The 1,153,433-nt window shown below is 43.7% G+C and overlaps 1 protein-coding gene across 3 annotated transcripts; it reads right to left on the bottom strand.

Annotated features, from left to right (window-relative positions):
- Positions 1-326,224: 326,224 nt before the first annotated feature.
- On the bottom strand, positions 326,225-1,001,352 carry LOC126188073 (tyrosine-protein kinase transmembrane receptor Ror-like). Of its 3 annotated transcripts, XM_049929522.1 has the most exons (11): positions 896,391-896,686; positions 819,380-819,442; positions 622,672-622,800; positions 526,094-526,176; positions 469,435-469,623; positions 431,591-431,774; positions 380,612-380,776; positions 365,005-365,132; positions 355,800-355,973; positions 350,768-350,926; positions 326,225-328,251 (listed from the first exon to the last, which is right to left on the bottom strand). In XM_049929522.1, exons 5-11 carry the CDS (start codon positions 469,609-469,611, stop codon positions 327,910-327,912), a joined length of 1,329 nt encoding a protein of 442 aa, XP_049785479.1. In that variant the 5' UTR covers positions 469,612-469,623; positions 526,094-526,176; positions 622,672-622,800; positions 819,380-819,442; positions 896,391-896,686; the 3' UTR covers positions 326,225-327,909. The 3 variants fall into 3 exon arrangements, with proteins under 3 accessions (XP_049785479.1, XP_049785478.1, XP_049785477.1); XM_049929521.1 differs by lacking the exons at positions 819,380-819,442; positions 896,391-896,686 and adding an exon at positions 1,001,246-1,001,352; XM_049929520.1 differs by lacking the exon at positions 819,380-819,442.
- Positions 1,001,353-1,153,433: the final 152,081 nt, after the last annotated feature.

Below are 1,153,433 nucleotides of genomic sequence, written 5' to 3'. Positions count from 1 at the left end.
GAAGCACTGCCGTTCTCCATCCCGCCAACGTTCGTCACTGACGTGTGACAAAACTTCGTGCGCTGTTTCCAGTACGTCTGGCGGCATAAATGTCTTGTTACTCCTCGCGACTAACACCTTAACTTGGCACCAGATCCGATCTGTTGTGTTCGTATTGTAGTGGTACGAGTAATATTCAATCAGAATTTCTAAAATAATTGGGGGAAGTGGCAACAAAATGATTATTCACTTTGGTGTGTAGAATATATGAGCCTGGCGACATACCATTTGACTTTCAGAGAATATCCACACAATTCCGAAGAATGCAGGAGCTGACAAGTGCCAGAATTATCTTAACTGCTCTTGCATCCAAGTTGCTGACGAGAATATGCAGAAGAATGGAAAAGAAAATTGAAGATGTGTTAGATGACGATCAGTTTGACTTTAGGAAAAGTAAAGGCAACAGAGAGGGAATTTTGACGTTGCGGTTGATAATGGAAGCGAGACTAAAGAAAAATCAGTATACGTTCTTAGAACTTGTCAACCTGGAAAAAGCGTTAGGCAATGTAAAGTAGTGCAAGATGTTCGAAATTCTGAGAAAGATAGGGGTAAGCTATAGGGAGATACGGGTAATATACAATATGTATAAGAGTCTAGAGGAAGTAATAAGTGTGGACGATCAAGAACGAAGTGCTCGAATTAAAAAGGGTGTAAGAAGGGATGTAGTCTTCTGCCCCTACTGTTCAATCTGCACGTCGAAGAAGTAATGATGGAAATAAAAGAAAGGTTCAGGCGTGGAATTAAAATTCAAGGTGAAAGGATATCAATGATACGATTCGCTCATGACACTGCATTTTGAGTGAAACTGAGGAAGGATTACATGATCTGCTAAATGGAATGAACAGTCTAATGAATACAGAATATGGATTGAGAATAAACCGAAGAAAAACGAAAGTAATGAGAAATAGCAGAAATTGCAACAGTGAGAAACTTAATATTAGAATTGATGATCACGTTGTAGATGAAGTTAAGGAATTCTACAACCTAGGCAGCAAAATAACCAATGATGGACAGAGCGAAGTGGTCGTCAAAAGCAAACTAGCATTGGCAAAAAGGGCATTCCTGGCCAAGAGAAGTCAATTAGAGAAGTCTATTAGTATCAAACATAACCCTTAATTTGAGGAAGAAATTTCTGAGAATGTATGTTTGGAGCACACCATGCACAACATGCACTTTGGGAAAGCCAGAACAGAAGAGCATCAAAGCATTTGAGATGGGGTGCTACAGACGAATGTTGAGAATTAGGTGGACTGATAAGGTAAGTAATGAGGAGGTTCTGCGCAGAGTCGGAAAGTAATATGTGGAAAAGACTGTCAAGTTAGGAACAGGATGACAGGACATCTGTTAAGACATCAGGAAATAACTTCCATGGTAGTAGAGGGAGCTGTAGCGAGTAAAAACAGTAGAGGCAGACAGAGATTGGAATACATCCAGCAAATAATTGAGGACATTGGTTGCAAGTGCTACTCTGAGATGAAGTTGAAACAAGAGAGGAATTTGTGGCAGGCGGCAGAAAACAGTCTCAAGACTGATGACAAAAAAGAAAAAAAAATGATTGTTTCTAACACGCTTATCAATCTGGCCCCCTTTGATCACATTTGTGGCGTAAAACAGTGGACATAGTCCAAGTAAAGAGTATTAGATCTTTTTCATTTCTGTCCTAAGAATTTAAAATGTTGTATTTTATTAATTTAAACAACATTTATAACAATCCTTTATAAATTATCGATAATTAAGAATTTATGTTTACAACGAAAACTGGAATTTTGCATGCAAAGTGTAATTAGATAGAAGAAGAGATGCATTTTTCATAAAAATGATTAGATATGTGTCAATTAGCATGTATTTGATGAATTTTATATTAAAGAAATGTGGGTATTCCGAACTGAACAAAAGATCAAAGCGTGATTTGAACTAGTGATCTATGGACTTACAGATCAATATTTTACAACGCTACCTATTGTTTTAGCTGAATTTTGTTCGTCGCTTGTAGCGTGCATATAGGAAGCAGCGTTCTCGGATAGCTATACAACATTTCAAGCAAATCACATTAATAGTTTTTGTTGCAACAATGAAGATTGACAATACTCAACTTTGAATTTACAAAAAGTGTCGCAAGCGATGGGCGAAATGCGAACAGTAATGTTCTTCGCTATAGACAATGACCATACAAGCAATGGATATGGATCACTAATAACTGATCTGCGAGTGCCAGTCTACAACTGTATTGGTTTGGCTGGCAAGAGCGGCGCTTGTATTCTCTTCTTGTAGAGGCCGCTCCTGTCGTGGTGCGGTCCTATTTAGCGGGTTATTGGCTGACGTCGTCTCACAGCTTTCTCTACTCTTGCGTTCTCCGTCTTCGTGCCGGCGATTGTGCGTTGCGCCGGAACAATTGTTCCCGACATTTAGTCTGAGCGGACGGCCTATAGCCAGTGCTTTTCTTCTAAAAAAGAGTTTGAGGGTAGTCCGACATTGGATATAATTACTTATAACTGAAGCATGGGATACCACTCGTCTGCTTTTAGCCATGACGTCATCAACATGTTGAACTACACAAAAGCCGGCCGCAGTGGCCGTACGGTTCTAGGCGCTGCAGTCTGGAACCGCGGGACTGCTACGTTCGCAGGTCCGAATCCTGCCTCGGGCATAGATGTATGTGATGTCCCTAGGTTAGTTAGGTTCAAGTAGTTCTAAGTTCTAGGGGATTGATGACCTAAGATGTTAAGTCCCATAGTGCTTAGAGCCATTTGAACCATTTTTGAACTACACAAAAAATGGTATCGGACTCTTCCGTTGACTTTACGCAAAGAAACCATGTCTTCTTTTCTGGAACCACCTGAAGATGACACAGATACTGTAGCCCAAGGCTGTGCAATGCTCGTGGCTTGTTTATTTCTTTCTACTCCTAAACCTCCTACTTCTTTGCAAATTCTACAGCCAAGTTTTTTGTTTGAAACGATTAACCAGTCATTTTACTCACAAAATGCGATTTCTTGTTCCAGAGTCCAACATTCTGGACGATCATTTAATTTTCTATCATGCACTCGTTCGTTCACTGAATTTTCACACGTAGGTTCAGTGCGCAGGTTTACAGTTTGACTTTCGACATCCACTGACGTTGAACTACCTGGCTTTTCACTCGCACACGAATTATTGACAGTTTATGGTTTTTTTAGATGCAGGATAACAAGTAAAATAGTTTGTCAGTTTTCTGCTCAACTCTCACCTCCAACTTAACTTACAAGTTGCAACGAAAGACAGGACACATTGTAAAACTTTGCACAACCGCCAAGAACGGAACAGCAAACGCAAAAGGATGAAATGAAATGCCGTGTGGCTAGGGCCTCCCGTCAGATTGACCGTTCGCGTGGTGCAAGTCTTTTGAATCGAGGCCACTTCGGCGATTTGCTTGTCGATGGGGATGAAATGATGATGATAAGAACAACACAACACCCAGTCCCTGAGCGGAGAAAATCTCCGACCCAGCCGGGAATCGAACCCGGGCCGTTAGGTATGACATTCCGTCGCGCTGACCACTCAGCTACCAGGGGCGGACACGCAAAAGGATAAAGAACAACAAAACAAAGATGGCAATGAATCGCGAAGGATCGTGGTAGCGGGACCGTAGAGACATGTATCGGTAGCTCGGCGTTTGGGCGTACACATATCCATTTAGCACTATCCACTATTAGCGGGCGAGGACACTACATGCTTCTCGAACTGTCTGCCAGCGATTCAGTTGTCGAGCTCGGTTGCCGAAGCTTTGAAATGCTTGAAACGGTCAATGACATCGCTTTTCCCACCAAAAAATGCACTGATATCGTTCGTATTGCAATTACCAATACGAAAAAATGAAATAAAAAATTTACGTCCGTGAAATAAATCTTTGGCATTCTTCCAAGTTCTCAACATCATAAAAAAATTACTTTGTCGACGAGAAAGTTTAGGGGTACGCATCCTCCAGCGTTCTCCCAGAAAAACAGCACTGCCTACAGCACTATGTTCATCGTTGGATATTTCACTCAGTTTTATTGCCGAGTGCAACCCGCCTTCCGACTGAGCCACCGTACTGGCTCCTGTTCAGCTACATGTCCCGTTTACAAACACTTTTTAACTTTAGTAACGAAAACATCAAAGCTGATTTTTCTGTAAACTTGTGAAGAACATTAATAACAATCTATTTCTCGCCATTTTGAACGGAGTTCCAAGCGTGTGTTTGATTACGGACCAGGAAGCAGCGCCACCCATGTTCACACTATATGTTAACAGCATGAGAATCGAAGCACAACAGTACGGAGACTGCGGCTGTACACGATTTTTGAAATAAAAAAATAAATAAGTGAAGTGTTATTAAGAATAACGTTAACGGCTATTAATACATTAGAATATACGAGAGAACGCCAAAAAGTCAAGGAACTTTTGAGAAAGGAATATTTATCCTAATAACAAAGGCCAACGAAAAATTTTTTTTGAAAAACTTTTTTTACTTTGATAGCTGATCTTTATAGATTTTTATGAGCTGAATCCAAATCTAGCCTTACTTTTGTTGCGCCACCCATAGTTTTCGAGCAGTGGGCTTTTTATTATATAGTATAAAAATCCAATGCTGTACGGTAAATAGGGAAATTAATGAAACACTTTGTTACAACATAAGCATGGTTTGTATTTACAGTAAGCTACTTAAAACAATGATATGTGTTAATAGAGATTTCACCTGACAGCTGAAATTGGTTTGTATTTTCTTTCTCTTTTTTCTTCGAAGCTTCTTGTGTAGCTTTTTCTATGATGAGTCGCTTGCTGAACTTCTCGGTGAAGTGACCAGCAGTAGTCCCCCATCATGTTGGTGTTCCAGTGGCCTAGGTAGCTTTGTTCTATCACTTAAATGCCCTGGTGAAAACGCTCTCCTTGCTCCTCACTAATATCTCTCATATTGTCTGGGAAGTAATCAAGGTGACTCTTCAAGAAGTGAATTTTCAGGCTTATTAAACATCCTAAAGTTTTAAACTTGTTTAACACTGTAGCTATAATAGAAACATATTCTGGGTCTTTATCATGTCCTAAGACCTTTGTAAGGACTTGCTTGAATGATACCCATGCTTTTTTCTCATTTAAGGTCATTGTAGATTCAAAGTTAACATCAAACATCAGTTTTCTAATGTCAGGTTCGACGAGGAGGCCTTCTTTTAGTTTATCTTTTGAAAGGTGTGGAAACTTTTGGCAGAGATACTTAATCTTTTAATCTAGAGCCAAGAAATTCAGCTTTTTATTTCGAAGCCCAGATCCCTAACCAAATCGTTAAGCTCGGTCTGAGTAAACAATTTGGGCTCTAGACTTCCTGTATTACAATGGAATTCATCGTCTGGTTCATCTAAATCACTTTGTACACCAGGAAATACTGTTGGAGTAGAATTTAAATCATCTGGTGGTTCAGGAACCGGCAAATCTACACCATGCCCTACTGGCCAGATGGCGGACGGAAGGTTAGGGTAGCTTATTACCTTCTTGTTTTTCGAATTATGACCAGTAATATCTACACTGCAAAAGTAGCAGTCATCGGAATGATTTCTTGGCCCCCTCCATATCACATGAACAGCAAATCTAAAGGCCTTTTTCTCCTTTTTGGACCATTTTCTCAGATCTTCAACACACACATAACATACCTTATGCGGCCCAAGATTTATCTTGATCACCAAATTTAGATCCAAAGTATGATAGATAAATCTTTTTCACAAAGTCTGTAATGTTTCTTTGGTGTTATTTATTGACACGAATATAACAAAAACTGTCAGCAGAGTTTTTACAACCATCATTAGACATTGTAGTGAGCACATGTACAGGAAACGGGAAGTGAGGTTAGGTTGACAATGAACAAAACACCATCTGTTGACACAAAAATAGAATCGACCTTTCTTTGCCTGCAAATGTTTTTCAGCAGTGCTAACAACGTTATCTACATTCATTACACCTCCTTTTTAAATTATTTTAACTATATAAAAGCTGTTAAATTCTTTAAAAAATCGCTTAATTTAATAAATTTAACTGTAAAATGTGAAGAAATGGTGGGTTGCTACAGTTTTTTAAGTATCATATTTGGATTTCCCACCCTAAAAAACATAACAATAAGGTATTTTCAGCAAAAAAGTTTTTCCATCGGCCTGTGTAATAAAAAATGAAACAACATTATTTTTCTATATGAAGTCCCTGCACTTCAACGCACTTTGTGCAACGTTTCACACGTTTTTTTCCCCTTCGGACAAAAGGTTTTTTAGTTGCACCTGTAACCAATTTCGCACAGCACCAGTGACTTCTGTATCAGTGGCAAATTTTCTTCCCATGATCGATTCCTTCAGTGGTCCAGACATACGGAAATCACTTGGAGCCAGGTCTGGACTTCATGGCGGACGTTCCAGCAGTTCGAATACCAACTCCTTTGTTGTTTCGGCCGTCCGTTTGACAGAATGTGTCCGTGCGCCGAAAGACACGTTTTCACAGTTTTCAGCGACGTTTTGATCTGACTGCCAGTTTCTGTTTGGTGCGCAACACATCACAATAGTTCTCACTCTTGACAGTTCCGCCTCTTGGGGCGAAATGAACAGCTACGACACCTCCCATGTCCCAGAACAGTGTTAGAATAATCTTATCAGCTGTTGGTTGACGTTTAAATTTCTTAACTTCTGGTGATGATGAGTGTTACCAAGCTATGGTCGCGGCCTTATTTTCCTGTTCATGAAGATGCACCCACGTTTTGTCTACAGTAACTATTTGCTGTAAAAATCCATCTCCATCGCGATGATAACGGGCCACATGTTTACGAGAGACGTCCATCCCTTGAGCCTTACGCTGCTCTGACCGTTCTTTCGCTATCCACCTTGCACATACTTTCCGAGAATATAGTCTGTCGTGTAAGACGGAATATGCTGAACCATTACTGATATGTAAGGTATTCGCGATTTCGTCCACTGTGATTCGTATGTTTCCCTCACCATACCCTTAACTACTTCCAAATTGTTCTCTGTTGTCGACGTCGGCCGGCCGCTGTGACCGAGCGGTTCTAGGAGCTTCAAACCGGAACCGTGCGACTGCTCCGGTCGCAGGTTCGAATCCTGTCTCGGGCATGGATGTGTGTGATGTCCTTAGGTTACTTAGGTTTAAGTAGTTCTAAGTTCTAGGGGACTGATCACCTCAGATGTTAAGTCCCATAGTGCTCAGAGCCATTTGAACCATTTGTTGACGTCGATGGCCTGCCCGAGCTTTCCTCGTCACGCAGGGAAAATCTTCCCTGTTTGAAGCGCTCTATCCATTCGCCGATCGTGTTTCGCGATAAACAGCTGCCACCATACTGCGCTTGCTTTAGACGAATAATTTCCGCAGTTTAACACCTTCTAAAAACAAAACGCGATTCACTGCGCTCATTTCCACTTTGGGGCAGAACGACATTGCCATATATACGGTCATCTTCAACGACTAGCGCGATAATAAGAGTGACACGTACAGAACTGTTGCAGACAACAGCCCTGGATACTAGCAGTGTTACCAAGCCCTGTGGTGAGAAATTGCAAACGTCCCTTACTATTTGGCCTCCCCTCGTATTAAAATTTCATTTAGGGGTAACGTAACATAGTAATAGGATATCTAAAGTGAAAGTAGGACATATACGCAAGAGCGTAACAACGCTGTGTACCAATGCTACGGCTGCTGACCAATCATCGCGTTTGTTTACATCAGGTCTACTCTTGTGACGAACAAAGACAGTAGGTCAAAGTCATCTGTTTCTAATCAAACATCGCCTTGTGAACAAAGGTAGTAGGAACGTCGTTGACGACAGCGCACACATTTTTGAATCGACCCATTTTGTTCCAGCGCACTTCAGCATATCATTTACCGCGGAGTGAATACCAAGAAAGCTCTCTCTCCATTGTCAGCTGTCAGACTTCCGAACACTTGCCACCGCTCCTAGGACCGCATGGCGGAAACGCCCAGCTGCTTTGCTAGATACGGACCCAACGGCGGTGTTCGCCGCTCCTTCAGCGTCCACTTTGAATGGAGTTTGCAAATCCTTGTCTGCGCGAAATCCGATCCATTGCCCGGCTCGCTGCGCATCGGGTTTCGCACAACTTGGGGGACGGTGCAGAGTTTCCTACAGGTACGGCGGCGCCGCGCTGGCCATTGTCTCCTACTGTCCACGCTAAAAGGCTTATTCTTGTTGGAATGGTATCACCATAACAATTTTAATTACTTCAGGAAATATTTCGGGAACGAAATAAAGCTATACACGAAAGTCCATAGACAGGAAGAAAAACGAAATATGCATTAGGGTAATGTACCGACTGTCATTCGCACCTCATACTCTGTTAGCTATATAATTCAGTGCGAAAATATTAACCTCACCTTTATACCTTTCGGAACAAAATTGAGGAAATAAATATGAAAGGTATTTCTGCTTCAGTAAAGTGAATATTTTCAAATTTTATTTCAGCAATATCCTGCTTACAACCGTCAGTACGATACCATACCTGAACTGATTGCATTAGTACATAGTTTTCATCATGAAACTTTGCAGTGAAGAGTATTGTGTCATAAAACCTTTTGGAACATTAAAACTCTGCGCCATACGGGGAATGTAGACTGTGCTCTTAACTTCCACTCATTCGTTCTTTCATTCATTCGTCGTGTTCCGAAAATTTCGTCAGGAACAGGAACCTCCAGAGAAATGAGCGTGTGGCATTGTTGACCTTTAGAGACATGTAACGAGTCAAACTATACATTAATAAAAGAAAAAAGAAATCTTAACTTTATTTTTATGCTCTATTAACAATAAACTATGACTGCGCTGCTTAAAGCTGTACATGCTTATCCCATATGAAATTCATCAAGCAAATTAGGAAATATCTACTTTTAAAAACTAAGCTGCGGTTTCAGTACATTGCTGCTTTTTTCTGCCGTTAGTAGCTTTATATTCGCTTGATTACAATAGCGTTTATCATGGATCGAAGAAAATATTATCCTACATCTGTAAATACTGAGTCCTAGATTCACGGCCAGTATCCATATTATATTGGTTGGTCTATTCAATCATGCATCAAGCACCTGGCCCCCTCCCTTCCCTGGCATTTCTCTCTAACTTCTGATCTTCCCATTTTAATAAAATACAATAAATACGTCAGGTGGAAAAAAGTGAAGCACGCAAAAGAGGAGGTGGAAATGACAACAAATTTCTGTTGTTGGGAGTGTATGAGGTGTTCAGTGATTACAAACTCGATTTAAATCTACAAAGAACTCAGTATGACGTTGCAAAAAAATGGTTCAAATGGCTCTGAGCACTATGGGACTTAATACTTAGGTCATCAGCCCCCTAGAACATAGAACTACTTAAACCTAACTAACCTAAGGACATCACACACATCCATTCCCGAGGCAGGATTCGACCCTGCGACCGTAGCGGTCACGCGATTCCAGACTGAAGAGCCTACAACCGCCCGGCCAATGCGGCCGGCTATGACGTTGCACCCGTCTGGACTGACTCAGTTGAGTTGGGTGTCCCACAGTCATTGTATTCTCTCCTGAGGCAAGCTAGCGTACAACTTTTGCACCTGGTCATCGATATCGCAGATAGTGGCGCTGGGACAGAGTTGATGCCCGAACAGGTCCCACACGACTTCCGCTGGGGACAGATCCGGCGCCTTTGCTGGCTACGTGAATACCTCAACATCACATAGACAGTTGATTGAGCCACGTGTCCATGGATGAGCATTGTCCTATTCAAAAAAAGGCACCACGATACCGTCACAAGAAAGGTAACACATGTGGACGCAAGATGCCGTGAGGTACCATTGTGCTGCCCGAGTTCACACCCTCTACCAGCAGAGATCTGAAACTGTACCCTATGACTAAAAGAGTAACGCTGCTATGCCTCTCCAAAACATTGGAAGAAAGGGACTATACCACAGGGTGCCGCCATACTCATCGATGATTACTTGAGGAAATACAGAATCACGATTTATCACTGAACAAAAAGCGAAGCCGTTGATTAGCGGTCCATGCATCTCAGTGTCGGCACCACTCCAAACGCAGCCATTTACATTGTGGTGTTAACGGTATCCTGTGCATGGAACGGTAATTCCATAGAATGGACCTTGCCATTGGTGGGGAGGCTTGCGTGCCTCAGCCATACAGATGGCCGTACCGTGGGTGCAACCACAACCGAGGGGTATCTGTTGAGAGGCCAGACAAATGTGTGGTTCCTGAAGAGGGGCAGCAGCCTTTTCAGTAGTTGCAGGGGCAACAGTCTGGATGATTGACTGATCTGGCCAAGATAGACACGAAGCCCATGCCTACTACAGTAGTACAAATTTATAAGCCAACTAGCTCTGCAGACGATGAAGAAATTGATGAAATGTATGATGAGATAAAAGAAATTATTCAGGTAGTGAAGGGAGATGAAAATTTAGTAGTCATGGGTGACTGGAATTCGAGAGTAGGAAAAGGGAGAGAAGGAAACATAGTAGGTGAATACGGATTGGGGGTAATAAATGAAAGAGGTAGCCATCTGGTATAATTTTGCACACAGCATAACTTAATCATAGCTAACACTTTGTTCAAGAATCATAAAAGATGGTTGTATACTTGGAAGAATCCTATAGATACTAGAAGGTATCAGTTATATAATGGTAAGACAGAAATTTAGGAACCAGGTTTTAAATTTTAATACATTTCCAGGGGCAGATGTGGACTCTGACCACAATCTATTGGTTATGAACTGTAGATTAAAACTGAAGAAACTGCAAAAAGGTGGGAACTTAAGGAGATGGGACCTGGATAAACTGAAAGAACCAGAGGTTGCACAGAGTTTCAGGGAGAGCATAAGGGAACAATTGACAGGAATGGAGGAAAGAAATACAGTAGAAGAAGAATGGGTAGCTCTGAGGGATGAAGTAGTGAAGGCAGCAGAGGATCAAGTAGGTAAAAAGACGAGGGCTAGTACAAATCCTTGGGTAACAGAAGAAATACTGAATTTAATTTATGAAAGGAGAAAATATAAAAATGCTGTAAATGAAGCAGGCAAAAAGGTATATAAACATCTCAAAAATCGACAGGAAGTGCAAAGTGGCTAAGCAGGGATGGATAGAGGACAAATGTAAAGATGTAGAGGCGTCTCTCACTAGGGGTAAGATAGATACTGCCTACAGGAAAATTAAAGAGACCTTTGGAGAAAAGAGAACCACTTCTACGAATATCAAGAGCTCAGATGGAAACCCAGTTCTGAGCAAAGAAGGGAAAGCAGAAAGGTGGAAGGAATGTATGGAGGGTATATACAAGGGCGATGTACTTGAGGACAATATTATGGACTTCGAAGAGGATGTAGATCGAGATGCAACGGGAGATATAATACTGCATAAAGAGTTTGACAGAGCACTGAAAGACATGAGTCGAAACAAGGCCCCGGCAGTAGACAACATTCCATTAGAACTACTGACGGCCTTGGGAGAGCCAGTCCTGACAAAACTCTACCATTTGGTGAGCAAGATGCATGAGACAGGCGAAATACCCTCAGACTTCAAGAAGAATATAATAATTCCAATCCCAAAGAAGGCAGGTGTTGACAGATGTGAAAATTACCGAACTATCAGTTTAATAAGCCACAGCTGCAAAATACTATAGCGAATTCTTTACAGGCGAATGGAAAAACTGGTAGAAGCCGACCTCGGGGAAGATCAGTTTGGATTCCGTAGAAATATTGGAACACGTGAGGCAATACTGACCTTAAGACTTATCTTAGAAGCCAGATTAAGGAAAGGCAAACCTACGTTTCTAGCATTTGTAGACATAGAGAAAGCTTTTGACAATGTTGAGTGGAATACTCTCTTTCAAATTCTAAAGGTGTCAGAGATAAAATACAGGGAGCGAAAGGCTATTTACAATTTTTACAGAAAGCAGATGGCAGTTATAAGAGTCGAGGGACATGAAAGGGAAGCAGTGGTTGGGAAGGGAGTGAGACAGAGTTGTAGCCTCTCCCCGATGTTATTCAATCTGTATATTGAGCAAGCAGTGAAGGAAACAAAGGAAAAATTCGCAGTAGGTATTTAAATCCAGGGAGAAGAAATAAAAACTTTGAGGTTCGCCGATGACATTGTAATTCTGTCAGAGACAGCAAAGGACTTGGAAGAGCAGTTGAACGGAATGGACAGTGTCTTGAAACGAGGATATAAGATAAACATCAACAAAAGCAAAACGAGGATAATGGAATGTAGTCGGATTAAGTCGGGTGATGCTGAGCGAATTAGATTAGGAAATGAGACACTTAAAGTAGTAAATGAGCTTTGCTATTTGGGGAGCAAAATAACTGATGATGGTCGAAGTAGAGAGGATATAAAATGTAGACTGGCAATGGCAAGGAAAGCGTTTATGAAGAAGAGAAATTTGTTAACATCGAGTATAGATTTAAGTGTCAGGAAGTAGCTTCTGAAAGTATTTATATGAAGTGTAGCCATGTATGGAAGTGAAACATGGACGATAAATAGTTTGGACAAGTAGAGAATAGAAGCTTTCGAAATGTGGTGCTATAGAAGAATGCTGAATATTAGATGGGTAGATCACATAACTAATGATGAGTTATTGAATAGAATTGGGGAGAAGAGGAGTTTGTGGCACAATTTGACAAGAAGAATGGACCGGTTTGTAGGACATATTTTGAGGCATCAAGGGAGCACAAATTTAGCATTGGAGGGCAGCGTAGAGGGTAAAAATCGTAGAGGGAGACCAAGAGATGAATACACTAAGCAGATTCAGAAGGACGTAAGTTGCAGTAAGTACTGGGAGATGAAGAAGCCTGCACAGGATAGAGTCGCATCAAACCAGTCTCAGGTCTCAAGACCACAACAACAACAACAGTCTCTGACCAATGGTGCGGGATGATACAGAACGTTGCAGGAAGTTCATTACTTGCTCCATAATGGCTTGCACAAATGTGAAGGGGTTACACTGTGCTTGGTATAAAATCATCCCGTCGTGTGGTCACATGTGGTCTATCGGTATGTTGTCAAGGACAGTTTCTATGCATTCCAACACTCGCCACTGTCACATCCACATGCCCAAAAAATATGGATATTGCACTATTCTACTAACCAGCCAAATGGAGAATCAAAATTAAGCCCCTCTCAAAGTTTGTCAGATGCTTATAGCGCTGTATCACACAGAGAGGCGTTAGCCTTGCTCTGGACTGCAACCTTCCATATTTTATTTCTTTGCTGGATAGCTGGATATTAATGGTAGTGATTTATTAAGAGTCTTAATATCTAGGATTGACCCTATGACACAGATCTTAAGTAATTTCATGTCAACCTATTTAGCTGTATGCAATTAAGTTTATTGATTTCTGCGGATTTGACTGAACCTCGGGGTAGGTGGGTTGGGTGGCCAGGCCACACCGCCGACAACTTTCCAAACAAGCACAGGAGAGAACAAAACGTTGCGTTCCTGCAAAAGATGACATTTTGAGATGTCCACGTAAGAGTTGAAAATTTCGTCCTAAAAATTATTTTAGTTTGTTTTGATTTCGTACCGGCTTGGTAGGTTGATTGTTAACTTTGCTGTCGTTTAGCTTTGGATGACTTTGTGCCTTTCCAACTGCAAGAGAAATCAAATACGTCTGCCTGCGAGAAGACAATACGAATTTTACCCTCTTTTTGTAATATTTCTAAGAAAATGTGCAAGCTGATTAAATCCTGAACTATTAATTTCTTTAATTAAAAAAGCGGCCTCTTTGCGTTAATGATCTACCTAATAATGCTGTTCATGAAATGGCCCCTATGCGTTGATAATTTTCGTATGCAAGTAACAAACTCCCAGTTGACCTGTTTCAGAATGCATGTGTCATCTTCAGCCGAAGTTTTTCACCAAGTTTCGGACAGTCATTCTGGGAATAACTGTACGGGAGGCATCTATTCAAAAGATAAGATAGCGTTCTCTGGCGTTCATGTGTGAACACTACGTGACAGCTACAGCCAAAGTTTCTCTTTTTTTTGGGGGGGGGGGGGCGAATGGCGCCAGGCAGACGCGAAAACATGCAAAACAACAAATTACTTCTCACGCTACAAGGGAAAGTACCTCTTTGGGTGACTTAAAATTTATTTACTAGGCGGAATGCTGGAGCTCTGATTCTAAAAAAAACCTGATTGGACGGTCTTTAAGTGAGCCTTTCCATTGGCTGGAATACTTCCTTTAAAAAGCGATGTAGTAGAGAGGTGAGGCAATAGTCGCTGGAGGCTTTTGATGGGGTAGAAATTAGATGGCTGACATGCTTGCAGCTTTGGGTACCGCAACAGGAATTCCATTAGAATCTTTGGATCCGATTCATAGAATTGAATAGTAATCGCGCGCTGATATTACGTTTAGTGAACATGGGCTTACTCATTTTTGGTCACTGCTAGACTGTGCAAGGGAACCTTCCTTGCTTCACACAACCGATCGGTGCCATCATTACACGCTCAGCGGTTCTTACTTGATAAGTCACTGGACTCGCATTCGGGAAGACGACGGTTCAGTCCCGCGTCCGGCCATCCTGATTTAGGTTTTCCGTGATTTCCCTAAATCGCTCCAGGCAAATGCCGGGATGGTTCCTTTAAAAGGGCACGGCCGACTTCCATCCCCATCTTACCCCAATCCGATGAGACGGATGACTCGCTGTCTGGTCTCCCCCCCCCCCCAAAAAAAAAGCACAACAACAACTAGATAAGACGTATGACACTTCAGCCTTATCCTTTCCTTGCGGCTTGTCAGGCTGAGACAGTTTCAACTCTGAAGTATCAATGTATTTGATCATTAATTCAGGTTTGTTTCCATAACAAACAGCGCTCCACGACCGTTTTAATCAGATTCACGACAGGAGAAAGTCTAGCAACGGTAGTAAATTTTTGATCTGTTTATTGCAGGTCGATTTCAGCTATTGTAAAGCTATCTTCAGTGTTACTTGAATACAAGACGATAATGAGAATCATGCATTAAAATATAAATGAAAAACCTATCACAAATATATCAGCTTGTGATATGTAAATTTACTCACCATTACATCCTGTTCATGATGGTTCGTCGTTAAGTATAGCACATTGTACCACTTGAGATTATACAAAACAATCACAGGTTAAACTGAGCTTCCTGATTGCATTTCCTGCAGCTAACCTCGGCATGTGACGCCGATAGCAGCTAGCGTTCTCTTCATTAGTGTCGTTTGTGTTCTACATAAAAAAAAACTTTGGATTCGATTCATAAATTTGAATAGTGTCATGTGCGAACGAGCATTGTCTTGAAACTTCCTGGCAGATTAAAACCGTGTGCCCGACCGAGACTCGAACTCGGCCTTTCACAGGCAAGTGCTCTACTATCTTTTTTTTTCTTTTTTTTTTTTTTTACAAAATTTGAAGTACATCCATTTGCTAACTGTTCAAGCGTGAGTTTTTCGAAAATTATCAGCAGAAGTCGAAATCGAACCCAGACCGTAAGTATATGAACCTAGCATCAATCCAATAGACCACCAAATTCTCTGCAAATTATCACTTGAGGGAAGAGTTGAACCAAGGACCTCTCGTTCCGCAGCTTCTCACGCTAACCTCGGGACCACGGCGATCCTACCTGAGCTACCGAAGCACGACTCACGCCCGGTACTCACAGCATTACTTCTGCCAGTATCTCGTCTCCTACCTTCCAAACTTTACAGAGGCTCTTATGCGAACCTTGCAGAACTAGGAAGAATGGGTCCTCTCCCGAGGGTGCTGCCATAGTGCCGATGATGGTCATCCACGGTACTGCAGAACTACGATCATGAGGGATCAAAATGCGGCGTCATTTATTCAGCAATCCAGGTATCCCAGTGATGGCACCACTCCAAAAGTAATCATTTATATTGCGGTATTAACGGCAGGCTACGCAAGGGAAATGGCTCTGAGCACTATGGGACTTAACATCTGAGGTCATCAGTCCCCTAGAACTTAGAACTACTTAAACACAACTAAACTAAGGACATCACACAAACATCCATGCCATAGGCAGGATTCGAACCTGCGATCGAAGCAGGCGCGCGGTTTCGGACTGAAGCGCCTAGAACCGCTCGGCCACCCCGGGCCGGCACGCAAGGGAAGGTAATTCCCTACACCGGCTGCTGCTGTTTCCGGGAAATGGGGCGGGGTGTGACAGAATGTTGTGAGGCGTCCATTACTTGTGGAAGACTTGAAAGTATGCTTGGCGCATCAGACGGCGCTCCTGCTTTGAGGCGGTCGGATGCCGTCGATCGGAACCTGGACGACGAGTATGCCTGCCCTGAATTTTGCACGCAGTCCAGCATCAGGCCACTGTCACTTGTGAATGCTCCACAAATCTGGATATTGTACGATTCGACTAGCCATCCAAATGGAGAGGCAAAATAACGTCGTTTCAAAGTTGTCATATGCTGGTAAGGCTGTCTCATACGAATACACGACGTCTCCGAGGCCTTCAGTGATCACTCAACATATGTCGCTGTTCACTACCCTTGTACATCTTACGAAGCCTGCTAACAAAAGTAATCACGAAAAATGCTAATGATCTCTGAATACCTTTCTACCAATCACAGTGAATGTGCAACTGTAATCGTTTGCATACCTGCCGATGATGTGTATGTGTACGAAGCTAGATTCATATCGACCATTTCTTCTAACTGTTTCACATTTTTTCCGCAATACAGTCGATGGCGAACATGTTGTCATTAAAAAAAATCATGGACTCCGTAATTCCTAAACAAATGCAATTGTGCTCAAAACTGTGCATGCATAACTGTGAACGTGTGTGGTCTGGGATACAATGTGAGGGAATGATAGAGTAAACGGTGCGAAACTAAGAAAGTAGCTTCATTATGGAACACATACAAAATATTAACTAAAATTAATTTCATCTCTTTGAAACTGCACGTCTGTGAAAGCTCAATTTGCTGGGTAGCATTCGGCACCATGTTGCTCCTCATGCTTGTATCCTTCTTGGCACTCTGCCCACAAGATTGTGAAGAAGTTGGTGATCCGTCCACCCCCTTTCTTCGACGTCAGTTCTCCTCATATCATCCAGTTTAGAGGAGTGTTTCTGCGACGACACACTGCAAGTTTCATCCGTCCCCCAGCATGTTCAAACGGTTTAATGTGAGCAGAACCCATTGGCCATTCCATTCAGTTGATTCCTGCCTGCTGTAGAATGTCAACTAACTAGTCGCGGCATCTTCGTGCAATATCTTCTACAGAGGCAAACGTTTGGCCTAAATGTTGGCTCTGAGCACTATAGGACTTAACATCTATGGTCATCAGTCCCCTAGAACTTAGAACTACTTAAAACTAACTAACCTAAGGACAGCACACAACACCCAGCCATCACGAGGCAGAGAAAATCCCTGACCCCGCCGGGAATCGAACCCGGGAACCCGGGCGTGGGAAGCGAGAACGCTACCGCACGACCACGAGATGCGGGCGCCTAAATGTTGATTTTTGCATTTAATCACAGGCTGGGGGATCCTGTCCACCTTTCAAACTACCATCGACAGAGATGAAAGGCGTCCGACGTCCGAAAGCGATCGCTATACAAAACACTACTGACCCACATCCGTGTTGAACCTGTGATAGTGCATGTCCACTTCCCACACACACCATTATCTTTGTGAAACGCCGCTTGGTTGTCCTAGGGATGAAATGACTGCGCATACAGGGCTTGAACACCATTTGTCACACAAATAAATTTTACATACACTTTATTACAATGACAAAGTTTCTTAACAAACGTCAACTGAAGTCAAATGGAATATGTTTGTCTCTAAGCTATTGGCTAATCGGAAAGCAATACGTGCAAGACCGGTCAAGCAACTGAGACACCATCTCATTCTAAAACACAGCCGTAAAATAACATTTAAGTGCTTGTGGTAAGAACTGATCAGATTTATGCCTTACATACTGCCATTAAACACAAGACTCTCTTTTCGACAGGAACAGTTACACTAAAATTAAATGCAACCAGCTCCTAATAATTTCTAATGGCGCAAGTGTGTTCGAAACAGCGAACAAAACGCACACCTCAAAATAACTACAACAAAATCAGACAGAAAAAATGGACACGCATCAAAATTTGACAGAATGGTGTCCGAGATTCAGTAAACGCATATGTGCTTAAACAGGTACTGAAAGCTGAACATGTGACAAGAAATTTAAAAAGTACCTAAACTTTATTTGGAAACAAAATGATTTAAATAAATGCAAGTGCAATCACAACTGAAATAGAGGACCAAGCTGAATAAGTGTAAAATTCAACGATTAAATAATGAGCGAACAGGTGCTCATGCAACATAAAAAGTAATAGCTTCGTAAAAATCAAGCTCTTTAACAAGTGAAGTAATGCCAACAGAAGTTGCACTCGAACCCTGTTTGCCGTATAAACAACAGTTAGGGCTCATTGCACCCCGAGATATTGTGCCAAGCAAAAGGCAGCTTCCGTGATCACACCAGAAGAGAGCAGAATTTGAGACGCCCGCTATAGCCGCTGGGTTCAAATGGTTCAAATGGCTCTGAGCACTATGCGACTTAACTTCTGAGGTCATCAGTGGACTAGAACTCAGAACTAATTAAACCTAACTAACTTAAGGACATCACACACATCCATGCCCGAGGCAGGATTCGAACCTACGACCGTACCGGTCGCTCGGTTCCAGACTGCAATGCCTAGAACCGCAAGGCCACTCCGGCCGGCAAACCCGCTGGGTGGAACAGGTGATTAGGATTGTGGAAAGTGCCAAATAAGGTGGCGGTCAGTTTAACTTCACAATTGTAATTAATTGTAATTTAATAACACATTTAAACAAAAACGGCACATAGCAGACCCTTTACAACTACGAGTTTCAAAATCCAATTCTTTCACCGCTGAAGGCCTCCAAACCAGAAATCTTAAAAATCAACAATATAAATTTCAAGTGACTGAAGAAACGCAGTTAAAATTGCTGAAATCCTCAAGGCAAAAGTGGATAGAACAAACATATACAAGGTGCAATACAAACGGCTGAAGGCCACAATTAAATTTCAAAATTTTAAAACATATTACGATAAGCTTTTAAGGCAGAAAGTCGCAATGTTTTCGCTTAAGGGGAAATTTTGAGAATAAGGCTTTGAGCGGCTGAAGACTCACAGTTGATTTTCCAACATTCAAAAAATACCTTAAACCTCTAAGTTTTAAGTGGTCGAAAACACACTAAATGAAAAAGCTACGCAACGACAATAACTAAATTTAAGAATAAGGTTTTAAGCGGCTGAAGGCCCACAATTGATTTTCCAGAAATTCAAAATACCTTAAACCTATAAGTTTTAAGTGGCTGACAGCGCACTAAATGAAAAGATAGACAACAACAGTAGCTTTCAGCAAAAAATCCACTTGCCAGAATTTAAACTTACTTATACGGGCTGAAGGCCCTTGAATTACATAAAACCCAATAATTTTTTTTTAAACATCGGCTATAATATATTACCAACAGACCATTACATACCCATGAAAAGGATAGTATAGACAACGGCACTCAGACACCTCCAGAGGGAGGGGGGGGGGGGGGGGAGCGGGGATGGGCCTGCCCTCGAAACATTCACTTATGTGAGACAGGTGGTGGGCCCAATTACGCTTGATCCGTCGGTAACCCAACCAAGAGACAGTCACGGACCGATCGACCAAACGACTTGCTAGCCACGAATCAGTACATGAAAACTCAGAGAGCAAACTGTTACAGACATGATTATCCACAATGAAATATGTATTAAGCTGTCAAAACTACACAACGTGTTGGACAGCGACAACAGGTGAAGAAAGGACACTGCCTGAAATAGTGGCCAGGGCAGGTAACCGAAACACTAACGGCCACAAGGCAGAAAATTCCGCTGGTGCACTTGAATGGTAGTGAAGCAATATAGTTAATTCCACCGCACGGCGGCTCGATTTCACCACTACAACCGCTCGGTGTTGCTCACAGGAAAAGCTCCCCAACAGCGAACCACCGAAACAAACAACATGAACGCACGTGGCTTGGGTACTTAAGACACCACTCAACTTTGACGTCCGCTGTCGGTGAGCCACGAAGCTCGTAGCGATCGGACGGCTCCACACACGCTCCGACACTGCGGAGGGACTACCAGCGGACCCAGCCGACTGCACCGCGCGGAGGTAGCTTCGCTGGTCCGCAGCAATCGACCGACTGCCCGCAGACACCCTAGCTGGAAACTATATGCACTAGATCGAAGATGGTACACGGTGCAAATATCTACACACATCGCTGCTGCCACACGTAGAAGGAGAAAGAACCACGGCATAACCGCAACAACGGTGGGAAACCAAATGCAGATAGGGAGCCAAGTTTAAGGAAACGCACAGTTCGGAGTGAGCATGGCTCAGAATTAACCCATAAATTTCTCTTACAAATTACCCAGATCAGAGAGCCCATTGAAACGAAGCACAAGCGAGCAGTGCATTGAAAAACTGTTTTGCGAACCACAAATTTAAAAGAGAACTGTTGTTAAAAACATGATTACAAAAACTAGAAATTCTAAGGGAAGCTAGTTGCGCAAAGTTTATCTAGCTAAAACATCCTTGTCCGGCCTCAGAAAATAAGATCTACACGGGCCCGTAAGACGAGGAGCAGAATACACAGGACCGTCGGTTAAAATCACTGAAGACATTGAACGAACTGGTCGCGCAGCATACTTTGTTGCGCCAAGACGACAACGTTCGGCAACGACGTTAATGACAGGGAGGTTCACTCGTAATAAAATTCGGCAAGCTGCTAGAAAACACAAGCTGACTTCGGCGTGAGAGCCGCCTTCCCTCAGTGGAAGGAATGCTCTGTTAGACACTGTCCACAAGAACGCTGCTTCGGCGGTAAAGGCAGGCGGCTTACTGGTTCAAAGTGGTTCAAATGGCTCTGAGCACTATGGGACTTAACATCTGAGGTCATCAGCGCCCTAGAACTACTAAAACCTAACTAACCTAAGGACATCACACACAACCATGCCCGAGGCAGGATTCAAACCTGCGACCGTAGCGATCGCGCAGTTCCAGACTGAAGCGCCTAGAACCGCTCGGCCACTGCGGCCGGCAGGCAGCTTACTCCTTGCGGCCGGTCCCCTTCTGATCCGTCCAAGTCGCCACGGCCAGCTCGCCCCTCGTGCACCAGAAAGGAATTCGGTGATGAACCAAGGGTCCAGAATATGAGGCCACTCCAGCCAACACGGAGTGGAACTGCGACCCCCAACCTTGTCTCTGTTCCTCGACTAACATTCCAGTTCCGCCACCGAACTCAAGAGCGAGGCCGCTACGGTGCGTCATGTTAGCCAGCCACTTACGCCCTCTGGCCAAAGATGAAAACGATTGAGAGCGTGAGGCGACGTATCGATTCACGGCTTGGCTCACATATTGCCATACAGTATTTCCTGTAGAAGTGACCCGTGGTCTAGGGGTAGCGTCTTTGATTCATAATCAAAACACCTTCCGTCCCGACTTCGACCCCTGCCACTGCCTAAATTTTGATAAATAATCGGCATTGGCGGCCGAAGACTTCCGGCATAAGAAGTCAGCCTCATTCTGCCAACGGCCTTGTCAAAGAGAGCGGAGGAGCGGATAGAGGTTCAGGGCACTCTCCTGTCCTAGGGGTGGGAAATTGCCCCTAAAGGCGGAATAATCAGCAATGATCAACGACATGAGGGTGCAGAAGGCAATGGAAACCACTGCATTAAAGACACGTAACGTGTATCCACAGGACATGTGGCCTGTATTTGAAGAAGTGTCATGATGATCTCTCCATTGGCAAAAGATTCCGGAATAGTCCCCCATTCGGATCTCCGGGAGGGAACTGCCAAGGGGGAGGTTACCATGAGAAAAAGATTGAATAATCAACGAAAGGATAACGTTCTACGAGTCGGGGCGTGGAATGTCAGAAGCTTGAACGTGGTAGGGAAACTAGAAAATCTGAAAAGGGAAATGCAGAGGCTCAATCTAGATATAGTAGGGGTCAGTGAAGTGAAGTTGAAGGAAGACAAGGATTTCTGGTCAGATGAGTATCGGGTAATATCAACAGCAGCAGAAAATGGTATAACAGGTGTAGGATTCGTTATGAATAGGAAGGCAGGGCAGAGGGTGTGTTACTGTGAACAGTTCAGTGACCGGGTTGTTCTAATCAGAATCGACAGCAAACCAACACCGACAACGATATTTCAGGTATACATGCCGACGTCGCAAGCTGAAGATGAACAGATGGAGAAAGTGTATGAGGATATTGAAAGGGTAATGCAGTATGTAAAGGGGGACGAAAATCTAATAGTCATGGGCGACTGGAATGCAGTTGTAGGGGAAGGAGTAGAAGAAAAGGTTACAGGAGAATATGGGTTTGGGACAAGGAATGAAAGAGAAGAAAGACTAATTGAGTTCTGTAACAAGTTTCAGCTAGTAATAGCGAATACCCTGTTCAAGAATCACAAGAGGAGGAGGTATACTTGGAAAAGGCCGGGAGATACGGGAAGATTTCAATTAGATTACATCATGGTCAGACAGAGATTCCGAAATCAGATACTGGATTGTAAGACGTACCCAGGAGCAGATATAGACTCAGATCACAATATAGTAGTGATGAAGAGTAGGCTGAAGTTCAAGACATTAGTCAGGAAGAATCAATACGCAAAGAAGTGGGATACGGAAGTACTAAGGAATGACGAGATACGTTTGAAGTTCTCTAACGCTATAGATACAGCAATAAGGAATAGCGCAGTAGGCAGTACAGTTGAAGAGGAATGGACATCTCTAAAAAGAGCCATCACAAAAGTTGGGAAGGAAAACATAGGTACAAAGAAGGTAGCTGCGAAGAAACCATGGGTAACAGAAGAAATACTTCAGTTGATTGATGAAAGGAGGAAGTACAAACATGTTCCGGGAAAATCAGGAATACAGAAGTACAAGTCGCTGAGGAATGAAATAAATAGGGAGTGCAGGGAAACTAAGACGAAATGGCTGCAGGAAAAATGTGAAGACATCGAAAAAGATATGATTGTCGGAAGGACAGACTCAGCATACAGGAAAGTCAAAACAATCTTTGGTAACATTAAAAGCCACGGTGGTAACATTAGGAGTGCAACGGGAATTCCACTGTTAAATGCAGAGGAGAGAGCAAATAGGTGGAAAGAATACATTGAAAGCCTCTATGAGGGTGAAGATTTGTCTGATGTGATAGAGGAAGAAACAGGAGTCGATTTAGAAGAGATAGGGGATCCAATATTAGAATCGGAATTTAAAAGAGCTTTGGAGTACTTACGGTCAAATAAGGCAGAAGGGATAGATAACATTCCATCAGCATTTCTAAAATCATTGGGGGAAGTGGCAACAAAACGACTATTCACGTTGGTGTGTACAATATATGAGTCTGGCGATATACCATCTGACTTTCGGAAAAGCATCATCCACACAATTCCGAAGACGGCAAGAGCTGACAAGTGCGAGAATTATCGCACAATCAGCTTAACAGCTCATGCATCGAAGCTGCTTACAAGAATAAAATACAGAAGAATGGAAAAGAAAATTGAGAATGCGCTTGGTGACGATCAGTTTGGCTTTAGGAAAAGTAAAGGGACGAGAGAGGCAATTCTGACGTTACGGCTAATAATGGAAGCAAGGCTAAAGAAGAATCAAGACACTTTCATAGGATTTGTCGACCTGGAAAAAGCGTTCGACAATATAAAATGGTGCAAGCTGTTCGAGATTCTGAAAAAACTAGGGGTAAGCTATAGGGAGAGGCGGGTCATATACAATATGTACAACAACCAAGAGGGAATGATAAGAGTGGACGATCAAGAACGAAGTGCTCGTATTAAGAAGGGTGTAAGACAAGGCTGTAGCCTTTCGCCCCTACTCTTCAATCTGTACATCGAGGAAGCAGTGATGGAAATAAAAGAAAGGTTCAGGAGTGGAATTAAAATACAAGGTGAAAGGATATCAATGATACGATTCGCTGATGACATTGCTATCCTGAGTGAAAGTGAAGAAGAATTAAATGATCTGCTGAACGGAATGAACAGTCTAATGAGTACACAGTTTGGTTTGAGAGTAAATCGGAGAAAGACGAAGGTAATGAGAAGTAGTAGAAATGAGAACAGCGAGAAACTTAACATCAGGATTGATGGTCACGATGTCACTGAAGTTAAGGAATTCTGCTACCTAGGCAGTAAAATAACCAATGACGGACGGAGCAAGGAGGACATCAAAAGCAGACTCGCTATGGCAAAAAAGGCATTTCTGGCCAAGAGAAGTCTACTAATATCAAATACCAGCCTTAACTTGAGGAAGAAATTTCTGAGGATGTACGTCTGGAGTACAGCATTGTATGGTAGTGAAACATGGACTGTGGGAAAACCGGAACAGAAGAGAATCGAAGCATTTGAGATTTGGTGCTATAGACGAATGTTGAAAATTAGGTGGACTGATAAGGTAAGGAATGAGGAGGTTCTACGCAAAATCGGAGAGGAAAGGAATATGTGGAAAACACTGATAAGGAGAAGGGACAGGATGATAGGACATCTGCTTAGACATGAGGGAATGACTTCCATGGTACTAGAGGGAGCTGTAGAGGGCAAAAACTGTAGAGGAAGACAGAGATTGGAATACGTCAAGCAAATAATTGAGGACGTAGGTTGCAAGTGCTACTCTGAGATGAAGAGGTTAGCACAGGAAAGGAATTCGTGGCGGGCCGCATCAAACCAGTCAGTAAACTGATGACAAAAATAAATAAATAAATAAATAAATAAATAAATAAAAAATAAAATTACCTGTAGATGCATAAATGAAGCGACGGGCTCCACAGAGGTAACGCCGATACTTTAATCGTGTGCTATTGTCTTTTAACTTTGGAATACAAAGTACAATATTATGTGATAGCTTCAGCTCTAGTAAATAACTCACCAGCCAACTCTAATTCGTCTGCATGGAGAACTTCCGTTTTCAATGAAGTCTTGTAGCAACTATACTGTTCAACGAGAAACTCGTATTTGTGACTCGTCCCATGACTCAGCTCAAATGTACCAGAAAAGTGCTGTAGCAGTTTACCCTTAATTGAGAGCATAAGCATTCACAGCATCCCGGTTTAAATTTTTCGAGGTTTCCCTAAAGCACTTTGGGCTAAACAGGGTTCGTTACTTCAACAAATCCGCGGCTGGTTTCGTTTTCTAGTCTGAGTTAATGCCTTGTCCATAATGAAGTATCCGTTGACAAGGGCCGATAAACTTTGACCTAGCCATCCTGATTTAGGTTTTCCGTGATTTCCCTAAATCACTCCAGGCAAATGCCGGGATGGTTCCTCTGAAAGGGCACGGCCGACGTCCTTCCCAATCCTTCCCTAATCCGATGAGACCGATGACCACGCTGTCTGGTCTCCTTCCCCAAACCAACCAACCAACCAACCAACTTTGACCTACTTCTCTCTCTCCATGTCTGTGATTGGATCCACAAGCAGCTACTCACCTTCTGTGTGTCGGCTCAACGAGCTCTAAGCATCTTGACTAAACTTACTGTGGTAGAATCCACTTCCGTCAAGTATAAGCAAGATGCAGTCGTTCTGTTCTGGTCTATATTTATCACTGCTGCCGGTATTAGATTTCAATTTATCATAAGTCATGCATAGTGCAATGAATGTTTGTTCTGTGAGCCTGTGATAAGGAATGGCAATTCTAATCTATTTTGCAAATCACCTCCTAAAACACCGGATCGATTTCACTCAAAGTTGGTGCACATACCACTCATTGTGTGGAAAGAGGCACTGTGGGAGGGAGAACTGCCTACCTTCATTAACGTGGGGGTGAGGATGAATCTGGGTTGAGATAAGAGAGGGACAGAGAGAGGAGAGGAGGAGATGGACGGAGAGAAGTGGAGGAGGTTGAAGTGTAAGAGGCGTATGGAGGGGGGTAGTGGGCAGGGGGAAGAAGGTGTGGTTAGGTTGGTAGAAGAGGGGGAGAGTTTTAGACGGAAGATGGAAAGGGAGTAAGGAGGTAAGTGGGAGTGGCAAGGTTTACAGGGAGGCAAGTGGACAGTTTGTGAAGAGACAGATGGATATGTTCTGAGGAAGCAGGTGAAAGAGGCACTGGGTGGAATAGGGCAGGGTGTGAGGAAGCAGGTGAAAGAGGGACTGAGTGTGCTGAACGAGGTGGAAAAAGGAGCTGTTAGGGAAGGGATTTAAATTTTTTCTGATTACTTTGATGAAATGGTAGGAAACATTTTCCATAACTGATTCGCCTAGATGGGCAATGGATCTTCTTCAGTGCAGATGCACAAGTAAGTCCAGCGTCCTGCCTCCTGCGGCAGCAACCATGGACAGGGACTTTCAGATAGGGGACGCTCGGTGGGAAATGAAATTGGAGGAGGGGGGGGGGGGGTCGGCCGTGAGGCGTGCTGTTAGTCCGTGCAGGGGCGACGACATTGTGTCCCAGCTGGCGCAGTGGTTAACGTTCCTACCTAGTAAGCAAACGATATTGGGATCGAATCCCGGCCCGCTATATATTTTAACTCGTCGCCGCTGATTCCTCATGATGTCCCGATGCAGCTGACATCAATAATCCCTAGCCTTTCCTTTCCTTTCTCATCCCTCCACCTTCAGTTTACATATGATATTAGATTTTTATTCATCTATCTATCTATATCCGAATCCCGCTCCAGCTACTGCCGGGTCTGGGTGCTGACGAGTCCTCTCCATTTGGCTCGGTCCTCCCACCACTTTTCTTCCTCCACTTGCTGCCAGGTCACACCTCTCCTTTCAACAGATATTCTCACTCCCATTTTCCACCGTGTTCTTGGGCGCCCTCTAGGTCGTTTCCCATCCATCTTTAGTTCTTCCATAATTTTGGGGAGTCTCTGCCCATGCATCCTCTTAACATGCCCATACCATCTTAATGTCTTTCTTTCAATTTCTTCTCTCATACTTTCTTGTTTGAGGTCCTTTCTAATCTCTACATTCCTTACTCTGTCCATTCTTGTTTATCCCTTAACTGCTCTGAGAAATTTCATTTCCCCTGCTTGCAGTCTGCTCCAGTCCCTTTCTTTCATTGTCCATGTTTCTCAACCATAGGTGACAATAGGGAAGTAATAATTCTTATACATCAGGAGTTTTGCTCTTTCTGAAACTTCATTATTCCAAATCAGATGTTTTATTGTTTGGTAGAAATTGCCTCCCTTCTGTAACCTCCTATTAATTTCGTTAGTTATTCTTCCATCCCTAGATATTTCACTCCCTAAATAAGTGAAACTTTCTACCACTTTGAGGGGTTCTCCATTCAAGGTAATATTTCCATTGATTCCTTTCTCTCTTCCAAATACCATTACTCAATCTTATCTTTATTTATTCTTAATCCATACCTTTTCATTATTTCCTTCCACGCATCAAGCTGTAACTGTACATCTACCTCTTTATCACCCCATATTACCATATCATCTGCAAAAATCATCTTTTTGTCTTTTTCTTTTACTATATCTTTAACTGCCCTATTCATTCCCTCCATCACAACATTAAAAAGCGCAGGAGATAGAATACTTCCTTGCTTAAGTCCTTGTCTTATTTCGAAGTATTCAGAGTTCCCCAATGGTGTTCTAATTCCACAATTGTGGCCTCTGTACATTGTATTTATAACATTAATGTATCCATCTTCTATATATATCTTCTTCAGTTCTTCCCAGAGTCTTTCCCTGTCAACTGAGTCATATGCCTTTTCTATGTCTATAAAAACCATTATCACCCTTTTGTTATACTCCCAACTTTTTTCCATCAGTTGACGGATAGAAAATATCAGGTCGATTGTGCTCCTTCCTTTCCTAAACCCATGCTGTTCTTCACTCAGGTCCTTTTCTATCTTTTCACTTATTCGGTTTAATAAAATTCTTTCAAAAATCTTGGCTGTATGACTCATGAGGGTTATTCCTCTGTAGTTTTTATTCATCATTTACAGCAAATGTTTTTGGAGAATGCCGATGTAAAGGAATAGCACACTAGGTGCATAAAAATTGTTTTTTGACGCAAGTGGTGAGCTATTTCTTCAGATCGGAAGTCTTGTTATTTCATTCACATCGACATTCCCCCCCCCCAATGCAATCGGAATTCTTCTTTTGTGCCCCCCCCCCCCATACTTGCTTCACACCGTCAAAGAGAAAGAATGTACACGATGAAAGCTCAAAAAGTAGTAAGACTATTTCACACAGTGAAAGTAGAAGTATGTTCTACAACAATTTCAAAAGAACTATGTCAAATATTTGCCTAAAATTGCGAAAATAGTATAAAATAAAAATATCTGCACTCGATGTTGCCTTTCTGATATAGTTACAACTGGGAAGACAACATCGCCGACATATATCGATATATTCTATGGGAGTTATCGATAAATCGATGTTTCGTCATAGTCTGAATGCCTTCATCAAGACGACAAGCAGCCATCACTCAGCAACGAGCCTCTTCGACTAAGACATTGCCCTTGTGGACTCAGACACAATTACTCCGTGTCCGCCGGTTTATTGCACTTGGTGCTTGGGATTAACGGACAGCCGTCCTCTTGTAGTCCGTCTGTGCTTTGAATTACTTTTAATTTCACTCAGCATTGGCAATGTTCCGAACCGGATGTGTAATTTCTAGATGTGCCAGTTACCTGTAACTGAAGAGACGATTTATATGATTTCAGAATTTATGTTGTTCATTTAGCCAGTATCGTCAGTGGATCTTATGTCAAGTAAGAGTTCTAGGTTTTTTGCTATAAAATTGATATTGTTTTACGCTTACGTGGGACCTTTTTTTGCTTGTGGAGCCTGCATAAGATCACAACAAAAATGACGTTTGATGACGATGCACAAGATCAGTGCTGTTATTCATGACTTTTTTGCAAACGGAAAGCTCCGAAATGTAACAGAAAAACAAAAAGATAAGTGGATGTGCATGACTGTTATATGAATTTTTCCTGCGTTGTCACTTGCGTTGTCATACTGTAGGTACATTTGTCACTGAATGCATATTATTTCTTATTAGCTGGTTGTACCAGTTTTCATTCAAACGCGCCTCTGTGTGAAATGTCCATCAAAAGGAATTTCGAATCACTCTGGTCTTGCTGACACATCTTCGAGTTTTTAACAAGATTTTTCACCCTACAGCACGCACGCAGTCGAAAACTAGAATCGTCACACCACTGTTTTTACGCAGCGTGTGCAAGGGAACTGCCATTTTAATCCCCCATTCCCCTCCTTAATGGTTCAGGTTTTCCAGTCCATCCATAAGCGTCCACAGAGAGCTCTATGATTAACATCAATCGAAATTAATATCGCGCAATTAATTACAAGGAAGAGGAGTGTGGGACAGAAATAAATGGTAGTAATAATTACTCAGTTAACCGCATACAAAATTATACAGTTATAAAAAAAAGTTGCTGTACATTCCGTAATGTTTCAGTTTTATTCATGAATTAATGAGGCAGCGGTATTATAGAGTAATACGATATATAGACTAATGTGACGAAAGTAATTTCCCAATTACCAATTCCTTTGTAAAAAAAAACGAGATCCTGTACACGTGTTAACTTTGTATACCACGACGTACGACACAGATTCTATCGTACGATATTTATTTCTTAAAAGATGTGCACGTCATTGAGTATGCTACTAATTTCAAAATCAAATAACTAGTAACATAGCCTCAGAGGTAGTTAATATCAGAAGCAGAAGTCGCTTTAGCTGTATTGTTGTTGTTGTGGTCTTCAGTCCTGAGACTGGTTTGTTGCAGCTCTCCATGCTACTCTATCCTGTGCAAGCTTCTTCATCTTCCAGTACCTACTGTACCCTACATCCTTCTGAATCTGCTTAGTGTATTCATCTCTTAGTCTCCCTCTACGATTTTTACCCTCCAAGCTGCCCTCCAATACTAAATTGGTGATCCCTTGATGCCTCAGCACATGTCCTACCAACCGATCCCTTCTTCTGGTCAAGTTGTGCTACAAACTTCTCTTCTCCCCAATCCTATTCAATACTTCCTCATTAGTTATGTGATCTACCCATCTAATCTACAGCATTCTTCTGTAGCACCACATTTCGAAAGCTTCTATTCTCTTCATGTCCAAACTATTTATCGTCCATGTTTCACTTCCATACATGGCTACACTCCATACAAATACTTTCAGAAATGACTTCCTGACACTTAAATCTATACTCGATGTTAACAAATTTCTCTTCTTCAGAAACGCTTTCCTTGCCATTGCCAGTCTACATTTTATATCCTCTCTACTTCGACCATCATCAGTTATTTTGCTCCACAAATAGCAAAACTCCTTTACTACTTTAAGCGTCTCATTTCCTAATCTAATTCCCTCAGCATCACCCGACTTAATTCGATTACATTCCATTATCCTCGTTTTGCTTTTGTTGATGTTCATCTTATATCCTTCTTTCAAGACACTGTCCATTCCATTCAACTGCTCTTCCAAGTCCTTTGCTGTCTCTGACAGAATTACAATGTCATCGGCGAACCTCAAAGTTTTTATTTCTTCTCCATGGATTTTAATGCTTACTCCAAATTTTTCTTTTGTTTCCTTTACTGCTTGCTCAATATACAGATTGAATAACATCGGGGAGAGGCTACAACCCTGTCTTACTCCCTTCCCAACCACTGCTTCCCTTTCATGTCCCTCGACTCTTATAACTGCCATCTGCTTTCTGTACAAATTGTAAATAGCCTTTCGCTCCCTGTATTTTTCCCCTGCCACCTTTAGAATTTGAAAGAGAGTATTCCAGTCAACATTGTCAAAAGCTTTCTCTAAGTCTACAAATGCTAGAAACGTAGGTTTGCCTTTCCTTAATCTTTCTTCTAAGATAAGTCGTAAGGTCAGTATTGCCTCACGTGTTCCAGTATTTCTACGGAATCCAAACTGATCTTCCCCGAGGTCGGCTTCTACTACTTTTTCCATTCGTCTGTAAAGAATTCGTGTTAGTATTTTGCAGCTGTGGCTTATTAAACTGATTGTTCGGTAATTTTCACATCTGTCAACATCTGCTTTCTTTGGGATTGGAATTATTATATTCTTCTTGAAGTCTGAGGGTATTTCGCCTGTTTCATACATCTTGCTCACCAGATGGTAGAGTTTTGTCAGGGCTGGCTCACCCAAGGCTGCCAGTAGTTCTAATGGAATGTTGTCCACTCCCAGGGCCTTGTTTCGACTCATGTCTTTCAGTGCTCTGTCAAACTCGTTATGCAGTATCATATCTCCCGTTGCATCTCGATCTACATCCTCTTCGAAGTCCATAATATTGTCCTCAAGTACATCGCCCTTGTATATACCCTCTATACACTCGTTCCACCTTTCTGCTTTCCCTTATTTGCTCAGAACTGGGTTTCCATCTGAGCTCTTGATATTCGTACAAGTGGTTCTCTTTTCTCCAAAGGTCTCTTTAATTTTCCTGTCGGCAGTATCTATCTTACCCCTAGTGAGATAAGCCTCTACATCCTTACATTTGTTCTCTAGCCATCCCTGCTTAGCCATTTTGCACTTCCTGTCGATCTCATTTTTGAGACGTTTCTATTCCTTTTTGCCTGCTTCCTTTACTGCATTTTTATATTTTCTCGTTTCATCAATTAAATTCAATATTTCTTCTGTTACCCAAGGATTTCTACTAGCCCTCGTCTTTTTACCTACTTGATCCTCTGCTGCCTTCATTACTTCATCCCTCAAAGCTACCCATTCTTCTTCTACTGTATTTCTTTGCCCCATTCCTGTCAATTGTTGCCTTATGCTCTCCCTGAAACTCTGTACAACCTCTGGTTAGCTGTATTAAACATTTGAATATTTTGGTTTTCACTGTGACGTATTTTGCTTGAGATATAAATGAAATCGCTGTCTATTGTTTTGCCAATAGTTCTATAATCACGGAATTTTATTACCCTTTTCCTGTGATTGGCATCATTTGATCTATTCCCTTAAATAGACCTGTAATAGGGAAACTGATTTTTATAGTTCATAAGATTCTTTAGGTACTGCCGAATTTTGTCAGTCAACAACGTGTTCTGCCTCTTCACCGTATTGTGAAGTTAATTTGGAAGTGCTATCTCAGCACGTATCATTATTGTGAAAAAAAGTTATTTTGCTAATAGTTTTTTCTCCTTTAAATACATTGAAACTACCTCATTGTAATTCTACTGACGCAAAAACGTATGCACTTTCTCTTTCTATTTCCATTATTTCTCAAATAATAGAACAATTAATGAAGTCAAAAATGTTTGGTAATAACTGAATCAGAAAGTGAGGCAAATTAATTCCAAACACGTAGGGAAAAAATATTTGAAATAAAATAAAAGACCTGTGAAACTGGCTATTCTTCTTTCGCCGTATATCTTTGCTTTTTACTAGAAAAATTAAACATAAATGCTAAGCGGCTCTGGAATAAGCAATCATTTAAAAGTAAATAATTTTTTTCTGTTCCAGGCGTATGGACCTAACTATTTGTTCCTGTAAAACAAAACATAAGCCCGAAACTAGGACTGAACATGAATCCTTTCCTTTCTATTTTTTTCCCCTTTATTGTATTTCAGTGCCCCATATGGGGCGGGCTGGCAGCAGCATAGATACCGCTCTTCAGCCGAGAGACAGACAATAAGTACAGAACATGGAGACAGTTAAAACTATATAAAGGAGGAAATAAGGCGAAACAGACATATAAAAGCGGAAACATAATGGAAGAGGGGTGACAGTAAAAGTGGTGATAAAAATCTAAAAACTGTACACAAAAAGCCACACACTGTGACGATTAAAATAAACATAAAACGAAGTGCGGCCAGAGCATAAAAGTAGCGATGGGCGGCGTAGCACATAACAATAACTGACAGCAACACTATGTACAAGTCCAGCACACGATTAAAATCACAGCTCATGACGTCATGGGAGAGCAGCACCAAACACACCACTGACATAGGACGTTGGAGAGGAAACAATCGAGGAAGGGGTGCAGGGACTCAGGGGGGAAGGAGGAAAATCCGCTCTGGGATGCCGAATTCTGTATATACTTGCATATGCACAACTACACTCCTGGAAATTGAAATAAGAACACCGTGAATTCATTGTCCCAGGAAGGGGAAACTTTATTGACACATTCCTGGGGTCAGATACATCACATGATCACACTGACAGAACAACAGGCACATAGACACAGGCAACAGAGCATGCACAATGTCGGCACTAGTACAGTGTATATCCACCTTTCGCAGCAATGCAGGCTGCTATTCTCCCATGGAGACGATCGTAGAGATGCTGGATGTAGTCCTGTGGAACGGCTTGCCATGCCATTTCCACCTGGCGCCTCAGTTGGACCAGCGTTCGTGCTGGACGTGAGACCGCGTGAGACGACGCTTCATCCAGTCCCAAACATGCTCAATGGGGGACAGATCCGGAGATCTTGCTGGCCACGGTAGTTGACTTACACCTTCTAGAGCACGTTGGGTGGCACGGGATACATGCGGACGTGCATTGTCCTGTTGGAACAGCAAGTTCCCTTGCCGGTCTAGGAATGGTAGAACGATGGGTTCGATGACGGTTTGGATGTACCGTGCACTATTCAGTGTCCCCTCGACGATCACCAGTGGTGTACGGCCAGTGTAGGAGATCGCTCCCCACACCATGATGCCGGGTGTTGGCCCTGTGTGCCTCGGTCGTATGCAGTCCTGATTGTGGCGCTCACCTGCACGGCGCCAAACACGCATACGACCATCATTGGCACCAAGGCAGAAGCGACTCTCATCGCTGGAGACGACACGTCTCCATTCGTCCCTCCATTCACGCCTGTCGCGACACCACTGGAGGCGGGCTGCACGATGTTGGGGCGTGAGCGGAAGACGGCCTAACGGTGTGCGGGACCGTAGCCCAGCTTCATGGAGACGGTTGCGAATGGTCCTCGCCAATACCCCAGGAGCAACAGTGTCCCTAATTTGCTGGGAAGTGGCGGTGCGGTCCCCTACGGCACTGCGTAGGATCCTACGGTCTTGGCGTGCATCCGTGCGTCGCTGCGGTCCGGTCCCAGGTCGACGGGCACGTGCACCTTCCGCCGACCACTGGCGACAACATCGATGTACTGTGGAGACCTCACGCCCCACGTGTTGAGCAATTCGGCGGTACGTCCACCCGGCCTCCCGCATGCCCACTATACGCCCTCGCTCAAAGTCCGTCAACTGCACATACGGTTCACGTCCACGCTGTCGCGGCATGCTACCAGTGTTAAAGACTGCGATGGAGCTCCGTATGCCACGGCAAACTGGCTGACACTGACGGCGGCGGTGCACAAATGCTGCGCAGCTAGCGCAATTCGACGGCCAACACCGCGGTTCCTGGTGTGTCCGCTGTGCCGTGCGTGTGATCATTGCTTGTACAGCCCTCTCGCAGTGTCCGGAGCAAGTATGGTGGGTCTGACACACCGGTGTCAATGTGTTCTTTTTTCCATTTCCAGGAGTGTATTTCTAATTACGTGCATTAGCTTAAAGCGACTGTACAATATGAGTCCCATCCAAAGCGAGAAAGTCAAAAGAATGTCAAATTCTTCTCTGCTCACTGTACTTCATTATTAACAATAACAATAGTTGTCAGTTCTTGCTGGCACTTCCTGACGTAAAAATATCAAGAGTTCACAGTGTGAGAGACTGCACTTGGTTCAACTTCTAAATGGTTCAAGTCATACCTATCTAACAGGAAACAAAGGGTGTCAGTGCAAGGGACTAGTGAATTAAGTCATCTGTCATCATCAGAATGGGAAGAAATTACATGTCGTGTCCCACAAGGATCCATCTTAGGGCCATTGCTTTTTCGTGTGGACATTAATGATCTCTCATCAGTTACACTGCCAGAAGCAGAGTTCGTTTTGTTTGCAGATGACACAACTATTGCAGTAAGTAGTATGTCGAGTGTAGTTCTAGAAAGATTTGCTAATGATATTTTTATGGATATTAATAAATGGTTTAAAGCCAACTCAATGACATTAAACTTCGAAAAGACTCACTATATGCAATACAGAACCTGTACGAGGTTTCCACCCAGCATATGCATAAAGTACGAAGAAGAGCAGATAGAAGAGGTTGACAGTCTTAAATTCCTGGGATTACAACTTGATAATAAATTCAGTTGGGAGGAGCACGCCTTAACAAATCTGTATTTGCAATTCGTGTGTTAGCAGACGTAGGCGACATAAAAGTGAAAAAGCTTGCTTACTTTGCCTACTTTCATTCCATAACGTCATATGGTATAATATTTTGGGGTAACTCTTCAAGTCAAACAAAAGTTTTCAGAGTCCAAAAGCGTGTAATACGTATTATTTGTGGAGTAAACTCACGTACGTCTTGTAGAAAACTCTTCATAGAACTGCGTATACTAACTACTGCCTCTCAGTATATTTACTCCTTAATGAAATTTGTCCTAAATAATATATCTCTTTTTCCAACGAACAGCTCAGTTCATACATACAATACCAGGAACAAAAATGATCTGCACAAGGACTTAAAAGCACTTACTTTTGTTCAAAAAGGGGTCCACTACTCAGGAACACTCATCATAATTTGCCAGCAAACATAAAAAATTTAGTTACAAATAAAGATCAGTTTAAAAGGAGCCTGAAAGACTTACTAGTGGCCAACTCCTTCTACTCCACTGACGAATTTTTTAATAGAAACAAATGATGTACTGAATATATTCATACTATTAGTATTGTTATTTCAGCTTTACAAAAAAAAAAGTGACATGTTCCATATCCACGAGGATCTCCTCAACACTGATCTATGGAACGAAAAACTAATCTAATCTAATCTGCATTTTACTTGCGCCAGTGATCAACAGATGGCACTGCCCCCACTAAGGGAACGTTGTCGTCAACTTCTGAGTGCTGATAACGTGATAATGACTCACGTTTCACGCAACCATTGTACAAGACTGAAGCAGTTATATAAAATCATATGCAACCCCATACTAGCGATACGGCGATACGATTTTGTGATTTTTAAACGTTAGAAATTGTATGTCACAGAAAGCGAGCTCTTCCATCCTCTCAGGCCTCTCCCTCGGCAGGTCCCTCCTGGCAGTTTTTATTCTTTGTAGTGTGTGCTTCTTCTCTTAAAGTGATTTTAAGGTGTCTCTGTTCTGGGTTGTTTTTAATACTGTGTCAAACTTTTAACCTGTGCGTGTGACTTCAGTGTTCTTTTTGTGCTCTACGAATCGCCACCTGTGTTTTTAACTTTATGTAGACTTTTTTAATTGTCCTCCATGAACGTCTCTGTGTCAGTGTATATTTTCCCTCCATTGTCTCCCCTTACTCCGTTTTTATGTACCCCTTTTTATCGTCTTTATATGTACAATTTTCTCCTTTTATTAGCTGTCATGTCACTCGGCTGAAGAGCGGAGGACTGTTCAACTGCTAGCCCTCCCCTGCCCATATGGAGCAGGGGAATGAAATCACAATAAAGAAAAAAAAGCGGGCTCTGTTAGAGTGTATTGGGTACGAAACTACACTCCTGGAAATGGAAAAAAGAACACATTGACACCGGTGTGTCAGACCCACCATACTTGCTCCGGACACTGCGAGAGGGCTGTACAAGCAATGATCACACGCACGGCACAGCGGACACACCAGGAACCGCGGTGTTGGCCGTCGAATGGCGCTAGCTGCGCAGCATTTGTGCACCGCCGCCGTCAGTGTCAGCCAGTTTGCCGTGGCATACGGAGCTCCATCGCAGTCTTTAACACTGGTAGCATGCCGCGACAGCGTGGACGTGAACCGTACGTGCAGTTGACGGACTTTGAGCGAGGGCGTATAGTGGGCATGCGGGAGGCCGGGTGGACGTACCGCCGAATTGCTCAACACGTGGGGCGTGAGGTCTCCACAGTACATCGATGTTGTCGCCAGTGGTCGGCGGAAGGTGCACGTGCCCGTCGACCTGGGACCGGACCGCAGCGACGCACGGATGCACGCCAAGACCGTAGGATCCTACGCAGTGCCGTAGGGGACCGCACCGCCACTTCCCAGCAAATTAGGGACACTGTTGCTCCTGGGGTATTGGCGAGGACCATTCGCAACCGTCTCCATGAAGCTAGGCTACGGTCCTGCACACCGTTAGGCCGTCTTCCGCTCACTCCCCAACATCGTGCAGCCCGCCTCCAGTGGTGTCGCGACAGGCGTGAATGGAGGGACGAATGGAGACGTGTCGTCTTCAGCGATGATAGTCGCTTCTGCCTTGGTGCCAATGATGGTCGTATGCGTGTTTGGCGCCGTGCAGGTGAGCGCCACAATCAGGACTGCATACGACCGAGGCACACAGGGCCAACACCCGGCATCATGGTGTGGGGAGCGATCTCCTACACTGGCCGTACACCACTGGTGATCGTCGAGGGGACACTGAATAGTGCACGGCACATCCAAACCGTCATCGAACCCATCGTTCTACCATTCCTAGACCGGCAAGGGAACTTGCTGTTCCAAAAGGGCAATGCACGTCCGCATGTATCCCGTGCCACCCAACGTGCTCTAGAAGGTGTAAGTCAACTACCCTGGCCAGCAAGATCTCCGGATCTGTCCCCCATTGAGCATGTTTGGGACTGGATGAAGCGTCGTCTCACGAACGCTGGTCCAACTGAGGCGCCAGGTGGAAATGGCATGGCAAGCCGTTCCACAGGACTACATCCAGCATCTCTACGATCGTCTCCATGGGAGAATAGCAGCCTGTATTGCTGCGAAAGGTGGATATGCACTGTACTAGTGCCGACATTGTGCATGCTCTATTGCCTGTGTCTATGTGCCTGTGGTTCTGTCAGTGTGATCATGTGACGTATCTGACCCCAGGAATGTGTCAATAAAGTTTCCCCTTCCTGGGACAATGAATTCACGGTGTTATTATTTCAATTTCCAGGAGTGTATGTAGACTCCAGCGACAAATGAAAATTTGTACCAAGACTGAGAGTCGAACCTGAGTCTTCTGCTCACAAGGCAGATGCGTTAACCGCAACGCCACCCCGGCACAGTGGCCTTGTACAACTGTACGGACTACTCGAGCAGATCTCCCTCCTTAGACCAGATTCACGCCCACTTGGTATTCCTCCTAAACTCGAATAGCATTATGCTGAGGTGTTGCTCCAATACACTTGGAGAGCCTCGGCAATGCTGTTAGATTTTAGGGGGAATATCAAGCAGTCCGAGGCGTGAATAGGAATTTCGATTGGGGAAGGATGTGTACTGGGATAGTCCACATAGCTGTGGAAAGCTATTGTGTCAGGGTGGCGTAGTGGTAGGCGCATCTACCGAGTGAGCAGAAGACTTGCGTTCGACTCCCAGCCTTGGTACAAGTTTTCATTCGTCACTTCAGTCTGCATATATAGGTCAAAAATTAAAATTAACTTACGAATGACTACAAACAGCGAGCAGATCAGTCGACATTTACGTACGTTGTGTCTGATCTGAATAAGTGAACAACTTCACTAGAGCTTTGCGTGAATAATTTAAACGTGTTATTTTTCTCAGGCCCCGCAGACATCAATTATTTACAGGAATTTATGCTGTTAGTGGAACAGGAGCACGTGGCTGAAAGCTATCGTGGCAGAACAGATATGTGAACATTACAGGCACACGGATATGAGAACATTACAGGCACCAGACAACCACGTTCATCATAGTGTGTGCTTATCTGCTTACAGTCCTAATACCACCGCCGATCCGCTTATAGACTGAAAACCCAAAATTAAGCCCAAAAAGTTGAAACCTGGTGAAAAAACTAGTTGTCTCAATCGTAGCAAACACGTGTGAAATATGTCGTGAGATCAGTTAATGGCCGCGCAACGCAGAGTCACATTAAACGTGAGGATACCCGAAATGAACTTCAAGTACAAGCTTGCGCCAAGACCTTAAACAAATGCAGACATGAATGGTTCTCTCATTTCAGATGAATCAATATCTGGAGACCACCAAAGGTTATCGCAAAATATCATCCAAACAGCAGTAGAGATGGAGGCCATTCCAGAATTCTGTTGTCGTTGGAGCAGACGTAACTTAATCTGTGATTCTAAGTTTGTAGCAGTGATGTCAGTTTGATCTGTTTTATAGAGAATCAGAGAACTGGTAAAATTTCGAATGTTCCAGTTTTCGCTAGGTCACGCGTGTACAGGTGCCTCGGGCAAACGTCGTTGTTTACGCTAGCGTATACACAATCAGCTGGCGTCAAAGTCACAACTAAACAGCGGAAGAAAGGTTGACAGTTGACAGAGGAAGTCGGGAGCGCGAAATATGTGTCCTCTGTCTGGCTGCCAGCAAACAGACAGGCGGTCAAACATCCGCATCCGCGGGGCTCCGAAAATAGAACATTTTGCGCTGTAAACATCCTTCATTGAAGAATACAGCTCTAACTGTTCTGGCAGCAAATACTGCACTGTCAATTGCTTGTTGCTCACAGCTCAACAACATTACTACGATTAAGCACGCTCGTGTCTGTAGTAATCGAATATATTGAACTTGAGGCTGCTTAAAAAAAAACTTAAAGAGGAGGGAAAAATAAAGGAAAAGCTTTGATGTTTGCCGACGATATACTGTTTCTGTCAGAGGCTGCCAAGGAGTTATAAAATCCGTGGACGGAATGACTAGAGTCTAGGAAGATGTAAAAAAAAGTGTAAAAGAATGTAGTGGGATTAAATCAGGCGATGTTGAGAGAATTAGGTTGGCAAAGTGTCACTAAATGTAGCAGATGAGTTTTGGAATTAGTGCAGCAAAATAGCTGACGATAGCTGAAGTAGAGAGGATATAAGATGAAGACTGACTACAGCAAGAAAAACACGCCAGAAAACGAGAAATATGTCATCATCGAAAATAAATATGTGTTAGGAAGTCTTTACTTACTGTGCGGCTGGTCCCGGCGGAGGTTCGAGTCCTCCCTCGCGCATGGGTGTGTGTGTTTGTCCTTAGGATAATTTAGGTTAAGTAATGTGTAAGCTTAGGGACTGACCTTAGCAGTTAAGTCCCATAAGATTTCACACACATTTGAACATTTTGAACAAGTCTTTTCTTAAGGTATTTGCCTTGTCTGCATCCTTGTACGGATGAGAGGCGTGGATAGTTAACAGCTCAAATAAAAAGAAACTAGAAACTTCGGAAGTGTGATACTTCAAAACAATGATGAATGATAAATGTGTACTAGGATAACTAATGAGTATGTATTGAATCCAACTGAAAAAGGAAAGAAATGTAGGGCCAGCTCTACTAAAAGCATGGACTGGTTGTTGGGATACAGTTTATGGTGTCAACAAATCGCCAGTTGATAACGGAGGGAACTGCAGAGGTTAAAAATTGCAGAGCGGCCAAGGTTTCACAACAGTAGACAGGTTCAGATGAATGCACATCGCAGTTGTTCCACATACACGAAGAAATTTGCACAGGATAGAAAGGCGTGGGGAGGCCTTCATTAAACCAGACTTCGCACTGAAAACCACATCATTGTTTTACAGGATTACATTTGGTAACGAATTATCTACCGTAGCTGCAGGAAAGAAATTGGAATAAAAAGGTGAATGATCAAGAAAGACGTTTTCAGAAGTATGGAAGGCACGACTGCAAGTCGAAAATGCTACTTGTCGAGTGGAAGCAAATTTCAGAAGAGGCACTAAGGTAGAAGAGGAAAAGATAACATTTGCAGGTGACGTTGCCCTTCTATCAAGTGTATAGAAGACACTTGTACAGAATAGACCTCGTAGTTTGTGAGGAATGTGAATTAAGAATACACAAAAGTGTGACGGAAGTGATGAACTACAGTAGTACGGAGAATAGAGAAATCCTCTACATCAAATTTAGTGGAGGTACGATAGGACAAGAACCGAGCGAATTTTCCCATCTAAAAAGCAAACTTGTATTAGTATGTCGTTTACTGAATACAAGGTGCGCTTGTTTCGCAAATAACTGTCTTTCATATAAACTACATGTTTCAACACCTTTCTCGCTTCCCACGCCCGGGTTCCCGGGTTCGATTCCCGGCGGGGTCAGGGATTTTCTCTGCCTCGTGATGGCTGGGTGTTGTGTGCTGTCCTTAGGTTAGTTAGGTTTAAGTAGTTCTAAGTTCTAGGGGACTGATGACCACAGATGTTAAGTCCCATAGTGCTCAGAGCCATTTGAACCATTTTTTTCAACACCTTTGTCATCGTCAGTGGGTTTTCTGTTCCGTAAAACGTAAATATGTTTTTAGTCATAATTATTCTGACAATTATTAGATCTCAAAACAGTTTTAGTCTGTTGTCATTACCTTAATTTTGCTACGTTGTCGGGTCGGTACTTTATTGAATATTGCTGGCGTGTCATCTGCAAGTAACTGACTTAACGGAGAGCTTCGTAGAAGAGTTAACAAACCACTTTACATCAAAACGTAATTTCATTGTGCGAAGACAACGCAAACTGCTAAACACACACACACACACGCACCCACCAACCCACCCACCCACACTCTCTCTCTCTCACACACACACACACACACACACACACACACACACACTAAGCAGAGAAAAGAAGAATGGCATCGAAGTGATATGACAACTAGTGAAAATCAGAAAACTCCAAGAGACTGGGCAGAAGAAAAATTGACTGTGCTTTGGAAAGTGGAAAAGGGTTGTTCACGAGTGAAGTTCCATATACGTATTTTGACTAAACTTCAGTCTTGATCACACCATTTATGTTTCAATGATATAGGTAACCGGTTTCGGTTATTTTTACATAACCATCATCAGACCCATGGCTCCCTTAGGATGGTAGGAGGAGAGCTCCGCCTACCATCCTAAGGGAGCCATGGGTCTGATGATGGTTATGTAAAAATAACCGAAACCGGTTACCTATATCATTGAAACATAAATGGTGTGATCAAGACTGAACTTTAGTCAAAATATAATGATCTATTGATCACTGTATTCCAAAAATGTTTACCAAAATTCCATATGTGTGCAGTGTTTGTCTGTGCATCTCAACAAATGATGCAAATGAAATTATTGGAAATTTGTGGTAGGTTCCTATGGGAACAAACTGCTGAAGTCATCTGTCCCTGGGCTTACACACTACTTAATCTAACTTAAACTAACTTACGCTAATGACAACACACATACCCATGTCCGAGAGAGGACTCGAACCTCCGGCGTGGGGGAGCCGCGCAAACCGGGAAGGCGTTCGAGACCGCATGGCTACCCCGCTGGGCGATGCAAATGAGATAGGATTTTCTAAAGCTAGCTGTAATTGAAAAATTGCAAAATATAGTCGCGAAATAATTACACATCACACAATTACGTTTACAGATAAAGTGAAACGTTAACATGCCAACTAAATTCGCAGTAACATAATTTAACAGGAGATGACAAGCTATCACCATCCGAAAAAGTACCGCGAAAGGCCCTATTTACGAAGCGTTGTTTGCAGATACGGTATCGGCTCGATGAACATTTTATCCATAGAACCCATTACGTTATACCAGACTGCGAACATTCTACAGAAACGAAAATGATGTCAAGATATGCGCCAGGGAAACGTAATAGGATCTCCAATATTCTATGCATACGCAAATGAGGTATCAGACGGAGTCAGCAGCACAATAAGGGTGTTCGATCGTGGAGGTGTCGTGTATGGGAAAGTTTCGTCATTTGATGATCGTAATGAAATATAAAAATAATCGTACTTGAACAAAATTTTTACTTAGCGTAATAAATAGCAGCTCTCTTCAAAGGTTGATGAATGTAAAATATTGACCATACTTAGCAATGATATTACGAAAATAAAATGGAATACTTAGATTTGTCGGAAGGGTTGTGGGAAACTGCAACACAACTGTAAGGAAAACCGTGTTTATGAAACGGCCTTTCGTCCAATTCTAGAGTGCTGCTTCAGTGTTTGGGAACTTACCAGTTAGGTGTGACAACAGACATTTAACATATTTAAAGACGCTCTGCTAGGACAGTGACAGGTCAGTATAGGTCACGCGAAAGTGTAACAGAATTTAGAACAGATTCATTGGAAGAAACAGGAAGTTGTTCACGCGAAAGATTCCATTTAGGTGTGTTGCATCCGCAGAGATGGAGTGGACAAGGTGGTCAGGTTCCCTGGCTAGCTCGTTCACCATGTCTTACCCCTTTAGATATTATCTGTGGGGGCATGTGGAGAAAATTGTCTACGCGACTCTAGTAGACACCGTCCAAGAGCTTGCTGCGAAGAATATTTTAGCCTCTGAGGAAATCAGGGAAACCTTTGGTTTCGGATAGCAAGAGGAACATCTTTTAAATGCAACTGGAGGATGTTTGCATGGAACGCTAAATACGTCCATCCGTTTAACCTGGGAGAAAGCAGGACTGGATTCAGCAAACAGTTTCCTCCAATACCTCCCGAAATGTTCACGCCAAAAGTATGTTGATGTGGGTTCACATACTTGTTATGTGTATTTTCGTCGTTCCAAATGTGGCTGTTTCTAGAGCTGATCAGCCCTTCTCTGGAGAGACATACATCGTCTGTCACAACACCCTGCTTTCGCAATTTGGAATTTCGATGCATTTATTTAAGCACCACAGGTGATACTGATTACGAGAAGGATTATCCTCTTCCACCAAATCTTGCACTTTCTGCAGGTATCACGGAAATACGCTTTCGTCGTGTAGGACGCCCAGTATTACAGCGTGCGAAACATGACGCGACAAACAAACGGATACATTTTACCATGTTTAGTTGCCAGGCATAATTTAGGAAGATTAATTTTACTCACTCCCGACGAATTACCAGTGGTCCTCCATCTGGAGGTAGGATTCAGAACAACCATATCAAGATCAGTTTTCTTCAAACTGAACGGCCCGCAGACAAAATTGTCATTGGTCTTTGTCCTCAATGAAATTTCATGTCTCCCTGAATCATATGTCAACTGCTAGAAATGTATTAGCACATGGAATAACGCAGTTCTTAAATCTTCCGTTGTAAACTGTACATTTTGACCTGCATCGTAGTATGATAATGACTATAGGCGTATTTGTCGAAGGAATACCGATGATGCATCATGGTACCACTAACAACGGGCGGACACGACTTTGGGATCACAGATTTACTTCAAATTTTGAGCAACTTTAGTAGGCTGTTAAAACAACGTAATGTGCAGGTAGTAACGGGCACTACTCTAGCAATTCCGAGAAAATCGCAACAGAAATTTTACGCGTCTATTATGTGGCCTATGTTTGCGTACGTAGGTGACGGACGTTACAGTTCATGGTGGTCAAGTGATTAGCAATCGAGCTTCGACAGACGAGAGTGTAATAGGCGACGGTTCGACTCCTGCTCAAACTTAATTACTAATCTACTTTTTTCGTCATTGGTCATATTATTTAATTTATATGGCATTTACGAGGTAACATACTGAAAAAAACCACGCATATGTGTATTAAGTTTCAATTTGTTTTCCATGTCTGCATGACAAGTACCATGCTGCGACGTGTAATATCGAGAGCACATCCGACGAGTAATTGCATATTAATCACGTGTTCTGACACATGGTAACTTACTACACACATCAAAAAAAGTTTTGCATCATCCCATTTCCCAGAACTCCTGAAGATAGAAGTTGACTGTGGATATTGTATCACAGACACAGTCCCTTTTACTGTTCAGAGATGTTCATATACCAAAGATGTAAACAATCATGCGTGAGCAGTGCATTTTTGACTGAGAAGGTCCGATAGCCGATCAGTTACAGTCATTCCACTAGGAAGGAGGTACACGGCTCGTGTTGTTTGTAGTTCAACCATGCCTAGATGGTGAATATCGCGGTTCGATCGCGTCCGCATTGTTACTTTGTGCCAGGAAGGACTCTTAACAAGGGAGGTGTCCAGGCGCCTCGGAGAGAACCAAAGCGTTGTTGTTCGGACATGGAGGAGATACAGAGGGGCAGGAGCTGTTGATGACATGCCTCGCTCAGGCCGTCCAGAGGCTACTTCCGCAGTGGATGACCGGTACCTAGGGATTATGGCTCGGAGAAACCCTGACAGCAACACCACCATGTTGAATAATGCCTTTCGTGGTTGTTAAGACTCAAGACTGTGCGCAATAGGCTGCATGATGCGCAACTTCACTCCCAACGTCCATAGCGAGGTCCAGCTTTGCAACCACGACGCCAGGCAGCGCGGTACAGATGGGCCCAACAACAAGCCGAAAGGACCGCTCAGGACTGACATCACGTTCTCTTCACCGATGAGTGTCGCATATGCCTTCAAGCAGACAATCGTCGGAGACGTGATTGGAGGCAACCCGGTCAGGCTGAACGCCTTAGACACACTGTCCAGCGAGTGCAGCAATGTGGAGGTTCCCTGCTGTTTTGGGGTGGCAATATGTGGGGCTGACGTACGCCGCTGGTGGTCATGGAAGGCGCCGTTACGGCTGTACGATACGTGAATGCCATCCTCCGACCGATAGTGCAACCATATCGGTAGCTTATTGGCGAGGCATTCGTCTTCATGGACGACAGTTTGCGCCCCCATCGTGCACATCTTGGGAATGACTTCCTTCAGGATAACGACATCGCTCGACTAGAGTGGCCAGCATGTTCTCCAGACATGAACCCTATCGGAAATGCCTGGGATAGATTGAAAAGGGCTGTTTATGGACAACGTGACCGACCACTCTGAGGGATCTACGCCGAATCGCCGTTGAGGAGTGGGGCAATCTGGACCAACAGTGCCTTGATGAACTTCTGGATAATTTGCCACGACGAATACAGGCATGCATCAAAGCAAGATGACGTGCTATTGAGTGTTAGAGGTACCGGTGTGTACAGTAATCTGGACAATCACCTCTGAAGGTCTGGCTGTATGGTGGTACAATATGCAATGTGTGGTTTTCATGAGCAATAAAAATGGCGGAAATGATGTTTACGTTGATATCTATTGCAATTTTTTGTACAGGTTCCGGAACTTTCGGAACCGAAGGGGTGCAAAACTTTTTTTTTATGTGTTGTATATTACTAATGATTGTGGATAACGTCTATTGTCCGCAGCTCGTGGTCGTGCGGTAGCGTTATCGCTTCCCGCTTCCCGGGTTCGATTCCCGGCGGGGTCAGGGATTTTCTCTGCCTCGTGATGACTGGGTGTTGTGTGATGTCCTTAGGTTAGTTAGGTTTAAGTAGTTCTAAGTTCTAGGGGACTGATGACCATAGATGTTAAGTCCCATTGTGCTCAGAGCCATTTGAGCCATTTGATAACGTCTATTCGCATAATTATTTATCGATGTTTGACTTAGACTTTCCAAACCTGCCCCTCGTCCTTGAAACTTTAATTTAAAATAGTAAGTTGTCAAATAACATAAGAAATTCACCACAAATTCATAAAAAAGCACGTAAGACTTTTGTCATTATATTACCTCTAAAATGTCATATAAACTAAATAATGTAATTAGTGGCGAGAAAAAAATAAATTAAAAAGTAAATGTTAGCGGGATCTGAACCGGCGACTCGTGTACATCCATCTACTTTAGTATTACAAAAGGCAGCTAACCCTCTGACCGAAAACGCTGAGCTACCTTGACGTTATCACAATGAATTCTTACAGTCGGCACCTCCGCAGATACATCAGTTACATAATAGAGCGTAAACTTCTCTTGTGATTTTCTCAGAATTGCCAGAGTAGTGCACCTAGTACTTGGAAATTATGTTCCTTTACTGGCCTAGCCGCGCCGAGTGGCCGCGCGGTTCGAGGCGCCATGTTACGAATTGCGCGGCCCCTCCCGCCGCAGATTCGAGTCCTCTCTCGGGCCTGGGTGTGTGAGTTGTTCTTAGCATGAGTTAGTTTAAGGTAGTTTAAGTAGCATGTAAGTCTAGGGTCCGATGACCTCAACAGTTTGGTCCTTTAGGAATTGACAAACATTTGAACATTTTTACTGGTCTACTAAAGGTGTAGAAATTTGAAGTAAATCCGTGATTCCAACGTCGTTGCCTCCCCTTGTAAGTTAACTGCTGTGGAAGTGAGTGTTTCAAGTAAATGAACTCTTAACGAATTCTCCCGACAACGATCGATGGCGTCAATACACTTTCCGAACGTGATCGAATGACTGGCATATAAATGTCTCTTACACAAACTATACCTGCAATGACAGTTGTTTATAGAGTAGATGGTAGTGCACGAGACTCATGAGACAATGGCTGGGTAAGATCTCTGCTACCGTCAATTGTTTGATTTTTATATTGCTCTCTTGTTCGGTTTGAGGAAAATAAACGGAGCACGCCTCTGGAAAGCTGCGCGACGACCTCATTGGCTAATTTTACTGCTAAGTAACTCGTAAATCGCACAACATATCGAATTTTTTATTAACAATTATTTCTCAGAAAAACTTCCACTCAAACACCATCACAAACTTTACATATTGTTTCTGACCACTCTGTATATTGTAGCTTTTTTATTCACCTGCTGCTAGCCATCCCAGTACATAATTTTTATTCATATTACATTTTAAAGTACCAAGTCTATTACCAAAGACGGAGAAAATGGTAACTGCACTAAAATATATACATCAAGAACAATTTCTAACATTGCATCAGCTATAAATATCAAAAAAATTGTCTGATATTGTATAAACAGTTATGGCGTTTATTTTGGACTGCCATGGGAGATGCAGTAGTGTAAAAAAGTGATAGTCATAAAAGCGTGTATACCAAAGTAAATGAATCTCTGTAATTTTTTGTTGTCATTGGTATCTGTCCATTGAGGGATCTGCGATTTCTAGCCAGAGAAGAAAAAGAAAGAAAAAATACTGTGTATCTAGTGATAGAAAAAACCTGTCCTTTATTTGGGTAGTTACACCGCATATAATAATGCACAGCCATTATATAGCTTAGAATCGGTTGGTGGTGGAGGAACTGTCATTTGTTCTCTTAGTGCTAGTACAGTATTTACTGAGCTAGAATGCGCTTTTGTCTTCATATTAAATAAAACACAAAAAAAATTACTGTTCATTTATTTTCTCTTTTAATTTTTGTTAACGTTGGGGGAATATGAACATATGTAAGTATGCATGCATTTCTTTGCTCATACCATACATGCTGCTACTGCATCACAACACATATCAAAATTTTTTGTGAAGATGTTCTCAGGGGTATTGTATTTAGTGAGCTTTGAAAGAGCACACCAGAAATTGCCAAAAAACTCCTACATACAACCACACCAGTTGATGTGGTCATTGACAGCACACTGGATGCCAGAACTAGCACACACAAAGTTTCTGAATATTGCTTCCTGTAAGTGAGTATACATTATCCTATGCTCTTTGTTGGACATTTTTTTTTGAATAGTCACCAACATGCTCTGTGTGATAACAAAGAAATATGGGGGAAAGGGGGGGGGGTGGCAGTTTGAACACTGAAGTCACCATCGAGAAATTCTCAGGTCACTGCCACCACTCATATGACGAAAGCATAATATTCTTGCCGCTGAAATGACGATTTTCACACATTACTAGAGTGTCGAACTCATGACCAGAGGACAGGCACACCAGTACGCGTTTATTGCCATTCAGATTTACACTGAAGCGTGAAAGAAAGTGGTATAGGCATGCGTATTCAAATACAGAGATATGAAAACAGGCAACATACGACGCTGCAGTCGGCAACGTCTATGTCAGACAAGTTTCTGGTGCAGCTGTTCGTTCGATTACTGCTGCTACTATGCATCATCATCATCATCATCATTTAAGACTGATTATGCCTTTCAGCGTTCATTCTGGAGCATAGCCCCCCTTATAAAATTCCTCCGTGATCCCCTATTCAGTGCTAACATTGGTGCCTCTTCTGATGTTAAACCTATTACTTCAAAATCATTCTTAACCGAATCCAGGTACCTTCTCCTCGGTCTGCCCTGACTCCTCCTACCCTCTACTGATGAATCCATGAGTCTCTTGGGTAACCTTGCTTCTCCCATGCGTGTAACATGACCCCACCATCTAAGCCTGTTCGCCCTGACTGCTACATCTATAGAGTTCATTCCCAGTGTTTCTTTGATTTCCTCATTGTGGACACCCTCCTGCCATTGTTCCCATCTACTAGTACCTGCAATCATCCTAGCTACTTTCATATCCGTAACCTCAACCTTGTTGATAAGGTAACCTGAATCCACCCAGCTTTCGCTCCCATACAACAAAGTTGGTCGAAAGATTGAACGGTGCACAGATAACTTAGTCTTGGTACTGACTTCCTTCTTGCAGAAGAGAGTAGATCGTAGCTGAGCGCTCACTGCATTAGCTTTGCTACACCTCGCTTCCAGTTCTTTCATTATGTTGCCATCCTGTGAGCATATGCATCCTAAGTACTTGAAACCGTCCACCTGTTCTAACTTTGTTCCTCCTATTTGGCACTCAATCCGTTTATATTTCTTTCCCACTGACATTACTTTCGATTTGGAGATGCTAATCTTCATACCATAGTCCTTACATTTCTGATCTAGCTCTGAAATATTACTTTGCAAACTTTCAATCGAATCTGTCATCACAACTAAGTCATCCGCATATGCAAGACTGCTTATTTTGTGTTCACATATCTTAATCTCACCCAGCCAGTGTATTGTTTTCAACATATGATCCATAAATAATATGAACAACAGTGGAGACAGGTTGCAGCCTTGTCTTACCCCTGAAACTACTCTGAACCATGAACTCAATTTACCGTCAACTCTAACTGCTGCCTGACTATCCATGTAAAGACCTTTAATTGCTTGCAAAAGTTTGCCTCCTATTCCATAATCTTGTAGAACAGACAATAACTTCCTCCTAGGAACCCGGTCATATGCCTTTTCTAGATCTATAAAGCATAGAAACAATTCCCTGTTCCACACATAACACTTCTCCATTATTTGCCGTAAGCTAAAGATCTGGTCCTGACAACCGCTAAGAGGCCTAAACCCACACTGATCTTCATCCAATTGGTTCTCAACTAATACTCGCACTTTCCTTTCAACAATACCTGAGAAGATTTTACCCACAACGCTGATTAAAGAGATACCTCTGTAGTTGTTACAATCTTTTCTGTTTCCATGTTTAAAGATTGGTGTGATTACTGCTTTTGTCCAGTCTGATGGAACCTGTCCCGACTCCCAGGCCATTTCAATTATCCTGTGTAGCCATTTAAGACCTGACATTCCACTGTATTTGATGAGTTCCGACTTAATTTCATCCACCCCAGCCGCTTTATTGCACTGCAATCTATTGACCATTTTTTCCACTTCCTCAAATGTGATCCTATTTCCATCATCATTCCTATTCCATTCTACCTCGAAATCTGAAACATTACTGATCGCATTTTCACCTACATTGAGCAACTCTTCAAAATATTCCCTCCATCTGCCCAAGGCATCGACAGGATTCACCAGCAGTTTTCCTGACATGTCCAAAATACTTGTCATTTCCTTCTTACCTCCCTTTCGAAGACTGCTAATTACACTCCAGAATGGTTTTCCAGCAGCTTGACCCATAGTCTCCAACCTGTTTCCAAAGTCTTCCCACGATTTCTTCTTCGATGCTGCAATTATCTGTTTGGCTTTGTTTCTTTCTTCAACATAACTTTCTCTGTCTACCTGGGTTCTGGTATGTAGCCACTTTTGATACGCCTTCTTTTACCTTTTACAGGCTGCCTTGACTGTATCATTCCACCAAGCTGTTTGCTTCATCCTACTTTTACACACTACTGTTCCAAGACATTCTTTAGCCACTTCTAGTACTGTGTCCCTGTACCTTGTCCATTCCTTTTCCAATGACTGTAGTTGACTACATTCAACTAACTGGTACCTTTCTGAGATCGCTGTTATGTGCTTGTGCCTGATTTCCTTATCCTGAAGTTTCTCCACTCTTATCCTCCTACATATGGACCTGACCTCCTGCACTTTCGGCCTCACAATCCCAATTTCACTGCACATTAAATAATGATCAGTGTCATCAAAGAATCCCCTGAATACACGTGTGTCCCTCACAGCCTTCCTGAATTCCTGATCTGTTATTATATAGTCAATGACAGATCTGGTTCCCCTGCCTTCCCAAGTATACCGGTGAATGTTCTTATGTTTAAAAAAGGAGTTTGCGATTACTAAGCCCATACTGGCACAGAAATCCAAGAGTTGTTTCCCGTTCCTGTTGGCCTCCATATCCTCTTCAAATTTACCCATAACCTTTTCATACCCTTCTGTTCGATTTCCAATCCTGGCGCTAAAATCACCCATGAGCAGAACACTGTCCTTGTCCTTTACTCTAACAACTACATCACTGAGTGCCTCATAAAAACTATCCATCTTATCTTGATCTGTCCCTTCACAATGCGAATATACTGACACAATCCTAATTTTCTTGCTAGACACTGTCAAATCTATCCACATCAGTCGTTCGTTTACATACCTCATTGCAACTACGCTGGGTTCCATTTCTTTCCTGATGTAAAGCCCTACACCCCATTGTGCTATTCCTGCTTTGACTCCTCACAGGTAGACCTTGTATTCTCCCACTTCCTCTTCTTTCTCACCCCTTACCCGAATGTCACTAACAGTTAAAACGTCCAGCCCCATCTTACTTGCAGCCTCTGCCAGCTCTACCTCCTTCCCAGAGTAGCCCCCATTGATATTAATAGCTCCCCATCTCATTACCATTTGTTTGCCAAGTCGTATCTTAGGGGTCCCTGGTTTGTCAGTTAGAGGTGGGACTCCGTCACCTCCAAAGGTCCGAGGCATTTTGCTCTGATTGTTACCAGCATCATATTTAAAGTACCAGGGAAGCAGGTTGCTAGCCTTACTTGCCCCGAGTCCCATTGGGCTTTACCCCTAACGGCTGAGGGACTAACCGGTGGATTTGGTAGTCTTTGCCGTATGAGCACAAAGGTGACCACGACTCAGAATATGTCCGAGATGCCCAGCCTTATTCCAAAGTAACTGGTATCCCGACTGTCGGGACCACTTACTTGGCCACTCATACGTTGCCCGTGGTTCATGAACTAGGACATGACTACACGAACCCACACCATGAACCACGCTACTATGCCAGGTTATCAAAATTTAAGTGAGTTTAAACGTGGTGTTATATTCGGCGCACGAGCGATGGTACACAGCATCTCCCAGGTAGTGATGAAATGAGGATTTTTCCGTACGATGATTTCACGGGTGTGCTATGAATATAAGGAATCCGGTAAAACATCAAATCTCCGACATCGCTGTGGATGGAAAAGGCCGGCTGAAGGGAATCGTGCAACGAGACAAAAGTGCAGTCAAAAAAATGGTTCAAATGGCTCTGAGCACTATGGGACTCAACTGCTGTGGTCATAAGTCCCCTAGAACTTAGAACTACTTAAACCTAACTAACCTAAGGACATCACACACATCCATGCCCAAGGCAGGATTCGAACCTGCAACCATAGCGGTCGTGCGGTTCCAGACTGTAGCGCCTTTAACCGCTCGGCCACTCCGGCCGGCCAAAAGTGCAGTCCTTCCGCAAATTGTTGCAGATTTCAAACCTGAGCCAACAACAAGTGTCAGCATGTGAACCATTCAACGAAACTTCATCGATATGGACTTTCGGAGCCGAAGTCCCACTCGTGTACTCTTGATGACTGCATGACACATAGGTTGACGCCTCGCCTGGGCCCGTCAGCACCAACATTGGACTGTTGATGACTGGAAAAATGTTGCATGAACGGACGAGTCTTGTTTCAAATTGTATCGAGCGGATGGACGTGTAGGGGGATGGAGACAATCTCATAAATCCATGGATCCTGCATGTCAGTTGGGGCTGTTGAAGCTGGTGGAGGCTCCTGTAATGGTGTGGAGCGTGTACAGTTGGAGTGATATGGGACCCCTGATACGTCTAGATACTTTTCTGACAGGTGACACGTACGTAAGAATCCTGTCTGATCACTTGCATCCATTCATGTCCATTGTGCATCCCGACGGACTTGGGTAATTCCAGAAGGGCAATGCGACATCTCCCGTTTCAGAACTGCTACAGAATGGCTCCAGGAACACTCTTCTGAGTTTAAACACTTCCGCTGGCCACCAAACTTCCCAGTCATGAACATTATTGAACGTATCTGGGATGCCTTGCAACGTGCTGCTCAGAAGAGATCTCAACCCCCTCGTAATCTTACCGATTTATGGGCAGCCCTGCAGGATTCATGGTGCCAGTTCCCTTCGGCACTATTTCAGACATTAGTCGAGTACATGCCACGTCGTGTTGCGTTACTTGTGTGTGCTTGCGGGGGCCCTACACGATATTAGGTAGGTTTTTTTGGCTCTTCGGTGTAGATCGCACGAGAAACGCTTTAATATGGAAGGTATACCATTCTAACCGCATTGGTGGTGGTGCTAACATCATAGAAGAACAGTTCTTTTTGTATTGTCTTGTGATATGTCAAAGGTGGACCACTACTGCTGCTGTGTGGGGAGGCTCAAATTTGGATGAAACAGGCGGTGGAAGGTTGAAGCCCGACAAATAAGGTAAGTGCTGCAGAAAATCGAAAGGCTCCTGTAAATGAGGCTGGTCGATTGCGTTATCATCAGAAGTCCGCTGCACTGTAAGAGAAAGATAATATTTCTCAATAAGAAATAATAATAACAAATACAACTCCACTGCTACTACTACCACTACTACTACTACTACTAATAACAATAATAATAATAAGAGAGAGAGAGAGAGATTAATTAACTTATATTCGAGTGAAAAAATCTCTTCTCTTTATTTTCCTCGGAGACGGATCATCTCTGATGCTTCGTCATTGTATTGTTGCCCAAGTGAGGTACAGGTTACCAATGCTAAGTCCCCTCTCAATATGCCGGGGTTCCAAAGTTGGACACTAGTGGGGATGGACTAATAGGAACACATTGCACGAGTGGGGAAAGGGAGATGACAATTTTTTGGTCAAAAATTATCTTCGTTCTGATGATAGTTATCATTTTAGGCTAAACGTATTTCTATATATCGACGTAATTGTCGTAAGGAGGGTGTCAGTCCTACATGAGAGTAGTGTGTGTTTCGAGATTCTTTTTTCGGAACGTAGTAATATTAAGCGCTGCATTCCTTGTGGAAGCCTGCTGTACTTGATACACTTACGACTTGTGAATTTATATCAGCCGTACTATCGTTGTGTCAGAGTAGGACACATTGTAAGAATCGTGGCAATTTTTACCATGGTGTAGTTTTTTATCTACTCTACATTAGAACATGGAACGAGTAGTCGGGCAAGCATAACTTGTAGTGACGTGGTTGTGCCACCATTGTCTCGGTTGCATGGTCTCATTATTTCGCGTAATTGTTGTCAGATGTGTGGTCATAATTCCCTTTATATATTCTTCAACTGGTCTTTTATATTTGAAAATGACGACGTAGTTCGTTGCAACCGGTAATGTAACCCCATTTTTTTAAGAAAAATTTTATGTACTGTGACTATGGCTTCACTGTTGTACTGTCAAATAAACATTAAATGAATTTGGCCATTAACTAACACCTGGCTGAACATGAGAGGGAGTGCACTACACAGCCGTTATCTTGCCTTAAATTATGATAATTATGATGAGTATATTTATGCTGACAGTTATAGTCCCTTAATTATGTCCTAATAAATAAAATAAGAGACCATAAGGGAAGGTAGGGCAATGGCTGGCTTGTTTACTTAAGACCAACAATGGACCATTTGTCGTGAAACACTCATAGCCCACTGCTTCTAAGAATTTCATTTAAAATGCAGATACCGAATCTGTCTGGTGTACAAGAGTTAACAGATCCGTTATACGTTAAGTATGTAAAATATAGATCATATACCACATTTAGGTACACAGAGCACAGCTGGTGTCTAACAGTTCTTGCGAATGTTTCAAAAGCTGGGCCTCCTTTTTGTATGCTAACAATAACCTTGTTTTGCTTCTGCAATATTTCAAGCATGGTATCTGATTAGGAAATACAGTCAATAAAGAATAAAAGAAAACAAAATGTTCATTTCCCGAAAACAGCAGACCATTTCAGAGATATAGCAAAGGAAGAAACAAATTTAGATCAATTAACACACGACCTTCAGTCGCAATTTCTATTTCAACATGAATAATCATACATCTGCATTGCTTTCTTCAGTTATCGTTTCAGAATTCAACAGTATGTCTGTGAAGCTTGTTAAGCAGAAGCGAGTTACTGAGAGACGTAAAGCTGAAGTTATGTGTTGCGGGTGGTTCCCGTGAAGCGGCGCTGCGTAAGCTTGGTTCAGACGACGCTAGTGGCGGCTGACGAGGAAACTTTCATGCCAATGCAAGAACGTTCAAAAATGGCTCTGAGCACTATGGGACTTAACATCTATGGTCATCAGTCCCCTAGAACTTAGAACTACTTAAACCTAACTAACCTAAGGACAGCACACAACACCCAGCCGGGCACGAGGCAGAGAAAATCCCTGACTCCGCCGGTAATCGAACCCGGAAACCCGGGCGTAGGAAGCGAGAACGCTACCGCACGACCACGAGATGCGGGCAATGCAAGAACGTTGACTCATTGTTCCGACAACACATACGAAACATAGTCTTCAACAAGTCGATCAGATTTTCAGTTCCCGGGCGGATTCTGTCCTACTGATCACACTTGTTTTCGATTTTGGTTGCAGTAACGTACAAAATTTAGGAATCACTTTCTGTCTGGTCGCACCTTATGGTCACTGAATGAAGCACTTCACACAGTTCGCACGCAGTGATGTATGGGAAACTGTCACCTATTGTCAAATCTTGGAGAAAAAGCGCCACACAAAACCCGACGTGGAGTCACTGTTCTTTAAATAAGATTACTTTACACACAGTTCTTTGTGACAACCTTCGGTTTTTATACAATATGTTTCAGTAAATCACAACTTTGTTCAGCGAAAAATACGATGACGCTTTATTTTAAAAGTCTCAATCAACGTATTCACCGTGAACGAGTTTTATAGTTACGATATCTAAGCATTCTTTGAAACATAGTTCTGTGGAAGTTCATTGCTGTGTACATTTATTTATATTCGCGTTGGAGGTCCATGTACTGAATTTCACGGTAACGGTCACTGACCAGAAAATCTCATTACGGTCCATAAAGAATTACAATGAAATTAGAAGTATAAACTACTCAAAATTCAGTCACTCGTAGCCATTTACATATTCAAAGAAGAAAACATAACTTCCTTTCTCATTCAGATGATACTCGTTGCTCGGCGAAGTACAGAAAATCTCGCGATTCTGCGTCCTACTTACGAATTTGAAATTGGAACGAAATTTAGCCAAAAGGCTACCACGTATACATCAGAAGGATGTATAATATAATGGTTTAAGCAAAGTAACACCTTTGATTCTCTAGAGACTGTCTATCTTAGGGTTTACATAGAGGAAAGGTGCCTAATCTGAGACACACTTTTGTAAACCCATTTGAAAGACCTAAAAGTAAGTGCATTTGTATTTTTATGGTGGTAATAAGAGCTTACATTATTTAATTTTATCATACAATTATCGTATTTGCAATAATAAACAATCTTTCAGAGTAGTTATTAAATCTTCACAAACAAGCCATTTCATAGAAATGAGATCAAGGTTTCCTAATATGAGACAGTAATAATATTTTGCTTTAATTATTTTATTACATAATAATGACTTCTGAATACACAATTTTTACATGTTCATTCATTTCTGTTATCCTTCACTCATTTCACACAACTTAGGTTTATATTTACGAGATCCGGGGCAAACAAAATTGTCTTCTGTGACACCTCAATCTTCATGAGCCCAGCGATAACATTTCGTGCACTGTGCCCATTTCTCCCCGTGTTTGCCTTCAGAAAAGCGCCCAGCACAGAACAGACACTCTGCATCATCGTCATCACTGCTGTCTGAATCCCTACTGTCCTCAAGTTGGACATCGGATGCCGAGTCACTAGACGATTCTTCTGCTTTATGTCTATGATTGGAAGATTTTCCACTCTTCTCCCCAAATAACTTTCTCGCTGCTTTCTTAGCTTCAGCCTCTGATTTCTTCTGTTTAGATTCTTGCAATTGCTTCACATAAGGAGTTGAAGTTAGTAACGCAGCAGAGCACGAACGCGACGTTTGACCTACTTGACTCCAGGTGGTTTTGCGATGTGTGGGAGAGGTCTGATGTCTGCCGGGCTGACAGCTTGACCATCATCATTAGTAGTTTCATTTTCGTTTTTGGCATCTCTTTCATGAAGAGCGTTAGCACGGCGATGAATTGAAAATTCATGTTCCCTAAAGATGTTTCTGTTGCATGGGATGAGATCTGTTTTTCTGAAGGCATTCACAGATGCTTCCATTTTTGCTGCTCGGTTGTAAGCTGCCCCAAATAACTTGACTATTAATAATGGGGTGATAACACGACCTGGGTTACTTGCCAACCACGTTTCTATCTCTTCGGCATAGTAGGTTTTCAAATGCCCCATAAATCGGACGTCAAGTGGCTGCATTTTATGAGTTGAGTGAGGTGTCAAACATACAATATGAACATTCCAGAATGATATTTTCACTCTGCAGCGGAGTATGCGCTGATATGAAACTTCGTGGCAGATTAAAACTGTGTGCCCGACCGAGACTCGAACTCGGGACCTTCGCCTTTCGCGGGCAAGTGCTCTACCATCTGAGCTACCGAAGCACGACTCACGCCCGGTACTCACAGCTTTACTTCTGCCAGTACCTCGTCTCCTACCTTCCAAACTTTACAGAAGCTGTGAGTAGCGGGCGTGAGTCGTGCTTCGGTAGCTCAGATGGTAGAGCACTTGCCCACGAAAGGCAAAGGTCCCGAGTTCGAGTCTCGGTCGGGCACACAGTTTTAATCTGCCAGGAAGTTTCAATATGAATATTATTTTCACTTGCCTTATCTAACACATCGAGATTCTTTGTGTGGGAATAATGCCCATCAAGAATCAAAATGACAGGGTCATTTGAAGATGGCTTTACATGACTCACAAAATGATCAAACCACTGAGTAAAAGTGTGAGGTTGTATCCAACCACTTGGATGACAAGCTGATATTGATCCTGCAGGTGCACCGTCCATCAAGTTCCAGAAAACATTCCAATTTCTGATCATAAGACTAGTCAATGTAATCCCTGTTTATGATAATTTAATCGAATTAAAATAAACGCAGTTGCCAACATTTTACTACAATAAATGATGAAATATTGTTATCACATGATAGTATTGCGTAAATTAGATATAAAAATTCGTGAGAGAACGAGTTCCCCCAATATGCGATAAGTATCGTAATATGCGACACTGTCGCGTGTTTGTATCCCCATACCATCGCATATTAGGAATTTCGCCATCTTACACAAAGAATCACGCACTTGCTAACAACCATCGTTGGAAAATGAACCTAATTGTCAATAATTATAGGTAATACTGTTACAAATAACAACAATAAAAGAGTGTAGTAATATCCACTCACCTTTAAGCTGAAATATTGTCCAAACACAAGAAATTTTATATCAACCTCTACGTACTGTGTCCGGCTCAACTATGGCTGCCTGCTGGCTGTGTCGTCGTCTGGCACTCAGTAGACATGTTTAAGAAACTCTCCACCAGAGTGCAACCCCTAACATGAGCACAGTTGGGTTGTCTCATATTAGGGAGCTATCGCATAATAGGCACCTTTCCTCTATATAAATTGCAAATAACACATTAGCACAAAAATCGAAATTTTTATAAATAATTGGAAAAATGGAATTTACTATTCATCAAGAGATTCAAAGTTTGAGTTTACTCATTGACTTCGTAAAGCAAGTCCAAAAGGTTTTTCAACTTTATTTATGACATGACTAGTTATTCATATCCATCGGAGCAATAAATAACGTTTGAGGGTTGGGTTGGGGTTGTTTGGGGGAAGGAGACCAGACAGCGAGGACATCGGTCTCATCGGGTTAGGGAAGGACGGGGAAGGAAGTCGGCCGTGCCCTTTCAAAGGAACCATCCCGTGATTTGCCTGGAGCGATTTAGGGAAATCACGGAAAACCTAAATCAGGATGGCCGGACGCGGGATTGAACCGTCGTCCTCCCGAATGCGAGTCCAGAAACTAACCACTGCTCCACCTCGCTCGGTCAACGTTTGAAAAAGTACTGTTTGAAAAATTATCCTTGATTATTGAGTGAAGTTATCTCTTATGTAATTCAGAAGGAAAAACTTATAAGCTAAATACTGAAAGAAAAAAAATTCACATTTGTTGTACATACATCATGAAATCTATATACAGGTCACATACATGGTAAGGTTGTTCACATACAAATACTTGTACTCCTTAAATAAAGGTCATTACTTCAAGTAGGTAAGTAGCACTTTGTCTACTAACGTTTGATCATTCATAATACCTTTTTTAAATCTATCTGGTTGTATAGTCCCTTGACTTTGTCACTGAATGGTATTTTGAATAAATAGCTTCCTTCTTACTCCACGCCACAGCATATGATGTCCTACAGAAATTTTCGTGTGGGACAACCTCCGTATTATATGCCAGGTTTATTAGCAAATATTGGCACATAATTATCAGTGAGATTTGCGTGTCCTACCTTCTGTGTTTGGTTCAGATAGTTCGACTCTGATCCTTTTGCTGCAATTGTTGATGAATTGTTAAGTATTGTTGCGTTATTACCTTCCGAGTGCAGAAATTCTGACGTCTCGAAATCCTTAGAAATGTGGAGTATTCTTGGGCCTACTAATTTAACGATAACATTACGACAGTATCTGTTTGTGTCATAGGCCCTCTGCTGTTCCCGATTTATAAAACTGATCTGGGTTATAATCTGAGCAGCTGCCTTAGATTGTTTGAAGATGACGCTGTAATTTACCGTCTAGTAAAATCTTCAGACGATCAATTCCAATTACAAAATGATCTAGAGGGCAATTGCCACTAAACAAAGAAAAGTGGGAGGTCATCCACATGGGTACTAAAAGAAATCCGATAAATTTTGGGTATACGATAAATCGCACAAATCTAAGTGCTGCCAATTCGACTAAATACCTATGAATTACAATTGCAAGCAACTTAAATTGGAAAGACCACATAAATAATATTACGGGGAGGGCGAAACAAAGACTGCGCTTTGTTGGCAGAACACCAGAATTGGCGACAAATCCAGTAAAGAGACAGCCTACGTTACACTTGTCCGTACTCTACTGGAATATTGCTGCTTGGTAGGGGATCCTTACTAGGTAGGATTGACGGAGGACATCGAGGGGGTGCAAAGAAGGGCGGCTCGTTTCGTGTTATCGCGCAGTAGGGGTGAGAGTGTCACTGATACGATACGCAAGTTGCGGTGGCAGTCACTGAAACAAAGGCGGTTTTCTTTGCGGCGAGATCTATTTACGAAATTCCAATCAACAATTTCTCTTCCGAATGCGTAAATATTTTATTGACACCCACCTAAGCAGGGAGAAAGGATCGTCATAATAAAATAAGAGAAATCAGAGCTCCAACGGAAAGATTTAGGTGTTCATTTTTCCCACACGCCATTCGAGAGTGGAATGGTAGAGAAGTGGTATGAAAATGGTTCGATGAACCCTTTTCCAGGCACTTAAGTGTGAATTGCAGAGTAAACATGTAGATGTAGATGTATGTGCATTTGGAGTCCTATTTGACCGCAGTGCAATTCTTTTGCCTTCGCTCGTAACCACGCATTTTCTCGCAGGTACACTACTTGGCCATTAAAATTGCGACACCAAGAAGAAATGCAAATGATAAACGGGTATTCATTGGACAAATATATTATACTAGAACTGACGTGTTATTACATTTTCACGCAATTTGGGTGCATAGATCCTGAGAAATCAGTACCCAGAACAACCACCTCTGGCCATAATAACGGCCATGATACGCCTGGGTATTGAGTCAAACAGAGCTTGAATGGCGTGTACAGGTACAGCTGTTCATCAAGAGTAGTGACTGGCGTATTGTGACGAGCCAGTTGCTCGGCCACCATTGACCAGACGTTTTCAGTTGGTGAGAGATCTGGAGAAAGTGCTGGCCAGGGCAGCAGTCGAACATTTGCTGTATCCAGAAAGGCCTGTACAGGACCTGCAACATCCGGTCGTGCATTACCCTGCTGAAATGTAGATTTCGCAGGGATCGAATGAAGGGTAGAGGCACGGGTGGTAACACATCTGAAATGTAACGTCCACTGTTCAAAGTGCCGTCAAGGCGGACAAGAGGTGACCGGGACGTGTAACCAATGGCACCCCACACCATCACGCCGTGTGATACGCCAGTATGGCGATGACGAATACACGCTTCCAATGTGCGTTCACCGCGATGTCGCATCATGATGCTGTAAACAGAACCTGGATTCATCCGAAAAGATGACGTTTTGCCATTCGTGCACCCAGGTTCGTCGATGAGTACACAATCACAGACACTCCTGCCTGTGATGCAGCGTCAAGGGTAACCGCAGCCATGGTCTCCGAGCTCATAGTCCATGCTGCTGCGAACGTCGTCGAACTGTTCGTGCAGATGGTTGTTGTCTTGCAAACGTCCCCATTTGTTGACTCAGGGATCGAGACGTGGCTGCACGATCCGTTACAGCCATGCTGATAAGATACCTGTCATCTCGACTGCTAGTGATACGAGGCCGTTGGGATCCAGCATGGCGTTCCGTATTACACTCCTGAACCCACCGATTCCATATTCTGCTAAAAGTCATTGGATCTCGACCAACGCGAGCAGCAATGTCGCGATACGATAACCGCATTCGCGATAGGCTACAATCCGACCTTTATCAAAGTCGGAAACGTGATGGTACGCATTTCTCCTCCTTACACGAGGCATCACAACAACGTTTCACCAGGCAACGTCGGTCAACTGCTGTTTGTGGATGACAAATCGGTTGGAAACTTTCCTCATGTCAGCACGTTGTAGGTGTCGCTACCGGCGCTAACCTTGTGTGGCAGCAATGTCGCCATACGATAACCGCATTCGCGATAGGCTACAATCCGACCTTTATCAAAGTCGGAAACGTGATGGTACGCATTTCTCCTCCTTACACGAGGCATCACAACAACGTTTCACCAGGCAACGTCGGTCAACTGCTGTTTGTGGATGACAAATCGGTTGGAAACTTTCCTCATGTCAGCACGTTGTAGGTGTCGCTACCGGCGCTAACCTTGTGTGAATGCTCTGAAAAGCTAATCATTTGCATATCAAAGCATCTTCTTCCTGTCGGTTACATTTCGCGTCTGTAGTACGTCATCTTCGTGGTGTAGCAATTTTTATGGCTAGTAGCGTAGATCAATCTTTGCATTCCTACCGTGTAGAAAATCCCATCCCAGGATGCAAGGAACCGATAAATTTTTAATTAGTAAGAAGTGGCACATATGTTGCTCGTCTTCTGCATAGAGATCGGCCTACACCTGTTGCTTAACTATCTGTGTGGCAGCGCCTAATGCGCCAGAAGCTCGGCAATTTTGTACAGGCAATATAGGTAATCTCTTTATGCTATTAATTTGGACGAACAAGGTCTGATTTAAGACATTTGTAGTGGCATCAGTATCAATGATTGCTTCTACACTAACACCATTAATAGTGACCATAATTGCAGGTTGCACCATGTATTCATCGTCATGTTTACAGACATGAGCTTCTTCTAGTAATTCGTCCCTGATGTCTTCACCGTCGTTGTAACAAAGTGCTTACTGGTTGATTATGGGGTTGCCTCCACTTATAGTTCCGACCGTGCTCGGGAAGCCGTTCAGAACGGTCGGCTCAAGTTTGACTGTTGGTGTTGGCCAGATTGTTCTATGACTTCGCATACTCGCATCGCAATAGAACGTCTACTGTCAATATGAATTTTACTGTTCATGTTTGGAATGACGGGCACAGCTTGCATTATATTCGGCGTCTGGTTACTGAATCATAAAACTGGTTGCTGGTTTGACCATTAATTGCCGTTATTACTATTCGGATATTGGTTCTTGTTCCGTTCATTTGGGTTTGACTGATTCGGAGAATGGATGTTGTTGCGTCATTGATTTCCACTCCGCATTTTCCACGGTGCCTTTTTATCGTGGTCAGTGCCATGGTAATTATTTCCATCTCCGAACTTGCACTTGTGATTCACACCCTTTCCCGAGTTACTGTCGCCATAATTCCATTTACGGGCTACGTAATCGGGTTCGCGTCATTCGAAGGATGGTTTGGATTATTATTGTAACCAGGCACATTCGTTTTGTCGTATTGACCTTTTCTGTGCTGATTACGTTTACTCTATTGATTACTACTCTGATTATCAACACTGTGTCAATTGTTACAGTTATTCGTGAATGCTTGGTAGGACTTTGCGTCTTCTTCGATTAGGTCTAAGGAGTCCATCACCGAAAGGAAATGCTCCAAATCTTCATCTGATACATTTATTAACTTCTCCCTAAGGTTGATCGGTAATTTTGTCTTTAATATGCGTAGCACTTCTTTGTGTGAGATAGGCTCAGACCAGTATCTCGTTTTCGCAATGTATCGTTCAAAATACTTGATCAAGCTCCCTTTTTTCGGACTGTACAGTTCCGGGGTATAATCTTCTTTGAGCAAACTTTCTTGGATTGCTGGGGCCAATATTTTGCAAGGAAAGTTTTGTCTAATTCAGCGAGTGTCTTACATAGTTTGGCGGTTTCGCTGGCCCATGGTAGCGCGTCACCGGTGATGTGTGGCATCACGAACTGAATTTTTTGATATTCAGACCAGTATCTGGGTAAGACATTCCTGAATGCGCGTATAAATACAATTGGATAAATGGACTTCTTGTCCTCGGCAAATGTTTGAAAATGGCGATGCTTGGATAGACTATGCTCAATTTTCGCTGAATTCATTATACGTTCGTCTTCGTAATTACATTTTGCTGGCGACAAGTCGGGCGTTTGGAAAATTTTTTCATTCCCGAATGTCGTCTTTCGTGCATTGTTGTCGTTCGGCGGTTGCATAGGAAAATTCATTTCCGTTCTGCTGTCCGTCAAAACGGCTTTCTCCAAATTTCGGACGCGAGCGTTCCTTTCCCACCGCCACATAGGCATTTCTTCGTTTGGTTCTTTTTGTTCGCCTCGCGCATTGTGCACGGCGCCTGAATTCGCTTGTAGGCGGAACATATTTCTTGCCGCACGCGCTGCACGGCGTTGTCGACCACAACATTAATTTTTGCATCAAGTTCCGTCTCTTTAGCGGTTATCCAATTGGATATTCTAATAATTATTTGACTTTTGTGAGATTCTAGCTGTTCATCCAAAATCTCTTGGTTATTTATTTTGAGATCCGTAACGGCAGATGTTAAGTCTTCCACATCCGACTTCATTGCGGATGCGAAGTTTTTAGGTTTTCAACATCACTATCCAATCTATTGACTTGGCTCAAAATTGGTTCATACCCTTGCTTCATATTCATTAGCTCGGACCTGATGTTGGCTAATTCGTTTTTTATTTCGTTTTTTAAATCTTTGCCTCTTTGTTCCTGTTTATTTTCCCACTGATCGCGTTCGCGATCGCGTAATTCCAACTTTTTCAGGAAAGCAGTAAGCGGGTCAAGCTAAATACTGTATTCCGTCGTCCCAGTAAATTGATCCGTTACCGCTCTAGTTTCATTAATTCCAGTGGTCGGACGACCATTTTCGTTATTTTGTGCTGTCTCCGAATTCGCGGTGGACATGTTCAAGTCTGGGGTTTGATATTCTAACTCATTTGCATTGAAATCTGTGAGTGATTCATTTAGATTTACCGCTTCATTTTGGAAATCTGATGGTGAAGCTATGGTTTCAGTTGGTAAATTCTCTTTTTTACCGACTTTGACCATAATACGAAATTTTGAAAAATTGGGAAAAATTCGTCACACGAATGTTAACATTTAACCGTAACACACATATATAAATAACAATGAATAATGTTAATACAATAAATAATTTTCCTGACTACGATGCTCTTTTAACATTTTGCGACCAAATCGGCCATTTTGTGTTGTCTATCTTCACACACAAAACAATCTTACGTTGTTTTTTGCGAAATTGAATTTTTCTTAATACACCCTTCCAGAATCACTGAACTTTTACAACTAACTACGATTTTACTTTTTGTAGAGAATCAAAGGAAAAAATGCTATAGACGAAAGTTACGATCTTGACAGAGCAAAAAAAATCATTTGAACGAGTTTTTACCCTAGAGATGTACAATTTGTCGTAAACAGGTTTGATTGACCTTTCGGATGGATATATGAAATATAAATTTTAATTAGAAATTGGAATTTAAATTTTTTTACATATTCTTACGTTACGGCCACTCGCTTTGAGCGCCAAATATGCTGAATCGCTTTGACTATGGTATATTTTATAAATATGGATGAAGATTATTATTGAATTGTGGAAATATATGCTTATGCTTAGGCTAGTGTAAATTACGATGGATGTAACCTAAGCGTGTAGAATATTCATATATTGGCAATAGTTCAGTAACTGAACAACTGTTAAGCAAAATTTCTTCAAACTTAATGTATCCTAATCAAATTTTCTGTTCTACTATTATTTAAATATACCTTTAGTACTTAAATACTAACACACAACCATTAATACGTGGTATAATTAGAGATATCACTTCTTATTCTTAATTAAAAGTAAATGAATTAGATATTTCACACACACGCCACTTCTTTGACTTTATAATAAAAATTATTTTTATCAGAAAATGCACACAACACTATTTTTACCTTTTTTGCTTGAAGTAAAGATCAGTAGGCAAGCATCGTGCTGAAAAACAGTTGTGTTTCTTGTAATCTCAGGAAAATTTCTGTCTTCTCGCCTCGCGAGAAATTCATAATAATTTGATTTAATCGTGAGTATTGCGTTGGCATCGTAAGAAAAAAATGTAGTAAAGAAATATCTATAAAATTTATAAATTGGAAATTTGGGACTGCTGTTACGTAATGAAAGCAGAATTTAACGTAGCAAATAATTTGTACAGCAATCTAACATTTTGTGAATAATTCTTACAGTTGTGAACATAACAAAGAACTGTGCCATACTTCGGCGAAATACTTGGATATTACAATAATCTTAGCTAAACTCTGGAACGAAAGAATAAAGCATTCATAATAAGGCCATATTAGTATTCGCAACTGGCGATAATAACACAATGATTAAATAAATTCCCAACAGGAATACAAGTTTAGTTCATTCGAACAAAATGGAAGAAAATAGGAGTCTGATAACGCAACATGCTGTCGGAAAGGCGCGCGATTAATGAAGAGAAAGAAAAAAACGAGCGCGAATTCTTATATAGAACAAAATACAGATGATAATGAATCGCCACTCTCATTATATTGGGCGTAGTTCATTGACTCAATGGTTAAATTATATCTTTAAACCTTAATAAACCTTAATATTCCGCTAGAGAAAGAAAATAGTATGTTATTAAGTCGCGAGCGGGGCACAATATTATACCTTTTTGCCGTGCGCGCAGCCGTTACATCACGATTATAATTACGATTCCAAACTTACCGAAAGTTTCTTCCGACTGGTATATAGTTGTGGTGTCTCTTGTATTTGGAGGTCGAATTCTGAACTTCGTACGGTACGGTGGATAGCCTTGTATCGCTGTTTCACCTTTCGTAATGCGCACATGCTCATATAAAACAGAAACATACTGTGATTGAGAAGACATTGTCAGTTTTTCTCGGCGTCTCCTTAGGCGAGTATCCTTCTCTTGCCAAAAATTTCCTAGTGTTTATCTTTCTCTCATTAGTAACATCACTTATTTTGCTAACTCCTGTCTTGGTCACAGTATTCTTCTTCTCTCTTTGGGCTGCTATTCCCACACTCTCGTTGGGCATCGTCTTGTATCGTATGGCACACAGTTTCAGCATACACTCCTTTATTTACACTGAAGTGCCAAAGAAACTGGTATAGGGATGCAAATTCAAATACAGAGATACGTAAACAAGCAGAATACGGTGCTGTGGTCGGCAGCGCCTCCACAAGACAAGTTTCTGGCGCAGTTGTTAGATCGGTTACTGCTACTTCAATGGCAGGTTATCAAGATTTAAGTGAAACTTGCCCGCGAAAGGCAAAGGTCCCGAGTTCGAGTCTATTTCAGTTGCAGGTTATCAAGATTTAAGTGAAACTTGCCCGCGAAAGGCAAAGGTCCCGAGTTCGAGTCTCGGTCCAGCACACAGTTTTAATCTGCCAGGAAGTTTCATATCAGCGCACACTCCGGTGCAGAGTGAAAATCTCATTCAAGATTTAAGTGACTTTGAACGTGTTCTTAGAGTCGGTGCATGAGCGATAGGGCTGAGCATATCCGAGGTAGCGATGAAGTGGAGCTTTTCCCGTGCGACCACTGCACGAGTGTACCGTGAGTATCAGGAATCTGGTAAAACATCAAATCTCCGACATCGCTGAGGTCGGAAAAACTTCCTGCAAGAACGGGACCAACGACGACTGAAGAGAATCGTTCAGCTTGACAGAGGTGCAACCCATCCGCAGATTGCTGCAGATTTCAATGCTGGGCCATCAACAAGTGTCAGCATGCGAACCATTCGACGATACATGAGGATATGGACTTATGGAGCCGAAGACCAACTCGTGTACCTTGATGACTGCACGACACAGAGCTTTGCGCCTCGCCTGGGTCCGTCAGCACCGACACTGGACTGTTGATGACTGGAAACATGTTTCCTGGTCGGACGGGTTTCGTTTCCAATTGTATCGAGCGGATGGTCGAGTATGGGTATGGGGCGTGTGCGGTTGGAGTGATATGGGACTCCTGATACGACTAGATACGACTCTGACAGGCGAAACGCACGTAAGCATCTTGTCTGATCATCTGCATCCATTCATGTCCGACGGACTTGGGGAAATTCCAGCAGGACAGTGAGATATCCCGCGAGTCCAGAATGCTAAAGAGTGGATCCAGAAACACTCTCCCCAGACATGAACATTATTGAGCATATCTGGGATGCCTTGCAGCGTGCTGTTGAGAAGAGATCTCCACCCCTCGTACTCTTGCGGATTTATGGGCAGCCCTGGAGGATTCATGGTGTCAATTCCCTCCGACACTACTTGAGACATTAGTCGAGACCATGCCACGTCGTGTTGCGGCGCTTCTGCGTGCTCGCAGGGTCCCTACACGATATTAGGAAGGTGTACCAGTCTTTTCGGCTCATCAGTGTATATAAGCATTCCTCTACCCACCGGCATTACACGTTTGTCGTTAGCCTTGCCTTGCAATATAAAAAATCGGTAAATTTTTGTAGAATAATTTCTCTTGCCAGCTAATCGTCCTCGATCTCTTTGCGTCGTAGCCCATTTTTCTGCTCGGTAGGTTACCATATTTTGAATAACCATCCCACGCAACCTTTCGTTGTCAACACTATTTTATTCAGACCGTATTAGGAGTTATTTTTATTTCTAGTTACTGTGGCGGATATATCCTCGCTGTTCCTCTCTTATTAGAAACTTCTTCATAAATTACTTAACACCTAAAAAAAATTGTAGTTCGTCCGCTTACGCCAATATTTTGTTCTGCTGTCCTACTTTCAATTATTTTATTTTTTTTACAGGTACTGGTTGTGAATATCTGCTGAAATTCGCGCTTTATTTTAGTAGAGTGGACAAAAGCAATAGGGCGAGGGGGGTCCATTATTCTAAATAAACGGTGATCAAAATATGTAGCCTTGTGGGAAGCTCGTAATGAAAGGCTGATGAAACTGAATACGAGAGCAAGAGTCTTTTTTTTTTTTTTTTTTTTTTTTGGTCATCAGTCTACTGACTGGTTTGATGCGGCCCGCCACGAATTCCTTTCCTGTGCTAACCTCTTCATCTTAGAGTAGCACTTGCAACCTACGTCCTCAATGATTTGCTTGACGTATTCCAATCTCTGTCTTCCTCTACAGTTTTTGCCTTCTACAGCTCCCTCTAGTACCATGGAAGTCATTCCCTGATGCCTTAGCAGATGTCCTATCATCCTGTCCCTTCTCATTATCAGTGTTTTCCACATATTCCTTTCCTCTCCGTTTCTGCGTAGAACCTCCTCATTCCTTACCTTATCAGTCCACCTAATTTTCAACATTCGTCTATAGCACCACATCTCAAATGCTTCGATTCTCTTCTGTTCCGGTTTTCCCACAGTAGAGTCATATAGTGATAGTGAAAGTGTATGCCCCTACTGAAGACCCACCCTTGAAAGTAAATGATTTTTAATAGATACTGATAGAGACTCTAGAAGCCGTTGCCAGTGGTCACGAACTGATACTGGCCGGGGAAAGAAAGGAATAGTAAGGCCATTGGAATGTATGGGGAGGATGTTAGGAAAGAGATTGGGAAAAGGTTCATGGATTTATTAAAGCAGTATGAATTAAAAGTCCGAAATACACTCTTGCTCACAAGAATATACATAAATTTATGTGGTGTATCCATAGAAGAGGGTTTAAATCAAATACTGATTACGTAATCTTGAGTCAAAAGACCAATTTAAAGGTTCTGGATGTCAGAGTTAAAAGAACGGCGGGTTGTGGAAGTGACTATAATTTGGTGAAATGCAAAATTTATATTCCCTATACTTTCAGGAGTAGCGGCTAACAAAAGAGGTCGCAAAACGCTGACAGTCCTGAGATCATAAAGTATAACTTGGGAAGTTTAAGGGAAGATAGTACTAAATACTTATACCAACAGCGACTGGCAAAGAAATTGGAGAGCAGAGAGAGAACGGTTGAAGAGGAATATGAGCATATAAAGAAAGCCATAGATGAAGCAGCGAAAGAAGCCCTTGGAGAACATGAGTAGAAGATGAAACCAGTTTGTTGGAATGCAGAAATAGTGGAGATGATTGAAAGGAAAAAAGCTTATTTGACGTTCTCGATTGTGAATGACGGTCAGAGTAGAGACAGGTGTACGACAATAAATAGAGAAGTTAAGAGAGAAGTGCTAAAAAGCAAAAAACAATAAGTAGGAAGAAAGATGTGAATATGAGGAGAGGATGATTGGTGGGGCTCGTAGTGCTGAGGTACAGAGAGCAATCAGGTCAATGAGAGTGTCACTTAGTGACAAGTTACTGAGCCGTGCACGGCTCATGTTCATGCCATTTATTGTTTGTCATCTTCTATTACGGTACTGCCGCCTCGTTTTCTTATTCCATTTACAGGCGTCATTAACTTCCTGCCTTACTTGCCGTTGAGCGGCAGCAGCAGCGAGTATCGATAAGTGCACTGCCATACCATCTCTGGAGCGACCGATAGTATTTCGGGGTCGTGGTGTGTCTGGCAGTCAGTTAGAGACAGGACTTGGAGCAGTTGGAGTCAGGGACGGTCCAGGAGTGCGGTCGGGACGCAACAGCAGTGCAGTCGGGGACGGAGCCCCAGTGAGGTCCACACAGCCAGTGAAAGTGTCCTGTAGCCACCTTTCATTAGTCCGGTAGCCCATTTTCACTAGCATTTCTCTTTCCTTTCCTTGTTTCTCTTTTCTCATAACTCTCATAGTGGTCTGATTGAATGAATGTGGTTGTGTGTCACGTTGCTAGACGGTGGCGTAGTCTGCTGCAGAAACTCAGCGATAGTCATACAGATTCAGCAGCAGTTGTACAGAATAGCCAACTGTCCTAGTGGTCAAGTAGGCAAAGAGGTTTGCGCTACTTGTGAGAAATCCACCTGCGTTAGGTTGGTGGCGGAAATGGCATCTTTGGGTTTTCCGAGCCACGCGGAGCGTGGAAGAGGCTGGAGAAGAAAAAGGGAGGCAGTCTGCCGCCGGTACGGGAAGCGTCCACAGCTGTGCTCCAGTCGAAGAAGGGTGAGTTAGACTGACCGCGTGGCGTGTTGTTACTTGGCGAGGGGAGAGCTGTTAGCTTTTGGTCTCGCTTTTCAACTCTGAAAGATTGCTTTGCCTTATCGCAGCAAGGAATGCAAAACTTTGGCAGATTTTTCTTTTAGTAAATTTCTGTAGCAGACTTGGATCCGCCGGAAGAGCGCCACACAAAGGTGTCGATAAGAAGTGAGCACTCGCTTCTGCATGAATGTCTGTTTGCCTTCAGCTGTGCCTGTATACGCTTTTCATTTTCTAAATATTAATAGTTTTGCCTTCTCGTAAATTTTCCGTGCTTTATGTATCTTTCGTCCGTGAGGAACCAACCACGTGGTTGAACATTAGAGTTTGTTGGGCTACCGTCATCACTAACTACCCGATCTCATGTTTGTTTTAAAGAATGTTAACTGTTCGTGATTGTGTGATGTGATACTGTTGCAACTTGGCCACGATACCTAGAAATTGCGTCTCCACAAACCACGTGGGCACGCGGGTGTACTGCGAAACGTGTACCGCTTTATGAGTTATTGCGTTCAGTTTTCAGGCAGCAGCAGTTGTATGAATGATTCACACCAATGATTTTAGGTGTAGATTATAACGGTGAATGTATCGATGCTTTTCTTTAATGTTTTAGGAATTAATGTTATCAGGAATTGTGTGCATGCCTCACATCCATATCTTAGGAATAAAGGATTTTATCCACAATTTTCTCTTGTGTTCCGAGGTTACGTTTTTGCACATAAGCCACTCACCTCATAGCTTTCCTGTTAGCACATCCAGCGCCTTTCCTTACGCACAGGTCCAGTGATTTACTTTCCCCTTTTATTTTAAAACAAATGCTTTAGATTAAGTCTTATTTTCAGGTGTGTTGCTGGAGCTGATCTTATGCACAGTGTCCATACATTTTCTATTTTATTTTAAATGTTTGATTCTCGTAAAGAGTGCACGAGAAGTACTATTAATTACATTGCATCCCCTATGAGCGAAATCACAACGTATGCAATTTTATGAGTTTTTGGTCTGTGATCAAATTAATTTATTTTCCGACTCGGCCAAACCTTTGATTAGAGTGCGCGTCATTTTTGTTGGCGGCCGAGTTTAGGTGCGTTCTACGCATCTGACGTCACAAAACACAGTCAGCCAATGAACAGAGAACGACGTTGCCAGATCTCGACTGCAGTGCAGAGCACAGACGAGTGTCTTCAGTTTTAGAAACGTGCAGTCATAAATAAAGTAATAGAACAAAATCAATGTCTTGATAGCAGACTTTCTTTTATAGAAAGTTTGGAAAAAGCATTCTTTATACCTATTGCTTCATGTTCTATTAATTAATTAAACGAAACACACAATAAGCCTCCTAATTCAGGCGATAGCAAGGAAAGGTGTTTGTATCAATCTCATGAACCGTTTTTCGCAATAAAGAACAGTGGTAATTGTTTATTTCCTACTGTACTTCGATGAAGCATGAGTAATTCATAGTCTTGCCAACAGTGTTTCACAGTATTTGGCGTGACGTGTTAGGGTACTCGAACGAGCTGCGTTAGCGTAACGGGTAAGGTATTGGGCTATGAAGTGAAAGGGTATGGGTCCTTGTGTGATGCTTAATATTTTCATTATTTAATAACAATATCTAAGTGTCTTACTTCACGAATTTTATTCGTTTGAATGCAATTTTTGAAATTTCTAGTGCTTTGTCTCTTCATTAACCCTACTTTCGCTGCTGCAGACACGTGTTCCCCGCATTCCGCGCTGTGCGCGATTTTGTCATCACTGCACTGCTCGCCTGTGCAGACACATGGTGTTCCTACTGCTTTGACACTCTTATCATTCGATTTCACAAAAACTATTTGGCCAGAAAATTTGATTTTTTCACATCTTGTTGACTGATACCTTCCCTCCATAAATGACTTAATTTTGTTTCGATGTTCAACGCAGTTATTGTGCAGCATTAAATATAGTAAACCATTGCACGAAATTTTGAAGAGTTTGCAGAGGTAAAAGTCATAGCGTATACTTTCCGTATGGTCGATTTTAATTGCCACAATGTTGAGAATGAAATGTGGACAAGATACCTAAATTTCATATAAAATTTACTGTATAACAATATCTCATTTAATTTAAGTACCACATAGGTGTCGTATGTAATATTGAGAAATATTCCGTCTTTTGCGACTGTAATAAAAGTTTTATTTACACTGGGCGCGAATGATAAGAGTGTCAAAGCAGTCGGAACACCATGTGTCTGCACAGGCGAGCAGTGCAGTGACAAAATCGCGCACAGCGCAGAATGCAGGGAGCACGTCTCTGGTGGCTTTACTTCATAAACTGCGCGCTCCCCCCTAAACGTAAGCTTGCGATACTAGCCGCTGCTTCTATTGGCGCGTGCGTCGTGTGCAACTGGCAACGCAGCAATCTCCCGCGTCTGGGCGGGCAAGCGCGAGCCGCCAAGATAAAAGAATTGAACTATAGTTGTGTGGCTAGAGTCGGTGGCGACCCTAATCTTCCCACGTTAATTTCACAACCAATAAGTATTTCCATTCCCAATAATAACGTAATGACCAATAGAAACAGGTCAGTTACACCAGTACCAGCGGGGATGACCGTCGGTTGGTCATTCGGTCGGTCGTCTCATTGACGATGTGTATTTGGGTCGGTTCCTTCCTGTGCAGAGACGTCGGTTGTGTTACCTCTGCATGGCTCGGTCGGAGCCAGTGTCTCAAGGACGTCGTCCGTCCGAAGGAAGTCAGTGAGTGGGAGACGCGCCAGCAGTGTAGTCTCGACGGAGCAGCAGTCGCGGGCGCACCAGCAGTCCACTTGGTTGCTCGGCGTGGAGCAGCAAGCGAGTCCCCGTCGCGCGTAGTCGGACTGGAGCTGCTGGCGGCGTGCACGCGCAGTTGGAATGTGAGGTGCTGCTGGCGGGTGCTACGAAGTTGGGCGCCCACCGATCTTGCACGTGAAAGTTGAGTCCTCGCTTAACTTACTATCGAGTCTCAACTGTTTACATTTCTTCGTTTCACCCTGGTTGTCGATTTTGGGACATTCCCGCGAGCAACAACGTGTATGTACAGGGTTATTACAAATGATTGAAGCGATTTCACAGCTCTACAATAACTTTATTATTTGAGATATTTTCAAAATGCTTTACACACACATACAAAAACTCAAAAAGTTTTTTTAGGCATTCACAAATGTTCGATATGTGCCCCTTTAGTGATTCGGCAGACATCAAGCCGATAATCAAGTTCCTCCCACACCCGGCGCAGCATGTCCCCATCAATGAGTTCGAAAGCATCGTTGATGCGAGCTCGCAGTTCTGGCACGTGTCTTGGTAGAGGAGGTTTAAACACTGAATCTTTCACATAACCCCACAGAAAGAAATCGCATGGGGTTAAGTCGGGAGAGCGTGGAGGCCATGACATGGATTGCTGATCATGATCTCCACCACGACCGATCCATCGGTTTTCCAATCTCCTGTTTAAGAAATGCCGAACATCATGATGGAAGTGCGGTGGAGCACCATCCTGTTGAAAGATGAAGTCGGCGCTGTCGGTCTCCAGTTGTGGCATGAGCCAATTTTCCGCGGGCTACGCGCGAAACTTGCCCGCACGCGTTCAACCGTTTCTTCGCTCACTGCAGGCTGACCCGTTGATTTTCCCTTTACAGAGGCATCCAGAAGCTTTAAACTGCGCATACCATCGCCGAATGAAGTTAGCAGTTGGTGAATCTTTGTTGAACTTCGTCCTGAAGTGTCGTTGCACTGTTATCACTGACTGATGTGAGTGCATGTCAAGCACGACATACGCTTTCTCGGCTCCTGTCACCATTTTGTCTCACTGCGCTCTCGAGCGCTCTGACGGCAGAAACCTGAAGTGCGGCTTCAGCCGAACAAAACTTTATGAGTTTTTCTACGTATCTGTAGTGTGCCGTGACCATATGTCAATGGATGGAGCTACAGTGAATTTATGAAATCGCTTCAATCATTTGTAATAGCCCTGTATTTAAGTCAGCTAATATTCTACCCACCTTCCTGTGGAATTTAATTTAATTTATTCCCTGTTATTGAAGTTTACCAGCGGTATCTTCTGCCTTGTGGCCATTGACGTTCCAGTTACCTGCCCTGGTTGTGGCCGTAATTTTAGGCAGTGTATTTTTCTCGTCGTGTTGTTGCTGTCCAGCGTCGCGTGTAGTTCGACAGCTGAGGTGTTGTTGGTCGTGGTGGGCGCAAATATTCTGTGTGTCATTGTATTGAAATCTTGTGGTCGTTTTGTTGGTTGCATGGAGCGGAACTGATTTGGTTGATTGGTCGGTCGGCTGTCTCTCGGTTGAGCTGCCTTCCGATTAAGGAGTCATTAGACAGGCTGCCTGTCTCACGTTAACGGGCATTAGTGTTACAATCCCAGGCCAACCCTTGGAACTTCTGAGCGCCATTCCCTGTCTGTTACATAGTAACTTCCCCGTTTGAGTTTTAGTTATTTGGTAGATGTGTGGCCTTCAGCCGAGTTTTAATATCTCTTGAATTAATGTTCTTGTCTCGCCCTTAAGGCATGAGATTGTTGTTCTCATAGGAGCCTTCAGCTGAATTTTACATCAGATCTTTAACGGCCTTAAGCTGTTAAATTATTGTGTTGGTGTGTTGCCTTCAGCCGAGTTTTAACATCTGTTAAATTAATGTTCTTGTCTTGCCCTTAAGGCATACGATTGTGATGTTTTTGCATGGGGCCTTTAACCGAATTTGCTTCAATTGTTTTAAGATAAGGCCTTTCGTCGTTGGCTTGAAACACTTCTTGTTGCTTAATATGCGGCCTCCAGCCGAGTTCCATTAAATTTAAAGCTCTAAGGCCGTCAGCCTGTTTAGTTTGAAGATCTAGAAAATATTTTTGGGTGACACCTCCAGAAGAACCTTCTGGGTAAGTAAGATACTAGGCCTTGCGTCTTGGATTTTGAGTGTGGCCTTCAGCCGATCTAAAGTTAATCAATGGAGGTCGATTAAATTTTTGAGTGTTTTGCATCCTTGCTGTAATAATGTGTGTTGATAAAGCTTGTATGTTGAGAGCAACTGACAGGAACTCATTTTGGCCCCTTTCCACATTCTAATCCGCTCTGGCTTGCTAGGGCAGGCGTTTCAGTTACATCATAACAATATTAGTCATGGTCAAAGGACAGCGTAGTTTAAAGATTTATTTCAGAAAAATCGTCCTGAATTTGCCCATAGTTGTGTGATGAGAAAGCAGCATTAGGAGTTGGGGAGTTTAGATATAAAAGTTCGTCAGCAGACTGTGAGCAGCTGTAAGATGAAAAAGGCACCAGGATATGGTTCAATATATCCGGAGCTGGTGAAACTGATAGAGATGTTAAGGAAGCTGTCTGAATGAGTGTTGAATGGAAATGATGTTACATAAGACGGTTGCGTAAGGAAGGATCATGTAACAAGTCAGATAATCATAGGCGACTGTAGTGATCCCTTTCGTTGGAAGACTGTACTAGAAGATACTGGAAGATTTGATAGAGAAAGAAACAACTCAGAAGCAGCAAGGAGAGCAAGCATGATTGGGAGCAGAAAGATCGGTAATGGACAATATTTTCCCGATGAAATAATACATCAAAACGCACAATGGTTGGTCTGGAGACGTATTTTGTAATGACATAGATAAAGCGTATGATAATGTACCCACCAACAAACTGCGTGAAAACGTGAAGAGTTAGATCCAATACTGATAATGGCTGTTAGGATGGACTGGGAATAGTTGGACAGAAAAATTAGAGGTGAATAATGGTCTGCGGCAGGGATGTGGGCTGTCACCGACCGTCTTTAAGCTGTATGCTGTATGCAGGAGAAATCCTGAAAACTTGCCATAGAAAATGCCAGGCTATGGGAGTGGCAGTGGAAGGCAGAAAATTATTTTCCAGGTTACCAGATTGCAGTAGCAGAAGCTGAAGGTGATTTGAGCTCTATGGTAAGAAACCTTAAAGAGGAATACAATTAGGTTGGCCTGAAGATGAACATGAAGAAATGGGACTACTCGACAGTTGGAACTGAACAAGTAAATAATTTGAATGTAGATGGAGAAGTAACTGTAGTGTGGGAAAGGCAAAATATCAAAAATGGTTCAAATGGCTCTGAGCACTATGGGACTCAACTGCTGTGGTCATAAGTCCCCTAGAACTTAGAACTACTTAAACCTAACTAACCTAAGGACAGGACACAACACCCAGCCATCACGAGGCAGAGAAAATCCCTGACCCCGCCGGGAATCGAACCCGGGAACCCGGGCGTGGGAAGCGAGAACGCTACCGCACGACCACGAGATGCGGGCGCAAAATATCTTGCGGTGTCATTTAATAAACAGAACACAAACAATGATGTAATCACCAGTAGGATTAATAAAGGACGAGCTGTAACAAGGATAATGAACTCTGTTCCGATGAACAGAAAAATAATAACGAAGAAGAGAATGTATAAGACTGTAGTCTAGATTAGTCCAAGAGCGTAATTTTGTACGGAGAAGAAGCTTGGGACGTTAGGAAAAAAAACAAAAAAAAACAGAAAAACAAAAGAAAAAATGAAAGGGATATCTGTGACGACATCCAAAAAAAAACTGCTGATGCAGTTGGGCATGTGAATAGGATGAATGAAGGCAGTATACCATATAAGATGCTACAATGGATATCATCCTAGAGGAAGAACAGGGGTTGCCCACGACACACCTGTCTAAATGATATGTAAACAGCGGAAGCAATGAATATGAATATGAACGTCGAGGATAGTCAAGACGTAATAAGGGGGGGGGGGGGAAGAGTGGAGTAGCGGCGCCAGCCGTAAATAGTCCGTAAGAAGAAGGAGTACTGTACCCCCACTTCTGTCTGTTTATTAATATATTTATAGCAATTTTATTATAATTTATCATACTTCATCAATATTATCTACGAAGCTAATACCACCAGGCGCTCCAAAAAAAATCTCCTTTTATATCCCAAGTTCTCTATACATTACTATTGTCTGGAAGCAATAATCGAATAAATAAAACGAAAAATGACAGTAAAATGTTGGCAGCAGAGAGTCCTGAGGTGAGGAAACGGTTTCAGAAGGAGGGAGTTAATAAAGAATGAAAATGTTGGAAATAATTTCTCTGTACATGATATTAATGAGGAAACAGCTGTATCAGCCCGACTTAGTAGACTGGGTCGCTTAACCACGCATGTACTCTGGCGCTCGATTCGGAGGTGAATGAAATCTTTATTTCCAGTATTTGGCCGGCAAGGGGAGGTCATGGCGTAAAGTTCTTGATCGCCGGGCTTGGCGGCGATGTCCTAGATTAAATTACAGACCTCTCCTCAGTGTCTCGTGAAATGAGGGCACGTGACACTGTTGATGGTGATCAGTCTGCCGGATGGGGACGCTGAGCTTGTTGTAGACTATATTCCGGCAGCGGCTTTCATCCTCTTCCTTCTTTCATCAACGTCCTCGTACAACACCTGATCGAAATTATCCGGGAACTGCTATGTAATGCGGGATTTAAGAGTAGATGTCACGAGAGACGGACCTGGTAGTATAAAAGGAGACGCGGAGAATCGTGTTGTCAGCAAAAAAGAGCAGCAACAGCAGCAGATTCAAATTGTTCAAATTGCTCTGAGCACTATGGGACTTAACATCTGAGGTCATCAGTCCCCTAGACTTAGAACTACTTAAACCTAAGTAACCTAAGGACATCACACTCATCCATGCCCGAGGCAGGATTCGACCCTGCGACCGTAGCGGTCGCGCGGTTCCAGACTGTAGCACCTAGAACCGCTCGGACAACCCGACCGGCGTAACAGCAGTCGAGCTAGTATAATGATTGTGCGTAGCGAGCTGAAAATGAGTGCCCATACTCCACACATTTCTGTGGTGAGTGCTAAGCGATGCTTGAGAGTGTGTAAAGAGCGTTGCGACTGGACAATGTATGACTGAAACGAGTGATCTGGAGTAATGAATCGCGCTGTACCGTGGACCAATCTTTGGTCAATGCATGGAGAACGTCAACTGCCATAATGTGTAGTGGTAACAGCGAAGTACTTTAATATAACACAAAAAATGTGTTTATGATTATTTTGATGTTATCTGTTACGTGAAATTTAATTGCAGAGCCAAAGACAATGTCCTATCAATGCATGTAATATTTGTTACACACTGGTGTCCAAAATTAAAGCAACAAATGGATATATTGCAATGTTGTGTTTATTTTGTCTTAAAGCTCTTATATTAAAGTAGAAACAGTGTAAAGAATGCAGAGCGCAAACAACTGCAACGTACGTAACTGCAGACAAAAATGTTCTTTGTTTTTTCGGACTTAATGGGCTTGTACTCACATTCCGACCACTGGTTAATGTGCTCAGTATGGTGCGTGACCACCTCTGGCAACAATACAGGCCTGACAAAGACGGGGCATGCTGTGAATGATGTCATCAATCTCATGGTGAAACAATAACGCCCATCCTTCCAGCAAAGCTGCTCAGAACCCATAAAGAATAGTTGGTGAATGGTGACGCGATGCAGCCTGTCTCCCTAGTTCATCCAAGGCACTCTATGGGATTCAAATCCGGAGAGCGAGCAGGCCACCTCATGTGTTTAATATCTCCCGTTCCCTACAAAACATCAACTACCTGCATTCTATGAGGTCGAGCTTTATCGCCCATCACTACAAAGTCTGGGCCCACAGCACCTCACAACAACCGCACTTGATGTCCTAAGATCTCGCTATGAAATCTGTCAGTATCGAAACCTTGGTGATTCACTCGTACAATTTTATGCACAGGCGTTCGAGTGGTCAACATAATCGCTGTCCCTCCTCCTCGATATCAGTCTCTTTCCACAATGTTTGGGCCCCGAAACCGTGTTCCACGTTCCCTCCAGAGGCAAATCCGTCGAGAATCAGTCTCCAGACCAAATCGGTACTCACCTGTGGAAAGAACATCGGCCCACTGTTCGACCGTCCAAGTGGTATGTTGACGATTCCACTTCAGACGTTCCCTTTTGAGAATACGCATCTGAGATACACATACAGCACGTCTCCGACAGTAAAGATCACTTTGCTGAAGACTTTCATACAACGTTTGCCTCGATAAAACACGTCCAGGGGATGCTGCGAGGTCAGATATCATTTGCAGCGCAGTGCTAAGGCATACCCTTACAGCCAAATAACGATCCACTCTTTCTGATGTCACATCTTTACGGCCCTGGCCTGGTCTCCGGAATACAGTTTCGGTCTCTATAAACAAACTGTCGCCTCATCCGAGGAACAAAAGGCGTCTTCTCAGTGCCATACTGTACCGTCTGTGAGTGTGTCCATAGCGATTTGGGTGTGAGACTACTCTGGAAACACTACCCCGTTTGATAGGTGCCCTGACGTTATTGTTAGCGTGGTTGTCCGTCGAACGGAATGTCATCCGCCTTGCAGAACGCGATCGTATGGACATCTCTTGTTTGTATGGGTATATCGTGAATTGGACATAGGACGGCGAAACAGTGATTTGTTTCTTTAATTTTGGACAACAGCGTATGTAGTAGAGCTATTATTAAGTGACACTCCTTTCTGGTATTCGATTTCTGCAGCTGGTGAATTTAGTCATCTGCTGCCTGACGTCTCATTGCTAAGTTCCTAGCAGATTAAAACTCATAATTAAATTAGGCTCTTTGCAACAGAGAGTCTGGAAGTCGTCCCAGCAATGAGACGATTCTAGACTGGAATCTACTAAGCGCTATTCGTCCTAGGATAACCTCAAAAGCAGCAAAATACTTTTTCCTTAAGCAAAAATTCTCCCACAAAAGCTCTGACCGTACGCAGGCTCCAGGATTGCTACCAGAATCCGTCAGAAAGTCTATTCCCATGTGAACATGTCGGGATTCATATATGCTGCATCACATGAACAGGGTTGCCATCCGTCCCGATATACTGAGACTGTCACTGTTATGAACCTTCTTGTCCTGATATCCCAACAAGTCCCACTTTCGCCCCGATTTTGCAAAATGCAGTAATGATGTTGGCTCGAGTACTGAAGTAACGCCGTAAGTTAGCGCAACATGTAAATGCAGCCTCAGTTAGTTTTATTTATGTCAACAAGTTCACGTTGGCAAGATCGTCTGACAGATGGTGTTGTTTGTTGTGTATCCTGTATCGACGATGCAGGTACCTTCTAGATCTAGCGCCATCATTCCAGAAAATACCAGACTTCTCCAGTAGTACAGGGCTGGAACTATACATATAGGCACCGCCACGCCCAAGAATCGGGCAGTTCCTATTTGAATTGTGATGAATCTTTCTAAACCTAATACGAATAACGAGTGCAACTTAGCTATGTCTGAAGTGTTTACTGCTGGTATATAGTGTGTGAAGTGTATAGTGACTTGCACTTTGATGACAAAAGTGTTCTTGTCGACTGTTTACCATCTAATAAACTTATCATAGCTTACGAAAACACCTAAGGATGGTTGAGAAAGTCACTTTTCGGATGATTACACAAAAGAGTGGTCTTTTGACAAGAAAGCCTCTACAAGAAAGCCTCTACGTTATGTGAGATTTGTAGCTGTTTCATCTCAATACCTCACGGAGGTAAGGCAGATGCGAGGCATCACATTTCAAAGTAGAATCATAAAAATGATTCGTGGTAGCATCGACATCAAAACCTACTTCTCCATTCATGATTAAAGAAGATACCCTGGAAGAACTCTTCGTTGCTCCTGTAGAACTAACAACAGCTTATAAAGTTTGTCAGGCATCATCTGTCCTTCAGTTCTCTTGACTGTACCGTAAAACTTAACACCGCAAATTACCCTGACTTCAGAGTCACCGAAAAGCAATCTACAGTCAGGACGAAAACTACAGCGATTGTTAAAAATATTCTCGCACCACAAACCGTGTCGGAACGCATAAAACAATTGCAAGAAGTTCCATTTTACGGCATAGGCACCGATGCATCGAACCACGACGCTCAAAAGACGTTTCCTTTCGTTGTTCAATACTTCATTGAAACTGACAGAATCCAGCAGAAGCTGTTCAAGTTTGATTCACTGAATAAAGAAACGTTCGAAACAACTGCAAAGTTTTGTCTAGGCACTTTAAGATAATTGCAAATTCCATTAGATAAATTAATCGCTTTTTGTGGAGGCAATAACAATACCAACTTCGAAGGCTTCTTCGGCTCGGCCAGCGGAATATGTTTCATCAAATTAAACAAGAACTAGGAAAAAGAGTAGAAGGAGTTGTATGCCCTGCCCATGTTCACCACAACACTATATCAAGCGCTGCTGGAGTCTTACTTAACTGTCGACGTTGAAATAATCGTCATGAAAATATTTAATTATTTTTCAATAAACACGGTTAGCATAGAGAAGCTGAAAGAGCTCTGCTTATACGTTGAAGTCAGTCATCAGACTCTTCTATCTCACTCAAAAACGAATGGCTGTCGTTAATGCCCGTAGCTCAGAGAATTCTTAAGCTTTGGATTCCATGACAACAATTTTTGATTCTGAACACAGGTCACCTAAAATAATTTCAGATTTTTTCAGTAGTCCGATTAGCGAAATTTACGTGATTCTGCAGTCAAACTTGGCTCTGTTTAAAAAAAAAAAATATGAAAAGCATGGAGAGGAATAAAGTCTTGATAATTGAAATAAGAAATGTATTTATCGACACTCAAAGTTGTCTGAATGAAATGAATACTGCCAATTTTACTGGCACGCAAACAAAGATGAATTTGGACGAATTAAAGAATGAAAACCCTTACCAAGAAATAATTAATTTGATTTCGAAATTTGAGGCAGACAATGGCTTTCTATGCGATAGCATTTGATTACTTAGAGAAATGGGATATTTCTTTTAATAAATGTCAAGTATTTGATTGGATTACGCTATATGAAACCCCAGACTAGGTGATGATTGCAGACAATATTACATACCTGACTAAAACTGATGTGAAGGTTTCAGGCGACAACTGTTTTCAGCAATTATGTATCTGAAGAACTCTTTAGAATCTACGTGTGACTTGGAAGAATGGAAGTCTAATCACTCCGTGGAAGAAAGATGGATTTACTTTTTTAAGGAAACCGAAAATCCTGAACGCAAATGCCTGCTAAAATTATGCAAGCACTTGTTTTATATTTCCACACACAACTCCACTGTAGAAAGAGTATTTCGCAGATGTCGGCCAGTGGAGTGATGAAAGAAATCGACTGCTGCCAGGGACAGTGGAATCAATCTTGCAGTTCCAGTTTACTGATTGACGACTCCATGGAGTGCTGTGTGCACAGCGACCATAGACATGAAATTAGAAGGAAGGTCAACGGCCAACGCTGACCTTCCTTCTAAGTTCCAGTTTAACTACAAGCTTGCTTGAATGGAATTTTAAGGGGAAAAAATACTTGCTGAAAAATGTGAAATCTTCCGAAAAATGTGGTGTACCAACTAATTCTACTGCAACAAGCTCCATGTAATTGTTCTAAATAAAAAGTAATTATATTAAATAATTTTTTACTTCATTTCTATACCCACATCTCAAAGTGTCCCAACGAGATCCCAGATAGATGTGGAAACCCTGCACTAAAAATAAAAAAATCGTGGTTACTGTTTCACATCAGACAATGGCGTACAATTGTGTATTCTTCAGGTACAACCACAATTATCGTTCATATCTAACTTGTTACGACTTTGTCAAATCATCAAATTTTTAGAGTTCCAAATATTGCAAGGTGGCTGACTTTAAACACTACCTTAATTAGCTTCGGACAAATACTCACTAAACGTCTACTCAATCGGAGAACCAACGCCAGAGTGTTCTATTACAGTTCATTCATTGCTTACTTGCAAAGTCCAGAGATAAGCACTGTGCGCCACACAGCGCGTAGCTTCTATCTCTGTCACAAAATCCGATTGTCCTTTACGTAATTATTTTTGGTAACGGTACCCGCGACTTCCGTGTCACCATGTACTGCGTATATTGTTTGAATTCTCACACGGTGTCACAGGAATTACATTCATAAAAATATAACCACTCACGCTTCACAGCTGGAAAATTATTAAGGAGATTAGGATGTGGTCTCTTCATTCCGACTACGAAAATAGTAAATACAGAAGTATATGAACACAGTTTACAACACTGCTTACTGCGTGCAGCAAAGAAACGGTTCGGAGACGATGATCGTGACGTCATGACAATGCACCCTGTCATAAAGCAGCTTCTGTGAGGCAATGGTTTGTTGACAACAACATTCCTGAAACAGATTACCGTGCCCAGGGTACCAACCTAAACCAAATGGAACACCTTTGGGATGAGTTATAAAATCAAGTTCGCAGAGTTCAATCAGTCATTGAGTCGCAAAATGGACACACCCTATTTTAACGTCCAGTAATAGACGTCCTGATACTTTTGATAAGATAGTGCACACGCATCCAGTACACTCGTCTAAAGTCCACAAATGGACATGTGACCTAGCTCTCAGGTATCCGCAAGGATAGAGGCCAACGCGCACGAACGAAGAACACCCACGGGCAGCTGAATCCACCCCGTTGGATTTCCGAGTCGTCAATGCTATACGACATTTACGTTTTACTGACAGGAAAAGAGATGGAACAACATAGAATGAGAGATGAAGAGGCCTTTACTTCCCAGAAAATCCTGAACTAGAACTCGAAAGGAAGCCGAGACTTACTAGGTAGACAAAGGGAATGACATATGTAACGTCTTTGAAGAGTGAATAGGCATGTAACTAATCCCTGCGTGTAAGGTGCCAACGACGATTAATGCAAACGTTGAAATGCGTCGGGACAAGCAGCAGTCTCAACACAGACCTTTTGGATAGCCCCATTGTTGTAAACAGCTGACTTCCCAGCTCCCAAGCTGATTATCGCTCCCATACCTTGATTATTACTGATACGTATTTTATAACAATTTGTCCATTATATTTGGACTGTTGAGCTCCGTGGCTGTGGATAATGATATTTTATTGTAAAATACAGCAACCAGCCACTTTTTAATGCGTTTTATTTATGCCAATATGCATTTCGGGTTTGCACCCATCTTCAGCTGGCAAATTACATGGATCTTCAGTAACTACAGTAGTACAATCTCGACAGCAGTTTGGATGCTGCAGCAGGCCTGTGCAAAAGCAACGATTGCAATCATTTACTTCAATTTCGCGAGTTTAAAGTTACGCACTATCAGTTGTTCACTTTACTTACATTCTCCTCTCCTTGTTTTTTCTTGGCTTTTCTTCTTTCTTGCAACAACACATCTAATCTAATATAAACCTAACAAATGCATGTAATAGTATAAAACATAAAAATCTTAATTGTATCTTCGTTATATTGTAAATGTATGAATTACTGCGTTGTATAAATGTGTTATGTTACTTTAGTATCTTCAATACTACAAAAAAAAAAGTGTGCATTGTACTTAGAATACGTCTGTCACCCAAGTCAATGTTTAGAAAACAGTAGCTTATCTTATAACCTCGAAACTTTCGAGAGAAAAAAAAAAAGATATAACTCTGTCCATAGATAAACCATTTGTATGTAAACAAAAACTGTCAGTCGACAACATGGCGGATAACGCAGTGCGCCTGTGTAAAATACGTGATAAAAAGTGTTTGTGTTGTTGCAAGAAAGAAGAAAAGCCAAGAAAAAACAAGGAGAGGAGAATGTAAGTAAGTGAACAACTGATAGTGCGTAACTTTAAACTCGCGAAATTGAAGTAAATGATTGCAATCGTTGCTTTTGCACAGGCCTGCTGCAGCATCCAAACTGCTGTCGAGATTGTACTACTGTAGTTACTGAAGATCCATGTAATTTGCCAGCTGAAGATGGGTGCAAACCCGAAATGCATATTGGCATAAATAAAACGCATTAAAAAGTGGCTGGTTGCTGTATTTTTACAATAAAATACGTATTTTATAGTTAGCCTGCAGTTTTCTGACACCCTACATAAATTTCCAGTTGGTGCTTTATCATACACTTTCTCTCAGACGATGAAAATTAGATGCACAGATCCACCCAGCGTTTTGTTATTTTCTGTCACCTGTTTTATTGTGAACACTTCTAACAGTATACCATCTATGCGAAAGAAGCTGCACTGTCATTCCACAATGTCTATTTCTGTATCTATTCTTACTTTCATGACACGTCCATATTATCTTCGATAGGCGAAATTACACTGACAGCTCGAAAATTGCTTAGAGATGAAGGTATTAGGTGGAAAACATATTATGTGCAGGAGGAGCGCAATAATGATTATATCGCTGAATCCTCTGAAGTCTTATCTGACAATTTTCACTTTGATTCGACACCGCTTCTTACCTCACTCGCTGCTGTTGAGACCACTTCTCTGCTCTCTCCTTTCATCCCAATGTCCATGCCTTCTTTTCAGGCATCTTTATGTTTTAGAACACGTCTTATATCATTAAATGCTGCCTGAGGAAAGTTACAGCAATTAACTACAGATCACTCTTTTACTTAGCTCGCAATGAGTTGCAGTAACAGCTAAGTTATCAGGAACAAATTCTCCGCCCGTGGGTGGACGAATGTTTTCGGAGATTTCTGCTAATACTGTTCTCTTGCTACTTCAGTATATTAATTTCCGTAACGAAAAAAAGCACATTCATTTACGTTCGAGGACCCCGAAGCACTTCTACAGATCAACTGGTACTTTTCCTGCGCGAAATATGTTTCTCGGACATGGGTTTGCTTTGTATATACTGTTTCCAGAGAGGAATTTTGTGTGACGTCACCGTAAACAAAAACGATTTGTTATCTAGAGTTAATTTAGTATATGGAAGCATCTTATTTAAATCTCGACACCTGTTTAAAATTATTATTGTGATCAAAGAAGGTATTTTGCCTGGCTTTGTTCCAAAAAGTTCACAGAATTGACCTTTCGACGAAATCTTTATCGCAAATGAAATTTCCGTTTTTTCACCTTGTCAATCAAATGAGACACAGGTTCCAGCATCCTTCACTATATTACAGTTCGTTCAAATCATTGCCCATTCTTAACTGATCGAGATGGTTAGAACACTGGACATTCATTCGGCGTGATCGGGTTTCAGATCAGTTTTCGGCTACGAGTATATGGATTTTCCACAGTTTGACTAGAAATGAATAGCTGTTACAACCATATTTTCAGCAGCTGTTGCTTTCTTTCGAAGCACAATCAGAGGGACGTATCATTGGATCGAGCTCCCCGCACTAGGGTGCATCAGCGACTTCTCCTAAACGACGGGTATCAGTTCTTAAGGTTCCCAGAAAATACTCGGGGCGATATCTTCTAAGCGTGAGCAGTTCTGTTGAAGAGACCAGGGCACGTTCAGTGGTACAGAATGAGACAGCTCTCCGTTGCCCCCAGACCATGATATGTGGAACTAAGGAAGAATGTGAGCGAGACATTTGGAGCTGAGGAACAACGTTTCAGTGATACATAATGATGATAATGTCAGTGAGCAGCCCAAGCGTTTAATGTGCAATCGACAGAAAATTTGCCTCCATTTTCCAGTGGTTCAAGTACCTCTTAATGATAAAAAAGTTACCCCTGTTTTAAGGCAGTGATCGTTAACGAAAAATGCGGAAATCCTCGGTTTTCATGGTCACTTTGCCGTTGCTTTCTTTCGAACCAAGATTAGAATTGGCACCGTAGGATTGAGTCTCTCGTATTGGGACAGTGAAAATGAATGGATGCATTTTTATTTGTTTGCATATATTATTAATATTTGTTTCAAAGAAGGAAATTTGTCTTGGACAGAGCGACTTTCAGACTGTAAGAGTGCACATTTTTCTCAATTTTAAAGAAAGAAGAATATTCAGTAGTCAAGTTTGATAAAATGTTAGGTTTATTAGATTATCTTAAAAAGCCAAAATTACTTGTCTTACCACCAATGAAAACGAGCAAAAGAAAGAGAGAGCGAGCGCGAGGAAGAACTGTAGTGGAGGGTGACATCTTTATAAGAAACATTAACAACAGCAACAAGAAATTAGAGTAAAGAATTCGTGACAAGAGAATATAACTTCGAGTTATGACACACACGTTTAATCTGTTCTATATTTCCATCAGTCCGCAGCCCGTGGTCACATATACACTGTACTAGTGCCGACATTGTGCATGCTCTGTTGCCTGTGTCTATGTGCCTGTGGTTCTGTCAGTGTGATCATGTGATGTATCTGACCCCAGGAATGTGTCAATAAAGTTTCCCCTTCCTGGGACAGTGAATTCACGGTGTTCTTATTTCAATTTCCAGGAGTGTGTATTGACATTGCGGTCAACAGCCCAGAAGCCGGCCGGTGTGGCCGAGCGGTTCTAAGCACTTCAGTCTGGAACCGTGCGACCGCTACGGTCGCAGGTTCGAATCCTGCCTCTGGCATGAATGTGTGTGATGTCCTTAGTTTAGTTAGGTTTAAGTAGTTCTAAGTTCTATAGGACTGATGACCTCAGATGTTAAGTCCCATAGTGCTCAGAGCCATTTTTCAATAGCCCAGAAGAATTTTATTGATAGTGACAACGGCCGCGCAAGCCTACGATTACATTCACCGTGCTTTCTGTTCACTGCCGGTCTCCGGACATTCTGCAGGCGCCTATGAATGAATAGCCGCGCGGGGTAGCTGCGCGGTCTTGAGCGTCTTGTCACGGTCCGCTCGGCTCCCCCTGTCGGAGGTTCGAGTCCTCCCTCGGGCATGGGTGTGCGCGTCGTTTTTAGCGTAAGTTAATTTAAGTTAGATTAAGTAGCGTGTAAGCTAGGGGTGATGACCTAAGTAGTTTGGTCCCATAAGACGTTAGCACAAATATCCAATATGAATGAATATCTGCAACGCCTGGGCATGACATAAAAAAGGTCTAAGAGATTTTTACAACAGTAGTGAACATGGTGAAAATTAATAAGGTAAAACCAGGGGAAAATGTTTTAATTGTAGACGTGGCAATGGAGAAAGACAAGGAAAAGTTGTTAAATAATCAAATGTTATATAAGGTGGTATAATTTGAACCACCTAAAAAGCGAAATCCTCTTGCCATATTTTATGATGTACCTTCTATATCGAAAGAGGAGGAACTGTATGAAATGATAAAAAGACAAAACTTCGAGGACATGGAGGATGAGGAATTCAAAAAGAACTTTAAGCTGAGATTCAAAACAGCAGCTTGGGAGCGTAATATCGTCCATGACGTTGCTGAGGTCTGTGGAGCAAAGCGGGGGAAAATAACAACAATGGGAAGCAGTGTACAGGCTTCCATGTGATCAACGTAAGAGACTATCTTGCGGTACCTCGCTGTCACAACTGTTGAGATCTGGACCACATTCTCAAGCACTGTAGTAGGGCGTCGACTTGCTCCAAGTGTGGTGCGGAAAACCACACAAGAAAAGATTGAAATGCAGTAAGGGTATGCAGCCCATGCAGAAATGGGGGGCAAAAGACCGTGCGGTGTCACTGGGAGAAACTGCCCTACCTACAGAATGCTTGAACAGAGACTAATTTCACAGAATCTGTTATCTCTGAGACCATAAACGAGGGAACAGGATGCTAAAGAGAAAATCCCCGAGCAAATGGAGGAGGTACGCGATGAGGGCATGCAAATTCAAAGAATTTTTGAGGGTGGTTTCAGGCACCCAGAGAACAGAAATACTTGACATTGGAATACAAACGGAACTGCCCACACCGGCTGAAGCTTTCTACTCACAAAGCCGGGGGCATAGGCGGACTGAAGACCAAGGGCGGCAAGGGCGTCATGTAGCTGTGGCCCCACCAGTGGTTAAGCAGAGGAGCGAAACGCGCAAAGAGGGACAATATTCAAACCAGGAAAATACAATAACAAGCACTAGAGTGCTTCCATCTGTGCAGGAACCCTCTCCTGTTAGAATACCACCCGTAGACCATATTAGAATATACCCAAATCTCGAACACGCCATGCAACTAGCTAGGCTGGAGCAGTGGAGCAGCCGATTACCCTGACCACTGTGTTGTGACATGTAGTCCGGGTGAGGCATAAATATGGCAGGAAAGTCACCTTCTCGCCACCGACTTCGGAGCCCTGCGAGATCTGGTCAAGAAAGTATTCTAAAGGAGAGGCGAAGAATTTGATCTAGATGAAATTTATGAACAATCAGTATTGGCAAGTGGGCGCATTGCATTCGACTGGCGAAAGAACTGGCCAGAAAGTCATGTGCATACCTACTTTCCATAATGACTACAATAACTATTGGATAGCTAAACACCCATAACAGCAGACTCGTGATGCAGGAGTTGCGCAATGTGGTGGAGGAGAAGAGACTAGATGTGTCCTGCCTGCAGGAGCCGTACTCCCAAGCTGAGGGAATAGCCTTTGCAGCCACGACATGGCAGTTAGTCAGTAGCGGAGACGAGCCGAGAGCGGCGTTAATAATAACGAACAAAGCATTGCGATTAACAGTTCTCTCGCAGCTATCAAATAGTCACTGCAACTTCGTGGAGATACAGTCTTCAAAATGTTCAAATGTGTGTGAAATCTTATGGGACTTAACTGCTAAGGTCATCAGTCCCTAAGCTTACACACTACTTAACCTAGATTATACTAAGGACAAACACACACACCCTTGCCCGAGGGAGGACTCGAACCTCCGCTGGGACCAGTCGCACAGTACAGTCTTCCGCGGGAGTATTATCTCTCGCCAATATGTCAGTATGGAGACGACATTGAGCAGCATCTGCCGGCCGCGGTGGTCTAGCGGTTCTAGGCGCTCAGTCCGGAGCCGCGCGACTGCTACGGTCGCAGGTTCGAATCCTGCCTCGGCCATGGATGTGTGTGATGTCCTTAGGTTAGTTAGGTTTAAGTAGTTCTAAGTTCTAGGGGACTGATGACCATAGATGTTAAGTCCCATAGTGCTCAGAGCCATTTGAGCAGCATCTGAACCATTTCACTCGGGTAATCACGGGGTTGCGAGGCCGAAATGTGATAGTGACTGCCGGCATAAATGCAGAATCATCCCTATGTTTCAGCAGCACGAGTGACGCAAACGGAGGCAAGGCGGAAGCAACAATTATGGCTTTGCAACTTGTGGTGGCCAACAAGCCTAGTAACCCTCCCACCTATACAGCGGGAGGGGGACAAGGCACAAACATCGATTTAACACTCACCACACAGTAAGCATCGTGAGAAATTGGAAAGTAGAAGATAAGGCCATCACAAGTGACCAAAATCTGATCACATTTACAATGGGCGACAGAGTGTGCCACTGGGACATTCGGTGGGAAGTGCAATTGAATTACAACAGAACAGACTGGGAGCACCTAGCAGGGGAGTGCGACATTCCTGCATTACCAGAACGTGACCAATACCAAAACAAATGTGGATAGATACGCCGAAGAGCTGGTGAGGGTGACTACCAGAGCAGTGAAGGCAGCCGTAAATGCAGGAGGAGGGCCATAGCGGCCTCTCCGTCACCATGGTCCACCGAACTAGAGTATATGCGCCATTCTATCAGAAGACTAAGGAGGCACTACCAGCGTAGTGTCGTCTGGTGGGAAAAAGAACGATGGTAGCAACAATATGGGGAATTAAAGGTAACATTTCAGAAGGAGCTTGGGGCGGTTAGACTTCGAAGTTGGAAGAGGTATGACATAAATTAACTAACTACTGACTCATGGGGAGTGTCCTTTAAGTTGGTGAGGGACAAGATCCGCTCCCCAATGGTATTATCCACAGTCAGATATGGAGACAGGATGATGGAATCCTGGCAGGAAACTGCTTAGGTTCTCCTGTGGTTCCTGTTGTCTGACGACAGTGCGGAAGGGGAAACGGAGGGCCAGAGCCAAATGAGAGTAGCTGATCTTGTAGGATATACAAATGACAAGGCAGAGTACCCCTTCTCTGAAGAGGAGGACCGAGTAAGGTGGCGCAGTGGTTAGACACTGGACTCGCATTCTGGAGGACGACGGTTCAATTCCGCGTCCGGCCATCCTGATTTAGGTTTTCCGTGATTTCCCTAAATCACTCCAGGCAAGTGCTGGGATGGTTCCTTTGAAAGGGCACGGCCGACTTCCTTCCCCTTCTTTGCCTTATCCAATGAGACCGATGACCTCGCTGTCTGGTCTCCTTCCCCAAACAAGCCAACCAACCCGAAGAGGAGGTGGCTGCCCAAGTAACACCTTTAAAGAGAGGAAAAGCTCCTGAGCCAGATGGCATTGATGCGGAGGTAGTGCAGTTCCTCGCCCTCAGTTGGTAACACCATTTACCAAATTATATAACGAGTTCCCCAAAATCTGGAAAACAGCAAGAAAGGTCAAGAAAAAGACCCAAATGAGACCGAATCATAAGGACCGATATGTTTGTTAGATCTCTGTGGAAAACTGTTAGAGAAATTGGTGGCTGACTGACTGCACATCGAGTACTGTGTGGGATGAGTGACAGGAGGTTCAACTTCAAGTCTGGGCACTCAGCGGCTGACGTAATCGCCCTGGCGGCCGAGGTCTGTGACTCAGCCCCGTAAAAGTACACAGTTGGCATCGTGGTAGACATCAGTGGCGCCTTTGACCACCTTTGGTAGCCTTGGCGTTTCTCCTGTTTACGGGAGAAGGAGTGTCCAATGCTGCTCTACGGTTGTCTGAGTAGTTATTGCGAGGATTGGGAGGTCTGGCTGTCCCACCCTAGTGGGAGAGTTAGAAAATTAATAACAAAGGGATACCCCCAGGGTTCTGTGTTGGGCCCCTTGTTTTGGGACATCCACAAGGAACCATTACTGGACGACACGCAACACAGTGAAGATGTGCTAGAGGTGATAGCCTACACGGTTGACCTCCTCCTGTTGGTGGCCGAACGTAGCCGCGAAGCCAAAGATTAAGAGGGCTATGGATATATTACTATAATGGTGTCAAAACACTAAAACGAAAATGTCACCAAATAAGTCAATGTATGTCCTGGTGAAAGGACAACTAATTAGAAACCCAACAGTTAGAACTGAGGGCTCACCAGTTCTCTGGTGACGAGAGGTGCGTTATCATGAAAGGTGAAACTTCGCAAAGCACTTTGAAACCGTACCCAATAGGGCCCTAGAAGTGCTTACTAAAGTGCGCGTCATTTATATTGGCGGCCGAGTTTAGGTTCGTTCTGCGCATCTGACGTCACAAAACACAGTCAGCCAATGAACAGAGAACGACGTTGCCAGATCTCGACTGCAGTGCATAGCGTGGACGAGTGTCTTCAGTTTTAGAAACGTTCAGTCATAAATAAAGTAATAGAACAAAAGCAATGTCTTGATAGCAGACTTTCTTTTATAGAAAGTTTGGGAAAAGCATTCTTTATATCAATTGCTTCATATTCTATTAATTAATTAAACCAAACCAGCAATAAGACTCCTAATTCAGGCGATAGCAAGGAAAGGTGCTTGTATCAATTTCACGAACCGCTTTTTCGCAATAAAGAACAACGGTAATTGTTTATTTCCTATTGTACTTCGCCGAAGCGTGAGTAATTCATAGTCATACCAACAGTGTTTGTCAGTATTGTGCGTGACGTGTTAAAATCCTCGTGGCGGTGTGTCGTCAGACGGGCTGCGTTAGCGTAACAGTTAAGGTGCTGGGCTTCTGAGCGAAAGGTTATGAGTTCAAACCTTGTTCTGTGGTTAATATTTTCATTATTTAAAAACAATATCGAAGTGCCTTACTTCACGAATTATGTTCGTTTGATGCAATTTTTTTGAAATTTCTAGTGCTTTGTCTCTTCATTAACCCTTTCGCTGCTGCAGACATGTGCTCCCCGCATTCCGCGCTGTGCGCGATTTTGTCATCACTGCACTGCTCGCCTGTGCAGACACATGGTGTTCCCACTGCTTTGACAAACTTATCATTCGATTTCACAAAAACTATTTGGCCCAAAAATTTGATTTTTACACGTCTTCTTGACTGATACCTTCCCCCCATAAATGACTTAATTTTGTTTCGATGTTCAACGCAGTTATTATGCAGCATTACATGTAGTAATTTTATATGAAATTTAGGTATCTTGTCCACATTTCATTCTCAACATCGTGGCAACGAAAGTCGACCATACGGAAAGTATACTCTATGGACTTTTACCTCTGCAAACTCTTCAAAATTTCGTGCAATGGTTTACTATATTTAATGCTGCATAATAACTGCGTTGAACATCGAAACAAAATTAAGTCATTTATGGGGGGGAGGTATCAGTCAAGAAGACATGTAAAAATCTAATTTTTGGGCCAAATAGTTTTTGTGGAATCGAATGATAAAGAGTGTCAAAGCAGTCAGCACATGATGTGTCTGCACAGGCGAGCAGTGCAGTGACAAAATCGCGTACAGCGCGGAATGCAAGGGAGCACGTCTCTGTAGCAGCGAAAGGGTTAATGCGGCCGTGGTGGCTTTACTTAATGAACTGCGCGCTCCCCCCTAAACGTAAGCTTGCGAACTATGCTATGCTATGGCGCTGCTTCTATTGGCGCGTGCGTCGTGTGCAACTGGCAACGCAGCAATCTCCCGCGTCTGGGCGGGCATGCGCGAGCCGCCAAGATAAACGAATTGAACTATAATATTCATTAGAAACAAAAGATTCCACGCCCCCCCCCCCCCCACCCCCCGCCGAATCAACAGAGCTGTATCACATGAGTATGCTAACATCAATAGTGGGTTACGGCTCGGGAGTCTGGGCACACAGGCTCACGAGGGTCGTGCCTGCAATGACAGTTAGAGGGGTACAGAGAAATATGTCATTAAGATCAGTTGCAGCCTACAGGATATCTCCAGGTGGGGCGTTGTTGGTTATAATGGGGCTTTGCCCCCTCGATATCAAAATTAGGGAACAGGCATCATGTTTCTGGGCGAAGAAGGGAGAGATCGGGAAAACAGGCGACATTCTGTGTATTCAGGCTGGGGATAAGGGTGCAATCAAGAGAGGGGGTACAGAGCAGTGGCAGGAAGCACGGGAAACCGATGACACTGAACGAAGAACTTTCCAATTCTTACCAGATGTAAGAGAACTTTAAGTCGACAAGGGGACTGCTCCATTTTCTCACAGGTCATGGGTCCTACCCGACATATCTGAGTCGGTTTGGGAGCAGAGCTACGCCATCGTGCGACTGTGGTGCACCGGAAGCAACTCCCGACCATGTGGTTTACGAGTGCCCTCTCACAATGATGTAGCAGCTGGACTGAGACAGCAACTACCGAGCCACACCACCTTTACCCTGCTACGACATGAGGGTACATTTCGAGTACTGAACGACCTGGCCTACGAGGTATCACAAAAGGTTCTTCTAGAATATCTGAGTGAAAACAGCGATTAACGACAAATAATAAAATGTATCAAATGGTTCAAATGGCTCTGAGCACTATGGGACTTAACTGCGGAGGTCATCAGTCCACTAGAACTTAGAACTACTTAAACCTAACTAACCTAAGGACATCACACACATCCACGCCCGAGGCAGGATTCGAACCTTCGACCGTAGCGGTCGCGCGGTTCCAGATTGCAGCGCCTAGAACCGCTAAGCCACTTCGGCCGGCTAAAATGTATCCCATTACCCCAATCCCATACCGCCTGGGCGCGGATAGGCTGACTGCGGTTACAGCTGAAATCCGCCACGTCCAGGACTAGGGGGAGTGGAGTACGACAATACCGAATTAGACAACGCAGCGGATTTGACGTAGATCCGGATTTTTCTAGTAAGTAGGATTTAGATACAGGGAAATGAACAATAGGAACCTGCAGCGAATAGTCAAGGCATCTTGGGCCTGTCCAGTGCTAGGGGCACGCTCATCGGTATTAGCTCGGTGAGCAAGGCCGTGCAAAATAGGTTTATACTCGACCGGCACATCTGTAACGCTGCAAGTAGTGTGGAGGGTAGTATTTAAGTGTACCACTATCTCAAAATTTATGGGATCAAGTATCAATAGTAATGTATCTTGGCCATTGTAATTAACAATACTTGCAGTTCATTGTAAACTAGCCGCAAAAACTCATTGTCATAATTTTAGGACCCACTAATTATATTGGTAGTTCGTTATTATGTATAATACAAGATTAAGAAAGTGCTCTGGTTTTCCGTCAAAAGAAACTCTATGACAGCTCTCTGCTTGGAGCGCACATCTGTTACAGACGCCATTTTGAAGGCTACGTATAGCGCTGCAGGGGCTGAAGCGGTAATACACCACGATGTCCCATAAATAAATCCACATTTTCCGATCGAATCTGGCCGAGGAAAAAAATGTGTTACGTTAGTTACTGAACACTTCTCGTATGTGCACTACTGTGCTGTGCTTACTTCGAACTTTTCCTCTCTGTGCTACAGAGTGGATGCTGAGTATCTCGTAAAATCCCATAAATTTTAGTGGAATCATCATCATCACCTTCACAAATCATTGTGCTCACTTGCTGAGCGTCGCGACCCCATGAACCAAGCGTCTCTTAGAGCCTGCTGATGAGACAGACCGGAAATCCTTTTGATTTGATCTATCGGCCTAACTCGCTGCTCTACCCTTGGTCCCATACCCTCAATCTTTCCTTCTATGATTATTTTTCCTAGAGTTTCTCCCTCTCTTCTCACAATATGGCCAAAGAAATGGATAACTTCTTGGCTGACACGAGAGGAAAGGCGCCTGAAGATAATGAGTTGCTCGATAACGGACACATTTGTTCTTGTCTCGGTCCATTTTATGCGCAGCATTCTGCGCCAGCACCAGAGCTCAAATTCATCAATACGCTGCTCGTCTGCTAACCCTAAAAGAAGACGAAAAACAACAGCCACACTTCCTAGCGAACTCGATCGTCTTATCTTCACAGGCTCTCGTGCCGCAGATGGTTCACTCAAGATAGATGAAAGACTGCACGACTTCCACTTCCTTTAATCGACCTGTAATTTGGACTGTGTATTTCGATCAGTTATCATGAGCTTGGACTTGCTGGACTGATGTCTAACCCATATGATGGACTAATGCCCTTCACTTTTGTTAGCAGCTCAGTAAGTTCATCTTTGTTTCTCGCTAGAAGCACGGTGTCACGAGCAAATCGGAGGTTGCTTACATTTCTTCCGCCAACTCAGATGCCTTTAGTCCAACCGCCAAGAGCGCTCCAAATGACGTGTTCTGCATAGATGTTGTACACTTGGGGGGATAAGGCACAATCATGTCTGAAAACTTTTGGCACTGAAGCAGTCGAACATGGCAGCACTTGTCTTTACAGCTGTGAGGTGTTTATTGTATAAATTTCTGATCAGTACTATCAAGTGTGCTGGGATAACGAACTCTGGAAGAACCTGCCACAACTTCTCTCCTACAACACAGCTAAAGGTTTTCTTGTAGTCAAAGAAGCAGATGAAAACAGAAAGTCAGAACTCTCGCAATTTTATCAGTTACTTGCCATAGTCTAGGATCTGTTCCTTTCACTTTAAAAAAAGTATTGTTCTGTGTATACGTGAGCCTGAATGTACAGGTAGAAACGGTGCTTCAAGATGTAGAGCACAATTTTGCTTGCGTGGAAAATGAGAATAGTAGATCGGTGGTTGGAGCAGTTCCTGATTGACTATTTTCTGTTAAGGGTAAAAAGTTGACTGTAATGTTTGCCATGTCGATTTTCAAGAAGTTTTGGTCATAAATGCGAACGAAGTTGTGAATTTGATAAATGTACTCAACCTCTGTCGTGTGAGTATAACCACATTCTTTGTAAGTCTTTTCCTGGGACCACGGATATTGGTCAGACAGGTTACTTCTTTTGAAGAGAGTAGCAGGCACAGTGTTATGTGGAGGCGACGTTATTTAAAAAGGATTTGGTAATAATATGATTTTGAGGAACATTGAAGATATTGAGCAAATATTAATGAAAGAACTACAAACACAAGTGTTAAGGTAATCCACTTTTTTCACATTTGTAACTGTGTAGTTTCTTATTGTTAGGACATTACGTATGGCTGAAGTTTGCACTAGAACTTTTATGATGCAACACATGGTTTTGTTTTATAGTTGAAACAAATGTTAAGTAAGGTAATTATATACAGGAGAGTTATTAAGAAATACTTTTGCTATCTTGCCTAGTTGAGAGATCTTCATAAAAGGGTGTATTATTTTTATGGCTTAATGAAGCATTGTTATACTTCCCATTTATCAGTTGTTAAGTCTAGGCCCTCGTTTTTCATTGTTTATTTTAATGCACTGCACAACGCGAGTTGTGTGCTGCAGAAGCATTTTTGTGAAAACTGATGAGATACCGTCCCGCATTGCACATCGCAAGTACGGTAAATGAAATATAGTTCTGGACAGTCACATCAATATTCCTACTAGTAACAGGTCGCAGGACAGACGAGCTTTCCGTGCGCATAGGTAGGCCAACAAATTTAATTATCATCAAAATTCATGTCCACTCTAAGACGTAGTGATTGTCGGAATGTACGTCGTATTTGTGAAACTATCAAACAGTCCAGAGGTTCAATATCAACAAACTTCTTGAAAGTGGTATCTTGTAAGTTTTCAAGCAGTTTCTCTGAAAGTCAGATGCGTAATTTATATGTTCAAATGCTCTCTTATTACCATAACTGTTTTGGTACAGTGATTGTTTGCAAGGCTAAAGATAATGATTAACAATATCCAGGGCCAATATTTTAATCTGTATATTTTGTCTGCAGTCTGATGGAATATGTAAATCTCACTGAAAACGGATTACTTTCTCGCAGAAGAGTTGTTTAATGTACCGGCTAGTGTGGATTTCACATCGTGTAGCGTGAGCTCAACGTATTTCCATTTAAAATTAAATTTTCATTTAATTCTGTTGCTCTGCACTGCAATTTATACGGAGTGGCCGAGCGGTTCTAGGTGCAACAGTCTGGAACCGCGCGACCGATACGGTCGCAGGTTCGAATCCTGCCTCAGGCATGGATGTGTGTGATGTCCTTAGGTTAGTTAGGTTTAAGTAGTTCTAAGTTCTAGGGGACTGATGACCTGAGAAGTTAAGTCCCTTAGTGCTCAGAGTCATTTGAACCATTTTTTTTGCAATTTATATATTTAGATATCAAAATAAGTTTTGTATATTTCTCAGATGTCAACTTGACACATACAAACAAGAGTAATACGAATCCGTTGCACCTATCGACCTTTTCTGCCAGGATACGTAATTACATCAGAGTCTGCCGATTTTTGCAGTCAGATAAAGTTTTGTTTTGGAACCATACACAAATTAAAATTTCAGTTATAGGCTTTGACTTAGTAATTACTTTCAAGATCTGTGGAGAAACAACTGAATTAATAATACACTGTTTGTCGTTACAACACAGTTTTGCGTATTTATGATCAGTGAACAATGTAGACAAATTTTATGAGGAACAGTTAAAGGTTGTCTGAGCAGGAATAAAGTTCTGTGTTCTTCCTGAAATTCTGTAAAAGTATTTTGCAAAGTGTAGTACAATTGAGGTTCTTTCATTTTTATGGATTTGTAATGTTATATTGTGTTTATAATGGGCGATTTTTGCTATTGATCCTTGCTGCTGCTAATGATACACTCCCAGTTAAAAGTATTCTTTTTATTGAATCTTGAAGTGTTATATGGATAGACAGACAATAATTTTTCATGGTATATGCTACCTTGTTTCCTTTACTGAAGTATACATGTTGCTTTGCACAGTGATATTGTCAGAAGCTTGGGTTTGCATTTGTTCAGTGAATTCTGTCTGCGGTAATTTAAATATTTTTCTGTCAACATGTATAGGACCTGACTTTTAGTATTTATCTATGTAATGTTGACCTTCTGTTTGTGAGAGATTTCCTTTTCGTTTGCTGTGTTGCTGTAACTGGTTTAAAACGTCAAAAGCTAACAGAGCTAGGTCAAATGACAGAGTTGCAGCTGATGTAGCTTTTGCTGATTCTGCGTACAGGGAAGGGACAAGTGAAAAGGATCCTTTCACAGAATTGGTTTAACTGAGACAGATAGGACGATGCCTTATAGAAACGATCAGAGTAATTTTTCGGTATCGACCATTGGACAAGAAAGTGCATTTGGGGACTTTGCTTTGGAAACTGAGTCTGTAGGATGTAATTTGTCACAGCAGTCAGGTTCTGTAATGAAAGATTCACGTTTTGCACCCACAGCTGTTAATCAAAGTAAGCCAGTCTCTACTTTTTCCGATAGTAATGCCAAAGATAAGGACAACGATCTTTTGCAGATACTGGTATCAGAGTTTAAAAACGAAAGGAAAACAAAAAAACTATGTCAGGCTTTAAAAACTTTGAGGAAGATAGTAAAAGATTTAAAGAAGTGCTTCAAAGATGAAATGAAACAGATTGGGCAAGATGTGTGTGAGGAGTTCAGCCCCATAATAAATTAGGCACATGCGGCAAAACGACTCGTTTGTCGATACAGAGAATCTTTCCAGTCATACCATAAAAATCACACATTGTGAACCCATTAGTGAATTAAATAAACATTGTGAGCCTATTAGTAATAAAAGTGAGGAACAGATGTTAGGTGAAACCGACCATAGTCCAGTTAATATAGAGACTGTTGAGAACTGGCTTTTACCCAATGTGCCACTGTTCTGGACGGCAACGCCGATTCCCCGCACACCTCTTGACGACCTTGATGACACTGTCGTGCTGTACGACCTCTGGCACTTGATCCAACTCTGTTGTTCCTGTTTCGAAAACATAGTGACACCGTTACGTTAGACAGCTCACTCACAAGTGACTGTGTTTCCCTCGATTGTGCGCACACCAGTGACGTGTGACGGGCGAATTCATTTGCTCGGAGGTACGGTAGGTATGTCAACAACGCGTGCTATCAGCGACAATAGTAGATTCCGTTGCGTAGTGTCTCCGTAGCAGTGTTGCCACTATTTAAGTTCCAACCTACGTATATTAGTGGTGGCTTCCCGTTGCCTTCCACTGACTTACAAATCCTGTCTGCTCACCGACTGAGTTCTGCTGCGGTTAATTACCCAACCTCCCGCTCATTTGTTTGGCTTAACAGGGGCACGACGTATAGGCAGGGAGTTGGAGAATAGAGATGACGATGGGCTCTCTTGCTGATCTCTTGTAATCGCCTATCAACCAATTTTTTTATTTTTTTTTTGCCATAGTCTCAAGGTTTTTGGAGAGAGTCCAGCAGGTCATTTCCTGGGCCCACGGAAATAAAGGAAGTTATTACGAGACTGCGCCGTTTTAAATAATTTTCGGTTTTCTGAGACCATCGCATATATAGGCCATTGGTTAACGTTCCCTAGGCCTGCATCATGTTTACAAAATATTGGTTTGGTGCATAAGTTCGTGCCGTTTTTTCCATAAGCACAACAGATACCCATAACAGAGACTTTAGTCATCAATAATATACACACCTTAACTATTAGAACAGTCTGCCAACGTTGGAGTAATTTTTTGATTCAGTGACTGTAAAAATCACGTGGTTTTGAGGCGAAGAACTTGTCGAGCCACGTTCCGAGAGCTTTTTTATCCGATAAGGAAGATCCTTGAAGGTTGTTCGATAGAGAGCTGAAAAGGTGAAATTCTGAGGACACTAGATCAGGTGAATAAGGTGGATGCGGAATGTTTTCCCAGCCCAATTCCTGTATGGTATTTTTTGTCAGCCTAGCAGGATCTGGGCACACTCTATCGTGGAGTAGAAACATTTCACACAGTCTACCTGGACTGCGTCTGTTAGATTAGATTAATTTACTTTCATTCCAATTGATCCGTAGTGAGAAGGTCCTCCAGGATGTGGAACATGTCAGAAAAACATCAATACATGGCAAATATTTACAACTAAAACAAATAAGCTAATGTACCATTCCACAGTTTTTTTTATTTATTTATAAGGTAATAAACATGTAATACAACTACTATAATACTTATTTACAATGAACACATTACTGCGCTGAAATGGTGCAGAAGTTAGATTGTACTTACACACACACACACACACACACACACACACACACACACACACACACACATATATATATATATATATATATATATATATATATATATATATATATATATATATATATATATATATCAGTTGGTTTTACTGAGAAATTCATCAGTGGAGTAGAAGGAGTTGGCCATCAATAAATCCTTTAGGCTTCTCTTAAACCGAATTTCATTGGTTGTTAATCTTTTTATGGCTGCTGGCAAGTTATTGAAAATGTGTGTTCCTGAATAATGCACACCATTTTGTACAAGACTAAGTGACTTTAAATCCTTGTGAAGATTATTCTTATTTCTAGTAATGATTCCATGAACTGAGCTGTTGGTTTGAAAAAGTGATATATTTTTAATGACAAATTTCATTAAGGAATAAATATATTTGGAAGCAGTAGTTAGTATCCCTAGTTCGCTAAACAGGCGTCTGCAGGATGTTCTTGTGTTCACACCGCATATAACTCTTACTGCACGTTTTTGTGCCTGGAAAACTTAAGCTTAGCTTGATGAATTACCCCAAAAAATAATCCCATATGACATTGTGGAATGAAAGTAAGCATAGTATGCCAGCTTTTTCATTTTTATATCCCCTATGACTGACAAAATTCGCATTGCAAACAGAGATTTGTTAAGACACTTCAGCAGTTCTGTGGTGTGTTCCTCCCAGTTGAATTTATTATCTAGCTGTAATCCTAAGAATTTAACACTGACCACTCCTTCTATCTTCTTGTCATCGTATGCTAGACATATACTCGTGGGACACCCCTTACAAGTTCTGAAATGCATGTAGTGTGTTTTTTCAAAGTTTAGTGACAAGGAATTGGCTAGGAACCAGTGATTAATGTCCACAAATATTTTATTAGCTGATCTATCTAAGGCTACACTTGATTTGCTATTTATTGCAATCATCGGCATCTGGTAATGTTACTGATGAAAGATAAAGTAAAGGCCCCAAAATGTAACCTTGTGGGATTCCACATGTAATTAGTTCCCAGTTGGATGATGCCTGATAGCTTGACACATGTCTGTAAGACGTCTCAGTTGTTGACAGTAAATGTCAAGAGTGATGGTGACACCTCAGGGAAGCAATTCGTAGTACACCACACGGTCTCTGTTCCACCAGATGCACAACATTGTCTTTTGTGGATTTGCACAGGTCTTTGTGCGTGGAGTTGCTGCTTTGTTTGGGATCGGCTATTACTTTCTTTTACTTATACTAGCATAAAGACACCATTTCTTGTCACCTGCAACGATACGGGATAGGAATGGTCGGTGTTGTTCACGAACCAATGGATAACGAGCAAGCAGAGATCCACGTATGCCGAACTGCCCAACAGCTGGCTTTTTTTTGTTTTTATTTTTGTTTTAGAGCATGTGGTACTCTTACATCCGATTTTTGAACCTTCCCCATTGTCTGCAAATATCGCACGACGGTGGAATGACCACAGTTCATCACATTTTCCACTTCTCGAGTACAGTGACGTCGATCATTGTGGATTAATGCGTTTAAACGATCTTCGTTAAACCTGGAAAGTCTTCCTGGACGTGGAGAGTCTCTAATGTCAAAATGATTCTTCTTAAAACGAGAAAACCATTTTCTTTCCATGCTCTGTCCAATGGCATTGGCGATACACCACGCAAGTATTTCTGGCTGCCTCCGCTGCTGTCAGTCCTCAAACAGAAGAATACTCGCATGTTGGAAATTTTCATATTTCTCCACTTCGTACTCCGTTTTCTAGTGTCCACAACTCCACTCACTGTCTGCAAATGACAAAATAACAATATGTAAACTCAAATAGCAACAGTGAACTACATATAAGAAATGACAATCGATAAGTAAATCTAAAGGAAACCGGAAAACCAGTGTGCAAAACAGAAACACTACGAAATTTTGCACCAACTTAATACGTGTCTTATATACAGGTGTATCGTGTTAGACAATAACACATATTTTTGTTTTCTGCCAAGACAGCTTACAGTGTGGGTCTACAAGTAATTTCAATATCACGAAGCAAAGACATATAGCATGGTACAGTTATTTTCAGTTTGGTGATATTTTTCCTTCTGTCGTTTGTGCAAAATGCAACACCTGTTTCAATGTAGAAAGTATAAATTAAGTTTGATCTCTTGCGTTACATAGTGTAGTTCAGTGTATGTTTCGCTGATATACGAACTAAGGTCAAAATTCAGCTAGTTGTGACTGTTAACTGAACATGCATAAACGGTTTTGATGTCCTAAACACACATATGAAGGGTTTATTTCAATAGTGGTACAAGTTCATTTTTGTTCATCTTGAGATACAGAGTCCTAAAGTTAAATGAGCACTGAAAAAGCTGCAGTTGAGGTACCAGAAGTGTTGAAGCATATGGATTCTTGCTAGAGATGAACATTTCTTTCTCTTTGTTTGGATAATTAATTTCAGAAGCATTATAGACAGAAAAGTGGAGGTAATGGACTTGTACCACCATTGAAATAAGCCCTTCATATGTACAAGGCTATTTCGTTGCTCGCACCTGTTCTTTGTTAGCACCGCTAAAGGAAGTCGACATTCACGACTCAGACAAGAAATACTAAAAGTTCTGCTATCACAGTGGCCAGGTTCGGGTGCGTTTTATCCGTTCAGTATAGCTTCTGTGAACTCACGCTCAGTAAATTAAGGAAGACTATGATTTTAAGTGAAACACAGCTTTCGCTCTAATAATCAATTAATCACCCAGTGAAATGAAGGCTTATATTTGTTCCACATGGATTTGAGAATATTGCTTTTGTAATCCTCTTAGGGACAGTGTGTACGTTCGCGTGCATGCGGTTGTGTATGCGTGAGAGAAAGAGGGAGGGAGAGAGAGAGAGCGAGAGAGAGAGAGGAAGAGAGAGAGAAGGGGAGGGGGAGGGGGCGGTTAGATCAGAGAGAGGATGAGATATTAATATCACAAAGGCAGCACTGTTGCTGTGTTTCATTCCAGAAGTTCTGCGGTTATTGGGTCTGTTATAGATTCCACAGTGCCTCTTATCCACTACTTCACGCCTGGCAAAAGATGCAAGCTACCTGATATTGCTTTTTATTTACTAATAATATCTATATCCAGAATCCTTTTTATTATGTGCAACAGTTTTACTTCCTCTCACGTTTGCACGGTGAGTTGGATGAAACTCAAAATAGTAGCGGATGAAAGAAATTCACATCTGTAACACATTATTCTGTTAGAGTTTCCACATTGCTTCTTACACACTGCTTCATTCATGGCATTCCCTGGCGAAAGATGCAATCTGCCTGGTATTTCTATTTCTATACCAATAACTTCTGCTTTCAGAATCTTTTTTATTATCTGCAACAGTTTTAGTTCCTTCCACGATTGTATGGACAGTTGGATGAAATTCTAAATAGTGGTGGATGAAAGTCAGAAACTCATATCTATGCCCAATTATTCGCATATAAATACCATAGAGCAAGGACAAATAAACAAACACGGAATGGAATTCACGTTTCATTAGGCAATAACTCTTTTGTGGAATAACAAGAGTCTAGCAGAATAATTCATCCTTATAGGAAAGATACGTAATGGGTGCGTATGTATATCTTTTTGTCGAAATTACATATTTAATTGTAGTGTACTGTCAGATTTTCATCTGCAAGAGATTCCACTGGAATGTATCGTTGGATTAAAAATTAGAACGACAGCAAAATGACTCAGTCTACACGAAGATGCAATTTTCTTTCGTGTATAAATATGCAGTTGTTCAGAAATATTGTCCGCCTCTATGTCATGTCCAAGACATTACACACAGAGTGAGTGACGTATACTCCGTCTTCTGTCTTTCTAGTGAGCCATGACATGGAACGAATGACTTCCCCGAGAGACTACGACTGCGAACATCTCCGTACATAGCGATCCAGTTGCTACACCCTCTTAAACACGCTGTTACCATGATCACCATGATCACCATTATCGCTATCATGGCGTATGGCTCTAGGCTATTCCGGTTCCTTATTGAACCTGTCGTACGACCTCCATTTCGTTCGTCTTGTTTCGCTTGGTCAGGTGAGTCCAATTTTCACTCTCACATAGCAATAGCTGTACTGCAGTTTCTCAAGTCGAGTTAAGCGCACAATTCACACTGCGTTTAAACTAACGAATCCAAACCAAGGATATTAGAATTCAAAGTCTTCTGTTAGACAAGACAGGAGTACACACATTACAACTCATGAGGGGCGTCCAATAAGTAATGCAACAATTTTTTTCCGAAAACAGGTTGGTTTTATTCATGATTCCAATACACCATATTTTTCCTCACTCTTTTGGCTACAAAAAACTGTTTTTCAATATGACCTCCGTTTATTGCGACGATCTTACGCCACTTCACTTGGAGGGCCCGTATGCCCGCATGGTAAGACTCCTCTAGCCGAAGGCAGAGCCAGCGTCTTACTGCATCAGTAACCTTCCATATCATCCACGTACTGCTCCACTGAGACAAACAGATGGAAGTCGGAAGGTGCGACATCTGCGGGATAGCATGGGTGAGGAAGAACAGTCGAATGAAATTTTGGGATATCGTCTCCCGTGCGCAGACTTGTGCGACGCCTTGTGCTCTCATGGAGAAGGATTCATCGATTAGCTCGAATGAGAGTGTCCGCACGTTCCAATACTGCAAGAGTCACAGCTCTGTGTTGCATTACTTGTTGTGGATCCCTCGTACGTGTAATCGGTTGTGAGAGGGAGACACGATTAAACAACACTGCTGGCAGGGTAGTAGCATTAACTAAAGGATGTGCTTATATGTTTATTCGAAAATAACCTGACGGGAATGAAATATGTTGCCCCCATGGAGCACCAGTCCGATATTTATCAAAATTTGTGGATATGTTCATCATATGACGTGTGTGAAAAGAGAAAATGTTCAGTCCGTTCCGAATTGATGTTCATCGTTAACATCAGTAAGAGACGTGACCCTCACGACCACGAATACTCTCTTGCAGTTGTTGTAGTATGGAAGCAAACAGGTTCGAGGAATTTCTTGCCTTGCCTGAAACACATGACGTGTCAGTTTGTACTGCAACAGCGTTACATTGTGTTACATAGTGTATTGGCAATTCCTGGTACGATTATTAATAATTATTCAAAGAGGAATCCAGGGAGAATGATGTTATAAAATGATCTAAAAATTTTAAACATGACTGAAGCAGCAACTGTTGAAAATCTTCACGGTGGATGATAACAGCCAACAGTTGCAGAATAAAGATTTATTGAAATCCTTGACCTCGGTTTCGGTATATCTAAATATATCTTCATCATAAGCAAAAATACACCTGAACAGCAAGACACCTTCATTAGCAAAAACCTTAGCAACATAAATGACATAAAAGAAAAAAAAAACACTTATAGCTTTAAGTAACCAAGAAAATTACCAACGTATTACAAGCACAAAAGCTTTTAGTCACTTGCTAAAATCTCATCCTGCAGGGGAGATGCATATAACAATCGTGCCAAAAGCGTCGTCAGTAGTTAAAATTAAAATATCACCTCCATCTGTACAACATAATTATAAAGAGATGGTCGATGTGAACAAGACATATTATCAGTACTTAGCCTGTGAACTAACGTGAAGAGGGTGTGGAAGCACTAGGGCAGGTAATTTCTCTCAGAGAAGGCACTTGTGGTACGCGCGAGACACTCTCGCACATTAAAACACCGGGTACATACTCATGCGCATCAAAATTTTAAAGGTTGTGCTAATTTAAACCCTCTGTCTTAATAAATCAAACATATGAGAACCATTTAAAACAGCCGCATACAATAGAAAATATGAACACCAATTTGCCTGTGTCCTAATGTCAAGCAGGTGAAGCTTGCGCTAAGGAACATATCCCACGAGAGAGGGTACTAGCGCTTTGCACGAGAATCTCGCGTAAATTAAAGGCTAGGATACATACTAGCGAAAACGAACAAACTTTTTTTGTTGTAAATCGAAACCATCGGTCGTCATAAATAAAAAACCTATCAGAATCACTTAAACCACACATACACATCGAAAACCGCGAACAACAATCATCAAAAATACGTAAAATCCCAACAAGACAGGAAGGGAGCATCTCACCAGCATCAACAGACAAGAAAACTAGCTTCTAGTCAGCCAGGCTATATTACGTTATAGCAAGAAGGGGTTCTTTCTAACCTGCACCTGTTCGTTAAGAATAAATCCATCTTTTTGAGTTAGATGTTTGAAAATTTCTAATTCCTAAAACAGACCCAGTCTGTAACCCTTACTCACTTCGTGTAGCAATTCTACGTCATCCAGTTTACGTGGCGTATGTTGTAAGAGCAATAGATGTTCAGCAAACGTGTAATTGTGCACGTTTTCCCCATTTCTACCTAGCATGTGTTCTTTATATCTTACTTTAATGGGTCTACCTGTCTGTCCAATGTAACAGTTGTGTAGACGTTACAAGTAATTTTGTAAACCCCGGATTTAACGCCAAGTTCTTCCCGTGCCCCAATAGTATGAATCACTCTTTGTTTTAAGCTATGGTTTACGGAAAAGGCAACTCGCATCTTTGTGAATGCTTTAGAAGGGAATTTTTTTAAAAATAATACTGTGTTGGGTAATATGATTTCTTTCTACGCTCGTTACTATGATGACATTCTCATAATATTGCAAGGGAGTGACCAAGATCTGCAACTAATGTTTCATGTTTTTAACGGTTTTCACGAAAAAATTAATTTCACAAAAGAGTTGCAAAACGATCAGAGAGAACTCAATTTTCTTGATTTGAAGCTTATGTTATTTGACAATGCAATTAGCTTCGACATTTTTCGGAAAAACACCTTTTCTGATAACATTATCCCAGCAGATTCTTGTCATCCACAAACTCACAAACTTGCCTTCTTTCACTCTGCAGTTCACCGTGCCGTGAACACACCTTTAGACAGGACTGTTTAGATAAAGAAATATCTTTAGTAAAATCCATAGCTATTTACAGTAGTTACGACCCTATGTTAACTGACCAAATTGTTAGGAAAAAAATAGCTGTAAAATGTTCAACCTTAGGAGACAACAGGGCGATAAAGAGTGAGGGTAATAACTTTATTTCTATTCCATTTTTGGGGAACGTATCATGCAAGATACGGAGACTTCTATAGAAGCAATACTGTTACGGGACACTGGCTCTAACAGACGCTGTCGAATCATAGACACACGCAGATATCGAGGTGGTCAACCATTTTTCCCCTAGGGGGAGGGGCAGAGAAGCTGTATTGGAACACACAGCCCACCAACATAACAGGCTGGTCCAGTGGGTTGCAGAAACGCCTGCCTGCAGGCATTCCCGGATGACAACAACAACGCCAGGGACAACTCGGGAAGCCGACACTACGACAAGTGATGCCCAATTCGCCTGCAGGCAGCACCCACCATCAACTATGAGCCACAGCCTCTCAGACATTAACCTCCATGGACTCTGGCATTAGGACTTAGTATCCTAGTTTATATATGTGAAGCCATGTGGCCACAATCATATAAATTATTCAGTAATGGGTGCCCTACTTCATTTGTCTTCAGCACAATTAGTAATTCAGTGAGAATAGCTTCTCGTTTGGTGCATTCACTCAGTTGGTGTTGTATTTTTAGTAAGATTAGATTAGGTTCCAGAAGGTAAGTTTTTTACGAGATCTTCATAACAGTACGTACTTTGCCATCTCCATACAAATACAAACACTACATATTCGTATGAGACAGTGCTGCCGCCATAACGGAATTAAAGTAGTTTACACTTGGCTGTTAGGGAACGGTTGGTGACGCATTCCAAATATTCTCAATTTGGAACCATTTTGCCACACTAAAATTATGTGAGTTTTTGCTTAAAAGATCCAAAATTTCTGCAATTGTTGCGGCTTCGCTTGACGCTGCAGCGAAGACTGGCACACAATAGTGGTAGAACTAAAGACAACATTGACTACAGTGGTGACACCCCATCGTCTTTCAGACGCATCTCGGTTCTATGTACAGCAGTATAATGGACGTAATTGTGTATGGAGGCTCGGAGAAGAAAGAACGTTGCCAGATTGGATTCGTCTAGACGTATGGGCCCAGGACTTTGAGTGAGATTATGGAATCGTTGGATAAGCAATACGGTCACCCCTGCTTCACATAACAAGTAATTTAGACATCAGGCATCATATTTCTAGGATATTAAGGCTGGTGGTTGTGTCCTATCTTCGAGGCGCCGATGTTATTTTCCAAGTAGTTAACACAAAACCGCAAATTCGCCCATGCTGTCCTGACCAGCCTCGATTCAGAGGGTGTTCGATTTTGCGCTGTCGAACGCTTTCACTAGATCTCTGACCACTGAAAAATATCTACACCGTACAATTCTCTGTTGCCTACAATACTGTACCCGTTGTAAACATTGTGTGGCCTCTAGAGATCTCAACACGGCTTCGGGAAAGGTCCTCCCACATTCATAGTGTCACCCTGCCTATAACCACATTTCAGTTTTTGCTGTCTCTGCATTTTTCAGAGGGATGCGTACTGTCCTATGATATTATCATGGTGTACTCCCTTGGAATGACCCAGGCCTGCTCTTCTTGCCGCAATGTTGTGCTGAATCCATCTCGTCGCCAGTGACAAAGCAAGGGCTGGAGGATGCAAAGGTTGTCTATCATACCCTGGAGTCGCGTACAGACGGGCGCCAAATGGTCTCCAAGACAGACAAGATTTTCCGGAAAATGCATTATTATTAAATTCAGTACCTTATATTATTATATGTGTTTCTGGTCAAAGGAGAGTCAAGAACAAAGTGTAGTGGCGTACCATGGGAGGAGTGGGGGGAGGGGGAGGCCAATAAAGTGTTGTGCCCCCGGTGCCGATAGGGGGGAGGGGGGGCTGGCGCCAATAAACTGTCGTGCCCCGGGCGCCAGTATGTTCGCTACGTTCTGCACTAGAGTCACCTGTGTATGCGATCTGGCGCTACGATACTCCCATGTCCCTCACGGTAATACGACGGTTATTCGGGAAGTAAGGAACGATCGGTCGCGAAATGGAACGAAATGGAAAATACAGCGAAAATTTGATGAAGCTTTGCACAGATGCGTGAGCACTGTGTCTAGTACGCCCGTCGATAGCATCTTGCCGCTCTTTTCAGATCTGAGCTCACAGTGTGAACGTAAAGATGGTTAGAAATTAGCGCCTCTCGCCAAGTATTAGGGCCTGGCGAAAGATTTCGCCTGAAGCTATGCAATCCACATGACATATCATGCGGTTCGTTCTACAGACAATTCTCGTCCGCACTCTGCAGGGGCAATGAAGACGCTGAGTGCAGCGTTTTTGATGGGCAGTGTTTGAACACCCACAATACAGGCCGTAATTGGCTACGCGTGAGGTTCATTTCTGCTCAAATGAACCGCTGACTATGAAAACAATATTTTGACACAGACAACAAGCTGCAGTCCAGAGTAGAAAATTGTCAAGAAGCACTGGCGGCTGTCTTTTATAACGAGGGAACTGAAAAGTAGGCACAACGCTTCGGCAGATATCTAAGTCTGAGCGGCGAATCTGTAGAGAAGTAACTGGAAGGTGTAGCTAACCGTTGCAAATAAAGCAGATTTGATTTTCACTGTTGTTTCCATTTCTCGACCTATCGTTCCTTACTTTCAGAATAGCCCTCGTTACTTCACCTTCCTGAAAGTCCGTAAGATTGCGATAAATAGCAAGTGCAGGTCCTCTGGTTATGCTCTGTTGCAATCTCCATCTCACAAGGCCTGTTATGTTAAACACACCTAATAGCCATCATATAGGCACATCTGTAAGAACAGCGGCTTTCTGTGCTGACTATAAGACCGCTCAACGATGGAACTTTAATAAGTGCATCTTCAGATACTGAAGTACTGGAGTATCAGTTTGGTAGTGTTCGCGGCGTATCACTTTCCATTTCCGTAAGTACATATACACTACTGACCATTAAAATTGCTGCACCACGAAGATGACGTGCTACAGACGCGAAATTTAACCGACAGGAAGAAGATGCTGTGATATGCAAATGATTAGCTTTTCAGAGCAGTCACACAAGGTTGGCGCCGGTGGCGATACCTACAACGTGCTGACATGAGGAAAGTTTGCAACCGATTTCTCAGACACAAACAGCAGTTGACCGGAGTTGCCTGGTGAAACTTTGTTGTGATGCCTCGTGTAAGGAAGAGAAATGTGTACCATCACGTTTCCGACTTTGATAGAGGTCGGATTGTAGCCTATCGCGATTGCGCTTTATCGTATCGCCACTTTGCTGCACGCGTTGGTCGAGATCCAATGACTGTTAGCAGAATATGGAATCGGTGGGTTCAGGAGGATAATACGGAACGCCGTGCTGGATCACAACGGCCTCGTATCACTAGCAGTCGAGATGACAGGCATCTTATCCGCATGGCTGTAACGGATCGTGCAGTCACGTCTCGATCCCTGAGTCAACAGATGGGGACGTTTGCAAGACAACAACCATCAGCATGAACAGTTCGACGACGTTTGCAGCAACATGGAATATCAGCTCGCAGACCATGGCTGCGGTTACCCTTGACGCTGCATCACAGACAGAAGCGCCTGCGATGGTGTTTTCAACGACGAACCTGAATGGCAAAACGTCATTTTTTCGGATGAATCCAGGTTCTGTTTACAGCATCATGATGGTCGCATCCATGTTTGGCGACATCGCGGTGAACGCACATTGGAAGCGCGTATTCGTCATCGCCATACTGGCTTATCACCCGGCGTGATGGTATGGGGAGCCATTGGTTACACGCCTCGGTCACCTTTGGTTCGCACTGACGGCACTTTGAACAATGGAAATTACATTTCAGATATGTTACGACCCGTGGCTCTACCCTTCATTCGATCTCTGCGAAACCCTACATTTCAGCAGGTTAATGCACGACCGCATGTTGCAGGTCCTGTACGGGCCTTTCTGGATCCAGAAAATGTTCGACTGCTGCCCTAGCCAGCACATTCTCCAGATCTATCACCAATTGGAAACGTCTGGTCAATGGTGGCCGAGCAACTGGCTCGTCAGAATACGCCAGTCACTACTCTTGATGAACTGTGTGATGAAGCTGCATGGGCAGCTGTACCTGTACACACCATCCAAGCTCTATTTGACTCAGTGCCCAGGCGTATCAAGGTCGTTATTACGGCCAGAGGTGGTTGTTCTGGGTACTGATTTCTCAGGATCTATGCACCCAAATTGCGTGAAAATGTAATCACATGTAAGTTGTAGTATAATATATTTGTCCAATGAATACCCGTTTATCATCTGCATTTCTTTTTGGTGTAGCAATTTTAATGGCTGGGTAGTGTACTCTGAGACAAAAAAAGCGGCGCACCACGAAAGATTTATCCGAATGGAACGGAAATCGGTAGATGTAATGTACATCTACAGGAATACAAATCATTACAATTTCACAAAAATGTGATGATTTATTCAAGAGAAACAGCTTCAGAAATTCAGCAAGGCAATAACACGTTGGTCCACCTACGGCCGTTATGGAAGCAATTATTAGGCTTGTCACTTATTGATAGATTTGTTGGATGTACACCTGAGGGATACCGCGCGAAATTGTATCAGTTTTGAGTATTTAACGGTCCCGTTGGACAGAATTCTATCAAGAACTATCAAACCGAATATTTAATCCTTGCATAAGGGCTCGAGGCGGTGTTATTAACTTGCTCAGTTTGTGAAGCGGACAGTCACTTCAGGAGGAAGCAGAAACAAGGTTTCTGGTACGTTCTCTTCAGTTCTTGTGTGTAATATTGTGTGATTGGTAAGGAGGAAGCTTGGTTTCTCTGAGACACATTGAGAGAGAAAGGGAGTGATTGGTGATAACGATTAATATTTGCTGCAAGTGTCTTGCTCGCTGTGTCATATTGATGCTGGATGTTCACGTCTGTGCTGAGCCATTATGAGTAATATGGTGGAACATGGAGTTTCGATTAGTGGACCAAAAATCATTTTCATTATGCAGTGCATCTGATGAGTAACCAGGCTTAGTAAAGCATTCATTTATAGAATCTTTGCATTTTCTTTGGTTTCATTACTATTTTGTGAGCGAAGACTTCATCTCGTCACAGTATAGCCACTACATGATTCTTGTAATATTAATTACTTTCTTAATATAAAAGCTGTAACTTTGCGTTCCAATTTTCATCGAGTAATACGAAATCTGTCTGCATTTATTCACACACTTTCCCGACAGTTAATGATGGGGAGGTGGGCACATATACAAGTACGAAGGGCTTATTTCAATAGTGGTGCAAGTCCATTTTTTTCATTCTGAGATACAGAATCTTAAAGTTAAATGAGCGCTAAAAAAATCTACACTTGAGATACCAAAAATATTCAAGTATATATATATATATATATATATATATATATATATATATATATATATATATATATATATATATATATATATATATATATGAATATTTCTGGTATCTCCATTGCAGATTTTTCAGCGCTCATTTAACTTTAGCACTCTGTATCTCAGAATGAACAAAAATGGATTTGTACCATTATTGAAAGAAGCCCTTCATTTATAACGCTTATTTTCAAGAAGCTAAAAGGCCATGGTCTTATAAATTATTTAGTAGTGGGTGTCCTACTGTTTTATTTTCCTTCATTGCGGTTATTTATTGATTAAGAATTGCTTTTGATGCAGTACATTTATTAGTCAACGTAAAAAATTGCTAGTATTTTTAATAAGATTCTAACAGGTTCCAGAAGTTTTCGTCAAGATCTTCGGGGCAGCACATACTTCGCCATTTTACATGCAATGTTCTTTTTATATTAAACATTTTCATGTTCTTTGTAGGAAAGATTGTTGAATTACAATTATCAACCAACCATGTTTAATGCACATGGCGAACGCTTTCACTAGATCTCTGACCTTCAAGGTGCGACAATATTTAAACCTTTCCAAGTCCACATAGTAGTTCTCTTGTTAAAAAATTGAAAGTGAATTAACCATTCCCTACGTCCAGTTTAACAATTGTGTGAAATGAGTGTCGCCTGTGTTAAGTTATTTATGAAATGAAGTCAGATCGTATTTTAATAGTATTGGGTTATAATAGCAATGGGTCAACATTCACAGAGACAAAAAGAGCGTTTTAGTAAGGTCACTGTTCTGTTGTCATTTCAGTGTCCACTCAGATTAATTCAAACCATTGGCACTCTACAAGTTACTCAGCTGCAATACACAATTTGTGACTCTTTCAAATGAAACGATCAAGGCCTATCCACCAACACATTGGGTTCTAGATGTTACTTCGTTACTAATCCGGAATATTCAACAATATTTGGGCGACATAACAACACTAAAGGTATGGCTCTCACAGAAAATATCAGTACACTCAAATATTATTTAGGTTTCAGCTAAACATAAGAGGATATGATCAACTAATCCCCATAGCGTCTGAAGACCTGTTCCCAGAACAGGAGAGGAAACGCTAGAAATTACGGCCACTAGCAAGTCCATGTCCACAATATAAAAAGAGGGACAGAAGATATAAAAATATCTGCAGAAATGATATGACGATTAAATATTTTCTTTTTTTCCTTACTAATGTAACGTAAGGATTGCCAGGCACAAAGAAACATCACGTCTATTATCACCTTCTGTGACGGTAATCACAAAATTTAAAGCAACGTTTAGAACAGGGATCCCCATACTATTTTGGACAAGTGACCCCTTTTCCAAAATGAACTGTTACCTCAGACCTCCATGACCAAATTACCTACTTTTAAGATCAACCCCCTTATTCATAATGGTCCGCTAACTTAAAACAGCTGCTACAGAGTGTTATTTATATTCGTGCAAGTTCGCCTTTACCACGCAAGTAGTCGGTAACTCGGTGTGGAAAGCTGCAGGGAGGGCGGTAGTGCAGGGAAAAAAATCCATATTAATTCTGCCGTCAGTTCTCTCGACCAACAAAGTGCAATGTTGGCAAAGAGATTTTATATAAATTTCAAATTCTTTATTAATTTTCTCTGTCCATAAAAGATATCTTCTTATCTGGTATTATAAAAAGTCTACATTCAGTATCCTCTCGCTAAAATAATGGTAAAGAAGTTTTTGTACAGAAAACCTGTGAATGACACTCAGCGCATAGTTAAGAATCAGACTCAAATTACCCTACTACTGCTCTGTATTAACAGTGAGAACTGTGCAAATGAACTTCAACATGGATATTTGTTGCACACCTGATTACATAACATGATGTATATTGATGTAAGGTGTGACAAAGAGTGACAATACTTTTGTTAGTTGTCAAAGTGGAAGTTCGCACACAGTTTTAGAATTTTTGCATATTAGCTAGCGTGAATTTCGTGGACAACGCGTGCTGGTCTCGCAGTGACATTTATATGCGGCCAGCTCTTACTCGCAACGTCTCGTGCGTTGCCGTCGTTATCCGAACACACGAAACAGGGAACAGACATTCTCTTCTGCAGTGACCTATAGATAAAACATTCTAATAACAGACACAACGTATATGCAGTTTCCTCAATTAAATCAGTCGGCTAGCCGATTAGCTGGTGTCTGCATAAATTTGGGACACTACAGCCTATGAATGCCAGACGACCTATCTGTATTCCTTTTTAAGTGAACCCCAGCCGTATAACAACTATCCATTTCACCTCTCGTCACCATTACATGTTTAACTCATCAAGGATACAGTTAAGGAACAAGGAAGAGAGTCGTTTCGTTGTCCAAGTTTGATCTTGCAAGTGTTATTCCGAAATTGAGCTTGATTGACGTGTTGGTTAAGGTCTGTTTAATTTCATCCATGGATTTTGTGTGCAAGTTCCCAGTGTTTTACATTTTGGGCATCCACAGGTGTTGAAAGGCATGATATTAAGAAGAAATGTGTTGACACCTGATAAAATTGTTGTTTCATTGAAATGCAACCGGTTTCGCGGCCTAAAGCCGCATCATCAGATACAATATACATCGTAAACAGTAACATAAAGTGTCTCAACCTAGTGAACATTAAAATTAATAAAGGTAATATCTAAAATATACTCCCAATCTTAAAATGTCGTAGGTGTACCAATCACTCATAGTCAAGATATATTATTCCGTGAATATTACACTGGCGAACGAAGGGTGGCAATGACGTGTTCCGTTAATTTCGTAGAATTCTCTGGTGGGTGCATCTTGAAGTTTAGACCCTTCTTTTAAAATGTGCCTGCAATATAAAAGGAAAAAAAAATAGTTTATAGTCACAGAATGCTGAAAATTTTTTAAAAATCTTAATTGATGATAATAAATAGTTACTTCAACTTTGAGAAATGATATAATGTAGCACTTTTCTTAACACGGTGCTGGGAATGGTAGAAACGGCCTGCACGAACGGCTAAGACGGACTGGCAGGTTGACGGAAAGGAAACTATTTTGTGGGCTGTGTGACGTCAGATACTAGGAGCGCTGGGCCCCTCTCTTTCCAAGCCAGCATAGTACTCAATTTTGTTACGTACTAATACTTAATCGTGTAAACAAAATTAGCCATATTGCTATTGTGCTTTAATACTAATTGATTGTTCAACGTAAACTATGCATTTTATTTTATACATAGAAAATTTTCTACTTCATCTAATATATTCAAAATATGGCTTTTTTCTTTTTTATGAATAATTTTTAAATTTTCTGCAGAACTTGAGATGGTGTACCCTGATTCCCCCAAATGTGTTGTTAACGCAGACCGGGACTTATTTAAATTAAGGTGTTCCTGAAATCTTTTTTGAAATGATCGGCCGGTTTGCCCTATACATTTCTTACAGCCATATTTGCATATAATAAGCTTCATATTATACTCTACTATGTAGTTGCACCTGATGATGGGGCTTTAGGTGGCTAAACCGATTTTGTGTCAAAGAACGACAATTTTACCAGTGGTCAGTGGAATTATTCTTAACATCGTCCCATAGTTTGCCTACGGTATTTTCTTAATCATATTCTTTCTTGATGAGCGCAATTGTGAGCTTGAAATTCTTGCTCCTTAATTTTTGATACTTATTTACTCGTTTCAGTATCAGGATTTGCTCCACACGTGATTAATTTGTTTATCGAATGTAAGCCATAAAAGCCTGATGCGCATATGTCCGTTCCTAGTGATATACATAGTGGCTTAACACCTCTACTTCCTTTCATAGCAAATGAGGCAGCCCCTGTCTGAAAACTGATACGAGAAAACGACAGTCGTGCACAACTAAAATATTTTTAGCAAAAAAACACAATTTTTGGAAAAAAGTACATTATTTTAGTCCCGTCGTTGTGAGTTCTGCAACGGATTACTTAGTATACACGAACATCGCTGCGAGGGGTACATATTAAATTGCGTAACATTTTGAAAACTGTTACGAGATTACTTTTTTCGTTTGTTTGTAGGTATATGCCTGCAGTCTTCGTACACACTGAAATTCCCGCACATCGCCTTAGCACGCGGCAAGAGGATAAACGTTCTGTATTTTTTGGTCGTTGGAACGCAAAAAGCCTCTTTGAAGATGGGAAGCTGAATACTGTTTACTACACCTTGTAATGCTGCACGAAATACGTAAATCACTTATATTTAATAATTTTTACCTCAAAGGCTCCCTTTTCTCATACAAAAATGGTTCAAATGGCTCTGAGCACTATGGGACTCAACATAATAGGTCATAAGTCCCCTAGAACTTAGAACTACTTAAACATAACTAACCTAAGGACATCACACACACCCATACCCGAGGCAGGAGTCAAACCTGCGACCGTAGCAGTCCCGCGGTTCCGGACTGCAGCGCCAGAACCGCTAGACCACCGCGGCCGGCTTTTCTCATACATCAGGTGGGCAAAATTGGTTGACACACTTGCTTTATGGCGTGTGCCCGATCAACTTATTACAATTCTTACGAAAAATATTGCGTAAGCTGTTGAAAACTGATCGATACAAAGTATCTCAGGGACGCCTTAGTTTCATTTAAAGAAATAAGCAACGGGAGAACGCGGCTGGCGTTCGGTCGTTCGCCCTCTAATGATTCGTCACTAACCTCCCTTATTTGAAGTCTGAAACAAAAGTCTAAAAACGCAATGAATAGTATTTGCATGAGAAAGATTCGGCTAGATGACAGAATTGAAATAATTCACATGGCAATATATCAGACATTAACAGCAATTATTCACCCAATTCAATATATAGAGCAAAACTTACATGGTGTGTACAAGAACAACAGAGGAGTGCGACAGACCGCAGGGAGTCTGAAGACCGTGGAAGAAAGGTTATTCTTGTTTTTTTCTGCGATATCACAAAATTACAACCTACACTCCTGGAAACTGAAATAAGAACACCGTGAATTCATTGTCCCAGGAAGGGGAAACTTTATTGACACATTCCTGGGGTCAGATACATCACATGATCACACTGACAGAACCACAGGCACATAGACACAGACAACAGAGCATGCACAATGTCGGCACTAGTACAGTGTATATCCACCTTTCGCAGCAATGCAGGCTGCTATTCTCCCATGGAGACGATCGTAGAGATGCTGGATGTAGTCCTGTGGAACGGCTTGCCATGCCATTTCCACCTGGCGCCTCAGTTGGACCAGCGTTCGTGCTGGACGTGCAGACCGCGTGAGACGACGCTTCATCCAGTCCCAAACATGCTCAATGGGGGACAGATCCGGAGATCTTGCTGGCCAGGGTAGTTGACTTACACCTTCTAGAGCACGTTGGGTGGCACGGGATACATGCGGACGTGCATTGTCCTGTTGGAACAGCAAGTTCCCTTGCCGGTCTAGGAATGGTAGAACGATGGGTTCGATGACGGTTTGGATGTACCGTGCACTATTCAGTGTCCCCTCGACGATCACCAGTGGTGTACGGCCAGTGTAGGAGATCGCTCCCCACACCATGATGCCGGGTGTTGGCCCTGTGTGCCTCGGTCGTATGCAGTCCTGATTGTGGCGCTCACCTGCACGGCGCCAAACACGCATACGACCATCATTGGCACCAAGGCAGAAGCGACTCTCATCGCTGAAGACGACACGTCTCCATTCGTCCATTCACGCCTGTCGCGACACCACTGGAGGCGGGCTGCACGATGTTGGGGCGTGAGCGGAAGACGGCCTAACGGTGTGCGGGACCGTAGCCCAGCTTCATGGAGACGGTTGCGAATGGTCCTCGCCGATACCCCAGGAGCAACAGTGTCCCTAATTTGCTGGGAAGTGGCGGTGCGGTCCCCTACGGCACTGCGTAGGATCCTACGGTCTTGGCGTGAGTATTGGGACACGGTCGGTGCCATTCCAAAATACCGTCACCAACCCCCACCCCCCTCCCCCCACCTACGTATACGCGCTAGACATGAAATGTTTTCATAACATGTTTTTCCAAAACATCGTTAGTCGACAAGGTCGCACGCAATGTATCCGGCATGTGTTGCCTCTCTAGTCGTTATTACCGTAGCGGTTTGTGACATAGAGAGAGTCCATTCCAAAGCCTCGTTAGTAGACAGCAACAAGGTCGCACGCAGTGTATCCGGCAAGTGTTGACTCTCTAGTCGTTATTACCGGCGCGGGGTTGTGACATAGAGAGAGAGAGTTAGCGCCATCTCTCTCTATGTCACAACCCCCGTTAGTAGACAGCAACAAGGTCGCACGCAGTGTATCCGGCAAGTGTTGACTCTCTAGTCGTTATTACCGGCGCGGGGTTGTGACGCGCTAGGCAGGACCTATATAAATCAATGCCCGACCTACCTCACTCTCACACTGCTCGTATACTTCATTCATCCAATACTTGTCACGTCTTCGTAATTAAACGTGTAAAAATGAAACGAACCGCCAGTGACAGCAGCAGCAGCAGCAGCAAACGTGCTCATGTGGACGAAGTTCCATTCCCTGGTAAGTACATTTTCAGAATTCTGATATCTACACCCTTTAACTCTGTGTATGAGTGCTACATATCTTTATAATGCTCTCTATAAAGATCGCTTCTCCACTTGGTATGTGTGTGTTCCTGCTTACGTTTTTTACCCTTTTGAATCTCTCTCTCTATAAAAATTGCTTATCCACGCCTTTTTTACCTCTAACTTAGGTGTCTGAATCTTTTATTTTAACTGTTACATTTGTTTTGTACTGCTCTCTATAAATATTGTTCATCCATGTGTTGTATGTTACATGTTATACCAGTTTTCGATCTCTCTCTGTAAAGTTTACTAAGTCTTTTAACGGATTCTATGTTTGTGTATGTGTTAAGTCTTATAACCGTTTTGGACATCTCGATGTAAAGAATGAATTTCCACATGTTGTATGTGTTATAATTAATTTACCGTATCCGCTATAAAGATAGAGCTTCCACGTGTTGTGTATCTGTTATATTCGTTGTGCAGTGCTCTTTGTAAATATTTCATTTCGTTCCTTTTTTTAAATTTGCTGGTCCGCTTATTTCTCTATCACTTAACTGAAAGCACACTCCCCTTTCCATATGCGATATTATATTCAGTCTTCTCCATCTTTCTAGATTTCTTCCAGCAAATCTTGGTTAATCTAGACAACCAGATCAAGATGGAAAGAGCTCAAGCGCAGCTCGAATGTAAGTACATTTATAATACAATCACACTTCTTAAACTTAAATAATTTCATCTAATATATACCCGTTTCCTGATTGTATACATTTATTCCTCATAAGCCGGTCTTTTCTTTGTAGATGCGCCTAATTCAGAATTCGGTTCAACCACCCAAAACGTTCAAGGAAGCGACGGTAGCGTTCAAACGGCGCCCGCCACACAGGACACTCAGTCTTTAGAGGAGGAGGAGACCAACCTGCCTGACCCGTTTGAGGAGGAGATCAACCTACCTGAGTGGTTTGAGGATCTACTTGATTTTGGCAATGAGTTGCTCAAACCATGGAGTCAGAGCGGAGAAGGTGAATAATTTTGAACATTAACATTCCTTCACATAACCACCATTATCTACTCTTATTGTTATTATGTATCGCTCTTTTAAATATAAATCATTAAATTAATTTTTTTCCTTATTTATCTTACAGGTATATCACACGGCGTAGGCCGTGTTCCTAGAGCGGTGGTTGCGGGGGCGGGACTCGGGCGCACCGAACCGCAAAGACACGCCGCGCCTTGCGTAGCCCCTATAAGGGCTTCGCGGGAGGCGGATGCAGAACACGCACCAGCTCCTCCCCCAGCGCTGTCGCAACCGTTTGGCTGCGCAGCCCGTCCGCCGTCGCCACAGCCTGGCCCTTCAAACCGGCTGTCACCCCCTCCTCCTCTAGAAGCAGCAGCTCGCCGCCGCCGCCCACGCAAGGTACGCGTTCCGAGACGTATACCTCTCCCCGCAAATGATGATGATGATTACGATCACCCATCACCAACCCATTCATCTATCGGGTGGACTCCTAGTTGTAGCAACAGTAATAATAGTAATTTCCTTATGGCTAGCGGTAGTTCTCTCACCCGTCCTATCGATAACGAAGTCGATCAGAATAACGGCGTAATGACTCCCTTAGAATACTCAGCAGTTGCTAGAGCGTTTGAGGGGCGAATCTCTTTCACCAGAATTGAGAATCCAGGCGGGAGGTATCGCGATCCTGTAAGGTTTTTGGAGGCGTGCCTCCCCGTCTTGGAGACCGAGCTCCTCAAACTCTTAGAAGATCCAGAATTTAACGCCTTTAAATGCAGTGCTGTGTTATGCTGTGAACTGAGTCACCCCCCTAAACATCAAGGTGACGCGGAGACGGCTACTCTGCATTATATATGGGGTGACAATGGCGTTATTTCTCGGAGCACATCGATTGCTGAGTGGTATAGCTTGAGCGCTATTATGGCCCGATTTTCCGAGATGGAAGTACGTGGATCCGCTAAAGCGCTCAGCAGTATACCACACCTCGACATCCATATACATGTCTATGATCCAATGAATGGAGGGTCCAGTTATATTAAACTCCCTATAGATATTGAGAAAAAGCAGGCGTGCATTAATGTTCAAAATAACTATGATAATGCGTGTTTTGCATGGTCAGTCCTGGCTTGCGAGAGAAATTACAATTACAAACATCATCCCGAGCGTCCCAGCAGTTACAAAGTCAAAGATATTAAGAGACTGTATAACTTTGACGGAATAGAGTTCCCTTTAAGAATCCAGGACATACCTAAGTTTGAGGCTCAGAATACCGCAATATCGGTCCACGTTTATGGCCTGGAGAAGAAAAGCAAGTCAGATGAGCAGAACAAGCATACAGTAGTAGGCCCCCTCCATTTCTCAAAATTTGCAGGTGAACGAGAGTTGCATGTCAACATGCTGCTCTTCTCCGAACGTGATAATTATCACTACGTCTGGATCAAAGACATGTCCCGACTCATTTCCTCCCAGTTAAGTAAAAATGATCATAAACGACATATTTGTATAAGGTGTTTGAATTATTTTTCATCTCAAGAGTTATTAGCGACACATCTATTAGATTGTGCATGCAAGGACCCGGTACGTGTTGTTATGCCCACTGAGGAAAATAAATTCATTAAATTTAAAAATGCTCACCACCAGCAGCGTTGTCCTTTTGTTGTGTACGCCGATTTTGAATGCTTGCTGGCTCCTATTACTCGTTGTGAAGGGAATCCCTTAGCCTCACACACAACCTTCACACAAAAACACGTACCTTATGCGGCTGCGTTCCAAGTTGTATGCGCATATGATTGTAAACTTAATAGCTATCAGTCTTATGTAGGGGACGATCCGGCGGTTTGGCTTCTCACTGAGCTTGAAAAACTTTCATGGCAAGTTCACAAGCTCTACAGCATCAATATTCCCATGACCAAATCAAAGGAAAATGATGACTTGTATGAAAAGGCTGTTAATTGTCATATTTGCGGGCTGGCCTTAGATAGAAAAGCGGAAACTCCTCGTAGAGACCATTGTCATCTTACGGGTAAGTTCCGCGGTGCAGCCCACAAAGCATGCAACTTGAAGTATCAGTTACCTACACACATACCCGTCTTTTTTCATAATCTGAGCGGGTATGACGCTCATTTTCTCGTTGAGCACTTGGCTAAGTTCGGTATGAAGAAGGATCAGGTCAATATCCTGCCTGAAAGTGTTGAAAAGTACATTTCTTTTTCAAAACGAATGACGCCGAAAATTACGCTCCGCTTCCTTGACTCTCTACGATTTATGCAAACTTCGCTCCAGAAACTTGTTGAGACTTTACCTCGGAATGATATGCATATCACTCGATCTGCATTTACCGATGAGGAAAAGTTTCAACTTGCGACGAGGAAAGGAGTTTTCCCGTACGAGTATCTTGATAGTATGGCAAAACTCAATGAAACCAGGCTTCCCGACATAACTTCTTTTACCAGTACTCTCACTGGCGATACCATAACTAACACAGATTATGAGCATGCCGTTAATGTATGGCAGGAATTCAACATCCCCAATTTGGGAGAATATGCAAGGTTATACATGGACACGGACGTTCGTTTGCTTGCAGATGTTTTCGAAAAGTTCCGGAGTGTATGTATGACCACGTACTCTCTGGACCCTGCCTTTTATTACACGGCACCTGGGTTGTCCTGGGATGCTATGCTCAAAAAAACGGATTGCAACATTGAACTTTTGACTGATGCTTCAATGCTTTTATTTTTTGAGCGAGGGATCCGCGGCGGACTTTGTCAATGTGTTCACAGACACGCCAAGGCAAATAATCCGCGGATGGGTGTCGAGTACAACGCATCCCTTGATTCTAGTTACATTTTGTACTTAGATGTTAACAATTTATATGGGCATGCTATGAAGCAACCGCTGCCGGTTGCCGGGTTCCAATGGGTGCCTGAAGACGAATTGAAGGGATTAGGTGGACAGATAATGGGTCTTGCGGCCGATTCTGATGTAGGGTATGTGCTTGAGGCAGACATCGCGTACCCTAATAATTTGCATGGAGAGACAAGCGACTTGCCGTTATGTCCAGAGCAACAAATTCCACGAGGAAGCACCATCCCTAAACTGATGGCCACTGTTGGGGATAAGCAGAGGTATATTATTCATTATCGTAACCTCCAGCAGTGTCTCAGATTAGGAATGGAGCTCATTAAAATCACCCGGGCAATCTCCTTCAAGCAATCCCCCTTGTTGAAGGAGTATATTGAACTAAACACCGAAAAGAGGGCGGTCGCGAGTAATGATTTTGAAAAAGACTTTTATAAATTAATGAATAATTCCATTTTCGGGAAAACTATGCAAAATGTAAGAAATGAACGCGATATTGTTATTAGAACCGCATGGGAAGGGCGTTACGGCGTGAGAAAATGTATAGCCAGGCCAAATTTTAAGCGTGCCACCATCTTCAATGAAAACTTTGTTGCTGTGGAGATGTCGAAGACTGCTGTAGAGTTTATGAAACCCATCTATTTGGGGATGTGTATACTCGATATCTCCAAATTCTACATGTACCGATTCCACTATGAGTTTGCGAAACCTCATTTCATAGATCCAAAATTACTTTATATGGATACAGACAGCTTTATCTACTGGATCAAGAACTGCGATCCATATGAAGTAATTAGGTGCAATGGTAAAGAATTCGACACCTCTTCTTATGAGATCAATAATCCTTATGGTATTGTTCCACAGAACAAGAAGGTTATCGGTCTCATGAAAGACGAGTCGAATGGTTTACCAATTGTAGAGTTTGTGGGACTGAGATCGAAAATGTATGCATATCGCACAGTAGACGGGAGCACTCTGAGGCGGGCAAAGGGTGTTAGACGGATCGCGTCTCGTGCGCTTACGGTCGAGGACTATTTGCAGTGCCTGTACGGTCGTAGCGTTGAAGGCGCTCATCCACACATGGTTCAACAAACTAGTATTCGATCACGAGCTCACGAGGTGTACACTGTGCTGCAGTCTAAAGTCGGACTGTCTCCTCATGACGATAAAAGAGTCATTTGTGAGGATGGGGTGGGAACCCTCCCATACTCACACTATTTACTTGAAACGAAAGTAGGGGTGGGGGACTCTGGTTGAGTGATAGAGAGGGAATGAGCGTGTGAATGTTATGAATGTGAGCTATGCGTGGAAATAGTATGGCTCTTTTATCATAGTGTAAATAGTTGATGAGAGTGTTTTGTTGCGTGTATCAGTTTGCGTGCTTCCATGCATGTCTGAGTGTGCGAATGAGCGCGAACTTGTGTTAAGTGTGTGTGTGTATGTAAATATAATCATTATTTTTTCAAAGAAAATCATAATAAATAAAGTAGTCTTTATATCTACATATTGCTGACCATTATTAATATATATATGAAAAGGCTATAAATTTAGCCAATTAACTTCTGTATGAACAAAAAAAAAATAATAAAATTTTCTCACTTAATATATCCATCACTTCTAGTCATTATAGAGCTTAGATTTTAGTTTGTAAGTTTCACCTACCGCTAGCCATCCAGTCAGAACTAGTTTTTAGGTGTATGAGTTCCACTAATTAAATTCTTACTATGTGTTCAATTGCTTGTTCTAGCGGAAAATGTTTCTAGACGTCCACTTTAAAGAAAAATATATATGTTCACCTTGTTCTTGTAGTTGAAAATCTTTAAATCGACTTACTTGGAAAAAAATATATATTCAATTTGTTGTTGTTCTTTTCGAAAATGTTTAGAGTCATTGACTTGAAACAAATAGGTTTGGTATTAATTAAAAGTGCTTTGTTTTTCTGGTGGAACTTCATTAGCGATATTAGATACTTTGTAAGATAGGGTAGTACCTCTGCATTAGCTTTAAAATTATATATAATTTATCTGAAGAGAATGCTTATATATATTTCTTAATTATCTAAAATTGTTAAAAAATTATCTAAAAAGATGTGGAATTTCAGATTTTTGGTTAAAAACCAATCTTATATCTGTAAACTCATATTTATATATAATGTGAAAAATGTTAAATTCTGATTTCAATAATAAACTCAGTTATTTCCTTCTAAAAAAATGTTGTTATTATTTGATACCCTAATAATGATTATTCTTTTTATTAAAAATATTATAAATTTATTTATGTGTGTATGCAGAATACGTACATACAGCCACATCGCAATGCATAAAGTTATAAGGTTTCCTGCTTTTAATCACAAGTGCAGGACTTCTGCTAGTTGTCACGAACACACACAGCCCAATGCATCGCTATCTCTTACAGTCCTACGTCAACAGATACTTTAGAGAGCGTAATCTGACGCATCGCTTTCCACAGCGGCCGCGAGGTCGGCAACTGGTGCAACCCCCTACCAAGCGTCAGCGGCTGCGCGTGTCTGCCGATTTCGACGGAGACCGCGAGATCGGCATCCGCGCCTAACTATGACAGTAGGCTCATTCCATGTCAAAGGCCAGGGTATGTGTCTCTCTCGGACAGTTCCCTTCATATACAATATAAAAAGAATAAACTTACAATACTAGGGACGTTGGATGTCATAGAAAGAAAAAAACACTCAATCTTATAAATTATTATTTATTTCTAATAAAAGTGAAAAGTAATTTTACATTCTCATATGCAGATACAAATGCACTTTTTTGGTAATCGTTCTTCAGTCGATGGATGGATGGACAACCGTACCATTCAAGGTCTTGAATAGATGCAAATTTAAATATTTGACGCATCCAGGAGGTTTTGTCCTTTCCCTTCACGTAAACGATGGTGTCCTTGTGATCGAATAATTTAAGTGCGATCACCACATCTTTATAGGGTATGCCGGGATCATCCCAGTGAATTCCATGATAAAAATTAGTTAACCACAATGCACTGGTCCGTGTTTTACAAGATTTCACTTGCGTGAACGGTCTTGGTGATCGAATATTTGCGGAGAAGGTTTCAATTATTCCTGCGTCTTGTGTGTAGGCCACAAAAGCAACTTGTTTAAATACGAACTGTCTTCGCTCTCCATCATGGAACCCTTGAACATCTGCAATGATCTTCACAGGCTGAGTTGCCATCGTCAAATGATCAATGCATAGGACAGCATATTTTCTTTTATACAGCTCGTTGCACAACACCTGTGAGCGGTGAGTAATTAATTATTCTGTCGTGTAGGACTAATGCATATGCAGCGGTGTGTTCTGGGAAATTTGTCGATGATTCAAATTCAATTCGAACGTCTATAGGTCCAGACTTAATTATCTCATTCTGTTTAGAGCAGTCTATTACAATGATCGGTGAAAGCTCTTTGAACTTACGAGGACTCAGTAGACACCCCCCTCCCTCTCCTTCAGCAATTTCATAGTAAGAAGGACGAAACCTTGCATACATGTCATACGCGAGGCTGTATACATTTTCATTCCATTGCAGATGTAGATTGTCATATGGGTAGAATTCTGAATTGAGGTAGACTTTGGCGTTAGTTAACTTGCAGTTATCGAACACGGTGGAATCGTTTGATGTATTTGCTCTTCTATCAGTCTGAAACGCAAGTATAATGAATCTGGGTGTCTCGATATGACTGGAGGTCTTAATAGCCCATGTTTGTCTGCACGCGGTCGGTAACACTGGATACTCAAAGATCTCCCATGAGCGGAAGGTCAGTGACAGAAATGTACCTGAATTCAACACTTTCAAAAGCTTCAATCGTTCCTCGTCGGATACACTGACGTGAGGCATTTTCCATATTAATTTGTTGATTGTGATCCTATTCTCTTCTTGAGCTCCTTGAATGTACGAGTTATTGTCTGTCGCACTCCGCACGAGAATAAGTTCCTGTTTAGCGTTCATAATAATCTGTCTCATATCCTCAAAATATCCCATAAGTATTTTTAGAGGTATGCATGCAGTAAATCGCTTGTACTCCTGGGGTGTTCTACCCTCCGCATCGTCTATGAACCATCCAGCATTTTCTAAACTGTGCAGATCTGCTGGTGATGCCGAGACGTATGTTTTAAGGGTCGATGTTAGACCAACATTGCGTGTACGATCAATCTCAGAACCATTCAGTTCATAGCGAATCTCTTGGAAGAGGAATGCCAATGCATTGCGTGTCAGCTTGGACACCACTGTATCGGTGCCATCAGTTTTCTTGAATGACCCTTCGAGATATATGAAACTCTTGCACGGAAGAGTGAGTGTGTCCTGGTGTTGTATGACAATCCTGATTTCATCATTCTTGTTAAACGTGGTTGAAGCGTAAGATTTATGAGAGAAGTATTCTTGACGTATAATTCTGTCATCATACTCTACTGGATTGGTTATATTGAGTGATGACGTCATTGCAGGGTTTGAGACCAACTGATTTAAGAAATTCGTAGTTCACAGGTGTTATCAGTTTGCTATTCAGTAGCGAAGTGGCGCGCTGTGTATTGCGTGCACTTGTTTTATACCGCAAGCCCATCTTGTTTTAGATGTAATCGTATAATGATTTCCTCACCGCGAAAGTCGACAAGTTTATTATTCTGATCCACAATACGCAGCTCCAAATAGCCCAATGTCTGAGCAGTCACCGGAAGGTATATTGCATTGGCAGGTGTCTCAACAATCTTATACCCCGCTGCAACTGAGGGGAAGAATCCGTAAATAGTGTGAATGAGAGTATCGTTGAGATAGGAATTCGTAGCAATGTTACACTCGACACGTATTGTGCTGACTGGGAGTATATCCACAGACTGATTGGACTTGTAAAATTTAGTTGGATCTTTCTTCAAAATCTGCCCTTTTGTGAATCCAAGCAGGGGTCCTATTGAATGTTTCTGGCTAAAGTCAATCGTTGCATTTAGAGTCCTTACTTCAGATTTAAGTGTATTGATGTTTGCACGTAGTTCAATACCTTTTCCAGACTGTTTTAAGAGTTCGTTTAAATCGTCGATATCGTATGCACCAGATTCTATTTCAAGAATATCTTTTTCACCATTAATATCGAGATGCAATTTATTGTTAGTGTTGGTGATATTCGGGATGCTGTTGTACGTCTCCAGTCCAATCAATGCAACACTCCATTGACCTGCACTCAAATCAATTGGTGGGAAGTAATTTGCACGCAATACAGATGACCGTCCTTTCAACGTCAAAGTGTACGACATTGCATCTGAACGTCAACTGATGAATGAAGGTTTAAACATCCTGCTTATATACGTTAGTTCTTGTTCTTATTCTTCTTCTTTGTGAACGTCAAGAGAAAGATGATGCAAAGATGTCCGCAGAGGTATGTATTAAAGTCCTGATACCGTTGATAATTGTATAGCACATGTCTTCTGTGAGTGAAGTATTGCTGTAATTCTTCGGGTGGTTGCAGGTCACCAAAGGAGTCGAAATAGTAGACTACCCCAGCGTCTTTCATAACGTACGCCACCCAGTGGGTGCCAGGACCTCCGACAACATCTAAATTCACAATACCGCATTCACCAGTTTTCCACATAGTCTTAGGTAATGTATCCCTCATAAACACACCGCGGAATCTTGGTATCTTGAATTTATGTCTAACAAACTTAAGAAGGTCTGTATTTGTGAGTGGTCGATCTGGTAGGACCGCTATTGGGCTTTTTTTTTTTTATTTATGAATAGACCAAGACCCTTCTTGTACGGTTTCAAGTATAGACCTTTTCCAATGACTGCTGCTTCCATCATGCGGTTATGTCTTCTCGCCTCTTCTAACTGGGTTTGCGAGTTTTGCGCATTCTTGACTGTTCGAGCGATAGCTGCAGCACCACCGGCGAGCGAACCTACCGCTGAGAGCGCGGAGAGGGCTGGGATGAGAAAAGGAATAAAACCGCCGGATGTCTTGGGTATCGGTAGAATGCGAGGTGCTTTAACGGATCTTCTCGTTGGTGATTCTTTGTCCTTCATTGCGTTTTTAGCTGCATACATCGCTGTCAGGATACATTTCTTCAAAGAACCCTTCTTGTTCTTCATGTTTAGTGCGCGACGTGCAGCGTTCATAACGCGCTTGAAATTCATCACTCCTAATCCTAACTTGATTTTTCCGCGCATGGTTTTATCGACTGCGTATGCTGCGATGCGTTGACCTATACCAATATCTTTTCTTTTCCGTATCGCCTTAGCTTTATCAGCTAAAATCCTATCTGCAATGTGACGACTTGGTAGATCTTTATTTGCTTCGTATGCAATGTCGTGTTCCATGCACGCTTCGTCAAGCAGATTCACTCCCTTATCACCTCGCGTCAAGCGTTTCTGAAGCTTTGTCCCAGGTCCGCAGTAGTTATACCCCGGGATGTGTAATTCCAAAGGTAGTTTGTCCAGAACACCACCGCCTCCTCTAATGTGCCCTCGATCGCGCATGTCAGGCTACTGTGGTGGTTGTGGGCGATGAATGTTCATTATATAGCAAATCCCTGGCATCAATCCAACTGTTTTGTGTAGCAGGAAAACCAAGCCATTTGACTAAGGCTTTATTTCCAAGTCGTCTTATGACTCTCTCCACGAGAAAAAGATCTGGTTGTGAGCTCTTCTGCATCTCCTCAGTGTAGAAGGAGCCTGCAATTTCTTCACCTTTACTGTCTTTCAATAAATAAGTTCTAGGATTCGTTCGCTGCACATTTGAAACTGTAAATATCTCAGTTGACCAGTTCGGTAGGTATGATTTCTCAAATGCGGTCTTGTGTTTTGAGATACGCACCAAATCACCTACATTAAATTTCTGTTTGCGTGGATCCAGTATCTTAATGTGAAAGTATACCGTATCCATGAGTGTGTTATCACGAACATCAATTGGCCGCATTTTTATTGTGCTATGTTTGGTTCTATTATATTGAGCAATTATTTCTGGGAGGATATCTGTCCATTTGTATGAGCCACGAAGGTTAAACCGCATCCACATTCTACCTTTTATTGTTCTGTTCAAGCGCTCTACGATACTTGCCTTCAGGTGAGTGAGTGTCGAGTAGTGATGTATTCCATACCGCTGCATCACTGTCTTGAAGTACCTATTGTAGAACTCACCACCATGATCGGTTTGGAGATTGTCAGGGCATCGATTGGTTCCTATCTGTAGCAAGCGTTCAAAAGCATCAGCGACATTTGGTCCGGTTTTTGTCTTGACTGGTACTGCCCATGCAAATTTGGAGTATGTATCAATAACAATTAAAATGTATTTGAAGCCATTATTGTCATGTGAATATTGTCGCATATCTACAAGATCAGCTTGCCACAAGTCATCTATCCCTTTAATCATGACATGCCTGCGCGGGTATGTTTTGCGTGCTGGTTTGTGTAGTTCTCGAACTACGGTCTCCATACTTATTCGATGATACCTCTCTCTCGAAGCTCAGAGATTATGGAGATAACTTCATTCGAATGAGCTGTATTACCTGCAGCAGCTGATGCCATGAGCAGACGTAGTCGATCTATTAGTTCGTTGGGGTCGTCATAATATATATACTGAGGGACTCGATTGTTCACTGTCTTAAGACCAATGTCAATACCATCTCCGCTGCTGGCACCGTTGTTGTTGTTTTGGTCTTCAAGTATTGGTTTTATAATGGTTTTATACTTCCTGTTGGTTAGGCTTTTGGTGATCTTGTGTACACCAGTCATGTGTAGTATTTGACGGTACGTGTCCTTATCACTAACTGAATAATTTATAGGTTTTTTAGTTGGTCTTAGGAAAATAAGATTCATTAAGCCTGGTGTTCGGTCAAACTGTCTATCAGCTATTTGTATTTTGTCTTCTGTTACAGTTATGGGATGCGTGCCCAACATGTATGGTCTTCCTGGGCTAACGCCGAATGTTCTATCTATCTGGCCTGGTGCGTGACTAATAATGAATTCATCAATGGCTTGACTTTCGTTTTGGGTCGTTTTTGTTTTTGGTGAGAGCTGTCGGAGAGACTCAGTAACGGGCTTAAAGGTCTCTCTTAGTGTTTGCTGACGATCAATATACCCTAACCTAAGCAACCGTAATTTCTCTCGGACTGCTTTACGGGCTTGAATGACTTTCTGTTTGGTCGTCGACATCTCAACGTATACTAATCAGACGTCTCTGCGACATGAGGCTTTATATATGCATTCATTTTCTTCAGCTTCTTAGTATGATCACGATCACCCTTATCGACAACAATGAGGTCTACATCTATTTTTCTCTGAATATGATCGACCTTTTCAGTTAAGTCGGTTACTTTCTTACTGACTTGATTAACTAGCTCATTTAACTGATTCACCATTCTCAGAAGGGTTTGGTAATAGGTCTCTAGTTCCCTGCGCATACTTGCAACTTTAAGAGCCATAGCTTGAATTTTCGCATCCATGTACAAGCGAATGTTCTGTCTGTGTACACCAATCATCTCAGGTTGAGAGGTGGACATACGCGCGAATTTGTCCATGGTATGACGTAGACTGATGTGTTAACGTCTATTACCTTGTTATATATGCAAAAATTCTTGAAAGTTTCGTCTGTATCTACCCTCATACAGTTTTCTTGTTTTATCAATAACGAGAAACCCATACTGTGAATGGTTCCAACAGTCTGCACATATCTTTAAGAAATCATTGAACGACATATCCGTCCCCACATGTGCTTGGTAAATGTGTCTTAAATTAAGATTGTCTTGCTTGAAGGCTATAATGAGATTTGCGTTATCCCTAACAAGTTGTTTGGGGATTCTGGAATATGTTTGACTTAGATAAAATACGTCAGCACCCATATGGTGACCGAAAGAGAAATATTTGCGAATTTGGTCTTGGTTTTCTACTGCAACATCGTCAAATATGAATACTGTGTTTGGTTTTGTTTCTTCAGGTGGGGGGATATCAGAGCTTTCACTGAATGTTGTGTATGTAACGCCATCTACACCTCGAAATATCTCATGCAATAGCTGATACTTGGGTTGAAAGAGTGTTTTTGAGAATAGACAGACATGTTCAAATCGGACACCTTGCACATGAGTTAGCAGAGTCATGAGGACATTAGTCTTGCCGCAGTTGGATGGGCCTACAATAATTGCTCTTATATTATCGGGAAGGAGAATTCCGTTTTTCTTGTTCTTCTTCTGCTCTTCACTTGAATCTTCACATGACCAGTCACCGACAACAAAGTCCTTGTGGTGAGGGTGCTTCACCCAGCCAGCCATGATAGTAAATGAGCCATGTACAAACAAGTACTTGACATATATAGAAAATATAACTGAGAGGATAATAATAATATTTGTGTGTAGCCAGTATAGTTCGATCAATCGGTGGTTGCACTATCAAGGGAGTGTTCGATTGTGATGAGTTATATGTAGGCATCCAGTACTGACCACCATTTAGTTGATCTTTAACACCACCAATGGTTGAATTCGTTGTGTGGTGAGCAGATCGAGCGTCTTCATCACACAAGTTGCTGAGTGGGACGGAGAGCAGCAACTCCTTGTCCTGCTCCAACATGTGAGCTACAGGATCCCACGCGGTCGCTACTGGATCAAATGAGTCGGCTGTCGCTGGTGTAGGTCCGGATGAGATGGTTAACGAAGCTAATGATGATGCATGTTCGGACACGTCTGCGGAGCTAAGCATGGTTGCGTTTGACTCTGTTGAAAAAAGAAGATGAATGATTAGATATTAGCGAATAAGTGAAAACATTGAATAATAAGGATAATGAACGAGATAGAATAATGTGAAATATGATACTTACTTTTCCGTTTGATCCTGTTCTGAGTGACTGCACTGGAGGTCGACTGGTGCTTCATGATTGTTCTTCTTAGTCTCCCGCTGACTGAGTGACCAAGACTGAGGTCCCGGAACTTAACCTATATATGTCCTACAATGAGGTCATAGGATAGTTGAATCCTATTGGTAGAAGTCGAACATGTGACTCAATTAAGGGACCGTATTGGATACAGCCATTTCCACCACCACCATCTCTCTCTATGTCGCAACCCACAACGGTAATAACGACTAGAGAGGCAACACATGCCGGATACATTGCGTGCGACCTTGTCGACTAACGATGTTTTGGAAAAACATGTTATGAAAACATTTCATGTCTAGCGCGTATACGTAGGTGGGGGGAGGGGGGTGGGGGTTGGTGACGGTATTTTGGAATGGTGCCGGCCTTGTCCCAATACTGGCGTGCATCCGTGCGTCGCTGCGGTCCGGTCCCAGGTCGACGGGCACGTGCACCTTCCGCCGACCACTGGCGACAACATCGATGTACTGTGGAGACCTCACGCCCCACGTGTTGAGCAATTCGGCGGTACGTCCACCCGGCCTCCCGCATGCCCACTATACGCCCTCGCTCAAAGTCCGTCAACTGCACATACGGTTCACGTCCACGCTGTCGCGGCATGCTACCAGTGTTAAAGACTGCGATGGAGCTCCGTATGCCACGGCAAACTGGCTGACACTGACGGCGGCGGTGCACAAATGCTGCGCAGCTAGCGCCATTCGACGGCCAACACCGCGGTTCCTGGTGTGTCCGCTGTGCCGTGCGTGTGATCATTGCTTGTACAGCCATCTCGCAGTGTCCGGAGCAAGTATGGTGGGTTTGACACACCGGTGTCAATGTGTTCTTTTTTCCATTTCCAGGAATGTATTTGGAAAGTTCACTAAGAGTGAATATTAACCTTAACTTCATAAATTGCTACAGATTTTAACTTTTCTCCTCAAGATGAAAAGTTCAAAACCATATAATGAAAATCAGGGTTCTTTCTTAGACTACACGAATCTTAAGTAACACTTCAAGGAGCCGAAGCAACCACACTTTGCCAACTGACGAAATGGAGTATCACGCAGTACTCTGCTTTATGTATTTGAAGGGCAGTGATACTGTAACAGTCCATGTCGAGTTACTGGAAGTATGTAGCAACATTCCTGGCAGATTATAACCGTGTGCTGGATCGAAACTTGGAACATTTTCCTTTCACGGGCAAGTTCTCTACGGACTGAACTACCCAAGCATGACTCACGATATGTTCTCACAGTTTTGCTTCCACCAATACCACATCTTCTACCTTCCAGGCTCCTGCGAAACTTACAGGACTAGCACTTCTCCTGGAAGAAGTGTTACTGTGGAGATATGGCTTAGGGGATGTTTTCATAATGAAATTTGAAGACAGGAGTTTGGAAGTAGTTAATGAAGTACTGACGGAAATAAAGCTGTGAGGAGAAGTCGAGACATATGCTTGGGTAGCTCAGTAGGCCAGTCAGCTCGTAGCCGTGACACGCAATGGATGTGCTCAGTGCTCAGAGCACCGTTCCGTGGCCATGTTGTCAACACGACAGTGCTCAGCTTTTCGTCACTATATTCACCACATTACAATCTGCAGTGACTTTATCTTACCATCATACAACAATAAAATCATGTTCAAGCGGAACAGTTCACGCATGACGAACTTCAACTTGATTCTCAAGATAATGTAGGAATTCACATCTCCAACAAGAATAGCGCCGCTTACATCAAACTGCAGACAGGAGAAATTTGCGCCGACATTGCGAGACGTTTTACCCAGGGATTGAAATTTAAACACTCTTAGCGTTTTTGATCCTGCTTTTGAGGTATTGCAAGACGTGGTCGTATCTACCTTTCGACCTTACAGAAATGCCTTCAGTCACACTGCAGAAAAGCGACAAACCTTAGAGACCTACCTCGTCTTAAACGGCGTGCGTCAAATCAAACTTGAACTGAAGAGGCATGTGCCAGCGATCTTCTTGTACAACGATCAGCCGCGAACTTGTGGGGGATGTGGCCTGATGGGCTACGTGGGTAATCTTTTGCTCAATTTGTCACAAAACTAACCATCCTCTGTAGACTTGAATGTCATCTTAAAAACAGTACAGAACTTTGAACCAGAATCGGATGATTTATAGTAATACTGGCCAACATCATAACGTAATAATAAGAATAATTTTGTAAAGAAACTCCTAGTAAAAATTTAATACTGCTGTGCATAGGATTAGTTAACTTTCATCGGACGAGAGACGTCATTTAGACAACTGTCTTAACATTGTCACATTGTAAACTGTGAAAAAGCGTGTATTTCCGTGACAAGAGTGCAATATTAAACAATTTCATTACAGCTTACACAGCTGTGTTCAGTCATAGAATAAGGAACCACCTGACCATAACCTTACAAATGCACTGATGCTGCTTCTCTTGGATGGACGACGTAGAGGAGTAACCGGGACGACCTATGAATACGGAGGGCCGGTACTTTCCACCGATTGTGCTCTCTGCTACATCGTCACAGAGAACGCTGTGCGCTCTGTCCGGGCCGAAGGCCCCTGGTGAACGCCATGTCTCGACAGCAGGAGCGCCGAGCAGAGGTATCGCCTAGCTACGAATAATGTCAACACTATCCTTGCGCCACGTAAATTGACGATGTTGCGCAATACACTTCGCGCAGCCGACTTAGACGCGCCACTCTTACAACAAGTGTATGTCGATGGGTTTCTTGGGTATATCCCTTTCGTCTCCCATACGTCGGATACCGGTATTGGTATGGCGACTCTAACCCATGAGGGGTTACCTGTCAATGACGTCCACTATTTCCGGATGCAAGGGGCATCGTTTTCAAGCTCTTCGACGACCGAATTATTAACGTCTACCCCCGTGAACCATGGACCTTGCCGTTGGTGGGGAGGCTTGCGTGCCTCAGCGATACAGATGGCCGTACCGTAGGTGCAACCACAACGGTGGGGTATCTGTTGAGAGGCCAGACAAACGTGTGGTTCCTGAAGAGGGGCAGCAGCCTTTTCAGTAGTTTCAGGGGCAACAGTCTGGATGATTGACTGATCTGGCCTTGCAACACTAACCAAAACGGCCTTGCTGTGCTGGTACTGCGAATGGCTGAAAGCAAGGGGAAAGTACGGCCGTAATTTTTCCCGAGGGCATGCAGCTTTACTGTATGGATAAGCCGGCCGAAGTGGCCGTGCGGTTAAAGGCGCTGCAGTCTGGAACCGCAAGACCGCTACGGTCGCAGGTTCGAATCCTGCCTCGGGCATGGATGTTTGTGATGTCCTTAGGTTAGTTAGGTTTAACTAGTTCTAAGTTCTAGGGGACTAATGACCTCAGCAGTTGAGTCCCATAGTGCTCAGAGCCATTTGAACCATTTGTATGGATAAATGATGATGTCATCCTCTTGGGTAAAATATTCTGGAGGTAAAATAGTCCCCCATTCGGATCTCCGGGCGGGGACTACTCAGGAGGGCATCGTTATCAGGAGAAAGAAAACTGGCGTTCTTCGGATCGGAGCGTGGAATGTCAGATCCCTTAATCGGGCATGTAGGTTCGAAAATTTGAGAAGGGATAGGATGAAGTTAGATATAGTGGGAATTAGTGAAGTTCGGTGGCAGGAGGAACAAGGCTTTTGGTCAGGTGAATAAATGGTTATAAATGCAAAATCAAATAGGGGTAATGCAGGAGTAGGTTTAATAATGAATAAAAAAATAGGAGTGCGGGTAAGCTACTACAAACAGCATAGTGAACGCATTATTGTGGCCAAGATAGACACGAAGCCCATGCCTACTACAGTAGTACAAGCTAATATGCCAACTAGCTCTGCAGATGATGAAGAAATTAATGAAATGTATGATGAGATAAAAGAAATTATTTAGGTAGTGAAGGGAGACGAAAATTTAATAGTCATGGGTGACTGGAATTCGAGAGTAGGAAAAGGGAGAGAAGGAAACATAGTACGTGAATATGGCTTGGGGGAGAAAAATGAAAGAGGAAGCCGTCTGGTAGAATTTTGCACAGAGCATAACTTAATCATAGCTAACACTTTGTTCAAGAATCATAAAAGAAGGTTGTATACATTGAAGAATCCTGGAGATATTAGAAGGTATCAGATAGATTATATAATGGTAAGACAGAGATTTAGGAACCAGGTTTTAAATTGCAAGACATTTCCAGGGGCAGATGTGGACTCTGACCACAATCTATTGGTTATGACCTGTAGATTAAAACTGAAGAAACTGCAAAAAGGTGGGAATTTAAGGAGATGGGACCTGGATAAACTGAAAGAACCAGAGGTTGTACAGAGTTTCAGGGAGGGCATAAGGGAACAATTGACAGTAATGGGGGAAAGAAATACAGTAGAAGAAGAATGGGTAGCTCTGAGGGATGAAGTAGTGAAGGCAACAGAGGATCAAGTAGGTAAAAAGACGAGGGCTAGGTGAAATCCTTGGGTAACAGAAGAAATATTGAATGTAATTGATGAAAGGAGAAAATATAAAAACGCAGTAAATGAAGCAGGCAAAAAGGAATACAAACGTCTCAAAAATGAGATCGACAGGAAGTGCAAAATGGCTAAGCGGGAATGGCTAGAGGACAAATGTAAGGATGTAGAGGCTTATTTCACTAGGGGTAAGATAGATACTGCCTACAGGAAAATTAAAGAGACATTTGGAGAAAAGAGAGCCACTTGTATGAATATCAGGAGCTCAGATGGAAACCCAGTTCTAAGCAAAGAAGGGAAAGCAGAAAGGTGGAAGGAGTATATAGAGGGTCTATACAAGGGCGATGTACTTGAGGACAATATTATGGAAATGGAAGAGGATGTAGATGAAGATGAAATGGGAGATACGATACTGCGTGAAGAGTTTGACAGAGCACTGAAAGACCTGAGTCGAAACAAGGCCCCGGGAGTAGACAACATTCCATTAGAACTACTGACGGCCTTGGGAGAGCCAGTCCTGACAAAACTCTACCATCTGGTGAGCAAGATGTATGAGACAGGCGAAATACCATCAGACTTCAAGAAGAATATAATAATTCCAATCCCAAAGAAAGCAGGTGTTGACAGATGTGAAAATTACCGAACTATCAGTTTAATAAGTCACAGCTGCAAAATACTAACACGAATTCTTTACAGACGAATGGAAAAACTGGTAGAAGCCGAACTTTTGTCGAAGATCAGTTTGTATTCCGCAGAAATGTTGGAACACGTGAGGCAATACTGACGCTTATCTTAGAAAATAGATTAAGGAAAGGTAAATCTACCTTTCTAGCATTTTGTAGACTTAGAGAAAAGCTATTGACAATGTTGACTGGAATACTCTCTTTCAAATTCTAAAGGTGGCAGGGATAAAATACAGGGAGCGAAAGGCTATTTAAAATTTGTACAGAAGCCAGATGGCAGTTATAAGAGTCAAGGGGCATGAAAGGGAAGCAGCGGTTGGGAAGGGAGTGAGACAGGGTTGTAGTCTGTCCCCGATGTTATTCAATCTGTATATTGAGCAATCAGTAAAGGAAACAAAAGAAAAAAACGAAGTAGGTATTAAAGTCCATGGAGTAGAAATAAAAACTTTGAGGTTCGCCGATGACATTGTAATTCTGTCAGAGACAGCAAAGGACTTGGAAGAGCAGTTGAATGGAATCGACAGTGTCTTGAAACGAGGATATAAGATGAACATCAACAAAAGCAAAACGAGAATAATGGAATGTAGTCGAATTAAGTCGAGTGATGCTGAGGGAATTAGATTAGGAAATGAGACACTTAAAGTAGTAAAGGAGTTTTGCTATTTGGGGAGCAAAATAACTGATGATGGTGGAAGTAGAGAGGATATAAAATGTAGACTGGCAATGGCAAGGAAAGCGTTTCTGAAGAAGAGAAATATGTTAACATCGAGTATAGATTTAAGTGTCAGGAAGTCGTTTCTGAAAGTATTTGTATGGAGTGTAGCTATGTATGGAAGTGAAAAATGGACGATAAATACACTCCTGGAAATTGAAATAAGAACACCGTGAATTCATTGTCCCAGGAAGGGGAAACTTTATTGACACATTCCTGGGGTCAGATACATCACATGATCACACTGACAGAACCACAGGCACATAGACACAGGCAACAGAGCATGCACAATGTCGGCACTAGTACAGTGTATATCCACCTTTCGCAGCAATGCAGGCTGCTATTCTCCCATGGAGACGATCGTAGAGATGCTGGATGTAGTCCTGTGGAACGGCTTGCCATGCCATTTCCACCTGACGCCTCAGTTGGACCAGCGTTCGTGCTGGACGTGCAGACCGCGTGAGACGACGCTTCATCCAGTCCCAAACATGCTCAATGGGGGACAGATCCGGAGATCTTGCTGGCCAGGGTAGTTGACTTACACCTTCTAGAGCACGTTGGGTGGCACAGGATACATGCGGACGTGCATTGTCCTGTTGGAACAGCAAATTCCCTTGCCGGTCTAGGAATGGTAGAACGATGAGTTCGATGACGGTTTGGATGTACCGGGCACTATTCAGTGTCCCCTCGACGATCACCAGTGGTGTACGGCCAGTGTAGGAGATCGCTCCCCACACCATGATGCCGGGTGTTGGCCCTGTGTGCCTCGGTCGTATGCAGTCCTGATTGTGGCGCTCACCTGCACGGCGCCAAACACGCATACGACCATCATTGGCACCAAGGCAGAAGCGACTCTCATCGCTGAAGACGACACGTCTCCATTCGTCCATTCACGCCTGTCGCGACACCACTGGAGGCGGGCTGCACGATGTTGGGGCGTGAGCGGAAGACGGCCTAACGGTGTGCGGGACCGTAGCCCAGCTTCATGGAGACGGTTGCGAATGGTCCTCGCCGATACCCCAGGAGCAACAGTGTCCCTAATTTGCTGGGAAGTGGAGGTGCGGCCCCTACGGCACTGCGTAGGATCCTACGGTCTTGGCGTGCATCCGTGCGTCGCTGCGGTCCGGTCCCAGGTCGACGGGCACGTGCACCTTCCGCCGACCACTGGCGACAACATCGATGTACTGTGGAGACCTCACGCCCCACGTGTTGAGCAATTCGGCGTTACGTCCACCCGGCCTCCTGCATGCCCACTATACGTCCTCGCTCAAAGTCCGTCAACTGCACATACGGTTCACGTCCACGCTGTCGCGGCATGCTACCAGTGTTAAAGACTGCGATGGAGCTCCGTATGCCATGGCAAACTGGCTGACACTGACGGCGGCGGTGCACAAATGCTGCGCAGCTAGCGCCATTCGACGGCCAACACCGCGGTTCCTGGTGTGTCCGCTGTGCCGTGCGTGTGATCATTGCTTGTACAGCCCTCTCGCAGCGTCCGGAGCAAGTATGGGGGGGTCTGACACACCGGTGTCAATGTGTTCTTTTTTCCATTTCCAGGAGTGTAGTATGGGCAAGAAGAGAATAGAAGCTTTCGAAATGTGGTGCTACAGAAGAATGTTGAAGATTAGATCACATAACTAATGAGGAGGTATTGAATAGAATTGGGGAGAAGAGGAGATTTTGGCACAACTTGACAAGAAGAAGGGACCGGTTGGTAGGACATGTTCTGAGGCATCAAGGGATCACAAATTTAGCGTTGGAGGGTAGCGAGGAGGGTAAAAATCGTAGAGGGAAACCAAGAGATGAATACACTAAGCAGATTCAGAAGGATGTAGTTTGCAGTAAGTACTGGGAGATGAAGAAGCTTGCAAAGGATAGAGTAGCATGGAGAGCTGCATCAAACGAGTCTCAGGACTAAAGACAACAACAACAACAACGCTCCTTCAGGATTATGGAGGTAAAGGGAACGCTTTGCCTTCTTCGCGGAGGCGGTGTAACATCTTTTCGTTGGACAACAAGATGCATTGTTGCTGGATGGTGATTTTAATTCCAACCTCCACAACAAAGATCAGCTGCCGCGTCATTCGTCTTGCACAGAGCTTGTCATGGTTTTCGACAGTCTCCGCCTTTGTGGGCACTTGGGAACACGTTCATAGTGACTACCTCGGTTTCACGCACTACACCGCACATTGTTCCAGTCGCCTTTGATAGCTTTCACATCTCGCGCTCGCTGGTGGGAGGAACCCAATTGGTGGAGATTGGTCTGTTGCTTTTTCTGACCATGCAGCGTCACCCTCGTTCGCTAGAGGTTGTGGCATGGAAAGGGGATTTTGAAGAAGAATGTGGTCCTACTGGGGTCTCCCGAATGTCAGCAGCTTGTTGAGGTGATTTGCGATTCATGTTGCCGCCGGCGTAACACTTACCCATATGTGTTGTCGTGGTGGATGTCCTGCACAAAACCTACCTTCCACCAGGCCATGGTGGCGTATGGCAGAGTCTCAACAGCATGAAGCAGGCAATCCTTGGACTTTTATTACCGAGTGTCAAGGGACAGCTCTACAACGCTGTTTTCGCCTGAATGATCTACGACGGCGAACCGCGTTAAAACACGCATCACAGGCCTCACGCGCCGTCCCTTTGAGGGACTATGGTGCGAGCGCGCACTTGTGACCCTATGGCTTTGGAAACTCCGTCCATCTTCTAGCCAACAGGCGACGACGGCTCCGAACCCTGATTCGCACAATCACTCACGATGGAGGCAGGCAACATGACACCCGATGCGGTATGGGGCGCACCTTCCACGCCCATTAAGCTAAGTTGTGTGCTTACCCTCCTCACTCACAAGCTCATATTGAAGAATTCTCCTGGCTCACATTTGGCACGATAACGGAGAAAGTGGCAATGGGATTGGACGTATCAATCACAGAACACGAAGTTCTCGATGCTATCCAAGCAGGAGCTGCTAACAAGTCACCTGGCTCTGATGGCATCCACCTCGAATTTTGTTGTGCTTTCCTACTTCTCTTAGTGCCCACTTGGATTGTTACCTGAGGGGAACTGAGTTCGCCAGCATTGGGGTCCCCCGACGTCTTTTCTAGAGGGCACATTGTCCCTATCACAAGCCCCACAGGGGGCCACATATCAGTGATTATCACCCCCCCCCCCTAAACCTTGCTAAATAGCTACACGATCTTTATTTGTCATTTGGCAGCGCGTCTTAAGAGGACAGCCCACCTTGTTGTGTCCAACAATAAGGCATTGCTAGGTAGGACGTACAACAGCGCTCCACCACTACAGAGATCTAATAGCCCTCACACACGATCAGAATTTGCTTATGGGGTGGACATCAATTGTTCTGCTCAGCCCATTTGGACGATTTGGTCCTCTGCCTACGAGAGCAGCGGTCGCGTGTGTGGAGACACACGGCGAGGCGTCGGACAGCTCCCTTAACGTTCATAAATCGAGGGCAGTGTCAATTGGTAAAGGGCTGCCTGAGGGGTACGATAACTTACGTCACCTTGGCATCGATTTTACGACTGACCTGGTGCACACTGAGGCCCTCAGCTGCAGCTGACAGCTGCAACGAATCAGTACGCGCTTTGTCAACACTTACACAGCATCGCGGATCCCTCACGTGGTGCAGACTCTTCCGGTCCCGCACACCCTGGCTTGCTGCGACTTCATTTGTTAGCCGGGGAATGTTCAAAGTCCGCTACGAGACCCTCATACTTTCCCAGGCCCCTGGTTGTGTGGGTCTTTACCATGTTCTAGGCAGAGCTCGGGCCCACTTTTGTCAGCTCACAGATGATGTGGCGGCGCTGCCCGACGTGCCTTGTCAACTTACTGCTTGACGCATACGCCCTGGTCACGTTGGCGGACACCCAGCGCCTTCGTATCACATCGAACTCTTCTTTTCTGGAGCACAGCTTTCTTTCTGCCTCTTTGTCGCTTTTGCGCTTGTTGTCGACGAAGGCGGTTTACAATGAGATGCAAGTGGGCAGTGTCCCCAGTGAGATAGAACAGAAGTACCGGCACTATAGGTGGCGCAATATATGGCGGGAAGTGAACGCCCCTTTTCTTGGCACTACTGCATGCACCGCATGGCATGTCACCCTCAGTGTGAAACAGCCAGTCGTTCTCGTGTCACCTCGCCGACTCTCAACTTTGCTTCGCGTGTGGGGCGCCGGGCATAGACAAACGTCGCTTCTTTTGTGGCCCAGCAGTAGATGTCTGGCACTTGGTCCAGCGAATTCTGGCCTTCCTCACACATGCAGTTTCTGACTGAATCACACTGCACATGATGTTGTTCGCGGATGACGTGTACTACCCGCAGACGAAGACTCGCTCTGTGAATTTGTTCCCGGGCCTTGCCTCGCCTGTAACCGAAATACAGGTAATACTTTTCCAACTTTGGAGTGCTTTCTACTACCCGCCACGTAGTCGGAATGTCACTGCAGTGAACAGTTGATATGATCCGGTGCACTACGTTTTTTGGTACTATGATCATTAACGGTATTCCCCTTTATTTTCGAGAAGACGTGCATGGATTTCTCCACGGCTACGAGCGGCTTCATGGTTCACTCCACTGTTTTAAAAAAGTGACACTACAGAAAAAAATGAAAAATGAGTCAAACACAACATAATCACCCGGAAAAAAGTAAAAAATTCATATCTGATACATACATGTGATACCCTCTGCCCCCTTTCCTCCTTTCGTACTTTAGGTAGAACTATTGGAATAGAGTGAGACCCGTGGTCAAGGGGTAGCGTCTTTGATTCGTAATCAAAACGTCTTCAGTCCCGGGTTCTATCCCCGCCACTGGCTAAATTTTGATAAATAATCAGCCTCATTCTGCCAACGACCTTGTCAAAGAGGGCGGAGGAGCGGATAGAGGTTCAGGGCACTCTCTTGTCCTAGGGGTGGGAAATTGCCCCTAAAGGCGGAAGAATCAGCAATGATCAACGACATGAGGATGCAGAAGGCAATGGAAACCACTGCATTAAAGACACGTAAGGTGTATCCACAGGACATGTGGCCTGTATTTGAAGAAGTGTCATGATGATCTCTCCATTGGCAAAAGATTCCGGAATAATCCCCCATTCGGTTCTCCGGGAGGGGACTGCCAAGGGGGAGGTTACCATGAGGTAAAGATTGAATAATGAACGAAAGGATGTTCTACGAGTCGGGGCGTGGAATGTCAGAAGCTTGAACGTGGTAGGGAAACTAGAAAATCTGAAAAGGGAAATGCAAAGGCTCAATCTAGATATAGTAGGGGTCAGTGAAGTGAAGTGGAAGGAAGACAAGGATTTCTGGTCAGATGAGTATCGGGTAATATCAACAGCAGCAGAAAATGGTATAACAGCTGTAGGATTCGTTATGAATAGGAAGGTAGGGCAGATGGTGTGTTACTGTGAACAGTTCAGTGACCGGGTTGTTCTAATCAGAATCGACAGCAGACCAACACCGACAACGATAGTTCAGGTATACATGCCGACGTCGCAAGCTGAAGATGAACAGATAGAGAAAGTGTATGAGGATATTGAAGGGGTAATGCAGTATGTAAAGGGGGACGAAAATCTAATAGTCATGGGCGACTGGAATGCAGTTGTAGGGGAAGGAGTAGAAGAAAAGGTTACAGGAGAATATGGGCTTGGGACAAGGAATGAAAGAGGAGAAAGACTAATTGAGTTCTGTAACAAGTTTCAGCTAGTAATAGTGAATACCCTGTTCAAGAATCACAAGAGGAGGAGGTATACTTGGAAAAGGCCGGGAGATACGGGAAGATTTCAATTAGATTACATCATGGTCAGACAGAGATTCCGAAATCAGATACTGGATTGTAAGGCGTACCCGGGAGTAGGTATAGACTCAGATAACAATATAGTAGTGATGAAGATTTGGCTGAAGTTCAAGACATTAGTCAGGAAGGATCAATACGCAAAGAAGTGGGATACGGAAGTAATAAGGAATGACGAGATACGTTTGAAGTTCTCTAGCGCTATAGATACAGCAATAAGGAATAGCGCAGTAGGCAGTACAGTTGAAGAGGAATGGACATCTCTAGAAAGGGTCATCACAGAAGTTGGGAAGGAAAACATAGGTACAAAGAAGGTAGCTGCCAAGAAACCATCGGTAACACAAGAAATACTTCAGTTGATTGAAGAAAGGAGGAAGTACAAACATGTTCCGGGAAAATCAGGAATACAGAAATACAAGTCGCTGAGGAATGAAATAAATAGGAAGTGCAGGGAAGCTAAGACGAAATGGCTGCAGGAAAAATGTGGAGACATCGAAAAAGATATGATTGTCGGAAGGACAGACTCAGCATACAGGAAAGTCAAAACAACCTTTGGTGACATTAAAAGCAACGATGGTAACATTAAGAGTGCAATGGGAATTCCACTGTTAAATGCAGAGGAAAGAGCAGATAGGTGGAAAGAATACATTGAAAGCCTCTATGAGGGTGAAGATTTGTCTGATGTGATAGCAGAAGAAACAGGAGTCGAATTAGAAGAGATAGGGGATCCAGTATTAGAATCAGAATTTAAAAGAGCTTTGGAGGAGTTACGGTCAAATAAAGCAGAAGGGATAGATAACATTCCATCAGAATTTCTAAAATCATTGGGGAAGTGGCAACAAAACGACTATTCACGTTGGTGTGTAGACTATATGAGTCTGGCGATATACCATCTGACTTTCGGAAAAGCATCATCCACACAATTCCGAAGACGGAATGTACTGCTAGAAAGTTTCATATGAGCGTATACACAGCTGCAAAATGAAAATTTCATCCTACACACAGCAACAATTCATCATCATACGACTCAGTGTTTAACTGATTCGGACGCTTCTAGTATGGTCTAGAAGAACGAAGTGTCTTGGAGAAGCAAAAATCGAGAGAGAAGCGGATGCCTTAGCGTTTGAAGATCAGTGCATCATAATCGAGGCGACAGCGAAAAAGTAAAAATCAGTTGCGGATACCTGTCACCATCTTGGACGACATTTTCTTGGCGAGAAGCTGTTCAAAAAGCTTCGTTGATCCACGCAAATGCATCGGTTCATTCTGCACAAGACACAGCTAAAAGACACTGTTATAACCTGCAACGTATTCAAATACTATTTTTTGGTCCTGTATGTGGATTACTACTACTTCACCCGCCTCCGTGGCCGAGGTCACTAACGTACGCTTGTGCGATGGTATAGGCCTCGGGGGTAAGACAGTTCGAATCCTGGTGTTGGATGAAATTTTCACTGGCAGTATTTGGCCGGCAAGAGGGGGAGAGTTATTGGTGTAAACTTCCTGATCATTATCGTTTGCGTCCGCGGTGTCTCATGAAGTGAAGGCATGTAACACTGTTGATGGGGACGTTAAACTTGGCGGCCCTTGGCACTGTTGTCTAGAAGTAGGCTATATGCCGGCACTGGGTTTCATTACTTCTTTCTTTCATCATCGTCAAAACGAAACCGACACTACGCTACACACACAGCCATTTCAGATCCCTATACTTAACAGTTACGCTTACATACACAGCTCTTACTTTGTAGCGGAATGCGCCTGCAGACTCGAAGCATAGGGGAAACCTTTCCAATTAGGCGACTGAACCTGCCCTTTGGAGTTTCCCAGCCATTCATGCTAAACGAGTTTGTTCTTAATTTTCTTTTTTTTAATATTGTGAAATACTTCTGTACTTTATCCTTACCCGTGCCCCGGATCTATGTATCTTACTTGACTTTAGACTATCGAATGATGTCCCCAATTCCGCAAACACTATTAAGAGTCTCGATACTTGATCCTCCTTTCCCCTGTTTTCATTTCCAAAACTTAGGGAAGTACAATGTCAGAAAAGCGTCTACGGTATCATTACGTTTGAATCGGCGATTGCAGAGCGCATGTAAGTCCGGGATTTTTCGTAACATACTTTACGGCATTAATGGATTTGTTTGGTTTGTGTAGGAATTACTTTAGAAAGATGGCACTTCCAAATTCACAGACACCTAGAAAACTGCGATAACTGCAAAACAACATAAGTGAGCTACTCTGATGATGTAACCCTTTGAGTCCCGACAATAATAAAATATATTATGTTAAAATTTTTCACAAAATTAACTTTTATTATAACAGAAAGGAAAGAGTGCAAAAAAAGCAGAAGTAAACAATCAATTGTTTTAAGGAGGTGGTCTGTAATTGAAACCACTGGGATGTACCGTTTTCAACCACCCATCATTTCATGTTATATGTTTTGAAGCCAGTTCGCATTTTTCCTAGACAGAATCCAACATCTCGAAACTCCCATGAACTCACAATGCCTAAAACCAATTGGAGATCTAAATAACAGGCAAAAACTGACCTACAATTTAATAAATTAATATCAAAATTAGATATTGTCCCAGCGGTTTTATTTCGAACTTATTCATAAAAGCAGTAGTACAAACGCAAAATTTACGTTACAATAATTTTAGATATACTTTCATTAGCACTGCCCTCCTCAATGCGACTGTTTAAAAAAATGTCACATGTCATCTCCCACAATCACGTAACACAATCTCCTCGCCAACTATTACTTGGAACCAATAATTCAAGATCAGTCTTAATCGCATTTATTATTGTTATAATACGGCCAACCGGTTTCAACCCGACGTAGTGGTCATCTTCCGGGTGTTTACACCATTGGTCGACTGCTGGTGGTGTCACTCTTGCCTACATAACGGCAGGAAACTAGACAGGAGTGACACCACCAGCAGTCGACCAATGGTGTAAACGCCCGGAAGATGACCACTACGTCGGGTTGAAACCGGTTGGCCGTATTATAACAATAATAAATACGATTAAGACTGATCTTGAGTTATTGATTAATCATACTAATCGCTGCTTCTCTCCACAACCATGTTGTCCAAAAATCTGTTACTTGGAACGCCGTAGGTGATTGATACGCTGCACTACATCGTAGAAGTACCTCAGTGTACAACTAGACGTCTCTGTCTTGCGGTGGTTTCATGCGAAAGGCACTGGTACTTCAAAACAAAATTAATGAAACCATGGTTTGACGCAGAAACCACTGGTGCGGAATGCGTTAAACGGCACATTTTCTGTAGATTTTGTGACAGATCCGTAAGTGGCCCCTTTGTGAGATGAACAAAGACACTAAAATTTCTTCAAACAATTTTATCAGGTTCACATAATCTTTTTTGTGTTATTTCTATCAATGTAGTAAATTTTCGGGCATATTGTTTTGTATGGCATCTTCAATATGACAAGTATTTGTAATGAAAATGTGAAGTGTTTCGTAATACTTGCATATTTGTTTTCCATTTGTAAAATATAGACTGAGTTAAGCTGGCCGCGGTGGCCGAGAGGTTCTAGGCTCTCAGTCCGGAACCGCGCAGACTGCTACGGTCGCAGGTTCGAATCCTGCCTCGGGCATGGATGTGTGTGATGTCCTTGAGTTAGTTAGATTTAAGTAGTTCTAAGTTCTAGGGACTGATGACCACAGATGTTAAATCTGATAGTGCTCAGAGACATTTGAACCATTTGAGTTATATTGTGAGTTCGATTCAATTTGTTGATGAAATTTCCTAAGTGTTCGATTTTGTCTTTGTCGGTTTTGTTTATTTATTACAGAAAGAAGGGTCTTTGCCGAAGTTTTATTTCTACAAAATTACAAAAACGGACTTACCCGCTTTCTACAGTTGTCGATTCATTTGTACTTTGCTTTTCACAGACGCGACAGGGTGGAGCCCTGTTAATTGGTTGTAACGCAACGGCGTGCCGACCTGGTACAGATGCGCTGCTAAGTCCCACCATTTGGACTGTGTGTGTGCGTGTGTGTGTGTGTGCGTGTGTGTGTGTGAGTGTGAAATGGAGGCGAGCGCGCGGCCGGTTCGCTTATAGAACACCAGTTGGGGCTGAAGGCAGCCAGCCGGTACAAAGAAAACAGCGGAAGGCGGCGGATCGTGTTGCTGGACGCGAGCCGGGCCTCCTCAGCGTCAAGGCGGTGGGTGAGGGGAGGGGGAGGGGTAGGAGGGGAGGGGAAGGACCTCTCAGCGGCCCGGCCGCGGCCCTTCTCGGCCCTGGAATCCCATCCCGCAGCTACCGCACTCTTACAACAGCAGGGCGTTCAAAAGAAGTCCAGCCCTCCGCCAGTCTCACAACACAGTCTCGTGGTTCAAGCTAATGAATAAACAGGACAAGAAACGGTATACAGCAAACACCAGAGAGCGCGCCACCTAACTCGGCGGCGCAGAAGCCCGATACGTCACGTAACGTGTCAACCAATAGCAGTCAGTCAGCCATAGCGTGCGCTCAAGTACATTTCGTTCTGTCGGAGCGTGTTTACGACTGGTTTTAGCATTCTGCTTGGTGGTCTTTCGAAAATTACTCGTATTTCGAGACAAATACAAAATCAAATATCACCCAGTATTACACAAGCAGCCGACAGAAATAGTGAAACTTCCTGGCAGATTAAAACTGTGTGCTGGACCGAGACTCGAACTCGGGACCTTTGCCTTTCGCGGGCAAGTGCTCTACCAACTGAGCTACCCAAGCACGACTCACGACCCGTCCTCACAGCTTTACTCCTGCCAGTACCTCGTCTCCTACCTTCCAAACTTTACAGAAGCTCTCGTGCGAACCTCCCGAGTTCGAGTCTCGGTCCAGCACAGAGTTTTAATCTGCGAGGAAGTTTCGTATCACCGCACACTCCGCTGCAGAGTGAAAATCTCATTCTGGAAACATCCCGCAGGCTGTGGCTAAGCCATGTCTCCGCAATATCCTTTCTTTCAGGAGTGCTAGTTCTGCAAGGTTCGCAGGAGAGCTTCTGTAAAGTTTGGAAGGTAGGAGACGAGGTACTGGCGGAAGTAAAGCTCTGAGGACGGGGCGTGAGTCGTGCTTGGGTAGCTCAGTTGGTAGAGCACTTGCCCACGAAAGGCAAAAGTCCCGAGTTTGAGTCTCGGTCCAGCACACAGTTTTAATCTGCCAGGAAGTTTCGTATCAGCGCACACTCCACTGCAGAGTGAAAATCTCATTCTGGACAGAAATAGTGTTTCGCGTGTATCAATTCTCATACGGTAGTAGAAAGCGGCAACCACGTCTCATCGCAATAAGTCTCCCGGTGTTGCCAAGTGCCAAGAACGAAAAGCTGAAGCGCGAGATATGGGTTTGAGAACAGCTCAACGGATCGAGATTGAAGCCAACTCACCCGCTAATGAGAACGGATCGTCTATTTTTAACTCGCCTGGTAAGCGCCGAAATCGAAAGAAATGAATGAGGTTGACGATTTCAGCAAGCATGTATTGCGGCGCAAAATATTTGACATGTATAGTAAAACTGAATATTCTACTGTAGAGAAACTACGTTCATGCATGAAAGGAGCTGACAGTCTCAATGGCAGCAAATCTACTATATTCAGAATATTATAAAACTAAGCCAAACTCCGGCGGAACAGGCAGTGAAGGGCCAGTGGTACCCGACATCCTTAGCCCACAGGCGTCACTGGATGTGGATATGGAGGGGCATGCGATCAGCACACCGCTCTCCCGGCCATTTTGTCAGTTTACAAGACCGGAGCCGCTGCTTCTCAATCAAGTAGCTCCTCAATTTATCTCACAAGGGCTGAGTGCACCCCGTTTGCCAACAGCGTTCTGCAGACTGGATGGTGACCCATTCAGCCTGAGGACGTTTAACTTCGGCGATGTGAGGGGAACCTGTGTTACCACTGCGGCAAGGCCGTTGCCTCAGAATGTACTGCCTTGCTGGATTTGTGGCTGATGCCTTCGTTAATAATTTTCAAATTATTTTTTTTTAAATTCACACCCCACTCTAGCCAATAGCATTTTTTACTACAGACCGTATGTTGAAAGTACCATCATGGTATCAAAAGGAGATGTTTAGGACGTCAAATCACTTATGAATCAGTAAACTACTTCCATCCATAAATTAAATTTACACATGAATTAATAAAATCACCATAACGTAATGAGTTCTCTGGACCTGAAACTATATTCAGTAGACGTATAATTAACTTTGGTATTTACAGGAAACCTACCACAACAGATAACATCAGTCATGCCTCTTCTTGTCACCTCTTTCAAGCACAAACAGGCATTCTTTCATTCTATGATCGACCGCATTACTGAGGTTCCCCGTAACCTCTTCTGCTATTGCTGCAGAACTTAATAACTTAAAGTTTATAGCGGTCAGTAACGGATATGAAGCAAACCTTGTACGAAAGCTTTATAACACTAAAACAAACAAAAATTTAAATTTCTCTACACTTAATAAAAATGGCCTTACTGTTAATAAATACACTGCAATTTCATTTCTAGGTAATATTTCATATATGATAGCCAATTTATTTAAAAATATATCACTGTGTCCTTTACCACCAATAATGCCACCCAGTTGCTCTTTATGCATAATGAGAAACCTCCAGCTGACAAATTTCTTGAATATGGAGTATATAAAATATAACACAACGTATGTCTGAGGTTTTATATAGGACAGAAAGGGAAGGCATTTAAGACCTGCTTTTATGAGTACTTGCTCAACAAAGATGGCGAGAATTCATATAAGTCAACTTTTGCAGACAGCTCAAAACAGAAGAACGCTCTCCCTCCCCTATTCTTGCTTAACATGGGAATTTTAGATATGATTGACAAGAGCTACAAAATGAACCTTTTAGAAGAATTAGAAATATACAAACATTCTCAGATTTGTTGAAAAATCAACTTGCATTAAAAATAAGTACTATTATGATTGCACATCATCTCTTATAAAATGTGAAATTTAGCCCATATCTTTCATATATTAGAATTATGTGTCATGTTTTCTTCATATGTTTTATTATATATAACTGCTTCATATGACTTCTATTTATGCTTTTATATGCGTTTCTTGACGCTAGCACAACAGGTACATAGATGAAATGAAATGAAATGTCGTGTGACGAGTGCCTCCCGTCGGGTAGACCGTTCGCCTGGTGCAAGTCTTTCGATTTGACGCCACTTCGGCGACTTGCGAGATGTGATTCAGTTACTTTACACTGTCAAACAGTGTTTAAAACAATAATATACAATACGTAAATTTCTGAACATACTATGGCATTATCCTTCTATGAAGAAGATATAGACTGCCTGCTAAATTAAGTAAGTTTCTGTGACGCATACTTTTTATACTTGAAATATATATATATATATATATATATATATATATATATATATATATATATATATATATATAATACTTATAATATCCCTAATTGTGTAGGTTTCCGAAGATGACAAATTAATTAGTCGAAATTGGTAAAGATAATAAAATTTATGTGCAACTGATGACTGAAATTTATAAATTTCAGTCATCAGTTGCAAATAAAAATATAATATTACAGTTGCTGAAAATTACAGGCGTGAGTAAAATATTAAGGAAAACTGGATTTAAATGCAGAAAGATCAATGACGGAAGGAAACTGCTCTTGAAGAGAGTTGTAGCAGCAAGAACTATGTTCTTGAGATCAGTGCACGAAATGAAACAAGCCGAAAAATCACGATTTATTAACGCGATGAAACGTACATGAATCTGGACCACTTAAGACCAATGTGCTGGAAGACAACTGAGGATTTTGTAGGCGTCACGGTTCCTTTGGGCAAAGGGAGACGTCTTATTGTGCTTCACGCTGGCTGGCCCTTTGAGACAGGCTTCATACAAGAAAGTAAATTAATGTTTAAAGCATCAAAGTTAAAGCATTCAGGTGACTACCACTCCGAAACGACTGAAGCTGTCTTCAAGCAGTGCTTCGTATAACAGATACTTCCGTATCTGCCGCAGAATTCTGTTATTGTCATGCACAATGCAAGCGTGCACTCTGTGCAAGTGAATAAGGCTCCTACTACAAACACCAGAAATGATGAAACTATTTCATGATTGTCATCTGGTGGAATTCCTGACACTGCATCACACGCCATCTTAGAGTTACTCGTGCTCGCGAATGCATACAAGCCTAAATACCTCACCTACGAGGTAAATGAACTTACAAGGCAGCATGGTCACCGAGCAATCAGATTGCCACCATATCATTGCCACTACAATCCTATTGAGCTGGTATGGGCGCAAGTTAAAGCCCATCGTCATATCATCAGAGGAAGTAACAAGGACTACGGTGGGCGAGACGGAAGGGCTTTCCTAGTGCGGTGGAATACGCTGAGATTAATTGGTGGTGGGTCGGCTGCTGATTCTCCGATCTCGGCTGAAAAGAAAGCTTTGAGTGGTGCAGAGTATGGAACTTGAAGCACTGCTGAGGGAGAAGAGTAACAGTGGCTAGCTATCGATATGATTCCATCACATGAAGGTACTTTTTGGCACATTTCTATGTTTACAAGTCCCAGACTACGATGTCTTGATTCAATATACACTCCTGGAAATGGAAAAACACATTGACACCGGTGTGTCAGACCCACCATACTTGCTCCGGACACTGCGAGAGGGCTGTACAAGCAATGATCACACGCACGGCACAGCGGACACACCAGGAACCGCGGTGTTGGCCGTCGAATGGCGCTAGCTGCGCAGCATTTGTGCACCGCCGCCGTCAGTGTCAGCCAGTTTGCCGTGGCATACGGAGCTCCATCGCAGTCTTTAACACTGGTAGCATGCCGCGACAGCGTGGACGTGAACCGTATGTGCAGTTGACGGACTTTGAGCGAGGGCGTATAGTGGGCATGCGGGAGGCCGGGTGGACGTACCGCCGAATTGCTCAACACGTGGGGCGTGAGGTCTCCACAGTACATCGATGTTGTCGCCAGTGGTCGGCGGAAGGTGCACGTGCCTGTCGACCTGGGACCGGACCGCAGCGACGCACGGATGCACGCCAAGACCGTAGGATCCTACGCAGTGCCGTAGGGGACCGCACCGCCACTTCCCAGCAAATTAGGGACACTGTTGCTCCTGGGGTATCGGCGAGGACCATTCGCAACCGTCTCCATGAAGCTGGGCTACGGTCCCGCACACCGTTAGGCCGTCTTCCGCTCACGCCCCAACATCGTGCAGCCCGCCTCCAGTGGTGTCACGACAGGCGTGAATGGAGGGACGAATGGAGACGTGTCGTCTTCAGCGATGAGAGTCGCTTCTGCCTTGGTGCCAATGATGGTCGTATGCGTGTTTGGCGCCGTGCAGGTGAGCGCCACAATCAGGACTGCATACGACCGAGGCACACAAGGCCAACACCCGGCATCATGGTGTGGGGAGCGATCTCCTACACTGGCCGTACACCACTGGTGATCGTCGAGGGGACACTGAATAGTGCACGGTACATCCAAACTGTCATCGAACCCATCGTTCTACCATTCCTAGACCGGCAAGGGAACTTGCTGTTCCAACAGGACAATGCACGTCCGCATGCATCCCGTGCCACCCAACGTGCTCTAGAAGGTGTAAGTCAACTACCCTGGCCAGCAAGATCTCCGGATCTGTCCCCCATTGAGCATGTTTGGGACTGGATGAAGCGTCGTCTCACGCGGTCTGCACGTCCAGCACGAACGCTGGTCCAACTGAGGCGCCAGGTGGAAATGGCATGGCAAGCCGTTCCACAGGACTACATCCAGCATCTCTACGATCGTCTCCATGGGAGAATAGCAGCCTACATTGCTGCGAAAGGTGGATATACACTGTACTAGTGCCGACATTGTGCATGCTCTGTTGCCTGTGTCTATGTGCCTGTGGTTCTGTCAGTGTGATCATGTGATGTATCTGACCCCAGGAATGTGTCAATAAAGTTTCCCCTTCCTGGGACAATGAATTCACGGTGTTCTTATTTCAATTTCCAGGAGTGTATGATTTCCACTTTAGTCGAGGCTAGCGAAATAAACCAAATCCTAATGAGTCTGACGAGTGTGGTGGAGACGGCGTCATCTGGTCGTAACTCGTTCTGCTCTCCCCAGTGGTACAAGAGGGGCCCATTTACATGGTTCATTTGCACGCAGCACTACTGCTAGAAGGTTCGGTGATGCTGCCCTGTGCGTGGTTGATAACACGGTTAACACGTGATATCCTCCATATTTGGTACAATTGGAATTTTTCTGCCGTATATCTTTAAACCCTGCAACCGAGATGAAGTCACATGCCGCTGTTGAGCTTCCTAGGCTCGTTTTTTTTTCCCAGTCTTCTGACTGGTTTGATGCGGCCCGCCACGAATTCCTCTCCTGCGCTAAGCTCTTCATCTCAGTGTAGCAGTTGCAACAAACATCCTCAATGATTTGCTGGATGTATTCCAATCTCTCCCTTCCTCTACAGTTTTTGCCCTCTACAGCTCCCTCTAGTACCTTGGAAGTCATTCCCTCTTGTGTTAACAGATGTACTATCATCCTGTCCATTCTCCTTATCAGTGTTTTCCATAGGCTCGTTATCGATTTCAAATATTATCTTGCCTCTACCAGAGTCAACACAAGCTCGCAGTTGTCTCTCGGTCACCAAGAACATTTTCTTAAACTGAATTAATGGATTGGTTGGAATATTTCTTACATTCGAGACACTATATCACAGAGGGAAATACACTCCTGGAAACTGAAATAAGAACACCGTGAATTCATTGTCCCAGGAAGGGAAAACTTTATTGACACATTCCTAGGGTCAGATACATCACATGATCACACTGACAGAACCACAGGCACATAGACACAGGCAACAGAGCATGCACAATGTCGGCACTAGTACAGTGTATATCCACCTTTCGCAGCAATGCAGGCTGCTATTCTCCCATGGAGACGATCGTAGAGATGTTGGATGTAGTCCTGTGTAACGGCTTGCCATGCCATTTCCACCTGGCGCCTCAGTTGGACCAGCGTTCGTGCTGGACGTGCAGACCGCGTGAGACGACGCTTCATCCAGTCCCAAACATGCTCAATGGGAGACAGATCCGGAGATCTTGCTGGCCAGGGTAGTTGACTTACACCTTCTAGAGCACGTTGGGTGGCACGGGATACATGCGGACGTGCATTGTCCTGTTGGAACAGCAAGTTCCCTTGCCGGTCTAGGAATGGTAGAACGATGGGTTCGATGACGGTTTGGATGTACCGTGCACTATTCAGTGTCCCCTCGACGATCACCAGTGGTGTACGGCAAGTGTAGGAGATCGCTCCCCACACCATGATGCCGGGTGTTGGCCCTGTGTGCCTCGGTCGTATGCAGTCCTGATTGTGGCGCTCACCTGCACGGCGCCAAACACGCATACGACCATCATTGGCACCAAGGCAGAAGCGACTCTCATCGCTGAAGACGACACGCCTCCATTCGTCCCTCCATTCACGCCTGTCGCGACACCACTGGAGGCGGGCTGCACGATGTTGGGGCGTGAGCGGAAGACGGCCTAACGGTGTGCGGGACCGTAGCCCAGCTTCATGGAGACGGTTGCGAATGGTCCTCGCCGATACCCCAGGAGCAACAGTGTCCCTAATTTGCTGGGAAGTGGCGGTGCGGTCCCCTACGGCACTGCGTAGGATCCTACGGTCTTGGCGTGCATCCGTGCGTCGCTGCGGTCCGGTCCCAGGTCGACGGGCACGTGCACCTTCCGCCGACCACTGGCGACAACATCGATGTACTGTGGAGACCTCACGCCCCACGTGTTGAGCAATTCGGCGGTACGTCCAGCCGGCCTCCCGCATGCCCACTATACGCCCTCGCTCAAAGTCCGTCAACTGCACATATGGTTCACGTCCACGCTGTCGCGGCATGCTACCAGTGTTAAAGACTGCGATGGAGCTCCGTATGCCACGGCAAACTGGCTGACACTGACGGCGGCGGTGCACAAATGCTGCGCAGCTAGCGCCATTCGACGGCCAACACCGCGGTTCCTGGTGTGTCCGCTGTGCCGTGCGTGTGATCATTGCTTGTACAGCCCTCTCGCAGTGTCCGGAGCAAGTATGGTGGGTCTGACACACCGGTGTCAATGTGTTCTTTTTTCCATTTCCAGGAGTGTATTATCTTGCCTCTATCACAGTCAACACAAGCTCGCAGTTGTCTCTCGGTCACCAAGAACATTTTCTTAAACTGAATTAATGGATTGGTTGGAATATTTCTTACATTCGAGACACTATATCACAGAGGGAAATAGCACCTCCCGAATTGCTGACGTCGAGAAACTCACACATGAAGCAGTGAACAGCATTACTATCTCTGCATGGACAAATTGCGTCAGACATTCAAAAACACTACAGGAAGAAGATTTTAAAAATGAAATCTACAGAGATGTGATGGAGCCTTTCATAATTAGTCTTTACGATTCTGAGCCGTCTGAATCACACAGTGAAGGCGATGACTATGGTTTGACCTAACTGTGTCAGTACTGCTTATTACCGCATTTCAAGTTATATAGTAAAACTTAAGCCTATATTACGTAACTTGAGACTAGTTTTGCTTGGCTGGTAACGGAGTGATAAAAAGATATTTATTTCCTATGCAGTGTGAACTTCGTTTAAAGCTTGTCTTCGGCCTTCAACAACTCGCTGATTTTATTGTGAACTGTAATTAAAGTTTCACTAGCTTTAAAATTACGCAGAATTTATTTTGTATTTATCCTAGTCGGACTCCTCTCTTCACTTTTGAAACAGTAATTATTCGTTCGTTGCACATATTATATGTCAATGATTAAATATTCTAATATCTTCTTCGAAAAGTTGTTGGAAAGATTATAGAAATCTGTCCTTGCTTTCCTCAAGATTATCCCTAACAAACGGCGAGTGGAAACTGGTTTCGTATTACTTACTGTGGTAACTATGTACGATAGAAACAATATCGACGGTAATTATAAATTATTTGATATAAGTGAGGTGTCTAGAAACAGAAAACGCCATTGTTTTCTTAGTAATGATTTTTAATTTGTGACAGGCCATTTTTATATTTTATGAAATAAGATTCTTTCAGCAGCGTGCCGAAATGGTACCGTACGTGTAATCACTCAGATGTTTGGTTAAGTCAATTAAAAAAATGACGGGTATAAATTTCATATGCGCAAATATTTACACTGCAACTTCAAGGAAATAACTGCGACTACAGTGTGCTAGACATCACAAGGTGAATGTAATCTGCAGGTTGGAAAGGGAGGGATAAATGCTCGTAAATGCGCCGCAGTTTTTCCTATTAATCACACGTATTGTAAAACATTTTATGAGTGCTATAAAAATTGTTTGAAGATGGTCAAAAACCACTCTGGTCCAGGATGTGCCAGCAAATATACTGTTTTCGCTACGTTGCCTTTCTTCTTCTTTTTAAATTTTATTTTACAAGACATCACAAGATGAAATTATCTTCCAAGTTCGAACGGGAAAGGCAAATAAATGCGCTGCGACATTGCCCACTGTTCATCGCGGTATTTTCTTGCATTCAACGACGGAAACGACAAACAATGCAAATCTGCCAATTGTTGTCGTCACTGTTCATCCTATTACCCTGCGTTGTTATTTTCCTATGTAATTGTTTGAAGTCCCGTATTTTAAAGACACACAGGTTTGATGACATGGCCTTCCTCACTAAGGTGGACATCATTGTACTTGTCACCTTTCTTGTACGCGAATATAACGTTAATGGTCAGCAGTCAATAGCCGACTGCAGCTTAGCTAATGCAATGTGGCTACATACCAACAGCTGGCTCCCTCGCCACTAGTAACTGCAGGCTGCAATCTCCTGGCAGCCGCCTAGTTAAGAGGCGTGGACTCTACTATTTGCAGATACAAACACGTCAAAATGAATTAAAATTCACTGCCTCAAGAGACTCCTCAAAAAAAAAAAAAAAAACGAGGAGACAGCGATTACTGTCCCCTTGTCAACGACAACAGTCTCTACTTCAAGTAGGGGGAAGGAAATCGACTTTGAACTTTCGAAGGATCCGCCCCAGCTATTGTCTGAAGCAGTTTATAGAAATGAAGGAAAACCTAAAACTGGATGGCCAGACAAGGATTGAACCGTCAGACTCATGAAAGCGAATCTGCTAACCACTGTGCCATCTTGCTTGGTGTTTCCTCAAGAGGAAAGATGGCAGGAAGTCCAACGTTGCTATGTCGCAACTGAGAGCACTGTACGTAAATATTTTCCCACCACACCTCCCTCCGTCTGCCTTATTATGAACTGAGACAGCGTGTACCGTAGAAAACACGACTATTTGCATTAAATGAACGTACTGCAAGAAATACTTTACATTTGAAATCATATTTATAGCTTCTTTTGTCGCTTTTTCAACAATTTCAGTGTCAAAGTTGAAAAACAAACTGCTTTTTTTGTTCTTACTAATATTTGTTTATTCCGAACCAGTTTTCGGCTCACAGGGACATAGAAATCAACTGATTTGCATCCAGAATAGACACTAGTGAAGAAGAAATCAGACATTAGAAACGAAAGTAATACCAACAAACACAGTTTGTTTAGTCATGAAATTAGATGAGCAAACTCTTTTTCTTTTTCGGCTATATGTCGCACTTCTGTGTTGATTACGTATCAACCTAGAGGTGTTAGAAGAGATCACAAGACATGTAACATGCAAATCGATTCACTAGCTTAGATATAGAGCCAAACAGTGCTTCATTTCTAGAATTTTAGATTTTAGGTATCGGAACACACCTCTTCAACCATAGAAACGAAAAAAAAAACCCCTCGCGCCTTAAAAATAAATCTTTTTAGGAAGCTGACTACAGCTGTCAAGTAATGTATAAAATGTATGTTTGACCATCAGCTGCTTTTATTTTAAACCCAAATATCGACCAGTTTCAGTCATGGACCGTATTGACGGATAAGGGTTAAAATGGTTTAAGCCACAACATTACATTTGTCATTACTTAAATAATGTGTAGATTATGTCACGAATATCGATATATGACACAGGACTTTTGGAAACAAACATGCTAAAAATGGTTCAAATGGCTCTGAGCACTATGGCACTTAAATCCTGAGGTCATCAGTCCCCTAGAACTTAGAACTACTTAAACCTAACTAACCTAATGATATCACACACATCTATGCTCGAGGCAGGATTCGAAGTTGCGATCGTAGCGGTCGCGCGGTTCTTGACTGTAGCGCATAGAACCGCTCGGCCACTCCGGTCGGCTCAAACATGCTAATACCAAGTGTACACAAAGCAGGACAAATATAATGTTGTGGTTTAAACCATTTTAAGTCTTGTCCTTGAAGATGGTTGATGACTGAAACCGGTCCATATTTCAGGTTAAAATAAAAGCATTCATTTTATACATTAAAAACAAAAGTCGCAAGTAACGGTTTGTGATAACTTGTGATAAAACTTACAAAGGGAAATATTTTTATAGAGTACTGTAGTCTTCGTGACTGTGGCGTCAGGTTTTCAGTTTCTGGCAGTCGCAACGTTCAAACCGTTGCACTTTAGCTGCTTGGTGGACGCGGGACCAGAATTCAATAATACAGCATTCAGCAGTGAATGACGATGAAGATATTCCTGGCCCATCGGGGCACTTACAATTCCGGATTCTTGAAGAGTTTGGGAAAAACAAAACGCGATGTAACATGAGACACGGAGTAAAATGTTTAGTAAACGCTTTAAATGTCGTTTGCCTTCCACTCTTCGAGTTGCATTACAACTGGTTTGATTAAAGCTCGTATTCATTACTACAAAGAAACAGCTACTTTGAGCACGAACGTCCCTTTAACACGTCTTCACGAAACATTAATTGCATGCGCCATTTGTACCATAGCAACTGATTAGTACCCCCTCTCACCACACGGCTGCAATTATTTTCTTCCTTTCCTCCAAATCTCGTGTGACACTGCTATGGGGAGGGGCTGTAGTTGATATTCTTCAGTCAGATTTTGTTGTTCGCAGCTTTCATAATAGCGAGTGAAAAAGATGTCGCAAGTTTTAAGCTTTTAAATGTAAAATGTAACCAATCGAATAACAAGTATGTAACATGTTTTACACTTTTTTAATTTAACAACTACAGAGCTACATTATGTTGCTGCGCGCTCCAAAATTATTTAGTTAAGCAGGCATACTATGAAAACAACTCCACAAGAGATAAAATAGATAGACTCATGTTAGTTTGACAGCGAAGGAGGAGCAAGGCGATGCAATTAGTGTGTAAATAAATAAATGGCTGATTGGCAGTATGTGTGTATTTGTAGCATGTAAATTAAATAATAATATGGACCCTGGAGGAGCGGCAGAGAAGCAGAATACAGGCAGTTGAGGTGGGTGGAGTAAGGAGGGCAGGCAGGATATCCAGAACAGAGAGGAGAAGACATAAGAAAATTAGGGAGATAATGAATGTGGGACAACCAGTCGAGCAAAGAATTAAGAAAAGAGCATGTATGGTGGATGGTGCGAAGACGATGGGCAAAAGCAATCATGAAACAGTCGCTGCCAGGAAGCGGGGACGCCGAGAGTGACATGGAGAGGGGAATAATTACAATGATGAGGGAAAGAGATCCGAAAGTGGAAGATTGCCACGATCTAACGAATGGGAATACAGGTCAACTACTGAAAAGTGGAGAATCGCTTAAAAGTAAGTATATTAAATAATCAGTTTGTATGTTGGTAGTCAAAGACCTCATTGAAATAACCTGACGGTTTATGTGTGCGAGTGACGTTCGTTACTATTACCCACCTGAACTAAGAACGATTCCACTATCCACAGATTGTCTTATTCTTATCTTTGTTTCTGCAGCTACTGATTATTTCTATGTAATCAGGCTGTAGTGTTAAACTCTCTCGAAAAAAAACCCTGTTAAGCATTACAATTTGGAAAGTAACTGTGAATCTGTACGAAATGTAACTGTTGTTGAGGCGCTGTGCGACTTTAAAATTTTGTATTCGGCTATTACCAGTGCTGTCCACTAAGTCCACCTTTTGTTCTTCGCGCGCCATTCAAGACCATGTCAAAATTTCACTGTGTAAACGTGCTCTAGGATGTGGTTAAGCCATGTCTTAACCATATCGTTTCTTCTGGGAGTGCTAGTCCTGCAAGTTTCGGAGGAGGCGTTCTGCGAAGTTTAGAGGGCAGGAGATGAGTTACTGGCGGATGCAAAGCTGTGTGAGTTGTGCTTGGGGAGCTCAGCTGCTAGAGCACTTGCCCACGAAAGGCGACGGTCCTGAGCTCGAGTCTCGGTCCGGCACACAGTCTCGTTCTGCCAGGAAGTTTCACTCCTCAGGCTATGAATTTTTCGTTGATACATATAACATGAGACATCTCCATGCTACTAGATCGCTGAAGTTGTAGGCAGTCGTAAACAAAAGGCGACGAGTACCGATCACAATGCGAGATGAAGGTCAACTTATTTTAGTTCTCTGCGGTTGACAGTGGTCGTAACAAGACACTCGATACGAAGATTACTGATATGTACCGATCGTTACCGACATGTGCCAATCATAACTGCAGAACGAAGCTGAACTTGTTGTTGTTGTTGTGGTCTTCAGTCCTGAGACTGGTTTGATGCAGCTCTCCATGCTACTCTATCCTGTGCAAGCTTCTTCATCTCCCAGTACCTACTGCAACCTACATCCTTCTGAATCTGCTTAGTGTATTCATCTCTTGGTCTCCCCCTACGATTTTTACCCTCCACGCTGCCCTCCAATACTAAATTGGTGATCCCTTGATGCCTCAGAACATGTCCTACTAACCGATCCCTTCTTCTGGTCAAGTTGTGCCACAAACTTCTCTTCTCCCCAATCCTATTCAATACTTCCTCATTAGTTATGTGATCTACCCATCTAATCTTCAGCATTGTTCTGTAGCACCACATTTCGAGAGCTTCTATTCTCTTCTTGTCCAAACTATTTACCGTCCATGTTTCACTTCCATACATGGCTACACTCCATACAAATACTTTGAGAAATGACTTCCTGACACTTAAATCTATACTCGATGTTAACAAATTTCTCTTTTTCAGAAACGCTTTCCTTGCCATTGCCAGAACTTATTTTGAGTATATTGTTCACGCGGTCCTGTTCCCGCGCCCACACACACACACACACACACACACACACACACACACACACACTCACTCGCTCTCTCTCTCTCTCTCTGTCTCTCTCTCTCTCTCTCTCTCTATCACACACACACACACACACGCACACACACACACACACACACACACACACACTCTCACACACACTCAGACAGAGAGTATCTCGACCCACCCCCTGCCCATTACATCACGTTGGTCACCCATTGTCACGTTCAGTGGTGCCGGGACAGTGGCAAATTATAATCCTATTTTAAATCTTCCGTGCTGGTTTATCTCAGTGATTAAAAGAAAATTAGCTGGGAGGTGTCGGAAAATGAGCGTCTGGCGTCATTGGCTGGGAGGGCCCTTAAGGGGCAGGTCCGGCCGCCTTGGTGCAGGTCTTACTACACTCCTGGAAATTGAAATAAGAACACCGTGAATTCATTGTCCCAGGAAGGGGAAACTTTATTGACACATTCCTGGGGTCAGATACATCACATGATCACACTGACAGAACCACAGGCACATAGACACAGGCAACAGAGCATGCACAATATCGGCACTAGTACAGTGTATATCCACCTTTCGCAGCAATGCAGGCTGCTATTCTCCCATGGAGACGATCGTAGAGATGCTGGATGTAGTCCTGTGGAACGGCTTGCCATGCCATTTCCACCTGGCGCCTCAGTTGGACCAGCGTTCGTGCTGGACGTGCAGACCGCGTGAGACGACGCTTCATCCAGTCCCAAACATGCTCAATGGGGGACAGATCCGGAGATCTTGCTGGCCAGGGTAGTTGACTTACACCTTCTAGAGCACGTTGGGTGGCACGGGATACATGCGGACGTGCATTGTCCTGTTGGAACAGCAAGTTCCCTTGCCGGTCTAGGAATGGTAGAACGATGGGTTCGATGACGGTTTGGATGTACCGTGCACTATTCAGTGTCCCCTCGACGATCACCAGTGGTGTACGGCCAGTGTAGGAGATCGCTCTCCACACCATGATGCCGGGTGTTGGCCCTGTGTGCCTCGGTCGTATGCAGTCCTGATTGTGGCGCTCACCTGCACGGCGCCAAACACGCATACGACCATCATTGGCACCAAGGCAGAAGCGACTCTCATCGCTGAAGACGACACGTCTCCATTCGTCCCTCCATTCACGCCTGTCGCGACACCACTGGAGGCGGGCTGCACGATGTTGGGGCGTGAGCGGAAGACGGCCTAACGGTGTGCGGGACCGTAGCCCAGCTTCATGGAGACGGTTGCGAATGGTCCTCGCCGATACCCCAGGAGCAACAGTGTCCCTAATTTGCTGGGAAGTGGCGGTGCGGTCCCCTACGGCACTGCGTAGGATCCTACGGTCTTGGCGTGCATCCGTGCGTCGCTGCGGTCCGGTCCCAGGTCGACGGGCACTTGCACCTTCCGCCGACCACGGGCGACAACATCGATGTACTGTGGAGACCTCACGCCCCACGTGTTGAGCAATTCGGCGGTACGTCCACCCGGCCTCCCGCATGCCCACTATACGCCCTCGCTCGAAGTCCGTCAACTGCACATACGGTTCACGTCCACGCTGTCGCGGCATGCTACCAGTGTTAAAGACTGCGATGGAGCTCCGTATGCCACGGCGAACTGGCTGACACTGACGGCGGCGGTGCACAAATGCTGCGCAGCTAGCGCCATTCGACGGCCAACACCGCGGTTCCTGGTGTGTCCGCTGTGCCGTGCGTGTGATCATTGCTTGTACAGCCCTCTCGCAGTGTCCGGAGCAAGTATGGTGGGTCTGACACACCGGTGTCAATGTGTTCTTTTTTCCATTTCCAGGAGTGTACATTCGACACCACATTGGGCGACCTGCGCGCCGGGTGAGGATGAAATGACGATGACAACGCAACACCCAGTGCCTGAGCGGAGAAAATCCCCGACACAGCCGGAAATCGAGCCCGGGTCCCTTAGGACGGCAGTCCGTCACGCTGACCATTCAGCTATCGAGGCCGGCAGCGGCCGAAATTGATCCCTGGAACCACTTATTAACGAGATCAACATCATTTAATACACCAGCATTGGTATGACCCCAAGCAGAGTGAAGTGCACACCAGCCGTTCCAACGTATAGCAAAGCAATTACCAAGTACTTTATTTTTATATCCTGTTTTTTTTTGCGTGCTCCCACCTCGTTATGTTAGTTTCAATTTCTGTTGTCACTGAGTTGCTACTTTGTCTGTCCGTGAGCGGCAGCAGCAGCGCCTATCGATATAGCCCTCACGTGTTATCTTTGCTGCACTGCTATTACTTATTAGTTGTCGTCTGTCGTGGAGTCAGTTGGAACGTGCCAGGAGTGCAGTTCGGACCTGCCAGTCGGGGAGTTGGAACACACACTAATTCAGTCAGGTTGGAGCAGCAGTGAGGCTCGGATGTCCATGGCTCGCCCGACCGTTGCCATCACACATTACTTGACCCGGGGACGGTCTTCGTGGCTCGCCGATCGCTTATTGGTTGGCTGTGTGTGTGTATCAACTCCCGATTTGTCTTCGTGACTGCACAACCGCTGCTTAGTGTCGTTCAAGTCTTCGTGCAAGTGTTTGTCAAACTGTGTCTGTAGTTGGTGTCATTTCCACTGACAACTTGTTTTAAATGTTGTCGGCGTACTGGCAGGCAGTCGGTCGGTTGGTGTGGATCAGCGAGGAAATCTTCGCGCGGCGTAGTGGGCCGGGCCCACTGGCGGTCTCTACGCAATGTCGGTGCGTGTGGTAGCTGTTCCGATTGCTACGGGGTTCGTGGCTCACAGACACAGGACATCAAATTTGAGTGGTGATTTATTTACCGAAGCCAGACTGTTCACATTGTGCCGTTGGTTTTCATGGTTGGCTTTTGGGGGTATCCCCGTTAGCGACAGCGAGTGTTCGAGTTGGCAGAAGTTTGGCCACCATCCGGTGGAGTTTAACTGTACTTTGGTTATTTGAAGTCCAAGTGTACCGGGGGAATATTCTGCCTTGTGGTCGTTAGCGTCGTTACCTGCCCTGGCCGCTGACGTAAATTTCAGACAGTGTCCTTTCCAAACCGTGTTGTCGCTGTCCAACACGTGTGTGTAGTTTTGACAGCTTACGCATACTTGATTGTGGGCGGCCACGGCTTTTACGTTTTAGCTTTGGAGTTCCTCGTGCACCGGTCGGGGGGAAGGCAAGTCGTCTTGTCGGTGGGTCCGTTGACTGTCTCTTGGTTGGCTTGCCGGCGGATCGGATATAGTTGGGCCGACTACCTGTCTCCCCTAAGCGAACGTTAATATTTAAAGTTCAGACAGACCCCCGGAAACTTCTGAGCGCCACTAGTTGTACTGTATTTTCTTATTGGTGTTTGATAGTGTATTTTAATGGCTTATACCCGATGGTTTGAATTTGTATGCTTTTAGTTGGGTTTTAAATAATGGGCCTTCGGCCGCTTTAAAATTTAAATTCCTTACTTGTTAAATCTTAGATTCTTTGGGCCTTCAGCCTGTGTAAAATATTGTTTAAAGATAAAGCTTGGGGCTTTCTGCCTACTGAAAATTATTTTGGTTGTTTTAAGTAATCGGCCTTCAGCCGCTTTTTTTAAATTAAAGTTCTTGTCTTCCAAGTATCAGACTGTGTGGGGCCTTTAGCCTAATTGAAGATAAGGCTTGCTGTCTTGTGTGTTCTTTTAAATTAATTTTACCTGCAGTCTTAAATCATGGGCCTTCAGGCGTCTTTAAATTAAACTCGTTTGCTTTTTCAAGTGTTAGATTTGTTGCGCCTTCAGCCAAGTTATAGAACTTACTTACGTGAGGCCTTCTGCCTTCTAAATATTCTGTTTTGAGTCTTAGATTTAAGTTAATCACTTTCAGCCGTTTTTAAATTTAAGTTGTTGTGCCCTTAAGGCAAAAGATAGTGTGGGCTATTCAGCCGATAACTAAGTTCAAAAATTTTTGCTGTATTGTTTTGACAACCTAATAAAGTTATATGTGTTTGAGTGTAACTGACAGCTCCCCTTTGGCCCCTTTCCACAATTCCAATTACCTGTTCTGTCCTGCGGACTTAAGCAGGTCGTCTTAGTCAGGATCGAAATCGACACTCTGCCTCGTTAAGAAGCTGTTCCATTTTGTTCAAGTTGAGATTCGGACAGACCAGTTCATTTAAGGAGTGTATTGCACACAAGCAATTGCATCACTACTTTATGACAGGGTGCTTTGGCTTATTTATACAATCTACGCCTGCAAACCGTTACTCTACTCAACTTAGTACCCAATGCTGTAAAACGAGTTCATATCCTTCCGCCCTTAACGTTTTCTTGAGTGCAAGAAGGAGACAACACCCTAGCCACAAAAAACAGTCTCATAACGTAACACCACCTCCCCAGTACTTCACTGTTGGTGATACACACATAGCCATGTAATATTCTCCGGATATTCGCAAGACCCAAACCCTACTGTCCGATTGCTGCAGGGAATAGCGTGACTCATCACTCCAAATTACTCATTTCCGGTATCCACTGTCCAGTGGAGTCCCTCTTTATACTGCCTCAAATACCGCTTGGCACTGAATTCTAGAATGTGTGGGCTGTGAAGCAAAGTGGCTACAACAAAAATACCGGGAAATAAAAAAAAGGTACGATCTTCAAAAGGTTCAGCTCAGTATAAAGAAAAATTGTAACAACTAGGAGGCGTCAGCCTTGCTTGGACTGCCTCCTCTCACTTTTAATTGAATAAATCGAGTTTACGCGAGTTTGTTCTAATTAGATATCAGGTCAATTTACAAACAGATTATGAATGATTACTGGGTTCAAATGTAGTGGGTTCTTCAGATAATTTCATCTCATTATCTTCCCCTTGCGTTTAGTATAGCATCAGTGCCTGTGATACGGTAGGCAGCAGGTTAGTCTTCGCCAAAAGTTCTGTTGTCCCGTGCTGGTGGAAAGAGAGGAATTGAGGCTCTGACCAGAGAAAGGTAGTAAGTCAAAACAAATAATTTTTCAGATTTTTTTATCTAAAAGGTAATGAGACATGTGACCAGTGGCATAGAAGTAGTGGAATGTCGAAGTTGAGAGCGGCTGCGTTCTTACAAACGACGCAAGAATGTACTTGCAGTAACACCATGTGTACTGGCACGGATATAGCAGTAAGTCAACAAGCCATCGAGTTACCAGCTTTTACTTTGTAACCAATTGTTCATTACTGATTCGATAGTAACGTTTCTAGGTGTTGTTAGTGCAACAAAATACCTCCGAAACATGTTCCATACAAACAGGTAAGTCATATTTTCCGTCTGCATTGAAATTTTATTGATTGCATTCCGTGGTAACGCCTAGTTTTCTGGTTTATTATGACCTGACAGATTTGTATACTTCTTTTGGACAGGCTGCTTGTAAATACAAATATAACTGCGTACTTTTGAAGAGAATGACGTGCGGGTGCTGCACTCAGAGTTTTGGAATTAAAATTGGACAAGTCAAGATAATTTTGTTTTTGCTTTAATCAACATTATGTAGATAAAACAAAGAAGGCTGCGTAATATCGACGATCTTGCTTTGAACAGAAGACAAATATCTGTCACTGACTCCGACTCTGACTCTGTGGTGTAACAGCTGCGCCCACCAAAATAAAAATCAGATAGTTTTAATGGCTTTATTCTATGCAGTGGTAAACAGTATGGTTGATAATGTCAGGTTCAAATTTTTAGTGTCCGTGCATTCGTACATATCTTGTGACCGAGATTTCGGCGTAATAGAGAAGAGAAAGAGGGTTTTACAACCAATGACTCCTGACGAAATACACTCCTGGAAATTGAAATAAGAACACCGTGAATTCATTGTCCCAGGAAGGGGAAACTTTATTGACACATTCCTGGGGTCAGATACATCACATGATCACACTGACAGAACCACAGGCACATAGACACAGGCAACAGAGCATGCACAATGTCGGCACTAGTACAGTGTATATCCACCTTTCGCAGCAATGCAGGCTGCTGTTCGCCCATGGAGACGATCGTAGAGATGCTGGATGTAGTCCTGTGGAACGGTTTGCCATGCCATTTCCACCTGGCGCCTCAGTTGGACCAGCGTTCGTGCTGGACGTGCAGACCGCGTGAGACGACGCTTCATCCAGTCCCAAACATGCTCAATGGGGGACAGATCCGGAGATCTTGCTGGCCAGGGTAGTTGACTTACACCTTCTAGAGCACGTTGGGTGGCACGGGATACATGCGGACGTGCATTGTCCTGTTGGAACAGCAAGTTCCCTTGCCGGTCTAGGAATGGTAGAACGATGGGTTCGATGACGGTTTGGATGTACCGTGCACTATTCAGTGTCCCCTCGACGATCACCAGTGGTGTACGGCCAGTGTAGGAGATCGCTCCCCACACCATGATGCCGGGTGTTGGCCCTGTGTGCCTCGGTCGTATGCAGTCCTGATTGTGGCGCTCACCTGCACGGCGCCAAACACGCATACGACCATCATTGGCACCAAGGCAGAAGCGACTCTCATCGCTGAAGACGACACGTCTCCATTCGTCCCTCCATTCACGCCTGTCGCGACACCACTGGAGGCGGGCTGCACGATGTTGGAGCGTGAGCGGAAGACGGCCTAACGGTGTGCGGGACCGTAGCCCAGCTTCATGGAGACGGTTGCGAATGGTCCTCGCCGATACCCCAGGAGCAACAGTGTCCCTAATTTGCTGGGAAGTGGCGGTGCGGTCCCCTACGGCACTGCGTAGGATCCTACGGTCTTGGCGTGCATCCGTGCGTCGCTGCGGTCCGGTCCCAGGTCGACGGGCACGTGCACCTTCCGCCGACCACTGGCGACAACATCGATGTACTGTGGAGACCTCACGCCCCACGTGTTGAGCAATTCGGCGGTACGTCCACCCGGCCTCCCGCATGCCCACTATACGCCCTCGCTCAAAGTCCGTCAACTGCACATACGGTTCACGTCCACGCTGTCGCGGCATGCTACCAGTGTTAAAGACTGCGATGGAGCTTCGTATGCCACGGCAAACTGGCTGACACTGACGGCGGCGGTGCACAAATGCTGCGCAGCTAGCGCCATTCGACGGCCAACACCGCGGTTCCTGGTGTGTCCGCTGTGCCGTGCATGTGATCATTGCTTGTACAGCCCTCTCGCAGTGTCCGGAGCAAGTATGGTGGGTCTGACACACCGGTGTCAATGTGTTCTTTTTTCCATTTCCAGGAGTGTATCTGATACGATTAAAGAAGCAAAGAATGTACAACCATTCAGTGTTGTGAAGATGACGGAGGAAGATTTCTACGATTTCGCTTCGGTACGCGATACATTACTGGATACACCACTAGTGAAGATCACTTCTGCTTCTTGGATTAGAACTATGAGAGATAAGCTGCCCATCGTAGAAATGAAAGATTTGTTCCACGAAATGAAATCGTGGAGGGAGTACAATATTTTGAAAAAGGATAAATGTGTCAGAACATCTCTGCCGTTTCACCATTTGGACGAAGGGCCATCAATGGTGAGGCTTTAAAAAGACGTCCTGGTGATGTTGGACTACATGGACATAAAATATCATGCCTTTTACCGCCGTCTTTGTACAGCATAATTATGTTTCTTATACAAATGTGAGTGCTCGCTTTAAATATATTTGTAAAGTTACTTTCGAGTTTCTGGAACCGTTTTGTAAATAAAACTTCGTATTTTGTAGTGTCAAAACCGTTTTTTGCTTATCCTGTCATGGCTTACGGTCTTCCCCAAGTCAACGACTTAATTTATGGCTGGCATCCTATTTACGAACTTGACGGGCTGAGCTCCCGGGACAGTGAAACAGGCAACGTCTGGTCGGACCGCTTGCTGAGGTGCTATGGCGTTTACCTGTGTCTGAAACTGTCAGTGGCTGTCGCATTGCCGATCATCTGCAGACTCGCAAGAGAACGCCTTTAAACAAGGAGTGAACAATACAGAGAAACCTTTCAAGGTAATAAAACTGAGCCTTCAATTGTGCTCATACAGCCGAAGGGATGCCAGAAAACTTTGTTTGGTATAAATTATGATCCTTAGGAAAGCAGCTGCAGAGTGTTTCAGGACGCATAACATCTTTTCCAATCTCGTGAAAGCATAGTTGTTAAAGCATAGAACACATAGTTACATGTTTGGCTGTGGACTTCCGTTCTTGTGGGGGAGGAACTCGACACCTGCGTGAGAAGCTGCTGGAGTGAGTTCGGGTCCACATCTGCTCGAGGCAGGACCACGGTCGATTGGCTCTTCTGCGCTGAGTTTTCTGGTGGAAGTTATACATTATTGGCCGTTTTTTTTTTCTTTTTTTTTTTTTATTGGGAGCTGCGTCTCTTGTCTGCCTGACGGCTGCTCCTGGTGGCAGAAAGAGCGTACTGCTCCCAGGTGATAACCATAGAGAACGACGTATTAATGAACGCTGAGATCTATTAAGTCTGGTCTGTACAGAGCGGTTGCTCGTATTTGGGGTTAGAAGGTTTTCGTTGAGCAGTAGCTTGTCTTGATTGGAGACAGAACTCTTCCATCCTGCGCTAGGTCGTGCAGTGGACTTTGAGCATTAGCGTCGATGGCTTCCAGAAGCATAGTAGGGTAGTAGCCTGTCTGCATACTCGTACGTTACATGCAGTCGAAGAGAGGCCGCTTCTTGCAGCACCATCGCATCGCCTACAGCCATAATCTCCTAGTCAACTGTGGTGAGAACAGCGTGAAATGCGACGTTTAGAGTCAGTAACGAGGGGTAGGATGGTTACATTTCAGGTTAGGCAACCTGGGGGTTAGTTTAACTCTGACATGTGTCTGTGTGGATCACGCAGCTTAGGTGTGTGGTTAATGTTTCGGTCTTTTCTTCTGGTGTAGTTGATATTGAAGGAAAACGTGCTGCTCAGTCATGGGAGACATAACTTAATTCGTTTCCTTAACCATAACCACCGCTGTCTCTCCTCCGCGGATTTCAGATAAATGTTAGACGTATAATTCGTTATTGATGCTTTGTCATTTATTGCGTTAAACGCTCTTGTTCCAAACCTGGGGGTAATTACCCCCTGAGGGGTAAAAATGACATTTTCTGACGGTCAAAGACCAAACGAAACTAAATTATTTTCAAAAGATCATTACTATTATCAGAATTTTGTAAGACTTTAAAAATAATAATATGAGTTATCAATAATTATTTTTTCTCAGTTAGTAGCATGAATGCGGCAGAGGTCACAGGTTCCTCACATAGCCCACCCACTACACACGTATGTTGTGCTTTGTCCTGTACATCGTTGTTGATAAAAGTGAAACATATGCTTAACAAATGCTAAATATCTCAAGAAAATGGCTACTCCAAGTTGTAGATAGTACCTGTCGTAGTCCACTAATTTCTTCATTACTCACTTCGAAACAGATAAATGAATTAATTAACAGCACGACGCAACAGTAACTTCATAAGGGCTACTATAGTGCTGTCCACAGTATTATTATTATTATTATTATTATTATTATTACTACTATTAGTGGCTGTGGTCAGACGCAAAGAATTAACATCCTGAAATCTTTTAATTTCTGCCCGTTCAGAAGAATGGAGTGCAACAATAAAGTGATTTAGGAACTGTAAGTATAAGGTATGCATTTTAACTAAGTTGAATTTAAAAGGGGCTGTAATGTGCAGGTCAAGCAAGTCCCGCGATGGAGAGGAGTAATGAAGGGGAAGTATGTTTTGTAACAAGTGCATACTATCACTGTGGATAGTTACCTTTCTTCTCCGAAAAGAAGCTGTGGGTAACACTTGCAACGCTACGAATTCCTTCTAAAATACACACACACACACACACACACACACACAAACTAAATATTCATCTTTCAGCATTTTAAAAATAAAGGTGTTCCAAGAAAAGTCTTTATTCTACAGTTTAATTATATGCTTAAGCTGGTGATAATGCGCCAACAGACGGCAGGGGGGAGCGGAGGGGGGAGGGGTGGGGGGAGGGGAGGGGGGAGGGAATGGCGGGGTATTAGCTAATATCTAATTGCGTTCAGGGTTAATGGTCTAAGAAAGTTTGCGAATCACTGCCTTAGAGAATTCGCTGTGGTTACTATTTTTTGGCTTTCTTGTCACTTGTGGTGACTATTTTTCTAGTGTCTTTGTAAATCAGTTAATATCTGGAACACTGATTTTCATTCAGTAGACATTGTGACCACCTTAATTATTGTACTAGCGAATGCATCACCATATGTTATAAGCACTAGGTTCATGGAGGCTCCTCAGAGCACTAGATCCAGAGCGCCACGAAACAGCACGAACTTTGCTTCGTCAGCCCACAGAGGTACTCGTAGAATTTCAGAGAAATTAAAAGCAAAGTTTTCAATATTGAGAGTGCATGAAAAAGAACAGAGGAGAGAGCGGATAGCTGGAAAAATACATTGAATGCCTCTACGAGGAAATCTCTGATGATGAGACTGAGGAAGAAATGGCAGTCGACATGGAAGACATAGTGTGAGAATCGGAGTTTAACAGAACTTTCGAAATCTCGCTTACAAATAAGATGGAAGGAATAGATGAAATTCCCTCGGAATAAATGGTTGTAAGCATCTGTGGTGTCACCGCCAGACACCACACTTGCTAGGTGGTAGCTTTTAAATCGGCCGCGGTCCGCTAGTATACGACGGACTCGCGTGTCGCCACTGTCAGTGATTGCAGACCGAGCGCCGCCACACGGCAGGTCTAGTGAGACGTCCGAGCACACGTCCCAGTTGTACAGCCGACTTTGCTAGCGAAGCTACACTGACAAATACGCTCTCATTTGCCGAGACAATAGTTAGTCAATTGCTACGACCTAGCAAGGCGCCATTACCAGTGTATATTGAGATTGCACTTATGTATCATCAAGAGCGATGTACACCAATTATGGAATATAGTTAAGTATTACTTCAACTACGTACTTTATTTGCTACTATAATTTCCGTTAACTGTTCCAGACCTCACGCCAGTCTGCGTGAGCTTGCACGCGTGCATTTCGGACTCCTCTAGTAACACGGTGTTGGCTCTTCTGCCAACACCACACATGGCGACGAGGATGGGATCACGTTTCCGTCAAAGTCCACAATTCATGTCCGCAGAATTTCAGTCATTCTGCAAGGCCAATGGTATTCAACTTCTGACGTCCGCGCCGTTTTCGCCACAGTCAAACGGTGCCGCTGAACGTTTGGTCCGGACTTTCCAGTCACAGATGTTGAAATTGAAAGAGTCGCATTTTGGGGAGGACGCGTTATTGCTCTTTTTGTCCTCGTATCGCTCTCAGCCCCGCGATGGTCGCTCGCCGGCTGAGCTGCTCCACGGTCGTCCTCATCGAACCTTGATGTCTTTGCTACATCCGCCGTATCAGGTTCCTGTGCAGCGGCAGACACCTGCTTTTGCCTCAGGCGACGTTGTATACTATCGCAACTATCGAGGTTCACGGCGTTGGCTCGCAGGGCGCATTCTTCGCTGCGTCGGCCGCGCGATGTATTTGGTTTTGGGGGCCTCTGGTGAGGTGCGTCGGCATCTCAATCAGCTGCGCCTCTGTCGTCGCACGGGATCTGCCGCTCCCCGTCTGCTTTCAGCGACGGTGCCGTCTGGTCAGCGCCCTGGGGACCCATCTACTGGCTCGCCTCAGCCCCAGGTGTTACCGACGCTGCCTTCCATTTTGCCCCATGGCGACGCGCCGCCGCCGCCGCCTGTTCTCTCGCCGGCGACGCCCGCAGTGGACGCGTCGCTGCAAACGCCGGACGCCTGCCTGGGTCACGCGCCGCCGATCGCTTCCCGTGACCAGCTGTCCTCCGACATGGAACTCTTGCCCGCTCCGGCCCAGATGTCGTCTTCGCCCGTCGGGTGCTCCGACCCGATGGAGGTCGACCCTTCGGCCCCTCCTGTCTCTCTACCGGCGCATACACCGCATGTTGGCGTGCACCCTGGACTAGGTTTCCAGGCGTTTCCTAGCTCCCTTCGGACCGAATGGCCGGGTGCGGGTATCACAGCCTCGCCTGTTGTTAGGCTCCCCACCTCCTCGCATACGTCAACATGGGGTCCTCCCCACGGCGGGCGGAAGCCTTATAACACAACCGTTCGCCGATTTGCGGGGGAGGAATGTGGTGTCACCGCCAGACACCACACTTGCTAGGTGGTAGCTTTTAAATCGGCCGTTGTCCGCTAGTATACGACGGACTCGCGTGTCGCCACTGTCAGTGATTGCAGACCGAGCGCCGCCACACGGCAGGTCTAGTGAGACGTCCGAGCACTCGTCCCAGTTGTACAGCCGACTTTGCTAGCGAAGCTACACTGACAAATACGCTCTCATTTGCCGAGACGATAGTTAGCATAGCCTTCAGCTACGTCAATTGCTACGACCTAGCAAGGCGCCATTACCAGTGTATATTGAGATTGCACTTATGTATCATCAAGAGCGATGTACACCAATTATGGAATAAAGTTAAGTACTACTTCAACTACGTACTTTATTTGCTACTATAATTTCCGTTAACTGTTCCAGACCTCACGCCAATCTGCGTGAGCTCGCACGCGTGCATTTCGGCCTCCTCTAGTAACACGGTGTTGGCTCTTCTGCCAACACCACAGCATCCACTTAGACAATGAAATGCAATCATTTAGTTCCAGTATGACGGAGGTAGAGGAATTTTGGGAAAATGTTATACAGATTGTAAATTGTGCTCTGCACAAATATCTGCGTAGTAACTGGATTAATGACGGAAAAGACCCAGCGTGGTTTAGCAACGAAATTCGGAAAATGCTGAGGAAGCAAACGCTACTGCATTCTCAGTTCATAACAGAACGGGCAAATGACGATAGGCAAATGTTAGTGAAGTCCGTCCGTCTGTGGAAAGATCTATGCGCGAAGAGTACAATACCTACCACCGTCATACCTTAGCAAAAGATCCGGCCAACCCGAAAAACATCTAGTCCTATATAAAATCGCTAAGCGCGTCTAAGGATTCAATCTAGTCACTCAGTGGCCAGTCTGATGGGACAGTTGAGGATAGCGTAATGAAAGCCGAAATTTAAAATTTCGCTTTTAAGAAATCTTTCACGCAGGAGATTTGTACAAACACACCGTCGTTTGGCCCTCACACAGTGACCCGGATGGACGACATAATAATAAGCGTTCGTGGCATAGAGAAACAACTGAGAGGGCTGAAAACAAATAAATCGTTAGTTCTGGATGGAATCCCACTTCGATTTTGGAAAGGGTGCTCTACGGCATTGGCCCATTAAATTAGCTTGCATTTATCGCGAATCTCTCGCCCAGCGTAAAGTCCCAAGAGTCTGGAAAAAAAGCGCTCGCGACTCCTGTGTATGAGAAGGGTAAAAAAAAAAAACCGATCAGCAAAATTATATCCAATATCAGTAACAGAATTCTAGAACATATTCTGAGTTAGAATATAGTAAATGTCTTAGAGATAGAAAAGTTTATGTCCACGAATCAGCGCAGTTTTAGAAAACATCGGTAGTGCCCTTTCCTCTCATGATATATCGCGAACCATGGATTAAGTGTAGTAGACAGATTCAATATTCCTACATTTCCGAAAAGCATTTGACACGTAACTCCACTGCAGACCGAGAACGAAGATACGGGCATACGGACTAGCTTTCCAATATGTGAGTGGCTCGAATATCTCTTCAGTAATAGAGCCCACTACGTTGTCCTCGACATAGAGAGTTCGTCAGAGACAAGAATACCGTCAGGAGTGGCCAACAGAAGGGTAACAGGACCGCTATCCTTTTCTTTGTACTGTACATACATAATCTAGCGGACAGGATGGGCAGCTGTTGTCTGATGGCGCTGTGGTGTACGGGAAGGTGTCGAAGTTGAGTCACTGTAGGAGGATACAAGATGACTGGTGTGATCAATGGCAGATAGCTCTAAACGTAGAAAAATGTAAGTAAATGTGGATGAGTAAGAAAAACAAACCCATAACGTTCAGATATTGCATTAGCAGTGTCCTGTTTGAGACTGTCACGTCGTTCAAGTACCTGGGTGTAACGCTGCAAAACGATATGTAACAGCACCAGCATGGGAGAACTGTGGTAGGAAAACGAATGGTCGACTTAGGTTCATTGGGAGAATTCTAAGAAAATGTGGTTCATCTGTAAAGGAAGAGCCGGCCGAAGTGGCCGTGTGGTTAAAGGCGCTGCAGTCTGGAACCGCAAGACCGCTACGGTCGCAGGTTCGAATCCTGCCTCGGGCATGGATGTTTGTGATGTCCTTAGGTTAGTTAGGTTTAACTAGTTCTAAGTTCTAGGGGACTAATGACCTCAGAAGTTGAGTCCCATAGTGCTCAGAGCCATTTGAACCATTTTTTTTTTTTTTTTTTTTTGTAAAGGAAGCCGTATATAGAACGCTAGTGCGACCTAATCTTTAGTACTGCTCGAGTGTTTGGGATGCGCACGAAGTCAGATTAATGGAAGACTAGGTTTGAACAACAGGTAAGTGTTACGGAGTAGCTTCGGTAACTCAAATGGGAATTCTTGGAGGGAAGGCACATTTGAGGAAATTCAGAGACTGCAGAACGATCCTATGGCCACCAACGAACATTTCGCGTAAGGACCACTAAGATAAGATACAAGAAATTAGGTCTCGTACACAGGTATGCAGACAGTAGGTTTCCTCTTGCTCAGTCTGTGGATGGAACAGGAAAGGAAATTACTAGTAGTGGTACAGGGCAACCTCCGCCACGCACCGTACAGTGGCTTGCAGAGTTTGTATGTAGATGTAGAATATCTAAAATCATTGGCGGAAGTGGCAATCATTCTAACCAAGAAAAACACCGCCAAAACATAGTTCCACCTTTTCCATGGCTCACTGTTATCACTACACATGATGGCAGGTAACGTTCTATGTGACTGCCACAGAGTATAGTGTGCTCTCCAAATCACTCGTTTCCAGTGGTCCCGTGTACACCACCTCAATCATCACTTAGCTCTGACTACAAAACTGTGTATCTTACGACGAGCTGTTTGACCATTGTTCTCCATTCTTTGTAACTCCTTATGCACAGTAACTGCTGGACGGTGGTAGCACTATGGAGATCACGATTGATTCCTTCCACTAACATCATGTAATTTTTTACTAAAACTCATTCAAAATGGTTCAAATGGCTCTGAGCACTATGGGACTCAACTGCTGGGGTCATAAGTCCTCTAGAACTTAGAACTACTTAAACCTAACTAACCTAAGGACAGCACACAACACCCAGCCATGACGAGGCAGAGAAAATCCCCGACCCCGCCGGGAATCGAACCCGGGAACCCGGGCGTGGGAAGCGAGAACGCTACCGCATGACCACGAGATGCGGGCAAAACTCTTTCAGTGGTCGACGATTCCTCTCCGTCGATATATGAAGGCTGCCTGGTGTTCGTTTAGCTGGATTCTCCTTTCACGTTTCCTCCTTACAATCATGGTTTGGACCGCTTTACATGGGTTGAAATGTCCTTGATGGATTTGTTACTCAGTTTACATCCAGTGACGAGCCCACGTTGGAAGAGAGCGACCATTCCTGACCGACCCAGTCTACTGTTGCCGTTTCTCTGCTGATAACAGAGCACTCTCCGCCTCCTTATATACCGACTGGTTCGCTTCTCGTTGCATCTAGTGGTCAACTGTGCAATACATAAGGGTGTCCGGACACTTCATCAGATTGAGTATAAATATCTCCTACATACATCAAAAAAAGTTTTGTATCACACCGGTTCCCAGAACTACTGAAGATAGACGTCAACTGTGGACATTGTATCACAGACACAGTCCCTTTGACTGTTCAGAGATGTCACTAAACCCGCCCAAAGAAGTAAACAAGCATGCATGAGCAGTGCCTATCAGACGGAGGGGGTCCGACAGCCGATATCAGTTCCAGTCATTCCACCAGGAAGGAGGTACACGGCTCGGGTTGTCTGTAGTTCAACCATGTGTAGACGGCCAATACCGCGGTCCGATCCCGTCCGCATTTTTTCTTTGTGCCAGTAAGGGCTTCCAACAAGGGAAGTGTCCAGGCGTCTTTCGGAGTGAACCACAGCAGTGTTGCTCGGACACGGAACAGGAACTGTCGACGATATGCCTTGCTCAGGCCAGCCAAGGGCTACTAATGCAGTGGCTCGGAGGAACCCTGCCAGCAACTCCACCCTGTTGAATAATGCTTTTCGTGCAGCCAAAGGACGTCGTGTTACGACTCAAGCTGTGCGCAATAGACTGCATGATGCGCAACTTCACTCCCGACGTGCATGCCGAGGTCCATCTTTGCAACCACGACACCATGCAGCGCGGTACAGATGGGCCCAACAACATGGTCAATGGACCGCTCAGGATTGGCATCACGTTCTCTTCACCGATGAGTGTCGCATATGCCTTCAACGAGACAATCGTCGGAGACGTGTTTGAAGGTAATCCGGTCAGGCTGAACGCCTTAGACACGATACGTGAATGCCATCCTCCGACCGATAGTGGAATCATATCGGCAGCATGTTGGCAGGGCATTCTTCTTCATGGACGACAGTTCGCACCCCCATCGTGCACATCTTGTGAATGACTTCCTTCATCACAACGACATCGCTCGACTAGAGTGGCCAGTATGTTCTCCAGACATGAACCCTATCGATCACGCCTGGAATAGATCGAAAAGAGCTCTTTATGGATGACGTGACCCACCAACTACTCTGAGGGATCTGCGCCGAATCTCCGTTGAGGAGTGGGACAATCTGGACCAACAGTTCCTTGATGGACTTGTGGATGGTATGCCACGACGAATACAGAGGACGTGCTACTGGGTATTAGAGGTACCGGTGTTTATAGCAATCAGAACCAACACCTCTGAAGGTCTCGCTGTATGGTGGAACAACATGCAATGTGTGGTTTTCATGAGGAACAAAAATGGCGGAAATGATGTTTAGGTTGATCTCTATTCCAATTTTCGGTATGGACCGGAACTCTCGGAAACGAGGTGATGCAAAACTTTGTTTGATGTGTGTATATATTTTACTAGGGAACCCAGTGGGAATTGTATATTCGTCCTAATGTCCTTCTGCCTCCTTTCTGTGTCCATCTCATCCTACCCCTTTCTTCTTTCATTTGCAACTCTTACCTAGCCTCTTTGTCCATCTCCTCCTTTTATCATTCTCTTTGTCCATATCCTCCTCCCCCTTTCTCACCACTCATCTCTTCCAATCCCCCCGTCGCCCCCCCCCAAAAAAACCTCTCGCCATCTCCACCTCACCCCTCTTCTCTGTCCAGCTCCTACTTCCACCTCTGTCCATTTTCTCTCACTCCTTCACTCTGTCCATCTCCTCTCCCTCTCCCCTTTCTCTCTCTCTGACCATGAGCTTGTTTATTGTTGTTGCTAACGAAAACTCCCGCCCCATGAACCATGGACCTTGCCGTTGGTGGGGAGCCTTGCGTGCCTCAGCGATACAGATGGCCGTACCGTAGGTGCAACCACAACGGAGGGGTATCTGTTGAGAGGCCAGACAAACATGTGGTTCCTGAAGAGGGGCAGCAGCCTTTTCAGTAGTTGCAGGGGCAACAGTCTGGATGATTGACTGATCTGGCCTTGTAACATTAACCAAAATGGCCTTGCTGTGCTGGTACTGCGAACGGCTGAAAGCAAGGGGAAACTACAGCTGTAATTTTTCCTGAGGACATGCAGCTCTACTGTATGATTAAATGATGATGGCGTCTTCTTGGGTAAAATATTCCGGAAGTAAAATAGTCCCCCATTCGGATCTCCGGGCGGGGACTACACAATTCCGAAGGTTGCAAGAGCCGATAAAAGCGAGAATTATGGCACTGACACCTTAACAGTTAATGTATCCAAGATGCTATTAAGAATAAAATACAGAAGAAAGGAGAAAGAAAACTGGCGTTCTACGGATCGGAGCGTGGAATGTCAGATCCCTTAATCGGGCAGGTAGGTTAGAAAATTTAAAAAGGGAAATGGATAGGTTAAAGTTAGATATAGTGGGAATTAGTGAAGTTCGGTGGCAGGAGGAACAAGACTTTTGGTCAGGTGATTACTGGGTTATAAATACAAAATCAAATAGGGGTAATGCAGGAGTAGGTTTAATAATGAATAAAAAAATAGGAGTGCGGGTTAGCTACTACAAACAGCATAGTGAACGCATTATTGTGGCCAAGATAGACACAAAGCCCATGCCTACTACAGTAGTACAAGTTTATATGCCAACTACCTCTGCAGATGATGAAGAAATAGATGAAATGTATGACGAGATAAAAGAAATTATTCAGGTAGTGAAGGGAGATGAAAATTTAATAGTTATGGGTGACTGGAATTCGTCAGTAGGAAAAGGGAGAGAAGGAAACATAGTAGGTGAATATGGATTGGGGGGAAGGAATGAAAGAGGAAGCCGCCTTGTAGAATTTTGCACAGAGCATAACTTAATCATAGCCAACACTTGGTTCAAGAATCATAAAAGAAGGTTGTATACCTGGAAGAATCCTGGAGATACTAAAAGGTATCAGATAGATTATATAATGGTAAGACAGAGATTTAGGAACCAGGTTTTAAATTGTAAGACATTTCCTGGGGCAGATGTGGATTCTGACCACAATCTATTGGTTATGAACTGCAGATTGAAACTAAAGAAACTGCAAAAAGGTGGGAATTTAAGGAGATGGGACCTGGATAAACTGAAAGAACCTGAGGTTGTAGAGAGTTTCAGGGAGAGCATAAGGGAACAATTGACAGGAATGGGGGAAAGAAATACAGTAGAAGAAGAATGGGTAGCTCTGAGGGATGAAGTAGTGAAGGCAGCAGAGGATCAAGTAGGTAAAAAGACGAGGGCTAATAGAAATCCTTGGGTAACAGAAGAAATATTGAATTTAATTGATGAAAGGAGAAAATTTAAAAATGCAGTAAATGAAGCAGGCAAAAAGGAATACAAACGTCTCAAAAATGATATCGACAGGAAGTGCAAAATGGCTAAGCAGGGATGGCTAGAGGACAAATGTAAGGATGTAGAGGCTTGTCTCACTAGGGGTAAGATAGATACTGCCTACAGGAAAATTAAAGAGACCTTTGGAGAAAAGAGAACCACTTGTATGAATATCAAGAGCTCAGATGGAAACCCAGTTCTAAGCAAAGAAGGGAAAGCAGTAAGGTGGAAGGAGTATATAGAGGGTTTATACAAGGGCGATGTACTTGAGGACAATATTATGGAAATGGAAGAGGATGTAGATGAAGACGAAATGGGAGATAAGATACTGCGTGAAGAGTTTGACAGAGCAATGAAAGACCTGAGTCGAAACAAGGCCCCGGGAGTAGACAACATTCCATTTGAACTACTGATGGCCTCGGGAGAGCCAGTCATGACAAAACTCTACCATCTGGTGAGCACGATGTATGAGACAGGCGAAATACCCTCATACTTCAAGAAGAATATAATAATTCCAATCCCAAAGAAAGCAGGTGTTGACAGATGTGAAAATTACCGAACTATCAGTTTAATAAGTCACAGCTGCAAAATACTAACGCGAATTCTTTACAGACGAATGGAAAAACTGGTAGAAGCCGACCTCGGGGTTGATCAGTTTGGATTCCGTAGAAATGTTGGAACACGTGAGGCAATACTGACCTTACGACTTATCTTAGAAGAAAGATTAAGAAAAGGCAAACCTACGTTTCTAGCATTTGTAGACTTAGAGAAAGCTTTTGACAATGTTAACTGGAATACTCTCTTTCAAATTCTGAAGGTGGCAGGGGTAAAATACAGGGAGCGAAAGGCTGTTTACAGTTTGTACAGAAACCAGATGGCAGTTATAAGAGTCGAGGGGCATGAAAGGGAAGCAGTTGTTGGGAAAGGAGTAAGACAGGGTTGTAGCCTCTCCCCGATGTTAATCAATCTGTATATTGAGCAAGCAGTAAAGGAAACAAAAGAAAAATTCGGAGTAGGTATTAAAATTCATGGAGAAGAAGTAAAAACTTTGAGGTTCGCCGATGACATTGTAATTCTGTCAGAGACAGCAAAGGACTTGGAAGAGCAGTTGAACGGAATGGACAGTGTCTTGAAAGGAGGATATAAGATGAACATCAACAAAAGTAAAACGAGGATAATGGAATGTAGTCAAATTAAGTCGGGTGATGCTGAGGGAATTAGATTAGGAAATGAGAAACTTAAAGTAGTAAAGGAGTTTTGCTATTTAGGGAGTAAAATAACCGATGATGGTCGAAGTAGAGAGGATATAAAATGTAGACTGGCAATGGCAAGGAAAGCGTTTCTCAAGAAGAGGGATTTGTTAACATCGAGTATAGATTTAAGTGCCAGGAAGTCATTTCTGAAAGTATTTGTATGGAGTGTAGCCATGTATGGAAGTGAAACATGGACGATAACTAATTTGGACAAGAAGAGAATAGAAGCTTTCGAAATGTGGTGCTACAGAAGAATGCTGAAGATAAGGTGGGTAGATCACGTAACTAATGAGGAGGTATTGAATAGGATTGGGGAGAAGAGAAGTTTGTGGCACAACTTGACTAGAAGAAGGGATCGGTTGGTAGGACATGTTTTGAGGCATCAAGGGATCACAAATTTAGCATTGGAGGGCAGTGTGGAGGGTAAAAATCGTAGAGGGAGACCAAGAGATAAATACACTAAGCAGATTGAGAAGGATGTAGGTTGCAGTAGATACTGGGAGATGAAGAAGCTTGCACAGGATAGAGTAGCATGGAGAGCTGCATCAAACCAGTCTCAGGACTGAAGACCACAACAACAACAACAACGAAAACTCGATTGGGAAACGAAGTCACTTAAAACAAATGGGTAAATCGATTGAAATCATTAATATAACGCATGTAATGGGTACAGATGTAGGCTTCAGTGACAGTATTTCTCACAGATTTAATCTGTAACCGGTGAAGCTCCCGACGATTCAAATTCCTTACTAGTATTCTAATTATAAGTCCATAAGCTATAAATACAACAATCTTTTTGTCTCTTAAAGCTGGTTGCAACAAAGAAATCAAAGCAGCACAATATTGTGAATAAAATTTTGTTTAAAATTAGACGTAAGTAAATATGTGGGGGAAACAATAAGGTTCATGATTTAAATGATCTAATATAAAAGTTAATACTGGCTGCAAGAAAGGAAACTAAACCGCACATTTTCAAAGCGCAGCAACTTGTTTGTCATTGGCGGTTTTAACTGAAAATCTGTGCATTGTTGTTTAAAAACAAATAGCCTATGTTAGTCTGAAGATTAGTAGAGTATCGTATGACAATTTGTAGTAAGGCGGTAAAGAACTTTCCGAGATTTTTGCTGACAACTTTTCTTTTTGAGTCATCACTCTCCTGACTGACTTGATTCGGCTCGCCAAGAAATCCTCTCCTGTGCCAACCTTTCATCTCAGAGGGGCACTTGCAAACTATCTCCTCAATTATATGCTAGATGTATCCCAATCTCTGTTTTCCTCTACAATTTTCACCATCTACAGCTCCTTCTAGTAGCATGGAAATTATTCCTTGATGTCTTAAAAGATGTTCTACCATCCATTCCCTTCTTCTTGTCAGTGTTTTCCGTATATTGCTTTCCTCACCGATTCTTTGGAGAACCTCCTCAATACTTACCTTATCAGCCCACTTAATTTTCAACGTTCTTCTGTAGCACCACGTCTCAAATGCTTCGATTGTCTTCTGTGCCAGTTTTCCTACAGTCCATCTTTCACTACCAAACAATGATATTCTTCAAACGTATATTCCCAAAAATTTATTCCTGAAATTAAGTGTTATGTTAAAACAGCAATAGACATCTCTTGGGCAGTAATGCTCTTTTTGCCGGTGCTAATCTGCTTTTTACGGCGTCCTTGCACCGTCCATCATGCGTTTGTTTGATGTCTGCGCAGCAGAATTTCTTAATTTCATGTACTTCGTGGTCATCAATCCTGATGTTAAGTTCCTTGCCGTTCTCATTTGTGCTGCTTTGCGTCACTTTCGTCTTTCTTCAATTTACTCTCAGTACATATTCCGTAATCATTAGACTGTACTTTCCATTCCTGTAATTTTTCTTCACTTTCACTGAGGACAGCATTGTTATCACAGCATTGTATCATTGATATCCTTTCACCCTGAATTTTAATTCGCTCTTGGACCTTTCTAGTATTTCCGTAATTTCTTCTTCGACGTACAGATTGAACAGTAGAAGCGAAAGACTACATCCATTATACCCTTTTTAATCCGACCACTTCGTTCTTCGTCTTCGTATCTTATTGTTTCCTCTTGGTTCTTGTACATATTGTGTGTTACTCGTCTTACCATATAGCGTACATCTGTTTTTCTCAGAATTTCGAACATCTTGCATTTGACATTGTCGAACGCTTTTCTCAGGCCGACAAATCCTATGAATGAATCTAGATTTTTTTTTATAAAGATTTTGCTTCTATTATTAACCGAATCAGAGTTGCCTCTCTGATGCCTGTCCCTTTCCTAATGCCAATTAGATCGTCATTTAACACATCCTCAAGTTTGTCTTCCATTATTCAGTATATTATTCTTGTCAACAACTGGAACTGATGAGCTGTTAAGCAGATTGTGCAATAATTCTTGCAGTTGTCGGCTCTTGGAACCTTCGGAATCGACAGACTCATACATTCTTCACACGAACGTGGATAGTCGTTTAGTTGCTATTTCCCCCCAAAGATTTTAGAAATTCTGATGGGATATTATCTCCCCCTACTGCCTTATACGATCTTGTCTTCAAGGGCTCTTCTAAATTCTAATACAGGATCCCTTATCTCTTCTACATGTACTCCTGCTTCTGTCACGTAATCAGACAAGTACTCGGTCTCCTGGAGCCCTTCAGTGTACTCTTTCCACCTACGCGCTCTCTCCTCTGCATTTAGCAGTGGAGTTCCCATTGCACTCTTAATGTTACCACCCTTGCTTTTAATTTCACCGAAAGTTGTTTTCACTTTTCTCTGCGCTGAGTCACTCCTTCCGACAATCATTTCTTTTCCGGTATCTTCACATTTTCCACGTAGCCATTTCGCTTTAGTTTCCCTTCAGTTCCTATTTATTCCGTTCCTACGTGACTTGTGTTACTGCATTCTTGAATTTTCTAACACTGTTTTCCTCCTTTTTTTCATCGATCGACTGAAGTATTTCTTCTGTTATCCATGGTTTCTTCCCAAATACCTTCTTTGTACTTACGTTTTTCTTTCCAGCTTCTGTGATTGCCCTTTTTAGACATGCCACCCCTCTTCAACGAACTGCCTACTGTGCTATTATCGCTGTATCTATAGCCTTAGAGAACTTCAAGTGTAACACTTCATTCCTACTTCTTTGAGCATTGATTCTTCCTGACTGGTCTCTTCAACTTCATCCCACTCTGCATCACTACTAAATTGTGACCTGAGTCTATATGTGCTCCAAAGTATCGCTTACAATCCGGTATCTGAACACATTGTAATCTGAAATCTTCCCCGTATATTCTGGGCTTTTACGGGCATACCTTCACCTGTTATGAGTGCTAAACATTGTATTCACAATTAACAGCAGAAATTTATTGCAGAATTCAGTCGTTCTCCTCTCTCATTCCCAGTACCAAGCCCATATTCTCCCTTAACCCTTTCTTCTTCTCATTCCCCTACAATCGCATTCCAGTCCCCATGACTATTAGATTTTCATCTCCCTTTACGTATTGAATTAACTGTTAGATATCATCACATAGTCTCTGTATCTCTTCATCTTCGGCTTGCGACGTCGCCAGGTATACCAGAGCTAACGTTGTCGATGTTGATTGCTGTCGATTCTGAAGAGAACTGTGAACTGGTTACAGAAACTCACTCTCTGCCCTACCTCTATATTCATTACTAATCCTACTCTCGTTATGCCGTTTTCTGCTTCTGTACACTACCCTATACTCATCTGACCAGAAATCGTTGTCTCCGTTACATTTTACTTCACTGACGCCCACTATATCTAGATTGAGCCTTAGTATTCCCTTTTCAGATTTTCTAGTTTCCCTACCACATTTAACCTTCTGACATTCTACTCCCCGACTCGTAGAACGTTATACTGTCACTGGTTATTCAGCCTTTCTCTCGTGGTAGAGGCAGGTTGGTGCCGGGCATGCAAACACATGGAGGGACCCACTTCTATGTTTGATGCTCTGCTATTGTTGACATATGTTTCGGAGACTTCAGTGCACCTTCTCTAGGTGTAAACAATTAAACTCGCTAAACTCTTGGAATTTGGTTAAAAATTGCTGGAGCTTTTTAATATTAAAAAAGTGGTTTTGTTCTACTATTACCCTCACTGTTATTGGCAGACCATACTAGCAGCTTATGCACAAACGTTTAGGGTGTGAAAAACGCTGCCGCTGTCGCTTGTTGTTGGGTTACAAAGCCACTGCAAATACAGGCTCTACGAGATGCGTGGGTAAAGCGCCTTCGAATTTTGGACGATAAAAGAAGCTGCCAGTAACTAAATGAATATTGGTTTTCAGGGTGTATGCACAAAATAATTTCCAAATTTTAATACGATTACAAAAGGCCGGATTTGGTTTGTTTGTCAACGTGGTAAGTATCTTCCATACAGTTTCAAACTATTTGGTAAATATCCTCCATACAGTTTCGAACTACACTCAACTTTAGGTGAACGCTAATGAGGCCATTGAGTTGACCGGGGCGAAGCATAATTCGAGTAGCCTCTTACTCACCTCCAAATAAGACAGCGTAGGCATCGATTTCTGTTGAGGGGACCCGCAACTGTGCGATACTTATTATTATATTATTATTATTATTATGTAGTATTCTGCCTAGTGGCAGGTATATGTCTTCGTACGGAGAATTTCTAATTCCACTGTTCCCTGTCTTCAGCTTCTTCCATCAGTCTGTTGTATCTCCTTCCATCTTTCATGTCGTCCAGATGTTGAATTCTTCTTCTTCCTCTTCCTGAGTTTCCTCTGAGTTTCCCTTCGATGACATCATCTATGAGTGCCTCGTGTCTAAGTACATGTCCAATCCAATTGGCCTTTCTCTGAAGAATGGTACGCAGAATACTTCTCTTCTGTCCTACTCTTCGCAATACATCGTCATTTTTTATGCGATCTGTCCACTTGATCTTTTCCATTCTCCTCCAGCACCACATTTCAAAGCTCTCTCAGTATTTTTTCTCCTTCTTTCTCATGGTCCATGTCTCTGCTCCATACAGTGCAATGCTCCAAATGTAGCCCTTATTCAGTTTTTTCCTCAATGCCAAACTCGACTTGCTGGTCAGCAGAGTCCTCTTCTGGTTGAAAGCAGCTTTGGCCATGGCGATTCTTGCTCGGATTTCGTTGGTGCAGTTGGCATCTTTTGTGATAAAACTTCCCAGGTACTTGAACTCATTCACATTTTCCAGTTCCCGATTGTCAACAGTTATCGTCAAGTGTTTCTCACGTTTTGATATGCGCATCACTTTTGATTTTTCGATGTTGATTTTCGTGCCGTATTTCCTTCCCGTTTCCACCAAATTGTTCATCATGTGTTGCAGCTGTCTCTGATTTTTGGCGAGCGCTACCAGGTCGATTCTTATAGTGTACAACCAGCCGCACACTACATTTTGCCCGTGATTTTACTGGGAACCTGTTACTTATTTTTGGCGACTGTATGGATACTGTTAAAGTTTCCCTTATTCTTTTATCTATTTTCTCAGCTCCTCCTTGATAAGTGCTCTGACGTTTTCTCAAACATTTCTGTAACCCAATCCATAAATATACTAAATATACCTCACTTTTGCATTTTTGAAAATTCATAGGTTTTTAACTTTGTGTGCTACAAATTCTGAACAAGTACTGCGTAGACGTTAATGTCCCCGCTAGAGAAATCCGGGCTAATTTCTTGCACTGTCTGCAAATTAGTGATCCTTCATCTCTCGTCACAATGTCGATGGGACGCTGAACAAAAGCTCTTCCGCTATCCCGCTGTACTTGGAAGTAAGAGCACCGACCGCTAAATGCCTCGGATCACCTCTGCAGTTCTTTTCTTGGCTCGACACTCTCCCCTTCCACCCCACTCCCTCCTTCCCTCGACCACCACGCCCCTAAACAAGCCACGTTACGTAAGGCCACGAGAGGTGAACAAGCCTCGTTAATGCGAACGTCCCACACAGAGGCGGCAACCGACGATGGACGGACCATTGGGGCCACTGCCTTCAGCGAGAACAAGGGAGGGTGTCGTGTGGCAGGGGGTACACCCAGCCCTGATGTGAGAGAGAGAGAGAGAGAGCTGGGGCGAGGGAGAGCCCTAGTGTCTCGTGTCGTCTCTCTGGCGAGCTCAGACTTGCAGACTGCCTCGTTACGGCATAACAATGCTCTCTACAACGTGTCGTTGGACAAATAAATGTGGACGAACTGGACGTCCAGGAAAAACTGTACCATTTCGTAAACAGTTACGAAACGGTTTCGGCAGACAACTACTTTAATTTGCGTCACATAACACCTGTCTGTATACAAGTTTCCTCTTCAGTAATTTATCGGTGCCACTCTACACTCAAGTTAAACAGTATTTCGCGGTAAAAGCTAACACAGCAGTTTTTCACGCATTTCAGTGTTTAGGTCGCCGTATCTCCTGATCTATTTGTCATAGAGTGATATAATTTTGTAGGTAAATTCAGTGGTAGCTGGGTTGCGAATAGAATTAGTAGGAAAGAGGTAATAAATTTAAATCCACAATGCTGCATTTTTTTTAAGCATCTGATAGTTTATGACGTCATTTCTGCTAAACCATGATAGGAAGGTGGTTGTTACCCCCACAGCGATTGTCACTTAACGGATACGTGTACCACATTTGCTTGAAATCGGTCTAGTAGTTTACATACGTCGATTTTTATAATATGTATGGGACCCCTGAAACGCGCGTGACAAATTATAAATAAATAACCCCGAGAAATATTTCCGCTGATACCGTGTAAAAGCGCCCCTGACCTTGTCAGTGGCCACAATTCGACGATGAGAAGGGTCCACAAGTTTTTGCAGGTATGCCACATCGAGCCGAAGCGCAGCAGTCGAGTTGTGATAAGGCGCATATGCAAGCGACTATGTCAGCGCGATCATCTTACAAGGGGAACCCGCCATATGTTGCTCTCTGATACAGTGGAAACTTGGCACAGCGAAATAAGGAAGAAAATAAGGGAATACTTACACTCATCAACCAAAACATTATGACCACTGAGCGTGCAAAGTCGGATTCCTCCTGGTTTGGTTGTGGGTACGTGACGCAATAACAAAAGTACACTATGTGATCAGAAGTATCCGGACTCTTGGCTGAAAATGACTTACAAGTTTGTGGCACCCTCCATCGGTAAGGCTGGAATTCAATAAGGTGTTGACCCACCCTTAGCCTTGATGACAGATTCCACTCTCGCAGCCGGCCGGTGTGGCCGAGCGGTTCTAGGCGCTTCAGTCTGGAACCGCGCGACCGCTACGGTCGCAGGTTCGAATCCCGCCTCGGGCGTGGATGTGTGTGATGTCCTTAGGTTAGTTAGGTTTAAGTAGTTCTAAGTTCTAGGGGACTGATGACCTCAGATGTTAAGTCCCATAGTGCTCAGAGCCATTTGAACCATTTTTGAACCACTCTCGCAGGCATACGTTTTTTCTTTTGCTGTCACACAATTTTTAGTGACATGGTGGAATACGTAATGGGATTAATGGTGAAAGAAATAAACATTTCAACCCTAATTAAAAACGGATTTTATCACCAAAGCTGACATGGACTGTCACTTCCCATAAAACTGCTACCAACAGTTTTTCTTTGTCTCCAAGAACTTAGTGACAAATTTTGTCCGAGTCCATCAAGACGTAGACCAATTAATAAAACGGCATTAGAAAGTGCACTCTACAGACAAAAAAATTTGGAAAGCTCACAAAAGAAACCTATCATCAGTTTCCTGGCAATGTTTTGGGACTTAACGTAGAAATTGAGCCGTTTCTACACTACTGACTCGTGGGGTCTTATACGGCAGGCTGTTTGTCGATGAAATCAAGAATACCGACGTATTCACTAAAAGCAATTCCGCAAAAGTACATGCCGTTATGTAAATATTACGAAGTATACTTTTAGCAATAGGTGAAGAATTACATTCGCCGATTATAGAAGTGCCCTGCTCTTATCGCTCAGCACAGGAACACCAGGAGTACAAGAGATGCAAATAAAATACATACTTTGATGGATAGTCAATAATTGCAAGCTTCAGCTTTCGACGAAATGCTTCGATGTGCGCAGGTTATCGCGAAGTTACCGCCAAATGGCGAGGCTGTTTTTGTAATGGCATTCGCACAAAAATATGTGATTCTGTACTATATGCCTTCGCACCTTGCTTGTAGAGTTCCGAATTTTTATTGAGATTATATAGGACCTGTGATGACACCAACAGTTTTAAATGCTTATTTCTTTTTTTAATAATTCAATTGCATTTTACGATGTCACAATGAAATAGTGATGTGACATACTCCAGTGACAAAATAAAAAGAAACTTAAGTTTGAATCTGAGCATAGGTCTCCCAAGTTTTTCGCCACTGTGTTACCAAACCACTTGCTTTTACAATGTGCGAGTGGACTAACGAAGTTACTTCAAAACTTGTCCTTCATTTGATTGTAAACTATTGAGTGTTGGCAGCTAATGCGAAACAGATTCCCTTTATTTTCATCCAATTACCTTGTCATGTTTCGAGTGTATGAAAAAGTGACCTACGGCGGGTTCCCCTTGATAGAAGAAGAGCCCACAGCACACTCGTCATGAAGATGTGGAAAGTGCAGCCGGCCACGGTGGCCGTGCGGTTCTGGCGCTGCAGTCCGGAACCGCGAGGCTGCTACGGTCGCAGGTTCGAATCCTGCCTCGGGCATGGGTGTGTGTGATGTCCTTAGGTTAGTTAGGTTTGAGTTGTTCTATGTTCTAGGGGACTTATGACCTAAGATGTTGAGTCCCATAGAGCTCAGAGCCATTTGAACCATTTTTTGGAAAGTGCAACTCTTTGTGACTGAGAGTGTTGAAATAAATACCCTGGTTCATCTAGAATGAGATTTTCACTGTGCAGCGGAGTGTGCGCTGACAGAAAAAATCGTGGTAGATTAAAGCTGTGTGCCGAACCGAAACCCGAACATCTCCCAGGCTGTGGCTAAGCCAGATCTCCACTATATCCTTTGTTCCAGGAGTGCTGGTCTTGCACGTTTCACAGGAGAACTTCTGTGAAGTGTGGAATGTAGGAGGTGAGGTACTGGTGGAAGTGAATCTGTGAAGATGGTTCTGAGGCGTGACTGGGTGGCTCAGTGGTAGAGCACTTTCGTACAAAAGGTAAAGGTCCCGAGTTCGACTCTCGGACGCGAACACTCACAAATTTCTCAATTTCGTTAAACAGTGTAAGGAACGGCTTTAAATCTTACCACTGCACAAACTCCTATTGTGTTTTAACAAACTTAAAATACCGAGTTCAAATGTTTTCCTCCAAAAATTATTGCTTGACTGAACCCAGTACACTACATTATTTAATTTTTAGAGGCAGTAATAATTTACCAAATAGGTTGGAAATGAGCAATCCAATCCCTGTTCACATCCTGGTTCATGTTTGTGCTAACCTGAATGACTGTGTCCACGTCATAGAGTGAAGAACACCCGCACACTATCACAGAACCACCTGTGTCCGCCACGCGTGGTAACCGAAATGTAGCAGAAATGAGAACAACGAGAAACTTACCATTAGAATTCATGGTCACTAGGTAGATGAAGTTCACAAACTCGACTATCTAGACAGCAAAATAACCAATGACAGACGGTACAAGAGGGGCATCAAAAGCATACTAGCACTGGCAAAAAGGGCATGCATGGCAAAGAGAAATCTACTAGTAGCAGACATAGGCCTTAATTTGAGGAAGAAATTTCTGAGAATGTTCGTCTGGGGTACAGCATTGTGTTGTAGTGAAAAATGGACTGAGGGAAAACCAGAATAGAAGAGAACCGAAGCATTTGAGATGTGGTGCTGCAGACGAATGTTGAAAATTACGTGTGCTGAGAAGGTAATGAATGAGGAGTTTCTGCGCATAATCGGAGAGGAAAGGAATATGTGGAAAACACAGAGAAGAAGAAGGGATATGGACATAGAACGTATGTTAAGCATCAGGGAATAACTTACATTCCACTGCAGGATGCTTTAGAGGGTGCAAACTGTAGAGGAAGACAGAGTTCGGAATACATCTACCATATAATTGAGGACGTATGTTGTGCGTGCTACTGTGGGATGAAGAGGCTAGCACAGGAGCGAAAACCGTGGCCGGTCACATCAGACCAGTCAGAAGGACGATGAGAAAAAACGAGAAAAAAAGAATACTTGAAAGGCAAGTGAAGTTAACTATGAGGTATGTATTAGATTACTCCATACAGCATCTCGAATTCTTGAGGTCGTGTAGCAAGATAAGTCATCGATGTTAGTTAAATCAATGGTCAACTTAAACAGAATCAGACCCTATATTTAACACACATAAGCTCACTGATACGTAGATAACCAGGAGTGAATATACGCTAATTAAACATTCTTTTATGCAGGATTGCATCTGGGAAAGTCCATGTCCATCATGTGCTATTCTAAACGCCCGTCTATGTCTATTAGCTCGCATTTCTGCTATTTTGCGACCACCAGGAGTAAAAACGCACCCCCCCCCCCCCCGTTCCACCACTTACAGCACCACATGGATTTGTTAGACTACTTGAAAGAAACGATTTTTTTTGCCTTGAGGAAAGTTATTTTTCTGTGTCTTCTGTTAACGGCACAATCATAATAGTTACAGGAAATCAGTACTGGAAAGGGAAAAAAATTGAGGCTTGTATGGCTATTGTTACTGCGCCAACATACAACACATTAAAAACCGTTACTGTATCATTTAAAACCTGCTTGTTCAACAACTTAAAATCAAGACACGTTATTACACACATATAGTTATACAACTTAATCTCTGAGAAATCGAAGAATTAGTGGTTTCGATTCGTTGCAGATATACTTGAGAAGGAAAAACTGGTATAACGCCCGCATTAACAGAACAGTTAACTTCCGTGAATGTGGGAATGATTTACATTTATTCCTGTAACTTTTATTCTTTTGCGTACGGGAACATTGTTTAGCTATTTAGAAAATAGACTCCAAGTCCACCCGACTGTGTGTCGATATAATGACTGGTAACGTTGGTGTGAGACTGCAAATGATTACAATGGAGGAACTCAGCCACTCCTGTTGAAAAACTCGTGAAAGGAGTTCAGGACTTTTGGTGATTACTTCTGTGATTACACTTTCCCAGGAATCTTAGTCTGACTTAACCGTGGGGTAAAGAGAGGTGGGCTATACAGAGGGGAGCCAAATGTCTCGTAAGAAAGTTGGAAGGAACAGAAGTGATTAGCGTACAAGCTAACACAACAGTCAGAAGATTCACTTACTTTGTAGTTCTCCAAGTGAACGAGGATTCATTACAAATAAGCAGCAGGAATTACAGTCCAGCTCATACAATAGCAACTAGGATGAGAACCGCTGTCCTAAGTTCACATGAAGGTGTCGCAGCGTAGTGACTCTAAACGCAAAGCTCCGTATTGACCACCAGATCCCGCACGACCACTATTGGACGGAAACTTTCTATTCCATTGCCAACCTTAATATGTCGTGGAGTGATATCAATACGTGATACCACATCTCCCCCCCCCCCCCCCAGGCCTCCTCACCGTTCTCGTTTAGCGTAGATGAGTAAACGACGAGAAGGGGGGGGGGGGAAGGGGGGAGGATGTGGGTGGCAATGACTAGCTCCCGCCCGTGCCGCATCGCACTCCCTGAGCCTGCCCTGGGACATCATCCAAAAAACCATTTTATGAGAAAGCGTAGCATGTGAAAAAAGGAACTGGATACCTATGCCAGACGTTTCGCCAGGTTCCGGCAGGATCGCACCCGGATGGGAAGGGAAATTACATTCCTGGCAAAGCTAAAAAAGGCTCCAGTTCAAACGAATAAAGTGATAAAAAAGGGCAATCTAAAGACTAAAAGTTAATGAAGCGATGTAAATTTTTAAAACGTTTTACAAAAACTTGACAAACTTAAAAATTTAGGGGGCTGTATAATGTTCCCCAAGTGTTAGCGGATTTCGTGACTGTGCTTTCGCGCAGTAGCTAGCGCTGAGATGATTTTATCGCCATCTGGACCATTTTCTGCTACTGTCATAAAAATATTACTTGGTTTATATTAAGTAGAGATTTTGTTGTTTGTGCTCATTCTGCATAATAATAACTATTTAATGTCATTGTGTTTGTTATTACGACTAATCATACCTTTTTTCCTCTGCTTTTCTCATGAATATGATAATTAAATGTGGCTTACTTTGTGTGGGGATGTCTGTTAGTGAATGATCGCGTATTAACGGCACCAATCATTGTAATACGTTTGGTTTGCTCTCAAAATAGAACCTGCACCTAAAGTTCCACTTTTCACAAATCGAAGTCCGATAGCTTTTAGGCGTAAATTCTTTCTTTCTTTCGCTTACGCCATAGTCCCGCAGCAATAACAGGGTCGGCGTGGTTACAACGGATTTGGCAATGTTAGAGTTAGAGATGGCCACATGCCCATTCTGCCACCACCCCGTACCCCGCAGGACAGAATCATTGTACCCCAACTGTCTGCGTCGAGTGTAAATCGTGAGATAGTGCGGACGTGTTACAAATGTCTGCGACGCGTGTAACTGATGCGGAACGTGGGGACCAGCCTAGTATTCACCTAGCGGGGTGTGGAAAACCGCCTAAAAACCACTTCCAGGCTGGCCGGCACACCGGCCCACTTCGTTAATCCGCCGGGCGGATTAGATCCAGGGCCGGCGTGCCTACCCGAGTCCAGGAAGCAGCGCGTTAACGCTCTCGGCTAGCCTGGCGGGTAGCTTTTAGACGTAAATCACGTTCCAAAATAATATTCGCCAGCAGACAATCCTGGTAGAGGAGCATAGCTATATGAATCTTGATGGTGCTAATTAATTCACAATTTCAATATTTAAAAAATATTTTTATCTGAATTTTCAAGTACGTAATTTTTCTTGTTTTAAATGAAGATTCAATTAGCCAAAGCCAGAATAATAGAAAATTAAATAATTTCAAAACCCAATGACTAAAAAAATAAAATAAATAATAATTTAAGACCACCACTAAACTGTCTGAGCGGATTCAGCGCGATCGCTGGTATGGCGGCAGCAACTGGAGCAAGGTATCATGGCGCCGTCCATGTAACAACTTTGCGGGCGATGGTCTGTCGCGTGGGTGGGATCGGTAGAAAGACAAGAATAGCAACAGAGCTTCTTCCTTTGTGTGGGAGGCAAGAAGTTTTTCCATCTGTTTCTTGAATGTTCGAGCAAAGCGTTCGGGCCATGCAGAGAACTGCTGAGGCGGGGCTAACTGATGTTCAGCACAGGCTTGGCACTGACAAGGGAACCTCCCCATCGCACCCCCCTCAGATTTAGTTATAAGTTGGCACAGTGGATAGGCCTTGAAAAACTGAACACAGATCAATCGAGAAAACAGGAAGAAGTTGTGTGGAACTATGAAAAAAATAAGCAAAATATACAAACTGAGTAGTCCATGCGCAAGATAGGTAACATCGTGGAGAGCTTGAGCCCAGGATCGCCGTGGTCCCGTGGTTAGCGTGAGCAGCTGCGGAACGAGAGGTCCTTGGTTCAACTCTTCCCTCAAGTGATAATAATTTTACTTCCTTTATTTCCGCAAAGTTATGATCTGTCCGTTCGTTCGTTGACGTGTCTGTTCACTGTAATAAGTTTAGTGTCTGTGTTTTGCGACCGCACCGCAAAACCGTGCGATTAGTAGACGAAAGGACGTGCCTCTCCAATGGGAACCGATAACATTTGATCGCAAGGTCATAGGTCAACCGATTCCTCCACAGGAATACACGTCTGGTATATTCTATACGACACTGGTGACGGCATGTGCGTCACTTGACAGGAATATGTTGTCAACCCACCTAACCTGTACACTTGGCGAATGCGTAAAACGATTCTTCTACCTTGCCCGATTTAGGTTCTTGTGGATGTGATACTCACTCCCAAAAAAGTGATGAAAACATTGGAGTTTGTCACATAAACTGCAACAAATGAATGCAACAGTTTCACAGTCGCACAGTTTTCCCTGAGCTCTGTCAAAACATATGTTTTTAACGTTTTCAATTTTTTCCGTATGTAGACCGTCAAATCCTGCATATGTCCTAGCAAATCTGAACCTGTCCTGGAATTTTGGAGAGCGAAGTTGATTATATAAAAAATTAGACTTTTCACTCGAGGGTTGATTCGAACCAATGACCTTTCGTTCCGCAGCTGCTCACGCTAACCACGGAACCACAACGCTGCAGTGCTCATACTATCCTTGATGTTGCTTATTTTGCCCATAGACTACTCAGTTTGTACATTTTGCTTATTTTTTTCATAGTTCCACACAACTTCTTCCTGTTTTCTCGATTGATCTATGTTCAGTTTTGCAAGGCCTATCCACTGTGCCACCTTACAACTAAATCTGAGGGGGGGTGCGATGGGGAGGTTCCCTTGTGAGAAGTCAGTTGCTCGATTTGTGCATAAAGACCACGCCAAGTGCAATTACGTCGCACAAACTACTTGATGCGAACGATGTCTCATTGACTTTGGTATAACAAACGAAACAGTCAGGCTGGAGAACCTAGGGGTCGACAACACGTGGCTCATTATCAGTAGAAAACAAAATGATATTTGGTAAACGGCCATGGCGTACCGACGGAGAAAATACTGGCGAATCACAGAGCTACGAATCTGTATGGCTGAGCGTATCCAGCCAGTGCGGATGTAGTGCAACAAACCTGCAAGTCAGGTTCTGCAGCTGTGGTCTTGGCAATATTCCGGAAAAAATGAAATTTCAGGTCCTTTTTAGGTGACGGCACATCAGCGACTTGCGAGTCAATGACACACAACACTGCCGGAAATCGAACCCGGGCCCCCTACGTGGTGAGCGGTAACGCTACCTCTACGCTACGGAGGCGGACGATATTCCGGAAATTAAGCGATAAGGAACGCAAACTGTCCTTGTCTTGTGCATAAGTGAAGCAACAAGAAGTAGAGGATTCATAGACTGTTAAATCTGAGTCAAGAGAGCAGCGAGAAAGAGTATCTGCGCCGGCATGCTTCATAAGTGGGCCGATATAAAATCTGGTAATTTGCCACACGAAGAAGAGCCCCACGTTGCAGCTTCTGCACTGTGTGAATTTGGACTGACTGAGAAGGTCTAAACAAACACTGTAGAGCAACCAAAGCACGACTCACGAACGGTACTCACAGCTTTACTTCTGCCAGTATCTCGTCTCCTACCTTCCAAACTTTACAGAAGCTCTCCTGCGAACCTTGCAGAACTAGCACTCCTGAAAGAAAGGATACTGCGGAGACATGGTTTACCCACAGCCTGCGGGATGTTTCCAGAATGAGATTTTCAGTCTGCAGCGGAGTGTGCGCTGATATGAAACTTCCTGGCAGATTAAAACTGTGTGCCCGACCGAGACTCGAACTCGGGACCTTTGCCCGCGAAAGGCAAAGGTCCCTAGTTCGAGTCTCGGTCGGGCACACAGTTTTAATCTGCCAGGAAGTTTCATATCAGCGCACATTCCGCTGCAGACTGAAAATCTCATTCCGGAAACACTGTAGAGGTTTACGGTCAGTCACCACGTAAAGTTCATAACGCCAAAGACAATGGCGAGAGCATCATTTAAATTTACGAATAATTACATTGAGCATTGTTCAATAACTTCGAAGCAGAGGCAGTCGACCTTTCAACACCACCAGATTTATGCGGCAAAACTGAAACGATGCCGTAAGAGGAAATCACCGCAGCCAAGACTACAGACTTGGCTGGATCAGAATTAACAAGAAACTGAACACTGCAAAGCATCCTTCAACTTCTGGAAAGCGGACAGACATTCTTGCGATTAAAGGAACATCCTGCCTGCGTAAGCGATGCCAGAGAGCCACGATTTGAGCTGCATTAGGAATAAAACTGATGTAATACGTGAGCTTCTCCAATTCAGACTGTAATTACAGCACGTTGCGTCGTGGTAGAAGGTCGAGGATAGCAAGAAAATGTGATTGCAAAGAGGGAACAATCTGGCTATTGATGACATGTCCTAAATAATCAAGTTCAGTCTGAAAAAGTACACATTTACCTCTGATACATCTGAGACCAGCTGCAGGTAACACTTGAAACAGAGTACGAAGATTGCTAATGTGTTCTTCACGAGTCCGACCTGAGATGACAGATTCGTCAAATAATTTGAACAAAAAGGATCTTTTGCAGTCAGCTGCTCCAGAAAGAACTGAAATATGGCGGCTGCAGAAGCACTGCCAAATGGCAGTCTACAAAATATGAAGAGACCCCTGGTGGTTGTTAGTGACAAAGACTTCTTGAGATTCCTCAAACAGAGAGATATTGCAATTAAGTGTCACGTAAATCAGTTTTCGAAAAGTTACGACCGGCACCAAATTTCTCCATCAATTCTTCCTGGCGCGGCAAGTGTAACTGCCAATGACTCCTTGAGGATTCACAGCTTTCTTAAAATCGATGCACAACCAGAGTCTGCCGGAGAGCTTCTTTAGAATAACCAATGGGGACGTCCACTGATTAGCAGTAATGGGTGCTATGGCCCCAGTGTCTTGCAAAGCAGTAAGTTCCTGAGTCTGACACTTCCCATTTGAATACAAAGAATGACTGTGCTGGTAAAACTTCTACGTTACTTGATTTTCAAACTCCAGAGTGAAACTGAACGCACTGAGACAGTTTTCTCTTTGCTTATTCTGATCATTACTAAACTGACACACAATATTTTAGCGTAACGCAATCTGACTTTCAATAATCCCTACAAAAGAATAGTCCTGACTAATAACAACCTATACCTTTCATGAATCACTTACCTCACAAAAATTTTCGTTACTTGAACTACTGCAATACAACGAGCGCCAATACTCCCAGCTAAATAAACGATCCTTTCTACTGAAGGCACTGACTATTGATAAGCATATAGTTAGCAAATGAAAGATTTTGATAGAGAACAAACAATGTATTTACCTTAATAGTGCTCAAAAGTCATTATATATATATATATATATATATATAGATGCCAGAGTTCTGAGATGCTATATGAGCTGACTATGTGGACGTATATATATATATATATATATATATATATATATATATACGGACACACGTCCACAGTCAGCTCATATAGCATCTCAGAACTCTGGCATCTCTCTCTCCCCATCCGCCAAAGCTGGCGGCTCACCTCCAACTGCCCAACGCTACGGGCTGTTCAACATCCAACTGCCCAACACTACATACTGGCGAATAACTTCCAACAATGAGTCCAACCAGCCACAGACTGCACACAGCGCAGTCAGTGATTTTAATACAGAGCGCTACGTGGTGTTACCAACATAAAAAACTAAACAGCCTATTTACTAGTCGCTTGTGAGTATGAGGGACAGGATGAACTAACAAAACATGGCCGTGCAGTGTCCTTCATTGTGACATAGGCAACAAAATTATTGCGTAAGACTTCAGAAAAAGGCGCTGCAGTCATGGACTGTGCGGCTGGTCCAGACGGAGGTTCGAGTCCTCCCTCGGGCATGGTTGTGTGTGTTTGTCCTTAGGATAATTTAGGTTAAGTAGTACGTAAGCCTAGGGACTGGTGACCTTGGCAGTTAAGTCCCATAGGATTTCACACACATTTGAACATTTGAACTTCAGAAAACAAATCCTGAAATTCTGCATAAAACTTGGCAAGATTCTCCCTAGAATGAAAGGAAGAAACAAAAAGTACATTGTCTTGAATGCTTAACCCAAACAACTGAAGACCAAAAATATTAGCACTTTATCAGGAGTAAAACACTGTGAATGACATTGTCTTCGTCAATTTTCGGAAACCAGCAGGAAGGTTACAAGCCCCTAACACAGGAGTACCTTAATCGTTATACGCCGTCAGCATATGGCACGATGTGCGCAACTTAGGTTTTCAAGGAATTCGTATGTGCAACGGTTGAGCAAAGTCACTGAAGCTCAGTAGCTCCGTACAGGCTTTTGTTGAAGTTTCGAGAACATACCTTCACCGAGGAGTCAAGCAGAGAATTGCTCCCTCCTACGTATATCTCGCGAAGAGACCATGAGGATAAAATCAGAGAGATTAGAGCCCACACAGAGGCATACCGACAATCCTTCTTTCCACGAACAATACGAGACTGGAATAGAAGGGAGAACCGATAGGGGTACTCAATGTACCCTCCGCCACACACCGTCAGGTGGCTTGCGGAGTATGGATGTAGATGTAGATGTAGAAGCTCCAGTGTCAAGTTTCAAACGGACTGATTATCCAGCAATAGTAAGGGACACAAAAAGTTTGTCGTAGCACTGCAAATGAGTTGGGAGCCTATCCTGATTGGCTATTACACTGTTGTTTTGCACCAACGACACGGTGGGGCTTTCAATACACGCTACACCCTGGGGTTGCGAGAAGGTGTAGCAGAAGGGATGCCTTATGCTTCTGTAAGCACGCAGACTGCATGTTTCTCCGTTTGCCACAAAAAAAAAACCAAGTCGCTTCACACGGGGGACAATGTCGGCGAGTATCTGCCGTCTTACAGCGAGGGCAAGACTTCACACCCTGCGTCGGACGCGACACTTGTCGACGTGAGTACTGTCGCTGTGGGCTGCTGTTCGCGAGCTGGCTGCGAGGCCTGTTTGTCGCGGCTATCTACAGATAAAACCTGGCACCATCTTGAAACCGCCTGTTGCGCTGTCGCAGGAAACCTGACAGTCTGGAATCTGCAGCACCCGCTGGATGTAGAGTTCTATGTACTGACTTTGCAGAAAATCCTAAGATATTTTGGTCCTACGTCAAAGCGGTAGGTGGATCAAAACAGAACGTCCAGACACTCTGTGACCAAAATGGTACTGAAACAGAGGATGACAGACTAAAGGCCGAAATACTAAATGTCTTTTTCCAAAGCTGTTTCACAGAGGAAGACTGCACTGTAGTTCCTTCTCTATATTGTCGCATAGATGACAAAAGGTAGATATCGAAATAGACGACAGAGGGATAGAGAAACAAAATCGCTCAAAAGAGGAAAGGCCGCTGGACCTGATGGGATACCAGTTCGATTTTACACAGCGTACGCGAAGGAACTTGCCCCCCTTCTTGCAGCGGCGTACCGTAGGTCTCTAGAAGAGCGTAGCGTTCGAAAGGTTTGGAAAAGGGCGTTTTCAAGAAGGGACGTCGAAGAGATGTGCAGAACTATAGACCTTTATCTCTAACGTCGATCAGTTGTAGAATTTTGGAACACGTATTATGTTCGAGTATAATGACTTTTCTGGAGACTAGAAATCTACTCTGAAGGAATCAGCATGGGTTTCGAATAAGACGATCGTGTGAAATCCAGCTCGCGCTATTCGTCCACGAGACTCAGAGGGCCATAGACACGGGTTCCCAGGTAGATGCCGTGTTTCTTGACTTCTGCAAGGCGTTCGATACAGTTCCCCACAGACGTTTAATGAACAAAGTAAGGTCATATGGACTATCAGACCAATTGTGTGATTGGATTGAAGAGTTCCTAGATAACACAACGCAGCATGTCATTCTCAATGGAGAGAAGTCTTCCGAAGTAAGATTGATTTCAGGTGTGCCGCAGGGGAGTGTCGTAGGACCGTTGCTATTCACAATATACATAAATGACCTTGTGGATAACATCGGAAGTTCACTGAGGATTTTTGTGGATGATGCTGTGGTATATCGAGAGGTTGTAGCAATGGAAATTGTACTGAAATACAGGAGGATCTGCAACGAATTGATGCATGGTGCAGGGAATGGCAATTGAATCTCAATGTAGACAAGTGTAGTGTGCTGCGAATACATAGAAAGAAAGATTCCTCATCATTTAGCTACTATATAGCAGGTCAGCAAATGGAAGCAGTTAATTCCATAAATTATCTCGGAGAACGCATTAGGAGTGATTTAAAATGGAATGATCATATAAAGTTGATCGTCGGTGGAGCAGATGCCAGACGGAGATTCATTGGAAGAATCCTAAGGAAATGCAGTCCTAAAACAAAGGCAGTAGGTTACAGTACACTCGTTCGCCCACTGCCTGAATACTGCTCAGCAGTGTGGGATCCGTACCAGATAGGGTTGATAGAAGAGGTAGAGAAGATCCAACGGAGAGCAGCGCGCTTCGTTACAGGATCATTTAATAATCGCGAAAGCGTTACGGAGATGATAGATAAACTCCAGTGGAAGATTCTGCAGGAGAGACGCTCAATAGCTCGGTACGGGCTTTTGTTGAAGTTTCGAGAACATACCTTCACCGAGGAGTCAAGCAGTGAATTGCTCCCTCCTACGTATATCTCGCGAAGAGACCATGAGGATAAAATCAGAGAGATTAGAGCCCACACAGAGGCATACCGACAATCTTTCTCCGTCGGGTGGCTTGCGGAGTATGGTTGCGGAGTATGGATGTAGGTGTAGACGTATATGTAGATGTGTTTAAAAATCGGTACCCAAATTCGAGAGTCAGCTACATTGTGTGTGATGGCTTCACGAATCATGTCATCGCTGTAGTACTTACCACAGTCGCATTTGAATCTACACTGTCTTGTACAGCTCTGCAATTCAGTCACCCACTAACGGTATGTCTGTCCTAAAGAATATGTAATGGGCTGCCACCGCTTGAACCCTGATCTCATAATACTTTGAGAGAACTTGAATAGGTCCTCGTAGTCTACCAACTCCGGACGCGACGTGGGAAACAATTTTTAGCACAGACTACCAACAGTCACTCCCGCCGTTACCAAGAAAGAAGAATGTTTGTCAATAACTTATATGTGATATTCCGCGATGTGCTCGTTGAACTGTGCGAGGTAGTCTATCCAGTCTTCTTTTGCCTCATTGAACTCACGAAATGGAGGCACATACGCAGGTGGTGTAGGCGGTGACGCTGCCTTAGACGCCAGCGTCTTGTGTGAATTCATCTGCGCCGTCATGAAGCGATTCATAACTTCAAGGAGTCGGCCATTTTCTGACTCTGAAATTGAATAAACTGAGTTAGGTCAACAGGAGGCGGCGCAGCAGACGATAGTGGCTCTGTGGCCATCTTCTACTAAGTAATGCACAAATACAAACAGCGAACTGCAAAAATAACAAGAGAAAAAAAAACCAAAGGGAAAGCATAAAGAGATGCAAAAGCAGCATCCGAAAAACCGAAAACATAAAGAGCACATGCTAGGCAAACACTGGGAACAAAGCAACCGGAAAAAAGCAACAAAGAACAGCAAAAATCAGTCAAATAAACGACAGAACATGAAGAAAGCAGCTCCAAGACTCCCACACATAGGCTCGATAACACGCCGCCAGATGTTGCATTCATCGTACACAGCGGTAAGGAGAGGTGAGTTACAGAGTAGTGTTTCGCCGTAGGAAAGCTGGACAGGAGCAGAAATGACTAGCGATCAAATTAATACAATAAATAGGAGATTTACTTATAATTCTCCAAGCGAAAGAAGCCTGAATAAAAATAATGCATCTTTTTTTCCGTTGTTTTGTCCCCAGTATTTGCCTAGCTTGTGCTCTTTATGTTCTATTTTCTGCGGTTACTCCTTTTGCACCTCTTTCTGTTTTCTCTGATCTTCTTTGTCTTGCTATTTTTGTTTTGCGCTGTTTGCATTTTTATGTTACTTATTAGAATCTACACTGGGATGAGGATCCCTAAAGTAAGCACGAATTATGGTGTTGTAGCGATGAGGCTCCAACTGGCTGAGCGACTGCCGCCGGCCACCCTACATTGAAGCGGCAGACGGCACCCATGGTACGAAGCCACTGGAAGTTTGGCTTAGTAGGCGCACACCATTGAGTCCACACCATCCCGCACGACCATTGTCGGTGTTGAAAGGGAACTTGCAATTCCGTTATCAATGCAACGACGACAATGGGGTGGTATCATTACGCGATACCACATGCTGGGCACACCTGCTTCCCTGTGGAAATCAACCTGATAACTGTCATGAGCTATGACGTAACAGAAGTTGTGGCTTTTAGAGGCCAAGCAATATTGTAATAAATGACCAGGAAATAGAGAGTGAACTGAATTCAGCTACTTGGAAAATACCATCTACTTCACAAACGATAAAGACATACCGCAAAAACTGATGGATTCGATTACAAAAGACTTAAAGAAAAGGTGAGGAAATAAATCCTAATAGATTTCAACAACACAATGACAATACCACCTCTATGAAGTAATCTTGGACAATAACACCTAGTAAAGGACAAAGAATGTGGAATGAACTTCCTGGCAGACCAAGCTGTGTGCCGGAGCGAGACTCGAACTCGGAACCTTTGACTTGCACGGGCAAGTGCTCTACCATCTGAGCTACCCAAGCACGACTCATGCCCCGTCCTCACACCTTTACTTCTGCCAGTACCTCGTCTCCTACCTTCCAAACTTTACAGAAGCTCTCCTACGAACCTTGCAGAACTAGCACTCCTGAAAAAAGGATATTGCGAAGACATGGCTTAGCCACAGCCTTTGGGATGTTTCCAGAATGTGATTTTCACACTGCAGTGGAGTGTGCGCTGATATGAAGCTTCATGGCAGATCAAAACTGTGTGCCGGACCGAGACTCGAACTCGGGGCCTTTGCAGGAGAGCTTCTGTAAAGTTTGGAAGGTAGGAGACAAGGTACTGACAGATGTAAAGCTATGAGGATGGGGCGTGAGTCGTGCTTGGGTAGCTCAGATGACAGAGCACTTGCTCGCGAAAGGCAAAGGTCCCGAGTCTCGGTCCGGCACACAGTTTTGATGTGCCATAAAGTTTCATATCAGCGCACACTCCGCTGCAGAGTGAAAATCTCCTTCTGGATACGGAAATGATGTTTGCAAGGCGAGCAACTAGCTAATGACTAACGGACGTGATAAGAAATATATAACAATCAGACTGGACCTAGGACTGTAAAGTATAAGTGAACAGATCAAGGACTGAATGACAATAGAATTCCCAAAATAATAATGAATTCTCTGCCAATAGGGAGAAGATCAATAGACAGGTGAGAAAGAGATCTACATCTACATCTACATCCATACTCCGCAAGCCACCTGACGGTGTGTGGCGGAGGGTACCTTCAGTACCTCTATCGGTTCTCCCTTCTATTCCAGTCTCGTATTGTTCGTGGAAAGAAGGATTGTCGGTATGCCTCTGTGTGGGCTCTAATCTCTCTGATTTTATCCTCATGGTCTCTTCGCGAGATATACGTAGGAGGGAGCAATATACTGCTTGACTCTTCGGTGAAGGTATGTTCTCGAAACTTTGACAAAAGCCCGTACCGAGCTACTGAGCGTCTCTCCTGCAGAGTCTTCCACTGGAGTTTATCTATCATCTCCGTAACGCTTTCGCGATTACTAAATGATCCTGTAACGAAGCGCGCTGCTCTCCGTTGGATCTTCTCTATGTCTTGTATCAACCCTATCTGGTACGGATCCCACACTGCTGAGCAGTATTCAAGCAGTGGGCGAACAAGCGTACTGTAACCTACTTCTTTTGTTTTCGGATTGCATTTCCTTAGGATTCTTCCAATGAATCTCAGTCTGGCAACTGCTTTACCGACAATCAACATTATATGATCATTCCATTTTAAATCACTCCTAATGCGTACTCCCAGATAATTTATGGTATTAACTGCTTCCAGTTGCTGACCTGCTATTTTGTAGCTAAATGATAAAGGATCTATCTTTCTGTGTATTCGCAGCACATTACACTTGTCTACATTGAGATTCAGTTGCCATTCCCTGCACCATGCGTCAATTCGCTGCAGATCCTCCTGCATACAATTTTCCATTGTTACAACCTCTCGATACACCACAGCATCATCTGCAAAAAGCCTCAGTGAACTTCCGATGTCATCCACCAGGTCATTTATGTATATTGTGAATAGCAACGGTCCTATGACACTCCCCTGCGGCACACCTGAAATTACTCTTACTTCGGAAGACTTCTCTCCATTGAGAATAACATGCTGCGTCCTGTTATCTAGGAACTCCTCAATCCAATCACACAATTGGTCTGATAGTCCATATGCTCTTACTTTGTTCAATAAACGACTGTGGGGAACTGTATCGAACGCCTTGCGGAAGTCAAGAAACACGGCATCTACCTGTGAACCCGTGTCTATGGCCCTCTGAGTCTCGTGGACGAATAGCGCGAGCTGGGTTTCACATGACCGTCTTTTTCGAAACCCATGCTGATTCCTACAGAGTAGATTTCTAGTCTCCAGAAAAGTCATTATACTCGAACACAGTACGTGTTCCAAAATTCTACAACTGATCGACGTTAGAGATATAGGTCTATAGTTCTGCACATCTGTTCGACGTCCCTTCTTGAAAACGGGGATGACCTGTGCCCTTTTCCAATCCTTTGGAACGCTACGCTCTTCTAGAGACCTGCGGTACACCGCTGCAAGAAGGGGGGCAAGTTCCTTCGCGTACTCTGTGTAAAATCGAACTGGTATCCCATCAGGTCCAGAGGTCTTTCCTCTTTTGAGCGATTTTAATTGTTTCTCTATCCCTCTGTCGTCTATTTCGATATCTACCATTTTGTCATGTGTGCGACAATCTAGAGAAGGAACTACAGTGCAATCTTCCTCTGTGAAACAACTTTGGAGAGATCAATTAAAACTAGGCACAGACGATAGAGGCAAAGGCTAATGCCTAAACCCCGAAGAAAGAAGAATAAGGAGACAGTGAAACACAGCTTATTCTTTCGACTCAAAGAGAGTTTATATACTGTGTACGTTCCAGTTGTTTGAGAGGTTAAGTAACATGCAGTGTGGGGAACCGCGCGACTGCTACGGTCACAGGTTCGAATCCTGCCTCGGGCATGGATGTGTGTGATGTCCTTAGGTTAGTTAGGTTTAAGTAGTTCTAAGTTCTAGGGGACTGATGATCTCAGAAGTTAAGTCCAATAGTGCTCAGAGCCATTTGAACCATTTGAACATATAGTGTGAGAATGATTAGTATGCACTCAAATAAACAGGACGCAACATAAAATTTTGTATTGTTTATTGTAAGAACTTATATTGCGTCTATAAAAAAGGTTTTAAAACGGACTCGCGTGTGGTTTCTTCTCTTTACGTCGAAATTAAATTTTATGTTTCAAACACCGACTAATTTCACTCGAAACGGGACCATCCGATACGTTAGCTGCATTTTGTGGTAGCCTCGTTGCTAACAAATCCGGATTTTTCCATTTATTTTGGAGTGTATTCTACGCCACTGCACAACATTTCGTTTTACTCTTGCTGCAGCTCGCGCGGTTTGACTTTCCTGTTTGTTAGGATCGCTGATGCGCTGCTTTTAACTGGTAATTACCGTACTGACACGTTCCTTGTTTTGAATGCGAAATTTCCAGTGATGTGGACGTTTATTTCAACCGACTGCCTGCGTTTTCTCAGCAACTCAGATAGTCTGTCTAGAGTTAGAGCATGTGCATTTAATTGCGGTTAGTATCTACTGACGCAGTCTATTTATCTGTTTCGTGTTTGTGTCTGGCGGGAAGTACTTCATTTAATCGGGATATTTGGTCGCATTATACATAATCTTTATGTTTTCTGACCGCGTTTGTGACTCTACTTGTAAAGGATATGTGGAAACAAAATCCGAAACAGGTCATTGCAATGTTCCACGAAACTACCGTCCGATTTCAGTCGCTTCTGTCTGTAGGAAAACATATTCTGAGGATCATATCTGGGACGCAACGGACTTTGCAGCAACCAAGGCCATTGAAATATACACAGCTGGCCATTAAAATTGCTACACCAAAAAGAAATACAGACGGTAAACGACTATTCGTTGGACAAATATATTATACTAGAACTGACATGTGTTTACATTTTTACACTATTTGGGTGCATAGATCGTGAGGAATCAGTACCCAGAACAACCACCTCTGGCCGTAAGAACGGCTCTGATACGCCTAGGCATTGAGTCAAACAGAGCTTGGATGGCGTGTACAGGTACACTTGCCCATGCAGCTTCAACACGATACCACAGTTCATCAAGAGTAGTGACTGGCGTATTGTGACGAGCCAGTTGCTCGACCAACATTGACCAGACGTTTTCAATTGGTGAGTGATCTGGAGAATGTGACGGCCAGGGCAGCAGTCGAAAATTTCTGTATCCAGAAAGGCCCGTATAGGACCTGCAACATGCAGTAGTGCATTATCCTGCTAAAATGTAGGGTTTCGTAAGGATCGAATGAAGGGTAGAGCCACGGGTCGTAACACATCTGAAATGAACGTCCATTGTTCAAAGTTCCGTCAATGCGAACAAAAGGTGACCGAGACATGTAACCAATGGCACCCCATACCATCATGCCGGGTGATACGCCAGAATGGCGACGAGGAATACACGCTTCCAATGTGCTTTCACCGCAATATTGCCAAACACGGGTGCGACCATCATGATGCTGTAAACAGAACCTGGATTCATCCGAAAAAAATGACGTTTTGCCACTCGTGCACCCAGGTTCGTCGTAGAGTACACCATTGCAGGCGCTCCTGTTGTGGTGCAGCGTCAAGAGTAACCGCAGCCATGGTCTCCGAGCTGATAGTCCATTTAGCTGCAAACGTCGTCGAACTGTTCGCGCAGATGGGTGTTGTCTCGCAAACGTCCCCATCTGTTGACTCAGGAATCGAGACGTGGCTGCACGATCCGTCACAGAAGTGCGAATAAGATGCCTTTCGTCTCGACTGCTAGTGATACGACGCCGTTGGGATCCAGCACGGCGTTCCGTATTACCCTCCTGAACCCACCGGTTCCAGTCCTTGGATCTCGACCAACGCGAGCAGCAATTTCGCTATACGGTAAACGGCAATCGCGATAGGCTACAATCCGACCTTTATCAAAGTCTGAAACGCGAAGGTACGCATTTCTCCTCCTTACACGAGGCATAACAACAGCGTTTCACCAGGCAACGCCGGTCAACTGCTGTTTGTGTATGAGAAATCGGTTGGAAACTTTCCTCATTACAGCACGTTGTAGGTGTCACCACCAGCACCAACCTTGTGTGAATGCTCTGGAAAGCTAATCATTTGCATATCACAGCATCTTCTTCCTGTCTGTTAAATTTCGCGTCTGTAGCACGTTGTCTTCGTGGTGTAGCAATTTTAATGACCAGTATTTTATTCTGAGTGTTATCGATAGAGGAAGATGGGTGGTTTCCAGGTTTCTGGACTTTTGAAACGCATCCATCTGAACACAAACACACACAAACACACACACACACACACACACACACACACACACACACACATATATATATATATATATATATATATATATATATATATATATATATGTCAGTTCCCATTAACTATACAATCGGGTATACAAATGAACTAAATACCTTTTTCGGAACTCGGTGTGTTATCTTAGATAAAGAAAAAACCATAGTCGTATGGTCCTATTAGCAGTCATAAGGGACTTGCCAACCACATTTTTGAGGCTGACAAAAAAAAAGAAATTTTACTTATTGTGCATATATACTATTGTGGAAGTCACAAATGATTAAATCTATAGACTTTTGTGGTACGCACTGCGTAAAAGTTAGTGAATGTAACTACCACATCTGGCGCCAACAATGACCCATTGTACTCTGGACAATCAAGGGGTTTCCGTTCGAAGGCCGTACAGTCATGAGGCAATCATCTCGCCGACGAACCAGGTTGAAGACACGTATTTCGTAAAATACGATGTCGTGCTTCATAAAGAAGTCCGTAACTGTCTGCTGCATATCTTCCTCCGACAGAAATCGTCGACCCTTCAAGACGCGGTAATAGCATCTACATCTACATCTACACGCCGCTAGCCATCAAGCGGTGTATGGCGGAGGGCACAATTCGAGCCAAAGTCGTATTTCCCCCCTCTGTACCATTCGCGGATCGTGCCAGGGAAAAACGATTGCCTGAACGCCTCAGTACAAGCTCTAATTTCCCTTATCTTTGAATGGTGATCATTGCGAGATTTGAAAGTTGGTGGCAATAATATATGCTCTACACCCTCGGCGAAGATCGGATTTTGGAATTTAGTGAGCAGCCCCTTCCGTTTAGCGCGTCTTCTATCTGCAAGAGTGTCCCACTTCAAACTTTCTGTGAGATTTGTAACGCTCTCGCGATGGCTAAATGTACCACTCACGAATCTTGCAGCTCTTCTTTGGACCTTCTCAATCTCTTGAATCAGACCCAACTGGTAAGGGTCCCATACAGATGAACTACTCTAATCCTGGACGAACTAACATACTGTAAGCAATTTCCTTTGTTGAAGGACTGCATCGCTTTAGGATTCTACAAATAAACCGCAATCTAGAGTTCGTCTTGCCCGTTATTTGTGTAATCTGATCATTCCATTTGAGATCATTTCGAATAGTCACACAAAGATACTTGACGGATGTTACCGTTTCCAAAGACTGGGCATTTATTTTGTACTCATACATTAATGGGGATTTATGTCTTGTTATACGCAGTCCGTTACACTTACTTATGTTGAGAGATAACTGCCAGTCATTACACCACGCATTTATTTTCTGCAATTCCTCATTGATTCGTTCACAACTTTCGTGTGACACTACTTTCCTATAGGCTACAGCATCTTCAGCAAACAGTCTAATGCCGCTGTCAATACCATCAACCAGATCGTTTATGTAAATCGTAAAAAGCAGTGGACCTATTACGCTGCCCTGGGGCACACCTGGAGTTACGCTTGTTTCTGTTGAAGTCACCCCAGTCAGGACGACATACTGCTCTCTGTCTGTTAGAAAACTTTCTGTCCAACCGAACATGTCATCGGATAGACCGTAAGCGCGCACTTTTTGGAGCAAGCCACAGTGCGGAACTGAGTCGAACGCCCTTCGAAAGTCTAGAAATATGGCATCAACCCGGGAACCGGTACGTAGTGTCTGTTGTATATCATGCAGAAAGAGGGCCAGCTGTTTCCTAAAACCGTGCTGGTTTCTGCAGATGAGCTTCTCAGAGTCTAGAAAGATCATTATGTCTGAACACAATACATGTTCCATGACTCTACAATGAATCGATGTTAGTGAAATTGGCCGGTAATTATGTGCATCAGATTTTCTACCCTTTTTATAGATTGCTGTGACCTGGGCCTTCTTCCAGTCCCGTGGAACTTTCCGCTGTTCCAATGATCTCTGACAGGTGATGGATAAGAATGGTGCTACATTTGTAGCATAGTCAACAAATAATCTTACGGGGATAGCGTCTGGGCCAGATGCCTTCCTGGCGTCTAAAGATCTTAACTGTTTTACAATCTCAAATACACTATACACTATGTCAGCCATCTTGGCGTTTGTTCGATAATTGAATGGGGGAATGGTGCTGCAGTCCTCTACCGTAAACGAGTTTTTGAAAGCTAGGTTTAGAATTTCGGCCGTCTGTTTATCATAATCCGTTACATGCATGGGGAGAGATCAAGGCTGTAGGGCGGCTACTCGAGTGTCTCCCACTTAAACTGGATGAGACTGGTCTTCAGATCTACCACCATCCTGTGTCGAATCCAACCAGCACGGAACTCGGCGCGCCGTTCCTCAACAGTGGTTTTAGAAAGACGTGCTGTCCCATATACATTCTTCATTCCCCGATGGATGTCTACCGATTGTTGTCCTTTGGCAGAAAAAGAAAGACTAACAGTGCTTAGGTCCTGTTTGGATGCATTTGGCAATAATATAATCATAGTTCACATTTCCGCATTCGCCGCTCACACGTCGGAAAGAAACGAATGCCAGAGTGATCCCTTGCTACATGTCAGTGTTTATATACCCGCAACGGAGTGACGCTGCGTTGCATATGCGCTGCAGCCCCAATGCCATCAAACGGATACTTTTTGATCGTCCTATATAGATTCCATGCTGCTTCAAGTCTATGCCAGAGGCTGGCGAATATTGCACTGGCTAATTCCCAGCAATATCAAGACCAGATGTTTTTCGTGGATGAGACATCTGCAGAACGTTTTAGTCAGAGCAACAGTGGAACCCTCTCTGTTTCGAGATAGGTCTCGACAGCATGGGCTGCATGGATTCTTGCGATATCTTGTTGACATAACGAAATGAAGACCTCGAAGACAGCGCTCAGCCATCGGCCTTGAAATGTCTGAAATATAATGGCTACTGTCCAAATTACATGTTCTGCTACGATCACGTTGTGTACCGAATGGCTCCACACATACCATTTGGTATGACTATAACATACGTACGCCTCTATAACTGCTGCATGTAGAAAAGCGGTCGGCGAGGACCGCATTTCCACCCTCTCCTCCCCCCCCCCCCTCCTCCACCCTCTCCATTGTCGTCGGATGCACCGCTCTGCCGTTATGTGAACCAGCAACAATGGTCAACGTGGTGACAGCCCGTGGTGCTTCGGACGTCATCACACTGCTCGTGTGGATAGTTAGCACAATGTATTTTACTCTGCAGCTGAGTGTGCGCTGATTTGAAACTTTCTGGCAGGTTAAATCATTGTGGCAGACCAGGACTCGGACCTGGGACCTCCGCCTTTCATGGGAAAGTGCTTTACTGACTGAGCTATCCAAGCACAGCTCACGACCCGCTTTCACACCTTTAGTCCCAGCAGCACCTTCTAACGGTACTGTCAGTGTAATTAAAGACACTGCTGCATTTCTCCTCTTCACCTCCCAGCACCTAATTATACGCTTCCTTTGATGGTAATTTGAGGGAGGCTACTACGAGAGGTTCAGCTGATGAGAGTTAATGACGGACTGTAGACTGCATGATTTACAATTCAACTGCACTCTGTTTTAATAATACCCCTGTGTCACACTACATCATTATCCACTTGGCGCTTAAGTAGACGCACGGGTCGATATGTCGCCAGGCTATTTCCTTTTTGTTATACTGTGGCCCATACGGGTTGTCCACAGATGTGAATTTGGGTAGCTCTAGTTCCGCTTTAAAGATCATTATTTCATCATTGTTGTTTGGATGCGGCTATTACAGGGATGTGTTAAGTTCAAAAATGGTTCAAATGGCTCTGAGCACTATGGGACTCAACTGCTGTGGTCATAAGTCCCCTAGAACTTAGAACTACTTAAACCTAACTAACCTAAGGACATCACACACATCCATGCCTGAGGCAGGATTCGAACCTGCGACCGTAGCGGTCGTGCGGTTCCAGCCTGTAGCGCCTTTAACCGCTCGGCCACTCCGGCCGGCGATGTATTAAGTATGAAAGAAGTGATGTGGCTCGAAATACAAGGCACTGGCGTACGGTAGTTTTCTACAGTCTGCTAAACTTAGCTGCAATGAATGCATTTTGCATCTATAAATTCAATAAAAATGAAGATACAGCAGTGAAGAGACTTTCTTTCTAACTTGTCTTACATGGGAATTGATGAAGCCCCAAATAGACAAAGAGGTGTCAAGCACCACAGGTTCCTAAGATCAGGAGGCGTCGACTTTCAGTGCTTGAAATGGATGAAAGTGTAACAGGTCGCAAGAGGAAAGGAAGGGAAAAAGAGGAAGCAGTCGGTCCTGTCCACTATGCTGCAAATGGTCAGCTCTGCTTTCATCTCGCAAGCAAGACTGGCAGCCGTTACCACTTCTGTTAGCCGCTCGAAACCAGACAGAATCTCTTCTGATCCAAAGCGACACATATCATTGGTACCGACGCGAGCCATCACCTTCAGTTGGCTGCACCCTGTGCTCTTCATCGCTTCCGGAAGGATCCTTTCCACGTCTGCAATGAGTCCACCCAGTATACAGACAGTGTGTTCATTGTCCTTCTTCCCCTTCTTCTCAGCTATGTCCGTAACGGGCCCCATAGCGTGCCTAACATTGGAGCTCCCAACTACCGATAATCCCATACTCTGTGATTGGGTTGTAAATGATATTCCTTAAGAGCTATGAGAACTTGTTCATTTTCACAATTGTGAAACATGTCTCTTCTATTGTAATCTCTATGCTATAACGAATGGCATGCAGTAAACAGTAAACAAATGAGGGAACATTGTTTAGGGGTACAGCGTGCAGTAAACATCTGTTGTTACCGCAAATGGCGTTCGCTATTCTGGGTAAGTGCAGTGCATCTATTGGATCTAATGGAACCAGTTTCCGTGTTGATCAAAAATGGTTCAAATGGCTTTGAGCACTATGGGACTTAATGTGGTGTCACTGCCAGACACCACACTTGCTAGGTGGTAGCTTTTAAATCGGCCGCGGTCCGCTAGTATACGACGGACCCGCGTGTCACCACTGTCAGTAATTGCAGACCGAGCTCCGCCACACGGCAGGTCTAGAGACAGATCCTAGCACTCAGCCCCAGTTGTACAGCCGACGTTGCTAGCCATGGTTCACTGAGAATTACGCTCTCATTTGCCGAGACGATAGTTAGCATAGCCTTCACCTACATTTACTACAACCTAGCAAGGCGCCATTACCAGTATAGATATTGAGATTCTATTAATGTATCATCAAGAGCGATGTTCTACAAAAGTGGATTAAAGTTAAGTATTCCAGAAGCTACGTACTTTTCTTTATAGCATTCATTACGTATCCTGTTTCAGACCTCACGCCAGCCTGCGTGAGTTTAAGCGCGTGCCTTTCGGCTTCCTCTCATTGTGTCTAGGCTGTCTTGTCTAGACACAACACTTAACTTCTGAGGTCATCAGTCCCCTAGAACTTAAAACTACTTAAACCTAACTAACCTAAGGACATCACACACATCCATGCCTGAGGCAGGATTCGAACCTGCGACTGTAGCTGTCGCGTGATTCCAGACTGTAGCGCCTTGAACCACTCGGCCACACCGACCGGCCAGTTACCGTGTTGACAGGCCTCCATTATGCTGGTAAGTGCGAAGATAAAACTACAATGTATAAGCGACAAAAATTGATACGTTAAGAAGAGAAGCACGTTTTGTACTATCAAGAAATAGGGGAGAGAGTGACACGGACAGAATTTGGGGTGGACATCATTAAAACAAAGGCGTTTCTCGTTACAATGGGATCTTCTCACGAAATTTCAATCACCAACTTTCTGTTCCGAATGCGAAAATATTTTGTTGACGCCGACCTACATAGATAGAAACGATCTCTCACGGAGAGATATAGCTGTTCGTTCTTCCGCGCGCTGTTCGAGAATGGAATATTATAGAATTATTGTGAAGGTGGTTCGATGAACCCTCTGCCGGTCACTTACGTGTGATTTGCAGAATATCCCTGTAGACGCAGACGTAGATGGATACGAAAATCATATCGGTGCCCTCTGCAGTTGAGGACACGACCGGCTGTGCCCATTCTGGTTTTTTGATAGCAATACGAATGACTGCAAATACGTACAGTATGGAACTATGGAAGACAAGACAGTACTGTGCTCTAGCGTTACCTGCTTAAGACTGTGGAATGCCGTATGTGCCTTGTAGCAAATAAAGCAGTACCAGTGTAAATATACCGACCGAACAATACACACAATATGCCCTCTAGTACTTATTGGTTTGTTTAAATTCAGTCCAGTTTCGAACGCTCAAGCCCTTCAACAGTCTCAGAGCGATTGTAGTTTACGTCGCCCAGCTTTTTTGGTCCAAACCGCGTATGTCTACCTCCACATTTCAGAGATGCTACTACACAGACGAAACGTTTACGAATATACCGGGTGATCAAAAAGTCAGTATAAATTTGAAAACTGAATGAATCATAGAATAATGTAGATAGAGAGGTACAAATTGAAACACATCCTTGGAATGACATGGGGTTTTATTAGAACCAAAAAAATACAAAAAATGTCCGACAGATGGCGCTTCATCTGATCAGAATAGCAATAATTAGCATAACAAAGTAAGACAAAGCAAAGATGATGTTCTTTACAGGAAATGCTCAATATGTCCACCATCATTCCTCAACAATAGCTGTAGTCGAGGAATAATGTTGTGAACAGCACTGTATAGCATGTCCGGAGTTATGGTGAGGCACTGGCGTCGGATGTTGTCTTTCAGAATCCCTAGAGATGTCGGTCGATCACGATACATTTGTGACTTCAGGTAACCCCAAAGCCAATAATCGCACGGTCTGAGGTCTGGGGAACTGGGATGCCATGACGAAAGTGGCGACTGAGCAAACGATCATCACCAAACGACGCGCGCAAGAGGTCTTTCACGGGGATGATAAGATTCTGTAACATATCGGCGTACCTCTCACCCGTCACGGTAGTAGTTACAAAACCAGAATCACGCATTTTCTCGAAGAAAAAAGGCCCGACAACGGTAGATGTGGCAAATCCAACCCATACCGTGATTTTCTCGTCGTGCAATGGAGTTTCCACGACAGTTCTAGGATTTTCGGTAGCCCAGATTCTGCAGTTGTGGGCGTTGACAGACCCTCGGAGCGTGAAATGAGCTTCGTCGGTCCACAACGGGTTCGCAACCAATCGTCATCTTCCGCCATCTTTTGAAACGTCCACACTGCAAATGCCCTCCGCTCCACTAAATCGCCAGGTAACAGTTCATGATGCCGATGGATTTTGTACAGATAGCATCGGAGTGTATGCCTCAGTGCCAACCAAACAGTAGTGTATGGAATGCCGGTGCGACGTGCGAGTGCACGAGCGCTGACTTCCCCGTGCATAGACGAACCCGCTACAGTCTCCATTTCTTCCTGAACTGTCTCAGCAGCATTACGCCTTGTGCTCGGTCGGCCACTACGGGGTCTATCGTCCAAACAACCCGTGGCTTCGAACTTCGAAATTATTCTCGCCACAGCTGCATTTGTCAACGGACCTTTACCCGTTCGAATCCCCTTCCTATGGCAATAGGATCGTAACGCTGAACTAGCACATTCCCCATTCTGATAATACAGCTTCACTAAAAGCGCCTTTTCAGGTAACGTCAACATGCTGCGACTGCTGGCGCATCTGATTCTCCCTCTCATTACAGCTCCTTTTATACACGATTGTCATGCGCAGTCACTGACGTTATGCTGTCCAGCAACATCTGTCGGACATTTTGTGAACTTTGGTTTTTCTTTTTTTTGGTTCTAATAAAACCTCATGCCATCCCAAGCATGTGTGTCAATTTTTACCTCTCTATCTACATTATTCCGTGGTTTATTAAGTTTTTAAATTTATACTGACTTTTTGATCACCCGGTACATAAAAGCACGCTTTTTTCAAGTATTCATGGTACAGATAGGAAACTGTGACGGAAGCCAGAGTGAAAAGTCAGTCTCAGCCTTTGTTGATCAGCCCTGGTACCCATATACTAATCAGCATACCCTGTAAAATACCTCTGGTTCACCCAGTATGTAGTGCAGTCCAATGGGTAAATTTTTAATGATACAACAGATTTTACACTGAGAAGGATCACAAAATGATGTCTATTCCATAGCCCTTCTCGCAAAAAAAGTCGGTGAGTAAAGGATAACCATATGAGATTGCAGGAGGTCATTAGCCGACAGGCAGTACAGAGCTATCCATGTGTGTGGAGCGGGCGCGGAATCTTTCATTACGCAAACCCCGGCGCGATGCGGGTCGGCAGCTGTCGCGTTTAATACGGGTGGAATTCCCGGCGGACAGGATGGCGCCTGTAGCCGGCCTGGAATCCTGAAATTGCGGCTGGCACCCAATATCGGTGTGCTTTGGGCGCCGTTTCGTGTGCGGGACGTTTCGGCCGGTCTCGGTGGCGGCAACGTCTGTTCAGAGCGAGCGCGGCCGACAATACAATGCGGAGCCACTGGCAGACAGACGATGCGACGCCTTTCTGTCTGCGCAGAGCTACGTTCGAGTCACAGACAATGGGAATGGCTGGCACTCGGACGGAAGCACATTTCCTCACGAAGCTATTTCAGCTTTATTTCACTCACACGCTTATTAGTAGACAGTGTGGAGAAGCTTATGCTTCTCGCGGCTAATACACTACTGGCCATTGAAATTGTTACACCAAGAAGAAATGCAGGTGACAAACGGGTATTCATTGGACACATATATCATACTAGAACTGACGTGTGCTTACATTGTCACGTAGTTTTGGGTGCATAGATCCTGAGACATCAGTACCCAGAACAACCACCTCTGACCCTAATAACGGCCTTCATACGCCTGGGCATTGAGTCAACCAGAGCTTAGATGGCGTGTACAGGTACAGCTGCCCATGCAACTTCAATACGATACCACAGTTCACCAAGAGTAGTGACGAACCAGTTGCTCGGCCGACATTGACCAGATGTTTTCAGTTGGTGAGAGATCTGGAGAGTGTGACGGCCAGGGCAGCAGTCGAACATTTTCTGTATCCAGAAAGACCCGTACAGGACCTACAACATGCGGTCGTGCATTATCCTGCTGAAATGTAGGGTTTCGCAGGCATCGAATGAAGGGTAGAGCCACGGGTCGTAACACATCTGAGATGTAACGTCCACTGTTCAAAGTGCCGTCAGTGCGAACAAGAGGTGAGCGAGACGTGTAACCAATGGCACCCCATACCATCACGCCGGGTGATACGCCAGTATGGCTTCCAATGTGCGTTCACCGCGATGTTGCCAAACACGGATGCGACCATCATGATGCTATAAACAGAACCTGGATTCATCTGAAAAAATGACGTTTTGCCATTCGTGCACCCAGGTTCGTCGTTGAGTACACCATCGCAGGCGCTCCGGTCTGTGAAGCAGCGTCAAGTGTAACCGCAGCCATGGTCTCCGAGCTGATAGTCCATGGTGCTGCAAACGTCGTCGAACTGTTCGTGCAGATTGTTGTTGTCTTGCAAACGTGCCCATATGTTGACTCAGGAATCGAGACGTGGCTGCACGATCCGTTACAGCCATGCGGATAAGATGCCTGTCATCTCAACTGCTAGTGATACGAGGCCGTTGGGATCCAGCATGACGTTCCGTACTACACTCCTGAACCCACCGATTCCATATTCTGCTAACAGTCATTCGATCTCGACCAACGCGAGCAGCAGTGTCGCGATACGATAAAGCGCAATCGCGATAGGCTACAATCCGACACTTTTCAAACTTTCCTCATGTCAGCACGTTGTAGGTGTCGCCACCGGTGCCAACCTTGTGTGAATGCTCTGAAAAGCTTATCATTTGCATATCACAGTATCTTCTTCCTGTCGGTTAAATTTCGCGTCTGTTGCACGTCATCTTCGTGGTGTAAATACGAGGGTCGCGAAACCACTAAGGAACGATCGGTCGCGAAATGGAAACCACAGTGAAAATCCGACTAAGCTTCTCACAGGTGTGTTGGGCAGTGTTTCTAGTTATCCCCGTCGATTTCGTTACGTCGTTCTTTTTAGTTCTGAGCACGCAGGGAGCACATAAAGATACCGAGAACAATAGTGTCTCCCGCCAAGTACGAGGGTCTGGTGAGAAATTTCGCCTGAACTCATGCAGCCAACATTACATAAATGTCGTGCGTTTTCTTCTTCAAAACAGTTCTCAGCCGCATTCTGCAGGGGCAATGAAGATGCTGCTGCATCGGTTTCAATCGGGAATGTTTGATTACCCACAATACAGCCCGTAATTGTCTCCCTCTGAGTTTCATCTTTGCTCACGTGAACCGCTGGCAATGAAGACAACATTTTGGCACAGACAACAAGCTGTAGGCCAGCGTAGTATTTTGGCGGAAATCACTGTCGGCTGCCTCCTGTAACGGGGGTATTGGAAAGTTGGTAGAACACTACGACAAACGTCTAAGTCGGATAGGCGACTATGCAAATATAACAGTTCTGATTTTGACTGTGGTTTCCATTTCGCGACCTATCGCCCCTTACTTTCCGAATAGCCCTCGTATTCATGTGCTTGACTACTGGACAGTGAAAGGAGCAGCTGTGCAAATAACGATGACATTAAGTGGAAAACATTCTTCGGTATGCTGTTTACATTATTTAACTTCTCGGAAATTGTACTGATATTACAATATGATATCGAATCATCGATGTCGGGACATCCTGTCAAATAAATATGTCTCAAAACTCAAGTACTGCAATCGAAAACAACGAGTAATGAGAATGAAACACTGAGTCTACTTACAGGGGAAACCCCCGTCGCACCCCCCTCAGATTTAGTGAGGTTGGGTTGGATTGTTTGGGGGGAGGGGGATGAGACCAGACAGCGAGGTCATCTGTCTCATCGGATTAGGGAAGGACGGGTAAGGAAGTCGGCCGTGTCCTTTCAAAGGAACCATCCCTGCGCTTGCTTCGATCGATTTAGGGAAATCACGGTAAACCTAAATCAGGATCGCCGGACGCGGGATTGAACCGTCGTCCTCCCGAATGCGAGTCCAGTGTGCTAGTCACTGCGCCACCTCTCTCGGTCAGATTTAGTGGTAAGATGGTACAGTGGATAGCCTATCAAAAACTGAACACAGATCAAGCGTGAAAATAGGGACAAGGTGTACTGAACTGTGAAAAAAGAAGCAAAATAGAAACAGTGAACTCCAAACTTAAGAAATGCAACACGGAGCAAAGGGGAAGAGAGACAGCATGATGGTTTAGTGGCGCCGGCACGGCAGCTCAACGTGTTCGGTCTCGAAGCCGTGGCCCTCTGTAATAAAAAATTGAGTAAAGAAATCAACGATCAACTTGAACGGATGTCATGTTGAAACGTCCCCTTTCAACAATTATACATGACTATGCTTAAACTGACACACAATATTTTTTAGCGCAACGCAATCTGACTTTCAGAAATCCCTACAAAGGAATGGCCCTGACTAACATTAACCTGTACCTTTCACAAATCACTTACCTCACAAAAATCTTCGTTACTCAAGCTACTGCAATACAGCGAGCGCCACTACTGCCAGTTAAATAAAAGATTCAAACTACAGAAGGCACTAACTACTGATAGGCATAGTTAGCAATTGAAAGATGTTAATAGAGAACAAACAATGTATTTACCTTAACAGTCATAATTTATATAGTAGTTCATGACATCCAGTGTTACAAATTTCAAAACTCCGCCATCTTTCTCCCCACATCCACCACTGCTGGCGGCTCACCTCCAACTGCGCAACGCTACAAGCTGTTAACATCCAGCTGCCCAACACTACAATAGCCAACAACAATGCAAACCAGCCACAGACTGCACACAGCACAGCCAGTGATTTTCATACAGAGCGCTATGTGGCGTTACCAAGAAAAGAACCTGTACAGTCTACTTACAATGTGACGTCCGCCCAGACCAAACGCAACGAACAGCACCGAACAAAAAATGAAGAGGGAAAAAAAAAGAAAAAAACTAGTTGGGTGTCGGACTGCAAAGCGGAAGAACTGCGTTCGAAAGTCTCTGGTGCAATTTATTTTTTTCACAAAATTGTGAACTGTCCGTCCGCTTATTTAAATATTTTTTCTGTTTCTGTAGTCTTTGTATTTGTCGCACTATAAATTGGTTATGTAATGATTCACGTGATAAGAATACACTACCGTCACAAATAAATGTGATGAATAGCACGAAGGATATCACACAGGCGTCTCACAAAACCGAAAAAAATAAATAAATTGGTGTGAACTATGTTACAACAACGGAATTCAAGATTCAAAACGTAACGCAACATCAAAAACGTTAAAAACATTTGTTTTCATAGAGAACATCGAAAATTGTATGATTTTGAAACTGTTGGGTTCATTTCTTGCAACTTATATGACAAACAATTATGTTTTCATCTTTTTCTTGGGAGTAATCAAATTCACAATCATACGAGCACCTAAATCGGGAAAAGAGGCATATCTCACTGACTCGCCATGCGTACAAGTTAGGTGCGTCGATAAGAGATACCTGTCAGATGACATACGTACTGTCACTAATGCCGTGTATGACACACCAGACGTTTTTTTCTGTGGAGGGTTCGGTTGACTTGACGCCCTATCAAACATTTGCGGTTCCTATTCAAAAGCCACTTCCTTTCGGCTGCTAATAGAGCAGTTGTGCAGAATCAACTTTCGTTATAGGTCCCTTCATTATACCTCGCTGTTTGCGAATGGACGTTACACCACGATACAGACCCAAATTTGAATACAGCAAACAGCAGGAAAAAACTGGCACGAGGGAGCTTTGAACACTGTTCGCCAGCTTCGAAGACCAACACCGTGACCACTTAATTATGACGGCGTGGCTCTTGCGCACTGCTCTACGTTCCACTTGTTGCGCTTGGACCGTTCACTGTTTCTATTTTGCCTTCCCTGCACAGTTCAGTACACCTTCTTCCTGTTTTCATGCTTGATATGTGTTCAGTTTTTGACGGACTGTCCACTAAATCCGATGTGGCTGCGATGCGGAGTTTCCCTTGTTAGTAGTTTCTAGGACGCAGACATAACGGGATTTCTGAAGTGAATAATTAGGGACTAAATCTAGGGAGATGCATCGTGTTCAATCGATAGATGCAAGTAGATTTCACAGGGGTAGATACAACCCAAGGACAAGATACATCTGGTTTTCAGTGTGTGCCACAAAACGTAGCTATTCTGTGTCTACCTACCATCACTTCATATTCTCTCGACCCACTGCACTCATACCAAACTTTAGTTGCACGTAGAGGATCGTGACGCGCAGGTCATGGTAGTTTAAGAGCCTATTATCGACGTGTCTTACAGTGAAAGTGAAGATTCCGACAAGACCACATTTAACAAAGTACTGTCTGTCAATTTGATGTCTGAGAGCATGACAGTGTTACGAAAATACCGAATACCGAAGAAATCGAAACTTCCTGGCAGATTAAAACTGTGTGCCCGACCGAGACTCGAACTCGGGACCTTTGCCTTTCGCGGGCAAGTACTCTACCATCTGAGCTACCGAAGCACGACTCACGCCCGGTCTCACAGCTTTACTTCTGCCAGTATCTCGTCTCCTACCTTCCAAACTTTACAGAAGCTCTCCTGCGAACCTTGCAGAACTAGCACTCCTGAAAGAAAGGATATTGCGGAGACATGGCTTAGCCACAGCCTGGAGGATGTTTCTTCATACCGTTTCTTCATACCGAAGAAATTGTCACGAAAGAAGAATGCACGGAATTCTATTGCATAGGAGTACTCCCATGGAACTGGCAAACACTGATAAACAGGCAAACGGTGAAGAAAACTGATCTGAAGGAAACATGAAATAAACCGACTAAACTTAAAGACTGGTAAAGGATTTATTGGCATTGCTTTTCTGTTTTTAAAAAGGTTCCAGGAACTATTTAGCTTGGTGTCAAGCATGTATCAAACGCTGCTAAAGACTGCGACAGAAATGGTCAGAGGGAAATCTCATACTAAGGCATGTGTCCAGTTATTACTTTTGCAGCAACAAAACCGACAACCTCGACATACACTCTGCCTAGAGTGGAATGAAAACCCTTGCAACCTATAGAGCTGAAGAAACAAACTATTTGTATTTACCGCAACTTCAGAGAATTGTATTGTTGAAGCAATTGGAAATACAGAACCTTCAAATACGAAACGAAAAGAAAAAGCTAGAAAAAACTGAAGAGACCAAATCTACTCAAACGGATTATAAATATTTTATTTTTAAACGTTTCGTATTATCATACTCTTTCCACTCCTTTCTTTATTGTCTAAAAGAAATAATTAATTATACAATTTGTTCATTTTTCTTGCTCTCTTATAATTACATTGCTTGAATGTTGCTCATCACATCTGCATAGTACGCAGTTTAACAAAGAAAAAACGCCTAAATAAATTCGAGCGTTTGCTGCCAGCTGCCTCTCGGTAGGTTCGTCTTCATCAAGACTCTCACTTTCGTCGTCTTCTTCCTCAGCATCTTTCCTGTTCTCCAGAAGATAATGACAGTGATCTTTCAGATGCTCAGAGATGTTCTGCAGTACAGCACACGTTACTATAAGTTTGGAGACTCTCTAAAGATCGTCTTACACAGTTACTGATGATCGGAAGTCGTTACTTCGGTTGACCAAAGGATCTCTCTATTATCGCTTTTTCTCTGGCATGGACCAAACTGAAAAAAACGCTGATCAGAATTTCTTGCTGGTTTAAATGGAGTGACTAACCGTGGAGATATTTTATACTCTGAATCAACAAGTAAGCAAGCATTCCAATTGTACTTTGAAATTATGTTTATAATTGAGTTACGTCTCCATAACCATGCGTATTCACGTATGTCGCCAGGTCATTCTGCACTTATGCTAGGAAATTTTGCACCAGCATCTACGGTGCCCTGAACATTAATAGAGACGTAACCTTTGCGCCTGATGTATTCATCTCCATGTAATGCTTCTTTTCTATTTTCTTTTCGGGGAAAATCCAAAACCCCTACCAGAGATGGCAGTCGAAATATTTTTTGCCATTCTAACTTAGCCCAATTAATTCCCTGCATTTTGAACGGGAATGGAGTACACTCGTGAGCTTTTACAGCTGCCTGATTCACAACAGCGTTTACTGTTTTACAAACTGTTGTCTGGTCAACTCCAAAATCTTCGACCTCACCAGTCTGTAATCCATAATAACCCACACAATGAAGTAGTACATAAGCCATTTTTGGGAAGTCAGGACTCCTCTAGGTGTTTCATCACGTACTGGAATAAATTCAGTGGTTAAGAAGTTCAGATTTTCACTTTCAAATTGTAATAGCTGTTTGCATCCGCTAACATCTTTCCGATTCCAATAACGTTTCTCACTTCTAATCCGCGGGATGATCACGATGGCGCAGACTGACGGATAGTGCTACAGAGATAGCACGCCTCACCACCATCTTACAAATAACATAGAGGTATCTCAGTGTGAAAACTAGATTCTACTTTTATTCACAGATTAAATCCAGCCCGTTTGGAAAATCCAAGATGCATGTTGGCCTATTAGAATCTGAAACGTTTATTTATATACAACTTGGATACATGTTAAAATCATGCAACAGTTAGCTACATCTCTCTTTTATTCACATCACTCTCACATCAATCAATGTGTGTTGTGAGAAACCGCCTGTCTTGGCACGATTCACAGACCGCATCAGATACAGATTAAGGGCCGATGCCATGACACTATGCAAACTCCATTTATCCCACATCAATACTATGATCTAATACTGTCGAATTCTCCGCTCATTTTTGCAATCTAAGAGATGCTTCGAACACTTGATGTAGATCTGATCGACTTCTACAGAGTGAAGTCCTTTGTGTATCGATAACTAATTTTTCACGTAATAAAGGCTCCTTCTGATGTAAAATAACAGAAACAACATCACATTGATTGAAATCGTCTGCCTACTGTTTTTTAGAGGTTTGATCATCATCAAAAGGTTGCATTCTATTTAATCATCTGTTAAATGTTTGCAATGCCTTGATACAGCTACTTTCGAAAAGCTGCGTTTTCCTTAGTGTGAGACATACGACATTGATATACTGTATATGCTGTAATCTGTGCTTCTGTCAGCACAACCACGAATTTTTCGATAGAGTGGGACACTGAACAGACTGATGGGATAAGAAACTATAAAATTAATTCTGGGCCATACTCATGTCTTGCATATTAACATAAAAAAATACTCATCATATTAAAATGGGTCACCTGCCTCCGTTGCCATGGAGCATGAAATTCAAATCGTATACTTTTTTCTTTTGGAACGACACAAACAACAGTGGAGCATTTTATACTCTCCAAACGATGATTGATAGCTTACACTTTCGACAATGGGGAGGGAATGCAGCGCCACTTTCGAAAATGCGCGAGGGAATGAAGCATTATTTTCAATAATCGATGAGGGACTGCGGGCCACTTTAAACAATGGGCGAAGGAGCGCAACGACGCTTATAACAATAGGCGAGGAAGTGTAGCACCACTTTAAAAGTAAGCGAGGGAGTGAAGGGCCACTTTTGACAATAGGCAAGGGGGTGCAGATTCGCAGTCATAAACATGTGAAGGAGTGCAGTACCAAAACTTCTGGAGTGCAATAACGCTTTCAAAATAGGAGAGGAAGTGCAATGCAGCTTTCACCAAAGGTTGAGAGAGAGCAGTGAGTTGTTTAATCGGATTGTGTACATGTATGGAATGCGGTCGATACTGAATTTGAGGAAAAAGTGCAATAAAATTCCAAGTCATTATGTGAGATGGCTGATGAGACTCCAATTCAGTTACATCATCTACTCGTTTTATTAATCACAAAGCAAATTTTCAGGTAATACGGATTCTACAGGAAGCTGGATGCTGCAGATGCGGCTGCAGCACCATCACATCTCCGCTACGACAGCTGTCCACCTTCACTGTTTGGACTCGCACTGCACATTGCCGAGTCCCTCCGATCGTAAATTGGTCTCTGTTTACAGGTTCTGCTGACGCACCTGGAGAGTCTGTGTAACATTATACACTGGATTAAAAACTGAATCTAAAATTCATAATAACAGGCAACATACTAAGATGTATCCAGAATGAAATTTTCACTCTGCAGCGGAGTGTGCGCTGATATGAAACTTCCTGGCAGATTAAAACTGTGTGCACGACCGAGACTCGAACTCGGGACCTTTGCCTTTCGCGGGCAAGTGCTCTACCATTTTTTTTTTTTATCGTTGTGTTTGGTCGTTGCGGACGTCGCAAGACATCTTGTTAAAGTAGTTCGGTGGTTGATCCTTCCACTCAGTTTTTTCATTACAGAGGCCAACCGAATCCATCTGAGCTACCGAAGCACGACTCACGCCCGGTACTCACAGCTTTACTTCTGCCACTGCGTGAGTCGTGCTTCGGTAGCTCAGATGGTAGAGCACTTGCCCGCGAAAGGTCCCGAGTTCGAGTCTCGGTCGGGCACACAGTTTTAATCTGCCAGGAAGTTTCGTACTAACATGTAATTCAACCGCAACTACTCTTCTCTATTTTGCGCTGTCCTCATTACTGTGATGCTCTGTTACCTTCAGTAAATGTATTTTTTTTTGCCTCGTTTTCTTTCTCAAAGTTTTTCCTTCTGAAATATTTCTTAAGATCTTTTCGCGTCTAAATAAAAACTTTCGTTTTATTTTTCTCAGCAGTTGTAATGAGAATTATTTGCTCGTCGATATCTGTTAAAATATCTACATTTGTTTTCTCTCTATTCAGTTGGTCCTCATTAGCCGTCTCCATAACCTCACTCTCATAACGTCTAAGCGTTTTCAGTCTCCAACTTTCAAATCCATACAGAAGAACACGTCTTGACAAATCTCCTTTTCCTGTTCTATAATAAAAGATTTGTTCTCTAATACTTGCCTGCACTTCAAAAGACGTTTTACCCCTGCAGTTCTTTTTTCTGTTTTTCTGTAATAATTAAGGTGTGTAAATGCCAAAATTCATAAAATTTTACGGTACTGTTTCTTTTAATTTTCGTGTAAGCTGTACCTTTCATTTTTTTTATTACAATTATGTTTCTTCGTACCACTGGTACTAATTTTAAGTCCAAACATTTTCATAGCCGTTAGAAATTTAGAATGTACAGTCTGCATTGCATTTACTTAATAATGTAGAAACAAACTAGCACCTTGCATATGAACTAGTCACAACGATAAAATTAAAGGAAATGTCCGAAACAGGGTGCAGTTAATTATGCCAGACTAACCGTAAAAACATAAACAAAGGTACAGGTGCCTGTCATTATCTTGGAAAATTATCAGGTCTGCGCATACAATGACAGGGTCTTCACATGGAGAGCTTAGTAGCAGTTATGCCTCTATTGTTGATAATTAGCAACAACTAGCATAGACATAATTCATCTTAATCGATTATTTCCCAGATTACATCCAATATTACAATTTATTCTTATATAAATGTAAAAGCAATGTTGTACTGGACGAAAATACAGTCATTGAAACAACTTTGGTTTGCACCGTGATGAGACCGAGTAGAGACTATAATACATAAAATATTAGTTTCTTTATTATAGCATAGATCAGAAGAAACTTGACACTGTCCAGTCAGTTCCACACGAATGTCACACAACTGCCTCTGAACATGAACACATTACTTGATGCAGACAGATAGCAAGTCTCTTCATTTGAGTTGCAGTTGACGTTACAACACTTACAGTTACACCTGAGACATTGATTACATTGATGGCCTACTAGATAACTATGCAGTCGTCTTAGTTGATGATCGCAGACAGGGCTTAGAGGTACTGTACTCGGCCGTACGTAGACACGCTGTTTCGACGACGCACAGTGGGCCAGAACGCTTCAAAACCCGGACAGAATAGCAAAAATTGGCCTAATGCGAGTAGGACTCGCGCACTGACGATTTCGTGCAATTATTTATGTAGACATGTAGAGTTTATCCACCCAGGGAATCTAGAATCTTAACTTTTTTGCCTGTTTTCGATACAAATAGTGGCAAGTACTCCTTTTCGGTAATTCCAAGACCTTGTCAAAATTACTATCGTAGTTCTTCATACTAGCCCGGACGCACAAGAAGAAGCGTGGAGGGCACTTCAGTTATAAGTGTAGATATAGAAGATTTAATAAAATATTTTTATTTACTTACTAACACATGGCTACGTCTTACGTTTTGTGTTTGCATTCATTAATGTTCGTCTATTGTTCTTTTAACGGATAATGAATGCTAAGTATGTTCTAATGACAAAAATATATTTTTAAGTGAAATAATTACAATTTAACAATTTTCAGATTATTTTTACTTTACTTGTGCTGTGAAACATCTCTTCTTGTCAGAGTTCGTGTTTCTACGTCAACGGGAAGTTTTGACTGAGTTTTCGTGTACAAAAATACGTGACATAAATCGCCGTATTTTTTTATTGGATTCATTTAGGAGCCTAACATTTGTACATTTAAAAAATACAATAGACCTTAATGTATGAATTAAATTTGAACTCGATACGCCTGCCCGTTCATGAGAAAAAGGGTTATTAATAGTCGGACAGACAGACAGATGGATGGATGGAGGATAACAAAGCGATCTTATAAGGGTTCCGCTGTTTCAGATTGAGGCACAGAAACTATTTAAAAAAAAACAGATGCGCGGTTCGACTTTCTCAAGAAATCTTAAGTCGATTGCGGTGGTGCATACTTGCCCAGTGCTCCGATGTCATTCAAATCGCAAACCGATATGATACGTGCTGCGCCAGTTCGCGCTAGAGAGTGATGGACAGTGACACATTTTGCAGATATTATTTGTGTGGCCTTTTAATATGTGACAGTTGTCAGGATAAAATAAAATGGGTAGCACTCCCGAAGCTACATTTATGACATTTTGAACCGGTGTAATTACTTATATCGACTTAAAAACTAAACTATTACCGATACTATACGAAATCGTTAGCTGCAAAATTTCCCCTACGTGATTCCACTTTTGTAAATAGCTCTGTTACTATCTGACTAGTATAGATGACGAGTTCAAATGTATTTTCGAACACATATTTGCACGAATAAAATGTTCTCGCTTTTTCAACCGTGTCAATTGCTTAAAACTGCACGAGCTTTCGGCCAAGCACTCCTTGGCCACTGTCAAGTGTTATGACTGCCAATGGGCTGTTGGTGCGCCCTTATATACGCTAGCTGCCGGCTGTGACGTCACTGGTGCCCGTGAAATTGCCATATATGGGCATGTTTTGAGTCGGCGTTCGATGTGCCCTCTTCAACCGCGCGATCGCTGGATCCCACGCAGCGCTGAGCTGCAAGCCACCGTCTCTATTCAGGGTGTTTGCGATAATTTTTATTTCAATAGCTTCCTTTATTAAACTGTCCCAGATGCCGTTAGTGCGAGCCACGACAGAGATATCGTCAAATTTTATGTGGTGACGGTTTTCTAACGCATGCTCAGCTAACGCAGATTTCTCTGGATAGCGTAGGCGATAAAACCTCTCATGTTCTTTCTTGCGTTGTTCTACAGTGCGCACTGTTTGTCCGATGTACTTCTGGCCACATTCACAAGGTATTTCGTAGACCCCAGGTGTTCTGAGACCTACTGCGTCTTTAACTGGTCTCAGTAATCGACGGATTTTCGTTCGAGGCCTGAATATTGATTTGATCTTGTGTCTTTTCAACAGGCGACTTATCTTGCCCGATACAGAGCCACAGAATGGCAGCAAAGCAAGTTTATTTTTCTGCTCTTCGTCGGTGGTCTTGTTCTGATATTTCCCAGAAACCACATTTTTCACTTGATGGGCGCTGCATTCATACATATTTGCACGTTTTTTGTGGACGGTCGTATTTCTACCACACGGTACTGTTACACCTCAAAAATGGGTCCCCCATTATTGCAGTTATCTTATAAACTATTATCTGCACAAAAAATGTTGCTGGAATTTTCTGTAGAGTTCGTGGGGAACTGTTCGGAATTGTGGTCTTAATTTTTCTCGCAAATTAGCAAGCATTTTTTACAAGATTGAAATTTCCCCCAGTAATATTTTTTTCGCGAAATGCTACATAAGTATCCAAATTTTGTACAGGGAACTCTAGAAATACAAAATACCTATCAAAAACCTTGAAAAAAAAATTATTTTTCTTGAAAGTCCGATGCCAACTACACCGGATTCATAATATGTTGGAGTAACCCCCTATGCTGACATCAGTCAACATAGTTTTGCTGCATGGATATGCCACAATCGAAGATGCTCCTTTGCCGATTCGTTGGCTCCCTGAAGGTGCGCAGGAAGCTCGGAATAAGAATACCCGGCATTACCCAGAAGAATTTACACGCAAACATTCTCGCGAGATAACGATGCGTGTCGTATTCTATCGGACTCTGACGTTTCCAGAGTCCAGAAAATGACAGTTCAAGAAAGTAAACAGATTCCACCTGAGGTGAAAGATCTGCTTTTCGATTTACTTTCCAGTGGACAACCCTAAAAGTAATAAGAACACGAGCGACTAATGTGACTATGATTTCGATTGGAAATGTAAAATACCGAATCAAACATTTCAATACAGCAATTCATATTTTTAATTCATTTTCAGCGACCTCGCAATACTTTATACCTGACGTTTTATTGCTATCTGCTAAATTTATAATCGTCGACCCGTCATTTTGAATATTGTAATTCCAACATCGGATTCATAATCAACGATCCAAATAATCGAAAAAGAACAAAGTTTTGTAGGATTTTATGACCATTTTGTATTTGTAAGTAGGCTGTTTAGGTTCTTATATTGGTAACGCCACGTAGCGCTCTGAAAATCACTGGCTGTGGTGTGTGCAGTCTGTGGCTGGTTTGCATTGTTGTTGGCTATTGTAGTGTTGGGCAGTTGGCTGTTAACAGCGCGTAGCGTTGCGCAGTTGGAGGTGAGCCGCCAGCAGTGGTGGATGTGGGGAGAGAGATGGCGGAGTTTTGAAATTTGTAAGACTGGATGTCATGAACTGCTATATACACTATGAATTTTGAACACTATTAAGGTGGCAGTAGTGGCGCTCGCTGTATTGCAGTAGTTCGAGTAACGAAGATTTTTGGTGAGGTAAGTGATTTGTGAAAGGTATAGGTTAATGTTAGTCAGGGCCATTCTTTTGTAGGGATTACTGGAAGTCAGATTGCGTTGCGCTAAAAATATTGTGTGCCAGTTTAAGCACAGTCATGTATAATCGTTCTAAGGAGACGTTTCATATGTCGACCCTTAGCCGAGGATACCTCACTGGGATCTTCTGATTTTTTATTGTAGTTTGTGTAATTAGTGTAGATTTTGTTTATTGCTAGCGCGTAATTGTAGAGAGAATCTCCTTTGTAGTTGCAGTCTTTCATTGTTGTACAGTAAAACAGGTGTGGCACGCATGTAAATGTGCACCAAGTATTTCGCAGCTACGCTTGCAATTAACTAGATATTATTTTCAGTGCTATGTTAATGTGTTCTCTTATTTTTGCTCTTCAAATTGTGTTTTTCTGTGTTGTCGTGTGAAATATTGTGACAATAATGGCGTGTGAAAAACGTAATACTAGGCTCCAAAGTAAACTGAGAAATGACAGTGAAGACGAAAGCAGTGTGTTAGCGCCGCCGAGTAATGAATTAACTAATGTTCAAAGTAGTAATTTGGTAATTGTGCATAGGGAAATGGTGCAGGCTGCAAATAATGGCGTAGACAGTGAAACAAATAGTGAACAGGGAAGCATTATCGATCGATCGGTCGGCAACAGCTCGCCTCAGGATTCCGAAATGACAGGACACAATCTTGCAAATACTGTAGATTCAGGTTTTGCGTCCTCACCGTTTTCTCAAATAAATCAAGACACATTTTCTGCTTTTCAAACTACGAATATTGCCGGTTCAAATGCACTGCCGAATAGCACTGAGGAACATGTTTCAGACACCAGTGCACTGTTATTACAGTTAATGCAACAAATGGGACAAAGGCTACAAAAGTTAGACACAACGCTTGAACAAAATCAGAAACAAATGGCACAAAACCTTCAAAAGTTAGACACAATGGAACAAAATCTTCAAAAGTTAGACACAATGGAACAACACCAGAGACAAACACAGCAACAGTTAGACACAATGGAACAACACCAGAGACAAACACAGCAACAGTTAGACACAATGGAACAAAATCTTCGGAAGTTAGACACCACACTTGAACAAACACGTGAAGATTTAATTACTGAGTTACATAACATTGAATCGAAATGTTAAAAAGTCTGTAATGACGTAAAAACACAAATTTGTGAGCATTTCCAACCTATTTTTTCACGTCATGAAAATGCATTACAGAATCACGAAGCAGCCACAAAAGAACTGCAAACTATTGTTCATGAAAATCACGACACCTTGCAAGCTAAAATTGACTCAGTTGCATCTACCGAATCGGTTATGCAACTTGCAAAAACTCAAGAAAACTTAAAGGACACAATAGATACGATTTCAACACAAATGGACACTCTGAAACTTGGTTCATAAAAACACACAGAGGAAATAATTTCACTATCGGTTAAAGTAGCAGAACTTTCAGATCAGTTTACTAACTTATATCTACAAAGGTAGATGATGATCTGAATGACACAAGACCTGTAGCCTTCACGGACACTGAAGAGTATGAACAAATTAGAAAATTCAAACACAATCAAAATCAAATCAATACACAGTACAAAAGAGAAATCCGGGAAGTACAAGATCAGTTGGCACAAGTAATACAAGAATTACATATTTCAGAGGACACTCGCGCTCCAGTACGGGAAGAGGGACATAGAAATGCGGAACAACCACAAAATAATAACACAGGGCACTTCGGAAATTATGAAAGAAATTGGCAATGCGCATTGAATTTTGAGATGGAATCGCCGAAACGACGTAACAATGAGCGATGTGCGACTCGACGACACGATGATTTTGACTATAAGCTGTTCATTACTTCACGTAAATTCAAAACATTTAAGAACTCTAGCAACGACATTCATCCACGAGCATGGCTTCATCAATTCTCTCATTGTTTTCCTCCCAACTGGTCATTGCAGCACAGATTAGAATTTATGTGTGGCTACTTAGAGAATGAACCAGCTGTAAGAATGCGATCGGTCATTCACGATTGTCACAGTGAAGGAGAATTTTATCATGCCTTCCTCTCAGCTTATTGGTCTCAAGCTACGCAAGACCGTGTAAAACATAGCATCATAATGATGAAACATTTCGAACAATCTGAATTCTCCAGTCTTGTGAAATATTTTGAAGACATGTTGCACAAGAATCAGTACCTGTCAAACCCATACAGCCCCTCAGAACTCATCCGCATTTGCTTAATCAAATTACCTGAACATTTACGACATATTATTTTGGCAGAACGTTGCAAAGACGATATCGAAGCTTTTCAGGGTCTCTTACAAGAATTGGAAATTGACACTGACAATCGCAGGACGCGAAAACAGGAATACAACAATTACAGGTCACATCCGTCACAATTCTGCGATGACAGAAATAATAACTGGACACGACAAGGCTATTTTTACAACGCAAATCGTGAACAAAACAGACACCACGCATATGACAACCACTGGCAGAGTAATAATAGTTACAGAGAAAGATCGGATTTCCGTAGTAATGAATATGACAGAGATTACCATAGAAACAGACAATATGGGAACAAAAACAATTATTATCAAGGGAGACAGAATAACTTCAGACACAACAGTTCAACTCGCAGTTACGATTCAGGAAGAAATTCCCCACCATGTGACCGGCAAGAAAGAAACTATGGAATGTACCGACATGACGACAGACGATATAATCCTAACGACAGACCTGAATTGCATCAGAACTGGCGAGCTTCAAACAGGGCAGGGCCTTCTCGGCAAGGTGTATTTGTAGAAGTTAGGCCTCCTAATCCCAATAACGACGCACGCCAACAAAGAGATAGCAGACAATGACTCGCACCGCAGGCAGCCACGTGCGCCGGCTGGCTCAGAGAAAAATAACAAAGACGCTAACATTGAGAAAAATTCCATTATTCTTTACCGACGTATACCGTATGATAATTGCGTTCAAGTTGAAACTCTGTGTACAAGGAAGAGTAATGGTTTACACCACATTTCACATATAAAACCGTTTATTGAAAGATAATCTGCTTTTTAACTTTATCTTTGCCATATAACTTTTCACTTTACATTACTAGGATGCTTTGTCAGACTTAGAATCTGTTAACATGCAACAATGTTTGAAGTTAAATATCCAGTCAAGAACCAAGAGAACTTATTTCAACAGAAATTACGAATGCATTGTTATAGTGAACATACGACACAATGTTGTTATTTGTACATTCTTCCTTGTTAGTTGCACGATTACATAACGAATATACGGCTTACATACTTAGAACAATTACCAGTACTGCTAATGAGATTTTAATGCAACATTTTGGTTTACTTGAAAATACATTCTGGATTTAAAGTACTTTACGTGAGATTCCAGATGATACAGTGGTTAGTTTATGTGACAACTATACGATTTTATCACGACGCTACTAATGAGTGACAATTTACAATGTTGCTTTTGCGGTGTATCTGTTTTATATCTGCACAGTTTTTCTGAATTATTCTGTAAAGTAAAACATGTTTTAGTAGTAACTTTTGTGGTATAGCTACAATGAGACAGCCTTTTCCGTAGGACAACAATACGTTACAGCACAGTACTTTCTTCATCACGGCAATAAGCGTAATAACTAAGATATCTATACGCAAAGCATTTCACTTTTGTGTATCATGAGGTAAGTACATTGACTTCTGCAGAACTTAGCTTTCTGAGGACGATAACCACGACACTTCCAGAGAGATTATCTTACAACAAGACGCACAGTTTAGCGCTACAGTAAAAGTATTTGAGTGATTAATTTTGTACTTAAAAAATTTATTTTTAAAGATATTTGAAGTACAATGATAGATACAAAGGTTTTCCGTGATAAACTTCATTCCATTGCTGTAATCTGTAACACCTGAGGGTATAATTACATGAATCCTCAGGGGGGTACACACTTACTTTGTGTACCATGTGTTTGGCAAGCACAAGGAGTCCTAGCTAATATGGTATTTGCTTATACAACTTTACACATCGGTACCATATTTCTCTAACACATAAATTACACAGCTATCTGATCATTTAACTGAAAGAGACAAATTTTTTTTTTACTACATCAGTGACAGACGTTTACGCAATTACGCAGTTGGATAACTTCACACTTATGAAATTGTATTTTGTCTGTACTTTGTGAACTGTTCATATTTTTTCGGAACCATAGTGATGAGAGCTTTGAATGGTGTATTTGGTAAGGGAGCATGATTTTAAAGTACGTTTGAGGTAGATGACACTATTGGAATGAGCAGAGAATTTTTTTTAGGTTTTGACATTATTGCAGAAAGCTACGACGTTTTTGAGATTTGATTGAGGTGTTAGGATGTTATTTTTACGACGACGATGTGTATTATGCTGTTGAGGTATGTTTATGATCAATAAGATGATGCTACCGTATATGAGGAATTTGATTATGCTACGTATTTATTATGATGAAATATTGAAGAAGTGTCGACGAATAAGTACTGTATATGAATAATGAGTACTGGTTAGGGATTCTGATTTGTGGAAAAGGATGTTGGAAACCAAGAATCGTACTTTAAGAGTTATGAAATGTGTGTAAATGCGCGAATGTATCACAATGCCGATGAAAACTTTTTGAACACTGTTATATTCATAGGATTTTGTTTCTACATATTTGCAACGCAAATTCTCGACCTGTGAAATTTTTTGTATGAGACTGTCACTGTAATGCAAACTGGTATCGTAAATATTTCGGTAAGAAAGTTAAGTGACCACCTTCACGTAATGAGTCGTGGGCACCCAGTTCTAAGGGGACGTTTCATATTATGCGCAGGTTTTGAAGCGAGTTGGCCCATTGCGCGGCATAGCGAGATGTTCTTGGGTGTGGCTCTGCTGTCGTCGTTCATTTGTCGCGGCGGCTTGCATTGGTTATCTTTTTTTTTTTTAACAAAATTGGATTTCGAGGTAGCAATTTTGCTTTTGCTCCTCGCTCTGCGGACGATGCCACAGCGTAAATGTAGACCACACGCTATTTAAGGTCGTTCTGAGTAGTTATTAGTGTTGCCATAGATGGCAAATTGGCCCAAAGCTGTGATCGTGGTGGTTGGTGACGTTGACAGGTTGGCTGCAGTTTGGCATTTGTGATGCGGGCGACAGATAGCGTCAGATCCCCACGGAAAACACGTCACAGATACAGGATGCAAGCTTTGTGTCCGGCGATGATGGGAGTCAATAACAGGGCGGCAGGTTTTAGTTGTCAAATATGCCATAAATTGCTCAGTCGGTGCCTTCTCGTGTATTGTTTCAGTTCGAGTTCGTGCACGGATTTACGCGCAGATGCTACTCACACATCACTCTGGAGCGCTGAATGCCGCAAAGCTTTTACCGGACTTCTTTCCAAAGTCACTACTAGCTCACCAAAATCTATAAGCTACCCGACACAGTTCCAGGAACCGGCCAGAGCGTACGAGGTCTGCCTCCCCAGATTTGATTTCCAAGCAATGCTTCAAACGGCGCTTGCCTAGTTCGTGAATAAACCTGCATTACTGTCAGACGCATCACCAGCCCTGCTGTAACTGCCACTTTCACTGTATCACTTGCTCTGTTCACACGCAGCCTAACCGATCGCGTTGACATTTGGTAGTAGTATAGGTCGGTGGCTGGGAAATCAACGTTTCTGTCACTATGTTCAGCACCGGAGCTGAGAAATGTCGCGAAAACCCTCCATACGTGTAACGTTAGGCGCAGTGGATAACTGGTGCGTTGAACGACGTGTGTTTGCCACGGAGGGATTTATTCGAAATGGCGTATCTGTCGTGGCTACTCGGCGTGTTTTCCGTCGTCACTTTAACCTCTGTGTGCTCGATGTACTTCCTTCTCATAAGACAATTTTGAAGTAATGTCAAAGTGATAAAAAACTGGCCCTCGTAGGCTGGTAGTGTCACCAGAAAATGTTGGTCGGGTAAGTGTCTGGTATTGAAAATAGAAGCCAGTCAACCAGACACAGCTCACAGGCAGTCGCAGTTTCTACTCGAAGTCTAATTGCGATCTTGAACAAACATTGGAAATTTTACCCTGACAATATACTGTTCATTCAAAATCACCTGACTACCGACAACGAGAAAAATTCCGTGAACGCGTGTTGGAAATTTCAGAGGATGAACGTTGGGCGCTGATGTTTACAGATGAGGCTCACTTCCGCTTGGACGGCTACGCCAACAAGCAAAATCGCTGTTGCTGGTTTTTAACAACCCGCGTGAATTACATCGGTGGCCTCATCACAGTGGAAAAGTAAAGGCGTGGTATGGGATTTCCAAACTCTAAATAATTTTGCCCCATTTTTTTAATGAGGTAAATTAGGCAGTGACGGTGATTTCCGAGCGTTACGCCGCTGTGCTTCAAGACTTGTGCATCCATCATGTTGAGTAAAATGAAATAGACGTTTAGAGCAAGTGGTAACAAAACGGTGGCATTGCTCATACGGCAAGGATTTCCCTGGCATCGGTGAAGTTCATTTTCCCCGAATGAGTTATTTCGCAGCGTAGTGACATTCCCTGGCCTCCGCGCTACCTTTGGCGCTACTGCAAGTCAAACGTGTATGTCGGTAAACCACGAACCCTCTCAGACTTGAAGAATTCCATCAGAAATGAAACGGAAGGAAAACTGGACGATATAGTGCAGTGAGTGCTGATGAGCTTCAAGGTCCGCCTTGCCTTGGTTCAAATGGCTCTAAGCATTATGGGATTTAACATGTGAGGTCGTTAGTCCCCTAGACTTAGAACTACTTAAACCTAACTAACCTAAGGACACCACACACATCCATGCCCGAGGCAGGATTCGAACCTGCAACCGTAGCAGCAGTGCGATTCCGGACTGAAGCGCCTAGACCCGCTCGCTCACCACGGACGGCCCCGCCTTGCCTTGTCGAATGCGTTGCCAGCGAAAGTTTTCATTTGCCTATTTCTTTCCACACTTGATTTGTTTTCCTTCTGTTAGTAAAATTTACCAAGTTTTTCCAAACATAGTGCTTATTTTCAGACCTATACAATAAAAATTGAAGATTTGATGAGGTTTCAAAATTCGTTCGTTTCCTTCCACTACCCTGTAGTTTCATTCATCCGGGGATTACTTTTACGAGAATATATGACACGTCATGGTATTACACGAAAAAAATATAATTTTAAAATTTTCATCAAAATTAACATTTACTGTCATCGAAAGCAATGAATTCAACAAGAAATTGTTAAAAAATAAACAACAGATTGTTTTGTACACTGGGACGTACAATTACACTACTGGCCATTAAAATTGCTACACCAAGAAGAAATGCAGATGATAAACGGGTATTCATTGGAAAAATATATCATACTAGAACTGACATGTGATTACATTTTCACCCAATTTGGTTGCATAGATTCTGAGAAATCAGTACCCAGAAGAACCACCTCTGGCCGTAATAACAGCCTTTATATGCCTGGGCATTGAGTCAAACAGAGCTTGGATGGCGTGGACAGGTACAGCTGCCCATGCAGCTTCAACACGATACCACAAGTCATCAAGAGTAGTGACTGGCGTATTGTGACGAGCCAGTTGCTCGGCCACCATTGACCAGACGTTTTCAATTGGTGAGAGATCTGGAGAATGTGCTGGCCAGGGCAGCAGTCGAACATTTTCTGTATCCAGAAAGGCCCGTACAGGATCTGTAACATGGGGTAGTGCATTATCCTGCTGAAATGTAGGGTTTCGCAGGGATCGAATGAAGGGCAGAGCCACGGGTCATAACACATCTGAAATGTAACGTCCACTGTTCAAAGTGCCGTCAATGCGAACAAGAGGTGACCGAGACGTGTAACCAATGGCACCCCACACCATCACACCGGGTGATACGCCAATATGGCGATGACGAATACACGCTTAAAAATGTGCGTTCACCGCGATGTCGCCAAACACGGATGCGACCATCATGATGCTGTAAACAGAACATGGATTCATCCGAAAAAATGACGTTTTGCCATTCATGCAACCAAGTTCGTCGTTGAGTACACCATCGCAGGCGCTCCTGTCTGTGATGCAGCGTCAAGTGTAACCGGTCTCCGAGCTGATAGTCCATGGTGCTGCAAACGTCGTCGAACTGTTCGTGCAGATGGTTGTTGTCTTGCAAACGTCCCCTTCTATTGACTCAGGGATCGAGACGGGGCTGCGCGATCTGTTACAGCCATGCGGATAAGATGCCTGTCATCTCGACTGCTAGTGATACGAGGCCGTTGGGATCCAGCACTGCGTTCTGTATTTCCCTCCTGAACCCACCGATTCCATATTCTGCTAACAGTCATTGGATCTCGACCAACGCGAGCAGTAACGTCGCGATACGATAAACTGCAATCGCGATAGGCTACAATGCGACCTTTATCTCTGAAACGTGATGGTACCCATTTCTCCTCCTTACACGAGGCATCACAACAACGTTTCACCAGGCAACGCCGGTCGACTGCTGTTTGTGTATGAGAAATCGGTTGGAAACTTTCCTCATGTCAGCACATTGTAGGTGTCGCCACCGGCGCCAACCTTGTGTGAATGCTCTGAAAAGCTAATCATTTTCATATCATAGAATCTTCTTCCTGCCGGTTAAATTTCGCGTCTGTAGCACGCTATCTTCGTGTTATAGCAATTTTAGGGGCCAGTGTACATTGCCTACAAGGCTTTGTCCGTCCTGGGCGCCGACTATAAGTGACTGTAGTAAACACTTGCCCTATGCGAAGGCTATAAAGTGACTCCACTTGCATACTAAATCGTGTAGACTTATCTCCACCGTGGACTGTAGCTACGAACAGCAACACTGGAACTCCGTACTGGAGCTATCGTTTGCCAACGCCGAACATGAACCATCCGTTGGTGCCTGTGGCTACCGTTTATCACAACGCGGAAGTCGATCTTATAGACGGTGGAACAGGTGTTGCTGATTGGGAAGCACTTGTGTTTGACGACGAACTTCGAAGCACCGCCCGTGTCGCGGGCGGAAATTTCCTCAGTGCGCCAGCTCCGCTTGCGTCCATTGGCATGGACACAACAGATCTGATATTGTATATTGAATGAAAAAATCGTGTGAAATAATCTTGATCATATTTGAGCCCACAGATGACATCATTGTTGATGATTAACGAAAACCATCTCAGCTGTATTATTACAAATTTGTTGTCATATTACTGGTTTCATTTCTTTGAACATGTTCAGGTTGTCGAGCTGTGCTGAATAAATGGTCTGGGTGTCGTATATCATGTTTAGTCTTTAATACACACATTAAAAAAAGTTTTGTATCACCCCGATTCCCAGAACTCCTGAAGATAGACGTTGACTGTGGATATTGTATCACAGACACGGTCCCTTTGACTGTTCAGAGATATTACTAAACCCGCCCAAAGATGTAAAAAAACCCATGCATGAGCAGCGCCTAGTAGACAGAGGGGGTCAGACAGCCAGTTAGTTCCAGTCATTCCACCAGGAAGGAGGTACACGGCTCGTGTTGTCTGTAGTTCAACCATGCCTAGACGGTCAATACCGCGGTTCGATCGCGTCCACATACTTTGTGCCAGGAAGGGCTCTCAATAACGGAAGTGTCCGGGCGCCTCGTATTGAATCAAAGCGATGTTGTTCAGACATGGAAGAGACACAGTAAGACTGGAACTGTTGATGACATGGGCTCGCTCAGACCGCCGAAGGGCTACCACTGCAGCCGATGACCGCTACCTACGGATTATGGCTCGGATGAACGCTGACAGCAACGCCACCAAGTTGAATAATTCTGTCCGTGCAGCCACAGGACGTCGTTTTACGACTCAAACTGTGCGCAATAAGCTTCAAGATGCACACCCGATATCCGTGGCGAGGTACATCCTTGCAACCACGATACCATGTAGCGCGGTACAGCTGGGCCCAACAACATGCCGAATGGACCGCTCAGGACTGGCATCACATTCTCTTCACCGAGGAGAGTCGCATAAGCTCTCAACCAGAGGAGGCAACCCGGTCAGGCTGAACGCCTTAGACGCACTGTCCAGCGAGTGCAGCAAGGTGAAGTTTCCCTGCTGGTTTGGGGTGGCATTATGTGGGGTCGACGTACGCCGCTGCTGGTCATGGAAGGCGCCTAACAGCTGTAGGATACGTGAATGCCATCCTCCGATCGATAGTGCAACCACATTGGCAGCATATTGGCGAGGCATTCGTCTTCATGAACGACAATTCACGCCCCCATCGTGCACATCTTGCGAATGATTTCCTTCAGGATAACGACACCGGTCGACTACAGTGGCCAGCGTGTTCTCCAGAGATGAACCCTATCCAACATGGCTGGGTTAGATTGTAAAGGGCTGTTAATGGACGACGAGACCCAGCAACCATTGTAAGGGATCTACGCCGAATCGCAGTTGAGGAGTGGGACAATCTGGACCAACAGTACCTTGATGAACTTGTGGATAGTATGCCACGGCGAATACAGGCACGCATCAATGCAAGAGGACGTGCTACAGGGTGTCAGAAGTACCGGCGTGTACAGTAGTAAATGTGTAATAATACAGCTGAGGTGTTTTACTAATCTTTAATGTTGTGTGAAATGATTAATGTTTTATTATTATTAGTAATTCATTATTATTACTAATTACTTTTTAATATTGTTATTAATATAATGATGAACAACGGCCCAGACAGCCGTGCATCTTAACTCGTCGCTTCTGGAAAGGTAAGGTGCGCTGGCCTTGGATCTAATGCAACCAGCGGATTAACGACAGGGGTCGGTGTGCCGACCAAGCTGGATGTGGTTTTAGGCGGTTTCTCACATCATTCTAGGTGAATAATTGGCTGGTACCCAAGTCCCGCCTCAGCTAGGCAATTCACAAACATTTAGAAAACTTTCAATCACTTTCACACGAATAACACTACTCAGAGACAGTTAGCGTACACATATCCCTTCTGGGGTGGGGGTAATAGCGTGGCGACAGGTATGCCATGCAGCCACCCTTAAATTAACTGTGCCAAATACGTTAATTATCATGCCGATCCTTTTCTGATGCGAGACAAAGACGAATAAAAGGAAGAAGAAGAATATCACAACAATAAACAAAGCAAATTAGTTCACTATGCTGGATTTCGTAATTTATCACTATTTAATGTACCACTAGATCACACTTCCAAAGCGCCTATAACTGCGTATTGTTTCGGCAGACAATTCATACAGATCCCTTTGAAGTGGCCTTTTGTAGTTGGCGGATGGATTTGTTACTAATGCCAGTGGTTTTGAAGCGCCCTTTCGCTGTAGTTTGATTTTCAAGTCTTTGCATCTGGTAAACTTCTCAAGTCGTCTTCGTCTATTCTGCCATCACCTGGAATGCGATTGTTACTGATCAACACTCTCTTTTTCTCCATAATTGTGCGCCAGGATCAGATGCGTCTGAAGTCCCACAGTAATTTGGCATGTTCGTTGTCGACCTTTTTTTGGCTTGTGACTAGCTGCGGTAGTAATTTTGGCATAAATTCCAGTGATTCATCCATGACATATCACTGGGCCTCGGAATGTAATCAGTCTGAGCGATCTTTTTTCAACGGCTCAAGATATGGTCAGTCGTTTCGTCAGCTTCTTTGCCGTCTGCATTTGGGTGATTTCTCGATTCGGCTTTGATAATGTTAGTTCTAATAGCTTGTTCCTGCGCAGCAAAAATCAGTCTTTCAGTTTCCTTCTTCAGAGATCCGCTGGTCTGCCAAGACAAGATCTTCCCTTTAAGTGCTTTTCCTTCAGTCTTCACCGAAATCCGTCCATGCAATGGTTTATTGTCCCTTCATTCACTTTAGCATTGGAATATTGTATCTTGGTTTGCTGTATCTCGAGAAGCTTCCTGTCGTTTTCAGACAGAGCTGATTTTTTGTTTTTTTTCACCTAGTGTGCTTTCCTGGGCAAGTACATCCTGCTGATGTCACTGCGAAGTTGGAGTGCATGGTGAATTTGCATGAGTTTTCTTGGTTTCCTGTTCACATTGTCCAACGCTACTTGCCTTTATTTCACAATGTCTGCAGTGTACGTGACGAAGGGTATGGCCCAGGTATTGAGCACCTTAGCGTTATTGCTACCTTTTAGTTTGCTTTTCAAATTTCTTCCGACTCTTTGAGGGTATTATTAAGTATATTTTTTACGTGCTCATTCTTAATGTTACCGACTGCAAAACGTCTTGGCATTTGCAGACTTCTGGCTGATGGCACTTCATGGTCTGTTAATTTAGAATTTAGATGCCTCCAATTTCTGAGATTTCGATCGTCTTCAAGGCCAGTGTGTTGCCCTTGTCTAAGCCGAATTCCATGATAAGGTCATTACTGAAGACTCGGACTGTATTCGTCATGGACTTCAATTTCAGATTCTCCATCGAGTTTCAACACATCCACGTCCAGGTGGGGTATTTCCTAAGAATTTCTCACTGTTTGGTATCTGAGATATGTTTTCTGTAAGATAATATATTCAGTGCACAAATATTGTGGGATCACGTCTGATAAAATGTCTGTCATCTAATAAACTTTGGGTCTAATGTAGTAGTTTCACGTATACTACAAGCAGCGACTTCCAATATAAAATGGTGGCAAAACGATTGTCTGAAAGCAGTGTGGTTGAGGGATGGATATCGGTTGGAGGGGGGGGGGGTGGAGGGCAGGAGAGAGGTTCAATCAATTCAATTGGCTCTAAGCACTATGGGACTTAACATCTGAAGTCATCAGTCCCCTAGACTTAGAACCACTTAAACCTAACTACCCTACGGACATCACACACATCCATGCCCGAGGCAGGATTCGAACCATCGACCGTTCCCGAGTGAAGCGCCTAGAACCGCTCTGCCACAACGGCCGGCCAGGAGAGAGGGTTGAGGTTTTACACATAAGAGACTCTCTTTTTCGGTGCTGAATCCATGGGACGCACTGAAAAAACATTGTCCTCTGTTAATAAGTGAATCATACCTCGGTTCGATGAGAGTGACGCAGTCTTTTTTTTTTTTTTTTTTTTTTTTTTTTTTTTTTTTTTTTTTTTTTTTTTTTTTTTTTTGAAATGTGTGGTATGGTTCTATGGGAGCAAACTGATGTGGTCATCGGTCCCTAGGCTTACACACTAATTAAACTAACTTAAACTAACTTACGCTAAGGACAACACACACACACCCATGCCCGAGGGAGGACTCGAACCTCCGACGGGGGGAGCCGCGTGAACCGTGACAACGCGCCTGAGACAACGCGGGTACCTGGCGCGGCGACGCAGTCTTTCTCGGACGTGTAGGTGTGTTTAGACAGTCCTCGTTTTCTGAAAAACGTTTTGTTGCAGAATGAGATTTTCACTCGGCAGCGGAGTGTGCTCTGATAAGAGACTTCCTGGTAGATTAAAATTGTGTGCCGGACCGAGACACGAACTAGCGAGCTTTGCCTTTTTCGGGCAAGTGCTCTACCAACTGAGACCCAAACACGATTCACGACCCGCCATCACAGCTTTACTTCCGCCATTACCTCATCTCCTACTTTCCCAAACTTCACAGAAGCTCTCCTGCGAAACTTGCGGTACTAGCACTCCTGGAAGAAAGGATATTGTGGAGACATAGCTTAGCCACAGCCAGGGTGATGTTTTCGGAATGAGATTTCCACTCTGTAGGGGAGTGTGGGCTGATAAGTAACTTCCTGGCTGTTCAGAATTGTGTGTTCCGGTCCGAAAAATAGTTTTGATATGCTAGGAAGTTTCAAAGGTTTTACTTTTTGTATCCCGCCTGGAAGGCGACGCGTGGATCTGCTGCTGTAAACTTAAGGGTAGGCCGAATGTAGGAAGCGAATAGGAGCAGGGGAGGTAAAAATCTCGGTACTGCTATTAAAGTAAAAGTACATTTAATAGTGAATATTAGTCAGTGACATATACGTAAGTTTTGGTAAAGATGAGCACGTAGGTGCGAAGCCGGATGTATCAAAGCTAACAAACGCAAAATCTGTAGTGGCTCGCCCACTATGAAGAAGAAACAGTGTTGCTTGGCCGTCTACTCGGAATCAAATGGGCTGAATCCGGAGCGGCGCTCGCAGAGCTGCACAGCGCCGGCTAGAGCGCGCTGTCGTCGGTGTCTGTGTCGTAGTGCCAACCTAAGATCTTGTACCTACGCTGTGGTATCGTAGCTATCGATACCATATTACTGTCGGGACAGAACAGGGTTATCAGGATAAAATTAACTTACAAAACAACTGAATGTTTTTAATGTGTAGCAAGTTTAAATTTTTTTTACAGCCAACAGTGCCAGGGAGAGCGTAACTTGACAACATGCCAAATGTACCATTGTAGCAGTTAAAGAGCTCATGAGGACTGTAATGTGGTCCGTGTAAGTTTGGGTAGCAGTTTACTTTACTTTGTGTGCAGTTTGCGACGGTAATCTGTATTCATCATAATTAGTGGCGATGTAGCAGCACAGCCACCTAGCTCACTGCACCGCTCCTGAACGGGCTATTTTGTTGTTGAGACCTGAGTTCCTCCCGGCGGATACATTATACAAATAACTTACGGGGATGATGCCAGTTGACGTCTTCGACAACCACCGATATTTCGGCAGGTGACCAGCCTGTCATTTTCAAGACCAAACTGCAACAAGTAAACGCTGTGCAAGTGATTAAACGTGCTTTGCGCAATCAAGTGTGCTCCGAGCGAGGGGTAATGATACTGAGTTGGCAACAAGTCTACGGTCTGTTGGCCTTACGCAGGAAGCAAGATGGGTTTTATTTTTCGGAAATATGATGTGAAATGCGATTTCCGACCTCTAACTAAGATTGGGGCCCTTTTAGTGTGTGTGTGTGTGTGTGTGTGTGTGTGTGTGTGTGTGTGTATTACCTTTTCGGATTTGCTCTGATAAGAGGATTTAAAGACACTTGCACAGGGCTCACTTGCTGCAGTCTTGCCTTGAATATAACAGGGGCGACGTCACCCTGCTGCATTTCCGTAAGTTATTTGAATGCTTTGTTGTTGCTTGCATACTAACTACTTGCCTTATTATCCTCAGGTCATTGGAAGCTAAAGCATCGTATCCGTGATCGCTGTTCAAGAGAGACTTGGAGGGCGTCCACTTGACCAACAAATGCGAAATAAAGCATCTATATAGAGGACTGCAGTCCAGTGAATAATCTCATAGGAGTGCAGGGCACAAACCGAAAACAAAAAATCGTGGTCTCATGGTAATGTAACTTTCATAACTTTCAGCCAGTAACTTTCAGCTAGTAACCACGCAAGTCAGTTATCACAGCCGGCGTAATGGTCCGGGATTGCGGGAAGGGGGGGGGGGCTAATGATTACTATATCCGGTCCCTTCCATCCCTTCCAATTGCGATACGTAGAAACTTAACGGGCCAGCGTTATGTTGATGAAATTCTTCAGTCCTATGTAGGACCTTTCCTGTATGGTCTGCCATTGGAGCTTTTCCAGAAAGATAATGCTCGTCCGCATACAGCTCAAGTTGCTCCAGACTTTCTACGTCAAAGTCAACAAAATTTTTCTGGGCTTGTGATCGATGCAAAACTACCGAAGTTTCGGTCTCTGTTGCAAGTGACCTCCTTCAGGGTGTTTTTGTTTACTGAAAGTGACCCCAAAGACGGCAGGTTGACATATTGTCAATGCGATCACAAATCTAGAAAACATTTATTGATTGTGCCAATGGCCACGGGAGCCTACGTTTATATTCCTACATCATGTTTCGACTACTCCTTAGCCGGCCTTCTCTCCAGACTTGTGCACTATTTTAGTATGTGTGGGACCAATTGAAACGCCAGATGCCGCCGTTTCACGCTGCACATAATTTGGAGGTGGCTCTTTATGATTTGTGGGCCCATCGGCCTCAGGACAATATCAGACATCAAATCAACTCGATGTCGGTCTGTCTTGTGGCATGTATTGCAGGAAAAGGTGGGCCATCACCCTATTGATGTTGTGCTGTATATGTCTACTTGTCCACACTGTATTTGTTTACTTGTCTTGATTTTGGAATCTTTTGGGTCTCTCATCTGTATCATTATATCTAAAGAATTTCATTTTGATCCGATGCACCCGTGGTGCGCTATTTTCAGTGTTCCTGAGCGTATTTGAATTTATGCTGATAAAGTCTGGAAATGTGCAGTCGCATAGACAATGGTTTTAATTATTGTTGTTTAAGTATATTTTTATGGTGTCAATATTTGCAGACTTAGACAAAGGTAGTGTAACGAACAGAGCTTGTGTCGCGCAGTATGCCATGACTCAACCTACTGTCAGTAAGTTGTACGATGTTATCCAGCTGCACACTCTCTCAGTGTTGTTAACAGATCGTCACTGACGATCATCTAGTCGAGACTTTGGAGGTTAGATTTTGTATCTTTGAGAACGTCGTGTGATTTGTTGCCAGCAGATCCAAAACTATCCTGGTGTGCGACAGAGCAGCAGTATTATGGTAATTTTATACGTGAGAAACTATTTTGGACGTATCTTTGTAATGATTAGTTTTTGGTCGCACAAGCCACTTCTAGCTTTATATAGCTTATGTACACCAACCAAATTGGCGGACACATAGCCTCAACAATATATTAAGGTTTTACCGGATTAGTTTATAGTTATTTTATGCTGTACCAAACCCTCCCGAAGTACTGTTATGTTAAGGCAAAGATTAATCACGTTTCGCGTATCGGAGCGCAGCATATGAACAGCTGCGTAACGGGTAGGGGTAGGTAAGGTCAACAGATCGGGTAAAGGCGGATCAACTTTGGGGACAAAGTGTTAGAAGGTATCTCTGTGTTGTTACTCAGTCATGCATTACTGCTAGATCTTCTCTTACTGCACCGGGCAGTTTTTTCTTTGATATATTGAAAGTTTAAATTTTTGGCGTTTATTGTGTCTCCATGTAAAGCTATATGTGGATAAGTCAGGAATTCTGATTATGGCAGGTCTTACTCCGACTGGCATCAAATACTAAATAAAATAAAATTGATAAGAGAGAGAAATACTATCTTGCATCCTTACCGATGGCTGTCAGTTTCTAAATACTGCTACAGGCGCCACTGACGGTAACTGAGGTAACTACAATCGATGCAGAATAAAACTTTGAGAGTTAGTCTTTCCATAGCTTCAATAATTATAAACTTAATAAACTTACTTTTTCTACTGTGTCAAACAACGTGTAATTAAATGTCACTACATATTAATTAGGTTGCAGGTTAAACGCATCATGCTTTGATATAATTTCGTGTCAATGAATCTTCATCAATCCCCCTGGCCCCACTCATTTCATGACAATACATTTAACTCAGCCTCCTAGTTTGTGATATTTTACTTCAGAGACTGTTGCAAGTGAAATTCGTATCTTGTCTGTCATAAACAAAGGGCCAAGCCTGGAACTGCATTGCAGCTGCGTTGATGAATTAGGACAGCGAGAGACTGTGACGTGTAAGGATTGAATTCGAACATTTCTTATTATACACCATATGGGACAATTCTTTAGCTATCGTCTACATAATTTTAGCACATGGCGCGTCCCTCTTAATTATTTCGAAATAATGCTAAAGATATGATTTTTTCTAGAGGAGTGGTTAAAGGAATACCAAACAATTGCCAGCGTGCTGCATAAACTTAAGAATCACTTAGCTAAAGTCAAAAATTTTAGTGTTGAAAATTAATTGTACTTTGTTACAATTTATTTACATTTTTCAGAAAAAACACCAGTCCAAGAATAGATTAATTGAGTGGTATAACTATATAAGAAGAACTCGTGGAAATTCGCAGCAGCGCTGTGTACAGAACAGTTGGGGATTACACGCTCTCCAATTCGCCCCACCTTCATCGGTAGTATCAAAAATATTCACAAGTACAAGTTTTCACCACAAAAAAAGTGTTCCAATGAAGCAGCAGTTTTAGCAGCAATATCAAACGCTAACTCCAGTCAGATGTAAGTGTAAATGTTGTACAGAGAACGTTGCCTTACTATGACGGTTAGCCAGAAAGTAACACACCGCATTCTTTTCTTCAACAGTTCTTTACTGAACATAATGAGAATTACACATACGAAAGAATGGCGTTTTATCTACATACCGTATTTCTCCACGTAACCTCTATCACGTTCTATGGCCTTCCTCCAGCGCGAAACGCGTGTACGTCCTGTCGGTACGAATCCTTGTCCTGGTGGTGGATCCAGTGCCTCATTGTGTGAAGCATCTCCTCATCCTCCTCAAAATGAGTCGTGTGAAATTAGCACCCCTTTTTCGAGAAATATACATTTTTTTCACAGTTCTTGTTAGATGTGCCACAGTTCTAGAGTTCTTTGCACAAAATATCAATAGTTCTGCAAAATGTAACGAAGAAAACAACAATACTCGAAAAAATTTTCGTATCGAAAACATTCTTTGGCAATTTCCGCAAAATGTAAATAAGTACAACAGTTCTGAGCACAGTTCTGAACGGAACTCCAAGAGTTCTATCGAAAACCCAAGTAACGTTTTTTGTGCAGCTAATAGCTTACGAGATAATTGCAATTTAAGGAGAAAATCTTTTCACTTACTGTGAAGTTGGCACCCTTTTTTTCAGAAATGTATACTTTTTTCAGAGTCCTTGATAGATATGGCATAGTTCTAGAGTTCTTTGTACCAGATTTCAATAGTTCTGCAGAATTTGGCGAGGAAAACAATATACGAAAAAATTTTCGTATCGAAAACATTCTTCGTCAATTTTCGCAAATTGTAAATAAGTACAACAGTTCTGAGCACAGTTCTGAACAGAACTCCAAGAGTTCTATTGAAAACCCAAGTAACATTTTTTTGTGCAGCTAATAGCTTACGAGATAATTGCAATTTAAGGAGAAAATCTTTTCACTTACTATGAAGTTGGCACCCTTTTTTTCAGAAATGTATACTTTTTTCAGAGTTCTTGATAGAAGTGCCATAGTTCTAGAGTTCTTTGTACAAAATTTCAATAGTTCTGCAGAATTTGGCGAGGAAAACAATATACGAAAAATTTTCGTATCGAAAACATTCTTCGTCAATTTTCGCAAATTGTAAATAAGTACAACAGTTCTGAGCACAGTTCTGAACAGAACTCCAAGAGTTCTATTGAAAACCCAAGTAACATTTTTTTGTGCAGCTAATAGCTTACGAATTAATGGCAATTTAAGGAGAAAATCTTTTCACTTACTATGAAGTTGGCACCCTTTTTTTCAGAAATGTGTAATTTTTTCACAGTTCTTGACAGGTATGCCATAGTTCTAGAGTTCTTTGTAAAAAATTTCAATAGTTCTGCAGAATTTAGCGAAGAAAACAACAATATTCGGAAAAATTTTCGTATCGAAAACATTTTTTGTCAATTTTCGCAAAAATTAAACTTGTACAACAGTTCTGAGGACAGTTCTGAACAGAACCCCAAGAGCACTATCGAAAATGCTAATAACATTTTTCTATGGCGATAGTAGTTTGTGATAAAGTGATTTAATGTGGGACACACTTTCTCTACGGAAAAAATAAATATATTCGTACAACAGTTCTGGTGACAGTTCTGGACACCACGTGAAGAGTTCTATCGAAATTCCTAGTAGAATTTTTTTGTGCAGGTGATAGTTTAAGAGGTAATTGCAACTTAATTAAGAACCCCATAAGAGCTCCTACTGTGAAGCTGGCGCCCTTTTTTTCAGAAATATATATTTTTTCAGAGTTCTTGACAGATAAGTCATAGTTACAGAGTTCTCTGTACAAAATTTCAATAGTTCTGCAGAATTTTGCGAAGAAAACAACATCGTATAACATAGCTGATTCAGGAACCATTTCCTTCTGATACAATTCTTACTGTTGCCACAATAAATCACTTGTGCAATGATTCCAACTGTACTGATCATTACAAAAATATAACCATTGACCAGCGGCGGACATTTCTTGCAGCGTTGTACAAAGCATTCGGCTTATCCGCTGTGAAAATAACACACTTAACGCTATTGTAAAATTTACGGTGGATGTCTTCCGTTTCTCTACAATGTCAGCATATATCGAATTATCTTCATGCAAACGTGATGCCTGGATCACTCACTTCCCCTTTTTAGGTACGGAGGAAACTAGAGTTCAGTCTTGTGGAAGCCAAAAAAGGAAATGTGGGCAGCCCTTCTTTTACTGATAGCAAACTCTAGAGAAATCTCCACGCTTGTTTTTCTTCATCATGCCAACAAAAGAAAAATTCTCCCTTCATAGCTCTATTATCATTCCAGTACTAGTAAACCAGCTGTCCGCTTTCACATTTCGACCTGACTGATATATAGGTTTACACAGTCACAGAACAACATCAAAATGTTTATTGCTCAGTTGGTAAATCCTTCTGGTTGCAACACAGCGTACATTTCCAAACTGTACAGGTAAAATACTTAAGAATCCACACTTAAGAATCCATACTCGTTTGTTTTGATTGATACATATTGGCGAAAACTGTAACTTCCACAGACTCCTTCCAGCTTCTTGTCTACTGTAACATTTTCTCCAAGGGTGTAAGATTTGTGGTAGTTGCGTACAAACACAGTAAATATTTCCCGAATAGCTGTTAGCTTGTCTAATTGTCTCCTTCCATCACGAATAGCACGACTGTAAAATCTAAGGCTCTCCAGAATAAATTTGAAACGTTTTATGTTCATTTGCGAGGTGTAATTTTTCAATTGTTTTCTTCCCGAAATTCTGCAGAACTATTCGTGTTTTGAGCAGGGAAATCTAGAACTATTGCATATATATCAAGAACTATGAAAAAATGTATATTTATCGTAAAAGGGGTTCAAACTTCACGGGAAATGCTCATAAGCATTCCTTAATAAAGGCAGTTACTACGTAAACAATTACCTGCACAGAATATGTTACTAGTGTTTTCGATAGAACTCTTACAATGCTATCCAGAGCTGGCATCAGAACATACGAACAGACATAATTTTTTTTTGAGTAAGTGTGCCCCACAATTAATCAATTACCATACAAACTATTATAACCACAAAAATTTTTATTATGATTATCGATAGAAGTCTTGAGGTGTTAACCAGAACTGTTCATCAAAAGTGTTGAACGAATTTACTTTTTCTGTGGAGAAAGTGGGTCTAACATCAAAGCAGTTACCGTATAAACTATCATCGCCACAAAAAGATATTATTAGGATTTTCGATAGAGCTCTTGATGTTCTGTTCAGAACTGTTGTACGAATTTACTTTTTGCGAAAATTGACAAAGAATGTATTCGATACGAAAATTTTTTCGAGTATTGTTGTTTTTTTCGCTAAATTCTGCAGGACTATCCAAATTTTGTACAAATAACTCTAGAACTGTGACATTTCTATCAAGAACTCTGACAAAATATATATTTCTGAAGAAAAGGATTCCAACTTCACAGTAAGTGAAGAGGTTCCCTCCTTAAATTACAATTATCTCGTAACGTGTTAGCTGCACAAAAAATTGTAATTATGATATTCGATAGAACTATTGGGGTTCTGTTCAGAACTGCCCTCAGAACTGTTGTCCGAATTTACTTTTTGCGAAAATTGCTATACGATATTTTTTTCGAGTATTGTTGTTTTCTTCGTTAAATTCTGCAGAACTATTGAAATTTTGTACAAAGAACTCTAGAACTATGCCATATCTATCAAGAACTCTGAAAAAAATATATATTTCTGAAAAAAAGGGTGCCAGCTTCACAGTAAGTGAAAAGATTTTGTCATTAAAATGCAATTATCTCGCAAACTATTAGCTGCACAAAAAAAATGTTATTTGGAATTTCGAAAGAACTCTTGGAGCTCTGTTCATAACTGTGCTCAGAACTCTTGTACTTAATTACATTTTGCGGAAATTGCCAAAGAATGTTTTCGATACGAAAATTTTTTCGAGTATTGTTGTTTTCGTCGCTAAATTCTGCAGAACTATTGAAATTTTGTACAAAGAACTCTAGAACTATGCTACATCTATCAAGAACTGTGAAAAAATGTATATTTCTTGAAAAAGGGGTGCTAACTTCACATGACTCTCAAAATGTCTTCCACGAATGCGTCTGTCCTCGCGAATGACAACATCAGCTCGCTGCAACATGTCGGGTGTGACAGCCGTCGATAGTCTCACCGAACGCTGCAAATCGTGGAGCTCCGCCGAACCGTCTTCTGATGACCTCACCCTCCGTGCCCAGCGACTAACTGTACTTCTATCGACAGCAGATACTCCAAAGATTTTGCACAAGCGTTTGTGAATATTCCCCACAGTTTCTTTCCCTGCAGTGAGAAATTCAATGACGGCAAGTTGCTTATAACGTACATCGCCTACAGACGCCATTTTGAAAATGTCCTGCAGCTACACTATCTGTAGGAAGTGATGGAAGCTTGGGACACTGACTCAGGAGACTTCAAATAATATGTACCTAACGTTTCGCAATCGTAGCATTGTTTTCGGTTAAAAAAAAAAAAAAAGCGGTGCATTACTTTCAGGGCAACCCTCATATTTTAGGTACATGTTACTACAAATATGATTACGTAGATACTGGTTTCCAGTTTGGTCTCTCTGATTTCTATCCCGAAAAATCAATATAGTTTTCGTTTGAAATCAGTCAAGAGATTTGATAGCCATAGACGGTTATTCTGCTAACATTCCGGAAAAGCACGTCTAGGATTGAATGTACAAGCTGAAAAAGCATTAGAAAAAGTGCACTTACCTAACAAAGGCTTGCATCGAGAAATGACATTTCTATCAGAGAAAAATAACAGCCCGAGGAAAAGATTGATTAAATGTTTTTTGGCGAGTGTGAATTCGTGCGTCGAAAAACTTGGACGTCAAGGAAGGAAGATGAAAAACAATTGGAAGCCTATCAGACATGGGTATGGACGAGGACGGAGAAAATGAGCCAGAAAGAAAGAGTTAAAAATGATGAAGAATTAAGAAGGGGAGAGGAAAAAACGATAATTATTACAGGATATTTTAAAGAGAAAAATGAACTCGTTAGGTAACTGTCTGAGAAAGTTGCTTTACAGGGGATGGTTAAAGGATGAGAAAAAGAGGAAGCAAAATAATGTGAAAGCGTAAAACAAATAAGTAGTGACAAAAAGAACGGTATAAGACAGAGAAAGATGTAGCGCGCACATTAGATAAGTGTCTAAATAAATAAAATTTATAAAAATAAATTTCGTTGTCGAACTGAGAATCTTGTCTTTGAAGTAACTATTTTTGACAGTGAAACCTTTATCCAGAATGGGTGTGGACCGAATTCAGCCTGTGGGCTTGAAAACAGGACGTAACAGACCAATAGAGAAAATAGAGATCACATGTCGCAAGGTATCGTGGGTCGCGTCAAAGCGAATTGTTCGTCGGGCCACACTAAATTGTTCATCGTTTTGTTGCACTGCATCAGCACAGGTCGCACGTCACGGATGAAGGCACACCATCCCCGATATAGCAGCTACTGTCCTACGTGGCAACAATGGCCGCACCTGTCGCATTGCCGTCTTCTAGTGTAGCTGGGCGAGGCTTAACTACGACAGACTTTATCCTCCTTTTCATTGCCGTGCACACATCTTCATCGTCCCGTATCGATGCCTGAAATATTCTGATTATCAGCGGTGAACTTATTCGATGTCAGTACCTCTATAAATAGGAGCCAGGTCATGTTCATGACACGGTCTTCATTGACTGCGCTTCCCATAGAAACTACTTCCCACGTATTCGATGTCCCGCATTCTCAGATGAGACACAGTGATGTACTATTTATAACTTTCCTTTCTTTGTAAATTTTACGAAACGGCAGTTGAAGCGATAAGCATTATCTAAACCTCTGGTGGTTGGAAAAGTGGGTGAGGTGTTCTACAGCTTCATTGCATGAATTACATACCACTTACAAACAGCATCAAACGAAGACAATAGTAACATAATGTATTTAGCGTAATTCACAGCATTTTCATTGTGGCTATTGACGAGGGTACACGTGTTCGACGCCAGATGGCGTTGCACATGCAAGTGTGACGCTACATGGTCACATACACAAATGACCATTAAAATTGCTACACCAAGAAGAAATGCAGTTGATAAACGGGAATTCATTGGACAAATACACTCCTGGAAATTGAAATAAGAACACCGTGAATTCATTGTCCCAGGAAGGGGAAACTTTATTGACACATTCCTGGGGTCAGATACATCACATGATCACACTGACAGAACCACAGGCACATAGACACAGGCAACAGAGCATGCACAATGTCGGCACTAGTACAGTGTATATCCACCTTTCGCAGCAATGCAGGCTGCTATTCTCCCATTTAGACGATCGTAGAGATGCTGGATGTAGTCCTGTGGAACGGCTTGGCATGCCATTTCCACCTGGCGCCTCAGTTGGACCAGCGTTCGTGCTGGACGTGCAGACCACGTGAGACGACGCTTCATCCAGTCCCAAACATGCTCAATGGAGGACAGATCCGGAGATCTTGCTGGCCAGGGTAGTTGACTTACACCTTCTAGAGCACGTTGGGTGGCACGGGATACATGCGGACGTGCATTGCCCTGTTGGAACAGCAAGTTCCCTTGCCGGTCTAGGAACGGTAGAACGATGGGTTCGATGACGGTTTGGATGTACCGTGCACTATTCAGTGTCCCCTCGACGATCACCAGTGGTGTACGGCCAGTGTAGGAGATCGCTCCCCACACCATGACGCCGGGTGTTGGCCCTGTGTGCCTCGGTCGTATGCAGTCCTGATTGTGGCGCTCACCTGCACGGCGCCAAACACGCATACGACCATCATTGGCACCAAGGCAGAAGCGACTCTCATCGCTGAAGACGACACGTCTCCATTCGTCCCTCCATTCACGCCTGTCGCGACACCACTGGAGGCGGGCTGCACGATGTTGGGGCGTGAGCGGAAGACGGCCTAACGGTGTGCGGGACCGTAGCCCAGCTTCATGGAGACGGTTGCGAATGGTCCTCGCCGATACCCCAGGAGCAACAGTGTCCCTAATTTGCTGGGAAGTGGCGGTGCGGTCCCCTGCGGCACTGCGTAGGATCCTACGGTCTTGGCGTGCATCCGTGCGTCGCTGCGGTCCGGTCCCAGGTCGACGGGCACGTGCACCTTCCGCCGACCACTGGCGACAACATCGATGTACTGTGGAGACCTCACGCCCTACGTGTTGAGCAATTCGGCGGTACGTCCACCCGGCCTCCCGCATGCCCACTATACGCCCTCGCTCAAAGTTCGTCAACTGCACATACGGTTCACGTCCACGCTGTCGCGGCATGCTACCAGTGTTAAAGACTGCGATGGAGCTCCGTATGCCACGGCAAACTGGCTGACACTGACGGCGGCGGTGCACAAATGCTGCGCAGCTAGCGCCATTCGACGGCCAACACCGCGGTTCCTGGTGTGTCCGCTGTGCCGTGCGTGTGATCATTGCTTGTACAGCCCTCTCGCAGTGTCCGGAGCAAGTATGGTGGGTCTGACACACCGGTGTCAATGTGTTCTTTTTTCCATTTCCAGGAGTGTATATTATACTAGAACTGACATGTGATCACATTTGCATGCACAGCCATGCGGATAAGATGCCTGCCATCTCGACTGCTAATGATACGAGGCCGTTGGGATCCAGCACGGCGTTCCGTATTTCCCTCTTGAACCCACCGATTCCATATTCTGCTGACAGTCATTGGATCTAGACCAATGCGAGCAGCAATGTCGCGATACGATAAACCGCAACCGCGATAGGCTACAAACCGACCTTTATCAAAGTCGGAAACGTGATGGTACGCATTTCTCCTCCTTACACGAGGCATCGCAACAACGTTTCACCCGGCAACGCCGGTCAACTGCTGTTTGTGTATGAGAAATCGATTGGAAACTTTCCTCATGTCAGCACGTTGTAGGTGTCGCCACCGGCGCCAACCTTGTGTGATTGCTCTGAAGAGCTAATCATTTGCATATCACAGCGTCTTCTTCCTGTCGGTTAAATTTCGCGTCTGCAGCACGTCATTTTCGTTGTGTAGCAATTTTTAAAGCCCAGTAGTGTAGATCTAATTAGTGGTATATTTTAATATTATATTTAGAAAAATTACAGTAGTCGCAATCAAAATAAGCATGGTTTACAGATGTCAAGCTTAAAACAAATAACCCAGAAATGTAGTTTTCTGACTGTTTGAGTCTGCTCATTTTGTTACAGCATGTAACTGTTATGTCCACTGGTTACTTGAAGTTCCAGGATATTTGATGATGAGAAACATCAAAAGCTTAGTATCGGATTAAGAAGGTAATTTTGCATTCAGTCCGTGACGTTACCCTCAGTGACCTATCCATCATTTTGCAAATTACACATATTTTTCCATGGTCACATACCTCCTCTGTGAACCTATGTCACTGCTTTGTTATGAGTGACTGAATACGGATTAATTAAGCCGAATCGGGTACTGCATAATAAATAATTTCGGTTTAGGTCGTCGATCTTTAGTTATAAATTACGTTACATCCAGTAACCCCTTTGGTACTCTTTTGAAAGCTAGTCAAGGGTGCAGTTGCTAAGGCTTCTCCTCAAAATATTACGTTTTACATCCTTGACTCCTCGTAGAAACTATTGAGGGTGGTGAATGGCTGGAACATAAGCCTTAGATTTGGTCGACTGTAAAGCGAAGGACAGAACGTAAAGTTGTAAGGTTTTGGGGTCAGAACAACAACTGTGTAAGCTGTAAACAGTTTTGGTTTAATGATGCAATCTCATCGCAAAAATACACGCATTTACACAGTTTACAATGTGACAATGTTACGACAGTTGTCCAATGAACTATCTCGTCCTCAGAAAGTGAAATAATCCTAAACTCAACAATGGTAAATTTTAACTAGAAGTTTCTTTACAAAATTATTCTTATGACTACGTCATGATGTTGGCCAGTACTATGATAAATCATCCGATTTCGGTTCAAAGTTTGGTACTATTTAGGATGACAATCAAGTCTATGGAGAATGGTTAGTTTTGTGACAAGTTGAGCAAAAGATTACCCAAGGTCGCTCGAGTTTACATTGGATGCAAGCTGGTGAACCAACAAATTTAGATCTCTGCTCGTGGTATTTACCTTAGCTGCGATAAGCTGTCGTCTGCATGGCTGCTCTCGTCCTTGAAATTCCTGTAAAAACTAATTGAGCCTTTGCTGATTTTCCCAGCAGAAACTCTCCCTATGTTTCTCGTTTTGTGAGAAGACATATACTCATCCCTAGTGTTGGAATATGACGATATGCACATGCATGGCTGGAGCAATGTGCATATTACCCTCACAGTCCTCGCAAGGACAATTAACTAACTGTCTGGTCTGTTAGCCCACAATTGGAGCTCAACGATGCTAAAGCTAATATCTAGCTGAATGTCAGCCGCAGTTAACGCAGTGTTCACTCAAATTTCTCCTCTGTGTCGTACAGAGCGTTATGCGCCCCGTTCTGCTCTTACCGCCAGTTCAGAGAAGAGTCCTCCAAAATTTCCCTCTTGTCTTTCTCGCGGCTGAACTATCACCCCACCTGAGTTCTTTCACTCTCCACATCACGGTTTTTTTCGACCAATAGGAGCGTTCCTCTTATTTTGTGGAAACTCTGCCTGCCAATTGCAAGGGCTGTGCCATTGAACTACGTCGAAATCCTGGCACTTTATTCCTTCCTAGTTCGTTTCCGCCAATTGGACGTTTTGTGCCCACTCCAGATGCCTAAAAGTTACATACAGGGTGTTTCAAAAATGACCGGTATATTTGAAACGGCAATAAAAACTAAACGAGCAGCGATATAAATACACCGTTTGTTGCAATATGCTTGGGACAACAGTACATTTTCAGGCAGACAAACTTTCGAAATTACAGTAGTTACAATTTTCAACAATAGATGGCGCTGCGGTCTGGGAAACTCTATAGTACGATATTTTCCACATATCCACCATGCGTAGCAATAATATGGCGTAGTCTCTGAATGAAATTACCCGAAACCTTTGACAACGTGTCTGGCGGAATGGCTTCACATGCAGATGAGATGTACTGCTTCAGCTGTTCAATTGTTTCTGGATTCTGGCGGTACACCTGGTCTTTCAAGTGTCCCCACAGAAAGGAGTCACAGGGGTTAATGTCTGGCGAATAGGGAGGCCAATCCACGCCGCCTCCTGTATGTTTCGGATAGCCCAAAGCAATCACACGATCATCGAAATATTCATTCAGGAAATTAAAGACGTCGGCCGTGCGATGTGGCCGGGCACCATCTTGCATAAACCACGAGGTGTTCGCAGTGTCGTCAAAGGCAGTTTGTACCGCCACAAATTCACGAAGAATGTCCAGATAGCGTGATGCAGTAATCGTTTCGGATCTGAAAAATGGGCCAATGATTCCTTTGGAAGAAATGGCGGCCCAGACCAGTATTTTTTGAGGATCCAGGGACGATGGGACTGCAACATGGGGCTTTTCGGTTCCCCATATGCGCCAGTTCTGTTTATTGACGAAGCCGTCCAGGTAAAAATAAGCTTCGTCAGTAAACCAAATGCTGCCCACATGCATATCGCCGTCATCAATCCTGTGCACTATATCGTTAGCGAATGTCTCTCGTGCAGCAATGGTAGCGGCGCTGAGGGGTTGCCGCGTTTGAATTTTGTATGGATAGAGGTGTAAACTCTGGCGCATGAGACGATACGTGGACGTTGGCGTCATTTGGACCGCAGCTGCAACATGGCGAACGGAAACCCGAGGCCGCTGTTGGATCACCTGCTGCACTAGCTGCGCGTTGCCCTCTGTGGTTGCTGTACGTGGTCGCCCTATCTTTCCAGCACGTTCATCCGTCACGTTCCCAGTCCGTTGAAATTTTTCAAACAGATCCTTTATTGTATCGCTTTTCGGTCCTTTGGTTACATTAAACCTCCGTTGAAAACTTCGTCTTGTTGCAACAACACTGTGTTCTAGGCGGTGTTCTAGGCGGTGGAATTCCAACACCAGAAAAATCCTCTGTTCTAAGGAATAAACCATGTTGTCTACAGCACACTTGCACGTTGTGAACAGCACACGCTTACAGCAGAAAGACGACGTACAGAATGGCGCACCCACAGACTGCGTTGTCTTCTATATCTTTCACATCACTTGCAGCACCATATGTTGTTGAAAATTGTAACTACTGTAATTTCGAAGGTTTGTCTGCCTGAAAATGTACTGTTGTCCCAAGCATATTGCAACAAACGGTGTATTTCTATCGCTGCTCGTTTAGTTTTTATTGCCGTTTCAAATATACCGGTCATTTTTTAAACACCCTGTATGTACATCACATGTGTACCATTTGCTGTTTACGTGATCAACTGCATCACTGGTTTTGTTTGTATCCATTTGTAATGCCGAAACGCAGTTTTCTAAAGCTTCTTCCTGTCCTACTTGTGGTGGCCCATTACTTGCTCTCCAGTATGCGTCACCTGTCCGGTCGCTGTCGCCCTTCACGGGACGCCCCCTAAGAGCTTCTCGTGGTGCCTCCCTTGGTGCAGCTTCTGCTTCTGCCAGCACTTGCTTCCACACAAAACGTTTCCTCTCGCTGCTTGTTTCATCGTCTGCTCGTTGACATGCATTATGTAGGAGTGCTGTGTTAATACTGTCGATTGAGTGTCATCCCTTATGCATTACATACTTATAGGCAAATCTGCTCATTACCACCGAAGTAAGTTAGGTGTCATATTCACCTTCCCATCACAATGTATAAAACTCTTATGTAAGGTGCGAAATTGACCTTAATTCATTCTGCCACCTTACAAAATAAACAAGATTGCTTCTGGTTTCCTGCAGTCGATGCTTAAGAACGTCCATCAGTACAATCAATTCAATTTTCCACTCGAAGCTTCTGGCATTTCTGTAAAAATTACCCGTGAAAATTTCACTAGAGTACAGAATGAACGTCGAAAACCTTTCTCCATTTCTTTAATAATGAGCACTCATTGGCGTTCAGGTTGTGGACGAAATAAAAAGGAGATTGGTTGTCGAGAAGACTTGGCCAACGCATATTGTAGTCAGTTTTCTACTTACATAAGGTATCAAATGGTGGTACAAAGTTCTTGAAGGGTTGATGAAAAGCCCTCATGTCTGCTGCCGAGTGGCGCTGTGTCACAATTGAAATACCGTGATGCTCTGACAAATGTCACACTCATCATCTTCTCTACTGTTTGTCGACATATGTTCAAAGAATACCGTATAATTTATATATTATGTATCAGGCATTAACCGATGAATGTCATAAATGTGAATAATAAAAAATCAGATATATTTTCTTTCATTTTAAAAGACGAATTTAATCACGTTAACTACTTACTTCCTTGGGGTCGTTTTGTGTGGTACATCGAAGAACAGGGTATTCGTTCGGCAAAGTGAACTTTACCCACGAGAACTAAACTGGTATTGAGAGTAGGTACAACCAAGTTACAGTATATAGTAGCTCGTATTGTTACTTCACTTCTCAAGCATGAGAAGGAATCACAGGAAATGGCGCAACTACTTGCTGTCAAGGTCATTATATTTATTGATCAAGATGATGCATCATCAGTGCCAGGGAAGACTTCATAAGCAGCCAATGGGCGTGCAGTAACCCCACCACCACCACGATACCCTGCAGCTCTTAGTGGCTTTCGGTTTGAGCACATTCAGCGTCATCGGTCTTATGACTGTTTTGAAGCGGCCCACTACGAATTACTATCCGGTGTCAAGCTTTTCATCTCATAGTAGCACTTGCAACCTACACCCTCAATTATTTGGTATACATGTTCCAATCCAATCACTGTCTTCTTCTACCTTTCCCACTCACTACAGCTCCCTCTAGTGTCATGGATGTTATTTTCTAATCTCTTAAAACATGTGCTATAATCCTGTCCTTTTTTCTTGTCAGTGTTTTCCATATATTCCTTTCCTCACCGGTTCTCCAGAGAACCTACTCATCCCTTACTCAAATTTCAACATTCTTCTCTAGCCACACATCTCAAATGGTTCGATTGTCTGCTGTTCCGGTTTCCCCACAGTACATATCTCACTACCATACAATGCTGTGCTCCAAACGTACAATCTCAAAATTTTCTTCCTCAAATTAAGGCATCTGTTTGATACAAGTAGACTTCTCTTGTCCAAGAACGCCCTTTTTGTCAGAGCTAGTTTGCTTTGTATATCCTCCGTGCCCCATCCATCGTGGTTTATTTTGTTGACTAGGTAACAGAATTCCTTAACTTCATCTCTTTCGTGATCACCAATGCTGATGTTAAGTTTCTCGCTGTTCTCATTTCTGCTACCTCTCATTACTTTCGTATTTCTTCAATTTACTCTCAGTCCGTATTCTGTAGTCGACTATTCATTCCATTCAGCAGGTCTTGTGATTCTTCTTCACTTACACTGGTGGCAGCAACGTCATCAGCGAATCTAAGCAGTGTGATGCAGGACAGCATGGGTGGAACTGTACAGTTCATCAAGTTGCCTTCACACCTACACGCGGTTGCATCCGTGCCCAAAATGAATTGGGATTCATAACTAAACACCACCTTTCGACAATCAGTGGCAGTCCATGTCGATCCGGTTTGGTACCACTGTAGACGGAGTCGTCGGAGTATTGGTGTTAAAGGCAATTCGCATACGCAAGGCGTCTGGAAATGATTTGTGGAACAACTGGCACTATTACATCTGCTTGTATCATGGAGCAAGACACTGTAGGACTCCTGATCACTTGCCATACGATCCCTACTGTTGCCCGACCGCCTATGGAACGTCTCTTTTCCAGTCGCCCAAGGGCAACGAGACCATTTTGGATTCCTGCCAAGCATTTGCTTGAGTCCCTTGGTGTGGAGCGTGTGGCACCCCAACTCCAGGGTTTTACCCGTCTATCATCCTGGTTGCTCCAGAGGCCCAGCGTCCTTTTAGACTTGTCAGAGTACTGGAGGAGCTGCACTCCTGCGTTTGTTTTTACCTCCTTATTTTATGATATTTTAAACCAGCATCCCGACCATGTACCAGTATTTACGGATGGCTCTAAACAGGGGGACTCTGTTGGTTGTGCTGTTGTTTTCCCTGATCGAGTCGTCAAGTTACGGCTTCCTGCAGCGTTTACCATCTTTGATGCCGAATTGTTTGCTATCTTGCGGGCATTGGAGCAGATGAGATGTGTTCCCAGTCTTAAGTTTCTCATCTGTTCTGACTCCCTGAGTGCCCTTCAGACCATGCAACACTTGTACCCAGCGGATACGGTCGTCCAGAACATCCACGATGCCCTACTCCACCTGCAACGGCAGGGGAAGGAGGTTTCTTTCTACTGGGTGCCGGGGCACGTGGGAATTAGGGGAAACGAACTGGCGGATGTGGCTGCCAAAGATGTATGTTCCCTCCCTCACGTTGTTGAATGTGCCGTCCCCCTCCATGCTGTTACCTCCCTTTTGCGTTTTCGTGTTATGCGTCAATGGGAAGAGGAGTGGCTGGCAGTCGGTGAAAATAAGCTGCGTCTGGTCAAGGCCACCACGCGGCCATGGCGTACGTCCTACCAGTCATGCAGGCGGGATGAGGTTCTCCTCACTCGCCTCCGCATCGGACACAGTCCCTTAACGCACGGTTTTTTACTCCGGCGGGAGGACCCCCCAATCTGCAGTGCTTGTGGCGTCCAGATTACGGTCCGCCACATTTTACTTGACTGTCCTTTATTCTCTGACCAGAGGGCGGTGGTTTCCTTGCCACCGGATTTGCCCTCTATTTTGCAGGACGACGCAACGACTGTGGTTGGGGTCTTGCGGTTTTGTGTCCTGTCCAATTTGTTGCCTCGGATTTTAGGGAGAGGATTTTAATGTGCTGCTGGGTGATGGCTCACCCGGGCTTTGGGTGGGAGGTCCGCCAGTCACGATTGCCTACTTGTTTCACTTCGATTTCAGTTCTCTTTTCCTTGTGTTTCCTTTCCTCTTTTAGTGCGTTTCTTCTCCTCTTGTTTTGCCTCTGTATGTGAGGATTTGGAACTGCGTCAGGTCTGTGTCTTTTAGCCGTTCTCCTTGTTCGGTGTCCGTCTTCGTCCCTTCACAGCATGTGTTCCTGTTTCTATGCGTTTGGGCGCTGATGACCACGCTGTTTAGCGCCCGAAAACCTCAAACCACACACACACACCTTCGATCCTCTGGCCTCGTCAGCTACCTGGTCGCTCCAGGCCCAGTACATCGCATGTGGGTGGCTTCTGGTGCCCACGGCTCTCAAAGTCATCTGACGCAACACTCCGAAAGCTCGATATGGAGAATGAGACGACGTGTCGATCAGTCTACAGTGTTCATGCCTTTGTTTAGGCCCCTCTCCAAGTGGCATAACTGTGACAAACGTTGTCCAACACGTCTACCCAATATTGTCCACCTACTAACGTCCCACTCAAGTCGGGATGTGATCGTCACGTGTATGACTGCCCACTATGCACCGTTTACATAGGGATCCCTGCCCTATTGCAGTGTTACTGTACGGGTGGAACTGTCATTTGACGCAGCCAACAACAATGCATTCTCTTTCAGACAATGGCCTGGTGTTCATAGCTTTTCGGACTATTGAGGCGTCAGACGAGCCACTGTACTAAGATTTTCCCTTTTACCAATATAGTGTTCTTCATCGCTTCCTCCAGTGCAGTGTCTTTTGGAACACTACTTCAAATGATTTTTCCTTCATACTAACTCTTCAAAAACGTAGTTTTTCTGATGGACTGTTCCTCGTTTCCTGGACTTCAGTGCCTGGGATAGGCCCAGCTGCATGTTGCTAAGGTGGGTCTGTTCCCGCAAACCGTCTAACTTGTAATTCTTGCAGGGGAAATATAACAATATTATGGAAAGGGTAGTTGCTGCTCACCACACAGCGGAAATAAAGTGTCGCAGATAGGCGGCACAAAAAGACTGTCAGAAAGTGAGCTTTCGGCCAATATGGCCTTCGTCAGGAATAAACTACATAAAAACAGACACACACACATACACACACACTCTCACGGAAATGCAACTCATACACTCATGACTACAGTTTACCAGACCCACAACCCCTCCCACTCCTCCCACAGTCATATTCCATCGCCCACCAAAACTACACAATAACCTCATTCCTACCTACAAAACCCCTGCTCCCAAACCCTTTCATCATTGTTTCATATCCCTCTAACAGACCATAAAGCAAGACCTGCCCGGTACGTCCTCCCACCGCTACCTATTCTAGTCCGCTCTCAAGCATCACCCATCCCATCGAAGGCAGAGCTACCTGTGCAACTAGTCGTGTGATCTCTGACACTCCACTCCTTTTCACGTTCGTCAGACATCAGCAAAAACACCCTGTGAGTGCGTTAGCGTCACTAGAATAACTTTTGGGGGTTAGGAATGGATCCTTATTCTATGACAGAGCACAACAGTGTTTAGCTGTAAAATTGGTTTAATTTCTCTATTATTCTCAAAGAAACAGACGAGTTTACATGGATTGTGACATGACAATTTCAGGACAGTTGTCAATGTAACGCATTACGCCCTGTTTAACGGAAATAACACTGAACACAACAATATCAAATTTAAACAGAAGGTTCTCTACAAGGTTTTTCGTACTTCTAGGCAGTAAAGTTGGCCGACATTATGACAAATAATCCGATTCCGGTTCTAAGTTCGATACTATTCAGGATGACAATCAAGTCTACGGAGGATGGTTAGTTTTTTGTGACAAGATGAGCGGAAGATTACTCAATGTTGCTCGAGTTCACAGTGGACACAACCTGGTGATCCAACAATTTTACGCCTCTGCAAGCGGCATTTACCTTTAGCTGCGACTGCATGACTGCTCTCACCCTCTGAAAATCCTATAAAAAGCTAATCAAAACATTTACTGACTTTTTTCAGCTGAAACTGTCCTATGTTTCTCGTTAGGAGAGAAAACATGCATTCACCCCTAGTCTGAAAAATATGGCGGTATACACGTGCATAGATGGAGCAGCATGTATGCTTCAACGTCCTCTCAGTTCTCGCAAGATCAGTTAACTACGTGGCTGGTTCGTTTCTTCACTATCAGAGCTCAACGACTCTTAACTGATTGTCAGCCAAAGTGAAAGCAGAGTTTATATAAAAATTCCTCTTTTGGCGTCGTGCGGAGCGTGATGCGCCCTGTTCTACACGTGACGCTGTTTCAGAGGAGAGCTCCCAAAATTTTTGGTATTGTGTCTTTCGTACCAAACTGTCCTCCACCTGTGTCTTTTCTTGTTTCACGCCACGGCTTTTTCAGACCAATGGGAGCGTTCCTTTCACCTTTCGGAAACTACCCCTGCCAATCGCAAAGGGCCTACCTTTAAACTGCGTCGCAACATCGCCCCTTTTTCTGCTTCCGAGTTTATTTCGGCCAATCGGACATTTTGAGCCCGTTCCTGACGCCTAAAAGTTACACTCGTACATCACGAGTGTACCATGATCAGCTGTATCGCTGGTCTGTTTGTATCTATCTGGAAATTCCCCAACGCAGTTTTCTAAAGAATTTCTCCGTCGCAATCAGCGCTCGGCCGCTACCTGCTCCCCTTGCTGTATCGGCCGGCGCGTTCGTTCTCTCTCTCGCTGCAGGTCACCAACCCCTCTTAGCATCCTTCCATTGTACGCGGGCCGTGACGGCCCAAATCGTGTCTGCCCCCAAGCTAGAACGTTCCTTCCAGAAACTTTTTTCACCTTTTGATCATTGACATGCAGGTCTGGGTTTGGTGTGTTAATACCGTCGAATCGAGTGTCATCCCATTGCTTTACATACTGTACATTTTGATAGACAAAAATGTTCAGACGTGTGTGAATTCCTAAGGGACCAAACTGCTGAGGTCATCAGTCCATAGACTTACACACTACTAAAAACTAATTTATGTTAAGAACAACTCACACACCCATGCCCGAGGGAGGACTCGAATCACCGGCGGGAGGGGCTGCGCAATCCATGACAAGACACCTCAAACCACGCGGCCACTCTGTGTGGCGAAGTATGTCAGGTGACACATCCTTCTACTTGTTACGCTGTATAAAATCTCATGTAAGGTGCGAAATTAACATTCATTCAAGCTGCCATCTTATATATCCGCCTCCAACCGTGTTCAATTTTGCGCTGGGTCAATTAACAGTTGAGAAGTTTATTGAAGTCAGGGCAAAATTGCTCTCAACTGCTGAATGTAGCAATTGTTATGTATTTATATTGACCAACCTTCTATTTTAAGCGTAATGCACTCCGCCTCGCCTTCCGTATACGCCTCCCATCCCCCAAGCGGATCCTCTATGATCTCATTCCTTTCCCCCATCTGCTCCTATTCCTCGAACATATCCGCATCCTCTGCACCTCCCGCCGTCTTGAACCCCCTCACCCCCTGCTTGCTCCTCTCCTCTCTCATCCCCACCCCCTGCCACGTCTTTGTGTCCCCCCTACCCTCCATCTCTACACCCTACATCGCCTTTCCCAAGGTGGCTTCCATCAGCTCTCCCTCCCGGATGATGCCCTCTCTCCCTCCATTTATCCTTCCTATCAACTCTGATCCTCACCCCCCCTCCTTTCCTCCGTCCTTTCCCTGGGCTCCCTCTTCCTCCCCCCTTCCATCCTGTGTTTTCTCCCCACCTATCATCTCCTTTCTCCTCCCCCCCCCCGAGTCCTTTTGCACTCCCCTCCTCTGCCTTCCCCAATACCTGGCACGTCTGCTCCGCACCCCCCACCCCTCTTCTGGATCCCCCTCTTCCATTGGCTCCTTTCCCCCCCTCCCCCTTCACTTTTCCTCTCCTCCCCCCCTCCATTTTTCCCGTCATCTGACCAGTTTCCCCCACCTGCTCTCGCGTGTGGTATGTCGTATTTGTGCCCACTTTTAGCGCAGTGTTTAAGTGAGTGTTCAGTGTTGTGCGTCCTTCCACAGTGTTGCGAACAGAAATCATGCTGACGCTGGGTGTGCTTTTTATATCTCTTGCGAACAGAACCCAGACTGTCGCCGTGTTCTTTTAATTGTCTGTCTATTATTTTTCTGCTTCCTGTATATTTTATTAGCTTCATCGACCCTGTGTTTTATGTTTTACGCTCCAGAATTTTCTGCCATTTTTACCTTTCAGCCACCGATTTTATCGCCAACTGTTAGTATTTTTTATTATCTTCATCTTTTTAAAATAAATTCTGTAGGCTGAAGAGCAGCGTAATAAGCTGCTGCCATCCCGCCCCCTTTAGGGGGAATCGAAACTCAATAAAGGAAAAAAAAAATTCTATTTTAATATGGCATAGTCAAAGAGTTGTTGTTTCAGTCTCCCCTTTTCTTTTCACCGCAAAGATTTACTATATACTACCTATTGTAGCACTAAAGTAATGTTTTTCCAAAATTTAATATGTTTTACTATTTTTCTGATTTAATATTATTATTTAAATAATGTGAAGCCTTTTCTGTCTATTATGTTCTTGTCTATATTTAAAATTTAGAGTTAAACAAAATAGAGATTCTCTATAAATTTGTACCACTCAAAATTTGTAAATTTTTAGTTTTTTTTTTTTTTGACATCATAACTTATGTTAAATGATGATGGAGATGTATTGAAGTTGAGAAAACCTTCACTTAAAGTTATCCTCCCCTTTTTCAATACTTATGTCTTATTCTCAGCCGCTCGGGATTAGTCGAGCGGTCTAAGGCGCTGCAGTCGTGGACTGTGAGGCTGGTCCCGGCAGAGGTTCAAGTCCTCCCTCTGGCATGGGCGTGTGTGTGTTTGTCCTTAGGATAATTTAGGTTAAGTAGTGTGTAAGATTAGGGACTGATGACCTCCCATAAGATTTCACAAACATTTGAACATTTTTCTTATTCTCAACCTTAATTTCTATGTCTGTTAGTAGCTTCTATGGCAATTACAATTCAAGAAATTTTCGTATCTTACAATAATTTCTCAGTTTATCTTACACTTAACAGCACGCTTCTCATAACTTTACAAGCTCAGTCCCACTATTTACATCCCCCAAAAGTCTTAAACTTATGCATTATAACTTTACAGAAGAATTAAATTATTCATTGACGTTTACAATAATATTACATTCCTAATCCTACTAATTACACTCCTGGAAATGGAAAAAAGAACACATTGACACCGGTGTGTCAGACCCACCATACTTGCTCCGGACACTGCGAGAGGGCTGTACAAGCAATGATCACACGCACGGCACAGCGGACACACCAGGAACCGCGGTATTGGCCGTCGAATGGCGCTAGCTGCGCAGCATTTGTGCACCGCCGCCGTCAGTGTCAGCCAGTTTGCCGTGGCATACGGAGCTCCATCGCAGTCTTAAACACTGGTAGCATGCCGCGACAGCGTGGACGTGAACCGTATGTGCAGTTGACGGACTTTGAGCGAGGGCGTATAGTAGGCATGCGGGAGGCCGAGTGGACGTAGCGCCGAATTGCTCAACACGTGGGGCGTGAGGTCTCCACAGTACATCGATGTTGTCACCAGTGGTCGGCGGAAGGTGCACGTGCGCGTCGACGTGGGACCGGACCGCAGCGACGCACGGATGCACGCCAAGACCGTAGGATCCTACGCAGTGCCGTAGGGGACCGCACCGCCACTTCCCAGCAAATTAGGGACACTGTTGCTCCTGGGGTATCGGCGAGGACCATTCGCAACCGTCTCCATGAAGCTGGGCTACGGTCCCGCACACCGTTAGGCCATCTTCCGCTCACGCCCCAACATCGTGCAGCCCGCCTCCAGTGGTGTCGCGACAGGCGTGAATGGAGGGACGAATGGAGACGTGTCGTCTTCAGCGATGAGAGTCGCTTCTGCCTTGGTGCCAATGATGGTCGTATGCGTGTTTGGCGCCGTGCAGGTGAGCGCCACAATCAGGACTGCATACGACCGAGGCACACAGGGCCAACACCCGGCATCATGGTGTGGGGAGCGATCTCCTACACTGGCCGTACACCACTGGTGATCGTCGAGGGGACACTGAATAGTGCACGGTACATCCAAACCGTCATCGAACCCATCGTTCTACCATTCCTAGACCGGCAAGGGAACTTGCTGTTCCAACAGGACAATGCACGTCCGCATGTATCCCGTGCCACCCAACGTGCTCTAGAAGGTGTAAGTCAACTACCCTGACCAGAAAGATCTCCGGATCTGTCCCCCATCGAGCATGTTTGGGACTGGATGAAGCGTCGTCTCACGCGGTCTGCACGTCCAGCACGAACGCTGGTCCAACTGAGGCGCCAGGTGGAAATGGCATGGCAAGCCGTTCCACAGGACTACATCCAGCATCTCTACGATCGTCTCCATGGGAGAATAGCAGCCTGCATTGCTGCGAAAGGTGGATATACACTGTACTAGTGCCGACATTGTGCATGCTCTGTTGCCTGTGTCTATGTGCCTGTGGTTCTGTCAGTGTGATCATGTGATGTATCTGACCCCAGGAATGTGTCAATAAAGTTTCCCCTTCCTGGGACAATGAATTCACGGTGTTCTTATTTCAATTTCCAGGAGTGTATTTTGAAAATATTAAATCAGCATCATGACATTGCAAAACCCTTTTTGTACATATATTTTAACAAACACATTACATACTAGAATCTTCTCCTCCAAAGAAAATATCACTATTTGGTTTTCTTAACACGTTCGCTGCCATCGGCGCACCAGCGCGCCCGGCCAATAGCGGTGCACGTGCCGTGGACGCGCCTGCGCCGCGACAGACCCAGCTGTTGCGAGGCACCACAGTTTTGTCGGGCACAGCCAATCGGTGTGGTCTATTGCGCAGGCACTCTAAGAACGTATTGTTTTCAGTTTTTACGGGTGCGGTTACCGTTTTTTCCCTACAGTTTTTCTCTGTTGTGGGACTGAAAATGGAAAACAATCGTGACACGGCGGGCCCTTCAGAACCTAAGAAACGTAAAATACAGGACACAATAAACGTGCAAAACCTAACGGATGCGCAATTATTACGAATATTAGAAGAAAGCGATTCGGAAACGGAATTGGCCAGTGGGGAGGACGGGTGGAAATCCAGTAAAGAGTCTGACGGAGCCGAGTTTGCTTTAGATGAGACTGTAGAAATGGCTGTGAATCCAAGCGACAGGGAAAGGGCAGAAGGAGTGGTAACAAGTCGTAACGTAGCTGATACAAGTGTTCCATGGGAAAGCGAGCCAGTTGGAATGGTAAATGGCCCGTTTATAAAAAATAAGAGACTGCTAATTCAACCAACGGGAAACACTCCCTTAGATTATTTTCGTCTTTTGCTGACGGACGAATGTCTATTGTAAGTTGTAAAAGGAACAAATCGAAACGAATCATTCCTTTCTGTGGGAACCAAAGAACAATTACGAATAAATTGATGGGAAGATGTGACGGTTGGCGAATTGCTAGGGTTCTTGGGAGTTTTCCTGCACATGGGAAATGTAAAGACGTGGAAGTTGCAGGACTATTGGAAAAAGGACACTTTATTTCAGGTGAAAGGAAATGCCAATAGTATTATACGATATCGTTTTCTTCTAATACTATGTGCATTGCATTTTTCTGAAAATCCAAAACAGGGCGAACCGAAACCGTACGACAGGTTGCATAAAATACGTACAGTTGTCAATGTTTTCAATGAAAGGATGTGCCAAGTGTACTATCCTGGACGGGAACTGTCACTGGGCGCATCAGTGATCCTTTGGCGTGGAAAATTACTTTTCCACCAATATATCAAAAATAAAAAGCACATATATGGCATAAAGCTACATATTTTTACAACTCCCACTGGAATGTTCCTAAAATCCGCGGTATGCACTGGCATGCTGGACGATTTAGGAGGAAGAGGCCAAGCGCAAAAAATTGTTCTTCATTTACTGGGTGAAAAGTTGAATTCTGGTCACCACGTATACATGGACAATTACTATAATAGCTGCGCACGGCTAAGTTTACGGGCTCTCCTGTGACAAAGGGTCAGTGGAATGCACCTTGCAGGTCTCTGGGCGAATAAACCATGTCTGTTCAGTCGTCTGTAGACTGTATGTCTGGAGACAACTGTTCTAGTGGCTGCGGTAAGCTCCCGAGCAAGGCTACGTGCAGTACTCCATGACAGTCTGCGGGCACTGATGGTGAGATATCGGTCTTCTTGTGGTGTTGTACACTGTGGACGTCCCGTACTGTAGCGCCTGGACACGTTTTCTGTCCGCTGGAATCGTTGCCATAATCTTGAGATCACACTTTGTGGCACACGGAGGCCTCGTGCTACGACCTGCTGTGTTTGACCAGCCTTCAGTCGCCCTATTATTCTACCCTACATAACGTCATCAATATGTGTTCTTTGAGCCATTTTCAACACACAGTCACCATTAGCATGTCTGAAACATCTGCACGCTTACTCGCTGCACCGTACTCTGACTTGCACCAACACACCTCTGCGTATGTGGACTGCTGCCAGCGCCACCATGCGACGACCACAAGTCAAATGCACCGCATGGTCGTATCCTGAGGTGATTTAAATCTGAAAACCGCCCAACAGAGCGTTGTTTCACCATGTATCAGCATTATCCTTAATTTATGAGCATGACTGTAGAACCAAATTGTGTCTCAAGTGCTAAATTGTTTCTCCAGAACTTTATTGTATTTCAAGAATCAAATGGTGATGTCACGAACCAAATGGTATCTGCGAGAATGTAATAAACGAAAAATTCGTACCCATACACTTTGTTGTTGCTATTAACAGAAAACCTATAGTAATTGCACGAGGGTTGCGTGGAAAGTAATGCACCATATTTCTTTTCTTCAACATTTTCTTGAACATAATGAGAGTTACTCACACGAGATAATGGTGTTTTATCTACGCACCCTATTTTTCCACGTAATCTCCATCCTGTTCTATGGACTTCCTCCAGCGCGAAACAAGGGTGTGTATGCCCTGTCGGTACCAATCCCTGTCCAGGTGGTGGACCCAGTGCTTCACTGTTTGAATCATCTCCTCATCGTCCTCAAAATGTCTTCCACGAAAGGCATCCTTTAATGGCCCAAACAAGTGGAAACCTTTGGGGGCTAGGTCAGGGCGGTCAGGTGCGACAGATGTGGATGGTCTCCCTGACTGCTGCAAATCGTGGGGCTCCGCCGAACTGCCTTCTGGTGATCTCATCCTCCGTACCAAGCTACCAACTGTACTTCTGACGAAGCAGATGCTCCACAGACTTTGCACAAGTATTTTTGAATATTCCCCACAGTTTCTTCCTCTGCAGTGAGAAATTCAATGACGGCACGTTGCTTGTTATGTACGTCACCTACAAACGCCATTTTGAAACTGTCCTGCAGCTACGCTATCTGTCGGAAGTGACAGAAAATTTGGCACACTCACCAAGGAGATTTCAAATAATGCACACGGAACGTTTCACATTCATAGCATCGTTTTCGGCTGAGCAAAATATGCGGTGCATTACTCTCTGGGCACCCCTTGTATACATCAAAGACGGCAGGACGTAAATGACATTTGTTTTGGTCATGAGTGCTATTAAGAAGGTGAAGTTTAAGATGGAGAATAGCAAAGTATGCATGATGGTTGCATGCGATTATGACTATAGTTCTGCATAAGTTTCCTTATGGGAGCAGGCAGCAAGTGACCATGTCCACTTCCAGAGGCATATAACAAACATGTCTAAAATTATATCTCCTGTGATAAGGAGAACCACAGGCTTGATGTCAGGGTAAAGTTACGTACTAGCATAGTGTGAAAGTAATAAAATGCACAGATTATGAGGCGAAAATTCATTTATTTTTTCCCTGAAGCTTAAAAGCAATTTTACTTTTTCACAAACAAACACATCTTATTTTGAGTAAATGGAGAGCAGAAGACCCATAGAATTCCAGGTCCTGAATAGTAAGAAACTTGAAGATTTGAAGCATAAATGTTATCTTGTCCTTGCCTTTGACATAAATGATGGTATCTGTGTGATCGAATTATGAAAGTGACATCACCATATCTTTATAGGATATACAAGCATCATCCCAGTGAATTCCATGGAAGAAACATATTAACTACTTTGCACACCTCTGTCCATGCAATGCTTGCTAAGAATGTCATACCAGCATCATCTGTGTATGCTATGAATGCAACTTCTTTAAATAAGGACTGCCTACACTCATCATCATAGAAATCCTAAGCGTCAGCAATGATGTTGACACCTTGAAATCTCATTGTGAAATGCTCTGGGTATGATGCAGCACTTGTTCGTTGCTTAACACCAGTGAGTAGTTAATCACACAGTCATGTAGAACTAGAGTATATACCGCAGTGTGTTCTGGGAAATTTACAGGAGATTCAGATTCAATTCGTACATCTATAGGTCAAGATTTAAATATCTCTTTCCGTTTTAAGTGGTCTGCTTATGGTGACTGGCGTCAGGTCCTTGAATTTCCGTCGGCTTACTAGACATCCTTCCTCTTCTTCATAGTAAGAAGCACCGAACCTCACATATATGTCATATGCTAGACTGTGTACATTTTCATCCCAATGCCGGTGTAAATCATCATATGGGTAGAAGAGTCCTGACAGATTCTAGCATTAGCTAACCTGCAATTGTGAAATTTGGTGAAATCATTTGCTATACTCCCTCTTCTGTTGGTCTGAAACGCAAGTGTGATGAACTTGGGCATCTTTAATTGAGAAGAGGTTTTAATGGACAATGTTTGTCTGCTTGCAGTTAGTACCACTGGGTACTTAAAAACCTCCCATAAATTGAAAGATAATGGTAGAAATACACCAGCACTATGAACTTTTAAAAGCTTGAAGCACCACTCATCCAATACAGTTATTTTGGCATTTTTATTGAGGTGATCTCATTGTCTTCTTGGGCCCCTTGAATATATGAGTTATTATCTGTTGCACTCCATACCAGAATAGGTTCCTGTTTAGCACTCATCACAATTCACCGCATGTCCTCAAAGTATCCCAAAAGCAGTTAAAAGATCTACATGCAGTAAATATCCTATACTCTTCCACTGTTCTACCCACCGGATCGTCCATGAACCATCCACCATATTCTGAATCATTCAAATCCGAGACAGAAGCAAAGATATATATGTTTTCAGAGTTGATGTTAACCCTACATAGCATGGACGTTCACTCTCAACCCCATCGAGTTCGTACTGTATCTCATGAGACAGGAACGCTAAAACATTACGTGTAAGGTTGGATGGCACTGTAGTAGTACCATCCCTTTTCGCAAATCATCCATCAAGATATGTGAAACTGCTACATGGGAGGGTTAAAGTGTCTTTTTATTGGATGACAATCCTAATTTCATCATTCTCGCTAAATTTGCTTCAGATATAATGTTTATGTGAGAAGAATTTCTGACTTATAATACATTTATCATATTTCGCCATGCTAGTTATATCGAATAACATCATTATGAGGTTTCAGACCTACTGATTTAAGAAAGTCATAGTTTGTACCTGTTATCACTTTGCTGTTCTGTTCTGGAGTGCCGCGCTGTGTGTTGTGCACTTTGGTTTTATACCTTACGACCACACTGTCTTCTTTGACAATAGAAGGATGCTGGAAAGCTGGTGGCTGCTATAAGTCCCAACTGGTTGAAGGTCACTGCCGCTTCCACACTTTCTTACAGGTTCCAGCAAGTTGAAGATCGTCGTCGTCGCTTCCGCCTTCGCCAGCTCCCGGTTGGTTGAAGGTTACTGCTGCTTCCAGATCTCTGCACGTTCGAAGTCACTGTCGGTTCCGCATTAGATGTAGTCGCAAACTGATTTCCTCACCACTAAAGACGACAAGTTGATTATACTGACCCACAATATGCCGGCCTAGGTAGTCCAATGTCTGAACTGTTACTGGGAGGTATATAGCATTCATACGGGGTCTCAACGATCTTATACCCTGTTCCAGCTGATGGCAAAAATCTGTAAATTCTATGAATGAATCTATTGTTGAGATGGGAGTTAGTTGCAATGTTACGCTCGACAGACTGTACTGAATAGAAATACTATCTTTGTTTCATATTTAAGTGCATTGACGTTTCCACATAGCACAACCTCTTTTCTAGGCCGTTTTAAAACGCCGTTTAAATAGTCAATATCATATTCACCATGTTCTATTTCCACAATTCCTTTTCCACCATAAATTTCCAGATGAAGTTGATTGTTATCCTCTTTGATATTCGGAATCTGTTGTATGTCTCCAGTCGAATAAGAGCAATACTCTACTTTCCACTGTTTAAGTCAATCAGTGAGAAGTAATTCTCAAGTAATATTGACGGTCGTTCTTTTAAAGTCAGGGTATACAACATTGCAACTGAACCTCATCTCACGATTGAACCTCTCTCTTCGCAAACGTTAGGAGGAACATACTGCACAGATGACCACACAGACAAGTATTAAAGTGTTGATAACGATGAGAATTGTAGAACATACGTCTTCTGTCGGTGAAGTATCGTTGTAACTTTTTCGGTGGTGGTTCCAGTCCTCCAGCAACGTCTAAATTCACAACCGTATATTCTTTGGATTTCCATATAGTCTTCAGTAATGTATTCTGCATAAACACACCATGGAATCTTGGAATGCTGAATTTCTTTTTCAAACCAAACCTGAGCAGATGTGTATTTGTAAGCTTTCTATCTGGTCTAATGGACTTTCTTTTATTTATTAAGATACGTACTCATTCTATGGTTTCCGGAATACTCCTTTTCCGTTGGCTGCTGCTTCCATCATGCAGTTATGTCTTCTTACTTCCTATAGCTCTTCCTGGCAATTCTGTGCTTTCGTGACTGTTCTGACTGCAGCCGCAGCACCACTGGCCAGTGAATCCATTACTGAGAGACCAGAGAGAGCAGGAATGAGGAAGGGGATAATTCTACTTGATGTCTTGGGTGTCGACAGAACCCAGGGTGCTTTAACCAGTGCTTTATACTTCAAATTACTTTTGGCTGCATACATCGCTGTGGGGATAGTTTTTTAAACTCCCTGCCCTGAGGTCTTCTTCTTCTTCTTCTTCTTCAGTGAACGATGTGCGACATTCATACCTTGCTTGAAATTCGTACCCAAGCCCAACTTAATTCATCGCTTTATTAACTACAAATGCTGCAATGCGCTGACCTGTACCAATATCTTTTCTTGCAGGTATTGCCTTGCCTTCATCATTTAAAATTCGGTCCGCAGCGTGACGTCCTGGGAGAACTTTAAGTTTTGCGTGTGCAATATCACGTCCAAATATACCTCGCCAAGCAGGGTATTACCCTTATCACCACAAGTTAAATGTTTTTGAAACTTTGTACTAGGTCTGCAGTTGTTATACTCCAGAATGTGTAATAAAACTGTAACTTTGTCGAGAATTCCACAGCGTCCTATAACGTAACTCCTACCCTACACGTTATGCTACTGTGCTGGCTGTGCTCTGTGCAGCCCATTATATAGCAAATCATCAGCGTCAAGCCAGCTGTTCTGTTTGCAGGAAAACCAAGCCATATACTATTCCCTCAACGTATTATGAAACGCTCTATGGGAAACACATGCGATTCTGAGTTCTTTTGCGATTTCTCTGTGTAAAGGCATCCAAAAATTTCAGTGCCACTGCTGTTCTTTACCGTGTAAAGTCTGGAATTTATTCCCAGCAATTTGGAAACTGTGAACATCTCACTCGGCCAGTTTGCGTGGTGTGACCTCTCGAATGATGTCTTGTGTTCTGAGATATGCACCAAATCACTCCATATTTCTGTTCACGTGGATCCAGCATTTTAATATGGTAGTATACGGTATCCACGAGTTCATCATCATGAACATCGATTGGTCTCATTTTTATTGTGCTGTGTTTGGTTCGACTATACTTTGCAGCTATTTCTGGAAGGATGTCTGTCCATTTGTATGAACCACAGATATTAAAACGCATTCACAATTGACCTTGATTGTTCTGTTACACGATACTCACCTTCAGGTGGGCGAATGTTGAGTTGTGATGTATTCCATACCACTGCACCACCACCTTGAAGTAGCTATTCTGAAACTCCTTACCATGATCAGTTTGAAGGTTGTCTGGGCTTCGATTCATTCCTGCGTGCAACAATTGTTCACCAGCCGCGCAACATCCCTTCCTGTGTTACTTTTAACAGGTAATGCCCAGGCAAATTTAGAGTGTGCTTCAATAATAATTAAAATATATATGAATCCATTATTCGCATGTGAATATTTCCTCAAATCTACAAGATCAGTCTGCCATAAGTCGTCCAAACCTTTAATCATATCATGTCTGCAAGGGTATGTTTTATGTGCTGGTTTGACAGTTCTCGGACTATTGTCTCCATACTTGCTCTACAATACCTCTCTCTCTAAACTCAAAAATTATCGAAACAACTTCACTCGAATGAGCAGTACTACCAGCAGCAGCTGATGCCATGCGAAGTTGTAGTCGATATATTAGCTCATTAGGATCGTTGTAGAACATACTCTTTGGGAGTCTACCGCTGACTCTTTTATGTTGGACGTCAATACCATCACATATATTGAGCATCTAATATTGGTTTTATAATGGTTTTGTATTTCACAGTGTATCGATTTCCCACTTTCCTATGTACACCACTAGTTTGCAGTATTTTACCATACCTCTGTAGATTTTTGGATGAATAATTTACAAATTTTGATAAATTTAAGAAAATGAGGTTCATTATACCTGTTGTTCTTTGAAATTCCCTGTCGCTTACCTGTGTTGTTTCTTCCTTTAACCTTATAGGCTGCATCCACAACATGTATGGTTTTTCACCACTGACACGGAATATTTTGTCTATCCTAACAGAGCTATGGTAGTTAATGAAATCAGCTACTTCGTCGTCATTGTGTAATTTCGCAGAGAGTTCATCAAAAGATTCAGTAACTGGTTTAAACGTTTCTCTCAGTGTTTGCTCTCGATCCAAACGTCCTAACTTTAAGAGCCATTACTTATCTTTAATAGCCTTCTGTCACACTATATCATTATGATTAGTCAACATCTTGTTATATGCTTCACAGGGCGTGGCTTTTATACACTCCTATCAACCTTTGTAGTCAAGTCGTGCACATTACTTTCAATTCCATCAAACTTTAAAGCTACACTGTGTACTTTCTTTTCAAATGGGGTAAGCCTAGCATCTTATGTGTTGATTTCTCTCAGAAGCTGTAGGGAATATGTCTCTAGGTCATTAACTCTATGTTCGAGAGCTCGAAATTTTCCATTTACGTATAGTCGAATTCTCTGTCTATGTACACCACTACTCTCAGGTGAAGTGCCTGACATGCATGTGAACTTGCCCATGGCTTGAAGTATACTAATGTACCAGTCTCTTTCATAGCTATATATACTCCTAGAAGTTACATCTACACCTGCCATCATGTGTGTGATTCTAGCAATCTCTGCATACTTTCACAAATTAATTGAATGACATATCAGTCCCTACATGCAGTTGGTAAATGTGCTTTAAATTCAAATTCTCTTGTTTGAGGGCTATAATGAAGTTGGTATTGTCCTTCACCAACTGTCTTAGGATTCTGGAATCTGTCTGACTCAAATAAAATACATAAACACCAATATAATGTCCAAAACAAAAATATCTTAGAATTTGATCCTGATTTTCCACAACTACATCGTTAAATATAAACACTGTGTCTGGTGGGGGCTTTCACTGCTTTGACTGGATGTCTTGTACGTTACATCACTGACACAATGCAGTATCTCTTGCAATAACTGGTACTTCTTCTTTTTCTTCTTATTTTCTGATTTTCTTTCACACCATCACGGGACCAGCCACTTACAACAGATTCCTTGTGTCATGGATGTTTCACCCACCCTGCCATGATACTGATGAACTGTCATCTGTCATTCAGTTTAACAGTGACTGAAAACATGCATATGATTCACACAACTTGTTGCTGTTGCACTGTGCTAGACATTGAACTGAATAGCTGTAACATTATTATTATGAGACATGTGGGAAAAAATTAAAACGTGGTTTGTAGTACTGTACATATTGATTTTTAATTCAACAAATACAATTGGTTCTTTCTTCATCTTCACACCTGTACAGAACTTGGCAGATAAAGATTTCTTGTATGGACGGAATTCATCACGTATTTTCCTCAAAATGATGGGTATTACCTTAGCTTCCTCTTTTGGCATCGTGCTGATGGAGTGTTCTAAATTGAGGGGGGGGGGGGAGGGAGGGAACGAAATCTGTTTCAAGTGCCATCTGTGGCAGTTTGTGAACTAGCTCAGTCGGTCTGGGATTGTTGGTGAAGGACATGTGTTTGTCTCCTTGACATATTGACAGGCGATTTCTAAAAAGGAGACAGTTACAGCATAGGTAGCCATCTGTATGAGTTTCGAAATCCATCTTCAACCCATTCCACTTCATCACCATTATTTGCTGAAAAATAGGCTTTCTATGTTCCTCCATTATCTTTCTTTTCCAATCCTCATTTAGGGAGCTATGGACTCAATCCTCAGATGCATGCTTTCATGTAGTACACTTATTAAACGAATCACTGTTGGACACCAACAGTAAGTCAGTCCTCTTTTAATCCTAATATTTGCAAAACAACTGTCTTCATACTTAACTATACATCAAGAATTATTGTCTGTACAGTCGTCTTTTCCAATTTTTATAAAGCTTTGTTATATTTCATAATCCTCATGCAAATTGTGGTTTTGCTTGCTACTTATTAAAATTAAAACTTGTTTCAAGCAGTACCGAAATGCATGATGTAATTATGGTTGCATATATTTCCGATAGTATTATAATAATTTAATGGCATAAAATATAAAACTCTTTTCTGGTGATCTTGTGAACATTGGCCTACCCTCCTCCTTCCCACTACATCATATGTTTCCTCAGACTATCCCTCCTCCTCTTTATACACACTCCACTTCCACACACCAGTCTCCCAACTCTCTTCTTGGAATATTTCTTGGTTATTATGCCATTGTTTGCAGAATATAATCTTGAAAATTTTTTAATCTCATTCGTCTTCTAATCCTAGTATTTATATAAAATTAATAACTATGCCTTTCTACATACTTCGTTTATATATAAAGAATTATATTCGCTAACCCTCAACCAATTTCTGGTTTGCTTGCTAATTATTACATTTAAACACTTGCTTCAAATAATATTGCATGTATGATGTACACATATTTCTGGTAGTATTCTGGCATTACAGAAATGGTTACACAAAATGTTTTAGAAAATGTAAAACTGTCTTCCAATAGCCCTGTGAACACTGGATCACCACTCTCACCCCACCCGGTCAGCTGTGTCCTTAAACGGTCCCCTACTTTTCCATCATCACCACTTCACGCCCTCCACTTCACACCCTTCTCTCTTTATTCCCACTTTTTATCTTCTGTAATTGAAAAAGTGTCATGATGATCTCTCCATTGGCAAAAGATTTCTGACTAGTCCTCCATTTAGATCTCCAGGAGTCGACTACAAAGAAGAAAGTGACCACGAGAAAAAGATTGAATAAACGAATGGATAACGTTCTACGAGTCGGGGTGCGAAATGTCAGAATTTTGAACATGGCAGAGAAGCTAGGAGAAAGCCTAATTTCAGTTAATAATAGTGAATACTGTCTCCAAGAAGAATAAGAGGAGAAGGTATATTTGGAAAAGGCCGGGAGGTACAGGAAGATTTCAGTTACATTACAGTATGGTCAGGCAGAGATTCCGAAATCGGATGCAGACTCAGACCACAATTTACTAATGATGACGAGCAGACTGAAATTTAAAAGAACTGTCAGGAAGAATCTGTGGGAAGATACGCGGGATACAGGATTTACTAACACATGAAAAGATACGCTTGAAATTCTCTGCAGCTATCCATAGTGCGATCAGTAATAGCTCATCAGGAAGTTCAGTTGAAGAGGAATGAACATCTCAAAAAAGGGCGATCACAGAAGTTGGTAAGAAAAGTATAGGAAACTATGGGTAACAGAAGAAGTACTTAAGTTGATCGATGCAAAAAGGAAGTACAAACATTTTCAGGGAAATTCAGGAATGAAATAAATAGGAAGTGGAGAGAAGTTAAGCTGAAATGGTTGCATGAATGATGTGAAGAAATCGAAAAAAGAGATGATTTTTGGAAGGACTGACTCAGCATATAGAAAAGTCAAAACAACCTCCGATGAAATTGAAGAAGGCAAGGGTGATAACGTTAAGAGTGCAATGGGAGTTCCACTATTAGATGCAGAGGAGAGTGCGGATAGGGGGAAAGAGTACATTGAAGGCTTCTATGATGGGGAAGACCTGTCCGATTCCATGACAGAAGGAAAAACAGCAGTTGATATAGAAGAAACAGGGGATCCACCATTGTAATCAGAATTTGCAAGAGCTTTGAAAGAATTACGGTCGCATAAGGCTGTAGGGATAGATAACATTCCACCACAATTTCTAGAATCATTTCGGTAAATGGCAACAAAGCGACTATCAAAACGACTATTGACGTTGGTGTGAGGAATGTGTGAGTCTGGCGATATACCATCTAGCTTTTGGAAAAACATCATCTACAGAATTCCGAAGGTTGCAAGAGCCGATTAAAGCGAGAATTATGGCACTGCCACCTTAACAGTTAATGTACCCAAGATGCTATTAAGAATAATATACAGAAGAAAGGAGAAAGAAAACTGGCGTTCTACGGATCGAAGCGTAAAATGTCAGATCCCTTAATCGGGCAGGTAGGTTGGAAAATTTAAAAAGAGAAATGGATAGGTTAAAGTTAGATATAGTGGGAATTAGCGAAGTTCGGTGGCAGGAGGAACAAGACTTTTGGTCAGGTGAATCCAGGGTTATAAATACAAAATCAAATAGTGGTAATGCAGGAGTAGGTTTAATAATGAATAAAAAATACGAGTGCGGGTAATCTACTACAAACAGCGTAGTGAACGCATTATTGTAGCCAACATAGACACGAAGCCCACGCCTACTACAGTAGTACAAGTTTATATGCCAACTAGCTCTGCAGCTGACGATGAAATAGAAGAAATGTATGATGAGATAAAAGAAATTATTCAGATAGTGAAGGGAGACGAAAATTTAATAGTCATGGGTGACTGAAATTCGATAGTAGGAAAAGGGAGAGAAGGAAACGTAGTAGATGAATATGGATTGGGGGTAAGAAATGAAAGAGGAAGCCGCCTGGTAGAATTTTGCACAGAGCATAACTTAATCATAGCTAACACTTGGTTCAAGAATCATAAAATAAGGCTGTATACATGGAAGAAGCGTGGAGATACTGACAGGTTTCAGATGGTAAGACAGAGATTTAGGAACCAGGTTTTAAATTGTAAGACATTGCCAAGGGCAGATGCGGACTCTGACTATTGGTTATGAACTGTAGATTAAAACTGAAGAAACTGCAAAAAGGTGGGAATTTAAAGAGATGGGACCTGGATAAACTGACTAAACCAGAGGTTGTACAGAGTTTCAGGGAGAGCATAAGGGAACCATTGACAAGAATGGGGGAAAGAAATACAGTAGAAGAAGGAGGGTAGGTTTGAGAGATGAAGTAGTGAAGGCAGCAGAGGATCAAGTAGGTAAAAAGACGGGGGCTAGTAGAAATCCTTGGGTGACATAAGAAATATTGAATTTAATTGACGAAAGAAGAAAATATAAAAATGCAGTAAATGAAGCAGGCAAAAAGAAATACAAACGTCTCAAAAATGATATCGACAGGAAGTGCAAAATGGCTAAGCAGGCATGGCTAGAGCACAAATGTAAGGATGTAGAGGCTTATCTCACTAGGGGTAAAATAGATACTGCATACAGGAAAATTAAAGAGACCTTTGGGGAAAAGAGAGCCACTTGTATGAATATCAAGAGCTCAGATGGAAACCCAGTTCCGAGCAAAGAAGGGAAAGCAGGAAGGTGGAAGAAGTATATAGAAAGTCTATATAAGGGTGACGTACTTGAGGACAATGTTACTGAAAAGGAAGAGGATGTAGATGAAGATGAAATGGGAGATATGATACTGTGTAAAGAGTTTGACAGAGCACTGAAAGACCTGAGTCGAAAAAAGGCCCTGGGAGTAGACAACATCCCATTAGAACTACTGACAGCCTTGGGAGAGCCAGTCCTGACGAAACTACACCATCTGGTGAGCAAAATGTATGAGACAGGCGAAATACCCTCTCACTTCAAGAAGAATATAATAATTCCAATCCCAAAGAAAGCAGGTGTTGACAGATGTGAAAATTACCGAACTATCAGTTTATTAAGTCACGGCTGTAAAATACTAACAGAAATTCTTTACAGAAGAATGGAAAAACTGGTAGAAACCGACCTCATATTTCGTAGAAATATTGGAACAGGTGAGACAATACTGACCCTACGACTTATCTTACAAGCTAGATTAAGAAAAGGCAAACCTACGTTTATATCATTTGTAGGCTTAGAGAAATCTTTTGAAAATGTTGACTGCAATACTCTCTTTCAAATTCTGAAGGTGGCAGGGGTAAAAAACAGGGAGCGAAAGCCTATTTACAATTTGTACAGAAACCACATGGCAGTTATAAGAGTCGAGGGGCACGAAAGGGAAGCAGTGGTTGGGATGGGAGTGAGAGAGGGTTGTAGCCTCTCCCAAATGTAATTCAATGTGTATATTGAGCAAGCAATAAAGGAAACAAAAGAAAAGTTCGGAGTAGGTATTAAAATCGATGGAGAAGAAATAAAAACTTTGAGGTTCGCCGATGACATTGTAATTCTGTCAGAGACAGCAAAGCACTTGGAACAGCTGTTGAACGGAATGGATAATGTCTTGAAAGGAGGATCTAAGATGAACATCAACTAAGGCAAAACATGGATAATGGAATGCAGTCGAATTAAGTCAGGTGATGCTGAGGGAATTAGATTAGGAAATGAGACACTTAAAGTAGTAAAGGAGTTTTGCTATTTGGGGAGCAAAATAACTGATGATGGGCGAAGCAGAGAGGATATAAAATGTATACTGGCAATGGCAAGGAAAGCGTTTCTGAAGAAGAGAAATTTGTTAACATCGAGTATAGCTTTAAGTGTCAGGAAGTCGTTTCTGAAAGTATTTGTATGGAGTGTAGCCACGTATGGAAGTGAAACATAGACGATAAATAGTTTAGACAAGAAGAGAATAGAAGCTTTCGAAATGTGGTGCTGCAGAAGAATGCTGAAGATTAGATGGGTAGATCACATAACTAATGAGGAGATATTGAATAAGATTGGGGAGAAGAGAAGTTTGTGGCACAACTTGACTAGAAGGGATCGGTTGATAGGACATGTTCTGAGGCATCAAGGGATCATCACTTTAGTATTGGAGGGCAGCGTGGAGGGTAAAAATCGTAGAGGGACACCAAGAGATGAATACACTAAGCAGATTCAGAAGGATGTAGGTTGCAGTAGCTAGTGGGAGATGAAGAAGCTTGCACAGGGTAGAGTAGCATGGAGAGCTGCATCAAACCAGGCTCTGGACTGAAGACCACAACAACAAACAGAAGATTGTGAAAGAAAACTGAGGGTGTGGTAGATCTCGATCACTTTGACTTTTGGAAAGGTAAAGGCGTCATAGAGGCAGTTATGACTTGGTGCGGCTGGTAATGGAAGCAAGCCTAAAAAAAAATCAAGACAAGTTCATAGGACTTGTCTACCTGAAACGTGCTCGAGAATGTAAAGTGGTGCAAGATGTTCAAAATCCTGAGAAAAGTAGGGGTAAGCTATAGCGAAAGACGAGTAATATGCAATATGTACAAGAGCCAAGAGGGAACAATAAGAGTGGAAGAGTAAGAGCGAAGTGCCTGGATTAAAAAGGGTTTCAATGTATATATCGAAGCCGCAACGACGGAAATAAAAGAAAGATTCAAGTATGTGATTAAAATTCGAAGCTAAGGGATATCTAGAATAAAATTCGCTAATGACATTGTTTTCTCTGTGAATGTGAAGAAGAATTACTGGATCTGGTGATGGACTGAACTGTCTGATGATTACAGAATGTGGATTGAGAGTAAATCCAAGAAAGATGAAAGTAATGAGAAGTAGCAGAAACGAGCGAGAGACTTAACATCAGGATAGTTGATCATGAAGTAGATGAAGTTAAGGAATTCTCGTACCTAGGCAGCAAGGAGGACGCAAAAAGCAGACTAGCACTGGCAAAAACAACGTTCCTGGGCAAGGTAAGTCTACTAGTATCGGAAATAGGCGTCAATTTGAGGAAGAAATTTCTTAGCATGTACGTTTGGAAGACGGCATTGTAAGGTACTGAAACATGGACTCTGGGGGAACAGGAAAAGAAGAGAATCGAAGCAACTGAGATGTGGTGACGCAGAGGAATGTTGAGAATAAGGTGGACTTTAAGGTAAGGAATGAAGAGGTGCTCCATAGAATCAGCGAAGGAAGGAGTGTATGGAAAACACTGACGGGGCTTGATGATAGTAGATGTATTAAGAGGTCATGAATTAAACTCCATTGCATTAGATGGAGCTATAGAGGTAAACAGAGATTGGAATGCACACGACAAATAAGATAGGCCAATGATGGAAAAACTTTTTGCTGCAAATACCTTATTCTTATTTTTTTAGGGTGGGAAATCCAAATATGATACTTAAAAACTGTATCACTCACCATTTCTTCACGTTTTTACAGTAAAATTGATTAAATTAAGCGATTTTTAAAGAATTTAACAGCTTTTATATAGTTAACATAATTTAAAAATGAGGTGTAATGAATGTAGATGACGTTAGTAGCACTGCTGATAAACATTTGCTGGCAAAAGAAGTCGATTCTATTTTTGTGTTAATAGATGGTGTCTTGTTAACTGTCAACCTAACCTCACTTTCCCATTTCCTGTACATGTGATCAGTGCAATGTCTAAACATGGTTGTAAAAACTCTGCGGACAGGTTTTGTTATATTTTTGGTGAATTTGTGATTAAAAACACCAAACAAACATTTTAAACTTTGTGAAAAAGGTTTCTCTATCATACTTTGAATCTAAACTTGATGATCAAGATAAATATTTGGCGCCACATAAGGTATGTTATGTGTGTGTTGAAGATCTGAGAAAATGGTCCAAAAAGGAGAAAAAAGCCTTTAGATTTGCTGTTCCTATGATATGGAGGGAGCCAAGAAATCATTCCGATGACTGCTACTTTTTCAATGTTGATATTACTGGTCGTAATTCGAAAAACAAAATGGCAATAAGCTACCCTAACTTTCCGTCCGCCGTCTGACCAGTAGGGCATGGTGTAGATTTGCAGGTTCCTGAACCATCAGATGATTTAAATTCTATTCCAACAGAAGTATTTACTGATGTACGATCTGTTTTAGATGAACCGGATGATGATGAATTACATGGTAATACAGAAAGTCTAGAGCCCAAATTGTTTACTCAGACTGAGCTTAACGATTTGGTTAGGGATCTGGGCTTAACGAAAGAAAAAAGCCGAATTGCTTGGCTCTAGATTCAAAGAAAAGAACTTATTGGCAATTGGAACCAGCATATACATGTATAGAAAGAGAGAGGAGAAATTTTCCAAGTTTTTTCAACAAGAAGGTGATTTAGTGTAATGCTCAGACATTCCCAGTCTGATGAATGAGTTGGGTATTGAATACCAAAACGAAGACGGGCGGCTGTTTATTGATTCATACAAAACTAGTTTAAAAGCTGTTTTATTACACAATTGTAACATTTATGCATCTATACCTGATGGACATTCTGTGCATATGAAAGAAAGCTACGAAAACCTAGAAATAGTGCTAAATAAAATAGGCTATTCTGCTCATGGTTGGTTGATATGTGGCGGTCTAAAATTAACATGCATGTTCCTAGGCCAGTAATGTGGCTCTACCAAATTTCCATGTTTCTTGAGTGAGTGGGGCATTAGGACCAGGCCTCAACACTGGTACAGAAAGAACTGGCCTTGAGGGAGTCTTTAAAACCTGGTGAGAAGAACATTCTATGCAAAAACCTTGTAGATCCAAAAAACATGTACTCCTACCACCTCTACATATAAAGTTAGGCCTAATGATACAGTTTGTAAAGGCTTTGCCTAAAGACCGTGTTTTAATTATCTCTGCCAAAAGTTTCCACACCTTTCAGAAGCTAAACTAAAAGAATGCGTCTTTGTCGGACCTGACATTAGAAAACTGATGTTTGATGTTAACTCTGAATCCACAATGACCTTAAATGAGAAAGAAGCATGGGTATCATTCAAGCAAGTCGTTACAAAGTTCTTAGGTCATGAAAAAGATTTCTATTATAGCTACAATGTTACATAAGCTTATAACTTTAGGATGTTTAATGACCCTGAAAGTTCACTTTTTGAACAGTCACCTTGATTACTTCCCGGACAATATGGGAGATGTTAATGAGGAGCGTTTTCACCAGGACATTAAAGTGGTGGAAAAGCGCTACCAAGGCCGCTGAAACACCAACATCACGGGTGACTTCTGTTGGTCACTTCACCGAGAACTTCAGCAAGCTACTAATCGTAGATAAAGCTACACAAGAAGCATCAAAGAAAAAAGAGAAAGAAAATACAAACCAATTCCAGCTGACAAGTGAAACCTCTGTTAACACATATCATTGTTTTAAGTAACTTACTGTAAACACAAACCATGCTTATGTTATAACAAAGCGTTTCATTAATTTCCCCGTTTACCGTATAGCATGGGATTTCTATACTATATAATAAAAAGCATATTACTCGAAAATTATTGGTGATACAAAAAACTAAGGCTGGATTTGGATTCAGCTCAAAAAAATCTATATATATATCAGCTATCAAAGTAAAAAAAAGTTTCCAAAAAAAGTTTTCGTTGGCCTGCGCAATCGACAACGTAGGCTGCAACAAGTGCTACTCTGAGATGAAGAGGTTGGCACATGAGAGGAATTCGGAGGGGGGGGGGGGTGCAGCATGAAACCGTTCCGTAGATTGATGACTTAGAAAAACATCTGCCCTCCCCCCACACTATGTTATTTTAAATTATTTTGTGTACGCTAAGTTCTTTACTAATGGGCGTCATATAACATCCGCAGTAGTACTCTACAATCTACATATAACTGTATCATCTACATATCTACTGTAACATCTACATATAACTGTATCAGACAGGATTTTTGCCTTTACATTTTTCATCGTACGCTCTTTAGGAACAGGACATTTCTCTCGTGCAACAACGGTACACAGGACGGTGGACTGCTGCTATGTTGACTGATATTTACTAGACGCTCCAGAGATACTCCAGAATCCACTCACAAGTGGAAGGTAAAGACACGGTGCGAATAAACTAGGTGAGTTCCATTGATGTACTTATGATATTCATTACAGTAGCAATGTATGTGAAACGTTAAGTCAAAATATCTGTAACCCTAGTTAGGAGACAATTTTAATCGCCATATTCGTGGTCAATGGATCTAAAGCTACAAATAACGTCTACTTTGGTTTCTGCTGTGGACTAGAGATAACTGAGTACTTAGGGTGTAGCAGGTGTTATTCTGGGCTGAAGAGGTTGCCACAGCAGAGGAGGTCGTGTAAGGCTGGATCAAATCAGTCAGCAAGACTGGCGTGTAAACAAAAAGAAAAGAAAAATGTGCCTCCTAGGTTGTCTTTTTACGAATAAGAGGATCCCGTCAATAAAAATGTAAATGCCGTATGCCATTCTTGGCTGGAATATCCCACGGGGTGATTTTAGTCACCGTCGCAGAGGGGTTTCGTCCTCAGCGAACCTTGGCACCTTTTCTTGCGTAGATGTGAGAGCTGTGTCGTATGTCTACTTGTACAGTGTGTGTGAGTATAATGAATCCGTGTATTGTGTAATGTTGTGTTTGCGTTGTATGATGGTAGGGAGAGAAGGGGGAGGCTGAAACCTGGAGATGGCACGTGGTCTTCTCCACTCAACAGCGCCCAAGGAGTCGCCGAGCTTAACGTTCCCATCCGACAGACGGATGACCACCAATAGTGGTACATGCCATCACTTCATGAGACACTGTGGAGGGGATTGGAATTTAATCCAGGACATAGGCACAAAGACTGGTGGTCAGGAACTTTACGCCTACACCCCTAGTCTCCTTGTCGGGAAAATACTGGCAGTGAAAATTTCATCCACCTTCAGGATTCGAGCCATCATACCTTCGATTCGAGATTAACAACACTCGTTTTATGACAATAATCATCAAGAGTGTCTGAAGTCTGCATGGTTGAAGCATAATACATAGCCACCTAGTCCCGCTGGGCAGCACTGTGATTGGCGATCACTATGGCCAACAAGTAGCATGTGATCGACTTAGAGCGCAGAGCAATGACATTGGAAACCACGTTGACTCACAAGTTCGTAATAACGTCTCATGTCATGTTAAATTTAGGCATTATGCTTTCTATCTTGTAAGTAGGCTGTTTAGGTTTCTATGTTCGTAACGCCACGTAGCGCTCTGTATGAAAATCACTGACTGTGCTGTGTGCAGTCTGTGCCTGGTTGACATTGTTGGAATATTCGCTATTGTAGTGTTGGGCTGTTGGATGTGAACAGCGCGTAGCGTTGCGCAGTTGCAGGTGAGCCCCAAGCAGTGGTGGATGTGGGGAGAGAGATGGCAGAGTTTTGAAAGCGGACGATCTGGTCGTGTATCCGCTAGAAAAAGAAAATTTGTTAAGATGGATGTCATATATATACACTCCTGGAAATTGAAATAAGAACACCGTGAATTCATTGTCCCAGGAAGGGGAAACTTTATTGACACATTCCTGGGGTCAGATACATCACATGATCACACTGACAGAACCACAGGCACATAGACACAGGCAACAGAGCATGCACAATGTCGGCACTAGTACAGTGTATATCCACCTTTCGCAGCAATGCAGGCTGCTATTCTCCCATGGAGACGATCGTAGAGATGCTGGATGTAGTCCTGTGGAACGGCTTGCCATGCCATTTCCACCTGGCGCCTCAGTTGGACCAGCGTTCGTGCTGGACGTGCAGACCGCGTGAGACGACGCTTCATCCAGTCCCAAACATGCTCAATGGGGGACAGATCCGGAGATCTTGCTGGCCAGGGTAGTTGACTTACACCTTCTAGAGCACGTTGGGTGGCACGGGATACATGCGGACGTGCATTGTCCTGTTGGAACAGCAAGTTCCCTTGCCGGTCTAGGAATGGTAGAACGATGGGTTCGATGACGGTTTGGATGTACCGTGCACTATTCAGTGTCCCCTCGACGATCACCAGTGGTGTACGGCCAGTGTAGGAGATCGCTCCCCACACCATGATGCCGGGTGTTGGCCCTGTGTGCCTCGGTCGTATACAGTCCTGTTTGTGGCGCTCACCTGCACGGCGCCAAACACGCATACGACCATCATTGGCACCAAGGCAGAAGCGACTCTCATCGCTGAAGACGACACGTCTCCATTCGTCCCTCCATTGACGCCTGTCGCGACACCACTGGAGGCGGGCTGCACGATGTTGGGGCGTGAGCGGAAGACGGCCTAACGGTGTGCGGGACCGTAGCCCAGCTTCATGGAGACGGTTGCGAATGGTTCTCGCCGATACTCCAGGAGCAACAGTGTCCCTAATTTGCTGGGAAGTGGCGGTGCGGTCCCCTACGGCACTGCGTAGGATCCTACGGTCTTGGCGTGCATCCGTGCGTCGCTGCGGTCCGGTCCCAGGTCGACGGGCACGTGCACCTTCCGCCGACCACTGGCGACAACATCGATGTACTGTGGAGACCTCACGCCCCACGTGTTGAGCAATTCGGCGGTACGTCCACCCGGCCTCCCGCATGCCCACTATACGCCCTCGCTCAAAGTCCGTCAACTGCACATACGGTTCACGTCCACGCTGTCGCGGCATGCTACCAGTGTTAAAGACTGCGATGGAGCTCCGTATGCCACGGCAAACTGGCTGACACTGACGGCGGCGGTGCACAAATGCTGCGCAGCTAGCGCCATTCGACGGCCAACACCGCGGTTCCTGGTGTGTCCGCTGTGCCGTGCGTGTGATCATTGCTTGTACAGCCCTCTTTTATTTAGCTAGCAGTATTGGCACTCGCTGTATTGCAGTAGTTTGAGTAACGAAGATTTTTGTGAGGTAAGTGATTTATGAAAGGTATAGATTATTGTTAGTTAGGGCCATTCTTTTGTAGGGATTATTGAAAGTCAGAAAATACTGTGTGTCAGTTTATTGTTGATCAGAATAAGTAAAGAGAAAACTGCTTGAGTACGTTGAGTTTTTTTCATCTGTTTGAAAAACAAATAACGTAAGAGGTTTACCAGGACAGTCATACATAATTTTCAAAAGGGGCGTTTCACTCTTAGTTCGCAGGAACGTTAATGACGTGAACACAGTTACAGCAGAAGATAAGCATAGTATTGCGGCTTTCTAGCGACTAGAAGGAAAAAGAAAGAGATCATTGAAAAATATCTGCAGGTCGGTAGGTAACATCTGTGCATAAATACGCATAAATACTTGCACAAAATTTCTGCTGGGAATTGTTAATTCTCTAAATATTTTCGCCCTTTCCCTTTAGCATCTCGCTATAATGTTCCTGGAAGCCAAATGATGTGTATTGGATATTGCGTACAACAGAATTTTATGTAACAGCTATCAGCTTCTAGAGGTTGGAAATTTCTGAAATACCAGACTTTTATAGACTACGCACTTAAGATGCAGCTTGTAATAAAATTAGTTTACGGCAGCTGGGAAAGACACAAGCTCTGCAGACGCGCAATTGAATTTGTAACGGATACTGGGCGATCTGTCTTTATAATGAAAATTAAACCCGGTGAGTATGACCTCATCCAAAGCACAAGTACTTTTCTGCAACCTATTTTCTTCCAAAAATTACGAAAAATGATCTAGATGCAAATTGAGTCAATTAAAAAAACTGTTTAGCACTTAGTATTTAGTTTGAATCACTCTGTGATTTTCAGTCCGTAATACTATAACAGGTAGCTGCACCAAGGTTTTGCTGCAACATACTTGTCCAGTATCGACTGCATTTCTTTCATGTAACTTCTATGTTTCCTTACGCATATTGTGATATCTGTGTTTCAGTTTTCTTTGACTCATTGTTCTTATTAGCTATAAAATTATTTAACTAGGATTAATTTTGTGAACGTAATTTTCGTTAACAATGTTTTTTGATAATGATAAGATATTAAAGTGTTGTTTATTGAAACTGATTCATGCAAAGGGTGTAAGACCCGCAGAGAAGTCCCTCTGCAACCAAGTGATGCAGGTGCGAAGGTAAAGCGTGGTTTGGGCGAAGTATAGTAAGAAGTCTCTGTGGGAGAAGAGTCGGTGGCTAGCTTGCAAACAGTGAACATCTTGAGCGCTAACGGACGCAGGGATAGCAGTAACAGTGTATCAGTTACGTCACTGCTGTGGATGTATATTGGTTATAACATTGCGCTCTGAAACATAAATTTAGCCGCCGCGAATAGAATTTATAGAAAAATTCTGCATCAACAGGCATGTTCAGGTATGATGAATTGATACTTGTGCCACAGAGGATCGCCACAGCCACCCCCTTCAGCACAAATAAAGTTTAGTATTGTACTTATTTGCAAGGACCAGTAACATGTTTAATACGCAAATAATAAGTGCTCCCATTTAAACTTTGTGTAGGGAACACTGATTTGCCCTCAGTCATTTAGCTGGACATGTTCCTATTCCCGTTGTTGTGATCTTCAGTCTGAAAACTGGTTTGATGTAGCTTTCTGTGCTACGATACCCCGTGCATGTAGCTCTCTATGTTACTCTATCCTGTGCAAGCCTCTTCATCTCCGAAGAACTACTGCAACCTACATCCTTCTGAAAGTGCTTACTGTACTCATCTCTTGGTCTCCCTCTACGATTTTTACCCCCCCCCCCCCCCTACTTCCCTCCAATCCTAAACTGGTGATCCCTTGATGTTTCTGAATATGTCCTATCAAATGATCCATTTTCCATTTAAGTGCTCCCCAAATTTCTTGTCTCACCAATTCTATTCAGTACCTCCTCATTAAATACGTGATCTACTCATCTAATTTTCAACATTCTTCTGTAGCATCACATTTTAAAATCCTCTATTATCTACATACCTAAACGTTTAACGTCCACGTTTCACTTCCATGCACGGTTACACTCCAGACAAATACCTTCAGAAAAGACTTCCTAGCACTTAAGTTTATTTTCGATGTTAACAAATTTCTCTTCTTCAGGAAAGCTTTTCTCTCCACCACCAGTCTACATTTTGTATGCTCTCTACTTCGGCCATCATCAGTTATTTCGCTGTCCAAATAGCAAACCTCATTTAGTAATTTAAGTGTCTCGTTTCCTAATCTAATTCCCTCTGAATCACCTGATTTAATTCGACTACATTCCACTGTCTTTCTTTTGTTTTTGTTGTGTTCATCTTATATCCTTCTTTCGAGACACCGTTCATTCCGTTCAGCTGTTCTTTCAAGTACTTTGCTGTGTCTGACGGAATTACAATGTTATTGACAAACGGCAAAATTTTTGTCTCTCCTCATTGAACTTTAGTCCCTACTCAATATTTTTTTTTTGTTTCCTTTACTGCTTACTCAATGTGCAGATTGAATAACATCGGGGATAGGCTACAACTTTGTCTCACTCCCTTCTCAACCACTGCGTCCCGTTTATAACCCTCTCGATTCTAATAAATGCCGTCTAGTTTCTGTACAAGTTGTAATAATTAACCTTTCGCTCCCTGTATTTTACCCCTGTTACCTTCGAAATTTCGAAGAAAGTATTCCAGTCAACAGTGTAAAAAACTTTCTCCACGTCTGCAGACACTATAATCATATGTTTTCCTTTCCTTAAACTAGCTTACAAAGTAAATCATAGAGGCAGTATGGCCTCGCGTGTTCCTACATTTCTCCAGAATCCAAAATTTTCTTTGCTGAGGTCGGCTTCTACCAGTTTTTCCATTCTTCTGTAAAAAAAATCATGTTAGTATTTAGCAACCATAACTTATTAAATTGATAGTTCAGTAATTTTCGCACCTGTCAGGAACTGCTTTCTTTGTAATTGGAACTACTACACTCTTCTTGAAGTCTGAGAGTATATCTCCGGTCTCATATATCTTATACACCATATGCAAATGTTTTGCCATGGTTGGTTCTCCCAAGGCTATAAGCAGTTACGACAAAATGTGGTCTACTCTTAGGGTATTATTTCGACTTAGGTCTTTCAGTGCTTTGTCATATTCCTCTCAAAGTGTCACATCTCCCATCTCATCTACGTCATCTACCATTTCTATGCAATTGCTTTCAAGTTTATCTTCCTTGTATAGACTCTCTACATACTCTTCTACCTTCCAGTTTATCCTTCATTGGTAACAACTGGTTTTCCATTCGTTCATACAGCTGCTTCTTTGTTCTCCAATCGCCTCTTTAATTTTACTGTAGGTGGTATCTATTTTTTAGACGTTTGTATTCCCTTTCGCCCTCTTCGTTTGCTGCATTTTTTAATTTCGTCTTTGTCAATTAAGTTTCAACATATCTTGTGTTATCCAAGGATTTTTATAAGGCCTTGTCGTTTTACCTATTTGATCCTTTGCTGTCTTCACTATTTTATCTCTTAAAGCTACACATTCAACTTTTACCGTATTCCTTGCCCATATTCTAGTCAACCCCCGCCTAATGCCACCTCTGAAACACTCAACAAAATCTGTTTCTTTGAACTTATCCAGGTCCCATATCCTTAATTTCCTACCTTTTTGCAGTTTCTTCAGTTTTAATATACAGTTTACAAACAATAAATTGTGGTCAGGGACCGCATCTGCCCCAGGAAATGTCTTACAATTTAAAAAATCGAGTTGCGAAATTTATGTCCCACCATTACATAATCAACCTGAAACCTCACAGTGTCTCCATATCCTTTCCCACGTATACACCTTTCTTTCACCATTCCCAGTGTTTGCGATGATTAAATTATGTTCTGCGCAAAATTGTACCAGGCGGCTTTCTCTTTCATTCTTTCCCCCCAGCCCATATTCACCTAGTATTTTCCTTCTCTTCCTTTTACTACTATAGAATCCCAGTCCCCCCCATCACAAAATTTTCGTCTCCCTTAACTATCCGAATAATTTCTTTTATCACATCACACATCTCTTCGGTCTCTTCATCATCTGGGGAGCTAATTGACACTTGTACATGTACTACTGTGGTAGGCGTGGCTTCATCTATGTTGCCTACGATAATGCGTTCAGTATGCTGTTCGTAGCAGCTTACCCGCATTCCTGTTTTCTAATTCATTATTAAACCCCCTCCTGCATTACGCCTATTTGATTCTGTATTCAAACACTATATTCACCTGATCATAATCCCTGTTCCATCTACCACAGAATTTCACTTGATCAGGCTTCAAACTACCCATTTCCCTTTTCAAAGTGGACTGCCCTATTTGTCACATTGGTTTTCAAGAAACTTTGGCCACAATTGTGAAAGAAGTTGCGAGTCTGATAAATGTACTCAACATCTGTAGTGTCGATAGTACAATCCGTTTCTGAGACCACAGATTTTGGTCAGAGAGGTTAGTTTTATTATTGTCAGAGTAGCAATCAGAATGCGTTAAATAGTCTGGCGATGAACTTGGTTTGAAAAGCACGCAAGTTGACCTGCCATCTATTGCATGCACCATCATTTAAAAAAGATTTTGTAATAATATATTCTGAGGAAAAGTTTTGTGGAACTGTGATGTATGAACGCAAGAATGTTGAAAGGGAAGGTTTCTAAGGTAATCTAGTTTTTTTATATATTCATAACTGTGTCGTTTCTTATTGTTGGAACACGCTGTGTGGTTCAAGTTCACTGCAAACATTTTATGAGGAAGCGCATGGATTTGTCGTATAATAGAAACAAGTGTCATGGAAAGTAACTGTATACAGGAAAGTTATTAAGAAATGTTTTGTTAATTTATCTAGTTGTGAGAACTTTATGGAAGGGTGTATTATTGTTATTGCTTAATGAGGCATATATATACTTGGAGTCTTTGTTCTCATTTAGCAGTCTTAAGTTTAGTTCCTCATTTTTCATTCTTTACCTTTATGAACGTGTTTTGTATACTGGCATTGCACATCGCGAATTGTCTGCTGAAGAAGCATTTTTATGGAAATTGTTGAGATACCGCATTGCATTACACATCGCAAGTACGGCAAGTGAAATTTGGTTTTGAACAGGGAGATCAATATTCCTAATAGCAACAGGTTGGAAGACAGACGAGCGTTCCTTGCGCACTGGTAGGCCAACAAATATATAAAAGATTTTAACAAAGTGCTATCTTGTAAGTTTTGAAGCAGTTTATCAGAAAGTCAGATGCGTAACAACATCGTTGACTTTGAAACCATTGTGGTAGTACCACCTTAGCCCATAGAGGGCACACTGAGTATACATCGTCTGCACAGTTATTTTAAAGCTTTTAATTGATATTTTATACAGTATTTTTGTAGTTCCATGGTGGTAAAGAGATATTTTATACATAACTACTTTTATGTTATTATTGTACTTTGTTTTTTACGTTTTGACTATTATGTGAACCCGTTTTACACTGATTGGTTGACGTGAGGTAAAGGGAGAAGAGGTAGGCGGAGCATCTTCGTATTTAAGCGTATGCCCGTCACTTGTTGGCACCAGTTGACATCACAGCAGCTGAGAAGAGTGCTCCACCTACCATCTTCGAAGAATGCCATGGGTATAACAAGTCTTATTGTATTTTACCCTTATAAGCATTTTGTCATATTTTATTGTCAATCTAGTAAGGTTTCTGTCACTTTCTAAATTAAATTACAGGTCTGATGACGGTCATGTGATATGACCGAAACCGGTCACCTATGTTCTTGTAGCATACGTGGTGCGGTCAAGACTGAATTTTAAAAAAGAAAAAAATTTTTAAATACAAAAAGTTTAAGTAGAGATGTTACACATTAGTTTCACTTTTTAAGTTTTATAACCTAGATAGTCCCAGTGATGCAATAATTCCGAGTGTCCGATTTCTAATGGACTGCAGAATCATTACTGTGTTAGAAGTGTTTGTTAACTTTCGTAGAACTATAATTTTCTCAAGTATTTAGTTACTCTTCGGTATGATGTACTCAGCGTGAACAATAAAAGAAAATAGTTTAAGTATTCCAAAAACTGAGTGTAAAGGCAAAGGCCTAAGTACATAATTTAATTTTTCATTCCTATAAAATATTGCTCATTAATCAGAGTTTGATTTCTCAAAAACGATATTCTTTAAAGTAAAACTCACCACCACGATTCGTAGTAAAGTTTTGAGTTTTTATCGTGTGCGCACTGCAGCTTACGCCACACGAAGCAACAGATTGATTCTGTGGCAAAAAGAATTTAGAGTACATTATTTATCTTTAGATGCTGCAACTGCTGATTTGTATTTGCGTTGGAGAACATCAGTACTCCAGACATAAAAATAACATTCTGAGCAACAGGTAAGTCACTTTTATTTCACGGCAGATCTCTCCCGCATTTTTGAGCAAACAGTTGGTAAGCAGGATTGCCAGATGTGCTATCAAGGACATTAATTCTCAGTGAATAATTTTAGTAATTTCAGACAGTTATTTTCTTCAGAGTAGAGCAGTAATTTATTTATTGTGGATATTCTTAGTGTACTTGGATAATATTGGAGCGACTTCCTTTAAAATAACTGCCACTCCATTTCAAGAGTGATCTTCCTGGTGACGAAACAGTAAGATTCCCTCACATCGCTACACGACCACGGTCAACCTTACTTCCTGTCACTAACACTATTGGGGAGTTACTGATGTAGTAATAACCGGTAGTACAATATTAATTTCGAAGCAAGATATATCAAGAAAATTAAGAGGGAAAAAGCCTGTGTCACATCGTGTGAGGTCACTTGCCTAAGATGATTTCTGGTGACAACCGTTTGAGGATGTATGAAACAGTGTTTGGGCTTGACGTCATGATTCGAGATACGCCACGTCCAGTTAAGGCCGACGTAGGTTATAAAGTGCCCGGTGTGTATGGTTTCCAACGCGACCGCGACAGCGTCTGAGTAGATTAAACAATTACACTACTGGCCATTAAAATTGCTACACCACGAAGATTACGTGCTACAGATGCGAAATTTAACCGACAGGAAGAAGATGCTGCGATCAAATGATTAGCTTATCAGAGCATTCACACAAGGTTGGCGCCGGGGGTGACACCTACAATGTGCTGACATGAGGAAAGTTTCCAACCGATTTCTCATACACAAACAGCAGTTGACCGTAGTTGCCTGGTGAAACGTTGTTGTGATGCCTAGTGTAAGGAGGAGAAATGCGTACCATCACGTTTCCGACTTTGATAAAGGTCGGATTGTAGCCTATCGCAATTGCGGTTTATCGTACCGCGACATTTCTGCTCGCGTTGGTCGAGATCCAATGACTGTTACCAGAATATGGAATCAGTGGGTTCAGGAGGGTAATACGGAACGCCGTGCTGGATCCCAACGGCCTCGTATCACTAGCAGTCGAGATGACAGGCATCTTATCTGCATGGCTGTACGGATCGTGCAGCCACATCTTGATCCCTGAGTCAACAGATGGGGACGTTTGCAACAAAACAACCACCTACACGAACAGTTCGACGGCGTTTGCAGCACCATGGACTATCAGCTCGGAGACCATGGCTGCGGTTACCCTTGACGCTGCATCACAGAAAAGAGCCCCTGCGATGGTGTACTCAACGACGAACCTGGGTGCACGAACGTCATTTTTTGGATTTATCCAGGTTCTGTTTACAGCATCAAGATGGCCGAATCCGTGTTTGGCGGCATCGCGGTGAACGCACATTGGAAGCGTGTATTCGTCATCGCCATACTGGCGTATCACCTGGCGTGATGGTAGGGGATGCCATTGGTTACACGTCTCCGTTACCTCTTTTTCGTACTGACGGCACTTTGAACAGTGGACGTTACATTTCAGATGTGTTACGACCCGTGGCTCTACCCTTCATTCGATCCCTGCGAAACTCTACATTTCAGCAGGATAGTGCACTACCTAATGTTGCAGGTCCTGTACGGGCCTTTCTGGATACAGAAAATGTTCGACTGCTGCCCTGGCCAGCACATTCTCCAGATCTCTCACCAATTGAAAACGTCTGGTCAATGGTGGCCGAGCAACTGGCTCGTCACAATACGCCAGTCACTACTCTTGGTGAACTGTGGTATAGTGTTGAAGCTGCATGGGCAGCTGTACCTGTACACGCCATCCAAGCTCTGATTGACTCAATGCCCAGGCGTATCAAGGCCTTTATTACGGCCAGAGGTGGTTGTTCTGGGTACTGATTTCTCAGGATCTATGAACCCAAATTGCATGAAAATGTAATCATATGTCAGTTTTAGTATAACACATTTGTCCAGTGAATACCCGTTTATCATCTCCATTTCTTCTTGGTGTAGCAATTTTAATGGCCAGTAGTGTACTTTGTCATTGAACCTTGAGCAAAGCGCACACGTCACATAATGTGAAGGGTGTTGCAGAAGTAGGCCATGGATGAAAACTGCCTAGCGAACGGGCATAACGCACGATTTGGAAAGACTGCGATCTTAGCACATGTGTCACCAAACTGGGATTCAGTCACAAAAGGCGCAACCCGGATTAGATTATACTGTATAACAGCGTTATACGTTCTATAGGGTATGATGGCGGCTTGGACACTCCAGAAAGGAGGCATACGTGTGCGGCGCCTGACACATGTAGGGAGGCAGATATGGCATTTTCATTTGATTTTGCCGGTGATACTGAGCTAACATGAGCTACCCCTGGCCATGTGTCCCTTCTACCTTGAGGATTCATACACTACTTCCATGTCTATAGAAGAAACATCCGGTGTCAAATCCGGCAGTCAGCATGCTTCATTCTTAAAAAAGTGAAAGGACAATTATCGAGCGCTCAAGAGTGTTATATGTATTTAATGCCGTGTAACAATTACTTAGATCCCCTGTTGGCTGTGTGCACCTACTAGCAATCGGGCATCAAAGCAAGATACAGCAATGGTTAACAGTCGTATTTACGATCGGCTTTGCGGATGTGGATTTTACTAGTGTTTCCCAGAAAGTAATACACTGCATTTTTTCTTCAACAATTCTTTATTGAACATAATTGGAATTACACACACGAAAGAATGGTGCTTTACCTACACACCATATTTTTCCACGTAATCTCTATCCCATTCTATGGGCTTCCTCCAGTGCAAAACAACGGCGTGTATGCTCTGTCGGTACCAATCCTTGTTCTAGTGGCGGAACCAGTGCTTCACTGTGCGAATCACCTCCTCATCGTCTTCAAAATGTCTTCCACGAGTGGCATCCTTTAATGGCCCAAATAAGTAGAAATTATCGTGTTGCAGCAAAACATCTACTGGGTTGCTGTGTAACCGAAGTCGCCAGAAGCGCGTCTTGAGTTTTGTTAATGTGTTGACATACGATTCTGAATTAATGGTACCGCCTCTTGGCGTCACATCAATGAGAATCACGCCTTCACAGTCGGTCGCAGAACACGATGATCATGACCTTACCGGTGGAATCAGCTGCATTGAATTTTTTCTTTTGTGGGATGTGGCAATGGCGCCATTCCATTGACTGTCGTTTTGTTTCGGGCTCAAAAAGGTGAACCCAGGTTTCATCACCTGACACAATGCGGGACAAGAAGTGTAAGTAGGCTGTTTATGTTTTCTTATTGGCAACGTTACATAGCGCTCTGTATGAAAATCACTGGCTGTGCTGTGTGCAGTCTGTGGCCAGTTTGCATTGTTGTCTGCCATTGTAGTGTTGGGTAGCGGCAGCTGGATGTGAACGGCGCGTAGCGTTGCGCAGTTGGAGGTGAGCCGCCAGCAATGGTGGATGTGGGGAGAGAGATGGCGGAGTTTTGAAGTTTGTAATACTGGATATCATATATTATGACTATTAAGGTAAATACATTGTTTGTTCTCTATTAAAATCTTTCATTTGCTAACTATCCCTATCAGTAGTTAGTGCCTTCCGTAGTTTGAATCTTTTATTTAGCTGGCGGTAGTGGCGCTCGCTGTATTGCAGTAGTTCGAGTAATGAAGATTTTTGTGAGGTAAGTGATTTGTGAAAGGTATAGATTAATGTTAGTCAGGGCCATTCTTTTGTAGGGATTTTTGAAAGTCAGATTGCGTTGCGCTAAAAATATTGTGTGTCAGTTTAAGCACAGTCTTGTATAATTTTTCAAAGGGGACGTTCGTTTCAGAAGGCCTCCCCCCTCAGCTTCAAAACGTTGCCACAAATCAAGACATATGTTTTTTCTGTGCGATTTGTGATCAACCGGTAGACACCACGGGACTCATCTGGCACATACTTTTGAATATCCAAGAGTGCGGATAATTGTATCCAGAATTCCTTTACTGATTGACAGATGCAGCCCCAACAGCCGCGTCGTAACGCGTCTGTCTTCGCGAATTACATCAGCTCGCTGCAACATGTCAGATGTAACAGCCGTGGGTGGTCTCCCCGACCGCTGCAAATCATAGAGTTCCGCCAAACTGCCTTCTGATGACCTCACCATCCGTGCCCTTTGCACATGCGGTTGTGAATGTTCCCGTAGTTTCTTTCTCTGCAGTGAGAAATTCAGTGACGACACGTTTCTTGTAACGCATATCACCTACAGAGGCCATTTTGAAACAGGCCTACAGCTTCGCTATCCGACGGAAGTGACAGAAGCTTAGCGCGCTCACTTACTAGATTTCAAATAATACATACGTAATTTGTAGCATTGTTTTGGGCTGGGGAAAAAAAAAATGCGGTGCGTTACTTTCCGGGCAACCCTCGTATGTTGTTTTTATGTGCCACCTCACTTGGGACGATTTCTTTGATTTAGCTATGATCGGTTTCCTACCACGCCCAATTATAGCTTTCGCTTCTTCTTTAATCATTCGGACAGTAGAAATGGAAAAGATTCTCAGTTCATTTTTTTTTTATCTTTACAAAACGTGTCTTCAGTGCTGTTGTGCTCCCGGTACTCTGTTACAAATCCCCAGATTTGGTCCACGCGCAAAACCATGGTTAAAGACTTTTAAACATACGTTAGCAGATGACCTATGGTATTTTTGCCAAGCTGTCTTTACCTCTCGAGTTTAAAAATTTACAGAATATGAGAATTAGAATCGTTGACCACAGCTTTACTAGTTAAAAAACTATTGCTGTATTTCTGTACTTGTATTATCAGAAATAAAACTTAGTGCTTCACTATTAATGTCCCTTGGAACAAAAACTTTATTAATGCAATTTTGTCAAAAACTGATGTTTCTGATACCGTGGATGTGTACAAATTACAAGTAAATTCTTTCAAAAGAAGGAAGCAGCAACCAGCCACTGTTAACAATCCTGTTTATTTACTCAAATAGCGCCGTGACCGGTTTCGAATGACCGGTTCATCTTCAGACGGCTGTTCACTTTATTATTACATTTGTTGTTGAAAACCCGGCTGCGGTGGCCGTGCAGTTCTAGGCGCTGCAGTCCGGAACCGCGGGACTGATACGGTCGCAGGTTCGAATCCTGCCTCGGGCATGGATGTGTGTGATGTCTTTAGGTTAGTTAGATTTAAGTAGTTTTAAGTTCTAGGGGACTGATGACCTAAGATGTTAAGTCCCATAGTGCTCAGAGCCATTTGAACCATTTTTTGTTGTTGAAAAAAATAGCCGACGACTAATGTAAACAGTTATGTACAAAGAGAAATAGTTTTTCCTCACTCCTGTAACAAATATCGAATTCAGCAAGTATAACTTTTGCCACTTCCACTGGTCTGATGCTACCCACCACGAATTTCTCCGCTGCGCCAACCTCTTCACTTCAGAGTAGCACTTGCATCCCACGTGTTTAGTTAGCCTTCTGTAATACGTAGAGGTTAATCCGCGATACCTTAACACATGTCCTGTCCTGTCATCTTGTCAGTGTTTTCCATACGTTCCTTTCCTCGCTAATTCTGTAGAGAGTATCTGCATTCCTTCCATTACCAGTCCACCTGATTTTAAACATTCTTCTGTACACCACATCTCAAACGCTCCGATTCTTTTGTGTTCCGATTTTTCCACTGTCCATGATTCACTACCATTAAATGCTGTGCTTCAAATGTAGATTCTCAGAAATTTCTTTCGCAAGTTAAGAAATTTGGAAATTGGTGGTACGGTCTTATGGGACCAAACTGCTGAGCCCATCGGTCCCTAAGCCTACACACTACATAATCGAACTTAAACTAACTTACGCTAAGGACAACACACACACACACACACACACACACACACACACACACACACACACTCAGGCCCGAGGGTGGACGCGAACCTCCGACGGGGGCAGCCGTACGGACCGTGACAAGGCGCCCCAGACCGCGCGGCTCAAATTAAGACCTATGTTCGATAGTAGCTTAGTAAACTTCTCGTGGCCAGGAGTACCCTACTGCCCTACTTGCCTGTCCTAATCTGCTTTTATGTCCTCCTTAATTCGTTCGTCTTGCTTTACTTTGTTTCCAGGGTAGCAAAATGCCGTAAATTCGTCTACTATGTGATCACAAATTTTGATTTTAAGCTTCTCACTTTTCTCATTCCTACTACTTTACTTTACTTTCATCTTTCTCTAGTTTAATCTCAATACATATTCTGTAGTATTAGACTGTATATTTATTCAACAGATCTTGTAATTCTTCTTCGCTTTCACTGAGCGTAGCAATGTTATCAACAAAGTTAATCTTTGATATTCTTTCACCCTAATTATAATCCCGCTCTCGAACCTTTCGTTTATTTCCATCATTGCTTCTTCGACCTGTAGACTGAATAGTAGGAGGGAAATACTGTATCGTTGTCTTACACTTTAAATCGAGAACTTCGTGCATGGTCTTCCTGTCTTATTGTTCACACACGGGCCTTGCCCATATTGAACATGCCACGCCTTTCTCTGCAGCTTACTCTTATTTTTCCCATACATTCGAGTAAGTTGTACTACTTCACATTGTCGAACGCTTTTTGTAGATCGACTAATCCTGTGAGCGTGTCTTGATTTTTCTTTAGTCTTTGTTCCATTATCAAGAGTCAATGCAGGACAGTCTCTCTGGTGCCAAACTCATCGTTAGATAACAGATCCTCAACTTACTTTTCCACTCTTCTGTGTATTATTCTTGTTAGCAGCTTAGATGCATGACATGTTAAGCTGACTGTACGATAGCTTTCTCACCTATCTACCCTTGAACTCTTCGGATTTGTGTAGGTTATATTTTTCCGAAAATCTGATGGTGCTTCGCCAGTCCCAGGTATTCTACACACCAACTTGAATAGTCATTTGGTTGCCATTTTCCTCGATGATTCCACAAATTACGATGGAATATTATCTATCCCTTCTGCTTTATTTAGTATCAAGTCCTCCAGAGCTCTTTTGAATTCTGGCTCTAATACCGGGTCCCCTAAGTCTTTCTTGTCTACTCCAATTTCTTGTTCAGTCAGGTCATCAGACAAGCCGTCCTCCTCATAGAGTCCTTCAATGTACACTTTCCGCCTATCCGCTCTTTCTTCTGCGCTTAACAGTGGAATACCCATTGCACTCTTAATGTTGCCATCCTAGCTTTAAATTGCACCGACGGGTTATATTGACCTGTGTATATCCTGAATCAGCCCTTACGACGATAATTCCTTTCTCGATTTCTTTACGTTTTTCATGCAGATATTTCGCCTTGACCATCCTGCTCTTCCACTTATTTCATCTCTCTGAGATTTATATTTGCAGTCATGCCTTTCTTTGAACAATTTGTACTTCTCCCTTTTGTTTCTTCGGAGCTACCTTCCTTGTACCTGTATCTGACTGTCCAACATCTGTGGTTGCTCTTTTTAGAGATGTCCACTCCTCTTCAGCTGAACTGCCTACTGTCATATTATTTATTGCAGTATTCACATCCTTAACAAACTTCAAACGCGCATCATGGTTTCTCAGTACATCAGTATCCCACTTCCTTCCACAATGATTCTTCCTTACGGTTCTAGTAAACTTCAGTCTACTATTCATCATTACTAAATTATGATCAGGGTCTATATCTGCTTCTGGGTACGCCTTACAATCCAACAACTGATTTCAAAATCTCTACCTGACAGTGGTGTAATCCACGTGGAATCTTCCCGTGTCTTTGTGTCTTTCCTAATTATACTCCCGCCTATTGTAATTCTTGAACAGACTATTTGTTATTACCAGCTGAAATTTATTGCAGAACTCAATTAATCTCTCTCCAGTTTTATTCTTACTGCCAAACCCGTATTACCCGTAATCCTTTCTTCTATTCGCTTCCCTACAACCGCGCTCCAGCCCCTCATGGGTATTAGATTTTTATCTCTTTACATACTTAATTACCCGCTCAATATACTCGTATACATTCTCTATCTATCCATCTTCTACATCTACATACACACTCCGCAATCCTCCATACGGTGCCTGGCGGAGGGTACCTTGTACCACAACTAGCATCTTCTCTCCCTGTTCCACTCCCAAACAGAACGAGGGAAAAATGACTGCTTATATGCCTCTGTACGAGCCCTAATCTCTCTTATCTTATCTTTGTGGTCTTTCCGCGAAATGTAAGTTGGCGGCAGTAAAATTGTACTGCAGTCAGCCTCAAATGCTGGGTCTCTAAATTTCCTTAGTAGCGATTCACGAAAAGAACGCCTCCTTTCCTCTAGAGACACCCACCCGAGTTCCTGAAGCATTTCCGTAACACTCGCGTGATGATCAAACCTACCAGTAACAAATCTAGCAGCCCGCCTCTCGATTGCTTCTATGTCCTCCCTCAATCCGACCTGATAGGGATCCCAAACGCTCGAGCAGTACTCAAGAATAGGTCGTATTAGTGTTTTATAAGTGGTCTCCTTTACAGATGAACCACATCTTCCCAAAATTCTACCAATGAACCGAAGACGCCTATCCGCCTTCCCCACAACTGCCATTACATGCTTGTCCCATTTCATATCGCTCTGCAATGTTACGCCCAAATATTTAATCGAAGTGACTGTGTCAAGCGCTACACTACTAATGGAGTGTTCAAACATTACAGGATTCTTTTTCCTATTCATCTGCATTAATTTACACTTATCTATATTTAGAGTTAGCTGTCATTCTTTACACCAATCACAAATCCTGTCCAAGTCATCTTGTGTCCTCCTACAGTCACTCAACGACGACACCTTCCCGTACACCACAGCATCATCAGCAAACAGCCGCACATTGCTATCCACCCTATCCAAAATATCATTTATGTAGATAGAAAACAACAGCGGACCTACCACACTTCCCTGGGGCACTCCAGATGATACCCTCACCTCCGATGAACACTCACCGTCGAGGACAACGTACTGGGTTCTATTACTTAAGAAGTCTTCGAGCCACTCACATACTTGGGAACCAATTCCATATTCTCGTACCTTAGTTAGGAGTCTGCAGTGGGGCACCGAGTCAAACGCTTTCCGGAAGTCAAGGAATATTGCATCCGTCTGATACCCTTCATCCATGGTTCGCAAGATATCATGTGAAAAAAGGGCGAGTTGCGTTTCGCAGGAGCGATACTTTCTAAATCCGTGCTGATGCATGGACAGCAACTTCTCTGTCTCAAGGAAATTCATTATATTCGAACTGAGAATATGTTCGAGAATCCTGCAACTAACCGATGTTAAGGATATTGGTCTGTCATTTTGAGGATCCGTCATTCTACCCTTCGTATATACAGGCGTCACCTGCGCTTTTTTCCAGTCGCTCGGGACTTTACTTTCGGCAAGAGATTCGCGATAAATGCAAGCTAAGTAAGGAGCCAATGCAGTAGAGCACTCTCTGTAAAACCGAACTGGAATCCCATCAGGACCTGGCGATTTATTTTTTCAACCCATTCACCTGCTTCACAACCCCAGGGATGTCTATCAATATGTCCTCCTTACGGGAATCTGTACGAGACTCAAACGGCGGTATGTTTGTACGATCCTCCTGCGTGAAAGATTTCTCAAATGCTAAATTTAAAATTTCAGCTTTCGTTTCGCTGTCTTCCGTTGCCAGGCCAGACTGATCAGTGAGTGACTGGATGGAAGCCTTCGACCCGCTTACCGATTTTACGTAAGACCAGTATTTCCTTGGGTTTGCAGCAGGATATTTTGCTAAGGTATGACGGTGGTAGTGGTTGAATACCTCGCGCATCGTTCTTTTTACAGCAGCACGAATCTCTCTCCTCTTTTAGTCTTATTGCCAAACCCGTATTCTCCCGTAATCCTTTCTTTTATTCCCTTCCCTACAACCGCGCTCCAGCCCCTCATGGGTATTAGATTTCTATCTCTTTACATACTGAATGCCAATGCAGTAGAGTACTCTCTGTAAAACCGAATTGGAGCCCCATCAGGACCTGGCGATTTATTTATTTTCAACCCATTCAGCTGCTTCACAACCCCAGGGATGTCTATCACTATGTCCTCTTCTGCTTGCGACGTCCTCACACAGACATCAATAGGTGAAATTCTAATATTTATTTCTTCAGCAGACGGACATAAAATTTCGATAAAATATTAACACACGTACTTTCAGTTCTTGCACAACGTTCCCCTGCATCGTTAAGAATGGGACTGGGACACGTACGTGTCTGCATACAGGTAAACTGCTTTGCATAGTTTTTGATTTATGGTCGAATATTTAATTCTCAATATGCTTCGTACCAAAAGTAATCGGTACATACGGCCACCTGTATAATGGAGATAAAAGTAAATTCGTATTACCAGTGCAGTTCTTTAGTGCTCGCTCCGTCGTAAAAGCGTTGTGTATGTGCTGCGGGGAGGGGAGAGGGGTGGGATCTGATCAGGACAGAAAGGGATGTGGGCAACTGAAGGGATTTTCTGTAGTAAAATAGTTAAAAGTCCACAGGAACAAACAAACTTCCCTGAAGCGATGATCCAATTCGGCACGTAGGTCACAACGAACTGTGCTTGAACACTGCCGGAGGATATCAACGTGAAAAAGCAGGAATGAGAAAATTGAAATACCAATTAGACGGCACAGTGCGTCTTCAGCGTATCAACGCTCCTAGAAGGCTCTGTTTGCGCATATTTTGAGTCCCTGACGTTAACATTACGGCAACGAAGGTTGTCGTTTTGAGAAGTTGCGTGCTCAGTAATTGCCCGCTGCTGTCTGGGTGAACACCTAAGGCCTGCCTAGTAGTGGTCGACAACGGACTACAACACCGTTTGACGACGCAGCCTATAAACTAAGCTCTTTGGAAAAATCCAATAGGACTGATGACTATCTCTTTGACAGAAACCAGGCGGTCCATGTGGACAGAAGACAACAGGAGGCAGAGCCGAAGAATACATCGAGTAGAATAAAGAAGGAAGCAGTCTCATCAATAGAATGCATATGCACCATTATTTCTCTTAGCAGTATACTGAGCGTTGTCCACCTTTCTTTTTTTTTCCACTGAATGCAGACTGGTTTTGCCTGTTGTAAGGACGGTGTTACGAGTGGCGGCTGGCAACTGTTGTTCGTGTGCTGAACTGTGGAACGTTCCGAAAGCTCAACCTGTGCATGGCCTAAAGCTTGAAATATACCGACGGAAAAAAAATCAATGTAGAGTAATGAAATTACGGGGAAATATTTGTCTCGGTAACATATTTAAGGGATTAACATTGTGAGGTCAGAGGTTAATTTAAGAGCGCCATAAGCCACTGCAAATGTGAAATGCTCGTCCATTAATAACCGGTGTAACCGCTAGAATGTTTAATGCAAACATGTTAACATGCGTGAGTTGTACTGTACAGCTGCCGAATGTCAGTTTGTGGACTGCTCGGTCGATGCAGGGACGATTAATGTTGCTTGTGAATGACGCTGGAATCTTCGTCCACGCATGACACATATGTACTTGACTGGAGACAGATCTGGTGATCGAGCAGTCCAAGACAACATGTTGAAACTCTGTAGGGCATGTATTAATACATGGTTTCGCGGCGATATGAATTAATAAAATTTTCTCTGGCTTCCAACCGTGTCAGGTCGTTAAAATCCCACGAGCTTTCGAACGAGGTCTCCTCAGTCATTGTCAAGTGATAAGACTGACTGCTGTGTCGCCGTGGCCGCGTCGTTATATAGCCGCACTGCTAGCTGTGACGTCACTAGTGCTTTCTTCCTCGCCATATATGGCAATGTTTTCATCCCGCGTCCAAAAATGGTTCAAATGGCTCTGAGCACTATGGGACTTAACATCTGAGGTCATCAGTCCCCTAGAACTTAGAACTACTTAAACCTAACTAACCTAAGGACATTACACACATCCATGCCCGAGGCAGGATTCGAACCTGCGACTGTAGCGGTCACGCGGTTCCAGACTAAAGCGCCTAGAAGCGCACGGCCACCACGGCCGGCTCATCCGTTTTAACCTCGCGATGGCCGGATCCCAGGCTGTGCTGCGCTGCAAACCGCCGTCCTTGTTGATGGTGTTTTCAGAGGTTTTTAATTCAATAGCTTCTTTTATGACGCTATCCCAAAATCCGTTTGTCCTCATAACGACAGATGTTTCGTCGAATAGAATTCGGTGTCCATTTTCTAAGGCGTGTTCTGTCACGGCTGATTTTTCTGGATAGCGTAGGCGTAAGCACCTCTCGTGTTCCGTCCGGCGTTGCTCCACAGTGCGTACTGTCTGGCAGACGTGGTAGCAGGCACAGTGACATGGTATCTTGTACATTCCAGCCGTTCTAAGACCTAGATCGTCCTTTAGAGTCCTCATGAACAGTCGAACTTTTGCTGGGGGCCTGAACACCGATGAAATGTTATATCTCTTCAGGAGCCGACACTGTACCACAGAAAGGCAAAAAACACACGTTTCTTGCTTTCTTATTCGTTGGTGACACCTGTACGTGGCTGTAACCATTTTTCCGGAAGACTTTTCGGAGGTGGCTCAGTTCTATTGGCAGACTTCCAGCGTCTGAGACGACTTTAGCAAGATGGACGAGGGTATTCTGAACGCCACGTTTTTGTGCCGGATAGTGGTGGCTGAGAGCGTGTGTCGGTTTCCTGTAGACACTGTGGCTGAGGTGGCCATTGGTTTTCCGTCGACGAGGACGTCAAGGAAGGGCAATGCTCCATATGTCTCGACTCCCATCGTACACTTGATATGGCCGTGAATGCTGTTCATGTGTTCTAAGAATTCTCCCAGTTTGTTATGACCATGGGGACAGACGATAAAAGTGTCATCGACTTAACGGTAAAAGCAACTTGGCTTAGCTGGAGCCGTGTCCAAGGCGATGTGGAGCACGTTAGGTTACAACAGCGGTGTGTGGGCGGGCGTTATCCAGTTGGAAATCACCCCCTGGAATGCCGTCCATGAACGGCAGCACAACAGGTCGAAACACCAAACGGAGGTACAAATTTGCAGTCAGGATGGATGGCATAGCCGCGAAAGTGCTCCTGCTGTCGTACGAAATCGCACCCCCGACCGTAGTTCCAGATGGTGGTCTAGTATGCCCAGTAAGCAGAGAGGTCGTTTGCAGGTCTCAAGTACCCTCTTTCTGATCAATACACGGCCAACACGGCCATCATTAGCACCGAGGCGAAGACGAATTTCAGCAGGAAACACTACAGACCTCCACCCTGCCCTCCAATGGAGTCTCGCTTGACACAACTGAAGTCGAAAATGCCGGTGGTTTGGGGTCAGCAGAATGCATGGTACAAGGCGTCTGGCTTGGGCTGTCCTTGAAGCAACCGATTTGTAACAGTTCGTTGTGTCACTATGGCGTCAACTACTGCTCAAATGGCTGTTCCAAATGCAGTACGTCACGCCAGAGCCGTACTCCGAACACGATGGTCTTCCCTCTCGCTAGTGTCACGTGGCCGTCCTGAGACCGGTCATCTTGCAACCGTACATTCTCGTGACCACCGCTGCCAGCAGTTACGTACAGTGGCTTCAATCCTACCAAGTCTTTTACATTATCGCAGAAGGAACATCCAGCTTCTCGTAGACCTATTACACGATTTCGTTCAAACTCAGTGAGCTGTTGATGATGGGTCTTTGTCACCTTAAAGGTATTCTTGACTAACATTAATACTGGTAGAAGCCAACCTCGGGAAAGATCAGTTTGGATTCCGTAGAAATGTTGGAACACGTGAGGCCATACTGACCTTACGACTTATCTTAGAAGAAAGATTAAGGAAAGGCAAACCTACGTTTCTAGCATTTGTAGATTTAGAGAAAGCTTTTGACAATGTTGACTGGACTACTCTCTTTCAAATTCTGAAGGTGGCAGGGGTAAAATACAGGGAGCGAAAGGCTATTTACAATTTGTACAGAAACCAGATGGCAGTTATAAGAGTCGAGGGACATGAGAGGGAAGCAGTGGTTGGGAAGGGAGTGAGACAGGGTTGTAGCCTCTCCCCGATGCTATTCAATCTGTATATTGATCAGGCAGTAAAGGAAACAAAAGAAAAGTTCGGAGTAGGTATTAAAATCCATGGAGAAGAAATAAAAACTTTGAGGTTCGCCTATGACATTGTAATTCTGCCAGAGATAGCAAAGAACTTGGAAGAGCAGTTGAAAGGAATGGACAGTGTCTTGAAAGGAGGGTATAAGATGAACATCAACAAAAGCAAAACGAGTACTAAAGGAGTTTTGCTATTTGCGGCGCAAAATAACTGATGATGGTCGAAGTAGGGAGGATATAAAATGTAGACTGGCAATGGCAAGGAAAGCGTTTCTGAAGAAGAGAAATTTTTTAACATCAAGTATTGATTTAAGTGTCAGGAAGTCGTTTCTGAAAGTATTTGTATGGAGTGTAGCCATGTATGGAAGTGAAACATGGACGACAATTAGTTTAGACAAGAAGAGAATAGAAGCTTTCGGAATGTGGTGCTACAGAAGAATGCTGCAGATTAGATGGGTAGATCACATAACTAATGATGAGGTATTGAAAAGAATTGGGGAGAAGAGGAGTTTGTGGCACAAGTTGACTAGAAGAAGGGATCGGTTGGTAGGACATATTCTGAGGCATCAAGGGATCACCAATTTAGTACTGGAGGGCAGCGTGGAGGGTAAAAATCGTAGAGGGAGACCAAGAGATGGATACTCTAAGCAGATTCTCAAGGATGTACGCTGCAGTAAGTACTGGTAGATGAAGAAGCTTGCACAGGATAGAGTAGCATGGAGAGCTGCATCAAACCGTCTGAGGACTGAAGATCACAACAACAACAATTAATACACCAAGTCCACTCTCCAAGGTAACTAAACCTCACGGCCGTTACAGCTTGTATATTTTGAAGCAAACCTGACTTTGATCGTCATAGTGGTGCTACTAGCTCCATTCTTAGGCGACTGACATGAAATTAGAATAGACATCATCTTTTCGATGTGGAAACACGCTCACCAATTTTCGTTTATCTCGCCCATCTCCTTCTTGGTTTTACGATTATCTTTCATCAATGTAGTTAAGGAGTGAATACCAATAAAAGAGACGGCTGGCCATTGAAAACACGAAGCTTTGCAATCATCCATTGTTAAGCTATAGAATTGTCTCTGAAGTTTTTTAGCACTGCGTAATCTAGTCCCGCATCCTAAATGGAATTTACAGTGTGCATTTATCCACGAAACGACACATCAGAACAATGGCTGAAATTTTATTTGCTTTTATTAATTTGTTTTCCTGTTGACAAGATAGCAACCTGCATCTTGCTGTGATCCAGCGATCGTCAAAAACAGATGCAGCGTGCTGGCAACAAAATGCACCCAACTCAGTGAGTATGACACCATGTGAGACAGATTGATATTCCTGAGATTTTTACATCCAGGCAACTTTGTTCTGCAGCATGTGAAAACAGTGCTTTAACGTAAACGTTGATAAAAACAAAAGAATGATATTTTGCAATTCTTAAAAAAAAGAAATGAATGAAAGTTCGTTGTATGTCATACATATAACAGTAAACGTAAGAATCCCTTTCAATTAGAATCCCTAGTCATGTCGCATAACAGGAACTGTGTAAGCTTTGGAGGTTGTGTATAAAATAACTTTTTCTTGGCAATAATAAGTTTAGGGGCGTAACATCACGCGACATACATCACGAAAATATAGGAGTATAGCGTTCACTTCCCAAGTATTTTCACTCCCAGCTAACTCAGGATATCTTACGCAGTATCGAGTTAACCGTTTATTCTTTTATTATACTCAGTGATTTACTGCCCTTCGTTCACAACGTGTCTGACGTAACCGTTACTCTTATTCACGAAGCCATCTTCCAAACAGTTGAATTTTTAAGTAGTTATAGTTACTAAAAAAATTTTGATATAAAATATACGTATACATTTGTATTTCCTGTTTTGTGAGATTATGTGTGTTACTTTCTTCATTACCAACGGAAGTTGGAGGATAGCTACTCACAAGCCGATTGTGGAAACATATTCACATAGCATAGAAGCGTCGTGCGTTGAATAGAATCTGACTGAAGGTGGCGTGGTACTTTGAGGGAATTTTGGGTAGGGAAGTACAATTGTAGCCTCGTTGGGCACTGGTGTACTAAATACTGGAGGTAGCACGCCGAATTCTTACTATTGGAGCATTATAGTGAGTGCGTGGGAGTATTGCGTTTGGTTACGTTGATCAGTTGTTCAAAGCACGGCGCCGTGAGAAGAAACATCAATACTTGATTAACCTTTTTATCGCCGCCCAAACTGCAAGCTGTGGTTTTATGTGTGCATTGGAAATTAAGTGAAGTGATTACGACACGCACTGCATGATATCTCAAAAGTGAGTATACAGTCTGTCTTTGTGTGTTTGTTTCTGTATTCTTTTCGCGTGAGAAGACAACAATTTATTTAAGAATTTCACTGAGAGTCGTTCGAATGAGGATCATATTTTGTATTTTGATTCTTTCTGTATTATGTGTTTCTTGTTGTCGGAAGAGAACACCGATTTAAGTATATATTTGTATCACATTTCACTTGAATGAATACTGGGTCATCGCGACTCGCATCGATTGTGTTAGCCCAGTATTATCTGTGGTACTTAACAAGAAATAGGTTCTGCTGTGTCCCATGAAATGACACGACCTGTCCTCCTGTGATGTTTTTACGGGGTTCGCCGTACAGGCTGGAATTCGTTTTGTTTTGGTATTCGGGCTGACAAGGAGTGACAAGGCAGCGCCTCCCAAGGGCCGCGTACAGGGGCTGTATAGAATCGCATGAAGATTTGGACTTGCTGGCAGGACTTAATTCTGCGAAAATATGTGGGTCTTCAGTAGCACCAGTTAGTTGCTGGCAGAAGGTGGGCGGACTGACAAATTTGTTGGTGATGGCTCCATCTGGTGCGTCAGCTGCCATCACCAGCGGATTTGAAATTGGTGACCACGTTTCGGAACATCTGTTTCTGAGATTTCTGCATTCTGCGCACCATGTCTGTTGACACCGACGCTGGCCTGTTTTGTGAAGAAATTTGGAAATTTGTGGTAAGGACTATGGGCCCAAACTGCTGAGGTCATCGGTCCCTGAGCTTACGCACTATTTAATCTAAAACTAACACGGCTACCCCTCGCGTCTTTTGACAAGATTTAGCAGTTGCTGTAAACACTGGTTCTGATATAGTATTAAGTGCCTGGATCTGCCTTTTCTCCTAGCTGTAATAAACGTTTGTGAGCTTGGATTAAATGAGGCCTGTTATTTATTTTGGAGCTCGACAAACTGAGCAACTGCGTAATATACTCCTTGCGGGAAAACACAACTACTGCAAAAATTTTTCACGATGAATGAATCTGTCCCAATTGTACTTGATAAATCCTTTATTTGGGTAAAATCGTACACATGACCCGGGTTTCAGGATGTAAATCCTATCTTCAGGCTGTACAAATAAACAAGTAAAACTAAGAGGGATTCTTCATAAAGTTTATTAACAATAAAAGGGCCCACACAAATGTATCAGACTACACCTTGATTGCATACGAGACTACGGGGAAACTTCAGTAGCACCAGTTAGTTGCTGGCAGAAGGTTTTCTTGTAGTAGACGCTACATAATATATTGTTCCTCAGCATAATCATAATGTTTAACTCTGCAGCTATGCATATATTTAGCGTTTTTTGGTGTTTACTGGTCGCGCTGGATTCCCCGTTACTGTAGATTTTATGCAATTACGTAGGTTACTCTATACGTCGTGTTGCACTACCTGTATCCATAGCCTTTCTTTCTTAATATGACGTACTTACATATTGACATATCTTCAGCTAATTAATTTGTGGTATGTCGGTCTAGCCCCTTTTATATTTTATATTATGTTTTTATTAATTTTATATTTTGTAGTACTGTTTTATTAATTTTATTTATTGATAATTTCATTACACCTTTTTATTATTTTTATTTATTGATAAGCCTATCTTAGCTAATGCCATGCATAAGCGAGGTAGTTTAGCGTTATTAGCGGCGGGTGGCGTTTGGAGGAAACGTGGGGATGCGACCGTGTTATTAGCTATGAGTTCTTGGTTCCTCCCGCCCTCGATATTAGATCCTGTGACGGCCACTCTCTGACATACGAGTATACTGTGTGCACACATGAGCCTGACTGTGGTTCGTGCCGCAGTCTGTTGACCGGTTTTGCTGGACTTCCACGATATGCGGCGGGCTCTGCTCTTACACGGTAAGCTACTTCTGAGATTCACAAATTGGCATTCCACTGCTTTTATGCCTTAGTTTTAATACCTTTAGCCCACGCCATATGTCTAGACGTTCGCAGTTAGTTCGTAAGTTACATTAGGCTGACAATGTGTGCTTATTTGCTGTTACATTCATATTTCTTTCGGTTAGGCCATGTTCACTCAGTGTTGTACTGTTTGATGGTTCAAATGACTTTACATCTGAGGTCATCAGTCCCCTAGATTTAGAACTACTTAAACCTAACTAACCTAACGACATCACACACATCCATGCCCAAGGCAGGATTCGAACCTGCGACCGTAGCAGCAGCGCGGTTCCAGACTGAAGCGCCAAGAACCGCTCGGTCACAGCGGCCGGCGTACTGTTTGAATCAGAGAACAATTTCATGCGTCACCCGAACGGGATATCGCCCTCTACTTGATAAATTTGCTAGATTTTTTACGTGACTAGTACGACTCTCTCGTGCGCTATCAAGGTATAATCTGATATTCGTATTTGTGTGGTCCCTTTTAATGATAACTAATTTTGTGAAGAATCCCTCTTAGTTTTACTTGTCTTTTGTTGTGCCTGAAGATGGGTTGTGCACCCCAAAACCAGGTTCGTGTGTACTATTTTATCCAAATAAAGGAATTGTCAAGTATAAGTGGAGCGGATATATTCATTATGAAGAAATGTTTAACTGTAAATTGTGTTTTTCCTAAGATTCAAATCTGTTATTTTATTAATGTTGCTGCGTGTTTTGGAGCTTTACAAGTTGATTGTAATTTTGTGTTATTTCTTTAGCTCAGAATTGTAACTGCTATAGTTTAGCTGGATGTTTCACAAGGACTAATCTCGTTGTTGATTATATTAGTTAACATAAGGGTGTTTCATAGACGTTTACTGATGTTTTTGTTAATTTTTAGATACTTCTAGAGGTGAGGAGTTCAAAAAGTTGTTCGCTATGTTTGTTTTGTGCAAAATTGTTGGGTATATGGTTTAGTGAATCCTTTTTACAATGGTACAGTATGACAAGATACTGCGGAAACGTAGACAGACAGTCGGGTAGAGTACAGGTCTAGCACCAGTGACTTGTACCGGCTCCTGTTTGTGTGGCTTACATCCCTGTGGCAAGATGCATTTTCTATTGTAAGCGTTTCGATAACTGTAAGTGCTTCTAATTTGATTAGATTAATGCTGTGCTGGCCAGAATAAATGAAATTTTGGTTTCTTTTGGGGAATGATGCTTTTTCTTTCGGCCTGGCATCTCTCTCTCCCAGCTCCTCTAACTTTCCAGGACCATACATTTACACTCAGGAGCCCAGGAAACTGGTACACCTGCCTAACACCGTGTAGGGCCCCAGCGAGCACGCAGAAACGCCGCAACACGATGTGACACGGATTCGATTAGTGTGTTAAGTACTGCTGGAGGGAACTGACACCATGAATCCTGCAAGGCAGTCCGTAAATCTGTAAGAATACGATGGGTAGGAAGTCTCTTCCGAACAGAACGTTGTAAGGCATCCCAGATATGCTCAATAATGCCGAGCGGGGTAGCCGAGAGGTCTGGGGGCCTTGTCACGGTCCACGCTGTCTCCCCCCCCCCCCCCCCCGTCCGGCATGGGTCATAGGTGTGTGGTGTGTTGTCCTTAGCGTAAGTTAGTTCACGTTAGATTAAGTAGTGCGTAAGTTTAGGGACCGATGGTGTCAGCAGTTTGGTCACATAAGACCTTACCACAAATTTCCTTTCCTTACCTCAATAACGTTCATGTTTGTGGAGTTTGGTCGCCAGCGGAAGTGTTTAAACTCGGAAGAATGTTCCTGAAGCCACTCTGTAGCAATTCTGGAGGTCTGGGGGGTCGCATTGTCCTGCAGGAAATTCCCAAGTCCGTCGGAATGCACAGAGGACGTGAATGGGAGCAGGTGATCATATAGGATGCCTCCGTATGTATCACCAGTCAGAGACGTGTCTAGACGTATCAAGGGCCCCGTATCACTACAACTGCACACATCCCACACCATTACAAACTCTCCACCTGCTTGAACAGTCCCTTACTGGCATGAAGGGTTCATGAATTCATGAGGTTGTCTCCATACCCGTACACTTCATCCGCTCGATACAATCTGAACCGAGACTCGTCCGACCAGGCAAGATGTTTCCACTCATCAATAGTGCAATGTCGGTGTTGATGGACCCAGCCGAGGCGTAAAGCTTTGTGTCGTGCAGTCATAAAGGGTATACGAACCGGCCTTTGGCTCCAAATGTCCATATCGATGATGTTTCGTTGAATGGTTTGCACGCTGACACTTGTTGATGGGCCAGCACTGAAAATCTGCAGCAATTTGCGAAAGGATTGCACTTCTGTCACGTTGAACGATTCTCTTCAGTCGTCGTTAGTCCCGTTCGTGCGGGATCTTTTTCTGGCCACAGTGATTCGGAGATTTGATGTTTTAATTATTGATATTCAGGGTGGAGTCGGTGGTCGTACGGGAAAATCCCCACTTCATCGCTACCTCGGAGATGCTGTGTCACATCGCTCGTGTGCCGACTATAATACCACGTTCAAATTCACTGAAATCTTGCTAGCCGGCCATTATAGCAACAGTGACCGATCTAACAGCTGCGCCAGACACTTGTTGTCTTATATAGGCATTGCCGACCACAGCAGCGTATTCTGCCTGTTTGTATTGTATGAAACTGGGGACCTAGAAACGACACTTCGTCCCTGCTGGAGCCTCAGTGGTCGCAACCCCACTACAGGCTACAGCAGTTCACTCACCCCACCGCTTACCCCACACCGAACTCAGGATTAGGAGGATGCTAAGTTCACCGGACTTGAATACGATGTGACGTCATTATGACGTACACACGCTACATCGAAAACGATAGAAACCGTATATCGACTATTCGACTTTCGTGAACTGTCGAGAGGTTGTGACAGGGTAGCGCTGTGCTCTGCGCCATTCGTTTAGATGTGTTTTGCGTTCCTTGCGTTTAAATCGTGTATTGTACTGTGTTTGTGTCCTGTGCGTTGTTTTTCTTTGCTCGTCTCTAATTATGTGTTCAGCATTTGAGAGACTAATGAGAGAAAAGCTGAAAGAGTTCAGCATCGATGACGACGGGCAATTGCGTGGTTATTGTGAATCTCAAGCAGAAATTGATGTACTTCTGACCCAGCTGAAGTGCGTCGGTTATTCGTACTCGGTGAGAAGAAGCACTCAGCAGCCAAAATCTTTAGATGCATCAAGACACTAACCCTTGGTTAAGATTACATTGAGAAATCCACTTCCCCTCGTATTTCATCTCCGGTCGATGATTTTTCTTCAACAATGCCTCATATTTTTCTTTTTAAGTTCGAAATTCAATCATTCTACACATCAGTCATTACTGGACACTAAGGTACCTGTCTCTGCGGTCCGAGTGTAAAATTACTTGGAATTATGGTCGATAAAAGACTATCTTGGGATGGACATATAACTTACTTAGCTAACAAACTTGCACGAGTTCTCTTTCAGCTATATAAATTAAGAGAAAAAAGTCACCAAAAGCTGCTACAATCTAATATGTACTGACAAGACCAATTGTATGAAACCATACTAAAATATTGATAATAAATGAATATTACTTTCGGCGTAAGCGTTCAATACAACAATCACACAATCTAATCTGGTCGGGACATAAGAAGACTTCACTTTTTTACGAAGCGTGTTGTCCGTGGCGTTTTCAAGGCCACGGTCAGGAATATTTCTATTAATATCCAGCTCTTTTACTTTTATTTTGGCGAAATACATATACGCTGACACACTGAGCTGTTATCTGAATCGCACGTGTCAAAACAAACCACTAACTGACGACAGTTTAGAATCTCGAACGTTCGTAAAAGTCGATAGGTGTGTTAATCGACTAAAGTGTATATACGTCATTATGACGTCACATCATATCCAGGTTGGGTGAACTTAGCATCCTCCTCAGGATTATTGTGCGGTTCGGTCCCTAGTAGAAGCCTCCCCCCCCCCTCCCCCCCCCCCCCACGCACGGCAACGTTTCACACCAGACGAGTGTAACCCAAAATGTTTGCGTAGTAGAGTAACTATGGTGTAAGCGTACGTGGAGACAGTGTTTGCGCAGCAATCGCCGACATGGTGTAACTGAGTCGGAATAAGAGGAACCAGCCCGCATTCGCCGAGGCAGATGGAAAACCCGTCTTAAAAACCATCCACAGACTGGCCGGCACACCGGACCTCGATACTAATCCGCCAGGCGGATTCGTGCCGGGGACCGGCACGCCTTCCCGCCCTCAAAGCAGTGCGTTTGACCGCACGGATAACCAGGCGGATTCTGCCTGTTTACGTCTCTCTGTATTTGAATACGCATGCCTATACCAGTTTCTTTGGTGCTTCAGTTTAGCTACCTAGTTATTGGTAATCTTATATTTCATGTCTGACAATTTTTTGTGGTACGTATTATAGTCGTTTGGCAAACTTATTTCCTGAAACACACACATTTCTTCTTTTAAATTTTTTTTATATTTATGGGTATTCTATTTGTGTGTACATTGTTGGGTTCTTTACTGAATTTCGATCTGTGTTTTAGCAACGTCTTTTCATGTAAACATGTCAAATGCATTTCTGCTTCAGATAGTATGTAAATAATCACAATTCAGCTGTGAACTTTAAGGGACCCAAGCGAAGGGTGGAGTTAGAATTTTGAGGGATGATTCATAATGATCCAGTAAATAATATTGAAAAATTTCGTTATTACGAAATGAAATACCATTTTAATAATATCTGCGTAGTATAAAGGATAATTAGGAAAAACTAAGATCCATTTATCAATATGTATGTGTCCTATAAACGTTGGGCGACTTTTAAACTGACGGGGATGGATGGTTGGGTTCACTGATTGTCCTGAGATCTGTATTTAACGGGACAACTATCTATCCAAGATGAGCATTCGTGAGTTCAGTTCCATCACGTTCAAAATATCAGCATTCTATTTAGGCGGCTTACGACGTATTTCGTTGTCTCATTATATTTTATGTCGATAGACCCAATACTTATCTGAGGATATGTAGCCGATTTCGTAGGGGAAACAACATAATTAGACTTTAAATTTAAATCGCTGTCTGAAGAAGAACTCATAAATTTAGATAAGAACTTCGTAAAATGAAACTGGACTCTGCCAACCACCAAACAGTTCCACTAACAGGTTTTTTTTTTGTTTTTTTTTTTTTTTTTGTTTTTTTTTTTTTTTTTTTTTTTTTTTTTTTTGCAACAGCAGTTGTGATTTTGGAAAGCTGCTATAGGGCAGCTGAGTTTACTTCAATTTCAGATTGAGGTAAGTTGAGGTAAGGAGTTGTATGACACATCTCCGGCAGTGCAGTATTAAAGGTTACATCTCTTTACTGCTTTGTATGTACGAGGGTGAGTCAAATGAAAACCTTAAATTTGTAATAACAAATCGAAATTTCGCTCCGTTATCCTGTAAGTTGGTAAGCGTGCTACAAGCAGCGTGCAGAATGGCCTGTAGGTGGCAGCATAGTGCAGATACACACATACCGTCGCAGTATCAATATAAAAGTGGCCGCCCCACTTGCGACTTGCACCAGGGAAGAACAGCGTTCTGTTATTCGGTTTTTGCGTGCTGAAGGTGTGAAACGCATTGAAATTAATCGAAGAATGAAGGTTCAGTACGGAGATGCATGTTTGTCACAGCAGCAAGTCTACGAATGGAGTAGGAAGTTCGTAAATGGTGTGACTTCAGTGGAAGATGCTCCTCGTCCAGATAAGGCACAACGAGTTGTGACTCCACATAACATTGCAGCAGTTGAAGCCATACATAGTGAAGAAAAACCACCGAGTGACACTGAATGACATTGCAGCATGCTTCCAGATTAGTCATGGATCCGCACACCACAATGTGCATGATGTGCTCCAGTTTCACAGAGTGTCAGCAAGATGGGTGCCACGGCAGCTGACTCCTGAAATGAGAGAACGACGTGTTGATGCTTGTGAAGAACTTCTTCGCCGCTTTGAACGAGAAGGTGATGGCTTCCTCGCAAGAATTGTTGCTGGGGACGAAACCTGGTTTCACTTCCACCAACCGGAAATGAAGTGAGCTAGCAAGGAATGGCGCCATTCCTCATCACCAAAACCAAAGAAGTTTCAAAAAGACCCATCAGCAGGGAAAGTTATACTGACTCTCTTTTGGGACGAAAAAGGTGTCATTTTGGAGCATTACATGCCTAGAGGGACAATTGTCACCAGTGTATCATACACAGATCGCCTAAAAAATCATCTGCGGCATGCAATCAAATCAAAGCGACGTGGATTGCTGTCAGCAGATGTCCTTTTGTAACATGACAATGCAAGGCCCAACACTGCCCGTACAACAGTTGCAACAATCACAGACCTGCATTTTGAGTGTCTTCCTCATCCATCAAACTCACCAGACCTTGCCCCAAGGGATTTCCATATATTTGGACCACTTAAAGACGCAGTGGGAGAATAGAAGTTCCGTTCTGATGAAGAGGTACACCACGAGTTGCATGAGTGGTTCCGCGGACTACCAAAGGAATTTTTTTCTAAAGGAATTTATGCATTGGAGGACTTGCATTGAGCGTGGGAAAGGTTATATTGAAAAGTGATACAGCTTTGTACCACTTTTGCACAATAAATAATATTTAAGAAACTATTTAAGGTTTTCATTTGACTCACCCTCGTATCTACCGTTTGATTAGTTGACTCAGATGTCAATTTTTTTTATAAAATAAACAAGATAGCTGTGTCCGAATGCCGAAGTACCCAAATTTTTCTTTTGAAATTTACTCACCATTATTTCTACTGAATTTGATAATAGGTTTGGCACAATAATAACGCTATATCTTTGTCATATGTTTTGCTGTATGTTTTGAAAGCAATATCTTCATTATCTTGAGTCTCGGAAAGAGAATTCTGTAAATTAGTGTAGGAAACAGGTAACACTTTATTCCACATAAATACATCCAGAAAACTTAACATTAAAATTACTGAATGACAAACAACACATATAATTGTATTTGAGAATTTCTTACTTCTATAATAGATCTAGGTGTTTTAATTATTGGCACAATAGTTTAATGTAGTTTCTATTTTTTGGTACACAGGACAGACTACTATTTTTTAAAATATTTTTAACGATTGATTTATTTATATAAACTGAACACTGCACAGCGTAAAACACGCAACAACGTATTTGTATACGAAAATGAGTATAAAGGTGCATTTGAGCAAAGATTTCTCTGTAGAAAGGTACACACATTAAGAGAAAAACTGTCAGGTGAGCGCCACTGTTTCCCATAAACGGAAGACGATATTCATCGCAAGAGATATGAGGTATTTCGTGAAGCACTCACCTATTATTGACTAGGAGTCTTTATGATGCACTGTAGTCCCTCTGAAGATGGAGATGAAGAACTTCTTTGGTATTGTTCCAACGGAGGCGTATCCGCACGTATTTCACTTTACACTGTTGTACTTGTAACGCACAGTACTCTAATATAGAACAGGTCTCGACGAACACTGACACATAAAATGTAACAAATGACGCACGTGTGATGGCTAAGAGAGATCGATATGGCTATATGGTATTTTGTTTTCACAGCTTCCTTGCAGGTTCTAGTTCCACGAAGAAGAATCGTTATTTACAAGGAACTCTGTTACAGAAGTGGCCGAATGTCGGGGCTTAGATGAATTTCTGAGGTAATACCGGATTCAAAAACAAGGGATAAGGACATCTGAGCAATATCTACGACTGTCAGTTTTGGGTCGACCATCTGCAGATGGTGGGAGGAGGTGGAAATTTACATGAGAGGAGTGGTAGGTACGAGTAGTAATAAGTAGTGAGTTACAGCTTGCTGCGCAATTGAAGACAGTGGACAGTAATTAATTCAAAGGCGGTTAAGGAACAGTACGTCGCTAACTACTGTAAAGCATACGACATGAGTTCTGGATTTTCAATCAGTTTTAACAATCACTCAAAAGAGATGTATCTTTAACACCTCTCACTCAAAAATTAGGCAATTTCCATGCAAACATGAACCGCGTATTCACAACTTAACAATAAAGATTCGTGAAACGAACTTGAAGTATTTCACAAAGACTGTTCAAATTATTTTGGACGCGACGCCCATTAGCAAAACAATGGGATGAAGATTCATGTCCTCTTTTTCTCACATATTTTCGCTTAGAGTAGCTACTGAATCAGCCGCCAAAGACGTGGGTTTGAATACGGCACGTGTTTGTCGTGAACTGAGTTGTGTGAAATGATACGAAAAAACTCATTGCATTGCTGGCATTTGGCATGGCCGGTGGCCAACAAGTTCTCCATCAGCTGGTCCGGCAGCTATGTAAACCACCTGATCGTTTGTACTATAGACAGTGGAGTCCATTACGGGTCAGACATCCGCGCACGAGGTGGGCGAGGCAGGACACGACGCTAAGTGGGTGTACGACACCGTGGGCAAGACCGATGCTTTCAGTGGTCCTGAAAATCGTCCGAGGCAGCCTCCACCGAGGCGGGCCGGTTCGCGAGTTTTTGCGGAGACCTGAGGGCGAGATCCACTGTGCGGCAGACAGAATCTCCCCGCCGTGAGGGCGGTGGGGGAGTCTGCACTGGGGGCGGAACCTCAGTCTGGCAGCGGCTGCAAGTAATCCCTGGCTGAGGGCGACGGCAGCAGATAGTTGTCGCCGTCCAAGACGTCCGCGCTGCTGGGAGACGTCGCGCCGGAGGCGGAGGAGGCGGCGCCGGGGGCGGAGTTGGAGGCGGAAGCGGCGGGAGCGGGCAGCGGGAAGCCGCCAGGCGGCAGCGGGAGGCGGGGCTGCGCCTCGGCCAGCCTGGCTGCCATGTCCGGGAAGCGCGGGCGGTCCCGCGGCTCCATGCGCCAGCAGTGCAGCATCATCTGGCTCGCCAGCGGCGGGCAGTCCTCGGGTGGCGCCAGCAGCTGACCCGCCAGCACCAGCCGCACCACCTGTAAACACCATCCACTCTCTGTGTTTCTCATACAGCGATGCGTTATTTTTAACTTAGGGTTTACTATATATATTTTTTCCTTTATTGTATTTCGATTCCCCACGAAGGGGGCGGGCTGGGAGCAGCTTAGTACGCCGCTCTTCAGCCTACAGACTTTGTTAAAAAGATGAAGAGAATAAATAATAAAAACAGGTGATAAAAACGGAGACTTAAAGAGTAACATGGCGAAAAAAATCGTGGAACTTAAAACATAGAACAAAGGGATGATGATGCTAAAAAAACACAGACGAAGCAGACAGGTAAAACAATAGACAGACAATTAAAAAACACGGCGACAGTCTGGTTTCTGTTCGCAAAAGACATAAAAGTCACACCCAGTGACAGCATGGTTTCTGTTTGCAACACGAGAAAGACGAACAACACTGAACATTCACTGGAACATTGCACTAAAAAGTTGGCAAATGTGACATACCACAGCCAAGAGCAGGTGGGGGGGGGGGGAACTGGACAGATGATGGGAACAAGGGGGGGAAGGAGAGGAAAAGCGAAGGGGGAGAGGCGGGAAAGGAGCCGATGGAGGATGAGGACCCATAAGAGGGGTGGTGGGTGCTGGGCAGAAGCGACAGGGAGTGGGGAAGGCAGAGGAGTGGAATACAAAAGGACTCGGGGGGGGGGGGAGAAGGGAAGTAGGTAGAGGTTTGGTGGGGAGTAAACAGGATGGAAGGGGGGGGGGGGAGAGGGAGCCCAGGGAAAGGACAGAGGAAAGGAGGGGGAGTGAGGATCAGAGTTGATAGGAGGGATAAATGGATGAAGATAGGGCATCATCCGGGAGGGAGAGTTGATGGAAACCACCTTGGGAAAGGAGATGTAGGGTGTAGAGATGGAGGGTAGTGGGGACACAACAGTGAAGACGTGGCAGGGGGCGGGGATGGGAGAGGAGAGGAGCAACCAGGGGCGAGGGCGTTCAAGGCGGTGGGAGGTGTAGATGATGCGGATATGTTCGAGGAATAGGAGCAGATGGGGGAAAGGAATGAGATCATAGAGGATCCGTGTGGGGGACGGGAGGCGTATACGGAAGGCAAGGTGGAGTGCATGACGCTCAAGGATGTGGATGGACTTATAGAATTTGGGGGGGGGGGCAGATATCCAGGCAGGACTGGCATAACAGAGGATGGGACGGATTAAGGATTTTTAGGTGTGGAGGATGATAGAGGGGTGCAACCCCCATGTCCGGCCAGAGAGGAGTTTGAGGAGTCGGAGGTGGTTGTGGGGCTTGGATTGGATGGAGCGGAGATGAGGGATCCAGGTGAGGTGACGGTCAATGGTGAGGCCAAGGTAGGTGAGGGTGGAGGAGAGGCGGACAGGACGGGCGCAGACAGTAAGGGAGAAATCCAGGAGCCGGAAGGAGCGAGTGGTACGACCTATGACGATTGCCTGGGTCTTGGAGATGGCGATGCAAATGTAAGGCATACTTGTACTGGAGCTGTGGCTCTACTACGTGTCAGTGCACATGGATGAGTTATGTGTCACTGATAACCAGGTTTGTGAATCACACATCTTTCTATATCTACTCTTCAATACGAGCATTGTTCCATAAGGATGATAACAAAATCTGTCGCCGATGGATAAATATGTCGTGTGAATTAAACTCTGTGTCTAGATAGAAGAGACGATCAAAGATTTCAAACGCTGTCGGTAGATGGAGGTAATTGCACCACAATAGTACGAAATACGGTTTGAAGATGGAGGTGGTGATGGATACGTAGTCATCGATTTAAGTGCCAAGTGTAATAAGGAAGTTAAAGCTTCATTTCATCGCCAACTAGTCAAAGTTTACGGAGTGAGTGTAATATTAGTACAACATGTTGTTTTAATAGTGAAAGACATATGGCAGACGAGTAAAGATAAGGCCAGGCAAGTACGTCCGTCGCATATGACAAAGTGTGCGCTATCGAAGGGTAGACTCAAGCCAATCGCCACATTTGAGTCATGTTACACACAAACTCGACATCTCCACTGGCAATGTAAGGCTACGCGTATCTTTCGAATACCAGCAAAATTTGGTACTGTTCAGCTCCCGATGACATGTCAATGGCCCCTCTAAAAAGGTAACATCGTAGTGTCGTGCGTGCAAAAGTGTTTTACGTGCAACTGTGCTCCTAATATTCACGTAATACAATCAGAATGGGTGACCGCGATACAGTCAATTAATGACCGCAAAGCCGACGAAGATACGAAATTCAGCTAATCTGTAAGCAAAACAAGAGATGACGGATGAAGCACGTAGGACCCTACACAGCCAAAGAGGGCAGTCTTGGCTAAAAGAACCTGCGTTGAATACAGACTTTATGTTGATGAAGAAGTATCTGAGAAGGCATTTTAGAGCACAGTATATTATAGTAGCGGATCATGGACCGCGGGAAAATAGGGAAAGAAGAGAACTGAGCAGTTTGAGATGTGGCGCTACAGAACGATGCTTAAAATTAGGTGGACGTATAAGGAATGGGGTGGTTCTCTTCAGAATCGTGGAAGACAGAAATGTACGAAAAACGCTGACAAGAAGGAAGGACAGGATGATAGAGTATTTGTTAAGGCGTTGGCGTATAACTTATGTAGTAACAGGAGCGGCTGTAAAAGGTTAAAACTATAGGGGAAAAGAGAGACTGGAATACATGCAATTGAGGACGTAGGGTGCAAGAGGCTGCCACAAGAACGCAATTCGTGGCGGGCCGCATCAGACCAGTCACAAGACTGACGATCTAAAATTAAAGGAAAGCAGTTTTCAGCTAAGAAGTGAGGAAAAAGGCTGAAAGTACTTTCGGTTATGATCGTCTTTCACCGCCACTAAGATATGATAATGTTGCACACCGAGATCTCTAGAAGTGCTGCATGACAGTGAATTACACCCATGGCAGTCAGTTGCACCCTTTCAACGCAGTAACCATGCCCCCAGTTCAGCGCAAGACGGACTGGGAGTTGGTTGGGCTGTTGAACTCTTTTGTGATGTTGAATGCTGGGCCAGGCTTACGCCTCTGCGACTTCACAAGCGACACTACCGCTCACACGTCGCGTGGCTAAATTTTTGTGCAGTGAATGTGGAAAATCCTGAAGCCGCTGTTTCGTTACTCTTTTCACACGATGCGTGCGCTGCAGTTTTCACCATTTATTCGACATGCTTAGTCACATTCACTGCTGTAACAACTTTTTGGCTTTTCAATTGTGTCAGTTACTTGCGTGTCATGTTTATGGAAGAAACTATTTTGTTATTTTCAAGCAGTCTGTTTATAATGTACCGATAAGTAAATAACATGGTCTTGAGAAAGAAGGGGAACACTGTGTGGATGAAAAAAGATGAGAACTATGATGAAATTGCAAAAAATAAAGGAAATATGAATGAATCTATGGAAGAGGTATTTACAAGAATGCTGTGGGGCAAGAGGTCGTCCCGGTGCTTTGGATATGGAGGACGAATAAGGATTGCTCAGAGAGGAAAAAGGTCCTCCAATATTATGGAAGAAGTTAAGGACATGACACTTGGAAAATAAACTAGTGGAGATGGGATTCAGAATGATTCTACCAGAGGTTTAAGCCAAGAAAACGCAGAAATACTGAATTTTTGCATTTAAATTTATGAGAAAGATGGGTGGCGAGAATGAGAGTTGCGAAGAAAACAAATGCCATGAAATGTTTACTATATATGACAATAAGTTTGCTATATAAGATGGTTCAAATGTCTCTGAGCACTATGGGACTTAACATCTGAGGTCATCAGTCCCCTAGAACTTAGAACTACTTAAACCTCACTAACCTAAGGACATCACACACATCCATGCCCGAGGCAGGATTCGAACCTGCGACCGTAGTGGTCGCACTGGTGCAGACTGTAGCGCCTAGAACCGTTGGTATATCATTCAGCAAAAAGTATAATAAGGAAAACAGACATTTGCAATCAAAAATTGATGAAGAATAGTTCAGCTTGAGGAGGGGAAAAGGTACAAGAGATTCCACTGGACTTTTACGAATAATTGGGGATACATACAAAAAAAGAGGTAGAGAAGTTCCTGCAACTCTTGTTGAGATGGAAAAAGGTTTTGACAGAGTTAAATGGTTAAAAAGTTTTTATCTCAGTAGTAGATCGAAGTTAACTGGAAGGAAAAGTGACTAGTAAGCAATTTATATATCACTCGAAAAGTAAAAAGAGGCCATGTGATGAAAGAAGGAATTAAAACTAAGAGAGGGGATAACATTGTTTTTTAATTACTCTGTTTAACATCCTTTTAGATCATTCAGTAAGAACTGCCTTCAATAAATGTGTGGAGCGGCAGTAGGAGGAAGGAAAATAAAACGTATAATATTTCCAGATGACGTGGTACTACTGAGAGAAAATGAAATAATCCGTTAAAAGGAATGAACACCAGCTGTAAGGAACGTGGAATAAAGGTAAATATGCAAAAGACTAAAGAAATGATCTTTACAATGCGGTCAAGGAAAACAGAACTGAAAATTTGTGATGAGTTAGTGAAGCAAGTTGATAAATTCAGGTACCTAGGATATGACACATAATAAAAAATCAAAACGAGGATAGCTATTGCAAGAGATATGATTTACGGTATGAGATCATGCGAAAGAACTTGTTCCCCTCCTAGCTGCAGTTTATCGAAGATTGCTGGAGCAACGAAGAGTGCCTAGCGATTGGAAGAAGGCGCAGTTCATTCTCGTTTTCAAGACGGGTCGTAGGACAGATGAACATAATTATTAGTCCATATAGTTGACGTCAGTTTGTTGGGACGTGTTATATGCTCAAGAATTATGACGTTTTGGAGAACAAAAATCTTCTCTACAAAAATCAACATGGATTCTGCAAACAGAGGTCTTGCGAACTCATCTCGCTCTGTTCCTACGTGACCTCCATAGGGCTGTAGACAATGGCGCACAGACTGATGCTGTGTTCATTGACTTCAGGAAGACATTTGACTCAGTCTCGCATTGCCGTTTTCTTAAAAAATACGAGCTTCCCGACTATCGGATCAAATTTGCTACTGTTTTCAAGACTTTCTTTCAGACAGGACTCAACACGTCGCTCTTAACTGAGCAAAATCGTCAGGTGTGTACAGGGAATTCCCGGAGTAGCACAAGGAATGGTTGTTCACAGTCTGTTTAAACGATCTAGAAGAAAGCGTGGGCAGTTCGTTAAGGCTGTTCACAGGTGATGTGGTTGTCTATAAGAAAGTAGCAGCTCTAGGAGGTAGTCTTCATTTGCAGAACGATATGCAGGCGACTGATGAATGGCTCAGGGTTTGGCAGAGGACCCTGAGCACAAATAAATGTAACATATTGTACATACACAAAGAAAAGCAATCCTCTACTATACAACATTGCAGATGACAAATTACTACCGCAAAATATCTACGAGTAACTATTCAGAGCGACCTTCAGTGAAATTACGACATAAAACAAATGGTAGTTAAAGCAGATGCAAAACTCAGATTCATAAGAAGACTCTCAAGGAAAAGTATCTCATCCACGATAGAAGTGGCTTCCAAGGCCTTATTCGACCGATTCTTGGGTATTATTTATTAGTGTTAGATCTTTACCAGGTAGGACTGATAGAAAATGCAGAGAAGATCCAACGAAGAGCGGCGCGTCTCCTCACGGGTTCGTTTAGTCGGTGCGAGAGCGTTACAATAACTCAAGTGGAAGATGTTATGAGTGAGGCGCTGTAAGTCACGGAGAGGTTTACTACTGAAATTTCGGATGAGCACTTTCCGGGAAAATTCAGACAGCATGTTACTACCTCCCACGTAAATCTCGCGAAATTCGAGAAATTAGAGCTAATACAGAAGCTTGCCGACAATTATTCTTCCCAAGCGGCATCCGCAAGTGGAACAAGAGGGGGGGGGGGGGAGGGGGAAGGGCGGGGGGATAAACTAGTGGTACTAGAAGCACCCTCCGCCACACACCGTTGGGTGGTTTAAGGAGAATGATGTAGATGTACGAGGGTAATTCCAAAAGTAAGGTCTCCTATTTTTTTATAAGTACAGAACTCTGTTTGCGTGGCATTTGGTCACACTGTTATGAAGAGTGCTTCACCTGCTGTGTGTAAACATGGCATGCCGCGCTGAGGCGCTCAGTCTTGGCTTGGCTGCCGTTGAGAATGGAGCTCCCGTTGGATGCTGCCGCCAAGTGCGAAATGCGCGCAGTTATTTAGTTTTTGAACGCAAAGGGCACTGCGCCAATTGAAATCCATCGCCAATTGACGGAAGTGTATGGTGAGTCGTGCACTGATGTCAAAAATGTTTGTAAGTGTGTAAGGTGTCAGGCAAATCCAATACCTTCCATGAAAACCCTGACATGATAAGCAAATCCAGTAGTATGTCAATAGCTCCGAATAAATCGTGACATTAAATTAACCAAAGTAATACGAGTAACGAGTGAGCAAATGGAAAACCACAGACTAACACAAGAATGCCTAAATGCATGTCATACCTTCCCACCGTGAGACAGACGCAGTTCCGAGGGGAGAAACGAGAACAGAAGCCGAGAGCAGAACCGTGTTAAGCTGGAAGGCCCTACGATGAGGGACGGACGGACACCCACGTCACCAGCTAACTGCTAGGACCACACCACCCGCAAGTTTTAGCGTGAGACTTTTTCGCGTCTCTGCTATGTCAAGACTACCCCCCAGCCCATGTTAAAAGCTAGAGCCCTCCAGAAGAACAGTATAGAACTTACGATAACACAAAAAGGGCTACACCACCCGCAAGTTTTAGCGTGAGACTTTTTCGCGTCTCTGTTACGTTAGGACCACCCTCCCGCCCATGTTAAAAGATAGAGCCCTACAAAAGAACAGTATAGATCTTACGATAACGCTAAAAGGACCACACCAGCTGCAAGTTTTAGTGTGAGACTCTTTCGCGTCTCTGTTACGTTGCAAACTTTAAAAACATTGCCCCACCACGAAAAGTATAACGTTTCTCATTGGATAGACAGAATTTTTGTGGGCGGAGCTTAAGGTTAACATTGAGACCCTGATTGGTCAGGTGAAAACACAGCCAGATAGTTTTTTTTAAACCAACTGAGGTAAATAGTAGTAAGGAGAAGTTACGAGAGAATTGCTTCCGAGACAGCGAGGTAAAGCGGAGCTGTGCTGTCCACCACCCCCTGACGAACACCGACAAGGTAATGAACGCACACGATGCCGCATTTTTGAGCGCATAAGGCTTCACTCAGAACTGCAGAAGTCTCATCTGTTACATCCCCTTTACGTAATACTAGTGTCGATCGTCAATTAAAGCTCATGGTGTTCACATTTGCCACTTGAAGTAAAAATCTGAAACGCGATGATTTTTCTGTTATATAGTTATTGAGAAGCCACATCAGCCACTGTAATTTACGACAAGTTAGATAAGTAATTAAAGATAATTGAGGGTCACTGTAGACCATTTTGATAGTTTTCTCTTTTGTGAAACTTAATTTAAGCCTAGATTATAGATGTAATATGGCATAGATCATCCTTCGATCGATTGTAGAACCTGAAAACCCATTCAGGGAATATTCGTTCACATTTTTGTTGAACACAGTCGGTTTTCACCATCCTGTATTAAAACATTTCCTTTTATCAATAGTGCAATTTATAAACGATGTTTTGTGAGTAGAATAAAATTTCCCATGGTAAACTTAACTGCATTTTCGACGTTATTTTACCAGCTAACTAAAAATAGGAAAACTTGAACCCCTTCCACTAAATTTAGTTAGTATTAAGATTCTTTTACAGGGAGTGCAGTGGAGCTGACGCTGAAATCATTAAGTATTTGGTTATATCATCGCTAGTCTCACTGAACTCTTCTGAATTCTACATGTCATGTGTGGTCTGGCGTCTCCTTACCAGCAACAGGTCCTAGATTCAAACTAGTCAATTCCCTAAAAAACACGCTCAGAGCGTCGTTGCGCGAAAGTGGTAGGGAGACACAATATAGAACAAACAGACACCACGCAGAATGTTTAGAAGTGGTGTAGAGAGTTTACAGGTGGTCGGACCGTAATTCACGACGAACAAATGAGCGGGAGACCGTCAGTTTCTGAGGAGACAGTGTTGAAAGTCGAGCAAACCATGCGTGAAGATTGGCGGATCACCCTGGATGATCTCTGCAAGTTGGTTCCTGAGGTTTCCCGAAGCACCGCTCACAGAATTTTAACGGAAACATTGAACTACCGGAAGGTGTGTGCGAGATGGGTGCCACTCGTGCTGACTGAGGACCACATGCGGCAACGAGTTGATGCTTCCCGCGCATTTCTTCACCGCCTTTCAGTCGAACAGGACAACTTTCTCGACTCAATTGTCACGGGTGACGAAACCAGGGCATACCACTTTACACCTGAGACCAAGCAACAATCACGCCAATGGCGGCATCCTTCTTCGCCAAAGCTGCGGAAATTTAAAAAAATCACAGTCTGCCGGTAAAGTCATAAAAACCGTTTTTTTGGGATCGGAAAGGGGTATTGTTGGTTGACTTTATGCCGTCTGGGACCACAATTAACACTGACAGGTACTGTGAGACTCTGAAAAAACTCAAACGGGCAATGCATAACCGGAGAAGAAGAATGTTGAGCAAGGGCGTACACATTCTCCATGACATCGCTCGTCCACACATCGCTCGGCAAACCGTTGCTCTCCTGCCACAGTTTCAGTGGAACGTGATCACCCAAGTCCTGACTTGGCGCCCAGTGACTAGCACTTGTTCCCTAGGTTAAAAGAACATTTGGCCGGAAAGCGATTCAACTCCGACGACGAGGTGAAAGAAGAGATTCATAACTTTCTGAACAGCATGGCGGCGAGCTGGTATCACATGGGCGTACAAATACTGCCACAGCGTCTAAAAAAATGCATCGACAGAAATGGTGATTATGTCGAAAAACAGCTAAATGTTGAAGCTGTAAACTGATGTAAACCATTGTAGAAATAACCAGGTGTATGTACTTATAAAAAAATAGGAGACCTTACTTGTGGGATTACCCTCGTAGATGAATGAGGAGTATTAAATAAAAAATTAAGGCGTGTAGGCCTATGTGGAATCGTGATGTGGACACTGTGGTGGTGAGAGGAGAAATACTTTTGAAGTTTTTAGATGTGCATTTTGAGGAGAATAAAAGTTGTGAAACAGAAAGAAAAAATTGGGAACGTGTTGTGTTACAAACGGCAAACTAGAAAAGACAAATAGGGGAAAGAAATAATAGGAGGAAAATAAATTGGCTAGCACAGAAAATGAGCAGAGACTGCATCACAAAGGATGGTGCATTACTTTCTGGGCAACCTTGTAGGATTCTCGGTTGATGATGGAAGGCGCTATGAGCTTGATCGAGGTGGTTCTGCAGATGCTCGACTGCTTTTAAATTGGGGAGTTTAGTGGCCAGAGGAGTACATTAGACCCATCCAGGTGCTCTTCGAACCACGCACATACCTTGGGAACTGTGTGGCGCTTTGTATTATCCTGCTGGTAGTTGCCATTTTTCCGAGGAAAAACAAGCTGCATGTAGGTGTGGGTACGGGCCCCAAATATCTATTGTGCCTTTCAGAAGCCGAGATCACTCAGGGAATGTCACGAAAACATTCCCCACCCCAGACCTCCTGCCTGGACCAAAAAATGGTGCAAGTGGCTCTAAGGACTATGGGAATTAACATCTGAGGTCATCAGTCCACTAGACATAGAACTACTTAAACCTAACTAATTTTAGGATATCACACACATCCATGCCCAAGGCAGGATTCGAACCTGTGACCGTAGCAGCAGCGCGGTTTCGGACTGAAACGCCTAGAGCTGCTCGGCCACAGCAGCCGGCTGCCGGGACCCTTCCGACGATTGCTGCAGGGTGTTTGCTTTGCGACGTTTCACGGCGTACACGCCAAAGCCATCTGTACGATGCAGTTTAAACGTGATTCATCTGAAAAGACTACCTGTTGCCAATCAGTGGACATTCAGTTGAGGTACTGGTGTGCAAATTCCACCTTCGTCGCCGATGAAAGTTAGTCAGCATGGATGCATGTACCAGGCGTCTGTTGTGGTGGCCCATACGCAGCAACGCTCGCTGAACGGTCATTGAGAAGACACTGTTGGTAGCCCCTTGTTTCATCTAGGCGGTCCATTGCTCAACAGCTGCTAGGCGGTCCATTGCTCAACAGCTGCACATCTGTTCGTCCGCAGTCATCGTGCACTCCTTTCATTATGACCCGTTGTGGACCACAGTTGTTTCGGCACAGATTTCGGATAGCGCCGTTTAGTATGGGTGGTATACTTTAACCACGGCGACCCCGAACGGTATGCAAACTTAGCCGTTTCGCAAATTCTTCACCCTTGGACCGAAAGCCAATGATCATGCCCTTTTGGACATCACATAAATAGCTCCGTTTCCGCATGACAACAGCGACTGCACAGTTTTCCGCGTCCCACGACACGCTTTTTATATCCTCCACTGCTAGTGCAGCTACCTGCCATCTGTGAGTAGTTACTGAACGCCGACGTCGTACCTTCGCGGGGGTTACATTAATGTGTAAGGATGTGTCCATTTTGAAGCACATCGAATCGTAAAAAGGAAACCAACTGAACACGACTGTAATGTAAAAGAACTGGAAGTACTTAAGTAGAAACAGATAGTCCATACGGAGTAATTATACGCACTAATTCGGTACGTCAGGAGTGAAACAGCTCAATTCATGGAATCAATACTAGAAATAACAATAATCTTCACAAGGATTTAAAGTCACTTAGTCTTGTACAAAAAGGTGTGCATCATTCAGGAATACACATTTTCAATTACGTGCCAGCAGCCGTAAAAAGCTTAACAACCAATGAAAGTCACTTTAAGAGAAGCCTAAGAGATTTATTGATGGCCAACTCCTTCTACTCCATTGATGAATTTCTCTGTAAAACCAATTGATTTGTATATATATATATATATATATATATATATATATATATATATATATATATATATATAACTTCTGCACCATTTCAGTGCAGTAATGTGTTCATTGTAAATAAGTATTATAGTAGTTGTATTACATGTTTATTACCTTAAAAATAAATGAAAAAACTTTTGGGACCTGTGGAATGGTACATTAGCTTATTTGTTTTAGTTGTAAATATTTGTCATGTATTGTTTTTCTGACATGTTCCACATCCTGGAGGACCTTCTCACTACGGATCAATTGTAATGAAAGTAAATATAATCTAATCTAATCTGAAAGCGAAAAATAGTTAGGTCAGATTAGGACGAGAAATAAAAAAAAATTAAAAAAAATGTTATTACCCTCGTCGTATTTCTATTCTACGAGTGAGGGCAAATTCCGATCTCTCGTTGCAATGGGAGCTTTTATTATTGTACCTAAATGCGACATTGCGAGTGTAGCGACCTATGGTGCACTAAAAGCCGGCCATAACGTCACGGACTGGCAGTGCTTTGCCAGAGGAGGAATTTACTGGAGGCAACGACCGGCATATGAACTGCAGTCGGATTTGCAATGGACGCCACGCTTACTCCCGGTATACGCAATTCACCCACTGAGCTCCAGGCTGCATCGCAAATATCTATCCGTAGGAAGCTGAGGTGAGTGAACGGGGACGAATCGTTGCTTTCTCTTGTCACTCTTTCAAGCTCTACCTTTCCAATTTCACTTTTCTTCAGAGCATCGCGAACAATACTGAGGGATCGTCAGTGTGGAATGAAGGTAACGAAGAGGAAAGAGCTGTCAATAGACACATGTGATCGTAGTGGTTTGCAGCGCTTGTAAGGTGGCTATAATGTCGCACCTTGCAAGCACTCATCCACATACTTTGCCGTGATCTACAAACACAATTAGCTATCATGTGGTAGGTTGTACATCGTATATATGAATGTATAAAGGAGACTGACTTTGTCACGTACGTCTTGTAAATAACTGTTAACGTTTATTACATGAAAGGTGACGGAGTGTCTTTACTATAAACACGGCGTAATGAATGATTGCCTATGCTAGTAGAGGTTGGAACGCCAATGGAAATGAAACGGCTGGCGGAACTGAAGCTACATCTACATCTACATCTACATCCATACTCCGCAAGCCACCTGACGGTGTGTGGCGGAGGGTACCTTCAGTACCTCTATCGGTTCTCCCTTCTATTCCAGTCTCGTATTGTTCGTGGAAAGAAGGATTGTCGGTATGCCTCTGTGTGGGCTCTAATCTCTCTGATTTTATCCTCATGGTCTCTTCGCGAGATATACGTAGGAGGGAGCAATATACTGCTTGACTCTTCGGTGAAGGTATGTTCTCGAAACTTTGACAAAAGCCCGTACCGAGCTACTGAGCGTCTCTCCTGCAGAGTCTTCCACTGGAGTTTATCTATCATCTCCGTAACGCTTTCGCGATTACTAAATGATCCTGTAACGAAGCGCGCTGCTCTCCGTTGGATCTTCTCTATGTCTTGTATCAACCCTATCTGGTACGGATCCCACACTGCTGAGCAGTATTCAAGCACTGGGCGAACAAGCGTACTGTAACCTACTTCCTTTGTTTTCGGATTGCATTTCCTTAGGATTCTCCCAATGAATCTCAGTCTGGCATCTGCTTTACCGACAATCAACATTATATGATCATTCCATTTTAAATCACTCCTAATGCGTACTCCCAGATAATTTATGGTATTAACTACTTCCAGTTGCTGACCTGCTATTTTGTAGCTAAATGATAAAGGATCTATCTTTCTGTGTATTCGCAGCACATTACACTTGTCTACATTGAGATTCAGTTGCCATTCCCTGCACCATGCATCAATTCGCTGCAGATCCTCCTGCATTTCAGTACAATTTTCCATTGTTACAACCTCTCGATACACCGCAGCATCATCTGCAAAAAGCCTCAGTGAACTTCCGATGTCATCCAACAGGTCATTTATGTATATTGTGAATAGCAACGGTCCTATGACACTCCCCTGCGGCACACCTGAAATTACTCTTACTTCGGAAGACTTCTCTCCATTGAGAATAACATGCTGCGTCCTGTTATCTAGGAACTGCTCAATCCAATCACACAATTGGTCTGATAGTCCATATGCTCTTACTTTGTTCATTAAACGACTGTGGGGAACTGTATCGAACGCCTTGCGGAAGTCAAGAAACACGGCATCTACCTGTGAACCCGTGTCTATGGCCCTCTGAGTCTCGTGGACGAATAGCGCGAGCTGGGTTTCACATGACCGTCTTTTTCGAAACCCATGCTGATTCCTACAGAGTAGATTTCTAGTTTCCAGAAAAGTCATTATACTCGAACACAATACGTGTTCCAAAATTCTACAACTGATCGACGTTAGAGATATAGGTCTATAGTTCTGCACATCTGTTCGACGTCCCTCTAGGTGGAAGGCCCACACAGATGTGTTGGTCCTGCTTAAACAAAGGAAATAGCAACACGGATGTCGTAGCATCTAAGCGCTGAAGCACAATAAGGTCGCGACCGGCAGGTGTTGTAGCCGAACTGGAAGGATTATACTTCGGAAACGCTGAAAATATTGGACGCAGGTGGGAGGAACGAAGAAGCGGCACCTCGGAAAATACGCATGCTGGGTTATTTCCAAGGATTTTTACTCAGAAGCGAACCATCGCACGAGTATAGGTTTATCCTCACAAACTTTCCGCGCTGGACGACAAAAGACTGAAAAATGGTTGGTTGGCGTACGGAAGAATCCGTAGAGAGGGAGGATATTCCGTGGTTTCGGGAACATGATTCGTTTTCGGAATTACGAGGGTGGGGAGCTGAGCCTTGCTGGGAGGCCAGCACTGGAGAGATGAGGTCTTCCGTTGCGAGCGCTCGTGTGTGACAGCCGGTCGAACACAGCTTTGTTGAGACAGACCGACATGCTGCCTTTGCTCTCAGGAGAGTTTATAGTTAGGCACAGCACTGTTGCGAAGTTATACGATTGTGGACTTTGCCTCCGGGTTGGAAGTCGTCGTTGAGTACGCAGCGTTCAATGATTGATACCACTTCTGCCTATACTTACGTTGAGACGTTATCTGAACTCCGTCCTTGTGGTTGGGAGTTCGCGTTTCTCGTCTGTAGAACACAGAGAGAAGAAGACAGTATTAGAGTATATTAGTCAGAGGACTGCCTTTGCCGTCCTAGCGTTTGAAAGAATTTTATTGTGGCTGGAGTTCTTCCATCGTCGCAGACGAGTACGAGAACCAGCACTTCGACGCACCGGACGCAGTACACACGGTGATATCGCAAACTGCTTCGGCTTATTAGGGCTATAAAAGCTAAACAGCTGTGATCACGTTAGTTTATTTCCACTGAGGTTCCACACCACCGTAGATCATCTCCGAAAGTAATGTTTTCTAGTGTTTGGTATGTAGATGATGTCAGTCATTTCGCGTTATTGGTATTAGACCACGCGGTCTTAATAAGGGGCAGCGTTGGGCAATTTATAAATAATTTTACTTAGGAAATGTAAACTTTGTAATCTAAAATGTTTTTTAATCTACAATAAATATATAAGCAGGAATGACGTTTATCATTTAGTAGGATTAGTCGCCTTCATTATTTATTTATGTTTAGATTGTAATTTATATAATTAAGAGATCCTAAGACCTGCTTCAGGGGGTAGTCAGACAGCGCCAAATCTTCATTTTAACGTTTATTATTTTCCGTTGCACACATTCATTTTACACCCGCCTGGAGTAGCATCTTGGGCACTTGAGGGGAACACCACGTTTCTTGACAAACAAGTGTTTCCAAAGAACTAGCTCGTAAAATTTCTTCTTTTATTTTTATACGTGACTGAGACTACGTTACCTTTTAATTCTTTTGCAAAGATGTCAGTCTAGTCTAAGTTTTTTATTCTGAGTGGTAATTTATTTTATCAGATGATCAACGTATTTTGAATATTTACTCGATTTGCGAGCTTGGTGTTTAATTTGTAAATTATGGAGAATGACCAATCACTCATGAGACCTAAGCGGGGTAGCCGCGCGGTATAGGGCGCCTTGCCAAGTTCGCGCGGCTTCCCCCTTCAGAAGTTCGAGTCCTCCCTCGGGCATGGTTTTGTGTCTGTGTTGTCCTTAGCCTAAGTTAGTTTAAGTTAGATTAAGTAATGTGTAAGCCTAGGGACCGATGACCTCAGCAATGTGGTCCCATAGGAACTTACCACAGTCACTCCCGAGTGAACACTGTTGTATATATATATATATATATATATATATATATATATATATATATATATATATATATATATATATATATATATGCATCAAACATTACTGAGGCCGGCCGGTGTAGCCGAGTGGTTCTAGGCGCTTCAGTCTGGAACTGCGCAACCGCTACGGTCGCAGGTTCGAATCCTGCCTCGGGCATGGATGTGTGTGATGTCCTCAGGTTACTTAGGTTTAAGTAGTTCTAAGTTCTAGGGGACTGATGACCTCAGATGTTAAGTCCCATAGCGCTCAGAACCATTTTTGAAACACTACTGAACATCTACTAAATTAGGAAGGAAGTTATGGAATTTTTCATAAATGCTAAAGCGAAAAAAAAAGAATTAAGACGGCTGAACACGAACCATATGCTTCACACGTAGTTAATTTCATAAATCAACGCACATAACCACTACACCACGATGACCTGACTGGACCTCTTAGATCTCATGAAGGATTTAACTGGCGACATGTAATTAAGCGACTTTAATTATACAAATTGTACCAATAACGAAGTATTTTTATAAATCTTCAGCCGCTTCTGTCCGGAACCACACGGCTGCTACGGTCACAGGCTCGAATCCTGCCTCGGGCATGGATGTGTGTGATGTCCTTAGGATGGTTAGTTTCACGTAGTTCTAAGTCTAGGGGCCTGATGACCTCAGATGTTAAGTCCCATAGTGCTTAGAGTCATTTGAACCATTTTTATAAATCTTCTATGTGTCGTTGCTCTGAAACAGCATACTTTCATAAGATGGAAATACGCAGGTGTTCATACGATTCAATTTGGTGAGTACCAAGCACCCTACATCGAACGCTAGGGAAAGTCGATATTGCCAAGAGATCAAATGGTTCAAATGGCTCTGAGCACTATGGGACTTAACTTCGGAGGTCATCAGTCCCCTAGAACTCAGAACTACTTAAACCTAACTAACCTAAGGACATCACACACATCCATGCCCGAGGCAGAATTGGAACCTGCGACCGTAGCGGTCGCGCGGTTCCAGACTCTAGCGCCTAGAACCGCTCGGCCACCCAGGCCATCTGCCAAAAGGTCAGAAGTTTTACACGTTGAAAATGCGGTCTCAGGCTCAGAAGAATTTTATTGACTATTACCCCAGATAATTAAAAACGAAATCGAAAAATCTAACAAATATGAGATGAGTAATGTAGCCGCCTCGGTACTGAGGTCTCTAATGTACACCCGTGTGGTTGAGCTCTATCGAAGATAATCGATAACTGGCAGAAAATTTCATCACAAATACCTGGCCGACAAGTGGAGGAAAAGTGGTGGCGCCAATTTTCCGATTACCAGTCTTCACACCATTCTCATGGATTAAATTTTGTCCTACGGAATGAGGGCACATGGCGTTATTGATGGGAATCCATCGTTCGGATAGGGACGTTAAGCTCAACAGCCTCCTTAGTGCTATTCGAGAGGAACAGAGTGCGTACAGATGCCGGGTTTCATCCTCTCATCTTACAGCACATCATCACACCAAACTACATACAGTCACCTACACTCAAGAGGTACGATTAAGAAGACACAATCAGCACACGTCACTAGGGAAGGGGCCATTGTGGCGCAGAGGAAAAAAAGACGACGGGTTCTCTCACCTGACTCATTCATCCAGGTAAGTACTTTAATTTTGCAAAGAATATGTGTCCTTTATTGATTGAGTCTTATGTCTCATTAAAATGGTACTTCTCATTTTTTAATTATATGGTTCTTGTGTTTCATGAAAACATTATTACCTGATGCTTCTTCTACATGACTTATTCAGCTGAGTGAAATTTTAAACAAATGGCATTTCCAATTTCTAATACACTGATGCTATTTTTGTGTGGCAAGCGCCACTTTCTTGTTAATTCCCATCACTATACCGTTGATATTTGTTCTTACATTTAATTTTTCTAAAATTTCTGAGTCAACGATGACGTAACTTTTACCCAAAATACAGTGTGGGCATACAGAATTTCTTTGAGTTCTCAAATTTATTTCTAAGAAACTATGCTTGATACAGCTAAGCGTTTTGTTGCAAATGATAGTTTAACTCATAGACGTTTGATAGAGGTACATCTACTTGTGCTCTGAGACAATATAATTTGTTCTCTTATTACAGGTAGCGTAATACAGGAGGTGCTGCTGCCGTAAGGGACTTTTGCATACAAGAAAGCGCAATGTGTTTTGTAGTTTCAGGAATCACGGTACCGTTTTATATTTCAGCGACAGTTCGGTCGAGTTCCGCCAGATGTGAAGAGCATCGAAGGATGGTATGAAAAGAGACTGCCACTGTTGGTGACAATACAGAAAACCGGTAGACCCAAAGTAACTGACAACACTGTAGATATCGTGGAGGCAGCATTTCGACGCAGTCCGCGGAAATCTACATCTCGCGTTTCCAGACAGGCATATTCAGAAAGCACTGTGATGAAAATTTTACTACAAGCTTCGCAGCCAACTGATAGGTCCAGACGTGTTTTGATGGAAACATTGTGAACGAATCGATACAAACAATAATTACTTTAATAAGATTTGTATTTTCCATGTAGCGACTTTTCACGTTTACGGGAAAGTAAACAGGCATTAGGAGCGGATATTTGGTTCAGAGAAGCCATATATCGTCGTTCATAAGATAAGGGACAGGCCGAAAGTGAATGTATGGTGTGTGGCTTAGTGCACAACGCAGTTACTGTAACTTTGTTTTTCACTGAGCGTACCATTACTGTAACAGTCTACCTGGAAATGTTGGAGCTTCACCTTGCGCTAGAGTTACAGGAATTTCAACTATGGTTAATGTTTCAACGCGATGGTGCACTGCGACACTGCGAATTATTTGTTTGCTAGTTCTTGGATGAAACCTTTCCGGACAGATGGATCAGTAGCGACTGTCAAACAGCATGGCCTAAACTTTCAGCAGACATAACTCCATTTTTTGTGGGGTTACGTTAAGGATAAAGTCCTCATTTCACTAGCGCCTAATGTGCAGACTCTTACGGCACAAATCTGTCATGTTGTAGAGACGATGAAAAAAGAGATGACGACAAAGACATGGAAATTGAGTATCATCTAGACATTCCACGGGCAATAAGCGAAGCACATGTGACAATGTATTAAAAAAAAGCAGTATGTGTTACCTTACCATTTGCAACTAACCGTATACCTATATCTGTCTAGGAGAGCATATCTCTGTAGAAAAATTTTTGTAATCAGGGAAAGATTTTATGCTCATCCTGTAAATTGTTGTCCAAAGATTGTAATGTATCGGCCCGTGCACGATCTCCAAAGAGCCGAGCGTAATGTTATTTTTCAGGGGGTCATATCTCGGGTGCTATTGATCACAGAGACAAAGGGTCAAGTGTTTTGGATAGCCGTTGGTGTAGAAACCATTTGTAGACCTATCGGAAGAACGGGCATGGTGTAGCTATCCTCCATTACGGTGTCAAATTTTAAACGTTACAGACTTCCTCCATCGCAGGCAAATGGTGCATTGGTTGGTTCTTTTGTGTTAGGTGTGGTCGAGGGTGGATCTTGAGCGGCTTATAAAAGACCTCCTGGCCACGGGCAGTTCCTGAGGAAACCTCGAAAACCCATGATGTTCGGGTAAGAAAGGCATTAATTGTGGGGATGGCCACTTCTAAAATCTATATTCGTGGCAGATCTTTGAAATTCTTACCGTACGTTCTTAAGATGTTATTCTTGGAGAAATTTGAAAGTTGTACCGATATTCCAAAAAATAGAAAACAATCTCTGTGGCGAGTGTTTTATTAATAATGACGCTTTTCGCGCATTTTTAAATTATTTTGAACAGCAGAGTCCGCAATGGCTCTTAAATATGACTAATGCGGTCTCCGCTGCTCAAGATAACGTGGAGATGTACTAGCCGCACTAAAGCCATCGATATTAATAAAACACTTTTAAATTATCCTGTGTTCTATTTTTTGCAACCATGAACAAGTGTTGCGGCATCAGGCCAAAACTGAGTTTATCTTTATCCGTTATAGAGACCTTGAGGTTCAAAGACGAAAGAACAGGTTTTTAGCCGTTTTGCACCGCAGGTCGCCATTATTTAAATAACTAACCATAGCAAATGGCTCAGATTCCAACTGTACATTATTTAGACATTCATCTAGGAACACCATCCGCTTTCGAAAATCTGTATCCGTTGTCAAGACACACCCGAAAAACCATGATTCTTGGACACCAAAGGTACCAACTGCTGGGCTGACCACTTCTCTAATTTCTGTTCATGGCAAAACGTAGAAATTTTTACTATATGTTCTTAAGACAATGTTCTCTGGGAACCTTGAAACTTTTTTCGGTATTATGATCCATTACCAAGATCCAGAGGTTGAAAATTACCAAAGTTATTCATCTAATATCCGGTCTGAAGCGCAAATTTTGTTTTAACTGACGTAGTGAACAAATGGCAAGGGTTATGGGGTCATCAAAAGGGTTCTGAGTTCACCAAGCTATATTTTAGTATTTTTTCACCAATAAAGCATAACGCGCAGTCTCTACACTGTGGATACTTTAGCCTATACAAATATGCCCAAGGTGGTGCGCAAGTGACGGAAAGGGGGCTACAAAGAATATTAACGTGCCCGAAACGAACTTAAAATGACGGCGAAAGTTATGTAAAACTCTAAAAACTGCAAATACAAAAAAATGTGTCTAATAACATCTTTTACTCTTTTAAGACACAAATCATAAGGCGGGAGTTTCCGATGAATTCCTATCGATGAGCAAAGTATCCAGAAAAAAATGTAAAGTAAACGATCTTTTGCTAACCTCATATTACCCATACTTCTTTGTTATTCATACGTATCAAAGTACATAAATATGTAGAAATACACAAATAAACTGTCAAAATTTTATTGACCTACAGAATTCGCTTTATACAGGGTGTTACAAAAAGGTACGGCCAAACTTTCAGGAAACATACCTCACACACAAATAAAGAAAAGATGTTATGTGGAAATGTGTCCAGAAACGCTTAATTACCATGTTAGAGCTCATTTTGGTTTCTTCAGTATGTACTCTAATTCCTCGATTCACCGCCAGGTGGCCCAATTGAAGGAAGGTAATGTTAACTTCGTTGCTTGTGTTGACATGCAACTCATTGCTCAACAGTACTAGCATCAAGCACATCAGTACGTAGCATCAGCAGGTTGGTGGTCATCACGAACGTGGTTTTGCAGTCAGTGCAATGTTTACAAATGCGGAGTTGGCAGATGCCCATTTGATGTATGGATTAGCACGGGGCAATAGCCGTGGCGCGGTACGTTAGTATCGAGACAGATTTCCAGAACGAAGGTGTCCCGACAGGAAGACGTTCGAGGCAATTGGTCGGCGTCTTAGGGAGCACGGAACATTCCAGCCTATGGCTCGCAACTGGGGAAGACCTAGAACGACGAGGACACCTGCAATGGACGAGGCAATTATTCGTGCAGTTGACGACAACCCTAACTTCAGCGTCAGAGAAGTTGGTGCTGTACAAAGTAACGTTGACCACGTCACTGTATGGAGAGTGCTACGGGAGAACCAGTTGTTTCCGTACCATGCAAAGCATGTGCAGGCACTATCAGCAGCTGATTGGCCTCCACGGGTACACTTCTGCGAATGGTTCATTCAACAATGTGTCAATCCTCATTTCAGTGCAAATGTTCTCTTTACGGATGAGGCTTCATACCAACGTGATCAAATTGCAAATTTTCACCATCAACATGCGTGGGCTGACGAGAATCCGCACGCAATTGTGCAATCTCGTCATCAACACAGATTATCTGTGAACATTTGGGCAGGCATTGTTGGTGATGTCTTGATTGGGCCCCATGTTCTTCCACCTACGCTCAATGGAGCACGTTATCATGATTTCATACGGGATACTCTACCTGTGCTGCTAGAACATGTGCCTTTACAAGTACGACACAACATGTGGTTCATGCACGATGGAGCTCCTGCACATTTCAGTCGAAGTGTTCGTACGCTTCTCAACAGATTCGGTGACCGAAGGTTTGGTAGAGGCGGACCAATTCCATGGCCTCCACGCTCTCCTGACCTCAACCCTCTTGACTTTCATTTATGGGGGCATCTGAAAGCTCTTGTCTAAGCAACCCCAGTACCAAATGTTGAGACTCTTCGTGCTCGTATTGTGGACGGCTGTGATACAATACGCCATTCTCCAGGACTGCATCAGCGCATCAGGGATTCCATGCGACGGAGTGTGGATGCATGTGTCCTCGCTAACGGAGGACATTTTGAACATTTCCTGTAACAAAGTGTTTGAAGTCACGCTGGTACGTTCTGTTGCTGTGTGTTTCCATTCCATGATTAATGTGATTTGAAGAGAAGTAATAAAATGAGCTCTGACATGGAAAGTAAGCGTTTCCGGACACATGTCCACATAACATATTTTCTTTCTTAATGTGTGAGGAATGTTTCCTGAAAGTTTGGCCGTACCTTTTTGTAACACCCTGTATAAGAAGCACACCTTGCTGTAGCAGGCAGAGGATGGGAACCAGCGGAAGAATGTTCCTGTCGGAAACTAAGAAAGTATTTGACAGAAAGATGGGGAACCAGCTGCGCCAGTCCTCATTACGCCTTCCTCAATTTCGACATGCCAACATATTTGCGCTGTTTATGCTGAAAAGGAGTAGCAGAGGGACAGTGACGGTGGAAGGGAGAGGAGATAGTGCCAGTGGGAGAGAAAGAGACAGTGATTGTGGAGATAAAAGTTGGCAATGAATGTGAAACAGAGATCGATGAAAACAATTGCAGTGGGCGCCAAATAGAGAGGAGATATTAACGATTAGCAGACTACGCCATTCAGTGGGGCCTTGCGACTCTTACCCACCAGCAGTAACCATAGCTCTGTCATCAACAAATCTAGATATTCTTTCATCCTGGACATTATTCCCACTCCCCAAAGCATCTTTTATACCCCAATTTGCTCCAGATCGGATTATACGAACTGAATTTCGACTTAAGTCTTATCGATGATTTTGTACATTCTTGGTGGATTTAAAAAATGTTTCAAATGGCTCTGAGCACTATGGGACTTAACATCTGAGGTCATCAGTCCCCTAGAACTTAGAACCACTGAAACCTAACTAACCTAAAGACATTACACACATCCATTCCCGAAGCAGGATTCGAACCTGCGACCTTAGCGATCGCGCGGTTCCAGACTGAAGCGCCCAGAACCGCTCGGCCACACCGGCCGGCCTTGGTGGATTACTTTAATAATTCCTCAATGATTTCAATGCCGGTTTCGCAGTACGCAGTTAGCTGTACTGACCTCCTCGTTGGACTGTCCGTAGTAGGGCTGTTTGCCGAGGCTGAAGATCTCCCACAGAACAACGCCGAAGGACCAGACGTCGGACTCGAGCGTGAAGCGGCCGTACAGCACGCTCTCAGGTGCCATCCAGCGCACCGGTAGCATCCGCGACCCGCCCACCTGCAACAGAAGGTGAGGTTTACTAGCGGTGAGGTAATCATTTGTAAAATTTTCATATGGCTAAGTACATGCCTATTCTAACGAGGCACAGATTCAATAAGTGACAGCTAGCCAGCGTGTTTTGAAAGATGAGGAAGCTATTCTGTATACACTTATGCTCATATACACTCCTGGAAATTGAAATAAGAACACCGTGAATTCATTGTCCCAGGAAGGGGAAACTTTATTGACACATTCCTGGGGTCAGATACATCACATGATCACACTGACAGAACCACAGGCACATAGACACAGGCAACAGAGCATGCACAATGTCGGCACTAGTACAGTGTATATCCACCTTTCGCAGCAATGCAGGCTGCTATTCTCCCATGGAGACGATCGTAGAGATGCTGGATGTAGTCCTGTGGAACGGCTTGCCATGCCATTTCCACCTGGCGCCTCAGTTGGACCAGCGTTCGTGCTGGACGTGCAGACCGCGTGAGACGACGCTTCATCCAGTCCCAAACATGCTCAATGGGGGACAGATCCGGAGATCTTGCTGGCCAGTGTAGTTGACTTACACCTTCTAGAGCACGTTGGGTGGCACGGGATACATGCGGACGTGCATTGTCCTGTTGGAACAGCAAGTTCCCTTGCCGGTCTAGGAATGGTAGAACGATGGGTTCGATGACGGTTTGCATGTACCGTGCACTATTCAGTGTCCCCTCGACGATCATCAGTGGTGTACAACCAGTGTAAGAGATCGCTCCCCACACCATGATGCCGGGTGTTGGCCCTGTGTGCCTCGGTCGTATGCAGTCCTGATTGTGGCGCTCACCTGCACGGCGCCAAACACGCATACGACCATCATTGGCACCAAGGCAGAAGCGACTCTCATCGCTGAAGACGACACCTCTCCATTCGTCCCTCCATTCACGCCTGTCGCGACACCACTGGAGGCGGGCTGCACGATGTTGGGGCGTGAGCGGAAGACGGCCTAACGGTGTGCGGGACCGTAGCCCAGCTTCATGGAGACGGTTGCGAATGGTCCTCGCCGATACCCCAGGAGCAACAGTGTCCCTAATTTGCTGGGAAGTGGCGGTGCGGTCCCCTACGGCACTGCGTAGGATCCTACGGTCTTGGCGTGCATCCGTGCGTCGCTGCGGTCCGGTCCCAGGTCGACGGGCACGTGCACCTTCCGCCGACCACTGGCGACAACATCGATGTACTGTGGAGACCTCACGCCCCACGTGTTGAGCAATTCGGCGATACGTCCACCCGGCCTCCCGCATGCCCACTATACGCCCTCGCTCAAAGTCCGTCAACTGCACATACGGTTCACGTCCACGCTGTCGCGGCATGCTACCAGTGTTAAAGACTGCGATGGAGCTCCGTATGCCACGGCAAACTGGCTGACACCGCGGTTCCTGGTGTGTCCGCTGTGCCGTGCGTGTGATCATTGCTTGTACAGCCCTCTCGCAGTGTCCGGAGCAAGTATGGTGGGTCTGACACACCGGTGTCAATGTGTTCTTTTTTCCATTTCCAGGAGTGTATTAAGAATAATTGCAGAATGCACTGCCACACAACGTGGCACTACACAAAACCGGCGCTAATAGCATAGGCACATAGGGAACACACACGACACAGATCTGTAAGTCCACGGCATCGGTGATAGGTTGAGAAAACCGTCACGAAACACATGTGCTACAAAACGCCACTGTTTTCTGCGCATGTACATCAGTATGGGATATGATCACTATGCACACATACACAGGCCGCACAACTAGTTGAAATACTCTGGATCAGGTGGTCGAGCAGCTGCTAGGGTATAGCCTCCCATTCTTGCACCAGCTCATGAGGTGTCCTAAGGGTTTGAAGACGTGCAGCGATACGTCGACTGAGAGCATCCCAGACTGTGCTCGATGGGGTTTAGGTCTGGAGAACAGGCAGGCCACTCCATTCACCTGATATCTTCTGTTTAAAGGTACTCCTCCACGATGGCAGCTCGGTGGGGCCATGCGTTACCACCCATTGGGAGGAAGATGGAACCAATTGCACCCCTGAAAAGGCGGACATACTGGTGGAAAATGACGTCCCGATAGACCTGACCTGTTACAGTTCTCTGTCAAAGACATGCAGGGGTGTAGATGCACCAATCATAAACCCACCCCACAACATCAAACCACGACCTCCATACAGGTCCCTTTCGAGGACATTAAGGGGTTGGTATCTGGTTCCTGGATCACGCCAGATGAAAACCCGGCGAGAATCACTGTTCAGGCTATATTTGGACTCGTCCGTGAACATAACCTGGGACCACTGCTCCAATGGCGATGTACTGTGTTCTTGACACAAGGCTTTACGGGCTCTTCTGTGACCAGGGGCCAGTGGAATGCACCTTGCGGGTCTCTGGGCGAATAAACCATGTCTGTTCAGTCGTCCGTAGATTGTGAGTCTGGAGACAAGTGTTCCAGTGGCTGCGGTTAGGTCGGGAGCAAGGCTACCTGCAGAACTCCGTGGCCGTCTGCGGGAACTGATGGTGAGATATCGGTTTTCTTGTGGTGTTGTACACTGTGTACGTCCGGTACTGTAGCGCCTGGGCACGTTTCCTGTCTGCTGGAGTCGTTGCCATAATCTTGAGATCACACTTTGTGGCACGCGGAGGACCCGTGCTAAGACCTGCTGTGTTTGACCAGCCTCCAGTCGCCGTAATACTCTACCCCTCATAACTCATCAATATGTGTTCTTTGAGCCATTTTCAACACATAGTCACCATTAGCACGTCTGAAAACGTCTCTACACTTACTCGCTGCACCGTACTCTGACATACACCAACACACCTCTGCGTATGTGGACTGCTGCCAACGCCACCGTGCAACGACCACAGGTCAAATGCACCGCATGGTCAAAACCCGAGGTGATTTAAACCCGCAAACCGTCCGCCAGAGCGTTGTTCCACCATGTACCAGCATTATCCTTCATTTATGAGCATGAGTGTATTATTGGTAGCTGTTTCTTTGTATTCAGTGTGTTATACGAACTGTCCGATTCAGTTTAGAATAATTGGTACGACATACATCAAAAGTACACTATTGGCCATTAAAATTGCTACACCACGAAGATGAGGTGCTACAGACGAGAAATTTAACCGACAGGAAGAAGATGCTGTGAAATGCAAATGATTAGGTTTTCAGAGCATTCACACAAGGTTGGCGCCGGTGGCGACGTGCTGACATGAGGAAAGTTTCCAGCCGATTTCTCATATGCAAACAGCAACTGACCGGCGTTGCCTGGTGAAACGTTGTTGTGATGCCTCGTGTAAGGAGGAGAAATGCGTACCATCACGTTTCCGACTTTGATAAAGGTCGGATTGTAGCCTATCGTGATTGTGGGTTATCGTATCGCGACATTGCTGATCGCGTTGGTCGAGATCCAATGACTGTTAGCAGAATATGAAATCGGTGGGTTCAGGAGGGTAATACGGAACGCCGTGCTGGATCCCAAAGGCCTCGTCTCACTAGCAGTCGCGATGAGAGCCATCCTATCCGCATGGCTGTAACGGATCGTGCAGCCACGTCTCGATCCCTGAGTCAACACATGGGGACGTTTGCAAGACATCAAGCATCTCCAAGGACAGTTCGACGACGTTTGCAGCACCATGGACTATCAACTCGGAGACCATGGTTGCGGCTACCCTTGACGGTGCATCACAGACAGGAGCGGCTGCGATGGTGCAGTCAACGACGAACCTGGGTGCACGTATGGCAAAACGTCATTTTTTCGGATGAATCCAGGTTCTGTTTACAGCATCATCATGGTCTCATCCGTGTTTGGCGACGTCGCCATGTAGGCAAATTGGGAGCGTGTATTCGTCATCGCCATATTGGCCTATCACCCGGCGTGATGGTACGGGGTGCCATTGGTTACAGGTCTCGGTCACCTCTTGTTCGCATTGACGGCACTTTGAACAGTGGACGTTACATTTCAGATGTGTTACGACCCGTGGCTCTACCCTTCATTCGTTTCCTGCGAAACCCTATATTTCAGAAGGATAATGCACGACCACACGTTGCAGTTCCTGTACGGGCCTTTCTGGATACAGAAAATGTTCAGCTGCTGCCCTGGCCAGCACATTCTCCAGATCTCTCACCAATTGAAAACGTCTGGTCAATGGTGGCCGAGCAACTGGTTCGTCATAATACGCCAGCCACTACTCTTGATGAACTGTGGTATCGTGTTGAAGCTGCATGGGCAGCTGTACCTGTACACCTAGCTCTGTTTGACTCAATGCTTAGGCGTATCAAGGCCGTTATTACGGCCAGAGGTGGTTGTTCTGGGTAGTGATTTCTAAGGATCTGTGCACCCAAATTGCGTGAAAATGCAATCACATGTCAGTTCTAGTATAATACATTTGTCCAATGAATACCCGTTTTGCCTGCCGCGGTGGTCTAGTGGTTCTAGGCGCGCAGTCCGGAACCGCGGGACTGCTACGGTCGCAGGTTCGAATCCTGCCTCGGGAATGGATGTGTGTGATGTCCTTAGGTTAGTTACGTTTAAGTAGTTCTAAGTTCTATGGGACTGATGACCACAGAAGTTAAGTCCCATAGTGCTGAGAGCCATTTTTTGAATACCCGTTTATTATCTGCATTTCTTCTTGGTGTAGCGATTTTAATGGCCACTAGTGTAGTTTACATAGTCAATGTTCGCATTCAAAAGTAGGACAGAGAAGGCTATTTTAGATCAGAGCAGATGGGCGACAATTGTAATCGTAATTTTGAATCACAGGTTCTATCTGATTAGTTTCACACATAACACTTAAAAGCTGAGTGAAATACTGCAGGAAGAGATGGAGGACAACATGTAACTGCTTTATATTAGCAGTGGTGCTGACCTTGTAGTAGTCGCAGGTGTAGACGTCGCGGCTCATGCCGAAGTCTGCGATCTTGACGCAGAGCCCGGCGCCCACGAGGCAGTTCCGCGCCGCCAGGTCGCGGTGCACGAAGCGCTGCGCCGCCAGGTAGCTCATCCCGTCCGCCACCTGCCGCGCCACCAGCAGCAGGGACTCCTGCGTGAACATGGGTCAGTGCTCAGTAGTTCTGGCGAGCAAACGAGGCTCTATTCTTATTAAAACAGAGATGGACCCAACGTGATTTACTTTCGTTTCGTGAAATACAAGGACAATTCATTAATGAAACACACAACCGCATACGGCAATGAATATCGATTGTTTGTACAAACCTTATTAGCCAAGATCGCACATACGAAAACAGATACTAGTTTCAACCGTTTCACGTCATCTTTGGAGCTGAAATATATTGAAAGGGAGAGTCACTAGATACAAATTGCATTCAACATTAATGGTACGAGGGTCACTCCAAAAGAAATGCACACTATTTTTGTAAAAATACAGTGTTCATTCTGCATTCCCGCTTGTTTTCAAACGTAGTTCAACCTGTTCCCGTGAGTGGCGCTGTCACTGCATGTCTTCAAGATGGCTGCTACACTTGACGTTCGTCAGAAGCAACGTGATGTCGTAGAATTCCTGTGCTGTGAAAACAAGACAGTGGTAAACATCCACAAGAGGTTGAAAAAGGTTTGTGGAGATGCTGCTGTCGATCGCAGTACAGTTAGTCGGTGGGCAAGCAGGTTATGTGATGAAATCGGGCACGGCAATATTGGGCATTGTCCTCGCAGCGGCAGGCCTCGTCCTGCACACACTCCAGACAATGTGCAGAGAGTTAACGAATTGGCGACTGCTGACAAACGCATCATGGTGAACGAATTGTCACGCTACGCTGGGATAGGGGAAGGAAGTGTTTGCAGAATACTGAAAGTGTTGGCGTTAAAAAAGGTTTGTGCCAGGTGGGTTCCCAGGAAAAACGGTATGCAGCGAACTTTTGGAACAGTACGAGAATGGTGGAGATGAATTTCTTGGAAGAATTGTGACAGGTGACGAAACATGGCTCCATCGTTTTTCACCAGAGACGAAGAGTCAATCAATGGAGTGGCATCATATACATTCACCCAAGGAAAAAAGTTCAAGACCACACTTTCTCCTGGAAAAGTTATGGCTACAGTGTTTTTCGATTCCGAAGGACTCTTGCTTGTGGGCGTCATGCCAAGTGGAACCACCATAAATTCTGATGCATATGTGACGACACTGAAGAAACTTCAAGCTCGACTGAATCGTGCTCGACCACATCGGCAAAAGCAGGATGTTTTGCTGTTGCACGACAATGCACGGCCACATGTCAGTCAAAAAACCAAGGAAGCGATCGCACAACTTGGATGGACAACACTGAAACACCCGCCTTGGCTCCATGTGACTATCATCTCTTTGGGAAACTGAAAGACTCTCTTCGTGGAACAGGGTTTGAAGATGATGACTTCCTTGTGCACGCTGCCAAACAGTGGCTCCAACAGGTTGGTCCACAATTTTACCATGCGGTTATACAGGCGCTGGTTCCAAGATGGCGTAAGACAGTTGAGAGGGATGGAAATTATGTGGAGAAATGAAAATATTGTTCCTAAAGGATGTATCTACACACTGTAAAACTTTCAGACATGTAGAATAAAAGATGGATTAAAAAAATAGTGTGCATTTCTTTTTGGAGTGACCCTCGTATTTACAAGGATTTAGACAAAATTTTTGAACAGTACGTACCAGTATATTGAAAGCAGTCTGTAAGATAAGGGGACACTTTGTCAGCTATTATAAGAAAATGGAACGCCTACAGCCGTCCTTATTTATTGTGTAGCTACCAGTTTCGGCGCTTCATCGTGCCATCTTCAGGCCTTAGTTGATGCTTAAGGGATTATCACGATTCATGTATACGCTGCATTAGTAGCCAACATAAATGATTTACGCAGACTGTCTGCAGCTGTTACAGGTAGTGTGCGTGAATCAGTTATGTTGGGCACTGATGCAGCGTATATATGGATCGTGATAACCCCTTAAGCAGCAACTAAGGCCTGAAGATAGCGATTTGAAGCGCCAAAACCGGTAGCTACACTATAAAGAAGATCATAAGGATAGCTGTAGGCTTTTCAGTTTTTTACAATAGTGAAAGGCCCTGGTCCCCAAGACCTCCAGTAAAGAGGATGGACATACAAAAATTTTGTCAACTGGCTGTTAACAGCCAACTGGAAATGTGTCGTCTTATCTTAGACACTGCTTTTTATATTCTCATATGTACTACTCAATATTTAAAAAAAACTTTTATAAATTCCGTTAACGCTGAATGCAATTTGTCTGTTGTAGCCCTCCACTTAGGTTTCAGGTCTGAAGATAACCGGAAATGTTAGATACTAGTTACCTATTTTCCTATATGCGATCACGCCCAGTAAACATTTTACAAAAAAAAAATCAATATTCATTCAGATAACAGATCGCTGTCTCTTCTCTGACAATGGCAGGTAATGAAAACATATACAACGTTATTATAAAAGACTGAAACTGTAGTTACGCAGCGCGTTGTGACCGCGCGGTTTGAGGCGTCATATTACGGATTGCGCGGCCCCTCCCGCCGGAGGTTCGAGTCCTCCCTCGGCCATAGGTGTGTGTGTTGTTCTCAGTTTAAGTTAGTGTAAGTAGTGTGCAATTCTAGGGACCGATGACCTAAGCAGTTTGGTCCTTTAGGTATTCACACACATTTGAACATTTTTGAACTGTAGTTACATTAATTTGTATATTGTCACAAACACTCAACACACATATAGAAAAACTCAAAAAGTTTTGTACTGCTGCAGTCACACTCCAGATTTCTGTCTTGAGAGCGCCGCAGTGAGAAATTAAGCAAGACAGTGACAAACGCGAAGAAAATCTACTTAGTGCTCGAAAATTATTCATTTCAGTCTCCCGTAACATGCAACGACGCTTCAGAACGAAGTTCAACGAAGATCCATCAACTGACATCTCCATTCGGCGATGTGTACCACTGAAAGAGGGAAATCAATGGCTTTACCTTTGGGAAGTAAGTTACAGTACGCTTGTTCGCCCACGGCTTGAATACTGCTGAGCAGTGAGGGATACGTACCAGATAGGGTTGACAGAAGATATAGAGAAGATCCAACGGAGAGCAGCGCGCTTCGTTACAGGATCATTTAGTAATCGCGAAATCGGTACGGAGATGATAGATAAACTCCAGTGGAAGACTCTGCAGGAGAGACGCTCGTTGCTCGGTACGGGCTTTTGGTGAAGTTTAGAGAACATACCTTCATCGAGGAGTCAAGCAGTATGTTGCTCCCTCCTACGTATATCTCGCGAAGAGACCATGAGGATAAAATCAGAGAGATTAGAGCCCACACAGAGGCATACCGACAATCCTTCTTTCCACGAACAATACGAGACTGGAATAGAAGGGAGAACCGATAGAGGTACTCAAGGTACCCTCCGCCACACACCGTCAGGTGGCTTGCGGACTATGGATGTAGATGTAGATAGATGTAGATACCTGCAGTCAGTGAGCAATTGGTTGATTGTGTGCGTTCGAGTTTCTTACGTAGCACACAAACAAAAGTCGACGAACAGAGCAAGCAGCTGGGGGCGACAGTGTGGACTTCACGTAGCAACAGGACCATGCTCCACTTCGTTTCCATTACGACGTTCGTGAATTCTTAAAATGGAAACTGACAAGTAACCCCTTAGACGGCGAGGTTGCAAAAAGGCAATAATGTTTGCCGCATTCGATGGCCCACATATTGTGTGCCATGCACCCACAATATTGGTTGCTAATGGCAACAGGTGGCGGCACTCTGGGGTTTCCAATGGTGAGCACGGTTTGAGGGTAAGGAGCGTAACTGAACTGCTTACTCGACGAGTAGCTCACATCGGTGCTGTAGTGCTAGCGGTTCAAATGGTTCTGAGCACTATGGGACTTAACATCGGTGGTCATCAGTCCCCTAGAACTTAGAACTACTTAAACGTAAGGACAGCACACAACACCCAGCCATCACGAGGCAGAGAAAATCCCTGACCCCGCCGGGAATCGAACCCGGGAACCCGGGCGTGGGAAGCGAGAACGCTACCGCACGACCACGAGATGCGGGCGCGTGCGAGTGCTAGCGGTGTTGACACAAAGCAGAGCAGTGCAAACGATAGAGGAAAAGCAAACGTTGCATTATATCGACAACAGTTGCCAAAGTCGACAGTTCGTCAGCAATGAACCCAAGGAGCCGTGCTGAGTGGTCGCGCGCTTTGAGGCGTCATTTCACGGATTGCGCGGTCCCTCCCGCCGAAGGTTCGAGTCCTGCCTCGGGCATGGGTGTGTGTGTTGTTCTTAGCAAAAAATGGTTCAAATGGTTCTGAGCACTATGGGACTTAACATCTGTGGTCATCAGTCCCCTAGAACTTAGAACTACTTAAACCTAACTAACCTAAGGACACCACACACATCCATGCCCGAGGCAGGATTCGAACCAGCGACCGTAGCAGTCGCGCGGTTCCGGACAGCGCGCCTAGAACCGCTAGACCACCGCGGCCGGCTGTTCTTAGCATAGGTTAGTTTAAGTAGAGTGTAAGTCTAGGGACCGATGTCCTCAGCAGTTTCGTCCCTTAGGAATTCACACACATTTGAACATTTGAACCCAGCGAATTTCTAAGAGTGAGAGAACAAGTGGCAGATGCAATATTAGCGTTTCTGCAGATGAGTCAGTGGAATAAGTGTTGTCGTATAGGCTGGACTGTGTGTGAAATGTCCATGAGGGGTACAAGTGAAAGCGATGCTGAAACATGCGTCGAGCCAAGCAGTTCCTCATCCTTGTCGGACAGGGAGCCACAGATCCCGTTTCCAGTGAAAGGTAGTAAAGGGCAGTGTTGTCCAAGAAGCGGGTACTAAACATAAATACGTACCTGGAAGACCATCAGCAGTGTAGTGAAAAAACAATTATGAACAGGTTTTGAATACGTTCGTAGCAGTATGACCATGTAGTGCATAAGAAAAACTACGGACATTAAAGGGAGGACAAGGTGCACTGGTGTTATCGCGTTTCAGTGGTCCTTGATACGATTTTCAGGATGTGCAAGATGGTCACCTACTACCTTACGCATACCCAATTACACGCAACATAGATTACAGTGATTTGAAGAGAAGCAATAGATGGTTAAATTGCTTCAAACAGTGCTATAAAATTGGAAGACATAAGATAGCAACATTTCAAATAAAGCGTGAACTTGACGATGCACAGCAAACTGCAGAATTGGCCCGAAAAGTTGTACATGGTTTAAACAAACTTATCTCCTCGTCCAGTAAGGAATTTCTTTTCAACTCTGACCACTAGGGACCTGAGGAGGTAATGCTTATGAAAGGAACCCAGAAAATCAGAGGTGTCTAAATCAACTGACATCAATGCCTCAAAACATTCATACACAGTTATACCGAGTGTTAACCAGTTTGGTAAATTGGGTAGAAAGTTATTTATTGTGCTGCGAGAAGTTGGAGGTGCTCTGCCCTCTTCTATTCTTTCTTGTGTGCGTGATCTTGCAACACCAGTAGGGAATATTTATGTAACAGCAAGCGAGAGTGGGGAAACGGGTGTAAGAGAACTACAGCTACGGTATGAGCACTGCTTTTGACAAGTAACTGGTCGAAATAACATGCTTTTTCTTGATTCCTAGTCTGCATATAAAAATCATGATCTTTTAGAGCAAAATATCCCTCCCGAAGAGCATGTAACGTTGTTATTTATAGCACCGGGAATCACAGTTTAAAACATATTATTGCACTATCTGCTGCTACCCGCCAGGTTAGCTGAGAATGCTAATGCGCTACTTCCTGGACTCGGTTAGGAGCGCCGGCCCCGCATCGAATCCGTCCAGCTGACTAACGACGAGGGGGCCGGTGTGCCAGCCAGCCTGGATGTGGTTTTTAGGCGGTTTTCCACAACCTGCTAGGTGAACACCGGGCTGGTCCCCACGTTCTGCCTCAGTTGCACGACTCGCAGACTTTTGAAACACGTTCGCACTATACCATGGATTCCACTAGATGCAGACAGTTGGGGTACGCACATTCCATCCCGGGGGGATATGGGCTGGCAACACAAAGAGCATCTGGCCACCCCTTAAAATTAACACGCCAGATCCGGTTAACCATAACAGCAGACCCTGCAACGCAGTATTAATGCTTGGAAAAAGAGAGAGATTGCAGTATCTGCTGCTATGCTGTAAAGTATAGCCAGTTTCACGATAAGCTCCACGACAGATTGTTCCGCATTCAGTTGCATGCCATGACATTCTATCGGTTCTCATCACCCCTTTATACCAAAAAGATTCTATATGGATTCTTTAAGAGTGGATACCTAGCTTAACGCCCTGCGAGGTTTGGAGTTCGCTTTCGATCTTGATAACGCGAATCTCTGTGATAACTGTGGTGCGCCATTTTTCATTCGTCGTGCAAATTCATGGTTTTTTTTTTTTAACATTTCTTGAAAGCTGACGATGTCCATTTTGTGAAATGTGGTATATACATCCCAGAGAAGGTTGACACCTGCACCTCAGGAACACTCATTTTCTGTCGCCCTCCTGATGCATATGATGAGTCATAGCAGCTAATATTTTTTTCCTGTCATAATTGTAAACATAACACTTTCAAATGTGTCTTGCTAAAGAGTGAACTTGCAATCTCTCACTCAAGGGGTTCCTTGTGAGAAACCTACTGTTTGGTCGTGATAGGGTTGATGATCGGCATTTCAAACAAAGCGTCAAACTGATGATGCACAACGAAGTTGGGAATCTGCCCGAAAATTTGTAGATCTGTTTGGGGGTTATGTGGAAGATTCAGTGTTTACACCTCCTCTAGCAACAAACCTACCAGAACTGCGGGCTCGCATCAACAGTGCTCTTGAGGAGACTGACAGACATGCTGAGTCGAAAGTGTGAAGAACATGATTATCCTCTCGATATCTGCAGAATAAGTAGGTGGCCACAAATGGAGCACTCGTAATACGTGAGAAGAACATGATATTCGACTTGATTTGTGCAGAATCAGTAGGAGGGCACATATGAAGCACATGTAATGTGTCAAAAACTTTTTGAGTTTTTCTATGTGTATATGTAAAATAATATAACAACGGTAGATCTGTGAAATCGCCTCAATCATTTATAATAACCCCACATAGGATGTCCGATTTATCTTGAATAGCCCAAATAACATTAAAAACCTATTAAGCAAATGCTGTTTATTTAGCTACTCGGGGACACTACATACCAGGATTACCTCTTTTGTAACTTTGTTCGTTACGAAGATCTGAACACCACCGCGTCTTTTTTAAGAAGCACCCTATATTTTTTATTCTATGATCCACTTTCTCTCCTCAGGACAAGTTCAAAGTCATACCACAGTGACTGCGCGGGATTAGCCGAGCGGTCTGGGGCGCTACACTCAAGGACTGTGCGGCTGGTCCCGGCGGAGGTTCGAGTCCTCCGTCAGGCATGGGTGTGTGTGTTTGTCCTTAGGATAATTTAGGTTCAGTAGTGTGTAAGCTTAGGGACTGATGACCTTAGCTGTTAAGTCCCATAATATTTCACACACATTAATAATGCTCCCTGCTGCCGTTGGATAAGCAGCTGCCAGCAGCAAGTCGTATACTCTTAGCTCACTTATTTGTTACATAGTTTAATTCTTAATATCTTTGCGTGTTTTTGGGTACTTGCATAGTTTAACTTATAAATTTCGGGCGTATTATAGTATTTGAGAGTTGTAGCATCGCGTTTTAGTACCTGAATAGTGTAAAATCACGTAGTCTCCTTCTGCCGCCGAGCAGTGTGTCAACAGTGCGCAAGTAGCAGCAAGTGGCTTATTTAGCTTTCATATAAGTGTAGTAGTCAAGTTGAAAATTTGTTAGAGTGTTCTTAGCACACTTGTTTAGTTAAATCCGTCAAATCATTGTGTAGTTTCGTAATTAGCATGGGCAGATTTGCATTTTAATATCTGTGACGTGTAAAGTCGCGTAGTCGTCTGTCATTTGTTTATTTCTTTCAAATAGTCTTAGTACGTTACTGACAGTACAGTTAGCCTTCTGCCGCCGAGCAGTGTGTCAGCAGTGCGCAAGTAGCAGCATTACTGCATTTACTAGGCAATCTTGTATTTTAATAACCGTTTAAATTTTGTGTCGAATTGTTTGTGCTCTCTGTAGATTAGTTCAGACGTTCTTTTCGCAACAGTATTTAGCATGGATAGAGACTGCGACTGCTGTGTTCAGATGCGGGCTGAGTTGGCATCCCTTCGCTCCCAGCTTTAGGCAGTGTTGGCTTTGGTCACACAGCTTGAGGCTGTTTCCAATGGGCATCACTGTGGAGGTCTGGACGGGGGTTTGTCGCGGACGGCCAACTCGTCCCACGCATCCCCCGTTCGGACTTTGGCTGTGGCTGTCCAGGATACTGCCCACATTGAGACTGACCCCTCACCTGTGGTAGAGTGGGAGGCTGTCTCGAGGTGTGGCAGGGGGCGAAAGACATTCTGGAGGGCTGAACGGAAGGCCTCTCCAGTTTGTCTGACGAACCGGTTTCAGGCTCTGTCTCCGGCTGGTGGAGATGAGATGGCTATGAGAAGACGTCAGCCAATTGCTCGCTGACTTACCGCTCTCCAGGACGACAACGCGACAGTAGCGGCCCCTATGAGGTCATAAGCGCCGTGGTCGACTGACGATGCCCCAGTTGAATAGTAGCTTCAAGACTAGCTACTTGGATAGAAGCGTCAACGCTAATTACTTCGCTTGTACACTCTATGTAGCACAGACTTGGAATTGTTTATACTGAAGAAGTTTTATTGTTTCGTATGTCGCCCTTTGCTTGCGACACAACTGTGTAACCGCAAAAGTTAAGTTCTGTAATTTACTATTGTAATAAAACTCATTAATACGATTTATTTGAATGTTTTTCCAGCGAACTGAGTAAACGGGGTTCCTAGACACCACAAGTTTCAGAACAAGTCAAGAGTCTGTAATGAAATAGGTGATACAAGAAGAATATAAACCGTACATTGCTACTGACTAGCAGTATCAGAGGCTGGTGCAAGTGATACGAGACGGGATGCGAGAGTGGAACTGTTAGCTGTTTGTCGGATGTTGTTAAGGAGGTTAGCTGAGCTGGCAGCACTCACCTTGTTGAGTGGCGGCAGTCCTGGCAGCGGCCGCCAGAGCGCTCTGCTGTTGGCACGCAGCACCTCAGCCAGGTCTCCGTGAGCCATGAACTCGAACACCATCCACGGGCTCGCACCGGGTCCGTCTCCTTAGGCAAAAAGGAAGCGCCACAGTTATAATCACTAATATTATCTCTGTAATTAGTTCTATCATGTTTCGCTCAGCATTTGTCTACTAAAAGAGCGACCCTGGCAGTCTAAGAATACATATCAGAATAATAACGTATTATGGGGGCCGCACAAGTTCGAAAAGTCATGACATACGTTACATTCAGAAGATAGTCCACCCTGATAGCTGAGTGGTCAGCGTGACGGATTGCAGTTCTACGGGCCCGGGTTCGATTCCCGGCTGGGTCGGAAATTTTCTCCGCTCAGGAACTGTGTGTTGTGTTGTCTTCATCATAATTTCATCCCCATCTGGCGCGCAGGTCGCCCAATATGGCGTCGAATGTAATAAGACCTGCACCAAGGCGGCCGTACCTGCCCATAGGGGGTCTCCCGGCCAATGACGCCAAACGCTCATTCCAATTTCCATTCAGGAGACGACTCGTTGCCTCTCAGTACTAAAAACAAAAGAGTAACTCCAGAAACCACAAGCGGCGCAGAGTGGAGGGTTCTCTCCGTAGATTCCTGCGGTGGGGCCACATTAAATAACAAATTGTAAGTGGAAATAAACTTATTTCTCTGAACTCCACAACCTCTTTCTCCAAACGACACATTACTCTAGACTTTAACGAAGCAGTGGAAACATGTAGAGGAACTTCATTTTCTAATACAGTAATTCACATGTATACGTCGTCATCATCTCGTTTCACTCATTTTCTACGTGCGCTGCAGAAATGAGTCATATCATATGATCCTGCTAGATAGCAGCGCGGACCCGTGTCCTAGGGGTAGCATATTTGACTAGTAATCTGAATGTCCCACGTCGCGGACAGGAACCCAGCCACTGCTTAAATGTTGAATAAAAATCAGCAGCAATGTCATCCGAAGACTTCCGCTTCACCCTCATGCATGAACGGCCATCGAAAGAGCGGACAGAGTTTCAGGGCACTCACTTTGCCCTTTGGATCGAAAACTGCCCCTAATGATCAAAGGCATGAGGATGTAGAAGGGAACGGAAACCTCTGCAGTAAAGAAATGTACTGTGTATCTACAGGACATGTGGCCTGTAACTGAAAAAGGATGATTTATCCATAGGCGAAAGATTCTATATTAGTCCCCCACTCGGACCTGAGAAAAGATTAAAAGAGAAAAAGATCAAACAACCCTCGAAAAGGTAATATAGTATGAATTAGAACGTAGAGTGTCGAGAAGAATGAAAGTGATAGCCAGCCTATAAAATCTGAGAAAAGGAATACGAGGGCTGTCCAGAAAGTAAGTTCCGATCTGTCGCGAAATGGAAACCACAGAGAAAACCAGAAAGGTTTTATTTGCAACAGTTAGTTACATCTTTCACTTACTTCTCTACATAGTCGCCCCTCCAACTTGGAGTTTTGTCGGCATGTTGTATCAACTTCCCAATATCCTCAAAATAGAAAGCAGCCGTCTGTGCTTTCGGCCAGTTCTCTGCACTGGTCTGCAGCTCGTTGTTAATTATTTCACATCAGTTTGTGCAATACTCAGAGGAACTATAAGAATGGACGACCAAGAACGAAGTGCTCGGATTAAAGAGGGTGTAAGACCGGGATGCAGTATTCTGTACAATATAAACATTGAAAATGCACTGACGGAATTAAAAGCCTGTTCTAGAGGGAAGCAAAAATCACAGTGAAAGAATATCAATGATAAGACTCGCTATTGACATTTCTATCAGTGAAAGGAAAGAAGAACTCAGGACCTGTTGAATGGAATGCGAGTAAACAGAACAAAGGCGACAGTAATGACAGTAGCAGAAAAAAAATAATAAACGTAACATCGGAATTGGTGGCAAGGAAGTGAAGAAATTGTACTACCGTTAAAGCAAGATAACACGTGATAGACGATGCAAGGAGGACGCCAAGAAAGAACCAAACCAGGCAGAGGATATTCCTGGACAAAAGAAGTTTTATGTGAGGAAGAAATTTCTCAGACTGTAACTTTGCAGCAAGTAATTTTTTTGCAGTGAATTGTGGACGGCGGAAAACAGCAAGAGAAGAGAATAGAAGCGTTTCAGATGATATTCTACGGAAGAACGTTGAAAATCAGGTGTACTGATAAGGAACGAGGAGGTTCCAAAGAAGCTACAAAGAGAGAAGCACATGGAAACTTCTGACAAGAAGAAGGGATCGAATGATAGGACATTTGTTAAGGCATTAGAAAAATACCTCCTTGGTACTAGAGGGAGCTGTAGAGGGTAAAAATCTGTAGGGGAAGACAGAGAGTGGAATACATCCAACAAGTAGATGAAGATGTTGGGTTCAAGTACGACTGTGAGATGAACAGGCTGGCTCATGAGAGGAATTCTTGGCGGAACGCATTAAAAAATCATGTCAGAATACAGACGACTAAAAAACAGAGCGAGAGTCAGGAAATCATCGTGGAGAAGGGACTGATGTTCTATCACTGGGGTACTATTAAGTTTTTGCACCTCATTCAAATTGTCTAATATTAAAACAATTTCACCTGGTCCGAAACGGATCCGCGTATGACCTTTGACCTCGTAGTGATCAAACTCACGTATGGAATAGGATGTAGGAAACGGATGCTGGTACTGTACATACCCTCTGCCACACACGTACGGCGTCTTACAGATTACAGACACGCAGGGTGTGCGAGGTGAAACTGGCCAAGAGATTATTTTAAGAAGCTTAGGGTAGGCACCCATCTTGCATCACCTGCGACTGGGGTAGATTATTAAGTAGGGTTGCCCATAGGTGCATTAAATATTTTCTGAGAAACGTCCAGCCACATTAATGTGACCACCTGTCAAAAGCCAGAATGACCACCTTTTGCAGCGCGGGCCGCTGCGAGATGTGGTGGAAGAGAGTGAATTTATTTATTTATCGTATGATGATACAGAGCCTGGATCAAATACACAATTTTAAGAGTATACAGTGTAAGAAATGACAAGCAAAATACATGTACACAATCAAATGTTATAAGTATTATGCTAAATTATCTACACATTACACAAGTTCTTAGATTTCTAAGTCCAATCTATTGATCAAGTTGAGCCCTTCAGGTGATGCATGGCGGATGTCATTTATTTATCCCCCAAAGTTTAACGAGTTCCTTTTAGCCCTCATGTAGATTTCCTCACACTTTTTGTTATTTAGGGTCAACTGCCACTTTTCGCACCATTCAGATATCTTATCTAAATAGTTTTGCAGTTTGTTTTGATCTTCTAATGACTTTATTAGTCGATAAACGACAGCGTCATCTGCAAACAACCGAAGACGGTTGCTCAGATTGTCCCCCAAATCGTTTATGTAGATAAGGAACAGCAAATGGCCTATAACACTACCTTGAGGAACGCCAGAAATCACTTCTGCTTTACTTGACGACTTTCCGTTAATTACTCCGAATTGTGACCTCTCCAACAGGAAATCACAAATCCAGTCACATAACTGAGACGATATTCCACAAGCACGCAATTTCAGTACAAGCCGCTTGTGTGGTACAGTGTCAAAAGCATTCTGGAAATCCAGAAATACGGAATCGATCTGAAATCCCTTGTCAATAGTATTCAGCACTTCATGTGAATAAGGAGCTAGTTGTGTTTCACAGGAACGATGCTTTCTAAACCCATGCTGACTGTGTGTTTTGAGATCTTCAGATGAAGACGCCTGCAATGTACCTTCCTTTTCACCTGCGCATAGCCACTGCAACCGACATGCATTTGAACTTGCTTTATACACTGAAAAGCCAAAAGAAACTGGTATAGGCATGCGTATTCAAATACAATGTAAACAGGTAGAAGAAGGCGTTGGTGTCGGCAACGCCTCCATCAGACAATAAGTGTTTGGCGCATTTGTTAGGTAGGTTACTGCTGCTACAATGTTAGGTTATCAAGATTTAAGTGGCTCTGAACGTCGTGTTGTAGTCGGTACACGAGCGATGGGACACAACATCTCCGAGGAACGATGAAGTGGGGATTTCCCCGTACGATCATTTCACGAGTGTGTAATATCTCTTTATATTCTACGAATTATTCTGATACAATTCTACCCTTGAATGACGTTTATAAATTTCCTATCTTCATACTCGCAGAATCCATGCGCAAAATAGTTTCATACAATAGCTATGCCATGAGCGCATAAGTATTCTTTGTAGTACTCTCTGTGGTGGTTGTTAGAAAATTAAGAAAGGGAGCTTCCGAGATTGTCTTCGTGCCGATTAGCATGAGCTTGGTTTGGAAGAACTGTAATTTGATTATTGAGATTTATCACAGAAGATAACTGATACGAACTGTACCATTAAAAAGGAAATATATATATATATATTGCTCCTTCAAAAAAAGGTGTGTATGTGACATTTGGGAATTAATGATATTTACCGATATATTGCGTAGTTGTTAATCAGAAGGGACTTCCGAAAGACTGGATACGAACCTGCATTTAATAATCCAAGAGCTCCATTACTTCTTCGGAAGGTTAAACTTCATCAAAGCCAAATATCCGCTTGATCTGAGGTTTCCCGACTGATTATACAACGCTCCCAAAATTACGAGGCATTTTATTTGTACAGATTAGCAGACTGCCGCAAAGCACGAGCCTGCAGAGAAGAAGAATCATCGCCTGATTCATTCTAACAAGTAAAATTTCAGAATCATTTTTGAGTGACTGAGCTATGACTGTGATTCCTATCATGAATGATTGATTGCTCGAACGAATTGAGAGATACAGAATTACAAAGATAGGAGAAAAAAATTACAAGTGTACCGTGAATATCAGAAATCCGGTAAAACATCATGCTGTATGCGACTTTTTCTGCTCCAAAACTGTAAGGCAATAACTGCCATTGATGTCTTCAGTACACTCTTAGAACACTGTATCTATTGGTTTTATTGTTCTTCCAAGCCTACTGTGTACTGATGGTTCCATGAATCAGGCAGAGTCAAGATCCGGTGAGGAAATGAAATCAATTACGATTCGAGATAGCTAAACATACCACTGGATATTCTTTTCTTGGCCTTTTTGGTCAACGGTCAGTAATGGCGACCACCATGTGATTAATTGTTTGCAGGGCAGCTCCACAGTTACAATCTGGAGATGTTGCCCAGCCCCAATTGTGCTTTAGATATCCGCAGTTCCCTTGTCCTGTTCGGATGCGGTTGATGGCTCTCCACTGGCGACTGGGGAGTGTGAAACCTGGAACTCGCATGGAAGGCTTTTCAACCAGATGACCGTTGAACACTGACGATTCTTCCGACTGACTTCTCCTTACTTCGTGATGTTAAAGTCGGAGGCTTCAAGATGTCGTGCAGTTCGCCAAGGTAGTTTTCTTGACTTCAGACGCTGATGTTCTGCTATTAATATATCGCTGTGTACGGGTAGCTGGGGGTTCTTATGAATGTTTCTCCAGGTCTTCAGGAGAGCCTCTGATCTTCGTAGAGCTGGAGGTTGGATGTTACTTAAAACTGGTAGCCATGCAGTTTGAGAGTCAATGATGTTCTGGAGGGTACCGACAGCGACGTGGGGCCACAGAGATTCCACCGCAGTGACCACTGTGTTAGGTTTCTCAGTTGAGGATTCATGACGCAAACAGACCGATAGAGCTTGCCTCACAGATCCTCGATTAGGTTTAAATCCAGGTGTTTGGTGACCACGTAATGTAAGCTTATCAGTCCGTCGCTGACACAGAAGCCTGCAAACATTCTTTCCTTCCCGTCTGTGCAAGCTGTGCAGTGACTAGAGTACATGTAAAGCTTACTGGGACAGGGTAAATGCTAGTTACAATGAAGTCGATAATTCTATCGTAATATTGGCATTTTAATTTGATATTCCCCACAACTGACAAAATTTACAAAAAAAAAAAGTGAATCTCTTTGTGCACCCACACACACCTGAGAATGGCACATTAACAATTTGCAATTACGCGCCCCTATTACCGGCAGCTGCGTTGATAAATACTCGGCACCTCGCAAGGATAACTTCTAGATCGAGAATATTAGGTAAGTTGATGGAAGTGATTAGGCGTTGGTGAAAATGTCGCTTCTGAGCACACAAAGAGCTCTAACCGCAGAACTCTGCACGGAACACGCGTTGGTGCAATGCTGCGATACAGACCGTATGCATGTAATGCATGTATCATCGCTAACGGAGGACATTTTGAACATTTCCTGTAACAAAGTGTTTGAAGTCACGCTGGTACGTTCTGTTGCTGTGTGTTTCCATTCCATGATTAATGTGATTTGAAGAGAAGTAATAAAATGAGCTCTAACATGGAAAGTAAGCGTTTCCGGACACATGTCCACATAACATATTTTCTTTCTTTGTGTTTGAGGAATGTTTCCTGAAAGTTTGGCCGTACCTTTTTGTAACACCCTGTATAACCTCCATTGCCGCCACCTGCCGTTGTGAGTGTTTATTGCACGTTGCCATCGAACATTCGCGTTGGTCACTGGTGACTGGACCGTGTCTCTTGCACACCCTGTTAATGTACAGTACTGGAGTAGCTCCTTTTCAGTTCCCCAGACTGTCAAACAGTGAAGCACGATATGGGGGAAACGCAACATGGGGCTGTGTGGAGGGGAGGGGCGAAGGGGGGGGGGTACTCACCTGTTTGCCGAAGTTGTTTGTGCCGACTGCGCCCGCAGGTCTGCAGAACTGCCCATTTCACGAACGTGACCCCAGCAGCGGCGGCGGGATTAGCTGGCGGCGACCACCGCGGCCTCCCGTCCTATCTGTAATTACTCCGCCATCTTAATTACCTCCCGACCTGGGCGATGAGGGGCAGCAGCCGACAATACCTCACCCTAACCACCGAGCCTTCACGTGCGCTCCCAGGTCGGCTGGCAGTCTACCGCGGAAAATTGCTCGCTAGCATTTATCGCTCGTGCTGAGTCCGTCTTAGGCGCCTGCTAAGTTTGTGACGCGTTATGATGGAAGTTGAGAAGCTAATTTCTGAGTTTCCCCGCAACAGACTGGGCTGAGAAAGAGCAAAGGGTGCTGCGCTCACTGTGTGCAGACTGCAGCGCCATTCAGCCGACCAACAGGCAAGCAGCTCACGGTATCGCAAACTGTGCTTGCCAGTAACAACAGGGACTTGTCGTCAACCGCATACGACAAAGAAACGTTTCAAAAATTTATTCAGGAAATAATTACAGCTGCTCTTACCTTTGTAATAACATATGTACATTTATAAGAGTGGAAGACCAAGAACGTAGTGCTCGGATTAAAAGGGTACAGTCTTTCGGCCCTACTGTTCAATTTATATACTGAAGAAGCAATGACGGAAATAAAAGAATCGTTCAAGAGTGGGATTATTACTGAGGGTGAAAGAATATCAAAGATAAGATACGCTGATGACATTGCTATCCTCGCTGAAAGTGAGGAAGTATTGCAGGATCTGCTGAATGAAACGTACGGTATAATAAGTACAGAACATGGATTGAGAAAGGCAAAAGTAGTGAGAAGTATCAGAAATGAGAACAGCGAGAAACTTAAGACTAGGATTGATGTTCAGGAAGTAGATGAAGTTAAGGGGAGTCAGTTGGTTCTATCTCGGCCATGTTAAATTATATGAATTTAGGAAATTTTTCTCCCTAACCAATTGAGATATTATCATGATTTTTTTGTTGTGGTCCTTACAGCTTTATCTTCATTTTAAACTGATAATTCTTAAAAATCATAAAAGCTTATATTTAAAAAAAAGATTTTTTTAATGTAGCCATATAAACTGCAATTTTTTTACTTTAATTAAATTTATACCATAGTTTTTAAAAGATATTCATATTTCCTCAGTTTAAATCAACAAATAACAAATAAGGAACAATTTTAAAAAATCATCTTGATAACATTAATAGAAGCCAAGAAAAATGTTCCCAACCATTGAAAAACACAGTTGTCGGGCAAACACAAATAAAGATAAGGCTATTAAACAATGATTTCATTCTTACATTACTACATTCCAGCTTCATATGAAGGTCTATCTGGATCTTCTAGTTCTTCAAACTGGTCCTCAATCTTTCTTCTTGCTTGCTGTGTGGCCTGGCGACACTTTTTCTCAATTTGTGTGACAGCTTTGTCCGCTTTTTTAATCAGAAGTTCGTCGTCCTTTTTCAAACACTTGACACAGTTCTTGCCTGGAGGCCTGGATGACTCAAAATTTTACACTTTGCTAAATTTCCTTCATTGAAACTCGTAATAGCTTCGTACACTCCCAACTGAAATGTAGACATCAACATACAACTGCTTTTGGTAGCCGCGACCATACAACATTATTGAACGACTCTGACTGATTTTGTGTTCCACCATGTAGGCACTTATGCAAGAGGTCAGGATGGGCCAAGTCTCTAAATATTGGTTTTATTTGTTCCATGACAGCGAAAGCAAGATGAGTATCGTCATTGTGGTCATAAGGCTCATTTTTCTCTTGGGCTTTTCGGAATTTGTACCAGCTTGTCTCATCTTTGGAGCATAGTCCGTTGGTAGCCGTCAAATGAAAAAATTCTGCCCAGACCGCTACCTTTAGAGTTTTTTAGCATTCCCTCTTATAGCTAGGCCATAATATAGTTGTATTTGATTTATAGCCTTACCAGTAAAGCAGCCACGACCCCCGATGGTTTTGTCGTCAGAAAGTTTTGTTTTCCCAAGTTTCTGTTTCAATTTCCTGAGGCGACTACCCATCCGCTTCTGGACATGACCGCAACATTCCAATTTCTCAATTGAGAAGTCGGGACCATATGGCTTGGCCTCACAAACCTTAGGGTAAGAACCATTGTCCCCGTCTCGTAAATAATATTTCTACCGCACTCCGTATTTCAGCAGCGATTCTTGGAACATTTCCTCAACTCCTTTTACCTCCATTCCTCCACTTACTCCAGAGTAGTTAGCTAGGCAATCAGCATAATGATTGTTGGTCATTCTATTTTCGCATCTGCAATACTTGGATAAAATTTTAACATCAGTTACCTTGCCTGTGTTTTCTGCTATTGAAGATACAATTCCATTGAGTGAAGTGTGGCCCCTACGTTGCCACGATCCGTCAAATATTGCTGTAAAGTCTCTATTACCATCATTTTCACCGACACTTTCTTCAACGGCAGCCTTCATACTCTCTTCACAGACCTCTTTTGCACCATCTCGAAGCATCTTATTGTAATATTTGAAAGCTGTCGGAGTCGGTAAGTTCATTACACCGCAGAAAGTTTCGCCGCTTCTTCACCTTTTCCAATATATCGGAATGCGTAAGCTAATCGAACATTCACTTCTCATTATTTAGAGTCTGGTAGGCATGGAGAATTAGTAGTGGACACTTCAAGAGAACCGTTACTTGTAAGCCTAGCCTGGTTCCAGTAGAGAGGGTAAGGGATCCTTTACGTTTTACGCACACCGCAAATTGGCTAACTAGGCTACCTAAACTGTTGATATTAACAATATCATAGCAACCTCCTTCTTTTCCATATACCTCATATTTAGCCCAGTTACGGGTAAGCTTCTTAGAAGAAGAGCTTCTTTTAGAAGCACAAGCAGCTTCAGTACTAGTACTAGCCCTAGGCTCACTTTCACAATGAACTTCCACTTCAGATTCACCACGATGCAAAAACTGTTTTTGGTTACATCTCCCCCCGCTGAACCCACGTTTTCTTTTCTTATTTCGTATTCGCGGCATTTTTACATAATATATACTTATTTGCTGAGATCTAAGCACTGAAATACGAATATCGTAATCAAACTTCACTTTCAAGCACCACAAAGAAAGAACTGAAAACAGCAAAGTAAACTGGCAGCTGTTTTCATCATTGTTGGCATTAGTATTTCATCAGTGTCACCAACTAAGCTTTCAAACAGCTGTACTATCACAAGTAGTCACTAGCGAGTAAAAAGAAGGTTGAGTTCATGAAAAGTGTGCGTTGCAGGGCTTTACTAAAACGCTTGTAAAACGGAAACCACTCAATTAATAAATTTGGTATCAATTTAAACCCAAATATATGCGTAACAAAAAAGGGCAAAAAATAAAAATAAAAAATTTTGAACCAAACAACCATCCGACTCCCCTTAAGGAATTCTACTACCTAGGTAGCAAAACTACCCACCACGGACGGAGCCAGGACACAAAAACAGGCCAGCTCCTGCATAAAAAGCATTGCTGATCAAAAGAAGTCTACTACCATTAAACGTAAGTCTTAATTTGGGGAAGAAATTTCTGAGAACGTGCATCAGGAACACAGTAGAGAATCGAAGCATTTTAAATGTAGTGTTACAGAAGAATGTTGAAAATTAGGTGGACTGATAAGATAATGAATGAGGCCGTTCTCCGCAGAATCGGCGAGGAAAGGAATACATGAAAAACACTGACAAGCAGAAGGCACAGTGTCATAGGACATTTGTTATGATATCACGGAATAACTCCCATGGTACTAGAGGGAGCTGTAGAGGGTAAAAACTATAGAGGAAGACATGGACTGCAATACATGAAGCAAATAACTGAGGACGTATGTTGCAAGTACTGCTATGAGATGAAGAGGTTGGTACTTGAGAGAAATTCGAGGAAGTCTGCATCAAACCTGCCAGAAGACTGATGGAATAAAATGTACATTTATTTAAACAAAAGCATAATGTGACTACAATTCTTTTGAGTGTCATGCCGCGTCATCACAAAACAGTACAAAACGACGTTACTCCAGTTAGTTGCCCTGAAGAATAGCTCTGCAAAGAGGTCGAAACCTCGGTTTGGTAGTAGTTGTTAGTTTTCTTAATGACTGTCTGCTGTAGTGTGTTATTGTTAGACAATATTTAAAATACTATACTTTACAATAGAGTAAATAACAAGGGCGTCTCCGGCCTAGCAGTTTATGTCGTTTACAATAGAGATGCAGCATGGCTAATTTAAATCTCTGACATCGCAGACTTAGATCTAGTAGGGCAAGACAAAAGTAAACATCATCGTCTTTTTAACCATTATACTGCCAAGACGCGAATATTTGTTATCCGCTTGTAACTTACTATTTTAAGCACGGAGACAACAAAGTATCTTATAGCCTAGTGAGCATTACAAAGTGGATTCATCTTATTACGTTATCATTGTTCGATACCTCAACAGGTAAAAACGGAACCGTTATAGAATAACTTTTTTGTCTGTCTTTTTGTCCTTCCGTTAAGACACCCTTTTCTCAGGAACGCGTAGAGGTATCAAGCCGAAATTTATGTCAAATACCAAGGTCTACGATCCTTTGACGATGCAGATAATTTAAACTTCTAAAGATATAAGGAAATAGAACGATACACAGACATACATGGTGACATGAGGATACGAAGACATAATTTTATGTGCACATTTAAAGAATGGCACCCACTGGGTTGACAAAACACACAGTAGAATTCTACGAAAACAGAAGTGAACCCAAAACTGAGCCAATTAAATGGATAGCTGCGATTAAGGAGGATCTTAGTCAGTATAACTCAGGTAGAAGCTACAGGTAGAAAAACATTCAGACAAAAGATATTTGATTGGAAATTTGGTCAAAAGGAAACTAGAAAACGGCCTGGAACAGCGTGGTCTAATGAAAGAAAGAGACTTCATCCTGAAAGGAAGGCCAACCATCAAAGGCGACATTGATTGATTGTACCTCGCGTGGTCCTTTTGGACCCATACGTGAATGATAATAATTATTATTATTAACATCTACACACATAATAATTTTGTACGGAACCCTCAGAGTGCAAGTCCTACTTGCGTTTGTCCGGTGTTCTGTTCCATTAAAGAGTTTAAAAATCGAATTTTTCCGATGAATATATGTTGCGCAATTCTACATGCAACATACACATGCGGAGTTTTATGGAAACACCAATAAATTTGTAATAAGTACACTCAACGGGATGGGTGCTAGGTACCTAGGCTGTAGGCATCTCAAACGGACGAGTACGCAACATTAGCTCTTAAAAGTTTTAACGAAAAAGCTATGTGTGCGATATGGTGGTCGCCATGACTGACAGTTGACCAAAAAGGCCAAGGAAAGAATATTCCAGTGCTGTGTTTAGCTATTTCGAATCGCAATCGATTTCGTCATGATCTGTTGTGCAAAGATTTTCATGTTAAATCCCGAGCTAATATGTTGGACACAGAGCTGTGAAGATCATATTTAATTTGTTGAATAATAACATTATCAGCAAATAGCATTGTATTTCAGCAAGTAGTATGGCATTTCAGTGGATTCTTCCTTAGCGTAAATTATACCTGCTGTTCCAAATGATTCAATATTTCCTCTTTCTAAACGTACATCGTGTGAACTAATGCCAGATCCTGGTAAAATTAAAATATAGAGCTCTGAATGTCTAAACAATCAGAATAAGTGTTGATATAGAATAGGATCGCTCTGACCTTATATTCTGACAGAGGCAAAATACAGGCAGAGGAAGATTATGTGCAACGAGCCAGATCGCTGTAATAAAAGTAGGTGGTTCTGAAAGGGAAGCAGTAATTGAGTAATTTAGAAGGGAGTGAAACAGGGTTGTACCAGCCTCCGAAGTTATTCAGTCTGCAGATTTAGAAAGCAATAAAAGAAAACGAAGAGAAATGTGGAAAGAGAGAGAAGGCAAGACTTTGTTGTTTGCCACTGATACTGCAGTTCTGTCAGAGGACTTGTAAAAGCAGATGAATGGAATGGGTAGAGTCTGTAGAAGGTGTTGTAGCATGAATATCGACCAACGTATAACAAGCGTCACGAAATCTAGTCGAATAAAATCGGACGATGCTGACAGATTACGAAATGAGACAGTAAAAGTTGTCCATGAGATCACCCATTTGATTGTCAAAATAACTGAGGCTGGTCACATTAGAGAGGACATTATATGCACACCGACAGTAGCAATATATATGAAAAAGAGAAATTCGTTAGCATCTAATATAAATTAAGCTTTCTCTGAAAGCATTTCCGTGGAGCGTTGACTTGTACAGGAGTGGAACGTTGACGATAAGAAGTTCAAACAAGAATAGAAGCTCTTGAAATGTGGTCCTACAGAAGAGAGCACAAGAGTAGGTGAACAGATTGACAACTAGAGAGGAATTATTGAAACAAAACTGGCAAAAAAAGAAATTTATACGACAGTTTGACAAAAAGAAGGGCACGGTTAATACACTGAAGAGCCAAAGAAACTGGTACACCTGCTTAATATCGTGTAGGGTCCCCACGAGCAAGCAGAAGTGCTGCAACAAGCCGTGTCGTGGACTCGACTAGTGCCTGAAGTAGCGCTGGAGGGAATTGACACCAAGAATCCTGCAGAGCTGTCCATAAACCCGTAAGAGTACGAGGGAGTGTAGATTTCGTCTGAACAGTGCTTTGCATGGCATCCCAGATGTGCTCAATACTGTTCATGTCTGGGGAGTTTGGTGCCCAGTGGAAGTGTTTAACTTCAGAAGAGCGTTACTGCAGCCACTCAGTAGCGATTCTGGACGTGTAGTGTGTCGCATTGTCCTGCTGGGATTTCCCAAGCCCGTCGGACTGCAGAATGGACACGAATGGATGCAGGTGATGATACAGGATGCTTACGTACGTGTCACCTGCCAGAGTCGTATCTAGACGTATCAGGGGTCCCATATCACTCCCACTGCACACGCCCCACACCATTAGAGAGCCTCCACCAGCTTGAGCAGTCCCCTGTTCACATACAGGGTCCATGGATTCATAAGGTTGTCTCCATATCCCTACACGTCCATCAGCTCGATATAATTTGAAAGAGACAAAATTTTTCCAGTTATCAGCAGTCCAAAGTCGGTGTTCACGGGCCCAGGAGATGTGTAAAGCTTTGCATCGGGCAGTCATCGTGTACACGAGTGGGCCTTCGGTTCCGAAAGCCCATATCGATTATGTCTCGTTAAATGGTCCGCACGCCGACACCTGCTGATGGCCCAGGATTCAAATCTGCAGCAATTTGCGGAAGGGTTACACTTATGTCGCGTTGAACTATTCTCTTCGGTAGTCGTTGGTCCCGTTCTAGCAGAATCTTTTTCCTGTCGCAACGATGTCGGAGGGTTGATGTTTTACCGGATTCCTGATATTCACGGTACACTCATGAGATGGTCGTACGGCAAGATCTCCACTTCATCGCTTCCTCGGAGATGTTGTGTCCCAGCACTGGTGCGCCGACTACAACACGACGTTCAGAATCACTTAAATCTTGAAAACCTGCCATTGTAGCAGCAGTAATCTATCTAACAAACGCACCAAGCACTTGTTGTCTTATAAAGGGCGGTCGGAAATTCCCGCTACAAACTTCTAGACCTTGTAGAGGGGAGTGAGTACATCGTATTTTGAATAGGAACCCATGTCCGGAGACGTCATCCAAGGAGACTACAGAGCGTCAAAGTTATAGGCGCGGGCGTCTGTAAATGTACGTATACGCGGGGTGATTCTGTGATGATGTTACAGACTTTCTAGGACGATGGAGAACGATAAATGTATTAATTTGAAGTAAGGATCCCTGCACCGGAAACGAACGACTCGAAAGTTATAAACGAAAACCGTTCTGATACCTCTGACAGTTGAATACATGTACCGGTACTTGTGTTGCGAAGAATGTACGGCTGGTAACTTTCAGTGGTGGTAGTGTGGACAGAAACGAGAAAAAATTTCCAATTTACGTGGGCTCTGAATTGCATACCTGAGAAGGTATGACCATTCGTTCATCTTCGCTAATGTGAAACATCTCTTCCACTGAGCAAGTGTTAATAGCTGTTAAGATATGCACTTTAGAGCCCACGTTTAATGGACATTTTTTCTCGTTTTTGTCCACACTACCACCACTTAAAGTTACCAGCCCCACACACTTTGCAACACAAGAAGCGGTACGTGTATTCAATTGTCAGAGGTATCAGAAAGGTTTTCGTTTATAACTTTCGACTCGTTGGTTTCCAGTACAGGGATCCTTACTTCAAATTAATACATTTATCGTTCTCCATCATCCTAGAAAGTCCGTAACATCATCAAGGAATCACCCCGCGTATACGTACATTTACGCCTATAACTTTGTTGCTCTGAAGTTTCGTTGGATGACGTCTCCGGACATGGGTTCCTATTCAAAATATGATGTACTCACTCCCCTCTACAGGTCCTAGAAGTCTGTAACGGGAATTTCCGACCACCCTGTATAGGGGTTGCCGACCCCAACTCCGTCTTCTGCCTGTTTACATATCTCTGTATTTGAATACGTATGCCTATATCAGTTTCTTTGGCGCTTCAGTGTGTAACGCAAGTTTAAATGCATGTCGGTTGCAGCGACTATGCGCAGGTGAATAGGCTTACAAAGAACACTTTAGCATGCGAGATACACTGCAGACGTCTTCATACTGAAGATCTCAAAACCAACAATAACAGTGAAACCTTCCGAAGAGGAATGAAAGTTCCCGTCTTGTACCGAACACAACGGAAGGATATTCAGTGCCTTTACAGGCCCTCGTGGCGGTGAATGTTGCAGTCAGGACTCACCCCTGGGCACGACGCCGAGCAGGGCGAGTATGTTGGGGTGGCGGAAGGCGCTCATGGTCTCGACCTCGCGCATGAAGTCGTCCTCCGCCTCCCGCGTGGCCGCCTCCTTGAGCACCTTCACCGCCACCACCTCCGGCTGTCGGCCGTCCCCTCGCCGCAGCTCTCCTGTAACAAAGCGAACGTGTCAGCCAATGCCGCACTGGGCGAGGCGGGCAGGCTCAAAGGTGTACATATTAGGACACATGGATATGGAAGATTCACGTGTCATGTGAAACGACAGATTATTCGGTACATTTGACAATTTATTTGAAATTTTTGGCGCCGGCCGCGGTGGTCTAGCGGTTCTAGGCGCTCAGTCCGGAACCGCGCGACTGCTACGGTCGCAGGTTCGAATCCTGCCTCGGGCATGGATGTGTGTGATGTCCTTAGGTTAGTTAGGATTAAGCAGTTCTAAGTTCTAGGGGACTGATGACCACAGATGTTAAGTCTCATAGTGCTCAGAGCCATTTGAACCATTGTTTTGAAATTTTTGCTACAGTGGGCAGCTTTGCGTGGCTGAACACATAATGAGGATATTATTGACCAGAACTCAGGAGTGCGAAGTCGGAAACATTTGTCGGCTAGAGAGGGACAGAGAGTTATGTCATGGCAAAAAAATGGTTCAAATGGCTCTGAACACTATGGGACTCAACTGCTGTGGTCATAAGTCCCCTAGAACTTAGAACTACTTAAACCTAACTAACCTAAGGACATCACACACATCCATGCTCGAGGCAGGATTCGAACCTGCGACCGTAGCGGTCGTGCGGTTCCAGACTGTAGCGCCTTTAACCGCTCGGCCACTCCGGCCGGCTATGTCATGGCAGAATGAAAAGCTTGGCTGGCGGACGTATCGCACAGAGAATGCTCCTGACGATAGAGGATCATTTAAGGGGGCTCTGTAGAGAAGTGTCTTATTCCGGGAAAAAGGTAATTTGCACTGCAAGCACTAGCCAAGTAATTATTCTCGAATAAACAGTTCATCGTGTCGAACACTATCTACGTATTAGTATTCAGGATGATTTACCAGTCATGTGTGTCGTATCAACGTTCGATACCACACTTGTTAGGGGTTGCAGTTATCAACCGCGGCCCGTATTAGTATCGCTGTACCCGCGAGTCGAGACTAGCGCCGCTAGAGCCATTCCGCGGCTTGCGCTCGGACACTCTTGCTCGGGACGTCAAGTAGGAAAGTAGCATAGCTTTCAGCTGATAGGAAGCAACCTCTAACCAGGCGCTTAGTAAAAGTATGGCCTATGTGATGCCTCTATAGCTCTCTGTTTATAATTATATTCCTTTTGACTATGAAGACTCCTGTACCACCAGTTAAGTACTATAGATTATTTTTTACCAACGACTTCTAATTATTTTGCAGCCAGCTCCTTATCGACTTAACTGACAAATCTACTGTATATGCAAAGAAGAGATATGTATGTATCGTATTCGTCCACGAGACTCAGAGGGCCATAGACACGGGTTCCCAGGTAGATGCCGTGTTTCTTGACTTCCGCAAGGTGTTCGATACAGTTCCCCACAGTCGTTTAATGAACAAAGTAAGAGCATATGGACTATCAGACCAACTGTGTGATTGGATTGAAGAGTTCCTAGATAACAGAACGCAGCATGTTATTCTCAATGGAGAGAAGTCTTCCGAAGTAAGTGTGATTTCAGGTCTGCCGCAGGGGAGTGTCGTAGGACCGTTGCAATCCACAATAAACGTAAATGACCTTGTGGATGACATCGGAAGTTCACTGAGGCTTTTTGCGGATGCTGCTTTGGTATATGGAAAATTGTACTGAAATGCAGGAGGATCTACAACGAATTGACGCATGGTGCAGGGAATGGCAATTGAATCTCAATGTAGACAAGTGTAATGTGCTGCGAATACATAGATAGAAAGATTCCTCATCATTTAGCTACAATATAGCAGGTCAGCATTTGGAACCAGTTAATTCCATAAATTATCTGGGAGAACGCATTAGGAGTGATTGAAAATGGAATGATCATATAAACTTGATCGTCGGTAAAGCAGATGCCAGACTGAGATTCATTGGAAGAATCCTAAGGAAATGCAATCCGAAAACAAAGGAAGTAGGTTACAGTACGCTTGTTCGCCCATTACTTGAATGCTGCTCAGCAGTGTGGTATCCGTACCAGAAAGGGTTGATACAAGAGATAGAGAAGATCCAACGGAGAGCAGCGCGATTAGTTACAGGATCATTTAGTAATCGCGAAAGCGGTACGGAGATGATAGATAAACTCCAGTGGAAGACTCTGCAGGAGAGACGCTCAGTAGCTCGGTACGGGCTTTTGTCAAAGTTTCGAGAACATACCTTCACTGAGGAGTCAAGCAGCATATTGCTCCCTCCTACGTATATCTCGCGAAGAGACCATGAGGATAAAATCAGAGAGATTAGAGCCCACATAGAGGCATACCGACAATCCTTCTTTCCACGAACAATACGAGACTGCAATAGACGGGAGAACCGATAGAGGTACTCAAGGTACCCTCTGCCACACAACGTCAGGTGGCTTGCAGAGTATGGATGTAGATGTAGATGTAGATATCTATTTAGCATTGGTCACTAGTCATTCACATTGGCGACGATTCGTTCGTCGTCGTCATAATAATGTGTTCAATATCCTAATTAGCTCTCGCTCGCCACTATTATTTAAAGTATATCGTTAAGAAAAGCAAATAGTAAATTTTAAGTAATGAAGTAGTGTGTATAAAAGTAATTTTTCTATTGTGTATGAAAATGTTACGAAAAAGTGGTTGTAGTTCAAGTTACTTCCAGTCTTCTCCGTGTCATTTATTTGCTGTGATTTAATATTCTCATATTGTGACTCACCCACTGTTATGTAAGAGTTGTACTGACAGCACCTGTCCTTACTTGCTTTGAACCAGAATGTTCACAACTGGTGTATGTTTTGATTGTTACAGCATGTTTCACACGTTGCATACGTTTATTTTGACACTTAAGTTTCCTGGTTATTTTACATTGTATATTAAAACGTCGTTTCTTTTGACTAGCAGTCTACTTCAATTTTACTGCTCGATATAACAGTCATGGTAGGTACATTCGTACTTATGTGCTTAGGTTTTACTTAATTCACGTGCCAACTGTATTTTATTTAACTCATTTTCTGTCGTTTCCGTTCCCTTTTGTGTACATGTTCATAAATGTATGATGTCAACTCTGACTACATCTTTGCGCTCTCAGGTTTATGCTCGCAGTACGTGTGATCTTTGTCACTTTCCCGTCATTTGCGTTTATTCGACCACGCAGGTTAGAACGTAGTTTTCATCATGTCAAGTGTTGGCCACTTCTTAACATGTGGTGATATACACTCCTGGAAATAGAAAAAAGAACACATTGACACCGGTGTGTCAGACCCACCATACTTGCTCCGGACACTGCGAGAGGGCTGTACAAGCAATGATCACACGCACGGCACAGCGGACACACCAGGAACCGCGGTGTTGGCCGTCGAATGGCGCTAGCTGCGCAGCATTTGTGCACCGCCGCCGTCAGTGTCAGCCAGTTTGCCGTGGCATACGGAGCTCCATCGCAGTCTTTAACACTGGTAGCATGCCGCGACAGCGTGGACGTGAACCGTATGTGCAGTTGACGGACTTTGAGCGAGGGCGTATAGTGGGCATGCGGGAGGCCGGGTGGACGTACCGCCGAATTGCTCAACACGTGGGGCGTGAGGTCTCCACAGTACATCGATGTTGTCGCCAGTGGTCGGCGGAAGGTGCACGTGCCCGTCGACCTGGGACCGGACCGCAGCGACGCACGGATGCACGCCAAGACCGTAGGATCCTACGCAGTGCCGTAGGGGACCGCACCGCCACTTCCCAGCAAATTAGGGACACTGTTGCTCCTGGGGTATCGGCGAGGACCATGAAGCTGGGCTACGGTCCCGCACACCGTTAGGCCGTCTTCCGCTCACGCCCCAACTTCGTGCAGCCCGCCTCCAGTGGTGTCGCGACAGGCGTGAATGGAGGGACGAATGGAGACGTGTCGTCTTCAGCGATGAGAGTCGCTTCTGCCTTGGTGCCAATGATGGTCGTATGCGTGTTTGGCGCCGTGCAGGTGAGCGCCACAATCAGGACTGCATACGACCGAGGCACACAGGGCCAACACCCGGCATCATGGTGTGGGGAGCGATCTCCTACACTGGCCGTACACCACTGGTGATCGTCGAGGGGACACTGAATAGTGCACGGTACATCCAAACCGTCATCGAACCCATCGTTCTACCATTCCTAGACCGGCAAGGGAACTTGCTGTTCCAACAGGACAATGCACGTCCGCATGTATCCCGTGCCACCCAACGTGCTCTAGAAGGTGTAAGTCAACTACCATGGCCAGCAAGATCTCCGGATCTGTCCCCCATTGAGCATGTTTGGGACAGGATGAAGCGTCGTCTCACGCGGTCTGCACGTCCAGCACGAACGCTGGTCCAACTGAGGCGCCAGGTGGAAATGGCATGGCAAGCCGTTCCACAGGACTGCATCCAGCATCTCTACGATCGTCTCCATGGGAGAATAGCAGCCTGCATTGCTGCGAAAGGTGGATATACACTGTACTAGTGCCGACATTGTGCATGCTCTGTGGCCTGTGTCTATGTGCCTGTGGTTCTGTCAGTGTGATCATGTGATGTATCTGACCCCAGGAATGTGTCAATAAAGTTTCCCCTTCCTGGGACAATGAATTCACGGTGTTCTTATTTCAATTTCCAGGAGTGTATTTTCGGAAAAATGGACGAATTTCTACATCTTCATCTACCTACATATTCCGTAAGCCAACGTACGGTGCGTGGCGGAGGGTACCCTGTACCACAACTAGTCGGTTCGTTTCCTGTTCCACTCGCAGACAGAGCGAGGAAAAAATAACTGTCTGTATACCTCCGTGTGAGCCCTAATTTCTCGTATCTTATCTTCGTGGTCCCAACGCGAAAGATATGCTGCAGTTAGCTTCATATGCCGGTTCTCTAAACTTTCCCAGTAGTGTTCTTCAAAATTAATGTCTTCTTACCTCCAGCGATTGCCACCTGAGCTCCCGAAGCATGCTGATCGAACCTACCACTAAAAAATGTAGCCGCTTGCCTCTGAGCTGCTTCGATGTCTTCTTCGAATCCGACCTGGTGCGGATCCCAAACATTATAGCAGTAATCAATTACATGTCGCACCAGTGTCCTATGTGCCATCTGCTTTACAGATGAACCACACTTTCCTAAAATTCTGCCAATAAACCGAAGTCGACCATTCACGTTCCCAACCACAATCCTTACATGCTCGTTCCATTTCATATTACTTCACAACGTTACGCCAAGATATTTAGACGACATGACTGTGTTAAGCAGGACACTGCTAATGCTGTATCCAAACATTACGGGTGTTTTTTTTTTTCTACTCATCCGATTTAACCTACATTTTTCTACATTAAGGCCAGCTGCCATTCATCACATCAACTAGAAATTTTGTCTAGATCATCTTGTATCAAACGACAGCACACCTTCCTGCGCACCACAGCATCGTCAGCAAACAACGGCAGATTGCTGCCGGCCCTGTCTGTCAGATCATTTATGTATATGGAAAATAGCAACGGTCCTATCACACTTCCCTGTGGCACTCCTGATGTTACCCCTGTCTCCGATGAACACTCGCCGTCTTCGAACCAGTCACATATCTGGGAGCCTATTCCGTACGTACGTAGCCTCGTTAACAGTCTGCTGCGGGATACCGTGTCGAATGCTTTTCGGAAATCTAGAAATAATGAATCAGCCTGTTGCCCTTAATCCACATGTTGTTGATTTTATAATGTTCGGTACCATGTTGCCTTACATGACAACTACATGTTGTTAGTTGGTACCATTGCCCTACATAAGTAATTTTACAATCTTTTTTTTTCTTTGTGGTCTAATGTATAAACTATGAGTATACTTGTGTGTGTGTTTATGTGTTTGTATGTGTGTGTGGGGGGGGGGGGGAGGGGGGGGGGGGCGGTGACTGATTGCTTCCAGATCACCTGATGCTGACATACTCACAAACTGCTGAAATTGCACTCGTGTACGAACAATAAAGATTTTTGGTACAGCCTAAGCGCAATGACAACTTTCAGTTTCAACCATTGAAAAGATTAAATATAATTTCAAAATACTATCTTTTATCATTTTTAAGTATTGGACTGTAACTTACCGTCACTGAAAGATAAAAATTGTAACTGACAAAACCTTCACTGTCACGCCTTGCACTGTTGCGTGGACAATGAATCGTATTTCCAGAAAAGAAACAAAGGTTTTATTTTCTAATGCAGCCTGATAAACAAAATAAGATAAGGCAGTTGCTCGCGAAGTGATTTCTTCCAGGAAAATGCAGCTAACTACTTCACAATCTTGCAAACTGCAGACAGAGTAGAGCAGAGTTATCCGTTTCTAGGTAAGAATCTACTGTAGGGTCTAAACGAACTTTTCGAGACGAAATTAGAAACGTTATACATTAACAAAAATTCATCTAAATTCAGGAGGTGCATTTTACAACACGACATAGTTTTTTGTTACGCAACATTTAACTACTGTTTGTAACTGTTTCCTGATAAAGACATTCTGAGCATTATTGGTGATTATGCTTTATATTCAGCTTCATTTATAAAGAACCAGACGCAAGTTAGTTTAACCAGTATCACATACATCAAAAGTAATTTGCACAATTGTATTCGTGTTTAAAGGTAGGGTCGGAAAGGCGATCAAATGGTTCAAATGGCTCTGAGCACTATGGGACTTAACAGAAAGGCGATCGTAGATCAGAATCAGTAATCGCAATCTTAAAAAGTACTTGATTTCGCATTGCTAGCGAGAAGTTTTGTCATACACAGTTACCATTTAACAAGTTTCAATCTTCATATCGGGACCAGCGGGGATACAATACAAAGCACGTTGTTCTGCCGTGCAGACATGTACAATTACTGCGGTAACAAGTGAGGTAAATGGGTTCCACGCCTTCAAGTATACAACAATTGCACTGTGTGCCGTGTTGGACGCCACGGCAATTTCCCAGGCGCCAGAGAAAATGGTGAGTGGTGTGTTCCGCTGCAGTCGCTAGAGGACGGACGGTATGGTCACGTGAGTGCAGCGAGCGACGCCGCAACCGAGCTGGAGGGGTGGACGAGCGGTGAATTGTCACCACTTGTAAACAACTTCTTGGACAGAAACTTGTAGGCGCTATACAATTACAAAAAGACATCAGTCGCCTAGAACTTAGAACTAATTAAACCTAACCAACCTAAGGACATCACACACACCCATGCCCGAGGCAGGATTCAAAGCTGCTGCCGCAGCGGTCGCTTGGTTCCAGACTGTAGCGCCTAGAACCGCACGGCCACTCCGGCCGGCTGTATATAATTACACCGATGGAAGAAAATAGCAGTGCCGAGAAGGAGTTGTGCGACATAAACGAAAGTTGGTAGGTGTGTTTCTACATTTGAAAGACGATTTGTACTCAAGTTTCGCGTTAGTCCCTTAAGAAAGCGCTAGTATCGCCACTGTGAGTATGCAGATCTGATTTGCATTAAATACACGCTGTAACGGTCGTGAGACTTAGTTACGTGTGAAATTGGATGTGGCGTGGTGAGTTTGTCAAAAATGCCTTTAAGTCCTTCTGCGATATTCCAGAAGGACTTGGAATATAGCCACTGTACTTGACTTCTGGCAGCGGTGGTCACAAGAATGTACGGTCGCAAGAAGACCAGACTCCAGACGGTCACGTGGCACTACCGAGAGGAAATAAATTGCGTTCGGCCAATGGCTCTGGCGCACCGTACTCCATCTGCAGCTGCAATTTCAGCAGCAGTTGGCACTACAGTGCCACAGTGAACTGTTATAAATCGGTTACTTCAAGCCAGACGCCATGTAGTATACATTACACTGACCCCAAACCATCGCCAATTACGACTTCAGTGATGTCAAGCAAGAACTCATTGGAGGGCAGGGTGGAGATCTGCTGTGCGTTCTGATGGAAACTGGTTTTGCCTCGGTACCAGGGATGGCTGTATGTTGGTTAGGAAGAGGCCAGATGAGGATCAGTAATCAATCTGTCTGCGTGGTAAACTACTCCTGGAGTTATATGGTCTTGGGTGCGATATGACAACAGGAGCACTATCGTGGCTATCCCACCCACCCTGACTGCAAATTTCATGATGATGATGATGATGTGATTCTTGAGTTTCTCCCGGCGTATTTGATAATCAAAATATCCACGGGTGTGCTGCCGGTCTATAGTGTCCAACGGGGACAATATTTCGGCGATCATACATGTCGCCATCATCGGGTGAACTGACGGACTGAGCTCCTGTGACCGTGCCGGCACGGAGATCCGGGAGAACTGGGTTCGGTCGCGGCGGCGGCCGATTTAAATACCCTCCGCCCGCGGCGCGCTCCCTCCGCCGTCCGCGCCCCGCGCCACGGTCGCGCGGTGAAACAGATTGCGACGGCGTCTGAGATGACGTAGGAGTGATGGCTCTGTCCGCCGTGGTCGTCACAACTATACGTTTGCTCGATTTAATCTTGATTAACCCAATCGCTGGTTCCCAAGCCTTGCTAAGATTATAGCCACAGCCACGGTTTATGAGGTCGTCATTGGTGCGAATTTCGATGGCCTCTCTAACAACGCTGTCCCAGTATCTCGACGTCTGGGACAGCGTTGTTAGAGAGGCCATCGAAATTCGCACCAATGACGACCTCATAAACCGTGACTGTGGCTATAATCTTAGCAAGGCTTGGGAACCAGCGATTGGGTTAATCAAGAGTAAATCGAGCAAACGTATAGTTGTGACCACCGCGGCGGACAGAGCCCTCACTCCTACGTCATCTCAGACGCCGTCGCAATCTGTTCCACCGCGCGACCGTGGCGCGGGGCGCGGACGGCGGAGGGAGCGCGCCGCGGGCGGAGGGTATTTAAATCGGCCGCCGCCGCGACCGAACCCAGTTCCCTCTGAGCAGCCATACCGTACGGATCTCCGTGCCGGCACGTTCACAGGAGCTCAGTCCGTCAGTTCACCTGATGATGGCGACAAGTATGATCGCCGAAATATTGTGCCCGTTGGACACTATAGACCGGCAGCACACCCGTGGATATTTTGATGATGATGATGTTTGGTTTGTGGGGCGCTCAACTGCGCAGTCATCAAAGCCCGTACGAAGTCCCAGTTTTGACACAGTCCAATATTGCCACTGTCACGAATGATGATAATGAAATGATGAGGACAAACACCCAGTCCCCGGGCAGAGAAAATCCCCAACCGGGCCGGGAATCGAACCCGGGATCCCGTGATCCAGGGGCAATAGCGCTAGCCACGAGTTGCGGACCGCAGGTTTCAGTCTGGTGATTCAACCTGCTGCACTGCCATTCATGAACAGCGTTCCAGGTCGTGTAATGGGATAACGCTCCTCCGCATACCGATGTTGTAACGCAGCATGCTCTATGGTGTGTCTACATGTTTCCATGGTCTGCTCTATCACCAGACCTGTCTCCTGTTGAGCACATAGGGGATGTCATCGGACGACAGTTCCAGCGTCACCCACAAACAGCGTTAAGCATTCCTGTATTGACCGACCAAGCGCAAGAGGCATGGAACGCCAACTCACAAAGTGACATTACGTACAACGTAATACATGCACGTTTGCATGCTTGCGTTCAATCTGTTGCCGGTTATGCAGGTTTTTAATGTACCAACTTTTCATATTTGCAACGGCTTATCTCACGCTTAAAGTAATCGGTGACCTTGCTATGTCAATTATTTCCGTATGTTACCTAGACAAACGCATTCCCGAAATTTCTTTACTCTACATTAATTATTTGTTGGTGTTGCGATCTTTCTGCGTCAGTGTAGTTGTTTGTTATTTGTGGCATGCGGAGCGTACGTCAGTGAGCTGTGAGGCAGAGCAGGCATAACTGTGTAATTACTGTAGCTCGGATCTCCATGCAAATGAATATTACGTACATGTTTGCATGTTTCAACGATTTGGAGAGTGAATGCATATTTCTACGATTTCAGAGACATAACTGCACAAATTTAGACATATGCTATGGATATTATACCCGCTTTTTGGTTTCGTGCGTATATGGCAGTAGCTTGCATAACAGCACCTTTTACTCATGGTTTTTCATATGAATTACGCCAAAAGTGCAGAACATGAGTGACTTTGCGAATTTTCTTACGGTCTGTATACTTCATAGTAAGCTCAAGCGCACTAATTCGGCTCGGTGGATGTCAAAAGATGTCAATATAGATGGCGTGCGAAACTTCTCAAAGGCTGCCTTAGGAGAGGAAAATTTTCTTCATACAACAGTGCAGCCATAAGAGTACTGCGATCCGCTTTGCCATACATGACGTGCATGTCAGCGTACTCTTCATTGGTGTAACCTCTGGCCATGGTGCCTTCACGTTCGTAAATGACTGAGAGGTCGAGATATTCGATCCCCAACCTTGAGATACCAACGTAATACCGCGGTCTCCAGGGGCTTTTTCACTTTTGGTTCCCAACTCGAATTAATGCGATACCTTGGCAGCGGTTGATTTGCGGACCCATGTTTATTAGAGCTTTTGAGCTACTTTTGGGCTGCGCTTTCCATGTGTGAATTATTGACCGTAACTTCTGAAACACCCTGTCCTAATATAAGTCCCTTGGCCTCTACAAAAATTACTAAGTATTCCTGATAGGAGCAAAAGCAACAAACAGACAGGCAGCCTTGAAACATGCCGCTGCACAATTGTAACTACTGTTCCTACTCTTACCAGGTCCTCGTTCCTTCCTAGTATTAAATGATTTAAATAAATCTGTCCTTCGGTGTTACTTTTGAATTCGGAAATTGAAACTGACTTTTTCATCAAAAATAAAATATTTAGTGCTGCGGATCTTAATTACTGTCTTCTTGGCTGAAAAAGAGTAAATTACACTCCTGGAAATTGAAATAAGAACACCGTGAATTCATTATCCCAGGAAGGGGAAACTTTATTGACACATTCCTGGGGTCAGATACATCACATGATCACACTGACAGAACCACAGGCACATAGACACAGGCAACAGAGCATGCACAATGTCGGCACTAGTACAGTGTATATCCACCTTTCGCAGCAATGCAGGCTGCTATTCTCCCATGGAGACGATCGTAGAGATGCTGGATGTAGTCCTGTGGAACGGCTTGCCATGCCATTTCCACCTGCCGCCTCAGTTGGACCAGCGTTCGTGCTGGACGTGCAGACCGCGTGAGACGACGCTTCATCCAGTCCCAAACATGCTCAATGGGGGACAGATCCGGAGATCTTGCTGGCCAGGGTAGTTGACTTACACCTTCTAGAGCACGTTGGGTGGCACGGGATACATGCGGACGTGCATTGACCTGTTGGAACAGCAAGTTCCCTTGCCGGTCTAGGAATGGTAGAACGATGGGTTCGATGACGGTTTGGATGTACCGTGCACTATTCAGTGTCCCCTCGACGATCACCAGTGGTGTACGGCCAGTGTAGGAGATCGCTCCCCACACCATGACGCCGGGTGTTGGCCCTGTGTGTCGCTCACCTGCACGGCGCCAAACACGCATACGACCATCATTGGCACCAAGGCAGAAGCGACTCTCATCGCTGAAGACGACACGTCTCCATTCGTCCCTCCATTCACGCCTGTCGCGACACCACTGGAGGCGGGCTGCACGATGTTGGGGCGTGAGCGGAAGACGGCCTAACGGTGTGCGGGACCGTAGCCCAGCTTCATGGAGACGGTTGCGAATGGTCCTCGCCGATACCCCAGGAGCAACAGTGTCCCTAATTTGCTGGGAAGTGGCGGTGCGGTCCCCTACGGCACTGCGTAGGATCCTACGGTCTTGGCGTGCATCCGTGCGTCGCTGCGGTCCGGTCCCAGGTCGACGGGCACGTGCACCTTCCGCCGACCACTGGCGACAACATCGATGTACTGTGGAGACCTCACGCCCCACGTGTTGAGCAATTCGGCGGTACGTCCACCCGGCCTCCCGCATGCCCACTATACGCCCTCGCTCAAAGTCCGTCAACTGCACATACGGTTCACGTCCACGCTGTCGCGGCATGCTACCAGTGTTAAAGACTGCGATGGAGCTCCGTATGCCACGGCAAACTGGCTGACACTGACGGCGGCGGTGCACAAATGCTGCGCAGCTAGCGCCATTCGACGGCCAACACCGCGGTTCCTGGTGTGTCCGCTGTGCCGTGCATGTGATCATTGCTTGTACAGCCCTCTCGCAGTGTCCGGAGCAAGTATGGTGGGTCTGACACACCGGTGTCAATGTGTTTTTTTTCCATTTCCAGGAGTGTATTAATTTTTCAGTAATGCGTGGCTTCTCCGGAGTGCAATCGAGCGCACTCAAGGTTATAGTGAGCAAGATTGAAGGTGAGCGAGCCAACATCCCACCTGAGGTTTCGGGCAGCAGGAGGGCAATCTCTAGGGCGGTTTCAGGTTGTCATGCATACAGACGGTTGACATATCGAGCAACGTTTGTAACCTGGAACGTAAACATGTTATGCAATTAACAAAAGTTGCCCTCTCATGGGGAAATTAATGTGTTTCTTTCAATGCTTTATTGTTTCTCTTACGTATGTTTCCACAAAGATTCGTTGTCCTATGATCGCTCGGTTTTCGTGGGAGTGGGGGGTGGGGATGGGGGGGGGGGATCTGACGTAATGAAACTTTAATTATAACCACCCTCTTGGCGATGTGCGATGCACGAGACAAATTAGGTGACGTACTTCTCGACAGATTTCAACGGGAACGTTTATTGACGGTGCTGGATTAATTCTCTGCACCGGTGCACATGCAAAATCGATAGCCTCACCTAGACCCGCGAGAGACGATTAAACTTCTCTCAACTTCAAAGTCAATAATTAGAAGTGCTGTAACTATCTATCTAGAGTCACGAGATATTCTATGATCCGACCACTAGAACGGAATACCTAACCGCTAAAAGTTTAATACATCGCCTTCATCTGGTTACTAGCAAACTCCAACGGTACTTACCACAAAAAAAGAAAAAAAACAGTTCCAAGAAAAAGGGATTACTACTACATTCCAATTGATATGGAAAAAGAATGAAAGTGACTGTTATTGATTAACGCTTACCTCTTTTTATCAAAAATTCACTCTCACTAATTCGCAACACACACCCCTAGAGATACAGGGAAGTCCTCAATAGAATTCCTCAACCGCACACAGGAGCGCAGTTCTCACCATCTCGTAGGCTTTCCGTGCAGTTCTCCCTATCTCGTAGGCTTTCCGTTAGAAAAAAATAACCTCATTGATCACGAAGAATCACCAACCCCAGTCTTTCGAAATGATAACCACTTTAAAACAGGCACTCAGTCCCAGACTCCGCGATTTCAGGAGAACCAAACCTCTCCGCGAAATAATTTAACGTGTAGACAATCCAGCCAAATCAGAATCAGGAGCAGAATGTGGATGTTAGCGTTGCCCATTTCCTGAACATGCTTGTAGTCCTTCTGTAAGGTGGTTGTGTGACATGACCATTTTCCCCAAACTATGCCGTAACTGATATAAAATGTGAAATAAGAAAAAATTTGAAATCGGAATAAATTAATGCCCACCGATAAATGAAATATGAATCAGTATCAGTGATTGACAGCAGTTATCTATGTAGATTACAACTTCCTGTACTGAACTGCATGTGCATGTAAACAAGAAGGCTCTATGAAAGCATCTTGCACTTGGCTGTAGGCGAGGGTATCCGCTGTGTGTCATAAAACCCTGCAAGGCAAGAGCCCTCACCGGAATCCGTGAAATGGCCAATGGTACGCGCGAACACGTGGAAGAATTCTCTAAGAATGTCAAACTGGAGAGTGCTTTACATTAAGTCGCCTCGGCGCCAGACACTCGAAAATTCATAATGCAGCTCATATGTATGTATGTATAGTCTGCACAGGGACAACGGAGACTTGAAAGTCTCCTCGAGTTTGCTGCCGGACCCTGAAATCACCGTAATCCAATATTTCGGGGATCAAACTGTCCACGATCTTCAGCAGAACGCTGCTGCTGCTGCTATCCCCCGCTGAAAACTGATGCCAAGCCTGCGAATCCTTTATTGTATGATTATATGATAGCGGAACAAACACTGGTAGCAGTTACTTCTGTAAAATATCTGGGAGTATGCGTGCGGAACGATTTGAAGTGGAATGATCATATAAAATTAATTGTTGGTAAGGCGGGTACCAGGTTGAGATTCATTGGGAGAGTCCTTAGAAAATGTAGTCCATCAACAAAAGAGGTGGCTTACAAAACACTCGTTCGACCTATACTTGAGTATTGCTCATCAGTGTGGGATCCGTACCAGATCGGGTTGACGGAGGAGATAGAGAAGATCCAAAGAAGAGCGGCGCGTTTCGTCACAGGGTTATTTGGTAACCGTGATAGCGTTACGGAGATGTTTAACAAACTCAAGTGGCAGACTCTGCAAGAGAGGCGCTCTGCATCGCGGTGTAGCTTGCTCGCCAGGTTTCGAGAGGGTGCGCTTCTGGATGAGGTATCGAATATATTGCTTCCCCCTACTTATACCTCCCGAGGAGATCACGAATGTAAAATTAGAGAGATTAGAGCGCGCACAGAGGCTTTCAGACAGTCGTTCTTCCCGCGAACCATACGCGACTGGAACAGGAAAGGGAGATAATGACAGTGGCACGTAAAGTGCCCTCCGCCACACACCGTTGGGTGGCTTGCGGAGTATAAATGTAGATGTAGATGTAGAAATCGTCGTCATAAGTAGGCCTTCGTACAGTACACGGCGCATGCGCCGCCCACCACAGTTGCTGCCCTCCAAGCGTGGGCTGGTGACACCGCCCTTAGTAAAACACCGGCGGCAACGATATATCGAACTCAAGCTCGGGCTGGCTACACCGCAAAACTGTGTGATTTGATGCCGGCTAGTACAGGCTTCTACGTCATGCTAAGAGGAAAACCATTGGCTCTATTAATACACTTGTCTGACAACCTAACGTCAGTTGCCTCTTTTATAAACAGTTTCAAAAACCGGAAGTGTTGGCAACTATCACAGTCACGTCAAGTTTCACCCCATCTCCCGCGTTAAGAAATGTTCTGCTAGCGCCGATTTTTCCAGCTGTTGCAGCCTCGTATGACGGTGATGTTCCACGCATCTGTCCTGAACTGTGTGAGACGAATGGCCGATGTAAGCCGTACCACAGACACAAAATTTTATATATTCCAGGCTTCCTAATTCCCAAATCATCTTTCACAGTGCCCTAATTTTGGAAGGTGGACGGAACACAATCATAAATGTCAAAATTCCTTAAAACTCTTCTGATCTTAAGCGATATGCACCCGTCACAAGGAATAAAGACCACAGATCTGTGCTTCTCTTCACGTAACTGCGAAGGTGGTACAAATTCCATAGGCCGACGAATCTGCTTCTGAGAGTATCAATTTTCCTTGAAAAGAGCCATCAAATGTGCGAGTTATTGGGTTAAACTGTCCGCGCCGGAAATGGCATATGCTCTGCGTAGCAGAGTCTTACGGGCACGAGTGCTTTGTTATGGTGGACAGAAACTTTTAGCATGCAGATACCAATCGGTGTGTGTCGCCTTTCGGTGAACGCTGTGTCCCAGTGTACTACTTGTTTTTTGTGCAGCACGGCGTCCAAAACCGAAGCCTCCCATCGCTTTCAACCACTATGGTAAATTTAATGTTGGGATGGAGACAGCTGAAATAGTCCAAAAATGTGTTGGGAGCTTCACGCCCATGAGCTCAGACCAAAAAGGTATCACTTACATATCACCACAAGCAAGTTGGTTGAAAAGCTGAAGTCCTCAGTGCCCTATCCTTGAAGTCTTCTATAAATAATTTGGTAGCTATGGGCGATAAAAGACTGCTGACAAGATCTCCGTCATTCTGTTAAAAATTTTTTCCATTACATGAAAAATACGTGGCATCAGCACATGACGACAAAGTTTCAACAACTCTTCATCTAGTTTTTAATTTTTTTAACCCAGGGACTCTTGCAGAGGGGCTCGTGAAAATAGGAAAATGGATTCTCTGAGAAGTAGATTCGTTGGGTTATGGAGTTTGGACCGTCCCCGAAACTGCATGAAGAGGAGCATAGAACTGTGATCTTTATTCCTTATGCTGGGTGCATATCCTTTAACACTGGAAGAATTGTAAGGCATTTTAACATTAAGAGTGTGTTACATCCACCTTCCAAGATCAGGACACTACTCGGCTCTGTGAAAGATCGTTTGGGGCTCAGGAAGCCTGGCATCTAAAAAAGTCCTTTCAGTGTGGGAAGGCTTACATTGCCCGTTCGTTTTGCACATTTCAGGTAAGGTACGTTGAACATCGCCCTCATACGAGACTACAACAGCTAGAAAAATTGGTGGTAGAACATTGCCTAAGTTAGGGACATTGGATGAAATATGATGAGACTATGGTAGTTGCTTCGGGCTTTTGAAACAGTGTTTATAAAGAGGGAATTGAAATTAGGTTGGCTCATAATTTGATTAATAGATTTAATCAATTAATAATTGATTCCTCTAAGGACTTGGAACCCTGTAATGTCTCGCATCAAAACAGAACGTTCTTCGGTGCGGCCAGGCCGAGTGTTTAAAAATAGTAATACACTCCTGGAAATTGAAATAAGAACACCGTGAATTCATTGTCCCAGGAAGGGGAAACTTTATTGACACATTCCTGGGGTCAGATACATCACATGATCACACTGACAGAACCACAGGCACATAGACACAGGCAACAGAGCATGCACAATGTCGGCACTAGTACAGTGTATATCCACCTTTCGCAGCAATGCAGGCTGCTATTCTCCCATGGAGACGATCGTAGAGATGCTGGATGTAGTCCTGTGGAACGGCTTGCCATGCCATTTCCACCTGGCGCCTCAGTTGGACCAGCGTTCGTGCTGGACGTGCAGACCGCGTGAGACGACGCTTCATCCAGTCCCAAACATGCTCAATGGGGGACAGATCCGGAGATCTTGCTGGCCAGGGAAGTTGACTTACACCTTCTAGAGCACGTTGGGTGGCACGGGATACATGCGGACGTGCATTGTCCTGTTGGAACAGCAAGTTCCCTTGCCGGTCTAGGAATGGTAGAACGATGGGTTCGATGACGGTTTGGATGTACCGTGCACTATTCAGTGTCCCCTCGACGATCACCAGTGGTGTACGGCCAGTGTAGGAGATCGCTCCCCACACAATGATGCCGGGTGTTGGCCCTGTGTGCCTCGGTCGTATGCAGTCCTGATTGTGGCGCTCACCTGCACGGCGCCAAACACGCATACGACCATCATTGGCACCAAGGCAGAAGCGACTCTCATCGCTGAAGACGACACGTCTCCATTCGGCCCTCCATTCACGACTGTCGCGACACCACTGGAGGCGGGCTGCACGATGTTGGGGCGTGAGCGGAAGACGGCCTAACGGTGTGCGGGACCGTAGCCCAGCTTCATGGAGACGGTTGCGAATGGTCCTCGCCGATACCCCAGGAGCAACAGTGTCCCTAATTTGCTGGGAAGTGGCGGTGCGGTCCCCTACGGCACTGCGTAGGATCCTACGGTCTTGGCGTGCATCCGTGCGTCTCTGCGGTCCGGTCCCAGGTCGACGGGCACGTGCACCTTCCGCCGACCACTGGCGACAACATCGATGGACTGTGGAGACCTCACGCCCCACGTGTTGAGCAATTCGGCGGTACGTCCACCCGGCCTCCCGCATGCCCACTATACGCCCTCGCTCAAAGTCCGTCAACTGCACATACGGTTCACGTCCACGCTGTCGCGGCATGCTACTAGTGTTAAAGACTGCGATGGAGCTCCGTATGCCGCGGCAAACTGGCTGACACTGACGGCGGCGGTGCACAAATGCTGCGCAGCTAGCGCCATTCGACGGCCAACACCGCGGTTCCTGGTGTGTCCGCTGTGCCGTGCGTGTGATCATTGCTTGTACAGCCCTCTCGCAGTGTCCGGAGCAAGTATGGTGGGTCTGACACACCGGTGTCAATGTGTTCTTTTTTCCATTTCCAGGAGTGTATATCATCGCCGCCGGTGTTCTAGCAGGGGTAGCGCCACCAACCCAGTCCTGTAGGGCAGCAACTGTGGTGGGCGGCCCATGCGCCTGTACGGTACGAAGGCGTATATAGGATGACAGTTTGTACTCTTGGCATCAGTTTTCAGTGGGACTCAGGAGCAGCAACTTTCTGCTGACAATGGTGAACAGTTAGATCGCCGAAATATTGAATCATGTTGCTTTCAGAATGCAGCAGAAAACCCGATGAGGCTTTCAAGACTTACTACGGCGCGAAAGCCTATGACGTGAAGACAACGCAGGCTGTTTTCAACAATCTATGTGTGGTCTCACCGACGTGTGCTGGTTTGTTACAGTGCCGGAAGAACTTCTAATGTGAACGGTATGGCTGGCAGTCAGAATTCGTCGAAATACACGGACGTCTAGGACAAAATTTGAGTGTTGAGTGGGAACCAAAACGCTTAGGGCGACTTTGAAGATTGTGAGACATAGCCACCGCACTCAGGCCCCACAGAACAATAAGCAGTCGTTAACCTAAAGAATCTGTAAGCGGGTTTAAGAAACACGGCTGTGCTTACAGAAGTTCACCCTTTATAGCCGACTCGAAAGTAGAGAGTGGGGGAGTGTAGGACGCAGTTTTAGGATACTAAGTACACTACTGGCCATTAAAATTGCTACATCACGAAGATGACGTGCTAGAGCCGCGAAATTTATCCGACAGGAAGAAGATGCTGTGATATAAATATGGTTAGTATAGCGTCCCCAGTGTTATATTACGAAAAGACTTAAAAAACAGTATTTATAAAGAAGAGACATTTAAAAATTGAATAATATATTTTTATCATGTAGCCGTAAAATAATAATTTCTCCTCAAGTTTAGAATGCAAAGAAATATAACTAAATGATCTAAAGAGACGACAAGATACGCTCTTTTGTTAATTTTTTAGTCGTCTTCACTTCTTCTCTTGTCTTGGTTGTGTATAGACGGACATCTTGCGAGTGCTGGCAAATGTAAGCATTTTTGTATGAGTTAAACAGATAATACATTGATTTATTATTATTGTGCACTTTTAATTTGTAAGAGGTGATTCCGATTTCATGTCCGCCTTCCTTGAATTAACCTGCATTCAAGTAATTTACAGTTCAACAATCGCAGCGGCCGATGCAGCCAACGACGCCATTACGTGGCCATATTTACTTATGAAAAATTAGCGGGAGCGGAAAACTCTCCCGCTATTAACATAATATTAATTTTTCTCCACAGCCGCACGAAGTTGCAGAAATTAAGTAGCTTTAAGATTCTTATTTTCAGTACCATAGCCGAGAGCCAAAGCCAGGACTCCGACTACGTGGCAATGGTTAACGGAGGTAAGAAAAAATACTCTCGCGCGTGTGTGGGCCGCAATTGTAATTAATAACTAAAGATCTTTTGCTTGATAGCGAGCTGACTAGCCGAGGGAATTAATATGAAAAGTTTATTACATTGTTCAGCTTATATACTCATGTTTTAAGATTCAGCGAGTCTAACATTCATTAACGTAACAAATAATTTGAGATTGATATGGTAAAAAGGAGAACTTCAGGACCGCATTTAATCGTAAATCAAAATTAAATGAAATATCATGTTTATTAAGGCCCACCACGTAAGTCGGCAACAATCAAAAAAATAATAATAACAATAATAATATATTGAATTATGACGGCCGACGGACGCGAGTAAGGTACTAAGCATACTACTGGCCATTAAAATTGCTACATCACGAAGATGACGTGTAAGACGCGAAATTTAACCGACAGGAAGAAGATGATGTGATATAAATAAGATTAGCTTTACAGAACATTCACGCAATGTTGGCGACACCTACAACGTGCTGACATGAGGAAAGTTTCCAACCGATTTCTCATACACAAACAGCAGTTGACCGGCGTTGCCTGGGGAAACGTTGTTGTGATGCCTCGTGTAAGGTGGAGAAATGCGTACCATCACGTTTCCGACTTTGATAAAGGTCGGATTGTAGCCTATCGCGATTGCGGTTTATCGTATCGCGACATTTCTGCTCGCGTTGGTCGAGATCCAATGACTGTTACCAGAATATGGAATCAGTGGGTTCAGGAGGGTAATACGGAACGCCGTGCTGGATCCCAACGGCCTCGTATCACTAGCAGTCGAGATGACAGGCATCTTATCCGCATGGCTGTACGGATCGTGCAGCCACGTCTTGATCCCTGAGTCAACAGATGGGGACGTTTGCAAGAAAACAACCATCTGCACGAACAGTTCGACGACGTTAGCAGCAGCATGGGCTATCAGCTCGGAGACCATGGCTACGGTTACCCTTGATGCTGCATCACAGACAGGAGCGCCTGCGATGGTGTACTCGACGACGAACCTGGGTGCAAGAATGGCAAAACGTAATTTTTCCGGAGGAATACAGGTTCTGTCTACAGCATCATGATGGTCGCATCCGTGTTTGGCAACATCGCGGTGAACGCACATTTTAAGCGTGTATTCGTCATCGCCGTACTGGCGTATCACTCGGCATGATGGTATGGGGTGCCATTGGTTACACGTCCCGGTCACCTCTTGTTCGCATTGACGCCACTTTGAACAGTGGACGTTACATTTCAGATGTGTTACGACCCGTGGCTCTACCCTTCATTCGTCCGCCCCAGTAGCTGAGTGGTCAGCGTGACGGATTGCCGTCCTCTGGGCCCGGGTTCGATTCCCGGCTGGGTCGGAGATTTTCTCCGCTCAGGGACTGGGTGTTGTGTTGTGTTCATCATCATTTCATCCCCATCCGGCGTGCAGGTCGCCCCATGTGGCGCCGAATGTAATAAGACCTGCGCCAAGGCGGCCGGACCTGCCCCGCGAGGGGCCTCCCGGCCAATGACGCCAAACGCTCATTTCATTTCCATTACCCTTCATTCGATCTCTGCGAAACCCTACATTTCAGAAGGATAATGCACGACCGCTTGTTGCAGTTCCTGTACGGGCCTTTCTGGATACAGAAAATGTTCGACTGCTGCCCTGGCCAGCACATTCTCCAGATCTCTCACCAATTGAAAACGTCTGGTCAATGGTGGCCAAGCAACTGGCTCGTCACAACACGCCAGTCACTAGTCTTGATGAACTGTGGTATCGTGTTGAAGCTGCATGGGCAGGTGTACCTGTACACGCCATCCAAGCTCTGTTTGACTAGATGCCCAGGCGTATCAAGGCCGTTATTATGGCGAGAGGTGGTTGTTCTGGGTACTGATTTCTCAGGATCTATGCACCCAAATTGCGTGAAAATGTAATCATATGTCAGTTCTAGTATAATATATTTGTCCAATGAATACTCGATTATCATCTGCATTTCTTCTTCGTGTAGCAATTTTAATGGCCAGTAGTGTATTACCGGTTAACCACTGAAATGAGATTAAGGGAGGGAGAGCCTTTTGATACAGCGTCTCATTGGTGTGTACTTTCTCTGTTCCTCATTCAGCCAATCGAAATTACGTCACGCTATAAAACGTGGAGAACCGAGTTTTCCTTGTCGGAAGCAGACTGCAGAAAGTTACTCTCCGTCCAGGCACCATCTCGGGTAGCGCTTGACAGGCAGGCGCCACTTCGGCAGATTTCATCTCAGCAGCGAGTGACTTTCGTTGCCCAAGCTGAAATTAGACGCAAGTTGTTGGTACAGAGCCATTTCAGCTGCCACTGGCAAGTATTGAGAGATTCAGCCACAACTGTGAGGTGGACTGTAGGGAAAATAAAGTTAATCATGAAGACTTTTTTGCAGTTAAAAGTTCATCATGCTTTCAATCCCAGCCGTAGAAGCAAACACGTACCTTTCTGTAGCGTTTTCTACCTTTAAATTCTGACCTTCAGCAATCACAGGACGGCTTACGTGAATATAACTACTTTGTTCAAATATTCTTTCATTTAAGCCACATTCCAAATCCATTGTCCAGGTGTCTCAAGGCACTAGTTTATGATTATTAAACCATTGATTTTTCATTTTTGTGTAATAAACTGAGTTAATTGAGATCTTGTTTGCCGCGCGGGATTAGCCGATCGGTCTGGGGCGCTGCACTCATGGACTGTGGGGCTGGTCCCGGTGGAGGTTCGAGTCCTCCCTCGGGCATGGGTGTGTGTGTTTGTCCTTAGGATAATTTAGGTTAAGTAGGGTGTAAGCATAGGGACTGATGACCTTAGCGGTTAAGTCGCATAAGATTTCACAGACATTTATTTGTGATCTTGTTTAATTTCATAAATATCGAACTTCTCTATAATTTTTTTCATGGGAAACGATTTAATTATGTCAGATATACAGGATCATTCTAACATATACAATTAAAGAGTCACATTTTTAAGCGACCTCCACTAACAAACCTAAACGGCAGTTTACAATTGCAGTGACCTCCCAAGGTCTCGCTAATCAAGAAGAAGCTCCCAATGAGATAAGTAATAATTAACACTTTATTGGCAATAAAAGAGACGCTTCTATTTAAAATACATGGGCTAAAGTTAATATTGACACAGAAACGTAACAAAAATTCTTAGAGCAATCGGAAAACTGTCAAACTGTTTGATAGTTGTATCACTTACCAGATATACCGGTATTAAATGAGCGTTAAGATACAAATGTGTCGATAGGGAACATTTGTTGTGAACGAGCCTTAATTTTTTGTTTGTTTGGTTGGTATGACATCTGTCAAAGATATTTAGTATACATCAAGTCATGGAACAAACAACATCATATGTTTTCATCGTGTTAACAATGTCGAATTTTGTACCAGAAAGTTATGATTTGCGGAAAGCATTAATTTTTTGTTTTCATCTGAAAAAAAGTGCTGCAGAATCGCATCGAATGCTTGTCGAGGCATATGGTGATCATGCTCTATCAGAAGCAACATGCAAAGGGTGGTTTGAACGGTTCAGAAATAATGATTTTGATGTAAGAAATGAAGAACGTGGAAGAGTACCAAAAATGTTCGAAGACGCCGAGTTACAAGCAATATTGGATGAAGATGATACTTTGAGTCAGAAGAAAATGGCAGCAATGCTAAACGTTGCACAACAAACAATTTCTGACCGTTTGAAAGCTATGGGAAAGAACCAAAAGTCTGAAAAATGAGTGCCACATGAATTGAATGAAATACAGATGGAAAACCGAAAAACCATTTGTCAAATTTTGCTTCAAAGACATGAAAGAAAATCAATTTTGCATCGAATTGTTACTGGCGATGAAAAATGTATTTATTTTAAGAATCATAAACGGGAAAAATAGTGGGTTAATCTGGGACAACCATCAACAACTGCAAAACCAGATCGATTCGGCAAGAAGACAATGCTCTGTGTTTGGTGGGATCAGAAAGGTATGGTGTATCATGAGCATCTAAAACCCGGTGAAACTGCGAATACTAATCGCTACCGACAACAAATGATCAATTTGAACTATACATTGATCGAAAATAGGCCAGAATGTGCCAGAAGACATGGCAAAGTAATTTTTTTACTCGACAATGCACCTGCACACAAAGCAAAACTGGTTCAGGATACAATCAAAACAGACTGGGAGCTGCTACCTGACCCGTCGTATTCACCAGACTTGGCCCCTTCCGACTACCACTTGTTTTCATCAACTGGACACGCAGTGGCTGAGGAACACTTCGATTCCTACGAAGAAGTCGAAAATTGGGTGTCTGATTGGTTTGCTTCAACAGACGAACATTTCTATTGGCGTGGTGTCCACTAACTGCCAGAAAGGTTGTCAAAAATGTATAGAAAGCAATGGTTAGTTCTTTGAATTAAATGTTTTTACTTTACAATTCAAAATTAGTGTTTCATTTTCACAAAAAAACGCTCGTTTCATACCGGTACACCTGGTACAAGTCTGAAATTAAAGGTTCTAATAGTGCAAAACTACCACTGTGAACCAAACAGTGTGAATTCTATGTCCAGGCAGACCACTGTTTGAATGGCTGTCTAGAATTCACAATCATGGAAAAAGTTTAACACCAATGGATACCAAGTCCTAGCACTGGAGTCTGCAGAGGCCAAGGTCGCACGCGGTAGACCGCTGGAGGCTCATGAGCGCTCCGAAGCCGATCATCTCCAGGATGGTGCGTCAGCTTCAACTTGCCTGGCTGTGGCGATACGGGGTCTTAAATACAATCCTCGTGACCTCAAGGGAGCAAGTAGGGCCACTATAGCCGCACATGTTAACGGCTACGTTTGGGCCACCTGATGGCAAAGCGGATGCCTTTTTTCGTAACGGCGGATGCTGGAGTTTCGAGCGACAACAAGCCGTTCTTTTTGTCATTCTTCAGAACTGTTTATCTTTTGGCTCACGATGCAGTGGCGCCTAAAGGTTCACGATTAGACTACCCGCCTCACTGCCCTATTGTGCAGGTGGACTACACACCTCGATACAGCAATGCTGCTTCCTACCATTATTCTTACAAGAGAAATGTCCCATCGTATCCGCCTCAGGTTCAGTAGTAAGAGGGCTCAGTGGACAGCCCGTCAAAAGCTGAACACATATGAAGCCGAGGGTTGCACGGAAAGTAATGCACAGTATTTTTTTTTCTCAGCCGAAAACAATGCTACGAATGCGAAACGTTTATATATGTATTATCTTGAAACGTCCCCTTAGAACAATTTATACACGACTGTGCTTAACCTGACACACAATATTATTTAGCGCAACGCAATCTGACTTTCAAAAATCCCTACAAAAGAATGGCCCTGACTAACATTAATCTATACCTTTCACAAATCACTTACTTCACAAAAATCTTCGTTACTGGAACTACTGCAATACAGCGAGCGCCACTACTGCCAGCTAAATAAAAGATTCAAACTACTGAAGGCACTAACTACTGATAGGGATAGTTAGCAAATGAAAGATATTAATAGAGAACAAACAATGTATTTACCTTAATAGTCATAATATACATATAGCAGTTCATGACAAATTACAAAACTCCGCCATCTCTCTCCCCACATCCACCACTGCTGGCGGCTCACCTCCAACTGCGCAACGCTACGCGCTGTTCATATCCAGCTGCCGCTGCCCAACACTACAATGGCAGACAACAATGCAAACTAGCCACAGACTGCACACAGCACAGCCAGTGATTTTCATGTAGAGCGCTACGTAACGTTGCCAATAAGAAAACATAAACAGCCTACTAACATATAAATAAAGAAAGCATGCTTAGATAGAAGTTTTTTGGTGGAAACAAAGGATGAAATAAGAGGAAAGATATATGGAATGAAGTTTTGGGGTGGAATGCAGTACCAAATGTTACACTGAAAACAAACCCTGTCCTTTCCTTTTGTGTTATCCCACTATGTGTTTGTGTACCCTTGTGTAGTTGTTTTCTTCCTGTCTCTGTGTAGTTTCATAGAATTTTTTCTTCTTCTAATACTAAGCTATATTCACTATGACGAGGAATACTGTTATCCTCAAATATAATTGGCATTAATAATATGTTATTTACCTTGTAAAGATGCTTAGACATTATTTATTCTGTTTTGTTTTAATGCTCATGTGTAAAGTTGATGTTTCAAAAGTTATTCTGATCGTTTATGTATTTACTTATGTCATAATTCGTGTAACACTGATGTATATGTTTATTTCTATTCTGTTGTAAAGCCTGTACTACAAATGTTATCTGTATTGTTATGTTTTTAATGATGTATTTTGTACCTTTGTAATTGTATTCTCATGTTATAATATTGTAATTGACACCAGTTCATCAAATTAAGTAACTTGTAAGCATTCATTTCACTGCACACATTTTCTGTTGGTCATAGTATATGGACAATATGTGAGAAGTTGGGGCTCTTAGTGTTTACATGTGTGTTAATAATTCAGCAAGGGACTGGATAACAGCATTGCTGGTTCTAAGGACAATTCCAAAAACTTCGTGAGTGTACAAGTGGTGGTTTATGGACTTGCTATCTTCTCTGCAAGACTCTTCGATGGTGATTGTGTACCTGCACAGGCGCAACAGATGGCTGCTGGCCGTCTCTACAAGGACTACAGTGGGTCTGCACCTGTGATGACTCACCAACACCAATACTCTCTACCAGGACTGGAGTGGGTCTGCTCTGTGATGACCTAGCTACCAATATTCTTCAAAAGTTTGAATGACTCTGTTGTGGGTTTGCTCTGTTGTGGCCCATTACCTGTCAGCATGTCAAGAGTCAGCACTGTCTTTCCGTTGGAAGGACAACACTACTTCTTCAAGACTGCATGGAAATCCACTACTTCCGTGTGCATTCTCTTTTACTAATGAGACTTTGTGAAAAACAAAAACTGTAATTACTATTATGATGAATGATCAGGACTATCTTTATGGACTGTGAGAAAATTTTAGCTTTTGACCAACATTGTATTAATAAGTGTGTGCATTTGATTTCTTTGTTATTGTAATTATGAAAAAATTTTTCAAATCTGTATTGGCCACTGCCCAAAAAAATTTGTAAAATTTTTTGTGGGGAGCGTGGGGGCTATGTAAGTAGGCTGTTTATGTTTTCTTATTGGCAACGTTACGTAGCGCTCTATATGAAAATCACTGGCTGTGCTGTGTGCAGTCTGTGGCTAGTTTGCATTGTCGTCTTCCATTGTAGTGTTGGGCAGCGGCAGCTGGATGTGAACAGCGCGTAGCGTTGCGCAGTTGGAGGTGAGCCGCCAGCAGTGGTAGATGTGGGGAGAGAGATGGCGGAGTTTTGTAATTTGTCATGAACTGCTATATGTATATTATGACTATTAAGGTAAATACATTGTTTGTTCTCTATTAATATCTTTCATTTGCTAACTATCCCTATCAGTAGTTAGTGCCTTCAGTAGTTTGAATCTTTTATTTAGCTGGTAGTAGTGGCGCTCGCTGTATTGCAGTAGTTCCAGTAACGAAGATTTTTGTGAGGTAAGTGATTTGTGAAAGGTATAGGTTAATGTTAGTCAGGGCCATTCTTTTGTAGGGATTTTTGAAAGTCAGATTACGTTGCGCTAAATAATATTGTGTGTCAGGTTAAGCACAGTCGTGTATAAATTGTTCTAAGGGGACATTTCAATCTGAATTCTCCTGAGTGAGTGAGCCAAGTTTCCGTCACTTCCGACATATAGCGTAGCTACAGGACAGTTTTAAAATGGCGTCTATAGGTGATGCACGTTACAAGCAAAGTGCCGTCATTGAATTTCTCACTGCAGAGAAAGGAGCTGTGGCGAATATCCACAAATGCTGGTGCAAAATCTATGGAGCATCTGCTGTCGACAGAAGTCCAGTTAATCGCTGGGAATGGGGAGTGAGGTCACCAGATGGCGATTTGGCTGAGCTCCACGATTTTCAGCGGTTTGCGAGACCATCCAACCTGACATGCTGAGGCGAACTGATGATGTCTGTCATTTTGAGGATGATGAGGAGATGCTTCACACAGTGAAGCACTGGCTCCGCCGCTAGGACAACGACTAGTATCGACAGGGCCTACACGCCCTTGTTTCACACTGGAGGAAGGCCGTAGGACGGACGGAGATTACGTGGAAAAATAGGGTGTGTAGATAAAACACGATTCTTTCGTGTGCAATTCTCATTATCTTCAATAAAGAATTGTTGAAGAAAAAAATGCGGTGAATTAATTTCTGGGCAACCCTCGCATGAAAGAAAAGCAAAATAGAAACCGTGTACTGTCCAGGGACAGGAAGTGCAAAATCCAGCAAACTGAAAGCCGACGGCGACGTGGATAAGTGGTCATGGTGTTAGATTTCCACAGGGGCGAGCCGTGTTCAAACCTCCCTGGTGCCAATATTATTTCTTTTTTTTTCACTTTATCAAAATTTTTGTCTGTGTCGCGGTATAACGTCCGTTTTTAACAGCGACCTGTGAGGTAGGGACCTGTAATGACAGTTGATTCTGCACAACTACTCTATTAGCAACCGAAAGTAAGCGGCTTTCGAGTGGGAACCGCATAAGTTTGATGACAAGGCGACAAGTCGTCCGAATCCTCCACCAGAAAACACGTCTGGTGTGTCATACAAGGAATTAGTGACCGTACGTGTGTCATGTGATAGGACCCACCTAATTTGTATTGCTGGTAAGTGAATGCGATATCCTCCTTACCCGATTTAGGTGTTAGTATGAATGTGAATGTGATCACTCAAAAGGAAATGATGAAAACATAATAGTTTGTCACACAAATACCAACAAATGAGCGCAAAAGTTTCACAATCACACAGTTTCTCTGTGCTCTGTCAGAATATATGTTTTTAAGGTTTATGAAGTTGCGTTCCGTTTAAGAAGTTTTGACTCTTGAATTCCTTTGTTGTAGCAAAGTTTATTTGTTGTTTTCATTTCTGTGAGACGTTTGTGTGTGTGATATCTCTCCCGATCTCACTGTTCATAACAGTTGCTTGCGACGGTAACGTATTCGAACCAGATGACTCATATTCTATAACCAATGTATAGCATAACAACTGCCAGGATTACAAAGAGGAGAACAAACATTTCAGTGACTGTACGGATAGCTCGTAATGTCTTTGAAATAAATATATAAGAATTAAAAATAAAATGCAAAACGGAGTTTCGAACACGGATCGTTGGGTTTAGAGTCCAATACCGTAACCACTTAATCACGACGCCGCGGCTGCACAGCTTCTCGAGATATTGAAATTGTTAAGCTTTGACCGTTCACTCTTTTTATTTTGCTGTTTTCACAGTTCAGTACACCTTCTACCTGTTTCATGCTTGACCTGTGTTCAGTCTTTGGCAGGCTATGCACTGGGCCATCTTACCACTAAATCTGAGCGGTGCGGGGGGGGGGGGGATGCGATGGGGGAGTTTCCCTTGCTGGTAGTTTCTCTGCAACATCCAACATCGAGCTGGGCGATTATTGCCAGATCGGTATACGTTTAGGGGCACTAGGGAATGACTGGCCAATTCCCCGCGGTTTCAGAAAACCTCTTTCCCTCGTGTACACAACAGCCACAGAAACGAGGAAACGGACGCGATACGGAACAGAGATGTTACAGCTCACAAGCTCTCGTGATACCACGTGCAAAAGACAGAATGCTTCTCTTTTGCTGAACTGCGACGTTCTCCACTATCAAAGTAATTTTATGGTAACTACGTTACTCAGCAGCTTTGTGAGGCATTATAAGGTGCGTCATGTGCTCATATGCGCCAAAGATGAAATTACTACTGAGCTCACCACCTTTCTGGTGGTGTTTTAGGACGTATCTGTGGACAGTCTTGCCATCAAGCATATATAAGCTGACTTATGACAGCGTACACTAATGTGCCAGTCCTAGTATCATTTAATTCTTTCATTTAACACATATTAAAATTTTAGCACGGTGGTATGGGCATACCCTAGCAATCTGGCTTTGATTAAGTAACCACAACACGTGAGCAGAAAGGCAGTGAGCATAGTCAGGGAAAGTAGTGCAACTTCACTGCACTAACGCGTGCGGTATGGCCGATCCCTGAGACGTTTCCATTTTGGCAGGAATGTAAACAACTTGTCACCCATCTCGGGCCGTAGGCTGTCAAGTCTCTGTGTAAATAGCTCAAGTCTTCCACCCTCAGTTGCAAGTATAAGCAAACAGCTACACTGAGTCTGGCTTATTTATAATAATTATCAAGGCGCTGTTAAGTGTGGAGATGTCCAAACAAAGCTAAGGTACTTGTTACTAGTGCAGAAGGATTAAGTCATATGTATGTAAAACGCAGTTATTAGTAAAAAATAAAAATCACTTGTTATAACAGAGACCAAACAAATACCGAAAAATCCTGGTTATTCAAAACTAAAAATTGGTTTCCCAAGCCCAGATCGAGCTTGCCTCAGCAGACGATACAGCGGCCCTTTGACATCCCTCCCTACCGAATCTGTGTAAATCCAGGCCAGAGCGAGTGTCACGTCATACTAATAACTGGGCTCGTAGTGCCAGGTTCTTGGTAAATTGCACCTGACGTAGACACTGAGATAACATCATATACCCTCTCAGTGCCAAAGTTCCAGTTCTTCATCTCTTCCATCCCTCCTACGTACTTCACTTGCGTTGTCAGGCAGTTTATATTAAAAGACAGTGACTCAAACAAAACAGCGTATCACGAAGTTATCGATAAGCGCTCAGAAAGGAGTGTGGATGTGAACGATCCTTTTTTGTGATCGCGTCCGGAAATTAAATTCCCTCTGAAATTATAGCGTGCAAGCCAGGCGCTGCTAGTTGAGCACTGTTTGATGTCCCGTCGCGCTTCTCATTAAACCGGTCTGCACTGGAAGTACGTGGAGTTAGAGTGGCCGTGTGTCGCAGGAAGCCTAGATGGAGCGGCGCAATCCGCTGTGCGTGGGACGTGATAGCGAGACGCGTGGGCGGGCGCCCGCCAACAGGTGATGACGTCACGACTCGTTTACCAGCGCCGCGCCGCGCCGAATAGCAGAACCAACAATAAGCGATGAGCGGCTGATGCTTTGTTTGACACGGCGCCGCCGCCCGGTTGTTTACTCAAGTGCCCGCTATCGGCTATGTACTGTAGCACCCTGTTTTACGGTACTGCGGAATGGGTTGGCTCCAAAGCACAACAAGCGTAGAAGATTTCGATTACTAGGCTAGCGATCGCCGACTTTTTTATATGCGTTTGACTGCTGCGTGCTACTCTTATTGGACCTTGTCTCGAGTGCTGCAACGGCACACGACTACACAAATGCTACGTACCGAATGCATCCAGTGCAGCCGGCCTCGATAGCAGCTCTACTGGTATCTGTGAAAGGTGATACGCATTTACGAAAGGCCGGTATTTGTGGAATTCATTGCCAGCGTGACGAAAGTTACAAGAGACAAAATATACACACTGTACAAGAACGAAAAGCAGTGATACACCCTCCTTCTACAGCCCAACAAATTTGCAGTGACTGAATGTCCAATTTCGACAGATCATTCCATGGAATACAGGGAAATTCAAGATACTTGCCACAATCTCACCCTGTCGAGATTCTGAGGTCAAGGAACCTGTAGAAACACAATTAGCAGATGTCACGCTCAACCGGGATGAGAGTTTCCAGCTCGACGAATCATGAAAATCACTCCTTTCACGTCTGCACTTTCAGAGGATGAAGAGACAGACGCCAGCTGCAATCGGGTATCGAAATAATTCGATGGTGAGAGTTAAAAATTTATAAAATGGTTCAAATGGCTCTCAGCACTATGCGACTTAACTTCTGAGGTCATCAGTTGCCTAGAACTTAGAACTAATTAAACCTAACTAACCTAAGGACATCACACACATCCATGCCCGAGGCAGGATTCGAACCTGCGATCGTAGCGGTCGCTCGGTTCCAGACTGTAGCGCCTAGAACCGCACGGCCACTCGGGCCGGCTAAAACTTTATACCACAGCGGGAATCGAAGTGGGATAATCCCACTTAATACAAGAAGCTGCCTTAACAGCCTTTTTTTAATCTCATTTTGTTCATTAGTGTTCGCTGCATTATTTCGGGGCGGACGTCTCATCACACCTGCTCAAGTTCATCATTGATCCATTCATTCAGTTTTTTTTTATATTACAGAAGGCAGATAACCCTCTGACCAAACACACTGAGCTACCATGCCGGCATCTCTCGCCCATCCAGATACGCTTGCCAGCCAACCCAAATTCTCAACCTGTCACACATTAGTAGCGTCCAAAGTCTATTCACGCACTTGCTTCCAGGTAGTCCTGTATTCCCGCACTGGCGTCTCCGGATTGTCGAGGCGTTTAAGACAACTGCTTGCATTAACCATTGGATCTGGGTATGATTTCCAGTCGGGTACAAATTTGACCTACTGCTGCTGGAGTTGGTTTCTCTTGCAAAGAACAGTGGAATATCTGTTCTGTACGACATGTCCGACAGAACAGACACCACCCCCCCCCCCCTCTCTCTCTCTCTCTCTCTCCCACTCACACACACACACACACACACACAAAATATTTCAGAGGAATTATTGTTCTGAGTGTTCGTGACCTGGCATTCCAACATGTGCTCTTCATTTTTATAATCAACCACGTAATGGGTAAACACTGTGGATTTGCTGAGAGCGTTATTTTATTCTTAAACGTATAGAAAATTTTGTTTGTGTGTAACATTCTTGTTGATGACTGTCTTACCTCTGACGGACGCACGTTTACTCCACAGTATTCCGCCAAGCGATTTTAACTCATTCAACGACTCAGCTTAAGAATGCTTTATGGGTATATGGAGAAAAGTCGCTCTTTCTTCGATGAGCGACCAGAGACGTGATAGAAGGAATGACAGTCGGTATGGAAGACACTGACGAATCGTTATTAGAGTCAGTACGAAGAGAAATTTGGAAGACTAAGATCATATAGTGCAGAAGGGAATTTCTGAAATCATTTGAGGGGGTGGCAACCGCACAACTATTCAAATTGGTGTTCGTTCATCAACTATGTTGGATACGTGCCTATAGGACTAACAGGATATATAGCATTAGAAGTAGGGAACTTGAGGGCAAGATTCGATTAATTACAGAATGCACAGAGGCATTTAAACAGTCATTATTCCGGTACTCTATACGCGAATGGAATGAGGACAAAATCTAATAACAGGTACAATGGGATATACCCTCTGCCATGTACTTCGCAGTGGTTTCTAAAGTATAGATGTAGACGCAGATGTAGATTGATGATTAGAATTTATGAGAAAGGAGACATACCGTCAGACTTCCAAAGAAATATAAACCACAATATTCTGAAGGTAATAAGTGCGAGAACTACCGCGCAGTCAGCTTAGTATTTCATGGATCCAAGCTGCTGACACGAATAATATATAGAAGAACGGGAGAGAAAATCGAGGATCTGATAGATGACTATCACTCTGATATTTGGAAAGCTAAAGGCACCGTAGAGGCAGTGATAACACTGCTATCGTAGGATTTGTTGACCTATAAAAAGAGTCCGACTGTGTAAAATGGTGGAAGATAATAGAAATTTTGAGAAAAATACGAGTAAGCTACAGGAAAAGTGCAATATGCACAAGAACCAGAAGGAACTGTAGGATGGGAAGAACAAAAGCGAAGCACTCGAACTGAAATGGATATGAAACGGGGATCCAGTTTTTCGCCCTACTTCTTAATTTATCCATGAAAGATACAATGATGGAAATAAAAGAATGTTCAAGAGTAGAATTAAAACCCAGGGTGTAAGGATTTCAGTAATAAGATTCGCTGATAAACTGCTATACTCAGTGATGTGAAGAAGCATTAAAGGGCCTGTTGAATGGAGTGAATAGTCTAATGAGAACAGAATATGGATTAAGGGTAAACAAAAGAAAGACGAACATGTGAGGAAAAGCAGAAATGAGAATAGCGAGAAATTTAACTTATAAAATGGTGAACAGGAAGTAGACAAAGATAAGTAATGCTAATTTGGAAGTAAAATAGCATATTACGGACGAAGCAAGGAGGATGTAAAATAAGATACTAGGAAGGAGAGAAAATAAGCCTGCTTATGAGAAAAATGGTTCAAATGGCTCTGAGCACTATGAGACTTAACATCTATGGTCATCAGTCCCCTAGAACTTAGAACTACTTAAACCTAACTAACCTAAGGACATCACACAACACCCAGTCATCACGAGGCAGAGAAAATCCCTGACCCCGCCGGGAATCGAACCCGGGAACCCGGGCGCGGGAAGCGAGAACGCTACCGCACGACCACGAGCTGCAGACCCTGCTTGTGCGAAACACAGATGTTAATCACAGGAAAAAGATCTGATAATGTACGTATTTAGCACAGCACAGTATGGTAATGAATCATGAACTGTGGGAAAATTGGTAAAAAAGGGATTCGAAGTTTTTACGATGTGCTACAGAAGAGTGTTGAAAATTAGGTGGACTGATAAGGTAAGGAATGAAGAGGTTCTCCGTAGAGCGGCGAAGAAGGGAACTTGTGGAAAACACTGACAAGAAGAAGGGACAGGATGATAAAACATGAGTTAAGACAGCAGGGAATAACTTCCATGGGGTTAGAAGGTACTGCAGAGGGTGAAAAATGTAGGAGAAGACAGAAATTGGAAAAGATCTAACAAATAATCGAGGACGTAGGGTGGAAATGCTGCTCTGAATTGAAGAGGATGGCACATAAGTAAAATTTGTGGCGCGCATCAGACCAGACAGAAAAGTGATGAGAAAAGACAAACTGTTCTGGTGTCACGGAAATTATGTAACTTTGGTGCGATGTTTTTATCAATTACATTGCCTAATAGCGTTGCATTTTCTTATCAGTTCGTGTCTTAGCCATTTGGTGCAAATAACGGTGGCACATGATATAAATAGTTCCATTGCAAAGTTAAACAACAGTGTTGTCGCTGGAGAGTGACGATTGTAATTAAAACAGTCTCAACCTCAATTCGCTTTTTTTCTGGGTGGGCAATCTTGGCGGTTTTAGCAGTTACAGCAGATGTTGTTGAACTTGCTACATGTAGAACGCAGGTGAAGGTCACGTGGTGAACACGAGCAAGCACAATACAATAATCGCATTATAAATCCCTAAAGCACACGCATTATCTTCTTCGTTAGGGTCAAGGCACCGATAAGAGCAAATATACACTCCTGGAAATGGAAAAAAGAACACATTGACACCGGTGTGTCAGACCCACCATACTTGCTCCGAACACTGCGAGAGGGCTGTACAAGCAATGATCACACGCACGGCACAGCGGACACACCAGGAACCGCGGTGTTGGCCGTCGAATGGCGCTAGCTGCGCAGCATTTGTGCACCGCCGCCGTCAGTGTCAGCCAGTTTGCCGTGGCATACGGAGCTCCATCGCAGTCTTTAACACTGGTAGCATGCCGCGACAGCGTGGACGTGAACCGTATGTGCAGTTGACGGACTTTGAGCGAGGGCGTATAGTGGGCATGCGGGAGGCCGGGTGGACGTACCGCCGAATTGCTCAGCACGTGGGGCGTGAGGTCTCCACAGTACATCGATGTTGTCGCCAGTGGTCGGCGGAAGGTGCACGTGCCCGTTGACCTGGGACCGGACCGCAGCGACGCACGGATGCACGCCAAGACCGTAGGATCCTACGCAGTGCCGTAGGGGACCGCACCGCCACTTCCCAGCAAATTAGGGACACTGTTGCTCCTGGGGTATCGGCGAGGACCATTCGCAACCGTCTCCATGAAGCTGGGCTACGGTCCCGCACACCGTTAGGCCGTCTTCCGCTCACGCCCCAACATCGTGCAGCCCGCCTCCAGTGGTGTCTCGACAGGCGTGAATGGAGGGACGAATGGAGACGTGTCGTCTTCAGCGATGAGAGTCGCTTCTGCCTTGGTACCAATGATGGTCGTATGCGTGTTTGGCGCCCTGCAGGTGAGTGCCACAATCAGGACTGCATACGACCGAGGCACACAGGGCCAACACCCGGCATCATGGTGTGGGGAGCGATCTCCTACACTGGCCGTACACCACTGGTGATCGTCGAGGGGACACTGAATAGTGCACGGTACATCCAAACCGTCATCGAACCCATCGTTCTACCATTCCTAGACCAGCAAGGGAACTTGCTGTTCCAACAGGACAATGCACGTCCGCATGTATCCCGTGCCACCCAACGTGCTCTAGAAGGTGTACGTCAACTACCCTGGCCAGCAAGATCTCCGGATCTGTCCCCCAGTGAGCATGTTTGGGACTGGATGAAGCGTCGTCTCACGCAGTCTGCACGTCCATCACGAACGCTGGTCCAACTGAGGCGCCAGGTGGAAATGGCATGGCAAGCCGTTCCACAGGACTACATCCAGCATCTCTACGATCGTCTCCATGGGAGAATAGCAGCCTGCATTGCTGCGAAAGGTGGATATACACTGTACTAGTGCCGACATTGTGCATGCTCTGTTGCCTGTGTCTATGTGCCTGTGGTTCTGTCAGTGTGATCATGTGATGTATCTGACCCCAGGAATGTGTCAATAAAGTTTCCCCTTCCTGGGATAATGAATTCACGGTGTTCTTATTTCAATTTCCAGGAGTGTAGTTCTTTGAGACATCAATATTTTTCATTGTTTAATTCTCCGAATGTTACTGTCTACCAAAGTATTATAGAACGTAGTTTTAAAAATGTAAAGAGGGGACATTTTCTAATGACATCCGATAGTTGACTATTTATTAGTGTGACAGCACATGTTTCATCATCTGTACTTACCGTAACACGCAGGCCTGAAATCTGCCGGAATGGCGCAGTTTGGTACCTACTAGGCTTTGTTTACAAAGACGTCTACTTGAAACTATACTGTTTAGCGATTTTGGTATTTTGTGATAGATATTTTGCACTTTTTTGGAAAAATTTACAAGTAACAACACTTCGCTATCTCTCTGTATTCTTCTTTTCACAACCTGTTACAAACGTTGGCGGCCGGTGTGGCCGTGCGGTTCTAAGCGCTTCAGTCTGGAACCAAGTGACTTGCTACGGTCGCAGGTTCGAATCCTGCCTCGGGCATGGATGTGTGTAATGTCCTTAGGTAAGTTAGGTTTAAGTAGTTCTAAGTTCTAGGGGACTGATGACAACAGATGTTAAGTCCCATAGTGCTCAGAGCCATTTGAGCCATTTGTTACAAACGTTAAAAACAGACGGTGTGTTCCATGTTTCAGTAACACGGTGCAGAAAAAAGTAATGAGCTATAACTACATCACTAAATGCTCGGTAATTTCTGCGGTATCATTTGCTACACACTTACTTTCGATATACTGCGTCGATTTTGAAACTTTATTGATGTTATCACCTTGGCACCGTAATCCTGCACACATACTCGTATAGTGAATGGTAACGTTCGTATTAGAGAGTTATACTGCGTTGCGTTGTAATGATAGTCGTTGTACGTTGATCTTTGGCAGGCAGTCATGAATTTCGCAACAATTTTCTAATAACGCGACACCCTTCTATAAAACTGTACCCTTTGCAACCGGTCTGTGAAACAGTTTTATGTTGCCGACTTCTACTGCAATATCTGCGTGTCTGACGTCGGAGGAGGAGAAAACATATTAAAAACTGCAGACGGCTGCTCTTTGATGGCGAGGGGACTTTATTCTTTTTGAGGTGAACGGTATCTTTTGAAGATCACATCAGAGTAACGAAACTGGATTTCTAAGAGATTTCGCGAGGTTCATACCTACAATCTCTAATATTCACTTCATTTCTCTTGTAAAAAGTCTGCCCCTTCTTTACTGAAAAATCTGACGAGACTTTCATATAGTTAACATTGGACGTTATTTGGAGCGCTTGCATGGTGAAGAAAAGAAGAATGATAACTTTGTTTCTTCCCTTTTTCATCCAAACATCCATTTAGCGTCGAGAAGTTATGACACTAAACTGCTTTATTTACTCTATAAGTCTCAAATCAAGACTAAGTATTTTTAGTAATTCGTGTAGTCGATTTGTTTTAATACCTCCTTGTGCCATTGTTATTGTGTTATCTTGATCATAAGGGCAGTCATAAGGCTTTAATTATCACCTAGCAAAAATAACGCCCTGAACATAAAATTTGGGGATGGTGTTAGGCGTTCTTTACCCTTGAATGAGGCACATTTTCCATAACTGCCGATATCTTAGTTGTAAAAATCTGAATTTTGGCTGTTCACGAATCGTTCGAGTATCACCGCATCTTCATAGTTCAAGAGCCCACTCACTGCGTAAACAGCTACGAAAACATACTTGAAATCTTAGCAACAAATAATACCGCTCCAATAGGGAGCATCAAAACAGAAACAGGAATTAGTGACCACAAGGTCGTTATAGGAAGACTAAAAATAAAAGCAAAATTTATCTTTTTGAAAAAAACTGCTCAGGTACACACACGACTTGCGAACTGAAGGTTCCGTGTAGACTTAATTATGATTATAAAGAAACCGCCTCGATTGCAAATAGAAACCGGATGTTGACCTAGGTTTCGGCGCGGATAACCACGCCTTCTTCAGAACACACTAAAACTACAAACTGCCGTTTGGGCGTTCTGTATTAATGTTGGACCATGCCTCTTTAGGCAGTTTGTAGTTTTAGTGTGTTCCGAAGAGGGCGTAGTTATCCGCGCCGAAACCTAGGTCAAAATCCGATTTCTAATTGCAATCGAGGCGGTTTCTTTATAATCATTAAATTATCGATTGCTGACGCGCTTCAATGTTAAAAGTTCTCAAGACTTAATTATGTATGGATGTGTCTTTTGACTGCACTGATTTAGAAGCTTCAAAGGACCGTAACTCTTAGTATGTGACAAAAATTTCAACTGCATACATCTACACGTCCCTGAGAAAAAGGGTTTTTAACAGTCGGATAGACAGACAGACAAATGGACAACAAAATGATCCTATAAAGGTTTCGTTTTTACTGACTGAGGTACAGAATCCTACAAACACATAAAAACTTGCTTGATGCCTCCCTAAGAGACAGTCTCCACTACTTCCTGTCTGCTTATGTAAGTGTATACGCGATGTAATCTGAAATGAAAGAAGTAGTATCGACGAGATATAGGCCAAGTAAATGAATACCAGATGGTACTGATCCTCCGTGGTACACAACAGAGGTCAGGATACTGTTGTAGAATCAACTAAAAAAGCATGCCAAATTTAAAAGAACGCAAAATACCAGAGACTGACGAATTTTTACAGAAGCGCGAAACTTCATTGCGGGATGCTATCAGTAGTTTCCACAACGAAACCTTCTCCAAATTTGGCTGAAAACCCAAACAGATTCTGTTTATACGTAAAGTACATCAGCGGCAATATGCAATCAGTATCTTCACTGCTTGATAGCAGCCACAATGTTACTAACAACAGTGTCACTAAAACGGAGTTACTAAACACTGTTTTCCGATGTTCCATTACCAAAGAAGATGAAATAAGTATTCCAGAATTCAAATCAAGAACATTTGCCTACGCGAGTAACTTAGAAGTTTATTTATTTATTTATTTATTTAACCTGATCGGACAAGAGTTTCACACATACAGTACCTATTTTATTACCTTAGAAATAACAGTTTTAAAATGACAAATAGTATTAAAATTAGTTGAGCGTCTCTAATGGCAATATGAGTAAACACTAGTACACTACTGGCCATTAAAATTGCTGCACCATGAAGATGACGTGCTACACACGCGAAATTTAACCCAGATGCTGTGATATGCAAATGATTAGCTTTTCAGAGCATTCACACAAGATTGGCGCCGGTGGTGACACCTACAACGTGCTGACATGAGGAAAATTTCCAACCGATTTCTCATATACAAACAGCAGTTGACCTGATTTCTTACCAGAAAGGTCACAGTTCGTAGCAACTGATGGAAAATCATCGAGTAAGAAGTAATATCTGGTGTTCCATAAGAAAGTGCTACAGGCCCTGTGCTTTTCGGCCGGTGTGGCCGTGCGGTTCTAGGCGCTTCAGTCTGGAATCGCGTGACCGCTACGGTCGCAGGCTCGAATCCTGCCTCGGGCATGGATGTGTGTGATGTCCTTAGGTTAGTTAGGTTTAAGTAGTTCTAAGTTCTAGGGGACTGATGACCTCAGATGTTAAGTCCCATAGTGCCCAGAGCCATTTGAACCATTTTGAACCTGTGCTTTTCCTGATGTACATTAACGATTTAGGAGACTATTTAAGCAGCCATCTTGGATTGTTTGCAGACGATGTTGTCATTTACCATCTTGTAAAGTCATCAGACGATAAAAAACCAACTGGAAAATGAGTCATAAAGGTATACGTATGGTGTGAAAAACAATGAAAAGTGTAAAGTCAGCGACATGAGTACTAAAAGGAAACCGCAACATTTCGTTTACGGAGTGACACACACAAATTCAAAAGCTCTCACTTCGAAAAAATGCTTAGAAATTACTATTACGAATAACTTAACGTGGCACGACGCCATGGAAGGGGAAAGCGAACCAAAGACCGCGATTTATTGGCAGAACAGAAAATGTAACATGTCTACTAAAGAAACTGCCTACACTACTTTGGTCCGTCCTCTTCTGGAGTACTGCTGTACGGCATGGGATCCGCTGTAGATAGGATTGACAGAAGACACCGAAAAAGGTCAAAGAAGGGAAGTTCGTGTTGTACTATTGCAAAATTGGGGAGAAAGTGTCACGGATATGATACGCGAACTGGAGTGGCAATTATTGAAGCAAAGGCGGTTTTCATTTTACGGCAGAATTTTCTCTTGAAATTTTAGTCACGAACTTTCTCTTAGGAATGTGAAAATATTTTGTTGGTGCCCACGTAGGTAGTGAGAAAAGAGCATCAAAATAAAAAGCGGTAGAGAAATAGTTTGAAGACTGTTCGATGAACCCTCTGCCAAGCGCTTAATAGTGGATTGCACAGTAACCATGTTGATGTACATGTACATGTAGATATGCACAAGAGTATGGAGATATCTGGAATTTAATCTCGCACACTGGTGCAGTCTTGTGATCAAGAACTTTGCGGTACCATTCCCTTCCACTTTCCCGACCTCATACTAGCTGTAAAATTTCTTGCAATACCAGGACTCGATTCGACTACTTCCGGGTCGAGTGAACGCAGTCTTGGCTCGGAGGCGCAGGTGAAGCCTGGAATGGATGATACATATTTCTGGTCATCATATGTTACGTCAGTATTCTAAATGTCACAAGTCTGCTGTTTCATGGAATGAAGACATTTGCTTCAAGTCAAATACAATGAAGAGCCAAAGAAACTCGTACACCTGCCTAATATCGTGCAGGGCCCCTGCGAGAACGCAGAAGTGCCGCATCATGACATAGCATGGACTCGACTAATGTCTGAAGTAGTGCTGGTGGGAATTGACACCACGACTCCCTCAGGGCTGTCCATAAATCTGTAAGAGCACGACGGAAGGGGGTCTCTTCTGAACAGCATGTTGCAAGGCATCCCAGATATGCTCAATAATGTTCATATCTGGCGAGTCTGATGGCCAACGGAAATGTTTAAACTCAGAAGAGGGTTCATGGAGCCATTCTGGACATGTGGGGTATCGCAATGTCCTGCTGGAATTGCCCAAGTCAGTCGGGATGCACAATGGACATGAATGGATGCAGTTGATTAGGCAGGATGCTTACGTAAGTGTCACCTGCCAGAGTCGTATCTAGACGTATCAGGGTCCCATATCACTCCAACTCCACATGCCCCACACCATTACAGAGGCCCCACCAACTTGGTCATAGCTAACGCGCAGGTTCCATGGATTCATGAGGTCGTATCCATACCCCTACACGTCCAACAGCTCGACACAATTTGAAACGAGATTCGTCCGACCAGACAACATGTTTCCAACCATTAACAGTCCAATGTTGGTGTTTACGGGCCCAGGCGAGGAGTAAAACTTTGTGTCGTGCTGTCATCGAGGGTACAAGAGTAGGCCTTCGGCTCCGAAAGCCCATATCGATGATGTTTCGTTGAATCGTCCGCACGGTGACGCTTGTTGATGGCCCAGCACTGAAATTTGCAGCAATTTGCGGAAGGGTTCGCTTTGAATGGTTTTCTTCAGTCGTCGTTGGTCCCGTTCTTTCAGGACCTTTTTCCGGCCGCAGCGATGTCGGAGATTTGAAGTTTTACGGGATCCCTGATATTCACAGTACATTCTTAAAATGATTACACGGGAAAATCCCCACCTCATCGCTACCTCGGAGGTTCTGTGTCCCATGGGTCGTGCGCCGACTATAATTAAATCTTGATAACCTGCCATTGTAACAACAGTAAGTGATCTAACAAAAAAAAAAAAGGTTCAAATGGCTCTGAGCACTATGTGACTTAACTTCTGAGGTCATCAGTCCCCTGGAACTTAGAACTACTGAAACCTAACTAACCTAAGGACATCACACACATCCATGCCCAAGGCAAGATTCGAACCTGCGACCGTAGCGGTCACGCGGCTCCAGACTGAAGTGCCTAGAACCGCACTGCCACACCCTCCGGCAGTGATCTAACAACTGCGTGAGACACTTGTTGTCTTATGTAGGCGTTGCCGACCGCAGCGCCGTATTCTGCCTGTTTACATATCGCAGTATTTGAATACGCATGCCTACACCTGTTTCATTGGCGCTTCAGTGTATAAAATTTGGCTCATCCATACTAAATTCTTGAGAAGATTAGAAGTCATACGAAGCGCTTCGAGATCAGGATTTTATCTTCAGATAAAATAACCTATACAAGAATGTTGTACATTTTACCTGAAGATGCTGCCTGCTCTCGAAACATGTCGTGTGACTTCATCGTGAATTTTACTTGCTGAATCAAATATGTATTCTCAATATTTCACGATGATGATTTTCCCTGCAATTAAAACTGAAAATTTTATACATATGCTTCCGAAGGCTCCAAAGCGTCGTTCGGTTTTGTCCTTTAGCGTCTCGTACAACGGCTTTCCAGACCACTGACACGTCGTTGTATTGTAACAAGACTCACATAACTCACACACACACACACACACACACACACACACACACAAATATATAGCAGAGGCAGGCAACAGGGAACAACTTGCACTGGAACCGAACCGCACACAGGGCTCCTTCACGTCCAACTCTTCACACATATACAGTGCCCCTGCAAAATTAATTATCCATTGCAAATTATTTTTTAAATGATCCCTGATTGCTGCCGAGGAGAACAAGGCTACAACTCGTGTGCTTCTGAGCTGCGTTTTAGCTGACCACACAAGACGTGAAACAAGTGCACATTCTGTACGAACTAATTCCAATCCAATTGCTGAAATAAAACGTTTATCGGTAGCAGCACGACTTAAAAAAAAATTACGAATGATTAATAGAAATTTATTTCTACTTTCCTTCCTTCTTACATCCACGGAATAGGCTGCACCGTTGATCTGTAGATTTGCCCTATTGTATAATAGTAGCGATATATTCGTATTAGATTACGACAGTGAGAAGAAGGAAACATAGATATTGACACACACACACACACACACACACACATATGCGGGTGCGTTACCTATCTGTCAGGGACAAAATACCCCACCGCCGCACGCATCCATCCATTCCCTGTCACTTTTACACTGTTTCGTTTGAATATGTGCGGAATGAAAAAAAAAAAAATTGCGGCTTCGACGCCCCTACCCCCGAGAATGTAACTGTTACGTTGCCAAACCTACGAATATATATGCAGCCGGGCTGTGGTCATCATTCAGCTATTATTAAATTATTAACGTCGCTCCGACATACACACGCACACAATATGGTCATCAAATGAACTAGAAATGCCAGCTGTATTACTGCGATCAATGTTAGCATTCAGCGTCCAATAAGAGCACGTCCACCGTATTATGCACGTGGCGTCCCTGTACTTATATCCTTCTGCTCATATAAATATCAGGCATAATGACTACATTAACTCTCATTAGTAACAAACAGTAATCACAACATAGGAAAATTGCGTAATATTTAATAAATCTATTAATAACAGTTGCCCAATGGTATTATTGGCGTTGAATTAATAATACTATTTATCCTGAAGCAATACCACTGGGTGATTTAGGTATAGAATAAATTACGAATATACGGAGTTAAATGTGGTCACATCGTGGAGCACAATATCTCATTAATGTACAAAATTTTTTACTGTCGTGTCTAAATCGCCACACTTTCTTTACATAAGGGGACTTTTTTTGTCCACATCACTCAGTCGTCTTCAGCCGATAGGCGTTACTGCAGTAACTCGACAATTCAATGAAACTGGCAAATTGGGATTTAATGAACTAAAGAATTACTGCGGTAATCACTACGCTGTCTCATCGAAAGTATCCGAACACCTGTTAGTGCTGTTGGTATATATCAGTATCGGATATCTCCGCCTATATGACGACTGGAACTTTTCTGGGGACATTTTCAAAGAGGTGTATCGATGACAGCCCATTCTGCCGCAAGTGTCGGAAGAAAACGGGTAATGATCTTGAACGCTAAGGTCTGGTGCGAAATCGACGTTTTGTCTCATCCCAAAAGTGTTGCGTGGGGTTCATGTCGGTACTATGGACAGGCAAGTCTTTTTTTTTTTTACTCTTATGGGACTTAACTGCTTAGATCATCAGTCCCTAAGCTTACACACTACTTAACCTAAATTATCCTAAGGACAAACACACACACCCATGCCCGAGGGAGGACTCGAACCTCCGCCAGGACCAGCCGCACAGTCCACAACTGCAGCGCCTCAGACCGCTCGGCTAATCCCGCGCGGCGCAAGTCCATTTCAGTTTCTGCTCTATGATAGGTTGCATTGTCACGCTCACACAATCGATTATTGTCTCCGAGCTGTGCATGTGCTGTGTCCAGCGCAAAATACTGTGAAATGACGTCACATCCTTTCTCAGTTAGAGTTTTCTGAATTGTAATAAAGGGACCTCATCATAGCTATAAAACACACACAAGGCCACAAGGTCACATATATGCCTTCTAAGGTGGATCATCAGTGAATGAATACGCCAAGCTAACGTAAACAGAGCGCTACATATACGAACATGGCCATGATTTAAACTTTTTATTTCTGACTTGCAGTTGCGCAATGTGCTACATTTTATCCACTGACTGATAACTTGGCATGAGGTTCCAAGTCACAATGAACACGTTTTGTTACAAAAATGTTTGAAGACTAGACAATGACAGCAAAGTCCGTCAAAACCGGTTGTCAAAGATAAAGAAGGATTTATGCGATATTAGCTATAGAAAGCTTTTTACCAAATAAGCACCGTGGATCAGGACCTCTCTCTTTGCAGCATATTGATAGACAGACATGTCCTTTCGGGTGCAGAATATATTCCACGGGGATCCGATGCCACTCACGGACGACAAATCAGGCTCATCTATATACATCTACATCTACATTTATACTCCGCAAGCCACCCAACGGTGTGTGGCGGAGGGCACTTTACGTGCCACTGTCATTATCTCCCTTTCCTGTTCCAGTCGCGTATGGTTCGCGGGAAGAACGACTGTCTGAAAGCCTCTGTGCGCGCTCTAATCTCTCTAATTTTACATTCGTGATCTCATCGGGAGGTATAAGTAGGGGGAAGCAATATATTCGATACCTCATCCAGAAACGCACCCTCTCGAAACCTGGCGAGCAAGCTACACCGCGATGCAGAGCGCCTCTCTTGCAGAGTCTGCCACTTGAGTTTGTTAAACATCTCCGTAACGCTATCACGGTTACCAAATAACCCTGTGACGAAACGCGCCGCTCTTCTTTGGATCTTCTCTATCTCCTCCGTCAACCCGATCTGGTACGGATCCCACACTGATGAGCAATACTCAAGTATAGGTCGAACGAGTGTTTTGTAAGCCACCTCCTTTGTTGATGGACTACATTTTCTAAGGACTCTCCCAATGAATCTCAACCTGGTACCCGCCTTACCAACAATTAATTTTATATGATCATTCCACTTCAAATCGTTCCGCACGCATACTCCCAGATATTTTACAGAAGTAACTGCTACCAGTGTTTGTTCCGCTATCATATAATCATACAATAAAGGATCCTTCTTTCTATGTATTCGCAATACATTACATTTGTCTATGTTAAGGGTCAGTTGCCACTCCCTGCACCAAGTGCCTATCCGCTGCAGATCTTCCTGCATTTCGCTACAATTTTCTAATGCTGCAACTTCTCTGTATACTACAGCATCATCCGCGAAAAGCCGCATGGATCTTCCGACACTATCTACTAGGTCATTTATATATATTGTGAAAAGCAATGGTCCCATAACACTCCCCTGTGGCACGTTAGCCTATGAATCATTTATATGATATTTTACCAACATAGATATTTAATTATAGGAGTATCATGTAAAATCGTAGCTGAAAATTTTCGTTAGTGTTTTGTGCTCTTAAACTAATAAACTTGCATTTCCTTCAGGGATAACAAATGAGCCACTGCACCTCATGTTGTTGTTGTGATCTCCAGTCCTGAGACTGGTTTGATGCAGCTCTCCATGCTACTCTGTCCTGTGCAAGATTCTTCATCCCCATGGAACTACTGCAACCTACATCCTTCTGAATCTGCTTAGCGTATTCATCTCTTGCTCTCCCTCTACGATTTTTACCCTCCACGCTGCCCTCCAATACTAAATTGATGATCCCTTGATGACCTACCAACCGATCCCTTCTTCTAGTCAAGTTGTGCCACAAACGCCACTTCTCCCCAATTCTATTCAATACCTCCTCATTAGTTATGTGATTTACCCATCTAATCTTCAGCATTCTTCTGTAGCACCACATTTCGAAAGCTTCTATTCTCTTCATGTCCGAACTACTTATCGTCCTTGTTTCACTTCCATACATGGCTACACTCCATAAAATACTTTCAGAAACGACTGCCTGACACTTAAATCTATACTCGATGTTAACAAATTTCTCTTCTTCAGAAACGCCTTCCTTGCCATTGCCAGTCTACATTTTACATCCTCTCTACTTCGAAGATCATCAGTTATTTTGCTCCCCAAATAGCAAAACTCCTTTACTACTTTAAGTGTCTCATTTCCTAATCTAATTCCCTCAGCATCACCCGACTTAATTCGACTGCATTCAATTATACTCGTTTTTCTTTTGTTGATGTTCATCTTATATCCTCCTTTCAAGACACTGCCCATTCCGTTCAACTGCTCTTCCAAGTCCTTTGCTGTTTATGACAGAATTATAATGTCATCGGCGAACCTCAGAGTTTTTATTTCTTCTCCATGGATTTTAATACCTACTCCGAATTTTTCTTTTGTTTCCTTTACTGCTTGCTCAATATACAGATTGAATAACATCGGGGAGAGGCTACAACCCTGTGTCACTCCCTTCCCAACCACTGCTTCCCTTTCATGTCCCTCGACTCTTATAACTGCCATCTGTTTTCTGTACAAACTGTAAATAGCCTTTCGCTCCCTGTATTTTACCCCTCCCACCTTCATAATTTGAAAGAGAGAATTCCAGCCAACATTGTCAAAAGCTATCTCTACGTCTACAAGTGCTAGAAACGTAGGTTTGCCTTTCCTTAACCTATCTTCTAAGGTAAGTCGTAGGGTTAGTATTGCCACTCGTGTTCCAATATTTCTACGGAATCCAAACTGATCTTCCCCGAGGTCGGCTGCTACCAGTTTCTCTATTCTTCTGTAAAGAATTCGCGTTAGTATTTTGCTGGTGTGACTTACTACACTGATAGTTCGGTAATTTTCACATCTGTCAACACCTGCTCTCTTTGGGATTGGAATTATTATATTCTTCTTGAAGTCAGAGGGTATTTCCCCTGTCTCATTCATCTTGCTCACCAGATGGTAGAGTTCTGTCAGGACTGGCTCTCCCAAGGCTGTCAGTAGTTCTAATGTAATTTTGTCTACTCCCGGGGCCTTTTTTCGACTTAGGTCTTTCAGCGCACCTCATAGTACTTGCTCAAAGGCGCCTGCTTACGCAGCGCTTTCGTTTCGTCACACTACATTTTATTTTCTGTGTGTTGCATAGTCCAGTCACATCAGAGTGAACATCTGTCGAAAGCCTGAATAATCACCGCTGCGAAACGTACGGTAGAGAGTCAGTGGGGTTATGCAAAGTACCGACAGGGATGTACAGCCATGCCGAGTCCAGCGCCTTGGCCAGCTACGTTAGGTTTCTCGGTCAAGGATCCATCGCGCGAACAGCCCGATTGGGATGGTCTCATAGATTTTCGTTTGGTGGTCAAGGGAGTGCGTTAAGTCATCCTGGCTCTCGTCGAACCTGCGAGCTGTGAGACACTTTGCATTATCCCGCTGGTAGATGCCATCGCGCCGAGAAAGAAACGAACTGCATGTGGGGGTGGACGGGGTCCCCAAGGATAGACGCATACTTGTGTTCATCCACTGTGCCTTCCAGCATGACGAGATCACCCACGGAATGCCACCAAAACATTCTCCAGACAGTAATGCTCCCTCCGCCGGGGTGCACCCTGACAACGATTCTCGCAGGGTGATTCCTCTCAGACGTTTCACGCCGTGCACGCATAAACCGCGATTCGTCTGAAAAGGTCGCTTGTCGGCATTCAGAGACATCCAGTTGTGGTACTGGTCCCAAATCCAACCTTTGTCTCCGATGAACAGCAGTCATCGTGGGTGAATGGTCAAGGCACCTGTTGAGGAGACCCATATACCGCAATGTTCGCTGGAATGTCTTTGAGGAGACATTATTGGTAGTGTCTTGGTTCATCTGGGCGGTACGTTGTTCAACAGCTGCACGTCTTTTCGCCAGTACACATCTCCGCAGCTGTTGTTCACCCTTGTCATCTTTGGTCCGTGGTGCGCCACAATTTTCCTCGGCGCCCATTTTGGATAGCGCCATTTTGCCACACACGATATACTTTAGCCTTTTCAGAAAATCTTCCGACCTTGACCGACAGATAATTGTCATTTAAATCGCTCTGTTCCCGCATCACGATAACAAACAAAGCCTGCACTGTTTAAGAGTTTTTAACATTGTGCAGCCCTGTCAGCAACCTGGGTACAAAAACTGTGTGCCCGACCGAGACTCGAACTCGGGACCTTTGCCTTTCGCGGGCAAGCGCTCTACCAGACGGTAGAGCGCTTGCCCGCGAAAGGCAAAGGTCCCGAGTTCGAGTCTCGGTCGGGCACACAGTTTTAATCTGCCAGGAAGTTTCATATCAGCGCACACTCCGCTGCAGAGTGAAAATCTCATTCTGGAAACATCCCCCAGGCTGTGCCTAAGCCATGTCTCCGCTATATCCTTTCTTTCAGGAGTGCTAGTTCTGCAAGGTTCGCAGGAGAGCTTCTGTAAAGTTTGGAAGGTAGGAGACGAGATACTGGCAGAAGTAAAGCTGTGAGTACCGGGCGTGAGTCGTGCTTCGGTAGCTCAGATGGTAGAGCGCTTGCCCGCGAAAGGCAAAGGTCCCGAGTTCGAGTCTCGGTGGGGCACACAGTTTTAATCTGCCAGGAAGTTTCATATCAGCGCACACTCCGCTGCAGAGTGAAAATCTCATTCTGGAAACATCCCCCAGGCTGTGGCTAAACCATGTCTCCGCTATATCCTTTCTTTCAGGAGTGCTAGTTCTGCAAGGTTCGCAGGAGAGCTTCTGTAAAGTTTGGAAGGTAGGAGACGAGATACTGGCAGAAGTAAAGCTGTGAGTACCGGGCGTGAGTCGTGCTTCGGTAGCTCAGATGGTAGAGCGCTTGCCCGCGAAAGGCAAAGGTCCCGAGTTCGAGTCTCGGTCGGGCACACAGTTTTAATCTGCCAGGAAGTTTCATATCAGCGCACACTCCGCTGCAGAGTGAAAATCTCATTCTGGAACCTGGGTACAGTTTGGTTTCTAATTGCAACTGCACTGTTTACCACATTCCCCCCCCCCCCCCCCACTCCCCAGAGACGCTTTATACACGGTGGTCCATTGATAGTGACCGGGACAAATATCTCACGAAATAAGCATCAAACGAAAAAACTACAAAGAACGAAACTCGTCTAGCTTGAAGGGGGAAACCAGATGGCGCTATGGATGGCCCCTAGATGGTGCTGCCATAGGTCAAACGGATATCAACTGCGTTTTTTTAAAAATAGGAACCCCCATTTATTATTACATATTCGTGTAGTACGTAAAGAAATATGAATGTTTTAGTTGGACCACTTTTTTCGTTTTGTGATAGATGGCTCTGTAATAGTCACAAACGTATAAGTACGTGGTATCACGTAACATTCCGCCAGTGCGGCCGGTATTTGCTTCGTGATACATTACCCATGTTAAAATGGACCGTTTACCAAGTGCGGAAAAGGTCGATATCGTGTTGATGTATGGCTACTGTGATCAAAATGCACAACGTGTGCTGACGCTGCATCACAGACAGGAGCGCCTGCGATGGTGTACTAAACGACGAACCTGGGTGCACGAAAGGCAAAACGTCATTTTTTCGGATGAATCCAGGCGACATCGTGGTGACCGCACATTGGAAGCGTGTATTCGTCATCGCCATACTGGCGTATCACCCGGCGTGATGGTATGGGGTGCCATTGGTTACACGTCTCGGTCACCTCTTGTTCGTACTGACGGCACTTTGAAGAGTGGACATTACATTTCAGATGTGTTACGACCCGTTGCCCTACCCTTCTTTCGATGCCTGCGAAACCCTACATTTCAGTTGGATAATGCACAACCGCATGTTGCAGGTCCTGTACGGGCCTTTTTGGATGCAGAAAATGTTCGACTGCTGCCCTGGCCAGCTCATTCTCCATATCTCTCACCAATTGAATACGTCTGGTCAATGGTGGCCGAGCAACTGGCTCGTCACAATACGCCAGTCACTACTCTTGATGAACAGTGGTATCGTGTTGAAGCTGCATGGGCAGCTTTACCTGTGCACGCCATCCAAGCTCTATTTGACTCAATGCTCAGGCGTATCAAGGCCGTTATTACGGCCCGAAGTGGTTGTTCTGGGTACTGATTTCTCAGGATCTATGCCCCCAAATTGCGTTAGAATGTAGTCACGTGTCAGTTCTAGTATAATATATTTGTCCGATGAATACCTGTTTATCATATGCATTTCTTCTTGGTGTAGCAATTTTAATGGCCAGTAGTGTAACTTACCTACGAATTAGTAGGTACGATTCGATAGATGTGCAGCTTAACTGTTTGGACCTCGACATGGAAGTCATCCAAATTTTGGTTCGTTCTTTTCTAAGTGATGAAGACTAATGGCGATCATTTCGTCCTATAATTGATTTTTAATGTGATATTCCAGCATCAGCAGTCATTGGGCCGTAAATAATTCCCACACTGACAACCCGTGGGGCAGCGTGCGAAGAAAGTAAAGGAGCTGAGACTGCGGAGGACCTGTTGAAAACATCGAGGAAAAGCTAGTGACGGGACGTACCTTTGTAGACTTTGCCGAAGCAGCCCTCGCCGATCTCGTGCAGGAAGCTGATGCTGTCCCTGTCCAGTAGCAGCGCAGGCGCCGGACACACCGTGTACTGCGGGTTGGGCGTGTAGCGCTCGGCCTCGAGCAGGCCCTTGCTGGCGCTCAGCGATCCCACGCCGGACACCACCACGCCGCCCGCCTGCACAAAGTACGCTCCAATGTACACAACAGCACGCGCGAACACGCGCAGACGCACTCCACACACATATACACACACCCCTGTTTACGCTGCACCAGTGCAAGTTCAAACATTACTCTGTACCACAAAGCTGGCTGCCAATACCTTAACGTTTCAACTGCGTTTTATTTACCTTACTTCCATTTACGCTGATGATACCACATACATTTTGAATGCTAAAATACGCACTAAGGAACGTCCACGCGGTCATTGATTATTGAAATCAGACATTTACGATAGTGAAACTTCCTGGCAGATTAAAACTGTGTGCCGGACTGTGACTTAAACTCGGGACCTTTGCCTTTTGCGGGCAAGTGCTCTTCCATCTGAGCTACCCAAGCACGTCTCACGCCCCGTCCTCACAGCTTTACTTCTGCTAGTATCTCGTCTCCTACCTTCCAAACTTCACAGAAGCTCTCCTGCGAACCTTGCAGAATTAGCGCTCCTGAAAGAAAGGATATTGCGGAGACATGGCTTAGCCACAGCCCGGGGGATGTTTCCAGAAAGAGATTTTCACTTTGCAGCGGAGTGTGTGCTGATATGAAACTTCCTGGCAGAGTAAAACTGTGTGCCGGACCGAGACTCGAACTCGGGACCTTTGCCTTTCGCGGGCAAGTGCTCTACCATCCTTTCTTTCAGGAGTGCTAGTTCTGAAAGGTTCGCAGGAGAGCTTCTGTAAAGTTTGGAAGGTAGGAGACGAGGTATTGGCAGAAGTACAGCTGTGTGGACGGGGAGCGAGTCATGCTTGGGTAACTCAGTTGATAGAGCACTTGCCCGCGAAAAGCAAAGGTCCCGAGTTCGAGTCTCGGGCAGCACACAGTTTTAATCTCCCAGGAACTTTCATATCAGTGCACACTCCGCTGCAGAGTGAAAATCTCATTCTGGAGCCAGCAAAGTGTAGGAAATAGTGAACATAATATGCAGTTTATAAGTAAAATTCTCTCTTGCTGATAGCGTGGACGGAGCGATGTGTTTTACTTGCTAAAAAAACTTTCTGTAGCCAAGATTCTTTTTCATTTTTACAGTCGGTTTCGACAGGTGTTTCTCTCATCTTCTGATGATCAAAAATTTCTTGTTACAAAGCGTGCTCATTGTGAGTTAGAATCTCATGCCATGGTGACGTAGTGGTGGGTAAATTGCATCTGCACCGTATACCTTCTCTAATGTGGTTCATCAGTGTATGTAACATAACACCGAAACGTAAACGGATGTGCAAAAGTGCATTTTATTGTCTGCTGTAATTTTTAAGACTTAACAATCGTCTGTGAGCGCTACGTTTACGGACATGGCCAGGTGCACAAGGGGCGTTTTAGGTAAATGTTTTATTTATGACAAACGTTTGTATAATGTGCTACTTTTTATCCACCATTATGACAACATGGCATAAGGTTCTAACTTGCAAATGAACACGTATTAAACAAAAAATTTTTAAAAACCAGAAGATGACACTTTTTGTTGTTGTTGTGGTCTTCAGTCCTGAGACTGGTTTGATGCAGCTCTCCATACTACTCTATCCTGTGCAAGCTTCTTCATCTCCCAGTACTTACTGCAACCTACATTCTTCTGAATCTGCTTAATGTATTCATCTCTTGTTCTCCCTCCACGATTTTTACCCTCCACGCTGCCCTCCAATTCTAAATTTGTGATCCCTTGATGCCTCAGAACATGCCCTACCAACTGGTCCCTTCTTCTTGTCAAGTTGTGCCACAAACGTTTTTGGAAGTATTCCTTCTTTTAATACTGTTAATTCTGGCGTAATACCACATTGCTTTGCAGAATTACACTTTTTCTTTGTGAAACGTACCACAATGTAGCACAACCACTGTTTATTTGCACCTTTCTGGTTATATACTTCACATTTGTTTTGTGTAGTGTTATCAACGTTACCGCGAGTTTTTCTTTGATCTAAAAATGTTCTCTTCATGTGCAATTCGTCAAACTGGAGGAAACTCAACACGTGAAAGAAGCTTTTGACGATGTCGAATGCCGCAAGGTGTTCGAAGTTCTTCTAAAAATATCAGTAAGATATAGGGAAAGACAGGATATTCACAATATGTGCAATAGGCAAGTGCGAACAATAAGAGTGGAAGACAAAGAACGAAGTGCTCGGATGAAAAGGGTGTAAGACAGGAATGTAGTCGGCCTACTGTTCAGTCTACACATCGAAGAAACAATGACGAAAATGAAGTTTCAAGAGTGGGATTAAATTTCTGTGTGAAAGGAAGTCAACGATACGATTCGCTGATGACATCGATTTCCTTAGTGAAATTGAAGAATAATTATAGGATCTGTTGAATGGAATTGGCTGAATAGTATAGAATATGGACTGAGAATAAATCGATGAAAGACGAAAGTAATGAGCAGTAACAGAAATTAGAACAAAGAGAAACTTAACATTAGAATTAGGGATCACGAAGTAGACGAAGTCAAGGAATTAAGCTACCTGGGCAGCAAAATAACACAAGACGGACGGTGGAAGTAGGACATACAAAGGAAACTATTACTGTCAAAAGGGGCCTTCATTTGAGGAAGAAATTTCTGAGAATATGCCTTTGGAGCACAGCATTGTATTATCATTAAACATGGCTGTGGGAAATCCGGAACAGAAGGATATCGATGCTTTTTAGATGTTGTGCTGCAGACGAATGTTGAAAATTAGGTGGACTGATAAGGTAAGGACTGAGGACGTTCTCCGCAGAATCGGCGAGGAAATTAATATACGGAAAACACTGACAAGAAGGAGCGACAAGGTTATAGGACATCTGTTAAGACACCAGGGAGTCACTTTCATGGTCCTAAAGGAAACTTCAGAGAGTAAAAACTGTAGAGGAAGACAGAGATTAGAATACATCCCGCACATAATTGAGGACGTAGGTTACAAGTGCTACTCCTTGTTGAAAAGGTTGGCACAGTAATAAAATTCGTGGCAGGCCGCATCAAACCAGTCAGAAGACTGATGACTCGAAAAAAAGTCATTTTGGATTGGAGCATTATTTTATAGCAGCTTCTACGTCGCGGCTGTTTTTCGTTTTAATTATGGAACGTTCTTTGCAGACGCAAAGTCACATCGTTTTTCAATGAATAAAACAAATACTGTAATGAGATCTCGAAATGGTGAGTCCCTTGCAAATCACGAAGTGTGTTGAGTGGTTGATAGAGACCAGATCTGACACCCAGGTCCAGCAGCACTTCCGGACAAGTTACAGAAACATCCTCATGAAGAGGACAAGGTCTGGATATCCGAGCGTGAGTGACACAGGCGTGGAGGCGGTGCTACAGGCATTTATCCAGAGCTCAACTAAAGCAACACGTCGAGCGTCTCGATAGGTGCAGCTACCACCAATTACGGTCCACAGTGTGCTACACAAGAGGGTGAGGCTTTATGCCCATAAGATGCAACTGGTGCACGCACTTCCACCTGATGACAGGCCAAACTGTAAAGCATTTGCGGTTGAGATTGTGAGTAGCATAGACGGTGACCCAGAATATCTGAAAAAGATGATGCTCAAGGGCAAAAGGTGCTTCATTGTGTCTGGAAGGTAAAGCGTCACATCATGAGAATTTGGGGCTCTGAGGGTCTCCACTTAATCATGGAATTGGTGAGCTACAGTCCAAAGGTAGACGTATTGTGCAGTCTGACTATGACCCTGTGGTGGGACCGTTTTTCTTTGCAGACGCGCTGGTTGCCTCGCTTGTTTATCTGGGCCTGCTGGAACGGCATGTACAGGTCGGAAAATTGCAATCTGACACCATGCTGCAGAAGAATGGTGCCCTTCCTCCCTTCTTCACGGGGCATGTAACACTTTCCTGCCGATGTGCTTTTTGACCATTTATTGTTGTATATATACTTGCTTTTATATTTATGTAAATTTACTGTATATGTACACGACGTATGAATTAATTGGTTTATTTTGCTGTATAATCAATTACGTATATTATGTAAATATCGCCGAGTAATCGCTGAGGGAATGTTAGGGAAACGTTAGGTTATTGTCAACGAATAAGTATCGTTGGAGTAGCGGCGTCTCTGGACGCGGGAGGATGTTACGTCAGAGCGCGCGCTACACGGAGAGAGAACTCTGGTTTGAGACTTGGTGAAGTGCGGACGCATGGATGGCGTGCACTGTACTGGAGGAGTGATTACTTAGCGGCACGTGGCAAGTGATGAGCGTGGGCGGTGGAAATATTGGCTGCAGCAACACCAAGAACCCGCCACGCCAATATCATAGCCAATAACTCCCGTGCTCGCTAATTATCATGGAAAGGAGCCAGCAGCAGTATCGTCGTCAGCAACTTCATCACGGCGAGAATGGACTGAAGTAAGATTGCTGCATCACAGATTATTGTCAACTAGTTTCGTAACGGCGTTACTCAGCTTTGTGGTGTTTTGCGAGTGAATAATTACCATAGTTTAATCAAAACTGTTTACCTGTGATTCTGCTAAAATCATTCACCAAGTCGGTTCCTGTCCTGTCCTATTGTTACAAGAATCCGAGTACCGTTTATGAAAAACGAAAATTGCAGTGCCAGTTAATTTTGCTTATGAACTAAATGATTCAGTTAGATTAAAGATTGGAACTTAAAACATTCAGTAATTTCGGTCTCCACTAACTTTAAATTTCAACTTTTATCTGAGGCGATCTAATTGCTGCAAATAGCAAATCAACTAATCAAATTAAAATGATTCCTGGCTCTGTGAACAAATTAGAATTAATGAGTGCATGAAAATATCAGTGATTATTGTAATTTGTTGTTGGTAAAGTTCTGGTTCACATTTTGACTTGCAGTCGTGCTAAAGTATAATAATTACCTTTTGATACAGTAAGTATCAATTTCTACTTCCCTGTTCAGAAGTCAATAGAGTTTCTTTTAATTACTTTTTGCCATTTTCCAAAATTCATATGAAAATAGTAGACGTTTTTGTGAGGTAGCGTCATTGTCACTTACAACATTAAGTAACCATTAATCTAAGTGTTATCTTGTATGTTTTCAAAATTTCAGCTTTTAGTAAATGATATTTCGAGTGCAAACTATTTTCTTTCTCGCTTTATCACGTAAATGTTTCAATTGTTTTTGCTAACGTGCGTGCAGCCCTCTGTTGCCGCGCGTGTTCAAGTAATTCTTGACATTGACTGTTCGGTTCATTAATTCACCTACCGAACAGAAATTTTGCCCAATTGGGCTGGCGACCGTATTTCTGTTAGATATAATTATTTCAGTGACTCTTACTATTCTGTTCCGATCCACTTGGTACCCCTTCTCGTTGGCACAGTACGTGAATGATAGCACAAATCTTTCGAACAACCATACTAAATTTGACAGTAATTAAGTATGCGGAATAAGTTGTCCTAGAAAGCATCTTGTTGTTAACCTTCCCCTCATTTATCGACTTTATATCGAATCTTCGGAACGATTATTCCAATTGTTTAGGCACAAGCTTACATGGTCATATATTTCTAACATTGTCGATAGAAGGGAAGGGGGACGTTACAGGACTCGTTCGTTATGAAGCTTTTCGATGACACATTACCAGCTCGTTGGATTGACTGAAGAGAACTCATTTCCTGGCCCCCAAGGTCTGCACACGTAACCCCATTACATTTTTTCTAGCGGGTTTTGTGAAGGATGTCCAGTGTGAGAACTGCAGGAATTGTCAGCTCGCTTCAGAGCAGCAATTGCACGCCTCTATAAGCGCATGTTAAGTCGGATGTCGGAAGAACTGGAACATCGCTTAGATATCCTCTGGAACACAGGTGATTCACACAGTGATGTCTGTTAAACGGATTCTAAAACTTTAGGTGTGTGTGAACATTACGCCACAAATCGCAGATCTATCCATGTTTCTGAAATACACGTGAGCAAAGTTGAAAAGATCATTTTGGATCACCCTGTACTGTTCCGTTACAGTGTAGCAGCAAATTAATGCGCACTCACGAACACGCAACAGAATTCGAGATGGTCGTTTCAAGCAGTTCGTTGCTCCCAGAGTTCGGGGATGCGTGTGTTTGGAGCGACGCGTCCATTGCAGCGTTCGGATGTACTGCGCACAGCGGATTTTGCATGGGATTACGCAGGACCGAGCGCCGACGGCTCAGCAACGCTCGCTTTCGCTTTCTAGTCGGGCGTAAACCAGTGAGAGTAATTCTTGCATGTGTTTGAACGGGAACAGCAGTCCGAGCGGATCCATTAATACTTGCTAAAAGTGAAACGTCTGGACTGCTTTGGGATATTATGTACTGAAGAAAAAAAGTAATGGCGGGGGCGAGTGCAGCAATAGGACGAACAGCTTTAGAAGACAGATACTGGTCACAAAAATTCAAGGACGTGACGCTTTGAGATGTTTCTACCGCTGTCACATAACGGTTTAAGTAAGTTTTTAATTTGTTGGATATATAGCAACGCCCTGACTTACGTTGTCCCGTTTTACGTAAATCCGAATTTCCGCGATTCGTCTGCTTGAGCGCCGCGCGCCTCTGTTACCCCCCCCCCCCCCCCCCCCCACTCCACCCACAAAGTTCGGCTTACGGCACGTTCGGACGTGTCTCGTTAGGAATCGTTTTATCGACAGATCTGGTGTGATTGATAGTTTCTTTGTCATCCAAACGAAGTAGAACTGATTCATCTGCTCCAAACACGAAAAGAAAGTCGTTGTCTTCGGAACGTAAACTTAATATTACCAAATACTTCGATGCAAAAATGAAACTGGCAGGGAAGTCTGCTCGAAGCGAATCAACAGTCATAAGAATTATAAAATGTGAAAAATTCTCTAAGCTGTAATAATGTTCCTTTCTTAAATTGAAGTATTATCTGTAAACGTCATTTTATTAGCGCTTAAATGTAAACAATGTCAAAATTATAATGTGATGGAGTGCCTCGCTTAAACTGCTTGCCACTTGGCAATTGGACTGTATTTAAGTGTGTGGCAAGCGTATTTATTTACGTTTTGCGCGAGTGCACGAAATTTATTTAATCACCTTTTAATTTCCGTAAATTATTACAAGCCAGTTGTTGAATGTTCGTTATACGATTTTAATCAGTTGTGCGTCTTGAGAAATGATGTTTCCGAAATGAAATGACTAACAGTGTTATTTGTGTTGGTATTCTTAATGTTATAAATTTAATCATTTTTCTTAAATTATGGCACCAATTCAGTGAGTTTCTAGTAGTTAACGATGATGATTATGTAAATAATAATTAAATACGTAAAGCAAACATCTAACTTCAAATACCATTATTCTGAATTCTCTTGGTACTTGTTAAAGGTAGTTATGATAGAGTGTTTAGAAAATTATCCCTTCTTAAGAGACTATTTTAGATATACCGGGTGATCGAAAAGTCAGTATAAATTTGAAAACTTAATAAACCACGGAATAATGTAGATAGAGAGGTAAAAATTGACCCACACGCTTGGAATGACATGGGGTTTTATTAGCACCAAAAAAAAAAAAAAAGTATTGCTAGACGCGTGAAAGATCTCTTGCGCGCGTCGTTTGGTGATGATCGTGTGCTCAGCCGCCACTTTCGTCATGCTTGGCCTCCCATGTCCCCAGACCTCAGTCCGTGCGATTATTGGCTTTGGGGTTACCTGAAGTCGCAAGTGTATCGTGATCGACCGACATCTCTAGGGATGCTGAAAGACAACAGCCGACGCCAATGCCTCACCATAACTCCGGACATGCTTTACAGTGCTGTTCACAACATTATTGCTCGACTACAGCTATTGTTGAGGAATGATGGTGGACATATTGAGCATTTCCTGTAAAGAACATCATCTTTGCTTTGTCTTACTTAGTTATGCTAACTATTGCTATTCTGATCAGATGAAGCGCCATCTGTCGGATATTTTTTGAACGTTTGTATTTTTTTTGGTTCTGATAAAACACCATGTCATTCTAAGCATGTGTGTCAATTTGTACCTCTCTATCTACATTATTCCGTGATTTATTCAGTTTTCAAATTTATACTGACTTTTTGATCACCCAGTATATGAAATTGTTCAAGCTCAGTGAGATTTGAAAAGAATTCTCGTTAAAATTTCCAACTGTTAAATAAATTTTGTGTTAAAAATCTTTAACTATGAATGGTGGTGCTGTTGTTACCCTTGGGTTCACCTCACACACGCCGCCCTTGTGCTGGACTTTACCTTCTGCCTGGTAAAACCCTTTTCATTGTGAATGTTTAATGCCAAAAGAAAGGAATTTATGAAAATCTGTAATGTATTGGTTTACAGTATTGTAGTAATAAATTTATGAAGATATTATTTTACAGAAACAAACGATGTTCAAGTTGCTATCCAGTACTTCCATTAGGACCTGTTCATTTTGTCCTCTCATTAATGAACATCCTTGTTAAGGCGGGTATTAACAACACTTAAAGCTTACTACACGTGACAACTGTTTGAGCATCTACAAGTGCATTTAGCTATGATGCAAGACAATAAGCTCTCTGTTAAAGACTGGAAGCAATTCAATGTTTTAGATACCGCGAGAATTACTGGACAGTCTTGGAATGAAATTTCACAAAAAAGCTTTAAAAGGTGCCTGGAAAAAACTGCGTGTATTTCTTTTTTTCACCACTAAAACCCAGGGGTAGTCAGCAACAGATACTGATCAAATTGAAAATGTGAATCAAGAAGTGGTCGATGTAGCCAGGCAAATTTAGAGGTGGATAGCGATGACGATCAAGAACTACCTGGGTTTACAAAATCTGGAGCAAAGAATTAACTAGCTTACAGAAATGCATGAGCAATAGCAAAACATTGTACAACCTTCTTCTTTATACCCAACTGAATAAGAAGTTCAAATGAGCGTTGCAAACTTCAGACAAAGCATCAGTTCAATTAAAAAGGGGTTAAAATTTTAGAAAAATAGATTGTAATGAAATGTGCAATTCTGCAACAAAAATCGGAATAAAACATTTACCAGCGTGCTACGAGGAAACTGTTAGCTTTTATGAAGCCTTCTGCGGCACAGTAACTTAGGTTTACATTACAACTTGGGTTACAATACTGTTCTGTAATATAATTTATTGTATTGTCCAACATTTTATTAAACATTTTCCTTCTAAATTATTTTGTTTCCTTCAGTCTCTGGTTCCAACTGAAAACAATTGTTATGCATTTATGTGAAAATTGGACCCCAACCTACGCGCATTCGACTTACATTTATTCGTCTGAGGCCATTTTTTCTTTAACCATCCCAAAGGTCCGAAAATGAATCATGCTGCGGCGTCTAAATATTTGAGGAAATCAAAGTCGTTTGTAGAAAAGTGAGTAACACACTATAAATCGGTTAAAAACGAGGATGACTTTGAAGAACACGACTCGATCGCTAAAGTGACACCAAAAGTGGAAGAAAATTATAATTAAACTATTTTCAGGAAACGCATATTTAACATTGCAAGCATAGTTCACTTTGAAACAGCCGTCAACACAAATTAGACGCACGAGGAGCTCTCTTCCACGTGAATGCTTAGAAAACTTGCTTTCAAGCATATCTCGGAGATGCCAAGTAATTATCGATGCTACGGATGACTAGACATATTATTAACTGTAACTGCATTTTTTCTTTTGTTCAAATATGCTATGTAATCAAAAGTATGCGGACACCCCCAAAAATATACGTTTTTTATATTAGGTGAATTGTGCTGCCATTTACTGCCAGGTACTCCATATCAGCAACCTAAGTAGTCATTAGACAACGTGAGAAAGCAGAATGGGGCGCTCCGCGGAACTCATGGACTTCTAACGTGGTCAGGTCATTGAGTGTCACTTGTGTCACACGGCCGGCCGTGGTTCTAGGCGCTTCATTCCGGAACCGCGCGACTGCTACGGTCGCAGGTTCGAATCCTGCCACGGGCATGGCTGTGTGTGATGTCCTAAGGTTAGTTAGGTTTAAGTAGTTCTAAGTTCTAGGGGATTGATGACCTGAGATGATAAGTCCCATAGTGCTCAGAGCCATTTGAACCATTTGTGTCACACGCCTGTACGCGACATTTCCAGACTCCTAAACATCCCTAGGTCCCCTGTTTCCGATGTGATAGTCTAGTGGAAACGCGGAGGGACACGTACAGCACAAAAGCGTACAGGCCAACCTCGTCCATTGATTGACAGAGACCGTTAACAGTTGAAGAGGGTCTTAATGTGTAATAGCCAGACATCTATCCAGACCATCACACTGGAATTCCTAACTGCATTAGAATCCACTGCAAGTACTGTGACAGTTAGGTGGGAGGTGAGAAAACTTGAATTTCATGGTCGAGTGGCTGCTCATATGTCAGACATCACGCCGGTAAATTCCAAACAACTCGTCGCTTGGTGTAAGGAGCGTAAACATTGGACGAATCAACAGTGTAAAAACGAATCACGGTACACAATGTGGCGATCCGATGGCAGGGTTTGCGTATGGCGGATACCCGATGAACGTCATCTGCCAGCGTGTGTAGTGCCAATAGTAAAATTTGGACGCGGTGGTGCTATGGTGTGGTCGTGTTTTTTATGGAGGGGACTTGCATTCCTTGTTATTTTGCGTGGCGCTATCACAGCACAGGTCTCCATTGATGTTTTATTCACCTTCCCGCTTGTACTGGCCTTCACAGAGTCTTGACCTGAATCCTATAGAACACCTTTGGGATGTTTTGGAAGTCCGACTTCGTGCCAAGTCTCAACGACCGACATCGATACCTCACCTCAGTGCCGGACTCCGTGAAGAATGAGCTATCATTCCCCAAGAAACATTGCAGCATCTGAATGAACGTATGCCTGCGAGAGAGGAAGCTGTCATCAAGGCTAAGGGTGGGCCAACACCCTACTGAATTCCACCATTACCGATGGAGGGCTCCACGAACTTTTAAGTCTTTTTCAGCCATGTGTCCGGATACTTTTGATCATGTACTGTATGACGCATGTACAGGGTTATTACAAATGATTGAAGCGATTTCACAGCTCTACAATAACTTTATTATTTGAGATATTTTCACAATGCTTTGCACACACATACAAAAACTCAAAAAGTTTTTTTAGGCATTCACAAATGTTCGATATGTGCCCCTTTAGTGATTCGGCAGACATCAAGCCGATAATCAAGTTCCTCCCACACTCGGAGCAGCATGTCCCCATCAATGAGTTCGAAAGCATCGTTGATGCGAGCTCACAGTTCTGGCTTGTTTCTTGGTAGAGGAGGTTTAAACACTGAATCTTTCACATAACCCCACAGAAAGAAATCGCATGGGGTTAAGTCGGGAGAGCGTGGAGGCCATGACATGAGTTGCTGATCATGATCTCCACCACGACCGATCCATCGGTTTTCCAATCTCCTGTTTAAGAAATGCCGAACATCATGATGGAAGTGCGGTGGAGCACCATCCTGTTGAAAGATGAAGTCGGTGCTGTCGGTCTCCAGTTGTGGCATGAGCCAATTTTCCAGAATGTCCAGATACACGTGTCCTGTCACGTTTTTTTCGCAGAAGAAAAAGGGGCCGTAAACTTTCAACCGTGAGATTGCACAAAACACGTTAACTTTTGGTGAATTGCGAATTTTCTGCACGAATGCGTGAGGATTCTCTACCACCCAGATTCGCACATTGTGTCTGTTCACTTCATCATTAATAAAAAATGTTGCTTCATCACTGAAAACAAGTTTCGCACTGAACGCATCCTCTTCCATGAGCTGTTGCAACTGCGCCGAAAATTCAAAGCGTTTGACTTTGTCATCGGCTGTCAGGGCTTGTAGCAATTGTACACGGTAAGGCTTCTGCTTTAGCCTTTTCCGTAAGTTTTTCCAAACCGTCGGCTGTGGTACGTTTAGCTCCCTGCTTGCTTTATTCGTCGACTTCCGCGGGCTACGCGTGAAACTTGCCCGCACGCGTTCAACCGTTTCTTCGCTCACTGCAGGCCGACCCATTGATTTCCCCTTACAGAGGCATCCAGAAGCTTTAAACTGCGCATACCATCGCCGAATGGAGTTAGCAGTTGGTGGATCTTTGTTGAACTTCGTCCTGAAGTGTCGTTGCACTGTTATGACTGACTGATGTGAGTGCATTTCAAGCACGACATACGCTTTCTCGGCTTCTGTCGCCATTTTGTCTCACTGCGCTCTCGAGCGCTCTGGCGGCAGAAACCTGAAGTGCGGCTTCAGCCGAACAAAACTTTATGAGTTTTTCTACGTATCTGTAGTGTGTCGTGACCATATGTCAATGAATGGAGATACAGCGAATTTATGAAATCGCTTCAATCATTTGTAATAGCCCTGTACATGTTTTAGTTTGTGATATGTGCTGGTGTACGATGGCGCCTGCACATCATGTAGCATAGTTTGCGGCATAGGGGTTACGAGAGTATCAGTGGAGGCCAAAGACAAGACTCGCTGGAAACGCGCAGCCAACGTCCCCTCAGCCGCCAGTATTTAGGATCACCGCGGCGGACTGGAGAGCCAGTTAGTTAATTCGTTCGAGCCTGTTACGTCAGTTAGTTCGAGTCTATACGCCGTGAGAGTCCCAGTGTGTCACCAAAGTCGGGCCAACACTGTGGTCGAAGCTGTTCTGTGGATAACGGTCATGTGGGCGAGATGGCGGAAATCCCGCACTGTGGTCACATTACGAGGTCGAGTACCCGCTCATATGCATGTCTGTCGTAGTAGGGTGCTCTGTACGAAACACAATCTCACAGTACGACAAATCCCAGAGTCCAAAAGTTCTGCCTCGTTCAAACTCACGCACCTGGTGATTTTGGGCCCTTTGACGCCGACGAGGCATTGCTTGTACGTTGCCACTTCGTCTGAGGGCTCTGCACCGACTGAGCGTGTTCTGTCATACAAAAGGGGGCGCTGTTGTGTGTACGTGCACGGCAATTCTCTGCAACTTTAATCACTTATCGGGGATCCACTCTTTTGCATATCCTTCGATTTTGGATCGTTTCCGACCATTCCTTCTGCATGGTGCAGTTTTCGCAAACAGAAGCGTAGCATGTGGTATGTTGTCAAAGTTTGCAGTAGTTCTCTATGTTGCAATCGAGCGCAGAATGGTGAAGACACGTAAAGTCAGTGCTTTTAATGGCTGCCAGTTCGTCAGTACCCGACATAAGAAACACTCCATCCTCAGAGTAGTTCAAAAAATGTCTCTGAGCACTATGGGACTTAACATCTGAGGTCATCAGTCCCCTAGAACTTAGAAATACTTAAACCTAACTAACCTAAGGACATCACACACATCCATGGCCGAGGCAGGATTCGAACCTGCGACAGTGGCGGTCGCGTGGGTCCAGACTGAAGCACGTAGAACTGCTCGGCCACACCTGCCAGCCATAGTAGTTCTGACATGGTTTTTTATGTACTATTATGTCAGTGGTGTGCTGTCAACTGTAACTTATTGCAACAGCATGTTGCTTATAGAACGATAATGCAGCAAATAACTCGCTAGTGATGATAATGATTTTGGTTCGTGGGGCGGTCAATAGCGTCGTTATCAGCACCCATACAAATTCCCAATCTCTGCAGAGTCCAGTCTCGCCATTTTCCCTAAACGATGATGAAATGATGAGGACAAGACAAACACACAGTCGACAGGGGGAGAAAATCCCCGACACGGACGGGAATCGAACCCGGGAACGTGTGACCCAGAGGCAGCAACGCTATCCACTGGACCACGAGCTGCGGACGTAACTCGCTCGTCCGATACAGAGCAGTAATAACAGATGAGCAGACACACCATCTCTCCCTAAGAGTTACATCTGTAACCCATACGTTACAGGATGCAGAAATTAGTCTGAAAGCATACCCGCAAAAGTATGAGCCACCAGGACTGATCACTGAGGAAGTACCAAGGGGTTGAAGAGACGCAGCCACAGACTGAGCGCAATAACTGAACGCAAAAGAAACAAATCAGGAAAAAAATTAACACTTAAATGGGAGAGGTACATGAGATTTCATATCCGTCGTGTTCCGTTGTTAGGCCTAAGAGAGGTAGTCTTCCCCACGCCCCGCAAATGCAAACGCAGCCTTTCGTTCCAGTGTTGTTTCCCTAGCGTCATTTCTTCCATGTAGCATCATAAAGGAACGATTATTATAGAACAGACATCTGTCGCTAATTAGGCTTTTTTGGCAACACATAGCTTCCGCCTACACTGCACGCTCATGTTCCATAGTGCAGTACTGACTGCTACTTCGTTGGGGTATTGTACGATCTCAGAGGTCGACGAGAGGGTGTTGGCGATTTAAGCCGATTACTGCCAGCTGAAAAAAAAATGGTTCAAATGGCTCTGAGCACTATGGGACTCAACTGCTGAGGTCATTAGTCCCCTAGAACTTAGAACTAGTTAATCATAACTAACCTAAGGACATCACAAACATCCAAGCCCGAGGCAGGATTCGAACCTGCGACCGTAGCGGTCTTGCGGTTCCAGACTTCAGCGCCTTTAACCGCACGGCCACTTCGGCCGGCTGCCAACTTAAGACTAGAGCGACTAGAGAGGAAGCAAACAAAGCAGGAGGGGGATGGGGTGGGTCTCAGTTCTTGAGATATGCTTTGATAATATAAAGATAAGTTAAAAAATACATCTTCTGTGGTTGATTAGTAATATCGGGAGAGTTCTGAGATGCTGTGCCCATAGACAGCAAAACACTAATGTACTAAAACATACGCTCTGCCACTGGAAATCGGATCTTTACTCAAGCATCTGATGTCGTATGACCAGTGGAAGTAGGTCGTAATTGCACATTAGCTGTTTTGTTGTTGTTGTTCTAGAGCGAATGACTCTGACGAGCTCAACAACGATTGGCACACCAAGACGGCACATGACTACTACTGATGGAGCATTATTGTTGTTATACACCAACACAATGCTCCCTCAGAGAAAAGGCGCTCTCAGCCTCGAAAGATTCAGAACCCGGCGCTAAGTAAGGAGTACAACATCAAAGATAACAGTATTCATAACAATGCGGGACGAGGAATCTGCAAGCCTTTTTCGAAGAACAACATGTACCACTTTTTCCAAGGTCTGACCTGCTTCAAACCAAGTTTTCCAAGCATTTACGTGAAAGAGAGCTCCAAATGCGTCGAACTTGCGTTAATAGCTGTTTCAAAATGAATTATGCTTGCGTTTGATGCAGTGTTAAGAATGGGTTTCTTTAAAAAAGGTTAATAATGTTTTACAGTTTTGGAATCAGTTTAACAATTGAGCTACGTTCTTAAAAGTCATCCACGTTTTTAACCGAGTTATAGTTACCCACTTCTGTACAAACTACTTTCATTTCCCCTAATATTTAGACGTGACGGCATGACTCATTTTCGGACCTTTGGAGTGGCTATACGAAAAAACAACCTCAAACGCGGCGCGTAAGCTGCACTAATGTCCCATCTCGATCAAGAATTAAAAGTACAATAATGTTTTATGGGCAATTCGTAAAAGACAAAAGTTTCCTCTATTAGGCTGTGAAAGAACTAAGGCGACGTGTCTTACCATCTGTGTGTATTGCCGACCACGCTCTTGCTTAACAGACTAAAAATATGAATGTCGTGTGGCTAGGGCCTCCCGTCGGGTAGACAGTTCACCAGGTACAAATCTTTCGATTTGACGCCACTTCGGCGACTTGCGCGTCGATGGGGATGAAATGATGATGATTAGGACAACACAACACCCAGTCCCTGAGCGGAGAAAATCTCCGACCCAGACGGGAATAGAGGCGGGCCCTTAGGATTGACAGCCTGTCGCGCTGACCACTCAGCTACCTGGGGCGGAAACTTAACAGACTGTAAGTGATTTTTTCCAACTGTGTCAGTAGCAGTGGCCAGATGTTTATTATATTCACCGCGAACTGTACCGCCAGTGCTGGCCGGTAAATCTCACCATTGTGGGAGAATTCGGGATTCGCCATTCGCTCGCTAGGTGTGCCCACGTGACCGCCGCTACTGCATCGTTCTCGAATGAAGTTTTACCCCGTCTGGAGTGTCCTGACCGAAGAGCATCTCAGCTGCATGCAGAACCCGAAGTGTGTCTGCCGAGGATAAGACGCTAACCGACTCTGCTGCAAACAGAGGCCGAAGTGTTCTCTCTGCCAGCTCACGCCCTACTCGGAGCAGAATTCGAAGTGAAGTTAAAAGCGCAGAGTACGTCAGTCCTTTGGAAGTTTCCCGTATCCAAAGGAAAAATTACCCACCAGGAAGTAACAGTTTTGTTCCATTCATGAATAAATTAAGCAGACGCCACTGTACTCCCACCACTGCAGGGAAATTGTGGCCTTTCCAATCAAGTGTGCTGAAACCCTTCTTCCAGAAACTTACGTATAAAAAATTTACGTCAAGATGTCTTACTTTTGACGCCATTTTTGCGGCATTTTCTAGCGTGGGAATATAAAAAAGAGAGAAACAGATAACAGGAGAAACGTTGGGCTAGATGCTGAACAAGTGGCCAAAGCGAGTGACCGTCATTCCCAGGAACTTCGTTTTTAGAAAACTTTCGAGACTGATATTTCCCGTAGAAAGTTTTTCTCTTAAGAATGGCTCAAAAAACTAGCCGAGTTGTTTACCAAATCCTGTTTCCACCAGGAAAACGTTTCACAGATTATCCTTAGGAGCAAAACGTTATAAAATGTATCTGGCTGACAGTCTTTCCAGGAGTCCGCCGCTCGTGGTCTCGCGGTAGCGTTCTCGCTTCCCGAGCACGGGGTCCCGGGTTCGATTCCCGGCGGGGTCAGGGATTTTCACCTGCCTCGAGATGACTGGGTGTTTGTGTTGTCCTCATCATTTCATCATCATCCAGGAAAGTGGCGAAATTGGACTGAGCAAAGATAGGGTAATTGTACGGGCGCTGATAACCACGTAGTTGAGCGCCCCACAAACCAAACATCATCATCTCAGTCTTTCCAGGAAGCAGTTAGAGCACAATGAACGGCTACTACCCCCAACCTGCACCCGGCACCAGAGGCCTAAGCATACTCTGCCTGCTAAACCAGCAGGGGTTGGAACAGTTCATCTGTTGAATTTCCCTTATTGCTCTGTGGCTGGCACAGCATGCAGAAATAGTCTCAGCCCGTACCCAGTACAAGCAATAGGATATCTGCAAGGATCTTAGAGGGAAGAAAAAGCAGAAGACACCTACGGAATCACTGTTATATTGCAGTTAAAAATAAATGTGCGTTTCCGCAGTCTCTCTGGTCTCGACTGAAATTAATTTGAAATGTAATCGATCTGTAAACCAGTAATTTGCACATAAAGAGTGGCTAGTTTGCATGACGGCGTAATGCGGAGTAAGAAGTGACGAGAGCCATTCCTTCGACACTTTTCAATATATCTTATTTTTTGTGCTGCAGTTCTTAAAACTATAGTGGATATATCACACGCCGCATCAAACTATCATTCATCACAGTGATGGGCGCTTTTCCTATTTGAATTGCTCGTAATGAGCGCACATATTTCTGGGACCCTTTAACACAGTCCTACTGAATAGCAGTATGGCGCATATTGCCTGAAGGAGGTAGTAAAATTTCGAAAGCTGCCGCATTTTCTATCAGTGTGACACTACAGGTAAAATATGAGCCCATTTGAACCAGGAATTATTCGAAATGTGGACATTTCTAATACATTTGTACTAACAAGGGGAAGCCACAACGTTGGGTTCACAGATTTACTTCAGAATTTTTACACCTTTAGTAGGCCATTAGAACAATGTAACGTGCAAGTAGTAAAGTGCACTACTCTGGCAATTCCAAGAAAATCGCAAGAGAAGTTTTACACGGCTGTTGGTGCGGCTTATATACCTACGCGTAGGCGCTGGATGTTAGAGTTCATGGTGGTCAAATGATTACCGTTAGAGCGTGGGAAAAGGAAGGCGTATGAGGCGACTGTTCGACTCCCGCTCAAATTTAATTATCAATGTATTATTTTTCATCACTGGTCATATTATTCAATTTTCAAAATGTAATGGATGTGTGCTTTTCTTTTAGAAACTCATTCCTTAAATGCGGGGAAACTGCATTCATTCAATGTAGAGGATGCCGTTTCAATTTATGTTTTCTATTTCTGTATGATAAATGTGTGATATCGACAGTACATCCGACGAGTAGTTGTACATTTGGTCGGGCACGAAGTGACTTGCCTGGCCGGCGGTCGTGGCCGAGCGGTTCTAGGCGCTACAGTCTGGAACCGCGTGACCGCTACGGTCGCAGGTTCGAATCCTGCCTCGGCCATGGACGTGTGTGATGTCCTTAGGTTAGTTAGGTTTAAGTAGTTCTAAGTTCTAGGGGACTGATGACCTCAGAAGTTAAGTCCCGTAGTGCTCAGAGCCATTTGAACCATTTGACTTACTTTATTACTGATTCTTGAGTTTCTCCCGGCGTATTTGATAATCAAAATATCCACGGGTATGCTGCCGGTCTATAGTGTCCAACGGGCACAATATTTCGGCGATCAAACATGTCGCCATCATCAGGTGAACTGACGGACTGAGCTCCTGTGAACGTGCCGGCACGGAGATCCGTACGCTATGGCTGCTCAGAGGGAACTGGGTTCGGTCGCGGCGGCGGCCGATTTAAATACCCTCCGCCCGCGGCGCGCTCCCTCCGCCGTCCGCGCCCAGCGCCACGGTCGCGCGGTGGAACAGATTGCGACGGCGTCTGAGATGACGTCGGTGTGATGGCTCTGTCCGCCGTGGTCGTCACAACTATACGTCTGCTCGATTTACTCTTGATTAACCCGATCGCTGGTTCCCAAGCCTTGCTAAGATTATAGCCACAGTCCCGGTTTATGAGGTCGTCATTGGTGCGAATTTCGATGGCCTCTCTAACAACGCTGTCCCAGTATCTCGACGTCTGTACCAGAATCCTCGTGCGGTCATACTCCATGGCGTGATTTTCCGACAAACAATGTTCAGCGACCGCCGACTTGCTCGGATACATCAGTCGAGTGTGCCTCTGGTGTTCACGGCATCCATCCTCGACGGTACGCATCGTCTGACCAATATACGACTTGCCACATTGACACGGAATCTGGTACACGCCGGCCTTCCTCAAACCGAGGTCATCTTTGGCGCTCCCCACTAGTGCACGAGTTTTATTTGGAGGACAAAACACAGTTCCGACCCGGTGTTTCTTCAGAATGCGGGCGATTTTCCCCGAGAGTGCGCCTGTGTATGGAATAAATGCAGTGCCTACCTCCTCCCTCGTGACTTCATCGAGGATCGATGCCGTGAACACCAGAGGCACACTCGACTGATGTATCCGAGCAAGTCGGCGGTCGCTGAACATTGTTTGTCGGAAAATCACGCCATGGAGTATGACCGCACGAGGATTCTGGTACAGACGTCGAGATACTGGGACAGCGTTGTTAGAGAGGCCATCGAAATTCGCACCAATGACGACCTCATAAACCGGGACTGTGGCTATAATCTTAGCAAGGCTTGGGAACCAGCGATCGGGTTAATCAAGAGTAAATCGAGCAGACGTATAGTTGTGACGACCACGGCGGACAGAGCCATCACACCGACGTCATCTCAGACGCCGTCGCAATCTGTTCCACCGCGCGACCGTGGCGCTGGGCGCGGACGGCGGAGGGAGCGCGCCGCGGGCGGAGGGTATTTAAATCGGCCGCCGCCGCGACCGAACCCAGTTCCCTCTGAGCAGCCATAGCGTACGGATCTCCGTGCCGGCACGTTCACAGGAGCTCAGTCCGTCAGTTCACCTGATGATGGCGACATGTTTGATCGCCGAAATATTGTGCCCGTTGGACACTATAGACCGGCAGCATACCCGTGGATATTTTGATTACTTTATTACTGATTTTGAATAACGCCATTCGCATCAATATTTATCGAGGTTTGACTTGGCCTTACGAAGCCTGTCCCTTGTCCTTGAAAATTTAATTAAAAGTAGTAAATAGTCAAAAAACATATGAAATTCACTACAACTTCATGAAAATGCACGTGTGTTTTTTTTTTATTTTTCATTATACAGGGTGTTTATAAATGAATATCTAGGTTTTAACGCTTTATAATATTTATAATATTAAACTTACAGTTATAAATAATATGTCAAATGAAAGAGCAACTTAAACACTTTTACCAAGAACCTTATAAATGTTCAATGTGAGCACCATTTGTCACAGGGCACACATCACGTCTATAGCCGAGTTCTTCCCAGATGTTGATAAGTGTGTCTTCAGTGATTGTAGCAACAACTGCTTCAATCCAGTTTCTTAATTCAGGGAGGTCTGCTGGTAGCGGAGGGGCACACGATCCTTCATGAAACCCCAAAGGAAAAAATCGCATGGCGTTAGGTCGAGGGAACGTAGAGGCCATGCAAAGCAAGCCCTGTCTTGGGCCCCTTGCGGCCTATCCAGCGCTTGGGTACAGTGAAGTTCAACCAATAGCGTACTTCATTATTCCAGTGAGGTGGCGCACCACCTTACCGTAAATTGAAGTTCTCTGGTCCATCTTCTTCCAACTGAGGGAAGAGCCATTGCTCTAGTGTATCAAGGTAAGAAGAGACAGTTACAGTAGGTTCACCAAAAAAGAAATGCCCATAAACTTTCCACCAGGATACGGCACAAAAAACAGTCACTTTAGGGGAATCTCGTTGCATTTGTACCGAATTGTCAGGTTTTTCTGAGCCCCAGATGCGCACATTGTGAGTGTTAACATGTCCACTAAGGTGAAAGATCGATTCATCGCTGAAGACAGCACGATACAGAAAATCTTCATCGTCACGAAACAACATTTTGTTTGCGAATGTGTCACGTAATCCATGGTCTGACAGCTTTCGAGCCTGTAATAACTGTAAATGGTAAGGACATAGTTGTACACATTTTCTTAAGACTTTCCAAACAGTCGACACGGGAACGTGTAATTCACGACTAGCCTTCTGGACTGATTTCTTTGGGCTACGAGTGAACGACTTTCTCACTCTCTCAACAGGCTCTTCATTCACTAACTCTTGGTCGTCCAGTGCTCTTCCCTTTACAAAGGGAGACGGTATCTTCAAATTGATGATATCATCTACGAATGTTATTATCACTTGGAGGATCACAATCGAACTTCAGCCAGAACGCACGCCGGCCTGGGTGGCTGAGCGGTTCTAGGCGCTACTTTCTGGAACCGCGCGACCGCTACGGTCGCAGGTTCGAATCCTGCCTCGGGCATGAATGTGTGTGATGTTCTTAGGTTAATTAGGTTTAAGTAGTTCTAGGTTCTAGGGGACTGATGACCTCAGAAGTTAAGTCCCATAATTCTCAGAGCCATTTGAACCAGAACGCACGTTGCACAGTAACTACAGATTCGGTTTTTGCAAACTGCAACACACAAAACGCTTTCTGTTCGCTAGTCACCATCTTCGCTACTACCGCTGTCTAGCGGACTGCGGCGGAAACATTGCGTGCTGCGCATGAGCACTGGTACCAAACACAACTTTTTGAGTTGCTCTTTCATTTGACATATCATTTATAACTGTAAGTTTAATGTAATAAATATTATAAAGCGTTAAAACCCCGATATTCACTTATAAAGACCCTGTATTACCTCTCAAATGTCATATAAATCAAATAATGTGACCAGTGATGAAAAAATAGATTGAAAAATAAGTGTTGATGGGATTCGAACCGTCGCCTCATCCTCAACCTTCGTACAAAGCTCGAACTCTATCCACTGTTTTTCGGTATTGTTCGTTGCATTAAGTCTGGGCGGACGTCACGTGACATCCGTTCAATGTGATAGTTGATCCCTTTATTCACTTTTTTTTTCTATTACAGAGAGCCACCGGCTCTCTGACCACACACGCTGAGCTACAGTGCCAGCAATCCACTTAACCACAATAACTTCTAACCACTCGGCTCTTCGCACAGACACATGCATTACAAATGGTTCAAATGGCTCTGAGCACTATAGGCCATAACTTCTGAGGTCATCAGTCCCATAGAACTTAGAACTACTTAAACACAACTAACCTAAGGACATCGCACACATCCATGCCCGAGGCAGGATTCGAACCTGCAACCATAGCGGTCGCACGGCTCCAGACTGTAGCGCCTAGAACCGCTTGGCCACTCCGGCCGGCCATGAATTACAAAAAAGAAAGGAAAAAACTTCTCTGCCGGCCGCGGTGGTCTCGCGGTTTTAGGCGCGCAGTCCGGAACCGTGCGACTGCTACGGTCGCAGGTTCGAATCCTGCCTCGGGCATGGATGTGTGTGATGTCCTTAGGTTAGTTAGGTTTAAGTAGTTCTAAGTTCTAGGGGACTGATGACCACAGCTGTTAAGTCCCATAGTGCTCAGAGCCATTTGAACCATTTGAAAAACTTCTCTTGTGATTTTCTCGGAGTTGCCAGGGTAGCGCACCTTACTATTTGCACATTATGTTCTTTTAATGGCCTACTAACGGTCTACAAAGCTTGAAGAAAATCTGTGATCCCAACGTCGTGGCCTCCCCTTGTAAGTAGGCCAATATGTCGTACATAAGACCGCGAAGGCTCCTAACCACAATTTTGTAATTGACTTGCAAATGATTAATTTGTTGATCCATGTTAAATGGGACGTTTTCGTTCTACCATCCTTTCTCGCATTTACGACTTAAAAACAAAGTAGCCTACTGTTTACAAGTTTCCCTCTTTGGCGAAGGAGTAACGGTAGAACATAATTTTTCATTAGCTGCCGGAGGGAGAGTTGAGAAAGCGATTAAGGCCGTTTGCCCAGCGGAGTGGGCCGCCCAGCGGGCACGCCAGTTATTTTCCAGTAAATGACAGGCGGGCTGACAGCTGATCGACCGCCGCGGGTTTCGCCGCGATGTAAACAGCCCTCGCTTGCCTTGCCTTCCCTTCCCTTTCCTTCGCTGCCATGCTGCCAGATGAACAGACAGCGCCCTGAAGGGCGGCGTATACAGCGACCCGGCGAGGCCAAACTGTGTGGCTTCAGAGAGCGGCTGCCGAAAGGCGGACCAGCCCAAACACGTCCAAGCCGGCGGCCTGATTAGCGAGCTACTTTGGGAAGCTCGTCACAAATATTTCCGTGTGCTCCGACTATCAGTAAAGAGTTCCAGTCTCCAACTGTACGAATGGAGCAGGCTTGAAGGTCTCTTACAGCCTATTATTCCGACTGTGTTCTCCTTTATAACAAAGGCAATCGTAAAGTGCTATAGGAAGTACATGCATGGTGTAAGTAGTTGGTGACATGTACCCACAAGCGACCGCATTCAGCCACAGCATTCATCACACTAACACAGACGCACAGATAATTGACACATATCACTGTATAGAACAGCACAAATACTCCATATGGGCCGGCCGCTGTGCCCGAGCGGTTCTAGGCGCTTCAGTCCCGAACCGCGCAGCTGCTACGGTCGCAGGTTCGAATCCTGCCTCGGGCATGGATGTGTGTGATGTCCTTAGGTTAAGTTAGGTTTAAGTAGTTATAAGTCTAGGGGACTGATCACCTCAGATGTTGTTCCAAAGTGCTTAGCGCCATTTGAACAATTTTTACTCAATACGGGCACCGTTGGTGACGCAACAAACATCAATACGTGCGTGCAGTTCATTGAAGCTTCTGTCGATGTGGTCGGGAAGGCGTTAATAACAGCAGCCACTTTGAAATCTGTACATTGGGTTGCGTATCTGCAGGCGCGAACAAATTTCACTCGACAATATGGAACGGGTGATCTGCTTACGTGTCCTGATTATAGATCAGAAACGGAACGTGTACTAGAACACCAGTTTAATATTGAGGGCTGCATACATTAGAAATCAAGGCACCGGTGTTTTACGTAAGTGATAAACGAGCTTCCTTCCTCAACGTTGTCGTTCAGCGAGTCTCTAAACGATGGCTCTGTGGTCGCTTCCTACTCGTTCCCTCTAAAGCGAACAGGAGTGTAAGAGTGGTAATGTTTCTGTTGTAAAGTAGCCCAGACAGCGCTAAATTAGCAACTGTTGGTATCAAATGGCTTCCAATGAAGCTGTGTTTTGAGAGACTGTGTTGTATGTTAACTGGGGACCTAGAAACGACGGAGAGGCTCCGTCCCCGCCGCAGACGCAGTGGTCCGCAACCCCAAGACGACTACCGCAGTCCACTTCACCCCTCCCGCCGCCCCTCACCGAACCCAGTGTTATTGTGCGGTTCTGCCCCCGGTGGAACCCCCCAGAGAACGTCTCACACTAGACGAGTGTAACCCCTATTTTGCGTGGTAGAGTAATGGTGGTGTACGCGTACGTGGAGAACTTGTTTGCGCAGCAATCACCGACATAGTGTAGCTGAGGTGGAATAAGGGGAACCAGCCCGCATTCGCCAAGGCAAATGGAAAACCGCCTAAAACCCATCCACAGACTGGCCTGTTCACCGGACCTCGACACAAATCCGCCGGGCGGATTCGTGCCGGGGACCAGGCGCTCCGTCCCGCCCGGAAAGTCGTGCGTTACACCGCGCGGCCTACCGGGCGGGCTTCTGTAGTGTAAGACGAAAATTAAGTACTGTAGTGTATACAAGTGCAAATTTAACTTATTAGAGCAATAGTGGTGTCCGGAAAAAGTTCTACGCTACAGTGCAGACGAAAATCATAGAACGTTAGACCAATGGAAAGGAAATGTATTCTTGTTTGTTCTTCCTCCTCCCTGAGATAATATTTAAGCTCTGTCAGACGAAATCAGAGCAACGTCACTCTGATGGACCAGCCGCCAATACACGCGTGATTTGTATATTCTTTCGGTCATGAAAGCCTGCATTTATGGGCTAACAGCGAATTGTGTAGATGATCACTAAAATGTGTAACTTTTTCGAAAACTTAATTTAATAATTATTAATCATCATTTAGATAATACACTTCTTCCTCGTGTCCTGTTTTCTTCTACTGTCGTCACAGACCTGATAACATACGAAAATACATTTGCAGCAATCTTCGAAAAAGGTTTGCACACACACACACACACACACACACACACACACACACACACACACAAAGTGTGTTTCTATGACGTGGACAATATTCATGCTAACAGATCATTCAATTGTCGATGGCCGGCCGGAGTGGCTGAGCGGTTCTAGGCGCTACAGTCTGGAGCAGGTTCGAATCCTGCCTCGGGCATGGATGTGTGTGATGTCCTTAGGTTAGTTAGGCTTAAGTACTTTTCCGTCTAGGGGACTGATGAGATCAGATGTTAAGTCCCATAGTGCTGAGAGACATTTTTGAACTTGAAACTTATTGGCAGATTAAAACTGTGTGCCCGACCGAGACTCGAACTCGGGACCTTTGCCTTTCGCGGGCAAGTGCTCTACCATCTGAGCTACCGAAGCACGACTCACGCCCGGTACCCACAGCTTTACTTCTGCCAGTATCTCGTCTCCTACCTTCCAAACTTTACAGAAGCTCTCCTGCGAACCTTGCAGAACTAGCACTCCTGAAAGAAAGGATATTGTGGAGACATGGCTTAGCCACAGCCTGGGGGATGTTTCCAGAATGAGATTTTCACTCTGCAGCGGAGTGTGCGCTGATACGAAACTTCCTGGCAGATTAAAACTGTGTGCCCGACCGAGACTCGAACTCGGGACTTGTCGATGTTTGACATGCTCAACGGCTGCATATGTAGCGGCAATGCTGCGAGTTCTCAGTTCAACTCGCGAGTTCTTGTACGCGCTATCCTTTCTACGCTGGTATAGTACATTTGTACCCGACAACAGACTCAAGTAACGAGTTCCCAGTTAAATGGGCAGCAGTGTGGACTGGCGTGTCGAGTCTCTGAGTGTACGGAGACGGGGAGTTCGGAGAGTGACGTCATAGGACCCGCTGGCGAATTTAAAGCATGTATACAGACGTCGATACTGATCTCTGGTTCTGACAAGTCTACTCTCTAGCGATGCTCTCTGCAACAACGCCACAGCAAGAATTACGAACTGAGACGTGGAATGACGGTATGCAGTTTTCGCTCGGTAGTCTTCTGAAACCCCAAAGTTACTTATGAATAACACAAGTACTCTAATCTTGATAGTTGGCTCAATCTGGTGAGGAATAGACTACAAAAGTTTCTTCAGATATGCCATATACAGCTGTAGCCGTTCATTGTCGAGCAGGCCTCTAGAGCCACCAAATAGCGAGTTACTTACTGCTTTTCACTTGCCGTTTCACACAGGACCCGATATTTTCTGTGGAGTTGAGGTCGGGTGATTAAGCTTCAAATGGCTCAAATGGCTCTGAGCACTATGGGACTTAACATCTATGGTCATCAGTCCCCTAGAACTTAGAACTATTTAAACCTATTTAACCTAAGGAGGCAGAGGAAATCCCTGACCCCGCCGGGAATCGAACCCGGGAACCCGGGCGTGGGAAGCGAGAACGCTACCGCACGACCACGAGATGCGGACGGTGATTAAGCATATCAGTCGAGACGGCTGAGTGCTCGTGGTAGTAGAGACGTGTGGGTGCAGTTTGGTGAACATGTTTGTTGTCTCCTTAGAAGATAGGAGCGTCCATAGCACGATGGTGCACAGGTGTCACATTAATGTAACCACCTATCAAAACCCTGAATAGCCATTTTTTGGAGCGCAGACCGCTGCGAGATGTGGAGGAAGAGAGTAAGTGAAAGTATGGAAGTTACCGACAGGGATGTCCAGCTGCGCGAGGTTTTCCGGTTGAGACTTCACGGCGCGAACATTCCTACCGAAGTGATCCCACAGGTTCTAGACTGGTATGAATCCGGGGAGTTAGTTGGCAAGGGGAGTACAGTAAGCTCATCCTGGTTCTCTTCGAGCAACGTACATACACTGAGAGATGTGTTATACGATACAGTGTCGTGCTACCGTGCCGAGGGAAAACGAACAGCATGTAGGGGTGTACATGGCCCCCAAGGATATATGCGTATTTGTGTTGACCCACTGTTCCTTCCAAAATGACGAGACCACCCAGGGACTTACACGAAAAAATTCCCCAAACCATAGAGCTACTTCCAACGACCTGGACGCTTCCGACGATTGTTGCGGGGCGTTTGCTTTCGTCCACTCATAAAACGTGATTCAACACCTGTCGCCATTCAGTGGACGCCAATTTGCGGCACTGACGAGCCAGTCGCATGTCTCGTCGCCTGTGAACAGCAGTCAGAGTGGCTTCATGAACCAAATGCCTGCTGTGAAGGCCCATACACGGCAATGTACAGTGAAAAGTCGTTGAGGAGACACTAATGGGAGCCCCTTGGTTCGGCTTGGTTGACAGTTGCCCATCACTGCAGGTCTATTCACCTGTGCACATCTCCGCATCCGGCGTTCCAATGGTTCAAATGGCTCTGAGCACTATGGGACTTAAAATCTGAGGTCATCAGTCCCCTAGACTTAGAACTACTTAAACCTAACTAACCTAAGGACATCACACACATCCAAGCCTGAGGCAGGATTCTAAACTGCGACCGTAGCAGCAGCGCATTTCGGACTGAAGCGCCTAGAACCGCTCGGCCACAGCGGCCGGCCATGCGTCCTTTTTTTTTTTTTTTTTTTTTTTTTTTTTTTTTTTTTTTTTTTTTTTACGTGGCTACTCTGCAATTCACATTTAAGTGCCTGGCAGAGGGTTCGTCGAACCATTTTCATACTTCTCTACCATTCCACTCTCAAATGGCGCATGGGAAAAAGGAACACCTAAATCTTTCCGTTCGAGCTCTGATTTCTCTTATTTTATTATGATGATCATTTCTCCCTACGCAGGTGGTTGTCAACAAAATATTTTCGCATTCAGAAGAGAAAGTTGGTGACTGAAATTTCGTAAATAGATCTCGCCGCAGAGAAAACCGCCTTTGTTTCAGTGACTGCCACCCCGACTCGCGTATCATATCAGTGACACTCTCACCCCTATTGCACGATAACACGAAATGAGCTGCCCTTCTTTGCACTTTCTCGATGTCCTCCGTCAATCCTACCTGGTAAGGATCCCACACCGCGCAGCAATATTCCAGCACAGGACGGACAAGTGTAATGTAGGCTGTCTCTTTAGTGGGTTTGTCGCATCTTCTAAGTGTTCTGCTAACAAAGCGCAGTCTTTGTTTCGCCTTCCCCACAATATTATCTACGTGGTCTTTCCAATTTAAGTTGCACGTACTTGTAATTCCTAGGTATTTAGTCGAATTGCCGGCCGGAGTGGCCATGCGGTTCTAGGCGCTACAGTCCGGAACCTCGCGACCGCTACGGTCGCAGGTTCGAATCCTGCCTCGGGCATGGTTGTGTGTGATATCCTTAGGTTAGTTAGGTTTAAGTAGTTCTAAGTTCTAGGAGACTGATGACCACAGCAGTTAAGTCCCATAGTGCTCAGAGCCATTTGAACCATTTAGTCGAATTGACAGCCCTTAGATTTTTGCAATTTGTCGTATACTCAAAATTTAACGGATTTCTTTTGGTACCCATGTGGATGACCTCGCACTTTTCTTTGTTTAGTGCCAATTGCCACTTTTTGCACCATACAGAAATTCTCTCTAGATCATTTTGCAATTGCACTAGATTGTCTGATGATTTTACTAGACGGTAAATTACAGCGTCATCTGCAAACAGTCTGAGGTGGCTGCTCAGATTATCACCTAGATCATTTATGTAAATCAGCAACAGCAGAGGGACTATGACAGTACCTTGCAGAACGCCAGATATCACTTCTGTTCTGCTCGATGACTTACCGTCCATCTCTACGAACTGTGACCTCTCTGAGAGGAAATCACGAACCCAGTCACACAACTGAGACGATACTCCGTATGCACGCAATTTGATTAATAGTCGTTGGTGAGGAACGGTATCAAAAGCCTTCAGCCATGTCATCTACGGCTCAGCGTCCACCACAGTTGCCTCGATCCCGGATTTGGATAGCGCCTATTTGCCATGCAGCGTACACTTTAAACACGGCGGCACGCGAACAGTTTACAGACTTAGCAGATTCGGAAATGGTCCCACCTTTTATCCGAAAGCCAACGGTTATGTCCTTTTGGATTTGATAAATCGCTCCGTTTCCGCATTTTTACGACAGCGACTGCAGTGTTTACCGTGCAGGAGGAAAAGGAGGAGATTAGTTCTTAACGTCCCGTCGACAACCAGGTCATTAGAGACAGAGCACAAGCTGTGCTTTAGGAAGAATGGAGAAAGAAAGTGGCTGTGCCCTTTCGGAGGAACCATCCCGGAATTTGCCTTAAGCGAGTTTGGGAAATCACCGAGAACCTAAATCAGGATGGTCGGACGCTGGTTTCTACAGTCGTCCTCCCGAATTCGATCCAGTGTGCTGTCTATAGCGCTATCCCCGACGGTTCCCGTATCCTCCCGAAACACTTTATATACCCTCTACAGTTAGTCCTGCCATCAGACGTCGAATACAGGCAGTCACATAAGTGAGAGTGGACTGTGCCGAAATCAACATTTACTAACCAGTACTGTTGAAACAAATATCTTGAGCTAACCCGAAGAAGTGCGCTCCAGTCTTGGAATCAAAAACTCTGCCGCAACACAACAGAACCGCCTCAGTTACACTCTTCGCACACTTTGGGCTAAGCGCCTCATTTGGCCGTTGGTTCACGATGCCTTGTATCGTTTGAAAAGAGGCAAAATCGCCCCCTTATCTGACTACACAACAAGCCTGCAGTCAGCTACTATCCTATTTCTGTGTTGTTTGAACCAAACAAGGTTTACGTGCTAGTGCGAACACGTCGTTTCATGAGTTGCGCGTCTTCAGATGCAAACTGCGAGGAGCTCCTTTATAATGTTGAGGTAGATATACATTCAATTGAAGAGGAAATTTCTGTCCAAAACCGATTGGCTCTGAGCACTATGCGACTTAACTTCTGAGGTCATCAGTCGTCTAGAATTTAGAACTAATTAAACCTAACTAACCTAAGGACATCGGTTCCAGACTGTAGCGCCTAGAACCGCACGGCCACTCCGGCCGGCAATCCAAAACTGAAACTGATTGTTGTTAAGAGTCTCATCTCCCGTCTTTTCCTCTACCGTGTTACAATGCTGCGAGGTTCACCCCTTTGCTTGTTGACACGTTGATTAACAAATGCTGCAACCTTACTCACGTTCCGGTAACAGACTTGTCCAGAAACTATAGACCCTTTCTGTCACTCTCTCAAGTCTCGAACGAAGGAAGGAAGAAGTAAGACTGGGTATTACGTCCCGTCGACATCGAGGTCATTAGAGTCGGAGCACAAGCTCGGTTGTGTCGAGGACTGGGAAGGAAATCGGCCACGTCTTTTCGAGGGACCCATGCCGGCATTTGCCTGGAGCGGTTTAGGGAAATCACGGAAAACCTACATCTGGATTGCCTGACGCGGGTTTGAACAGTCGTCCTCCCGAATGCGAGTCCTCTGTGCCAATCACTGCGCCACCTCGCTCGGTTCACGTCTCGAAGTCGACTCACATTTCTGCGTTGATTCCACACATCCCACTGGCAAATATACACCACTCCACTGTTAGGACTTACGTCAACGTTGGGGTGGGTGGGGGGTGCGGGCCTTAAATGAGCGACTGGTCGCAGTTCAACACGATGTATACCGCTCAAAAGCAACCAGACTACTCTTTCATAGAGCAGGTAATATTTTGTGTGCTCTTTCAAAGGGCGGGTAATATTTTGTCCGGCGAGCTTGTTTGTACCAGTCCGAAACCGTTAATTAGTATAAGATATCTGCGACGCACAGGAGAAACTAAGTTACTGTCGAAATTTAAAAAAAATACAAAACTGGTTGTTCTACAACGCACAGAGTTGTCAGCGTTCATGAGAGTAGAATTTTACATCTTATCAGAGAGACTGAAATGTAGTACTGGATAATTTTCGTTCATTGTATTTCTTTAAACACTGAGCCGGCCGCTGTGACCGAGTGGTTCTAGGCGCTTCAGTCCGAAACCGCGCTGCTGCTACGGTCGCAGGTTCGAATCCCGCCTCGGGCATGGATGTGTGTGATGTCCTTAGTTACTTTTAAGTAGCTGTATGTCTAGGGGGCTGATGACCTCAGACGTTAAGTCCCATAGTGCTTAGAGCCATTTGAACTGATGACGATGGAAGTACTTGGTGTTAAGAGGGAGTGACACTAATTATGGCAGTGGTTAGGCGACGATTGTTGTAAGGCATATCTTTGAGATTCCAGTGAACATTGGAAAGGACAAGAAGATATTGGAATGGAAAACGTTGTAGAACTCTTCACTGCGAGGCCGGATAGAATATTGAGAACTGCGTTGGCCGAAGGCAGTTGAGGACTTGTAAGAGCTCGACTTTCAGCTTTGCGAATATATTGGGGAGTGGTAAGCACAGCCCAGGTAGCATTAGTATTTTACTGGGATAGAATAAGAAGCGTAGGCAAGTGGAGGAGGGATGAGGTATTTGTTGACAGCTCCGATTTGGATAGGAATGAAGACGCAACGTTTGATCTGCACTTTTAAGAGATAGTTAAAGCATTTCTGAACAGTTTTAGGAAATTCGACCAAACAGCCGAAGGTTAGAAGTGCAGGTCTTACGAAACTTTCAGTGAAATCTGAGACGAAAAAAAAAATGGTAAGAGCTGATAGAAAAGGTAGCTGGAAGGCGTTAACCGAAAAGAAAGTCGGTGTTATATATACAGGGTGTCCCATTTATCTTGACCACCCTAAGTAACTGTTTGTCCAGATGCAAATTAAAAATGTTTCAAGGAAATGTTCTTTAGCCGTCAGGGGGATATCAACTAGCATGATTACCTTACAAAGATATGAACAGCAGTATGACTTTTTTTAAATGGCACCCAGAATTTTTTATTCGGTAATTCATTTCCTCTCCTAAATACCTATTAATGATACAGCGAAACCCGCAGTTTCGATGGTTAGGACTGTGCTGCCACAGGATTATCTCTGTCCGAGAGAAGACGTGGTGACTTTCAGTCTCAGCTGGAAGAATCACCCTCTTGGTCATCCACTTAGCTGACAACGGCTCCATTTATTTAAGTCGGACGGCTACCATAGGGGGTCACCAAATCTGCCCATAAAATTTGTCTGTTACCACGTACGGCCCATTCAGTTTGAGCCTTCATACGCTCCAGCGGGTGCAGCCTCTTCACAATTCCCAACTGCGCCTTTCTGAAATAATTTACCTCCATTCTGTAGTAGCAATTTGGTTTTTAATTACTCCGAACAGAATGCACAAACGTATTTCGACTTTGTTCGCTGCGTCTTCGTTCAGCGAGCTCGACCACCTCGCGTTCCTGCTGCTAACCGACGGCGCTGCCGCTATACTTCCAGTCTGAGAACTTAAGGGGCTCCGGAACGCCCTATACTTGCAATGTTAAAATAACGCTTATAAATTACATCTTTCCTCACAAAGTATTTGAGGTAGGAAGTTGAACATTTTACAGATTATTTATTGGAATATGGGCTACAACTTAACACAGGGATTTTACAAAATTTCAGTTCAGTTATTAAAGATGATTTTTTTTTTCAATTGTAATGAAAATTCACAACATTTTTTTACAATTTTTTATTTATATATTCAAAGAGATACAGTTTTTTGGAAAAAGGCTGTGTTAAATTATGCAGAAGGTACTGTGTAACATTTACTGAAAGTTTGAAACAAATATGTTTGGAAGATCCTTAGAAAACATGTAATTAGTATGAGAAAATAAAAGTTTTGGGAATCGAGCTACAAAGATTGGATTAACCTTTTAGTGCATTCCAGGTCCATAGGATGGATTATCTTCATCCTCTGCAAACTCCTCCTCCAGCTTCCTCTTGTTCCTCCTCCTGTTTACTCTTGCTTGCATTTCTAGACTCTTTACAGCCCTGTCTGCAGCCCGAAGGCGTTCCTTGTCTAAAGCAAGCATCGCTCGTACCATGTTAGAACCTATCTTCATTCCCATATTTCTAAATACCTTGCACCTTACAATGTTGCCATCATTGAAAGTCGCAACAGCAACTTTACTTTTACTCATTATTATACTTCCACAAAACAGAGACTCAAGAAACAGAATTAATTACGAATATTTTCGAGATAACGACAGTGTAAATAAACATGAAACAATCGACAATCACACCAGCGATATACACTCCTGGAAATGGAAAAAAGAACACATTGACACCGGTGTGTCAGACCCACCATACTTGCTCCGGACACTGCGAGAGGGCTGTACAAGCAATGATCACACGCACGGCACAGCGGACACACCAGGAACCGCGGTGTTGGCCGTCGAATGGCGCTAGCTGCGCAGCATTTGTGCACCGCCGCCGTCAGTGTCAGCCAGTTTGCCGTGGCATACGGAGCTCCATCGCAGTTTTTAACACTGGTAGCATGCCGCGACAGCGTGGACGTGAACCGTATGTGCAGTTGACGGACTTTGAGCGAGGGCGTATAGTGGACATGCGGGAGGCCGGGTGGACGTACCGCCGAATTGCTCAACACGTGGGGCATGAGGTCTCCACAGTACATCGATGTTGTCGCCAGTGGTCGGCGGAAGGTGCACGTGCCCGTCGACCTGGGACCGGACCGCAGCGACGCACGGATGCACGCCAAGACCGTAGGATCCTACGCAGTGCCGTAGGGGACCGCACCGCCACTTCCCAGCAAATTAGGGACACTGTTGCTCCTGGGGTATCGGCGAGGACCATTCGCAACCGTCTCCATGAAGCTGGGCTACGGTCCCGCACACCGTTAGGCCGTCTTCCGCTCACGCCCCAACATCGTGCAGCCCGCCTCCAGTGGTGTCGCGACAGGCGTGAATGGAGGGACGAATGGAGACGTGTCGTCTTCAGCGATGAGAGTCGCTTCTGCCTTGGTGCCAATGATGGTCGTATGCGTGTTTGGCGTCGTGCAGGTGAGCGCCACAATCAGGACTGCATACGACCGAGGCACACAGGGCCAACACCCGGCATCATGGTGTGGGGAGCGATCTCCTACACTGGCCGTACACCACTGGTGATCGTCGAGGGGACACTGAATAGTGCACGGTACATCCAAACCGTCATCGAACCCATCGTTCTACCATTCCTAGACCGGCAAGGGAACTTGCTGTTCCAACAGGACAATGCACGTCCGCATGTATCCCGTGCCACCCAACGTGCTCTAGAAGGTGTAAGTCAACTACCCTGGCCAGCAAGATCTCCGGATCTGTCCCCCATTGAGCATGTTTGGGACTGGATGAAGCGTCGTCTCACGCGGTCTGCACGTCCAGCATGAACGCTGGTCCAACTGAGGCGCCAGGTGGAAATGGCATGGCAAGCCGTTCCACAGGACTACATCCAGCATCTCTACGATCGTCTCCATGGGAGAATAGCAGCCTGCATTGCTGCGAAAGGTGGATATACACTGTACTAGTGCCGACATTGTGCATGCTCTGTTGCCTGTGTCTATGTGCCTGTGGTTCTGTCAGTGTGATCATGTGATGTATCTGACCCCAGGAATGTGTCAATAAAGTTTCCCCTTCCTGGGACAATGAATTCACGGTGTTCTTATTTCAATTTTCAGGAGTTTATATCGAACCGTCACGGGTTAGCCACAACACATGCTTTATCTCACATCACTAAAATGTACCTGATGAACACGGACGTTAATAAGAACACCATTTGACAGCAGTTTAACAGCGCCACAGTGGGTCACGCCCATGTAGAACACATTAAAAAAAATTTAAAAATAGTTGTAGTCTTCGGAATTGAATAAATTATATATCTATTAAAAGGTAATAGTCTGCAGATTCAGAAAACGCAAAAAAGTAAAAATTGAACTTTTCATGATTTTGAGCCTTTCCGGAGCCCCTTAAAGGACTCTGCTACGTAGAAGTCTACAGGTTTTCGTTACCGTTGCCACTGATGACAAAATCTTCTGGGTCGTTAGGCTGTGTCATATTCAAACTTCTTCAATGGTCCACGTTTCGAATTTTCTGACGGGACCTCTTTCAGGATTCCCTGGTGTTCTTGTATAATTGAACACTGTTGAAAGACAGTGCTGCGTTGACCTATAAAAGGATATTCTATCCTACGTTTTCCGCAGAGATGGAGTTACTGGGTAAAAATCTTCGGACTACCATTGGTGCATCGTCGTCATTGGGTAAATACGGAAAATAGATATTCGCAAGAATGATCTAAGGATTACAGTTCTCAATCGCGAGATAAGACTTCTTCCGCCCTACAGCCTGTGGTTTCGATAGCAACGATGCCACGGCGTATTAAAGTTCTGAAGTTGGCACTACGGCAGACACCGACGACGGCGCCCTCTAGCCGGTGCTGTGGAGGTCTACGAGCTCCGTTACAGATTCTACCATTTGATCAAGAGCAGACGGCCGGGAAACTTAGCTTCTGCTTGAGACTGTGCTCATCTGTACAAGTTACGTATGCCTCTGTATATATATTCAGGCTTCAGTAAACAACTTTTACTTGCGTGCAGTACCGACGTATTTTTCCTGCTCCTGCAGGCCGCCGCCTTCCAGGCGGGATACAAAACAACCAAATTGCCCGACCGCTTCCACAATGCGGGAGTCTCTGGAGTGACGAGTCGTTGTGGCGAAGTACATGTCACCAAAATTCGACGAGCAATAAAAGAACGCGTTAAACAGCATGAACGGCAAGCAAAAATGATCAGTGACAGAGCACCAAGAAGAATATGACAAGATCCTGGATTTTAACAATCCAGGTATGAGTGCTCGCCACAGAAAGTAATATAAATGGAAGTAAAATTGGTGAAGCAGTAGAAATATCGAAGAGCGAATAAAATTTCAATAGAGATATTACGGCAACAGACTAACGTCTTCGTGAATGCCTGATAGGATGGGAGTAAATTCAAATGGTTCAAATGGCTCTGAGCACTATGGGACTCAACATCTGAGGTCATCAATCCCCTAGAACGTAGAACTACTTAAATCTGACTAACCTAAGGACATCACACACATCCATGCCCGAGGCAGGATTCGAACCTGCGACAGTAGCAATCGCGCGGTTGGAAGTAAATACCCAGCCACGGTGAGTGAGGAACATAAACAACTACACAGCAACCGTGCCGGTATTACAAAAATTATGAACAGACCTTCTCTTTCAGTACCTATTTTCAGTATTTACCCAATGACGATGACCCTTCAGTAGCATCCTAAAGTTTTACATCCACTAAATGCACTTCTCCAGAGAGCGTAGGGTAAATAGCACTTTATTTGTGAACGCGACATTGCCTTTCGGGAATTTTCAGCCAACCAGGGACACCAATGGAATCCTGAAGCAGACACCAGCTGAGCGAGACTTAAAAAATTTTGAAGAGGATTGTGATGCGGCCTGATGAGTCAAAAGGTTATGCTGTCAGTCTGTAGCAACTGTTAAACAGAATTTATCGGGGGTGTGACGAGGGCCTCAAGTCGGGTAGACCGCTCACCTGGTGCATGTCTTTCGATTTGACGCCACTTCGGCGACTTGCGCGTCCATGGGGATGAAATGATGATGATTAGGAGAACACAAGAATGGAAAAGAAAATTGAGAATGCGCTAGGTGGCGATCAGTTTGGCTTTAGGAAAAGTAAAGGGACGAGAGAGGCAATTCTGACGTTACGGCTAATAATGGAAGCAAGGCTAAAGAAGAATCAAGACACTTTCATAGGATTTGTCGACCTGGAAAAAGCGTTCGACAATATAAAATGGTGCAAGCTGTTCGAGATTCTGAAAAAAGTAGGGGTAAGCTATAGGGAGAGACGGGGCATATACAATATGTACAACAACCAAGAGGGAATAATAAGAGTGGACGATCAAGAACGAAGTGCTCGTATTAAGAAGGGTGTAAGACAAGGCTGTAGCCTTTCCCCCCTACTTTTCAATCTGTACATCGAGGAAGCAATGATGGAAATAAAAGAAAGGTTCAGGAGTGGAATTAAAATACAAGGTGAAAGGATATCAATGATACGATTCGCTGATGACATTGCTATCCTGAGTGAAAGTGAAGAAGAATTAAATGATATGCTGAACGGAATGAACAGTCTAATGAGTACACAGTATGGTTTGAGAGTAAATCGGAGAAAGACGAAGGTAATGAGAAGTAGTAGAAATGAGAACAGCGAGAAACTTAACATCAGGATTGATGGTCACGAAGTCAATGAAGTTAAGGAATTCTGCTACCTAGGCAGTAAAATAACCAATGACGGACGGAGCAAGGAGGACATCAAAAGCAAACTCGCTATGGCAAAAAAGGCATTTCTGGCCAAGAGAAGTCTACTAATATCAAATACCGGCCTTAATTTGAGGAAGAAATTTCTGAGGATGTACGTCTGGAGTACAGCATTGTATGGTAGTGAAACATGGACTGTGGGAAAACCGGAACAGAAGACAATCGAAGCATTTGAGATGTGATGCTATAGACGAATGTTGAAAATTAGGTGGACTGATAAGATAAGGAATGAGGAGGTTCTACGCAGAATCGGAGAGGAAAGGAATATGTGGAAAACACTGATAAGGAGAAGGGACAGGATGATAGGACATCTGCTAAGACATGAGGGAATGACTTCCATGGTACTAGAGGGAGCTGTAGAGGGCAAACACTGTAGAGGAAGACAGAGATTGGAATACGTCAAGCAAATAATTGAGGACGTAGGGGGGAGGGAGGGGAGGGATCTCAGAGCCAAACTGAAGAAATAGATGTATTTTAGAGGAAGTACTGCCAAACATGCTGAGCAAGTGATGCAATCGGCGTCTACTAGTGTGCACCTCGCGTTGCACAGAGGCCAGGGAGCCAGTACTCACCGTGGAGCAGGTTGCGGCCGCGCGATGCTTGCCGTGGGCCGCGAGACACCTGGCCAGCTGGTGGCGCCTCCACAGGCAGGCGACGGCGGCTCCCAGCACTAGCACCACCAGCCCCAACGACAGAGACGCCGCTAGCACCCCGCCGTCCCACGGCGCCTCGCTCACCTCGCTCGTCATCTTGTCCGGCACCTGCAGCACCACCACAACCACTGCCTTTCACTCCACCATCTGGCTACGTCTGCAATCTCCATTCAGTAACTAACTAATTATACCCCTTTACTTCATCAGCTGGGTCGATCTGTCTGCGCACCTCCCCAACAGCTACACCTGCTCTCTATCGTCACCATCTGGCTACATCTACCCTGTCTCAACCACTGGCTATATGTCCCCCATTACTTCACCAGGCAGCTGTATCTACCTACCCACTTCACTAATGAGCTACATCTACCTTCTAACTTCGCCAACTGACAGCGCCTGCAGCACCACTACAATACGGCCTTTCACTTCACCATCTGGCTACATATACCGTCTCACTTCAACAACTAAATGCATAATTATGTCCCGCTACTTCTCTAGCTGGCTACATCTGCCTACTCATTGCTCTGAGCACTATGGGACTTAACTTCTGAGGTCATCAGTCCCCTAGAACTTAGAACTACTAACACCTATCTAACCTAAGGACATCACACACATCCATGCCCGAGGCAGGATTCGAACCTGCGACCGTAGCGGTCCCGCGGTTCCAGAGTGTAGCGCCTAGAACCGCTCGGCCACCCCGGCCGGCGCCTACTCAAATGGTTCAAATAGCTCCAAGCACTATGGGACTTACCATCTGAGGTCATAAATCCCCTAGACTTAGAACTACTTAAACGTAACTAACCTAAGGACATCACAAACACACATGCCCGAGGCAGGATTCGAACCTGCGACCGTAGCAGCAGCTCGGTTCCAGACGGAAGCGCCTCGAACTGCTCGGCCACAGCGGCCAGCAAACACTGGCAGACATCCATCGGAGAATGAAGAATGTATGTGGGGCAGCATGTCTTTCGGAAACCACCGCTCCAAGTTCCGTGTTGCTTCATGATAATGCACGTTCTCACATCGCAAATGTTGTAACGGAGAATTTACGCCAATTCAAATGGGAGACACTAATGCACCCGCCCTGTAGTTCTGATCCCACACGACATTATCATGCCCTCCGTCCCTTTAGATAGACGATTTCTGTTGCATGAGGGCCGGCCGGTGTGGCCGTGCGGTTCTAGGCGCTACGGTCTGGAACTGCGTGACCGCTACGGTCGCAGGTTCGAATCCTGCCTTGGGCATGGATGTGTGTGATGCCTTTAGGTTAGTTAGGTTTAAGTAGTTCTAAGTTCTAGGGGACTGTTAACCACAGATATTAAGTCCCATAGTGCTCAGAGCCATTTGAACCATTTTTTTTGTTTTTTTTTTTTTTTTTTTGTTTTGCATGAGGATGTGCAGCAGACAGATGTAGACTCCTTCACGCAGCAACTCGTACATTGACTGGGAGATTGCCTCAATGTTCACGATAATTTTGGCTGATTGGCATACCGATTCTGGATTGTATAGCCACCTAACGGAAACTTTTCGATCACCCATTACATCTATTGGCAGCGGTTCTGGCGAGAGTAGCAGTTTGTTTGTGACTTAGGGTGATTTTCAAAATCTCTTCCATCTGTGATGACTAAGCGGGAGGCAGGATGAGAGTGACACACAAAGTTCTTTATAGCTTTTTTAAGCTCTTCAGTATGTTGGCTACTTTTACTGTGCAGAACGTGCACAATTTCTGTCTCTTCCCTCCAACTCTCTCTTGTCCAGCACAAAGTACAATTACTCGAAGCTTTAACATGCCACAGATGCCTACTATTGTAATTACAATAAAAATAAGGTACGTAAAATCTATTAATATAATAACTTATCTCCGTCAGCACTTACTATATCTCCATAGCATAAAATCAAAGAATTACGAAAGTCATGCTACAAGTTTGATAGCTACATAGTTTACGTGATGTAAAGTAGAAATGCGTCCTAAAAATTATCATCATTTCACTCAGCACTACGATTCTAATTTCCAGTTCATCAGACAGTGGTTGTGCAAGCGTGGAAATGGGCAGACTGGTGTTTGTTTCCGTTGTTTTCCGATACGTTTGGGAACGGTCAATCTTTTCGTTAGTCTTTTTTATACTACGACATTTTCCTTTCTGTCTTGTCTGACTCATCTTCCTACGTATCAGGAACATTTGCTGTTGCCTGCAGATAAGGTCAAACTGTGCATGTGCTCCCTAGCTGGTTAGAGCATTTCATGCTGCCAGACAGGCAGGAAAGCAAGGCGAGTGGGCTACCCCTCAGGCGTGCAAATAAAAATTTCAATTGATAGCCATTAACATGTATTGCACCTTTCATCCAAAATTACTATCGAGACTTTGCCAAAAAACTTTGGAAATAGAAAACATTGTATTAGCAAGTGTTCCCTGCAGGGGGCCATGAGCCTGTGATCCTCTCTTTGAGTCTGAATGTGACATCTGTCTTCTCCCTTCACCAACTGGCCACCACTATCCACGTAGTGAAATCACCATCGCCGAACAAACAGACCCGAGGCCATAAACGCACTCAGCATAGTTACCCACACGTGACAGTTACACTTAAGACACCTGACAGCGAAGTCACCCAACTATCATTAATTAGAAAGGCTTGCAGTAGTTCGTGAAATACACAGGGAAATAAATAAACCTGAGAAAATGAATTATGGGCGAACCAATGACACTGACGTTCTGACGTTACACGGATCGTAGGACAATGTATTGAAGCCAGGAAATAATAGTCTGCAGTTTTATTTGCTTAAGGGATCTCAACTATGTGGTCAGACCCAAGACATTTGGAAGCTACTGATGGATTAGAGCATCGTCCATACATTTCCACGCACTGCGATCTCCGGTGACACTATCCCTGTTGCTGCAGCACATCTTCTAATGTCGTCTGCCTACCTTTCATAATTTTGTGTCCTCAGTCTTCCCTTATTTCCTGAAATCCAAAAAGAACTTCCCTTGCGCATATACCATCCATCTCTTTGGTTAAATCCTGCCATCACTTTTTCAGCATGTCTTCCTTTCAGGTATGTCCCCTAATCCATTATTGACATTCCTGCCTCTCCCGGTATTTTGAAACATTCATCTCTCCATTGATCAATGAACCACCTCAAATTTTGGATGGTGTTTGTGCTAAAAGACTATGTCCCAATGTCAAGCGTAAAAACTGGTCAGACTGTCTATAAATGTTCATTTTCATACGAATTGAAAACTTCACTCTGAAAACTGGTTTAGTTTACGAAGCGCACTCTGACAAGGGAACATCCCCATCGCACCCCCCTCAGATTTAGTTATAAGTTGGCACAATGGATAGGCCTTGAAAAACTGAACACAGATCAATCGAGAAAACAGGAAGAAGTTGTGTGGAACTATGAAAAAATAAGCAAAATATACAAACTGGGTCGTCCATGCGTAAGATAGGCAATATTAAGGGCAATGTGAGGCGAGGAGCGCGGTGGTCCTGTGGTTGGCATGAACAGCTGCGGAATGAGAGGTCCTTGGTTCAAATCTGCCCTACACTGAAAATTTTGCTTTCTTTATTTTCGCAAAGTTATGATCTGTCCGTTCGTTCATTGACGTCTCTCTTCACTGTAAGAAGTTTAGTGTCTGTTTTGCGACCGCACCGCAAAACCGTGTGATTAGTTGACGAAAGGACGTGCCTCCCAATGGAAACCGAAAACATTTGATCGCAAGGTCATAGGTCAACCGATTCCTCCACAGGGAAACACGTCTGATATTTTGTATACGACACTGGTGACAGCATGAGCGTCACATGACAGGAATATGTTGTCGACCCACCTAACTAGTACACTTGGCGAATAGGTGAAAAGTTTCTTCTACCTTGCCCGATTTAGGTTTTCTTGTGGATGTAATAATCACTCCAAAAAAAGTGATGAAAACATAAGAGTTTTTCACATAAACTGAAAATAAAAAGTTAAAATTTTCGGTCAAGGGAAGATTTGAACGAAGGACCTCTCGTTCCGCAGCTATTTACGCTAACCACGGGACCACGGAGCTTCTCGCATCACATTGCCCTTAATATTGCCTATCTTACGCATGGACGACCCAGTTTGTATATTTTGCTTATTTTTTCATAGTTCCACACAACTTCTTCCTGTTTTCTCGATCGATCTGTGTTCAGTGTTTCAAGGCCTATCCACTGTGCCAACTTATAACTAAATCTGAGGGGGGTGCGATGGGAATGTTCCCTTGTGAGCACTCTAGACTTCTTTTACACTTGTATGTTTTCTCGCTCTTCCTCCAGTGGTAGTACTTATCACTCACCATCGGTAAAAAGTTCTAATAGTAGCACTTTTTCTCTTCTGGATAATTTACACATTAGTTTATAGATTCTAAGACCAGCTTATGTGAACGAAGGAATATTTTCGAATAATGAGACTCGGGCAGAAGTACTGTTTCTTGAACCACGAGAAGTTAACACATTATAAAAAGATTTTCACAAAAAGAGTCAGCTGTAATTCAGCGAAATATGTGTAATTAGAAGCTATCACTATTACTGGAAGAACTCTTATGAACACAGATTCCACTTGAAACAACTTACGGATGTGAAAGTACACTTTCGACTGCAGTAGCAATGAAAACGAGTGAAAAACTGAATGAACTTCGAGCACGACTTCAAACGTGCAATGGCGCGCACCAAACGAAATATAAAATAGGATTGTGGGAAATGATCAGAACAAGACATCCTATTGAATCGTTATTTCTTGGTTCAGTGGAAAACGTACTAAACACGTTTCATTTGAGTGAGCATTTCGTAATTATTGCAAATGATTTTTCACTTTATAAATATGGTTATTAATACACTCCTGGAAATTGAAATAAGAACACCGTGAATTCATTGTCCCAGGAAGGGGAAACTTTATTGACACATTCCTGGGGTCAGATACATCACATGATCACACTGACAGAACCACAGGCACATAGACACAGGCAACAGAGCATGCACAATGTCGGCACTAGTACAGTGTATATCCACCTTTCGCAGCAATGCAGGCTGCTATTCTCCCATGGAGACGATCGTAGAGAAGCTGGATGTAGTCCTGTGGAACGGCTTGCCATGCCATTTCCACCTGGCGCCTCAGTTGGACCAGCGTTCGTGCTGGACGTGCAGACCGCGTGAGACGACGCTACATCCAGTCCCAAATATGCTCAATGGGGGACAGATCCGGAGATCTTGCTGGCCAGGGTAGTTGACTTACACCTTCTAGAGCACGCTGGGTGGCACGGGATACATGCGGACGTGCATTGTCCTGTTGGAACAGCAAGTTCCCTTGCCGGTCTAGGAATGGTAGAACGATGGGTTCGATGACGGTTTGGATGTACCGTGCACTATTCAGTGTCCCCTCGACGATCACCAGTGGTGTACGGCCAGTGTAGGAGATCGCTCCCCACACCATGATGCCGGGTGTTGGCCCTGTGTGCCTCGGTCGTATGCAGTCCTGATTGTGGCGCTCACCTGCACGACGCCAAACACGCATACGACCATCATTGGCACCAAGGCAGAAGCGACTCTCATCGCTGAAGACGACACGTCTCCATTCGTCCCTCCATTCACGCCTGTCGCGACACCACTGGAGGCGGGCTGCACGATGTTGGGGCGTGAGCGGAAGACGGCCTAACGGTGTGCGGGACCGTAGCCCAGCTTCATGGAGACGGTTGCGAATGGTCCTCGCCGATACCCCAGGAGCAACAGTGTCCCTAATTTGCTGGGAAGTGGCGGTGCGGTCCCCTACGGCACTGCGTAGGATCCTACGGTCTTGGCGTGCATCCGTGCGTCGCTGCGGTCCGGTCCCAGGTCGACGGGCACGTGCACCTTCCGCCGACCACTGGCGACAACATCGATGTACTGTGGAGACCTCATGCCCCACGTGTTGAGCAATTCGGCGGTACGTCCACCCGGCCTCCCGCATGTCCACTATACGCCCTCGCTCAAAGTCCGTCAACTGCACATACGGTTCACGTCCACGCTGTCGCGGCATGCTACCAGTGTTAAAGACTTTTTTTTTTTTCACTAGCTGCTTATATTTTATTCCCACCGTCTAATTTCTTATGGTGGGTCGTATATTGCCACTTAGCCGCTGTGACTGGGTCCGGGGTCCGCAGTGACTGAAAGTAACACCACACCGGCTCCCGTCCGCACTCACACCGTTGCCCGTGTCCCGCCACGTGGAGGCGGGCTCTGTTTAGATCCATTTGATATCTTTTTTTTTGTGCAGCATTAGAAAAACGTATAACTAATACAAAATCAAGTAAGATATTAATAAACAAAACGAAATTAAATATTTAGAAAGAAGGAAGGAAGAGAACTGAATAGAGAAGTTATAGGTATAATATTGCGATGGCGCTCCGTATGCCACGGCAAACTGGCTGACACTGACGGCGGCGGTGCACAAATGCTGCGCAGCTAGCGCCATTCGACGGCCAACACCGCGGTTCCTGGTGTGTCCGCTGTGCCGTGCGTGTGATCATTGCTTGTACAGCCCTCTCGCAGTGTCCGGAGCAAGTATGGTGGGTCTGACACACCGGTGTCAATGTGTTCTTTTTTCCATTTCCAGGAGTGTATTTTACATACAAATGTTTAATTAATTGCCAAACTTGTTCGACGACATCTGATATTCAGGGTTAATGCTCTCTAAAAGGTTTGAAACCAATGGTACAGACAGCCCGCCCAGCTAGCCGCGCGGTTTAACGCGCTGCTTCCCGAGTGGGAAGGCGTGCCGGTCCCAGAATGCGGGCTGGTTCCTCTTATTCCGCTTCAGGTACACTATATCGGCAATTGCTGCACAAACACGGTCTCCATGTACGCGTACATCATCGCTACTCTACCCGCGCAAACATTTCGGTTTACACTCGTCTGGTATGAGACGTTCCCGGAGGGGGGGGGGGGGGGGGGGGGGGGGGGAGCGATCCGGGGTTCACTGGGTGCCGAACCGCACAGTAACCCTGGGTTCGGTATGGGGCGGCGGTGTGGTAGGGGGACGGCTGCTGAGGGCTACGGCGGGAAGAAGACTCTCCCTCGTTTCTAGGTCCCCGGTATAATAAACAATACACAATGGTACACACTGGTATGTGGCCTGTAACTTTTCTCCCTCTGGTTCTTTATTCAAGAGCCTCATTAGTTGTCCTCGAGATACTAAACGTACAGCCTCCCACCAAGGAAAACTCTGTAGCAATACTAGCAGCAGAAAGTGTTTCCTTCCCTTGAGGCTGACACAGAGCAACTGAATCGTGCGTCGACTGCTCCAGGTACAAATAAAATTTATCACCCTCTATACATCCTTGTCATGCACATCATTAATCATCTATTCGTCCTGTTTTAGTTACCGTAAGTGAAATTTCAGGCCCTTTCCGGTGTTGTAATTTTACTAGGTCACATTTTATACATCCAAAAATTAATTGCAAAGCCACACCGAAACGTAGAGAAAATGGAGAAACCAATTTCAATATCATTGAAAAAGAAACAGTCTTGTAAGACTAATCCCTGATGCTGATGTTGACGTAACTGACACCATTCCGCGTTCACAAAAATATTTACGCACGCGTGAGTACCGCCTAGTGCTTTGCGCTCCTGGACTGGACACGGAGACCTGACACCGCCAGTCCACAGCGTGTGACACCTCTGCAAAGCGCTGCCTCTGGGCGATGTCTCCATCCAGCGCGATTCCTCTGTTTGCTTTAGCGGGGGTATTTGTCCTCCGAGATGAAAGGATCGACGTGTAATTTCGCTTTCAGTCCCCGTTGACCCACCAAGCTTCGTTGAAAGGCATAGCGGGTGCTGTGGGGTAACAACGTCTACCAAAGCCCTTGAAAGCGGATCGCCGCAGAAGCTTCCGATCCTAACACAAAACATATTTTATCTCTGCTACAATGAAAGATTTCCACTTCGAATGGAAGAAATATGAGACAATCGAAGAACGTAATAATTCCAATTCCGAACAAAGCCTGTGGTAAAAGGAGTGAAATTTACAAGAAAAAATGTCAGCTTAATAACCCATGGTTACAAAACACAGACACCAATTATTTGCAGAACACAAAAAAAGAAAAAATAGGAAATCGATCTCGAACGAGATCAGTTTTGGTTCAAGACAACGTGAGACAGTACTGACTCCGTCACTTACCTTAAAAGAGAGACTGATGAACGGCAAACCTGTAGCACTTGTAGATTTAGAAAAACCTTTTGACGATGTTGACTGTACTACATTCCTTGAAATTCTGAATTGAAAAGAAATCAAACTCCTGTTATTAGTGTCGAAGAACATGGAAGGTAAGACGTAATTGAGAAGGTAATGAGACACGTTGAAGGCCATTCACAATGTTATTCAATCTTTATACTGCGCAAGCTGTGAAGAAAACGAAGGAGTAATGTTCAAACAGAAGAATTTCAAACTTGAGGTTTACCAGTGACGTAGTAATTCTGTCAGGAACGGCAGAGGACTTAGAAGGACAGCTGAACGGAGTGGATAGTCTTCAAACAACTTATGGGAGTGCAACCGGTTGACGTCTTCGACGACTGCAGTTATTTCTTCAGGTGAACAGCTCGTCATTTTTAAAGCACAAATGCAACGACAGAGCGCTTGCAAGGAGGGTTTAAACACTCGGTAGACGCGGCTACGCCGACCAAGAATCAAAATACGGCATTCACAGATAATGTCTTGCAAAGAGATTATAAGATGAGCACCAGCAAAAGTATAACAAGTGTAATGGAACGGAGTGCAATAAAATCAGGTGATGCTGAGGTGATTATAAAATGAGGTACTGAAAGTAGTAGAAAGTTTTGAACATAGAGCAGCAAAAGAACTGATGATTGCCAAAGTTGAAACGATATAACAGGTAGATGGCAATAGCAGTAAAAGGATTTATGAAAAAAGGGAACTTTTTAACATTGAAAATGAGATTTAAATCTTAGGAAGCACTTTCTGCTGATATGTGTTTGCAGTGTAGCCTTGTACGAAAGTGAAACATGGACAATAGACACTTCAGGGAAGAAAAGAATAAAAGCTTTTGAAATGTGGTGCCACAAAAGAATGCCAAAGATTATACAGGTAGTTCAAATAACTGTTGAGGAGATATTGTATCGAAATGGCGAAAAATAAATTGTGGCTGGTTGGTAGGATATATTTTGAGGCATCAAGGAATCGTTAACTTAATACTGGAGGAAGTGAGCGTATCTATTCGGCAGCTGTTGAAAGAGGTACAGGAAGATCAAGCCTGAATACAGTAAGCAGGTTGAAATAGATAAGGGGTGCCGTAGATAGGCAGAGAGGTAGAGCCTTATACAGGGTAAGCTAGCGTGGAGAGCTGCATCAATAGAATTGGATGTCTTTCAAAAGAGGACAGAGACCTGAAACGAAAAAAAATGTGTGTGAAATCTTATGGGACTTAACAGCTAAGGTCATCAGTCCCTAAGCTTACACACTACTTAAGCTAAATTATCCTAAGGACAAACACACACACCCATGCCCGAGGGAGGACACGAACCTCCTCCGGGACCAGCCGCACAGTCCATGACTGCAGTGAATAGACCGCTCGGCTGATCCCGCGCGGTCACTGAAACGAAAATTAGGGACAAAGTTACGGGAATGCCGCACATCGAAGGAGAAGATAAGGAGGCGCTATTGACGGTTTAAAAAAAAATGGGAGTATTTTCGCCTTCATTGGTGTCCAGTAAAGACTTTCAGTATAAAGTAAAAGAGAGTAGAAAGTGAAAAAGCAAATCCCTATCTCCAGAATTATTCTACTATATCAATAGAGCCAAATGAATTACGAATATCACTCCATTTGGTCGCTCTATGGATATAACATATATTTTCGAAAAATTCAAGTTATATCGTGTTTCGGAGTTTTATTTAATCTGTAAAAGCCGAGCCGATCAGTAACTGTGCACTCTGGTTCGACGATCGGTGGAGGCACCAGATCCTGGCCTACCAACGCACCGGTCCTCACACTGCTCTTTATGTTGGTGGCAATTTCCTCTTAATATGCTGTGGATTTTTTTTTTTTTTGTTCATAATGGGCAGACGCCAATTTGGATTGCGAGAGAGAAGCTATGCGCTCTGTGGTGCGCAGCACTTATCTCGGGATTTTGATGATGAACGGTTAACAAGTCACGTAGGACATTCGGGTGCGAGTATTTCTCTCGAGTAGATGCTTCTTAAGTTACTGTGTGGGGCTAATTTGCTGCACTGTTACAGTCAGCCTGATAATTCTTGAATTCTGGAAGTTAAACGATCTGGTACATATACATCTACACCTACACTCTGCAAATCACCGTGAGGTGCATGGCAGAGGGTATGTCAGGTGGTAAGTTCCTCTGTACCAATTATTAGTGTTTCTTCTTGTTACAGTCACGTACGGAACACGTCTACATCTACATCTACATACATACTCCACAATCCACCATACGGTGCGTGGCGGAGGGTACCTCGTACCACAACTAGCATCTTCTCTCCCTGTTCCACTCCCAAACAGAACGAGGGAAAAATGACTGCCTATATGCCTCTGTACGAGCCCTAATCTCTCTTATCTTTGTGGTCTTTCCGCGAAATATAAGTTGGCGGCAGTAAAATTGTACTGCAGTCAGCCTCAAATGCTGGTTCTCTAAATTTTCTCAGTAGCGATTCACGAAAAGAACGCCTCCTTTCCTCTAGAGACTCCCACCAGAGTTCCTGAAGCATTGCCGTAACACTCGCGTGATGATCAAATCTACCAGTAACAAACCTAGCAGCCCGCCTCTGAATTGTTTCTATGTCCTCCCTAAATCCGAACTGATCGGGATCCCAAACACTCGAGCAGTACTCAAGAATAGGTCGTATTAGTGTTTTATAAGCGGTCTCCTTTACAGATCAACCACATCTTCTCAAACTTCTACCAATGAACAGAAGACGACTATCCGCATTCCCCACAACTGCCATTACATGCTTGTCCCACTTCATATCGCTCTGAAATGTTACGCCCAAATATTTAATCGACGTGACTGTGTCAAGAGCTACACTACTAATGCAGTATTCAAACATTACGGGATTATTTTTCCTATTCATCTGCATTAATTTACATTTATCTATATTTAGAGTTAGCTGCCATTCTTTACACCAATCACAAATCCTGTCCAAGTCATCTTGTACCCTCCTACAGTCACTCAACGACAACACCTTCCCGACGGGAAGAATGGCTGTCTGAATGCCTTTGTGCGAGCAGTAATTATTCCAATCTTATTCTTATGATCCCTATGTGAGCGATACGTAGAGGATTGTAGTATATTTTTCAGATAGTACTTCAGTATAGATAACTGCATCATGTACAAAAAGCCTGATGTTAATATTAATATCGTCTACAAGGTCATTAACGTACAACATTAATCGCAAGGGTCCTTCCCTGGGGTACCAGGGTACCATGCCTCGTGCATGGATGTTTGTGATGTCCTTAGGTTAGTTAGGTTTAAGTAGTTCTAAGTTCTAGGGGACTGATGACCTCAGATGTTAAGTCTCACGGTGCTCAGAGCCAACTATTCTGAGAGAAAGTGTTTTCCCCTTTTTCAACTTTTTTCTAGGACGGAAAGTACTTACCAGTATCTAGTCTCTTTTCTTGTACTGCCTGGACGAAATACAAACGGTCCATTATGAGTATTCTAATATATTTACGAGTTGTACCCTACAGCAAACAGCAGAAGACCATTTTCGCCGAGCTGTAGGATTCCTGATAGTAACTTTCAGAACAAGAGTACATTCACATAACGCTTTCCTCATATCTCAACAAGCAGTTGAAACACCATCAGAGTCATTCCTCAGAGATTTCTTTAATGACTCAGAACGTTATTCGTATAGGCACTTCACATTGTAAAATAAAGAGTAAAGTGCATCGCATTTCCAGTAAGATAAGGTTAGGGTATACAGAAGTTCTCTTTGATATTTCAAGCTCAGCAGTTCAATTAACTCAGAAACCTAATAATTCTTTTTAGTCGGACAGTTTACAGGGTACACACGAATAACGTTTCAAGCATCAACATTGCACTGCCGCGCTGTGATATGAAATGCTATTAATTATGTTTTTGTTTGAAACATATCGTTGTAAATCCAGCTCATTATTCGGGGTAGCAAGTTTAATCTTTCCATACGTAGTGGTAATTACATCAGTACATTTACCTGTAAATTCAAAACAAATAGCTGTGTTTATTCAATAAATGTGTATGCGGACCGTATCGAACTCGAAATCCTACACTGCAACGTCTTTCCGAATTGTAAATAACCGCGTTTTCATTAACTTTTGTACACTCGACACACGAGGAAAAAAGATTCCTGATGTAGCGCAACACTTCAGATACGATACCCTAGTGCGTTAGTGTTACCTTTCAGGATTCATAAATTCTATTACATTCACAATTGTATCTGAATTTTTAGTTGTAAGACCAACTATGGTGTTTGTGCGGTCTGCACTGCGTCAAGAAATAACTGCACATGTAGTTAACAGATACTAATAAGCACTAAAAAAATGGCATCAATAAATAACGCTAACTGATTTCGCAAAATATCATGTTAACCGATAACACGCTGGTACTGCACGTACGTGTACGAAAGCAGAAGTGTAACAGCAGAAGATTGACACAGGAAAACGAAAACTTAAATAATTATTGAAAGGGTCTTACTGACGTAATCGTTTTCATAATACGAGTAGTACTCACAGTTTCGTATCAGTTCGCGAAGTCAGTGCTCGGCTACAATGTTAATGATGTTCCTTATTTCTGTCCGTGTTCTAATAGACCTTTTCCATAGAGTCATGGCTTTCTACCATGATAGATCACGAATCTGTTCATCATACACGTTGAAATAAACACGACTGAGAACAAAATACGATATTCACTTCCCGCTCACCACTGCAGTTCCAGACATAATACTGCTATTATTAAATCCGTAACGCTGGCAGTGCTAGGACACCAAACACCACCAGCGGCTGGAAGTTTTCCTACTTCTGTTAACTTCTATTCACTTGGAACTAAATAATCTAGAGGTAAGGCAAATTATGACACATATCGTTCTTTAGTGTATCAGTGTGGAGACATTTAAATAACGTACGGGAAATGTCGCAAATAGCCCTCTTCTACCGCAATATGGTGTTCTACAATGAATATTCACTCTCATTTGAACTTATGTAGTCGAACATAACATAAAGTAAGTAGTTCAGTGTAAATAAAGCTTTAGATGAGAATTTTTTTATTGTCATGACCGCGTGTATATGCACTGGGTTTCTAGTTTCGACAGACTAAACTGTCATCTTCAGATCCACAGAATATGGGTTATGAAATCATGCTGTGCTGTATATATCTGAAGATGGTAGGTTAGTCCCATAGAAACTAGTAATCCAGTGTACATACGCGCAGTCAAAGCAACAAGAAACTTCGCATTTCAAACTTTCTGTACATTCAATTAATTGATCACTTTCCAGCCGACAGAGACAGGTACTTATAAAACTAAGAGTTATCTAAAGGCATGCACAATTGTGACTATTTTTTTGATGTACATAACAGGAAACGACGTTATGATATAAACCCAATTTGAGTGCATAGTCGCGTTGTAATTTAGACCCGAAATCGACCACGTACACTGCCTGACGAAAAAGGTGAAGCGCCCAGGAGAAAACGAAATGAAACTTCACAGATTGAGAAGGTATGTTATTATTTCCGTAATTACAAAATCGAGTAAAATTTACAAAGAGCTTGGCAGTATGAACCCAGTTATACGAGGGCTATCCACAAAGTACATTACGTTTTGGAATTAAAAATAAATAAAGTATTAGAAATTCTTTTTATTACATACAGATGAAAGCCACACTTAAATACTACTTTTCTACATAGTTGCCATTTAAATTAAGGCATTTATCGTAGCGATGGACGAGCTTGGAAATTCCTTCGTCGTAAAATTCGGCCCCCTGCGCCTTCAACCACGTGGTTACCTCTTCTTCTGGGTCAGAAAAGATGCGATTTTTGTGGATTTCCTGGAAAGAGGCACTACAATAAACTCTCAAAGGTATTGCCAAACTCTGCACAACCTCAGAAGAGCAATACAAAACAAGCGCAGGGGAAAGTAGGGCTCAAAGATCTTGCTGATTCACAACGCCCGGGCCCACACGGCAAATGCCACTCGTGAAGTTCTCGAATCTTTTAAGTGGGAGTTGTTTCCTCATCCGCCGTACAGTCCCGACCTCGCACCGAGTGACTTCCACTTATTCCCAGCAATGAAGAAGTGGTTGGCTATGCAGCGTTTTGATGACGACGCACAGCTTCAAGAAGAGGTAACCACGTGGTTGAAGGCGCAGGCGGCCGAATTTTACGACGAAGGAATTTCCAAGCTCGTCCATCGCTATGATAAGTGCCTTAATTTAAATGGCAACTATGTAGAAAAGTAGTATTTTAGTGTGGCTTTCATCTGTATATAATAAAAAAATTTCCAATACTTTATTTATTTTTAATTCCAAAACGTAATGTACTTTGTGGATAGCCCTCGTAAGTGCAACGTTTCACACCTTCTAGAGTGGTGTGTGTTGGTTGGGAAGCGTGACATAAAGTCGCTGTTACCTCTACTGAGGCATATGTTGTATCGGCGACAGCTCTGGGGAGCTTGCAGGCTGCAAGAGTACCTCAATATCACGAACTTGTCCTTTTGAAAAAAGGCTCCACGATATTGTCGCTTGACAGGTAATGCAAGAGGATATAGAATGTCCGTGACATACCGGTATGACGTCAGAGTTCCATCAGTCACTACCAGCCGTGACCTGAAGTCATGTATTCAATAGTTCCCGATCATCATTCCAGGAATGACAGTACTCTGCCTCCCAAAAATGTTGGCAAAATGGGCCGCGGTTCCTCGCTGAAAACAAAGCGGCGCCATTTGTCGGCAGTTTATGCTTGCCGGTTATGGCAACACTCCAAACGCAGTAATTTTCGTTGTAGTGTTAACAGCGGCCTACGCATAAGCCCGTAATCGCCAAGTCCAGCTGCTAATCTCCGTCCACTGGTACGGTGTGGCGCAGAATATTGTAGGGTTGCCGTATGTTTGATGCGCAATACGGCTATCCTGCCTTGCGGTGCTCGGACGTGGTCGACTGGGACCTTGAAAATAAATCGATGTTTCGTTAATGTTGATACCAACTTGGGAATCACTAAAACAGCAGGTAGGCTCACTGCGCATGCCTCTGTCCTCATACGTGGCAGTTCTTCATGGATACTGGAGTGTCGCGGCAAGGCACCACACTGGCTGTGTTGTAGGCTTCAAATAGGCCGCGGTCCGTCAGTAAACATCGGACCCGCGAGTCGCCCTGTCGACGCTGGCGGACCGAGCACCGCCACTCGGCTGGTCTTACGAGACAAGCTAGCGCACTGGCCAGTTCTACAGCCGACTTTAGTGGGAATGGTTCACTTGTTACAGCTTCAGAGATCTCATTTGCAGAGACGCTAGTCAGCATAGACTTCAGCTAAGTCAGTAGCTACGACCTAGCCAGGCGCCACATACAGTTTATGAATTGACAATTGATCTAAATGTGTGAAGCAATCAGAAGTATTCGCAGTTCAGTCTATAACTGCACTTGTAAATATTATTGTACAAAGTCAAGATCGACGTTCACCGCTGATGCTGGATTAAAGCTAAGTATTTAATTGTACTCCTGTCTACTAAGATGTTCCAGATACATCCCGTCAAGTATAGTTCATTGATCCTCACGTCAGCCTATGTCAGGGCTTAACAACTGGCCGGTTTTGAGCGCGAGTACTCGCGTCTGCTCAGGCACGTGCTCGCGAGCAGGTGCAAGGTCGCGGAGTAGGGAGGGAGGGGAGGGAGGGGAAATGCGCGCGCACGTCTGAATGTGATCTCGCGTTCGTAGCAGATTTAACTAGCCATCTGAACGCTTTGAACATTTTACTACAAGGTAAAGCTCTGCTAATTACTCATTTCATAGATCGAATACGAGCTTTTAAAATGAAATTGACACTTTGGGTGAGTCAGCTGGAAACAGGAAACCTAGCTCATTCTCCTAAATTACCATCCATGCAAGATGTTCACAAAGACTGTGAACGTTCTTCACATAGTTTAGTTGATCAGCGCTTTCAAGATCTGACAGCACTAGACAGTGATTTTGATCTGTTCTCTCCATATTGAGCGAATATTTAAGAGATTCGTCCTGAGCTGCAGCACGAAATTATTGACCTGCAGTGTGACAGAGAATACAGAGACAACTTTCAGAACAAGAAAAACATTTTGGAATTCTACAGACACTTCCCTCGAGATAGATTTCCTCGTTTGCACAAACTGGCGGCTACAATAATATCAATGGTCGGTTCTACGTATGTTTGTGAACAACTGTTCTCTGCAATGAAATGTAACAAGACGCGCCTGAGAAACGCATTGTCTGATCGAAATTTAAACTGCATGCTGCGCCTAAAATGCACAAGAACAATTACTCCGAACATAGACGCAATTGTAAAGGGCAAAAAGTACAAGATAACCGTGAATCTCACACTTCAGTGACACCTTTTATTGTGTAACAGTTCACAAATTAATGCGAATGTAGAGGCATACACTAAGCTAATAAAATTATGTGGCACGTGTACCTACTCCTTTATTTGTTTCATTTTTCGCAGTAATAATTCGTGAGTGATATCCCTGCAGGTGGCCGCGGATTTACATTGACTGGCGGCAGCTGTTGTGTGCCCCACGTGATGATCCGGTAGTGGGGGTAGCGTGCTCACGCTGCTCCGTGCTCGCGCCTTGCTGCTCACACTTTGCTCCGCGAGCACGTATGTTGTGAAGCCCTGGCCTACGTGATCAGCGCGTGCATTTAATGGCCACACCTCGTGGTCAGACTAAGAGCCGAATGGCGTGACTCAATCTGGTCACCCTCTTTCCATGAGGCCCATAGTTCCGCCTCATACATAACGGATACCTCTGGAGCGCATTGTTCTAGGAAAAAACTAAAATTAAAAAATGTTCAAATGTGTTTGAATTCTTAAGGAACCAAACTCCTGAGGTCATCGGTCCCTAGACTAATTTACGCTAAGGACAACACGCACACCCATGCCCGAGGGAGAACTCGAACCCACGGAGGGAGGGGCCACGCGATTCGTGACATAGCGCCTTTAACCACGCTACCACTCCGCGCGGCACTAAAATTAACGCCAATCCCACACTTGAAGGCTTTCGGGAGGGTTCATTTATTTGTAAGGCAAAACCTGAAACAAAATCGAAAACTAAAACTAAAAACTCCGTCCGAACAGGTCTCGGAAGGCCCAACGGTATCTACATCTACATCTACATTTATACTCCGCAAGCCACCCAACGGTGTGTGGCGGAGGGCACTTTACGTGCCACTGTCATTATCTCCCTTTCCTGTTCCAGTCGCGTATTGTTCGCGGGAAGAGCGACTGTCTGAAAGCCTCTGTGCGCGCTCTAATCTCTCTAATTTTACATTCGTGATCTCCTCGGGAGGTATAAGTAGGGGGAAGCAATATATTCGATACCTCATCCAGAAACGCACCCTCTCGAAACCTGGCGAGCAAGCTACACCGCGATGCAGAGCGCCTCTCTTGCAGAGTCTGCCACTTGAGTTTGTTAAACATCTCCGTAACGCTATCACGGTTACCAAATAACCCTGTGACGAAACGCGCCGCCCTTCTTTGGATCTTCTCTATCTCCTCCGCCAACCCGATCTGGTGCGGATCCCACACTGATGAGCAATACTCAAGTATAGGTCGAACGAGTGTTTTGTAAGCCACCTCCTTTGTTGATGGACTACATTTTCTAAGGACTCTCCCAATGAATCTCAACCTGGTACCCGCCTTACCAACTATTAATTTTATATGATCATTCCACTTCAAATCGTTCCGCACGCATACTCCCAGATATTTTACAGAAGTAACTGCTACCAGTGTTTGTTCCGCTATCATATAATCATACAATAAAGGATCCTTCTTTCTATGTATTCGCAATACATTACATTTGTCTATATTAAGGGTCAGTTGCCACTCCCTGCACCAAGTGCCTATCCGCTGCAGATCTTCCTGCATTTCGCTACAATTTTCTAATGCTGCAACTTCTCTGTATACTACAGCATCATCCGCGAAAAGCCGCATGGAACTTCCGACACTATCTACTGGGTCATTTATATATATTGTGAAAAGCAATGGTCCCACAACACTCCCCTGTGGCACGCCAGAGGTTACTTTAATGTCTGTAGACGTCTCTCCGTTGATAACAACATGCTGTGTTCTGTTTGCTAAAAACTCTTCAATCCAGGCACACAGCTGGTCTGATATTCCGTAGGCTCTTACTTTGTTTATCAGGCGACAGTGCGGAACTGTATCGAACGCCTTCCGGAAGTCAAGAAAAATAGCATCTACCTGGGAGCCTGTATCTAATATTTTCTGGGTCTCATGAACAAATAAAGCGAGTTGGGTTTCACACGATCGCTGTTTCCGGAATCCATGTTGATTCCTACATAGTAGATTCTGAGTTTCCAAAAACGACATGATACTCGAGCAAAAGACATGTTCTAAAATTCTACAACAGATCGACGTCAGAGATATAGGTCTATAGTTTTGCGCATCTGCTCGACGACCCTTCTTGAAGACTGGGACTACCTGTGCTCTTTTCCAATCATTTGGAACCTTTTGTTCCTCTAGAGACTTGTGGTACACGGCTGTTAGAAGGGGGTACTGACCGACCGCCGCGTCATCCTCCACCTATAGGTGTCATTGGATGCGGATTAGGAGGAGCGCGAGGTCAGCACACCGCTCTCCCGGCCGTTGTCAGTTTTCGTGACTGGAGCCGCCACTTCTCATCAAATAGCTCCTCAAATTGCCTCAGAATGGCTGAGTGCACCCCGCTTGTCAAGAGTGCTCAGCAGGTGTGGCGGTCAAACATCCGAGTGCCAGCCAGGCCCAACAGCGCTTAACTTCGGAGACCTGACGCGAACCGGTGTTACCATTGCGGCAAGGCCGTTGGCCGAAACAGAAAATCACCTCCCCAGAATTCCCAATTAAGATCTCTTTTACCCAACTATGAGATTGCCTGGTATTTGGCTGATAAGAACTGGGATCCTCAGCAGGTTGTTGTTCGAACATCTCGGGCTCTCCTTTACTGTAGAAAATGTGTAGTACATAAAAAAGTTGCTTCCTCCTCATACAAAATGTATAATGAGGCCATAAAAGAAACTACATTAAGATTTTTCGAAGTAATAGTTCTCTCTGATCTTACTCATTGGTTAGATAAAAAGAAGTGGCAACTGTTGTAACATGAAGGATTTACGTAAAACTTCATGCGCTCTGTTTGTATCTGATAGCAGAAGTTCAGCTTAAGTGGTGCTGTCTCAAGCTGTGAGAGGCGAGGTAAAGCGCCGTAAAGGACGGTCACTGCCGCCTACTACTGCGATTTCTTGCGACAGCACCTTCCTCCCGCTCTGAGATGACAGGACGTCATGCTGCCACACGGCGAACCCTGTGCAGGAGCTCCTGCGTTCGTGGAAGTGGTGGTACTGGAACATCCGCCGCATTCACCCGATACGTGTCCGTGCGATTACGACCTGTTCCCCAAAATGAAGGCAGCTCTTCGTAGCAAGCGTTACAACACACATAGGGCGGTTCTTACGAAACTTGGACCGAAATGGAAGCACTGACGGTGTACGACGCCTCCCAACAGCATGGGAGAAGGTGATTCGAGATGAGGGGCGATTATATTGAGAGCATGTAATACACTGAGCGTCTGTCAATGAAGACTGGTATGACTCACAACATTGTTGCCGCTCCTTTTCATCCAACCCATGTGTATGAAAATGTATGTTAAGCACTCATTACTAAAAGAAAAGAAAATGATATACCTTCACACATCATACACTATACATAAAAGTTAGGTCCCGATTATACACTGAAAAGCCAAAGAAACTGGTCCACCTCCCTAATATCGTGTAGAGCCCCCGTGAGCCGCAAAAAGACGTGATATGAACTCGACTAATGTTTGAAATTGTGCTGGAGGGACCTGAAACCATGAATCCTGTAGGGCTGTCCATAAATACGTAAGAGTACGAAAGAATGGAATCCTCTTCTGAACAACACGTGGCCAGGCACTCCGGATACGCTCAACAATGTTCACGTCTGGGGAGTTTAATGGCTGTCGAAAGTGTTTAAACTCATAAGAGTGTTCCTGGAGTCACTCTCCAGCAATTCTGGACGTGTGGGGTGTCGCATTACCCTGCAGGAATTGCCCACGTCCGTCGGAATGCGCAATGGACGTGAATAGATGCAGGTGATCAGACAGGATGCTTACGTGTCAACTGTCTGAGCCGTATCTAGACGTATCATAGGGCCCATATCACTAACTGCATGCACCCCATACCATAACAGAGCCTCTATCAGCTTGAACAGTACCCTTCTGACATGAAGGGTCCGTGGACTCATGAGGTTGTCTCCTTACCCGCACTTGTCCATCCGCTCGTTCTATTTTGAAACTAAACTCGTCCGACCAGGCAACGTGTTTCCAGTCATCAACACTTCAATGTCGGTGTCGATGGCTCCAGGCGAGGCGTAAAGCTTTGTGTCGTGCAGTCGTCCAGGATACACGAGTGGGCCTTAGGCTCCGAAAGCCCAAATCGATGAGCTTTCGTTGAATGGTTCGCACCCTGACGCTTGTTGATGACCCACCAGTAAAATCTGCATCACTTTGCGAAAGGGTTGCACTTCTGTCACTTTGAACGATTCTCTTCAGTCGTCGTTGGTCCCATTCTTGCAGGATCTATTTCCGGCCACAGCGATGTCGGGGATGTGATGATTTACCGGATATTCACGGACAGTCGTGAAATGGTCGTAGGTGAAAATCCCACTTCATCGCTACCTCGGAGATGTTGTGCCCATCGCTCGTGTGCCGACTATAACACCACGTTCAAACTTAACTTAAATCTTGATAATCTGCCATTGCAGCAGCCGTAACCGATCTAACAACTGCGTCAGACATTTGTTGTCTTATATATGCGTTGCCGACCGCAGCGCCATGTTCTGCCTGTTAACGTATCTCTATATTTGAATACGCATACCTATACCAGTTTCTTTGGCGCTTCAATGTATGTCATTTTGGGGCAAAAGGCTGTAAAACCTCTTTGTCAGGACACACTGAACGAATAAAATCTCTTAGATAGGCCAAATAAGTTCTGTAATACAGAGGTGAAGGACCGACAGGACATCCAATACGTCGATGGGAAGACAGGTTAGGAGACAGACCAGGTATGAAGAAGAAACATTAGATCTGAGCCATTTCCAGGAACGCTACAGGTATGAAGAAGATGAAGAAGGAACATTAGGTCTGAGCCAATTGCAGGAACGCTAGGGAGGTAAATGTCGAGCAAATCATACTACTGCTCACTCTAAGAGGTGCAGGAACACACATTAGTATCTAAATTTTTGTTTTGGATATATTGTCCCGGGAAAAATTATAAGTAATCTCATTTCCCCGACATCGGCAAAGATGTCCGATCATTTACCAAGTTTTCAAGAGAAATGTCGGAACTGGCAGCTCCTTCCCAGTTTGGAGCCCCTTGGCCCACTTTCAGATCACGGGCATTTGGATGACAAGAACGGAGCTGCTCATAGTTTACAGTCTGATCTCGTAATGCGAATGTATGCGATTAGCCGGTCGCGTGTCGGCTAATCGTAATGGTGTGGAACAACCACTTTACGTTCGCATTACACATTATTCATATGTGAATATGGCTAGATGCTGACCATTCACAAGATTGATTTTTCATACTTATTTTTTACCATAAGAGATGTGAATTGGTAATTCCTGTCCATCACGTTTTACTACATAAGTGGAAATTCTTCTACAGAATAGAAGTCGCTGTGAAGGAGAAACTTTTTTAGTTCATTTATCAGACACCTTACATCACTTGGCAAGTCATCAAAAGCTTTGGTAGCAGCATAATGCACCCATTTTTGCACTGAAGACAAACTTAATATGGAATAACGAACGTCATTTTAGATTCTGGTATTGTAATTATACACATCATTGCTCCTTCTGAACAGTAATGAGTTCTTTAAAATAGAATTTGCAAAGGAACGCATATCTTGTAAAATAGTAGACAAAATGCCAATACCTTGAAACAGATGTCTACAAGATGAAGGTGGGTGACCACCTTACAGAACGTATTTGAGCAATGAAACTTTGCTCCTTAAATATTAGTTGTCCTAGAACATTATTCCATACGATGCTACGGAACGAAAATACAGAAAATGTTAGCTTAGTGATTTGCCTCTCTCCAAGATAAGCAATTATCAATTATTCGGTGTGAAAATTTGACTGGAAAAAATTGTTTTTAGAAGTTTTTCAGTTTAAATTCTTATCGATATGGATATCCAAATATTTTGAATTTTCCGCCTTAATTACCATTTTCTCACGGTGTGTTAAATTTGAACACTATTAAGGTAAATACATTGTTTGTTCTCTATTAAAATCTTTCATTTTCTAACTATGCCTATCAGTAGTTATTACCTTCCGTAGTTTGAATCTTTTATTTAGTTGGCAGTAGTAGCGCTCGCTGTATTGTAGTAGTTCGAGTAACGAAGATTTTTGTGAGGTAAGTGATTTGTGAAACGTTTAGGATAATTTAGTCAGGGCCATTCTCTTGTAGGGATTACTGAAAGTCAGATTGCGTTGCGCTGTAAAAATATTGTGTGTCAGTTTAAGCAGACATGTATAATTGTTCAAAGGGGACGTTTCATACATTTACCACTGGTGCGGTACATCTAGACGTTCACAACTGAGAGTGGAAGTATTTCTTGTGTTGATTTATGTATGTTTGGCTTGATTGCAATACCGGCGTAATCTGCAAGTCTAGTCGGAAAGTCGTTTATACACTCCTGGAAATGGAAAAAAGAACACATTGACACCGGTGTGTCAGACCCACCATACTTGCTCCGGACACTGCGAGAGGGCTGTACAAGCAATGATCGCACGCACGGCACAGCGGACACACCAGGAACCGCGGTGTTGGCCGTCGAATGGCGCTAGCTGTGCAGCATTTGTGCACCGCCGCCGTCAGTGTCGGCCAGTTTGCCGTGGCATACGGAGCTCCATCGCAGTCTTTAACACTGGTAGCATGCCGCGACAGCGTGGACGTGAACCGTATGTGCAGTTGACGGACTTTGAGCGAGGGCGTATAGTGGGCATGCGGGAGGCCGGGTGGACGTATCGCCGAATTGCTCAACACGTGGGGCGTGAGGTCTCCACAGTACATCGATGTTGTCGCCAGTGGTCGGCGGAAGGTGCACGTGCCCGTCGACCTGGGACCGGACCGCAGCGACGCACGGATGCACGCCAAGACCGTAGGATCCTACGCAGTGCCGTAGGGGACCGCACCGCCACTTCCCAGCAAATTAGGGACACTGTTGCTCCTGGGGTATCGGCGAGGACCATTCGCAACCGTCTCCATGAAGCTGGGCTACGGTCCCGCACACCGTTAGGCCGTCTTCCGCTCACGCCCCAACATCGTGCAGCCCGCCTTCAGTGGTGTCGTGACAGGCGTGAATGGAGGGACGAATGGAGATGTGTCGTCTTCAGCGATGAGAGTCGCTTCTGCCTTGGTGCCAATGATGGACGTATGCGTGTTTGGCGCCGTGCAGGTGAGCGCCACAATCAGGACTGCATACGACCGAGGCACACAGGGCCAACACCCGGCATCATGGTGTGGGGAGCGATCTCCTACACTGGCCGTACATCACTGGTGATCGTCGAGGGGACACTGAATAGTGCACGGTACATCCAAACCGTCATCGAACCCATCGTTCTACCATTCCTAGACCGGCAAGGGAACTTGCTGTTCCAACAGGACAATGCACGTCCGTATGTATCCCGTGCCACCCAATGTGCTCTAGAAGGTGTAAGTCAACTACCCTGGCCAACAGGAACTCCGAATCTGTCCCCCATTGAGTTTGTTTGGGACTGGATGAAGCGTCGTCTCACGCGGTCTGCACGTCCAGCACGAACGCTGGTCCAACTGAGGCGCCAGGTGGAAATGGCATGGCAAGCCGTTCCACAGGACTACATCCAGCATCTCTACGATCGTCTCCATGGGAGAATAGCAGCCTGCATTGCTGCGAAAGGTGGATATACACTGTACTAGTGCCGACATTGTGCATGCTCTGTTGCCTGTGTCTATGTGCCTGTGGTTCTGTCAGTGTGATCATGTGATGTATCTGACCCCAGGAATGTGTCAATAAAGTTTCCCCTTCCTGGGACAATGAATTCCCGGTGTTCTTATTTCAATTTCCAGGAATGTATATGTGAGAAACAGTAGTGGGCCTAAGGCTGAGCGATTTCTCCGCATTATAAACGATCTTCGCTGCTTCGATTGGTTGAATTATCATGTAAATCTTTCTGCTTATCTTTCGGTCCTATATGACATGATTCGCCATTTGGCGATATAATCAATTCCGTAAAACATCCGTTTATCTGGGAGACTGTTGTAATTTACACAGTAAAATTCCTTAGATACTTCACTGCAAGTAGTAGCCTATGCTAATTTTGTAGTTTAATGCTTATAAAATTTGGTGAATGAATATGTAAGTGGTACTCCTAGCTGAACAACTCTTCTGAAATCTAAACTGTGTTTTACTAAGCATATTACGGTTGGTCAGTCAGAGCACATCATCTTCTCAAAAAGTTGGGAAACAATGGCTGCAGTGAAAGGACTCCATAGTTATCGGGCATCTCTCTCATCAGCTTTCTTATAGAGGGGTTTAATAATAATATATACCAATCTCTTTCAAATCTTCCTTATCAACCGATAGTCGACAAAGAAAACATCCGCGGATTTTTTTCGAAGTATTATTGAAATTCACAGATGCTTCTTTGCTTTGCTCTTATCCCTTTGCGATGAAATCAGCACACCACTACTCAGCAAAGTGGAGAGGTATGCTGGGAGTTATGTGTTTTTGTATGCAATGAGAAAAACTGGATTTGTTTGAGAATAGTGGATATTAGGTTTATTTAAACGCTGCTCAGATTACTCTTTTCTGGTAGTGCTTCGTAATAAAGCGAGACGCGGCAAAGTTATACATACTGGAGTCATAAATACGGCTTCCTCAGTACTTTTTCCGTTTTTCCTTTCATATTAAATTCCGAAATACGTCCAAGAACGTCTGAAACAAAAATGCTTGTTGCAATTCCAGCTTTATTATCAACATAGCCTATATGTAACTCAATATTTCTTTCCTTTGTTGTATTTTAAATTGAACTGCATGCTTTTACGACTTAAAATCTGTTTCCCATTGTCGTGATTACTCCTTTCCCCTGTGCTCAGTTAATATTCCTATGATTACAGTTCAGAGGTATTCTGCTGTGAATAGAAAAGACTGATGTTAACAGATGTTTCTGTTAGCACACAGCTTTATGACGAAAAGCAGATTTCAAATAAATAAAAACAGAAATACGAATAATGAGACCAATATAAGAAGTCGTTTTATTGGAATCAACATCCTGTATCACCGAACCTCCAACTATATGTACATTGTGAAAGCGTAGGCAGAAATTGTTATAGAAAATTCGTGACCAATTAAATGTTGATCTGACCCGTGATCTGAAATGAGAATACTTCCTTTCACTGCCAGGGCACTACCAATGTCGCAGGTTATGAACGCCTCAGAAATAGACTCCTTTTCAACCTGTCACTTGTTTCTCTGAAATTTATTCGTCGTTGACGCAAAATACAGAGGTCCGGGTTCCAATAACGGTCGGTCACGCTTTTCCTCTCCTCAAAAATGTCAACGTTGAGCTACAAACATAAAATGTTAGAATAGGTCATCTCTGAACATGTCGACCTTATAGACGTGTTGTATGTCTCATCTAGATCTTTATCCATGTTCCTCAAGATACCTTACGGTGCGTGCTACCACTATCCTTTCCCACTTTGCCAATGCCATTCTCGAATTGTGCATAGGGATAATGATTTTCGGTAAAGCTCCGTATAACATGTAATTTCTTTGATTTTCTCTTAGTGATAATTTCATAAGAGGTAGTGTGGAGTAAGCAATATGTTGACCAACTCTTCCCGGAACGTATCCGCTCGGAATTTCAGCAATGAACCTCTCCGTGACGGACAAAGCTTATAGCGTTTTTCATTGAGGTTGGTTGAGCATCATTCTAACAATAACGCGCCGAGTAACCGATCCCATGACAAAATGAACCGCCCTTCTTTGGAAGTTTTCTGTTCTCTTTTTTTTCCATTATTCACACGTGGTAAGGATACCAAAACGTTATCGGTCGGACGAGTGATTTATAACTTTCCAGAATGAGATTTTCACTCTGCAGCGGAGTGTGCGCTGATATGAAACTTCCTGGCATATTAAAACTATGCGCTGGACCGAGACTCGAACTCGGGACCTTTCCCTTTCTCGGGCAAGTGCTCTACCATCTGAGCTAACCAAGCACGTCTCACGCTCCGTCCTCACAGCTTTAATTCCGCCAGTACCTCTGGTTGTGGCTAAGCCATGTCTCCGCAATATCCTATCTTTCAGGAGTGCTAGTTCTGCAAGGTTCGCAGGAGAGCTTCTGTGAGGTTGGGAAGGTAGGAGACGAGGTACTGGCAAAAGTAAAGCTGTGAGGACGGGGCGTGAGTCATGCTTGGGTAGCTCAGATGGTAGAGCACTTTCCCGCGAAAGGCAAAGGTCCCGAATTCGAGACTCGGTCCGGCACACAGTTTTAATCTGCCAGGAAGTTTCAATTTTAACTCTATTTCTCATATTAAAATTGTTATTTCTAAGGTAATAAAAGAGGTAATGTATGTGTGAAACTCTGGTCTGATCTGATTAAACAAATAAACAAATAAAAATACTTCTAAGTTACTCGCGTAGGCAATTGTTCTTGATTTGAATTCTGGAATATTTATTTCATCTTCTTTGGTGATGGAATTTCGGAAAGCAGTGTTTAATAACTCCGTTTTAGTGGCACTGTTGTTAGTAACATTATGGCTGCTATCAAGCAGTGAAGGTATTGATTGCATCTTGCCGCTGATGTACTTTACGTACAAACAGAATCTCTTTGGTTTTTCAGCCAGATTTCGAGAGGGTTTCGTAGTGGAAACTACTGAAAGCATCTCGCACTGAAGATCGCGCTAAGTTTTGCGCTTTTGTAAAAATTCGTCAGTCTTTGGTATTTTGCGTTCTTTTAAATTTGGCATGCTTTTTCCGTTGCTTCTACAACAGTGTCCTGACCTTTCTTGTGTACCACGGAGGAATTTTCATATCAGCGCACACTCCGCTGCAGACTGAAACTCTCGCTCTGGAAACATCCCCCAGGCTGTGGCTAAGCCATGTCTCGGCAATATCCTCTCTTCCAGGAGTGCTAGTTATGCAAGGTTCGAAAAGAGCTTCTGTGAAGTTTGGAAGGTAGGAGACGAGGTACTGGCAGAACTAAAGCTGTGAGAACGGGGCGGGAGTCGTGCTTGGATATCTCAGATGGTAGAGCACTTGCCCGCGAAAGGTAAAGGTCCCGAGTTCGAGTCTCGGTCCGGCGCACAGTTTTAATCTTCCAGAAAGTTTCGGTTTGTAACTTACTCATTTTGAGGGTGAATTACAAGTCCTTAAAATTCTCCCTGTGACTCTCAGTTTGGCGTTCACTTTTCCTACTATTTGCTATCAATATGCATATGACAGCATACGATGCTCGGTAAGCATGCGCTACCTAATACGTTCCCAAACACCGCGCATGAAAACGGAATTTTTCAGGAGCTCATACCTCGGGTTCCATTGGTGATACAAGGGTGGGGCCAACTGTTTTGGATAGCCCTTCGGCTAGGGCCCATTTGTATTTCCAACAGAACGATCGCCATACTGTAACTATCCTACAGTAGACGGTGAAAGTTTGAAGAATACACGCATCCTACAGCTTATGCAAATGGACAAAATCGGTTGTTCCTTTTCGGATTATATGTGGTCTACGGTGCGCCGTAAGGTGCTTATGGAGGCACCATTTAGTTCATGGGCGGTACCAGAGAAAACCTGAAAAACACGTTTTTGAACACTAAAACCGAGCTGCGGATTCCAAGACGGCTATGAACAGAAAATAGCTGAAATTTTGACGATGTACTCCTCAGATCCCGATCTCGAACAGTGCGGAAAAGTTTCTTCATAATTTCATCCGTTTCCGAGATACATTTGTTCAGAGTTACCTTACTTGTACACATAAAATCCGATGTGAGACGAGAACGTAGTTTATAAAGTGGTGCGGCACGGAGAAGCTATTGCAGCAAAAATAAGGAAGCCACCAATGGAAAAATGCTCCTATCGGAGCACAGAAAAAGGCGACAGTTCTGCTGTTTAAAAGAAGACTACGGGCCGGGGCGTTGAATGTCAGAAGCTTGAACGTGGTAGGGAAACTAGAAAATCTGAAAAGGGAAATGCAAAGGCTTAATCTAGATATAGTGGGGGTCAGTGAGGTGAAATGGAAAGCAGACAAGGATTACTGGTAAGATTAGTATAGGGTAATATCAACAGCAGCAGAAAATTGTACAACGGGAGTAGGATTCGTTATGAATAGGAAGGTAGGGCAGAGAGTGTGTTACCGAGAACAGTTCTGTGATAGGGTCGTTATTATCAGAATCGACAACAAACCAACACAGACAACGATAGTTCAGGTATATATCCCGACGTCGCAAGCTGAAAATGAAGAGATAGAGAAAGTATATGAGGTTATTGAACAGATAATTCAATACGTGAAGGGAAATGAAAATCTAGCAGTCATGGGGGACTGGAATGCTGCTGTAGGGGAAGGATCAGAAGAAACGGTTTCAGGAGACTGTGGGCTTGGGACAAGGAATGAGAGAGGAGAAAGATTAATTCGGTTCTATAATAAATTTCAGCTAATAATAGCGAATACTCTGTTCAAGAATCACAAGAGGAGGAGGTATACTTGAAAATGCCGGGATATACGGGAAGATTACTGTTAGAATACATACTGGTTTGGCAAAGATTCCGAAATCAGATACTTGAGTATAAGACGTACCCAGGAGCAGATATAGACCGAGACCACAATTTAGTAATGATGAAGAGTAGTCCGAAGTTTAAGAGATTAGTCAGCGAGAATCAATACGGAAAGTTGTGGGATACGGAAGTAAAAAAGAATGAAGAGATACGCTTGATGTTCTCTAAGGCTATAGATACAGCAATAAGGAATAGCTCAGAAGCTAGTACAGTTGAAGTGGAATGGACATCTCTAAAAAGGGCAATTGCAGAAGTTGGAAAGCAAAACATAGCTACAAAGAAGGTTACTGCGAAGAAACAATGGGTAAATAAAGAAACACTTCAGTTAATCTGTGAAAGTAGGAAATACAATAACATGTTCAGAGAAATTCAAGAATACAGAAATGCAAGTCGCTTAGGAATTGGATAAACAGGTAGCGCAGGGAAGCTAAAATGAAATGACTGCATGAGGAAAGTGAGAATATCGGAAAAGAAATAATAGTCAGAAGGACTGCGTCATGATGTAAAAAAGTCAAAACAACCTTCGGTGAGCCGGCCAGGGTGGTTGAGCGGTTCTAGGCGCTTCAGTCTGGAACCGCGCGACCGCTACAGTCGCAGGTTCGAATCCTGCCTCGGGCATGGATGTGCGTGATGTCCTTAGGATAGTTAGGTTTAAGTAGTTGTAAGTTATAGGGGATTGATGACCTCAGAAGTTAAGTCCCATAGTGCTCAGAGCCATTTGCACCAATCTTCGGTGAAAATAAAAACAAGTCTGGTAACATTAAGACTGCAATGGGAATTCCACTGTTAAATGCAGAGAAGAGGGCGTAAAGCTGCAAAGAGTACACTAAGGACCTCTATAAGGAGGGATATATGTCTGATGTAACTAAAAAAACAACAGGAGTCAATAGCGAAGAAAAAGAGGATCCGTTATTGGAATCAGAATTTAAAAGAGCTTCGTAAGAGTTAGGGTCAAATAAGGCAGGAGGGATAGATAACATTTCACCAGAATTTCTACAATAGTTGGAGGCAGTGGCAACAAAACGACTATTCGCGTTGGTGTGTAGAATGTATCAGTCAGACGATATACTATTCGACTTTCGGAAAAATCTCATTCACAAAATTCAGAAGATTAGGGGAGCTGACAAGTGCGAGAATTAAGAAATGTGTAGGTGGAAGTTGTAGTCTTTCGCCCCAAGTGTTCGTCTACACATCGAAGAAGCAATTATGGTAACAAAAGAAAGTTTCAAGAATGGAATTAAAAATCAAGGTAAAAGGATGTCAACGATAAGATTCGCTTATGACATTGCTATCCTCGAAAATGAAGAAGAATTACAGCATCTGCTGAATTGAATGGACAGTCTACTGAGTACAGAAAATGGATCGAGAGTAAATCGAAGAAAGACAAAGTAATGACAAGTGTCAGAAAGAAGAACAGCGAGTAATTTAACATCAGGACTGATGGTTGCGAAGAAGGTGAAGCTAAGGAATTCTGCTACGTAGACAGCAAAATAACCCAAGAACGGACGAACAAGGAGGACATCAAAAACAGACAGACAAAAAGTGAATTCCTCGCCAAGAGAAGTCTACTAGTATCAAGCATTGGCCTTAATTTGAGGAAGAAATTTCTGAGAATGTACGTTTAGTGAAATGTGGACTGTAGGAAAACCGGATCAGAAGAAAATCGAAGAATTTAAGATGTGGTGCTACAGACGACTTCTGAAAACTGGGTAGACTGATAAGGTAAGGAATGGAGAGATCCTTCACAGAATCGGAGAAGAATAAAAGGGAAACTCCGACAAGAAGAAGGAACAGGATGATACAGCACTCCGTCTTCAGGCCACAAGTGGCCCATCGGGACCATCCTACCGCCGTGTCATCCTCAGGTTAGGATGCGGATAGGAGGGGCGTATGGTCGGCACACCGGTCGTTATGATGGTTTTTTTTTTTACCGAAGCCGCTACTATTTTTTTTAATCTCATTTTGTTCTATTTTGATCGTTGCATCTGCTCGGGGCGGACGTCGTAAGACATCCATTGAAGTTCCTTGTTGATCGATTCACTCAGTTTTTTTATTACAGAGGGCACGTAACCCTCTGACCGAACACGCTGAGCTACCGTGCCGGCTATACTATTCGGTCGAGTAGCTCCTCGATTGGCATCACGATGGTGAGCGCACCCCGAAATATGGCAACAGCGCATGGTGGCCCAGATGGTCACCCCTCCAAGTGCCGACCACGCCCGACAGAGCTTAACTTCGATGAGTTGACGGGAACCGGTGTATCCACTACGGCAAGGCCGTTGACCCAAACAGCGTAATAGGAGATGTGTTAAGACATTAGGGTGTAACTTCCATGGCACCAGAGGGAGCTGTAGAGGGTAAAAACTGTAGAGAAAGACCGAGATTGGAATACATCCAGCAAATAACTAGGACGTTGGTTGAAGTGCTACTCTGAGATGAAGTTAGCGCAGGAGAGAAATTCGTGGCTGGTCGCATCATCGTCCTAACAAGGGAACCTCCCCATCGCACCCCCTTCAGATTTAGTTATAAGTGGGCACAGTGGATAGGCCTTGAAAAACTGAACACAGATCAATCGAGAAAACAAGAAGAAGTTGTGTGGAACTATGAAAAAATTAGTAAAATATACAAACTGAATAGTCCATGCGAAGATAGGCCACATCAAGGAGAATGGCAGTCAAGGAGCGCCGTGGTCCCGTGGTCAGCGAGAGCAGCTACGGAGCGGGAGTCCTAGGTTCAAGTCTTCCCTCGAGTGAGAAGTTTAATTTTTTATTTTCAGTTTATGTGACAAACTCTTATGTTTTCATCACTTTTTTGGGAGTGATTATCACATCCACAAGAAAACCTAAATCGGGCAAGGTAGAAGAATCTTTTTACCCATTCGCTAAGTGTACGAGTTAGGTGGGTCGACAACATATTCCTGTCATGTGACGCACATGCCTTCACCAGTGTCGTATAGAATATATCAGACGTGTTTCCTGTGGAGGAATCGGTTGACCTATGACCTTGCGATCAAATGTTTTCGGTTCCCATTGGAGAGGCACGTCCTTTCGTCTACTAATCGCACGGTTTTACGGTGCGGTCGCAAAACACAGACACTAAACTTATTACAGTGAACAGAGACGTCAATGAACGAACGGACAGATCATAACTTTGCGAAAATAAAGAAAGTAAAATTTTCAGTCGAGCCAAGACTTAAAGCAAGGACCTCTCGATTCGCAGCTACGCACGCTAACCACGGGACCACGGCGCTCCTGAGTTCACATTCTCCTTTATGTTGCTTATCTTGCACATGGACTAATCAGTTTGTATATTTTACTAATTTTTTTCATAGTTCCACACAACTTCTTCCTGTTTTCTCGATCGATCTGTGTTCAGTTTTTCAAGGCCTATCCACTGTGCCAGCTTATAACTAAATCTGAGGGGGGTGCGATGGGGAGGTTCCCTTGTAAGTAATAAGCTGAGAAGTAACAGAGGAAGTTATTATAAAACATTTCATGAACATCTGAATGAGAAGACAGGTCACTGACCTTGTTAACTGCAGGAAGAAGGTGTGGTGTCACCGCCAGACACCACACTTGCTAGGTGGTAGCCTTTAAATCGGCCGCGGTCCGCTAGTGTACGTCGGACCCGCGTGTCGCCACTGTCAGTGATTGCAGACCGAGCGCCGCCACACGGCAGGTCTAGAGAGACGTCCTAGCACTCGCCCCAGTTGTACAGCCGACTTTGCTAGCGAAGCTACACTGACAAATACGCTCTCATTTGCCGAGACGATAGTTAGCATAGCCTTCAGCTACGTCATTTGCTACGACCTAGCAAGGCGCCATTATCAATAGATATTTAACTTGTGATGCCTGTACAGTCAGACCGATGTACACCAATTATGGATTAAAGTTAAGTATTTTACCAGTTACTTCCTTTTTTTACTAGACTCAACTCCTTTAATTGTTCCAGACCTCACGCCAGTTTGCGTGAGCTTAAACGCGTGCACTTCGGCCTCCTCTAGCTACACGGTGTTGGCTCTTCTGCCAACACATCAGAAGGTCTCTTTTTGAGCGTGATCCAGGAAAATAACGTGGATGTATTAGTTTTCTGTTCCCATCGAAATGCTTGATATCGTTGAATTTCCTTCCCTCTCACCACTGGGGTGCCTGATTCCGGTGAGGTGCGCCTGTCACTATTACTTCACGGAACCTTATTGCAGTGGATGTAGTTTATATTCCGCCAGTAGCCGCTTAGAATCCAGCAGGGAAGCCGCTGTGGCTGAATGGAAACACACACCGAAACCATTCACAAAACTATTTTCTTGACTTTTCCCTACTTTTTATTAATCCAATATGGAAAGATGTTGGGGTGACGGGATACGTACGCTGACGTGTAACGATGCATTTCCTGCAGACCAGAGTGTTGTAACAGCATACAAATTAAGAGCAATGGCAATCAGTGTGAGGAGAGTAGTGGTCAACACGCGACGGTGCGGCTGCTGAAAGAAGGACCAGCAGTGTTTGGGCAGTACTGTGCAGTAGCACACGCCGGCCACTGTCGGAGGGTTCCAGAAGTCCCCCTGCGGACAGACAGCGCTCTTGTGTGACGCCAGAGCCTGTCTGTGGAGCAGGGGGGGGGGGGGGCGCAGACGCCGCGGCATCCCTCGCTCATTCTCCCCATCGCAGTCGCTCTCGGACGCTGCGATGACAGCCCGCCAGTAACCGGACACCGGCGGAATGTGGGTGGAGCGGCCCGCCTACTGCGCTCATTATTACGCTGGTCAGTGACCGACCGCATTTCTCTTTCCTAGGACACTGTAGCTCATTAATCAGGATCGATAAGAAGAGGTAGTTGCTCGTTGCTCTCCAAAAGGAAGGGTTAGGGAACCATACCTACGAGGGTTCGCCGCGTGAGGTGGACGCGCGGTCTAGGGCTTCCAGTCACGGTCCGCGCGGCTCCCTCCGTCGGAGGTTCGAGTCCTCCCTCGGGCATGGGTGACAGTGTTGTCCTTAGCGTAGGGACCGATGACCTCAGCAGTTTGGTCCCGTAAGATCTTACCACATATTACACTACTGGCCATTAAAATTGCTACACCACGAAGATGCCGTGCTACAGACACGACATTTATCCAGCAGGAAGAAGATGCTGTCATAAGCAAATGATTAGCTTTTCAGAGCATTCACACAAGGTTGGCACCAGTGGCGACACCTACAACGTGCCGACACGAGAAAGGTTTCCAACCGATTTCTCATACACAAACAGCAGTTGACCGGCGTTGCCTGATGAAACGTAGTTGTGATGCCTCGTGTAAGGAGGAGAAATACGTACCATCACGTTTCCGACTTTGATAAAGGTCGGATTGTAGCCTAGCGCGATTGCGGTTTATCGTATCGCGACATTGCTGCCCGCGTTGGTCGAGATCCAACGACTGTTAGCAGAATATGGAATCGGTGGGTTCAGGAGGGTAATACGGAACGCCCTGCTGGATCCCAACGGCCTCGTATCACTTGCAGTCGAGATGACAGGCGTCTTATCCGCATGGCTGTAACAGATCGTGCAGTCACGTCTCAATCCCTGAGTCAAAAGATGTGGACGTTTGCAAGACAACAACCATCTGCACGAACAGTTCGACGACGTTTGCAGCAGTATGGACTATCAGCTCGGAGACCATGGTTGCGGTTACCCTTGACGCTGCATCACAGACAGGAGCGCCTGCGATTGTGTACTCAACGACGAACTTGGGTGCAGGAATGGCAAAACGTCATTTTTTCGGATGAATCCAGGTTGTGTTTACAGTGTCATGATCGTCTCATCCGTGTTTGGCGTCATCGCGGTGAACGCACATTGGAAGCGTGTATTCGTCATCGCCATACTGGCGTATCACCCGGCGTGATGGTATGAGGTGCCATTGGTTACACGTCCCGATCACCTCTTGTTCGCATTGACGGCACTTTGAACAGTGGACGTTACATTTTAGATGTTGCTCTACCCTTCATTCGATCCCTGCGAAACCCTACATTTCAGCAGGATAATGCACGACCGCATGTTGCAGGTCCTGTACGGGCCTTTTTGATTATAGTAAATGTTCGACTGCTGCCCTGGCCAGCAAATTTCCCAGATCTCACACCAATTGAAAACGTCTGGTCAATGGTGGCCGAGCAACTGGCTCGTCACAATACGCCAGTCACTACTCTTGATGAACTGTGGTATCGTGTTGATGCTGCATGGGCAACTGTACCTGTACACGCCATCCAAACTCTGGTTGACTCAATGCCCAGGCGTATCAAGGCCGTTATTACGGCCAGAGTTGGTTGTTCTGGGTACTGATTTCTCAGGATCTATGCACCCAAATTGCGTGAGAACGTTATCACATGTCAGTTCTAGTATAATATATTTGTCCAATGAATACCCGTTTATCATCGGCATTTCTTCTTGGTGTAGTAATTTTAATGGCCAGTAGTGTATTATTATCTGGGTTCTTATCAAAAGAAAAATTAAATAATTTTTGGTTTATATTTATTAACACAAAATCTACATGTTCAGAATACTGCAGCAGCAGAGATATAATGCGGCGTGTTCGAAAAGTCCTTCCGCAGTGTCGTTTGATTGTTAGTGTAGCGTGCCGTATGCCGCAGTGAATATACCGAAATGCAACTCAGTGAAATACAAGTTATCAATTTATTGAATATTCATTTTTACTTACAAATTTTCACATTAACTGTTGAAAGTATCCCCCCCTCCCCCTGTGGCCGAATAAACAATTCAATTCGTCTAATCATGTTTCCAAACACTAGCTGTTACATTTCTTCTGTAACAGAAGCAGTGAAAGTGGATATTGCAGTTCCCAGTTCATCGATGGATTTGGGACAGTTTTTATAGACAGTCGCTTTCGCCGCACCCGAGAAGAAAAAGTCAGGTAATACCAAGTCAGGCGATCGTGGAGGCCAAAGTCCCGTGAAATTATGCGATCACCAAAAACATCAGCAAGCGGTGACATTGAAACGCGAGCTGTATGCGCTGTAGCTGCATCTTGTTGAAAATAACCATTCAGTATTTCACTTAACACAAGTTCTCCAATGAATGGGTACAGAATATCACTGCAGTGTCGTTGTGCGTTTATTGTTTCGTTGAAAAATCTCGGACCCACAATCGGACGTCTAGAAATTGCAATCCAAATTCCTATTTTCACAGAATGAAGTGGTTCCTCTGGAATACACAATGGATTTGCAGTACTCCACATACGAGAATTTTGCGAGTTCATGTACTGGATAAATGAAATCGCGCCTCATCATTAAAAAACGTTTCATTAAGAATATCCCTTCCATTTTGTTGAACGAAATTTCTGAACCATTGACAATATGCAGTCTCTTGCCATGATCAGTATTTTTCAGTTCTTGTATGACTGTCACTTTCTATGGGAAAAGTTCTAATTTTTTCCTTACAGCTGTGTGGGTCGTTCCGACACTAACATCGATTTTCTGGGCGAGTTTTCGTACTGACTTGTTCGGACTCGTGGACATTTTATCGGAAATATCGAGTAGTCTATCTTCAGACAACGCTAGGACGACCTCTTCTCGGTGAATCTGTCACTGAATCCGTACTTCGAAATTTGTTAATCAAATCTCGCACAGTATCGCGATGTGGGAGTGTTGTCTCCGGGAAAACTGAATTACATGTTTGACGAACTGAAACTGTGTATTTACCGTCAGCTTTGAACACTTGTTCGACTAAAAAACACACGTTCTTCAATGGTTAGCATTGTAACAGTGACAAAAACGAAAGAAACGAACAAAGGAACTTAAATGTTCACGTCAACACGTAACGACACACACCAACGATACTACTGACGCTGGCTGAGCTAAACGAAACAGTGGAATGTTGGGACAGTCCACTTGAAGGGAAGTAACCCAGGCAGGCGTATAATCATATGGCACGCGCGGCTAACAATCATGCGGCACTGAAGAGAGGCTTTTTCAACACCCCGTACTTTTATTGAAGTTTGAAAAAAAAAAAAAAAAAAAAACCAGGAAATGCGCACTCTTTCGTCCGCCTGCGCTTAAGACTGTGCAAAATATGCCCAAGGAGTACGCTTCTAGTAAATGTAACAAAAGAACGCAAAATCAACCTCAAATGAAGAGCAATGTTCGTTACACCAACTCCCACACTTAATGCAAGGCATCTAGTCGTATGGAAACGCCATAATCCATGTTGTCTACTCACAGCTTTCAGTCTTTTCCTTAAAGCAGACTCCTTCGCATCAAGAGCAGTGGCAACCTAATCTCGAGTCATTCAGAAACAAAACCGGTGCTTCGGACTCCACAACACATTCAACGGGTACATATTTGCATTTGTGCCCTGAAGAGAACGCACGCACTATTTGGGGACGTTAAATGCGCGCTCTTTCGTACAGAAACAACAGATAGTAGCACACGTCACATTTGCAAAAAATGTGGGCGCAATATGATAGACTTTCAAAATGCAATCAAGAATTAAAGGCTATTGCTCGTGTATTCTGTGTATAACTTATGCAACAGAGTGCCAGTACTACATCAAGAAAACCGAAAAGTGATCCTTACCTGTTTCACTTCGGAAACATAGGATTTTTTCACACGATTTCTACAACGTGTTTCTGATACCACTCTGAACACAACGACCTCAGTGGCGAGCTGATCAATTCAGTCAACTGTCAGGAACACATGCTCCGCCCTCTTTGGTACATTTACCGTATCCGTTGTAGGGAGGGGGAAAGCCGACAGTTTAAAACCGCTGCCGGTATTTATTTCTGATTAACCGGCATTTTTCCGTAGCTGTTTGGTTTCGGTTATAACAGGTCTTTTTATTTGTTGCTAATGATCAGACAAAAATAACTGTGTATCAATCTACCACCAATAACGGTACTACAAGCTTTGGTTTTTGAAGTTTTTTGTAAGTAATATTTACTCGCAAAATTTCCATTCCTTTAAAATATTCGCTTATTATTCAAAATGGGAAAAGAAATCAGTGCTCTTTTAATAACACCGCCAGCAGTTAGAAACGAGCTACAAGCACATGATATAAGATGTAGAATAACATCCACCATCACTCACAATAGAAGGTGATTTTGTTTAACACACGACTGGTTTCGTCATTGTGCACATCTACATGTAGTTAACATTCATACAAATAGTCCTATACTGAGTTTTGGAGATCATCGTTTAAATCAAAGATAAATAATGTGATGAGACTAAACAGCCACAAATGAAACATGTGAAAGTGGCTAAGCGACATGTGTTGTACAGTATTATAGTACTTACACATAGCTAATGTATCCATATCGTTTTCACATTACATTTATCACATTTTTTTACAAAAATATATCATCTTTTACACATTAACTGCATATTAGTCACCATGCTAATTATTGGTGCTTCCATATGCCGTTGATAATGTAGTGGCCTTTCAGATCATAATAAGTTCAGAGGCACATGCACTCACAAGTTTGCAAGGTCTATTTGTTCATTGAGAATCAGGTGTGCTCATTTGGATCTACGGATGTAAATGTCGAGATCCTTAATTAGATTCCTTTTCTTTCCTTTACTGACAGTTGTATCTCCAGGTTGTCTTTAAGGCCTGTAGCTGAATGGCTATATTCTAACAAATGTGTTGCAAAAGTGGATATATCGAAGTTATTTTGCCGGAAGTTCCCAGTATCTTATAGTGAAACTCCTTCCTGTATGGCCTACGTACAACTGAGGGCAGTTCTCAAACAAAAGTTTGTAAATAATGGTTTGCTGTGTCACTGACCGGCTATCTTGCTGCAGTGACTGATGTGCTGTTGTAGCTTATCGTTAGTGCTGAAGGATATTTGAATACGCCTGTTACGACAAAAGGTTACGGAAAAAAACTCATTACATAGGAATCGGTACAGCATTTCTGAGACGATAATTTACCTGTCGCAGCATGGCGAGACCTATTAGATGACACAAGTGTGCGTGCAGTGTGCAAGATGTGCTCACGCCTGCTAAGATATTAAGTCATTCATAGAAAGTAGCTGATGGGCTACGTGTGGCTACATAAAATGCCTTTATCTGCGTGTAGTCCTTGGAAACGGACAGCATAACACGAAAACAGAGTTCTCCAATCTCAGTTTTCAAACTTTAGCACTGTGTATTGGTAATGCCCAAGTAGTGGTATGAGCCTCGATCACAACATGGTTTTTAGCAGAGTTTAAAAAAATTAGAATCAGAGAATACTTCCGATTTTCTGAACTACTGAACCCCTCATTATTCTTCCAGAAGAGCAGCGAACAGTGGTCAGACAAAGTTTTCTTTTATCTACCTATTTCATTTGATATTTTGATTCTACGTACCTTGAAACTGATTGTGCAAAAAAGTGGAGTTTTTCAATCTTTGTTAGATTACATTTATTACTGGAAATACAAGCGATAAAAAACTTAAACTCAGTTATTTCAGAAACCGATTATTCTGAGCGCTTGTAATATTCCGGTTAAACTGGAGATGAAAAATATCGGTTGTTCCAGTGATAACTGCCATCTCTAATACGTAGCATTAGAACTAAGAGGAGGAAGGGGGAGGGCGGGAGGAAGAGGTATAACCAAAAAGAGAGATCTTCAGTCGTAAAAGTAACTTCGGGCGTATCTCAAACAAACGACCATTGCTTTTCAAAACACATATAAATGATCCAGTGGATACCGGCGGAAATTCCTTGAGGCTTTTCGCGCTTTATGCTGTTGTATACACAGAAGTCGCAAGGCTAACAAACTGTAGCGAAATTCAGTAAGAGCGTGGAGGATCGACGCTTTTAATAGTCAGGTTAAACTGGAGATGAATCCCTTCAGGGATTTGCAGTTGACTCTGAAAATAAACAAATACAATGTACTGAGCACAGAGGCGTACCACGATCATCCTGCGCCCAAAAATACTATTCTGGAATTGTTTCTGCGCTTGTGTAGGAAATTTTGTAATTTGTAAGGAAGGGTTAATAAAAATTAAGCGTTATTGAAAAAAAAATTTGTAAATGAGCAACATAAAGAAACAAACGAGATTTATCATTATACTAAGTAAATCGTGAGTTGTATAAACATTTAAGAAAATTAACTAAAACAAAACCTATGTCTTTCTCTTTATGGCAGATACTGTATAAAACGGGTGTCGCACGAAAAACTGGCTTCGAATACAGAATGCTAAGCAATTACGATTGAAATGCTGCCCGCCACGAGCAGATAAAACAGCAAATAGATACACATACATCAATCAGATTATAAACAATAACAAATAAGTTAATGCAAAAGTATTTACTGAATTGATGACTATTGGTGGGCGACAATGAACAGCCTACAACTCGGCGCCACCCTGTAGTATGATGTACAATAAAGAAGAGGTTTTATTAATTTGGATAAATTATTAAGTGGAAATAAAAGAAAAATTTAATAATTATGTGTTGACAACACATTTCCCCAAGAATGGAGTTTTTAATATAATTTTCCTTCACATTGTCTTTGAGTAAGGAAATTCATTGAATATGTCACTGAAGTCAAAAATCTAACAGCCTGCTTCGCCTAAGCACGACCTTAAGTAGTTTCTTATCATCTCTAATTGTCTCAAACAGCGTTGATTGGATGATCCAGTGACTGGAATTATCATAAATATGCTCAAAGCTTGTTGAAAGGAAAGTGCGAGTATTAGTTGAGGGCCAATTGGATGAAAATCAGTGTGGGTTTAGGCCTCTTAGAGGTTGTCAGGACCAGATCTTTAGCTTACGGCAAATAATGGAGAAGTGTTATGAGTGGAACAGGGAATTGTATCTATGCTTTATAGATCTAGAAAAGGCATATGACCGGGTTCCTAGGAGGAAGTTATTGTCTGTTCTACAAGATTATGGAATAGGAGGCAAACTTTTGCAAGCAATTAAAGGTCTTTACATGGATAGTCAGGCAGCAGTTAGAGTTGACGGTAAATTGAGTTCATGGTTCAGAGTAGTTTCAGCGGTAAGACAAGGCTGCAACCTGTCTCCACTGTTGTTCATATTATTTATGGATCATATGTTGAAAACAATAGACTGGCTGGGTGAGATTAAGATATGTGAACACAAAATAAGCAGTCTTGCATATGCGGATGATTTAGTTGTGATGGCAGATTCGATTGAAAGTTTGCGAAGTAATATTTCAGAGCTAGATCAGAAATGTAAGGACTATGGTATGAAGATTAGCATCTCCAAAACGAAAGTAATGTCAGTGGGAAAGAAATATAAACGGATTGAGTGCCAAATAGGAGGAACAAAGTTAGAACAGGTGGACGGTTTCAAGTACTTAGGATGCATATTCTCACAGGATGGCAACATAGTGAAAGAACGGGAAGCGAGGTGTCGCAAAGCTAATGCAGTGAGCGCTCAGCTACGATCTACTCTCTTCTGCAAGAAGGAAGTCAGTACCAAGACTAAGTTATCTGTACACCGTTCAATCTTTCGACCAACTTTGTTGTATGGGAGCGAAAGCTGGGTGGATTCAGGTTACCTTATCAACAAGGTTGGGGTTACGGATATGAAAGTAGCTAGGATGATTGCAGGTACTAGTAGATGGGAACAATGGCAGGAGGGTGTCCACAATGAGGAAATCAAAGAAAAACTGGGAATGAACTCATGGATTCAGCAGTAGAGGGTAGGAGGAGTCGGGGCAGACCGAGGAGAAGGTACCTGGATTCGGTTAAGAATGATTTTGAAGTAATAGGTTTAACATCATAAGAGGCAGCAATGTTAGCACTGAATAGGGGATCATGGAGGAACTGTATAAGGGGGGCTATGCTCCAGACTGAACGCTGAAAGGCATAATCAGTCTTAAATGATGATGATGATGATGATGATGCTCAAAGCTATTTCGATGTTTGGATAAGGATCTCGTTAAGCATACTTAAAAATACTACAAAATAACCAAATGGGAAGCTGTTCCATTGCTCTTCATCAGATCTTTCTACTTTCTTGAAACATGGTAAATTTATTAATTAGCTCACCTGTATCGATATTTCTGCAGTATTTGGCATTAAAGTCTGTTGTACATTTCTCAGAATAAGATACAGCGCTATCACTTAAGGTGTTCCCAACAGTACATAAAACTGTGATGGAATGGTTTGTTACGAGGGGCGCTCTCAAAGTAATGCAACACTTTTCTCTCGGCTGATTCGATTGAAAAAATCAGGAAATTTATTTTGGGACATCGTGGAATATTCACTGGGACATTCAAACAAATTCGCACATAGCTGTCCGATCTTCCGCGTGCCGAAACTGAAGACGCAACTTCAGCATGTTCGTCGCCACAAAGACGCAAACGAATTTCTCCATAATAACGCAAGGCCTCGCGTAAGCCTGCACACACGACAGAAACTCACAGTACTTCACTTCACTGCACTGCTCTTCCTCATCCACCCTACAGCCCGGATATAGCACCTTCCAACTTCCATCTCTTTGGCCCAATGAAGGAAGAACTCCGAGGGAAGCTGTACGTGGATGACATGGAGGTTGTTGATGCATCAATAGGTTGGCTTCGAAAAGTCGACCAGTCGAGTAGTACCTTGCGGGCATACAGGCCCAACCAGTAAGCTGGCGTAAAGCCGTGGCAATGAACGGAGATTATGTTTAACAATAAGTTTAGCACACAAAATAGTGGAGTATAATAAGGTGTATAGGAATCCCTGATAAAAACAGCCTGCTTTCAAAGAAAATTGTTTTGCATTAGTTCTCGAACACCCGCTGTATATGTTAGATTTGTTTCCCAGTTCAGTCAGTATTGTATCAATTATTTAGAAGCACCCTAAGCAAAATGGGTGCACTTCAGTCTCCAGCTGGCAAAAATCGGCAAAAATATGAAGCCTTCGGTCAAATAGCATATTTGCTTCAGCATCCGCACGCCAACCTTCGATACTACCGTAGTGAAATAGCAGCAAACTTCCATTGTTGTACACGAGCTAACTGTGTAGGTGGCAGCTGCATAAACTTAGCACGCTGTTGACACATATCACATGTGACGCCTGTCTGTTGACACATAACCCGTGGGATGCCTGTTCCGTGGTAGTAATTTATTTGTGAAGCTACTTGCACGAAATAACAACAGAGTTTATTTACACCTTGAGCAGAGGGAAAGGCTTCTTCTCGCAGGCAGCATTTAGAAACACAAAGGGGTAGGAGAACTCAGGTGTATCTCCCTGTTAATTCTTAGACTGGATTTTTCCCGGTCAGATTTGGCGCCCCTCTGTGCAAGCGTCCTTGGCGGAAGCCCATCTCGCCATGACCTCGGTACCAATCACTGGAAGTAGTTATATCAATTAAAGAATCACAGCACCAAGAAGGAGTTGTGTGACATTAGCGAATGTTGGTAGGCGTGTTTCTACGTCTGAAACATGATGTCTATTCAAATTTCGCGCCAGTCGCTTAAGAGTGGAGCTAGTAGTGACATTATGATGATATTTCTTTTAAGTACGCGCTGTATCCGTCATCAGTGTTAGTTACCTTTGAGATTGGACGTGGGGAGTTGATGTTACTCAATAATGCCTTTAAGGTGAGCCACAAGCCATTATCAATACCTCACTGAGTTTGAACGAGGTCATGCAATAGGGCTGCGAGAAGCAGAATGTTCCTTCTGCGATACTGAAGGACCACAGGAAAACTTGGCAGAAATATAGCCATTGTACATGGCTACTGGCAGTGGTAGTCACGAAAAAGTACGGTCTCATGAAAACCGGTCTCCGGGTGGCCACATGGCGCTACTGAGAGGGAAGACGATCGCGAGGCAGCTTACGAAATCCTAGATGGACCAATACTTGAATATTTCTTGGAAGCGTGCAGAAATGTTCAGCAAAATCCAGCGACAGAGGCTGCGAGAGATGCGTTCTATGTCTCGTGTGACTTATTGTTAAAATTGCAAAAACGTATGTTCCCAGAGGACTCAACCAATATACTGCATCCTTCTACGTATGCTATGTGATCAAAAGTATCCGGTCACCTGGCTGAAAATGACTTACATCTTCGTGGCGCCCTCCATCGGTAATGCTGGAATTAAAGTATGGTGTTGGCCCACCCTTAGCCTTGATGACAGCTTCCACTCTCGCAGGCATATGTTTAATTAGGTGCTGGAAGGTTTTTTGGGGAATAGCAGCCCATTCTTCAAGGAGTGCTGCACTGAGGAGAGTTATCGATGTCGGTCGGTGAGGCCTGGCACGAAGTCGGAATTCCAAAACAGCCCAAAGGTGTTCTATAGGATTCAGGTCAGGACTCTGTGCAAAACAGTACATTACAGAGATGTTATTGTCGTGTAACCACTCCGCCACAGGCCGTGCATTATGAGCAGGTGCTCGATCGTGTTGAAAGATGTAATCGCCGTACCCGAATTGCTCTTCAACAGTGGGAAGCAAGAAGGTGCTTAAAACATCAATGTAGGCCTGTGCTGTGATAGTGTCACGCAAAATAACAAGAGGTGCAAGCTCCTCCCATGAAAAACACCACCACACCATAACACCACCGACTCCGAATTTTACTTTTGGCGCTACATACCCTGGCAGATGACGTTCACCGGGCATTCACCATACCCACATTCTGCCATCGGATCGCCACATTGTGTACCGTGATTCCTCACTCCACACAACGTTTCTCCACTGTTCAATCGCCCAATATTTACGCTCCTTACACCAAGCTAGGCGTCGTTTGGCATTTACCGGCGTGTGTGTGGCTTATGAGCAGCCGCTCGACCATGAAATCCAAGTTTTCTCAATTCCCACCTAACTGTCATAGTACTTGCAGTGGATCCTGATGCAATTTGGAATTCCTGTGTGATGACCTGGATAGATGTCTGCCTATTACACATTCGACCCTCTTTAACTATTGGCGATCTCTATCAGTCAACAGACAAGTCATGCCTGTGCGCTATTGTGCTGTAAGTGTCACTTCACGTTTCCACTTCACTATCACATTGGAAACAGTGGACCTAGGGATGTTTAGGAGTGTGGAAAACTCGCATACAGACGTATGACACAAATGACACCCAATCGCCTGACCTCGTTCGAACTCCGTGAGTACCGCGGAGCGCCCTATTGTGCTCTCTCACGAAGTCTAATGACTACTCAGGACGCTGTTATGGAGTACCTGGAAGTAGGTCGAAGCACAATACACCCAATATCAAAAACGAATGTTAAAGTGGGTCGAATTTGTAATAGGCAGACATCTATCCAGACAATCACACAGGAATTCCAAACTGCGTCAGGATCCACTCCAAGTACTATGACATTTAGGCAGGAGGTGAGAAAACTTGGATTTCATGGTCGAGCGGCTGCTCATAGCCACACGTCACGCCGGTAAATGCCAAACGACGCCTAGCTTGCTGTAAGGAGCGTAAACATTGGACTATTGAACAGTGCAAAAACGTGATGCGGAGTGGCGAATCACGGTACACAATGTAGCGATCCGGTGACAGGCTTTGGGTATGGCGGATGCCCGGTAAACGTCATCTGCCAGCGTGTGCAGTGCCAAAAGCAAAATTCGGAGGCGGTGGTGTTATGGTGTGGTCATGTTTTCCATGGAGGGGGCTTGCACCTCTTGTTTCGCGTGACACTATCACAGCACAGGCCTTCATTGATGTTTTAAGCTCCTTCTTGCTTCCCGCTGTTGAAGAGCAATTCGGGGATGGCGATTGCATCTTTCAACACGATCTAACACCTTTTCATAATACAAGGCCTGTGTCGGAGTGGTTACACGACAATAACATCCCTGTAATAGACTGGTCTGCACAGAGTGCTGACCTGAATCCTATAGAACACCTTAGGGATGTTTTGGAACGTCGGTTTCTTGCCAGGTCTCACCGACCGACATCGATACCTCTCCTCAGTGCAGCACTCCATTCCCCAAGAAAACTTCGAGCACCTGATTGAACGTATGGCTCCGAGAGTGGAAGCTGTCATCAAGGCTAAGGGTGCGCCAACATCATACTGAATTCCAGCATTACCGATGGAGGGCACACGAACTTGTAAGTCTTTTTCAGCCAGGTGTCCGGATACTTTTGATCACATAGTGTACATGTAGATGGGGTTTAGTCGATTTTGACACTCGCCGGTAAGATTCAAAGAAATTTCGTGAATGAAGGTAGGAAGCTACGGGACATCTTTTCAATTTGAAGGCGAAAAGCGGATACTGGTGATATAGTTTTGAGATTCTACAATTTATTGGCTCTCGATCCATGTGTTTCTGGTGTATATCAGTTAAATGACTTTTCTTTCGTGAAACTGTTACTGAACTGATACGTCTCCCTCCATGTAGTGAGCAGTATCGATCATCCCATTATCTTCCCTTCGCTTGCATGGGGACAAGAACGGAAAACGTAACCGAGACGGTTTGCAGCTTTCGAGTGTTGCTCTTGAACTTTTCTGCGCATGTGAGGTGCCTACTCTCTAAATAGTCTCAAGGGTGTTACGGCGAAGAACTATCATGATAACATGACATTAACCTGGTAGACCCGCTGTGACGGGAGAACATCACCACACGATAACGACCTCAGCCACACTATTGCCTCACAGCGCATTCAGATACGTTGCAGTGGAACGGGAAAGTCGTACGTTAGGACGTTAGAGGAAAATGAGGTGAACTTTTTCGTCAATCAAGTATTTGTACCAGAGGAGTCATACTGTTTCCTCCAAACGCTCATTCTACGAGTCCAAATACACTCCTGGAAATTGAAATAAGAACACCGTGAATTCATTGTCCCAGGAAGGGGAAACTTTATTGACACATTCCTGGGGTCAGATACATCACATGATCACACTGACAGAACCACAGGCACATAGACACAGGCAACAGAGCATGCACAATGTCGGCACTAGTACAGTGTATATCCACCTTTCGCAGCAATGCAGGCTGCTATTCTCCCATGGAGACGATCGTAGAGATGCTGGATGTAGTCCTGTGGAACGGCTTGCCATGCCATTTCCACCTGGCGCCTCAGTTGGACCAGCGTTCGTGCTGGACGTGCAGACCGCGTGAGACGACGCTTCATCCAGTCCCAAACATGCTCAACGGGGGACAGATCCGGAGATCTTGCTGGCCAGGGTAGTTGACTTACACCTTCTAGAGCACGTTGGGTGGCACGGGATACATGCGGACGTGCATTGTCCTGTTAGAACAGCAAGTTCCCTTGCCGGTCTAGGAATGGTAGAACGATGGGTCCGATGACGGTTTGGATGTACCGTGCACTATTCAGTGTCCCATCGACGATCACCAGTGGTGTACGGCCAGTGTAGGAGATCGCTCCCCACACCATGATGCCGGGTGTTGGCCCTGTGTGCCTCGGTCGTATGCAGTCCTGATTGTGGCGCTCACCTGCACGGCGCCAAACACGCATACGACCATCATTGGCACCAAGGCAGAAGCGACTCTCATCGCTGAAGACGACACGTCTCCATTCGTCCCTCCATTCACGCCTGTCGCGACACCACTGGAGGCGGGCTGCACGATGTTGGGGCGTGAGCGGAAGACGGCCTAACGGTGTGCGGGACCGTAGCCCAGCTTCATGGAGACGGTTGCGAATGGTCCTCGCCGATACCCCAGGAGCAATAGTGTCCCTAATTTGCTGGGAAGTGGCGGTGCGGTCCCCTACGGCACTGCATAGGATCCTACGGTCTTGGCGTGCATCCGTGCGTCGCTGCGGTCCGGTCCCAGGTCGACAGGCACGTGCACCTTCCGCCGACCACTGGCGACAACATCGATGTACTGTGGAGACCTCACGTCCCACGTGTTGAGCAATTCGGCGGTACGTCCACCCGGCCTCCCGCATGCCCACTATACGCCCTCGCTCAAAGTCCGTCAACTGCACATACGGTTCACGTCCACGCTGTCGCGGCATGCTACCAGTGTTAAAGACTGCGATGGAGCTCCGTATGCCACGGCAAACTGGCTGACACTGACGGCGGCGGTGCACAAATGCTGCGCAGCTAGCGCCATTCGACGGCCAACACCGCGGTTCCTGGTGTGTCCGCTGTGCCGTGCGTGTGATCATTGCTTGTACAGCCCTCTCGCAGTGTCCGGAGCAAGTATGGTGGGTCTGACACACCGGTGTCAATGTGTTCTTTTTTCCATTTCCAGGAGTGTATTTCAAATGGATCTGAGCACTATGGGACTATCTGAAGTCATCAGTCCCCTAGAACGTAGAACTACTTAAACGAAACTAACCTAAGGACATCACACACATCCATGCCCGAGGCAGGATTCGAATCTGCGACCGTAGCGATCACGCGGTTCCAGACTGAAGCACCTAGAACCGCTCGGCCACACCGGCCAGCATTCTACGGCCCGCCACGAATTCCTTTCCTGTGCTAACCTCTTCATCTCAGAGTAGCACCTGCAACCTACGTCCTCAATTATTTGCTTGACGTATTCCAATCTCTGTCTTCCTCTACAGTTTTTGCCCTCTACAGCTACCTCTAGTAACATGGAAGTCGTTCCCTCATGTCTTAGCAGATGTCCTACCATCCTGTCCCTTCTCCTTATCAGTGTTTTCCACATATTCCTTTCCTCTCCGATTCTGCGTAGAACCTCCTCATTCCTTACCTTATCAGTCCACCTAATTTTCAACATTCGTCTATAGCACCACATCTCAAATGCTTCGATTCTCTTCTGTTCCGGTTTTCCCACAGTCCACGTTTCACTACCATACAATGCTGTACTCCAGACGTACATCCTCAGAAATTTCTTCCTCAAATTAAGGCCGGTATTTGATATTAGTAGACTTCTCTTGACCAGAAATGCCTTTTTTGCCATAGCGAGTCTGCTTTTGAAGTCCTTCTTGCTCCGTCCGTCATTGGTCATTTTACTGCCTAGGTAGCAGAATTCCTTAACTTCATTGACTTCGTGACCATCCATCCTGATGTTAAGTTTCTCGCTGTTCTCATTTCTTCTACTTCTCATTACCTTCGTCTTTCTCCGATTTACTCTCAAACCATACTGTGTGCTCATTAGACTGTTCATTCCGTTCCACAGATCATTTAATTCTTCTTCACTTTCACTCAGGATAGCAATATCATCAGCGAATCGTATCACTGATATCCTTTCACCTTGTATTTTAATTCCACTCCTGAACCTTTCTTTTATTTCCATCATTGCTTCCTCGATGTACAGATTGAAGAGTAGGGGCGGAAGCCTACAGCCTTGTCTTACACCCTTCTTAATATGAGCACTTCGTTCTTGATCGTCCACTATTATTATTCCCTCTTGGTTGTTGTACATATTGTATATGACCCGTCTCTCCCTATAGCTTACCCCTATAGCTTACCCCTACTTTTTTCAGAATCTCGAACAGCTTGCACCATTTTATATTGTCGAACGCTTTTTCCAGGTCGACAAATCCTATGAAAGTGTCTTGATTCTTCTTTAGTCTTGCTTCCATTATTAGCCGTAACGTCAGAATTGCCTCTCTCGTCCCTTTACTTTTCCTAAAGCCAAACTGATCGTCACCTAGTGCATTCTCAATTTTCTTTTCCGTTCTTCTGTATATTATTTTTGTAAGCAGCTTCGATGCATGAGCTGTTAAGCTGATTGTGCGATAATTCCCGCACTTGTCAGCTCTTGCCGTCTTCGTGATTGTGTGGATGATGCTTTTCCGAAAGTCAGATGGTATATCGCCAGGCTCATATATTCTACACACCAACGTGAATAGTCGATTTGTTGCCACTTCCCCCAATGATTTTAGAAATTCTGATGGAATGTTATCTATCCCTTCTGCCTTATTTGAGTGTAAGTCCTCCAAAGCTCTTTTAAATTCCGATTCTAATATTGGATCCCCTCTCTCTTCTAAATCGACTCCTGTTTCTTCTTCTACCACATCAGATAAATCTTCACCCTCATAGAGGCTTTCAATGTATTCTTTCCACCTATCTGCTCTCTCCTCTGCATTTAACAGTGGAATTCCCGTTGCACTCTTAATGTTACCACCGTTGCTTTTAATGTCACCAAAGGTTGTTTTGACTTCCCTGTATGCTGAGTCTGTCCTTCCGACAATCATATCTTTTTCGATGTCTTCACATTTTTCCTACAGCCATTTCGTCTTAGCTTCCCTGCACTTCCTATTTATTTCATTCCTCAGCGACTTGTATTTCTGTATTCCCGATTTTCCCGGAACATGTTTGTACTTCCTCCTTTCATCAATCAACTGAAGTATTTCTTCTGTTAGCCATGGTTTCTTCGCAGCTACCTTCTTTGTACCTATGTTTTCCTTCCCAACTTCTGTGATGGTCCTTTTTAGAGATGCCCATTCCTCTTCAACTGTACTGCCTACTGCGCTATTCCTTATTGCTGTATCTATAGCGTTAGAGAACTTCAAACGTATCTCGTCATTCCTTAGTACTTCCGTATCCCACTTCTTTGCGTATTGATTCTTCCTGACTAATGTCTTGAACTTCAGCCTACTCTTCATCACTACTATATTGTGATCTGAGTCTATATCTGCTCCTGGGTACGCCTTACAATCCAGTATCTGATCTCGGAATCTCTGTCTGACGATGATGTAATCTAATTGTAAGCTTCCCGTATCTCCCGGCCTTTTCCAAGTATACCTCCTCCGCTTGTGATTCTTGAACAGGGTATTCGCTATTACTAGCTGAAACTTGTTACAGAACTCAATTAGTCTTTCTCCCCTTTCATTCCTTGTCCCAAGCCCATATTCTCCTGTAACCTTTTCTTCTACTCCTTCCCCTAAAACTGCATTCCAGTCGCCCATGACTATTAGATTTTCGTCCCCCTTTACATACTGCATTACCCTTTCAATATCCTCATACACTTCCTCTATCTGTTCATTTTCAGCTTGCGACGTCGGCATGTATACCTGAACTATCGTTGTCGGTGTTGGTCTGCTGTCGATTCTGATTAGAACAACCCGGTCACTGAACTGTTCACAGTAACACACCCTCTGCCCTACCTCCCTATTCATAACGAATCCCACACCTGTTATACCATTTACTGCTGCTGTTGATATTACCCGATACTCATCTGACCAGAAGTCCTTGTCTTCCTTCCACTTCACTTCACTGACCCCTACTATATCTAGATTGAGCCTTTGCATTTCCCTTTTCAGATTTTCTAGTTTCCCTACCACGTTCAAGCTTCTGACATTCCACGCCCCGACTCGTAGAACGTTATTCTTTCGTAGATTATTCAAACTTTTTCTCATGGTAGCCTCCCCGTTGGCAGTCCCCTCCCGGAGATCCGAATGGGGGACTATTCCGGAATCTTTTGCCAATGGAGAGATCATCATGACACTTCTTCAATTACAAGCCACATGTCCTGTGGATACACGTTACGTGTCTTTAATGCAGTGGTTTCCATTGCCTTCTGCATCCTCATGTCGTTGATCATTGCTGATTCTTCCGCCTTTAGGGGCAATTTCCCACCCCTAGGACAAGAGAGTGCCCTGAACCTCTATCCGCTCCTCCGCCCTCTTTGACAAGGCCGTTGGCAGAATGAGGCTGACTTCTTATGCCGGAAGTCTTCGGCCGCCAATGCTGATTATTTATCAAAATTTAGGCAGTGGCGGAGACCGAACCCGGGACCGAACACGTTTTTTTGATTATGAATCAAAGATGCTACCCCTAGACCACGGGTACTTCCTCTGCAGTTACTACATGTTATATCAGCCAAATGTCTTGCAAGGCGTATTAACTTGGGTAGTGCTTGTTATGTGGACGGACTTCTAAGAGGATCAGATACCCACTAATTATCATGTCGCTATTTAAATCACTTGATTTGTTTGACAAGGTTCAGCCTCCCGTGCTGAAGCATGCTTGCTGTTTATTGCGGTGGTCCTTGGGTGAAAGAAGCGAGTGATGACATACCCCCTTACATTCAGTAAATTTTGCCATTCCTTAAAGTTCTGGTGTGAATTTAACGCTTCATCTGTGTTCTTTGCGGATGCTTCTTATGGCGTTGGCCCAGCCAGGGCTCCCTAAGCCATTAATGGGATTTTTTTTTATCAAACCCTGTAGTGCGGGTTTTGCGACCAAAAATTGTCTACATCTTGCAGATGGAGCAAAACTGTGTTAGCTTATTGCAGTTCTGCTATATTCCTTGGTACCAGGAATTTTTACTTTTCCCTGCTTATGCTGTATAACTCAGTGGTACGGAATGAAAACGAGTAGCTAATCCATAAATCTAATCCCCAGGGAGTGAGATTCAGCTGCTTGTTGCCATGCTATATTGTTCATTTTACTGTGTTTGTTATTATAGCCTTGTGTTAAGTCTTAGAACCAGGTTAATTAAGCTGTTTGGTCGTGCTCTTATGGAGTGTCAAGAGTTCTACTGCCTGGCGCGAACCGCTCGCAAACCCAGTGCTCATAAAGAACCCCTCGAGTGCGAGGTCGCAGAAGACTAATGATGTTAACGGCATTTGACACCCCACATTTTGTCTACCATGCAACCACGATATTGGCTGCTAATGTGCAACAGGAGGCGGGACTGGGGGAATCCAACGGTGAGCACAGCACGATGCTACGGAGCGTAGTTGAAATGCTTAGTCGACTTGTAACTCACAACAATGCTACAGTGCTAGTGGTATTGTTACAAAGCAGATCAATGGTAACGAAAACAACCAAACATTGCACTATATGTACAACAACAGTTGTCGAAGTGGACATTTCTTTAGAAAGGAACCCAAAGAATTTCGCAGAGCAAGAAAGAAGTAGCAGATGAAATATTAGCGTTTCTGCAAGATGAGTCAGTAGAATGTGTGGCGTCGTATACGCTCGACTACGCGGACAATGTACATGAGTAAAACGATGACAATAAGTGCTTAACAAGTGAAAGTGATACTGAAAGTGATACCGGCTCCACTCAAACGTAGTACAATCGTTGTCCAAGGAGCGGGTATTAAACTTACATGGAAGATCATCCATGACACAGTAAAAAAGCAATAATGAACAGATTTCGGGTAAGTCGGCAGAAATACGACAGTGTTATGTATGAGAAAAACTACAGACATTCAAAGAGGACATGGTAAACTTGTTACAAAAGCTAGTGTTTGCGCATTTCAAGGATGCTCGATACAAATTTAGAGGATGTGCATGATAGTGACATTATACGCCATGCACATCAAATTGCGCGCGACATAGATCACAGTTATTGCAAAGGAACCGAGCGGAGTGGCCACACGGTTAGAGGCGCCATGTCACGGATTGCGCGGACCCGTCCCGTCGAAGTTTGAGTCCTCCCTCGGGTCTGGGTGTGTGTGTGTTGTTCTTAGCATAAATTAAGTTTGTTTAGTGTGTAAGTCTAGGGACCGATGATCTCAGCAGTTTGGTCCCTTAGGAATTCAAACACATCTGAACTTTTTTTTTTTTTTTCAAAGGAAGCAGTAAGTGGTTCACTACCTTTAAACAGTGCGACTGATTGTAAGACTTAAGGTATCGAAATTTCAAAGAAAGTTTCAACCTGACGACGCACTGCCAACTGCGGAATCGATCCGAAAATTTGTAGATGAGATAAACAAACTTAACCGATCAAACACATTGTGAGTCATTACCAGTTAATATTTTCGGTCATAATGGTTAACAGAACACTTTCAAATGAGCGTTACTAAAGACTAAGCTTCTGAATTCGCACTCAAGGGGTTCCTTGTCAGTGTATTTTTCAAATGTTTCAGCTTCAAATTTCCTGTTCCAGTTAATGAAAATGTCGTTTCTTAAACATTCTTTAAATTGATTTGAATGCCACTGAATGTGCGCAGATAAGGTTTAGTTGGGTATCACTGTGAGTACGGGTGAATTACGTCTTGCTAAAAATTTCAAGTGGTGTTTCATTTTATTTAAAGGCCTACACTGTTAAGATTATGTAATTTTACTATCATATGATCACTGGTGCAAAGTTTATTTGGTAAATTTCATCATATCTATGTCTTTGCTTCGCTGTGATCTCAGTTTTGAAATTAGTAACCTCTCGCTTTGATTTTATCATCATATCTTTGCTAATTTGATGAATTATGTGAAATTCTGTAATTTTTATAAATTCTAGTTCAAACGTACATTAACTAATGATATTCAATCCCCATTTGCTCGGGCCTTCCTTGCCCTTCTAGTGGAGGCGTCTCAGAACTCACTGCGTTTCTATTACCCCAGCTGAATTAAAATCTTACAACGCAGAAATCAGAAATTTTCTTTGCCGCACGGGGTAGCCGCTCGGTCTAAGGGGGCCATGTCACGATTTTCTCATCTTCCCCGTCGGAAGTTCGAGTCCTCCTTCGGCCAAGGGTGTGCGTGTTGTCCTTAGCGTAAGTTAGTTTGAGGCAGATTAAGTAGTGCGTTAGCTTAGGGACCGATTACCTCAGCAGTTTGGTATCATAAGAACTTACCACAAATTTTTTTATCATACTTTGTCGTTTTATTTCTGAAACTGGAAGTTCTCCTATAAGCCTTATATCTAATATTCTGGAGGATGAAAGACATAACTTAATAAGGTCTTTTATCTTTACCTTTTTTTTTACAAAAAAAGATGGTTAACACTCCACTATTTCTTCACTTTTCAGATTTCGGTGCTTCCACAGTAGTACACTTGTTGCTTTCTTATGCTCTTTCCCTTATTCCTTCATTTATTTTCACGTCCATGCACCTAAATAATCTTCTGAGTGCGTGAACTACAGTGTTCCATTCAACTCCTCCATTACTAGCCTCCATCCCCTCTTAATGTTCCTTGATTTGCCAACGAACAAATCAATAGATACAATGTCACAACAAGACCCTTATTTTCTTTCCGCGCCAGTCTACGGATTGTTTTGAAGCGGTCCACCATGAATTTCTCTTCTGCACCTACCTCTTCTCTCCGGCTAGCACCCAACGCCGCCAGTTATTTGGTGGATGAATTCTAATCTGTCTTCCTGTACAGTTCTTACGATCCACAGCTCCCTCTAGTACCACTTAAGGAATTTCGTGATATCTTAACACGTATCATATTACCCCGTCCCTTCTTCCTCGCTTCACCAATTCTCTGGAGAGCCTCCCCGTTTTTTACCTTTTCAGTACACCTAACTTTCAACATTGTTCTATAGCACCACATCTCAAACGGCACGATTCTCTTCTTTCCCGGTTTCCCCGCAGTCCGTTTCACCACCATGCTATACTGTGCTCCAAATTTCTCAGAAATTTGTTTATCAAATTACGGTCTATGTTTGATACTACTAAAATTCTCTTGGCCAGGAATGTGCTCTTTTCCTGTGCTAATATGCTTTTTACATCCTGCTCGCATCGTCTGCCATGGGATATTTTGCTTTCAGGATAGCTCAGTTCTTTAACTTCGTCTACTTTGTGATAGCCAGTTGTCATGTTTAGTTTCTCGCTTCTATAATTTCAGCAACTTTTCATTACTTTCGTCTTTCTTCGATTCACTCGCAATCCATATGTATATCCATTAGACTTTATATTCCATTCCTGATCCTGTAATTCATCTTCCCTTTCACTGAGGATTGCAATTCTGTCAGTGAATCTTATCACTGATGTCCTTCCACCCTGAATTTTAATCCTGCTCTTAAACTTTTCTTTTATTTCCGTCATTCCACCTTCGATGTTTAGATTCAACAGCATGGGCGAAAGACTGCATCCGTGACTTATATCCTAATTAAAATGCGCATTTCCTTCTTGCTCTTTCAATCTTTTGGTCCTCCTTGGCTGTTATACGTATTGTACACTACACTCCTTTCCTTACGGCTGACTTCTAATTTTGTCAGAATTTCTAATATCTTACACCATATTACACTGGCGAACCCTTTTTCCAGGTCGAAAAATGCTATTAACGTGTATTGATTTTTCTTCAGCCTTGATTTTATCACCAAGCGCAACGTAACGACTGTCTCTCTCTGGTGCCTTTACCTGCCTGAAAACCAAAGTGATCGTTATCTGACCGACACTCAGTTTTCCTTTTCATTCATCTATATATTATTGTTGTTAGCATCCTGGTTGCATGAGATGATTATGAGGATAATATTTTCCGAAAGTCGGATGGTATGTCGCAGGCTTCAGATGTTCTACATGCTGATTTCCTCGGATGATGATGTGTCCTTATCTTGTGAAAGACCGACAGTGAGACAGATAATCACAAAAAGTAAAATATCGAGTTTCAGTCTTCGATCGCTATTCTTTATTTTCAATTACCGGTTTCGGGCTAGCTGCCCATCTTCAGATCATATGTTGTAGTTACAGAGTAACTCTGTAACTACAACATATGATCTGAAGATGGGCAGCTAGCCCGAAAGTAACTCTGTAACTACAACATATGATCTGAAGATGGGCAGCTAGCCCGAAACCGGTAATTGAAAATAAAGAATAGCGATCGAAGACTGAAACTCGATATTTTACTTAATGAACGATCGCGGAATTCCCAGTGAGACAACTATGTCTAGTTTTGATAATCACAAAAAGGATCCAGGAAATGCTTTATGAGCAAAGTCTTCCGGATATAAGGGCTACGTCTAGAGGCAAAAATTTCAGGAACCGGATGACTGACGGCACTTGCAGACAGAGACTGGACGCTGTCTCTTGATTCTAGAGAGTGTACTTACCTCTGGCGCGAACGGTGGTGAGATGGTCCCGTTAGTCTTGTTGGTTGGCACGATCACAGGGATAGGCTGTGGTGTCACCGGGACTGCAACAAAAATAAGAAAAAAGTAACTATCAGAATTAACTATAGTTAATTACACACGCTTTGTTATTAATATCTACGTAACGTCCATTGCACCCATATTTTAACAACGATTTAATTAAATAATTAAATGAAATTTGTAAAATAAATTAAAGGTATTCTCTCTAAAAAAAATACACTTTCATTGTTTTTGTTATATCATTGTCGTAATGAAATCTGCATGTACTTCTAATGAGTTAGTTTATACACAAATGAGAGAAAATTACAGATATGCTACCGAAGAATTACAAGCAGACTGCTCTGACCAATGAAGCAGGTGGTTGGAGGGAGCTGTAAAACTAAACCTATTGTTATTACACGAAATTTGGAACAGAAATTAAAAATACTCTCTTAAAATTAAACAGTTGTGTAGTAGTCGAATCTGCGTGTACTCCTAACGAGTTACTTTACACCTAAATGAGAGGAAACTATATGTTACCGCAGAGTTATGTGAAGTCTACTCTGAACTGTTGAGCAGCTGGCTGTAGGGACATTCGGTTGTGATGTTTGTGCAGATATCTGCATGTTGTATCCGCCTGGTAGTTGTTTCCTACGCACACCAGGTAGTTTGTGCGGGTAGCCTCTCCGCTAGGAGGACATGCGTAAACGACTCTCATCAAAACACAGATATTTCCTTGCGTGTCCTGGGTTCTACCTCGGAGTTACACATCGCTTCCACACAACGTCTGGGAGCGGCCACCTCGTCGACAGGCAGCGTACCGTTCGCAGCAGAGACCGCTGGAGGCAGGTCACTATTTAGCTACTCCAGGCCACGCGTCCTCGCAGCGCCACGCCAATATCAATCCCCGCCGACTGTTTTGGGCCACTGCCGGACCGTGCGAAGTCAGTTATGACCTATGTGTCAGATCGGCAGTACCAGCGATTTTGTTTCCGTGCTCCCCGGTCCAGTTCACAGTGGTTGTCACCAGCAGTATGTCAGCCGTCATACGGCGGCAGTACAGGCGTAGTACCTTCCCAGACCTTCAAGCGGCCGGCTACCACGACTCATGCGCTGGTAGTATTTGCACACCACAGACAGCGTCAGAGGGGAGATGTGTATGTTATCTGTAGTTATGTGCATATTCGTCAAAGGACATTATAACTGAGATTCGTTTTATTAATAAAGTATCTTCGATCAGCGTCCAGTATGAGGCTACGTCATTGCAAATATTAACGTGTCGGTAAACCTCAGATGTAAAGAAAAAAACCCAGATTTAAAAATTTACTCTAAGTAGTTCAATGTGACCATATTCATTGAATCTACAGGGTGTTACAAAAAGGTACGGCCAAACTTTCAGGAAACATTCCTCACACAGAAATAAAGAATATATGTTATGTGAACATGTGTCCGGAAACACTTAATTTCCATGTTAGAGCTCATTTTAGTTTCCTCAGTATGTACTGTACTTCCTCGATTCACCGCCAGTTGGCCCAATTGAATGAAGGTAATGTTCACTTCGGTGCTTGTGTTGACATGCGACTTATTGCTCTACAGTGCTAGCATCAAGCACATCAGTACGTAGCATCAACAGGTTAGTGTTCATCACGAACGTGGTTTTGCAGTCAGATGCCCATTTAATGTATGGATTAGCACGGGGCAATAGCCGTGTCGCGGTACGTTTGTATCGAGACAGATTTCCAGAACGAAGGTGTCCCGACAGGAAGACGTTCGAAGCAATTGATCGTTGTCTTAGGGAGCACGGAACATTCCAGCCTATGACTCGCGACTAGGGAAGACCTAGAACGACGAGGACATCTGCAATGGACGAGGCAATTCTTCGTGCAGTTGACGATAACCCTAATGTCAGCGTCAGAGACGTTGCTGCTGTACAAGGTATCGTTGACCACGACACTGTATGGAGAGTGCTACGGTAGAAACAGTTGTTTCCGTACCATGTACAGCGTGTGCAGGCACTATCAGCAGCTGATTGGCCTCCACGGGTACACTTCTGCGAATGGTTCATCCAACAATGTGTCAATCCTCATTTCAGTGCAAATGTTCTCTTTACGGGTGAGGCTTCATTCCAACGTGATCAAACTGTAAATTTTCACAATCAACATTTGTGGGCTGACGAGAATCCGCACGCAATTGCGCAACCATGTCTTCAACAAAGATTTTCTGTGAACGTTTGGGCAGGCATTGTTGGTGATGTCTTGATTGGGCCCCATGTTCATCCACCTATGCTCAATGGAGCACGTTATCATGATTTCATACGGGATACTCTACCTGTGCTGCTAGAACATGTGCCTTTACAAGTTTGAAAGCTCTTGTCTACGCTACCCCGGTACCAAATATACAGACTCTTCGTGCTCGTTTTGTGGACGGCTGTGACACAATACGCCATTCTCCAGGGCTGCATCAGCGCATCAGGGATTCCATGCGGCGGAAGATGGATGCATGTAGCCTCGCTAACGGAGGACGTTTTGAACATTTCCTGTAACAAAGTGTTTGAAGTCACGCTGGTACGTTCTGTTGCTGTGTGTTTCCATTCCATGATTAATGTGATTTGAAGAGAAGTAATAAAATGAGATCTAACATGGAAAGTAAGCGTTTCCGGACACATGTCCACATAACATATTTTCTTTCTTTGTGTGTGAGGAATGTTTCCTGAAAGTTTGGCCGTGCCTTTTTGTAACACTCTGTATACAGCTTGCGACACGCCTATGCCTATACCAGACCTATTTTTTTCTCTTAATGTGCTTGTTTTTTGCATAATTAGCTTTCTGCGTGTTAATTATACATTTAATCGTTTCCTGGTTAAATATCGTAGTATCCGATTATACCACAGGAGCAAAAGAATAAATAAATAAACGAAGCTGAATACGCCGTTGATTGATCAAGCTGATGATAAGAAACGCACAATTTACAAGCCTGTTCAAAAATAACGTTCCAGCAGAAGAATTTACTTCCTTCTAGCTTCTAACGAGCTTCATTAAAGATATTTTGGCATTCGAGTTGGGCCTTTGTTTCCTGCGCAGCTTTCTCACTGGAAGGACTAATCTGTTCCCGGAACAGGTGCTTTGCGCGTGCCGAAATATCCCTTAATTTGCCTTCAAGGCCGAGAAGGACGAATTAAGACCCTGAGCGCTGTACCGGAAGCAGGGGCAGCCGCGTGTTCAAGACCTCAGTTTTCGATGTAATCCGGGATGAGTACTACGTTTCACTTCTACCTCGGCGCTCTTACCTATAATCTCGAGTGCAAACTGAGGTGCCCGTGTGATAAGTTCAGTGTAGCCAATAGCAAGGCCTCGACAGGTTTCAGAAACAGCAAAAGAGTAGAGTGAATGTTCTCATATTGAGAACTCAGAAGGAGCGATCCATGTTTTACTTCGGAAAAAACGTTCGATAGTCAATATCATATAAACTAGTCTTGATTGTTGATAACCGATTTCGACAGTAGTAACTGTCATCTTCCCGACTCAAAAATGTTTTTGTTATACGAGGCGTGTTTCATAAGTAAGTACCGTTTTTAAATAAAGCTATTAGCAAGCAGATTTTTCTTTGCAACTCCTTTTACGTGAAAGTTACATAATTCCCACCAGTATTGAGGTACTTACCGTAGTGTCCTGGGACCTCTGCTGTTCCTGATCTATATAAATGACCTGGGTGATAATCTGAGCAGTTCTCTTAGGTTGTTCGCAGATGATGCTGTAATTTACCGTCTAGTAAGGTCATCCGAAGACCAGTATCAATTGCAAAGCGATTTAGAAAAGATTTCTGTATGATGTGGCAGGTGGCAGTTGACGCTAAATAACGAAAAGTGTGAGGTGATCCACATGAGTTCCAAAAGAAATCCGTTGGACTTCGATTACTCGATAAATAGTACAATTCTCAAGGCTGTTAATTCAACTAAGTACCTGGGTGTTAAAATTACGAATAACTTCAGTTGGAAAGACCACATAGATAATATTGGGGGAAGGCGAGCCAAAGGTTGCGTTTCATTGGCAGGACACTTAGAAGATGCAACAAGTCCACTAAAGAGACAGCTTACACTACACTCGTTCGTCTTCTGTTAGAATATTGCTGCACGGTGTTGGATCCTTACCAGGTGAGATTGACGGAGGACATCGAAAGGGTGCAAAAAAGGGCAGCTCGTTTTGTATTATCACGTAATAGGGGAGAGAGTGTGGCAGATATGATACGCGAGTTGGGATGGAAGTCATTAAAGCAAAGACGCTTTTCGTTGCGGCGAGATCTATTTACGAAATTTCAGTCACCAACTTTCTCTTCCGAATGCGAAAATATTTTGTGGAGCCCAACCTACATAGGTAGGAATGATCATCAAAATAAAATAAGAGAAATCAGAGCTCGAACAGAAAGGTTTAGGTGTTCGTTTTTTCCGCGCGCTGTTCGGGAGTGGAATGGTAGGGAAGTAGTATGATTGTGGTTCGATGAACCCTCTGCCAAGCAACCCTCTGCCAAGCACTTAAATGTGAAATACAGAGTAATCATGTAGATTTAGATGTAGATGTAGTTCGTACAACCAGCTTTTGAATATTATCCTTCTAAAAATCTTCAGTCTGATTAGGCAATAACTGCAGAAAGCATACCTCTTCACACTTGAAGAAACTCATAACATAACGTCAAAAACTTAAATCGTCTGTTCTCTCTATCTTTCTCTCTCTCTCAATTTTTCATCAACTTTCTGCACCGAATCCTCAGTAACGACTGAAAGTCAACCACTTCGTTCCTCATCATGCACATTCGTACATCCATTTCTTTAAACTCTAATCTATTTTCGTACCATTCCATCGCTCATAATGTTTTCTCCATATACTTCACTGATCTGAAGATGAATTTCAACCGCTTTCACGGCTTTAGCACTAAGAAAACGTATCACAGTGCGTATTCCACACTCGGCTGGGTTCTCAATTGGAGGAGGCATTTCACATAATCACAAAAAACGCAAACACGCCTAATAGTGGTGGGAATTATATAGAATAGAAGGTTAAAGTACAGAACTTCATGAAAAAAATGAAGTCGCTGAAAAGAGTCTACTTGTTTTATTTTTATTTCAGAGCGGTACTTACTTAAAAACGAACCTCATGTAACGCATTCCATTGTGAGTTGCTACCTCATGCCATTTTGTCATTATGCTGGATCAAATACAGACACTAACATAGATTTATTAAAAATAAAAACATTTACAGTTTAAAACCACATTGTGCACATGGGCATGTTCGCAAGTATCTCTTGAGTGCTACATATGCGAACATGACAAAGTGTACGACGTGCTTTTTAACTGTAAATGATTTTATTTTTGACAAATCTATGTATAATGTGCTGTTTTATCAAGCGTAATGACAACATGGTGTCAGGTAATAACTCACAATAGAACACGTTATATAGGACTTTTTTTTTGTAGACCAGGAGATGGCAGCTGCAACTGTCGTAACCGGTTGTCAGTAATAAAGATTAATTTGTATGATTTTGGCTACTTACTCTCACATACAGGGCGTTTCAGAAACGTCATCAGATTTCACAATATTATATCTACATAAATGTAGAAATCTGGAGTTCATTTCCACGCACGCATCGAAATCAAAATTTTTATAATGGCGCCAATTGTATGTTTCTTAACTTGCAGCTAATAGAGATGGAAACAGCGTAACAACAAAAGGCGTTTTCCGTTCTCCATTTCAGCTCATGCAGTTCAGTTACAACTGTGTTGCGTGATTTTCGTCTATACAGCACCGGTCTCCAACAGCTCAAAAATGCAGCGATGTCATCAGCAATTTTAAGAAACTAGTTGTTAATGTAAGGGGAAATTCATAGTTCGTCCCCCACCCCCGTACTCTTCCAACATGTAGAGCGCATTCAACAAGTTTTTTATGTAGTCCATAGAAGTCTACTCGCATTCCTCACGTGTCTGTCGAGTTTTTCAGCGAAGTTTGTGTTTCGAAACGCTTACAGGATTCATTTGGCATAAGCGTTTGAAAAGTGTCCATTACAATCGACCATCTTCCATGTATTCCGTATTTACGCAGCTTCATCTCACAAGAAATCTTTCTTGTTATATCTGTGGCTCGTTAATCGATATCGGCATATGCACGGCTGCTAAGGCTACACACTGTATCTGCCTGAGGTCCCCGAGATTAGCCGGCCTTAGCAATTGTGTAGCGAGGGCGTGGTCGCCACACATGGTTTGTTTACTTTGAAGGAAAACAGGGTGTTCTGCTTCAGTATATTCCGCTTCGGCTGCTCTGGGGAAAAGATGTTTTGCTCGTGCAACGAATTGGAAAGTGTGGCTGTATTAGCACATACTGAGAGAAAAAGAGGGAGCCATCCATGAAAGCAGCAACGGACTTATAATGATGAAGTGACTATAACAACCATATACAACTCCTCTCTATGCATCAATGTGGGGCGGATTCTGTTTTGTTTACGTACTGTTTCTGATTCGTCATCGGGATTGGCAAGCCGATTTTCACCAAATAAGTTTTAAATTTCATATGCCTTGTGAAACGAATGTTAACGAACTGGTCTTGAATGACTGTAGGGAGAGTAGTAGATGTTTTGACTAGAATAAATCGGTTTGAACAATATAAGACTCTTTTCATTCTGAAACAAAATAATTATAAAATTAATGCAAATCTCTTACTTGTATGTCAAATTTGCACCTTTCATAAAGGGCTAATTTTATCAGATAGTAGATGCCAGCACCCACAAGGTATAGCACAATGCCTATGTGGGATTAATTAAAGTGAACATTGTCTTGTCTAACCTAAACCAGCTTTTTCAAACTAAACAATTTCTGCTCGTGGAAGACGTTCACAAAAAACCATTCTTTTGAATAGTAAATTAGTTTCAGATGACGGACGGTAAGTCATCTTGAGGTCTTAGAGATGGCGGCTATTCAACATTTTGTTTATTTTGTTTGCGATACTATGGTGAGGTATGATCATTTCAGTGAAGCACAAAAATTTATAAATGAAAGCATAGATGTGGATTTCTGTGTCGCTAGGTAGACAAATGTTAAATATTTTTAGCAGGTTTCAAGTTGGGTGAAGCAACTTATTACTAATATTACTGCTACTAAACAAAAGTTACGTTGGGCTGTGGTTGTCCATAGAGCCATAACCGAGAACAGTCAAACTGCATTTTCTTAATTTACACCTTATTCGTTTTTGAAGGAAGAGCAACCTTTCTGCGGGACACGAAGTGTTGCAGTTAAGATGATAAGTACTATCTATTCACTACAGGCACCATACACCCGTCATGAGTATTAGTTACGCTGTTTTGAAATCCAGATATATTCGCATGTATTTTTCCGCCCAGCTGCTGTAACAGATGCACATATTATTCACCTGATATTATTATAAAAATCAGAGCACTATTCTCTTTTGGCGATAGACTTTCAGATTGTATCTCACAGACTCTTACGCGGTGATTCTCGCTCGCGTTGGCAAGACCAAGACGACCATTACATCCAGCCGGTACAAAGGAAGAGTCTTTTTATAAGTGCAGATAATTAAACAAGGATCATAGATTCTAACAGCTGATGAAATTACAAATCGAATACCCGCAATCAAGAGTAGATTAAATGTGTGTTAAGCAAATATTTGAACTTTATATGCTACTCTCTCACAAAAATAAATTATGCGCCAAGTTTGGAAACTACTAATGAGTTATGGAAGGGTTGGACTATCAGACAGTGATGCAGAACAATAGTGTGATTACAACAAATAACTTTTATCAAAATTTACAGTATGGCGGTAGCAGTTAAGAAAAGCAGTTTGAGGAATAGCACTTCATAACGTGCCTATATTAAATAAGAGGCGGTAGCGAGTTGACAGCTACGGACAGTGAGTCATGGTTATTGCATGACAGACGCTCTCTGATCCAGTAGCTGGCTGCAAGTAGTTACGACTGTGGCCGAAAGATGTCAGCTTCTTACGGACTATGAACTTAGCAAGTAGACGAAACAAATTTAGGAAACAAAACGGTAGTTATTGTGATTACTACAACTGTTGTTAATTATTGCTAATTTGCTTATTAATGTGAATGATGATGTGCATGTAAAGTAAGATAACAAAATAATTTTGTTATTTCTCTGAGCATACGTTTGCACGAGAACTATGATTGAACAAAGAAATTGAATTATATTCACAGGTAATTTTGTAACGAATAACTAGCCAGTTTATGGGACTGTGGAAACAAGAATCAACTTACAATAACTCTGTTATATTTATTCTGATATTTGCGCAGTTTCTAAATTTGTTCATTTGATAGGGCAAATCTAAAAGAGGCGGATTTGCGCGGTTTAGTACTCATCTCGCATTGGCTATGAAGTGTATGAGCTAATCAGGGGACAGTACGTTCGCAAGTATTTTGTGGGCTAAAGAATTGCTTTGTGAAGTCTAAAAAGTTCTGTTAAGAGCTCAGCCATCATCATGTACGGAACTCTGAATAAATGTTATAATTTTGCAGAATAATGATTAAAACTTGGCCGTGCAGTGCCGCAAAGTGTATGCGAACGTGTGAGAAAAACGAACGAGTGAAATTACTATTTTAAGAAATAAACTGTGACTTTTGAGTACTCAAAATCCGCGTGGCATAGTACACAAGCCGCGACCACAATCTGAACATTGGTAGAGCATTTTGTCATTGATAATCCGTTTGGTAATCCTTTTGGCAATGGATTCGGTTAGTTACCATAAGTTGGCTATTACGAGAGAATGTGATTGCGTATGAGTGTTGAAACAACAAAAGATTAGCTCGAGCATGGCAGGGTTTCTTGCTATCAAAAAGTGCCAATATATCGATGTTTTCACTCACAAACTACATTGCAATCATTCGCTCAGTTAACTTGACACTGAAAACATTTGTTCCACCCGTTGCATTTGTATAATGTTACTGGTTCTACAACAACTTTTCCAGTAGAGGAACGTCATCCGTTTTTAACAGGAGAAATCACCGCAAGGTGAGTGAACATTATTTTTGTAGGACTAGCAAGTAGAAAAAATAGTCGTTGCAAGTCTATCCTCAGATTACGTGCGTGTCTCACGCAGTCGCGGAGGGAGACATGTATCTCCATGTCTTCGCGTTGGCGACACTTGGAGAGGGCTAACAAGATCCTGCCCCCACTATGAAGATGTAATATGGGAATAGTGACACTCGATAATTGGCAATGCAGACTATGCTTTCAGCCGTAGCGGTACACACTATCCTAGCTATAAAACTGTAGGAAACAGTGCAGCCCACTTCGCCCACTTACCTTCACTATCGAGTCACGTGCACAATTCACTCACGCGTTTTGTCTCTACGTATACATTGGCGCAGCAGTCACGAGCCGTGATCGATAGCTACATGCTCTTCGATTACCTTGACGTGAGCCTGCCAACGGTCTTGTCAAAGGGGGCGGAGGAGCGGACGGTGGTTCAGGACACATTCCTGTCCTTGGGGTGGGAAACTGCCCCTAAAGGAAAAGTAATCAGCGATCATCAATTTCATAGGAATGCAGAGGGCAATGGAAACCACTGCAATGAAGACACGTAATGTGTATGGTTCAAAAGGCTCTGAGCACTATGGGACTGAACATCTGAGGTCATCAGTGCCCTAGGCTTAGAACTACTTAAACCTAACTAACCTAAGGACAACACACACATCCATGCCTAGAACCGCTAGGTCACAGCGGCCGGCCGTAACGTGTATTCGCGGGACATGTGGCCCATAATTGAAAAAGTGTCACAATGATCTCCCCACTGGCAAAAGATTCCGAAATAGTCCCCCATCGGGATCTCCGGGAGGGAACTGCGAAAAGGGAATTGAGCATGGAAAAATGATTGAATAGCCAACGAAAGGTAACGTTCGACGCGTCGGGGAGTGGAATGTCAGAAGCCTGAACGTGAAATCTGAAAAAGGAAATGCTAAGGCTCAATATAGATATAGAAGGGGTCAGTGAAGTGAAATGGAAAGAATACAAGGATTTCTGGTCAGATAGGTATAAGTTAATATTAACAGCAGCAGAAAGTGGTATAATGGGAGTAGGATTCGTTATGCATGGGAAAGTAGGGCAGAGAATGTGTTATTGTGAACAGTACAGTGATAGGGTTGTTCTTACCAGAATCGAGAGCAAATCAACACCGTCAACGATAGTTCGGTTACACATGCCGACGTCGCAAGCTGAAGATAAAGAGATAGAGAAAGTATATAAGGACATTGAAAGGATAATACAGTAGATAAAGGAGATGATAATCTAATAGATATGGGGGACTGAAATGCAGTTGTAATGGGAGGAGTAAAAGAAACGGTTACAAGAGAATATTTTGGTGGGACAAGGAATGAGAGAGCAGAAAGACCAATTGAGTTCTGTAATAAATTTTAGCTAGTAAAAGCGAATATTCTGTTCAAGAATCACAAGAGGAAAAGGCTGGATGATACGGGAAGATTTAAGTTAGATTATATCGTGTTCAGACAGAGATTCCGAAATCAGATACTGGATTGGCATGCCCAGGAGCAGATATAGAGTCAGATCACAATGTGGTAATGATGAAGAGTAGGATTAATTTAAGAGATTAGTCAGGAAGAATCAATAATCAATAAAGTGGAAAAAGGAAGTACTAAGGAGTGGGGAGATACGCTTGAAATTCTCGAAGGTTGTAGATACAGCAATAAGAAATAACTCAGTAGGCAGTACAGTTGAAGAGGTATGGACATCTCTAAAAAGGAAACCATGGGTAACAGAGGAAATAATTCATTTGCTCGATGAAAGAAGGAAATACAAAAACGTTCTGGGAATTCAGGAATACAGAAATACAAGTCGCTGAGGAATTAAATAAATAGGAAGTGCAGCGAAGCTGCATGAAAAATGTAAAGAAATAAAAAGAAATGATTGTCGGACGGACTGACTCAGCATATAGGAAATTCAAAACAACCTTCGGGGAAATTAAAAGCAACGGTGGTAACATTAAGAGTGCAACGGGAATTCCACTGGTAAATGCTGAGGAGATAGCCGATAGGTGGAAAGAGTACATTGAAGGCCTCTACGAGGGGGAAGATTTTTCTGATGTGATAGAAGAAAAAACAGGAGTTGATTTAGAAGAGATGGGGGATCCAGTGTTAGAATCAGAATTTACGAGTGCTTTGGAGAACTTAAGATCAAATAAGGCAGAAGGAATAGCCAAGATTCTATCAGAATTTCTAAAATCATTGGGGCAAGTGGTAAGAAAACGACTATTTACATTAGTTTATAGAATGTATGAGTCTCGCAACATAACACCTAACTTTCGGAAAAATATCAATTCCACACACAATTCCTAAGCCTGCAGGAGCTGACCAATGCGAGAATTATCACACAGTCAACACCTCACGCATCGAAGTTGCTGACAAGAACAATATACAGAAGAATGGAAAAGAAAACTGAGGCTGTGTTAGATGACGATCAGTTTGACTTTAGGAAATGTAAAGGCACCAAAGAAGCAATTTTGATGCTGCAGCTGATAATGAAAGCAAGACTAAAGATAAATCGAAATATGTTAATAGGATTTGTCGACTTCGAAAAGGATGTAAAATGATGAAAGATGTTCGAAATTCTGAGAAAAATAGGGATAAGTTATAGGGATTTTATATAGACTACAATATGTACAAGCTCCAAGAGGGAATAATAAGAGTGAACGGCCAGGAACGAAGAGCTCGAATTAAAAAGGGTATAAGACAGGAATGCAGTCTTTCGTCCTTACTGTTCAATCGGTACATCAAAGAAGCAATGATGGAAATAAAAGAAAGGTTCAGGAGTGGAATTAAAACTGAAAGTGAAAGGATACCAATGATACGATTCGCTGACGTCATTGTCATCTGAGTGAAAGTGAGAAGAATAACATGATCTGAGTGGAATGAACAGTCTAATAAGTACAGAATATGGACTGAGAGTAAATCGAAGAAAGACGAAAATAATGAGAAGCAGCAGAAATGAGAACAGCGAAAAACTTAATATTAGGATGGTCACGATGTACGTGAAGTTAAAGAATTCTACTATCCAGGTAGCAAAATAACCAATGACGGACGGAGTAGGAGGACATCAAAAGCAAACTAGCACTGGCAAAAAGGCCATTCCTGGCCAAGAGGAGTCTACTAGTATCAAATACAGGCCTTAATTTGAGGGAGAAATTTTTCAGAATGTGAAACAAGGGCAGTGGGAGAACCGGAACAGAAGAGAAACGAAGCATTTGTGATGTAGTGCTACAGAAGAATATAGAAAATCAGGAGGACTGATAAGGTAAGGAATGTGGAGGTTCTGCGCAGAATCGGACAGAAAAGGAATACGTGGAAGACACTGACAAGGAGAAAGGACAGGATAATAGGGAATGACTTTGGTACTAGAGGGTGCTATAAAGGGTGAAAGTCGAATTTTTATGTTGTTCAAATATCGCAACACCTTTTAAGTTTTTCACGCTAATTAAGGCCATATAAGCATGGTCTTTTCCGAATGTAATTCTGACCAATCAGCGATTCTTGTAGCTGGAGTCCAAAGTTTTTGTTAATCATGCCTTTTACGTCCTTTTGGAGATATTTCTGTAGCAATTTTCATCCCCTAACAAATATTGCTTAGTATCAGACTGAGAAGTGAAATACCAATTTTCATCAATTTAGTCAAACTTTTTTTTAATGTAACGAAATATTTTCTTAAAATTTTTCATCCTCTATTGCACTCCCTTAGGGGCTTAATTTCTAGGAACACGTATATTTTTATTTCTAACCGAGAAGTCACATACCAGTTGTCATAGATGTAGCCTTAGTTTACTAATTAGTAATTATTTATTAAAAAAATGCCCCCTCCTTGTAGTTGAATTTCGAAGAATGCTGAAACACGAATTTTTTTCTGACTGAGAAACAAAATACCAGAGTTCGTAGTTCTAGCTTCAAAATTCCCTTAATGTCGACATATTCTCAAAAAGCCTTTCATCCCCTATTTGCCTGCCGCTGTGGCCGAGCGGCGCTACAGTCCGGAAGCGCGCTGCTGCTATGGTCGCAGTTTCGAATTCTGCCTCGGGCATGGATGTGTGTCATGTCCTTAGGTTAGTCAGGTTTAAGTAGTTCTAAGTTTAGGGGACTGATGACATCAGATGTTAAGCCCCATAGTGCTTAGAGCCATTTGAACCATCCCCTATTTCACTCCCTTAGTGAAATTTCGGACAATCCCTTCTTAAACGATGCCTACAGTACACGATCAACACCATTTCCAAATTTCAAATTTCTATCCTTAGCGGTTGGGCTAGGCGATGATGAGTCAGTGAATCAGTTTGGCCGTATTTCACCCCCTTAGGGACTAATTTTCCAAAAACAGTGAAACGCTTTTTTTTGTGATCATAAGTCAAATACCAGTGTTGATAGGTGACGCTTTAAAAAAGCTTTGGTAGTTCTTTAATAATGATATATTTTCAAAAAGTGCTTTCACCCGCTATTTCACCCCGTAGGGTTAAATTTACAAAAATGCTGAAGCATATATTTCCTTATTTTTGACCGAGAAGTGAAATACCGATTTTCGTAGGTCTAGCCTCAAATTTTCCTTAGCTTTCTGTCTTTAAGAATGAGAGCAGAAGAGTTGACGATAAGCAATGATAGTCGAAACATTATTGTTCACCAACATTCATAGTCTTTGCTGATCTCCAACAAGGACTGACCACTGTGATTCGAGTCCTTCTACAACATGCATTTGCCGACCGTTTCCAACAGCTTTACGACCGGTGACAGACGTGTGTTGTAGCTGATGGTATTTTGTTTCTAACTTTTGTTTCCTTCATTTTATGAGACCATTCGCCAATCTTTTCAGACGCTCTTTGTATGTAGAGCGTAAGAGAACGGTTTCCACAATCATTTACGTATTATGATGTTTCTGATGGAGAATGCGAATTTCAGAATGTACAACATTTTTGAAATTAAAAACTTCGGTGTGAAGTTGCCCGGCTACGAACGAAACTATATGAAACAAGAGATACATCTCGACATGTTCTGCTACTGCAACCGTAATATTCCTATTATTCTCGAAGACTAGAATGATTTTTTATGGTCCAAGGCTATGGCTTATATTTGTCTTGCACCTAGTTACCTTGATGACTCTTTTCTGTCAGGGCTTTTGATATGGCTCTATGTTGATAAATAATCTGAACTTTGTTTATAATGAACTTACTCTTAAAAACATGACACTTTGTTATAAGTTTACATGTAATGGATGATGATGTATATTTCATTATCAATTTTACTTTTTTTTAAAGAAATGACATCCTATATTTTCAAAACACACTGTCATTTTAAATGTGCGATTTAAAATGTTGCATAAACTGTCTTAAAAATAATTTTAATAGATTGGAGGGAAGACGTAATTGCCGTGTGGTATATGTATCGAAATTTATTGATTATCGGACACCAACATGTAACAAGTGTATAGTTACTTGGTTCAAAAAATGGTTCAAATGGCTCTGAGCACTATGGGACTTAACACCTATGGTCATCAGTCCCCTAGAACTTAGAACTACTTAAACCTAACTAACCTAAGGACATCACACAACACCCAGCCATCACGAGGCAGAGAAAATCCCTGACCCCGCCGGGAATCGAACCCGGGAACCCGGGCGCGGGAAGCGAGAACGCTACCGCACGACCACGAGCTGCGGGCGTATAGTTACTTATCTGTGAAAACATTACACCAGCTAAATCGCCATTGTGATGTCAAGTGATTAGGGTGTGCTGGGACATCAGCACAACATGTTGTACGTTTGAATTGTGTGTTATTTTATGTGTGACATGATGATGTTTCGGGCCGGCCGCGGTGGTCTAGCGGTTCTTGCCGGCACGGTAGCTCAGCGTGTTCGGTCAGACGGTTAGCTGCCCTCTGTAATAAAAAAACTGAGTGACTGGATCAACAACGAACTTCAACGGGCGTCAGGTGACGTCCGCCACGAACAATTGAAACGAACAATAACGATCAAAATGAGATTAAAAAAAAGGCGCGCAGTCCGGAACCGCGCGACTGCTACGGTCGCAGGTTCGAATCCTGCCTCGGGCATGGATGTGTGTGATGCCCTTAGGTTAGTTAGGTTTAAGTAGTTCTAAGTTCTAGGGGACTGATGACCTCAGATGTTAAGACCCATAGTGCTCAGAACCATTTGAACCATTTTTTTGACGATGTTTCCTGCCATTATTTATTGCAGTTTGTCGCAACATCCTTATGTGACTTTCAGTTTTGTAACAAGCACGTACATCTAACAATGGTACAAGGTAAGTTCTAACGTGAAAGTAGTGTACACAGTGGTTAAATGAAATCGCGTGTATTTGAACCACCTTCACTTCGGATGTTTGTTTTTGTGACTTTCAGATGCGATGATGACAGTGTAGATCTATCGAAACCGGTCATAGTAATAAAAAGAATTGTTAACTATCTTAGCAAACTTGATTCATCAAGAATGATATAGCCTTGAGATCGCCTCCCAACGGTTGACGCAATGTCGAACGGAAAACAATAATTTCGTTATTGACCGTTGCAGTCCCAATAATGTGAAGCGAATACTCCGTTTACTTTTGAGACCTCTGGAATGCTAGGCTGCTGCGTAGCTACAGGCCGCTACGGCGTGACAGCTTCGCGGCTCGCCTCGTTACACGCGCCTCCCCGTCGCTGTGTTTTCAAATGAGAGCCCGGTATCTGACCGAAGTTCTTGATTGCGTAATTCGTCATGAGCCTAATCTTACGCACTCTGCTGCTTTTCGTTATTTTTTTCCTCAGAGACGTTGTTTATCAGTCCTCCGTACATTACGCCGCAAAACATGCCGAGTACACACTGTTGCCAACTTGCACGATATTTGAATCGCTAGCGATTTGGCTCGGATACTTCCGTCTTTCCTCTGTAGTCTCATTTCATTTGATAAAACATGGTTCTTCCGATAACCAGCGTAACCTATAACGTGATTTGGAAATTTCTATCTCATTTTTGTATTGATTTCAGATTTTAATGTATGCCAATAAAGTTTTTTAAAGTGTGCATAAGAACTACGAAAACGTTACTTTTAATGAAAACACGAAACATAAGTGAAGGTCCAGGTATCGAATTTTTGGGGATAGTCGAAACGACTGAGTCAAACGATTCCAATTTTTTTTTAGTTCACCTGATGTATGTTCTGTTATTTATTACTAAACTTGCAAAAATGAACTACAACAAACTAGAATATCTTCTGGTAAACCTTCCGGGATGTAAGGTCGTGGTCCATGAAACTCTTCAGCTCCTAACGTTTCGTCCAGAGCTGCGCTGGACATCTTCAGAGGGATGTTTCTCCTCCGGTGAGTCTTGCCGACTGAACTATTCTTTAGCGATGAAACAACTGTTATAGTTGTTGAAAGGGTTAGTCAATATATTAGGTATTACTAACATTGACAGTAGTTAAAATATTTTATACATCGTATGAGATTACTTACAGAAAAATGAAAGACATTTGTGCAAGTATTGACAGACATGAATGAACACGTCCACAATATATATATATATATATATATATATATATATATATATATATATATATATATATATATATATATATACTTCAGAGAGCTTTGTAGGGTTCTGAACTGGCGGTATACTTAGGACTGTTCGCACTGACCTAGTCTACTGAGCGTGAAATTGTTGGTTTGCTTATTATGAATGAAATCCGTTTTCACACACACAGGATTCTTTTCAATTACGTGTAAGTGATGTGGCTTTGAGCTGAGTAGCACATTTAGGTTGCCAGTTCACATTCCCAGGTTTGTAATGATGATAACACACACAAGTAAAGACTACTTACTCACTAACGTCGTTACTCGACAAGGTCGCATTACTGTTGGGGATTATGTGACCATTCTAACTTATCAAGTGCTTTCGATGGTACAATGTTTGTTAGCCAATGGTTAAGCTCTGTTCGGAGACGACATGGTCACAATTCGCACAGATTGCATCGTTCAGGGTTGGTTTTGTGAGCACGAGGAGGAATCTCAACGTTACTACTTTGGAGAGAAGGGTGCGTGGCCTCTAGCCATATAGACCACTGGTCTGAACTTCTGACGACGATGGCGGAGATGGTCATCGAAAGCTCGAGGATTTTATGCGAATTGACGCGGCTGGAAAACCGAGAACGTTTCATTCTTGTCAATATACACTCCTGGAAATGGAAAAAAGAACACATTGACACCGGTGTGTCAGACCCACCATACTTGCTCCGGACATTGCGAGAGGGCTGTACAAGCAATGATCACACGCACGGCACAGCGGACACACCAGGAACCGCGGTGTTGGCCGTCGAATGGCGCTAGCTGCGCAGCATTTGTGCACCGCCGCCCTCAGTGTCAGCCAGTTTGCCGTCGCATACGGAGCTCCATCGCAGTCTTTAACACTGGTAGCATGCCGCGACAGCGTGGACGTGAACCGTATGTGCAGTTGACGGACTTTGAGCGAGGGCGTATAGTGGGCATGCGGGAGGCCGGGTGGACGTATCGCCGAATTGCTCAACACGTGGGGCGTGAGGTCTCCACAGTACATCGATGTTGTCGCCAGTGGTCGGCGGAAGGTGCACGTGCCCGTCGACCTGGGACCGGACCGCAGCGACGCACGGATGCACGCCAAGACCGTAGGATCCTACGCAGTTCCGTAGGGGACCGCACCGGCACTTCCCAGCAAATTAGGGACGCTGTTGCTCCTGGGGTATCGGCGAGGACCATTCGCAACCGTCTCCATGAAGCTGGGCTACGGTCCCGCACACCGTTAGGCCGTCTTCCGCTCACGCTCCAACATCGTGCAGCCCGCTTCCAGTGGTGTCGTGACAGGCGTGAATGGAGGGACGAATGGAGACGTGTCGTCTTTAGCGATGAGAGTCGCTTCTGCCTTGGTGCCAGTGATGGTCGTATGCGTGTTTGGCGCCGTGCAGGTGAGCGCCACAATCAGGACTGCATACGACCGAGGCACACAGGGCCAACACCCGGCATCATGGTGTGGGGAGCGATCTCCTACACTGGCCGTACACCACTGGTGATCGTCGAGGGGACACTGAATAGTGCACGGTACATCCAAACCGTCATCGAACCCATCGTTCTACCATTCCTAGACCGGCAAGGGAACTTGCTGTTCCAACAGGACAATGCACGTCCGCATGTATCCCGTGCCACCCAACGTGCTCTAGAAGGTGTAAGTCAACTACCCTGGCCAGCAAGATCTCCGGATCTGTCCCACATTGAGCATGTTTGGGACTGGATGAAGCGTCGTCTCACGCGGTCTGCACGTCCAGCACGAACGCTGGTCCAACTGAGGCGCCAGGTGGAAATGGCATGGCAAGCCGTTCCACAGGACTACATCCAGCATCTCTACGATCGTCTCCATGGAAGAATAGCAGCCTGCATTGCTGCGAAAGGTGGATATACACTGTACTAGTGCCGACATTGTGCATGCTCTGTTGCCTGTGTCTATGTGCCTGTGGTTCTGTCAGTGTGATCATGTGATGTATCTGACCCCAGGAATGTGTCAATAAAGTTTCACCTTCCTGGGACAATGAATTCACGGTGTTCTTATTTCAATTTCCAGGAGTGTATTTTGCTTGACGAACTATATAAGATTCCCTTGAAAACCATACAGAACCTGTATTTGGATCTGTTTTGAAAGCCAAAGTGTTTCCTACACCGTATTAGGCAAGCTAATGTAATGTGTGGTTTTTGGTGTTGGCATATTTTTATCCACCCTTGTATATAGTTCACAGTAATTCTTTATATTCCTTACAGTTTCTGCTTTGCTAACTGATTATCACTATTGGACTCTATCACAGGACTTCGAACAACTAAAGATAGTACCTGGTGTAATTTTTTTTCCGTACTTGTAACCCATCTAAGGGCTTATGCTGTCTACATCTGTCTATCTGCACTCCACAGGAGAGAACAGCGTCTGCGAGGTAGCAGCACAGCCTAAAGTAATTTTTTTTTTGAGGGTTCGCTACACATTCACAACATTACAACCATAGTAGTGGAACCAAGTACATATAGCGTATGCTAAAGTACATGGTCTCAAAATTTTGTGTTTAAAAAACGATGATGTCACATGTTCCTATCTAACGCGGTATTGGTCATATCTATAAGAAAAGTTCCTGTTGCATGATTGAGAAGATGAAAGTGAGATGAAAGTAGAGACTTTCCAAACAGTAGTAAATGCTTTCCATCGTTCGTGTATTGAATATTTAAACAGTCTAGACTCACAGATTTGAAGTGTATGAGAAATTTCTATGGAGCTTGCTTAACAATATCGTAAAATGGAGCGATGTTTAAACGTGTGTGCCACTGATCAGAAATTCATCTGGTGATTCAACAAATATCCACGATAATGCCATTTTCAGCTGATTTGCTTTTGTTAAGAAATTTGCTACTGCAGCCAAAATTACTCACTGAAATAGTGAGGGATAAGTAATTCATTTGAGTTGGGTAGAAATGTTTTAATATTCCTCTTCTCAAAAGTTATCCCGCAGCAACTTTTCGAAGGCAGTAGAATTTGAATGATCACTGACACGTACTAATACACCTGTTTGTGCAAGCATGAACAAAATATGGACATCAGAAAAAACAAAACTGAAAACTAAAAGGCTGAAGGCATTGTTTATTACCGTAATAAAATTCAAATACCGTTACCTCGAGTTTTTCAGTTACTTGAAGCACAGTGAGAAACTTCTGACGAAAATTAATTCTTCAGAAAAATATGTTCAACAGCAAAAAGTTTTGTGAGTTTTATGGCACTATCGTTTTGGTGTTTATAGTACTGGTAATGCTACACATATTTTTATAAATACTTTGAGTACTCGGACAATTATATTTTGTTAATTACGAGTTACATTAACTTAAAGGCTTAAGATTAACGCTAAATAAAGTCAGTTGAGAAGTCTCCCGTTTTCAGCTTCAGAAAATATGCTCACATTAGATAAGGGCCAGTTGTAATTTACGTAGAAGTATGTTCTGTAGGCAGTGCTGCATGTGGCTAGCATGTATCATAACACGCCCTTCAGCCCTTCGTCGCACTCCATCACGCACCCTTGCAAACACAGCTGGCCCCATTCGGATTGCGTTACAAGCATTGATCACGCGCTTCTACAACATCCGCACGCTGTTGACAGGGTGGGTGCACACAACTGTCTTTGAATGCCCCGATAGCCAGAAATAGAACGGATTGAAATCCGGTAAACCTGTAGGGCGTGCTGTTGTACCTTCTCGACCAATCCACCGGCCACGATGCGTAGGAATTAGTGTGGTGTTTAGTCGTATGTAGAGCAAAGACGTTGTCTTTCTGCGAGGGTAACATTCTCCACTAGCGCTGGTAAGTATTGTGCAGTGAACTGCTGCAGTAATACGACCTACATCACCGAACACTACATATTACTCGTCGCAACTAAAACGACCCGTATCTAAGCACATATTTGTTTCCGGACATAAAATTATAGCACCTTTTCTTGTAGTTTTGACCAATAGTACTTCCTGGTTATTTTCATACCTCCAGCTTCTAATAAGACGTAGCCAGACTACCAATTGCCGAACACTTGATAAAACATGGACACGAACCATCTAACGTGGAACAAGACATGAGTAAACGACCACAAAAAACTCCTGACATAACAAAAAAATTTTCATATACAAAGGGCCCTTACAATGAAAAAGAAATTATTTAATGATCATATTAATTTACGCAGGAACTCACTGATCTCACACACACATAAACACACACAAAACAAAAGAAAAGCATCAAATCACACGTAAAACAAAAAGAAAAGACGAAAGATAATCATACAGCGACAGTTGGCAACACTAGACACTGTAAACACACACATGTTGATCACATAGTGGAAAGTGTTGTTATACACGTAGTTGAATGATTTAAAAAACGACGGAAATTAGCTTGTTGCAGTATGGAGACGGAATAAACACAGCTCCAGCACTACACATATGGACTAGCAGCAACATTTGAAATCTTAAGTAATATCAAACGACAATTTAACATCACAAAAGTTGTGCTACAAAAATATGAGAAAACGTAGCATAACAATATTTGTAACTATTACACTATATATACACTGAAGAGCCTAAGAGACTGGTACACCTGCCTACTGTCTTAAAGGGCCCCCGCGAGTACGGAGAAGTGCCGCAACACGACGTGCCATGGACTCGAGTAATGTCTGAAGTAGTGCTGGAGGGAATTGAAACCAAGAATCCTGAAGGGCTGTCCATAAATCCGTAAGAGTACGAGTGAGTGGAGCTCTCTTCTGAACAGCACGTTGTAAAAAAAAACCAGATATGCTCAATAACATTCATGTCTCGGAAATTTGGTAGCCAATGGAAGTGTTTCAACTTAGAAGAGTGTTCCTGGAGCCACCCTGTAGCAATTCTGGACGTGTGGGGTGTCGTATTGTCCTGTTGGAATTGCCCAAGTCCGTCGGAATGCACAGTGGACATGAATGGATCCATGTGATCAGACAGGATGCTTACGTACGGGTCACCTGTCTGAGTCGTATCTACACGTATGAGCGGTCCCATATCACTCCAGTTGCACACGCCCCACGCTATTACAGAGCCTCCACCAGTTCGAACAGTGCCTTGCTGAAACACAGGGTCTTTTGATTCATGAGGTTGTCTCCATACCCGTACACGTCCATCCGTTCGATACAATTTGAAACGAGACGGGTTCGACCGGGCAGCGGTCAAATATCGGTGTTGTTGGCCCCAGGCGACGCGTAGGGCTTTGTGTCGTGCGGTCGTCGAGGGTATACGAGTGGGCCTTCGGCCCCGATAGCCCGTATCGATGATGATTCGTTGAATGGTTCGCACGCTGACACTGTTGGCTCAGCACTGATATCTGCAACAATTTGCGGAAGGCTTGCACTTCTATCACGATGAACGACTCTCTTCAGTAGTCGTTGTTCTCGTTCTTGCAGGATTTTTTTTTTCCACCCGCAGCGATGTCAGAGATCTGATGCTTTACCGGATTCCTGATATTCACGGTACACGTGAAATGGTCGTACGTGAAAGTTCCCACTACGTCGGAGAGGCTGTGTACCATCGCCCGTGCGCTGACTATAACACCACATTCAAACTCGCTTAAACCTTTGATAACCTGCAATTGTAACAGCAATAAGCGATCTAACAACTGCTCTGGCTCTGAGCACTATGGGACTCAACATCTTAGGTCATAAGTCCCCTAGAACTTAGAACTACTTAAACCTAACTAACCTAAGGTCATCACACACACCCATGCCCGAGGCAGGATTTGAACCTGCGACCGTAGCAGCCCCGCGGTTCCGGACCGCAGCGCCAGAACCGCTAGACCACCGCGGCCGGCAGATCTAACAACTGCGCCAGACACTTGCTGCCGTACTAAGAACACATCTCTGTGCCTTACCGAACCAAAGATTATGTTTTAGGAACCCTTTGTGAAGGTCATGGGGAGATCGGACGTGTGCGAGGAGGAGAGAGATTGTATTGTTGTGAGACGCCATTACGGTATATAGCAAATGTTCAAATTTTTTTTGCAGAAAATAAAATCCAATAATTAACACCAAGTATTCAGGATGAGTATATCTCCATATCGGATTTAGTTAATTATCACCGCTTTGCCGACCGTAACGCCATGTTCTGTCTGTTTACATATCTCTGTATTTCAATACGCATGCCTGTACCAGTTTCTTTGGCACTTCAGTGTATATATATATATATATATATATAAAGGTATTACAGGCCAGTGGAGATCTTCATAAATAAAATAAATGACACACGTGTATGGAAAAAAAATGCCTTTCATTTATTTGGAAAGCCGGAACATAGCTCCATGAATTTCGAAGTAATTAACGAACGACAGAAAACGGAAGAAATGAGAATACTGAATTTTTTTATTGATGGAGATGAGAGGCACGGGGAACGGCTCTCTTTTATAATACTTCAATACAACAGCAAGTAGACACAATTGTTAACAAATTATTTCTGTGAAGTTTGTAGAGCAGATTTTCCTTTGAGGCCACTGAAATGGAATGAGGCATGCAGATAAATTCGAGTGATAAATTTCTCTTTACTGCGATGATCCAAAGGTTATTGTGGGTCACTTTAATGATTTAGTATTATTAATTAGTGCAAGGGGAAATGTTGCTGCAACAGATACGATGGGCGGTGTGCCAGTAGCTACACAGTGGTCTTGTGTCTGAGGCTAGATAATTCTCCTTTCAACGGAAAAATCCGGACAGAGTGCCGTTATAATTGCTGTGCCAAATCAGGGGAGCGGTGCGGTACTGAGGCAAGAGATAACTCGTATGTGAATAATTGCCTCAGTATCACTCCCTGCTGGAAAAGGCACAGGGCGCATATGTATAACTCGATTTTCAACCAAAACTGTAATGCCAATGAATAATCTCAGATCTGGTTTATTATTTACAGGAAGAATATGAAATAACTGTGGATAACATCTCTGTAAGTACTGATCTCTAGTATTGATCGCCGTTTTTTAGTTGCCGAATGATAGCCATTGGAAACAACATTTAAAGACTGTGTATGTCGTGTTCATGTACAACAATCTGCTCCGGCGGTTTTGATTGGGTGAAATCAGCACGCCATCCTTGTTCTGCTTAGCCACGGCCTATTCAGTTTACGTAGGCACATGGCCCTTCAAATAAATACTACACTGTGCATACGCTACCAGTCAACACGTAAGCCATTAAATTCTAAACTCCTACGGTCCGTGGTGCTGCGGAAATCTGCGTATAAACCAAAACGAGACGCTTAATTACATTTAGTGTGCCCTAACAATAGCCAAAATTGTTATGAAGTTCTGTGAGAACCATCGTTAAGTCTTCCTAATCAGGCGCATTGAATTTGTGATCAAGGCAAGCCATAGTGTCACAAGGAATTCCAATATGAAAGGGTGCGATCCCCTCCCCCCCCCTCTCCTCCCCACCCCTCCCCACCCCTCCCCTGCTCTAGAGGATCTGCTGTCCGTAAAGTCCCTCTATCATTTCCAAAACCCATAATTTGGAAACGATTAGGGATGCAGAATCGTAGCTTGTTGTAAAGCGTTTACAACTCTCAGCTTTCTTTCCGTTGCCCTCTGTTGCACATTTGTCTTTCTGTTCACCAAAATGGTGATAAACTAGAACGCCCATTGTGTCACATTATATGAGATTTGGAACTTTAGAAGAGATAACAATTTATGTACAGCTTATACAATATAGATAAGTTTCAAAGCAGTCACCACCATTGTGTACACCCGTTTACCAGCGATGTGGAAATCGCAGGAGACACTTAGCAGCGCCAGTTGTGTTGATAGTTCGAGTGCAGCTGTCTGTTCAAAAAAGTTCAAATGTGTGTGAAATCTTATGAGACTTAACTGCTAAGGTCATCAGTCCCTAAGCTTACACACAACCTAAAGTATCCTAAGGACAAACACACACACTCATGCCCGAGGGAGGACTCGAACCTCCGCCGGGACCATCCGCACAGTCCATGACTGCAGCGCCTAAGACCGCTCGGCTAATCCCGCGCGGCAGCTGCCTGTTGCCCGACCAGTCCCAGTAGCAGTTCTGAACCGAACCTCGTTCTTACAATTCTGGAATCCAGTTGAAGTCATAAGGACTTAAGATCGTGAAGTGTGGTGCATGGAATAGCACTTCCCAGCCACATCGATCGAACAAAATCAGTCCCAACTTGAGCAATATGCACCCAGCATTCTCCTGAAAAATGATGCGCGGATCCTGCAGAAAGTGTCACTCTTTTTTTCAAGCTGGTCGCAGGACCCGTTACAAAAACTAACAGCAGACAACATAATGAGGAAGGTGATTTGCAACAATGGCCGAATATGACACATTACATATGACCTTGCGATCAAATGTTTTAGGTTCCCATTGGAGAGGCACGTCCTTTCGTCTACTAATCGCACGGTTTTGAGGCGCGGTTGCAAACACAGACACTAAACTTATTACAGTGAACAGAGACGTCAATGAACGAACGGACAGATCACAAGTTTGCGAAAATAAAAAGAGTATACTTTTCACTCAAGGGAATACTTGAACCAAGGACCTCTCGTTCCGCAGCTGCTCACGATAACCACGGGACCATGGCGCTCCTGAGCTGACAATCTACTTGATTATCTTGCGCATGGACTGCTCAGTTTGTATATTTTGCTTATTTTTTTCATAGTTCCACACAACTTCTTCTTGTTTTCTCGATTGATCTGTGTTCAGTTTTTCAAGGCCTATCCATTGTGCCAACTTGTAACTAAATCTGAGGGTCAGACGAGAGGTTCCCTTGTGAGGAATATTATTGCCAGTTTCGTGAGACGTCCGCTGTAGTATGCAGGAATAATTAATTTGAACGGGAAAGACGAGTAGAGGGGCAAAATTTTAAGTGTTGGCTAAGATCATAATATGCAAAACACTGCAGAGAGAACAATGTTTGTAACAGCTACAGAGAGATGAAGCTGTGAATACAAGGTAGGGAAGGTAACAAATCGGCAGAGAGAGAGAGAGAGAGAGAGATAGAGATAGAGAGAAAGAGAGAGAGAGAAGAAGGAGGGGGGAGGAGGAGGGGGGGGGGAGGGAGAGAAAGAAGGTCCTAGACGAAGTGTACCAAGTTTCATACATACACTGAGATGACAGGTCATAGGACAGAAATATGCTCAAACACAAATGGCGGTAGTATCGCATACACAAGGTATAAAAGGGCAATGCATTAGTAGAGGTGACATTTATACTCATGTGATTCATGTGAAAAGGTTTCCGATGTGATTATGATCGCACTACGGGAATTAACAGATTTTGAATGAGGGATGGTAGTAGGAGCTAGACGCAGGAGACAATCCATTTCGGAAATCGTTAGGGAATTCAATATTACGAGATCGATTGTCAAAAGTGTAAAGAGAATACCAGATCTCGGCATTATCTCTCATCACAGACAATACAGTGGCAGACGGTCTTCAATTCACTACGGAGAGCAGCTGCGTTTGAGTTGTCACTGCTAACTGACAAGGAACTCTGCGTGAAACAACCACAGAAATCAGTGTGGGACGCCGGGAAAAAGGTTCGTCACGGTATTAGGAGGTGTCCCATGACTTCTGTGATTTCAATGTGTAAAACGCGTAAAAAGGGACGTGATTAACTGACGAGCGTATCCGTTAGGACAGTGCGGTGATATTTAGCGTTCGTGGGCTGTGGCAGCAAACGACCGACTCAAGTGCTCTTGCTAACAACAGCACGACATCGCCTGCAGCGCCTCTCCTGAATTCGTGAACATATCGGTTGGACCCTACACGACTGGAAAACCGTGGCCTGGTTAGATGAGTCCCGATGTCAGTTGGTAAGAGCTGATGGTAGAGTGTGCCGCAGACGCCTGAAGCCGTGGAGCCAAGTTGTCAACAAATCACTGTGCAAGATGGTGTCGGCTCCATAATGCTTAATGGTGTGGAGTGTGTTTTAATCCAATGGACTGGGTCCTCTGGTCTAACTGAACCTGTTGTGAATTGGCAGGAGCCAATTCACGGAGTTTGGAGGAAGCCGAAAGGCACGTGGTTAAGCTCACGCAGGCTGGCGTGAGGTCTGGAACAGGTCAGAGAAATAAGACTAGCAAAACAAGAGTAACTGGTAGAATACTTAACTTTAATCCACAATTGGTGAACATCTCTCGTTACTGTACAGGCTTCACTATATTAATTATCAAATGCTATGGCGCCTTGCTAGGTCGTAGCAAATGACGTAGCTGAAGGCTATGCTAACTATCGTCTCGGCAAATGAGAGCGTATTTGTCAATGTAGCATCGCTAGCAAAGTCTGCTGTCCAACTGGGGAGAGTGCTAGGACGTCTCTCTAGACCTGCCGTGTGGCGGCGCTCGGTCTGCAATTACTGACAGTGGCGACACGCGGGTCCGACGTATACTACCGGACCGCGGCCGATTTAAAGGCTACCACCTAGCAAGTGTGGTGTCTGGCGGTGACACCACAGAACCTATCATCGACTGGAAGTGGTTATGTTCGGCTACTCGGAGAGCATTCGCAGCCATTCACAGGTTTCACGTTCCCCAAAAAAAGCGATGGATATTTTGTGGTTGACAATGCGCGATGTCACTGTGCCACAATATGATGTTATTTGGTTGTTTTCTGGAAACAGTCTTAAATGGTTAATACGTCATTTTATGCTCCTAACAGCCCTTTTTGTTCTTGAAGTTCAGTATTCTATTATACAAACGGAAGTAAAATTCAAATAATTTGAACGCCCGCTAAAACGCTGGATTCGCTTCATATGATGCCTGTAACGTAATTGGCTAGCTCGCTGTTCCTAATATCATAATGCTAGTTCACAGTGATGTCTTGTTTTGGAATTGGGAAAATGGGTTACAAATGGTATTTAGTACCATACTGTACAAATACATATACAAAAAGTATTGAAAAGTTGCTTTTGAGTGTTGCAGAGAATGCGTAAAATGTTGCTGCACACTACCGGAAAATTGTCACCACTCCAATACACAAGTTCAATAACTTAATTAAAAAGGTGTTACAATGTGAAGTTAACATTAACGTATCTCCGAGAGATATGTTCTCTCACTATTACAACGGAGTACAGCGTCATTCAACGCAATTAAACTCCAGTCAGAATTGTCGTTTCACCTAACTACACCTCAATTATTCGGCACCTCAGTTGATAGAACGATAAATTGTCGATGGCTATATAGATTGCTGGTTCGAATCTAGCCCGAAAGAACATTGTAAGTTTATTGTAAAGCGACTCGACAGTCCTCGCACATGAAAACCAAATCACAATTACACAAGTTCATCATGCCGATCAGAAACAGAATATTATTGTGTTTTCCTTGCTGTTTACATGCACTTACATTTGCAATCACTGTTCACACACGTCACGTCCATAAAGATGTTTTCTAGTTAATGTGACCACACACTTTTTACAATATTATAAAGTATATATCTTTGTACTTTCTAGCTACGATCCTTATTGTTTGAACTTTTGAACTTTTGCAGTTTCATCGTCTTAGATAAAGATGAAAAAGTCTACTTCAGACGCTAACATTGGTTTACACCCTCAAACATCACAGCCCTTATGTTTTTGTCACCTCAATGTTGAACATGCTTTATATCTCTTCGTATAACCTCGTCGTCCCACACCTCGGTGTACTGTGGATGTATTGTTACGTTATCACTACTAGCGACGCTTTCTAAAAAAGCGAACTGTTTGTTCACAAAACAAATACATTTATCTTCAGTTTTCTCAGACTAAGCCTAATGTAAAGCTATGTATGATACAGGGTGTTTCAAAAATGACCGGTATATTTGAAACGGCTATAAAAACTAAACGAGCAGCGATAGAAATACACCGTTTGTTGCAATATGCTTGGGACAACAGTACATTTTCAGGCGGACAAACTTTCGAAATTACAGTAGTTACAATTTTCAACAACAGATGGCGCTGCAAGTGATGTGAAAGATATAGAAGACAACGCAGTCTGTGGGTGCGCCATTCTGTACGTCGTCTTTCTGCTGTAAGCGTGTGCTGTTCACAACGTGCAAGTGTGCTGTAGACAACATCGTTTATTCCTTAGAACAGAGGATTTTTCTGGTGTTGGAATTCCACCGCCTAGAACACAGTGTTGTTGCAACAAGACGAAGTTTTCAACGGAGGTTTAATGTAACCAAAGGACCGAAAATAGATACAACAAAGGATCTGTTTGAAAAATTTCAACGGACTGGGAACGTGACGGATGAACGTGCTGGAAAGGTAGGGCGACCGCGTACGGCAACCACAGAGGGCAACGCGCAGCTAGTTCAGCAGGTGATCCAACAGTGGCCTCGGGTTTCCGTTCGCCGTGTTGCAGCTGCGGTCCAAATGACGCCAACGTCCACGTATCGTCTCATGCGCCAGAGTTTACACCTCTATCCATACAAAATTCAAACGCGGCAACCCCTCAGCGCCGCTACCATTGCTGCACGAGAGACATTCGCTAACGATATAGTGCACAGGATTGATGACGGCGATATGTATGTGGGCAGCATTTGGTTTACTGACGAAGCTTATTTTTACCTAGACGGCTTCGTCAATAAAAAGAACTGGCGCATATGGGGAACCGAAAAGCCCCATGTTGCAGTCCAATCGTCCCTGCATCCTCAAAAAGTACTGGTCTGGGCCGCCATTTCTTCCAAAGGAATCATTGGCCCATTTTTCAGAACCGAAACGATTACTGCATCACGCTATCTGGACATTCTTCGTGAATTTGTGGCGGTACAAACTGCCTTAGACGACACTGCGAACACCTCGTGGTTTATGCAAGATGGTGCCCGGCCACATCGCACGGCCGACGTCTTTAATTTCCTGAATGAATATTTCGATGATCGTGTGATTGCTTTGGGCTATCCGAAACATACAGGAGGCGGCGTGGATTGGCCTCCCTATTGGCCAGACATGAACCCCTGTGACTGCTTTCTGTGGGGACACTTGAAAGACCAGGTGTACCGCCAGAATCCAGAAACAATTGAACAGCTGAAGCAGTACATCTCATCTGCATGTGAAGCCATTCCGCCAGACACGTTGTCAAAGGTTTCGGGTAATTTCATTCAGAGACTACGCCATATTATTGCTACGCATGGTGGATATGTGGAAAATATCGTACTATAGAGTTTCCCAGACCGCAGCGCCATCTGTTGTTGACAATTGTAACTACTGTAATTTCGAAAGTTTGTCTGCCTGAAAATGTACTGTTGTCCCAAGCATATTGCAACAAACGGTGTATTTCTATCGCTGCTCGTTTAGTTTTTATTGCCGTTTCAAATATACCGGTCATTTTTGAAACACCCTGTACATCGCACAATCGAAACAACTTCTACAGTCAGTTCTTACTAACGCTATTTTTGTATTTCGTGTAAAACTTTTAAAAATAAATGACTCTTCCAGGAATTGAACATATGACTTCTCACATTGCAATCGAATGCGTTGTCCGATGCGCCACAGAACGTTTTACAGATACAGTCTCTCTGCTAGGTGCCTTCTTCACAGGAAATCAGGACTAAGTTTTAGCATGAATAACTAGTGCTTTAGGTCATATATCATGACTGAAAGCCGACAATCTAGTTCCAGCATACGGACCCATTCGCAAAAGCTCTACAATTCCTTAGTTTTGAGCGAGTTTAATGATGTTGCAGGGAGCAGGGAAAAGAACGCCCGTCGTTGCACATATTGTCGCTCTAAGTGAGTGGAGCATAAACGCATTAACTTTCGCAAGGCTTCTACTATCAGCTTTCACAAAATTCCTTTCTATTGTTACTTAAAAATTGCAATCGCGTTTTCCATTACTAAATAGCTAAACTGTTTACTGTAAAACTACGTAAAAACGTCGTAACTTCGGCTAAGGCTACTACAACACAAGTATAGCTTCTTCTTATTCCTAGCCTGTGGCGCTACAGTCTGGAACCGCGCGACCGCTACGGCCGCAGGTTCGAATCCTGGCTCGGGCATGGATGTGTGTGATGTCCTTAGGTTAGTTAGGTTTAATTAGTTCTAAGTTCTAGGGGACTGATGACCAAAGAAGTTAAGTCCCATAGTGCTCAGAGCCATTTGAATCATTTGAACCTGGCCTGTGACGTCACCAGAGCATCAGCCAATAACAAAGCGTTTTCGATCACGTTACCAGATCTTGATATTTAATGATTTTTAAGCTTTAATTAAATCAAAATAACATTTTTTTGTGAGAATATTGACCGTAAATGCTATTTAAATGTTATAATCAATCAGAATAACAACACCCCGAACCATATTTTTAACTTAGGAAATCGGGACATAATCGAGAGATCGCTCGGTGCGCAAAATCCTGCACGGCCCACACTTTCGTAGTAATTATGGACGGCCTTAGAGGCAACATGGTTCAGTATTTCTGCAGGGGATTTCCAAAGGCTTGTTGTATCCATGGGACGTCGAGTTGCTGCACCACACTGGGCAGAAAGGGGTCTGACACTATAGTAGGACGTATAATAAGTGTACAAAGTGGCGTGATCATCTGATCTTTGATTTCATGTTATGCTACGAAATTTCTCCTACAAAATCTCCAGTTTGAATGGGAAACCTGAAATCTTACCACTTTGTAACTCATTACGATGACTCGTATTAGTCGACCACAACATTATTGCTCCTCGGAGTGATGGCACTTCGGTCGGCTTATCGTGAGTTTCTTATCGTGATATTTCACCATGACAAGCTTAACCACTTGACTACATATGCGCAACTGTCCTGAAGGCATTCATGGTGCAATGTGTTTCCCTTAGTCACCACTTTACCGTAACGTCACATCATGTTTCCGACAACAGCCTCGGGAGGCCAAGTGCGATAATGTCGTGGTTGGGTAGTACGGATAGATCTACGATGCTGACAAGTTTTTTTTCCTGTATTTACATACCCTCGGATGCATAGACTGACATCACGAAGAAGAGTACAAGATCAGGATATAATGCTTCCTCAACGGCGGTAATACCACACATGGTGCGATTATTTTTTCTGGAGACTTTTGGCCATATATGTGAGAGTGTGCGATATAAAAATGTTCGGATTGTGAAGTAATGTGAAATTATTGCCGGATGGATGAGAGCCGGCAAGGGTAGTGGAGGCGCGGGTCCGCGCATCGGTGACCCAGATTGCAGATCCCGTCGTGGTCCCGGCGGACACGTTCCCAGCAGCAGTCAATTACCCGGCGCCCGGTAGGGCCCAGAGAGCCTTCCGTATTTATAGCGCCTCCCTTCCGCGAAGCAAACAGCAGTGCACCGCGCTAGCCCTCCTGCTCTCCACGGCATGGCGACGATCGTGGAGTGTCTGCCTAGGCACACAGTGGGATCGCCGTGGTGGCCGGCGAGCTGCAGTTCTCTCTGACCGGAATGGTGTCGCTCTTAAATGTAGCTTCTTTGTGTGCCCAGCTTGCTGCTAGTTCTAAAACGAGGCACGGAAGGGAAAAATTATTCATGCTTCCACTGTGAGGTAACAATCGCAATTCATGACACAACCGAAACACACCCACCTCCCTCTTCTTCTCTCAGCCCACAGTATAGTACGTGTCACGTCGCCAGGCGTCCCATCTACTTCTACATCTACATGGATACTTTGCAAATCACATTTAATAGCCTCGCAGAGGTTTCATCGAACCACCTTTACAATTCTCTTTTATTCCAATTTCATACAGCGCGCAGAAAGAATAAAAAACCTATATCTTTCCGTACAAGCTCCAATTTCCCTTATTTTATCGTGGTGATCGTTCCTCCCTATGTAGGTCGGTGTCAACAAAATACACTCCTGGAAATTGAAATAAGAACACCGTGAATTCATTGTCCCAGGAAGGGGAAACTTTATTGACACATTCCTGGGGTCAGATACATCACATGATCACACTGACAGAACCACAGGCACATAGACACAGGCAACAGAGCATGCACAATGTCGGCACTAGTACAGTGTATATCCACCTTTCGCAGCAATGCAGGCTGCTATTCTCCCAGGGAGACGATCGTAGAGATGCTGGATGTAGTCCTGTGGAACGGCTTGCCATGCCATTTCCACCTGGCGCCTCAGTTGGACCAGCGTTCGTGCTGGACGTGCAGACCGCGTGAGACGACGCTTCATCCAGTCCCAAACATGCTCAATGGGGGACAGATCCGGAGAACTTGCTGGCCAGGGTAGTTGACTTACACCTTCTAGAGCACGTTGGGTGGCACGGGATACATGCGGACGTGCATTGTCCTGTTGGAACAGCAAGTTCCCTTGCCGGTCTAGGAATGGTAGAACGATGGGTTCGATGACGGTTTGGATGTAGCGTGCACTATTCAGTGTCCCCTCGACGATCACCAGTGGTGTACGGCCAGTGTAGGAGATCGCTCCCCACACCATGATGCCGGGTGTTGGCCCTGTGTGCCTCGGTCGTATGCAGTCCTGATTGTGGCGCTCACCTGCACGGCGCCAAACACGCATACGACCATCATTGGCACCAAGGCAGAAGCGACTCTCATCGCTGAAGACGACACGTCTCCATTCGTCCCTCCATTCACGCCTGTCGCGACACCACTGGAGGCGGGCTGCACGATGTTGGGGCGTGAGCGGAAGACGGCCTAACGGTGTGCGGGACCGTAGCCCAGCTTCATGGAGACGGTTGCGAATGGTCCTCGCCGATACTCCAGGAGCAACAGTGTCCCTAATTTGCTGGGAAGTGGCGGTGCGGTCCCCTACGGCACTGCGTAGGATCCTACGGTCTTGGCGTGCATCCGTGCGTCGCTGCTGTCCGGTCCCAGGTCGACGGGCACGTGCACCTTCCGCCGACCACTGGCGACAACATCGATGTACTGTGGAGACCTCACGCCCCACGTGTTGAGCAATTCGGCGGTACGTCCACCCGGCCTCCCGCATGCCCACTATACGCCCTCGCTCAAAGTCCGTCAACTGCACATACGGTTCACGTCCACGCTGTCGCGGCATGCTACCAGTGTTAAAGATTGCGATGGAGCTCCGTATGCCACGGCAAACTGGCTGACACTGACGGCGGCGGTGCACAAATGCTGCGCAGCTAGCGCCATTCGACGGCCAACACCGCGGTTCCTGGTGTGTCCGCTGTGCCGTGCGTGTGATCATTGCTTGTACAGCCCTCTCGCAGTGTCCGGAGCAAGTATGGTGGGTCTGACACACCGGTGTCAATGTGTTCTTTTTTCCATTTCCAGGAGTGTATTTTCGCATTCGGAGGAGAAAGTTGGTGATTGGAATTTCGTGAGAAGATTCCGTCGCAACGAAAAACGCCTTTCTTTTAATGATTTCCAGCCCAAATCCTGTATCATTTCTGTGACACTCTCTCCCATATTTCGCGATAATACAAAGCGTGCTGCCTTTCTTTGAACTTTTTTGGATGTACTCCGTCAGTCCTATATGGTAAGGATTCCACACCGCGCAGCAGCATTCTAAAAGAGGATGGAGAAGCGTAGTGTAGGCAGTCTCCTTAGTAGGTCTGTTACGTTTTCTACGTTTCCTGCCAATAAAACGCAGTTTTTGGTTAGCCTTCCCCACAACATTTGCTACGTGTTCCTTCCAATTTAGCCGGCCGCAGTGGCCGTGCGGTTAAAGGCGCTGCAGTCTGGAACCGCAAGACCGCTACGGTCGCAGGTTCGAATCCTGCCTCGGGCATGGATGTTTGTGATGTCCTTAGGTTAGTTAGGTTTAACTAGTTCTAAGTTCTAGGGGACTAATGACCTCAGCAGTTAAGTCCCATGGTGCTCAGAGCCAGCCTTCCAATTTAAGTTGTTCGTAATTGTAATACCTAGGTATTTAGATTAGACTTATTTATCGTGTAATCGAAGTTCAACGAGTTCCTTTTAGCACTCATTTGGATGACCTCACACTTTTCGTTATTTAGCGTCAAGTGCCACTTTTCGCGCCATTCAGATATTTTTTTCTAAATCGTTTTGCAGTTTTTTTTATCTTCTGATGACTTTATTAGTCGATAAACGTCATCTGCAAACAACCGAAGACGTCTGCTCAGAATGTCTCTCAAATCGATCATATAGATAAGGAACAGCAAAGGGCCCATAACACTACTTTGGGGAACGCCAAAAATCACTTCTGTTTTACTCGATGACTTCCGGTCAATTACTACGAACTGTGACCTCTCTGACAGGAAATCGCAAATCCAGTCACATAAATGAGACGATATTCCATAAGCACGCAATTTCACTACGAGCCGCTTGTGTGGTACAGTGTCAAATGCCTTCCGGAAATCCAGAAATACGGAATCGATCTGAAATCCCTTGTCAATAGCACTCAACACTTCATATGAATAAAGAGCTAGTTGTCTTTCACAAGAACGATGTATTCTAAACCCATGTTCACTGTGTGTAAAAAAAAAAAAAAAAAAAGTTCGAATGTGTGTGAAACCATATGGGACTTAACTGCTAAGGTCATAAGTCCCTAAGCTGACACACTACTTAACCTAAATTATCCTAAGGACAAACGCACACACCCATGCCCGAGGGAGGACTCGAACCTCCACCGGGACCAGCCGCACAGTCCCATGACTGCAGCGCCTAAGACCGCTCGGCTAATCCCGCGCGGCGACTGTATGTCAATAGACCGTTTCCTTCGAGGTAATTCATGGTGTTTGAACACATATTGAAACTGTTCTGTGCGTCTCCCTTTACATAGTCCCAACATAATACGCACCCACAGAAATTCACCCAAGAAGTGGCAGGATTTCAAAAGTGCCATTTTTGACGTATCTGATTAGTTCATCATGAGAACGTGTCGTGTCCCAGGAAATAAATTGGGCAGGAAGTACACATAGCTCATCCAGTCAACATTCTTTTGAAGGTAGAACACTATTATACCTTAAGGGTACGCGTATTTCATTAGTACATCTGAAGTACTTCTTTTCATACTATTAATATGAAACTGCATGTAGGAAGGAAGACACCCAACCAACTCTTAACAGCCTAGGACTAAAGCAAAATGATTTTCGTCTCCTTGGCATCAGATTTTCACTCTGCAGCGGAGTGTGCGCTGATATGAAACTTCCTGGCAGATTAAAACTGTGTGCCGGACCGAGACTCCCTGGTTTGTCATGTTATTGCCGAGCCATGGCAAATGAACTACAGAACTTGTAATTCTATGGCTGGATGTCTCTCCCGGGTAGAAATTACATTTCTTCTACATTTGCATCCTCAGATAAAGTAGAGGTGAGTACAACTACAGTGTATTATGACTCTATTCTTCATACTCCCTTACAATATCTCTACTGATTAAAATTGAATGGAGTCCCAGCAAGCCTTGATAGGATAAACTCGAACCTGCCGTGGATATTAAGGTGTTGCATGTTAAGGTGCTGTTATGAGAATTCGGGACGGGTGTGGGCAGATTATAACACACACACGTTAGGTCTATGCCATCAACTGAATTGCCGGCCCGGACAAGGACTTCGAGAATTGTAGGCATTTGGGTTAGATCTGATTTTTTTCCCCAGACAAATACAGTCTGTCGACGGTAAGTTGATTTTTTAATTCAAAATGAGTGGAAGTACTTACGCGCCAGTACACATTCAGTTAATTTTAATTAAGATTTATTGAAACATATTTGAGGCGCTGAGAACCATAAGGGCGTAAGGCAAACTGTCGTAGATTTTGAGACTTTAGAATGAATGCATACTCCTGACATCTGATCTTACGGTGAATCAGCTACGTGACTGCTGTACCCCCTACTCTCAACGAAAATTTGCGAAAATTTGTCTCAGCGATTTCTCTGATATTCATTTCCATAATGGCCCAAACTACAAGTCTTCACTGCTGCAGGAACGCTCAGTGGCTACACTGACGCCCATTCGTTCATAAACTCTGGAACCTCTTTAAGGAATGCCCCATGATAACCTCACTTTCTATGGTTTCAGCATTCCAGTCTGTAAAATAGACGCTGAGGAGTTCGGAACCTTTAAGAATGTTATCGACTCCATTACCAAACCAACAGTTGATGTTGGTGGCAACAATGAATACTTAAAAAATTTCACAAAGATAAATTTTTCGACAGGTTGGAAGTCACATCGAGGGAGACCACAGCTTGTCATTTCCCCACAGTTTGTAGATGTCTCGAAAAATCTAATGCCGAAACACTTAGATGGAAGGCAAATATGAACCTTGAATCACAAAGAATTGACAAAAGGACTGCAGTTAAGTTGATAACAAAACTAGTAGATTTCTTGTTTTAAGTGACCATACAGTTTTACCTCAACCTCAGGCCAGAAAATTTGCTTCATGAAAATGATAACGAGGACCCTGAGTTGTTGGGTTAGATAGTAATGGTGTAAGTGGTGCATTTAGTGTTTGTTCCTTATGTTCTGTCTCTAGTTTCACATTAATCGCAAACTAGACAACAATCAAAAAGACACTATTGCCACTAGCCTTTGTATGAAAATTTTGTCGATTAACGTTGATAATAATCCTAAATATTAACTAATATTTCATAATATGAAATGAATCGATGATTTTTTAAAGGAAATATAGGAAGTTGAGACTTGGCTAAAAAACAAGTCAAGACCTTTGAGACTGGAAGTTTTCGAACAGATTTGGTTTTCACAAAGATCTATTTTTCTCAAAACTTTGTTTTTGTGTTTTGGACCCTTATGGTTCTCAGTATCTCTTTTATTTCCAGTCAATTGAATTTCTCAACATACCCAAAAAAGTCCAGATTTACCCTGGACAGTTGTATAAAAAACCTCGAGGATGCCCCTGGACGCTCTCACAACTGCTACAGATTCAGGAAAACCCGGGCCTATGGCAGCCATAACTGTGCTGGATGGCGGAAATGCATATTGCTGTAGCTCATTACGGACTGTTCAAGTAAGGAAAGACTGATTGGACACTGATGGCGGGCACCCTGTCATGTTTATGTTGTGCTGCGAACCCGCACGTCAGGATTTCTGGCTCTGCCCATTTCTGCAGCATTGTTCTGAAAAGATTCAGAAACATCCACGATTGCAAATACAACGCCGAAACCATTTATACAACAAGAATATGGTATAATTTCCCGTGAAGAGCGTGACAACCAAAACAGTGACAACGAAAACAATGTGGTATTTGCTAAGGCCGATGTGTTACCACTTGCATTCGCCAATACTTTTGTTATTCTGCGGTTCAGAAGAATCAGAGATGATCATTCACAGAAATAAGTGATATTTATGTATTGAACAAAAAGTCTGTACCTTCGATTCCAGAAAGAAGGAACTGCCCCCCTCACCCCCCCCCCCCCTCTATCACCTCTCTCTTGCGCACGTTTACATCAGCATCCACTGAGGCTTTGTCTTGTAGTCATCCCCGTGGCGCATTTCCGTAAGCAGTGCTGGGCGGCTATAAATGTTTCCCTCCAGACTGCGACGTGGCATCAGCGTTAATGCTGTGACAGCCACACCATTAACGTCGTAGCAGTTAAAACATGAATGAGTGAACTACCTGGCACAGTTTTTTATAGATTGACGAAGTAATTTATATTAGATAGATATAGGTATTCAGCGATCACAGGCCCTTGCTTCCACAAATTGCCTCCATTCCTTCCTGTTTTGTGCCCTGTTCCTCCAGGTGTCTTCAATTCCCAGGGTCGTTCGCCAGGTCGTCCATCCAGCGCTGCCTTGGTCGTCCAATGGGGCGTTTGGTTTTTGGTTTCCCCGTTAGTGTCATCTTCGCCTGTCTTCCATCTGGCATACGGGCTACATGGCCTACCCATTGTATTCTTTTGCTCTTTATCTTCTGTAGGATAGTTGGTCGTCGCATCAAAAAGTAGATTTCCTCGCTTTTCCTCCTCCTCCATTCTCCATTATCTAAAACTGTTCCATATCTTCCTCATTACTCTTCTTTCAAATATTAATAGCTTTGCCCTTTCTCGCTTAGTCATGCTCCGTTTCTGAACCGTGCAGTGCTGCTGGGCATATCACTTTGTTGTAGATTTTCATCTTCGTGTTCACTGAGCTCGATCTAGAGCCAAGCGTGTCTCTGAGGGTATGCATGCATTTCGTTGCCACTGCTATTCTTTCCTTGATGTCCATTTTTATGTTGTTGTCCGTGGTAAACCACTATCCCAAGTATTTATATTACAGTGTCTAATTCAAGGTTTTATCCTTTGATGTTAATGATTTCATATTTCACATAACAGGATGCTGTGAATATTTTTAAGCTCCTTACGATGGTCAGTCGAGAGTACTGGTTGCGTAAATAAAGTTTTTTATCGGTAGCTCAAAGCGGTAACGAGATATTTTTCAAATACAATGCGGGAAAAAAGTTAGTATACCTGGGAATACGATGTCGATTTGATCGAATGACGGTGTAATGTCTCTTGCAGCGGTCTCTCCGCGATATTTTCAGAAATTTTATAAATTATATAACTCAGTACATATTTCGAAATATCTCTTCTTATCTTACCGATTATCAATGCAAAGTAGTTTCAAGCCCAATTATTCCTTGTAGCGTCCATTTACTCCATGGAATAACTTCTCTGCTATCAATGTTTTCTCTTATGAAAAGAATAGAGAACTTCTTGCCGATTAGTCGTGAAAGAAGGATGTATATGTTTGTATTGTTGAGCTAGTCGCCATCTTGATGAGATTATGTATGAGAAGGAATTTAATACATGAACTAAACTAAAGAGATCGACTGACAATTTTCGTCGCACCGAGACTTCGAAATTGCTTCACTGCCTTATGGAATTTAAGTTAAGCTCAATTTAATCAGGATAGAACAGTATTGAACTGTGTGAATGTGATAAGCCTGCTTTGTCAATGAAAATTCCCTTAATATACGCATGTTTTTACTATCCTGATCAGTGAAGCTAAATCAGGTCGGTGTGTGAGAGGTTTTTAAATTTTAGATCCCACACAAAAGATATTAAAACGGTATATGCCACCTGGAGGATAGTAAAGGTACTGATAGTGGTTTCGTCATCGACCACCAACAGATAGTGTGGTGGCATAGCTACCAGAGCTCCATCTGTGTCTACCCTTCAACGGGGAATGCTCACAGCCAGAAGGCTCAGTATGGTGGGTGAAGCTAGCAGGAAACCACGCCATGGAGTCGCGCTCGTGCTACCTACGAACTGAGAGAATATGAAAGGGCTCAACTTGTGACCTTCCGAGTGGCCGTATGATCCTTCTGGTTAATTTCCACACAAGTGGGACGTGCTGTGTCAGTTTAGTCAACGGTGCTGGTAACAGTGGTCACGTGAACATTCTCAAGCCTGTAGGCGACTTCCTGGACGTCAACGTAACACAGATGCCCGCCAGGATTGTCGTATCGTAAGGGCAGCAGTGACAGATAGTACAGCTACCACAGCATAGATAAGAGGGTTCGGAAGCCCAGACGTGTCAACACGAACTGCTGGGAGCCGGCTATTAGCAGGCACCAGGGACACGCACACTTCTATCCCGCCTTCGCTCACACCGCAGCATCGACGTGCACGGCTCGACGGATCCCGTCAGAGGATCACTCGGAAGACGGAATGGCGCGCCGTGGTCTTCAGCTATGAAAGCAGCGGTAGCCGTGTGCACGTACGACGTAGACCTGGTGAGTGCTGTCTCGTAGAATCCATTCGTCTAAGAGACGCTGGCCCAACCTCAACCTGGGTTGCGACAAGCTACAACTCTCATTCATTTTTGGTGTTTCTGGAGGGGACGCAAACCAGCGCTCTGTAAGTGCAGAATGTCGTTAGACCCGTTCTTTTCCGTTACTACAACAGGTAGCCGATGTGTAGTTCCAACAAGACAATGCTCGTTCACACACTTCCCGTGGAATTCAACGTGGCCGGCCGCTGTGACCGAGCTGTTCTAGGCGGTTCAGTCGGGAACCGTGCTGCTGCTACGTTCGCAGGTTCGAATCCTGCCTCGGCCGTGGCTGTGTGTGATGTACTTTGGTTAGGTTTACGTAGTTCTAGGGGACTGATGACCTCAAATGTTAAGTCCCATAGTGCTTAGAGCCATTTGAACCAATTCACCGTGCTCTGCAAGGCGTGGAGCAACTTCCCTGGGCAAATACGATCTCCGGACTCGTCTCCGATCCAGCGCCTGTAGGATATGATGGGACGGGAGAGAAGTGACTCGTGCGACGCGTCAGCCAACAGCTCTTACGGAACTACGTGAACAGGTCGAACAGGTGTGGCATAACTCATCCCAGGACTGTATTCGCCATCTCTACGATCGACTAGATGACAGCGCCTGCATTGCGCCTGTGTAGGCTATACCACGTACTGATATGGATATTTCAGCATGGGTCGATGCCTTGTGCCTTTCTGCTACCGATCTGTAAACGTAAGCTTTTCATGTACTCCATATGCACTGCTTCAACAATAAATCGTGAGTGAATTAGAAAGCTCTAAAAGCTTGTACCAATATCATTTTTTCGGTAGTTCATTTACGAGCTGTTCGGAACCACCTCCTGAAAATACGTGAAGATAATGAGGTTTCTACACTCATGCTTATAAATTAAGGATAACTGTAGAATGTGGTGCCACACAACGTGGCACTACACAAAACTGGTGCTAATAGCATAGGCACATAGGGAACACCCACGACACAGACCTATAAGTCCACGGTATTGGTGATAAGTTGAGAAAACCGTCTCGGAACACATGTGCTACAAAACGCCATGTACCCCGACATCAATATGGGGTATGATCACCATGCACGCGTACTCAGGCCGCACAATGGGTTGGAATACTCTGGATCAGGTGGTCGAGCAGCTGCTGGGGTATAGCCTCCCATTCTTGCACCAGTGCCTGTCGGAGCTCCTGAAGTGTCGTAGGGGTTTGGAGACGTGCAGTGATACGTCGGCCGAGAGCATCCCAGACGTGCTGGAGAACAGGCAGGCCACTCCATTCATCCGATATCTTCTGTTTCAAGGAACTCCTCCATGATGGCAGCTCGGTGAGGCCGTGCGTTATCATCCATCAGGCGGAAGGTGGGACCCACTGCACCCCTGAAAAGGCAGACATACTGGTGCAAAATTACGTTCCAGTACACCTGACCTGTTACATTTCCTCTGTCAAACACATGCAGGGGTGTACGTGCGCCATCAAACCACGACCTCCATAGAGGTCCCTTTCAAGGACATTATGGGGTTGGTATCTGGTTCCTCGTTCACGCCAGATGAAAACCAGGCGAGAATCACTGTTCAGACTATACTTGGACTCGTCCGTGAACATAACCTGGGACCACTGTTTCAATGACCATGTACTGTGTTCTTGACACCAGGCTTTACGGACTCTCCTGTGACTAGGGGTCAGTGGAAGTCACCTTGCAGTTCTCCGGGCGAATAAACCATCCCTGTTCAGTCGTCTGTAGACTGTGTGTCTGGAGACAATTGTTCCGGTGGCTGCGGCAAGGTCCCGAGCAAGGCTAGCTGCAGCACTCCGTGGCCGTCTGCGGGCACTGGTGGTAAGATATCGGTCTTCTCGTGATGTTGTTCACTGTGTACGTCCCGTACTGTAGCGCCTGGGCACGTTTCTTGTCTGCTGGAATCGTTGCCATAGTCTTGAGATCACACTTAGCGGCACACGGAGGACCCGTGCTACGACCTGCTGTGTTTGACCAGCCTCCAGTCACCTTAGTATTCTACCCGACATAACGTCATCAATACATGATCTTTGAGCCATTTTCAACACTCAGTCACCATCGGGACATCTGAAAACGTCTACACACTTACTCGCTGCACCGTATCTGACATGCACCAACACACCTCAGCGTATGTTGACTGCTGCGAGTGCCACCGTGCGACGACCGCAGGTCAAATACACCGCATGGTCATACCCTGAGGTGATTTAAACTCACAAACCGCCCACCAGAGAGTTGTTTCACCATGTATCAGCATTATCCTTAATTTATGAGCATGAGTGTAGTATACCTGTGTGAGGTGCTGCAACGTCGGTGAGATGATTATAAACACTCTGTGTTTGTATATGTCACTGTTTAATGTCCTTGTTTGCTGCTGATCACAATGTAATACGCAATATTCGTAAAAGTTAGGCAGTCGTCAAGAGTAAAAAGTTGTCAGTTATTCGTGTAGGAGATGGATGGGAGGAACATCAGAACACAACACACCCTTGCAGTTCTCGGAAAATGTCCGTACGTGTTTAGCGGTAGGTTGGAGCACAGGGGCACTTTGTGGCTTCTCGTGCTGTTTGCGTGGATTGCAACACGGATAAAAATATCTCCCAGCATCGCTGTGAGGAGTCCAGTGACACACCGACAGAAAGGGAAGAAACCTCAACACACTGGCACAGAATGCTTTCAGAGACGCATGGTAGCTCAAACAATGCCAACTTTAAGAGACTGTAATATTTTACGTTTCGTTTCAGAAACGATACGCCTCTTTAGGAATTGTACGCAGTCTAACCTCGTGACGATGAGTCACCACTCGTCCTTCTCTGGTAATTAACAGTTGTTCGTTTTACAAATTACTTTTAATAAATATTCACTGAAAACGCTCTTTGCTTACAGTCAAGTATGTAGGATTGAGACTAACTGAATAAACTATACACCTTTTTCAGTCACCGCTTCTTGTGCTTTAGTGTTTATTTTTGAAATTCCAGTCTGGCTATCCAAAGTATTCGTTGACTTCCCAAATCACTCAATCTAAACCCCCCCCCCCCCACCGTTTTTTTTTTTTTTTTTAAAGACGCTGTCTATACTCTTTCTCATCATTCCCCAGTTGCAGCTCTTCCTTAGTCTCTAATAAGCTTGTCGTTGACAGAATTTAATACTCAGTTTCCCGTTGCTATTTACCAAGAAGCACACCCTAAGGACCACAGAGTTCTATTGCCTGACTTAAGTAACAGGATTCAAGCAATGTGTCGGAATTAAAACTGTAGGGCAGGCAAGGGGGTGGGGGAAGAATGGTTACTTATACGCATAGAACTGACGCATGAAGAAAACCTTGCTGCTAGAGAACAGCAATCTATGGAAAATGTAGAAACCGTTAAATAAAAAAAAAAAGTTTACTACATTCGTTGAGAAGACTTTGGCCAATAGTCATTTCCAGAAGACAACTATTTGTTGATATGTGGGATATTTTACTTGTGACAAGAAAGATAAGTATTCTCTGGTTTACACAGACTCGTTGTTGACCTTGATTGCTCATGCCGTACTGGTTGTTCTTGTACGTAGCCCACAGACTGTGAGCCCTTTGTCAGATATAAAAGTTTCTCCTACAGCATCCATTCCGTAACACGTATTATTTTGAGTTCATTGTGGCGCCAGAGCAATATTAGTGGAATGTAAACAGTGTAAACAGTGTCCTGTTATTCCAGGTTGGAAAGTACAGCAGGAGTATTGGGCTACAGTTTAGGATAACAGCGAAAAGTGGAAGGCATATCTCATGTTCTCTCAAACGCCACTCTCAACGCTACATTCCGTCTGAATAAAGAAAAGAAATATTCAGCAAGCTCTTCCAGGGACTTGCCGACACTTGATCATTCTCAGCAATGACAAATGTTCGCGGTAAACCTCGGACACTTCATGCGTAGGACATGGAGGGCCAAAGGTTGCGAATAGATGATGATGATGATTCAGAAACCAGTTTACGAAGAACTGGTGCTGTTGAAGACGTGAACTACGGTCTCACATGGTCGGTATAGCACGGTCAGTTGCTTCATTCGTATCCGTTACAGAGAGTGTCGTGTCGACAGACAAACAGGCAGATTTGCCCATATCTCAACAAGTATTGGTTCGCGAGCATGTATTAATACGAGCCTTTTTTCTGGGTTTTGCTACTCCTGTACGAATATGGTACACAATTTTTAAGGTCTGTATTTGTTGCATAGAAGTATATTAAAATTTTATTCAAAGATAGACATAATTCACATATTTTAGTATGAAATGTTATCCTAGTCAGATAAAGGGTAACTGAAACGTGACTGTTTCGATTAAGTCCCCATTTAACTGGGACCAATTTCAGCCATGGACTAAATTAACAAGAAGTACAAAGCTATTTCACGACGTCACATGTCACAATTCCTATGGTGAATGTTAAGGGAGGTGTTCCACGTGTCGCCCTCATGTTTGGCTGTAATACTAGTCGCCTATGAGTTAGTCTTGAATACTTTCAAACATCCTCGAATCAAGCCGTAAAGTTTGAGCAAACAGTAACGCTCATCTGTAGTTCTTCAACGTTATTTCTTCAACCGTATCGAAAACAGAGCTGTACATTTCACTTCTGAAATGACCACAGACAGAAAAATCTGGAGGATTGAGGTGACACGACATTAGAGGTCATGGCCCAAATGTACTCTAAGTCGTTATATGCAGCGTGCTGATGCATTACTGTATTTTTTGATACCGTAGACCCTGTTTGAAATATGAGGCCAATTAGATGGGAACTTAGTGGACCCATCTATTTTAAATCACTTTGGCCCATTAGATATCGTCTTACATCAGCAGAAACATCTGTCGGTGCGTCATAAGTCGTGTACCACATCTCCAGCTCAGGACCATGTGAAAAATTTGAGCCCACCTAGAAGGGGACTTACTCGAATCGTTTACATTTCAAATACACCTTTAACAACTAGGACAGAGGGAGAGAATGTTATACCTAGAGGATAGTTTACCTAGGAACACACGACCTCTTTTTTTTGTTGTTTCTTAAGTTTAGTGATTTTAGAATCACATGAAAGAGTGCGCATTAGAGACGGCCATTAGCAGTTTTCCTGATGCTCTACAATTTCCGTTGTTGTTAGAAACGTAGTTGTGTTTTACGCAGCATTTGTAAATATTTCCTGTTCTACAGATTTAAGTGCGATACAATATATTAAAGCTGTTTGGAATATATTGGTAATTCTTCAGGTACAGAATCTGATGAGAAAAATACCACGCATTTTTAGGTCTACTTGTACAATTCGTGTACAGTATTTCGTCGTCGTGCACATGTTCTTTGTCGGTTGTGCACCATCTTGTACCTTGAGACAGGAAAAGGTCTTTTCGCGTGGAACACGTGATGCTTGCAAATGAACTGACTTCTCCAGAAAGCGTAGCCGCTTCTTTCCCTAAGCTGGTCGAAGGCTGAGTTCCCAAAATGTAAATTTCGGTTGGTTTCCAATAGCTTGCACTTCAAAATGTCTTTAACTTGTAACTGGTTTTTAATAATGCTTGCACTTAATTTGATTTCACTTAGTGATTTTTGATGTGTTGCACAATAATAAAGTAGCAGAAATTAAAACCGGAAATGACAAGATTTTCTCTATCGCAATGGTATTAAATTTCAGTCGAATATTTGTTCCTAGGTACATGACCATGCTGCACCTTGGAACATGTTTACACATTAGGAAAAACTTTAATTTTACGTAATAATTTTTGTAATTTCAGGCAGAGAATGCAGCACATAAAAGGCGAAGAGCATTATTTAACAATGGAATATGAGAGTTGGAACTTAAATAGTGGCAAAATTTATTTAAAACTTGTACAAAATAGATACATGTTTCAAAGTTATACTTTCCCTTAGGACATCAAACGGGCCGACTTGGAGCAGGAGAGGCACCACAGGACATTTTAATTTCTACTGTCTATACTTTTACAAATAAATTCATAAAACTTTGTCAGCATGACCAGGAAGGGTTGAGACTCACACTCATGGCAGTGGAAGTTCAAAAACGTAGCAAAATACTTTTTTTTTTACATGTGAAATTTAATCATTTTTTCACTTCCTGCTGGCTGCATTTGTTTCTGTAGATACACTTTTCTTCCTAAGTAAGAGAGATTCTTCGATTAATTTTGCACAGCATACAAGCAGTACTTACAGGTGTATGACACTCTAGAATTTTTCAAATCTGTTAAAAACTGTGGTAAAAATTGAGATAATTAACTATAAAATTAGAGTTTTTTTCTAAACATGAAGTTTAAAATGTAACAATTCATTCATTTTTTTCATAAATTAAATAAACTCTCGAGTTTCATACACATGTAACTATAGTTTGTATGCTGTGCAAAATTCATCGAAGAATCTCTCTTACTTAGGAAGAAAAGTGTACCTATAGCAACAAAAGCAGCCAGTAGTAAGTGAAAAAATGATGAAATTTCACATGTAAAAAAATGTATTTTGTTACGTTTTTGAACTTCCACTGCTATGAGTATGAATCTTGAATCCTTCCTGATCATGCTTTCAAAGTTTTATGAATTTATTTCTAAAAGTATAGACAGTGGAAATTAACATGTCCTGTGGTGCCTCTCCTGCTCCAAGTCGGCCCATTTGACGTCCTACCCCCTTTAAGTAGTCACCAGCATTTTGTGTAACCCTTTGCCTGCGATATGTAAGACGTAAATTACTCTTGGCAGCGCCAGTTATGGTGATAGGTTCGAGTGGAAATACCTACTGCCTTACAAATGTCTGTAAAAGTTCTGAAGGGAATACCATGAAGTGCTTCCTTTATCTTAGGAAACAAGTTGCGGTCACCAGGGCATACGTCCGGGGAGTATGGTGGTTGGTACAACACTTCCCAGCCCCATCGATCAAACAAATCCATCTCAGCTTGCGCTATGTGCGCCCGAGAATTGTGCTGCAAAATTATGGGCGCGTTCTGCAGAAAGCGTAGCCGCATCTTTCCCTAAGCTGGTAGAAGGCTGTGTTAACAAAATGAACCCTCTTACATTAAATTTCTATAAAATTGTAGGGCGGAGGCAAGTCTGAACAGTGTACCAAGGAATAACACTCTCCAGTACGTATTGAAGTCTGTGGAGGTTAGTAACCGCACATTCGCAATTACACGCGGTTCGTTTTCGAATACATGTTTACTGTAATCTTTGAGATCGAAGTAGTCGTGCCCGTGTTTGCTTACAAATAAATTTGTTTTTGGATAGGAGCAACCTTTAGCATAGACGAACAATTGCCTTTGATCAAAGCGGACCCCATCCAAAAATAAATTGGAATTGTTTTGATTCTGTTATGGTACACTTTAACCTGTATCAGTTTCCGGCATTGATTGTGATACACCCTGTAAGCACCGAAGATGGTGAGGGCAGACGGGCTAAATAAGAGGCGTGTTTTTTAAGTAAGTACCGTTTTGAAATTTAAAAAAAAGACGTGCTAAGATAGCTCAATAATTTTATTTTTACGTGAAAGCCTGTACCTTAATCTACTTTTCTACATATTTCCGTCAATGTTGAGGGACTTGTCATAACGCTGTAACAGTTTTTGAATACCCTCCTCATAGAAGTCTGCCATCTGATTGTTAACCACTGCATCACCACTGTTTTGACTTCGTCATCGCCTTGAAGACACTGACCGCCCAGGTGTTTCTTCAAGAAGAAACATGGGTGGCCTACGTCACACCAGAATCAAAGCAACAGTCCATAGAATGGCGTCATTCAGATTCACCCAGAAAAGTGAAGTTTAAGCAAACAATTTCTGCACAGTTTTTTTGGGACGGAAAAGGAGTATTGCTTGTGGAATTTCTGCCTCGTAATGAGACAGTCAATGCAGCAACTTACTGTAAGACATTGCACAATCTGCGCCGTTCAATTCGGAACAAAAGACGTGGCAAGTTGACCAAATCGTTTTGCTGCAAGATAATGCCCGTCCGCATGAGGCGAATCAGACCAAAGATCTCATCACATCTTTTCGATGGGAAACTCTAGATCATCCTCCGTACAGACCCGATCTTGCGCCAAGTGACTACCATCTGTTCCCGCACTTGAAGAAACACCTGGGCGGTCAGCGTCATCAAGACGATGACGAAGTCGAAACTGTGGTGATGCAGTGGTTAACAAGTCTGGCGGCAGACTCCTATGAGGAGGGTATTAAAAAACTCGTACAACGTTATGACAAGTGGCTCAATATTGACGGAAGTTATGCAGAAAAGTAGATTAAGGTTCAGGCTTTCATGTAAAAATAAAATTATTGAGAAATCTTAGCACATCTCTTTTTAATTTCAAATCGGTTCTTACTTAAAAATTACGCCTCTTATAAAGAGCTAGAAGACTGGACAAAACAAGGTACTTACACATGTTGTCGCAGCAAGCACTTGGCTTCTCGTATGGAACTACTGGTCGCAACGGTGAGGGCAGGGCAGCGGTTTGTGTACACTGGTGGCAGCGTTCGGCCGCTCGGCGAGGTGATAACTCTTGCCGCGGGGTCAGTTGTTTACCGCCATGGAGCGGCGTGCTCCCTGCAGCCCTGTGGTCCAGCCAGCGCGCTGCCCACGCAGTGTTGACGACGCAGTTGAGGGCGGTGTTGAGAGGCGCAGAGCGTGCTGGTGCAACCCGTCCGTCGCCACCCTCTGCCATCCTCTTGTCCCAAAATACCAGTAGGGAGGACAGCCCTGTCCCGTTTGTCAGTGTCGGCAAGTTACTCCTGGTGACTGTCGCTATTGTACAGCGATACGTTTCACAACATCTTTCACTGAAGGTTAACACCATTTGGCATTAGAAGCGTATTTCGAGTCCAAGTAAACTGTCTCAATAAAGGTTCTTTTAAACGATTTCACACGAATACTCCTTCAAACGGGTGGGGCAGTGAATTGGGCGATTTTGAAACGTACACCAGCGATTCAGATTTATTCACAGAGATGTAAAAGACATACAACACTAATTTACAATCCTTGGAATTTAAAATGCCCATCACTTGAACAATAGGTGGCCGCCATTTTCCTCAACATGCATTTCAATTTTTTTACGGAATTTAGACATCAAACCTTCCTCCAGAATTTGATCCTTCAGTTCCTGGACTGTGTGTGGTGGGGCACACTCGACGATCTGAGATTTCAAATGACCCCAAAAGAAGAAATCACACGCTAAAAGGTCAGGGACTCTTGGACACCAGGAAATGCCCCTTTTCTTGGAGATGAGATGACTAGGGAAGATGTATGCCGCAAGCTATTGCATGTGACCCCGTCTTGGTGAAGAATATTGTAACGTCCCCTTAGAAAAATTTACGAACGCATAGTGCTAGAAAACCTATATGTTATTTGATTTTCAAACAGCTGAGCAGAACTGAACGTACTCAGACAACTGGTTCAAAATGGCTCTGAGCACTATAGGACTTAACATCTATGGTCATCAGTCCCATAGATATTCTTTCTTTTTTGGTCATCAGTCTAGTGACTGGTTTGATGCGGCCCGCCACGAATTCCTTTCCTGTGCTAACCTCATCATCTCAGAGTAGCACTTGCAACCTACGTCCTCAAATATTTGCTTGACGTATTCCAATCTCTGTCTTCCTCTACAGTTTTTGCCTTCTACCGCTCCCTCTAGTACCATGGAAGTCATTCCCTCATCTCTTAGCAGATGTTCTATCATCCTGTCCCTTCTCCTTATCAGTGTTTTCCACATATTCCTTTCCTCTCCGATTCTGCGTAGAACCTCCTCATTCCTTACCTTATCAGTCCACCTAATTTTTAACATTCGTCTGTAGCACCACATCTCAAATGCTTCGATTCTCTTCTGTTCCGGTTTTCCCACAGTCCATGTTTCGCTACCATACAATGCTGTACTCCAGACGTACATCCTCAGAAATTTCTTCCTCAAATTAAGGCCGGTATTTGATATTAGTAGACTTCTCTTGGCCAGAAATGCCTTTTTTGCCATAGCGAGTCTGCTTTTGATGTCCTCCTTGCTCCTTCCGTCATTGGTTATTTTACTGCCTAGGTAGCAGAATTCCTTAACTTCATTGACTTCGTGACCATCAATCATGATGTTAAGTTTCTCGCTGTTCTCATTTCTACTACTTCTCATTACCTTTGTCTTTCTCCGATTTACTGTCAAACCATACTGTGTACTCATTAGACTGTTCATTCCGTTCAGCAGATCATTTAGTTCTTCTTCACTTTCACTCAGGATAGCAATGTCATCAGCGAATCGTATCATTGATATCCTTTCACCTTGTATTTTAATTCCACTCCTGAACCTTTCTTTTATTTCCATCATTGCTTCCTCGATGTACAGATTGAAGAGTAGGGGCGAAAGGCTACAGCCTTGTCTTACAGCCTTCTTAATACGAGCACTTCGTTCTTGATCGTCCACTCATATTATTCCCTCTTGGTTGTTGTACATATTTTATATGACCCGTCTCTCCCTGTAGCTTACCCCTAGTTTTTTCAGAATCTCGAACAGCTTGCACCATTTGATATTGTCGAACGCTTTTTCCAGGTCGACGTCAGAATTGCCTCTCTCGTCCCTTTACTTTTCCTAAAGCCAAACTGATCGTCACCTAGCGCATTCTCAATTTTCTTTTCCATTCTTCTGTATATTATTCTTGTAAGCAGCTTCGATGCATGAGCTGTTAAGCTGATTGTGCGATAAATCTCGGACTTGTCAGCTCTTACCGTCTTCGGAATTGTGTGGATGATGCTTTTCCGAAAGTCAGATGGTATATCGCCAGACTCATATATTCTACACACCAACGTGAGTAGTCGTTTTGTTGCCACTTCCCCCAATGATTTTAGAAATTCTGATTGAATGTTATCTATCCCTTCTGCCTTATTTGACCGTAAGTCCTCCAAAGCTCTTTTAAATTCGGATTCTAATACTGGATCCCCAATCTCTTCTAAATCGACTCCTGTTTCTTCTTCTATCACATCAGACAAATCTTCACCCTCATAGAGGCTTTCGATGTATTCTTTCCACCTATCTGTTCTCTCCTCTGCATTTAACAGTGGAATTCCCGTTGCACTCTTAATGTTACCACCGTTTCTTTTAATGTCACCAAAGGTTGTTTTGACTTTCCTGTATGCTGAGTCTGTCCTTCCGACAATCATATCTTTTTCGAAGTCTTCACATTTTTTTCTGCAGCCAGTCTTAGCTTCCCTGCACTTTATATTTATTTCATTCCTCAGCGATTTGTATTTCTGTATTCCTGATTTTCCCTAGGACTTAGAACTACTTAAACCTAACTAACATAAGGACATCACACAACACCCAGTCATCACGAGGCAGAAAAAATCCCTGACCCCGCCGGTAATCGAACCTGGGATCCCGGCCACGGGAAGCGAGAGCGCTACTGCACGACCACGAGTTGCGGACTACTCAGACATTTTTCTCTTTACTTATTCTGATCAGCACTAAACTGACACACAATATTTTCAGCGCAACGCAATCTGACTTTCAGTAATCCCTACAAATGAATGGTCCTGACTAACAATAACCTATACCTTTCATGAATCACTTCCCTCACAATAATCTTCGTTACTCGAACTACTGCAATACAGCGAGCGCCAATACTGCCAGCTAAATAAAAGATTCTGACTACTAAATGCACTAACTACTGATAGGCGTAGTTAGCAAATGAAATATTTTGATAAGAGAGCAAACAATGTATTTACCTTAATAATATTCAAAAGTCATTATATATATATATATATATATATATATATATATATATATATATATATATATATATGCCACACACTGTTCACATCTAACTGCCCAACACTACAATAGCAAATATTCCAACAATGCAAATCAGCCACAGACTTCACACAGCACAGTCAGTGATTTTCATATAGAGCGCTACGAGGCGTTACCAACATAAAAACCTAAACAGTCTACTTACAATATGTTTGTAGTTATAGGAAGCTGTGCAAGTTGTCGCCCTAGGAAACAGTTCGACATGTGAACACAACGTTCTGTATTCACTGTAACAGAATAGCCGTGATCGTCTTAATATGAATCCTGAGACATAAAAACTGCCCTCATCGCTGATGATCAGTTTGTCGCACAGGCTTTGGTTGGCATTCACAAGCACAAAACAATTGCCGGAAAAAGCATAGTCTCTTTTCGAGGTCGTCCACATTCAGTTTGTAAGTTGGTCATGTCATTTTGATTTTTGTGGGTCATCGACGTACGCGTGAGAGAGAGAGCAAGTTACGTTTCATGTTAAACAATCTTTGGTCTTGTCGTGGCACAGCCTTTTCCTCTGCGCAGTCTGATACATTCTGAGTTGAAGTGTCGTAGGCGATGGATATATTCCGTAGTGCTGTGTTGACTTGTGATGCTATCTGTTAGATGAAGGAAGATTGATTGTAAAGGACAGCTAGGATGTGTAAGATGAATATATTAGGAAGCGAAGAGAAATTTGAATAAACGTTATTATTTTTGAAGAGAAGAAGTTTATGCCGGCCGGAGTGGCCGAGCGGTTCTAGGCGCTACAGTCTGGAACGGCGCGACCGCTACGGTCGCAGGTTTGAATCCGGCCTCGGGCATGGATGTGTCTGATGTCCTTAGGTTAGTTAGGTTTAACTAGTTCTACGTTCTAGGGGACTGATGACCTCAGAAGTTAATCCCATAGTGCTCAGAGCCATTTGAATCAGTTTGAAGTTTGAGGTAAGATTCCAGCACTGCGCAGCTAGGAATGATTATTGTCACTTTCCCAGAGCTGAGAGAAAGACCACCCCACTTCCATGACTCATGCATTAACACGTCAACTGATTAAGCTGTTTGCTTTTTACAGAAATTCTCTGTTGACATTATACCCTTTCTAAATCATTGTTTACTTTGCTAAACATAGTTTTGTTTAGACCAATGTTATGTGTGAAGATCTCGCAAAGTTTTACTCTGTCTTTTTTGAAGACATATTTCATTCTAAAACCGTTGTCTTGGAACATCATTTCATAGGAATAGTTACTCTTCCCAGCCCACTGCTTATCATTACGTATTGCCACATGCAACAGTTTGAATATGTATTTAGAACAAGAAATGTAGCTTAGCCGCTGCCTGCTTGGTGTTTATAGTTGTGCTTCCGAGAAATCTGCAACAGTGTCGTCAAGACGTGAGGTAAGTTGAAATTTTGATTAGAGCCACATAATTGTTTTACTTCAGTTACGCATTTAATATAAAGACAAGCTGCATTCCGATCAGCCACAGTTCAGTTCAAATTAGGTTCCGTTTAGTCAAAGGTTAGCATACGAGTTTAAGTTGGATAACAGTTTGTGGGGATACAGTTTTGGTAATACGTAAGACTTTTATAGAGAGGGGGGTAAAGCTGGGCTAAATTTCAAGGGGGAAACAAATGTAGCGGGGAAGTTACAAGTTCTCGCACATCTGAATTTTTTATAGGTGGTATAGCAGATCCTGTTCAATACTCGCCGTACGCTGTGATCCGATATGTCAAGTTGCAGCGCATGCTTGCGTGCAGAATGCCTGGAACTTTGGTTCAAGGCTTCTTCCGCTCCTGGAATGTTCTCTAGTGTGCACATGCATTTTGGACTTCCGCCCCTCTTTTACATAGTATCAAACGGTCCCTCAAATTTCTCTACCCACACATCGGCAGCATGTGCCGATGGGACTGGGGGATTGTAAAATGGCTCTAAGCACTATGGGACATTTGAGGTCATCAGCCCCTTAGACTTAGAACTACTTAAACCTAACTAACCTAAGGACGTCACACACATCCATGCCCGATGCAGGGTTCGAAACTGCGACCGTAGCAGCAGCGCGGTTCCGGACTGAAGCGCCTAGAACCGCTCGGTCACAGTGGCCGACTCTGGGGGATTGTAATGAGCACCAAATACACCCTGCGCGGCCATGTAGCTGTCGTTGATTTTGTAAAACGCCTTTTCGGCAACAGCGCGTTGTTCACCTGCTCAAGACTTCGTCTTGGCTGAAGATCGATATTAGAGTCAGTGGCAAAGGATAATTGTCGAAATGACACTAGCCCCGTTTTCTGATTCCTAACGTAACGTTGTATTTCCAGGGTTGCCAAATCCACTACAGCTCCTGTTACATGACTGAAGACAATAACTGGGCTAAAATCTAAGTTACCCACCGAAACTGTGAAAGTATATCTTGGTATCAGCTGTAAACTCCCAAATATTATGTTTGCCGGTAGTGGTCTTCCTGAAGCAGCTAGCTCGTTCATTATCCAATGTGCATCGAGCAGAGATGACGAAAATACAGCAAAAAAAAAAAAAGCTTCTTGTTTCTTCAGTTAATCAGGTGGCTTTCATCGCGTGCAGAATTTATGTTTACCTGTATCGTCCGTTTAGAGAAAAAACTCTATCGATACCCTTTGGGAGAATGCAGCAACTCAAATCACGCTTGCAAAAGTGTGGGACGAGATGGGCTACCATTTTGGTGTATATCGTGCGTCCGGTGGAAGTTACACTGAACTAGGACTGTTGATATTTCAAAAAATATCGGAAATCTGATACATCAGTATTTAAAAAAGTACCGTTATCGTGCCTCGATATATCGAAGAATAATTATCGATATATCGGCGGAATAAGCACCGACGTACCGGCAAAGAAAGAAACAAAAAATGTCGGCTGCACATTGTAAATATACGGCCAGTTTTAGAGCTCTATATTTAAGTATTGATTTATTATTAAATATTCTGTATATCGACAAGCTAGCAGCCCGCGTATCGCCCTTAGAGCAAGAACGGAAAGGAAAACGATGCACATTCATGCTTGGTGATAATCACTTTGCTAACATGGTAACTGCATGTAAGTGGCACAATAAAAGGTGTCCGAAGGGTCCGCCGTTCGGTTTCGTCACATATCGGATCTGTCTGGAGCACTGCATGTGGACTTCGCTGTTTTTTCGTTTCTGTGAACACCAGCGCCCTAGCAGTCGTAGTGTCATAATTGCGTGGTGAAGTTAAATGTTGCAGTATCTGCTGGTAGCGCAGAACGTCAGCATTTCCCTCACACGTCTCCGCTCACCGCAAAGACCTATCTTGTCATTTAGATTGTTGTTCATTAGTTTCAGCAGCTGTTTTTGAAGCATAACGATGTGAAGAAATAGCACAATAGCTGGGTTAAAAATTGTTCTTTCATTAACTTATGTGCTATTCTTTTCATACCTGATATCTTGTTATTCCATTCGCATTGCCACTCCTCGCCCTCCCTTCCCCATTAGTGCAATCGGATTTCTTCTTTGTGCCATTTACACTTGTTTCACACAGTCAAAGAGAAAGACTGGACGTGATGAAAGCTCAAAAGTAGTAAGTCCTCTTCACACAGTGAAAGTAAAATTTGTTCTAGTGCAGTTTCAAAAGAACAATTTCATATATTTACCAATAATTGCGAAAAAATATAACATAAAATAAAAATATATTGTAATTTCAGTATCGACATATCGATTTATCTGTGAAAGAATCGTCACCGATGTATATCGATATTTTTTGGAAAAATGTTGGTATATAGATATTCAGAGTAGGAATTAAAATCCATAGAGAAGAAATTAAAACTTTGAGGTTCGCCGATGACATTGTAATTCTGTCAGAGACAGCTAAGGACCTGGAAGAGCAGTTGAACGGAATGGAAAGTGTCTCGAAAGGAGGATATAAGATGAACATCAACAAAAGCAAAACGAAGACAATGGAATGTAGTCGAATTAAATCGGGTGATGCTGAGGGTATTAGATTAGGAAATGAGACGCTTAATGTAGTAAACGAGTTCTGCTATTTGGGGAGCAAAATAACTGATGATGGTCGAAGTAGAGAGGATATAAAATGTAGACTAGCAATGGCAAGGAAAGCGTTTCTGAAGACGAGAAATTTGTTAACATCGAGTATAGATTTAAGTGTCAGGAAGTCGTTTCTGAAAGTATTTGTATGGAGTGTAGCCGTGGGTGGAAGTGAAACGTCGACGATAAATAGTTTAGACAAAAAGAGAATAGAAGTTTTCGAAATGTGGTGCCACAGAAGAATGCTGCAGATTAGTTGGGTAGATCACATCACTAATGAGAAGGTATTGAATAGAACTGGGGAGAAGAGAAATTTGTGGCACAACTTGAGTAGAAGAAGGGATCGGTTGATAGGACGTATTCTGAGGCATCAAGGGATCACCAATTTAGTATTGGAGGGCAGCACGGAGCGTAAAAATCGTAGAGGGAGACCAAGAGATGAATACACTAAGCAGATTCAGAAGGATGTAGGTTGCAGTAGATACTGGGAGATGAAGAAGCTTGCACAGGATAGAGTAGCATAGAGAGCTGCATCAAACCAGTCTCTGGACGGAAGACCACAACAACACAGATATTTTATCAACAGCTCTACATAGAAAATTTGCAAAAGACAGATGAATTTTATGTAATGTAATATATAAAAGTTCCTGTCCATTGTTTTATACCCTTGTTAATAGGCTTTACGGGAGCGATTACCATCTTGTTGCTTTTAGGACATACGCCATTTTTGCGGACAATATAATGCACGAGAGTGAGTACGAACGCTGGGTTTCCCCATTATATGTTATGTATTCGCGACTTAACTCCACTGAATCCGTTTTTCATCCGCCTTCCGACAGCCTTCGCTGCACAACCACGAGTCACTGAACAGAGCGGCCGACTAGCGCTGCACAATTCAGAAGGCGACGCGCCGTACCAGGACAGTGTCTGCCGCCGTCACTACCAAATGGCAAACGTGTATGAAGAACGATGAGACGATTCAGCCCCCCGCCCCCCCTCCTTGCTCTTAATAACTGAGTCGTGTCAAAGCTTAGCGAACTAGTCCCTGACATTTGTAATTTCACCGGAATAATTACAGTCATTTGATATTTTATTCATCTTTTACTGTCCATTCCACTCGCTTATCAGTCACCTAATCTCATAACCATTTGTACTTAATTTCATTTAATTACTGATCTCAAGTACTGACTACCAAGGTGGGCAGTCTCATTACTCACGTACATGTCGTTTAATATCGGAGAGTAGGGAAAAATCATCAGTTCACTACGTTCTGATTCTCAGCGTAGGACGATCTTATTGGTAATTTGCATGCTATATGATACCACCAAACATATTAGATTCATGACAGCATCCTTACGAAACCTGTTTTTTTTACGAAACTGTTCATCTATGTATTACATAATGTTTTAACATATGCAGGCCCATTTCCTTCTTCCCTTATGTAGGATTTTTGAACGTATGTGCTGTTTCAATACCTCACAGATGTTTTTAGTGAGATAGCATTTGAAACCTATTATCTGGGTGTCACATATTTCAATCTGCATATTACTGAAATATCAGGTCGTATCTATTGCTGTTTAAGAGAATAGCCTATGTTCTTTACACAACAAACACGCCCTTCAGATTGGATAGCAAACAGAGTTTGTCCAATCTTCTCGCCGACTGAATTTAGAAATAGCTTTACTAATTTGTTGTGGGTTATTCAAAATTTCTTGACATTTCGTGTCGTCTTTGTTGCGTGTGATTTGCATTACTTTACAACGATCCTTCAAAATTAACGTAAGAAGAAAGTGGAGTAAGTTACTTGTAAAGATAACTCGTACATTTTCGCCACGAATCATTACTTCGCAAACGGTGGCCTTAATTTTTTGATCCGACTAGGCTCACTCGATTGTGATCATTTGCATAGACGAGTAGGGAGTGGAAGGTTAAAAGTACACACTTGAATGCATTCGGTGTTCATTCTGTTCAACAATAAAGACACTGTCGTATCAGTCCGCTCTTCTTTCCTTTTTCAGCTGTCCAACGATCGCTTTCTTCCAAAGACTTTATTTCGAAATACGTCCGCCCCCGATAGCCGGCACGGTAGCTCAGCGTGTTCGGTCAGAGGGTTAGCTACTCTCTGTAATAAAAAAACTGTGGTCAGCGCGACAATCCTAAGGGCCCGGGTTCGATTCCCGGCTGGGTCGGAAATTTTCTCCGCTCAGGGCCTGGGTGTTGTGTTGTCCTAAGCATCATCGTTTCATCCCCATCGACGCACAAGTCGCCGAAGTGGCACCCGGCGAACGGTCTACCCGACGGGAGGCCCTAGTCACACGACATTTACTTTATTTACTTTCACATACTAATTTCTTCTGGCATTTTTCTATGAAAATTACATACAGTATTTCATATAAAGGTTTACAAATGTTGCTTATACGTTATGCAGTAGTGTCAACAAATTATTGTGTTACGTTCACTGATAAGCCAAAACATTATGACCACTGCCCATCGCGATATTGGATGCCGACTGTCGACTTAGCGGGCACGTGACGCGGTAACAAAAGTATGCAAGCGGGAGAGACACGGACGGGCGATCACCGTAGCGAAGATGTGGGCTGCGAATGGGGAGGCCCATTAAGATAAATGACTTTGACAAAGGCCAGAGTATTGTTACGCAGAGCCAGTGAACAAGCATCTAGAAAACGTCGATGCTGGTCGAATGTTAACTGTTACTGTCGCGAGCATTTACGGAAATAGGTAGAACAGTGAAACTACCACTACGTACTAAATGGTTGGACATTGTAGTGGGACGAAAATGAAGCGTCACCCATCCACTAGTGTCAGCCCAGTTTGCAGGTGAATGTAAGTTTAATATTTTGTAATGGTTGTGAATTGCCTAAAGTTTTGTATTTTTTTTTATGTTTCATGTACGGAGAGGGCGGCGCAACGAACGGAGACAGCATCTTCGCTGCCGGGACCAGAGAGAAAATTGCTGGCCACTATACGTCGCGGGTCGACAGCCAAAGAGCAACAGAAGATCCTGGAACCGAGTTATTGCGTCGTGCTTCTAAAAATTGATAAATGAAAATGTGTAATTTTTTGTACAACAATGATATCATTGGAAGTTTAATCTTATTGAAAATGTTAGTCCTATCTCGTCAAGGCTCAGGTTCACGTCTGTATGTAGGAAGATAATAAACTGGTGGATGCTATTAAAGTTGAAATACGTGGTCTGAGGATTTATTTATGAAGAATTATGTGAATGAATTAATAATATATTTGACGAGATTATTGAATTTTGACAGTGTTCATCGCAACTTTGAATCTCAAAAGTTTATTCAATGTGTGATTCTAATATCGATTAAATCAAGATAAAGTGTATCAATAGGAGAAACAAACGACGTCAAAAATTGAAAAAGTTCACGCAAACCAATTGGCCCAAGTGACGTAATTCTGTGCATACGACTCAAATGATGTTTTACAGTCTCGTTCAAGAACCATTCTGAGACAATTTAAAAAGAATATAAATAATTTTGAGGTGGGTTGTAACTGACGTAGGTGACGAAGTCTACACATGGTCATATGTCAAACGAAAATCATTTACACTCCTGGAAATTGAAATAAGAACACCGTGAATTCATTGTCCCAGGAAGGGGAAACTTTATTGACACATTCCTGGGGTCAGACACATCACATGATCACACTGACAGAACCACAGGCACATAGACACAGGCAACAGAGCATGCACAATGTCGGCACTAGTACAGTGTATATCCACCTTTCGCAGCAATGCAGGCTGCTATTCTCCCATGGAGACGATCGTAGAGATGCTGGATGTAGTCCTGTGGAACGGCTTGCCATGCCATTTCCACCTGGCGCCTCAGCTGGACCAGCGTTCGTGCTGGACGTGCAGACCGCGTGAGACGACGCTTCATCCAGTCCCAAACATGCTCCATGGGGGACAGATCCGGAGATCTTGCTGGCCAGGGTAGTTGACTTACACCTTCTAGAGCACGTTGGGTGGCACGGGATACATGCGGACGTGCATTGTCCTGTTGGAACAGCAAGTTCCCTTGCCGGTCTAGGAATGGTAGAACGATGGGTTCGATGACGGTTTGGATGTACCGTGCACTATTCAGTGTCCCCTCGACGATCACTAGTGGTGTACGGCCAGTGTAGGAGATCGCTCCCCACACCATGATGCCGGGTGTTGGCCCTGTGTGCCTCGGTCGTATGCAGTCCTGATTGTGGCGCTCACCTGCACGGCACCAAACACGCATACGACCATCATTGGCGACTCTCATCGCTGAAGACGACACGTCTCCATTCGTCCCTCTATTCACGCCTGTCGCGACACCACTGGAGGCGGGCTGCACGATGTTGGCGCGTGAGTGGAAGACGGCCTAACGGTGTGCGGGACCGTAGCCCAGCTTCATGGAGACGGTTGCGAATGGTCCTCGCCGATACCACAGGAGCAACAGTGTCTCTAATTTGCTGGGAAGTGGCGGTGCGGTCCCCTACGGCACTGCGTAGGATCCTACGGTCTTGGCGTGCATCCGTGCGTCGCTGCGGTCCGCTCCCAGGTCGACGGGCACGTGCACCTTCCACCGACCACTGGCGACAACATCGATGTACTGTGGAGACCTCACGCCCCACGTGTTGAGCAATTCGGCAGTACGTCCACCCGGCCTCCCGCATGCCCACTATACGCCCTCGCTCAAAGTCCGTCAACTGCACATACGGTTCACGTCCACGCTGTCGCGGCATGCTACCAGTGTTAAAGACTGCGATGGAGCTCCGTATGCCACGGCAAACTGGCTGACACTGTCGGCGGCGGTGCACAAATGCTGCGCAGCTAGCGCCATTCGACGGCCAACACCGCGGTTCCTGGTGTGTCCGCTGTGCCGTGCGTGTGATCATTGCTTGTACAGCCCTCTCGCAGTGTCCGGAGCAAGTATGGTGGGTCTGACATACCGGTGTCAATGTGTTCTTTTTTCGATTTCCAGGAGTGTATAAGAAGCTTACGTCGTTACACTACAACATCCACGACTCTTCAGAGAACGTGGGGTTCGGAGGGCTGTCTGCCCTATAAAGTAGGATAGACGGTGATCTGTGACATCTATGCCGAAAGAGCACAGTGTTGGTGCGTGCGGAAGTGTTTCGCACCACACCTTCATCGTACATTGTTGAACGTGGAGCTCCGGAGCAGACCACCCGAACGGTTCACATGTACACCCTGCGACATCATCAGTTACTATTGCAGGGAACATCGGGATCCGACAGTCGATAAATGGAAACATGTCAGCTCTTCCGGCGTATCACATTATTGCTACACTACATCTATGATTGTCTCCACAAACACTGTGATCGACGTGAACGTCGGCTCTAAATGGGTAGAAAGCCGTGAACGCAAGCTGGTGGGAGGAGTATTCTGCTACGAGAGGTATTCTGTTTGCGCTTGTATGCGAACCTTGCTGACAGCTCTATCCTTTCCTTGATGTCATCCCCGACGGCGATGTCATCATTCAGCAGTATAATTGTCCGCGTATCGGAGCCAGGACCGTGGTACTGTGGTTTGAGGAGCGCTGTAGTAAACTCACGTACATGTCTCGGCGAACAAATCCGCCTGATGTATATCCTGTGGAACCCATCTGGGTCGCTGTCGGGCACCATCACCGTTATTTACGCATATTACACAACCTGTGAACAGTCATTTAAGGGGCTCCGGAAAGGCTCAAAATCATGAAAAGTTCAATTTTTACTTTTTTGCGTTTTCTGAATCTGCAGACTATTACCTTTTAATAGATATATAATTTATTCAATTCCGAAGAATACAACTATTTTTAAATTTTTTTTGAAATGTGTTCTACATGGGCGTGACCCACTGTGGCGCTATTAAACTGCTGTCAAATGGTGTTATTATTAACGTCCGTGTTCATCAGGTACATTTTAGTGATGTGAGATAAAGTATGTGTTGTGGCTAACCTATTTTCAGAGACTTAGCAGCACCTGAACTGTTGAAAAAGTGTATTCACGGAAAAACTCAAAACCCCAATGAAAGTGTAAATAGTGTTATATGGTCGAGAATCCCCAAGACTGTATTTGTTGGAATAGAAACACTTCACTTTGGTGTGAATGATGCTGTTGCGACTTTCAATGACGGCAACATTGTGAGGTGCAAGGTATTTAGAAACATGGGAATGAAGATAGGTTCTAACATGGTACGAGCGATGCTTGCATTAGACAAGGAACGCCTTCGGGCTGCAGACAGGGCTGTAAAGAGTCTAGAAATGCAAGCAAGAGTAAACAGGAGGAGGAACAAGAGGAAGCTGGAGGAGGAGTTTACTGAGGATGAAGATAATTCATCCTATGGACCTGGAATGCACTAAAAAGTTAATCCAATCTTTGTCGCTCGATTCCCAAAACTTTTATTTTCTCATACTAATTACATGTTTTCTAAGGATCTTCCAAACATATTTGTTTCAAACTTTCCGTAAATGTTACACAGTACCTTCTGCATAATTTAACACAGCCTTTTTCCAAAAAACTGTATGTTTTTGAATATATAAATAAAAAAGTGCAAAGAAATGTTGTGAATTTTCATTACAATTGAAAAAAAATCATCTTTAATAACTGAACTAAAATTTTGTAAAATCCCTGTGTTAAGTGGTAGCCCATATTCCAATAAATAATCTGTAAAAAGTTCAACTTCCTACCTCAAATACTTTGTGAGGAAAAATGTGATTTATAAGCGTTATTTTAACATTGCAAGTATAGGGCGTTCCGGAGCCCCTTAACGCCGCATACCTCCATAAAACTAAAAACAACGTGCGGGATCTCTGATACGCAGAATGGACGATATATTTCGTTCCAAACACGACAAAGAAGTTATTAAGCAGCTGATCATAATGTTTTGATTGATCAGTGTATATTTACATTAATGTAAAAATAAAGACAGTTTACGCCAATACAAAATCCGTGCCAGCATGTATTCTGTTTACTTCGCAGCAACCTAGAATTGTGTCAGAGCAAAAATTAAGTTCCGGAAATGTTACAGAATGGCGGAAGTCGTTAACGCTTGTGATGGGAAGGCAACGCGACACAGGTTTACTTTCCCTTTCCAGTACGCGAAAGAATAAATTCTTTTGCAACCCAGATTGAATTTTCTTTGTGCCCGTTTATTGAAGTGGAGCTGTGGAATAGAAAACGTATCATTTGTTCTTCCAGAAGTTGGTTGATTAACGGTTGTGTAAGGAAAGTTTCCAATGTAATTAGCAACAGCTACTTTCGGTGGGCTCTCACTGCTAAATTCTTTGTAGAATTAAATTTACGGCGCAACACCCTTTGATTAATTAAGAATTTAATTGCCGTCGGGTGTAATTAGTGAAATCTGCGGATCGCCGATAATATGCGTGCAGACCTCGGCACCCCTAATTGACCTTTTCGCTTCCTCTTGTAACTAATAACCTTTGCTCCCTGTAAAATGCTTTGAGTGTAAAGTATCTCGTCGCGAAAACTAAGATGAAGAAATAAGTAAAGGCACAGAAGCGATGCGATGTAGATGGCTATCAGAGATATCTTTCTCAGGAGATAATGCCACATTTATGTATTCCTAACATTACCTTCTGGAATTCGTCAAATAACTAGAAGATAGTGTCGCGGTATCGTTTAAGAACTATTTGTTCTATTTGAGCAATTCTTTCTAACTCCTTCCATACCCAAACCTAAAGTTCGTATATATACTGTAAGACACTCTATTCTGTGAAATAAAAAACAAAGCATAAGGAAGAATTGTCTGTTTTGTTGTGAGAAGTGGAACTGTATTTTGACTAGAGTTGATCTCCGCAAATGACGTGGGGCAAGCAGTGTATACGAGTTTTTCTGTACAACTAAAAATCAAACGATATCTTATGTAATGTGTTTTCTAATATGTTTTTAGTAAACCTGAAACTACACCGTTAATTTGCAACGCAGAGTTAAACGAGGAAATAAACTGTATGGATGCAAAGTAAATGGCACAAAGTCTTCAGAGCATGTTGAGTGAGCTTTTAAGAAAGTAATTTTCATGATGTTTGCCAATTCTGCCAGTGCTTTGTATCTTGTAGGTATTTACTGCTGGTTTAGTTATATCTTTTTGTAAATGTATTTGATCTGTTGAACCAAACAATCATGTTCTACATTAGTACTCTGTAACGAAGACTTTAGATCAGTTCAGCACCTTAGGATGCTGTGGATCTTCGTCCAGATCTCCGGGTGACGAATAACACAGAATTTTACGTCCTGGGCTTGGTTCTCGCAGAGGTTAATCTCTACAAAGTACTCTCCTTCCCGTGTGCTGGCAATAGGTAAGTTCTGTCAGTGAAATGTGGAATTCTAAACAAACAACCATGTGTCTCGACACACACCCTGACATGAATTTTTGAGGTACTCGGGAGTGTACGTCTTTTACCTGCCGTAATAGACGGGATCCTCCACGAAAGAGCTCGTAGTGGTACCTTTAAAACCCGAATAATATGAACCGTGACAAATAAACTAACGGATGAGCATAATGAGTTCCACAGTGCACCACATTGTGACACCTGGAATTAGGTCATCCAGATTTTTGTGTTCCATGCTTCTAGATCATGTAACAACGCCAGTCGTCCACCCCCCCCCCCCCCCCCTGCAAAACCGCTGAAATGTCGATTAATTCAATCGCAGATTTATTTTTTATGTGCAATGTGGAGAAAGACATGAGCTCGAACTGTCTGGGGGGACATCAGAGTCTTGCATGCGCCCCTGGCTCTTCCAAGAGTCTGCACGCAGCTGCGGTGTAATAAGAGAGAGAGAGAGAAAATAAACACAGCCGAAGTTGCCGAAGATGACCGATACTGCTTCGTCTACGGGAACAGCCGCTTGAACGCCGCCTACGACCACGCACAGTACTCAATTACACAAGGCTGCGAATTAGCGGTGTGCGCGTGTACGATGCCATTCTCTTACCTCTAGGTCTTTGACGTCCTTCGCCCTCTGGCCAGTGAAATTAGCATTATCTAATATAACGAGTTTTATTAGTTCATCTGCTCGATTTACTTATGAGAGCCTACCGTGTAGCTGGAGTGGAGATTATTTGTTAATCATAAATAAAGTTGAAAATCATAACCAGTTGTCACGTTCCCCAAACGATTCAAATGGCGTAACAGTGTGAACGGTGCATTAAGTGTTTGTTCCTTATGTTCTGTCTCTAGTTTCACATTAATTGAAAACTGCCGGCCGGCGTGGCCGAGTGGTTCTAGGCGCTTGAGTCTGCAACCGCGCGACCGCTACGGTCGCAGGATCGAATCCTGCCTCTGGTATGGATGTGTGTGATGTCCTTAGGTTAGTTAGGTTTAAGTAGTTTTAAGTTCTAGGGGACTGATGACCTCAGATGTCAAGTCCCATAGTGCTCAGAGCCATTTGAAAACTACTCAACAATCAAAAAGACACTATTTCCACTAGCCTGCGTATGAAAATTTTGTGGATTAACGTTAATATTAGATAACATGAATGGATGATCTTTTAAAGGATATATAGGAACTTGAGACTTGGTTAAAAAACAATTCAAACTTTCGAGACTGGTAATTTGCGTACAAAAAAATTGTTCAAATGGCCCTAAGCACTAAAAGACTTAACATCTGAGGTCATCAGCCCCCTAGACTAAGAACTACTTAAACCTAACTAACCTAAGGACATCACACACATCCACGCCCGAGGCAGGATTCGAACCTGCGACCGCAGCAGCAGCGCGGCTCCGGATTAAAGCGCCTAGAACGGCTCGCCACAGCTCACGTTCCTCGATGTAAATCTTTTCCATTTGTTCTTTCAAAAAACTCTTCTCAGTATCAGTTGCAATTTTAGCTGTAGACTGAATGCAAGCACTATTTTATCAACAATCCATTCACGCAAATTTACTGTTCCACAACTATATCAGTGACCCTGAATAACATTCAGTATTTGACAATCACTTTAATTTACATTATACGTAATGATAGCCACCATGGTAATACTTTGTCAGGTATATAGCATACACTTTCTCCATAGAAAACTTGAAAAATCGATAGAGGTACTCAAGGTACCCTCCGCCACACACCGTCAGGTGGCTTGCGGAGTATGGATGTAGATGTAGATGTAATTCTAAAAGCATTCCAACACTTGGCGGGAGCATTAACGCCATGAAGCTGTTAAGAGCCCATGTACCCTTTGCAGCGGGCAGGACCACACGCCTGTTGTCCCTCACTTAAGCATTCGTCAAACAGGATGAGGCAGCTAACGCCGACGTGGACGCGGACGGAACAGCGCAGTCAACACGTGGGACGAGCTGGTTAAGGTGATTTGGGCTCTCTAGTGGCAATTATCGGCTTTATTTGGCCCGTAAACCACACCGTCAGTTTAAAATCATTGACGCGACTAAAATTCCTGAATTAGCTGTATTAAAACTCATATTTCCTCATTTGTTGGTATGCTAGTCGTGATTCTGTGTCTGTAGCGTGGATAAATAAAACCTTCAAAATCCATTAACATTTTATAAGATGAGGTAAGTCCCATGTCGACTCTGTAAGGACATTAGCTTACAGAACTTCACAAAATCGAACATATGTAGTTCTGAGAGGCAGCCCACTAACATTTACATAACATCAAGTACTACAGATAATATTTATGTTCATTTAATCAGAAAGTCCCACGACATATTATGAGAACGCGAAGGTGAAAAAAAAAAATCTGGATACAGCCGGACGCGAAGCCTCTATACACTGTTTCTTAACTCAACGCAACAGCAAAGTACGGTACACTGCAGCTCTTCAATGAAACACAAGCATCACACAGAAAAATTTTATTGAAATTGTCCTCGCAAACACGAGCTGAATAGAAAGACAAAATCTACAAACATATCAGAGCTCACGTTACCACGAAATTAAAATTGACCACTGGAAAGCATACATTTAAGAATAAAACATCGGGTGATTGTCATAAACCTCGCGCACTACAACATTATCTGGCATAATCAACTAAAAAAATACAATAAGATTAAATTACGTATGAGCACAGAACCACATGAACACGAATCATTTGAGCAATTTAATATAGCTGGTAAGAACAAAGATGACACCAATAGAATACCATAGAAATCATGGAGGCAAAAACAGAAGGGATGTGGCACTACAGATGTATACTGTACGTTGTGTTAAAGCCAGAGAGGACAGGGCCTTCCGCCATTTTAAGTAGTCCAAAATACCAGCAGACTACAGGTTACGAGTGCCTATTATTTCTATCATCTGCGCGCAACAATTTCGAACTTTTTTCTGTTCTTGAATGCAGATGTGCTCTAGTAATACTACACAGTCAGAGTGACCACACGGGGACGTGTCACCGCGGTAAACTACTGGCGTATGAATGCAGCGAACCTAATATTTTGGTCTAATTCAGATAGCAGTGTTCTTTCAAGTTTGTGACGTAATGCCACCTCCCTTCTTTTTTTACCTCTGTGATAGAAACCGACGGCCTGCGACTATATAACATCGCTGATTCAATTGACGATATAGATGTCAAGTAACGTCATTATGAAATAAAGTTTCATAATTCGACAACTTCAGAAATAGCTGCTCCAGCTAAAATTCAACTTTTACTAAAGGACCAACAACAAAGAAGCTAACTTATGCAATAGTGACGGCAATTGAGACATTGATGTCATATGGATTTCAAGACCATCTCATGTACGTAGAAAAGCATAATTTTATAATAAGTTAAATTATCCACTTCAAAATCTGAAATATTGTACGAAACTATGTACTTTCCACAGATAACCCGAAGATGGCAATCACGCCGAAACAGACCTATTGCAATAAAAAAGATAATCGAACACAGTAGCGTCTTTGTCTCATTGCATAATAAGTAACGAATGAGTCTGCCCATTTGTAGGACCTTCCCCCCCCGCCCCCCCCGCCCCCCCTTCCCCAAATCCGGTCCACAACCCAGCTTGTGCCCGTGGCGCGGTGCAGGTTTCGATAAGTCATTCGCATGGACGACAGCGTACTAGGTCGCGACCATGGAGCTGGTGTGACAATGAAGGTTATTCTTCCTACCAGGCGACACATTTCGATTGATCCGTGGTGCAATCTCGTCTGTCCGGTGTCCACAACAGTCATAGTTGTCAGTGTCGTTGGGGAACACGTAAGGGAACACGTAAGGGGTCGCCCGCCGTGGAGCCTCGTGTGCAGCAATGTAAGCAGAAGGGTGTGCTCAGAAACATTTGTGCCTTCACCAACAATGTACTGTCGTCTGTTTTGCCACAGATGGCCATCTCTCGTGATTTGCAAAACTTGGAAGCCTTTGACCCCCACGCCCTGAGGCGTGGACGTCCGACAGTCCTCACTTTATCGTTCATTAATCACTTTCCAAAGATGCTGATAGCGGTAGGGCAGGAACAGTCAACCAGCTTCATCGTTTTCAAGATACTCGTTCCCAGGAGCCGGTTGGCAACAATATGTATTTTGTCAGAGTTATTATGTGAGTGGGCCGGCCGATGTGGCCGAGCGGTTCTAGGCGCTTCAGTCCGGAACCGCGCTGCTGCTACGGTAGCAGGTTCGAATCCTGCCTCGGGCATGGATGTGTGTGATGTCCTTAGGTTAGTTAGGTTTAAGTAGTTCTAAGTTCTAGGGGACTGATGACCTCAGATGTAAAGTCCCATAGTGCTCAGAGCCATTTGAACCATTATGTGAGTGGGGTTTTCCAATCCGTCGCTAGAATGAATCCCCTTTCGTCTCTGTTCCACTTATTTACTTCCCTTACAGCGTCACGCGCACAAAACGCCACCACGTGGCATTCAGTCTGTTGGTAGGCAGTGAGTCGTCAGCTTAGAAGCTCGCCCATCAATGTTTCTATTATAAAGTGCAAGATCACATCCCCCAAGCTGTGGCTAAGCCATGTCTCCGCAGTATCCTTTCTTTCAGGAGTGCTAGTTCTGCAAGGTTCGCAGGAGAGCTTCTGTAAAGTTTGGAAGGTAGGAGACGAGATACTGGCAGAAGTAAAGCTGTGAGGACCCGGCGTGAGTCCTGCTTCGGTAGCTCAGATGGTAGAGCACTTGCCCGCGAAAGGCAAAGGTCCCGGGTTCGAGTCTCGGTCGGGCACACAGTTTTAATCTGCCAGGAAGTTTCATATCAGCGCACACTCCGCTGCAGAGTGAAAATCTCATTCAAGATCACAATACTTCGCATACTTTTTGTTATCCTACAGATCTCTAGTCAGTTCGTTGAATTTGCACCTTTGGACTTCTAGATGAGGTTAACAACGTCATTTATAGTAATTGCCTCTAGAAATGCAGTGAGATAAAGAAAGGAAGGAAGATTAGGGTTTAATCTATTGTGGACAACGACTTCATTAGAGACGAAGCACAGCGTCATGTTGGGGAAAGATGAATTATATAAACTGACCCTTTCAAATGAACGATTCAAAGCTCGTCTGAAGCGATTTTGGGAAAATAAGTCTCGGTGGATGGACGTTGATTTGAGGTAATGCCGACCCGGTAAAAGTACAATGTGTTACTTACTTCTCCACCTCGTCTGCTAAGTATGTACTGAATTAAAACTTACAGTATAATTTGGGGAGAGGACAAAGGTGGAGATGGAGACAATTATTTCGCCAAGTGGATACATTGAAAAGTGTGTCCCTCTCATGACCCTTAAACTCTGATCTGAATTTTGTTGTACATCGACCCCGTATCCACACATGCATTTTGTAATACTTGGCATTTTAAATATCTGAATCTAGGGAAAGATGGGTAATATATGTACAAGAACTAAGAGGGAACAATAAGATTGGGAGACCAAGGACGAAATTTTTCGATTAAAAAGGGTGTAAAATAGGGATGTAGTGTTTGAACAGTAGAGGTGAATCTACATATTGAAGAAGCACGGTTGTAAATAATAGGAAGATTCAAGAGTGGGATTAAAACGTGAAAGGATATCAGTGATAAGATTCGACGATGACATTTTATCCTCAGGTAAAATCAAGAAAACAAAATCAGTTGAATGGAATGAACAGTGTGATGAGTACAGAATGAAGATCGAGAGTAAATCGAAGAAACACGAAAATAGTGAGGAGTAGTAGAAATGAGAACATCAGGAAATAACATCACAATTGGTGATCGTGAAGTAGATGAAGTTAAGGAATTCTGCTAACTACGCAGCAAATTATCCCATGACGGACGGACCAAGGACGACATAAAAAGCTGACTAGCAGTGGCCAAAAGGGCATTCCTGGGCAGGAGAAGTCTGCTAGTGTCAAACATAGGCGTCAAAGGTAGGAATAAATTTAAGAGCATGTACTCTGGAGCACTGCACTGTATGGTAGTGAAATAATGACTGTGGGAAAATCGCAACGTGCAAGAGCTACTCTGAGATCAAATGGTTCGCGCAAGAGAGGATTTCGTGGCTGGTCGCATCGAACCAGTTAGAAGACTGATCACACACAAAAAAAGAACCTATATACACGCTCTGTAAGCCACTTCATGGTGCGTGGTGCTCCACTAGTAAATGGAGCGAGGGTAAAATGACTATCCATAAGCTTCCGTACTAGCGCTAATCTCTCTTATCTTGCCTTCGCGGTCCCTTTGCGAAATGTACATTGCCGGCGGTACAATCGTTAAAATATGGCTTATGGCCACAAAAGTGAGTCATGAGTAAGCAGCAGAGTAGGGGCTCGTGATAACTCGATATTGCTTGTTTTCAGTCATCTCCCTTCCGAAGTAAAAATGCATGTCTTTTATCCAACTAAATGTATACACAAATCGTTCTTTACAAGCAGAATTGTGGCGACCCATACGCGGTGTTTGGAGTAAAGTTGAAACTGGTGCTGAACACGTTCACAAATGGTAAAAGCCAAAAGTTTCCGATTTTTATCACCGCTTAAGAAGTTGCAAGTCGAATGAATCCAGAACGTACACCAAGCCAATAGTAACCAATAAACTGGGTTGTATCCAAATCGGAATCAAAGTCCACGGCGAGCTAATCGACACGATACTTACTTGGCCCATTAAAGAGTTCATGAAAGCATGCGAACTGTGATCCGGTAGTGATGAGCGCTAATCTAAAGCGGTCGAGAACCAAACTGTTTACACGTTTGAGTTGCTCTTTCTGGAGGCCACTACAGCCGCACGATTCAATATCTATGTTCTGCCTCTATCGGAGTGACTTATCCATTTCACCTCCATATCACTGCCCGCTGTGGAGTTTCCTTATCGCTGTTTGGAGGAGGTAAAATACATGAGGTGACTGAGGCAAAAATAAAATAGTGTTTACAAAAGCTGACACATTCTGTAGTTTTTCATGTATCAGTTTTGTGTGGAGTGTTTTAATATCTATTGAAGTTTATTGTAAATTGTGAACTATTGTTCACCAACAGTTCTCAGTGATCTAGTACCTGACAGTGAGTGTCGCCTTTCCTCTAAACTAATAGTAAAGTTACTGTCATATTTGTAGTATTACGTTTAATAAAGTGACCGAATTTGCAAGCATATTTACATCGAGACGGTGGGGGGATGTTACAGATTTCTTAATGGGTCTTGTAACAGTCAGAATAAATGAAGAATTTCGCCTTTTGTTGTCAAATGTGGCGGCTTTAACGATGTGAATAGTCAACTCGCACGTGTCCCAAGCGAACAAAAAGTGTTACTGCCATAATGGAGAGAAAGATGATGCCATGTAGTTGGTGAACAGGAAGAGGAAGTTGCAGTGTGACAAGTCCCGCAGTACGCGCGGTACTTGCTTGCTGCCCTTAGACGGCTGGTACGCATTCTACAACTCTTGAGATAGACCGTCAGCGTGAGATTTGCATACTGCAATTGGGGAGACACTGTAATGGCTGAACCTGCTGTCCGCGCGGCCGGTTCTACTTGCGGGTTGCCCGCCAACACGGCGCACCGGTTTGCTTACACGGTCGTAGTCGGTCACGGGGTACACTCTGGAAACCGCATAGCTTTTAAGAGCAGGACAGTGTAAATGCTACTCAGCAAGTTTCCGTTTATGGATACGGCGTTTTATATTCCGTTCGTACCCGTTGCACTTTAGTTTCGAGTCCCCAGCGCTCCCAAAACGTACCCCACCCACCCCAGGCAGTACAGGTAAATGCTTCTGGAGCACCACACACAAAAAGGTTATTGAAGAATAATGCTGCCAAGTACCTTTCCAATAATGTAACAATTCTCAGCCTGATTTCACAGCTTAGTCACTCATTTCTTCTGCTAACTCCTTAATTTTTGTAATTTTTAGTTTACATTCCTGCCGGTCGTTGTGGCCGGAATCATGCTGCTGCTACGGTCGCAGGTTCGAATCCTGCCTCGGGCATGGATGTGTGTGATGTCCGTAGGTTAGTTTGGTTTAAGTAGTTCTGAGTCTAGGGGACTGATGACCTCAGATCTTAAGTCCCATAGTGCTCAGAGCCATTTGAACCATTTTTTTTTTTACATTTCTTGCAGGTGGTTCCCCGCATCTCGTAAATTTTTCAAATCGTCTTACTTTAGAACCAGCAGTAGCTGAGGAACCCAACCCTTACGGAAGTGAAGCATAGGTGTCGACAAGACACAAAGAAAGTGCAATATGGGCTCAAGAACTGAAGTGTCTAAGGAAATTGGAATCACATACGAGTGAATATCGTAATGCTGTTTACATGTCAATGGCACGTTAGATGGATACGCCGTATTCGGTGAATATTTACTATTTGCACGATATACGAGTGAGAATTGTCAGAGCATGTACTTCGATAAGTGCCGCAGTGATAAGGAATACCATTCAATCCATGATAAGAAGATTGCAGCACTGCATTGATAGCAATGGTCATCACTTCGAACACCTTCTGTAAATGGACGTCCATGCCACCTTTGTGACCTTCGTTGACCGTCAAAGACCTTACTATTGGACATCATTGGATTCGTCTCGATAGATGCTATCAGAAAATAAGTAACAAACTACAGCATCCCATTTAAAAAAAAACGATGTTGACCTTCTTTTCTCTGACGCGATCCCACCTGGCAACAAAGAACCAATTATGGCCCCCTTTATCCCATGCAACATTTGTTCCACAAACTTTTCAGCTACTATCACACTTTCGGAGTTATTCTTGGTGGCAACAGTTAGTGATTCACCCTGTATATTCTCTCTCATTACACACGGTGTTTGACTGAACCTCAGATAACTAAATATCTGGAAAGAGACACAGCGTACGAAATTCTACGAAAAAAAAATACTTCGATTTACTCAAACCATTGTTTCCCATTCGTGATAGATGGCGCTCTAATCGACATACACCAAGTGTGCTTCTTTTTGCAATTAAGAACCGGAGCACCTAACAATAACAATTATAATAATAACAATAATAATACACGTACTGCAGCCACAGAGCATGTAACACCCCATGCCTTTCAACATGGTAAAAAGAATAAGGCATGTTTTGCGGTATTAATTTTTTTATTACGGGCTGATGTCACAATGTGTATATATAACAAGTTCAACGATTGTATATCACGGTTGTTATGCTTAAAGCCACAATAATTCGGTCAGATGTGAGTCTGTTATACGAATGTTTATTCGTGGTACTCTTTCTAAACAAGTTGAAATCTGTGGGCGTTAAGATTCTGAAAGTACAAGTTATTTACATAATCAATATTAATTTACACAGGGCGTTTAACGGCGTTTAATTACGTGTTTTGTGTCGACTTACACTTGTATTTATACTTTCACTTAGAAGGAGGCATACTCCTCTGTGATTGAGACGCCATCACATGCGAATGTCGTAGGTATTGCGAAACACAATTTCCACTGTTTCATAGACATAATTAATCATGTGTTGTTACATTAGACAGTCACGTTTAATTTACTCTCTCTTTCTGATCTGTGTGTGATGTGGTATAATATATTTTGTGTCATTCCACTTCACATGGTTCATTATTGAGAGATTTTCAGTCTTTATATGCTTCAGATTCGAAAGAGAAAGTTAAGTTAATAGCAGCAGCTATTGCCTTGATGCCGGTTTTAAATGTTGGTACTGAGTATTAACCTGTACACTTCTGTTATATACATTTTATAGACCATGACACTTCGAAATGAAACAGTGGGCTGAAACTGCTGGTGGTGTTTTCTTTTGAGTTACAAGAAAAATAATTTTAACAGGGCTATTGCAACTGTGAATGAATGCTCAAGCTTTTTTACACAATCTCAGTTTATGATAGCAGCAGAAAGAAAATATATGGAGTGGAATATTATCTATAACCCTTACAGTAACCCCTACAGTTAGAAAAGTGGACTGACGTGAAACGGAGGGAGTCGTGGAAAAAGTAGTGAGCCATGGTGCAACTTAACGCTTCTGGTTCCTAATGCACATGTCCTCTTAGTCTGGCTGTGGCCAGTTTATTAATGGAGAACTCTAAACAACGGGCGTTGCAGACTGTTAGTAAAAGATAGCCAGGTGTCACCGCTATGTGAATAATAGATTCGTACTACGGACACATGGTGCAGAGGAATTGGATACCTTCCTGATACATCTCAACAGTGTCAGTTCAAAACTACAATTTACTATGGAGACGGAGAATAACACCCAACAGAAGTTTTTGGATGTGTGTGATATCAAATGAGGGGACGGGACGTGAGGTCATAGGTTATACAGAAAAGGCACACATACTGACCGTTACCTGCACAAATATTCTAACCACCACTCCAGACAAAAACGAGTGTGATTAAAACCTTGGTTGGACAGGGCGTAGAGACTTTGTGAAACGATTTACTTAAAAGATGAACTTGAACATCTACTTTCGACATTCAAGAAGCACGGTTATTCGAACAAGGCGACAGATGAGCACTGCGCCATAGGGAGGGCACCAGATCGATGAGGAATGACGGCCACGCAAAGGGTAAGTTTTCTTTCCGTTCATCAGCACGATTACAGATCAGTTTGGGGAAGTGTTGAGCAAGTATAGTGTGGAAACTACCTTCAGACACATCAGGAAGATAAAAGGACGTTTAAGATCGGCGAAAGATATACGACGACCTTTGGCTGCTCTTGGTGTATATAAAATTCCCTTTAGTCGTGAGGGTTATATAGGCACCAAAAAAGGAAGTGTTAACATCTATCTGGTTGAACAAAAGAGGAACTGCCAACTGGAACGTTGGGATAAGTCGACCGTAGTGGAACATATTTACGAAGAGAGTGATCATGAAATAAAATTCACTGAGACGAGTGTTTATCAAAAACATCGTATTATCATGTCCGTATGTATAGAGAGGCTATTGACATTTGAAACACAGTAATAATTTTAACAGGAAAGAGGAAAGTGTTAAATTACAGAAAATTTGGATGCCAACATTGCAACGTAATAATGACGATTGATTACTTTCAGTCGAGAATGTTGGCACTACCAGAGATAATCTCGTAACCGACGTCACGTGATGGACTGTGGTGCCCTCTACACTACCCACATATTCGGCGCTCCCTCGAGCTCTGATTCCACTTCGCCCGTCTCCAGCAGTCGGAGAGAAAACGTAAGGAGAGAGTTTTATATATCGACCACGACCTATAAGCTTGATAATTTTAGGTGATATCAGCACCATCCATGCAAGCTTACATTGTATGATCAAACATTAATGTTGGCTGATTTCATTTTAATTCTGTCAGAGACGGCAAAGGAAAAATCAGACGAAGGGAATGGACAGTGACTTGAAAACATAAGGTGCACTCAAATGCAAACGAGATAAATGGAAGAAAAATAAGTAAACTGTTCGTTATTTCAAAATCAATTGCATTCATTATTAAGACATTTTCCCACTGTGAGAGAAAACGTTGAATGCCTTCATGCAAGAACGTCTACGGTTGCCTACGAAACCAAACTGAAACCTATGTGCGCACCTCTTGGTCAGAAGAAAATAGAAGACCACGAATGATTCTCTTCAGGGCTCCAGAAATATGGAAATCTCGTGAGGAGAGGTCGGAACTCTAAGGAGAATATGTAAGGAACTCCTAGTGAAACGTCTGCAGCATAGTGGAACTGACCTTGGCTGTATGTTGGAGGGCACTTGCCTGTAACAGAATGATCACGTCTGTCAACTTAATTGAGCATTATGACTTGTGGACACGCTTGAGGTTTTGCAGTCTGTCCTCATAACGCTGTGCGTTAATTGTTACGCCATGTTCCAGAACGTAAATGAGCAGCGGGCCCTTGCAGTCAAAGAGAACGGTCATCATGACTTTTCCGGAGCTCGAGTGCACGGCTTTGAATTCCTTCGGTGGGGGTGAATCCCTGTACTTCCCTGACGCTTGATCTATAACTCAAAATGACGACGCCATGTGATTTCCTTATTTCTGGAGCCCTGAAGAAAGGCAGTTCTAATTACCTTAGTTTATTCTGAGGGGAATTAAATTACGAAATAAGAAACTGGATATAGACGACTAGTTTATCTACACTACTGTCCATTAAAATTGCTACACCAAGAAGAAAAGCAGATGGTAAACGGGTATTCATTGGAAAAATATATTATACTAGAACTGACATGTGATTACATTTTCACGCAATTTTGGTGCATACATCCAGAGAAATCAGTACCCAGAACAACAACCTCTGGGCGTAATAATGGCCTTGATACGCCTAGGCATTGAGTCAAACAGAGCCTGGATGGCGTGCACAGGTACAGCTGCCCATGCGGCTTCAACACGATACCACAGTTCATCAAGAGTAGTGACTGCCGTGTTGTGACGAGCCAGTTGCTCGGCCAGCATTAACGAGACGTTTTCAGTTGGTGAGAGATATGGAGAATGTGCTGGCCAGGGCAGCAGTCGAACATTTTCTGTACAGGACCTGCAACATGCGGTCGTGCATTATCCTGCTGTAATGTAGGGTTTTGCAGGGATCGAATGAAGGGTAGAGCCACGGGTCGTAACACATCTGAAATGTAACGCCCACAGTTCAAAGTGCCGTCAATGCGAACAAGAGGTGACCGAGACGTGTAACCAATGGCACCCCATACCATCACGCCGGGTGATAAGCCAGTATGGCGATGACGAATACACGCTTCCAATGTGCGTTCACCGCGATGTCGCCAAACACGGATGTGACCATCATGATGCTGTAAACAGAACCGGGATTCATCCGAAAAAATGAAGTTTTGCCATTCGTGCACCCAGTTTTGTCGTTGAGTACACCATCGCAGACGCTCCTGTCTATGATGCAGCGTCAAGGGTAACCGCAGCCATGGTCTCCGAGCTGATAGTCCATGCTGCTGCAAACGTCGTCGAACTGTTCGTGCAGATGGTTGTTGTCTTGCAAACGACCCCATCTGTTGACTAAAGGATCGAGACGTGGCTGCACGATCCGTTACAGCCATGCGGATAAGATGCCTGTCATCTGGACTGCTAGTGATACGAGGCCGTTGGGATCCAGCACGGCGTTCCGTATTACCTTCCTGAACCCACCGATTCCATATTCTGCTAACAGTCATTGGATCTCGACCAACGGTAGCAGAAATGTCGCGATACGATAAACTACAATCGCGATAGGCTACATTCCGACCTTTATCAAAGTCGGAAACGTGATGGTACGCATTTCTCCTCCTTACACGAGGCATCACAACAACGTTTCACCAGGCAACGCCGGTCAACTGCTGTTTGTGTATGAGAAGTCGTTTGGAAACTTTCCTCATATTAGCACGTTGTAGGTGTCGCCACCGGCGCCAACCTTGTGCGAATGCTCTGAAAAGGTTATCATTTGCATATCACAGCGCCTTCTTCCTGTCGGTTAAATTTCGCGTCTGTAGCACGTCATATTCGAGGTGTAGCAGTTTTAATGGCCAGTAGTGTATATCGGCGGTGTTATAAATTACGATGGGAGATGCTGAGAACAAAAAAATGCGTGCTGGTAAATACAGAAAAATCATTTCTGAAAAAGAGAGACATGTTAACATCTAACATAAATTTACGTGTTGCATAGTCATTCCTGAAAGTATTTGCCTCGAGGATAACCTTGTATGGAAATGAAACATGGAAGATTGACAGTTCAAAGAAGAAATATGGTGTTAAAGTAGGATGCTGGAATAAGATGGGTAGTTCTGATAACTAATGAAAACGTTCTGATTGAAATTGGGGAGAAAATTTTTGGTTATTAGTTATTTGACAGTTATTTGACAGAGCATGAAAGAACGTTTTGTGGTAAATAATATACAAGAATTCATTAACCACCGATAAAATCAGGTAAAGCAACTGAAAACGTGGCATCATTTTCGCACATCAATGCCAGCTGTGACACAGCATGTCCAACTACCGATTATTTGATCATTACACCGTAATCATCGTATCTACTGCCAATGACTTCTCTTTAATCCCTTACGTAAAAAAAACAACAGAGGACGGTGATTGTCTTCAGTACTAGCAGCATTTGAATTCCTCCAAACTGTCCCTTTGAACCTGCAACAGAAGAGTGGAAGAAAAAAAATGTTTCCAGAATTGAACCACACATATGCATTGTCTCCTTTCCATTAGTGTTTATCCCGCATACATTTTTGTTTTTGTTAGTTGTCTGGATAGCAGATTCATACAACGATATGACCAGTTTCGATTGTGTTACCTATCATCTTCAGATAGTAAAATTATGGTTACCGGATACCATACTGTACGATTCAGAACTGGGTCATTATATCGCTTGGCACGGGGCGTACTTTCTTTCAGGGTGTGCCAAATTTTATTTTGTTCTTTAACTTTATGGATGAGTGCCCTACCTCGTACCACAGTCGTCAGTGTTACATAAGGGATCTTTTCCATTCGCGTGTGCTGTCTTTGATTAGTGCGCACTTTATCTTGTGTGGTAATGTGTTTTCACTGTTTTGTGTATCGTGTTCTCTGTGCAAGAATTTGGGGACAAGCGTAGCATTTGTCTAAACGAGTGTGTGAAACAACCTAAAAATCACAGTCAGGCTGATCGGTCCACCTGTCCACGGTCGTTAATCCGCAGCGCGGAAACGATTCAGGTCCGGGTCACCTAGCTGTCTCGCAAGCCAGTTAGCTACTACTTACGCTATACGGGGACATTTGAACCGTACGGATGCAAAAGTACATATACACTATGTGATCAAAAGTATCCGGAGACCTGGCTAAAAATGACTTACAAGTTCGTGGCGCCCTCCATCTGTAATGCTGGAATTCAGTGTAGTGTTGGCCAACCCTTAGCCTTGATGACAGCTTCCACTCTCGCAGGCATACGTTCAATCAGGTGCTGGGGAATTGCAGCCCATTTTTCACGGAGTGCTGCACTGAGGAGTGGTATCGATGTCGGTCGGTGAGGCCTGGCACGAAGTCGGCGTTCCAAAACATCGCAAAGGTGTTCTATAGATTCAGGTCAGGACTCTGTGCAGGCCAGTCCATTACAGGGACGTTATTGTCGTGTAACCACTCCGCCACAGGCTGTGCATTATGAACAGGTTCTCGATCGTGTTGAAAGATGCAATCGCCATCCCCGAATTGCTCTTCAATAGAGGGAAGCAAGAAGGTTTTAATTTTTTTTTGTGGTATTCAAAAAATTTAAAAACCTCTCTCACACCGGCCTGATTTAGCTTCACTGATCAGGATAGTAAAAACATGCGTATGTTAAGGGAATTTTCATTCACAAAGCAGGCTTATCACATTCACACAGTTCAGTACTGTTCTATCCTGATTAAATTGAGCTAACTTAAATTCCATAAGGCAGTGAAGCAATTTCGAAGTCTCGGTGCGACGAAAATTGTCAGTCGATCTCCTGAAAACATTTGCAATAATTATTAACTTTCGGTGATCACATGGGGAAGACCGAAGATCTGCTGGTAAGACCGTGTTAGCCTATTTATTTGAAGTAACTGGATATCTTGAGCACACATAACGGCAGGTTCGTCCAGTGTAAATCAGACGTTCCCCACTGATCCCGTGCAACACATCGTAGTAAGCTGACACTGTCAATAATAATCAGTTAAATAATACGCGAACACACTTTAGTTTAGTTCATGTATTAAATTCCTTCTCATACAGAATCTCATCAAGATGGCGACTAGCTCAACAATACATACATATACATCTTCGTTCTTTCTCGCCTAATCGGCAAGATCTCCTTCATTCTTTTCATAAGAGAAAACAGATAGCAGAGAAGCAATTCCATGGAGTAAATGGACGCTCCAAGAAATAATAGGGCTTGAAACTACTTTGCATTGATAATCATCATATATTAAAGTTAAGGAATCGGTAAGATAAGAAGAGATATTTCGAGATATGTACTGAGTTATATAATTTATAAAATTTCTGAAAATATCGCGGAGGGACCGCTGCAAGAGACATTACAAGGTGCAAAATAACGTGACGTTCAATTGTACAACTTCGTGTGGAGTTCATAAGGACGGTTAACGGCTGAGCTCTCTGCCACATAGTAGTTAATGTTGGTACTAAATTGACCATCCATTCCGGGATGCACTTTTACATTTTAGAGAGTGGCAGATCACCATTCTCCCAGTGCACCAAAATGCTACAAAGTAAAATAAAAGTTTCTTTGTTAGGAAAATACTGTGCAGCTGTTACTGGCACTTGTTTTGTGGGGACGGTGGCAAAGTGTTTACCCGAGGGCACACAGCACAGAGGGGCCACTATAAGAGCAATCTTATCCGGAGGTCGACGGTGCCTGCAACTCGCAGCGCTTGACCCCACGACCCGTTTATCAAAGCTGGTAAGCACGCGCTCTCTGACAACAGCGGGCGACAAAATGGACGCTCAGGAACCTATCAACGAGAGCAAAAGAGTACTTCAAACTATCGGTATCAGTATCACACAATTTCTAATGCTTTCGTGGATAACTGGTCCTAATGTAACAGTCAACGAATGAGGTCGATAAAAGAACAAAAGAGGTCCAAAAAAATCCTAGACAGCTCATTATTAGTGTTGTTGTTGTGGTCTTCAGTCGAAAGACTGATTTGCTACAGTTTTCCACGTTAGTTTATTCTCTGCAAGCTTCATCTCTCCATAACTATTGTAACTGTCATACACCTGAACCTGTATACTGTATTTATCCCTTGGTCTCCCTCTACAGCCGGCCGGTGTGGCCGTGCGGTTCTAGGCGCGTTAGTCTGGAGCCGCGCGACCGCTACGGTCGCAGGTTCGAATCCTGCCTCGGGCATGGATGTGTGTGATGTCCTTAGGTTAGTTAGGTTTAAGTAGTTCTAAGTTCTAGGGGACTGATGACCACAGATGTTTAGTCCCATAGTGCTCAGAGCCATTTTTTTCTCCCTCTACAAATTTTATCCCCACGCTTCCTCCCATTACCAAAGATGATGATGCCTCAAGCCATGTCCTGTTAACTGATCGCTTCCTTTAATCAAGCTGTACAAAAAATTTATTTTTTCTCCCGTTCGATTCAGTACCTTCTCATTAGCTGTTGCCACAGGATGCCTCAAACCAACTCCCACAGACATCATTTACCCCATCATAGGCATAGCACCACCCACTATCCGCAGACAAGTAGCCGCCGAGATCGAAAGATCAAAACAAAAGAATGATCCTCGACACTCGATGCATATGCACCGAAAACAACGTGTCCGGCTGAAATCCCGCAGGAGTTTCATTGAAACTACTGAAGAGCTCGCCACCAAGCCCGCCGCAAGGCGGCTATCTCTTTGGGAAAAAATGGTGCCACACTCCACAATGGAACTACTTGAGGAGGGATCTGCAGGATTTCAACTACCTTTTACAACTTGGAGGTCATTAAACCGGCTGCGCACTGGAGTAACTGGGTGCAAATCAAACCTATTTAAGTGGGGTTACAGTGATGGCGACAGGTGTGAATGCGGAGCAATACAGGACTTGAACCACCTACTGATCTGCCCAGACATGTCTATAACATGCACTAAAGATGATATTCTGAAAGTCAATGACAAAGCAATCTACGTTGCTAATTACTGGGAAGGGAAGATATAATTGGTGCATCCGGACACGGAAGAAGAAGAAGAAGAAGCTGTTCGATCTACACACCTAATTCTCAACATTGTTCTGGTGCAGAACGTTTCAAAAGCTTCTGTTCTCTACATTACACTGAAGAGCCAAAGAAACTGGTACACTTGCTAATATCGTGTAAGGCCCCCGCGAGCACTCAGAAGCGCCGCAACACGACGTGACACGGACTCGACTAATGTGTGAAGTAGTGCTGGAGTGAATTGACAGCATGAATCCTGTCCATATATCCGTAAGAGTACGAGAGGATGGGGATCTCTTCTGAACAGCACGTTGCAAGGCATCCTAGATACGCTCAGTAATGTTCATGTCTGGGGAGTCCGGTCGTCAGCGGAAATGTTTTAACTCAGAAGAGTGTTGCTGGACCAACTCTGTAGCAATTCTGCACGTTTCGGGTGTCGCATTGTCTTGCTGGAACTGCCTAGTCCATTGGAATGCACAATGGACATGGATGGATGCAAGCGATCTGTCAGAGTCACATCTAGACGTATCAGGGGTCTCACATCGCTTCAACTGCACACGTTCCACATCATTACAGAGCCTCCACCAGGTTGAAGAGACCCCTGCTGGCATGGAGGGTGCGTGAATTTATGAGGTGGTCTCCAAACCTGTACACATCCATCCGCTCGTTACAATTTGAAACGAGACTCGTCCGACCGGGCAATATGTTTCCAGTCATCAACAGTCCAATGTCGGTGTTGACGGGCCCAGGCGAGGCGTAAAGCTTTGTGTCGTGCAGACATCAAGGGCACACGAGTAGGCCTTAGACTCCGAAAGCACATGTCGATGATAATTCGTTGAATGGTTCACATGCTGACACTTTTTGACGGCCCACCATTGAAATCTGCAGCAATTTGCGGAAGGGTTGCACTTCTGTCACGTGGAACGATTCTCTTCAGGCGACGTTAGTCTCGTTCTTGTAGGATCTTTTTCCAGCTGAAACGGTGTCGGAGATTTCATGTTTTACCGTATTCCTGATACTCACGGTACATTCGTGAAATGGTAGTACGGGGAAATCCCCAGTTCATCGCTACCTCGGAGATGCTGGTCCCATCGCTCGTGCGCCGACTATAACACAACGTTCAAACTCACTTAAATCTTGATAGCCTGCCATTGTAGCAGTAGCAACCGATCTAACAACTTTGCCAGACGCTTGTTGTCTTACGTAACGTTGCCGACCGCAGTGCCGTATTCTGCCTGTTTACATATCTCTGTATTAGAATATGCATGCCTATACCAGTTTCTTTGGCGTTTCACAGTGTTTTGCCCTTCATTATTATTAGATATAATTAGAAACTTGGATATCGACAGGCTGCTAGAGTACGTGTTTCTAGCTCTCTTAAAGGGCTTGAGCACGTAACAGCTATATGAGCCTGGAGAATGTCTTCCCAACTACATTTTTTAGTATTCAAGAACTGAGAACATGCACACACTCTAACGTAACTTGAACATGATGTACAGAAACATCACAGCAAAGCATCAGGTCCTAGTACAACCATGTGTAATTGAATCAAAGAGGGAGCTATTAAGTCGGTGTGAGTGAGGCTACTCCTGTCCCCAAAGCTCATGGAACAGGTCGGAAAGTCATTTGTGATATCCCCAGACTTTGTAGTCGCACTCAGCTTGACAACTGTTGATCTAAGTATGGGCAACATACGCATACGGCATCAGGATAATTTATTGTGGCCCGATCGTGGGCGCCCGATGCATGAGACACACCATCTCCGAGGTCGTATATTCGCCGCAGGTTTAATATACGAGGGCCAGCTTTTACGTTTTTATAAAAACAACGAACGAGATTTCAATCATTTCACTTTTTTCCAAAATCTCTTTGGCATACACTAAGTGGTCAAAAGCATCCGGACACCCCAAAAACATACGTTTTTCATAGTAGGTGCATTGTGCTGCCACCTACTGCCAAGTGCTCCATATCAGCGAAGTCATTAGTCATTAGACATCGTGAAAGGGCAGAACAGGGCACTCCGTGGAACTCAAGGACTTCGAACGTGGTCAATTGACTGGGTGTCACTTGTGTCATACGTCTGTACGCGAGATTTCCATACTCCTAAACATCCCTAGGCCCACTGTTTCCGATGTGATAGTGAAGTGGAAACGTGAAGGGACACGTACAGCACAAAAGCGTACAGGCCGACTTCATCTGTTAACTGACAGACAGCGCCGACAGTTGAAGCGGGTCGTAATGTGTAATAGGCAGAGACATCTATCCAGACAATCACACAGGAATTTCAAACTGCATCAGGATCCACTGCATGTCCTATGACAGTTAGGTGGGAGGTGAGAAAACTTGGATTTCATGGTCGAGCGGCTGCTCATAAGCCACTTAACACGCCGGTAAATGCCAAATGACGCCTCGCTTGGTGTAAGGAGCGTAAACATTGGACCATTGAACAGTGGAAAACGTTGTGTGGAGTGGCGAATCACTGTACACAATGTGGCGATCCGTTGGCAGGGTATGGGTATGGCGAATGTCGAGTGAACGTCATCTGCCAGCGTGTGTAGTGGCAACGGTAAAATTCGGAGGCAGTGGTGTTATTGTGTAGTCGTGCTTTCCATGTAGGGGGCTTGCGCCCCTTGTTGTTTTGCGTGGCACTATCACAGCACAGGTTGTACTGTATGATATAGTAGTGTTCAAAGAACTGTGACTGACGCCCGAACAAAAGGGACATACATGCATTGAGAATAAAAAACAGTGCATTGAGAATGGGTAGCTACTAGCCGAAATCTGGATTTGTATAATAAAACCTAAAAAGAACTACTGATTGCAGCACTCTATAATTTATAAGTCACATACAGTCGCTGAGTGCATCCACTTTCCGGATGGAAGGTAGTCTGATGAGTTGTCGGAATGTGTATGCAAATCCGTTAAGTTGAAAAAAAAAGGAGAACATTTTTGTCTACCGTTATGCACGTTGCAGTTGTTCAGTTGTTTGCGTTCTGTATTCATTACACTGTTTCTGATTTACTATCACCGGTTTATACCGTTTTGTAGCCAAAGACACGCAAATTCCCTTTTGTTCCTTTAATTTTGGACACCAGTGTATTTCACAATGGCTGTAGTTACCTCAGTGCCTGTTCCTTCGAACACACATGCATGTCCGAAAGAACATTGCATCGTACTTTTGTACAATACTGGCACTGCAATATCATATTATGAAGAGACCTAGAAATGAAAAAGGATAACAGAACAGAAATTACACTACTGGCCATTAAAACTGTTACACCAAGAAGAAATGCAGACGATAAACGGGTATTCATTGGCCAAATATATTATACTAGAACTGACATGTAACTACATTTTCACGCAATTTGAGTGCTAGATCCTGAGAAATCAGTACCCAGAACAACCACCTCTGGCCGTAATAACGGCCTAGATACGCTTGGGCATTGAGTCAAACAGAGCTTGCATGGCGTGTACAGGGAGAGCTGCAAATCAGGCTTCAACAAGATACCACAGTTCATCAAGAGTAGTGACTGGCGTATTGTGATGAGCCAATTGCTCGGCCTACTTTGACCAGACGTTTTCAGATGGTGAGAGGTCTGGAGAATGTACTGGCCAGGGCAGCAGTCGAACATTTACTGTATCCAGAAAGGCCCGTAGAGGACCTGCAACATGCGGTCGTGCATTATCCTGCTGAAATGTAGGGCTTCGCAGGGATCGAATGAAGGGTAGAGCCACGGGTCGTAACACATCTGAAATGTAACGTCCACTGTTCAAAAAGCCGTCAATGCGAACAAGAGATGACCGAGACGTGTAACCAATGGCACCCCATACCATCACGCCGGGTGATAAGCCAGTATGGCGATGACGAATACACGCTTCCAATGTGCGTTCACCGCGATCTCGCCAAACACAGATGCGAACATCATGATGCTGTAAACATAACCTGGATTCATCCGAAAAAATGAAGTTTTGCCATTCGTGCACCCAGGTTCGTCATTGAGTACACCATCGCAGGCGCTCCTGTCTGTGATGCAGCGTCAGTGGTAACCGCAGCTATGATCTCCGAGCTGATAGTCCATGCTGCTTCAAACGTCGTCGAACTGTTCGTGCAGATGGTTGTTGTCTTGCAAACGTCCCCATCTGTTGACTCAGGGATGGTGACGTGGCTGCACGATCGTTTACAACCATGCGAATTAGATGCCTGTCATCTGGACTGCTAGTGATACGAGGCCGTTGGAATCCAGCACGGCGTTCCATATTACCCTCCTGAACCACCGATTCCATATTCTGCTAACAGTCGTTGGATTTCGAGCAACGCGAGCAGCAATGTTGCGATACGATAAACCGCAATCGCGATAGGCTACAATCCGACATTTATCAAAGTTGGAAAGGTGATGGTACGCATTTCTCCTCCTTACACGAGGCATCACAGCAACGTTTCACCAGGCAAATCCGGTCAACTGCTGTTTCTGTATGAGAAATTGGTTGGTAACTTTCCTCATGTCAGCACGTTGCAGGTGTCGCCACCGTCGCCAACCTTGTGTGAATGATCTGAAAAGCTAATCATTTGCACGTCATCTTCGTGGTGTACCAATTTTAATGGCCAGTAGTGTAGTACGTCAAAGGCTGTTGCTACGTTCCTGAATATTATCGCTTAGTGCAGGCAGGTTTTGGTCAAGAAGCATCATCAGTACAACGTTAGCTATGGTGCAGTATTGCTTCAGGAGGGTCTGCAGATCTGTCGCACTGCTCCAAGAGAATACTGCATGCAGTCATCAAATTAATTTAAAACTTTAAACTATATGAAACTAGTTTGGATAGTCTTCACCATCTGACCCATATCTGCCAAGGACTACAGCACCCTGGTACTGACAAGAAAATGACTTGCACGGAATCTAAAATTAGAGATACAGGAACTCATATTGACACTTACATGACAATGACAAGCCTACGAGTTTAAACTTTACATTTGGGGACATTATTTTTACAACAAACACCACATTCTTATACAATTTGATGTATACGGGCGCTGGTGACCTTGCTATTGAGCGCCCCAAACATGTCTGTACAACAACCAACAAAAGAGGCTGTGAGGAAGTTTTAATGGATTTTATTAATTATTACGAATCATATCTCAATGCAGTGACTAACTTCTAAAGTTTTAGATTCCAGAATAAACCTCTTCAACCGTATGATCCCGCACACCCTCCCCATCCCCTGCCACTCCTCCTACCTGGACACAAAAATCAAAAGCTTCGATTTTTTTTGCCGTGCGGGATTAGCCGTATGGTCTAGGGCGCTGCAGTCATGGACTGTGCGGCTGGTTCCGGCAGAGGTTCGAGTCCTCCCTCGGGCATGGGTGTGTGTGTTTGTCCTTAGGATAATTTAGGTTAAGTATTGTGTAAGCCTACGGACTGATGACCTTAGCAGTTAAGTCCCATAAGATTTCACACACATTTGAACTTTTTATTTTTTTTTTATTTTTGTAAATCTGCGAAAAAAAATACAACGAGAAATCATGTTTTGCAAAATGCTTTTCCGAAATTTATGTTTTTAAAACATAATTACCCACAATCAAAACAACAAAACCACAACATTTAATATAAACAACAGGTCTCCCCATAGCAGTGTCGTTTCATTAACATTAGCATTAATCATACGTACATGTATACACATCCTGTAAACTGACTTGTTCCACATCATTTCCATAAAGGAATCTTTCAAATGATCTATGGAACATGTAACTAACTAACTGTCACCTTGCTCCCTAGCTTTGCTCGAAACGTATCAGTAGAAGTCGGTAGACCTCATGTCTATGACGTCATGTTTCAACCGCTGCCAGCCGCGACGTTTAAACAGTTGTCTTGCAGCAGCTCGGTGAGGCAAAAGTTCAGGGTGTACACTTGTATTCCCCAGGTTTGAGAAAAGCTGAGGACGAATTTTCTGGAAAGTCAAATTTTCTGACTGAAATTGTCATTAACTAACATGCTTTTCTAGTTACACAGCACCTTACTCTACGTTCCTGCCCATCGCAACGCGTTGGGCACGGACGATCACTTTCACTGATGCCAGCGCGGCCGCAAATTATAGATGCGCTACGATTTAACACACGTGAACTAATTTAAATGTCCAGTGCTGACTTGTTCCAGTGCGTTAAAAACAAAATTCTGTGGTAGGTGCCGGAACGCCGTTCCGGCCGAAATTAAGCCCTGCCTCTACGTTACACGCTCAAAAATGTGCTTAGATCTGCAGCCTAATCCAAAGTTTAACCAGCTACTACATAGTCTAATCCCAAGTAATGTCATCATTGTTACAGAAAGAGCTTAGGAGCATAAAAAATTCATTTCAAAAGTTTACGATCAGCATTACATGTCATGTTAAGAACTTAACGTAGAAGTCTACACTGAGGTGATAAAAGTCGGAGGGTAATTCCTAATATCATGTCGGACCTGCCTTTGCCCGGAGCACTGCAGCAACTCAACGTGACAAGCACTCAAGTCGCAGAAATTCCCCTGCAGAAATATTGAACCATGCTGCCTCTCTAGACGTCCATAGTTGCGAAAGCGTTGCTGGTGCAGGATTTTGTCCACGAACTGACCTTTCGACTATTTCCCATACATGATCCAAGGAATTCATGTCGGGCGATCTGAGTGGGAAAATCACTCTATCGAATTGCCATCAGTGTTGTTGGAACCAATCGCGACCAATTCTGTCTCGGTGACATGAAATGATTGTCTGGGAACACGAAGTCCATGAATGGCTCTAAATGGTCTATACGTAACTGAACATAACCATTTCCAGTCAACGATGGGTTCAGTTGGACCAGACGACCCAATCCATTCCACGTAAACGCAGACCACACCATTATGGAGCTACCACCAACTTCCACAGTGCCTTATTGACAACTCGGGTCCGTGAGTTCTGGGAGCCTGGGCCAGTCTCGAACCTACCACTAGCTCTTACCAACTGGAGTCGGGACTCATCTCGCCATGGATTTCCGAACGTATAGTGTCTAACCGATATTGTCCCACAAGAGGCGCTGCAGGCGACGACGTACTGTTCGTAAAGGTACTCATGTCGGTCGTCTGCTGCCATAGCCAATTAACGCCAAATTTCACCACACTGACCTAACGGATACGTTTGTCGTACGTCCCACATTGATTCCAGCGATTATTTCACCCAGTGTTGACTGTATATTAACACTGACTACTCTACACAAACGCTGCAGATCTCGGTCGTTAAGCGCCACAGCGCTATCCGTGGTGAAAGGTAGTGTCTGAAATGGTATTTTCGGAACGTTCTTGACATCTTGATAGTGTGGATCTCGGAATACTAAATTCCCTAACGATTTCTCGAATGGAATGTCCCATGCGTGTAACTCCAGCTACAGTTCCGCCCTCAAAGTGTATTAATTCCCGTCGTACGGCCATAATCACGTCGGACACCTTTTCATATGAATCACCTGAGTACAAATAACTCCATTAATGCACAGCTCTTTTATAATTCGCGTACGCAATACTACCGCCATGTGTATATGTGCATATCACTATCCCATGACTTCTGTCAACTCAGTGTAAACAAATACACTCCTGGAAATGGAAAAAAGAACACATTGACACCGGTGTGTCAGACCCACCATACTTGCTCCGGACACTGCGAGAGGGCTGTACAAGCAATGATCACACGCACGGCACAGCGGACACACCAGGAACCGCGCTGTTGGCCGTCGAATGGCGCTAGCTGCGCAGCATTTGTGCACCGCCGCCGTCAGTGTCAGCCAGTTTGCCGTGGCATACGGAGCTCCATCGCAGTCTTTAACACTGGTAGCATGCCGCGACAGCGTGGACGTGAACCGTATGTGCAGTTGACGGACTTTGAGCGAGGGCGTATAGTGGGCATGCGGGAGGCCGGGTGGACGTACCGCCGAATTGCTCAACACGTGGGGCGTGAGGTCTCCACAGTACATCGATGTTGTCGCCAGTGGTCGGCGGAAGGTGCACGTGCCCGTCGACCTGGGACCGGACCGCAGCGACGCACGGATGCACGCCAAGACCGTAGGATCCTACGCAGTGCCGTAGGGGACCGCACCGCCACTTCCCAGCAAATTAGGGACACTGTTGCTCCTGGGGTATCGGCGAGGACCATTCGCAACCGTCTCCATGAAGCTGGGCTACGGTCCCGCACACCGTTAGGCCGTCTTCCGCTCACGCCCCAACATCGTGCAGCCCGCCTCCAGTGGTGTCGCGACAGGCGTGAATGGAGGGACGAATGGAGACGTGTCGTCTTCAGCGATGAGAGTCGCTTCTGCCTTGGTGCCAATGATGGTCGTATGCGTGTTTGGCGCAGTGCAGGTGAGCGCCACAATCAGGACTGCACACGACCGAGGCACACAGGGCCAACACCCGGCATCATGGTGTGGGGAGCGATCTCCTACACTGGCCGTACACCACTGGTGATCGTCGAGGGGACACTGAATAGTGCACGGTACATCCAAACCGTCATCGAACCCATCGTTCTACCATTCCTAGACCGGCAAGCGAATATGCTGTTCCAACAGGACAATGCACGTTCGCATGTATCCCGTGCCACCCAACGTGCTCTAGAAGGTGTAAGTCAACTACCCTGGCCAGCAAGACCTCCGGATCTGTCCCCCATTGAGCATGTTTGGGACTGGATGAAGCGTCGTCTCACGCGGGCCGCACGTCCAGCACGAACGCTGGTCCAACTGAGGCGCCAGGTGGAAATGGCATGGCAAGCCGTTCCACAGAACTACATCCAGCATCTCTTACGATCGTCTCCATGGGAGAATAGCAGCCTGCATTGCTGCGAAAGGTGGATATACACTGTACTAGTGCTGACATTGTGCATGCTCTGTTGCCTGTGTCTATGTGCCTGTGGTTCTGTCAGTGTGATCATGTGATGTATCTGACCCCAGGAATGTGTCAATAAAGTTTCCCCTTCCCGGGACAATGAATTCACGGTGTTCTTATTTAAATTTCCAGTAGTGTATATTGCGCCTAAAGAGACGGAAATACAAATCGCTCTTCGATGACTTTCGTCACCTTACTGTAAGTTATTATAGAATGTAACCCTCTCATGTCCTGGACATGTATCGACTTTAAAAAGAGCGAAAGTTTCATTTTTAAAGGGAAAAAAATTATAAAGAAGTTTTAGAGCCCAGATGTCGACGATGACATTTCAATGATTAAAAACAACTGGAGGGCAGCCTAAAAATGTCTAGGGACAGTGGCACCTGACTCAAATTTACCCCTTTAATCTCTGTTCGCGTAGTTTTAAACTGCAACAAGAACATCACAATTAGGATTAGTTTCGACCACTGAGACCTCAAATTGCTTAAACAGTCATAAAATAGTTCCCATCGTTGCATGATTATAGGTCCCTAGAGGTGATTAGGAACAGTCTTTCGTCTCTGGTTTGTAAAGGTTTACCTCCTGCAGGAGTTGCGCATGTAACTCATTTTGCAGAGCTATTTCGGATAAGGAATCTCAGAGGATGTCTTATTTCCAAGAATCTCACAAAGAGATTCGTTTCTCAGCTGTTCCTGTAACTACAAACGTGTAGCACAGCCACAATAAACCGAACGCTACGGGAGACAAAGGCCGACAGGTGTTGACAGAGGAGCTTTACGGGAAAACCGAGGCACAATTCCGCTACCCTGCTACCTGATCGCCGGAACAATTGTCACTAATCAAGAGCCCAACCGATGGGGAGCTCTATGGCTGACCAGGTGTTTAATTCCAAGCATTTCTTACGCGATGGTGGAAGGAATTGCACTGTTGGACAACTGGTGTCTGCATGTGTGATTTGGAGTGATCTCTAGGAAGATACACCAACGGGCAAAACATTGAAACATAAAAAATGATTAATGAACCGTAATGAAATTTCGGCAATACATTTGTATAGGTAACATGTTTAAGTGATAAACATTGCGATATCACGAGATGCGCCATGGCAAATTTGAAAAGCTGTTACATTAATAATCGGTGTAACCGCCAGAATGTTGAATGCAAGCATGCAAACGTGCATGCATTGCATTGTGCAGATGCCGGATGTCAGTTTGTGGCATGGAGTTAATGCCTGTTGCGCTTGGTCAGTGAATACAGGGACCGCTAATGCTGTTTGTGGATGACGCTGAAGTTGTCGACCAATGATGTTCTTTATGTGCTCGACTGGAGATAAATCGGCGATCGAGCAGGCCAAGGCAACATGTCGACATCCTGTGGAGCCTGTTGGGTTGCAATAGTGGTATGTGGGTGAGCGTTATCCTGTTGGAAAACATCCCCTGTAATGCTTTTCATGAATGGCAGCGCAATCAGATTCACATACAAATAGGCAGTCGGGATGCCTGTGATTGTCACGAGAGTGCTCCTGCTGTCGTAAGGCGTCGCACCACAGATCATAACTCCATGTACAGATCCATCGCGTCTAGCACGCAGACAGATCCTCAACTGGGGCCCTCCTAACCGAAACGCAGCCATCACTGCTACCGAGACAGAAAAAGCTTTAATTAGAAAACACAACAGACCTACAACCATACCTCCAACGAGGTCTCCCTTGACGTCGCTGAACTTACAAATCGAAGTGGTTTGGGGTCAGTGGAACGCAGGCTGCAGGGCAACTGCCTCGGAGCTGTCCTTGAAGTAACCGATTTGTAACAGTTCGTTGTGTCACTGTGGTGTCAGCTGCTGCTCAGATTGCTGCTGCAGGTGCAGTACAATGCGCCAGACTCATACTCCGAACACTGTGGTGATCCCTGTAATTAGTGCACGCGGTCGTCCGGAACCCTGTCTTCTTGCGACCATACATTTTCGTGACCATCGCTGCCATCAATGAGGTACGGTGACAACTTTCCTGTCAAGTCTTCCTGCAATATCACATAAAACACCCAGCTTCTCGTAGTCCTATTATACGACCTCGTGCAAACCCAGTGAGGTGTTGTTAATGGCGTCTTCCTCGCCTCAAAGGCATTCTTGACTAACATCAGCTCATCATGTCCAGTCTCAAATACACTAGTGGCCATTAACACTGCTACACCAAGAAGAAATGCATATGATAAACAGGTATTCATTCGACAAATATATCATACTAGAACTAACATATAATTAAATTTTCACGCGATTTGGGTGCATAGATCCTGAGAAATCAGTACCCAGAACAACCGCCTCTGGCCACAATAGTGTCCTTGATACGCCTGAGCATTGAGTCAAACAGAGCTTGGATGGCGTGTACAGGTACAGCTGTCCATGCAGCTTCAACACGATACCACAGTTCATCAAGAGTAGTGACTGTCGTATTGTGAACAGCCAGTTGCTCGGCCACCATTGACCAGACGTTTCCAATTGGTGAGAGATCTGGAGAATGTGCTGGCCGGGGCAGCAGTCGAACATTTACTGTATCCAGAAAGGCCCGTACAGATCCTGCAACATGCGGTCGTGCATTATTCTGCTGAAATGTAGGGTTTCGCAGGGATCTACTGAAGTGTAGAGCCACGGGTCGTAACACATCTGAAATGTAAGGTCCACAGTTCAAAGTGCCGTCAATGCGAACAAGAGGTGACCGAGACGTGTAGCCAATGGCCCCCCTTACCATCACGCCCGGTGATACGCCAGTATTGCGATGACGAACACACGCGTCCAATGTGAGTTAACTGCGATGTCGCCAAACACGGATGCGACCGTCATGATGCTGTAAACAGAACCGGGATTCATCCGGAAAAATGAAGTTTTGCCATTCGTGCACCCACGTTCGTCGTTGAGTACACCATCGCAGGCGCTCCTGTCTGTAATGCAGCGTCAAGGGTAACCGCAGCCATGGTCTCCGAGCTGATAGTCCATGCTGCTGCAAACGTCGTCGAACTGTTCGTGCAGATGGTTGTTGTCTTGCAAACGTCCCCATCTGTTGACTCAGGGATGGAGACGTGGTTGCACGATCCGTTACAGCCATGAGGATGAGATGCCCGTCATCTCGATTACTAGTGATACGAGGCCGTTGGGATCTAGCACGGCGTTCCATATTACCCTCCTGAACCCACCGATTCCATATTCTGCTAACAGTCGTGGATCTCGACCAACGCGAGCAGCAAAGTCGCGATCGATAAACCGCAATCGCGATAGGTTACTATCCGACCTTTATCAAATTCGGAAACGTGGTGGTACGCATTTCTCCTCCTTACACGAGGCATCACAACAACGTTTCACCAGGCAACGCCGGTCAACTGCTGTTTGTGTATGAGAAAGAGGGTTGGAATCTTTCCTCACGTCAGCACGTAGTAGGTGTCGTCACCGGCGCCAACCTTGTGTGAATGCTCTGAAAAGCTAATCATTTGCATATCACAGCATCTTCTTCCTGTCCGTTAAATTTCACGTCTATAGCACGTCATCTTCGTTGTGCAGCAATTTTAATGGCCAGTAGCGTATAACTAACGCTCGCAACCATAAGAGCGTATATTTAAAGCAAACCTGATTTTCATCCTGGTAGTGACGCTCCTAGCACTAGTCTTATGCGACTGGCGCGAAATTTGAATAGACATTACCGTTCAGCTGTTGAAGCACGCCTACCAACTTTCGTTTGTGTCCAAGCAATCCTTCTTGGTGTAGTTTTTTTTTTTCCTTCGGCGTATTTATTACATTTAGACAGTAAATTTTCATGTCCACGTAACTGCACATGGAACCCTTCAATTAATTTATCATGTAGGAAACAGCAATATACACAACTAAGAGCAAAACAGATATTAATGCAATATATATGTTGCTGTGGACAAGTAACACGCCCTTATTTTTAGGAGAGGAACAGCCTGAAATAGAGTACCAAAATTACCTGTCGTCTCAATGGTTGCTTATCCTACAAAAGGGCAAATAAATCATTAATTTCAGCCGGGCCGAGACATGCGCAGTATAATAACCCAAATACGCAGTCCGAGTCAAAGTATGGAATAATATTTAAAGGAGACAGTAGTAGTTCAGCCAGGTAAATAAGAGATAGAGACGGACAAGCCACCAGTGAGTTATAATAACGAGCAGAAATTGCTATATTAAAACGAACCTTCCTGTGCAGCCGTATGACGTCTTGCGGTTAGCCCCTATACAGAGGGTGAGACGGTCAACAACACCTCTCTGGGTAGATGTTGGCTACGCTAGCTGTCTTATTGTTGGACTTGAAGTATACATCACTTGTCGATCAAAATTTTCTACCCATGTTTTCTGCATCAGAGGGGGGCAAGGAAGGTGCCTCCACGTATGCATTTTATTTACATGCTACATAGAAGTAATTAAAATGCCGGCGCTCCCCGGAAACGTTGCCCAATCGGACAACGGCCAAACCTTCCACCACCGGAAACCAATGCAATCAGAAGTACTACAAAAAGAATTCTCTAAAACCCAATCCCTCCAAAACTCAAGTGAGTGCATTGCATCTGAACTCGAGGCAGGCAAAATTCAGGCTCAATGTTACCTGGGATGGGACATTACTAGAAAACACAGACACTCTCACCTACCTTGGCGTCGTGCTGGACAGAACATTGACATACAAATATCACTGCGAAAAAACACGCAAAAAAGTAGAAGCACGAAATTCCCTAATAAGAAAGCTGTCCAATAGCAAATGGGGTGCCGAACCTACCGTGGTCAGGACTTCAGCCCAAGCTTTGTGCTTCTCAACTGCCGAATATGCCTGCCAGGTATGGTGCAGATCCGCCCACGCAAAAAAGGTAGATATTAGCTTGAATGAAACATGCAGGCTAGTGACAGGCTGCATGAAACCAACCCCCATAGAAAATCTTCACAGGGCCGCAGGTTTCACAAACCCTGACTCACGTAGGATAGCCCATGATGTACATACCGAGAAGCTAAAACAACCCTTTGATGCCCGTCACTCAATATTTGGCCTAGAGTGTGGCCCCAGCAGACTCAAATCCAGACGCCGTTTCCTAAGTTGCGCCTTAGATCCACTAACAGAGGACCCACCAAGCGGCGTTTCTGGTGATTGGAAAACCTGGAGAATGCTTAACCGCATCAGAACTGGGGTGGCTCCTGTGAAATCTAATCTGATCAAATGGGGCTTGTTGGACGGAAATGACGACAAATGCGACTGCGGCACTCGACATGACATGCAACATCTTCTACAATGCCCTGCCTGTCCCCTCGACGATCTATGGCTGGCTAAAGAAGAAGCATTGGACATTGCCCAATACTGGACAAACAAATTGTAGTTTCCGGACACGAAAAGTAAAGTAAGTCTGCATCAGAATCGTATAAGAGAAACTGTAAGAAGTGTCTGACGAGACTAGTTCTGCTACATCTCGTTGGATCTATAAATTTCATTCGCTGTAGTTATCCAGTACCCTGTCCATTCTAAAAATTCGAGTTCAAAACCCTGTTGCATTCGGTAAAGGTGCGGCTATGTGCCGCTTTGGTTGTAAAGGTTATTAAATTCCAATAAATGACAATCAGAAGGAGAAAATGACCTCAACCTTTGGCCCTTTCCACAATCCTATTACCTGTTCTGCCCAGCGGAAATAGCGGGCATATCAATAGCCATTCTCCGCTCATGTGCTTGCGCCGCGACTTACTCGGTGAAGGCGACCCCGCAGTTGGACAGCAGGAGCGATGCGCCACTTACTTGGCACCCTGGGGCACTTGCGGCCCTCCGTGGCCGCGGACGAGTCGTGCACGCACACGCAGCGAGACGTGTTGTTGGGGAAGCGCCGGCACGCGGCCTCGGGACCGCACGGCGGCACGCACTTGCCAGCTGCAAACAACGCGCACGCATTAGGTCCAGTCGCTCACGTCGCCTGCTTCAAGAAGTGTGTTTACAAACAAACACTGTTGATAAACAGTCGTGTTTACAGGGCAAAAAATGGGAAATTTGTGGTAACGACTATGGGACCAAACTGCTGACGTCATCGGTCAGCTTACACATTAATTAAACTAACTTAAGCTAATTTACGTTAAGGACAACACGCACACACCCATGCCCGAGGGAGGACTCGAACCTCCGACGGGAAGAGCCGTACGAACCGTGACAAGACGCCCCAGATGCACGGCTACCCCGCGCGGCGGCACAGGGCAAGACTGAAAACATTATTAGGACAGATGACACACCATTAACGACGAAAAATCTTAGAAACTCACTGGAAAGAAAGCGTAATTTACGAATTTTTTAATTTACTAGCTGACAACTGCGGCATTTTTTATTATGTCAGGTTTCTATTAGAAATGAAAACAAAAAAAACAAAAATAAACGGCCAGGTGCGATGAGGACTCGCGCAATGAGAGTTCCTCACGATTTTAATTATGCATACAGACGGTTCACCCATTTCGGGAATCGAGGGTACTGACGATGAGTTTTCGATTATCAAAGTGTGTGATATAAATGGCCGTAACTTCTGACTGAATTGACTCAGAAACTTAAAATATTTACACCATCCAGGGATCATAGACTGTAATGTGACATAAATTTGAATTTTTTACGTCTACCCCTTCTTAAAAGCCAGACAGGCAGACAGACGGACCGACAACAATGCGTCCTACAGGGGTTTCGTTTTTAAACACTGAGACACGGAACCCTAAACTGTTTGTAGTGTAACGTGGGAAAATTTCATTTACATGTATTCGTGAAGACACATTTGAAATTAAGAAAAACGGTTCAAATGGCTCTGAGCACTATGTGAGGTCGTCAGTCCCCTAGAACTTAGAACTACTTAAACCTAACTAACCTAAGGACATCACACACATCCGTGCCCGAGGAAGGATTTGAACCTGCGACCGTAGCGGTCCCGCAGTTCCAGACTGAAGCGCCTAGAACCGCTCGGCCACAACGGCAGGCTGAAATTAAGAAACAGCCGTACAAAGAAATGTGCATAATCTACAAATGTATAAGTACAGTATTCAAATTAAGAAACATAGTATGCAAAATACAAAATCTCTCTAATGTTTGTTTAACTCAGAACTTAATTACACATAATATTGCCAGTTAGATGTCCAAGAGGCGTTCACATCACATTTCCAACGCTTCGTTTCTCTACATTTTCGGTGTTTTCATAGAACAAAGATTCATTCCCATGTATAATTTTGCTTCCGATATACACTACTGGTCATTAAAATTGCTACACCACGAAGATGACGTACTACAGAAGAGAACTTTAACCGAAGATGCTGTGATACGCAAATGATTAGATTTTCAGGGCATTCACACGAGGTTGGCGCCGGTGGCGACACCTACAACGTGCTGACATGAGGAAAGTTTCCAACCGATTTCTCATACACAAACAGCAGTTGACCGGCGTTGCCTGGTGAAACGTTGTTGTGGTGCCTCGTGTAAGGAGGAGAAATGCGTACCATCACGTTTCCAACTTTGATGAAGGTCGGATTGTAGCCTATCGCGATTGAGGTTTATCGTATCGCGACTTTGCTGCTCGCGTTGGTCGAGATCCAATGACTGTTAGCAGAAAATGGAAGCGGTGGGTTCAGGAGGGTAATACGGAACGCCGTGCTGGATCCCAGCGGCCTCGTATCACTAGCAGTCGAGATGACAGGCATCTTATCCGCATGGCTGTAACGGATCGTGCAGCCACGTCTCGATCCCTGAGTCAACAGATGGGGACGTTTGCAAGACAACAACCACCTGCACGAACAGTTCGACAACGTTTTCAGCAGTATGGACTTTCAGCTCGGAGACCATGGCAGCGGTTACCCTTGACGCTGCATCACTGACAGGACCGCTTGCGATAGTGTACTCAACGACGAACCTGGGTGCACGAATGGCAAAACGTCATTTTTTCGGATGAATCCAGGTTATGTTCACAGCACCATAATGGTCGCATCCATGTTTGGAGACATAGCGGTGAACGCACATTGGAAGCGTGTATTCGTCATCGCCATATTGGCGTAACACCCGGCGTGATGGTATGGGGTGCCATTGGCTACACGTCTCGGTCACCTCTTGTTCGCATTGACCGTCCTTCGAACAGTGGACGTTACATTTAAGATGTGTTACGACCCGTGGCTCTACCCTTCATTCGATCCCTGCTAAACCCTACATTTCAGCAGGATAATACACGACCGCATGTTGCTGGTCCTGTACGGGCATTTCTGGCTACAGAAAATGTTCGACTGCTGCCCTGGCCAGCATATTCTCCAGATGTCTCACAATACGCCAGTCACTGCTCTTGATGAACTGTGGTATCGTGTTGAAGCTGCATGGGCAGTAGTACCTGTACACGCTATCCAAGCTCTGTTTGACTCAATGCCCAGGCGTATCAAGGCCGTTATTACGGGCAGAGGCGGTTATTCTGGGTACTGATTTCTCAGGATCTATGGACCCAAATTGCGTGGAAATTTAATCACATGTCAGTTGTGGTGTAATATATTTGTCCAATGAATAACCGTTTATCATCTGCATTTCTTCTTGGTGTAGCAGTTTTAATGGCCGGTAGTGTATATCCCTAGACATTCTTTCTTCAAATTAATTCCTTTAAGCGAGGAATGTTCTCTTTGCTTATTTTGATCTGCTGCTTATGTCTTCCTGCCTTCGTCAGTTAGTTGGTTAGCTGGATAGTTAGTTACTTTTGCGTTGTACGGATCATTTGCACGATAGATCGTAATGGTGTGAAACGAGTCACTTTACACTGATGTCACAAATTAATTTGTCAATATGGCTGCAAGCTTTACATCTATAAATTGCTTCTCTGTTTTTAATACTGATTTGAATCAGTAATCCCTACCAAGCACCTTTCACACATTACAGTAACAGAAATTCTACGGAATACAGGGAGTTGTCGAAGAGCAACTTTTTCAGTTTGATTTCATATTTTACTTTGTTGCTTGCCAGACATTTTATATCACTGCATAATGGACAAGTAATTTTAGTTGCAGCATTGTACACATCTTTTTGTGCCAAGGACAGCCATAATTTGGAGTAATGAGTGTCTATTCTTCTGGTACTGTAATTAATCACTGTTCCTTTCAAACTGCAATGGATTATATACAACAGACTTTATGAGGGAAAAAATATACTGTGAAGCAATAGTCAAAATGCCCAATTCCTTAAACAAATGTGAACAAGATGATCATAAGTGACTGCTGTACGTTATTCTTACTGCACATTATTTAGTAATGAAGATTTTCTGAAGGATGAGTTACCCCGGAACATTTTTCCAAAAGACATTATTGAGTGGAAATATGCAAAATATGTCAACTTTCTGATTTCTCTCTCTTTGAAGATTTGCAATGATTCTAAATTCAAAAGTGACTGAACTAAGTTCTTTTAGGAGGTACTTCTTCAAATGGTTCAAATGGCTCTGAGCACTATGGGACTCAACTTCTGAGGTCATCAGTCACCTAGAACTTAGAACTACTTAAGCCTAACTAACCTAAGGACATCACACACATCCATGCCCGAGGCAGGATTCGAACCTGCGACCGTAGCGGTCACGCAGTTCCAAACTGACGCGCTTAGAACCGCACGGCCACACCGGCCGGCCCAGGAGTCTTTAGAAAATTGAGCATCGGACCATTCGCGGAAAACAGTCAGTGATACTTTTAAGAGCATAAGAACATTGGTTACCATTTCTTCTGTTGCTGTATGAATACTTTGACTAATGAACACAATAGCGCACACGTAAAAAAGAAAAAAAAAACGAATACTGCTTGCTTTGTTTTTCTTCCATCACCTCCTCAACCTCTCGCGATAAGCGGGGAATCCAGATTCGAGTTCCGTCCAGTACAAATTTTCATCTGTTACAAGTAGCTTACGTCAATCTGGATTCGCGACCTGTGAATCCGTTTCGTAATATTTACCACATTTGTAATCGTCAGAAGAGTGTTCCTTGAGACATGCACGCATGTGTGCAGGACACTGTAACGTGAAGATTCAGACACGGTATAAACATGAACATCGTAACCACCAAATAATCTGTGACTATGTCTTGACATTTCTTCAGTCTTGATTGTATTCCGGAGCGCAACATCAGAACTGCCTCTCTGGTACCATTATCTTTCCGAAAGCTAAGCTGCTCGCCATCTCACAGATAATTAATTTTGTGTTCTGTTCTTCATTATATTATTCTTGTTCAGTGCACTTAACTCGAACTAAGGCAGCTGACAGTATACAGGGCGAAGAAAAATTGCCGCACTTGATGGCCGGCATGCGATTCCTCATCTCAGTTCAAGACGAAAGTGTATCTAGCAAAACCCAGTCCCTCCAGTAGGTGTAATAGAAAAGAGATTTAAGAACGAGACTCTGGCAATGCAGTAACAGCGTGCATAGTAGCCAACAGAAGGTAGCATGAGCTCGGCGCTGTGCCTGAACGGCCCCATTAGCTCAGTGTTGCCGGCACGGTAGCTCAACGTGTTCGGAGACAGGGACCTAGAGGGATATCTGCCCTCTGCAGTTCAAAAAAAAAAAAAAAAAAAAAAAAAGCCTGAGTGACTGGACCATCGATGAACTTGACCGGGTGTCGTCATGAGACGTCCGCACCGAACAAATCCAACGAAAAATATCGGACAAAATGAGTTAAAAAAAAGTGAGATGAGGAAATGCCGTGGGGGACTTACATGCACACTCGCCAATGTTCGAGTCGCGTACGCGCCAAACTTTTCTTTGTAAGTTCAATGATCAAACTGTATCCACTATATACCAACACAGTGCGGTATCTTCTGTATTTCTTTCTGTTACTGTTACCTTCATTTTAACATGAAGCCGTAACATGAACTTCGGTTTGACATAGTTTGGTTTGGAGCGAAAAGGGATAAACTGCAAGGTCATAGCTTCCTTCATCCAGTTGGCAAACCAGGAGTAGTCGTCAAAGAGAGGAAGCGACAGGCAAATCCTAGAAGGCCTAAGTGTAACTACCACAATAAAAAATAGAGATAAATGCCCAGCAGGAAGCCAGCACAGACAAGTCGTAGTATCTTACGTTGTGGCCGAGCGGTTCAGTCCGGAAACGCGAGACTGCTACGGTCGCAGGTTCGAATCCTGCCTTGGGTATGGATGTGTGTGACGTCCTTAGGTTGGTTAGGTTTAAGTAGTTCTAAGTTCTAGGGGACTGATGACCTCAGAAGTTAAGTCCCGTAGTGCTCAGAGCCATCTGAACCATCGTAGTATCTTACAGACGTAAACGATTTCTTTGTTTCGTTCATGACACAAATGAAGCCTACGGAAAATAATAGTAGATATTGGAACATCGTCTGATCGAATGAACTACATAAAACTCAGTAGGTAGGCTACAGTAGATTGCACGTTATACTACGCACAGCAATTGCATTCTGTACGTTTGACGTCCAGGGTTATCTTCATAGAGCTGGTACGTACACGTACGAGCAGTGTTCTCCTTAGATGAGATGTTCAAAGCGACCACCGTGTCTCTGCAAACACTTCGCCTCTCGCTGGATCATACTTTGCTGGACGCTACTTAACACACCTGCACCATAGCCAAAGCAGCATGCACGAGATTTATTAAGTCGTGTACATGCTTGGGTGGGACATTCTAAACTTGTTACTTTAAGTGTCCCCACAAATTAAAATCTAATGGATTAAAGTCCAGAGACCTGTAAGTCAGAACACTAGACCTCCACGACCAATCCATTCCCCTGAAGACGTTTCATTTAAACAACTGCGCACATTCATTCCAATGTGTGACAGCGCATCATCGTACTGACACCATTGCTGTCGGTGAATACCAAAAGGTACGTTATCTAATGCGCCAGGAAAAGTATTGTAAAGAAACGCATGATACAGAGGCGCATTGAAAGGGCTGAAATGCATTCATCCTAAGCCGGCCGAAGTGGCCGCGCGCTTCTGGCGCTGCAGTCTGGAACCGCGAGACCGCTACGGTCGCAGGTTCGAATCCTGCCTCGGGCATGGATGTGCGTTATGTCCTTAGGTTAGTTAGGTTTAACTAGTTCTAAGTTCTAGGGGACTAATGACCTCAGCAGTTGAGTCCCATAGTGCTCAGAGCCATTTGAACCATTTTTTTGCATTCATACTACGATTGCAGCCCACAGGTCTACATCAAATCGTGCCCGAAAGTCACGTTCACGGGTGACGTGTGGACTCTGTTCCGATCAATAATGGGTGCTGTGGAGGTTGAAAATACATTCACAAGTGAAGCTAGATTCCTCAGTCCATATCAAGTTACTTATAAAATGTTCGTTATCTTCCACTTGGTGCAAAAATCATTCACAAAACCGTACTCGTCGAATGCGGTCTTTTGGCCGCTGGTCTTGAGCTAACGAGTAATGATATGGATGCAGTTCTTCATCGTGCGAAACTTCAACAACCAGTTTTGGAGATGTCTGGAACTGCCTTGCAATATCATGGATACTTCGCCGAGGTGGCTAGTGAACTGTCTCATGAATCGCGTCCCCTGTTTGTGGACTACATCTTGTCCTTGGCCGACCTGTGCCAAGATTACAGGTCTCCCGAAGTCGTTGCTCCAGGCGACAAAAAACACTGTTGTTCGGATGGTGTCATTGAGGGTAGTGCGCAGTAAACCCACGAACAGCAGCAGCAACTTGGTTATTGGATCAACACAGCATAAAAAGCATACCGTCGTATTCATCGTTTGTGTACTCCATCAGGAAGCCGCCCTTTATGCACTTGGCAGGACCAGTTACGGCTATGCACTACACAGTTAGCAGACACATGCATGGAGTTAAATGGATTCCACTCTCATGTGATAGTCTGTTGTCATGTGATGAAATGAATTCCCGCTTATAAACGACGAAAACTAAAAAATGGCTCCCTTTAAAAAAAACTGACAAGGTTTCGAACCATAGCTCCTTATTAGATGTGGGCTTGATGTCCCAGCAGTCTACTTTTTCATTTTTTTAAACTTTTTTCCGTATTGGTAGGTTCATTTGGTCTGGGCGGACGTCACATGACATCTGTTCAAGTTGGTCGTTGAATATCTTACTCAGTACCGAACGCGCTGCGCTACCGCGCCGGCATCTTATTTTGTTCGCTATTGTTCATTGCATTTGTTCGGGGCGGACATCCCTTGACACCCTTCTAGTTCATCGTTGATATATTCACTCAGTTTTTTTTATTACAGAGCTGGCAGCTAATCCTCTGACCGAACACACTGAGCTACCGTGCCGGCTTCGTTGCGTTTGGTCTGCGCGGACGTCACGAGACATCCATTCAAGTTGATCGTCGATTCCTTTACTCAGTTTTTTATTACAGAGGGCGAGCAGCCCTCTGGCCGAACACGCTGAGCTACTGTGCTGGCACCAGTGTGCTACGGTCGCTGATACAGTGGTGTGTGGAGATACACGTTCCTTTGAACATTCCGATGCGCTGCACAGGTGACAGTGTTGTCAGTTTCTCGTTTACATACCGGGAGATCAAAAAGTCAGTATACATATGAAAACTGAATAAATCACAGAATAATGTATATAGAGAGGTACAAACTGACACACATGCTTGGAATGACATGGGGTTTTATTAGAACCAAAAAAATACAAACGTTCCAGAAATGTCCGACAGATGGCGCTTCATCTGATCAGAATATTAATAATTAGCGTAACAAAGTAAGACGAAATAAATGGAAATGCTCAATATGTCCACCAACTTTCCTCAACAATAGCTGTAGTCGAGGAATAATGTTGTGAACAGCATTGTAAAATATGTCCAGAGTTATGGTGAGGCATTGGCGTCGGATGTTGTCTTTCAGCATCCCTAGAGATGTCGGTCGATCACGATACACTTGCGACTTCAGGTAACCGCAAAGCCAATAATCGCACGGACTGAGGTCTGGGGACCTGGGAGGCCAAGCATGACGAAAGTGGCGGCTGAGCACACGATCATCACCAAACGACGCGCGCAAGAGATCTTTCACGCGTCTAGCAATACGGAGTGTTTTTTTTTTTTTTGTTCTAATAAAACCCCATGCCATTCCAAGCATGTGCGTCAATTTTTACCTCTCTATCTACATTATTCCGTGGTTTATTAAGTTTTAAATTTATACTGACTTTTTGATCACCCGGTACATCTGTTCTAAAATTCTCCCGATGTAATTTTGCTAGATAACCGTTTGCCTTAAATCTGAATGAGAAATCACATGCCGACCTGCAAGTGCGGCAGTTTTTCTACACCTTGTACACTCCTGGAAATTGAAATAAGAACACCGTGAATTCATCGTCCCAGGAAGGGGAAACTTTATTGACACATTCCTGGGGTCAGATACATCACATGATCACACTGACAGAACCACAGGCACATAGACACAGGCAACAGAGCATGCACAATGTCGGCACTAGTACAGTGTATATCCATCTTTCGCAGCAATGCAGGCTGCTATTCTCCCATGGAGACGATCGTAGAGATGCTGGATGTAGTCCTGTGGAACGGCTTGCCATGCCATTTCCACCTGGCGCCTCAGTTGGACCAGCGTTCGTGCTGGACGTGCAGACCGCGTGAGACGACGCTTCATCCAGTCCCAAACATGCTCAATGGGGGACAGATCCGGAGATCTTGCTGGCCAGGGTAGTTGACTTACACCTTCTCTAGCACGTTGGGTGGCACGGGATACATGCGGACGTGCATTGTCCTGTTGGAACAGCAAGTTCCCTTGCCGGTCTAGGAATGGTAGAACGATGGGTTCGATGACGGTTTGGATGTACCGTGCACTATTCAGTGTCCCCTCGACGATCACCAGTGGTGTACGGCCAGTGTAGGAGATCGCTCCCCACACCATGATGCCGGGTGTTGGTCCTGTGTGCCTCGGTCGTATGCAGTCCTGATTGTGGCGCTCACCTGCACGGCGCCAAACACGCATTCGACCATCATTGGCACCAAGGCAGAAGCGACTCTCATCGCTGAAGACGACACGTCTCCATTCGTCCCTCCATTCACGCCTGTCGCGACACCACTGGAGGCGGGCTGCACGATGTTGGGGCGTGAGCGGAAGACGGCCTAACGGTGTGCGGGACCGTAGCCCAGCTTCATGGAGACGGTTGCGAATGGTCCTCGCCGATACCCCAGGAGCAACAGTGACGGTGCGGTCCCCTACGGCACTGCGTAGGATCCTACGGTCTTGGCGTGCATCCGTGCGTCGCTGCGGTCCGGTCCCAGGTCGACGGGCACGTACACCTTCCGCCGACCACTGGCGACAACATCGATGTACTGTGGAGACCTCACGCCCCACGTGTTGAGCAATTCGGCGGTACGTCCACCCGGCCTCCCGCATGCCCACTATACGCCCTCGCTCAAAGTCCGTCAACTGCACATACGGTTCACGTCCACGCTGTCGCGGCATGCTACCAGTGTTAAAGACTGCGATGGAGCTCCGTATGCCACGGCAAACTGGCTGACACTGACGGCGGCGGTGCACAAATGCTGCGCAGCTAGCGCCATTCGACGGCCAACACCGCGGTTCCTGGTGTGTCCGCTGTGCCGTGCGTGTGATCATTGCTTGTACAGCCCTCTCGCAGTGTCCGGAGCAAGTATGGTGGGTCTGACACACCGGTGTCAATGTGTTCTTTTTTCCATTTCCAGGAGTGTATATCAGGACCATGTTGCCGGGAAACAGTCTCGTGGGTTATCACATTCCATCATCCGCACTGTACCCTTTGCGGAGCACAGGAGGAAATGGGAGGCGCAGCAGACCGTTGGGAACGGTACGGTGAGTTTGTTGTCAAAATCTTGTGGAGCTCCGGCCGGCGTCTGCGTGCTGGGGAATATGTGACTGGTGGTATTGGCCTTGCCGGTCGTCTGTGGCTCCAGTGACCCGTTTCCCCGTTGCCGTCCCCTTATCTGCTGTCACCGAGGGATAGCAGGAGGAGCGGGAGGGGCCACGTTTTTCGTCGCTGCTCGTGGCCGAGCTATCTGCGGACACCTCGTTACGGCGCGTCCGCTGCACCAGAAGCCTAATGAGGGCAGCCGCCGCTAGGGGCGCACGTGCCGCTCCACGGCCGCCACAGTTAGAGACCCAGGGCCGGCCGACACTCGATCCCTCCCAATTGTTTTTCCTGGCCGGGTGTTCGCCGTCAGCTCCAGCTGGTGCGGTCTCCGCCGCTAGGGGGTGCTCCTCTCTCTCGGCAGCGTTAAGGGCCCCACTTTTACGCGCCCGGAACAAAGGGGGAGTTTGTTTACTGCCTGGCGGCGGCAAGTGGCAGGGACGCAACCGGGGAGTTGTCCTGAGCGCTGGTGCACTCAGCCACAGTAATAATCTTACACAAAACAATAGGACGCTTCCAAATGGTGCGACATCTGAGAGACGGGCAGGTAAACTGACTCAAAATGATCGCAGCTTCGGCGTCAGTCCATAACAATAATTCCACGATATACCAATTTCTGATTCGACAGTTCCGCAAACAGTGTGGTAGATATTGTTGCGGAGGTAACTGCTCAAAGAAATAGGGATAAGTGTGTGATTGGCAGATTGCAATGGAGATAAAAATGGGGTGATTGAGGGAGAGAGAGAGAGAGAGAGAGAGAGAGAGAGAGAGAGAGAGGGTGAGGGGTGGGGGCGGAGGGCGGCAAGTTCCACATCTAAATATATTCTCCGCAACCATTTCCTTGAAAGTGGAAGTCATACCTTCTATCATGCACTGTAGCGTATACAAGATGGTCAGAAAGAACCTGAAAAGCTTGCAACGGTGCTCGGGGTAGACTGTGTTGAAAAATAATGGTTAATGAAAAAGTTAGCTACCTTGCACCGTTTCTGAGTTAATCAGCATTGAAGTTAGCACGTGTAAATTCAAGCAGCGCGCCACAAACTATCGCCATACGTGTTTTTCGTTTCGTTTGCTACAACCGAACAAGAAAGCGATACAAAAATTTGACAAGGAAACGTAATAAGGACCGAAACCGAGCCAAAGGTTGAGCAGTCTGGTGCACTGTCATCTACGCTATGAAGTCAACTGACAATAATAGTATCTGGCGGGGCGCTTCAATATGGGCGCCAACTGGCTAACTGTCTAGCTTCAATGAGAGTTAAATCGGAAACGTCACAACCAAACCTGCAACTCGCTTATAAACTTGTTGTTGTTGTGTTCTTCAGTCCAGAGACTGGTTTGATGCAGCACTCCATGCTACCCTAGCCTGTGTATGCTTCTTCATCTCCCAGTACCTACAGCAACCCACATCTTTCTGAATCTGCTTACTGTCTTCATCTCTTGGTCACCCTCTACGATTTTTAGCCTCCACGCTGCCCTCCAATACTAAGTTGGTGATCCCTTGATGCCTCAGAACATGTCCTACCAACCGATCCCTTCTTCTAGTCAAGCTGCGCCACAAACTTCTCTTCTCCCCAATCCTATTCAATACCTCCTCATTAGTTATGTGATCTACCTATCTAATCTTCAGCATTCTTCTGTAGCGCCACATTTCGAAAGCTTCTATTCTCTTCTTGTCCAAACTGTATATTGTACATGTTTCACTTCCATACATAGCTCCACTCCATACAGATACTTTCAGAAATGAGTTCCTGACACTTAAATCAATACTCGATGTTAACAAACTTCTCTTCTTCAGAAACTCTTTCCTTGCCATTACCAGTCTACATTTTATATCCTCTGTACTTCCACCATCATAAGTTATTTTGCTCCCCAAATAGCAAAACTCCTTTACTACTTTAAGTGTCTCATTTCCTAATCTAATTCCCTCAGCATCACCCGACTTAATTCGACTACATTCCATTATCCTCATTTTGCTTTTGTTGATGTTCATCTTATATCCTCCTTTCAAGACACTGTCCATTCCGTTCAGCTGCTCTTCCAAGCCCTTTGCTGTCTCTGACAGCATTACAATGTCATCGGCGAACCTCAAAGTTTTTATTTCTTCTCCATGGATTTTAATACCTTGTCCGAATTTTTCGTTTGTTTCCTTTATTGCTTGCTCAATATACAGATTGAATAACATCGGGGATAGGCTACAACCCTGTCTCACTCCCTTCCCAACCACTGCTTCCCTTTCATGCCCCTCGACTCTTATAACTGCCATCTGGTTTCTGTACAGATTGTAAATAGCCTTTCGCTCCCTGTATTTTACCCCTGCCACCTTCAGAATTTGAAAGAGAGTATTCCAGTCAACATTGTCAAAAGCTTTCTCTAAGGCTACAAATGCTAGAAACGTAGGTTTGCCTTTCCTTAATCTTTCTTCTAAGATAAGTCGTAGGGTCAGTATTGCCTCACGTGTTCCAACATCTCTACGGAATCCAAACTGATCTTTCCCGAGGTCGGCTTCTACCAGTTTTTCCATTCGTCTGTAATGAATCCGTGTTAGTATTTTGCAGTTGTGACTTGTTAAACTGATAGTTTGGTAATTTTCACATCTGTCAACACCTGCTTTCTTTGGGATTGGAATTATTATATTCTTCTTGAAGTCACCACCTTGTATAATAATTTATTATGTGAAGCTAGCCTGATGACAGCTACACGCTACCGGATTTGGCAATTTACTGCCCTCTTCAGATATGAAAAATCTACCAACAGCTTCCACATGATATATTACTTATTCAATACATCAATTAATCAATAAACTCGTACAACTGTAGTAGGCGTGGGCTTCGTGTCTATCTTGGCCACAATAATGCGTTCACTATGCTGTTTGTAGTAGCTTACCCGCACTCCTATTTTTTTTATTCATTATTAAACCTACCCCTGCATTACCGCTATTTGATTTTGTACTTATAATCCTGTATTCGCCTGACCAAAAGACTTGTTCCTCCTGCCACTGAACTTCACTAATTCCCACTATATCTAACTTAAACCTATCCATTTCCCTTTTTAAAATTTCTAACCTACCTGCCCGATTAAGGGATATGACATTTCACGCTCCGATCCGTAGAACGCCAGTTTTCTTCCTGTTCTCTGTCTCGTGACGACTGGGTGTTGTCTGATGTCCTTAGGTTAGTTAGGTTTAAGTAGTTCTAAGTTCTAGGGGACTGATGACCATCGATGTTAAGTCCCATAGTGTTCAGAATCATTTGAACCATTTTTTATTTCTTTCTCCTGATAACGACGTCCTCTTGAGTAGTCCCCGCCCGGAGATCCGTTTGGGGGACTATTTTACCTTCGGAATATTTTACCCAAGAGGACGCTATCATCATTTAACCATATAGTAAAGCTGCATGCCCTCGGGAAAAATTACGGCTGTAGTTTCCCCTTGGTTTCAGCCTTTCGCAGAACCACAACAGCAAGGCCGTTTTGGTTAGTGTTACAAGGCCAGGTCCAGACTGTTGCCCCTGCAACGACTGAAAAGGCTGCTGCCCCTCTTCAGGAACCACGCGTTTGTCTGGCCTCTCAACAGATACCCCTCCGTTGTGGTTGCACCTACGGTACGGCTATCTGTATCGCTGAGGCACGCAAGCCTCCCCACCAACGGCAAGGTCCATGGTTCACGGGGGGGCTGTTTTCCAGACAACCTCCTAATTCTTTATCTTATAAGTCCATCTAATTTTCAACATTCGTCTGTAGCACTGCATCTTAAATTCTTCCATTCTCTTCTTTTCCGGTTTTCCCACAGTCCATGTTTTACTACCTTGCAATGCTGTGTTCCAAACTTACATTCTCAGTAATTTATTCCTCAAATTAAGGCCGATGTTTGATGCCAGTAGACTTCTCTTGGCCAGAAATGTCCTCTTTGTCGGTGCTAGTCTGCTTTTCATGTAATCCTTTTGCCGTTCGTCATGGGTTATTTTGCAGCCTAGGTAACAGAATTCCTTGATTTCATCTGCTGCGCGAGCTTCAGCTCTGATGCTGTATAAATGAAACGTTGTAATCGCAAATAATTCCAAAACGTGTTTCCAAGGAGAATAAACAGCTGGAAACTATCTGTTTGTTGCCCTTGCTGGTGATTGCGTCAACCTCGAATGCGACTCCATGCCGTTTGGACTATTTGTGACGGCAGAACATCACCCTTTCATATTCTTTTCAAAGGCCCTTCCACAATATGGCTTTTTTAAGTCTCTTTCACAATCTTCGGGGAGAAAATGAACCGAACAAGTATTTGCATTCTGATATTCTTCCCGGGTTTCCAGCCGGATCATTTCGTCGTCCAGACACAATATTTCGGCGGACCAGCTGGCCGCCATCTTCAGGTGAGTTAATGCTAGTGCACTGCCTCGCCGGACTCTGGTCAAAAAAGCTTATGCCATATCTGACGACGAACATCTAAAAGAAGAACTTGATCATATGAAGATTGTTTTTAAACAGAATGGATATACGGAACAACAAATATGCCGTGCTCTTCAGTTTGGTCCGTCACGCGAGCCAGTAGAGGATACTTTTGAAGCTGTTGCTTATTTCCATTTGCGGGAAGTATATCATCCAAAATTTCAAGAATTTTAAGAAAATATAATATTAAAAGTGTTTTTACGCCGGTGGCCAAGACTAGAGCCCTTCTTGGCTCAGTTAACGATAATTTAGGCTTGAGGAGGCCCGGGGTTTATGAAATTGCATGTCACTGTATATCGGTCAAACTATTCGAACTATTCACGACCGGTGAAAATCATCGGCACACTCGGTTGTTCCAGCCTGAGAAGTCGGCATCGGCGGAACATTGCCTTAACGAAGGACACAGGATGATGTATGACAAGACACAATTGAACTCTCCTGATTCTCGCTATTGGGAATGTGTTCTTAAAGAATCCATTGAAATTAAGATTATCCAGTAAAAGTATTAACAGGGATAAAGGTTTTCCTCTAAGTAAGGTATGGAATCCGATTTTGTCCGACATTAAACAACAACGGTCTTCTTTTCGATCATTGGATTCTTCCAACTAGAGCTGTTGCGATTTATCGTTTCTGCCGTCTTCTCCCACCGGCGCGCTGCGTGTCCACTTGCCGCCAGGAGGAGCTGCCCATCATCTCACGCACGCGCGGTGCTCTGTCCGTGTGGTATAAAGGTCTCCGTCGTTGTGGCTGGAATTCCCCCTTTTTTTCGTTTTTTTCCTTCCTCCCTCCTTGTTCTTCCCCCTCCTCCAGGTTCCCCCCCCCCCCCCCCCCATTTGCCTGTGGCTCGGGAGTGCCATCTCTGTGCCGCCACTTTTGTGCAGTGTTCTACATTGAGTTTTCTACAGTGAGTGTTTTACAGTGAGTGTTCCGTGTTGTGTTTTTTGGGAAGTGTTGCGAACGGCCCTCATACTGTCGCTGGGTGTGCCTTTTATCTCTTGTGAACAGAAACCAAACTGTCGCCGCGTTTTTTAATTGTGTGTGTACTATGTTACTTGTCTGATTCCTGTGTCTTTTATTAACGTTGCCAACCCCTTTTGCTTTCTGTTTTAACTTTCCGCATTTTTCCGCCATTTTACACTTGACGTCACCGTTTTATCGCCTGTTTTTCTTGTTTCTTTTCTTCTTCCGTTTTTTTTAAATAAAAATCTGTAGGCTGTAGAGCAGCGTACTAAGCTGCTGCCAGCCCGCCCCCTTCGGGGGGAACTGAAAATCAATAAAGGAAAAAAAAATGGCTGGAATTCAGTTCCGGCGAGGCAGTGCACCTGAAGATGGCGGCCAGCTGGTCCGCCGAAATATTGTGTCTGGACGACGACATAATCTGGCTGCAAACCCGTGAAGAATATCAGAAGTTATTACGCCGGGAAAGTCTACGAAATCAAGTATTTGCATTATTCACATTAATACGAGCAACTTTTTTACTAACAGGCACCCATCTACCCTATAAAAAAATGGATCAAATGGCTCTGAGCACTATGGGACTTAACATCTGAGGTTATCAGTCCCCTAGAACTTAGAACTTTTTAAACCTAACTAACCTCAGGACATCACACACATCCATGCCCGAGGCAGGACCCGAACCTGCGACTGTAGCGGTCGCGCGGTTCCAGACTGAAGCGCCTAGAACCACTCGGCCACACCGGCCGGCCATCTACCCTATAGTTCTCCATTTTGGTAAATCTATGATAAATGACATCCGCAATTTTAAACTATACGAATCTGCAACAAGAGTATAATCTGCATTGACCGTGCATGGACTGCACGTGAGTCACGACGCAACGCAACGCAGCGCAGTTGTTAGATCTGTTACTGCTGCTATAGTGGCAGGTTATCGAGATTTAAGTGCATTTTAACGTAGTGTTATAGTCGCGCACCACCGATGGACACAACGTCTCCGAGGTTGCGATGCAGTGGGGTTATTCCCGTACAACCATTTCACGAGTGGTTCAAAAATGGTTCAAATGGCTCTGAGCACTTTGGGACTTAACATCGGAGGTCGTCAGTCCCCTAGAACTTAGAACTACTCAAACGTAACTATCCTAAGGACATCACACACATCCATGCCCGAGGCAGGATTCGAACCTGCGACGTAGCGGTCGCGCGGTTCCAGACTGAAGCGCCTAGAACCTCTCGGCCACATCGGCCGGCCTTTCACGAGTGTACCGTGAATATTAGGAATCCGGTAAAACATTGAATCTCCGACATCATTGCGGCCGGAAAAAGGTCTTGCAAGAACGGGACCAACGACGACAGAAGAGAATCGTTCAACGTGACAGAAGTGCTAGCCTTCCGCAGATTGCTGCAGATTTCAGTGCTGGGCCATCAACACGTGTTAGCGTGTGAACCATTCTACGAAACATCATCCATATGGGCTTTCGGAGCCGAAGGCCCACTCGTGAACTCTTGATGACTGCACGACACAAAGCTTTACGAGGCCCGTCAGCACCGACACTGGACAGTTGAAGACTGGAAACATGTTGCCTGGTCGGACGATCTCGTTTCAAATGGTATCGAGTGGATGGACGTGTACGGATATGGAGACAACCTCAGTAATCCACGGATCTTGCATGTCAGCAGGGGACTGTTCAAGCTGGTGGAGGCTCTGTAATGGCGTGGGGCGTATGCAGCTGGAGTAACGTAAGATCCTGACAGGTGGCACTTACGTAAGCATACTGTTTGATGACCTGCATCCATCCATGTAAATTGTGCAATGCGACGGACTTGAACAATTCCAGCAGGACAATGCGACACCCCACACGTCCGAAAGTGCTACAGAGTGGCTCCAGGGACACTCTTCTGAGTTTATACACATTCATTGGCCACCAAAATCCTCAGAGAACATTATTGAGCATATCTGGGATGCCTTGCAATGTGCTGTTCAGAAGAGATCTCCAACCCCTCGTACTCTTACGGATCTGTGCTATGGACAGTGCTTAAGGACTCATGGTGTAAATTCCCTTCAGCACTAATTCAGACATTAGTCCTGTACATGCCACGTCGTGTTGCGGCACTCTGCGTACTCGCGGCGCCCTACATGTTATTGGGCAGATGTACCAGTTAGTTTGGCTTTTCATTGTACAAATAAACATAAAACAAAGGGTATTGGAGATACCAGTTTAATTCTCTTTTCTATACATTGTTATATTTAAAATTTTATTTCATTAAGTTTTGAAAAGATGTATTTAAGGCAATTTCTGTTGTGCTCAGTGCATCCGGAGAGTTGGTATCGGAAGTTTTGGTCCACTTTTTCCAATATGTCTCTACGTTGGCAACAGCAGCACTAATACTGTTCCGCAGCTCACCCAAGGTCCGTCGATGATTGCATACAGCAAGGATTCAAGGCAGCCCCATAAAAGAAAGTCACAGTGAGCTAAATATGTCGTGCTTGTTGGCCACCGAAGACGGCCATTCAAAGAGATGAGACGGTAGGAGAAGTGTTCGCGCAAGAGAGTCATTGGCGATCATGTGAGCCGTGGCGCCGACTAGTTGGAACCAGACATACCTCACATCCATTTGTTCACGTTCGGGAAGAAAAAGGCTCCTCAGCTATCTTGGCGCAACGCTCAAAAGTGGCCGTAATTACCCTAGCACTCTCTTCGAAAACCCGTGGACCAACAATGCCAATTGTAGGTAACTCATGCCAAGCAGTCACACGATCTGTATGCAGGGGCTGCTCACGAAATTCTTCTCGGCGCTCCGTGACACTTCAATATCCCGTGTTTTGTTTATTCACGCATACAGACAAGTGTGTCTCGTCGCTGAACAACACAAGGGAGCCATGAGGCAGGTTTTAGATCAAGGTTTCACATGTGTTTTTTCGTGAAACAAAATCGCATGGACTAAGTATATGCAGCACTTCCAGTTTGTATGAATGAAATTTCAAGTCTTCACGAAGAAATGGTCTCACTGTGCGACCATAAATCTAAGAGAGGCTGCAGGTTTGCGTGCTGGTCACTTTGGGAGAATTAAAAATCGTCATCCTTATTTTTTCCGACGTTTTCTGGTGTCTGGTGGTTCTTGAAGCTCCTGGTTTCTTTTTCTGCACACTGCCACTATCCATAAACGTGTCCATGCACATAAAAATCGATTTTAGATCAGAAACACGACCTGCAGGCGGCAATGTGGAGGTTCGTCACAGAATTGCTGCTGAAAGGAATATGTCGAAAACACGAGATGACAGGACATGTATTAAGACGTCAGGGTATTACACTGAGATGACAAGTCGCGGGATACCTCTAAAATATTGTGTCGGACCTCCTTTTGCGCGGCATAATGCAGAACCTCAACGTGGTATGGACTGAACAAGTAGCTGGAAGTCCCCTGCAGAAGTAATGAGCCGTGATCTCTCTACAGCTGTCCATAATCGCGAAAGACTTGTTGGTGTGGTGTCACCGCCAGACACCACACTTGTAGGTGGTAGCTTTTAAATCGGCCGCGGTCCGCTAGTATACGACGGACCCGCGTGTCGCCACTGTCAGTGATGGCAGACCGAGCGCCGCCACACGGCAGGTCTAGTGAGACGTACTAGCACTCGCCCCAGTTGTACAGCCGCCTTTGCAAGGAACGGTTCACTGACAACTACGCTCTCATTTGCCGAGACGATACTTAGCATAATCTTCAGCTACATTTGCTACGACCTAGCAAGGCGCCGTATTCAGTTGATATTGAGATTCTATTAATGTATCATCAAGAGCGATGTTCTACAAATGTGGATTAAAGTTAAGTATTCCAGAAGCTACGTACTTTTCTTTATAGCATTCATTACGTATCCTGTTTAAGACCTCACGCCAGCCTGTGTGAGTTTAAGCGCATGCCTTTCGGCTTCCTCTCATTGTGTCTAGGCTGTCTTGTCTAGACAAAACAGTTGGTGCAGGATTTTGTGCATGGACTGACCTTTCGATTATTCCCAATAAACGTTCGATGGCGTTCATGTCGGGCAATCTCGATGGCCAGATCATTCGCTCGAACTGTCCAGAATGTTCTTCAAATCAGTTTCGAAAAATTGTACCCCGACGACATGGCGCATTTTCATTCAGAAAAATTCCATCGTTGTTTGGGAACATGAAGTCTACGAATGGCAGCAAATCGTCTCCCAGTATCTGAATATAGCCATTTCCAGTCAATGCTCAACTGTACCGCTCCATTCCATGTAAATACAACGCACAACTTCATGGAGCAACCACTGGCTTGCTCAGTGCCTTGTTGACAACTTGGATCCATAGCTACGTGAGGTCTGCGCCACACTCGACACCTACCACCAGCTCTTAGCAATTGAAATTGCGACTAATCTGACGATGTCACGGTTTTCCAGTTTCCAGGATCCAACTGATATGATCAAGAGCCTAGAAGAGGCGCTGTGGTGTGATGTCGCGTCGGTCCTCTGCTGCCATAGCCCATTAACGCCAATTTTGGCAATACTGTCCTAACGGATGCGTTCGTCGTACGTCACACGTCTCATATTGGTTTCTATGGTTATTTCAAGGAGTTTTCCTTGTCTGTTAGCAAACGCCGCAGCTGTCGGTCGTTAAGTGAAGGCCTCCGGGCACTGCGTTGTCCGTGCTGAGACATAATACGCGAAATTTCGTATTCTCGGCACACTCCTGACACTCGAATACCGGGATACTGAATTCTGTAACGATTTCCGAAATCGAATGTTCCATGTGTCTGGCTCCGGCTATAATCCAGCGTTCAAAGACTAATAATTCCCGTCGTGCAGCCATTGTAAGTAGGCTGTTTATGTTTTCTCTATGTAAGTAGGCTGTTTATGTTTTCTCTATGTAAGTAGGCTGTTTATGTTTTCTTTATGTAAGTAGGCTGTTTATGTTTTCTTATTGGCAACGTTACGTAGCTCTCTATATGAAAATCACTGGCTGTGCTGTGTGCAGTCTGTGGCTAGTTTGCATTGTTGTCTGCCATTGTAGTGTTGGGCAGCGGCAGCTGGATGTGAACAGCGCGTACGGCGTAGCGTTGTGCAGTAGGAGGTGAGCCGCCAGCAGTGGTGGATGTGGGGAGAGAAATAGAGGAGATTTGAAATTTGTAACACTGGATGCTATATATATTATGACTATTAAGGTAAATACAATGTTTGTTCTCTATTAAAATCTTTCATTTGCTAACTATCCCTATCAGTAGTTAGTGCCTTCCGTAGCTTGAATCTTTTATTTAGCTGGCAGTAGTGGCGCTCGCTGTATTGCAGTAGTTCGAGTAACGAAGATTTTTGGTGAGGTAAGTGATTTGTGAAAGGCACAGGTTAATGTTAGTCAGGGCCATTCCTTTGTAGGGATTTCTGATAGTCAGATTGCGTTGCGCTAAAAAATATTGTGTGTCAGTTTAAGCACAGTCTTGTATAAATTGTTCTAAGGGGACGTTTCACCATTACCACGTCGGAAAACTTTGCACATGAATCAGCTAAGTACAAAATAGTGACAGCTCCGCCAATGCACTGCCTTTTCATACGTTGTGTATACGATATTGCCACCATCTGTACATGTGCACATTGCCAGCCCATGACTTTTGTCACTAACAAGGAGAGGTTGTCAGAAGTGAGCAAGTCATGGCGGGTCACACCAAACAGAGGATCGCACAAGAAGAAAAAAGAACTGTAAGCTAAAAAGAAATAAATAATTCGTTTATATGATATAAATCTCAAAAAACGTGACTTACATGCACAAAAACGGAGACACAATGGTAGTATCATTTCCTTATATTCGTTTAGTTGCGTGTAATTAGAGTTTCAGTGTAGCTAGTGAGACATTTCATCAGCCGTTCCGACATCCCTAGTACCTCATTCCCTTTCGGCGACGTACGACGTCAGAGTCCGATGCTGAGTACGCTGAGAATTATCGTATGTCCCGAAAGCACCTGTTAGCTTTCTCTCGCCTGCCGGAAGCACGGCCGTAACAAACCTCTTCACGTGACAGGTGCTCCGGGATCCAGTTGCTGGTACGAGCGAAAGTTTTATGCCCGCGGCTAATGCGGATAACAGACAAGCCGGTAAATCTCGCGAGATTTATCACCTCCTTCTCTGGAGCTTCTTCCAGCACAACGGGTACCCTAGGACGTTCTTCCCGTGAATACAGCTCCGTCCCACGGCTTCTGACGGGAATGAACACCATATTCGACTTGAGTACAGCGTCTTCATTGCGAGAACCGACAAAATAAACACTTTCTAGGTTGCTTAAAGAGTCATTTTTTTCATTCCGCGTATGAATTTTAAAAATATTTATTGCTACTTCGACATATTGTCATTGTCAAGCATTGTGGAATGTTATAGCCCCTTCTACAACGTAAAGTTATGACATACTGGAACATAGGTCCCAGCAGTCTGACGGAAAAAGAATCTCAACACCAAGAAGGAGTTCTGCGAAATAAACGAGAGTTGGGAGGAGTGTTTCTACGGCTGAAATATGACGTCTGTTCTGGAGCTTCTTCCAGCACAACGGGTACCCTAGGACGTTCTTCCCGTGAATACAGCTCCGTCCCACGGCTTCTGACGGGAATGAACACCATATTCGACTTGAGTACAGCGTCTTCATTGCGAGAACCGACAAAATAAACACTTTCTAGGTTGCTTAAAGAGTCATTTTTTTCATTCCGCGTATGAATTTTAAAAATATTTATTGCTACTTCGACATATTGTCATTGTCAAGCATTGTGGAATGTTATAGCCCCTTCTACAACGTAAAGTTATGACATACTGGAACATAGGTCCCAGCAGTCTGACGGAAAAAGAATCTCAACACCAAGAAGGAGTTCTGCGAAATAAACGAGAGTTGGGAGGAGTGTTTCTACGGCTGAAATATGACGTCTGTTCAAATTTGCGTAGCCGCATAAGAGTCGCGCTAATCGCTCCACCATGAAGAAGGAAATTACACTCCTGGAAATTGAAATAAGAACACCGTGAATTCATTGTCCCAGGAAGGGGAAACTTTATTGACACATTCCTGGGGTCAGATACATCACATGATCACACTGACAGAACCACAGGCACATAGACACAGGCAACAGAGCATGCACAATGTCGGCACTAGTACAGTGTATATCCACCTTTCGCAGCAATGCAGGCTGCTATTCTCCCATGGAGACGATCGTAGAGATGCTGGATGTAGTCCTGTGGAACGGCTTGCCATGCCATTTCCACCTGGCGCCTCAGTTGGACCAGCGTTCGTGCTGGACGTGCACACCGCGTGAGACGACGCTTCATCCAGTCCCAAACATGCTCAATGGGGGACAGATCCAGAGATCTTGTTGGCGAGGGTAGTTGACTTACACCTTCTAGAGCACGTTGGGTGGCACGGGATACATGCAGACGTGCATTGTCCTGTTGGAACAGCAAGTTCCCTTGCCGGTCTAGGAATGGTAGAACGATGGGTTCGATGACGGTTTGGCTGTACCGTGCACTATTCAGTGTCCCCTCGACGATCACCAGTGGTGTACGGCCAGTGTAGGAGATCGCTCCCCACACCTTGATGCCGGGTGTTGGCCCTGTGTGCCTCGGTCGTATGCAGTCCTGATTGTGGCGCTCACCTGCACGGCGCCAAACACGCATACGACCATCATTGGCACCAAGGCAGAAGCGACTCTCATCGCTGAAGACGACACGTCTCCATTCGTCCCTCCATTCACGCCTGTCGCGACACCACTGGAGGCGGGCTGCACGATGTTGGGGCGTGAGCGGAAGACGGCCTAACGGTGTGCGGGACCGTAGCCCAGCTTCATGGAGACGGTTGCGAATGTTCCTCGCCGATACCTCAGGAGCAACAGTGTCCTAATTTGCTGGGAAGTGGCGGTGCGGTCCCCTACGGCACTGCGTAGGATCCTACGGTCTTGGCGTGCATCCGTGCGTCGCTGCGGTCCGGTCCCAGGTCGACGGGCCCGTGCACCTTCCGCCGACCACTGGCGACAACATCGATGTACTGTGGAGACCTCACGCCCCACGTGTTGAGCAATTCGGCGGTACGTCCACCCGGCCTCCCGCATGCCCACTATACGCCCTCGCTCAAAGTCTATCAACTGCACATACGGTTCACGTCCACGCTGTCGCGGCATGCTACCAGTGTTAAAGACTGCGATGGAGCTCCGTATGCCACGGCAAACTGGCTGACACTGACGGCGGCGGTGCACAAATGCTGCGCAGCTAACGCCATTCGACGGCCAACACCGCGGTTCCTGGTGTGTCCGCTGTGCCGTGCGTGTGATAATTGCTTGTACAGCCCTCTCGCAGTGTCCGGAGCAAGTATGTTGGGTCTGACACACCGGTGTCAATGTGTTCTTTTTTCCATTTCCAGGAGTGTAGGTTTGCTTTAAATACGCGCTGTAACGATCGTGAGCTTCAGTTAGCTTTGAGACTGACGTAGTGAGTTCATGTTAGTCAAGGATGACTTTAAGACGATGAAGACTCCACTGAGTTTGAACGAGGTCATGTAATACGGTACGAGTCGGGTGTTCGTTCCGCGGTACTGTAGGAAGACTTGGCAGGAATGTAGCCAATGTACATGATTGCTGGCAGCGATAGTCACGGAAAGGTACGGTCACAAGAAGAACGGGCTCCGGTCGGCCACGTGGCACTACATCTACATCTACATCTACATGATTACTCTGCAATTCACATTTAAGTGCTTGGCAGAGGGTTCATCGAACCACAATCATACTATCTCTCTACCATTCCACTCCCGAACAGCGCGCGGGAAAAACGAACACCTAAACCTTTCTGTTCGAGCTCTGATTTCTCTTATTTTATTTTCTGCCTATGTAGGGTGGGCTCAACATAATATTTTCGCATTCGGAAGAGAAAGTTGGTGACTGAAATCTCGTAAATAGATCTCGCCGCGACGAAAAAGTCTTTGCTTTAATGACTTCCATCCCAACTCGCGTATCATATCTGCCACACTATCTCCCCTATTACGTGATAATACAAAACTAGCTGATCTTTTTTGCACCCTTTCGATGTCCTCCGTCAATCCCATCTGGTAAGGATCCCACACCGCGCAGCAATATTCTAACAGAGGACGAACGAGTGTAGTGTAAGCTGTCTCTTTAGTGGACTTGCTGCATCTTCTAAGTGTCCTGCCAATGAAACGCAACCTTTGGCTCGCCTTCCCCACAATACAATCTATGTGGTCTTTGCAACTGAAGTTGTTCGTAACTTTAACACCCAGGTACTTAGTTGAATTGACAGCCTTGAGAATTTTACTATTTATCGAGTAATCTAATTCCAACGGATTTCTTTTGGAACTCATGTGGATCACCTCACACTTCAACTGCCACCTGCCACACCATACAGCAATCTTTTCTAAATCGCTTTGCATTTGATACTGGTCTTCGGATGACCTTACTAAACGGTAAATTACAGCATCATCTGCGAACAACCTAAGAGAACTGCTCAGATTGTCACCCAGGTCATTTATATAGATCAGGAACAGCAGAGGTCCCAGGACGCTTCCCTGGGGAACACCTGATATCACTTCAATTTTACTCGATGATTTGTCGTTTATTACTACGAACTGCGACCTTCGTGACAGGAAATCACGAATCCAGTCGCACAACTGAGACGATACCCCATAGGGCCGCCGCTTGAGTAGAAGTCGCTTGTGAGGTACGGTGTCAAAAGCCTTCCGGAAATCCAGAAATACGGAATCAACTTGAGATCCCCTGTCGATAGCGGCCATTACTTCGTGCGAATAAAGAGCTAGCTGCGTTGCACAAGAACGATGTTTTCTGAAACCATGCTGATTACGTATCGATAGATCGTTCCCTTCGAGGTGATTCATAATGTTTGAATACAATATATGCTCCAAAGCCCTACTACCGAGAGTGTCGTGTTCGGCATACGACTGTGGCGCGTTGTACAGTGTCTGCAGCAGCAATTCGAGTAGCAGTTGTTGCGTGCGCTCTTGGGATCCCAAACCATCACCATTCGTGACTTCGGTGGTGTCAAGCGAGAGCTCATTAGAGGGCAGGATGGAGGTCTATTGTATTTTCTGATGAAAGCTGGTTATGCCTCAGTGCAAGTTATGGCCATGTCTTGGCTAGGAGGACGCCGATTGAGGGACTGAAACCAACCTGTCTGTGTGTTAGACACACTGGACTTATACCTGGAGTAATGGTCTGGGGGTTGGCTCGGTACGAAAGCAGGAACACTCTCGTGATTATCATACACATCTTGACTCCAAATTTGTACGCCAGTCTGGAGATACGACCTGTTGTGCCGCCAGATGGTGTTTTCCAACAGGATAACACTCGCCCACATACCGCTGTTGTGACCCAATATCTTCTACAGAATCGACATTTTTCCTTGACCTCCTCGACCACAAAACCTGTCTCCCATCAAGCACATACGGGACATCATCGGACGGCAATTCCAGCATCATTCACAAACACCATTACCCTTTCTTTACAGACTGGCCACGTGCAATAGCCATGGAACTCCATCCCGCAAACTGACATCCGGCACTTCTACAACACACAGCATGCACGTTTGGATGGTAGCATTCAACATTCTGGCGGTTGCACCAGATATTAATGTACCAGAATTTCACATTTGCAATGGCTTATCTGGCACTTACATTGACCTGTGATCTTGCAATGTAAATCACTTAAATATGTTACCTAGACAAAGGTATTATCAGAATTTCGTTACTCTATATTAATCATTGTTTGGTGTTAAGTTTTTTTCCGCCTATTTATCGCGATTGCTGTTTCGATATTTTGTCATTGTGAAGCACTGTGGAATTTTAAACCCGCCTCTACAACGTAAAGTTACGACACACGGGAACATAGCTCTCAATGGTCTGAAGTCAACTACGTATGGAAGCTAATTTTGTAGAGTGTAATATCCCACATTGCTTGACAATTGCTGTGGACAATAAATATTTTGAATAGTCATATGAGGAGTGACTAAAACGGATGTTAAACAGTTTTAAAGGAGTCTGTAGAATACAGAACTAACGCCCAGATATGGAACTGAACGCTTTTTGCAGTGGATTCCAACATTATTTTTGAAAACATGTAAAAACATACGAAAAACACAAAACACACAATACAAAAGTAATTATTAATCAGGGAACAGCATAAAATATGCCCCTGTCTACTCTGTTACTTGTTGGAGACATTGCTTAATACAAGGTGTACATGAAGTCCAGGAACGCTTTCAGTTATTTATTGCACAAGAACTAAAGATTGTACCCACCAGGTTAGCGGAGAGTGCTAATGCATTGCTTCCTGGACTTGGGTAGGCACGCCGGCCCCGGATCGAATCTGCCCGGTGGATTAACGACGAGGGCTGGTGTGCCGACCTGCCTGGATGTGGTTTTTAGGCGGTTTTCCACATCCCACTAGGTGAATACTGGGCTGGTCCCCACATCCCGTCTCAGTTACACGACTCGCAGACATTTGAAACACGTTCGCACTATTTCATGATTTACACTAGATGAAGACAGCTGGGCCGGTCGGGGTGGCCGAGCGGTTCTAGGCGCTACAGTCTGGAACCGCGCGATCGCTACAGTCGCAGGTTCGAATCCTGCCTCGGGCATGGATTGTGTGACGTGCATAGGTTTGTTAGGTTTAAGTAGTTCTAAGTTCTAGGGGACTGATAACCTCAGAAGTTAAGTCCCATAGTGCTCAGAGCCATTTTTTGAAGACAGCTGGGGTACACTGATTCCGTCCTGGGGGTACGGGGTGGCGGCAGGAAGGGCATCCGACCACCGCTTCAAATTAATCCTGCCAACTCCGATTGTAACCATGCCGACCCTGCGAAAACTGCCGGTCAAAGGCGTAAGCAAAAGAAGAAGAAGAACTAAACATTGTACAGATGTCATACATACTGAATTTTGAAGAGAAACTCTGAAAGTTTCTTTTACAAACATTCGATATGCGAACCATGAGTGGTCCGGCAGACGTCAATACGGTAATCGAATTCTTGCCATACTCGTCCCAGCATCGCATCGTCGACTGTGGCAGTCGCTTCCCGTATTCTCTCCCGGATCTCTGCCACATCACGCGGTAGAGGCGGTACATACTTTAATGTGTCCCCGCAGAAAACAGTCAGACGGAGTGGGGTCTGGTGATCGGGGAGGCCATTTCATGAAACAGCTGTCCTCTTCTGTAGCACGGCCGATCCATCGATGCGGCAGCTCCGTGTTCAGCTACACACGAACTTCACGATGAAAATGGGGTGGAGCGCCATCCTGCTGAAAGATGAACGGAGAGTCGGATTGCATTTGAGCCATCAGCCATTGCTGCAACATATCCAAGTAGGAATATCCAGTGACAGTGATCTCCGCGAGGAAGAATGGTCCATACAGTTTTCGACGTGACAAGGCACAAAAAACATTTACCTGTGGGGAATCACGCTCAAAGTCAATGCATTCGTGTGGATGCTTTGTACCCCAGATTCGACAATTATGCCCGTTCACTTTCCCATTAGTGTGAAAAGTGTGTTCGTCGCTAAAAATTAAGCGATCAATCATTGTCATCCTCATTTTATTGTTGCAACTGTGAACAAAACTAAAAACGCTTGTCTTTGTCCTCGTCATTGAGCTTCTGCACTAGCTTAAATTTGAATGGTTTCATAGTCAGCTTCTGTTGGAGGACTTTCCACAGTGTCATTGTAGCCATTTCGAGTTCATGGGATGCACGATCCACCGATTTCTTTGGACTCATGAATGTCTCTCGTACACGCTCCACATTCACTTCACTCACACTGGGACGTTAGCTTCTCTTTGCCGGGCACAAGCAAACCGACTTAACGAATTTGTTATGCCAGTGGTAAATGGCCTTCCTTGTTGGTGGCTTCGTACCGTACTTGGTTCTAAACATCCGTTGAACAGCTGTACCACACTTGTTTTTGTCGAATTCCAACACACAGTAAGCTCGCTCCGCATCTGAACTCGCCATGTTTGCGACTAGCGCTGACTATCGGCAAATTACCAAACTACGCTGTGGCGGTATACATGAAAAAAACTTTCAGGGTTTCTCTTCAAAATGACATATGTATGATATCTGTACAATGTTGGTTTTTGTCCACTAAATAATTGAAAGTGTTCCCGGATTTTGTGTATACCCTGTATTTCTAGCTACTTAGGAAGTATTGCGGTATTTGATGCAAGAGGAAATATTTCATAAACTGACTAGACACTGTAATAAGACTTTTTGTCCTAACACTATTTAGATTGTAAAACTGTATTCAAAACTAGCTGTACACGGCAACGTTTATCTGTGGCTCAATCTTGGTAGATGGAAGAGAAAGAAAGAGGAAGCATACGTTTCTAAAATGGATATACATCCTAATATACTTCTCCTCCCTCCTCCCCTCTTTGTCCATATCCTCCTCTTTCCCCCCTCTCTCCGTCCACCACTGATAGCAATTATTTATTGTAGAAAAACTATAAACGATAGAAACACATTGTTCATGTCACTGGATAGAGGAAGGTTCAAAGTTTTGACACTGCTGCGTTGATATCCATCTCCTCTTCCCCCTCCACTCTCTATGACCTTGAGCCTTGCTTATTGTTAACACAAATTAAGATTCTATAGCAATATTCGAATCATAAGCCGATAAGCCAGAAATAGAACTTTCCTGTTTCCTGTGAAAACCGTCTGTAAGGGAAAAAGCACCACATTTTGTGTATATAATTTATGTTTAAAAATGTGTATAATGAAAAAGAACATACACATGTGGGTGAAATAGTTCGTCTGATGGTTTAAATGCACCCCTATCATAATTAAAACTACCTGTAACAAAGGACACAAAACCGCAAATTTTTACTCCAGAGTCCAGAAAACCAGAGTATTTTCTTTCTCGCAGCCAGTTTTAGCAGAAAATCTGTAATTTATTGGCAGCTGTCTCCTCACCAACACAGACCGCAAAAGACCGGTGATGCTGTGTTGTAACATATCACAAAATAAAATAAGTAAAATAAATAAATAATAAAGGATGTTGGTGTACATCTGAAACTTTGAAGAGACATGTAAAATATCTCTCGCACTTAAATGTAACGTAATGTCTTAAATTTCAGCTCAATCACCGAGCTCCACGAGTAATAACACTCACCTGAATTTTAGTAGTCGAAATATTTGCGAATGCTATGTTACATGCTACAGACAGCTATTGCAGAAACCTTTAATAGTGTCATGCGAAAATTCATCTGCACAGTTTGATCAGTTTCTCATGGCTCCTGTTTGGTTTCCAGGTAATCACTACAACCCCATACCATCGACGGGGTTATGAGTCTGTGTGGCCGCTGCAGCGTGGCAACCTCAGTAGAAGGGGTGGGGGAAGGGGCGGCAGCAGCGCGGTGACGAGTGCTGTGTTGTTGGGGCAATGATCGCTGGCGTGGGCGTGCACAAATAGAGGAGCCACTGGCTGTGTTAAGTTAATGAAGCGCTGGGCTACCAAACTGCCGTGATGAAAACCGGCGAATTCACATCGTGCCAGCGAGCCCTGAGGACCTGTGACAATTCATCATGTTGCTGGACACGTGTCCTACACACAATGGCATGTTGCTCTCCATTGATAAAGCATAAAACAAGAGTTGTCGCTGCTGGTGACTGATCTAACAGGCTCTGCAACGGCAGAGTCGCCGTAATGGTTTGCGTCGCATAGCCACCTATCAACGTACTATCATAGTGTCTTGCAAAGAAATTTGTTATCGTGACAGCGATTCGATTTTCGTTTATTCCATCCTCTGTTGTAAAATTATTCACGTTTCTTCGCATATCGCCAACTTTGAAATCTGTTCACTCCCAGGCAGCCTTAATCTCATTTCTCCGGTACCTGTGTCTCAGAAACATGCTCGTTTCCAGAATGAGATTTTCACTCTGCAGCGGAGTGTGCGCTGATATGAAACTTCCTGGCAGATTAAAACTGTGTGCCGGACCGAGACTCGAACTCGGGACCTTTGCCTTTCGCGGACAAGTGCTCTACCATCTGAGCTACCCAAGCACGACTCACGCCCCCTCCTCACAGCTTTACTTCTGCCAAAGGTTCCGAGTTCGAGTCTCGGTCCGGCACACAGTTTTAATCTGCCAGGAAGAACCTACCGGCTACCAACAGCATCTGCTCAACGATCGTTCATTTAACGTTGCTGCATATGGGTCTTCGCAGAAGGCGCCTGTTCACCTACCGCCATTCATTGATTTTTGTGTCAGATGCTACGCTTGAATCGCCTGTTTTGTAGTGGTTGTGTGGTGGTATCTGTTGTGTTCCTGTAGATATGAGTGTTTGAAGTGACACAATTTGGTGGTCATCAGGACATCTTCAGTGTCTAATGCATCGATATATATTTTAAGGGACGAAGCTAGTATTTTCGTTCTTTTATGAACGTGATTGAATATTAACGAATGGTGTAGGATGTACTAAAACATTCTCAAATGTCAGAGTGTTCTAGAAAGTTCCTGGATTTTTTAACGTTTTCGAATGTTTCGGAATGTTCTCGGTACTCTATAAAGAATTAATTGGAAGAGCACTTTATTTCAAATCATGCTAAATACTTCAGTGAAATTAAGAGTGCTGGAGAGTTTTTGAGAAATCGAGAATTCTTTTTAACGTGGCATACTAACGTTTTTACAGTTTTTTGAATGTTCATTTTACGATATTCTCGAGTGAGTTGGGGAGTTCACAGAAAATAAATGAAAATTAAATGCAAAGTTGGTCTTTCTCACCTAGTAATATTAACAGTAATAATGATAACAATAATAATAATAACAGAACCGTGTAGACGCATCAGCAGTGTAGTGGCCATTTCAGAGTCACTGCTCTGTTGTGCTCTCAACTAGTTTGTTTATTTTTGTAAAGTGAGTAGTGAAGCAATTTATGATCTATTATGGGTCTGTTTGGGAGCTATCCTCTGCAGGGAAAGTGAAGAACGTAAGCAGAGGTCGTCAGCACCTATCAAGAGTCCACTCATGCTTTGCAGCTAGTAAAGTTTGCTTCAGACGTGAACATCCAAGCAACATATTTTCATCGAAATACTTTTACGATGCCGTAGGTGCGGTCATTGAATAGGTGGAAGCGATTTTCCAGCAGATTCCAGAAAGTATACTCCTTTACATTCCTCTTAGCACAGCGTTATTCTACAGCTAGCCTGAACTCTTTCCGGATAGGCCACGGTTGTAGGTGAGTACAGGGTGAATCACCTAAAACTTGCACCGCACATACAACAGACATGGAAGTTCCACTCATGTGAGGTTTTCGGAAAAGTGGATTGGCAGTCAGTAGCTCGTATTATTATCCAACAAACTGACTGAAATAAGGCCGGCCGGAGTGGCCGTGCGGTTTTAGGCGCTACAGTCTGGAACCGCGTGACCGCTACGGTCGCAGGTTCGAATCCTGCCTCGGGCATGGATGTGTGTGATGTCCTTAGGTTAGTTAGGTTTAAGTAGTTCTAAGTTCTAGGGGATTGATGACCACAGTAGTTAAGTCCCATAGTGCTCAGAGCCATTTGAACCATTTTTTTGACTGAAATAATACTTATAAAATGTAACTTTTGGGCAATGTACACTTTTTTTAAAGGGAACAATAATCTATTAACGCTAACAGACTAAAAATAGGGCAAATTAAAACGTCAGTGGTGTTTGTTGCAGGATTCTAGTGCGAGTCGTTCACGAGATATCGTATTTTGAAAAGTTTCCACACCAATACTTGTTTGAGCCATTCACCCTGTGTATTTGTTAGGTACGATTGTAAGTGGGCTGCTTCTGTGTTGGCAGCGCTGTGTAGCGCTTTGCATTGGATCTCTGACTGCGCTTTCTTTGTAAGAGACTCTGTGGCTCGTCGGACTCGACGATGACGATGTTTGGTTTGTGGGGCGCTCAACTGCGTGGTTATCAGCGCCCGTACAATTTCCCAACCTTTGCTCAGTCCAATTTCGCCACTTTCCTGGATGATGATGAAATGATGAGGACAACACAAACACCCAGTCATCTCGAGGCAGGTGAAAATCCCTGACCCCGCCGGGAATCGAACCCGGGACCCCGTGCTCGGGAAGCGAGAACGCTACCGCGAGACCACGAGCGGCGGACCCTCGTCGGACTCGTTGGAAGTTAATCGCCAGTACTGTTTGGCAGTTGGAAGTTAGTCACCAGCAGTGATAGTTGTATTATTGGGCAGTTGGAGGCGAACAGTCAGCAGTGATGGATGTTAGATGTGAGAAATTAGCATCGATGGAGGGTAGAGGTCTAAGTGTTAGCGTAGGCTAACGATCTGTACATGTTCGACCTGAAGATTGAACATGATTCATGACTATATACCTTTTTACTAGATGTCAATGACGATTTACATTCGTGTTTGAACTGGATGTCACATTATTAAGGCAAAAAAAAATACATTATTTGGTTTGCAACAAAATCTTTCCTTCGCTAACCACATGCATATTAGTAGTTAGTGGCTTTAGTAGTTAGAATCTTTTATTTAGCTGGCAGTATTGACGCTCGCTGTATTCCGATAGTTCACATAATGAAAATTTTTGTGAATTAAGTGCTTAATGATATGTTTAAGTTATTGTTAAGATTTCTCCTTAGTCAGGGCCATTCTTTTGAATTAATTATTTCAAGTCAGGTTGTAATTTTTTTGAGCAGTCAGATTGCGCTGCGCTAGAATATTGTGGGTCAATGTTGACATGACTCAGTTGACAGGGAAAGACTCTGGGAAGAACTAAAGAACATAGATATAGAAGATGGATACATTAATGTTATAAAGACAATGTACAGCGGCCACAATTGTAGAATTAGAACACCATTGGGGAACTCTGAATACTTCGAAATAAGACAAGGACTTAAGCAAGGAAGTTTTCTATCTCCTGCGCTTTTTAATGTTGTGATGGAGGGAATGAATAGGGCAGTTAAGGATATAGTAAATCAAAGAGAGAAAAAGATGATTTTTGCAGATGATATGGTAATATGGGGTGATAAAGAGGCAACTGTACAGTTACAGCTTGATGCGTGGAAGGAAATAATGAAAAGGTATGGATTAAAAATAAATAAAGATAAGAGTGAGGTAAAGGGATTTGGAAGAGAGAAAGGAATCAACGGAAATATTACCTTGAATGGAGAACCCCTCAAAGTGGTAGAAAGTTTCACTTATTTAGGGAATGAAATATCTAGGGATGGAAGAATGACTAACGAAATTAATAGGAGGTTACAGAAGGGAGACAATTTCTACCAAACAATAAAACATCTGATTTGGAATAATGAAGTTTCAGGAAGAGCAAAACTCCTTATGTATAAGAATTATTACATCCCTATTGTCACCTATGGTGGAGAAACATGGACAGTGACAGAAAGGGACTGGAGCAGACTGCAAGCAGGGGAAATGAAATTTCTCAGAGCATTTAAGGGAAAAACAAGAATGGACAGAGTAAGGAATGTAGAGAATAGAAAGGACCTTAAACAAGAAAGTATGAGAGAAGAAATTGAAAGAAAGAGATTAAGATGGTATGGGCATGTTAAGAGGATGCATGGGCAGAGACTCCCCAAAATTATGGAGGAACTAAAGATGGATGGGAAAAGACCTAGAGGGCGCCCAAGAACACGGTGGAAAATGGGAGTGAGAATATCTGTTGAAAGGAGAGGTGTGACCTGACAGAAAGTGGAGGAAGAAAAGGGGTGGGAGGACCGAGCCAAATGGAGAGGACTCGTCAGCACCCAGACCCGGCAGTAGCTGGAGCGGGATTCGGATATAGATAGATAGAATGTTGACATGATAAGAAAAAGTAAAGAGAAAGTAGGCTCAGTACGTTCAGTTTTACTGAGCTGTTTCAGAATCAAATAACGTAGAAGTTTCATCTTCTCAGTCATTCTGCAATTTAAGTACAGACACACTCTTTTAAATAAAGAAGTATTACGATGTTATTATGTTTTTCTTACAGTATACATGTGTGTGTGGAGAATGTAGAAAGAATGTAGTTCCTTCTTACACAGTGTAAGCGGCGATATATCCCAACAGAATTCAACCATCTCGTCGATTATTTATCAATCTCTTCAACTAGTTATGTGAAAGAGGCAGTGTAAGGCGGTAGTGTAACACCTAGACAGTGTAACAGAACAAAACACCTGTCTCGGGCATGGATGTGTGTGATGTCCTTAGGTTAGTTAGGTTTAATTAGTTCTAAGTTCTACGGGACTGATGACCTCAGAAGTTAAGTCCCATAGTGCTCAGAGCCATTTTTAGAAGGAAACAAGTGACGACAGAAGAGGGGGAAATTAATGTTCTTGCTGCTGTTGTAGTTGACCCGCAAGTTAGCTCCCTCACAATCGCACGAGGAAGTGGCGTGAGTTAGGAAAGTGACCTCCCTATTCTCCATCTGCACAGGTTCCGTATCTAATATATCTCTCTCCATCAGGATCTGCATGGAAATAATTATTAGAATCTTGTTAGCTCCTGTCCATGGGCATTAAGACAGGATAATCCAGATGTATGACGTATCTCGTATAGTGATGAAGCCACATTTACCTGTCATGACGAGGTAAACCGCCGAAACATACACTCTCGGTCTGTTGACAATCCCCGTTGGCTTCATCTGGTGGAACTTGAAGTGTAAACGTGGAGTGTAAACATGTGGTATGAGACAGCTAAGTATTCAATGCCAATGTTCTAGATCATATTCAAAGCTCCTCCTCAGTTCTAAATGGAGTGATGGAGTGCTACATCGTTGTTTATGGCTCGTGTGTGGGATGGACACGTTAAAATCTGAGTCCCTCGTTGTTGGTTGGTTAGTTGGTTAGAGTTTACGGGACTAAATAGTGAAGTCGTCAATTACTAGTTACATTTATAAAAAAGCACTGAAAACTACTACGCCCTTTGCCTCTTGTTGGCATTCCATTACCGTTCAATACAACACAAACACAGTAATAAGCTATATGACCCAACCTCACTAAAATAACAAAAACACCCTAAGGAATGAACGTCATTTAGTTTACAGTTTTGATTTCAGAGATGACGAACTTATGAATAAGAAAATGAGTGAAGTAATTGCCTCGAAGGAAATTAAGTGATCTGAGTCGTGACTTATTTCGTAAAAGAAAAGCTGAAATATTCTGAACATAGAAAGCATGAGAGCTGTGGGCTGAATTGAAATATAAAAGACTGAGGAACAGTGTCACGTGTCTGAAATTGATGGAGGGAGCATAGAGAGAAAAACATCCAGTGAGAGGTTTATGCTTCAAGGACAAACGCTGTACTTTCACGGGGCTTTTCACAATAACAAACAGACTCATTCACTTCTTTGGTAGAGGAGCGGTATGAAACAAAAAAGGGAGAAATCGTCGGAAGGACGCTTATCGGTCCAGGAGTATTTACATAATGCCCTCGTGATCACAATTTGAAAACACAGCCGATTCAGCTGTGCTCTAGCCAATAAAAATTATGTAAAAACGTTAACGATGCGAGACTCCAAGAAGGCCGTGTTCATTATAGCGGGACCACAAGAGAAAACATATAATGACTGGGAGCGTCTTGTTAGGGACTAGACTGTATGAGCCGCTCCTAGCTCGCGCTCGTAAAAACAATAAAACTTTAAAGCCGACGAACGTAATGAAGGCGAATGTTATTTAAATTCTTCATCCACTTTCAGAAACACAGTGTGGCAGATTTATTGCATATCCAGCAATCAGTGGATACTTAACATAATGCTATCAACGTGCAATTATGATTTTCAAATACAGCTGTATTTTGTCTACATAGGTCAGTAAATGTTTCTGATTTGTCCACGCAATTAGTGACGTATATCATATACTATCACTCTATGAGAAACGATGTTTTATACCATTCATTCCGAAGGAAATGTGCCAGAGGAAGGAAGGGAGGAATGTCTCGATTTTATCGTGATGTATAAGTTCATTAGAGTTGGAGCAGAAGCTCGTATAGCCGGCCGCGGTGGCAGAGCGGTTCTAGTCGTTCACTACGGAACGGCGCAGCTGCTACGGTCGCAGGTTCGAATCCTGCCTCGGGAATGGATGTGTGTAATGTCCTTAGGTTAGTTAGGTTTAAGTAGTTCTAAGTTTTAGGGGACTGATGACCTCAGATGTTAAGTCCCATAGTGCTCAGAGCCGTTTTTAGAAGCTCGTATAGCGTACCAGTGGGGTATGACTTGCGTCTTATAGCTTTCACAAATGACATCTTCTCATGCATCTTAAAGGGTTTAGGAAAAGTATGTAGAAACTAGGTCTGGACAGATATACGGAGATTTGAACTGTTTACCACCAGAACGCGAATTGTTGGATAATGTTTGGTTGACTGATAACTGGAAAACTGCTAGTATTGTCTTTTTTATTTTTATTCATTTATATGCTTAATATGACCTGATTACGGATGTCAGATTCTCTCTTACACTGGACCAGAGTTTCACACAAACAATTCATTTTTTTACATCATAGATATGAACAATAGTATTAAATGGCTCTGAGCACCATGGGACTTAACATCTCAGGTCATCAGTCCCCTAGAACTTAGAACTACTTAAACCTAACTAACCTAAGGACATCACACACATCCATGCCCGAGGCAGGATTCGAACCTGCGACCGTAGCGGTCGCGCGGTTCCAGACTGAAGCGCCTAGAACCGCTCGGCCACCAGCGGCCGGCAACAATAGTATTAAAATGATTTGAGTTTTTGTAGTGACAATCTGAGTAAATAATAGTGAATGTGAACGAATAAAGCTGCCGCCACTAATAGCGATAATAGTAATAATAATAATAATGACTACAAAAGTTTCTTCAGCTTTATCCTACCTAGCTCAACATTGATTCTTAGATCTCGTACAGCCACCAGATAGCGGAGATATGTCACAACTCGCTGTTCCATATCGTCCTTTCCTATAAGCATAAAATCGGATAATTTAGTGGGCCAGTCGAGGAGCGATAGATATCCTAAGTGTTCATCTGACAAGGAATGTACGCGTGAGCCCATATGAACAAAACTGTTCTCATCTTTGGAAATGGGAAGTTCTGCAGGATAACAATCATGAAGATGCAGATGAAGGGGCAAAAAGTCGTCAATCAGAGTTAGGAAAAAAAATTTACTGGTTCCCGTTCATGGTAAGCCGAATGGGTACCCCCAAATAGTGGTAAGTGAAACACCCACGTAACATCATCACACAGCCACCTGAAATGTTGGTGCATTCACCGCCTTTAATCACCTAAAAAAGAGACGAAATCGCGACTCTTCGGACCCGATTCGCCGGTGTATTAACGTGGGCTTTCCAACTTGTCTATAGGAAATAGTACACCACTCGCGGCCATGGAACACAGATTTTGGAAACTTACCACTATCGTCTCGGATCACCAATATCTTGGAGCACCAATATCTCCACTTCTCTTCCTATTCCCGGTTCTTCACAGAGATGTAGTCTGGCACGTAGGTTTTCGACATTCAGACCAGTTTGACCACATTGAAAGTGTTTGTCCCACATAAATACTCTTATGATGGTGCATTGTTGTCGTATATTTCCACCACTTCAGTAAGGATTCAGCCGATAAAATTCTCCAGAGTGTTAGCAAAAGCATCCTGGTAAAGACCCTTGGCAATAGTGGCCGAAACGCCGGAGAATTTTGCACAATGACAATGCGGTCACATACCTATAAGAACTTCATTGACTGTGTCAATGGCCGCGGAAGCCTAGTGTCGCTCATCCACACAGCTGCCTTACACTTTCCGTGTTGTTTGACTCACTGAAGCAGTGCAGCTTTATTTGCTGCTGTGACAGAAGGCCTTCCGCGAGGTACCAGACCCAAATGTCGATTGCTTGCAGTTCTTGTCACAACTACATGAATCTGTAGACACCACTCGTTCATATAACTGTTTCGTCTCTATAGGCTATGAATCCAGCACTTTCAGTGCAATTGTGCAATCGGGGTTAGACCTCCTATAGGAATCTCACAGTAATGAGCAGCAAGGGGCAGATGGATGGGAACTGCGAACAGGTGGCGTTAGATGTAAATGTGAGTCGACCGAATGGCCTAGCGAGATAGTTCGCGCAATTGCGATAAACATTAGCCAGCCGAGCGGTTCTAGGTGCTACAGTCTGGAACCGCGGTACTTAACATCTGAGATCGTCAGTCCCCTAGACATAGAACTACTTAAACCTAACTAAAATAAGGACATCACACACATCCATGCCCGAGGCAGGATTCGAACCTGCAACCGTAGCAGTGGAGAGGTTTCGAACTGAAGCGCCTAGAACCACTCGGCCACCGCCGCCCGTCTAAGAAGCCCCTTACCAAATTGAATTAAAGGAAAAGACAGAACTGATACAAAGATGATACAAAGAAGAGCTGCGTTTTTCGTCAAGGTCCGTTCAGTTAACATTAGAGTTTCTTAAAATACTCCAATGGGTGGCGTGCCTCACGGAAGCTTAATTCATTAAATTTCGAGAGATAATACGAATCAGGCAACAGACTTTTTATCCCAATACACCGCGCGCAGAGCGACCACGCTACTAAAGTATGTACAATTCTAGCTGGTACAACGTACTAGCGACAAAATTTTCTTTTTATGTGTGAATGGAATACGATTCATGGTCAACAACGATGGCAGATCATGTACACCCCGCCGCACACTGTATGTGGTTTACGGATCACAGATGTAGGTCGTTCACACTGTTCATTTATGCTACATAACAGATTTATAATTATTTTCATAATGCAACTAAGTACAGTGTTTATGATATAATTCTACGCTGCCAGAAGGGGAGGAGGAAACGAAACGAAACATCACTACCGAGGGAGCATGTTGTTGCAGTAGTTACAAAACCGAGTCAAATTTACGAAAAGTTCGGAGTATGAGCCCACTTATGGGTATGCAACTGGACCCCTTTGACCCGAAGGCGCGCACTATTGGATTGGGAAAGGTGTCACAAAGCAAACTAAGCTACAACTGTTGTAAAGGATGTGTACTGGTTCTGGGATGGAGTGGACGTCCCAGCTAGCCCCATACATGGTCTATAGGGACAGATTTGGGGATCTTGCTGGCCACAGAAGCACCTCAGTATAACGAGACAATTCATAAAGACATGTGACATGTGTGGATGAACGTTTTCCTGCTCAAAAACAGCAACGCGTTACTGGCTGATGAGAGGGAACACATGAGTTCGCAGGATGTCCGTGACACTCCATTGTGCAGTCACATTTCTTTCAATCAGTGCCAGCTGTGACCCGATGGCGCCCACATCATGTCACCAGAACTAACACAATGTGCTTCTGTAAGGCATTGGAAAAATTACACCTCTCCAAGTATTGCCGCCGTTCTGGCCGACGGTGGTCACGTAGCGGATCCGCGGCTCATCGTTGAGGCAATGTGACAGTATTCCTTGATGGTCCATGCTTTCCTCTTGTGACACCACTCCAAATGCAACGGTTTGTGTTCTGGTGTTAACAGCAGCGTATGCATGGGTCGGTAATTCCTTGTTTCGGTTATTGGTGCGGGATGACCACATTCCAGTGCAGTCCAATATCGGCCACTGCCGCATCGGAATACCGCACAAATCTCGATACTGCACAACCTGAGCAGCCTGTGAAATCGAGACCCGCTGTTAGATCCCTTAACACTGTCACTTGCTGTCACACGAGTACGCTGCATCTCCATGTCTTTAACAGTGATCACGCAATATATGACGCTGTTCACACCGCTTACACACCGTACTAGGCCTGATAAAAACACTAAACACGAACAACACCAATGCACTCTGGTGTCCATTTTACCTGTCGCAGAGAATCGCAACTCTAATCATTTGCATACCCGCGGGTGGAGTTTGTGTACGAAGTTACAATGTGATTCGAATATGTCTACTTGGTGCTTCACTTGTTTTCTCAAGCAATTTATTTGTTTGTTAGAACTCAATCGCACAGTGTTTCGCTAGGTGTCAGGTTAGTCTGCACTGTACATATGCTTCAAATGGTTCAAATGGCTCTGAGCACTACGGGACTTAACATCTGAGGTCATCAGTCCCCTAGACTTAGAACTACTTAAACCTAACTAATCTAAGGACAGCACACACATCCACGCCCGAGGCAGGATTCGAACCTGCGATCGTAGCGGTCGCGCGGTTCCAGACCGAAACACCTAGAAACGCTCGGCCACAGTGGCCGGCTGTACATATGCACCCTTCATTAGTTGTCTCATGGAGCTATTTGGGCGTGAATCAGAAATGTAAAGTGTCATAGCCCCCGTTGTATTGTTTTAGCAGGACAGACCCTAACATGTAGCAATTAGGGTCCCGTAGCTGCATGATATAACGAAACTCTATTACAGGGATCTTTGGCCGGCCAGAGTGGCGGAGCGGTTCTAGGCGCTACAGTCTGGAACCGCGTGGCCGCTACGGTCGCAGGTTCGAATCCTGCATCGGGAATGGATGTTTGTGATGTCCTTAGGTTAGTTAGGTTTAAGTAGTTCTAAGTTCTAGGGGACTGATGACCTCAGAAGTTAAGTCCCATAGTGCTGAGAGCCATATGAATCATTCTTGATCTTTAGTATACTACAGTACCTATCTTGACTGACAAATTTTGCAGTTCTATTCATTTCTTCAGCTATGTTTTGTCTAAATTTACAAATCTAGTGTTCAATGTATCGTATGGAATCATTTATTTAAACTTCAATCTTTTCCAATTTTTGTGTAATATTTTGAAACTCCATTTCTAACATTGAATTTAAAAATGTTTATTATTCCGTAAATTTCATTTATTTCATTTTACCTGAATTGGCATAACTGGCATAATTACGCAATACTTGGTCACAAAATTTCCTTATAACATTTAATTTCCATTAAATAAAAAACGTATAGTTTTCCATAAAAACAAATTAAGATGTTTTTAATCTCTATTGATCCATCGGTGATAGAGGACATCGGCCGGTCAGATATTTACCTACGAACAATCAGCAGAAAGCCGCATATTTTCAGAAGTAGTTATTTACAAGTCCAGTTTTTCGGCATGTCATTAATGCCACCTTCAGGCTCTATGCCCCCATGTAACGGGTTCTCTATACACGAAGTGCATAGAGGCCTGAAGATGGTTTAAATGAGATGTCGAAGCTGGTCGTGTAAATAAAATAACTACTCCTGAAAATATACTGCCGTTTTTCTTTCTTTGATGAAGATGTTTATACAGTAGATGATGAGGTATACTTCGTAAATCTTACAAAAGCTCATCTGAAAAATTATGTTCAATAATAAATAATTATTTTATTTCTATAAATTTTGTTTATCTCAAGAGACATGCTGGTAACTGTTCACTAACATTTGCGGAAAAATGTATACCAAAATTAATTAAATTAAATACCGGTCCTGGAATAATAAAAAATGGTTCAAATGGCTCTGAGCACTATGGGACTTAACATCTATGGTCATCAGTCCCCTAGAACTACTTAAACCTAATTAACCTAAGGACATCACACACATCCATGCCCGAGGCAGGATTCGAACCTGCGACCGTAGCAGTCGCGCGGCTCCGGACTGAGCGCCTAGAACCGCTAGACCACCGCGGCCGGCTGGAATAATAAGCCGTAACATACCATTGGACTAGGCGCAAAAATTTAGGTAGTCCTCGTTTAGCTTTCGCGTAGGACAGTCTTTGTAGTGTTCTCGGGAATTGCAGTCATTGTTTTCGAGCGGCGTAGAATGTTTAGTCTGGGTAACGTGAATTATTCAGACTTGTGACTTTCAATGAATAATATATCTGAAAGGTGATACAGCCCCGTCAGTTTGCGCACGGTGTTATTTATAAAAATTGTGGAAGACTCTTTTCGGCAAAGTGCGTAAAACAGAGGTATGAAGTTAAATGATTGCTAATTGTGACTGTAAATAAACCATGATGTCTTGAATATTATAATAAGTATCTTCACTATAATTTAAAACCCCGGATATGAAAATTATAACCTAGACACGAAGAGGACGTCATCTGTAGCCATATAAAGCTGGATGAGTCTTAAAAAAAAATCTGGCCACTCGTTGTAAGAACAATTTTAGAAATGTTTTTCTGCACTGCTACTTCTCGTTCTGTTCAACTACACAGCAGATATTCTTGCTGAAGAAATGCAAATAGGTCAGTAACAGTTTACGTAATCTGGTCTTCAAAATAAAAAAAAATAATAAAAAATGGCTCTGAGCACTATGGGACTTAACTTCTGAGGTCATCAGTCCCCAAGAACTTAGAACTACTGAAACCTAACTAACCTAAGGACATCACGCACAACCATGCCCGAGGCAGGATTCGAACCTGCGACCGTAGTGTCGCGCGGTTCCAGACTGTAGCGCCTAGAACCTGGTCTTCAATTGGGCTCAAGGAACAGTAGTGATGGAATCGTCAATGGGCTTCCCGCAGTGGTAACAACAGTTCCCGCCGTCGGGCTTAGCTAGCACTTGGATGCCTCACGATCCGGGTCTGCCTAGTGTTGTTGGCAAGCGGGGTGCTCTCAGCCCTTGTGAGACCAACTGAGTAGCTACTTGACCGATAAGTAGCGGCACCGGTCACGAAAATTGATAACGGTCGGGAGAGTGGTGTGCTGATCGCATGCTCCTCCATATCCGCATACGGTGACGTCTACGGGTTGGGGATGACGCGGCTGCCGGTCGGTACTTTTGGGACTTCAAGATCTGTTCAGACTCTGTTCGCTGTTGGTTAGTGATGGAATGACCTGTCTCAACAGTAATATTATGGAGCACAGTACGGATACCCCACCTGCCATTTACGGTACCCAGCAGAATGACACAACTTTTCCCGGTCTTTGCAAAAGGAAGACATGCGCCTTTGATGTGATGATGATGATGTTTGGTTCGTGGGGCGCTCAACTGCGTGGTTATCAGCGCCCGTACAATTTCCCAACCTTTGCTCAGTCCAATTTCGCCACTTTCCTGGATGATGATGAAATGATGAGGACAACACAAACACCCAGTCATCTCGAGGCAGGTGAAAATCCCTGACCCCGCCGGGAATCGAACCCGGGACCCCGTGCTCGGGAAGCGAGACCACGAGCGGCGGACACGCCGCCTTTGATGTGTCGGTATTACTTATCTTCTGGGAGCCGCTGGAGACGGATACCCTCGTAGAATACGTCAGTACCAAATTTTCTTTTCCTTCGTAAATACGATCACATCAAAAGGACTGTAACAATTATTTTCTTTTGGAATAGATGAATCATCGAGAGAACGAACCGCACACGTCAGCGCCCTTCGGCGAACGTTGCCGGAATGGCAACCGCCGAGCGGCGAGTCCCGAGTCCCTCCTCAGAATGGGGCGGCCCTCAGTAGGGGGGGGGGGGGGGGGGAATCCTCTTAGCGCACTGCGTTTGAGAGGGAAGGAGTGAGTCGTGGCTGCGGGCTTTGCGCGTCTTTAAGTCAGACGCCGGTGCCAGGCGGTAGTCTCGCTTTGCCGTAAGAGAACGGCAGCCCTCCGCCAGCGTCTGAGAACCGAGGCGGTGGAAAAGGTCGAGCCGCTTGCCATCTTTATTTTACCTCTTTGCGCAGTCGGGTCTTTCGGTGTATAAAATGAATCGCTAAAGGCCAGGAAAAAAAAAGAAAAACTAGACTCGTTTCGCTTTACATGCATTACAGAGGAATAAGTAGCCTAGTGCTGGAAACATGCAGAGCATCTGCGACAGACTGTTATATGTCTATATTCTATAGAATTCTGTTACATGTTTCTGTGTCCAGTGCTACCTTAACCTATATTTTAGAATATAGGTTCCGCCTTTTTGCAGACACACTGTATTTTCTTTATACCCAATAATGCTTCAGCACCTCTACACCAAAAGCAGTGTGTTTTTGTTTAATGAAAACTGTAAAATATGAAAACATTTTAGGCTGTAACTGATCTAACAAAGTGAGGCCAAAGTAATTTTTTTTTTCTTTTTGCTTCTTACCTTTCTTTTACATTATATGGTCTTGCAGGACCAACTGTGTGGTATCCTGCACTGATAGTTTGTAGTCTGCAAACCAAACGATGCAAATGTGAATTTCATCGAGGAGTTAACACATCCCTTGAATATATATATATATATATATATATATATATATATATATATATATATATAGGGTGAGTCACCTAACGTTACCACTGAATATATTTCGTAAACCACATCAAATACTGACGAACCGATTCTACAGACCGAACGTGAGGAGAGGGGCTAGTGTAATTGTTTAATACAAACCATACAAAAATGCACGGAAGTATGTTTTTTAACACAAACCTACGTTTTTTTTAATGGAACCACGTTAGTTTTGTTAGCACATCTGAACATATAAACAAATACGTAATCAGTGCCGTTTGTTGCATTGTAAAATGTTAATTACATCCGGAGATATTGTAACTTAAAGTTGACGCTTGAAACCTCCGACGTTCAGTTGCGTGTTCTAACAAACACGGGCCACGGTCGGCGAGCAGCATCTGCAGGGACATGTTTACGATGACGACCGTGTTTACGAGTGTGGCTGTAGTGCACTGTTGTGGTTTGGTCTAGCTGTCGCAGTGTCCGCATGTAGCGCTTGCTGCTATTGTTATTCTGCATTCGTCTCCGCACGCAGACCAACTGTAGTACACCGTGTTACCAGACGTCTGTGACGGTGTAGTGTTGTAGGAACTGTGACCATGGTGTATTCGAACTCTGAAAAGACGGAGATGATATTCATCTATGGCGAGTGTCGACGAAATGCAGCTGAAGCCTGCAGGGTGTATGCAGAACGGTACCCGGACAGAGAGCATCCAACGTGCCGCACATTGCAAAACATCTACCGCCAACTGTATGCAACAGGTATGGTCGTAGCACGCAAACGGGTCCGTAACAGGCCCGTCACAGGAGAAGCGGGTGCAGTTGGCGTGTTAGCTGCTGTTGCCATGAACCCACACATGAGTGCACGGGACATTGCGAGAGCCGGTGGACTGAGTCAAAGTAGTGTCATGCACATACTGCATAGTCACCGCTTTCACCCGTTTCATGTGTCGCTACATCAGCAATTACATGGTGATGACTTTAATCATCGAGTGCAATTCTGTCAATGGGCATTAGCAGAGAATGCGTTGCAGTTCTACCTGTTTACCGATGAAGCGGGTTTCACAAACCACGGGGCAGTGAATCTACGGAACATGCATTACTGGTCCGTGGACAATCCTCGCTGGCTCAGACAGGTAGAGCGACAGCGACCGTGGACTGTAAATTTATGGTGCGGAATCATTGGCGACCACCTCATTGGTTCTCACTTCATTGCAGGGGCCCAAACAGCTGCAACATACATCGCGTTTCTACAGAATGATCTGCCAACGTTGCTCGAAAATGTCCCACTGGAAACGCGTCGACGTATGTGGTATCAGCATGATGGTGCGCCTGCACATTCCGCAATTAACACTAGGCTGACCCTTGACAGGATGTTCGACGAGCGTTTCATAGGACGTGGAGGACGCATAAATTGGCCAACCCGTTCTCCTGATCTTGCACCTCTGGACTTCTTTCTGTGGGGTACGTTAAAGGAGAATGTGTACCGTGATGTGCCTACAACCCCAGAGGATATGGAACAATGTATTGTGGCAGCCTGTGGCGACATTACACCAGATGTACTGTGGCGTGTACGACATTCATTACGCCAGAGATTGCAATTGTGTGCTGCAAATGATGGCCACCACATTGAACATCTATTGGCCTGACATGTCAGGACACACTCTATTCCATTCCGCAATTGAAAACGGAGACCACGTGTGTACGTGTACCTCACCCCTCATGGTAATGTACATGTGCGTCAGTGAAAAAGACCAATAAAAAGGTGTTAGCTTGTGGACGTAATGTGCTGTTCCAGCCTCTTCTGTACCTAAGGTCCATCACCGTTCCCTTTGGATCCCTACGTAATTCGGTGCTCTCCGATACACACGATCGAACAGCGGAGGAGTGGTACTCAAGCGTCAGCTTTAGGTTACAATATCTCCGTATGCAATTAACATTTTACAATGCAACAAACGGCACTGATTACGTATTTGTTTATATGTTCAGATGTGCTAACAAAACTAACGGGATTCCATTTTAAAAAAAACGTAGGTTTGTGTTAAAAAACATACTTCCGTGCATTTTTTTATGGTTTGTATTAACCAATTACACTAGCCCCTCTCCTCACGTTCGGTCTGTGGAATCGATTCGTCAGTATTTGATGTGGTTTACGAAATATATCCAGCGGTAATGTTAGGTGACTCACCCTGTATATATATCAAAATGTCTCGTGCATATACACTGACGCGCAAAACAAACCCCTACAGGCATGCTTATTCAAATACAGTGATGTGTAAACAGGCAGAACACGGTGCTGCGGTCGGCAAAGCCTATATAAGACAACAAGTGTCTGGCGCAGTTGTTAAATCGATTACTGCTGCTACAGTGGCAGGTTATCAAGATTTAAGTGACTCTGAACGTGGGGGTAACAGTCGACGCACGAGCGGTGGGAAGCGGCATCTCCGAGGTGGCGATGAAGTGGGGATTTTCCCGTACGACCATTTCACGAGTGTACCGTGAATATCAGGAATCCGGTAAAACAACAAATCTCCGAAATCGCTGACGACGAAAAAACGTCCTGCAAGACTGAAGAGAATCGTTCAACGTGACACAAATGCAACCCTTCCGCAAATTGCTGCAGATTTCAATGCAGGGCCATCAACAAGTGTCAGCGTGCGAATCATTCAACTAAACATCATTTACATGGGCTTTCGGAGCCGAAGGCCTACCCGTGTACCATTGATGACCGCACTGCACAAAGGTTTACGCTTCGCTTGGCCCGTCAGCACCGACTGTTGATGATTGGAAACATGATGCCCGGTCGGACGAGCGTCCTTTCAAATTCTATCGAGCGGATGGACGTGTACGAGTATGGAGACAACCTCACATATCCATGGACCTTGCATGTCAGCAGGGGGCTGTTCAAGCTGGTGGGCGCTCTCTAATGGCCTGTGACGAGTGCAGTCGGAGTGATATGGGACCCCTCATACGGCTTTGGCAGGTGACACGTACGTAAGCATCCTGTTTGATCACCTGCATCCATTCATGACCGTAGTGCATTCCGAAGGGCTTCGGCAATTCCAGCAGGATAAGGCGACACCTCACACGTTCAGGAACCCTCTTCTGAGTTTAAAAACTTCTGTTTGCCACCAAACTCCCCAGACATGGACATTACTTAGCATATCTGGGATGCCTTTCAAAGTGATGTTCAGAAGAGACCTCTCCCTCCCCCCCCCCCATCCCCTCCCTCAATACTCTTACGGAATTATGGACAGCCCTGCAGGATTCATGGTGTCAATTCCCTCCAGCACTACTTGAGACATTAGTCGATTCCATGTCACGTCGTGTTGCGGGACTTCTGCGTGCTTGAGGGGATCCTAAACGATATTAGGCAGCTGTACCAGTTTCTTTGGCTCTTCAGTGTATTTGTTCCTATTCACGTTTTGTTGTGGCTGTTCCTTCTTTTTCTGCGTTCTGAGGACACTGCGCACACATTTTAACGTACTTTGTGTAATTTCGTTTTTTATAAACGCCTTTTTACTTCGAAAAACGCGGTGAACACTATGTTGTTGTGTTTCCTAACCCTATCGGCTTTCATTTGTTCCCGAGGGAGCCTGGCGCTGAATTTCATTTGTTTTCTTTTTCTCTCTCTTTCGGTGTGTGTGTGTGTGTGTGTCTGTGTGTGTGTGTGTGTGTGTGTGTGTGTGTGTGTGTGTGTGTCCTTTAGCTGTATGTGTTGCCTTTTCTGTAAAGTTACTTTAATGTGTTATAAATGTGCCTTTACAGAATAAAGTGTTTTCATTTAAAACTTGTTTGCCTTCTGCTGTTGCCTTCTGTACGTGGAAATTCTCTTATATTGGCTGCGGCTGGATTTCAGTATTTTTAAATCCGTTGCTATTGTAGTTGATTGATGGTTATGAGCTATTAGGTGTCAGCAAATGTGTTATGGGTACTGTTACTTTTTAGGTTCCTGTGTATTTGTCCTATGTATACTGCTTGAAAATTGTTGCATGTGAGTTCATACATTCATGATCTGTTGAATTTACCTATGGGTGTCCCTCGGGTTCTGAATTTTCTCTGTTATTATATATATATATATATATATATATATATATATATATCCTTTTTACACTGATATCTCTGATGGTTCACATTCGTTGTTCGAAGGGTGGCTTCCTTACTTGGAAATATTTCGCTGTAGTGAATATGACATTTAGTGCTTCCGTGAAAATATGACATTTAGTGCTTCCGTAACTGCAACCATGACGTTAAACAATGAGATACAATACACGTTCTCGGCAATGTCGGCAACAAAAGAGATTGGTTAACATGGTGCTACTCTTTTCTTTACTTCGATCGAAATACCGCGTCATTATTAAATTGATTTATTTGACCTTTAGTTCCACCGCACCTACGTGCATGACAATAAACAATACATATTTCTGTGTGCCCGACCGAGACTCGAACTCGGGACCTTTGCCTTTCGCGGGCAAGTGCTCTACCATCTGAGCTACCGAAACACGACTCACGCCCTGTAAAGTTTGGAAGGTAGGAGGCGAGGTACTGGCAGAAGTAAAGCTGTGAGTACCGGGCGTGAGTCGTGCTTCGGTAGCTCAGATGGTAGAGCACTTGCCCGCGAAAGGCAAAGGTCCCGAGTTCGAGTCTCGGTCGGGCACACAGTTTTAATCTGCCAGGAAGTTTCATATCAGCGCACACTCCGCTGCAGAGTGAAAATCTCATTCTGGAAACATCCCCCAGGCTGTGGCTAAGCCATGTCTCCGCAATATCCTTTCTTTCAGGAGTGCTAGTTCTGCAAGGTTCGCAGGAGAGCTTCTGTAAAGTTTGGAAGGTAGGAGGCGAGGTACTGGCAGAAGTAAAGCTGTGAGTACCGGGCGTGAGTCGTGCTTCGGTAGCTCAGATGGTAGAGCACTTGCCCGCGAAAGGCAAAGGTCCCGAGTTCGAGTCTCGGTCGGGCACACAGTTTTAATCTGCCAGGAAGTTTCATATCAGCGCACACTCCGCTGCAGAGTGAAAATCTCATTCTGGAAACATCCCCCAGGCTGTGGCTAAGCCATGTCTCCGCAATATCCTTTCTTTCAGGAGTGCTAGTTCTGCAAGGTTCGCAGGAGAGCTTCTGTAAAGTTTGGAAGGTAGGAGGCGAGGTACTGGCAGAAGTAAAGCTGTGAGTACCGGGCGTGAGTCGTGCTTCGGTAGCTCAGATGGTAGAGCACTTGCCCGCGAAAGGCAAAGGTCCCAAGTTCGAGTCTCGGTCGGGCACACAGTTTTAATCTGCCAGGAAGTTTCATATCAGCGCACACTCCGCTGCAGAGTGAAAATCTCATTCTGAATACATATTTCTTTTGCAGTATCACCAATGAAAGAAGGGTAGCGAACATGACGCTATTACGGCAGTGGTTCCCGACTTGGGGAAAAACTAAATTTTCTGAAGAATAAAAACAAAAGGGCTCGACTGTGTTTCGGTCACGAAACAAATTTACTTTTAAAAGCCCATTAATATTATCACTATTTTGTAACACTGTTACATTGATTACGTAAGTTAGTAATAATTAAAAGTTGAATTCAGTACTAGGATTGCCACATGACAAATGTTGTGGAGCTCACAGCTGAGAGGCTACGGTCTTGCCGCAGTGGATACACCGGTTCGCGTCAAATCATCGATGTTAAGCGCCGTCAGGCGTGGCTGGCACTTGAATGGGTGACCATCCGGGTTGCCATGCGCTATTGTCATTTTTCGGGGTGCACTCAGCCTCGTGATGCCAACTGAAGAGCTAGTCGACCGAATAGTAGCGGCTCCGGTCAAAGAAAACCATCATAACGACTATGAGAGCGGTGTGTTGACCACACGCCCATCCTATCCACATCCTCATCTGAGGATGCCACGGCGGTCGGATGGTCCCGATGGGCCACTTGTGTCCTGAAGACGGAGCTTGAGAAACGAATGTGTGAAAATCATCTTCCTCACACAGTCTACGAACTACACAAACACACTTTGTGCTTTGTAGCATGCTTCTATGACAGCAAAATTTAGACATAAACGTCACATAGCTCCGAGTTGTGGGTAGTTCCCGCAATGGACCAGAAACTGTTTCATTATCACTTTACAACAGATAAATGAACTAAACGACAGAACAGTAACTATGTAGTAGCTATTACTTTCCTGTAGGGCCTACACAGCATTATTATTATTATTATTATCATTATTATTATTAGTAGTAGTAGTAGAAGAAGAAGAAGAAGAAGAAGAAGAATGAATTCACTCAGCTGGAGCAGCACTCCTTGCCTCATATTCATCACAGAATAGCAGACCCCCTACTAACTTCAGCCCAGACTGGGTCAGACACAAGCATTGACAGCCTAAAATGTTCCAATATCTATCAGTTCAGAAATAAGAAGTACAGAACATGGCTGATTTTAAATGGGGTACAGGGTGTGGATGAAGCGAGTGTCGTTAGGGAGAGGATTGTTACAGAGGAAGTATGTTTTATAAGTGTCTACTCGCGTAGTGGATAGCCAACTTCCTTTTCTGTGAACAATTTGTAGGTAGCACAATGCTCTGAGAATTACTTAACCACACTGTAAAAAATAAATAAATAAATAAATAAATAAATAAATAAATAAAAATAAAAAAATTAGTTGTTAGAAATCAGCAGCACCGGGGTCCCAGCAACTTATTATTTCGCGGATTTATAAAACACAAAAACTAAAAACCATTTGTGTTCAGACATGCTTCTATGACAACAAAATTTAACGATGTTCACAGATCATTGCTTTTCATTATAAACTTCGATTAGATGTTAATGTCGATGATAGGCGAAGCAGGGTAGAGGGGAGGTGAGTAGTTAGTATCTGACTGTACTCAGGGGTAATCGTCTCAGAAATGTTGGCAACCACTGTATAATAGGAACGGTGATCACCAAATGAAGAAAGATCATCAAGAGAGCTGAAAGAGTATTTAGTCGAACTATCGGACATTTAAGGTTAATAATGTACGTAATGCAAACTGAAGCGACGAATGAAAATTTGTAACTAGGCCGGGATTCGAACTGGGTGTCCTGCTGACTAGGCAGATGCGCTAACCGCTACGCCACAGTGGCGCAGTGGCTTTGCACAACTGAACAGAGTACCCTAGCACGCCTCCGTCCTCAGTTCAAATACTCATTCATGCCTCAGCCCACTCGGTATTGCCCCCAAACTCACACAGTACTGCAGAGGCTCTCCAACTGTATTGGAATAGTAGCTCAGCATTGAACGAGACGAGAGCTCCTGCCTGAAACCGAGGCTTAGATGATGCCGGCCGCGATGGTCTAGCGGTTCTGGCGCTGCAGTCCGGAACCGCGGGACTGCTACGGTCGCAGGTTCGAATCCTGCCTCCGGCATGGGTGTGTGTGATGTCCTTAGGTTAGTTAGGTTTAAGTAGTTCTAAGTTCTAGGGGACTTATGACCCAAGATGTTGAGTCCCATAGTGCTCAGAGCCATTTGAACCATTTTTTCGAGGCTTAGATGATTTCATTTGAGACGTTTCGCGATTGTTAATTAATAATATTCCGTTATGATTCAAAGACATTAATTCATAATTGCTGCCCAACGCGTTTAGGAGGTGCAACTTCATTTTCAAGGACTGTATGGCTACACTGAGCGTTACACTGAAACGGTACAGTAGTTTCCGCTCTATAAGCAGCAGGTTTCGCTGCTCGCTCGCACCGGGAAATACACTCCTGGAAATGGGAAAAAAGAACACATTGACACCGGTGTGTCAGACCCACCATACTTGCTCCGGACACTGCGAGAGGGCTGTACAAGCAATGATCACACGCACGGCACAGCGGACACACCAGGAACCGCGGTGTTGGCCGTCGAATGGCGCTAGCTGCGCAGCATTTGTGCACCGCCGCCGTCAGTGTCAGTGGCATACGGAGCTCCATCGCAGTCTTTAACACTGGTAGCATGCCGCGACAGCGTGGACGTGAACCGTATGTGCAGTTGACGGACTTTGAGCGAGGGCGTATAGTGGGCATGCGGGAGGCCGGGTGGACGTACCGCCGAATTGCTCAACACGTGGGGCGTGAGGTCTCCACAGTACATCGATGTTGTCGCCAGTGGTCGGCGGAAGGTGCACGTGCCCGTCGACCTGGGACCGGACCGCAGCGACGCACGGATGCACGCCAAGACCGTAGGATCCTACGCAGTGCCGTAGGGGACCGCACCGCCACTTCCCAGCAAATTAGGGACACTGTTGCTCCTGGGGTATCGGCGAGGACCATTCGCAACCGTCTCCATGAAGCTGGGCTACGGTCCCGCACACCGTTAGGCCGTCTTCCGCTCACGCCCCAACATCGTGCAGCCCGCCTCCAGTGGTGTCGCGACAGGCGTGAATGGAGGGACGAATGGAGACGTGTCGTCTTCAGCGATGAGAGTCGCTTCTGCCTTGGTGCCAATGATGGTCGTATGCGTGTTTGGCGCCGTGCAGGTGAGCGCCACAATCAGGACTGCATACGACCGAGGCACACAGGGCCAACACCCGGCATCATGGTGTGGGGAGCGATCTCCTACACTGGCCGTACACCACTGGTGATCGTCGAGGGGACACTGAATAGTGCACGGTACATCCAAACCGTCATCGAACCCATCGTTCTACCATTCCTAGACCGGCAAGGGAACTTGCTGTTCCAACAGGACAATGCACGTCCGCATGTATCCCGTGCCACCCAACATGCTCTAGAAGGTGTAAGTCAACTACCCTGGCCAGCAAGATCTCCGGATCTGTCCCCCATTGAGCATGTTTGGGACTGGATGAAGCGTCGTCTCACGCGGTCTGCACGTCCAGCACGAACGCTGGTCCAACTGAGGCGCCAGGTGGAAATGGCATGGAAAGCCGTTCCACAGGACTACATCCAGCATCTCTACGATCGTCTCCATGGGAGAATAGCAGCCTGCATTGCTGCGAAAGATGGATATACACTGTACTAGTGCCGACATTGTGCATGCTCTGTTGCCTGTGTCTATGTGCCTGTGGTTCTGTCAGTGTGATCATGTGATGTATCTGACCCCAGGAATGTGTCAATAAAGTTTCCCCTTCCTGGGACAATGAATTCACGGTGTTCTTATTTCAATTTCCAGGAGTGGAGAAACAGAGGCCGCTCCGCAACCAATTTTATTACACGACGCGGCCGGCCGCGGGTGGAACAGAAACCATGTGGACGGGTGGAAACAAATGTGTCAGGCTTCATGATACGTATATATATGTGTCGTGTATTATGCATTTCTTGTACGTGAATGTGAATCTTGTAAGTGAATGTGAATCTCACACCTTTCCGTAAAGCGTGGCCAAATCTTTGGTGGGAATTAGTTCTGTAGTATAGTAGTGCCAACCTTACTCCTGGGTAGGGGATCAGAGAGACAGCACAGGCAGGAGAAGTCAAAGACTTTTCAGTGTCACAAGATTTGCGGTGGAGAGGTTGGTCACGGCCAGGTGGTTCGACTACCCCCTCCACCGGGGCCCAGGAAGACCTCCGGGTTCCACGCCATATTCTAGAAGTATTACAGAAGACGGGTAAGTGAGCAGACGTGCCCTCAGTGCGTCTGTCTCAATGTTCACGCATGGAAGAGAGGTATTTGATTATTTGTACTAATTATTTTATTTCCAGCTTCGGATTGTGTAAGGAAATTAATGATCTCGTTAACTTGAGAAATTTGACCCCCTGTGTTAATGTAGCTGGTCCCCAGTTTGCCTGTTATCCTCCTCACGTAGTGGATGTCCTATGTAAAATATTGGGAGGCTTTGGTGGTATACATTTGGCCAACGCAATTCCGTCTTGCCCGTAGAAAAGTGAGTCCAGATTAGTATGTAATATACCCGAGCTATAAGTTGTAAAATTGTAATATCTGTAAACTGGAACAATTGCTGCAATCGCTGTAAAATCGAGTGATAATATTTAAAATAAATACCTAATCAATTGTCATAAATCTTTAACATACCTTAAAAATCACAAAGAAGTCAAGTTAAAGGAATTCATTTAAAATAAAAGATATAGAATGCAGGGACCCACACATCATCGTGTGAGCCCTCCAGCCCCTTGCCTAGTATCGTACAGAAAGGGCACGCTCTCTAGGTAGCGCTCTCAACATCCCCTCCCCAGTTATCCGTTGCGCAATTTTGATTCAGGGCTTGACGACATCAACTTTCATCTGGCGTCCCTAGGCAAGGAGGTTAGACGGTAAACTTTCAACATCTGCTCCAGTCTTTCACCTAACACTGACAGAAGGACACAGTTGTTGGATTTAACGACATAAGTTGTACGTCATGTGGGATTAATGACACAAAGCTAGACAAATGAAGACTAGTAACATATTACTTACGTTTAATCACATGCCTTTCCTCTTCTGCATTGGTGAAAAAGGTCCCATTTGCACTTATATTTTAAAACTGGTTAACATGTTTACTATGGTACTATATGACACAAATGAAGCATATTTAACCTGTCACGAACTATTACACATATTATTGTCTACATTTGCATAATTCACGAAGAAAAGACATAAAAAATTACTTACAGGAATGACAGCTAACAATTTCAGTTTTTTGTGCTTGCATATTCACCTCGAAATTTGAAAGAGTGACGTGTTAATCAGTGCAGTTTAGTGCAATTGCAGTAAATGGAGGAGAGATGGACAGAGGTGAAAGGAACAGTTAGTTGAAGGAGCCGATGGACGGAGTGGGAGAGGAACAGACAGACAACGGGAGGGGAGGAGGAAATGGAGAGGGAAGGGAGTGGGGGACGTGGACAGATAGGGAGGGTGGTGGAGATTGTTGGAATGAAGAGAGACAGGCAAAGAGAGGTGACAGAAGAGATGGACAGAGAGAAGGAGGTGGAAGAGATGGACAAAGAGAGAGGAGATGGACCTAAGAGGAGAAGAGGAGGAGATGGTCAGAGATGGAAAGAGCTGAGAGATAGAGGGGGGGGGGGAGCAGATGGACAGAGGGAGAGGCAGAAGGAGATGGATAGAGAGAGGGGCAGGAGCAGATGGACAGGGAGTTGAGGGTGGAAGAAGTGGACAGAGAGAGGGTGCGGTGCAGAAAGGCAGAGAGCTGGGAGGGGGAATGGGGAGATGGACACAGAGAGAGGGGGAAGCAGGAGGTGGAGTAATATGTGATTGGAATAACTGCATACCAGGGCAACGCAACATACTCAGCTAGTTAGAAAATAAAATTTGTTACTAATAATGGAGTATTATTAATTATGAATCGCTAATCTAGGAGTTACAGTTACAGAGAGCCCTTGGTTTAATGTCTGTAAATAAACGTAGATAGTTACTACAAATTTACTTCACGGACGAACTCTCAATGTTTAGTTCAAATGTGAAAACGCTGAACAGTTGCATGACGTTGCAATTTTAATAGTTAGCTGTGTATATCATGTAACAGGGAGCTTGGGCAAACTTGCTTTAAAGCAGACTGAATGAGAACAATGAGTATGACAAAGGAGAATCCAGGCAAGAAAAAATAAGTATGCCTTACATGAATCACCTATCGCTTAACAAGCACAAATACATCTCAGTCGCTGAATGCCTAAGAGTTAATGGTGATCTGTCCAGCAGTCCCCTTAAGTAATTCAGTACAGGTAGGCTGTGTATGACATGGCAAGATACGAGGCATTCCCTTCTGATTCTAATTTTTTGCTCATCCACGATTCACAAGCAGTCTTCATAGCCAAACACTGTTTGCAAATACACACCTGACATTACGTAACAGATCGAAGGATGGCACCAGCATCATCATCACCACAACCACCTCCACCACCATTACAACCACAACCATCACCACCAGCACCAGTACCAGCACCAGTACCAGCACCACCACCACAACCACCAGCACCACTACCACCACGGCCACCAGCACCAGTACCACCACAACCACCAGCACCACTATCACCACAACCACCAGCACCAGTACCACCACCCCAAGCAACAGCAGCACCACCACCAGCACTACCACCACAAACACCAGCAGCAGCACCACCACCACCACAACCACCAGCACCATCACCACCACCACGGCTACCACCACTCAAGTAGCACCTGACCTAAAATTGCATTTTGGTTTTTTAGCAACACTCAAGCATCTGATTATGGCACGCACTTCACATTTTAGATGCGACCAGAAACATAAGCGAAAATACGACATGGCAGTACCAAAAGACACAAGTGAAATATCAATGGGGTCAATGGTCCTGTGTTACCCAACAGACTGAAATGTGCCACTAAAATGTAATGTGTTCATCCAGAAATTTGAGTTTGCTGGTTGTCTGCGCTTTATTTTTGGCTATGTTTTCTCTGTGAATTTACAACATTTTCAGTGACGATCGTATTCTCCACGGTAATTATTGTAAAGGATGTCATTCTATGAATTCAAGCTTTGGAGTTAAAACTACTGGATAAAAGTCTTTCAAGCACTGACTGTAATCTTCTTAAATGATTATCGTTAGTTCAAAACCCGGCCAAAAACATATTATAAAATTTAACAGAAGACAGAACGAGAATCTGAATGAGTACATGAGAGAGAGGTTGGAGGAGGGTAGTAAAATGGTAAACAGAGCGAGGAAGTTCAGCACTAAAGGGAAACATTAGGATAGACTAAGAAACAGCTGAAATAATCATAAAGTTTAAGCTCCTGCAAGTAAGGTTGTGCAGAATTATGCAATGTGAAATACAATGAGAAGATAAGTATTAATAAACAAGGCTTGGCAGCAAGATGTGATGAACAGAAGGAGTCAAGTTGAGGTGAGTAAAGAGAAAGTACTTGCAAAATTTGAAAGGTCACTTCTGAGAAGTTGAAGGCAAAAGGCAAAAAATCAACTAAGAAGTACAGGAGTACTTAGACCGGGAAGAAGACCTCACACATGGCCAAATGATTAGGCTCATGCTAGGCAGGTCGCTCGAGTACAATCTAAAATGAATAACACGTTGTGGCTCACAACACAACCGTTTTTGAAAAAAAAATTCCTAAAGTCCATGACATACAGTCGACTCAAAACTGACAGCATAGATAGATGCTTAATTGAGAACTCAGCATTTTACATAATCATGGATGTGGTCTGAAAACACATAATTTTCGAGAAATCGAGGAAAGGAACTTTTACCATTGTCGCTTGTGTACCCAACTAACGCTGTTAGATGGAAGTAGCGCTAGCCAAGCGACCAATGCATTTTATGAGGACCGGAGGACTTGTCTTGCTTTCGTGCCTGTGTGTTTGGATATCCTATCATACAAGAGGTCAGTCATTTAACTTACAGTTAAAAAAATGTTTCCGTCACGTACTGCAAATATCAGAAATGGAAAAATTCAGTTCAAAAACCTTTTAAAATCGTACGTTGCTGATAACAAGTTCTGTTTCGTACTGGAATCCTGTGGTGGACAAACTAATATTGTCATATATGATGCCACATTTTATGAGTAACGGCGATTAACTAACTTGCTCGTTAAAAGCAATACCGTCGAAGTACACACCTGTTTTCCAGCCGTATGATGTTTAATTTTATCGCCAAATTAAACACTTTATTTCGAGGCTCGGTAATTACAGTCAGCACCTGGAAATCTGCGCGGGCGCAGTAACGACCCATAGGATCATTCATTACCAGTTTTCAACATCGATTTCTCAGGCTATGTTATCGTATGCGTAATAAGCATCATAATTCCCGAAAAATAAGTAGGCATTGCGGCGACTACAGCCGTTTGAAATACATGGAATATATTCACAGTTGCGGATTTGGACAACCAACAGCTGTGTAATGGAATGCGTGACAATGAAAATTTGGCTCGGGCCGGGACTCGCTTTACTATTAGGTTACCCGAGCACGTCAAGGTCAGACTCAGACTTCCATTGTCGTAAACCATGGGTCTACAACCTTCACTCATACATTCATTATGTACATACCTGTACAGGAGAGACATTTTAATTGAAAACGCTTGCCCACTGTCGGCGGATAAATAACGATATTGCAGTGCCTGTGTTATTCCGAAATACCATGAAATGTTCCTTCCGGCGCGCACGCATATCCGAAGGAACAGGCACTGCGGCGACTACATTCATTATGAAATACATGTTACTGTTGCTCCTGATGCTGTATTAAGAAGTGGAATTTGTATAGGATTAAAAGGTTGAATTTCTACTATTCCCGTCAATTTCGATACGGTGAAAAGTACAGTAAAAAAAAAAAAAAAACGCAGAATGCTTGTATGAATGAAAACAAGTGTTCCGCTACCCAGTTAATCGTTTTAGTCGCAAAGCCACCGTCGTTTTCGTCCAATGGCTTTAATCTTATAGGTATGTAAGCAGCAGTCTGAGCGTTTCTTTTCTTAATTTCTCGCTAAGCATGTTATTGCCGACTGCATGTATGACGGTGAAAAGTACTTAGTTTTTCAATTATCAATTGTTCCTTTCCATTTTGAATCGATTAGTCGTATTTTAGGATTAATTTTCTGAAAAAGTATAACGACCCAAAATACACTCTAAGACATAAATGGAAAAAGCGATTCGGTGATTCATTCAAGAGAAAGCGCTTCACAATTTGAGCAAGTCAGTAACGTGTTGGTCCATCTCTGGATCTTATGCAAGCAGTCATTCTGCTTAGCATTGTTCAAGGTGTCCAGACACTTCTTCGGTCTGGAATCTCATTGACTGGAGCAGAACTGTCTTCAGAAGTGAGTCCTTCTTCGAAACGAGCCGCGATGACCAGCGAAGTCGAGTCTGGAGAATCACCAGACAGTGGTGGGGTACCAGCCCGACTGTCGCTCACCACATGGCCCAACAACCAGGGTGCCATTTCTTTTCAAAGCAGGACCCCTTTGGTTGTCATCCGCAGCATCCTTTAGCACAGCGATACGTCTACGGCCTATTTTGTTGCCTTTCATGGCAAGCCAAGCTGAGCTTAAGTTTCAGCAAGATAATTACCGCCCGAACGCGGGGAGAGTATCTAGTTCTTGTCTTCGTGCTTGCCAAACACTGCCTCGGCCAGCAAGGTCGTCCAATCTCTCTTCAAATGAAAACTTTTGGAGCATTATGGGCAGGGTCCTTCAGTCAGCTAGGGATTTCGACGATCTTACACTCCAGCTGGTCAGAATTTGACATGATATCCCTAGAGAGGACATCCAACCACAACATCAATCATTAAAACTTCCTGGCAGATTAAAACCGTGTGCAGGACAGAGACTCGAACTCGGGACCTTTGCCTTTCCTGGGCAAGTGCTCTACCAACTTATGAAACGTCCACTTAGAAAAATTATAAATGACTGCTTAAACTGACACACAATATTTTTGGCGCAACGCAATCTGACTTTCAAAAATCCCTACAAAAGAATGGCCCTGACTAAAAATAATCTATACCTTTCATCAATCACTTGCCTCACAAAACTCTTCGTTACTCGAACTACTGCAATACAGCGAGCGCTACTACTGCCAGCTAAATAAAAGATTCTAACTACTGAAGACGCTAACTACTGATAGGCATAGTTAGCAAATGAAAGATTTTAATAAAGAAGAATGTATTTACCTTAATAGTGTTCAAATTTGTAATTTGTAAGACTGGATGTCATGAACTGATATATATATTATATCAGTTCATGACATCCAGTCTTACAAATTTACTGTCTCTGATGGACACACGTCCAGATCATCCGCTCTCAAAACTCCGCCATCTCTCTCCCCACATCCACCACTGCTGGCGGCTCACCTCCAACTGCGCAACGCTACGCGCTGTTAACAGCCAACTGCCCAACACTACAATAGCGAATATTACAACAATGCCAACCAGCCACAGACTGCACACAGCACACCCAGTGATTTTCATAAAGAGCGCTGCGTGGTGTTACCAATATAGAAACCTAAACATCGTACTTACAAACTGAGCTACCAAATCGCGATTCACGCCCCGTCCTCACAGCTTTAATTTCGCCAGTACCTCGCCTCCTACCTTCCAAACTTCACAGAAGTTATCCTGCGAAACTTGCAGAACTAGCACTCGTGGAAGAAAGGATATTGCGGAGACATGGCTTAGCCACAGCCTGGGGGATGTTTCTAGAATGAAATTTTCACTCTACAGCGGAGTGTGCGCTGAGAACTTCTGTGAAGTTTGGAAGGTAGGAGGCGAGGTACTGACGGAATTAAAGCTGTGAGCACAGGGCGTGAGTCGCTTGGGTAGCTCAGTTGGTAGAGCACTTGCCTGCGAAAGGCAAAAGTCCCGAGTTCGAGTCTCGGTCCGGCACACATTTTTAATCTGCCAGGAAGTTTCATATCAGTGCACAGTCCGCTGTAGAGTGAAAATTTCTTTCTAGAAACATCCCCCAGGCTGTGGCTAAGCCATGTCTCCGCAATATCCTTTCTTCCAGGAGTGCTAGTTCTGCAAGGTTCGCAGGAGAACTTCCGTGAAGTTTGGAAGGTAGGAGGCGAGGTACTGGCGGAATTAAAGCTGAGGACGAGGCGTGAGTCGTGCTTGGGTAGCTCAGTTGGTAGAGCACTTGCCCGCGAAAAGCCAATGTCCCGAGTTCGAGTCTCCGTCCGGCACACAGTTTTAATCTGCCAGGAAGTTTCATATCAGCGCACACTCCGCTGTAGAGTGAAAATTTCATTCTACATCCATCAATCATTGCCAAACCGCCAACTGCTTGCGTAAGTCCCCGTGGTGGACCAACACGTTATTGACTTGAATTTGTGAAGATCTTTCTGTTGAAAAAAATCATCTACATCTACATACATACTCCGCAATCCACCATACGGTGCGTGGCGGAGGGTACCTCGTACCACAACTAGCATCTTCTCTCCCTATTCCACTCTCAAACAGAACGAGGGAAAAATGACTGCCTATATGCCCCTGTACGAGCCCTAATCTCTCTTATCTTATCTTTGTGGTCTTTCCGCGAAATGTAAGTTGGCGGCAGTAAAATTGCACTGCAGTCAGATTTTGTGAAACTGTGAACATTTGCTTGTCTGTACATGTACATCACATATAGCGACATCAGTCCCATTCGAGTAATTCCTTCGTGGTGTGTCTTTTTTTGTTTCAGAGTGTATCTTAAGGGTCCTTCAGTTTAGATGGTACACAATCGATCTGTCACACATGAGTCGAATCGGTTGGCTGTGTCTAGGCTGTGTCCCGTTAGTATACATAAAAAAAACATCGGTTATTATCGAGTCACAAAACAGGCAGAAGGCTTGCGAACGTTGAGCTGGTTATAAAAATAAGTTTCGAAAAGAAGAGTGCACGGAATGAAAAGGAGAATAATCCGATATCAGTGTCGTCAGAGGGACAAGCACACTTAATTACCTAAATATGACGACAGCATTCTTGGAAGCTGTGGTCGGGCAGTCGTGACGTGAGGATCACCCGCTGAGGGGGGGAAGATGATGTGTGTCGGCAGCCTTGATGGCGTCGTGTTCTGCAGGGTGGAGGGAGTGGGGATAAGGTCGCTGGGGGGGAGGGGGGGGGGTCAGAGCGCTACCCGATCCTGCCTAACGACGCAGGCCATCACTCAGGCTTGCAGCTAGAAATCCGCGGTTGCTGCCGCCTCCCACACGCTGCGGCGACAAAAAACAGATAAGGATACAAGGCGATTGGCTCGGGGCTTCCAGAAATTCTGAAACTGACAAGGCGCTCGTTTTGTGGATACTGTTATAAAGCTGCCGAGGGTTCAGATTACTCCAACAAAACGGGCTTCTCCTCCAGACGACAATCCGCTCCCTGCCCACGGTTAGCGATGCCGGCAGCAGATTTGTAGCGTGTCAGTTTCGCTTTCCCCAATGACTCCCGCAGATTCTTTTCCGGGAGTGAAATGCCAGTGGTGGGACATATTCAGCATCGTGGGGACAAATGAGGATCTGTTGGAACTAAGAAGCTGTAATACTGCCACTCAAGGAATCGAGTCAATCTCGAATAAGAAGACTGAAGCCACAAGATTGCTACAGTCCAAAGAAAGTCTCGGTTTTGAAGTTATCGTCACCATAATGGCGAAGAGAGACTGGAGATGTAAGCGAATGGGAACTTCATGTTTCCCACAGGAGCGAGTATCGATCACATTAGTCAATTTTTTTGAATGTAAATAAACTTTACCAACAGCCGTACACTTTAAGACATTTTATTTTATTCTGAAAGCAACCAGTTTCGGCAATTCATTTTGCCAACTTAGGCCCCATAAGCTTTTTTCAAATCAACGAACTTATGTGTAGCGCCATAAAACTGGATATCGTGAATTCCAATCGTTGTACAGATGCGTCATACGAAGACATGACAGCTTCGTATGAGCATCTGTACAACGATTGGCATACCGATATCCAGTTTCATGGCGTTATACGATAAGTTCGTTGATTTGAAAAAAGCGTATGGGGCCTGAAGATGGTAAAATTAATTGCCGAAACCGCTTGCTTTCAGAATAAAAGAAAAGTGTACGACAGTTGATAAAGTTTATTGACACTGAAATGTACGTACCAGCCGATGTCCCCTGGCGTGATTGAAGATCAGTGCCCGAAATATCGGTTTCCTAATGCAGTACTATGCACTTCTCAAAAATACTCGAAACAATTTTTTATTTACATGTATAGTGTATGGTTCTGATGAGATGGTGAAAAAATGTTAAAGATGTTTTACTGGTCTGTAAAAAGCAGAAAGGTATATGAAGAAAAATTGAAAATAATAATGGACAAGCAGGTGGTGCAAATTACCGTATTTACTGTAGCAATTTCATGTTTCTAAAAGCGTTGTTTTCTTCATGACAATTCGGCGCCGTCTAGAGTGTCATTGTGATGTAATTAATTAGAGCAGTGATTTTCGACGATACAAATATGTTCAAAAAAAAGTAAAAATTAGTGTCGGCTGACAATTCTTATGCTGTTGCCGGAAAATCGTAAATGAACTGGAATCTGAGCTATGATACTGTGGTGAAAGAGGACAATAAGATTGCTCTTCACATCTTTAAGCAAACTTCGGTTCCTGGTGCAAGGGTACAGTACCGCCCGACATTGAAAATAGGTACAACATTCTTCGCTATTCTTGTCAGAACAACATATTTTTTGTAATAATAACTCAATTTCACTCAATACACCGAAGCCGGATACCAGTGTAGGAAAGAAGGATAATTTATTTATTTAATTGATCACATGTGTACTCCCACAAAATAAATCCCTACATCCAGTTTGGTGAGATCTGTGAAATGAATGAATGTATGGTCGTCTGCTAACTGCAGATAGTGAATGTGAATATAGGATCATCTTTTAGACGGTCCTTTGGTCACCTTTGGTGGAACCAAAGAGATGAAATTTACCGGAGCTCTGAGCACCTGAAATGTGGCTGATCAATACGGTAGCAACGTGCTCCCCCACTTCAGCAGAGGTGCGAGATGACCTGAAGAACGGCCATGTTTTCGGTACTCTGCCGCTGGATCTTGTGTTGGTAAGACCTGTCTTAGGTGTGCTCCGTAAAGACAAAAGAGTGGAGATATGGTATGCATGTGAAATATTTAAGAGTAGTTTGGAATAATAATATCTCTATTTCAGGAACTTTTGTGGGGAGAATTAAAAGACAGGCAGGTAATATTAAGGGAATCGTAGTAATCTTCGGAAGTGACCAACGGTTACAATGAAACAACGTGTAGCAATAAGCTGAAATACTTCCGAGTGCTTAAGTTAAGCTGAATTACTAGCGTGTGTACTATAAGTTGGAAATATTTAAGAAATGGCGTGTGCAGGACTTGAAATTAGAGACGAGTACTTCCACGTGGTGAGTACTGTGTGAGTCTCAGTCTGTGTATGAGACAAAGGATAAAGAGAAGTACTCGTCCATGGTATCAGTTGAGGACTCGCGTGTGTGATGAATATGTCCTTAATATTACTTTGCGTGTTATGTTTCCGTGTGACGCTTGATTCAAACTATAATACTCTGAGCGCGAAGCAAGGTGAGTCAGCCGTCTATCCAGCAATGCCAGAGTTCATAGTAGGAAAGAAAAGTTACGAAGTGGGGCAGTGTCGTGTGAAACTGGGATAGATACTAATTGAAGTGGGAAAGCTGAAAGTGATGTGATTATAACGTTGTGACTATTCTTTGTATTGTATGTTGCCAGTGTGATGTATTTTATGAAATTTAAGTATGTGTGGTTGGCATGGGAGAGTAACAAGATTGTTTCAGAGGCAGTGGGTTATGTATGTTCCTTTTTATACCACTCGGTCTGGAGGAAATTTACGTGATGATGGGTGTGAGAGTCGAAGTGTGAGATATAGCAAAAGATCCACCATCCTATCCAGAAAGTGCACTGTAGCGTTAAATAATTACGAGAACATAAGATAATCACCAATGTAAAGCCATGCCCACTGGGCGGAATTTCTCATGTGTTATTGTTGTAGGTTATAGAATTTGTGTGTTTAGGTTATAGAATTTATCGGAACGAAAAAGATAGTGAAAAGAGAAAGATTGGTGGCCTTTTCCTTCGAACTGTATGTTGTCATGATATCCAGAATTTATAATGTGTGCGCCATTCATATTCAGTGCGATGGCCACGAGTTGATCAAAGCCGTTGGGTAAGAAAGAAAATTTTGTATTGCCAGTGCGTAGTGAACAGAGTTGTGTAAATTACTAATAGTCAGATGTGCGTTATCCGTTTCCGTTGCGTAATATTCATACAGGAGAATAATTTGTAACTTAGTTGTGAGATCTCATGTTAATTGATAAATAAAACTTGAATCCACTCGCTTGGCAGACCACTCATCTTGCAGGCCTGACTGCTTGATGCCACAGTATGAGCAAGGCATGTGGGTGCCTCTCACTGGTATCAAATCGATAAGGTGTCTGTAAAACGCGCTTACATAGTTTCAGGGTACTTCTGCAGGTGTTCTGTTTGTAGCAGCGAAGTAATAACACACAATATATGATAAGCGTTACACGGGCCAAATTCGTCGTCCAAAGAGTCAAACATAGCGAGGGTTCGATGATGATTTGGGCCCCATGGTTACTCTGCAAGACCGAATTTCTGCCAAGGATTATCTGACCATTTTGACTGCTCGCATGATACAAGTTTTCTCGTCCAATGACATTGCTGTGACCCAAGACGACAGGAACCCCTGTCGCCTTGACTCTTGCTACAGATGTTGCAAGCAGGATTCTCGTCTGCACATCGGAATGCTCACTCCATAGATATCTGTATTCTATGAGTTTACAGTTTTATTCGTGCATCAGTCTTATTTGTATAATTAATACTTTGGAAAATAAAGAGGCCTGAAAACGAGTGAATCATTTATAGTAGCCATGTATTTCTTGATTAACATTATTATTTATTGATATACCTGAAAATTAACTGAAACTAAAAGAAATTGCTACCAGCGAGATTCGAACCAGCGACTTCACAATCACCAAAGTTTTACCCTGCGCACTCATCAACCGACAATGAAAGTGTCACCTGACAAGTCATCTGATCTTTAAAGGTGATTAGTTTTTATTGTCTTACAGCTTTAGGAAACTGATGTCCAGACACAGACCTAGAAATGTCTTTGAGACTGTTGCTAGCCTACTTGGTAGATAGAAATGATTTGTGTTCGCCATATTTCCGTTTCTTTTCTGCTTTCAATTTCATACAATTCTTCGTATGCCACGTCTGATGTTTCCGGCTAATCCTATAAAACATGCAATATAATGTATCAAGGTAAGCAGAAAATAAGGTGCGACGAATTAATATTGTGATGAATGGCAAATACCGACTGCGAGAATTGGGTGTTCCATGCTACGGACGCATCTCTGTGTTACCGAACTAAAGATTTTCTTTCGTGGTCTCTTTGTGAAGGAAATGGAGAGATCGGACGTGTGAGAGGAGGAGGCAGATTGTATTGTTGTGAGACGCCATTACGGTATGTAGTAAATGGTCAAATAGTTTTTTGCACAAAATAAAATCCAGTAACTAACATCAAGTATTCAAGGTGTGTATATCCCCATATCGAAAATAGTTAATTATCACGGTACAAATTTTACGAAACGTAGATCGCTCGGAGGTGAAGTTAGGAACAATAGTGCGTACCTTCATTTCCCAAGCTCAGAATTCGTCGATGGATTATTTCCGAATTAATAAACTTTAACTTGCTAAACTGTTGCACCTATCATCCAACAACATAGCACACAGTCGTGCCGAACGTTCTGCGTAGCGAATAAAGGTTTTAGAGATTTCTGGTGGAGCAGATAACGACGAGGAATTTCCGCGAGATCGCCGTTGCGCAATACTCCTCTTGCTCCCCTGTGGTATTTAAAGAAATTATTTATATTTTCCAGGTTTTCAGGAGTAATGGCAAAAGGAAATAAGGAACTAAGGTAAACCAATAACTAAACCAATAATTAAAATAAAAACACACATAAAGAATATTTATTTATAATAATAAATAAATAAATAATAAATAAATAAATAAATAAATAAATAAATTTATAATAATAAATAAATAAAGAATAATTTTAATTAGCTAACTAATCATAATAACATATTATAACTAAACCAATAATTAAAATAAAAACACACATAAAGAATATTTATTTATAATAATAAATAAATAAAGAATAATTTTAATTAACTAACTAATCATAATAATATATTATAACTAAACCAATAATTAAAATAAAAACACACATAAAGAATATTTATTTATAATAATACATAAATAAAGAATAATTTTAATTAACTAACTAATCATAATAATATATTATAACTAAACCAATAATTAAAATAAAAACACACATAAAGAATATTTATTTATAATAATACATAAATAAAGAATAATTTTAATTAACTAACTAATCATAATAATATATTATAACTAAACCAATAATTAAAATAAAAACACACATAAAGAATATTTATTTATAATAATACATAAATAAAGAATAATTTTAATTAACTAACTAATCATAATAATATATTATTCACTTGGCAGCTCTTTGTTTCCTCTCAAACTCTGCATTCACTTACACAGCACACGGGGAGTGTAGCTGCTCGATACCAATATTTGCCATGTTCCATCATGTTTCATACACGAATGAAGAAGACAAACAAAGTTATCATCACTCCTTGAATGCTCAAAACTATTATCTTGCTCTCATAGCTCTTCCAAGTTGTATAAGATAGAAGCAGGAAAACTAATTCGAAGCCAGTCTCGAGAGCCAGAGGCCCAAACAAACAAGAGACAAAAATTGACAAACTTGAATTGGACAGTTAGATTGCAAGTACTACATTTGATCTCTTCGCCTGCTTTCCTCCAGTGGTCAAAATCAAATGATCCTATTGGACGGGATATTCCCTTCGGTGTTCGGTCACCGTATTGCATGTCCTTCTAATTGAAGCCACTTCGGCGACTGGCGTGTCAGTGATGATGAAGGACATACAACACCCAGTCCCCTGCCGGGAATCGAAGCCGGGGCCCCTTGAGTGGTAGGCAGTAATGCTACCGCTGCGCTACGGAGGCGAACAGTGGTACCACTTAGTTAGTGAAAAAATTTACGAAATGCAAGTTATTGCCGAAAATTTTCAGCATTAGATCTCCTTGTAACAAGAGTGCGTATCCTTCTCTTCACATTTTTTATCACTTTTGTTGATACATCACCCAGCTTACTTAATCGACCGATTCTTATAGTACATTTCTGAAACAAATTATACAAACAAAAAATACATTTTCAATCCTATTTTTAAGGTTCCTAGTATACGAGGATAGTCATAAGTTTTTAACTGTCTACTATATTGCTACAAAACTTTCGTACACCGCTAGTGGAGTGGAATATTGTGCAGTATTTACTTTCCGGTATCAGCGGAAACACTGCTGATGTGTTATCCAAACAAGATGGCGTCTTTAGCAGTATCAATTGAACTTACACAGTTGCAACATTTCCACTGCTGCTGGAAACGGATTATCGCGCGACATTCCGTTTTTATCTGCGGGATGCGGCGTTTAGTTTTGGCTGCCTTGGTGGCGTGCTGCAGCGCTGTGGCCAGGGGATTTCAGTGTATTCCACGTACCGGCTAACAGAGAGAAAATTAATTACGCAAGTTTATTTTTTCCAGGGTGTAATTAAAACTTCGTGGTTACTCATCGCATATTTGTGCCTTTGTTCCCTGCCGGCGGACGACTGTTCCACCAGTATACGTTGTTTGCAATCGTTTTTCACCATGAACTAGCTACAAGTTAACTATCACTAATTTATTCATGAAATCTTTTCATCATTGTACAATAAAAAGAGAGAACCAATGAGAGAGCCACTCAGGGTAGCCACGCGGTCTTGTACGCCATGTTACGGTTCGCGCTGCTCTCCTCGTCGGAGGTTCGAGTCCTCCCTCGGGCATGTGTGTGTGTGAGTGTGTGTGTGTGTGTGTGTGTGTGTGTGTGTGTGTTTTGTCCTTAGCATAAGTTAGTTTAAGTTAGGTTAAGTAGTGCGTAAGCCTAGGGACCGATGACCTCAGCAGTTTGGTCCCATGGGAACGTACCACAAATTTCCAAAAAATTTCCAATAAAAGAAGTGAAGGAGAGGAAATGAAAATAAGAATGCAAAAGAAGAAAGTAAGGAAGTTCTGTTCAGTGTCCGCGCTGCAGCCTCGTAGAGAGCGCTGTTGATCCAATTCTATGTAGTGAAGCGTGGGGAAACCCACCCCATTACGACGAAAGCTCCATTTAGGAAATTATGGCCATCCTTTCCACCCCTCGTGCTGTCGTCTGCAACGCGTGATTGGATGAAGACGATTTCCGTGACACTTACGGTCATATACAGCTCACTTGTTGTGTGGTACAGGCTACAGGAGTATTGTCGGGTCCCGAGTAAAACAATTCCACAGTGTTTTGTCGGGTCCCGAGTGAAATAATTCCACAGTGCAGTGATTTCGGCAGTGCTTATCATGTACTGAAGGGAGGAAAACTATGTAACATTGCTACTGAAGGGAGAGACGCAGACAGCTGTTTTAAACACTCAAGACGAGGTAATGTGCAGCTAGAACAACTGATTACATCTTTCATAGCTAATCTCAAATTTATGAAGGCAGCCGATTGCTTTTCTTGTTTGGTGTGTCGCTAAAGCAAACAAAAACCAAAAGAAGAGCAAATGTAGTCGAAGAATACAGTCGAAGTTCATATCGATGCACACTCCGCTGGAGAGTGAAAATTTCATTCTGGAAACAGCCCCCAGACTGTGGCTAATCCATGTCTCTGCAGTATCCTTTCTTCCAGGTTACGCAGGGGAACTTCCGTGAAGTTTGGAAGGTAGGAAGCAAAGGTGTGAAGACGTGTCTTGAGTCGTGCTTAGGTATCACTTGCCCACTTGGTAATTCACAGGTCTGCCAAACGCGAAGGTCCCGAGTGCGAGTTTGGGTTTGGCGTGAAGTTTTAATCTGCCTGTAAGTTTCAACTGCTAATCCAAACTTGAAAACTAGCTTTGCTGCCGAAGGAGCGTTGTTTCTGTACTAGCTCTCTGTTTTGTGTTGGCCTGTTTAGTTTTAAATTTCTTTAATGAAGACTGCTCTAGGAGTCTCGTGTTTGTCTCACAGCTTACATTTTTTCTTGCAAAAACGATATTTACCGACGTAATATTGACTACATTTCACTGCTGTTATTGCCGAGGGTCCTAGGTAATCACTTTTAACTTACTTACAAGAACAATAGGAATTTGAGCGCCATTTCGTAATGGGAACTACGAAATCTCTCCCTCTCGGCGTTAATAACTGCAGCACTAAAACTGCGGTGTACAAAATATCTTTTACGACACGTTTTACTTATGTTTTTGTTACTGAGGATTCGAAACGTTTAGTTTGCAGCTAGTACTCTACCTTAGCAATACGGAAGGTAATGGAGCACGTTTCATCAAAAATTGCTACACCAAGAAGAAATGCAGATGATAAACGGGTATTATACTAGAACTGACATGAGATTACATTTTCACGCAATTTGGGTGCATAGATCCTGAGAAATCAGTAGCCAGAACAACCATCACTGGCCGTAATAACGGCCTTGATACGCCTGGGCATTGAGTCAAACAGAGCTTGGATGACGTGTACAGGTACAGCTGCCCATGCAGCTTCAACACGATACCACAGTTCATCAAGGGTAGTGACTGGCGTATTTTGACGAGCCAGTTGCTCGGCAACCATTGACCAGACGTTTTCAGTTGGTGAGAGATCTGGAGAATGAACTGGCCAGGGCAGCAGTCGAACATTTTCTGTATCCAGAAAGGCCCGTACAGGACCTGCAACATGCGGTCGTGCATTATCCTACTGAAATGTAGGGTTGAGCCACGGGTCGTAACACATCTGAAATGTAACGTCCACTGTTCAAACTGCCGTCAATGTGAACAAGAGGTGATAGAGACGTGTAAACAATGGCACCCCATACCATCACGCAGGGTGATACGCCACTATGGCGATGACGAATACACGCTTCCAATGTACGTTCACCGCGATGTCGCCAAACACGGATGGACCATCATGACGCTGTAAACAGAACCTGAATTTGTCCGAAAAAATGAAGTTTTGCCATTCGTGCACCCACGTTCGTCGTTGAGTACACCATCGCAGGCGCTCCTGTTTGTGATGCAGCGTGAAGGGTAACCGCAGCCATGGTCTCCCCGCTGATAGTCCATGCTGCTGCAAACGTCGCCGAACTGTTCGTGCAGATGGTTGTTGTCTTGCAAACGTCCCCAACTGTTGACTCAGGGATCGAGACGTAGCTGCACGATCCGTTACAGCCAAACGAATAAGATGCCTGTCATCTCGACTGTTAGAGATACGAGGCCGTTGGGATCCAGCACGGCGTTCCGCATTACCCTCCTGAACACACCGATTCCTTATTCTGCTAAAAGTCATTGGATCTCGACCAACTCGAGCAGCAATGTCGCGGCACGATAAACTGCAATCGCGATAGGCTACAATCCGGCCTTTATCATAGTCGGAAACGTGATGGTACGCATTTCTCCTCCTTACACGAGGCATCACAATAACGTTCCACCAGGCAACGCCGGTCAACCACTGTTTGTGTATGAGAAATCGGTTGGAAACTTTCCTCATCTCAGCACGTTGTAGGTGTCGCCACCGGCGCCAACCTTGTGTGAATGCTCCGGAAAGCTAATCATCTGCATATCACAGCATCTTCTTCCCGTCGGTTAAATTTTGTGTCTGTAGCTCGTCATCTTCGTGGTGTAGCAATGTTAATGGCCAGTAGTGTACTATATGTACAGGAGTAGGCAAAAATTTGGAAACACAGCGAGAAATAAATGCTTGTACATAAGTACAGGTAGTAGCCAATCCTGCAGATTGCACCATTGTATTTTACCGCAAAAGGTACCTGTGGAATGTCCTCAATATGTTGTAAGTGCCTGTAGTAGTCAGAACAGTGTTCTGTGTAGTCCTGAGTGCATTATGTCGGAGCTAAGTGAATTCAAACGTGGGCAAATTGTTGATGCTCGTACGGTTCATGCTTCCGTAAGCAAGGTAGCCGAAGAGTTTAGCGTTTAAAGAGACACCGCATTGAAGTATTGTATCGCCTACAGGGAAAGCGGAGAAACATCTTGCAATACGTCGCAAAGCGGACCGAATTGTGTGTTGACTCACCGTGACAGACGACCGTTGAAGAGAAATGTGACGAAAAATAAGAGACGACAGCTTCAAAACGCACTGCAGATCCGAGTGTCACACTCGCGAATCCTGTCAACACCAAAGCAACACGAAGCAAACTCCATAAGCAGGGAATTGTAAGATGAGCTGAATTCCCAAAACCTCAGTGATGCAAATGTCCGGCGTGTCGCAGGTGCGAAACCTGGACTATAGATCAGCGGAAGAAAATAATTGGGTTGGAATAGTCTTGTTCCACCCGTTTCCAACTTCTGGCCGAATTTACGTCCCAAGAGTCAAACACGGCTGGGCTTCGGTGATGATTTTGGCAGCCACATCGTGGTTTTGTATTGGTCCCATGGTTACTCAGCAAGGTCGCGTTTCTGCCAAAGGTTATGTGACCATTTTGACTTATCGTGTGCATCTCACGGTGCAACATTTCTCCTCCATAGACGATGCTATGTTCCAACACGATAGGAGCCCCTTTTCACACAACTCAGATGGTGCAGATCGTTTTGTGAGTACGAGGACGAATTGTGTCATATCCACTGACCGCCAGTTCTAGTATTACAGAGCCTTTGTAGTCTAGTTTGGAGGGAAGGGTGTGTGATCGCCAACCACTTCCATCATGTACTTGCCTCTGTTTTGCAAGAAAAATAGTATAAGATTCTCTTGAAAACTGTACTGGGCCTCTACTTTTTTTAAAATTATGAGGCGGTTTGAAATGTTTCAAATGCGAAACGTTTTCCTACACCATGTAATGCACGTTAACGTGTTTTGCTAGTTACAATGCCGGAAACCGACATATGTCACCTGAAGTACCTGTCAGGTGCCATACAGTAAGTATGTCATTATTGGAACTGTTTTCAAAGTTGTTTAATCTACGTAACATGACTTTAATAGAAGACGAGTTCACACTACATTCTTTTTTGTAGTTTTTAATTTGTCACTTTTATGAATGTGGACGAGTTGTTTCGAATATTGCCAATAAAACCAACACCTTAATGCAGCTGAAAGAATTTCGTCATTTTTTAACGTATATTATAGTAGCTGACGTCCCAAGTCGTCCGTTTCAATTACGGATGTACGAAGATTTAAGTATTTGATTTTTTGCTGATGATGCCTCTTGCTACATTAATCAAAATTGACACATTTGATTGTACTTTTTTTTAATATTATGTAGATGTCACTGCATACTGGATAACAATAAAAAACCCTCAACACTCAATAACCATTTAAATTATCATGAAAATTACCAATAAAGAAGTCACGAATGGTGAGGTGTTTCTAAGAGCCGCAGAGCTCTATGGCTCTGGCTCTGAGCACTATGGGACTTAACATCTCAGGTCATCAATCCCCTAGAATTTAGAACTACTTAAACCTAACTAACATAAGGACATCACACACATCCATGCCGGAGGCAGGATTCGAACCTACCACCGAAGCGGTCGCACGGTTCCAGACTGAAGCGCCTAGAACCGCTCGGCCACCACAGAGCTCTATGCGTGTGGTTTACTCGCAACTATCGGTTTCACGTCGGTATTATATTCATCTTCAAGTTTGGGATGGTTGTATTATGGCGACGTAAATCAACAGTTACGGAGTTCTATGGATCGATAAGTTATCCACGTTGACAGGTTTCCATCATGTGGTTTGAATCTTAACATGGATAACTTCCCTTACGCTGGGACTCCGTAACTGTCCATGGTCATTAACAAACCTGAAGATGCGTCTATACTGGCATGAAACCGATAGTTGCGAAAAAGCACCTTCATACACCTACATGGCATTTCGAAACACCTCATCAGTGCTGACTTTCTTAATTGTTATAATGTTCGTATTAATTTAAGTGGTTATTGGGAGTCCAATGTTTCTTATTGTTATCCACAGTGCTTCTTGGTCCGCAGCTCGTGGTCGTGCGGTAGCGTTGTCGCTTCCCACGCCCGGGTTCCCGGGTTCGATTCCCGGCGGGGTCAGGGATTTTCTCTGCCTCGTGATGACTGGGTGTTGTGTGCTGTCCTTAGGTTAGTTAGGTTTAACTAGTTCTAATTTCTAGGGGACTGATGACCATAGATGTTAAGTCCCATGGTGCTCAGAAACATTTGAACCACAGTGCTTCTTGGCTGTGATTGCCCTCCCCAGAAAGTTGTTTGTACTACCGAACGGCCTCGGGTGGAGAAACCGGTCGTGGTTTACAATTGAAAGAATAGTGGAGTTGGCGCCAATATTTTCCCCAAAATCTTGAGAAGGGTTGTAATGTCCCTGTCCACGTCCACGTCCGAAGTCACTGAGCTCTACTGACGACCCACTGCGCTGTTACTGCTTCTCTGACAACGCAATACTTCTGCCCTTCTTTTATACTGGTAGATCTGCATCTAGTGACGTTTAGTGGTCAACTCTGCATTACATAGGTGTGCCCTGATCCATTTGATTAGTGAAAAACTAAAACGACCGTACGGCATTAACGGCTGGAAGTTTCCACCTGGGGAAATTCGGCCGCCAAGTTGAAAGTCTTTTCAGTTAACGCTACATCGGGCCACTTGCGTGTCGATGATGATGAAATGATAATGTGGACAACATAAAACCCAGTCCTCGAGCGGAGAAAATCGCCGACCTGATAGCAATCGAGCCCAAGCCTACTGCGTGGCAGTCACAAGTGCTGACTATTCAGCTAAGGAGACGGATCATTTGATTAGTGTATAGCATCTACATCTACATTTATACTCCGCAAGCCACCCAACGGTGTGTGGCGGTGGGCACTTTACGTGCCACTGTCATTATCTCCCTTTCCTTTTCCAGTCGCGTATGGTTCGCGGGAAGAACGACTGCCGGAAAGCCTCCGTGCGCGCTCGAATCTCTCTAATTTTACATTCGTGATCTCCTCGGGAGGTATAAGTAGGGGGAAGCAATATATTCGATACCTCATCCAGACACGCACCCTCTCGAAACCTGGACAGCAAGCTACACCGCGATGCAGAGCGCCTCTCTTGCAGAGTGTGCCACTTGAGTTTGCTGAACATCTCCGGAACGCTATCACGCTTACCAAATAACCCTGTGACGATAGGCGCCGCTCTTCTTTGGATCTTCTCTATCTCCTCTGTCAACCCGACCTGCTACGGATCCCACACTGATGAGCAATACTTAAGTATAGGTCAAACGAGTGTTTTGCGAGCCACCTCCTTTGTTCATGGACTACATTTTCTAAGGACTCTCCCAATGAATCTCAACCTGGCTCCCGCCTTACCAACAATTAATTTTATATGATCATTCTACTTGTAGTGGTACTTGAATTACGTAACCATTACGGCACCTCACCTCAACCTCTCGATACCAGCAATATTTTACTGTGTTTCTGTAAAATAGTTAACATATTTCTGTGACAACATACAGATTTGATTTCATTAATGTAGAGGTACTTTGATACATCGATATGTTTATATTGCAACGATATTGTTCTTATGTATATTGTTTCTTTAGTCACTATGATCTCTGACGTACTTGTAACTCTGATTTTTGGGCGTGTAAGCGTTTATTAGAGAGTCAAGTCTTGGTTGTCATGTTGAAAAGACGCAAATTGTAGTCAGTTTATGAAATGTGAACTTTAACAGTGAGGAAGATATTTTCAGGTATGTTTTATGCTGTTAAGTGATGCTGCAACAAAAGTAATAAAAAGGAAGTGTAACTTATATTCGGAGTGCTGATTAGTTTTTTACATCACCGTTGTGCTAACTTGCAAAAGTTTAATCTTCAAGAATGGTTTATGAAACACATATATAAAGCTTTTGAATATCGCAGAATAACACCTAGGCCTCTTTGCATCCGAGCTTGGAATCATCACTACCTAGATTTTCGACGATTGAGCCATGAGCTCACAACGAGACCATCGTGGGAAACACGAAAAGATGACTGCCTAGTTTATCCATTATTTCATGAAATGACTTTATTAACTGTGTTCTTATGACACCTGCCACATAATATAACTTTTTTGTTGCCCGAAAATGCAATATTTAGCAGTGTGAGCAGCACTACAATCATAATTAATTTTTGACCTTTGTTGTGGTAGGGTTGTTAGACACTTCAAATCGTTCCGTACGCATACTCTCAGATATTTTACAGAAGTAACTGATACCAGTGTTTGTTCCGCTATCATGTAATCATACAATAAAGGATCCTTCTTTCTATGTATTCGCAATACATTACATTAGTCTATGTTAAGGGTCAGTTCCCACTCCCTGCACCAAGTGCCTATCCGCTGCAGACCTTCCTGCATTTCGCTGCAATTTTCTAATGCTGCAACTTCTCTGTGTACCACAGCATCATCCGCGAAAAGCCGCATCGAACTTCCGACACTATCTACTAGGACATTTATATACCGGGTGATCAAAAAGTCAGTATAAATTTGAAAACTTAATAAACCACGGAATAATGTAGATAGAGAGGTAAAAATTGACGCACATGATTGGAATGACATTGGGTTTTAGTACAACCAAAAAAACAAAGACGCGCGAAAGATATACAAAAAAAAAGAAGACGAGTGAAAGATCTCTTGCGCGCGTCGTTTGGTGATGACCGTGTGCTCAGCCGCCACTTTCGTCATGCTTGGCCTTCCATGTCCCCAGACCTCAGTCCGTGCGATTATTGGCTTTGGTGTTACCTGAAGTCGCAAGTGTATCGTGATCGACCGACATCTCTAGGGATGCTGAAAGACAACATCCGACGCCAATGCCTCACCATAATTCCGGACATTCTTTACACTGCTGTTCACAACATTATTCCAGGACTACAGCTATTATTGATGGAATGATGGTGGACGTATTCAGCATTTCCTGTAAAGAACATCAGCTTTGCTTTGTGTTACTTTGTTAAGCTAATTATTGCTATTCTGACCAGATGAAGCGCCATCTGTGGGACATTTATTGAACTTTTGTATTTTTTTTTTGGTTCTAATAAAACCCCAGGTCATTCGAAGCATGTGTCTTAATTTGTACCTCTCTATCTACATTATTCGGTGATTTATTCAGTTTTCTAATTTATACTGACTTTTTGATCACCCGGTATATTCTGAAAAGCAATGGTCCCATAACACTCGCCTGTGGCACGCCAAAGGTTACTTTAACGTCTGTAGACGTCTCTCCATTGAGAACAACACGCTGTGTTCTGTGGGAACTCGGCGTCGATTATCCACGAGCAACACGCAAAGGCCGGGCCGATGTGGCACTCTGGTGCTGGGTCGCCATCGCTGGGACGTGCAGGCAGCGGGTAGCATTCATCTCACGCTAGGTGAGGAGAGCCCTACGTCAGAGTGACGTAGCCACGCGTCATCATGAGTTTCACGAGTTGTCCGATCGACTGTTGTGTGCATTCTGTATATATCGACTGTTGTGTGCGTCTTCAATCTGCATTGGTATTTGTTTATGTGCTTTCATTGTCCTATTGTCCGGTGTTGCTAGCGTGTACGTCGTTCTGAGCATGGGCTCTAACGGAGATGAGAGAACTTTCGAGCAGATCCATGAAGATAGTCTGAAAGATTTCACTATCTTCCTTAGTTCATTTACAACACGAAGGCAAAATTAAATGGAACTAGATGGTTCAATGTTTCTAGCAACATTCGGAATTATCTTCAGAACCACTTCAGTTTCTCAGTTGAACGTTTCAGCCCACATGAATTATGTACAATTAATTGGATTTTATAAAAATACGAAACACTTTAATTTCTTCCTATTTCACGTTTTTATCCACATGATTTATTCAATATTAATCGAATTGAAAAAATGACTAGACAATTTCTTGACTTTCGTTGTCGTTATGATTCCTTCATTCAGATATTCGTTACGTTCACGAAACACTCAATAACATCCCACATTCTTTGGATTGCAGCTTAATAATTAATTACTTCACTTTTCTGTCCTTACGATTTATGCACGATTCATCGTATTTAAAAAGAATGACAAGCTTTTTTATATTTCGTTGTGGCTTCTTCGCTCAGACATTAATTATGTTCATGAGATATACAATAACATCGCAAATTGTTGGGATTACATTTAACAATTCATTCGGCTGGGATGAGCATATCACACAACTCCTGCCACTTCGCTTGTACACATGTATTTACATTTCGCTTTGACGTTATTGGTACAACTGCAAAGATCGATATACGTACTCATTTAGTCGATTTAGACTATTTACGTCACGATGACGTTGCGTTACGTCATTATTACGTAGTGTTCTCCTCACCTAGCGTGAGATGAATGCTACCCGCAGGCAGCTACGGCGGGAGCTCCGGACCCTTTGTTTTCGGGAGGTGGGCGCAGCTGCACGCGTGGAGCTGCTCGGAAGGCCGCGATAAGCCTCCCAGTGGTAGGGTCAGCGGGGTATCTCGGCGCGGCCCAGGGACCAGCAGACCTTCGGACCCCCAGCCTCTGGAGCGCGCGTTGCTCAGGATCAAGGGCGCGCCGGCCCGCCAGGACAACAGGCTTATTACAGGAGAGGAGGGAATCGTACAGTTGACGAGACTTTTCAAAATACCAGCGTCGATTCTTCTGCAAGATGGTGTACCCCATAAATGCCACCACGCTGCATCAGAAAAAAGGGCATCTCTGTATTAGCCTCTCCATTATGCAAAGACTGCAATAGCTAGTTACATTACTGACGGCGAGAAACGGAATAGATGCTTTCCCGTCACTTTATCTTTCAATTTTTGAGCACTCTTCAGTTTACACTAATGGCCATTAAAACTGCTACACCACGAAGATGACGTGCTACAGACGCGAAATTTAACCGACGGGAAGAAGATGCTGTGATATGGAAATGAACAGCTTTTAATAGCATTCACACAAGGTTGGCGCCGGTGGCGACACCTACAACGTGCTGACGTGAGGAAAGTTTCCAACCGATTTCTCATACACAAACTGTGGTTGACCGGCGTTGCCTGGTGAAACGCTGTTGTGATGCCTCGTGTAAGGAGGAGAAATGCCTACCATCACGTTTCCGACTTTGATAAAGGTCGGACTGTAGCCTATCCCGCTTGAGGTTTATCGTATCGCGACATTTCTGCTCGCGTTGGTCGAGATCCAATGACTGTTAGCAGAATATGGAATCGGTGGGTTCAGGAGGGTAATACCGAACGCCGTGCTGGATCCCAACGGCCTTGTATCAATAGCAGTCGAGATGTCAGGCACCTTATCCGCATGGCTGTAACGGATCGTGCAGCCACGTCTCGCTCGCTGAGTCAACAGATGGGGACGTTCGCAAGACAACAACTATCTGCATGAACAGTTCGACGACGTTAGCAGCAGCATGGACTATCAGCTGGGAGACCATAGCTGCGGTTACCCTTGACGCTGCATCACAGACAGGAGCGCCTGCGATGGTGTACTCAACGACGAACGTGGGTGCACGAATGGCAAAACGTTATTTTTTCGGATGAATCCAGGTTCTGTTTACAGCATCATGATGGTCGCATCCGTGTTTGGCGACATCGCGGTGAACGCACATTGGAAGGGTGTATTCATCATCGCCATACTGGCGTATCACTCGGCGTGGTGGCAGGGGGTGCCATTGGTTACACGTGTCGGTCACCTCTTGTTCGCACTGACGGCAGTTTGAACAGTGGACGACCCGTGGCTCTACCCTTAATTCGATCCCTGCGAAACCCTACATTTTAGCAGGATAATGCACGATCACACGTTCCAGGCCCTGTACGGGCCTTTCTGGATACAGAAAATTTGCCGGCCGGTGTGGCCGTGCGGTTAAAGGCGCTTCAGTCTGGAACCGCGTGACCGCTACGGTCGCAGGTTCGAATCCTGCCTCGGGCATGGATGTGTGTGATGTCCTTAGGTTAGTTAGGTTTAAGTAGTTCTAAGTTCTAGGGGACTTATGACCACAGATGTTGAGTCCCATAGTGCTCAGAGCCATTTGAACCATTTTTGAACAGAAAATTTTCGACTGCTACCCTGGCCACCACATTCTCCAGATCTCTCACCAACTGAAAACGTCTGGTCAATGGTGGCCGAGCAACTGGCTCGTCACCTTACGCCAGTCACTACTCGTGATGAACTGCGATATCGTGTTGAAGCAGCATTGGTACATGTACACGCTATCCAAGCTCTGTTTGACTCAATGCCCAGGCGTATCGAGGCCGTTATTACGGCCAGAGGTGGTTGTTCTGGGTACGGATTTCTCAGGATCTATGCACTCAAATTGCCTGAAAATGTAATCAGATGTCAGTTCTAGTATTATATATTTATCCAATGAATACCCGTTTATGATCTGGATTTCTTCTTGGTGTGGCAATTTTAATGGCCAGTAGTGTATATTTCTTATATATCAAACTCTTCACCGAGCGGGGTGGCGCAGTGGTTAGACACTGGACTCGCATTCGGGAGGACGACGGTTCAATCCCGCGTCCGGCCATCCTGATTTAGGTTTTCCGTGATTTCCCTAAATCACTCCAGGCAAATGCCGGGATGGTTCCTCTGAAAGGGCACGGCCGACTTCCTTCCCAATCCTTCCCTAATCCGATGAGACCAATGACCACGCTGTCTGGTCTCCTTCCCCAAACCAACCAACCAACCATCAAACTCTTCAGAAAGACGTACGCTACAAAATGAACATTGTAAGAGGTATGCGATGTATGAGCTGCCTGCAACAGGCAAGACTTAGGAGAGTCTCTGACCAGAGAGCAGTTTGTAGTTAGTTGTCGCTAGTCGGCAGTAGTCGACAGTAGTCTGCGTGAGTCGGCAGTAGTCTGCGTGTGTCGGCAGTCTGCTCCGGTCCGGACTCTGGGGGATGAGTATTACTGTAGAAGGTAATGAAGCAGCCTTGCGCATATCTAGTAATGTATGTTAACTGTCATCCAATTTCTTTCAAAAAATGGCCCAATAATAATTTTTATAATATAAAGTAATTTTCTTTTTTAAAAAAAGGCATTCCTTTCAATTTAAAGATTTTATTCAATGGATTATCTTTCCTCTCATGAATCAGAAAGCATAGGCCAGTATTCCACGGAGCTGAACCGAAATTTTTTTAGGTAAGAGCAGATATATTTATTTTTATTTAAGGAACGAATTTTTGCTTTTTTATTCAGAGTACAGGGCCGTGGCGCAGCGTTGCTGTCGTCATAAAATTTACTAGGTTACTGATTTTTTTTTATTATTTCCGGGTTTAGGAATTGAATTTTGTGGTTACATTAAATGTGAATGCATTTCTGCACGGAGACTATAAATGGGAACCAATTTTGTTCAGAGGTTACAATAATTTAAAAATTCATTTAATTAATATTACCGTGGGGAGGTTACACTTGGCGACATCCGACCAGGATCGTATTTCTTTGTGAATCTTCTGATAAGTAGTCATATATCTGCTCTTATTTACTTAAATGCAGTTTGCAGCTGGTGCAAAGCATTTACTAATTTGTCACTCTTTCTTTCACAGATCATCGGCAATTTATTGCTCTTTGTTGTAATTGTTTGTTCCATTTTTCTTTTACTTTGTCTTTGTTTCATTTGTGCTTAATTTTGATTTGTGAAAAATGCCTCGAAAAACTGTTAACAGTACATCGCGATGTGTAATGAGTGAAATAGCCGACTCTAATAATTTGACCGATAATATTTGCGACACTCAGTGTAATGATGACAATCCTCCATTTACAGACAATCAGTGCGTACCGACCACTAGTAATGATTTTAATGCTAATGATGAGCAGACAAATTCAATTGTGTCCTCTGTTAATTTAACGACAATTGATGAGGTGGCACGTTCCGTTACAATGAACGCTGTGCAGCTTGATACACCTGGTTTGCAAAATTTACGCAATGAACAGATAAATGTTTCTAGCGAAAATGAACAGTGTACTCAGAATACGTCAGATTTATTTGATTCCGAGGTAGTGACTAACAGTGCACATCCGATTGCCAAAACTTTTCGAGAATCACAGAATGACCAAATGGATACACAAAACGTGACAATTGCAGGTACGCCATCAAATAGCACAGAGAATAGAGCCGATAATTTTGGCTGGGATCAAGTTATGGCATTATTACGACAAATGAATGAAAAAATAGACAGCAATTCCAAACAGTCGAATGATAAGCAAGACAACAATCTCAAACAACTTAGTGAACAGAACAGACAACTTAATGAAAAACTAGATAACAATTCCAAACAGCTTAGTGAACAGATTACAGCCATTGCCGCGCAATGTCATGATACTAAAGAACAATTACGTGAGGAAATTAAGGCTTGTGCTAGGAAAAGTAGTGAAGAAATTAGATCTGTTGCTCAAGAATTAAGGGATACGCAAGCAGCTACAACAGAATCACTTAGAGACGAAATTAGTGCAGTCGCTAAACAATGTTCTGAAAACGCAACACAGTTACGCGACGAGTTTAAATTAATGTCAGCAGAACTTTCGCGCACACTGGATGCAAAAGTAGACGCGAAATTTGACCAACAGAACAGTCAAATTGACGAACGTTTTAATCACCACCTACAAAACGGTGAAACGCGTTACAGTAAATTTATACAGGAACAGAATGAAGTAAAGCGACAAGTGATGGAAACAATTACCGCACAGAGACAGGAAGATAAGCGTAAATTGTTTACGAAAGCGAAAACATACGTAGATAACAATGTTGCTACAGTATCAGTCGAAATTAATACCATCAAACAGTTGAACACCGAATTGCGTGATGAAATTTCCGATCTTAAATCAAAAACAGATACACACACAGTAGCCGGCCGCGGTGGTCTAGCGGTTCTGGCGCTGCACTCCGGAACCGCGGGACTGCTACGGTCGCAGGTTCGAATCCTGCCTCGGGCATGGGTGTGTGTGCTGTCCTTAGGTTAGTTAGGTTTAAGTAGTTCTAAGTTCTAGGGGACTTATGACTTACGATGTTGAGTCCCATAGTGCTCAGAGCCATTTGAACCACACACAGTAGGCTTTCAGACAGTGACCGTCAGACTTGAACAATTAGAACTAATACAGGATCTCGATGTCATCAAAGCAGACGTTAAAAAATTGAACGAAACCACACGTAAAATACAAAAACAAATTAATGCGTGTGACACTAAAAACGATGATCAGGTAAAAATACTGACTGAAAAATATGATGAATTGGCCAGTCGTATTGACGTTATCGAAAGTAATAATGACAGCAAATCAGACGATACTTCACCGATTTCGTTTAATCAAACACCTGAATTCCAAAATTTACAGTAGACGATCAGTGAGATAGATTCGTCCAATAATAGATTACGTAGAAAATTGTCAACTTTACAGCAAGAAGTGACAGAGATGAAAAATGTTTCAGTCAATAACACGTCACAGCATACGGCACATTCCGAACATTTGTCACACTCACACAGCCAGTATAATTTAGGTAATTTACAGAGAGTACGTGACTTAGATTCCGAACAATCACAGACAAATAGATTCTCATACAATCCTGAACCTGTTCAGACATACAGAGACGATAATTCTGATTACAAACATTTTCTATCAGTGAGAAAATTTAAAGTATTTAAAAATGACAGAACACAGATTCACCCATTAGATTGGATACAACAATTTAGCTTTGCTTTTCTACCGGCTTGGCCTGTAACACACAAACTTGAATTTATTTGCAGCTTTTTGGAAGGCGAACCGGCAACTCGTATGAGACCGATCGCGAGACAATGCTATTCGGTAGAAGAATTTCAGAATGCTTTTCTGTCAGTGTATTGGTCGAAGACGACACAACGCGGAATCAAGGATCAATTAATTAGTTTACCGAATTATGAGAACTCAAATTTTTCCACTGTCACGCAATTTTTTGAACACATGGTCCAACAAAACCAGTACTTACGTGAACCATACAGTGAATCTGCACTTATTCAATTATGTATTTCTAAATTACCACGATCACTAAGAGTGTCACATTTAACGGTTCAGCAGAAAGAAAATATTTCGGCATTCAGAGATCTGTTATAGCTTTTGGAAGTGCAGCAATCGGATTATCAGCCACGCAATTTCAATAGCAAAGGTAATAGACGGTTGAGGAACGACAACCACCAGAACTTTAATGACAGACAAAATTTTAATTATCAGTATCGTCGAAATTATCAGCAACAGGAATCACAATTTGGTAACAATAGTTTATTCCCTACAACAGCAACAAAACCAACCGGTTAGCATACCTAACCAACAATGTAATATACAAAGGTCAACCAAGCTTTAATGTTTCGCCGCGTACGCGTATAGCGTCGGCCCCTACAAATAGTAATGCACAGCAACAAGGAAACCAGTACGTACAGAAAACACACCATTTCAATTCCTATCGCAGTGCACCGTATAGAAATGACTGTCATGACAGATGTAAAAGCAATGAGCACAATTTTCAGCGTACGTTTAATAACAGTCGGTCTTACCAACAGCAAAATCATCCGCAACAACATATTATCATGAATGAACCAGACAGTAGGTATCATCCCGAAAGTAATACGTCAGGAAGAAATAATAAAACAGTTCAAATAGTGGAAATGCCACAGCATCCTCCCGAAAATAATAGCACGTCAGATAGAACTTGGCTAAATACAGTACAGGTTGCATCTTCCAGTAACGCAAGCAATACTTTTGACACAGAGAATCTTGTTCACGAAAATGTTATTACTTTTGACGACATCCGAGACATTCTTTTGCAGGAAAGACCAGTTATTCAAAAAACCATTTCACACCCTGTCATCGAAGTAAAAATTGGATCATCCAAATTTTCAGCAGTACCTCTGGATCTCCTATGTCAGTCATAAATGAGGAAATTTTCAACGAATGTAACAAAGAGAATACGTATCCTACGTTACCATTAGGCAAAACGAAAGTAAAAGGAGCAGTATCTGGTAAAGGAGTAGATGTTAAATAACAGACACATTTATCATATTGTATTGCAGGTCATACATTTGACTCAAATTTTTGGATTGTTCCCTTATTGACGACAGACGTTATTTTAGGTACGAATTTTCTGGTACAATACGACGCAATTATTGACTTTCAAAACTCCTATTTAATGTTAAAGGATGAAAATGTACAACTGGCTTTAGAATTTCTTTATCTGCAGAAGAACAAACAATTAATCGTACAGAGGTCATTTCCGCATCACGTAACATAGAATGCAATTTCACATTGTTCACAGATACGTACGTACACAACTATAATACTCCAGACGAAGCCGACTATGACGTTATACAGATGATTTCTGATAAAGTTAAACAGAGCAGTGCAAATACAGACGACGAACGCACGCAACTACGCAAAATTCTTTTACAGCAAGCTCCAGTTTTTGACAACGTTCCTGGTACTATGTCCGGTTTTATGTATGAATTTCAAGTTAAACGGCACGACACATTTAAAGCCAAACATTATCTCATTCCGTATATTCACAGAGAACAAGTTAAGAAAGAATTGCAAGCTATGTTTGACCAAGGAATTATTGAACCGGCAGTTAGTCCGTACATAAACCCGCTCCATATTGTTAAGAAAAAGGATGGTTCACTTCGCCTCGTACTTGATTCGCGGCACATTAATGACTTTATTATTAATGAAACGGATCGCCCACAGACACTAGAAGAACTTCTACAGAAATTTCACGGTACTGCTATTTATTCCACATTAGATTTGAAATCGGGATTTTGGCAAATTCAGTTCCATCCGGACTGCAGAAAGTACACAGCTTTTCTTTGTTTTGGTGACTGTTATCAATTTTGTAAATTACCGTTCGGTTTAACTATTTCTTCAGCAGCATTTATTCGTGGTTTGAATACAATACTTCCGACAGAACTTAAAGACAGAATCACAACGTATGTAGACGACATTCTTATTGCAGAAGCTAACTGGTCTGAACACAATCTCATTCTTGAACAACTGTTACGAACTTTTCGTGCACAAGGACTCACAGTTAATCTCAGTAAATCGCACTTAGGCAAAACTTCTATAAAATTTCTTGGACATGTAATTTCAGTAGAGGACATTGCGCCTGACCCGGAAAAACTTCAAGCTTTACGTGACATTACTGTTCCTACGACGAAGAAACATCTACGCAGTTTTTTGGGTTTAATTAACTTTTTTCGTAAATTTATTCATTACTCTGCTTTAGACACCCTTAGATTATGTCAATTGACAGGTAAAAACACTATTTGGTCCTGGGATAAGCAAGCACATTCTGAATTTATGAACCTGAAACATGCTTTGTTGAATTCACCACTTTTATCACACCCAGATCTTACTAGAAATTTTTCCATTGCCACCGACAGTTCTAACACCGCATTAGGCTTCACGTTTTTCAGGAAATTGAAGAAGATGGCTTTACAGTAATTAAAAACATAGCCTTTGCGAGTCGCATTCTGTCACCTGCTGAACGTAATTATTCTGTTACAGAACTTGAAACATTATGTGTTGTATGGGCATTTACGAGATTTCAGCATTTTCTTTATGGAAGACATACGACCGTTTATACAGACCATAGAGCGATATAGTTTTTACTTTCCGCTAAATTTACACACGACAGATTAAGTAGATGGAAACTTTATTTACAAGAATTTAATTTTACAATTGTTCACATTCCCGGTACACAAAATATTGTAGCAGACGCACTATCTCGTTCTCTCAGCAACAATCAGCAAGACATCGCAACCAACTTCTGCAAAGCAAATTTCAGCGTCATGTACATTCAACAAGTTGCATTTGAAAATTTCATTTCGTCGTCATTACAAGACATAGCACAAGAGCAGAGTAAAGACAACGTATGGAAAGAGATTAAACACCTTTGGCAAGATAGGAATAATGTTGCCATTAGAAACCATTACACTGTACGCAATGATATTCTGTTTCGCCGCTCTCTCCCTGACAGCAACAATTGGTTATTATGTGTTCCTGACGAGCTTGTTAACAAATTAATTTGGTATACTCATTTAAGTTACGCACATTACGGAGCCAGAAAATGTTTTCTTATACTGAGACAGAACTGTTATTTTACCAACATGGAGAAACGTATTCGGCGAGTTTTAGCGTCATGTAAAATTGCCAGAAAGCTAAGTCAGATACGACTTCACATATTCCTCCATTACATCTCATTGTACCTGTTAAATTGAGACACATGGCCGCTGTAGACATTTTTGGTCCGATTCCCAGAACTAATAGAGGTTTTTGCTACATCTTTGTCGCTGTTGAACTCACTTTAAAATTTGTTACCTTCACTCCGTTACGCAAAGCTACTGCTAAAACTGTTTCGAAAGCATTTGTAAAACATTTTCTATTTCATGTAGGGCATGTATTGAAAGTAATTTCCGACAATGGATCACAGTTTCGATCTGTTATATGGAGACGTATGTTACGAGCTAGAAACACTTCTCCGATCTATATATCCAGGTACCATGCTTCTTCTAACCCTTGTGAACGATTAATGAAAGAAATTGGTAAACTGTGTAGAATATACTGCCATAAAAAACATACTGATTGGGACACACACATACTCTCATTCCAGGATGTAATTAATTCCATACCAAATGAATCTACTATGCTATCTCCGTCTGTTATACTGAAAAATGTTGAACCACCTAACAAAATTAAAGAATTAGTGACCTTTCCTACATCTCGTCGACTACGACACCATGAAATAATTGACATTGCGCTGAACAACATCAAACGTGCCGCAGAGCGCCGGAGAAGACAGCAAAAACTGGTTTGTACACGCCGTGACTTTCACATTGGACAGAAGATATTAGTATGCACACACTATTTATCTAATAGAGGAAAAAGTAGATGTAGTAAATTTGAGCTTCTATATGCAGGTCCATATCGAATTCGCAGCATTCCTCACCCCAATGTAGTATACGTCGAAACTTTGAGAAACAGAACAACCAAAGGGAATCACCATATCTCCAACATCAAACCCTTTATTGAATGAACATACTTTATGATTTATCACACTGTAATGCCATTTCCTGATTTTTTTATGACCACTTATGCAATTATATTCACATGAACGCTTACTTATGATTATCGTATTTTTTCTTGGCAAGTGCCCTGCAAGATAAGGTTAGCAGGTCGCTTTTCTTGTCGTTACACATCAGACCATGCACATTTTTCCAGATGAACTTACACTTTTTATGACCACTTATGCAATTATATTTATGTGACTACTTACTGATGATTATCATATTTTTTCTTGGCAAGTGCCCAGCAAGGTAAGGTTAGCAGGTCGCTTTTCTTGTTGTTACACATCAGACCGTGCACATTTTCCATTTTTCATGTATGTATGATTGTTTTACTGTTTTGTTTGTATGCACTATGAAATATTTAAGATATAACAAACACCAATTGACTTTGACATTTTGCCTTATGATATCTCAACATCGTGACTATTTTACATTTTGCTGCTACATTGTGATACTCTGTGTACATTTTTGCACCTGAACACTGTCTATGTTTTTTGACATATTACGTTTTGTATCATGCTATGCTGTATGCTCAATTATATCACTAGAAACCAGCTTTTATTTAAAGGGCATATGATTTAAATGCAAGACATTAATCATTGTTCATCATTTCCAGAAAGAAATAACGTGTAAAAGAAATAAATTAAACAGAAATGGGAATTTCACCTTCGGAATGAACGAATGAAGATGCAATACCGCGTCACGAAGAGTAAATGGATCAGAATTAACAAGCATTAACAAGAATATACTATACACATCGTATGATAGCAGTCTTAACTAATTTTCTTTCAGAATACGAGGCGATTGATGCAGGCTGTCAGACAGAACTACACATCTTAGTTTTAGTGATAAATATGCTAGAAATAAGGAACTCTATACTATGAATAGTTGTATAATGAAGTGACTTTTTTTGCAGATGAATAGTGATGCAGAATATGCTAATATGGATGATGAAGTTTTTCTTTACAGGTGATGATAATAATGGAATTATGGTGATATGGATAATGAAGTTCTTTGCAGGTGATGATAGTAATGATAATGAAGTTTTTCTTTGCGGATGAAAATAATGAAGTTTATATATTTACTGTTAGTTAAGAAATGCTATGTAGTTATTTAGGTATTTGTTGCAGTTCGTTTTGACAGTATGTCTTATGTCGCATGGTATGATGACCGAGGGTTATGGAAAGGACATCTAGAGAACATATATATTTAATACACATTTCACTACCTGTTAATTCGAAGTTCAGTACTTTTCAGCACAATATGCGTTTCTTCTTTCAGTTTAATAATCCATTTTGTATTTTTTGCAGGAGAAATTATTCATGAAATTAATGTGCTGTAAGCAGTTGGTCATTTAAACTGTGTCATTCATGAATGTGATCACATATACTCTATTTGTTTCATAACCTTGCTACAGCTGACTCATGACGAATGACGTTACACATCTTCATTTGCAGCAATAAGTCAAATGCAAATTTTATTATGCCCCAGCAATTAATTATCGATCCCAACGCAATGCATTGCTAGCACAAAAAAATGTATTACCAGTCCCAAATAATACTACAAGTTTAAAAGAGTTATGAGTAATGCCGAATGATGTTTTCTAATAACAGACTTTGAGTAATAGTTCCAGAGTGTTACATTTTTAAATATGTCATATCTCACTTGAATGACGAGTTCTGAGTAATAGTGAATGATACTTCGTAATAATGCATGCATGCTCTACACTCATTAGCTCCTGTTTTGACTGATGACTTCTGATGGTTTGTAACTGGCCAATGAGTGCCAGTAATTATTTTAAATATGTCATATGTCACTTGAATGATGGAAAATGTTTTGTGATATTCAATACTTGCTGGCCAATGAATGCCACTGTTTCTTATATTTTAAATTTATATTATGTCACTCTCATGCTATATATATGAATACTAGTAGCTTGATGCTACAATCTTTGATTCCTGTTTTGAATGATGACTTCTGATGGTTTGTAACTGGCCACTGAGTGCCAATAATTATTTTTAAATATGTCATATGTCACTTGAATGAGGAAAAATGTTTTGTAATACTCAGTACTTGCTGGCCAACGAATGCCACTGTTTCTTATATTTTAAATTTGTATTATGTCACTTTTATGCTATATATATGAATACTAGTAGCTTGATGCTACACTCATTAGCTCCTGTTTTGAATGATGACTTCTGATGGTTTGTAACTGGTCAATGAGTGCCAATGTTCTCTGTAAACAGATAACTTATGAACATTATTCTGTAATACTTCATACATGGTACAGAATTGTTCAGTAACTGGGCGATGAGTGCCACTAATTAATCAACTCAGTTGATAGACTAGTAATTATCAATGATGACTGGCATAAGACTTAATGTCCTTCACCTTCTGACCTAATTACCAGAAATTACTGCAATATCCGTTTGTCCTGTCTATCCTCATGCTCATGGAGCACTATAATTGATTTTTGCACTAATTCTACGTTGGTGTACCTTACAAGAACGTGGTGTTGACACGACATGCTGCCCACCACCTTGAGCGATGGAGATGTTATTATGGTCCCACTGTTTGGTGTACCTAATGTACTACCAAAATGATAACATGGAATATTACTACGACATTTCAGTGTCTTGGCTACACTGATTAATACTTCAAGGAAAAGAACTTCAGATTATCTCACTTGGTGTTGTGCTTCTGTAGAAAGATATGGACTTTCAGTGCAGCTGCGTGCAACCTAATGTGCTACAACCATGATGCAATCCTTCCCTTTCCTATCCTAGTTCTTGTAAAATAGTAAAAAAAAACTACAGTGCGTGTGCACTTTATGTCATTTGTTAATATGATTTGTACTCATTGCGTATACTTTTTGTGATTTCCTGATATTCTGCACTACAGTGCGTGTGCACTTATGTCATTTGTTAGTATGATTTGTATTCATTGCGTATACATTTTGTGATTTGCTGATATATTCTGAACTAAAGTGCGTGTGCACTTTATGTTATTTGTTAATATGGTTTGTACTCATTGCCTATACATTTTGTGATTTCCTGATATGTTCTGTACTTTAGTGCGTTTGCACTTCTGCCATTTGTTAATATGTTTTGTACTCATTGTGTATACATTTTGTCATTGCTTGATATGTTCTGTACTCAGTGCATGTGCACTATATTTTATTTCATGTTCTGCACTTATATATATGTATATATTCTGTGACTGCAAACTTAGTTAATTAAGAAAAATTTGTTGCTCATGGCAAGTCCAATTGACTCACCATCGCTGCCAAATTCCCCCCCCCCCCCCCCCCCCAGTGGAGGGTTATGTAAGAGGTATGCGATGTATGCCCTGCCTGCAACAGGCAAGACTTAGGAGAGTCTCTGACCAGAGAGCAGTATGTAGTTAGTTGTCGCTAGTCGGCAGTAGTCGACAGTAGTCTGCGTGAGTCGGCAGTAGTCTTCGCGTGTCGGCAGTCTGCTCTGGTCGGGACTCTGGGGGATGAGTATTATGGTAGAAGGTAATGAAGCAGCCTTGCGCATATCTAGTAATGTATGTTAACTGTCATCCAATTTCTTTCAAAAAATGGCCCAATAATAATTTTTATAATACAAAGTAATTTTTTTTTTAAAAAAAGGCATTCATTTCAATTTAAAGATTTTATTCAATGGATTATCTTTCCTCTCATGAATCACGAAGCGTAGGCCAGTATTGCACGGAGCTGAGCCGAAAATTTTTTGGGTAAGAGCAGATATATTCGCAGTTTTATTTAAGGAAAGAATTTTTGCTTTTTTATTCAGAGTACAGGGCCGTGGCGCAGCGTTGCTGTCGTCATAAAATTTACCAGGTTACTGAATTTTTTTATTATTTCCAGGTTTAGAAATTGAATTTTGTGGTTACATTAAATGTGAATGTATTTCTGCATGGAGACTATAAATGGGAACCAATTTTGTTCAGAGGTTACAATAATTTAAAAATTCATTTAATTAATATTACCGTGGGGAGGTTACAACAAAATTTTGAAAAATCGATTTTTTAAAATTTTTTTGATATTCTCTCTCACGAGGGTGAGAAGGAGAGGGGGAAGAGGCACTACTATCGAGGATTTGCCCCTGTTCAGAAATATACGAGGGCCGTTCAGAAAGTAACCTCCGGTTGATTTAAAAAAATACAACAAGTTCAATGAAAATATTTTAATATATACATCTTACAACTACATCTTTGCACTATTTTTCTACATAGTCTCCATAGCGATTGAGGCACTTATCGTATCTCTTCACAAGTTTTGAAATTCCTTCTGCATAAAAATCACCCGCTTGTGCCTGGAGCCAGCCTGTGACCGCATCTTTGAGCTCTTCGTCGTCATCTAACCGCTGTGACCCGAGCCATTTCTTCAAATGCATGAAGAGGTGATAATCACTTGGCGCCAGGTCTGGGCTGTAAGGTGGATGGTTGATAACGTCCCACTTGAAGGACTCAAGAAGGGCCGTTGTTCTGCGAGCAGAGTGAGGACGGGCGTTATCGTGCAAAAAAACGATACCGGAAGTCAGCATACCACGGCGTTTGTTCTGTATAGCCCGTCGTAACTTTTTTATTGTTTCACAGTACACGTCTTGATTAATGGTCGTACCACGTTCCATGAATTCAACCAACAACACCCCTTTGGCATCCCAAAACACCGTTGCCATCAGTTTTCTGGCAGAAAAATCTTGCGAGGCTTTTCTTGGTTTGGTAGGCGAATTTGAATGTGCCCACATCTTTGATTGTTCTTTTGTCTCAGGGTTCACGTACTTAATCCAGGTTTCGTCACCGGTCACGATTCTGTTTAATAATGGTTCTCCTTCGTCCTCATAACGTGACAGAAAGTCTAATGCAGAGGCCATTCTTTGAGTTTTGTGGTGGTCGGTAAGAATTTTGGGCACCCATCGTGCACAGAACTTACGGTAACCCGATCTTGCTGTCACTATCTCGTACAAGAGAGTCTTAGAAATCTGTGGAAAACCAGTAGACAACTCCGACATTGAGAAACGTCGATTTTCACGAACTTTTGCATCAACTGTCTGAACGAGTTCGTCAGTCACCAATGATGGTCTACCACTCCTCTCTTCATCATGAACGTTTTCTCGTCCACTTCACGAACAACTCCTTCACTCATAACTCTTGGTCCGTACACGGCACAAAGCTCACGATGAATAACTGCTGCAGAATATCCTTTGGCTGTAAAAAACCTTATGACAGCACGCACTTCACATTTGGCGGGGTTTTCTATTGCAGCACACATTTCAAACTGCCACAAAAACTAAACAATCGCAGGTACGACGTTCACTCGACCACGGCTTGATGCCGATTGACCTGTTGAGTGCGTGAACGCACAGATGGCGTCGCTACTCCCCCCACAACCCGCACTGTGACCGATCGGAGGTTACTTTCTGAACCGCCCTCGTAGATCCGGGGCTGAAGGCAGTATGAAAAGTGGTAACTGATTTCGGCATTGTATGAATCAGCAGGTCTAAAAACTACAGCAGTGATAGTCACTACATGAATAACAAATTCTAACTTGAAGACCTTACTTAAGGTGGGCACAGCGAAACACTAACAAGTTACATAGAGTCGCAGCCGGGCAGCCATACTGCCACATTTCACTTGCGATCTATCGCATTCCTTGGAATAACGAGGGATTCATGATGGATCGCTGCCATTCGCCTAAACACGTGAGACCTGTTCGGAGATCGCGCAACAAGGCGACTGGTAGCCGTGGTTCGTGGCACGCGGGACTCTGCGCGAGGCGGGCTTTAACGTCGGTCCGGGCTGCGGGAAGGCGAGCACGTGGTGCGGCTCGGCGCGCTGTCCGCCTGGGGGCGCTCTGTCCATTGTTATGACAGGCGGCGTTATTTCCGGCGCCGCGGCCGTTTGTTGGCGCCTGCCGGCTGCTGCCGTGCCGCGCCGTGACTGGCAGGCGCTGAGGGCGCGCAGGTGGTCGCCGATGTGTCGCCGGTGGGCGGCGCACAGCGGCCGCCTTGTGCCGCCATCCGACGCTCGATTTCCCGCGGACCGCCGCCAGTGTAAACGCCTAACGAGGCTAATTCACCTTCAAACAGGCGCCGGAAGACAGCCGCGTCTTTGTGCGCCGTCGCCCACCAGCTAAATGGCACGTGCCACGCTTTCCCGTACCGGCCCTCCACACGGGGGGAGACCGGGCTGGTTATACGCTACGGCTGATCAAATTTTTAATTTATCGATATATCGATGCCGGCCGCGGTGGTCTAGCGGTTCAGGCGCTCAGTCCGGAACCGCGCGACTGCTACGGTCGCAAGTTCGAATCCTGCCTCGGGCATGGATGTGTGTGATGTCCTTAGGTTAGTTAGGTTTAAGTAGTTCTAAGTTCTAGGGGACTGATGACCACAGATGTTAAGTCAGATAGTGCTCAGAACCATTTTTTGATATATCGATTGAAAAGAAAATATGATGATCGGCTGTCAATATATGGAAAATATTAACGATATATCAATGTCTCGATGCGGAAAAGTTATCGTCATACTGTAGTGTGCGTACTGTAAGACCTTCGGTACACACACCATCAGATTATTTGACTTGTCGCTCTAGCGAAGCAGGCGAGTGTCAGCAATATGTCTCGTGGTCTTATCGTGGCGTGTTTATCTTCTGCCGTTAGGTCAGACGATATAAATGCCACTTGCACGCTTAGAGTAGCAGATTGACGGTGACCAACTTTAAACAGAACTTGATTAATTTTCACACACATTTATTACAATAATAAAAAGCATAGATATTACGTAACTTGATTCTGGATGCTATTTACAATTGACAATCTGAAGTTCCTTTGGTATTGGTACGTTAATCTTATTCTCACATATCTCTGATACTTGACAAAGTGTCTATTCATTTATCTTCATGGCTATGTACAGGAATATGGTAATGGTATTAGGCGCAGACTGAAACTTGTCTATACACTGGTACAGACTAATGCAGACTGGTACAGACTAATACTGACTGACTAATCGGAGGTCTGTACACTCGTTATAATACCTCGAGCGTTCACGTATCACTGCGCGAGTGTGATCCGCGAGGAGAAAAGGTTCTACGTTAGCAGCAATCTCATTGGCTGCGTTACATATTAATACGCGGATCTGCGGAAGCAGAATTTGGTCCGTCTTTACGGCAGCGCCATCTCGTAGTGCGGAGACGGACGAGGGCTGCGCTGTTGTGCTTAGCGGGGCGCGCTCTAGTGGGAAAGTTGTGTACGCGCTGACTACGCGGATCTATGGACACAACACATACCTGCCAATAAAAATATCGGTTGGACGTTGTAAATTTACTGCCAATTTTAGAGCTGCATATTTAGGTGTTCATTTCGCCGTGTCGTCCGAACAAGAAACAAGCAGGGCAAAAGCACCACAGGCGCAAACACGCCAGCTGGTGCCATTGCCATAGAGACTCGCCACTTGCGCGAGCTCCACCAGCACCACGGGTGATGCTGAGGATGAAGAAGTTGACTTCGCCTCGGCCAATTGCCGGCCGAGTGCAATCCGCCAATGACCGGACGACAACGGACAGAAGCCGACTCGGAAGACAGAAGAGCAGATCTGGCCCACTTAGCTATAAATCATCGTCCAGTGCGGAATTAGACAAGTAACGCTGTTTAGTGAACTTCTGGAAGTGAACAGACAGTTGTTGTAAATTGCATTTGCTATGTACTGTGAAGTTTACCTACGATTATTTGCACTTAGCCATAGAGGTCCTTTTCTGAATTATACACTGAAGCGCCAAAGAAACTGGTATAGGCACGCGTATTCAAATACAAACATATGAAAACAGGCAACGGATACGTAAGACAAAAAGTATCTGGCGCGGTTACTAGCTCGGTTGCTTCAGCTAGAATGGCACGTTAATAAGATTTAAGTGAGTTTGAACGTGGTGTTATAGACGGCACACGAACGATGGGACACATCATCTCCGAGGTAGCGATGAAGTGGGGATTTTCCCATACGACCATTTCAAGAGATTACCGTGAATATCAGGAATCCGGTAAAACATCAAATCTCCGACATCGCTGCGGCCGCAAACAGATCCTGCAAGAACGGGACCAACGATGACTGAATAGAATCGTTGATCGCGACAGAAGAACAATCCTTCCGCTAGCTGCTACAGATTTCAATGTTTGGGCCATCAACAATGTGCAAACCATTCAACGAAACGGCATCAATATGGGATTTCGGAGCCGAAGGCCCACTCGTGTATCCTTGATGACTGCACGACACAAAGCTTTACCCCCCGCCTGAGCCTTCAACACCGACTTTTGATGACTGGAAACATGTTTCCCGCTTATACGAGTGTCGTTTCAAATTTTATCTTACCGGATGGACGTGTAAGGGTATGGAGACAGCCTCATGAACCCATAGACCCTGCATGTCAGCAGCAGATTGTTCAAGCTGGTGAAAGCTCTCTAACGGCGGGGGGCGTGTGCAGTTGGGGTGATATGGGACCCCTGGTACGTCTAGATACGACTCTGACAGGTGACACGTACGTAAGCATCTTATCTGATCACCTGCATCCGTTCATGTCCATTGCGCATCCAGGAGGACAATGCGACACCCCAAACGCTTAGAATTGCTACAGATTTGCTCAAGGAACACTCTTCTGAGCTTAAACTCTTCCGCTAGCGGCCAAACTCCTCAGACATGAACATTATTGAGCATACGTGGGATGCCTTCCAACGTGCTGTTCAGAAGAGATCTCCACTCCCTCGTACTCTTGCGGATTTATGGACAGTCCTGCAGGATTCATCCTGTCAGTTCCCTCCAGCATTACTTCAGGTATTAATCGAGTCCATGCCACGTCGTGCTTCGGCACGAAACACCTGAAAGCAAACACCCTGCAACAATCGACAAAAGGGTCCACGCCAGAGGACGAAGCGTTGTGGTCTGTGGAACGTTGTCGTGGCTGTGCCCGGGTGATCTCATCATCGTGGAAGGCCACGCTTATTATACCCTCTTAGCTCTTGCAAACGTTGTACATTATCCGTCTATCCCTGTAATTTACCTCTAATTTTCCTCAGAATTTCGAACATCTTGCACCATTTTGCATTATCGAATATGTTTTTCAGGTCGGCAAATCCTATGAACGCCTCTTGATTTTTATTTAGCCTTGCTTCCATTATCGACCGCAACGTCAGAATAGCTCTCTGGTGCTTTTACCTTTCCTAAAGTCAAACATCGTCTTACCTTTCCTTCACTTCCTATTTGTTTCATTCGTCAGCGACTTGTATTTCTGTATTCCTGAATTTCCCTGAACATTTTTGAACTTTCTTCTTACGTCGATCAACTGAAATGTTTCTTCTGTTACCCATAGATTACCTTCTTTGTACCTATGTTTTCCTTTCCAACTTCTTTGATTGCTCTTTTTAGAAATACCCATTCCTCTTCAACTGTACTGTTCCTTAGTGCCAACATCTACACTACTGGCCATTGAAATTGCTACACCACGAAGAAGACGTTCTACAGACGCCAAATTTAACAGACAGGAAGAAGATGCTGTGATATGCAAATGATTAGCTTTTCAGAACATTTACACAAGGTGGCGACACCTAAAACGTGCTGACATGAGGAAAGTTTCCAACCGATTTCAGACACACAAACGCCAGTTGACCGGCGTTGCCTGGTGAAACGTTGTTGTGATGCCTCGTGTAAGGAGGAGAAATGCTTACCATCACGTTTCCGTCTTTGATAAAGGTCGGATTGTAGCCTATCGAGATTGCGGTTTAACGTATTGCGACATTGCTGCTTGCGTTGGTCGAGGTCCGATGACTGATAGCAGAATATCGAAACGGTGGGTTCAGGAGAGTAATGCGAAACGCCGTGCTGGATCCCAACGGCCTCGTATCACTAGCAGTCGAGATGACAGGCATCTTATCTGCAAGGCTGTAACGGATCGTGCAGCCACGTCTCGATGCCTGAGTAAATAGATGGGGACGTTAGCAATACAACAACCATTTGCACGAACAGTTCGACGACGTTTGCAGCAGCATGGACTATCAGCTCGGAGACCATGGCTGCGGTTACCCTTGACGCAGCATCACAGACAGGAGTGCCTGCGATGGTGTACTCAACGACGAACCTGTGTGCACGAATGGCAAAACGTCATTTTTTCGGATGAATGCAGGTTCTGTTTACAGCATCATGATGGTCGCATCTGTGTTTGGCGACATCGCGGTGAACGCCCATTGGAAGCGTGTATACGTCATCGTCATACAGGCGTATCACCCGGCGTGATGGTATGGGGTGCCATTGGTTACACGTCTCGGTCACCTCTTGTTCGCACTGACGGCACTTTGAACAGTGGACGTTACATTTCAGATGTGTTACGACCCGTGGCTCTACCCTTCATTTGATCCCTGCGAAATCCTACACTTCAGCAGGATAAAGCACGATCACATGTTGCAGGTCCTGTACAGGCCTCTCTGGATACAGAAAATGTTCGACTGCTGCCCTGGCCAGCACATTCTCCAAATCTCTCACCAATTAAAAACGTCTGGTCAATGGTGGCCAAGCAACTGGCTCGTGACAATACGCCAGTAACTGCTCTTGATGAACTGTTTTATCGTGTTGGAGCTGCATGGGCAGCTGTACCTGTACACGCCATCCAAGCTCTGTTTGACTCAATGCCCAGGCGTATCAAGGCCGTTATTACGGCCAGAGGTGATTGTTATGGGTACTGATTTCTCAGGATCTATGCACCCAAATTGCATGAAAATGTAATGACAAGCCCGCATCTCGTGGTCGTGCAGTAACGTTCTCGCTTCCCACGCCCGGGTTCCCGGATTCGATTCCCGGCGGGGTCAGGGATTTTCTCTGCCTCGTGATGGCTGGGTGTTGTGTGCTGTTCTTAGGTAGTTAGGTTTAAGTAGTTCTAAGATCTAGGGGACTGATGACCATAGAAGTTTAGTCTCATAGTGCTCAGAGCCATTTGAACCATTTTTTTGCAATGACATGTCAGTTCTAATATAATGTATTTGCCCAATGAATACCCGTTTATCATCTGCATTTCTTCTTGGTGTAGCAGTTTTAATGGTCAGTAGTGTATAACCTTAGAGAACTTCTAGTGTATCCAGTCATTTCTTAGTACTTTCGTACCCCAGTTCTTTGCGTATTGATTCTTCCTGACTAATATCTTAAACTTCTGCCTACTCTTCATCAATACTACTTTGTGATATGAGTTTATATCTGCTACTGACTACGTCTTAAGGTTCAGTATCTAATTTCTAAATCTCCATCCGATTTATTGCAGTATGTCCCTGCCTTTTCCACATGTACCATCTCCTCTTGTGATTCTTGAACCAAGTAGTCGCTACAACTACACGAAATGTATTGTATAACTTAGTCTTTGTCCTTTCTCATTCCAAGTACCAAGCCCATATTCTCCTGTGAGCTCCTCAACAAGCACATCCAGTCCCCCATGGTTATTAGATTTTCATCTCCCCTTACGTACTGAATTACCCATTCAATATCCTCATATACTTTCTGTATCTCTTCCTCTCCATATTGCGCGTCAGCAAGTAAATCTGAACTATTGTTTTCGGTGTTGGTTTATTGTCGATTCTGATGAGAACAACCCTATCACTGAACTGCTCACAGTAACACCCTATCTGCTCTATGTTTCTATTCACAACGAATACTACTCTGGTTATATTATTTTCTGCTGCTGTTGGTATTACCCTTTACTTGTCTGACCAGAAATCCTTTTTTCCATTTCACTTCACTGACCCCTACTGTATCTAGACTGAGCCTTTGCATTTCCCGCTTTCGATGTTCCACGCCCCTACTCGTAGAACGTTATCCTTTTTTTGGTTATTCAGTCTTTTTCTTACGGTCATCTCCCTCTTGGAGTCTCCTCCCGGAGATCCGAATAGGTGACTATTCCGGAATCTTTTGCCAATAGAGAGACCATCATGACAATTTTTCAATTACAGGCCACATATCCTGTGGATACACATTATGTGTCTTTAATGCAGTGGTTTCCATTGCCTTCTGCATCCTTATGCCAATCGTCACACGCCACAATTTGCAGCGCTCTAGCGACAGAGGGTTGCAACATGCGTAGGCGAAGCGAGGAAGTCAACCGAGTAATATGCATGACGTAATACCCGAACCGAAATTGAGGAGAGGATAAAAAGTTCGGAGGCCTTACTTTCCAGCACTCCCCCGTGCTTATGCGTCCAAGATAACACTCCGCGTGGTTCAAATGGCTCTGAGCACTATGGGACTTAACATCTGAGGTCATCAGTCCCCTAGAACTTAGAACTACTTAAACCGTAACTAACCTAAGGACATCACACACATCCATGCCCGAGGCAGGATTCGAACCTGCGACCGTAGCGGTCGCGCGGCTCCAGACTGAATCGCCTAGAACCGCTCGGCCACACCGGCCGGCAACACTCCGCGTCCTACCTTCAAAGAAATCGTAGTACATTTTGTAACTGAGAACCGTGCTGTCAAAAATATGGACCTCTCATTGTCGACTGTATAACAAATTACGGAAAGTAAATGAAATTTTGTTATAATCAATGGATACGTATCAGTAGTATTTTTTTGGTCATTAACTTCATGGAAGACCATATATGCAATATAGTTTTAGTGAATTCAGGCCCGTCACTGTGGACAAATATCACCTTTGAATGAACTTCCACTAAAGCAGTATAGGCTGACGTCTATTGCTTGGCTGTCAGGAACTGAGCGTTGTATACACGTGGACCCTTGCAGTCGCATAGCAGGTAGGTATGAGAAGTCTCAGCGAACATAAAGACCGATGGAGACTCCGGATTCCCTAGCCAATGAATGTGCGTGTGCGTGTGCGTGTGTGTGTGTGTGTGGAGGGGGGGACTGTGGGCGGCTTAGCTTGACCGATACTACATCTGGCGAGCAAGCGAACCTACAGTGCAGAATATTATGTCTAAAGCTCAGAATAGTCCAAAAATTACACACACACTAAAATGTCCATGCCAACAAGTCACTCATTTCCACGTAGTCAATAACTGTGCTATGAAAGTTAAGTAAGTTACCACAGTGTGCATTAATTAACTTTCGTACAAAATACATATAAAATAATTCACAGACGCAGATAAAGTGATCATCTTTTAACACGAACTCGAGTAGAATCAATGTTACTGCTGACTGTAAGTACATTTAATTGCTCAAATGCGCAAAACGCCGAATTATCAACACATACAAGTAAAATAAACACATCATAAACACAGCCCTGACAAACCCCGTTCTTAAAATTTACCATAGTTATAGATTTAAGACGTACGAGGGTTGACTGAAAAGTAATGCCTCCACCTTCGTAACTCTACAGCAGTCTGCAGCATTGGTATGCGGCAGGTACTGGCTTGGTCCGTTCCTCTTCTCTACAGCTCCAGTTGGCGGGAAGCCTTTGCATTGAACAGTTGTTCTGTGACAGTGTAAAGTATGGAACCCTGCGCAGACGGTCGGTCAATGCGATTTAAGCAACGTGCAGTCATTGAATTCTTGACAGCCGAAGGTGTCACCCCAAAGGAGATTCATCAGAGAATGAAAGCAGTGTATGGTGATTGTGTTGGTGTGAGTACTGTGGTCGCTGGAAAAGTAAAGATGTTGAGGCTGGAACATCTGTCTTGCGTGACAAACAAAGAGTTGGACGTCTTGTGACAGCAACCACCGAGTTTCACAAGCAAAATGTTGACAGATTGATTCAGGACGATCGTCGTATCACTCAGGAATTGCAAGCACAATCGGCATTTCACAAGAACGTGTGGGCCACATTATTGTTTTTCTTGGCTATAGGTAGATCTGTGCACGATGGGTACCTCGGATGCTGACTAATGAAATGAAAGTGCACAGACTTGAAATTTGCCAGGAACTCCTCTTGCGTTAAGAGAATGAATGTGATGCGTTTCTCCATTCAATTGTGACAAGAGACGAAACGTGGGTACTCCATTACGACCCGGAGACGAAACGTCAGCCTATGGAATGTCGACACAAAGATTCGTCCCAAAAAAAGAAGTTCAAGACGCAACCCTCAGCTGGAAAAATCATGGCCACAGTGTTCCGGGACGCAGATGGTGTTATCCATAGTGATTTCCTTGATCGTGGAACAACAATAAATTCAGAGCGTTACATCACAATGTTGCTAACTCTGAAACGACGGCTAACTAGCGTCCGAAACGAAAAGGGAAATGTTTTCCTGCAGCATGACAATGCCAAACCACACACTTCACGTGCCACCACAGCAGAACTTCAGAGACTGAATCTCACCACCGTACGGCATCCTCCATACAGTCCAGATTTTGCACCGTCTGACTTCCATCTGTTCCCGATAATGAAAGACGATCTGCTGGGACATCATTATGCTTCTGATGAAGACGTTGAGAGAACTGTGAGACTGTGGTTGCGGAAACAGGGTGCCGGATTCGTCCGTGACGGCTTCAGAAAACTTGTTCATCGTTGGCAGAAATGTATCCAATTGGCTGGTGATTATGAGGAAAAGTGAATATTGGTAATTAAAGCTCACATTCTAAGGATTATTTCTGCGTTTGATTTATTAAAATATTCCCATACAAACCAAATTAACGAAGATGGAGGCATTACTTTTCATTCAACTCTCGTATTTAGTAGTTAACTGATTAGTTCCTAGGTCCCGAGTTCGAGTCTCGGTGCGGCACACAGTTTTAATCTGCCAGGAAGTTTCAACTGAGTAGTTGCTTATTTAACCATTAATACAGTTCCTCTTCATTAAAAATGGTATAACATGAATATGTAAATGTTGAGAGCACCATTGAAAAGACCACACAAAGATCGGCGATATAAGCTTCCTCTACTCATTTACATGAAACTATTTATCAACCTTTCTTTTCTTTGAAGTGATGAACGCACGTATTTTTGTTGTTTACTAATGAATCATTAGACTTAGAACCACTGGCCGAAAGCAGATCAGCGAAAGGAGGCTCCGCGCTCCAGACGCTAAATACAAGGGGTGATAAAGTTATAACTATCACCACGAAAAAGAAGTTACGTAACTTGAAGATTAATACTTAGGTGAAATTGAGGAGTAGTGATGTGAGATATAAAACTGTATTTTTGTAGAATAACTGTTTGACTTCAGTGAAGTTGAGTCTCTTTGTCATCCTACAACTACGTGCCATCTAAATAAAAAGTTGCGTAAGGAGTTTGCTAGCGCGTTTACATATAGGCTATACGAAAGTTATAACTGCATAGGCTGTATTTAATATGTTAAACTATCCCTGAATTTATACAGGGTGAACGTTAATAAAACCGACAAACTGCAAGGATGGATTCTTGACTGGAAATGGTGGAAAGAAGGTCCTATGTACATGTGTCTGGAAATTCATCGTTGGCACCGCAGATGGCGCTGACGAATGACAGTTTCTCTGACCACGTGCCGTGTGTTCCTTGTGTGTTGCAGGCTGTGGTAGTCTCCTGGCTGTAAAGCACGTTCCGCAACATCACAGTGATGCGCTGGTGAAATCGAAAGTTTTCCTGCCATTTATTCTGTGACTGAACGCATAGGAAACATCGCGGTAATTTACACGCCCACAGGGAAGATACAAGATCATCTAAAATCGGCCAAGGAAGCTCGCCAGCCACTGAAAAAAGCTGGAATTTATAGGATTTCGTGTAGTTGTGTGGAGGTGTATGTGGATACTAAAAAAAGAACTGTAAAAAAATACTCGAAGAGCACAAGGGAAACTGAAAAAGAGGAGAGATTGACAGATCGGCTGTTGCGGAACGTGCTTTGCAGCCAGGAGACCACCACATTCATTTTCATAGAACTCAAGTACTGGCAGCCACATGTGGATACCACGAAAGGCAAGGGGGGGGGGGCTATAGAGATTGTGTAACACCCCAGGAATTTCAGTATGGAGAAGGAGGGCGTGATACTGAATGAAATTTGCATTCCGGTGCTGAAGAAAGTGTTTACCAGTCTTCCGTTAATGGATGATAGTAACAGCGGACGATTCCAGTCGAGAACGGTCAATTGCGCTTGCATAGTCAAAACATCTGACGTCACGCCACTGCGCGGTAGCTCGCGGAAGCAGAATTTGGCTGTAGACAATAGCGAGCCAGGGTGTGAACCAGACAGTCAACAAAGCTTCGATTCCCCTTAAAAGTGTCCTCTGCAGATGGGGACGAAACGCCGGGTTTTAAAGTGAAATCCCTTCGACCACGGCATAATAGCCCGGGATATTTTATTATTTGAAACTAAAAATCATAATGAACTTGGGCTTAAATGGGTTGATGAGCACTAAAACGTAATCAGAACGCCAGTGTACAGCATGATTAACAATGGTTCCCATTCCTCCAGAACTGTTCCTGCATCTTCAGAGAGCCACTTCTCCGTATAAATTCATCAAGATGGTTGACGTACTGCAACTTTGTCTCAGCTCTGATAACTTTCTCTTTTAATATGTACCTTATTGTCTCTGTACATTTCAGTAATAATCTGTAAAGGTAATCCATATCTGTATCTCTCACAGCCTCCACAGCTACGTTCTAGAAACCGTGTCAGAATCTTTTATCAGCTCTTCAAAGCCAAAGCGTAATTCCTTCGATATTGCTACTAATTTTTTTCATTATCGGTTATAAAATGAAGTTACATCAATGCCTCTGTAGAAATTAGCGTAGCTTCTGTTACCCTTCTGGAAAATGGAAACCATATAAGATCTTTTCCTCTCTGATCGTATTTCAATGCGTTACAACAGTTCTTGATACGATGCGTTATTCTTTTCTTCTAATCGTTTCTTCCGGCTTTCAATAACTCCACAGGAAAATTTCCTGTACCAGTTCAACGACCATACTTCATTTTCGCCATTGCGCTATTCACGTCCCCTTATCGAAATAGTCCTGTTTCGAACAGCTTTTTGTCTTAATTTCTACCTCTTTTGTTTACTGGGGTCTGTCTTCAATTAGCATAATATTTAAATTCTTCTAATACCGGAAATACCAGTCTGTTAACGTATCTGCTGAACGCAGAATTTTTATCGATTTTCTAATGTAAAGCAACCGTTACGTAAATTAAATTCACTTAAGATGATTCCACTCTCATGAAATTTTATCTCTGAAGCCTGCTCCTATGGAGAATGCTGTTTCTCAGCGGCTTTTGAAAATATGCGAGGCGTATACCTAGCAGCATACATTTCTAAACAGTTTTATAGCAGTTCAGAGCTCTGTGACGTGCGTTGGTTGCTAATATATTCTCGTTTCCAGCCGCATCTGGCGTCCTTCTGGAGTCTTGCGAAAACACCGAGACTCTGTCCAATTAGTGTGAGCGTCTAATCTGGAACTGGAGAAGAGCGGAGGAATGATATTCTGAAAGCATTATCTTGTAACAGACGCTCAAGCTGCTAACAGACTGCAGAAGCATGCTGGAAGGATTATCTCGGCTCTTCTGCCGTAATTTTTATTGCTGTTCCTTAGATTGATTGTTATGAGAAGAGAGTTATTGACCTAGCCGCTGCAGGTCTTCGAGAAACATTACGGGTGGTTCTTCTCTTAAACGGATACGTACCTGTTCATATCTCCACACTGCGAGAGTCTATGAACTGACGCGTGACTGTGACAATACGTGTATAAAATTAGAACTGGATGGACAGTAAAAGAACATACTAAAGAGCATGAACGCCACACACGGTTAAAACAAAATCTGAAATCTGCGGTAGCGAAACATCAGAGGAATTGCAGTCAAGACAAATATTTCAATGACCTACATGTACAGCCCAAGGAAGCCAACATTTACAGAAGGAAAGCACGAGAATCGGTCTTGATTTCCAAGAACGAATGTAACATTAATGGAGAACAAAAAGAGTATCCCGCCATCAAGAAAATAAGTATGCAGCGACGGTGCCCGAGGAATGCAAACAACGATCAGGAAATTATCTCTGCTGTACGACTGTCTTGATAAATATCACTAATGTCTTGGTCTGCCTGTTTCACTTTCTGTCCAACGACGATGGCCCACCAGTCGCACCCGGAAAAATTTTCCTCAATGACCCCACTTCCTCAGAAGAAGCGAGGGGAAACTACGTTTTATAAGTGAACGCGACACTGATCTTTGACAGTGTTCTGTTAACTGTATACACTAGAAACTTCTGAAGAAGGGTCGAAACACTGATCGAGTGGAGGAAATTGAACACTACGCGATTAACAACCTGGAGAAATTTCTACCTTCAAATATGTCACCATTTTCGCTACACTTGTGTACGTTGAATGTTCTTTGTAGAGTGACTGCATTTTCTTATGAATCGAATCCTACGAGAAAAATCTGTACCGTCCGTCCAAAAAGTTCCGTGACTTATGTTATTTGTATTGTATAAGGGACGTCAGAGGCAGTAACTAAGGCGGCAGCTTGAACTCCCAACTGTAAAAAAAAGTTGTGCATTCGATCAGTGTTAAGTAGTGGGTGTACGACCATAGGGTGTACGACTATAGTCTGTCAATGATATTGTCACAAATCGCAATGGGGCAATATCCTCAAATCACGTCTCCAAGACTTTCTCGAGAATAATTCGAAGAAGAGAGAAGTATGTGGAAATTTTATCCCGCACACCATGATGACTGTGAAAAGGCAGCTACGTGTAGACACCTGTCATGACTTGAACTGCGGGCAAGTCTTCTCCAGAAAAAATCGCCAAACTGGAGAAATTCACGTGAAGAGTCAATGCTTTGACGACAGAAGCGACATTCAGGTTAACGCGACATGAGAGTTAAACAACATCCTAATGAAAGACTTTTCTGACAGTCTCACATGGTTGTATTAATGTCCTGTGTGTTGTACTCAAGTGCGAAAAGACTATGCAGAACATCTGAACCCTAAAAACACATTCTTAACGATTCTCTGTTTCGTATTAATCCGGTCTCGAACGTTTTTGGACTTATCATTCCATTTCACCTCGTACAAATTATTACATCCTGGTATTGATATTTGACTGATTCCAGCTGTAGCTCATTGACATTATCGTCACTGGATACTAGATTTTCGCATTTTATGTAGGACGCACTGAAAAACGGCAAGTCCTTTGTTCAATCGGGTAGAAACATAAAATTATATTTTGGTTCCGTGAGGACCACAGCCTCTAAATGTTTAACAAAGTAATACATTGTCCGTTGCAGGCCGTATTGTGCTTCATTAAAATTGTGCTGTTAGCTAATTTTGGCCGTGAGACATTATTAAGCACATTTGCTATGCCATGTATTACATATCGTGCTCATCACATTCCTTTATGTCACACGCAAAAACCAGAAGTCCTACTCCATCGTAACATACTGTAAGTAGTATGTAACATGGAGTAAGCCGCGCGGGATTAGCCGAGCGGTCTGGGGCGCTGCAGTCATGCACTGTGCGGCTGGTCGCGGCGGAGGTTCGAGTCCTCCCTCGGGCGTGGGTGTTGCGAGGTACCGGGGCAAGAAGTGTATTTAACACTAAATTCTTCTAGAATCTCCATATTTAAATGATGCTCTAAGCCCCCCCTATTCTAACTCCGACTTTTGCTGTTGCACATGGATTAAAAAAATATACGCAAACTGACTGTAATCAACCCTGCAAGTGGAGTAGAAGAGTTTGGCACCTGCAATAATTTAATTTGATAAATAAGTTAAATAAAGGGAGGTTTCATTAACGTAGTGAGAAATGATGATGCCGGCCGAAGTGGCCACGCGGTTCTGGCGCTGCAGTCTGGAACCGCGAGACCGCTACGGTCGCAGGTTCGAATCCTGCCTCGGGCATGGCTGTGTGTGATGTCCTTAGGTTAGTTAGGTTTAACTAGTTCTAAGTTCTAGGGGACTAATGACCTCAGCAGTTGAGTCCCATAGTGCTCAGAGCCATTTGAACCATTTTTTTGAGAAATGATGGGTTGCTGTACCGATTAACAGAATGAAAGTTCTGTCCAAAATAACAATATGATTTATTAAGACTAAACACAAAATAATAAACAAAAACACATGAAACATTTATAATACATCAAATTGGCTCAAATTGGATACTCAAACAAACGCTATGAAGGTGAAGTTGTCCCTAAACTAGATTGTGAGGTTTATGATGAAGTGGTATAAGGAGCCAATTCCTTGCCACTCAAATCTTAAGAGAGACACACAGCTAACCCAACATTAATTGCTGCTACTCAAGACAGAACAAAGTTAGAAAAAGACGAACAGGCGCGCTTTGCTGAGTTCTGATTATCACCTAGGAAAATCCCTATCTGCCGGTGCTGCGGACATACATTACCAAACTGTCTTCTTCACTACCAGAACACGATCTGGCGTACCGGAGGCGATGGCTGGTTGCTTCGACATCGTCGACCGAAAGGCGAGAGCCGACTACCTAGAGCAACCATACAGGCCGAACACACAACATTCCCGCCCCCACGACAGTGGCCGTGGTTAAACATTCCAATCAGCAACTCGAAAACAGGCGGAAAATTCCACTCTATTGCCGGAGCACTACCATTCCACCAATGGAGATTCTTGGCGCCAATTTCTGCGCTGATTTTGCTACGTCACGGAGCTATGCCCTGAGCAAGCCAATCACAGTTACTATTTTGCAGAAAGCGCGGGAATTTGCCCGCCACAACTGCCTGGGTACACAAGTCATTCCCACGCCTCGCTGGTAGCCCGCCAGAAAGTGTTTTCGCTAAATTTCTGCGAAGTAAAGGAACCTCTAGCCCAGCCGCTACTTTAGACCCCTCCGGGCGTGTCTTTTGACAATGTCGGCGTCTGCAAAGCATTCACTCGACTTCCTTACACCCGTCGGCTTAACGCTTTCCAGATCAGCAGTGCCCGCCTGTCACCGGACCACCCGGGTGACGAGAGACGCTGCGTGGGAAGTCCGCGTGTGAAGGAATAGTGACTTTTCACTGCATGCAATTAGAGACGAAAATCGTAAGATAGAAATATGAGAGGGGGCTCATGCCACCTCTCAGTGTGTGTGTTTGTTCTTAGGATAATTTAGGTTAAGTAGTGTGTAAGCTTAGGGACTGATGACATTAGCAGTTAAGTCCCATAAGATTTCACACACATTTAAAAAACATAAAATAAAAAATAAAAATAAAAACATGGAGTACGATTTTTGGTGTGACGTAAAGGAATGTGATAAGCAATACGCCAGAAACACGCAGAGCGAAAGAAAACTCATTGTGAATTCACTGTGGGGTGTCCAAGTCTCCGCGAGTTGATACGGAGTGTCTGAGAAATTTGCAGGCCGTTTCATAACGGCTAGACAGAATCGTGGGCAGTTCGCTGTGAGCGCACGTAATCAGAGCACTGCAGCAGTGGTGATAACTCACACTTATATTTTCCAGACTCCTTCAATTATTCAAAATATAAAATTCATTTACAAAGGTGCTAGCGGAACAAGATCTGTTTCAGACTAAAAGAATGCTATTCTCTCTGGGATTCCCTCACAAAATAACTGTGGGAAGCCAGTTGCGTTGCAAGTTCACTGAATTTTTCTCTCCATTGAGGAATGTGTTACTCATTTCTCCAGTTAATTGAACGCCAAATATCTCGATTTCAAGTAGCTTGGCTAATCTTCCTTCAACTCGATAGTCTCAAATTAAAAATTGTGGTATTAGTAAATCTAATATAACTGATGGAAACCAACTTTTAATGCTCATAGGCCGACATCATATACAGTAGTGAATAGTACTCATTGTCAGCCTTTTTAACGATTAAAATCAGTCTAGAGAGTGTCTTCTAGGTCATCTGCCGCATGGTAGCCGTCAGCTGATCTTCAATAGCAGCCGGTACACCCGCTACCGTGACGTCAGATTAGCACTGGAATATTTTGTCGCACTCGATCGTGTATCATGAAGCAAATACAGAACGAAAATTTTTAGTAAATCAATTCACTTTGCCTTTGAGTCACCAGCCTTCTGACTTGTTTGGTGCGGCAGCCAACAATTACCCTCCTGTCACAACCTTTTCATCTCTGAGTAGCAATTGCAACCTAAGTCCTCAATTATTTTCTGCACGTATTCCAGTCTCTATCTTCTTCTACAATTTTCACTTTCTACAGCTCTCTCTATTGCTATTGAAGTTATTCCCTGATGTCGCAAAACATCACCTACTACCCTGTTCTTTCTTCTTGTCAGTGTTTTGCATGTGTTCTTTTCCCCACCGATTCTGCGCAGAACCTCCTCATTCCTAACCTTATCAGTCCGCCTAATTTTGAACATTCGTCTGTAGCACAACATCTAGATGTTTCGATTCTCTTCTGTTCCGGTTTCTCCACAGTCCATGTCTCACTATCATACAATGCTGTGTTCCAAATGTATATTCTCAGAAACATCTGCCTCAGAATAAGATCTATGTTTGGCACTAGTGGACTTCTCTTGGTCAGGAATGCCCTTTTTGCCACTGCTATCCATGGATTATTTCTGTTACTTCTCATTACTTTAGTCCTCCTTCCATTTACTTTGAATCCATATTCTGTACTCATTAGACTGTTCATGCCGTTCAACACATGCTATAATTCTTCTTCATGTTCACTGAGAATAACAATGTCATCAGCGAATGTTATCATTGATATTTTTTCACCCTGAACTTAAATCCAACTCTTGTACCTTCCCTTTATTTCGTTCATTGCTTCTTCGATACGTAGATTGAACAGTGGAGGCGAAAGGAGGCTATATCCCTGTCTTAGTCCCTTTTTAAACCGAGTACTTCTTCTATGGTCTTTCATCCTTATTGCTCCCCCTTGGTTGTTGTTAATATTGTATGTAATCTGTCTTTCCGTATAACTTCTCCATATTTTTTTCACATACTTTCGAATATCTTGCAGCATTTTACATTGTCGAACGTTTTATCAGGTCGACAAATCCTATGAACTTGTCTTGATTTTTCTTTAGTCTTGCTTCCATCATCATCCGATACGTCAGAATTGCCTCTCTGACGCCTTTATCTTTCCTAAAGCCAAACTGATCGTCATCCAAAACATCAATTTTTTTTCATTGTTCTGCATGTTACTGTTGTCAGAAACTTTGATGCATGAGATGTTAAGCTGATTGTGCGATAATTCTCGCACCTGTCAACTCTTGCAGTCTTCGGAATTGTGCGGATGTTATTTTTCCGAAAGACAGATGGTATGTCACCAGACTCATACATTCTGCACACCAACGCGGATAGTTGTTTTGCTGCCACTTCCTCCAATGATTCTGGAAATTCTGATCGACTGTTATGTATCCTTTCTGCCTTATATAATCTTAAGTCCTATGAAGCTCTCTTAAATTCTCATTGTAGTACTGGATCCCTTTTCTCTTCGCTTTCGATTCTTGATTCGCGCACAAGGGAGTCATCATCTTCAAACCTTGTTCCACGAAGAGTCTTCCAGTTTCCCTATGAGATGATAGTCACATGGAGCCAGGTCAGGACTGTAAGGCGGGTGTTTCAGTGTTGTCCATACGAGTTTTGTAATCATTTCCATAGTTATTTGACTGACATCTTGTCGTGCATTGTCGTGCAACAGCAAAGCATCCTGCTTTTGCCGATGCGGTCGAACACGACTCAGTCGAGCTTGAAGTTTCTTCAGTGTCGTCACATATGCATCAGAATTTGTGGTGGTTCCACTTGGCATGACGCCCACAAGCAAGAGTCCTACGGAATCGAAAAACACCGTAGTCATAACTTTTCCAGCAGAAGGTGTGGTTTTGAATTTTTTTTCTTGGGTGAATTTGCATGATGCCACTCCACTGATTGCCTCTTTGTCTCTGGTGAAAAATGATGGAGCCATGTTTCATCACCTGTCACAATTCTTCCACGAAATTCATCTCCACCATTCTCGTACTGTTCCAAAAGTTCGCTGAATACCGTTCTTCTTGTTTCCTTGTTAGTCACTGTCAACATCCTGGGAACCCACCTGGCACAAACCTATTTTAACGCCAACACTTTCAGTATTCTACAAACACTTCCTTCCCCTATCCCAAAATAGCGTGACAATTCGTTCACTGTGATGAATCTATCAGCAGTCACCAATTCGTTAACTCACTGCACATTGAAGGAGTGTGTGCAATACGAGGCCTGCCACTGCGAGGACAATCCTCAATATTACAGTGCTCGCTTTCATCACGTAACCTGCTTGCCCACCGACTAACTGTACTACGATCGACAGCAGCATCTCCAAACACCTTTTTCAACCTCTTGTGGATGTTTCCCACTGTCTCATTTTCACAGCACAGGAATCCTATGACAACACGTTGCTTCTGACAAACGTCAAGTGTAGCAGCCGTCTTGAAGACATGCTGTGACGGCGCCACTCACGGGAACAGGTTGAACTAAGAAAACAAGCGGGGAGGATGTACCTACATAGTGTAAAACATTCACACATGCAAAATGAAAACTGTATTTTTACAAAAATAGTGTGCATTACTTTTGGAGTGACCCTCGTATTATGGGCATACGTGCTCGTTGGAAAACAGTCGGCTGACTGGCACAACTCCGCTAGCACTTGTAGCACCTAGCACGTGTTAGGGAGGGAGGAACGATGTACGGCCCAATCACACGATCGCATATACCTGTCCAGACACTGATACCGAAGGTATGCTGCAATCTTCGTGTACACGTGGTTTTGGGGTTTTCTTGGTCCCAAATGTGGTTATTTAGAGCGCTGAAAACACCTTCCCTGTTGAAATGCGCTTCATCGGCGAGTAAAATTCGTCTTGGAAACCGAGGAAAATCCACAAAATGGTGTAAAAATCAAGTATAGAAATTGACGTGTGAGGCAAAATCCGCCAAGAGCATTACGTGTACCTTCTGTGAGCGATATGGGGTGGAGTTGCTCTTCATGCAAAATACGCCAGACAGACGAGTCCAAGTCACGTGCAGTGGCTCGATGGGTTCTCTTCAACTTGATGAAGCACTTCCTCTTCCAATACGATAGTGGGCCGCATTATTGGAGTGCCACAGTGGGCTCTGTCGCTTGTGAATTTCCCTCTTTCCCGCAGCCATTGTTCTACTCTGGCACACACGGTATGAGATGAGGTCTCACGAAGTGGAAGGTACTAGTGGTACAGACGCTGAGCTTCTCTTCGATTACTACAACACCCTCATTGGCAATGTAGCGAGAAGGAAGTGCTTCCCTGGGCGGTATCACTAACCTGATGTCTTGTTGCTTCGGTAAGTCCCTCGTCGCACAGTAGTAGCGCTCAGTCGCCAGGTTCCATGTACAGGGCTATTACAAATGATTGAAGCCTTTTCATAAATTCACTGTAGCTCCATTCATTGACATATGGTCACGACACACTACAGATACGTAGAAAAACTGATAACGTTTTGTTCGGCTGAAGCCGCACTTCAGGTTTCTGCCGCCAGAGCGCTCGAGAGCGCAGTGAGACAAAATGGCGACAGGAGCCGAGAAAGCGTATGTCGTGCTTGAAATCCACTCACATCAGTCAGTCATAACAGTGCAACGACACTTCAGGACGAAGTTCAACAAAGATCCACCAACTGCTAACTCCATTCGGCGATGGTATGCGCAGTTTCAAGCTTCTGGATGCCTCTGTAAGGGGAAATCAACGGGTCGGCCTGCAGTGAGCGAAGAAACGGTTGAACGCGTGCGGGCAAGTTTCACGCATAGTGATGTGAAAGATTCAGTGTTTAAACCTCCTCTACCAAGAAACGTGCCAGAACTGCGAGCTCGCATCAACAATGCTTTCGAACTCACTGATGGGGACATGCTGCGCCGAGTGTGGGAGGAACTTGATTATCGGCTTGATGTCTGCCGAATCACTAAAGGGGCACATATCGAACATTTGTGAAAGCCTAAAAAAACTTTTTTGAGTTTTTGTATGTGTGTGCAAAGCATTGTGAAAATATCTCAAATAATAAAGTTATTGTAGAGCTGTGAAATCGCTTCAATCATTTGTAATAACCCTGTAGGTGGTGATGTGGAGTGTTTAGGGATGCCAGTTGTTAATTGTCAACAACGTTTGAACTATACTTGTCTTAATACAGAAACACACGTCACAGAAAAGGTATTTCCTATGTGGCGGCTCTGGCCTACGCCGTTATATTCGACCCTTTTCACAGATTAACAGTGTTCTGACTTTATATAATGATAGACACTGCCCACGACACGTGGCGTTCTTATAACTAATAACTTCACTTTGTATCTTATTTAATATCTGAAATATGCACTCGCGACCTTTCTTTTAGAGCCGCCCCGGTTACTCGTCCGTGCCTTTTGGAGTGGGTCCTCGCGTCTAGCTGGCCCTGTCTTCCCGAAGAACAAGAGAGACCACCCCATCTTTCTCTCTCAGCCAATAAGGAAACTTCTCTCATTCCCTATGGGCGTTCCGATCGCTGTTGCTAGGCGGATCTGACGTCACGTTTGCGGACTTGTGACGGAAGTTTGTCTCGAAACACTGTCTCAGATTGTAAGATCCTACTCCCAAGTAGTCGGATCTTGCCCCTACTAAGGTTGCACAACATTGCCTCCTATGATTTCATCACTAAAGCTCTTGCTGATGCTTAATTGTTAAATGTACATGTAGCCTGGCTGCTACTGAGAATTCCCGATCGCATAAATGTGCATAATACTTGGCTTAAACACGTGAAGGGAATGCACATATGCATTGCATTACGGCGGGCTTCAGCGTAAATTAACAACATATCGGTGTACCGCGAACGTATTTTTTTCATTTCAAATGGATCTGAGCACTATGGGACTTAACATCTGAGGTCATCAGTCCCCTAGAACTTAGAACTACCTAAACCTAACTAACCTAAGGACATCACACACATCCATGCCCGAGGCAGGATTCGAACCTGCGACCGTAGCGGTCACGCGGTTCCAGACTGAAGCGCCTAGAACCGCTCGGACACCGCGGCCGGCCGCGAACGTATACTGAGGCCTATTGTTACTGCAATACTAGTCACTGTAATGCCAACTGACGCTCTACCAAGAAGCATGAAAACAAGGCAGATCGAAACAGAAGATATCTCGTGACATCGCGTCATACTATCATTCATGAATGTGCTTAGTCTACTATAATAGACGAACTGCGTAAGAAACATGTAGCGAGCGACTGGGTAGCTCTTGTTTTTCTCTTACCTTGGAAACGAAACGTTTCCAGAAGTAGGTTCCTATGTAAGACTCGATCTACTAAATCCCCTCAACAACATACAGTACTGTGAGACAACCTTCACATCTCTTCGATCAACAGGCGTCATGCGCTCACACCGTTCACGAACGAGTATAGCCAGCCGCAGTGGAATGCGTGGGCGACTCCAAGTGGGCTGAATTTGTGGCGGGGGCGCGCAGGTGGCGGGCTTCCCGCGGGGGCGAAACTCACAGTCCCAGGGCGTTTGTGGTCGGCGCCTCTTTCTGGGTTGCGTGGGAGGACAGTGTGCAGCAGAAACATGCGTTCTCTCCCCGCCTCCTCCTCCCCCCTCTATCACTCTTTCTTTCACACGCACACACACACACACACACACACACACACACACACACACACATACATGCAGCCTTTTTCTCTCGCGTTAAGAAAGTTACCGAAAGAAAATTCCTGGCGCAGGGAGCAGCGTCAGGGGGCATCTTGCCCGCCAGTAATGGGTCGCTTTTCAGACACTGTTCCTTCGACATTTTTTCCTTTAGTGTGTTTGGCATGAATCAGATCTCCTATCGTTACGTCTTCTCCTTCATGTCTGTGTGGGAGTTAGTGCTGACGTATTATTTTCCTATTTTTACTTCTGCCATAGTCGTCCTCCAGTTCATTTTCCATTGATATGTTGTTAATTTCATGGCTAATTATTCCTGTACGTCATCTACAGTAAAGAAGCTGTTTCAGGCCTTGACTTTGTAAGGTCCCTCTTACGTGAGGAAGACATTTTTACCAGTTTTAATGAATTATTGATGTATTCATGATAGTTAGGAAGTGCTGTAGTCCGTAGCCGGCCATGAGTCGGAGAGCATTTCCCACGCTGGCTGTCTGGCTAGGTGACGAAGCGACCATATGTCGCGCGTGGTAGGTTGGGGCTCGGCGCTGGACCGTAGCAACAAGCGTCATGACGGAAACTACCGCCATCTTGGCGCCAAAGTCACCGATTTTGTTTATTTACATTTAATAAATAGTCATTTATGACAACATGAATACTAGGAAGACCCTCCGGATGTTAAAAAACTACACTCCTGGAAACTGAAATAAGAACACCGTGAATTCATTGTCCCAGGAAGGGGAAACTTTATTGACACATTCCTGGGGTCAGATACATCACATGATCACACTGACAGAACCACAGGCACATAGACACAGGCAACAGAGCATGCACAATGTCGGCACTAGTACAGTGTATATCCACCTTTCGCAGCAATGCAGGCTGCTATTCTCCCATGGAGACGATCGTAGAGATGCTGGATGTAGTCCTGTGGAACGGCTTGCCATGCCATTTCCACCTGGCGCCTCAGTTGGACCAGCGTTCGTGCTGGACGTGCAGACCGCATGAGACGACGCTTCATCCAGTCCCAAACATGCTCAATGGGGGACAGATCCGGAGATCTTGCTGGCCAGGGTAGTTGACTTACACCTTCTAGAGCACGTTGGGTGGCACGGGATACATGCGGACGTGCATTGTCCTGTTGGAACAGCAAGTTTCCTTGCCGGTCTAGGAATGGTAGAACGATGGGTTCGATGACGGTTTGGATGTACCGTGCACTATTCAGTGTCCCCTCGACGATCACCAGTGGTGTACGGCCAGTGTAGGAGATCGCTCCCCACACCATGATGCCGGGTGTTGGCCCTGTGTGCCTCGGTCGTATGCATTCCTGATTGTGGCGCTCACCTGCACGGCGCCAAACACGCATACGACCATCATTGGCACCAAGGCAGAAGCGACTCTCATCGCTGAAGACGACACGTCTCCATTCGTCCCTCCATTCACGCCTGTCGCGACACCACTGGAGGCGGGCTGCACGATGTTGGGGCGTGAGCGGAAGACGGCCTAACGGTGTGCGGGACCGTAGCCCAGCTTCATGGAGACGGTTGCGAATGGTCCTCGCCGATATCCCAGGAGCAACAGTGTCCCTAATTTGCTGGGAAGTGGCGGTGCGGTCCCCTACGGCACTGCGTAGGAACCTACGGTCTTGGCGTGCATCCGTGCGTCGCTGCGGTCCGGTCCCAGGTCGAAGGGCACGTGCACCTTCCGCCGACCACTGGCGACAACATCGATGTACTGTGGAGACCTCACGCCCCACTTGTTGAGCAATTCGGCGGTACGTCCACCCGGCCTCCCGCATGCCCACTATACGCCCTCGCTCAAAGTCCGTCAACTGCACATACGGTTCACGTCCACGCTGTCGCGGCATGCTACCAGTGTTAAAGACTGCGATGGAGCTCCGTATGCCACGGCAAACTGGCTGACACTGACGGCGGCGGTGCACAAATGCTGCGCAGCTAGCGCCATTCGACGGCCAACACCGCGGTACCTGGTGTGTCCGCTGTGCCGTGCGTGTGATCATTGCTTGTACAGCCCTCTCGCAGTGTCCGGAGCAAGTATGGTGGGTCTGACACACCGGTGTCAATGTGTTCTTTTTTCCATTTCCAGGAGTGTATTTATCATAATTTTGCCTCGTTAAATCTCACACCCGTTCGTTAACAAATGCATATCTCAGTAAGTACGAACTCGATCGGAAATCCACGAACTGTGACGAAACTAGTAAGAGACACGGACTGCGCGCCCAAAGTCGGCAGTCGGCGTTAAGAGATCTTCCTGTCTTATTCGATGGTAGCCATGCTCTCAGTTACGATTGCTTTGTGACATGAGTCTTTCATTATTGATCTAACAGGAATAAAAGCGATATTACGGCATTCTGGATGTTAATTTCGAGTAAATAGATACCCCAAAGTTGATCGACAGCAATTTCAGATAATTAGCTTCCACCGAAAGAGACATCCAATGCGCCAATGAAGAATCTGCACGGGACGACATTTACGAGAGCTGCACCGCGCACAGGTAGCAGGAAATCCGACGACTCGACCCACCAAGGCGGGTCAAGGAAGGTTCGACTTACACTCGCAAATTCCTGGTGGAAATGCTGACCAGTTATACTGTACGTCACATATACCACCCTCTACGGACTCGCGCCTAAGTTGAATAATAACAGCATCAGCTTCTTTAAGATGCAGTACTATGGGATGCGAACTGCACTCACAGTCACGCGCTTTCCACGTGGTGAGACATGTACTGTGTTTGAAGGTAACATGACACTTTATTGCCTCCCACTTTTGGATATGAGGTCACAGAAAAGAATACTTTCTGTTATGAACGACAGTGGTCTTTAATTGCCTGTGCTTGGCTAAGTGAGAAAGAACAGATCAAATTGGAGACAAGCGACGGGTAATTGTTTACATTTACTGGACCCCGGAAAAACCCTTTATTGGTGAAGATAGCAAGTTATTTTTTTCAGTGATTACTACTTTCGGCTAAAGTTGTTAGCCACCTCCACAACAGGATTTTTTTTCAGTGTATAATCACCAACCAACAGGACACATCGTCCTAATTTTGTCCAAGCTGCGTAGCTTAATCTCATCACACAGCTCAGTGAAACATTGACGTAAAATCACCCAAGACTAAGAGATCGTCGCATTCACTGTGTAGTAATATTACATCACATAATCTCCACATGGGCAGAGTGAGATCACAATTAACACACTATGTTACTCTGGAGAGGCAGCAACAGGGAACAACACGTAATTTTCACTCACATATATGAAGATGTCACATCCACTGTGCAAATATTGTGTTACACAGACTCCACGTGTGAAGCGTGAAGAACACAGTTTATGGAATGAGTTACATATGACACGTAGAATCTGTGAACAACAGAAAAAGGCACTCGTCGTATGAGACAGGATACGGAAAAAAAATGAAAAAGGGAAGAAAGGATCCTGAGCTGTGAAGATGGCTAATAACTTTAGCGGAAATTAGTTAACAGTGGAAATAACAAACTGCGGTCTGACCAATGAAGTGTTTTTTTTTTCTTAATCCAAAAATTGTAAAGAAAGAAGAGAGGCCCTTGGTATTCAATTTTCCTCTTTAATAATTATTTGTAGGAGCCTGTAATGTCCCTACAGAACTCTTCTCCGTATGATAGCATTCCATAAACTCCTCTCCTCTCGTTCGTCATCGGGGGTTCTTATCACACCATTTGGTATTATAGAAGCACCTGTAACAGTCTAACCTCAACAGAGTTCAGATTTTTCGTTTCCTCAGTCTACACAGTTCACGCCCCAGAGCCATACAATGTTCCACTGAAAACATATGCTGTCATAAACATATCTATATACTGAAGAGGCAAAAAACTGTAAAATTTCTTGTAATACCACGATTCGATTGGACTATCTACGGGTCGAGTGCCGGCACACAAGAGTGCGTTAGTGGTCTTGGTTCGGAGGGGCAGGTGAAGCCTGGAGTGGATGATCCGTAATTCCTGATGTTTCGTCAGCATTCTAAATGTCACGACAGTACGCTGTTTGATGGAATGAAGACATGTGCTACAAGTAAAATAGACTGAAGAGCCGAAGAAACTGGTACACTTGCCTAATATCGTTTAAGGCGCTCGCGAACACGCAGAAATGCCGCAACACGACGTGGTATGGACTCGATTAATGTCTGAAGTAGTGCTGGAGAGCACTGACGCTCCCAATCCTACGGGCTGTCCACAGATCGGTAATAGTATGAGGGGGTGAAGATCTTTTCTGAACAGCACTTTGCAAGGCATCCCAGATATGCTCAATAATGTTCATGTCTGGGGAGTTTGGTGGCCAGTGTTTAAACTCAGAAGAGTGTTCCTGGAGCCACTTTGTAGCAATCGAGAACGTGTGGGGTGTCACATTGCCCTGCTGCAATTGCCCAAGTCTGGCGGAATGCACAGTGGACAGGAATGGATTCGGGTGATCAGACACGATGCTTACGTACATGTTACCTCTCAGAGTCGTATCTAGACGTATCAGGGGTCCCATATCACTCCAACTACACACAACTCACACCATTACAGAGCCTCCACCACCTTGAATGGCCTCCTGTTGACATGCAGGGTCCATGGATTCATGAGGTTGTCTCCATACCAGTACATGTCCATCCGCTCCATACAATTTGAAACGAGGCATGTTTCCAGTCATCAAGAGTCCAATGTCGGTGTTGATGGGCCCAAGCGAGGCTTGAAGCTTTGTGTCATGCAGACATCAATGGTACACGAGTGGGCCTTCATCTGCGAAAGCCCATATACATGTTGTTTCATTGAATGGTTCGCAAGCTGACACCTGTTGATGACCCAGCAGTGAAATCTGCAGCAATTTGCGGAAGGGTTGCACTTCCATCACGTTGACAATTCTCTTCATCTGTCGTTGGTCCCATTCTTCCAGGATCTTTTCTCGGCCGCAGCGATGTCGGAGATGTGATGTTTTACCGGACTCCTGATATCCACAGTACACCCGTAAAATGGTGGTAGGGGAAAATTCCCATTTCATCGCTACCTCGGAGATGCTGTGTCCCAGCTCTCATGCGCCGACTATAACGCCACATTCAAACTCACTTAAATCTTCTCAAGCTACCATTGCCATTGTAGAAGCAGTAACCGATCTAACAACTGAGCCACACACTTGTTGTCTTATATAGGCGTTGCTGAACGCAGCGTCGTATTCTGCCTGGTAACGTATCTCTGTATCTGAATATGCATGCCTATACCAGTTTCTTTGGCGCTTCAGTATTATATATATATATATATATATATATATATATATATATATATATATATATTGCTTGGGCAATTCTACAGCGAAAGACTTCGGCAGTACGTCCAATGGTTTCTTATTTTTCAGCGTAGACTCTTTTAGAGGAAGCCACAAGTTCCTCCTTTTACCCAAATGGGAACATTTCTACACTGTATCCACCATAGGGAAAACTATTTCCAACAACATTTCACTTTATATGCAGTAGCAGCTTGAGGTCAGTGAGTGTCAAGTCTAGAGAACAGGATGGATGGTTCAACACTTAGTATTTAAAATACATGTTTTCCCATTGATAAAGCCTCGTTGTGGGAAGGTATATCAGAGGTTAAAGATTATTTTTATTTTTCTGTGATCAGGTCGCACGTCATGCTTTTTCTCTTCTCTTAATTGGTACAGAAGACTTGCTTAGTGCTCGTCAGTTACTGTTTTGTTTGAAAGATATTCAATCAGATTAATCCATTTTACACCTCACTAAATCCGTGACTGTGACCATTGCGATAGACCAGCCCGACGTTTTTCAGTCGGGGCCATCGGCTCCCACGCAGTGATTAGATTGTATCATGCCATGAGTGATTCGTTGAACATAAACTCAAGTACAGCAACAAACTGTCCCATAAATTCACTAAAACATCTCTTAAGACTGTTAGAATACTAGAGAGAAAATTGTTTTCGTATACGATTCTGTTCAGCTTCCGAGAAACGTTACATCTGTCTAGCACTTAGCTTCTTCACTGTTCATTCTACGAGTAAACCAAGTCCATGGGCGTGTCCAGCGGCGCCCCCATCCATGCGAACAACTGCTTGAAACAAACAGTGCACAACGGACGCAGGCCGTTGGGAGCAGTACTATGTTATGGGGGACATTCATCTGGATTCCACGGGACCTGCGATAGTGTTCAAAGGCACAATAACAGCTGTGGGCTACGTAAACATTAGGGACCACCTGTAGCCCTTTATGCTTGATGTCTTTCTCAATGGCGATGGCATGTACTAGCAGGATAACTGTCCATGTCACAAGGCCAGAATCGTGTTGCAGTGGTTTGAGGAGCATGATAACGAACTCCCGTGGATGTCTTTGCCTTCAAATTCGCTTATCTGAATACTACGAAAACTGGGACGCTATCGGGCTCTAGATCCGCTCTCGCAAACCAGTTGTCCGTATATTACGGGAAGTGTGTGTCTGTGCGTAGTCATCTGGTGCCACTAGCATCTGGAAACCTATCAGGTATTTGTGAATCCCTGGCACGTAGAAGTACGGCTGAGTTGCGTGGACCAGCACGCTTTTAAGGCACGCTTTTAAGTAGGCGATCATAATGTTTGAGCTCATCTGTGCGTACTTCTGTAAGCTTGGTCTCATGTTGTGCTGCTGTGACGAAGATTGCTGGTATGATTAAAGTCCATCACTAATTTTGTATGACTCTGTGACGTATGGGTTAGTTTTATACAACTGATTGTGCGCCAAAAGGGTGAAAGGCGGTATTTAAACAAATAACTTTGTCACACAGACTGTTTTTCAAACTGAGTTAATTCTAAACAATGACTGTACTAGCCGACCAGAATAGTATGGAAAATTTTTTTATAACATCTACTGTTAACCACACGGGTAATTTTCAGCATAAGTTGTTAGTCAATTATTAACAGCAAAAAGAAGGAACAGATGAACAGATGTCTTTTAATAGATATAAATTTTAAATGTATTTGTAGTGGTGTTAAACGATGCAATGCATAGAATTTTACGACGATATTGCGGTTTGTCATTTTGGACGAAGCATGTAACCCCTACACAAACAGACTATTAAAGAGGAGGCGCAGTAACAAAATTTTTGAGTGAATCAAACAGACGCTTCAGTCACGTACTTAATTAGTATTTAAACCTTAGCATAACAGAAACAAAATTGCATTGAATCGGTAACATTCTATGTCAAACTTAGAACATTTTATTTTTACATGGTGAGGTATTATACAGTTCAGTAACAGAAAGAATTCTCCAGAGACATCAAAAAGAAAATGGCAGTGGCCGAAGTATTTGCAATGTTTAGAACGTCATATGTTATAGTACTTATTAACGCGTCACCCTTTCCACAGCAATCAATAAATTTTTGGCGGTGCGCTGTTTTGCAACTCATGTGTACTTCCGAGCTACCGAGAAAAGATGCATGAAAGATATGAAAAACATAATACATCAAGTAAATTACCTTAGAAATGTAGACCGAAATTGTTGTGTTTACACTGAGGCCAGTAATTTTCCAGTGGCTTACAAAGTAATCAAGCGCCGCAAGCATATGGGGAAATTTGTGAAGGTCCTCTCTTTATTCAAATTTTACTCATTAAAACGAACAGTTGCGCACTTACTCCTGCGCTGGGCTTTCCTCACGTCGGCCATTATAAATAACGAGCATTATCTGCAAGTTTTAATCACGTGGAGCATGACAGTACAAAGCAGCATGAATATGAAACGATAAAAACGAAGCGAAAGGTCGTGAGGGTCATTAGAGTTCGCTGCACACTATAATACAAACGAGAAGCCCGCTTTCGTCTCTCTGACGATGCCCTCTCTCCCCCTCCTACACGGAACCTTTCCTTCTCTTTCTCCCCACCTCCTCTAAGTACGAGAAGAAGAACAAACGTAAGAACAAAAGCCAGAAGCAATTTAATCCTATAATCAGATCGGAAGGTCTATTACGAAATTTATAAAGTTACTCTTCTTCAGACTGAATTACATTAATTTTTCAGTCTTTCCTGGTACAACGCTTTTCGGCATCATGTTATCTTCATCAGGTGCCTTTATTTATATTTTAATTGTGATGTTACATATTCCTGTGAAGTACGAAAGACTAGCACACCCAGCAAGAAATTCTCTTGCACTTGACGATTCAGGTCATGAGAATGTTCGGAGGCTGATTACGTATTGGCTGTCCCAGAACCATCTCCGTTATTACGGCAGAAACTCAATTTAATTTCCATAGTGCCCCACAGCTTTTCACATTACACTTTAACGAGAGCCCTATAGCATGTAAAGTGGTATTCTGAAACATAAAAATTAATCAGGATTTTTAGTAGGGTTCCCACTAGGTTTTATTACCTACAAAACAAGCAAATAAGTTCAGTTGGTCTTCATGTCTAAGTCAGAAAAGGGAAATCAACTTCCCTAATAGCATATCGACATTGGGATCCTTCAGGTTATGATTATACATTTGTCGTCAGACACAGCAAACACTGACGTTTGACTGAATTTGTCTTTCGGTGCTTGGCAGAACACGATAATAATATCTTTCTCTTTTAATATTAGTAGCTCGTACTGAGAAAAACATCTTAGAAATATTAAAAAACAAATAAATAGCAGCAAACTATTTATACATCCAAGTCTAGGCACTCATCCATGGATATTACCGCAGTTACATGGAATTTTTTGCTCATCCTCGACTGTACTCAACCATTCTCATGGAGCACCTACGGCACGTAACTCGCCGAAAAGTGAGTCATGCCTAGCGGGTTTAGCAAGCTGGCGACCGCACCGTCCTCCACAGCACGATTCTGAATTGTGTTCTCCAGACCGAGTGTGGCGGCCATCTCGTCCCATTATGACGATATTTTGGAGAGGCGCAGTGGAGTTACCCCTCGCATCAGAGTGTGGGGAGCCATCGTGTATGACTTCAGATCACGAGTGGTAGTGCCGGAGGGGACGCTGACGACACAATGTTACTTCACAGACACCCTGCATTCCATGCGGCAGTATCGCGGTTCCTTTCTCTCAAGAGTATAACGTTCTTCCACACATGAAATGTGGGTCTATATGCTTTCTGGTGATGTTAGGTTACTTCTGTAGTCAGAAAAATCTCAAGACAAATGAAATGGCACAATTTCAGAGATTTTACTGGTCTCATGCTGATGCGATTTTATGTACCTAGACTGAAGCTGCGAGTGAAAATTTGTACCGAGGACGGGACTCGAACCCAGGTGCGTTCGGCACTAAGCCTCCTTGGCACAGCAGTGCACACAACTGCACGGATTATCCTGGTACGCCTCCCTCCTAGATCCAAATTCTCACTACCACCCTAGTTCACTTTAAATTCCCTTGTACACACGAACATAATTGCCGAGGCTCTCCATGTTCCAGAATAGCACCTCAGAACCTGCACCTGCGTTTTAGGCTGCATTCCCCATTTACATCCGTTGCTGAGGTGCTATTCCAGAACATGGAGTGCTTCGGCAATTCTGTTCGTGTTTAAGCTGGAATTTAAAAGTAGACTGTGTAAGTAGGCTGTTTAGGTTTTTGTATTGGTAACACCACGTAGCGCTCTGTATGAAAATCACTGACTGTGCCGTGTGCAGCCTGTGTCTGGTTGGCATTGTTGGAATATTCGCTATTGTAGTATTGGGCAGTTGGATGTGAACGGCGCGTAGCGTTGTGCAGTTGGAGCTGGGCCGCCAGCAGTGGTAGATGTGGGGAGAGAGATGGCAGAGTTTTGAGAGCGGACTTGTCCGTCAGAAAAAGGAAATTTGTAAGGCTGAATGTCATGAACTGATAATGACTTTTGAACACTATTTTTTTAGATCGTCCGCTCTCAAAACTCTGCCATCTCTCTCTCCACATCCACCACTGCTGGCGGCTCACCTCCAACTGCGCAACGCTACGCGCTGCTCACATCCAACTGCCCAACACTACAATATCAAATATTCCAACAATGCCAACCAGCCACAGACTGCAGACAGTACAGCCAGCATTTTCATACAGAGCGCTACGTGGCGTTACCAATATAAAAACCTAAACAGCCTACTTACAACGGGCGTGACAGTGAGAATTTGTCTCGAGGAGGGAGGTGTGACAGGGTAATCCGTGCATTTATGTGAACCACTGTGCCAAGTTGGCTCAGTGCCTAACGCAGCTGCCTAATAAGCAGGAGATCCGGGTTCGATTCCCAGCCTTGGTACAGACTCTCTCGCCGCTTCGGTCTATAAACGTAAAATTCCAAGATTTGTCCCATATAATGGGATCATCTTGTACATCAACTACGTCCCAGTCCCGGTATCTAGGATGTCAAGGACCAGCTACAATACATGTGGTCATTTTCCTCAGGATAGTGTAGAACAACATTATGACAGAATTCCCAACCGAATCAATGTATACGTCCAGGTCAGAGGGGGTGCAAAGTGATACTGGTAAGTTGGCTCATACCGCCATATTCTTAGTTACTTTGACTCTATTTAAAATCACATACCTTCTCAATCCGCATACCGTCTCACCCCGTGAAGATGCAATTCGTTTCCTCCTCCCTCTTTGGATACTTCACTTTTTTTTAATCAAACAGTGTAAACCGGCCACTGGAATATCAAAGCCATCGGACGAAACTGCATTTGCTGTTACTTTGTGTCCCTGTCCAATATACGGTTAATAGGACCCTTCTAGGGGACCATGTCCAAAAATTTTTCAAACTACCTTTACGCTGTTTAACAGGAATGCTTTTGTTCTGAGGTTGTGAAGATGGGAACGAGTGCTAGCAGTAGGTTTACCGGTCGCTGTCAATTTCAATAAAATCCTTGTGTGTAGGCCTAAGTGACTGCGCCACGTTAGATTGTGGACCAACAGTACGGACGTCCATCCAAGTGGACTTCATTGGAGCGAATTTGTGTGTCAAAAATAGCAACTTGATGAGGACACTTGTCCAAAACGTTAGTTCGTAAAGACAATTCGTAACAGAAGCAACTTCTGAAGTCTAGCAACTAGCGCAACTACCTAGTAAGTAGGAGACCCGGATTCGATTCCAAGCCTTGGTACAGATTTTACCCCGCCGCCTCAGTCTATGTACATAAAATTCCAAGACTCGTCCCCTGTAATGGGATCATCTTGTACATCAACTACGTTCCAGTGCCGTTATCTAATTAAAAGTATCCTAGGTTTCCACCTGAGGTAGGCCCGAAATCGTGCGTGATTGTGACGTCGTGTGAGTAGCGTCCACCATACACTTTGTCACGTAACACTTACTCATTATACAGCTCTTGTGCGGACTTGTAAATCAGATAAATTTCTGTAAAACAGAAATCAAGTTGCCTCTGGTACGCACGAGTATTTCACGTACAGTTCCACATTACCGTAAATCTCCGCGCGCTGATGAATACATCAGTTTTAAATACTTTCCGAAACTGCGACACTCACTGGTTAAATACAAAGTAATACAACCGGTGTGAAGTTTACGAGTAACGGTGGATATACTCTGTATCGGATACCAGCCTTCAGCAAAGTAAGTAATGTGAATGGGCTGCCACCACGAGGCCTCATAAACAGCCCGTTTTTTTTTTTTCGAGGATTCTTTCCACTGTTATAATGGTTGTTATGTTGTTTTCTGTAAGTGATTTTATAACAATTCATTTTGGTAGGAACCCAAGAAACTGAACTGAGCTGCTTTCATCACAGTTCCAGAATCTCATCTACCCTGGATTTTTAACCTCTTCCTACAGTAGGTAGCTTGGGATCTTCTGTCAACTTCGCCGTGTCAGAATCCTGCCCCTTTCGCCGCCGCTGCTGTAGAGATTTTTAAGAAAGGTTGAGGATTACTCAAGATTAGGCAGAATACATGGGCAGAACTTAACGTTGACAATATTGGGCAAAGAGCGAACGCTTACAGAAGAAAATGGAAAGGACACATCAACAGAATAAATGAAGACAGATTGCTCAAACTTTATAAAGGTGATGCGTGATATTCCATTATACACTCTGTGATATGAGGGCGACGCGTGGTGGACGGAAAGCGCTGAAATTATGAAAGTCTCGCACAGCTTGCTGTAGAATCTGACAGGGCCAAATTACATGACGGTGAATGCTTAGAGGGTGGCAGACATAAGAATAATCGCTCAAGCAACATGCGTTCTGCTATTATTTTTTCGAAAAAATTGAGTGCAATGGGAAGTGGCTGAAATAAAAGTCAAGAATTTCAGTTATAAAATCACTTCGGAAACGCCTCATTTCATTCCAAGCAAAATTAAGAAGAATGAAGAACGAGAGAGAACATAGAAATAAGCATCATCCCTTTATCAGCTGCATTTTCGATTAGGTGTCATAGCGAGAACAAGAAGTTAATATTTGTTTTGTGATCTTTGGTGTATGTAGCAGCTGGTCGCCAAATTATTTACTGGCTGCAAGAAGTTCGCCCTCGGAAGAAACGCGTACCCGACTTACAGTCCTTAATGAAGCGAAACACGACTTGTGAACATAATTAATTGCTAAGAGTCTGCTTAATGAACTATCATTAGCGCCTCTCAAAGAAAGACACTGTAGTCTAACGGCGTGATGTTGTTGTCCTCTCTGAAATTTTGCCATGACCAACGTACGCATTTTGCAGGCTATGCTAAACATTAGTGCATAACGCAAGGAAGGTCAACGCACATTGAGAAATGAGGGTACAAATATAAAGTCCACATACATACATACATCCTGGAGAAGACTGAAAACCATGCCACTGCAGCTAAAGAAAACTAAATTCTTACGGGGAATCCTTTTCTACAATTTTAAGTAGTAATTGTATACTATGGTACACTGAGCAAAGAAACCAACTTATTGAAACTAATAATCATCATGCACTCAAAGAAACGTAAACATTGCTCAGGGTTTAGGCCTTACTCCTGTTCCGACGCCGGCCGCTGTGGCCGAGCGGTTCTAGGCCCTTCAGTCCGGAACCGCGCTGCTGCTACGGTCGCAGGTTCGAATCCTGCCTCGGGCATGGTTGTGTGTGATGTCCTTAGGTTGGTTAAGTTTACGTAGTTCTATGTCTAGGGGACTGATGACCTCAGATGTTAAGTCCCATAGCGCTTGGAGCCATTTGAGCCTGTTCCGACTGGTCGAATGCTACCTTGGAGGAGTACGAGGAGCGATATATTCTCGTGGGACGCGTGATCAGTATGTCGCTAGTGCGTCCAGACGCTATTACCAGTAGATAAATCCTGATGATAACGCCGCTTCCTTATTCAAATAGCTTCTCGTTTGACGCCATGAAGCTGAATGGACCCTCACACATCCAAACCTCAGAAAAAATCTGAGGAGTTACCAAGAATCGAAACCTGGTCCTTCCGCAGCGAAGGCAACGACCTTAACCGTATTTTTTAATTTTTTCTGTCCAGTTACGAAGTCAGTTTTTAAGTGATCATCATCATCATTACTAGATATTTCACGCACATACGGACGGATAAAATATCTTTACCTTTCCAAGCATTACGGTCAATAAATTCTACGCATTGACGCTTTCCCTGCAGGCTTTCAATTTAGCAAACTACTATCAGCTCGTCGTCTAGTCGTTTTATAATCGCATATCTACGTCTATATACACTCCTGGAAATTGAAATAAGAACACCGTGAATTCATTGTCCCAGGAAGGGGAAACTTTATTGACACATTCCTGGGGTCAGATACATCACATGATCACACTGACAGAACCACAGGCACATAGACACAGGCAACAGAGCATGCACAATGTCGGCACTAGTACAGTGTATATCCACCTTTCGCAGCAATGCAGGCTGCTATTCTCCCATGGAGACGATCGTAGAGATGCTGGATGTAGACCTGTGGAACGGCTTGCCATGTCATTTCCACCTGGCGCCTCAGTTGGACCAGCGTTCGTGCTGGACGTGCAGACCGCGTGAGACGACGCTTCATCCAGTCCCAAACATGCTCAATGGGGGACAGATCCGGAGATCTTGCTGGCCAGGGTAGTTGACTTACACCTTCTAGAGCACGTTGGGTGGCACGGGATACATGCGGACGTGCATTGTCCTGTTGGAACAGCAAGTTCCCTTGCCGGTCTAGGAATGGTAGAACGATGGGTTCGATGACGGTTTGGATGTACCGTGCACTATTCAGTGTCCCCTCGACGATCACCAGTGGTGTACGGCCAGTGTAGGAGATCGCTCCCCACACCATGATGCCGGGTGTTGGCCCTGTGTGCCTCGGTCGTATGCAGTCCTGATTGTGGCGCTCACCTGCACGGCGCCAAACACGCATACGACCATCATTGGCACCAAGGCAGAAGCGACTCTCATCGCTGAAGACGACACGTCTCCATTCGTCCCTCCATTCACGCCTGTCGCGACACCACTGGAGGCGGGCTGCACGATGTTGGGGCGTGAGCGGAAGACGGCCTAACGGTGTGCGGGACCGTAGCCCAGCTTCATGGAGACGGTTGCGAATGGTCCTCGCCGATACCCCAGGAGCAACAGTGTCCCTAATTTGCTGGGAAGTGGCGGTGCGGTCCCCTACGGCACTGCGTAGGATCCTACGGTCTTGGCGTGCATCCGTGCGTCGCTGCGGTCCGGTCCCAGGTCGACGGGCACGTGCACCTTCCGCCGACCACTGGCGACAACATCGATGTACTGTGGAGACCTCACGCCCCACGTGTTGAGCAATTCGGCGGTACGTCCACCCGGCCTCCCGCATGCCCACTATACGCCCTCGCTCAAAGTCCGTCAACTGCACATACGGTTCACGTCCACGCTGTCGCGGCATGCTACCAGTGTTAAAGACTGCGATGGAGCTCCGTATGCCACGGCAAACTGGCTGACACTGACGGCGGAGGTGCACAAATGCTGCGTAGCTAGCGCCATTCGACGGCCAACACCGCGGTTCCTGGTGTGTCCGCTGTGCCGTGCGTGTGATCATTGCTTGTACAGCCCTCTCGCAGTGTCTGGAGCAAGTATGGTGGGTCTGACACACCGGTGTCAATGTGTTCTTTTTTCCATTTCCAGGAGTGTATCAAGCAACTGTACGGTGTATGGCAGATGGTACAATATACCAATGTTAGTCATTTCCTTTCTTGTTCCACTCGCAAATGGAGCTAAGGAGGAACGACTGCCATGGTTTTTCTTATCTTCACGGTCCTTATGCAAAATATACGTTGGTGGCAGTAGAATAATTCTGCATTCAGCTGCAGATGCCGCTTCTCTAAATATTCTTAACAGTGTTTTGCGAAAGGAATGTCGTATTCCCCCTTCTGCCTTCACTGATTTCACGGCGTATCTCCGTGACACTGTCGTGTTGATTCAAACCACCAGTAACAAATCTAGCAGCACGCCTCTGATTCGCTTCGATGTCTTCCTTTCATCCGACTTTTTGGATGTCCCAGGCACTCGAGCAATACGTTTTATACGCGGTCTCCTTTGTAGATGAGCTACACTTTCCTAAAACTCCAAATAAACCGAAGTTGACCTTTCGCCTTACCTAATGCCGTTCTTACGTGCTCGTCCATTTCCTATCGCTTTTCAGTGCTACGCCTGGATATTTAATCTATGTTCCTTTGTCCTGCATCACGTCACTATTACTGTATTTCACCTTACACTGATGAGCCAAACCATTACGACCACCTGATTAATAGTTTCTTCGTTTTTCTTTGGAACGAAATATACCACTGATTCTGCATACCAGGGATCCGACAGTTTGCTGGTAGGCTCGTGGGGGTATGTGGCATTAGATGTCTATACGCAGCCGCTGCTCGTGGTCGTGCGGTTGCGTTCTCGCTTCCCACGCCCGGGTTCCCGGGTTCGGTTCCCGGCGGGGTCAGGGATTTTCTCTGCCTCGTGATGGCTGGGTGTCGTGTGATGTCCTTAGGTTAGTTAGGTTTAAGTAGTTCTAAGTTCTAGGGGACTGATGACCATAGATGTTAAGTCCCGTAGTGCTCAGAGCCATTTGAACCATTTTGTCTATACGCAGGTCGTGTAATTCGCGTAAATAACGGGCCGCTGATTTGCGTGCATGGTGACGGCGTCCGATAGTGACTCAGACAGGTTCCATAGAATCTACATCAGGCGAATTTGGTGGCCGAGATATCAACGTGAGGTCACTATAACGCTCCTCAAACCACTGTAGCTCAGTTGTACCTTCGAGACGCTGACAGTTATACTGCTGAAAGATAACATCGCCGTCGGGGAAGACATCAGGCATGAAGGGATGCAGGTGGTTCACAGCTGTCGGCGTGTCTTCGATTACTAACACAGGTCCCATGCAAACGCAGGAGAATGTCTACCGATCCGCCGTTCACTCCGATGACGGAGAAGACTATCGAACTATTGTGGCAAAAATGTGATTTACCCGAAAAGCCGACACGATTCCATTGATCGACTGTCGAATCCCGATGGTTCCGTGCGCACTGCAGTCATAATTGGCGATGTCATTGGGTCAACATGTAAACATGTACTCTGCTGTGGAGCTCCATTTCAACAATGTACGATGTACGGTGTACTCCGGAACACTTGCGTGTGCACCAGCAATGTGCTCTTTCCGCAAAGGTGCCACAGATCAGCACCTATCCTACTTTACAGAGCAGACAAGTCTCTGAATCCCACGTTTTGTGGAGTGACGCGGACGTCTAAACATTTAGCGCCTAGTAGTAGTTTCACTGTCTTTCTACATCTTACAGTAGATACTCACGACAGTAGCACGTGAACATTAGACAAGCTTGGTAGTTTGGAGATAATCATTCACAGGCTCTGCATAATAATAATCTGTCCTTTGTCAGAGTCGCTTATCTCAGTGGATTTCCCAATCCGCCAACCATATCTTCGCTAGAGTTATCCCCCGTTTGTGTCTGCACTGCTTACATAAGTGTCTGCTCCTTTTGTTACCGCGTCACGTGCTCGCAACGCTACCAGGCGGCATCCAACGTCGCGGAGTGGAGCGCTCATGATGTTTTGGCTGATCGGTGTATAATACAGATTCTTCGACCTATCTACTATACATCTGTCTGTGGTACACCGGATGTTGTCCTTGAAATCCTAAGTAAAGTCCGAATCTGAGAAATAGTATACTTCCTGCCACTAATGACAGTAATGAACTGAGATTAGTTTTCACACTGCAGGGTGCCAGGACCGAAGGGCAATGTCTCACATTAAGGAAATACAACAAATCTTCCCGTTAGTCTGTACTGCTGAGTCAGTGCGCCAAGCTCCCGCCACATTATAAGATTCTTTTTATAAATATATTGAAATAATATTCCATAATTACATCAGATAATCTACCAGACAGAAGGATGGCATTCAGCTGGGGACGCCTCAAGATTATCGTTTCTAAGGTAATTTGTATTCCCTAGGAAATTACATTGGAAATCAGTGTATGAAATCTGTAAGCACTGTACGTTACAACTTTTTAATGTATCTGCCACAACATATTATAATACAATAGAATGAGTAGTGCGTACTGAAGATGGCTGGCTCTGAGCACTATGGGACTTAACTTCTGAGGTCATCAGTCCCCGCCGGCTGGAGTGGGCGAGCGGTTCTAGGCGCTACAGTCTGGAGCTGCGCGCCCGCTACGGTCGCAGGTTCAAATCCTGCCTCGGGCATGGATGTGTGTGATGTCCTTAGTTAGGTTTAAGTAGTTCTAAGTTCTAAGGGACTGATGACCTCAGAAGTTTAGTCCCATAGTGCTCAGAGCCATTTTGAACCATCAGTCCCCTAGAACTTAGAACTACTTAAACCTAACTAACGTAAGGACATCACACACATCCACGCCCGAGGCAGGATTCGAACCTGCGACCGTAGCAGTGGCGCGGTTCCAGACTGTAGCGCCTAGAACCGCTCGGCCATTCCAGCTGGCGTACTGAAGATGCTAGAGCAGTGCCGAAATATGGGTTTATGAAACGAAATCGAATTATAATAAATGAAAAGCACTAGTTTGCTTTTGTTCTACGGTATTAATTAGTTGTGTTAAGCAGTTTTCGTCTTAAAAGACGATGCAATGTAAAAAGTAAAAAGCTGAACGATGAATAAATATAAAGTGAGTAAACAGGAAAACCTTAACACCAAACTGGAAAAGCGTGCCTACATAACATTTTATATTAATAAACAAAACAAATAAAATTAAAAAAAATTAGTACTTGGCAAGGAGGCTTCAAGAGGTATAAAACATGGATAATAGTTCATAAACCAATCAAAAGAAAGAATTGTCAATTGTAGCTACAGAATGTCTGAAGAACTTGAACAATGTCAGTAAGATCAATAGAAATGAATAAATGCAAAAAATGGGTGAATTTGAGGAAACATGCAGTAAATACCATCTTTGAGAGTGTGGTGTTAGTGTATTTCAGAAAGTAAAAAGTTGAACAATACACAAATATAAAGGAAGCAAACAGGAAAAACCTTTAACACCATACTCAAACACTGCGTCTACGTAACGGTTTGTACCAAATAAGTGAACCAAGTAAGGTAAAAATAGAACTTTCACAAGCTGCGATATTGTCGCGAAAAAACAGTGACCCGCATATGTAATACGTTTCCTTTAATTTATGTCTACGGTCAAAAACTTTCTGTTAACAGATTACCGATTTCGGTCTTTAATGACCATCATCAGATCTGTTTGATAAAAACAAAGTCCTAATGTTACTGCAACCATAGTGGCATCGTCAGATGTTAAATGCGGAATCAGCACCAGCATCGTCAGATACATATAAATAACATCATATGCACGAGTCATGTTGTCAGTAGCACTACTCAACTGACAACATCACTCGTGCATACGATGTTATTTATATGTATTTGACGATGCTGGTGCTGATTCCGCATTTAACATCTGACGATGCCACTATGGCTGCAGTACATTAGGACTTTGTTTTTATGAAACAGATCTTATGATGGTCATTAAAGACCGAAACCGGTATTCTGTTAACAGAAAGTTTGTGACCATAGACGTAAATTAAAGGAAACCTATAAAATAGAACTTGACGAGACAAGTTCAAGCGGTATTAAACATCGAAAGTCTCGTAGAGTACTGTTTTTATTTTACTTGATTCACTTATTTAATGCAAACTGTTAAAAAGGCACAGTTTTTGAGTATAGTGTTAATGTTTTTCCCGTTTAATCCCTTTATATTTGTTTATTGTTCAACTCTTTACTTTTTACATTGCATTACCAACATACTGTCAAATATGTCATGTCATCTAATGAGCGTTTGTGCTTCAATCTAAATGTGTAATTTCATTTGCGATGTCGTTTACAAGCATTATAACTCCAATAGGGACAGTAGTCAGCAAACGTCTGAAGATGGTCTTGCAAGCCGAAAATCGGTTAACACAATAAATTAACACTGTAGAATAAAAGCACAGTAGTGCTTTTCATTTATTATAATGTTGTGCTACCAAGGACCGACGGAAGATCCAGTTAACATGAATCGAATTTTACTAAGGGATGATTCGCTTCATAAAATTATTTATGTAATGATTTTAACTGCTGCCAACTGCCAGAGATGACAGAAGACGAACACAGGACTACATTGTTTGTGGACGTACAGTTGGTTGAACCCACTGTCATATGGCTTGTGGTACAAGTATAAAAACCGGAAAGCGTCACAGTTACCTTCAAAAAACTGCTCTGGAAATGAGATGTTTATGCCGGGGGCCGTCCGTATTATGCTATACAGCCCCCCTATTAGCAATGCTGGGTTTAGTTTGGTTCACAGCTGTCCCTTTGGTGCCACGCATTTTGTAGGCGTTGCCTGCATACAAAGCCTTCGCGAGGTCGTATCTGAGCCGTAGCGCACTAGCCCGTGTAACGCTGATAGCGCTTCCTACGCTGCCGGTAGAGTATTACGCGACGCAACAAGTAAATCTCCTCCTACTCAGACAGCCTACTTTCACCGCCTGTAGCCGTTCCAGAGTATTTCCGTGCAAGCAGGCTCATTTCTGTTGACGACGTACCACAACCACGTGAGTAATGACGTCACGGGCGAGACAATGTTAAAACATCAACATCAGATGCCCAAGAGGTAAATTTTAGGCTAACGTTCCAGTTCTATTCAAGTGCAGCAGTGGATGAGGGCAGCTGATTACTTTTGTGGACGCAATAGGGGAGTTTGAAGCTACAGCTCAGCCCGACAGTCGTCTCGATGGGTGCTGGAAGCCAAGGTCTCGCACTCCTCGTCGCATAAAGACCATTGCTGAGACGCGTCATACCACTACATCATAGAAATGTGGGACTTCACAGACTTCTCATAACTTCTGCCAGACTGGGGCGTAGCTTGCTTGGTCAAAGGTCACTGTGACTATAAAGAGCAATACGAAAACTCTGCCCATTCAATGATACGCTGGATAACCTTGCTACTGGAGACGGACTACAAGCTACTGGAGACGGAATACAAATTTCAGTAGGAGTATTAAGAAAGGTTCATTTTAAGTTGGGAGTTAATTTTATCGCTACTTTTGTACAGCTTGCGTCACTCAGAGACAAGTTACGAAATAGGAATGAAAGTGAGACAGCATAGCTTTTCTGTCTCAAAGTACGAAAGACTTCAACGAGGACTGAATCTACATCTACATGTACATCAGAATGCATACTCTTCAATCCACCATACAGTTGCATGGCAGAGAGTACCACGTACCGCTATCAGTCATTTCTTCTCTTGTTCCATGGCAAAATCCCGCGTCCGGCCATCCTGATTTAGGTTTTCCGTGATTTCCCTAAATCACTCCAGGCAAATGCCGGGATGGTTCCTCTGAAAGGGCACGGCCGACTTCCTTCCCCATCCTTCCCTAATCCGATGAGACCGATGACCACGTTGTCTTGTCTCCTTCCCCAAACCAACCAACCAACCATCCATGGCAAAAAGATCGAGGGGAAAACGACTGTCTATAATCGTCCGTACGAGCCCTAATTTGTTTTACTTTATCTTGGTGGTTCTTACGCGACATATGCGTTGGTGGCTGAGGAGTCTATCTGCACATGGCCTCAAACGCCGGTTCTCTAAATTTCCGCAATAGTGCCTCGCGAAAAGAGCATCGTCTTTCCTCCAGAAATTCCCATTTGAGTTCACGAAGCATCTCCGTAATACTCGCGAGTTGTTCGAACCTATAGGTAACAGATCTAGCAGCATACCTCTGAAATGCTTCGATGTCTTCCTTTAGTCCGACCTGGAGGCGATTCCAGACACTAGAGCAATGTTCAAGAATGGGTCGCACTGGCGTCGTATACGCCGCTTGCTTTATAGATGAGCTACACTTTCCCAAAATTCACCCTCCTTACTTCGACCATATTGTCACCTAAGAATTGTTGTCCGCAGCTCGTGGTCGTACGGTAGCGTTCTCGCTTCCCACGCCCGGGTTCCCGGGTTCGATTCCCGGCGGGGTCAGGGATTTTCTCTGCCTCGTGATGACTGGGTGTTGTGTGCTGTCCTTAGGTTAGTTAGGTTTAAGTAGTTATAAGTTCTAGGGGAGTGATGACCACAGATGTTAAGTCCCATAGTGCTCAGAGCCATTTGAACCTAAGAATTGCTTCGCGTGAAGATGGAAGTTCAGTTGTACTACTAAAGGAAATGAACGGTAGGGTTTAATGCCCCATCGACTTCGAGTCCGCTAGATACGTAGCACAAGCAGTAATTGGGGAAGACTACAGATTAATACCTACCGTGACCTTCCGAAAGAAACCATCCCGTATTTCAGCTTAACAGCTTTAGGGAAATCATTGAAAAGATAACTACAATATTCTAATCGTAATTTAGATGTACGATCCTTCCAAATGCGAGTGCAGTGTCTGGCAAATCCATGCTTGCCCAGAATAAAAAGAAAGAAAAAATTCAGTGGGGAAAGAGGCCGCACTGCTGAAGACGATCAGTCTTGTGAAGGTCTATGTTGAGACGACAAAGAGTACTTTAACACACTTTTGTCAGGTCGCTCTCTTCTCTGTCTGTCTGTTCGGTACAGATTTTGCAATCGACGTTAAACTAACCTTCCGATGAGCTACAGACTTGAAATTTTTAACACAGGTCAGAATGGAATGACAATACGATTCCACGATGGTAGGAACCACTAACCTCAAATAGGGGGGAGAACGTGACAGAAACGGTGGAGGGCGGGGGGGGGGGGGAGGGTGAGAAATAAGCATAATGCGGAGCATGGCCTGTTCAATTGGAGTTTCTGCACGGTGGCTGTGATTAGCAGGTTGCGTCATAGCCCGTACCGGGGTAATGCGCGTAAATTACCTGCTGTAGAAAGAGTCGATTTACAGGAGCACCTCTCTAACACATGGAGCAATTTCTACCAAACTGGGAAATCTGGATAAAATTACTGTGACGCTAAGGCCCTCCACCATACTAGTACCTCCGCGGCTGAGGGTTGATGTGAAAAGTGGTGATACAGAATCATAAGTCAGGGATGTTTCGAACAATTTCAACCAAACACGGCATACACATAACTCGTTTGATTACGTTTTATTGACTCGCTCTCTTGTTTGCCCGTTTGTCTATTCGGTACCGATTTTGCAGCTGAACTAACTACCCGATGAACTAGATGCCTGAAACTTTTAACATAGAACTAGGTGAGACTACAGTATTACTCAGCTTTTTTGTCTGGTTCGCTCGAATAACGATTGCTGGTATGTCTCCGTGTGATCTCGAATCTCTCATTTCTCTTCATGGTCTTTTCGCGAGAGATACGTAGGAGAAATCAATTATTTGGTGCCTAAGGTGAAGAGAAAATGAAATAAACCCGAAATGTACCAATTGTCTTTCTTATAATCTCATCAAGATGTTTGAAAGTAGAGAATAAATATACAAATAAAAATAAATTTTTAGTGCAACACGTTTTTATATTGAATTAAAAAGTATAATGCAATTTCTGCTGGCCTCATGCAGACTCCTGATGCGAAATAGATAATTCTGCAAATTTGTGGTTGTGAATTTACTATGGCTATGAAAATACTTTGTAAGAATTACACTGAAATGCTTGGTTGTGTTAATATAAAATAGTTAGTATGTGAAATGTTGTTACTCAATTGCATATTGCAAGCGCTCCACGTTTTTCGTTATATATCTTGAGAGGCACCCACATGCCTTGCCCATACTGTGGCATCAAGCAGTCAGGCCTGCAAGATGAGTGGTCTGCCAAGCGAGTGGATTCATTCTTATCTGTCAAGTAACATGAACTCTAGTACTCACAATAAAGTTACAAATTATCCTCCTGTATGAATAATGCGCAACGGAAACGCACATCTGACCATCAGTAATTTACAGAACTCTGACTGTTCACTACGCGCTGGCAATACCACATTTTCTTTTTTTATTTAACGGCTTTTATCAACACGTCGCCATCGCACTGAATATGAATGGCGCACACATTATAAATTCTGGATATCATGACAACATACAATTCGAAGGAAAAGGCCACCAATCTTTTTCTTTTCACTATCTTTTTTATTCCGATAAATTCTATAACCTAAACACACCAATTCTATAACCTACAACAATAACACATGAGAAATTCCGCCCAGTGGGCATGGCTTTACATTGGTGATTCTCTATCTTATGGTCTCGTAATTATTCAACGCTACAGTGCACTTTCTGGATAGGATGGTGGATCCTTTGCTATATCTCACACTTCGACTCTCACACCCATCATCACGAAACTTTCCTCCAGACCGAGCCGTACAAAAGGAACACGCATAACCCACTACCTGTGCAACTACCTAGCTACTCTCCCATGCAAACCACACATAACCAAATACCCAAATTACATGACATACACCAAACTACGACATGGAATACAAGACAATAAATAGTCACAACACTATCACTTTCAGCATTCCCACTTCAATTTGTATTTATTCCAGTTTCACACGACACTTCGTAATTCTTCTTTCCTACTATGAACTCTGGAGATATATGCACGTCTTCCTGTGCAATGCAAGCCAAGTGGCGTTGCTGGATAGACGGCTGACTCACCTTGCTTCTCTCTCAGAGTATTATAGTTTGAATCAAGCGTCACACGGAAAAATAACATGCAAAGTAATATTAAGAGCATATTCATCACACACGCGAGTCCTCAACTGATACCATGGACGAGTACTTCTCTTTATCCTTTGTCTCATACACAGATTGAGACTCACACAGTACTCACCACGTGGAAGTACTCGTCTCTAATTTCAAGTCCTGCACACGCCATTCCTTAAATATTTCCAACTTATAGTAGACAAGCTAGTAATTCAGCTTAACTTAAACACATGGAAGTATTTCAACTTATTGCTACATGTGGTTTCATTGTGACCGTTGGTCACTTCCGAAGATTACTACGATCCCATTAATATTACCTGCCTGACATTTAATTCTCCCCACAAAAGTTCCTGAAATAGAGAAATTATTATTTCAAACTACTCTTAAATATTCCACATGCATACCATGTCTCCACTCTTTTGTCTTTACGGAGCACACCTAAGACAGGTCTTAACAGCACAAGATCCAGCGGCAGAGTGCTGAAACATGGCCATTCTTCAGGTTCTCTTGCACCTCTGCCGAAATGGGGGAGCACCTTGCTACCGTATTGGTCAACCACATTTCAGGCGCTCAAAGCTCAGGTAAATTTCATCTCTTTGGTCCCACCAAAGGTGGCCAAAGGATCGTGTCAAAGATGATCATATATTCACATTCACTATCTGCGGTTAGCAGACGACCATACATTCATTCATTTCACAGATCTCACCAAACTGGATGTAGGGATTTATTTTGTGGGAGTGCACATGTGATCAATTAAATAAATAAATTGTCATTCTTTCCCACACTGGTATCCGGCTTCGCTGTATTAATTGAAATTGAGTTATTTTACAAAAAAAGTGTTGTTCTGACAAAAATAATGAAGTATGTTGTACCTATTTTCAATGTCGGGCGGTACTGTACCCTTTCAATCTTACGAATTTATTTTATAGCTATTAAAAATTCAGGATCACAAATTTTCAAAACCATCTGTATGGGGTTTATGAATCTGTGTGAGACTAGGGGAAATTGCTCTATACTTTTTAGTCCGGTATAAATACAAGTTATACAAAATTATGTTTATTTAAATAATAACTTCTTTATTAATACCCGTGCCATACTCGATATAGTGACTGAAAATCTCGCGCCTATGAGCGCAAAGCATGTAGCGATAAATTTTTGGTTTAGCCCTGGAAATTTACTGATAATCAAATAACTTACAGGAACGCAGCTTGGTAACTTTCTCGAACAACCGCCGATATTTCGACTCGTCAACATCACGTCACGGCGGGATGGAAACATAGGTGTTTGTCGAGGAATTCGTTTGACGAAATGTCGGCAGTTGGCAAAGGACGATACCCAGCAGCATTTGAACATCCTGTACACAGCAGAGGCTCAGGTTGACAAGTTGCACATTCTTTGAACGCTTCTGTTCCAGTTAGTTGCTATTTGCTCTAAGAATACGGATTAAATAGTAGGCATTATTGCAAGTCACGCTTATACGAAAAAATACTCGTAGAAACATGGCATAAATTTTGCATGATATTCCTTGCCAAGAACCGTGAACCCCAGCGAACAAGATTATTCTTGTATCTCATTCGTTTAAAATGTATCGGTTTCACTGTGATGAGTCTGTCATTTTCGATTTCTCAATGGCTGAAGAGTTTTCATCAGTTGTGGAATTTGACTGCCAACCTAAATGTGACACGATGGTGCAATCTCAACGCCGAGACTTCTGAAGCTAGTGCAAAATACCACTATGATTCATTCTTGTGTCACTAGACAACTTACTGAACAAGGTGCAATCGGTGATGTTGTGTTATTCCCCGGACTTTGCAGTTCGACACGGTGGTCATCCTTGGTGCCTTACCTGAAACAATAGGAAACTAAAATTAATATAAGTAAATGGTAAAGAGTCAGTGCCCTACTTACAAACTTTCATTTACCTGTTGCAGCCAAGAGTGAGCTACAATGGAGTGTAACTTAGAGAGACTCCATATCGATACATGAAGGTTAGGGTAAGTAAGATTAAAGAGTGTGCCATATCAGGAAGAAGAAAGACAGAGATAAACAGGACGAAACGGACAGCAACAAACTAATACAAACACAAGCTGACTAAGGAAAAGAATTGAAGAAAATGGACGATCAAATGTTTTGTGAAATAGTTTGTCTGAAAGAAAGCGAAAAAGCTGATTACAGAAATATTTGACGTGCCATTGAATGATACTAGAAATCCCCATACAATGTTGACGTAAGGAGACCACTGAGTGATATTCCACCAGACGACTACCCTGTAGTACTCTTTAATATTCTGATTTAAACACGGAACTCCAAATTCTCAATTGGCTCGTCAATTTCTGCACATGAGTTCGAGCACCATTCAAAGGTGCGTCAAATGTTTCTCTAATCTATTTTATTTCTTACCTTTAGACAAATCAGCCCATGAGCTATTTGACCGTTCTTTTTTCCAAAACTTACTCAATTTTGATCACAATATGCTTAGGTATCTATCGATATTTTGCTATTATTATTCTTATTATTATTGTATACCTATAAATTCTTATTCTATCTGCTATTATCATAGTTATTTTTAATACTGTTATTTATTAGTGCAGGTAGTGGCAATATTACAGGTACTGCCAGTATTCACTTTAGTAGTTCATAATAGGTATTATTTACCCTCATTGTTACTATAACACTCAAATCATTTTAATATTATTTGTCATATTAACGTTGTTATTTCTTTATATAACTACGACATTAGAAAGGTACTGTATATGTGAAACCCTGTTCCGATGTAAGAGAGCATCTGATGGCCTAAACAGACCAGGTTAAATAAATAACTCATCGAGAGAAGAGACTTTTCAGTTTATGCTGTGATTTGTGTTTGGTGCTTCATTTATATAGTAAGAAACAGCTGTTCGTGGTATATTTCAATTTTTGCTAATCTTCAAATTTGTCTTAATTATCTTGATTATTTTCAAGCTATTACACTTTTTATTTTGCAAAACTAGACCTCACGCTGGTGAATTTTATACCCCATGTGTCTGTTTCCCACTCTTCCTTTGCCTACGAAAATTCGGAAAAAATTCCGTTGTGTAATTTGCAGGGAGTTTTGTTTTCGCTCCATTCAAACATTTGACCGGAAAGAAGCACGCTACTAAAAGTGAAGGTAATAACTTAAGGAATCTACAAAAATCGTATATTTGAGTGACTTGATAGAATTTAAACCATGGATACGACTTCAGTGTGGCTTGACAAGGCGGATGGGTAAATACAAGCGTCTTGATTCATGTTTGATTATTTCACACAACATGAAGCTGTTCAAGAGTATGATTACTTCTCGCACTTGTGAAATGCGCATTTAAATTTGTGGTTTATGGTCTGAAGGTGGTCAGATGGTCGATTGTCGAAACAAAAATAAGGACGAATGTGTGTTGCATAATGTTGGCCCAAACCATTCTTAAATCCGTTCAATACCTCCAACATAAAATATATCTAAGGATTGACGACGTAGTGAGTAAGCGCTGCTATAATATAAAAACGTTGCAAAATAAAAGGAAGTCGTGTCAGGTCAGGCCAAATGCGAAAGAAACCAAAACGAGAAAGGAAACAAACAATAGATGCCTAGTGCACGTTTCATTCCAAGACAGAGGGATTTTCTCGGCTCAGTATCCATGCCGCTGCTAAATCGTTTGTCTAATTAAAGTTCAGGGAGAAGAATGACATTGTAATTCAGTTAAAGACAGCATAGGACTTGAAAGTGAAGTTGAACACAGTGAGCGTTTAAAACGAACATTAACAAAAGCAAAACAAGGATAATGCAACGCAGTCGAATTAAATCAGGCGGCGCTGAGGTAATTAGATTAGGAAATGAGGCAGTAGAAGCAGCAGATGAGTTTTGTTATTTGGGCTGTAAAATAATTTATGATGACCGAAGTAGAGAAGATATAAATTGTAGAACGGCAAATCCAAGAAAAGCGTTTGTGAAGCGGACGATGAACAGTTGAGACAGGAAGAGAATAGAATGTGGTGCTACAGAACAACGCTGAAGACCGGATATGTAGATCGTCTAACTAATGAGGCAGTACTGAACAGTGGGCCGTGCGTGGCTCGCGCTCGTGCCATCTCTTATTTTACATCCTGTTTTTTTTTCGTGTTGCCACCTCGTTATGTTAGTTTTAATCTCTGTTGTCACTGAGTTGCTGCTTTGTCTGCACGTCAGCGGCAGCAGCAGCGCCTATCGATATGGCCCTCACGTGATATCTTTGCAGCACTGCTATTACTTCCCGTTTGTCGTCTGTCGTGGGGGAGTTGGAACGTGCCAGGAGGGCAGTTCGGACCTGCCAGTCGTGGAACCGGAACGCGGCACTAGTTCAGTCGGGTTGGAGCAGCAGTGAGGCCTGGATTCCATGGCTCGCCCGACCGTTGCCGCCACGCAACACTTGAGCCGGGAACGGTCTTCGTGCATCGTGGGTCGGCCGCCCTAATGGATGACGTGAATTGGCTCGCAGATCGTTTATGGGTTGACTGTGTGTGTGTGTGTATCGACTCCTGATTTGTCTTCATGATTGCACAGCCACTGCTGAGTGTTATTCAAGTCTTCGTGCAAGTGTTTGTGAAACTGTGCGTGTAGTTGGTGTCATTTCCACTGACAACTTGTTTTAAATGTTGTCGGCGTACTGGCAGTGAGTCGGTCAGTTGGAGCGGATCAGCAGGAAAGTCTCTGCGCGGCGCAGTCGGCCTGGCCCGTCGGCGATCTCTGTGCAGTGTCGGAGCGTATGGGGACTGTTCCGAGTGCTACGAGGTTCGTGGCTCACCGACCCAGGACATGAAAGTTGAGTGGTGATTTAATTACCGAAGCCACGTCTGTTCACGTTGTCCCTTTCGTTGGTGGTTCGCTGTTGTCGGTATTCCTGGGAGCAACACCGAGTGTTCGAGTTGGTGAAGATTTAGCCACTGTGGGGTAGAATTAACTATATTTGTCACTTTGAAATTCAAGTGCACAAGCGGAATTTTCTGCCTTGTGGCCGTTAGTGTTCCGGTTACCTGCCCTGGTCGTTGACGTAAATTCAGGCAGTGTCCTTTCCGCACCTGTTGTTGCTGTCCAACATGGTGTGTAGTTTTTGACAGCATCATGTATGTTTGGTTGTGTGCCGCTATGCCTGTAACGTTTTGGCTTTGGAATTCTCGTATACTGGTCGGTGGTTAGCAAGTCGCCCCCTCGGTGGGTCCCTGACTGTCTCTTGGTTGTGTTGCCGGCGGATAGAGTATAATTGGGCAGACTTCTTGTCTCAACTAAACGAACGTTAAGATTTCAAGGGCAGACTGAGCCCCTTGGAAACTTCTGAGCGCCGTCGCCTATACTGCCTTTCTTGTTGGCGTTTAATTGTGCATTTTTAATGGCTCATGGCCGATGGTTAGAATTTGTATGCTTGTAATTGTGTTTTTAAAATCAAATGCCTTTAGCCGTTTTAAAAGTAACTTTTTCCAAACTGGGCAAGTCTTACATTGTCTGAAGATAAAGCTTGCGCTTTCTGCCTGTTTAAAATTTATTGTATTGTTTTAAAGCATCGGTCTTCAGCTGCTTTAAGTTTTAAGGATCCTACTTATCAAGTATTACCTTTTGGACGATAAAGCTGTGGGCTTTCTGCCTGTTGAAAATTTATTGTAGTTACTGTTTTTAAAAGCATCGGCCTTCAGCCGCTTTAAGCTTTAAGGATCTTACTTATCGAGTATTACCTTTTGGAAAATAAAGCTGTGGGCTTTCTGCCTGTTGAAAATTTATCGTTATTGTATTGTTCTTAAAATGATGGGCCTTCAGCCGCTTTAAAATTTTGGATTCTTACTTATCAAGTATTACATCACTTGGCCTTAAATACTATTTAAGGTTAAAGGCTTTGGGCCTTCTGCCTTGGAAAATTGGCTGCAGTTTTTTTAACAAACTCCTTCGGCCGTTTTGGAGCAAGGTTTCTTATTGGTCATTAAGCTTGGGCCTTCTGCCTATTTAGAGGTTATTGTAGTGATGTTGTTTTAAAGTTATCGATCTTCAGCCGCTATTAAAAAACTTAATCTATTTGACTAGTCAAGTATTATATCGCTTGGCCTTAAATACTACTTAAGGTTAAAGCCCAGAGACTTTTATATATATATATATATATATATATATATATATATATATATATATATATACGTTTGGAGTGTAACTGACAGCCGCTCATTGTGGCCCCTTCCATAATTCCTACTACTTGTCCTGCCCTGCGGGTTTAGCAGGGCGTTTCAAACAGACTTCGGGAGAAAAGAAATTTAGGGCGTACATTGACTAAAATAAGGCTTTGGTTGACGAGATACATTCTGATACACCAAGGAATCATGAATTATTAGAGGCAAGTGTGTGTGTGTGTGTGTGTGTGTGTGTGTGTGTGTGTGGTAGAGGGGGTTGGAGGTTTCCAGTAAGAGAGGCTTGCACAGAATAGAGTAGCGTGGATAGTTACGCCAAACCATTCTGCGGACTAACGACCACAGAAACACAAAAATAATACAGGAGGCACCACAAGTAATGTGTTTCGGGTTCTTTCTCAGTGTACACGCGACGCTCGCCGCTGCCTGATGCCAGCGAGCCTGGCTCAGCCGCACACGTTCCGGCCGTTGCTAGCGCCGGTGTCGTCAGGCGACGTGAGAGATGGCAGTGTGCAGGAGAGAGCTGGGAGGCCCCCCAAACAGAGCTTACAGGGCAGACGTCACCTCACCTGGCCGCAGCCGCGTCCCCGTAAATAGCGGCGTGTCGCGCCCGGCGTGTCGCGGCCATTGTCATGTAAATGCCAGCCCACCCGGCCGCGCGCGTCCTTAATCCGTCAGACGTCGCCGGCTGCCGACGGCTCATTCGCTTCCCTCCGTCCAAACAACGGCCGTCGCCGCGCTGCAAAGCCGCCCACGGAGCGCGCGTCCAGCAGGTCGGCGCGTCCGGTGCCACTGGCCACAAACAGATGCCGTCACGGATTACTTCCCACGCCACACTTGGAGGCTTACAGCAGAGCGGCCTGGATTTCTGAGACTGTGTTGTGTTTACTGCGCTGACACTCTGATGCCTGTTGAGACTCAAATCGCATTACTTTGCTTACTGCGAGGCAGGGCCTCGTGTTTACAGAGCTGTATAGCCAGGTCTGGCTCTATCTCATTTCTGAGTCACAGATGTATCGACATTTCACAACTATTGCGAATCAACATGAACAACAGTATGGATAGGAAACAACGGCGCACGGTCTTCCTGATGATTGAGACAGCGTCGGAAAGGTAGAAAATTGTGGTGACTGACGGAAAAAAAAAATCACAAAGAGAGTCCCACAGGGTTCAATATTAGGGCCACTGTTATTTTTTTATATGTATAAGTGACCTTCTATTTAACATTCAGCAAGCAAAATTGGTATTTTTTGCAGACAGTACTAGTGTCATAATAGATCGTATTAGAGAGAAAGCAGTAGAAGAGTTCGTATATGATATTTCCAAAGAATTATGAAGTGAGCCTCTGAAAATGGACTCTCTCTAAAATTTGAAGAGAACACACTGTATTCTTTGCTGTACGACGAACATAGTCATACCAACAATGGATGTAGCACATGAGCAGGAGTCAGTACCTAATCTAGAATGCTACAAATTTTTGGGTGTACGTACGTAAAAACTTGAACTGGAAGAAGTATATTACTGAGCTTCTCAGACAATTAAATTCACCTACTTATGCACTTCGCATAATTGCTGATTTTGGAAACAAACCTATCAACATCGTGACATATTTCCAGACTGCAATATTTCACCGAATCATTTCTGGGGTAATTTGTCACTTAGAAAAAAAGTATTGATTGCACAAAAGCGAGAGGTACGATATTATGTGTTTTTTACCCACGGGCGTCTTGTAGGTACCTCTTCAAGGAGCTGGGCATTTCGACTGTGCCGTCACAATACGTACGTTTGCTAACGAAATTAGTTATAAATAATCCATTACAATTTGAGAAGAACAGTGATGTCCATACAGAACACCAGAGAGAAAAATGACCTTAAAGCTGTCAGTGGCTCAGAAAGGAGTTCAATACGGAACAATAAAAAATTTTGATCATTTTCCCTATAACATAAAGTTTCTGACAGGTAGGGAAGCAAGCTATAAATCTAATTTAAAAGCAATTCTCCTCGACAACTCCTTGTATTCTACTGGCGAATTTCTCCATAAAAAATGGTAATTAGTTAAAAAATTTAAGTATAGTTGCATGAGTAAACCTACAAATAATAATGCGTCCTTTATTGCTAACAGTAAAGACATACAGAGTGAATCACCTAAAACTTGCACCACAAATATTCTACACAAGGGAAGTGCACCTGATGTGCAGTTTCCGCAGGATGGGTTGGTAGTCAGGGGCTTGCACTGTTAGTCAATCAATAGATTGTAATAATGCTTAGAGTTTGTATTTTTTGTGCAAACATACACTTGCCTGTCACAATGCCTGATGATACTGCCAAACTAGAAGTAGGGTAGATCAGAATGACTGTGGTGTTTATTACAGGATTCTAGTGCGCCTCGTTTACAAGTTATGCTTATGTCCCGACGTTAACATGAATCTCATAATCGTTCACATGCATTTCTTGTTGGAGAGACATGTTATAGGGATAGAACCTATGTCGATGGAGATTGCTTAGGACACTTGTCTGACTCATGCCACTTCCTCGTTCGATTGGGTGGGAGGTAACGTGCGGATCAATTGCAACAGCAGCAAGAACACGTCACTTGTTTTCTTCTGTTTCGTTGTCTAGGTGTTACACTACCACATTTGAACAGGTTGATAAATAACTGCCGAAGTGGTTGACGTCTGTTGGGACATCTTGATACGTACACATTCAAGAACAAACTATATTGCCATCAAGTTACCTTCCATTAAGAATGTTGATACCCTCAATGACTGTAATATGACTTTCACAATAAGGAACACAGCAATCAGTCGTCCTTTCCTTTCGGGTTTTATTAAGCAAATCTAGATTTGCGCTAGTGCCTAACCATTATCAATGCTCTGATTCATAGTTTCAGTGCATGCCGTTGGAAGTCAGTCTCTTGATGTTCGGGTTTCTGTCACATTTCATTCAAGACTACATTCTTCCTACACTCTCCCTACGCCACGGCCGTTTTTTCTGCGTTGGTAAATCGCATCATCCACTCACGACCTACTGCTACGATTATCACACGATAATTGGCTAGCAACTCATATCTAAAATAATACATCTGAAATAATAAAAGGTTAGTTTCCTTTTTTCAAAGTGTCTTGTTTTCATTTGACTGCCCTTTATAACTTGTTTACTTCAGTTATAGAGATTTTAGTGAAAAATTCCCGAACGAACAGAGAACTGCTCTCTACATCGACATCTACACAAATACACTCCTGGAAATGGAAAAAAGAGCACATTGACACCGGTGTGTCAGACCCACCATACTTGCTCCGGACACTGCGAGAGGGCTGTACAAGCAATGATCACACGCACGGCACAGCGGACACACCAGGAACCGCGGTGTTGGCCGTCGAATGGCGCTAGCTGCGCAGCATTTGTGCACCGCCGCCGTCAGTGTCAGCCAGTTTGCCGTGGCATACGGAGCTCCATCGCAGTCTTTAACACTGGTAGCATGCCGCGACAGCGTGGACGGGAACCGTATGTGCAGTTGACGGACTTTGAGCGAGGGCGTATAGTGGGCATGCGGGAGGCCGGGTGGACGTACCGCCGAATTGCTCAACACGTGGGGCGTGAGGTCTCCACAGTACATCGATGTTGTCGCCAGTGGTCGGCGGAAGGTGCACGTGCCCGTCGACCTGGGACCGGACCGCAGCGACGCACGGATGCACGCCAAGACCGTAGGATCCTACGCAGTGCCGTAGGGGACCGCACCGCCACTTCCCAGAAAATTAGGGACACTGTTGCTCCTGGGGTATCGGCGAGGACCATTCGCAACCGTCTCCATGAAGCTGGGCTACGGTCCCGCACACCGTTAGGCCGTCTTCCGCTCACGCCCCAACATCGTGCAGCCCGCCTCCAGTGGTGTCGCGACAGGCGTGAATGGAGGGACGAATGGAGACGTGTCGTCTTCAGCGATGAGAGTCGCTTCTGCCTTGGTGCCAATGATGGTCGTATGCGTGTTTGGCGCCGTGCAGGTGAGCGCCACAATCAGGACTGCATACGACCGAGGCACACAGGGCCAACACCCGGCATCATGGTGTGGGGAGCGATCTCCTACACTGGCCGTACACCACTGGTGATCGTCGAGGGGACACTGAATAGTGCACGGTACATCCAAACCGTCATCGAACCCATCGTTCTACCATTCCTAGACCGGCAAGGGAACTTGCTGTTCCAACAGGACAATGCACGTCCGCATGTATCCCGTGCCACCCAACGTGCTCTAGAAGGTGTAAGTCAACTACCCTGGCCAGCAAGATCTCCGGATCTGTCCCCCATTGAGCATGTTTGGGACTGGATGAAGCGTCGTCTCACGCGGTCTGCACGTCCAGCACGAACGCTGGTCCAACTGAGGCGCCAGGTGGAAATGGCATGGCAAGCCGTTCCACAGGACTACATCCAGCATCTCTACGATCGTCTCCATGGGAGAATAGCAGCCTGCATTGCTGCGAAAGGTGGATATACACTGTACTAGTGCCGACATTGTGCATGCTCTGTTGCCTGTGTCTATGTGCCTGTGGTTCTGTCAGTGTGATCATGTGATGTATCTGACCCCAGGAATGTGTCAATGAAGTTTCCCCTTCCTGGGACAATGAATTCACGGTGTTCTTATTTCAATTTCCAGGAGTGTATTTCACAAGGCTACCGTACGGTGCTTGGCGGAGCGTATCCTTTATCACTATTAGTCATTTCCTTCCTGTTTCACACGCAAATAGAGCGAGGGAAAAACGACAGTCTATATACGCCTCCGTATGAGCCCAAATTTCTCGTTTCTTCATAGGCCTTACGCGCACCGAGCGAGGTGGCGCAGTGGTTAGCAGACTGGACTAGCATTCGGGAGGTCGACGGTTCAATCCCGTATCCGGCCATCCTGATTTAGGTTTCCCGTGATTTCTCTAAATCGCTCCAGACGAATACCGGGATGGTTCCATCGTAAGGGCACGGCCGACTTCCTTGCGCGTCCTTCCGTAATCCCATGAGACCGATGACCTCGCTGTTTGTTCTGTTCCTCCAAACAACCCAACCCAACCCAACCCTTACGCGCAATGTATGTTGGTGGCCGTAGAACCGTTAGGCAGTCAGCTTCAAATTCCGGTTCTCTAAATTTTTCCAATAGTGTCTCTCGAAAAGAGCATGCCTTCCCTCCAGGGTTTTCCCATTTGAGTTCCCGGCAACACTTGTTCAAACTTACTTGTAACAAATCTAGCAGCCCGCCTCTGAAATACTTCGATGTTTTCGTTCAGTCCGACCTGGTACGGATCCTAAACACTCGAGCAGTACTCAAGAATATGTCGCACCTGCGTCCTATAGGCGGTCTCCTTTAATGGTGGACCACAGTTTCCTAAAATTCTCCCAATAAACCGAGGTCGACCATTCACCTTCCCTACCACACTTCTCACATACCCGTTCCATTTCATATCGCCTTGCAACGTTACGCTCAGATATTTAAACGACTTGACTGCGTTAAGCAGGACACCAGTAATACTGTATCAGAAAATTACAGGTTTGTTCTTCCTACTTATCCGCATTAACTTACACTTTTCCACAATTAAAGCTAACTGCCGTTCATCACTCCAACTACAAATTTCGTCTAAATCGTCTTGTATCTTCCTACGCTCATCTTCGGTACCTTACTGTACACCACGGCATCATCAACAAATAATCGCAGATTGCTGCCCACACTGTCCGTCGAATCATTTACGTATCTAGAGAACAACAGTGGTCCTATCACACTTCCATGGGGCACTCCTTACGATACCCTTGTCTCTGATGAACACTCACCGTCAAGGACAACGTACTGGATTCTATGACTTAAGAAGTCTTCGAGCCAATCACATACCTACGAATTTATTCCGTATTTTCGTACCTTCATTAACAGCCTGCAATGGGGCATCGGGTCAAATGCTTTCTGGAAATCTAGAAATATGAGAACTGCCTGTTGGTCTTCATCCATAGTTCGCAGTCTCTGTCGTTCATCCTTCCTGAAGATATGAATTATGTACCCCTTCAGATTTGAAAACTCCATCATATTAAAATTGCGTGCCGGACAGTGGCTCGAAACTGGGACTTTTGCTTTTCGCGGACAAGTACTCTACCGACTGAGCGATCCCCAAAACGACTCACGACCCGCCTTCACATCTTTACTTCCGCCAGTCCGTCACGTCCAACCTTCGAAACTTCACGGAAGTTCTCCTGCATGGTTCAAATGGCTCTGAGCACTATGGGACTTAACATCTGAGGTCATCAGTCCCATAGAACTTAGAATTACTTAAATCTAACTAACCTAAGGACATCACATACATCCATGCCCGAGGCAGGATTCGAACCTGCGACCGTAGAAGTCGCGCGGTTCCTGACTGAAGCGCCTGGAACCGCTCGGCCACCGCGGCCGGCTCTCCTGCATGTTTTGCGGGACTAGCACTCCTGGAAGACAGGATATTGCAGAGCTATAAGTTACCCTTGAAAGGCAGAGATCCCCTGTTCGTGTTCCGGTCTGACACACAGATTCAATCTGCCACGAAGTTTCAAATCAGCGCCACTCCACTGCATAGTGAAATTTCACTCTCGAAACAACACCGTTGCCATTAGCTGAGTCACATGCTCGCAACATCATTTCTTCCAGGGGTGCTAGTGCTACAAGGTGTGCAGCTGAACTTCTCCGAAGTTTGGAAGATAGGAGACGGGGGACTGGTTGTTGTGAAGCTATGAGGTTCTCGGGTAGCTCAGTCGGCAGAATACTTACCCGTGAAAGGCAAAGTTCACTTAATATACGATTACAGCGTCATCCACCGCGAATCGGAAAACATATTCCTCAAGGACTTTGCATACGCGGTGTGTCTTCCCAATTGCAATAAAATATGTCGTTGAACTAAAATGTAATGTTGTTCTCATGAATAATGGTGTCAGCTATGAGAAAACTGATGGTGCCGTTTTGCATCTCCATTTGATGACATCACTTGTACTTGACATGAGACATATTTCTGGAATTACTTGAATATCTCAAATCAAATGGACCATAACATAGGCTATCATTTAACGAGATTACGATTATGGCAACTGAGACAATAAGGCAGTCGTTATGTAAATCCAGTAACATAGTTAATCAAGTATGCTAATATATTTTACCTTTCCTCGGAAAAGGTGAAATAATCAGCCACTTCAGAAGGAAATTATGATGTTTGTTATATATTGTGTTCCTTCTCCTTTTTGTCATTCGTCTCTGTACTGTGTTGATAGAATGAGATGGTTTCCACGATCAGTCCACACCATCAACGTTAAAGGAGGATCACAAGCTTGGATTCGATCAAAATGGGACAAGGAATCCTGTCTGTTATTTTGAAGCAGATCATTGTAATACTTTCCTCAAATGGTCTTGTGAAACCGATGAAAGTATTTCCACTGCTTTAACAAATGCACCACCTTCTGTTGTAACGTAATGCTAAGACTTTTTTCTCTTTGACGAATCAGTTTTAACAGCCGGCGCTTTGGTGTCATAGCGGTAAGCAGATCACGAACGGAAGGACTGAAAACCTGTCGATAGAATGTCATTATAGATGCAGAATTATTTTAGATGGACAACGAAGGGGAAAGAAACCATAACTACATTTCTCTAAGAAGGATGGGGAGTTATTACCTTTAAGCCAGCATTCTCAACTTGGATGTGAATGCAACTTCACCAGTAACAAATTTTGTCTTGAATTCATCAACGCAACACTAAAGTGTGAACAACGAGCACCCTACAAACGTTATTAGATTGAAAGCTTTAAAGAAACGCTTTCGTGTTGTAGTGAGTTCACTGGAACTGTCGTCCGCCTCCGGTAGCTGAGTAGTCAGCGCGACAGAATGTCAATACTAAGGGCCCGAGTTCGGTTCCAGGCTGGATCGGAGATTTTCTCGGCTCAGGGACTGGTTGTTGTGTTGTCCTAATCATCATCATTTCATCCCCATCGACGCACAAGTCACCGAAGTGGCGCCAATTCGAATGACTTGCACCTGACGAACGGTCTACCCAACGGGAGGTCCTAGTCACACGATATTTATTGGAAATGTCCAAAATTTTAGATTCTTAGGAAATATGTAAAACTTATGTATTCTTACTTTGTGGCGTGGTTTGGTTTCACAGTTTTTTCGACACGATAGTTTGTGCTCAACCTCTGTCTTTTAGTTTCGGAATAGAACACTGGTATCCTCATAGGATATAAATTCTGTCTTTACGATTAAATGAAAATTTGCTTGTTTGACTCTCAGACACATATTACTTAATATATTTTCGAAGCATCATCAGTGGCGATTTCACGGCGAACATTCCACAAACGAGCCGTGTAGAAACTGTTTGGTTGTTGTATACAGTCCAGGATGACCTCACATTTATATCATTTTTAACGTGTGTTAAGTCTGAATATCTATAGCCTGCAGTCTACAGAATTTAAAATCGAGTTGTTATTTTGCCTTCTTATAATGTAAACGCAAACGCGAAGGAGAAAGCCATCCTGCACTTCACAGCCCAAATAAATGCTGTTCCATCACGGCGGCACATACTTGGAAAGGCTCACACGAAGTTGACGCTTGGAAAATAAAAGAAGCAAAACCCAACTCTCAATTAGACAAACAGCCTTTCGTTTAATAGCAAAGATGAAACTCTTGCTATTAAGTATCAGCAATTTATGCTCTTTGAGGTCTCACCACTAGCGGACAGCAACTGGAACATTGACAAGGAGCAGTTACAACTACAAGGCTTAATCAGCAGATTTCGGTCTCCTTGCAGTTGAAGTTTAGCCGGAGCAGAAGGCATTGCGAGAGTCGCCGTCCGAAGGCGGGTGAGGGCTTTTAGCGTCGAGCGCCGTGGGATTAACGGCTCACTAAGACTGACGGCTGGTGCGAGCATATGACCAGGCGGTGGAGACCGTTGACGATGCGCAGCCGCGCCCTTTCTACACAGTGGCGGCACAGTAGGCTCGCTGGAGGAATGAGTGGATGAGTGGAGCGACGCACAGCGCAAACCACAGTTGGGGAACGACAGTACTGACAGTGACTACGTAGGAAGATCTATCACAATGACTGTGCAAATGAACCACCCATCTAAGTGTTTTCATGTAGTCTAAGAAATGATACAAACAAGTATATGAACGGAGTGTCCCTCAAGGATCAATGCTGGGACCACTACTGTTTCATATAAAGGGTGATTCAAAAAGAAAGAACAGGTTTCAGTTATCTGCTACATACAAACTATGGAAAATCGAAACACATAGCGTATGTCACCGGGCAGGGGAAGGTTCAAAGTTTTATGTTGGCACAGATGCTATACCGTACATTGAAAGCACTGCTCGAGAAGCATCGAAACGCTAGTCCATTTCATGTTCGACGGTGACATCAAGATTCTGTGGTCCCCAAATTCTTACATTATGGTGATTTGCTTTACCCAGTAGATGAAACGTCGATTCGTCCAATAGGATGAATCGTTCGGAAAAAAGTGTGCTCTGCCATAGCCTTGAGAACTGAAACGCAAAATTTGTACTTTCTGCTATGGTCGCCGTGACGCAGTTGCTGCAACAACTGCATCTTGCAAGGCTTCGTATGGAGGCCACACTTTCGTTTGTAGAACCTGAAGTTCCTGGTCTGACCGTCTTGTGAGCTCCCGACGGCCTCCGTGTGAACGCATCTCGGCTATTCTCCACATTTTCAACTGACATGCGTGGCCGACCACTGCTCTTGCCGTTGCATATGCAATCAACTGCTAAGAATTTTATATGCCATCCATAAATCTGCTTCTGCAGATGCGTCTGCTTATCGAATCGACGGCGGAATGCATGCTGAACTTGAACAGTGGACTGACTTCACCCCAGTTACAACATACAAAATGATTTCTTTTGTGGGGCATTCGCCACGTTGCTACTAACAAACAACAGTGTCGCTGTGTCAGAAGTTTAAATCTTCCTCTATCCAGTGACGTGCGCAATATCCTTCAATTTTTTGTAGTTGTCTGCGATAAACAACTGAAATCTGTACTTTTTTTTAATCATCTGGTACAGGGGGTAATGGGTATAAGTGCATATATTTGCACTGGTGACTGAGGTCTGTGTACTGAACATTACGTCAATATTTAGGTCACTTGGAGACTAGTAATAATAGTTATATCAAGTGGAATGTTTTTAGATTGGGTAGTACCTTACAGTACATCCGGAAAGAGCAAGATATTAATGCTTGTTTTCCCCTGGGCAGCAGGTCAGGTGTTGAAGTGTGGACATGTGGACGGAAAATGGTTGGTCTATAATGCCAGGGGCAGCGTACTTAGTGGTACATTTACGATCATGCAGAAAACATCAGGTAGTAAGTAATGTGACGTGTTTGCAGGAAGATTGTTCGATGCAGAGAAAAAAACAACCACCACACTGATGTGAACATATTAAGGCGCCACATATAAGAATATCTGCTCTGATGCCCCCTACACCCATTACGTAAATTAGATGTCGTTCTTTGGTTTATCGCCAGTGTTTCTTTCCGAGCACCATTTCGAAATGAGCCAAGGAAGAAGATATTTATGGTGATCCCAGAAGTATCATTCGTCTGACACTGTAAAATACGAGGGTCACTCCAAATGAAATGCACACTACTTTTTTAAATCCATCTTTTATTCTACATGTTTGAAAGTTTTACAGTGTGTAGATACATCGTTTAGGAACAATATTTTCATTTATCCACATAATTTCCATCCTTCTCAACTGCCTTACGCCATCTTGGAACCAGCGGCTGTATACCCGCACGGTAAAATTCTGGACCAACCTGTTGGAGCAACTGTTTGGAAGCATGCAGAAGGGAGTCATCATCTTCAAACATTGTTCCACGAAGAGAGTCTTTCAGTTTCCCAAAGAGATGATAGTCACATGGAGCCAGGTCAGTACTGTAAGGCGGGTGTTTCAGTGTTGTCCAGCCGAGTTTTGTAATCGCTTCCATGGTTTTTTGACTGACATTTGGCCGTGCATTGTCGTGCAACAGCAAAACATCCTGCTTTTTCCGATGTGGTCGAACACGACTCAGTCGAGCTTGAAGATTCTTCAGTGTCGTCACATATGCATCAGAATTTATGGTGTTTCCATTTGGCATGATGTCCACAAGCAAGAGTCCTTCGGAATCGAAAAACACCGTAGCCATAACTTTTCCAGCAGAAGGTGTGGTTTTGAATTTTTTTTCTTGGGTGGATTTGCATGATGCCACTCCACTGATTGCCTCTTCGTCTCTGGTGAAAAATGATGGAGCCATGTTTCATCACCTGTCACAATTCTTCCAAGAAATTCATCTCCACCATTCTCGTACTGTTCCAAAAGTTCGCTGCTTACCGTTTTTCTTGTTTCTTTGTTAGTCACTGTCAACATCCTGGGAACCCAACTGGCACAAACCTATTGTAACGCCAACACTTCCAGTATTCCGCCAACACTTCCTTCCCCTATCCCAACGTAGCGTGACAATTCGTTCACTGTGATGCGTCTGTCAGCAGTCACCAATTCGTTAACTCTCTGCACATTGTCTGGATTGTGTGCAGTACGAGGCCTGTCGCTGCGAGGACAATTCTCAATACTGCCGTGCCCGCTTTCATCACGTAACCTGCTTGCCCACCGACTAACTGTACTGCGATCGACAGCAGCATCTCCGTATACCTTTTTCAACCTCTTGTGGATGTTTCCCACTGTCTCGTTCCCACAGCACAGGAATTCTATGACAGCACGTTGCTTCTGACGAACGTCAAGTGTAGCAGCCATCTTGAAAACATGTTGTGACGGCGCCACTCACGGGAACAGGTTGAACTAACTTTGCAAACACACTGTAAAACTTTCACACATGCAGAATGAAAACTGTATTTTTACAAAAATAGTGTGCATTTCTTTTGGAGTGACCCTCGTAGCTTGTACGGAACAAATGTCCTATCGAAACTGTAAATTTGTCAATGCAACAGTGACGATTTAGTTGGTGAGAAGGGACTTCGAGAAGGAGGCTGAAGGCATCAACTTTTGTTCCATCTTCCTCAAGACGTCGTGATATCCCCGTGCGTAGCCCTACAGCTTGCCTCAGCAACTTCAGGAAAGCGCCAAGCGGAACGCTGAGTTTTGCGGTGGAACGACCTTCCGCCGTCTGTAAGCGCTAGGCAGACCGTGAAGGGCCGCCACTACGGCAGACTGCGTCTGCGGCTCGTCCGCCGGTGATAAGACGCAGAGCAGAGCAGTCACTAACTGGCGCTGGAATGCCGGCCTGACACACAGGTGCTGGCAAACACTGGGCTGGTAATGAGCGCTGGTGGGCAGCGCCGAGGCTGTTTGCCCAGAACGGTAGGTGTTAACGCGCCCACACACAGGTGGCCGGCGCTGAGAGAATGGACGCGACAGCCTAATCAGGAGCCAACACTGGACTGCAGCCTCCAGATTAGCTGTTTCCAGGCCGCGGTCTTAAATGAGTACAATGAGGTCTTTGGAACTAAGCGAGAAGCTAACACTGGAGGTGCCACTGTTAGAATTTGGTACAGTGATTACTTCTCATCTTGTAACTCACTTTATTTGCTGTACTTCGTTTCGAGCACCAAATATTTCCCTAATCTAATGTATTGCGAATACATAGAAAGAAGGATCCTTTATTGTTTGATTATATGATAGCGGAACAAACACTGGTAGCAGTTACTTCTGTAAAATATCTGGGAGTATGCGTGCGGAACGATTTGAAGTGGAATGATCATATAAAATTAACTGTTGGTAAGGCGGGTGCCACGTTGAGATTCATTGGGATAGTCCTTAGAAAACGTAGTCCATCAACAAAGGAGGTGGCTTACAAAACACTCGTTCGACCTATACTTGAGTATTGCTCATCAGTGTGGGATCCGTACCAGATCGAGTTGACGGAGGAGATAGAGAAGATCCAAAGAAAAGCGGCGCGTTTCGTCACAGGGTTATTTGGTAAGCGTGATAGCGTTACGGAGATGTTTAGCAAACTCAAATGGCAGACCCTGCAAGAGAGGCGCTCTGCATCGCGGTGTAGCTTGCTGTCCAGGTTTCGAGAGGGTACGTTTCTGGATGAGGTATCGAATATATTGCTTCCCCCTACTTATACCTCCCGAGAAGATCACGAATGTAAAATTAGAGAGATTCGAGCGCGCACGGAGACTTTCCGGCAGTCGTTCTTCCCGCGAAGCATAAGCGACTGGAACAGAAAAGGGAGGTAATGACAGTGGCACGTAAAGTGCCCTCCGCCACACACCGTTGGGTGGCTTGCGGAATTTAAATGTAGATGTAGATGTAAGAAGTATCCATACACCGTTGGTAATGTAGAATAGCTTTATTTATTAGAACTGAAGATCACAACCATAGATGTTATTTCGTAAACTGACAGTATGCGGTTTCCTTCCCAGTCTATACATATAAAAGCAATAACTTTTTTTTTTGAATCATCAGTCTTCTGACTGGTTTGATGCGGCCCCCCAAGAATTCCTGTCTTGTGCCAGTCCCTTCATCTGAGAGTAGCACTTGCAACCAACTTCCTCACTCATTCGCTGTGTGTACTCCAATGTCTGCTAAATTAGTCTTCCGCAAAAAGGAAATAACACTTTTGTACTGGCTTGTCATCAGACATTGGGGAAAAATTATTCATACATACAAAGAAAAATACTATGTATATTAATATAATGAAGTTGTTAATACTTTGTAGTCACTCGTATGTGTCATGTTAATATTTTGTAGACATTCCTCTTCTTTGTGTCACTTCTGATAACCTCTATGACATGCAAGGAACCAGTTTTTTGGTAGTCTCGAGTTAATATTTTGACATTTTTATATCAGACATTGCTTCAGAGAAATCTTACTTTGCATTTCATGTTTTCTGACCATTCTTTCAAATGTACTCCAAAGTTGTTCAGTTGGATTAAGGTCTGCGCTCTGTGCTGGAAACGTGAGAACGTGAACAAAGACGAACAATTTCTGCTGTTTGCTTAGAGTCATTGTCTTGCTGGAAGTAGTAATCTGTGCCCAAACCCAAGCTATCAACCCTTTCTTGCAGGTTGACTGATTATTACAATGAATTATAGACCATTACCTGGTTAGAGGCGTTGATAAATATCAACGGCGACAGTTGAAAATGTGTGCCCCGACCGGGACTCGAAGCCGGGATCTCCTGCTTACATGGCAAACTCTCTATCCGACTGAGCCATCGAGGACACAGAGGGAAGTGCGACTGCAGGGGCTTCTCTCTGACAAGCTCCCCGTGAGACTCATTTCCAGTTTACTGTCCACACACTACATTTGTAGTAGCCCTGCCCACTATACTCATTACATTACTCACGGCAGTCAGTCTACCGAGTCCCGTAAGAGTTCGAACAATGTGAGTACATTCGCACTGAAGATCATTGGCCGGTAAGCTTTATCTATATGAACAGGTATCTATTCTTTTGGACATGTCCATACACAATGTATGGAGAACAACATTTCCCCCAAGACATTCAATCAGAATAAATACACTCCTGGAAATTGAAATAAGAACACCGTGAATTCATTGTCCCAGGAAGGGGAAACTTTATTTACACATTCCTGGGGTCAGATACATCACATGATCACACTGACAGAACCACAGGCACATAGACACAGGCAACAGAGCATGCACAATGTCGGCACTAGTACAGTGTATATCCACCTTTCGCAGCAATGCAGGCTGCTATTCTCCCATGGAGACGATCGTAGAGATGCTGGATGTAGTCCTGTGGAACGGCTTGCCATGCCATTTCCACCTGGCGCCTCAGTTGGACCAGCGTTCGTGCTGGACGTGCAGACCGCGTGAGACGACGCTTCATCCAGTCCCAAACATGCTCAATGGGGGACAGATCCGGAGATCTTGCTGGCCAGGGTAGTTGACTTACACCTTCTAGAGCACGTTGGGTGGCACAGGATACATGCGGAAGTGCATTGTCCTGTTGGAACAGCAAGTTCCCTTGCCGGTCTAGGAATGGTAGAACGATGGGTTCGATGACGGTTTGGATGTACCGTGCACTATTCAGTGTCCCCTTGACGATCACCAGTGGTGTACGGCCAGTGTAGGAGATCGCTCCCCACACCATGAAGCCGGGTGTTGGCCCTGTGTGCCTCGGTCGTATGCAGTCCTGATTGTGGCGGTCACCTGCACGGTGCCAAACACGCATACGACCATCATTGGCACCAAGGCAGAAGCGACTCCCATCGCTGAAGACGACACGTCTCCATTCGTCCCTCCATTCACGCCTGTCGCGACACCACTGGAGGCGGGCTGCACGATGTTGGGGCGTGAGCGGAAGACGGCCTAACGGTGTGCGGGACCGTAGCCCAGCTTCATGGAGACGGTTGCGCATGGTCCTCGCCGATACCCCAGGAGCAACAGTGTCCCTAATTTGCTGGTAAGTGGCGGTGCGGTCCCCTACGGCACTGCGTAGGATCCTACGGTCTTGGCGTGCATCCGTGCGTCGCTGCGGTCCGGTCCCAGGTCGACGGGCACGTGCACCTTCCGCCGACCACTGGCGACAACATCGATGTACTGTGGAGACCTCACGCCCCACGTGTTGAGCAATTCGGCGGTACGTCCACCCGGCCTCCCGCATGCCCACTATACGCCCTCGCTCAAAGTCCGTCAACTGCACATACGGTTCCCGTCCACGCTGTCGCGGCATGCTACCAGTGTTAAAGACTGCGGTGGAGCTCCGTATGCCACGGCAAACTGGCTGACACTGACGGCGGCGGTACACAAATGCTGCGCAGCTAGCGCCATTCGACGGCCAACACCACGGTTCCTGGTGTGTCCGCTGTGCAGTGCGTGTGATCATTGCTTGTACAGCCCTCTCGCAGTGTCCGGAGCAAGTATGGTGGGTCTGACACACCGGTGTCAATGTGTTCTTTTTTCCATTTCCAGGAGTGTATTTTTGGGTTACTGCACATTTCAGGACGATTTCGGCATTCGCACCATTGATATATGCACATCTGTTAGACAATGGCCGAGGCCCACGAGAAAGACAGGACGCGGCGCGTACGTCGCGAAGGTAGTCCTGAACCCGCTCGCTCGCTCAGCTCAGCAGACAAAATGCGTTTCTACACCTGTTAACTCGCAGTTGGACGTGTTAATACTAACGAGAATTGCATCTTCCACTGGAATCTGCTATTGCGAAGTCTTACTGATTAACAGAACTACAGTAAAATTTAATTTAAGATCAATATTCGATATAAATGGCATAACGGCTTGTTTATAGCATTTAGTCTCTTCTGCTTAACAGTACTCATTACATGCTCGAACTGGTGCCTTATGCGACTGATAATCATTTAGCATGATTTTATTTTATTGTACGCCAGTACAGCCGTAACAAATTATAAGTAGCCCCATGGACTTCCCATCATTATAGGAGTAATAACAGTAAGATTCCATAATAGCGGATTACAGCAGAAGATTCAGTTTTGGTTTGTACGGACACGCATAGTTACGAGTTAACAGGTGTAGAAACGTAGTTTGTCTGCTGATTTTAGCGAGCGAGCGAGCGCTGGACTACCTTCGTGACGTACGCGCCGCGGCCTGTCTTTCTCGTGGACCTCGGACAATGGCATAATTACGAAAACGATCGGCAGCGCTGTGTCAAACGAAAATATTTATTCACACTTAATACGCCTTGTCTAAATGATACTGTCTTTCTTAGATCGTACTGACACTGTAAAGAACCATTCTTGATTTATTTCAGTCAGTGGAAGTGAAACTGTGAAAAGAAACTGCGGAATACGTGTCCAGATACGGTATTAAGGGACAAGGGGCAACAACTACAAAATCTACCTGTTACTTCAGCTTAAATATTATTTGTAAGCGTGGGCTTCTGCGGCCGTTGTTACATTCAATAAAATTCTTCAGGGTCTGTGACCGCGTTGTCATTTTGTAAAAATTTCGACGATTTGGCCTGACTTTGGGTGTTTCTTTTGCTAACGCTAAAAAGAAACACTTGAGGAAGGTCACTTGCCACAGTGGCCGAAACTTCGGAAGTTATAACCACTGACAATGCGGTCACAGACCCAGAAGAGTTTTATTGACTACAAACGTTATTCTCCGAAACACGCTGTCACTGACAAATTTATGAACAAAAATAGCTGCTTCTCCTGGTACAAAACCTTTGTCCCTTCGTATCAGCTGCAGGTTCTTCTCAGTTCAGTCGCAATTGTATGCAGCCGCAGAGCGGGTGTAACAAAACCTGGACAAGCGTGCAGCTGTGCATTATCCTAGTTGGTGGTCTGCTGGCCAGCAGCACTGGCAAGAAGGCAGTCTTGTGCAGAGTGCAGACAAGAAGAGGACTGTGCCCGTCGTGGTGTGCGCCTAGGAATGAGGGTACGCTATCTCGCCGGGGTAGCCGCCTCATCTCATCTAGGGTCGCTGACCTTGATGGGCGTCCGGCCGCTGACGTATCGGGAGCGGAAGCGCGAAATATTTTACTGCCGAAATTAAGCCTCCACTGGCTTGAGACCATTCGAAAAGAAGCAGTCTCGACACCATCCACATTTGGCAAGAATTGTGAGAGACACAAAATTTAGTAAAATGGGATCCTGTAGAGTGTAGAGTAATGATGGTAACAACCGTACAAAAACGATCGATTCACTCAAATGTTGGAAAATAATCTACTCATTCAGTTGTATTTTTACGTATTAGTCGGACTACTCATTCTTTTGAGTGAAACTGTGAGAGCAGCCGAATGAAAACACAGTCCGACGCATTCAGTTTCCAGTGAAAGCATTCGATCGCTTTCCCTTTGTTAAGTCACTCTTGCTGAGTGCACTCAGTTATCTTATCTCTCTCCAATATTTGCTTAGTGCTGAGTGCCAATAGTAGCTTTTAGTAAACGTTTTCCTCCATGTTTGTGAATAGCTGTTTCCTTAGAAGCGAATTTTGAATCAACCTGTCGAAACGGCATGCGAGTGGAAGAAACCGTGTGACTGGATAAAAATTGATCCTCAAGGTAAATTTAATACGATGCAAGGCGCCTGAAAAGAGTGTTCAAATTATTTAAATACATTACTTACAGAAATGCAAAGAAAATTAACGAATCATGATAAATATTTCTCTAAAAATGACAAGTGACAGTATACGTTTAAAGAGCAAAGGATTAAGTCACCGAACAATTTAAAAAATCATATCTTATATGCTTTCTGTTGATGACACCTCATCATTTACCTCAACAGAATTATCAGTGATGGATGCAAATCAGAGGGAAGGGAGAGAGAGAGAGAGAGAGAGAGAGAGAGAGAGAGAGAGAGAAAGTCTCAACAAATTTAAATAAAAAAGTAAGTTTTCATTTATTTAAATTTATGATACAAAACCAGTTATACCTCTTTAGAACCAACTAAAAATCCGCATTTCATGCCAGAAGTACGGAAAATTCGAATTCATGTAAAGATATAGATAAATATTGATACACTTCATGTTTTGAAATATACTTTTTATTCACCTGTCCTTGAAATAAGCTACTATAACTGTTGCTAGGTATAAGGTTGGCCTTTTAATCAAGACATCTTTCTTTTCATATAAAACAGACATGATTAAACACCGTTGTGCCACCGTCAATGTGTTTCCTAATTCAAATCCGTGAAAAGTGAACATACTGTAAGCGATAATTAGTCTACGAAAATTAGACCTAATGTTTTGCGTAAGAAGCGGACCTAATGTACAATAATTTTATCTGAAAGAAAAACAAAAAAAATGAAAGAGCAGCAAATCCAAATGATGGCTATACGTTATGTAGCTCTAAAAAATTTTGGCAAACCAGCTCACGGTTCAAATATTAGCGAAGAGGCTGGAAAAGTGGAACCACGCAGACCTGGAGACTGAGTGAAAACATTCACATAACTGTGAGAGACTTGTGTCAGTCTATTGTCCCACAGTGAGTGAAACGAATTGAACACGGAGACTAAAAGAAAACTTTCTTGCGGCTGACGTGGCGGCATTCGACTGGAAAAAAAAAAAAAACTGACTGAACGGAAAACAATCGACTGGCCAATCGGTTGCTAAAAGCAGTCGGTTGTTCCATCACTAGTGCACAGCACACGGGTGACAGCTGATGATGTGATGTGATGTTTGGTGTGTGGGGCGCTCAACAGCGTGGTTATCAGCGCCCGTACAATTACCCAATCTTTGCTCAGTCCAATTGCGCCACTTTCCTGGATGATGATGAAATGATGAGGACAACACAAACACCCAGTCATCTCGAGGCAGGTGAAAACGGATGACAGCTTGTTGTCTCCTCCGTATGGGCGTCGTGAAGCGGGAGGGGTAAAAGTGATTCGACCTTCAACATTATTTCATATCCATGTAGCGCATATTTAGTACAAGTATTCTTAGCATATTCCAAAGGTTTTCTTCGCTTTAGGTCATCCCGAAATCTCCCAAAATTCGTATAGGGTATAAGCAAGGCAGTCATCGATATTACCTTGACTCGTTTCTATTATATACATTCCTGTCACCATTTTTTTACTTTATTTTTTACAGAGACGGTTTAATAAATATATCGACGAGCCCAAGAAGCATCGTGGACTTTAGTGGCACTGAATAAATGTACATTTACGTCAGTACTTCGCAAGCTACCTGACGGTGTGTGATGGAGGGTTCTTCCGGTACCACTTACTGATTCCTGCTTCCCTTTTCCAGTCGCGAATGGCGCATGGAAAGAATGATTGCCGGTAATCCTGTGTGTTAATTTCAATTTTTCGAAATTTCTCGTCGTGGTCATTTCGCTGGACGTATGTGGAAGGAAATAATATCTTGTCTGTCGTTTGCCGGAAAGTACTCTCTCGAAATTGCAGTAGTAAACCTCTCAGTGATGGGCGACGCCTTTCCTCTACTGTCTGCCACTGGAGTTTTTTGCGCCGCGCCGATTAAATGACTCCTTGACGAAATCCTGCCTCGGGCATGGATGTTTGTGATGTCCTTAGGTTAGTTAGGTTTAACTAGTTCTAAGTTCTAGGGGACTAATGACCTCAGCAGTTGAGTCCCATAGTGCTCAGAGCCATTTGACTAAGAGTAACTGTCCAGAGCGGTCGGCCCTTGTGGCCGAGCGGTTCTAGACGCTTCAGTCCAGAACCGCTCTTCGTTGGAGTTTCTCTGCTTCTTCTGCTAGTTCTACCTGGAAAGGGTCCTATATTGGTGCACAATACTCAAGAATTGGTGGAGCAAGCGCTTACAAGCCACTTCCTTCGTGGATGTGATTCTTCCCATGAATCTCAGTCTGGCAGCTGCGTCTCCTAATATTCTTTTCATGTGGTCATTCAATTTTGAGTCGCTCTGGACAGTTCAAATGGCTCTAAGCACTATGGGACATCTGAGGTCATCGGTCCCCTAGACTTAGAACTAGTTAAACCTAACTAATCTAAGGACATCACACACATCCATGCCCGAGGCAGGATTCGAACCTGCGACCGTAGCAGCAGCGCGGTTCTGGACTGAAGCGTCTAGAACCGCTCGGCCACAGGGGCCGGCTGCTCTGGACAGTTACTCTTAGTCATTTTACAAGGGTTACCGTTCCCAACAATTTACCATCAACGGTGTAATTGTACACTAGTCCATTGCTGTTCCTGTGTAGGCACAACATGTTACAAGTCCTTACGTTCAGAGTCAACTGCCAGTTCCTGCCCCATGCATCATCCCTCTAAAGGTCTTTCTGCAAATCGCTACTCTCTTCTGGCGTTGCCACCTTTCTTATCGACATCCACAGCATCTGCGAATAGTTTAGAGAGCTTCCGCTGCATTCTACATACATCATAAACCGTAACGGTCCCATCACATTTCCCTGCGGAAATCTCAAAGTAGCGGAGTTGGAGGGCGTGGATGGGACTGCGGATAAGTGGCGCTACGTGGGACTGTGGGTCAGCCGGGAGCGTGTCGAGATAGTCCCCAAACACTGTGTGACGCAGTGGTTGACGCAACTGTCTCGTAAGCAGGAGATCCCGGTCTAGCACATATTTTCACTCGTCGCCGCTGATTCCCAATGCAGGTGACCAATAGTTACTTTACTTTCCTTCCTTCCCCTCCCACTCCACCACCAATTTACATAACCATTACAAGTATCTATTTTGTACCGTTAAGAACAACGTATTGAGTTCTGTCTGCAGGGAAGTCTTGAATCCAGCCGCAAATATAGTCCGATATTCGGTAAGCTCGTGCTTTCTGCAGTTAACAAATGTGTGCGTCTGTCAAACGCCTTCCTGAAGTCGAGGATCTAGGCATCAACCTGCCGGCCGGTGTGGCTGAGCGGTTCTAGGCGCTTCAGTTTGGAACCGTTACGGTCGCAGGTTCGAATCCTGCCTCGGGCATGGATGTGTGTGATGTCCTTAGGTTAGTTAAGTTTCAGTAGTTCTAGGGGACTGATGACCTCACATGTTAAGTCCCATAGTGCTCAGAGCCATCTTAACGTTTTTTTTTTGAGGCATCAACCTGGTGGCCGATGTCTACAAGGATGAGAACCTCATGGAGGAAAAGAACGCGCTGAGTTTTGCAATATCTCTGTTTGCAGCATCCATATTGATTTTTACAGAAGAGATTTCCGTTCTCTAGAAGCATTATAATACATAAGGCCAAAACATGTTCCATAATTGTACAACAGACTGTCGTCAACGATATGGGCCTATAATAACCTGCATCTGTCCTACGACCATTCTTGAAAACGAGAAAAACGTCCCCCTAATCTCCAATCGTTAGGCACCCTTATACAAGAATAAAGAGGGAACAATAAGAGTGGAACATCAAGAATGAAGTGCTCGGACTAAAAACGGTGTTAGACAGTAATGTAGTCTTTCTACCGTACTGTTCAAACTACACGTCGAAGACGCAAAGAGAGAAATAAATAAAGGTTGAAGAGTGGGGTTAAAATTCAAGGTCAAAGAATAAATCTTAAGATTCGCTTGTGACAGTGCTATCGTCAGTGAAAGTGTAGAAGAATTGCAGGATCTTTTCAATGGAATGAACAGTCTAATGAATATAGAATATGGATTGAGAATAAATCGAAGAAAGACGAAAGTAATGCGATATAGCTGAAATGAGAACAGCGAGAAGCTTAACACCAGGATTAGTGATCACAAATTCTGCTACCTAGGCAGCAAAATAACCAAGGACGGAGTAAGGAGGATATCAAAAGCAGACTGAGACTGGTAAAAAGAGCATTTCTGGCCAAGAAAGGTCTACTAGTCCCAAACATAGGAATAAATTTCTGGGACTGTACGTGTTATAGCACAGTGGTAGCGAGACGTGGACTGTCGGGAAAACCAGAACGGAAGAGGATAGATGTACTTAAAAGTGCTGCTACAGGGGAATGTTGAAAATTAGGTGGACTGATAAGGTAAATAATGAGGAAGTTCTCCGGAGAATCGGCGAAGAATGAAATATATGTGGAAAACACTGACTAGAAGAGGGGGCAGGACATTTATTAAGAGATCACTTCCTTGGTACTTGAGTGAGCTGTAGAGAGAAAAAACTGTAGACGATGACAAATATTGGACTGCATCCAGTCCAGGGACTGGTGTGATGCAGCTCTCCATGCTACTCTATCCTGTGCAAGCTGCTTCATCTCCCAGTACCTACTGCAACCTACATCCTTCTGAATCTGCTTAGTGTATTCATCTCTTGGTCTCCCTCTATGATTTTTACCCTCCACTCTGCCTTCCGATACTAAATTGGTGATCCCTTGATGTCTCAGAACATGTCCTACCAACCAATCCCTTCTTCTAGTCAAGTTGTGCCACAAACTCCTCTTCTCCCCAATTCTATTCAATACCTCCTCATTAGTTATGTGATCTACCCATCTAATCTTCAGCATTCTTCTGTAGCACCACATTTCGAAAGCTTCTATGCTCTTCTTATCGAAACTATTTATCGTCCATGTTTCACTTCCATACATGGCTACACTCCATACAAATACTTTCAGAAACGACTACCTGACACTTAAATCTATACTCGATTATAACAAATTTCTCTTCTTCAGAAACGCTTTCCTTGCCGTTGCCAGTCACTTAACCATACAGTAAAGCTGCATGCCCTCGGGAAAAAATACGGCTCTAGTTTCCCCTTGCTTTCAGCCGTTCGCAGTACCAGCACAGCAAGTCCGTTTTGGTTAGTGTTACAAGGCCAGATCAGTCAATCATCCAGACTGTTGCCCCTGCAACTACTGTAAAGGCTGCTGCTCCTCTTCAGGAACCACACGTTTGTCAGGCCTCTCAACAGATACCCCTCCGTTGTGGTTGCACCTACGGTACGGGTATCTGTATCGCTGGGGCACGCAAGCGTCCGTAGTAAATAATTGAAAACATTGATCGCAAACGTGCTCTGAGATGAAATGGTTGGCAAAGGAGAGGAATTCGTGGCGGGCCGCATGAAACCGTGAACCGTCAGAAGACGTCAAAAAAAAAAAAAAAAAAAAAAAAAAAAAAAAAAAAAAAAAAAAAAAAAGAAAGTCTCCTCTTCGTTGCTCCACAGACATACTATAAATAACTGCTGGAAGGAGGGCAAGTTATTTCGCACAATCTCTGTAGAGTGTCACAGGTATCTCATCTGGACCTGATGTCTTTCGACTTCACTGCCCGTAGAATGTGAAATGCCCCCGTAGAAGAACGTAACGAGGCAGGGAGGCGCGTGTTTCTCGTCAGGTGGGCGACCACCTTGCGGCTCCCAGCAGGGCCCGGAGCAGCTGACAGCGAGATGCGGCGATAGCGGCGCCGCTGCAGCCGGCCTGGGCGGCGCGGGCGTGGGCGGCACGGCCCACTGGGCACAAACAGCGGCCGCCACTGTGCGGACACGCGACCGCCCGTTTCCCGGCAAACGCAGGCCCACCGCGGGCCGGCGCAGCGCCCGCCTGTCCGGCGGAAACTCCAGCGTGCACGCTACACGGCTGTCTGTCACGATAAATACACTCCTGGAAATGGAAAAAAGAACACATTGACACCGGTGTGTCAGACCCACCATACTTGCTCCGGACACTGCGAGAGGGCTGTACAAGCAATGATCACACGCACGGCACAGCGGACACACCAGGAACCGCGGTGTTGGCCGTCGAATGGCGCTAGCTGCGCAGCATTTGTGCACCGCCGCCGTCAGTGTCTGCCAGTTTGCCGTGGCATACGGAGCTCCATCGCAGTCTTTAACACTTGTAGCATGCCGCGACAGCGTGGACGTGAACCGTATGTGCAGTTGACGGACTTTGAGCGAGGGCGTATAGTGGGCATGCGGGAGGCCGGGTGGACGTACCGCCGAATTGCTCAACACGTGGGGCGTGAGGTCTCCACAGTACATCGATGTTGTCGCCAGTGGTCGGCGGAAGGTGCACGTGCCCGTCGACCTGGGACCGGACCGCAGCGACGCACGGATGCACGCCAAGACCGTAGGATCCTACGCAGTGCCGTAGGGGACCGCACCGCCACTTCCCAGCAAATTAGGGACACTGTTGCTCCTGGGGTATCGGCGACGACCATTCGCAACCGTCTCCATGAAGCTGGGCTACGGTCCCGCACACCGTTAGGCCGTCTTCCGCTCACGCCCCAACATCGTGCAGCCCGCCTCCAGTGGTGTCGCGACAGGCGTGAATGGAGGGACGAATGGAGACGTGTCGTCTTCAGCGATGAGAGTCGCTTCTGCCTTGGTGCCAATGATGGTCGTATGCGTGTTTGGCGCCGTGCAGGTGAGCGCCACAATCAGGACTGCATACGACCGAGGCACACAGGGCCAACACCCGGCATCATGGTGTGGGGAGCGATCTCCTACACTGGCCGTACACCACTGGTGATCGTCGAGGGGGACACTGAATAGTGCACGGTACATCCAAACCGTCATCGAACCCATCGTTCTACCATTCCTAGACCGGCAAGGGAACTTGCTGTTCCAACAGGACAATGCACGTCCGCATGTATCCCGTGCCACCCAACGTGCTCTAGAAGGTGTAAGTCAACTACCCTGGCCAGCAAGATCTCCGGATCTGTCCCCCATTGAGCATGTTTGGGACTGGATGAAGCGTCGTCTCACGCGGTCTGCACGTCCAGCACGAACGCTGGTCCAACTGAGGCGCCAGGTGGAAATGGCATGGCAAGCCGTTCCACAGGACTACATCCAGCATCTCTACGATCGTCTCCATGGGAGAATAGCAGCCTGCATTGCTGCGAAAGGTGGATATACACTGTACTAGTGCCGACATTGTGCATGCTCTGTTGGCTGTGTCTATGTGCCTGTGGTTCTGTCAGTGTGATCATGTGATGTATCTGACCCCACGAATGTGTCAATAAAGTTTCCCCTTCCTGGGACAATGAATTCACGGTGTTCTTATTTCAATTTCCAGGTGTGTACTAAACTACTAAATGGAATAGGCACAATTTTGCTAACATGATAAAAATCACGAATCTGAGGACTGTGAAATCAATTTAACAGGGGTTACCGTTACTGTTGTGTACATAGTTCCGCGTAGTCGGCGCGTACGCAACTTTCCCACTAGAGCGCGCCCCGCTAAGCACAACAGCGCAGGCGCAGCGCTCGTCCGTCTCCGCTCTACGAGATGGCGCTGCCATAAAGACGGACCAAATTCTGTTTCCGCCGATCCGCGTATTAATATGTAACGCAACCAATGAGATTGCAGCTAACGTAGAATCTTTTCTCCTCGCGGATCACACTCGCGCAGTGATACATGAACGCGCGAGGTATTACAACGAGTGTACAGACCTCCGATTAGTCAATCTGCCTTAGTCTGCAGTCAAGTTTCAGCCTGTGCCTAATAAGATTATCATATTCCTGTACATAGCCATGAACATAAATATATAGACACTTCGTCATGTATCAGAGATATGTGAGAATAAGATTAACGTACCAAGACCAAAGGAACTTCAGATTGTCAATTGTAAACAACATCCAGAACCAAGTTAAGTCATTTTTATGCTTGTTATTATTTTAATAAATGTGTGTGAAAATTAATCAAGTTCTGTTTAAAGTTGGTCACCGTCAATCTGCTACTCTAAGCGTGCAAGTGGCATTTCTATCGTCTGACCTAACGGCAGAAGATAAACACGCCACGATAAGACCACGAGACATATTGCTGACACTCGCCTACTTCGTTAGAGCGACAAGTCAAATAATCTGATGGTGTGTGTACCGAAGGTCTTACAGTACGCACACCACAGTTACGAATAACTTAAACTGAAGCATCACGTTTATAATATTGTGTGGAAACGTTGTAAGCTTATCAGTCCGTCGCTGACATAGAAGACTGCAAACCTTCTTTCCTTCCCGTCTGGGCAAGCTGTGCAGTGACTACGTGTAAAGCTTAGTGGGACAGGGTAAATGCTAGCTACAATGAAGTCGATAATTCGATCGTAACATTGGCATTTTAATTTGATATTCCCGACAGCTGACAAAATTCACAAAAAAATAAATAAATGTGAATCTCTTTGTCCACCCACACACTCCGGAGAATGGCACATTAACAATTTGCAATTACGCGTCCCTGTTACCGGCAGCTGCGTTGATAAATACTCGGTACCTCGCAAGGATAACTTCTAGATCGAGAATATTAGGTAAGTTGTTGGAAGTGGTTAGGCGTTGGAGAAAAACTCGCTACTGGGCACACAAAGAGCTCTAACCGCAGAACTCTGCACAGAACACGCGTTGGTGCAATGCTGCGATACAGACCGTATATCTCCCTTCCAAGACGATGGCCAAGACACCGTCTCCAAATCCGTACCGCTCGATGGCTGAAGGCGAAGTCCTTCCACAATTCTCTCGTCTCCCACGCGTACGAAAACGCGGCGGAAGAATACTCAGTTTCGGCCAATGTCGAACGCTCTATCATCGCCGAAATCCCTCCACTGAGATCTACCCAATGATCGAGTAGGTCGTAACGCCCCTAGGCAAACGAAATTCCCGTCTTCGCCACGTGTTGCCTAGCACAGGTGGCTCCAGATGCCGGGTTACCCCCAATAAAGCCCCGTATTGTCCCAAGTTTCCGGTGACCGCTACCTGCCGCCCATGGCGGCCCGCTGACCTACGGCCATCTGCAGACTTTAAATTCCACAATTCTCAACTTCCGACGCTTTTCACCAACGCTTTAAGTTAGTGGCTCAATCCTGCAGACAAGCAGGGAGTACTGCTCGAGAGTGCCTCATATTTATCATAATTCAATGGAGTCATGATCTGATGCCCTTGCCAGTCCTTTTATTATTAATACTAATGTTGGCAAGCTAACGTGAAAGTGCCCATGTCCTGGCACCTTAAAAGGTAATAAAAGACTACAATTAATTGGTAGAATACGTAGAAGTCATCGAGTATAGCAGAAGTGATATTTAGAGTTCCCCAAGGCAGTGTTTCTTATGTACATAAATGATTTAGGAGACAACCTGAACAGCCCTCTTAGGTAGCCGGCCGCGGTGGTCTAACGGTTCTAGGCGCTCAGTCCGGAGCCGCGGGACTGCTACGGTCGTAGGTTCGAATCCTGCCTCGGGCATGGATGTGTGTGATGTCCTTAGGTTAGTTAGGTTTAAGTAGTTCTAAGTTCTAGGGGACTGATGACCATAGATGTTAAGTCCCATAGTGCTCAGAGCCAATTGAACCCTCTTAGGTTGTTTGCGAATGGTGCTGTCATTTATCGTCTAGTAAAATCATCAGAAGATCAAAACAAATTGCAAAATGATTTAGAAAAGATATCTGTACGATACGAAAATTGGTAACTGACCCTAAATAATAAAAGTGTAAGGTTATCCTCATGAGTGGTAAACGGAATCCGTTAATCTCCGATTACACGATAACCTATTTCCTTTGTTGGAGGACTGCATCGCTTCAGCAGTCTACCAATAAACGGCAATAAAGGGTTCGCCTTACCCGTTACTTGTGTTATCTGATCGTTCCATTTGAGATCATTTCGAATAGTCACACGCAGATACTTGAAAGATGTTACCGCTTCCAAAAACTGGGCATTTATTTTATATTCGTACATTAATGCGGATTTTCGCTTTGTTATACGCACTAGGTTACACTTACTAAAATTGAGAGATAGCTGCCAGTCATTACACCACACATTTCTTTCCTGCAAATCCTCGTTGATTTGTTCACAACTTTCGTGTGATACTACTTTCCTGTAGACTATAGCATTAACGACAAACAGTCTAGTGCCGCTGTCGATACCATCAACCAGACCGTTTATGTAAATCGTAAAAAACTGCGGACTTGCCCTGGGGCACCCTGAAATTACGCTTGTTTCTGTTGAAGTCATCCCTTTCTGTTAGAAAACTTTCTATCCAACCTCATCTGTCATCGGATAGACCGTAAGCGTGCACTTTTTGGAGCAAGCGACAGTGCAGAACTGAGCCGAACGCCTTTCGAAAGTCGAGAAAAAAAATGGTTCAAATGGCTCTGAGCACTATGGGACTTAACATGTATGGTCATCAGTCCCCTAGAACTTAGAACTACTTAAACCTAACTAACCTAATGACATCACACAACACCCAGTCATCACGAGGCAGAGAAAATCCCTGACCACGCCGGGAATCGAACCCGGGAACCCGGGCGTGGGAAGCGAGAACGCTACCGCACGACCACGAGCTGCGGACGAAAGTCGAGAAATATGGCATCAACCTGGGAGCCGGTATCTAGAGCCTGTTGTATATCATGCGCAAAGAGGACCAGCTGTGTCTCGCATGACCGCTGTTTCCTAAAACCGTGCTGGTTTATGCAGATGGGCTTCGGTTCAAATGGTTCAAATGGCTCTGAGCACTATGGGCCTTCACATATGAGGTCATCAGTCCCCTGGAACTTAGGACTACTTAAACCTAACTAAGGACATCACACACATCCATGCCCGAGGCAGGATTCGAACCTGCGACCGAAACGGTCACGCGGTTCCAGACTGAAGCGCCTAGAACCGCTCGGTCACCACGGCCGGCTGCAGATGGGCTTATCAGAATCTAGAAAGGTCATTATGCCTGTACACAAAATATGTTGCATGATTCTACAACAAATCTATGTCAGTGAAATTGGCCGGTAATTATGTGCATCAGATTTTCTACTCTTTTTATACACTACTGGCCATTAAAATTGCTACACCACGAAGATGATGTGCTACAGACGCGAAATGTAACCGACAGGATGAAGATGCTGTGATATGCAAATGATTAGCTTTTCAGAGCACTCACACAAGGTTGGCGCCGGTGGAGATACCTACAACGTGATGACATGAGGAAAGTTTCCAACCGATTTCTCATACACAAACAGCAGTTGACAGACGTTGCCTGGTGAAACGTTGTTGTGATGCCTCGTGTAAGGAGAAGAAATGCGTACGTTTCCGACTCTGATAAAGGTCGGATTGTAGCCTATCGCGATTACGGTTTATCGTATCGCGACGTTGCTGCTCGCGTTGGTCGAGATCCAATGACGGTTAGCAGTATATGGATTCGGTGCGTTCAGAGGTGGAATACGGAACGCCGTGCGCTAGATCCCAATGGCCTCGTATCACTAGCAGTCGAGATGACAGGCATCTTATCCGCATGGCTGTAACGGATCGTGCAGCCACGTCTCGATCCCCGAGTCAACAGATGGGGACGTTTGCAAGACAATAACCATCTGCACGAACAGTTGGACGACGTTTGCAGCAGCATGGACTAGCAGCTCGGAGACCATGGCTGCGGTTACCCTTGACGCTGCATCACAGACAGAAGCGCCTGGTGTACTCAACGACGAACCTGGGTGCACGAATGGCGAAAAGTGATTTTTTCGGATGAATCCAGGTTCTGTTTACGGTGTCATGATGGTCGCTTCCGTGTTTGGCGACATCGCGGTGAACGCACATTGGAAGCGTGTATTTGGCATCGCCATACTGGCGTATCACCCGGCGTGATGGTATGGGGTGCCATTAGTTACACGTCTCGGTCATCTCTTGTTCGCATTGACGGTACTTTGAACAGTGGACGTTACATTTCAGATGTGTTACGGCCCGTGGCTCTACCCCTCATTCGATCCCTGCGAAATCTACATTCCAGCAGGATAATGCACGACCGGATGTTGCAGGTCCTATACGGGCCTTTCTGAATACAGCAAATGTTCGACTGCTGCCCTGGCCAGCACATTCTCCAGATCTCTCACCAATTGAAAACGTCTGGTCAATGGTGGCCGAGCAACAGGCTCGTCACAATACGCCAGTCACTACTCTTGATGAACTGTGGTATCGTGTTGAAGCTGCATGGGCAGCTGTACTTGTACACGCCATCCAAGCTCTGTTTGACTCAATGCCCAGGCGTATCTAGGCCGTTATTACGGCCAGAGGTGATTGTTCTGGATACTGATTTGTCAGGATCTATGCACCCAAATTGCGTGAAAACGTAATCACATGTCAGTTCTATCATAATATATTTGTCCAATGAATAACCATTTATCATTTGCATTTCTTCTTGTTGTAGCAATTTTAATGGCCAGCAGTGTAGATTGCTATGACCTGGGCCGTCTTCCAGTCCCATGGAACTTTCCGCTGTTCCAATGATCTCTGATAGACGGTGGATGAGGGTGGTGCTATATTTGTAGCATAGTCAACATATAATCTTTCGGGGACACCATCTGCGCCAGATGCCTTCCTGGCGTCTAAGGATTTTTGCAATCCCAGATACACTAAACACTATGTCAGGCATCCTTTCGTTTGTTCGATAATTGAAATGGTGCTGTAGTCGTCTACTGTAAACGAGTTTGTGAAAGTTAGGATTAGAATTTCGCCTTCTGTTTATCATCATCAGTTACATTACCCATAATGTCAGCAAGAGAATGTATTGAATTATTTGTAGCGTTCAGCGATTTTACATACGACCAAAATTTTTTGGGGTTATTTTTAGAATCTGCAGATAAAGTATTGCTTTTAAATTCGCCAAAGAATCTCTCATTGATCTTTTGACAGCTGCTTTCATTTCGCATAGTTTCTGTTTGTCGGCGGGGCAGTGGCTATGTTTAAAACGACTGTGCAAAATTCTCTGCTTTTTCAGTAACTTCCTAATATATTTGTTGTACCAAGGTGGATCATTTCCCTCCTCTATATTTTTGCTAGGCACATACTTCTCTAGCACATGGTGCACAATAGCTTTAAATTCCGACCAAAGATGCTCAATATCTTTGCGTCCCGCGGTGAATGCTTGAAGCTGAAAATGGAGATATTCATTAATGACGCTTTAATTAACTTTCCCAAACAATAAAAGTCCATGCTGTCTCTTTGTTTTTTTGCAACTTCCACTCACATAGGTGCCACAACGACATTATGGTCGCTAATACCTTCTTCTAGATGTAATATCTTCCAATCTCGAGTTGGTTTTCCAACCAATTGCTCAAGGTTGTATGTTGAGGGCGCTCCTAGAATAACTTCGCACGAACCTTTGCTTCTGCCCCCCCCCCCCCCCCCCCCCCCCCTGTGATAAACGTGTAACTTTCCGAGTCAATGGATGCCCAATTAAAGTCTCCACCTATAATTAATGGATAGTTTGGACATTTATTTCCTTTGTACTCAAGACTTTCCCTCAAACGGTCTGCGACGTTTGCTGCGTATGCTGGTGGTCTACAAAAACATCCTAATACAATTGTCAATACTTGTCTGATTGACAGCTTTATCCAGACTATTTCACAGTCCGACCGAGTACCGATCTCAACTGCGTTTAAACAGTTTTTAATTGCAAAGAACATATCACCTCCCATACCATCAGTTCTATCCATCTTGAACACTGTCCAATCCGAGTTCAAAATTTCACTGCTATTTATGTCTGGTTTCAACCAGCTTTCTGTACCTATTACAATACTGGCATTGCTACTGTTTATTTCATTCGACATCTGAAGCTGTTCTTGCCCCTTACACATTGTATCACACCTTGTATCAATACTAAACATGAAAAACACTAATGCGCTCTAATTGCAGGCTTGTCACAATGAACTGCAGTCCGTTTACATACCCGCGCGTATAAGTGCACAAAATTACGTTGACCTTCTGCCATACCATTCGGGTGCTTTTCATTTATTGTGAGGCAGGTAATTTTCTTTGCCTTTATTTGAATCCCATTTGCGTACGTTTCTCTCTTCGACCACGAAGAAGATCATCGGATTATCGTTAATGCACCTGTTCACTGCATACAGCAACCGTGTCGCGCCTAATTAGGCATACCGGATCTGGAAAACGTGGACACGGGTGCGAGGTGTCTCCTGAATTAGCTATCTGTTACCTGCTATCACCCTCTGCCCAGTAGAGCCGTAATTAGGCAGCAATAACTCACCGATGGCTGCAAATCCTTGTATTCTGCTGTTGCGTAACCTGTTAAGCATTCGACCTACACTTTTAAATGTAGAAATGTTTATTTTCAATTAGATATATGACTTTAGATTTTTAAACCAGATTAAATGTAAGGACTATGGTATGAAGATTAGCATCTCCAAAACGAAAGTAATGTCAGTGGGAAAGAAATATAAACGGATTGAGTGCCAAATAGGAGGAACAAAGTTAGAACAGGTGGACGGTTTCAAGTACTTAGGATGCATATTCTCACAGGATGGCAACATAGTGAAAGAACTGGAAGCGAGGTGTAGCAAAGCTAATGCAGTGAGTGCTCAGCTACGATCTACTCTCTTCTGCAAGAAGGAAGTCAGTACCAAGACTAAGTTATCTGTGCACCGTTCAATCTTTCGACCAACTTTGTTGTATGGGAGCGAAAGCTGAGTGGATTCTGTTATATCCTAGCCAGTAATGCCAACCGAGCCCGCTGCCAAAAGGTTGGCAGCATCAAAGTCCGGACGCCGTCCGCATAAGCAGCGCCAGCGATACAGGAAATCTCCGCAAGTCTGCGCGCGCCACCGCTGGCTTCTGGTTTCTTAAGCGCTGGAGTCGCGAGCGCTAGGACAGTTCTGTATTCGCCTCTCAGTTGTATACTCGCCACCGATTTGTGTACTTGCTAGTCAGTTGTGTGTTCATCGCAGCAGAGTTGTTGTTTGTCGTCAGCCGACGCTGACCTAGCCGCTCCGACTCGAACTTGACAGATTTCTGTAGACACGGAGTTCACTACTGTGTTTCTGTATCTTCGTTAATGAAGATAAGTACCGACTTTTATTTAATCAGAGTGTTTGGGTTTTCATCTTTCTGTTCACTGTTCCAGCGGACCGGTCGGCCCGCTATTAAAAGTGTGGCGGACTTCGTAAGCCGTTTCTACAGCGAAGTGTTTGTCGCTACGAACGCCGCCACAAAAGATTCAGGTTACCTTATCAACAAGGTTGAGGTTACGGATATGAAAGTAGCTAGGATGATTGCAGGTACTAGTAGATGGGAACAATGGCAGGAGGGTGTCCACAATGAGGAAATCAAAGAAAAACTGGGAATGAACTCTATAGATGTAGCAGTCAGGGCGAACAGGCTTAGATGGTGGGGTCATGTTACACGCATGGGAGAAGCAAGGTTACCCAAGAGACTCATGGATTCAGCAGTAGAGGGTAGGAGGAGTCGGGGCAGACCGAGGAGAAGGTACCTGGATTCGGTTAAGAATGATTTTGAAGTAATAGGTTTAACATCAGAAGAGGCACCAATGTTAGCACTGAATAGGGGATCATGGAGGAATTGTATAAGGGGGGGCTATGCTCCAGACTGAACGCTGAAAGGCATAATCAGTCTTAAATGATGATGATGTTGATTAAAAGATAAGCTCCTCACACAATTTTCAGTTTATGTCACTCTGAAATCCTTCCTTGGAAAAAAAAAAGTTTACCTCTACCTGAAAAACTAATACAAATTTACAAAGGTATCACTGATTTTGAACTTAATGAGCAGAAATTTTCCATGCACTTTCATCTGAAGTTCGTAAGTTTTCACTAATGAATTAAGTTGTATCATACACAACAGTCCATGCAAAGAAACTCATATTCCGCCTTCAAAAGTATAAAACCATTCTAAAGATCTAGTTGACGTCCTCGGTGAGGAGTTTCCTCCTGATTCCTTCACGAAAACGAGTCAGGCTTTCGCGTTATCGATCAGCAATCACTGATTTTCTCTTCCAAAAACATATGTATGACATCTGCGCTGCCCCAGTTCATTATGACCATCATCTTCCTTTCAGATGGTGTCATCTCTAACTTCTTTGTATTTTGAGAGCAAAGGTGTTTCCATTTCATTGACGACCGACTAACCGCTGGGAGTGTAGTCACCCATGACAATGCGGTGAATAAAACTGTTTCCTCTCATAAATAACCATTGTTAAAGTTGTAGACTTATCCCCACGTGCTTCTCCGTCCGTTGGTTGATCAGATTTCGTGGAATCCAGAAGGAACAAACTTTTCGGCACTGCACATCATCATGAAGAACCCTTCCAAACGAAATTCCCAATTCTACCGACATATGCCTTAACGTGATCCTCCTGTTGCCCTGAATTAGCTCCTCCGAGCGGGCTGTGTTCCAACCTGTTGATGCAGTGCTCGGTCGGCCACTGCGGTCGCAAATTTTCAACACCATCCTGCGACATGTTGACGTGATATTACAGTCCCTCCATAAACTTCTTCCATCTGCTGGTGAATTTCAGCCGCGGCTACTTGGTTCGCTCACAAAAATCGAATAACTGAGCGAATTCCTTCGCGAGACCATTTTCGAAACGACTTGCCATTTGTGTTTACCCACAACTACCGCTGTAGATGGCGGGCGGCTGCACAGTTGCCAACCGCAAGTGTCATAATTACCGGCCACTAATAATTTCCGTGTAACAGACGAAACTCCAGGAATATCGGCCATATAACATTTGTTTTTGATCAGCCCTCGTAATATCGATCTCCTTTACGAACACACACGAAACTTACTTCGTTGTTCTTGTGTGACCTCGCTTTGTGCTACTTTAGAGTTAAAGGAAAGCAGGAAGATATGAAGACAAGGACTTACCGTCATGACGACATATCATTACAGACGGAGTACAAGCTCGGATTAGGGAAGGAAACGTGCAGTGTCATTTTGAAAGGAGCTAACCCGGCACTTATCTTAATGCAAAACTTAAATCTGGATGTCAGAGAGGGAATTTTTTAACAGTCATCCTCCCAAATTCAAGTCAGTGTCTTACCAACGTGCCACTTTTTCCGGTATTACAGCTGCCTATGGGTACGCACGCTCTGTATGACGTAGATCCATGCGTAACGTACTTTGATTAATAAGTACTCCTGGGGAGTCTATTGCGAAACGTTGGGAGATACACAACAAAAGGAAATCGCTGTGGAAGGTCATCAATATCACTTCCACCAAGGCTGTTACTTTTCCAACAGATAAACATGTCTGTTACATCGAAACAACCGACTAGTTCCAGTACAACAGACAGTTCTCGAGTATCAACGAAAATGTCAATTGGAGCACTTAGAAATAGCCTGCTGTGTTGGAACAGGGTAGGGCTAGTTAGTTGTGTTCATGAAATATAAGGAATTTTGTAGGCGAGGTGAAGATCATTGTTAATTCTTTACCATTTTCAGTACGTATGTGTCTGTGGTACTCTATGCGAAAAATACGTTTAAAATCTGTATTTCCAGTAGTTCTTATCGAGTGTCTGTGATCTGACCCAAAGGTTTTTTAATGATTCGTACTGATTCATCTTATTACCTATGAAGTTTCGAGCAATAGTAGTCCCCGAAACAGACTTATTTTAGAAATAAAATTTTCTCAGACAGACTTCGTTTTTGTTTCATTTATTTAAATTTCATTTTTTGATAATTCTTCAAGTTTGCTGCTCCATTCTCAAATGCTCCAGACATAGCACATTTTTCATGTCTTTGTGCATTATTTTCGAAGGATAAAACAGATTCACGGACAGAATTAATCTTCGACAATTATGGAAGGATCTTGACAAACAAACTTGGCCATCAGTGCAAACACGCAGTGGTTCTTACTCTGCTGTGTAGGTTACAGACCCTGGTGTCGCCAAACAAACGCCGAGGTTAGGGTGTGACTGTCACACGGCACGCGCTGTGGGGATAGAACCGCCCTCTGGCTCGCCCCGATCTCGCAGTAAACAATTAGACAGGAAATCCCTTAATGGAATCTGCCCACGAGCGTGACGATGTGGGCGGAGCGGACAGGGGGCAGCTATCTGCTTGCTCCCCTCTCCCTTCTCCCCTTCCCCCCCCCTTGCCCTCTCTGCCACTCCCTCTCATCCTACCTCCCAGAGGTCGGCTACTGTAGCGACCTTCCAGAGGGCAGAAACAGCTGCCTGCTGTGGAACCAGGGCTCAACATTCACTTCAGCTGAGTGCTGCCACGGATTTGTTCCCTTGTTGGAAGCAACAGAGTCAGGTCCCGTACTGGCCTCAGTTGCTACAAATCTCAACAGAACTGGAAGGTCAAAGTTCAGGTAGCTCTTCATTTATAGTGAAGAGATCACTACCGCGAACTTACAGAAATCATGGAGAATACTCCAGCCGCACTGTATTTATTTAGCCGGCAGGCGATTTTACAGCAATATCACCTACCTTGGTTCACCACGGAACAGAGGCCCATTACAGCTAATCCAAGAGATTGCTGATATTTACGAGTTTCAAAATTCCTTTCCTATCAGAGAACAGATAGATGACATTTTGGGGTGTTACTGACAGGATTACATCCAGCCATTTGATAAAACTGGGATAAAATAAAGAATTCCGTATTTAAAAGAATTCAAAATCTTCAGGATCGACCGTGTTTCACTGAGGTCTCGAAATCTAGAGGACTTCAGTCCGAGATGCTTTTAATTGTTTCCACAACTAAACCTGCCTCGAAACCTCGCAGAAAATCCGAAGAGATTCTGGTCGTATATGAAATACACCAGCTGCAAGACACGATCAATACTTTCACTGCACAATAGCAATGGTATTTTACCGATGACAGCACCACTAAAGCGGAGTTACTACATACGGCTTTTCGCAATTCCTTCAGCAAGGAAGACGGTGTAAATATTCCAGAATTCGAGTGATGAAAAACTGCCAATACGAGGAACTTCGAGTAAGTAGACATCCTCGTTGCAGCGAAGCAGATTAAATCAATGAAGGCAAGTCTTCCAGTGCACGTGGTTTTTCAGTTGCCTTCCTCTCAGAGTATACTGATGCACTGCCGGAAAGAAAGTGGAGTACCACAGAGGATAAGTCATTTTATTTGCTATTGAGGTGACAGGTATTTCATCATTGTAGGAGTATATGATAACAAATTCAGACCAAATTAAACCACGTCAGGGTAAAGGGTGCCCCCAGACAGACGCATCAGTACACAGTGAAACCCCCCTCCGACGACGCAAACCATCATAAAGAAACCGAATGGCATCCTGCGCTGACCCAAACACCTTGCACCTTTTGTGGAAATTGGGCAATGGTTCTTGGAGGCCCAGGAGATCGAGTAAGTTCCCACTTCATCATGTCCCAGTTGGTGAGGGATCTGGTGGTCTCGTTGGCCAGGGCAGTTATTGTACATGGACGTACAACTGTTTTGCTGTATAAGCACATCACCTTCCTGTCGATGAAACGGCATTAGCGTGGGGATAACAGCCTGTGGAATGTAGCTCTTTTTCTTTCTTTCATTTTTCATTTTCATTCTCCACCCCTAGCAGCGGAATGGGCTTTAGAGATCCGACCCATTAAAGAGTCGCATTTCTTTCCAGTCAAGTATCAGACAAGCTGATAGTGACGCGGATGAGGGATTCCTGTCCGCATCTCGTGGTCGTGCGGTAGCGTTCTCGCTTCCCACGCCCGGGTTCGATTCCCGGCGGGGTCAGGGATTTTCTCTGCCTCGTGATGGCTGGGTGTTGTGTGATGTCCTTAGGTTAGTTAGGTTTAAGCAGTTCTAAGTTCTAGGGGACTGATGACCATAGATGTTAAGTCCCATAGTGCTCAGAGCCATTTGAACCATTTGAGGGATTCCAGTTAGGAATAAATGGGAAAGTCTTACCGGTTTCAGCGCACGCCTTAGAAAACCTTGGTCGGAACCGGTCGATTGGAGGCATATTAGTTTATCTCTGGGAAAGCCAAAAGCTAAAACGTGTGTGCGTGTGTGTGTGTGTGTGTGTGTGTGCGTGTAGATATATGTGTCCCTGAACGACCACTATTCTATTGTGTGATGCGTAGTGTGCAACGTAGCGGGTGTTGGTTACTTTACCCTGCGCAAACACCAAACATGAACGCGACATATAACGATGGCCCCCTATATCGTGAAGCGTGGGATGAGACCTATCTGTCGTCAACGAACGCTCTTTGGAATAGCGAGCTCACCAGGTCTACGCCATACTCGCGTTATGCCGCAGACAGAATCTACTCTCATCACTGAACACAACAAAGCGTCATTCAACTCCACAGTCGATTCTTTCATGACGCCAGAGTTGCCGCGCTTGGCGGTGTCGTGGTGTCAGTGGGATTGGGGCCAACGTTACATGTTATCTTATTCCTGCTGCAAGCAGACGGGTCCCACTGATCCATAATGACACAGTAGCTGCACCAACATGTGACCGGGTTTCGTTCCTATATGTTGTCCGGTTGGCCACATGTGCTCGCACATTGCGTCGATCTTGATATGTGTCTGTTATACGCCGACGTCCACACAGGTGTGGGAATGTTCTACACATCGCTGATGAAGGCACCGGCGATTCATTATACCCACCATATGCAGCAACCCGTCAGCATGGCCATCCAGCTTCCCAAATGGCTCTGAGCACTATGGGACTTAACTGCTGTGGTCATCAGTTCCCTAGAACTTAGAACTACTTAAACCTGACTAACCTAAGGACATCACACACATCTATGCCCGAGGCAGGATTCGAACCTGCGATCGTAGCGGTCGCGCGGTTCCAGACTGTAGCGCCTAGAACCGCTCGGCCACTCCGGCCGGCATCCAGCTTCCCACAGGCCCACAGTGTAACCCTGTTCAAATGGCTGCAGCTCTACAAAGGGTGTACGTACTCGTCGATGGGGTACAGCTGTATCCTAGAACGGATGGTGCAAACACTGTTCACCTCTCAGATCAGCGCAGTTACTATCTGCAAAGCGTACAGAGAGGTCTCCATAACACCATCCGGTCGCCTATGATCGTGACAAATGAATCACTAACACCACAACCCATCAGTATCAACATATTACACCCTGGTGCTACTCAACACAATTCTGGAGGGTGATGCGCTTTCTTCCCGTCAACCTGTGATGTCTCCATACTTAGTAATTATATACAAGCACTCGCTCGACGAAAGATCCGGAAAGTTGAAACAGAAGCAATCAGCAATATTACGGACCCATATCACTGGCGCTTAATTGCAGTAGGATTGTGGAACATATACTGTGTTCGAACACTATGAACTATCTCAAAAACGATCTAATGACAAATAGTCAACACCGATTCAGAAAAACAGAACTAGCTCTTTATCACACGAAATAATGAGCGCTAGCCACAATTTCCGAAAGACTTATGACACCGTGCCTCATAAGCGGCGTATTATCAAATTGCATCCCTATAGCGTACCGTCTAACTGGATTCGTGATTTACTGTCAGGAGGTTCACGGTTCGCAGCAACTGACGGTAAGGCATGGAGTAAGACGGAAGTGACTTCTACTGTGCCCCATCTACTGTTCTCTATCTGTTGTTTACGAGCTACATTAACGAATTAGGAAACAATCTGAGCAGGCCTCTTAGACTGTTTGCAGACGATGCTGTCATTTACCGTCTAGTAAGGTCATCAGGAAATGGAAACGAACTGCAAAACTATGACGACATCCGTTTGGTGCGAAAACTGACAGTTGAATCTAAATAATGGAAAGTGTGGAGTCATTCTCATGAGTTCTATGAGGAGTCCGTTTAATTTCGGTTAGACGATATGTAACGTAAATCTAGAGGTTTGGCAATTCAAGTAAGTATCCAGGTATTCGAGATATTACGAACAAGTCAGATTGGGACGATCACATAGATAATTTTGTGGGGAAGGCGGACCAATGTCTGCATTTTATTGGTAGAACACGCAACAAATCCATTAAAGAGACTGTCTACACTATGCTTGTCCGTCCTCTTATGGAGTAATACTGCGCGATATGGGATGTTATCAGATAGACCTGACGACTCAAAAAGTTCAAATATGGGCAACTCTCTTCGCATTATCGCGAAATAGATATAATAAAAGAGTTGGAGTGGCGCTTAGAACCGCTTCCTTTTTTTTTTTTTTTTTTTTTTGCTTGCCTTTCGCAGATATTCAAATGTCGTCCACCAGATTTATGATAAACAACCATTAAGGTCTGAAAGAAAATTGTCGCCGCAAAACACCTGACAGACGCATAGGAATCGATAGCTCTCGGCTGGCAAGACTATTCAGTCCACTGACTGTGCTGTGGAACGTCAACATTCAGCATGTCGAGTTCAACGTGCCGCTGAAAGCTCAGAAACGACGCGACTCGTGCGTACCACCGTCGAGTAAAGTATCTCTAGTCGGCTATGTGTGTGTGTGTGTGTGTGTGTGTGTGTGTGTGTGTGTGTGGGCACTGTAGGTAAGTGTGCCTCAATGCGTTACAGGCGATCGCAGCGCGCCCCAGTGGCAGTTGTCGGCTGTATCTGGCTCGCTAATCACGCTTTTCGTATACAGAAAAAAAATTCCTACGTTTGCTCTATTAAAACACACATTTCCTTCCTTGTCCATTTGCTACCGATGTTTTTCTGGCTGTTGTGTGCATAAAATAAAATTTGAATATCCATGAACATGTTATAGGACAAAAAAGGAAAGTATTATGTCCAGTCAATAAGGTCGTCGGTTTCTAAAACTCCATTAAAAATAATGTGATGCAAACTTAGAATATTTCTCCACATAAGATAAAAACTATTGATCATTTTCACTTCCTAGTAAAACTCTAAGGTCATTCTTACTTGATCACTTCTCGTGCAGTAACAGAATCATTACAACATGTGAAATACAAAAGTCGAAACAGGAAAGTTCAAAATATCATACTGCGAGTAGTGCAAGGCAATCGAAGAAACTCACTCTCTGGAAAGAGCACACTTGTACTTACGTAACATAAGATATTACACAATAAACTTTTATTAACCTAATAACAGTATCTAAAGCTATTATAAAACCCGAGGATCAATTTTTTTTAAATCCAGTGCGATTCGAACCAGCAACACGCGACCAATTACCTCACAGTTCCGCATCTCTACTCATTACGCTAACACGGGCCATAAACATAACGACAATACTTTGCATCTTGCCGTCTCCTGAAAGGTTTAATCGTAGGTAAGTTATTAACTGACATTTACTTACGACAAATTGTACCAAGAGTAATGCGGTTTGGATGGATCTTCAATGTGCCGTTGCCTTGAAACGGAATACTTCCATCATACGGATGTCACGATAATACTTTAACTACCAGTACCACTTTTCACGTTACTTAATTACAATAAATCGCACAATCAACGGCGGGTTTCCTAGAGATCCTCAATTTGCAGTTGCTTAGAACCGGCATAAATACAAACGGACTTCAACTAAAAGCCATTATGGCGTCTCGGAGCTCTGTAGCGAAGTGAGATGGCGAGCATGTGACACAGGTGGCGTTCTTCCATCTCACTGGTCAATGTTCAAACGCACGATCACAATATCTGACACGCTAGATATTGCTCTGCACATTCCGAAAGACCCCCTACACGCTTTTTCCTCCCAAGAACTCTGCACGTTCCACGTTCGAATACACGGTCCGTGTGCCGACGGCTTCGGACTTCCCTGGACTACGTGCAAAACACTTCTACAGCTGTCCACATCGACTGTCATTGTTTCGACTGTGAAGAGAAAAGGCGAAGGAACAGTCGCAGCTAAACTAAGACCAGGCAACCTCATGTACTGAAGGACAGTGGCTGTCGAGCATTGCTGACAGAGGTTATAGAATTCGCATGAAATCAGCGGAAGGAATTTCTTGTGAGTTCCAAAGTGCTACCAGTATTTAAGCTAGCACACTGTGCGTAGATCGAGCGAGGTGGTGCAGTGGTTAGCACACTAGACCCGCATTCGGGAAGACGACGGTTCAAAATCGTGTCCAACCACCCTGATTTAGGTTTTCCGTAATTTCCCTAAATCGCTTCAGGCAAATGATGGTACGCTTCCTTTGAAAGGACACGGCCGACTTCCTTCCCCTTCCTTCCCTAATCCGACGGGACCAATGATCTTGCTATTTGGCCCCCTCTCCCTACATCAACCAAACAACCACAGTTTGCGTACGGAGTTAAAATCAATGGGGCACAACGGCCAAGCAGCTGCTCACAAATCATACATTTCTGTTACCAATGATAAGTGACGCCAATGATAAGTGCTGTAAAGAGCTACGCCACTGAATAGTTGACGAGTAAACGAGTGGTGAATCAGTCTACACTCTGTGGCAATCCGATGGAAGGGACTGCGTTTAGCGAATGCGTGGAGAGAGTTACCCACCATCACGCACAGTGCCAATGATGACGCGCGGAGAAATGGTGCTACGAGATGGGGATGTTTTTAGTGTTTAGTGTGTAGTCTCACTGCGCTTAAGAAAACGCTGAATGCGGAAGAAATGAAGATATTTTACAGCTTGACTGTACTTTCTCATTTTTGGAGATCGGAACGAGCGATCTGTTTTACATGGTAAAAAAACTTTCAGTAGCTAAGGTCACATGAATTCGTATTTATTTTTGACAAGCAGTTTACGTCTGGCGTTCAAAAACTTTTTGTTACAAAACTTGACAAAGATTTATCACAAACAAAATTACAGTTAAAAACCGCCTTGTGCACATGGCTACATACCTATACGTGGCGTTCATAAATGATTGTTAATTCTTAAAAACCACAATATACAGTAAAATACACATCTGTTTTCATTTTTCTTGATAAAAAACGCGAAATGATCGTATGGCATTGCTGCCCGGGAGGCCCCGTCCGGGGAAGTTCGGCCAACGAGTGCAAGTTTTATTTCAGGTGACGCCACATGGGGCGACATGAGCGTCGGTGTTTACGAGATGATGATGACAACACAACACCCAGTCCACGGGCGGACAAAATCTCCAACCCGTCCGTGAATCGAACCTCTCCCGCTGAATTGTAGCGAAACATATTACCACTTGTTTTGTTTTTAATCTCATTTTGTCCGTTATGGGTCACGTTGGTGTGTAGAATATATGAGTCTGGCGATATACCATCTGACTTTCGGAAAAGCATCATCCACACAATTCCGAAGACGGCAAGAGCTGACAAGTGCGAGAATTATCGCACAATCAGCTTAACAGCTCATGCATCGAAGCTGCTTACAAGAATAATATACAGAAGAATGGAAAAGAAAATAGAGAATGCGCTAGGTGACGATCAGTTTGGCTTTAGGAAAAGTAAAAGGACGAGAGAGGCAATTCTGACGTTACGGCTAATAATGGAAGCACGGCTAAAGAAAAATCAAGACACTTTCATAGGATTTGTCGACCTGGAAAAAGCGTTCGACAATATAAAATGGTGCAAGCTGTTCGAGATTCTGAAAAAAAGTAGGGGTAAGCTATAGGGAGAGACGGGTCATATACTATTTGTACAACAACCAAGAGGGAATAATAAGAGTGGACGATCAAGAACTAAGTGCTCGTATTAAGAAGGGTGTAAGACAAGGCTGTAGCCTTTCGCCCCTACTCTTCAATCTGTACATCGAGGAAGCAATGATGGAAATAAAAGAAAGGTTCAGGAGTGGAATTAAATTACAAGGTGAAAGGATATCAATGATACGATTCGCTGATGACATTGCTATCCTGAGTGAAAGTGAAGAAGAACTAAATGATCTGCTGAACGGAATGAACAGTCTAATGAGTACACAGTATGGTTTGAGAGTAAATCGGAGAAAGACGAAGGTAATGAGAAGTAGTAGAAATGAGAACAGCGAGAAACTTAACATCAGGATTGATGGTCACGAAGTCAATGAAGTTAAGGAATTCTGCTACCTAGGCAGTAAAATAACCAATGACGGACGGAGCAAGGAGGACATCAAAAGCAGACTCGCTATGGCAAAAAAGGCATTTCTGGCCAAGAGAAGTCTACTAATATCAAATATCGACCTTAATTTGAGGAAGGAATTTCTGAGGATGTACATCTGGAGTACAGCATTGTATGGTAGTGAAACATGGACTGTGGGAAAACCGGAACAGAAGAGAATCGATTTGAGATGTGGTGCTATAGACGAATGTTGAAAATTAGGTGGACTGATAAGGTAAGGAATGAGGAGTTTCTACGCAGAATCGGAGAGGAAAGGAATATGTGGAAAACACTGATAAGGAGAAGGGACAGGATGATAGGACATCTGCTAAGACATGAGGGAATGACTTCCATGGTACTAGAGGGAGTTGTAGAGGGCAAAAACTGTAGAGGAAGACAGAGATTGGAATACGTCAAGCAAATAATTGAGGACGTAGGTTGCAAGTGCTACTCTGAGATGAAGAGGTTAGCACAGGAAAGGAATTCGTGGCGGGCCGCATCAAACCAGTCAGTAGACTGATGACAAAAAAAAAAATGGGTCATTGCATTGGTTCGGGGAGGACATCACATGAAATCGACTCAAGTTCATCGTTGATCCGTTCACTCAGTTTTTCCTTACAGAGGGCAGCTAACCCACTGACCGGACACGCTGAGCTACCGTGCCGGCACTCAGCTAAGCAGGCGGACGTTTGCCTGATACGCACGTTCAATACGCTGAGGAGCCTGCTTCCGCCAAGTGTATGGAGCCACGCACCATACCTAACTATACGTATATCAGCTATGCAAATGAGCATTTCGCCGTGTATTATGAATTCTAAGATTTAATATTCATCTGAGAGCGCTACGTATACGGACATGGTCTTCTGCACAATGTGCTTTTTAACTGTAAATATTTTGTTTCTGACAAACTTTCGTATAATGTGCTACATTTTATCGGCCATAATGATAACGTGGCATGACGTTCTAACTCAAAATGACCACGGTTTATAACAAAAATTCTTTGAAGCTCAGAAGGTGACACTGACATATGTCGAAACAGGTTATAAAAAATAAAGCCGAATTAATTCGTTCTTGGCTATCGAAAGATTTTTTTTTTTTTAATTTACAGTAACAGTTCAGAAACTATTATTGTATTTATGAGTATGACAATGCCTAGTATCGTAAGGCAGAGTCTGTAGGGCAATGGTCTGTGGACAATAACATTCCTAAAATGGACTAGCCTGTCCAGAGTACAGACCTGAACAGAACATGACATCTTCGGGATGAGTTACAACGTCGACTTCGCTCCAGATCCGCCATCACTACCGTCTCTGGTTTCAGCCCTTGATGGAGAATCGGCTGCCATTCCTCCACAGACATTCAGGTAGCTCACTGAATGTGTCCCCGGCAGAGCAGTCATACAGGCAAACGGTGGACACACTCCATATTAATGTCGACCAACAGGTATGCGGATGCTTTTGATCAGATAGAGCACACTGATAGACGAGCAAGCTAGCTACTAGTATCAGCACCAGCAACTACATTAAGCGGCAAATTACAACTACCAGCAAGATAAAACTTTAAATTTCGATGCGCAAGGCAAGATTTACTCCATGTTTCTCCCTGTAGTGGACTGACAAGACAGCCAGTCCACAGAGACGGGTAAACGAAAGGCACGCGTTTACACACGCAGGTTTGCTTTAGGTCTGAAACAGGATACGTAATGAATGCTATAAAGAAAAGTACGTAGCTGCTGGAATACTTAACTTTAATCCATCATTTGTATACAGCATTCTTGATGATACAAGTGAGACTCTCTCTAGAAATGGTTAATGGCGCCTTGCTAGGTCGTAGCCATGGACTTAGCTGAAGGCTATTCTAACTGTCTCTCGGCAAATGAGAGAAAGGCTTCGTCAGTGTAGTCGCTAGCAAAGTCGTCGTACAACTGGGGCGAGTGCTAGTACGTCTCTCTAGACCTGCCGTGTGGTGGCGCTCGGTCTGCGATCACTGACAGTGGCGACACGCGGGTCCGACATGTACTAATGGACTGCGGCCGATTTAAAGCTACCACCTAGCAAGTGTGGTGTTTGGCGGTGACACCACACTCCCTTTATTCATGCGGAAGATGTAGTTACGTGAAATGTGACAGATCGTTTTGAAACACGCAAAATTTCATAGATTTTACAGGAACTCGCAAACCGTTGGCGATAGTGGGTTTTGTCGACGTCGGATCATTTTTGAGCTAGGAATTCTTGCATGTGCTGTTTAAGAGAGTGTGAACTGTGTCTTTTCATAGCAGTGACTGTCTTCTTAAGTCGGCATTCATCTTCCGGCACGCGCTTGTCCACGTATTGCAGTGAGAAGATTCCTAACGTCATGCACCCTTGGGAGATCAGATTCTACTTAAATTAAAGGATTAATGTAATTTTGATAGCCTCCTTTACTAAAGTATACCTCTATGGTGGTATTCCATTTCATGGGCGCGCGGGATTAGCCGAGCGGTCTGGGGCGCTGCAGTCATGCACTGTGCGGCTGGTCCTGGCGGAGGTTCGAGTCCTCCCTCGGGCATGGATGTGTGTGTTTGTCCTTAGGATAATTTAGATTAAGTAGTGTGTAAGCTTAGGGACTGATGACCTTAGCAGTTAAGTCCCATAAGATTTCACTCACATTTGTACATTTTCCATTTCATGCACTCAGCAGAGACACTGAAAGGCGACAGCTGATTTAGCTGCTTGACTAGTATGTACCCTTATTTTTTTGTAAAGTCTTTGTTCTATGCTCCTCAAAATCTGTACAGCATACGCAAGGTATGTAGCAATTGGTATATACTGTTAAAATCAACTAGTTCGAAAGTTTGTGATGTATCAAGGATCAACATTACAAACTATTATATAAAATAACTGTCAATTTTTGTCATGATGTACTATCAGAAAGTTTTTCTCGCTTGTAAACGGAAAGGATAAAAGCCATATTTACAATTCCCCGATATATGTCGCCTTCCGAACATTATCGCGTTATCTCAACGCCTACAAAATCTTTAGTTATGGTAAGTATGACGTTTTCCCCATCCTGGAATACATCGTTACTGTCTAAGGAGCAAGTTTACTTTGAGTTTACCTTTCTACGACTTTTTCAATCTGCGTTTCGTGCGTGATTTCGTATTCATCTAGACGGTTGTCGAAAATGACATAAAAAATAACAGTAGATTGTCGATCGTACAGTCAGATTCGATACGATCAGTCAAGTCAGTGCACATGCTGCAATAGAGCTAGTTATAGGGTAGTTAATAAATGCTGCAATATCACTGAAGATTGTACACTCCTGGAAATGGAAAAAAGAACACATTGACACCGGTGTGTCAGACCCACCATACTTGCTCCGGACACTGCGAGAGGGCTGTACAAGCAATGATCACACGCACGGCACAGCGGACACACTAGCAACCGCGGCGTTGGCCGTCGAATGGCGCTAGCTGCGCAGCATTTGTGCACCGCCGCCGTCAGTGTCAGCCAGTTTGCCGTGGCATACGGAGCTCCATCGCAGTCTTTAACACTGGTAGCATGCCGCGACAGCGTGGACGTGAACCGTATGTGCAGTTGACGGACTTTGAGCGAGGGCGTATAGTGGGCATGCGGGAGGCCGGGTGGACGTACCGCCGAATTGCTCAACACGTGGGGCGTGAGGTCTCCACAGTACATCGAAGTTGTCGCCAGTGGTCGGCGGAAGGTGCACGTGCCCGTCGACCTGGGACCAGACCGCAGCGACGCACGGATGCACGCCAAGACTGCAGGATCCTACGCAGTGCCGTAGGGGACCGCACCGCCACTTCCCAGCAAATTAGGGACACTGTTGCTCCTGGGGTATCGGCGAGGACCATTCGCAACCGTCTCCATGAAGCTGGGCTACGGTCCCGCACACCGTTAGGCCGTCTTCCGCTCACGCCCCAACATCGTGCAGCCCGCCTCCAGTGGTGTCGCGACAGGCGTGAATGGAGGGACGAATGGAGACGTGTCGTCTTCAGCGATGAGAGTCGCTTCTGCCTTGGTGCCAATGATGGTCGTATGCGTGTTTGGCGCCGTGCAGGTGAGCGCCACAATCACGACTGCATACGACCGAGGCACACAGGGCCAACACCCGGCATCATGGTGTGGGGAGCGATCTCCTACACTGGCCGTACACCACTGGTGATCGTCGAGGGGACACTGAATAATGCACGGTACATCCAAACCGTCATCGAACCCATCGTTCTACCATTCCTAGACCGGCAAGGGAACTTGCTGTTCCAACAGGACAATGCACGTCCGCATGTATCCCGTGCCACCCAACGTGCTCTAGAAGGTGTAAGTCAACTACCCTGGCCAGCAAGATCTCCGGATCTGTCCCCCATTGAGCATGTTTGGGACTGGATGAAGCGTCGTCTCACGCGGTTTGCACGTCCAGCACGAACGCTGGTCCAACTGAGGTGCCAGGTGGAAATGGCATGGCAAGCCGTTCCACAGGACTACATCCAGCATCTCTACGATCGTCTCCATGGGAGAATAGCAGCCTGCATTGCTGCGAAAGGTGGATATATACTGTACTAGTGCCGACATTGTGCATGCTCTGTTGCCTGTGTCTATGTGCCTGTGGTTCTGTCAGTGTGATCATGTGATGTATCTGACCCCAGGAATGTGTCAATAAAGTTTCCCCTTCCTGGGACAATGAATTCACGGTGTTCTTATTTCAATTTCCAGGAGTGTATTTTATCTGATCCACAATATGTAATTTATTTTATTTAATCGTATGGCTAGGGCCCCCCGTCGGGCAGACCGTTGCTCGGGTGCCGGTCTTTCAATCTGACGCCACTTGGGCGGCCTGCAGTCGATGAGGACGATAGGATGCACGACACCCAGTCCCTGAGCGGAGAAAATTCCTCGACCCAGGTGGGAATCGAACCCGGGCCCAGAGGATTCACAATCCGTCACGCTGACCATTCAGCTACCGGGAGCGGACACAAAATATCAAATGAACAAAAGTTAGAAACTATAGTTTTTCTTAATTTCTGTCAGCAAATTAAACTGCCTGGTTCACTTATATAGTGAATCAACACCATTAACATTATTTCAGATCATTTAACTGTAATTAACAAAAAGTTACAATTAGTCAGAAAACCTGATGTGAATTAACATACATTTCAGCAAAATTTATTATTACATTCTCCTGACTGGATAACTATATTTCTATTGAAATTTTAGGAGAATATTTCTATGTAATAATTAAACCAATAATTAATTAGCAAAAGTCATACATTTCAACTTACCTAAGAAACAGAATTTTGGAATGAAACTTCCTGGCAGGTTAAAACTATGTGCCGGACGAAGACTCGAACTCGGGACCTTTGCCTTTCACGAGCAAGTGCACTACCAACATTTTTTTTTGTTATGATAGTAAAGTTTCAGTTAATTAACACATATTTTGTGAATTTCACATCTATTTTTTTCGCTTTGTTCCTTATTGTTCGTTGTGTTTTACCGTAGCGGAAGCCACGTGACATCCGTTGAAGTTCGTTGTTGATCCTTTCGCTCACTTTTTTTTTTTTTTTATCACAGAGAGCAGCCACCTCTCTGACCGAACATACTGAGCTACCGGGCCGGCAATCAACTGCGGTACCAAAGTATGACTCACAACCCGTCCTCACAGCTGTACTTCCGCCAGTACCTCGTCTCCTACCTTCCGAACTTCATAGAAGCTCTCCTGCGAACCTTGCAGAACTAGCATTCCTGGAAGAAAGGATATTGCGTTGACATAGTTTTGCCACAGCCTGGGGGATGTTTCCAGAATGAGACTTTCACTCTGCAGCGGAGTGTGTGCTGAAGATTAAACTTGTGTGCCGGACCGAGACTCGAACTGCAACCTTTGCCTTTCGCAGGCAAATGCTCTACTCTACCATCTGAGCTACCCAAGCACGAGTCATGACCCGCCCTCACAGCTTTACTTCCGCCAGTACCTCGTCTCCTAACTTCGAAACTTCACAGAAGCCCTCCTGCGAACCTTGCAGAACTAGGACTCAGTTGGTAGAGCACTTGCCCGCGAAAAGCTAAGGTCTCCAGTTCGAATCTTTGTCCGGCACACAGTTTTAATCCGCCAGGAAATTTCATATCAGCTGCAGAGTGAAAATCTCATTCTAGAATTTTGGAGTATTTGTCAGTCACGTGAAATATTTAACGTGATTTGAGCACTTCATGTATCTTGTCAATAATGAAAAACCAGTTAGATCAGTCATGATTTTCATTAACGATTCTCGAACATTCTAATGCAAACACTATTGGTGGCTCTGGCTCTGAGCACTATGGGACTTAACTACTGTGGTCATCAGTCCCCTAGAACTTAGAACTACTTAAACCTAACTAACCTAAGGACATCACACACATCCATGCCCGAGGCAGGATTCGAACCTGCGACCGTAGCGGTCACGCGGTTCCAGACTGTAGCGCCTATAACCGCACGGCCACTCCGGCCGGCAAACACTATTGGTTTCCAGTCATTTTGATAGCAATAAATTATCAGAACTTAAATCTAAATTTCCGTTTAGGGGTTTTGTCCTGTATCTCAGTTAATGTTAGGCATAAAATCCAACGTGAAATCAAGATGTAATTAATGATTTTACGATAAGTTTTGTTATTGTAACTTCAAAACCAAATTTCCACACAAATGTCAAAAGAAAAATATGTAGAAATGTATTCATAATGAACCATCATTTATTGTCTTTAAAACTATACTAACAGTTTGCTGTAAATCATTAACATTTGATTATAAATCAGTAAATGTTACTGTTTTTGACAATAGACCAAAGAAAATACATTGTTAAGGTATATATTGAACTGTGCAAAGCACTTGAAGTAAGTCGCAGCTAGGCCTATGTAATGATACAAAGTCTGTAATAGGTACTGTGTTGTCAGTAGTGTTGGTAGAAAACAGTTTATATGTGAACACCTTTGTAAATGCTCACGGAACAAACGTCTGCAATTAAAAGGACTCACCAGTGCATTGCAAAATACGATTTTAGCATCCAGATTTTCATCACGTCCGAAATCCAGGCAGATCTGCAAAATACATTCCATAATGGACTTTTTGGTGGAGGAGATTCGACAGTTGAAAGCTATGTTTTCCGCTGCAAAAACTACATCACTCTCATACTACGACGAATCTCTCGTAATAAGAAGCTTTTTACCCAGAACTGCAAATGGAGTGACATTAGAATGTATAACAATAAACGCGATGGTCACCTTATAATTTCTGGTATGTTAGGAGCAAAACAGAGACTCGGCATGTGCTGTGACAATGAAACACTAAGGGACTTAAAAATTAATTGTATGTTTAAAATTTCAACCATAAATCGTACTGTTAGGAGAATAGTGGGTTGCACAGTTCTGTTGAAGTCGCGATCTCAGTTCGATTTAATAGTTATTAAGCGTATCAGTGTGAAGTTAAGGATATCTAAGTAACATCTTAGACATCTTTAACGCTGATAACATGTACGACGTTTTGTTAAGAGATAAAATTGTGCGCCATGACCATATTTCACAGAAAACCAGTTTAAAGAAGCTAACATAAGACTTTAAAACATTTCTTGTCTGTATATTAGCTTGGAGTTTCATAATTCCCTTGGGGTTTGGAGGAAGTTGGATCCTTGTACGCGTTAGAAACGAATGGCAAACCTCTCCATTACGGAACACTGACGTGAGTGTGAAATTATGCAGAAAGACTCTCGTAAATATGGATAACAGCAGTTCTTCCCACTGAACGCGTTAGAAGGAATTTTTTACAGGTAATTAACTTAAGAATGAGATTCGTTTGTCTTCTGTATAGCTTGACATTCACGGCTGAGAGGATTCAATGCTAATGACTGTAGGCACGCCCTGAAGATGACACGTATTTTACACACAAATGGTAGTTTGTAATGTAACGGCGTTCCTGTGAAGTAAACTGCTAGAATCGCAACTATTTTGTCAATGGTGACACCTCACGACTTTTTTACAATCTAATGCAGCATGTGACAGTCTGCTGAACCGGTTTCAGCCAGGCACTGGAAATAATTGAGAGCGAAATGAGTTCCTTTATAGGTGATCGCTAGTTTGAGCACTTCATCAAAGACGTTTCATATGCAGAAGTTAATTTTTTTTGTAGTTTACGACATCTCGTTTAAAGACACGGTGTTCACTTATTATGACGTTTTGTTTATTTTTAACACAATCACTTTTTGTGACACAATCACAACTAGTTTTAAGCTTATGGCTTGTTGGTAACGGTCCGAGCATGGATGTTATTGCACACGAAAGCTCAAAGGGTAGTGCCTTCAAACTGCGTTATTACATAATAAATAAAACTGGATGAAGAAAAAAAATTATTAAAATGACAGCTTTCTGCACGATGTTATGACGCTGCAGCTTGTGTGGTTGATAATCACTAAGCTCCCCGCCGTCGAAAAAAGTAAAATAAAAACTCCTGCTCTTCTGAATTATTTTCTTACTCCTGAAACTGAAGGGAGACTTCAATGGTGGAAATTCACGCTAGACAGCGATTTCAGCATCTGTGTTGAAGATCTCACGATTCTGATGTCTTTTCCCATTAATCACATAAATACAGCTAACTTTAAGTGATTTCAGCGGAAGGTCGCGTTGAAGACTGCTATCAAATTAATTTATCTATATTTATCATTGCTCCAGACTCTGAATGTAAATGTTTAGTTTCAGGTTGGTTTATTGGAACTCGATTGAACTTGCAGAAAACCTAACTGGAAGTGTTAAATTGAGAGTTTCTTAATACAGGTAAGCACAATATATTACAGCAAATACGAAATACTGAGGGACGGGTAGAGAGTGTATTGAACCGAGATCTCATCAAGCATTATAATTCTTGAGATTCCTGTGAAATACTCTGGAAGGAATCGACAGCGCCCTCTCCAACATCGATCTTGGAGGATTATTTCTCGCCGGCCGGAATGGCCGAGCGGTTCTAGGCGCTACAGTCTGGAACCGCGCGACCTCTCCGGTCGCAGGTTCGAATCCTGCCTCGGGCATGGATGTGTGTGATCTCCTTAGGTTAGTTAGGTTTAAGTAGTTCTAAGTTCTAGGGGACTTATGACCTCAGAAGTTAAGTCCCATAGTGCTCAGAACCATTTGAACCATGTTTTTATTATTGTTATTTCTCGCATACCTGTAAAACCTGTAGTGCCACCGCTGATAACGTAAATATCGAAACCGTTAGTGAACTTGTAATGAACTGCGATACACTTAATCACCTAATAAAATAGAGAGACAGATTTTCTGTCGTGTGTGCATAAGTGTGGGTTAGAACTGTTTTCCTTGTGTTCCAATAACTGCAGGTAGATTTTCACATTAGGTTTTAGTGACGACTTCTGGATTGGGGGAATGCATTACCAGCGAATGATTTAAAACTACTGGAATCCGTTCGGCGTACCGTGTTTCGCACATCCAGGAAGACCAGGGAAATGTGTGGCCATATCGAGCTGTCACGAACAAGCACCTACACTATGAAAGGCGGCATTTGACGTTCGTCATGCTGTTCAAAATTCATGGAAAAATACGGCGATGCACAACACGCGCACAGCCGATGTCCGTGGTGACGTAAACAAGCGTTCACTGTCGGAAATAAAAAATGGAAGAGATCGTCTAGTATTTTGCTGACCAGCATTGTGCCCAGTTGCAGAATTACTGACTGTTGTTTTAGTTTGTGATCAGATACATTGAAACATAAGCAGATTCAGGATTCCGAAATACATGTTTTCGACTTATATAACACAATACAGCATCCTCTATTCCTAAGTTCAGTTCCGATTACTTTAACGAAAAATCATAGTGGAGAAGCAACTTATTTTCAGAAAATATTTCACGTCGAAAATTAAGTACGAAGAAATTAAAGAACTGCAGGCTTTTAAATAATTAAAAAAGGGAGAGATGCACAAATTTATATTTCTTTCCTGGCATTTATCCAATAGTACATGGACCTCTGTTTTCAATGAGGTGGCAAATTTAAATTAACTCTGTGGCCGGATTCCTTTCTGTCGCCAGGGACAACCTTCTTCTTCTTCTTTTTTTCTTCTTCTTCCACTTCTTCTTCTCTTCGTGTATGAGACGAAATTGCAGGTTACGTACTCATCGTTGCCGGGGTCTTCCTCCTTCGCTTATTTCTTGGCACTTACGAAGGCTGTTCAGAAAGTAAGCTCCGATTGATCGCGAAATGGGAACCACAGTGAAAATTAGAAATGTTTTATTTTTAACAGTTAGCTACACCATCCAGCTACTTCTCTACGTAGTTGCCGTTCTGACTAAGGCATTTGTCGTAGCGTTGTACCAACTTTCCAATACCCTCATCATAAAAGACAGCCGCCAGTGCTTTCCGCCAATTCTCTACGCTGGCCTACAGCTCGTTTTCTGTGCCAAAATGTTGTATTCATAGCCAGCGGTTCATGTGAGCAGAAATGAAACGCAGGGGGAGTCAATTACGGGCTGTATTGTGGGTAGTCAAACATTTCCAATTGAAAACGATGCAGGAGCATCTTCATTGCCCCTTCAGAATGCGGCTGAGAATATTGCCTTGTAGAAGAAACTGCACGACAGTTATGTAATGTTGGCTCTATAGCTTCAGGCGAAATTTCTCACCAGGTCCTCGTACTTGGCGGGAGACACTATTCTCTAGACAACTTTACGCGATCACTGTGAGCTCAGAAATGAGAGGAGTGACGTGATGCTATCTAGGATCATACTAGAGACACTGCCCAACACATCTGTGCAAAGCTTTATCGGATTATCATAGTCGTTTCCATTTCGCGATCAATCGGAGCTTACTTTCTGAACAGCCCTCGTATAATTTCTAGCCTTTAAGTGAAGTCTGTCACTTTCCATCCTCTTTAGGTGTTTGTTCCATTTTATTATATATACTTCAGAATTTTATCGTTTATACTAAAAATGTTTAGTTCGTCTCTAATATCTTGATTCCGTAGACTGTCTTGTATTGTGCAACTTTTAATTCTGAAACGTCCACGTCGAAAATTAAAGTCTGACTGGGCTGGTGAACTTCTGTGTTATTTGATACTGAAACAGCTGAGTAAAACTGAACGTACTCAGACAGTTTTCTCTTTACTTATTCTGATCACTTCTAAATTGAGCCGGCCGGGTTTACCAAGCGGTTAAAGGCGCTACAGTCTGGAACCGCGCGACCGCTACGGTCGCAGGTTCGAATCCTGCCTCGGGCATGGATGTGTGTGATGTCCTTAGGTTAGTTAGGTTTAAGTAATTCTAAGTTCTAGGGGACTGATGACCATAGAAGTTAAGTCCCATAGTGCTCAGAGCCATTTGAACCATTTCTAAATTGACATACAATATTTTAACACAACGCAATCTGACTTGCAATAATCCCTACAAAAGAATAGCCCTGACTAACAATAACCTATACCCTACATGAATCACTTACCTCTCAAAAATATTCGTTACTCGAACTATTGCAATACAGCGACCGCTAATACTGCGAGTTAAATAAAAGATTCTAAGATTCTAACTACTGAAGGCACTAACTACTGATAGGCATATAGTTAGCAAATGAAAGACTTTGATAGAGAATAAACGATGTATTTACCTAAATAGTGTTCAAAAATCCGTGACATCCCAATTGACAAATTTTCCTTTTCTGACGGACACACGTTCAGAGCGTCCGCTCATGTTAACATCTCAGAACTCTGGCTTCTCTCTCCCCACATCCACAACTGCTGGCGGCTTACCTCCAACTGCCCAACGCTACGAGCTGATCACATCCAACTGCCCAACACTACACTAGCGAATATTCCAACAATGAGTCCAACCAGCCACAGACTCCACACAGCGATTTTCATACAGAGCGCTACGTGGCGTCACCAACATAGAAACCTAAACAGCCTACTTACTATTCTTCCCAGAAATTTCATTTCTTGTGCCTGAATACAACCTTCTCGCTTTTTTGTAATCACCCAGATCCCTCTTCCATAGAATGGTGTGGGTGCTACAGCTGTTTTGTAGGATTTGAATGTCTTTCCTAATTTTGTTTTTACGATTTCTGTTAGTTGTTCCACATACCCGACCAAATTTACTAAGCTTAATTTCTATATCTTTGCCAAATGCAAAAGGCAGTTTACGTGTGCCCTCTGTCTGTGAATAGCGTAAACTTCGTTGTGTGTGTTATCATAGCCCGTTTCTGTTTCAAATATTCTGCGGTGGAACTTGAGGACAAGTAAGGTATTTGTCTAAAGGAGCGTGGAAAACCGCCTAAAATCCTACTCTCAGACTAGTCAAATACAGGGTTCGATGTGGGTCAAGCTCACTTCTGCGCTTCGCAAACTGCGCAATAGGCTATGTGAGCGGGTAAAAATGCACAAATCTAAGAAGCATAGTCTGCAGGTTGTCTCAAAACGTACAACTTGAATGTGTTTAGCACCCGAAGCAGTTAAGATATCCACACCATGTTTGGCTTACGTGACAGACAAACTTACTAAGTTTTGCTTGTGTGCGTTCCACGTCGTCGCGAGTGAAGTATAATGACGACGGTTCAAGAAAAGACTCGTTGTGTGGGACGGTTTATTCAGATCAAATCGGACACGCAGATTCAAATGAAATTCCAAACACTGTATAGGAAGCACCCACCCTTGCGCTCGGCGACGCGCCGGTGGTACAGGAATTTTATGCACACTGGAAGCACTGATGTGAAACACCATACGGACGACGTGGACCAAGTGAAGCCGACACAGAGCAAATACAGATGGCTTTCTAACATTCAGCACAGAAGTCTGTTCGGAGGGCGTCGCAAGAACTGCAAATCCCTAGGGCGTCCGTTCGCTGGGTTCTTCGGAAACGTTGACTGATGTAAAGATACCAATTGCAGCTGTTGCACGCACTGAAACCAGACGACAAGCCACAACGTATGCAGTTCGCTGTGGAAGTTCTGCACCGTTTAGAGGAGGATAGAAATTTTCTAAACAGCCCAGGATTATCAGAAGAAGGAACATTTCACGTGTGTGGTAAACAAACACAATGTTCGCATCTGAGGTACAACCAATCCGCATAGTGCGACGGAAGAAGAGGTGGAAACTAAATATGTGGTATTGTTTGATGGTTAATCGCATTATGGGATGTCTGTTTTTCTCAGAAAAAGTTAATTCTAACAGTTATCTCGATAAGCTGGAGCTGTTTGCGTTGCTATAACTGGCTGACTGTCAAGACACAGTCGTTTACCAACAAGATGGTGCACCGCCACACTGGGCTCAGATTGTGCGGCATGTTCTAGGCCACGTGTGTCCAGATCACTGGATCGGCAGGGATGGTAAAATTCCCTGGTCTCCTAGGCAGCCCGAAATTACACCAATGAACTACTTTCAGTTGGGGTATATCAAGGACAAGAGTCTACCAAATGCCTGTGAACCACATGAGTGATTTAAAGTACCGAACTGTTGCTGCCACTACCACAGTTAATGTGGACGTGTTGCGCCGAGTGTACAAAGAGATTGAATACAGTCTGAATGGTGTGTGGTCTATAAAAGGTGCACGCACACACAAACACACACACACACACACACACACACACACACATATATATATATATATATATATATATATATATATATATATATATATATATATATATATATATATGAATTTGGCCAGCTATGGACCGCATGCAACTTAAGACTTATGGTGTTTCTTTTTCTTCCGTTCTTCGCAGTACTTCTTCATTTATTTTCTCACCAACTGCTCGTCTCTGCTCATCTGTCCTCACTCTCTTGGGTCGAGGTTTTGGCTCATCTTCTTCATAGTTTGCGTTTTCTATCAGTAGCCTAAAGTGATTCTTGTCACGTATTATTTATTCTGTAACACCTATTTTGTTGGCGTCTTTCTTTTCTGCTTCTATCCATCCTACAGTTTTTTTCAGCTTACTAACGTAATTAAAAATTTTCTTTGTAATCCGTGTTTCTTCCATTCCTTTAAATGTCCATAAAATTTTAGCCGTCTCTTCCTCATTGTATCTGATCTTTTCTGTATTTTTGTATAAGTCTTCATTTCTCCTTTTCATACACCTATTTTCCTTGTTTTTCTCAGGACCTAGAATTTTTCTTAGTATTTTTCTCTCTCTTTTTTCTAGTTCTCTTAATTCGCCTTTCTTATTCAATGTTAGCCACTCTGATCCATACGTTGCCTGTGTCCTAATGAATGAATTATACTGTTTAATCTTCGCTTGTATGGATATTGATTTCTTATTGTAGTAGTTTTGTGTTAATTTATATGCAAATTCTAACTCTTTTATTCTTTCTTAATTTGTTGTGCTATTCAGTCCATTGGCTTGGATCCACTACCCCAGGTATTTGAATCTATCAACTCTTTTAACTTTTCCATACTTTGTTTTCATAAACTTTTCTGTATTATGTTCGTGTTCTATATACTCGGTTTTTTCATTGGGTATTGCGTCTGTTCGGTTTTCAGTTATCAATGCCATATCATCCGCAAAGGCTACACATTCCACTTCAAATTTGTTCTTTCCTTGGCCCATGTTTATATCCTTTGTGCCTCGGTTTTTTAATGTGCTTTCCCATGTTTTTATTTTTTTATCTAAAACCAAGTTAAAGAGAATTGGGGACAGTCCGTCTCCTTGTCGAAATCCTGTTTTGATTTTGAATGGTTCAGAAATTTCGCCTTGGAACTTGTCCCGACTGACTCAATTACTGTCATCGTCACCCAGCAGAACCACTGAGGACAAACACTTGCAGAGGGCGTTGGTCTTGTACTGTAGGCGTCGTTAAAGAAGGGATTATTCAAACTTCCACACGTAGGAAGGTGAAATAGGGGATGGAAATTTCATGGTTCAAATGGCTCTGAGCATTATGGGACTTAACATCTGAGGTCACCAGTCCCCTAGCACTTAGAACTACTTAAACCTAACTAACCTAAGGACATCACACACATCCATGCCCAAGGCAGGGTTCGAACCTACGACCGTAGCGGTCGCTCGGTTCCCGACTGAAGTGCCTAGAACCGCTCGGCTACACCGGCCGGCGTTTACTAAGGGACTCTTCGAAATTCCACCTCTAAGGATGCGAAATAAGGGACGAAAGTTTTTTTTTAAGTATGTCGCTGTTGCAGCGATTTGGAAGCAAGAACAACAAAAATTGGTATTTGAATTCTCTGTCAAAAATTAAAGTACGTGCTTCAGCATAATTCAACCGCTAAGGGGAAAAATATTGGGTGACAGCTTTTTCGGAAAATTTACCAAAGTACTAATATATAACATTTTTAAAGCTACTTCTATGAAAACTTATACTGGCCTTCTCGGTTAGAAATAAAAAAAGAAATACGAGTTTCAGTGTTTTTGGAAATTCAACCGCTAAGGGAGTGAAACAGGGGATGAAAATTTTTACGATAATATTTGGTTATATAAAAATATTTTTAGAGCTAAACTTATGAAAATATGTATTTGGCACTTCTAAATAAATACGTGTCAGGTGAGGAAAGTTTCTATGGAAACATCACCACAAGAATTCAAAAGGCAGGATTAACAAAGATCTCCTACTTTAGCTTCCAGAATCGCTTTTTGGTGAGTAGTAAATTCTGAAAAGACAATAATTTATTAGCGTACAAAGTCTAGATGATGTTTACTTTTTGAACCACATAAAAATTCGATTAAAGGAAAACAAGTGCAGACCATACAGTCAGCGCAGACGAAGCTGTGCCTGTTGCAAGCTAGTAAGACACTGAAGTTGTACCGCACCTTTTGAGGCATCCTGTAATTTCAAAATTTTGGGGGTGGTTGTCTCAAACCAAGACAACAAGAACTGTGCTCCAGCATCCTGAAATTATTAACTTTTAAGTTAATATTAAAAGAGCATTGCGCAATACCAAATTTCTGTATGCAGCTGCCATCTCTCAATAACTGTTCACAACTACACCCAGGACAGCTTCTATATGCTCATAAACTACATGGCACTCGCGGATATTACACCCAAAAAATATCGGAAGCTATTACGAGATTCCACGAAGCGTCGACGAAAATTCTCTGCATGTGAAACATCAGCTGCATAAAGCATAGTTTATTTCGACAGCACTGATGTTCTGTGAAAGTCCTGAAATTTTTTTCTCACTAACTGGCCCTCTGTCATGGAGTAATGAATAACGTGATCAAAGCTACCGTTGTCTCATTGCGAAAAAAATACATGACTCATATTATCGATAAGAAGCGTGTTCTGCGAAATGAAAAACGTCCATTAGTATACTGACGTTTAATGACAGCATCAAATAAAACTTTCTTTCGATAATAACCAAGACCACTTCAAGACAAATGCTCCTTGCGTTTGTGTGACGTACAGGCCCCCAAAGGTAGTTACAGTAAGTGTTTCTAACGTTTCTAACGGTATATAAAGAACTTTTTTAAAGCTAGTAAAGTCGCAACTGGCAGTATTTGGATCTGCTCGCTTCTGTTTCGTGGTAGCAAGCTCTGAATTACTATTGCTTTCTAGTAGACCGGTTATGTAGTGCGTTAGCGAGAAGAAACAACCCCGTTACTTGGCCCCTAACACAAGTCATCCAAATTGCAGCAGCTAAGTTTGAAGCAGACCCATGATTGGTTGGCGCTCCAAAGCGCTCTCTATTCATAGCCTGAGGGAGAAATTTCTGTTAACCTGTAATATCTCGCGGAGAAACAAAGGAACTTAGTCATTCATAAGCGATCAACTCGGAAACATGTAATATGATGGTGTATCGTCGATCCAGCTCCATGAAAATGCTTCGAAGACCACTGGCCGACGTCTTCTTGTAAACAAGAAAGCAGCGGTGTTCTTGAGTGTGAACTATGTTGTAGGAACAAGTGGTATTTGTTGAAGTTGCGCATGTGTGTGTACCCAGATCAGCGTTTCTGGTAATGTGGCTACAGAGGGCTTTGTAGGTCTACGACTCTATACAGTAAGGGGTGAACTTCGGACGATGATACAGAACAACTACTACGCTCCAGAGCTGTTTACAAAATACAATGAAAAACTTCTGGTTTTTGCTGCGGGACGACAATGGGAATAAAATTCACTTCCGAACAGGTGCTAATCTTCAAAAGAGAGAAAACGGAAAATTTCTTCGCGGATTGGATGACAAAATGTCATGTGACTTACATCTGCCACTTTATGAGATGTATCATCGGAGAAAGGCGTTATACCCCGGAAAACAATGAATATCGCGTCCAGTCACAAATATTTCTGTTTTGTGGCCTTTAGAGCCGTATTCAGTCGTTATTTATGTTGTACATATTTTTGCGTTAGCTCTGCTCATGTGGCACTGCACTAAGATTAGGAAATGTCAGATTTTATACTTTCAAATAGATTACAACAACTCACATGACTACTGCATATCGCAAAGCTCCAGGACTCGCGTGTAGTGAGCACTGCGGGGATTATACTTGCTGATAATAATGGAAACAATGCAAAAATAAATGTGCCGAACAGGGTCATACTGTGTCCGAAATAAGACCTATAACGGTTGGTTTGATAATATCGCAGATTCTGTTGGCACGAAATTATTAAGAAAAGCTTTTCAAGAAACTCTTATAAGAGGACAATCCAAGTGTTGTCAAAAGTCACATAGTAACATCAAATTTTGACGTATGAATTGGGGATAGTGAGACCAAACTCTGGAATATGGACTTGGACTGGTCGTCTCTGGGACTGCTGAAGACACATGAAAATCTTTAATCGTTGCGTGGCTCGCATTGTTACTAAACGCGGTTTTCCGACATTCCTTTACCAAAGAAGACGAAATAAACATTCCAGAATTCGAATCAAGAGCAACTAACAACACATGTAATTTAGACGTAGATGTAGACAGGTTAAATCACTTAGCAAAGGTAAGGCCTCCATTCCAGATTGTTACCAGATATGTTCCTTTCAAAGTATGCTGATAAATAGTTCCATACTTTGCGATCGTGTGTACCGGTTCGCTCGACGGAAGATCCTTGCCAAAAGACTGGAAAGTTGTACAGGTCACACCAGTACTCAAGAAAGGAAATATGAGTGATCCCCTGGATTAAACGCATAACACTAACATCGATTTGTAGAAATTATGAATTAACATCGATTTGCAGAAATTATGAACTACTTCGAAGAAAACGACTTATAGACAATTAGCCGTCATGGATCCAGAAAATATCATTCTCGTGAAATACAAAAGGTGTTTACTTTCACGAATTAATGAGTGCTATCGAGAGGTGATGTCAGATTCATCCCACATTTCCACTTTTCCAGAAGGCTTTTGACACCGTTTCCCACAAGCTACTTTCAATGAAATTGCGTGCCTACAATGGTTTTAGTTGTGCGACTGGATTGATGATGTCCTACCAGAAAGGTCACAGTTCTTCGGAATAGAAAAAGTCACCGAGGGAAACAAAACTAATGCCTGGAGCTCCATGAGTAAGTGCTAAAGGTTTGCTGTTCCTGCTCTATATAAGCGATTAAGGAGACAATGTGAGCAGTCCTCTTAGATTGTTTGCAGATGATGATGATGACACTTATCGCCTTGTAAAGTCATGAACTGATCGAAACCAACTGCAAAATGATTTTGACACGATATCTGTCTGGCGCGAAAAAAATTTTTTTTTTCTTTATTGATTTTCAATTCCCCCCGAAGGGGGCGGGCCGGCAGCAGCTTACTACGCTGCTCTACAGCCTACAGACTTGTTTTTAAATAAAGGAAGAAGAAAGAAACAAAAAACAGGCGATAAAATGGCGATTTAAAGTGAAAAAAGGCGTAAAATTGCGGAAAGTTAAAACAGAAAGCAAAGGGGGTTGGCAATGTAGATAAAAGACACAGGAATCAGACAAGTAACACAGTAGACACACAATTAAAAAACATGGCGACAGTCTGGTTTCCGTTCGCAAGTAATAAAAAGCACACCCAGCGACAGTACGATGGCTGTTCGCTACACGTCTCAAAAGACACAACACGGAGCACGCACTGGAAAAACACACTGTAAAACACTGCACGAAAGGCGGCACAAAGATGGCACTCCCGACCCATGGCAGATGAGGGGGTGGGGGGGACCTGGAGTAGGGGAAAAACAAGGAGGGAGGAGAGGAAAAAAACGAAAAGGGGAGGAAACCAAGGAGGGAGAGGACTAATAAAGGGGGAGAAGGGCAGACGCGAGAGGGAATGAGAGGAGGCAGAAGAGGGAAAAGTAAAAGGATGCGGGGGAGAGAACTGGGCAAAGAGAGGGGAGGTGGGGAAGAAAGAGGATGGAAGGGAGGGAGAGGGAGCCCGGGAAAAGGACAGAGGAAAGGAGGGGGAGTGAGGATCAGAGTTGATAGGAGGGATAAATGGAGGGAGAGAGGGCATCATCCGGGAGGGGGAGTTGATGGAAGCCACCTTGGGAAAGGAGATGTAGGGTGTAGAGATGGAGGGTAGGGGGCACACAACGGTGAAGACGTGGCAGGGGGCGGGGAAGGGAGAGGAGAGGAGCAACCAGGGGGTGAGGGGGTTCAAGACGGCGGGTGGTGTAGAGGATGCGGATATGTTCGAGGAATAGGAGCAGATGGGGGAAAGGAATGAGATCATAGAGGATCCGCGTGGGGGACGGGAGGCGTATACGGAAGGCGAAGCGGAGTGCATGACGCTCAAGGATTTGGAGGGACTGATAGAATTTGGGGGAGGGGGTAGAATTTGGGGGGGGGGGGGCGCGAAAAGTGTCGACTGACTCTAAATAATGACAAGTGTGTAGTCATTCACATGAGTACTAAAAGGAATCCCCTACATTTCCGTTGCACGATAAATCACACAAATGTAAAGGTTACGAATTCAACGAAGTACACTGAATCACAATTACGAATAACTTAAACTGGAACTATTATATAAATAACGTTGTGGGGAAAGTGAACCATGACTGCAATATACCAGCAGAAAACTTAGAAAATGCATGCAACAGATCTACTAAAGAGAGTACCTACACTTCCACCCTCTTCTGGAGTATTGCTGCACTGTGTAGGATCCGCGTCAAGTACGATTGACGGAGGACATCGAAAGAGTTCAAAAGACAAGAGCTCGTTTTGCGCTATCGCAAAATAGGGGAAAACTGCCACGAGTACAATACGCGAATTGTGGTGACAATCATTAAAACGAAATCTTTTTTCGTTGCGACAAGATCGTATCATGAAATATGAATCACCAGCCTTCTCCTCCGAATGCGAATGTATAGGGAGATGTGATCATCATAATAAAATAAATCAGAGCTCTTACTGAAAGACTTGAGTGTTCGTTTTTCACGCGCACTATTCGAGAGGGGAACGGTATAGAAATAATTTGTACGTGGTTCGATGAACCCGCTGTAGGCACTTAACTGGAATCATGTAGATGTAGATTGGTCTCCGCGCATGGACCACGTACCTGCATCGGGAACTGATGAAAGCCAATAAATTAGCTAAGTGCCACCAATACATTCCCGTCATTTACTGCATTCACCAAGCTCCTTTAAACGGGTTACAGCTCATATTACGTGTTCATGAGATATATTATCGCAACAAGAGAGAAGATATACTAAATTCAGCGGAATGACTATCATTTAGACCCCGCACACACACACATACTCACAACGCAGATACAACAACATATACACGCATAAGCTGTATTGCATTCTGCGATCAGCCCATGAAGACGACACGATGGCGACCGACCGCCGTGTCATCCTCTGCCATGTGGCGTCATGCTGTTGTGATATGGAGTGACGTAGGACCAGAAGCCCCCTCTCCACATACCGAGATAAATCATGAAATGCATTCGCAGCATCAGCTTTATACCGGAATGACGACAATGAAAATTTGTGCCGACCTGGACTCGAACCCGAATTTCCCGCTTGTCGCGAGCTGTCGCTTTATCTTGAGGCTACCGCAGCACAACTCACTGCCAGGACCGAACTTTCGTATGTCGTCAGCGTACGTCTACAGCCTGCACTCGTACATCTATTATGTATATTCCCGTATGGGGGAGGAATTTTAATTGAAAGTCGTTCACCCGATGTCAGCACATGGATGACATGTCCGGAGGGATATTGTATCCTACATCTGAGCAATACAGCCACTGTAATATCGTATTTATCCACCAACAACGGGAAAGCGACATTTAACTAAAATGTCTCTCCTGTATACCTCGCATCCAGGATATCCCATATGGCCACGGTCTTCCCGATGCCAAAGACGATAGCTCGCAGTTTGCAAGCAATCTTTGGTTACTTTGCCAGTGCGGGAATGATTAGGAAAGCGGGATACGACTCGCTCATCCTCCTTACCACATAAGGCGGTCTTGGAATGTTCAATGTGCGGATTAGAGCAGCTGCTTTATATGTCACCCAGTGATGAAGATGTGGAACCACGGCCAGCACAGCTACGCAGTAACTGACTAAAGAATTGGCCACCGCCTCTCACGAACCAACCATTGCAGCGGCGCATATTTCACCAACACTGTCTCATCCAAACGAGTTTCTTGTCGACTACAGTCATGTCAAAGCTGTCCTGCCGAGTGAGCGACTGGAGAGAGCCGGTAATGTTTACTGTCTTACGACGAGGCAATCCCCGAAATCCGATTGCACGCCGCCGTCTATCTTCAGCTACTTGGCCGGCGGTCTGGCGTTCAGTGCGTGGCGCTCTTCCCGATTTCGAAGCCACAGCGGCCTGGTATTTGGTGGTAAACCACAAATACATGAATAGCCAGAGACTCCTTTCCATATGTATGGCTGATACAGATGAAAACCGTCTGGAATGTGGGTCTGCCGTCGAGGTATGTAGATAGACAAGACTGATATTGGCCCTCATTCAGCGAACGACTCCGACATCCCCTCTTATCCCATATATGACTTTTTATGCACATACTAACATAAAATCAGTGATGTGGATCAAGGGCTTGACCATATTATAACTTTACCGTGATGATGACAAACACTTTATCGATTTTTGGTCCTTCTTATTGAAACGATTCAATCGCCTACGTCGCCAACCGCACTACCGTCAATACTTCGCTAATTATCTGGGTAGTGTCTTCTTGAACACTCTTCACAGTTGGGGTGCGCCGGGTATGAGAAGTTAACTTTACGTGCATGTTAATTTTACGAAACTGACCGAAGCAAGTGACTGATTCTTATGAACCCTTTCTTCGTGAAGAGGTGCCCGGCGCGAATGATGGGTCCGAAAGATCCATGGACATGTTTATGGATGGCGGCAGGGTGTGTAGTGTCTACATCTACATCTACATCCATACTCCGCAAGCCACCTAACGGTGTGTGCTTGGGGGTACTTTGAGTACCTCTATCGGTTCTCCCTCCCATACAAGTCTCGTATTGTTCGTGGAAAGAAAGATTGTCGGTATGCCTCTGTGTGGGCTCTAATCTCTCTGATTTTATCCTCATGGTCTCTTCACGAGATATACTTAGGAGGGAGCAATATACTGCTTGACTCCTCGGTGTAGGTATGTTCTCGAAACTTCAACAAAAGCCCGTACCGAGCTACTGAGCGTCTCTCTTGCAGAGTCTTCCACTTCGCGATTACTAAATGATCCTGTAATGAAGCGCGCTGCTCTCCGTTGGATCTTCTCTATCTCTTCTATCAACCCTATCTGGTACAGATCCCACACCGGTGAGTAGTATTCAAGCAGTGGGCGAACAAGTGTATTGTAACCTACTTCTTTTGTTTTCGGACTGCTTTTCCTTAGGATTCTTCCAATGAATCTCAGTCTGGCATTTGCTTTACCGACGATTAATTTTATATGATCATTCCATTTTAAATCACTCCTAATGCCTACTCCCAGATAATTTATGGAATTAACTGGTTCCAGTTGCTGACCTGCTATATTGTAGCTAAATGATAAAGGATCTTTCTTTCTATGTATTCGCAGCACATTACACTTGTCTACATTGAGATTCAATTGCCATTTCCTGCACCATGCTCAATTCGTTGCAGATCCTCCTGCATTTAAGTACAATTTTCCATTGTTACAACCTCTCGATATAGTACAGCATCATCCGCAAAAAGGCTCAGTGAACTTCCGATATTATCCACAAAGTCATTTATGTATATTGTGAATAGCAACGGTCCTACGACACTCCCCTGCGGCACACCTGAAATCACTCTTACTTCGGAAGACTTCTCTCCATTGTTGTGTTCTCTTTATGCTTTAATTTTGTTGTTGTTTAGTTACTTTCTTTATCCCTAGAAGGGCACCATTGCAATAACAAAGATGTTTTGTTTAACCTGTCTTTCTGCTCCACAAATAAAAAAAATAGTCAGCGCTTCTGGCTGCCATGTGGGGGACCGAAGAATGGTAAGGCGGCCGCTCGCGATAAGCAGGAAATCGGGGTTCGAGTCCAAGTACGGACAAATTTTCATTGTCGTCATTCCATTATATAGCTGATAGTTGCCCTTAATCGAGACTGCAAATACATTTCATGTATTTCATAACGGCTGTACTTAATGGAGTGTCCAGCTCTTCGGACACTCGTGCATGTACGAAGCAACATTGCTCCGTACTTCAGAACAACACAGGCAGTACAAAATCGTACAAATTAATCAATTTGAAATTAACCTTCCGCAAATTGCAGCACCACATCTAAGTTTTTTTTCCGCGATACATTTTTCCATCAGTTATTAGCTAGTACCCTTGCCCCTGTTCGTTTCTATAGAGACACGAGCTGACCTCTGGAGACTACATGGAACAGTAAATGCAGCTACTGAGGCTGCCAGGTGCATCGCCTCGCAGTTCGCAACTCGGTGAAACTACAGGCGGACTGAACGCTGACCACAGGTTGCAGTGACGTGCTCACGTCGGTGGAACTGCCCTCAGGATGAACGCTGACAGAGCTGCCTCGCGGCAGTAACGCGTTAACTGAAGCGTAACATCCGCGGTGCGTTAATTAGCTTGCGTCGGATGCCGTGCTATGCGGAACGCCATTCTCTCCTCCAGCTACCTGGCTCCGGTATATCACCTGCAGGGGAGTTTGGTAAGCGCGCAGCTCCATGGTCAGCCATGGCAGGCGTCAAGCTACCCATACCTCTCACTGTTATTATCTAAGACTAACCAGTATAAGAAATCTCTTATGACATATACAGTAATATGAGGCAGTTGCCCCCCTCCGACATAAACACTCCCATCACAGCACTAGACATTAAACTTATCCTCCAGTCCAAACGCAACACAGCCCCTGGTCACGACTGTGTCACCTACCGCCACCTTCGAGAAAGCCCCTATTCCTTACTGACTGTCCTCGCCTATCTCTGTAATGTCATCCTCTCTACTGGCTTCTACCCTGACCTGTGGAAGACCTCCCGCATCCTCTTATTCCTCAAACCCAACAAACCCCCTTCTGCCGCCTCTTTCTACCGTCCCATCTGCCTCACCTCCGTCTTCAGTAAGGTCTTTGAATCCATCCTCTCCCTCCGTATCCATCAGCACCTTACTCAACACCACCTCCTCCCCCTTACCCAGTGTGGCTTCCGACCCTCCTTCTTTGCTGAAGACCAACTCCTGAACCTCGTTCACCTTCTGTCCCTCCAGCTCAACTCCCGTCGTTCCGCCATTTTTGTTTTCCTTGACCTCCAAAATGCCTATGACCGTGTATGGCATCCCGGTCTCCTCTTTAAACTCCAAACCTACGCCCTGCCTATCAATTTTGTCCGTATGGTCGCTTCCTTCCTCTTGCACCGTCCTTCCTATGTCACCCTCCACAACACCAACTCCCGTATCTTTTATCCCACGGCTGGCGTCCCCCAGGGTTCTGTCCTCTCCCCTCTCCTTTATCTCTTGTATACGGCTGATATGCCCAAGCCAGCCCCACCAGTCCACCTTCTCCAGTATGCTGATGGCACCGCCTTCCTGGCTCTCTAATCTACCCTTCAACGGCCCCAACGTACCTTCCAAACCCACCTTAACCAGTTCACCACTTGGTGTAACCAGTGATTCCTCCATCTCAACCCCTCCAAAACCCAGTCAATCATCATAGGCCGCACCACTCGCTCCGTTCCCCTCCATGATTTCTACCTCACCCTTTATGGTCATCCCATCCAGCTTACCCCCCCCCCTGACATACCTTGGCCCCACCCTTGACCGACACCTCACCTGGACCCCTCATCTCCAGACCGTCCAGCAGAAAGCCCATTCCCGCCTCCACCTTCTGAAACTCCTGTCTGGCCAGACATGGGGATTGCATCCTTCTACCATCCTCCACACCTACAAATCCCTCATGCGTCCTATTTTCGTTATGCCAGCGTTGCCTGGATCTCCGCCCCCACCCGCTTTTACAAGGCCCTCCAAATCCTTGAACGCCATGCGCTCCATCCTTGCCTTCCGCATCTGCCTTCCTTCCCCCACTCAGCTCCTGTATGAACTGATCCCCTTCCCCCACCTCCTCCTTTTCCTCCAACATCTCCGCATCCTTTACATTGTCCGCAGGCTTGATCCCCCCCACCCTCTGGTTTCCTCCTTCCTCTCCACCCCCCACCCATTGCCGCGCCTCTATCGCTGTATCCCTCCCTCTCTCCTCCTCCACAACCTCCATCTCCTTCATCAGGGCAATTTACAGCGCCTCCCCCTCCCGGATGACGAACTTCGCCGTGACATCTACCCTTCCTTCCAACTATAACCTGGCCTTGTTCCCCCCCTCCCCAGGGTCCCCTTTTTCCTCTCCCCTCTTTCTCCCAGAGTGTATTTTCCTCCTACCCCCCCCCCCCCCCCTGGGACCCTGCACCCCATACTTGCCTCTTTCCTTCCCATATCCCTCCCTACCTGGCCCTCTTCAGCGCGCCCCCCGCCCATCTCCCCCCTCTCTTCCCCTCCACCCTCCCTCCCTCCCTCCCTTCTTCCGGTTTCCCTCCTCTCCTTGCGCCTGGCAGATCCTCCGTTTTGATCATCGTCAGTGTGCCACATCAGTGTTGTGTTTAGTGCTGATTCTCCTGTGCGTCAAGAGGTGAGATTTTAATTGTGTGCTGCCTTGAGGCTCACTGTCAGTGTTTGTTATGTGCTACGCCATCTGTCGATACTTTTTATGCTCCAGTCCTACTGTGCCTTGTGTTCTTTTAATTGACGCAGTGTGTGGCTTTTTGTGTGTGCTACTTTTAAACAGTTTTTTATCTCCATTTTACAGTCGCCCCTTTTTTTGTCTATTGCCTTCCATGATGTTCCCCGTTCTTTATATCTATGTTCGCCATATTTTCTCCTTTGTATATTTTTAAATGTCTTCCCTTGTTTGTTCTATGTCTTTCGGCTGAAGGGCAGCGCCTATGCTGCAGCCAGCCCGCGATGGGGAATTGAAATACAATAAAGAAAAGAACAAAAAAAAATACAGTAATAAGCCAAAACATGACAACCACTGCCCGCCACTACGTTGAATGCCGCCTGGTGGCTTTGGGGGCACGTGACGCGGTAACAAAAGTATATAAGCAGAAGAGATACGGATGGATGATCACCCTTGCAAATGCAAATATAAATGCAAATGCAAATGCAAATTCAAATAGAGAAATCCATTAAGATGCGCGACATTGACAAAGAGCATTACGCAGAGCCTGTGAAGCGAGTTTCTAGAAAATAGCGAAGTTGGTGGAATGTTGGGTGATATTCTCGTGAGAGTCTTCGAAAACAGGTAAAAGGACTGTGAAAGTACCACTAGGTGCTACATGGTTAGACGATCACGACTCTACACAGAATGTGGGGTTCAGAGGTTTGTCTGCTCTGCAAAGTAGGACATTTCTACCGAAAGAGCAAAAAAATGTTCAAATGTGTGTGAAATCTTATGGGAGTTAACTGCTAAGGTCATCAGTCCCTAAGCTTACACACTACTTAACCTGAACCTTAACCAGGCGGCAAAAAGGACAAACACACACACCCATGCCCGAGGGAGGACTCGAACCTCCGCTGGGACCAGCCGCACAGTCCATGACTGCAGCGCCTAAGACCGCTCGGCTAATCCCGCGCGGCCCCGAAAGAGCACAATGCAGGTGCACGCACAAGTGTTTCGGACCACATCGTTCAATGTACATTTTTGAACATGGAGCTCCACAGGAGACAGTACCAAAGTGTTCTCATACGTCAATTACGATTGCAGTGGGCAGGGGACCATCGGAATTCAGCCATTGATCGATGAAAACGTGTCAGCTTCTCAGGTGAATCACATTTTTGCCCCACAAGGTCGTTAGTCGTCTCCACAAACGCCGTCATCGAGATGAACAGCGGCTCACGTGCGCTATGCCATGAGCGCAGGTTGGTGTTAGCAGTTCTATGCTATGGGAGGCATTCTCCTGCGCTTGAATGTTAGTAATCGAAGACACTCTGACATCTGCGAACCTCCTGCATCACTTCTTGCTTGATGACTTCCCCGAAGGCGATGTCATCTTTCAGCAGTATAACTGTCCGTGTCTCCGAGTCAGAACCTTGCCCCTTGTTACAGTAGTTCGAGGAGAGTTCTAGTCAACTCACGTTGATATCTCGGCGACTGGACCCCATCTCGGTAGCTATCGGGTGCCATCACCATGTACGCAATTCAGCGACCAGTTATTTACGCGAATTATATGACCTGTGCGTAGACATCTAATACCACATTCGTCCACAAACCTAAGAACAAAATCACGGATCCCTGATACGCAGAATCAGTGAGATTTTCGTTCTAAAGACGGACAAACAAGCTATTAAGCAGGTGGTTACAATGCTTTTTCTCATCTGTGTATACTCATTTTTACCGAAACCTGGTCTTTAACCTATCCAAACGTTGCCTACAATTCCGTATCCACCTAAATTCTATACATCTATTGCGATGGTAGAGAAAAAGCAGTCTGCGTCGTTTTACACAACCGCTTTGCCTTCCCAGATTCGTATCGTGTAGCGATGTCCATCTCCTATGTCTTCTTTTCTTGGATCGTCTTACAATGCTGTACTGTAGCCGGTAAATACAGAGCTAGCGTCCAAGACTCTGCCATATAACCAACAGTCCAAGCAACGCGATGCGCTCTTACACCCGTATCCATCCTTAGATGCACGCAAGAACTTTACCCATCCCACCAGAACTTAAGCCAGCCCTCATTTTTCAAACACGAAATCCCGACATGCACTCTTCTACCATCCTCGGAAAAAGTCACTGTCATCTGCGTTTCACTGTTCCCATTGCAATACACATTTTTCCATCCTCATCGCGAAACGATAATTTAAATATACCACCAATCATCAGCATACTGTATCACATCAGCATCAACATTAATTTTATGTATTTTTAATCATCCTATTCAATCGCCTCTTGGCTTTTCAAATAAAATTAGTCATCGACATGTAAAAATTGAAAGCCACTATTAACTTTTTAATTTTTTCTAGCGAATGCGAACCACATAATCTTTACGCTGAAGAGAGATTACAGCGTGAGACGATTCACTACGAAAGCACAGCCACACTGTGCACAGGTTCACATTATGGTTTACAAATCAACTTGACAAACGTGTCTCGAAAAAACAATGCGAATGCGAATACAACATGTTGATATTTTGCATCTTGAACATAAACTGAAACACCGAAAACACAACTACCAGCTGTCTTGGGTTATAATTCCAATATTTGTAACAATGCACTGAAACACGATCGGTAAAATAACAAACCACAGTGATCGGCTTAAAACAGCTATAAATCCAACACCATAGGCCGTTTTCATGTTTTCGCAGAACTGGTAACAGGACCTTTTTTTTCATATGGTACTGGTTCTCCGGTGAATTTAAGAGAACATGTAAATTGCTGTTATTGACAATCGCTTAGTGTCTGGGAAGGTAAATCGGCTGCTACTCATTCGCTTTTCCTTGACAAACACGATGCGGGTGTTAGTCTTGCTATACCATTTTTTATTTCAGGCGCGGTTCATAATCACATACTCCAGAGGTAGACAGCACAAGAGAGGTGTTGTGTATCACAGAGGTTTACTTTTGAAATTTCGAGAGCTTCCAAGAAGAGACGGCTAATTACACCATCATATACATCTCTTGAAATGATAACAACTGGAAATTTAGAGTAATTAGATGTCATACGGAACTTTACCGACAACCATTTTCCTTATGTGCCGTTTGCCGTTCGTGAATGGAACACGAATGTGGGATGAGGTGATGCTACACCCCGCCCCCCTCCCAAGCCCCCCCCCCCTCCCACCCGCCGCATGCATCAATGTGACTTGCAGAATATAGCTGTGGATGTAGATAGATTTGGTGAATATGGGAGGAAAAGTGAAGAGACACACACGGCATAAGAAAGACTAGGAGAAATTTCAGAAGAGAAAGCAAAAACTTAATGTAATTAATTAAGTCTAGTTTACATCCATAAAATCAGCTTTGCAATAACAGAAAAAGCTAAGGCTGACTGTGAATCTCTTTGAGCAGCAAAGTGACAAATGTTTTTCTTCCTCTTCCATTACCTACACGTTGTTAAAATCTGCAACAAGATATAGGTAATATGCTATCAGGTTTCTGCTCAGGACATGGAACAATGGACCAGTATACACTGATTCTCAAAACCTTCAGAATAACACACGTATTTGTGCGTTGTACTGTCAGTAACCTATACCACTGCCCGCCCGGTTAGCCGCACTACCATTACTACCATTACTCTACCACGCAAAATATAGGGGTTACACTCGTCTGGTGCGAGATGTTTCCTTGCGGGGGTCCACCGGGGACCGAACCGCACAATAACGCTGAAAGAGTGGTTCGGTGTGGGGCAGCGGAGGGGCGAAGTGGACTGTGGTAGTCGTCGTGGGGTTGTGGACCACTGCGGCTGCAGCGGGGACGAAGCCTCTCCGTCGTTTCTACGCCCCCGGTTAACATACAATACAATACAACCTCTACCACCGAAGAAATAATTATTAGACTCTGCACCAAGACTTATGCCAGCCGGAGTGGCCGAGCGGTTCTAGGCGCTACAGTCTGGAACCGCGCAACCGCTATGGTCGCAGGTTCGAATCCTGCCTCTGGCATGGATATGTGTGATGTCCTTAGGTTGGTTAGGTTTAAGTAGTTCTAAGTTCTAGGGGACTGATGACCTCAGAACTTAAGTCTCATAATGCTCAAAGCCATTTGAACCATTTTTGAACCAAGACTTATGGAGTTTATTTCCAGCTTAAATGAATTTTATATCATACAGAAGATCAGTTTCTACTATGTTCCTCGCAGACTATATTTTGACTGGGGGTTACATAACCTTAACAATCATTCCTCTATCGTATGCCGAAAATTTGTGCTACAAATGAGGAAGTCTTAGAATATTTGTTGTATATTGTAATACCAATTTCTGAAAGGAAGTGACTCATTTACTGTTTGACGCCTAGCTTCAAGTTCACGTCATACAGAGGGCAAACATCGTATAAGAATTATCTGGCACTTTGGTAGTAATGTATCAACAATAATAACTTAAGCTAATAATAAACTATAAAAGAGTATTTTTCACGAACGGAGAACTAGAAAAAAACGTGGAACAGTAATTTCAATGAGGTCCCATTACCAGCAAAGAATTTTCAGCGACACGTGATTCTCTTACAGAGAATACAGTATAGAGGACGAATCTGTGCCCCAGAGTCGTGGTACAGTTAATGTTACAGTAATCTACTATAAATTTATGGCGCGGCTACTAATCCATTTCGTTAACAAGTAATTTATGGCTGCACCTGAACAAAGAGAACGAGGCCTTCTCACAATTTCGACAGCGTGTCAGCTTCCATCAGTACAAATTAGTGGTGAGTACACTGCACTGAATCACAGTCGGCACATCAAAGTAAATTTTAACAGGCAGCTTTTCTATCCGTGCTTTCACCTCGTATCTGTTTCAGTGGAGATATAATTTTTGGCTCTGATTTGCGCTTTAATAAGGCAGTCAAGTATTGCCTTGCCTGCAAGTCGAAAATCTTTCCAAAAATCACCGGGAAAACTGTCACTGGTCGTAGACAAAGAAATTATCTACAAAAATAATACAGTCGATAACAAAGTACGTTATAATGAATATTTAAAGTATAAAGGGTAAACAAAAAAGCTTCCGTTTGAGGCAGAGTATACTATACGTGGTGCGGCTCTGAAGCAGCTATATAAGCCCCGACGTGAAGGAAAGGGATTATTGTGGCATTTGTGTCTCACCGATGTGCGTGCAGTAAATGCGGAGACGTCAATTGTGGTGACGTTATAACCAAATATGTCCAAAACAGAACCAGTGTGCTGTTATTCATTTCTTAGCTGCCCAAGGACAAACACCAGGAGGCAGGCATCGGAACATGAGGAATGTGTATGGGGCATCATGTCTGTCCAAAACTACCGCTGTGGAATAGTGCCCCAAGTTCCGTGCTGGTGTGATTCGATACAAGACGCCCGTCGATCTGCGAGACCAGCCTCATACGTTACCGACTACAACAAGGGGGCAGTTGATGATGTCAGTAGGGCGGACAGGAGCATAACCATTCGTTTGCAGGCAAAGACTCTGTAACTACAACATATGATCTGAAGATGGGCAGCTAGCCCGAAACCGGTAATTGAAAATAAAGAATAGCGATCGAAGACTGAAACTCCATATTTTACTTATTGAACGATCGCGGAATTCCCAGTGAGACAACTATGTCTAGTTTTGATAAAGACTCTCGACATCAGTGCAATTGTAAAGTGCAAGACGTTGTCCGCCAGGAGATACGCTACCGCAAGCTCTGCAGCCAGTGGATACCCCGGGATTGGTATGCTGAACAAAAAGCAAACCAGATGGCTTGTTGCCTGGAGCACCTGATGTGTTTCAGAGTTCCTTGAGCGCATTGTTGTAGGCGACGAAAGTTGATGCCTCCACTGGGAACCGGATGCGAAAAGATCAATGATCTGGTATCATCCACTGTCCCCTCGTCCCAAGACGTTCAAGTGCCGGCCATCAGCTGGAGTGGTAAGGCTCACCGTCTTCTTTGTTTACCGCAGCCCGTTGCTTATTAATTCGAAGGAACCTGGTGTCTCCGTGACTGGGGAACGGTATACTGTGCAGCACTGGACAAATTACAGCGTTCAATTGAGGCGAAACGTCTGGGAAAACTGCGACAAGTAGAAACGAAGTAAAGCTGTGAGTACTGGGCTTGAGTCGTGCTTCGGTAGCTCAGATGGTAGAGCACTTGCCCGCGGAAGGCAAAGGTCCCGAGTTCGAGTCTCGGTCGGGCACACAGTTTTAATCTGCCAGGAAGTTTCATATCAGCGCACACTCCGCTGCAGAGTGAAAATCTCATTCTGGAAACATCCCCCAGGCTGTGGCTAAGCCATGTCTCCGCAATATCCTTTCTTTCAGGAGTGCTAGTTCTGCAAGGTTCGCAGAAGAGCTTCTGTAAAGTTTGGAATGTAGGAGACGAGATACTGGCAGAAGTAAAGCTGTGAGTACCGGGCGTGAGTCGTGCTTCGGTAGCTCAGTTGGTAGAGCACTTGCCCGCGAAAGGCAAAGGTCCCGAGTTCGAGTCTCGGTCGGGCACACAGTTTTAATCTGCCAGGAAGTTTGCGACAAGTAGAGTTGCTACTTCATGATAAGGCACGACTCAACGTCGCCTATGTTGTGACTCAGAAGTTACGCCAAATCAAGAGGGAGACACTCAAGTACTCCCTCCCCCCCACTCCCCCCCCCACAATACCACCCTGCACCCCCCCCCCCCCCCAACCAACACACATCTTTAGTCCTGATCTCTCTCCGTGATTATCATGCGCTCGGTTCCATAAAAAAAAAAAATCCTTGAAGAGTCAGCGATTCCTGTCGGACGAGGATGTGTAGCAGGCAGTTATGGACACGAAGAAGGAAACACACGATAGGTACGTTGTGTGGGGTTGAATGAAAGTAGGCGAAACCTCTCAGCGGGCACCCATACTTGGCGAGAGACACTGTTTACCAAACGGTGTTTTCAACCTAGTGCGTCGATGGGATGCTTGCCTCAACGTTCACGGTGATTTTACGTGATTGGAATACCGATTCTGGACTGTACGGCCACCGACCGAAGTCTCCTTAATCGCCCCTTATAATTAGGAATAGCAGGAGGAAGAATCCTTGAACTGGTTACGGAACAACCCTACCATTCGTAAGACATGATTCATCGAAAGCTTGGGAAACAGGAATAGGGAATGCGGAATAGGACCTCGCTAATTTCGATTTATTAAGTTTAAGGAAAATAAAGTGTACCGCAGGATATGTTTCCTGCAATCGAAAAAAAATGCACGATGATTTTTCCGTGGGAAGAAGATTTCAGATTAGTACCCCAATTCTGATCTGCGGATGAAGACAGCTTCGGAGGACGAGGGGGAGGAGAAAAAAACTGAATAACAAATAAAAAGATCACATTCTAATAGAGTATGATCTCAGATGTTTGTACGTGGTAGAGAAGCTAGAAAGTGTGAAGAGTTAAACGCAAAGGCATAGTCTAGATGTAGTGGCGGTCACTGAAGTGAAGTGTAGAATTTCTGGTCAGACGAATATAGGGTACTAGCAACAACGGCAGTGAATGACATGTAGGGAGTAAGATTTCTTATGAATAAGAAGATAGGGCGTACAAGGGCTATTCGGGAAGTAAGGTCAGATCAGTCGCGACATGGAAACCACAGTGAAAATCTGATGAAGTTTTGCACAGATATGTTGGACAGTGTCTCTAGCATGCCTGTCGATCGCGCCACGTTGCTCTTTTCAGTTCTGAGCATAGAGTGAGCACTTAAGGACGCCTAGAACAACAGTTCCCTCCGCCAAGTATGGGTGCCCGCTGAGAGGTTTCGCCTACTTTCATGCAACCCCACACAACGTGCCTATCATGCATTTCATTGTTCATAACAGTTCTCAGTCGCACATTGCAAGGGCAATGAGGACACCACTGCAGCGTTTTCGATGGGACGTGTCTGATCACCCGCCATACAGTCTGGACTCGGCTCCCTTTGATGTTCTTCTCTGTTCACATGAACCGCTGGCTGCAGAGACACCATTTTGGCACAGACCACGAGCTGCAGACCAGCGTAGAGAAGTGGCGGAAAGCACAGATCGTTGCCTTCTATGACGAGGTATTGGAAATTAAGTACAACGCAACGACATATGTCTTAGTCGGAGAGGGGAGGTAGCTGGAAGGTTTAGCAAACTGTTTCAAACAAAACATTTTCGATTGTCACTGTGGTTTCCATTTTGCGACGAATCGGGCCTTACATTCCGAATATCCCTCATAAATTGAGTTACTGTGAACAGCTAAGTGATAGGGTTGTTCTCATAGAAATGCACAACAAACCTACGCCAGCGACAGTAGTTAGGTATACATGCCGACGTCGCAGACAGACGATGAAGAGACAGAGAGAGTATATGAAGGTACTGAACAGGTAATTAAGTTTGTAAAGGAAGATGAAAGTGGTAGTAGAGGAAGGAATACAAGACAAAGTTACGGAGAATATAAGCTTGGTAGTAGGGATCAGAGAGTTCCGTTGTAAATTTCATCTAGTAATAACGAATAGTTCAAATACTAGAAGAGGAGGAAGTATGGAAGTCCTGAAGACAACCGGAAGTTCCAGCTGGATTACTTTAGGGTGAGACAGAAATTCCGAAATTAGATATTGTACTGTGCGATGTACTGAGGAGTGGACCACAACCTAGTAATGATGAAGAATAGAGTGATGTTAGTGGGAATCGTACGGAAATAAACACGATACCGTGGTACTTGTTCAGAGTACGCGAAAGAACTTGCCCCCCTTCTAACAGCCGTGTACCGCAAGTCTCTAGAGGAACGGAAGGTTCCAAATGATTGGAAAAGAGCACAGGTAGTCCCAGTCTTCAAGAAGGGTCGTCGAGCAGATGCGCAAAACTATAGACCTATATCTCTGACGTCGATCTGTTGTAGAATTTTAGAACATGTTTTTTGCTCGAGTATCATGTCGTTTTTGGAAACCCAGAATCTACTCTGTAGGAATCAACATGGATTCCGGAAACAGCGTTCGTGTGAGACCCAACTCGCTTTATTTGTTCATGAGACCCAGAAAATATTAGATACAGGCTCCCAGGTAGATGCTATTTTTCTTGACTTCCGGAAGGCGTTCGATACAGTTCCGCACTGTCGCCTGATAAACAAAGTAAGAGCCTACGGAATATCAGACCAGCTGTGTGGCTGGATTGAAGAGTTTTTAGCAAACAGAACGCAGCATGTTGTTATCAACGGAGAGACGTCTACAGACGTTAAAGTAACCTCTGGTGTGCCACAGGGGAGTGTTATGGGACCATTGCTTTTCACAATATATATAAATGACCTAGTAGATAGTGTCGGAAGTTCCATGCGGCTTTTCGCGGATGATGCTGTAGTATACAGAGAAGTTGCAGCATTAGAAAATTGTAGCGAAATGCAGGAAGATCTGCAGCGGATAGGCACTTGGTGCAGGGAGTGGCAACTGACCCTTAACATAGACAAATGTAATGTATTGCGAATACGTAGAAAGAAGGATCCTTTATTGTATGATTATATGATAGCGGAACAAACACTGGTAGCAGTTACTTCTGTAAAATATCTGGGAGTATGCGTGCGGAACGATTTGAAGTGGAATGATCATATAAAATTAATTGTTGGTAAGGCGGGTACCAGGTTGAGATTCATTGGGAGAGTCCTTAGAAAATGTAGTCCATCAACAAAGGAGGTGGCTTACAAAACACTCGTTCGACCTATACTTGAGTATTGCTCATCAGTGTGGGATCCGTACCAGATCGGGTTGACGGAGGAGATAGAGAAGATTCAAAGAAGAGCGGCGCGTTTCGTCACAGGGTTATTTGGTAACCGTGATAGCGTTACGGAGATGTTTAACAAACTCAAGTGGCGGACTCTGCAAGAGAGGCGCTCTGCTTCGCGGTGTAGCTTGCTCGCCAGGTTTCGAGAGGGTGCGTTTCTGGATGAGGTATCGAATATATTGCTTCCCCCTACTTATACCTCCCGAGGAGATCACGAATGTAAAATTAGAGAGATTAGAGCGCGCACAGAGGCTTTCAGACAGTCGTTCTTCCCGCGAACCATACGCGACTGGAACAGGAAAGGGAGGTAATGACAGTGGCACGTAAAGTGCCCTCCGCCACACACCGTTGGGTGGCTTGCGGAGTATAAATGTAGATGTAGATGTAGCTCTCAATCATTAGTGTAAATCTCTTGGCGGTTGCATTTAACAGAAACACGGAGATTTAGTCAGCGTTAGTCAACAGAAACAGCTCGATACATTGTTCTACTGTCATGTAGTAAAGAAAACAAGTGCATACGGAATATCGAAACAGGTATATGATTTAATTAAATTTTTCCCAGCAAAGAGCTGCCTTTCTTAAAGAGGAAGCAAATGTAGGCGGCGTCAGGCGCACCTTGCGGTACTTTGATAGGGCCGTTCATTAAATGAATAACATTATTTTCCGCTTTTGTCTGTAATTGTGTTGTCGACCTATGTGGTGCCACTTTCAAGCTTAATATTCCATGCCATGTTACAGTATGGAAACAGGTTAAAAATAAAAACGCACTTGTAGGGCTGTGTCGACAAGGGCACTGTTATTTTTAACTTACTTGCCGTAACACGATATCGAATTTTATGCTTAACAATGGCACACAGGCCTAAACTACTGCAGCACAATAAAAGAGGTTACAGCAAATATCTGAAAATGACGTCATTTAAAGAATTTATAGAAGCTCTGGACCCGCATTGCAAAAAACTAAAATTGTACAGCGTGTTCGGAAATTCCAGTTGTAAACTTCTAGGACTTATAGAGGGGAATGAGTACATAATATTTTGAGTACGAACCCATGTCCGGAAAGGTAACGTTTCCGTTCTACGACGGTTTAAATTCAGATGTGTAACCAAACCAATGCTGACACCGATAGTTGAGGTATATATGCCAAAGTCACAAGCCGAAGATGAAAAGATAGAGAAAACATGTGAGGATAGTGAATGGGCAATTCAGAACGGAAAGGGAAATGAAAATCTAATAGTCGTGAGGGATTTGAATACGATTGTAGGGAAGAGAGCAAAAGAAAGTGTTACAGGAGAATATACGCTTCGTACTAGGAATGAGAAAGGAGAAAGACTGAGTTCTGCAATAAATTTCAGCTATTACCAGTAATAGCGAATACTCTGTGCAAGAATGACAAGAGAGGTGGAGGTATGTTTGCAAAACGCCGGGAGATACGGGAAACTTTCACTTAGATTATATCGTGGCCAGGCAGAGATTCTGAAATCAGTTACTGGTTTGTAAGGCTTACTCAGAGGTAGATGTCGTCTCAAATCACAAGAGTAGGCTGAAGTTTAAGAAAGAATCATTGCGCAAGGGCAATCGCAGAAGTTGGAAAGAAAACATAGGTACGGAAAAGTAACTGCGAAAATCTCATGGGTAGCATAAGGATTTCTTCGGTTGAACGATGAATGAAGGAAGTACAAAAATGTTCGGGGAATCTCAGGAACATACAAATATAAGTCTCTTAGGAATGAAATAAATATGAAGAGCAGGGAAATTAAGGCGAAATGGCTGTGCGAAAAATGCGAAGAAATCGAAAAACAAATGATTATCCGAAGGACTGACTCAGCATAAAGAAAGGCCAAAACGGCCACCGATAATATTAAAGTAAGGGTGGAAACATTAAGAAAAATGCAGTGGTAATTACACTGTTAAATGCAGAGAAGAACGCGGACAGTTGGGTAGAGAACATTGAAGGCCTCTAGGAGTGGGAAGGGCGTATGAGAACTAGCATTTAAAAGAGCTTTGGAATACATAATGTGGAATTCCACTAGAATTTCTAAAATAATTGGGGGATATGGCAACAAAATGACTATGCGAGTTAGTTTGTAGAATGCAAGACACTGGCGGTATCCCATCTGACTTTCGGAAAAATATCATCCACACAACTCGCAAGACTGGAAGAATCGACAAGTGCGAGAATTATCACATAATCAGCTTAACAGCTCATGCATCCAATTTGCTGACAAGAATAATATAAAGAATAATGGAAAAGAAACTACACGATCTGCTAGGTGACGATCAATTTGTCTTTACTTAAGGTAAAAGCAATGGAGAAGCAGTTCTGAGGCTGCGTTGTAGGCCTATAATAGAAGCAAGAGTAAAGGAAAATCAGGAGCGTCATAGTATATGCTGACCTGGATAACGCATTCGACAATGTCAGATTGTGCAAGTTATTCGAAAACCTGATAAAAAAGTAAACTATAGGGTAAGAAGAGTAACATAAAATGTGTACCACGGCCAAGAGAGGACAATAAGAGTGAAACAGCAAGAACGAATAAGGGTGTAAGACAGGAATGGAGTCTTTCGCCCGTATTGTTCAGCCTGTACATCGAATTAGCAATGACGGAAACAGAAGAAAGTTGAAGAGCGAGATTAAAATTCTAGGCGAAAGGATATCTGTGATAACATTCCCTGCTGACATTGCTATCCTCAGGGAAAGTGAAGAAGAATTACAGGTTCTGCTGAATGAACTGAACGGTCGAACGAGTAAATTGAAGAAATACAAAAATAATGGGAAGCAGCAGAAACGAGAACGGCGTGAAACTTAACATCAGAAATGGTGATCACAAGGTAGATGAAATTAAAGAATCCCGCTACCTAGGCAGCAAAATAACCCATGACGGACGGAAAAAGGAGGACTTAAAAATTAGACTAGCACTGGCAAAAAGGGGATTCCTGACCAAGAGAAGTCTACTAGTATCAAACATAAGTCTTAATTTGCGGAAGAAATTTCTGAGAACGTACGTTCGAAACACAGCATTCAATGTCAGTGGCAAAACCGAAAAAAAAAAAACAGAATCGAAGAATTTGAGATGTGGTGCTACAGAAGAATGTTGGAAATTAAGTGGGCTGATAAGGTAGGGAATGTGTAGGTTCTCCGGAGAATCGGCGAGGAAAGGAATATAAGGAAAACACTGACAAGAAGAAGGGACAGGATGGTAGGTCATCTAGAGGGACCTGTAGAGGACAAAAACTGCAGTGGAAAACAGGGACTGGAACATCGAGCAAATAACTGAGGACGTGAGGTGCAATTGCTACTGTCAGATGAGGAGGTTGGCAACGGAGAGGAATTCGCAGCTGTCTGCGGCAAACCAGTCGCAAGACTGATGATTCAAATGAGAAGGAGAAAAACGGCCCCGTCTGCTTAGAGAAAGGGAAAAGTCTCAGAGTTGCTTGTTCTGGTATGCAGTAGTGTAGACAGGGTGACCTGATGTCACTTAACGTCTCTCTTGCTGCGAGACAGGAAGATCTGCCGACACTAGTCGTGGGCGCTGCACTAGAAATTAAAAGAGACAGCAGCTGAGAGGGGAGTACACATGCTTCGTAGGTACAATGTCTGGAACAAGGGCGGTGGTCACTACGTCTAGCCGCTATTGTGAAGCACAAGGACTGTTCTGTACGTACAGTATTTTTTTGTTTTGGAGAAATGTAAACAGGTAATGTTTAAGTGTTAATACAAGGTCCGGCAGAAAAACCTCCCCTTTAAGGAAAGCTAATAAAAACAAAAACAAATAAGGTAGAACAATTTTATTTATACTAAATAAAAGTACATATTATGCCATTTTAGAAAATACTCTTATGGTCTTACTTTTTAAATAAAACATCCCTGAAATGGCTTCCTGCACTGTCGACACACTGATTGAGTCTTTCCCTGAAGTTATTCATTACTCTTTGAGTCATTTCAGGTGGAATAGCTTCAACCTCGTGTGTAATTGCTTCTTTCAGGGCTCGTAAAGATTGTGGACGTTGTTCATAAACTTTTGCTTTTAAATAGCCCCAAAGTAAGAAATCACAGGGCGTTAAGTCCGGCGATCGTGGGGGCCAGCCAATGTCTCCACGCAACGAGATCACATGTCCAGGAAACATTTCCTTCACCAATGCCAGTGACTGCCGCGCTGTGTGGGCTGTAGCACCATCTTGCTGGAACCACACGTTCTCTATTTCACCAAAAAGCTCCCTTAGTTGCGGTTGGAGAAAGTCGCGGAGCATGGCACAATAGCGTTCACTGTTGACGGTTAAATTCCTGTCATTTTCTTCGAAAAAGTAAGGACCGATCACTCCGGAATTGTAAACAGCACACTATACTGTTACTTTAGGGCTATGAAGTGGTCGTTGATGAAGTTCTTGGGGATTGTGTTCACACCAGTACCTGCAATTTTGGCTGTTCGCTGTTCCGGCAAGGTGAAAGTGTGCTTCATCAGAAAAAATCACAATATCGTTGGGACGAATGTTCCGAAGAAGGTCTTGGCACAAACTTACACGGACACCACAGTCTCGTTCACTCAGTTCCTGCGTAGTTACAAGTTTGTAAGGATGCATTTTAAGATCTCGATGCAAGATTCTTCTCACACTTCGATCAGATATCCGTAATGCTGCCGCATGCTTTTTAGCGGATCGTCGAGGAGATTGTTGAACTGAAGCTCTAACTGCATCAACATTTCCGGGGCCTGTTGCAGTCCGTGGTCGTCCAGGTGGTTTCCTTTTTAATGCGGAACCTGTCTCACGAAAGTTAGCAACCCAAGAATAAATTGTTTTCTTATCGGGAACAGGGTCCCGTCGTCCGAGCGCAAAGCGAACGCGAAAAGCACGTTGAGTATTAATAGGCGATTCGCCATTTTGAATAAAATCTTCCACTACGAAGGCACGATGTTCACCAGACCACGCCATGGCGTACACTGAAAACGGCACGTAGGCAGCTACTTAACGACGCGCCCCCCACCACTCTGCTCCTTCTACTGTCCGCTGCACGTTACTTTGTAATCGGGGAGTTTTTTATGCCGGACCCTGTATTTAAAACGTTGAACATAGCTGCTAAGGTTCAGTGACCGTGTCAAAATTATATTGTAACAAATAAGCCCGCCGGCCGCGGTGGCCATGCGGTTCTGGCGCTGCAGTCCGGAACCGCGGGACTGCTACGGTCGCAGGTTCGAATCCTGCCTCGGGAATGGGTGTGTGTGATGTCCTTAGGTTAGTTAGGTTTAAGTAGTTCTAAGTTCTAGGGGACTTATGACCTAAGATGTTGAGTCCCATAGTGCTCAGAGCCTTTTGAACCATATAAGCCCTCGGTCACAAATATTAAGTCGAAATTGACCTGCTTTCGACGCTATTATGAGCGTCTTGTTACAACCCTTGTGCACAGTACGAGCAGCCCATAGCGGCTCGCCATCTCACAAGTGTTCATGACGTCGCCTCTCCGGCTGAGATCTTTTTTAATATTTGACTTGTAAGTACTGCATCTTTTCGAGTCAGTACAAACTTTAATTTTATTAATGTACTATATACCTAATACTTCAGTACAGTTAGTCTAATTCTGAAGAGGACGCTCACAGTAGTGTCGAAACCAGGTCAATTTCGACTTAATATTTGTGACCGAGGGGTTATTTGTTACAATATAAAATGTATTTAAGTCATAAATCGATATTTCGTTATGTTCCCTTTTGAGTTGTGACCTAATAACTGCACTGTGTCGTGCCTAATTCAGTTCCTCACGCAGAATATCTGAACTGAAACATCGTATAAGAGAAACGATTCGTTTCCGGTAATGGTTTCCTATTCAAAATGTTATGTATTCACTACCCTCTACAAGTTCTAGAAGTTTGTAACGGGAATTATTGAACACCTTGATTATTAAAAAGTCGTATGAGGTTGTTAACAAACGATGCAAATGTGTACAGGGATGTGACTTCTTACAAACGCAAAGAAATTAGCAGATGATCGACACCTATATGCCAACAGTTGCAGCTGTCTGTAAACGGAAGGTTAAACGAAATGCCGTACTGAGATTCAATGTAATAAATTTCTGGAAGTGTAATTCACACACGAAAGAAGTTGCTTACGAAACCCTCTTCCGCCTCATTCCTCAGCATTATTGTCCTGGAGACTAAAATTTAATTAAAAGGAGAAGCAGAAAAAATTCAAAAAAGAGAGGAATATTCCACACCGATTCGTATAGTCTGCGTTGGAATATGAGATGTTTAACATACAGTTCTACGGGACGACATAACGCTGGCATTACGCAACACGGAGAACCTAAGGGTCTACGTTCCAAAAGAGGAACACAGTAATGGTTCAAATGGCTCTAAACACTATGGGACTTAACTTCTGAGGTCATCAGTCCCCTAGAACTTAGAACTACTGAAACCTAACTAACCTAAGGACATGGCGTGGCCGAGCGGTTCTAGGCGCTTCAGTCTGGAACCGCGCGACCGCTACGGTCGCAGGTTCGAATCCTGCGTCGGGCATGGATGTGTGTGATGTCCTTAGGTTAGTTAGGTTTAATTAGTTCTAAGTTCTAGGCGACTGATGACCTCAGAAGTTGAGTCGCATAGTGCTCAGAGCCATTTGAACACCACGAAGATGACGTTCTACAGACGCGAAATTTAACCGAGGGATGCCCTGTGATATGCAAATGATTAGCTTTTCAGAGCATCCACCCAAGGTTGGCGCCGGTAGCAACACCTACAACGTGCTGTATCCCAACGGCCTCACTAACAGTCTAGATGACAGGCATCTTATCCACATGGCTGTAACGGATCGTGCAGCCACGTCTCGATCCCTGAGTCAACAAATTGGGACGTTTGCAAGACAACAACCATCTGCACGAACAGTTTGACGACGTTTGCAGCAGCATGGACTATCAGCTCGGAGACCATGGCTGCGGTTGCCCTTGACGCTGCATCACAGACAGGAGCGCCTACGATGGTGTACTCAACGACGAACCTGGGTGTACAAATGACAAAACGTCATTTTTTCGGATGAATCCAAGTTCTGTTTGCAGCATCATGATGGTCGCATCCGTGTTTGGCGACATCGCGGTGAACGCACATTGGAAGCGTGTATTCGTCACCGCATTACTGGCGTATCAGCCGGCGTGATGGTACGGGGTGTCGTTGGTTACACTTCTCTGTCACCTCTTGTTCGCATTGACGGCACTTTGAACAGTGGACGTTACATTTCAGATGTGTTACGACCCGTGGCTCTACCCTTCATTCGATCCCTGCGAAAACCTACTTTTCAGCAAGATAATGCACGACCGCATGTTGCAGGTCCTGTACGGGCCTTTCTGGATACAGAAAATACTCGACTGATGCCCTGGCCAGCACATTCTCCAGATCTCTAACCTATTGAAAAAGTCTGGCCAATGGTGGCCAAACAACTGGCTCGTCACAATACGCTAGTCACTACTCTTGATGAACTGTGGTATCGTATTGAAGCTGCATGGGCAGCTGTACCTGTACACGCCATCCAGGCTCTGTTTGAGTCAATGCCCAGGCGTATCAAGGCCGTTATTACGGCCAGAAGTGGTTGTTCTGGGTACTGATTTCTCAGGATCTATGCACCCAAATTGGGTGAAAATTTAAGCACACGTCAGTTCTAGTGTAATATATTTGTCCAATGAATACCCGTTTATCATCTGCATTTCTTCTTGGGTAGCAATTTTAATGGCCAATAGTGTATGTAATGTCATCTATCTTTAAACTAGGAAATCATGCTTACATAATGACGAAAATTACGTAGTAATGTTAATAGAAAGGATATATCAGCATTCAAATTTAATATTTAACGCAGGTACGCTACAAATGGGAAGGTCAGAATTTTAAATTAACTACTACTCCAGGAGGATATATCATTTCACCCACATTGTTGAACAAATACTTTGACAACGTCGTGAAGGAACGGAAAACAGAGATAAGGTTTCTGTTTTCATGACAGTAATACGAGAGATAATAAAATTGAATTCTCCTTGTCAAAGCTATTCCATTCTTGTTTACGTTCATACCGACGGCAACCAAAGACGTTTCACGTTAGAAATGGTCACCACGAACGGCGGATGACATTACGGCTACCAGCTGTCTCCGCCAAGCAATCGGTCGTGCCCTACATTTTCTAACAGCGAGAGACCATAGCTGTCAAGGCTTGACGGGCTCAGATGGAAACGCAGGACGTGTTACGCTGTACACTGAAAGGCACTGCAAGCACGCTGACGAAGCACCGGCAAACTGTTGCATGGCGGATTGTAGACCGAGGGCAGCGACGACGCAGTGTTTCGGTTTGCGAGGGCGATGTCAATGGCAGCGGTAGGTGCTGGTGACGCACGCATGAACAGAATGCGCCTTTGTCTGCGATGGGTCACCACTCGCCGCTGCAGAATGTACCCGCTTCGCGGCCGGTTGAATCACGCCAAACAACTTGTGTGAGGGATGGGGCCACTCACTGGTGCGTGGTAACGTCGCGGCCGGTGATTAACTGGGCTAGCGCTAGTTTGCGAGCTCCTCCTCACGCCAATAACAAAGGGCATTCGCTTGGCTAATAACGAGACAAGTCCAGACGGATTCTTAAACGACCTGATCAGGGGCAAATGTGTTAAGCATTATGACAAAGCGGGTGGAGTAAACTGTGTACCGGTTTAAAGAAAAAAATTACTTTCTGACCTAACATGCCGATAACACGGCAAGCGTGATTTTGTATCACTGAAAATTGTACTGGCGATACGAATAACTTTGGAAAAAACGACATTTTGTCTATGGAGTGTGTGATTTTGACAACGCATGAACCTGCGTTCAGTGTAGGCCGCCTTTAGAATCTGAAGATGGTCATTGTGTGGCCGAAACCGGTTATGACTGTACCACAAACATGTGATTGCGTCTATAAATAAACAAAAAAATGATACTAATAATGTCACAAAAATTAATTTGATTAGAAAATCAAAACTTTAGTTGAGATGATATCTTTTTTTCTACGAAGAGGATATGGTATTACTAATTTTTTTTTTCCTGAAAAGTTAGAACAGTTTAGCGGGTACGTCTACATCCACACTCCACAAGCAGCCTTGCGGTATGTGGCGGAGGGTGTTCAGTGTACCACTGTCACTAGCCCCCTTTCCCGTTCCTACCGCCGTGACTTTCTCCTCAGCAGGCGTGCATGCTATTTGTCTGCCATACGTGGCCATCCATCCTTTGTCTCTTTCTTCGATGACTCTTTTGATTTCCAGCATAGGGTGCGTCCTACTTCTCTGTTACCTCCTGGAGTTTGCTTCGGCACTTTGCTCCGGCGGCTTGACTTACCACTACCTGCAATTTCCGTAGTGGGTGTGAACACTTCACCACCTTGGCTTCGTGCAGCGGCCCCTGTTCACCTCTGCCTTCATTCGCTTCAAAGGACACTACTCTAGCCTTGCTCTATCGCCATCAGTTTCACGACCTTCGCAAGGAACTTCGCGATAGTACCTTTGTGTACACTGATGGTTCTCGGACTGACCGTGGTGTCGGGTGTGGCTTCGTCAATGGTACCGACGTTTTTCCGTATCGGCTTCCAGAGCACTGCTCAGTATTTACAGGCGAGTTCTTCGCCGTGTATCAGGCCACAGAGTACATCCGGCGACACAAAATTGGTTCAAATGGCTCTAAGCACTATGGCACTTAACATCTAAGGTCATCAGTCCCCTACACTTAGAACTACTAAAACCTAACTAACCTAAGGACATTACACACATCCGTGCCCGAGGCAGGATTCGAACCTGCGACCGTAGCAGCAGCAGCGGTTCCGGACTGAAGCGCCTAGAACCGCTCGGCCACATAGGCCGGCTCCGGCGTCACAGGATTCTCAATTGTGTCCTCTGCTCAGACTCTCTCAACGCCTTTCAAAGTCTCTGTGCGCTGTACACTTCCCAAGCCTTAGTGCAACGGGTCCAGGAAAACTGTCACTGGCTCAATCTTGATGGAACCAAAGTGATGTCACGTCGATCTGCAAGGAAAGGAGGCTGCTGATGCTGCTGTCAAGGATGCAATCCTCGTACCTTAGCCCACTAGCTGCTATATTCCTTCCGACGATGTTTGTGTTGCCGTTTGTCAGGAGGAGGTGTCACTTTGGCATTACCACTGGTCCTCCCCTCATGGGAATAAGCTCCAGACTATTAAGCCTCACCCAGAGGCTTGGACAACCTCCTCGGGGCCCATCCGTCAGGAGGTCATCGTAACCATGTTGCGTATAGGGCACTGCATTTTTAGCCATCACCATTTGTTAAATGGCACTCCCCCACCACTTTGTGCACATTGCACCCAAGTTTTAGCTGTCACATATCCTGACGGAATGCCCGTTTTTAAACCGTTTACGCTCCGTCTGAGTTATCGGCCCTTTTAGCGAATGACGCACGGGCTGTCTACCGCGTTTTTACTTTTTGTCCGTCATACCAATATGGCGAAGACCACTTAAATTTTAGTTCTAGACCTCCAATTGTCTATGGTGTATTTCTCCACGTCTCTGTTTTTAGCTGTCTTCTCTTACGTCGATTGTGACTGACGTGTAGTCCTTTTTAACTCCTCTCTGTCTTCGTGTTCTATAGTTTTGACTTGGGCGCGTATGACCCCAGTTGTCTTTGCGCCCTAAAACAAAACAAAACAAACCCGTTCCAGTCGCGTGCAGTTGGTGGGAAGAACGACTGTTGGTAAGTCTCTGTGTGGGCTCGAATCTCTCGAATTTTATCTTCATGGTCTTGTCGAGAGATGTACGTACCAGGAAGCAATACATTTGTTGACTCTTGTTGGAACGTCAGCTCTCTTAACAGTAAACCACACTCTTATGCAGAACAGATCTTTTGCAGCGTCTTCCACAGGAACTGGTTGATCACTTTCCTGAAGTTTTCGTGTTTACTAAATGACCCTGTACCGAAAACCGCGGCTCTTCTTTGGATTTTTTCGATTTTCTCTCTCTCTTTTTCTCTCTCTCTTTCTTCCAATCAACATCAGTCTCGCCTTTTCTGCACCTGATTTTTTGTGGTCGTTCCACTTGTAATCGCCCTGTTCGTATACTTCTAGATGTGTTCTGTACTGTATCACTGCTTCCAGTGATTGTACTTCAATCGGTAATCATACAGTAATCTTTTTTGTGTCTAAGTACACGCATCACGTTGCATTTGTTTATGTTCAAGGCCGGTTGCCTCTGCCTGCACCAACCGTGGGCCCTGCGCAGGTTTTCTTGCATTTAGCTAAAATTTTCTAGTGTTGCAATTTCTTTGTACTCGTCTGCATCATCCCCAAACAGCAGCATGAACTTCCAATGTTGTCTGCTATGTCGTTTGTATAGGTTGTCTCAAAGAAACACCGACAAATTTTAGGGGGAGCTTACTTACAGAAAAATTAGTAAAAAAGTACGGTAAATATGGATTCTAAAATACATAAAGTAAAAGGTATGAGTCCTTGTTTATCTACGATACCGTGAAACAGATCTCTTCTACTGCAAAGTCTTTGCTTTCCATATTTCGGGGGAGGTAGTACTGAGCAAAACAAGAAAAAAAACCTCAAGTAAACATGGGTTCTAAAGTGCTTGCCTTAAGAGTTATGAGCGCTTCTTCATCTTCTCTAGTGTGAAACTCATGTCTTCGACTGAATAAGGGCTCGTAGAAGGCATGCATTTTAGAACCCACGTTTCTTGTTGTGGTCCATACTACGTCTTCCCAAAATATGCAAAGCAAAGATATTGTAGTAGAAGAGTTTACTTCATAGTATCGAGGATGAACAAGCGCTCATATTTCTTCAGGTAAGCCCTTTGGAGGAACTGTTTACTAGACTTTTTTGCTAATTCCTGTATAAGAGACATGTCTCCCTGTCCTATAGATTGTCAGTGCTTTTTTGTACATACTGTAAAAATTAATGGATTATGACACCCTATTGGGGTATGCCTGAAGTCACTTTTACGTTTGAAGACTTCTCTCCATTGAGAACGACGTAAGTGTTCTCACTCTAGAAAATCTTCAGTCCAATAGCACTGTTAGTTAGTCTAACATTCCGCGTGCTCGTATTTTGTTCATTAGGAGGCAAGTGCTGAACTGTATTGAATGCCCTCCGCAAATCAAGAAACACGGCATCTGCCTGGATGCCATTATCTAACGCCTTCTGGGTCGTACGAACGGGACGGAGCGAGCTGGGTTTCACATGATTGTTGTATTTGGAACCCATGTTGATTTCTATAGAGCAGATATTCGGTTTCCAGAAATATCTTACTATGTGAATGTAAAACATGTTCCAAAATTCTACAACTGATCTATTTCAAAGATATAGGCCTACTGTTACGTCCCTCTGTTCACCAACCCTTCTTAAAAACGGGAGTGACCTATGCTTTTTTCAGATCAACAGGAACACTTCGCTCTTCCGAAGACCTAAGGTATATTGCTGCTGGAAGAGAGGCAAGTTCTTTCAAGTACTCTATCTATACACATTAAAAAGTATTTTGTCTCACCTCGGTTCCGAGAGTTCCAGAACCTGTTCAGAAAATTGCAATAGAGATCAACATAAACATAATTTCAGCCCTTTTTATTGCTCATGAAAACCACACATTGCATGTTGTACCACCATACAGCGTGACCTTCAGAGGTGGTGGTCCAAATTGCTGTACACACTGGTACCTCTAATACCCAGTAGCACGTCCTCTTGCATTGATGCATGCCTGTATTCGTCGTGGCATACTATCCACAAGTTCATCAAGGCACTGTTGGTCCAGATTGTCCCGCTCCTCAAGGCGATTCGGCGTAGATCAAATGGTTCAAATGGCTCTGAGCAGTACGGGACTTAACATCTGAGGTCATCAGTCCCCTAGAACTTAGAACTACTTAAACCCAACTACCCTAAGGACATAACACACATCCATGCCCCAGGCAGGATTCGAACTTGCGACCGTAGCGGTCGCACGGATCCAGACTGAAGCGCCTAGAACCGCATGGCCACAACGGCCGGCTCGGCGTAGATCCCTCAGGGTGGTTGGTGGGTCACGTCGTCCATAAACAGCCCTTTTCAATCCATCACAGGCATACTCAATAGGGTTCATGTCTGGAGAACTTGCTGGCCACTCTAGTCGAGCGATGTCGTTATCCTGAAGGAAGTCATTCACAAGATGTGCACGATGGGGGCGCGAATTGTCGTCCATGAAGACAATGCCTCTAATATGTTGCCGCTATGGTTGCACTGTCGGTCGGAGGATGGCATTCAGTTATCGTACAGCCGTTACGGCGCCTTGCATGACCACCACCAGCGGCGTACGTCGGCCCCACACAATGCCACCCCAAAACAGCAGGGAACCTCCACTTTGGTGCACTCGCTGTGTGTGTTAAGGCGTTAAGCCTGGCCGAGTTGCTTCCAAACAGTCTCCGACGATTGTGTGCTTGAAGGCTTATGTGACACTCGTCGGTGAAGAGATCGTGATGCCAATCCTAAGCGGTCCATTCGGCATGTTGTAGGGCCCACCTGTACCGCGCTGCATGGCGTCGTGGTTGCAAAGATGGACCTCGACATTGACGTCATCACGGAGCCTACTGCGTACAGTTTGAGTCGTAACACGACTTCCTGTGGCTGCACGAAAAGCGTTATTCAACATGGTGGCATTGCTGTCAGCGTTCCTCCGATCCATTATCCGTAGGTAGCGGTCGTCCACTGCAGTAGTAGCCTTTGGGCGGCCTGAGCGAGGCATGTCATCGACAGTACCTATCTCTCTGTATCTCCTCCATGTCAGAACAACATCGCTTTGGTTCACTCCGAGACGCCTGGACGCTTCTCTTGTTGAGAGCCCTTCCTGGCGCAAAGTAACAATGCGGACACGATCGAACCGCGGTATTGACCGTCTAGGCATGGTTGAACTACAGACAAAACGATCCGTGTACCTCCGTTTCTGGTGGAATGAGTGGAACTGATTGGCTGTCGGACACCCTTATGTCGTTCGTGTGACGATTTACTGGTGATACTGTAGTACAATCTTATTCCTTGAAACGGTTTTGGAAAAACGCATTTAGTAATTCGTTTTTTTTTTTCCCTGCCGTACTCTGATCACGTTGTACACGACTTACTTTATCTGGGTGAGGGCGATTGGTTTCGGTCGAAGTCGGTGTTTGTTTTGCGCTCAAAGGCCGGAGGTGCATGGCTACAGCCAGCGCTATCTATGGGTGGGCGGACGGGAGGAGGGGGGGGGGGGGAGGGAGTGAGTTGGCGGTACGCAGAGGCGGTGTGGCTGACCAGCGCGGCAGCACGTATTCCAGTCCAATGCAAATGAGGACGAACGTGATGTCAGCTGAGCGCACCGAGGCATGGTTTATACTGTCGATGTTTGCACATGTGTAGTGCAAACTATTGGATGTACAGAGGGCGACGATGTGTCCAATGAAAGATGAGATGCATACCATTCTGCTAGTATGCATATAGGTTTTGTAATTAACAGTTCTTGGAAGTTAAAAGTACCGAGAAGATACATCAATTTACTAATAACTCATAATATTTATGTACAAAAGAGATAAAGTCATCAAACTGCACCGCTCATTAATGCGCATCGGCTACATTACTCACATGTGAACCCTGTTTAGTTGAACTTTAATTAAAGTCAGTATATCATTTGATACAAGATACCCACAAAATTAGGAAGGCATTATGCATTGGATGAAATAACGACATATCACATGCAACATTTAGTTTCTGAGTTTTATATTTTTTATCGGTATAACTGTTTATTAATTTCAACAGTTTCAACCTGAAATGTATTAAAGCTACGTTCTGAGTTTGGAAGAAGAAAGAGGAGGAAAAATTCCTGTACGAAAGAGGTGTCATATTCGTTTTTACTCTAATAATTGATTCCACAGAAATTATGAACCGTATTTTTTCAGTGCAACAAAATTTGCTTTGGTTTCAATTTTGGGTGAACGACTACGTGCAAAATTAAGTGTGAGGTATCAGCTTTGTTTAGAGTTTAAACACACGGATAATTCAGTCTTTCGTTATCTTTTATGTGTCAAATGCTGTAATCATGGTGATGGGAACATGAAGTTGTTAAGAGACGTAGATACACAGTATTTATTTGGACGGGAGTGCCAAGTGCTTAATTGGGCGGCAGCCATCTTCCTCTTGCGCATTGCTCGGATTGTATTTGAAGAGGTGAGGTCTACGCTGGTCCGGGCGGTGATCTAGCCGCGCCCTTTTCAGTAATGGAAATGTTTTGCGCCGTCGGTCACAGCATTCTGAAATATTTCGCGTGTGTCCATTGGGGACGTAGTATTTTCTATTTCATTTACGTCTATTGTTCAGCAGAACGTGTAATTTTGCTTGTGATGTCGACTTGGACTCTGAATTAGTCGCACTGAGTCAGAACGTTAAGTCAGTTTGCCAGGGTGGGACTTCGAATATTTTCTGTTACAATCGACACTTACGTTTGATACATTTTATGTCTACTGGACTCCTATTTATTTGAGATAGGTCGGATTTTATCCTAAGTTAATTTTAGCTGTGAACACTGCCGTTTTTTACAGCTGTTCCATTTAATTGAAGTAGAGGGTCTGGATGGAATGAACAGTCTAGTGAGAATAGAAAGTGAATTCAAGGTAAATCGAGAAAGACGAATAAAATGGAAAGTAGCAGATTGAGAACAGAATCGGTGATCATGAAACAGACGTAGTGAAAGAATTCTGCTACAGTGGCAGCAAAAAAACTAATGACGGACTGAGGAACACATAAAAAGCAGACTAGCACTGATGAAGAGGGCATTCCTGGAAAGAGAAGACTACCAGTATCAGGGGCAGGGTTAATTTGAGGAATAAATTTCTGAGAATGTAATTTTAGAGCGTAGAATTGTGTGGTAGCGAAACCAGGACTGTGGGAAAACCGGAACACAAGAGAATCGAAGTATTTGAGATGAGGTGCTTCAGAGGAATGTTCAAAATTCGCTGGACAGATAACGTAAGGAATGAGGAGGTTCTGCGAAGAATGGTAGGACATATGTTAAGATGCACTGATGTGCATAGATTCCATGCTACTGGAAGGATCGGTAGAGGGTAAAAACTGTAGAGTAAGATGGAGATTGGAATACATCGAACAAATAGTCGAGGACATAGGCAGCAAGTGCTACTCTAAGATGAGGAGGTTGGCACACCTGAAGAATTCGTGTTGGGCGGCATCAAACCGATGATTGATGATTAAAAAAAAAGTGTGTGTTAGCTAACCAGTACATTGGGGGTTGAGCTAATTTCAGTTCACTTAATCAAATAGAACCTTAACGTCAGCCTACGAATCATTCTGTGAACTTTACTGAAGCTTAACAATTGCAATTTGGTAAGCCATTTATCATTTGGTAAACCTATGTTCAACTTTGCAATTATTTGTTTCTCTGATTAATACATGGAAGACACGTTCATTATTTTACTTTTTTTGTTAAAAAAACGATTAGTGTTAATCGAAGACCACAGAATTCCCAGAATTGACAACAAGGAGCCATCTCAGAACTTTCCCAGCCGCGTGTTATTGTCTTAACTTCCGCTTTTCAGAACGTATTGTGGAAAGCTGGAAGACCATTCCCTCCCGTGTGTCTTGGAGAGGAGTACTTACTAACCTACTCCCTGTCCTGACCGTGCCTGAACCATCCAATTCATCTCCGTTTACGGGAGAGATTCAGGCTGTCTTTAGAAGTGACCGGCCGCAGTGAGTGATTACGGCCAGAAGGGCCTAGCACACTTTAAATAAGAATCGACTACCGACTCAATAAAATATGAGTTTTCGTAAAGCTGTACAAATACAATGACGAAAAGAAATTAGTATACCCTTTTAGAGGTTCGCATTTCATTCAAGATTTATTGTTGCAACAGTGCATATGAAGTACATCAAATGATTACATTTAAAGTTCAGTAGCATAAGCGGTCCATAGGCTCCAGGTTTTGACGCATGCTGAAACAAGCATATTAGTACCTGGTGTAGTCTCCTCAGGCGGCAATGCAGGCGCTGACTCTGGTATCCAGTCGGTCGTTCCAGATGGCGAATACTGTCCTGGGATACGTTATACCACACCTCCTGCTCAACCAGTTCTCGTATTTCTGTAAGAATTGTTGGTTGACTAGTCGCAAAGAGTCACTTCTCGTCTCGCCATATCCCACACGTGCTCGATTGGAGACGAGTCCAGAGAAGTGCTGTAGTACGTCTTGCACCGCAGGTCGAGTTCCACAGGCATTTTATGGGCGAGCATTATCCTGTTGGAACAACACATCACAGTCCTGTTGAAAAATGGCAAAAGGATGGCTCTAACAACATTCTGCACGTACCGAGCTCTGGGTAGCATCCGCTCCAGAAACAGCAAAGCTGAACGAGAGTTGTAGCTTACCGCACCCTAGACCATAAGGCCTGGGCTGGGGCCAGTTTGTCTTGGACGAATGCACTCTACGAGACAGCGCTCGCCAGGTCTGCGTCGTACACGCAAGAGACCGCCTCTGGCGTGCAGGCAGAATCTGATTTCGTGGTTGAAGACCACAGCGCGCCATTCCATCTTGCAAATGATCCTCTGACGGCACCACTCGAACCGTGATAGATACTGCAACTCGAGTGAAAGACGGGTGCGTGCCTGCAGTCGTACTGCTAACAACCGGTTCGCAGCAGTTTATGGTGAAACGTCCGGGCTCACAAGCCCTCTTATGTCTACTGCTGTATTGCACTACTGACGCAGCACGTCCAACACGGGTAGCAGTTCTCCGAAAGGGCCATTCCGCCCTTCAAAAAGCCACAATTTGGCCCATTACAAACCCGCTCAGTTGTCTGTAGGAAGCACGTGTCCGTGGCATGGTTGCCTCCTTGCTGCACACGATTACACCACACTGAACTGTGGGCATTCCCTGTTAAAGAGTAGATAAAGGTGGCGCACTGGTAGCTATGCCACTACGCTATCTGTTGGGCGACGACTTTGAAAAAATTATCAGTACTTCTACTATCCCCCAGGTGGCATATGCCGCCATCAGATCAAAATCAACGTCGTCTTTCGAGGTCTACTAATTTTTTACGGTAATGTACATTAATAATGAAGGTCACAGAGCTGAACAAAGTGAAACGACATTGACATAGGTGGAAAATGAGCTTGGGCATGATGCGAGGTAGTTATTAGTGGATTCAGATACAATGCTGTGTCAGTCAAGAGAAACAACATATACAGGGTGAGTCACCTAACATTACCGCTGGATATATTTCGTTAACCACATCAAATACTGACGAACCGATTCCACAGACCGAACGTGAGGAGAGGGGCTAGTGTAATTGTTTAATACAAACCATAAAAAAATGCACGGAAGTATGTTTTTTAAAACAAACCTACGTTTTTTTAAATGGAACCCCGTTAGTTTTGTTAGCACATCTGAACATATAAACAAATATGTAATCAGTGCCGTTTGCTGATTGTAAAATGTTAATTACATCCGGAGATATTGTAACCTAAAGTTGACGCTTGAGTACCACTCCTCCGTTGTTCGATCGTGTGTATCGGAGAGCATTACAACATACATCGCGTTTTTACAGAATGATCTGCCTACGTTGCTCGAAAATGTCCCACTGGAAACGCGTCGACGTATGTGGTATCAGCATGATGGTGCACCTGCTCATTCCGCAATTAACACTAGGCTGACCCTTGACAGGATGTTCGACGGGCGTTTCATAGGACGTGGAGGACGCATAAATTGGCCAGCCCGTTCTCCTGATCTTACGCCTCTGGACATCTTTCTGTGGGGTACGTTAAAGGAGAATGTGTACGGTGATGTGCCTACAACCCCAGAGGATATGAAACAACATATTGTGGTAGCCTGCGGTGACATTACACCAGATGTACTGCGGCGTGTACGACATTCATTACGTCAGAGATTGCAATTGTGTGCAGTAAATGATGGCCACCACATTGAACATCTATTGGCCTGACATGTCAGGACACGCTCTATTCCACTCCGCAATTGAAAACGGAAACCACGTGTGTACGTGTACCTCACCCCTCATGGCAATGTACATGTGCGTCAGTGAAAAAGACCAATAAAAAGGTGTTAGCATGTGGACGTAATGTGCTCTTCCAGCCTCTTCTGTACCTAAGGTCCATCACCGTTCCCTTTGGATCCCTACGTAATTCGGTGCTCTCCGATACACACGATCGAACAGCGTAGGAGTGGTACTCAAGCGTCAACCTTAGGTTACAATATCTCCGGATGTAAGTAACATTTTACAATGCAACAAACGGCACTGATTACGTATTTGTTTATATGTTCAGATGTGCTAACAAAACTAACGGGGTTCCATTAAAAAAAACGTAGGTTTGTGTTAAAAAACATACTTCCGTGCATTTTTTTATGGTTTGTATTAACCAATTACACTAGGTCCTCTCCTCACGTTCGGTCCGTGGAATCGGATCGTCAGTATTTGATGTGGTTTACGAAATACACTCCTGGAAATGGAAAAAAGAACACATTGACACCGGTGTGTCAGACCCACCATACTTGCTCCGGACACTGCGAGAAGGCTGTACAAGCAATGATCACACGCACGGCACAGCGGACACACCAGGAACCGCGGTGTTGGCCGTCGAATGGCGCTAGCTGCGCAGCATTTGTGCACCGCCGCCGTCAGTGTCAGCCAGTTTGCCGTGGCATACGGAGCTCCATCGCAGTCTTTAACACTGGTAGCATGCCGCGACAGCGTGGACGTGAACCGTATGTGCAGTTGACGGACTTTGAGCGAGGGCGTATAGTGGGCCTGCGGGAGGCCGGGTGGACGTACCGCCGAATTGCTCAACACGTGGGGCGTGAGGTCTCCACAGTACATCGATGTTGTCGCCAGTCGTCGGCGAAGGTGCACGTGCCCGTCGACCTGGGACCGGACCGCAGCGACGCACGGATGCACGCCAAGACCGTAGGATCCTACGCAGTGCCGTAGGGGACCGCACCGCCACTTCCCAGCAAATTAGGGACACTGTTGCTCCTGGGGTATCGGCGAGGACCATTCGCAACCGTCTCCATGAAGCTGGGCTACGGTCCCGCACACCGTTAGGCCGTCTTCCGCTCACGCCCCAACATCGTGCAGCCCGCCTGCAGTGGTGTCGCGACAGGCGTGAATGGAGGGACGAATGGAGACGTGGTGCTTCTGCCTTGGTGCCAATGATGGTCGTATGCGTGTTTGGCGCCGTGCAGGTGAGCGCCACAATCAGGACTGCATACGACCGAAGCACACAGGGCCAACACCCGGCATCATGGTGTGGGGAGCGATCTCCTACATTGGCCGTACACCACTGGTGATCGTCGAGGGGACACTGAATAGTGCACGGTACATCCAAACCGTCATCGAACCCATCGTTCTACCATTCCTAGACCGGCAAGGGAACTTGCTGTTCCAACAGGACAATGCACGTCCACATGTATCCCGTGCCACCCAACGTGCTCTAGAAGGTGTAAGTCAACTACCCTGGCCAGCAAGATCTCCGGATCTGTCCCCCATTGAGCATGTTTGGGACTGGATGAAGCGTCGTCTCACGCGGTCTGCACGTCCAGCACGAACGCTGGTCCAACTGAGGTGCCAGGTGGAAATGGCATGGCAAGCCGTTCCACAGGACTACATCCAGCATCTCTACGATCGTCTTCATGGGAGAATAGCAGCCTGCATTGCTGCGAAAGGTGGATATACACTGTACTAGTGCCGACATTGTGCATGCTCTGTTGCCTGTGTCTATGTGCCTGTGGTTCTGTCAGTGTGATCATGTGATGTATCTGATCCCAGGAATGTGTCAATAAAGTTTCCCCTTCCTGGGACAATGAATTCACGGTGTTCTTATTTCAATTTTCAGGAGTGTATATCCAGCGGTAACGTTAGGTGACTCACCCCGTATAAATAATAATAAGACAACGAGAAGCACAAAATGAGGAAATAGAACACATAGATAGGGTGAGCGAGAGAGATACTGTCTAGTGATGGTACATGGCAGCAGATCGTAGCAGACCATATTGGCAATAGCATATAGGCTGCAGTGGTCGAGAAGTGATCGTAATAACGAGCTGCCTCTGGTAAGTGTGGATGATTTTTCTGCCGCAACTAATGAGCAACAGGATCATTAATGTTTTCTCCAACTAAAAACCAATCTTTTATAGACCTTCTGGTGCCTGTAACACTTGGTTAACCTGTCTCAATATGACGCTGAAACGGTAAGACCACGTAGAATGGAGACGATTACCGGCACAGAAACATGAAACGCATCTTGGCAACAGAAAATCTCTTGCACTGATGCTATGTAAAACTTGCGGAAGACGGCCGACAGCGCAGGGGCTCTTCTTATCGCAACCAACCTTGAAACTCGGCGATACGTTTGGCTGTCCTTTTTTCGTTTAGTATGAGAATTAGGCCCTACTAAGAGGATAACGAAGAGGCAAAATATTGTAGTAATTGGTTATAAAAGCGAACTAGACTACAGTGACTGTATGTGCTGACTTCTAATTAAGGTTATATCTCAACTACATTTAACAAGGTGCAGGCCTTTCTTCTTTGCTTTCTGAAAGTGTTTTGGGAACAGGGTGCACACTGGATGTGGGACAGGTAAGACAGTGTCCAACATAAAGAAAATGTTGGCTCGACCAGCCTTTAGGAAGTCCGCCATTTACTCAGGGCACTAGCGTAAGGTGTTGTCTCTGTGAAAGGTGCCTGGTCGGGAGAGCTCTGGCGCTCACGTGCTATTGTTCATTTACGACTCGTCTCCTGTCTAGCAGATTAGTAGTGCCAAGAGGAGGGAGACCGGCGCTGTGCCTTGTTCTGAGGAGTACCTTCAGAGAGAACAGTCTAGCGCTTTCCTAAATAAACACGGAACGCCACGAAAGGAGAGCCTAGCCTCGAGTGCAATCTTTCAATTTCTGAAACCCCTGATGCAAGGCTAGCAGCTGGGCGCGAAAACGCTTGATTGGTAAAAAATGTTTGTGATGTCAGATAGATGGTTTAGAGAGAGAAGTCTTCCTAGGAAAGAGGGATGGCTCGAAAACTCATTGGCGTGTTAACTCTAACCGTTTTTGTTGGTGGTTTTTTTTGGGGAAGAAGCAGTCTCTCCATTTGTGGGACGATAGCTCTTATGAAGCAATTGGCGGTCACGTCTTGTTGGGTGGAAAGGAAAGACTACGTTGTACGAGTCAGCCAGAAAATTAAGAATTCATTCATGGATGGAGGTGACTGCACGTGGAAGAGTTCGTCTGGAGGTGGAGATGAGAGACGCGGTGTTTGTATCACTGGAACCACTACCATCGTCATGTACTTCAGAGAGACAGCCAGGGTGGCAACGCTGTGCACGACTCGTGGTGATAGTTTCTGATGAGGATCGTTAGCAGCCCTTGGTCAGAACTGACTGATAAGTACAATTATCTGTCTCAAGCCCAGTAGTGCTTTAGTAGATGCATGTTTTCCTTAGTACAATGGCAGACCAGTAATCACTGTGTTCATTTAGTTAGAAGCTCGTGGTTTCAGTTTTAGAATGTCAATTGCGTATAAATACCATGTTCTCAAGACTTTCAAGTAACTCTGAGAGCCAGCAGGTTCATTTGGTGCAATTCATGCAATGCTGCTTAGTAGTATTAACTGAAGTTGTTAGTAAAATGTGTTTGTTTAAAATTTGATTCTGTGAACTTATTAACACCTTCAATTACTCTCGTTTTTAATATTATGCATTTCTCCACTTTAAGATCCACAGCCAGGGGGATAGTTTTTTCGCGTTAGTTAATTCGTTTGTGCACAGCAGTTCAGCTCTGGTCTTAAAGGTGTGTCCCGCTCTTAAATAATTTTCTGGTCCCGGGTAACTATCTGAAACACTCGCAGGTTTCTTCAACCTAACTACTACTACTACTACTAGTAGTATTAGTAGTAGTAGTAGTAGCTTTATTCATCCGTAGATGTCTCTTTACAAGGATATAGCACATTTCAAAGTATTAACAAGTTTACACCAATGTAAATAAGCTAATTCGTATACACATACATTTACGGACTTCTAGTTAGAGACAGTCATTAGATTTGCTCCTGCTATACAATACCTTTTTTTACAAATAACTTATTAAATAATGTAATGACACACTGTTCACTCATATCTCACTATCAGTCACTGCACACACTATACACACATTGTTTCGTAACACTTCACTCACTACACACCCAAACACACACACACACACACACACACACACACACTGGTGATCTCTGGGACTTTTTCTCTACCGCAACTTCCCATTTTCTATCACGAAAAACTGAGTCAGCTCCTGCATAATGATTGAGATGTTGAGCTCAGAAAGCGGAGGAGGTGTTAGTATTGTGCTATGCATAGCTCGAGGGTAAGTTTTTCTAGAAAAGGAAAAAAGAAGAGAGGAAGATAGTGTGAAGATGTTATGTGGAATGTTGGATGTTTTATAATCATTATTATTATTTATTTGTATAACATCTTTTAACAAAACTCCTACTCTGTTTTATCCAATTAATCCTTCAATGTATAAAATGTATTGCATAACAGGTACTTTTTAGCTGCCTTTTTAAATAAGTGTATTTTTGTAATTTCTTTAATCTGTTTTGTTAATTTATTGTACAGTTTTCTTCCTTGGTAGAAAATGCTGTTTTGAGTTTTATGTTTATTTTTTCTTGGTAAATGTAAGTTGAGTCTAGCTCTAGTTCCATGGTCAGGGACAGGGCCGTTATTTAGATGTCTACAACTGACTGGTAAACGTATTCACACGAAGCAGTTAAAATCCCCATTGCTCTCAACAGATCTTTACAAAGTCTGCTGAACTGCACAGTTTAGTGCTGGCTGACGAGTTACGTTATGTTGCCGAACACTGATTGCTTCTAACGGCCATAGCCGCTCCTCTGGTACCTCGCTGGTGTATTCACTCGCGAATGAGCATTCAGACTTAGAACAAAGGGCTCGCTATGAACGGAGAACGTTGTTTAAGTGAAAATTACCAGCGTTTGAACTCAACTGCAATTACAACCAGCACACTTTATGAACAATACCTCTACACTTCTGCATCACCACTGTATGTCTCGCGTCTGCCTTCGAAACACACACAAAATAGCAAATAAAAATAAACTAAAAATTAATTAGTTCATTTAGGACTATCATTGCTAGTCTCAAAGATTTGGTTTCTGGTGTGGCGATAACAGTTCGCCACCCATGGAGACAGCTGCATCACAATTTGTGTAAAACAAAGAGTAATTGCACAGAGAATGAGTGCAACTTTAACTGTAGAAACCAGAGAAGCCTTTTTGTAAATGTAGAATCGAATATCCAGGGTACGTAAAACAGAATGTAAGTTAATAAAAACCCTACAATGGTAAAAGTAATGAACAATAACGAAAACAAGAGAATAATGTGGTACGTAAAAGTAGACAGATTGAGAGATGTCTTAAATACGAAGAAAGGAAGACAAAAGAGCACTAACATAGGCAAAAATACGTTTCGGATAAGAAATAGGAAGAGGAAATTAATTAACTATAACAACCAATAATTAAGGTACAAGTTCCTCAATTGGTACCTCTAGGGAGAAGAAACATGTGGAAATCAAAATCGAACGGTACATAACAAATCGAAATAATACCTGGCGGTATTTGCTGATTCGCACTGGAGCTGGATACGAAAAATTATTAAGTTTACATATGGTACAGTGGGCAGTGTGGGCGCGGAAGGAACCTTAGGAAGCCGCTTAACGGACATCGTTAGCTGACATTTATTCTATGATGTGCGTCTCTTGTGTTTTGGAAGTGGAGGGAAGAGAAAGTTGGGAAAAGATGTCGGGGACGACATGGACTGGACTATTTGAGATTTGGGCATATGAAACAATGCGCAGTGCGTGAAGTAGAACGATTGAGTAGCTTGAGTCACAAACAAAGGTAACTGCTGAATTGGTTTTCAAAACAAATTTTTTAAGCAGAAACCTAAACTGTAGGCACCCAACGAATAAGAACTTAGAAAGGCTAATCAAATGTTCAGTCTGATAACGTAAGTAGCAGAACAAACCAGATAGAAGTCGCTGGAAGTAAATTTAATTTTTCAAAGACGATTTCGAAATATCTTTTCACGACAATATTTCGACATTAATCCACAAACACGACACTCTAGAGTACTACTATTCTTCAAATGCAGATCTTCATCCAGAGTATTATGTACCCAACGATGATATATGATACCTGTCAGATCATTATACATATTAATGCGACCGTATTCTCTCACTGTAACTTAAATGTATTCTCAAATTCTTAATGCTACCTGTAAATGAGGAGAAGAGAGTTTATCTGGTCACAAGTAGAAAATTTCGAAGTGATGCACCTTCCACGTCGGTGAATTCACGTTGAAGGTAGTTGAGGGCTTCAAGTACTTAGGGTGCCTTCTTAGTAACAAAAACAGAACGGATGTAGAAATAGATCACCGTCCAGGAGCCACGAACAAAATAGTTTTCATTGTATCTTAATGTAAAAGAACACTTAGTACAAACTTCAAAATTCGTCTGTGTCAGTCAACTATTGTAGCAATAACATTATATGGATATGAAGCATTAATACTTAAAAAGCAAATGAGAAAATTCGATAGAAAAAGACAAGGAATATTTTTGTACCTGTGATAAATGAAAATAACGTGGAACGGAGAATAAGAAAAATGAAGAACTACGAGAGCTGTACAAACATGGTAACATCGTCGAAGTGCTAAAGAAGACAAGGTTGAGCAGGGCTGGTCATGCGGCAACAACCGCACAGAATAGCATTCTGCAGAGCAACAGATGGAATGAGAGGGGGAGGAAGACCCAAAGTCTGGCACGGAAAAGTTAGTATGAACAGCAACTCCAAATGGACAAACAGCGCACTCGACAGAAAGAAGTGCAAGAGCCTCGTAAACCAGGCATTTGCTCTATAGGATCCTTGCCACATATAAAGTAAAAAGTGGGCGTTCTACCGGATTCTCGATTGTGTGCATAAAAATAACAATAGCCCCTAAATAAAGATTTGCGTGGAAACATGGTACATAACAATTCGAGAACTTGAAGAGTACGTTCTTTGATTTTCTGTACAAGTAGGAAAGTCGCATTGCACATGTACATTACACGATTCCGCTGTGGCAGTTCTAGAGTTATTCAAAGAAAGTCCATGGCCTGGAGCGGGTAAATACCCAGATCATGCAATAAGACAATACGAGTTGGAGGCGATTTTAAGCTATCGAGTATAGACTGGGACGTCTATGTATTCATTGCTGGAGTACAGACAGTCTTGCGAAGTGTTTTTGAACACGTTTATCCGAAAACTGTCTTGAGCAGCTGGTTCGTCAGACCACACACAATGGAAATATCTTAGACTTTATAACTATGAACAGATCGGACCTCATCGATGGCGTCAGTACAGAGACGGGCATTAGTGTGGTCGTGATGCCACCATAGCAACTAAGGCTATGAAAGTTAAGAATCAGTCAAGAAGGCTGGGAGAGTGTTGTTTCTACTGAAAAGAGGAGATAAGCAGTCCTTAGCATTTCACTTCGACGATGAACTGAGATTATTTAGTTCCAGTATGATGGACATAGAGGAATTATGAGCAAACTTTAAACGTATTGTAAATCATTATTTCACCAAGTATGTGCCAAGCAAGTAGGTTAAGGACGGAAAGGACCCACCGTGATTTAACGACGGGAATCTGAAATTGCTGAGGAAGCAAAGGCAGCTGTACTCAAAGTTCAAGAGAGGACGCTCAAATGACGACAGGCAATGATCATTATGGGTTCGTGAGTCTGTGAAAAGATCTATTCGCGAAGCCTACAATAACGGCTACCATCATACCTCAGCAAAAGAACCCGAGAACATTCTAGTCCGAAGTAAAACCGCTAAGCGGGTCTAAGGCTTTTTTAGAGTCACTCGTTGTCCATTCAGGTGTAGCAGTAGAAGATAGCAAAACGAAAGCTGCAAAATCGTACAAATATGCCGTCATTTGACAGTCCCACCGTGGACGACGTAGTAATAAGCATTCTTGGGGTAGAGAAACAACTGAAACGATTGAAATAAATAAGCTGCCAGGTGCGGATGGAATCTCAACTCGGTTTTTCAATGAATACCCTACGGCATTTGCACTTTACTGAGCTTGTGTTTATCGCGTATCTCTTGCCCAGCGCAGTCCCAAGCAACTGGAAGAATTCGCATGTAAGAGGGAAAGAAAACGGACCCGCAGAATTGCAGACCAGTATCCTTAACTTCTGTTTGCTGCTGAATTTTTGAAGATATTCTTAGTTGCCGCGCGGAGTGGCCGCGCAGTTTGAGGCGCCATGTCAGGAATTGCACGGCCCCTTCCGCCGAAGGTTCGAGTCCTCCCTTGGGCATGGGTGTGTGTGTTGTTCTTAGCATAAATTAGTTTAAGTAGCGTGTAAGTTTATGGACCGATGACCTCTGGAGTTTGGTTCCTTAGGAATTCACACACATCTACTCTTTGTTCGAATACAATAAATTTTATAGATACTGAAAAGCTTATGTCCTAAACTCAGTACGGTTTCGGAAAGCATCCCTCGTGCGAAAGTCAGCTTGCTCTTTTCTCATATGATATACTATGAGCTATGAAGAGCTACAGGCACATTCCATATTTCTAGATTCCCATAAAGCATTTGAAACGGTGCCCCACTACAAGCTATTAACAAAGGTACGAGCATACGAAACAGGTTTCCAGCAATGTGAGAAGCTTGAAGACATATCTCTCTCTCTCTCTCTCGTATATATATATATATATATATATATATATATTATTGGTGTTTTGTCCTTAAAGAGCGAATTTGGACTAAACTAAATGGCCAGTTCCTTTTGCTGCCTTCCTTGCTGCCCAAACTTCCCTCATTCGCTCGCTGTGTTTCTGTTTCCGGTCCTCTGTCCATGCTTCTTGTCGGCTTCTTGTCTTCGGCTTCATCTTGATTGCCTTTTTGGTTGCCCATATTTCTTTCATCTTCTGGCTGTGATCTTGCTTTCGTTCTTCGGTCCATTTTATGCCTGTTCGTTTGTCGCATTGTATCTCATGTAGTTTACTTTTCTTAATGATGTTTCTGAACTTTATTCTGTCGTTTATTGTGTCTGCTGTTATGTTGAGCTGGTTCAGGTCGTTTTCTACCTCTGCCACCCATTTGTTGTTTCTAGTGGTTACCCAGTCAAAGATCTGTTTGGTCAGCCTGTGTGATGGCATTCTGTATAGGTGTCCATAGAATTGTAGTCTGCGTTTTCTAATCTTTTCTGTGATTGTATCCGTATGTTTGTACAGTTCCTCTGTAGGTTTCTTGATCCATATTCCATTGTTGTTAGTTGCGCCAAATATTTTCCTAAGTATTTTCCGTTCTACTTTTTCTAATTGTCTGATACGTGTATGCCCTCGGATTAGTGTGGTCTCTGCTGCATATAGTGCCTCGGGGAGCACCACCGTGTTGTAATGGCGTAATTTGGCTTTTTGTGAGATAGACTTCTTGTTGTAATGATTCCACACTACTTTGTATGCCTTGTCCAGTTTAGTCTTTCTTTCTTCATTTGAGTCTCTGTTATGTCCACTCATTTGTAGTGTTTCACCGAGGTATTTGAAGTTTGCTGTTTTGTAAATCGTGCCATACTTTGTGTTCAGAGATGAGAGTTTCTTTGTGCTCATAAACTGTGTCTTTTCGTAAGAGATCTGTAATCCAGTTTTGGAAGCGATTTCGTGCAGTTTTTCAATAGCGTCTTTTGTTTCCTTTATACCTTTCGTGACAATCGCCAAATCATCTGCAAAAGCCAGGCATTTAATCTGTAGGTTTCCTAAGGTTATCCCCTGTTGTGATGTTTCCCATTCTTTTATGACCTTATCTAACACCAGATTGAAAAGGAGAGGTGAGAGGCCATCGCCTTGTCGGACACCTGTGCGAATTTCGAAGGGCTCTGATAGTTCCCCACAGAACTTTACTTTGGAGGTCGTGTTGGTTAAAGTTTGCTCTATGATAGCTCGTGTTTTGTTGTCTACTTTGTATTCTGCTAGAATTTTGAAGAGAGTTTTCCGGTCGATAGAGTCGTACGCCTTTTTGAAGTCAACAAAGGTAATGATCAGGTTCTGTTTGTGTTGTAAAATCATTTTCAGGTTCCAAATTTGTACCGCACAAGACCGCCCTTTACGGAAGCCTGCTTGATATTCCCCAATCAAGTGGTCGGTTTGGCATTCTAGTCTGTTCAGTAAAGCTTTAGAGAGGATATATATGAACCATTTTTAGAGAGCTAGCTGACTTTCTTTAAAGAAAGTCAGCTAGCTCTCTAAAAATGGTTCAAATGGCTCTGAGCACTATGCGACTTAACTTCTGAGATCATTAGTCGCCTAGAACTTAGAACTAATTAAACCTAACTAACCTAAGGACATAACACACATCCATGCCCGAGGCAGGATTCGAACCTGCGACCGTAGCGGTCACGCGGTTCCAGACTGAAGCGCCTAGAACCGCACGGCCACAACGGCCGGCTAGTTCTATATATATATATATATATATATATATATATATATAAAGAAAGTCAGCTAGCTCTCTAAATGTAGAAAAATGAAAGTTAATGCGGATTAATAGGAAAAACAAACCCGTAATGTTCGAATACAGCATTATAAGTGTGCTGCTTGTCACTGTCACGCCTTCTAAATGTCGGACGTACCGTTGCAAAGCGATGTGAAAAGGAACGAGCATGTGAGGAATGTGGTAGCGAAGGCCAATTGTCACCTTCGTTTTATTGGGAGAATTTTAGGAAAGTGAAGTTCCAAAAAATGTGTGTGAAATCTTATGGGACTTAACTGCTAAGGTCATCAGTCCCTAAGCTTGCACACTACTTAACCTAAATTATCCTAAGGACAAACACACCTATACCCGAGGGAGGACTCGTACCTCCGCCGGGATCAGCCGCACAGTCCATGACTGCAGCGCGTAAGACCGCTCGGCTAAACCGGCGCGGCAAGTGCGGTTCATCTGTATAGGGGACTGCGCACAAGACGCTAGTGGGACCTATTCTTCGGTATTGCTCGCGTATTTAGGATATCCCCACAGGTCAGATTAGAGGAAGACGTCGAAGCATATCAGAGCCAGGTTGCTAGATTAGTAACAGACAGTTTCGAGCAACACGCAAGTATTGCGGTGATGCTTCGTGAACTCAAACGAGCACACGATGCTTTTGTTATCGTGGAAATTTACGGAACCGGCATCTGAGGCCGATTGAAGATCGATTCTGCTGTCACCAACGTACATTTCATGCTACGATCACGAAGATAACAAAAGAGAAATTGGGGCTTGTAAGGAGTTGTTTTTCTCTGCCTCTTTTTGTAAGTGATACAGTAAAGGGAATGGATAGTAGTGGGAGAGGATACCCTCAGAAGCGCACCGTATGGTAACTTTGGGAATATACCGGGTGATCAAAAAGTCAGTATAAATTTGAAAACTTAATAAACCACGGAATAATGTAGATAGAGAGGTCAAAATTGACACACATGCTTGGAATGACATGGGGTTTTATTAGAACAAAAAAAAATATTGCTAGACGCGTGAAAGATCTCCTGCGCGCGTCGTTTGGTGATGATCGTGTGCTCAGACGCCACTTTCGTCATGCTAGGCCTCCCAGGTCCCCAGACCTCAGTCCGTGTGATTATTAACTTTGGGGCTACGTGAAGTCGCAAGTGTATCGTGATCGACCGACATCTCTAGGGATGCTGAAAGACAACATCCGACGCCAATGCCTCACCATAACTCCGGACATGCTTTACAGTGCTGTTCACAACATTATTTCTCGACTACAGCTATTGTTGAGGAATGATGGTGGACATATTGAGCATTTCCTGTAAAGAACATCATCTTTGCTTTGTCTTACTTTGTTATGCTAATTATTGCTATTCTGATCAGATGAAGCGCCATCTGTCGGACATTTTTGGAAGGTTTGTATTTTTTTTTTGGTTCTAATAAAACCCCATGTCATTCCAAGCATGTGTGTCAATTTGTACCTCTCTATCTACATTATTCCGCGATTTTTTCAGTTTTCAAATTTACACTGAGTTTTTGATCACACGGTATATGAAGATGTAGATGTAGGGCACCAAATGCTGAATGGGACCATCAGACCAATTGAAAGACGTGATGAAGAAACATTGAAACGTCCCCTTTGAAAAATTATACATGACTGTGCTTAAACTGACACACAATATTTTTTAGCGCAACGCAATCTGACTTTCAGAAATCCCTACAAACGAATGGCCCGCCCTGACTAACATTAACCTGTACCTTTCACAAATCACTTACCTCACCAAAAATCTTCGTTACTCGAACTACTGCAATACAGCGAGCGCCACTACTGCCAGCTAAATAAAAGATGCAAACTACGGAAGTCACTAACTACTGATAGGGAAAGTTAGCAAATGAAAGATTTTAATAGAGAACAAACAATGTATTTACCTTAATACCATCAAAAGTCATAATATATGTAATTTCAAAACTCCGCCATCTCCCTCCCCACATCCACCACTGCTGGCGGCTCACCTCAAACTGCGCAACGCTACGCACTATTCACATCCAGCTGCCGCTGCCCAACACTACAATGGCAGACAACAATGCAAACTAGCCACAGACTGCACACAACACAGCCAGTGATTTTCATATAGAGTGCTACGTAATGTTGCCAATAAGAAAACATGTACAGCCTACTTACAACATCTGTGAGAGAAGAATCTTTATTGAGTTTCAGTATACAGTGGGGAATGTTAGGTGTAATTTACGGCAGGATCCTTCGCGTAGGAGGTCGTGTCCCAATTCCCTGCAGACGTCGGTACGACATGGCCGAGTTCCTAATGGCGGCGGCGCGAGCTGCTCAAGTAGCACAGAGAGCGGCCGCGCGGTGCCCTGTGCGTAGCGAGAAGAAACGAGCAACAGGGAGCCGCAGGACACGCCGGTCAGCCCACACCGGCTGCGACTGCATCCCGGGTGCCGCCCAGCGCCACGCCGGCCTGCGAGGGTGGGGCGGGACCAGCCGTGTGCGGGGTTTACTGCCGGTCCAGCCGGGCTGACGGATGGCCGGAGGCCAGTCGGTCGCAGGTGGTCCCGGTGCTGACAGCCGCCAAGGCGGTGAGCTATGACAGGGGCAGTAGCAGTAACAATGTGCCAGCTGCAAGGGGCGGCGAGGCTGTTCACTTGCTCGAGCATAAGCTTCGGCCTCATTAAAGAAAGCCCTAACATAAACACTTCAGGTCACTCGAAATTTTCATTTTCTTATAAATAATGTTTTACCTGTATGCTTTTAATGTTTACATCAGTGACATGATAGACAATGAGTCAAGTAAGTTTTGCTACGCTGATGACATGGCTATAGCTACTCAAAGCAAATAGCCAGAAGATGGTAAAAGAACCCTATGTGCTGACCTAGAAGTACTAGACCAGTACTACAAAAAATGGAGACTGTACCCAAACCTAAATAAAACAGAGACCTCCGCCTTCTATTTAAATAAAAGACTAGCACACATACTGGCTGGATGAGATTAACATATGTGAACACAAAATAAGCAGTCTTGCATATGCAGATGACTTAGTTGTGATGGCAGATTCGATTGAAAGTTTGCAAAGTAATATTTCAGAGCTAGATCAGAAATGTAAGGACTATGGTATGAAGATTAGCATCTGCAAAACGAAAGTAATGTCAGTGGGAAAGAAATATAAACGGATTGAGTGCCAAATAGGAGGAACAAAGTTAGAACAGGTGGACGGTTTCAAGTACTTAGGATGCATATTCTCACAGGATGGCAACATAGTGAAAGAACTGGAAGCGAGGTGTAGCAAAGCTAATGAAGTGAGCGCTCAGCTACGATCTACTCTCTTCTGCAAGAAGGAAGTCAGTCCCAAGACTAAGTTATCTGTGCACCGTTCAATCTTTCGACCAACTTTGTTGTATGGGAGCGAAAGCTGGGTGGATTCAGGTTACCTTATCAACAAGGTTGAGGTTACGGATATGAAAGTAGCTAGGATGATTGCAGGTACTAGTAGATGGGAACAATGGCATGAGGGTGTCCACAATGAGGAAATCAAAGAAAAACTGGGAATGAACTCTATAGATGTAGCAGTCAGGGCGAACAGGCTTAGATGGTGAGGTCATGTTACACGCATGGGAGAAGCAAGGTTACCCAAGAGACTCATGGATTCAGCAGTAGAGGGTAGGAGGAGTCGGGGCAGACCGAGGAGAAGGTACCTGGATTCGGTTAAGAATGATTTTGAAGTAATAGGTTTAACATCAGAAGAGGCACCAATGTTAGCACTGAATAGGGGATCATGGAGGAACTGTATAAGGGGGGCTATGCTCTAGACTGAACGCTGAAAGGCATAATCAGTCTTAAATGATGATGATGATGATGATGATGATGACTAGCACACAGAGAACTAAATATTACTTTCTGCGGAAAACGAATTAAACATAACAAATTTCCCAAGTATTCAGGCATAACTCTTGACAGGTTACTTACCTTCGAGAAACACCTGGAAGTAACTAGCCGGAAATTGAAAACCCGAAATAACATCATCCAGAGATTAGCAGGTACCGCATGGGAAGCGGATGCAAATGCACTACGTGTTGCAGCAATATCACACGTCTATTCCGTGGCAGAGTACTGTGCCCCTGTGTGGAGTGGGAGTGCCCATGTAAAGAAGATTGACGCCCAGATTAATGAAGCCATGAGGACGATGACAGGGACACTAAAGTCGACAGCTCTATAATGGCTTCATGTCCTCTCCAACATCACTCCGTCCGAAATCCATAGACAGCAGGCAACAATTCAGGAATGGCAAAAAATAAATCATGCAGATAAGGCAAGAGTACTACCGATACACCAAGTGCTAGATCACCGCTGTCGATACCGCCTTAAATCAAGAGCGCCAATATGGGAAGACAGAACACTTGCCCAAGGAAATACCTATGACTGCCACAAATCCTGGAAAACCAAGTGGAACAATAGTGCAATTAACCGACACAATATAGAGGACCCCAGGAAACAATTCCCAGGAATGCAGCTTCCTCATAAAACCTGGTGCCAGGTTAACCGTGTGAGAAATGCACACGCAAGAACAAATCCATGCTGTACAAATGGGGCGCTAATGATAACCCAATGTTTGACTGTGAAACTGATGAACAAACACTACAACATCTAGTGCGAGATTGCCCACTGCGAAGATTCTGTGGTGACTGGAGACACTTCGTGCAGGCCAGCCCTGCTGCCACTAAATGGCTGTCACATTTGGACATAACTTTTTGACGAACTGTAACTGTGATTATATTTCAACTTTGCTCAGATTTAATATTGACTGGTGTTTGTTCTGTTTATATTATTATGTATGTGTGTATATGTATATTTCTATTTATATGTTATGTTAATTTACGATGTCAATACCGCACTTGCGCTGGTAAAGCCATACGATAAATAAAATAATAAATAACCTGTATTTTGTGCATATTTTCTTAATACTGTTACGCCACAGAACAGAAAGACGAAGACATTAAATTTTTCTTAAGCTCACTCTAATACAATCACAGATAATACCACGCTGAGGCAGTGACATTGTTATGCAGCAGAAAGAAACAGTCACCATTGTACTTCAGTCACGAATATGAGGACATTCTGATACATTAGCATTAGTGTAGATTGCTTATTGTAGTCCACTCGTATACAGTTTACATTGGTTCATGCATATGGTCCATATGATTGTACCGATAGAATAATAAAAAGTGGAGAGAAATCCCTCTGTGATGCGGAGGCAAAAGCAGTCAATGAAAAAGTTTGAGGGAACGTAGACCCTAACCGAGAATGAAATACCAGGCTGTCATTAGCCATACTGATGTCGATGCCAGGCTAAAGTATTTTCAATTCCAAGAAATTAAAGCATCAGATAGGTCATGGTTCTGTACTGAACGATGTGGAATGCTAATATTGTGCTCCATAGCAGCTGGTAACTGCAAGAAAAGCCGTGTGTATGCCATACGTTTAAATAATGGTTAAATTTTGTTCAGCATTTTTTTTATTATGATGTGTCACAAATATATACAGGGTGTTACAAAAAGGTACGGCCAAACTTTCAGGAAACATTCCCCACACACAAAGAAAAAAATATGTTATGTGGAAATGTGTCCGGAAAAGCTTACTTTCCATGTTAGAGCTCATTTTATTACTTCTCTTCAAATCACATTAATCATGGAATGGAAACACACAGCAACAGAACGTACCAGCGTGACTTCAAACACTTTGTTACAGGAAATGTTCAAAACGTCCTCCGTTAGCGAGGATACATGCATCCACCCTCCGTCGCATGGAATCCCTGATGCGCTGATGCAGCCCTGGAGAATGGCGTATTGTATCACAGCCGTCCACAATACGAGCACGAAGAGTCTCTACATTTTGTACCGGGGTTGCGTAGACAAGAGCTTTCAAATGCCCCCATAAATGAAAGTCAAGAGGGTTGAGGTCAGGAGAGCGTGGAGGCCACTGAATTGGTCCGCCTCTACCAATCCATCGGTCACCGAATCTGTTGTTGAGAAGCGTACGAACACTTCGACTGCAATGTGCAGGAGCTCCACCGTGCATGAACCACATGTTGTGTCGTACTTGTAAAGGCACATGTTCTAGCAGCACAGGTAGAGTATCCCGTATGAAATCATTATAACGTGCTCCATTGAGCGTAGGTGGACGAAATTAAAATGAGCTCTAACTTGGAAATTAAGAGTTCCCGGACACGTGTCCACATAACATCTTTTCTTTATTTGTGTGTGAGGAATGCTTCCTGAACGTTTAACCGTACCTTTTTGTAACACCCTGTGTATTCATATATAAAAGACTGCAAATCTGTACATCATCTTCCATGACAACTTTATAAGTTTGTTAAGAACCACACAGGTTATTTCCATATTTGCTAATGTGGAGAAATGATTTTCTTGCTAATCAGTATCTAACAGCAACGAGTAAAATTAATATTCTTGCGAAGAATGAATTTAATTTGTTTATTGAAACTTTATGTTTAAAGATTGGAACTGCCTTATTTACTAAAACATGTCTGACTTGGCCTGGTGACCATACTGTTATCTTGTTACAACTACAATAGTAACAGCCGACCAAAAATTGTTTCAGAAATTGCAGTTTCCTGATTATAATTTGCTGATGAGGAGAAAATAACAGAATAAATGAAACAATGGAAAATCCAGGATGGAATGTAACAATACGATAGATGGGAAGTTGCTACTCACCATATAGTGGAGGTGCTGAGTCGCGATAGGCACAATAAAAAGATTCACACAATCATAGCTTTCGGCCATTAAGGCTTTTGTCAGCAGTAGACACACATATACACACGCACAAACACTTTTCTTCTCTCGTATTGTTACATTCCATCCTGGATTTTCCATTGTTTGATTTTTGCCTGACGGTTTTTCTTCGATCCTAACCCTGTGCTGTTTTCTTTTGTAAACACTTTCTTTTGCATCGCTCTACTCAATGTCCACCATTCTTTCTTTGCTTTCCTGTGTTTCTCTTGTTGCCATACGAGTGTGTGTGCGTGTGTGTACGTGTGTCTACTGCTGACAAAGGCCTTAATGGCCGAAAGCTATGATTGTGTGAATCTTTTTATTGTGCCCATCACGACTCAACAAAAAAATGGCTCTGAGCACTTTGGGATTCAACGTCTCAGGTCATCATTCCCCTAGAACGTAGAACTATTTAAACCTAACTAAACTAAGGACATCACTCACATCCATGCCCGAGGCAGGATTCGAACCTGCGACCGCGCGACTCAACACATCCACTATATGGTGAGTAGTAACTTTCCTTCTCTCGTATTGTTAATAGAATAAATGACTGTTATTGTCGATTATTTTGCATTGCTTCATAAATTCTGTTGCGCTACGCTATGAAAGGATGCTAATACCTAAATATCTCTTATGTAAGTCAGATCGCGTTGCTGTTCATTCATGGGACAAAATTTTCAAAAAAAGGGGAATATTTTAAAGCCATTAATTATATACTCAGATTAAAAAGTAACACGTAGTAGGCTAACTTTCAAATACTAGAGACATACATTCTAGAAAATTTTTGCTTCATATTAACGCCTGTATTACAAGCCAGTAGAGTTATTTTGGAGAGGAACGCTGTATTCTGCACGATATTTCTCGTCTGCTTTAAGCTGCTTGTCCACTAGTACTGCGTTGAGAGACGAATCTGAAACAGCGTATTTGAACAACTGAAGAGCTCACTAAAAAGTTGTCCCCACCAGTGCCCAGTACATAGCGTCATATCTCTGCAGGCTGGAGAACAGGAACGGCATTTAGTATATTTCCCATACTGCAGACGCAGCACGTGATCTGACTTCTTCTTGTTGTTGTGGTCTTCAGTCCTGAGACTGGTTTGATGCAGCTCTCCATGCTGCTCTATCCTGTGCAAGCTTCTTCATCTCCCAGTACCTACTGCAACCTACATCCTTTTGAATCTGCTTAGTGTATTCATCTCTTGGTATCCCTCTACGATTTTTACCCTCCACGCTGCCATCCAATACTAAATTGGTGATCCCTCGATGTCTCAGAAGATGTCCTACCAACCGATCCCTTCTTCTAGTCAAATTGTGCCACAAACTTCTCTTCTCCCCAATTCTATTCAATACCTCCTCATTAGTTATCTGATCTACCCATCTAATCTCCAGCATTCTTCTGTAGCACCACATTTCGAAAGCTTGTATTCTCTACTTGTCCAAACTATTTATCGTCCATGTTTCACTTCCATACATGGCTACACTCCATACAAATACTTTCAGAAATGACTTCCTGACACTTAAATCTTTACTCGATGTTAACAAATTTCTCTTCTTCAGAAACGCTTTCCTTGCCGTTGCCAGTCTACATTTTATATCTTCTCTACTTCGACCATCATCAGTTATTTTACTCCCCAAATAGCAAAACTCCTTTACTACTTTAAGTGTCTCATTTCCTAATCTAATTCCCTCAGCATCACCCGACTTAATTCGACTACATTCCATTATCCTCGTTTTGCTTTTGTTGATGTTCATCTTATACCCTCCTCTCAAGAGACTGTCCATTCCGTTCAACTGCTCTTCCAAGTCCTTTGCTGTCTCTGATAGAATTACAATGTCATCGGCGAATCTCAAAGTTTTTATTTCTTCTCCATGGATTTTAATACCTACTCCGAATTTTTCTTTTGTTTCCTTTACTGCTTGCTCAATATACAGATTGACCAACATCGGGGAGAGGCTACAACCCTGTCTCACTCCCTTCCCAACCACTGCTTCCCTTTGATGTCCCTCGACTCTTATAACTGCCATCTGGTTTCTGTACTAATTGTAAATAGCCTTTCGCTCCCTGTATTTTACCCCTGCCACCTTCAGAATTTGAAAGAGAGTATTCCAGTCAACATTGTCAAAGGCTTTCCCTAAGTCTACAAATGCTAGAAACGTAGGTTTGCCTTTCCTTAATCTAGCTTCTAAGATAAGTCGTAGGGTCAGAATTGCCTCAAGTGTTCCATCTGACTTAATACTTAGGTTATCTACCGAACGTCCTCTACAGATTCTGAGAATTTATTAGGTAAATTTAGAAACAGTCCGCTCGTTCCCTAGTTTTCCAGACAGACATCTCTGGCTGTTGGCTTGTCCGGACAGAGATGACTACGGTTCAGACCGTTCAGATATATCGGACGGAACCTGCACCAGGCGTATATGTGAGATCTTTTGACAGACGGGAGGCAGGACGGTAAAAACTTTGGACTGTGGTGCGGACGATGTTTACGGTCGAGTTACAAGTCGATAAGTTGATCCCTGGTGAAGCGGGCCGGCTGTGGAGGAGGAGGAGGGACAGCAGCTCTGGCGCGGCTTTTTGTGTGGTGCAGCTGCGCACTGGAACACAGGCGTGGGAGGGGGGTGGTGGTGGGGGGTTCCTCCCGCATCTGAGGGAGCCCGCGACCCGCGACCACTGATAGTCGAACGGGGCACACCCGCCACAGGCCCAATCTCGCTCGGAGCTGCCGCTTGCCTCGAAAACTGTATTATTCAGTAGAGCTTGCTTGAGTACTGCTCGAGCGTTTGGGATCCCTATCAGGTCGGATCGAGAGAGGACACAGAAGCAATTCAGAGGCGGGCTGCTAGATTTGTTACTGGTGGGTTTGATCATCACGCGAGTGTTACGGAAATGCTTCAGGAACTCGGGTGGGAGTCTCGAGGAAAGGAGGCGTTCTTTCCGTGAATCGCTACTGAAGAAATTTAGAGAACCAGCATTTGAGGCTGACTGCAGTACAATTTTACTCCCGCCAACTTACATTTCGCGGGAAGACCGCAAAGATAAGACAAGACAGATTAGGGCTCGTACAGAGGCATATAGGCAGTCATTTTTCCCTCGTTCTGTTTGGTAGTGAAACAGGGAGAGAAGATGCTAGTTGTGGTACGAGGTACCCTCCACCACGCACCGTATGGTGGATTGCGAAGTATGTATGTAGATGTAGATGTAGATGAGCTTGTAGAGCAACTCGAGAAAATACGGACTCAAGTCAGGTTATCAGGTCCTAATCACTCATAAGAGTCTTTCACATCGATCGGCGTAGACGTGTCAATGGCAGAGGCCGCGGAAATCGCAGGTTTAGCCGTTGCGCGACAAGTGGCGGTTACTAAGCGACGTGAGCACTGACCACGCGTATAGTCAGCCTCGCCAATAAAAATGGACACACAAAGTGGTAGTAAAATCTACCGACTAGACACAGAAACCTAAGAATAAATAATCTAAGAAAACCAGCCAACCAGTTGCAGGTATAAAAATTTGTTAACAACACTTCGACGACGGTTGAATCCCGCGTCCGGCCATCCTGATTTAGGTTTTCCGTGATTTCCCTAAATCGCTCCAAGCAAATGCCGGGATGGTTCCTTTGAAAGGGCACGGCCGACTTCGTTCCCCATCCTTCCCCAATCCTATGAGACCGATAACCTCGCTGTTTGGTCTCTTTCCCCAAACAACCAAACAACCAACCAATAAACACTTCACCATGGTTTTAACAATTGTAAAATTGTCTTCTGCAGAAGCACATGGACCCGTAAAAACGCGACGACAAATTTCAGAGTAAAGAAGCTCATGTCAAGCCATTAATTATATACTCAGATTAAAAACCAACAGCTTTCAGATACTGGAGACGTACATTCTAAGAGATTTATGCCTCAAATTAAAGCCTGTATTACAAACCAGTAGAGTTATTTTGGAGGGGAACGCTGTGTTTTGCACGATATTTCTTGTCTGTTTTAAACTGCTTGTCCGCTAGTACTGCGTTGAGGGACGAATCTGAAACTATCTAGTAGATACTGTCGGAAGTTCCATGCGGCTTTTGGCGGATGATGCTGTAGTATACAGAGACGTTGCAGCATTAGAAAATTGCAGCGAAATGCAGGAAGATCTGCAGCGGATAGGCACTTGGTGGAGGGAGTGGCAACTGACCCTTAACATAGACAAATGTAATGTATTGCGAATACATAGAAAGAAGGATCCTTTATTGTACGATTATATGATAGCGGAACAAACACTGGTAGCAGTTACTTCTGTAAAATATCTCGGAGAATGCGTGCGGAACGATTTCAAATGGCTCTGAGCACAACGGGACTCAACATCTTAGGTCGTAAGTCCCCTAGAACTTAGAACTACTTAAACCTAACTAACCTAAGGACATCACACACACCCATGCCCGAGGCAGGATTCGAACCTGCGACCGTAGCAGTCCTGCGGTTCCGGACTGCAGCGCCAGAACCGCTAGACCACCGCGGCCGGTGCGGAACGATTTGAAGTGGAATGATCATATAAAATGAATTCTTGGTAAGGCGGGTGCTAGGTTGAGATTCATTGGGAGAGTCCTTAGAAAACGTAGCCCATCAACAAAGGAGGTGGCTTACAAAATACTCGTTCGGCCTATACTGGAGTATTGCTCCTCAGTGTCGGGTTGACTGAGGAGATAGAGAAGATCCAAAGAAGAGCGGCGCGTTTCGTCACAGGGTTATTTGGTAAGCGTGATAGCGTTACGGAGATGTTTAGCAAACTCAAGTGGCACACTCTGCTAGAGAAGCGCTCTGCATCGCGGTGTAGCTTGCTGTGCAGGTTTCGAGAGGATGCGTTTCTGGATTAGGTATCGAATATATTGCTTCCCTCTACTTATACCTCCCGAGCAAATCACGAGTGTAAAATTAGAGAGATTCGAGCGCGCACAGAGGCTTTCCGGCAGTCGTTCTTCCCGCAAACCCTACACGACTGGAACAGGAAAGGGAGGTAAAGACAGTGGCACGTAAAGTGCCCTCCACCACACACCGTTGGGTGGCTTGCGGAGTATAAATGTAGATGTAGATGTAGATGTAGAAGTAATATGTTACGTAAAACCAAAGAAGATCAGTTCCAGTTGTTGAAACTATGATAAAGTGTTGTTAATAAATGAGACCAAAGTAACCAGCCATTTGGTACTAAAAGGTTTTTTTCAACCTTTGACCAAGTGCGTATGTGTGTATGAAACCGGGGACCTAGAAACGACGGAGAGGCTTCGTCCCGCCATGTTCCTAAGTGGTTCACAACCCCACAACAGGCCACAGCAAACCACGCACCTGACCGGCGTAGCCAGTGGACCCCCCCCCCCCCCCGACCCCATCCTCCCCATCCCCTCCCCACTTCCCCGCCCCGGGGGAACGTCACATACGAGTGTAAACCCAAATCTTTGCGTGGTAGAGTAATGTTTGTTTACGCGCAGTAGTGGCAGTGTTTGCGCGATAATCGCCGACATAGTATAACTGAGGCGGAATAAAGGGAACCAGCCCGCATTCGCCGAGGTAGATGGAAAACTGCCTTAAAAACCATGCACAGGCTAGCCGGCACACAGGACCTCGACACTAATCCTTCGTGCCGGGGACTGGCACTCCTTCCCGCTCGGGAAGCAACGCGTTAGACCGCGTGGCTAGCTAGGCGGGCATCTTTGAACATGGTTTTGACGAATGTAAGCCCCTCTTCTTCAGATATATAACTAAAAGCTCTACAGAAAGTAAAAATGACAGAGAAGTCAAAAAGAACAGTAAAATACCATTTTAAAAACTTTAAGTAAGCAGGAGCAACCGAGAAAAAGCTAAAGCACCTATAAAAGATGTTCTAGAAAAGTAGTTTCTCTAGACGAATTCGAAAGAGAACTTATTAGAAGAAAACTTTTGTAGCGTTTACACCAAATGAAGAAAATAACAAAGTTAACAAAGCTCCTTATATTTTCAAAAACTACGGCAAATTTTCCGGAGGGAGGGGAAAACCTGTATGAAATTATGAAAGCGATGGGATTTCATTTCAAAAAATTTGAAAATACGGGAACCATCCAAACAGCACGTTCCGTGATTGTTGCAAAGCGTGCTCAATACCTGAGAGCAATCAGAAATAATTAAAAGGGGCCAAATAAACCAGTGTTATTCGCAACTGTGCTGGCAGCATAAAGAAGTTCCGGGTGCAATGATTAAAGGTAGCGCAGGCCAAAGAGCTAATGTCCATGCTCGAGGAACTGATGGATTCATGGAGGGAGCACAGTTAATATTTATGATTCGAAATCTAATTCCCAAGATTGTCACGATGATATGGTTAGAACAAACTGATTCCCAACAGCCCAACTGCTAGTATTGTTGTTCTTGATAACACACCGACCACTCGTGAAAACGACGTATGTGAATGACTGTTTCAGAAAAAAAATTCAGTTTTGAACCAAGCTTTTACAAATTATGCGTTGTAATAAGCCAAAGCCTGTTTTTAAGGTAGATGCAGTTTTATAGAGTAAGGAATATACTGTTCCGAGGTCGCCACGATACCACTGTGATTTGAACCCTATACAGCCAACGTGAAATACAAAGAACCTAAAAACTGTAAAAAAAAGGATTCTTCCTTTAAGTTAATAATGACCAAACAGTCTTTATTTATGGGTACCAAGCATGATTGGATACAAGTTTGTGTACATGTAAAAGAAATTGAAACTCAGCACTAGTACAGAAATTGTTTAGTTAAAGAAGCAATAGAAAATATAATAATCAATGACGGTCGTGAGAGTGAAGATGAATATGCAGCACGTGAGGACGACAGTGATATGGAAACTGGCACGGCAGATGGAGTTGGAACGGATTCCAGTAAATCAGAATGCAGCAAATGAAAGACTTGGCCTGTACCCCTTGTGTGACCGACCATCCACTTCATAGCTCTAATCACCAAGATTAGTACGGTTTCCAGTGCATAGTTGTAGCAGTTCCGTCCTTCCTTTCCCCCCGAAACCCGGATTAAGAGCTGACTCACAATAAGCCGATCAAAGTGCCCTCACTGCCAGGTCGAATAATACTGCGCTCGACTAAAACAGAGATCGGCACGGCAGGGGCTGGTGCGTAGTGTGTGCGCTTGGTCGAGTCGCCAGTGAGACCAGCTCTAAACTGCGTTGCAGTACTAACAGCTGTTTCTTCAAATGCAAGAATAGTCGCAGTTCGCCGCACGTTTCTGAAGGCTGTTCGTCAAGATGTCGTTCGACGCCAGCTATTGTATGGCCAACGGTTGTCGTTCGAAAGTTGTTTCAAGGAAACGTTACAACATCAGGGCACCATTAGAATCACCACTAGCGTCGTATGGTATGTTGAATTTTGTTTGTTCCTTACTTATTAACGACGTTGTTGGTTAAGCAGCTCCTTAACGACGTTGCTGGTTAAGCAGTCTCTAAACAATGTTGTGGTCCCAGCTCATTAGTTATTACCTGGCTTTTTGGTTTTGCATTTGCTTCTAGAAGAAGGTGGCAAAATCTGCAGGACCCGAGCTTTACGGCTGGCCCTTTAAAGAAATTTTTTTAAGAAACATTAGTACCTGTTAAGATTTACTACTTATTTTACTCGTTTATTTGATATGAATTAAACTTCAGGGAAAAGAAATAAAAACCTTAAAGTCTGCCGATAACTTTGAAATTTTGTCAGAGACAACAAAGGTCTTGAAAGAGCAGTTGAACGAAATGGAAACTGCCTTGAAAGGAGGATACAAAATGGACAACAACAAAGACTCGTTTCTCAGGGTGGCACAAATTTTCTTATTTCCAAAAGGCATTTGTCTGATACACTTGAGTTTCATTGGATTCATCGTTAATGATTCCGTTTAATTCTATTCAGGAAATATAATTCATTAGAATAACGTGAGTAATCGAAGAAATAACTACTTTAGTATATTTGCTGTACAATGGTACCTAGAGAGAGAGACATCAGTGTCAACGGAGGTAGACTGGGCGAGGGAGAAGTATGTCAGTGCGGTTTGTGCTATGAAACAGCTCTCTTCTACCTTCTCTCTGAAGAGATAATTGAAAAGGGGAGCCAGCTGTGAGCAAGAAAAACGCAGTGCAGGAGATTTCAGAAGATACCAGCATATAATACTGAAGAACGAGGAGAAAAACTTCTGACTTTGGTAAAAGAGCTACAGGCTATGATTTTCCTTCATATATGTCTACAACCATTCGTTGTAAGTACTAATTTGCATTGTTATACGGTCTACATTGCATTACCACGTGTTATCAATATGGAGTCACTTGGACGCATGACGAAGTTTCTGAGAACGAAAGGTCATTTGAATGCAGATAGCTGCGCTGACTGAATTATTCCAAGAAACGCTGTAACCACCCACTCAATTGAACCACAGACGAACTATAGCAACTCCTTCACTCACAGTTACGAATGATTAAGTTTGTAACGTTACAAAAATGATAGCTTATTTGGTTGTCAGTGTTGTGAGGAATGACTGTAAATGATAATGCATGAAATACAAATTGGCTCACGTTGACATTAGTCTGTAGAGACAAAGAGGGAGCTTAAGTTAGCTGAAGACTGCACCAGGTTTGGCCACAAGAGAGAGTATATAATGATTCATACATACGCAGTACTGTACTGCCTGCATTTTAACGCGAGAATGCCAGAATTTTATATGGTTTATTCATTTCATGCAAACGGGCAGTTTAGTCAGGACATATGTGTGTTTCACTTCGTCTAATGCATCAGGATTTAAATATGTTGAAAAATCTTGGTGGCACGCAGCCGCGTCAATTAGTTTACTACAAAACCAGTTTCATGCATGAAGAGACTATCTTGAGGTGTAGTGTTAAATCGTAATCAGATGTGTGACAACTCATAACCACTGACAAATCATCCTGTCACAAACCATTGATGTTAGCTTGTGACATGATGGTTGTGAGCGTTTATGGGTTGTCACACATCTGATTACGATTTCACAAAGCATCAGTTGAAGACGGTCTGGTTACGCTTAAACTGATTGATACAGCTGTCTGCAACCGTGGTTTTCCAACAACTTTTACAAATTCTAAATGATCGTCTCTCCAAAATAATTGAAATATGTGTCTGGCCAAATAACTTATATAATAGCCTTAGCAAAATGTGAGCGTACTGCTTTCGACAAGTTATGTATGTGAAGATCAGGCAGCTACGTGATCAGATGTTCAATCAAAGAGTGCAAGATAGATGAAGTATTGATGAAAAATGGCACCAACGCCATTTCAAATCAGGAATAAGACAAAATAAGCACGAATATTTTATTCATTATTTATTTTGTCGCAATGGCAAATGATGCAAAGCTATTATAGCATGCCTTAAATATCTTCTCAAGGAATTCATGAAAGAAACACTCAACGAAAAGTGTTGTTTCAGTGAACATCGTCTTTACATGTAGTATATACCTTGCACCAAGCTTAGAATCTCATTGTATTTATTTGTGTCGTCATTTTTGATATGATACGTCATGTACGGTAAATGAAGATCATTTAACACTTGGCTTACAAGTTTGTGTGATGGACGCACCGGTGCTCTCCGGTTAGTTACTTTTAAATACGTATTTCTTGACATTATCATTTATACGCTCAGAAAGGAGCTGCAATGCCTTATTTTCTGCAGCTGGATTCGACTACTTCGTCATCCTCTGAGAACCTTACAAATCTTAGAGCGGTATAACCTACGTATCCAAAATTGCGGAGTATGTTAATTATGTAATTAATGCTGTGGAAGCTAGCACATAGGACAAGATACTCCAGCTGTTGGAAAGGATTTAGTCAATAGTTATGCTTGTTGTTTACTTTTAAACCAACGTAACGAACACTGCAGTTTGAAGCGTCAGCGGAAGTATGCACTGAAGACCTACAAATTTCAGGACAACTAGAGTGTGAATGGTGAACTAGAGAAATTAGTGACAATAAAGTCTAGCAGGAACGCAGAGAGAAAGAGATAGGAAGCTAGAAGATACAGAGAGAGGAAGATAGACAACGAAAACTTGATAGGGAGAGATCAAGCGAGATGTTATGAACTAGTGGAAATTCCAGCGACGTGATGAAGTGGTCAATTAGGTGCGCTCGCAGTGTTCTGGGTCCATTATCCGGGGCACACCTTGTTGACAGTGACAATGGCTGATTTCCATACACGAACTTGTTCTGCAGGGCGAGGTTCTGATGGGTTTCCAAGCACGTGCGGCTCAAAAACAGCTGATTACTCTTAACGAACCGAACACGCATGGGCCGGCGGCACAAGAGTGAACTTCGATGCAGCGCTAGTCCCGTGGTGACAAAAGCGAGTTTAAGGATTGTTATAGCCGGTTGAGTTCAAAATTTCAGATTTATAATATCCACTATTTCTAGTTTGGCGCACATGACAATCGTCTGTATGGAGTCAAACAATGCAGACGTTCTGTACTTTCAGAAGCGTCTCCAATCAATATTGAAGAAACATTTATGTTAATTAATTAATCTAACTCCTTGTGACATTGAGGATAATACATCAATAGAAGCAGCTTTTCACTTGTACCTTCTTATCATTTTCCAGAATCAAATTATATCTACAGAGGAAGAATGCTATCATCCATGAAATAAATTTGCTGGTATTACTAGTATAACTGGGAACGGAGCGTTTCAGATATTTTAGATATGGTACTACAGCATGATTGTATGTAAAATTCAAATGGAAAGATGATCCAAGGCAAGAAATGATAAGGAAGGTGATTTAAAATTATGGCGAAACACGTATGCAGATGGTAAGCACTCGTATCTGGAGGGGGATATAGATTTTTTATTAGACTAATGAAGGGGAGGAGAGTTTCAAGTAGAGATCTGAGCTCAAACATCTGTCTCACATTATCATGTAGAAGTTATATGTAGATAACGACCATTATGTGGATGCCGAGAGACTACAGGTTATTAATCACGGAAATGTTGGCTGCTATAAACGTACTGAAGGTAGGAAATGTATACGTTAACGGAGGTAAAAGTAGCAGTTTGTACGCCTGCGAGGTTGTAGAAATATACCGTTTTGTCATATATGTGATCAGGGTAATAATAGCTACACGCCAAGTGCGGAATTGCACATAGTATATGGAAGCTAATTGGGGAATGCATTATCGCAGGTGACATTCTAACTGCTTGATTTTTGCATGAAAACTCCTACTAATGAATCCATTTTAATAAATCCAGCTTTAAAGCAGTTCGATTTTAGCTGTAATTATTTTACTACTCTATTCCATTTACAAATTTGGTGCCATTTTCAAGCTTATGATTTGATTTTATATTATGGGACAGAAATAAGTGAAGAATAACGTTCTTGTAGGGCTATGTCAATCTCGATAGTGATATAGGCAATGGTTGTTATCAGTGACACGAGTAGATTTGCTATTTACCATAAAGAGTGGTTGTTTCAAATGGCTCTGAGCACTATGGGACTTAACATCTGAGGTCATCAGTCCCCTAGAACAGAACTACTTAAACCAAACTAACCTAAGGACATCACACACATCCATGGCCGAGGCAGGATTCGAACCTGCGACCGTAGTAGTCGCGCGGTTCCGGACTGAAGTGCCTAGAACCGCTCGGCCATCACGACCGGCATAAAGAGTGACACACTCCTATAAGAACGTTATTATTAACCCATTTCCGTGCTATGACATAGAAAGTGGTACAAAATCTGAAACTGCAATAGCACAATCATGTGGTCATGTAGTCATTCAAAAAATCTATAAATGTCTGGAAGCATATTACAAAAGGTTAATAAATCGATTGCAGTATTTATTTTTCTATTGTCCTTAAGGAAACTGATGGCTCATTGAACTGAACTGGGCAATACAATGATTATCCACGAGAATAGCTTAGACATTGCATTAACACATTATTTGCTGTACTTGTTAACTAATACGACTTCTTACCATCTGAGTACGTAGTGTTTCCATCCCATGTAACGAAGTTTATAGTTCCATTGAAAGTAAAAGACGATCCAATAGGCATCTTGGTAGTCAGTGCTCCCAGGGATATGCACACTCACACCAAACACAAAACAGGTGCTACTACACTGTACTAAATTCGTAAATGATCAGAAACTACATTAGGTCGAACTACGTGCACACGTCGCAGACCATTCCCTACACCAGTCACCATATCCACACCGCGGAGACGCGCGCACGACTGCCGCCTATGGACGAAGCAGTGACAGAGGCCATGTTCAGTTCAGATACTGCGGGCAAGTCAGAGCCTGCCAGACCCCAGCTGCCAGCGCGAGCACGGAGGCCCCTGAGGATGGCTGATAAGAGCCGCCACAAACCTCGTACAGACTTGAACTCTCTCTTTAGAAGCTTCAGCATCTGACAATTGCAGGTGGAAGCAAAGGAGTTCCCTATTACACAGTGCCTTCTTATCAACACCCATTAGCGTATTCATTAGTATTTGTGAAGTTTGTCCGCTTCACCGTCTAAACTCTGGATGACGTTTGATATCCTAACCCCTTGCAGACAATTCGGGGGGCGTATAGTCAAGAAACGGTACTTCCGTTAAGCACTGAGAGTTACAGTGGGTAAGCCAAGTGTTAACACATATTCAATTACCGTGCATAACGTCGTATGAGAAAATGACGACGCAAGTAAACACAATGAGATTTTAAGCTTGGTGCAAGGTATTTACTGCATGTGTAAGGTTATACAACGTTTTGCCGTTGCTTGCTTGCGTTAGCAGCTCCGTATCTGTTGCATAGAGCATATGCAGGTGATAGGCAAAAATAATGCGAACACCTGTACTTACTTGGGAATTGTTTATTAATAAGGGGTGGACTCGCATTTTCCTGTAATACAGCTGCGATTCTTGTTGGAATACTGGCGTATAAGAATTTTATAGTCTCCTGTGGAATGTTGTGCCACTCTTCGATCAGAATCTCTTCTAACTCCTACAGTGACGAGGGAGGCGGAAAGCTGCTCCGGAGCCTGTGCTCCAATACCGCCCACAAGGGTTCGATAATGTTCGAGTCCGGGGACCGCGCTGGCCAGGGAAGACGCTGCAGTTCAGTTGCATGCTCCTCATACCACGATTGCACTGTTTGGCTATGTGAATGGGTGCATTATCGCCCTGAAATGTAGCATCATTGCTGGGGACAACATTTGAATTAACGGGTGCACCCGATCACCTAAAATATTCACATAATCGTTGGCTGTAACACGGCATTTGAGAGTAATGTTGGGAGAAGCAGAATACCATAATATGGCTGCCCATACCATCACACTTCCACCTCCATGCTTAACCGCTAGAATCAAGCAATCACGATAGTAGGCCCCTTTTGGCGTTCTCCAGACGTAAACTTGGCCCGATGTTGGAAGTAACGAAAACGCCACTACGGCGACTTGCGAGTGAATGAGGATGAAATGATGATGAAAGACGACTCCGCCGGGAACCGAACCTGGGACCTCGTGCGCGTGAAGTGAGAACGCTGCCATAAGACCACGAGCCGCGGACAGCTCGTCCATGAATATTCGCTTAATGGAGTTCTCGGCGGACAGTGTCAATAGATACGGGGTCTCGAAGATGGCTATTGAGCTCTTCAGTCACTGTAGCCCCCGCAGATTTGTGTTTTGACACAATTCGTGTTAGCGTACGACGATCTCTGTCATTTAGTTTTGATTTGTGCCCACTATTACGTTTACACAATGGTGTCTTTTTGTCTTTCCATGTTTTGTGCAGTCTGTTATGACTGTCCAGACATTTCCTCTTGAAACATTCAATAAGGTGTCTGTCTGGGTTACTGATGCTCCAGCTAATCGGGCCCTACAATCTGCCCTCTTTGGAACTCTGTTAGGTATTCCACTGCACATCGACCTCGGCCTCTGAATGCATATACGAAGTGTGCACCTAGTCGTAAACAACCTGCTCTGATGCTTAGCCCGTTCTGAACACGCACAGTCCAACGCGACACGTTAGTTATCTGCGTTGTTGACCGTCAAAGACAACCATCCCATTATTACCACTGTTCACATTATTTTGCCTATTCCCTGTACAGCATCGAAATCGGTAACCGCACTGATATTCTTCGGGTCACATTTCTACATACGGTGTGAGTTGTCTATGTTATGTCCGAATAAAGGTCTGACTTAGTTAGTAGAGGGATTTGAGTCTACACCTGTGATGTCGGTGCTATATAGGGTGAGTCACCTAACGTTACCGCTGAATATATTTCGTAAACCACATCAAATACTGACGAACCCATTCCACAGACCGAACGTGAGGAGAGGGGCTAGTGTAATTGTTTAATACAAACCATACAAAAATGCACGGAAGTATGTTTTTTAACACAAACCTACGTTTTTATAAATGGAACCCCGTTAGTTTTGTTAGCACATCTGAACATATAAACAAATACGTAATCAGTGCCGTTTGTTGCATTGTAAAATGTTAATTACATCCGGAGATATTGTAACCTAAAGTTGACGCTTGAGTACCACTCCTCCGCTGTTCGGTCGTGTGTATCGGAGAGCACCGAATTACGTAGGGATCCAAACGGAACGATGATGGACCTTAGGTACAGAAGAGACTGGAACAGCACATTACGTCCACATGCTAACACCTTTTTATTGGTCTTTTTCACTGACGCACATGTACATTACCATGAGTGGTGAGGTAGACGTACACACGTGGTTTCCGTTTTCAATTATGGAGTGGAATAGAGTGTGTCCCGACATGTCAGGCCAATAGATGTTCAATGTGGTAGCCATCATTTGCTGCACACAATTGCAATCTCTGGCGTAATGAATGTCGTACACGCCGCAGTACATCAGGTGTAATGTCGCCGCACGCTGCCACAATACGTTGTTTCATATCCTCTGGGGTTGTAGGCACATCACGGTACACATTCTCCTTAAACGTACCCCACAGAAAGAAGTCCAGAGGTGTAAGATCAGGAGAACGGGGTGGCCAATTTATGCGTCCTCCAAGTCCTATGAAACGTCCGTCGAACATCCTGTCAAGGGTCAGCCTAGTGTTAATTGCGGAATGTGCAGGTGCACCATCATGCTGATACCACATACGTCGACGCGTTTCCAGTGGAACATTTTCGAGCAACGTTGGCAGATCATTCTGTAGAAACGCGATGTATGTTGCAGTGCTCTCCGATACACACGATCGAACAGCGGAGGAGTGGTACTCAAGCGTCAACTTTAGGTTACAATATCTCCGGATATAATTAACGTTTTACAATGCAACAAACGGCACTGATTACGTATTTGTTTATATGTTCAGATGTGCTAACACAACTAACGGGGTTCCATTTAAAAAAACGTAGGTTTGTGTTAAAAAACATACTTCCGTGCATTTTTGTATGGTTTGTATTAAACAATTACACTAGCCCTTCTCCTCACGTTCGGTCTGTGGAATCGGTTCATCAGTATTTGATATGGTTTACGAAATATATCCAGCGGTAACGTCAAGTGACTCACCCTGTATATGAAGTATCCCTTAACTGCAGTAAAAATAAACAGTTTCACAGAGTTCGTTATTTGCTTACTTTCGATTTACTTATGGTGGTAATCCTTCTGTTCATACATTTATATCTGCTACAAACCACATCATCGAAGATCCCATTTCCACATTCTAAATTTTGACCGCTGCTACAATTTTCCCTTGAACTGTTTCATGCAGTGATTGTTCAAGCATTATCTGCTCAGGCTATTTACACCGCCATGCTCTGGCAGAATTGCTTAAATATCTCCATTTGCCTCTCCTGCAGTTTCCCATAATCTATACTATAGTAGAATTGTTTAAATACATCCATTTTCTTCTTCATCCGTTTCTCGGAGTCTACGTTTCACTTCGATGAAGTGGTGTACTTGAGACGTATTTGTCACTAACATCTTCCTCCGTTTCACACCAGTCCTTGCCAGTAGAGTTCTTTTCCTCCAGAGTGTTTTCTTCACATGTTAAAAATATGCTACTGCTGCCTTTCATCCACAGTAATCTTGCTTCCTTAACAGCACAATTTCTTTATTTTTTTGAAGGGTCCCCTCAGCAATTGAAGTTTAGCAAGGTGCTATTCCGGTTGACAATTCTCTTAAAGTTTTCGGGTTCGCTATGTTTGAATTCTGGTAGAACTAACAACTTTACCGAAAATAATACGTTAGAAGATTCGTTTACAATAAACCTATCCTGGTAACTTGAGAGCCAATAGGAAATATTAACAAGAAACAGCAATAGAATAATTTTTAAAAAATGAACAAAAATAACTTTCTTGGAGAATGAGTAGGTGCCAAGAAACCAGTTGCGATCAGGGAGACATTCCACCATCGATCTCTAAAAGCGTGTCCAACTTCAATGTTTCACTTGCTTCGTTTGTCGAAGGACTACAGTACAACTACAGATACACCGACTGAAAAGAAATCGCAACACCAAAAAATAACTACTGTTATGTAATGAAATTTCGGATTTACATTTGTCTAGGTAACGTATTTAAGTGATTAACATTGCACGCTAATGTAATTGCGAGATAAGCCATTGAAAATGTGAAATGCTGGTACATTAATAACCTGCATAACCACCACATTACTGAATGAAAGCAAGGAAATGGGCATGCACTGTGTTGTACAGCTGCCGGATGTCAGTTTGTCGGACGGAGTTTCATACCTGTTGCACTTGACCAGCCAGTACAGGAACAGGTCAAGCCAACCATGTCGACACTCTGTGGAACAAGTTGGGTTACAACAGCGTTATGTGGACGAACGTTATCCTGTTGGAAATACCCCTTGGAAGGCTGTTCATGAATGACAGCACAACAGGTGTGATCACCAGATTGACGTACAAATTTGAAGTCAGGGTGCGTTGGATAACTACGAGGATACTCTTGCTGTCATACGAAATCGCACCCCAGATCGTAACTCCAGGTGTAGGACCAAGGTGTCAAATGTGCAGACAGGGTGGTTGCACGACCTCAACTGGCCTTCTTCTAACCAATACACTGCCATCACTGGCACCGAGACAGAACCATCTGTAAGTAGGCTGTTTATGTTTTCTTATTGGTAACGCCACGTAGCGCTCTGTACGAAAATCACTGGCTGTGCTGTGTGCAGTCTGTGGCTAGTTTGCATTGTTGTCTGCCATTGTAGTGTTGGGCAGCGGCAGCTGGATGTGAACAGCGCGTAGGGTTGCGCAGTTGGAGGTGAGCCGCCAGCAGTGGTGGATGTGGGGAGAGAGATGGCGGAGTTTTGAAATTTGTTATACTGGATATTATGAAGTGCTAGATATATTATGACTATTAAGGTAAATACATTGTTTGTTCTCTATTAAAATCTTTCATTTGCTAACTATCCCTATCAGTAGTTAGTGACTTCCGTAGTTTGAATCTTTTATTTAGCTGGCAGTAGTGGCGCTCGCTGTATTGCAGTAGTTCGAGTAACGAAGATTTTTGGTGAGGTAAGTGATTTGTGAAAGGTACAGGTTAATGTTAGTCAGGGCCATTCCTTTGTAGGGATTCCTGAAAGTCAGGTTGCGTTGCGCTAAAAAAAAAAATATTGTGTGTCAGTTTAAGCACAGTCTCGTATACAATTCTTCAAAAGGGGACGTTTCATATGGCGACTGTACCTTTCACAAATCACTTACCTCACCAAAAATCTTCGTTACTCGAACTACTGCAATACAGCGAGCGCCACTACTGCCAGCTAAATAAAAGATTCAAACTACGGAAGTCACTAACTACTGATAGGGATAGTTAGCAAATGAAAGATTTTGATAGAGAACAAACAATGTATTTACTTTAATAGTCATAATATATCTAGCAGTTCATAATATCCAGTATAACAAATTTCAAAACTCCGCCATCTCTCTCCCCACATCCACCACTGCTGGCGGCTCACCTCCAACTGCGCAACGCTACGCGCTGTTCACATCCAGCTGCCGCTGCCCAACACTACAATGGCAGACAACAATGCAAACTAGCCACAGACTGCACACAGCACAGCCAGTGATTTTCGTACAGAGCGCTATGTGGCGTTGCCAATAAGAAAACCTAAACAGCCTACTTACACATCTTTCATGAGAAAACACAATAGACCTCCACACTGCTCTCCAATGAGCTCTCGATTAACGCCGCTGAAGTCGCAGATGGCTGCGATTTGGGGTCAGTGGTTGCGAGCAACAGGGCATCTGGCTCGGAGCGGTCCCTGAAGTGACCGATTTGCAACAGTTTTTGTGTCACTGTGGTGCCAACTACTGCTCAAATTGCTGCTACAGATGCAGTACAATGCACCAGAGCCATATGTTGAACAAGATGACCTCCCCTCTCGGTAATGCCACATGGCGGTCTGGAGCCCTGCCTCCTTGCGACTGTACATTCTGGTGGCCACCGCTGTCAGCACTCATGAATAGTGGCTACATTCCTGCCAAGTCTTTCTGCAATATCACAGAAGGAACGTCCAACTACTCGTAGCCCTGTTACACGACCTCGTTCAAACTGAGTGAGGCGTTGATATTGTCGTCTTTGCCCCCTTTGAGGGATTCTTGACCAACATCAACTCATCACATCCAGCCTCTTAGGTAGCTATCGCTCACGACTGGTGCAGCGTGTATTTAAAGCAAACCTGATTTACATCCTCTTGGTGGCGCTACTACCGTTAGTCTTATGCGAAATTTGAATAGGCATCTTTCAGATGTAGACTCGCCCTTCCAACTTTCGATTATGTCGCACAACTGTTTCTTGGTGTTACGATTTTTTTTATATTACTTTGGAAATTTGAAATTTTTGGTAAGTTCTATTGGACCAAACTGCTAAGGTCATCGGTCCCTAGGCTTACACATTACTTAATTTAACTTAAACTAACTTACGCTAACGACAACAGATACAAGGGAGAAATCGAATTCTCGAAGGGGGGATTTGTATTACTTTATGTGTTTGAAACGGAGTTCTGCGTAATGAGCATTTGAAGCTTTACTCTGTTACTTGATAAACAGATAAACTGCATGACATGATCACTAATTTCATCCTTCTCAGATCTTGTTGACAGATTTTTTTCATTCTGTAATCGTTGTGTCAGTCTGTAAATGAAATCGGTAACAAAGAGCACCCTAGACGTACATCTACGCTTTTGCATTATGCAAAGGTATGCCCCGTTTTGTTTTGGGCACATATTGAAGTGTTATGGAAGGGGTTTTCCAGTATGATTACATATTTCTCTTCTGCCCATGATCGCCTCGAGCTTGGTTGTACGTGCTCTATCACAAGTTTCAACGTAATCAAAAACTAAAATGTTGTTGCCTTTCCATTTCTACCATTTCTTGGTGCTATTTCTCGTTACAAAAAAAGTTGCTTAGGATCAGTTCAAATGGAAACTAATCTGTTCTTCAAGCCTGGTATATACGACATTTGATCAGGAGTGATACGTATCTACGTGTAAAATATTTAATCAGTGTACTTTGGGCACATTGTTCAGTAGCTATGCGGAATGATTACACCTTTTCTGATATATATATATATATATATATATAGTGTCTTAGAAAATACATTGTTGTAAAAACATTTGTCCCTCCCGTAGCAGACTCATCAAACCTCATAAACTCTCCCTCCTGTAAAATTCCACCTCCGGATATGAGTCTAGAGTCCTATCCTATTTAGTGCGGAGTGCTCAGAATCTCGTTTGCCCGGAAAATCTGGTTACGTGATACGCTGAGGGCTTCATCACTCGTTAGGAGTCGCGTTATGGAGATGAAAGGAAGGAATGGTTAGCGTAACGCGAGAAAGCCCCGTCGCCTGATGGCCGATCCGTCTGTGTCACGCGGGATCGTCGCCTCAGGCGAAAGAGGCGTTACCAGAGGCAGTGGCAGGAAGGACGGGGCGTAGGACCCAATGCTAACTCACGGATGAGGTATCACTTCTGCCCCGCTCCACCAAGGGAATAGTGAAACTAATGTGTCCCACTAAAGCTAAATTAGTGCCCAGTTCATTACTTAAACACATTGCTTCATTCCTCAGTAATTTTGACGGTTTGTTCATCATTTCTAGGTAGTGGGGTGCATATACCTCAGAAAACTTCATAGAATGTAAGGTACGTTGATATGAGGTATGATACGTTAAATCCATCTTCAAAGTTTATGTTGAAAATTTTTATGAGATATGCCTAATTTTTTTAGTATCATGAGTATGAATTTTGGCAGTGACGTGCTATGATTACTTTCGTACTTAGCATCCTGATAGTGTCTATCAGTAAACAAAAATAGAACTTTCCGCTCGGAAGGTAACATCAAAAGCTTGGACCTACAAAGGTGCGTGGAAGCAACACACTAATTTTAAAAATTAAAAACTTTCTGTTGGTGGAAGTGTGACCGTTTTCAGCTTTCATTTGTCAAGTGTGTAAAAGTAATTTTGACCATTAAAGGGTTAAAAAATAAAAATACTGGGCCTCCAATGGATCCCATACGACTGTAAATGACTGCGAAAGAGCGGAAAGTTAAGCCAAATGATATGACTGTGAGTGGGATTTACCTGTGCTAATTTCCATCATTTATTCGAACGTCCATAAGTCGATACTCAAATCCACATCTCCCGTGGACGTACTTATATTAATCGATTTCGTTTCTGCCATTGCAGCAGGCCCACAGCTTCATCGGATGTCTGATACTGAGATTAAATAACAAACAAAAACTTTACAAATAGTTTATTAATAACATCTGAATCACTTCAGCACGGCTACCACTAAGGTCTACACCGTGCCATTACGCAAAACGAAAACACTGTGTCACGTGAAGTGATACACAGTACTATTGGCGATACTCTGTTAATCTCTGTCAACTCTTCCACTAACTGTGCACCGTCGGCTGAAGCAACTTCTTTTACAGTGATGGCTTGTGGCGCCATTATTATAATGGTGACTATGGCTTTAACCGAGGTAAACATCAGGCATATATAATTTAAAATTTAGCTAAAGACTGATTTTTATGGAAGTTTCAGTGGAGAAAAACATAAATTGGAATCCCTGTTCTGTTCGAATGCAAATCATGTTTAGAATATTTTGATTGAACGGGGCTGACATAGAGATCTGGAAATATACAAAACCAAAAATCGCTATAAAATGTCGAAGTAAATATCGAACCAAATTTTGTTCTTACGCACATCAGATGCTTTCCTGTGATAAGAGCAGTACAAATCTGAAATCATATTTTATCCAGGGAAAGTATTTGGACTGTTATCGATGTCCTTTCATATTGATGTGCTATTTAATATTACAAAATTACCTATTTGATGAAAATAGATGTATGAATTGAGGTATTTGGACCCCGTTTTTAGAATAACATATCTCAATTTCTTCAACTTTTTAAATCGATTCCAAGAAGTAAGTTGAGCACAACTCTCGTATCGTGTTTTATCAGGCTGGTAAAATCAGGTGCGCCCCGAGGAAGGGCGATAGAAAGTCTAATATTCTCAATATACTCAAATGATTTATCAGGACCAGCAGCGGTATGAGATTGTAAACTGATGATGGTGCTGTCAGCTGGAAATTATCATTGCTGTACCATCCTAGGAAATGCGGAAAAACTTGAACTAATGTCCACATTGTGTAGTGAGTGACAACTCCGTTTAAATGTAGTTAATGCAATATAACCCGTATAACAAAGAGAAAGACCATCTAGCTTAGTGGCGAACACTGAGCACATCACGTCATATAAATATTTAGGTGTTATAGTAAGAAATGGCATGAAACGGGGCGATCGGGTAATATAAGTATTAGGAAAGCGAAGTGAAAATTTATAAAGTGCCCTTTAGTTGTAGTTTATATTGTTTCTGTCTGTTAAGATCCTGGTACAGCGAGAAAAGTGTAAAACGACTGCTCTTTTTTTTTTTTTTTTTTTTTTTGCTGTTTTGAACTTCTAAGCGTTAATTTTTAAATTTTTATTTGTCAATAGTTTTTTATATGATGACTTTATGTGATGTAATTATGAATGAAATGTTAGTGATAGAATCTACAAAAGGCAAACATTAATGTTCATCACTGAAATTCCAGAGTATTTATCTTGAAACGACGTTCTAATGGGTCATCTACTTTGAAGAAATATTCTGCTACACATGAGGATCAGCTGCTCCGCTACAATGGGTATACCTTTTTTTGACGTTGATTCGTAGATAAATGTTTAACTGAGACGGTAGACTTACAGTAAAGTTTTCATTTGTCTTCAAACGGTACAGTAGTTTCCGCTCTATAAGCAGCAGGTTTCGCTGCTCGCTCGCACCGGGAAATAGAAACAGAGGCGGCTACACAGCCAATTTTATTACACGACGCGGCCGGCCGTGGGTGCAACAGCAACCATGTGGACGGGTGGAAACAAATGTGTCAAGGCTTCATAATACGTATTTATATGTGTCGTGTATTATGCATTTCTTGTACGTGAATGTGAATCTGCACATGAACTTTCCTAATCCTCCTCACACCTTTCCGTAAAGCGTGGCCAAATCTTTGTTGGAAAGCAGTTCTGTAGTATAGTAGTGCCAACCTTACTCCTGGGTAGGGGATCAGAGAGACAGCACAGGCAGGTAAAAGTCACTTTCCAGTGTCACAAGATTTGGGGTGGAGAGGTTGGTCACGACCAAGTGGTTCGACCATGCCCTCCACCGGGGCCCAGGAAGACCTCCGGGTGCCCGCCATATTCGAGGAGGGTTATAGAAGACGGGTAAGTGAGCAGACGAGCCCTCAGTGCGTCTATCTCAATGTTCACGCATGGAAGAGAGGTATTTGAATATTTGTACTAATTCTTTTATTTCCAGCTTCGGATTGTGTAAGGAAATGAATGATCTCGTTAATTTTGGAAATTTGACCCCAGTTTGCCCGTTATCCTCCTCACATAGTGGATGTCCTATGTAAATATTGGGAGTCTTTGGTGGTATACATTTGGCCAACGCAATTCTGTCTTGCCCGGAGAAATGTGCGTGCAGATTAGTATATAATATACCCGAGCTATAAGTTGTAAAGTGGTTATATCTGTAAACTGGAACAATTGCTGCAATCGCTGTAAAATCGAGTGATAATATGTAAAATAAATACGTAATCAATTGGCATCAATCTTTAACATACCTCAAAAATCACATAGGTGTCCAGTTAAAGTAATTCATTTAAAAATAAAAGCTATTGAATGCAGAGAGCCACACATCAGCGTGTGAGCCCTCCAGCCCCTTGCCTAGTATCGTACAGAAAGGGCACGCTCTCTAGGTAGCGCTCTCAAGCTCCCCTCCCCAGTTATCCGTTGCGCAATTTTCATTCAGGGCTTGATGACATCAACTTTCATCTGGCGTCCCTAGGCAAGGAGGTTAGACGGTAAATTTTCAGTCTGATCACTTATTTACATTTTATTTTATGACACTTACTGATATCACACAAAATATCTATTGATTACATTACACTGTTACATTATGTTCACTATTTTGTTGAAATAAAGTTTGTTGGATAATATTCTTATCCAGTAATCAGCTGACCTTACGCCGTAGGTAATATGTTTAAAACTTTTACCTATCTCAAATATCTACTACACTTCCATATAATTTGCGTTGTTCACTCTTTATCTACGACTCGTCGTTCGAGGATATTCTTTATCTATGTCGTGAAGCTACCTTCGCGCCTTTTCCAGCAGTTTAGCATCCCTGCGTCGCATGTTATGTTTTTCGCCGATTTCACCACATGGCTTCACGTGATTGACATGATTAGCAGCGGCGAGGGGTAGCCGCGCTGTCTGAGGTGACTCTTCACGGCTGGCGCTGCTCCCCCCGTCGGAGGTTCGAGTCCTCCCTCGGGCACGGGTGTGTGTGTTGTCCTTAGCGCAAGTGAGTTTAAGTTAGATTAAGTAGTGTGTAAGCTTAGGGACCGATGACCTCAGCAGTTTCACCTTACCACAAATTTTCAAATTTCCATGATAACGATATTCTTCCAAACCGTTTCCTCTTACTACCGGTCCTTTTTGTTACCAAACTTTTATATGAAATTTGGACTGAATCAAGGGCAAATTTAGCTTTTCGTTTATTTCTATAAATATTTTAATTATTTTTCAGTTATAAAATGTTTCTAGTGGAGTATCGTGCATCTGTAAAGGAAGTCACATACAAGAGACTAGTGCGACAAATTCTAAGAGTGTGGTTACAATGTTTGGAGTCCTTGTCAACAAACATCGAATGCAGAGACGTGCTATTAGGGTCAGGAGAGATCGGTACAGCCTATGCAGAAATGTGACAGAAACGCACGGCGAGCTCAGGTGAAAAACATTGGAAGTAGACGCAGTTCCCGCAACACTCCTTTGGATAAATTTAGAGAACCTGTATCCGAAGAACAGTACTGTAACTATGTTTCCGGCGGTTTGTGTATCTTGTAGCGATCATAAACATAGGATGAGACAGGTTAGAGAGCGCACAGCCACATACAGACATTTTATTGATGTTCAATATGCTGGTGAGGCAGGACAGAAAACAATATACCATCTAACTTTCAGTGTACAGCGTGTCGCAGATTATAGATGTAGATGAGTACCGGACGTGAGTCGTGCTTCGGTAGCTCAGTTGGTAGAGAACTTGCCCGCGAAAGGCAAAGGTCCCGAGTTCGAGTCTCGGTCGGGCACACAGTTTTAATCTGCCAGGAAGTTTCATATCAGCGCACACTCGGCTGCAGAGTGAAAATCTCATTCTGGAAACATCCCCCAGGCTGTGGCTAAGCCATGTCTCCGCAATATCCTTTCTTTCAGGAGTGCTAGTTCTGCAAGGTTCGCAGGAGAGCTTCTGTAAAGTTTGGAAGGTAGGAGACGAGGTACTGGCAGAAGTAAAGCTGTGAGTACCGGACGTGAGTCGTGCTTCGGTAGCTCAGTTGGTAGAGCACTTGCCCGCGAAAGGCAAAGGTCCCGAGTTCGAGTCTCGGTCGGGCACACAGTTTTAATCTGCCAGGAAGTTTCATATCAGCGCACACTCCGCTGCAGAGTGAAAATCTCATTCTAGATGTGGATAGTTTATACGGTAAGATCACTGACCACCAATGTCGAGTCCCTATCAGGTGCATAGTTGAAGTTTTCCAGGTAGCTGAAGGTTCTGGAGTGGACGTGTTATTAAATGCTGCTCTGCCTACCTCTTGTGATAAATCTGTCACGGACGTAACATGTGTGACTGCGCAGTTGATTCGTCAGCGTCACGGAAATTTAAATTCCCGTATCGTAAGATCGGCTCACTTTCCTGGAATACATGTCATTTACTTCGAGAATAACTACAAGAGAGCAGGTATGAAACGTGTGACCCGCTTTAGGAAATGTGTGGAGAACTGCAGCTTCATACCTCTCATGTGTTAGTAGCATGGTTCCTTCCTTGCTTTAATCCGAACTGTCTCACAGTTTGGTATAAAGCATGATTGCCATGTAGCTGTCAAAATTTATCGCGTCATTTTCCAGTAGTTAAAACTCCTGTATGTGACAGCACACAGCGTATAAATTGTAATGTGTTGTTGCGGTCAGCGCGCTGCGAGGCCTCCCGTGTGAGTGCTAGTTGGAAGTGCTCTTCCGCGAAGCTGGCAGTGGCAGCGGATGTGGTTAGCGGGCTGCAGAGCCTGTAGGAGCGTTGCAACACGCACCACAGAAGAGCTGGCTCAGGGCTCTCAGGTTAAAGCAGCGGCGATTTCAACGGAAACGTGCGACATAAATAACGCATTTACGTGGTACGCGTGGCTATTAGAGCAGCCAACACACAGGCTCCTCTAAAATTCAGTAGAATACCAAGTTTCAGATACACGTAATAGCTGTAGCGCTGACTGTTTGATCTGTCTGTATCGAAATACGAGCATGAAAAACTTTAAACACATTTCAGGCTTCTTAAGGTTATGATTCTCAGTCCGAAGAATGATTCGACGCAACTTCCCATGATAGTCGTCCCGTGCTAGCCTGTTCAGGTGTGTCTAATGCACACTACTTCCACATCGACACTACATCTACATACATAGTGTGATCAAAAAGTAATGGGTATTTTTTTTAATTTCGCGGGCTTTCCGGTTTTCCGGTTTTCAACTTTTTTATCACAAATGTTCCTGAAGAATGTTTATATTTTCAGCTATTTTGAATATTTAGCTTATTATTGACAGTCGAATAGATTATATGTGTCTTCGAGCGCTCAGAAAATTTTTACGTTCGAAAAAGATAGATAAAAGAGTTTGCATTAAATTTTGCTTGAAAAATGGAATAAAGTGTAGCACAGCGTTCGAAATGTTGATTGTGGCTTTTGGCGAATCTACTATGAGTGAAAAAAAAGTTTACTGGTGGTATAAAGATTTCAAAGAGGGTTGAGAAAACGTTGAAGACAGTGACCGCCCTGGACGCCCTAGCGCATCAACTGCAGACAATAGTGTGGAAGAAATGAAGAAAATGGGTCTAGAAAATCGTCGAACCACCATCAAGGAGGCTGATGTCAGCATTTCTGTTGGCTCATGACAAGCAATTTTTTCGCTTGTTTTGGGTATGAAACACGTAACAGCGAAGTTTATTCCACAATAGTTGAATTTAGACCATAAACGACGTCGCTCAGCAATCGCTGAATGAAGTCGACAACGATCCAGAAAACGTGAGAAGACATGGGTATATAGGTATGACGTCGGAAACAAGTGAAACCACTGTAGAGGCAAGACCGAAAACAATTCGACCAGTTAGATCACATGTGAAGGTCTTCCCCAGCGTTTTCTTCGGTTGCAATGAGATAGTGTATGAGGACTTTCTGCCTTACGGTCGTACGGTCAATAAGGAATACTACCTGAAAATAATGCGCCGTTTGTGTGAAACAATCCGAAGAAATGATCCGAATTGTGACAAACCACTCGGCGACATTGCATCACGATGATGCTCCCGCTCACACCTCAACGCAGGTTCCTGGCTTTTTGGCAAAAAAAAAAAAAAAAAAAAAAAAAAAAACATTATGTTGCCTTAGCCACCGTATTCGCCAGTATCGACGCCTGCGACTTCTTTCTATTTCCGAAGCTGAAGAGAACCATGCAAGGGCGTAGTTTTGCCACCACTGATGAGACAAAAACAGAATCGCTGAAGGTGTCTGAACACCATTACGAACAGTGGGTTGCAGAAGAACTTCCATGATTGAAAAAAGCGCTGGCACAAGTGTACTGTTTTTGAGGAGATTTGCGTTGAAGAGGACAATTTTGGTATTCACGAATAAATAAAGATTCTTTAATGAAAACAAAAATTGCAGTTGCTTTTTGATTACACATCGTGTATACTCTTAAGACCGCTGTGAAGTGTATAACATGGTAACACGTCTTAGGATTTCTAGCAACTCAACACGTGGATGGAGCTTAAATAGTTCTGTGAGCATTATTATTAGTCGAGCCTTCTCTTCATGATGCCTAAGGTGGCTATATGTAGGCTATTGAAGAACAGACCTTTCACTTAGTAGTGGTTGCTGAAATTTTGTGAATCGGTTTTCGTGAGATAAATTACATTTATATTCAAGAATATGCCAAATTTTAAACTTTCAACCATTCAATAACGCACTTGTGGCTGCCTCATCACGGTCGCGAAGTGAGACCGAGGCAGCGCCAGGTAAGTTTTAATAGTCTGACGATAATCTATGGATTTGTATTTTTAGCTTGACGATGTCCACTATGGACAAACGGTAGTTACTGTTATTCTGAAGAAGGTTGGGTTAACCCAACTGAAACCTAGGCAAATTTTAGGTAAACGGTGCAACTGAGGCTGTTAATTATTAAAATTAAAATTAATACATACCAGTATTACATTATCATGATTCGGCTCTCTCATTTACATGAAGGGTTTTTCGTACTTCAAAATTATTTTAGTGGGTTAGAGGTTCATTAAGATGACCTAAAGCACTCACACAGATTCTTATTCGTCGTCAGTAGAAAGTGTGCACCTTGCAAGGAGAATTTCTGACGGTAATGAATCCTCTGTGCCTTTTATACGGGGTTGCTTCAAGTCTACCACACGACTGAAGTTAAACGCGTGATGTACAACGAAAACTTAAGGAAGCAAGAAAATGTTGAAAGGATAAATATTAGTGATGCGACAGATCTCTGCTTCCGCTTCGGCACATTTTTTCACACCCTCTTCGGCATCCAGTTCCGAATTTTTATATCGGAAGTTTATCGGAACTTTCAGCAATGGCGAGATTTTCGATGCGCCCGCTTATTGGCCCAACGCGCCAGCTGCTGCACAGACGGGAGTCCTTTGGGTGGGGTGTGTGCAAGTCGACACGTGCCCGTAGCAATTATTGCGTTTATTCGATCACTACGCAGCGATCTCCGTCCATCGCTGTGAAAGTATAGTGTTTTCTCGCTAGTCAGCCTACTCTGTGTTGCTGTATAACATTACCATATTGTACGGTGTCTTTTAGTCAATAGTTTTGTGGTGTAATGATAGTTAGAGCGCAATAATGAAACCAGAAACAAGTCTCTTTTTGGAACTATTATTTGACATTAATGATTTAAGCGCCAAATGCAAAATCTGTGAGAAAGTATCGCATTGAAGAGTAATCTTAAATCATTTACATATCTAGAAATTTGCAGAATTTGAGAAGTTAGATGGAACTATAAAACTTTCAGCAGAGGCGGAAAAGTAAAGGTTAGTCAATATTTGTATTGTAGTGTAGTCGGTACTAATAACATAGTTCGATTATTATTGGGTGAGGACTGTGCACCGCTGGTGAAAAGCTGTTCCATACGATCGGTTCACAATACGATAACATTTTAAAGTGCTCACCCCACCCTTAGCTCTGGTCGGCTGTTAACTCTTTATAATTTGAACTAATACCAGTCATGTTACATTTACTCAGTACAATGTTAATTTATTCATTGCATTTTATCCTCCATATTGCATACAACATGTCTATAACTTCTTTACCATCATCAGTTCTAAAATAAACAATAATGATAGTAAATAAGTTATCAAAACCTAGTATGCAATATGCAGAATATCCAATATTTATAAATTAACAACCTACTGAGAAACTGCAGCGCGATTTATAAACTGATTCAGAAACGTTTCTTTTACAATTGTCACTGTAGCTGGGCAATCTGTGAATTATTGACGTGCTCTTCTTAACAACTTCGAATTTTATTTTTATATTACTTTTAAATACTTAATTTATATGGGTACTTTACTATTTTTGTTGTGTTGATTTTATAGGTGCCCGCATCTCGTGGTCGTGCAGTAGCGTTCTCGCTTCCCACGCCCGGGTTCCCGGGTTCGATTCCCGGCGGTGTCAGGGATTTTCTCTGCCTCGTGATGGCTGGGTGTTGTGTGCTGTCCTTAGGTTAGTTAGGTTTAAGTAGTTCTAAGTTCTAGGGGACTTATGACCACAGCAGTTGAGTCCCATAGTGCTCAGAGCCATTTGAACCATTTTTTTGATTTTATAGGTATCTTTTATTCCGGCCAAAGATGCTTAACAACAAATTAAATTGCAACAAAATCTGCAACAGAATGATTATTGGGATTCCTCACACCTAAAGTCTCAACAAAATGATCGCGTGTTGATGAAGTGATTGCCCTCCAGAACTTTTCGTTTAATTTTATCGAGGTTACCGGCTTTCGCAGAGTAATAAATGCTGCTCTTCCAAGGTATAAGTTGAAATGTTGTGATTTTTTTTTAACTTCGTATTTGTGCGATAACTTTTACAAGAAGTTGAAAAGAAAAATCAAAAATTTACTTGAAGAATTTGAAAAAATATCTTTCACAACTGACATATGGTCTGATCTACATCCTGGAATTTGATTACGTAGATTGACTTTTATTATATTTAAAAGAATTTTTGCAAGCTGTTTATCATTTTGAAATATGAAGTCATGATTGGGCGTCATACAGATGACGTAAAATCGACAAAATTTGAAACGATATATCAAGAATAGTGCATAAATCATTGGATTTCATTGTTCGTGGATCTAATATGGCTGAAGCTTTGCAGTTGTCTAACTCTGATGATGTGAATTGTGCAATATATCAGTTGCAAACTTGTATTCGAGCTGCTATGGCATCACACGATTGGCTCCTACGACTTACTGCTAAACCGAAGGAAATTGCCACCAATTTCAATCATTCCTTTGTCGCACAGACAAGCTGGCAAAATCTGAAAGGAAACGCCTTAATCAACTTGCTTTATTGGTCATTAAGGATTGCCCAACACAGTAAATATTTTTAAATATACATAAATAAATTTTAATTTTATGTTATTTCTATAGTGTAAGTATTGTGTGTATTGTTTTTATGAAAATTGTATTATTAACTTAGTTTCTTATGTTTCCAGTTGGAATAGCACGTTCTACTTGATGAAACGAGTTTCAAACTCAAACATTCGCTAATTTTGTACTTACGATCAAATCTAATCACCATGTTCCCGCTGGAGACTGAATAAATGTGTAAAAATTTGTAGAATAAATGAAACCATTCGAGAAAATTATTAGAAACATAAAAAGTTCTCAAGCGAGCATTTCACCAGTGATACGGCTAATTCAAGTACTTGTAACCACTTTACAGTAAGAAGAAACAATATCTGATACTTCAGAACAATTCCAAAATGTTACGAGAAAATTACGTGATGAATTGCATTCAAGCAAGAGATTTGGAGAACTAACCAAAAACGATAAGTACACAATTGCGACATATTTACATCCATGGTAAAAGTAAAAAATTTTCGATGGCATCGTCACAGAACAAGTAGAGTCCCAAATAATTTTATGGTGGTGAAATTTAATAAAACTGATAGAAAATTAAAAAAAACTGAAACTTAACAACCTTGGTCAAAATTAAAAATTTCGGCATAATGCAAATCCCATGTTAAATACTGGATTTGTGACTGATTCTGAATTCTTTTTCCTTGATTAAAACATATTCCACAGTCGCTCTGCACGACTATTCCCATGGAATCAAATTTTGTTTCATTCAGTATCAGAGTTTACGTACGGATGTGGCAGCACCTGCTAATAATGTCGAAGGTATCACATATACAAAGTGCCGAAATACGGTTTGCGAAACACGTTGCTAAATATAAAAGACAAACTCAGAAAAGAAACAAAGAAATAAGGAAGGAGTAATGAATATCTACTACAAATTTAAAAAGGACGATTCGTTGTGGAAACTATTAAAAGTATCTCGCATTAAAAACGGCGCTAAGTTTCGGGCTTCACTAAAAGTCGCGACTTGGAGTTTTGCGTTCATCTAAAGTTGGCGTGCTTTTTCCGTAGCTTCTGCTTTGGCTCTTTGTCCTGTTTTGTATACAATGGGGGATCAGTGCTATCTCCTATAAATTTATTTTATGAAACTCTCAACTTCCGTTTAGATGGATTTAAACCACATCTAGTCTACACTTACATAGTATGGAAGGAATTGAGTCTCTTAGTACGATTTCGGACGGTGTTTCAAACGTTCCACCGACTTTAAGCAGGTAGTTTTACCGAACTATCGAGGGTAGATTGAAGTCGCCACCAAATAATTGTATGAGTGGGGGCCTACTTGAAATGAGACTCAAGTTTTCATTGCACTGTTCAGCAAATGTATTATTTGAGTGTCGGGAGGGGGTCGTTATAAGGAACTAATGCGCAGGAACTAGCTACTTTCATTTCGCTAGAAGATAAACTATTAGTACCAGCAACAAACACGCAACCGCCTATTGCATTTAATCTATCCTTTTTGAACGAAGTAAGATCCTTTGTACAGATTTAAGCCGAAGTTTTATCCCCCTTTATCCAGCTTGCAGTACCTCTAGCGAATTGAGCTTCAGTGCTTTCTGTTAGGTTTTGGAGTTCAGATTTTTTCCGATACAGCTGCGACAATACCGATTGTTACTGGGTACATCCTCGTCCTGTGTCTTCCCAGCACCTTTTGAGACTCATGGCCTTTGTGTACCTCCCGAGACTCTCGAAAAAAAACAACCGCCCAGTCCACGCCCAACAGCCCCTCACCTACTAAGTGGACCCCAAACAATAAGCACACTGGACTCGCATTCGGGAGGATGACGGTTCAATCCCGCGTCCGGCTAACCTGCTGTAGGTTTTCCATGATTTCCCTAAATCATTCCAGGTAAATGCCGGGATGGTTCCTTTGAAAGGGCACGGCCGACTTCCTTCTCCGTCCATCCCTAAACCGATGAGACCGATGACCTCGCAGTTTGGCCTCTTCCCCTAAAACAACCCAACATAAACAATAGCTTGAGTTATTGGCGTAAAATTTTTGTAAAAGCCTATAGTTTGTTTGTAGTTAGAATATTTGTCCTTTACTCTCTACCTTTGTAATTCATGTTAAATTTAATTTTGTTCACCAAAACATACGATTATTTTCATATTTAGTTTTATGTCCTAAAAACTCCTTTTGTCTTCAGGAAAGGCTTAAAAATACACTAATCCTCGACGCGTTGCGACACTCTTGGTACCTATATCTTTGTGTCAATTTTGTAAAATTATCGATTAATATTTTGCTTTGAGTGTTGATGACATGTATCGAATCTGGTATCTGAACGTCCCTAAAAATGTGTGCGTCATTGTAGTAACGACATACAGAGACAACAATGTAAATGAAGATCTGAAGACGGCTGTATCTAGTCGAAACCAGTCAGAATACATTGTGAAGTGATGGTTCAAACGGTTTATAAATCTACATAGAAAATATAGTTTCCTGAGTTAGAATTTTCTTGTATAACTTTAAGCGAGAATAAAAAAAAAACTAATTTCTATGCTTGTAAGGTAAGAAAACGTATTTTGTCCTGATTATTTGGTCCGCAGCCTTGAAATAATGGTTAAAATGTGTCATGATTTCGATGAGGATGTCTTATTTGAATGGAGTTAGGTGTTCGTATCTTCCTGATCAGTTTCGCCCGCAAGGTCATTATCATGTGTAGACCTACGTGGCACTTTATAATAATCATATTTATTAAGGGGGGGTGTATGCAAAATTTCGAAAAATTTATTGCTATCAGTTCTGTAGCATGTCAAAATATTCTCTGCAATTTTAGAGTTTGATTGGCCGGCCTTTGTGGCCGAGCGGTTCTATGCGCTTCAGTCTGAAGCCGCGCGACCGCCATGGTCGCAGGTTCGAACCTGCCTCGGGCATGGATGTGTGTGATCTCCTTCGGTCAGTTAGGTTTAAGTAGTTCTAAGTTCTAGGGGACTGATGACCTCAGATGTTAAGTCCCATAGTGCTCAGAGCCATTTGAACCATTTTTTTTGTAGAGTTTGATTCGTGCTACAAATGATACAAAAGCCATCTTCTTTAAACCAATGCGCAGTGCCATGCCCCATTTTCTACACGACTCTGTCCTTGTTTGCGGTATTTTATTGTTTCCTGCTGTCAGAGAAAACATCTGTAGGGTATATACGGCTAAAAAATTTGGAAATTTGTAGTAAGGTCTTATGGGACCAAACTGCTGAGTTCATCGGTTCCTAAGCTTACACATTACTTAATCTAACTTAAATTAACTTACGCTAAGCACGACACACACACCATTGCCCGTGGGAGGACTCGAACCTCCGACGGGGGCAGCCGCGCGGACCGTGAGAAGGTGCCGTAGACGGCTGTGTGCTCGTTTACGATTCCATTAATTACGATTTATTAAAGAAATGTGCACATGATGCAACACACAACCCGGATGCATGCTGTAATAGCCTCACTTAGGGAGACGCATGAAGACAACATTTTGCCCATATACTATTGCAAGAACTTCCTCATATGATGCTTGTCTGATGTTCAGTTATGGTAACTCTGGAAGATTCAGGACCCTTATGAGACTAGGACTTGATTTAGTTTGCTTCCCTGATGTATATATTGATAGTTCGAAAAAGTCAGTGAAGGATATTTCCAACAGGGCATACCAGAAGAATCAGTCTCTAAGAAAAGAGCTACATGAAGAACAAGAAAACCATACGTAAGGTCGTGGCCAACATTAAGGTACTTGTTTCTGACATGAACGCTGAGAAAATCTTTTTTTCTGCCTTTCCCCTAACTTTCAGTTTTCATTGCATAAGGCGCACATTCTGGTGAACCGTTGCGATAAAAAGGTGAAATTTACTACAGACTTCGTGCTCACTATACGAGAACTTCCTGTGGCACTTTTTTTTCAAATTGTATTACTGTCAAATTTATTTAAATTTTTGTGAAATAAAAATTGTGCATATCACACATGTGTTTTTGTTATTGTTATTGTGGTCTTCAGTCCAGAGACTCGTTTGTACAGCTCTCCATGCTAATCTATCCCGTGCAAGTTTCTTCTTCTCCCAGTATCTACTGCAACCTACATGCTCCAGAAACTGTTTAGTGTATTCATCTCTTGGTCTCTCTCTACGATTTTTACCCTCCATGCTGCCCTCCAATACTAAATTGGTGATCCCTTGATGCCTCAGAATATGTCCTACCAGTCGATACCTTCCTCTAGTCGACTTGTGCCACAAATTTCTCACCTCCCCAATTCTGTTCAATACCTCCTCATTAGTTATGTGATCTACCCATCTAATCTCAGCATTCCTCTGTAGCACCACATTTCGAAAGTTTCTATTCTCTCCTTGTATAAACTATTTATCGTCCACGTTTCACTTCCATACATGGCTACACTCCATACAAATAATTTCAGAAATGACTTCCTGACACCTAAATCTATACTCGATGTTAACAAATTTATCTTCTTCAGAAACGCTTTTCTTGTCATTGCCAGTCTACATTTTATATACTCTCTACTTCGACCATCATCAGTTATTTTGCTCCCCAAATAGCAAAACTCGTTTACTACTTTAAGCGTCACATTTCTTAAATTAATTCCATCAGCATCACCCGATCTAATTCGACTACATTCCATTATCCCCGTTCTGCTTTTGTTGATATCACACATATAAATTTATAGATCTATTGCGAGAGTTGCTAGGCTGATATTTAGTAACTGGTACACATATTTGTTAAGGTAATTACTCTGTATAACCTACCACATTGTGAAAGTCATGAGTGAAGCAATCATTGAGAAAAGGTTCCCCAAGTGATATAATGTGTTCTAAAAGTATACACAACGTCCCGGTGAAGTATTTGAAAAAAAAAAAAAAAACGGGCATATCAGATTATAGCCAATACCATAAAGACAACTAGTGCAGCCGACCTGTGTGGCCGTGCGGTTCTAGGTGCTTCAGTCTGGAACCGCGTGACCGCTACGGTCGCAGGTTCGAATCGTGCCTGGGGCATGGATGTGTGTGATGTCCTTAGGTTAGTTAGGTTTAAGTACTTCTAAGTTCTCGGGGACTGATGACCTCAGATGTTAAGTCCCATAGTGCTCAGAGCCATTTGAACCATTTTTGAACAACAAGTGCAAAATTAGGTTTACTTATCTGTCAAACAGTAAAAGCTACATTAGCTTTTATGGACCCATGATTTTTCTCATGCGTCCTCCCCCTTCACGTATAAGATATAATATACTTTATTGAAACAAGACTGCCTCTGCTGAACTACAAAGGCCTGTAAACTGTAACAAAACGCCTCAGAAGTAAAATCAGTCTTTTTATGGTGCGCGTCCGGCTGTTCATACGAGTTCGTGTTTCCATTTTGCGCACAGTATGTCGACGACCGACCCACTCGTTCACACGGTGCGAGTTCTGCTGTTGTGTGCGCGTGGAGCACCTGAAGAAGACGAGCTGGTCCGTCGTCGACATACTGTGCGCAAAATGGAAAAAGGAACTTGTATGAACAGGAAGTCGGCTGAACGCCCGGAAGCATACCAAAAATCAATCACAGCGACAAAACCGCAGAGATGCAGAACGAATCTCTCGCGGTTACCATAAGCTGTGTAAGAGCCGCTGGTGAGCTGTGTGGTCGGTGCATTACGCAGCCCCGTGCCGCCACTGTGTCACGCCGCGTCGGTGAGTCAGCGGGAAGGGCCCAGACGCAGACAGAGATCTGCAGTCGATACTGCGTGCCGCCACTGGGAGCGATGCTCCGGCAACAGCAGCAGCGAGAGGAACAACCGGGGGTCCGGGCCGTCGGTAGAGCACACGTGAGCGCGTCAGAAACAACGCTAACCAACGTATGTAAGTTTACGAGCAAACTGCATGCTGTCCACAGAGATTTATCGATTCGTCATGTTTCTTTTTTTTTTTTTTTAATTTTGGTCTTCATTCTGTCGATATATAACAACAGGATGAAAGGAATATCTACAGAAACTATAAAATCAGTCAAGTAACTAATTAGGTAATCATAAGAAGTAATAAAATTATAATTTATAGTAAATAAACTAGCAAATATACCAGGTGATCAAAAAGTCAGTATAAATTTGAAAACTGAATAAATCACGGATTAATGTAGATACAGAGGTACAAATCGACACACCTGCTTGGAATGACATGGGGTTTTATTAGAACCAAAAAAATACAAAAGTTCCAAAAATGTCCGACAGATGGCGCTTCATCTGATCGGAATAGCAATAATTAGCGTAACAAAGTAAGACAAAGCAAAGATGATGTTCTTTACAGGAAATGCTCAATATGTCCACCATCATTCCTCAACAATAGCTGTAGTCGAGGAATAATGTTGTGAACAGCACTGTAAAGCATGTCCGGAGTTATGGTGAGGCAGTGGCGTCGAATGTTGTCTTTCAGCATCCCTAGAGATGTCGGTCGATCAAGATACACTTGCGATTTAAGGTAACCCCAAAGCCAATAATCGCACGGACTGAGGTCTGTGGACCCGAGAGGCCAAGCACGACGAAAGTGGCGGCTGAGCACACGACCATCACCAAACGACGCGCGCAAGAGATCTTTCACGTTCCATCTGTCGGACATTTAGGAACTTTTTTTTTTTTTGGTTGTTGTTCTAATAGAACCCCATGTCATTCCAAGCATGTGTGTCAATTTTTTACCTCACTATCTACATTATTCCGTGATTTATTAAGCTTTCAGATTTATACTGACTTTTTGATCACCCTGTAAATACCGTCCGACTAGATAATAAAGCAGCAAAAGAGGAGGAAAAAATTCGGAAAGGGTGGAAGAAACGAAATAAAACTACAGAGGCTGACAGAGTAGGTGGCGTTATTTCAGTGACAGCAAAATCAAATCAGACTTAGAAAGAACTGGACAGTGTAAACCCATCAGTACGACAGGGAAAAAAAAGAACCGGAATGACATTGCTGCGGCGGAGCTTGTGTAGTACGCGTTTCTGCCGCGTGTAAGGAGCAATTCATTTCCAGTTCAGTGCCGCCTGTGTTGTCGACCTAGTTTGTTCTGTCGATTTGAAGTGATTGTTTCGTTGACCTACTTTCTTCTGTTCAACTGAAGTGATTGTTTTAGCTAGCACTGTTTTGTTCTTGTTTCGCTTTTTATTATACAAAGTTGAAGCGAACAACTTTCAGCTGTAGAATTTTGTTTTCTACTCAGTAAAAATGCTGCCGAATCTTTTTTAACATTGAAAACAGTTTACCAAGATGACGCTATGGGAAAAATTCAAGCATATGAGTGGTTTGCTCGATTTAAAAATGGTAACATGTCGATTGATGACAAACCTCGGTTTGGACGTCCATCAACTGCTCGAGTAGACGAAAATATTGAAATAATTCGAGAGCTTGCGCTCGCAGAGCCGGCCGCGGTGGCCGCGCGGTTCTAGGCGCTTCAGTCAGGAACCGCGCGACTGCTACGGTCGCAGGTTCGAATCCTGCCTCGGGCATGGATGTGTGTGATGTCCTTAGGTTAGTTAGGTTTAAGTAGTTCTAAGTTCTAGGGGACTGATGACCTCAGATGTTAAGTCCCATAGTGCTCAGAGCCATTTGAACAATTTGTGCTCGCAGACTGCCGACAGACCATTGATCAACTGTCAGAGATTTGTGGGTTACTTTGGAGCTGGGTTCAGCGACATTTAACGGAAGATTTGGGAATGAAAAGGGTTGCTGTCAAGTTTGTTCCTCGTGTTCTGAATGACAGCCAAAGGAACGTCGAGTTGAAATATGTCGTGCTTTGAAACAACAGCTCGAAACTGTTTCAGATTTTTTGTCAAAGATCATTAATAGTGATGAGTCATGGTGCTATGGTAAAGACCCAGAAACAAAGCAACAGTCAAGCCACTTGAAGACGTCATCGTCACCCCGTCCAAAAAATGTTGTCAAGTCAAATCAAACATCAAAACAAAGCTAATGTGCTTTTTTGATGCCAATGGCGTAGTTCATTCACAGTATGTTCCCCCAGGTCAGACCGTCAGTCATATCTTTTATTTGGAAGTTTTAAGAAGATTGCGGAACAGTGTCCGTAAAAAAGACCCAATATGTGGCAGACACGAGACTGGTTCCCCCACCACGACAGCGCTCCTGCACACGCCGCCATCTCTGTTAGACAGGTCTTGGCTAAAAATGGCGTGGTTCCACCGTGTCAGGCACCTTACTCGCCTGACCTGCCTCCATGCAAGATAAGAGACGTGAAAGGACACCGATTTGACAACACTCAAATAGTCAAGAGAAAAACGAGGGAGGAGCTGTCAGCCATTTTAAACATACTTCAAAAAATGTTTCAACAGTGACAGTATTCCGAGGGGGATAAGGTTGTTTTGTAAACGAATTGAAAATGTTACATTACTGGCCATTAAAACTGCTACACCACGAAGATGACGTGCTACAGAGGCGAAATTTAACCGACATGAAGGAGATGCTGTGATATGCAAATTATTAGCTTTTCTGACCGTGCACACAAGTTTGGCGCCGGTGGCGACACATACAACGTGCTGAATGACGGAAGTTTCCAACCGATTTCTCGTACACAAACAGCAGTTGACCGGCGTTGCCTGGTGAAACGTTGTTGTGATGCCTCGTGTAAGGAGGAGTACCATCACGTTTCCGACTTTCATAAAGGTCGGACTGTAGTCTATCGCGATTGGGTTTTATCGTATCGCGACACTGCTGGTCGCGTTGGTCGAGAGCCAATGACTGTTAGCAGAATATGGAATCGGTGGGTTCAGGAGGGTAATACGGAACGCCGTGCTCGATCCCAACGGCCTCGTATCACTAGCAGTCTACATGACAGGCATCTTATCCGCATGGCTGTAACGGATCGTGCAGCCACGTCTCGATCCCTGAGTCAACAGATGGGGACGTTTGCAAGACAGTAACAATCTACACGAACAGTTCGACGACGTTTGCAGCAGCATGGACTATCAGCTCGGAGACCATGGCTGCGGTTACCCTTGGCGCTGCATCACAGGCAGGAGCGCCTGCGATGGTGTACACAACGAGGAATCTGGGTGCACGAATGGCAAAACGTCATTTTTTCGGATGAATCCAGGTTCTGTTAACGGCATCATGATGGTCGCATCCGCGTTTGGCGACATCGCGGTGAACGCACATTGGAAGCGTGTATTCGTTGCCTCGCCATACTGGCGTATCACCGGGCGTGATGGTATGGGGTGCCATTGGTTACACGTCTCGGTCACCTCTTGTTCGCATTGACGGCACTTTGAACAGTGGACGTTATATTTCAGATGTGTTACGACCCGTGGCTCTACCCTTCATTCGATCCCTGCGAAACCCTACATTTCAGCAGGATAATGCACGACCGCATGTTGCAGGTCCTGTACGGGCCTTTCTGGATATAGAAATTGTTCGACTGCTGCCCTGGCCAGCACATTCTCCAGGTCTCTCACCAACTGAAAACGTCTGGTCAATGGTGGCCGAGCAACTGGCTCGTCACAATACGCCAGTCACTACTCTTGATGAACTGTGGTATTGTGTTGAAGCTGCATGGGCAACTGTACCTGTACACGCCATCCAAGCTCTTTTTCTCTGTTTGACTCAATGCCCAGGCGTATCAAGGCCGTTATTATGGCCAGAGGTGATTGTTCCGTGTACTGATTTCTAAGGATCTATGAACCACCATACCAGTGGTCTAGGGGGCCGGCACGGTAGCTCAGCATGTTCGGTCAGAGGGTTAGCAGCCCTCTGTAACAAAAAAACTGAGTTAATCGATCAACAACGAACTTAAACGGATGTCTTACGACGTCCGCCCCGAGCAGATTCAACGAACAAAAGCGAACAAAATGAAATTAAAAAAAAAAAAAAAAAGGGGGTAGCGTCTTTGATTCATAATCAAAACGTCTTCCGTCCCGGGTTCGATCCCCGCGACTGCCTAAATTTTAATAAATAAATTAGCATTGTTGGCCAAAGACTTCCGGCATAAGAAGTCAGCCTCATTCTGCCAATGGCCTTGTCAAAGAGGGCGGAGGAGCGGATAGAGGTTCAGGGCACTCTCTTGTCCTAGGGGTGGGAAATTGTCCCTAAAGGCGGAAGAATCAGCAATGATCAACGACATGAGGATGCAGAAGGCAATGGAACCACTGCATTAAAGACACGTAACGTGTATCCACAGGACATGTGGCCTGTATTTGAAGAAGTTTCATGATGATCTCTCCATTGGCAAAAGATTCCGGAATAATCCTCCATTCGGATCTCCAGGGGGGGGGGGGGGGGCTGCCAAGGGGGAGGTTACCATGAGAAAAAGATTGAATAATCAACGAAAGGATAACGTTCTACGAGTCGGGGCGTGGAATGTCAGAAGCTTAAACGTGGCAAGGAAACTAGAAAATCTGAAAAGGGAAATGCAAAGGCTCAATCTAGATATAGTAGGGGTCAGTGAAGTGAAGTGGAAGGAAGACAAGGATATCTGGTCAGATGAGTATCAGGTAATATCAACAGCAGCAGAAAACGGGATAACAGGTGTAGGATTCGTTATGAATAGGAAGGTAGGGCAGTGGATGTGTTACTGTGAACAGTTCAATGACCGGGTTGCTCTAATCAGAATCGACAGCAGACCAACACCGACTACGATAGCTCAGCTATACATGCCGACGTCGCAAGCTGACGATGAACAGATAGAGAAAGTGTATGAGGATATTGAAAGGGTAATGCAGTATGTAAAGGCGGACGAAAATCTAACAGTCTTGGGCGACTGGAACGCAGTTGTAGGGGAAGGAGTAGAAGAAAAGGTTACAAGATAATATGGGCTTGGGACAAGGAAGGAAAGAGGAGAAAGACTAATTGAGTTCTGTAACAAGTTTCAGCTAGTAATAGCGAATACCCTATTCAAGAATCACAAGAGGAGGTGGTATACTTGGAAAAGGCCGGGGGATACGGGAAGATTTCAATTAGATTACATCATGGTCAGACAGAGATTCCGAAATCAGATACTGGATTGTAAGGCGTACCCAGGAGCAGATATAGACTCAGATCACAATATAGTAGTGATAAAGAGTAGGCTGAAGTTCAAGACATTACTCAGGAAGAATCAATACGCAAAGAAGTGGGATACGGAAGTACTAAGGAATGACGAGATACGTTTGAAGTTCTCTAACGCTATAGATACAGCAATAAGGAATAGCGAAGTGGACAGTACAGTTGAAGAGGAATGGACATCTCTAAAAAGGGCCATCACAGAAGTTGGGAAGGAAAACATAGGTACAAAGAAGGTAGCTGCGAAGAAACCATGGGTAACAGAAGAAATACTTCAGTTGATTGATGAAAGGAGGAAGTACAAACATGTTCCGGGAAAATCAGGAATACAGAAATACAAGTCGCTGAGGAATGAAATAAATAGGAAGTGCAGGGAAGCTAAGACGAAATGGCTGCAGGAAAAATGTGAAGACATCGAAAAAGATATGATTGTCGGAAGGACAGACTCAGCATACAGGAAAGTCAAAACAACCTTTGGTGACATTAAACCAACGGTGGTAACATTAAGAGTGCAACGGGAATTCCACTGTTAAATGCAGAGGAGAGAGCAGATAGGCGGAAAGAATACATTGAAAGCCTCTATGAGGGTGAAGTTTTGTCTGATGTGATAGAAGAAGAAACAGGAGTCGATTTAGAAGAGATAGTGGATCCATTATTAGAATCATAATTTAAAAGAGCTTTGGAGGACTTACGGTCAAATAAGGCAGAAGGGATAGATAACATTCCATCAGAATTTCTAAAATCATTGGTGGAAGTGGCAACAAAACGACTATTCACGTTGATGTGTAGAATATATGAGTCTGGCGATATACCATCTGACTTTCGGAAAAGCATCATCCACACAATTCCGAAGACGGCAAGAGCTGACAAGTGCGAGAATTATCGCACAATCAGCTTAACAGCTCATGCATCGAAGCTGCTTACAAGAATAATATACAGAAGAATGGAAAAGAAAATTGGGAATGCGGTAGGTGACGATCAGTTTGGCTTTAGGAAAAGTAAAGGGACGAGAGAGGCAATTCTGACGTTACGGCTAATAATGGAAGCAAGGCTAAAGAAAAATCAAGACACTTTCATAGGATTTGTCGACCTGGAAAAAGCGTTCGACAATATAAAATGGTGCAAGCTGTTCGAGATTCTGAAAAAAGTAGGGGTAAGCTATAGGGAGAGACGGGTCATATACAATATGTACAACAACCAAGAGGGAATAATAAGAGTGGACGATCAAGAACGAAGTGCTCGTATTAAGAAGGGTGTAAGACAAGGCTGTAGCCTTTCGCCCCTACTCTTCGATCTGTACATCGAGGAAGCAATGATGGAAATAAAAGAAAGGTTCAGCAGTGGAATTAAAATACAAGGTGAAAGGATATCAATGATACGATTCGCTGATGACATTGCTATCCTGAGTGAAAGTGAAGAAGAATTAAATGATATGCTGCACGGAATGAACTGTCTAATAGGTACACAGTATGGTTTAAGAGTAAATCGGAGAAAGGCGAAGGTAATGAGAAGTAGTAGAAATGAGAACAGCGAGAAACTTAACATCAGGATTGATGGTCACGAAGTCAATGAAGTTAAGGAATTCTGCTACCTAGGCAGTAAAATAACCAATGACGGACGGAGCAAGGAGGACATCAAAAGCAGACTCGCTAGGGTAAAAAAGGCATTTCTGGCCAAGAGAAGTCTACTAATGTCAAATACCGGCCTTAATTTGAGGAAGAAATTTCTGAGGATGTACGTCTGGAGTACAGCATTGTATGGTAGTGAAACATGGACTGTGGGAAAACCGGAACAGAAGAGAATCGAAGCATTTGAGATGTGGTGCTATAGACAAATGTTGAAAATTAGGTGGACTGATAAGGTAAGGAATGAGGAGGTTCTACGCAGAATCGGAGAGGAAAGGAATATTTGGAAAACACTGATAAGGAGAAGGGACAGGATGATAGGACATCTGCTAAGACATGAGGGAATGACTTCCATGGTACTAGAGGGTGCGGTAGAGGGCAAAAACTGTAGAGGAAGACAGAGATTGGAATACGTCAAGCAAATAATTGAGGACGTAGGTTGCAAGTGCTACTCTGAGATGAAGAGGTTAGCGCAGGAAAGGAATTCGTGGTGGACCGCATCAAACCAGTCAGTAGACTGATGACAAAAATAAATGCACCCAAATTGCGTGAAAATGTAATCACATGTCAATGTGATGTCCAATGAATACCCGTTTATCATCTGCATTTCTTCTTGGTGTAGCAATTTTAATGGGCAGTAGTGTAGTTGGGTAGAAGAAATTTACCTACTGATTAAGAGCATACAGTTCTAAAATCTGGTATGGATGGTTCGTTATCTTCAACTTCGGAATATTTTGTACCAGGTACTGACGAAATACCAGTAGAAATCTTATGGACATCAAGCCAAAAGTGGAGACAATAGTGCTTTATAGAAGCAAGAAAGAGGAAACTGAATTTTAGGAAATGATAGTTTAGTTTTAGGATGAGTAGGAGCAATCAGTAAGCATTTCAGCTCTTGGGCTAGTAGTAGGGGTCATCTTTAGGAAAAAAAGGGAAAACTCTGAATGGAATAAAATGTCCTCCATTTCTAGGCAGTGTGGTATCAACTGTAGGGACATAAGGGAAATTCATACTGTTTTTACGAAACAGACTGATGTATTCACTACAATGTAAGGCATTGTTGCTCGTTGTCCAGCACTGTACTCATTTATTGACATGGCGAAGAGGGAAGAAAAGATAAGTTTAATATGACCTCTTATGACCACGTAAACGATTTGTCAGGCACTATCAGCAGATATGAAAGATTGTTCACTGGTGATGCTGTTCTCTACAGAGTCATTGTTGGGCGATGGCAAGGAAATGCAGAGGCAATGGACAAAATTTGTACTTGGCAGAATGAATGGCAGCTTGCAAGTGCCCACGTGTGAGCGTCGACGTAACTTATCGGCTTTAATGTCCGATGCCGGCCAGAACTGCCCGGCACTCAGAACGTTCCCCATTTATTCGAATACGTTATGTAAGATCTGCGCAACGCATTACAACTAAAAAGGTCCTCGTAAATGAATAATGGGTGCCGGATTGGCAAAATTACTGAGTAATGATGATAGTGACAAGGACTGTCTAACTACAAACTTAATACACAGATAAACAGGGTGACTGTTATTGAATTATTTGAAATAAAATCGTCATAACTTGTGAACGGTTTGTGTCAGGACATTCAAACTGCACGGCAGGCCTCGGGACGTAATGGGAATTAGTTTGGTTTGGTTTAGCGACGAAGCGCCCGCATCTCGTGGTCGTGCGGTAGCGTTCTCGCTTCCCACGCCCGGGTTCCCGGGTTCGATTCCCGGCGGGGTCAGGGATTTTCTCTGTCTCGTGATGGCTGGGTGTTGTGTGCTGTCCTTAGGTTAGTTAGGTTTAAGTAGTTCTAAGTTCTAGGGGACTGATGACCATAGATGTTGAGTCCCATAGTGCTCAGAGCCATTTGAACCATTTTTTTTAGCGACGAAGCCCACGTCTATTTGGATGGGTTCGTCAATAAGCAAAATCGGCGCATTTGGGGGACAGAGAATCCGCATTTCGCGATCGAGAAGTCCCTTCACCGTCAGCGGCTGACTTTGCGGTTGTGCATTGTCCAGTCATGGAATAATCGGTGCGGTATTCCATGATGGCACGGTGACTACCGAACGATACGTGAAGGTTTAGGAAGATGGTTTCATCCTCATTACCCAAAGTGACCCTGATTTCGACTAAACGAACTTCACGCAAGACGGAGCTCGATCCCATCGAAGCAGAAAACTATCTGATGTCCCGGAGAAGAACTCTGGGGACCGCATTCTGGCCCCGGGGTACCCATAGGTCACTGGCATGGCCCTCGTTTGGCGCCATATTCTCCGGAACATATGCGACTCCGTTTTGTGGAGCTATGTTAAAGACAAGGTGTACGGCAATAACCTCAAAATCATTGCTGAGCTTAAACAGTCATTCACGAGGTAGTTGACAGCGTCGATGTTCCCACGCTTCAGCGGTTCATGCACAATTTCGCTATTCGCTCGCGCCACATCATCGCCAACGATGACAGGCATATAGACTCAGACTCGGGCATATCGAACATATCATAACTTAAATCCAAATATCTGCAGTTAAGTTTACATGTTGAATAAAGTGTGTGCACGCTGTAGTTTGTAAGTAATTTACGTTTTTCTCATATAGTTCAATAACTGACGCCCAGTAGAAAACAACGTAAAGAAAATTACACTCTAATATCATCAATATGCATGGGAAAGTGTTAAATTATGTGGATCACACTTAAGACGTGAGTGGCCCCACAAGGAACGAGGAAAAGGAAACCGAAAAATTGCCTCCACAGATGGCTCTCAAATCTACATTCACCAATACTGCAGAAAACATTTACCACACTGTAAGAGAAGGGTGCTTCGCAGGTATGCAAAGGAGCCAATGGTATCCAGTTGGCACTGTAATGAGAAATTACATGGAAGCATATGCACGAAGAATCACAAAGATGAAGCCCGTACGCGGAAAAAAAATATCCGGTGCTGAACAAATCAGCGATGCCTGATCGAAACTACACATTCTTCACACTCGGTTCAGGTCAACAACTGGAGCGAATCAGAAGTTATTGGCTAAGTGTGGACCTCACCGAGCCAACGTCCAGGCTGATAAACTTGCTTATCTCTCCTCCCGGTATCTCCGAGGAAAAAGCATGCCTAAACAAGAAACGGTCAGTGGGATATGTGACCTGTTGTCACCCCATAACGTGAGAAGATATCGCCCTCGAGAGTCCCTCTCCCCAGGGAAATTCGGAGGTAACCGACCAGGCGCCACGATGGAAGATAAACCGCGCCCCGACTCGCAACGGTCAGTCGAGGTGCCAAGCTTTCGCCATCTTAGTGAAAACGAGAGGAAAAGTTGTTGCAAATTCCTCTGCCCAGAGGAAACGTGAAATGACCAACTAAAACGAAACGCGAATACTTATCCTCGCTTTGTGAAGGAACTTTTATTACTATAATCGTAATTATTTCAGTTAATCCTGATACATCCTTGTTGGCAGGTCGAATCAAAGGGCGAAATTAATCTTTATAATGACGTAATCAATCTTACAATAAACAAGTCAGCCAGAAAGTTGGAGGATGCATTTCAAGCTCTCTTTAACGCTTTGATTTCCAACAATATAAAAATATTAAAATTTTGCACAAGCTTTGCCTTTATTATCATAATGAACAACGAGTAGAAGAAGAAATTGGCAAAAAGTAAACAATCAATTGCTTTAAAGTTGTGATTTCATTTTGGAACCACTGGGACATACGGTTTTTAACCTCCCTTTGCGTATTTCCTGAGATATATTGGAAAGCAATTTCGACTTTCTCCTAGACGAAACTCGATATCTCGAAACTTCAATAACTTATAATGCCTAAAACGAACTGTTATCCTCAATAACGCGCAAAAATGGGCCCAAACTTCAATAAATTGATTACAAAAGTACGCACTGGTCCAATGGTTTCATTTCCAAACCATTCATCACAGCAGTAGTACAAACTCAAATTTATGTACAATAACTTCAGATATACTTACTTTCAATGTCAATATCTCCATAATATAATCAATATAAAAGTACCACATGTCACAATCTTCTACAATTGCGTAGCACAGTCTCCGCATCAAGTGTTGTTTTGAACGCTTTAAGTAACTGCAGGAAGTGCACTACATTCATAGACTACCGGAGGTTACCAATAGATGTCTCTGTCTTCCAGTAGCATCGGTGTTCTTTTTTTCCAGTTTCAGCATTTTGTTCATACAGGGTCAGGGACATTTTTAAAAATATTTCTGAAGCGCTTGTTAACAAGACTGTCACAGCTGTGGTACACATGTTTGTCGACTAGTTTCGAACGAGACCTATTGATTCATTCTCAAGCTTGTCCTATTGAGGCTGCACTGAAAGTGGCGACCTTAACAACAAAAATCAAGATGAACATAAATGGTTGAGAAAATAATTATAGATGACTGTCACAATCAAACTGATTCTGACTTGATAAGTAGGAACCTGTAGATTGTGACAGTCATCTACGATTACTTTATGTTGCTACTTCCATGTTCGTTATTAAGATGAGACACTTTCACAGTAGCCTCAGAGTAGATCATGCTGTAGAATGATCCAGATGGTTCGAAACTAATCGCAAAACGTATGTACTCCAGCTGTGACAAATTTGTTAATAAACGCTTCAAGAAAAAAAAATCCTGGTTTCAGACAGAAACCACTGGTAATCACAGGGTTAAATGATGGAAAACGCACATAACATAGAGTGAACTCGATAATATCTAATTACAGTATTAGTGGCATACGTCTGGGGTAATTTACAGTTTATAAGTATTTAGGTGTACTACTAAAAAGGAATATAAAATGAGACGATTCGTTGTACGCATTCTAGCAAATTTCGGTAAATTTGTAAAGGAAATTACGTCCGAGACATTAGTGCGAACAAGTCTTTATCAAGTAGGCGTGACAATAGACACTGGACGAATTCGGAAACGCAGGGTAGAATACTCCATACAGAAGTGAAATGCTCGGGATAGTGTAAACAGAAACGCTTGGAACGAAGACGCAGTTCTCCAGAAATGGTGCTGGGTAAATTTATAGAACAAGTATTCGAGAGTGACTGCGTGACAAAACTGCTGCTAACATCGCATGTCTCGTGGAAGGGTCGTGAGAATAAGAACGACCGATTAAGTGACACACAGAGGTGTGGGAACAGTCATTCGTCCCAAGTTTAGTAAGCGGATGGGATAGGACACAGTGGCTTGTGGAGTGTATATGTAGGTGTTGATGTAAGTTATTTTTCACGGACAAGAAATCGGCTTGCTACGGTTCGTTGATGGTATAGCAGTGAGTAAGGATTGAGAAGATTTTTAACGCTGTAGTTGCTGAAAGAGGAAGAGAAGGAGGGATAAGGAGGCGTAGGGCGGGGGGGGGGGGGGGGGGAGAGAGAAGCGCCTGTGCATTTAAAAGTGCTAATGTTAGTTGTTTTTTTCTGGGACGATTTATTGTCGATGCCGGTTAATATGCTCCAGAGAATCTGTTGGGTGGAGTACCTGCTGCGGTCCTTGGGTTTGGCCGACGGTCCGGGAAGCACTTTGCGCTTTATTTACATGGCGGGCTGACAGCTGCGGGCACGCGGCACTGTTTATCCCTCGGCCTGTGTTTACGGCGGTCATAGGATTGCCTTGCCAATCACCCGAAAGCAGCGCGCGCCGCTGTCCAAATAGACACCGCTGCCGCTCGAAAAAGTGTTCCTCCCAGACCTGCAGCCAACACGGCTCCGACAACACTCTGCAGGATTTGAGTAACGCAACGCGAATAATGTCAGGAGCGCATGCTAACAATCTTCAAAACAATATTAACCCTAGGGCGCACTTTACAGAAGGTAGGGCGCAATAAAGACTTTTCAGTTGTACAAACAAGAATGAAGAGTGTATTCAAAAAATTTCGTCTAAATATATTTGAACGTTCATGGTTCAGAATAAATTTGCACGAATACGGAGTCATCTATTGACTTCTCGTGAGACCAAAGAAATCACTGCATTAATTCATTAATAGTCTGACTGTAAGCAAAGGCAAATAAATATGGCTTGAATAACTGTTTCTCTCGCTAGCTGCGAAGTGTGAATCCATTTTTGTTTCCAAATGCTGCTACAGCTTATCAGATACACCAGGATTGTGCCTGCTTTATGAGCCTCCCAAAAGGAGTGAGGGACAGTGGCGTCTAGACGATTATCGCCAGAAACTGAGATATCACAACTTTTCTGTAAGGTGAGTATCGGAAACGCTTATCAACCACCACAAAGAGAAAACAATGACAACCAAATGTTTGTGTGAATTCCTGAGGGATCAAACTGCTGAGGTCATCGGTCTCTAGATTTACACACTACTTAAACAAATTTAAACTGACTTATGCTAAGAACAACACACACACACCGATGTCCGAGGGAGGACTCGAACCTCTGGCGGGAGGGGCCGCGCAATCCGTGACATGGCGCATCAAACCACGCTGCTACTCCACGCGGCAAACAATGACAACCGAATGCACGTTTTTGGACCGCTGTCTATGAGATGGAAATAATTGTTTTTCTACAATGTTGTCGGCGCTAAGTGTATCATACAGCAATGCCGAAATATGACGAGGAAATGACGACAGCCGTTAACAACTAGTCCAATTCTCAGGTGACAAACTTACGTGCAGAAGACTTGGAGAAGCAGTGCAACACTATGAAACGTGCTTAAAAGTGAACGACGGGTTCGAAAGAAGAGAAGTTAGTTTGTAGAAAACTAGAACTGAAAATAGACATACAAGTTTATTCAGCTGCCCCTACCGATGTCGTTTTATACAACCCGCAGTGCTATATCTGGTCTTCTCTCGCTTGCTACGGGCAAGCTGTTAGTGCTACAGCCAAAATGATCAGTAAATTTTTGGATGAAATTTAATGTAGTTAAATTTTATACTTGGATACGTCATCGCTGGAGGCCACGATTTTCAAGTTATTGAAGAAAAATGTACGCAAGTTACCTTCAGACGCACCTCCACTCCTCTCTTCATACATCACTAGACAGGATTTCCCTTTTACCACAATACAAAATTTTCCTGCTACAGGAGCTGCTATTCCCAGCGTTCGACTTTTTTGGTTTGTATTGATTGGACCACTAATACCACAAGCATAGTCGGCTATTTCGTTGAACGTTATACGTTATTGATTTAAACGTGCCTGTGAGGATAATGAAAGTAAAACGACTTTGTAAACGTTACCCTAAAACTAATTATGTTGATAACTCGATAGAAATTTAACCCGTACAAGCACAGTGGTTTCGTAGTCACAAAGCCTGACGAATACAAGGATGTAATTTTTTATTTTATGCTTTCAAAATCAAAAACATATTTATGCAAAATTTAAACACTTACAATTTGTACGTGCTCAACCAAGCCGACGGCATAATAAGGACAATCAATGAAGACTAAAACAAGTCGAATGTGAGAAATAATTTGTGCAGTCACAAATTTTTGTACGATGATAGGAGGAAAGAACATACTAGAAACACTGGCTGAGTGTGGGAGGGGGGGGGGATACGTTTGAAGGTCACTTTTGTACATTTCTCTGGAATAACTCGAAAACTACGGCCTCTAGCGAAAACGTATACAGAGCAAAATTTTACTACATTAAATTTCCTGTAAAAAGGACTAATAGTTCGCGCGTAGCGCGCGAGAGAATGTGAAAATATCGGCGTGGTTTCTGAAAGCCAGATATACTCCGTTGGTTGCATAGAACGCGCAAATTCAAACTTTCAGCCAGGTACAATTAGTTAGTTGTTCTCGTAAGTAGTTACAGCCGATGAGACTGGTCTCTCAATGGCTTCGGTTCGATCCTTACAAATGTTCCATGTCCAATTTGTAATCACTTTGTTGTTCGGCGTTAGGAAACCAAACGAAGGACACTTTTGACGACACCGTCTCTTTCGGGCTGCTTGAATTTGCGTGCGCAACGGCCTAACTGCCTATCTTCAATGCTAATTAACTCGAAAACGATGCAACATATCGAATGTTTTTCTTAACAATTATTTCTGAGCACAACCTACCCAAACACCCTTACAAGCTTTTGAGACTGTTTCTGCCTACACTGTATTGTGCCTAACCAATATGCCTCGCATAAGAGATGAGAATGAATAACGTTTTGTACTGTGGTTTAGTTACTTCGATAAAACTTGTTTGCGAGGAATCCAGACGGCACGAAGCTTTACCATTTTGTGTTAATATCAAAACTTATTTCGTTTAAAGAGAAATAGAGTTTGACTGAAGATTCTCTACACTGTTATGCATGCTTCATGATATTTCCCCCACCAGTAAAATTTAATTCTGAATCCCGGATGGCGTGTCATCTGCCAGAGGACAACACAGCGTCCAACGGGAAATAATAGCTGCATCACGGAGGGCGCAGGAAAGGCAGCCCTGTAATTCACAGAAAAACATTACATTACTTAAATTATATGTTTATTGTCACGTGAGCAATTTTACATGCATTTTTTAAAGTTCAAAACACAGTGTGTTGTCTACGAGCACCTTTCCCGTAAAAGGGGCTTGGGTGGTATCATATGAAATACCAGAACGTTCTTCCTGTGGTTGAAAAAAGGTTGCATTCTGCACTGTTACATATGAAATGTTTCAAAACAATTCCTTTTTGGTACAAATTGCAGCACCATTCCATATTTTCCACATATTACATTCGAATACTCCTGGCGGAAAGGCATACATCTTCTCTTTGTCCCACACTCTGGTTAGTAACCAAAACTTTCGGATCGTATCTCATTCACTGGCACAAAGGCTGCGGTTTTCGTCTTATTTCGGACTGGTTGTCCATCCAGTGACGGTCTGCGAGGCTTCTCATCCCAGAAAACTCGTCCATTTACAATATCGCACGTAATAATTCGCTAACATATTTGTATAGCTCGCCTTCAAGACTTCGTCTTTCCTTTTATGAGCAGTTTTCGCTTCACAAAATAAAACAGCGCGACAAAATCGAAAGAAACTGCTTCATCGGTCCCTGATGCTCGCGTAAAATAGCACGATGTCTGCCATAAACGCAATCCATTAAGAAACTTTGCATCACAACTGAACAATGCGAGACGGGCCGGCCGAAGTGGCCGTGCGGTTCTAGGCGCTGCAGTCTGGAACCGCGAGACCACTACGGTCGCAGGTTCGAATCCTGCCTCGGGCATGGATGTGTGTGATGTCCTTAGGTTAGTTAGGTTTAACTAGTTCTAAGTTCTAGGGGATTAATGACCTCAGAAGTTGAGTCCCATAGTGTTCAGAGCCATTTGAGCCAATGCGAGACGGGAGACGTGAAATGTTGCAAACATCGAAGGACGAAACTTGAAACATGTCGCAGAAAACAGTTTGTAATTTTGACGTTGTTTGAGATCAACACAGCTCAATAATGCATTGAGTACATCGAGAATGAAAAAATTAAAAACTAGAATGAATTGTATGCAATACATGAATATCATTTGCTGCTGTCTTGAAATGTACTTTTTTAAATCTATGCGTTGAAATGAATACAGGGGGATGCACTAATGAACGTTATCTAGGGCGCCTTCTATCTGCGAACAATATTGCATTATTTGATTAAACTACAGAAAATCTTCAAGGAACACTGGACCAACTTAATGGAGAAGGTAGGACTGCAAGGTCCACAGTGAGGTACGACTAGCGTGCTACAATAAACACAATAAAGTTCAACAACGACGTTATAGAAGCAACCAAAGGAAACAAGAGAACTGAGAGTCTCTAGTTTGGGATTAATCTATGAAATAATACCCCATCCAAACTGTTGAAAAATGGGGGAACTGGTCTCCATAAGCGAATCCACAAGCTTATCAAGTTGATGTGATCTCAGGAAAGAACCCCAGAAGAATGGACCTTAGGGCTAACCCTGTCAATCGATAAGAAAGGGGACATGACTTCTTATTCGAATCACCAAGGAATTATCCTGCTGAACGTAACCTAGAAAATTCTTTCTAGCATTATTTACAACGGGCTAGCTCCATATGCAGAACTGATTGTGGGGGAATAACAGAGTGGGTCTCCGCCTAAGAGGTTAACAACGAATCAGATATTTGAGCCGAGGTAAATTCGTGAAAAGCCATATCAGTACAATATTGGGCTTCGTAGCTATGTAGAATTCAAGCAGGCCTTTTGTAGCCTTAATAGGGCAGAAATGCTAACTGATTTCCTACGATCTAACTATGTTTCATTTTAACAAGCAACATTGGCTGGTTCCAAGGCTGCAGTGTGAGTGGATGGAGAACCCAGTAAATGGCTTAGCATTAGTAAAGGAGTCAAAGAAGGGGATGCCCTTTCTACAATGCTTTTTAATCTGAGTCTCAAAAGCGTCAAATATCTGGTTTCATTTGTGCATATGCTAATGATGTTGCAGTTATTAGTAGAAGAAGAGTTTCACTGGAGAGAACAATAAGCGAGTTTAAAGATGCCACACTACCTAGATGCCTTGCTGTTAAAGAAAAGAAAACTAAATACAGGAATTTCATCGGGAAGAGAAATAATAACTTGGATAAACTATGTGTTTACGTGCCTATCCCTAGGGTTAACCGACCTACGTCGACTTGGGCGGAGCTGTTGGGCTCGCCTGACACTCGTGTGCAGAAGGAAGTGCAGACAATGTCTCCACTCAACTGGGTTAGGCGTGCTGCTCTGTCATATCGCTCCCTGTTGTGGCCGAGCGGGAGTCTTCTACTTGATGCGTTTGTTTCTGCTGCGCTTCCTACAGTCCTGGCCGGGCTTAGGCCGAGTGCATTAACAATGGCACACAACACCGACAGCTATGAAGTCTTTATTCGATGACGGTTGCAGAGGAAAATAATTTTAGTGAGAACTTCATGTTAAAAGTTGTTTTTTTTTTCGGACCTCGCCGGAGACTGCACTGAACTTAACTGTTACTGCCATGGTAAGCACGGACATAAGAAGAACTTCACTACCACAAGACGACTTTATGTTAGAGTTTCCCATTGATTGTGGGCTTTTTTTATACCGCAGTATTCTCCCGCTAGGTCACAACAGGGAGTGATATGACAGAGTAGCACATCTAACCCCGGAGAGGAGACATTGTTCGCACTTCCTCCTGCACACGAATGTCAGGCGAGCCCGAATGCTCCGCTCAAGACGGGGTAGGTAGGTTAACCTCTGGGCAAGGCAGGTGAACACGTACTGCCATGGTTGTCGTTTCGTGTTTGTGTTCACCTGTGCCATATTATCCTGAATGATGTCACGTACTGATATTCCTTTTCAGTCGCTCAGCTATGGAATCCTTTTGTAGCATGATCATTGTATGTTGCCAAAGCAGAATATAGTTTAGAACTTTCAACCATAGCTCACATAACTAATTAGGAGGTATTGAATAGAACTGGGAAGAAGAGAAATTTGTGGCACAACTTGACTAGAAGAAGGGATCGTTTGGTAGGACATATTATGAGGCATCAATGGATTATCAATTTAGTATTGGAGGGCAGCGTGGAGGGTAAAAATCGTAGAGGGAGACCAAGAGATGAATACACTAAACAGATTCATAAGGATGTAGGCTGCAGTAGGTACTGGGAGATGAAGAAATTTGCACAGGATAGAGTAGCATGGAGAGCTGCATCAAATCAATCTCTGGACTGAAGACCACAACAACAACAGCCATAGCTACTACCTTGTTTATATTCTGCTATGATTTTAAATATTTTAAAGTTTTATTCAGCGTATATTTGGGTACATGTCATTTTTTTTTAGTACCCAGATTTGATTTGTCTTTAAACTGATGTTTTAAACGTGAAAATGCAGTTTTTAATTATGTTGCCTTCCGTATGTTGTAGTAATCCATTATTTTTTTCCTGTCCAGTCGACTGGTTACACCAACACCAGTGAACCAGTAGTATTATTCGTTTATTGTTTTTTGTTGCTTAATAATCTCAACTATATTCTGAGGTAATGTTTGTTAATAAGTTCAGCTAACCGAAGGTTCTACTTGTTGTTCTTCTGTTGAATTCAGTAAATGCTTTCGTGATGAAATGTGTAAATATATTTGCAAAATAGTTTTATGATTGTCATTTAATTAATTAAAAACTTTGTGCTATTATCTTGGTTAACAATATCGTCGACACCTTACTACTTCCAACACCCCCTCCTCCCCCCCCCCTCCCCCACCACGGTTTATTCTTTTTTTGTTCTTCAGCAGAGCTTCCCACATTTCGCTACAATTTCTAGCGTTGCGACTTCTCCTTCTGCAGCATCATCATCTGTGAACAGCCTCGCAGGTATAATCAACGAATACAGCGTACTTGTGTACATTAAACCCCGGGTGTGCGTAGGGTAAAAGTTAAAACCATTGTAAAACAGTGCACCGGAAAGAGCCCTTAGTTTTTTAGTCAGGCATCAGTTGTGATATGAAAGTCGGGTGAATCCAACTTCTTTCAATGCAGGGAAAATCCGTATCAAGGCACGACGCTATCTTCCAGCTGGTAGTCCTTCACTTAGACTGATTGGCAGCCTCAAGAGGTCGAGGTTTCCACCCAAATCCCGTGTCAGAAATGACGCTGTGCAGTCGAGGCCGCGTGGGCACAAGATACTGTGTGCGTCAAGTGGGCTTCCACAGGCACTGGTTTAATGTTTCACGAGATCTGAGACGTCGATGGACGGTTTTCCATTACAGGTAGATGTCGAATTGTTTTGCTTCATAGTTCACGAGATTAGAAATCTGAATAACAGCCGTTTCATCAGGAGTACTTCCCCTCATCCATTGAACATTACGTTCCATTCCATTAGGAGGAGGAATGTGCAAATGTGCTCGTATAGTTACGGGCACAATTGCCTCTAGCCTTCAACATTCACCTCGAATGTCAACCCTTTCAACATACCAAGCATATGAAAGGTCAGCTTGCTCATCAGGATCAATTAGGACCCACCATGTGGAAGGATGAAACGTACTATAGACCTGACGACTGGGCAATGGTGAAGTTTCAGAGGTCAATCAGATGAACCTTCTAGAAAAAATTTCAAAACAACGCAAACGTAAAATTTCGGCAACATCACGTTCGTGTCATTGTCTGGGAAAGACCACAACCGATAGAAAATCTTTAATGACAGTGTCATATTAGAACCGGTGTTTTATGAAAGTAAGACATCGGAGCGATATCAATATGATGTATTCCAGATCTAACAACGAAGTGATGTTCCTACTCAGAGTAAAAGCTGCTCCAAATGAGGTCACATAAGTGATAAATTAGAGAAAAGATAGACGTTCATTTCCTTAGACAAAAAATGCATTACAAAAAGAGGCATCAAACCTGCAGTGTGAATAGATAGAAAATACATAACAAAACAGACAAACTTTTCTCACTCTCAGTGTATGGTAGCATAGAGAGAAACAAACTGATATACCGGGACAGGAAATGTAATTGATCCACGAAACTGTCTTGATGACTGTGACGACGACGAATATGATTTCTGTGACTATGACGAGTCGCAGTAAGATACAGGAAAATATTTCGTTTGTAACGTCAGATCTCGGCGTCGTATCTGTTGAAGAACTGCTGACCATTATTTCTATTCAGACTTATGTAATTGAACGATGCATTTTTTTCCCGTATTCATACTTCGAACTAGTTAACGTGCGGAGGAGGTCCATGATGTACAGCCGAGCGGTCTAAGGCGCTGCAGTCATGGACTGTGCGGCTGGTCCCGGCGGAGGTTCGACTCCTCCCTCGGGCATGGGTGTGTGTGTTTGTCCTTAGGATAATTTAGGTTAACTACTGTGTAAGCTTAGGGACTGATGACCTTAGCAGTTAAGTCCCATAAGATTTCACACGCATCCCATCCATGATGTAGCAGTTTTCAGTGGGCTCTTATCCGAAGATGATGTAGTGCGACTATGATTGGTGATATGATTCTAGTTAACCAAACCTTTTTATTAACCGAAGATCTATCTGAAAAGCCGGAACTGAGAAATGCTTGCGAGGTGAAATCTAGATTGTACTACACGCTACTTATGAAAGCAAGCGTTAATATAATTAGCTAAAACAACAACTAACTACAGTTCTTGCCTCTGGCATCGAGTTACATCTACGTATATGCATCGCTACGCTATTTCCATTGTCCAATGACAACTGAATTAGTAAACCTAGCGGTTCGTCGCGGCTTGGATTCATCATGCGACCACAAGTTTTATGATCCTATAATGATTCACAAGTGTTTGTCAGCAGTCCGTAAGTGCCCAAACACACAAAGGCCGCATTCGAGTACTTTTCCCTCTCGATAACATTCTGCATCATCCCAAAAGCGTTTAGATAGGGAGGAGTTGATTTCAGGTAACTTCGTCTGTTTGGTCTTCACCAATCCATAGGCTTATACAGAAATATTTTAAAAAATTGGCCATGACACACGCTCAAGGTCTTTCACGATAAATGAGGCGGTATTTACCCTGGATCAAATAATGAATGAGGGAGTTCTCATTCGAAATCACACATCTGGTCAGAAAGTGAAGCGAAACCAGTGTTTACAGAGATTACAAATAGCAAGGAACGTGATTAAGAAATCAAGACAGCAATTACTGTTCGACCTTCAGAATACAAGGTTTGCAGCATCGATACCCGTAGCCGAAGTCCAATTTCGTGCCGGAGCAGGTGTCCTTGCAGCCTGTCCTTCATTTCTTCCGAAAAGTTTACGCTCAAACAAACACAAGGATTATTTATAAGTTACACGTGCTAAATGTCAGACAGTCTCGGAATCACAGAATTCTGTGAGCAAGTGTTTTAGCTGTGGATCAAGCACTATGGATCAAGCACTCTAACAACAAAATTAATATAAAGCAAAAGCATAAATTTTATGGCCTCTACAATTTATATTACGACTACGCATGTAACTTTTGCACCTATTGCTGCAGTATACGACACTAAGGTTTTTACTAAGTGAATATGGTCGTCTACTTTCTGTGAGGAATGTTTCAGCAACTGAATCATCGAGGGGAACTCTACGGCTAGATTAGAAAGTTCACTTAGCGAATAGTTTCAAATTTAGTTCGTTCACCCAGAAATGTCAGTGGCTAAGACAATGAACCCGCATTAAGGGTTCAACACCCCCCCCCCCCCCCCCCAATGGCAGAGATTAAGATTTTCCGTGGTTTCCCTGAACTGCATTGGACAAATGGTTCAAATGGCTCTGAGAACTATGGGACTTAACATCTGAGGTCATCAGTCCCCTAGAACTACTTAAACCTAACTAACCTAAGGACATCACACACATCCATCGCCGAGGCAGGATTCGAACCTGCGACCGTAGCACTCACGCGGTTCCGGACTGAAGTGCCTAGAACCACACGGCTACCGCGGCCGGCCATGGGACAAATAGTGAGACTGTTCCTTTGGAATTTACGGCCGATATCTTACGCTATCCTTGTACAACTCGCGCTTGTGTACCATGTTTTATCGCCTCCTCGTCGACAACAACTGAAATCATAAGCTTCCTTCTTCCCAATTCAAAGCTTCACCACATTGTTTGAGAGAGTGTGCTGAGATTGTAGCAGGCGATACGTGACTCAACAGAACAGCAGTGCCTGCGAAACAGAAGACATCATACAGTTTTCAGCATTAACGTCAGCTTTCCCTTGGTTCTGGGGACATAAACTGCTTTTGAAAATGGGCGGCGTTATTGTCGTAATTGATAATTATTCAGCTAGCACTTCACAAAGTTGGGACATATAGCGTCTGATCAGTCATAAAGGCACATAACTACATTTATCCATTCGCATATTTGTGATACCGTTGCTGCACAAACTGCTGTCGTGCTCATTCGCCCATTCCCGTAGCGTTCGAACAATGCCACAATGTGCGTGGATTTTTTCCAGATCCTCTTCAGTCTCGAGAGGTGTCTTGTACAAAAGAAGAAATCAAGTGCAGTGAGATGAGGTTCACGAGATTCTCGCGGAATATGACCGTCACTAACGTCAATTTTTCAGGGAACGTCAGATAACGATGTTTACGAGCAGGACAAAGATGCTGCCCATACTCGCCTTATGTGCGTCCACACAATGATTCTAAGAGACAGTTGATAGCAAATAAGCAATCCATTTCATTATACATTATGGATTCCATCCTAATTGTCAACCCACAGCTCATATCCTTTTAAAGCTGTTAATTTTATTCCGAGCTTCATTAAGTTTTAAATCTAAATTAATCTCTTAACAAAAATTTCAAGCAAAAGCAGCCCAGAATAAACAAGACCCTTAAATTACAGAGGAGCTACGGAACAGAATTTCTGGGTTTTCATTCCGAGAAAAGTGGATAATTTCCTCAAAATGATTACATTAAGTATCAGACGGCTTCTAACCCGTAGACTTTTCGGGGGAATAGACAGCACGTGGCGTGGCCGCAGATACTGACCTTTCCAGTGCGAGAAACGAAGAGCGAGTGTGATATAAAATTAATTCAGATAATAATCTGATTACTGATTCACATTTCTGATAAGAGAAAAGGTTGATTGATACATTGATGACTTACATGGACCTATCAATTGATTGGTTTATTGAGTTTAAAATTTCCTTAATTTAATCATTGCTTTTGACCATTAAACTTACGTTTTTCACCCAATCAAACAAAACCGATGTCATGCCTTCAAAGCCGGCCTTCAGGTGGAGGTTTCTAACTATTTTTCCTGTTCACCGTTTGATTAATATTAAATTACCTCTAGATGGGGGGGGGGGGTTGTCAAATAATTCTAACAGTAAGTTCAAATATATCTAGAGTACAAGCGGTCGCGCAGGGTCACCAATTCGCCTCGCGCTTCGTAGAGCTGGCTCACAAACAGGCCCGGTAAATCTAATCTTCAAACGCCGAGCCGAGGCTCCAGTCCTCCCTCCTGCAATTATGTTGGCTTCTGGCACCTTTTCACGTATCGTTGAAGTTCAATGTTGGGAGGTGCTCGTGGCACCAAAAGCTCCGGAGACCAGGTCTTAGCCCAGTTGTACGTAGTTGTTCCATCACTTGGGAAGCATAAATTTCTATTATTTCCGTCTACGATCACAAAATTGTTTGTCTATAGATTACCGGTTTCGGTCATCAATGACCATCTTCGGATCTGTTTTAAAACATGTCCTAATATAATGAAACCATGGTGGCATCGTCAAAAAATATACACGATGCCAATATGACTTCATTATATTAGGATGTGTTTTGAAACAGGTCTGAAGACTCTCATCGTTGAGCGAAGCGGTTGGTCTAAGGTCCAAACGATTTTGTGTAAATGGGTTGCACGAATGATTTGAAAGCAATCTCCTTTGTAGATTCATTGCATTTCCATAGTATCCTACAAATAAACCGATGTCTGCAGCATTCTTTACGCACAACTATGTGATTTTTCCGTATCCCTACTAAGCTGTGAATGACTAACATAATATTCAGAGGATACTATGTTTCTTCGATATCTGAAGTACACAGTTTTATATTTCTGAAAATTTATTGCTAGGTCCCAATCTTTGCACCACTTTGAAATCTTTTCAATGTCTGACTGAATATTTACGCAGCTTCTTTTAGAAAGTACTTCATTGTAGATAACTACATCATCTTCAATAACGCTGAAGTTACTATTAATGTTGTCCGCAAGGTCATTGATATACAATGTGAACAGGAATGGCCCCAACACACTTCGCTGTGGTACACCCGAAGTTACACTACACCAGCCGATGAATCTCTATCCAAGATAACATGCTGTATCCTCCCTACGAAGAAATTCACAGTCCAGTCACAAATTTCGCCTAATCCCTGACGATGGTAGAAGGAAATAGGCATAGGTGTGGTACTGAGTCAAATGCTTTTCGGAAACCGAGAAATACAACATCGATCTGATTGCCTTGATTTGTGGTTTTCTATTTGTCGTGTGAAAAACGTGCAAGTGGGGTTTGACGTGATCCACGTTTTCGAAATCCATGCTGGTTGGTATGGAAGAGGTCGTTCTGTTGGGCGTCATAAATACGATCGGGATCTCGCACCAACTCCGGTGGATGCTCAAGCGCCGTTACGTAGAGTATCATGTGCGTCTCTACAATCGTGACTCCGATAGCAGTAAGGTAGTAATTTACACCAATCTGCCACAGTTTCTGGTTTTGCATCTCATCTCCTGTCGCTTCCATTTACCAGGGTCAACGAAGAATCCTCATAATCATTTCCTCTCTCTCGCCAGTTGAAAATGGTTCAAATGGCTCTGAGCACTATGGGACTTAACATCTGAGGTCATCAGTCCCCCAGAACTTAGAACTATTTAAACCTAACTAATCTAAGGACATAACACACATCCATGCTCGAGGCAGGATTCGAACCTGCGACTGTAGCGGTCGCGCGGTTCCAGACTGTAGCACCTAGAACCGCACGGCCACTCCGGCCGGCCTCTCGCCAGTGTAGAAGTGTTTCTGGGAGACATACTTCGCACACTCTTGGGTGATATCCCACTTGATCTTCGTTCAAGTACGTAGGTAGTTCTACAGTGATGAAGCCACAGGTCACTTTCCCGTTGTTAGGACTGCCGTCTTCAGGAACAGTAAAATTAACACAGCGCTCGGATTTAAATTAACTTCCTTTTCTTTCTCGACCGTGGAATGCATCGGATTCGTACATTTACAACTAGATTCACACCTAGATTTACATCTACTTACATACTCGAAAGCCACCGTAAGGTGCATGGCGGAGCGTACCTTGTAACATATTTCTTTTCATGTTCCAATTGCAAATAGAGGGGTGAAAAATGACTATCTATAAGCCCTCGTAATTCTCAATTTTATTGCTTCCTTGACTTTCACACATGTTAACTTGTATATTTCCTAGCCTACAGTAGGATGAAAGCTCGCAGTCAATATTCGCGATGATGCTGTGGTACCTTTTGTAACAGGGCTACCTCAAATTATGTTCTCTTTCGCTATAATATATTTTCAAATTAAAGTGTAAAAAGACCTCTGACTGGCTGTAACTTCCCCTGTCCGCTTTCTATTCATTCCACTCAAAACTATGAACAACATGCCCCGTAGCAGAAGTATCCGGCGACCTACGCTGTCAACGGGCTGTACATCTGCAGGTGAGTGACTATCTCTCCGCCTGGTGGGGAAAAGTGTGAGGTCATTTAACAGTCATAAATACTAGACTTGGCAGACAGACGCGTCGATTGTTTTGATCACAGTGACAATTCTTTAAGTACAAGCGATTAACCGAATTCCTAATAGCTACACGTGTCCTTCTCTTCTGGTGGGGGTACAGCGGTAGAGTAAAGACCGTTTTTCGACAGTTGGAACTGATTGGAAAGTAAAACCCTTGTCAGCAAAAGACGTGGTCTGTTTCCTACGCCATTGCAGGTAGTGCTCGGGGTGTGCTCCACCCCCTGTGTTGACATCGGCTCTGTTTTTTAGGAAGGGAAATTCACTGAAGTTCAGCTATTCCGGGACCATAAAAACCGGGGAGCGCATCCGCCACTAACTTCATTTCCTCATTCCTTATTCTGTTAGCTGCATCCGGACTGCCGGCTGCCTCGAGATGACAACATCGCGAACGCGCTTCACCTTTGACACTTGGCTTCATGCAGTTACTCACACCTCGTGTAAATATTATTCATTTCTGGGTCAGGTCTCTATTGATAGACGCTGTTTCTTTGTTTGATGTTACGTCAGTGAAAGTTGCACCCAACTCATTTTTCTAACTCTCCAACTTTTTCTTTTTATTCGCGGTGTAGCCAGCATCGAACTCCTTCAGTCTTCTAATTAATCAGGAACTCACTGCAAGTAGGCAGGGAAGGCGAATGGTAGACTTCGTTTCATTGGGGTGGGGGGGGAGGGGGGACTTTCGGAAGCTACGTGTTCCTCATCTATAAATGAGACGGCTTAAGAACACTAGGGCGACCTATTATTGAGTACTGCTCGAGTGTTTGGGTTCGTCATCAGGTCTGATTACGCAAATAGAAGAGATCTTGCGAAATTCAGCTCACTCTTTTCGTCTACTAGAGTGGTTCCCCATCTTTCTTTGACATTACCCCTGAGTGCAGTTAGACATTAGCTAGTACCCCCACCCTCTCCCCTTCGTGCTGTCAGTTGCCTCACCCCTCCTCTCACCAACTTTAGCACCTAATTAAACTGTACAATTTCTAGTTTTAAACTGATGAAAGATAAATGGTGTTTTGTTTGTTTGTTTGTGTGTGTGTGTGTGTGTGTGTGTGTGTGTGTGTGTGTTTATATGTGTGTTAGAATGAAGACGAAGGAATTCGTAGTACATCGCAAGTGCTACTCACAAATAACTATCGACAGTGAGAGTAGACACTTGCTACAAAACATACTTGTCGTGCATTACTTCTCTCCACTGTGGCACTTACTTGACCTGCACATCTGCAACCCCATTTAAAATCAACAAAACAAATGTTTGCACTACATTTACTGTTCGTAAATCAGTTGATTGCAGCACTTCTGAACTGGCTGTTAATGCTTTGTGTCTGATCACAACCACAAACAGTAATGATAATAATAATAATAATAATAATAATAATAATACTATGTACAGTAGTACAGCAGCCCTTATCTAGTTACAATAAATTCATATATGTGTCTCGAGGCGAGTAATGAAGCAATTTCTGGACTACTGCAGTTACCATCGACAATTTGGAGAAGATATTTTCTTGAGATATTTGTTTCGTATATGTCTCATTTTTATAATCAGCGATATACGGGACGAAGGACAACGTGTGTGTGCAGTGGGTGGTCTATGTGAAGAACCTGTAACCTCCATCGGATTAACGAAAAGAGACCATTGATAATTTATATAATCAATATTAGATACTTATAATTGCGATAACAGTAATGACCTTTTGAAAATACTTTAGTTTATTGACTGAAACAGAATCTTTTAGCTTCCGTGGGCATGCACAGCCTCCATGTTTCTAATAAAATACATTGACCGTTATAGGCTGTATCGTGCTTTATTAAAATAGTGCTACACGCTAATTTCAACCGTGAGCCATTATCAAGCACATTTGCTATGCCGTGTATTACATATCCTGCTCACTGTGTGCTGACAACGATAAATTATACATGACAAAGCAAACGTACTTGTTTTATTAAACTCTTGTTGTTAGCTAATTTCGGCAGTGAACCATTATCAATCAAAGTTTGGTTCAGTGATCGTTTCTAAATTAAAACTGAAGCAAATGAGCCCTCGGTCACAATTATTTTTAGTCTTATTGACCAGGTTTCAACACTTCTAAGAATGCCTTGATCAGAATTAAAACAATTAAAAGGGCTTATGTCATAGTCACAAATTTATGGGGAAAGACATTTTTTATATAAAAAGTGTAAGTACTGACTAACAATAAAAGATAGAGGCAGTACTTACATGTCATATATAAAATAATTACCAGGCCAGAAGGGCTTTAGTCACAAAGTATATAAAAAGGAATGCGTGAAAGCGAGCCACTATGGGCTGCTCGTACCTATACAACCACAGCTTTTAACTATTTAATTCTGATGAAGGCACTCTTAGAAGTATTGAAACCCGGTCAATAAGACTAAAAATAGTTGTGACCGAGGGCTCATTTGTTTCAATTTCATTATTAAGCGCATTTGCTATGCCATGTATTAATTTCGTGCTCATTGTGTGATGAGCACGATACGTTATACAAGGCATAGCAAATGTTCTTGATAATGACTCACTGCAGAAATTAGCTAATAGCAAGAGTTTAATAAAACACAATACAGCCCATAATGGACGATGTACTCTTTTATCAAACAGAACTGAATCGTTTAGTTTTTACCCCTCAGAAAATTTCATTTTACCTCTCAGGGGGTAATTAATTATCCCTGGTTGGGACCCATTGGCCTACCACATCCAGTGCGCTGTAGACATGTGCGCTCAGGTTGATGCCGTGTTTCTTGACATCTGGTTGACTTCTGGATCGTCCTATATATATATATATAGGACGCTGTCCTTAGGTTAGTTAGATATAAGTAGTTCTAAGTTCTAGGGGACTTATGACCACAGCAGTTGAGTCCCATAGTGCTCAGAGCCATTTTTTTATTATTTGAGATATTTTCACAATGTTTTGCACACACATACAAAAACTCAAAAAGTTTTTTTAGGCATTCACAAATGTTCGATATGTGCCCCTTTAGTGATTCGGCAGACATCAAGCCGATAATAAAGTTCCTCCCACACTCGGCGCAGCATGTGCCCATCAATGAGTTCGAAAGCATCGTTGATGCGAGCTCGCAGTTCTGGCACGTTTCTTGGTAGAGGAGGTTTAAACACTGAATCTTTCACATAACCCCCCAGAAAGAAATCGCATGGGGTTAAGTCGGGAGAGCGTGGAGGCCATGACATGAATTGCTGATCATGATCTCCACCACGACCGATCCATCGGTTTGTAGCAATTGTAAACGCTAAGGCTTCTGCTTTAGCCTTTTCCGTAAGATTTTCCAAACCGTCGGCTGTGGTACGTTTAGCTCCCTGCTTGCTTTATTCGTCGACTTCCGCGGGCTACGCGTGAAACTTGCCCGCACGCGTTCAACCGTTTCTTCGCTCACTGCATGCCGACCCGTTGATTTCCCCTTACAGAGGCATCCAGAAGCTTTAAACTGCGCATACCATCGCCGAATGGAGTTAGCAGTTGGTGTATCTTTGTTGAACTACGTCCTGAAGTGTCGTTGCACTTTTGTGACTGACTGATGTGAGTGCATTTCAAACACGACATACGCTTTCTCGGCTCCTGTCACCATTTTGCCTCAGTGCGCTCTCGAACGCTCTGGTGGTAGAAACCTGAAGTGCGGCTTCAGCCGAACAAAACTTTATGAGTTTTTCTACGTATCTGTAGTGTGTCGTGACCATATGTCAATGAATGGAGCTACAGTGTATTTATGAAATCGCTTCAATCATTTGTAATAGCCCTGTATATTGGTTACCGAGTACCAGATATATAAATAGATCCAGAACTTCATTGCGCATATAATTCAACACGTCGCTGTTAACGGAATGAAATCTACTGACGTAAAAGTAATTCCATAAGTATCTAAGGGAAGTGTGATAGGACTGTTGTTGTCTACAATCCATGTAAATGGAGTAATAGAGAACATCGGATATTCTATAACGTTGTTCATAGATGATGGTGGTTATCTAAAGGAAGACAAAACTGCAGAAGGTTGTGAGATTGTAGCGAGATACAGGAAAACCTGCAGAATACATAATGCGCGTAAACAAGCAAAGAAATGTGATACTGTACGATCACACTATTGACGACGATCAGTCGAAACAGCAACTACCGTAAAACACCTCGGAGCAACCTGCAGCAACCTAAGTGGAATAACCACAATAACAGACTGTAAAATAATGGAATGTCTGGCTAAGATTGATTGGAAGGAACTTAAAGAAACGTATATTAGAACAAATAAGCCCTCGGTCACAAATATTAAGTCAAAATTGACCAGGTTTCGACGCTACTATGAGCGTCGTCTTCAGAATTAGACTAACTGTTCTAGAGTCTTGTTGCAACCGTTGTTCAGTACGAGCAGCCCTTAGCGGTTCGCCATCTTACTTACAGCTATTCGTGACGTCGCCTTTCCGGCTTAGATCTTTTATAGTATGAGACCTGTAAGTACTGCATCTTTTTCCAGTCAGTACAAACTTTAATTTTATTAATGTATTATATACTTAATATGTTTTAGAACAGTTAGTCTAATTTTGAAGAGGACGCTCATAGTAGCGTCGAAACCTGGTCAATTTTGACTTAATATTTGTGACCGAGGGCTTATTTGTTCTAATATAATTCTGACACGGTCACTGAAACTTGGCAGCTATGTTCAAAGTTTTAAAGAAACGTAATTCATCCACGAAAGAAGTGGCTTACTCTTGCTCAAGTGATTATTGAGTAGTAACTGACGAAATCTCACCACGCAAGATACCTAAAAATGCATGTCACTGGATGACGGGTTTCGAGAAATCTGTGCTGTCATCACTGGATCTTATGCTTTAAAATATTACGATATACTGTTCATGAGTGTTGCAAGTTGTATCGCATTGCATATACACTTACCACTGTTATGATCACTACAAATCGGCAAATCAAATGTAAAACTGTTGTGTACGAACATAAACGTAACTGTATTGCGCCAATTACAAGTGGTGAATTGATTGTTATCCGTAATGTCAGTGTGTAATATGTGCTGCTTTATTTAAGATGAGTCATCTTGACTTGGATATAATTGCCCCGAAGATAGCTGTATAATAGGTGAACTCGATCTGCAGCACGCAGATTAAAATTTACGACGGATGAGGCCTTTCGTCCTTTCTTGGACAGACAAGTGTCTTATGCCACGCTCATACCGAATCATCTTGCAATTTAACACTGAAAAATAGTAGCAACATAAAAGGGAACGTGCACTAACGATCACAAGAGATATAACAGTTCGTCGCCGAGTGTGGCAGTAAATGAAGCTGTAACAGCAGTGTTTCAGGTTGTGACCAGTTGCTGGCGGGAGTGGCCGAGTGGTGCTACAGTCTGGAACCGCGTGGCCGCTACGGTCGCAGCTTCGAATCCTGCCTCGGGCATGGATGTGTATGATGTCCTTAGGTTAGTTAGCTTTAAGTAGTTCTAAGTTCTAGGGGACTGATGACCTCCGAATTTAAGTCCCATAGTGCTCAGAGCCATTTTTTTTTGTACTGGTTTATTTAAGATGAGTCATCTTGACTTGGACATAACTGCCCTGAAGATAGCTGTATAATAGGTGAACTCGATCTGCAGTACGCAGATTAAAATTTACGACGGATGAGGTCTTTGTCCTGTCTTGGACAGACAAGTGTCTTATGCCACGCTCATACCGAATCATCTTGCAATTTAACACTGAAAAATAGTAGCAACATAAAAGGGAACGTGCACTAACGATCACAAGAGATATAACAGTTCGTCGCCGAGTGTGGCAGTAAATGAAGCTGTAACAGCACTGTTTCAGGTTGTGACCAGTTGCTGGCGGGAGTGGCCGAGTGGTTCCAGGCGCTACAGTCTGGAACCGCGTGGCCGCTACGGTCGCAGCTTCGAATCCTGCCTCAGGCATGGATGTGTGTGATGTCCTTAGGTTAGTTAGCTTTAAGTAGTTCTAAGTTCTAGGGGACTGATGACCTCCGAATTTAAGTCCCATAGTGCTCAGAGCCATTTTTTTTGTACTGGTTTATTTAAGATGAGTCATCTTGACTTGGACATAACTGCCCTGAAGATAGCTGTATAATAGGTGAACTCGATCTGCAGTACGCAGATTAAAATTTACGACGGGTGAGGTCTTTGTCCTGTCTTGGACAGACAAGTGTCTTATGCCACGCTCATACCCATTAATGTTGCAATTTAACACTGAAAAATAGTAGCAACATGAAAGGGAACACGCAGTAATGATCACAAGAGACATAACAGTTCGTCGCTGAGTGTGGCAGTAAATGCAGCTGTAACAGCACTGTTTCAGGTAGTGACCAGTCGGCTGTTGTCGAGGTGCTCATTTGAATAAGGGGCGTGCACGTCCCAGTTCAGTGACACGAGGCGCGTGTTGAAACAAACGGTACGTCAGCGCCAGACTGTTCGGCCCGTGGCGCTGACAAGAGCGCCTAATGGTAATTGTGGTCTGGTCTCTTCCAAACTCTCCCCTCCACGGTAGCAATCAGCACTCGACCGACAACGCTAGCTGTAGATGGGGCGCTACCGGCCGTCACCGACTCCGAACGAGAGTAGTTTATGCTCTGCTCCGTCGTGGCTGCTACTTTGCATACTCGCCCGGACTAGCGTGAAGACGAGCCCGCGCGGCGAGGAGTAGCGGCCCGCTGACGTATGTCGCAACGCGCCAGCAGACGCCAGGCGCTGCGGCTATCTCTTCCGCCGGTCGCTTGTCGACAAGTTGCAGATCGCTAACAAGGAGCCGCGGTCTGGTAAGTGGCGACCGCTGTTCCCGGAGCGGGGCACTGGCCAGGAATGACCACCTGTCTCCAGAGAATTCTACTGCCATGCGGTCCATTACAACAACGAGCATAGCGTACCTACAACTGTTTCACTCCTATCCCACACATTTTTTAGCTTCCGCATACATTGCTCTGGAAAATTTAGGGGCGACAAAGATATAGACAGAAGCGCTAAAGAAACAGGTATAGGCATGCGTATTCAAATACAGAGATATGTAAACAGACAGCATACGGCGCTCCGGTCGGCATCGCCTATATAAGACAAGAAGTGTGTGGCGCTGTTGTTAGATCGGTCACTGCTGCACAGTGGCAGCTTACCAAGATTTAAGCGAGTTTGAACGTGGTGTTGGCGCACGAGCGAAGGGACACAGCATCTCCGAGGTAGCGATGAAGTGGGGATTTACCTGTACGGCCATCTCACGTGTGTACCGTGAATATTAGGAACCCGATAAAACATCAACTCTCCGAAATCGCTGGGGTCGGAGAAAGATCCTGCAAGACGGGATACGACGACTGAAGTGCAACCCTTCCGCAAATTGCTGAAAATTTCAATGCTGGGCCATAACAAGTGTCAGCATGTGACTCATTCAACGAAACATCATTGATATGGAGTCGAAGGCCCCCTCCTGTACTCTTGATGGCTGCACGACACAAAACTTTACGCCTCGCCTGGGCCCGTCAACATCGACATTGGACTTTGATGACTGAAAACATGTGCGTGGTCGGACGAGTCTCGTTTCAAAGTATACCGAGCAGATGGACGTGTACGGGTATGTAGACAAACTAATGAATCCATGTACCCTGCATGTTAGCAGGACAGTTCAAGCTTGTGGAGGCGCTGTAATGGTGTGGGCCATGAGCAGTTGGAGTGATAGGGGACCCCTGATACGTCTAGATTTGAGTCTCACAGGTGACACGTACGTAAGCATCCTCTGTGATCACCTGCATCCAATCATATCCAGCGTGCATTCCGACTGACTTTGGCAGTTCCAGCAGGAAGATACGACAACCCACACGTCCAAAATTGCTACAGAGGGGCTCCAGGAACACTCTTCTAATTTTAAATACTTCCCCAGACATGAACATTATTGAGCATATTTGGGATGCCTTGCAACACCTGTTACGGATTTGTGGACAGCTCTATAAGGTTCATGGGGTCAGTTCCCTCCAGCACTGCTTCAGACATTAGTCAGTTCCATGACACGTCTTGTTGCGGCACTTCTGCGTGGTCGCGGGTGCCCTACACCATATTAGGGAGAGTTTCTTTGGCTCAGTGTACAACCTAACATATTGACAATCTCGAACGTGGCTGTAGCAGCAACTCTGAGTAAGTTCTCATCTACATGATTACACTGAAATTGATAAAGAAGTGCCTGGCAGAACCACCTTTAAGTTACTTATATGAAGATGGTATCTGTTCTTTCGAACATGCCCGAAGAAGATACCATCTTCATATAGTTAAGGCTAACCCGCCATTGACCTTCTTCTTCTGTGCAGATGCACACGCATTGCCTGAACTCTTACGGGACTTGGTAAGATTGTCTGCCGCGAGTAATGAGTGTACTGGGCAGGGGCAATACGAATGCAGTGTGTGGGCAGTAAGCTGGGAACGTGGGTCTCACGGGGAGCGTGCAAGGGATAAATCCCTGCAGTCGCACTCCCCTCTGTGCCCTCGGTGGCTCAGATGGACCGCCGGCACTGTAGCTCAGCGTGTTCGGTCAGAGGTTTAGCTGCCCTCTGTAATAAAAAAACTGACACAACAGCTCAACACTGAACTTGAACGGGTGTCCTGGGACAATAGCATCGAACAGATGCAACGAACAACATCGGAAAAAAAGATATGGATAGAGCGTCTGCCATGTAAGCGGGAGATCCCGGGTTCGAGTCCCGGTCGGGGAACACTTTTCAACTGTCCCCCTCGACGTATATCAACGCCTGTCGACAGTTAGGGTCTTGATTTAATTATCATTTAAGCTACTTGTCTTCTGTCTCGAACAACGTGTGGGTAAAACGAACAGTTAATTCTTTATGTGCGAGCTCTGATTTATTTTATTATGATCATCATTTCTCCCTATGTACCTGAGCGCCAAAAAATATTTTCACACTCTGAGTAGGAAGTTGGTGATTAAAATTTTGTGAGAAGGGCCTGCCGCAGCGAAGAACGTCTTTGTTTTAATGATTGCCACCCCAATTCGTGTATTACATCCGTGGCACTCTCTCCCCTATTTCGCGACGATGAAAGACGAGTTGTCCTTCTTTGAACGTTTTCCCCGCCAATCCTATCCGATGCGGATCCCACACCGCAGAGCAGTAAGAGGATGGACAATCCTAGTGTAAGCATCTCTTCAGTAGACCTGTTACATTTGTTAGGTGTTCTGCCAATATATCGCAGTCTTTAGTTTGCGTCCGCAGCTCGTGGTCGTGCGGTAGCGTTCTCGCTTCCCACGCCCGGGTTCCCGGGTTCGATTCCCGGCGGGGCCAGGGATTTTCTCTGCCTCGTGATGACTGGGTGTTGTGTGATGTCCTTAGGTTAGTTAGGTTTAAGTAGTTCTAAGTTCTAGGGGACTGATGACCATAGATGTTAAGTCCCATAGTGCTCAGAACCATTTGAACCTTTAGTTTGCTTTCGCCACAACATTATCAAGTTTCCAAATAATAAAGTACACAGCTAATCAGTTGCTGGATTATTTGTTTTTAGACGTGACCCAGGAGTAACACCACTAAAAGTATCTTCTCCGGATGAACCAGGAGTTGCTTGGATTACTTTACGTAATACACTTTGTTCTTCTTCTGAAGATACCTTTAGCGGTCGCTAAATCTGGACCAAGTCTAAAAATAAATAAATTCCGGCAACTGACTAGCTATATCCATTATTACTTCGATAACACATTAACAACTGGGTGTAAAATGCGGGAGCATCTTGCCACAGGTTTCCAGTCGTGCACGGAAATCTCAATGTCGCATGGGGTGACGTCAGCGTGACTAAGCCGCCAACTGCGGCTGGTCCCTAAACACACGAGGAAGTTGAAGGAACGGCAGAAGACAGTGTGTGTCAGTCAGTGAGCGATCGCTGAGGTTTTTGTAGGCGTGTTTTAATAGTGCGTTTCCGGGTCTTCAGCCGAGCTCTTGTTTCCGTTTCACGCACAATATTCCGACGATCGATCCTGCCGTCTCTTTCAGGTGCTGCAAGTTCTGCTGTTAAGTGTACACACTGCCCAGATTCTATTTGCTTTACACACACCTGCCTAGAGCAGTGAGTGCTCCATGTCACCAGCTCCAGCAGTCAGCAAGGATTGTGTAACGGCCTGAGGATGATCAGAAAATGATCGAAACTGGATACCGTTTTGAAAATAAATTTTTTATGCGGTCTGAACAGCTTTTATTATATTTTTAATAGTATTTTATGACCACTAACATTTTCGAAAATTATGGTTCAAAAAATTTTAAACGCAAGCAAATACCAACACAGTGTATATACACTCCTGGAAATGGAAAAAAGAACACATTGACACCGGTGTGTCAGACCCACCATACTTGCTCCGGACACTGCGAGAGGGCTGTACAAGCAATGATCACACGCACGGCACAGCGGACACACCAGGAACCGCGGTGTTGGCCGTCGAATGGCGCTAGCTGCGCAGCATTTGTGCACCGCCGCCGTCAGTGTCAGCCAGTTTGCCGTGGCATACGGAGCTCCATCGCAGTCTTTAACACTGGTAGCATGCCGCGACAGCGTGGACGTGAACCGTATGTGCAGTTGACGGACTTTGAGCGAGGGCGTATAGTGGGCATGCGGGAGGCCGGGTGGACGTACCGCCGAATTGCTCAACACGTGGGGCGTGAGGTCTCCACAGTACATCGATGTTGTCGCCAGTGGTCGGCGGAAGGTGCACGTGCCCGTCGACCTGGGACCGGACCGCAGCGACGCACGGATGCACGCCAAGACCGTAGGATCCTACGCAGTGCCGTAGGGGACCGCACCGCCACTTCCCAGCAAATTAGGGACACTGTTGCTCCTGGGGTATCGGCGAGGACCATTCGCAACCGTCTCCATGAAGCTGGGCTACGGTCCCGCACACCGTTAGGCCGTCTTCCGCTCACGCCCCAACATCGTGCAGCCCGCCTCCAGTGGTGTCGCGACAGGCGTGAATGGAGGGACGAATGGAGACGTGTCGTCTTCAGCGATGAGAGTCGCTTCTGCCTTGGTGCCAATGATGGTCGTATGCGTGTTTGGCGCCGTGCAGGTGAGCGCCACAATCAGGACTGCATACGACCGAGGCACACAGGGCCAACACCCGGCATCATGGTGTGGGGAGCGATCTCCTACACTGGCCGTACACCACTGGTGATCGTCGAGGGGACACTGAATAGTGCATGGTACATCCAAACCGTCATCGAACCCATCGTTCTACCATTCCTAGACCGGCAAGGGAACTTGCTGTTCCAACAGGACAATGCACGTCCGCATGTATCCCGTGCCACCCAACGTGCTCTAGAAGGTGTAAGTCAACTACCCTGGCCAGCAAGATCTCCGGATCTGTCCCCCATTGAGCATGTTTGGGACTGGATGAAGCGTCGTCTCACGCGGTCTGCACGTCCAGCACGAACGTTGGTCCAACTGAGGCGCCAGGTGGAAATGGCATGGCAAGCCGTTCCACAGGACTACATCCAGCATCTCTACAATCGTCTCCATGGGAGAATAGCAGCCTGCATTGCTGCGAAAGGTGGATATACACTGTACTAGTGCCGACATTGTGCATGCTCTGTTGCCTGTGTCTATGTGCCTGTGGTTCTGTCAGTGTGATCATGTGATGTATCTAACCCCAGGAATGTGTCAATAAAGTTTCCCCTTCCTGGGACAATGAATTCACGGTGTTCTTATTTCAATTTCCAGGAGTGTAGAAGGTACCGCACGCGCTAACTAGGTCTGAACTTTTTTTCTACACGACTTGTTTTTATGCAAACCACGGCAACTTGCGGTAGCCCGAGATCAACAGTTAATTTATTTTCCGTTCGCCCGAGGCAGTTCTTTAAGTGTCCCAGAATCCGGTTGCTTGCAAAGACTCGTGGAGGGATTACGTAAGTAGCTGATTAGGTGAACAGATGTCAGGTAATTATATTTCTTTTAATCCCAGATCCTTTTTCATTTTTGATACTTTCAGAACTGATCTACCTGAATACTGTTTGAGATAATTCTGATGGTCTCTAAAAACACAGCATCCTTGTATCAAGATTAACGGTATCGTATTAAGCAAGAGGCTAAGGGTTTGACGACATCTTTAACGCGGTGGACTACAACTGCGCTCGAAAATATATGAAATAGTATACAAGAGACAAAATTAAACTCGATGTACTTAATATACTTAAAACATCTGGGGAATGCTAATAAAAAACGTCTTCAACTACAACATAGCGGTTCACACAAGGAGTTGGTGGACCACTTGGTTAACTACTGAATACCAGGTTTCCTACAATGGTCTAGCACACGTTCCACAAATGGATACACACATGGCAGAATCCCCTGCTGTCAGAAGAAGAACACTACGCCAAAGATCATCTCACAACCAAACCTTTACATGTTAGCCACTCAGATAGGTACCAAACGTTGTATATCGATAGTGTGCCAACAAAAATCCGATTTAGTTCGTACTATGTGCTGTCGTTACTATGTTCTGTCTTCCAGGAGAAGGGGCGTAAACGTTAATTAAAAGGAACACCAGAACTACTGAGCACAGGAAAAGCATGACTGTGTATATATTGTACGCATATCTCCCGTGAGGAAGTTGGTACATTGTTAAATCATCATACCAAGGGTCCTGGGTTCGAACCGCAGCGACTACTTTTTTTTACTGTAGTGTGAATGAAAGTGTCGTATGGGACTATTATTACTTCCGGACGTGTGATACAATTGTTTCTTTATTCTACTGTTCCGATTGTTTATGTTAATTCCGTGAAACTTCAAACGCACTAGCTGCTTCATCACGAGTGGTGTCGCACATGTGCGACAGAACACCACACCTATCTATACAAATCTACTCTATACAGGTATGCTACTTTCAGCTAACGAAGCGAAAGCAGACAAGCAAAAGAATATTGCTACGAACTCCGAGAAGTCCTTTTACTAGACAGAAAAATGTTCTTCGGTATAACGGTTCCCCTCATAACAGTGAGAATAGATTGTAATCAGCTGGGTTTGAACATGGGGCCTTAGGTACGACGGTCTCACGGTAATCAACTCACCCACGCGAAATCAGTTAAACTATCCCTCACTCGTACGCTTTTCCTGTGATCCGTACTTCTGGTGTTATTTTTAAATACCGTTAGCGCATGTTCTACTGGACGACACCACATAGCACCAACTAAATCGGTGCTTTGGTTGATACTCTATCGACGTACAACGTTTGGTACTGATCCGAGCGTCTGACATCTGAAGGTTTGAGTGTCAGCGACAGGCCTTGGTTTTTAGAGATGAAATTGTTGCACTATAACTACTGAAGGATAATAAAAATAATCGTTTGCTTTCACGATCATCATCAAAAGATGAAACTTGTGGCATTTTCTTAGTAGACAGAACATCCAATAAGATCATGGATTTCAATGGTGGAACCATCATGATAAGATAAGCAGCTGTTACAATTATTATTTGTCAACCCACCTGTGTTCTATACTGTTCTTGCAATTGGGCAGGTCGGAATACATTAATTCTTGATCGTTGGCAAAATTCGCTTTTCATTGGTAGCATCGATGTAAGCGTAGGCTTAAGATCACACCGGTGAGCTCTCTACATCGGTATTGGCCCCTATTAAGCCACTGGGTCGTCCAGTTCCAAGAGAGAACGGAAACGATTAAGCGCAACCATTCATGGCTGAATGGTGACATTTAGTATAATCTCTTTATAAAAATAATACCGACTAACGAAAAAAATATTTTTATTACTTTCTGTTTGGTAATAATATAATCATATAATTTTTGGTCGCTGAAACTATATTTTCCCAAAGTTTTTGCTGCAACTTTTGCTTTAGACGTCTTAGTGAGGCGTAAGAGCGACGTAAGAGCGATTAATTCGACATTCCCTATTTCGAAATCTCACTCATGCAGACCTTTATTTACAGGCTATTAGTTGCCATTATCCGGCACATACAATGGGCATTCTGATGACCTAGATCCACTGATCCCGCTTTCCTGCAAGTGGAATTGAGACGTCTCCAAACTTCAGTCCTGAACAAAGCTTATTCGTCTCTGCGGTCACAGAGAGCAAGCACTACAAACGTATAAACGCTGAAACAAGAAAAAGGACGAAGCCTTCAAAACTACAGCTTACCTGCAATATATTGGGGATTTTTCCGCGAACATAGACAGCGTAATAAAGAAAGATACGATTTAAGTAATCCCTCATCCTCCACCAAAAATTTCGTAGCTTCTTGGATCTCTCAAAGACGAGTTAGAACTACGCAAGGCAGATGTTTGTGGATTTCCGTGTGAAGTGCTCCATATGTTATGCGAGACAAATGACGTGTCTGTTCAGGAGCAGATCGTGGAATACAGCGACGCCCTCGCCTCCTCCAAGCCAGCATGTCCGCCATCGCTGAACACTGTAATTTTACTGGTCATTCGATGAAATACAATCAAACAAAACTTCTGGTCTGAACGACAAAATTTTGAATGTGTTGAAATACGACCGACTGAGGCCCACATCAAGTCGGGACGTCGGTTTCCATTTAAATACTGCTTGGAAAACTATCTCCCTATGTTCTATGATTCTACCTTGTGTGCCGCGCGGGATTAGCCGAGCGGTCTTAGGCGCTGCAGTCATGGACTGTGCGGCTGGTTCCGGCGGAGGTTCGAGTCCTCCCTCGGGCATGGGTGTGTGTGTTTGTCCTTAGGGTAATTTAGGCTAAGTAGTATGTAAGCTTAGGGACTGATGACCTTAGCAGTTAAGTCCCATAAGATTTCACACACATTTGAACATTTTCTACCTTGTGTAGACGATCGATCTTATACCGATGAGGTGAACTCTCTCCTCGGAGGGCGCGTGGCGTAGTTGACTGATTTGTAGTAGATGTGCACGTGGCCATGCAACACATACACAGTAACAGCTGCCGGCGAAATCTTAAACATGGAAGCTCAGTCAGTATACACCTGAAGAGAGCCTGAAGACTAAGCGTCGAGATATCGTGGCACCAAGTTACAGACAACGGCTAGTTCGCTCAAAATTCATATAACACAGTTGTTTTAGTATCGTCTCGTTCACTGTAGGCTTGTACTATGGGGAGCAAGGAGAGGATGTTGTTTGGTGGCCGGTATCCTCTTCTATAACACAAACTGCTTGCATCTACACTCCTGGAAATTGAAATAAGAACACCGTGAATTCATTGTCCCAGGAAGGGGAAACTTTATTGACACATTCCTGGGGTCAGATACATCACATGATCACACTGACAGAACCACAGGCACATAGACACAGGCAACAGAGCATGCACAATGTCGACACTAGTACAGTGTATATCCACCTTTCGCAGCAATGCAGGCTGCTATTCTCCCATGGAGACGATCGTAGAGATGCTGGATGTAGTCCTGTGGAACGGCTTGCCATGCCATTTCCACCTGGCGCCTCAGTTGGACCAGCGTTCGTGCTGGGCGTGAGAACCGCGTCAGACGACGCTTCATCCAGTCCCAAACATGCTCAATGGGGGACAGATCCGGAGATCTTGCTGGCCCGGGTAGTTGACTTACACCTTCTAGAGCACGTTGGGTGGCACGGGATACATGCGGACGTGCATTGTCCTGTTGGAACAGCAAGTTCCCTTGCCGGTCTAGGAATGGTAGAACGATGGGTTCGATGACGGTTTGGATGTACCGTGCACTATTCAGTGTCCCCTCGACGATCGCCAGTGGTGTACGGCCAGTGTAGGAGATCGCTCCCCACACCATGAAGCCGGGTGTTGGCCCTGTGTGCCTCGGTCGTATGCAGTCCTGATTGTGGCGCTCACCTGCACGGCGCCAAACACGCATACGACCATCATTGGCACCAAGGCAGAAGCGACTCTCATCGCTGAAGACGACACGTCTCCATTCGTCCCTCCATTCACGCCTGTCGCGACACCACTGGAGGCGGGCTGCACGATGTTGGGGCGTGAGCGGAAGACGGCCTAACGGTGTGCGGGACCGTAGCCCAGCTTCATGGAGACGGTTGCGAATGGTCCTCGCCGATACCCCAGGAGCAACAGTGTCCCTAATTTGCTGGGAAGTGGCGGTGCGGTCCCCTACGGCACTGCGTAGGATCCTACGGTCTTGGCGTGCATCCGTGCGTCGCTGCGGTCCGGCCCCAGGTCGACGGGCACGTGCACCTTCCGCCGACCACTGGCGACAACATCGATGTACTGTGGAGACCTCACGCACCACGTGTTGAGCAATTCGGCGGTACGTCCACCCGGCCTCCCGCATGCCCACTATACGCCCTCGCTCAAAGTCCGTCAACTGCACATCCGGATCACGTCCACGCTGTCGCGGCATGCTACCAGTGTTAAAGACTGCGATGGAGCTCCGTATGCCACGGCAAACTGGCTGACACTGACGGCGGCGGTGCACAAATGCTGCGCAGCTAGCGCCATTCGACGGCCAACACCGCGGTTCCTGGTGTGTCCGCTGTGCCGTGCGTGTGATCATTGCTTGTACAGCCCTCTCGCAGTGTCCGGAGCAAGTATGGTGGGTCTGACACACCGGTGTCAATGTGTTCTTTTTTCCATTTCCAGGAGTGTATTAACAGAGTTCCTTATTCATAAGAACAAGAAGTTATATAACTTAAGGTAGTCCACGTGTTGTGGTACAAGTTCTCCGTGATAGTCCGCGTTAGCCTCACTGCTGGTGAAATACAAGTCCCGCTATGTACACTACTCTGGTCGCTATGTACTGACTGACTCTTAGCTAGACACTGAGCTAACTGCGACTGTGAGTCCCACTGGGCTGCGACTGATGACTTGACTCGTTGACTCACTGGATGAGTGACTGTAACTGACTGGGCCCTCTGGTCCGCAGCGGCTATCTAAATACTAGCGGCCGAAAGGGCGTTGGCGGTCTTTTCTTGCGTGTTTGTCTTTGGTCTCTCTCCTGATAGGCGCAATGATTGCGCCTACTATCGATCTCCTTGCAACCTCCTTGCCACCTGGTGTGTTGACGAGAGCTTAAGCCAGCACAGTTGTCGCCCACACTACTTTGCAAAAACAAGAAAATTAGTGAAACATCAGTAAGTGAATGAAAAAAAAATAATTTTTCGACATTAACAAAGTTTTTGCTCACGTATAACCATAACATATATCTTTCTTATGTTGGAAGTACACTGATCCAAGGTATATGGACATTAATTTGGAGTCAGGCCGCGGTGGCCGTGCGGTTCTAGGCGCTTCAGTCGGGAACCGCGAGACTGCTACGGTCGCAGGTTCCAATCCTGCCTCGAGCATGGATGTGTGTAATGTTTTTAGGTTAGTTAGGTTTAAGTAGTTCTAAGTTCTAGGGGACTGATGACCTCAGATGTTAAGTCCCATAGTGCTCAGAGCCATTTGAACCATTAATTTGGAGTGTGTCTATCCTTCGCCTTTTTGGCGGCTTGAACTCTACTGGGGCCACCTACTGTGAGGTGTCTGAATGTCTGTGAAGGAATGTCAGCCCATTCTTCCTCAGCAGCCGAAACCAGAGAAGGTGGTGATGTTGTACTCTGGGATCTTGAGCGACGTCGAAGTCCAAACTCGTCCGAAAGGAGTTACATTGGGTTAATGTCGGGACTTTGGACCGGTCAGTCCATTTCAGGAACGTTAATATCCACAAATCTTTGCCTCACAGATGCTGCTTTATGACAGGAAGCATTTTCATGTTGAAACAAGCAACCATCGTCTCCAAACTCCCTGTGCAGTAGGCAGAATATAGTGCTATAAAATTTGTTCATATTGTTCCGCATATAAAGTTTTTCTTAATAGAGTAAAGGGGTTTGATCCTCACCGCGAAAAACGTGCTCCTATCGTAACAACACCTTCTCCCTACCTCATTGCTGGTATTACACATCATAGCAGGTAACGTTCTCTAACTATTCCCTAAACACAAACCATTCCACCGAACTGCCATATAGTACAACGTGGTTTGCGGAGTATAGATGCAGATGTCGATTTAACACTCCATCATTACAAATTATTCGTTACCAATCACCCACTTTCCTACACTGCCTCATGCGTCACTTAGAAGCAGATACAGAAATGTGTTGCATTTGAGGGGCCGCTCGAGCATTGCACTCCACTCTTTTTAACTCCCTAAACACAGTCGTTGTACTGGCGAGGCTGCTGGTGCCACTTTGGAACTCGCTAGTCATTCCCTACGCTGATTTGATGCGATTTTTTCAACCAAGTTCCGCAATGCACGATGGTCTCGGTGAGATCTACTTGGTCTTGGTTTATGTATCGTTTCTCTTCTCGATTCCTCTTCATAATAGCATTACCAACAGCCGGGCAGCTTACAAGGGCTGACGTATCCCTGTTAAATTTGTTGCTCACATGGTACCCAATGGATAGTCCACGTCCGCAGTCGTTAAACTCTCCCGACCGTCTCACTCTGCTGTTACTACACACATCAAAAAAAATTTGCATCACGTCCATTCCGAGAGTCTCGGAAACTGCACACAAAAATTGGAATAGAGATCCACATAAACATCATTTTCACCCTTTTAACTGCTCATGAAAACGACACATTGCATGTTGTACCACCATACAGCGGGACCTTCAGAGATCGTGGTCCCGATTTCTGTACACAACGGTAGCTCTAGTACCCAGTAGCACGTCCTGTTGCATCGATGCATGCCTGTTTCTGTCGTGGCATACTATCCACAGGTTCATCAAGGCACTGTTGGTCCAGATTGTTCCACTCCTCAACGTCGATTCGGTGTAGATCTCTCAGAGTGGTTGGTGAGTCACATCGTCCAAAAACATCCCTTTTCAATCTAACCCAGGCATGTTCGATAGGGCTCATATCTGGAAAACTTGCTGGCCACTCTAGTCGAGCGATGTCGTTGTCCTGAAGGAAGTCATTCACAAGATGTGCACCATTTGGGCGCCAGTTGTCGTCCCTGAAGACGAATGCTTCGCCAATATGCTGCCGATATGGTTGCACTATCGGTCGGTGGATGGAATTCACGTGTAGTACAGCCGTTACAGTGCCTTTCATGACCACCAGCGGCGTACATCGGCCCTACATAATGCCACCCCAAAACAGCAGGGAACCTCCCCCTTGCTGTGCTCGCTGGACAGTGTGTCTAAGACGTTCAGCCTCACCGGGTTGCCTCCAAACACGTCTCCGACGATTATCTGGTTGAAGACATATGCGACACTCATCGGTGAAGAGAACATGATGCCAATTCCGAGCGGTCCATTCGGCATCTGCACCGAACTGTATGGTGTCGTGATTGCAAAGATGGACCTCGCCATGGACGTCGGGAGTGAAGTTCCGCATCATGCAGCTTATTGCGCACAGTTGTAACAAGACGTTCTGTGGCTGCACGAAAAGCATTATTCAACATGGTGGCATTGCTGTGAGGGTTCCTTCAAGCCATAATCCGTAGGTAGCGGTCATCCACTGCGCTTGGGTGGCTAGAGCGAGGCATGTCATCGACAGTTCCTGTCTCTCTCTGTCTCCTACATGTCCGAACAACATCACTTTGGTTCACTCCGAGACACTTGGACTCTTCCCTTGTTGAGAGCCCTTCCTGGCACGAAGTACCAATGCGGACGCGATCGAACCGCGGTATTGACCGTCTAGGCATGGTTGAACTACGACAACACGAGCCGTGTACCTCCTTCCTGGTGAAATAACTGGTTGTTTACATATTTGGGCGGGTCTAGTGACATCTCTGAACAATCAAACGGACTGTGTCTGTGATTTTAGGAACCGGTGTGATGCAAGATTTTTTCTGATGTGTGTACTTCTCTTCTAACAACACAATAGTCCCCTCCTCCTTTTATACTGGCGGGTCCACCTGTCGTGACATCTAGTGGTCCGTTCCATGTTGCTTTAGAGGTGTACACACACTTTATATCAAATAGTGGAGTTGCTCATAGGATTATGTTTCTTGCACTTTAAACTCAAAATACAAAATAAAAGTAGCTGGCAAACTTTCTGAAGACTTAGAGGTTAAAACTGGAGTCAAACAAGGGGATTCACTCTCACCAGTTCTTTTTAACATAGTAATCAATAAAATAATCCAAAAAGTAAAGCTACTACAAATTGGAGCACAACTGGAAAGCAAAATTAACATTGTAGCATACGCCGATGACATTGCATTATTATCTGACAGTGAGAATGATTTGAAGCTTCTTACAGCACAATTAATTAAAGCCACAAATGGCACAGGCCTCCAGCTGAATACAGACAAAACAATGTACTTTATCTTATCCCGCTATCCATCAAATAATAATGTACTGCAAATTAATAACACAGCTTTCACAAAGACAAATGAATTTAATTACCTTGGTACAATAGTAACCTCTGACAACTCCATAAAAATTGAAATAGAATCACGAATTCAGAAGGCTAACAAATGCTACTATAGTCTCTTGACAGTTTTCAAAAGTAAGTTAATATCTAGGAACACAAAACTACAAGTATACAAATCATTGATTATACCAGTACTCACCTATGGATCTGAAACCTGGACTCTCACAAAAAAAGAGGAAAACAGATTAAGAGTATTTGAACGAAAAATTTTGAGAAAAATATTTGGACCCATAAGAGATAGGATCAGTGATGAATGGAGATTGCTAAATAACAATGAAATTTACAAATTATATAAAGACTCCGATATAGTGGCCAAAATTAAAGCCAAAAGACTGAAATGGATAGGGCATGTCATCAGAGCACCACCAAACAGGACCATCAAGAAAGTGACTGAAGAGATTCCCACCGGAAGACGACCTCTTGGACGCCCACGCATGAGATACTTGGACAATATTCAAGACGATCTCAGAAAACTAGGACATGACAGACAGTGGCAAATTACTTGTAAAGACAGAGCAAAGTGGTTCAACATTGTCCATTCTGCAGCAAAAAGCCTTCATGGATTGTAATGCTTAATAATAATAATAATAAAATTATGTTTCTTTCTTCGCCATGGAGCATATAATATAGCTTTTTCTCGAATGAATTTCCTATTGAATGTCTCGGTGAGACGATCAACTGTAGTCTCTCATCATATCGGTACTCCAGGCAGTTTTCATAATGTCTTTCTGTCACTCTGAGTTCTTCACTAAAGCACTGACCTTGTCCCTCACACGCCGGCCGGAGTGGCCGAGCGGTTCTAGGCGCTACAGACTGGAACCGCGCAACCACTACGGTCGCAGGTTCGAATCCAACCTCGGGCATGGATCTGTGTGATGTCCTTAGGTTAGTTAGGTTTAAGTAGTTCTAATTCTAGGGGACTGATGACCTCAGAAAAGTCCCATAGTGCTCAGAGCCATTTGAACCTTTTTTTTGTCCCTCCCAAACATCGTCGAAGTTTTTGGAAGTAAATCAAAGCGGCTGTTCCAAATGCGAATCATGAACCTTTTTTTTGTCCCTCCCACACATCGTCGAAGTTTTTGGGGGTAAATCAAAGCGGCTGTTCCAAATGCGAATCATGAAGGTCATTACAGCCTTTTTTTCTGAGTCATCAGTCTTCCGACTGGTCTGATGCGGCCCACCACGAATTCTTCTCCTCTGCCAATCTTCTCATCTTAGAGTAGGACTTGCAACGTATGTCTTCAATTATTTGTTGGATGTGTTCCAGTATCTATCTTCCTCTACAGTTTTTACTCTCTACAGCTTCCTCTGGCACCATGGAAGTGATTCCCTGATGTCTTAACAGATCATCCTGTCCTTTCTTGTCGGTGTTTTCCACGTATTCCTTTCCTGTCTGATTCTGCACAACCTAACATGTTCAAATTTTGCGCAGTGTTGGATACAACACAATTGTGAGTCCTTTTTGTTGGGTATTAAATTAGCAACAACCTCCTTGGAAGACACGTAAACCTCACTCTCGTTCACAGTCATTTTTGATTCAAGGTTGGAGTCAAGCTTCATTTTGGGAATGTCTCTGAAGTATAAAGTTTTGAACGCTCTTGCTGTCAGATTTTCGGAGTTTTGGAATGTTAACTCCAACAAAAGAGCTTCTGCTTCGCCCCTAACAGATAATGAAACGTCATCCTCCAGAGATGCTTGTAACGTTCCCCATCTTTGGTTGAGGCTAAAACAAACGATTCCGTTAGGCGAACTAAATGTGTGATCTTTTTTTCAAATACACGAAGTTCTCGAGCAAAAGTTACAGCCAGAGAGCATGTCATGGTAGTTGCTGTATATATTAACCAGTGCAACCGCTGCCACCGAAATTTCATCTGTATATTTTTAACTGAAATAATTATAATCGAAAGGGGCGGGGAGGGGAGGGGAGGGGAGGAGCGGTAGCTGTGGGGAAAGGTTAGGGGATTAATTTCCGGCGTCTGCCACAAGCAGCAGATTAAGTTCCAGCTTCCATTACGCAAATAAAAAAGGTGGGGGTGTAAAAGCAGAACATATATATCTTTTAAAAATAAACCTCGAGAACAGGTAGTCTAAGATTTTAAAAGACATACCGAGGTAATTATGCAAATTTTCGCCAGAATGAATAACTATGTGGCCTCTTCGTGTAGTCCGTAAAATGGTGCAATCCGTCTGCTGAGAAACATTACATTTGTCAAGTTCCATGTACGATGACATATCTCGGTATAAGCGGAAGAAAATGTAACATTGTTTTTACATTAAATTTTCTTTCCTCTCTTTGGATCTGAAGATGTCAACATCCACCGGAACATGTGACTTTAACAAAACTGCTTGGTTACGGTCACTGACTGCAAGTAGTATTGTTCTCTAGGAAGTTTCTTTCGGTCGGTAATTCTCTCACACACATAGTCTGCTTTTCAGGAAATTCATAAATCAATTCAAGTATCCAATATTGGTTCGGAAAATCTGACTGCAGTATTGTTCAAAGCTTTATACTACAGTGGAAACGAACGAACTCCACATACGGTTGTACCATTTGAAATTTACGCCCTATTTATAAAAAGAATTTCTCATTCAGTCAGATCCGCACACATATCTCTCAAAGGCATCGTCTGATTACTAGGAAATGCTTAATTAAATCTGGGTATGCAATGTTATTTATTTCGAAAATCTGACAGGAATATCATTCAAAGTTTTACATTACAGTGGCAGCGAACATACCTATCATACGTTTACGTTACTCGAGGTTTTATGTTTTATTTTTTAAAAATTCTCATATGTCAAATTAGCATACGTGGCATATCTGTAAAACACGTACACGTGTACACACACACACACGACAATCACCTACAGAAGAGACAAAAAAGCGGACACCCTGAACTTCTTCATCTGGCGTCAACAAACTGTACATCTGTCGTAAAACCGTGATGCTTGTTATAGCGGACACGCCACATTACAGGGACATTAAGAAATATTTAACAGGTGATGTAGGGAAGTGCGTGGGGTAAAAATTGTAGAGGGAGTCCAAGGTCTTAATACAGTGAACTGCTTCAAGTTAATATAGGTTGCAGAAGCCACACAGAGATGGAGAGACTAGCGCAGTGTAGACAAGCTTGGAGAACTGCATCAAACAAGCCATAGGACAGGAAACAACAAGAGCTACCACACGTTATCTGTAGAGGCATGTTAAGTCACTGCGATTCCTTTGAACCATGCAACCGCCTAGAGAAGAAAACTAATTTGGTAGTGTATGAAATCAGGCATATTGTAAAATGACGATTACATTAAGAAAGCCGAACAAGCTCGATCTGAAAGAAATTGAAGAAACTGGCCATACCGTTTTCTGTGGAAATATCACAGTATTTGCCTTCAACGGTTTGGGGAAACTATGGAGAAAATAATTCTGGAAGGCTGTATGTGACTGCGTCTCTCATTCCTGCAGAATGAGAGCCCATTGTCGGAAACGCTGCCCCGCGACGCTTGGAGTCATAGCTCCAGTGGCGTACTGTATATGTGATAGCAGCACACACTTTCGCATGACTCATACACACTTTTAAATAAATATATCGCTATTCTTCAAGTGTAGTGCCAAAGACTGAATACATTTTTAAAATACGCCACGTATATAGGATGATTCTGTTAAACAGGATCAAATTGCAGGGTCCCTGAGGCGATTTTATTGTATTGTATTCTGTTTAGGGGTAGATCCGTGTCTTCGTCCAGAGAATCTATGCGTTAAAGATCATATGCACACGTGCCCAGAAATTCTTGGTCTCTATGCTACTGGGTATTTTTTAATTCATAATGAGTGTACAGTACAATGTAGAGCGCGATATTCTGCGTGTTCAAAGTGGCCCACGCGGGCCTTGTTCAAATGTGCACTCCTGCTACTGAATGGCGCCACAGGCAGCATAATCGTGTTGTTCCATTCAACACATCCAAGGTTTGAGGATCCCAAAAAGGCTGCCTATGCGGCTGCAGCATATCGTGCGATCCCTTGGCCTTGGAAGATGAGATGTCTCCATAGAATGGCGAACTGAGCTGGAACTAGCACTCCTGAAAGAAAGGATATTGCGGAGACACGGCTTTGCCACAGCCTGGGGGATGTTTCCAGAATGAGTAGTTCTGCAAGGTTGGCAGAAGAGCTTCTGTAAAGTTTGGAAGGAAGGAGACGAGGTACTGGCAGAAATAAAGCTGTGAGGATGGGGCGTGGGCCGTGCTTGGGTAGCTCAGTTGGTAGAGCACTTGCCCGCGAAAGGCAAAGGTCCCGAGTTCGAGTCTCGCTCCGGCACACTGTTTTAATCTGCCAGGAAGTTTCATATCAGCGCACACTCCGCTGCAGAGTGAAAATCTCATTCTGCTAAGTCTCCTTGTCACTACGCAGAAGCGCTAACCATTGCATCACCATGGCACTGCAGATAACATACCTGCACTGATTACCCTAGCACGTCTGCCTCCCTATATAAACTCCATTTCACGCCTCAGCCCTTCTTGGTGCTGCCCTTTTTAATTCTTGTCAGTATTGGAACGGCTATCAAAGATAGAAAGAGCACCTTCACATTGAACAAAATTGGAATAATACCGCCTGTAGCTCAAATTACATAAATTATATGTTCCAGAGACATATGAAGTCCAACTTTATCTATGATAATAGTTAAGGTCAAAGAAGGGAGGGAGTTGTACTAATCTGTGCAGGTCTTAGCTGCAGTGCCAGGGTGGTGCGGTGGATAGCACATCTGCCTAGTGGGCAGGAGACCTGGATTCAATCCCTGCCTGGCAGGCAGGCAGACGGACTGACAACAAAGCGATCGTATATGGGTTCCACTTTTACAGATTGAAGCACGGAACCCTAAATAGGTACCACTTTGACACCAGCAACCACAGGATGTTGCTTTGTGTGATGGTTGGTTCCATACTTTTACTGCAACACGCACAGCCGCCCTATCTTTCTCTCTGTTATTGAGGGTGTAGGCCTTGTCTAGTGCATCCCTCTCCCCTAGTTGCAGCAGAAGACACTGCGCTCACATCAGATTTCATTTCAGTGAGCAGCAACCTGCTCATCTCAGTGTTCACAATGTTCACAGCAAGGTTCACAGCAGGGTTAATCCACGACTGGTCACGGCGCTATAAGCTTTCCACAAAACTCTCACTCGTGCATGTAAATTTCTCTGCTGTTTCATCCAGGTCACCCCTAACGCTGTAATTTCTCTCTTTAGCTAGGCCCCTGCTCTACCTATTGTGATCCTCTTTGTAAAAAAATCGTTACACAAATTCCCTATGTCCGCTGCCACCTGGCTAAGGCCAGTACTTGGTTTCACCATACTTGTGACATGCTACCCTGTTCCTAATTTGTCCTGTATCACCTCACCTACAATCCTGCCATGGCTACTATCTAACAGCAACACTCATTTCCTCATACTCTCTTTTGTTACTGACCTACACTTAGTTTCTTTGCTGGAAGTCAGCTGCACCCTACATCTGGATGAGGGTCTTACCCTTTTACTTCCGGTGGCAAGTCAAACTTATTAGATACTGTATTGGTAACTGCCGGCTGCTTCACGTCTGCTGTGCAGCGAGCTACCTTATTTTAAGTATTAACTGTATTTTTCTTACTTGTCACTTCTTCTTCCGTGTGTTTTTGCTTTTAAGAAGCTTTAATATTCGAGTGCTAGTAATACTGTTCCATAGATTTCGTGTTTGTTTTGTATATAGTCAGAGAGAGTCCCTTCAGTCAGCCACAGTGCCAGTAGTGCTACTGTTTGTTTTGAATATAGTGCAGAGACATGTAGTGCTATTTTCATTGTTTTCTACAAGAAGTGGCTAGCAATCACAGTTTAGTCAACAATCAGCCGCCTTTAGGGAATTAGCAGTCTAGTTAAAAGTTGATTAACTCTCTACAGTAAATTGATTCCTTAGGATGGATAGGATGTGTGACTGCTGTGTACGGACGCAGGAGGAGCTGGCCACTGTTCGCGAACAGCTGAGCGTGTTGATGGCCGCGGTCAGCCGTCTTCAGGCTGCTGCCTGAGAGTGTAGCGGCAGTGGGGAGTCTGGTGCGTCGCACGGTACACCCCAGGTGTTACATGCTTCACCCACTGTCCCTGCTGTCGAGACTCCCCAAGAGGAGTGGCGGGTTCAGCAGCGTTCGCGGCACACGAGGCGGAGGGTAAATGTGGAGGCTGACCGTGTGGCATCGCCCGCTCTGCCTGTGAGTGGACATGTGGCTGCTCCTTCAGTAAGGTCCGAGCAGGCACACGAGGGGAGGGGTTTATTAGTTATTGGGAGCTCCAACGTTTGGGAAATAGCGAAAAGGTCGAGGAAGAAGGCCAGTGTTCACTCTGTCTGCTTGCCGGGGGTCTCATCCGAGATGTAGAGGAGGCCTTGCCGGCGGCGATAGAGAGCACTGGGTGCACCCGACTGCAAATTGTTGCTCATGTCGGCACCAATGACTCCTGCCGTCTGGGTTCAGAGGTCATCCTCAGTTCGTACAGGCGGTTGGCGGAATTGGTGAAGGCGGAAAGCCTCGCTTGCGGGGTGGAATCAGAGCTAACTATTTGTAGTATCGTTCCCAGAACCGATCGCGGTCCTCTGGTTTGGAGCCGAGTGGAAGGCTTAAACCAGAGGCTCAGACGATTCTGCGGAGATCTGGGGTGCTAATTTCTCGACCTCCGCTATCGGGTGGATAAATGTAGGGTCCCCCTGAATAGGTCAGGCGTGCACTACACGCCGGAAGCGGCTAAAAGGGTAGAGTACGTGTGAAGTGCACACGGGGGTTATTCCCTCCCTAGGCCCGACAAGACGCCTCCTGAGACGCGTCAAGGTAGGAGTAGGGAAAATGCAACAGGGAATAACAATATTAATGTGCTAATAGTAAACTGCAGGAGCGTCTATAGAAAGGTCCCAGAACTGCTCTCATTAATAAACGGTCACAACGCCCATATAGTGACAGAAAGGGACAGAAAGGGACAGAAAGTTGGCTGAAACCAGACGTAAACAGTAATGAAATCCTAAACTCAGATTGGAATGTATACCGCAGAGACAGGCTGGACAGTGAAGGGGAGGCGTGTTTATAGCGATTAGAAGTGCAATAGTATCGAAGGAAATTGACGGAGATCCGAAATGTGAAATATTTGGGTGAAGGTCACGGTTAAAGCAGGCTCAGACATGGTAACTGGATGTCTCTATAGGCCCCCTGGCTCAGCAGCTGTTGTGGCTGAGCACCTGAAGGATAATTGGGAAAATATTTCGAGTAGATTTCCCCAGCATGTTATAGTTCTGGGTGGAGATTTTAATTTGTCGGATATAGACTGGGAGACAAAAGTTTATAGCGGGTGGCAGGGACAAAGAAGCCAGTGAAATTTTTTTAAGTGCTTTATCTGAAAACTACCTTGAGCAGTTAAACAGAGAACCGACTCGTGGCGATAACACATTAGACCTTCTGGTGACAAACAGACCCGAACTATTTGAAACAGTTGATGCAGAACAGGGAATCAGCGATCATAAAGCGGTTACGGAATCGATGATTTCAGCCGTAAATAGAAATATTAAAAAAGGTAGGAAGATTTTTCTGTTTAGCAAAAGTGACAAAAAGCAGATTACAGAGTACCTGACGGCTCAGCACAAAAGTTTTGTCTCAAGTACAGATAGTGTTGACGATCAGTGGACAAAGTTCAAAACCATTGTACAATATGCGTTAGATGAGTATGTGCCAAGCAAGATCGTAAGAGATGGAAAAGAGCCACCGTGGTACAACAACCGAGTTAGGAAACTGCTGCGGAAGCAAAGGGAACTTCACAGCAAACATAAACATAGCCAAAGCCTTGCAGACAAACAAAAATTACGCGAAGCGAAATGTAGTGAGAGGAGGGCTATGCGAGAGGCGTTCAATGAATTCGAAAGTAAAGTTCTATGTACTGAATTGGCAGAATATCCTAAGAAACTTTGGTCTTATGTCAAAGCAGTAGGTGGATCAAAACAAAACGTCCAGACACTCTGTGACCAAAATGGTACTGAAACAGAGGATGACAGACTAAAGGCCGAAATACTAAATGTCTTTTTCCAAAGCTGTTTCACAGAGGAAGACTGCACTGTAGTTCCTTCTCTAGATTGTCGTACAGATGACAAAATGGTAGATATAGAAATAGACGACAGAGGGATTGAGAAACAATTAAAATCGCTCAATAGAGGAAAGGCCGCTGGACCTGATGGGATACCAGTTCGATTTTACACAGAGTACGCGAAGGAACTTGCCCTCCTTCTTGCATCGGTGTACCGTAGGTCTCTAGAAGAGCGTAGCGTTCCAAAGGATTGGAAAAGGGCACAGGTCATCCCCGTTTTCAAGAAGGGACGTCGAACAGATGTGCAGAACTATAGACCTATATCTCTAACGTCGATCAGTTGTAGAAGTTTGGAACACATATTATATTCGAGTATAATGACTTTTCTGGAGACTAGAAATCTACTCTGTAGGAATCAGCATGGGTTTCGAAAAAGACGGTCATGTGAAACCCAGCTCGCGTTATTCGTCCACGAGACTCAGAGGGACATAGACACGGGTTCACAGGTAGATGCCGTGTTTCTTGACTTCCGCAAGGCGTTCGATACAGTTCCTCGCAGTCGTTTAATGAACAAAGTAAGAGCATATTGTGAGATTGGATTGAAGAGTTCCTAGATAACAGAACGCAGCAAGTCATTCTCAATGGAGACAAGTCTTCGGAAGTGAGAGTGATTTCAGGACCGTTGCTATTCACAATATACATAAATGACCTTGTGGATGACATCGGAAGTTCACTGAGGCTTTTTGCAGATGATGCTGTGGTATGTCGAGAGGTTGTAACAATGGAAAATTGTACTGAAATACAGGACGATCTGCAGCGAATTGACGCATGGTGCAGGGAATGGCAATTGAATCTCAATGTAGACAAGTGTAATGTGCTGCGAATACACAGAAAGATAGATCCCTTATCATTTAGCTACAAAATAGCAGGTCAGCAACTGGAAGCAGTTAATTCCATAAATTATCTTGGAGTAGGCATTAGGAGTGATTTAAAATGGAATGATCATATAAAGTTGATCGTCGGTAAAGCAGATGCCAGACTGAGATTCATTGGAAGAATCCTAAGGAAATGCAATCCGAAAACAAAGGAAGTAGGTTACAGTACGCTTGTTCGCCCACTGCTTGAATGCTGCTCAGCAGTGTGGGGTCCGTACCAGATAGGGTTGATAGAAGAGATAGAGAAGATCCAACGGAGAGCAGCGCGCTTCGTTACAGGATCATTTGGTAATCGCGAAAGCGTTTGGAGATGATAGATAAACTCCATTGGAAGACTCTGCAGGAGAGACGCTCAGTAGCTCGGTACGGGCTTTTGTCAAAGTTTCGAGAACATACCTTCACCGAAGAATCAAGCAGTATATTGCTCCCTCCTACGTATATCTCGCGAAGAGACCATGAGGATAAAATCAGAGAGATTAGAGCCTACACAGAAGCATACCGATAATCCTTCTTTCCACGAACAGTACGAGACTGGAATAGAAGGGAGAACCGATAGAGGTACTCAGGGTACCCTCCGCCACACACCGTCAGGTGACTTGCGGAGTATGGATGTAGATGTAGATGTAAATGTAAACGAAGGAGTTGAAGAGCTATTTCCCACCCGCCCATTGCTTCATTGCTAGCCTGAAGGGCACAAATCCTGTCCGGCTACCCTACAGCAATAGCCACATTTATCACCCATAACAACACAGATTAAACGTTTAAAAATAGAATTCGTTCACGAAACACATTTTACACTACACTAATCTTCGTTATGAGCCGCAAAAATTAGGCCAACAAGTTACCGTTTCAGGTGTATGGCATAACGTAATTCTTTGATTATTTCCGCTTAAAAATCGAACTCACGACTCACGTAATTGCTGTATCTATCAATTAATTTATTCACAATAAAATATAACATCAATATAGCGAGCTGCATACAAACATACTTCTAGTGTAAAGTTTCTGAACAAACGACTTAAAATTGACGCTACGTCTCGGAAACGTGAACTAAATAATGAAGGAATACTTAAAATGCTGGAAAGAAAAAAGAACAATTAAGCGAGATTCTAGGGGTTTACTGGGGCAAATTAAACAAGAACACGACAGCAACCTGACTTTATAATCTTCTCATGTCTTGTGGAATAATACACAAAGGAAAGTAATACTTTTAGTAGTAAACTTAAAAAAAACACACTGATACACGTATTTAAGGAGTAATCTGAACTAAACTCACTGTTAACGCCACGTAAATAACTTATCTCTAAGGGAGCACAAAAACTCGCGCATGTCACCTGTGTGCAGGGCTGCCAGCCATAGTCCATAGTAATTATGAATGCAGGAGATCTAACGTAGAAACGGGTTTATTTGGTAGTTACCGAATCAATGAATATGACAACAGTATGCCTTCTTCGTACAAGCAAGCCTTGCAGACACGCTCATGTCCTTGCAAAAGGTAACAAAACCGTCAATCATGGGTGACTAAAACAACTGGCGCTTGGTAATCTATTTGCCTCGAACCATATTGGTATTTCAAATATTGCATGTGCACTATCACTAAGCAGAATGGTACCACATGTTAGTCCCACAATCATACAATAAATCAGATTCGGATTTTGTAATGTACTTTTGAAAAAGAAACTGGAGCGAAATAAATATTTGTTGTACCCCTTGCTTGACTGTTTCAACATCAGAATGCTTACTGCTTTGTGATGGACAATGGAAACTCATACACTCATACAGTTACACTGATACACTCGTACAGGAAAGAGGGAAAATAGGAAAACTTTGTGTCAACTATTCTACATTATTTATTTTCATCATTCACGTAATCAAAAGCTAAGCCATAATGCCCTCACCGGTTCCGCGTTCACTCCCAGAGTTTTGTCTTCAGAACCGGTGGTAAACAGCCTGCCAACATCCATTACAAAGCGAATTTCTCCCGGGCCCGTAATGACACAGCGCGGCTCTAAACAAGAGTTACAAGGGCTGTAATTTGTACTCGCTAAACGGCGTGCTGCGGTCTCGCGGGTCGCGTCCTTGAGAAGTGAACGCAGTGACCCGGTAGCGCGGGGAACCTGTTCCCCGTCTCCAGATGTCGCCACTTGGAGGAACGCGGCGGGTGCGGACCTGGTGTGCAGCAGCCGTTCCATCACCACTGTCGACAGCCGTCACTGAACAACTGGGCGGCCTTCATTTGCCGCCATCACTACTTCCGCTCGGAATATGTCTCACGGGTTCGAGATGACGGTTTGTGGTTTGAGAAGCTCCCGGGAATGAGTACAATTCTCAGAACGTAGCTACAGTGTAATTAGTTCAGAATCCCATTTGTCATCTCAAGGATCACATGCGATAGCGTCTTATACGCTGAAGAGCCAAAGAAATTGGTACACCTGCCTAACATCGTGTAGGGCGCCTGCCAGCACGCAGAAGTGCCGGAACATGATATGGCATGGACTCTACAAATGTCTGAAGTAGTGCTGGACGGATCTGACACCATGAATGCTGCAGGGCTGTCCATAAATCCGTAAGAGTACGAGAAGGTGGAGATCTCTTCTAAACTGAACGTTGCAAGGCATCCCAGATATGCTAAATAATGTTCGTGTCTGGGGAGTTTAGTGGCTAGCGGAAGTGTTTAAACTCATAAGAGTGTCCCTGGAGCCACTCTGTAGCAATTCTGGACGTGCAGAGAGTCGCATTATCCTGCTGGAATTGCCCAAGTTCGTCGGAATGTACAATGGACGTGAATGAAGGCAGGTGATCAGACAGGATGCTTACGTACGTGTCACCTAGCAGAGTCGTATCTAGACATATCAGGAGTCCGATATCATCCCAATTGCACACGCCCCACACCAGTACAGAGCGTCCAACTGAAATGCAGGGTCCATGGATTCATCAGGCTGTCTCCATCCGCTCGAGACTCGTACGACCACACGTTTCCCGTCATCAACAGTCCAATATCGTTGACGGGCCCTGGCTAGGTGCAAAGCTTTGTGTCGTGCAGTCGTCAGGAGTACACCAGTGAGCCTTCGGCTCCGAAAGCCCATATCGATGATCTTTCGTTGAATGGTTCGCATGCTGACACTTGTTGATGGCCCAGCATTGTATTCTGCAGCAATTTGTGGAAGGGTTGTACTTCTGTCACGCTGAATGATTCCGTTCAGTCACCGAGCGAGGTGGCGTAGTGGTTAGACACTGGACTCGCATTCGGGAGGACGACGGTTCAATCCCGCGTCCGGCCATCCTGATTTAGGTTTTCCGTGATTTCCCTAAATCGCTCCAGGAAAATGCCGGGATGGTTCCTTTCAAAGGGCACGGCCGACTTCCTTCCCCGTCCTTCCCTAATCCGATGAGACCGATGACCTCACTGTCTGGTCTCCTTCCCCGAAACAACCAACCAACCATCCGTTCAGTCGTCGTTGGTCCCGTTCTTGCAGGATCTTTTTCCGACCGCGGCGGCGTCGGAGGTTTGATGTTTTACGGGATTCCTGATATTCGCGGTACATCCATGAAATGGTCGTACGGAAAAATCGTCACTCCGTCGCTATCTCGGTGATGCTGTGTGCCATCGCTCGTGCGCTGACTTTAACACCACGTTCAAACTCGCTTAAATCTAGATAACCTGCCGTTGTAGTTGCAGTAAACGATGTAACAACTGCACCACACACTTTTTGCGTTATATAGCCGTTTCCGACCGCAGAGCCGTTCGCTGCCTGTTTACATATCTCTGTATTTGAATACGCATACCTATACCAGTTTCTTGAGCGCTTCAGTGTACGTTAGCTAATAGAATTATAAAACTCGGTCTCATACCAATTTACAATGCATGACAAAAATGTGAAGCACCCAAAAGACATGACAGACGTCATATTAACATCGCACCAGAACGCACCATCCGCGGGCATGTAAGTGATTAGAGTTGTAAATCACTGCGACAGAACTGCCACTACAGTACTTTGATGTTGTTTGTGTTTGCTGTTGTTATCAGGCCTGCTAGGGCTTGAACATTATCAGATGAGTGATAAGTGCGAACTACACAGAGATAAATGGTTCAAATGGCTCTGAGCACTATGGGACTTAACATCTGTGGTCATCAGTCCCCTAGAACTTAGAACTACTTAAACCTAACTAACCTAAGGACATCACACACATCCATGCCCGAGGCAGGATTCGAACCTGCGACCGTAGCAGTCCCGCGGTTCCCGACTGAGCGCCTAGAACCGCGAGACCACCGCGGCCGGCTACACAGAGATACTTCCTGTTCGTGTGAAATAGTGTTGTCAGCACCTGGCAGAGTCTGAATGGCGCCACAAGGTAGGTCTTCATTTGGCCAACTGGTCGAATCGTGCAATATCCAGATTTATAAGGCTCGATGTTGGACTGAATGGGAACTTGCGGCCCTCCGAGCACAACTAATGGATTCCCTGCTAGATCCCGGATTGCTCAGAGACTAGCAGCAGCTGGGGACTTACCCTCCCACGCGTAGGTTTCCGTGAGCAACACAACACAAACATCTCGAGTGGTGCCATGACCGGGACGCATGAACAGGTGATGAATGCTGTCGCATTGAGGTCAGGGATGGATCCATGTCCCGTACTGCCCTGTAACGACCATCGAGGAGGAATATGGTGGCGACTTGGAGAGAGGTCTCATTCTTTCAATGTTTTGGAGAGACACTGTTGTGTTACTGCTGGCCATTGGGTATGATTTCGTATCACGCCTAGTAGTGCTTGAGTGAGCAATGACAACACAAAGATGAATCAGGAGCATGCTGTATCCTCATGAGTTATCTGTCATTCGATAGTACATGGTGCCATTTTTCAAGAGGACAGTGATCGTCAACCCACAGTATGAGCCTCTACGAATTGTTTGCGTGATGTTACTGTACGGAACATGGAAGTAACTCAGCAACTAAGTAGTAGTGGGTGTGATTTACCACAACAAGTGTCATATCCATATTTTCAAGTTCTGGGAACTTCCTGCAGATTAATATATCTTTAAAAAATAGATTGTGAATAAAAGTCAAATACAGTTGACAAAATTTGTATTTTTTTAAATTTATTTGTGGTATTCGTGGTGGGCGCAAAATACTCTCCTCCCGTCCCCAGAACTCTCCCATACCCCATTGACAGTACATGTTAAGGAAAGCGCATTGGTATTGCCCAGGTTAACCTCATTAGTATTACTTGGGTTAGACATTGTCACAGCCTGCAGTACGGAGAATAATGTGAAATGTATCTAGAGATAAAATAAGAGCGTAAAATTACTTATTTGCAAATATGATACAACACTTGTAAATAAAGTTCGTGCACCATAACACTAGCTACAAATAGAAAAGTATTGAAACCCGAAACGTAGTGTTGTTATTCCGTTAACTATCTTGTTCCTCCACAGTCCACACTGCAGTAACGAGGCAGACGCTGCCACTTGCGCTAGCGTTGCGTCTGACACAATTCACAGACCGATATCATCCATCTTTCGCCTACCCGGTGTGTGTAGTGAGGTGTCATGTTCCAGTTCTGGGACGGAGAAGGATGCCAGCACATAAGTTAGGACTGGCTGTGACACCGAGCTTAACCTCTACGCAAATAATCACCATCAACAATGTCACGTGCCCCCACTCTGTGCGACACGGGGGAAAGGTTTGGATGTGGTCTCTTGATCAGGGAATTTACGTCAACTCCTCTCGCCTCATTCCGGCCAACTATTGGTGGTGTAAATTTATTTCTCCACCAGGTTTCGATTCAGCAACCTCTTACTGGCGTGCTTCAGTGACGTCTTCGTAGGAAAGAAATAGCTATACAAAAAGTCTCCACAGTTCGTAATTAAGTCAGCTGGCAATGCCGTAGGGATTATCTCTCTCGTTGATTTGCATACTCATATATAACAACACCAATACGGCGCTAAATACAACAAGGTTCATTACAGTCACTCGCTGGGTACTTTCGCTAACATACGTTTCGAAATACGTCTAAGACCAGATACAGACTGGGACACTCAGATGTTTAGGACGGGTGGTAGGGACAGAGCATCAAGTGACATTATACTGAGTGCACTATCCGAACATTACCTTGAGCAATTAAACAGAAAACCGACTAGTGGAGATAACATCTTGAACCTATTGATAACAAACAGACCCGAACTTTTCGACTCTATAAGCGCAGAACAGGGAATCAGTGATCATAAGGCCCTTGCAGCATCCCTGAATATGGAAGTAAATAGGAATATAAAAAGGGAGGAAGGTTTATCTGTTTAGCAAGAGTAATAGAAGTCAGATTTCAGACTACCTAACAGATCAAAATGAAAATTTCTGTTCCGACACTGACAATGTTGAGTGTTTTTGTAAAAAGTTCAAGGCAATCGTAAAATGCGTTTTAGACAGGTACGTGCCGAGTAAAACTGTGAGGGACGGGAAAAACCCACCGTGGTTCAACAACAAAATTGGGAAACTACTGCGAAAGCAAAGAGAGCTTCACTGCAAGTTTAAACGCAGCCAAAACCTCTCAGACAAACAGAAGCTAAACGATGTCAAAGTTAGAGTAAGAAGGGCTATGCGCTAAGCGTTCAGTGAATTCGAAAGTAAAATTCTATGTACCGACTTGACAGAAAATCCTAGGAAGTTCTGGTCTTACGTTAAATCAGTAAGTGGCTCGAAACGGCATATCCAGACACTCTGGGATAATGATGGCATTGAAACAGGGGATGACACGCGTAAAGCTGAATTACTAAACACCTTTTTCCAAAGCTGTTTCACAGAGGAAGTCCGCGTTGCAGTTCCTTCTCTAAATCCTAGCACAAAAGAAAAAATGGCTGACATAGAAATAAGTGTCCAAGGAATAGAAACGCAACTGAAATCACTCAACAGAGGAAAGTCCACTGGACCTGACGGGATACCAATTCGATTCTACACAGAGTACGCGAAAGGACTTGCCCCCTTCTAACAGCCGTGTACCGCAAGTCTCTAGAGGAACGGAAGGTTCCAAATGATTGAAAAAGAGCACAGGTAGTCCCAGTCTTTAAGAAGGGTCGTCGAGCAGATGCACAGAATTATAGACCTATATCTCTGATATCGATCTGTTGTAGAATTTTAGAACATGTTTTTTGCTCGCGTATCATGTCATTTCTGGAAACCCAGAATCTACTCTGTAGGAATCAACATGGATTCCGGAAACAACGATCGTGTGATACCCAGAAAATATTAGATACAGGATCCCAGGTAGATGCCATTTTCCTTGACTTCCGGAAGGCGTTCGATACAGATCCGCACTGTCATCTGATAAACAAAGTAAGAGCCTAGGGAATATCAGACCAGCTGTGTGGCTGGATTGAACAGTTTTTAGCAAACAGAACACAGCATGTTGTTCTCAATGGAGAGACGTCTACAGACGTTAAAGTAACCTCTGGCGTGCCACGGGGGAGTGTTATGAGACCATTGCTTTTCACAATATCTATATAAATGACCTAGTAGATAGTGACGGAAGTTCCATGCGGCTTTTCGCGGGTGATGCTGTAGTATACAGAGAAGTTGCAGCACTAGAAAATTGCAGCGAAATGCAGGAAGATCTGCAGCGGATAGGCACTTGGTGCAGGGAGTGGCAACTGACCCTTAACATAGGCAAATATAATGTATTACGAATACATAGAAAGAAGGATCCTTTACTGTATGATTATGTGATAACGGAACAAACACTGGTAACAGTTACTTCTGTAAAATATCTGGGAGTATGCGTGCGGAACGATTTGAAGTGGAATGATCATATAAAATTAAATGTTGGTAAGGCGGGTGCCAGGTTGAGATTCATTGGGAGAGTCCTTAGAAAATGTAGTCCATCAACAAAGGAGGTGGATTACAAAACACTCGTTCGACCTATACTTGAGTATTGCTCATCAGTGTGGGATCTGTATCAGGTCGGGTTAACAGAGGAGATAGAGAAGATCCAAAGAAGAGCGGCGCGTTTCGTCACAGGGTTATTTGGTAAGCGTGATAGCGTTACGGAGATATTTAGCAAACTCAAGTGGAAGACTCTGCAAGAGAGGCGCTCTGCATTGCGGTGTAACTTGCTGTCCAGGTTTCGAGAGGGTGCGTTTCTGGATGAGGTATAGAATATATTGCTTCCCCCTACTTATACCTACCGAGGAGATCACGAATGTAAAATTAGAGTGATTCGAGGGCGCACGGAGGCTTTCCGGCAGTCGTTCTTCCCGCGAACCATACGCGACTAGAACAGGAAAGGGAGGTAATGACAGTGGCTACTCCTATTCCCTCAGAATCGCCTGATATGATTCAACTACATCCCACTACCTTCGCTTTACTTTTGCTGCTATTCATCCTTTACCTTCTTGCCTAGACATTATTCAGTGTCTATCAATGAAAGAGCTGATTTGTGACTTAATGAGCTGCAACCCATTTATCAAGGTTTGGAGATCAAAACAAGTATCAGACTCCTGCCCGAGACATACGGCAAGAGTATAGGCAGCAATTCAACTACTGTGATCTGAATAAAGTGAACGTTCTATAGAACCTAGAGAGCAATGTGCGGAGTACCAGGGAGGTGCGAGTAGGTATCCTCGTCACCAACCATATACAAATGTGCAAAAACCTTCCATCTATGTATGTAAACATTTCGTTCATTAGCTTGGATTGGATTGACGGTTAAAAGCTAACGGTTTTGTAAATATTTTTATTTATTTTTGAGTCATCAGTCTTCTGACTGGTTTGATGAGGCCCGCCACGAATTCTTCTCCTGTGCCAACCAACCTCCTCATCTCAGAATAGCACTTACAACCTACGTCCCCAGTTACTTGCTGGATGTATTCCAGTCTCTGTTTTCCACTACAGATTTCATCCCTCTATACTCTGAAATTATCAAATTTAGGCACACGTACATGGATTCATAGAACTCAGTAAGAGGATTATTCATCACAGAAAGAGGAGATCTGTGCAGTTAACATGGTTAAATTGAAGTGGTAGGAAGTTGGAGGACACGGAATTTACACCGAAGGAATAAATATGAAGCAACTTTCGCATACAAGGAAAATGGAGCCTAAAATTCAAACTGCAGCGTCTGGCCTGACAGTCATTTCCTGGAACAAAGTAAAATACATGAAGTTCCTTCAGTCACATAAATTTACATAAAAATATCCATAATCAGGATTCGCAAATGCTACGCATTCTTGCAATGAGCAACCGTTCTGAACTAAAGCATGTACCAGGTACATGTAAATTTACGAAATCCTTTATTCACTGTCTCAGAGTAGTGCAAGCCAAGCACATCCATTGCTTACCAATCCCGAAAGCGCAGTGAGCCAGAAGCATCCAGCCCGCCTCTGCCTTGGGCGGTTGGTGAGAGAAGGAAGAGACACTTGTTGACCATACGTAAAACTTGTACCAGAACGGAGCGTTCACTTCCTGTCACCGTGGTACGTTTCCGGTCCTACTACAAGCAGCTGAAAAGTTACGTCAATGACACTGTGATATTCTTTGTCTATAGGGGAATGTGCTTCAAACTGATCGAATATTCCCGATCACAAAGATACTCGCGCACACTGGGTGGAATGCGAGGGAAAACGAACTGCGCTAGGAAACAGAAAAAATGGGTGTACGCATTTGTAATCTCCTTCACCAGAGGCTATGCTATTAGGGTTGCTGTGAAGTGAAAGTGAAAGTGAAAAATTGAAAATGAAAGTAACAAAGTACTGATAGGAAGTGGTGGCAGAAGTGCTACACAGCTCCTACTCCTTATATATGTGAATAACCTTCCACTTAACATTCAGCTAGCAGAATTTATACGTTTCGCAGACAATACTAGTGTTGTAATAAATCTCATTAGAGAGAAAACAGCAGACGAGATGGTAAATGATATTTTGTTAAGCGTTATAGAGTGTTTCTCAGCATAAAAACTCGCACTAGATTTTGTAAAGAAACACGCTATTTTCAGTGATACGGTCAACAAGGACGTATACGAAGATAAAGGACACCAACAATCAGGTCCCAGAAGAAGGACTGGGAAACTTAATGAACATCGGGTTTTACTTAGCAATCATTATAACCAATTTATTTAATATCAGAACTCTTTACTAAGGTATTACAAGGGCCAAAGCACAAATGTCTCTTTTCTTTAGAACAATACAAACTGTTAAAGAACCGAATGCATAAATGTCTCTTTTCTTTAGAACCAAAAAGCGTAAGGAACAGAATTTTATTCGAGCCCCATTTTAATCATTAACCATGTTTCAAGATTTTTCTAGCATTAGAAACAAGTATATCAAACACGAATAAATTACAATTGGTCAGGTCGACGTCGGATCGTGACACAAACCCTCTGGCAGCACAAGAGACCGAGGGGTCCCAACGAGACAAGCAAATCACTGATATAACTACAACAACACATGGAAATTGCTATCTTAGACAATGACCCACCTCAAAGTTACCAAACTCAAGGCAAATACAAATCGGGACGCGAAAAAATTCAAAAATTAATAAAGCATTAAACATAGAAAGTACTGAAACCATCTTTACAGATATAAAAATAGGCCTCAGAACATAATCCCCACAAGCTGCAAGGACACAATCATAAACGTCTGTCCCGTCCCAATGATGCCACATTTAAAGCAAATACAAATGCAAGCGGAGCAAAATTCAAAAATTATTAAAGCTAAACATGGAAAATATTAAAACCGCCTTAAGAAATGTAAAATTAGTCTTCTGAAAATAACCTCCACAAGCCACCAAGCACCTTAACCGTCGCTGTATGAGCAGTTTACTCTAACCAAATAGTCTAGACAAATTTTAGACACTTCAATTGTCTTTTTAACTGCTACTGGAACAATTCATCCAGAAACGTAGCAGGTGTTAAAAACTTCGGAGCATTAAACAAATCTATTATTGACAGTTCTGCAAGGTGGGCCGGCCGGAGTGGACGAGCGGTTCAGGGCGCTCCAGTCTGGAACCGCGCGAACGCTACGGTCGCAGGTTCAAATCCTGCCTCGGGCATGGATGTGTGTGATGTCTTTAGGTTAATTAGGCTTAAGTAGTTCTAAGTTCTAGGGGACTTATGACCACAGCAGTTGAGTCCCATAGTGCTCAGAGCCATTTTTGCAAGGTGGCTGTGGTAACTTAAAACACAGGCTATGCTACTATGTACAAATAACGTTTTTGGTACAAGGCAGAGCGGACCTTCCTTCTTCATTGTATGGTAAGATCCCACTTGCAGCGTAGCCAACCCCGCTAGGCCTCAAAATCAAAACACAAATCACAGTCGTTAAATCTTAAATTAAAACAGGGCACCCACAGTTTTCTTAAGAGGAACGAACTCTAAAATAGGCAAACCAACTGCTTTACGGCAGAGAGCTGAGCACGTGTTGACCGTTCGTTTATCAAAGGACCAATCGATCACCGTGCGGCCGTATGACTATTAAATTCCAAACCACGCGGGGATGCAGGCAACAAACAGCTCCAACACAGCAAGCTGCTGACAGAGGCGGCTCTTTCAAGAATCCTCACAAACGATGCTCACCGTGGACTAAGTGGCGGCAATTTCGGGGTTCTATTCCCGAGCAGGGGACCCAAGGAAGACACAGGCATGAAGCAGGCCGGGACAGCAGCAGCACCGGGAAGCACGACGCGACAACAGCCATACCGCTTCGTCCCGCAAGCCTCGCTCTCTGCCTTCCATTAGAAAAATGCCTGGCGGAAATACTAGCCACGCCTCCCAAAGAAACAAGTACATTAGCCCTTCCAGAATGAGATTTTTACACTGCAGCGGAGTGTGCGCTGATATGAAACTTCCTGGCAGATTAAAACTGTGTGCCAGACCGAGACTCGAACTCGGGAACTTTGCTTTTCGCAGGAAAGTGCTCTACCATCTGAGCTACCCAAGCAAGACTCACACCCCGTCCTTACAGCTTTACTTCTGCCAGAACCTCGTCTCTTACCTTCCAAACTTTACAGAAGCTCTCCTGCGAACCTTGCAGAACTAGCATGCCTGAAAGAAAGGATATTGCGGAGACATGGTTAGCCACAGCCCGGGGGATGTTTCCAGAATGAGATTTTTCACTCTGCAGCGGTGTGCACTGATATGAAATTTCAGGTCCCGAGTTCGAGTCTCGGTCCGGCACACAGTTTTAATCTGCCAGGAAGTTTCATACTAGCGCACACTCCTGTTCGTAATGTACAAGATCTATCAATTACATCCAGTTTTTGCTTAAGTTTCAAATAGCATTCTCATGACAATCGTTTTACCACTCTTCTGTCGCGTTGGGCCGGTGATGAACTGCATCATGTATCTAACTCCAGTCTCAGTTTTAGTCGGTGGCTGTTTCCGTTCATCAATACAGTGAAAAAGCCAGAAAGATTACATCGTGGTAGATTCATTTTTTAGTGAGTGATTGCAGGGCTTCAATTACGTCTCATATTGATAACTCTACGGGCATTCTTTGGTCATTTACGCGTTACTTTCTAATTAGATTCTCTCGATTTTGTAGATGCGTGTCCCCAAAATGGCAAAAAGTTCAATCATTGTATCTAATTATTTAATATTGTGTACGTTGGCGACACGAGGTCTTCTCAATAATAAAACGGTAGTGTCGAAACAGATATTGTGCATAAAGAGGATTCATTGCATCTGATTGGCAAAAATTGTTTTAGAGTGCCTTAAGATCTACAGGGTGATCAGAAACAGTCTGCAATCTTTGTAGTGGTGTTTTAAGGTAGAATGTGCTGAGAAATAGTTGTTATGAAAAAAATTCGGTGCATGGTGACGTTTTCAAATTAATTAGAATTGAACATAGCCATTCAGGCCGTTGCGCGTGCACATTCAAGCGGCACGCTAGATACCATTAGTGTCAGTGGTTGTCAAAGCACAGATGATAGGACACGGGACTGCTCAGATTTCGGCTCGGATTCGAACCTTGCTGCCGTCCCATCTCCAATTTTTGTATCGCTCTCTTGTTCAGTTTTAGGAAACCATATGACGAACATATTTGCCGACACCATCTCTGACAGCACGCTTGAATTTGCTTGCGCAAGAACCCAACTGGCTAAGTTTAATGCTAATTAACTCAAAAACGGCGCAATGTATAGCATTTTTTCTTAGCAGCCATTTCTCAGCACAACTTATCCTGCAGAACCCTTAAAATTTTTTCAGACTGTTTCTGTCCATCCTGTACAGGGGTCACAGTCCATCGAAATATAGCTAACAAGGGAACCTCCCCATCGCACCCCCCTCAGATTTAGTTATAAGTGGATAGGCCTTGGAAAACTGAACACAGATCAACCGAGAAAACAGGAAGAAGTTGTGTGAAACTTAGAAAAAAAATAGCAAAATATACACACTGAGTAGTCCATCTGCAAAATAGGCAACATCAAGGACAGTATGAGCCAAGGACCGCCGTGGTCCCGTGGTTAGCATGAGCAGCTGCCGAACAAGAAGTCCTTGGTTCAAGTCTTCCTTCGGGTGAAGAGTTTATTTTCGCAAAGTTACGATCTGGCCGTTCGTTCATTGTAATAAGTTTAGCGTCTGTGTTTTGCGACCGCACCGCAAAACCATGCGATTAGGACGTGCCTCTCCAATGGGAACCGAAAACATTTGATCGCAAGGTCATAGGTCAACCGAGTCCTCCACAGGAAAACACGTCTGATATATTCTATACGACACTGGTGACGGTATGTGCGTCACATGACAGGAATAGGTTGTCGACCAACCTAACTTGTACACTGGCGAATGGGTAAAAAGATTCTTCTACCATGCCCGATTTAGGTTTTTTTGTGGATGTGATAATCACTCCCAAAAAAGTGATGAAAACATAAGAGTTTGTCACATAAACTGCAACAAATGAATGCAACAGTTTCACAGTCGCACAGTTTTTCCTGTACTCTGTCAAAACATATGTTCTAACGTTTTCAAATTTTTCCTTGTGTAGACCGTCAAATCCTGCATATGTCCAAGCAAATCTGAACATGTCCTGGAATTTTAGAGAGCGAAATTGATTATGTGTGAATGCCTGAAATTTGATAATCGTCCGTAAATAAAAAATTAAAATTTTCACGTGAGGGAAGATTTGAACCAAGGAGCAATCGCTCCGCAGCTGCTCACGCTAACCACGGGACCACGGCGTTCCTATAGTCCAATTATCCCTAATGTTGCATACTTTGCGCATGGACTACACAGTTTATATATTTTGCTTATTTTTTCATAGTTCCAAACAACTTCTTCCTGTTTTCTCGATTGATCTGTTTTCAGTTTTTCAAGGCCTATCCACTGTGCCAACTTATAACTAAATCTGAGGGGGGTGCGATGGGGAGGTTCCCTTGTAAGATATGTATCGAACACGTGAGGCAATACTGACCCTACGACTTATCTTAGAAGATAAATTAAGGAAAGGCAAACCTACGTGCCTAGCATTTGTAGACTTAGAGAAAGCTTTTGACAGTGTTGACTGGAATATTATCATTCAAATTCTGAAGGTGGCAGGGGTAAAATACAGGGAGCGAAAGGCTAATTACAATTTGTACAGAAACCAGAAGGCAGTTATAAGAGTCGAGGGACATGAAAGGGAAGCAGTGGTTGGGAAGGGAGTGAGGCAGGGTTGTAGCCCCTCCCCGATGTTATTCAATCTGTATATTGAGCAAGCAGTAAAGGAAACAAAAGAAAAATTTGGGGTAGGAATTAAAATCCATGGAGAAGAAATTAAAACTTTGAGGTTCGCCGATGACATTGTAATTCTGTCAGAGACAGCAAAGGACATTGAAGAGCAGTTGAACCGAATGGACAGTATCTTGAAAGGAGGATATAAGATGAACATCAACAAAAGCAAAACGAAGATAATGTAGTCGAATTAAGTCCGGCGATGCTGAGGGGATTAGATTAGGAAATGACACACTTAATGTAGTAAAGGAGTTTTGCTATTTGGGGAGCAAAATAACTGATGATGGTCGAAGTAGAGAGGATATAAAATGTAGACTGGCAATAGCAAGGAAAGCGTTTCTGAAGAAGACAAATTTTATAACATCGAGTATATGGTAGATTTAAGTGTCATGAAGTTTCTGAAAGTATTCGTATGGAGTGTAGCCATGTATGGAAGTGAAACATGGACGATAAATAGCTTGGACAAGAAGAGAATAGAAGCTTTTGAAATGCGGAGCTACAGAAGAATGCTGAAGATTAGATGGGTAGATCACATAACTAATAATGAGGAGGTATTAACTAGAATTGTGGAGAAGAGAAATTTGTGGCACAACTTGACTAGAAGAAGGGATCGGTTGGTAGGACACGTTCTGAGGCGTCAAGGGATCACCAATTTAGTATTGGAGGGCAGCGTGGAGTGTAAAAATCGTAGAGGGAGATCAAGAGATGAATACGTTAAACAGATTCAGAAGGATGTAGGTTTCAGTAGGTACTGGGAGATGAAGAAGCTTGCACAGGATAGAGTAGGTGCATCAGACCAGTCTCTGGACTGGATGATGATGATTAGTGTTTTAGGGCGCACAACAGCGAGGTTATCAGCGCCCTGGACTGGAGACCACAACAAAAATACATGTATCGAACTCTGTAAGTTCATCTTCAGTTTGTCTCCATCTCAAGTAATGCTACATGATGATGAAGGCACAGTTCCAGAATCTCGCATCTTACTTATTTTTCTTTTGACTACTTTCTTTTCCCGGATTGGCACCCATTCGGTAGTAAATAACGGAGATGTTGAGCAATAAATCTGAAATAATGTTCCTCATAATTTTCGTCGAAAGACAATAATTGTTTGCGTTTTGCAACACACATGCAGAAGTTTATGTGGCCAGAGTGAGAAATTTTCTACAGTGTACAACAGATATAAAAAATTGTTTCCGTCCCTGAGTGACTTCTCCATCTGCTCCTGCTTCCGTTTCTCTTCCCTCTCGTACTTCCATAATTACTAGCACCTCTCCGAGACACACCAAGACGCCATGCGACGCTGGCCGCTCGCGTCTCCCTGCGGCCACCTAGACGCCAGTGAGAGTAGTTTGACGGCAGGTCTCACTACTGTTCACACAGGATTCTTGGAAATCCGGAATCGCTAAGCATCCCTCAAGCAACTTCCCAGTTTCTCTCGCAAGGCGATTTCCAACCGCATAAAAAAAAGTAGTTCGTTATCCATGACGGGAATCGAACTAGTGTCCTCTGGTTGAAAGAAGATATGCTGATAGCTCAGTTGTGGAGTTGAACCTAGTGAGATCCCACACGAAAACTTGCACAAGACATATGTGTCCCTCTAATCGCGGTATAATGCTTGCAAGGATTTTGTTGCGGATCACAGCCAGAGAATAAAACCATTATTTTACAGACGCAGACCAAAACATTTATAAAAAAAAATGCCTGTATCCGTCCACGCCTTGTTGTGGCTCAGTCTGCTTAAATGGAGAAGAAAGAAAAGAGAAAGCATACGTTTTTAATATGTATGGAAATTGAATATACATCCTAATCTCCTTCTGTCCCCTGTCTTTGTCCATCTCCACTTCCCCTTTCTTTCTCTTTCACCTCCTCCTTCCCCCTCTCTCTCTATCCACGTCTTCCTGCCCCTTATCTCTCCAACTCTCTCAGCCCATTACCTCCTTCCCCCTTTCTCTGTCCATCTCCGCATTCCCCCTCCTCTCCCTCTTGCCCTGCCCTCTCTCTCTATTCAACTCCTCCTTCCCGTTTTCTGTCCATTTCATCCCACCCCCTCTGTCCATCCCCCTTTCTCCCTCTCCCTGATCTTGAGCCTCGTTTATTGTTATTGAAAATTAACATTCTGTCGTAATATTCTCATCATACGACTCACCTGTTTTCTAACAACGTTACACTACTGCACATTTTGTAACGTTTTCTTCTTATTAATTTCGTTTTAAAAGACAGGTAAATAGAAGCACGCGCCTATAGCAATAGAACATTGAGTCAAAATTTCAAAGTGTTCGGTCAAGAACTTTCTGAGATATACGATTGTCAACAACATTTACATTTTTGTTTATATTGATTATATGGTCACTCCAAAACACAAATTAAACCACCTCATGAACCATCAATGTAGATATAAAGTTAACCAGGAAGGTAATATTATATATACGTCAATTAGGCTAATTTATTTGTGTAAATCAAAGAAAAATAACTAGCGATTCATTACATGCTCGTTCAGCAAACACCGTAAAGCCACAAATGTGCGTAGTTATAATCAGCAATAATAGTACATCGCATGTCCACGAGAATAAGCGAAACATCATTTTGAGGTCACATAATCCTTTTCTGTTAGAAAATAAAGTATCGTGACAAAAGTTATAGAAAAAGTCATATTCACGCAAGTTGCGATACAGCCGCACCAAATCCCGTGATAATCCAGAAAAGCATTTATGCCTTTATTCCAGCTACGGGTCACATTCTATCTACAGAATACCACATTCAGTCAACGAGCCAACCACACAAAAGTGCTATTTACAGATATAAAAAGGTCGCGATGTATACATGCAGGATGAAGCTACGGTTATTACAGATGAAACCAGCACGGCACCTGACTGGTCGACGGCTTACATGACCGGTCCGGAATTTTGATTAAAACTGCTCAAAAGTATCAATTCATAACGTTATATGTATATATACACAGGTAGGAGAACTTCCCTTCACGTAATTCAAACTTTCACAGCAAACGGTAACAAAAGAGACAAAATTGTCACTCTAGAATATAGCATGTCTGAAAAATAACGTCCTTTGTTAAACCTGTTTCTGGAAAGGAAGAATGTAATCGACGGCAAAGCACTGAGAGTCACAATTTCCAGGAAAGAAATTTTAAAAGAGCTATAAAACTTTCTCGAGCTCTGAAGCGCGTTTGTTCGTAGTATGGAGGCAACGTTTCGAGAAAGATTATTGTCGTGTGACGAAGGACTGTAATGTGTACCGATAAAACAAAAGCTTATCGCGATGCTGACCAAATAAGTACTCGGGATGTTCGCGAAGTTTCGAGATGAATAATCTCTCATCGCTTCTTCCGCGAAGTTTGCGCCAAAGGTACAATCGGAATAATGGATAACCTTGTGTTCGGTCACTACAGGAAAATATTCTGCAATATTCCGTTCCAGCATAAACTCCATTTCCAGCACTTCCCGAGATAGACTGCATTTGTTGTTATTGTCGCTGTTACGTTAAAAAGGGCGCTTGGCGGGATACAACTGCTTGGAATGTTTTCTAGAATACTTTAGTGAGCAACCATTGGCAGTTTGAATTCCGGCTGTTGGCGAAGACGACCAGTAGTTTGTACTAGTGCAGTACAGTGGACACCTACACGAGAGGGCTGATTCTTGCGGGGAAGGTAACAGCAACCAGCCAATTTTTTATAACGATATTTATTCACACAAATAGCTTCATTACCGGTTTAGAACGATAGGCTCATCGACAGACGGGTTATTCACGTTAATTATAATTATCTCTCATTTAAGATACCCTGTAAACAATGAAACGTTTGTAGTTCGTAAATTTCTGTTACATCAATGCATATATCGAATTATTTGAGAGAGGAATTCTTTGACATTGTTATTGTTGTGGTATCGCAATCTATGTGAACATCCTTCCATGTGGCAAAATGGTGTGTATGAGTGGTGCTATACATATGCGTATACATATACATAAAAAAAGTGCTTCACGTAGTGTTCGCTACTGCATGATCACAAGCACTCAGTATTGCAAAGTAATGGCGCCGAAGTTTCGCGGAAAGTAACTAAAACATTTTGCCTTTAATAATTTGTTTATGTCTTTCGAAACCCTTATGGCGCACAATTAGAATTAAGAAGACGGTTTCTCACATCATGTTTTGGTTTTAGGGAATCACCACCCTAAAGAATTTTCATTATATGGGGGAATGAAAGTTTAGGGTAAGCTGCAAGGAAAATGTATCTTAATGTGAACAATCCGTCAGATGATCGAAACCGGTAACGGTGCTATTTGTGTAATTAAATAGCGCTATAAAAAGCGGATGGTAACTGTTCTTTTCTCTGCAAGAACCAACCGGTATTTTGTACACAGCCATAGTGTCAAAATGTCAGGTTTCGACAAAATATCTGAAACGTTAGGCTTTAAATCTGTGTGTGATATTCGAGTAAAGTGAAAAGACCACACCAATTAAGTGCCTTCAAAATGTCGGACTATGTACCTGCAAAACAGCATCTGCGGGGAGTTTTGCTCCTCTGCTTTTGGAGATATCTGCTGCGAAAAGTGATCGTTTGCTAATGCGATCGCATGGAGAACATGCTCTGTCGGAAACAAAAAGTGCAGAGATTGGTTTAAGGCTTCTGACACAGCGATTCTGAGGTGAGTGACAATTTGTCCTGATCGGTGTGGTGTACAATTAGTTGCTCCAACTGGATCAGTAGACGAATACTGAAAGCTACGAAACACAGTTACTCAGTCTGAATGGTGTAGTTAAACTCCCTGAATACAACAAAACCTGACGTTTTAGCTTCACAGAATGGGCATATGATTAGTTAAATGGAACAGTTCAAATTTCTAGGTGTCCGGACAGATAGTAAACTGTCGTGGAAAGCCCACGTTCAGAATCTTGTTCAAAGACTTAATGCTGCCATTTTTACTATTCTAACGGTGTCTGAAGTGAGTGATCGTTCGACACGAAAATTAGTCTACTTTGCTTATTTTCATTCGCTTGTGTCGTTTGCTATTATATTTTGGGATAACTCTTCTCATTATAAAAGGTTAATTTTTGGTCAGAAACGGGCGGTTCGTGCAATAAGTTCACAAACTTCTTGTCGACCTCTGTTCACGAGTCAGGGTATTTTGATATTTGCCTCTCAATATATATATATATATATATTCCTTACTGTAATTTCTTGCTAACAATATTAGCTAATTCCCAAGAATAAGCAGGTTTCACTCAGTTAAAACTCGGCAGAAATCAAACATGCCTTTGGATCGGACTCTTTTTGCAGAAAGGTGTACAGTATACTGCTGCAACCATTTTCAATAAGGTAGCACTATAATTCAAATATATTAGCAGTAATCCACTCGCTCTCGAATCGGAAGTGAAGAATTTCCTCATGAGTCACTCCTTCTATTCTGTCGAGGAGTTCCTTAAAAAATGAAGCTGGTTATTGTTCTATTATTGATTGCGTCTACTTAAACTTATGGCTTGACTTTTTCTGGGTTCATAAACATTTTATTTTTATCTGTTATTACTTTTTGTTGTAATTTCATGTACTGACACATTTCATGACCTTGGAGATTTGCTCTTGAATTTGGTCCTACGGACCTACAAATAAATAAATGCTCAGATACATGACAAGGTCATCTTCTTCATGACAATGACGAGCCAGGTGTAGCAAATCTAGTGAAGGAAATGTCGACGGGACTTCCATGGGATATATAACCCTCCCCCCTTCCCCCCCCCCCCCCACCCCCGGCATATTGACCAGGCTTCTCTCTTTCCGATGGCTGTTTGTTTTGATCCATGCCACATGACCTTTCTGAAAAAACACCCCTTATCTCTTAAGGATATCGAAAACTAGCTTTATGAGCGGATCACCCCAAAAGATCCTACATTTCTTTATCGCGGAAACAATCTGTTAACCGAAAAGACGAAAAAGATTGTACATGCAGAAGGACACCACTTTGAGTAAATTATCTTCTAGCGCGCTATTAAAATAAACGTATTCCTGTCCCAAAACATAATTTATTTCACGAAATGAAACGAGCTCCCGTTTGATAGGCCTTCTCCACATCCTCTCATTCGTTTGAGGTAACGTCTCAGTTACACCAGCAGTAATGGATCTCTGGGTCGTACTAGTATTGTCATTTGGAAACCAAGATCTCCAGACATAACAATGTCAGATTTTCGTTAGTAGGACTGGACGAAGACAGAAGTGTGGAAGTGCACAAGTCGCTTTGCGAAATGGACTCCTAGGTTGCGTCTTGAGCTCCGCTGCCCTCATAAAGAAACATAGAAATACGCTAAGACAAGCAATGTAACTTTTTAAGGCACGTATACGTTAGTGGTGAATGTTCTGAACACGCAGTATCAATTTTATGAAAGATATGATTGATGCAACATTGATAGTTACACCTTGAATCTTTGTAATACGACAGATGTCTGTATAATACAACAAATCTCTCTATAATACTATAGGTATAATAGTACAGCAGACAGACGCTCTTAGCAGCTCTATTTGTATATCCCACCAGGGAATCATTGAGCATGGTGCATAGCATTGTTAACTGTTGAAAAATTCTGTGCTAACTACCGGAAATATGAGCCATTGAAAATTTAGAAGGGAATATTGAAAATGCAATTTATAAATTTATAACCCCACAAACCGATTATTCGAAGGTGTACTGAAAAGTAATACCCCAAACTTTTTAGCTAAAAACCCTTAAAGTATTTTGAATGAAACAAACCTCATTAACATTCTACATATCTGTTCTTAATGTCAACAAATTACGGCCCACTGCCGCTAGAGGGCTCCAAATTGTCGCATGTCACATGGCGGTGTGTAAGGTACGTGAGAAACAGTGTGCTGTATTCGAGTCTCGAATTCGAAGAGTTCGTCCGCACATGGAGCACCCTTTCCTTCAGCACTACAATGCCAGACTACACACGAGCTCTGCGACATCTGCACCTGTCCGACGCCTTGGGTTCACTGTCATCGATCATCTTCCACACAGTCCCTCCTTGGCGTCGTCCGATTTTTATCTGTTTCCAAAACTTAAAGAGGATCTTCGACGACTGCAGTTCGACAGCGATGAAGCGCTAAAAGCATAGGTGAGGTTGTGGCTCGAAGTTAAACATTTTGCAGTGACGATATCAACACACTGGTCACTCGGGAGAAATGTGTTCGTGGACAGGGTGACTATGTTGAGGAATAAATATGTGGACATGAATAACAAAGATGGAAAACGTAAATAAAGTAAAGGTCTATTTGTTTCAAAAACTTTCCTATTTTTTAAAAAAATTGGTGGTGGTAAGTTCGTATGGGACCAAACTGCTGAGGTCATCGTTCCCTAGGCATACACACTACTTAATCTAGCTTAAACTAACTTACGCTGAGGACAACACACAAACACCCATGCCCGAGGGATGACTCGAACCTCCGATAGGGTGGGGGGTGGGGGGGGGGGGGAGCCGCGAACCGTATCAAGGCGCCTGAGACCGCGCGCCTACCCCGCGCAGCTTCTTAAAAAGTCGGAGGCTCTGCCTTTGAGCACTCGCCTCTGATAACTAACATTATAAAGGGAAGTAAAACAATTTTATTATGATATTAAATATTTACAAGTGTTTCGTGGAGATAGTAAGAACGTCTGCTTTTCTGACCAATTCTGTCCACCACAATCCTCTCATCTCGTCGTAGGCTATCATTAACTCCAGCAGTACGCTGTCATTGAAACATACACAAAATACACATAATCTGCACGTCCGCGACAAAGATGTCAGTGATCCGCGGACGCTGTACATCGCACTTGCAAATAACTGCAATCGTTATGATTCAAAGAGGTTCAGTAATTGAACGAAATCAGTAGCCGGTGCCAAAACTACGACATTAGACTGCAATGGAAGATATTTCAAGAGTTGTAATATTCAGTGATTCTTCACTCAGCACCAAAATATCACCATCGTATAACTAAACGTCGGAGAAATTTTTGCTGCAGTATTCTATTTACACACAATGACTAAAATATATGTTTTCGTGCAGACTTCGAGCAACGACAATATTTGCAGCGAAAAGACTCTACCTTATTAGTAAATACTAAAGAATTTCGTACTAATATCGTTTCTGACTTACACAGGAAATAAAGAAAACGTGGCTTCCTTGGGATATCCAGCGGTCTCCTGTGAGAAAATTCTAAGGAAAGCTAAATTTATTTTAGAGTCAGGGCGGCAATTAACACAACATGTATCAAATGTACATGTAAACATCGCGAAAGAATATGGAATTAAACAGAATGATTTTTTTTAATTCTGGAAAATATTCTCCAAGGTGTGGCTAAGCCATGTCTCCACGATATCCTTTCTTCCAGGAGTCCTAGTTCCGCCAGTTTTGCAATAGATCTTTTGTGAATTTTGGAAGGTATGAGAAGAGGTACTGGCGTAAGTACAGCTGTGATGATGATGATGATGTTTAGTTTGTGGGGCGCTCAACTGCGCGGTCATCAGCGTCCGTACAAAGTTCCAATTTTTACACAGTCCAGTCTTTTTACACAGTCCAATATAGCCACTGTCACGAATGATGATGATGATGTTGATGATGAAATGATGAGGACAACACAAACACCCATTCCCAGGTGGGAAAGGTGGTGAGTGGCGCTCGGGTTGCTCAGGCGGCTGCGCATTTTGCCGCGAAAGGTAAAGGTTCCGATTTCCAGTCTCGGTCGGGCACACAGTTTTAATCCGCCAGGAAGATTGATACAGAATTAAAGTTTAAACAGCTTGCTTCGAAGAAATGACGATGGCAACGCTTGCCACATACGAGCCATAACATGCATAGTCGGATCACTTTGAATCATTTTGTCTCTTGTAGCAACATACACGGCGGCTGTAGTAAGAGACTACGTAGATGACGCATTGTTCACCCACTGACTGTACGTGCTGTAGCTACAGAGTACTTAATAATAGCATCTGTTGTCGGCAGGTGTAAAGAATGGCCATCATCGATCACACCAAAGCTCTAAAGTTTTTCCAACGCCGTTGGTTTCTGTATACGATCTAGATTTCAGCTTTAACGCCAATGTCGAGTACAATGATCTTACACCATTAACGTGTTTTGCTGTGTACTGTGCAGTGTGACATATTATTTCACGCCATCATCGAGTAAAATATTCGTAGATGGTCAACATCATTTTGCCCTGTAGTGTGCAGCATGGCAGACACAGTCCAACACATTTGCTTAAAATGATATAGATGGTACGAAATTGATGCCATGTCTTGTATTTATCTGCACCTATCCACGCATTAAAACACACATTAAAGGCTTAGCCGGCCGGTGTGGACGTGCGGTTCTAGGCGGTCGCAGGTTCGAATCCTGCCTTGGGCATGGATGTGTGTGATGTCCTTAGGTTAGTTAGGTTTAAGTAGTTCTAAGTTCTAGGGGACTGATGACCAGAGATGTTAAGTCCCATAGTGCTCAAAGCCATTTAAGCCATTAAACGCTTAAAAATAGACTTAGATGCCATGACGCACTACACGAGTTTCCACAAAAATTATGCCTACAAACTTTTGCATTTATCTACTTTAGGCTGTAAGATAATGTGCTGCTCTCCCACAGGACCGTATTTTCGTACCATTTAGTTCATTCTAAGCAAACGTTTATAACTGTTTCGATGTCGGCCTGCGCAGTACACAGCAACATCATTTTAATGGCCTACGAACGTTGTACTCGATAATGGCGTGAAATAATATGTCAGCACGCGCAGTACAAAGCAAAATACGTTAATGGTCTGAGAGCACTGAACTCGATAATGCCGTGAAATCCGAAAACTATATTGTACATCTACATCTACATCTACATGATTACTCTGCAATTCACATTTAAGTGCTTGGCAGAGGGTTCATCGAACCACAATCATACTATCTCTCTACCATTCCACTCGCGAACAGCGCGCGGGAAAAACGAACACCTAAACCTTTCTGTTCGAGCTCTGATTTCTCTTATTTTATTTTGATGATCATTCCTACCTATGTAGGTTGGGCTCAACAAAATATTTTCGCATTCGGAAGAGAAAGTTGGTGACTAAAATTTCGTTAATAGATCTCGCCGCGACGAAAAACGTCTTTGCTTTAATGACTTCCATCCCAACTCGCGTATCATATCTGCCACACTCCCTCCCCCATTACGTGATAATAAAAAACGAGCTGTCCTTTTTTGCACCCTTTCCATGTCCTCCGTCAATCCCACCTGGTAAGGATCCCACACCGCGCAGCAATATTCTAACAGAGGACGAACGAGTGTAGTGTAAGCTGTCTCTTTAGTGGACTTGTTGCATCTTCTAAGTGTCCTGCCAATGAAACGCAACCTTTGGCTCGCCTACCCCACAATAATATCAACGTGGTCTTTCCTACTAAAGTTGTTCGTAATTTTAACAGCCAGGTACTTAGTTGAATTGACAGCCTTGAGAATTGTACTATTTATCGAGTAATCGAATTGCAGCGGATTTCTTTTGAAATATACAGTCAAGTGTCGCTTTATTCCTTAAAAAGGAAAAAAAAACAATGTATGACTATGGGCCAGCATCATCGAAAACTGATACTCCATTGGTAGCCCAAAGTTTATCAGAGCAGATTATTGAATCGCACACTTAAACGCTGAAAACTATATGGAAACATCTTTTGCAATCCACTTATACCGAATAAACACTCTGGGCGCTCGACATCGGCGTGTTCAGGGCGTAGTAAAGTATCGGCGTTTGGCCGCAGGCCGGCACGCCTCCCGCCAACGCTCAGCCGGTGGTCCACTCACCGTGGCTCTCGGCGCTCCTGCGGAAGAGCGGCGGCCCGTCCATGTCGGCACTCCGCTGGCGCTCCTGGATGCTGCTGGACGCTCCGCCGACGCACCACTACTGCGGCTCCCGCGCGCCACTCGGCCAGCCGCCGCGACCCACCGGCGCATGCGCAGATCCGGCGCCGGCTCCGGCACCCGGTTGCAACAATCGCTCTCTTTCAGCGCCGGCCGAACACTGCGCGCCAGTGTATCCGCGGACGGGGAAACACCCTCTCCGCTCTGTGACGCGCCCCTAGCCGCCCACGTCTCAATTAGCGGACCCTGCGTCCCACTCCTCCCCTGATACGCATCTCGGCCGACTGGCTGCTAGGGGTGTCTCTGACGAATGACCTCCCGCTACATCTCGTTACACAGCGAGTTTATCTACAGCCCTCCAAACGTTCGAGTACACTAATGTTTGTGAAATTGCAATACGCAGAAAGATGCGGAGAGATTCCAGTGGCCAAAGAATTGCACAAGAATGTGTGATAGTAACAACACTACTGCCCATTAAAATTGCTACACCAAGAAGAAATGCAGATGATAAACGGGTATTCATTGGACAAATATATCATACTAGAACTGACATGTGATTACATTCTCACGCAATTTGGGTGCATAGATCCTGAGAAATCAGTACCCAGAACAACCACTTCGGGCCGTAATAACGGCCTTGATACGCTTGGGCAATCAGTCAAACAGAGCTTGGATGGCGTGTACAAGTACAGTTGCCCATGCAGCTTCAACACAATACCACAGTTCACCAAGAGTAGTGACTGGCGCATTGTGACGAGCCAGTTGCTCGGCCACCATTGACCAGACGTTTTCAATTGGTGAGAGATCTCGAGAATGTGCTGGCCAGGGCAGCAGTCGAACATTTTCTGTATCCAGAGAGGCCCGTACAGGACCTGCAACATGCGGTCGTGCATTATCCTGCTGAAATTTAGGGTTTCGCAGGGATCGAATGAAGGGTAGAGCCACGGGTCGTAACACATCTGAAATGTAACGTCCACTGTTCAAAGTGCCGTCAATGCGAACAAGAGGTGACCGAGACGTGTAACCAATGGCACCCCATACCATCACCCCGGGTCATACGCCAGAATGGCGATGACGAATACACGCTTCCAATGTGCGTTCACCGCGATATCGCCAAACACGGATGCGACCATTATGATGCTGTAAACAGAACCTGGACTCATCCGAAAAAATGACGTTTTGCCATTCGTGCACCCATGTTCGTCGTTGAGTACACCATCGCAGGCGCTCCCGTCTGGAAAGACTGCGTAAAAGGTAACCGCAGCCATGGTCTCCGAGCTAATAGTATATGCTGCTGCAAACGTCGTCGAACTGTTCGTGCAGATGGTTGTTGACTTGCAAACGTCCCCATCTGTTGACTCAGGGATCGAGACGTGGCTGCACGATCCGTTACAGTCATGCGGATAAGATGCCTGTCGTCTCGACGGCTAGTGATACGAGGCCGTTGGGATCCAGCACGGCGTTCCGTATTACCCTCCTGAACCCACCGATTCCATATTCTGCTAGCAGTCATCGGGTGTCGGCCAACGCGTTCAGCAATCTTGCGATACGATAAACCGCAATCGCGATAGGCTACAATCCTACCTTTATTAAAGTCGGAAACGTGATGGTACGCATTTCTTCAACTTACACGAGGCATCACAACAACGTTTCACCAGGCAAAGCCTGTCAACTGCTGTTTGTGTATGAGAAATCAGTTGGAAACTTTCCTCATGTCAGCACGCTGTAGGCGTCGCCACCGGCGCCAACCTTGTGTGAATGGTCTGAAAAGCTAATCAAATGGTTCAAATGGCTCTGAGCACTATGGGACTTAACTTCTGAGGTCATCAGTCCCCTAGAACTTAGAACTACTTAAACCTAACTAACCTAAGGACATCACACACATCCATGCCCAAGGCAGGATTCGAACCTGCGACCGTAGCGGTCGGGTGGTTCCAGACTGAAGCGCCTAGAACCGCTCGGCCACTGTGGCCGGCAAAAGCTAATCATTTGCATGTCACAGCATCTTCTTCCTGTCGGTTAAATTTCGCGTCCGTAGCACGTCATCATCGTGGTGTAGCAATTTTAATGCCGGTAGTGTACATTGGTTAACGCTCTATTACACGGAGCTACTAGTTGTCAGAAAACGGAAAATTGAAGTACGTATAATGTCAAAGAAACCACTCGTGCATGCATGCTGTTGCCATCTGGCAACGCACACTGTCTGGCTGGATCGAGATAGGCAGTGTTTAGCGTCATTATGTTGGCATAAACAGTTAAAAATCGACAATCTTTGCTGAAGGTCTAGAGTAAGTGAACACACGAGGAAGCACAAAGAGTTCTTCTTACGGGGCAGCCGCAACTGTACAAGTCCATTTACTTAGTTTTCCTGTTTGTGTTCCCGGTAGCACAGCACGGGGGAACGGTTGTTATGAAATTTTTGTCCTTTTTGGCCTTTTGATACGGAACCTTTAGTTCCGTATTGGAGTGAGGATTACTTCAGATGATTGAGAAATTTTATTTCTTACACCATATGATGGAACTTTTAAGTGTTCCGAAACCGGTCACTAGTACACAGTAAAAGATTGTGGGTTAAGGAAATGCCCTGCGGTTTCTTCATTTTTTAAAATGCAGAAAGAGTGAATTATTTATTTTACATTTTTAGGATATATGAAATGATGCATAACGATAGCACAGAATTGTTCTTAAGTCTCTGTAACTGAAGGATTTACAACTAATCTTTATTTTAGCTTTGAATATTGAATAAATAAAAACTAGTTCGAAATTTCTATGTCGCTTTCCTAAAAAAAAAAAATGGAATAGAGGGTTTTGCAGAGTGCAAGGATGGCATTAGCTACATGGTCAGAAAGTTGCACAGCGAATGTCATAAGTTCAGTTCAACCATTAATTTAGAGAAAATGGTGCATCTGGTTACTGGAAGAGTTGCTGAAGAACTGACGTTGGGTTTTGGGGTGCTAATGTCGATGGAGTCTTATTAATATTAGGAAGCCATTATTAACAAACATAGGTCCACAAAGAACCGCATTCACTCCAACGTACAGTGAGGCGACAAAAGTAATGGGGATACCTCCGGATATCGTGTGGGACCTCCTTTTGCCCGGCATGAGGCAGCACCTCGACGTGGTAGTTGGTGCTGTAATTCAAGAAAATCCTTATTCTCATTTTTGTGTGGAAAATGGTTACGGATAAATAAAATATACTTATTTACTTCTTAAATTTAGATTCGCTAAAACTAAAGCTCTCCCTCTCTCCCCATAGGGTAGGGTTTGAGAGAGAGGAATTAGAGTTTCACAAATTTTGACCCAAAACTACGGAAAAATTAATATTTGGATCAACATTTGTAAAACTGTAATTCCTCTCTCTCTCAAACCTCACCCTATGGGGAAAGAGGAGAGTTTTCGTTTTAGCGAATAAAAATTTACGAAGGAAATATGTATTTTTTATTTATCGGTAACCATTTTCCTCGCAAAAAGAGAAAATGGATTTTCTTGAATTACAGCACGAACTACCAAGAATCAAAACAAATGTTTAAGAAAAAATGTTCGTAGTTTTTTTATGAAGTATCTGATTCTGCAATAAAAAATGGGGCTTCCCATTTGAAATTTTAGAGTTGCCTCTCGCCCCACCCCCAGGGGACTGCGGTGGCGGGCTAATTTTAGCACCAGGAGATGTCCTCCTCGAAAATAATCACCTTCGGATTCTACACATTTTTTGGTGTGAAGTTTTTTTTTTAGTTATTCTGGTTTGTGAACTTAAAATTCACACCCTGTATATTGAAAGTCGGCAGCCTGATATTGGCCAATAAATACGAAACGGCGGTGCCTGTATTATTAAGAAGTACGAAGCAGGGTGGTTCATATTCGCTACTACAAATATACCGGGTGATCAAAACGTAAGTATAAATTTGGAAACTGAATAAATCACGAAATAATGTAGATAGGGAGGTACAAATTGACACACCTGCTTGAAATGACATGGTGTTTTATTAGAACCAAAAAAATACAAAAGTTCAAAAAAATGTCCGACAGATGGCGCATCATCTGATCAGAATTAGCATAACAAAGTAAGACAAAGCAAAGATGATGTTCTTTACAGGAAATGCTCAATATGTCTACCATCATTCCTCAACAATAGCTGTAGTCGAGGAATAATGTTGTGAACAGCACTGTAAAGCATGTCCGGAGTTGTGGTGAGGCATTGGTGTCGGATGTTGTCTTTCAGCATCCCTAGAGATGTCGGTCGATCACGATACATTTTCGACTTCAGGTAACCCCAAAGCCAATAACAGCACGGACTGAGGTCTGGGGACCTGTGAGGCCAAGCATGACGAAAGTGGCGGCTGAGCGTACGATCATCACCATACGACGCGCGCAAGAGATCTTTCACGCGTCTAGCAATATGGGTTGGAGCGCCATCCTGCATAAACATCGTACGTTCCAGCAGCTGTTTATTGTTGTGTTGGCAGAAGTGCAAACACCGTGTTACTAGAGGACGCCGAAATGCACGTGTTTTACCTCACGCAGGCTGGCGTGTGGAGGGAAGGACTATACCGACGTGAGGTCTGGAACATGACAAGGAATTAGAATTCAGAAAGCGAACGCAGCTGGTTTGATACTTAACTTTAATCCATTTATGATGAACATCGCTCTTGACGGTACATGATTCACAATGTTACCTGTTCATAACTGAATATGGCGCCTTGCTAGGTCGTAGCAAATGACATACCTGAAGGCTATTCTAAACTGTCGTCTCTGCAAGTGAGGAGTATGTAGCCAGTGAACCATCGCTAGCAAAGTCGGCTGTACAACTGGGGCGAGTGCTAGGGAGTCTCTAGACTAGACCTGGCGTGTGGCGGCGCTCGGCCCGCAATCACTGATAGTGGCGACACGCGGGTCCGATGTATACTAACGGACCGCGGCCGATTTAAAGGCTACCACCTAGCAAGTGTCGTGTCTGGTGGTGACACCACATTTATCAGCCAGGCTGGGGATGATGCGATTCTGTAACATATCGGCGTACCTCTCACCCGTCACGGTAGCAGTTTTGCTGTCCAGCGCCATCTGTCGGACATTTTGTGAACTCTGTTTTTTTTTTTTTGTTCTAATAAAACCCCATGTCATTCCAAGCATGTGTGTCAATTTTTACCTCTCTATCTACATTATTCCGTGGGTTATTAAGTTTTCAAACGTATGCTGACTTTTTGATCAACCGGTATTTTCCTCATTTCTTAACGACTGTAGTCACTGCAATGGCTGTTCCTCCGGACTTCCATGCATGTTCGAAGGAACATTTCGTCGTAGTTCTTAATAACACAGATACTGCTATTTCGCGTTACCTTTTAGATTTCTTTGCATTTTCTCTGCACCATGAACACGGCACGAACCCAATTGTCCCGAAAGGGGACTTAAATTTCCTGGTGGCAGTGCAGATTGACACCACTGACTCATGGGGGAGTGGGGTGGGGACGGGGGTTGGTGTGGCAGTCCCCGTATTGTCCGGGGCGGAAGAAAAAGCGGCGGGCACGAGCTGGAAGAACTGCAAGTGCCAGGCCGGAGTGCCGGTGATTGCATCTGGGCGAGGGGAGCACCGGTTTTACCTGAGGGTCTACATGGAGGTGTCTGAGAATGCGGTGGGACTCCATTGCGTCAGTCATACACATTTCATGCCGGACTTTGGCAACGAACTTTCATTCCACAAGGAAGCATTGTGTATCAACTAAGAAAGGACAGGAAAACAGCCGGCGATATACCGTTTGGCGATATACCATCTGAATTTCGGAAAAAAAATCATCCACACAATTCCAAGTGCGAGAATTAACTCACAGTCAGCTTAACAGCACAAGCGCCCAAGTTACTGACCAGGATAATATACAGAAGAATTGAAAAGAAAATTGAGGATGTGTCAGATAACGATTAGTTTGGCTTTAGGAAAGGTAAAGGCATCAGTCAGGCAGTCATGAGGTTGCGGTTGACAATGGAAGCAAGACTAAAGAAAAATCAAGACACGTTCATAGGATCTGTCGACGTGGAAAAATAGGTGTGAGCTATAGGGAAAGAAGGGTAATATACAGTCTGTAAGAGAGCCAAGAGGTAGTTTAAGAGTGGGAGTAGAAGAACGAATTGCTAGGATTAAAAAGGGTGTACGACAGGGATGTAGTCAGTCGTCCCTACTATTCAGTCTATACATCGAAGAACAAATTACGGAAATAAAAGAAAGGTTCCAGAGTGAAATTAAAATTCAGTGTGAAAGGATATCAATGATAAAATTGATATTGCTACATTCAGTGGAATTTAGAAAAAATACTTGTTCTTCTTAGTGAAATGAACAGTCTAATGAGTGCAGAACGTGGACTGAGAGTAAATCGAAGAAAGACGAAATTAACGAGAATTAAATGAAATGAGAACAGCGAGAAACTTTACATCAGGATTGGTGATCACGAATTAGATGAAGTTAAGGAGTTCTGCTACCCAGGCAGTAAAATAACCAATGACGGACGGGGCAAGGAGGACATCAAAAGCAGACTAGCAATGGCAAAAAGGGCATTCCTGACCAAGGGAAGTCTACTCGTATCATACATGCCTTAATCTGGGGAAGAAATTTATGAGCATGTGCGCTTGGAGCATGGTGGTGAAACATGAGCTGTCGGAAAAACCGAAAAGAAGAGAATCGAAGCAATCGAGATGTGGTAATACAGAAGAATGTTCAAAATTAGATGGGCTGATAAGGTAAGGAATAATGAGGTTCTGCGCAGAATGGGAGAGGAAAGTAATATGTGGAGAACACTGACAAAGAGGAGGGATACCATAATAGGACATCTGTTAAGACATCAGGGAATAGTATCCATGGATCTGGCGGGAGCTGCAGAAGGTAAAAACTGTAGAGGAAGACAGAGACTGAAATACACCCGGCCAATAATTGAGGACATAGGCTGGCACTAGAAAAGGAAGACAGCAATAAGTCGCAAACCCGCTGGTTTTCTGTTATTCTCGTATAACCAGATTTCAGCTATGAACAGTCATCTTCAGAAAATACAAGGAAATTATAGAATCAGAATTGATTTACATAAAACAATATGTAAAACTATACGTTATACTACAGCAATGATCCATTGTAGTCAACATTCCATTTAAGAGAGTTACCATGCAACAAACTCGCAGTAGTATATGTCACCATGTGACTTTACTGGTGTATAGATGGAAACTGAGGTGGTTCATTTACATACATACACCGATCCTATACAGAATTATTACGTCAAATTAGAAACAAACATTTAAAAAGAAATTATATAGATCGTCTTGATAAAAAATCGTTTCACACAAATATGAAATTCATCAAAAGCTAAAATCTAGTGTAGTCACTTGTGTCTCTGTGTTCAAGTGATCCACCGAGTAATATAAAAGAAACAGATCTATTGATATCGTAGTAAAATACTGAAGATCAACCTGTCAAGGTTAACTAGGTACATTTCATAAAACATACAAAGGTTTTCTACGGATGTAAGTTTTTTATATAGCGTGTGGTGTAACTCCAAGAAACGATAGAACAAATTGCCTTATATCGAGCCCATAAGGTTAATGGTTGAATAGTGTTTTACTTGTTTGCTAATAATACCGATATAACATTGGGAGGTACCAACCAAATTGAAGACAACCGATCCACTGGTAATAGTAAGTTATTTTCACACGGACTATCGTGCACAGTGTTGTCATATTGAAAGCAGGCCAAAATTTCTATACTAGTTTCCTCTTGGGTCGTAACGTGCTCTGCCTTGAGGCAGGAAACCATCGAAGAGCTTCAAACACCAGCTTACGTACGAGAGCTATTCAGAAAGTAGAGAACTTTTTGGCATTAAAAAAAAACTAAGTACAAGAAATACATTTTAGTGTATACATCTGAAAGAGCGGCTGACATACTACTTTCACACATAGTCACCAGACACATTGAGGCACTTATCGTAGCGTTGGACAAGCTCTGAAAGACTTCAGCCAGTGAGTCACGCCCGCCTGGACTTCCGCGTCGTCATCAAAGCGCTGCGTTGCAAGCCAGTTCTTCATCTTGGGAAACAAGGGGAAGTCGCTTAATGCAAGATCGGGGCTGTAGAGTCGATAAGGGAAAATTTCCCATTTGAATGAATTAAGGAGTTCGTTAGGGCGGTTCGGTGTGAGGTCGGGCATTGTAAAAGACAAAATTTTGGAGGTCAGCTTTCCTCGGCGTTTGTTTTGAACTGCTCTTCTAAGGCTGCGCAAAGTTTGACAGTACCGGGCACAATTTACGGTTGTCCCACGTTCGAGAAAATCAATAAGAAGCTCGCTCACCTTCCCTATCCCAAACACTGTAGTCCTCAATTTCCTTGCTGACAAGGTTTGCAAACATTGTCTTGGTTTTTGGGAGGACCTTGTGTGCCCCAGTCCAAGGACTGCAATTTTGTCTCGCAATTGACGTGTTTCACCCAAGTCTCGACACCGGTTACGATTCGATCCAGTAATGAATCACCATGTTTGTGGTAGGCCTCCAGAAATGTCAACGTTGCCCCCATTCGCTGTTCTTTCTGGTGCTCTGTAAGCATTTTGAGCACCCATCGCGCACAAAATTTGTGGTAGTCTAGCTTTTGAGTGACAGTTTCAAACAACAAAGTCCGAGAAACTTGTGCAAAAGAAACCGGAAGCTCTGTTATTGTGAAGCGACGATTTTCACGAATCATTTCATCAATTTAGGCGACAAGATCGTCAGTTACAATGCTCGGGGGCCCACTCTTCTGTTCATCAAGAACGTTGGTACGAACATTTTTAAACCACCATTTCCGGACGGAACATTCACTCATTACGTTGTTTCCGTACACTTCGCGCAGTTCACGGAGATATGTAAATAGGCGGAATACGGCGCCGCGTTTGGCGACACCTATTTAAGACAACACGAGTCTGGTACAGTTGTTAGATCGGTTAATGCTGCTACAATGGCGGGTTTTCAGGATTTAACTGAGTCTGACCGTGGCACAATAGTTGGCACACGAGCGATGGGGCACAGCATCTCCAAGCTAGCAATGAGGTGGCGATTTTTCCGTGCGACCATTTCACGAGCGTACGGTGAATGTCAGGAATCCGGTAAAACATCAAATGTCCAACATCGCTAAGGCCAGAAAAAGATCCTGCAAGAATGGGACCAGTGGCGACTGAAGAGAATCGTTCAACGTGCCAGAAGTACAACCTTTCCGCAGATTGCTGCAGATTTCAGTGCTGGACCATCAACAAGTGTCAGCGTATGAATCATTCAACGAAACATCGTCGATATGGGCTTTCGGAGCTGGAGGCCCACTCATGTACCCTTGATGACTGAACAACAAAAAACTTTACGCCTCGCCTGAGCTCGCCATTAGACACTGGACTCGCATTCGGGAGGACGACGGTTCAATCCCGCGTCCGGCCATCCTCATTTAGGTTTTCCGTGATTTCCCTAAATCGCTCCAGGCAAATGCCGGGATGGTTCCTTTCAAAGGGCACGGCCGACTTCCTTCCCCGTCCTTCCCTAATCCGATGAGACCGATGACCTCGCTGTCTGGTCTCCTTCCCCAAAAACAACCAACAACCAACCTGAGCTCGCCAACACCGGCATTGGACTGTTGATGACTGAAAACGAGTTGCCTGGTCGTACGAGTCTCGTTTCAAATTGTATGGAGCAGATGGACGTGTACGGGTATGGAGACAATCTCATAAATCCATGGACCCTGCGTGTCAGTAGGGGACTCTTCAAGCTGGTGGAGGCTCAGTCATGGTGGAGGGCATGTGCAGTTAGAGTCATATGAGACCCCTGATACGTCTAGATACGACTCTGAGAGGTGACACGCACGTAAGCATCCTATCTGATCACCTGCATCCATTCATGTCCATTGTGCAGTCCGGCGGACTTGGTCAATTCCAGCAGGACAATGCGACAATCCACATGTCCAGAATTACTATACAGGGGCTCCAGAAACACTCTTCTGAGTTTAAACACCTCTACTAGCCATGAAACTCCTGAGACATGAACATTGGTGAGCATATCTGGGATGCCTTGCAAAGTGCTGTTCCACACTGTTGTAGTCTTTCGGATTTATGGTTCAAATGGCTATAAGCACTACGGGACTTAACATCTGAGTTCATCAGTCCCCTAGACTTAGAACTACTGAAACCTAACTAAGATAAGGACATGACACACATCCATGCCAGAGGCAGGATTCGAACCTGCGACCGTAGCAGCAGCGCGGTTCCGGACTGAAGCGCCTAGAACCGCTCGGCTACAAGGGCCGGCTCGGATTTATAGACAGCACTGCTGGATTCATGGTGTCAATTCTCTCCAGCGCTGCTTCAGACATTAGTCGAGTCCATGCCAGGTGGTTTTGCGGCACATCTGCGTGCTCGCGGGGGCCCTACACGATGTTAGGAAGGTTTCTTTGGTTCTTCAGCGTATGAACAATCGGCTCTTCTCGATGTGTTTTACAGATTATATGCGGATATACACTCCTGGAAATGGAAAAAAGAACACATTGACACCGGTGTGTCAGACCCACCATACTTGCTCCGGACACTGCGAGAGAGCTGTACAAGCAATGATCACACGCACGGCACAGCGGACACACCAGGAACCGCGGTGTTGGCCGTCGAATGGCGCTAGCTGCGCAGCATTTGTGCACCGCCGCCGTCAGTGTCAGCCAGTTTGCCGTGGCATACGGAGCTCCATCGCAGTCTTTAACACTGGTAGCATGCCGCGACAGCGTGGACGTGAACCGTATGTGCAGTTGACGGACTTTGAGCGAGGGCGTATAGTGGGCATGCGGGAGGCCGGGTGGACGTACCGCCGAATTGCTCGACACGTGGGGCGTGAGGTCTCCACAGTACATCGATGTTGTCGCCAGTGGTCGGCGGAAGGTGCACGTGCCAGTCGACCTGGTACCGGACCGCAGCGACGCACGGATGCACGCCAAGACCGTAGGATCCTACGCAGTGCCGTAGGGGACCGCACCGCCACTTCCCAGCAAATTAGGGACACTGTTGCTCCTGGGGTATCGGCGAGGACCATTCGCAATCGTCTCCATGAAGCTGGGCTACGGTCCCGCACACCGTTAGGCCGTCTTCCGCTCACGCCCCAACATCGTGCAGCCCGCCTCCAGTGGTGTCGCGACAGGTGTGAATGGAGGGACGAATGGAGACGTGTCGTCTTCAGCGATGAGAGTCGCTTCTGCCTTGGTGCCAATGATGGTCGTATGCGTGTTTGGCGCCGTGCAGGTGAGTGCCACAATCAGGACTGCATACGACCGAGGCACACAGGGCCAACACCCGGCATCATGGTGTGGGGAGCGATCTCCTACACTGGACGTACACCACTGGTGATCGTCGAGGGGACACTGAATAGTGCACGGTACATCCAAACTGTCATCGAACCCATCGTTCTACCATTCCTAGACCGGCAAGGGAACTTGCTGTTCCAACAGGACAATGCACGTCCGCATGTATCCCGTGCCACCCAACGTGCTCTAGAAGGTGTAAGTCAACTACCGTGGCCAGCAAGATCTCCGGATCTGTCCCCCATTGAGCATGTTTGGGACTGGATGAAGCGTCGTCTCACGCAGTCTGCACGTCCAGCACGAACGCTGGTCCAACTGAGGCGCCAGGTGGAAATGGCATAGCAAGCCGTTCCACAGGACTACATCCAGCATCTCTACGATCGTCTCCATGGGAGAATAGCAGTCTCCATTGCTGCGAAAGGTGGATATACACTGTACTAGTACCGACATTGTGCATGCTCTGTTGCCTGTGTCTATGTGCCTGTGGTTCTGTCAGTGTGATCATGTGATGTATCTGACCCCAGGAATGTGTCAATCAAGTTTCCCCTTCCTGGGACAATGAATTCACGGTGTTCTTATTTCAATTTCCAGGAGTGTATTTGATAGTTTATTTATTAAGAAAGGTGTTTTGAACTGCTATATTGGGAAGACACTGGGATAATTATTTTTGTAATATACAGGGCGTTACTTATACTACATGACGCTGACTTAGGCTGCTGTACTTGTTGCAAATAAAAACCTCAATATCCGTCTGCCCATACACCATTAAAGTCATATGGTGGCATGTACTGCTGCTAGTTTTTTTTTATTTTATTACTTTTCGTGACGTGCCCATTCAGCAATGTGAATAGCGTAATGTCGGTTATGACGCTTCGAGCGTAAGGACGAGACAATTTCAGAGCGTCGAACTTCTGCGGGTTTGTTGAGTGGTAACTCACCTAAATGGTATGTTGATTAAAATGGATTATTGCCATTAGATAACGTGGTGTTTCACCTAAAACAGTTCTGCTTCTGCAATTTCCTTGTACTGTAGCAGAAAAAAAATTAAAAAAAAAACATTGTTGAAATGGCTCTGAGCACTATTGGGCTTAACTTCTAAGGTCATCAGTCCCCTAGAACTTAGGAGTACTTAAACCTAACTAACCTAAGGACATCACACAAATCCATGCCCGAGGCAGGATTCGAACCTGCGACCGTTGCGGTCGCAAGAATAATTAAAAAAACCTGTGGGGTTGCGACTAATTATTATGTTCGTATCCTCTCTTAGTTACAGGTAGGTAATAGTGAAGCTCATTGCGAGTTATGAGGCGTTCTTTTAATACAACACTTATTGAACTATACTAAGAACAAGTTTGTTAAAAGTATGCTCAGCGTCATATGTTGTAAATTCAACTAATATTTGAGCTCTCTGTAGCACCTGATATTTATTGTGTGATTGAGAAGTATTCTGAAATACAGTGCAGTTATAAACCTAAGCATACTGCCTGAACTGTACTGTACCAGGTGTGACTTCCCTGAGCGAAACAGAATTGGAATACGAATTACAAACATAGTGATTTGAACCATGGGAATATGTTATTGAGTACATCTGAACCTTAGGCACAAATCGTGGCAGCAGATTTCTTTTTCACAGAAGTGGGAGAGCAATCCCGCCTGCAGCTTAAGTGTACGAGGCCTCGGGTAAAGGATAAGCGCTCCATCAGAGAAAGCACAGCTGTGATTAGCCAGCTTCTACAGCTCGAACAGGAACCACTAACGCTCAGTGAGAGTTATGCTAAATAGAACTCTAGAAGGTAAATTGCAGGAAGTTGGTTAGGAACACAAGATGGCAAGTTTAATAGCCTTAGTCAGCTAAGTGTAAGAAAGATGTTGTTGTTGTTGTGGTCTTCAGTCCTGAGACTGGTTTGATGCAGCTCTCCATGCTTCTCTATCCTGTGCAAGCTTCTTCATCTCCCAGTACCTACTGCAGCCTACATCCGTCTGAATCTGCTTAGTGTATTCAGCACTTGGTCTCCCTCTACGATTTTTACCCTCCACACTGCCCTCCAATACTAAATTAGTGATCCCTCGATGTCTCAGAACATGTCCTACCAACCGATCCCTTCTTTTAGTCAAGTTGTGCCACAAGCTCCCCTTCTCCCCTATTCTATTCAATACCTCCTCATTAGTTATGTGATCTACCCATCTAATCTTCAGCATTCTTCTGTAGCACCACATTTCGAAAGCTTCTATTCTCTTTTATCGTCCATTTTTCACTTCCATACATGGCTAGACTCCATACAAATACTTTCAGAAACGACTTCCTGATATTTAAATCTATACTCGATGTTAACAAATTTTTCTTCTTCAGAAACGCTTTCCTTGCCATTGCCAGTCTAGATTTTATATCCTCTCTACTGCGACCATCATCAGTTATTTTGCTCCCCAAATAGCAAAACTCCTTTACTACTTTAGGTGTCTCATTTCCTAATCTAATTCCCTCGGCATCACCCGACTTAATTCGACTACATTCCATTATCCTCGTTTTGCTTTTGTTGATGTTCCACTTATACCCTCCTTTCAAGACACTTTCCATTCCATTCAACTGCTCTTCCTAGTCCTTTGCTGTCACCGGCGAACCTCAAAGTTTTTATTTCTTCTCCATGGATTTTAATACCTACTCCGAACTTTTCTTTTGTTTCCTTTATTTCTTGCTCAATATACAGATTGAATAACATCGGGGAGAGGCTACAACCCCGTCTCACTCCCTTCCCAACCACTGCTTTCCTTTCATACCCCTCGACTCTTATAACTGCCATCTGCTTTATGTACAAATTGTAAATAGTCTTTCGCTCTCTGTATTTTACCCCTGTCACCCTCAGAATTTGAAAGAGAGTATTCCAATCAACATTGTCAAAAGCTTTCTCTAAGTCTACAAATGCTAGAAACGTAGGTTTGCCTTTCCTTAATCTTTCTTCTAAGATAACTCGTAGGGTCAGTATTGCCTCACGTGTTCCAACATTTCTACGGAATCCAAACTGATCTTCCCCGAGGTCGGCTTCTATTAGTTTTTCCATTCGTCTGTAAAGAATTCGAGTTAGTATTTTGCAGCTGTGACTTATTAAACTAATAGTTCGGTAATTTTCACATCTGTCAACACCTGCTTTCTTTGGGATTGGAATTATTGTAGTATATAGTATGTTATAGTAAGAAAGATAGTTCCACAAAGTGGTTTAACCAGGAATTGCAATAATCTTCACCTGTTGGCCAAGTTACGTCACCCACTCCTTGTTGTATTAAGGGAGGACACATGAGAAATTACATATAGCCTAATGTAACTTTTACTGTTTTAGGGATAATTGGACCAAATTTTGCACATGTTGTCGTTATATTATTGGCTATAATTACATTGGTTCTAGAACAAATACATGTAGAACATTTTTTGAAGATTACTTTACTTACCGCTTTCAGAATGTGGTGGGCAGGTTATTCTTAGTAATTAGAGTGAGAGGCACCTACATGCCTTGCTCATACTGTGGCATCAAGCAGTCAGGTCTGCAAGATGAGTTGTCTGCCATGCGAGTGGATTCATTTTTTATTTATCAAGTAACATGAATTCTAGTATTCACAATTAAGTTAAAAGTTATCCTCCTGCTTGGATATTACGCAACGGAAACGCACGTCTGACTATTAGTAATTTACACAACACTGACTGTTCACTACGCACTGGCAATACCACATTTTCTTTCTGATTTAACAGCTTTTATCAACACGTGGCCATCGCACTGAATATGAATGGCGCACACATTATAAATTCTGGATATCATGACAACATACAATTCCAAGGAAAAGGCCACCAATCTTTTTCTTTTCACTATCTTATTTATTCCGATAAATTCTATAACCTAAACACACAAATTCTATAACCTACAACAATAACACATGAGAAATTCCGCCCAGTGGGCATGGCTTTACATAGGTGATCCTCTATCTTATGGTCTCGTAATTATTTAATGCTACAGTGCACTTTCTGGATAGGATTGTGGATCTTTTTCTATATCTCACACTTCGACTCTCACAACCATCATCACGAAACTTTCCTCCAGACCGAGCGGTACAAAAGGAACATGCATAACCCACTACCTCTGAAACTACCTTGCTACTCTCCCATGCAAACCACACATACTTAAATTACATGACATACACCACACTGCAACATGGAATACGACATAAGGAATAGTCACAGCATTATAATCACATCACTTTCAGCTTTCCCACTTCAATTAGTATTCATCCCAGTTCCATACGACACTGCCCCACTTCGTAACTTTACTTTCCTACTACGAACTCTGGACGTTATATGCACGTTTTCCTGTGCAATGCAAGCCAAGTGGCGTTGCTGGATAGACGGCTGACTCATCTTGTTTCTCTCTCAGAGTCTTATAGTTTGAATCAAGCGTCACACGGAAACACAACACGCAAAGTAATATTAAGAACATATTCATCACACACGCGAGTCCTCAACTGATACCATGGACGAGTACTTCTCTTTATCCGTTGTCTCATACACAGATTGAGACTAACACAGTACTCACCACGTGGAAGTACTCGTCTCTAATTTCAAGTCCTGCACACGCCATTTCTTAAATATTTCCAACTTATAGTACACACGCTAGTAATACAGCATAACTTAAGCACTCGGAAGTATTTCAACTTATTGCTACACGTGGTTTCATTGTGACCGTTGGTCACTTCCGAAGATTACTAGGATCCCATTAATATTACCTGCCTGTCATTTAATTCTCCCCACAAAAGTTCCTGAAATAGAGAAATTATTATTCTAAACTACTCTTAAGTATTTCACATGCATACCATGTCTCCACTCATTTGTCCTTACGGAGCACGCCTAAGACAGGTCTTACCAACACTAGATCCAGCAGCAGAGTGCTGAAACATAGCCGTTCTTCAGGTCATCTCACACCTCTGTCGAGGTGGGGGAAGACCATGCTACCGTATTGGTCATCCACATTTCAGGCGGTCAAAGCTCCGTTAAGTTTCGTCTCTTTGGTTCCACCAAAGGTGGCCAAAGGATCGTCTCAAAGATGATCATATTCACATTCACTATCTGCGGTTAGCAGACGACCATACATTCATTCATTTCACAGATCTCACCAAACTGGATGTAGGGATTTATTTTGTGGGAGTGCACATGTGATCAATTAAATAAATAAAGTGTCATTCTTTCCCACACTGGTATCCGGCTTCGCTGTATTAATGGAAATTGAGTTATTTTTACAAAAAATGTGTTGTTCTGACAAGAATAATGAAGTACGTTGTACCTATTTTCAATGTCGGGCGGTACTGTACCCTTTCAAGAGAAGCAAATCACTGTACCAGTCCATTTTTTAAATTTATGTCTATGGTACATAATAGCTATTTTTACTTCACAAAAATTTGAATAAATTTGACAAACACGCATTTTGAATCCTTTTGTACCACAGGAAACTGTATTATGGTATACACAAATTCTGTAGCAATTTCATCCTTTTATCTGCAATGGTTCTGTAGAAAATGTTCCCTATACACTTAAATATGGAAGTTGCAGGAAACGGAGAAAAAATGTTTCATTATGATTTATGCCAGAAACAAGTACTTTAATCTTGGCCCGAATCATATATTTGGACTTTTTGGTCTCCTCGTAGCTCATTTTTCCTATTCTGGCCCCTTCTGGCGTGCCCTTTTGGCACTATCCTTCACTGACATTTCAAAACTAGCAACACACAGTTCATTAATTTTCTTCAGTAGGTTTTTAGTGAAGCAGCCTTCATCAAATCATAGTATCATAAGGGTCCTGAGTCTTCCAGTATTAGGATAATTGAACACCAGACAAGCATCATACGAGGAACATTAGTAGATGAGTGAAATAAAATATTTGGGCGTCCTTTCTAAATGAGATTATCAAAGCTCAGAGCTTTCAGATATCTTTGCGCACAGTCAAAAATGCAGCAAGATCGACCCTTTATGTAATTTTTTGGTTAAATTCTTTTGAACATGACACAAAAAAGAGTTCAGACAGTTTTGAGGACAGTCAAAAATACTGTAAGCTACACATTTTACGGAGATTTTTGGATAAATACATTTGAAAAAACAGAACGTTCGAATACTTTTGAACATGAAGATGACTGTATTTTGATTGGCTATTTCATTTTACTGGTCTGTAAAGTACTAGGCTCTCATAGTTCAACCAATATTAATTTTTAAATTTACCACCATCCGCCATCATTAACTTTCAAATTACCCGATAAATGCAATCTTTAATTTCTAAATTTCCCACCATCTGCCATCTTTAAAGCTTGTATTTCTTGCCATATACTATCTTGATGAAATCTTTGAAGAATCTGTTGCCACAGATATGTCGACTTGGCTTGCGATGTCACTGGTAGCTAACTGACCCAGGTCACGTGAATTCACAACTGTAAACAATGTGACGCAGAATGTCTACAGCATTCCTGCTAAGTGTTGCGGAAATGTACGAGAGTCATTCAGTACGTACATAGACAAATATTTGCAATGACGGCAATAACAAATTCAAAGAACTGAAACTTCTGATAGTATTAAGTGATAACATTCTAAAGTGTATTAACAACTTTTACATTAATAATTACGTAAATATAACGTCTTAGGTGTTAGATACGATGGTGTGTCTACTGGAAGAAAGGACTTTTGAAGCGTTCTGTAATACGATTTTTACTATTGGAATGTGTGAAACCATTATTTCGGCGAATAAACAATATGGCAGCAATAGCATGAATATCACGAGCTTTACGCGTGGGCGCAAAAGTTCAAAAGCTGACGTAAAAGCGTAACCATCCAATACCGCTCCGGGCGTTCGCCATCAATATCGACGTCGTCGTTGCAAGCTCGTACTGATCCATTTACCCAAACATAAAAGTTCCGGGTACGTGTTGATACAACCCTTCCCATCATTTAAAAGAAACTGAACCACCATAAGATTCGCGAAAAGTTTGTCCCAGAGAGATTACCATTCACCACATAGAACAAAGATTTCTCATTTGAGCCGAGCTAAAAAAATCGTTTCTGTTGCGTAAGTGGTGCATTTTTTACCAAAATTTTAACCTGTAATGGAATATGGATACGTATTTTGGCTCGAATCCAAGCGTCAAAGCATGTAGTAGGAACACCTTGAATCTCCTGTCCGTAAGAAATTCAGAACTTAGCTATCGCCTGTTAAGTTCATATTAACCATCTTTTAGTACACCCATGGTCCGATTTCCTGTAAATTTTTTGCAGAAGCAATTGCTATCAACAACCTATACCATTCAGGTACGATTGAGAACAAAATCAAGGACGTACTGGAAAGGAAATGTCGGGGGTGGCAGAGGAAAGGCGTACTTCTTCCGCTCGACTTCATACGGCACATCTTACGCTGGAAAGTATTGAGAAAGTGGCTTCGGAACTCCTGTCTCGTTCTTCTTACAGCCTTGCCCTTGTTCCTTCGGATTCTTTCTTCTGTTTGGTCGTATGAAAGAAGCTCTGAGTGGCATAAAGTTCAGCAGCAACGAAGAAGAAAGGAAGAAGAGGGAATTTTAAACCTGGCTTCGAGGTAAAGGTAAAAATTTTTTTACCGAGGGGACAAGGAGACTCCTAAGAAGAAGGGACAAAAGCACAATGTTGAAAAAATAGGCAGAAAAACAAACTGATTTAATAAAGTATTTAGCTGTACAACTATTTGTCTGTTTAATTATTCAGTGAACCTCTTCCTTCAAGTTGACTGAGATAGATTTAATCGTTACAGCGCTGAAGCGCTTATCTGGCTATCCTTTAATTGCCTCTTTGTTGCATGGATAGGTAATGTTCGATCCCTCCCATGTTGCAACATTGATGCCATGATTCACTATGTAAGTAATTAGCTCCATTTCTCACTATTGATTGTAAGTATAATTCGACCATAATTGTAGCGAACACATTTTGTAATTTAACGTATTTAACTTGATGATGTAGCGTCTAGACTAAGAAACCGATCGTTAAATAGTTTAGAATAGTAACCAAGCGTTTCTTACTAAATAGTCTACTTATGGTTGCGACTGTTCTTCATACAAGACTTGGATACAAGGTTGGTGATTAAGCCCGGGCCAGCGACCATTTCTATAGCCATTCGAACATCTGTCTTGATGTAGCTGTGTTACAGTGTGTTTAACAGGGTTTGAACATCTGAACTCAGCTGGTGCCCAGGTATATTATGCGAATCGATTAATTCCTTTTGCAAAATATTTTAATTGGGCTGAAATTAATGCTCAGTTATTTCCACTGTTTGTATGGGCACCCTTCGGATTTCACGTCCAAAAACGTTAACTCTTACAAAACTCCTGACTAGAAACTGATGGTTCACATTTGGTCCACTGGTGTATCATACCTTGGTGTAAGAGAAGTTTTAACTGTTTGAAAAAGTCTTGCTTAGTTTGGATTTCACGTGCAAAAAATAACACGTTTCCTAGGAGGTTTCAGAAACGCTGTCAAGCTGAATGTAGCACATAAAATTCATTCTTATGTGAGCTGAATTCACTGAAACGGTTTCAAGTGAATCAAATAAACAAAAATGCATTCTTATGGTAAAACTGAATGCTCGATCTGAAAAATCTAGTTTCATTTGGGTTTAGGTGAAAAGAAAGTTTTTTGTAAGTTACTTATGCGCGCCCCTTCTGTTTCAATCTTGTGCGAAAATTAGCAAATTTTGTAAGATGTTAGACAAATGTATGTAATTCATGGCAGAAGGGAATTAATAACGTTAGTTGCCTGTGTTCATTGACTTAAATCAATGGGTAAACTTGAAACTTTGCGCTCGACTTGAATTCTAACCAGGGTCTCCTACTTAGGCAGATTGCTGATCACTGCGCCATCCGGACACAGTGGTAATCGCAAACTCCACGGTCTACCCTAGCATGCTTCCCGTCAGACCCAATTTCTAAACTTATCCGCACACTGCTAATGTAGTGCCCCTTCCTCAAATGGTTCAAATGGCCCTGAGCACTATGGGACTTAACATCTATGGTCATCAGTCCCCTAGAACTTAAACCTAATTAACCTAAGAACATCACACAACACCCAGTCCTCACGAGGCAGAGAAAATCCCTGAGCCCGCCGGGAATCGAACCCGGGGACCCGGGCGCGCCCTTCCTCAATATCCTCATTACTCGCAACTTTTCGCCGACTCACGTAAGAGTTCAAGCATGGTGTGCCTCTGCACTGAAGTGATCAGTTGGTCTTTCGCACCTCCCCTTAATTAAATATGTGGTGTTCGTTCTTTCGAACATGTCCGAACACTACAAAGAACGAAACTCGTCTAGCTTAAAGGCGGAAACCAGATGGCGCTATGGTTGGCCCGCTAGATGGTGCTGCCATAGCTCAAACGGATATCAACTGCGTTTTTTTTTTAAATAGGAACCCCCGTTTTTATTACATATTCGTGTAGTACGCAAAGAAATATAAATGTTTTAGTTGGGCCACTTTTTTCGCTTTGTGATAGATGGCGCTGTAATAGTCACAAACGTATAAGTACGTGGTATCATGCAACATTCCACCAGTGCGGACGGTATTTGCTTCGTGATACATTACCCGTGATAAAATGGACCGTTTACCCATTGCGGAAAAGATCGATATCGTATTGATGTATGGCTATTGTGATCAAAATGCCCAAAAGCGTGTGTTATGTATGCTGCTCGGTATCCTGGACGACATCATCCAAGTGTCCGGACCGTTCGCCGGATAGTTACGTTATTTAAGGAAATAGGAAGTGTTCAGCGACATGAGAAACGTCAACCACGACCTGCAACAAACGATGATGCCCAAGTAGGTGTTTTAGCTGCTTTCACAGCTAATCCTCACATCAGTAGCAGACAAATTGCGCGAGAATCGGGAATTTCAAAAACGTCGGTATTGAGGATGCTACATCAACATCGATTGCACCCGTACAATATTTCTGTGCACCAGGAATTGCATGGCGACCACTTTGAACGTCGTGTACAGTTCTGCTACTGGGCACAAGCGAAATTACGAGATGATGACAGACTTTTGCACGCGTTCTATTTAGCGACGAAGCGTCATTTACCAATAGCGGTAACGTAAACCGGTATAATATGCACTATTGGGCAACGAAAAATCCACGATGGCTGCGACAGTTGGAACATCAGCGACCTTGGCGGGTTAATGTATGGTACGGCATTAAGGTAGAAAGGATAATTGGCCCCCATTTTATCGATGGCAATCTAAATGATGCAATATATGGTGATTTCCTACGTAATGTTCTACCGATGTTACTACAAGATGTTTCACTGCATGACAGATTGGCAATGTACTTCCAACATAATGGATATCCGGCACATAGCTCGCGTGCGGTTGAAGCGGTATTGAATAGCGTATTTAATGACAGGTGGATTGGTCGTCGAAACACCATACCATGGCCCGCACGTTCTCCGGATCTGACGTCTCCGGATTTCCTTCTGTGGAGAAAGTTGAAGGATATTTGCTACCGTGATCCAGCGACAACGCCTGACAACATGCGTCAGCGCATTGTCAATGCATGTGCGAACATTACGGAAGGCGAAATACTCGCTGCTGAGAGGAATGTCGTTACACGTATTGGCAAATGCACTGAGGTTGACGGACATCATTTTGAGAGTTTATTGCATTAATGTGATATTTACAGATAATCACGCTGTAACAGCATGCGTTCTCAGAAATGATAAGTTCCCAAAGGTACACGTATCACATTGGAACAATCGAAATAAAATGTTCAAATGTGTCTACGTTATAAATTTTAATTTAAAGAACCTACCTGTTACCAACTGTTAGCCTGAAAATTGTGAGACATAAGATTGTGACTATTACAGCGCCATCTATCACAAAGCGAAAAAAGTGTTCCAACTACAACATTCATATTTCTTTACGTAGTACACGAATATGTAATAAGAAATGGGGGTTCCCATTTAAAAAAACGCAGTTGATATCCGTTTGACCTAAGGCAGCGCCATCAAGCGGGCCAACCATAGCGCCATCTGGATTCCCCCTTGAAGTTAGACAAGTTTCGTTCTTTGTAGTTTTTTCGTTTGATGCTTATTTCCTGAGGTATTTGGCCCGATATATATATATATATATATATATATATATATATATATATATATATATATATATATATATATGTATGTATGTATGTATGTATATACTCGTCACGTTTTCTGAAAGCTTTACCCACCACCACGGTACAGTGGTCTGGAGGTGCACATTAGATGCACCTAAAATCCGGTTTTACGCGAATCGTAAGGGCTGAGTCGATTTAAAGAGATACAGTTTGTTGTGGTTGGCAGGAGAGCCAACACCGTGTTACTAGAGGAGGCCGAAAGGCACACGTTTTAGCTCACGCAGGCTGGCGTGAGGTCTGGAACAGGACAAGGAAATTAGAATTTAGAAAAAAGGACGTAGCTGGTTTGATACTTAACTTTAATCCATTAATGATGAACGTCGCTCTTGACGGTACATGATTCACAATATCAATAGTAACAGAATATGGTGCCTTGATAGGTTGTAGCAAAATGACGTAGCTGAAGGCTATGCTAAATTATCGTCTCGGCAAATGAGAGCGTATTTCGTCAGTGAACCATCGCTAGCAAAGTCGGTTGTACAACTGGGGCGAGTGCTAGGAAGTCTCTCTAGACCTGCCGTGTGGCGGCGCTCGGTCTGAAATCACTGATAGTGGCGACACGCGGGTCCGACGTATACTACCGGACCGCGGCCGATTTAAAGGCTACCACCTAGCAAGTGTGGTGTCTGGCGGTGACACCACACAGTTGATCATAAAAAATATATCCTTAAAGTAATTATAAGAAGCGTTTGCAAAATTCTTTAATCGTTCGGGTTTTACGTGCAAAAATTCGCGCATTTGCACATGAAACCGTGTTCTGTAGAAATACTTTGCGTTTAAAGCCTTTTTATTTGGGTATGATTAAAACCTCTGGTTATTACAGTTCACTGTTTATACGTTAAAGATTTTAATCACCTGTGGCTTAAAATCATCGATAAACTTTTGCACGTTCATGTACCATACCAGAATTACGCCCAACCCTTTAGAAAATGATATACTGTTTGATCGAGCATTTAATGCTTTATCGATGACACGCTGAAAATTAAACTAATCCAAAAATAGCTACAAAACAACAGAAAATGTTGTAGTGTGTCTTCTTCTAAAACTACTGCGATACGTTGTAGTAAATTTATTTTCGGGCAAAACCAGCCTAAGTTCGTCAATTTTCGTACGGGATTGAAAAGTTGATAGTATTTTATCGTGCGTACATTTTTCGCAGTTCTTCTGCTTATTTGAGCCAATGATACAATTAAATTGGATTGGTTGTCGCAATATCTCGCGTCAAAGTTATTCATGCCAATTTTTCTAGAGGCGGTTTCATAATTTTCAATTCTTATTATTGTATACTTTAAATAAACAGTGACAATCATTTCGAGATAAGAGATAATAACCAGATATATGTTTGTCAATACTTTATTAATTGTTGCGCAAATCGTTAGCTTGCTATATCGTAAGCTGTTAAGTAAGTTTTATCTGTGCAACATGGTCGTATCTTAAGTCTATATACGCAACATGAACCGCTTCATACAGTATTATCGTAAACTTCGCACAGTATTTAATATTCGTTGGGTATCGTATTTATATTTGCTGTTATTTTGTGCACTGTATGAAGTATTTATGGTTATTTTCATAAGTTCGTGTATACTGAGTTATGCATACATCAATAAAATGTGTATAACTATAAAGAATTTTAAATAATTAAAAATTAAACAAAATAGAAAACTAAAAGATGCAAAATAAAATAACAAAATAATAATAACAAGCAATAAAAATGAAAAAATAAAGAAGAAAACAGAACATCTTCCGTGGGGATGTGACTTTGACATGGTGGTGAGGCCTGCGGCTCTGAGGACACAGTAGGCATTACTTGGACACGTTCAACAATACCAGGATGTTAACTGCAGAGGAGCTAGATTAACGATACAAACACCTGACTGAGAAAAAATTTACATCAAGTGGCAAGCTATGGCAATCTAATGTCAAAATTATGGTGGAGTAAAAGTTGGGAAACGGAATGAAATATGCTCCTGTCATAGGACAAAAAAGATGGCTATTTCCTGGGCACAGTGAAGGATGCAAAAGAAGGGAACTAGCTTTTCGTCGTATCTGACAACTTCAAAGACACTTAAAATCAAAACACATTGACATATTCGCATTTTTTACCAGTAAACCCTGCTTCACTAAAGGGTGAGCTGTCTTAGCTACAGGGTGTTGGCTCACCTGCAACTTGCAATTTATAGGCTGAAATCCCTGATCTTGCGCCCAAAATCCAAAATTCGCCAGCCATGATAAACAACATATAATATCATTTGGCTGAAGAGCATACATGTAATAATATCATTTGGCTGAAGAGCATACATGTAATAGCTAGAAAAGATTTCTTTGCGGGGGGGAGGGGGGAAATTTCTAGGGATGGGTTTGTTCTAGGGGGGACGCTAAAAGATGTTTTGGATTTCTGTATGAGAGGTTTGCCTTCTTTTCCCCGAGGGGACTATTTCTCCCTCAAACCCACCTCCTACTACATTTGTGGTGAGGGATGTAACAACAAACGGACACAAATTTATGTGCTTCTAGGGAGTGGGATGTGTCTACAACATGAAATATCCGAGAGTGAGGTTGCATCTATAATAGGAAGTATCGCAGAGAGAGAATGCATGAATCCTAAACTCGAATGACAAGTTGTGTCATACAGCACGACATTAGAAATTCAATATTGGATGCCATGATGGCATATCTCATTTATCATGTTACTTTACTTGACACAATGCATTATGCGTATTACCTGACATGTGCACTAATACGTAACAAGTAAGAAAGAGCGAATATATTAAGATTTTTTGATTTAAATGTCTTTGAAGCTACCATGTAAGTAAGGAAACTAGTTCCTTTTACATCCCCATCTCTGGCCAGAATGTATTCACCTATTTTGTGTTACGATAGGAGCATATTTCATTCTTGTAAAATTAGCGTCACCTGCCACAGCATTGTTTATCCCGGGTTGGAAGATTGGTAGCAACCTTGAAGCTTGTGTAGAATCTACTTACGTGGTTTACATGCTTTACATGGTGTGGTGCACAACAGCCACACGAGACGCAAGTCTTTTCTGAAGCCAGATACACACTTGCCACGGTTCCTAGCACCACTTGCAAAGTACTCTGATTTGTTGTAACCACCCATTATTATTAGCGGTACGTTTTCCTTGCATGTCGAGTTCCCTCGCGATTGATAGCATTAAGCTAAAGTACTGGTTCCTTTAGAGAAAGACAGAGAACGAAAAGTGTAGTGACGTTATTGAAGATATCATTAGGGCACTTTCCCCAAAGAATTACTCTAAAGGAGAGAACACTGTAATCTGGACGTTCAGGTATCGATTGCGAGTGCCGCATCTTCAGGACGATGCCGCCATCGTTGAAGAAACATGGGACCTTGAAACTTAGTAAGTTGGAACCCTATCCATCTGTTTTTCCTTTTCGTTCTATGCCTAATGCTGATTCACAGCTAATAGATAAAATATGAATAAATCTGTCAAATGGTTACATACGGATTCAAATTCGTGATTCAGTTGCTTATATTAATCTTCCTTATTTCAATGATACTATTAGTTTCACTAGAAGCTCAGTCAATTGAAAGTTATAATTAACTGAAATTTTGACTGCCTTAAGCAATGGGAAAACAATTTGACATGATAGACAGAACATTAGGCATACTTCAAATTACTTGAAACTAATTGACTTCCGAGATAAGTGGCATAAAAAGTTCAGAACATCACGATTTCAATTGACTGTTTGGCCCTGACGCTTACAAGATTGTGAAATTTAACTCAGTACTTCCGTTACCGTATTTTTTTCTGAATAAGTCGACACCTCTCTCTAATTATTTGAGACACCTAACTATGGTTCTGAATAATTTAGAACTACAGAAGATGATTTGTTTCAGAATGGTTGCTGTACCTACAAGTAGGGCATTCCTAACAACGGAAACATAAAAGTGTTCCATGTACTTACATAATTTACGAACCTTCAACGTTTTTCAAAAAACAAGGTATTATGACAGTCTTATAGTCTATACGAAATAACAAAATCTGACATAGCCTATTATCAAAACATTAGTTAGTTTCAGAAAGCACATCAAATTATTACGCTTGTCTTAAAACAGCAATCTCTGCCACAAAATTGCCAGTCCGCCATCAAAACTAACTCGAGTAACATCTATGTATCTGTGAGTCCGTGACCGGCAAGCAATCACGTAATATCATCATGACGGGTCATGTTAGAATACGGCTTCAGATACGAGATGCGTAAATTCTACGCTGAAAGTAGGTATGGCCCGAAATTGCAGATGCATTAACTATGTCTGTCTGTACAGTCGGGCTTGCAGTAGTTCCAGCAGAGACTGTGTTAATTAGTGCCAACATTTTTTTCAATGTGCAGACGTATTTAACTGTGGTGTTTCTCGCCCAGCCTAAATTCACTATGATATTCTAGTGAAATTATTATGTCATCAACATTGTGAATGTGCTTGTGACATTTAATTTGAATGTACTTTGCCACACTGAACCGTTTTCAATTATTTTATGAAGAGTATATTTACAGCACAAAAACTCGGCAGCAATAAATTTAACAAAGTGCATTATGGGTTTTTCCTTACCCGCCTACAACAGAGAATTGTGAAGCCTAAACTGGTTATTGTGCACGGATCCGTCCCAAGTGGTAATAAAAATGATTGATTTCCAACATTAAATACTGTGTGGGCTGCCAATGTTGCCATGTATCTGCTACAATGAGTGAGAGAAGAAATGTAAGCTACCCAGAGCACAAAAATGGATTAGTTGCATTAGCAGCCCTGGGTAGAATTGATCCAGCCTGTCACAGTGACTACGAAACTACGAAGCGTGAGCCAAGTGACAGAAAGAGACATTGGTAATTAGGAGTGAGAGACAATGGTCAGGGACAGTGATACTAATTCCAGTATCTAGAGCAGAGAGAAACAGAGAATAAGAGACAGTGCGTAGTAGATATGGATTTCTGTAATGATGTTTCAAACTGTGAGGGATGATGGCGAAGTTTGAGGAAGGGAACCCTGGTCCGGAAACTATGTATTGAAACCTATAAACGAAAATCATTCTGACACCTTGGCAGGCGAGTGTTGTTAAGATTGTAGGTTAGACAACTTTCAGAAGTGACAATATGGACTAAAACAAGAAAAAATGTGTAGTAACCATGGGCTCTAAGATGCATACCTTAAGACCTATGAAAACTGTTCATCTTCATTACTGTGAAACACATCTCTTCCATTGACCTTGTTTTGGTCTGTAATATTACCTCTCAAAATTGCCTATCCTAAAATCTTAAAAACAACAGTAACTGTACATGTATTCCACTGTATCGAAACGATCTTCGCTTGTAAATTTACATCGGTCGTCCCTGAAAAGAGTACTTTACTACCAAATGAAACAATTACCCTCCTCTACCATCCCTGAAACTTGTAACATCATCACGGAATCACCTTGTATATGGGTGTAACATTAATGTCATGTGGCAGTTTTGTGACGGAATACAGACTTCAAGCAGAAGCTGCATTAAGAATCCAGTTGGAACAGCCAGTCAGCATGGTAGTCCAACCAACGTCACCTCCCAGAGCAAGGCAGCCAATGGGAAATCAGCGCAGAGTATATCTGGAGGTAAAGAGCGCAGCGATCTGAGGCGAAATGGGCAGACTAACAGGTTTCTACTGGACGACACATGGTAAAGTGTCCCTCATATTGAGTTTTATCAACTATTTTATCCAAAGGAGTGATACATAGGAAAAAGATAAATTGCTTAGTAGTGAGGAACAGTTAGTCAACATTAAGAATGAACCTTATGACAACAATATGTCTGATGACTGAGATGAGGAGTTATAATTTGTTGATTAACAGGATGTAGTATTAAAAATGGACCTCATAATGGTAGCGGGGTAAAAATAGAGGGCAACTTTTTATCATGAAAATACTGCTACTGAAACAGATAAAATGCCTAGGGCATCTCTAACGTAACTTGTAAATGCCAGAAACGATGAGAGAGTTGCGGGAGTAGGCTATAAGAATAGTACTGATAGAACGATGAAAATAATGGAAGAATTGAGTTTTTATGTGTATGGTTCAGGAGTAGTAATGAATAAAAATAATAGTAAAGTGCATAAAGACATTAGTAATGTTAACTCGGACTTGAATAAAAGATAAAGTTTGTGTTGAAAATAAGTTAGACACTTGGATTCAAAGTATGCGATCTAGTGAAATTGTGACTGAAAAGAGATGTAATGAAGGCATGATGGTTGCTGTTGTTGATTCAAATCAGGATGAATTAACAGACGTAGCGTTAATGAAATGAGTTTCGTTACAAAACAGAGACATACAGTCAGTAAACATAATATTGGGGCCGTTCATAAAATTGGTGTTGTTAATATTCATGGTTTTGATTATATGGAGATAGAGTGTGTGAAGTTGGTAAAGTATATGGTTCACAAATGTAGTAGTACAGTTGAGAAGAGAAGTTTGTGCGTTTACTAATAGGGTAAATGTAAAGCGAGTAGCAAAATTTAATGTAAGTAACATTGTGATGAAGTGTGATACTTCTGAAAGGAGGAATGTTGAAAAGAGACCGAAAAATCTGCTAAAGCATCTTTTTAAATTTACAAGGATAGCTGTGTTGAAGTTATTAAAATTTGATGATAATGTAAATAGTCCAATGGGTGCAAAAATGGTTTCTAGAACTAACAGTAAAACAAACAGTCTGCGAAAAGTAATGTTTGATGTAAAGATACATAAGGTTGTTGTTACAGTAGATGTAATTGTCAGTGATGTTATGATTACTCCATTAAAATGTTCAATGTGTCTGTTTTTGTTGGGGGTCCTTTGAACAGAAAGTTTGTTCTGAATTTCGCTGGTATGCCAAATGATTTGAAAAATAAGGGTGAAAGTGCACTCAATGTTGCAATAATACGAGGTATGTTCAGAAAGTAAGATAGCTGGTAATACGGTCTGGTCGAGGGGGATCTCCTGACCTCAGCGAGAATCGCGGGAACACAGTAGTACATACACTCAAGTTGTAGCGTGCAGTTGGGGGGAAGATGTCATCAAAAAATCCCACGAAGTACGAACCAAGTTCTGTGATCCGCTTGCTACTCATGGGAGGAACACCGCCTACTGAAATATTTTTGCGAAGGCGTTATGAACCAAACAAGTGTGTTTAAGTGAAGTAGGGAGTTTCATGGAGGCGAAACTAACGTTCATAGTGAACAGAGGAAAGGAAGACATTGAATTTTGACTAATGAGTTGGTACAAAACATCAAGAAAACTGTTCATCAGGACCGCCGGTTGACAATGCAAGAAATTTCTGCGATTTTACTACAACTTATTCAGAATCTTATACGAGACACTCACAGAAACTGTGAGCTAGATGGGTCTCAAAACAGCTGACAGAGGAGCACAAGAAATAGCAAGTCAACAGCTCCCATAAATTTCTTGAGCGACTTGGATTGGAAGATGAGGATTTTCTTAGTTCTACTGCGACATGGAGATGAAACTTGGGTGGCTCGTTGCACGCCTGAGGGGGAAAATGAGTCGTCATTGTGGGGTGACATTAGTTCCCCATGTGCCAAAACTTGAAAAACACACTTTCGGGTAATCATAGTCTGTTTTGGAAACGAGAAGGCATCGTTTTGGTAGAATTTCTACCTCAGGGGGAGACCATCGACGCACAACGATATTGTGAGGCGCTAAATAATCTCAAAAGGAGCATTCAGAACAAAAACGGGGGGAATGCTGACGAGAGGACAGTGGTTGTTGAACGGCAGTGCCAGTCCTCACACAGAAATAACCACCAAGGCGCTCTTGGACTCATTTCGTTGGGATGTTTTGAACTACCCCACGTATTCTCCTGACTGCTCTTGGAGCCTTCTGACAGCAACTTGAGTTGAATTAAGTTTTCAACGAGCAGGAGCAGAAAGGGATTCTTGAGTTGGGGAAGGACTAACGGGTGAGTTCGTCGAGGATTTCATACAAAAGGTTGTATTACAGCTCACCACACGCATTAGAACTGGATAGCAATTATGTGGAAAAATAGTCAAGTACATCAAAAGTATCCTATAATTTTCAAGTATACATTTTAGCATATTTAAAGTACACTTACTTTATAACATCTCTCGTTGATGAGGGGGCAATGGATCAGATTCGTCTTTAATCTATAATTTGGTAAGGGGTTCAATAATATTCATTGACCACAGTATTTGGCACATAATACTTTCCTGAGCTGGGTGATTTAATTCTTCCTCTTTCTTTAATCACTCAATCCTCTGACTATGTTTCTTGTAAAAAACAAGAGACAAGTATCTCCTATTATCTGTAAGTGTAAATAAAGAAGTACTCCTAGCTGACCAGTGAGCATTCCTGTCCTTGCGGAAACGTTTTGCCTAGCGTAGTTTGGCTATGATTTCGCAGGCATTTCTGGAGGTGGTGCCTTTGCAGCACTGCGAGATGCATTTAAGTGTTTGCGCAGCTCGCACTGTGGCTGTGTGCTGGGATCGAGGGTCTCAGAAGCAGCCTTACTTGATCGCTACCTGGTCTTGATTCCCGTGCACGTTTGCTGGCTGGATTTCGATGGTGCATGTTTACTGTGGGGAGCATGCGGAAGACTACTGAAGAGTCGCTGATTTCCCCAGCCTGTGCAGCGCTGAGTCCGGAGTTCGACTAGTCTTGCTGCTTAGAGAATGTGCACACAGACACTGCCCTGTCCGCAGCTCGTGGTCTAGTGGTTCAGAGGGTTGCTCGCCTTCTGCAATAAAAAAAAAAACTGAGCAAAGGAATCAACGCTCTACTTGAACACATGCCTTGTGACTTCCATCCAGACCATACGCAACGAACAATAATGAAAAAAAAAAGTGAATAGCGTTGCTGCCTCTGGATCACGAGGTCCCGGGTTCGATTCCCGGACGGGTTGGGGATTTTCTTTGCCTGGGGAGTGGGTGTTTGTGTGTTTGTGTTGTCCTCATCATTTCATCACCATCATAATTTGTGACAGTAGCTAGACTGGATTGTGAAAACAATTGCACAGTGTAAAAATTGTGACCTTTTTACGGGCGCTGATGACGGCGCAGTTGAGCGCCCCACAAACGAAATATCATCATCAACAAGGTTCTCTTCACTCTACTGGGCCTGAAGCAGGAGACTCACGCTGTTTAGTGTCCGCTATGGTTTGTTCAAAATGGCCCTGAGCACTATGGGACTCAACTGCTGTGGTCATTAGTCCCCTAGAACTTAGAACTACTTAAACCTAACTAACCTAATGACATCACACACACCCATGCCCGAGGCAGGATTCGAACCTGCGACCGTAGCAGCAGCGCGGTTCCGGACTGGAGCGCCTAGAACCGCACGGCCACCGCGGCCGGCCGCTATGGTTTGTGAAAACCCCTGTACTCTTCCTATTGAATTTTGTCGGGTTCTTGCTGTAATCTGTCCCGATTTTCTTCTGGTGGCTGTTATTTGGCTGACTCGTTTTATATGGTTCATCGTCTTTGTAATAAGAACGAGTCCACACTAAACATTGACTCTGTTACAAGAGCTGTTAATGAGAGACTTGTTTTATGTCCGCTATTGGTGTGAGTAATTTTCTATGTTTTTCATTTTAAAAAATATTGTTTATCTATCTTTCTTAACTGTACTACTAGTGCGTGCTTTTGTTTATTCAGATGTAGTTAACTGTTATTATTAGTTTAGGTTAAAAGTGTCGTGTGTGTTGTAGTTTATTTAGTCACAAAACTTTCTACTTTGCTAAAGTACTTGTTAGTCGAAAGGACTCAATTATCTGCATGCATATTCTGTCATGTTTGGCCAAATACGCTTTTTTATATTACTTGAATTGTTTTAGAACGTGAACTTAACTGAGCAAACGTTTGCGGAACAGGCCAAGCTCAAGTCAGTTACCGCAGAGATTAGTTAACACATGTGTATCAGCCACATTATTTTCGGATTCGCTCTTGATTAATTATGCTTGTTGATTTACTAATGCTCACCTTTTATCTGTTATCTAGAATTTTCTTTTCAAAGTTTCTTTTACTACAAATCGTATGTGTATTGGCATCATTGTAACAGTTATTTCAAAGAAACCTAAACTTTGTGTTCTGCCTTACGGCAGGTCTTGTCATCGGCGAAGCCTCGTCAGAGAGGTCCATTGCATGAGCGTCCAGTGATGGTTTCAAGTTGCCTTCCAGTGATGATGATGAAATGATAATGAGGACAACACAACACCAGGCCCTGATCGGAGAAAATCTCCGACCCAGCCGGGAATCGAACCCGGCCCCTTGACGTGACAGACCGCCGCGTTGACCAGTCAGCTATCGGGGCGGATTCCAAAAGTAAAAGGCCATTGAATTTCAGTTAGAATCTCAGAGACAATGTTATAATACTAAGGAACTCAAGGTGTTGTTTATGTTTATAATTCCCTGTTATATAATGAACACAGTAATTTTAAATTGGCCCACGGTAATAAATGTTTAAAAATTGTTATCTAAATAACCAGCACTTTAACCCCCCCAGCTATTAGCTCACCATTATTTCATTTGAAGCAGAGTGGCCGGCCGCGGTGGCCGTGCGGTTCTGACGCTGCGGTCCGGAACCGCGGGACTGCTCCGGTCGCAGGTTCGAATCCTGCCTCGGGCATGGGTGTGTGTGATGTCCTTAGGTTAGTTAGGTTTAAGTAATTCTAAGTTCTAGGGGACTTATGACCTAAGATGTTGAGTCCCATAGTGCTCAGAGCCAAGCAGAGTGCTTCTCATTCATTGAGGGTAGGGTTCTAACCCTATTTGTTGGAAGAACAGAAAGTTTCGTCTTGGCTAAGTGTACTCCATATTTTTATTAATTTCAGGTGGCTGTAAAAGTTGGAATCAGCCATGTATGAAAGTATCGTTCCTCACGAAAAACCAACTAGTTTACGAGCTTGGAATACAGGGTTTACTGATACAAGGTAGTGTAACCAACTTAAGTCAACGCCTGCGCGGAGCATTGCACCACTGCCTCGGCATCACGGCCGACTCTTTTGGCGAGGTCTGTGGCATGCGCACTGTCTGTAGTAGTTTGCTGACTGGCATGAAGGCTAATATAGAATTATTGCAACGGAATATGCTCTCACAGTTGCGTGTTTCTAGCATTCAGGCACATTTGAATGTCATTCAGGAAGGTAATACCAACCACAAACGAGCCACTGTTACTGAAGAGCTGCGCGTTAGCCATTCACCTAGATAAGAGGGTTCTTTTCCTGATCTAGCTGATCGCGATGAGGGGTTGCACCCTCGGGTAAGAATTGTTAGAGAAGGTGGAAACTGTTTCACACGTTTCTTAATCCGCTATTGCCAATAATGCTTTGAATCAATAATTTATCAACAGACATGAGTACAGAGGTTATAGATCCCTTATGGTTAACTGATCATTTGCAAAATCAGGCTGAAGTTCTGCAGATTTTCCAATCAGGCGTATTCGAAATGATATACCTTTTAACTCATGTAAATTGAGCAGGATTTTACCTGAGACCATTGGTAACGGCAAGCCGTTAGTCCAATTCCATGGAAACTTGCTAGAGGATAATTTGTCAAGAATTAGGAATGAGTTGGCCAGCCAATATTTCTGTCTTCAAACTCATAGTGAGCCATTTGTCCACAATATTGAAGTTACGATAGGCACGTCGACTGTTTGCTAAAGGGTAACCGAACTAGAAGTGGTTGGTTGGCTGGTTGGGGAAGGAGACCAGACAGCGTGGTCATTGGTCTCATCGTGTTAGGGAAGGATGGGGAAGGAAGTCGGCCGTGCCCTTTCAGAGGAAACTAGAAGCGGTAAACAACATTCTAGAAGACATGCGTCCAGAAGGTTGGTCGCGTGTCTCATTACTAATTAACCCTACACATTTGCAGAGTTAGATAAATTAATGGCAAGCACAGAAAAAAGTGTTTTAGCGTATGAAAGACGTGGTGTCCATAAATGTATGTAAGAACACTTTGCAGCTAAGAACGCACTTCCTGATAATAAATCGAAACAGGCGGAATCCGACAGAGCATGTCCTCATTGCAGTCTTCGGGACATTTAGTGCGAAACTGTCTGGTACCACGATATATGGGAAAACGGAGCTGTCACTGTAGAAGGGCGGATCAGGGTAAGAAGTCTATTTATTTAGTTACTGTTATCTTTTAGTCCTTTATCAGTATAAAAGAACAGACCGAATGTTGCGCATGAATTGGCATGAATGTACCACATAATATTTTAATCTAATTTCAAATGTGTTAGTAATAACTAAGAATCATGCTGTTTTCGGGGAAAAATCTATACACAGTACCTACCTAAAGGAAAAAATAATAATAATAACTAAAAACATTAAAAAATCTGCGTACTAACATTTGGCCATCTGGCGCACAGATATCTGTTCATTCGGAATGTTGCACTAGGAGGCACTAGTGATCCCAAATTTCGTAATTTATAATTCTGATGTACACTGCCATACAAGGCTACACTACCCGGCACTACACTACACTACACTACTCTACTACTTGGCATTAGAACAAGGTGAATTTCTCATTTGTCTAGACGGTTACCCCCAAGGCGCTGGGGTGCAACTCAGGATTCACAGGGGCTGCGCTGCTGTGCCACCCAAGGTGTAGACACTGGGAAATGGCTATCAGGGTCTCAAGAAATCCTTCCTGGTCCTCCCCTCCTCGTTGCTTCCAGAAGGTCGATGAAGGTGAATGTTTCGCCGTGGCCCGTCTCGTTATCATGGTGTATGGTGTCTTCTTCGTCGACTCTCAGCCATAAATACTTGCAGTTCATTAGCTAATGTTCTAGCTGTCAACGAGTTCAGTTTTGCTACAGTTCCTCATTCCTCATTATAGTATAGACTGTTGCATTTCCAAATGCGTTCCTGTCCAGGTCTGTAACATCTTGTCTAATGAGTCATTCCCAGACGATGTGATACAGGGTCGCGGTTGCTCCATATCCGCAAGTGACTGTGGAGCACTGTCGTATTTTTAGTGAGTAACTGGAATACGGACCATGTCCTGACAGGTAGTGTATAGCTCTCTTGGTCGGAAGGAAGTACGTCAATTTTGTTCTTTCCTTTGTGTTAGGAAGGAACTGGTTGGTTACATGTCACGACAGGTAGTGTATAGCTCCGTTGGTCGGAAGAAAGTACGTCATTCTTGTTCGTTCTTTTATGTTAGGAACTAGTAGACTCTCCTCCACGTTTCTGCCCTGTCCCTGATGTCTCGCCACTCTCTGTCAATGCGTGTCTTTGTTTCCTTTTTCTATAACGCTCTTGTGCCCTGTACCTCCTTTACCTTATCATACTCTCGCTTTGTGCCTCTCCTTTTCTTACTGCAAGGTCAAGAGGGAGCGAGTCTAGTGTCGCATGCAGGGTGTCAGCCGGTGCTGATCTATACGCGCCTGTCAGGCTCGGGAGTACACTTCTCTGTGATCGCCGCAAAGCCCTTTCGCTTCTACGAGCCCTAACGCCCGACCGGTAGCCCACTACAGCGAGTAAGATTGCTTTCTGGTACGTTATTACTGCTCTTAGTGGCAGCTGAAAGCTTCTTTGGCCAATTGTTACTGTTTTATTTAGCATTTCAATGCCTCTCTGCCACACGATATCTTACATGTGCGTGAACGTTTTGCTTTTCGTCAGTGCTATGAGATTCTGAGGTACCTACACACTTCTTTTCTTTTCACAGGCTCGTCATTTATTCTGATTTTGCTATTTCTCGTTTTTGATAAAGTTCCTTTTAGTAACATAGATCTGTTCTGTGCTCTACTATCGTTTGTATGTTTCCTAGATTCCAGTTCCTTAGTCTTTCAAGACCTACGTATTGTTTCCCTCTAATTTATTCCTTGTGTAAGAAGTTTCGGAGACCACTCAAGGGCTGCAATAAGGTAAAAGACCATCTTAAATCACGAATCAATACGCGCTTTACTTGATTCGGGCAGCAACATCTCTTTGCTCTGTTTTCAGTGATGTAGTAAGGATATACAGAATTGAATAATAAGGAACGTTATACAGTCAATGGCGAGATGTTACAGATGTTGGGCGAAATCCATTTTAATTTTGGCATTCACATGCTGTAATTGACGATAAATTTTCCTACTGTCAAGGGTCTGTCGACTGATGCACTGCTTGGTTGTGATTTTTTAGAGAAGGTGGCGTGAATTCTAGATTACGCAAGAAGAAAGTTCCATTTCAAGTTTCAGCCTAGCAGAAAGTGTATTATGTTCAAGGGGGGTGTAATGTCAAAGGGAAAGTTGTCCTTGTAATGTGCCCATCCAAGCCAGATTTAGACACAGCAAATACTGAAAGTACTTGGGAAATTTTCGAACGTATCTGCTTATAAATTATTAGGCATAGATAAGATCGAGTACAAACTTCAGCTCGAAGATCAAATTCCTGTCATCCAATCCCCTTACTAGATACCTCCTCCTAAAATGAAGGAGCTACGTAAAACTATCGACTAACTGTTGCTGGATGACGTGATTAGACCATCAGTGTCTCTTTACGCTTTGCTATTTTTCTGGATCGTAAACCCAGTGACGAGGTTTTTTTCCCTTTATTGGGATTTTAATACCCATATAACAGGCAGGCTGGCAGCAGTACAATACGCCGCTCTTCAGCCAAAGATAGTACAATGATAAAACAGAGAAGACACATGAGCTGGAACAAAACGGCGGGGAAGAAACAGTAGACACATGAACATAAAAAACATGAAGCCGTTCACACTCGATGACAATCCACACTACAAACTGTGGACACGAAGCACAAACACTGAAGATGTCGATGGCACTGGTGAACGATGGAGTGTGACGGTGAACACTGAACACTAAACACGACGACACACACGAGACACTAATGGCGATGATCTCCGGCGCGCGAATGTCCACTTAGCATGTACAAGTCGGGGGACCTGCCAAATGGGGAAGAATGGTAAGGGGGGGGGGAGAGGGGAGAACAAAGATGCCAATGGCTGAGGAGATGGGAGGAGGAGTAGAGGGACAGGGGAGGGGAAGCCTGGGGGAGGAGTGGGGAGAAATGGAGGAGGGAGGGAATGGGGGAGAGAATGGAGGGAGGGGGCCCAAAGGAGCAAACACAGGAAGAGAGAGGGAAGATCAAAGTTGGTAGGAGGTGTAGATGGAGGGAAGGAGGGCATCATCAGGTAGAGGGAGCTGGCGGAAGCCACTTTGGGAGAGGGTAAGGATGGTGGAGAGATGGAGACCGGATGGGACGTGGGAATACAGGCGCGGCAGAGGGCGGGGGTGGGAGAGGATGGCCGAGACAAGCGGGTGAGGAGGATCGAGTTTACAGGAGGTGTACAGGATCCGTATCCTTTCAAGGATAAGGAGGAGGTGGGGGAACGGAATGAGATCGTACAGGATCCGCGTGGGGGAGGGGAGACGGATGCGATAGGTGAGGCGGAGAGCATGGCGTTCAACGATTTGAAGGGATTTATAAAAGGTAGGGGGGGCGGAGATCCAGGCTGGATGGGCGTAACAAAGGATAGGGCGGATGAGGGATTTGTGACGAGGGTTATCAGCCAGAGGTTGATTACCCCACCTTAATCAAGAGCTAGTGTGAGAACCAATGCTATTATCTCATCTCCATAACTGTTTTACAAGGTCTTTTGGAGCTCGATATTTTGCCGTCTACACTCATGGTCATAAATTAAGCATAATGCTGATACATGGGATGAAACAACGCTCTGGTGGGCGGTTTGCGGGTTTAAATTACCTTGGGGCTTGACCATGCGGTGCATTTGACATGCGTTCGTCGCACGGTGGCGCTGGCAGCAGCCCACATACGCAGAGGAGTGTTAGTGCATGTCAGAGTACGGTGCAGCGAGTAAGTGTGCAGACGTTTTCAGACGTGCTAATGGTGACTGTGGTTTGAAAATGGCTCAAAGAACACATATTGATGACATTATGAGGGGTAGAATACTAGGGCAATTGGACGCTGGTCAAACACAGCAGGTCGTAGCACAGACCCTCCGTGTGACTCAAAGTGTGATCTCAAGATTATGGCAACGATTCCAGCATCCAGGAAACGTGTCCAGGTGCTACAGTAAGGGACGTCACAGCGTACAACACCACAAGAAGACCAATATCTCATCATCAGTGCCCGCAGACGGCCACGGAGTACTGTAGGTAGCCTTGCTCGCGACCTTACCGCAGCCACTGGAACAGCTGTTTCCAGACACACAGTCTACAGACCACTGAACAGACATGGTTTATTCGCCCAGAGACCTGCAAGGTGCATTACACTGACCCCTGGTCACAGGACAGCCCGTAAAGACTGGTGTCAAGAGCACACACAGCACACGTTCATTGGAACATTGGTCCCAGGTTATGTTCAAGGACGAGTCCAGGTATAGTCTGAACAGTGATTCTCGCCGAGTTTTCATCTGGCGTGAACCAGGAACCTGATACCAACCCCTTAATGTACGGTGGACGTGGTTTGATGGTGTGGGGTTGGATTATGATTGGTTCACGTACATCCCTGCATGTCTTTGACAGAGGAGCTGTGACAGGTCAGGTGTATAGGGACATCATTTTGCACCAGTATGTCCGCCTTTTCAGGGGTGCAGCGGGTCCCACATTCCTCCTGATGGATGATAACGCACGACCCCACCGAGCCGCCATCGTTGAAGAGCACATTGAAAGAGAAGATATCAGGCGAATGGAGTGGCCTGCCTGTTCTCCAGACCTAAACCCCATCGAGCACGTCTGGTATGCTCTCGGTCGACGTATCGCTGTACGTATTGAAACCCTTAGGACACTTCAGGAGCTCCGACAGGCACTGGTGCAAGAATGGGAGGCTATACCCCAGCAGCTACTCGACTACCTGATTCAGATTATGCCAACCCGTTGTGCGGCCTGTGTACGTTTGCATGGTGATCATATCCCATACTGATGTCGGGGTACGTGCGCAGGAAACAGCGACGTTTTGTAGCACATGTGTTTCGGGACGGTTTTCTCAACTTAGCGCCAATACCGTGGACTTACAGATCTGTGTCGTGTGTGTTTCCTATGTGCCTATGCTATTAGCGCCAGTCTTGTGTAGTGCCAGTTTGTGTGGCACCACATTCTGCAATTATTCTTAATTTATGAGCTTGAGTGTAGATCTCAATCAGGCATATGAGCAGGTGCTGTTGGCCGAAGATTCAAAGTCCGTCCTCGCAAACCGGCCGCTGTGGCCGAGCGGATCTAGGCGCTTCAGCCAGAACCACGCCGATGCTACAGTCGCAGGTTCGAATCCTGCCTCGGGCATGGATGTGTGTGATGTCCTTCGGTTAGTTATGTTTACGTAGTGCTAAGCATAGGGGACTGATGACCTCAGATGTTAAATCCCATAGAGCTTAGAGCCATTTGTACCCTCATTGCATTTCGTACTGACTGGAATCCTTCTGAATAGAAACGCATCCTTTTTGGGTTAGCCACAAGGGTGTTTCTGTATTCAGTGTCAGGGCAGCTGAAATTTAAAGTGTCCACAACTGTTTAGTAATGCTGCAATATAAAGTAACACTTTTGTAGAATATCTTGACCATCTGTGGTAAGTCGGTATTTATCCGAAGCTGGACTGATTGCGAAACCTTCCAAGGTAAATTTAAACCGCCGGGAATTTTCCTTTTTAGGACACATTGTGGTGACTTATGGCATCGGAATCGACCACCGTCGTACTAGAGCAGCATCAACAAGAAGTGCACGGTTGCGTTAATGGGGATGGTAATTTTTTCGAGAATTTATCTCTAATTTTGCCCAACCGGCCGCACCTCTGAACAATTCCGACAAAATAATGACAAATTTCAGAGACATGACAGCCAGAAATTCCTGATTGACACTGAAGACAGCTTTGGCTTCTGCACCCGTTTCAGGTCTTCCTGAATTCCACCGCAAATTTATCTTGCAATTGTATGCCTCTAATTCACGGATAGCGTTTTTGTTACTCCAAGTGTGTGAGGGAGAGCGTAAGCCATTGGCCTACACATGAGGTCCCTATCTTCCGCTGAAGTCTGTATATGAGATGGAGGCCTTGGCTTTCTTGTCCGGACTCAAAGAAATTAGTTTCTGCTTTGAGTACAAATTCTTCCTACTGGAAACTGATAAACAGACTACGACCAGGATGATAGCTAGGCTCCGTAATACAGGAAGGATCGCCTGCTAGCGGTTACAATTTCCACTTTCTGTTTTCGTGTGAAATAAATTAGTGTTGCGGGTAACCAAGTGGCTGATGCTCTCAATCGCATGTTTCTATACAACAACGAAGTTGTGGAGTCCCCACACGCTATCCAGCAATCCGTATGTGTTTCTGCTGTTTTGGGAGAGATCCCTGCACTTTTCGAGAACTTGCAAGAGAAACAAAATTATTATGTTCAATTAAGTAGCATCAGGCAACAGTCTATATCTGATCAACAGATGCCAGATTATTTATTAACAAAAGCCTCTTGTGTTACCCAAAATACAGGAAGATCAAGTTTTTTTTCTTCAGAAGGACTTGATTCCAGCGAGGTTTGGATAGTTTCACCAATATCTGTGCAGGAGACAATTACGAAACAATCACAACAATTAAAGAGTATTTAACTACACCAACTTTGAATGGAGTCGTAAGGAAGCTAGTCGGCCAATGCCAAGAAAACATAATTCTAGTATCCGCACGAGTTTTCTGCATTCCAATCGTCTGGAGAATCCTATCGACTATCTGAGACGTCTACCACGTACTTGAAGCGATAACTGACATATATTTGTAGTGGTTGATGCATTTAATGGTTTCGTTTGGTTGCTGCCGAGTAAAAATCTATGACAATAAAGATTACCATTCAGCATCTGGCCATAATATTTTCCGTGTCTTGTGCACCACTCGTTTTACTGAGCTATAATGCTGTGGCATTTTTGTCCAGGGAATTCCGGATGCTTCGTTTTAATAGTGTTATTTCTCACATCAAGACCATCAATCCCTTATTACCCGCAGCCTTCACTTGCGGAACGTGTTAATTGTAACTTGAAAACAGCCCTGATTATTTTCCACTCTGTAAAACCCCTTTTACTAATACTTATTTTTTGGTGTAAAATGTTGCGTAACGATTCAGAGCCAAAGAGTCTATATATCGACATTCATAGTGTAATTCTTCAGGCTTTTCCGGCGAGGCTTCTCTTAAACGGTATTTCAACTTCGTAATTCGCAGTCTTCTTCAGGTCTCTCTGATATTGATTCCAGTGACTGACTTTGACTTTAGTAGATCTCTGGATCTCGTTTGTAGTTCTGACACTTGTAGTGCATTGCCTGCTTAAATGCTCCCTTCGTTCGGGCTTTCAATTCTTCTCTTTTGGTGTTTCTGCTCAATGTGTCATTCTTCTTATGTTACACTATTTCTCTTATTGCGCGCTTTATTCACGCGATAGGTCCGGCCACCTTGTGGTCGGGCGCCAATGTATCTCTTTGTCCAGATTGGCTATTAGTTGGTTCTCAGACCGCTGCGCCTCTTCATTGATTTGGCGATCAGTCTGTTTGATGCGGTCATTTGACATGGCAACGCCAGCCTGCTGGAGAAGCTCCCTAGCAGGGAAGCGTCTGGGTAGGTGCAGAGCAACGCGGAGAACTTTGTTCTGCACTTCCTGTAGTTTTCAATGTGGATGTGGGCAGTAATGCCCCACACCACAGAAGCGTACTCTAAGTGCCAAATATAGTGTTAATCTACATTGGGTGGATAGCGTCGTAGGATTTAAAACTGGGTAAAGCGTGCTTAGGCGACCCAACGCTTCCCTTCTTACTTCGCGGACGTGAGCTCCCCAGGTCATGTGCCGATCTAGGGTCACACCGAGGTATTTCCCGCTTCGTGACTATGGGATGAGGCCTCCCACGATACGAAGCGGCTCTAAATCTGAAGGAAGCTTTTTCCTGGTAATGAACAGAGCTTGGCTTTTACCCGCATTCATCCTGAGTTGCCATTTGTTCGCCGATGATCCAAGGCTATCGCATGCTTCTTACGGACGGAGCTTCATTATGCGCACGCAAAGAGCACTGTGTCGTCTGCATAAAGACGCAACCTCGACTCTGGGAGTTTTCGGTATGTGAGACGTATATAGAGTGTACAGCAGGGGGCCGAGAACAGGCCTCGGCATTCCCGCCAGGATTCGTCTCGCTGTGAATTTCAATCCCTCCGCTCGAACGTGAAAAGTGCGGTCACTTGGATAGGTTTCGAGCAGGCGGACATTTGACACCAGTAACCCAAGTATAAGAAGCTTGTACAGGAGGCCGTTATGCCACACGCTGCCGAATGCATTGGACACGTCGAGAAGTACCGCCGCAAGGTAATCTCTACTGTCCAGCACCCCCACTGTCTGTGCAGTTGTTGTTGGGTTCAATGCCCCCTCCGGAACCCGAAATGCTCATCCGGAAGGAGGCGCCCATCCTTCACGCGTCTGCACAGCCGTTTGGCATAAGGCCTTACGAAAGCTTTAGAATGGGCTGGCAGTGGGCTTGTCGGCCTGGAATTGTGCTGGAGTCTTGTATCCTTACCGGATTTAGGAATGGCAACAAGCTGCCAGTTCGTAAGCTGTTGTTAAAGATGCCGGTCAGAATATGGGCTGCGTCTTGCTGCTTTTTCCGGAGAGAGGTGTTTTCGATCTGATCGACACACCGTCTGCTTTGCAGGGGTGGAGGTGGGAGAGATATATCTGCACTTCTTCCTCAGTTACAGAGACAATGACATCGTCCTCGTCCCGATTTCCCAGAAAAACTGGAAACGCTCTTCCACCAGTCTTATATTGTTGTCATCAGCTTTTTCGTCCACAGAAGTGAAATTCTCAGCGAACGTGTCCGACAATGCATTTGCCTTAGCTACCGGTTCGCAAACGACCTCAAGGCCGACTTGTAGAGGCGGAATGGGATGTTTCTGTCGCTGAAACTGTTTGCTTATGCGCCATGGGCTGTTATCATCCATTCGGAGGGTTGCTGTTTTGCCTTTCCGTGCTGGTCGACAACGACTTTTATTTCACGGAGAAGGTGATTTAATCGCCATTGCGTCGCGAATTGTCGTGTCAACTGCCGTTCACGAAATATACTGTTTATCTCCTTGACCAGTTTCAAGATGTTTGGCGGAAGCTGTCGGGAGAGTTCTTGTTGTTGTTCAGCAGCCGGTAGTGGCTGCATCAACGGCTTGCAGGATGAGTTGCGTAAATACTGTGAGCGCCTCCTACACACCTGCTTCGTCAGCGGCACGTACACCGAACTCCTTCCACACATCAGTCGAGCACGCGACGCAAAAGCGAACGGATCGATGCGTGCGCCCGGTCGAGGAGGTCGCCTCGGCCTAGCAAAGCACCGTGGCTGCCTTCTTGACCACCTGCTTACGACGACAAAGGCTACGGCGGACGTAAAACAGCTTGTGATATCATCGGCATCATAAATGGCAGACTCTGCCAGCACTACGAACGACAACAACGATGGGCCCAGTCCCCGGCGACGGCCGGTCAGTCCGTGTCCTCCTCGTTAACGTTCCCGTTCACAGGTTCACGGGCAGGACTGTTGCTCAGGAAACCTATGACCTCATCACGATACCTATCGGATCGCAATCTGAACACAAAAGTCAGTCGATCACTGAAGAAGACAGGAAACGATCGAGAACAACATTCCAGAGACCGCGCCGCAAGGCGCGTCCTGCTAAAGTCAGTGACATGGATACACAGTCTTACGAAGACCAGACACACGAGTCCGCCTCAGACTCCGACACCTATCACCTCCTCGCGACTGACTGTGATTTGCAATACTCCGACGGAACAGGACTGGACGCAAAAGGAAAAACTCGCAAAACATCGACGATATCGGCAAACGTCAGTTACCTGTTCCGACGTCCAATAAATTCTAAACTCTCCAGACGGAGGCGGAACAAATGGACGTCACAGCACAACTGACGACTACGGTAGCAACTACTCAACCTACTCCTGGACCGTCTACGCAATCTCTGATGCCATCTACAAAAATTCCACCTATTACAATTCAATATACAGGGCGATTTCCCTCTCTGAACGCAGAGTTGAAGAAATACATCCATGGTCCAGTCAAAGCCATCTACAAAGAACACTATCAGATATGATTTTGAATCGATCTCAGTCCAACGACTGGGCCTTCGCCTCTCCCGGAATGCGAACATCCTGTTCTTTACGCATCAACCACCAGCTTGCAAGTCACTGAAAGTCGTGGTTAAGTACCTGCCAACGGAGATCGCGGCATAAGATGTTGAAAATGAACTTCAATCCTTCGAATATCCGTAGGCGTCGATTCATCGGTTCAAATCTAGAGATGAACAGACGAATAATCTTGTCCCTCAACCGGTATAGCGTGTTACGCTCCCGTCAGATTCGACCAGTCAGTCCACCTGCGATATACGACACGTACTGGACACTAAGATACAAATCGAGAGTCATCGCCCAATAGAAGGACCGCCACACACTGCCAATGGTTCTTCCACATGGCAAACCTGTTCACTTCCACCCCACTGCGTCAAATGTACCGGTAACCACCCATTGAAAGAATGCACCAATACTGCAGCTCAGAAACCAAAGTGTATCAATTGCTAAAGCAAGGATCCTAATACATGGAAGGGATGTCCAACGTTTCAGCAGGCACTGAAAATCTACACAGCACAGGATCAGAAGCACTACCCCGCCAGAAGCCACAAACCTCAAACCCACCAGCACCACTGACGGACACTCAAAAGGATTTCCTATCATTGCAACCAAAGATGGCATCATCAGCTTCCACAGGACGTCTACCCAATCACTGAAATAGACAGTCGCACGCGGCGGCGTCTTCAGGAGAACTTGCCATCGATTTCAGTGAACTGTCTTCAATGCTGTCCAGCATTTCTGAAATTGTGTCCACTGCCAGAAGAACATCCTCTCAGTCCTCTGGGAAACTTTTCAAAAGTTCTGTGGTGCGCCAGACACAATATCAAAACTTCTCATTCTCACTGACAGTGCCATCAAGATCTTCGTCCCCAACAATGACTCCTAGACCTCCAAGGATTAAAAACTTCACGTACTGTATCTTCAATGCCAATGGAGAACTTCGCAAGAAACTCGAAGAGTTCATCCTCTGCCACAAAGTGGATGTTCTGTTTTTGACAGAGACCCACCTTCGGCCAACAAAGTGCTTCAAGCTCAGGAATATGAATGGTTACCTTAGCGATCGAGCTGGAGGCAAGGCCATATTTATAACCAAAGCCATCACACACACACACTGGTCACGTTTCCTCAACTTACCACCTTGTAGGTGACAGCTAACATAATCAATATGGCCCATGGCACTGTCACACTGATACCAGCCTACTTGAGTCCACAGAGACAATTCAACAAGACAACGAATTCAGTGTTTGACTATATCCATCCTATACAGAGATCTAAATGCCAAGCACTACAGGTGGAACTCCTACCGCAATATTCCAAAGGGAGAAAAGTTCCACGCCGTTCAAGAACGCCTGGGGGCAATTACCTTGAACTCTGATAATCTGACACATGTTCCACACAACAAGACCCATCGCCCTGATGTTCTCGATATGACGATGCCAAAGAACCTAGGTCTTGACCTCCAACTCATCACCATTGTGGGCATCACCTCGGACCACTACCCAGTCATTGGTACAATTAGGAATGCCCTGGTCCACATGTGACTGTCCACATCTATGGTCACAAAATGGAATCAGTATGTTGCATGGTTTAACAACAATGTCTGACGAACAGCAGACATCTACACCACCGAGAGGATTGATGAGGCCATCTCAACTCTAAGAGGGAACAGCAAATGAGCATTTTGACAAGCGTCAATTAATACCACGTACCAACCCCAGCACCATGAGAGTTCCTCTCCCTTCCTACAAGATCTCAAGACGCTCAAGAACAGGGCCCAATGGTGATAGAAACACTTTTGCAACCCTGCTGATCGCAGGGATATGAAAAGACTGCAACGGAAGCTTCATTTCCGAGCCATTCAACACCAGATAGAAGTACGGGAGGGATAGATGGCTACTCTCATCCTGCAGTCTAGGAGCGAGTGGAGCCTGGTACGACCTCTCCGATACCCACGACCTCCGAAACTGGCCTTCCAGCTCCCAGGAGTCCATATTTATGATCCTCCCGTGGTCTAGGGGTAGCGTCTTCGGTTCATAATCAAAAACGTCTTCCCGCCGGTGCTTAAATTTTGATTAATAATCAGCGTTGGTGGCCGAAGTCTTCCGGCATAAGAAGTCACCCTCATTCAGTCAACGGCCTTGGCAAAGTGGGTGGAGGAGCGGACATGGTCTCAGGGCACTCTCTTGTCCTAGGGGTGTGAAACTGCCCCTAAAAGCAGAAGAATCAGCAATGATCAACGGCATGAGGATGCAGAAGGCAATGGAAACCACTGCATTAAAGACACGTAACGTGTAACCACAGGAGATTTGGTCTGTAATTGAGGAAGTGTCATGATGATCTCTCCATTGGCAAAAGATTCCGGAATAATCCCAAATTCGGATCGCCGGGAGGGGACTACCAAGGGGGAGGTTACCACGAGAAAAAGGTTTAATAATCAACGAAAAGATAACGTTCTACAAGTCGGGACGTGGATGTCAGTTGTAGTGAAACCAAAAAAATCTGAAAAGGGAAATGCAAAGGCTCAATCTAGATATAGTAGGGGTCAATGAAGTGAAGTGGAAAGACAAGGATTTCTGGTCAGATGAGCACAGAGTAATACCAACAGCAGCAGATAAAGGTATAACAGGAGTAGGATTCGTTATGAATAGGAAGGTAGGGTAGAGAGTACGTTACTGTGAACAGTTCAGTGACAGGGTTGTTATCAGAATCGACAGCAAACCGACACTGACAACGATAGTTCTGGAATACATGCCGACGCCGCAAGCTGAAGATGAAGAGATAGAGAAAGTGTATGAGGATGCTGAAAGGGTAATACAGTATGAAAAGGGGAATGAAAATCTAATAATTATGGGGAACTGGATCGCAGTTTTAGGGGAGGAGTAGAAGAAAAGGTTACAGGAGACCATGGGCTTGGGACAAGGAATGGCGCTTATGAGGAATGGTTAGTTTGAAAGGAGATGTAAAATAAATTTTAGAACATGTATTATTTAAGAAAATAAAATAAGATGTCATTTTTAAAACTGTGTAGGATGTTCAATTCCTTAAGATGGCGAAAGACACATTTTATTAATCAGTAGGAAGAAGAAGCATGAAAAAAGTCTTAAACCGTGGAACAAAGAAGCATGAAAAAAAGACGGCACAAATAAATGGAACAAAGACACTGGAGACTATGTAGTGCAGGAATGAAGACATATGAGAAATATGAAGAACCACAAAAAAGATGTGTCTCTGGTAAGATTCAAAGTGTTTTCCACAACTGTTAAGTGTGTGAGAACGTCGCATATAGAGAACTGATAAGCATCTATAACTGTGTTGCATTTATTGAACGGTTTACCTATGGACAAAATATTGAGAACATGGTATCACAAATTAAAACCTTCCTTGTTATTGTGGTATAAATTAATTTATTACTATGAGAGGTGGCAGAAGCCCATCTTGTATTTCTATCTTACTCTGAGTAATTCGATTATCCTCTCTAGTTGCATGTGGTGAAAAGTTGCTATTCCTTCACATGCGGACTTCCCACGCAGCATCTCTCGTCACCCGGGTGGTTCGGTGACAGGCAGGCTCTGCGGATCTTGAAAGGGTTAAGCCGACAGGTGTGAGGGAGTCGAGTGAATGCTTTCCAGACGCCGACATTGTCATAATAGCGGCGAAGACACGCCCACAGGGGCCTGAAGGAGCGGCTGGGCTAGAGGTTCCGTTACTTCGCAGAAACTTAGCGAAAACACTTTCTGGTGGGCTACCAGCGAGGCGTGGGAATGACTTGCGTACGCAGGCAGTCTTGGCGGGCAAATTCCCACGTTTTCTGCAAAATCGTAACTGTGATTGGGTTGCTCAGGGCATAGCTCCGTGACGTAGCAAAATCGGCGCAGAAATTGGAGCCAAGAATCTCCATTGGTGGAATGGTAGTGGTTCAGCAATAGAGTGGAATTTTCTGCCGGTTTTCGAGTTGCTGATTGGAACGTTTAACCACGGCCACTGTCGTGGGGGCGGGAATGTTCTGTGGTCGGTTTGTATGGGTGCTCTGGTGTGAGTCGGTTCTCGCCTTTCAGTCGGAGTAGGTTACAAGACTGAGCTCTCGCTGCTCTGGACAGCCTGGCTTCCGTTAGCTGTCTATTATACTTTTATTTGATTGTAACTGTTTAACAAAGTTTCTGAAGTTTCGACTTCAACGTAACTTTCCGAGTACAGTTGGTAATTGAGCGTTCTGTGTACTAGCGGCCTATGTTGTCTGTCTTGAGCAGTTTTGGCTAAAGTTGACTGTATCGGAGTTACTGTGTGACTTCGCTTGTTAAAATCAATCACTGTACCATTAGTGACTGTGTGGTGAGCCTTCTTCGTCTCCCTCAGAGGCACATTTGTATCGATAGGAAGTTTTTAGTCTGGAACAACCAGACCAGGACAATTTTTTTCGGGCTATACTCGTGACATTAGCATCACCACGACGGGATGTCGAAGCAACCAGCCTTCACTTCCGGTACGTCAGATCATGTCCTTGCAGTTAAGAAGACAGCTTGGTAATGTATGTCCGCAACACTGGCAGACTAGGGAATTTGCACTGCGATAATCAGAGCTCAGCAGAGCGCGCCTGTTCGTCTTTTCTAACTTTGTTCTGTCTTGGTTGTTCATTGTCTGAGTTATCACCACCATAGCAGCAATTAATGTTGAGTTGGCTGGGTGTTTCTCTTAAGACTTGAGTTTCAAGGAATTGGCTCCACATACCACTTCGTCATAAATGTCACAATCTAGTTTATGGACAACTTCACCTTCACAGCATTTATTTGAGTATCCAATTTGATCCAATTCAATTTGATGTACTGTAAATGTTTCATGTGTTTTGTTTATGATTTTGAGTTTAGTAATAATAAATCAAATTGTTATTTTTGTCAGAACTTTCATTCTGTTAATTGGTAGAGCAACCCTTTCATTTCTCACTACGTTACTGAAACTTTCCTTTATTTAATTAATGTCTATCAAATTAAATTATTGCAGGTGTCAAACTCTTTTCGACTCCACTTGCAGGGTCGATTATAGTCAGTTCGCGATTCTTCTTAATCCATGTGCAACAGCAAAAGTAGGAGTTAGAAAGAGGGGGCTTAGAGCATCATTTCCATATGAAGATTCGAGAAGAATTTAGTGTTAAATACACTGCTAGCCCCGGCACCTCGCAACTAAAGCTGCTGCTTTTGGCCACACTTTACCTTGGCGCAGTCAGGTTAAGTGAGAAAGAAAGAAAAGAGAAATCACACGTCTCTAATGTCTATGGGAACTGGATATACGCCCTAATCTCCTCCTGCCCCTCTGTCTCTTTCCATCTGTTCCTCCCTTTCTCCATCTCCTCCTCCTTCCCCCTCTCCATCTCTCCCTCCCCCCTTTGGCCATCACTCCCTCCTGCGTGTGTTCGTCCATCTTCTTCTCCCCCCTCGCTCCGACTCCTAATGCCTTCTCTCGCTGCCCATCTCCTTCTTTCCGATTTCTATGTCCATTTTTCCCCACCCATCTCGCCTTCTCCTCTTCCCCAAACCACTCAACCCCCACCCTTCTCTGATGTCAACCCTTGTTTATTCTTGCTGAAAATTCTAACCAAGAGCCCATAAGCCGCAAATACAATTTTCCTGTTTGCTACAAAGTTCCATTATTCTGTATTTTATATATGTACTTATTTATAATATATATATATTAAAATATAGCCTGATCATGATCATACTTGTCACAGCAACGCTTAAAAGTATGAAGTAAATCGATCGAGTACTTTTGGAAATGTTTGGTAAAAATGTTTCCTTTTTATATATTACATATTAATTGATGTATTACATATATTTAAAAATAGGTGTATAAAAGACGCTCGTATTCGTTTGTCAAAATTTCGAGGACCTTTCGGGAATTTAATTGTTTGAATAAACGGAGCTTTACATTTCACATGCATTTCCCCTATAATTATTAAATATAAATATATGTATTATGCGTGGTGATCCAGTAGGCATATGGAACATACATCTGTTTGAATGCAGTGTTGTGCCACAATTTCAAAGCAATCGGTGAAAAGTTTTCAGAGATATATACGATTTTGAACAAACGAAGATTTTCATTTTTATTTATATAAATGAGGTTTGGAAAATTATACCTATCCTTGGATTACCATCTTATAACTAAATTGAAGAAGTTATTTGGCGAAAAGCGCCTTAAGAAGAACGAGGACGTCATGGGGACTGTGACAAGTCGCTTCAGGGAGATGTAGCAGACAGTATGCGATGAGAGTATATAAAAGCTAGTGACCAACCTTCAAGAGTGCATTGAGTTTGACGGCGATTATGCGAAGAAATAATAAAATATTTTGACACATACTATGTAAGTTTCATTAAAATATGTTCATTTTTCGATGGGGACCTTAATAAAATCAAACAAAAAATAAAAACCTAACGAAACCTTTGGCAGCACGATTCAGCTAGGTACGACATGTATGTCGAAAGGTAAAAACCCAATATTTAAGTGCATCCGGTGCAGATCTTTATAATTACTTAATGTAGGTTGACCAACATTGCTACAAAGTTACACATTAACTTACGTTTGGAATGTTCGTGGAAGACATGAGTTAACAAACGCAACACGTCAGTGTTGATACACAAGTGTGAGAGCAGATTTGACAGAAGAAACTAGGGCAAGCCAACATTTTACATTTAACATCTAAACAAGCATCACATCGCAATTCGCAGACTGCAAGCGGAAAGTAAATACCGCCGTACCAACAGTCAAAGCCAGCGGACAGCGGAGCAAAGGGCTGCAGCCGAGTTAGACGGCACTGGCTGGACAGGGCTGCCAACTATGGTGTTGCTAACAGCAACAGTGCGGGCTATGCTGGTCGACTATCTAAATATTAAAACTGAAATTTAATACGCCACTTTATTAATGTTGAACGTTCGTGGTTCCAACAGGGCTACTGACCAAACAACGTTTCCAGCGGTAAATTACATGCAGCAAGTGCGTCATTCACAACAATATATACTGACATATACTGTACATAGAACTGCCTCGATTTTAGACTGATGACCTCAGATGTTAAGTCACATAGTACTCAGAGCCATTTGAACCCTTTGAACCACTTAGTTGCTCCATGGAAATGGGTCCCAGTTTCCTACACTGCGTTATTTTTATGCACAACAGCAAATAACTATGCAGCGCTTTTGCCATCGCCTCCCTTGGAATTTTCGCAGCTTTACAGGTAATGCTACCTGATTTTGTTCTAAAAGACATTCAGTTGCAGAAACAGCTTCACTGGAATTCAGTCTTTCCCAGCGCCTACTCATAGATATCCCAGATTTTACGTGCATTCAAGCTTACAGATGATAAGCACATTTTCCACGCACGATTCTATAAGCAATAAACGAGGGTATTTTATTTCGCAGTGGTTGTAGTCAGTGTTTGAACGTAACTCCTTCAGAATCATTTCCCAATTTTGCGAAAATTCTACCCCATCCGAAATACTATTATTTGAGTCAGATTACATTTACTGTTACAATGTTCAGTAATTTTGGGGGTAAATTTCATGGCAAGCCATGTACACAATTTCTCATGAACATTTTCAAGTTGAGGTAGACTTTTAAAGTTTAGGTGTCTTCTAACGCGTTGATATTCATGAAATGATACTATTCAAAATACATGTCAGTAGCATTTGAGATATAAAGTAATATTATCGGTTGATTTATTCATATAACTAAGACGCAGTTAAGAAAAGTGAGCTATAACTATTCCCTCTAATAGCCACCAGATATTGAAAAAGTAGCCTTGAGAGAGAGCTTAGTACACAACCAGTGGTAATTTGGGGTAACTCTATAAAGCTAGTTTTTGTCCTGAATGGACTACTAATAAAAGCAAATATTACTTTAAGGCATAAAGACCACCACAAAGGGGGTGTGATCTCAACTGCTCACCAGGTGGCGTCACTGGCTTTGCAGTCTCACAAATCGGTGTTGCGTTTGCTTGAAACTGGAGTCAGCCTGGACCCGAGTGTTGGCTTCGTTTGTTTTCCAAGCGACATATCAGACGAGCAGGGCTATTTATCCTGGACGGCGCCGATGCGTTTATCTCGACGTGTGTGTACTTTTGCTAATCATTTATTTGTTTTCCGCTGGGCGTACAACGTTTCCGGCCACATGTTTTCATTCAGCTGCGGAGAGAGACATTCTTTCTGCTCCACCTGCTCTCATCAAAACCTGTGCCACTGAGAAAAAGAATTAAAAAATGACGGCCAAGCCCACTCCGACTACAAGTCACGCTTCGAACTGTAGCCTGTAAACGGTGGTTTCATACACTCTTAAGTTATCCGAGTACTTAATGGTCGAGGGCCCAGATACTTAAAGGTATGACTGATAACGTACAAGATTACTGCTGGCAAAAATAATACGTGTCATAACAGAAACTGTTAGGTCTTATATTTTGAACGAAACTGAAACGTTGTTATACAGGAGAGTCTCTGGACTACAAAGTTTATGTTGTTGTGGCGTAGTCACTCTGCTTGAGTATTTGAGAGAGAGAGAGACTTGGTTGTCGAACGTGTTTGGAGGCAGATTTGTGTACTGGCGCGGAGGCCTAATTTGGAAATTCGGTTTCTGTAAGCTGGAATTTACTAAATAAGGTAGTACCTTTCGGCGGGCGCTAGCTTTGCAGAAAGTATGATGTCACGTTTAGGAAATGTTTTCACTTTCAGTTTGTAAATCTTCGAAACTTGTATTGTTTGGCTATTAGGGTACAACTGTTTCAGTATTTCGTAAACCGATCCACTCATGAAACGAATATACCCCTCTTTATCACTTTTACCTTCAACTGCTGAATGTAAATTTTGTTTAAAGAGTTAATACTTTGAATGATTTTAACTTTTGAATAAAATATTAATTTGAAGCGCTTTGTGTTTGGTGTTCACATAATCGTACCAATGATCTGTAATGCGGTCTTGTTCCCACTTTTTAATTTCGTTCATTAAAACAAAAATTTGTAGTGCTATTATTTTTTCAAATTATTCGATAGTAACCCTCCACATTCCACTTGCTGTTCGAACGATTGAAAACAAAAGCAGTTCGCGGCATTCGACTTTTAACTGTATGTTAAGGTCACGCAATATCTTGTATTGCACATGGAAAGATAATTTAAATGATGCCAAAAGCAGAGGGATTTATTTCAGGCAGGCAGCTGGAAGGCATTTATGTTTATCCGTTGTCGCACAGGTGGCCAAGTTATTATTACGGCCACACTTGAACATCTTGTTGCGCACTTAAGGAACAGAGATTATCCATTTACATTACTTTCACATTCTGATGTCACGAAAGTCAGTGGTTGTGTAAGTTTTTCATTGGAAATCTAAATACTCAGTTTACTTACAAAGTTTTTACAGCTACACATGATACAGATGAGCTGCGTTGTATTCATCTGGATTACATGCACTGTACGTAATTATGCGCGTGGGTACTTGCAGCACAGAAGCTCCATATGCTATATAAGTAATGCTTACATATAGCCACCAATAGCGTAAAGCTGAAGTCGAAAGGGTTCACTGAGATGTATAAGTAATAACTTTCTTTTGAAAAATTACTCTCAAACACTTACACTTATGTGGCTGGAAAGTTACACCTGAGTACCAGTAATCTTACACATAAAAAACTTACAAACCTGGTGAAATGTTGAAGTGACGCACCTTTGCAGTGCTCTTACTACGCCATTGTTAACACGATGGAAAGGAACTATTTATTCTAACGTTTGTTAGAACTAATACCGTGTGGTTTCATAACTAGATCACGGATTTGTAAGTGCCATTAAATATTGAAGAAAGGAAGAAAAATGAAATGATGAAAAAAATACAAAATAAAAAAATAAATTCTCATACATTTTACTGTCTAATACAGAACTGCTGTCTTAATGGGAAGCCATTCTAATATTGTTCGTCTGTAGTTCTTGTTATAATATATGTTCAAGAATAAACTTTTTCTTAGACCGCTTGCTACATGTTATTATATACACTCCTGGAAATTGAAATAAGAACACCGTGAATTCATTGTCCCAGGAAGGGGACACTTTATTGACACATTCCTGGGGTCAGATACATCACATGATCACACTGACAGAACCACAGGCACATAGACACAGGCAACAGAGCATGCACAATGTCGGCACTAGTACAGTGTATATCCACCTTTCGCAGCAATGCAGGCTGCTATTCTCCCATGGAGACGATCGTAGAGATGCTGGATGTAGTCCTGTGGAACGGCTTGCCATGCCATTTCCACCTGGCGCCTCAGTTGGACCAGCGTTCGTGCTGGACGTGCAGACCGCGTGAGACGACGCTTCATCCAGTCCCAAACATGCTCAATGGGGGACAGATCCGGAGATCTTGCTGGCCAGGGTAGTTGACTTACACCTTCTAGAGCACGTTGGGTGGCACGGGATACATGCGGACGTGCATTGTCCTGTTGGAACAGCAAGTTCCCTTGCCGGTCTAGGAATGGTAGAACGATGGGTTCGATGACGGTTTGGATGTACCGTGCACTATTCAGTGTCCCGTCGACGATCACCAGTGGTGTACGGCCAGTGTAGGAGATCGCTCCCCACACCATGATGCCGGGTGTTGGCCCTGTGTGCCTCGGTCGTATGCAGTCCTGATTGTGGCGCTCACCTGCACGGCGCCAAACACGGATACGACCATCAGTGGCACCAAGGCAGAAGCGACTCTCATCGCTGAAGACGACACGTCTCCATTCGTCCCTCCATTCACGCCTGTCGCGCCACCACTGGAGGCGGGCTGCACGATGTTGGGGCGTGAGCGGAAGACGGCCTAACGGTGTGCGGGACCGTAGCCCAGCTTCATGGAGACGGTTGCGAATGGTCCTCGCCGATACCCCAGGAGCAACAGTGTCCCTAATTTGCTGGTAAGTGGCGGTGCGGGCCCCTACGGCACTGCGTAGGATCCTACGGTCTTGGCGTGCATCCGTGCGTCGCTGCGGTCCGGTCCAAGGTCGACGGGCACGTGCACCTTCCGCCGACCGCTGGCGACAACATCGATGTACTGTGGAGACCTCACGCCCCACGTGTTGAGCAATTAGGCGGTACGTCCACCCGGCCTCCCGCATGCCCACTATACGCCCTCGCTCAAAGTCCGTCAACTGCACATACGGTTCACGTCCACGCTGTCGCGGCGTGCTACCAGTGTTAAAGACTGCGATGGAGCTCCGTATGCCACGGCAAACTGGCTGACACTGACGGCGACGGTGCACAAATGCTGCGCAGCTAGCGCCATTCGACGGCCAACACCGCGGTTCCTGGTGTGTCCGCTGTGCCGTGCGTGTGATCAATGCTTGTACAGCCCTCTCGCAGTGTCCGGAGCAAGTATGGTGGGTCTGACACACCGGTGTCAATGTGTTCTTTTTTACATTTCCAGGAGTGTACATGTTTCTTCAGAGGTACTGTCTTCATACAGATCAGAGGAATCCTTTGCCGTCCTCAGCAAAAATTTGATATTTGCATTCATATCTGTAATAAAGATGCAAGGTTTCGTGGTAAGAAATATTTAATTACTGCACAGATTACGTGCAGTGATCAGACGCATTAGAAACTCGCCGGAGCTTAGAAGCTTTCCACTTTCACAAATTCACGCCACAGCGGTTCTTAGCCTTCAAACCTTCTCATTTTTCGAAATTACTGTTGCATATATCCATCTAAATGTTTCAGTCAATAGAAAGGAAATCAGTGCTTTTTCCTACACTCCGTTTATGTGTTTAGTTTAATCGGCAAATCACTGTGAAGTACATTGCAGAGGGTAAGCATTGTCCCATATGTTAGCGTTCCCTCCCGTTTCCTTCGCGTACTGAGCTCAAATATTGACTAGTGAAATGTTTCTGTGGAAGCTATAATTAATCAGATTTTTTCTTCGTGATCTTTACGGCAATAATACTTGGGAAAGGAGGGAGGGGCTGAAATGTACACTGGTTCTTGAAACTTTATTAGAAGGCTTTTGTGTGGTACTTGCATCTCTCTAGAAGGGTCTTCCAATTCGGGTTTTCGAACGTATACCTGAAGCTCTACCGCTAGGCAAACAAATGTGTGACCCTTCGTGCCTCCCTTCTTTGCATATGTTCAGTACTCCCCGTTAATCCCATTTGATGTGGTTCCCCCCAATACTTGAGCAATATTCTGTGATGCACACGACTATTTTGTAAGTAATCTCATTTGTAGTTCTACTGGATTATCCGAGCAGCCTGTCAGTGAACTTCCTGTCACTGAACCTACGCCTGGCACCTGCCACACTTACATCTGATCGTACGTAATAATTCTATTTCATGTCCCAAGAAATTATCACACGCAGTTATCTGAATGGGTCGACTGATCCTGACTGTGACTCATAAATGCAACGCTACGGCATTTTGGAAGTTTACAATTTTATGTTGTTGAACGTTTAAAGTAAGCTGACAATCTGTGCACCACTTTTAAATCTTAGCAAGATATGGTTATGTACTAACACCTTTTTATTAGGTCATTTTCTTGTCTGTTTGTACGTAAGGTGCTAAATTTACGACTGATGTTAAACTAACTTTCTGATGAGCTACAGACTTGAAACTTTCAACATAGCTCAGAACTGGATGACAATGCAGTCTTACCTCGCTTTCGTGCCTGGTTTGTGGTGGAGGGAGCTTTGTTTTTCTGATTATCTGTCTATTCGGTACAAATCTTCCAATTGATTTCAAACTAAGTTGGCGATGAACTAGAGATTTTAAACTTTCAACGTAGCTCAGAACTTGGTGGCAACGCAATAGTAACTCGTTTTTTTGTCTGGTGTGTGGCAGTGGGTAGTTTGTGTACCATTGCTATAACCCATCTTTCATCCTCCCGTTCCGAATGGTTCGAGGGAAAAGCGGCTCATGGTAAGTCTCCGCGTGAACTCAATTCTCTTTCATTTTACTTTCACGGTTTCTTCGCGAGATTTACGTAGCAGGAGACAAAACACTGTTTATTCAAGTGAAGTGAAACTGAAAGAAACCTCAAACTTACGTGTCTGTGTTTTAATCTCATCAAAATGTTTGAAATCAATAGAAAAATTTCACCACACAACACCAAAAAGCAGAAATTGATTTCTCAAATGAAAATATTTGTAACATAACACGTTTCTTAAACAGACTAAAAGGTAAAAAATAATTTCTCCCAGCCCCTTACAGACTCCTAACAGCATAGAGAAAGTCTTCAGAATTTGTCTTTGGCAATTTTTAACAGCTATGACAATACTTGTAAAACTAAAAATTAAAAATGTGGGGCACATGCAATAGATAATAGTAAATTGTTTAGGGATAGCTGTTGTTCACAAAAATCACACAATAGTTCACATCATTTTGCTCTGCAGTAACCTCCTTAGTGAGTAGGTGAACTATTCGCGCATCACTTATCTATTGCATGCAGCCCACGGTTTTCTTTTCAAATGTTAGAAATATTGTCAGAAGGAGTAAATGTTCACAAGCACACATGACTATCTGTATGGGGTTAGAGATTTTTATGCGTCTAGTATAAATTATTTTATACTTTTTAGTCAGTTTCAAAAAAGTGTTTTGTTAAAGGCATTTTTATCTAAATAATTTATACTTGATGATAGAGGTAAAATGTTGCGAGACATAACAAAGATTAACTTATGGAAAAGAGGTTCTTTGGAATGTAAATTATGGTAGTGTTGCGGACATGAAAGTATTGGAAGGAAAAAAGGAAGATATTTAGTTTGGCATCGATTCAACAGATAATCACATGACAGAAAAGAAGATGCTGTTTCTTGCAACAACGTAGATTGCACCTATAACTACTCAAGGTAGTCCATTTAAAAGTCTATGTGCTAGAAATTCTGATCAGTTTTCTGTGAATTAGCTATGTATTTTAAACGACACTTACCTTCGCGGGTCTATCTTCCTCACCGTCTTATAGGACTTTCAGATTAAAGTTTTTAGACAATAACTAGCATCATGTCTAGAGTGCAAGGAAGGAGCTTACTTTGTGAGCATTGCAGGTCCTCTGAACATTTTATTTATAACATGTAAACGACTTTGTAATTACTAAGGCATTGTACCTACAAAGCTGGCAATATCCACTAGACGGCAGGGTCACTTTGCATTTCCCTGCGTGAGGAAAATAAGACTGAAGTCAACAGAGCACAAACAAACAGAAAAGGTTAACCTCTCTGTCGCACAATGGGGGCTGTGCTCCCCAGTAAAAGAATGCCGAGAAAACTGAAAAACTGCTACACCGAGACGTGCTAACAAAGAAAGGCAACCCACTAGACTGCGTAGCAGGATCTCACAAAGTCTCTCTCTGTCTCGTTATTTGACTGCGCATGATACGCGTGGAAACGGTAGCTGTATGCCCAGCCATTTAAAACTCGGCACGCTATCACGCCCGCTTCGACGGTACGCAACAGTCGTATTCCGCAAACGCGCTGCCAAATCCCGAGGGTGTGCTGTAAACTAACGTCTCCGAATTTTTTATGTGAAAACTCTTAAATTGTTTTAAATAAAACAAACATTATTAACATTCTAGATCCTTATTATTCATGGGTACACATTCATCTCTCATAGTAACAATGGCGACGAACACATTTCTGCCAACGAGAGACCAGTTTGTTGATACCATTACAGTTCGATGTATGACTATGTCGACGGTGCCACAACCTCACTTCTGCTTGCATCACTTCATCACTATCAAAGAGAAGTCCTCTGTTCTTTCAGTTATGGAAACACATGAAAATCAGATTTGGCCAAGTGAAGATAGTATGGAGGATGATCGATGACTTAAATGCGAACATGTGGAACGGAAAAATCGTGTAACGAACGTAATGAGAAATGAGAAGAATGCCAGGTTAGATGAAAGATAGTGCCTTGTGGCCATAATCTCCCAAGGATAGAGAAATAAATAAATGATACATGGTGAAGTGTCACACCTAATGCACACAGGATGGTAAATATGAGTGCGGTATATGTTTGAATTCGATATAAATTTTATTATAAATTTTCTTTTTGCACTTTCACACAACAAATCAGTCGTAAGCTACATTTATTATTGTTATTATTATTACTTTACATGTTCACACATACACAAAAACCAGCTTTAACTTTGTTCTGCAGCACAGATCGACTGTCATCTTACGGTGTCACACAGTAGAAACATATCAGCTTAATACATCCATATTCACCTTCAACTCGTTTACAATTTTTTCTGTTCTAAACCGTAATTTATTAGAATTCGAGTAAAGATGTGAACACCTCCAGCAGCTAAGGAAGTTTTAACAGCTGTATCTGCCTTAATAAAATCGAAGTGACACTAAACTATATTTTGTGGGCAAACGGTCTTCAATATGGACACATGTTTATCTACTAAGCTGTATCATTCTCTGACATCCTGCTTGTAATATTGGCACTGTAATTACGCCTGTATGTTCAATTTTACTTTGAAATCGAATATGATATCTCTTCATCTGTTCGCAAGATACAACGCTTGCTGTTCAATGTATAAAATCCCAAACAATAATAACAAAAACAGTTTCCAAATGTCTCAACTTTGCAAAATGCACTTTTTCTGGAAGTCTTTCAATTGATAGAATGTTTTCATACGCAACCTCTCGTTCTGTAATATAGTCTTCCTCCTTACTTTCGACAGTCATCGTAAACTTTAAGCAATAATCACTGCTTCCCGAAGTCCCTCTTCAATAGATATTATTTCATTTTTGTGTGAGTTATTGCTTGGACTTCTGAAACTAGGAAGAAAAGTAACCAGTCTCTCTATTCATTCAGGTTATACTTTACATTGTTAATTATTAAAACATTTCCACCAATCATCCACACTTTTCATATTGCGTCGTATCACATACCGGGTGGTTATAATTAAATTATCTTTATTTAACACTTTATAACATGGACACTAATTACTATACGAGTACCAAACTAGGTAGCATTAATGTCAATGACATACAGAATAAATCCGGCTGAAACACTTGCAATGTGCTGCTACTGTACATCATACCATTACATACCTGTACCATTACTGCTACAACAGGAGCTCAGTACGGGGCCCATCGGTCTCCACAACAGTCTGAAAGCGCAGGATTGCATTCTTCACTGCAGAACGATGCATGTCGGTAAGTATGCTGGCTCCCTCTCTGGATATTCTGCGCTTCAGGTCAGCACATGTGTGAATGTTCCCCTGGTAAACCATGAATTTCAAGTAGCCCCACAACCAGAAATCACAGGGAGTAAGATCAGGTGGTGGTGCCGGCCAAACTTTTCGAATTATCAGCCGATCGTTGCCAAATGCGTTTCGGAGAAGCAGGCGAACTTCACGAGCGATGTGCGGTGGGGCCCCGTCTTGCATGACTGTGCAATTCAATGCGGCTCTCCTCTAGGGGCGTGTATGACATGCTGACGAAACATACCGCAGTAATGCTGGCCAGTCACACAGCACGTCTTTGGTCTTTGAGCGCCAACCTGTTAAAAATAATGGGGCAATGATGAAACGGTGAAGCCACACCATACAGTGACACGTTCACCATACAGAGGAACTTCATGCACAGTGACTGCAGGTGAAGATACCCACACTCGGCAATTCTGTCAACTTCAGTCCTTGCGAGAAAGTGCAGAGCGAAGACAACACGTCGTTGTGCGTCTTGTGGTGGAGGCAGCTGTACGATATAGATCTTGTACGGATACCATTTGAGAATGGATCGAAGCACCTTCCATACAGTCGAGCACTGGATGTTCAACTGTCGTGACACACAGCACGCGCACTGCCTGACAATCGGAAACTACGCGCAGCGTTATCTGCCATGGCAACAGCGATATCATCAACCACTTGTGGTGAAACTGGTCGTCGGCCTCTTCCCGGAGCGACGCCCAGTTCTCCAATAAATTCGAACATCTTCGTCACGCTCCGCACAGAAGGTGGAGGAAGAGCACCCTTCCGCTCGAAGCTTTACTGCCGTTTTCCTAATAGCTTCACCAATAATGCCCTGCTACTTTAGTCCAAGCTTATGTTGATACGTCTACAAGTGCACTGCGACTGCTCAGTTATGTGAGACTATGAATTACTATGACTGTTCACGGAACCTGGTGGTCATAGTTGGAACTGGACGGTGGCGCTGTGACACATGGAAATAATGCACCCAATACTCTCGACATTAATACTTACCAAGTTAGGTACTGGTAGGGTTATTAGTTTCCGTGTTACAACGTGTTAAATAGGGGAAATTCAATTATAAACACCCGGTACTTTGTCCCTTTGTTTACTAAAATGTGCCAGTCTACCTCCTGTCTCTTCAATAATTTTCTTCATAACTCTTTACGATCTTCATCACTGCCACTTCCATCGTCATCCTCATCGTTGTCATCTTCATCACCATCTTCATTATTGTAATGTTTATTTTTGTCTTTATCATTATAATCATCATTTTCATTGTCATTGTTATCATCATCATTGCTATAATCATGTTCTTTATCATCATCATCATCATCGTCGTCATCATCATCATCATCATATTCTTCTTCTTCTTCTTCTTCCTTTTCAGTGTATTTATCACTACATTCTCCTACAATATCACCACTTCCTTCTGTGTCTTCTTCCTTTCATAAATACCTTTTTTTCTTTGGGTTTACCGTCTGCATCTACTTTGTCTTGGTCTGTCTTCTCCTTCTTTGAGAATACCTGTCCTTGAATAAATCCCGGTAGTATCTGAGATATGATTTTCATGGGAAGTTGAATCATATCCTCTCCTTTGATATAACATGGAGTTTTCTCTCCTAACTTTAGTCACAGCTGGATTTTGGTGTGAAAGTGAGAATAATGTAATATCTCAATAATACCTCTATTAAATGACAGTGACAGACTAAATAAATACTGTATTTAACGTTCTTTTAAATATCAATTAGCTGTGTTTGTAGTGGATCATAGTAATCAGTTTGAAAATTAGTTCTCCCTAAAATGATCACTCAATTGCTTCACATAAAATAGCGTTTTCTTAGCTAGTTAACTATAGAATTACGTATGTAATTATAAATATTATAAGCAGCGGAAGCAGTTTGTATTTTTTGAAAGAATTACAGGGTGTTATGAAAATTATTCCATATTAATTAGTGGCCTTCCTAAGTGAAGAACTTCTTATATGCATTGCTATAATTTTCTTTTGGTTTTTGCCTCTGTATGTCTTCATTTTGCATTGTCTTATGCTGACTTCACAAGCCAGATCTTCTCTCTATATAGAAGGTAGCGTCCTGACTGCCTGACTGACTGATGGACTCATCACCCAGGCCAGATCCTTAAGCTTAGAATTTGGAGAACGCGTGTCGTTTAAGAAAGGGTTTTCCGAAATTTCAAGCCTAAGGAGGTGAAATAGCGGATGAAGACTTTTTTTAATGTCGCCATTAAGGCAATTTTGAAGCTCGACCTAATAAAATTCGTATTTGGTTTGTCGGCAAGAAATAAAGAAATACGCGTTTCAGCGTTTTTGGGGGTGAAATAGTGAGTGAAACATTTTTTAGAAATATTTCATTGTTAAAGAATCATTGAAGTATTTTTAATGCTGCGTCTATGAACATTGGCATTTGACTTCTCAGTTACAAACAAAAAACAAATGTGTTTCAGTATTTTTGGAAATTGAACCCCTAAGGGTGTGAAACAGAGTATGAGATTTTTTTGTGAAAAAAATTATTATAAAAGCATTTTTAAAGTTAAATTACTGAAAATTTAAATTTGGCCTCTCAGTTAGAAATAAAAAATACCTTTTTCGCTGTTTTTGGAAATTGATCCCGTATTTGGGTGAAACGGGATGAAAGGTTTTATGGAAATATTTAATTGTGCAAGTATATTTGTAACTAAATCGATGAAAATTTGTATTTGGATTCTCTGTTAGAAATAAAACGTACACAAGTCACTGTTTAGGAAATTCAACCCCTAATAGGGAGAAAAATGGAATGAAACGCTTTTCAAAGATTTGGATTTAAAAATGCTTTCGTAGTGAAATATTTTCATAAAAACTGATGTCTGGCTTCTCTGTCAGATATGAAAAAATACGTGTCTCACTGTTTTTGGAAATTCATCTCCTTGAAGGGTGGAAATAGGGTCAGCCTAATTCACTGAATCATCATTGCCCAGTCCAAACCGCTAAGGACAGAAACTTGAATTTTGGAGAGGATGTGGATCTTGTAATGTAGCCACCTTTTAATAAGGGAGTGTCTGAAATTCCACCCGTAAGGGGGTGAAATAAGGGATGAAAGGCTTTTTGAAAGTAGCTAGAATTACAGAACCTCGTTTTTAGTTTCTCAGTTAGAAAACAAAAAATGAAAGATTTTTTGAAAATAAATAATTAATGAGAAAAAATTAAAGGATGTTTAAGGCTACATCTGTGACAGTTGGTATTTTGACTTCTCAGTTAGGAATAAAAAGTACGTGTTTCAGCGCTTCTGGAAATTCAACCTTTAAGGGAGTGCGTAGGGGATGAAAATTTTAAAGAAAACATTTCATTACATTAAAAAAAAATTTTAAGCTAAATTTATGAAAATTGGCATTTCTCTTCTTGGTTAGATATGAGGAAATAATTGTTATGGGATGAAAGCTGTTATGGAATATCTGCACAAGAACGCAAAAGGCAGGAGTAACAAAAACTGAATAGCTTTTTTGTCAGAAGCACATTCGGAAAAGATTATGCTTACATAGCCTTAATTGGCTTGAAAGGCTTAAAACTGCTCCAATTTGTGGACAACACAAAAATTTGATGAAATAAAAACTAAAACAAAGTCTGTGCAGGCCGTACAGTCTATGAGAGCGAAGCAGCAGGCGCTAAGCTAGTACATAATACGAAATTGCATAAGACACTAGGCTTTTTGTTATGCCTTAACAAATTGTAACATATCGGTCTATACATCACCATTGTTACTGTGAAACTGAAACAAATTGCCCCATATTAAAGCAAAATTGTTACAAATTGCCCTATACACCACCACTGGTGTGAAAAATACCAACAAACTACCCTCATACGCCATCAATGTTACACAATATTGTAATAAACTGACCGCCAGATGTTGTAATTTTATATTCAATTACAGATAACTACCAAATGAAACTGTAAAAACTTGCCCTCCTTTATGGCAAAATTGTAACAATTTATCTTATGTTACAGCGAATTTCAGAAAATTACACACTTTACAACAAATTGTAACAAATTGCCACATAAAACACCACTGTTACGCAAACCTGAAATTAACTGCTTCCCCACACATCAATAACGTTAAAAAAAGTTGAGCATTTTCCCCCTCATACGTTGCTTTTTGCATTTAGTTACATATAAACATCAAAGCAAAATTGTAACAACTGCCCCAGACAATGGCATGCTATAGCAAAATTGTAAAAAAAATGAGGAGATATTGAATGAAATTGAGGGAGAAAAGAAGTTCGTTGCACAGCTTGACTAAAAGATGGGATCGGTTGAAGGAAGGAAGGAAGGAAGGAAGATTAGAGTTTGATGTTCCAATCAGCAGTGCAGGCATTAGATTTGAAGAGCGTCATATTACGAAAAATGGGGAAGGAAATCGATCATGCCCTTTACAAAGAAATTAGCGAGTAGTGATTCAGGATAACGACAGGAAACTTACGTACTGATGACCAGAACGATATTTGAACGTCCTGAATATGAGTCCAATGTACTAACCTCTGTGCCACCTCATTCAGTGGGCACGGTTGATAGGACATGTACTGAGATGCCGACGAATCGCCAGTTTACTAATATTTGGAAGTGTTGGAGGTAAGTATTGTAGAGCATTGGATGATTACAAAAAGTAGGTTCAAATGGTTAGCGCCAGCAGTGATAATGCAGATAGGAAGAGACACATGGTAGATTACCATGATGAACTGCATAAACCGTTTACTAGACTGAAGTCCACAACAATACTGATTGATGATATTCAAGACTGTGGCCTCATATTTTGAAGTAGTGTTGCTGTAGGGCAAAAACTGTAGAATATGTTAGATGGAATTCAGCAACGCTGTCATTTTTCTTTCTACTTACCCTGTGTGGTCTTTATCAATCTTCTGATATGTTGGTTCACTCAACAATCTAATAAATCTTCTCGTCATAGGTATCACGTGGCAACTCCATAAGGGAAATGTCACTGTGCTGTTGCCTCGTGTAATCTATGACCAGAAGATCTATAGGCTGTTGACTGAACCAAAGTACCGGAAGAATGATACAGGCACCGAGAGGAGAGTAGAAAGGAAAGTGACAGGGTTGTTGAATTCTTTTTCCCTTTCTTTTTAAGCCCTTATATCTCCGTTCCCTCACGATTGTGTGGTCTTGCAAAAAGACGCAAACAACGTCTATTGTGCGTCAGACATCTTACGTCGTTACTAAGACCTTTTGTGGGGAGGGGCTCACATCATATTTACAACTCCAGCGACTTCATTAATAGACTATAGTCATTGCGACTCAACAAGTTGGACTTATTGTTAAGCTTCGATGTCGTCTCGCTCTTCACTAGGGTACCTCTGATCGATTCATTGTCACTCAGTCGCCAGCAGTAAGTTCAAAACTTATATAACAGCGCTATTTCATCAGGCTCTTCCCTCAACCTATATTCTGTTCAACCGTGAATGTTTTGAACAAATTGACAATGTTGTCATATATGGTCCTTTTTTTGTATGGAAGACTTCGAAAAGAAGACAGCTGACTTGGCAAAACTTAAAACAAAAATTTTCTGGAGATATGTGTGAGCCGTGGTAAAAATTGCTGTTTTGAACAGCGCGCCGCAGCGCGTAGTGTGAAGCAGTCGCCCTCCGTTTCTGGCTGTGGCAGTCGCAGCTTTGGTGTCTCCCTCTGGTGGGAAAGGGGAAAGGTTGCCTATTCACGTGCATTTAAGGGGCGCTATGAGCTCGCCAGAGGGTCAGTCTGGGTCAGTCTCTCGTCCCCAGCTTGCTAGTCTGTCTCTCGTCCGCATTTGTTAGGCAGTTTGTCTGTCGTCCGGAGTGCTAGTATGTCTTTCGTTCGGATCAACTTATAAAGCGGGCAAAATAAGACTCTTTCCACTCCACCAGTAAGAGAACTCAGTGAGTGGTCGCCCGGTCGGGCTTAGTTCCTGCATCTGAGTCTGCGCGTTAGGCCGCCAGTCTGCTCGAGTTTTCTCAGCCGATGGTCACTGGCGGTTGGATCGATCGATTGATCGGTCGCGCACTGAGACACAAGATGACTTGTCCGTGTTGAGCGTCGGCGCATGTGAGGTCGCCACGTGAGTCCAGTGGGCCGCGACGCATAGCGAGGGGTAGTGGCTTCGCGGTAGACACGAGAAGAACAGGAGTATAGCCGGTGCGAGCTGCGACGCCGTGAGACGGGAGATCGGCGCGCCTTCCTGCGTCCGTTGAAGCGGCTGGCAGCGGACGGTTCGGGAGAGCGTTTTGGGGGGTGCTGCGCCAGGTCTTCTCGAGAAATCGCAATTTATTAGAAGTTAAGTGATGAGTGATATGTTGTTTCATTTACTTTTGTTAAATTCTACTTGTTTTCTTGGTAAGGTCACCAGCCGTTTTGCTTTGGGGTCGTGCCACCATTCTCCTCCGTTTGCCCACCCGCGGGAAGGTGGTTGTTTATAAACTGGATGGTTCGTTTTTTTTTTTTTTTCTTGTGGAGTAGGGGCGGGTCAGAGCAACCTGCGGTTCGGGTTGTTCGGTAATCTCTGTATCAATCTACCGTACGTTAGTAGCTGCCTCCGTCATGTTTGTCAGATTTGGTGTGTTAACGAATTTATTGCTTGGAGTGTAACGGCCTAGTTCCTGAAATATGTTTTAATCTTGCCTATCATCTTGAGAGGCGGTATCTGTGTACTGTAGAGCATCTTAACTTGTTTGGCCAACCTTGTAGAATTTTATATAAGATTGCATTTCATGGGCTTTTATTTAAATGATCATTTTAGTATATAAAGTTTCCATCCTTTCACCGTAAGACTTTTCTTAGAAGTTAAAATCAAGTTGCACCTTCGGTGGGAAAGTTAGTATTTTAATTTTTAGTGTTTTGTACCATTTCCATTCCTCCTACGGGGGGTGCATAGTTTGTGTGCTTGTGTAAATTGTTAAAACTTTTAGTTTAAAGTAATCTGGTGTGTTGCAGGTTTGCACCAGTGTAGTCTTTCATTGGCTGTTGTGAGCGGTCGTAACTACGGCCGTGTCAAAAGGGAGCGGCAAGGTTCTCTGCCAGAAAGCTCATACAGTCAAATCTTATTTCTTTCTGCCTCTGAATAAATTGTAATTTGATACTTAGAGGGTGCTTTCTGATTATAATTTTAAATCTGTTCCTTTTTAAAAAAAATGCTTTTAGGCACTATTAAAGTGAATAAAATTCCCATGTGGTAAAAGGAATTTGGTTGTGATTTCATCAGTTACTCCCTGGCAACTACTTCCATGTTTACATAGTGTGATTAAATGTGTTAATGTTCTTGATGAATCGCTAGTAAATAAAATAAATTACACTCCTGGAAATGGAAAAAAGAACACATTGACACCGGTGTGTCAGACCCACCATACTTGCTCCGGACACTGCGAGAGGGCTGTACAAGCAATGATCACACGCACGGCACAGCGGACACACCAGGAACCGCGGTGTTGGCCGTCGAATGGCGCTAGCTGCGCAGCATTTGTGCACCGCCGCCGTCAGTGTCAGCCAGTTTGCCGTGGCATACGGAGCTCCATCGCAGTCTTTAACACTGGTAGCATGCCGCGACAGCGTGGACGTGAACCGTATGTGCAGTTGACGGACTTTGAGCGAGGGCGTATAGTGGGCATGCGGGAGGCCGGGTGGACGTACCGCCGAATTGCTCAACACGTGGGGCGTGAGGTCTCCACAGTACATCGATGTTGTCGCCAGCGGTCGGCGTAAGGTGCACGTGCCCGTCGACCTGGGACCGGACCGCAGCGACGCACGGATGCACGCCAAGACCGTAGGATCCTACGCAGTGCCGTAGGGGACCGCACCGCCACTTCCCAGCAAATTAGGGACACTGTTGCTCCTGGGGTATCGGCGAGGACCATTCGCAACCGTCTCCATGAAGCTGGGCTAAGGTCCCGCACACCGTTAGGCCGTCTTCCGCTCACGCCCCAACATCGTGCAGCCCGCCTCCAGTGGTGTCGCGACAGGCGTGAATGGAGGGACGAATGGAGACGTGTCGTCTTCAGCGATGAGAGTCGCTTCTGCCTTGGTGCCAATGATGGTCGTATGCGTGTTTGGCGCCGTGCAGGTGAGCGCCACAATCAGGACTGCATACGACCGAGGCACACAGGGCCAACACCCGGCATCATGATGTGGGGAGCGATCTCCTACACTGGTCGTACACCACTGGTGATCGTCGAGGGGACACTGAATAGTGCACGGTACATCCAAACCGTCATCGAACCCATCGTTCTACCATTCCTAGACCGGCAAGGGAACTTGCTGTTCCAACAGGACAATGCACGTCCGCATGTATCCCGTGCCACCCAACGTGCTCTAGAAGGTGTAAGTCAACTACCCTGGCCAGCAAGATCTCCGGACCTGTCCCCCATTGAGCATGTTTGGGACTGGATGAAGCGTCGTCTCACGCGGTCTGCACGTCCAGCACGAACGCTGGTCCAAGTGAGGCGCCAGGTGGAAATGGCATGGCAAGCCGTTCCACAGGACTACATCCAGCATCTCTACGATCGTCTCCATGGGAGAATAGCAGCTTGCATTGCTGCGAAAGGTGGATATACACTGTACTAGTGCCGACATTGTGCATGCTCTGTTGCCTGTGTCTATGTGCCTGTGGTTCTGTCAGTGTGATCATGTGATGTATCTGACCCCAGGAATGTGTCAATAAAGTTTCCCCTTCCTGGGACAATGAATTCACGGTGTTCTTATTTCAATTTCCAGGAGTGTATTAAGAATATTCTTTGAAAATAAATCACGGTCAATGTGGATTATACTTTTGTAGTGTGGCCCCGCATTGAAGAAGAACTGTCACGCTTTTTCCAGCATCTGAATTCTATCCACGAGAATATCAAGGGCGGCTGGCTGCCATTGCTGGACGTCTTGGTGAGACGGAATGTGGGGCATTTCGACTACTATTAGCCCTTACAAACAGATCTGTTTTTGGAGGCGCCTAGCTACCACCACCCATCACAGACTATGGGCGTCCTTCGAACATTGGTACCTAGGGCAAGTTGCATCTGATGGAGACAGGCTTGCAAAGGAGCTGGAATACCTGCGATCAGTGCTCAAAGGTAACGGATATTCTCCACATCAGATAACCACAACTTTAAGGAAGAAGAAACTTGACCACCCACAGGATCAAGCGGAGAAGTTGCGGGTATTCCTCCTATGCATAGGCAACATTTCATCAAAATTAGTCAGAATATTAAGAAAACTTCTTGTCAAAGTAATTTTTCGCCCACCTAAGAAGACTTGTGCTCTTCTCGGTTCGGCAAAGGGCAACCTGGGACTGCGGAAGACTGGAATCGACAGAATACCTGGCCAGTGCGGCAGAGTCCACATTGGTCAGACAATGCGCACAGTGCGTGAAACCTCCGTTGAACATGATCGCCACACTCGCCTTTCGCAGCCTAGTAAGTCAGCCATAGCAGAGAGTTGCATCTCCACAGGACATCCATGTATTTCTCTTCCACGGAAATCTTGGCCTCGAAGGGATTCTTCTGGGATTCAGGTATTAAGGAACCAATGGAAATACGTTTAGGACAAGATATTATTACTCGTGATGGCTTCTTTCAACTGGATAAGGCGTGTGACGCAGTGATTTCTTTAATTTCTTCAGAAAGAAAACATTAATTTTGACATTTAAACCTTAACTCCGCGGTGAGCATTCCGGCAGAAAGGGTGCAGGGAGAATGTAGTATCACATTACGCATGCGCCTGCGTGCAGTGGGTGGAGCAATATTCGAAGAGTGCGCATATCTCGACACAGGTCAGTCAGGTACCTGCTGCCTTTTCGCCTGAGTCTTCGCGCCATTTTTTGGTATAAAGGTAGTGATGTGAAATGGCAACTACGAATGCAAAACACTCACCTGAAGATGCCTGAAGTCAATGTTTTCCGGCTACAGTCCCGAAACTTAGTGGACTACTCGATCAGTTCTTTTATTTGCAGTTTTACATTTTTTTTTGTCAGATTCAGGCTATATCTGTGTGTCCACGGCAGATTTGTCTTCAAATAATTCATTTGTAGATTAAGATTTTTTTCCCATTCCAGTCTTTGCGCAGACAAGAAAGTGTTAGAAAGATCATTCCTCGTGTCAATTATAGTTAATTTTCGCAATATCTGAATTTATTGTGATCGAATAGATCCTATAATACTTTGTTACTTATAAATATGTTCGCAGGGATCTTTACAATAAAGACGAATTAATGTGGACCATAGTTTTACTTCATAGCTAGTTGCTCATACTGTTTGTTATCTTTTGTGAGGTGCAACAACCATGTCTAGAATTTTCTAGGGCCACCCCTATCCTATTAGTTATTCATTGAGTGACACCTTGCGTTATCTGCATACGAGCCCATGAGGAGGCATCTGACTGTTGGCCAGTTCAGCTGATGCGAATCATTACGATGTCCACAGGGGTACCTCGAAAAATCAGCTGCACTCTGACGCACTGTGTATATGATTTATTGCAGTAAAGTGAATAACATAGGGACAATTGAGTGTGAAAATAGTAATATGAACTAACGAATTTCTTTATATATAAGATGTGTATACAAAATGTCAGTTCCTGTTCATAAGGTATCACATAAGAGAAATTAATGTCTACTCTGTAAAGGGCGACTTTTGTTATTCTGTGGGTTTTTTGTGATAGAGTTTAGTTTTTTCATGAAACGTTTTTGGTTTTGGCTCCGATCTGTAAGCCTTCCAGAAATAAATGTGAAAATAACGCTTTCTGTCTTACACACTGTACACATTCCTGGTTTGTAGTGTTTGATAAGTATTAAAACATTTATTACCCTGAACTGTTTCTGTTCCAGTACAGTACATCTATTAATCATTACATTATGGGAATATTATTCATACTCCTGTATACTGTTTGGCCACAAAATGCATTTTAGTATCAGTTTGACTCTATTAACACGGATACGGATGTCAAAACTTGGTTAGCTGCTGGAGATGTTTCACAAAATTACTCAAATTGTAACACCCCCTGTTTGCAACAGATTATTTTCTAAAAAGTGTCGAAGAAGTAAATATGTTTAACTGTATGACTCCAATGAAAGAAATCTAACTTTTGTAATACTATGATATCTGGAGTTTTTTGTTTGTTTCGTTCGAAAAAATGGCTCAAATGGCTCTGAGCACTACGGGACTTAACATCTGTGGTCATCAGTCCCCTAGAACTTAGAACTACTTAAACCTAACCAACCTAAGGGCATCACACACATCCATGCCCGAGGCAGGATTCGAACCTGCGACCGTAGCGGTCGCGCGGTTCCGGACTGCGCGCCTAGAACCGCGAGACCACCGCGGTCGGCTGGTTTTGTTCGTTTTTTTTTACACTCCCTCTAAAACGTATTCCATTTTTTGTAACCAGATGTAATCGACCTGCATCCAGTGATGATGACGTGCCACTCTAAATCTGGTAGTGATATTGCATATGTACTGCAATGACAATACAGAAGAAGTGGTAGGATTCTGAATCATTTACAAACATACACTCCTGGAAATTGAAATAAGAACACCGTGAATTCATTGTCCCAGGAAGGGGAAACTTTATTGACACATTCCTGGGGTCAGATACATCACATGATAACACTGACAGAACCACAGGCACATAGACACAGGCAACAGAGCATGCACAATGTCGGCACTAGTACAGTGTATATCCACCTTTCGCAGCAATGCAGGCTGCTATTCTCCCATGGAGACGATCGTAGAGATGCTGGATGTAGTCCTGTGGAACGGCTTGCCATGCCATTTCCACCTGGCGCCTCAGTTGGACCAGCGTTCGTGCTGGACGTGCAGACCGCGTGAGACGACGCTTCATCCAGTCCCAAACATGCTCAATGGGGGACAGATCCGGAGATCTTGCTGGCCAGGGTAGTTGACTTACACCTTCTAGAGCACGTTGGGTGGCACGGGATACATGCAGACGTGCATTGTCCTGTTGGAACAGCAAGTTCCCTTGCCGGTCTAGGAATGGTAGAACGATGGGTTCGATGACGGTTTGGATGTACCGTGCACTATTCAGTGTCCCCTCGACTATCACCAGTGGTGTACGGCCAGTGTAGGAGATCGCTCCCCACACCATGATGCCGGGTGTTGGCCCTGTGTGCCTCGGTCGTATGCAGTCCTGATAGTGGCGCTCACCTGCACGGCGCCAAACACGCATACGACCATCATTGGCACCAAGGCAGAAGCGACTCTCATCGCTGAAGACGACACGTCTCCATTCGTCCCTCCATTCACGCCTGTCGCGACACCACTGGAGGCGGGCTGCACGATGTTGGGGCGTGAGCGGAAGACGGCCTAACGGTGTGCGGGACCGTAGCCCAGCTTCATGGAGACGGTTGCGAATGGTCCTCGCCGATACCCCAGGAGCAACAGTGTCCCTAATTTGCTGGGAAGTGGCGGTGCGGTCCCCTACGGCACTGCGTAGGATCCTACGGTCTTGGCGTGCATCCGTGCGTCGCTGCGGTCCGGTCCCAGGTCGACGGGCACGTGCACCTTCCGCCGACCACTGGCGACAACATCGATGTACTGTGGAGACCTCACGCCCCACGTGTTGAGCAATTCGGCGGTACGTCCTCCCGGCCTCCCGCATGCCCACTATACGCCCTCGCTCAAAGTCCGTCAACTGCACATACGGTTCACGTCCACGCTGTCGCGGCATGCTACCAGTGTTAAAGACTGCGATGGAGCTCCGTATGCCACGGCAAACTGGCTGACACTGACGGCGGCGGTGCACAAATGCTGCGCAGGTAGCGCCATTCGACGGCCAACACCGCGGTTCCTGGTGTGTCCGCTGTGCCGTGCGTGTGATCATTGCTTGTACAGCCCTCTCGCAGTGTCCGGAGCAAGTATGGTGGGTCTGACACACCGGTGTCAATGTGTTCTTTTTTCCATTTCCAGGAGTGTATTTATGTAAGCGTCATTGCAGAAACCTAATTCACGTTTTAGTTAAGAGTCACTCCAACAAGCTATTTCACAACCATTATTCATCACTCAAGCAGAAAACAGAGAATATAGGAATTTACTGGTAGATCTGTATATATTTGACATATGCATTTTTTAGTGAAATGTGGTTATACAGAGAAGTGGAGCGATAAGCACTGTGTGTGTGAGTGAGTGTTAAAAAATTTCAGCTCGTTCAAACACTTTTATGGTCTTGGAGCTAATTTGCATAATTCAGTTGATCGTTCAAATTCTTTTCCGGTCATGGTGCTAATTTATATAATTCAGTTAAAGCTCTCTTAATTTTTGATGTTGAGATATTGTAGGTATTGTGGTAAATAGTTGGATGATTTTGAACACAGTGGCTACATACTGATTGGCTGTTTTATTTTAATGGCTTGTAAAATACCGCACTGTGATAATCTGTATCACTTTAATGTACATTAAAAGTTGGTTTAAATGTCCTCACCAGCTCCATCTCTCTTTTTTTTTTAATTTGCGATACTGCCATTTTGGGGTTCTAGATCTGCCACCACTGCCATCTTGATGACGTCATTTCCTCAGGCATGTCGCCAACTGATACTAGTGCTTGCACTTTTCGAGGTAATTCAAGTGCAAAGTGAACCAGAAGCCTACTGGAGGTAGAAATCCAATTTTTGGCGGTCGTTGTGTATTTCAGTGGATTACTTGATAATAATACACATTCGATATCGTTAACGAAACAACTTAAAATCTTCTGCACTTGAAATAACTTTAGCAAATTGTGGGTGGGTATTATCGTGCAACAGAATAAGTCTTTGGACTTCATGGTACACTTCAGTTTCTGTGTAGTGTCCACGTACTCCTGTGCGTTAATTGTGACACAGTATTCCAGAATGTCCGTGAACAGCGTGAGCAGCGGGCCCTTACATTCAAAGAAAACGGTCATCTTGACTTACCCAGAGCTGGCATGCCTCTTTCGACTGAGCTGCAGAAGTTTCACTGGGAAGCACGTACACATCATCCATACATTTCCGATCTCTCCCCAAGCGATTTCCATAATTTTGGAGTCCTGAAATGTAATATTCGTGGCTGTCGATTTGCTTCAGACGAAGTTAAATGTATTAGCAGTTACGGTGATTGATTTGAAATAACAAACAGTTTACTTTTTCCATTTTCATTTGACTGCCCCTTATGCATATGTGTGAGGGGAGATAAATGACTACAGAGAACATAATGGAATGAGAAAAATGATGTCTTCCATTCCACTTCAAAATTCTAAAGAGTTCTGTTCATTTCTAAATATTTGCAAGATATTTTGATGAGTCATACTAGAAAAAAAACCTCGGAGTTAATTGCTGTGAGGCATTTTGGTCAGTCTAGTGAATCCAAAAAAAGTTGATGTGACACAAATATCGGTCGTTTTCGAAATGTGTATCACACTTCTTGCTGACAACTACACCCGTGAGTGGTCAGGGGCGATACTTTTGTCCAGACAGTACATAGTAACTAGTCTGCATGACATTGCACCAAGCCTTCCACAGGAGTGCAGAAATTACGGACGTACTTTCTTTCTACATACTCATCATTATCAAGTTACGTGTCATATATTATGCGCTATTTTCGTCAGAATGTGTTTAGAGGTAGGAATAACACATTGAATGCAAATCAGACGATGGTTGACACGATTTCTCTGACAGTTGAAGAATATGTACTCAGGAACGTATTGAAATCCATGCACATGCAGCACTCCGAAATTTAGGTATTCCCTATACCCCGAGGCCAAAGATACCATTTCCCCTGATGACTCATCATGCCGTGTGGCATGCCTGGTGGCATTTACCCGTAATTTCTGAGCTGTGACGGCTCGGTTTGCTGGTATAACTACCTCTGGCATAGGTCTCGATAGTCACCTACCTTGTGACTTACCTTTGGGTTTTCTGGTTGAGTTGTGGAGACTCGGCGCGGAGGATGGAGTTGTGACCGGCACGTGGCGGAAGGAGGAGGGCTGGAGCAGCAGTGCTGGTGGCGGGGTTCGGTTGGGCAGATTTGGGTTTGACAACGCGTGTAACCAGCCGGATCGCCGAGCGACTTGTCGAATGTTGGGCAGCCGTTAGAGAAGGTGTCGAAGGTCGTGCTGTGGAGCTCTGGTGACGGGGACCTCCTGTTATTGGAAGCGGAGTTAGATGGATAATTCACGGTGGGCAGGGTGCACTGTAACGTACTGCCTATGGATTTTCTGGCCCTGTGGTTTTATTGTTTAAAGGACAATTGGAGCAATATCATTGTGTCTTGTTCAATGAATAATATACAGGGTGTCCCAGCTATCTTGTCCACCCACAATATCTCTGGAACAATAACAGCTATTGGAAAACCACTTTCACCGGTATCAATGTAGCGCTGGGGCCTATGAATGTACATATTTGGAAACATTCTAAAACGAAAGCATATGTGTTTTTTAACACAAACTTATGTTTTTTTTAAATGGACCTCCTATATTTTTTCTTCAGCAATCCATAGCATGACAAAGCACATACACAATGGCTTTGATTGCATCGCAATATTCCCATTACATCCCGAGATATTGAGACGCGATGTTGACGCTTGAAACACCCGACATGCGCTGCTAGCGCACGTCCTGAGGCTCAGGCGTGAAACCCATGCTGCCCGTAATCGCGACGTGATTGACATGTGTAATCACACCTCCATACTTATCAAGAGGTCCGAAACAACGGTAAAACTTTTAGTCCACTTGCTCGTTTCACTAAAACCATCAACATGAATTTTACTATTACGAGTGAATGATTAACTGTCACTTGCGCTAGATGTACAGTAAAGTTTTAACGTTGAACGGCATTACCTTTTTAGTAACGGATTAATGATAAGCGATGTTATTTTTGTGACTAACGTTGCGGTACACAGATATGTTACAGAACCGCATCACCCCTAGCCTATGGAATAAATACCTGCTGGAATGTACGACGTTAACGCAGGATGGCAGCAGACCGCATTATTCGTTTCGGACCTTTTGATAAGTATGGAAGTGTGATTACACATGTCAATCACATCGCGATTACGGGCAGCATGGGGTTCACGCCTGAGCCTCAGGACGTGCGCTAGCAGCGCATGTCGGGTATTTGAAGCGTCAACTTCGCGCCTTAATATCTCGGGATGTAATGGGAATATTGCGATGCAATCAACGCCATTGTGTATGTGCTTTGTCATGCTATGGATTGCTGAAGAAAAAATATAGGAGGTCCGTTTAAAAAAACATAAGTTTGTGTTAAAAAACACATATGCTTTCGTTTTAGAATGTTTCCAAATATGTACATTCATGGGCCCCAGCCCTACATTGATACCGGTGAAAGTGGTTTTTCAATAGCTGTTATTGTTCCAGAGATATTATGGGTGGACAAGATAGCTGGGACACCCTGTATATTTCTTTGTTCTGCAGTGTGCCTTGGCTTGAGAGTGGCCTATGGTTGTTAGTGAGTCTTCTTTGTAACCAAGTGATTCTGTTCATTGGTAAACCATTTGTGTGCACCCGCTTGGGGTGCAATGCACCATTTGTGTGCACCCGCTTGGGGTGCAATGCACCGGTGAGTGGCACTGTACCCGGTGGCAAACTCATGGTACTGTTCAGCTACTGGGTATGAATTTGAAATCTAATTATGATTCATTAAGGGGTATTTGTTCTCACCTTCGTTGATGTGTCTTGGTCATAACTGAATTACATAGGGCTACCACTGAGTGAAATTTTCTGCTTTGCTTAAGCTCACCTTATCTAGTGTTTCTTAAGGCCTTTTAGCAATACTTATTCGTGCCTCAGGGGTTTAACTGCAACTCCTCTCTTTGTACCTGCACCTTGTCAATTACGTTTAGTCGCTTATCATTTTACCTAAACCGAGGCGTATTTATTGTGTATGACAAAATCCATTATAATTATCTCTATCAATCTTAGCGAGTTTCACCTGATCTGATTAAAAGTACTGTGAAGGCGCGCGTATATATATATATATACAACTCGTAGCGTTAGATAAATAGTTAAAGCCAAACTTAAAAAAAATAAACTTATATATATATATATATATATATATATATATATATATATATAAGTTTATATATTAGTTTATATATATTAGTTATATATATTAGTTTAACTATTTATCTAACGCTACGAGTTGGATTTATCTTGCTAAAGCGAGTCTCATCGTTGCTTGTGATTTATGTTCTCAGTCGATTCCGAAACACGCGAGTGTACCTTGGTGTTTGCAGCCGTGATTTGTGGGACGTTATCTTGTCGGCATCCTGCTCAACGCCCGAGGTCTAAGTTATTGCCGTGGCAGTGCTTTGCCGCGTCGTCTGTCATACCCAGCAAAAGTTGTCTCGTTTCTTGGAGCTATACGTGGGTTGAGCGACTGCCGCCAATGTTGTAGGGCGTGGAGTTTAGCGGGATTAACTCGTGAACTCTTGTAAATTATACTGTTCACAAACTCAGATGCTTTGTATTTATTGAATACGGTTTCCTTTGCTTATATTGGTAAATTTTAATAGTTTGTCACTTTTTATGTCACTATAATTCTTGTTGGTTTTCATGATGCATTCATATAGCATTTAATTAATCACTATTTTTTCTTAAGTAAATGTTAATTTATTGAAAACGACGAACTATCTGATGGGTTTCCCTTCCACATGTTGATGTTTCATCCTTTCCTATCCTAAACCTGTTTCCTGGGTTTCAATTGGTAGCAGAGCGTGGTATCAGAGGGCCGTGAGAGATTGTTGCTGCTTACCGTCCCAATAGTCTTAAAAGAGCTTCATTACTTTAACCAGTATTTGTTTCAATTTATTTTACACTCTTGCACTTTCTTGATCTTTTTAAAAAGGTAACTGAAAATTTCGCAGCTTAATTTTAGATTACCTGGCCAAATTCATCCGGACATCCTTCAGTGGATGTTCATGAACTTAGCTGGCAACAATATCAGTGAGGTGTCTGAAAACACTCGTGGAGAAATGGTAGGCCATTCTTACCCAAGAACCGAAGCCAGAGAAGGCAGTGATGCCGGGCGCTGGGGCCTGGAGCCAACTCGTCACAGTAACTCATTCCAAAGGCGTTCCAATGTGTTCAGCTCGGGACTCTGGACGGGCCTGTCCATTTCACGAAAGTTACTGTCCTCAAACCATTGTCACCCACGTGTTTATGAGAGGGTCTCATTCTGATGCGAAACAGTCATCATCTCACCAATTTTTCTCTAAACTACGAGGTAGACAATTCAGTATAACGAATTAATATCCTTCCACATTTAGCTTTATCTTAACTGCAAAAAGGCGGTCACACCCTAACCAAGAAAAACACTACCATACCGTAACCTATTCCATATGAAACTGTTGGCACAGCACCCAACGGCAGCCAACGTTCTGCAGATATTCGTCAGACCCAAATCCTTCCATCAGCGTGTAGCGTGATTCTTCACTCAAAACGACACGTTTCCAGTCATCCTCCGTGCATTGGCGGCCCTCGGTGCACCGCCTCTAAGATCAGTTAACACTGACTGCGGGCTCATGAGGAGCTGCTCGACCATTCTATCTCATTCTTTTTAACTCTGCACGCACAGTCATTCTACTATCTTTACTGTCGGTAGCACCTTGGAACTGACGAGTGATGCCTTCCGCTGATTTCATGTGAATTTTTTACAACCACTCTCTACAATGCTCGATGGTCTCTTTCCCTCAGTACATACGGTTTACTTGGTCAAGCATCAGCTACAGTTGGTTTTTCGCGTTTCCGCTTCACTATCACGTAACTGACCGTTGGGCAGCTTTAGAAATGTTGAATTTCGCTAATCGATTTGTTACTCAGATGACATGCAATGACTAGTCCACGATCGAAATCACTGGGCTCTCCTAAGCGATCCATTCTGCTCTTTTCTATTTCTGTACTGTCAATACTTGGTTACATTTCGTGGTCAGTTATGCATCACACAGCACTGACCGGATATCCTTTATGAAATAGTATCTTTTGCTGTTATTACAGTTAGAATACATGTTCTTATACCTTATGAAACGTCCCCTTAGAAAAATTATACAGGACTGTGCTTAAACTGACACACAATATTTTTAGCGCAACGCAATCTGACTTTCAAAAATCCCTACAAAAGAATGGCCCTGGCTAACATTATCCTATACCTTTCACAAATCACTTACCTCACAAAAATCTTCATTACTCGAACTACTGCAATACAGCGAGCGCCACTACTGCCAGCTAAATAAAAGATTCAAACTACAGAAGGCACTAACTACTGATAGGCATAGTTAGCAAATGAAAGATTTTAATAGAGAACAAACAATGTATTTACCTTAATAATCATAATATATATGCCATCCAGTCTTACAAATTTCAAATCTCCGCCATTTCTCTCCCCACATCCCCCACTGCTGGCGGCTCACCTCCAACTGTGCAACGCTACGCGCTGTTCACATCCAGCTGCCGCTGCCCAACACTACAATGGCAGACAACAATGCAAACTAGCCACAGACTGCACACAGCACAGCCAGTGATTTTCATACAGAGAGCGCTACGTGGCGGCGGCGTTACCAATATAAGAACCTAAACAGCCTACTTACATAGCCTACTTACAACCTCTTTAAATGCAACATTCTGCTTTGCACAAAAGGTGAACAAATCAGAGTCCTTACCCAAATCCCTGTACTAAGAGACAGCAGACAAAAAATGGAAACGAATAGAAATCTGGAAACATTGATCTCACTTTGCCAGTGGAGACCACTACACGCCGTGCGGGATTAGCCGAGCGGTCTTGGACGCCACAGTCATGGACTGTCCGGCTGGTCCCGGCGGAGGTTCGAGTCCTCCCTCGGGCATGGGTGTGTGTGTGTTTGTCCTTAGGATAATTTAGGTTAAGTAGTGTGAAAGCTTAGGGACTGATGACCTTAGCAGTTAAGTCCCATAAGATTTCACACACACACAGCCGAACCACTACACACCTGAGAACCGAAAAGCTGAATAGAAAATCAGAGAATTAGAGAGACAGAACCGCGAAGCGAGGACTGAGAGGTGAGGGCAGAGAAGCGAGAAGCGACTTCAATTCTCAAGAGCGATAACTCGCTGGAATCGAGAACGTTGCCATTCTCGGTTCTCATACTGTCCATCAATAGCGTACCTGCCGCACTGCACCGAACTGTCTGCGCAGTTTATTCTCGCGGTCCATAGCGTTGCAGCTGCCGCCACGTGATTTCCGTTCCAATAAGGCGTCGAATGTTCCGTAGGTTACCCAACACTTTATAAATCCTCACTCATTTTCTGAACGGTTCACTACTCCTGGCTTTTAGGGTACGCGAGCAAGACACTAATCACGCACGCCAAGAAAGCGATCGTTATGAGGCAACGCCACAAGGTATGCAACGCATCCGATATACAGGTGACGCGGCTACGACCTTAACTGACCGAAGCTACATGGAAACCTACCTTACTCTACGCTTACATATTGAAGTCTACGGCAGCCCACGGTAGTTTGACAACTCTAGTGGTACGGCTGGCAAGCGATTCCGCAGCCGCATACATCCCGACCTGTGTGGACTCTGCATGTGGCGTAGCATTGCGTCCATTAACGCACAGTTGCCGTTCCACGAAACTTTCGTTCGTGCGAATGGAGCCCTGTAACGCATATTGCGGCATACATGACGAGCGGTAAATATGCTTTTCGAACCGCTGATGAAGTCTAAACTGATGGATGCAATTTATCATCCAGAATCCCAATATAAACTGTGACAACGAATTGCACGATATACTGCTGTCTAAATTGTGTTCACAAAAACCCGAATTCATTTTGCCAAATAAATGGAGCAATTACAAATCAAGGAAAGCAATATCTTCACCCTAGTGTCACACTTACCACCACACGCTCACCCTTATTTACTGTGTCCGCACTGACTTGTATGGCCGGCCGAAGTGGCCGAGCGGTTCTAGGTGCTACAGTCTGGAACCGCGCGACCGCTACGCTCGCAGGTTCGAATTCTGCCTCGGGCATGGATGTGTGTGATATCCTTAGGTTAGTTAGGTTTATGTGGTTCTAAGTTGTACGGGACTGATGACCTCAGATGTTAAGTCCCACAGTGTTCAGAGCCATCTGATTTGTACGAAAGCTACATGACGTACCGTTAATCATCATTGTGCACAATTTTCACCCGCTTCTCGACAGATGTCCCGCTCTGTCGTCGCCTGTTCTGGACGTCAGTGTGAACTTGTATTGATTCTACTATTCTGAGTGCACCTATTACGGTTTTTTTGGAAACTGTATGACTTTCAAATATCGATTACATATTATGATCTACAATAGCCTTAGCTATCCTACTTTTTAACAGAAACATATTTTTGAAAATAACTTGCGATATGTGTGACAGACCGCGCGGAGTGGCGGTTTGAGGCGCCATGTCATGGATTGCGCGGTCCGTGCCGCCGGAGATTCGAGTCCTCCCTCGAGTATGGGTGTGTGCGTTGTTCTTAGCATAAGTCAATTTATGTTAGTTTAAGTAGTACGTAAATCTAGAGACCGATGACCTCAGCAGTTTGGTCCCTTAGCAATTCATACCCATATGTGTGATAGCAGTTAATCTAAAATGACAGTAGTTAATCTAAACCGCTAAACTATTTCTAAATTAGACTGAATATAAAGAACAGTTATCAAAATACTCAGAATGGTTTTGACGTGAAATAATCACATAAATGCCTAGCTGATGCGTATCGAAAATTTGTCCTCTTGCCAAATTTATACGAAAATTTGCAAACTGTTGCGTATCCCCGTACACTTTGATTTTATTTACAGTTTATGTTGCATAGCACTTTAAGTAAACTACACTCCTGGAAATTGAAATAAGAACACCGTGAATTCATTGTCCCAGGAAGGGGAAACTTTATTGACACATTCCTGGGGTCAGATACATCACATGATCACACTGACAGAACCACAGGCACATAGACACAGGCAACAGAGCATGCCCAATGTCGGCACTAGTACAGTGTATATCCACCTTTCGCAGCAATGCAGGCTGCTATTCTCCCATGGAGACGATCGTAGAGATGCTGGATGTAGTCCTGTGGAACGGCTTGCCATGCCATTTCCACCTGGCACCTCAGTTGGACCAGCGTTCGTGCTGGACGTGCAGACCGCGTGAGACGACGCTTCATCCAGTCCCAAACATGCTCAATGGGGGACAGATCCGGAGATCCTGCTGGCCAGGGTAGTTGACTTACACCTTCTAGAGCACGTTGGGTGGCACGGGATACATGCGGACGTGCATTGTCCTGTTGGAACAGCAAGTTCCCTTGCCGGTCTAGGAATGGTAGAACGATGGGTTCGATGACGGTTTGGATGTACCGTGCACTATTCAGTGTCCCCTCGACGATCACCAGTGGTGTACGGCCAGTGTAGGAGATCGCTCCCCACACCATGATGCCGGGTGTTGGCCCTGTGTGCCTCGGTCGTATGCAGTCCTGATTGTGGCGCTCACCTGCACGGCACCAAACACGCATACGACCATCATTGGCACCAAGGCAGAGGCGACTCTCATCGCTGAAGACGACACGTCTCCATTCGTCCCTCCATTCACGCCTGTCGCGACACCACTGGAGGCGGGCTGCACGATGTTGGGGCGTGAGCGGAAGACGGCCTAACGGTGTGCGGGACCGTAGCCCAGCTTCATGGAGACGGTTGCGAATGGTCCTCGCCGATACCCCAGGAGCAACAGTGTCCCTAATTTGCTGGGAAGTGGCGGTGCGGTCCCCTACGGCACTGCGTAGGATCCTACGGTCTTGGCGTGCATCCGTGCTTCGCTGCGGTCCGGTCCCAGGTCGACGGGCACGTGCACCTTCCGCCGACCACTGGCGACAACATCGATGTACTGTGGAGACCTCACGCCCCACGTGTTGAGCAATTCGGCGGTACGTCCACCCGGCCTCCCGCATGCCCACTATACGCCCTCGCTCAAAGTCCGTCAACTGCACATACGGTTCACGTCCACGCTGTCGCGGCATGCTACCAGTGTTAAAGACTGCGCTGGAGCTCCGTATGCCACGGCAAACTGGCTGACACTGACGGCGGCGGTGCACAAATGCTGCGCAGCTAGCGCCATTCGACGGCCAACACCGCGGTTCCTGGAGTGTCCGCTGTGCCGTGCGTGTGATCATTGCTTGTACAGCCCTCTCGCAGTGTCCGGAGCAAGTATGGTGGGTCTGACACACCGGTGTCAATGTGTTCTTTTTTCCATTTCCAGGAGTGTATATGCTGACTATTGTTGCGAACACAAATGATAAAATGCGGTTCTCGTTACTGGTTTCTGTAGTTGAAAATTTGAACTTTGTGCTCTCTGATCTGTTATGGGGGGATACGCACAACACTAAAAGATTTCCCGCTGTGAATGTATGATATTTAATTTGCTACACTATGTTCTCATAATTCTGATCTGGCTTGTTAGAAATGGCACACTGTATCATTACTGTAACTGATTACGAAATTAAACATGTCTTTCTCTACTTTCGTCTCTGAAATGCACTGAAAATTACTCTTGTTATACGCACAGAAGTTACAGTATGCAGTGTTTGTCAATCATAAAAGCTGCAGTGGATTTTTTAATATTTGAACACTATTAATTGCCACGGCTAACACGAGAGCATGAAACTAAAAATGAAAATTGATTTTAATATTACTAGCCAGACCAGATTTCAACACAGCAGTCTTTCATATCACACAAGTAAAGCTTTAACACTCTGATTTACGTAAATTATTCACGCCACTGATATTGTACTAGCAGTTGCCCATGTCCATCTGAAAATAGCATAATAAAATCTACAATTGTCCTCTGAGGTGTCCGGAAAGCTGAAAGAAATAATTTTAATGTACCATTACCTGCCCGCTTAGTTGCGAGAAAATTGCTTTCATTCAATTATGGTTTGAATTTACGGCGGCAGCGGCTCCCGAGATCGTCGCGCAGCAATGCGTCACGGAAATTCTAAATTCTCTTAAAACGGCTAAAAACGTGGAATGAAATACTGGCCAAGAGAGCTAAAAATTGGTACAAGCATTTTTAACATTTTCTACATTCAAAATCAACAAAAATTTCAAAGCACACACCTTTTTTATGCATCAGTATCCAATGACGTCTTTCTCGATAAAATAACAAAAGAAAGCTAACTAAGCGTTCGAGAGAGCGTTACAGGCTCTTACAACATCCACTGCTACAAGAAGACAGAGAGAGTAATGTCTAAACCTCCACTATTTATAAGAAATTTGATATGCTAATACATATCTTTGTTTAATTTTTAATTATCAATGTCTCTTTTCGGTTTCCACACTCGCCGACCACAGACGTTATTTGCAAAATGGTCATACATAATATTACACGAACATAAAAATGAAATATAGTTATTTCCTTTTTTACAGTATCCACATAATCGCTAACTGTTCGTACAGAAATGAAATATAACAACACAGATAAATCTGTTTTTTTTTCCACATATATTACACTGATTTTAGAAGTGTCTTGCCAGGAGACGTCACAAAAACGAAAACTATACGTAATTTTCCCTCTAAAAATTCATGTAAGATCTTCCATGGATTCTTATCTTGCAACGGATAACTCAGCTCTGCTCTGTGATTCTTGACTCCTTAATGAAAATTTTGAAATTATGCCGAATCCTTTTAATAACACAGAAGTGACTTGTACTAACATGAACTGTATGATTTTGTTTAACATTGTAACATCATAAAAATTATTCATACGTGTAATATTCAAATTACGGAAAATTTACTCTTGGCACTTATAATGAAATGAACTAACAGTGGAGGGAGGAAGATAAGTAGAATACTGAGAACATGACAGATAATTCACCCTGAATACCAAAACATAGATATTGTGAAATTTAATGAAATCTTTACACCACAGTAACCACTCAATTAGCACTTGCAGAAAATATCACTTAACACAAATAATCCTTACCGATGTGAGCTAACTCCTTATAAACTCCTATTAAAAATCAATCATTATCCTTAATCCTCAATTATACAGCAGGGAGCATCTCAAATGTAATTCATTCTCTGATTATCTGTGCAGCACGTCCGCCATTCCAGCTCCTCAGTCTGCCACGACTCTCTCTCTCTCTCTCTCTCTCTCCCTCTCTCTCTCTCTCTCTCTCTCTCTCTCATTATATATATATATATATATATATATATATATATATATATATATATATATATATATATATATAGAGGGTTATTACAAATGGTTGAAGCGATTTCACAGCTCTACAATAACTTTATTATTTGAGATATTTTCAAAATGCTTTGCACACACGTACAAAAACTCAAAAAGTTTTTTAGGCATTCACAAATGTTCGATATGTGCCCCTTTAGTGATTCGGCAGACATCAAGCCGATAATCAAGTTCCTCCCACACTCGGCGCAGCATGTCCCCATCAATGAGTTCGAAAGCATCGCTGGTGCGAGCTCGCAATTCTGGCACGTTTCTTGGTAGAGGTGGTTTAAACACTGAATCTTTCACATAACCCCACAGAAAGAAATCGCATGGGGTTAAGCCGGGAGAGCGTGGAGGCCATGACATGAATTGCTGATCATGATCTCCACCACGACCGATCCATCGGTTTTCCAATCTCCTGTTTAAGAAATGCCGAACATCATGATGGAAGTGCGGTGGAGCACCATCCTGTTGAAAGATGAAGTCGGTGCTGTCGGTCTCCAGCTGTGGCATGAGCCAATTTTCCGCGGACTACGCGTGAAACTTGCCCGTACGCGTTCAACCGTTTCTTCGCTCACTGCAGGCCGACCCGTGGATTTCCCCGTACAGAGGAATCCAGAAGCTTTAAACTGCGCATACCATCGCCGAATGGAGTTAGCAGTTGGTGCTTCTTTGTTGAACTTCCTCCTGAAGTGTCGTTGCACTGTTATGACTGATGTGAGTGCATTTCAAGCACGACATACGCTTTCCCGGCTCCTGTCGTCATTTTGTCTCACTGCGCTCTCGAGCGCTCTGACGGCAGAAACCTGAAGTGCGGCTTCAGCCGAACAAAACTTTATGATTTTTTCTGCGTATCTGTAATGTGTCGTGATCATATGTCAATGAATGGAGTTACAGTGAATTTATGAAATCGCTTCAATCATTTGTAATAGCCCTGTATATATATATATATATATATATATATATATAACATTGCAAACAAACTAATATTCCTCGTGCTATGTACACCTTTAAGTAGTTTCTACTCACTGTTTCACCATCGAACCCAAGTCAGATTTTTTTATCACTGGTTTACTCTCCACAGCTGCAAAAAGAGACAAATATATATTGCCGGAAAATATTAGTACACCCTTTTAAAGGTACCAAGTGCACTCATGATTTATTGTTGCAACACTGCATATGGAGTACATCAAATAATTTACTTATAGGTCAACAGCACAAGCGGGTACTATGTACCAGGTATCGATCTATGTTGAAACACCCATATTAGTATATGGTGTGGCTTTCATGGGTGACAATGCGGGGGTAACTCTGGCATCCAGTAGATCGTACAAAAAAAAATGGTTCAAATGGCTCTGAGCACTATGGGACTTAACTTCTAAGGTCATCAGTCCCCTAGAACTTAGAACTACTTAAACCTAACTAACCTAAGGACATCACACACATCCATGCCCGAGGCAGGATTCGAACCTGCGAACGTAGCGGTCACGCGGTTCCAGACTGTAGCGCCTTTAAGCGCTTGGCCACACCGGCCGGCTCGATCGTACAGATGGTGAATACCTGTTCGACATTTTCACGTAGTTCTGTATGAGTTGCTGGTTGCACGAGTCACTTCTCTATCCATCACTTCCCAGGCGTGCGCGATTGAAGGCAAGTCTGGAGATCGTGCTGGTCAGGGAAGTTGCTGAATGTCCTGCAGATCACGTCGAGCTTCACAGGGCAGTTTTTGTGCAGAGATTGCCTTGTTGGAACAACACATCAGCTTCCTGTTGCAAGAACTGCAAAAGAACAGGTCTAACAACAATCTATACGCGTCGGGCGCTAGTTAGCGTCCCCTCCAGGAACACCAAAGGTGAAAGAGAGTTGTATCTCATCCTACCACAGATAATTAGGGCCTGTGGTGCGGCCCATGTGTCCTGGACGAATGAACTCTTCAAGATAGAGTTCACTAGGTCTCCGTCATACGCGCAAACGACCATCACTAGCATGCAAGCAGGATCTGCTTTCAAGGCTGAAGACCAAGACGCGCCAAGTGATCCTCTAACGGCATCAGTGGAGCCGTCAGTGCTGTGGTGCGAGTAGAAGGCTGGCTAGAGTTGAGCGTGCCCACAGTTCCACTGCTAATAACCGGTCCACAACAGTTCGTATTGACACGTCTTCGATAACAAGCCTCCTTATCTGTGCTTTGGTAGCTGTACGATCTGCCGCTGTTTCCCTTACAATACGACGATCCTGTCGGGCGTCTGTGCTGCGTGGAAGTGGAGAAGCTCGTCAACGGGTGTGAGAATGTTCACATGACCACTGATACCAGCGTCGTTGCACAACTGACGCTGCACGTCCAACTCGTGTGTGGCAGTTCTGCCAGAGGACCATCCCGCCGTTCGGAAGGTCACAATTTGACCCCTTTCAAACTCGCTCAGTTGGCTGTCGAAAGCACGAGTGCGTCTCTGTGGTAGGGGAGCCTACTTGCTTCACACGTTTGTACCACCGTCAGCCTCCTGGGTTTTGTTCCTTTATAGGTTTTCGCCCCCCCCCCCCCCAGAGGGGGATGGGCTGGCAGCAATTTAGTAGGCCTCTCTTCAGCCACAGAATATTTAAAAACGTAATAAGAATATAATAAACAATAAGAACAGGCCATAATAATGGTGACTTTTTAAACTGTAAAATGGCGGAAAGTTGTGGAAGTTAAAATATAAAAACAAAGGGGATGGTGATGCTAATTAAGACACACAGTAAGCAGACAGGTACAATAGTAGACAGACAAAAAACATGGCTACAGTCTGGTTTCTGTTCGCAAGAGATTAAAAAGAAATGACACCTAGCAACGGTATGGTTTCCGTTCGGAACACTCCAAAAAAGATACACTACACCTAACACTCACGCTGCACTAAAGCGTAGACATGAAGATGACACACCATAGCCTAAGCCCAATGGGGGGGGGGATGGGCGGGGGAAGGGTAGGACCTGGACAGATGAGGGGAAAGAAGGAGTGAGTAGGAAAAAGCAAGAGGGGGAGGAGACAATGGAGGGAGAGGACACAAATAGGGGGGCATGGCAGACGTGAGAGGGAGTGGGGAAAGCAGAGGGGGGGGATACAAAAGGACTCGGGGTAGAGAAAGGAGTCAAAGAGAGGGGTGGGGAAAAACGGGATGGAATAAAGGGGAAGAGGGAGCCCGGGAAAGGGGCAGTGGTAGGGGGTGGTGTTTGGTTTGTGGGGCGCTCAACTGCGTGGTTATCAGCGCCCGTACAATTACCCAATCTTTGCTCAGTCCAATTTCGCCACTTTCCTGGATGATGATGAAATGATGAGGACACCACAAACACCCAGTCATCTCGAGGCAGGAGAAAATCCCTGACCCCGCCGGGAATCGAACCCGGGACCCCGTGCTCGGGAAGCGAGAACGCTACCGCGAGACCACGAGCGGCGGACGGGGCAGTGGTAGGGAGGTGGGTGGGAATCATATGAGGTTCAGAGTTGATGGGAGGGATAAATGGAGGGAGAGAGGGCATCATCCAGGAGGGAGAGCTGACGGAAGCCACCTTCGAAAAGGAGATGGTGTAGAGGTGGAGGGTAGGTGGGACAACGATGAAGATGCGGTAGCAGGTGGGGGTTGGAGAGGAGAGGAGCAACCAGGGGATGGGGCGAGGGGGATCAAGTCTGCAGGAAGTGTAGAGGACACGGATATGATCGACGAAACCTTCTGGCAGTGAACAGTCCCTTTTAATGGACTGACACAGAAAGATAGCGTCCTGAGAGCTCTGCCATTACGCTTTCTGTTGGCAGGCGATGCAGTACATTTACCCCCTCCCCACCCACTCCCCCCCAGGAGGCATGTGCCATCACAGATCAAAATGGGCGTCGTCTTTCCATGTGTACTAATTTTTCCGGCAGTGTATGTCAGGACTGGCTCTTATAGTAATCTTTTGCCGCCCAAGAATTTAATAATTTAATATCGAGGACCTGCGAGATCTTTCGTATTGTATACTGCTGTCCTTACCATTCAAAAACTACTTTTATTGAGCGTTAATACAGCCTATTACAGTGTCCCCTTGTACTCAAAATTTGGCAGTTTCATTTTTATTTAACTTTGCAGCAGCATGCCCTTTCTATCATCAGTTACCTAAGGGAGGGTACTTGCGTGCGTTATTTAAATTCCGTAAATTTTGTTCTGTGAGTGATCGTATTTTAATTGTTTGTGAATCGTGTTGTGTGAGGCGGAAACTGGGTGTCAGGTTGACAGTTGCCTAAACTGGCGTGGGAAGCCGTCTAAAAATCACACTCAGCCGCGATTCGTAATCCGTCGCGCAGATTCGAACGTGGCCTATCTCGCAAGTTACCGCGTTGCGCGTTACACTATACGAGCAGGTCCTGACTTTTCAGAATATCGCTAATAAGTCTCTTTCGTGGAATACTCAAAATTTGTGTCCCCGATAATAGTGAACCGTTCTAAATCAATAACTTGTCTTAATTGATTCAATCTGACAGAAAACAGGTATGTGATGCTGCAGCAGTTACATAACCCCTAACCAGTAACTCGACGTCACAAAAAACACGCTTGCTGCAGGGCACGGAGACTTTTCGACATCATAATATGCCTAATTGTTTAGCAAGGATGACCAACAGCTATGTGCTTGCGACTTGCAGTTCCTGTGTTCATGCTGTGGACGAATGTAGGCTCAAGAGCAAGGGAGGGTGAAACCATACATCGAACGAAGGGCTCCTGTGTCAGATTAGCACCTGTGCACGTATTTAAGACGTTAGAGGTATGGTGTCCAACTATCAAACTCCAGGATTTTTCTTGAATCCCAGTAATCACTTGACTCAAGAGCCACATGGAACATTCATCAAGGCGATGGCTTAGTTAGTTTGGAATTCCTGATCGACAGGTAGTAGACCCCAATTCGTAATGACCCGTATATCGAAAGATTACAGCATTCTAGCATTAGATGCGTTAAATAAACGGACGGATCAAAATCGCAGTACAAAGAAGGAGTTGTGCGACATAAAAGAAAGTTGGCAGGAATGTTTCTACATCTGAAAGATGAAGTCTTTCGCGCCAGTCACGTAAGTGTGGTGCTAACAGCGCCTCTACGAGGAGTAAATCAGCCGTGCGAACTGTGTCAAGGCGCGTAAGACCGCGCGGCTATCCCGCGCGTCACTCTGCTCATCTTCAACCCTCAACGTGCGTTTGTGTCCCGTTGATAAATCCTGTACTTCATGTAACCTCACAGCCAGAAGACACACTGCCGCAAATCTGGTGAGCCTGGTGGTCACGCAGTTTGGAACGATCGGCCAATGACTCAGTTTTCTCCAAATGTGTTACGGAGTAACCTAAAGATCTGACGAGCAATGCGTCATACTCGCGAAGAGTGGCAGCACTATTGCTGTTTTGATACAACAGCTTTACGAGTAAAACCCTGCTCGCCTAGTTCAGACATTCTTTTAGCCTGTAACTGTAAGGCACATTGATGCTTGTTTTCACCCTTACGTCACCCTGTCAGTACCGGCGCCGAACACTATTAAGAACGCAAATTCTGCAGCGCACAGTCTGAGCATTCCTGTAAATTAGGTATCTGTAGTTCTCCGTCTATACAGGCTCAGGTAATGAAAGTTTCATTACATCCGCACTGTATATTTATACTGAGTTAATTGTGGGAAAATAGAATGTGACAAATGGAAACCACAGTCTACACTCTAATATTTATTCACTCGTACCACTTCACTTACTAGACTACTTATCCAGTCAACCTTTCTTGGAGACGATAAAGAAGCTCATAGACGTGCCGCTACGATTATAAAACATCATTACAGTTCATACCAGAAAGTAACAGATGTGCCCCTCGAATAGATGGGAGAAAGTGTACATTCTCACCACATCAATTTGGAAACAGCCATCTTTGGCTTTGAAAAGCAGCTGCACCAGACGCCATATGCAGACGGAATACTGTTTCGGTTTTACAGATAGTTCTCTGCGACACTGGTTACTTTCCAGCGCAATGTCCCTAGCGAAAGCCGCTTGAGAAATGCCCAGGTGACGCCTACACAAAAGCAAGGTAAAAAGATGGAGCCACAAAATTACGCACCAGTATCCTTAAAGGTTTGCTGCAGAATTCCTGAATATACTCTTCAACTACAATAAATTTTCTTTTAATTTGTGGATTGTTAAGCATGGCACATGGGATGCTGGAATAGAAAGCTGACCTCATCTGTGGATACAAAAATTTTCACAACATTAAAAAAAAACGGCATTGGTAACAACACAATGAATTAGCATTTGCAAATTGCGATGATTTACACCGGTTTTTCAGTTGTATAAAAGCAATGAGAATTCAAATAAATTGTAAAAGAAAAACAGCCTGATGACACCAACCTTGAATTAATAAAAAAAGATACTTGACACAAATATAACCTTAACATGACTGCAGATCTGAGCTGACTAGTTGTGAAATTTAGTCAGTTATCAGGCCTTGTGAACTTGAAAAATAACAATTTGTAAAAGCTGTTGGGTTTCAAAAGAAAAAAATACTCTCAAACAGCAAAATGTTATAAATACGTGAATTAACTATTATGGAAAACATTCGGTAATATGATGTTATGATAGCCTGAAAGATCTACACAGGCATCGGCACATTCTCGACGTTTGGTGTTCACAGTAGCCGCACGTGTGAGTTCCGTGCTCGAGAACTCAAGTGACAACAACAGGCAGGAAGGCCCGGGCACACCAACGACGGCTTCTAGAACACACAAACCCAATATTAATGCAAAGTTCACTAAAATACTGAAACCAACAGCCAATCACTGGGTAGTGCCACATACAGGAAGAGATGTTGAACGTTATAGTCTGACAACTGCAGTTACTATTAAAGCAATAGTTCATTAAACAGTCTACAATGACGTTAAATTTAATTTGATAAATTTATGAAGAACAAGCTCGAGATGATAATGACCAGACAATCCGCACACCACCTTAAACACCAAAGCACCGTTTGACGGCGCAAAATTGTTACTATGATAGTTGACAACAAGAAGTTTTCAATTCCAATTTAAATTGGCGGCTGAAGTTTTACACAGAGAATAAACTGTGATTCGTAGAATTCACCACTTAACATTAACGATAACATACGAAAAAGAGCAATCGACGAATTTCGGTCACACTTGTAACGCAACGGAGCCAGGCCACAGCGTAGTTACATTGACTTGCAATACCAAGTATCCCGGACCCACGTCCAAGTGGTTTAAGGAATGACCAGCGTAAATTAAAGTGGCTACGTGGAGCAATCACATTCAAATAATTCCACCACAAAATGGCTCACCATTTAAGGTCAGTCAGGAGCTCACTGTCAACATGCAGGCCAGAGTAAACTCCCGCGCGCTCCTCAGGATTCGAGATAGACACGACTCTTAAACAGAGCTTACGTTAACCGGTGACGACTTCCGCACTCCAGTTCTGCCCGCCACCAGACCCAGGCGCCGGAATGTCAAGACGACGCGTCCTCGCAGTACACCAAGCGCCGACTGACTACTCGCGATGCTCCGTGCGCTGTCTTCCCTCTTTCAATGCCCCGACCGAGTCTCCTCAACCTCGCGACCCACGGCCGTCCTAAATAAGAGGGTACTAGGCAACCAGGACTCCGCAAACCGCGTAACTTCGACAAAGAAACTATCCTGACTGGAGCATCGCTGGAAGTTACGGCTCATGGACAGAAGCTTTTAAGTGTTCTGCATACTCTTAACGAACGTCCGAGCTTCGGGTCTCATGTATGTGAGTGGCTCGATGACTTATTAACTAAGGTTACCATAGATTGCTAGTGTTCATCAGATGCCCCAAGGACGTGTCTTACGACCCCTGTTATTCTTTATATACCGGGTGATCAAAAAGTCAGTATAAATGTGAAAACTTAATAAACCACGGAATAATGTAGATAGAAAGGTAAAAATTGACACACTTGCTTGAAATGACATGGGGTTTTATTATCACAAAGAAAAGAAAAAAAGTATTGCTAGACTTGTGAAAGATCTCTTGCGCGCGTCGTTTGGTGATGATCGTGTGCTCAGCCGCCACTTTCGTCATGCTTGGCCTCCCAGGTCCCCAGACCTCAGTCCGTGCGATTATTGGCTTTGGGGTTACCTGAAGTCGCAAGTGTATAATGATCGACCGACATCTCTAGGGATGCTGTAAGACAACATACGACGCCAATGCCTCACCATAACTCCGGACATGCTTTACAAGTGCTGTTCACAACATTATTCCTCGACTAGAGCTATTGTTGAGGAATGATGGTGGACTTATTGAGCATTTCCTGTAAAGAACATCATCTTTGCTTTGTCTTACTTTGTTATGCTAATTATTGCTATTCTGATCAGATGAAGCGCCATCTGTCGGACGTTTTTTGAACGTTTGTATTTTTTGGTTCTAATAAAACCCCATTTCGCTCCAAGCATGTGTGTCAATTTGTACCTCTCTACCTACATTATTCCGTGATATATTCAGTTTTCAAATTTATGCTTACTTTTTGATCACCCGGTACATAAACTATCAGATGAATTGTGTGAGCATCAATCTAAGACTGGTTGCTGATGACGCTCTAGTGTACAGGAAAGCGTCGCCTTTGAATGACTGTATGAGGACACAGTATGACATCGACAGAATAGCAGCTTGCTCTAAATGTGGATAAATGTAAGTTAACGCAGATGAATCGGAAAAAAAGACTTCTTGATACAGTATCAGTGGTGTGTTGGTTGACACAGACATGATAGTTAAATATCTAGGTGTAACGTTGCAACGCGACATGAAATATTAGCACAGATCTATTGCTGGGAAGATTCAGGTGGTAGGGATGGTAGGGAGCTAGGTTGGAGTGGTAAGGTGTTGGTGCCCTAGTGAAACAGATTGGTACACAATATTAAGTTATTACACAATCTCGATATCTTGACAAATTACGGAGGTCCATGATTAAACAATTTTGCTTGACACATGACACGCAGCCAAACAAAGATTAACAAAATTTAACCATGCCTATTACTATAAGGTTATCAAACAAAGTTTATTCAGTCTCAGAAATCTATAGTAGCGACTTCTTTAAGCTTTACACCAAAATAGTTAATCAATTAAAATCAAGTAGAATGAAATAATTTGTCAAAGAAATGGAAGAATCATTAAGGGAAACAACCAATGTTTATAGACTTAAAAAGATTCAGAAAGACACACTTGACGGCTGCTCCAAAATTTACATCAGGCTAGTAGTCAAAGAAATTCATAGTATAGTAACCAGTAATTATAGATGTACCACTTGAATAAATAACAAAATCAAAATGTCTTAATGAACAATATGGAGATGATCTATATAAGTAAGTTTTGGCAGCAACAGCTGATTCAAGCCTAACAGCTCGCAATAAGAGATTCTACTCATTAGGTCCCTCAGGTAACTTAGCCACGACAGTTATTCGAAGAATCTGAAATCACTTAAACTTTACAATGCTCGGTCCAAGAAACAATTCAAGATACAGTTCGGTAACCAAAGTCATGACAAACCACTCAATTCTAACTGGTGAGCCAATGGCTCGATTTATCATTTAACACAGACGTGCTTAACCGGTGGAAGGTTCACCCAACATGTGAAATGAGCACACAAAAGGCGACACTAATTAACCTTGCACCCATAACGCTATGAAATAGTTTGCTGACACAGAGATTACAATAAAGGACCAGTAAATGTACCTTTCGTCACACAGGCTAGCATCAATAATTTTTACGCCCTCTCGGATTCATGGAAAAAGAAGTGCAGGATCGAAAATTAGAACATCCGGAATGGATTTGAGTCCTCTCATTTTAAGTAGACTTGTCTGCATACTGCCCGAAGTAACACACTGCAAGGTGAGAAACAACTTCTTTCTGATATGACGGCGAGGCAATGAAAAACAAAATCGCGTTTTAGAAGGGGCCTTCTGAGTAACACTGTCCACTTCCCTAAGCTCACTGCCGTTAAAGAAGATCTGAGGTTTGAAGAATGCACTGTGGCTTTGAAAGAAATCAAAGAATAGTTTCTAAACGTTTTCAGGACATTGCCACTCTTTCACCTGTTCTCGAGCTGTTTTCGAGAGCATTTGCCATTTCAGCGGAAAGCGCCCCTGTACATGAGCCATTTTAAAGACAAATACTCTTAAAGTTAAAACTGTCCAGGATGGCTACATTGCTTTCCTGAGGTAGAGCTTCCATGTCTTCATAATGAGATTGCAAAAGTGCTACCATATTTCGACCGACATACCGTATGTATTTGAAAGTCTTATTTCGAATATGAAACGAAACAAGTCACGATTACGTGGCAACCTGACCGCGAAAATCTGTGAAATTATTTGCGTCTATCCGCATGCCGACGGTTTGACCAGTAAAAATTATATTATGTCTTCAGAAGGCAAAAAATCATAAAGTAATACTGAAATTTGTTTTGTCTGTGGTACGTGTTGCTGAGAAAAGTGAAGTATAAAAGCAAGTCGATAGGGCTGCGACTGCAGTGCCATTCAAATGCGGCGCATTCTCATTTTCGCTCTCTTCCCCCTCCTGTTGCTCAGGTAGTTGGCATGGGGGTGCGGAGAAGTGTGGCAGCCAGGCTGAGTGGTATGGCACTCATGACAGTGCGTGTCAGGAATCCTAGTCGAGTTCTTGGCCACCTCTGACGAAGTTCATCTGTAAAGGAGCCCATATACAGAACATTTGTGTGGCCCATTCTGGAGCACTACTCTAGCGTTTGGTGTACCCACCACAAAGGAAGGCACTGAAAACATTCAGAGGCTTGCTGTTAGGTTAACTTCAATCTACAAGCGAGTATAACAGAAATAGTTCGTGAACTATTGAGAAAGTTTAGAGATACAATGAAGGCTTTCATGACCTGAGGTTTCAGCTGCCGAGAATTCTTCCGGATTGTATGGCCACGGTCCATGGAACTCTTCTATTCCTGAAGTTTCGTCCAAAGCTACGTTGGACATCTTCGGAGGTGCTCCTGGTTGTGCTGAGTCTTGGCGACTTTGGACGAAACGTCAGGGATAGAAGAGTTCCATGGACCACGGCCATACAACCCGGAAAAATTCTCAGCAACTGAAAGTTTAGAGGGCCTGCATTTTCGACAGACTGCTGAACGATCTTAGCGCCATCAACAAACATCGATGAGCCAAACCACTGTGACCACCTGCTTAATAGCTTCCTTGTCCGTCTCTGGAACGGTTCTAGGCGCTTCAGTCCGGAACCGCGCTGCTGCTACGGTCGCAGGTTCGAACCCTACCTCGGGCATGGATGTGTGTGACGTCCTTAGGTTAGTTCGGCTTAAGTAGTTCTAACTCAAGAGGAATGACGACCTCAGCTGTTAGGTCCCACAGTGCTTGGAGCCATATAAACCACTGATTCTGCATACCTGGGACCCGACAAGCACTGGCTGTGCTGTGTGCAGTATGTGGCTAGTTTGCATTGTTGCCTGCCATTGTTGTCATGAACTGCTATAGCTGGATGTGAACAGCGCGTAGCGTTGCGCAGTTGGAGGTGAGCCGCCAGCAGTGGTGGATGTGGGGAGAGAGATGGCGGAGTTTTGTAATACTGGATGTCAATTATGAATATTAAGGTAAATACATTGTTTGTTCTCTATTAATATCTTTCATTTGCTAACTATCCCTATCAGTAGTTAGTGCCTTCAGTAGTTTGAATCTTTTATTTAGCTGGCAGTAGTGGCGCTCGCTGTATTGCAGTAGTTCGAGCAACGAAGATTTTTGTGAGGTAAGTGATTTGTGAAAGGTATAGGTTAAAGTTAGTCAGGGACATTGTTTTGTAGGGATTATTGAAAGTCAGATTGCGTTGCACTAAAAACATTGTGTGTCAGGTTAAGCACAGTCTTGTATAAATTGTTCAAAGGAGACGTTTCAGTATGTGCAGGTATGCGCCATTAGATGCCTATGATTCGCGTAAATAACGTGTGGTATCGATAGCTACGATGCCACAACGTAGTTCCGCTCAGCTAGGCTGGCACTACGAGAGATACAGACGACAGCGCCCTCTAGTCGGCGCTGTCGAGGTCTACGAGCTCCGCGTCTGCTTCGGCCCATTTCATCAGGTGCAGCCAGCCAGGAAACTTCGCTTTAGTTTGCTCTACATACGACGGGTCTAAGACTTCGCATCTGTACGAAGTTATGTATTTTTCTTGCTCCACTAAACCATTTTCTTGCAGTACCGACTTGTATTACCTTTTCCCCTACCTACCCACGCGCCGCTGTGTACGCGGTGATGGTACCCAATAGCGATTGACATCTGTTCTATAGGATTTACACCAGGCGAATTTGGTCCCAGGGATATCAATGCGACTTCACTACAATGCTCCTCAAACCACTGTAGCAAGGTTCTGGACTCCGAGACTCAGACAGTCATACTGCTGAAAGATGACATTGCTGTCCGGGAAGACGTCAAGCTCTAAGATGTGCAAGTGTCTCATTGCACCCAGCGTGTCTTCGATTACCACCATACGTCCCACGCTAGCGCGCAAGAATGTCTTCCGTGGCATAACACTGCTCCCACCGACCTGCGTCCGTGGCGCGCCTCACATTTCGAGCCTCCGCTTACCAAGATGATGGCGTTCGCGGAGACGGCCATCGACCTAGTGTACCAGAAATACGATTCACCCGAAGATCCAACACCTTTCCATTGATCGATAGTCGAATCCCGATGGTCCCGTGCCCACTGCAATGGAGATGATGTTTGGTAAACATGTGAACCCGTAAGGGTGGTCTGCTTCATCAACGTACGATGAAAGGTGTGCTCCGAAACGCTTGTGCGAGCACCAGCATTGTGCTCTTCCCACAGACATGCCACAGATCACAATCTGTCCTTCTTTACAGAGCAGCCAAGCCTCTCCAACCCACGTTCTGAGGAGTGCCGTAGACGTACAACCATTTAGCACCTAGTGGTAGTTTCATTGTCCTTCTACTTCTTTCTGTAGATGCTCACGACAGTAGCACGTGAATATTCGACCAGCTGCGCCGTTTTGGAGATACCCGTTAGAGACTCTGCGTAATACTTATCTGCCCTGTGTCAAAGTCGCTTACATCAATGCCCATATCTTCGCTAGGGTAATCTCCCGTCCGTGTCTGCTCCTCTTACATACACTGCTTGCCATTAAAATTGCTGCACCACGAAGATGACGTGCTACAGATACGAAATTTAACCGACAAGAAGAAGAAGATGCTGTCATATGCAAATGATTAGCTTTTCAGAGCGTTCACACAAGCTTGGCGCCGGTGGCGACACCTAAAACGTGCTGACATGAGGAAAGTTTCCAGCCGATTTCTCATACACAAACAGCAGTTGACCGGCGTTGCCTGGTGGAACGTTGTTGTGATGCCTCGTGTAAGGAGGAGAAATGCGTACCATCACGTTTCCGACTTTGATAAAGGTCGGATTGTAGCCTATCGTGATTGCGGTTCATCGTATCGCGACATTGCTGCTCGCGTTGGTCGAGATCCAATGACTGTTAGCAGAATATGGAATCAGTGGGTTCAGGAGGGTAATACGGAACGCCTTGCTGGATCTCAACAGCCTCGTATCACTAGCAGTCGATATGACAGCCATCTTGTCCACGTGGCTGTAACAGATCGTGCAGCCACGTCTCGATCCCTGAGCCAACAGATGGTGACGTTTGCAAGACAACAACCATCTGCACGAACAGTTCGACGACGTTTGCAGCATCATGGACTATCAGCTCGGAGACCATGGCCGCGGTTACCCTTGACGCTGCATCACAGACAGGAGCGTGTTTGGCGACATCGCGGTGGACGCACATTGGAAGCGTGTACACGTCATCGCCATACTGGCGTATCACCCGGCGTGATGGTATGGGGTGCCATTGGTTACACGTCTCGGTCACCTCTTGTTCGCATTGACGGCACTTCGAACAGCGCACGATACATTTCAGGTGTGTTACGACCCGTGGCTCTACCCTTCATTCGATCCCTTGAAACCATACGTTTCAGCAGGATAATGCACGACCGCATGTTGCAGGTCCGGTACGGGCCTTTCTGGATACAGAAAATGTTCGACTGCTGCCCTGGCCAGCACATTCTCCAGATCTCTCACCAATTGAAAACGTCTGGTCAATGGTGGCCTAGCAACTGGCTCGTCACAATACGACAGTCACTACTCTTGATGAACTGTGGTATGGTGTTGAAGCTGCATGGGCAGCTGTACCTGTACACGCCATCCAAGCTCTGTTTGACTCAATGCCCAGGCGTATCAAAGCCATTATAACGGCGAGGGGTGGTTTTTCTGGGTACTGATTTCTCATTATCTATGCACCCAAATTGCTTGAAAATGTTATCACTTGTCAGTTCTAGTATATTTTCCCAATGAATACCCGATTATCATCGGCATTTCTTCTTGGTGTAGCAATTTTAATGGCCAGTAGTGTACTTTTGTTACCGCTTCACGTGCCGTAACGCCACCACGAGGCATCCAAAGTCGCGGGTTGCTGTCAGGTCCAGCACGGAGGCATATATCCAGTCGTTTTCCCCTCGCGCCACTTGCGAGTGAACAAGAAAGGGAATGACTAGATGTAGTAAAAGGTATGGTGGCTTGCGAGGTATGTCTGCAGAAGTGTACGAGTTGTCCCAAAAATGCTCACAGCGCTTAGTACGTTGTGTGGGAACGCAGATTGATCGGTTTTCAAGAAGGAATCCATACTCGAAAACGCAGGGCTTGAGCGCTGGAGAGCGTGGAAGTCTGAGATCGACCGGTTGTCACTGTTTGTTCCGATCAGTTATGTTGCCTGAAAAGGGAAGTTATGCAACCGTTCAATGCGTTACGTTTCTTCACACAGCTTTGTTCGTATCCTGTTGCTGACCTTGTGTGGTCTGCCAGTAAAGTAAGGTTGTTGACAGCAGAGCGACATGCACCAGTACACAGCTACAGAAATTACCGACATGGTGCTTGCATATGGCAGTGGGAGAACTGCTGCAAGACTGTTCGAGGAACGGTTTCCAAAGAGACGTCACTCAACGTTCGCGGCCATCGAAAGACGCCTCAGAGAAACCGGAAAGTTGCACGTAGGTTTTTACAGCATGAGGTGCGTTCATTGTACAGTAAAGTAGTAGCACTTGGGGCTTGATACTTGCGAATTCTGTCCCCAGTCTGCTGTTTGTCCTCTTGTATGTGCTGAAACGTGTTGCGAGTCGTCCGCACTCGGCCCGAACCCTACAGTTCGAGTACATGCTGACAATGTCCGAAGAGCACCCGACCACCAGCATTCAGCAGGTGGTACAGGCACTCCACTCAGCTAAAAGTGCCGTGTGACGTATTGTACATGAATAACGGTTACATCCATATCATCTGCATAAAATCCAGGTGTTTTGTCTAGACAAGACAGCCTAGACACAATGAGAGGAAGCCGAAAGGCACGCGCTTAAACTCACGCAGGCTGGTGTGAGGACTGAAACAGGATACGTAATGAATGCTATAAAGAAAAGTACGTAGCTTCTGGAATACTTAACTTTAATCCACATTTGTAGAACATCGCTCTTGATGATACATTAATAGAATCTCAATAACAACTGAATACGTCGCCTTGCTAGGTCGTAGCAAATGTAGCTGAAGGCTATGCTAACTATCGTCTCGGCAAATGAGAGCGTAATTCTCAGTGAACCATGGCTAGCAACGTCGGCTGTACAACTGGGCGAGTGCTAGTACGTCTCTCTAGACCTGCCGTGTGGTGGCGCTCGGTCTGCAATTACTGACAGTGGCGACACGCGGGTCCGACGTATACTAGCGGACCGCGGCCGATTTAAAAGCTACCACCTAGCAAGTGTGGTGTCTGGCGGTGACACCACACCAGACCTTACAGGAGGAGGACTATAAGAATGGATACAGTTTGCGCAGTGGTATTTACAGCAATGCATACCCCAGCCACAATTCCCGAGTTGGTGCTAGTCACAGGTGAATGCACGATTACCAGAGAGAGCGTATTAAATTTACCTAACATGCATGTTTGGGTGGACGAAAATGCGCGTGCGCAGATGATGCAAAATTAACAACTGAAGATCGATATTAACAACTGGGCCGGTGTAATTGGTTATCACATCATTGCACCACATATACTACCGGAGGATTGGAATACCTCACATGTATTAGAGATATTTTGCCTACGCTATTGGATATAGGGTCACTAAAAGTTTGGCTCGACACGTGCTGCAACATGACGGAGCTGCGAGATATTTGGCCTACGCTATTGGATATAGGGCCACTAAAAGTTTGGCTCGACACGTGCTGCAATATAACAGAGCTGCATGTGCTAGAAGTCGCATATCCCATTCGATGGACTAATAGGGGTAGACATGTTCGATGGTCACCACGGTCGCCAGATGTGACATCTCTCGACTGTTTTCTTGGGACAGTATGAAGAGTACTGCGTACAGTACAACTCTATCGTCAGAGGAGGAAATTATTGATCGAGTCCATGGAGCAACTGAAATACTATAAAGACAACCGTACGTATTGGCTCATATGCATGAGGCTGAGCACCACCGATTTAGGCTATGCATTGACATAACAGGTACACAGTTCGAAAACCGTTTGTAATGTAGACAGTGGAATGTATTAGTCACATTGGGTTCATCGACGCGATGTGCAATGGACACCTCTATCAGACTTCGGCGCTCTCGAGTGCCCAAGCCGTGCGTTTACGGACATTGGTTCCTTCTTGGAAACCGATTAGTGTGCCTTCTAGAACAAATGCTAAAAGTTGCCTACGTCTTTTATTTTTTTTTCTTTCTTTTTTTTGGGGGGGGGGGGGGGGGCGGGGGGATGGTGGGACACTCTGTATAAATTTAAAGAATCAGTATTCATGGTAGACTACAGTAATAAGTTACTTGTATCGTTTTAGGAGCACAGGCCCATCCCACACACATTTTCCCGCGATCGATTTGTGATTGAAACAAGGGAGTCACGCCGGCCGGTGTGGCCTTGCGGTTCTAGGCGCTTCAGTCTGGAACTGCGTGACCGCTACGGTCGCAGGTTCGAATCCTGCCTCGGGCATGGATGTGTGTGTGATGTCCTTAGGTTAGTTAGGTTTAATTAGTTCTAAGTTCTAGGCGACTGATGACCTCAGAAGTTAAGTCGCATAGTGCTCAGAGCCATTTGAACCAAGGGAGTCACTGGTAACTACCGCTGTTCTCTGTGTAGTGTCTGGAACAGGGAATGGGTCTATATACGATAGCAGAATTTTTCTTACCTAGCTGTAGCGACTGCCCGCGAGGTTCATTATTGTGGTACCTTGATGAAGAGGTTCCGATGCAATTTCTCTCCTGCCTCAGTGCCGTCCGATGAACAGCGACGGCCGCTGCGAGCAATAAGCTCCCGTATCGCTGGGGATGTAATTTTGTGCCTGCTGGCGCGAAAACACGAGAATCCTTCAAGCAATTTCCGTCGCTCTCGCGCACAAACAGCGCAGCAGCGGCAGTTGATACGGCGCTCGCAGCGCCACGCTGCGTAGGACCGCCGCACTTCACAGCGCTGCGTCCCAGCGGTATTTGCGGCTACAGCCAATCTGTGAGGTGGACCGCGGGGGGCGGTTGTGGGGCTGCCTTTCGATTAAACGGCGAACAGAAAAGTACGGCCGGTGTTCCCAGCGCCTGGCTTCCCCTGGGCGGCGCTGTTTCGTTCCTCCCTTCCTCCCGTACCTACACAGTCTCCGCTGCTTTCTGCTTTGCTAACACTGCGTGACCTTCTGACAAAGAAGTTAAAAAAAATAACACTTTCTATCAACTGTTTTATGCCCTTTTGTTCTCCCTCGACAGATCGTTTTCGAGGGTGTCGACAGCAGTCACTGTTGCCTGAATAAAATCCACTGTTAGCTTTAAAAAACAATGTCTTGAACCCTCAGAATGCCACTGGCGTTCTCTCATTGACAAGTGCACCGGTGACCAATGAAATGCCAATGCCAGAAAAATAGCAACCAACGAAACTTTACTTATCTGCATATAACTGGTGTTTACACACTAAACTGGCGAAAGTCCTGGGGTACCTCATAATATCGTGCCGGACCTCCTTTTGCTCGGCGCAGTGCAGCAACGAGTCGATAGAAGTCGCCTGCAAAAATAAGGAGTCATGCTGTCTCTACAGCGTGATCCATTGATAGTGACCGGGCCAAATACCTCACGAAATAAGCATCAAACGGAAAAAGTACAAAGAACGAAACATGTCTAGCTTGAACGGGGAAACCAGATGGCGCTACGGTTGGCCAGCTAGATGGCGCTGCCAAAGGACAAACGGATATCAACTGCGTTTTTTAAAGTAGAAACTCCCATTTTTATTACATATTTGTATAGTACGTAAAGAAATATGAATGTTTTACTTGGACCACTTTTTCGCTTTCTCATAGATGGCGCTGTAATAGTCACAAACGTATAAGTACGTGGTGTCACGTAACATTCCGCCAGTGCGGACGGTATTTGCTTCGTGATACATTACCCGTGTTAAAATGGACCGTTTACCAATTGCGGAAAAGGTCAATATCGTGTTGATGTATGGTTATTGTGATCAAAATGCCCAACGGGAGTGTGCTATGTATGCTGCTCGGTATCCTGGACGACATCATCCAAGTGTCCCGACCGTTCGCCGGATAGTTGCGTTATTTAAGGAAACAGAAAGCGTTCAGCCACATGTCAGAAAAGAACTCCAACAAATGATGATGCCGAAGTAGGTGTTCGCAGCTAATCCACACATCAGTAGCAGACAAATTGCGCGAGAATCGGAAATCTCAGAAACGTCGGTGTTGGCAATGCTACATCAACATCGATTGCACCCGTACCATATTTCTATGCACCAGGAATTGCATGGCGACGATTTTGAATGTCGTGTACATTTCTGCCACTGAGAAATTACGGGACGATGACAGATTGTTTGCACGCGTTCTATGTATGCTATGTATGCTAATTTCCTACGTAATGTTCTACCGATGTTACTACAAGATGTTTCACTGCATGACAGAATGGCGATGTACTTCCAACATGACTGATGTCCGGCACACAGCTCGCGTGCGGTTGAAGCGGTATTTAATAGCATATTTCATGACAGGTGGATTGGTCGTCGAAGCACCATACCATTCACCGGATCTGATGCCCCCGGATAGTGGGGATAGTTGAAGGATATTTGCAATCGTGATCCACCGACAACGCCTGACAACATGCGTCAGCGCATTGTCAATGCATGTGCGAACATTAGGGAAGGGGAAGCACTCGCTGTTAAGAGGAATGTCGTTACATGTATTGCAAAATGCATTGAGGTTGTCGGACATCATTTTGAGCACGTATTGCATTAATGTTGTATTTACGCTGTAACACTATGCCTTCTCAGAAACGATATGTTCACAAAGGTACATGTATCACATTGGAACAACCGAAATAAAATATTCAATCGTACTTACGTTCTGTATTTTAATTTAAAAACCTACCTGTTACCAACTGTTAGTCTTAAAACTGTGAGCCATAAGACTGTGACTATTACAGCGCCATCTATCACAAAGCGAAAAAAGTGGTCCAACTAAAACAGTCATATTTCTTTACGTACTACCCGAATATGTAATAAAAAATAGGGGTTCCTATTTAAAAAAACGAAGTTGATATCCGTTTGACCTATGGCAGCGCCATCTAGCGGGCCAACCATAGCGCTATCTGGTTTCCCCCTTCAAGGTAGACGAGTTTCGTTCTTTGCAGTTTTTTCGTTTGATGCTTATTTCATGAGATATTTGGCCCGTCACGATCAATGGACCACCCTGTGTAGTGGCCCATAACTGAGAAAGTATTGCCGCTGCAGGAAGTTGTACGTGTGTCCCATAAATATTTGATAGCCTTCATGTCGAGTGATCCTGGTGGACAAATCATTCGCTCGAATAGTCCAGAATGTTCTTCAAGCCAATGGCCCAGTTACATGTCTCATTGTCACCCATACAAATTCCGTCATTGTTTGGGAACATGAAGTCCATGAATTGTTGCAGATGTCTCCAAGTAGCCGAACATAGCCATTTCCAGTCATTGATCGGTTCAGTTGGACCACAGGACCCACCATTCTGGAGCCACCACCAACTTGCACAGAGACTTGTTGACAACCTGGATCCACGGCTTCTTGGAGTCTGCGCCACACGCTAACCCTACCATTATCTCTTACCGACTGAAATCGGGACTCATCTGACTAGGCCACGGTTTCCCAGTCGTGTACGGTCCAACCACCGTGTCCACGCGCCCAGGGTGTCCACGCGCCCAGGGGATGCACCGCAAGTGATGTCGTTCTGTTAGCAAAGGCACTCGCGTCGGTCGTCTGCCCATTAATGCAAAATTTCGCCGCACTGTCCTAACAGATACGTTAGTCGTACGTAGCACTCTGATCTGTGCGGTTATAGAATAGCAACTGAAATCGCTCAACAGAGGAAAGTCCACTGGACCTGACGGGATACCAGTTCAATACTACACAGAGTACGCGAAAGAACTTGCCCTCCTTCTAACAGCCGTGTACCGCAAGTCTCTAGAGGAACGGAAGGTTCCAAATGATTGGAAAAGAGCACAGTCAGTCCTAGTTTTCAAGAAGGGTCGTCGAGCAGATGCGCAAAACTATAGGCCTATATCTCTGACATCGATCTGTTGAAGAATTTTAGAACATGTTTTTTGCTCACGTGTCATGTCATTTCTGGAAACCCAGAATCAACATGGATTCCGGAAACAGCGATCGTGTGAGACCCAACTCGCTTTATTTGTTCATGAGATCCAGAAAATATTAGATACAGGCTCCCAGGTAGATGCCATTTTCCTTGACTTCCGAAAGGCGTTCGATACAGTTCCGCACTGTTGCCTAATAAACAAAGTAAGAGCCTATGGAATATCAGACCAGCTGTGTGGCTGGATTGAAGAGTTTTTAGCAAACAGAACACTGCATGTTGTTCTCAATGGAGAGACGTCTACAGACGTTAAAGTAACCTCTGGCGTACCATTGGGGAGTGTTATGAGACCATCGCTTTTCACACTACATACACTCATGGAAATGGAAAAAAGAACACATTGACACCGGTGTGTCAGACCCACCATACTTGCTCCGGACACTGCGAGAGGGCTGTACCAGCAATGATCACACGCACGGCACAGCGGACACACCAGGAACCGCGGTGTTGGCCGTCGAATGGCGCTAGCTGCGCAGCATTTGTGCACCGCCGCCGTCAGTGTCAGCCAGTTTGCCGTGGCATACGGAGCTCCATCGCAGTCTTTAACACTGGTAGCATGCCGCGACAGCGTGGACGTGAACCGTATGTGCAGTTGACGGACTTTGAGCGAGGGCGTATAGTGGGCATGCGGGAGGCCGGGTGGACGTACCGCCGAATTGCTCAACACGTGGGGCGTGAAGTCTCCACAGTTGTCGCCAGTGGTCGGCGGAAGGTGCACGTGCCCGTCGACCTGGGACCGGACCGCAGTGACGCACGGATGCACGCCAAGACCGTAGGATCCTACGCAGTGCCGTAGGGGACCGCACCGCCACTTCCCAGCAAATTAGGGACATGGTTGCTCCTGGGGTATCGGCGAGGACCATTCGCAACCGTCTCCATGAAGCTGGGCTACGGTCCCGCACACCGTTAGGCCGTCTTCCGCTCACGCCCCAACATCGTGGAGCCCGCCTCCAGTGGTGTCACGACAGGCGTGAATGGAGGGACGAATGGAGACGTGTCGTCTTCAGCGATGAGAGTCGCTTCTGCCTTGGTGCCAATGATGGTCGTATGCGTGTTTGGCGCCGTGCAGGTGAGCGCCACAATGAGGACTGCATACGACCGAGGCACACAGGGCCAACACCCGGCATCATGGTGTGTGGAGCGATCTCCTACACTGGCCGTACACCACTGGTGATCGTCGAGGGGACACTGAATAGTGCATGGTACATCCAAACCATCATCGAACCCATCGTTCTACCATTCCTAGACCGGCAAGGGAACTTGCTGTTCCAACAGGACAATGGACGTCCGCATGTACCCCGTGCCACCCAACGTGCTCTAGAAGGTGTAAGTCAACTACCCTGGCCAGCAAGATCTCCGGATCTGTCCCCCATTGAGCATGTTTGGGACTGGATGAAGCGTCGTCTCACGCGGTCTGCACGTCCAGCACGAACGCTGGTCCAACTGAGGCGCCAGGTGGAAATGGCATGGCAAGCCGTTCCACAGGACTAAATCCAGCATCTCTACGATCGTCTCCATGGGAGAATAGCAGCCTGCATTGCTGCGAAAGGTGGATATACACTGTGCTAGTGCCGACATTGTGCATGCTCTGTTGCCTGTGTCTATGTGCCTGTGGTTCTGTCAGTGTGATCATGTGATGTATCTGACCCCAGGAATGTGTCAATAAAGTTTCCCCTTCCTGGGACAATGAATTCACGGTGTTCTTATTTCAATTTTCAGGAGGGTATAAATGACCTAGTAGATAGTGTCGGAAGTTCCATGCGGCTATTCGCGGATGATGCTGTAGTATACAGAAAAGTTGCAGCATTAGAAAATTGCAGCAAAATGCAGGAAGATCTGCAGCGGATAGGCACTTGGTGCAGGGAGTGTCAACTGACCCTTAACATAGACAAATGTTATGTATTGCGAATACATAGAAAGAAGGATCCTTTATTGTTTGATTATATGATAGCGGAACCAACACTGGTAGCAGATACTTCTGTAAAATATCTGGGAGTATGCGTACGGAACGATTTGAAGTGGAATGATCATATAAAATTAATTGTTGGTAAGGCGGGTGCCAGGTTAATATTCATTGGGAGAGTCCTTAGAAAATGTAGTCCACCAACAAAGGAGGTGGCTTACAAAACGGTCGTTCGGCCTATACTCGAGTATTGTTCATCAGTGTGGGATCCGTACCAGGTCGGGTTGACGGAGGAGATAGAGAAGATCCAAAGAAGAGCGGCGCGTTTCGTCACAGGATTATTTGGTAAGCGTGATAGCGTTACGTAGATGTTTAGCAAACTCAAGTGGCAGACTCTTCAAGAGAGGCGCTCCGCATCGCGGTGTAGCTTGTTGTCCAGGTTTCGAGACGGTACGTTTCTGGATGAGGTATCGAATATATTGCTTCCTCCTACTTATACCTCCCGAGGAGATCACGAATGTAAAGTTAGAGAGATTCGAGCGCGCACGGAGGCTTTCCGGCAGTTGTTCTTCCCGCGAATCATACGCGAGTGGAACAGAAAAGGGAGGTAATGACAGTGGCCCGTAAAGTGCCCTCCACCACACACCGTTGGGTGGCTTGCGGAGTATAAATGTAGATGTAGATGTAGATGTTATCTCACGTAGTGTTGCTTGCTTGTTAGCTCTGAGAACCCTACGCAAACGACGCTTCTCTTGATCGTTAAGTGAATCCCTTCGGCCACTAGTTGTCCGTCGTGAGAGGTGACAGAAACATGGTAATCTCGGCAGACTCTTGACACTATAGATCTCTGAATATTGAATTCTCTGGAATGGGATTGTCCCTGCATTTAGCTCCAACTACAATTCCGCGTTCAAAGTCTGGTAATTCCCGTCGTGCGGCCACAATCACATCGGAGACCTTTTCACACGAATCATCTGTTCAATTGACACTTCTACTAATGCACTGCCCTTTTATATGTTGTACACCCGATACAACCGCGGTCTGCACATGTGCATATTGCTCGTCACTTTTATCACCACAGTGTAGATTAGTTATACAGAAGTAACCTTTAATTGCGAAAAGGGTAAGTAACTAACAGAAATGTTTGGTACAGCGCCGAATGAAGTATGTCTTCAAGTTTTATTCCCGCATAACACTGTCCGTTCCCGACGTTTCCACTAGGCGGCTGCGCGAATGAGTTACTCCAACAGTCATAATAGTGCAGAACATGCGCAGTGTTGTTTACGGTTTCAGAAATCCAAATCCGCTACAGAGTTGTTCAAATTATTAGACTAAAGACATTTTTTTCCAAAACTTCACATTTATTACACATTTACATCCACATACAGGTTATATTTGTACATTCAATACTTTGTATGCACACCTTTGTTTTTAATCAACATTTTTATCCTGTTTGGCATAGTTTTTATTAACTTTCCACATGACATTTTAATATCATTGTCATGGTACCAGATTTCCTCTAGTTTCTCCATGAGATCTTGTTTGGTGGTTACTGTAAATTTCCTTACCCTCTGCTTCACAATAGCCCATAAATTTTCAATTGTGTTTATATCAGGGCTATTCCCTGGCCAGGTAACACCTTCAGTTGCTTTTCTTCCAAGTACTTGGAAACACTTTTGGCTTTGTTGCAAGGTGCCCCATCATGCATAAAAGCGGCATCTTTTTTAGGCAACCACTCATTTATTTGGGGGAAAAGTTCCTTTTCAAGGATTTCATTATATTGTTCTTGCCTCATTGTGCCTTCATCAATGTGTAATCTGCCAGGACCTTTCCCGGATATCACACTCCAGACCATAACGGAAATTGGATGCTTCATACCATGCTGAACATACTCAGCTTTGAACTGTTCTCCAGGTCTACGACGAACATACTGGCTGCCTTCTTCCATCACAGTGAATACAGATTCTTCACTGAAGCGTACCTGAAGCATGTGTACGAAATTGCAAGCTAGAATAGTTGGGAATAGTAGCATAGCAGACCCCAACAGTCCCAAAATTAAAAAGTGCATTTCTTCAATATCAATAAAACATCACAATTTCAAGACTAAACTCCTAGCTGGCTGGAGTGGCCGAACAGTTCTAGGGGCTTCAGTCTGGAACCGCGTGACCGCTATGGTCGCAGGTTCGAATCCTGCCTCAGCCATGGATGTGTGTGATGTCCTTAGGTTAGTTAGGTTCAAGTAGTTCTAAGGTCTAGGGGACTGATGAGCTCAGATGTTAAGTCCCATAGTGCTCAGAGCCATTTGAACCATTTTTGAACAAAACTCCTACTTTAGAGGTCAGACCCACTTAATTTACCATATCATTGCACATACCTTATCCCCGTCCTCACTTGTCCACTCCTGAAGTTGTTTAGTCCACTGAAATCTTTCGGTTTTCAGGTCAGGTGTGATTCTGTTTTTTCCTCGGTCGACACGCATTTCAACCACATTCAGACAGTCTCCTCCTCACTGTCACAGGAAAACTTCAACACCCAAATCTTTCAGCTGATGGCTCATGTGTGTAGATGAATGTTTACGGTTCATTGTTGGCATGTTTGTAAGTCTTCTCATTGTTCTAGGACTGATTTTCCTTTTACATCCACGTTTTCCTTTTCTGCTTGGCTTGTATTTACCACCTTTCTGCACTGAAAGTTTGATTGTGCTGACAGTTTTTTGTGACATTCTCATTCTGTCAGCAATTTCTTGCTGTATATAACCCTTTTCAGCAAGAAGTGCTACCACAACCGAAACTTGCTGAGGTGAAACTTCGTCTGTCTTCCCCATAACTTTCTTCGGAAGCTCCACAATTTTTTCCTGTAGCTAAAAACAAGCGAGTTCACAAGCTATATAATGTCTTGTTACTGTAGCAAAAAGTTGGTACAATAAATAACAAGCTGAAGTACACGACAGAAACATAAAAAATTACTGTAAACACAGCTTCAAAGCAATTAACACCAGCACGATTTGGAGGGAAAATGACAAATGTCACCAACTGTGAAAAATTCAGTGATCTGTGAGTTGCTTGCAAGGGAAATTTCATGGCCCCAATTAAACCATTAAGACAAATCAATTACTACTCTTTTCTCTCCTATTTTTACACCAGAAAACTCAAGAGTATCAAAAATAATTGTTTAGTCTAATAATTTGAACATATCTGTACTATATCACAGAGAAAATTGAGGTCTAAATATCGCAACAATTTATTTTCCTTTTTGCTGATTCAGCTGTAGCTGGCACATCGTACTCGGGCGGGCTTGAACATTATCTAATTTCTCAATTACAACGGGACATGGCTAGAGTTTTTATTTTGCAGCAAGATGGCGCGCCACCATATTATCATCGTGAAGTTGCCGCGTATCTCCATAGTAACGTGCCGAATGGACTGGATATGATGGAACAAGATCCTTGTTATCACGACCACCTTATTTAACTCCAATGGATTTCTGTGTATGGGGTACATTAAAGACAGTATGTTTGTTCCTCCGCTTCCAGGAATGGTCGACTTCCTGCAACAGTGGATTACAGAAGCAGTTGCCATCAAAACTTCCTTTATAGGATTTGGCAGGAAACTGATTACAGATGGAATATTTGTCGTGTTACAAAACGTAGCCACGCTGAAAATTCGTAAAAAAAACTTGAAGATACACTGCATTCAGTGACGTATAAATCATTTCTGTAAATTATTTAATTTTTTCACGATTAAACATTACTTTTGTGCAACTACTTTACAAACATCCTGTAGAGTACAGTGATAAAATACATGATTAAATTTGATAGTTTGGGGTGTATGCGGTGAGAAGTTTAATGAAAGAGAGGCCTCCTTTGGCAGCAATTACGGCTCTATCCGTTTGGGCATCGAGTCAGTCTGACCGTGGCTGATTGGTCCGTCATTCCATGCTGTTTCAACTCTGCGCCAGATTTCGTCAATCACACTGGCTGGTGAGTGATTGTGTACGTCTCGCCGCAATCCAAGACCAGATGATTTCAGTGTGCGAGACATCTGGGCAAAGTGCAAGCCAGGGGAGCATCCGAATACCCTGCAAACCAATCCCCTAGTCGAGAAAAAAAATCGCAATGATCTGCGTCCATCGTCTCGTTTAGCGCGTATTGTTGTCCGGGCCAATAAATGAGGCTGACGACAAAGTGAGGCGCTACAGTCGTAGGGATGGGTCTTTCGCCGCTGAACTCCTGCCATAATAACAGCCCTTTCTGTCTATAAAGAGCTTTGCCACAACATCGGAAGGCTATAATATGTTGCAGTTATTAATAAAAAACAAAATAAGTTAAAGAAATTGAAAATGCCAGTGGATATAAAATATTAAATGATGTAGTCCTCACAGTAGATAAGTTAAATTGAAAACTAAATACTGTCTTTCCAGCGTTAGCAAAAAAAAAAAAAAAAAAAAAAAAAAGTTTATTCATGTTGATCTCGAAGGGGCGATCTGTAGTGATTATTTAGGAGAAGAAGAACTGAGCTTTCGCAGGTTCGTCATTCAGAATTGCGTTTTGTTTCCTCATGTTCAGAATTCTTTGGTTACAGGCTTTCATATACTCAGTCTAACATGCGGTCTGTAATTTTAATTGACGGTTTTCCGTTGGTAGCCTACGTATGGCCTTGATACAGGCTATCACGTTGTCGAATTTTTTTGGTGCTCTGAATATGAAGCTCTGCGCTATAGGCGTATAATTTTGAGATTGTTTGCGCTAGCTTCAGATGTTTGGTTGAATACAGCTGTAGTTTGATTTTAATAATTTACAAAAAAAAATTTAGCATACGGTCTTACCTCTGTCTCTTATAATAAGTTTAAAAAATTTTATTTTTCTTTTATCTCTATGTTTCTCGCTTACTTAGCGATACTGTCAAAAGGGCACTTGCAATTTTAAAATAGTATAACACAAGTATTGTATATACGGTTTATAGAGTTAGTTAGCAGTATTCTGTGACGAGAAAATCATAAAAAATATCTTATAAATATATAATAAATGAAAAGCACCAGTTTGCTTTTGTTCTACAGTTTGCTTTTGTAGAACAAAAGCAAACTGGTGTTTTTCATTTATTATTATAATGTTGTTCTACCAAGAACCGACGGAATATTCTGTTAATATTATAAATATATTCTTATGGGTGTACATTTGGAAGCATGGTTGTTTTTAAATTAAGTATTTGACTTTCATTGGTAGAATCTATGTCTGCAGCTACACCTATTGTCCTTGTGGTCAGTTCGTCTTATGCGTTGGCTGTTGACAGTTATTCTTGTGGCGCCCTGATAGGCATGACGCGTTATGTTGTGGGAACGATGTTAAGGCGGATTGTCTATACAAATGGTCTGAAGATGGTGATTTAATTTCGCAGAAACTAGTAACTATTGTGTATGTTTATGCGATCTGTTGTAATAACGTTCTGTAGAAAGAATAACCATGTCTTTATTTTTTAAACATTGTTCAAGTTACTCGTTTTTATCACACGAATAACAGCTTATGACAGCGGTTTGTACAGCTTTTCTTGCCTAGCATGCCAACGGCTCGACAAGTGTGTGTCGCGCATGTAGTGCCAATATCCAGAGTGACAAAAGCGAATTTGAAATACCTAAATCATACAAAATAAGTGACGTGCCATTAATGTTTTGATTAAGTGGCACTTCTTATCAATAGCTAAATTGTTGAACTGGTAATTCTTACACATGTGACTAGCAGAGGAAAATATTTCAAGGCAATATTTGATGTCATATTACAGTCAACTTCCAGCAATCGTGACCATAATTTATTGAAATGAAATATTTCTTAAAAATACATGGTTTTACATCAATTCCTGTACCACAGTTCTTATGATAATGTTTGAATAACGTATATTTTAGAAACAATGAAATAATTTCTTGTTAATTCCCCATAGTCATCACAATAAAACGGAGTATCAATTGAATGACGAAAACACCTTACGAGTGAAAAAAGAATGCTTACAGGCATATTACAGTACTTATTACTTTTATTTAGACATAATTGCGTTAAGTAAGCAATGGTCCCGGCCGTTGCTCCGCTTATTGCACCATATACAGAGCATAGTTAAGACAATTCCTAAAATGTGCCAGTGCAAACTGGTAGTGCACAAAGCACTGAAATTTAAGTATACTGTTCTCCTGATAAACCTCACGCTGCTTAGTCTGGTTGGAATATGAATTGTATTAAAAATCTTTTCGTCGTCGTATTGAAAGGTTGAGGTATCGTTATCTCCACGCCAAGAATTCAACAAAAGCAATGAATTAATTTCTACAAATTGTTAGAACCGGTATCGAATGAAATCTTAAAAATTATTCTTTCCTATTTTTCCAGTTTTTAATGAGTCGATTATAAGATTTCTGCCACTAAACATTCTTTTTTTTCTAATTTTTGTTCCTAATATGCCTTGAGGTCCCTGAAGACAGTGGCAGAGCTGCAGAAATGGTAATCCAATCACACTTACCATTGTCATTGTTGTTTGTGAACGTCACATAGCTTCAATCGATTGCAAAAAGACTGCCTTTTTTTCGCCTGTAAATGGTAAAGTGCGGTTTGCTCGCAGTTTTTTCGCGAAACCTGAGCGCTAGGCACAGCACATTTGGGGATAACAGCAAGCTTGGTCTTCACATCCGCTACGAATCAATGTCATCTGCTCTACACTTGCTCTTGATGCAAACTTCATTGTCTTGCGTCTTCCCGTACTGTATGGTTTCTTAAATGTGCTTAATCAGGTTGAAGAACACTTTCAGTCAGCAATGTTAATCTCATTATTAATTCAGAGGGCCCCGTCCTGTAGAACGCCATCGGTAATGGTGCACTGCCTCTCACAAGCAGCTATATGTGGTTCGTAGCTCAAGAAAACTAATCTAAAGAACTGTTTTCCATGCTATTTATTCAAGTTGAAGGGTTTGCGTTGGTTATCAACCGGTGAAGGGGGGGGGGGGGGGTTACAAGCCTTTGTTTGTGGTCACCTTGTACAATAAATCTTTCGGGATAGTTTTGCTTTCACCGATCTATGAGCTTCGTTTTGGGAAGTGTTTTTTACAATGTGTACGTCTTTCTTCCATTTCAACAGTTCACGGTCAGATTTTATAGAGCAAAACTAGCTATACAGTGATGAACATTAATATTTTGGAATATGGTGTACGTTTTATCGGACATATCCGACGGAACAGATGCTACTGGTGCCACTGGTGGTACAGTGGCCTGAAAGATAAATATAATGAGACTCAGGAATTCAGCCGCCTAAGACCATTGAAGAAAATCAACGGTGAAGGTCAAAAATTTGAACTAGATCTGGATTCGAACTCGTAAGCTCCGCTTCTTTAGAATGGTTGCCTTAACCGGTTTTTTAAAGACGCTCCCATTTTTATATCCCATTTTTCATGAGTAAGGAAGTAGAGTGGTGAGTTCAGGCCCATAAGGACAGGATGGGTATGGTCAAAACCTGAGGCCTGGTCACGATTCCTACCCCTTCCTATTCTTGAACCGCCTCCTCCAACCTAAAAACGACGGAGAGGCTCCGTCCGTGCTGTAGCCGCAGTGGTACACAACGTCACGACGACTACCGCAGTCCACTTCACCCTCCGCCGCCCCACACCGAACCCAGGGTTATTGTGTGGTTCGGCCCCGGTGGACCTCCCAGGGAACGGTTAACACCAGACGAGTGTAGCCCTTATGTTTGTGTGGTAGAGTAATGGTGGTGTGCAGATTTTGTTTGCGCAGCAATCGCCGACATAGTGTAGCTGAGGCGAAATAAGGGGAACCAGCTCACATTCGCCGAGGCCTAAACCGCCTAAAAACAATCCAGAGACTGGCCGGCTCACCGGACCTCGACACAAGTCCGCCGGGCGGATTCGTGCCAGGGACCAGGCACAGCTTCTCACTCCGGAATATTTTATACCAGTAGACTTCTCTTGGCCACGAATGCCCTTTTTTCCATTGCTAGACTGCTTTTGATGTCCTCCTTGCTCCGTCCCTCGTTGGTTATTTTACTGACTAGGTAGCAGAATTCCTTAACTTCATCTACTTCTTGACCATTAATCCTGATGTTAAGTTGAAACCTCCACTTAGTAAAATTATGAATGACTGTGCTTAAACTGACACACAATATTTTTAGCGCAACGCAATCCACTTTCAAAAATCCCTACAAAAGAATGGCCCTGATTAACAGTAACCTGTACCTTTCATGAATCACTTACCTCACAAAAATCTTCGTTACTCGAACTACTGCAATACAGCGAGCGCCAATACTACCAGCTAAATAAAAGATCCTAACTACTGAAGGCACTAACTCTACTGAAGGCACTAACTACTGACAGGCATATATATGCCTATCAGTAGTTAGTACAGTTCATGACATTCAGTCTTAAAAATTTACTGTCTCTCATGGACACACGTCCAGATTATCCGCTCTCAAAACTCCGCCATCTCTCTCCCCACATCCACCACTGCTGGCGGCTCACCTCCAACTACGCAATGCTATGTGCTGTTCACATCCAACTGCCCACCACTACAATAGCGAATATTTCAACAATGCCAACCAGCCACAGACTGCACACAGCACAGTCAGTGATTTTGATACAGAGCGCTACGTGGCGTTACCAACAAAAACCTAAACAGTCTACTTACAAAGTCACGCTTTTCTCATTTCTACTACTTCTCATTACCTTCGTCTTTCTTCGATTTACTCTCAGTCCATACTCTGTAGTCATTAGACTGTTCACTTCGTTCAGCAGATGATGTAATTCTTCGTCACTTTCAATCAGGATAGCAATGTAATCAGCGAATCGTATCATTCACCTTGAATTTTAATTCCACTCCTACGCCTTTCTTCTATTTCCATCACTGCTTCTTCGACGTACAGATTGAACAGTAGGGGCGAAAGGCTACATCCTTGTCTTACACCCTTTTTAATAGGAGCGCTTCGTTCTTAGTCGTCCACGCTTATTATTCCCTCTTGGCTGTTATACATATTCTACACTCCTGGAAATTGAAATAAGAACACCGTGAATTCATTGTCCCAGGAAGGGGAAACTTTATTGACACATTCCTGGGGTCAGATACATCACATGATCACACTGACAGAACCACAGGCACATAGACACAGGCAACAGAGCATGCACAATGTCGGCACTAGTACAGTGTATATCCACCTTTCGCAGCAATGCAGGCTGCTATTCTCCCATGGAGACGATCGTAGAGATGCTGCATGTAGTCCTGTGGAACGGCTTGCCATGCCATTTCCACCTGGCGCCTCAGTTGGACCAGCGTTCGTGCTGGACGTGCAGACCGCGTGAGACGACGCTTCATCCAGTCCCAAACATGCTCAATGGGGGACAGATCCGGAGATCTTGCTGGCCAGGGTAGTTGACTTACACCTTCTAGAGCACGTTGGGTGGCACGGGATACATGCGGACGTGCATTGTCCTGTTGGAACAGCAAGTTCCCTTGCCGGTCTAGGAATGGTAGAACAATGGGATCGATGACGGTTTGGATGTACCGTGCACTATTCAGTGTCCCCTCGACGATCACCAGTGGTGTACGGCCAGTGTCGGAGATCGCTCCCCACACCATGATGCCGGGTGCTGGCCCTGTGTGCCTCGGTCGTATGGAGTCCAGATTGTGGCGCTCACCTGCACGGCGCCAAACACGCATACGACCATCATTGGCACCAAGGCAGAAGCGACTCTCATCGCTGAAGACGACACGTCTCCATTCGTCCCTCCATTCACGCCTGTCGCGACACCACTGGAGGCGGGCTGCACGATGTTGGGGCGTGAGCGGAAGACGGCCTAACGGTGTGCGGGACCGTAGCCCAGCTTCATGGAGACTGTTGCGAATGGTCCTCGCCGATACCCCAGGAGCAACAGTGTCCCTAATTTGCTGGGAAGTGGCGGTGCGGTCCCCTACGGCACTGCGTAGGATCCTACGGTCTTGTGCATCCGTGCGTCGCTGCGGTCCGGTCCCAGGTCGACGGGCACGTGCACCTTCCGCCGACCACTGGCGACAACATCGATGTACTGTGGAGACCTCACGCCCCACGTGTTGAGCAATTCGGCGATACGTCCACCCGGCCTCCCGCATGCCCACTATACGCCCTCGCTCAAAGTCCGTCAACTGCACATACGGTTCACGTCCACGCTGTCGCGGCATGCTACCAGTGTTAAAGACTGCGATGGAGCTCCGTATGCCAAGGCAAACTGGCTGACACTGACGGTGGCGGTGCACAAATGCTGCGCAGCTAGCGCCATTCGACGGCCAACACCGCGGTTCCTGGTGTGTCCGCTGTGCCGTGCGTGTGATCATTGCTTGTACAGCCCTCTCGCAGTGTCCGGAGCAAGTATGGTGGGTCTGACACACCGGTGTCAATGTGTTCTTTTTTCCATTTCCAGGAGTGTATATGACCGTCTCTCCCTATAGCTTACCAGAACTTTTCTCAGAATTTCGAACATCTTGCACCATTTTACATTGTCGAACGTTTTTAAGGTCAACAAATCCTATCTATGAACGTGTCTTTTCTTTAGTCATGCTTCCATTATTAACCTCAACGGCAGAACTGCCTCTCTCGTGCCTTTATCTTTCCTAAAGCCAAACTGATCGTCATCTAGCGCATCCATTCTTCCGTATATTGTTCTTGTAAGCTACATGGATGCATGAGCTGTTACAGATTGTGCGATAATTCTCGCACTTGTCAGCTCTTGCCGTCTTCGGAATTCTGTGGATGATGCTTTTCCGAAAGTCAGATGGTATGTCGCCAGACTCATACATTCTACACACCAACGTGAATAGTTGTTTTGTAGCCACTTCCCCCAGTGATTTTAGAAATTCTGACGGAATGTTATCTATCCCTTCTGCCTTATTTAGTCTTAAGTCTTCCAAAGTTGTTTGAAATTCTGATTCTAACACGGGATCCCCCACCTCTTCTAAATCGACTCCTGTTTCTTCTTCTATCACATCACACAAATCTTCCCCTTCATAGAGGCTTTCAATGTATTCTTTCCACCTATCCGCTCTCTCCTCTGTATTTAACAGCGGAATTGTCGTTGCATTCTTAATGTTATAACCCTGGCTTTTAATGTCACCGAAGGTTGTTTAGACTTTTCTGTATGCTGAGTCTGTCCTTCCGACAATCATTCCTTTTTCGATGTCTTCACATTTTCCCTGCAGCCATTTCGTCTTAACTTCCCTGCACTTCCTATTTATTTCATTCCTCAGTGACTTGTATTTCTGTATTCCTGAGTTTCCCGGAACATTTTTGTGCTTCGTCCTTTCATCGATCAATTGAAGTATTACTTCCGTTACCCATGATTCCTTCGCAGTTACCTTCTTTGTACCTGTATTTTCCTTCCCAACTTCTGTGATGGCCCTTTTTAGAGAAGTACATTCCTCTTCAACTGTACTGCCTATTGAGCGGTTGCTGTATCTATAGCCTTAGAGAACTTCAACCGTGTCTCGTCATTCCTTAGTACTTCGGTATCCCAGTGCTTTTCTTTGCGGGATACGCAGTGCAATAGAGCGGTGTACAGATCTTTCGTTCGAGGAAGCCGCGTGCTCGGTGAGTGTGAGCATGAATTCAAAAACGTGCGTGCGATGGGGCGTGATGCTGCTTACTAGAACAGGCGGGAAGGTGGACGTTGTGATGTTACAAAATAAAAGTGATGTTGTTATTCAATGGAAAGTTGGAAATTGAGATTTAGCTTATTGTTTTATCAATCACAATTGGCGTAAGAATCATGGATTGACCATTGTCATAAAATATTGCATTATGAGATGTGATTAGTTTTTACTTGCAGTTTCGCGTGGCTTGAGGCAGTCACAACTAGCGTGCTATTGATTAAGAAATCGCATTATCATCTTTCTAATTACTTCATGATCGTAGATACGATCATACCCGGTTGTGAAGTTATTGTTATGACAAAACAATTTCCTAAGGGACCAGAAAGTTCTTAAGGGCACAAAAACAACTGTAACATCACACAAAATGGAAATTCAATATTAAAGCTGATGCAAGAAGACGATAAAACAGTTTTCTTTTTATCAATGTAACACGCACATTGGACTGCTGATCTTGGTGTCTGTAATATTAGCAAAATGCATATTTAAAATGAAAATAATACTGAGGAGATAATAGAAATGAGCACTGCTAAATGATTCAGTATTCCCAGAACAAATATTTATTATAACTAAAACATATATCGTACCTTAAGCTTAATACTACAATGACGGTAGATTTTTATGTCCGTATCATGTCCATTGAGCGCTCTTTTATATAGCCATTGTCTTCTTTGAGTCGCTCGTGCGTCGTCACGGTAAGTTATAACAGTTCTTTACACTTCACTCAAACTTAGACATAACACGTTTATATACATTTAGTAAAAATTAGATCAGACTACCACAAATCTGCGTCCGTCTTACTCGAGAAAAAACAGTACAAGTCTTTTTAGCGCTCAAGGCTTCATTTGTTCTCCAGCGAACAAAATAGTGAAGGATCGCATATCTATCCGTATTTTTCTGTTTATATTGCCGCCAAGAGACGACGAATTACATTATTTAGAAAATTGCACCGTCGCCATGCGACGCCTTATTATACATTAATCATTATTTATAAACAAGTATTCGCCTTCTGGCTGAAAGTATTAACTACTCGTATTTGCTGTTTTAATGAAGTCAAAAATAGCGAATATCACAACGTGAGTATAAAAATGTCCAGCAAGCTGCATGTAAAGGAGGTGGCCCCCTTCCACTACTTGTGCACAGTGGACATGTACAGAGACGTCGCTTCGAGTCGAACCTGGTGAGGCAGAGGTTCCCTGCTCGCAGGGGGAGGGTGAGCGTTTTGTAACGGACCTTAGGGTGTACCAACTGAACGCGGCCTGGAGGTTGCTTTCAATAGTTGATGGCAGTGGGAACGTATGTGTGATGTCTACCAACTTCGACACCACATGTTGATTGTTGTGTCTAGACAAGACAGCCTAGACACAATGAGAGGAAGCCGAAAGGCACGCGCTAAAACTCACGCAGGCTGGCGTGAGGTCTGAAACAGGATACGTAATGAATGCTATAAAGAAAAGTACATAGCTTCTGGAATACTTAACTTTAATCCACATTTGTAGAACATGGCTCTTGATGATACATTAATAGAATCTCAATATCTATACTGGTAATGGCGCCTTGCTAGGTCGTAGCTGAAGGCTATGCTAACTATCGTCTCGGCAAATGAGAGCGTAATTCTCAGTGAACCATGGCTAGCAACGTCGGCTGTACAACTGGGCGAGTGCTAGTACGTCTCTCTAGACCTGCCGTGTGGTGGCGCTCGGTCTGCAATTACTGACAGTGGCGACACGCGCGTCCGTCGTATACTAGCGGACCGCGGCCGATTTAAAAGCTACCACCTAGCAAGTGTGGTGTCTGGCGGTGACACCACATTGATTGCGGTATTAGATGCGTTGTAAAGAATCGATTCGGCGAAGGAGATTTTGTCACATTACCGTGCGTATGAGTTGGAGGAAACGCCGAAAACTGATGGCAGCAAGGCGGTGCACGGTGGAGGTAAAATGGTACCAAGGTATCTAAGATTCTGTAAACACAGTAGGGGTACTAAGACGTCGTGAGAGAGACGGCGTCTAATGGGCATAGCCAAGGATTTAGCCACATTCATGGTGCTACCCGTTGTAGTTTCGTACAAAATAAAATACCATGTGTCGTCTGCATACACACGACAACGAAAGTGTGCTGCCGCAACGTGAGACATGAAAGCTGGGTCGTCATGCGACCGGTGAAGAGCTGCAGGGTTATGGCACAGAGTAATGTCGGAAGTGGACAACCATGCGTTATAGAACGGGATGTGGTCACTGGTCCCGCTGTCATACAGGCGCCGGACGATACACTACTGGCCATTAAAATTGCTACATGAAGACGAAATGCAGATTATAATAGAAATGACACGTGACTACATTTTCACGCAATTAGGGTGCATAGATCCTGAGAAATCAGTACCCAGAACAACCACCTGTGGCCGTAACAGCGGTCTTGATACGCCTGGGCATTGAGTCAAACAGAGCTTGGATGGCGTGTACAGGTGCAGCTGCCCATGCAGCTTCAACACCATACCAAGTTCATCAAGAGTAGTGACTGGCGCATTGTGACGAGCCAGTTGCTCGGCCACCATTGACCAGACGTTTTCAATTGGTGAGAGATCTGGAGAATGTGCTGGCCAGGGCAGCAGTCGAACATTTTCTGTATCCAGAAAGGCCCGTACAGGACCTGCAACATGCGGTCGTGCATTATCCTGCTGAAATGTAGGGTTTCGCACGGATCGAATGAAAGGTATAGCCACGGCTCGTAACACGTCTGAAATGTAACGTCCACTGTTCAAAGTGCCGTCAATGTGAAGGACAGGTGACCGAGACGTGTAACCAATGGCACCCCATACCATCACGCCGGGTGATACGCCAGTATGGCGATGACGAATACACGCTTCGAATGTGCGTTCATCGCGATGTCGCCAAACACGGATGTGACCATCATGATGCGGTAAACAGAACTTGGATTCATCCGAAAAAATGACGTTTTGCCATTCGTGCACTCAGGTTCGTCGTCGAGTACACCATCGCGGGCGCTCCTGTCAGTGATGTACCATCAAGGTTAACCGCAACAATCGTCTCCGAGGTGATAGTCCAAGCTGCTGCAAACGTCGTCGAACTGTTCGTGCAGATTGTTGTTGTCTTGCAAACGTCCCCATCTGTTAACTCAGGGATCGAGAGGTGGCTGCACGATCTGTTACAGCCATGCGGATGAGATGCCTGTCATCTCGACATCTAGTGATACGAGGCCGTTGGGATCCAGCACGGCGTTTCGTATTACCCTCCTGAACCCACCGATTCCATATTCTGCTAACAGTCATTGGATGTCGACCAACGCGAGCAGCAATGTCGCGATACGTTAAACCGCAATCGCGATGGGCTACAATCCGACCTTTATCAAAGTCGGAAACGTGATGGTACGCATTTCTCCTCCTTACACGAGGCATCACAACAACGTTTCACCAGGCAACGCCGGTCAACTGCTGTTTGTGTATGAGAAATCGGTTGGAAACTTTCCTCATGTCAGCATGTTGTAGGTGTCGCCACCGGCGCCAACCTTGTGTGAATGCTCTGAAAAGTTAATCGTTTGCATATCACAGCATATTCTTCCTGTCAGTTAAATTTCGCGTCTGAAGAACGTCAGCTTCGTGGTGTAACAATATTAATGGCCAGTAGTGTAGCAATAAATGGGGGTGGAAAACCCATTTCGCCCATGTTGAGTAATAGAAAACTATGCCACATCTTGTAAAATGCGTTTTCAAAAACAATGGCAACCACCGCAGTGCGTAGTCTGCAGCCGCAACCAGTGCGATTAACTCGCAACGTTGCCCTGTAGCCATTGTACATGAACCCCTACAGTACGAAGGGGGTGTGGTGGGGTTATTTTGTCCCTCCTTTTGTAAATATTGCAATTTAGATTTGTATTTCGTATTTTAAAATTCTCATAAAAAATTTTAATGCTTTTTATTATATCTTCTACCAGATGTTATAAATCTATAATTTTTCCAGCTAAACTGAATCCGTTAATATTAGTCTAATGGCGGTCGTCATACAGTCTACCTACTTAGCAGAAGATATTACTTGACAACGAATGTCTTATTCCATAATTTGTAACATTTCGGCAATGTAGACGCTATGGGCATTGAATTTCTCGGTGTGAGTAGCAACAATGATCTGAACAATGATTAATTTCTCTGTGGTTTCTGATTGTTTCTTGACCCTTCTTACTCAGTGCCGTTTTATCCAGTGATAGAAAATTTACTGTTGTTCTCTTACTGAGAGAGAAGTATTAGACATTTTGGAAGAATATACACAGATTCTGAAAATTAATTTGGTGACAGTGGCGAAGGGGTGAATGAAACTGAAGAGGAACGTGTTGTGCGTGAGGATGTGGCCAGTGATTTTGTACAAACAGACTCTGAAGGCAAACTTTGGGCAACTGCAGCGGATGATGACGCAGCTGATGAGGTCAGTGCGAAGTATTTTACAACCACTGGAAAAGCTTGTACGTCCAAACCTCCTCACAAAACAAAGCGAATAGAGCAAGACATACTGAAAGAGCGAGAAAGTATAAGAAATGAAGGTAAAGTAGGAACAAACCAGAATAATTTGAAAAGAGTTTTTCTCCAGAAATTTTTAACATCATAATAAATCATACCAGCGAAGAATCATTGAGACAGAATCACCTAAAATAGACAGCCTTGAATTCATGGCATCTACAGGGTTACTTACTATCATGAGTAATGACAGAGATAACTTTTTCTCAATTTATGGTTCAACACGTGAGGAAGGTTTGTTTGTACTGCTACTTTGAGTAGAACTAGATACCATCAGCTTTCTAAAATAGTAGGATTTGATGGCTGAGAGAAGCGAAATGAGCGCAGGGGTATAACAAGTTTGCTGCAATACGAGAAATATTTGATAAAATGAATTATTGCCAAGATATTATTCTCCCAATATGTACACTGCTATCGATGAAAAGTTGTCATTGTTTCGTGGCATATCGCCCTTCAAGGGCTTCATGAAGGAAAAACCTGGAAAGTATGGTCTACTTACAGGAATGTTCACCGCCGCTAAACCAGATATATTCTCGGCATGAAGCCGTATGCAGGGGAGAAAAATGATAGTCCACAGAAATCAAATTCAGCTGCAGCTTTAGTGAAACGCCTGGGTTGTTCTTACACGCAATTCTGGACTCAATGTCACCACAAACAGATATTGCACTTCAGATGATTTTGCCGAAGATTTGTGGAGGAGTCACAAGCTTACTCTCGTGGAGATATTAAAAGCTAACGGGAAGTATAACCCTCAAGAACTGAAAGACATCTTCAGAGGAGAATTATATTCCAGCAAATTTGCTTTCAGTGATTCTGGTACTGGAATTATGCAATCACACCTGTTTCTTATATCCCCCGTGAAAAACCCTAAAAAGAAACCTTCTGTTGCTGTCTACTCAACAGCATGAAGGTGCAATTGGTTCACCTACTGACATTAAGAAGAAAACAGCTACTGATTTATATTGTAATAAGATAAAAAACGGTGTTGACACAATCGATTAATGGTGAGAAAATTTTCAACTAACAAGGAGTGGCCGCCAATTGTGAAATTCAGATTCGATTCATACTGCGCCTAATAAAACTCATGGTCAGAGGTGTAATGTGGCAAGGCACCAAGATGCACTTCTCAACCGTTGTCGAGAAAATCGACAGTTAAAAGAAACCGTTGCGGTGAAATACTCTCTACGATTAACAACTTTCTCGAGCATCGTGGCGCAGCGGTAAGCGATAGGGTTCATTATCCGAAGGTCGCCGGATCGAATCTCGCGCCATGCAACATTTTTTTTTTTAGTATTTGGAGACTGCGAACATCATCATGTTTTCCGCAAGCAAAGTTGTATTTCACAAACGTTATTAATTGTCTTCATAATGTTTACCCCGTATAGTTAACGTAGAAACGATATTCCGAAACGAATACGTATAGTGTAAGTCAAACGTTCGAATTATTATAGAGACCCCACGAACACAAATTTACTGCGGTGGGTATGAAATATAAACTCCGTTACCCGCTCGTTACACTTGAAGGACAGATGTTGAACGGGCCGAAACGAGCCGCCGCATAACAGCGTAGTTGCCTGCTAACTTCGAAAGAAGGTAGATGCGGTCCTTAGTGCAACTTATAGCATCGTCGAAAATCAGTTGCGTACGTGAGAGCTTTGGTACACCCTGTTAAACAAATGGAAAAATGGAGGCGGTACAATTGGAGAGCGATCCGGGCCCTTCGCATGAAAGTGATGTGATCGAAGAAGATTCTACACACAGTGAAGTGGTGAGACAACAATTGAAAAATGCGTTGGTGTATTTTGAAAGCCTCCTTCGTAACAGTAATCGCATCGTAGCAGAACCGTCAACATCAATCAACGAAGAAGCCATGGTAATTGGGGAAGAAATGTTCCAGAATACTCTGCAAATGCTCGCCGAAAAAATCCTCGTTCATGATGAGGAACTGATAGACATTAATGAAATCGACGATAATAATGCCTACGAAGACGTTGAAACGAATCCCATTGCCAACGAATAACGAGACGAATATGAGCCGGACGAGAAGAAAAAAAAAAGGGAACGGCTATATTTCTCTGGATTACAAAATTAAAGCTGTCAATCTGGCAAAAGAACATCCAGTCTGGAGTCTCAAAACTCTACAAAAAAGGTGTGCTCTCGTTTGACAAATATGGGCTATTTATCCAGGTGGGAAGAGCAAATCAAACGTGGCGGTAGCAAATTTGATAAATATTGTACCATCGATTCATGGGTGCATGATCGCTTCGTAGAAGCTCGACAAAACTTCCAGCAAGTTACTACCAGAAACCTGCAGCAGTGGGCCTTGGACGCTGCAAGTCAATTCCCAGATTTCAACTTCAAAGCTTCAAAAACATGGGTCACCGAATTTAAAAAGAAGCATGGGATTCGGCAACGGAAAATCACAAAATTTGTTTCCCTGAAAGAGACGGCTACCCAAGACGAAATTTTGGCCGCAGCGGACACATTTCGGATCCAGACGCGAACGTTGATAACTAACTTCGACAAAGATTTCATAATTAATACTGATCAAACAGGTACGTAAAGAGCTGTTCACAAATGTCATATGACATGATGATAGAATGTGATAATCTGATATATGATAGACAACACAGATTTCTTATATAAACGATATTTTTATATTTTGTTTGTCAGGGTGACAGTACCAGTCCACGTTCAACAGAACTCTCACCGAAAAAGGGTCAAAGGCTGTCCTGGTAACCCGACACGACATGAACAAGGTGACGCATTCGTATACGGCACAATATTCAATCGCGATATCTGGACGAGTCTTGCCTCTTGTTTTCGTATGCCTCCAAGAGTCCGCAGGTACGTTTGGACCCAAAGAACAGAAGACAGTCGACGAGTACGCCAAGAAGTATACAAACGTTGTTATTACATCCTCCAAATCCGGTAAACTAACAACGGGTTTGTTCATGGACTTCTTGCGTAATGCATTGCACCCATACGTACAAAAGAAACAATTTCTCCTTCTGATCGACTCTTGGAGTGGGCAAACGAACTCGGCGTTATACGATGAGATGTTCCAGGACGATAAGAAGTTACCAACGTGCACTATAAAAGTAATTCCTCCAAAGTGCACTCCAAAGTGTGACGTCTATTTTGACCAGCAGGTAAAAAATTTGATCAAGCGCCTTCAAAATTGTGCTGTTTTCAACGAGCGAAACCGTGACATCAACTCCAGAGACGATTGTATAAAAATCCTATCCATCGTCCACCACCAATTGTCTTCTCCGATTTTTGCCGATATGATGCGATACGCGTGGTATGCATCAAACCTGACGAACTATACCACAAATTTTCAGAATGTTAATCAGGTGTGTTTACCAACAGACAATTTAAAAAACAATTGTTCTTGTAAAAACGCGTCGTGTATCAGATGTGCTCGATGTCGTGCTGTTTTCTGCTTTCCATGTTTCTATGATAACTATCACTCTGGTTCGTGCCATGCTCCAGCTACTTCTGGTCACTAATTGTTAAGTATGTGCGAGTGTATACCGAACTTTTCAATAAATTGAATCCACTTGAATATTATTTGTGATATTGTGTTTTATTTCAAGTGTTATTTTTCCACGTCAAACGAGTTTCAACAACTTATTATATACATAATTGTTGCAACTGATTGCCGGGAATTATATATATATATATATATATATATATATGTGTGTGTGTGTGTGTGTGTGTGTGTGTACACATTTGAATTACAAAAAAAAATATTAAAAAAAAAGTTGCATGGCGCGAGATTCGATCCGGCTACCTTTGGATTACGAACTCGGGCGCTTACCGCTGCGCCACGACGCTCGAGAAAATTGATAATCGTAGAGAGTACTTCACCGCAACGGTTTCTTTTAACTGTCGATTTTCTCGACAACGGCTGAGAAGTGCATCTTGGTGCTTAGCCACATTACACCTCGGGCCATGAGCTTTTATTATGCGCAGTATGAATCGAATCTGAATTTCACAATTGGCGGCCTCCCCTAGGGCTACAAGAGGGTAGCCAAAAAAATGGTTCAAATGGCTCTGAGCACTATGGGACTCAACATCTTAGGTCATAAGTCCCCTAGAACTTAGAACTACTTAAACCTAACTAAGGACATCACACACACCCATGCCCGAGGCAGGATTCGAACCTGCGACCGCAGCAGTCCCGCGGTTCCGGACTGCAGCGCCAGACCCGCTAGACCACCGCGGCCGGCACAAGAGGGTAGCCGCTGTCTAATTTCTGTATTCTTGTGGACATAGCAGTGCTAAATGGTTATGCATTGTTTCTAGTCAACTTGTGAGAGTGGAATAAGACAAAGTCTAATAAGCGACTCCAGAACTGGGGCTGCAGCTTACGAAATAACACACTGAAGAAAGGGCTACGGGTATTAGAGGACTCCATAAGTGTGTGGTATCAGCCATGGGAGACAATGTCGTACGGAATATCAAACAAAAGTTCTCTGCAAAGGAAGCTGAAGGAGAAAGGGGAAGATGATGTTTATGTTATCGAGAAAGGCAGTCAAAAGCAGTGAAGTTTAACAAAGGGAGTAAAACAATTGTGATCTGTAATAGCTGTAAGGGATACACATGAAGTAAATACAGTAAGAAAACTGTTACTTTTTCTGTTACGGCGTATGGTCAGCGCCGGCACGCCAATCGGGAACGACACAGAATAGGAGGCTGTCAAAAGAGGTCAGCCAGTCGCAGGCTTACCGACCTCCCTCCAGGACGACAACGCAACAGCAGCGGCCCCTAGGTGAGGGCGACACAAGTACAGCGGCCGACTGGTGGAGGCGCCCACTTCGATAGAAGCCTCAACATTAGCCACTTCGTTAGGAATCTCTATGTAGCACAGATTTGTGTTTGTATATTCTGAAACAGACTCATTATTTTGTACGTCGCCCTTTGCTTGCAACACATATCAAAGTTAAGTAATTGTAGTTGTCTTATTGTAATAAAAATCATTAATACGTGTTGTTTGATTGTTTGTCTAGCGAACTGAGTATGCAGGGTTCCTAGACACAACATTTTCAGAGTATGAGGATGTTTCCGAAGAAAGTGATGAACAAGTGAGCCCAGAAACTATGTAGTATGAAGTCCTTTCATAACCTAAAATATCCGTAATATTTTTGAATTATGATGAAGTGTTCTTCAATAACAATGTAATGACTTTTAGTACCAATGTTAATAGATACTGCTCAAGAAAACTTCAATGATGAAAAAAGTGAATAATACTAAATTAGTTTTTGTAGTGTGAAGAGAGCTATGCGAGAGGCGTTCAATGAATTCGAAAGTAAAGTTCTATGTACTGACTTGGCAGAAAATCCTAAGAAATTTTGGTCTTATGTCAAAGCGGTAGGTGGATCAAAACAAAATGTCCAGACACTCTGTGACCAAAATGGTACTGAAACAGAGGATGACAGACTAAAGGCCGAAATACTAAATGTCTTTTTCCAAAGTTGTTTCATAGAGGAAGATTGCACTGTAGTTCCTTCTCTAGATTGTCGCACAGATGACAAAATGGTAGATATCGAAATAGACGACAGAGGGATAGAGAAACAATTAAAATCACTCAAAAGAGGAAAGGCCTCTGGACCTAATGGGATACCAGTTCAATTTTACACAGAGTACGCGAAGGAACTTGCCCCCCTTCTTGCAGCGGTGTACCGTAGGTCTCTAGAAGAGCGTAGCGTTCCAAAGGATTGGAAAAGGGCACAGGTCATCCCCGTTTTCAAGAAGGGACGTCGAACAGATGTGCAGAACTATAGACCTATATCTCTAACGTCGATCAGTTGTAGAATTTTGGAACACGTATTGTGTTCGAGTATAATGACTTTTCTGGAGACTAGAAATCTACTCTGTAGGAATCAGCATGGGTTTCGAAAAAGACGGTCATGTGAAACCCAGCTCGCGCTATTCGTCCACGAGACTCAGAGGGCCATAGACACGGGTTCACAGGTAGATGCCCTGTTTCTTGACTTCCGCAAGGCGTTCGATACAGTTCCCCACAGTCGTTTATTGAACAAAGTAAGAGCATATGGACTATCAGACCAATTGTGTGATTGGATTGAGGAGTTCCTAGATAACAGGACGCAGCATGTTATTCTCAATGGAGAGAAGTCTTCCGAAGGAAGAGTAATTTCAGGTGTGCCGCAGGAGAGTGTCATAGGACCGTTGCTATTCACAATATACATAAATGACCTGGTGGATGACATCGGAAGTTCACTGAGGCTTTTTGCAGATGATGCTGTGGTGTATCGAGAGGTTGTAACAATGGAAAATTGTACTGAAATGCAGGAGGATCTGCAGCGAATTGACGCATGGTGCAGGGAATGGCAACTGAATCTCAACGTAGACAAGTGTAATGTGCTGCGAATACACAGAAAGATAGATCCTTTATCATTTAGCTACAAAATAGCAGGTCAGCAACTGGAAGCAGTTAATACCATAAATTATCTGGGAGTACGCATTAGGAGTGATTTAAAATGGAATGATCATATAATGTTGATTGTCGGTAAAGCAGATGCCAGACTGAGATTCATTGGAAGAATCCTAAGGAAATGCAATCCGAAAACAAAAGAAGTAGGTTACAGTACGCTTGTTCGCCCACTGCTTGAATACTGCTCAGCAGTGTGGGATCCGTACCAGATAGGGTTGATACAAGACATAGAGAAGATCCAACGGAGAGCAGCGCGCTTCGTTACAGGATCATTTAGTAATCGCGAAAGCGTTACGGAGATGATAGATAAACTCCAGTGGAAGACTCTGCAGGAGAGACGCTCAGTAGCTCGGTACGGGCTTTTGTCAAAGTTTCGAGAACATACCTTCACCGAAGAGTCAAGCAGTATATTGCTCCCTCCTACGTATATCTCGCGAAGAGACCATGAGGATAAAATCAGAGAGATTAGAGCCCACACAGAGGCATACCGACAATCCTTCTTTCCACGAACAATACGAGACTGGAATAGAAGGGAGAACCGATAGAGGTACTCAAGGTACCCTCCGCCACACACCGTCAGGTGGCTTGCGGAGTATGGATGTAGATGTAGATGTAGATGTAGATGTAGAGTTGTAAAAGAAATTTACAGTTTCTAAACCTTCATTACACGTTAATAGCTCTTTATAAAATATCTGTATATATAAAAGAAAGTCGTATCAGTTACACTATTTATAACTCAAGAACGGCTGGACCGATTTGGCTGAAAATTGGTGTAACTTAGAACCAGGAGACGGGCATAGGATAATTTTTATCCCGTTCCACCGTTATAAAACGTGGTATAACAAAAACGCATCTAGTATGGAATAACAAAACGCAAAAGTCAGCTAAACGTCACTATAAAACGTGGTATAACAAAAACGCGTCTGACATGGAATAACAAAACCCAACTAACAGCTAAAAGTCTATGGTTAAGTATCAGTATATATCATTAATTAAAAGTTTAAAGAAATAATTTGTATTTTCTTTGAATCATTAACAATGCCGCGACCAAGACGATCGAATATTTCTCGACAAAGCCGTAATGCAAGAAGGGTACAAAACATGGCGAACGAAAGGACTGAAGAAGAACAACAAATTGCCCGTGAAGAGCGCCGCGTTAGTATGGCTCGCCTTCGTGCTTCTCAAACACAAGAGCAAAGTGAGGCAGCCCGTGAAACTGCTCGGTTCGGTTGGCAATGCGAAATCGTCGAACGAACAACAGAGATCAACATGTAGATAATTTTCGACGCACAAGAAGAGTTTTATCACGTGATGATTTGAATCGAGCAGCAAGACGAACTTATCAACAAAGTATTCCTAAACATCATTACTAACTACAAAAGTAATGAATGGTTGAGTGAGCGAGCAATTTTAGCGGCTAAGAATAAAGACGTAGATGACCCGAACTACATAATTCAGAATGCGATCATTGGTAAAATGCACTCATTCAAATCTATTGACTTTGTAACAAATGAAGATGAAGCCACCAACTATCCAATTGAATTTTTAAACTCCTTGGATGTGCCTGGCTACCACCGCACAATTTACGCCTAAAAGTTGGCTCCGTAGTAATCATGCTTCGAAACATCAACCAACCAAAACTGTGCAACGGTACGCGATTGGTGGTAAGCAAATTGATGAACAATGTTATTTACGCGACGATACTCAAAGGAAAATTCAAAGGTGAGGAAGTTCTCATTGCGAGGATCCAGATGATCTCAACCGATATGCCGTTTGAGTTTAAAACACTTCAATTTCCGATCCGTCTTGCATTCGCCATGACCATTAACAAATCACAAAGCCAATCCTTGAAAGTTTGTGGTTTAAATATGGAATATTCATGTTTTTCACATGGTCAATTATATGTGGCATGTTCGCAGGTCGGAAGACCATCTGTGTTGTTTGTTCTTGCGCCTGATAGTAAAACAAAAAATGTCGTGTATCACAAGGTACTTAATTGAAGAGTGGAAGCTATGCACCAAAAACATAAAGAATAAATAATAATTAAGATACTTAATTTTTTATTTGTATTTCCTAATAAAAAATTGAACTTAACATCCAAAAACTGATTATTTATTCGCTTTAAGGCGGATCAGAGTTCACCGGGTCAGCTAGTTTTTTTTTATAAAAGTCAATAAAAATTAAAGAAATTTGAATTACAAAATGTTTTCGTGGTGGGCACAAACTGCCCTCCCTCCGCCTTCCTTGGTACTGTGCTTTGTGAAAAATACGTTGGCATTTTAAGGGTAAATTAGGTCACCCGGTGTAATCCATTCTGACGATAGACTCAAAGGCAATATGTTGCGGCAACGCATCACCAGTAGTTACGGAAAAATTTTATAATCTGCGTTAGGCAGAGATGGGGGGCGGTAATGTACTGCCGTCGCTCCCGGTGTTGGTTTGTGGATGGGTATAATAATTCCCTTGACAAAGGCTGGCGGTACAGCGGTATTCGTCAGCAGTTCATGAAACATTTTCGTCCACCTCGACGCCATCAGCGCAAAGAAGGCGCGTTAAAATTCTATCGGCAATCCGTCGACGCCAGGTGACTTATTCAAAGCACCTACGTTAATTGCATCGTGGATCTCCTGCACGTAATCGCCTTCGTTAGCTCGTCCATCTCGTCGCCAGCGAGACTGCGTGCGACGGGTGGTAACACAATCTCCTCAGCACGTGTGTCGTTAGGCTCCTCCTGATACGGTGTACGGTAGTTATCTACAAAGGCGTTAACGATTTATGTCTGACTACTGATGCGCACAGTGCGGCAGGTGTGAAGCTCGGTAATGTCGTCGATGTCGTAGTCGTTTCGCATAGAAGGAGACATTATGCGAGGTAGTGTGTTCCTGTTCCGTCGAATTTAGACGCCTGATACTCACCACCGTCCCCTGCCGTCTGCGGCGTGACAGTGATACGATTTACGCCTTAATCATGTTGCATTCCCTCTGGGTTTCACTGGTGGGTGGCTGAGCGTGTAGGTCGCGGAGAACGGCATATTAATAATCGGTGTGCCAGCGGTACGAAGCTGCACTACTGGCCATTAAAATTGTTTCACCGAGAAGAAATGCAGATGATAAACGGGTATTCATTGGACAAATATATTATACTAGAACTGACATGTGATTACATTTTCACGCAATTTGGGTGCATGGATCCTGAGAAATCAGTGCCCAGAACAACCACCTCTGGCCGTAATAACGGCCGCGATACGCCTGGGCATTGAGTCAAACAGAGCTTGCATGGCGTGTACAGGTACAGCTGCCCATGCAGCTTCAACACTATATCACAGTTCATCAAGAGTAGTGACTGGCGTATTGTGACGATCCAGTTGCTCAGCCACCATTGACCAGACGTTTTCAATTGCTGACACATCTGGAGAATGTGCTGGCCAGGGCAGCAGTCGAACATTTTCTGTATCCATAAAGGCCCGTACAGGACCTGCAACATGCGGTAGTGCATTATACTGCTGAAATGTAGGGTTTCGTAGAGATCGAATGAAGGGTAGAGCCACGGGTCGTAACACATCTGAAATGTAACTCCACTGTTCAAAATGCCGTCAATGCGAAAAAGAGGTGACCGAGACGTGTAACCAATGGCACCCCACACCATCACGTCGGGTTATTATTATTATTTCGTTTGGCATCAAGGATACATTACTTGAATTGAACAGCAATGATGTTACTGGTAACACAATATGCATATACTACAAATAAAATAGATTACATTCATTTATGGTAATAAAAGTCTTAGATTAGATCGATAAATCAATAATATACATATGGATAAAAACACTAGGATGAGTTACATGTAAAAGAGAAAATGTGGTTTTTATAAACAGTAATATTGACAAACAGAGCTTCCAGTTGTAATAAAAACTATAGGTTAATATCTAAAGTATCCAGCCAGGAGATTGCTTCCTCAGAGACCTCATGTATGCTGGTCAGAGTTCCAGCGTATTTCCGTGGGGGACACTCTATTACTATGTGGTGTATTGTTTGTCGTTGGTGTCCGCAGTCACACTTGGCACTTTCCAGGGATTCCCAGCTTATGCTTCAAGTCCTGGCATCTTCCGTGCTTGGTGCGTATGCGATTTAGGGTGGTCCACGACCTCCTAGGTAAGTGGAATCCAGGAGGGACTCGTGTAGGATCAGCAATGAGACCTGCAGAATCGGGATTGGCTGCGAACCATTCTTCCCGCCATGCTGTTTCTGGTTGGAATCTTTCAGAAATAAGCCTTTTTCCAAGTCTCCAGGAGGGTTTCCTGGACTTAAGACGTTGCCTTTGAGTGGCATCACAGTCCTGGTGTAGCGGTAACTCGGGATTCTTGGAGCATTTCTCCCATTCCCTTTTCAACTCTGCTTGACGTCGTAACTTCGGTGGTGCAATAATAGACAGAACAGGTAGCCATTCAGTGGGTGTGGATTTTATTGTCCCGGATACGCTTCTCATGGCTACATTCAGCAGCGTGTCTACCATGGCTGTATGAGCGCTGTTCAGCCATACTGGGCTGCAATATTCCCCAACAGAGTATAGAAGTGAGAGGTCAGTTGTTTTGAGCACTGATGTCTTAGCTCCCCAGCTTGTTCCGGAGAGTTTGTGTAGTATATTGTTTCTGGTTCTCAATTTTAAAGCTGTTTCAGTTAGGTGTTTTCTATATGTTACTGAACGATCCAAGGTCACGCCGAGATATTTTGGGAATGGGTTACATAACAGCAACTGATTTCTAAAGGAAATTTAGGGTTTATAGCGAGCATGCCTATTACTCAGACGGAAGGTGGAGGATTCAGTTTCATTTCTGTTTACTTTGAATTCTTTGGACAAATATATTATACTAGAACTGACATGTGATTACATTTTCACGCAGTTTGGGTGCATGGATCCTGAGAAATCAGTACCCAGAACACCCGTAATAAAGGCCGTGATACGCCTGGGCATTGAGTCAAACAGAGCTTGCATGGGGTGTACAGGTACAGCTCCCCATGCAGCTTCAACACGATATCACAGTTCATCAAGAGTAGTGACTGGCGTATTGTGACGAGCCAGTTGCTCGGGCACCATTGACCAGACGTTTCAATTGGTGAGAGATTTGGAGAATGTGCTGGCCAGGGCAGCAGTCGAACAGTTTCTGTATCCAGAAAGGCCCGTACAGGACCTCCAACATGCGGTAGTGCATTATACTGCTGAAATGTAGGGTTTCGTAGAGATCGAATGAAGGGTAGAGCCACGGGTCGTAACACCTCTGAAATGTAACTCCACTGTTCAAAATGCCATCAATGGGAACAAGACGTGACCGAGACGTGTAACCAATGGCACCTCATACCATCACGTCGGGTGATACGACAGTATGGCGATGACGTATACACGCTTCCAACGTGCGTTCACCGCGATGTCGCCAAACACGGATGCGACCATCATGATGCTATAAACAGAACCTGGATTCATCCGAAAAAATGACGTTTTGCCATTCGTGCACCCAGGTTCGTCGTCGAATACACCATCGCAGGCCCTCCTGTCTGTGATGCAGCGTCAAGGATAACCGTAGCCGTGGTCTCCGAGCTGACAGTCCATGCTGCTGCAAACGTCGTCGAACTGTTCGTGCAGATGGTTGTTGTCTTACAAACGTCCCCATCTGTTAACTCAAGGATCGAGACGAGGGTGCAAGATCCGTTACAGCCATGCGGATAAGACGCTTGTCATCTCGACTGCTGGTGATACGAGTCCGTTGGGATCCAGCACGGCGTTCCGAATTACCCTCCTGAACCTACCGATTCCATATTCTGCTAACAGCCATTGGATCTCGGCCGACGCGAGCAGCAATGTCGCGATACGATAAACCGCCACCGCGATAGGCTACAATCCGACCTTTAACAAGCCGGAAACGTGATGGCACGCATTTCTCCTCCTTACACGAGGCATCCGAACAACGTTTCACCAGGCAAGCCGGTCAACTGCTGTTTGTATATGAGAAATCGGTTGGAAACTTTCCTCATGTCAGCACGTTGTAATTGTCGCCACCGGCGCCAACATTTTGTGAATGCTCTGAAAAGCTAATCATTTGCATATCACAACATTTCTTCCTGGCGGTTAAATTTCGCTTCTGTAGCACGTCATCTTCGTGGTGTAGAAATTTTAATGGCCAATAGTGTACTTCCTTGCTATATTGAATCAGAATACGTCTATGGCCGATTTAGCCCATTCCACCGTCCAAGTCAAGGTTGTGTGGTACTTCGGCAAGTGACATTCGCAGGTGGTCCATGTCTCAGTATCGCGTTGAAGACATTCTGTATCATGGAGATTGGAGGCGTTTAACTTCCAAGACGAACGACTGCACCAGACGACTTATGGTAGAAAACTGCAAATGTAGGCATAACGGACAGAAAGGCTAAGGGCCAAGGTTCTGCACCTAGGATGCAGGCGTGAATTCTCAAGAGACATAAATCATTTCAGGGCGGCTCACGGAGTGACCTGTCTGGTAAGTTCGTCCAGCTGCGTCACCCGGCCGAACTTCCCACGGAGCAACAAATCACGGACAAATCATGGACGACTAGCTGCAGTTCTTGGCAGTTACTGTAGTGAGGCATTTGATACTTAGAATGCACGATACAGTTAAAATCACTCCCAAGCATACAGTGTGTTACAAAAAAGTACGGCCAAACTTTCAGGAAACATTCCTCACACACAAAGAAAGAAAATATGTTATGTGGACATGTGTCCAAAACGCTTAATTTCTATGTTAGAGCTCATTTTATTACTTCTTTTCAAGTCACATTAATCATGGAATGGAAACACACAGCAACAGAACGTACCAGAGTGACTTCAAACACTTTGTTACAGGAAATGTTCAAAATGTCCTCCGTTAGCGAGAATACATGCATCCACCCTCCGTCGCATGGATTCCCTGATGCGCTGATGAAGCCCTGGAGAATGGCATATTGTATCACAGCCGTCCACAATACGAGCACGGAGAGTCTCTACACTTGGTACCGGGGTTGCGTAGACAAGAGCTTTCAAATGCCCCCATAAATGAAAGTCAAGAGGGTTGAGGTCAGGAGAGCGTGGAGGCCATGAAATTAGTCCGCCTCTACCAATCCATCGGTCACCGAAACTGTTGTTGAGAAGCGTACGAACACTTCGACTGAAATGTGCAGTAGTTCCATCGTGCATGAACCACATGTTGTGTCGTACTTGTAAAGATACGTGTTCTAGCAACACAGGTAGAGTATCCGGTATGAAATCGTGATAACGTGCTCCATTGAGCGTAAGTGGATGAACATGGGGCCTAATCAAGACATCACCAACAATGCCTGCCCAAACGTTCACAGAAAATCTGTGTTGATGACGTCACTGCTCAACTGCGTGCGGATTCTCGTCAGCCCACATATGTTGATTGCGAAAATTTACAATTTGATCACGTTGGAATGAAGCCTCATCCGTAAAGAGAACATTTACACTGAAATGATTACTGACACATTTTTGGATGAACCATTCGCAGAAGTGTACCCGTGGAGGCCAATCAGCTGCTGATAGTGCCTGCACACGCTGTACATGGTACGGATACAACTGGTTCTCCCGTAGCACTCTCCATACAGTGACGTGGTCAACGTTACCTTGTACAGCAGCAACTTCTCTGACGCTGACATTAGGGTTATCGTCAATTGCACGAAGAATTGCTTCGCCCATTGCAGGTGTCCTCGTCGTTCTAGGTCTTCCCCAGTCGCGAGTTACAGGCTGGAATGTTCCGTGGTCCCTAAGACGCCGATCAATTGCTTCGAACGTCTTCCTGTCGGGGCACCTTCGTTCTGGAAATCTGTCTCGATACTAATGTACCGCGACACGGCTATTGCCCCGTGCTAATCAATAAATCAAATGGGCATCTGCCAACTCCGCATTTGTAAACATTGAACTGACTGCAAAACCACGTTCGTGATGAACACTAACCTGTTGATGCTACGTACTGATGTGCTTGATGCTAGTACTGTAGACCAATGAGTCGCATGTCAACACAAGCACCGAAGTCAACATTACCTTCCTTCAATTGGGCCAACTGGCGGTGAATCGAGGAAGTACAGTACATACTGACGAAACTAAAATGAGCTCTAACATGGAAATTAAGCGTTTCCGGACACATGCCCACATAACATCTTTTCTTGATTTGTGTGTGAGGAATGTTTCCTGGAAGTTTGGCCGTACCTTTTTGTAACACCCTGTATAATGGTCACACTGCCTGAGTAGAAGCGTCCTGTGTCGTGTCCACGGCGGAGTCTGACGGGGCATAAATGTTGACAATACGCGTCCTCATGACGGCGATCGCCGTGCCGCCATGCCTCTGGTGGACGGAAGGTAATTGACATCAGCTACTGGGATGCCCTCGCAGGTACAGATGACTACGCTACGCCCGAGGTGCTCACAGGGGAGAGATAAGTACTGTAGCCAGCAACATCCAGAAGTGTGGCCAAGTGTACTTCCTATAGTAGTGCAATGTCGACGTCCGATGACCATATCATGTCTCGCAGCAGTTGAATTTTTGCTCGGGAGCTATTTGTTAGTGTTAATCGTTGTGTGTTTGGAGTTGAATGCTGCCGTGGAGGGAAGACCATCAGCGGGGATTAAGAAGAGGCGAAGTAGCAGCGAGCCGCGCCGTACATCAGCTGGCGGCGTCGGCGCCGGCGTAACAAAGTCTCCGTCCGAGCTAACTCATTCACCAGCGTGAGCTTCAGGTCATCTTCGACGTCATCATTCCACGGCGCCAAGAGCGCCAAGAGCACCTGCTAATTTATATATAGGACAGAACATGGCAACAGAGATCGATGGTGATCTGTTGTACACCGTAAAGAATGGGGTACATGTGGAACTGCGCCCAGATGTACAGTCCATGCATTATACTTTGTCCGCAGGAGTGGAGGATGTCTCCGCAGCAGTCGTAACGGTGGAGTCACAGAGTACCTGGTGACGCCGGCGGGGTAGGTACCGGTGCTGTCAGAGCCGGCGTCGCGTTGTTGTCATTCTTGTCCTCGTGCTGGTTCTCTGAAGCCCCGTCGGACGGGACGGCCCCTGAAGCGTCAGGAAGGGGGTGAGTTGTCCTGTTCTGAGACTATACGGTGCCTCCTCTTGCCCAGTTCAGGTTGGTTGGTTGTTTTGTGGAAGGAGACCAGACAGCGTGGTCATCGGTCTCATCGGATTAGGGAAGGATGGGGAAGGAAGTCGGCCGTGCCCTTTCAGAGGAACCATCCCGCCATTTGCCTGGAGTGATTTAGGGAAATCACGGAAAACCTAAATCAGGATGGCCGGACCCGGGATTGAACCGTCGTCCTCCCGAATGCGAGTCCAGTGTCTAACCACTGCGCCACCTCACTCCGTCCCCAGTTTAGGTGAATGTTGTTTACGTGTACGACCCTTTGTCTCGGGAAGGAGTCGTGGCAGTCCGAGGTGAAGGCCGTCGCGGGGACGATGACCAATGTTACGTCCAGTAATGGATAGACAATCATCGCAGTTGGTAGTGACGTGCCCGCAGCTCGTGATCGTGCGGTAGCGTTCTCGCTTCCCACGCACGGGTTTCCGGGTTCGATTCCCGGCGGGGTCAGGGATTTTCTCTGCCTCGTGATGGCTGGGTGTTGTATGATGTCCTTAGGTTAGTTCGGTTTAAGTAGTTCTAAGTTATAGGGGACTGATGACCATAGATGTTAAGTCCCATAGTGCTCAGAGCCATTTGAACCATTTTTGGTAATGACGTCGGAGGCACGTAATGTTGTGAGGGCAATGCATCGACCCTGGCGTTATCCTTCGCAGCTCGACGTGACACTGGTACACGGCCCGGCTGACGTTGGTCGGCGGGAGAACAGAGCGCGGATGCGTACGTTATCGGTAAAGCCGTCGTCGGAGTCCGAGGTGCGACAGTAGCGGCTGGCAGTCGGGATATGCGCCACCTGAGATGGTCTTCTCTGCTCCACCCGGATCAGGCCTTTGGTTGGCCATCGCATATAATGACCGTACAGCACCTGCTGATTTATATATAGGACAGAACATGGCAACAGAGATCGATGGTGATCTGTTGTACACCGTAAAGAATGGGGTACATTTGGAACTGCGCCCAGATGTACAGTCCCATAGGAGCGGAAAGCCTCGATAATGTCTTCCACTGGCAGTTAAGATTCATATGGTATGCATATCCAAGCCTGCATCGTCGACGGTGCCGCTCCGACACTGCCGTCGGTGTGGAACACAGAACGACAACTTATGTCGCGCATGGATGGATCTAACGTAAAATCTAAAGAAATGCGAAAACTGATTAGCGCATAGATATAAACTTACCTAATATACACCGAAATGCGGTGAAAATGAGAACGTACTTGCTTATCTTCTGGTTCGCAGGGGGCAATTTGTACATGGAGTCAAGTATGCGCCAATAAGAGGAATGCAGGAAAACGATGACATCGAAGCGAGCGGAATATGGAAGGCAGTCAATTTCTTCTCGTTGAGTTCGTATTATGGTGTATGTCTACTGAGGTAGCAGTGATACTCGCGAGTTGAATACTGTATTTGATGCTTTTCAGGAGGACAGAGAATCATTCACGTCTAAACTTACTTACATCTGTGTTAAATGATAACAGTGGGTGCACGGGATGATCGATTGAGACAGAGCTGCAACTAGGTACGATTCAAACGTTGACTCATTTATTCTAGAGAAGGACAAGTCGTCCGCAACTCGTGGTCGTCTGGTAGCGTTCTCGCTTCCCGCGCCTGGGTTCCCCGGTTCGATTCCCAGCGGGGTCAGGGATTGTCTCTGCCTCGTGATGACTGGTTGTTGTGTGATGTCCTTAGGTTAGTTAGGTTTAAGTAGTTCTAAGGTCTAGGGGACTGATGACCATAGCTGTTAAGTCCCATAGTGCTCAGAGCCATTTTTGAAGGACAGGTTGTTGAAGGTAGATTTTTTTCCCGGTATTCTATTTGGATGCTTTAGTCACGTGATATAGCCAGCGTTCTAGTCGTATGCGGCTACGTGTTCTGTATGTGGTTTAAAGCACTGTCTACTTGCGATCGTTAACGGTGAACCCGTCGGTCATCAGAGGACTTCCATCTCATGTGTGATGAAAGTTGACACATTCCTCTAAACGCACTTTGATTTACGCGGTCCCCACCCTGTCGCATGCTTGGTGTAAAATCGAGACTTTAGCGTCATAACTAAGTTAGCTGTAGGTATTTGTGAGGGACTGAAATCAGTGTGTGCACACTTACCCGACAGACGGGTGTTTACAGAGTTGGTGACGGGGTGACTTGTAATTTTCACACGTTGGATGCTGCTGTTATGCGTATCTGTTTGCTTGTAGGATGTACCGGCTGCTAATAACTATCATTTTTATATAGACCTGATGGAGGAATACTATTATTTCTGACTCGTGATCTGGTGTGATCATTGGGCACTAGACGTGTCCGCAGGGCTATATTGGGCTCGTATCATAGAAAGGAAAAGTTTTACGATTGGGGTAGAGATAGCTCAGCGTAGTGTGACCGGGGAGAATGGTGTATGTCTGACAGGACGGAAAAGTAAGCGATCTAAGGTTATTGGCCGTTTTTAAGTGCTGAACGTTCTAGTCTTAGGAGTGTGTGTGTGTGTGTGTGTTTTTATGTTTTCTCTCTCTCTCTCTCTCTCTCTCTCTCTCTCTCTCTCTCCTACCGGAACCTTCGATGCACCGATCATGGACTCTAGAACAATACTTTACACATGATAGATTGGATGATTTACTTAAAAATGTATCGAACTACGTTGTGTATAAATATCGCTCCGTTCTTGTTCTTCTTAACTGTATGCTATTAAATTAAGGCACTTTGAGATCTGTTACTGTAGATCGATATGGTGTGCTAAGCTCCAAGACTTGGTTACATTTTGAGAAATGTGGTGCAGGGGTTAAGACTAGGAAAGCTCTATTCCGTCAAGAGAGGTGGAGTGTAGCTGTATTCGTATGCTCGGTTGAGGAATAATTGGGTAGCGATGTTGCGGGGTAGGTTGGCCAATGCCGAGGTGAGGATGATCTTTTAACGTAAGAAGACTAGATAGCTCTGTGACCGCCATACGCATAAAGGTTGATCGAGTACTATGCGCGAGGTCTTAGAAATATGTATAGCGTTGTCTGGTATGATTTGATCGTCTTTATGTGTTCGAGAATTAAGTGTGAATGGACGTGCTGAGCAGTCATCTATGAATGTTAGGAATGATACTTGCAAAGTAGAGGAAGTATGGTTTAGCTATGAAACTGAAATTAAGAAAACAAGCTGTCACATGATTGGCCAGTGTTGGACTTACTGTAAACTTTTTCGCGATATCAGCTATGATGGATAATATTACGATAGATCGATGGTGTCTTATCCATCGCATCTGTGCATTGGGTATCACATAATGATTGACTGACAATGCTTGCTTGAGTTGGGAGACAAATTTTGGTTGATGGACCACAACTTCCCGGGTTGCTAGCACCGAAAACGGTGATCCCGTACTTGTGTGCAAAAATGACCAATCACTAGAAATGGAACACAGAGTTATAAACTATTCTGTCACTGCGACATATGAGTTTAAATGTAGAGGTGGTCAATCACTTTCGAGGGAAGTCGCTTCAACGCCAGCAGGCTCTTCTAGTTTCCTTGTGTTGTGGCTGTCCTTTATTTAAAATCATTTACTGTTATGCTATCGACTGTGCAAGGTGCAATGTGTAGTTTCCTGTGAGAGGCTGTGCATCAGTCCGTGTTAATGTCTGTTTAGAATCAGACACTGACTTCGAACTCGCGGCAGAAAGACGAAATGCTCGGCAGTGTGCAAAAGCGTGTTTGAAAACACTGTTTGAACAAGGGCCAGAGGCAGCTTTTCATTCGCTTAGAGTATGGGTGATCAAACTATAAAGGGGTCTCTGCAGCGTGTGTATATTTAATATGATCTTGTTCATATAGGCATCTGTAGTTTGAGGTGTCGGACTTGGCAAGCTGTTAGGAATTCTTGGATGGTCGCATTCTGAGTTATTCGGGAGAGTATTGTGAATTCCGTTTGTCCGCGCTGGATGTGGATCGCATTGGTGCCTTCGTGACTTTTTCACTGTTTGATGGTAGAGGATAAAGATGATAGGGTGTTGAGGATCTGTTGTACTTGTACCTATTTTGAGGCGTACAGCATTGCGCGCATTTCCGGCGAATGTTCTAGTAACTGGGATCGTTCTGTTTATAGAAAGGTTGCAGAAGGTAATAGATATGTCTTTCTCTGACTAAAATTGCAGAGATCAGATGGGTGAAGATAAATGCATACTCATCTATGCTTAGAAAGGGAGAATGCTTTTTTATTATTAAGTGAGTTTTGGGAGGAGTGAATATGGTTTTATATATGCGAATGTTTAAGATTTGTGAGTGGAAATTGTCAGCGAAAGATGAATGACGTCGGGTTCGCTGGCTGGGGGGAGACACTGTTTACATGTCCTGTTGGAGATGCAAGGGAGAGATAGAGATCTGCGCTATTCAGGAATCCATTTGTGCAACATTCTGGTCCTGGGGGCTGAGTGGACGGCTGTTTAGATGGACAGCTATGTGGCCGCCGGCGGCGCTCGGACAATCGATTTGTAAGGCGCTCTGGGATTAGTTTGAGCATTTGGTACTTGTTTCGGTGGTTATTTGATTAAGAACTGTAATATTGAAGGTCATGTCCTCAGCGGGACCGCTGTGTAATTGAGTAAGTGTGTTTACGTATTTGAAGATATGTTTCGCGAATGCTGATGTTAAGTTGATGGCGCAACTGTAAAAAAAATAGCTGTCTGCTGCTGAAAGGAAGAAATAAGGAGAGGGGTGACCTTGCCCCCAGACCTGATGAATGAGTTATTAGTTAAGAGCAAGTGATAGTTGAATGATGCTATGTGTTCGGATGTAGGAGTCTCTAAACGGCGGGGTGGGATTTTTTTTATGTGGAAATTTATGTAATCTATCGATAGTGATATTCGACCGCTAGTGACAACAGTTAAGAGCGGAAAAAATAGGTACAAATCGAGCGCTGGCAGAATGTTACGGCAATGGTACTAATATTTAATTCAAGGTGTAGGTGGTAAATATGGACCAGGCCTTGAATATTGTCGTGGGTGGTTGATGCTCTGTATAAAAGTTTGACTCTTTAATTGCGTTTGGTATTTCTGGGTGTGTGTAAATTTAATTTTACTGTTGAAAGTGCGAGAAGGATGAGTTGATTGGTGTTTAGATAGAGGCTACGTTTGTAATTCGAAAAGAGGGGATGACAATGGTAAATTGATTGATGGGCATGGGTTGTGGGGAGATATACGAATTTCAAGATAGGGTTGAGGACGTTTGCGTATGTTGATTGTGGGACAGGTGTGAGGTTAGGTGCGTTGGGAGGTGTAAATTAGGTCTTATATAAAAAAATGCTGTGGTTCATGGTGTGGGTTCCTGTAGTCATGTCCTAGTTCATGAACCACGGGCAACGTATGAGTGGCCAAGTAAGTGGTCCCGACAGTCGGGATACCACTTACTTCGGAATAAGGCTGGGCATCTCGGACATATTCTGAGTCGTGGTCACCTTTGTGCTCATACGGCAAAGACTACCAAATCCACCGGTTAGTCCCTCAGCCGTTAGGGGTAAAACCCAATGGGACTCGGGGCAAGTAAGGCTAGCAACCTGCTTCCCTGGTACTTTAAATATGATGCTGGCAACAATCAGAGCAAAATGCCTCGGACCTTTGGAGGTGACGGAGTCCCACCTCTAACTGACAAACCAGGGACTCCTAAGATACGACTTGGCAAACAAATGGTAATGAGATGGGGATCTATTAATATCAATGGGGGCTACTCTGGGAAGAAGGTAGAGCTGGCAGAGGCTGCAAGTAAGATGGGGCTGGACGTTTTAGCTGTTAGTGACATTCGGGTAAGGGGTGACAAAGAAGAGTAAGTGGGAGAATACAAGGTCTACCTGTCAGGAGTCAAAGCAGGAATAGCACAATGGGATGTAGGGCTTTACATCAGGAAAGAAATGGAACCCAGCGTAGTTGCAATAAGGTATGTAAACGAACGACTGATGTGGATAGATTTGACAGTGTCTAGCAAGAAAATTAGGATTGTGTCAGTATATTCGCATTGTGAAGGGACAGATCAAGATAAGATGGATAGTTTTTATAAGGCACTCAGTGATGTAGTTGTTAGAGTAAAGGACAAGGACAGTGTTCTGCTCATGGGTGATTTTAACGCCAGGATTGGAAATCGAACAGAAGGGTATGAAAAGGTTATGGGTAAATTTGGAGAGGATATGGAGGCCAACAGGAACGGGAAACAACTCTTGGATTTCTGTGCCAGTATGGGCTTAGTAATCACAAACTCCTTTTTTAAACATAAGAACATTCACCGGTATACTTGGGAAGGCAGGGGAACCAGATCTGTCATTGACTATATAATAACAGATCAGGAATTCAGGAAGGCTGTGAGGGACACACGTGTATTCAGGGGATTCTTTGGTGACACTGATCATTATTTAATCTGCAGTGAAATTGGGATTGTGAGGCCGAAAGTGCAGGAGGTCAGGTCCATATGTAGGAGGATAAGAGTGGAGAAACTTCTGGATAAGGAAATCAGGCACAAGTACATAACAGCGATCTCAGAAAGGTACCAGTTAGTTGAATGTAGTCAATTACAGTCATTGGAAAAGGAATGGACAAGGTACAGGGACACAGTACTAGAAGTGGCTAAAGAATGTCTTAGAACAGTAGTGTGTAAAAGTAGGATGAAGCAAACAGCTTGGTGGAATGATACAGTCAAGGCAGCCTGTAAAAGGAAAAAGAAGGCGTATCAAAAATGGCTACATACCAGAACCCAGGTAGACAGAGAAAGTTATGTTGAAGAAAGAAACAAAGCCAAACAGATAATTGCAGCATCCAAGAAGAAATCGTGGGAAGACTTTGGAAACAGGTTGGAGACTATGGGTCAAGCTGCTGGAAAACCATTCTGGAGTGTAATTAGCAGTCTTCGAAAGGGAGGTAAGAAGGAAATGACAAGTATTTTGGACAGGTCAGGAAAACTGCTGGTGAATCCTATGGATGCCTTGGGCAGATGGAGGGAATATTTTGAAGATTTGCTCAATGTAGTGAAAATGCGATCAGTAATGTTTCAGATTTCGAGGTAGAATGGGATAGGAATGATGATGGAAATAGGATCACATTTTAGGAAGTGGAAAAAATGGTCAACAGATTGCAGTGCAATAAAGCGGCTGGGGTGGATGAAATTAAGTCGGAACTCATCAAATACAGTGGAATGTCAGGTCTTAAAGGGCTACACAGGATAATTGAAATGGCGTGGGAGTCGGGACAGGTTCCATCAGACTGGACAAAAGCAGTAATCACACCCAACATGGAAACAGAAAAGATTGTAACAACTACAGAGGTATCTCTTTAATCAGCGTTGTGGGTAAAATCTTCTCAGGTATTGTTGAAAGGAAAGTGCGAGTATTAGTTGAGGACCAATTGGATGAAAATCAGTGTGGGTTTAGGCCTCTTAGAGGTCGTCAGGACCAGATCTTTAGCTTACGGCAAATAATGGAGAAGTGTTATGAGTGGAACAGGAAATTGTATCTATGCTTTATAGATCTAGAAAAGGCATATGACCGGGTTCCTAGGAGGAAGTTATTGTCTGTTCTACAAGATTATGGAATAGGAGGCAAACTTTTGCAAGCAATTAAAGGTCTTTACATGGATAGTCAGGCAGCAGTTAGAGTTGACGGTAAATTGAGTTCATGGTTCAGAGTAGTTTCAGGGGTAAGACAAGGCTGCAACCTGTCTCCACTGTTGTTCATATTATTTATGGATCATATGTTGAAAACAATAGACTGGCTGGGTGAGATTAAGATATGTGAACACAAAATAAGCAATCTTGTATATGCGGATGACTTAGTTGTGATGGCAGATTCGATTGAAAGTTTGCAAAGTAATATTTCAGAGCTAGATCAGAAATGTAAGGACTATGGTATGAAGATTAGCATCTCCAAAACGAAAGTAATGTCAGTGGGAAAGAAATATAAACGGATTGAGTGCCAAATAGGAGGAACAAAGTTAGAACAGGTGGACGGTTTCAAGTACTTAGGATGCATATTCTCACAGGATGGCAACATAGTGAAAGAACTGGAAGCGAGGTGTGGCAAAGCTAATGCTGTGAGCGCTCAGCTACGATCTACTCTCTTCTGCAAGAAGGAAGTCAGTACCAAGACTAAGTTATCTGTGCACCGTTCAATCTTTCGACCAACTTTGTTGTATGGGAGCGAAAGCTGGGTGGATTCAGGTTACCTTATCAACAAGGTTGAGGTTACGGATATGAAAGTAGCTAGGATGATTGCAGGTACTAGTAGATGGGAACAATGGCAGGAGGGTGTCCACAATGAGGAAATCAAAGAAAAACTGGGAATGAACTCTATAGATGTAGCAGTCAGGGCGAACAGGCTTAGATGGTGGGGTCATGTTACACGCATGGGAGAAGCAAGGTTACCCAAGAGACTCATGGATTCAGCAGTAGAGGGTAGGAGGAGTCGGGGCAGACCGAGGAGAAGGTACCTGGATTAGATTAAGAATGATTTTGAAGTAATAAGTTTAACATCAGAAGAGGCACCAAAGTTAGCACTGAATAGGGGATCATGGAGGAACTGTATAAGGGGGGCTATGCTCCAGACTGAACGCTGAAAGGCATAATCAGTCTTGAACGATGATGATGATGATAAAAAAAGGCTGTAAAGTAACAATAATATTGAGAAGGTTTTAGATGGCTGGTCACGCGACGAGGCGAGAGCAGGGATGTGTAGTTATATTTAGTTAAATGACCGTGTAATGTCGTGTGAAAAGCAATGCGCAGTGTGCTACTGGGTCATAGGAGGTAAAGATATATGCTGCTATGATGTATCCAGCGTATGGAGGCTGCGCTTTGATAATTATGCTACGTTGATATAAAGTTGACTTTCACCCGCGTTCGTTGGTAGCGGCTCGGGGTTGTGATGGACTGCGGTCCTGGACGGACGTATGTGTGTGCTTTGACCGCTGACGAGCGCGTTGACCGCGCTACCTCACGCTTGCGGAAGCCGAGCAGCGGCTGTGTGACGTCTGAAATCAGACGGATGGGTGACTTCACGATCCTGTGGCAGGGTGCGGAGTGGGGGGTACCCGCGCACGTCAACTGAGTTATTTTTCGAGCGGATGTGCAGGCTCTGCTATGCGTTATTAGGATAGTTTACGAGTACTGTGCGTAGCTACACATCTGCGTGAGGTATTATTTAGTAGCAGTTTGCTGTAGTGCCTACTGAAATTATGATTGGGTGCGTTTCTGTGGGCTGTGCCACATGGCCCAGGGCACATCTGGGATAGGTGTTTTTTGATAGCTTGATAGATATACTGTATGGTTAAATAAGTTGTTCGAAAAAAATAGAGTGTTCTCAATGATTACACGCGCCTGCAGCGCAGATCAGAGTGATTGGTTTTCCGTCACCATCTCGGTTGCATGCGAGTAGTAAATGTTTTCCCGGTCGCGTTTATCGTGTGTGTCAACGAGCTATGAGCTATTCTGACAATAGACGTGAAGGCAGGTCCAGACCTGAGACGCGGGCGCTATACATGAGAAGAACAATGCAGCTTTCACATGTGTCGGCTGTCACGAGCACTTGGCTGGAGACTCTGGAAGCCTCTTCCCCGCCGACCGCACGCGCGCGTGGCCTACCTTGGAGCGTAATCTAAGGCGCATAGGCGATATCAATTTCTCCGGTGACAGGTGCGAATGCGACTGTGTTGAGGTCATGTTTGGGGGAGGCCGAGCAGAGACTTTTGGTCGGTTTGGCAGCTGGTGGTGTTTGGGCGCGTCTGTCGGACTATTTTGCGGGCATGTCTGTGCACTGTGCGGTGCTTTATTTGGAGAGTTTAAGAGTACAGAGCTCGTCTGCTGCTATTGTGTACTGCATTATTTGAGAGCTGTTTCCTATTGTGTGGTGAAATTAGGAGTTGTTTACGTGTTTGTGGCATGTGTCAGACGACCACAGTCGGATCAGTGGAGGTGTTTTGTGACAAATATGCTCCACGACTAAATAAATGGGCTCCAATGTGAGTGAGTAGACAAATAACTGGACAAAATCATCTATAGAGGAGTTACAGGTCTGGATTCGGTTGAATATCTTGATGGGTGTGGTTGTGTTGCCAAGTGTAGTGCACTACTGGAGTTCAGAAACTGCCTTATGTCAGTCTTACATATCGAAACCTATGAGAAGTAAAAGTTTCAAAAAGATATGTCGCAAATAAATAAAGTACACTCGTTCCTCCTTCCATCAGCCTATGCACTGAAATTAATTACGAAAATTAGCAGTTGTTTTGCTATTTGGAGGTAAATGTTTTGCATTATTTACGAGCGGTTCGCATGTCTGTAGGCTGTGCTATGAGTTATTTTTAACTGTTTACAATTAGCAAGCGCGTGTCTAGAACATTATAAATGAGTTACGTAGGAGTGTTTTGCAGGTCTGTATGATGTGGGACATGTCGGTGTGATACATGTACTCTATTCCTAAATAAAGTAAATTCTTTCCTCCATCCATGGACCTAGTGCAGGATGAGTCCGTTTACCAGAAACGTGTAGGAAGAGGTTGAATGCTGGTGGCTTAGTTTGAAACAATTTTCTTAGGTTGGTGACGGAAGCGCAAGTGAGCTTTGTTTACTGGCCGATTTCAAACTTGGCGCTGGTTCCTAGGAGGAGGAGGTGGCGGTCTGGTCCTCGAAAAGTAGTTGAAATTAGGGAGTTGAACACGTTTGCATACCTATATGAAATTGTAAATTGAATTATTTAATATAGCGGGGTGGTGAGAGTGAATCGGTGAGTGTTCTTGCGACGAGCAAACGCGCTGTTATGCGGTCATGGTGGATTCCACTGTCAGTCAAACTCTGGCGCCAAACGTATCCTTTGTCCGGCACGCGATCGATAGGTTCCATCCTGTCCAGCATTAAGTGCTCGCGAGCGCAGATAGATGTTTACGTAGTCGGACTCTGAAGCGAGCGCGGCTGGCCGTTCGTGGCTGGACCCTGAGGCGCCGCTCGCTGCCTACCTGGCGCGCTGTCCATGGGGGTGTGCGGGCACCGCTGGCCGCTTGATGTCAGCCGGCCAGGGAGCTGCTGATGGAGCGGGCTCAGCCAGCCGCGCGTACGTCAGCTGTGCTCCGAGTTTCGTTGTGTGAGCATGGAGAAGTCAGTTGGGACACACCTGCATGACCGTAATGTCTCAAATAAAGAGTCAGTTTTCAGGTATTTATAGAAGGCTATGTGACGCAAGCGGGGCGGCGGCGCAGCGATTGTACAGTTATCACGCGTGCGACAGAGCGAGTCAATTAGCGGGCGTTCTAGTGCGGTCCAAACGTGCTGTTATATACACTCCTAGAAATTGAAATAAGAACACCGTGAATTCATTGTCCCAGGAAGGGGAAACTTTATTGACACATTCCTGGGGTCAGATACATCACATGATCACACTGACAGAACCACAGGCACATAGACACAGGCAACAGAGCATGCACAATGTCGGCACTAGTACAGTGTATATCCACCTTTCGCAGCAATGCAGGCTGCTATTCTCCCATGGAGACGATCGTAGAGATGCTGGATGTAGTCCTGTGGAACGGCTTGCACGGGATACATGCGGACGTGCATTGTCCTGTTGGAACAGCAAGTTCCCTTGCCGGTCTAGGAATGGTAGAACGATGGGTTCGATGACGGTTTGGATGTACCGTGCACTATTCAGTGTCCCCTCGACGATCACCAGTGGTGTACGG

Source organism: Schistocerca cancellata, chromosome 5 (genome assembly GCF_023864275.1).
Source record: "Schistocerca cancellata isolate TAMUIC-IGC-003103 chromosome 5, iqSchCanc2.1, whole genome shotgun sequence".
Classification (NCBI taxonomy): domain Eukaryota; kingdom Metazoa; phylum Arthropoda; class Insecta; order Orthoptera; family Acrididae; genus Schistocerca; species Schistocerca cancellata.
Note: the sequence above shows the minus strand (reverse complement) of the source record. Positions and strands in the feature narration are given on the sequence as shown.

Coding starts and splice junctions, on each gene's coding strand:
- LOC126188073 (XM_049929520.1), bottom strand. CDS start 896,469: ATGCCTATTGGATCGTCTTTTACTTTCAATGGAACTATAAACTTCGTT. Junction 622,801..896,390: donor AAACACTACGTACTCAGATG/GTAAGAAGTCGT, acceptor CGTTGTTTGCAG/CTGGCAAGTGCGTGCCGCCG. Junction 355,974..365,004: donor GACTGCCGCCACTCAACAAG/GTGAGTGCTGCC, acceptor ATGTTCACGCAG/GAGTCCCTGCTGCTGGTGGC.